Consider the following 1,153,433-nt stretch of genomic DNA (forward strand, 5'->3'; position numbering starts at 1 on the left):
CCATTTAGTTATGCTGTGCACATGAGAAGGGTGGAGGACAATGCGGAGTGCGCAGTAAGCTGCGACAACTCTCCCGGCTAATGCACAGATACGGTGCCAGGAGTAAGCTCAGTACATATATACACAGCACCAGAACAAAGCTCAATACATATATACAGCACCAGAACAAAGCTCAGTACATAAGTACAACGCAAGAACAAAGCTCAGTATATAAATACAGCACCAGAACAAATCTCAGTACATAAATACAACACTAGACCCAAGCTCAGTACATGTATACACAACACCAGAACCAAGCTCCGTACATAAATACAGCACCAGAACAAAGCTCAGTACATATATACAGCACCAAAACCAAGCTTAGTACCTAAATACAACACCAGAACAAAGCTCAGTACATAAATACAACACCAGAACAAAGCTCTGTACATATATACAGCACCAGAACCAAGCTCAGTACATAATAAAATAAAACAATTACGATATTCCAAATACGCCCTACATTAAATTGGACTCTAATTAAAGAAATTCCCTGTCCAGAATGCTTTAGTGTGGATTGCCACACTATGTATATAATTACATAAGTGTGCAGACCTACCCACACATTATATTAAACTCACCCATTACATATAGGCCTATATGGGAACATTCAATATCCTAAGTGTGCTCAGCCCATTTAGTTATGCTGTGCACATGAGAAGGGTGGAGGACAGTGCGGAGTGCGCAGTAAGCCGCGACAACTCTCCCGGCTAATGCACAGATACGGTGACAGGAGTAAGCTCAGTACATATATACACAGCACCAGAACAAAGCTCAATACATATATACAGCACCAGAACAAAGCTCAGTACATAAGTACAACGCAAGAACAAAGCTCAGTATATAAATACAGCACCAGAACAAATCTCAGTACATAAATACAACACTAGACCCAAGCTCAGTACATGTATACACAACACCAGAACCAAGCTCCGTACATAAATACAGCACCAGAACAAAGCTCAGTACATATATACAGCACCAAAACCAAGCTTAGTACCTAAATACAACACCAGAACAAAGCTCAGTACATAAATACAACACCAGAACAAAGCTCTGTACATATATACAGCACCAGAACCAAGCTCAGTACATAATAAAATAAAACAATTACGATATTCCAAATACGCCCTACATTAAATTGGACTCTAATTAAAGAAATTCCCTGTCCAGAATGCTTTAGTGTGGATTGCCACACTATGTATATAATTACATAAGTGTGCAGACCTACCCACACATTATATTAAACTCACCCATTACATATAGGCCTATATGGGAACATTCAATATCCTAAGTGTGCTCAGCCCATTTAGTTATGCTGTGCACATGAGAAGGGTGGAGGACAGTGCGGAGTGCGCAGTAAGCCGCGACAACTCTCCCGGCTAATGCACAGATACGGTGACAGGAGTAAGCTCAGTACATATATACACAGCACCAGAACAAAGCTCAATACATATATACAGCACCAGAACAAAGCTCAGTACAAATATACAGCACCAGAACAAAGCTCAGTATATAAGTACAACGCAAGAACAAAGCTCAGTATATAAATACAGCACCAGAACAAATCTCAGTACATAAATACAACACTAGACCCAAGCTCAGTATATGTATACACAACACCAGAACCAAGCTCCGTACATAAATACAGCACCAGAACAAAGCTCAGTACATATATACAGCACCAAAACCAAGCTTAGTACCTAAATACAACACCAGAACAAAGCTCAGTACATAAATACAACACCAGAACAAAGCTCAGTATATATACTAGTCCTTCTCAATGAATTTATTTCAGTAATTCAATTCAAAAAGTGTCTCTCATATATTATATAGATTCATTACACACAGAGGGATCTATTTCCAGCATTTTTTTTCTTGTAATGTTGATGATTATGGTAACAGTTAATGAAAACTCAAAATTTAAGTCACTCAGAAAATTAGAATATTATATAAGCCCAAATTCACGAAAATGATTTTTAATACCGAAATGTTGTCCTACTAAAAAGTCCAGTATCTGCCTCAATATTTGGTCGGTGCTCCTTTTGCATGAATTACTGCATCAATGGCGTGGCATGGAGGCGATCAGCCGGTGGCACTGCTGAGGTGTTATGGAAGCCCAGGTTGCTTTGATAGCGACCTTCAGCTCGCCTGCATTATTGGGTCTGGTGTCTCTCATCTTCCTCTTGACAATACCCCATAGATTCTCTTAGGTCAGGTGAGTTTGCTGGCCAATCAAGTGCAGTGATACCATGGTTATTACACCAGGTATTGGTACTTTTGGCAGGGTGGGCAGTTGCCGAGTTCTGCTGGAAAATGAAATCAGCATCTCCATAAAGCTTGTCAGCAGAGGTAAGCATGAAGTGCTGGAAAATGTCCTGCTAGACGCTTCGCTGACTCTGGACTTGATATAAAACAGTGGACCAACACCAGCAGATAACATGGCCCCAAACCATCGCTGACTGTGGAAACGTCACATTGGACTACAAGACACTTGAATTGACGCCTCTCCACTCTTCCTCCAGACTCTGAGATTTACAAATGAAATGCAAAATTTACTTTGTGAAGTTTCCACAGTCAGTGATGAACCAACCTGGGCTTCCATAACAGCTCAGCAGTGCCACAGGCTGATCACCTCCATGCCATGCCGCATTGATAACACCTCAGCAGTGCCACAGGCTGATCTCCTCCATGCCATGCCATTGATGCAGTAATTCATGCAGGGTCGAAGTCCCGACCAAGTATTGAGGGCATAAACTGCACATACTTTTCAGTAGGACGACATTTCGGTATTAAAATTTATTTTTCGATTGGGCTTATATAACATTCCAATTTCCTGAGACACTAAATTTTGGGTTTTCATTAACTGTTCCCATAATCATCAACAGTAAAAGAAAAAAATGCTGGAAATAGATTCCTCTGTGTGTAATGAATCTATATAATATATGAGAGACATTTTTTAATTGAATTATATATGTTTTGAGCTTGGTTGTTCTGATATATATGTACTGAGCTTGGTTCTGGTGGGTATATATATGTACTGAGCTTGGTTCTGGTGGGTATATATGTACTGAGCTTGGTTCTGGTGGGTATATATGTACTGAGCTTGGTTCTGGTGGGTATATATGTACTGAGCTTGGTTCTGGTGGGTATATATGTACTGAGCTTGGTTCTGGTGTTGTATTTATGTACTGAGTTTGGTTATGGTGTTGTATATGTGTATTAGCTTGGTTCTGTTGCTGTATACTGTACATGTACTGAGCTTTGTTCTGGTCTTGTATTTATGCACTGAGCTTGGTTCTGGAGTTGTATATATGTACTGAGTTTGGTTCTGGTGTTGTATACGTGTATGAGCTTGGTTCTGATGCTGTATATATGTACTAAGCTTGGTTCTGGTGCTGTATATATGTTCTGAGCTTCTCTTTGGTGCTGTATATATGTATTGAACTTGGTTGTTATGATGCATACAACTCCAGAACCAAGCTCAGTACATATATATATATATAAATATATATATATACAGCACCAGAACCAAGCTCAGTACATATACACAGCACCAGTACAAACAAAGCTCAGTACAGAGATAATTTGAAAATTTAGTTTAACCCCTGTCATATAAGTTTGTACGGAATAAAACTACAGCTCCCAGTATAGCCAGAACGATGGTAAGGATATGCTGGGAGTTGCGGTTTCACAAAAAAGAACGATACCCACATCATCTCGCTGCAGATCATACAGTGACTACAGTACTGATCAGTCACAGGGAGAATAAACATTTACATTTAGTGACTCACCGGTGACGACTTCTCAGATTCTAGTCGTTCTCTTTACTTTTCCATCTGGTCCAGTACACTCTGATGCCTACTGGCCATGACCCATTTCTGCGGAAATGGGTAAATTTGCTGCTCAGATGTCTTCGGAAGCTCACTTTTTCAACATTTCTGCACCTATAAACGAAGATCAAATTCTTATGGTACCACACTCTATGCCCCCAAATATAATAGTATCATACACTGTCTCCCCGAATATAATAGCGCTACACACTGTGCCCCTGAATATAATATTAACATACACTGTGCCCCTGAATAAAATTGTGTCAAACACTGTAAAGTAATGCACCACACACAGTGCCCCCTGTAGATAGTGGCCCTCATAGAGCCCTCTGTAGATAGTGCTCCCAGTAGAGCCCTCTGTTGATAGTGATCCCAGTAGAGCCCTCTATAGATAGTTCTCCCCATAGAGCCCTCTGTAGGTAGTAGCGTTCCCTGTAGATAGTGCCCCCTGTAGCATTCCCTGCAGACAGGGCCCCCTGTAGCATTCCCTGCAGACAGGGTCCCCTGTGGCATTCACTGTAGCGTTCCCTGTATAGTGCCCCCTATATAGTGCCCCCTGTATAGTGCCCCTGTAGAGTTACCTGTATAGAGCCCCCTGTGGATAGAGCCCCCTGTGGCGTTTCCTGTGGATAGAGCCCCCTGTGGCGTTCCCTGTAGAAAGAGCCCCCTGCGACATTCCCTGTAGATTGAGCCCACTGTGGCGTTCCCTGTAGATAGGGCCCACTGTGGTGTTCCCTGTAGATAGGGCCCCCTGTGGCATTTCCTGTAGATAGGGCCCCTTGTGGCGTTCCCTGTAGATAAAGGCCCCTGTGGCATTCCCTGTAGATAGAGGCCCCTGTGGCATTCCCTTTAGATAGGGCCCCTTGTGGCGTTACCTGTAGATAGGGCCCCTTGTGGCGTTACCTGTAGCTAGAGCCCCTTGTGGCGTTACCTGTAGATAGAGTCCCCTGTGGCGTTCCCTGTAGATAGGGCCCACTGTGGTGTTCCCTGTAGATAGGGCCCCCTGTGGCGTTTCCTGTAGATAGGGCCCCTTGTGGCATTACCTGTAGATAAAGGCCCCTGTGGCATTCCCTGTAGATAGGGCCCCTTCTGGCATTCCCTTTAGATAGGGCCCCTTGTGGCATTACCTGTAGATAGAGCCCCTTGTGGCGTTACCTGTAGATAGAGCCCCTTGTTGCGTTCCCTGTATAGTGCCCCCTGTGGATAGAGCCCCCTGTGGCGTTCCCTGTGGATAGTGTGGCGTTCCCTGTAGAAAGAGCCCCCTGTGGCATTCCCTGTAGATAGGGCCCACTGTGGCGTTTCCTGTAGATAGGACCCCCTGTGGTGTTTCCTGTAGATAGGGTCCCTTGTGGCAATCCCTGTAGATAGAGGCCCCTGTGGCATTCCCTTTAGATAGGGCCCCTTGTGGCGTTACCTGTAGATAGATCCCCTTGTGGCGTTACCTGTAGATAGAGCCCCTTGTGGCGTTCCCTGTAGATAGAGGCCCCTGTGGCGTTCCCTGTATATAGGGCTTCCCCTATCTAAAAAGCTCCAAAAAATGCCTAGGAAAATCTAACTTAAACAACACCATTTCATACTGGGAACTATACATCCCATTCAACATCACACCAAAGAGCTCAAGTAAAGAAAAAGCCAAAGGGTGATGCTAATCAGGAAGAGATCTACCCCTGCGATAAACTCTCAGGGCCTGGCCTACCAGGAAATATTTTGTGGTGTCCTTGATGCCGCTAGACTTAAAAACAAAAGCCAATGCCGCTACAAAATGATTGACCTTCGAGATAGACCAGCCCGCGGCTGGTTCAAGAAACCCAATAATGCCACGATCAGCATCCGAGCATATGGCATCCAGACCAGACACCCAATTAAAGCACTCATGCCATGCTATCTCATAGTAACGTCATGTCCCAGGCACCAATGATGAACGGATCAGATCACCTGCCCGCCGTAGACCAAATCCCAGAGCCGAGGAGGACACTTGATTCCCACCATGTCCACATCCGGGGCCAGATGTAGATAGTAGTAGCACACTGAAAGACCCAATTAGTTGGCGGGCAAACAATCAAATTTTATTTACAAAGATTGCCAAAAGGCGAATGAAGCTTGTTTTTCACAACTACCAAGTAACCAAATGCTAATATTAAATTCTGGTTTTCTTACTAATCTTTATTAAATTGACCAAAAAGACGAACCACATATAAGGGTAAAACTACGATGCAATCAAGCAGCATGCTCAGTACTATGGCTAAATATTAATGTAGTAGCAGCCTTAGGAGGAGCACTCCCCCCCCCCCCGACATGTTTCGCTGCACAAGCAGCGTCTTCAAAGGTATTGGGGATAATGACGGCATTCTCACGAGAACTTTCCTTTTTAAAACTTCTGGATGACCAAAGCCAATAGGCATCAGTGTAGGAGGACACATCGCTTCCTAAAGTGATGGACGTATCCATCAGCTAATAAAAAGTAGTAAGCCACTACCAATGGGGAAAAGGCATGTCATTCCTGCTTCAGGCAGGCGGAAGGGGCGGAACGGGGCGGGACCGTGGCATGTCACTTCCTACTCCGCTCGCATGCTCATCCCAAATGCTCTGGCTGAGGATTCCGCTCCTAGAGGGAACCCCTGACGTCACTGTCCATATGTGGACAGTGACATGAGAGGTTCCATCTAGGAACCGATTCCCCGGCCAGAGCGTCGGCAATGCTCTGGCAGGGGATTACGCTCCTGGAGGAACCACTGACGTCACTGTCCATATATGGACAGTGACGTTAAGGGCTTCCCTGGGCACAGTGCTTAAAGTAGCGTTGTGCCCAGGGAGTCCTCAGCAAGCTGAGGATCTCCCTCTGTTGACAGCGGGACATACCACCGGCCACCCGGGGCAGCGGGACACCTCCTGGAATCCGGGAAGGTTGGGAGTTATGGTTTAAGACCCGTGTGCACATTCTCATACGGTGTAGACATTGTTAAAGCTGTAAATTACACTTTTAGGTAAGAACTGCTGACGTTTATTGAAATATCTACGTAGGCATGCAAAGACCCATCTTCAGCAACCATCACTTGCATTCCATTGTCTTAGCTAATCCTAAATGATCATGTCCAAAGTCTAATTCATCATTAAAACACAGGCAGTGGACATTTTTAGAAGTAGCTAGTATTTCTAGCCTTGTCATTGCCTTGGTAATATTTTTTAGTGATACTAAACTTTTGAACACCAGTGTAAAAATAAAATAGTTCACAGCAGTTTGCACAAAAGGAAATCGCCCACTAATTGCTGTATTCTCAGTCATATTTATTTATATAAACTAATTTCCTCCATCAGTAAAAACCATCTACAGCTTTGTTGTAAATTAATATGAAAAAATCTGTTCATTCTTCAGGAAAGAATATGTTCTTCATGGAAATAATGCAAATAACACAGGAATTAACGTCACAGATGAAACAGTCATTGGAGCAGTCTGCTGATATAGGTAAAATATGGAAACGGTAATGTTATAAAGTCTCCAATGATAATGTCTTGTTATTACCATGGTTTAATGAAGCACTTAAAAAAAAAAAAGAGCAGAGCCTTTTTGTGAGATACTTTTTTCTCCTTGCTTATCTCTCCTATGTTTTCTGCTTATTCTCAATTGTCTATTTATTTCTCTGTCTGGACATACAAATCCTGCCCAAATCTATGTGGACACCTAACCATCACACCTGTAAGAAGTTGTTGGGCATTACATTCCATAATCCTCGGCATTAATATGGAATTGGGCTCCCCTTTAGCTGTTTCTAGGATGGCTTTCCACAAGATTTCATTGTGTCTATGGGAATTTGTGCTGAGCCAGGCACTGATGTTGAATGAGAAGGTCTGGCTTGCTATCGACTTCAAATTTATCCCAAAGGTGTTCAATGGAGTTGAGATCAGGGCTCTGTGCAGCCACTTGAGTTCTACAAACTAAACTCATCAAACCATGTGTTCGTGCACCCCGCTTTAATGCAATGGGGCATGCTGAAACAGGAAAGGGCTTTCCCCAAACTGTTGCCACAAATTAGGGAGCTTATAATGATCTCAAATGTCTTTGTATGCTGAAGCATTAAATAGTCAGTGGCGGATTAAGTAGACCATGGGCCCTGGGCTGTTACCCAAACTTGGGCCCCCCTTCCTCACCGCCGCCCTGCCGCGCCGTAACTATTTTTGACACTACTTTTTTGGGCAAGCATTAACAGTGTTACGATTTCCCTTGTCACAGGGCTGTGTCCCTACATACTGAGAGTATCACACTGTGCAGGGACACAACCTCCTGACAAGGGGAATTGTCTATCAGTCCTGGACTGCAGAAAGACTTTTTGTGAAATACAAGGATTCCTATAATAAACATGTCAGGAGAGGTGACAGATTCTCTATAAATCTAGTGACTCACAGGTGACGACGTCTAAGATTCTAGTAGTTTTTTTCCTCTTTTCTTCTCCATCCGGTCCAGCGCTCATGACGACTTCTCCTGGCCATGACTCATTTCTGCAGAATTTGCCACTCAGACGTCTCCCCACTTTTCCAACATTTCCACACCTATAAACGAAAATAAAGTTATCATGGTGCCACATACTGTGCCCCTAAATATAATAGCACCAAACACTGCGCGCCTGAATATAATACCACACACTGTAAAACACCACATACACACAGGCCCCTGTACATAGTGCCACACACAGCCCCTGTAGATATTACACACCCCCATAGATATCGCCATACACAGCCCCCTCTATATATCACACATCCTCCCCGTAGAGAGCGTTACACACAGCCCCATATAGATAAACTTTATGAATAAAAATTGTAAAATAGCAAAAAAGGTGTGTATAAAAACGATAAAAAACGAACATTGTCTACGGAAAAAACGTCGCAAAAATCACGTCGTTTTTATTTATTTTTTATAAAAATGTGTGTTTGGTGCAACTTTGTAATTACGTTTTATTAAAAAATATTTTCACTTTTTGAGATACAGCTGCTTTGTATCCTGTATCCGTCAGGTCAGCAGGACTGACAGGATCAGTGACACGCAGGATACACCTCAAATCTATCACATCGAAGATTATAATTTAGCGCATGGCCCGTTTCACTGATCCCGTCAGTCCTGCTGACCTGACGGATACAGGATACAAAGCAGCTGTATCTCAAAAAGTGAAAATATTTTTTAATAAAACGTAATTACAAAGTTGCACCAAACACACATTTTTATAAAAAAGAAATAAAAACGACGTGATTTTTGCGACGTTTTTTCCGTAGACAATGCAGGTTTCTTTTTTTTTAGCGTTTTTATACACACCTTTTTTGCTATTTTAGAATTTTTATTCATAAAGTTTGAAAATAATAGTAAAAAAATAAGCTTTTTTAAGTTTCAGCTATTTTTTTTGGTAATAACATAGTTTTACCCAAAAATAGACCTTTTATTTGTAATCGTCATTGTTTACCGTAAATGTTAATATATTACATGTCTATATTAGGGTAATTGGGTCAGCGCTAGCGTTACAACAATGATTGGCGGGGGGGGGGGGACGACGGTTTTTATTGGGGTGCGTATTTTATGTGTATTTATTATTTCATTTTTTTTGCACTTTACTTTCCTATTTTTTTATTACTGTGGTCTGTTCCTCAAAGGTCAAAAAAGACCTTTGGGGAACTTTATATATATTTTTTCTTTCTTTTACACCATGTTTTTCCACTGTAACTGGAGCTGCACAGCAGCCCCAGTTACAGGGGAAATCAGCCCTCTCATAGTGACGATTGTCACTAATAGGGCTGTGCTGGGTCTAGTTAGACCCAGCAGCAGCCTGCCACTAACGGCACCCGGCGATCATGTGAACAGTCACATGATCACCGGGAGGAATAGAGACAGCGCCGCTGCTGCTGTCTCTATTCCTATACACAGCGTTCATTGAACGCTGTGTAAGAAGACATCGGAGAAGACAGAAGCAGCGAAAGCTGCTTCTGTCTTCTCCTCAGGGTCCCCGGCAGTCACTGACAGCCGGAGACCCGATCGCGCGGGCAGCAAGTTAAAACCCGAGCCGTAGAAAGTCTATGGCTCGGGTTTTAAGGACCCGTCCCTGACCGCTGGCCGTAAAAATACAGCCAGCGGTCGGGAACCAGTTGGGAAGGAGGATAAGCCTGCTGTACTGACCTCAGCGCCGGTGACCGACCGTCTTGCAGATTCGGAGTAACAGAACAGCCGTCCCTCGCTGTTCTGTTACTCAATGGCGGCGGCCCGCACTTGTCAGGGAGGCGTGTCCTACCCCTTTCCCGGCCAATTCCCTGCTCCTCCCCTCATCTTCGTTAGTTAGCAGCGCTAGCGCGCTGAATAAGTACCTTTGCAAGATGATGTGCGGTTCGGGCTGCCATGGGCCCCCTGGGAGCCTCGGGCCCCGGGCGGCCGCCCGAATCGCCCATATGATAATCCGCCACTGTAAATAGTTACATAGTTACATAGTTTGTACGGTTGAACAAAGACACTTGTCCATCAAGTTCATCCAAGTGATGGGAAAGGGGAAGTAAAACATTTCTACACATAGGAGCTAATATTTTTTTGTTCTAGGAAATTATCTAAGCCTTTTTTAAAGCCACCTGCTGTCCCTGCTGTGACCAGCTCCTGCGGTAGATTATTCCATAAATTAAATTCACCGTTCTCACAGTAAAGAAGGCTTGTCGCCTCTGCAGATTGAACCTTTCTTTTTCCAGACGGAGGTAGTGCCCCCTTGTTTTTTGAGGGGGTTTTACATAGAACAGGATTTCACCATATTTTTTGTATGTGCCATTCATATATTTATATAAGTTACTCATGTCCCCCCTTAGTCGTCTTTTTTAAAGGCTAAATAAGTTTATTTCTTTTAATCTTTCCTCATAACTTAGATTCTCCATGCCCCTTATTAGCTTCCTTGCTCTTCTTTGTATTTTTTCCAACTCCAGTGCATCCTTTCTGTGAACTGGAGCCCAGAACTGAACTGCATATTCTAGATGAGGCCTCACTAATGCTTTGTAAAGTGGTAATATTATATCCCTGTCCCGCGAGTCTATGCCTCTTTTAATACACGACAATATCTTGCTGGCCCTTGAAGCAGCTGATTGACATTGCATGCTGTTATTTAGTTTATGATTTACAAGTACACCCAGATCCTTCTCAACAAGTGACTCCCCCAGTGTAGCTCCCTCTAGGACATATGATGCATGCAGGTTGTTCGTATCCAGGTGCATAACTTTAAATTTATCTACATTAAACTTCATTTGCCAAGTGGACGCCCAAACACTTAGTGTGTTCAAATCAGCTTGCAATTCACGAACATCTTCCATAGTCTGAACTATATTACATAGTTTGGTGTCATCTGCAAAAATAGCAATAGTGCTATTAATCCCATCCTCTATATCATTAATAAATAAGTTGAATAATAGTGGTCCCAGCACTGAGCCCTGTGGTACACCACTTATAACCGGGGACCATTCAGAGTAGGAATAATTTACCACAACTCTCTGGATACGGTCCTTGAGCCAATTCTCAATCCAATTACAAACTATACTTTCTAAACCTAAAGTCCTTAATTTACCCATTAGACGTCTATGAGGGACAGTGTCAAATGCCTTTGCAAAGTCCAAAAACACTGTATCCACAGCAGCCCCTCTGTCTAGGCTTCTGCTCACCTCTTCATAAAAACAGATCAGGTTGGTTTGACAGCTTCTGTCCTTAGTAAAACCATCCTGGCTGTCACTTATAATACTATTTTTTGTCACATAATCCTGTTGTTAAGGATCTGCCAGGCACAGCTTCTGTATCAACGCCCATAGGTAATCAGTCTGCACCTGCTTCTATGTCTGGGAGACTGACTTCATCTTCCACCACTCAGGATGGCAGGCTTAGGAGTGGGAGAGCCTATCATAGCCTGGCCAGACGGAGCTAGATCCCGCCCTCTGTCTATTTATACCTGCCTTTCCTGTTCCTCCTTGCTTGTGATTCGTTTCTGTTGGTTTCCTGGCCCTGTTGCAGCTTCTAGAACTACTTGTCCCTGCTTCATATTGACCCTGGCTTACTGACTACTCTCCTGCTCTGCGTTTGGTACATCGTACACTCCTGGTTTGACTCGGCTTGTTCACTACTCTCCTGCTCTGCGTTTGGTACCTCGTACACTTCTGGTTTGACTCGGCTCGTTCACCACTCTTGTTGCTCACGGTGTTGCCGTGGGCAACTGCCCCTTTTCCCTTGCTTCTGTGTACTCTTGTCTGTTTGTCTGTCGTGCACTTATTGAGCGTAGGGACCGTCGCCCAGTTGTACCCCGTCGCCTAGGGCGGGTCGTTGCAAGTAGGCAGGGACTGAGTGGCGGGTAGATTAGGGCTCACTTGTCTGTTTCCTTACCCCCTTCATTACATAATCACAAGCCTATATACCTACTCTACCTTGGTCCCTCACACTACCATGGACCCCCTTGAGACCCTGGTTCAGCAAATGCAGGGTCTCTCCCTACAGGTCCAGGCCCTGGCTCAGAGGGTCAACCAGCCTGATGCTACCATGGTAGTGCCCCTCACCTCACCTTTTGAAACCCACCTCAAGTTGCCTGACCGGTTCTCAGGGGACCGGAAGACTTTTCTCTCCTTTCGGGAGAGTTGTAGGCTCTATTTTCGCTTAAAGCCCCACTCCTCTGGTTCTGAGAGCCAGCGGGTGGGTATAATTATGTCCCAGCTCCAGGAAGGGCCCCAAGAATGGGCCTTCTCCTTGGCTCCTGACGCCCCTAAACTTTCCTCCGTTGATCTTTTCTTTTCTGCTCTCGGACTCATTTATGACGAGACTGACAGGATTGCCTTTGCCTAGAGTCAGCTGGTGACCTTACGTCAGGGTAAGAGACCTGTGGAGGAGTATTGCTCTGACTTTAGGAAGTGGTGCGTAGCTTCTCGGTGGAATGACCCTGCCTTAAGGTGCCAGTTTAGGTTGGGCCTGTTGAACGCCCTCAAAGACCTGCTAGTTAGCTATCCCTCTTCTGACTCCCTAGACCATGAATCCCTAGACCAGGTTAAGGCTTTAGCGGTACGACTTGACCGACGTCTCAGGGAACGACAACGTGAACGTTTTTGTGTTTTCTCCTCTGACTCCCCCATGATGCATCCCGAGGATCCGTTGCTTTGTTCTTCCACGGAAGACTCGGAGGTACCTATGCAACTCGGGGCCTCCGTGTCCCCCCAACAATGTAGAGAGTTCCGCAGGAAGAATGGTTTCTGCTTCTATTGTGGGGATGACAAGCATCAAGTGAGCACCTGTCCTAGGCGCAAGAATAAGCAGCCGGAAAACTTCCGCGCCTAAGTGATCATCGGGGAGGTCACTTGGGCGCACAGGTATTTCCCGTAAACATGAAACGTAATAAAATCTTGCTTCCCTTTCAGGTCTCTTTTGGTGGTAGGTCTGCTACCGGCAGTGCCTTCGTGGATTCAGGGTCGTCTGCTAATATCATGTCTGTGGAATTTGCTATGTCTCTAGCTATGCCTTTGATTGATTTGCCTAAACCTGTCCCGGTAGTGGGTATCGACTCCACTCCTCTTGCTAATGGTTATTTTACACAGCATACCCCTGTTTTTGAACTCCTTGTTGGCTCCATGCATTTGGAGAAGTGCTCTGTACTGTTGATGCAGGGATTATCGCCCGGTTGCAGTTGCATAATCCCACGTTTGACTGGAATACTGAGGATCTTACCAAATGGGGTAATGAATGCTTGACGTCATGTTTTTCTGTTAATTCTATTTCTCCCCCTGAGGAGGTGAACACGCTACCTGAGTTTGTTCAGGATTTCGCTGAAGTTTTCTCTAAGGAGGCCTCCGAAGTGTTACCTCCTCATAGAGAATACGATTGCGCTATCGATTTGGTACCAGGAGCTAAGCTCCCTAAGGGTAGGATATTTAATCTCTCTTGTCCCGAACGTGAAGCCATGAGAGAGTATATCCAGGAATGCCTGGCCAAGGGTTACATTCGCCCCTCTACTTCTCCGGTAGGTGCTGGCTTCTTCTTCGTAGGGAAGAAGGATGGTGGTCTTAGGCCTTGCATTGACTACCGTAACTTGAATAAGGTCACTGTAAGGAACCAGTATCCCCTTCCTTAGATTCCTGATCTATTTAATCAGGTTCAGGGGGCCCAATGGTTCTCTAAGTTTGATCTACGGGGGGCGTATAACCATATCCGCATCAAAGAGGGGGATGAGTGGAAGACTGCGTTTAACATGCCCGAAGGTCATTTCGAATACCTCGTCATGCCCTTTGGGTTGTGTAATGCTCCCGCGGTCTTCCAGAATTTCATAAATGAGATTTTAAGAGATTACCCGGGGGTATTTCTTGTAGTGTACCTTGATGACATACTTGTGTTTTCCAAGGACTGGTCCTCCCACATTGAGCATGTCAGGAAGGTGCTCCAGGTCCTTCGGGAAAATAAACTGTTTGCGAAAAGTGAAAAATGTGTGTTTGGGGTGCAGGAGATACCATTTTTGGGTCAAATCCTCACTCCTCATGAATTCCACATGGACCCCGCCCAGGTCCAGGCTGTGGCGGAATGGGTCCAACCTGCCTCCCTGAAGGCGTTACAGTGCTTCTTGGGGTTCGCTAATTATTACAGGAGATTTATTGCTAACTTCTCGGTCATCGCTAAGCCTCTTACGGATCTCACTCACAAGGGTGCTTATCTCCTCCGCTGGCCTCCTGAGGCTCTCCAGGCAGGCTTTTGAGGTCCTTAAGAAGTGCTTTATCTCGGCCCCGGTGTTGGTTCAGCCCAACCAAATGGAGCCATTTATCGTGGAGGTTGACGCGTCCGAGGTGGGAGTGGAGGCTGTCTTGTCGCAGGGTACCAGGTCCTTCACCCATCTCCGTCCCTGTGCCTACTTCTCCAGGAAGTTTTCGCCCACTGAGAGTAACTATGATATTGGCAACCGCGAACTCTTAGCCATTAAATGGGCATTTGAAGAGTGGCGCCACTTCCTGGAGGGGGCTAGGCACCAGGTAACGGTCCTTACTGACCACAAGAATCTGGTTTTCCTAGAATCTGCCCGGAGGCTAAACCCGAGACAAGCTCGATGGGCGTTATTTTTTACCAGATTCAACTTTTTGGTTACCTATAGGGCTGGGTCTAAAAATATTAAGGCTGATGCACAGTTGCGTAGCTTCATGGCCAGCCCTCCTTTGGAGGAAGATCCTGCTTGTATTTTGCCTCTAGGTATAATCATTTCCTCTACTGATTCTGATTTCGTTTCTGAAATTGTGGCTGATCAAGGTTCAGCTCCCGGGAACCTTCCTGAGAACAAGCTGTTTGTTCCCCTGCAATTCCGGCTAAGGGTACTTAGGCAAAATCATGACTTCGCACTATCTGGTCATCCAGGCATCCTGGGTACCAAGCACCTCATTGCCAGAAACTATTGGTGGCCTGGGTTGCCTAAATACGTTAAGGCCTACATCGCCGCTTGTAAGGTTTGTGCTAGGTCCAAGACTCCCAAGTCCCGACCAGCGGGCTTACTACGTTCTTTGCCCATTCCCCAGAGACCTTGGACCCATATCTCGATGGATTTTATCACCGATTTGCCTCCATCTCAAGGCAAGTCGGTGGTGTGGGTTGTAGTAGACCGCTTCAGTAAGATGTGCCACTTTGTGCCCCTCAAGAAACTACCCAATGCTAAGACGCTAGCTACCTTGTTTTTCAAACACATCCTGCGTCTCCATGGGGTCCCTGTCAATATTGTTTCTGACAGAGGGGTACAATTTGTTTCTTTGTTTTGGAGAGCCTTTTGTAAAAAGTTGGAGATTGATCTGTCCTTCTCCTCTGCCTTCCATCCTGAAACTAATGGCCAAACTGAGAGGACTAATAAATCTCTAGAACAATATTTAAGGTGTTTTATCTCTGACTGTCAATATGATTGGGTCTCATTCATCCCCCTCGCCGAATTTTCGCTTAATAACCGGGTCAGTAACTCGTCAGGGGTCTCCCCCTTTTTCTGTAATTTTGGGGTTAATCCACGGTTCTCCTCCGTTTCACCTGGTAGTTCCAATAATCCCGAGGTAGAGGTCGTTCATCGGGAACTGTGCACAGTCTGGGCCCAGGTTCAGAAGAACCTAGAGGCGTCCCAGAGCATACAAAAAACTCAGGCAGATAGAAGACATTCTGCTAACCCCTTGTTTATGGTCGGGGATCTGGTGTGGCTATCGTCAAAGAACTTGCGCCTTAAAGTCCCGTCCAAGAAGTTTGCTCCCCGGTTTATAGGGCCGTACAAGGTCATTGAAGTCCTCAATCCTGTCTCCTTCCGACTGGAGTTGCCCCCATATTTTCGAGTACACAACGTGTTTCATGCCTCCCTCCTTAAACGCTGCTCTCCGTCCTTGGCTCCCTCGAGGAAACCTCCTGTCCCCGTTCTCACCCCTGAGGGGGTAGAATTAGAGGTGGCCAAGATTGTGGACAGCAAGATGGTCCAAGGCTCCCTACAGTACCTGGTCCATTGGAGAGGATACGGGCCTGAGGAGAGGACTTGGGTACCCGCCCGGGATGTTCACGCTGGGGTATTGGTCAGGAGGTTCCACCTCCGTTTCCCCAATAAACCAGGTCCATCTAGAAAGGGTCCGGTGGCCCCTCATAAAAGGGGGGGCACTGTTAAGGATCTGCTAAGCACAGCTTCTGCATCCACGCCCATAGGTAATCAGTCTGCACCTGCTTCTATGTCTGGGAGACTGACTCCATCTTCCACCACTCAGGATGGCAGGCTTAGGAGTGGGAGAGCCTATCATAGCCTGGCCAGATGGAGCTAGCTCCCGCCCTCTGTCTATTTATACCTGCCTTTCCTGTTCCTCCTTGCTTGGGATTCTTCTCTGTTGGTTTCCTGGCCCTGCTGCAGCTTCTAGAACTACTTGTCCCTGCTTCATATTGACCCTGGCTTACTGACTACTCTCCTGCTCTGCGTTTGGTACCTCGTACACTCCTGGTTTGACTCGGCTTGTTCACTACTCTCCTGCTCTGCGTTTGGTACCTCGTACACTCCTGGTTTGACTCGGCTCGTTCACCACTCTTGTTGCTCACGGTGTTGCCGTGGGCAACTGCCCCTTTTCCCTTGCTTCTGTGTACCCTTGTCTGTTTGTCTGTCGTGCACTTATTGAGCGTAGGGACCGTCGCCCAGTTGTACCCCGTCGCCTAGGGCGGGTCGTTGCAAGTAGGCAGGGACTGAGTGGCAGGTAGATTAGGGCTCACTTGTCTGTTTCCTTACCCCCTTCATTACACCTGTGTATAGTCCCTCAATAGCCCCTCAAACATTTTCCCCACAATGGATGATAAGTTTACTGGTCTATAATCACCCGGGGAAGACCTAGAGCCCTTTTTGAAAATAGGCACCACATTTGCCCTGCGCCAGTCCCTTGGCAGTATACCAGTCACTAGAGAATCTCTAAATATTATGAAGAGGGAGACAGAAATAACTGAACGAAGCTCCTTAAGAACTCTAAGGTGTAACCCATCTGGTCCCGGGCCTTGTGTACATTTATTTTATTTAATTTAGCTTGCACCATATCTACATTCATCCAATTCAGTATATCAACTGATATATTAACAGCACTGGCACCAGCTACATCATCTGCTCCTTCTTCTGTTGTATATACAGAGCTGAAGAACCCATTTAGTAACTCTGCCTTCTCTTGATCCCCTGTGACCAACTCCCCATTACCACTATCTAGGGGTCCTACATGTTCAGACCTTGGCTTTTTTACATTTATATACTTGAATAATTTTTGGGGATTTGTTTTACTATCCTTGGCCACCTGCCTTTCATTTTGTATTTTTGCTGATTTTATTACCTTTTTACAGATTTTATTAAGCTCTTTATATTTTACAAAGGCTACAGCTGTACCCTCAGATTTGTATTTTTTAAATGCCCTTTTATTGTCGTGTATTGCCCCTTTCACAGAAGGTGTAAGCCATGTGGGGTTTAATTTGAGTCGTTTATACTTGTTACCTATAGGAATACATTTTGCACTATAATAACTCAAAGTAGATTTGAAAATCTCCCATTTATCATTTGTTCCATTATTTGACATTAGTTCTTCCCAGTCCATATCCTGAATTGCAGCCCTCATCCTGGGGAAATTGGCTTTCTTAAAATTAAATGTTTTTGCCCTCCCAGCCTGCGTTTGTTTTTTACAGTATAGGTAATATGTAACTATATTATGATCACTGTTACCGAGGTTTTCACGAACATTGACATTCCCAACAAGATCTGTATTATTAGAAATTACCAGATCCAACAGAGCTTCACCTGTAGTCGGGTCTTGCACAAACTGGCCCATATAATTTTCCTGCAACAGGTTGAGGAAATGTCTCCCCTTTGCAGTTGAAGCTGAACCATGACACCAATTAATATCCCGGAGGGCATGCCTTGCCCTCTTACCCGGCAGGTACTCGCGGAATTGAACCCTCCCTTTAAAATGTACCAGGGATTAATCAATAGAAATACACTTCTCGGGGGTGTATGCTTGGGAAAACCGGGCACTGGAACGGTCTAATAGGGGTCTCCGTTTATACAAACGGTCAAATGCCCTTTTTTGTCATGTATTGCCCTTTTTACAGAAGGTGTAAGCCATGTGGGGTTTAATTTTAGTCGTTTATACTTGTTACCAATGGGAATAAATTTTGCACTATAATTACCCAAAGTAGATTTGAAAATCTCCCATTTATCATTTGTCCCATTATTTGACATTAGTTCTTCCTAGTCTATATCCTGAATTGCAGCCCTCATCCTGGGGAAATTGGCCTTCTTAAAATTAAGTGTTTTTGCCCTCCCAGCCTGTGTTTGTTTTTTTATAGTATATGTAAAATATAACTATATTATGATCACTGTTACCAAGGTTTTCACGAACATTCACATTCCCAACAAGCTCTGCATTATTAGAAATGACCAGATCCAACAGAGCTTCACCTCTAGTCGGGTCTTCCACAAACTGGCCCATAAAATTTTCCTGCAACAGGTTGAGGAGATGTCTCCCCTTTGCAGTTGAAGCCGAACCATGATGCCAATTAATATCCTGGTAATTAAAATCTCCCATTATCACTACAGTACCAGCCTGTGCAGCCCGCTTCATTTGTTTATATAGCTGACATTCCATCTCCTCAGTTATATTGGGGGGTCTATAGATTACACCAAAAGTAATTTTTTTCAGTGTTTACCTCCCTTTGTAATTCCACCCAGTAATATTATTTTTCACTGGAAATGGGGATCTAACCCAAAGCCTGAGACATAGCCCCAGATCATTGTCCCTACTATGCCATAATGGTAGATAGTGTTCTCCTGGCATCCACTAAACCCAGATATCTCCATCAGACTGCCAGATAGTGAAACATGGTTCATCACTCCAGAGAACACAATTCCACTGCTCCAAATTCTAGTGACTGGATGATTTACACTACTACAGCCGACACTTGGCTTTGCAGATGGTGATCTTAGGCTTGCGTGTAGCTGCTCAACCATGGAAACCCATTTCATGACGTTCCTGACGTGCAGTTCATGTGCTGATGTCCCTTCCAGAGACAATTTGGAACTCTGTAGTGCATGATGCAACAGACTATAGGCAATTTCTATGTGCCACGTGCTTCTGCATTTAGCAGGACTGCTCTGTGTGTATTCATGGTCTACCACTTCCTGGCTGAGATTTAATTTTTCCTAGATGTTTCCCCTCTGCCGATCAGCTGTTTTGAAGGGGGTGCACCGCTCTTACGAGAGCTGCTTCCCCTTAATTTCTACTTGCTCACTGTGAATCGTTGACACACATTTAGCGGCCATTCACAGGTATTGCAACTTTTTTTTTCCATTCACTTCAATGGGAGAAGTCTGCAATATCTATGCATCACCGCTACATGCGTGGCCGATGATTCACGAGCGCTGTATTCCCTTCAAAACAGCTGTTTGGCGGGGGTCCCAGGAGTCAAACCTGACCGATCAGCTATTGATGGCCTATCCTGAGGATAGGCCAATACATTTTTACTGGCTGGAAAACCCCTTTAAAAGTACGGAGAGCTTTCAGATGTCACAAATAGACAAGCCTGTTCCTTATATAGACCTGCTATGTAATAGATACCAGGTGATTGATAATTAATTGCTTTTCTGATTTGACATATTTTATAATATATGGAAACTGAAATGTTGACTATGTTCTCTTTCAGCTTGTTCTGAGGACTGCTGTAAGTACAACCATCTTTTTCTTTCTTCTTTCTATACTTTAATTCCTGTTGCACAGGATGAATGAGACATGGGGAGACTTAAACAGCTTAAATATAGTTACATGAATTAAAAGAAGACATAATACATTTATCAGGGCGGCTTTAGATAAGAGCCGTAGCTTTAGGAGGGTGCAAAGGAAGGAGTCGAACCTGGAACCCGACACTTGAGGGGCCCAATAGCCGCTCTGCCACATAGGTAGACTCCATAAATATAAATGGCAAATGGTAGGTGGGGTCTTTGTTACCAATTTAGCATAGAGGCCCAAGATCTTCAAGTTACACCTCTGATTTAGATGCAACCAAGATTAGCTACAAGATTCTTATATTACAGGGTGAGCGTAAAGTCACTTTTACACCTATGTTACTCAAAACACATACAGGGCCTCTTGCATAAAGCTGCTCAATCAAGAAATGATGGTGTTACCCATAGCAACCAAGAAAATTATAGCAAAGTAAAAGAAAAAGCAAGAGCAGGGCTCCAGGTGGCAACTGCAAGCAATAATGCAACTTCAAAATTTTTAGTCTTAGGAGCAAAACGCACCCAAGTGATTTTTTTTTTTTTTAGTCTGGAACCCTGAAAAGTCTAGATGCTATAGCAAACAGCAATTTATCCATTAACTCCTTAATAAACAACCATATGCCTTTTCACGTGGTCATTAAGTGTACTGATGCCAATGCGCTGCCTTTTCATGGCACTGTGTCATAAGCCCGACATGGATGGCTCGTGACAGCTAAAATAGGTGTGGGACTGTTTAAAGACAGTCAGGCTCCTGCTTTTACAGCTGGGATCTGAGTTACCTCCGATCCCGGCTGTTGAACCCTTAGATGCCGCAGTCATAAGTGACTGCGGCATCTAAGTGGTTTCAGAGATAGGGGTCATCCTCTGTCACCTATTCAGCATACCCGCAATGTTTTGAGGGGTGTCAATAGTTTCCATGGCAGTTGGGGGCCTAACAAAGGCCCCATGTCTGCCATCAGCATCACATAGTGAAGTTCCGCAAAAAACAAGCCCTTTCATGTTACAAGCACCCAAGGTATGACTTTTGAAATGCAACAATGAGAATCCTTTATATTCTTGGTATATCTAACTTAAAGGAGATATTTACAAATTGCAGAAAACCCTTTCAAATCCTAATAAAAGTAATTAATGTAAATAAAAGATATATATGACTGAAATACCACACTTCTTCTGAAACCAAGCTGTTCCAGTCACTACTGGGGTCCAGTAGTACGAGGAGGATTGGAAATAATCAGATATACAATTCAGAATCGGGGTTCGCCATTGAAAATTGTGACATCATAGAATAATAATCAGGCAAAATCCTGTGGCTCCATTAGAAACTGAATAAGTACATGTTAATATTCCCTATCAATATTTGTTTGTGAAATGTAGCTTCTGTGTTTATAGCCGTGACAGAGGGACCGATGCTAGACTGTTGGACGTGTCTTCGAATCAGAGCTCAGTGCTTTAGAGGCTCTGTATGTGCAGGTAATGTCCTTTTACTAAGCTTAAAGTGGTTTTTCTAGGAAGAGACCATTATTCTTTACATATACAAATCAACTGCTTTAATAAAATGTTATAACTCACCAATATATTGTTATGAAGAATTCTGCTCCAGAAAATCAAATGTTACAGACCACCCTGCCACTTCAAGCCACCTTACGGTGGCCTGGCACACAAGGGTGGCCGGCTAGCCAGCATCAGGATGTTGTGTGCAGTGACGCAGACAAGTTCCTGATGCACTCCAGAAGCAGTCTGGGGTCTGAAGTAATTCTGGGGTCTTATCAGGAACTAATTTTATTTTGGGGTCTGGTCTGGGGTTTGATGCCTCCATTCCCTCATCCTGCATTGTCTTATGTGGCCAACAGTGTTTGGGGTACCATTGTCCCAGCATGCTCTGATCATTTATCAGGTGATGCTCGGAGTTATTGTTACAGAAGTTTTGGGGTTTTTACAGTAACTTGACTGGCAAGTGTGCCCTCACCCTGACTTTCATATAGATCTATATATGAAATTAAGAGCGGACTTGGTTAGCAGTGCCAACTGACAAAATAAACAGAATAAATATTGTTGCTTTAATATTTTGGTTAAAAACAGACCCCTTTAATACCTTGGCAACATTTGATGTGCATCCCATGGCACTATGTAGTTAGCACAAAGCACTGTAAATGTGCCAACAGTTTACACAACGGGTGTCCACTGTATATTGCATTGCTGCAACAGCCGTGATGAGAGAGGACAGTCATCATTTACAATACATTTGAAAAAAATAATAATTTTTGGCTCTCAGAATATGGCGACACAAAAACAAATAACGTAGAAGAAAAATTGTGCTTTTATTATGCTAAAGTAGTAAAACATAAAAAAAACTGTTAAAATGTGATATCTGCATAATCATAACGAGCCGCAGAATAAAGATAATGTCATTTATACAGCACAGAGGACGCCGTAGAAACAAATCCAAAAAGCAATGGTGGAATTGCTGTTTTTTCCCTACATTATATGTATCCCACAATTGTGCTGTTAAAAAATAAAATTCTTCCTGTAAGAAAACAAGCACTCATATTGTATGCCTAAGTCAACGGAAAAAAAGTTAAAAGTTATGGCTTTTGCAACTGATTAGTAAGGGGAGTATTACTTTGTTTTATTCTATAGCATGGTAAGCTTTTTTGTTTTTGGATTGTATTAATTGCATTTTTTTTTTTTGCTGTTTCAATATGTCTTTATTAAACAGTTGAGACATCAGAAAGTATATATGAACAGTTCTACTCTCAGGTAGAAGTAAGGGCCTGTTCACATCACTGTTGCCCTTCTGTTGAGGGGTTCCGTCAGAGGTTTCCTTCAGTTAACCCCTCAACGGAAAGGCAAATGGAAATCTAAGCTTCCGTTCCCTCAACATTGATATCAATAGTGACCAAAACCTAGCTAATGCTTTCCGTTGGTCACCGTTGTGACAGGGTTCCGTTGCTCTTGACGGAACCAATAGCGCAGACAGATGACAGACTAAAACCATTAGCTAGGTTTCCGTCACCATTTAATTCAATGGTGAGGGAAACAGCAGCTGAGGTTTCCGTTTGCTTTCCGCTGAGGGGTTAACCCGACGGAATCCTCCGACGGAACCCCTCAACGGAACAAAGACGGTGATGTGAATACAGCCTAATTTGTTAAAGTCTCAAATAATAATTACATAGTTAATTCCTGAGTTTTAACATTTTGAGAAAATGTAAATCAAAATAATATGGATAATAAAAGAAAGATAAATAAAATAAATGTTGTGAAGAACATATACAAGTCATCATAATAAAAAAAAGATGTATACAACAGACAATGTATGAACTCTCTATTCCCATGAAAACAAATTTTAGAAAAATAATTAATCATTAAATGAAGTTACCCACACCTCACTATTAGAAGTTCTTTGAGAGAACTCTATCCTAAATGATAAATGATAAATCCTTATGATATCAATAGTACATACATTGAAAGAAAGAAAGAGTGATGCAAAACATGATCAAGGGAGGGAACCACTCCCCCTTTGAACTTGGACTCATAACAACTAGTCAAAACACATTCCAATGAGACTATTTAAGAGCTGTAAGGTCTTAGCATTTTTATCAAGCCTGAGGAAGTCCGAGGTACTAGGTTGAAACGCGTTGCTGTTTTATCATTTATTTTACTGTTTGTTGTAATTATCCACATTGTTTTAGAGAAATAAATTATTTATTTTACTCAACCACCTGGGAACTGAGTAATTACCTTTATGGCACAAGCCACACGCAACACAGGAGCGCCACATGAAGGAGTGATTTTTTTTATTTTTGGAATCCGTTGGACTTTACTTTCACTGGGTGTTCTGGTGCTAAACCAGCTACCGGAGTCCACTCCAAGAGGCCTGCATACTGTTGCTACACAGAACATTTTGGTCCCCCTTGTTTAAGAATCAAATTGTGCCGACCATCCTGCACAAACACAGAGGGTGAGTACCATTACCACCCCCCTCTGTTCACTCATGATTTGTTTTCACAATCACATTTCCTTGTTATAAGTCCCAAAGAAACGTTGTTACTTTAGAGGAGCGCCTGTCTTCTTTTGTTCCCCTTCCCCACTACTATGAACTCCTACTAGAAAAGAAGTGGTACGGCATATACAGAGCTAGTCCAGCAAATCCAATCTTTACAGAACTGGTCATGTCTTTGTATACTACAGGCATAAACATATTCATATTGATAATTTGCATTGACTTTTTTAATTATGTCTGTGATGGTCGGGATGTTACATGTTTTCCATCTCAATGCTACAGCTGATGTGACAGATATTAAAATATGACATATTACAATTGGGAATTGTTTGGAAATAGCATCAATCCCAAGCCGTAGTAACCCAAGTTCTGGCGTGAGGTTGATATTTTGAGTTGTAATCTCATTTAGCAGTATGCTAATTGATTGCCAGAAGGTTAATAAATTAATTGCATTAATTATTAATTGCATTTTTATCCCGCCTTGACTTGACTTGATTATGAAATGTGCTATACATTGCCAAGTAACATGAAGAGATTAGATGGTGCTCAGCATAAATTGATCCATTATATTAATAAGAACTTAGGGTGATTACAATACAGAAGGTATTGCATGGGTTCTCTAACAATTTTTCTTATACGTCACAATCACATAAAGTTTTTGGTCAACATTTAGCGTATACATTCGAAATAGCTCCTGATGTATACATTAAACATAGGATGTGACAATGCCTAAGAGTGACATCCATCACCATATATTTTAATGGTATCTGTTAAATTGATGCATCATGAATTGGGGTTATGAGAATTTATGACTTACCAGGTAAACGGATACTTGTCTATGGGTGACAGATGCTACTATTAGGCACCCATAGATTATAATGGTATCTGTTTAACGTATACTTCACGAAACGCTATTGAAAAGCCCATTCGTGAAAAAGACAAAATAATGCAAACAACAGCACAACATAGGGCATCACCCCCCAGCAGCTTTTGTTGAGAAAACAATAAGATTACCTATGAATGTTGCGCTAGGAGCACATCTTTCCAAAAGTTGTCTAGTACAATTCTAGAAGCAGCTTGCCTTGAGTCCCACCAGATAGAATCTGTCCCAGCAGGTAAACGGAAGGAAACCATAGGTAAAAAGTTGACAATTTACAGGCGCTGCTTGCTTCTTGATTTGGAAAACCGTATAGTCGTCAGGAAGATCTGATTAAAAGATGCTTTTATTAAGCATTAAATGTGTATGGAGATACACTTTTCAGAGCCATACGGTCACTGTGTACTTGCCTGAGGACAGAGCTGATACAGCTCTCAAACATTTAATCAGTTCTTACTAGTGACTATACTGTTTTTCAAAACAAGAAGCGGGCAGTGCCGTTAACCCCTTCCCGCCCAATCACGTACAGTTACGTGATTAAAACTGGTGGCTTAACGCCTTTTCACATAACTGTACGTGATGGAGATGGAGCTGGCTCAGGAGCTGAGCCAGCGACATCACCGCCGGGTGACAGCTGTATGTTACAGCTGTCACCCTGAGGTATCGGCCAGGACCGGAGCGAGCATCCGATCCGGCCGATTAACCCCTCACATGCTGCGTTCAATAGAGATCGCAGCATGTGAGGAGTTTATAGCCACCGACACCCCAGCAACGTGATCGCTGGGTTGACGGTGGCTGCAAAGGCGATCGGAGGGCTAATACTTACCTCCCGGTCCGCCAGTAACGAAATCCTCCTATGCCCCGTCGTCGGCGGGGCCCAGGAGGCTTCCGGTACCATCGGCAAGATGGTGCCGGCTCAGTTTCCGGCTCAGAAGCTGAGCTGGCGTCATCAGCAGTGGGTGTCGGCTGTATGTTACAGCGGACACCCCGATCTATCGCCAGGAACCAGAGCTAGCTCCGATTCCTGGCATTAACCCCTTCGATGCAGCGATCCATTGTGATCGCTGCATCCTAGAGCTTTGTAGCAAATCGGCAGCCTTGCAACGCGCTGGCAAGGCTGGCGACTTCTACTATGGCAACAGGATCCCTAACAATGGACTCCTGTCTGCCATTACGTAAGCTGATTAGGCCCCGCCCAGAGGTGGAGCCTGATCGGCTTGCTGTCAGTGAACAACTGACAGTTCCAATACATTGCACTACATAGGTAGTGAAATGTATTAGAACATCAAACAAACAGTTGGTCCCTACTGGGACTAAAAAAAAGTGTAAAAACAAAGTTAAAATAAAAGTTGGAAAACATACAATAAAAGTTTCAAGTAATAAAATAAAACACAATCGCCCTTTTTCCCTTATCAAGTCATTTATTATTGAAAAAAATAATAAAGCCATACATATTTGGTATCGCTGCGACCGTAACGACCTAAACTATAAAAATATTATGTTATTTATCCAGCGCAAAGAACGCCGTAAAAAAACCTCAAAAACACTGCCATAATTACAGTTTTTTTGGTCACCGTCTTCCAAAAATTTAAATAAAAAGTGATCAAAAAGTCGCATGTATCCAAAAATTGTACCTATAAAATCTATACCTCGTCTCGCAAAAAACAAACCCTCACACAGCTCCACCGACGAAAAAATGTAAAAGTTATGGCTCTCACAACATGGCGACAGAAGAAATACATTCTCTTTACAAAAGTAATTTTATTGTGCAAAAAGTTATAAAAAAGTTCTATAAATTAGGTATCGCCGGAATCGTATTGACCCGCAGAATAAAGGTAACATGTAGTTTATAACGCATGGTGAACGCTGTATATAAAAAAAAAAAACTATGGCAGAATTGCTGTTTTTTTGTCACCTTGCCTCCCAAAAAAAGGATAACAAGTGATCAAAAAGTTGCATGTACCCCAATATGTTACCAATAAAAGCTACAGCTCGTCCCGTAAAAAAAGAGCTCTCATACCACTACGTCTATGAAAAAATAAAATAAGTTAAGGCTCCAATAAGTCAGGAAAGAAAAATATCCAGTTGTGCCGGCCCGAGGGGAACATTTCTTCTGTTTCAAAAGGCGATGTATCAAGGCACTAAAATTAGGGAACCAGGAAGGGGAGGGCCCAAACATACATGCTGAAAGCGAGGGCGTCCGTATTATACCACGACAACACTTTCCCGGCAAAATTCACCAAACTGCAAAGGTTGCGGAGTGTGGACCAAAAGGGGGATAAGGAAGGACATTTATCAGTGCGACACCGGCCTGTGCAGAAAGGATCGATCACAGCGTAACACACATCTATGGATCATTTTATTATTTTTTTTACCTTATTATTATACCACCTGACTATGCCCCTGATGTACTCTGCCCAGCTCACATATGCCCCACATTATAAACGGAAACAGTGATACTCCAAACAAAACTATTACCAAGCAAATTCCACGCTCCAAAAGCCAAATGGCGCTCCCACCCATCTGAGCCCTACAGCATGCCCAAACATCTGTTTACGTCCACATATATGGCATCGCCATACCCGGGAGAACCCTTTTAACAATTGTTGAGGTGTGTGTCCCCAGTGGCATAAGCTGGGCACGACATATTTGACAATGAATTGGCATATCTAGGGAAAAATTTTAATAAGTACCTTCGGCAGCGCAATCATTTATGGAAAAGACACGTGGGGTGAAAATGCTCACTACACCCCTTAATAAATGTCTTAAGGGGTGCAGTTTCCAAAATGGGGTCACTTCTCAGGGGTTTCTTTTATTTCACATCAAAGCCTCTGCAATTGTGAACCAATATTTTATATGTCACCAAATTAGGCCTCAATTTTACATGGTACTCTTTCACTCCTGAGCCCTGTCGAATGTCCAGGCAAAAGATTAGGGCCACACGTAGGGTGTTTCTAAAACTGGGAAACACCGCATAAAAATTGAGAGCTGTCTTGTTATGGTGGCACAAGCCGGGCACCACATATTGGCGTATCTAAGGAAAATTCCCATTTTCACTCTCCCACATCGTGTGCACATGAATTTCTGCAAAACACCTGTCAGGTTAACATGCTCACTACACTCCTAGGTGAATACCTTGAGGGTGTTGTTTCCAAAATGGGGTCACTTCTGGGGTGGATCCACTGTTTTGGTTCCACAGGGACTTTGCAAATGCAACATAGCGACCACAAACCAAATGCAGCAAAATCTGTACACCAAAAGCAAATGGCGCTCCTTCCCTTCTGAGCCCTGCCGTGTGCCCAAACAGCAGTTTATGACCACGTGTGGGGTATTGCCGTACTCCAGAGAAGTTGCTTTACAAATGTTGGGGTTCTTTTTTTCCTTTATTTGTTGACAAAATTAAAAATTTCGAGCTAAAGCTACGTCTTATTGAAGAAAAAGGATTTTTTTTATCTTCACTGCCCAATTCTAATAAAATCTATGAAACACCTGTGGGGTCAAAATGCTCACTACTGCCCTAGATGGATTGATCAAGGGGTGTAGTTTTCTCAATGGAGTCACTTTTTTTGGCGTTTTCACTGTTTTGGTCCCTTAGGGGCTTTGCAAATGCGACATGGCCTCCGCAAACCATTCCTGCTAAATTTGAGCTCCAAAAGCCAAATGGCGCTCTTTTCCTTTTAAGCCCTGCCGTGTGTCCAAACAGCTGTTTATTACCACATGTGGGGTATTGTTTTATTCGGGAGAAATTGCTTTACAAATGTTGCGGTGCTTTTTCTCATTTAGTCCTTGTGGAAATTAGAAAAAATTAGCTAAACCTACATTTTCTTTGAAAGAATGTAGATTTGCATTTTCATGGCCCATTTTCAATAATTTCTGCAAAAAACCTGCAGGGTCAAAATGCTCACTACACCCCTAGATGGATTCCTCAAGGGGTGTAGTTTTCTCAATGGAGTCACTTTTTGGGCGTTTTCACTGTTTTGGGCCCTTAGGGGCTTTGCAAATGCGACATGGCCTCCGCAAACCATTCCTGCTAAATTTGAGCTCCAAAAGCCAAATGGCGCTCCCTCCCTTCTAAGCCCTGCCGTGGGTCCAAACAGCCATTTATTACCATATGTGGGGTATTGTTTTACTCGGGAGAAATTGCTTTACAAATGTTGCAGTGCTTTTTCTCCTTTAGTACTTGTGGAAATTAGAAAAAATTAGCTACACCTACATTTTCTTTGAAAGAATGTAGTTTTTAATTTTCACGGCCTACTTCCAATAATTCTGCAAAAAAACCTGTGGGGTCAAAATGCTCACTATACCCCTAGATAATTTCCTCAAGGGGTGTAGTTTCCCAAATGGGGTCACTTTTGGTGGATTTTCACTGTTTTGGCACCGAAAGAGCCCTTCAAACCTGACATGGTGCCTAAAATATTTTCTAATAAAAAGGAGGCCCAAAATCCACTGGGTGCTCCTTTGCTTCTGAGGCCTGTGCTTCAGTCCATTACCACACTAGGGCCACATGTGGGATATTTCTAAAAACTGCAAAATCAGGGTAATAGATATTGAGTTGCGTTTCTCTGGTAAAAACTTCTGTCTTACAGAAAAAATAGATTAACCCCTTCCCGCTCCTGGATGTACTATTAGGTCATGGCAGCTGTATCGTTCGCACTCCATGACCTAATAGTACGTCTCGGGAGTAACGGCCGTTTCGGCCGTCTTCCCGACACATACAGGAGCTGTGACAGCTGCTGTCTCGTACAGCAGCTGTCACAGCTCCTACAGCGGGGACCGATCGCTGTGTCCCCGCTGATTAACCCCTTAAAAGCCGCGTTCTATAGAGATCGCGGCTTTTTAGGGGTTAAGCTGCCATCGCCGGCCTGCTACGCGATAGCGGCCGGCGATGGTGACTATGGCAACCGGACACCAAACAATGGCGTCCGGCTATGCCATAGACGGAAGCCTAGTGGGTCCTGACAACGTCAGGACTCACTATGCTTGCTGTCAGTGAGTAGCTGACAGTTCTAATACACTGCACTACGCATGTAGTGCTGTGTATTAGAATAGCGATCAGGGCCTCCTGACCTCAAGTCCCCTAATGGGACAAAGTAATACAATAAAAAAAAGTTAAAAAAAGATGTGTAAAAATAAGAAAATAAAAGTTTTAAAAGTAAAAATCCCCCCTTTTCCCTTATCAGTCCTTTATTATTAATAAAAATATATAAACAAACAAATAAACTATACATAATTGGTATCGCCGCGTCCGAAACAGCCTGAAATATAAAATTATTTTGTTATTTATCCCGCACGGTGAACGCCGTAAAAGAAAATAATAATAAACCGAACCACAATCACAATTGTTTGGTCACTTCACCTCCCAAAAAATGGAATAAAAAGAGATCAAAAAGTCGCATGTACCGAAAAATGGTACTGATTGAAACTACAGTTCGTTACGCAAAAAATAAGTCCTCGCATGGCTTTATTGATTGAAAAATAAAAACGCTCTGGCTCTTAGAATAAGGCAACACAAAAAGTGCATGATTGTTTACAAAACGTATTTTATTGTGCAAACGCCATAAGACATAAAAAAAAACTATAAACATCTGGTATCGACGTAATCGTATCGCCCCGCAGAATAAAGTGAATATGTCATTTATAGCGCACGGTGCACGCAGTAAAAAAAAAAGAATAAAAAAACAATAGTAGAATTGCTGTTTATTTGTCACCACGCCACCTAAAAATAGAATAAAAACTGATCAAAAAGCCGCATGCACCCCAAGAAAACTACAATGGATTCCTCAAGGGGTCTAAATTCCAAATTGGGGTCACTTTTGGGGGGTTCCCAATGTTTTGGCACCACAAGACCTCTTCAAACCGGACATGGTGCCTAATAAAAAAGAGGCCTCAAAATCCTCTAGGTGCTCCTTTGCTTCTGAGGCCGCTGCTTCAGTCCATTACCGCACTAGGGCCACATGTGGGTTCTCTAACAATTTTTCTTATACGTCACAATCACATAAAGTTTTTGGTCAACATTTAGCGTATACATTCGAAATAGCTCCTGATGTATACATTAAACATAGGATGTGACAATGCCTAAGAGTGACATCCATCACCATATATTTTAATGGTATCTGTTAAATTGATGCATCATGAATTGGGGTTATGAGAATTTATGACTTACCAGGTAAACGGATACTTGTCTATGGGTGACAGATGCTACTATTAGGCACCCATAGATTATAATGGTATCTGTTTAACGTATACTTCACGAAACGCTATTGAAAAGCCCATTCGTGAAAAAGACAAAATAATGCAAACAACAGCACAACATAGGGCATCACCCCCCAGCAGCTTTTGTTGAGAAAACAATAAGATTACCTATGAATGTTGCGCTAGGAGCACATCTTTCCAAAAGTTGTCTAGTACAATTCTAGAAGCAGCTTGCCTTGAGTCCCACCAGATAGAATCTGTCCCAGCAGGTAAACGGAAGGAAACCATAGGTAAAAAGTTGACAATTTACAGGCGCTGCTTGCTTCTTGATTTGGAAAACCGTATAGTCGTCAGGAAGATCTGATTAAAAGATGCTTTTATTAAGCATTAAATGTGTATGGAGATACACTTTTCAGAGCCATACGGTCACTGTGTACTTGCCTGAGGACAGAGCTGATACAGCTCTCAAACATTTAATCAGTTCTTACTAGTGACTATACTGTTTTTCAAAACAAGAAGCGGGCAGTGCCGTTAACCCCTTCCCGCCCAATCACGTACAGTTACGTGATTAAAACTGGTGGCTTAACGCCTTTTCACATAACTGTACGTGATGGAGATGGAGCTGGCTCAGGAGCTGAGCCAGCGACATCACCGCCGGGTGACAGCTGTATGTTACAGCTGTCACCCTGAGGTATCGGCCAGGACCGGAGCGAGCATCCGATCCGGCCGATTAACCCCTCACATGCTGCGTTCAATAGAGATCGCAGCATGTGAGGAGTTTATAGCCACCGACACCCCAGCAACGTGATCGCTGGGTTGACGGTGGCTGCAAAGGCGATCGGAGGGCTAATACTTACCTCCCGGTCCGCCAGTAACGAAATCCTCCTATGCCCCGTCGTCGGCGGGGCCCAGGAGGCTTCCGGTACCATCGGCAAGATGGTGCCGGCTCAGTTTCCGGCTCAGAAGCTGAGCTGGCGTCATCAGCAGTGGGTGTCGGCTGTATGTTACAGCGGACACCCCGATCTATCGCCAGGAACCAGAGCTAGCTCCGATTCCTGGCATTAACCCCTTCGATGCAGCGATCCATTGTGATCGCTGCATCCTAGAGCTTTGTAGCAAATCGGCAGCCTTGCAACGCGCTGGCAAGGCTGGCGACTTCTACTATGGCAACAGGATCCCTAACAATGGACTCCTGTCTGCCATTACGTAAGCTGATTAGGCCCCGCCCAGAGGTGGAGCCTGATCGGCTTGCTGTCAGTGAACAACTGACAGTTCCAATACATTGCACTACATAGGTAGTGAAATGTATTAGAACATCAAACAAACAGTTGGTCCCTACTGGGACTAAAAAAAAGTGTAAAAACAAAGTTAAAATAAAAGTTGGAAAACATACAATAAAAGTTTCAAGTAATAAAATAAAACACAATCGCCCTTTTTCCCTTATCAAGTCATTTATTATTGAAAAAAATAATAAAGCCATACATATTTGGTATCGCTGCGACCGTAACGACCTAAACTATAAAAATATTATGTTATTTATCCAGCGCAAAGAACGCCGTAAAAAAACCTCAAAAACACTGCCATAATTACAGTTTTTTTGGTCACCGTCTTCCAAAAATTTAAATAAAAAGTGATCAAAAAGTCGCATGTATCCAAAAATTGTACCTATAAAATCTATACCTCGTCTCGCAAAAAACAAACCCTCACACAGCTCCACCGACGAAAAAATGTAAAAGTTATGGCTCTCACAACATGGCGACAGAAGAAATACATTCTCTTTACAAAAGTAATTTTATTGTGCAAAAAGTTATAAAAAAGTTCTATAAATTAGGTATCGCCGGAATCGTATTGACCCGCAGAATAAAGGTAACATGTAGTTTATAACGCATGGTGAACGCTGTATATAAAAAAAAAAAACTATGGCAGAATTGCTGTTTTTTTGTCACCTTGCCTCCCAAAAAAAGGATAACAAGTGATCAAAAAGTTGCATGTACCCCAATATGTTACCAATAAAAGCTACAGCTCGTCCCGTAAAAAAAGAGCTCTCATACCACTACGTCTATGAAAAAATAAAATAAGTTAAGGCTCCAATAAGTCAGGAAAGAAAAATATCCAGTTGTGCCGGCCCGAGGGGAACATTTCTTCTGTTTCAAAAGGCGATGTATCAAGGCACTAAAATTAGGGAACCAGGAAGGGGAGGGCCCAAACATACATGCTGAAAGCGAGGGCGTCCGTATTATACCACGACAACACTTTCCCGGCAAAATTCACCAAACTGCAAAGGTGCGGAGTGTGGACCAAAAGGGGGATAAGGAAGGACATTTATCAGTGCGACACCGGCCTGTGCAGAAAGGATCGATCACAGCGTAACACACATCTATGGATCATTTTATTATTTTTTTTACCTTATTATTATACCACCTGACTATGCCCCTGATGTACTCTGCCCAGCTCACATATGCCCCACATTATAAACGGAAACAGTGATACTCCAAACAAAACTATTACCAAGCAAATTCCACGCTCCAAAAGCCAAATGGCGCTCCCACCCATCTGAGCCCTACAGCATGCCCAAACATCTGTTTACGTCCACATATATGGCATCGCCATACCCGGGAGAACCCTTTTAACAATTTTTGAGGTGTGTGTCCCCAGTGGCATAAGCTGGGCACGACATATTTGACAATGAATTGGCATATCTAGGGAAAAATTTTAATAAGTACCTTCGGCAGCGCAATCATTTATGGAAAAGACACGTGGGGTGAAAATGCTCACTACACCCCTTAATAAATGTCTTAAGGGGTGCAGTTTCCAAAATGGGGTCACTTCTCAGGGGTTTCTTTTATTTCACATCAAAGCCTCTGCAATTGTGAACCAATATTTTATATGTCACCAAATTAGGCCTCAATTTTACATGGTACTCTTTCACTCCTGAGCCCTGTCGAATGTCCAGGCAAAAGATTAGGGCCACACGTAGGGTGTTTCTAAAACTGGGAAACACCGCATAAAAATTGAGAGCTGTCTTGTTATGGTGGCACAAGCCGGGCACCACATATTGGCGTATCTAAGGAAAATTCCCATTTTCACTCTCCCACATCGTGTGCACATGAATTTCTGCAAAACACCTGTCAGGTTAACATGCTCACTACACTCCTAGGTGAATACCTTGAGGGTGTTGTTTCCAAAATGGGGTCACTTCTGGGGTGGATCCACTGTTTTGGTTCCACAGGGACTTTGCAAATGCAACATAGCGACCACAAACCAAATGCAGCAAAATCTGTACACCAAAAGCAAATGGCGCTCCTTCCCTTCTGAGCCCTGCCGTGTGCCCAAACAGCAGTTTATGACCACGTGTGGGGTATTGCCGTACTCCAGAGAAGTTGCTTTACAAATGTTGGGGTTCTTTTTTTCCTTTATTTGTTGACAAAATTAAAAATTTCGAGCTAAAGCTACGTCTTATTGAAGAAAAAGGATTTTTTTTATCTTCACTGCCCAATTCTAATAAAATCTATGAAACACCTGTGGGGTCAAAATGCTCACTACTGCCCTAGATGGATTGATCAAGGGGTGTAGTTTTCTCAATGGAGTCACTTTTTTTGGCGTTTTCACTGTTTTGGTCCCTTAGGGGCTTTGCAAATGCGACATGGCCTCCGCAAACCATTCCTGCTAAATTTGAGCTCCAAAAGCCAAATGGCGCTCTTTTCCTTTTAAGCCCTGCCGTGTGTCCAAACAGCTGTTTATTACCACATGTGGGGTATTGTTTTATTCGGGAGAAATTGCTTTACAAATGTTGCGGTGCTTTTTCTCATTTAGTCCTTGTGGAAATTAGAAAAAATTAGCTAAACCTACATTTTCTTTGAAAGAATGTAGATTTGCATTTTCATGGCCCATTTTCAATAATTTCTGCAAAAAACCTGCAGGGTCAAAATGCTCACTACACCCCTAGATGGATTCCTCAAGGGGTGTAGTTTTCTCAATGGAGTCACTTTTTGGGCGTTTTCACTGTTTTGGGCCCTTAGGGGCTTTGCAAATGCGACATGGCCTCCGCAAACCATTCCTGCTAAATTTGAGCTCCAAAAGCCAAATGGCGCTCCCTCCCTTCTAAGCCCTGCCGTGGGTCCAAACAGCCATTTATTACCATATGTGGGGTATTGTTTTACTCGGGAGAAATTGCTTTACAAATGTTGCAGTGCTTTTTCTCCTTTAGTACTTGTGGAAATTAGAAAAAATTAGCTACACCTACATTTTCTTTGAAAGAATGTAGTTTTTAATTTTCACGGCCTACTTCCAATAATTCTGCAAAAAAACCTGTGGGGTCAAAATGCTCACTATACCCCTAGATAATTTCCTCAAGGGGTGTAGTTTCCCAAATGGGGTCACTTTTGGTGGATTTTCACTGTTTTGGCACCGAAAGAGCCCTTCAAACCTGACATGGTGCCTAAAATATTTTCTAATAAAAAGGAGGCCCAAAATCCACTGGGTGCTCCTTTGCTTCTGAGGCCTGTGCTTCAGTCCATTACCACACTAGGGCCACATGTGGGATATTTCTAAAAACTGCAAAATCAGGGTAATAGATATTGAGTTGCGTTTCTCTGGTAAAAACTTCTGTCTTACAGAAAAAATAGATTAACCCCTTCCCGCTCCTGGATGTACTATTAGGTCATGGCAGCTGTATCGTTCGCACTCCATGACCTAATAGTACGTCTCGGGAGTAACGGCCGTTTCGGCCGTCTTCCCGACACATACAGGAGCTGTGACAGCTGCTGTCTCGTACAGCAGCTGTCACAGCTCCTACAGCGGGGACCGATCGCTGTGTCCCCGCTGATTAACCCCTTAAAAGCCGCGTTCTATAGAGATCGCGGCTTTTTAGGGGTTAAGCTGCCATCGCCGGCCTGCTACGCGATAGCGGCCGGCGATGGTGACTATGGCAACCGGACACCAAACAATGGCGTCCGGCTATGCCATAGACGGAAGCCTAGTGGGTCCTGACAACGTCAGGACTCACTATGCTTGCTGTCAGTGAGTAGCTGACAGTTCTAATACACTGCACTACGCATGTAGTGCTGTGTATTAGAATAGCGATCAGGGCCTCCTGACCTCAAGTCCCCTAATGGGACAAAGTAATACAATAAAAAAAAGTTAAAAAAAGATGTGTAAAAATAAGAAAATAAAAGTTTTAAAAGTAAAAATCCCCCCTTTTCCCTTATCAGTCCTTTATTATTAATAAAAATATATAAACAAACAAATAAACTATACATAATTGGTATCGCCGCGTCCGAAACAGCCTGAAATATAAAATTATTTTGTTATTTATCCCGCACGGTGAACGCCGTAAAAGAAAATAATAATAAACCGAACCACAATCACAATTGTTTGGTCACTTCACCTCCCAAAAAATGGAATAAAAAGAGATCAAAAAGTCGCATGTACCGAAAAATGGTACTGATTGAAACTACAGTTCGTTACGCAAAAAATAAGTCCTCGCATGGCTTTATTGATTGAAAAATAAAAACGCTCTGGCTCTTAGAATAAGGCAACACAAAAAGTGCATGATTGTTTACAAAACGTATTTTATTGTGCAAACGCCATAAGACATAAAAAAAAACTATAAACATCTGGTATCGACGTAATCGTATCGCCCCGCAGAATAAAGTGAATATGTCATTTATAGCGCACGGTGCACGCAGTAAAAAAAAAAGAATAAAAAAACAATAGTAGAATTGCTGTTTATTTGTCACCACGCCACCTAAAAATAGAATAAAAACTGATCAAAAAGCCGCATGCACCCCAAGAAAACTACAATGGATTCCTCAAGGGGTCTAAATTCCAAATTGGGGTCACTTTTGGGGGGTTCCCAATGTTTTGGCACCACAAGACCTCTTCAAACCGGACATGGTGCCTAATAAAAAAGAGGCCTCAAAATCCTCTAGGTGCTCCTTTGCTTCTGAGGCCGCTGCTTCAGTCCATTACCGCACTAGGGCCACATGTGGGATATTTCTCAAAACTGCAGAATCTGGGCAATAAATATTAAGTTGCGTTTCTCTGATAAATCCTTTTGTGTTATAAAAAAAATGGTATTAAGAGGATTTTCTGACAAAAAAAAATGTAAATTTCACCTCTACTTTGCTCTAAATTTCTGTGAAACACCTAAAGGGTTCATAAACTTTCTAAATGCTGTTGTAAATACTTTGAGGGGTCTAGTTTCTAAAATGGGGTATTTGATAGGGGTTTCTAATATATGGGCCCCTCAAAGCAACTTCAGAACTGGAACCTAAAAAAATAAATAAATGAGGCAATACTTCGCTTCTTACATTATACTGATAATGAGCCGTGCCCACCCCGAGATGACCCCAGTTTTGACCGTTTGTATAAACGGAGACCCCTATTAGACCGTTCCAGTGCCCGGTTTTCCCAAGCATACACCCCCGAGAAGTGTATTTCTATTGATTAATCCCTGGTACATTTTAAAGGGAGGGTTCAATTCCGCGAGTACCTGCCGGGTAAGAGGGCAAGGCATGCCCTCCGGGATATTAATTGGTGTCATGGTTCAGCTTCAACTGCAAAGGGGAGACATTTCCTCAACCTGTTGCAGGAAAATTATATGGGCCAGTTTGTGCAAGACCCGACTACAGGTGAAGCTCTGTTGGATCTGGTAATTTCTAATAATACAGATCTTGTTGGGAATGTCAATGTTCGTGAAAACCTCGGTAACAGTGATCATAATATAGTTACATATTACCTATACTGTAAAAAACAAACGCAGGCTGGGAGGGCAAAAACATTTAATTTTAAGAAAGCCAATTTCCCCAGGATGAGGGCTGCAATTCAGGATATGGACTGGGAAGAACTAATGTCAAATAATGGAACAAATGATAAATGGGAGATTTTCAAATCTACTTTGAGTTATTATAGTGCAAAATGTATTCCTATAGGTAACAAGTATAAACGACTCAAATTAAACCCCACATGGCTTACACCTTCTGTGAAAGGGGCAATACACGACAATAAAAGGGCATTTAAAAAATACAAATCTGAGGGTACAGCTGTAGCCTTTGTAAAATATAAAGAGCTTAATAAAATCTGTAAAAATGTAATAAAATTAGCAAAAATACAAAATGAAAGGCATGTGGCCAAGGATAGTAAAACAAATCCCAAAAAATTCTTCAAGTATATAAATGCTAAAAAGCCAAGGTCTGAACATGTAGGATCCCTAGATAATGGTAATGGGGAATTGATCACAGGGGATCAAGAGAAGGCAGAGTTACTAAATGGGTTCTTTAGCTCTGTATATACAACAGAAGAAAGAGCAGCTGATGTAGCCGGTGCCAGTGCTGTTAATATATCAGTTGATATACTGAATTGGATGAATTTAGATATGGTCCAAGCTAAATTAAATAAAATAAATGTGCACAAGGCCCCGGGACCAGATGGGTTACACCCTAGAATTCTTAAAGAGCTTAGTTCAGTTATTTTTGTCCCCCTTTTCATAATATTCAGAGAATCTCTAGTGACTGGTATAGTGCCAAGGGACTGGCGCAGCGCAAATGTGGTGCCTATTTTCAAAAAGGGCTCTTGGTCTTCCCCGGGTAATTATAGACCAGTAAGCTTAACATCCATCGTGGGGAAAATGTTTGAGGGGCTATTGAGGGACTATATACAGGATTATGTGACAATAAATAGCATTATAAGTGACAGCCAGCACGGTTTTACTAAGGACAGAAGTTGTCAAATTAACCTAATCTGTTTTTATGAAGAGGTGAGCAGAAGTCTAGACAGAGGGGCCGCTGTGGATTTAGTGTTTTTTGACTTTGCAAAGGCATTTGACACTGTCCCTCATAGACGTCTAATGGGTAAATTAAGGACTATAGGTTTAGAAAATATAGTTTGTAATTGGATTGAGAATTGGCTCAAGGACCGTATCCAGAGAGTTGTGGTCAATGATTCCTACTCTGAATGGTCCCCGGTAATAAGTGGTGTACCCCAGGGTTCAGTGCTGGGACCACTATTATTCAACTTATTTATTAATGATATAGAAGATGGGATTAATAGCACTATTTCTATTTTTGCAGATGACACCAATCTATGTAATATAGTTCAGTCTATGGAAGATGTTCATGAATTGCAGGCAGATTTAAAGAAACTAAGTGTTTGGGCGTCCACTTGGCAGATGAAGTTTAATGTAGATAAATGTAAAGTTATGCATCTGGGTACCAACAACCTGCATGCATCATATGTCCTAGGGGGAGCTACACTGGCGGATTCACTTGTTGAGAAGGATCTGGGTGTTCTTGTAAATCATAAACTCAATAACAGCATGCAGTGTCAATCAGCTGCTTCAAAGGCCAGCAGGATATTGTCGTGTATTAAAAGAGGCATGGGCTCACGGGACAGGGATGTAATATTGCCACTTTACAAAGCATTAGTGAGGCCTCATCTAGAATATGCAGTTCAGTTCTGGGCTCCAGTTCATAGAAAGGATGCCCTGGAGATGGAAAAAATACAAAGAAGAGCAACGAAACTAATTAGGGGCTTGGAGAATTTAAGTTATGAGGAAAGATTGAAAGAATTAAACCTATTTAGCCTTGAAAAAAAGACGACTAAGGGGGGACATGATTAACTTATATAAATATATTAATGGCACATACAAAAAATATGGTGAAATCCTGTTCCTTGTAAAACCCTCTCAAAAAACAAGGGGGCACTCCCTCCGTCTGGAGAAAAAAAGGTTCAAGCTGCAGAGGCGACAAGGCTTCTTTACTGTGTGAACTGTGAATCTATGGAATAGCCTACCGCAGGAGCTGGTCACAGCAGGGACAGTAGATGGCTTTAAAAAAGGGTTAGATAATTTCCTAGAACAAAAAAATATTAGCTCCTATGTGTAGAAATTTTTCCTTCCCTTTTCCCGTCCCTTGGTTGAACTTGATGGACATGTGTCTTTTTTCAGCCGTACTAACTATGTAACTATGTAACTATGTAACTATGTATAAGCTGCGAGAGTGCATCCGGGTATACCTACAGGTTTAGGCTATATGAAGGGAAGGCCACCCCAAACCAGACTGCATCCTGGACTACAATAGGTACATGGGAGGGATGGACTTGTAAGATCAAATCCTGAAGCCCTACAGCGCCATGCGGTGTGGTATAAGAAGCTGGCTGGGCATATCATACAGATGGCATTGTACAATGCGTACGTGCTACGTCGATGTGCAGGCCAGACGGGAACTTTCCTGGAATTTCAAGAGGTGATTATCAAGAACCTAATCTTTAGGGACCAAGAAGGGGGGGCACCCAGTACTTCTGGAAGCGGGGCCACTCACGCATCGTACCAGGGCGGTAACACTTTCCAGGAGAAGTTCCCCAAACTGGCAAGAAGGGAAAAAGTCAAAAGAGGTGCAAAGTCTGATATAAGAGGGCGATAAGAGATGACACAATATATCAATGTGACACATGTCCCGAATAACCAGAGCTCTGTATGAAAGGCAGTTGTAAAATTTATCATACATCCCTTGGTTTATAATTTACCCCAATTTTACTTACCCTGATGCACTCCGCACAGCTTATCCCCCCTCGTCTTTCCTCTCTGAGCCCTGCTGTGTGTCCAGGCAGCTGATAACAGCCACATGTAGGGTATTCCCATACCCGGGAGAACCCACATTACAGTTTATGGGGTGTATGTCTCTGGTCAAAATGCTCACTACACCTCTAGATGAATGCCTTAAGGGTGTAGTTATTAAAACGGGGTCACTTCTTGCGGGTTTCAACTGTACTGGTACCTCAGGTGCTTCTGCATACATGACTTCGCACTAGAAAATCCCCAGTAGGCCAAATGGTGGTCCTTTCCTTCTGAGCCCTCCCATGGGCCCAAACGGCAGTTTATCACAACAAATGGGGTATTGCGGCACTCAGAACAAATTGCGCAACATAATGGGGTATTTTGTTTCTTGTGAAAATAAGAAATTTTCAGCCAAAACTACATATTATTTGAAAAAATAATTTTGTTTTCATTCCCAGCCCAATTCAAATAAGTTCTGTGAAGAAACTATGGAGTCTAAATGGTCACATTACCCATAAATGAATTCCTTGAGGGGTGTAGTTTCCAAAATGGGGTCACTTCTGGTGGGTTTCCGTTGCTTTGATACCTCTGGGGCTCTGCAAATGCGACATGGCACCCGAAAACCAATCCAGCAAAATCTGCACTCTAAAGAACACACAGCGCTCCTTCCCTTCTGAGGCCTCCCATGGGCCCAAACGGCAGTTTATTGCCACAAATGGGGTATTGCTGCACTCAGGAGAAATTGGGCAACAAAATTGAGTATTTTGTTCCCTGTGAAAATAAGAAATTTTGATCACAAATGAAATTTTATTGGAAAAAATGGCATTTTTTTCATTTCACAGCCCAATTCAAATACGTGCTGTGAAAAAACTGTGTGGTCAAAATGGTAACAACAACCATATATGAATTCCCTGAGGGGTGTAGTTTCCAAAATGGCGTCACTATTGGGGGATTCCTACTGTTTTGGCACCTCAACACCTCTTCAAACCTGGCATGCTGCCTAAAATATATTCTAATAAAAAAGACGCCTCAAAATGCACTAGGTGCTTCTTTGCTTCTAGGGCTTGTGTTTTAGTCCACGAGCGCAGTAGGGCCACATGTGGGACATTTCTAAAAACTGCAGAATCTGGACAATACAGATTTAGTAGTGTTTCTCTGGTAAAACCTTCTGTGTTACAGAAAAAAAAATGAATAAAATTGAAATTCAGCAAGAAAAATGAAATTTTCAAATTTCACCTCCACTTTGATTTAATTCCTGTGAAATGCCTGAAGGGTTAAAAAACTTTCTAAATGCTGTTTTGAATACTTTGAGGGGTCTAATTTTTAAAATGGGGTGTTTTATGGGGGTGTCTAATACATAGGCCCCTCAAAGCCACTTCAGAACTCAAGAGGTACCTTAAAAAAAAGGCTTTTGAATTTTTCTTAAAAATATGAGAAATTGCTGTTTATGTTCTAAGCCTTGTAACGTCCAAGAAAAATAAAATAATATTCAGAAAACGATGCCAATCTAAAGTAGACATATGGGAAATGTGAACTAGTAACTATTTTGGGTGGTATAACCGTCTGTTTTACAAGCAGATGCATTTCAGTTCTGAAAAATTCAATTTTTTCAAAAAATTTTCTACATTTTGCAATTTTTCACCAATAAACACTGAATATATCGACCAAATTTTACCACGAACATGAAGCCCAATGTGTCACGAGAAAACATTCTCAGAATCGCTTGGGTAGGTTTAAGCATTCCGACGTTATTACCACATAAAGTGAAATATGTCAGATTTGAAAAATGGGCTCTGAGCCTTAAAGAGGCTCTGTCACCAGATTTTGCAACCCCTATCTGCTATTGCAGCAGATAGGCGCTGCAATGTAGATTACAGTAACGTTTTTATTTTTAAAAAACGAGCATTTTTGGCCAAGTTATGACCATTTTTGTAATTATGCAAATGAGGCTTGCAAAAGTCCAAGTGGGTGTGTTTAAAAGTACAAGTCCAAGTGGGCGTGTATTATGTGTGTACATCGGGGCGTTTTTAATACTTTCACTAGCTGGGCGCTCTGATGAGAAGTAACATCCTCTTCTCTTCAGAACGCCCAGCTTGTGACAGTGCAGATCTGTGACGTCACTCACAGGTCCTGCATCGTGACGGCCACATCGGCAGCAGAGGCTACAGTTGATTCTGCAGCAGCATCAGCGTTTGCAGGTAAGTCGATCTTACCTGCAAACGCTGATGCTGCTGCAGAATCAACTGTAGCCTCTGCTGCCGATGTGGCCGTCACGATGCAGGACCTGTGAGTGACGTCACAGATCTGCACTGTCACAAGCTGGGCGTTCTGAAGAGAAGAGGATGTTACTTCTCTTCACAGCGCCCAGCTAGTTAAAGTATTAAAAACGCCCCGATGTACGCACATAATACACGCCCACTTGGACTTGTACTTTTAAACACACCCACTTGGACTTTTGCAAGCCTCATTTGCATAATTACAAAAATGTGACGTCATAGAAAAATAAAAGGACGTTCAAAAAACGATGCCAATCTAAATTAGACATATGGGTGATGTTAATTAGCAACAATTTTGTGTGGTATAACTGCCTGTCTTACAAGCAGATACATTTACATTTAGAAAAATGCTAATTTTTGCAATTTTTCACAAAATTTTGGTGTTTTTCACTGATAAATATTGAATTTATCGACCAAATTTTTCCACTATCATAAAGTCCAATGTCTCACGAGAAAACAATCTCAGAATCGCTTTGATAGGTAAAAGCATTCCGGAGTTATTACTACATAAAGTGAAATATGTCAGATTTGAAAAAATGTGTCTGGTCCTGAAGGCCAAAATGAGCTTGGTCCTGAAGGGGTTAAAGGATCAATGTTTTGCTTACGGTTTCCTTTGACAAAACCAATGACTTATACGTTAAATGTATACATGTGATGTATGCCCTGCAGTGGCATACGTCACCCATAGGCTCCCTTGTTACAAAAACATATACTGCATGGTATATATATATTTTTTACAGGGTCCGGCCGGATGGAAAAGCTTTGTTTATTACGATATTCCATCCTTCAAAAAAATGTATACTGGCATTCCAGCCTGACGGAGGAAAAAAGGACACTCTTTTGGCCCCTGCTGGACTAATGGAGCCCTATGGTCATGTTTAGGGTGGACGTCGAGAACTTTCAAGAAGTACGCACTTAACAGACATCACAAATGTGATGTGAACAGGGCCTAAGCAGTGGTGTCGATAGCACTGGGCATCCGGGGGTCAAAGTCCCTGATTTTTGGCCCAGTGCCCCGGATCCCCCGGGACTGCCACATGTAATTGTATCTGTGTGCTCAGGACGCAGATACAATTAATTCCTATGGCGGAGCAGGGAGCTATCAGCTCCCTGCTCTGCATTCACTAGGAGCAGGGAGGCATGTGCCCCTGGGCCGGTTCTCTGGTAGTTTAGGGCCATCGGGGAATAAGAGTAGCACAGGAGAGCGTTGGAAATTATCCCTGGGATTCTCCTGCATAGAAAATGTGACCTCCGCCCGGGAGGCTGCATTATATGACGTCATTTCTGATGTATAATGCAGCTGTCCCAGGTCACACGTGCAGGAGAATCACAGGTCCCGACCAGGCTGCAATAGAATATGGAATCCTGCAGTTTACTGCTCTGCATGGTCCCATCTAGTTCCCAAACAGGCAGAGACTACGGAGGAAGAAGAAAGGGCTGGATAAGAGTAGTGACACATAGCTCTCTCCCCCTCCTGCCTGCAGCTTTTACTAGGCAGCTGATGAAGATTCCTCCACCCAGCTCAGGACAGGTAAGAGGGAATTGTAATGTTATGTGTGGGGGAGGAGATTCTTTAGAAATCGTTTTTGTGGGGAGGGGGACTTAACTGTAAATATTATGTGTGGGGGAGAGGATTCTGTGTAAAATGTGTTTGTTGGGAGGGGGACTTAACTGTAAATATTATGTGTGGGGGGAGGGAATTCTGTGTAAAACGTTTTTGTGGGGGAGGGGTGACTTGGCTGTGAATGTTGTGTGGGGAGGGGGAACTTGACTGTACGTGCAGTTGCACACGACCGAGTTCAGCATTTCCCGGCCCGACCACGGTACAGGTAAATGGGACTTCTGGTATCATAGACATTTTAAGATGCTAGGAGTCCCTGCCTCCTGCTGTTCCGTGCTGTATCATTCTGTTCAGTACGAAACCACAGTTCACCTGTACCGTGGTCGGTCCGACCTGTACCGTGCAAGAGGTGTAAATGTAATGTGTGGGGTGAGGGGATTCTGTTTTAAGGCCATGTACACTTTTGAAAATGTTATATATACAAATATATATATATATATATATATATATATATATATATATATATATATATATATATATATATATATATAGATAGAAAATGCTATATACATATATATATATATATATATATATATATATATATATATAGTTTTAAAAATGTGTATCAGTGTTATCGATGCAACTTTCTAATTACATTTTATTAAAATTTATTTTTACTTTTTGAGATACAGCTGCTTTGTATTCAGGATTTCCTGAATCCTTGTTTCTGTCAGGCCTGCGGGACTGACGAGTTCAGACTCAGCGGGTGCTGATAGTTTAGAACTTAGATGTGATCGATAACAGCTGGATCCAGCGTGTCAGAAACACACAGGACCCGCTGTCACTGAACCTGTCAGTCCCACTGACCTGATGGATTTAGGCAGGGGTGCAATCTGGCTGGTTCACCCTGGTTCTCCCGAACCGGTTGTTAAAATGACACCGGTTTACTGAACCGGGGTGAAGCGGGAAACTGGAACCGGTCCCCTGCTCTCCTTAGGATGCGGATACAATTGAGTTGCCTAGCGCTGCCCTGGCGAGGCACAGGATGCCTCACCATTCGGGGCTTTAGTGGTGATGCAGTCGGCACGTTGACGTCATTGCGCCGCTGCGACTTTCCGCTGGAGGACTGGCTTTGCTGCAGGACGGAGCGGGAACGGGACAGGTAAGCGTATAATGTTGTTGTTTTTTTCCCTTCTACTGTGGGCAGCGTTGGGGTCTTATCTACAGGGGACTATATAGGGAACACTAACTAAAGGGGACTATATAGGGGACACTAACTACAGGGGACTATATAGGGAACACTAACTACATGGGACTATATAGAGGCACTAGCTACAGGGGACTATATAGGGAACACTAACTACAGGGGACTATATAGGGGCACTAACTACAGGGAAATATATAGGGGGCACTAACTACAGGGGGAACTCTATAGGGGGCACTAACTACAGGGGACTATATAGGGAAAACGAACTACAGGGGGGCTATATAGGGAACACTAACTACAGGGAACTATATAGGGGCATTAACTACAGGGGACTATATAGGGGCATTAACTACATAACTACAAAGGACTATATAGGGGGCACTAACTACAGGGGAAACAATATAGGGAACACTAACTACAGGGGACTATGTAGGGGGCACTAACTACAAGGGAGACTATATAGGGAACACAAACTACAGGGGACTATATAGGGAACACTAACTACAGGGGACTATATAGGGGACACTAACGACAGGGGACTATATAGGGAACACTAACTACAGGGGACTATATAGGGAACACTAACTACAGGGGACTATATAGGGGCACTTACTACAGGGCACTATATATGGAACACTAACTACAGGGGACTATATAGGGGCACTAACTACAGGGAAATATATAGGGGGCACTAACTACAGGGAACTATAGAGGGGGCACTAACTACAGGGAACTATATAGGTGGCACTAACTACAGGGGGAACTCTATAGGGGGCACTAACTACAGGGGACTATATAGGGAAAACTAACTACAGGGGGACTATATAGGGAACACTAACTACAGGGAACTATATAGGGGCACTAACTACAGGGGACTATATAGGGGCATTAACTACATAACTACAAAGGACTATATAGGGGGCATTAACTACAGGGCAAACTATATAGGGAACACTAACTACAGGGGACTATGTAGGGGGCACTAACTACAAGGGAGACTATATAGGGAACACGAACTACAGGGTACTATATAGTGGGCACTAACTACAGGGGGGACTATATAGGGGCACTAACTACACTAACTATACAGGGAACAATAACTACAAGGGACTATATAGGGGGCACTGACTATAGGGGGGATTATATAGGGGACATTAACTACAGGGGGACTATATAGGGAACACTAACTACAGGGGACAATATAATATGCTCTCTTTTGGGCTAGCTGGATTAAGTGGCTTGTGATATAAGTGGAGTTATTAAACCGGATTGTGTTGCTGTATTCCTGTGTGTGATACTGTGCGAGATAACTAAATTGAGTGCTTACAAATAGAATCTAGCAAAACTCACACAATTTAAAAACCTTTTTTTCTTTGCAGCTTCTTTCCTGCTGTTCAGCTGACTAGGGGGAGGGTTATTTGCTCTCAGGTGATATAAATTAGCCAGCAGGACTCACTCTGAGCTTGCTCTCTTTTGCGCTAGCTGGATTAAGTGGCTTGTGATATAACTGGAGTTATTAAACCAGAGATAAAAAGAGGAGTTAAAGTCCCTGTTAGTACTCTTCTTTTCTTTTATTTTTTTCAATTGTTCACTGTTTTTTTGTAACAGAAATAATGAATAGCAAGATTGGAGGTTTTCTTCAGTGCGCAGTTTGCCATATGTATGCACGACTGGAGCAATAGTTCCAGGGTGAATACCACTGTGGCAGATGTGAGCATGTTGTTCACCTGGAAGCTCTCATTAGAAAAGTAGAGGCACAAAATGCAACACTGAGGGCGATAGACAATCTTGAACGGAGCAGGCTGCTCACTGAGCAAGCAGTTAGTGGTGTAGAACTGGAGGGGGAAGACATGAGGCAGCAGGATCAGGCAAGTAGCTGGGTTAATGTAGTTATGGGCAGTAGAAAGGGGTCCAAAAAAAGGAAGGCCAATCCTGTTTCTGATATTCCAAGCAAAATTGCCAAGTTGGGTGATGATGCGAGGGTGTCGGTCTCAGAAATGGCAGCCCTAGAGGATACCGATCTCCCTAACAGCCGGGAGAACAGCCCAGCTAGTCATCGGCAGGATGGCAATGCAGGTAAGGCAGGACAATTAGTAGTTGTAGGGGATTCTATAATCAGTAAGACGGATAGAATAATTTGTCGCCAAGACCGCTTCAACTGAATGGTTTGCTGTCTCCCTGGTGCCAGGGTTCGGCATGTGGTGGAACGGGTGGATAAAGTACTGGGAGGGGCTTGTGATGATCCAGCTGTCGTGGTCCATGTGGTTACCAACGATAGAATACATGGTAGGTGGAGGAGCCTTAAGAATAATTTTAAAGAACTAGGCTACAAGCTGAAGGGAAGGACCTCTAAGGTAGTACTCTCAGGAATGCTGCCTGTGCCATGCGCATCACAGGAAATATAGCGGGAGCTCAGGGAGTTAAATGCATGGCTGAAGTCTTGGTGTAAAGTAGAAGGCTTTGGGTTCCTAGAGCACTGGGCTGACTTCATATTGAGGTACAAACTGTATTTTGCAGGCGATTTGCATCTAAATGGAAGGGGGTCCGCTGTGTTTGGGGAGAGAATTCTAGCTGAGGTGGCGGAGTATTTTAACAAGGGCTGAGGAGGGAGGTCAATGTAGAAAATAAAGGGGTAGTTAGATTAGAGAGGGGTCAGATTATATTGGTGGGGGAGTAACAGACTGTGGGGAGAGGACTAGACAACAGGATAAGGAGATCCTTTTGTTACAAAACAGCAATGAAAATAAAAATGCCCAAATAATGTCAAATATTGACTTTTCCGATACTGAAAGAGAAAAATTGAAAGGCAAGTTAAAGTGTATATTCACAAATGCCAGAAGTCCAGCAAGCAAAATGGGGGAGCTGGGGGCCTTGATACTGGAGGAACATATTGATATAGTTGGTGTTGCTGAAACATGGCTGGACTCTTCACATGACTGGGCTGTAAATCTACAGGGTTTTACACTGTTTGGAAAGACAGGACAAATAGGAAAGGCGGGGGTGTATGTCTGTATGTGACATGAAAGTGAGTGTGAAAGAGACAATAGTGGGTGAAGATTGTGAGGAGATTGAAACCTAGTGGGTGGAATAACAAAGGAGGTAAACACTGAAAAAATTACTTTTTTATAGACCCCCCAATATAACTCAGGAGATAGAAGGTCAAATATATAAACAAATGGGGCGGGCTGCACAGGCAGTTACTGTAGTGATAATGGGAGATTTTAATTACCGGGATAGTAATTGGGGTCATGGTTCAGCTTCAACTGCAAAGGGGAGAAAATTCCTCAACCTGTTGCAGGAAAATTTTATGGGCCAGTTTGTGGAAGACCCGACTAGAGGTGAAGCTCTGTTGGATCTAGTCATTTCTAATAATGCAGAGCTTGTTGGGAATGTCAATGTTCGTGAAAACCTCGGTTAGGCCTCATTTACACGAGCGTGTGCGTTTTGCGCACGCAAAAAACCGCAGCGTTTTGTGTGCGCAAAAGGCACTTGCCAGCTCCGTGTGTCATCAGTGTATGATGCGCGGCTGCATGATTTTCGCGCAGCCGCCATCATAGAGATGAGGCTAGTCTACGTCAGTCACTGTCCAGGGTGCTGAAAGAGTTAACTAATCGGCAGTAACTCTTTCAGCACCCTCGACAGTGAATTCCGATCACAATATACACCAACCTGTGAATAAAAAAAAGCCGTTCATACTTACCAAGAACTTCCTGCTTCCTCTAGTCCGGTCTCCCGGCCGTTGCCTTGGTGACGCGTCCCTCTCTTGACATCCGGCCCCACCTCCCTGGATGACGCGGCAGTCCATGTGACCGCTGCAGCCTGTGATTGGCTGCAGCCTGTGCTTGGCCTGTGATTGGCTGCAGCTGTCACTTGGACTGAATCGTCATCCCGGGAGGTCAGACTGGAGGAAGAAGCCGGGAGTTATCGGTAAGTCAGAACTTCTTTTTTTTTTTACACGTTCATGTATATTGTGATCGGAAGTCACTGTCCAGGGTGCTGAAACAGTTTAACTCTTTCAGCACCCTGGACAGTGACTGTCTCCTGACGTCACGTACCGGAACATTTTTTGCCGGGTTCGGTCAAAACGAGTTCGGCCGAACCCGGTGAAGTTCGGTTCGGTTTGGACGATTCGCTCATCTCTAAGACACTCCGTTTGGATGTTAGTAAACAGAAAAGCACGTGGTGCTTTTCTGTTTACATTCAGAGTTTGACAGCTCTTGCGCGAATCACGCAGTTCGCACGGAAGTGCTTCCGTGCGACCTGCGTGGTTTTCACGCACCCATTGACTTCAATGGGTGCGTAATGCGCGAAAAACGCAGAATTTTAGAACATGTCGTGAGTTTTTTTCAGCGCACTCACGCTGAGCAAAACTCACGGACTGTCTGCACGCGACGGACGTATATCACATTCGTGTAAATGAGGCCTAACAGTGATCAAAATATAGTCCCATTTTACCTATACTGTAAAAAGCAAACACAGGCTGGGAGGGCAAACACTTAATTATAAGAAGGCTAATTTCCCAAGGATGAGGGCTGCAATTCAGGATATAGACTGGGAAGAACTAATGTCAAATAATGGTACAAATTATAAATGGGAGATTTTCAAATCTACTTTGGGTAATTATAGTGCAAAATTTATTCCTATAGGTAACAAGTATAAACTACTAAAATTGAACCCCACATGGCTTACACCTTCTTTAAAAAGGGCAATATATGACAAAATCTCAAATCTGAGGATACAGCTGTAGTCTTTGTAAATTATAAAGAGCTTAATAAAATCAGCAAAAATACAAAATGAAAGGCAGGTGACCAAGGAAAGTAAAACAAATCCCCAAAAATTCTGAACATGTAGTACCCCTAAATAGTGGTAATGCAGAGTTGGTCACAGGGAATGAAGAGAAGGCAGAGTTTCTAAATTGGTACTTCAGCTCTGTATATACAACAGAAGAAAGAGCAGCTGATATAGCCGTTGCCAGTGCTGTTAATATATCAGTTGATATACTGAATTGGCTGAATGTAAATATGGTCCAAGCTAAGTTAAATAAAATAAATGTACACAAGGCCCGGGACCAGATGGGTTAAACCCTAGAGTTTTTAAAGAGCTTAGTTCAGTTATTTCTGTCCCCCTCTTCATAATCTTTAGAGATTCTCTAGTGACTGGTATATTGCCAAGGGACTGGCGCAGGGCAAATGTGGTGCCTATATTCAATAAGGGCTCTAGGTCTTCCCCGGGTAATTATAGACCAGTAAGCTTAACTTCCATCGTGGGGAAAATTTTTGAGGGGTTATCGAGGGACTATATACAGACTTATGTGACAAAAAATAGTATTACAAGTGACAGCCAGCACGGTTTTACTAAGGACAGAAGTTGTCAACCCAACCTGATGTTTTTATGGAGGTGAGCAGAAGCTTAGACAGAGGGGCCGCTGTGGATATAGTAGTTTTGGACTTTGCAAAGGTATTTGACATTATCCCTCATAGACGTCTAATTGGTAAATTAAAGACTATAGGTTTAGAAAGTATAGTTTGTAATTGGATTGAGAATTGGCTCAAGGACCGTATCCAGAGAGTTGTGGTCAATGATTCCTACTCTGAATTGTCCCCGGTTATAAGTGGTGTACTCCACGGTTCCGTGCTGAGACAACTATTATTCAACTTATTTAATAATGATATAGAGGATGGGATTAATAGCACTGTTTCTAGTTTTGCAGTTGACACCAAGCTATGTAGTATTGTTCAGTCTATGGAAGATGTACGTAAATTGCAAGCTGATTTGAACACACTAAGTGTTTGGGCATCCATTTGGCAAATTGAGTTTAATATAGATAAATTTAAAGTTATACATCTGGGTACCAACAACCTGCATGCATCATATGTCCTAGGTGGAGCTATACTGGGAGAGTCACTTGTTAATAGGGATCATAAACTAAATAACAGCATGCAATGTCAATCAGCTGCTTCAAAGGCCAGCAACATATTGTTGTGTATTAAAAGAGGCATGGACTCGCGGGACAGGGATGTAATATTACCACTTTACAAAGCATTATTGAGGCCTCATCTAGAATATGCAGTTCAGTTCTGGGCTCCAGTTCATAGAAAGGATGTAAAAGAAGAGGAGAACAAGGAATCTGAAAAGTCACAAGGCTCTGTACTCATGTACGGTGCCAACCAGGCGTATCAAGGATGGAAAAAATGGGGGTAAGGGACTATTCCTGGTTTAAGAAGGCACTCGGCTCAATTGGACTAAAAATATAAATTTATTGGTTTAGCTAAAATATATAATCTTGCATGACTGACAGACAAACAAACAAGCAAACAAACATCACAAACCCGGCTGGGTAAATATAAATATTTCACCAAGTATGACAAACAATTTGCTCATAATGCTGAGAAAAAGGGGGGGGGGAGTAGGTTAGTTCGCCTCATGCGACTGCATATATTTTATAATAAGCACTATAGTATAAGGCATCATGGTGACATGGACGAAAGTCAGTCCAACACACTAACCACAGTATCATAGACAAAGAGAGAAGTACTGGTTTAAATAATGAATATTAATTTCAAACAGCTGCTGCACATAATCGTAGTAACTCATACAAATACTACTAGGCTGTCCAGATGTAGTATATAAGTAATGGCAATAACGGAACAGATTCGCCCATCAGGTAAGTATGTAAGGTAATATACTTATCCAGAGGTTAAATATGTGGCAGCCAGGCATGCAATCCCAGACAGTGAGGGTGAGTCTATCGTTCCTCTTTTAGTCAGAGACCACAGTTCAGGGAACTTCCTTCCTAGTGTCAAAAGTAGGTGACAGCCAGTGGCGTAACTACCATTATAGCAGCCGTAGCGGCTGCTACGGGGCCCGCGGCATGAGGGGGCCCGTGTCGCTCGCCGGCACGGGCCCCCACCATGGCTGGAGGCTCCACTAGCAGCCGCTATGGCTGCTACAGCGGGACGCCACTGAACACTACGGCAGAGCAGGGAGGTATCTCCCCGCTCTGCCATTAAACAAAAGACATGTATCCCCTATCCACAGGATAGGGGATACATGTGTGATCGCTGGCATTGATAGGGAGAACGGGGGACTGAAAGTCCCCTGAAGTTCTCCATCACAAACCTCGGACTTCCGGGGTCTGTGTCGGCAGCTCTGTAGAAATGAATGGAGAGCCGGTCGCGCTTGTGCGCATGCGTGACCAGCGCTCCTTTCATTTTTCTTGAGCTGCGCAGACGCCGGAAATCAGAGGTTAGTCATGGAGAACTTGGGGGACTTTCGGTCCCCCGTTCTCCCTATCGCTGCCAGCAATCACACATGTCTCCCCTATCCTGTGGATAGGGGATACATGTCTTTTGTCTTTTCACACTGTAGGTCGCATTTTTTTGGGGGGTTGGGGACGCTGTATGGCGTTCCCTACAGGGTGGCTGTATAGCGTTCTCTACAGGGGGGGCTGTATAGCGTTCCCTACAGGGGTGGGGCTGTATGGCGTTCCCTACAGGGGGGGGGGCTGTATGGCGTTCCCTACAGGGGGGGCTGTATAGCGTTCCCTACAGGGGGGGCTGTATGGCGTTTCCTACAGGGGGGGCTGTATGGCATTCCCTACAGGGGGGGCTGTAAGGCGTTCCCTACAGGGGGGGGCTGTATGGCATTCCCTACAGGGGGGGCTGTATGGCGTTCCCTACAGGGTGGGGCTGTATGGTGTTCCCTACAGGGGGGGCTGTATGGCATTCCCTACATAGGGGGCTGTATGGCGTCCCCTACAGACCCCCCCTGTAGGGAACGCCATACAGACCCCCTGTAGATAACGCCATACAGACCCCCTGTAGATAACGCCATACAGTCCCCCCTGTAGATAACGCCATACAGTCCCCCCTGTAGATAACGCCATACAGCCCCCTCTGTAGATAGCACCATACAGTCCCCCTATGGATAGCGCCATACAGCCCCTCTGTAGGTAACGCTATACAGCCCCCCCTGTAGGTAATGCCATACAGCCCCCCTGTAGATAACGCCATACAGCCCCCCTGTAGATAACGCCATACAGCCCCCCTGTGGATAGCGCCATACAGCCCCCTCTGTAGATAACGCCATACAGCCCCCTCTGTAGATAGCGCCATACAGCCCCCTCTGTAGATAGCGCCATACAGCCCCCTCTGTAGATAGCGCCATACAGCCCCCTCTGTAGATAGCGCCATACAGCCCCCTCTGTAGATGGCGCCATACAGCCCCCTCTGTAGATGGCGCCATACAGCCCCCCTGTAGATAACGCCATACAGCCCCCTTTGTAGATATCTACAGAGGGGGCTGTATGGCGTTATCTACAGGAGGGACTGTATGGCGCTATCTACAGAGGGGGCTGTATGGCGTCATCTACAGGGGGGACTGTATGGCGCTATCTACAGAGGGGACTGTATGGCGCTATCTACAGAGGGGGCTGTATGGCGCTATCTACAGGGGGGGCTGTAAAAAAGGCACTATCTACAAGGGGGGGTTTGTGTGACACCCAGGGGAGGGGGGGCCCCAGTCAAAAGTTTGCTATGGGGCCCAGTCTTTCCTAGTTACGCCCCTGGTGACGGCAGTGCACTCTGTTCATCAGTCAGGGATTTCCAAACTGCAGAGGAGTCCCACACAATCCGAGCAGTTGGATTATCAAAGCTGGGCATGTGCATATAACAGAAGCGCTCGGTATCGGCGACCAGCTGGAATATGTCGTTCCTATACCTTGACTTCGGGTGTCGGCCGCACAGATCTTTGGCGGGTATGTGCAGCTGTAGCCAGTAGCTCAAAATCCCAGTTAAGTCCGCACTACATGCCAAGCATGTGTTTCAGTCTCCGGACAAAAACAACAGGTTCCAGTATGTGACGTCACATGACACGCTGACACGTATCACTCTGAAGAAGTCACGGAAGTCATTAACCCCTTAAATACAGGGAACGCCTCAGGGGGCACTATCTACAGGGAATGCCTCAGGGGGCACTATCTACAGGGAACGCCTCAGGGGGCACTATCTACAGGGAATGCCTCAGGGGGCACTATCTACAGGGAACACCAAAGGGGGCACTATCTACAGGGAACGCCACAGGGGGCACTATCTACAGGGAACGCCACAGGGGGCACTATCTACAGGGAACGCCACAGGGGGCACTATTTATAGGGAACGCCACAGGGGGTACTATCTACAGGGAACGTCACAGGGGGCACTATCTACAGGGAACCCCACATGGGGCACTATCTACAGGGGATGCCACAGGGGGCACTATACAGGGAATGCCACAGGGGGCCCTATCTACAGGGAGCGCTACAGGGGGCACTATCTACAGGGAATGCCACAGGGGGCACTATCTACAGGGAACGCCACAGGGGGTACTATCTACAGGGAACGTCACATGGGGCACTATCTACAGGGAACCCCACAGGGGGCACTATCTACAGGGGACGCCACAGGGTGCACTATGAGGGGCACTACCTACAAGTGGGCACTATAAGGGGCACTATCTACAGGGGGCAGTGTGTGTGTGTGTGTGTGTGTGTGTGTGTGTGTGTGTGGTGCATTAATTTGCTGTGTTTGACACAATTTTATTCGTGCATGGGCACAGTGTATGGTACTATTATATTCGCACTATTATATTCGGGTGCACAGTGTATGATGCTATTATATTTAGGAGCATAGAGTGTGGCACCATGAGAATTTTCTCTTTGTTTATAGGTGCGGAATTGTTGGAAAAGTGAGAAGTTGAAGACATCTGTGCGGCACACTCTTCAGAAATGGGTCATGGCTGGGAGAAGTCATCGTAGAGGTCTGTACCAGATGGAAAAGAAAAGAGAAAAAGAACGACTCCAATCTGAGAAGTCGTCACTGGTGAGTCACTAAATGTTTAGGCCCCATGCACACGACCATAAAAAACTTGCTTACTCTAGCTATGCTTGTAGCAGACGTGACGTGTGCACGTCTGCTACAAGTACCGCCCACCACTTCCCACTAGAGGAGCCTGCTGGAGGAAGAGGATCCATTAATGCTGGGCAGGGTAAGTATTTCTGATATAGTTTATTAGTAATTGTGTGAGAACTGGAGCCAGGGGAATGCTGGAAGTTGTAGTTTTCTCCTCTTATACCTCCTCCCTGTAATGTCCTCTGATATCACATAGCAGTCTGGGCATGCTGGAAGTTGTAGTTCTCTCTTATACCTCCTCTTTGTAGTCCTGTAATGTCCTCTGATATCCCTTATTAACAGTCTGGACATGCTGGAAGTTGTAGTTCTCTCCTCTTATACCCCCTCCCTGTAAATATTCTCTGTTATCACATACCAGTCTGGGCATGCTGGAAGTTGTAGTTCTCTCCTCTTATACCTCCTCCCTGTAATGTCCTCTGATATCCCTTAAAACAGCTTGGACATGCTGGGTGTTGTAGTTCTCTCCACTTATACCTCCTCCCTGTAATGTCCTCTGATATCACATAATAACAGTCTGGGCATGCTGGAAGTTGTAGTTCTCTCCTCTTATACCTACTCCCTGTAATGTCCTCTGATATCACATAACAACATTCTGGACATGCTGGAAGTTGTAGTTATCTCCTCTTATACCTCCTCCCTGTAATGTCCTCTGATATCACATAACAACATTCTGGACATGCTGGAAGTTGTAGTTCTCTCCTCTTATACCCCCTCCCTCTAAATGTTCTGATATCACATAACAGTCTGGACATGCTGGGATTGTAGTTCTCTCCTCTTATACTTCCTCGTTGTAATGTCCTCTGATATCCCATGACAACAGCCTGGACATGCTGGGAGTTGTAGTCCTCTCCTCTTATACCTCCTCCCTGTAATGTCCTCTGATATAACATAACGGTCTTGACCTGCTGGTAGTTGTAGTTCTCTCCTCTTATATCCCCTCCCTGTAATTGTTCTGATATCACATAAGTCTAGACATGCTGGGAGTTGTAGTTCTCTCCTCTTATACTTCCTCCTTGTGATGTCCTCTGATATCACATAACAGCCTGGACAAGCTGGGAGTTGTAGTTCTCTCCTCTTATACCTTCTACCTGTAATGTCCTCCGATATCCCATAATAACAGCCTGGACATGCTGAGAGTTGTAGTTCTCTCCTCTTATACCTCCTTATTTATTCCTTCCCCAGGTGTAAGAACACTTTTTGTCTGTGATGGTCACTTTACTAGAGGGGCTGATGTTCGTTTTACGTGGGGGGGGGGACTGATTGTCATTTTACTGGTGGGGGACTGAGGCTGATGGTCTCTTTACTGGGGGCATATGGTCTCTTTACTGGGGGGGGGGCTGATGGTCTCCTTATTGGGGGAGCTTATGGTCTCTTTACTGGGGGTGCTGATGGTGACTTTACTGGAGGGGGCTGATGGTCACTTTACTGCGGGGGCTGATGGTCCCTTTACTGTGAGTGGGGTCTGATGGTTTCACTGGAGGGGCTGATGGTCACTTTAATGTGAGTGGGGGTCTGATGGTCACTTTACTGGGGGGGCTGTGGCTGATGGTCACTTTACTGGAGGTGGCTTATGGTCTCTTTACTGGGGGGCTGATGGTCATTTTACTATGAGTGGGAGGCTGATGGTCACTTTACTGTCAGGCTGATGGTCACTTTACTGGAGGGGGCTGATGGTCATTTTACTGTGAGTGGGGGTCTGATGGTCATTTTACTTTGAGGGGGTCTGATGGTCATTTTACTGTGAGTGGGGGGCTGATGGTCATTTTACTGTGAGTGGGGGCTGATGGTCATTTTACAGTGAGTGGAGCTGGTGGTCATTTTACTGTGCGTGATGGGCTGATGGTTATTTTACTGTGAGTGGGGCCTGATGGTTATTTTACTGTGAGTAGGGGTCTGACGGTAATTTTACTGTGAGTGCTGGGCTGATGGTTATTTTACTGTGAGTGGGGGGCTGATGGTCATTTTACTGTGAGGTGGGGGCCATATGATCTTTGAGTGGTTTCTGCCTCTGAACAGTGGCGGATTAAGAAGACCATGGGCCCTGGGCTGTTACCCAAACTTGGGCCCCCCTTCTCCACCGCCAACCTGCCGCGCCGTAACTATTGCTAACACTACCTTTTTGCACAAGCATTAACAAATGGGTGTTACGATTCCCCTTTCACAGGGCTGTGTCCCTACATACTGACAGTATCACACTGTGCAGGGACACAGCGCCAACCCCCCATGTAGACAGCGCCACACACACACCCCCTGTAGATAGAGCCACACACACAGACACACACACACACACACACACACACACACACCCCTGTAGATAGAGACACACACACACACCCCTGTAGATAGAGCCATACACACACACACACACACACACACACCCCTGTAGATAGAGCCACACACACACAACCCCCTGTAGAGAGCGTCACACAGCCCCTTATAGATAGCATCACACAGCACTCCCCCTTATATATAGGGCCACACAGCACTCCCCCCCCCCTTGTATATAGTGCTACACAGCGTCGCTACAGTGCAGCCCTGGGATGACATTTTATCCCATATGACTGCTGCAGCCTGTGATTGGCCTGTGATTGGCTGTAGCGGTCACATGGGGTGAAACGTCATCCCAGGAAGCCGGCCCGGACGAAGAAACAGAATTCTGGGCAAGTATAAGATTTTTATTTTTTCTAAATTGCGTTTTTACATAACATCTGCTATCTGTTGCAGGTTTTACCTCCCCATTGAATTAAATGGGGAAAACCCGAAACAAATGAGCAGCGTTTACGCAAATACAATTGACATGCTGCGGAATAAAAAAACGCACCACAGGTCAATTTCTGAGCTTTTTATCCCCCCACTTATCATTTACGCAGCGTGTGGTGAGAATTGTTCACATCTTACCTACTCTGCTTCTACTGTATTAGGGCTTTTCCACACTTAACAGGATTGCTGTGTATTTTCCGCTCTGAACATACGCAGAATATGATAGCAGCAAAGTGAATGAGATTTACCAAATCTCATCCAGACGCTGCGTAAAATTTCCGACCAGACATTTTGTCCTGCGGTGCGTATTTCTCGTACTGCAGCATGTAAATTCCTGCTGCGGAAAGTGGACAGAAATGCTGCATTTTTTCAGAGGAGACGTCACCATCTCCCAACATTGAGAATAAAAAAGCAAAATACGCACCATTTTCTGCAGCAAAAATGCAGGAAATGGTGCTTTTTTTTCTGCAGCAAAATTTCTGCTAGTTTCTGCGGAATTGCTGAAGAAATATATATATACACACGCGCACGTACACACGAGTATGCACATTATAAACATATAAAGTACATATGAGTATGCACATTATACACATATAAAGTACACACTGTAAACACACACAAGTATGCACATTATACACATATAAAGTACACATTGTAAACACACATGCACTTACCTTTTATGTAGGATATTTGTGAGTCTTCACTGCAGCTCTTCTCCTGCTCGCAGCCCGACACCGAGCCCGCCAACAGTCTCCCCTCCCCCATGTCCCGACAGCTAGCAGCAGGAGGAGAGACGTGTAGAGCAGGGAAGGGGGGCTGGAGGGGGAGTTTCTAAAGCAGCACATACCACGGCTGCTAAGTAGGAGCGAAGCTCCCCTAGTCTCATGACAGGTGCGGTCCTGGCACCGGGGCTCCCTCCGATGCTAGCGACGCCACTGGGCATGAGGGGGTTCGGTGGCTATGGGCCCCCTGGGAGCCTTGGGCCCCGGGCGGCCGCCCGAACCGCCCTAATGATAATCCGCCACTGCCTCTGACCTCCCTTTAAAATTAATAGGAGGCAGAGAAAACCTGCGGCGCTCATTAGGAATGCTTTTTTGCCTGCGGTTTTTGCATTAGCTTCAGCGGCTTAAAAAAATATGGGGAAAAAAACACAGCAAAAAAAAAAAAAAACGTCAAATAACGTTGTCAATTCAAAATCTGCCTGAAAATTCCTAAAGGAATCTTGAGGCAGATTTATTTTTTCTGCCTTACAAAAAAACGCTCTGTGAACATACCCTAAGTGTGTAGTGCTTGTTTTTAGCCATTTTGTTGTCGTTTTGTAAACAATTTTTGGTAGGGGTGCCCTGAGGACATTTTTTTTCTAGGGGTGCCTCGAGCCTGAAAAGGGTGGGAAACTCTAATTTACAGCAAGGTGTCCGGTCAGTAGAAGTGTACCGCAAAAGATAGAATATGTAAGACATGATGCTTTGTATGAGAGCATGGGCCAAAAATGCAGGTCGCTGCCTGCAACTGTCGGCGGCTGGCCATGCCCGCAATCGTGGGCCGTGATTATGTGCCCGGCCGTGTGCATGATGCCTTATTCTCCCTGTGACTGATCACTACTATAGTAACTGAATGATCTGCCGCGAGAATATGTATGTTTTCGTTTTTTTTGTGAAACAGCATCGTTCTGGCTATACTGGGAGCTGTAGTTTTATGCCGTACAAACTTATATGTCAGGGGTTGAACTGAATTTGCAAATGATCTCTGTACTGAGCTGTATTTGTGCTTGTGCATTATATATGTACTGAGCTTGGTTCTGGTGCTGTATATATATGTACTGAGCTTTGTTCTAGAGTCATATACATCATAACAACCAAGCTTAATACATATATACAGCAACAAAGAGAAGCTCATTACATATATACAACTCTAGAACAAAGCTCAATACATATATGCAGCACCAGAATAAAGCTCCGTGTATAAATCAAGCTCAGTACATATATACAGCATCAGAACAAAGCTCACTACATATATACATTACCAGAACCAAGCTCAGTAAGAGCTGTAGTTTTATGCCGTACAAACTTATATGTCAGGGGTTGAACTGAATATGCAAATGATCTCTGTACTGAGCTGTATTTGTGCTTGTGCATTATATATGTACTGAGCTTGGTTCTGGTGCTGTATATATATGTACTGAGCTTTGTTCTAGAGTCATATACATGATAACAACCAAGCTTAATACATATATACAGCAACAAAGAGAAGCTCATTACATATATACAACTCTAGAACAAAGCTCAATACATATATGCAGCACCAGAATAAAGCTCCGTGTATAAATCAAGCTCAGTACATATATACAGCATCAGAACAAAGCTCACTACATATATACATTACCAGAACCAAGCTCAGTATGTATATACAGCACCACAACAAAGCCAAGTACATAAATACAGCACCAGAACCAAGTTCAGTACACATATATACATCCCCAGAACCAAGCTCAGTACATATATACAACACCAGAACATTGATGTTATGCGAAGGGAAATGTTTAGTTATAGTTTTTGTATGGGGGAGGGAGGATTGAGTATTTTGTTCCATTAGGGTATATTCACATGTAGCGGTTAAGGTGCAGTTAAAAAAAACGCATCAAAACTGCTTAAAAAAAAGAGGCGGTTTTATTATGATTTGCTGTGGTTATGTGATGCAGTAATTGGCCACATCTGTTGTTTCATATACGGGTTTTAACCACTCCTCAGCCGCTAGGTGTGCATTTTATAATTAACTACAGACTTTAAAGACTATGTAAAAATTTTAAGCCATTTATAATTAACCCCTTCCCGACATCCGCTGTAGATATACGGCGATGTCGGACAAAGCTTCCCGCAAAGCGCAGTACCATTACGTCGCTGAGATAGTGCGGGCTCAGAAGATGAGCACGCAGCATCACCGCCAGGTGCCAGCTGTATGTTACAGCTGGCACACTGATGTAATGGCCAGGACCGGAGCTAGCCTCCGATCTGGCCGATTAATCCCTCAGCTGCGTTCAATAGAGATCGCAGCATGTGAGTGGTTTTTAGCCAACGGCGCCCCAGAAACGTGATCGCTGGGTTGCCGGTGGCGACAATAGCAAACGGTGGCCTAATACTGGTCTCCCGGTATGCCAGAAACGGAATCCTTCTATGCCCCGCTCAAAGGCGGGCCTTAAAAGGCTTCCGCTATCATCGACAAGATGGTGCCGGCTCAGCTTCCGGCTCAGAAATTGAGCCGACGTCATCAGCAGTGGGTGACCGCTGTATGTTACAGCGGACACCCGCTGTCCCGGCAGGATCCGGAGCTAACTCAGATTCCTGCCATTAACCCCTTAGATGCAGCGATCGAAAGCGATTGCTGCATCTTAGTGGTTTGTAGAAAAATCGGCCTAGCAATGGCCTCCTATTCACCATTAAAGAGGCTCTGTCACCAGATTCTCAAATCGCTATCTCCTATTGCATGTGATCGGCGCTGCAATGTAGAGAACAGTAACGTCTTTGTTTTGTTTTTAAAACGTTCATTTTTGGCCAAGTTATGAGCTATTTTATATATATGCAAATGTGCTTTGAAATGGACGACTGGGCGTGTTTTTTTTCGTATGTCCAACTGGGCGTGTATTGTGTTTTTAACTGGGCATGTTTACTTGTTTTACTAACTGGGCGTTGTGAATAGAAGTGTATGATGCTGACCAGAGCCGCCATCAGGAATTTCAGGGCCCCCTACAGCTAAATTTTCTGGGCCCCCCTACCATGGCACCGCCTGTTAACGGTACTCCGTCCAGCACTGTATCATGCTACCCAGGGCCGCCATGAGGGGGGGGTATTATGGGTACTGATGTGAGAGGCCCAGCCAAACCTAATTGAAAGGGGGGCCCGGCAACTGCCGCGACTTGCCTTTGGTAGAAAAAAAACAGGCCCCTGCAATGGGGCCCGTTTTTTTCACCAAAAGAATGTCGTGAGCTGCGGGCACCCCTTTCAATTAGGTTTGGCCGGGCCTCTCACATGATGGCGGCCCTGGGTAGCATGGGGGTCATCATGGGGGCCGTCAAACACTGCCGCCCGTGCGACCGATCGCGCGCACCCGCAAACTCCCGCGCATGCGCACCCGTGACCGCCTGGAACCGTGCACCGAATTTTGAGGCAGATTTTGACCTGCCCACACTATCTTGCCGCGTTTTTTGCCCGCGGCGATTGAGGACAGCAGACAAAAAACACAGGGAAAAATGCATTTTCTGCCTCCCATTGATTTCGATGGGAGGTCAGAGGCGGAACCGCGGCAAGACGTGCTGCTTTTTCTTTTTTCCACGACTTACTCCCATTGATTTCAGATTAAATCAATGGGAGGCGGTTTTGGAAGTTCTTTGGTGCTGATTCTGACGCAGTGTCCGAGTCAATATCAAGGCCCAAAAACTCTGTGAACTGGGCCTTATTGTTAGGGCTTATTCAGACGAACGTGTAATACATCCGTGCAACGTGCGTGATTTTCACGTGCCTCGCACGGACCTATGTTACTCTATGGGGTCGTGCAGACTGTCAGTGATTTTCACGCGCCTCGCACGGACCTATGTTACTCTATGGGGCCGTGCACACTGTCAGTGATTTTCACGCAGCGTGTGTCCGCTGCGTAAAACTCACGACATGTCCTATATTTGTGCATTGTTCGCGCATCACGCACCCATTGAAGTCAATGGGTGCGTGAAAATCACTCCCAGCACTTCCGCAGCAGTATAAACTATGAATGAAAGCAGAAAAGCACCACGAGCTACAAACATACAGAGTGTCATAATGATGGCGGCTGCGCGAAAATCACGCAGCCGCGCATCATACACTGCTGCCACACGGAGCTGTTAAGGACCTTTTGCATGCGCAAAATGCCACGTTTTTTGCGCTGGCAAAAAGCACACGCTCGTGTAAATCCGGCCTTAGGGTAGGAACACACTAGGCATGACTACGGATTTTATGCAACACATTTTATTGTGGAAAATCCGCAGCGTATTACAGTCGCAGCAGAGTGGGTGAGGTTTAAACAAATCTCATCCACACGCTGTAAAAATAATGGAACTGCAGTGTGACTTTTTAAGCCGCAGCATGTCAATTTATTCTGTGGAATCGCTGCTCCTCTGTTGCGGAAATGCTGCGGTTGTGCCGCAAAAATCACAAATGAGAAGAAAAAAAAAAGCCACTTTTTTAAATTTATAAAAAAGTTTAGACTTGCCCCGGCCGTAGTCCTGGTGACGCGATCCTCTATTCTTTGCGCAGCCCGGCCTCCTGTCATGACGTTTCATCCCATGTGACTGCTGCAGCGGTCACATGGTCTACAGCGTCATCCCAGGAGGCGGGGCTACGTTCAGAAGAGAGAGATGCGTCACCTAAACTACAGCCGGGGCAAGTCTAAACTTTTTTTTCCCTGCAGGATTCCCGCAGCGGACACGCCTCACGAAACCTGCGCCACTATTTGGTGCGTTTTTGCTGTCGGAATTCCCTGCGGCTACCAGGGCGGATAAGCTGTGTAGTTTTACTCAGCATATCCACCTAGTGTGTTCCTTATGATGTCGCTACTGGAGCTGCTGCCGGTCTCTAAATAGGCAATTGGTCCAGTAGAATTTGGAATTATTTTTTTTTGTGAACCAGCTTAAAAAAATACAAAACGTTTGTGTTAGGGCCTGTTCACATCACCGTTCACTTCCGTTCCGGGGTTCCGTCTGAGGTTTCCGTCGGGTGAACCCCGCAACGGAAAGTGACAGCACAGCTGACTGTAATACGCTGCGGATTTTCCACAATAAAATGTGTTGCATAAAATCCGCAGTGTTCATGCCTAGTGTGTTCCTACCCTAAGGCCGGATTTACACAAGCGTGTGCTTTTTGCGCGCGCAAAAAACGTGGCATTTTGCGCATGCAAAAGGTCCATAACAGCTCCGTGTGTCAGCAGCGTATGATGCGTGGCTGCGTGATTTTCGCTCAGCCGCCATCATTATGACACTCTGTTTGTAGCACGTGGTGCTTTTCTGTTTTCATTCATAGTTTATACTGCTGCGGAAGTGCTGGGCGTGATTTTCACGCACCCATTGACTTCAATGGGTGCGTGATGCGCGAACAATGCACAAATATCGGACATGTCGTGAGCTTTACGCAGCAGACACACGCTGCATGAAAATCACTGACAGTCTGAACGGCCCCATAGAGTAACATAGGTCCGTGCGAGGCGCGTTGCACGGACGTATTACACGTTCGTCTGAATAAGCCCTAACAATAAGGCCCAGTTCACAGAGTTTTTGGGCCTTGATATTGACTCGGATACTGCGTCAGAATCAGCACCAAAAAACTTCCAAAACCGCCTCCCATTGATTTAATCTGAAATCAATGGCAGCAAGTCGCGGAAAAAAGAAAAAGCAGCACATCCTTTCTTGCCGCGGTTCCGCCTCTGACCTCCCATCGAAATCAATGGGAAATCAATGGGAGGCAGAAAATGCATTTTTCGCTGCGTTTTTTGTCTGCTGTCCTCAATCGCAGCGGGCAAAAAACGCAGCAAAGAACGCGGCAAGATAGTGTGAGCAGGTCAAAATCTGCCTCAAAATTCTTTAAGGAATTTTGAGGCAGATTTTTTCGGCCTGCAAAATACTCTGTGTGAACAGGGCCATACATAAACAGCAGGCGATGTCTTCGGTCCAGACGTCCAGTCCTTCACCTCCAGGCTCCAGAAAATGGCGGGGATCGTAGAACTCCTGCCGCCGCGCAACAACTAGACCCCCCCCTCTCCTTACGCAGCTACGCTCTGGAGAAGAAGAAGGAGGAGGAGGCGGAGGCGGACGAGGAGAACGAGGAGGCGGAGTCGGAGGCGGAGCCGGACGAGGAGGCGGAGGAGGAGGGCGAGGAGGCGGAGTCGGAGGCGGGCCAGCAGGTAAGTAAACTGTGCGCCGCTGTCCCTGTGTGGCTGTCCTTCCCCGTAGATCGGACTTGTGTTGCGGGCACACCGCCTCCCTCTCGGCGGCGCGCCTGGTCGTTCGCGCGTGGGCGCGCGCTTGCGGTCATGCGCGCGCGGGTGCGCGCTTGCGGTCGGTCGCGCGCGCAAACGGTGTTTCGCGGCGGTGATGAGAGGGGGGCCCGCAGCTCACGGCGGTGTTTGACGAGAGGGGGGCCCGCAGCTCACGACATTGTTTTGGTGAAAAGAACAGGCCCCAATGCACCAAAGGCAAGTCGCGGCAGTTGCCAGGCCCCCCTTTCAATTAAGTTTGGCCGGGCCCCCTACAGTAGTACCCCTAATACCCCCCTGATGGCGGCCCTGATGCTGACGAATCAGTGACCAATCAGCATCATGCACTCCTCTCCATTCATTTACATAGCACATAGTGTTCTTACTAGAACGATGTGCAGCCACATACACAAGTGTCCTGATAATGAATACACATGACCTCCAGCCTGGACGTCATGTGTATTCAGAATCCTGACACTTCTTAATCTTTTCTGTGAGATTCCAGCAAGCCACGCGTAATCTCGCGAGATTACGAGGTAAACGAGATTTCGTTTCCCTTGCTGGAAATCTCACAGAAAAGATTACTGCAGCTAGCTCCGATTCCTGCCATTAACCCCTTAGATGCAGCAATCGAAAACGAACGCTGCATCTTTGTGGTTGGTAGCAGAAGGGCAGCCCTGTTATGCTATTGCACTACTAAATTTGCCCCACAAAATTTGGAATAAAAAGTGATCAAAAATAGTACTGATAAAACTATAGATTGACTCGCAAATTGATAAAAAAAATGTTAACATGTAATTTATGACACGTGGTGATCGCAATATAAAATAAACAAAAAAATCTATGCCAGAATTGCTTGTTTTTGGTCACCTAGCCTCCCAAAAAATAGGATAAAAAGTGATCAAAAAGTCGCATGTACCCCAAAATGGTACCAATAATAACTACAGTGCGTTCCGCAAAAAATATATAAATGGGGCGGCCATGTGTATGCACTATACTAAGAGGGGCGTGTAGCACTATACTAAGGCGGGCTGTATGGCACTATTTACAAAGGGAGATGGGCTATGTCACGCTATCTACATGGGGTTGTGTGTGGCGCTATCTACAGGGGGCTGTGCGTGGCGCTATCTACAGGGGGCAGTGATGCACTATATACAAGGGCGGGCTATGTGGCATTCTATACAAGGGGGCTGTGAGGTACTATATCACAGGGCGGGACTGTGTGACACTATATACAAAGGGGGCTGTGTGGCACTTTATACAAGAGGGCGACTGTGTGGCACCTATTACTAAGGGGGTGCTGTGTGCCATTATCTACTAAGGGGGACTGCATTGCACTATATACAAGGGGGAGCTGTGTGGCACTATATATACAAGAGGGTGGCTGTGTGGCACTTTCTACTAAGGGGGGGCTGTGTGGCACTATCTTCTAAGGGGGGCTTGTGGCACTATCTACTAGGGGGCCGTGTGGCACTAAATACAAGGGGGGGGAGGACTGTGGTGCTATATACTGGGGGCTGTGTGTGGTGCTATCTACAGGGGGCCGAGTGTGGCGCTATCCACATGGAGTCTATCTGGCGCTATCTACAGTGGGAGCTTTATGGCGGTATCTACAGGGGCTGCTTTATAGCGATATCTACTGGGGGCAGTATAACACTTTCTACAAAGGGGTGGTGGGGGCGCTATCTACAAGTGGGGTGTGACACTGTCTACAGGGGGCTGTATAGCACTGTCTACATGGGGTTGTATGGCACAATATACAGGGAGGCACTATCTACAAAGGGCACTATCTACAAGGGGGGCTGTATGTGGCACTGAGGGGAGGAGGTTGCCCTGTCAAAAGTTTGCTATGGGACCCAGTATTTGCTAGTTACGGCCCTGAGCTCATATGTCTCCATGGTAACAAGCTAAAAACAAACCCTGTGTAGTCTGCTTCTGCAGTCATATTGCCTTCCATCGGTCATCTAATTCTTACTTACATACATTTGGTAGGTTAGCAAGAGGTAGGGAACAGGTGGCCATAAGACCTATAGGTCTGTATAGGAGTTGTATACACAAAACAATAGAAAATGTTGAATAAAGGCTATTTACAAAGTTGAATATAAAGGTCGTAACCTAATTTAAATGTCCCATTAAGTGTAATTGTTATTACACGGTGCCATCCAGGAACAGAATACAATGAAAAAAGGAGAGAAGAAAACAAAATACCCGGACATATCCAGCACACACTAGGATAAGAAAAAATATAAAATGTATTAAATAATATAAATAGTTAGAATACCATATCGCCGGGAAGATACCATACATACAAAAAAACAGTGACTGAAAAGGAACCACTTAAAGAGGCTCTGTCACCAGATTTTGCAACCCCTATCTGCTATTGCAGCAGATAGGCGCTGCAATGTAGATTACAGTAACGTTTTTATTTTTAAAAAACGAGCATTTTTGGCTAAGTTATGACCATTATTGTATTTATGCAAATGAGGCTTGCAAAAGTACAACTGGGCGTGTTGAAAAGTAAAAGTACAACTGGGCGTGTATTATGTGCGTACATCGGGGCGTGTTTACTACTTTTACTAGCTGGGCGTTGTGTATAGAAGTGTCATCCACTTCTCTTCACAACGCCCAGCTTCTGGCAGTGCAGACACAGCCGTGTTCTCCAGAGATCACGCTGTGACGTCACTCACAGGTCCTGCATCGTGTCGGCACCAGAGGCTACAGATGATTCTGCAGCAGCATCGGCGTTTGCAGGTAAGTCGATGTAGCTACTTACCTGCAAATGCTGATGCTGCTGCAGAATCAACTGTAGCCTCTGGTGCCGACACGATGCAGGACCTGTGAGTGACGTCACAGTGCTGCACTGCCAGAAGCTGGGCGTTCTGAAGAGAAGTGGATGATACTTCTCATCAGAACGCCCAGCTAGTAAAAGTAGTAAACACGCCCCGATGTACGCACATAATACACGCCCAGTTGTACTTTTACTTTTCAACACGCCCAGTTGTACTTTTGCAAGCCTCATTTGCATAAATACGAAAATGGTCATAACTTGGCCAAAAATGCTAGTTTTTAAAAAATAAAAACGTTACTGTAATCTACATTGCAGCGCCGATCTGCTGCAATAGCAGATAGGGGCTGCAAAATCTGGTGACAGAGCCTCTTTAAGAAAACCTGGCCTGGTAAACATAGATTATCTAGGGCTTTGCATAACAGAAATAACCATCTTAGACCTTAGTAAGGGAAATTAATATATCAATAGAATGTATAGGGATTATTGCATCAAATGTTTTTATACATGAAAAAATGAAGAGACCACAATGACGTTAAGTCAAAAAGAGTAAAACAAATAAGAGTCCATATTAACCCCTTAATGAACGGGCCTGAAAAGACCTTAATGACCAGCTAAATTTTTCTGTTTTTGCCTCTCTGCGTTTCAGCAGCCATAACTTTTTTATTTTTTCATTGACGTGGCTGTATGAGGCCTTGTTTTATGCGAGAGAAATAGTATTTTATTTTTCCCACAGTTTGGGGGTAAATAAAATGTTTTTTACGCCGTGAATATAGGAAAAAGCGATTCTCGGAATAGTTTTTTTTGTTTATTTTTTATCCCGTTCACGTTTCACGCTAAATAACCCGTTAGATTAATTCTTCAGGTTATTACGGTCGTGTAGATACCTAATATGCGTAGGTTTTTTGTTTTTATTTAGTGTAGGGGCAATAAAATGTATTTAATGCAAAATAAAGACTCTTTTTGGCACTTTTTTTATTTATTTATTTGTTTTGTTACTTTTTTTTTTTTTTTAATCCCATCAAGGGATAACTTTATTTGTAACTTTATTTTTTACTTGTAATGTATTAGCATACTTCTGTACGCTAATACATTACACTGTGTCACTATGACACAGGCTGCTGATCGGGCAGCACATAGTGTGCCCGAACAGCAGGCACACGGAACAGACAGCAATAAAGGCAAAATATGCAAAATGGTCCCCTTCAATTGGTATATATACATATGCTGATGCATTGTATGAAAAGAGAAAATTATGGTATACTCATCTGGTACTCTATGGGATGTGTTTTTTGGCGTAGAAAAGGGTTTTTAAATCCAGCCTAGTTTTCACATACGATTTGGTTTGAAATATAGAATATCACCAGAGATATATATCTGTTAGACATGTTAATCCTTAGCAGCTGCAAAATGGCCTTTCAGTTTTGAGGAACCCAGTATAGTTCTGATATGCATGCCCCTGTCTATTCCAGTCGATTATGCAGAGTCAATGTAAACAGCCAGCCTCCATTGTCATAACCTATTAGGGTATGTGCACACACACTAATTACGTCCGTAATATACGGACGTATTTCGGCCGCAAGTTCCGGACCGAACTCAGTGCAGGGAGCCGGGCTCCTAGCATCATAGTTATGTACGATGCTAGGAGTCCCTGCCTCTCTGCAGGACAACTGTCCCGTACTGTAATCATGTTTTCAGTACGTGACAGTTGTCCTGCAGCGAGGCAGGGACTCCTAGAATCGTACATAAGTATGATGCTAGGAGCCCGGCTCCCTGCACTGTGTTCGGTCCGGAACTTGCGGCCGAAATACGTCCGTATATTACGGACGTAATTAGTGTGTGTGCACATACCCTTAGCGTTATTAGGGAGTAGTAACTTAGCCCTGAGTGAAGGCTGTTATCCACGATGATGGCTGGCCTGGCTACCTTGTAAGCAGTTCCAGTGAGTGTGGCGTGGGGTCATGACGGCGTGATGACGTCGTGATGACGTCACTCACAGCCGTACCAGGAAAAATAAGCTTGTAATATTAGTTGGCTGACGCCTTTCTCAAAGCCCTCATGAGCATTATCATGCCCATCTTTTAGTATTGTGCTTAAAGGTACAGTATCATCATTAATTAATTTACTATAGACAAATTTTATATTCTTCAAGAATTATCTAGTAACAATAAATAAAATACAGAACATACGTCGATATATCACAAAATTAAATATAAAGCATACTTTACATTGAATAAAGCACTTATATGACACCTTACAATGTAGCGTTTCTATATATCAATGAATGGGGAAGAATAGGAAATGTATAGGCAACTAATTACAGGCCTATACCATGCAGTGATACAAAATAATCACAGTCATAAAATAAGACAAAATTTCAATCTGAAAGCCAAATAAGTGCTTTCTCCTCAAAAACAAAAAGAACAAAAACAGAGGAAAATAGGGATAAACACAAATTTATTTTTAATTCATATAAAAACTTTCCAATCATTCATGAAGCATATATACCCAGTCCATAAGGTTCACATACCGAGCTGATGGGGTGCCAGTAGCGTAACTACCGCAGTAGCAGCCGTAGTGGCTGCTACAGGGCCCGCAGCATGGGACGGCCCACTTCGCCCGCCGCCACGGGCCCCCCTCCCATGGCCGGAGGCTCCGCTAGCAGCCGCTATGGCTGCAACAGCGCAACGCCACAGAAAGGGTTGTTTCTACAACAGACATGCATACCCTATCCACAGGATAAGGGATACATGTGTGATCACTGGCAGCGATAAGGAGAACGGGGGACCGAAAGTCCCCCGAAGTTCTCCATGACAAACCTCGGACTTCCGGGGTCTGTCTGCAGCTCCATAGAAATGACTTGCGCACCGGTTGCGCTTGTGCGCATGCGTGACCAGCGGGCCTTTCATTTTTATTGAACTGCGCAGACGCCGGAAGTCCAAGGTTTATCATGAAGAACTTCGGGGGACTTTCGGTCCCCTGTTCTCCTTATCGCTGCCAGCGATCACACATGTATCCCGTATCCTGTGGATAGGGGATGCATGTCTTTTGTAGGACAAACTATTTTTTGTTGGGGGCTGCATGGCGTTACCTACAGGGGGGGGGGTGGGTTAGGGCTGTCTGGCGTTATCTACAGGGGGGGCTGTCTGGCGTTATCTACAGGGGGCTGTCTGGCATTATCTACAGGGGGGGCTGTCTGGCGTTATCTACAGGGGGGCTGTCTGGCGTTATCTACAGGGGGGCTGTCTGGCGTTATCTACAGGGGGCTGTCTGGCGTTAGCTACAGGGGGGCTGTCTGGCATTATCTACAGGGGGCTGTCTGGCTTTATCTACAGGGGGGTGTATGTCGTTATCTACAGGGGCGCTGTCTGGCGTTATCTACAGGGGGAGGGCTGTATGGCATTATCTACAGGGGGGGCTGTATGGCGTTATCTACAGGGGGCTGTCTGGCATTATCTACAGGGGGGGCTGTCTGGCGTTATCTACAGGGGGGCTGTCTGGCGTTATCTACAGGGGGGCTGTCTGGCGTTATCTACAGGGGGGCTGTCTGGCGTTATCTACAGGGGGGCTGTCTGGCGTTAGCTACAGGGGGGCTGTCTGGCGTTATCTACAGGGGGCTGTCTGGCTTTATCTACAGGGGGGTGTATGGCGTGATCTACAGGGCCGCTGTCTGGCGTTATCTACAGGGGGAGGGCTGTATGGCATTATCTACAGGGGGGCTGTATGGCGTTATCTACAGGGGGCTGTATGGCGTTATCTACAGGGGCTGTATGGCGTTATCTACAGGGGGATGGTTGTATGGTGTTATCTACAGGGGGAAGGCTGTATGGCAATATCTACAGGGGGGGGGCAGTATAGCATTATCTACAGGGGGAGGGCTGTATAGCGTTATCTACAGGGGGAGGGCTGAATAGCGTTATCTACAGGGGAGGGCTGTATGACATTATCTACAGGGGGAGGGCTTTATGGCATTATCTACAGGGGGAGGGCTGTATAGCGTTATCTACAGGGGAGGGCTGTATAGCATTATCTACAGGTGGAGGGCTGTATAGCATTATCTACAGGGGAGGGCTGTATGACGTTATCTACAGGGGGAGGGCTGTATAGTGTTATCTACAGGGGGAGGGCTGTATGACGTTATCTACAGGGGGAGGGCTGTATGACATTATCTACAGGGGGAGGGCTGTATGATGTTATCTACAGGGGGAGTGCTGTATGAATTTATCTACAGGGGGAGGGCTGTATGATGTTATCCACAGGGGGCTGTATGGTGCTATCTATAGGGGGCGCTGTGTGGTGGAATCTATAGGGAGGCACTATCTACAAGGGGGGTTGAGTGATACACAGGTGAGGGGGGGGCTTCAGTCAAAAGTTTGCTATGGGGCCCAGTCTTTCCTAGTTACGCGCCTGTGGGGTGCCAACCACTGGCAGCAGGGATCCAGTCAGCGACAATGCCTCATTAGGTCAGCCACAGACTGGGTCCCCACTGAATGCGGCCGGCACCAAAACAATCCCAAGATAAATCCAGGTAGGTAGGGATAGTCAAGTATATATAGAAAGTCATCTGGCAAGGACAAAGAGTAGGTCCAAAAGGGACCAGGTCGCTATCCACAGCAGACGACTGACCAGCATTTGTTACAATAAAATCTGACTTAGATACTCCTAATTCAAAGAGAAACCATTTACATGAAGCAAGTTTCAGATATAGCTTGTCCTCCGTGGTGGGAAGTAGGCCCAGGGAGACTGCAGGCAACCCGGGTCCAGTCACCACCAAAAGGGGCCAAATAGGAGTCCTTTTAATTATAAAAATTCCATCTCTACATAACTTAAATATCCAAATCTATGTGTTTTTCCTCTTTTACCTCTTTTTTCAAATCTGACGTGTCACTTTATGTGGTAATAACTTTGCAATGCTTTTACCTATCCGAGTGATTCTGAGATTGTTTTCTCGTGACATATTGTACTTTATGTTAGTGAAAATATTTGGTCTATAAATTCAATATTTATTTGTGGAAAACACCAAAATGTAGAGAAAATTAGAAGAAAAAAAACAGATAATAATACCTCACAAAATAGTTACTAGTTAATATTTCCCATATGTCTACTTTGTGTTTAAATCATTTTTTTTCCACGTCGTTTTATTTTTCTAGGACGTTACAAGGCTTAGAACTTTAGCAGCAATTTCTCACATTTTCAAGGAAATTTCAAAAGGCTATTTTTCAGGACCAGTACAGTTGTGAAGTGGCTTTGAGGGCCTTACATATTAGAAAGTCCCCATAAATCACGCCATTTTGAAAACTGCACCCACCAAAGTATTCAAAACAGCATTCAGAAAGTATCTTAACACTTTAGGCGTTTCACAGGAATTAAAGCAAAGTAGAGGTGAAAATTATAAATTAAATTTTTTTTGCCTAAATTTATTTGTAATAATTTTTTTTTTATATAAGACAGAAGGTTTTACCAGAGAAACACAACTCAATATTGTTTTGCCCAAATTCTGCAGTTTTTAGAAATATCCCATACGTGGCCCTAGTTTGGTAATGGACTGAAACACAGGCCTCAGATACAAAGGAGCGCCTAGTGGATTTTGGGGCCACCTTCTTTTAGGAATATATTTTAGGCACCATGTCAGGTTTGAAGAGGTCTTGTGGTGCCAAAACAGTCGAAAACCTGGAAAAAGTGTCCCCATTTTGTAAACTACACCCCTCAAAGTATTTTTATAGGGGTATTGTAAGCATTTTGACCACACAGTTTGTTTTTTTTTTGCAAAATTTTGTGGAAATAGTCTGTGAAGATAAAAATCTACTTTTTTTTCTGCTAAAACATCATTTTTACAAGGAATGAAGAAGAAAAAGCACCCTAACATTTGTAAAGCAATTTCTGAGCGAAAACCGCCCACAACCACAGGAGATGGTACTTTATGTCCCGAATCAATTACTGAAACGGTCGTACCCCCAGATCATTCCCCCCAATATGCAGAACCAATACATCAGGAGCACGGTCCAACATCGCACAGCGATGAAACTGTGGCAGAACCCTCCCCCAAGACATACCACGGAAACCAAGCCAGCGCACGACAGCCGTCGCCCTGGAAAACCATAGCTGCTGCCCATTTGGACAAACGTCGGCCCGCAACGTGCCCCAATGTACATAGGAATGCCCAAAAATCCAAACCAGACACAGGGAGGGACCTAAAAGAAAAAATCAGCAACCGTTAATATATACGCAATTATAACACCAAAGAATTGTCCCGCACAATCCTAACTAAACCTAAAACCTCCGCAATGACACTCCCCCCCCCCCCTTCCCTAAGATCAAACAAGATAGGGGCGAACATACAGCCTGAACCAGTGGGACTCCCACCTCCCTATACGACGCACTGCATCAGGCCCAAGACACCACCCTACCGCCTCCGTGGCAGCCCCTATCCGAAACGAATGCGGCGCAAAAGCCTTCTCATCCAGACCCACGCATGACAAACATTTGTGGAACACCATGGTGAATTGATACCTCGACAAAAACTTACCATCTTCATGACATAACAAACCGGCCATACCCGAAATAAGCCCCCAACGAGCGAACCGAACACATAACCACGCCCATGACCTCCTTCAATACCACTCGCCGCCCTCTCCCCCTCTGATCTGTTTTGGAACGACGAATCCAAAACTCCACCCGATCCCCCAAGTGCACCACATTTTCCGTAAACAACCCTCCTGGCCGCACCCTGCTGGGTGACACCAATTCCCCTACCTGTAGCGCACCAAAAAAGGCCCAAGAAAACGCCAACTGAAATAACACAGATTCATACACCGACATGCACACCACATTCGCTGCCATCCCCAATTTTTCCAACAGCCCAAACGATACCGGGCGCCAACTATCAGGCGCCACCGGCCCCCATATAAATCTCCTCAGGGCCTGGCCTACCAAAAATTCCTTTGTGGCGTCCCGTAAACCTCTCCATTTAAAACCAAATGCTAGGGCCGCCACACAGCAATTAACCTTCGCCACCGACCAGCCCGCAGCAGACACATGACCCAAAAATGCCAACAACGCCACCACTTGATCCCCGTAAGAAACCACTCCATCCAACACATTCAGCCAAGCTTCCCATTCGCGCCAGGCCGTCTCATAAGCGGTCCACGTCTCCGGAGCCAATGAAGACCGGATCAGTCGATTCGCTCCTTCTAGACCAGCTCCCACAAGTGCTGAGGGCAAGTGAGCCCTATTGCATCAGCCTCTGGGACCAACTGCCGAAATCGATCCCATTGCAGGCGAGAAAGAGAATCCGCAATTGAGTTATTCACTCCCGGGACGTAAACAGCTGTAACCCAAGCATTCAATGACAGACAAAGTAGGACCAAATGTCTTAACAAACAAACAACAGGGGGAGGTTACACCGAAACATTATTAATTGTATTCCAAAATAGTCAGTGTGAAAGCTACACGTTTGAATTAGATTATGAAAGTACACTGCCTGTCTAAACGTTTAAAAATTGAATTTTATTGAAGAATTATAAAAATAGGGCACTAATTGCCAAAGATCTGAATACAGGCATTGGCAACACAGATCATAGATGCCTTATGGAGTGTAGACGATAGACAAATACTGGAACACTAGGTTGCAAGTGTCTGAAGCAGAATGGTCATAATTAGCCTATCGCTACAACACTCCACAAACGTAGTGAATAAATAGTAGATTGCCTGCTTGCCACAAACAAGCAAGATTCCCAACGTGTTTCTGCACCTCTATACACATGGAGGAGCATCCTCAGGGGTATAAATTGCCTTGATCTTTCTAACTGCCGGTCAGCACATATTATGCTGTGAAATTAGGTTTCCGGCGTAAAATCTAAATAGCTGCCGCTCAGCACATATTATGCGTAGTGTTTTGGTTTTCCGGCGTGCACTAGACACTGATGACTGGTCTATCGCGCGTTGAGGAAACCATAGAGCCTTATACGGCTATAGCCCCACCTACCTTGATCGCGTTGGCTGGAAGATTTTCCCCATGTTAGGGTGCTTCAGGAGTTGTGGGATGAAGGTCAGAGAGATTTGAGTGAGGGCCCCTTCACTGATTTGAAGATGTCCTCAACTAAGAATTCACCCCTTAATGACAACACATTGATGGATGTATTTGTGAAAGTGGTCACTGATCAATTTAGGAAATTGGAAGTTGACAAATTTGTGGATTATAATTTATCCTGGGAAGAGATGTTGGCTCTCCAGACTTTGGAGAACGATTCTGGAATCATAATCAAACCTTCCAACAAGGGGGGAAATGTGGTTATTATGAATCGCACCCAATACATTACAATGTGTATAAATATTTTGAGGGATAAATTGTGTTACCAGGTTATGGCTGATAATCCTTCACTGAAATATTTCAATGAGCTTAAGTGTATTTTTGTCTGAGGCTAAACGTGACAGGATTATTGATGCTAGGGAATTCGCATTTATTCTTGGTCAATGTCCACAGATTACAACTTTTTACTGTCTCCCCAAACTCCACAAGGGACTCATTCCCCTGAAAGGCCGACCAATTGTATCTGGAATTGATAGTGTCTCCCAGAATGCCAGCATTTATGTGGACAGGATTCTTAGACCCTTTATCACAGCACTTCCGTCGTATGTGAGAGATACAATGGAGGTGCTGAGAAAGCTGGAGGGTATTAGATGTGAACCTAATGTTCTCCTGGCTAGCCTTGATGTAGACCCTCTACAGTTCCATTCCCCATTCCCTTGGGTGTGGAGCTGTGGAGTACTTCCTTCAGGACAGAGGGATCCATTTTCATGCACATAATCGATTTGTGCTAACACTCCTCCGATTTATATTGGAACACAATGGGCAATGGGCAGTCCCTGTTCCCCCACATATGCCAACCTCTTCCTGGGCTGGTGGGAAAAGGAATTTGTGTTAAATGAGAAAATAGACAAATATACATGGTGAATTTAACCCCTTTGTGCTCAGCGATGTTCCTTTTCCGTCGCCCTAAGTTCATCGTTCGCGCTCAGCGCCAGAATAGTACGTCGTGGGAGGAGCGGCCATTTTTGCCGTCTTCCGACACATGCAGGAGCTGTGACAGCTGCTGTCTCGTACAGCAGTTGCCGCAGCTCCCATATCGCTGTGTCCCCGCTGATAACCCCTTGTTCAATAGCGATCGCGCATTTTTAGGGGTTAAGTCACCATCGCCGGCCTGCTACACGATAGGGGCCGGCGATGGTGGCTATGGCAACCGAACACCCAACAATGGCGTCTGTCTATGCCATCTACGGAAGCCTAGTGGGTCCTGACTAAGTCAGGACCCACTATGCTTGCTGTCAGTGAGTAGCTGACAGCTCTAATACACTGCACTATGCATGTAGTGCAGTGTATTAGACTAGCGATCAGGGCCTCCTTCCCTCAAGAACACTAGTTGTACAATGTAATAAAGTTAAAAAAAATTAAAAAAAGTTGTCTAAACATAAGAAATTAAAAGTTTTAAAAGTAATAAAAGTAAAAATCCCCCTTTTCTCTTATCAGTCCTTTATTATTAATAAAAATAAATAAATAAACAAATAAATTATACATAATTGGTATCGCCGCATCCGTAACAGCCTGACCTACAAAAGTATTTTGTTATTTATACCGCACGGTAAACGCCGTAAAAGAAAAATAATAAACCATACCATAATCACAATTTTTTGGTCACTTCACTTTCCAAAAAATGGCATAAAAAGAGATCAAAAGGTTGTATGTACCTAAAAATGGTACTGATCGAAACTGCAGTTCGTTATGCAAAAAACAAGTCCTCGTATGGCTTTCTTGATGGAAAAAAACACACGTTATGGCTCTTAGAATTATGGCAACACAAAAAGTAAAGGATTTTTAATAAAAAGTATTTTATTGTGCAAACGCCATAAGACATAAAAAAAAACTATAAACATATGGCATCGCCGTAATCGTATCACCCCGAAGAATAATGTGAATATGTAATTTATAGCGCACGGTGAACGCTGTAAAAAAAATAGAATAAAAAAACAATAGTAGAATTGCTGTTTTTTAGTCACTGCGCCAATTAAAAATAGAACAAAAACTGATCAAAAAGTCGCATGTACCCCATGAAAACTACAATGAATCCCTCAAGGGGTCCAGTTTCCAAAATAGGGTCACTCTTGGGGGGTTTCCACTGTTTTGGCACCACAAGACCTCTTCAAACCGGACATGGTACCTAATAAAAAGGAGGCCTCATAATCCTCTAGGTGCTCCTTTGCTTCGGAGGCCGGTGCTTCAGTCCATTACCATTACCGCCCGGTATCGTTTGGGCTGTTGGAAAAATTGGGGATGGCAGCGAATGTGGTGTGCATGTCGGCGTATGAATCTGTTATTTCAGTTGGCGTTTTCTTGGGCCTTTTTTGGTGCGCTACAGGTAGGGGAATTGGTGTGACCCAGCCGGGTGCGGCCGGGGGGGTTGTTGACGGACAATGTGGTGCACTTGGGGGATCGGGTGGAGTTTTGGATTCGTTGTTCCAAAACAGATCAGAGGGGGAGAGGGCGGCGAGTGGTATTGAAGGAGGTCATGGGCGCGGTTATATGTTTGGTTCGCTCGTTGGGGGCTTATTTCGGGTATGGCCGGTTTGTTATGTCATGAAGATGGTAAGTTTTTGTCGAGGTATCAATTCACCATGGTGTTCCACAAATATTTGTCATGCGTGGGTCTGGATGAGAAGGCTTTTGCGCCGCATTCGTTTCGGATAGGGGCTGCCACGGAGGCGGTAGGGTAGGGTCTTGGGCCTGATGCAGTGCGTTGTATAGGGAGGTGGGAGTCCCACTGGTTCAGGCTGTATGTTCGCCCCTATCTTGTTTGATCTTAGGGAGGGGGGGGAGTGTCATTGCGGAGGTGTTAGGTTTAGTTAGGATTGTGCGGGACAATTCTTTGGTGTTATAATTGCGTGTATATTAACGGTTGCTGATTTTTTCTTTCAGGTCCCCCCTAGGGCCACATGTGGGATATTTCTCAAAACTGGAGAATCTGGGCAATAAGTATTGAGTTGCGTTTCTCGGGTAAAACCTTCTGTTTTACAGAAAAAAAAATAATAAACAGGATTTTCTGAGAAAAAAATGCAATATGTAAATTTCACCTTTACTTTGCTTTAAATTCATGTAAAACATCTAAAGGGTTAATAAACTTTCTAAATGCTGTTTTGAATACTTTGATGGGCCTAGTTTCTAAAATGTGGTGTTTCATAGGGGTTTCTAATATATGGGTCCCTCAAAGCCACTTCAGAACTGAACTGGAACCTAAAAAAATAAAAAATAAAAAAAATGGGGCTTTTCCTTATACCACACCCCGATGTACCATATGGCCATATCCAGGATGCGTTATGAGGCAATACTTCACTTCTTACATTATACTGATAATGAGATGTGCCCACCCCGAGATGACCCCAGTTTGTATAAAAGGAGACCCCTATTAGACCATTTCAGTGCCCCGTTTGCCCAAGCATACTCCCTTGAGAATTGTATTTCTATTGATGAGTACTTGGTACATTTTAAAGGGTGGTTTCAATTCCGCCAGTACCTGCCGAGTAAGAGGGCAAGGTATGGCATGAAAATGTATAAGCTGTGCGAGAGTGCATTAGGGTATAATTACAAATTTAGGATATATGAAGGGAAGGACACCAGTATTCAGCCCCCAGAATGCCCCCCCCCCCCTTCCTGGGAGTTAATGCAAAAATTGTGTGGGATTTGGTGCACCCACTGCTGGACCAGGGTTACCACCTTTACCTGGATAATTTTTATACCAGCGTCCCACTCTTCAAGTGCCTCGCTTCCAGAAGTCCTGAGGCATGCGGCACTGCTAGAAGAAATCTGAGAGGCCTCCCTAAGACTCTGCTTGGGCAAACAAGAAGGGGTGAGAGCAGGGCACACTCTAGCAGCAACATATTGTGTGTCAAGTACAATAACAAGAGAGATGTCCTTGTATTGACAATACATGGCAACACCAGTACCCATGTACCTGTACGAGGTACCAGTACAGAGACCCCCCAAACCAGACTGCATCCTGGACTACAATAGGTACATGGGAAATCAAGTCCTGAAGCCCTACAATGCCATGCGGAAATCGAAGGTGTGGTATAAGAAGCGGCCGTGCACATCATACAGATGGCATTGTACAATGCGTACATGCTACATCGATGTGCAGGCCAGATGGGAACTTTCCTGGAATTTCAAGAGGTGGTTATCACAAACCTAATCTTTAGGGGCCAAGAAGGAGGGCCACATGCATCGTACCAGGGTACCACTTTTCAGGAGAATTTCCCCAAACTGGCAAAAAGGGAAAAAGACAAAAGAGGTGCAAAGTCTGCTATAAGAGGAGGGATAAGGAAGGACACAATATATCAATGCAACACGTGTCCCGAAAAACCAGGTCTCCGTATGAAAGTGTCTTAAAATTTATTATACACCGCTTAATTTTCAATCTACCCCAGTTTTACTTACCCCGATGCACTCCGCACAGCTTATCCCCCTCATATTTCCCTTCTGAGCCCTACTCTGTGCCCAGGCAGCTGTTAATAGCCACATTTAGGATATTGCCATACCCAGGAGAACCCACATTACAGTTTATGGGGTATATATCTCCGGTGGCAAATGCTGGGCACAATATATATCGGACACTGAAATGCCATATATGTATCGAAAATTGCAAATCTCACTCTGCACCATCTGTTGCGCATTATCTTTTACAGCATACCTGTGGGGTCAAAATGCTCACTACACCTCTAGATGAATGCCTTAAGGGGTGTAGTTTTTAAAACGGGGTCACTTCTCGGGGCTTTCAACTGTACTGGTACCTCAGGGGCTTCTGCATACATGACTTAGCACCGGAAAAGCTCCAGTAGGCCAAATGGTGGTCCTTTCGTTCTGAGCCCTCCCATGGGCCCAAATGGCAGTTTATCACCACAAATGGGGTATTGCCAAACTCAGGACAAATTGGGCAACAAAATGGGGCATTTTATTCCTTGTGAAAATAAGAAATTTTGATCCAAAACTACATCTTATTGGAAAGAATTATTTTTTTTTAACTTCACAGGCCAATTCAAATAAATTCTGTGAAAAAACTGTTAGGTCTAAATGGTCACAGCACCCATAAATTAATTCCTTGAGGTGTGTAGTTTCCAAAATGGGGTCACTTCTGGTGGGTTTCCATTGCTTTGATACCTCTGGGGCTCTGCAAATGCGACATGGCACCCGAAAACCAATCCAGCAAAATCTGGACTCCAAAGAACACAGCGCTCCTTTCCTTCTGAGCCCTCCCATGGGCCCAAACGGCAGTTTATCACCACAAATGTGGTATTGCCGCACTCAGGACAAATTGGGCAACAAATGGGTATTTTATTCCTTGTGAAAATAAGAAATTTTGAGGCAAAACTACATCTTATTGGAAAAAAATATATTTTTTTAATTCACAGCCCAATTCAAATAAATTCTGTGAAAAAACTGTGGGGTCAAAATGGTAACAACAACCATAAATGAATTCCTTGAGGGGTGTAGTTTCCAAAATGGTGTCACTTTTGGGGGGATTCCTACTGTTTTGGCACCTCAACAACCCTTCAAACCTGTCATGCTGCCTAAAATAAAATTCTAATAAAAAAAGAGGCCACAAAATGCACTAGGTGCTGCTTTGCTTCTAGGGCTTGTGTTTTATTCCACGAGCACACTAGAGCCACACGTGGGACATTTCTAAAAACTGCAGAATCTGGACAATACATATTTAGTTATGTTTCTCTGGTAAATCCTTCTGTTTTATAGAAAAAAAATTGAATAAAATTGAAATTCAGCAAGAAAAATGAAATTTGCAAATTTCACCTCCACTTTGCCTTAATTCCTGTGAAATGCCTAAAGGGTTAAAAAAACTTTCTAAATGCTGTTTTGAATACTTTGAGGGGGTCTAGTTTTTAAAATGGGGTGTTTTTATGAGGGTTTCTAATACATAGGCCCCTCAAAGCCACTTCAGAACTGAATAGGTACCTTAAAAAAAAGGCTTTTGAAATTTTCTTAAGAATATGAGAAATTGCTGTTTATGTTCTAAGTCTTGTAACGTCCAAGAAAAATAAAAAAAATGTTCAAAAAACGATGCCAATCTAAAGTAGACTTATGGGAAATGTGAACTAGTAACTATTTTGGGTGTTATAACCATCTGTTTTACAAGCAGATGCATTTAAAATCAGAAAAATGCTCTTTTTTCAAAATTTTCTCTACATTTTACAATTCTTCACAAATAAACACTGAACTACTGAACTACCATATTTTAACACTAACATGAAGCCCAATGTCTCAAAAGAAAACTGTCACAGAATCGCTTGGATAGGTTTAAGCATTCTGACGTTATTACCACATAAAGTGAAATATGTCAGATTTGAAAAATGGCCTCTGAGCCTTAAGTCCAAAACTAGGCTGCGTCCTTTAGGGGTTAAGGATTTTTTTTTAACGATCTTGAATATCAATGATCTGGGCCTTTATTTTACCTCAGAAATTACAGAAAGGGTCATAACCTTCCTCGACATCAAAATAGAGAGAACTGATTTGGGCTACATTCAAACAGAAATGTTTAGAAAAAATACTGCAACAAACAGTTTACTGAGGTGGGAGAGCTGGCATCCTAAACCCCTCAAAATGGGTATACCTAAGGGCCAGTACATCAGAGCAAGGCAGAATTGCACTACAGTATCAGACTTCAAGAGGTCAGCAAGAGGTTTGACAGAGAGGTTTGAATGTAGGGGATATCCCAGAGGTGTGTTAAAAACAGCATACCAACGTGCTCTGTTGGCAGATAGAGAATCCCTCCTGAATCCTAAGACACATCCTGAGAAGGAGAAAACCATCAGAATGATATGGACGTTCAATGCGGCACATCAGGAAGTTAGGAAGATACTTACTTCCTACTGGGACATCCTCAAAGCAGACCCTGATGTAGGGAATCCTGTCAGTGACAGTCCTCAGATCACTTTCAAAAGAGGCAGAAATATCAAAGACAGATGTGTACATAGTCACCTTGAGGCTGGTGGCACTAAAACTTGGTTGTCATCCAACCTTAACCCTTTCAGGACCAAGGACGAAAATGAACGTCATGGTCGGCTGCTAGTTCCCGCACCATGACGTTCATTTTCGTCCGCATTTCAAACTGTCACTCTGTGTAAACACAGAGTGACAGACGCGCGCTGACAGCTGTCCTAGACAGCTGAGACATCAGTCTCGCCGGACAGCGGACCATCGCCGCTGCTTTCGGCAGTTAACCCCTTAAGTTCGGCGACGGATTGCCGTCGCCGCATTTAAGTGGTTTGAAGCACATCGGCAGCCCCCACGAAGTGATCGTGGGGGCTACCGATGCTTGTCACGGCAATCGGATGTCAGATAATGACCTCCGGGTTGCCATGTACGGAAGCCTCGGAGGAACAGCCTCCGGCCGTTCCTCCTCTGCTTCCTGTCAGTGTGACAGTCACGTCACAATGATAGTTAGAGTACATTACACTACGTGTGAAGTGTAATGTACTCTAGCAGCGATCAAAGCTGCAAGTCTAAGTGTCCCCTAGTGGGACAAGTAAAAAAATTTAAAAAAAGTAATAAAAATGTTTTAAAAAAAGTGTAAAAATAAAAGTTATAAGTTCTATAAACACTAAATGCTTTTTTTCCCTATAATAAGACTTTTATTATAGAAAAAAATATTTGGTATCACCGCGTTCGTAACGACCCCAACTATAAAACTATAATGTTATTTTTTCCGCACGATGAACACCCCAAAAAAAATCAATAAAAAACTACAACAGAATCACAATTTTTTTGGTCACCACCGCTCCCTAAATAAAGAATAAAAAGTGATCAAAAAGTCGCATGTACCCGAAAATAGTACCAATAAAAACTTCTATCCGTCCCGCAAAAAACAATCCCTTACACAGCTTTTTTGACTAAAAAGAAAACCTAAAAAACGGTGTCAGAATTCCTGTTTTTTGCTCAGGATTGCAAAAAATTGAATAAAAAGTGATCAAAAAAAATCGCATGTACCCAAAATGGTACCAATGAAAACTACAGATTGTCCCGCAACAAATAAGCCCTCACACGGCTCCGGTGGTGAAAAAATAAAAAAGTTCTGGCTTTCAGAATATGGCGATGCAAAATGTGCAGAGTGTCCAAAAGTGGATAAGATCGGGCGCCATTTATCAGTGCGACACCGGCCACACATCTATGAATTATTATTTATTAACCCCATTATTATACCCTCTTATTATGCCCTGATGTTCTCCGCACAGATTACACATGCCCCCCACATTATAAACTGAAATACCAGCGAAACCCAAAACAGAAACCTACCAAGCAAAATCTGAGCTCCAAAAGCAAAATGGCGCTCCCTCCGTTCTGAAGTCTGCAGCGTGCCAAAGCAGCAGTTTGCGCCCACACATATGGCGTCACCATACCCGAGAGAGCCCGCTTAACGTTTTATGAGGTATTTGACTTCTGTGACACAAACTGGGCACAACATATTATGCACTAAAATGGCGTATCAGTGGAAAATTGCAATTTTCACTTTGAACCATCCGCTGCGCATTAACCCCTTTGCGCACTATGACTTAATTGCCCGTCATGGTACGGGGGTGATGTATGGAGCGGGCTCACGTGCTGAGCCCGCTCCATAAGCTGCGGGTGTCGGCTGTGTATTACAGCAGGCCCCCTTGGTACTAACGGACAGGTACAGCGATCGCTCTGTTACAGAAGCCTGTAAGAATAACAATATACTGCAATACATTAGTATTGCAGTATATTGTACCGGTGATCCAATGATCGCTGGATCAAGTCCCTTAAGGGGATTGATTAATAAAATGTGTAGAAGAATTATAGTTAAAGTAAAAAAAAAACAACACCTTTTCGCATTTTTTTTCTAAAGTAATGTAAAAAAATGAACAAAATTGGTATCGCTACGTCCGTAAAAGTCCAGACTATTACAATATACCATTATTTAATTTGCACAGTGCACACCTTAAAAAAAAATAATAATTGAAACCGCCAAAATCGCATTTTTTTTTTTTGTCACCTTCGCTCTAAAAAAAAAATGTAATGCAACTTTTGAATCACTTTATACGTACCAAAAAATGGTACCAATAAAAACTGCAGCTCCTCCCGCAAGAAATAAGCCCTCACACCACTATTGATGGAAAAATAAAAAAGTTATGGCTCTTGGAAAGCGGGGAGTGAAAATCTAAAATATGAAAGCAAAAAATGGATCAGTCCTGAAAGGGTTAATTCATTTCTAATGAAAAAACTTTTGACCACATGTGGGGTATTTCCGTACTCGGGAGAAATTGCTTTATAAAAAATGGTTGTTTTTTTCCTCCTTTATCCCTTGTGAAAATGAGAAAATGCAACATTTTAGTGGAAAAAATGTTGATATTAATTTTTGCGCCCTAATTCCAATAAACTCTGCAAAAGACCCGTGGGGTGTAAATGCTCACTATACCCCTAGAAAAATTCCTTGAAGGTTTTTCCAAAATGGGGTCACTTTTGGTGGGTTTCCACTGTTTTGGTCCCTTCAGTGCATTGCAAATACGACATGGCACCGAAAACCATTCCAGCAAAATCATAAATCCAAATGGCGCTCCTTCCCTTCTGAGCCTTGCTGTGGGTCCAAACAGCAGTTTATTACCACATATGGGGTATTGTCGTAATGGGGAGACATTGCTTTACAAATGTTGGGGTGCATTTTCTTCGTTATTCCTTGTAAATAATAAAAATGTCTATGTTGTTTCAGAAAAAAAGTACATTTTAATTTTTACAGACTAATTCCAATATATTTAGCGAAAAACCTGTGTTGTCAAAATGCTAACTATACCCATAGATAAATACCTTAAGGGGTCTAGTTTTCTAAATGGGGTCGTTTATGGGGAGTTTCTATCGTTCTGGCAGCTCAAAGCTTCTCCAAATGTACAGTGGGGCCTAAAACATTTTCAAGCAAAATATGAGTCCTGAAAGCCTCCGGGTGCTCCCTTCCTTTGGGGCCCTGCCGTGTGTCCAAACAACGCATTAGGGCCACAATGTGGGTATTTTTGAAAACAGGAGAAAGAGGGTGATAGATTTTGGGGTGTGTTTCTTCATTTTCATGTTCGCGTTACAAAGAAATCGGTCTTCAAACAAATGTGAAAAAAGTGAAATTATTTTTTTTTTTCACCTGATATGCATTAAATTTAGCAAAGAACTGTGGGGTTAAAATAATTACTATACCCCTAAATAAATACCTTATGGGGTCTAGTTTTCTAAATGGGGTCGTTTATGGGGAGTTTCTATCGTTCTGGCAGCTCAAAGCCTCTCCAAATGTACAGTGGGGCCTAAAACATTTTCAATCAAAATATGAGTCATGAAAGCCTCCGGGTGCTCCCTTCCTTTTGGGTCCTGCCGTGTGTCCAGGCAGCGCATTAGGGCCACAATGTGGGTATTTTTGAAAACAGGAGAAACAGGGTGATAGATTTTGTGGTGTGTTTCTTCATTCTCATGGTGGCTTTACAAAGAAATTGGTCTTCAAACTGATACTTTTATGAAAAAAAGTGAATTTTTTTTTTTCACCTGCTATGTATTAAATTTAGCAAAAAACTGTGGGGTAAAAATACTTACTATACCCTTAGGTAAATACCTTAAGGGGTCTAGTTTTCTAAATGGGGTCATTTGTGGGGGTTTCCATCACTCTGAGACCTATGAGCCTCTGAAAACCTGGCTTGGTGCAGGAAAACAAAATGTACTTCAAAATTTATAAAATTATTATTCAATTTGTAAGTCCTCTAAATTGCTGAAAATTTATTTTATTTTTTCAAAAGTGCTGCCAAAATAGAGTAAAGAGATAGAAATATATATTTAATTAAAAAAAATTGTACAGTATGTGTGTACATATGTGACATATTGCAGTTAAAAATAGGTGAAAATGGTAATTTTTACAAAATGTCTTCCATTTTTCTATTTTTTTATTAATTTCCGCAAATCGTATCAGTCTACTTTTACCACTAAAATAAAAACAATGTCAGAATTACTTGGATATTCAAAACTTTCACAGAGTTATTCTCTGATAAAGTCAGACATACCAGATTTGACAAATCTGGCTTGGTCATTAACCCCTTCCCTCTTTAGCCACTTTTGACCTTCCTGACAGAGCCTCATTTTTCAAATCTGACATGTTTCACTTTATGTGGTAATAACGTCGAAATGCTTTCACCTATGCGGGCGATTCTGAGATTGTTTTCTCGTGACACATTGGACTTTAAGATAGTGGTAAAATTTGGTCGATACATTCAGTATTTAATTGTGAAAAACACGAAAATATAGTGAAAAATTGCAAAAATTAGCATTTTTCTCAATTTAAATGTATCTGCTTGTAAGACAGGCAGTTATAACACACAAAATTGTTGCTAATTAACATCCCCCATATGTCTACTTTAGATTGGCATCGTTTTTTGAACATCCTTTTATTTTTCTATGACCTCACAAGGCTTAGAACTTTAGCAGCAATTTCTCACATTTTCAAGAAAATTTCAAAAGGCTATTTTTACAGGGGCCAGTTCAGTTGTGAAGTGGTTTTGAGGGCCTTATATATTAGAAACCCCCAAAAAGTCACCCCATTTTAAAAACTTCACCCCTCAAAGTATTCAAAACAGCATTTAGAAAATGTCTTAACCCTTTACACATTTCACAGGAATTAAAGCAAAGTAGAGGTGAAATTTACAAATTTCATATTTTTTTGCAGAAATAAATTATTAATACAATTTTTTTTATAACACAGAAGGTTTTACCAGAGAAATGCAACTCAATATTTGTTGCCCAGTTTCTGCAGTTTTAGGAAATATCCCACATGTGGCCGTAGCGTACTACTGGACTGAAGCACCGGCCTCAGAAGCAAAGGAGCACCTAGTGGATTTTGGGGCCTTATTTTTGTTAGAATATATTTTAGGCACCATGTCAGGTTTGAAGGGCTCTTGCGGTGCCAAAACAGTGAAAATCCCCCAAAAGTGACCCCATCTGGGAAACTAGACACCTCAAGGAAATTATCTAGGGGTGTTGTTAGGGATCTGCCAGGTACTTCATCTAGCTATACTCCTGGGATTAATCAATCCACACCTGAGGCCAGACCTGTTCGACTGACACCATCTCCCACCAACCAGGGTGGCAGGCTCAGGAGTGGGAGAGCCTATCGCGGCCTAGTCTCTCGGAGTTAGCTCCGCCCCCTGCCCTTTATTACCTGCCCTGTGCTCTCCCTCAGTGCTTGTAATTCTTTTGGATTCCTGGCCCCACTGCTGCTTGCTCCAGCCTGCTTCCGCCGTGCTTCTGCCTTGCTGCATTTCTGCTTGACCTGCTTGCTTGCCCTGGCTTGCTTCTGTCTCCGTGCCCGCTCGGGTGTACTCACTTCGTCCTGGTCCTGACTGTTCGTTCGCCGCCCCGTTTCCTCGTGGCGTTCCGTGGCTACTGCCCCTTCCCTTGCGTGTTCCCTGTTTGTCTTCCTGTGCACTTAGCCAGCGTAGGGACCGCCGCCCAGTTGTACATCGTCGCCTAGGGCGGGTCGTTGCAAGTAGGCAGGGACAGGGCGGTGGGTAGATTAGGGCTCACTTTCCCTTCACCTCCTTCCTGCCATTACATAATTACAAGCCCTTACCTAGTCTACCATTTCTCCTACGCTGACGCTATCATGGACCCCCTTGAGACCCTGACCCAGCAGATGCAGGGCCTCTCCCTACAGGTCCAGGCCCTGGCCCAAAGGGTCAATCAGGGTGACGCTGCTTTAGTAGTACCCCTCACCTCACCTCTAGAACCCGACCTCAAGTTACCTGACCGGTTTTCAGGGGACCGTAAGACGTTTCTCTCCTTCCGGGAGAGTTGCAGACTGTATTTCCGCCTAAAGCCCCACTCCTCAGGTTCCGAGAACCAGCGGGTGGGTATCATCATATCCCGACTCCAGGAAGGGCCCCAAGAGTGGGCCTTCTCCTTGGCTCCTGACGCCCCTGAACTTTCCTCTGTTGATCGTTTTTTCTCTGCCCTCGGACTCATTTACGACGAGACAGACAGGACTGCTTTAGCCGAGAGTCAGCTGGTGACCTTACGTCAGGGTAGGAGACCGGTTGAGGAATACTGTTCTGATTTTAGGAAGTGGTGCGTAGCTTCTCAGTGGAACGATCCGGCCCTAAGGTGCCAGTTTAGGTTAGGATTATCTGACGCCCTGAAGGATCTGCTGGTTAGCTACCCCTCGCCTGACTCCCTTGACCAGGTTATGGCCCTAGCAGTACGACTTGACCGACGTCTCAGGGAACGTCAGCTAGAACGCTTCAGTGTGCTCCCCTCTGACTTTTCTGCGATTCCCCCCGAGGTCCCGTCTCCTCGCCCCTCCACGGAGGACTCAGAGGTACCTATGCAACTCGGGGCCTCCATGTCCCCTCGACAACGTAGGGAGTTTCGCAGAATGAATGGTCTCTGCTTCTACTGTGGGGACGACAAGCATCTACTGAACACCTGTCCCAGGCGCAAGAATAAGAAGCCGGAAAACTTCCGCGCCTAAGTGATCATCGGGGAGGTCACTTGGGCGCACAGGTATTTCCCGTTAATGTGAAACGCAATAAAATTTTGCTTCCCTTTCAGGTCTCGTTTGCTGGCCGGTCTGCCACGGGCAGTGCTTTCGTGGATTCTGGCTCATCTGCTAATATCATGTCTGTGGAATTTGCTATGTCTCTAAAGATGCCTTGTATTGATTTACCTTATCCTATCCCTGTAGTAGGAATCGACTCAACCCCCCTTGCTAATGGTTATTTTACTCAGCATACTCCTGTTTTTGAACTCCTGGTTGGCTCCATGCATTTGGAGCAGTGCTCTGTACTGGTGATGCAGGGATTATCGTCTGATCTGGTTTTAGGCCTTCCCTGGTTGCAGTTGCATAATCCCACATTTGATTGGAATACTGGGGATCTCACCAAATGGGGTAATGAATGTCTTATGTCATGTCTTTCTGTTAACTCTATTTCTCCCCGGGAGGAGGTAAACACGCTTCCTGAGTTTGTTCAGGACTTCGCCGATGTGTTTTCTAAGGAGGCCTCCGAGGTGTTGCCCCCCCATAGAGATTACGATTGCGCTATCGATTTGGTGCCTGGTGCCAAGCTTCCTAAGGGTAGGATATTTAATCTTTCATGTCCTGAACGTGAAGCGATGAGGGTGTATATCCAAGAATGCCTGGCCAAGGGTTTCATTCGCCCCTCGACTTCTCCTGTAGGTGCTGGCTTCTTCTTCGTGGGGAAGAAGGATGGTGGTCTTAGGCCGTGCATTGATTATCGTAACCTGAATAAGGTCACCGTAAGGAACCAGTACCCACTTCCTTTGATTCCGGATCTTTTTAATCAGGTTCAGGGAGCCCAATGGTTTTCTAAGTTCGATCTACGGGGGGCATATAACCTTATCCGCATCAAAGAGGGGGATGAGTGGAAAACTGCGTTCAACACACCCGAGGGTCATTTCGAATACCTAGTCATGCCCTTTGGGTTGTGTAATGCCCCTGCTGTCTTCCAGAATTTTATTAATGAAATCCTGAGAGAGTACCTGGGTAATTTTCTTGTTGTGTACCTTGATGACATACTGGTGTTTTCCAAGGACTGGTCCTCCCACGTGGAGCATGTCAGGAAGGTGCTCCAGGTCCTTCGGGAGAATAATCTGTTTGCTAAGACTGAAAAATGTGTCTTTGGGGTACAGGAGATACCATTTTTAGGGCAAATCCTCACTCCTCATGAATTCCGCATGGACCCTGCCAAGGTTCAAGCTGTGGCGGAATGGGTCCAACCTGCCTCCCTTAAGGCGTTACAGTGTTTTTTAGGGTTCGCCAACTATTACAGGAGATTTATTGCCAACTTCTCGGTCGTCGCTAAGCCTCTTACGGACCTTACCCGCAAGGGTGCCGATGTCCTCCATTGGCCCCCTGAGGCCGTCCAGGCCTTTGAGACTCTCAAGAAGTGCTTTATCTCGGCCCCCGTGCTGATTCAGCCCAACCAAGAGGAGCCATTTATTGTGGAGGTTGACGCTTCCGAGGTGGGAGTGGGGGCCGTCTTGTCCCAGGGTACCAGCTCCCTCACCCATCTCCGCCCCTGTGCTTACTTCTCTAGGAAGTTTTCGCCCACGGAGAGTAACTATGATATTGGCAACCGCGAACTTCTAGCCATTAAATGGGCTTTTGAGGAGTGGCGGCACTTCCTGGAGGGGGCCAGACACCAGGTAACGGTCCTTACGGATCACAAGAATCTGGTTTTCCTAGAATCGGCCCGGAGGCTTAATCCTAGACAAGCTCGGTGGGCACTATTCTTTACCAGATTTAATTTCTTGGTTACCTATAGGGCTGAGTCCAAGAATATTAAGGCTGACGCTCTGTCACGTAGTTTCATGGCCAATCCTCCTTCCGAGAAGGATCCCGCTTGTATTTTACCCCCTCGTACAATCGTCTCTGCCACGGATTCTGATTTAGCTTCTGATATCGCGGCTGATCAGGGTGCAGCTCCCGGGAACGTCCCTGGGGACAAACTGTTTGTTCCCCTGCAATACCGGCTGAGGGTACTCAGGGAAAACCATGACTCCGCTCTATCTGGTCATCCTGGCATCTTGGGCAACAAACACCTCATTACCAGAAACTATTGGTGGCCTGGGTTGCCTAAAGATGTTAGGGCTTACGTCGCCGCTTGTGAGGTTTGCGCTAGGTCCAAAACCCCTAGGTCCCGACCTGCGGGCCTACTACGTTCTTTGCCCATTCCCCAGAGACCTTGGACCCATATCTCCATGGATTTTATCACCGATTTGCCTCCATCTCAGGGCAAGTCGGTGGTGTGGGTGGTAGTCGACCGCTTCAGCAAGATGTGCCACTTTGTGCCCCTTAAGAAGCTACCTAACGCCAAGACGTTAGCTTCTTTGTTTGTGAAACACATCCTGCGTCTCCATGGGGCCCCAGTCAATATCGTTTCTGACAGAGGGGTACAATTTGTTTCCTTATTTTGGAGAGCTTTTTGTAAAAAGTTGGAGATTGATCTGTCCTTCTCCTCCGCCTTCCATCCCGAAACTAATGGCCAAACGGAAAGGACCAACCAATCCCTGGAACAATATTTAAGGTGTTTCATCTCTGACTGTCAATTCGATTGGGTCTCATTCCTTCCCCTTGCTGAATTTTCCCTGAATAACCGGGTCAGTAACTCGTCAGGGGTCTCCCCGTTTTTCTGTAATTTCGGGTTTAACCCAAGGTTCTCCTCCGTCTCCCCTGGTTGTTCCAATAATCCTGAGGTAGAGGAGGTTCATCGGGAACTGTGCACTGTCTGGGCCCAGGTTCAGAAGAACCTAGAGGCGTCCCAGAGCGCACAAAAGATTCAGGCGGATAGTAGACGTTCTGCTAACCCCCGGTTTGTCGTCGGGGATTTGGTCTGGTTGTCGTCCAGGAACTTGCGCCTTAAGGTCCCGTCCAGGAAGTTTGCTCCCCGATTTATTGGACCTTATAAGATCATTGAAGTCCTCAACCCTGTATCCTTCCGTCTGGAGCTCCCCCCATCCTTTCGCATACATGACGTCTTCCATGCCTCCCTCCTTAAACGCTGCTCCCCGTCCTGGTCCCCCTCGAGGATACCTCCTGTTCCCGTTCTCACCCCTGAGGGGGTGGAATTCGAGGTGGCCAAGATTATGGACAGTAGGATGGTCCAGGGCTCCCTCCAGTACCTGGTCCATTGGAGAGGATACGGGCCGGAGGAGAGGACTTGGGTACCTGCCCGTGATGTTCACGCTGGGGTATTGATCAGGAGGTTCCACCTCCTCTTCCCCACTAAACCGGGTCCCCTTAGTAAGGGTCCGGTGGCCCCTCATAAAAGGGGGAGTACTGTTAGGGATCTGCCAGGTACTTCATCTGGCTATACTCCTGGGATTAATCAATCCACACCTGAGGCCAGACCTGTTCGACTGACACCATCTCCCACCAACCAGGGTGGCAGGCTCAGGAGTGGGAGAGCCTATCGCGGCCTAGTCTCTCGGAGTTAGCTCCGCCCCCTGCCCTTTATTACCTGCCCTGTGCTCTCCCTCAGTGCTTGTAATTCTTTTGGATTCCTGGCCCCACTGCTGCTTGCTCCAGCCTGCTTCCGCCGTGCTTCTGCCTTGCTGCAGTTCTGCTTGACCTGCTTGCTTGCCCTGGCTTGCTTCTGTCTCCGTGCCCGCTCGGGTGTACTCACTTCGTCCTGGTCCTGACTGTTCGTTCGCCGCCCCGTTTCCTCGTGGCGTTCCGTGGCTACTGCCCCTTCCCTTTGCGTGTTCCCTGTTTGTCTTCCTGTGCACTTAGCCAGCGTAGGGACCGCCGCCCAGTTGTACCTCGTCGCCTAGGGCGGGTCGTTGCAAGTAGGCAGGGACAGGGCGGTGGGTAGATTAGGGCTCACTTTCCCTTCACCTCCTTCCTGCCATTACAGGTGTAGTGAGCATTTTGACCGCACAGGTTTTTTACAGAAATTATTGGAAGTAGGCCGTGAAAATTAAAATCAACATTTCTTCAAAGAAAATGTAGGTTTAGCGATTTTTTTTTCTCATTTCCACAAGGACTAAAGGAGAAAAAGCACCGCAAAATTTGTAAAGCAATTTCTCCCGAGTAAAACACTACCCCACATGTGGTAATAAATGGATATTTGGACACACGGCAGGGCTTAGAAGGGAAAGAGCGCCGTTTGGCTTTTGGAGCTCAAATTTAGCAGGAATGGTTTGAGAGGCCATGTCACATTTACAAAGCCCCTGAGGGGACAAAACAGTGGAAACCCCCCACAAGTGACCCCATTTCGGAAACTACACCCATTGAGGAAATTATCTAGGGGTATAGTGAGCGTTTTGACCCCACAGGTTTTTTGCATAAATTATTGGAAGTAGGCTGTGAAAATGATAAACTAAATTTTTTCAAAGAAAATGTAGGTTTAGCTAATTTATTCTCATTTCCACAAGGACTGAAGGAGAAAAAGCACCGTAAAATTTGTAAAGCAATTTCTCCCGAGTAAAACAATACCCCACATGTGGTAATAAACGGCTGTTTGGACACACGGCAGGGCTTAGAAGGGAAAGAGCACCATTTGGCTTTTGGAGTCCACATTTAGCAGGAATGGTTTGCGGAGGCCATGTCACATTTACGAAGCCCCTGAGGGGACAAAACAGTGGAAACCCCCCACAAGTGACCCCATTTTGGAAATTACACCCCTTGAGGAATTCATCTAGGGGTGTAGTAAGCATTTTGACCCCACAGATGTTTCATAGAATTTATTAGAATTAGGCAGTGAAAATAAAAACAGTCCTTTTTCTTCAATAAGACGTAGCTTTAGCGCAAATTTTTTCATTTTCTCAACAAATAAAGGAAAAAAAGAACCCAAAATTTGTAAAGCAATTTCTCCCGAGTACGGCAATACCCCATATGTGGTCATAAACTGCTGTTTGGGCAAACGGCAGGGCTCAGAAGGAAAGGACCGCCATTTGGAGTGCAGATGTTGCTGGATTGGTTTCTGGGCGCCTGTGGGCCCAAAACAGTGGAAACCCCCCAGAAGTGACCCCATTTTGGAAACGACACCCCTCAATGCATTTACCAAGGGGTGTAGTAAGCATTTTAACCCTGCAGGTGTTTTGTAGAAATTAGTGTTCACTCGATGTTGCAGAGTGAAAATGGGATCTTCTTCCATAGATATGCCAATATGTGGTGCCCGGCTTGTGCCACCATAACAAGACAGCACTCTAATTATTATGCGGTGTTTCCCGGTTTTAGAAACACCCTACATGTGGCCCTAATATTTTGCCTGGACATATGACAGGGCTCAGGAGTGAAAAGTACCATGCGGAGTGGAGGCCTAATTTGGCGATTTACAAAGTATTGGTTCACAACTGCAGAGGCTCAGATGTGAAAAAATAAAAAGAAACCCCTGAGAAGTGACCCCATTATGGAAACTGCACCCCTCAAGGCATTTATTAAGAGGTGTAGTGAGCATTTTCACCCCACAGGTATTTTCCATAAATGAATGCACTGCGGATGGTGCAAATTAAAAATTTATATTTTTCCCTAGATATGCCATTCAGTGGCAAATATGTCATGCCAAGCTTATGACACTGGAGACACACACCCCAAAAATTGTTAAAAGGGTTCTCCCGGGTATGACGATGCCATATATGTTGAAGGAAACTGCTGTTTGGGCACGCTGTAGGGTTCAGAGCCGAGGGAGCACCATTTGGCTTTTGGAGAGCGGATTTTGCTTGGTACTAAATTTGTTTGAGTATTGCTGGTGTTTTATAATGTGGGGGTACATGTAAGCGGGGCGGAGTATATAAGGGGCATAGTCAGGTGGTATGAAAAAAATAAAATAATCCATAGATGTGTGTTACGCTGTGAAGCAATCCTTTCCGCACAGGCCAGTGTCGCACTGATAAATGGTGTAATTTCTTATCCCCCTTTTGGTCCACACTCTGCACCTTTGTAGTTTGAGGAATTTTGCTGGGAAATGTTGTCCTGGTATAATACGGGCACCATCGCTTCCAGCGGATATGTTTGGGCTCTCCCTTTCCTGGTTCCCTAATTTTAGGTCCTTGATAAATCGCATCTTCAAACTGAAGAAATGTTCCCCTCGGGCACAACTGCATATTTTTTTATTTCCTGACTTATTGGAGCCATAACTAATTTTATTTTTCATAGACGTAGCGGTATGAGGGCTGGTTTGTTGCGGGATGAGCTGTAGTTATTATTGGTACCATTTTGGGGTACATGTGACTTTTTGATCACCTTTTATCCTATTTTTTGGGATGCCAGGTAAACAAAAAAATGCAATTCTGGCACAGCTTTTTTCGTTTTTTTTATACAGCGTTCACCATGCGTTATAAATGACATGTTAACTTTATTCTGCGGGTCAGTACGATTCCGGCGATACCTAATTTATAGCACTTTTTTATGTTTTACAACTTTTTTCACAATAAAATTACTTTTGTAAAAATAATGTATTTTTTTTCTGTCGCCAAGTTGTGAGAACCATAACGTTTTAATTTTTTTGTCGACGGAGGTGTATGAGGGCTTGTTTTTTGCGGGACGAGCTATAGTTTTTATAGGTACCATTTTTGGATACGTGCGACTTTTTGATCACTTTTTATTCTAATATTTGTAGGGCAAAGTGACTAAAAAAACAGAAACTCTGGTAACGTTTTTTACGTTTTTTTTACGCTGTTCACCGCGTGCAATAAATAATACAATATTTTGATACCTCAGGTCGTTACGGTCGTGGCGATACCAAATACATATGGTTTATTATTATTTTTCAATAATAAAGGACTTGATAAGAGTAAAAGGGGGATTGTGTTTTATTTGATTACTTGAAACTTTTATTGTTTTCAAACTTTTATTTTTTGCACTTTTTTTTACATTTTTTTACACTTTTTTATACTTTTTTTTACACTTGAAGGTCCAACGGTCAGATTTTTTTTTTTCTAATACATTGCACTACCTATGTAGTGCAATGTATTAGATCTGTCAGTCATTCACTGACAGCAAGCCTCCCGGCGGGGTCTAAATCGGCTTCCGTAATGGCAGAGCAGGAGACCATTGTGTCTCCTGTTGCCATAACAGCAGTCGCCAGTCCCGATTGCCTGTCAGGTCTGGCGATCTGCTAGTAACCGCTACGATGCAGCAATCGCTTTCGATTGCTGCATCGAAGGGGTTAATGGCAGGGATCGGAGCTAGCTCCGGTTCCTGCCGTTACAGGTGGATGTCAGCTGTACAGTACAGCTGACTTCCACCGCTGATGACGCCGGATCAGCTCCTGACCCGGCGCCATCTTGCCGGCAGCTACGGAAGCCGATCAGGCTCCGCCGCCGGGCGGATCTTGACCGGCTTCGGTGCTAGGCAGACCGGGAGGCCAGTATTAGGCCTCCGGTTGCCATTGCAGCCACCGGAACCCCGGCAATTTCATTGCTGGGGCTCCGATGAGCTGCAAACACGTTAAGTGCAGCGATCGCGTTTCAGCGCTGCACTTAAGGGGTTAATGGCGGGGATCGAAGCTAATTTCGGTCCCCGCCGTTACAGTCGGATGTCAGCTGTAAGATACAGCTGAGATCCGGTGATGATGGCACCGACTCAGCTTCTGAGCCGGTGCCAAACATTTGACGTACATGTATGGCATTTTGCGGGAAGTCAATGCTTTCCATGACGTACATGTACGGCAAATGTCGGGAAGGGGTTAAGGTACAAACATGCCCGGTCATTAAGGGGTTAAAGGGGTTGTCCGAGATACCAACATTTTTTCAAAAACTGTGTCATACATTACCCCTTACACAGACAACCTAAATAAAGCATTATTTTTAAAAAAAATTCTACTTACCACATCTCTTCTTTGAATTTAGCACATTTTGTTTACATGCAGTTCAGGTCTGGTTTGTTGATCTTTCCTTCTGATGAAACTTGTTTTCCCTGCATGCATTGCAGGCTGCAATGAGCGTGCACGTACCTTCCAAGAGTTCACGTGAGCTGTCCCTGCTCCTCCCCGCTGACATCCTTCACTGGACTTGTCTCCTTGCTGACATTCTTGAAGGATGGTGACCGTTCTCCTCCCCATTATGTTTTCTTTCTCTTTTCAGGTCTATAAACCTCTTCGTGTCTACCCTAACCCTCGTCCACCCTCCTCTATCTCATGTCTCTCTCCACTAAGGCCATGTTCACACAGAGTTTTTTTTGCAGGAGGACTATCTGCCTCAAAATTGCGTCTAGAAGTTTGTGGCAGATTTACCTCTCCCTGCACGTTAATTTTTGCGTCGTTTTTCCCTGAGTTTTTTGTGCGCTGTTTGCGGCTTTGTTTGCGTTTTTGTTTGCCGCTTTGTTCGGGCCGTTTTTTGCTTAATTTATCTTGGCGTTTTTTGCTTGTTTGTTTGCGTCTTTTTTTGCGATGTTTTTCGCTGTCTTTTCCGTTGCGTTTATCGTAGCCTTTTTCGCGTCGTTTATCGTTTCTTTTTTTGCGTCGTTGTTTGCGGCTATCTTTGCTGCGTTTTTCATTGCGTCTTTCGTGGCGTTTTCCCTGTTGTTTTTTTTTCGCGGCGTTCTTTGCCTCTTTGTTTGCGGCTTTTTTCGCGTCTTTTTCCGCAATGTTTTTTGCGGCGTTTATCGTAGCCTTTTTTTCGTCGTTTTTCGCTTCTTTTTTTTGCATCGTTGTTTGCGGGTTTTTTTTGCTGCGTTTTTCGTTGCGTCTTTCGTGGCATTTTCCCTGTCGTTTTTCGTGGCGTTCTTTGCCTCTTTGTTTGCGGCTTTTTTTGCGGCTTTTTTTGCGATGTTTTTTGCGGCGTTTATCGTAGCCTTTTTGGCGTTGTTTTTTGCGTCTGTTTTGCACAACGGCTGTCAAAAGGATGAATGTAAACAGAAAAGCACCACATGCTTTTCTGTTTACAAACATCCAAATGGCGTGTCATAATGATGGCGGCTGCGCAAAAACCACGCAGCCGCCCATCATATGATGCTGCCTCACGGAGCAGGTAAGTGGCTTTTGCGCAGGCAAAACGCCGCGTGTTTTGCCTGCGCAAAAACGCCACGTTCGTCTGAATCAGGCCTTCTACACATTTTTAGGCAAGTTAGTTCAGACATTGATGAAAACTCCGCTGCGGACGATAGGCAGCGTTGCAGAAATTTCTAGCCGCAGCATGCACTGTCTGTTGCGGAGAAGTGGAATGGCACAAAGTATTTCAGCCTTTGCAATGCAAAAACTGAAATCTGTGGCAATTCAGCTGTGTTTTCTGCAACGTCTGAATTACCTGTCAAAACTGCAAATATTGGTGCAGATTCGTTGCGTACTTTCCCCTAAATCTGCAACAACATTTGAAGCATAAAAACTCTGCCACGTCTGAACGTGCCCTAATAATAACAGCCAGCGCTGTGGCCACCACAGTATTAGCGATGGTCAGCTACTGGATGTTACCCAGGTATGCTATTCCCAGTACCCCTGGTGGCGGAGGGTACCAGGGTCATAGTGATGGTTAGTGTTCGTCCAGCCCCGTCTTATGCCTCATGCACACTTGCGTGTAAGATTGACGCCCGTGAGAAACGCGTATGAATCGGGTCAGTTTGTGTGCGTTCTGCATCAGTGTGCTTAGCAAGTGGCATGCGTTATTCACGCACTCAGAAAGGCCATTTTTTTGTTACAACAAATTGCAGCATAAATCACGCACCAAACACGCTTGTTTGGTGCATGGTTTTCACGCATGCATTGACTTCAATGTGAGTGTAGGTGCATGATAACGCACCAATAGAGGACATGCAGTATGTTTCACGCAGCGGACTCTCGCTGCGTGAAAACGGCCCCATTGAAATAAATGGGTCGCGTGTGCTGTGCGTGGTTTCGACGATCAGCACACGGACGAGATTCACCCTGGTGTGAATGGGGCCTTAGGCACGATTTACACTAGCGTGAATCAAGTCTGTGTGCTGTGCTTTGAAAAAACGCACAACACACGCGACCCATTTATTTCAATTGGGCCGTTGACACGTGTGACTTTTCACGCAGCGAGAGTCCGCTGCGTGAAACATACTGCATGTCCTCTATTGGTGCGTTATCATGCACCTACACTCACATTGAAGTCAATGCATGCGTGAAAACCACAAACAGCACACACGTGTTTGGTGCGTGATTTACACAGCAATTTGTTGTAAAAAAGAAGAAAAAAATGGTCTGGCTTTGTGAGTGCGTGAATAACACATGACAATCGAAAAGCACACTGATGCATAAGGGCGGATTTACACGAGCGTGTGCGTTTTGCGCACACAAATACGGTGGCGTTTTGCGTGCGCAAAATGCACTTGACAGCTCCGTGTGTCATGTTCATACGGATGCGCAGCCGCCATCATTATGACACTCCGTTTCGATGTTTGTAAACAGAAAAGCACGCGGTGCTTTTCTGTTTACATTCATTATTTTACTGCTGTTGCGCAAATCACGCGCGTCCCACGGAAGTGCTTCCATGGGGTGCGCCTGATTTTCACGCACCTATTGACTTCAATGGGTGCGTGATGCTCGAAAAACGCAGAAATGTAGAACATGTCGCGAGTTTTACGCAGCGGACTCACGCTGCATAAAATTCACGGACTGTCTGCACTGCCCCATAGACTTGCATAGGTCCGTGCGACCCGCGTGAATACCACGCGGGTTGCACGGACATATAGCACGTTCGTGTTAATCCGCCCCTAACGCAAACACACGGACGGGATTGACGCAAGTTTTTCACGCGCGGAAAATACACACGCTAGTGTGCATGAAGCCTTACTAATGGACGCTGTTAGACAGTGGCCATTAATAATGCACTAATAATACATTTTTAAATAAATGAGAAGGACATAGAAAAAATATTGTAATAAAATAACACACACAACCAGGGGCGTAACTAGGAAAGACTGGGCCCCATAGCAAACTTTTGACTGGGGCCCCCCCTCCCCTGGGTGTCACACAACCCCCCCCCCTTGTAGATAGTGCCTTTTTTACAAACCCCCCCTTTTGATAATGCCATACAGCCCCCCTGTAGATAACGCCATACAGCCACCTTTGTAGAGATCTACAGAGGGGGCTGTATGGCGCTATCTACAGAGGGGGCTGTATGGCGTTATCTACAGAGGGGGCTGTATGGCGTTATCTACAGAGGGGCCAGTATGGCGTTATCTAGAGGGGGTACTGTATGGCGTTATCTACGGGGAGCTGTATGGCGTTCCCTACAGAGGGGGCTGTCTGGCGTTATCTACAGGGGGGACTGTATGGCGTTACCTACAGGGAGTCTGTATGGCGTTCCCTACAGGGGGGGTCTGTAGGGAACGCCATACAGCCCCCCCTGTAGGGAACGCCATACAGCCCCCTCCTGTAGGGAACGCCATACAGCGTCGTCGTCCCCCCCGTAGGGAACGCCATACAGCCCCCCCCCCTGTAGGGAACGCCATACAGCGTCCCCCCCCCCTGTAGGGAACGCCATACAGCATCTCCCCCCTGTAGGGAACGCCATACAGCGTCCCCCCCCTGTAGGGAACGCCATACAGCGTCCCCCCTCCCAAAAAAATGCGACCTACAGTGTGTCCTAATAAAAGACATGTATCCCCTATCCACAAGACAGGGGATACATGTGTGATCGCTGGCATTGATAGGGAGAACGGTTGACTGAAAGTCCCCTGAAGTTCTCCATGACTAACCTCTGACTTCCGGCGTCTGCGCAGCTCAATAAAAATGAAAGGAGCGCTGCGCTGCGCACAAGCGGGACCGGCGCTTCATTCATTTCTCCGGAGCTGCCGACACAGACCCCGGAAGTCCGAGGTTTGTGATGGAGAACTTCAGGGGACTTTCGGTCCCCCATTCTCCCTATCGCTGCCAGCGATCACACATGTATCCCCTATCCTGTGGATAGGGGATACATGTCTTTTGTTTAATGGCAGAGCGGGGAGATACCTCCCTGCTCTGCCGTACTGTTTAGTGGCGTCGCGCTGTAGCAGCCATAGCGGCTGCTAGTGGAGCCTCCGGCCATGGTGGGGGCCTGTGCCGGCGGCGACACGGGCCCCCTCATGCCGCGGGCCCCGTAGCAGCCGCTACTGCTGCTACGGCGGTAGTTACGCCACTGCACACAACACTGGTTAACGATTTTATTAAAAATAAAAAAGGTGTCATTGAAGTAGTCCTTGAACTTGATGTAGTACCAAGGACCCAACCTGTAAAAAACACATAATAACTAAGCAAAAAAAAAGAAGAGGGATGCTTAGATACACTGCTCGTGTGTGATACTGTTAGACCATGTATCTAAGCCTACCACAAGGTAGCCTTAGATACATTACCCAAGCAGACTGTGTCACACATGGGCCATGTATCTAAGAATACCACATGTTAGGCTTAGATACAGGGCCCCAAAACACTAATCTTGGGGTATGTTCACACGGCAGCGTCCGTAACGGCCGAAATTACGGGGCTGTTTTCCCCGTAATGGCATGTGCAGGCGCTTGAACGCCGCGTCCATTACGGACGTAACTGGAGCTGGTTCTCCATGGAGTCCATGGAAAACGGCTCCATTTACGCCTGAAGAAGTGACATGACACTTCTTTGGCGCGGGCGTCTATTTACGAGTCGTCTTTTGACAGCGACGCGTAAATATACGCCTCGTGTGAACAGGCAAACGTCAGCCCATTGCTTTCAATTGGCAGATGTTTGTCAACGCATTCAAGCTGTAATTTCGGACGTAATTCGGGGGTTAATACGCCCGAATTACGTCCGTAAATAGGCCGTGTGAACATACCCTTATACAGGAATAAAAAGAATGTCATCTGGGGTCCTGTATCTAAGCCTACATTGTGTTAGGGTTAGATACAGGCTCCATGTGTGACACTGTTTGTTAGACCCTGTATCTAAGCCTAACAATGTAGGCTTAGATACAGGACCCCAGAAGATCTTATCCAGTTCAGGACCGCGCTATTTTGCGCCTTCAGGACCAGACACCGTTTAGCCATTTTTAGCACGTGTTAGTTAAATGGCTATAACTTTTTTATTTGTTGGGCTAACGACGTGATTTTTGCTACATTTTTTCCGTAGACAATGCAGGTTTCTTTTTTTTATCATTTTTATACACACCTTTTTTGCCATTTTAGAATTTTTATTCATAAAGTTTGAAAATAATAGTAAAAAAATAAGCTTTTTTACGTTTCAGCTATTTTTTTTTGGTAATAACATAGTTTTACCCTACAATAGACCTTTTATTTGTGATCGTCATTGTCTACCGTAAATTTTAATATATTACATGTCTATATTGGGGTAATTGGGTCAGCGCTAGCGTTACAACAATGATTGGTGGGGGGGAACGGTATTTTTTTGGGGTGGGTATTTTATGTGTATTTATTATTTAATTTTTTTTTGTACTTTACTATTTTTTTTATTACTATGGTCTGTCCCCCAAAGGTCAAAAAAGACCTTTGGGGAACATTATATATTTTTCCTTTCTTTTACACCATATTTTTCACAGCAGCCCCAGTTACAGGGGAAATCAGCCCTCTCATAGTGACGATTGTCACTAATAGGGCTGTGTCTAATAGGGCTGTGTCTAGTAAGATCCAGCAGCAGTCTGCCATTAACGGCACCCGGCGATCATGTGACCAGTCACATGATCACCGGGAGGAATAGAGACAGCGCCGCTGCTGCTGTCTCTATTCCTATACACAGCGTTCATTGAACGCTGTGTAAGAAGACATCGGAGAAGACAGAAACAGTGAAAGCTGCTTCTATCTTCTCCTCAGGGTCCCTGGCAGTCACTGACAGCCAGATCGCGCGGGCAGCAAGTTAAAACCCGAGCCGTAGAAAGTGCTTCTATCTTCTCCTCTGGGTCCCTGACATTCAGCTGCCCGATCGCGCGGGCAGCAAGTTAAAACCCGAGCCGTAGAAAGTCTATAGCTCGGGTTTTAAGGACCCGTCCCTGACCGCTGGCCGTAAAAATACAGCCAGCGGTCGGGAAACAGTTGTTAAACAGTGTACGGTGTCCCGTGGGCCGCAGATAACAGCCTCAAGGGCTGCATGCAACCCGTGTGCTGCATCGTGTTGTATAATTCCCTATCAAAGCCTACTATGTGTAGGCTTTGATAGGGGAAGAACTAAAAGTACAGATGCCACTGTACCTCTGTAGTCCGCAGGTGCCGTCCCTCTTCACTTTTTTCACTGTGAACACGCATAGGTGTGCTCACAGTGAAAAGCTGCATAGGCTGGGCGGGCACCCGCAGAAACGACACGTCTCCAGTGACGTGTCGTATCCCATCCGGGGTCTCGCTAGGGCGAGACCATGTGATCGGGATACGACACGACAGTGGAGGAGGAAGAAAACGTGACATCAGAAGACATGTGATCGGAAGAAAAGAGCTGCCAGAACGGAGAACAGAAGCAAGATTGCACAGGTAAGTATATTATTCAATAGTTAATGTGTGCATTGTGTGTTTAAATTTAAAATAAAAATATATCTCGGACAACCCCTTTAAGGGAGCGCATCGATGTGGAGGATGTAAAGCATGTAGTTCCATCTGGAAAAGTAAAACTTTTAAGAGCAAAACAACTGGAGAAGTTTGCAATATGAGATCTTTCATAAACTGCCTCACCAAAGGGGTAGTGTATCTCATTACTTGTGTATGTGAGACACAATATGTTGTCAAAACCAAACGAGAGTTTAGGTGCAGAATTAGGGACTATGTATGTGATATTACCAGGAAGCATGATACCTCGGTATCTAGGCATGTCTTGGATTGCCATTCAGGGGACCCAATTGTCCTTAAATTTCAAGGGATGGAACTTGTTCTACCACCAGTAAGAGGGGGTGATTGGGATAAGCGGATTTTGCAAAAGGAGGCCCAGTGGATTCTCAGGATGCAAACCATCAAATCACTGGGCCTTAATGAACAAATATCCTAACTTCCCTTTTTGTAATTCTCTGTTGCTGCCCTCCTTCCTCCTATCGCCACTACGTATCTCCAGTTGCTCTCAGGCATTATGATACGCCGATATGTATGCAAAATCCTCACTCCCCTTATGTATCCCCACCTCCAGTGGACTAGATGCATTATGCACGATGGTTGGTTGACTTCTGGATGCTTTATTTCTAATCGGTCAGCTGCCGGGGGGGGGGGAGGGTTATGCTCCTTCCAGCTCATGCTTCGTTTGGGGGTGTTTACATCCGGTCTTCCAAGTGTCATTATAACCTGTTGCCTGGGTTTTAGTTTTGTGAACTCTCTAATTTTAAATGTTGTTTCCTTAATCACCTCAGTTCCTTTAGTTTTGTCTAGCAGTGTATACATGGCCGCCTGAAGCTCCCCTAGAGACTATTGATGCTGTATGCGTCTATTCTATTGGTCGCGCCGTTACCATGGGGCCGTCCCTTTCAGTGGGTGTCAGCTTTGATGTCTCAGTCACTGATTGGTTCAGAGCCAGCAGACGCGATCAAGGTAGGTGGGGCTATAGCCGTATAAGGCTCTATCTTTTCCCCGGCGTGTGCTAGACCAGTCATCAGTGTCTAGTGCATGCCGGAAAACCAAAACACAAAAGCATAATATGTGCTGAGCGGCAGCTATTTAGATTTTACGGCGGAAACCTAATTTCACAGCATAATATGTGCTGGCCGTCAGTTAGGTAGATCAAGGCAATTTATACCCCTGAGGATGCTCCTCTATGTGTATAGTGGCACAGAAATGCGTTGGGAATCTTGCTTGTTTGTGGCAACCAGGCAAACTACTATTTACTCACTACGTTTGTGGAGTGTTGTAGCGATAGGCTAATTATGACCATTCTGCTTCAGACACTTGCAACATAGTGTTCCAGTATTTGGCTATCGTCTACACTCCATAAGGCATCTATGATCTGTGTTGCCAATGCCTGTATTCAGATCCTTGGCAATTAGTGCCCTATTTTTTATAATAATTCTTCAATAAAGCTCAATTTTTAAACATTTAGACAGGCAGTGTACTTTCAACATTATTAATTGCCACCACCACCCCATCTTATCACAATGGAAACGTACCTTCTTATTCCTAAACCTGACCCCCAAATAGTCACCGCCACCACAATAGGGAACAACTCCAAAAATTCCAGGTTATGTACTAAACCCACTTCCACCCACTTAACAGGCCATTGACCCACACACCACTGCCCCCCGCAATAGGCCCCGAAGCCCACGCTCCCTGAAGCATCCGTGAACAAATCCCAATCAACATTCTCAACCACCGGGGCCATGATAATCGACCTCCCATTATACTTCCCCAGGAAGTCACACCACACTCTCAGATCCTCCCGATGTTCCACCCCCAACCGAATAAAATTATGTGGGGCTTTCACTCCCGCCGTAGCCCTCGCCAAACGTTTACAGAAAATCCTCCCCATAGGCATGATGCGGCAAGCGAAGTTTAACCTCCCTCAGGAGAGATTGCATGTCCTGCAACTTAATCTTCCTCAAGTGACACGCCCTGCCTACTAACAACTTTAATTTCTCCTCAGGGAGCCTGCATTCCATGCTCTCGGAATCAATCGTGATTCTCAAAAACACTAGGACCGACCTCAGACCCTCCGTCTTGTCTGCTGCGAGGGGCACTCCAAAACGACCAGCCACCCACTCCGCCGTTGCCAACACGTTCCAGCAAACAGGTGAGCCCGCCGGCCCCACGCAAAGGAAATCATCCAAGTAATGGATGACGGAGGCAACCACTGCCACCTCACAAATCACCCATTCCAAGAATGAACTGAAAGCTTCAAAATAGGCGCAGGAAATGGAACAGCCCATCGGAAGACATCTGTCCACAAAAAATGAACCGTCCCAGTAACCGCCCAACAACCAAACACTCTCGGGATGCACTGGAAGCAAACGAAAAGCTGACTCCACGTCCGTTTTCGCCATGAGAGCTCCCCAACCATACTGCCGAACCCACTCAAGCGCTAGATCAACCCCGTCATTCACCGAACCCCTCCTCGGATGCGACAAATGATGTATTAACCGAAACATATTGAGCTCTTTCTTAGGCACGACACCCAATTTAGAGACTACCGTGTCAAGAAGGGGACAAAAAAGGACCTGCCATCCTCCCCAGCCGCACCTCTTTACTCAATTTCTCAGACACAACCGTCGGGTAATCCCGCGCAGATTTTAAATTACGTAACGAAAAAGGGACAACATAAGAAGGGTGGGGATCCGGAAACCGACCCGAAACCCCCCCTCCAACAAACTTGATTTCTCCTTATCAGGGTACCTATTTTGATACAGAAGCATCTCACCCAACTTCACCTGTGTCACTCTCATGGCTACCTGCTGCTCTTCCTTTCCCCTTTCCTTTCTTAAAACATCTTGACGCACCATGGGATGCCCCACTACAGATCGAACAGGAGTGTTAAAATTTGCAGCCCGCTCCAAACTTACACTGACGCTCATTGAATTGCCAACAAAGGCCCGAACGACCCCCTGAGGAAGTACCTGACTGTCACCCAGTCCCCTGCTCACTATACTGTCCGGACCCCCGGCCGCCCCTGGAAAGGACTCCCTCCCAAAACACACCGGTGCCATAACCCTCAACCACAACCCAATATCCTTCTGGTCCCACCGTATATTCGGGCGAACCGCCTTCCTTTGCCAGAACTGCTCATCATACCTAAGCCACGTCATACCCCCATACACCCTATAAGCCTCCCCAATGGCGTCCATATAGCAAAAAAGGCCCGAGCAATTATACGTGCCTTCTCCCTGATCACACTTGCCAAGATGGCAAAAGCCTGCAACCAATTAAGAAACGTCTGAAGTATCAGCCGATACCTCCGTTTCTCCTCTTCCTGCTTTTTACTCTCAATCCGTTTGGGCTTATCTAGATTGAACTTCTCCAAGGGGAGCAGGGAAAAGATCTCTACATACTCATCCTTCCATATCTTTTCCTTAACTTTCCGATTTTAAATGAGCCTCCAACGTCCCCTCAAAACAAACATACACCTCCCCCTTGGCCCTATCATCCAACCGCACCCGATCCACCTCCCACACCCGCTTCATGAACCACCGGCATGCCCGCCACCACTGGGCTACCTCCCACACCCTGTGGAATCTCCCCAACACCACCCCATGCAGCCACCGGGGACGGCTCCCTCTACAAACCTACCTGCTCGCACCGTGACAGCAACTCCTGAAAACTGCCCAATAACCCCCGCACTATAGACCCATCCCCCGATCCTACCCCGCTACTACCTGACTCAACCACCCCGCCACACACAGATTCACCCCCCAACCCCGGGGACCTGAAAATGGCAGGGATGGGATAAGATAAAGACATAGACTCACCGGGCTGCGCAGGAGCTGTGATCCCACCAGCCAGAAGACCTGGATCATCTTGCTGTCTCACATGATGGTCTCCATCTTCCTCCTGAATCCGCAATGACGGTGAACATGGGGGGCAACTCCTGTTACCTCTACTGCCGCCAAAGTCCTGGAAGGCCGTCAACAATCCGACACACAGTCAGCGGGCCGCCGCCTACCGCCGATACCCCGCACAACCACTGACCGTGGCCGCCTCCCAGTATTAGGATGACGATCTTGTACACAGGTGGGCCGCCCGGTGGAGCATCGCCAGGGCGGCCCACTGCCAATCCAGGAGAGACTAACCTGGAGCCAGGTGGCATCCCCCGCCTCAAGGGGCCTGAACCACCTGCTGCCGAGGGATCAGGCCAGGAAGCGAGATTCCTGCTAGACCGGGGCCTGCAGCCTGCAGGTGAGGGCCCAGCCCCCTGGTCTCCAGGGTCCCTGGAGGAGCTCCCAACCCTGCACTGGACCCGCGCCCTCCTCGACCAACGCTGCCGCCCTGGGGAACGCAATCCTGCGATCCCCGCAATCTCCTCCTCCCCTGCCTCCAAATCACTAACAGGCCCCCCCCTCAGGACCGGGTGAGCTAGGCCCAGCCGGGCCATCGACTAGACCGGCGAGCTGGGTACTTAGCCAATATGACCAATGCTCGCTGGCCATAGAACGCAGCTGATCCTGGATTTACATGGAGGCACGGAGACGCAGGGAAGCCGGAGGACGGAGAGAGCAGAGGAGACAACTGCTGCTCACTGTGTTTCCGGACAGAATGGCGCTCAAACCAGAGTGCCGCCTTTCCGCCTCGTGTCGCAAGCTCCTCCCATTTCTGTTTCCCCTGGTCATGTGGCCTCCTATTACTTCCGGGCCTCAGCTCTGGCCATTCTATAGAAAATGTTTAATTAAGGCTATTTACAAAGTTGCTTCATTTGTTTTCATTTTAGATGCATTGAAATAAATGGTTGTGTATATCCTATAAGTAGAAAAAATATGGTGTGTATGTAGTTAAACATTTTTCATGTCCATCTTGCACTACACTATAGAGCAAGAAGATCTTCTGGTAGAAAAGGAGGAAATCGCTGTCTGTCTTACTCTAGTTATAGAGATTGTCGTAGTGTCCTGCATCTTGATATTGTAAGTTGTTTTTTAAACCCACAAAAATATTTTTGTTATAAATCTGTTTTGGGATGATATTTCAAGTGACAAGCTCAAGGGCACTATATCTACGGTATAAAGCTGGCCATAGACGTAAATATTTAAGCACTAGGCGCACCACGATGCAACTGTAAGCCCTGGTAGCCAGTGTCTTAGCGCACGAGGACATACAGTTACTGCGCGGTTCCCGGTGCACACTGTCGGCGACAGTGTGCAACGGGAACCGGGAGGCCAGCTGCCCTAACAGCTGACACTCCACTGTTGCCGATCAGCGGCTCATTGCCACTGATTTCGGCAATTAACCCCATTAAATGCGGCGATTGTTTACAATCACCACATTTTAGGGGTTTCTAGCACGTCGGCAGACCTCACAACGAAATCACGAGGTTTGCCTCCGTTTTTGCCATGTACGGAAGTCTATCAGGACCAGCCGGAGGCTGGTCCTGATAGGCTTCCTGTCAGAGTGACAGGAAGTTACTGTGTCGATCCCAATGCACACTGTCGGTGACCGTGTGCATCGGGAAACGGGAGGTCAGCTGTCCACTATTAGCGATCAGCAGCTCATCGCCGCAGATTTTGGCAATTAACCCCTTACATGTGGGGATCGATTGCGATCACCGTATTTAGGGGGGTTTGTAGCACATCGGCAGACCCCATGCAATTGTGGGGGTTGCCAATGGTTGTGATGGCATTCGAAAGCAAGATAATGGCTTCCGAGTCTGCCATGTATGGAAGCCTATGAGGACCAGCCGGAGGCTGGTCCTCGTAGACTTGCTGTCAGAGTGACTGTGACGTCACATTGACAATTGGAATACAATACACTACTAGGTAGTGTAATGTATTCTAGCAGCGATCAGAGCTGCAGGTAAAAAAAGTGTAAAAAGTTGAAAAAAAAGTGAATAAAAATGTTTTACAAAAGTGTAAAAATAAATTATTTTTTCCTATAAATAAGTCTTTGATTATAAAAAAAAAATGAAAAAGTTAAAAAACAGTACACATATTTGGTATCACCGCGTTCATAATGACCCAAACTATAAAACTATAATGTTATTTTTCCCGTGCGGTAAACACCGAAAAAAAACAAACAAAAAGCAATGCCAGAATCACAATGTTTTGGTCACCACCCCACACAAAATATAGAATAAAAAGTGATCAAAAAGTCACATGTACCCCAAAATAGTACTAATAAAAACTACAACCCGTCCCGCAAAAAACCAACCCTTACACAGCTTTTTTGACTTAAAAATATAAAAGTTATGGCTCTCAGAATATGGTGACACAAAAAAATATATTTACATTTTATAGAAAAGTGATTTTATTGTGCAAACGCTGCAAAACATAAAAGAAACTATATACATATGGTATTGCCGTAATCGTACCGACCCGCAGAATAAAGTTAAAAAAAAAGTTGTTTCTCTAAGAATGTGTTGATACAAAACTTTTTTTTTTTTTAACTAATAGTTTTTTTCTTTGTAAAAGTAGTAAAATATAAAAAAAATACATACATTGGTATCACATTGGTATCACCATAATCGTATTGACCTGCAGAATAAAGTTAAGTTGTCTTTTTTACCGCACGGTGAAAACGGTAAAAACTAAGCCCAAAAAAAACAATGGAGGAATCTCAGTTTTTTCCAATTTGACCACGCAAATAATTTTATTTTCAGTTTCCAAGTACATTACATGATACTTTAAATGGTGTTAATAGAAAGTACAACTCTTCCCGCAAAAAATAAGCCCTTACACCATTCTATTGATGGAAAAATAAAAAAGTTATGGCGTTTGGAAGGCGTGGAGTGAAAATCTAAAATGGAAAAGCAAAAAAGGATCAGTCCTGCAAAGATTAATTATTTTCTAATAAAAAACACATTTATGACCACATGTGGGGTATAGCCGTACTCGGTAGAGATTGTGTTACAAATGTTGGGCGGCTTATTCTCCTTTATCCCTTGTGAAAACGAAAAAAAAAATAAACATTTTAGTGTGATTTTCACGGCTTAATTCCACTATATTCTGCAAAAAAACTGTGGGGTCTCCAGTGCATTGCAAACGTTACATGGCACTGAAAACCAATCCTGCAAAATATGCGCTCCAAAAGCCAAATGGCGCTCCTTCCCTTCTGAGCCCTGCTGTGGGTCCAATCAGCATTTTCTTCTTTATTCCTTGTAAATATTAAAAATTTCTATGTTTTTTAGTTATTTTCACAGACTAACTCCAATAAATATAGCAAAATACCTGTGGGGTCAAAATGCTAACTATACCACTAGATAAATTCCTTGAGGGGTGTAGTTTCCAAAATGGGGTCACTTTTGGGGGGTTTCCACTGTTTTGGCACCACAAGACCTCTTCAAACCTGACATGGTGCCTAAAATATAATCTTAAAAAAAGCAGGCCCTAAAATCCTGAGGCCTGTGTTTGGGCACGTTCACACGTGGCGGAATTTCACTTAAATTCCGCTGCGGACACTCCGCAGCGTTAATCCGCAGCGGAGCCGTTTGTCCATTGACTTACACTTTAATTTAGCAGTGTTCGTTTAGACAAGGCGTAAAATTCCGCTGCGGAGCATAGGCTGCGGAGTGGAATTTGGTGTCCGCAGCATGCTCTGTCTGTTGCGGACCAGTGGCGGACTCATGGCGGAATTTCTCCATTGACTTCAATGGAGATTCAAAGTTCCGCAATGAAGTCCGCAGCTGTCATGCACATGTCATGTGTGCTGCGGATACGTCTTGCTTTTTTAACTTGACATTTCTTCATTCTGGCTGGACCTATGTATTTCTAGGTCTACAGCCAGACTGAGGAAGTCAATGGGGCTCCCGTAATGACGGGAGCGTTGCTAGGAGACGTCAGTAAATAGTCACTGTCCAGGGTGCTGAAAGAGTTAAGCGATCGGCAGTAACTGTTTCTGCACCCGGGACAGTGACTACCGATCCCAATATACATGTATCTGTAAAAAAAAATGAAGTTCGTACTTACCGAGAACTCCCTGCTTCTGTCTCCAGTCCGGCCTCCCAGGATGACGTTTCATCCCATGTGACGGCTGCAGCCAATCACAGGCCAAGCACAGGCTGCAGCGGTCACATGGACTGGCGCGTCATCCAGGGAGGTCGGGCTGGATGCCGAAAGAGGGACGCGTCACCAAGACAACGGCCGGTAAGTATGAAAGTCGTTTACTTTCACTAGGGAAAGTGCTGTCCCTTCTCTCTATCCTGCACTGATAATAGAGAGAAGGGAAGCACTTTTCCCGCAGTCCGCAGCAGCTAGTCCGCATCAATTTTCTGCACATTTTGTGCAGATCCGCAGCCGTAATCCGCAACCCGGATTAGGTGCGGCATTGATGCGGACAGTTGCGGAGGAATTCCGCCACGTGTGGTCATGCCCTTTCGGTCCATGAGGACACTAGGTCCACATGTGGGATATTTCTAAAAACTGCAGAATCTGGGAAATAAATATTGATTTCTGTTTCTCTGGTAAAACCTTCTGTGTTACATAAAATGTTTTATTACAAATTAATTTCAGCAAAAAAAATTTAATTTGGAAATTTCTACTCTACTTTGCTTTATTTCCTGTGAAACATCTAAAGGGTTAAGAAACTATCTGAATACTGTTTTGAATACTTTGAGGGATGCAGTTTTTGAAACGGGGTGATTTATTGGGGGATTCTAATACATAAGGCCCTCAAAACCACTTCAGATCTAAACTGGTACCTGTAAAAATAGCCTTTTGACATTTTCTTGAAAATTTGAGAAGTTGCTACTAAAATTCTAAGCCTTGTAACGTCCTAAGCAAACACTAAAAAAAGGACGTTCCAAAAATGATGCAAACATTAAGTAGACATATGGGACATGTTAACTAGTGACTATTTTGTGTGGTATTACTATCTGTTTTACAAGCAGATCCATTTACATTTACAAAAATGCAACCTTTTGAACATTTTCTGTAAATTTTGGTGTTTTTCACTAAAACATTGAATTTATCTACCAAATTTTTCCACTAACATAAAGTACAATATGTCACTAGAAAACAGTCTCAGAATCGCTTGGATCGGTAGAAGCATTCCCAAGTTATTACCGCATAAAGTCGCACATATCAGATTTGAAAAATTTGTCTGGGCCACAAGGCCAAAACAGGCTGCGTCCTAAAGGGGTTAACCATCATTCTGTTTTTATTTTTATTTATTTTTAAATAAACATGCATCAGAAAGGATGAGTACACTTATATTGTAGGAAATATTGTGCTTTTACATTGCCCTTATGTATTTTCTTTGGACACCCAATAACAATTTTGACACATGATTGAGAAGTGTTCTAACAAATGGAGCACATTTACATTAGTCGGGACTGATTGTTTTTTTCTACCCTACACGTAACTATTATCATTCATGGTAATTGTTATGACTATGACCAGCTTAAAGGGAATGTGTCGCAAATTAAACCTTTTTTTTTAAGTGTCGTTACTTATTTCTATTATATTTTTTAAGTTTTTTGCTGTGTTTTTTTTTTTTTTCCATATGGTGGAAAGTATTAAAAATGAAATAATAATTTGACATGCTTTCCGATGTTGGCCACCAGGGGGAGCACTTCCCAGAATTACAGCAAGGTGAATAAGGCAAAGCAACCTGACTCACAGCTGCTGTAAATGTGGGAGGGAACCTCACCCCCCCCTCTCACAAGCCAGGTAAAGGTGTCTTCAAATTGCTAAGCAGTGTCTGGCAGCCATATTGGGTGTGATTCTGCAGCTGGAAGAAGTTATAGGACACACCAAAAGGCTAAGTGTATGTTCACACGCTGTTATTTTACGTGCCGTCTTTTGACAGCGACGCGTAAAATTACAGGTCGGCGGCACAGTACGTCGGCAAACCCATTCAAATGAATGGGCAGATGTTTGCCGACGTATTGGAGCTGTCTTTTTAGGCGTAAATAGAGGCGTAAAACGCCTCGTTTACGCCTGAAAATAGGTTGTGTGAACCCAGCCTTAGAATGATGAAAGTGAAGTGAATGACTTTTCAGTTGACCGGTTCACACGCCGTGTATTTGACATGTTTTTTTTTTTGCACATTTTACGTGCAAAAAAAACACATAAAAAACACTTGATTACACTTGATTTTGTGTGTTTGGGGGTTGTGTGTGTGTGTGTGTTCTCGCCGCTGATTCTTCAAAACAGCTGATAAGCGGCTATGAAGTATCAGCGGCGCCTGTGCACACTCCACTCTGACACACACACACACACACACACACACAGGAAAAGTCTTAAAGGGGTCGTCCAGGAAAACATGGCGCCGCACCTGTCCTCAGGTCGTGTGTGGTATTACAGCTCTGTCCTATTCACTTCAATGGAGGTGAACTGCAATACCAGACACAACCTGAGGACAGGTGCGGCGCTGTGTCTCCAATCCGGACACCCCTTCTGTCCTGAGATGACCCGACGGGTGAGGCGGGTGTCAGAGCCACCCACCGCCATCACCGCAGACAGAAACACACAACTATGGCATGAGGGCAGGGCTTGTCCTGAGTGCACTGTCTCTTGTTATGGACAGAGTTATAGTCACATGAACCCCGTCTGATGAACCGGTAACCTAGGTCCGATCACATGACAGAGGGGGTCACCAAAAACCCTGTGCACCCTCAGCCCGTCCATCCAGCCCTTTCCTGGTTATATCTGCGTCTGGGAAAGCTGGGTGACCACCATTACCCCTCATACTGGAGTGTTTAGGGATGTGACTAATGAACCTCTCACACTCCAGTAGGAGGGGTAATGGTGGTCACCCAGCTTTCCCAGACCCCTGAACGGTAAATCTCTCTAATTGTGCTGAGACTCAGAGGTTCATTAGTCACATCCCCAAACAGTCTCAGCACAACTAGAGAGATTTACCGTTCAGGGCTTTCCCAGTACAGTTTCATCGTTTGTCCTTCACACAAGGGGGGGCAGTCGGGGGGGCCGTTTGGGGGGGTGGGCGTCGGGGGGGGGGCCGTTTCGGGGGGGACGGGACATCGGGGGAGGGGGGGCGTCGGGTGGGGGGGCCCGTCGGGGGTCACGAGAGCGGGGGTCTGTGAGGTAGAGAGTGGGACATGCAGAGACATACATCATACCTGCAGTGCAGCTGGTCTTCAAGATGGCGCCTGCTCTCTCCCTGCAAACAGCTGCTCTGCTCTGTCTGACTCTGACCTGCGTCTGCGCAGGACAGAGCCATAGTGCAAAGTCAATGGACGGGTCCAGTTCATTGACTCCTATGGACTGGAGCTGCCGTATTCCATGTCTGTATGTGTCGTTAATCGACACATACAGAAATGGAAAAAAAAATGGCAGCCCCCATAGGGAAGAAAAAGTGTAAAAATAAAAAAAGTAACACACAAACACACAAATTAATACAAACGTTTTTAATAAAACACTAACATCAAACTGTAATTAAAAAAAAAAATTTGGTGACACTGTTCCTTTAAAGGGGTTCTCCGCTATGGACAAACCCTACTTGATAGAACAGTCTCTTGACAATGGCTGATCACATAGTGTCCCCCTGCTGAGACCTCCAGCGATCAGCTGTTATTTGTGGAGGAACCTGTCAGTAAGTGTTCGCTTTCCCAGCAGCACCACCACAGGGTATATTAGGCAATACACAGCTCCCATTCATATCAATAGGATCAATAGGTTGTCTGTGTTATGCATAACATGATAGGTCCTCCAGTGTGGGAAACACTTTTTATTACGGCTCTCCACTCTGGCAAAGAGATGGGGATACTGAGCAGAAGACCCCCTTCTATTAACTTAGAATTCTCTGGGCAAGCTGGTTAAGTGACATATCTAGTTCCCAGAAAACATTGGCCAATTTTCTGGTGATCCAATGAAATAAAATATGTATAATGATATAAAATATACTGTGCTCAGTCTTCAAGGAACACTTTGGGCAAAACACGCATAAAATATGTTATGCCTAGGACAGGGTCTGAGGGGGCGATGAATGACACAGGGATTATCTCCTTGTCCATGTGTGAAATGTAGACTTTAACTGAAGAGAAAAAATAACCAATTGCTTTCCTTTAGGTGTTATTTTTATTATAAAAAGAAGATGAACCTGTTAAAAGAAAGAGAGATTAAACTTCTAATCTGGACAAGGAAAGAGCAGGAAGAGGCAGTAGATTGAGGCCATGATATGGAACATCAGCAACTCGGCCTGGAAATTTTATTAAAGATTGAAAACTTAAGCATATCAAGGTTTACTTCTTGAACAAATTGAATACATTTAACACAAAGTGCTTTACAAAACTATATGAAATATTTTTCTCGGTGGTTCCCAAATTTCTTCAGGCCAGGTAAGCCTAAACCAGCTCAAGGCATGTCACCAGACCGCATTACTTGTGTTGCCCATAGCGGCCAACGTTGTTAGGTGACATATCATCAGTATGGAAGACAGACCATCAGGTGAAGTAGATAGTGAATATAAGCTGGGAACGTTGGTGATGGAACACGGCGGAACACATTTATTAATACTGGTGATAATAATACTAAGCAGAATACCATTATGTAATTAAAGTGTAACTACAATTGTGGTATTTACCAAGGTCTTTCTGTCTGCCTATACTTCACAATATCTGAATATTATTGGGCCGGCATTAGGCACGTGCGACCTGTGCGAGTGCACAGGGTACTGCACCCTCCCAGCATGTAGAGGACACCACTGGGCTCTACCTCTACCCTGTGCTCTGCTCTTAGTTACACACACAGAGTAAACAAGAGTCCAGGAGCAGAGGAGGAAGCTCCATCCACAGCCCGTCCTGCAGGAAACCTGTGATCCTGTCAGAAAAGAGAGATGGTAAGTTTGTATGTGTATATTTTCCAGTGTATGTGTGTGTGTGTGTGTGTGTGTGTGTGTGTGTGTCTATATATGTGTCTATACATGTGTCTGCATGTGTATATATGTCTCTTTGTAAGTGTGTGTTCATTTTATTTGATCTACTTTAATACTGAATATATATGTGCTGCCCCTATATATTCTGCTGCCCATTATATACTATGTTGCCCCTTAAATACTATGCTACCCCTATATACTATGCTGCCCCTTATATACTATGCTGCTCCTATGTTCTATGCTGCCCCGATATACTATAATGCCACTTACAAACTATGCTGCCCCTTATATACTATGCTGCCCCTTATATACTATGCTGCCCCCTTTATACTATGCTGCCACTTATATACTATGTTTCCCCCTATATACTATTTCCCCCTTATATACTATGCCCCTTAACCCCTTCCCACCGCAGCCCTTTTTCAGATTTTCATTTTCGTTTTTTCCTCCCCACATTCCAAAAGCCATAACGTCTTTATTATTCCATTGATATAGTACTATGAGGGCTTGATTTTTGCGGGACGAGTTGTAGTTTTTTGTAGCACCATTTATTTTGCCATATAATGTACTAGGAAACGGGAAAAAAAATATTTGTGGGGTAGAAAATTTAAAAAACAGCGATTCCTCCATTTGTTTTGCACACCGTTTTTACGGAATTCACTGTGCAATTAAAACAACATGTTAACTTTATTCTGTGGGTCAATTCAATTACGGCGATACCAAATATATATAGTTTTTTCTATATTTTACTACTTTTACAAGTAAAAACCGAAGTGTAAAAAAGAAAATGTATTTTGGGTCCCCAAATTCCGAGAGCCATAACTTTTTTATTTTTCCGTCGATTAAGTGGTATGAGGGCTTATTTTTTGCGGGATAAGCTGTAGTTTTTAATAATACAATTTTGATGTTCATGCGACGGTTTGATCACTTTTTATTTCATTTTTTGGGGGAGATTAGATTACCAAAAAATAGAGATTCTGGCGTTTACAATTTTTTTTTACCAATTATGTTTATTTATTTATTTTTTTTACTATGCTCTAGGGGGGAAATGGGAAAAGGGGGGTTTTTTGAACTTTTAATATGTCTTTTTATTTTTTTTACACAAAAAAAAAACCCGTTATTTAACTAACTTTTACTTTTTTATTAGTCCCCCTTAGGGACTTCAACCAGCAATCATTAGATCGCTTGCACGATATACTGCAATACTAATGTATTGCAGTATATTGTGATTCTGACAGGCATCTATTAAGCCCTGCCGGAGGGAGGGCTTAATAGGTGCACAAAGACGGCAAACCTGGGGGCCTTCATTAAGCCCCCAGGCAGCCATAGCAACCATCGCTCCCCACGATTGCATTGCGGGGTGCACGATGAGCTGTTAGAGGGGGTCGCCCTAACGATCTAACGATTTAAATGATGCGGTCGCTATTGACCGCAGAATTTAACGAGTTAAACAAGCGGGATCGCGCTCGAGCACGATGCCGTTTGTTACTCTGAAGTGTCGGCTGTAACAAACAGCCGACACCCGCATCGTATGGAGCGGGTTCACTCCGTGAGCCCGCTCCATATTTCCCCTACCCGACTTTGTCATATGGATACGTCAAATGTCGGGAAGGGGTTAAGGGAAACACCACATTTTCATATATGGTAATCTATAAAACTTTAATCAATTCATGGCGATTAATTCATGGAAATGATCATTTTAAACTGTATCTCTAGTTTAGAGGTGCACTGCATGATATACACACATACTCAGAGTTATCACTGTGTTATCTGTGGTGTTACATAGGATTGCAGGTAAGGTCCTGTTCAATCACCGTTGCTCTTCCGTTGAGGGGTTCCGTCGGAGGTTTCCGTTGGTTTAACCCCTCAACGGAAAGGCAAACGGAAACCTAAGCTTGTGTTTCCCTCACCATTAATATCAATGGTGACTGAAACTTAGCTAATGGTTTCCATCTGTCACTGTTGTGACAGGGTTCCGTTGTTCTTGACGGAACCAATAGCATAGCGCAGTCGACTAAGTTATTGATTCTGGCAAAACGACAGAACCCTGTCACAACGGTGACAAACAGAAACCATTAACTAGGTTTCCATCACGATTTGGTTCAATGATGAGGGAAACGGAAGCTGAGGTTTCTGTTTGCCTTTCCGCTGAGGGGTTAACTTGATGGAAACCTCCTATGGAAGCGCTCAGCAGAAAACAGACGGTGATGTGAATACAGCCTTACATCTACTACATTATCTTCACTCAGAGAGTTATCCCTGTGTGTTATCTGTGGTGTTACATAGGACTGCAAGTGAAATTTACTGCATTGTCTGCATTGAGTATATATGTGCCTGTGTGGGTATATATGGGTCTGTATGTAAATGTGTCTATGTTCTTGTATATATGTGCCTTTTAAGTATTTGTATATGTTCCTGTATGTCTATATATGTGCCTTTATGTATTTATATATGTTCCTGTACAGGGCCGGACTTGGACTTAAAATCAGCCCTGGAATTTTTCAGCATACAGGCCCAACACAGGGCATATACAGCCACCAGTGTTGGGGTGGAATACATCGGACCACCTTTCATCTATACAAGACATGGAGAGATTTATTAAAACAGGTGTAAATGAAAAGAGGAATAGATCATGATAGCCCCAACTCCAACGAATCCACTGCATTTTCACGAGTATAATATACATGCTCGTTATTCTAGAAATTTTTTTAGTTATAGTGCCCCACATATAGCCCCCTCCTATAGATGGTGCCCGACACATAGTCCCCCCTGTATATGGTGTCCCACATATGGCCCTCTGTAGATAGTGCCTCACATATAGCCTCTCCTGTAGATTATGACCCACATATAGCTCCCCTGTATATAGTGCCCCACATAGAGCTCCCCCCAGTAGATAATGCCGCTCACACTTTTAAGTGGAAAAAAAAGACCAAAAAAACAACAACTTTACATACTCACCTCGATCCTGTTCCCACGTCATACTATGTCAATACAGGCATGCTCTTTTCTGAGCTGGTCTGCTGGGGCTGAACAACGGAGCTGATTGGCAGGGCAGAATGACTTGCCCCGTCAATCAGCGCCTTTCAACAACAGAAGCGGTGCAATGACGTCATTGTGCCGCTAGCATCGTTGAAAGTCGCTGATTGACAGAGCAAGTCTTTCTGCCCTGCCAATCAGCGTAATTGTAAGGCAGGTACAATTAGTGCATGAGGGAGTGGTGCCAGCTGATTTCAGTGGCGCCGCCCCAGGGCCAATTCTAGCTTTTCTGCTGCCTGAGGTGAAAATTGAAATGGTGCCCCCCAGATCTTGATTCTCCTTTGCCTTGTACTCCCCTGGCATGCACGGTGCAGTGATGAAGCCAGGCAGAGTACAACTCGCTGAACGGTGCATGTTCATGGAGTACAAGGCAATGGTGCATCCATGAAAGTTGGAGGAGACTGGTAGTGATGTATAACAGCCAAGGGGGATGTCAACCAAGCATGCAAAGGTGGACTTGCAGTTAGGACAGTTGACTCTACAGGATAGCGGCACCGAACCATGACCCTTTATATAGTAATTAGCATATAGTGTGCACTATTTTAAAAGTTGATTTGAAATATTTTGCTGCATCTGAAACAAACATACAGTGGAATGTTTTGAAATATTGTCAGGTCATATATTACCGCATGGTGGTGGTTCAAGGGGTTAAAACTACCAGACAGGTTCTGAATAAATATACAATGAATTGCAACAATGCCATCTGCTCTATACCAGAACCAAGCTTATTACATACAGTGAAGGAAATAAGTATTTGATCCCTTGCTGATTTTGTAAGTTTGCCCACTGTCAAAGACATGAACATTCTAGAATTTTTAGGCTAGGTTCATTTTACCAGTGAGAGATAGATTATATAAAAAAAATAAAAAAAAATAACATTGTCAAAATTATATATATTTATTTGCATTGTGCACAGAGAAATAAGTATTTGATCCCTTTGGCAAACAAGACTTAATACTTGGTGGCAAAACCCTTGTTGGCACGCACAGCAGTCAGACATTTTTAGTAGTTGATGATGAGGTTTGCACACATATTAGATGGAATTTTGGCCCACTCCTCTTTGCAGATCATCTGTAAATCATTAAGATTTTGAGGCTATCGCTTGGCAACTCGGATCTTCAGCTCCCTCCATAAGTTTTCGATGGGATTAAGGTCTGGAGACTGGCTAGGCCACTCCATGACCTTAATGTGCTTCTTTTTGAGCCACTCCTTTGTTGCCTTGGCTGTATGTTTCGGGTAATTGTCGTGCTGGAAGACCCAGCCACGAGCCATTTTTAATGTCCTGGTGGAGGGAAGGAGGTTGTCACTCAGGATTTGACAGTACATGGCTCCATCAATTCTCCCATTGATGCGGTGAAGTAGTCCTGTGCCCTTAGCAGAGAAACACCCCCAAAACATAATGTTTCCACCTCCATGCTTGACAGTGGGGACGGTGTTCTTTGGGTCATAGGCAGCATTTCTCTTCCTCCAAAAACGGCGAGTTGAGTTAATGCCAAAGAGCTCAATTTTAGTCTCATCTGACCACAGCACCTTCTCCCAATCACTCTCAGAATCATCCAGATGTTAATTTGCAAACTTCAGACGGGCCTGTACATGTGCCTTCTTGAGCAGGGGGACCTTGCGGGCACTGCAGGATTTTAATCCATTACGGCGTAATGTGTTACCAATGGTTTTCTTGGTGACTGTGGTCCCAGCTACCTTGAGATCATTAACAAGTTCCCCCCCGTGTAGATTTCGGCTGAGCTCTCACATGCTGCACACGCAGTTTTACCCAAAGTCGGTGCAGTTTTCAAAAGATTGTTATGGTTTGCAAAAAACTGCATGGACATTAACAATCATTTGAAAACTGTGCTGATTCGTGGGAATGCAGCTTGTTGATGTGGTTTGCAGCTGTATCATTGTAAGATAGCAGCTACTATATGTATATACTGTACGGGTATGATCCCACAGGATGGATACGCTGTGTAAAAGCATACAGCTTATACGCCCTGCGCGCCGCAGAGAATTCCGGCTTAAAAAAACGCAGCAAATTGTGGTGCAGTTTTTCGGCCAGGAATGGCCGCTGCGGAAAACTGAGCAGAAAAAATGGATACTTACCATGGCGACGCTTTCCTCCTACATCCTGCAGCCCTAGGATGATGTTTTATCCCATGTGACCGCTCCAGCCTCCGATTGGCTGCAGCAGTCACATGGATGAAACATCATCCCAGGAGGACGGGCCCCGACAAAAAAACTGAATTCTGGGTAAGTATAAAATTTTAATTTTTCCTGAGTTGCGATTTTTTCGCATCAGAATCGCTGCATTTCCACTGCAAAAAATCTATTTGTTGCGGGTTTTACCTCCCATTGATTTAATTGGGAAAACCCAAAACAATTAAGCAGCGTTTATGCAAATACGATTGACATGCTTAAAAAAACGGACCGCAGGTCAATTTCTGAGCTTTTTTTTCCGCTGATCGTGTGGGTGAGATTTGTTCAAATATTACCCACTCTGCTGTTACTGCATTAGGGCTTGTCCGCACGTAACGGAATTGCTGCGTATTTTCCATCCGGAGTTGCGGATGGAAAATACGCAGAATACAGTAGCAGCAAAGTGGGTGAGACTTATCAAATCCTATCCACACGCTGCGTAAAATTTCTGACAAGAAGTTTACCTGCGGTGCGTATTTTTCGTACTGCAGCATGTCAATTCCTGCTGCGGAAAGTGACTGAATTGCTGCGTTTTTCAGAGGAGATGTCATCATTCCCCAACATTGAGAAAAACGTCGCAAAATCCACTCCATTTTCTGCAGCAATTCCGTTTGAAAGTCAAAGGCTTTCCGCTGTGGCAAAAACGCACCATTTCCTACGGTGTTTGCGACAAGGGCTTGTAAATTGCTGCATTTTTCTCAATGTTAGGAGATGGAGACGTCTCCTATGAAAAACGCAGCAATTCTGCATACTTTCTGTAGCGGGAATTTACATGCTGCGGTCTATAAATTACGCACCGCTGGTCAATTTCGGCTCGGAAATTTTACGCAGTGTGTGGGTGAGATTTGTTAAATGTCCCCCACTTTGCTGCTACTGTATTCTCATGCGTTTTTTCCGGCCACATTCACTTTTATCTGCATTCCCGGGATGCAGATATAAATGATTACTATAGGCTGCAGGTCACATTAGGCATGCAGCCTATAAGGCGCTTGGAAGACTCCCTGCGCAGGCCGGTGTGATGACGTAACTGCATCACACTACTCTGCGCATGTGTCCCGACCGGAGATTGTGCAGCGCTCTGACCGTCGCGGGAATTGGGCAATGTAAGTACAATATTATTTTTTTGGGGGGTGTATGTGGCAATATACAGGGGGATTGCTGTGTATCACTATATACAAGGGGGGGCTGTGTGGCAATATATACAAGGTCAGAGCTTTGTGGTACTATATATAAAAGGGGGCTGTGTAGCACTATATACAAGGGGAGGGCTGTGTGGCACTATATACAAGCGGGTTGTGTGGCACTATATACAAGGGGGGACTGTGTGGCACTATATACAAGGGGGGGCTGTGTGGCATTATATAAAAAGGGGGGGCTGTGTGGCAGTATATACAAGGGAGGCTGTGTAGTTCTATATATAAAGGGGATAGTGTGGCACTATATACAAGGGAGGGCTGTGTGATACTATATACAAGGGGGCAGTGTAGCACTATATACAAAGTGGGGCTATGTGCCACTGTATACAAGGGAGGGGCGCTGTGTGGCACTATATACAAATGGGGCTGTGTGGCACTATCTACAAGGGGGGCTGTGTGACATAATATACAATGAGGGGACTGTGTGGCAGTATAAACTAGGGGGGCTGTGTAGCACTATATACTGTAATGATGGGGTAGGGAGACAGACAGGTGAGCCCTAATCTACCCGCCACTCAGTCCCTGCCTACTTGCAACGACCCGCCCTAGGCGACGGGGTACAACTGGGCGACGGTCCCTACACTCAATAGGTGCACGACAGACAAACAGACAAGTATAATTTTAAATTCACAAATACAGGTATAGTAGGTGTACATTCACTCGTATTTAATTATATTAGAACTGCCTGTGTAAACGTTTAAAACAAATTTTATTTAACATAATTCATTATTAAAAAAATGTAGGGCAAGAATTGCCAAGAAATCCAGATACAGGCGTTGGCAAGCGAATCCAGATTGCACACAATAGCTTGCGGAGTATAGACATGCAATTAGCACCAAAATGGAAGTGCCTGGCATGTAACAAACACCCCGCACATTCAAAGCTGCCAAGTGTGCTGACAAAATATTTAAATGGATTTGCCTGCCACAGATATAAAAGACCCACTTCCCAACGCGTTTCTGCACCACATAGGGGAGCGTCCTCAGGGGTATATTTTGTCTAATTTATCTTTATTAGTAAAAGGCCGGTCAGCATGTATTATGCTGTTTTATTTCAATTTCGGCGCGCATGAGACATCAGATGTCGGTCCCAGTACGCGCCGGGAAGACACTGGGATCTTATGCACACAAAGCCCCACCTCCCTGGCCAGGGGCATGGTCGAGCCGCGCCAATCAAATCCCAAGACGTCAGAACAGACGCTCATCCAACCAGCCGGCCCCCTGGTAACCACCCAGCCAACAGGGTCGATGCATACAGCATCGTTAGTAACGTGGGGGGAGCCAAAGGCGGCCGAACACATAGAGCCAACACAGCACCGAACTGAATGCTGTGCTGCAGCAGGAGACGCAACTCAGAAAGTGACAGCCCGGAGGCCGTGCGTGAACGCTAGTACACAATAGAATAGAGAACCAACAGCACATAGAGGCCGGCATCCGTCATATACGCCCAAGCAAAGGCAAAAAGCCTGCCACATCCGCATATCAGAGTCAGAACACAGTAACAATACCGTACAATGACATAGCAGGGAGACCAGACGAAGACAAGTCACAGGGAGAGAGCACGTATCGGGCCGGCGATAGGAGTGAACCACCAGGCACTAACAGCAAAGGATCAGTGTCAGCAGACAGACCAGTGGAGCACCAGACTGAACATGCCAAGTAGCGACAGGCCACCTGTCATAACATTGCAGATACCCGAAAATGGACCAAACTGACCCATATAGGAAAGCCGCAAACGAAATGCAGAGCAAGGAATGAGGACAACACTTACAAAAGTCACACCGACACAGGGATGCATGAAAGAAAATCATACACCCCATACGGCTAGAGGAATGGGACATAGGAGATAGATTCATTAAGACCAAGTGGCTTAACAGTTTGCATCCTAAAAATCCACCGTGCCTCCTTCTGTAGAATGCGTTTATCCCAATCACCTGCTCTAATGGGCGCCTTGACCCATTCCATACCTTGAAACATAATGACAGAAGAGACAGAACAGACAAGGGTACAAAGAAGCCGGGGAAATGGGGAAGTTGCCCACGGGAACACCCTGAGCAACAAGCGAGGTGAACGAGCCGAGTCAAACCAGGAGATGAGCGAGGTACAAAACGCAGAGCAGAAGAGTGGTCAGTAAAGCCAAGGTCAATAACAAGCAGAGAGTCAGTAGTTCAAGAAGCTGCAGCAGGGCCAGGAAACCAGCAGAGAAGAATCACAAGCAAAGGAGGAACAGGAAAGGCAGGTATAAATAGACAGAGGGCGGGAGCTAGCTCCGTCTGGCCAGGCTGTGATAGGCTCGCACACTCTTAAGCCTGCCATCCTGAGTGGTGGAAGATGGAGTCAGTCTCACAGACATAGAAGCAGGTGCAGACTGATTACCTATGGGCGTTGACACAAAAGCTGTGTCTGGCACATCCTTTACATATACAAGGTGGGATAGTATGGCACTATATACAAGGGAGGGGCTCTGTGTGGCACTATATACATTGAGGGGCAGTGTGGCTCTATATACAAGGAGGGGCTGAGTAGCACTATATACAAGGGACCATGTGGCAGTATATACAAGGGGATATGGGTAGCACTATATACAAGGGGGTGCTGTGTGGCATTATATACAGGGGAGGGGTGCTATGTGGCACTATACAGAAGGGAGGAGCTGTGTGGCACTCTATAGGAAGGGGGGCTGTTTAGCACTGTATACAAGGGGGGCTGTGTGGCACTATATACAAGGGGGCTGTGTGGCACTGTATACGAGGGAGAGGGGGGCTATGTAGCACTATGTACAAGGGGGGCTGTGTGGCACTTGATACAAGAGGGGGCTGTGAAGCGCTATATATAAGGGAAGACCTGTGTAGCACTATATATTTAAGAGGGGACTGTGTGGCACTATACAAAGGGAGGGCTTTGTGGCACTATATACAAAGGTGGAATGTGTGGCACTATATGCAAGGTGGGCTGTGTGGCACTATATTCAAGGTGGGGCTGTGTGACACTATACACAAGGGGGGCTGTGTAACACCATATAGAAGGGAGGGGACTGTGTGGCACTATATACAAGGGAGAGGGGCTGTGTGGCACTATATACAAGAGGGCTGTGTGGCACTATATACCATGGAGGGGGCTGTGTAGGACTATATACGAGGGGAGCTGTGTAGCACTATATACAAGGGGAGTGTAACGTCCATGGTCGCTGACCACAAACTCCTTCCATCCAGTCGACGCCCTTCTCTCAACAGATGTCTGCACATGCGGCCGTCCTGCTCCACAGTGACCACCATGGTGCGCTCACGAGCTCAGTCCAGACTTGAGAAGCCAGAGCGCACGCATGTTGGTAGTTGAGCTGATTGCCTCAGAGCACCCTGGGCTATAAGAAGGTCCCAGCCCCATCCTCCCACGCCTGAGCTTTGTTGTGTTTTCCTAGACTGTCTATGTGATGGCCTCCTAGTGTGTTACCTGTAACTATTCCTGTTCCTGTTCCTAGCATTCCATACCTTCCTGGTCGAGCACTGTACTATGCCAAAGTCGTGTCGTGCTGTATCCACGTCTGACCTGCTTCACCTCGCCTGACGTCTGCCTGCTGCCTAGTCCCAGCCGAGCCTGCCCTGCTGCTGTCTGAGCTGCCACAGGTACCTATATGAACTAAAGACTTTCACCTGCGCCCTGTTAGCCAGCTGCCTTACCGCCAAGGTGGTATGGCCCAGTGGGTCCACAGACACTACGTGACAGTAAGCTCAGGCCATGGACCCCGCTGGTCGATCCAAAACCATGACAACGTCACAGGAGATGCGGGCGGATATGCTGGGCCTCCGGTCTCGACAGGACCAGCTCCTTCAGGCTTTGAACATTCTCATACGTCAGCAAGAGGCACGAGTTGCTGTTCCTCCTACTACACCTTCTGGCAGTGTTGATCCTCAGACTACACCTCCTGGCAGTGTCGACCCGCGTTTTTCTTTGCCACTTCCGGACCTCTATGATGGAGACGCAGGTACCTGTCGTGGATTTTTGAACCAGTGCTAGATACATTTCAGCCTGTATACTAGGACACTTTCATCTGACGGTGCAAGGGTCGCTTTCATCATCTCTCTCCTCACTGGCAAGGCTCTTGCATGGGCGAACCCTATCTGGGAGAGACAAGGACCAGAGACCCGTGACTTCCAAGCATTCCTCCGGACTTTTCGCATGGTGTTTGAGGAGCCTGGACAGGTCTCTGTTGCAGCGGTTCCTTGATTAAACTACGCCAAGGAGACACCTCCGTGAGTGAGTACGCTATCCACTTCCGCACCCTGGCGGGAGAACTGTTATGGAACAATGAGGCCCTGGTGGCTGCATTCTGGCATGGACTGTCTCCTAAAATTAAGGATGAGCTTGCCGCTCGAGACCTGCCATCTACCCGGGATGACGTCATCCTTCTGTCCGCCCGGATTTATATGCGGATCCTAGAACGCCTCCAAGAGGTTCGTCGGGAGGGAGGCCTTCCTAGTCTGGTCCCTACTTTGCAGCAACCCCTGCTGTCCTCAGATGTCGATCCTCCTAAGGAGTCTGTGATGATGGACCAGTGTAAGCTATCCACCCAGGAGAGACAACGCAGATGCACTTCGGAACTCTGTCTGTAGTGCGGCCTCGGTGGCCATCTTGTGTGCCTGTATCCCCAAAGATCCAAAAGCCTAGGGTTGCTAGGAGAGGCAACCTTGGGTAAGAAAGGACTTCTGTCTAAATTGTCTATACCAGTGACCATAGTGTCCGGCGAGAGAACACATCAGGTCTCTGCGTATCTGGACTCTGGATCCGCTGCCAATTTCATCTGTAGAGACCTTGTGGATCTTCTTCAATTACCCACCACCCACCTGGAGAGGCCATTGACGGTTGCATCAGTGAATGGACTACCTATGCCAGACCCAGTTATAGCTGTGACCAAGCCGCTGAGGCTCCAAGTGGGAGCTCTTCACTCCGAACTCCTGTCGTTCTATATCCTGTCCAAAGCCATTAACCCTGTGTTGCTGGGCCTGCCTTGACTCCGTCTACATGCCCCTGTCCTGGACAGGAATTCTGGAGAGGTACTCCAGTGGGGCCCTGAGTGTCAAAGCCGATGCCTGGTGCAGATTCATTCGGCTCAGCCTTCGCTGCTTCGGTCATTGACAGAATTGCCGAGTCATTATGCTGCATTTTCGGATGTCTTCAGCAAGAGGGAGGCGGAGACATTGCCTCCACATCGGGCGTATGACTGCCCTATCGAATTGATTCCTTGTGCATCCCTTCCTCGTGGTAGGGTATATCGTCTTTCCTTGCCAGAGACTCTGTCCATGTCCGCCTATGTGAAAGAGAACTTGGAGAGGGGCTTCATACGGAAGTCTTCCTCCCCCGCAGGAGCCGGTTTCTTCTTCGTCAAAAAGAAGGATGGTTCTCTTCGTCCTTGTATTGACTACCGAGGTCTCAACCAGATCACTGTGAAAAATAAATATCCATTGCCACTGATCTCAGAACTGTTTAATCGCATACGTGGTGCCAAGATTTTTTCCAAACTAGACCTGCGGGGAGCTTACAACCTAGTCCGAATTTGCCAGGGTGATGTATGGAAGACTGCATTTAACACCCGTGATGGAGACTATGATCATCTCCCGCGGTCTTCCAGGAGTTTGTTAATGACATTTTCCGTGACCTCCTCTATTTTTGTGTAGTAGTCTACCTTGATGATATCTTGATTTTTTTCTCCAGATCCTATGACGCATCAGAGACATGTCCGTCAAGTTTTGCTGCAGTTAAGGGAGAATCGTCTGTATGGTAAGTTGGAAAAGTGCGTGTCTGAAAAAGATGCTCTACACTTCGTGGGCTATATCGTCTCAAATAGAGGTCTTGAGATGAATCCTGAAAAGGTAAAGTCTGTCCTGGAATGGCCACGCCCTCAAGACTTGAGGGCCATACAGCGCTTTCTGGGATTCGACAATTTTTACAGACCGTTTATTCCAAACTTCTCCTCACTGACTTCTATCTCTAACCTCACTAAGAAGGGCATGAACGCCAAGGTGTGGACTCTTGAGGCAGAGTCCGCATTCAATAGCCTGAAGAGTGCCTTCACGTCAGCCTCTATCCTCCATCATCCAGACGTCTCCCTACAGTTCTCGTTGGAGGTGGACGCATCCTCTGTCCCAGAAAGGCTCCAAGGGCAAGTCAATGGTATGTGGATATTTTTCTAAGCTCTTCTCTTCCGCAGAATGCAACTACTCGATTGGGGATTGGGAGTTAGTGGCCATCAAATTGGCTCTGGAGGAGTGGAGACATCTACTTGAGGGCGCAGCTCATCCCATCCTGATTTTTACAGACCACAAGAATCTGACCTACCTCCAGACGGCCCAATGGCTATACCCTCGTCAGGCCAGGTGGTCGCTGTTCTTTACCAGGTTCCAGTTTGAACTCCATTTTCGCCCAGCCGACAAGAATGTGAGGGCCGATGCCTTGTCCAGGTCCTTTGAGACAGAAGACACCATTGAGATTCCACAGAACATAATTGAACCCTCTTGCATTGCTTCTGTCAATCCCCTGCAAGTTGGGGACATTCCTCCAGGGAGGACTTTTGTGCACCTGGCTGACCGTGGAAGAATCCTCCGCTGGGGACACTCCTCTAGACTGGCAGGTCACGTGGGGACCCGTAAGACTCGGGATCGGATTGGTCGCCATTTCTGGTGGCCCACGCTGCCCATGGACATTATGGACTTTGTTTCTACCTGTTCTGTATGTGCAGCCAACAAGGTCGCTCACTCCAGACCTGCTGGTCTGCTCCAGCCATTGCTTGTGCCCAATGCTTCCTGGAAGCATATAGCTATGGACTTTATTACGGACCTGCCTCTCTCTGCCGGACGTAGTACTGTCTGGGTTGTGGTGGATTTTCAAAGATGGCCCACTTCGTTCCTCTGACCGGTCTTCCTTCTGCTCCTCTGCTGGCCAAGCTGTTCATTCAACACATCTTCCGCCTGCATGGCTTGCCGCAACATATTGTGTCTGATCGGGGGTTCAGTTCACCTAGAAGTTCTGGAGAGCCCTCTGCGGACTCCTAGGTATAAAGTTGGACTTTTCCTCGGCCTACCATCCTCAGTCCAATGGTCAGGTCGAGAGGATAAGTCAGATCTTGGAGAACTACCTATGCCACTTCATCTCCAAGCAGCATGATGACTGGGTGCAGTTGCATCCGTGGGCTGAGTTCTCTTACAACAATCATACCAGCGAGTCCACACAGAAGACACCGTTTCCTTATTGTCTTAGGCCAGCACCCATGAATTCCTCTCCAGGTCCCTGTTACGTCCGAGGTGCCAGCTGCTGACACGGTCTTTGGGGACTTTCTGCAGATCTGGCAGCAGACTCGATCCTCCATCCTGCTGGCGGTCGACCGCATGAAGCGGAAGGCGGAGACAAGGAGAAGAGAACCCCCTCAGTTTCTTCCTGGCACGAAGGTCTGGCTGTCCTCCAGGAATATTCGACTGAGGGTGCCATCGTACAAATTTGCTCCCTGGTTCCTCGGTCCCTTCGAGATCCTACAGCAGATCAACCCTGTCGCCTACAAGCTTCGGCTGCCTCCTACCCTCAAGATCCCCAACTCCTTCCATGTTTCTCTCTTGAAGCCAGTGGCTCTGAACCGCTTTACCAAGACTCCAAGCCCTGCGGTTGCCTCCAGCGGCCCTTCAGACACCTTCAAGGTTAAGGAGATCTCGGACATTAAAAAAGTAAGAGGAAGAACCTTTTATTTAGTAGATTGGAAGGGGTTTGGTCCTGTAGAGAGGTCCTGAGAATTTCAACGCTCCTACTCTCATTAAGAGGTTTCTCTCTCGTACTGGTCCCAAGAGGAGGGGGCGTAAGAGGGGGGATACTGTAACGTCCGTGGTCGACGCCCTTCTCTCAAGAGATGTCTGTACATACGGCCGTCCTGCTCCACAGTGACCTCCAGGGTGCGCTCACGCGCTCAGTCCAGACTTGAGAAGCCAGAGCGCGTTGGTAGTTGAGCTGATTGCCTCAGAGCACCCTGGCCCATACTCCAACGCCTAAGCTTTGTTGTGTATTCCTAGACTGTCTATGTGATGGCCTCCTAGTGTGTTACCTGTACCTGTTCCTGTTCCTAGCATTCCATACCTTCCTGGTTGAGCACTGTGCTGTGCCAAAGTCGAGTCGTGCTGTATCCACGTCTGACCTGCTTCAGCTCGCCTGACATCTGCCTGCTGCCTAGTCCCAGCCGAGCCTGCCCAGCCGCTGTCTGAGCTGCCACAGGTACCTATACAAACTATAGACTTTCACCTGCGCCCTGTTGGTCAGCTGCCTTACCGCCAAGGTGGTACGGCCCAGTGGGTCTACAGACCCTTCGTGACAGGGAGAGCTGTGTAGCACTATAAGAGGGGGCTGTGTGGCACTATACAAGGTGAGGGCTGTGTGGCACTATATACAAGGGGGAGGCTGTGTGGCCATATATACAAAGTGGGGCTGTGTAGCACTGTATACAAGGAGGGGCTGTGTGACTCTATATACAAGGGAGACTTCGAGGCAATACACACAAGGGGGTCTGTGTGGCACTACACACAGGGGGCTATGTAGCACTACACAAAGGGGGCTTTGTGGCACTATACTAAGTGGGGGCACTGTGTGGCACTATACTAAGTGAGGGTGCTGTGTGGCACTATACTAAGTGGGGGGCTGTGTGGCACTATTTACAAGGGGAGCTGTATGGCACTATTTACAAGGGGGAGGGCTGTGTGGCGCTATCTACAGTGGGGCTGTGTATGACACTATCTACAGGGGGTACAAAGGGGGCATCATTACTGTGAGGGCACAAAGGGGGCACGGTTACTAATGGGGCACTTTTATTGTGTCAATAAGGTGAAAAGAGGGGAGACCCTGATAGTTGGCAGGAATTAGAACATTAAATATACACAAAATTGCCACCGGCAAAAATCCCTATTTCCCAACTATCCCTATTTAATAAAAGTAAATATAACTTTAATATCTTTATTGTGATATTTCAGCAAACTGACAAACCACATGTATGTTAAAAATATAAACAAGCCCTCTGCTGGAGGTATGTTTATGGACAGTGCCCATTGGCAAAGAGATACACAATATCAAAAATGGCCGGCGACTGCAGATAGCCTGGCCTGATTAGCAGTGTATAACAGGAGATCAGCAGAGAAGGATGTTGTTTAAAATTAGATACAAAGCCCCCCCTGACATGTTTCGCTGCACGAAGCAGCGTCCTCAGGGGTACTGGGGCTTTTATTGTGTCAAGCACTGAGGTATCAATATTACCATCTGGGGCACTGTGGATTATGAGTTTGTTTAGAAGATGGGGTATAGGAGGGGAGAATGCTGGAAAAACGAGAAACTAACATGTCAGTTTGTCAAATTCTGCAGAGACGAGTTGTGGCTGGAATAAGTCATCACAATGGTCTGGGCCAGATGGAGAAAAAAAGGGAAAGTGAATGGACATCACCTGTGAGTCACTAGATGTGCTGTAATCACTTATATCCTCCGCAGTGCTCCTGTGTATAACTGGCATCTACCACTATATGGTCACTACATGGTGGTAATATTGGTCTTTGTATAGTGGTTTTTATTCAGTAACAGTATGGGGGTATTATTCAGTCACTATGTGGTTATGGTGTGGAGGTATTATTCAGAAACAGTATGGGGGTATTGTAACGTCCACAGCCGAGGACCATAGTGCTTACCTGCACCCGATGGCCGCGGCCATGGACAAGTGAGGGGCATCTCCCTCCTCAGAGACGCCAGCACTCACATCCGCATTGCTGCACTAGTTCTCGTAGGGTGCGCGCACGCGCTAGTGCCCAGCCTTAAAGGGCCAGTGCACACACATGAGCAAAACCTGTAATTAGCCCATGATCACCCTGGACTATAAAAAGGGCTCTGCGCTTTCATTAATTGCCTGAGCATAGTTGTGTTTACTCGTGTTAGTCTTGCATATGGTCCCTTAGTGTTATCCTGCTACCTGTGTCCTGTATCCCGTGCTACCATTGTTCCTGTGCCTTAGAAAGTTGGAATCGTGTTGTGCCAATGGTCACGCCTGCTATGTTACACCATGCCTGGTGTCTGCTGTCAAGGTCCCATCTGAGCCTAGCCTTTACTACTGTCTGAACTGTTACAGGTACCATTGTGCTTGGACTATATAGACATTGACTTGGCCAGCTGCTATCCCGCTGCGACGGTATGGCCCAGTAGGTCCACATACCCACAGATCATGACAGTATGCTCAGGCCATAGACTCCGCTGGTCAAATCCTAGACCTTGACGACTTCACAAGCCATGCTAGCGGATATGCTAGTCTGCCAATTACGACAGGACCAACTCCTCCAGTCGGTGAACGCCATTACACATCAGCTGGATGAGCAAGCTGCAGTCATGACAGCATCCATTCCTGTTGCTCCGGCTTTTCCTCCTGCTACACCTCCTGTTAGTACCAGTGCTGACTCCCGATTCTCACTGCCACTACCCCCTCACTACGATGGAGACGCTAGGACCTGCAGGGGATTTCTGAACCAGTGCCAGATCCACTTAAGTCTACATGCCAGAGCATTTCCTACTGATGGCGCAAAGATCACATTTATAGTCCCACTCCTTATTGGCAAGGCCCTAGCATAGGTGAATCCTATCTGGGAACTTCAGGGACCGGAAACCTGTGACTTCCAGTGTTTCCTACAGACTTTTCGCACGGTATTTGAGGAACCTGGACGAGTCTTCTCAGCAGCTGCATCTCTACTGACCCTTCACCAGGGGGACTCCTCCGTGAGCAAGTATGCCATTCAGTTCCGCACCCTGGTGGCAGGGCTGTCCTGGAATAACGAGGCCTTGGTGGTTACATTCTGGCAGGGACGGTCTCCTAAAATTAAAGACGAGCTTGCCACTCGTGATCTGCCACACACCCCGGATGACCTTATTCTTCTAGCCACCCGGATTGACAGGAGGATCCGGGAACGATCCCAAGAGGTTAGTCGAGAGAGAAGATTCCCTAAGCTGGCTCCTACATTACAGCAATCCCTGTTGCCCTCACCAGTTGTTCCACCAGATGAACCTATGCAGGTGGACCAGCTCAAACTGTCTACCCAAGAGAAACACCACAGACGCACTTCAGGACTTATAATTATATACTCAGCAGGTCAAGTCACAGGTTAGGTGCCAACAACGCAATGTTAAAGCACCTCCAGTGTATAGTTACAATGTAGCATAACTCCAATGCATCATGAGAACAATTTGAGAAAAAAGGAGCCACAGCGCCAGAAATAATGAAAATGATTACAAAACTTTATTAGTATTTGAACACACAATATTAAATAACACAGATTAAAAATAAGGATCTAAAATACCAGTATGGTTGATTTAAGAAAAATGAATTAACCACGAGTATCCTACGTTTGAGAAATTCAAATGAACATATATGCCCTCACTGATGAACAAAGGCCAATATCAATAATGCATCATTATAGAGTCTATATATCAAGTGTAAGATAATATAGAGGTGGCAAGGTTTGAGGACACACAACAAAGAGAGGGTCCTAGTGCTAATAGTGTAAAGTATTTAGAGGACACACTAAGAAGAGACATAAACCGAAGAACGGCTCAGGTTTTAGAGTAGGTAGAAAAAGGGAGAGATATCCCGGCATATATAATACTGTTACGTCAAACAGGGATCTGCCTTAACTGGCAGGTATCAGCATAAGCTTACCCATGGGAATAGAGATGGTCAGACGGCCCACACAGTAAAGCCTGATGTAGTGGCGCCCCAACGCGCGTTTCGCTAATGTAGCTTCCTCCTGATTATTTTTTATCTGTGTTATTTAATATTGTGTGTTCAAATACTAATAAAGTTTTGTAATCATTTTCATTATTTGTGACGCTGTGGCTCCTTTTTCTCAATTTGTTCGCACTTCAGGACTTTGTCTGTATTGCAGCCTCGGAGGCCATGTTGTGGGTTTGTGCCCTCAGAAGCCCAAAAAAACTCCAATGTCTAGTATTGGTTGGAGAGACAACCCTAGGTTCTCCTCGAAACTGTCCATTCCCATGACCATAGTGTCTGGAGAAAAGATGCATCGGGTCTCTGCATGTCTGGACTCAGGATTTGCAGAAAACTTCATCCAAAAAGACCTAGTGGATCTTCTCTACTTGCCCACAGTCCCTCTGGAGACGTCTTTGGCTGTTGCCTCGGTGAATGGACTGCCTCTGCCCAACCCGATTGTATCTGAAACCAAGCCGCTGAAGCTCCAAGTTGGAGCCCTTCATTCTGAACTAATTTAGTTTCTTGTTTTTCCTAAAGCCATCAATTCTGTTCTACGGGGCCTGCCTTGGCTCCGACTACATGCCCCAGTCCTGGACTGGAATTCCGGAGAGGTTCTCTAATGGGTCTACAAATGTCGCAGCTGCTGTCTGTTATAGATACATCTTGTCCAGCCTCCTCTGCCTCAGTTATTGGCAGGATTACCCCCTCATTTCTCTCAGTTTGCGGATGTCTTCAGCAAGAAGGAGGCTGAGACACTCCCTCCACACCGGGCTTATGACTGCCCCATTGAACTGGTTCCAAATGCGTCCCCCTCCCCGTGGACGTGTATACCATCTCTCCTTGCCATAGTCTATGTCGGCCTATATCAAGGAGAATCTGGAGAGGGATTTTATGAAAAAGTCCTCCTCCCTAGACGGGGCCGGGTCCTTCTTTGTCAAGAAAAAAGACGGATCTCTTCGGCCTTGCATTGACTACCAAAGGTCTCAATCAGGTCACGGTCAAGAACAAATATCCGTTGCCACTTCTCTTCTCTAAACTAGACCTGCATGGGGCTTACAATTTGATCCGAATCTGTCATGGTGATGAGTTGGAGACGTCGTTTAAGACTCGAGGCCGATACTACAAATACCTGGTGATGCCCTTTGGTCTGTGTAACGCTCCCGCGGTCTTCCCGGAATTTGTCAATGATATCTTCCAAGATCTTCTCTATGTCTATGTTGTGGTCTATCTCGATGATATTCTGATTTTCTCTCCAGATCCGACGACTCATCGGAAGCATGTTCGTCAAGTTCTACTGTGATTAAGGGAGAATCGTCTGTATGCCAAGCTGGAGAAGTGCTTCTTTGAAAATAACTCTCTGTCCTTCCTGTGTTACATGATCTCGGATCAAGGTCTCCAGATGGATCCTGAGAAAGTAAAGTCCGTCCTGGAATGGCCACGTCCTCAGGGCCTGCGGTCCATACAGCATTTTTTGGGATTCGCCAACTTCTACCGGCAGTTTATCCCAAACTTCTTATCATTGATTGCTCCCATTTCTACCCTTACCAAGAAGGGTGTGGACTCCAGAGGTAGAATCTGCATTTAATACCCCCAAGAATGCCTTAACCTCAGCCACAATCCTACATCATCCTGACATCTCTCGACAGTTCTCGTTGGAGGTGGACGCTTCCTCAGTTGGTGCAGGTGCACTTCTGTTCCAGAGAGGCCTCAAAGGAAAGGCAGTGATATGTGGCTATTACTTGAGACTTTTTCCTCTTGCACAGCGCAATTACTCTATTGGGGATCGGGAGTTATTGGCCATTAAATTGGTTCTGGAGGAGTGGAGACATCTGCTAGAGGGCGCAGCCCACTCCATCCTTATATACACCGACCACAAGAACCTTACATATCTCCTGTCGACTCAATGACTGAACCACTGTCAAGCCAGGTGGTCGCTGTTCTTTACCCGGTTCCAAATTGTGCTCCACTACCATCCCGCTGACAAAAATGTGAGGGCCCATACCCTGTCTAGGTCATTTGAAACAGAGGACACTGTGGAGTCCACTCAATGTATCATAGATCGGTCATGCATTAACTCTGCGAACCCTCAGCAAGTTAGAGACATCCCTTCGGGGAGGAGGTTTGTGCGGTTGGCAGAGAGGAGGAGAATCCTTCACTGGGGACACAGCTCCAAACTGACTGGTCACATAGTGGTTCATAAGACGCGAGATCTGATTGCTCATCATTTCTGGTGGCCCACGCTACTCAAAGATGTTGTGAACTTTGTTGCTTCCTGCACTGTGTGTGCTTCCAACAAAGTTGCTCACTCCAAGCCTGTCGGCCTGCTCCACCCTCTGCCTGTGCCCAAAGCTCCATGGTAGCATATAGCAATGGAATTTGTCAAATACCTTACTTACTCAGCAGGATGGAATACGGTCTGGGTGATGGTGGACCGGTTCTCAAAGATGGCACATTTTATTCCACTGACCGGCCTGCCTTCTGCTTCTCGACTGGCTAACCTCTTCATCCAACACATCTTCTGCTTGCTCGGCTTGCCACTACATATCGTGTCTGATTGGGGGTTTCAGTTGACCTCAAAATTTTGGAGAGCTCTCTGTAAACTCCTAGATGTGAAGTTGGACTTTTCCTCAGCCTACCATCCCCAGTCCAATGGCCAATTCGAGAGGATTAACCCCTTCAAGATCAAGCTATTTTTGACATGTGTCACTTTATGTGGTAATAACTCTGGAATGCTTTTACCTATCCAATCGATTATGAGAATGTTTTCTCGTGACATATTGTACTTTAGGTTAATGAAAAAATTTGGTCTATAAATTTATTGCTTATTTGTGAAAAACACCAAAATTTAGAGAAAATTTGAAGAAATTATGATTTTTCTAATTTTAAATGTATATGCTTGTAAAACAGATAGTAATACCACACAAAATAGTTACTAATTAACCTTTCCCATATCTCTACTTTATGTATGCATCGTTTTTTGAACATCCTTTTATTTTTCTAGGTCGTTACAAGGCTTAGAACTTTAGCAGCAATTTCTCATATTTTTAAGAACATTTCAAAAGGCTATTTTTTTCAGGGACGAGTTCAGTTTTGAAGTGGTTTTGAGGGCCTTATATATAAGAAACCCCCATAAAACACCCCAGTTTGAAAAATACACCCCTCAAAGTATTCAAAACAGCATTCAGAAAGTGTTTCAACCCTTTAGGCGTTTCACAGGAATTGAAGGAAAGTAGAGGTGACATTTTCAAGTTTCATTTTTTTTTACAAAATTCATTTGTAATACATTTTTTTCTGTAACACAGAAGGTTTTACCCGAGAAATGCAACTCAATACTTATTGCCCAGATTCTGCAGTTTTTAGAAATATCCCATATGTGGCCCTAGTGTGCTAATGGACTGAAACACAGGCCTCAGAAGCAAAGGAGCACCTAGAGGATTTTGGGGCCTCCTTTTTTTTAGAATATATTTTAAGCACCATGTCAGGTTTGAAGAGGTCTTGTGGTGCCAAAACAGTGGAAACCCCCAAAAGTGACCCCATTTTTGAAACTACACCCCTCCGGGAATTTATCTAGGGGTATAGTTAGCATTTTGACCACACAGGTTTTCTGCTAAATTTATTCGAATTAGTCTGTGAAAATGAAAATCTACTTTTATTGTGGAAAAACTTTGAATTTTTGAATTTTTGCAAGGAATAAAGGAGAAAAAGCACCCCAACATTTTTAAAGAAATTTCTCCCGATTACGGAAATACCCCACATGTGGTAATAAACTGCTGTTTGGACCCACGGCAGTGCTCAAAAAGGAAGGAGCGCCATTTGGATTTTGGAGCACTGATTTTACTGGAATATTTTTCGGTGCCGTGTCGCGTTTGCAACGCCCTATAGGGACCTAAGCAGGGGAAACCCCCCAAAAGTGACTCAATATTTGAAACTATGCCCCCCAAGAATTTTTCTAGTGGTATAGTTGGCATTTTGACCCCACAGGTTTTTTTGCTGAATTTATTAGAATTAGTCTGTGAAGATGAAAATATACTGTTTTTCTGAAAAAACATAGAATTTTCTAATTTTTATAAGGAATAAAGGAGCATTTTGATCCCTCAGGTGTTTTACAGATTTTATTAGAATTGGGCCGTGAAAATGAAAAAATATTTTTTTCCAATAACCCATAGATTTAGCACATAATTTTTCATTTACACAAGCAATACAGGAGAAAAGACACCCCAAAATGTGTGACAAAATTTCTCCTGAATAGGGAAGTACCCCATATGTGGTTGTAAACTGCTATTTGGACACACAGCAAGGGTCTAAAGAGAAAAAGCGCAATTTCGTTTTTGGAGTGGAGATTTTACAAAATTAGTTTTGACTCCATGTTGCATTGCGCTGAGGTACCAGTACAGTGAAAACCCCCGAGAAGTGACCCCATTTGGGAAACTACACCCCTCAAGGAATTCATCTAGAAGTGTAGTGAGCATTTTAACCCCAAAGGTTTTGTAGAAATTAGTGCACAGTGGATGTTGCAGATTTAAAATTGCCATTTTCCACAGATATGCTATTTCAGTGCCCAATGTGTTGTGCCCAGCTTGTACCACCGTAGACACACAGCCCATAAATTATTGTTAAGCGGTTCTCCAGAGTACAGTAATACCCCATATGTGGTCATAAACTGCTGTTTGGGCACACTGCCAGGGCCAGAAGGACCGCCATTTGGCTTTTGGAGCGCAGATTTTGCTTGGTAGTAGTTTTGTTTACTGTTTTACTGGTGTTTCAGCTTATAATATGGGGGCATATGTAAACTGGACTTAGTGCATCAGGGTATATGTTAGCTGTGCGGAGTACATCAGGGTATATGTAAGCTGGGCGGAGTGCATCAGGGTATATGTTAGCTGTGCGGAGTACCTCAGGGTATATGTAAGCTGTGCGGAGTACATCAGGGCATATGTAAGCTGTGCGGAGTACATCAGGGCATATGTAAGCTGTGCGGAGTACATCAGGGTATATGTAAGCTGTGCGGAGTACATCAGGGTATATGTAAGCTGTGCGGAGTACATCAGGGTATATGTAAGCTGTGCGGATTACATCAGGGTATATGTAAGCTGTGCGGAGTACATCAGGGTATATGTAAGCTGTGCGGAGTACATCAGGGTATATGTAAGCTGTGCGGAGTACATCAGGGTATATGTAAGCTGGGCGGAGTGTATCAGGGTATATGTAAGCTGTGCGGAGAACATCAGGGTATATGTAAGCTGCGCGGAGTACATCAGGGTATATGTAAGCTATGTGGAGTACATCAGAGTATATGTAAGCTGGGCGGAGTGCAACAGGTCATAATAGGATGATGTAATAATGGGGTAAATGAATAATATAATTATCCATGGATAGTGACGTACGCTTTGAACCAATCCTTCATGCACAGGCTGGATTTTTGGGTGTAGGAGTCGCACTTCTAAAGGGTGTCTGTGGTATTGTACAAAACATCTGCACTCCAGCATTGTCTAATCTTTGACTTCTTCACTAGCCCCAATTTTTTATCCAACAATCCCCCCATTTCCCGCTACATGCTGAGGGGACAAAAGGATTTATAAAGGGAATAGGCACGGATAAGTTACAAATTATTAATTTATCTGAATACAATCTGAGTCCATCTGAGATCATGCTTTTAGAGAGGGGGCTCTCATTTGTCCCCACAGTGAAATTTGATTCATTTACCTGGATTAATGATTTGAATTTGTTTGCTCGAAAATTAAAATGGATTAAGTTTTTTAAACATCATAATCGAAAAAAATGTCTGGAAATGGGTTTAGAAGAATCTGATTTGGAAGGCCTGGAAGCCTTGGAAGGGTTGCTTGAGGAATCAAGTAGAGCTCCAGGACTAGGTCCTTTTACCAATTTAAAAACCAAAAGTAGGAAGCTGCCGCCATTGGGAGATTTTACAAATGTGGATCTGTTTGTTGACATGGTGGGAGATGAGATTAAGGCTTTGAGTTAGGATATGAGGGGTATTGAAAACAATTTGTCTTGGTCTGAACGCTTAGCTCTTACCACTTTGGAAAGAAGACAAAATATCATTTTAAAAGCATCCGATAAGGGTGGGAACATCGTGGTTATGAGTAGAGAAGACTATAAGAAAATGTGTGAGGACATTTTGCTCAATCCTGACTGTTATACCATTTTAAAAGAGAATCCCACAGCATTGTTCAAAAAGGAGCTTTTGGGCATTTTGCGTGATGCAAAGAGCAGGTCCTTGATTAGTGCTGGTGAATTTAACTTCTTGTTTCCACAATTTCCCATCATGGCATGTTATTATAGCCTGCCTAAAATCCACAAAGGGTACCCTCCCTTACGTGGCAGACCTATTGTATCAGGTATTAACAATCTAACCCATAATGTGAGCACATATATAGACCAGGTGTTGCGTCCGTTTGTACTGGGCCTTACATCATATGTACGTGATACTATGGATGTTTTAAAACAAATTGAGGGTATCACATTGGAACAAAATACATTTTTGGCCAGCCTGGACGTAGAGGCTTTGTATTCCTCTATTCCACATAGACTTGGTTGTGAAGCAGTGGAATATTTTTTAAAATCTAGAGGTACTCAGTATGTGGCTCATAACCAACTTGTTTTGCAATTGCTACATTTTGTGTTAGAAAAAAATGTATTTATCTTTGAAGACCGCATTTTTCATCAGCAACGTGGTACAGCAATGGGGAGTCCTACTGCTCCCACGTATGCAAATTTATTTCTTGGTTGGTGGGAAGAGACAGTAGTGTTTGGGGATAAATTCGCTAAGTGGACTTCATCAATAGGCATCTGGATTAGATATATTGATGACGTGTTGCTGCTTTGGAACTCCACAGTGGAGGAATTCAATACTTTTGTGGCAGCCCTTAATGTAAACGATCTAGGGCTAAGGTTCACATGTGAAATCAGTGATCAGGAATTATCTTTCTTAGATCTTAAGATCATTAAAACTAAGGAAGGCACAATATGTACCAAAGTACACCGAAAGGAGACAGCGACTAATAGCTTCCTTCAATGGAATAGTTGCCACCCTTATCCCCTCAAACGAGGGATCCCCAGGGGCCAATTCATGAGAGTACGCCGGAACTGTAGCTCGATAGATGATTTTGAGATACAGGCACAGGACCTCACAAATAGATTAAAGGAGAGAGGCTTCCCCAAGGGGGTAATTAGAAAGGCCTATGAGGGAGCGAGGGATGCAGACAGGCAGAGTCTTCTAGTCCCTAGACAACGCAAAGAGGAAAGAGTTACGAGACTCATAGGTACTTATGACTCCAAACAATCTGAGATCATGCAAATTTTAAAAAGGTACTGGCGTATCCTAGGTGCTGATGCGGACTTGGCGGATCAGATTACACAATGGCCTTCAGTAACGTTCCGTAGAGGTAAAAACATCAGGGATAGGGTGATGCAGAGTTGTTTTGACCCTATAACACAAAAAGGAACTTGGCTGGACAGGCAGATACCAGGCACACATAGATGTGGCAGTTGTAAAGCTTGTGAATTCATCCAGATGGGGAAAAAATTCAAAAGTGTTACCACGAAGGTGGAGTATGATATTCGAGACTTCGTGAACTGTAAAACAGCAGGAGTGGTCTACCTAATAACATGTCCATGCCCCCTGAATTATGTGGGCAAAACGGTGCGGCAGTTTCGGCGCCGGACTAGAGAACATGTTGGAGATGTTATTAATTTGAGAGATACTCCTATATCCAAACATGTACATGCTAAACATCAAGGCAGAGCAGAATGTTTAAAATTTCAGGCGATTGAACTAGTACGTCCTCCTAAGCGGGGAGGAGACTGGGACAACCTCATTCTGCGCAAAGAGGCCCAATGGATTTATAGACTGGCTTGTGTACAGCCTGAAGGTCTAAACGAGCAAACAAATTATACCTGTTTTATCTAAATATACATTCTGATTGAATATATATCATGTTGGTTTTCTGGGTAGGTGTGTGGCCGTTCAACCCGGTCCTTGTACAGCTACTTGCAGTATGCCAATCAATGTCAACAGGCATGGTTCTTCTTTTTCAGTAGTGTTTCAAAATTTCTTAAATGTGGCTGACATTTATATCGCTCATTTATTTATACAATATGTATCTACAGGGAAGGTGCTTTATTTATGGCAGTCTAGTTGCGGTTTTGAGCTGATCCGCAATAATTATCCAAACTTATTATTGTTATACTCTATCCCTAATGAGAATGAGCTCTTGTGCAGCAAGGAGATGCGCCTACAGCCTCCCACTGCGCCTGCGCGTTCGGTTTGATGCTGTCGATGTTGCTTCCGGGTATGTCAGGTGACAGCCGGGAGTCACATGGTCAGGCGTCACGAATCTGGTGGGTTAGTGTGATTGGCTGGTTCGGAGTGCGCCGCCGAGGTCAGGGGGAGGAGTAATGTGTTATAGTAACTCAGAGTCCCGTAGTGAAGCATGCCGCTGACATCTATGCGTGCACGCTTCCGTGGTGTACAGCAGAATATCTGCTGTTGAAGAAATATCGCTGCCATCCTGGCCAGAGTGACCAAGCTACAGACCCCTGATGATAAGTATAGAAACGCGTAGGGTCAGGTTAAGTGAGGAATTTTTGCGTAGGTGACAGTGGTATTGATGTGTACCTTAGCATCAGGAGATTTAGGTGCGGTAACTGCAGGCTCCGGTGTGTTTTAGGGTCTTATCCACTGTTACACCAATGTTTAAACGCTGATTCCATATCGGTATCTTTGAAGTACACCCAGTCATAGAGGGTTCACAAATGAATCAGGACTGGGAGTGTTTGTTTAATACCGTTTTTAAATACACACGGTGGGGCTTTTCACAGTGGTGATTGTACCCCTGTTTTTAGAGAGTTATGAAATAAAAGTTATACGTTTTACTCATAAATCACTTCAGTGAATTTACCAAGTTTCATATTTTGTGGGAGCACAAACCAATATGTATCGTTCAATACAGTGAATTACCACATGTAGCACAGACTCCAAAATGTCATCGTTTTCGCTGCATTTACAGGGTCTACCAATGGGGGCTGCAAATGATGACGTGGGGTTTTAGGTGAAGAACTGCTGCACATATAAATTAGTCTGGGCCGTCGTTTTGCATTATTGCGTTCCAAGAGTCATAACTTTTTATTTTTCCATTGACGAGCTGTGTGAGTCTTGATTTTCATGGGATGAGCTGTAGTTTTTATGACCTGCCTATGTAGAGTCGTGTGTTAACCTTAGACCATACTATCTCCCCCACCCCCATTTAGTAAAGACACATGACACCGAGGTTGGATGTGAAATGGCCACAGCAGCCGTTTATTAATTTCACAGTTTTATAAAAACAATTTAAATCCGAAACATTCGGATAACTAGTTAGGAATCCACCAGAGAATTCCTCCTAATAATTCACATGACCCAACATGGGTCAGAATCATAAATAACAATTAAACGTTAACATTAACCCGAGCAGAGGAAGTCCTTGAAGCCCCTTCAGATGTTCCTTTCAAGAACACACCGAATTAGCCATCTGCAAACCACCAATTACCTCCAGCCGTAAACCAGCTCGGAAGCACCGTTCACCTCTGCAGATGGCTCCAACCACTAGAAGTCCACTTCAAGGGGATAACACCCGATGAAGCCCTCAAGTGATATACCGACCACTAGAAGTCCACTTCAAAGGGATAACACCCGATGAAGCCTTCAAGTGATATACCTTCTACCAGAAGACCACTTCAAAGGGATAACACCCGATGAAGTCTTCAACCATGTACCTTTTTTGGGGGACGCATACCCCCGATGCGACCCCCCCACCATTTTGTACTGACTGGCCTCAAGGACTCCCCCCGCCAGCTGCCATGACAACAGAACCTACTCCGGAAAAAAGAAAAACATGTTAAATAAGCACACAAAATAAACACAACGCTCATAGACGGACGTACATAAGACCTAAGGAGTAACAAAACAAGGGTGGGAGGGTGGGAGCTTTGCTTACTGTGTGTTACTCCTCCCGCTGCTTCCGGCTCAATGCCGAGAAACAGCGGGAAGCGCAGTAACGGCCCCCCCGTCCCCCTTAACTCCTCCCCGTCCCTCCTTCAGCTCCTTCAACTTTCCCTCACCTCATTAACCCTTTCCCTACCAGGGCGGTCATGTCGGCTTCCCTTAAGCCTGCGGCTGCGTCCAGCCTCTTCTTGACCTGCCTATGTAGAGTCGTGTGTTAACCTTAGACCATACTATCTCCCCCACCCCCATTTAGTAAAGACACATGACACCGAGGTTGGATGTGAAATGGCCACAGCAGCCGTTTATTAATTTCACAGTTTTATAAAAACAATTTAAATCCGAAACATTCGGATAACTAGTTAGGAATCCACCAGAGAATTCCTCCTAATAATTCACATGACCCAACATGGGTCAGAATCATAAATAACAATTAAACGTTAACATTAACCCGAGCAGAGGAAGTCCTTGAAGCCCCTTCAGATGTTCCTTTCAAGAACACACCGAATTAGCCATCTGCAAACCACCAATTACCTCCAGCCGTAAACCAGCTCGGAAGCACCGTTCACCTCTGCAGATGGCTCCAACCACTAGAAGTCCACTTCAAGGGGATAACACCCGATGAAGCCCTCAAGTGATATACCGACCACTAGAAGTCCACTTCAAAGGGATAACACCCGATGAAGCCTTCAAGTGATATACCTTCTACCAGAAGACCACTTCAAAGGGATAACACCCGATGAAGTCTTCAACCATGTACCTTTTTTGGGGGACGCATACCCCCGATGCGACCCCCCCACCATTTTGTACTGACTGGCCTCAAGGACTCCCCCCGCCACCGCGAAACAGGCCTTGACCACCTTAAGCCTGTGAGTTCCTCCACACCACCACCGCCCTTTCTATGCCTTCTGCTATCGCCAAGCTCCAAAGATCAATGCCAACCTCGGTCAGATGAACCCCGTCACTTCTCCAGAAATTCCCCACTCCTGACTCCAAATCCCTATGCCTCACGCAAATGCCCCCGTTCTTTGCCACAAAACGGGACACCGCCCGGTTAACTTTTATGCGAGCCTTATTGACTCTCTCCACCGATCTAGCTAACCGCCAATGCTTTCTTGGGACTATGTCCGACCACACTACCACCAACTTAGGATAAGATACCCACAAACACAACAAATCATGTTTGATATCCCGCACCAACTCACGAAAAGGGCGGACTCCTAAGTCATTCCCACCCACGTGCAACACTAAAACCTCCGGAACCCTATCAAGCCGCACATATGTCTGGAATTCCGCCAACACCCTGTTCCACGACATACCTCTAAAACCCAGCCAATGCACAACCGCATCCTGTCGCGGAATGCGCAACTGGCGACCATCCGGGCGGACGTCCGCCCTCAAAGCCCCCCAGTGCACGTACGAATGACCCATCAACCACACCAGACAAGGAGGCGAATCTGAAACGGAAAACACAGTTAGGCACCACCATATAACATTTGCAAGCATAAACAACAAAATTACAACATATGGGGGCGGACGTAGGACTTAAACCTTTTAGACTCCCAACGACCAATACGCCTCACCCCCTCATCATCCAACCACCAGCGCCCCGCTTCCGTTGCTGCGCCAATCCGGAAGGAATGAGATGAATATGAGCCTGCCGCCACCCCAACCGCCGTCAAACATTTTTTAAATACAGCTCCAAACTGAAACCTGGACAAAAACGACCCGTCCACATGACGTAACAAAGGCAAATCTGGAGACCCCCTGTTTTTCGTAAAACCCCGCATGCACTCTACTGGGCACATGACCGACCCCGGGAGAGCGAACAAAACTATCAGTTTACCCTTCCCTACTTGGTCAGTTTTTGATCTACGCAACCATACCTCCAGCCGATCTGCAAAAAGGCTCACCTCCCCAGATCTCAGCCCCCCTGCCTGTTTAGTACTTGGCGACACCAACTCACCTATTCTAAATGCTCCGAAGAACGCCAACGAAAAGCCAACCGAAACAAATCCATTTCATCTGAAGAACGACATACCGATGCTAATGAACCGCCCAACAAGCCAAGTAAAACAAACGACACCGGCCTTCTACTATCCGCCTCCAACCTACCTCTGCGCAACCCCTTCAAAGCCTGCGATACCAGAAATTCCTTCGATACATCCCGCAAGCCCCGCAACTTAAGCCCAAACGCCACCGCGGATATGAACCGGTTCACCTTCGCTACTGAAAACCCCGCCTCCCAGGCATCCCCTAACCAATACAAAAGTGCCACCAACCTGTCTCTATCCGTATTGACGTCACCCAACTCTCTTACCCACTCCTCCCACTGCCTCCAACAAGCAGCATAAGCACTCCACGTCGTGCGCGCCAAAGACCTTTGTAACAGCTGCTCTACGGGACCGATACCAGATCCCAAAGATGCTCCGGACAAGCCAAACCGAGACGTTCCGCTCCCGGGGCCAATTGCCGAAACCGGTCCCACTGCGAGCGAGAAAGAGCATCAGCAATACAATTCCGTACACCCGGGACATGCACCGCCACCACCCACGCGTTCAACGACAAACACACCAACACTAAATGTCGCAACAATTGAACTACCGGAGGAGAGGACGCCGTGATGTTATTAATGGCAAGCACCACCCCCATGTTGTCGCAGTAAAAACGGACCTTCTTATCCCTGAGCCTGTCCCCCCAAATGGTAGCCGCCACCACGATGGGAAACAGCTCGAGCAGGGCCAGATTCCGCGTGAGTCCACTGGACACCCAGCTAGCCGGCCATTGACCTGCGCACCACGGGCCTCCCCCGTAAGCTCCAAAGCCACCCGCCCCAGCCGCATCCGTGAAAATATTCAGATCACTCGTATCCTGCGCTGGGGCCATCCATAGCGAGCGACCATTGTACTGGCCCAAGAAGTCATCCCAAACCTGAAGATCAGCTCGGTGCTCCTCCTTGAGCCGCACAAAATGATGCGGCGCCCGCACTCCCGCCGTTGCCGCCGCCAACCTTCTACCAAACACCCTCCCCATCGGCATAATCCGGCAGGCGAAATTCAACTTCCCCAGCAGCGACTGAAGCTCCCTCAGCGACATTTTCTTCCTTCTACAAGCCCGTCGCACCTCCAGCCTCAAAGCACCCAACTTATCCGCCGGGAGCCGACACTCCATTGCCACCGAGTCAATTTCGATTCCCAAGAAACAAATCGTCGCTACCGGGCCCTCCGTTTTTTCCGGCGCCAAAGGGATCCCAAAATCCCTCGCCACCTTCTGTAGGGCATGAAGCAAGTTACCGCAAACCGGCGAACCCCCCGGGCCAACGCACAAAAAATCATCTAAGTAATGGATCAACGAATCGACCCCGGCTACTCCCCTCGTTACCCACTCCACGAAGCTACTAAACGCCTCGAAGTATGCACAAGAAAGAGAACACCCCATCGGAAGGCACCGATCCACGTAAAAGGCCCCATTCCAAAAACACCCCAACAGCCGTTGGCTTTCTGGATGGACCGGCAACAACCTGAACGCCGCCTCGATGTCGGTTTTTGCTAGCAGCGCCCCCGGACCCGCAGCCCGCACTAACCCCACCGCCTTATCGAATGAGGTATAAACTACGGAACACAACTCGTGATCAATCCCGTCATTTACCGACGAACCTTTGGGATACGATAAATGTTGAATCAAACGAAACTTTCCGGGCTCGCGTTTAGGGACAATACCCAAAGGGGACACAACTAAATCTTTCACCGGCGACTCCACAAATGGCCCCGACATGCGCCCCAACGAAACTTCTTTTAACAACTTTTCCGACACGACTTCCGCATGCAAGTAAGCCGATTTTAAATTTCTCCGCGTAACCGGAACCTCATAAGGAGGCGGAGGAATAACAAAACCAACACTAAACCCTTCATAAAGCAACTTAGCTGCCGCCCTATCCGGATACTCACTTAGATAAGGGGCCATCCTTTCCACCCTCACCGGCGACACCCCCTTGACCAGCCCCGTGCTGGTTCCCTGACCTCTTTTTTCGCAGACATTTTGCCGCCCCGTGTGATGCACCATTACACTCGGAGCACACGTGCTTGAACTTGCACGTGGCCCCAAACTTGCACTGGCCTTCATTGAATTGCCAGCAAAACCCCGCCTTTCCCCCGCCGCTTGGTCCACTCTGACTAGACTGGCCTCCCTGGCCACCGCTCCCGGGAAAAGGCTGCCTAACCGGAGCCGTAACCCGTAACCAGAGAGCAATATCCTTCTGGTCCCACCGAATCGCCGGCCGAACCGCCTTCCGCTGACGGAATTGCTCATCATATCGCAGCCACGCCTGACCCCCATACGCCCTATGAGCCTCCCCAATAGCATCAAAATAACAAAACAACGCCGAACAATTTTCCGGCGCCTTTTCCCCTATCACACTAGCCAATATGGCGAACGCCTGCGACCAATTGACGAACGTCTGCGGGATAAGCCTATACCGCCGCCGTTCCTCCTCGTCCTTTTTACTCTCATCCCGCTTGCTCTTATCCAAATTAAATTTAGCCAGCGGCAAGAGAGAAAAAATTTCAACATATTCGTCTTTCCAGATCCGATCACGCACCTCCTGCTTTAAATGCGCCCCCAACGGACCCTCAAAACAAACATACACCTCCCCCCGAGCACGATCGTCCATACGCACTCGATCGCCGTCCTTCTGTGCCTCGGTCTGTACCGACACCGCGACCGCCTCTCTAACCGCCACCACAGGACGCGCCTGTAACGATCCCACGTCCCTGGGGCCTTCCCAAACTACCGCAGGGGACGCTTCCGTTACTACCGGCGCCGCGGCCCTATCCCGGCGCCCCACGAGCTCCCGTAAGCAACCCACTAAGTCTGCCAAACCCGCTCCGTCGCGTCCGCCCGCGCCGCTACCGGCACCTGATGCAATGCTAGCCGCCCCCCCGCCTACACCCGACATAAAAATTGCTGGATAAGACAATGATGGAGTTATACACTCACCGGGCTGCACAGGCGCTGTGTTCCCGTCAGCCGGACCATCCTGACCTCGACGATACACGTCCAGTTCACCTTCCTCCAGTTCTTCCCTCGCCGACGACTGACCCTCCCAACGACATCTTCGGAACGGGGATGAGGACGCGCTGACCGATGGGCCGGCAACCTGCCGCCCGACTGCCGGGACCCAGACTTCCGACCGGACCTGTTGCCTCGACGTCGCTGCAGATCTAGTCGTCCGTCTCGACGATCCTGATGAAGCCTGCCCCCTGGCCGGAACATCACCATGCGGGGCGGCCGTACCTTGTTCTCCACATCTTCCATCTGATGGGGGAGGGGTGACAGGGAGCCCAGCCTGCGACTCCCTGCTTACCGCCGGACCCCGTCGCGGCCTGGGATTCCTGCCAGGACGCAGGGCCTGGGAAGGGGCGGTCCTCCCAGCTGCCTGGCCTGCAGCGTCCGGGATCGGGCTCCCTCTGCGACGCCGTGTCCGCGGGACTACCTCCGGACTGAGGCGCTCTGGAGGTCGGGACCGCCGAGAGGGACGGGTCGACCCAGCCTGCGTCGCCGTCACCCCTCTCTGCCTGCCCCGCGCAGGAGCGGTTGTTGCCGACTCCCCCCCCGCCGCCATAGCCATGCTCGTAAGGGGGCCGGGGGAGGGGAGCCTGTCCCTTTCAACAGACCCCGAACGCCGTGCCCGACGTGGCGAAACGGCGTCCGGGATCCTAGTTATTGCAGCCACGGTCTCCTCTAGCCATCCGGGACCGTGGTGCACAGCAGCGGCACGCAGCCGCTCTAACATCAGGGCTTCTGCCATCATTAAAAGCACGGGCAACGGGGAGCTTTGCTTACTGTGTGTTACTCCTCCCGCTGCTTCCGGCTCAATGCCGAGAAACAGCGGGAAGCGCAGTAACGGCCCCCCCGTCCCCCTTAACTCCTCCCCGTCCCTCCTTCAGCTCCTTCAACTTTCCCTCACCTCATTAACCCTTTCCCTACCAGGGCGGTCATGTCGGCTTCCCTTAAGCCTGCGGCTGCGTCCAGCCTCTTCTTTAGTATCATTTTGGGGTAAATGTGATAATGTGATAAGTTTTTATTCAATTTTTTGGGGGGTGAGGAGACCAAAAAACATCAATTTTTAACGGCGTTCTCTGTGCAGCATAAACAACATGTTTGCTTTATTCTGCGGTTTGATGCGATTATGGCAATACCAAATTGATATGGTTTTTATATGTTTTACTACTTTTACACAATAAAAACCCTTTTTATAAATAAAATGTTTTAGTGTCACCATATCCTGAGAGTCATAACTTTTTTATTTTTATGTCGACGGAGCTTTGTGAGGGCTTGTTTTTTGCGTGACACACTGTAGTTTTTATTGGTACCATGTTTGGGTACATGCGACTTTTTGATCACATTTTTATTCCATTTTATTGGAAACAACGTGACCAAAAAAGGAAATTCTGCCATTGTTTTTTATTGTATTTTTTTTACGGTGTTCACCGTGCGGGATAAATAATATGATATTTTTATAGGTCACGCCGATATGAACGCGGCGATACCTATTAGGTCTAGTTTTTGTCTTTTTTTCCATTTTTTTCTAATTATAAAGGGCTCGATCAGGGAAACAAGACGATTATTGTTTTTATTACGTAATACTTTTATTTATCTAAAACTTTTTTTAACCTATTTTTTTTTACTTTTTATTTTACACATACTAGGGGACTGGAAGATCTGATCTTCTGATCCCCTGTACAATACACTGCACTACTTGTGTATGTACTTGTGTAGTGCAGTGTATTATAACTGTCATTTTATAACTGACAGTTGAGCCTATTACGTCCTGCCTCGGGCAGGGCCTAATAGGCTCCCGTACCTGGCAACCAGGAAGAAATTGCTAGGCTACCTGGTTGCCATTGCAACCATCAGAATCAGGCAATTTTTCGCGGGGGGGCCAACGAGGTACAGAGGGAGCCCCCTTCCTCTGTGTCAATCACATAAATGCCGCTGTCGCTATTGACAGCGGCATTTGAGGGGTTAAATGGCGGCGATCGAACATAACAGTGATCGCCGCCGTTGCAGCGGGATGTCAGCTGTATATTACAGCCGACACCCGCTGGGGATGAAGCGCGCACAGCTCCTGTGCCTGCTTCATCCTCAGGGCGTTACTGTACGCCCATTTGCGGGAATGAGCCGCTAAAAAGGACGTACAGTAACGCCCATTTGCGCGAAGGGGTTAGCCAAATCATGGACAATTATCTATGACTCTTCATTTCCATGCAGCATGATGACTGGGTACAGCTTCTTCTTTGGGCCGAGTTCTCATAAAACAACCACACAAGTGAGTCCATTGCTTCTACACCGTTCTTCATTGTCTACAGCCAACATCCACGAATTCCACTTCCTGTTTCAGCTACATCCCAGGTGCTTGCAGCTGACTCTGCATTCGGGGACTTTCTACAGATCTGGCAGCAAACCCGGTCCTCTATTCTACTGGCAGTTGATCGCATGAAGTGAAAGGCGGGATACAAGAAGAAGAGAGCCGCCTCAGTATCTTCCGGGTACCAAAGTCTGGCTGTCTTCAAGGAATATCCATCTAAAGGTGCTTTCGTACAAGTTTGCTCCCAGGTTCCTAGGACCTTATAAGATCATACAGCAAGCTCCTACAAGCCTTTCAGCTGCCTTTTACCCTCAAGGTTCTCAACTCCTTTCAAGTTTCCCTCCTGAAGCCTGTGGTCCTGAACCGCTATAGTAAGACCCGTGTTCCCGAAGTGGCCCCCAGCGGTTCTTCTGACAGGTTCGAGGTTAAGGAGATCCTGGACTTTAATAAAGTAGGAGAAGGAAGTTTTAATTTGGTGGATTGGAAGTGGTTTGGTCCAGAGAAGAGGTCCTTGGAGCCAGAAGAGAAACTCAATGCTCCTACCCTCATTACGAAGTTCCTCTCTCGCTCTGGTCCCAAGAAGAGGGGGCGTAAGAGTGGGGATACGGTAACATCCACAGCTGCGGACTGTCGTGCTTACCTGCCCCCAGATGGCCGCGACCATGGACAAGTGAGTGTCGGGTGGCATCTCCCTCCTGAGAGACGCCGGCACTCACTTCCGCATAAACTGCACTAGTTCCTGTAGGGTGCATGCACTTTCGCACGGCCTTAAAGGGCCAGTGCACACACATGAGGAAAATCTTTAATTAGCCCATGATCACCCTGGACTATAAAAAGGGCTCTGCCCTTTCATCAATTGCCTGAGCGTTGTTGTGTTCACCCATGTTAGTCTTGCAAATGGTCCCTTAGTGTTTTTCTGTTCCCAGTGTTCCCATACCTGTTACCTGTATCCTGTGCTACCATTGTTCCTGTGCCTTAGAAAGTTGGAGTCGTGTGTGCCACCAGTCACACCTGCTGTGTTACACCACCAGTTACGCCTGCTGTGTTACACCATGCCTGGTGTCTGCTATCAAGATCTAATCTGAGCCTAGCCGTTACTACTGTCTGAACTCTGTGACTTGAATAGCAAGTGGTTTGTATATTAAGTGGAGTTCCAAAAACCGGATTGATTTACTGTGTTGTGTGTGACAAAGTGGGGGGCCATTGTATGTGATATATGTATTGATTGCTTGCTTGCTACAAAGTTTGCAAAAGTGAAATAATTTGTAACAATTTTTCCCTTGCAGTTTCCTGAGTAGCTGAGTAAGGGGGAGGGGTTAGCTGCAACCAGGTGCAACCAGGTGCTATAAATCAGGCCTCACTACTCTGTAGAGCCTGCTCTGTGACTTGAACAGCAAGTGGTTTGTATATTAAGTGGAGTTCCAAAAACCGGATTGATTTACTGTGTTGTGTGTGACAAAGTGGGGGGCCATTGTATGTGATATATGTATTGATTGCTTGCTTGCTACAAAGTTTGCAAAAGTGACATAATTTGTAACAATTTTTCCCTTGCAGTTTCCTGAGTAGCTGAGTAAGGGGGAGGGGTTAGCTGCAACCAGGTGCAACCAGGTGCTATAAATCAGGCCTCACTACTCTGTAGAGCCTGCTCTGTGACTTGAATAGCAAGTGGTTTGTATATTAAGTGGAGTTCCAAAAACCGGATTGATTTACTGTGTTGTGTGTGACAAAGTGGGGGGCCATTGTATGTGATATATGTATTGATTGCTTGCTTGCTACAAAGTTTGCAAAAGTGACATAATTTGTAACAATTTTTCCCTTGCAGTTTCCTGAGTAGCTGAGTAAGGGGGAGGGGTTAGCTGCAACCAGGTGCAACCAGGTGCTATAAATCAGGCCTCACTACTCTGTAGAGCCTGCTCTGTGACTTGAATAGCAAGTGGTTTGTATATTAAGTGGAGTTCCAAAAACCGGATTGATTTACTGTGTTGTGTGTGACAAAGTGGGGGGCCATTGTATGTGATATATGTATTGATTGCTTGCTTGCTACAAAGTTTGCAAAAGTGACATAATTTGTAACAATTTTTCCCTTGCAGTTTCCTGAGTAGCTGAGTAAGGGGGAGGGGTTAGCTGCAACCAGGTGCAACCAGGTGCTATAAATCAGGCCTCACTACTCTGTAGAGCCTGCTCTGTGACTTGAATAGCAAGTGGTTTGTATATTAAGTGGAGTTCCAAAAACCGGATTGATTTACTGTGTTGTGTGTGACAAAGTGGGGGGCCATTGTATGTGATATATGTATTGATTGCTTGCTTGCTACAAAGTTTGCAAAAGTGACATAATTTGTAACAATTTTTCCCTTGCAGTTTCCTGAGTAGCTGAGTAAGGGGGAGGGGTTAGCTGCAACCAGGTGCAACCAGGTGCTATAAATCAGGCCTCACTACTCTGTAGAGCCTGCTCTGTGACTTGAATAGCAAGTGGTTTGTATATTAAGTGGAGTTCCAAAAACCGGATTGATTTACTGTGTTGTGTGTGACAAAGTGGGGGGCCATTGTATGTGATATATGTATTGATTGCTTGCTTGCTACAAAGTTTGCAAAAGTGACATAATTTGTAACAATTTTTCCCTTGCAGTTTCCTGAGTAGCTGAGTAAGGGGGAGGGGTTAGCTGCAACCAGGTGCAACCAGGTGCTATAAATCAGGCCTCACTACTCTGTAGAGCCTGCTCTGTGACTTGAATAGCAAGTGGTTTGTATATTAAGTGGAGTTCCAAAAACCGGAGTTCAAAAGAGGAGTTAAAACCCAAGTAAGTGCTCTTCTACTTCTTTATCTTTTTGATTAACACCTGTTCGCTGTTTTTTTTGTAACTGGGATAATGGACAGCAAGATTGGAGGTTTTCTTCAGTGCACAGTTTGCCATATGTATGCACGACTGGAGCCGGAGTTCCAGGGTGAATATCTCTGTGGCAGATGTGAGCATATTGTTCACCTGGAAGCTCGTATTAGAGATCTGGAGGAGCAGAATGCAACACTGAGGAGGATAGACAATTTTGAACGGAGCTTGCTGCTCACAGAGCATGCAGTTAGTGGGTTACAACTGGAGGGTGAAGACATGGGTGAGCAGGATCAGGTAAGTAGCTGGGTTAATGTAGTTAGGGGCAGTAGAAAGGGGTCAAAGACAAGGAAGGCCGATCCGGTTTCTGACATTCCAGGCAAAATTGCCAAGTTGGGTGATGATGCGAGGGTGTCAGTCTCAGAAATGGCAGCCCTAGTGGATACTGATCTCCCTAACAGCCGGGAGAACAGCCCAGCTAGTAGTCGGCGGGATGGTAATGCAGGTAAGCCAAGACAATTGATAGTCGTAGGGGATTCTATAATCAGGAAGACGGATAGAATTATTTGTCGCCAAGACCACCTCAACCGAATGGTTTGCTGTCTCCCTGGTGCCAGGGTTCGGCATGTGGTGGAACGGGTGGACAAATTGCTGGGAGGGGCTGGTGATGATCCAGCTGTCGTGGTCCATGTCGGTACCAACGACAGAATAAATGGTAGGTGGAGGAGCCTTAAGAATAATTTTAAAGAACTAGGCTACAAGCTGAAGGGAAGGACCTCCAAGGTTGTATTCTCAGGAATACTGCCTGTGCCATGCGCATCACAGGAAAGACAGCGGGAGCTTAGGGAGTTAAATGCATGGCTGAAGTCTTGGTGTAGAGGAGAAGGATTTGGGTTCCTAGAGCACTGGGCTGACTTTTCATTGGGGTACAAACTGTATTCTGCAGATGATTTGCACCTAAATGGAAGGGGGTCCGCTGTGCTGGGGGAGAGAATTCTAGCTGGGGTGGCGGAGTATTTAAACTAGGGCTGAGGAGGGAGGTCAATGTAGAAAAAAAAGGGGTAGCCAGGTTAGAGAGGGGTCAGACTATATTGGTGGGGGGAGATACAGAATGTGGGGAGAGGACTAGACAACAAGATAAGGAGATCCTTTCGTTACAAAACATCAGTGTAAATAAAAAGGACCGATTAATGTCAAATCACATTTCTGATAATAAAAGTGAAAAACTGACAGGCAAGTTAAAGTGTGTGTTCACAAATGCCAGAAGTCTAGCAAGCAAAATGGGGGAGCTGGAGGCCTTGATACTGGAAGAAAATATAGATATAGTTGGTGTTGCTGAAACATGGCTGGACTCTTCACATGACTGGGCTGTAAATCTACAGGGTTTTACACTTTTTCGTAAAGACAGGACAAATAGGAAAGGTGGTGGTGTATGTCTGTATGTGAGAAGTGATATGAAGGCGAGTGTGAAAGAGACAATAGTGGGTGAAGACTGTGAGGAGGTTGAAACCTTGTGGGTGGAACTAGAAAGGGAGGTAAACACTGAAAAAATTACTTTTGGTGTAATCTATAGACCCCCCAATATAACTGAGGAGATGGAAGGTCAGATATATAAACAGATGGAGCGGGCTGCACAGGCGGGTACTGTAGTGATAATGGGAGATTTTAATTTCCGGGATATTAATTGGTGTCATGGTTCGGCTTCAACTGCAAAGGGGAGACATTTCCTCAACCTGTTGCAGGAAAATTTTATGGGCCAGTTTGTGGAAGACCCGACTAGAGGTGAAGCTCTGTTGGATCTGGTCATTTCTAATAATGCAGAGCTTGTTGGGAATGTCAATGTTCGTGAAAACCTCGGTAACAGTGATCACAATATAGTTACATTTTACCTATACTGTAAAAAACAAACGCAGGCTGGGAGGGCAAAAACATTTAATTTTAAGAAAGCCAATTTCCCCAGGATGAGGGCTGCAATTCAGGATATAGACTGGGAAGAACTAATGTCAAATAATGGAACAAATGATAAATGGGAGATTTTCAAATCTACTTTGAGTTATTATAGTGCAAAATTTATTCCTACAGGTAATAAGTATAAACGACTCAAATTAAACCCCACATGGCTTACACCTTCTGTGAAAGGGGCAATACATGACAAAAAAAGGGCATTTAAAAAATACAAATCTGAGGGTACAGCTGTAGCCTTTGTAAAATATAAAGAGCTTAATAAAATCTGTAAAAATGTAATAAAATTAGCAAAAATACAAAATGAAAGGCAGGTGGCCAAGGATAGTAAAACAAATCCTAAAAAATTCTTCAAGCATATAAATGCAAAAAAGCCAAGGTCTGAACATGTAGGACCCCTAGATAATGGTAATGGGGAGTTGATCACAGGGGATCAAGAGAAGGCAGAGTTACTAAATGGGTTCTTTAGCTCTGTATATACAACAGAAGAAGGAGCAGCTGATGTAGCCGGTGCCAGTGCTGTTAATATATCAGTTGATATACTGAATTGGATGAATGTAGAGATGGTCCAAGCTAAATTAAATAAAATAAATGTGCACAAGGCCCCAGGACCAGATGGGTTACACCCTAGAATTCTTAAAGAGCTTAGTTCAGTTATTTCTGTCCCCCTTTTCATAATATTCAGAGAATCTCTAGTGACTGGTATAGTGCCAAGGGACTGGCGCAGGGCAAATGTGGTGCCTATTTTCAAAAAGGGCTCTAGGTCTTCCCCGGGTAATTATAGACCAGTAAGCTTAACATCCATCGTGGGGAAAATGTTTGAGGGGCTATTGAGGGACTATATACAGGATTATGTGACAATAAATAGCATTATAAGTGACAGCCAGCACGGTTTTACTAAGGACAGAAGTTGTCAAACTAACCTAATCTGTTTTTATGAAGAGGTGAGCAGAAGTCTAGACAGAGGGGCCGCTGTGGATTTAGTGTTTTTGGACTTTGCAAAGGCATTTGACACTGTCCCCCATAGACGCCTAATGGGTAAATTAAGGACTATAGGTTTAGAAAATATAGTTTGTAATTGGATTGAGAATTGGCTCAAGGACCGTATCCAGAGAGTTGTGGTCAATGACTCCTACTCTGAATGGTCCCCGGTTATAAGTGGTGTACCCCAGGGTTCAGTGCTGGGACCACTATTATTCAACTTATTTATTAATGATATAGAGGATGGGATTAATAGCACTATTTCTATTTTTGCAGATGACACCAAGCTATGTAATATAGTTCAGACTATGGAAGATGTTCATGAATTACAGGCAGATTTAAACAAACTAAGTGTTTGGGCGTCCACTTGGCAAATGAAGTTTAATGTAGATAAATGTAAAGTTATGCATCTGGGTACCAACACCCTGCATGCATCATATGTCCTAGGGGGCGCTACACTGGCGGATTCACTTGTTGAGAAGGATCTGGGTGTACTTGTAAATCATAAACTCAATAACAGCATGCAGTGTCAATCAGCTGCTTCAAAGGCCAGCAGGATATTGTCGTGTATTAAAAGAGGCATGGACTCGCGGGACAGGGATGTAATAATGCCACTTTACAAAGCATTAGTGAGGCCTCATCTAGAATATGCAGTTCAGTTCTGGGCTCCAGTTCATAGAAAGGATGCCCTGGAGTTGGAAAAAATACAAAGAAGAGCAACGAAGCTAATAAGGGGCATGGAGAATTTAAGTTATGAGGAAAGATTGAAAGAATTAAACCTATTTAGCCTTGAAAAAAGACGACTAAGGGGGGACATGATTAACTTATATAAATATATTAATGGCACATACAAAAAATATGGTGATATCCTGTTCCTTGTAAAACCCGCTCAAAAAACAAGGGGGCACTCCCTCCGTCTGGAGAAAAAAAGGTTCAAGCTGCAGAGGCGACAAGGCTTCTTTACAGTAAGAACGGTGAATTTATGGAATAGTCTACCGCAGGAGCTGGTCACAGCAGGGACAGTAGATGGCTTTAAAAAAGGGTTAGATAATTTCCTAGAACAAAAAAATATTAGCTCCTATGTGTAGAAATTTTTCCTTCCCTTTTCCCTTCCCTTGGTTGAACTTGATGGACATGTGTCTTTTTTCAGCCGTACTAACTATGTAACTATGTAACTATGTAACTATGTAACTATGTAACTGTTCCATGTACCCTTGTGCTTGGAGTATATAGACATTGACTTGGTACACTGTTTGGCCAGCTGCTATCCCGCTATGGCGGTACAGCCAAGTGGGTCCACATATCCACAGATCGTGACAGGTATTATTCAGTCACTATGTGGTTATGGTGTGGAGGTATTATTCAGTGACAGTATGGGGGTATTATTCAGTCACAATGTAGTTATGGCGTGGTGGTATTATTCAGTAACAGTATGGGGGTATTATTTAGTCACTATGTGGTCATGATGTGGAGGTATTATTCAGTATCAGTAGGGAGGTATTATTCAGTCACTGTGGTTATGGTGTGGAGGTACAATTCAGTAACAGTATAACTGTATTGGCTTTTATTCAGTCACTGTGTGGTTATGGTGTGGAGGTATTCAGTAACAGTATGGGGGTATTATTCAGTCACTATTTGGTTATGGTATGGCGGTATTATTCAGTAACAGTATGGGGGTATTATTCAGTCACTATGCGGTTATGGTGTGGCGGTATTCAGTATCAGTATGGAGGTATTATTTAATCACTATGTGGTTTTGGTGTGTAGGTATTAGTCAATAACAGTATAGGAGTATTATACAGTCACTATGTGATTTTGGTGTGGCAGTATTATTCATTATCAGTATGGGGGTATTATTCAATCAGTATGTGTTATGGTGTGGCGGTATTATTCAGTAACATTATGGGTGCATTATTCAGTCACTGTGGTTGTGTTCAGGTACAATTCAGTAACAGTATGGGGGTATTATTCAGTCACTGTGTGGTTATGGTGTGGAGGTATTATTCAGTAACAGTTAGGGTGGTATTATTCAGTCACTATGTGGTTATGGTGTGGCGGTAATATTCAGTATCAGTATGGGGGTATTATTTAATCACTATGTGGTTACGGTGTGGAGGTATTATTCAGTAACCGTATAGGGGTATTGTAACGTCTATGGCCACGGCCCGTCGTTCTGACTTACCCCTCGACGGCCGTGGCCATGGACATCTGAGTTGCTTGCAGTGTCGTCCTCCTGTGAGGTGCCGGCACTTCCGGATATCGAGACTGTCTCGGCGCGCACGGACTTAAAGGGCCAGTGCGCGCATAATTGCAGGAAGTCTGCAATCTAGCCCAGAATGCTCTGGGCTATAAAAGGGGCTCTGCCCTCTTGTTCCTTGCCAGAGCGTTGTTTGTTACCCAAAGTTTGTCGTGCTAATGGTCCCCTAGAGTCTTCCAGCTTCCTAGTGTTTCCTGTACCTGTATCCTGTATCCTGTTCCCGTGCTAACCTAGTCCAGTGCCGTGCCTAGCTGATGCCGTGTTGTACGGAATCCCACGCCTGTTCTACTACGCCACGCCTGACATCTACCTGCCGCCTGGTCCCAGCCGTGCCTGTCTACATTGCCTCAGGTATCCTCTCTGAACTATAGCGATTAAAAGGTATATATGTTTAAAAAAAACCATATATGTTAAAAATTTGATCTTGATCTTCCTGATGAAGACGCAGGTTCTGCGTTGAAACGCGTTGCCTTCCTTTTGTACAAATAAATCCATCATTATCATCATCACCCTGGTTATCATTCCATTTGTGTAGCGCTTTCTAAACATCCAGTTTTTAACATATATGTTTCTTTGAAAACATATATACCTTTTAATCGCTATTCACTCGCGGCACAATATTATTTTTGCCGGTACCTGGATATTGGAAGCTGCAACCTTGTAACACTACTGCCTACATCCCCAAGCTGTACCTGCCAGTACAAGCTCTTACGGTGAGTGTAACAATTTACCATTGCTATCCACTATTTTACGTATCAAGGTTTATCTTGCACCATGTGGCGCTGTGTACTTTTTTTTTTCTCTTCTCAGACATCTCTGAACTATAGACTCTGTACTTTACCTGTTTGGCCAGCTTCCATCCCGCTATGTGGTACGGCCCAGTGGGTCCACACCCCGCATCGTGACAGGTATTATACAGTCACTATGTCATTATGGTGTGGCAGTATAATTCAGTATCAGGGTGGCGGTATTATTCAGTCACTATGTGGCTATGTCAATACCTATAAGAACCAAGCCAGACAGAAAACCTGTTTCAGCAATAGCATCCATATACTGTATATCAACACTGGAAATACAATACCTATCAAGACATATATAGACAATAAATCTAGAATGTAAATCACCAATAGTACAAATACACTGTGTTCCAAATTATTATGCACATTGGATTTTAGGTGTCATAAACATTTAATTATTAGTTTTTTCAATTAAACTCATGGATGGTATTGTGTCTTAGGGCTCTTTGGATCATTGTAATTGTAACATCCATGGCCGCGGGCCGTCGGGTTTACCCCCCGACGCCCGCGGCCATGGAGCCGTGAGCGCTGGTCCCTGTCTCCTTCTTAGGAGACGCCAGCGCTCACTTCCGCTCCGTCCTGCTGTGTCCCGTAGGGTGCGCACGCTCGCTCGCGCAAGTCCTTAAAGGGCCAGTGCGCGCACAAATTATTCGTCATCATCATCAACTGCCCTGATTTCCTGGTCTATAAGAAGGCCCCAGGCCTTCTGATCCTTGCCTGAGCGTTGTTAGTCTATCCCAGTCTGTCTTGCAAATGGTCCCTTAGTGTTTCCCGTTCCAGCTGTTACCCGTGCCCTGTTACCCGTTCCTGTATTCCGTATTATTCTAGTTCCTGTGCCTACCTGCGTTGGAGTAGTGTCATCTGCCACGTCCAGTGTCTTCTGCCACGTCCAGTGTCGTCTGCCACGTCCAGTGTCTTCTGCCACGTCCAGTGTCTTCTGCCACGTCCAGTGTCTTCTGCTTCATCGGATACTGCCCGCCACGTCTGGCGCCACTTGCCGCACCAGCCTCCATCCGTGCTGAAGCCACAGCCACCGTCCGGACTATTTCAGGTACCCAAGCGTTACTGTCTGCCTTTGACTTTCGTATAGACTGTGACCTCGTCAGCTGCCTCCCCGCTACGGCGGAGCGGCCTAGTGGGTCCACATAACCTGTGTCCGTGACACATACCCTGTGTGCGTGACAGTAATTCATCTCAGACAGCTGTGATAATTTGTTTTCCAGGTGTGCCCAATCAAAGGAAAACTACTTAAAGAGGCTCTGTCACCAGATTTTGCAACCCCTATCTGCTATTGCAGCAGATCGGCGCTGCAATGTAGATTACAGTAACGTTTTTATTTTTAAAAAACGAGCATTTTTGGCCAAGTTATGACCATTTTTTTATGGGCGTGTTTAAAGTAAAAGTCCAAGTGGGCGTGTATTATGTGCGTACATTGGGGCGTTTTTACTACTTTTACTAGCTGGGCGTTCTGACGAGAAGTATCATCCACTTCTCTTCAGAACGCCCAGCTTCTGGCAGTGCAGACACAGCCGTGTTCTCGAGAGATCACGCTGTGACGTCACTCACTTCCTGCCACAGGTCCTGCATCGTGTCGGCCACATCGGCACCAGAGGCTACAGTTGATTCTGCAGCAGCATCAGCGTTTGCAGGTAAGTAGCTACATCGACTTACCGGCAAACGCTGATGCTGCTGCAGAATCAACTGTAGCCTCTGGTGCCGATGTGTCCTCGCTCGTCCGACACGATGCAGGACCTGTGAGTGACGACACAGCGTGATCTCTCGAGAACACGGCTGTGTCTGCACTGCCAGAAGCTGGGCGTTCTGAAGAGAAGTGGATGATACTTCTCGTCAGAATGCCCAGCTAGTAAAAGTAGTAAAAACGCCCAGATGTACGCACACAATACACGCCCACTTGGACTTTTACTTTAAACACGCCCACTTGGACTTTTGCAAGCCTCATTTGCATAAATAAAAAAATGGTCATAACTTGGCCAAAAATGCTCGTTTTTTAAAAATAAAAACGTTACTGTAATCTACATTGCAGCGCCTATCTGCTGCAATAGCAGATAGGGGTTGCAAAATCTGGTGACAGAGCCTCTTTAAGTAGTTTTCCTTTGATTGGGCACACCTGGAAAACAAATTATTACAGCTGTCTGAGATTAATTACTGTCACGCGCACACAGGGTTGTGTGTGTACATCTGGGCGTTTTTACTACTTTTACTAGCTGGGCGTTCTGACGAGAAGTATCATCCACTTCTCTTCAGAACGCACAGCTTCTGGCAGTGCAGACACAGCCGTGTTCTCGAGAGATCACACTGTGTCGTCACTCACAGGTCCTGCATCGTGTCGGACGAGCGAGGACACATCGGCACCAGAGGCTACAGTTGATTCTGCAGCAGCATCAGCGTTTGCCGGTAAGTCGATGTAGCTACTTACCTGCAAACGCTGATGCTGCTGCAGAATCAACTGTAGCCTCTGGTGCCGATGTGGCCGACACGATGCAGGACATGGGGCAGGAAGTGAGTGACGTCACAGCGTGATCTCTCGAGAACACGGCTGTGTCTGCACTGCCAGAAGCTGGGCGTTCTGAAGAGAAGTGGATGATACTTCTCGTCAGAACGCCCAGCTAGTAAAAGTAGTAAAAACGCCCCGATGTACGCACATAATACACGCCCACTTGGACTTTTACTTTAAACACGCCCACTTGGACTTTTGCAAGCCTCATTTGCATAAATACAAAAATGGTCATAACTTGGCCAAAAATGCTCGTTTTTTAAAAATAAAAACGTTACTGTAATCTACATTGCAGCGCCTATCTGCTGCAATAGCAGATAGGGGTTGCAAAATCTGGTGACAGAGCCTCTTTAAGAAGGACGTTCCACATTATTAAGCAGGCCACAGGTTTCAAGCAATATGGGAAAGAAAAATGATCTCTCTGCTGCCGAAAAGCGTGAAATGTTTGAGGGGCTACTGAGGGACTATATCCAGAGAGTTACAAAATCATGTCAAATACCAACCCACATTTTGCATGTTTAGACAAACCACAGACCACGACCAAACACGCCGACGCACGTTTCACCGTCAGCTTTCCAAGGGGTAATGGTCAGTGAGGAGTCTTGGGCTTAAATAGGAGGAACAGAATCATGTGTTCCAATCAGGAAGTACACTGTGCATCACAACCGGGTGTAGTATAAATGAGTCATATTGGTTTGAAATATCTTGTGAGTAGCTCACATGAAAAAACATGCAGTGCCGCAATGATCACATCCCTCCGGAACAGCTGGGAGGCGGAGGATACATATTCATGCATGCCCGCATCACCACACAGCGCTGGGGGGAGGGAAAACAGGGCGGCGCATACACAGCATACAAGTGCCTGTGGCCATTTTAAGAGAGGGCAAGATTGCCAGAATAATACATACTAGTTAAACTTGTTAGCACAGCGCCGCCATGATCTCGTCACCCCGGAACAGCAGGGAGGCGGGCACCGCATATCCATGCATAACCGCGTCTCCATGCTGCGCCGGGGGGAGGATAGCAGGGCGGAACATACATGACACAAGCGCTTGCGGACATTTTTAGAAAGGGTAAAGTTGCCAGGACAATGCTTCTTTACCTATACTCCCTATTCAGTGTTTACGTACCAATATAATGGTAATTTAAGAGGTGTCTTTTGTCTATATATGACTTGATAGGTATTCTACTATGTGGTTATGGTGTGAAGGTATTATTCAGTAACATCAGTAACTATGTTGTCATGGTGTGGCTGTATTATTTGGACCTTATATTGTATTATTATTGGTAATATTGGTCTTGTAATAGTTGGTTGTGTTAGTAACAGTATGCAGGTAATATTTCATCTGGTATTGTGGTATGATATAATAATGTCCCCGATCTGACACAAAAAAATATCTATATACATATACAGTATGTATATAGATAATGTTTTTGTGTAAGAGCAGGGACATAAGCTTTTGGGGCTTGCAACACTCCTGGAGGCACTAGGAATCAGCGATGCAGTTCTATGCAGACCACTTTCTGAATTGACTGCATTATTGATACAGTAAGGGTGTGTTCACTTCAGAATTTGGTTTCCGTTAATGGGTTACGTCAGACCTTTCCGTGTGAGGAACCCATCAGCGGAAAGGCAAACGGAAACCATGGCTCCCGTTTGCATTACCATTGATAATGCTTCCATTGCAAATGGTTGCCGTTTGTCTTCATTCCGTACGGTTTCCGTTTTTCTTGACGGAATCAATAGCGCAGTCAACTGCGCTATTGTTTCCGCCCAGAAAAACTGAAACCTTTTGGAAAGGAAAAAACATTACCATTCAAATCAGTGGTAATGCAATCGGAAAGCTATGGTTTCAATTTGGTTTGCGTTCATGGGTTCCCTTGACGGAGAGGTCTGACGGAAGCCATCAACAAAACCCCTGATGCAGATGTGAACAGGCCCTAATTCAGCATTTGGGGACCCACTTTTAACTTTGCCCAGGGCCACACTTTGTCTAAAACTGACCCTGAGTAAAGAATCACCATCTATAATTATGGTAACTTTTTTTCTCTAGATGTAGAGGGTGTCCCTTTGTCATAGTTACAGGCCTAGGTGTAAAAAGATCATTAGACAGATTTATATACTGTCAATACGATATATTTGTTCATTGTAATTAGATCACTCCTAAACTGTCTTTTATCCAAACTGAATTACCCCACCTTTGATAACCTTTTAAGGTACTGCAATCCACCCACCCCCTAACTAGCATAGTCTCCCTCATTTTCAACCGCTCTAGTTCAGTTATTGCTTTCTTATACAAAGGTGCCCAAAATTGTACACAATTTTCCATGTGCGATCTGGTTAGTTAATTGTATACAGGCAAAAAACTAATTTCTTACATTTTTGCCTCTTATGATTCATCCCATGATTTCATTTGCCTTGCCTTTAGCTGCCTGGCATTGGCATGAGGGACCCTTATGGTCATTGTGTGAAAGATCCACTTTTTCCTGTAGGTCTATACTCTTGAATGGTTCTTCATTCACACATTACCACAAACGTCATATGAATAAACACATTTTTATGGTCTAAATTGAATCAAACCATGAAATAATTTACAACCTGGGGCCTAACATGCAGATAGGAACCAGACAGACACATTCTGGAGTAATATAGTAAATGTATAAATGCAAATATATTTAACAGGTCAAAAACAGGGACATTCAAGTAGCAAAGAGGGACAGAGGAAATAGCGCAAAAAAAAATTCAAAAAAAAATTGCTATGTTTACCATTGCCCCCTCAATATTAAAAGTTCATTAATAAGCCTCATGCACCCTAAAATTGTACTAATGAAAACTACATTCTGTCTCTCAAAAAACAAGCCTACATTTGCATTGACGGAAAAATACAACTATTATGGCTCTTGGAATGCGGCGATGCAAAAACAAAATATTTTACTATAGTTCCAAATTGTTTTTATTGTAAAAAAAAAAAAAGTAGTAAAAAATTAAAAAATCTATACATATTTGGTTTCGCCATAATCTTACTGACCCATAGAATAAAGGTGGCATGTCAAAAAAGCCAAGGGCTGAACATGTAGGACCCCTAGATAGTGGTAATGGGGAGTTGGTCACAGGATATCAAGAGAAGGCAGAGTTCCTAAATGGGTTCTTTAGCCCTGTATATACAACAGAAGAAAGAGCAGCTGATGTAGACGGTGCCAGTGCTGTTAATACATCAATTAAAATACTGAATTGGTTGAATGTAGATATGGTCCAAGCTAAGTTAAATAAAATAAATGTGCACGAGGCCCCGAGACCAGATGGGTCACACCCTGGAGTCCTTAAAGAGCTTAGTTCAGTTATTTCTGTCCCCCTCTTCATAATATTTAGTGATTCTCTAGTGACTGGTAGAGTGCCAAGGGACTGGCGCAGGGCAAATTTGGTGCCTATTTTCAAAAAGGGCTCTAGGTCTTCCCCGGGTAATTATAGATCAGTTAGCTTAACATCAATTGTGGGAAAAATGTTTGAGGGGCTACTGAGTGACTATATCCAGAGAGTTGTGGTCAATGATTCCTACTCTGAATTCCTACTCTGAATGGTAACCGGTTATAAGTGGTGTACCCCAGGGTTCCTTGCTGGGACCACTATTATTCAACTTATTTAACTCCTTCCCGACCGCCCACTGTCTTTTGACGTCAGGCGGTGCGGGTGCTTAGTCTACATAGACGTCTTTTGGCGTCGCTGTAGATCAGGCTGATGAGCGCTCGTGAGAGCGCTCGTCCTCTAAGCAGGAGCTGTAACTTACATCTCCTGATCTTAAAACAGCCTCCTGAACACAGCTGGGGTCGGCAAACAATCGGACCGCAGCTGTTTAACCCTTTGATTATCGCGGTCCGTGACCGCGGCAAGATCAAAGGGAATTCCCCTCTTTGATCGCATCACCGGGATTCCAGTGATGCGATCAAACTCTGGGGAATCCCTCTGCCGTCAGCCCAGGGGACCTACAAAGGACCCCAGGGCTGTCTGTCCCGTTTGCCTGCTGTTCGGGCACACTATGTGCTGCCCGATCAGCAGCCTGTGTCATAGTGACACAGTGTAATGTATTAGCGTACAGAAGTATGCTAATACATTACAAGTAAAAAATAAGGTTACAAATAAAGTTATCCCTTGATGGGATTAAAAAAAAAAGTAACAAAACAAATAAATAAAAAAAAGTCCCAAAGAGAGTCTTTATTTTGCATTAAATACATTTTATTGCCCCTACACTAAATAAAAACAAAAAACCTACACATATTACGTATCTACACGACCGTAATAACCTGAAGAATTAATCTAATGGGTTATTTAGCGTGAAACGTGAACGGGATAAAAAAGAAACAAAAAAAACTATTCCGAGAATCGCTTTTTCCTATATTCACGCCGTGAAAAATTGAGCTGGTCATTAAGATCTTTTCAGGCCTGGTCATTAAGGGGTTAATAATGATATAGAGGATGGGATTAACAGCACTATTTCTATTTTTGCAGATGACACCAAGTTGTGTAGTATTGTTCAGTCTATGGAAGATGTTCGTAAATTACAAGCTGATTTGGACACACTAAGTATTTGGGCACCCACTTGACAAATGAGGTGTAACATATATAAATGTAAACTTATGCATCTGGGTACCAACAATCTGAATGCATCATATGTCCTAAGTGGCGCTACACTGGGAGAGTCACTTATTGAGAAGGATCTGGGTGTATTTGTAGATCATAAACTAAATAACAGCATGCAATGTCAATCAGCTGTGTAAAGGATCTGCCAGACACAACTTCTGTGTCGACGCCCATAGTTAATCAGTCTGCACCTGCTTCTATGTCTGTGAGACTGACTCCATCTTCCACCACCCAGGATGTCAGGCTTAGGAGTGGGAGAGCCTATCACAGCCTGGCCAGACGGAGCTAGCTCGCGCCCTCTGTCTATTTATACCTGCCTTTCCTGTTCCTCCTTTGCTTGTGATTCTTCTCTGCTGGTTTCCTGGCCCTGCTGCAGCTTCTTGAACTACTGATCCTCTGCTTGTGATTGACCTTGGCTTTACTGACCACTCTTCTGCTCTGCGTTTTTGTACCTCGCTCATCTCCTGGTTTGACTCGGCTCGTTCACTTCGCTTGTTGCTCACGGCGTCCCCGTGGGCAGCTTCCCCATTTCCCTGGCTTCTTTGTACCCTTGTCTGTTTGTCTGTCGTGCACCTATTGAGTGTAGGGACCGTCGCCCAGTTGTACCCCGTCGCCTAGGGCGGGTCGTTGCAAGAAGGCAGGGACTGAGTGGCGGGTAGATTAGGGCTCACCTGTCTGTCTCCCTACCCCGACATTACATAATCACAAGCCCATATACCTAGTCTACCCTGGTCCCTGACACTACTATGGACCCCCTTGAGACCCTGGCTCAGCAAATGCAGGGTCTCTCCCTACAGGTCCAGGCCCTGGCTCAGAGGGACAACCAGCCTGATGCTACCCTGGTAGTGCCCCTCACCTCACCTCTTGAACCCCACCTCAAGTTGCCCGACCGGTTCTCAGGGGACCGGAAGACCTTTTTCTCCTTTCGGGAAAGTTGTAGGCTCTATTTTCGCTTAAAGCCCACTCCTCTGGTTCTGAGAGCCAGCGGGTGGGTATAATTATGTCCCGGCTCCAGGACGGTCCCCAAGAATGGGCCTTCTCCTTGGCTCCTGACGCCCCTGAACTTTCCTCCGTTGATCTTTTCTTTTCTGCTCTCGGGCTCATTTATGACAAGACTGACAAGACTGCCTTTGCCGAGAGTCAGCTGGTGACCTTACGTCAGGGTAAGAGACCTGTTGAGGAGTATTGTTCTGACTTTAGGAAGTGGTGCGTAGCTTCTCGGTGGAATGACCCTGGCTTAAGGTGCCAGTTTAGATTGGGTCTGTCAAACGCCCTGAAAGACCTGCTAGTTAGCTATCCCTCTTCTGACTCCCTAGATCAGGTTATGGCCTTAGCGGTACGACTTGACCGACGTCTCAGGGAACGACGACTTGAACGTGTTTGTGTTTTCTCCTCTGACTCCCCCATGATGCCTCCCGAGGTTCCGTTGCTTCATTCTTCCACGGAAGACCTGGAGGTACCTATGCAACTCGGGGCCTCCGTGTCCCCCCAACAACGTAGAGAGTTCCGCAGAAAGAATGGTCTCTGCTTCTACTGTGGGGATGACAAGCATCAAGTGAACAACTGTCCTGGGCGTAAGAATAAGCAGCCGGAATAACTTCCGCGCCTAAGTGACATTCGGGGAGGTCACTTGGGCGCACAGGTATTTCCCGTAAATATGAAACGTAACAAAATCTTGCTTCCCTTTCAGGTCTCTTTTGGTGGTAGGTCTGCTACCGGCAGTGCCTTCGTGGATTCAGGGTCGTCTGCTAATATTATGTCTGTGGAATTTTCTATGTTTCTAGCTATGCCATTAATGGATTTGCCTAAACCTGTCCCGGTAGTGGGTATCGACTCCACTCCTTTTGCTAATGGTTATTTTACACAGCATACCCCTGTTTTTGAACTCCTTGTTGGCTCCATGCAATTGGAGCAGTGCTCTGTACTGGTGATGCAGGGATTATCGTCCGATTTGGTTTTAGGCCTTCCCTGGTTGCAGTTGCATAATCCCACGTTTGACTGGAATACTGGGGATCTTACCAAATGGGGTAATGAATGCATGACGTCATGTTTTTCTGTTAATTCTATTTCTCTCCCTGAGGAGGTGAACACTCTACCTGAGTTTGTTCAGGACTTCGCTGATGTTTTCTCTAAGGAGGCCTCTTAAGTGTTACCACCTCATAGAGAATACAATTGTGCAATTGATTTGGTACCAGGAGCTAAGCTCCCTAAGGGTAGGATATTTAATCTCTCTTGTCCCGAACGTGAAGCCATGAGAGTGTATATCCAGGAATGCCTGGCCAAGGGTTACATTCGCCCCTCTACTTCTCCGGTAGGTGCTGGCTTCTTCTTCGTAGGGAAGAAGGATGGTGGTCTTAGGCCATGCATTGACTACCGAAACTTGAATAAGGTCACTGTAAGGAACAAGTATCCTCTTCCTTTGATTCCTGATCTCTTCAATCAGGTTCAGGGGGTCCAATGGTTCTCTGAGTTTGATCTACGGGGGGCTTATAACCTTATCCGCATCAAAGAGGGGGATGAGTGGAAGACTGCGTTTAACACGCCCGAAGGTCATTTCGAATACCTCGTCATGCCGTTTGGGTTGTGTAATGCTCCCTCGGTCTTCCAGAATTTCATAAATGAGATTTTAAGAGACTATCTGGGTATATTTCTTGTAGTGTACCTTGATGACATACTTGTGTTTTCCAAGGACTGGTCCTCCCACATTGAGCATGTCAGGAAGGTGCTCCAGGCCCTTCGGGAAAACAAACTGTTTGCTAAGACCGAAAAATGTGTGTTTGGGGAGCAGGAGATACAGTTTTTGGGTCAAATCCTCACTCCTCATGAATTCCACATGGACCCCGCCAAGGTCCAGGCTGTGACGGAATGGGTCCAACCTGCCTCCCTGAAGGCGTTACAGTGCTTCCTGGGGTTCGCTAATTATTAAAGGAGATTTATTGCTAACTTCTCGGTCATCGCTAAGCCTCTTACGGATCTCACTCGCAAAGGTGCTGATCTCCTCCACTGGCCTCCTGAGGCTGTCCAGGCTTTTGAGGTCCTTAAGAAGTGCTTTATCTCGGCCCCAGTGCTGGTTCAGCCCAACCAAATAGAGCCATTTATCGTGGAGGTTGACGCGTCCGAGGTGGGAGTGGGGGCTGTCTTGTCCCAGGGTACCAGGTTCCTCACCCATCTCCGCCCCTGTGCCTACTTCTCCAGGAAGTTTTCGCCCACTGAGAGTAACTATGATATTGGCGACCGCGAACTCTGGGTACCAAGCACCTCATTGCCTGAAACTATTGGTGGCCTGGGTTGCCTAAAGACGTTAAGGCCTACGTCGCCGCTTGTGAAGTTTGTGCTAGGTCCAAGACTCCCAGGTCCCGACCAGCGGGCTTACTATGTTCTTTGCCCATTCCCCAGAGACCTTGGACCCATATCTCCATGGATTTTATCACCGATTTGCCTCCATCTCAAGGCAAGTCGGTGGTGTGGGTTGTAGTAGACCGCTTCAGTAAGATGTGCCATTTTGTGCCCCTCAAGAAACTACCCAATGCTAAGACGTTAGCTACCTTGTTTGTCAAACACATCCTGCGTCTCCATGGGGTCCCTGTCAATATAGTTTCTGATAGAGGGGTACAATTTGTTTCATTGTTTTGGAGAGCCTTCTGTAAAAAGTTGGAGATTGATCTGTCCTTCTCCTCTGCCTTCCATCCTGAAACTAATGGCCAAACTGAGAGGACTAATCAGTCTCTAGAACAATATTTAAGGTGTTTTATCTCTGACTGTCAATATGATTGGATTGGGTCTCATTCATTCCCCTCGCCGAATTTTCCCTTAATAACCGGGTCAGTAACTCGTCAGGGGTCTCCCCCTTTTTCTGTAATTTTGGGTTTAATCCAAAGTTCTCTTCCATTTCACCTGGTAGTTCCAACAATCCTGAGGTAGAGGTCGTTCATCGAGAACTGTGCACAGTCTGGGCTCAGGTTCAGAAGAACCTAGAGGCGTCCCAGAGCATACAAAAAACTCAGGCAGATAGAAAACGTTCTGCTAACCCCTTGTTTATGGTCGGGGATCTGGTGCTGCTATCGTCTAAAAATTTGCACCTTAAGGTCCCGTCCAAGAACTTTGCTCCCCGGTTTATAGGGCCGTACAAGGTCATTGAAGTCCTCAATCCTGTCTCCTTCCGACTGGAGTTGCCCCCATCTTTTCGTATACACGACCTGTTCCATGCCTCCCTCCTTAAACGCTGCTCCCCGTCCTTGGCTCCCTCGAGGAAACCTCTGGTCCCTGTTCTCACCCCTGAGGGGGCAGAATTCGAGGTGGCCAAAATTGTGGACAGCAGGATGGTCCAAGGCTCCCTCCAGTACCTGGTCCATTGGAGAGGATACGGGCCTGAGGAGAGGACTTGGGTACCCGCTGGGGATGTTCACGCTGGGATATTGGTCAGGAGGTTTCACCTTCGTTTCCCCAGTAAACCAGGTCCACTTAGAAAGGGTCCGGTGGCCCCTCATAAAAGGGGGGGGGGTACTGTAAAGGATCTGCCAGGCACAGCTTCGGGGTTAACGCCCATAGATAATCAGTCTGCACCTGCTTCTATGTCTGTGAGACTGACTCCATCTTCCACCACTCAGGGTGGCAGGCTTAGGAGTGGGAGAACCTATCACAGCCTGGCCAGACGGAGCTAGCTCCCGCCTTCTGTCTATTTATACCTGCCTTTCCTGTTCCTCCTTTGCTTGTGATTCTTCTCGTTTGGTTTCCTGGCCCTGCTGCAGCTTCTTGTACTTTTGTCCTTGCTTCATATTGACCCCGGCTTGCTGACTACTCTCCTGCTCTGCGTTTGGTACCTCGTACACTCCTGGTTTTACTTGGCTTGTTTACTACTCTTCTGCTCTGCGTTTGGCACCTCGTACTCTCCTGGTTTGACTCGGCTCGTTTACTTCTCTTGTTGCTCACGGTGTTGCCGTGGGCAACTGCCCCTTTCTCCCCCTAGCTCTGTGTACCCTTGTCTGTTTGTCTGTCGTGCACTTATTGAGCGTAGGGACCGTCGCCCAGTTGTACCCCGTCGCCTAGGGCGGGTCATTGCAAGTAGGCAGTAACTGAGTGGCGGGTAGATTAGGGCTCACTTGTCTGTCCCCCCACCCCCGTCACTACAAAATGGATTTATAAATGGCCCTTCCCATCCTGGTAATGCTAGGCTGCTGTTGTATCTGGCTGGTTATGAAAAATGAGGGGGACCTCGTGTCATTTTTTTTATTTATTTATTTATTTTTAAAATAAATTATTTGAAAAACGACACCCCCCCCCCATTTTTCATAACCAGCCAGATCAAACATAGTAGCAGCAGGCTAAGCATTACCAGGATGTTTTTAGCCTTTCCCTGCTTAATAACACCAGCCTGTGGCCGCCCCAGTGCCCGACCATCACTACAGATGGTCAGGTACTGGATCATGCCCAGCTATTCCCAGCACCCCTGGTGGCGGTGGGTACCGGGGTAATAATGGGGTTAGTGTTAGCCTCTGCACCGGCTTACACTAAACCTCACCTTAGTAATCAACACTGTTAATCAGCCAGCTGCTATTAATAAGGCGGTAGTAATAAAGTTTACAAAAATATACAAGGACATAAAAAAATATTTTATTGAATTAAAAAAAAGACCTACACAACCCTTTTGAGAATAAAAAAAGCCTTCATCGAAGTAGTGCTAGAATCCGATATAGTCCAACAACCGAACCTGTAAAAATGTTTTTTCATTTCTAACACATAAAAAAGGAAACCAATTATACTTAGTTTTCCCGGATCCAATGCTGGACTGCAACGTCATTGAAATGTGCCGTATATTTAAGCCTATCATGTGTGACATTGTCTGCTGAGACAATACATCCAATTCTATCCAGTGGTATAGCTATAGGGGCCTTAGTCTTATAGATATGCTATCTCCGATATGTATGTAACATAAAAATAAATATTTCCAGAGGGTGGTGTTAAATATATGTCTCGGGGCTTGTGTCTCTAGCAACAACCCTGATGCCAGGAGGCGCGTTCACCTGTACCGTTGCTTCAGACACACAAAGCTTTTTCCACGGCCCTATTGTGGTAGTTTGCATACAGCCAAAGGGGTTGTGAAGTGGTGGTTTTGGGTTGGGAGGACTAGCGGTGGCAGAATGGGGGTTGTGAAGCGGTGACATGTAGGGGTGTTGAATAGGCTGCATAGGGTTTTCGTGGCATGTTTGGTGTGAGGGCTTGGAGAGCAGCGGTGAAATGTTTGGGGTTAGTAGCGAAGCCGCGGCATGTTTGGTGTTGGTAGGTGTTGTGTAGTGGTGTCGTATTTGGTATTGGGGGGTGTTGTGTAGCGGTGGTGTGTTTGGTGTTGGGGGGTGTTGCATAGCAGTGGTGTGTTTGGTGTGGGGGGGTTTGAAGCGGAGTGTTTTGTGTGAGCGGTTGGAGAGAAGCCGTGGAACGTTTGTTATGTGATACTCACTTTTTCTCCGCCATTGCGAAACATTTCTCCCTCTGGTCGATAAAATTACCGTTTACACTTATCAGAGTTCTATTATGGGGAAATGAATTGACCTGAATAGTTCTCCTACTCTGATTACTTGAGGAGGTCTGAATTACTCTTGGTCATTAGTCTTTGTACAAAAGTAGTCCGATGTCTGCGAGTAACTTACACCAATGTTGTAAACCAGCCTATGACCGCTTACAGGGCACAGCAAGACCACAGAAAAAAAAAATCTATATCATCACAGGAACTGTGAATTCTCCAACCGATCTGTAGATTATTTATTTGTCATTTTTTTTGTAGTTCTTTTATCTTTTAGCAGGACGGCAAGAACGAGAAGGACAGTGCCAGTCAAGAGTGAAGACCTTGAGGAGTGCGGCTGTGGAGAGCAGATGCAGATGACAGGAGCCGCAGCAACAGCGGAACCAGTGCTGCATCTAGTCCAGGAGCGGCTGAGCACGGCGCGGGCGTACCGGGCCTTACGAGCACGAGTTCCCAGAATTTTAATACTGTATGTTTATACTGTAAGTTTGCCCGGACACTTTAATGGGGTTAGGGGAAAGTATCGTTGGGGTTTTTTTTGTGTGTGGAGTGGTTAGTATTGGCTGCGTGTCTGGTGTGGGGTAGTTCAACCTAAAAGCACAGGGAACTAGGCACCCAATTAGAATATGGAAATATGTAGCTAACACGTATCGTCAAAAATAGAAATCTTTATTGTTAATAAATAACAACAATACATGGTATCACATAAATATATATAAATGAACACAATAAAACAGGTCATATACGAAGAGCAGCACCAGATAGGCATAGATGTATTTATACCCAAAGGTAAACAGAACAACCCATCTCAGACAAAAGGTCCCATACCCTGCCTCACCATAAAATACAAAACATATGTTGCTAAACAACAATGGCCAAATAACCAGGTGTAAAACGAATAGGTACGCAGAATAATAGCTGCATACGCATAAGGCTAGACCTAAATGCAGCAATGTCAATATAAGCTAGTGATGTATCACCAAAAAATATAAGAAACCGTACCTAAAGACATGGTAGAGGGAGGTGGGCACGTCAGGAGATGTGGCACAGAAAAAACGCCTCGACGCGCGTTTCGCCTACGACCGGCTTCGTCAGGAGGCCGACTATACTAAAATAATGGGGGTCTAAGTAGAAATGCTGGAAGCAAAAAATTTTTGAACCTGTGGATGATCTGCAAATTGGAGCTCAAATCACATGATGAGGGCCTCGCATCACCAGAAGCACCATGTGTCTGCGTGGTGACAGAGCGCCCTGTCAGATGACGTCAGACGCCAATCACCAAGGCAATGCAGACAAAAAAAAGAGGCACTCTGGGATAAGGTGCCCTCAGTGCATGTGCAAATAAGCGTCTGTTCATAAAGCACGCAGGCGAAAAAGAAACGGTGGAGCGTGACGTCGACTACAAGGACAAAAAAATTAAAGGTATCGATCGACAGAGACTAAACATCAATATAATACATACATATTCCCACAACATGAAGTTAATAACAAACAGAATTGTATACATATAAAGAAATTCATCATACAATAGATCAATATATGACTATATATGCCCATAACAGAAATTATCATAAAGTGAATATATATTATACATAATCAATAAATAAATAAATAAATAGATATATAATCCCATATATAATTAATATATACAAAAACACAAATTATATAAACAAAACAAAAGGTATATAAAAATAACATTATAATGAAATTATATATATATATATATATATATATGAATGAAGATAAGAAATGTATAAAGTAAATAAAATATATATACATATGTGACCAAAATATCGGCCACACAAATATGCCATGTCAAACTATCAGCTAAGTGATAAATAATGTGAAAAAAATATAAATTAAAAGAGAAATGTAAATATAATCAATAAGAATAATGTATAAGGTGTAAGTACAAACCCAGACATAAAATAAAAAAGAAATAAATAAAGTGAAAATAAACAAAAAAAGTGCAAATCTCAATATACAATTATACAAAAATACAAATATACAAAAATATATAGCATAAAAATGCATAAATTGTGTGCAAATTACTAAGTGCATAATGCCGCAAGGACAGGGCATACAAATATAATAAATAAAGTAATACAGTAATAAATAAATAAATATAAATAAAATATAAATAATATATATAAATAAAAATAATAAATAATAAATAATGAATAATAAAAGATAATAATTGATAAAATAAAAAGATATACATATAAAGTGACATGAAAAGATAATGAATAAGAACAAAATAAATAATAAAAACGAAAAATAAAGACCATATGTGAATAAATATATAAATTGTATCAATAACACCATACATAGCCAACATTATATAATACATTTCCATCCTACAAAAATTAAGGGAAAATCCGATGATGATCTCATTTCATGGTAGGTAATAACGATAATATATGTGTAGAAAGTAGAATTCTGTAGATATGAACATCATGATGGTATAACCAGCAAGACTGAAATATAAAGAACATAAATTAGAAATAAATACACAAAAGAAACCCCACACACATTAAAAAACACAAAATAAAATTTGCGAAGGTTGTGACTATAAGAGAAAGGGTTTGAAGCTTGTGGCCTCATTCAGGCCAAAAGGTGTGGTAGTGTTGAGCAACGTGATCCATTTAATTTCTTTTTTCAGAAGAGCTTTACGGAGGTCACCTCCCATACACCCCAAACTCACCCTATCAATACCCCGAACCCTTAGGCCTCTAGGGTCGCAAGAATGATATTGGCGAAAATGACGGTGAATGGGTTGTAGTTGATCTAGCGCCTTTGCATTAATAGCTGTCTGAATCTTGCTAACATGTTCAAGCACTCCTGTCTTCAAGAGTCTACTAGTTATCCCAATATAGATTAAGTCGCAAGTACATGTAGCAAAGTAAATCACGGCTTCAGTTTTGCAGGTAATATTGAACACAATTTTATAGTCCCTATCCCTTTTAGAGTTGTAAAAAGAAAATGAACGCAAGATGTATTTGCAGGCGGCACAACTGCCACAGTTAAATGATCCCCATGGAGGACCACGATTAGAGATATAATGACTGGATGTCAAAAGGTCTTGTAAGTTCTTAGATCTCCTCCAAGTGATGGAAGGATTCTGAGGCAGACTACTGGATAGGTCTTGATCCGTAAGGAGTACATTCCAATGCTTATGCAAAATCTTACGAATTTCCACCCAATGGGAGTTAAATGTAGTAATAAACCTAACATTATGATCAAACATTTGTTTTTGTTTAGGCTTACTCACCAACAATCCCTCACGAGATGAATATTTGGCTCTCAGATACTCCACGTCTAATATCTCTCTAGTTATATCCACGATCACGGAAACGTGCTGACATATCAGATGCTCGATGTGCGAAATTACTTAAATTGGAGCAGATATGCTGGGCCCTTAAAAATTGGCCAGTTAGTATGGCCTTCTTACCTTTTGGGCAGTGGAATGAAGTCGCATGGAGGAGTGCATTGGTCGCGGTCTCTTTCCTAAAAATGTCTTTGGAGACAACACCATCATAGTCTTTAGAGATCAAAACATCCAGAAACTTAACAGATGACCTGCTATACTTCCACGTAAGTCTGATGTTCACATCATTAACATTAAGAGAGGACAAAAAGGACTCTAAATGCTGCATGGAGCCCTGCCAGATAAACAAAGTATCGTCTATGTATCTTGACCATAGGAGTACAGCATCATGACCACAAGTATTTTGGACTATTTCTCTCTCCCACAGCTCCACCTTTCGCCTGTGTGCTTTATGTACAGATGCTTATATGCGCATGCACTGAGGGCACCGTATCCCAGAGTGCCTCTTTTGTTTGTCTGCATTGCCTTGGTGATTGGCGTCTGACGTCATCTGACAGGGCGCTCTGTCACCACGCAGACACATGGTGCTTCCGGTGATGCGAGGCCCTTGTCATGTGATTTGAGTGCCGATTTGCAGATCATCCACAGGTGAAAAAAATGTTTTGCTTCCAGCATTTCTACTTAAACCCCTGTTATTTTAGTATAGTCAGCCTCCTGACGAAGTCGGTCGTATGCGAAACGCTCGTCGAGACGTTTTTCCTGTGCCACATCTCCTGACGTGCCCACCTCCCTCTACCATGTCTTTAGGTACGGTTTCTTATATTTTTTGGTGATACATCACTAGCTTATATTAACATTGCTGCTTTTAGGTCTGGCCTTATGCGTATGCAGCTATTATTCTGCGTACCTATTAGTTTTAATAAGCCATCTACTGTAGCTACTGTGACCAGCTCCTGCGGTAGACTATTCCATAGATTCACAGTTCTCACAGTAAAGAAGGCTTGTCGCCTCTGCAGGTTGAACCTTTCTTTTTCCAGACAGAGGGAGTGTCCCCTTGTTTTTTGAGGGGGTTTTACATGGAACCGGATTTCACCATATTTTTTGTATGTGTCATTCATATATTTATATAAGTTAATCATGTCCCCCCTTAGTCGTCTCTTTTCAAGGCTAAATAGGTTTAATTATTTGAATGTTTCCTCATAACTTAGATTCTTCATGCCCCATATTAGCTTTGTTGCTCTTCTTTGTATTTTTCCTACTCCAGGGCATCCTTTCCATGAACTGGAGCCTAGAACTGAACTGCATATTCTAGATGAGGCCTCACTAATGCTTTGTAAATTGGCAATATTACATCCCTGTCCCGCGAGTCCATGCCTCTTTTAATACACGACAATATCTTGCTGGCCTTTGAAGCAGCTGATTGACATTGCATGCTGTTATTTAGTTTATGATTTACACGTACACCCAGACCCTTCTCAACAAGTGACTCCCCCAGTGTAGCTCCCCCTAGGACATATGATGCATGCAGGTTGTTGGTACCCAGATGCATAACTTTCCATTTATCCACATTAAACTTAATTTGCCAAGTTGATACCCAAACACTTAGTGTGTTCAAATCAGCTTGCAATTTACGAACATCTTCCATAGATTGAACAATACTACATAGCTTGGGGTCATCTGCAAAAATAGAAATATTGCTATTAAGCCCATCCCCTATAATGTTATGTGGTCCTGTTTACTTCATGCTAATGACCTACATGCAAAAGTAGGCCAACGAACGTAACTAACATGGACCACATATTCTGAGCAGGTTTTTCCTATGTAGGATCATTTTGTAGTTAACATGAAGGAGATTTCCATGCTAGGAGAATTTTGGTCCCTGTCATGTATAGTTACAAGTTGATTCTTAGTCTGCCTACCATGGTAAAATATTGCTTCCTGCGGCAGATCTTTGGAAACTAGAAAAGTAACAGAGTGACGAGACAGGGAACACATTTTGCACAAGCTACGTTGTTGCTCATATTTCACCGGTTGAAGAAGATAAAACCAATTATATTTTTTATTTTATTCTTCTATAGGAAATATTACTTTGCCATGCCACATGATTGTCAGTATTGTCAGTACGATTGTGAAATAGAATATTAATGTCTGGTCGGAAAATGAGATAATGCAAGGTGTTTCAGCCTGCAGCTAATTAGATTATGATGGTCGTTGCCGACTTTGGCCAGATTACCTGTTGCCGCCTTCGTGGTTTCACCAAGCAATATTTTCTCTACGCACGATTTGAGCCACGGACTACAGTACACATTTCCATGTTGTCTCATAACCAATATAAATGTCTTTTACACTTTCTTCTTGTTTTGCTGTGTGTTTCCCTCCCGTCACAGTTGACTTTTTTATGTACAATTTATTTGTGACTAAAGAACAAAAAAAAAATCTTGATCTTCTGGATTAGAGATGAGCGAATTTATGAAAAGTTCGGTTCGGCTGGTTCGCCGAATTTCATGAAAAATTTCGATTCGGACCGAACTAGTTCTGACCGAACCTGTAATACAAGAAAGTCCCTAAAAATCGTGTATAACACTGTTTAAAAACCCTAGAAGCCCTGTATAATACTCTTAGGTCATCCATGAGTGTATCCAAGTACTCTTGAGCTGTCTTTAAGGCAAAGTTAGTGTCAAAGTTACGCCAACATGTATGGCTATAGGAAAACGGATGGGACACGGTGATAATTAACAGAAACCACTGCACTTGTGCACAGGGCCGCCATCAGGAATTTCAGGGCCCCCTACAGCTACATTTTCTGGGCCCCCCTACCGTGGCACCGCCTGTTAACGGTACTCCGTCCAGTACTATATCATGGTACCCAGGGCCGCCATCAGGGGGGGTATTAGGGGTACTGATGTGAGAGGCCCGGCCAAACCTAATTGAAAGGGGGGCCCGGCAAACTGCCGCGACTTGCCTTTGGTAGAAAAAAAACAGGCCCCTGCAATGGGGCCCGTTTTTTTCACTAAAAGAATGTCATGAGCTGCGGGCCCCCCTTTCAATTAGGTTTGGCCGGGCCTCTCACATCAGTACCCCTAATACCCCCCTGATGGCGGCCCTGGGTAGCATGGGGGCCGTCAAACACCGCCGCCCGTGCGACCGATCACGCGCACCCGCAAACTCCCGCGCATGCGCACCGGCGACCGCCTGGAACCGCGCACCGAATTTTGAGGCAGATTTTGACCTGCCCACACTATCTTGCTGCGTTTTTTGCCTGCGGCGATTGAGGACAGCAGACAGAAAACGCAGCGAAAAATGCATTTTCTGCCTCCCATTGATTTCGATGGGAGGTCAGAGGCAGAACCGCGGCAAGAAAGGACGTGCTGCTTTTTCTTTTTTCCGCGACTGGCTCCCATTGATTTCAGATTAAATCAATGGGAGGCGGTTTTGGAAGTTGTTTGGTGCTGATTCTGACGCAGCGTCCGAGTCAATATCAAGGCCCAAAAACTCTGTGAACTGGGCCTTATTGTTAGGGCTTATTCAGACGAACGTGTAATACGTCCGTGAAACGTGTGTGATTTTCACGCGCCTTGCACGGACCTATGTTACTCTATGGGGCCGTTCAGACTGTCAGTGATTTTCACGCAGCGCGAGTCCGCTGCGTAAAACTCACGACATGTCCGATATTTGTGCATTGTTCGCGCATCACGCACCCATTGAAGTCAATGGGTGCGTGAAAATCACGCCCAGCACTCCCGCAGCCGTATAAACTATGAATGAAAACAGAAAAGCACCACGTGCTACAAACATACAAACAGAGTGTCATAATGATGGCGGCTGCGCGAAAATCACGCAGCCACGCATCATACGCTGCTGACACACGGAGCTGTTATGGACCTTTTGCAAGCGCAAAACGCCACGTTTTTGCGCGCGCAAAAAGCACACGCTTGTGTAAATCCGGCCTTAGGGTAGGAACACACTAGGCATGAACGCTGCGGATGTTATGCAACACATTTTATTGTGGAAAAGCCGCAGCGTATTAGTCGCAGCAGAGGGGATGAGATTAGAACAAATCTCATCCACACGCTGCAAAAATAATGGACCTGCAGTGTGGCTTTTTGGCTTTTTAAGCCGCAGCGTGTCAATGTATTCTGTGGAATCGCTGCTCCTCTGTTGCAGAAATTCTGCGGTTCTGCCGCAAAAATCACAAATGAGAAAAAAAAAAAAAGGCACTTTTTTAAATTTATAAAAAAGTTTAGACTTGCCCCGGCCGTAGTCCTGGTGACGCGATCCTCTATTCTTAGCGCAGCCCCGCCTCCTGTCATGACGTTTCATCCCATGTGACTGCTGCAGCGGTCACATGGTCTACAGCGTCATCCCAGGAGGCGGGGGCTACGTTCAGAAGAGAGAGATGCGTCACTTAAACTACGGCCGGGGCAAGTCTAAACTTTTTTTCCCTGCAGGATTCCCGCAGCAGACACGCCTCCCGAAACCTGCGCCACTATTTGGTGCGGTTTTGCTGGCGGAATTCCCTGCGGCTCCCGGGATAAGCGGTGTAGTTTTACTCAGCATATCCGCCTAGTGTGTCCCTTATGATGTCGCTCCTGGAGCTGCTGCCGCTCTCTAAATAGGCAGTTGGTTCAGTAGAATTTGGAATTATTTTTTTTTGTGAACCAGCTTAAAAAAATACAAAACTTTTGTGTTAGGGCCTGTTCACATCACTGTTCGCTTCCGCTCCGGGGTTCCTTCTGAGGTTTCTGTCGGGTGAACCCCGCAACGGAAAGTGAAAGTGACAGCACAGCTTCCGTTTCCATCACCATTAGCGCAGTCGACTGCGCTATTAATTCCGTCCGAAAACCAGCCGGATTGGTGACGAACGGAAACCATTAGCGATGTTTCCGTCACCATTGAGATCAATGGTGACTGAAACGGAAGCTGTGCTGTCACTTTCACTTTCCGTTGCGGGGTTCACCCGACAGAAACCTCAGACGGAACCCCGGAGCGGAAGCGAACGGTGATGTGAACAGGCCCTAACACAAAAGTTTTGTATTTTTTTAAGCTGGTTCACAAAAAAAAATAATTCCAAATTCTACTGGACCAACTGCCTATTTAGAGAGCGGCAGCAGCTCCAGGAGCGACATCATAAGGGACACACTAGGCGGATATGCTGAGTAAAACTACACAGCTTATCCGCCCCGGTAGCCGCAGGGAATTCTGCCAGCAAAACCGCACCAAATAGTGGCGCAGGTTTCGTGAGGCAAGTCCACTGCGGGAATCCTGCAGGGAAAAAAAAGTTTAGACTTGCAAGGGCCGTAGTCCTGGTGACGCATCTCTCTCTTCTGAACGTAGCCCCGCCTCCTGGGATGACGCTGTAGACCATGTGACCGCTGCAGCAGTCACATGGGATGAAACGTCATGACCGGAGGCGGGGCTGCGCTAAGAATAGAGGATCGCGTCACCAGGACTACGGCCGGGGCAAGTCTAAACTTTATCAATTTAAAAAAGTACTTTTTCTTCTCTTGTGTGATTTTTGCGGCAGAACCGCAGCATTTCCGCAACAGAGGAGCAGCGATCCCACAGAATACATTGACATGCTGCGGCTTAGAAAGCCAAAAGCCACACTGCAGGTCCATTGTTTTTGCAGCGTGTGAATGAGATTTGTTCAAATCTCATCCACTCGGCTGCGACTGTAATACGCTGCGGAATTTCCACAATAAAATGTGTTGCATAAAATCCGCAATGTTCATGCCTAGTGTGTTCCTACCCTAAGGCCGGATTTACACAAGCGTGTGCTTTTTGCACGCGCAAAAAACGTGGCGTTTTGCGCATGCAAAAGGTCCATAACAGCTCCGTGTGTCAGCAGCGTATGATGCGCGGTTGCGTGATTTTCGCGCAGCCGCCATCATTATGACACTCTGTATGTAGCACGTGGTGCTTTTCTAATTTCATTCATAGTTTATACGGCTGCGGAAGCGCTGGGCGTGATTTTCACGCACCCATTGACTTCAATGGGTGCGTGATGCGCGAACAATGCACCAATATAGGACATGTCGTGAGTTTTACGCAACGGACACACGGACACACGCTGCGTGAAAATCACTGACAGTCCGCACGGCACCATAGAGTAACATAGGTCCGTGCGAGGCGCGTGAAAATCACGCGCGTTGCACGGACGTATTACACGTTCGTCTGAATAAGCCCTAACAATAAGGCCCAGTTCACACAGTTTTTGGGCCTTGATATTGACTCGGACACTGCGTCAGAATCAGCACCAAACAACTTCCAAAACCGCCTCCCATTGATTTAATCTGAAATCAATGGGAGCCAGTTGCGGAAAAAATAAAAAGCAGCACGTCCTTTCTTGCCGCGGTTCCGCCTCTGACCTCCCATCGAAATCAATGGGAGGCAGAAAATGCATTTTTCGCTGCGTTTTTTGTCTGCTGTCCTCAATCGCCGCGAGCAAAAAACGCAGCAAAAAAACGCGGCAAGATAGTGTGGGCAGGGCAAAATCTGCCTCAAAATTCTATAAGGAATTTTGAGGCAGATTTTTTTTTGCCTGCAAAATACTGTGTGAACAGGGCCATACATAAACAACACTTTGAGATAATTTACTCACTGTGTCAGAAGAGCTGCTCCCACTCCAGTCCTCTTCCGGCGATGTCTTCCAGGGGAGGTCTTCGGTCCAGACGTCCAGTCCTTCACCTCCAGCCAGGCTCCAGGTAAGTTTTGTCCATGTGTGTCCGCGGCTGCGCGAGCTTCGTTCGTGGGTGCGCGCGCGGCCGATCGCGGGTGCGCGCGCGGTCGATCGCGGGTGCGCGCGCGGGCGGTCTCCAGTGCGGGCGTTCGTGGATGCGCTCTCGCGAGTGCGCACGCGCGGGAGTTTTCTTGTGCGCGCGCGCGGGCGGACGGTTTGACGGCCCCCCATGACGAGGGGAGGGGGCCCGCAGCAGCTCACAACATTCTTTTGGTGAAAAAAACGGGCTCCATTGCAGGGGCCCGTTTTTTCCTACCAAAAGAATGTCGAGGCAGTTGCCGGGCCCCCCTTTCAATTAGGTTTGGCCGGGCCCCTCACACCACTACCCCTAATACCCCCCTGATGGCGGCCCTGCTTGTGCATGTTGTATGCTTAATGCATTGTTAAAAAAGGTACAAAAATTAACCATATTTGGCGGCAGATGCCTGCCAGGGTTCATACATTTATATGTATGAACCCTGGCAGGCATCTGCCGCCAAATATGCCGCCGGGTGGTAAAAGAAGAAGCAATGGCTTTTGACAAGCCCTCAAAAAATTTACCCTTTTTATTGGCAGATGCCTGCCGGGGTTCATCCATACATGGATGTAAAAGCAACAAGAAATGGCTTTTCACAAGCCCTCCAAAAATGTACCCTTTTTATTGGCAGATGCCTGCCGGGGTTCATCCATACATGGATGTAATGTAAAAGCAACAAGCAATGGCTTTTGACAAGCCCTCCAAAAATGTACCCTTTTTATTGGCAGATGCCTGCCGGGGTTCAAACATACATGGATGTAACAGCAACAAGCAATGGCTTTTCACAAGCCCTCCAGGCCTGCTTGTAGCAGACGGCAGTGGAGGTGTATTGGTGGTAGTAGAGGTAGCCAACAGACAGCAAGGGTGGTAGTAGTAGTAGCAGCACATTAAAAGAGACTGGACAGTCACAAGACAAAGCCCTGTGGTGGGGCAGGCCTCAGGCCTGCTTGTAGCAGACGGCAGTGGAGGTGTATTGGTGGTAGTAGAGGTAGCCAACAGACAGCAAGGGTGGTAGTAGTAGTAGCAGCACATTAAAAGAGACTGGACAGTCACAGGACAAAGCCCTGTGGTGGGGCAGGCCTCAGGCCTGCTTGTAGCAGACGGCAGTGGAGGTGTATTGGTGGTAGTAGAGGTAGCCAACAGACAGCAAGGGTGGTGGTAGTAGTAGTAGCAGCACATTAAAAGAGACTGGACAGTCACAGAACAAAGCCCTGTGGTGGGGCTGGCCTCAGGCCTGCTTGTAGCAGACGGCAGTGGAGGTGTATTGGTGGTAGTAGAGGTAGCCAACGGACAGCAAGGGTGGTGGTAGTAGTAGTAGTAGTAGCAGCAGCATATTAAAAGAGACTGGACAGTCACAGGACAAAGCCCAGTGGTGGGGCAGGCCTCAGGCCTGCTTGTAGCAGACGACAGTGGAGGTGTATTGGTGGTAGTAGAGGTAGCCAACGGACAGCAAGGGTGGTGGTAGTAGTAGTAGTAGTAGTAGTAGCAGCACATTAAAAGAGACTGGACAGTCACAGGACAAAGCCCTGTGGTGGGGCAGGCCTGCTTGTAGCAGACGGCACTGAGGGTAGATTGGTGGTAGAAGTAGTAGCAGCACCAACAGCGGCACATTAAAAAAAGAGTGGACAGGACAGAATCCCGTAGTAGCAGGCGGCAGTAGCGGGCGGCAGCGGCAGCAGCCGCAGCAATATCGGATCTAATCAGTGGCATCAGGCACAGGGGTTTTAAAATCCTCAACGATCCACGCTTGATTCATTTTCAGAAACGTGAGATTTTCCAAGCTGTTGGCGGACAATCTTGTTCGCTTAGAAGTGACAAAGCCCCCTGCCGCACTGAATACCCTCTCTGACGCTACACTGGAGGGTGGACAAGACAGTACACCGATGGCAAACTGGGCCAGTTCTTGCCAATGATCCAATCTGCTGACCCAGAAGTCCATTGGGTCTGGGATCAGGATTTCTGACGGAGAAAGGGCACAGTCCAGGTACGAGTGAACCTGGTTGTTTAGGTGCTGGACCTGGTGATGGTGAACATCCCTTTGCTGACTACGATGTTTGTCAGGTCGGTGTATTGGATGTAAAAATGTTGTCATCATATTTTCAAAACTGAATTGGCTGCTGCTGCTGCTGCCGCTGCTGCCGCTGCTGCCGCCTATTGCAGAGGTAGCTCTGCCAGAGGCGGTGGAACGATGAGACAGTGGGGAGCGGAGAGTGGCCCCCCGGTCAGACATGCTTGCAGTAGGTGTTTGCCGTTTGAAAGCCGTGACAAGCTGGCTGCATAGCTTCTCTCGATAATAAGCCAATTTTGGCTCCCTCTCGGAAGGCGCAAAAAACTCCCCCATTCTGGCTTTATACCGAGGGTCTAAAAGTGTGGCTATCCAGTACTCATCTCTTTGCTTCATGCTAACAATACGACAATCAGCGCGCAAGTAACGAAGCATACAGCTCGCCATCCTGGCCAGCGTTTCAGAGGGCCCGGTTGGTTCCATCTCCGCCCCATACTGCCATGGTTGTCCATCATCAAGGTCGTCGTCAGACTCGTCATCACCATCACTGTCATGTTGTGCGGCTGCCTCGTCCCCTATCCCTTCCTGTGATTCCATCTCCAAATCCAGCTCCTCTTCAGGTCCTGTTTCCTCATCCTCATCCTCCTCCTCCTCAACATCCATAGCCAGATGTGATCCTTCCTCCATCCTTTGCTGAATCATCGCTGTGAGCGTTTGCTCCATAATGAATATCAGCGGCATAACATCGTTCATTCCCAAAGCGTCACGGCTCACAAATCGTGTGGCCTCTTCAAAGGGCCTCAAAACGCGACATGCGTCTGTAACCAGCTGCCAGTGCCTGAGCTCGAAATTACACTGGCTCCAAACGCTGCCTGTCTGCTGCATCAGGAAATCATTCGTACAGACGGTCCAACATGTGCAGGGTGGAATTCCAGCGTGTTGGAACGTCGCAAATCAGGCTGTGTTCTGGGAGATTGTTTTGACGCTGCAAGTCCAGGAGGGCGTGCTTAAATGCATACGAATGTCTAAAGCGAACGCAAACCCTCCTGGACATGGCCAGCACACCCTTCAAACCAAAATATGACTTTAAGAAGCGTGTTATGACCAGATTGATCACATGTGCCATGCAAGGAGCGTGTGTCAGGTGACCTAGACACAGTGCAGCCACAACGTTCTTCCCGTTATCAGAGACAACATTGCCCAGTGTGAGTTTCAGAGGAGACAGCCAGCGTGCGATTTCCTCCTTGATGCACAGCAGCAGCTCCTTTCCTGTGTGGCTTTTCTCGCCCAGGCTCAGCAGGTGTAAGACAGCGTTGTGGCGCTTCACCTTGCACCTATGAAAAGAGGAGGGAGGAGGAGTGGAAGATACTCTGTGTCCTGTCGGGGACGGGAAGACCTCCATTGAGGAGGGCAAGGAGGAGGAGGAGGAGTAGGAGGAGGAGGATGGTAGGCGCCCGGTGTCCGGAGTTGAACCAGAAAGATACAAGCGTGGAGGTGGTAATGCCTGGCATTGCTGCGGGGGTGCATCGGACTGCAAAATATTGACCCAGTGGGCCGTGAAAGACATGTACTGTCCCTGCCCATAGTTGCTGCTCCATGTGTCGACGGTGGCATGTACCCTGCTGCACACGGATAATTGCAAGGACTGGCCCACCTTTTTCTCCACGTGCTTGTGCAAGGCAGGGACAGCTGTTTGGAGAATTAATGTCGACTAGGTATTCGCCACCTAGGCTGAGCGCACGCCATCAATTCCTTGAAGCCGGCAGAGTCGACCAGGTGGTACGGCAGCGACTGCACCACCAACAACTTAGCCAGGTGTGAATTAAGCCGCATGACAAGTGGATGACTTGGTATATATTGTTGCTTATTGGACAACGATTCCGTAATGGATAACTGACGGGACGTAGGAGGAGCACTAGATGACAGTGATGATGATGATGACAACAACATGGTGGATAAGGCCTGGCTGCTACTTAGATGACAGGGACTTGGAGCAGCAGCAGCAGCGGCAGAGGGGTCTTCATTAGATGTATATGATGATGGTAGGGCATGTCGATTGTCCCACATGGCCTTGTGATGCCGCTCCATGTGTTTACGTAGAGCGGTAGTTCCTACATTGCTGCCCTGCCCACGCCTTACTTTCTGCTTGCAGATACGGCACTGTGCCATGTTTTCGTCCTCCGGGAAGGTACAGAAAAATTGCCACACGGCAGAGTACCGTAAAGAGGTAGTACCACGTCCACCACCACCACCACCACCCGAGCTTGCCCCTTGTCTGGCAGGCTTTTTTCAGGAGCCTACACCAGCATCAGTGTCGCCATCACCGGCTCCTGAGCTGACCCTATCGCTGCAACGTTTTGCAGATTGACTTCTGCCCCTATCTCGGCTTGGCTGTTTATCACTGCCAGTGCCGCCACTACTACCCTGCTCCTCTGACGCCGTCATTACCTCGTCACCTGGTTCCCACGTCCTGTCTAAAACAACGCCCTCCTCATCATCCCCGCCACTTCTGTCACTGTGTTGTGAATGTGATGTGACATCATGGCGGGCTCCATGCTCCCCCTCATTACTGCGTCTGCCACCATGGCTACCACCAACACCCCCACTACCACAGCTATGCGTCTCGGACACCGCTTCCACCTCCACCACCGCCGCAACACACTCCGTTGGCTGACTCGCGGAAAACAAATCATCATCACTATGTTGTTCAGTATCTTCCTTCGCACCCGAGGAGATGTCTCTTAGGACACTCAGGAAAGATGGCTTCCTACTAGGAAGGGGGAGTGAAGACATAGATGATGGAATGGAAACGCTAGAAGTACCCATATTACTACTGTCACTGTGCCAAGGAACTGTAGAGGATCTGGAATCTAACGAAACCTGTCTTGAAGCCAGATCGTCAGATCCTTCCTGCGGAGATGACCGCGAGCCAACCAACCAGTTCACAAGGCCGTATTGTCTAAAGTAACCCGCCCATCGGAGGAGATGGACAAGTCTGGCTTGCTGATACTGCTACTACTACCAGCAGGCACATGGCTGCTGCTACTAGTGGAACTGGGCACATGTCTTGTGCCACAAATGCTGGTACTGGGTCTGGCACCAACAGATCCAACATTTGGACTGGAAGAGGACACGGCGTGGGTGTTTTTTCATCTACCCCATCCTTTCACAACCTTTTTTTACCAGACATTTCACTGCTGGAGTGCAGCAAGTTGAATCAAAACCCCGGGGATGAGCCACTTCTAAGAGCTTATTCACACACTGGCTTGGCAAATGGCAATGAATGAGAATTTCTATCAGCCACTGTGCACTGACTCAGGGAATGCTGGCCGTGGGCGTTGTAGTACTACAAATGCTGCCTCAGCTGCCTGTATTGCAAGTCGGATTGTTATGTTAACGGCCGGGGATGAGCCCCTTCTAAAAGCTTATTCACACACTGGCTTGGCAAATGGCAATGAATGAGAATTTCTATCAGCCACGCCGCGGTGCACTCAGGGAATGCTGGGCGTTGTTGTACTACAAAGGCTGCCTGTATTGCAAGTTGGATTGTTATGTGTTAACGGCCGGGGATGAGCCCCTTTTAAAAGCTTATTCACACACTGGCTTGGCAAATGGCAATGAATGAGAATTTCTATCAGCCACTGTGGACTCAGGGAATGCTGGGCGTTGTAGTACTACAAAGGCTGCCTGTATTGCAAGTTGGATTGTTATGTTAACGGGGATGAGTCCCTTCTAAAAGCTTATTCACACACTGGCTTGGCTAATGCCAATGAATGAGAATTTCTATCAGCCACGCCGCGGTGCACTCAGGGAATGCTGGGCGTTGTAGTACTACAAAGGCTGCCTGTATTGCAAGTTGGATTGTTATGTTAATGGCCGGGGATGAGCCCCTTCTAAAAGCTTATTCACACACTGGCTTGGCAAATGGCAATGGATGAGAATTTCTATCAGCAACGCCACGGTGCACTCAGGGAATGCTGGGCATTGTAGTACTACAAAGGCTGCATTGCAAGTTGGATTGTTATGTTAACGGGGATGAGCCCCTTCTAAAAGCGTATTCACACACTGGCTTGGCACATCGCAATGAATGAGAATTTCTATCAGCCACGCCGCGGTGCACTCAGGGAATGCTGGGCGTTGTAGTACTACAAAGGCTGCCTGTATTGCAAGTTGGATTGTTATGTTAACGGGGATGAGCCCCTTCTAAAAGCTTATTCACACACTGGCTTGGCAAATGGCAATGAATGAGAATTTCTATCAGCCACGCCGCGGTGCACTCAGGGAATGCTGGGTGTTGTAGTACTACAAAAGCTGCCTGTATTGCAAGTTGGATTGTTATGTTAACGGCCGGGGATGAGCCCCTTCTAAAAGCTTATTCACACACTGGCTTGGCAAATGGCAATGGATGAGAATTTCTATCAGCCACGCCGCGGTGCACTCAGGGAATGCTGGGCGTTGTAGTACTACAAAAGCTGCCTGTATTGCAAGTTGGATTGTTATGTTAACGGGGATGAGCCCCTTCTAAAAGCTTATTCACACACTGGCTTGGCAAATGGCAATGAATGAGAATTTCTATCAGCCACTGTGCACTCAGGGAATGCTGGGCGTTGTAGTACTACAAAGTCTGCCTGTATTGCAAGTTGGATTGTTAGGTTAACCCATGCAACGGGGATGAGCCCCTTCTAAAAGCTTATTCACACACTGGCTTGGCAAATGGAGAATTTGTATTGCAATTTGGATGTTGATTGTTGAGAGTAGAGTAGACTCCCGCTGTAGTGTAGTGGATGAGCCCCTCCGATTGCTGGATTCCTGGCTTTTAGATTCCTAAAGCTTTCCCTAACTGCACAGAGATGCTATCCCTACAGCTCCTGTCAGTAAAATGGCCGCTGAGCTCCGTGCATAGACTTTTATTGCATGCTTGAGCCCGCCGCTATGCTGCCTCCCGATTGGCTGGGAGAGCCGTTTGCAAGGCATTATGGGGTAGCCTGATGTCAGGTGATATTGTGAAATCCTCCATTTTACATCTAACATGTGGCAGGCGCCAAAATGTAGCCGGATTTGGTCAAAACGGGTTCGGCCGAACCCAGTGAAGTTCGGATTCGCTGCGAACTGAACTTTTCCCAATGTTCGGACCGAAACCAGGTTCGGTTTTCCCGGTTCGCTCATCTCTATTCTGGATATAATTCATATATTTGTGTTTGTGATGGAAGACATTTTATGTTTTACTTTGCTATCTACTTAGGGTTTTATCACTAAAATAGAACTTGTTTTAGAAATTTGCTTGTCGTTGATTCCCTGTCTCTATTCCAGTCCAAATTCGAGTAAGTTTTTGCTAAATCGCGCAAATCCCCAAATACCAATGCCATTGAGATGGTGAAACTGTCTGGCACTGCGACCATTGATTGTGTTGCAGTGATATAGTGTCACACAAGACCCTTTATTTTTCAGCCTTGGTGAACAGTCAATTCCCTGTGCCAAACCGTCTATCACAGGTACCTTCCAATCAGTTGTCATATGCCTGTAACAGACCACACACACACTTTGTGTCAGGGGCATTTTGATCACGTTATGCATTACTGATCACACAAAGCACAGGTGGTCTCAAGCACTTAACTAATTTCCATCTTGCACATTGAAAACACGAACTACTGCTGTTAATCAGAGCGTAATATAGATAGCAGCAGGTTAGCCTACAGCTATTTGGGGGGACGTGTAATTAAATGTTTCTACGCAGTGTGTGACCGCAGACCGTATAGATTATTTGTATGGACTATTGTGCTTGAGGTAGGAGGGTCCATGTGACGGCAGCATTTTTTACCTAAACACAATTATACACATGACATACATATGTCACCCACCACAGTCAATATATGTTGAACACTTTTTTTTATGAAACAGAACACAACCGTCCGTCATTATAATATTGTCGATATACTTTCAGTCGAGTGCATTCATTGTTTTGGCATATAAATACATTGCATAATACTGCGTCAACCTGACATGTTTTTTTTATTTTTTTCTTCTTGGAACGGGATGAGTCAATTATTACAACATCAATCAACAACAAAAGCATATTCCTGTCCTTTCAATGCCAATCAATTCTCTTCAATGACAAAAGTCCCAGCCAAATTTGCCGTGTGGACGACGCCTTATTGCTGATTGAGACGTGTAGCAGTCCCATGGGATAAAATATCACCCAGGCCTGCAGAGCATCATGATGTTGGAGGGATGTGTCGCCATCATAAGTATCCTTTTTTTATTTATATAATGTATATCACTAATTTTGAATTATAAATCCCGTTGCACACACTAAATACGTCATTGTGGGTATCACATCTCTTTATTGATGTGAACATTCTCACTAGAATACATGAATGATATTTTTTCATGCCACAATCTGTGGTTTTATTTTTCAACATAAATGCCGTCTTGCATTGTGTCTGGTTGTGACAGCCGGTCTAATAAAGCAACTTACTCGAAAGGAGTCATACTGCATGTTTTTCCAGGCAACCTCGAAAAGATTCTCATGCAGACAAGACAAGCGTTGGACAATATTGATGCACCAGCACAAATAATTTTTTTAAATTCCAAAATTTTTATTTTGAAGAAATACACAATGACAACATTATTCACATAACCAGGAAGCGAATATATCACAAAAACACAGAAAACAGAAAACAATAGTGCCTGATGACATAACAGGTGTTGATAAGTAACATCATACAATTCACCATCAATACATGGATAGTAGCATATTAATTACATGTTGTGCAGGCTAGAACATTGGCATACTCTTACAAGGGGTGGTCACCCCCATTCCAAGACTCCCACCCAGCACACGACCTGTACCGCCAGTCCTCCCCCTTCCTCTAGGGTCCCCCTCGTCGGATATACAGGTTACCACCTCATCCCGGACCTCCTATTCCCTATAGTGCGAACTCTGAACTCAGCAGGACCAAGAAGACTGGAATTTGGCATATTGGAGGTGCTGGGATGCGATCGTTCTTTCATACATACAGATCGAGTTAACTAAGTTAGTAATTTCTTGCACATGAGGTTGAGAATTAGATTTCCAATGTCGTGTGAGGGTATGTGCACACACACTAATTACGTCCGTAATTGACGGACGTATTTCGGCCGCAAGTCCCGGACCGAACACAGTGCAGGGAGCCGGGCTCCTAGCATCATACTTATGTACGATGCTAGGAGTCTCTGCCTCGCTGCCGGACAACTGTCCCGTACTGTAATCATGTTTTCAGTACGGGACAGTAGTTCCACGGAGAGGCAGGGACTCCTAGCATCGTACATAACTATGATGCTAGGAGCCCGGCTCCCTGCACTGTGTTCGGTCCGGACTTGCGGCCGAAATACGTCCGTCAATTACGGACGTAATTAGTGTGTGTGCACATACCCTTATGGTTAGTTTGGTGACCTTAAAGATATGTGCAACTATAGTCCGTGCGGTGCCCGGGAGATCTCCTATGCCAATTAACAATAATGCAAGTTCTGGTGTAAGGGGAAATTTTAGTTTTGTAACCGATTGTGCTACATGATGGGCCGCCAGCCATAATGGTTTGATTGTCGGACATGTCCACAAAATATGCAAAAGTGTTACTGGATCTCTACAATTCCTCCAGCATAAAACAGAGGTTGCTGGGAACATTAAATGGAGTCTGGAGGGAGTGAAGTACCATCTCATGTTAGTTTTAACTATTGCTTCCTGAAATTAGGTGCATCTAAACAGTTTGTATATACAGTGGAGTGTTCTTCTCCATTGGTCATCAGTGAAGGATAACCCCAACTCCCTTTCCCATTTAAGCATGGCAGCAGTTTTAGCAAATTCACACCTCTCCCCCAGGACATTGTAGTAAAACGAGATCCCCTTGCATTTCCCACGAGAGGAAACTAGGTGCCTAACAACTTCACCCGCCACATAGTTAGCCTTGGGGGCCGATCGCTGGAGGAAATCCCTCACCTGCAGAAACCTATAAAATTCCCTATTAGCGAGGCCGAATCTGGTCTTGAGGTCTTGAAAGTGCAGTGTGCCATGACTATCATATAGATCATGTATCGAGTCAACCCCCAAATCCCTCCAGGTAGCTAGAGCAAGATCCGGGATCTGATCTTCTAGGAAGGATAGAGGAACGTGTTTTAGCGGGACCTGCAAATCTTGTATTGAGGTAGATGTGAATTGAAGCCAAACATTGTTAATTACTGTAATTGAAGTGAGAGACGTGGGCTTGTTGGCTCGATGCCATAGAGTGTTTATTAGAAGGGATTGTAATGATGTGTAACCACTGATGTGCGTCTCAATCTCCACCCATCGTTTGTCCCCCGAGTTTGTCCACCAAAAGGATATCTGATCTAGAATGCAGGCCTTGTAATAGTCTTTAAGAATAGGCATTCAAAGACCCCCAACCCTCCTATGTTTAGTAAGGAGCTTAGCCGCTATACGAGGACGTTTGTTGCTCCATACGAATTTTAAAAGAATGCTATGTGCTTGTGAAAAGAAGGACTGTGGAATATGGATCGGTAGGTACCTAAAGAGATAGAGCAGCTTGGGGAGAACAACATTTTATACGCTGCTACCCTCCCGAACCAGGATATGATAGATTTAGAGTACTTGGTGATATCATCACGTATGACTGCCAACATAGGGGGAAAGTTGTTCTGGTAAGTCTGGCTGGAGGGGAAGGTCAGGTGGACCCCCAGGTAGGAGATTTCCGCGCTACGCCAATCTAATACAAATTCACTCTCGCTCAGATCAACGTATATACTGTGGATTGTGCGGTCCATGTCTAGTTTCTCACAATGCTGACATCAGGTCAAGCATAACATAACCAGAGCAAACATATAAAACAATGTTACAGAAACAGAGCACATACATTACCGCACCGCAGTGCCTTGGTATCAGAATGAACAAATAGTTCGGGGGAAAAGAACTATTTAGAATCAACAATGCCCGGTGCTCGGATCACACTCGAAAGTAATGCAAGCGAATTGGCTGAGAATCAGGTGCCGCCGACTACAGTCCATTCTTCGGTCAAACGACGCAGAGGGGGACTAACCCTAGGAGTGGAAGTCAGGTGCGTCACATGGATGTTCCAGCTTTTCAAAAGGGCAATACCCTCTCCAAGAGACGATTCGACATGGATGGCACCAGCTCAGTTGATCAGGAGTTTAGTGGGAAACCCCCACCTGTAGGCTATGTCATGCTTACGAAGTGGAGCGGTGATGTCTGCCAAGTCCCGCCTGGCCTGAAGAGTCGCCGCTGATAGATCTGCAAAAAGCTTGATGTTGGTGTATGGTGACGGAAGCGGCTGTTTTTTTCTGGCTTTTTCCATAAGACGATCTTTGGTTGTAAAAAAGGTATACCGGGCTAGTACATCCCTGGGCACTGAGTCCGGGAGATTTCTGGGCTTAGGAACCCTGTGTGCCCTATCAATACTGAGCTCATATTCAGCACAGGATGGCAGCAGATGTTGAGTAAATTTTTTCAAGTAGGATTGCAAGTCCGCAGAGGGAACATTTTCTGGTATCCCCCTGAATTTAATATTGTTTCTTCGATTCCTGTCTTCATAGTCCACCATTTTAGCTTGGAGTTTGGAGAACTTATCTTCCAGAGAATTGTGGGAGTCCACCACCTCGTTATGTGACGATGCAAAAGAGTCCAGCTTGTGTTCCACATGAGAGACCCTGTCCCCCAGTTCCGTTATCGTGGCTTGAAACGGCAAAATGACTCTAGTAAAATCCTTATGAAGGGAGCTGTGCAGCGCCAAAAGCATGGCCTTAAGGGTAGATTCTGACACCATCTTGTCAGATGCTTGAAATGTGGTGATTGTATCTGAGGCATCCTGAGATGCTGCATTCTCCTCCTGCTCAGCCGAGTTTGAAAGCCGCTGGCGCTGTTTCACTGGGCTAAGGACCGGTGATTGTAAATCACGAGGGGTAGAGGTAGGGGAGACATTTTCCCTCACTGCCGCGGGCATGTGTGTCAGGGAGGCTAATTCCCCTCGTTTAGGCAGGGGTACCCCAGCCAAGTGTGTAGTGGCTGGTGAGCTCCAATCTCCATTCAGGGAGAATTGGCTGTTGTGCAGGGACATCAGCCGGCATACCTTGAGTCCTCCGTCTCGCGTCTCTGGGGTGAAGAAGGGTGGTCCCAGTTCTTAGCCGCTAGTTCAGGAGAGTCGGCGGCGCCTTCTTTGTTCCCGCTCTCAGCGAAGAATAAACGTTCCAGGGGTCGTTCGGTCCCAGATTTCTGGTTTTTTTTCCTGCCCATCTCCGCCGGTAGCATTCCCCTAATCAGGGTGATTGTTTTGCCGCTTTCTGCCGTTCTGTAGCCGCTGAGTTAACTCCGATGCACCAGAGCTCCGAGCTTACGCGACCATCCGGTCTGAAGTACAAGCCACGCCCCCAGCACAAAGAATTTTTGAATAAAAAAAAACACGACTTCTTTAGACTGTTCAAAACACTTTGAACAAGACTGTTATGTGCATAAGTCGGAAAAAAATGTACGATGACTGTAGGATAATGCAATTCCAACTATATTTCCTTATATGGAAAAAGAGTCTCCACCATGTAAACGAAAACGTATCGAACATGAACACAATTATGATTTGGCAACCCAAAGCATGGAATTATCTACGGCTTATACATCCACACCCAGCATTCATCATGTTTCTAACGGTACTTCAATGAAAAAAACACACCAATTAGGACATTGGCAACGATAGCCACCAACACACCTTTGAAAAAAAAAAGAGATGAAACCACTGACACACAAATCTTGATAGCGGATAGAAGATGCCAGTTTGCAGAGGAAGAACAAGCTTTTGCTAACCTATGGACTATGAGGTTGGATCATTTCTACCCATCCAAATTTTCTACGCCAGGCACAAGTAGACAAACATCATGCCAAGGTATATTGGAGGATCAAGAAGAAAGCTTTGTGTCTTCCACTGGCAGAAATTATGCAAATGATCAAACCCCAAGATGCAAGTCTGTAATTTGAGAAATTGTCCAACAACTTGTTTTCTGAATCACAGGATGAAGACTTAATAAAAGAGCGGTAATTTTTGGTATTTGAATCTGCTTTGGATGGAGTTTTTTTTTGTAAATGTGCCTGTTTCTGTAGTAAAAAAATAGAAAACATAGAAAAAAATTCGAAAAGGTTTCTATCTATTAGTACATGGGAAATGTACAGATGGACATGATTTATTTTGGGAAAGTCAACCAACCTTCAATCGTATACCGGTTGGAAATGTTCTCGTTGCAGCTTCAATTTTATTTAATGGCACCAACTATGCCAAGATGTCTCACATGTGTTCATCTATTGGTATTCAATTTATTTCTCTTTCCACTTACTTTTGGCACCAAAGAAAATTTTTGTTTCCTGTTGTTGACATTCACTGGAAACAGAAAAAAAACACAAGTTTGTCAAGAAATGCAACAAAAACCAGTTTGACTCCTTGGTGACTGTCAATGTGATAGCCCTGGGCATAATGCTAAATACTGTGTGTACACATTGATGGATTCTAAGAGTGACAAGATTGTGGATTTTGAAACTGTTCAAGTTACACAAACAACATCTTCTGTGGCTATGGAAAAATTAGCCTTGCAAACCTTTCTTGACTGTGTTCTTCTTGTTGGCCGAAATGTGCACGTTGTTCCAACCGACCGTCATGTCGGCATCAGAAAAAAAATGCGTGAAGAATACCCTGATATTGACCATCAATTTGATGTATGGCATTATGCAAGGTCAATTCAGAAAAAAACTCAAGGCTGCGAGTAAAAAAAGAAGCTGTTCAGAAGTAGATGATTGGATCACAGCAATAACAAATCATTTTTGGTACTGTTGTTGTACTGCTTCCGGTAATGTGGATGTTCTGCGTGAAAAATGGCTCTCTGTACTACACCATATTCAGAATGTCCATGAATTCCATGGTGACATTGTCACAAAATGTGATCACAGAGCTTTAGGCATTGATGAAGAACGAACCCACCGTTGGATGTCAACAACTATGCAGCATTCATAGTGGTAAAGATCGTAAGTGATAAGCAACTATTGAAAGACTTGCCCCACTTGTCACAGTACTGTCATACTGGCAAAATAGAGGTCTTCCACAGCTTTCTTCTGAAATACCGAACAAAAAAAATATATTTTTTCATTTGATGGAATGGAAGCACGAACAAAATTTTCAATTTTGGCACATAATTATAATAATAAACGGGAACAAGCAAGAGTCCACCCAGAAAACACAAAGTCTGATCAGCTTGGTACCTGTAGACATAATTTAATTTTCTCCAAACTCCGCAAAAAATGGACTGTAACGAAAGTCTACACACCAATGTCTCTCACATCTCTTTCCAATGTTTGTCAATGTCATCAAAATGACAAAACAGGAAATTGAACACAGCTGGCAAACACGGACATTGGCGCTACCACAAAACATAGCTACAGAACCCCGTCCTGATAAAGCAGACACTGTTATTGCTCATAAATCACGTTTCTCATGAATAGTTATGCTATGTTTTTGCACATATTTTTAACCCCTTCCCTCTTTGGCCACTTTTGACCTTCCAGACAGCCCAATTTTTCAAATCTGTCATGTTTCACTTTATGTGGTAATAACTTCGGAATGCTTTTACCTATGCAAGCGATTCTGTTTTCTTGTGACACATTGGACTTTATGTTACTGGCAAAATTTGCTCGATACATTCAGAATTTAATTGTGAAAAACACCAAAATGTAGTGAAAAATTGCGACAATTAGCATTTTTCTAAATTTTTATGTATCTGCTTGTAAGACAGGCAGTTATACCACAAAAAAATTGTTGCTAACTAACATCCCCCATATGTCTACTTTAGATTGACATTGTTTTTTGAGCATTTTTTTATTTTTCTAGGAAGTTACAACGCTTAGAACTTTAGCAGCAATTTCTCACATTTTGAAGAAAATTTGCAAAGGTTGTTTTTACAGAGGCCAGTCCAGTTGTGAAGTGGCTTTAAGGGCCTTATATATTAGAAACTCCCAATAAGCCACCACATTTTAAAAACTTCACCCCTCAAAGAAAGTATTCAAAACAGCATTTAGAAAGTTTCTTAACCTTTAGATGTTTTGAAGGAATTAAAGCAAATTAGAGGTGAAATTTTCTAATTTCATTTTTTTTTCCAGAAATTCATTTTTAATCCATTTTTTTGTAACACAGAAAGTTTTACCAGGTAAATACAACTCAATATTTATTGCCCAGGTTCTGCAGATTTAGGAAATATCCCACATGTGTCCCTAATGTACTGAAGCATAGGCCTCAGAAGCAAAGGAGCACCTAGAGGACTTTGGGGCCTTCTTTTTATTAGAATATATTTTAGGCACATGTCAGGTTTGAAGGGCTCTTGCGGTGCCAAAACAGTGGAAATCCCCCAAAAGTGACCCCATTTGGCAAACTACACACCTTAAGGAAATTATCTAGGGGTTTTGTGAGCATTTTGACCCCACAGGTTTATTGCAGAAATTATTGGAAGTAGGCCGTACAAATTAAAATGTACAGTTTTTCAAAGAAACTGTAGGTATAGCTATTTTTTTTTTATTTCCACAAGGACTAAAGGGGAAAAAACATTGCAACATGTGTTAATAAACGGCTGTTTGGACACACAGCAGGGCTTTAATGCCGACAATCTGTAGATTCACGTCCTTTTCGCACATAGCCCGTGCTGCCAGGGCGTGAATATACAGATCTCTGTTCCAGCCGGCATAGCGCTGTGAAAAGTGCTCGGATGCCGGCTGTGTCAGTGTCCCCGGCTCCCCATCAACCTGCTCACTGACAGCCGAACCGATTGTTTCGGCTGGTAAGCATGTGATCACCATAACAAGACAGCTCTCTAATTATTATGCTGTGTTTCCCGGTTTTAGAAACACCCTGCATGTGGCCCTAATCTTTTGCCTGGACATTTGACAGGGCTCAGGAGTGAAAGAGTACCATGTAAAATTGGTCCTTTTACGCTGTCCTGTAAACTGTCATTTAAAATGAGATTACGCTTGCCTTGCTGTAAATCTCACACAAACGTTAGCGAATCGTCAGGATTCTGAATAGACATCACGTCTTGGCTGGAGGTTATGTATATTCACTGTCAGGACACTTGAGTAACGTTAATGTGTGTGTATGTGGCTGCACAACAGTGATCAAGTAAGAACACTATGTGCTGTGTAAATGAATGGAGAAAAGTGTATGACGCTGATTGGGCATTAAGAAACTCAATAGCATAAAGCTAAAATCGTTCATAACTCCGTCAAAAATTATAGTTTTTCTAAATAAAAATCACATTATGTAGAAGATAGGGCATTTATAATGTGGTGACAGAGCTTCTTTAATAATCTCCCTCTGTTCCCCAAAAATGTCATTACATTGTAGGCATATAACATAATTTTTTCCTTTATTACCCCCTGTTTAAATCCTTGAATATCTGAGTCCCCTCTTATTGCCGCAGGAAGAGGCTCTATTGCCAATAAAAATAACAGAGATGACACGGGACATCCCTGATGGGTGCCCTGCCAAGCTGAAAACTAGGATTTTTCCCCATTTATTAAAACATGTGCTCGTGGTCTTCCATATATTATATTTATCAATTTTCTAAATACTGCACCAAAACCCAGCTTTATCAGCACCTCCTGAAGGAACCCCCACTCAACTGTGTCAAAGGCCCTGGATGCATCTAGTGATACCAGTAAGTGATCGTCAGCATCGGATTGGGTGCCCTGCATATTCAGATATAAACGACAAATATTTTCTGTAGTAGATCTGTTGGGCATAAAACCTGCCAGACCTCCGTTCACCAATTCTGCAATGTCTCTAGCAACTCTATTGGCCAGCACCGTTGCCAATAATTTGATGTCTGCATGAAGTAATTTCCTCTATGTCTTTCCCTGGCTTCAGAAATACCATCACCGCTGCGTCATACATTGAGTCTGGAAGTTCTTCAGAAAGAGAAGCATTATTAATTGTTTGCAGCAAAATAGGCAAAAGTGTCTCCTTGTGTCTTTTATACACATCGAAAGGAAGTCCGTCCATACCCGATGTTTTCCCATTTGGTGTTTCCTTTATTACTTGTAGTTCCTGTAATGATATAGGGGCATCCAAACTCACTGCACTATGTCTAAAGAGCACTGACATACTAAAAGCCTCCAAATAGTTTACACAGTTTTCCTCTATACATAAATTTTTCCATTGGTACAGTTTTTGTAGTAACAATAAAATGTTATTCTAATTTCTTGGGGGTCTAGTTTATTTTTTTACCAACTTTTGATTTAAGACACTTAATACTCTAAGTCTCACTTTTTTTCCCCAACTTGTTTGCTAGCCAACGACCCATTTTTCCCCTCTACTAAATAATCGTGTATTTCCAAAAAATATATATATTTTGTGCTTTAACTAGTAAGAAACTGTCAAGTTATATGTCCCCTGAGTCCCAATAATTAAGTCTATCCTGGTCAGCGACATATGGCTTTTAGAGAAACAAGTAAATTCTTTACCATTTTGGATTTTTAACCCACCATAGATCTAACCAATTGAGTTCTTTTAACAGTTTCCCAAATGTAGTTAGTTTGGAATCATTGTTTACCCCTATATGAAATTTGACCTGATGCAGATCTATAATATTATTAAAATCTCCAGTAGAAAGAAGGGATGATCATCTCTGCCCACAAGAAACTCCTGAAACTTATAAATCACCTTATATCGAAATGGTGGCGGTATATAAAAACCTGCCATTACACATTCGATGCCTTCTATAATACAGTGTAGGAATACATATCGTCCCCTACTGTCTTTCTTCTGTGATAATAACTCAAATCCGACTCTACAAACCAGTATTGACAATACTCTTGAAAAAGAAGAGTGCACCAAATGAAATGTAATCTGTATCCAATTTCACTGTGTTCTATTTAACCTCTTCCCGACCGCCCACTGTATATTCACGTCGGCGCTTGCTGGGCTCTGTGCAGTGCCGACGTGAATTCACGGTTGGTGTTAAAAGCACAATCCGGGTGTCTCAGAGTAGCGCTGACACTCGGATCACGCTGTTATCACCTGCCTCTGGTACTGGAGATATGAGAACTATGAGAACCTATGAGAACCAGCCGGAGGCCGGTCCTCATAAGCTTTCTGTCAGTGTAACTCTCAGCGTCACACTGACAGTTTATAATACGTTACACTACCTAGGTAGTGTAATGTATTATAGCAGCGATCAGTGCTGCCAGTCTTCAAGTAAAACAAGTAAAAAGTAAAAAATAAAGTAATAGAAATGTTTTATAAAAGTGTAAAAACAAGTTATAAAAGTTACAAAAACAAAAAATGCTTTTTTTCTTATAATAAGTCTTTTATTATAGGAAAAAAATGAAAATGTTAAAAAAGTACACATATTTGGTATCACCGCGTTCATAACGACCCAACTATAAAACTATAATATTATTTTTCCCGCACCGTGGACACCGCAAAAAAAATTATTAAAAAACCATGTCAGAATCACTATTTTTTGGTCATCAACCCTCCCAAAATATAGAATAAAAAGTGATCAAAAAGTCGCATGTACCCCAAAATAGTACCAATAAAAACTAAAACCCATCCCGCAAAAAACAAGCCCTTACACCGCTTTTTTGATTGAAAAATAAAAAAATTATGGCTCTCAGAATATGGTGACACAGAAAAGAAATAATTTTATCGAAAAGTGATTTTATTGCGGAATCGCCACAAAACATAAAAACCTATATACATATGGTATCGCCGTAATCGTACCGACCCGCAGAATAAAGTAAAATTTCATTTATAGCGCACGGGGAACACTTAAAAAAAAAATACAAAAAACATTGTCAGAATTTATGTTTCTTTGTCACTTTGCTTGCCAGACAAATCTAATAAAAAGTAGTAAAAAAAAATCACATGTACCCTAAAATGGTACCAATGAAAACTACAGATTGTCCCGCAACAAATAAGTCCTCGCACGGCTCCGGTGGAGAAAAAATAAAAAAGTTCTGGCTCTCAGAATATGGCGATGCAAAATGTGCAGAGTGTTCCAAAAGTGGATAAGATCGGGCGCCATTTATCAGTGTGACACCGGCCACATATCTGCGAATTATTATTTATTTACCCCATTATTATACCCTCTTATTATGCCCTGATGTACTCTGTCCAGTTTACACATACCCCCACATTATAAATTTAAATACCAGCAAAACCCCAAACAAAACAGTTACCAAGCAAAATCTGCGCTCCAAAAGCCAAATGGTGTTCCCTCCCTTCTGAGCCCCACAGCGTGCCCAAGCACCAGCTTACGTCCACATATATGATATTTTATATCCGGGAGAACCCGCTCAACATTGTATGAGGTATTTGTCTTCAGTGGTACAAACTGGGCACAATATATTGTGCATTAAAATGGCATATCAGTGGAAAATTTTAATTTTCAATATGCACCATCTGCTGTGCATTTACGCCTTCGCGCACCACGACTTAATAGCATGTCGTGGTGCGAGGGGTTATATATGGAGCGGGCTCATGCGCTGCGCCCGCTCCATATTCTGCAGGTGTCCGCTGTGTATTACAGCAGACACCCGGGACTAACGGACAGGAACAGCGATCGTGCTGTTACAGGAGCCTGTAAAATGACATTATACTGCAATACATTAGTATTGCAGTGTATTGTACCAGCGACCTAATGAACGCTCATTCCAGTCCCCTAAAGGAACTTTTGGGAGGTTTCCACTGTTTTGGTACCTCAGGGGCTTTGCAAATGCGATATGACACCCGAAAACCATTCCAGCTAAATTTGAGCTCCAAAAGCCAAATATTGTTCCTTCCCTTCTGAGTCCTGCCGTGGGTCCAAACAGCAGTTTATTACCACATATGGTGTATTGCTGTAATCAGGACAAATTGCTTTACAAATATTGGGGTGATTTTTCTCCTTTATTCATTGTAAAAATTAAACATTTCTATGTTTTTTCAGAAAAAAGTAGATTTTTATTTCCACGGCCTAATTCCACTAAATTCAGCAAAAAAACTGTGGGGTCAAAATGCTAACTATACCCCTAGAAAAATTCCTTGAGGGGTGTAGTCTTCAAAATGGGGTCAGTTTTGGGGGGATTCCACTGTTTTGCTCACTCCAGGGCGTTGCAAACGCGACATGGCACTGAAAAACAATCCAGCAAAATCTGCGCTTCAAAATCCATATGGCGCTCCTTCCCTTCTGAGCTCTGCCGTGGATCCAAACAGCAGTTTAGTACCACATATGGGGTATTGGCGTAATCGGGAGAAGTAGCTTTACAAGTTTTGGGGTGATTTTTAATCTTTATTCCTTGCAAATATTATTTTTTCACTTTCACAGACAAACTCCAATAAATATAGCAAAATACCTGTGGGGTCAAGATGCTAACTATACCCCTAGATAAATTCCTTGAGGTGTGTAGTTTCCAAAACCGTCTCACTTTTGGGGGATTTCCACTGTTTTGGCACCACAAGACCTCTTCAAACCTGACATGGTGCCTAAAATATATTCTAAAAAAAGGAGGCCCCAAAATCCACTAGGTGCTCCTTTGCTTCTGAGGCCTATGTTTCAGTCCATTACCACACTAGAGCCACATGTGGGATATTTCTAAAAACTGCAGAATCTGGGCAAATAAAATTGAGTTGCATTTCTCGGGTAAAACCTTCTGTGTTACAGATTTTTTTTTATTACTAATGAATTTCAGCAAAAAAAATTACATTTGTAAATTTCACCTCTACTTTGCTTTAATTCCTGTAAAGCGCCTAAAGGGTTAAGAAACTTTCTGAATGCTGTTTTGAATACTTTGAGGGGTGCAGTTTTTAATATGGGGTGATTTATGGGGTCTATCTAGTACATAAGGCCCTCAAAGCCACTTCAGAACTGAACTGGTCTCTGTAAAAATAGCCTTTTGAAATTTTCTTGAAAATGTGAGAAATTGCTGCTAAAGTTCTAAGCCGTGTAACGTCCTAGAAAAATAAAATAATGTTCAAAAAACAATGCAAATATAAATTAGACATATGGAATATGTAAAATAGTAACTACTTTGTGTGGTATTACTATCTGTTTTACAAGCAGATACATTTAAATTGAGAAAAATCATAATTTTTGCAAATTTTCTCTGAAATTATTGACCAAATTTTTCCACTAACATAAAGTACAATATGTCACGAGAAAACAATCTCAGAATCGCTTGGATAGGCAAAAGCATTCCAGAGTTATTAACACATAAATTGACACATGTCAGATTTAAGAAAATGGGGCTGCTCATGAAGGCCAAAATGAGCTCGGTCTTGAAAGGGTTAAAGACTTGTTATGCCCATGGCCGCTGACCACCAGCACGTCCCATTTACCGGCAAATGTAGCGGATGGTCTGTATCTTCATGTCGGCGTCTACCTTCTCAGAGACATCGACGCATATGGCTGTAGTGCTCTTCTGTGTCCTGTAGGGTGCGCGTGCATGCTCGCTCCCATCCTTAAAGGGCCATCGGGTGCACCTGTCTAAAGTTTGCCGATCAACCGAGTAACACCCTGGACTTTAAAAGTGTCTCTGCCCTTCTGGTCCTTACCTGAGCTTTGTTTGTATTCCTGTGTTTGTCTATGCAAATGGTCCCTTATTTGTATCCTGCTCCCACTGTTCCCAAATCCTGCTTCTCATAGCCTGTATCCTGTTGCTGTGTTTGTTCCTGAGCCTAAGCCTGTTGTTGGAGTCGTGTGTGCCTCTTCTGACATGTCTAGTGTCATTTGCCACGTCTGTTATCATCTGCCATATCTGGTGTCATCTGCCACGCCAAGCATCATCTGTGCCACGTGTATGCTGCTCCAAGTATGTGCCAGATCATCTCCCCAGGTACTCTTATCTGAGAGACTGTTGTTGACTGTTGTTGGCCAGCTGCTTCTCCGCTACGGTGGAGTGGCATAGTGGGTCCACATACCCCACAGGCGTGACAGTACGCTCAGGCCATGGACCCTGCTGGTTAGCCCAAGACCACGACAGCATTGCAAGCGGACATGTGAGATCTTCAGTCACAGCAGGATCAGCTCCTACAGGCAGTGAACTCCATCGCGCATCGATTGGATGCTACTGCTGCAATTGCCACGGTACCTTCTCCTGTTGCTCCTTATGTCAGTGCTGATTCCAGGACCTCTCTGCTGCTGCCACCTTGCTACGACGGGAATGCGAAGACCTCCAGGGGTGTATTAACTAATGTCAGATCCACTTCAAAATGCACACAAGTCTGTTTCCCTCCGATGAGATGAAGTTTGGCTTCATAGTCTCCCTTCTCTCAGGCAAGGCACTGGCATGGGCTAATCCCATATGGGAACGTGAGGGTGCGGAGACCTCCAATTTGGCGTTGTTTCTACCAAATTTCCACGCTGCCTTTCTTTTTTTAAACATTGATTTTTATTCAAAAACTTTTGTTTTTTTCCTTTTCATAAAAAACAATCATATTACAACAATATACAAAGTATGAGTTGCCAATCAGTATAATATAAAAACTGTTTAACAGTAGAACTTTTAGAGAGCGGAAGAGAACTTACAAAATGTAGAAATTAGAGTTCATACAGATCTTTTGGAATATTGTTGAACGGACTTTTGAGGCAAGGGCTCCAGTTGGAGCAAAACGCCTGTTTGTTATTACAAGCATTAGCATACATCAATTTGAAACAGCAGTTGTTATTTATTCCCTGAATGATTCATTTCAATGGTGGGGAGTTGTTTTCTTTCCAAAACTGAGCAATTTTTAATCTCGTTGCTATGAATGCATGTAACAATAAATTTTTATGGTCAGGGGGTAATGGGCCTAAGTCAAGGCCTATCAAGGCCATTTGAGGATTGGGAAAAAAAATTCACTTAAGAATTTTGGATACGATTTTAAATAGTTGGGACCAGTTATTGGAGACCAGTGTGCATTCCCACCAGAGATGATAAGGTGTTCCCACTTCCGTCTTACATTTCCAACATAGGTTTGGGAGCCATAGATAAATCTGGTTTACTTTCAGTGGTGTCAAGTACCAGAAATAAAAGATTTTTCTAGCATTTTCTAGATGATTAATACACTTAGAAGCTTTAGATATATTGCAGTGAGCAGTTCGCCATTGGTCCTCAGAGATAGAAATATGAAGGAAAGTTTCCCATTTTTTCTTAATATCCTCAGATGGATCAATTTTGGGGTCATTTAACAGTTTGTAGCATTTTGAAATACCTCTAATGTTGGTTTGTGAGGAAAGCAACCAGCCATCAAGTAGAGAAGGGCCTTGAAAGGTGTTGGCAAATGTGACAATAAATGTCTTATTTGTAGACATTTAAAAAAAAATCATGTTTAGGAATCTTCAATGTGTCAACTAAGTATGAGAAGGAAATAAAGGAGTAATTTTGCCACAATTGGCCAATAGTTAAAAGTCCTCTATGCTTCCAGTCAGATATCGAAAAATTTTCAATAGATGCTTCTAAAACGTCTACTGACGAGCTGTACAAATGAAGGTTCGATAATTTGGAATTGATAGATGATGCCTTCCACACTTGCACCACTGCTTTCAAGGTCGATAGATAGGGAGTAAAATCTGTTTTAAAGAATAACAATGCTTTTAAGTGGGACGAAATGGTGCGTTTACCCAGAAGATGAAGCTCGATGTGAACCCAGAGTTTAAAGTTGTGTTGTGTCCAAAGGGATTTTAATTGATCTAATATAACTGCTCTATAGTAAGATAGGATTGAAGGAGCATTTAGATCTACCCTATGAGTGAGCAAGTACAATATATCTGCCTTAACTCTGGGTTTCCTATTTCCCCATATAAACGATTGTAGTACAGATTGTAATTTCTTAAAATATGAGATGGAGAGAAATATCAGAACATTGCGGAACATATAAAGAATCTTGGGAAGAATTACCATTTTGCATGCCGATATCCTGCCTAACCATGAAATACCCTCTAATTTTAACCTTTGAATGTCTTCTTTAATGGTGGTCAGAAGGGGGATATAATTTACCTCAAATAGTTTAGATGCCGGGTATGATATATCAATACCTAAGTAGCAGAGAGAGTTTTTCACCCATGTGAATTTGTAAGCTGATTTGAGAGCAGACATTACAGATTTCTTTAATCCCAGATTAAGAATCTGAGATTTAGAGGTATCGATCTTGTAATAGGAGGCATCACAGAATTTTGGATAATATCCAATACTGCAGGAAGTGATACTACCGAATTAGTGAGGGCGATAAGGACGTCATCGGCAAATAGGCCAATACGGTGCTCATGGTCCCCTATTTTTAAAACCTTGATGTTCTGTGCTGATCTAACATGTTCCGTAAAAGGCTCCATCATCAATGCAAAGATTAGTGGAGACATTGGGTAGCCCTGCCTAGTTCCATTTGTAATGTGAAAGGATTTGGAAGTAAAACCTGAAGAATATACCGATGCATTAGAATGCTAGTAAAGCTGGGAGGAAGGGGACGTCAAAACCAAACTTGTTCAGAACAAGTTTTAAATATTTCCAGTTAAGTCTGTCGAACACCTTCTCTGCATCCAATGAAAGAAGAAGAGAAGGTGCTGTACCAGAATCCACCAATTCCGCAAGATCCAGAAAACGCCTTGTACCATCTGAGGTTTGTCTACCTTTGACAAATCCCACTTGGTCAGTTTTAATTAATTGTGGAAGAATGTCAACCAGACGATTTGCTAATATTTTGGCATATACCTTTAAATCGTATTCAGGAGAGAAATGGGATGGAAATTAGGAGGGCAATCAGGAGATTTACCTGGTTTAGGAAGTGTAACTATCAATGCGAGTATTTCCTGTGGACAATTACCTGTAACCATGAATTGGTTAAAGGTTTTAAGTAGATATGGGGAAAGAATGTGTGAAAAATTTGTAAAATATTAATTTGTCAGTCCATCAGGACTGGGGATTTATTAGGTTTTAAAGTCTTTATTACGTCAGTGATTTCATTCAAGGAGATCTCTTTATTTAGGAGATCCATTTGGGTCAGAGATATCTGAGGTAAGGCTATATCCTTTAGGAAATTATAAATTATTTCCGTATTGGGTTGAGTAGTATCAAGTGGATTGTTCAAATTATGTGAGGTACTGTAGTAGTCCGCAAAAGCTTCAGTAATCTTCTGTGGATTAAGAATTTAATTATCATTCGTGTAAATAATATAGGGAATTTTTTATTTCGCCTCTCTGTATTTTATTTTATTAGCGAGAAGCTTGAACGCTCTATTTCCTTGCCAACTTAGATTTCCTGAGTTCATACCTATTTTGCATATATAAGTATGATTGTGAGCGGAGTTTTTTAAATTCTATAAGGGTTGGAGAGGAGGAATTTGATTTATTGTTATCGTCTAAAATTTTTATTTTGTTCATAAGACTACCAATGCTTGCCATACGTTTTTACTTTTCAGTCACTGCCAGTTTAATAAGAGGGCCCCTGATCACTGCTTTGTGTGCGCACCATACGTTAGTACCAGAAGTTTCAGCATTGTCATTTATTTCAAAATATTCTGTTAGATTAATGTTAATTTGATTACACAAGTCGAATTTATTCAAAAGTGAATTATTCATTCTCCAAGGGGAGGAAGGCGGGTTATTGAATTCCTCAGAAATAGTTATGGATATAGGAGTATGACGAGACCAAGATATAATATCAATTTTAGAGTGTAAGATTTTTTGTAATAACCATTTTCTGTAAGAAATAGGTCAATACGCAAATAGATTTTATGGGGGTTAGAAAAGAAAATGTAATCCCTTTTGTTTGCATGAAGAATTCTCCATGTATCATATACACTTTCTTTAGTGGAAGAGCGAAATGAACTCTTATCAATTTCTGGATCTGGGACAATATTAAAATCTCCACAAAAAACAAGAGACCCTTTTTTAATATTATTAGCCAATTCAATCGTATCTTTAAGAAATTTGGATTGGTGAGAGTTAGGCGCATATAAGTACACTAAAGTGTAGGGGACGTTATTTATATTTATATGACAAATCACAATGAGATATCTGCCTTCAGGATCTGCTACGGAGACGCTAGCAGAGAGGAAATGTTGCTTTTAAAGGCTATCATTACACCCTTCTTTTTGTTAATAGCATGGGAGAAAAATATATTTGGAAAATGATGGTTAGAAATTATTTTCGCATCTATTTCATTCAAGTGGGTTTCTTGAATACAGAATACATCACATTTTTGTTTCCGAGCTTCCTTCCATAAAAGGGATTCCGTGCTGCCTTTGGGGAGCCTGGTCAGTCATCTTCCATAGCTGCACCTCTCCTGACCCTCCGTCAAGGAGAAACTACGGTTGGGGAATATGTTATCCAGTTCCGTACCCTGGCAGCGGAACTTGCCTGGAACAATGAGGCTTTAGGTGCTACATTCTGGTAAGGACTGTCCCCGCAAATAAAGGATGAGCTTGCCGCTCGTGAACTCCCATTAGCCCTGGATGCACTCATTTTGTCGGTGACTGGGATTGATATGAGAATCCAGAAACGGGCTCAAGGATCCCCGCTCAGACATGAAGCTCCCCAGACTGGCACCCAAATTCCAACGACCTCTATTGCTCTCTTCTGTTGTTCCACCTGAGGAATCCATACAAATGTACCCACTCAAATTATCCGAACAGGGGAAACAGCATATACTCACTTCTGGATTATGTTTGTATTGCGGCCACAGAGGCAATTTTGTGCGTCGATGTCCTCACTAGCCGGGAAACTTCCGCACCTATGGTTGGTTGGAGAGACAATCCTAGGTGGAACGACGGCAACTACCAAATCCTCTCCCAAACTGTCCATTCCAGCGAGAATTGTTACTGGTGAGAAGTCACACAATGTCTCTGCCTATCTGTACCCTGGAGCCGCTGCAAATTTTATTCAGCAGGATCGTCTCCATTTGCCCATGGTTCCTCTAGACCCCTGGCAGTCGCTTCTGTGAATGCACAACCTCTGCCTGATCCTATACTGTTAATGACAAAACCGTTGTGACTTTAAGTCGGAATCCTCCACACAGAACACATACGTCCTGTCTAAAGCTGTGAACCCTATTCTGCTGGGCCTGCCTTGGCTTCGTTTACATGCTCCGTTACTCAATTGGAACTCCGGAGAGGTCCTCCATAGGGGCTCCAAGTGTCTCTATCACTGCCTGCCACAGGTTCGCCCTATGCAGTCTACTCTGCCTCAGTCACTCTCTGGACTACCCACACACTATGCTGGTTTCGCAGATGTCTTCAGTAAAAAGGAGACAGAAGTTCTTCCTCCTCATCGTTCCTACGATTGCCCTATTGAACTGCTCCTAGACGTCTTACGTCCTCGTGGATAGGTATATCCTCTCTCCTTTCCAGAAACCCAGGCCATGTCCGGCTATGTCAAGGAGAACCTTGAGACGGAGTTCATCCGGAAGTATTCTTCTCCGCCCGGAGCCGTGTTATTGTTCGTTAAAAAGAAAGATGCATCTCTTCAACCAGATATTGATTATCATGGTCTTAACCAAATCACGGTCAAGAACAAGTATCTCTTGCCGCTGATCTCGGAGCTCCTTGATCGCATTCGTGGAGCCAAGCTGGTCTTACGCGGGGTTTATAACCTGATCTAGAGCCGTCAAGGTGTCCAATGGAAGACCGCATACAACAATCGAGATGGACACTACGAGTGTCTTGTGATGCCCTTTGGTCTGTGTAATGTTCCAGCGGTATTTCATGAATTTGTGAATGATATATTCCAGGATCTCCTCTATATCTGCGTGGTGGTATATTTGGACGACATTCTGATCTACTTGTTAAGTCCAATTGCAGCTAAGGGAGAATCGTCTGTATGTTAAGCTTAAAAAGTGCATATTTGAGAAGAATTCTCTGCCTTTCGGGGGAAAGTACTTTACAGTGTCTCCGATCATGGACTCAAGATGGATTCAGAGAAGGTGAAGTCTGTCTTGGACTAGAGATTTCTAGGATTCACAAATTTCTACCGGCAGTGTATCCCAAACTTCTCATTGCTAACTGCTCCTATCTCTGCCCTTAGTAGTAAGGGGGTGAACGCCAAAGTGTGGACCCGGAGGCGGAGTTAGCGTTTATCACCCTCAAGAGTGCCTTCACTTTAGCCTCAATTCTTCACCATCCTGACATATCTCAAAAGTCCTCTTTAGAAGTTGACGCTTCTTCTGTTGGCGCAAGTGCACTTCTATTTCAGAAAAATCCCAAGGGTAAGGCATTGGTGTGTGGCTACTACTCGAGACTATTCTCTCTTGCAGAGCGCAATTACTCAATTGGGGATCAGGTGTTACTGGCCATTAAGTTGGCCTTGGAGAAATTGAGACATTGCTGGAGGGCACCATACATCCTATCATCATCTACACGGACCACAAGAACCTTACCTACCTCCAGCCTGCTCAACGTTTAAATCCTCGTCAAGCCAGGTGGTCGTTGTTCTTTGCCCGATTCCAGTTTGTGCTCCACTTCCGTCCCGCTAACAAGAATGTGAGGGTCGATGCTTTGTCTCGATCGTTTAAGACAGATGACTCTTAAGAGACTACTCAATATTTTATAGATTCTTCCAGGATAATTTCTGTCAATCCTCTTCAAATTAGGGACATTACCCAGGGAAGACCTTTGTTCGTCTAGCTGACAGGAAAAAAATTCTCCCCTGGGGACACGGTTCCAAGCTGGCTGGACACTCTGGCATTTGTAAAACTCGGGACCTCATTGTTCATCAATACTGGTGGCCCACGCTGCCTAAAGATGTTGTGGACTTTGCCTCTTCCTGTACTATCTGTACCTCTAATAAAACTGCTCACTCCAGACCTGCTGGCCTACTCCAACCCCTGCTAGTGCCTGATGCCCCCCGACAACATATTGCAATGGACTTCATTACTGACCTTCCTCCTTCGGCTGGATGCGCTACTGTCTTGGTGGCGGTGGACCATTTTCTGAAGATGGCACATTCCATCCCACTAAAGGGTCTTCCCTCTGTTCCTCGTCTGGAAAATTTCTTCATAGAGCATATCTTCCGTCAGTACGGACTGCCTTTCCATATTGTGTCAGATTGGGGGGTACAATTTACTTTGAAATTCTGGAGAACCCTCCGTAAACTCCTTGATGTAAAATTTGACTTTTCCTGTGCCTCTCATTCTCAGTCTAATGGCCAAGTCAAGAGAATTAATGAAATATTGGAGAATTACCTTTGTCATTTCATTTCTGTTCAGTATGACAACTGGGTGCAGCTTCCTCCCCTCAGCCGAGTGGACCTACAACAACCACAAAAGTGAATCTACTGCCTCTATTCCATTCTTCATCATATACAGCGAACATCCACGTGTTCCTCTTCCAGTTCTTGCTACGCCTCAAGTACCCGCAGCTAACTACACATTTTGAGACTTTCTTCATATCTGGCAGCACACCAGGTCATCTATCATACGAGCGGTCAACCGCGTGAAGAGGAATGCTGAAACACAGGCGTCAGAAAGCAAAGGAGCACCTAGTAGATTTTGGAGCCTCCTTTTTTTTAGAATATATGTTAGGCATTGTGACGATCGCCGATCTCAGGTCACGTCACAGGGGTGAACTACACTACTGAGCTTATTAATTTACCACATAAATCCACGCCCACCTACTCTAGATTACAGAATTATGCAAAATTATACTCACATAGGTTTCCAACACCCCAATAATTTATACCACAGTATGCTACCACCACCTATACTTATCTCGGCAATAGGGGCCCACGTTCCTATGTTCCCTTACACCAGTTACAATAACAGATTATCTAAATGGAACATAAAATACAGGTAACGTTCTTCACCTTGGGAAGATTAAGTATAATACACAATAGTGCAGTGCAATACAAAAATAGTTGTCAGATTAAAAGATGAAAAATATACATACAATGCATTCAGTTTATAAAAATATGCAATGTTAAATACCTTTGTGTCAAAAAAGACAAAAGTATAGAAGGTATGATACCTTTATTGGCTAACCATAAAAGTTCTATATGCAAGCTTTCAGAGCACAGAGGCTCCTTCTTCAGACATTTACAAATGAATGACTTCGAAAAAAGCACAACATTTAGATGTTACACAAAGACAATTAGTACATGAGGTCATACATCATTAAGATAAGCCGGGGCAATAAAACTGAGGTTATAATGGTGATGACTTAGGAGTTAAGGCATCTGGAGTCAGTCTGATGGGGGATGTAATGTGTGTCCATGTAGTGGCTCATAAATCCTGGTGTTAGATTGAGGCCTTGTGTCAATGACTGAAATTTTATCATCATCTTGAATTCCCAAATTTATCTCTCTCTGTTGTTTTTAAAATGACCCTTTAGTATTAGGACTTTTAAATCTGCCAAACTGTGATCAGGTCCAGAGAAGTGTTTTCCCACGGGTGTATCTACCTCCTGTTTTATTGTATGTCTGTGAAGATTCATCCTGGTTTGTAGTTTTTGTAAGGTTTCTCCAATGTAGATTCCTTTATTGATGCACCTTGTACATAGGATCATGTACACTACACTACATTGGAGGATGTACAGGAGAACGTGCCAGTAACTGATTGGTCAGTGTCATACACTTCTTTACAACACTTGGTCAAAAGTAAAAACACGCCCAGTTGGGCATTAAGAAACGAAATCTAAAATTGCTCATAACGTGCTCAAAAATTATCGTTTTTCAAAATAAAAACCACTGCTGTTATCTACATTACAGCACCGATCAGATTATGTTGGAGATAGGACACTTATAATCTGGTGACAGAGCCTCTTTAATACACCAGTATTGTGACAGTAGGCCATTGTTACATGTTTCACCTGGTCCACATGGCAGACACACCACAGGTATCCATTTGCATAGCTTTAGATGTTTGGTCAGGAGGTGTGGGCACTTACTTCTAACCCTGGGTGAGAATGTTATCTGATGCTAGATACAGGCCCTAGTCACAAATTCTTAATCAACACATCTCGCACCTTGGTGAGGAAAGGGCCAATTACACATTTGCCTGACAGTGGACGTCCTTTGATGGCCAAAGATATGCACTTCTTAGGTAAAACAGATGTATATTCTGTGTCAGAAAGGGTTATGAACTGACCACTTAATAACATACTTTTGATGATATTACCTATAACACCACTGGCATCATGTCAGGTCTTGTGGAAATCCCCCAAAAGTGACCTGATTTTGGAAACGACACCAGTCAAGGAATTTGTCTAGGCATATAGCTAGCATTGTGACCCCACAGGTTTTTTGCTAAATTTATTGGATTTAGTCTGTAAAAATGAAAATCTCAGGGAAAATCTAAGGGAAGGAGTGCCATTTGGATTTTGGAGTGCAGATTTTGCTGGAATTGTTTTCAGTGCCATGGCGTGTTTGCAGCGCCCTGGAACCCCTTGGAAACAGTAGAAACCCCCAAAAATGACCCCATTTGGAAAACTACAGCCCTTAAGGAATCTATCTAGGGGTATAGTGAGCATTTAGACCCCACAGGTCTTTCATAGAGTTTATTCGAATTAGACTGTGAAATTGAATATCAAAATTTTTTCCAATAAAATGTTGTATTTTTTTATTTTCACAAGGGATAAAAAAGAAAAAGCACCCCAACATTTGTAAAGCAGTTTATTCCGAGTACGGCAATACCCCACATGTGGTCATAAATAATTTATTTTTCATTTGAAATGAATTATCGGTTTCAGGATTGATCCATTTGTTGCTTTTTTCATTTTTGTTTTTTACTTTCCGCCTTCCAAGAGCCATAACTTTTTTATTTTTCCATTAATAGAGTGGTGAGAGGGCTTATTTTTTTACGGAAGGAGTTGTAGTTTCTATTGACACCATTTAAAGTAACATATAATGCACTGGGAAACTGAAATAAAAATATTTGCGGGCTGAAATTGGGAAAAACTAGGATTCCTCCATTGCTTTTTGGGTTTCATTTTTACGGCTCTCACGGTGCGGTAAAAACGTCAACTTAGCTTTATTCTGCGTCTCAATACGATTACAGTGATACCAAATTTGTATATTTTTTAATTGTTTTGTTTCACCACATTCTGAGAGCCATAACTTTTTTATTTTTTGTTCGTTTGAGCTGTGTGAGGGCTTAATTTTTGCAGGAGAAGATGTCTTTTTCATTGGTACCATTTAATAATACAAACAACTTTTTAATCACTGTTTATTAAATTTTTTTTTAGAGCTAAGGTGACTAAAAAACAGCGATTTTGGCGTTTTAAATTCTTGGGTTTTTACAGCGTTCACCATGCAAGTTAAATAATGGTATACCGTAATAGTTCAGACTTTTACGGACGCAGCGATACCAATTTTGTTTATTTTTTTTTTACATTACTTTAGAAGAAAAATGTGAAAGATTTTTTTTTACACATTTTATTAATTCCCCTAGAGGACATTGCAAGTAACTTACCGCAATCCGACGTACCAGACACATTCTGTAGATGAAGCGTGCACAGCAGCTGTAATATACAGCTGACATCCCGCTGCAACGGTGGCGATTGCAGTTACCGCCATTTGCTGCCTTTTAAACCCCTTTAATACGGCGGTCAATGGCGTAGGCCACATGGAAAAGGTTGACAGAAGAAGAAGCTCCCTCTGTTCCCCTCCCCCTCCCCCGGGAGCGATCGTGGGTGCAAATGGTTGCTATGGCAACCAGGAAGCCTAGCAACGGCTTCCTGGTCGGCCAGGTACGGTAGCCTATTAGGTCCAGCCATAGTAGGACCTAATAGGCTTGACTGTCAGATGAAAAATGACAGTTACAATACACTGCACTACATAAATAATAATCCTCAGATGTGTGACCGGTGTCACACTGATAAATGGTGCCCAATCTAATCTGCTATTGGAACGCTCTGCACATTTTGCATCGCCATATTCTGAAAGCCAGAACTTTTTTCTTTTATGCAAGATAATCTGTAGTTTTTTGGCAAGCAGGTGACCAAAAACCATAAATTCTGACAATAGTTTTTATTCTTTTTTTTTTTTTACAGTTTTCACCGAGGGCTATAAATGAAAATTTTACTTTATTTTGCGGGTCAATACGATTACGGTGATACCATATGTATATATATTTTTTTATCTCTTGCACAATATATTCACTTTTTAAAAAAATATATATATATTTTTTTAGTGTCACCATATTCTGAGAGCGATAACTTTTTTATTTTTCAGTCAAAAAAGTTATGCAAGGGCTTGTTTTTTTGCAGACCGGGTTGTAGTTTTTATTGGTACTATTTTGGTGTACATGCAACTTTTTAATCACTTTTTATTCTTTGTTTTGCGAGAGGAGGTGAGCAAAAAATACAGATTCACGCATTGGTTTTTTTGCGGTGTTTTATAGTATGGGTCGTTACGAATGCGGTGATACCAAATATGTGTGCTTTTTTTAACGTTTTCATTTTTTTCCTATAATAAAAGACTTATTATAGAAAAAAAAACAGTTTTTGGTTTTTTAACTTATAATTTTTATTTTTACACTTTTTAAAACATTTTTATTAACTTTTTTTGTCCCAGTAGGTGACTTCAAGACATGCAGCACTGGTCGCTGCTAGAATACATTACACTACCTAGGTAGTGTAATATATTCTGTCATTGTGACATCGACAGTCCCTCTGACAGGAAGCCTATCAGGACTAGCCGGTAGCTGGTCCTCATAGGCTTCCATACACGGTAGACCCGGAGGCCATTGTCTGGCTTCCGGTCACCATGACAACCACTGGCAGCCCCCACGATCGAATTGTGGGGGTTGCCGATCTGCTACAAACCTCTTAAATGCGGTGATTGCAATCGATCGCCGGATTTAAGGGGTTAATTTCCAAAATCAGTGGCGATGAACCACTGGCCGGCAACAATGGTGTGCCAGCTGACCTCCCGCTTCCCGTTGCACACTGTCACCGGCAATCATTCAGTAACTTTCTGTCCCTCTCACAGGAAGCCTATCAGGACCAGCCAGAGTCTGGTCGTCATTGGATATAGGCTTCCGTTCATGACAGAAACGAAAGCCATTGTGTGGTCTCTGGTTTCCATGCCAACCATCGGCAAACCCAGTGATCGCATCGTGGGGGCTGCTGATCTGCTACAAACACCCTAAATGCGGCGATCACAATCGAACACCGCATTTAAGAGGTTAATGGCCTAAATCAGCGGCGATGGACCGCTGGCCGCAAGAGTGGAGTGTTCCCCTAGATAAATTCCTTCAGGGGTGTAGTTTCCCAAATGGGGTCACTTTTGGGGGACACCTACTGTTTTGACCCCGCAGGGGCTTTTGAAACGTGACATGGCACCGAAAACCATTCCAGCAAAATTTGAGCTCCAAATAGAGCTCCTTCCCTTCTGAGCCCTACAGTGTTTTCAAACAGCAGTTTATGATCACTTATGGGGTATTAATGTAATCGGGAGAAATTTATTTTCAAATGTTGGGGCACTTTTTCTCCTTTATTCCTTGTAAAAATTGAAAATGTCCACGTTTTATCGGAAAAAATAGAACTTTTCAATTTCATGGCCTAATTCCACTAAATTCGGCAACAAAAAAAAACTGTTGTGTCAAAATGCTCCCTATACCCCTAGATAAATTTCTTCAGGGGTGTAGTTTCCCAAATGGGATCACTTTTGGGGGTTTCCACTGATTTGGTCCTGCAGGGGCTTTGCAAATGTGACATTTCGCCGAAAACCATTACAGCAAAATATGAGCTCCAAAAGCCAAATGGTGCGCCTTCCCTTTTAAGCCCTGCTGGGGGTCCAAACAGCAGATTATTGCACATATGGGGTATTGCTGTGCTTAGAGGAAGTTGCTTTACACATTTTCGGGTGCTTTTTCTCCTTTATTTATTGTGAAAATTGAAAAATCTGAGCTTAAACTACATTTTATTAGAAAAAATAACGTCGATTTTCATTTTCACTGCCTAATTCCACTAAAGTCAGCAAAAAACCTGTGGGTCAAAATGCTTACTATACCCCTCGATAAAGTCTTTGAGAGGTGTATTTTTCCAAATGGGGCCACTTTTGGGGGTTTTCTACAGTTTTGGTCCCACAGGGGCTTTGCAAATGTGACATGGCACCCGAAAACCATCGCAGCAAAATTTGAGCTCCAAAAGCCAAATGGTGCTCCTTCCCTTCTGAGCTCTGCCGTGTGTCCAAACAGCAGTTTATTGCCACATATGTGGTCTTTCCGTAATTGGGAGAAATTGCTTTACACATGTTGGGGTGTTTTTAGTCCTTTATACCTTGTAAAAAATTCTTCAATTTATTAGAATAAATGTAGATTTTCATTTTAACGGCCTCATTCCACTAAATTCAGCAAAAAAACTGTGGGGTAAAAATGCTCACTATACGCCTTGATAAATTCCTTGAGGGGTGTAGTTTGCCAAATGGTGTCTTTTTGGGAGTGTTTCCACCGTTTTGGCCGCACAAGACCTCTTCAAACCTGACATAGTGCCTAATATACATTCTAATAAATAGAAGGCCTCAAAATCCTCTAGGTACTCCTTTGCTTCTGTGGCCTGTGTCTCAGTCCATTAGCACAGTAGGGCCACATGTGGGATATTTCTAAAAACGGTAGAATCTGGGCAATAAATATTGAGTTGTGTTTCTTTGGTAAAACCTTCCGTGGTACAGAAAAAAAGGATTAAATATGAATTTTTGCTAAAAAAATGAAATTTGTAAATTTTACCCCTACATTGCTTTATTTCTTGTGAAACACCTAAAGGGTTAAGAAACTTTCTTAATGCTGTTTTGAATACTTTGAGGGGTGCAGTTTTTAAAATTGGGTGATTTATGGGGTTTTCTAATATGTCAGGCCCTCAAAACCACTTCACAACTGAACTGGTCCCTAAAAAATAGCCTTTTGAAATTTTCTTGAATATGTGAGAAATTGCTGCTAAAGTTCTAAGCCTTGTATAGTCCTAGAAAAAAAAAGAACGTTCAAAAAAACAATGCAAACATAAAGTAGACATGGAAAATGTGAAATAGTAATTATTTTGTGTGGTATTACTATCTGTTTTACAAGCAGATACATTTAAATATAGAAAAGCGCTAATTTTTGCAAATTTTTTTAAAAATGTTGGTGTTTTTCACAAATAAATATTTTTATTTATTGTCCAAATTTTTTAACTAACATAAAGTACAATATGTCATGAGAAAACAATCTCAGAATCGTTTGGATAGGTAAAAGCACTCCAAAGTTATTACCACATAAAGTGACATGTCAGATTTGAAAAAATCAACTTTGTCGTTAAAGAGGCTCTGTCACCACATTATAAGTGCCCTATATTGTACATGATGCGATCGGCGCTGTAATGTACATTACAACAGTGTTTTTTATTTAGAAAAATGATCATTTTTGACGCAGTTATGATCTATTTTAGCTTTATGCTAATGAGTTTCTTAATGACCAACTTGGCGTGTTTTACTTTTTGACCAAGCGGGCGTTGTGGAGAGAAGTGTATGACGCTGACCAATCAGCGTCATACACTTCTCCCCATTCATTTACACAGCACATAGCGATATAGCTATATCGCTATGTGCAGCCACATAAACACACTATAACGTTACTCAAGTGTCTTGACAGTGAATATACATCACTACCAGCCAGGACGTGATGTCTATTCAGAATCCTGACATTTCTGTAGCATCTGTGTGATATTTACAGCAAGGCAAGCGCAATCTCGCGAGATTACGATGTAACCTGTCATATAAAACTAGATTACACTTGCCTTGCTGTAAATATCACAGAGACACTACAGAAGTGTCAGGATTGTGAATAGACATGACGTCCTGGCTGGAGGTAATGTATATTCATTGTCAGGACACTGCAGTAATGTTATAGTGTGTTTATGTGGCTGCACATAGCAATATAGCTATATCGCTATGTGCTGTGTAAATGAATGGGGAGAAGTGTATGACGCTGATTGGTCAGCGTCATACACTTCTCTCCACAACGCCCACTTGGTCAAAAAGTAAAACACGCCCAGTTGTCCATTAAGAAACTCATTAGCATAAATCTAAAATAGGTCATAACTCCGTCAAAAATTATAGTTTTTCAAAATAAAAAAACTGCTGTAATCTACATTACAGCACTGATCACATTATGTACAATATAGGCCACTTATAATGTGGTGACAGAGCCTCTTTAAGTGGTTGCTGACACAGGACGAGAATGCTCATCCTGAGCGGCGAGTACTTGGCGCATTAGGACGAGCATTTTCGTCCTGTGTGACAGCCGTCTGTGCTCGCGATCGAGAGCGGGGCCGTGGCTGCGTATTACAGCAGTTGCCCCGCTCTCGATCGCGAGCACAGACGGCTGTCACACAGGACGAAAATGCTCTGACAGCGGAGAGAAGAGAAACATCCTCTCTCCGCCGTTAACCCTTTGAATGCCGCAATGAAAGCTGATCGCGGTGTTCAAGGAGGGAGGACTGCACTTTGATCGCATCACAGAAGATAACTGTAAGGCGAAGAAAGCCCACAACTTGTATGGCCAGACAGTTCAGGGTCCATTGAGGGACCCCAGGGCTGTCTGAACATATTTCCTGTTGTTAGGGGCATACTGAGGTATGCCCTAACAACTGCCTGTGTACAATCAGTACACAGGCTAATGTACTGGCATATAGATCTATGCCAGTACATTACAGTTACAAAATCAAAATCAAAATGATAAATCCCTTTATGGGATTAAAAAAAAGTTAAATGAATGTAAAAAAAATTAATGATAAATAAATAAAAAGTAAAAAAAATTACATAGAAACACATTTTTTAAATAATATATAAACTTTTTAAAATGTAAGTCCCAAAACATGAAATAATATAGACATATTTGGTATCGCCATGACTGTAACAACCTGTACAACAAATGTATAACATTATTTATGATGATCGGTGTATGGTGTAAAAAAATAAATATTAAAACTGCAGCGGAACTGCTTTTTTTTCTGCATTTTTGCCAAAATAAAAATGTATAGAAATGAAATGATAATGTATTTGTACCAAAAAATTGTACCTACATAAAGTACAAAGTACAACTCGTCCCGCAAAAAACAAAGTCTCATACAACTACGTCGTAAAAAAATAAGAGTTATGAGCGTCGGGATGCAAAGAGGAAAATGTAAAAAAATTGTTCTGTCCTCAAGGCCTAAATTGGCCGTGTCCTTAAAGGCATGGTGTTGCCCGAAAAACATGTTTGTTTTTTTTTTATTAAACATTTAGTGTGTGGGTGATTAAACATTGTTCAAATTTTTTTTATTTTTTTCACGAGTCAGGAAATATTATAAATTATTTCTAATTTATAATACTACCCATTTTTGGTCACTAGATGGAGCTATTTCCCAAAATTGCAGCATTGCAACATTGGGTTAAAAGCTCTCGCTCTAGTGAGCTCTCAGCATCCCCCCCTCCTTTATCCTGGCTAGTGCCGGGATAAACGAGGGGTTTGAACGGTGTAACCTCCTACACTGTGTGTCGCCATTTTTTGAGCTAACACACAGCGTAGTAGGTTTACATACAGTAGTAAACACACACAAACACGAACATACATTGAAATCTCTTACCTGCTCCTGCCGCCGCGGCTCCCTCCGGCCCGTCCGCTCCGTTTGCTGCCGCTGGTGCAAGTGCAGAAATCCGGAAGCCGCGACCGGAAGTAGTAATATTACTGTCCGGCCGCGACTTCCGGTCCACAGGAAAATGGCGCCGGACGGCGCCAATTTCGAATAGGACTGTGTGGGAGCGGCGCATGCGCAGTTCCCACACAGACGCCGTACACTGCAGTCAATGGGACGGGAGCCGTTCGCAGTCCCTATGGGACTGTGGCTGCCGTATTCCATATCTGTATGTGTCGTTAATCGACACACACAGAAATGGAACAAAAAATGGCAGCCCCCATAGGGAAGAAAAAGTGTAAAAATAAGAAAAAGTAAAACACAAACACACAAATAAATATAAAAGTTTTTAATAAAGCACTAACATCTTTAACATATAAAAAAATAATTTCTGATGACACTATTCCTTTAAGGGGTTAAGGCCAAAACAGGTTGTGTCCTGAAAGGGTTAATGGACTCACGCTGGTGTCGGATAAATGGATACAGACAAGAGCTGGATTACTGAATACAGGCATGAACCAGATAACTGGATAAAGGCAGGTACTAAATTACTGGATACAGGCAGGAACCGGATTGTAGGACACATGCATCTTGATTAATTGAAGCAGGCTGGTGCTGGATTACTAGAAGCAGGCTGGTGCCGGATTACTGGAAGTAGATTAGTGACGGATTACTGGAAGCAGGCTGGTGCTACTGGAGTCAGGAAACCAACAGGTAACAGACACAGGATATGGGATATAGGATACCGACTGGTAATAGACACAGGGTACAGGATACCGAATGGTAATGGACATAGGATACCAAACCTTAGCAGTATAACCCAAGGTTAGTACAACTTTGCTCAGACATTGGGGCAACGGCAGGTCCAACTATATAGAACTGGGAGTACAGGGATAGGTTGGGGACACTTTACTGGTGCGCGAACGGTCCCTTTCCAAAATCACCAGAGCGCGTGTGTGCGCACGCTACAGGCACCAGGAGCAGGAGGCAGAGTGCACCAGTGTCCCAGGGAAGGAGAAGGGAGACACCATTGGTAAATACATATCAACTGACAGCTGTGGCCGCCGGGGGAGTGGAGATGCCAGCAGTCTGCCACCTGCGGTGCTGCACTGCACTTAGTACTCAGAGCAGAGCAAGTGCAGTGTGATGAGACTCTGTCCCTTCTGCCTCTGCAAAGCTAGAGGCATAATGGGAAATGTAGGCTTCATTAGGGGAACCACAATTTGAAGATTAAATTGAAGAAGTATGTATGTTTCTCAGTGTTTATTGTTTTTTTTTTATTAAATAAAAAGGACTATTATAAAACAATTGATTGTCTTGTATTTTTTAATCTAGCAGCGTAATTTTATTAAGATTGTTTATTTTATTTTATTTTCATTATTTTGAAAAAAAAATTGTCCCTTTAGGGGACTATTACATAAAATTACTTTTCTTAAACTGTAATGTGCTGTCAAATATTTATGATATATTTATGACAATACAATAATGCCTTTGTATGTGAAATGCACAGGCATCTGTGAAGAGGGACTAATATTAGACAGTACTGGATGTCTTTATCATGCCCAGAGCTGTCAGTATTTAACCGTTAGCTCCAGCAAACATGCAAACATGATGTCGGGGCTGATAGACACAGGACAAAGGGAGCCCCCTGACTTCTGTTCTGTCACAATGCACCAACTCACCCGCAGCAGATTTCAGTTTTCTCCTCCTTGCCGCCGCTTTGTTCCTGCATCCTGCCACTCTGCTTGCGGGTTGCGTGCTTGCATCTACTGCCGTGTATTTAGAAGGACAGTGTGCTCAAGGCGCCCCTTTTTTAGGATCCTTCCCACGGTGCTCTGGGCCAGAGCAATATGGTCCATTAGGTTCCCCAAGTTTGCAAAGGTATTTGTTCCTGTTTCATCTGTTACCAACCCTGTTACCAACCCAGCTTGCATATTTCACCACACCATCCGGTCTTCTGCCCAACTTGACCCCTGCCTGTCTACCGTTTACAATTAAACTCTGCCTGCCTCGACCTGTGCTATGTCTGACTATGATTCTTGTCTGCTGCCTTGCTAATGTCTACTATCCATCTATGCACCAGATGTTGCTACTCCGGGGTAACAACCTGGGGATCTCCCGTGGCAAAAGCCATACCACTTTGAGGAGGTTAGGGTAAAAAATGCACAATCCCTTATACTCCGCTATCTGGTTTAGCTGTAAGCCAAATAGATTAGTAACCAGGTGGGTCCACTGCACCTTTTGGCCTGGTTATGTGTTTGAGCCGTCGTCAATACTGATCATGGTGCCTATAGTTCTAAATGACCAGGATGAGAGTTCCCTGTGATCCCTGCTATAACTCCCGCTAATGATTGCACAGGAACAACTGTTGAGCTGTTTGTTGATTGGTCCTTCACAGATATCGGCAGGAAGATATGCCTTTAAATAGAAGCAGTTTTGGCAGGCTTTGATCATGTGAAGAGTAGACCTATGGTACTGCCCCGCCCCACCTCTCTCCCCTAAGTCAACATTTTATTAGTGGGGTTCAGTCACCTCGCTGGATGTAGCAATTTATTTTTTGGCATGCCAGTTTTAGTTATGGTTTGTTAAAATTTTTTATTTTATTGTACAGTTTTATTACTTCTATTTAATATGAAACTTGGTTACCCTTACACATTTTCTTGCTAAGTTAAAGTATTCTAAAACCATAACACTGCATGAATTTGATTTGCATCTCTGTGTTTTCTTATGCAACTTATTATTGTTTTTGTTCTAAAGCACACGACTCATTTTAAATTTTTATTGCATGCATGTATTTCATTTTCTAGTCAACTGAAATAACAAAACATACAAATAGGGAATTTAGATTGTGAGCCCCAATGGGGACAGTAAAAAGAGGACCTCTGTACAGCGCTGCGTAATATGTTGGCGCTATATAAGTAACTAAAATAAATAAATAAATAAGCATTTTTTACTCTAATTGAATTATGATATAAACTAATCAGTGTCTGTTTGTGTTTAATGTAGGATTGGCACAAATGATTTCTTATCTAAGTGACACTGGGACCATTTGTTTCATAGTATACCAATTCTATTAAGGACAATAAAGGAAAAGCAAAGAAGAGTATGTATTTTGAAAAGAAAGAATAGAATGTTTGTGCATAAAGTTACATAAAAAGGGGAACAAAAATCTAGAACTAAGAAGAGGAGATGGTGATTAAGGAAATGAGGGCAGCCAAAAAAAAGAAAAAGGGGTGGGTAAGAGTAAATGGAAGGTACAGAACCAGGGAAAGAGAGAGAGGGAAAGGAAAAAGGAGGAGCAAAAGAAAATCAAACAAGAAGGTTATATGCAGGAGCCGAGGAATTCTTCTAGGCAGAGTGATAGTGAGGGCGATAGTTTAGGACATGCACTAGGCAGCATTGTTGTTGGATTCAATAAACTGTAGCAAACATAACGAAGGCAGGAACCCAGTAAGGGTTATCTCGTTCTTGGAAACTAGCAGCTTTTTTTTTCATTCTCAACCTGTGTTTGTGTTGATGGGGATCTAGCTGTCTTTCAACTTTCAAGAGATGAAGGGATAACAAGTAGCAGAATGCTGGAATTCATTTGGAGATCTGTGTTCATCTTTCAGGCAAGCACTGCCATATACACTGCAGGTAAGTAATATCATGGTGGGCACTGGCCACAGAGCTAATCTTTATTATTCATATTGCATGCATTCTATTAGCTGTCACCGCTAAGTAAAGGTATAATAATCAGTGTGAAAAGGTTGAGAAATATTTTAAAAATGAATTACACCTGCATGTTATATTCCAATATGTGAACTACTATACTGAGCACAAGCATTTGCATTAGTATCTATCTATCTATCTATCTATCTATCTATCTATCTATCTATCTTTACATCTATACCCAGCACAGCAAATTGAGCTTTTGAGACTGCAGATATCTCTCTTTGTCAATGAAAATCACACAGACAGGTAAATAAATTGTAGAACAGCTGCCTTAACTACTGGGATTTCTTCTGTTGGCGGGGATGTACCTTTTCTGCCCAATTATTTCAAATAGGGACCCGTATCACTCTGAAGCACGATACTTTCCAAACCACATGTGACAATGAATGGGTGTAATCCAGCCTACCAGTGTCATTCTGTTTAATGAAGAGTACTTGTAGAAACCGCTTATTTATGTAGGGAATTAGAATACTGTAATCATTGTAAGTTATATTGAAAATGCAATCATCTTTTTTGTTGTCAATCAATTGTTCTGTCAATTTACAAAATCCTTTTGAAAAGCCATTGTGATTCAGGCACGATGTGTCATGCATAAGGTTCATGTAAGAAGTTAAGAATGCAATTCCGCTGTGCATCCATTTTAGAAATACATGACTATAATTAGGCATTCTACTCTGAAGAGCTGAAGAATACTGTATGGTAATATATAGCATTAAGACAATATAAGTACACAAAATTAATGCTGAATGCTGCAAGGAAAGTATACAGTATACCTAATACAAATGCATAAGTGCACTCAGTATAGAAAGTATCATAGGGGTTAAAAGCAGTTTGCTTCTAGACTGTATTTTTATTACATATTTAGGTGATAGCTGAAGAAGAGGGATCAACAGAACTTTTCATGTAATGTCTATAAAATATCAATGATATAAGTATTTAATTCATTTGCACAACCTACAATCATTATTTTTTAGATAATTTCAGTATAAAAATAAGCATAAAAAATGAAAAAGTCCATTAATGCAGAGATACTGCATTGGTACTGGTATTGGTATTGGTATTGCTTCAATTAACATCCAGACTAGTTATCATACTTAACATTAATATATTTAATATGTTGATGGAAACATAAAAAGGTTATAGCTCTTGGAATGTAGGGAGGAAAAAAAAAATTATAAACCGTGGGAAGGACTTAACGACTATGTAAACCTTTGAGGGCAATTTTTTCTGTTTTTTAATAAATCAATGTTGTATTTTATTTTAAACAAATTTTGAATTGGTTTTTATTAACAAAAACCTTAACTTTTTTAAATACAGCTTCTATGTATCCAGTATACACAGAAGCTGTATCTTGTGGTCAAAGGAGAATCTATCAGGTCAGCGTGACTGAAGGTTTCAATGTGTGCTGGTCCTGCATGTCTCTGACATGCAGGATCCAGCTATTATCGATAACAGAAACTGTCAGTCCTGCTGACATAGCAGATTTGGCTTTGACCGCAAGATACTGGTTCTATGTATGCAGGATATATAGAAGCTGTATCTCAAAAAGTATTTTTTTAAATATAATAATATAAAACCCTGTAAATCTACAGGGTTTTACACTGTTTCAGAAAGACAGGGAAAATAGGAAAGGTGGTGGTGTATGTCTGTATATGAGAAGTGATATGAAGGTCAGTGTGTAAGAGACATTAGAGGGTGAAGATTGTGAGGAGATTGAAACCTTGTGGGTGGAATTACTTTTGGTCTAATCTATGAACTCCCCAATATAGCTAAGGAGATGGAAGTTTAGCTGTATAAACAGAAAGAGCGGGCTGCACAGGCTGGTACTGTAGTGATAATGGGAGAATTTAATTACCGGGATATTAATTGGTGTCACGGTTCGGCTTCAACTGCGAAGGGGAGAAATTTCCTCAACCTGTTGCAGGAAAATTTTATGGTCCAGTTTGTGGAAGACCCGACTAGAGGTGAAGCTCTGTTGGATCTGGTCTTTTTTAATAATGCAGAGCTTGTTGGGAACGTCAATGTTCGTGAAAACCTCAGTAACAGTGATCACAATGTAGTTACATTTTACCTATACTGTAAAAAACAAACACAGGCTGGGAGGGCAAAAACACTTAATTTCAAGAAGGCCAATTTCGCCAAGATGAGGGCTGCAATTCAGGATATAGACTGGGAAGAACTAATGTCAAATAATGGTACAAATGATACATAGGAGATTTTAAAATCTACTTTGGGTAATTATAGTGCAAAATGTATTCCTATAGGTAACGACTAAAATTAAACCCCACGTGGCTTACACCTTCTGTAAAAATCTGTAGTCTTTGTATATTATAAAGAGCTTAATCAAATCTGTAAAAAAGTAATAAAATCAGCAAAAATACAAAATGATAGGCAGGTGGCCAAGGCTAGTAAAACAAATCCGCAATTTTTTTCAAGTATGTAAGTGCAAAAAAGCCAAGGTCTGAACATGTAGGACCCCTAAATAGTGGTAATGGGGAGTTGGTCAAAGGGGATCAAGAGAAGGCAGAGTTACTAAATGTGTTCTTTATCTCTGTATATACAACAGAAGAAAGAGCAGCTGATGTAGCAGGTGCCAGTGCTGTTAATACATCAATTAATATACTAAATTGGCTGAATGTAGATATGGCCCAAGCAAAGGTGAATAAAATAAATGTACACAAGTCCCCGGGACCTGATGGGTTACACCCTAGAGTTCTTAAAGAGTGGGTTCAGGTATTTCTGTCCTCCTCTTCATAATATTTAGAGATTCTCTAATGACTGGTATAGTGCCAAGGGACTGGCGCAGGGCAAATGTGGTGACTATTTTAAAAAGGGCTCTAGGTCTTCCCTGGGTAATTATAGACCAGTAAGCTTAACATCCATCGTGGGGAAAATGTTTGAAGGGCTATTGAGGGACTATATACAGGATTATGTGACAAAAAATAGTATAGTATTATAAGTGACAGTCAGCATGGTTTTACTAAGGACCGAAGTTGTCAAACCAACTGAATTTGTTTTTATGAAGAGGTGTGCAGAAGCCTAGACAGAGGGGCCGCTGTGGTTATAGTATTTTTGGACTTTGCAAAGGCATTTGACACTGTCCCTCATAAACGTCTAATGGGTAAATTAAGGACTATAGGTTTAGAAAGTATAGTTTGTAATTGGATTGAGAATTGCCTCAAGTACTGTATCCAGGGAGTTGTGGTAAATGATTCCTACTCTGTATGGTCCCCGGTTATAAGTGGTGTACCCAATGGTTTCGTGCTGGGACCACTATTATTCAACCTATTTATTAATGATATAGAGGATGGGATTAATAGCACTATTTCTATTCTTGCAGATGACACCAAGCTATGTAGTATTGTTCAGTCTATGGAAGATGTTCGTAAATTGCAAGCTGATTTGAACACACTAAGTGTTTGGGCATCCACTTGGCAAATGAAGTTTAATGTAGATAAATGTAAAGTTATGCATCTGGGTACCAACAATCTGCATGCATCATATGTCCTAGGGGGAGCTACACTGGGGGATTCACTTGTTGAGAAGGATCTGGGTGTACTTGTAAATCATAAACTGAATAACAGCATGCAATGTCAATCAGCTGCTTCAAAGGCCAGCAAGATATTGTCGTGTATTAAAAGATGCATGGACTCGCGGGACAGGGATATAATAATACTAGTTTACAAAGCATTAGTGAGGCCTTATCTAGAATATGCAGTTTAGTTCTGGGCTCTGGTTCATAGAAAGGATGCCCTGGAGTTGGAAAAAATACAAAGAAGAGCAACGAAGCTAATAAGGGGCATGGAGAATCTAAGTTATGAGGAAAGATTAAAATAATTAAACCTATTTAGCCTTGAAAATAGATGACTAAGGGGGGACATGATTACCTTATATAAATATATGAATGCCAAATACAAAAAGTATGGTGAAATCCTGTTCCATGTAAAAACCCCCTTAGAAAACAAGGGGACACTCTCTCCATCATGAGAAAAAAAAAGGTTCAATCTACAGAGGTGACTAGCCTTCTTTACTGTGAGAACTGTGAATCTATGGAATTCAAAACTTGTTAAAAAAATAATAATATATGTTCAAATGTGTACATAGCCTTTAAGGTCTTTAGCAAATTCCATCAGATTTGCAGCTCTATTCTTTCCAACAAAATGTTGGGCATCACTGTGGACCCTAACAGATCCTATCATAAGTTATGGGGGGGCATCACGTGCCAGGGATATCCATCGTATGACAGATTTCGAACTGAGTCGTGGCTTCCATTTTAAATGTAAGCCATAACACAGATGTGAAAAGAGCCTTAGATTAAAACTTTAGAAGTTTTTTTTAACTTAATGATGTTGTAAGTTGCATTTATACAAATGCTGCTTTTCTATACATTTTGGATCCATAGTAAAAAAAAGCACTGATGGCTACTGTTAATCATAAAAATAGAAAATGTACACAACCAACTACTCAACATTTAAAAATACATTTAGCTCTGTGGGTGCTTACATTGGAATTTGATAAATATAATGCAATCATAGATATAATTGTACTACTATTAAATATATACTATGTACAGTTATATTTAGTCATCTTATATATAAGTGATAGTCACGTTTGTAAGTCATGTAAATCACATTAATATAATTTATTACTTACTATAAATCATTATGCAATGCATATGCCCATATATTCATGTATTTTTTATAATCATATCACACACCTAGTAAATCCAGACCAAGCTGTCAAACATAGCATTGCTTTCCATAAATTATTATCAATTTATAAGTTATTAAAGGCATGCTTTTGAATTTAGAAAGCTGGCTGCTGCTTAATTAATCCAATTTGTGGCCTGAAATGGAGGAATGTCCTAAACGGTTTTCTGGTGGTCCTTGCCAGCTTTGCAGACTGAGCACATTTGCTGTATCTTGTCTTCCTCCACAGCCCTTGCCTGACAAACCACTTATATTGTAACCCTGTGATGGACATTTTGTTCTTGGTTTCTCTAATGCCTGTTCTATATTTATGAGATGCATTACTATAGGGTGTCAGACCATGGATACTCTGTGGCTTTGTGAACTGTGAGATATTTTTACTTAGGTACAGTGTTTCAACTGAAATCACCTGATATAATTACATAAATTAAGGTATTTCATATGAAATATTTAATATCTTACATATTTCTATTAAATTTATTAAGCCGTGTCTGCTTCTATAATACAACAGACAAGAAGTTTATTAATATACAAGAGTCTTCAAAAATATTGCTACATCTGTACCTATAACTCCATTGTGGGGTAACATGTCTCTCTATTCTCTGAGTGAACTGGATTTTGGTATTAATGAAGTAGTTATGGGATAAAAACTGTACCTAATCTTTTTTTAAATGAGTGTGGTAAGTTCTTTTATGTATTACAGGGTGAATTTTCTCTTTTGTAACTGGAGCTTAAGGCTATGTTCACACGGGGTATTTTGCCGAGTTTTTTGACGCGGAAACCGCGTCGCAAAACTCGGCAAAAACGGCCCGAGAACGCCTCCCATTGATTTCAATGGGAGGCGTCGGCGTCTTTTTCCCGCGAGCAGTAAAACTGCCTCGCGGGAAAAAGAAGCGACATGCCCTATCTTCGGGCGCTTCCGCCTCTGACCTCCCATTGACTTAAAAAAAAAAAACGGCGCGAAAATCGGCGTGCAGGGAGAGGAAAATCTGCCTCAAAGTTCCAAACGGAATTTTGAGGCAGATATTCCTCCCCAAAATACTCCGTGTGAACATAGCCTTACAGATCTTTACAAATAAGATCCGCTGCAAAGGATATAGTCTTAAAAAATAGATTGCCGATCTCGCACTCTCATCTGCTGGTTTACTTTGGGCAGTGTAAGAAAAACTAGGTATAATGTCTATGGCCGCGGACCGCCATCCTGACTTACCCTCTGACTGCCACGGCCATGGATGAGTGAGTACCTCCTGGGAGATGCCAGAACTCACTTCCGCGTCCTGAGAATGGTTCCCGCAGGGTGAGCGCGCCCACGCATGCTTGGACTTAAAGGGCCAGTACGCGCACATGCAGAATAGCTGCAAATTAGCCCAGAATGCCTCTGGACTATAAAAGGGGCTCTGCCCTCCCAATCATTGCCTGAGCATTGTTGTGTTACCCTAGTTTGTCTTTGCAAATGATCTCCTAACTCTTTTCCAGTTCCCAGTGTTTCCTGTTCCTGCTGCCTGTACCCTGTACCCTGTGCTACCGTGCCCCTGTGCCTTGAAGAGTTGGAGTCGTGTTGTGCTCTCCGCTGCATCTACTGTGTCACACCCCACCAGGTGTTTGTCTACTGCCGAAGCCTCATCTTAGCCTGAAGCCACCGCTACTGTCTACATTGCCTCAGGTATCCTTTCAGAGCTATAGACATTGCATATACCTGTGTGGCCAGCAGTGGGTCCACACCCCATGCTGTGACAGTACGCTCAGGCCATGGACCCCGCTGATCAGTTCAAGGGCCTGTCATCTTCTCAAGCCATGCAAGCGGATCTGCAGGACCTGCGAACACGACAGGATCAACTCCTTGTGGCAGTAAACTCCATGGCACTACAGCTAGGGACGCTAGCTGCTTCCTCCTCTTCTCCTGTTCCAGCTTCTCCAGCTGATCCTCCTGCTACACCTCCTGTCAGCACCAGTTCTGATACCCGATTCTTGCTGCCACTACCGCCTCGTTTTAACGGAGACGCAAGCACATGCAGGGGATTTCTCAACCAGTGTCATATCCACTTCATCTTGCATGCCAGAGCATTTAGCTCGGACGGCGCCTTCATTGTTTCCGTGATTGCCGGCAAGGCCTTGGTGTGGATGAACCCTATCTGGGAACGACAAGGACCCGAGACTTCCATGGGTTCCAGCGGTTATTCCACATTGTGTTTGAGGAGCCTGGGCGAGTCTCGTCGGCAGCTACCTCCCTACTGAACCTTCGCCAGAGGGACACCTCCGTGGGCGAGTACACCATCCAGTTCCAGACCCTGGCAGGTGAGCTGTCCTGGAACAATGAGGCGTTGTTAGTCTCCTTCTGTTATGGACTGTCATCTGAGATCAAGGACAAACTGGCTGCCCGTGATCTACCACCTACCTTGGACGATATAATTTTACTTGCTACCTGGGTTGATATGAGGCTCCGAGAAAGATCCCAAGAGGTTCGTCTAGAGAGAAGGCTTCCTAGGTTGGCTCCCATCTTCCAGCAACCCCTCTTGTCCTCATCTGTTGCCCCATCCGAGGTCCCTATGCAAGTGAATCAACTTAGGCTATCTGTCCAGGAGAAACAGCGCAGGTGCACTTCTGGACTTTATCTATATTGTGGCCTCGCTGGCCATGTCGTGCGTCTGTGTCCCCAGAAGCCAAAAAACTCCAACGCCTATGATTGGTTGGGGAGACAACCCTGGGCGACACGGCATTTGACAGAGAACTTTCTTCCAAGCTGTCTATCCCTGTGACTATTGTCGCTCGCGAGAGGACCCACAAGGCCTCTGTCTATCTGGACTCTATCCGCAAATCTTCATCCCCGGTCGGGCCGGGTTTCTCTTTGTTAGGAAGAACGGATCTCTTCGACCCTGCCTCAACCAGATCACGGTAAAGAACAGATACTTGTTGCCTTTAATTTCAGAACTGTTTGATTGCATACGGGGAGCAAAATTTTCTCCAAACTAGACCTGTGGGGGGCCTATAATCTAATCTGGATTCGTCAGGGGGACGAATGGAAGACGGCATTTAAACCCTTCCTGACATTTGACGTATCCATACGCCAAAGACGGGTAGGGGAAGTGTGGAACGGGCTCACGGAGTGAACCCGCTCCATACGATGCCAGTGTTGGCTGTATGTTACAGCCGACACTTCAGAGTAACGAGCAGCATCTCGTTCGAGCGCGATCCCGCTCGTTTAACTTGTTAAATGCCGCGGTATATAGCATTTAAATTGTTAGAAGGAGGGGGGCTCCCCCTCTAACAGCTCATTGCGCCCCCCGCAACGCAATCGTGTGTGGGGGCGGTGGTTGCTACTGCTGCCTGGGGGCCTCTTGGCCCCCAGGTCCGCCATCTTTGTGTTCCTGTTAAGCCCTGCCTCCTGCAGGGCTTAATAGAAGCCTGTCAGAATCACGATGTACTGCAATACATTAGTATCGCTGGTGGAGGTCCCCTAGGGGGACTAATAAAAAAAAGTAAGAATGAGTAAAATAAAGTGGTTTTTTTATGTAAAAAAAAAAATGAAAAGTAAAAAAAAAAACCTTTTCCCCTAGAGCATAGTAAAAAAAGAAATAAATAAACTTAATTGGTATTGCCGCGTCCGTAAACGTCTGAACCATTACAATATATTATTATTTAACCTGCACGGTGAACGCTGTCAAAAAACTTAATTGTAAATGCCAGAATCTCTATTTTGGTCAACTCATCTTTCCCACAAAAAATGAAGCAAAAAGTGATAAAAATGTCGCATGTACCCCAAAATGGTATCATTAAAACCTACAGCTTATCCCGCAGAAATAAGCCCTCATACCACTTAATGGACAGAAAAATAAAAAAGTTATGGCTCTCGGAATTTGGCGACACAAAATAAATAAAATTTTGTACACTTAGGTTTTTACTTGTAAAAGTAGTAAAATATAGAAAAAAACATATATATTTGGTATCAACGTAATCGTATTGACCCACAAAAAAAGTTAACATGTTGTTTTAACCCCTTCCCATCGCAGCCTTTTTTCAGATTTTAATTTTCGTTTTTTCCTCCCCACCTTCCAAAAGCCATAACGTCTTTATTTTTCCGTCGATATAGTACTATGAGGGCTTGATTTTTGCGGGACGAGTTGTAGTACCATTTATTTTACCATATAATGTACTAGGAAACGGGAAAAAAAATATTTGTGGGGTAGAAAATGAAAAAAACTGCGATTCCTCCATGGTTTTTTGCGTGTCGTTTTTACGGAATTCACTGTGCAATTAAAACAACTTGTTAACTTTATTTTCTGTGTCAAAACGACTATGGCGATACCAAATATATATAGTTTTTTCTATATTTTACTACTTTTACAAGTAAAAACCTAAGTGTAAAAAAGCCACAACTTTTTTATTTTTCCATCGATTAAGTGGTATGAGGGCTTATTTTTGTGGGATAAGCTGTAGTTTTTAATAATACTATTTTGGTGTAAATGCGACGGTTTGATCACTTTTTATTTCATTTTTTGTGGGAGATTAGGTGACCAGAAAATAGACATTCTGGCGTTTACAATCTTTTTTTTTTTTTTACAGCGTTCACAGTGTGGGTTAAATAATGATATATTGTAATAGTTCAGACTTTTAGGGACGTGGCGATACCAATTATGTTTTTTTGTTTTTTTTTTTACTATGCTCTAGGGAGAAAATGAAAATGTTAATATTTTAAAAAGTAATAAAAAAATAAAAAAGAACTTTATTTAACTCATTTTTACTTTTTTTATTAGTCCCCCTAGGCGACTTCAACCAGCGATCGTCAGATCGCTTGCACGATATACTGCAATACTAATGTATTGCAGTATGTCATGATTCTGACAGGCAACTATTAAAGAGGCTCTGTCACCACATTATAAGTGCCCTATCTCCTACATAAGGAGATGGGCGCTATAATGTAGGTGACAGCAGTGCTTTCTATTTAAAAAAACGATCTATTTTTACCACTTTATTAGCGTTTTTAGATTTATGCTAATGAGTTGCTTAATGCCCAAGTGGGCGTATTTTCACTTTAGACCAAGTGGGGGAGTGTATGACGCTGACCAATCAGCATCATGCACTCCTCTCAATTCATTTACACAGCGCATAGGGATCCTGTTAGATCCTTATGTGCTGTCTTATACTTACACATTAACAATACTGAAGTGTTTAGACAGTGAATAGACATTCCACGGAATGTCTATTCACAATCTCTGCACTTCGTTACTGTTTCTATGGTAGTTACAGCAGAGGAAGCGTGATCTCGTTGTAACCTGTCATTTACTGCGTAATCTCGCGAGATTGCGCGTCCTCTGCTGTAACTACCACAGACAGAGTAACGAAGTGCAGAGATTGTGAATAGACATTCCGTGGAATGTCTATTCACTGTCTAAACACTTCAGTATTGTTAATGTGTAAGTATAAGACAGCACATAAGAATCTAACAGGATCCCTATGCGCTGTGTAAATGAATGGAGAGGAGTGCATGATGCTGATTGGTCAGCGTCATACACTGCCCTGTACAACGCCCACTTGGTCTAAAGTGAAAATACGCCCACTTGGGCATTAAGGAACTCATTAGCATAAATCTAAAATCGATGATAAAGTGGTGAAAACAGATCGTTTTTTAAAATAAAAAGCATTACTGTCACCTACATTATAGCGCCGATCTCCTTATCTAGGAGATAGGGCACTTATAATGTGGTGACAGAGCCTCTTTAAGCCCTGCCGGATAGTGGACCTGGGGGCCTTCATTAGGCCCCCAGGCAGCCGTAGCAACCATCGCCCCACCGCGATTGCGTTACGGCGGGCGCGATGAACTGTTAGAGGGGGTTGTCCCCTCTTTCTAATGTTTTAAATGCTGCGGTCTCTGTTGACCGGAGCATTTAACGAGTTAAACTAGCGGGATCGCGCTCCAGCGCGATGCCGCCAGTTACTCTGAGGTGTCAGCTGTAACAAACAACCGACACCGGCATCGTATGAAGCGGGTTCACTCCGTGAGCCTGCTCCACACTTCCCCTACCCGACTTTGGCGTATGGATACGTCAAATGTCGGCAAGGGGTTAATTGCACCGTGAATTCCGTAAATACGAAGTGCAAAAAACTTTGGAGGAATCACTGTTTTTTTCATTTTTCACCCCAAAAATATTTTTTGCCCATTTCCCAGTACATTATATGGCACAATAAATGGTGCTTCGAAAAACTACAACTCGTCCCGCAAAAATCAAGCCCTCATATGACTATATAGACGGAAAAATAAAAAAGTTATGGCTTTTGAAAGGTGGGAAGGAAAAAAATATATAAAAATCTGAAAAAGGGCTGCGGCGGGAAGGTGTTAATACTCGTGATGGGCACCATGAATACCTGGTTATGCCCTTCGGCTTGTGTAAAGCTCCCGTGGTCTTCCAAGAGTTTGTCAATGACATTTTCTGTGATCTCCTCTATGTCTGTGTTGTGGTGTATCTCGATGACATTTTGTTTTTTTCCCCAGATCCTGCGATCATCAAAGACATGTCTGCCAAGTTTTGCGTCGATTAAGGGAGAGTCGCCTATATGCCAAGCTGGAGAAGTGCATGTTCGAGAGAAAGTCTGTACCCTTCCTGGGCTACATCATCTCTGATCAGGGTCTCAAAATGGATCCTGAAAAGGTAAAGGCTATCTTGGAATGGCCACGCCCTCAAGGCTTAAGGGCCATAAAGCGCTTCTTGGGATTCGCCAACTTCTACCGGCTGTTCATGCCCAACTTCTCCTCACTGACAGCTCCCATCTCTACCCTCACCAAAAAGGGCATAAACACCAATGTGTGGACTCCAGAAGCAGAGGCCGCGTTCAAGAGCTTACAGAAGGCATTCACATCAGCCTCAATTCTCCATCATCCTGATGTATCTCTACAGTTATCGTTGGAGGTGGACGCCTCCTCTGTTGGTGCTGGTGCACTTCTTTTCCAGAGAGGCTCCAAAGGCAAGACTGTGGTATGTGGCTACAACTCTAAGCTTTTTTCTCCTGCAAAGCACAACTACTCGATTGGGGATCGGGAGTTACTGGCTATCACGCTGGCTCGGCAGGAGTGGAGACACCTACTAGAGGGCGCAGCTCATCGAATCCTAGTATTTACAGACCACAAGAACCTCATCTATCTCCAGACGGCCCAACGGCTGAACCCTCGTCAGGCCAGGTGATCGCTGTTCTTCGGTCGGCTCCAGTATGAGCTCCACTGCCGCCCTGCTGACAAGAATGTGAGGGCCGATGCCTTGTCTAGGTCGTTCGAGACAGAGGACACTATGGAGCCCCCACAGAATATCATTGACCCTTTCTGCATCATCCCTGTTAACCCTCTGCAAGTTAGAGAGATTCCCCCGGGGAGGACTTTTGTGCATCTGGCAGATAGAAGAAGAATCCTCCGCTGTGGACACAGTTCCAAGCTGGCAGGTCATGTGGGTGCCCGTAAGACCCAAGACCTGATTGCTCATCAGCTCTGGTGGCCCACGCTGCCCAAAGACGTCACAGACTTTGTCTCTTTCTGCACGGTGTGTGCAGCAAATAAAGTTGCCCACTCCAGACCAGCTGGTCTGCTCCATCCACTGCCTGTGCCCGATGTCCCCTACAACATATTGCTATAGACTTTGTTACGGACCTGCCTCCCTCTGCTGGATGCAGTATGGTCTGGGTGGTGGTGGATCGATTCTCCAAGATGGCTCATTTTGTTCCACCGACTGGCCTGCCTTCTGCTTCCCGACTAGCCAGCCTCTTAATCAAACACATCTTCCTTCTGCACGGCTTGCCCCTGCATATTGTGTCGAATGGGGGGTTCAGTACACCTCAAAATTCTGGAGAGCCCTCTGCAGTCTCCTCGGTGTGAAGTTGGACTTTTCCTCAGCCTACTATCCCCAGTCCAATAGTAAAGTCAAGAGGATTAATCAGATTATGGAGAGCTATCTACGACACTTTATCTCCAGGCAGCATGATGACTGGGTGCAGCTGCTTCCTTGGGCTGAGTTCTCCTACAACAACCATACTAGTGAATCCACCGCCTCCAGCCCATTCTTCAATGTCTATGGCCAACATCCACGTATACCTCTCCCTGTTTCCACTATGTCCCAGGTACCTGCAGCTGACTATACATTCAGGGACTTTCTACAAATATGGCAGCAGACCTGAGCCTCTATTCTGCTGGCAGTCGACCGCATGAAGAGAAATTGATAAAGAATAAAAAACGGGATACTGAGGCGCTGCTTGATAAAGAGTTAATACATTTAATTAAGGTAGTATAAATAGACAATTGCTACGCGTTTCAACGCCGGACTGGCGTCTTCCTCAGGCAAGACTTGCCTGAGGAATACGCCAGTCCGGCGTTGAAACGCGTAGCAATTGTCTATTTATACTACCTTAATTAAATGTATTAACTCTTTATCAAGCAGCGCCTCAGTAGACTTGCCTGAGGAAGACGCCAGTCCGGCGTTGAAACGCGTAGCAATTGTCTATTTATACTACCTTAATTAAATATATTAACTCTTTATCAAGCAGCGCCTCAGTATCCCGTTTTTTATTCTTTATCAATTAATTTTGGCATCTCTTTGGAGTTTTGTGTTGGGATCGGCAGCAGCTTTGTACTCGCAGATTACTTTCAACTTTACAGGTGAGCAGTTACGATCTTTTGCCCATCAAATTCACAATTGATACACACATGGGGCGCCGTGTTTTTTCACTCTACTTTTAGCATGAAGAGAAAGGCAGGCACTAGAAGACGAGAGCCTGCCCAGTTTCTTCCAGGCGCTAAGGTCTGGCTGTTTTCTAAGAATATTCGGCTGAGAGTACCATCTCGCATGTTTGCTCCCAGGTTCCTTGGAGATTCTACTACAGATAAACCCTGTCTCCTACAAGCTTCGGCTGCCTCCCACCCTCAAGATCCCAATCACCTTTCACGTCTCTCTGCTGAAGCCTGTGGTCCTGAACCGCTATTCCAAGACTCCTAGTTCCGCAGTGGCCTCTAGCAGTTCATCGGAGACATTCGAGGTGAAGGAGATCTTGGACACCAAGAGAGTAGGAGGAAGAACATTTTATTTGGTGGATTGGAGGGGCTTTGGTCCAGAGGAGAGGTCTTGGGAACCAGAGAGAACATCAATGCTCCTGCCCTCGTGAAGAAGTTTCTCTCCCGCTCTGGCCCCAAGAAGAGGGGCGTAAGAGGGGGGATAATGTAACGTCTATGGCCAAGGACCGTCGTCCTGATTTACCCTCTGATGGCTGCGGCCATGGACGAGTGAGTTCCGGGCGGCATGTACTCCCTGCGACACGCCGGCACTCACTTCCGCATCCCGAGAATGTCTTCCGCAGGGTGCGCGTGCCCGCGCATGCTCGGCCTTAAAGGGCCAGTATGCGCACATGCAGAATAGCTGCAAATTAGCCCAGAATGCCTCTGGACTATAAAAGGGGCTCTTCCCTCCCAATCATTGCCTGAGCATTGTTGTGTTACCCTTGTTTCTCTTTGCAAATGGTCTCCTAAGTGTTTTCCAGTTCCCAGTGTTTCCCGTTCCTGCTGCCTGTACCCTGTATCCAGTGGCGGACTAAGTAGACCATAGGCCCTGGGCTGTTCCACAAGCTTGGGCCCCCCTTCACCACCACCGCCTTGCCACGCCATGTCTATATTAAACACCACCTTTCTGTGTGAGCATTGACAAATGAGTGTTACGATCACCCTTGTCAAAAGTGGCTGTGTCCCTATATACTGTCCTGGGTACTCAAAGACTTTTTATAGAATACAAGGATTTCCTATAACAGACATGTCAGGAGAGGTGGCAGATCTATAAATGAAATGACTCACCAGTGATTTTTTTCACTGATGGGAGTCGTTCTCTTTTCTTCTCTTCTCCATCTGACACAGACTGTTATGGTGACTTCTCCTGATGACTGCAGAGTTTGCTGATGAGAAATCTTTGCCCCTCGATTCTGCAGCCATTTACAGCAACACAAAAATTCAGAAACGAAACACCCTAAATTGTTTTATACTCCACACCAAACTCCTAAGCAAATTAAGACCCCAGGCCCATACATTAACTAAGACTAGTAAATTCAGTCCCCAAGGGGTAACTAAACTTTTAAGAAACATTTGGCGTGTCATAGTGATATGTCAGAAGTTTTGATTGATGGGGGTCCGATCACTGGGACCCCCACCGATCACTAAAACAAAGTAGCAGAAGTGCTCGGGTGAGCGTTGTACCACTTCATTTCTGATCGTCTTTCCTTGGAGCGGTGTACGGACTCATAGGCTTTCTGTTGAGCCTGTTCACCGCTTGCTCGGCTATCAGAGGAAAGACGATCAGAAACAAAGTGGCTCATCATTCACCTGAACGCTTCTGCCCCTTTGTTTTAGCGATTGGTGGGGTCTCAGTGCCCGGAACCCCACCGAAAAGAACTTTTGACATGTCACTATGACATGTCAATTAAAAAAAAAAGTTTAGTTACCATTTAAGCAGTCAGACACCCCTCCCCAGTGCATCTGAGTTACTGCTGAATGCTCTATGGGAGGGTCTGAGCATCTGACTCTTATGGCTCTGGGGGGAGGCGTTATCCCCCATAGGACACTCAGCAGTCAGTCAGATGCGATGACCCCCCCCTGCAGTATAATAACTACTGAGGGATCTATGGGGGGAGATTATACTGCAGGGGGGTTCTGAGCATCTGACTGACTGCAGAGGGCTCTATGGGTGGGAAATAATTTCACACACAATAGTTTTAAAACTAAACACCCTATATACAAATCACACTAACACCACACACTATATATTCAAATCACACACTATATACACACACTACATGCATACACTTACACTATATAGACTTACATTATACACACTATAAACTCTATAGACACAGCACACACTATATAGACTTACACTATACACACACTATATAGACTTACATTATACACACAACACACACTTTATAGACTTACACTATATACACTATACACAGACACCATATAGACTTACATTATATACACTATACACAAACTATATAGACTTACAATATATACACTATACACACACTATATAGACTTACATTATACATTATATGAAGGTGAGTGTGAAAGAGACATTAGAGGGTGAAGATTGTAAGGAGGTTGAAACCTTGTGGGTGGAATTACAAAGGGAGGTAAACACTGAAAAAATTAATTTTGGTTTAATCTAGAGACCCCCCAATATAACTGAGCAGATGGAATTTCAGCTATATAAACAGATGGAGCAGGCTGCACAGGTGGGTACAGTAGTGATAATGGGAGATTTTAATTACCGGTATATTAATTGGTGTCATGGTTCGGCTTCAACTGCAAAGGGGAGATATTTCCTCAACCTGTTGCAGGAAAATGTTATGGGCCAGTTTGTGGAAGACCCGGCTAGAGGTGAAGCTCTATTAGATCTGGTCATTTCCATAAATGCAGAGCTTGTTGGGAACGTCAATGTTCGTGAAAACCTCGATAATGTCACGAAGCGGGTTAGTGGCCGTACCACCGCAGCTGGCCAAACAACAGGAAACCCCAGCAATACAATGTCCCGCACAAGGGTACCTGGATAGTCCGGACAGTGGCCGCAGCTCTGGCACTGATGGAGACGGGTGCAACATGTAACGCCAAACATGGTGGATGACACAGGTGCCGCAGGTTGCGCCAGACGTGGCAGATGACACAGGACGTGGTGGATTCCTCCGGATGTGGCAGATGACACAGGACGTGGCGGATTCCTCCGGATGTTGCAGATGACACAGGACGTGGCGGATTTCTCCGGACATGGTAGATGACACAGGACGTGGTGGATTCCTCTGAACATGGCAGACTCAATACTAAAGGCACAACACGGGAAACAGGAACTAGGTACGGGTAACAACTGGAATGGGAAACACTAAGGGACCATTTGCAAGACAGACTGGGAAAACTAACAATGCTCAGGCAAGGATCAGAAGGCCTGGAGCCTTCTTATAGACGAGGAAATCGTGGCAGTTGATAATGATGACAATTTCCTTTGTGCGTGCGCTGGCCCTTTAAGGTCGGGCACAAGTGTGCGCGCGCACCCTACGGGACACAGCAGACCGGAGCGGAAGTGAGCGCTGGCATCTCCTGGGAAGGAGATGGGGGCCAGCGCTCACGGGTCCATGGCTGCAGGCGTCGGGAGGTGAGCAAACCTGACGGCCCGCGGCCACGGACGCTACAGATAAGGCTTAATGCACACGACCGTGCTCGTAATTACGACTCGTAATTACGAGCACGGGCGGGCACGGCCGGCCGTGGGCAGCCGGCCGCTTTTGCGAGCCGTGCTGTCATTATAAAGTATAGCAGCACGGTCCGTAAAATAGAAAAATAGAACGTGTTCTATTTTTTTAACGGCACGGGCACCTTCTCGTGAGAAAACGAGAAGGTACCCGTGGCTAACAAAAGTCTATGAGCCCGTTATTGCGGGTCGTAATTACGACCCGCAATAACGGGTGTTTTTACGGTCGTGTGCATGAGGCCTTACAGTGATCACAATTACGCCCCCTCTTCTTGGGGCCAGAGCGAGAGAGGAATTAATTAAGGTTCTCTTCTGGCTCCCAGGACCTCTACTCAGGACCAAACCCTCTCCGGTCCACCAAATAGAAAGTCCTTCCTCCTACCCTCTTGCAGTCCAGGATCTCCCTCACCTCGAATATATCAGAAGAACCGCTGGGAGCAACTGTGGAACTAGAAGTCTTGCTGTAGCAGTTCAGAACCACTGGCTTCAGGAGGGACACATGACAGGAGTTGGGGATTCTGAGGGTAGGAGGCAGCCGCAGTTTATAGGAGACCAAGGACAAGGGAACCTGGGAGCAAACTTGTATGAGGGTACCTTCAAGCAAATGTTCAGAGAGGAGAGCCAGACTTTAGTCCCCGGAAGATACTGAGGCGGCTCTCTTCTCCTAGTATCTTCTTTTCGCTTCATGTGATCGACTGCCAGTAAAATAGAGGACGGGGGTCTGTTGCCAAAAGTCCCCATAAGCAGAGTCAGCAGCGGGTACTTGATATGTGGTCGACACTGGAAGAGGGACTCTAGGATGTTGACTGTACACAATGTGAAATGGAGTGGAAGTGGTGGACTCACTTGTGTGGTTGTTGTATGGGAAGAAGCTGTACCCAATTTTCGTGCTGTGAAGAGATGAAGTGGCGGAGATAATTCTCCATGATCTGGTTGATCCTCTCAACTTGCCCATTGGACTTGGGGTGATAAGATGAGGAAAAGTCCAATCTCACATCTAGGAGTTTACAGAGGACTCTCCAGAACTTTGAGGTAAATTGAACACCCCGATCTGACACGATGTGAAGAAGCAAGCCATGCAAGCGAAAGATGTGTAGAATGAAGAGACTCGCCAGACGAGGAGCAGAAGGTAGGCCGGTCAGCGGCATAAAATGTGCCATCTTAGAGAACCGGTCCACCATCACCCAGACAGTGTTGCATCCTGCTGAGGGGGGAAGGTCTGTGACAAAGTCCATCGCAATGTGCTGCCAGGGGGCATTGGGTACAGGCAGAGGTTAAAGCAGGCCGGCAGGCTTGGAGTGAGTCACTTTGTTAGAGGCATGCACCGTGCAAGAAGAGACAAAGTCCAGAACATCTTTAGGTAGCGTGGGCCACCAGAAGTGACAAGCAATCAGCTCTCGGGTTTTACGGACACCAGCGTGCCCAGCCAGTTTAGAACTGTGTCCCTAGTGGAGAATTTTTCTCCTGTCTGCAAAAGTCCTCCCAGGAGGGATGTCTCTAACCTGCAGAGGATTAGCAGTGACAATGCAGGATGGGTCTATAATAGTCTGAAGGGACTCCACCGTGTCTTCCGTCTCAAACGATCTGGACAGGGCATCGGCCCTCACATTCTTGTCCGCAGGACGGTAGAGGAGCACAAACTGGAAACGGGTGAAGAACAGTGACCACCTGGCTTGACAGGGATTCAGTCGTTGTGCAGACTGAAGGTAGGTAAGGTTTTTGTGGTCGATGAAGATCAGGATGGGGTGAGCAGCACCCTCTAGAAGATGTCTCCACTCCTCCAGAGCCAATTTGATGGCCAGCAGCTCCCGATCTCCAATGGAGTAATTGCACTCAGCAGAAGAAAAAAGTCTTGAGTAGTAGCCACATACTACTGCCTTTCCTTTGGAGCTCCTCTGAAACAGATATGCACCTGCACCAACAGAGGAAGCGTCCACTTCCAGTGAGAACTGCCGAGATACGTCAGGATGATGGAGGATCGAGGCTGAAGTGAAGGCTTTCTTGAGGCTAATAAATGTGGACTCTGCCTCTGGAGTCCACACCTTGGCGTTCACACCGTTCTTGGTAAGGGTAGAGATGGGAGCTGTCAGAGAAGAGAAGTTAGGAATGAACTGCTGGTAGAAATTGGAGAATCCCAGGAACCGCTGTATGGCCCTTAAGCCTTGAGGACGTGGCCACTACAGGACAGCTTTCACTTTCTCAGGATCCATCTTGAGACCTTGATCCGAGATGATGTAGCCCAGGAAGGGCAAATAACTCCTCTCAAAGACGCACTTCTCCAGCTTGGCGTATAAATGATTCTCCCTTAATCGTAGTAGAACCTGACGGACAAGCCTCCGATGACTCGTCGGATCTGGGGAGAAAATCAAAATATCATCGAGATAAGCAACAACACAGACATAGAGGAGATCTCAGAAGATATCATTAACGAACTCCTGAAACACTGTAGGAGCGTTACACAGTCCGAAGGGCATCACTAGGTATTCGTAGTGCCCGTCCCGGGTGTTAAATGCCATCTTCCATTCATCACCCCGGCGAATCCGGACTAGATTATAAGCCCCCCGCAGGTCTAGCTTAGAAAAAATGTTAGCTCCTCGTATGCGATCAAACAGCTCAGATATAAGTGGCAATGGGTATTTGTTCTTGACCGTGATCTGGTTGAGACCACAGTAGTCAATGCAGGGTCGAAGGGATCCGTCCTTCTTTTTAACGAAGAAGAAACCAGCCCCGGCCGGGGAAGAAGACTTTCGTATGAAACCCCTCTCCAGATTCTCCTTGATATAGGCTAACAAGGATAAAGGATATACTCGGCCACGGGGAAGAGAGGCATTAGGAACCAGTTAAATGGGGCAGTCATAAGTCCGATGTGGAGGCAGCATCTCAGCATCCCTTTTGCTGAAAACATCTGCATACTGAGCAAACTGGGAAGACAGTCCCGTCAATGACTGAGGCAGAGGAGGCTTGACAGGATGGATCTCCAACAGACAACGACCATGGCACTTGGAGCCCCATTGGAGAACCTCTCCAGAATTCCAGTCCAGGACTGGGGCATGTAGTCGAAGCCAAGGCAGGCCCAGTAGAACAGGATTGATGGCCTTGGGCAAAACAAGGAAAGAAATTAATTCAAAATGAAGGACTCCAAGCTGGAGCTTCAACGGCTTGGTTTTAGAAACTTGATGCGTCCTGTCGCCGAATAGTCAGCTTGGAACTGAATGCTATATGAGGTACCGTTTCATCTAGGGTTGTCTCTCCAATCAGTCCTAGGCAATGGGGTCTCTCTGGCCTCTGGGGACACAGGCGCACTATATGGCCTCCGCGGCCGATATACAAACAAAGTCCAGAAGTGCGTCTGCGTTGTCTCTCCTGGGTAGACAATTTGACATAGTTACTCTGCATAGGATCCTCTGGGGGGACGACTGAGGATGATAGTAAGGATTGCTGAAAAGGTGAATCCAGCCTAGGAAGTTCTTTCTCCTGGAGAACCTCTTGGGAACGTTCCCTGATCCTCATGTAAACCCGGGTGGTGAGTAGGATAAGATCATCCAGGGTAGATGGCAGATCACGAGCAGCCAGCTCGTCCTTGATACCTGAGGACAGTCACTGCTAGAATGTGGCCACCAAAGCCTCGTTGTTCCAGGTCAATTCAGCAGCCAGGATACACAACAGAATGGCATACTCGCCCATGGAGAGGTCTCCCTGATGTAGGGTCAGCATCGATGCAGCAGCCGAAGAAACTCTCCCAGGTTCCTCAAGCATCGAGCAGAAGGTCTGTAAGAAGCACTGTAAGTCACGGGTCTCTGGTCCCTGATGTTCCCACAGAGGATTAGCCCATGCCAGGGCTTTGCCAGTAAGGAGAGAGATGATGAAGGCGATCCTGACGTCATCCGAAGAGAAGGACCTGGCATGTAGTCTGAAGTGGATCAGGCACTGATTCAAAAATCCCCTGCAGGTCCTCGGGTCTCCGTCATAGCGGATTGGTACCGGTACATACAGGAAGTGTAGCAGGAGGAACAACAGGAATGGGTGCGGTGACGACTGTGGTTGGAGCAAGCAGCTGATAGGCAATGGCAGTCACCGACAGGAGGAGTTGGTCTTGTCGTGACTGGAGATCCTCCATCTCGGCCAGCATGGCTTGTGTCGTCAAAGTCTCAGGTTGACCAGCGGGGTCCATGGCCTGAGCGTACTGTCACGAAGCGGGTTAGTGGACCCACTAGGCCGTACCACCGTAGTGGGGAGGCAGCTGGCCAAACAACAGGAAACCAGAGCAATACAATGTCCCGCACAAGGGTACCTGGATAGTCCGGACAGTGGCCGCAGCTCTGGCACTGATGGAGACGGGTGCAGCAGGTAACGCCAAACGTGGCGGATGACACAGGTGCCGCAGGTTGTGCCAGGCGTGGCAGATGACACAGGACGTGGCGGATTCCTCCGGACGTGGCAGATGAAACAGGACGTGGCGGATTTCTCTGGACGTGGCAGATGACACAGGACGTGGCGGATTCCTCTGGACGTGGCAGACTCAATACTAAAGGCACAACACAGGAAACAGGAACTGGAACAAGGCACGGGTAACAACTGGAACGGAAAACACTAAGGGACCATTTGCAAGACAGACTGGGAAAACTAACAACGCTCAGGCAAGGATCAGAAGGCCTGGAGGCTTCTTATAGACCAGGAAATCGTGGCAGTTGATGATGATGATTTCCTTTGTGCGCGCGCAGGCCCTACGGGACACGGCAAACTGGAGCAGAAGTGAGCGCTGGCGTCTCCTAGGAAGGAGATGGGGCCAGCACTCACGCGTTCATGGCTACGGGCGTCGGGAGGTGAGTAAACCCGACGGCCCGCGGCCATGGATGCTACAGATAACAGTGATCACAATATAGTTACATTTTACATATACTGTAAAAAACAAACATAGGCTGGGACGGCAAAAACATTTAATTTTAAGAAGGCCAATTCCTCCAGGTTGAGGACTGCAATTCAAGATATAGACTGGGAAGAATTAATGTTAAATAATGGTACGAATGATAAATGGGAGATTTTCAAATCTACTTTGGGTAATTATAGTGCAAAATTAATCCTATAGGTAACAAGTATAAACTACTAAAATTAAACCCCACATGGCTTACACCTTTTGTAAAAAGGGCATACATGACAAAAAAAGGGCATTTGAAAAATACAAATCTGAGGGTACAGCTGTAGCCTTTGTAAGTTATAAAGAGCTTAATAAAATTTGTAAAAAGGTAAAAAAAAATCTGCAAAAATACAAAATGAAAGGCAGGTGGCCAAAGGTTACATAGTTAGTACGGCTGAAAAAAGACACATGTCCATCAAGTTCAACCAAGGGATGGGAAAAGGTTAGTAATACAAATCCCCAAAAATTCTTCAATTATATAAATGCAAAAAAGCCAAGGTCTGAACATGTAGGACCCCTAGATAGTGGTAATGGGGAGTTGGTCACAGGGGATCAAGAGAAGGCAGAGTTACTAAATGGGTTCTTCAGCTCTCTATATACAACAGAAGAAAGAGCAGCAGATGTAGCCGGTGCCAGTGCTGTTAATATATCAGTTGATATACTGAGCTGGATGAATGTAGAGATGGTCCAAGATAAATTAAAACAAAAAAAAATGTACACAAGGCCCTGGGACCAGATGGGTTACACCCTAGAGTTCTTAAAGAGCTTAGTTCAGTTATTTCTGTCCCGCTCTTCATAATATTTAGAGATTCTCTAGTGACTGGTATAGTGCCTAGGGATTGGTGCAGTACAAATGTGTTGCCTATTTTCAAAAAGGGCTCTTGGTCTTCCCCGTGTAATTATAGACCAGTTGTAAAGGATCTGCCAGTCACAGATTCTGTGTCGACGCCCGTGGTTAATCAGTCTGCACCTGCTCCTAAGTCTGATAGAGTGACTCGATCTGCTACCACTCAGGCTGGTAGGCTCAGGTGTGGGAGAACCTATCACAGCCTGGCCAGACGGTTCTAGCTCCCGCCCTCTGTCTATTTATACCTTCATTTGCTTCTTGTCTCTGCCTGTGATTCTTTCCCGTTTCCTGGCTCTGCTGCCCCTGCTATCTTTATTGACCTTGCTTCATTTTGACCCTGGCTTTACTGACTACGCTCCTGCTCTGCGTTTGGTGCCTCGTACACTCCTGGTTTGACTCGGCTCGTTCACTACTCTTGTTGCTCACGGTCTTGCAGTGGGCATCTGCCCCGTTTCCCTTAGCTTCTGTGTACCCTTGTCTGTTTGTCTGTCGTGCACATATTGAGCGTAGGGATCGTCGCCCAGTTGTACGCCGTCACCTAGGACGGGCCATGCAAGTAGGCACTTTTTCAGGTCCCGGCCCCAGCCCCGCCCCCCCCCCCCCGCGAATTCCGAAGACCCTGTACTGTATATACAGTATTTGCAGATTTCTGTTAGCGGCCACAGATCTGGTACGGTTTTAATTTAGCTGTAAAAGCAGAATGAGCCATATAGAAGAAAGAAAGCAGAATGCATTGAGACACTGAAGTGGTCAGGAGCTTTATAACTTTTTTATTTTTACTTCACTGGACTGGTGTGTGAAGGATTTTTTTTGCGGGAGGAGTTATAGTTTTTATTGGCACCATGTAAAGTACCATATAATCGGTGAATTGGAAAAAACTGAGATTCCTTCATGGTTTTTTGGATTTAGTTTTTACTGTATATATTTACTTTCTCTTAAGGTAGAAGTAGATTTAACATATATTTTTACCTTAAGAGAAGGTAAATATATACAGACCCAGAACCAAGCTCAGCACATATATACAGCCCCAGAACCAAGCTCAGTACATATATACAACACCAGAACCAAGCTCAGTACATATATACAGCACTAGAACCAAACTCAGTACATATATACAGCACTAGAACCAAGCTCAGTACATATATACATCCCTAGAACCAAGCTCAGTACACATATACAATGCCAGAACCAAGTTCAGTACATTTATACGACGCCAGAATCAAGCTCAGTATATATATATATATATATATACAGCACCAGAACCAAGCTCAGTACATATATACATCCCCAGAACAAAGCTCAGTACATATATATAACTCCAGAACCAAGCTCAGTATATGAAACTGGGAAGGGCCAAAAACCGCGGCCCTTCCCACCCTAGTAATGCTAGGCTGCTGCTGTGTTGTATCTGGCTGGTTATGAAAACGGGGGGCCCCACATTTTCATAACCTGCAAGATACTACATAGCAGCAGCAGCCTAGCATTACAAGGGTGAGAAGTGCCACGGTTTTTGGCCCTTCCCAGCCTGATAATATCAGCCTGTGGCTGCCCCAGTGCCCGACCATCACCACAGATGGTCGGGTACTGGATCATACCAGGCTCTTCCCGATACCCCTGGTGGTGGGTGGTACCGGGGTAATAATGCGGGGTTAGTGCTAGCCTTTTTACTGGCTAACACTAAGCCCCACTTTAGTAATGGACATAGTCAAACAGACAGCTGTGATTACTAAGGCATTAATAAAGTATTAAAAAAGCACAGAGACAAAATAAAATACGTTTATTGAAATAAAAACTCCCCCACAAAACCCTCGTTAACCATTTTATTTTTTTTAAATGTAGATCATCGCAGTAGTCCACCGAATCTACGACGTAGTTCAATAGGTCCAGCGGAACTTGCAAAAAAAATAAAGTTAGGCCTCAAGCACACTTCAGTGAAATGCTTCAGTGTGCTATACGTTTTTTTTAATGGATAGCACACTGACCCATTCATTTCTATAGGGCCATGCACCTTACGTTTTTTTTTTCCGGTTTTTGTGTGCGCTTTTTGCAAGTTTTGGAGTGCATTGTTAGGGCTTCCAATGACCCTGGGAACATTTGGCGCATTTTATGCACCAAAGAATTGATAGTTTGCATAAAAACTAATGGCTCGCTTTCCCATTGATGTAAAGGGGAAGCTTAATCACTTAATCAAGCGTTTTATGCTTTTTTTGCGTGTTTTTTTACGCATTTTGTGTGCGCTTTTTGCATGTTTTTTGGCGCATAATTTTTTGCCTGATTCCCCTTGCTGTAATTCTAGGATATGCTCCCTCTTGTGGCCAACATAGGAAGACATGTAAAATTATAATTTAATTTTTAATACTTCCAACCTTGTGGTAGAATAAATCTATATAATAAAAATAAGTAACTTACTTAAAAAAAATTGTTTAATTCGCGACACATTCCCTTTAAGACCAGTTTAAGATAGTACTTCAACCCTTCTAGATTATGTTCCCTACATCCTCACCTTATTGTTGGAGAAACTGTGGAGCTCCAGGTACTCTATTACACATCCTATGAGATTGCCCAAAGATTCACCCACGGTGGGTAGCTGTCCACCATGTAATTCAAACAGTTAACAAATTGATCTTCACTTAGAATCCAGAGCTGACTTTACTATTTATTGGTTTATATATCCTTCCGGGCCCCTGTGTTAGTATTATCGCACATATTGTTGAGTCCACTAAAGGCCCTTTTACACCGGCTAATAATCGGCCGGTGCAGAGAGCGCCGATCAACGATGTCTCTCGTCTGCTCTTGTCACATGGAGCTATGGATGGGGATGAGCGGTCATTACACTGATCGCTCGTCCCCATACATTATTATCATGTCGGCACAGGGAGATGGGCTACCAACAACGATAAAATTAAACTTTTTTAAAACGATACGATCAGCAGACGATTGAGCGTTTGCTCGTTCGTCTGCTGATCGCTGCCCTGTTTATACAGGGCAATTATCGGCAACGAGCGTTCTATGAAAACTCGTCTGCCTGATAGTCGCCCAGTGTAAAACCCCCTTTAAGTTAGTGTTAATAAGATACTGGAAACGTGCAAACCAGCCCCACATCCAAGAGTTTATAGCTTTTGTCAACAATACTTGTATGTATGAGAAACTGATAGCACAACAACAATTATACTATCACAAATTCCTAAGCAATTGGAGTTGTTGGACTCAAAGCTAGGGACATAGCTACTACATGCCCGGTGGCACCACTAGCAGCCGCTATGGCTGCTTCAGCCGTCGTGACGCCACCTTCAATAGCATCTGTGTCCTTAGGTCGCAGATATAATTGAACATTATGGCTGAGCAGGGAGTCATCTCTGCGTGATGGCGTCACCGGATCATTCCGGCCTACGCATGGATCCCAGCCTACGCATGGATCCCGTTGGTGTTGAGGATGCCGTGGAGCAGATCTGTTCATCGCAGGAACAGGGCTTAGGTAAGTATATGTTTTTTTGTGTTGGTTTTGTGGGAGCCATTTCCAAGGGAGAGGTGGGGGGGGGGCATAATCTACAGGGCGGGCTGTATGGCATTATCTACAAGGGGGAGATGGGGCGCGCTGTCTACGGAGGTATGGAACTATCTACAGGGGAGCTGTATGGCACTATCTACAGGGGGCTGTATAGCACTATCAACAGGAGGGCTGTATGGCACTATCTACAAGTGGGAGGTGGGGGTGCTATCTACAAGTGGGTCTGTATGGCGCTATTTATAAGGGGGAGGTGGGAGCACTATCTACAGGGGACTGTATAACATTTTTTACAGGGGGGCTGTATGGTACAATCAAGAGGGGGGCTGTATGGTACTATCTACAAGGAGGAGGTGGGGAGCGCTATCTACAGGGGGGCTGTATGGCACTATTTATAAAGGGGGCTGTATGGCACTATCTACAAGGGGGATGTGGCAGCGCTAACTACAAGAGGGGCTGTAGGGCATACTCTACAAGGGGGAGGTGGGGGCACTATCTACAGGTGGGCTGTATGGCACTATCTACAGGGGGCTATATGCCACTATCTATAGGTGGCTGTATGGCACTATCTACAAGGGGGAGGTGGAGGCACTATCTACAAGGGACTGTATAGCATTTTTTACAGGGGGGCTGTTTAACAGTGTGTTTTGTGCAACTTTCTAAATACTTTTTATGAAAAATTTTACTTTAAAAAAAATACTTTTTGAGATACAGCTGCTTTGTATCCTGTATACAGAGCAGCTGTATCTAGTGCTGATTCCCGTATCTGTCAGGTCAGCGACTAACGGGTTCAGTGTCAGCGGGTCCATGAAGGATTGAGCTGTTACCAATCACATCTAAGTTATGAAGTTATATAAAAAAATAATAATAAAAAATAAAAAGCGATTTCAAAGGTGTACATAGCCTTTAAAGGCTAAATCCTGTTCCATCAGGCAGGATCCCCCTGTTATCCATCAGAACTAAATTGATAACTTAGATGTTATAGATTACAGGTGGATCCTGTATGTCAGAGACACGCCGGACCTGCTGACACTGAACCCGTCAGTCCCGCAGAGAATACAGAGCAGCGGTATCTCAAAAAGTAATTTCTTAAAATAAAAACGAAATTACAAAGTTACACCGAACACACTGACTGACCTTTCATTTAAAAAAAACTCCATCAAATGTGTACATAGCCTTTAACGTAATATGAACAGGGTTTAAAAAGTCAACAAATGGTAAATGTGCAGTATGGAGTCACTGAATTCTATGCCCATTTGCCATTTACTAAGACTTTAGTGTCTTTCAGTGCCACCATGGTGCCCGTTTGCCACTTATTGCTCCTTTAGTGTCCTTCTGTTTGATGGCCAGTTGATGCCCAGGAAAAGAGAGAGCGAGATCCAGAACTTCACATGGCCTATATGTTCCTATCCCTGAGTTGAACCCACCCATTCCATTGACTCCTCATTAAAGGGAATGTGTTGCCAGAAAAACATGTTTTTTTTTTTAAAATTAAACATTTAGTGTGTGGGTGGTTAAACATTGTTCAAATTTTTTTTATTTTTTTGCACGAGTCCAGGAAATATTATAAATTATTTCTAATTTATAATACTACCCATTTTTGGTCACTAGATGGCGCTGTTCCAAAAATTGCAGCATTGCAACATTGGGTTAACAGCCCTCGCTCTAGTGAGCTCTCAGCATCCCCCCCTCCTTTATCCTGGCTAGTGCCGGGATAAACGAGGGGTTTGAACGGTGTAACCTCCTACACTGTGTGTCGCCATTTTTTGAGCTAACCCACAGTGTAGTAGGTTTACATACAGTAGTAAACACACACAAACACGAACATACATTGAAATCTCTTACCTGCTCCTGCCGCCGCGGCTCCCTCCGGCCCGTCCGCTCCGTTTGCTGCCGCTGGTGCAAGTGCAGAAATCCGGAAGCCGCGACCGGAAGTAGTAATATTACTGTCCGGCCGCGACTTCCGGTCCACAGGAAAATGGCGCCGGACGGCGCCAATTTCGAATAGGACTGTGTGGGAGCGGCGCATGCGCAGTTCCCACACAGACGCCGTACACTGCAGTCAATGGGACGGGAGCCGTTCGCAGTCCCTATGGGACTGTGGCTGCCGTATTCCATGTCTGTATGTGTCGTTAATCGACACACACAGAAATGGAACAAAAAATGGCAGCCCCCATAGGGAAGAAAAAAAGTTTTTAATAAAGCACTAACATCTTTAACATATAAAAAAATAATTTCTGATGACACTGTTCCTTTAAGACCACCCATATACCTACCAATGTGCATCTGTACAGTATAGGTAAATCTAATCCCAGTATGCTCTGCTGTCTCTACATCCAGTTTACAATGGCTCCTTCCTGTACTTAGGTCCATTGTAATGCTAATAAGGCACTATATAAGAATCTATGACCAAATGGCTTCTAAACGTACTGCCACCTCAATGGGTGAACACCACTGAATAATCTCAGTATATACTATATCTATTCACCAGGTATATTTTATGTGGTGATAAGACAGAGTGTCTGGATGGGAACAATATTCTCCTGTAACAAAAACATGAAAAATGTATTAATTTGGTGTCGCTACAATTGTATTGACCCGCAGAATAAAGGTAGAGCCGTCTTTACTGAAACCTCGCAAATAATAGAGGAATCACTGTTTTTTTCCCATTCCACCCCACAAACAATCGTACAATAAATGATGCCTAAATCTACAACTCATTCTGCAAAAAACAGGCCTTTATATAGCTGTATCAATGGAAAAATAAAAAAGTCGTTAGTTGTGGAATGTGGGGAGGAAAAAATTAAAGTGAAAATCGGTAAAATCACTGCGGCCGAAGGATTTAAAGAGATTTTGAAACTTCTCAGTGCATTCCTATGGACCGCGATTAATCTCAGCAATATCACAGCGACTTTTTTGTAGGGAGATAACTAGCCCTACCCTAATGCATTCCTATAGACAGCAATTTATACCTCACTACAAAAAAATATATTCGTCTAAGTCTAGCCTTGCAATTAAAAGGAAATGATTAGCACCTCCATAGTGATTTAGCATTGCCAATAGAGAGGCAATATCAGATGCATGAGATGCTTGTTGGTGGAAGGTAAAAGGATTTGGGAATGGACTGAATATAAAGGGAGCAAGGGAGAGGGGCGCAGTCATAGCGGCTTGACTGGAGTAGAAGCAGGGAGGCATATAAGTATAAAAATGGTTAATATGGGGTGTAATGAAAAATAGTATCCACCAGGTGGTGTATAAGGGCACTGCTGGGATTGGGTTATACAGGGTGGGCCATTTATATGGATACACCTAAATAAAATGGGAATGGTTGGTGATATTAACTTCCTGTTTGTGGCACATTAGTATATTGGAGGGGGGAAACTTTTCAAGCTGGGTGTTGACCATGGTGGCCATTTTGAAGTCGGCCATTTTGTATCCAACTTTAGTTTTTTCAATGGGAAGAGGGTCATGTGACACATCAAACCTATCGAGAATTTCACAAGAAAAAGAATGGTGTGCTTGGTTTTAATGTTACTTTATTCTTTCATGAGTTATTTAGAGTGTTCACCTCCTCAGGGAGAGAAATAAAATTAAAAGAAAAACATGACGTCATGCATTCATTACCCCATTTGGTAAGATCTCCAGTATTCCAGTTAAATGTGGGATAATGCATCTGCAATCAGGGAAGGCCTAAAACCAAATCGGACGATAATCCCTGCATCACCAGTACAGAGCACTGCTCCAAATGCATGGAGCCAACAATGAGTTCAAAAACAGGGGTATGCTGCGTAAAATAACCATTAGCAAGTGGAGTGGAGTCGATACCCTCTACCGGGACAGGTTTAGGCAAATCAATCAATGGCATAGCTAGAGACATAGCAAATTCCACAGACATAATATTAGCAGAAGACCCTGAATCCACGAAGGCACTGCCAGTAGCAGACCTACCCTCAAAAGAGACCTGAAAGGGAAGCAAGATCTTATTAAGTTTCATATTTACAGGAAATACCTGTGCGCCCAAGTGACCTCCCCGATGATCACTTAGGCGCGGAAGTGCTTCCGGCTGCTTATTCTTATGCCTAGGACAGTTGTTCACTTGATGCTTGTCATCCCCACAGTAGAAGCAGAGACCATTTTACCTGTGGTAGAAAAGACTAAAGTGACCATTTTACCATTTACCATTTACCATTTTACCTGTGGAGCTCTCTACGTTGTTGGGGAGACGCGGAGGCCCCGAGTTGCATTGGTTCATCCGAGTTTTCCGTGGAAGAACGAAGCAACAGAACCTCGGGAGCCATCATGGGGGAGCCAGAGGTGAAAGCACAAAAACGTTTAAGTCGTCGTACCCTGAGACGTCGGTCAAGACGTACCGCTAAAGCCATAACCTGATCTAGAGAGTCTAAAGAGGGATAGCTAACTAACAGGTCTTTCAGGGCGTTCGACAGACCCAATCTAAACTGGCACCTCAAGGCAGGGTCATTCCACCGAGAAGCTACACACCACTTCCTAAAGTCAGAACAGTACTCCTCAACGGTTCTCTTACCCTGACGTAAGGTCACCAGCTGACTCTCGGCAAAGGCAGTCTTGTCAGTCTCGTCATATATGAGCCCAAGAGCAGAAAAAAAAGATCAACAGAGGAAAATTCAGGGGCGTCAGGAGCCAAGGAGAAGGCCCATTCTTGGGGCCCATCCTGGAGCCGGGACATAATTATAACCACTCGCTGGCTCTCAGAACCTGAGGAGTGGTGCCTTAGACGGAAATAGAGCCTACAACTCTCCCGAAAGGAGAAAAAAGTCTTCTGGTCCCCTGAGAACCGGTCAGGCAACTTGAGGTGGGGTTCAAGAAGTGAGGTGAGGGGCACTACCAGGGTGGCATCACGCTGGTTGCCCCTCTGAGCCAGGGCTTGGACCTGTAGGGAGAGGTCCTGCATTTGCTGAGCCAGGGTCTCAAGGGGGTCCATAGTTGTGTCAGGGACCAGGGTAGAAAAGGTATATGGGCCTGTGGTTCTGTAAAGATGGGGTAGGGAGACAGACAGGTGAGCCCTAATCTACCCGCCACTCAGTCCCTTCCTACTTGCACGGCCCATCCGAGGCGACGGCGTACAACTGGGCGACGGTCCCTATGCTCAATATGTGCACGACAGACAAACAGACAAGGGTACACAGAAGCTAAAGGAAATGGGGCAGTTGTCCACGGCAACACCGTGAGCAACAGGCATAGAGAACGAGCCGAGTCAAACCAGGAGTGAACGAGGTACCAAACGCAGAGCAGAAGCGTAGTCAGTAAAGCCAGGGTAAAAATGAAGCAAGGTCAATAATAATAGCAGGAGCAGCAGAGCCAGGAAACAGGATAGAATCACAGGCAAAGACAAGCAGGAAATTAAGGTATAAATAGACCGAGGGCGGGAGCTAGAACCGTCTGGCCAGGCTGTGATAGGTTCTCTCACTCCTGAGCCTACCAGCCTGAGTGGTAGCAGATCGAGTCACTCTATCAGACCTAGGAGCAGGTGCAGACTGATTAACCACGGGCGTCGACATAGATGTCGGGTGTCTGGCAGATCCTTTACAAATAGACTGTTGAGTTTCACATGAAAGCTCTCTTTTTCTAGCCATTTTGAGAGTTTAATCGAACCCACAAATGTAATGCTCCAGATTCTCAACTAGCTTAAAGGAAGGTCAGTTTTATAGCTCCTCTAAACAGCAAAACTGTTTACAGCGGTGATAACATAATTTCACAAGGGTTTTCAAGTGTTTTCTAATCATCCATTAGCCTTCTAACACAGTTAGCAAACACAATGTACCATTAGAACACTGTAGTGATGGTTGCTGGAAATGGGCCTCTATACACCTATGTAGATATTGCATTAAAAACCAGATGTTTGCAGCTAGAATAGTCATTTAGCACATTAACAATGTATAGAGTGTATTTCTGATTAATTTAATGTTATCTTCTTTGAAAAAAACTGTGCTTTTCTTTCAAAAATAAGGAAATTTCTCAGTGACCCTAAACTTTTGAACGGTAGTGTATATATTCTGATGTCTGGCAGATCTGGTTTCTTCCACCTAGAGCCATACAACAAGGGGGTAATTTATCAACCTTTCTGTCGTAGAAAAGTTGCAAAAGGGCTCAAAAGTTGACATTTGCAATGCAAATTGTTTTTTTTGGCCTTTTAGGAATGTCCTCGCTACTTTGTGGAAAGGGGAGTGACTTATGAAAAGGGGGTGGAGTCACCACTACCTCACAAATATATTCTAGTTTATTCCAGAATACTGGCATAAAATATTGTGAAAATAGCTGGCGTAGATGTCTCTCTATGGGGCATGGCAAGGTAGAGCCCATGCTCAGACTTTTGAGCTTTGCATTATAACTTTGGGGGACTACTTTGCTAGAATTGCAGAGAATTATTTGGTAGATTAATGAATGACTTATGAGCTTTGCATTATAACTTTTGGGACTACTTTGCTAGACTTGTAGATAATTATTTGGTAGTTTTAATAAATGATTTTTGTTAACCAGCAAATTTAAAATACTGCTGAACCAAGAGTGTGGTCTGCCAGTATATCTCCCCTATGCAGAAATTCATCAACACGGCACTTGAATCATAGTATCATAGTTGATAAGGTTGAAAAAAGACACAGGTCCATCAAGTCCAACCTATAATCCTAACATGTTAATCTGGAGGAGGGCAAAACCCCCATGAGGTTGATGCCAATTGCCTCATTAGGGGAAAAATTCCTCCCTGACTCCAAACATGGCAATCAGAATAAATCCCTGAATCAATGTCCCAAATCCAGAATCTAGTACTTATAATCTGTAATATTATATATTTCAAGAAAGGCATCATGGCCCTTCTTGAACCTGTTCAAAGAATCACCCATCACAAAATCCTGTGGCAGAGAGTTGCATAGTCTCACTGCTCTGACAGTAAAGAATCCCCGCCTGTGACGGTGGTGAAAGCTTTTCTCCTCTAGACGTAGAGAATGCCCCCTTGTCCTTGTTGCAGGCCTAGGGGTAAAAAGATCATTAGAAAGATCTCTATACTGTCCACTTATATATTTGTTAACTGTAATTAGATTGGCCTAAGCCGTCTTTTTTCTAAACTGAATATATATTTGTTAACTGTAATTAGATTGCCCTAAGCCGTCTTTTTTCTAAACTGAATAGCCCCAAATTTAATAACCTTTCATGGTACTGAAATCCACCTATTTCGTTAACCTTGGGGCACCCGCTGTAGTCAATGTAGAGCCCATGGCCCATGCTTGGTCCCTTATGCTCTCCTCACCCCTCCTCTTCTCTTCTCCCCTCCGGGTCTCCTCATCATTCCAGCATGGCTCATACACCATAGAGATGGCAGGCAGCATCAGGACATTGACCCCTAGAAAAGCCGGAATGCCGGGTGCATCGTTTTATGGTCCAATGTTAGGGTCCATCTCTCTATCCAATCTAGCTGTCAATTCAGTGTTCAATCACAATACCTGCTCTAATCGCGTCCTCTCACCACTTCTGCCCCACTCTGGCAGGGTGAGCGAGAGGAACTATCTCAGTACACACTGTCAGGTGATTACACATCACTGACATACGATACTCAATCAAACATCACGAGTGGCTCAGAGTCCTGAAGGCGGCTTACTGAAGCCAGTTAGCCTGGGAGTTCCACTTTCTTGCTGCCTGTCGCTCCCTCTGTCCTCGGCGGTGTGGGCGATAGACAGTAACACAGTGCTTACAATCCGGCAACAACATTGAATGGTACAGAGCTAGCGCAAGTACACTATTCCATTCTTCATTGTGGTTAGTAGCTGACCATGCCGCTGGTATAGCTCTCATACCAGGGAGCACTTAGCCTGCCGTCAGAGCAACCATCAATTTTTTTCCCATAATATGTGAATGGGAATACAGGTATTTACAATACTTTTCAGCAAATTTCCATCTTAGGTATTTAGGACAAGGTGATATCTGGGCTTATTCATTGCCACTCCCTTGCAATTCATATTGAGACAGCAGCAGCGATGATGGGTAAAGTTATACCATCATCACTGTATGATAGCAACATTAGATAGTATTCATTCTATAAGGCTAATTGTGTCCTTCAATAGTGCAGCATTAGGGGTCATCTGCACTTAGATTGTTTTAGACCCACATTGGACAATTTTAACAATTCACATTATTTGTTTGTATGTCAATTAATACAGTTTATTATTTTTACCTTTGCTCATTGAACCACATGCCTTTTCCATCTCCCCCCTTTCCTCATTAAATACTAGCATCAGGACATTGTATGCCACTTAGCACTGATGACGTTGAAGTCCTGTGTTTCACATTAGGCCTTAACACTACTCGGCATCAGTACCTTGTATGAGCCACGCGGGAGCGATGAGTGGGCCCAGAGGGAGAGAAGAGGAGAGGGGAGGTGAGTATATGGTTTTCTTTATTTTATGGCCGATGTGGGGGGAATGGATGGTGCAGGGCTCTGCTCGCTGCACCGCAATTGTGGGATTCGGCTAAAAGGTGCAAATAATTTATCAAGAGGTTTTCGCATCTTAATAAATGTGTCACAGTTTACTCTAATTTTACTTTCTATTAAAACTTGCATATGACAAGCCAGTCCTAATAAATTGCCTCCTAAGTTTAACTAAATATGTTTAATTCTCGTAGGTTGGATGTTGCAGTTCTCAATAATTAGTTACTGTCCTTACGGTAATTGTCATTCTGCAATGTGCAGTGTTAGGACGCTCAAGTTTTCTGTGACAGTCACTTCGTTTAAGAGCACAACAAGAGAACACAAGGAGTCATAATGGTATGAAAATAGAAAATCACAATCTTTATTGATACATGGAAATAATTAATAAATAATACACAGTTTACAGGGTTAAAATTAGTATAAAGTATCCAACATATATTGGACTATGTAAGAACCACTAAGTACCGATATGATATAGTGGGTATATTTCTGGGACTACTAAAAAAAAAACATATGGTTGTTTACAGTACAACAATGCAAAGAACTTAATTCAAAGGGTACTCGGGTTAAGACTGCGAGAAAATGCACAATGCCAGCGTAAATGGTACCTGGTGCCCAAGAAAGTATGAAAAATATCACAGACACAGCCAATGGACATGTTCACATAAAGAGGGGATGAGCCATAGTTCGTATGGTATATAGACAGTGTTGCATGTAAGCACATACAAACCAAGTTCTAATGCCCAAAGGTAACATTCCCCGAAAGGATTTTGGTAAACACAGAGTCCCATCAAAAATCAGAGGCCAAGTGCCTTACCCATAGGTGAAATGTGGTCTAAGTGGTTCCAGGTTCCAGGTTCCATTTTCTATTTTCATACCATCGATAGTTTATGACTCCTTGCGTTCTCTTGTTGTGCTCATGATATTTTGGAGTTTCTTTCCCTTTGACACTTTGGGGGTGGTACGCTACATGTGAGAACCACCTAAACTTTGACCTATTATGTTGTGAGACTAATGTTTGTCAATTAGTTTAAGGTAGAAGAAGCTTTTCTCCAGTCAGCCCAATGTAATCTGGCATTTGGGCATAATTATCAGAGGCTAAATTCTGAACTTTATTAGTACCTTAACAAAAGCTGCAATTTTAAACATAAAAATAAACTTATTGTTGTTATTATTATTACTCATATTTTTATTATTATTGTCCTCTTAATTTATAAAGCACCAACCCATTACATAACACTGTAAAACAAATAGATCAGAGTGGTTAAAATATAAACTCTAACAAATATTTACAGAAACAAGATGCAAAAAGACAATCCTGCCCACCATAATCTGTTTTTTATTTTTCATTTTTCCAAACCATGGTAGGTTTTAACCCCTTCAGGACTGAGCCTGTTTTGGCCTTCAGGATGAAGCAGATTTTTCAAATCTGATAGAAGTCACTTTATGTGGTAATAACTTCGGAATGCTTTTACCTATGCAAGTGATTCTGAGATTTTTTTTCTCGTGACATATTGTACTTTATGTTAGTGAAAAAATTTGGTTGATAAATTCAATATTTATTTGTAAAAAAACACCAAGATTTGGAGAAAATTTGCAAAAATTAGCATTTTTCTAAACTTTAATATATCTGCTTGTAAAACAGATAGTAATACTACACAAAATAGTTACTAGTTTACATTTGTACACTTTAAGTTGTCATCGTTTTTTGAACATTCTTTTATTTACCTAGGACATTACAAGGCTTAGAACTTTAGCAGCGATTTCTCATATTTTCAAGAAAATTTCAACAGGGACCAGTTCATTTATGAAGTGGCTTTGTGGGCCTTATATATTAGAAAGTCCCCCTAAAGTGACCACATTTTGGAAACTACACCCCTCCATTAAATTTTTTTCCACTAATAATAACTATTTACTTTTGTTTTTACACATTTTATTAGTCCCCTTAGAGGACTTGAACCAGCAATCAGTAGATAGCTGGTACAATACACTGCAAAATTAATGTATTGCAGTATATTGTCATTTTTACAGGCTCCTGTAACAGCGCGACCGTTGTTCCTGTCCGTTAGTCCTGGGTGTCAGCTGTGATACACAGCACAGCTGACACCTGCAGAGTATGGCGCAGGCTCAGAGCATGAGCCCACTCCATACATCACCACCCACACCACGACATGCTAAAGTTGAAAAAAGACACAGGTCCATCAAGTCCCACCTATAATCCTAACATGTTAATCTGGAGGAAGGCAAAACCCCCATGAGGTTGATGCCAATTGCCTCATTAGGGGAAAAATTCCTCCCTGACTCCAAACATGGCAATCAGAATAAATCCCTGGATCAATGTCCCATCTCCAGAACTTAGTGCTCATAACCTGTAATATTATATTTTTCAAGAAAGGCATCTGTAATGACAGGGTAAGGAGACAGACAGGTGAGCCCTAATCTACCCGCCACTCAGTCCCTGCCTACTTGCACGACCCGTCCTAGGCGACGGCGTACAACTGGGCGACGGTCCCTACGCTCAATACGTGCACGAGAGACAAACAGACAAGGGTACACAGAAGCTAAGGGAAATGGGGCAGTTGCCCACGGCAACACCGTGAGCAATAAGAGTAGTGAACGAGCCAAGTCAAACCAGGAGTGTACGAGGTACCAAACGCAGAGCAGGAGCGTAGTCAGTAAAACCAGGGTCAAAATGAAGCTGAGGTCAATAGTAATAGCTGGAACAGCAGAGCCAGGAAACAAGAGAGAATCACAGGCAAAGACAAGAAGCAAATGAAGGTATACATAGACCGAGGGCAGGAGCTAGAACCGTCTGGCCAGGCTGTGATAGGTTCTCCCACTCCTCAGCCTACCAGCCTGAGTGGTAGCAGCTCAAGTCACTCTAACAGACCTAGGAGCAGATGCAGACTGATTAACCACGGGAGTCGACACAGAAGCTGTGTCTGGCAGATCCTTTACAGTACCCCCCTTTTTTTGAGGGGCCACTGGACCCTTCCTAGGTGGACCTGGCTTATTGGGAAACCGAAGATGGAACCTCCTGAGCAATACCCCAGCGTGAACAACCCGGGCAAGTACCCAAGTCCTCTCCTCAGGCCCGTATCCTCTCCAATAGACCAGGTACTGGAGGGAACCTTGGACCATCCTGCTGTCCACAATCTTGGCCACCTCGAATTCTACCCCTTCAGGGGTGAGAACAGGGACCGGAGGTTTCCTTGAGGTAACCAAGGACGGGGAGCAGCGTTTCAGGAGGGAGGCATGAAACACCTAGTGTATTTGAAAAGACGGGGGTAACTCCAGCCAGAAGGAGACAGGGTTAAGGACTTCAATGACCTTGTATGGCCCTATAAACTGGGAAGCTAATTTTTTGGACGGAACCTTAAGGCGCAAATTTTTTGAAGACAGTCACACCAGATCCCCGACCACAAACAAGGGGTTAGCAGAACGTCTTCTATCTGCCTGAGTCTTTTGTATGCTCTGGCACGCCTCTAGGTTCTTCTAAACCTCGGCCCAGACTGTGCACAGTTCCCGATGAATGACATCTACCTCGGGATTGTTGGAACCACCCGGTGAAACGGAGGAGAACCGTGGATTAAACCCAAAATTACAGAAAAAGGGGGAGACCCCTGACGAGTTACTGATCGGGTTATTAAGGGAAAATTCGGCGAGGGGAATGAAGGAGACCCAATCATATTGACAGTCAGAAATAAAACACCTTAAATATTGTTCTAGAGACTGATTAGTCCTCTCAGTTTGGCCATTAGTTTCAGGATGGAAGGCCGAGGAGAAGGACAGATCAATCTCCAACTTTTTACAGAAAGCTCTCCAAAACAAAGAAACAAATTGTACTCCTCTGTCAGAAACAATATTGACAGGAACCCCATGGAGACGCAGGATGTGTTTGACAAACAAGGTAGATAATGTCTTGGGATTGGGTAGTTTCTTGAGGGGCACAAAGTGCCACATTTTACTGAAGCGGTCTACTACAACCCACACCACCGACTTGCCTTGAGATGGAGGCAGATCGGTGATAAAATCCATGGAGATATGGGTCCAAGGTCTCTGGGGAATGGGCAAAGAACATAGTAAGCCCACTGGTCGGGCCCTGGGAGTCTTGGACCTAGCACAAATTTCACAAGCGGCGACGTAGGCCTTAACGTCTTTTGCAGTGGCGGACACAGACTGCAAAAGGCCCCTGTGCAGATAATGTGCCAGGGCCCCCCCGCCCCCCCCCCAATACCGACAAAGTTACCTAAACATATATATGCATATAAAAATAAACCTTACTAATAAAAATTATGAAGGAAGATTTATATTGTACATTTTATTACCAGTTTAGAACACAAGTAACACATTTTTTTCCGGGTTAAATTCTTATCTAAACTAAGTCCCTAAATGTGGGCAAAGAAAATGAAAAACCTATACTCACCTCCTCCGGCGCCTCCGTTCCCCCTCCGCAGCCCCTATCCCTTTCTGTGTTTACAAAGCTGCTGTGGTGACGCGCGGTCGATGGCACATGACCGCTGCAGCCAATCAATGCCCTCAACAGCGATTTGCTGTGGAACTACTGTCCTCAGCAGCACACCAATGAGGAGTTATTGGCAGCAGCGGTCACGTGCCATCGGCAGCGCGTCACCAGTGCAGCCTTGTACACTTGTAACACAGACCGAGACAGGAGGATGGGGGCTGCGGCGGGTGAACGGAGGCGAGGGAGGAGGTGAGTATAGTTTTTTTATTTTCTTTGCCCACATTTAGAGACTTAGGTTAAATTGAATCATTGAATATAACACAAAGCACTCATGCAACTGAGATGCAATAATTTAGATGATCTTATCATGCTTAGCTTACTGCACTGTTACCTATCAAGCAGGACTGAATCTCAAGATATCTACAGAGGGGGCTGTATGGCGTTATCTACAGGGGGGACTGTATGGCGCTATCAACAGAGGGGGCTGTATGGCGTTATCTACAGGGGGGACTGTTGGCGCTATCTACAGAGGGGTCTGTATGGCGCTATCTACAGGGGGGTCTGTATGGCGCTATCTACAGGGGGGACTGTATGGCGCTATCTACAGGGGGGTCTGTATGGCGCTATCTACAGGGGGGACTGTATGGCGCTATCTACAGGGGGGACTGTATGGCGCTATCTACAGGGGGGACTGTATGGCGCTATCTACAGGGGGGACTGTATGGCGCTATCTACAGGGGGGACTGTATGGCGCTATCTACAGGGGGGACTGTATGGCGCTATCTACAGGGGGGACTGTATGGCGCTATCTACAGAGGGGGCTGTATGGCGTTATCTACAGGGGGGCTGTATGGCGTTATCTACAGGGGGCTGTATGGTGTTATCTACAGGGGGGACTTTATGGCGTTATCTACAGTGGGGTCTGTATGGCGTTATCTACAGGGGTTCTGTATGGCGTTCCCTACAGGGGGGGTCTGTAGGGAAAGTCATACAGCCCCCCCCTGTAGGGAACGCCATACAGACCCCCCTTTAGGGAACGCCATACAGACCCCCCTGTAGGGAACGCTATACAGCCCCCCCTGTAGGGAACGCTATACAGCCCCCCCTGTAGGGAACGCCTTACAGCCCCCCCCTGTAGGGAACGCTATACAGCCCCCCCCCTGTAGGGAACGCCATACACCCCCAATCACTCAAAAAAATGCGACCTACAGTGTGAAAAGACAAAAGACATGTATCCCCTATCCACAGGATAGGGGATACATGTGTGATCGCTGGCATTGATAGGGAGAGCGGGGGACCGAAAGTCCCCCGAAGTTCTCCATCACTCACCTCTGACTTCCGGTGTCTGCGCAGCTCAAGTGTGACCGGCGCTCCATTCATTTCTACGGAGCTGCCGACACAGACCCCGGAAGTCCGAGGTTTGTGATGGAGAACTTCAGGGGACTTTCGGTCCCCCGTTCTCCCTATCAATGCCAGCGATCACACACGTATCCCCTATCCTGTGGATAGGGGATACATGTCTTATGTTTAATGGCAGAGCGGGGAGATACTCCCTGCTCTGCCGTAGTGTTCCGTGGCATCGCGCTGTAGCAGCCATAGCGGCAGCTAGCGGAGATTCCGGCCAAGGTGGGGGCCCGTGCCGGCAGGTGACGCGGGCCCCCTCATGCCGCGGCCCCGTAGCAGCCGCTACGGCTGCTATAGCAGTAGTTACGCCCCTGTGTTAGGGGGAGTTCACACTGAGGTTTTTTTCGCGAAAAACGTCAGAAAGTGCCTCCCATTGAAATCCATGAAATTTTTCCTGCGAGCAGTAAAAACCGCATGCGGGAAAAAGAAGCGCAATGCCCTTTCTTCGGGCGTTTCTGTCTCTGACTTCCCATTGACAACAATGGCAGGCAGAAAATGCGTTTTTTGCTGCGTTTCCCTGCCCACGGCCCGATGGCCGAAAAACGCCACAAAAAAACGCAATGAAAAACGCGGGAAGTGTTCTACCGGCAGGTCAAAATATGCCTCAAAATTCCGGAAGGAATTATGAGGCAGATTTTTCTACATAAAAACTTCTCCCTTCTGACATGAACTTTTTAACTTCATCTACCTGTCCTCTGCAGTCTGCACGTCCTCCACTCGTCCTGTGTCTGTCCTCCGCTCATCCTATGAGTTCTCCGGCAGTCCTGACTGTACTGTCCAGCCGCCCGAAGTCTTACGTCGCACCGCCCCCTGTCCTCTCCCCTGCCTGAGCGCTCCTCCTACCACCAGCATCGCCGTCCTGTCCTATTCATCTGTGCCAGATTGGCAGTGCAGTGTAGCGGCTATCACCGGGCCCGGGCACCCGCCCCCTCCCTCCCGATTGGTAGTGCAGTGTGGCGGCTATCACCGGGCCCCCGCCCCCTCCCTCCCCTCATGCCTAGTGTTGTGATGCTACTAGGCATGAGGGGGCCCGTGCCGCCAGGCCTGGTACATAAAATGTAATGTGCCTGTCAGGGCGACACGGGCCCCCCCATGCCGCGGGCCCCGTAGCAGCTGCTACGGCTGCTACTGTGGTAGTTACGCCACTGAACGGGCCCCCTTCCCACGCGGGGCCCTTGTGCAGCTGCACCGGCTGCACATGCGGTATGTCCGCCCCTGGTCTTTTGGCAACACAGGCCACCAATAGTTTCTAGCAATGAGGTGCTTGGTACCCAGGATGCCATGATGGCCGGATAGTGCAGAGTCATGATTTTCCCTGAGTACCCTTAACCGGAATTGCAGGGGAACTGCTTGTTCTCAGGAAGGTTCCCGGGAGCTGAACCTTGATCAGCCGCAATTTCGGAGACTAAGTCAGAATCAACAGAGGATATTATTATACCTGGGGGAAAAACACAAGCAGGATCTTCCTCCGAAGGAGGGCTGGCCATGAAGCTACGCGACCGTGCATCAGCTTTAATATTTTTAGACCCAGCCCTATAGTTGACCACAAAGTTGAATCTAGTAAAAAAACAACAACACCCATCGAGCTTGTCTCGGGTTTATATATTTGGATGGGTATTACCCCCGTACAATTTATATATAATATATGTCGGAGTAACTCACACTAGGTGTACACCACCGATTGTCAATGTATGATTGAAGGAACAGGGGGAGTGGGAAAAGTAGTGTGTTTCATAGATATAAAAAATAAAAAATACTTTATTATTAAATTGTTATTCACTGGAAGAAGCCGGAAGTACCGGCGAAACGCGCGTCGGGTGTTCTTTTAAATACCACTGTCAATGTTGGATGCTTAATATTGCTCCGTACTGCCTACTAGCAGTTCTATTCACCATCTACCCTGCAGAATATCTGCTTTAGTTAGGGACAATGGCCTGCCGAGGCTGCACGCTGAGCAGCTGATTTAGTTTGCTCTGCACAGGGGAACGGAGCCGAGCTGTGTCTGAGTAAAGTCCGTACACAGACAGCTGATAGCGGCTCTCCTTCCCCCAGCCCTCACCACGTGTGTGTGAATGACCTGGCAGCTCAACTTACATAATAAATAATAAAGAAACTGTGCTTCAGTATACTAACTGCCTGACAGGCAGAGTACTCACCCCTGCAAGGCACTGGAGCTCGTTGTTCAGGCACACTGCCTGTGTGGCCGCCCGTCCGGGAGCACGGCCGATCTGTTACTCCCCCTTGCAGAGCTGTCACAGCATAGCAGTTTCAACACTGCTATGCCGAGATACACATACATGATAACACACAAGCTGTGATTCGCAAGTCATTGACTGCCTGACAGGGCAGAGTATTTGCTGATACATCATTCACAGGTCACTATCTAGGCAATTCAACAGTGCTGTCACTTGTTGTGTCTTGTTCCTTCCTACTCCTGTGTAGTTGCTGGCACGCAGCAGTTTCGACTCTGCTGTGTCGTGTCTGCTCACACAGGATATTTGTGCATGCAATCTATGCAGTTATATGCATGTACATGGAACCCATTGCAGCAAGATTGATGTAGGGGTTTCCCCATCGCTGGGCTTTATCTACAGCCCGTTGGAGGAACCTTAATAATAATTTTGTGCTTGCAATTGACTGTTTTCTCACCAACACTGAGAGGTCAGTCGTCTATATAAATCAATATACTACTACAGAATTGGAGCAATTTAATTTAGACATAATTTGTCATATTGTGCCAATCTAGGGGACTTTGGCGCAACGTAAATTACATCCAACATTGTTTTTAATAACAATTTAATAATAAAGTATTTTTTATTTTTTATATCTATGAAACACACTACTTGTCTCGGGTTTAGCCTCCGGGCAGATTCTAGGAAGAGCAGATTCTTGTGGTCGGTAAGGACCGTTACCTGGTGCCTAGCCCCCTCCTAGAAGTGGTGCCACTCTTCAAATGCCCATTTAATGGCTAAGAGTTCGTGGTTGCCCATGTCATAGTTACTCTCAGTCGGCGAGAACTTCCTGGAGAAGTAGGAACAGGGACGGAGATGGGTGAGGGACCTGGTACCCTAGGACAAGACAGCACCCACTCCAAACTCGGAGGCTTCAACCTCCATGATGAATCGCTCCATTTGGTTAGGCTGAATCAGCACTGGGGCCGAGATAAAGCACTTCTTAAGGACCTCAAAAGCCTGGACCGCCTCCGGAGGCCAGTGGAGGAGATCAGCACCCTCGCGGGAGCATTACACAACCCAAAGGGCATGACGAGGTATTCGAAATGACCTTCGGGCGTGTTAAACGCAATCTTCCACTCATCCCCTTCTCTGACTCGGATAAGTTTATAAGCCCCCCGAAGATCAAACTTAGAGAACCATTGGGCCCCCTGAACCTGATTGAAGAGATCAGGAATCAAAGGAAGGGGATACTGGTTCTTTACAGTGACCTTATTCAAGTTTCGGCAATCGATGCACGGCCTAAGACCACCATCCTTCTTCCCTACGAAGAAGAAGCCAGCACCTACTGGTGAAGTAGAGGGGCGAATGTAACCCTTGGCCAGGCTTTCCTGGATATATTCTCTGATGGCCTCACGTTCGGGACAAGAGAGATTAAATATCCTACCCTTAGGGAGCTTAGCTCTTGGCACCAAATCGATTGCGCAATCGTATTCTCTATGAGGAGGTAACACTTCGGAGGCCTTTTTAGAAAAAACATCAGCGAAGTCCTGAATAAACTCAGGTAGAGTGTTCACCTCCTCAGGGAGAGAAATAAAATTAACAGAAAAACAGGACATCATGCATTCAATACCCCATTTAGTAAGATCCCCAGTGCTCCAGTTAAACGTGGGATTATGCATCTGCAACCAGGGAAGGTCTAAAAACAAATCGCACGATAATCCCTGCATCACCAGTACAGAACACTGCTCCAAATGAATGGAGCCAACAATGAGTTAAAAAACAGGGGTATGCTGTGTAAAATAACCATTAGCAAGTGGAGTGGAGTCGATACCCACTACCAGGACAGGTTTAGGCAAATCAATCAATGGCATAGCTAGAGACGTAGCAAATTCCGCAGACATAATATTAGCAGAAGACCCTGAATCCGCGAAGGCACTGCCGGTGGCAGACCTACCCTCAAAAGAGACCTGAAAGGGAAGCAAGATCTTATTAGGTTTCATATTTACGGGAAATACCTGTGCGCCCAAGCGACCTCCCCGATGGTCACTTAGGCGCGGAAGTTTTCCAGCTGCTTATTCTTACGCCTAGGACAGTTGTTCACTTGATGCTTGTCATCCCCACAGTAGAAGCAGAGACCATTCTTCCTGCGGAGCTCTCTACATTGTTGGGGAGACACGGAGGCCCCGAGTTGCATTGGTTCATCCGAGTTTTCCGTGGAAGAACGAAGCAACGGAACCTCTGGAGCCATCATGGGGGAACCAGAGGAGAAGGCACAAAAACATTAAAGTCGTCGTTCCCTGAGACATTGGTAAACCCTCTATAAGGTCATTTATAAACATATTAAACTTTAATATGCAGTAGATTAAATTAAAAACAATGCAAGGTCTGACCTCACATTATTATCTACCACTTACTTATGAGACGATATTAGAATATTATTAATAAAAGAGTTGCACTCTGTTCAACTCTGACAGACCGCCTACTTTTCCAAAACAGTTGCATATGTTAAAAATTGGAGCAGAGACTTTAAAAATAAGGTGTTCAGCCTAATGGCCATGTTACTTAATGTATTTATTGTACAAAACTGTTAGGCCTCATGCACACGACCGTAAAAGCAACCGTTATTGCTATGCGCAATAACGGGCCCATAGACTTCTGTTAGTCACGGGTACCTTCCCGTTTTCTCACGGGAAGGTGCCCGTGCCGTTAAAAAAATAGAACATGTTCTATTTTTTCATTTTACGGGCCGTGCTGCTATGCTTTATAATGGGAGCACGGCTCGCAAAAGCGGCCGGCTGCCCGTGGCCGGCCATGCCCGGCCGTGCTCGTAATTACGAGTCGTAATTACGAGTACGGTCGTGTGCATGAGGCCTTAGAAAATGGCCAGAAAACTGCTGTAAATACATTGATATATCTCACCAAATGTCTGAGATAAATATTTATACTGCCTCTTTTGTCAAATGTATAACAAAATGTTAAGGCTATGTTTACATTGGCGTTTTTGCCAGTCTATCAGGATTTCTAACAGGAACCTCTCTGACAGCGCTGCTAACTAAGCAGCGCTCTCTGAGATTTTCCTTTTGTTTCCCCTTTGTTTTATCTTGTCTACCAGCAGTGGCACGCTGTTCGGAGCCCAGCTGCAGCTGACGTACGATTTTTCATACATGCACCAGTGTTGTGCCTGCCACTTGAACAATCTACTCACTGAATTATTTTATCACTTTGTGAATAGATGACCTGCAGAATGAAGTGCTGTATCATGTTTCTCCTTTAGGTTTATAGGTATTTCTGGTATTTCTGAGAGAATAGCGCAGTTTGCAACACCATTCTTGCCGTCAAAAATACTGCAACTCTAACAAAATCAGCATTCATCGGATTCTGTTATCAAATGCATATGGCATAGCTGCCATGGCTCCATTATAAGCTGTAAAGTTAGTGTGACAAAGCCTTACATGTAACCAAGTATGAGTAATGGACAATGTATTTTTAATATTTTTTTACTACATAAATTTAGTGTTTTACTAAATATTTTACAAATCTGCCATCTGATGGTCCAGAATTTCCACTGTTTCTAGATCAATTTAAAATAGTCCAAATCTACAAGCAGGACATACAAATTGATGGATGATTGAGACACCTGCAAATAATATTTGCTTTTGTCAGACATTAAAAATTACCAGAGGTTTGGAAAATCCTCATAATTTGCCATTAAACTGATTGAATTGCAAATCTAGTTTGTTTCCTTTATAAAAATAATTGGAGGGAGGGTTCCTGGAAGCTGATGGAGTAAGATGCATGGTTTAGAGCTCCTCTACCCTACTACCTATTTAAGCAGTTAATAATATATTCAGCCTGTTCAAACATACCTATGATGGTCAGAGGGTCGGGTAAGAAACCTGATAGCAAACTGGCGCACCAGCTGCCGGTCCCTTAGGTGCATTTTTGTGAACAGACCTGACGGTGGACCACGCTCGCATGCCATTACCCGAACTTACACAAGACACTGCGTCACAGTCTTCTTCTTTGTGCCCATCGGAGTCTGAGGATGGAGATTAACACTTGGTAATGTCAACTGCTGCACCCATGCCGGAGGAGCTTACTTGGATGGTTCAGCTGGACCAGTGCCATGTAGAGTCGCTGCCATTGTTTCACATGGCCTCCCGCCAGATATATGCAGGAACTGGAACTACACGTGGACCTGACTCCTCTCAATCACAGCCAACAATGCAGCAAAGTTTACAGGTCGGTGACTTTCCATCAAGCCGTTCTATGACGGCCCTTCAATTATCACTTAAACCCCCACGGAGTCAGAGGCATGAACCCCTCTTGTCCAAACTTTCCAGGGGCCCAAAGCAGCCATGGCGGGAATTTGGATCGGGAGACCTCTCCACCTTTAGGTCTCCCCTACCCCGCAGATATGACCCAGAATCCCAATCATCCTTGGACTCAGAAAATCCTACTCCTAAAAGAAGGGACTGGCACTCTTATCTATAACAATTCCCTACTAGGGATGACTTCAAAGCACACATAAATGAAGTGAACGACACTTGTATTACTGCCATTGCTGCTGTACGACAAGACATCCAGAAAATTTTTCATGGAATAGAAACTCTGGAAGTTGATCACGACTTTGCCTGCCAATATACCTCCCAATTACAATCTACGGTTATGGACCAACATAATGCTATCTCTGACTATCACAAACATTTTGAAGACCTGGATAACAGGGGACGGCACCATAACATTAGAGTTTGTGGTGTTCCCGGAGCTACACGCTACAAGGATCTAATGGGCCCCCTAACAGCCATATTTAACAATGTTTTGGGCACTCCTGCAGACCACATTACAAAACTGGACAGAGCACACAGAGCACTGTGTGCTACTCTCCCCAACAAAGAGACATTGTATGTTGTGTCTCTGACTATGGGCTTAAGGAAACCATTACGGCTAAGGCCAGAACCAAAGGTCTATTGAATTTGAAGGGTCCATCATCCAACTCCTACCTGATATATCTTGGATCACCTTACAAAAGCACAGACAATTGCCCCCTTTATTGTCTACCTTGTGTGATAACAGTATTCTATACCGATGGGGCTTCCCCTTCAGTCTTGCAGCCAGACGTGATGGTCGATCTGCTATCCTTCGAGCTTCAATGGATCCCAGAACCTACTGCAACACACTGGATATTCCGGTCCCAAAATTGCCGAACTGGGAACTTATCCCACCACCGTTCCCACACCCTCCAGTCTGGCAAAAGGTGACCCCAAAGAAGAAACACAACACTCCCTTGGGTCCCACATATGGCCGAATGGGCAAACCGCCATCTCAACAATAATGTTTTTAGTCCAACAGGCTACTATTCTTTTGCCTAGACTGCATCATTTCTTTTTTTCTCTCTCTTTTATAGGTAGTGGGAGAGGAGCTATATTAGGGGTCATATAGAATTTATAATACCCGTCTAAAGGGTTTGATAACCGAGCCACTGCCAAAATAGTTTTTTGTGGTTGTTCTCTCCACCGGAGACACCACGTCTTGCTGGTGCACTTTGTGAAACTATTGTTTTTACTGATCTCTAATTTTTATTGTCCTCCTTTGTTAATAGTCCCCACATGGAATATGTTTCCCATTCATGGGTGAACTACCGACTTCATAGCAAAATGTTGTTTTACATGTTCCTCTTTGTAATTTTCCTCTGTGTATCTATGTCACAAAAAAAACCTCCCCTTTTTTGCTTTGTTCTCTTCTTTTTATTAGGAGTTCTAGTTTGTGGACTGGGACTACTAAACTAAGAGTCCGATATGTCAACAAGGTTCACCAACATGGGCACAGGTTCGTGTGTCCTGTGGGCCTCAAATTATCGCAATGATTTCCTCTTCCCGATTTATCATGGCGCGTATAATCTCATTGAATGTTAAGGGACTTAATTCCAATTTTAAATGCTGTCTGAGACTTTCCAACTATTTAAACAGCCACTCAAGATAAAAAACAGGCAGGTGTGGCAATTCTAATTTCACGTAACTGCTTATTGCAGGTCACTGACCCACAGGGATGGTATATAATTCTTACAGGGACTCTAAAAGGCACTCCGATCACTTTATGTAATATATATGCCCCAAATACATCTCAAATTCCCTTTTTAGAGAAGGTTTTGGCTAAGCTTTCCCATATACCATCTACTACTTTACATATAGGAGGTGACTTTATCCTCCCTTTATCCGATACTCTAGATCGATGATCCCTCCGCGGAACTTCCCCACTTCTAGACCTATGTAGACACCCGGCAACATTTTGTCAACTCCGTAAATATAGCTTATATGATTTATGGAGAATATCTAATCCGACAGCTAAACAATATACATTTTACTCACATCCACATGCTATACATACGCAAATATATTACTTCGTAGGAAACCTTCCTGGCCTCCATTCAACCTCCTCTGTTAATATTGGCCCAATCACCTGTTCGGATCATGCTCTGGTCATCTTAGGCTTACAATCTGACCTACAAACTACCATAGTATTCCACAAGAGATGAAACAAACGTTTACTTACATCCCCATTCCATAGAGAGTCTCTCAAATCTAATATTGACTCGTATTTTACCCTCAATAAAGATTCGAGCCCTGAATAGTCCACAATATGGGAAGCACATAAATCAGTCCTGAGGGAACAATATAGATCCTTTTCCTCCTACCTAAAAAGAGATGCGACTCAACAACTACTACTTGTTGACCACTTAAAAAAAACTGGAAAATAAAATGTCTCTTTTCACCTTCACAACTACCCTTAGACGCATCGTTGAAACAAGGGTCAGATTAAAAGTTCTCACTACGACCAAAGTGTGTGGGTATATATATATTTTTTTAATTTTTGTTGTTGTTTATCTCCCCCTACCGTCCAACCTCCCTACAATGGATATTATGTAATGGACTGTGATGACATGAGTGATATGCTGGAATGTTAGAGGTTTAGCTGAGAGATCTAAGAGGGTAGCCATTTTTCAAATGATCAAAAATTATATGCCTGGTATAGTGTGCTTGTTAGAAACACATTTGACAAATGAAAAAAAAAAGAAATGTTATTCAGAAAATGGTTTGGGTCAGAAATACATGCAGTATATTCAAATTATTCAAGGGGGTTAAGTGTGTTAATACACAAATTATTGCAATATAAAATCCTCCAAGAAAAAGTAGATGTATTTGGAAGATTTATCTTTCTAGATATTCAAGTGGGTGGTCAAAGATTAATCTTGGCTTTTTTGTGTATTCCACCTCCGTTTTCACTGTCTGTCTGGACTGAACTATGTAAATTAGATAACAGTAATGTACCGTTATTTGCATTAGGTGATTAGAACAGAGTGATGGAAGAAGATGCTGATAGGCTAAGACTGTCAGGGTCTGTTGGTATGTGGACCCACTAGGCCGCACCGCCGTAGCAGGGAGGCAGCTGGCCAAACAACAGAGCACCCAATCAATACAAAGTCCAGCACAAGGGTACCTGAATAGTCCAGACAGTGGCAAAGCATGGATGACAGCAGGTGCAGTAGGTTGTGCCAGATGTGGCAGACGACAGTAGGTACGGCAGGTTGCGCCAGACGTGGAGGACGACAGTAGGTGCAGCAGGACACGACTCCAACACTAGACAAGTTCAGTGTCACGTAGGGTTCGTGGACCCACTGGGCCGTACCGCCTTGGCTTGGACAGTAGCAAGGCAGGCTCGGCTGGGACTAGGCAGCAGGTAGACGTCAGGCGTGGAGTAGCAGGACAGGCATGGAATACAGCACAGCACGACTACAGCTCAGCATGGCACTTGACCAGTATAGCACGGGATACAGGATACAGGATACACTGAGAACTGGAAAACACTGGGATACCATTTGCTTAGACAAACTAGGATACGACAAACAACGTTCAGGCACTGCAGGAATGGGCTGGGCCCTTCTTGTAGTCCAGGGGGCTCATGGGCTAATTTAGCATTAAGGTCCGGTGCACGTGCTTCCCCTTTAAGAGCGGGCACGAGCGTGCGCCTGCACCCTACGGGACCCTGCTAAGGTGACTAGAAGTGAGCGCTGGCGTCTCCTGAGGAGGAGACTGAGGCCAGCGCTCGCGGACCCATGGCTGCGGCCGTCAGGAGGTGAGTGAACCTGACGGCCCGCAGCCATGGACATGACAGTATCCCCCCTCTTATACCCCCTCTTCTTGGGGTCAGAGCGAGATAGAAACTTCTTCAGAAGAGTAGGAGCATTGAGATTCTCCTCTGGCTCCCAGGACCTCTCTTCAGGGCCAAACCCCCTCCAATCCACCAAATAAAAAGTCTTTCCTCTCACTCTCTAGGTGTCCAAGATCTCCTTATCCCCGAAGGTGTCTGAAGGGCCGCTGGAGGCAACCGCAGGGCTAGGAGTCTTGGTAAAGCGGTTCAGTATCACCGGTTTCAGGAGTGAGACATGGAAGGAGTTGGGGATCCTAAGAGTAGGAGGCAGCCGAAGCTTGTAGGCGACAGGATTAATCTGCTGCAGGACGTCGAAGGGTCCGAGCAAATTTGTATGATGGCACCCTCAGTCGAATATTCCTGGAGGACAGCCAGACCTTCGTGCCAGGAAGAAACTAAAGAGGTTCTCTTCTCCTTGTATCCGCCTTCCGTTTCATGCGGTCAACCACCACATGATGGAGGATCGAGTCTGCTGCCACATCTGCAGAAAGTCCCTAAAAGCAGTATCAGCAGCCGGTACCTTGGACGTATCAAGCACCGGGAGAGGAATTTGTGGGTGTTTTCCATAGACGATAAAGAACGGTGTATTCCTTGTGGACTCGCTGGTGTGATTATTGTAGGAGAATTCAGCCCACGGGAGCAACTGCACCCATTCATCATGCTGTTTGGAGATGAAGTGGAGTAAATAGTTCTCCAAGATCTGATTGATTCTCTCGACCTGACCATTGGACTGAGGATGGTAGGCTGAGAAAAAGTCAAACTTTGCACCTAGGAGTCCGCAGAGGCCTCTCCATAATTTCGAGGTGAACCCCCCGATCAGACACAATATGCTGCGGCAAGCCGTACAGGCGGAAGATATGTTGGATGAAAAGCTTGGCCAGTTGAGGAGCAGAAGGAAGACCGGTCAAAGGAACGAAGTGGGCCATCTACGAAAATCGATTCACCACCACCCAGACCATACTGCATCCAGCAGAGAGAGGCAGGTCAGTGATAAAGTCAATAGCTATATGCTGCCAGGGAGCATCAGGCACAGGCAATGGCTGGAGCAGACCAGCAGGTCTGCAGTGAGCAACCTTGTTAGCTGCACACACTGAGCAAGAAGAAACAAAGTCCATAATTTCCTTGGGCAGAAATGACGAGCAATCAGATCCCAGGTCTTACGGGTCCCCGCGTGACCTGCCAGTCAAGAGGAGTGTCCCCAGCGGAGGATTCTCCCTCTGTCAGCCAGGCGTACAAAAGTCCTCCCTGGAGGAAGGTCCCCAACTTGCAGGGGATTGACAGAAACAATGCAAGATGGATCCGTAATGTTCTGTGGAATTTCCATGGTGTCTTCTGTCTCGAAAGACCTGGACAAGGCATCGGCCCTCACATTCTTGTCGGCCGGGCGATAATGGAGCTCAAACTGGAACCTGGTAAAGAACAGTGACCACCTGGCCTGACGGGGGTTCAGCCGTTGGGCTGTCTGAAGTTAGGTGAGGTTCTTGTGGTCAGTAAAAATCAGGATGGTATAAGATGCGCCTTCTAGTAGATGTCTCCACTCTTCCAGAGCCAATTTGATGGCCAGTAACTCCCGATCCCCAATCGAGTAGTTGCGTCTGCGGAAGAGAAGAGCTTAGGGAAATATCCACATACCATTGACTTGCCCTTGTAACCTCTCTGGAACAGGAGTGCGCCAGCACCGACAAATGATGCGTCCACCGCCAATGTGAACTGTAGAGAAACATCTGGATTATGGAGGATAGAGGCTGACGTGAAGGCACTCTTCAGGCTATTGAATGTGGACTCTGCCTCAGGAGTCCACACCTTGGCGTTCATGCCCTTCTTAGTGAGGTTAGAGATAGGAGAAGTCACTGAGGAGAAGTTTGGAATAAACTGTCTGTAAAAATTGGCGAATCCCAGAAAGCGCTCTATGGCCCTAAAGCCTTGAGGGCGTGGCCATTCCAAGACAGACTTTACCTTTTTTTAGGATCCATCTTGAGATCTCTATTCAAGACAATGTAGCCCAGGAAGGGTAGAGCATCTTTTTCAACCACGCACTTCTCCAACTTGGTGTACAGATGATTCTCCCTTAACCGCAGCAAAACTTGATGGACATGTCTCTGATGCATCATAGGAGCTGAAGAAAAATTCAAGATGTCATCAAGATAGACCACAACACAAACTTAGAGGAGGTCACGGAAAATGTCATTAAAGAACTCCTGGAAAACCGCGGGAGCATTACACAGGCCGAAGGGTATTAATAGATATTCATAGTGTCCATCACGGGTGTTAAATGCAGTCTTCCATTCGTCTCCCCAGCGAATCCGGATTAGATTGTAAGCCCCACGCAGGTCTAGTTTGGAAAAAATCTTGCCACCACATATACGATCGAACAATTCAGAGATCAGTGGCAACGGATACTTATTTTTCACCGTGATTTGGTTGAGACCCCGGTAGTCAATACAAGGACGCAGGGAGCCATCCTTCTTTTTGACGAAGAAGAACCCGGCTCCGGCCGGGGCGGAAGACTTCCATATGAAGCCCCTCTCCAAGTTCTCTTTAACATAAGCGGACATGGACAGAGTTTCTGGCAAGGAGAGAGTTTATATCCTACCACGGGGAAGGGATCCACCAGGAATCAGCTCGATAGGACACTCATACGCCCGGTGAGGGGGTAGTGTCTTCGCCTCCCTTTTGCTGAAGACGTCCGAAAATGCAGCATAATGACCAGGCAATCCTGCCAATGACGGTGGCAGAGGAGGCTGAGCTGAACAAATCTGCACCAGGTATTGGCTGTGACACTCAGGGCCCCACTGGAGAACCTCTCCAGAGTTCCAGTCCAGGACTGGGGCATATAGTCGGAGCCAAGGCAGGCCCAGCAGCACAGGGTTAACAGCTTTGGATAGAACATAGAATGACAGAAGTTCGGAGTGGAGTGCCCCTATTTCTAGCCTCACAGCCATAACTGGGTCTGGCAGAGGTAGTCCATTTACCGATGCAACCATCAAAAGCCTCTCCAGAGGGGTAGTGGGTAATTGAAAAAGCTCCACCAGGTCTCTACAAATGAAATTAGCAGCGGATCCAGAGTCCAGATACACAGAGACCTGATGCGTTTTCTCACCGGACAATATGGTCACGGTTATAGACAATTTCGACGGGAGTCCTTCTTTGCCCAAGGTGGTCTTTCCTACCAACTCTAGGCTTTGGGGCTTTTGGGGACACAGACGCACAAGATGGCCTCCGAGGCCGCAATAAAGACAGAGTCCCGAAGTACTCTGCGTTGTCTCTCCTGGGTAGAAAGCATTCATTGGTCCATCCTCACAGACTCCTTAGGAGGATCGGCATTTGAGGGCGGCAGGGGTTGCTACAAGGTAGGGACCGGACTAGGAAAGCCTCCCCCACGGCGAACCTCTTTAAGTCGTTCTCGGAGCCTTCTATCAATCCGGGCAGCCGGAAGGATGAGGTCATCCAGGGTAGATGGCAGGTCATCCAGGGTAGATGGCAGGTCATCCAGGGTAGATGGCAGGTCCTTAATTTTAGGAGACAGTCCATGCCAGAATGTAGCCACCAGGGTCTCATTGTTCCACAACAGTTCTCACCAGGGTGCAGAAGTGGATGGCATACTCGCCCACAGAGATGTCTCCTTGGTGTAGGTTCAGCAAGGAAGCCACTGCAGAGGAGACTCGATCAGGCTCCTTAAACACTGTGCGAAATGTCCGGAGGAACCCCTGGAACTCACGGGTCTCTGGTCCTTGTCGCTCCCAGATAGGGTTCACCCATGCAAGGGCCTTCCCAATAAGAAGAGAGATGATGAAAGCGACCCTTGCGGTATCAGACTAAAATGCCCTATGATACAGGCTGAAGTGGATCTGGCACTGGTTCAAAAATCCACGACAGTTACCTGTGTCTCCATCATAGCGGTCAGGAAGTGGCAAAGAAAAACGAGGATCAACACTGCCAGGAGGTGTAGTAGGAGGAACGGCAGCTCGTGCTTCCTGTCGACGTGCAAGAATGTTCAAGGCCTGGAGGAGTTGGTCCTGTCGTGACCGGAGGTCCAGCATATCTGTCCGCATCTCTTGTTACGTCATCTAGGTCTTGGATCGACCAGCGGGGTCCATAGCCTGAGCGTACTGTCACGTTGGGTTTGTGGACCCACTGGGCCTACTGCCTTGGCGGTATGGCAGCTGGCCAAGAGGGCGCAGGTCAAAGTCTATAGTTCGTATAGGGTACCTGTGGCAGCTCGGACAGTAGCTTGGCAGGCTCGGCTGGGACTAGGCAGCGGGTAGACGTCAGGCTTGGAGTAGCAGGACAGGCGTGGAATACAGCACAGCACGACTACAGCACAGCATGGCACTTGACCAGGATAGCACAGGATACAGGATACACTGGGAACTGGAAAACACTGGGAGACCGTTTGTTTAGACAAACTAGGATACGACAAACAACGCTCAGGCACTGTAGGAATGGGTAGGGCCCTTCTTATAGTCCAGGGGGCTCATGGGCTAATTTAGCATTAAGGTCCTATGGGAATCGGCCGAGGTGAGTGGAAGTGAGTGCTGGCGTCTCCTGAGGAGGAGACTGGGGCCAGCACTTGCCGACCCATGGCTGTGGCCGTCAGGAGGTGAGCGAACCTGACGGCCCGCAGCCATGGACATGACTCTCAGGGACAAAGCACAGCACGGTATACAGGATACAGGTAGCATGGCACGGGAACACTGGGAACAGGATAACACTGAGGGAATGTTTGCCAAGACTAACATGGGAATTACTAACAGAGCTCAGGCAGAGAATGAAGGGGCAGGTCCCCTTAAATAGTCCAGATTGATTAGAGCTAATTTAAAATATAATTCACGTGCGCGCACTGGCCCTTTTAGGCTGAGCAAGAGCGTGCGTGCGCACCCTACCGGACAGTGCAGAGTGGAGCGGAAGTGAGTGCTAGCATCTCCTAGGAAGGAGATGCCGGCAAGCACTTACAGATCCATGGCTGCGGCCGCCAAGGGGTGAATAGGAACGGCGGTCCGCGGCCGTGGATGCTACAAATACTTAAGGACTGGGGAGAATTAAAGAGGCTCTGTCACCAGATTTTGCAACCCCTATCTGCTATTGCAGCAGATAGGCGCTGCAATGTAGATTACAGTAACGTTTTTATTTTTAAAAAACGAGCATTTTTGGCCAAGTTATGACCATTTTTGTAATTATGCAAATGAGGCTTGCAAAAGTCCAAGTGGGTGTGTTTAAAAGTAAAAGTCCAAGTGGGCGTGTATTAGGTGCGTACATCGGGGCGTTTTTAATACTTTCACTAGCTGGGCGCTCTGAAGAGAAGTAACATCCTCTTCTCTTCAGAACGCCCAGCTTCTGACAGTGCAGATCTGTGACGTCACTCACAGGTCCTGCATCGTGACGGCCACATCGGCACCAGAGGCTACAGTTGATTCTGCAGCAGCATCAGCGTTTGCAGGTAAGATCGACTTACCTGCAAACGCTGATGCTGCTGCAGAATCAACTGTAGCCTCTGGTCCCGATGTGGCCGTCACGATGCAGGACCTGTGAGTGACGTCACAGATCTGCACTGTCAGAAGCTGGGCGTTCTGAAGAGAAGAGGATGTTACTTCTCTTCAGAGCGCCCAGCTAGTAAAAGTATTAAAAACGCCCCGATGTACGCACATAATACACGCCCACTTGGACTTTTACTTTTAAACACACCCACTTGGATTTTTGCAAGCCTCATTTGCATAACTACAAAAATGGTCATAACTTGGCCAAAAATGCTCGTTTTTTAAAAATAAAAACGTTACTGTAATCTACATTGCAGCGCCTACCTGCTGCAATAGCAGATAGGGGTTGCAAAATCTGGTGACAGAGCCTCTTTAAGACCTGAGACTTTGCTATGCAAGTTTGTAAAGGAGGTGGGATGGGTAGATATTTGGTGGTCAAATAATCCTTACAGGAAACAATATTCTTGTTTTAATAAAACAAGCAATACCTTATCAAGAATAGATATGGTTTTCGGATCAAGGAATTCTATTTCTTTAGTACAAAAGATTAGATATGAGCTGAGAATAATATCTAACCATTCACCTTTAATGTTGGTAATTAAACCAATGCTTTCCTGTTATCTTGCCTGTTTTTTTTTTCAGCTTAACGTTCATTGGTTAACATTGATAAAGGATCAGGATCTTATTTGTGAACAGCTAATTGAATTTATAAACTTTAATCTTGATACGGCCACGATAGAAATTGTAGGGGATACATTTAATGCAATGTAATGTCTTTTGTATTGGAACTATGCTTTGTGGGAGGGAGTGGGATTGGTTACTCTTCTTTCTTTTCTGTATCAACTTTTTTTGTAAGGATAATAAAAAAAATACAACAAAAAAAAAACAAGAAACTAAAAAAAAAAAAAAAAACTCCCATAGTCGGTTACATCTTTTAGCTATATGTGGAAAGAGGATACGGTTAAATACTTCAGTATTAAGCTTACCCAGTCTTATAACTCCCTTTTTAAACATAATTTTGCTCCATTCTTTCAAGAAATTAATAGATTGTTATCCAAGTGATCCACCCCCCCCTCTTTCCTTTTTCGGAAGGGTGTCTGCAGTAAAAATGACAACTTTGACAAAATATTTCCACCTCCTGAAAACTCTCCCGGTACCCAAACCACATGCTGAGCTTCGGAAGCTCCAAACATCCTTATTGACTTATATTTGGGCGGGCAAATACCATAGAATCCCAAAGTCGGTTTTACTTTCTACTATTTCATCGGGAGGACTAGCAGTCCCCGATTTATATCGCTATTATCTAGCAGTTCACCTACGCAGTGTCCCCTAGTTGGGCCTCATTAGGTGCATTGAATAAATGGATCGAGATTGAGAAACTCTGGATAACCCCTACCCATCCAAATGCACTATTGTGGTCAGGAGCTGTAGACACCTTGGCGACACCCTTACGTAGCTCGATGGATTTCACTTCGAACAGCTGGGAAACTTTCTAACAGACTTCACTCCCTGTCATCCCTAAAATCCCAAATGACATCTTTTTTGTTCACCCCTTCCCTAGCTGATATTAACTGCTAAAATAACTAAATCCTGGTATGAAGCTGGCCTTTTCTATTTTGCAGACATAGTGGACCCGTGCACTAGAACTATTTAACAAATCAAAATATCACCCACCTCCTACCGCATACTTTAGCTATCTCCAAATTGTCCCTTTAGAACGTTCTTAATAGAGACACTAGCTTCTCCAAACCCACATCATTTGAGTTGATTTCCAGAAAAAACTCACCAACTCAGGGCTTGATCCCAAAGATCTATGGCATCCTTTCCTCTCCAAACACAAGTGTACCTCTCAAGCATGATTACATAGTTAAATGGGAGACCTACCTAGAGAGGGAGCTCCCCTTATCCCAGTGTCAAATTATTTGGTCTAAAGCAGCTAAATCATCTCTATGTGCTTCCTACAAGGAGAATCAATATAAAATATTGATGCACTAGTATCATACCACAGCATTCCTACACCAAGTTTATCCTCTGGTTACAGACAGATGCTGGAGATGCCGCAGTGATAGGGGGACACTTTCTCACATTTTTTGTGAATCCAAATTGATCTGCCCTTTCTGGACAGAGGTTAACATCGTATTCCATCACATATTGGGGACTTCTTTCCCTCTAGAGGTTATAACTTTTTTGCTTAATGTTCCACCTAAGGGTTTAAATAAAGTACAAGCCCGGTTGCTTTTATATATTTTGACTGCTGATAAATGTCTCATATCAGCCCACTGGAAATGAGCTGACCCAAGCACAAATGTTGACCTCCATAATAGGATTAGGAAGGTCAGAAGAATGGAATCACTAACCAGGGGATCGCTTCAATACAGTTTGGTCACCATGAGATATGTATGATTCCTCTAGACCACCTTGAGTTACCCAAATATGTACATTAGATTCCTATTACTGACCCACGTATGACTAGGATATCTCTTTACCCTCCCCCACTACCCTTCTGTATTGGTTTATTGTCTTATTTGTTATATTTAAATGTTATATGTCTTTTGATAGAGTTGAAAAAAATAATTGGAGGACTTTTTCAAAATCCATGATAACTATGGGGTGTGAAACAAGCCTACATCAACCACAAATTATAAACTGACTTAAAAAAAAATATATATATTTTTTCTTTTTGCAAAAGAGAAAGATAAAGCAAAATATATTCATGTTGATAGCCAATTATTATTTATTATACTTCACAGTTCTATTGTTAAACCATCTTGTTTATCTTCTTATTACTCTATATACAAAATGAATAGAAGCTGAACAAGTGAAATCTGACATTTTTTGGTCATGGGGGAATTTGTTTTTTATTGAATACATAATATTTAGAAGGTATTATTCGGAAAGAATCATAATACATATCATGACCACCCTATAAATGGCTTCAATTTATATATTAAAACGTTTAATCTAGCAAATTAACATGCAGTGTAAAAATATATATGTTATAAGAAAAGGTTAATGTGGAAAATTCTCAAGGTTCTCACTTGTACATCATTAAAAATTTAATTCAACTTTTCTGTGCAGCCAACGGAAATAACAAATCTTATCATTTACAGTGTTGCTCCTTTAGCCTTCAACGTGTAGCTGTCTTGAAGGTTACTGAAGCAAAGAAGTTGACAATCCTTATCCGTGTCACCTATTCACACTTGGCAGGGCCCTCCAGCAGTGCAGCGGGTTAAGAGTGTTATCAATCGTCTATGTTGCTGTTGCTGGCTGCTGGGCTGCATAATGTACCGTTCTTCTGGCAACTACTTCCTGAGTCTAAATAAAGCAAGACATACAGTATAAGACTTACCTAACAAATATAATGATTAAAAAGATAGGCTGGCAGTTCAGATGGCATAGATCTAACACTTGTCTACATCACATGTCAAAACATAACAGCCGCTGAGATGATCTGACATTGAATTGGTGGAGAATTATAATAGCGATGCTGATGTTGTTTTTTCTAAGGATAGATACAAATGTCAGCAAATTTAATAAGGTAGAATAGTAAGCATGAAACATTGTTAGTTTTCACTGACTTTAGCAGGTCTAGCTGATTTTGAGTCAGTTTTGCAGATTTTTACCATCAATAGTTTGCATGGGTGACGAAATAAAAAAATGTTTTGCCTAGAAGTAGGAAATGTGTTTACGTACTTGCTGTTTCTAAAGGCACATTGCAGTATATGAATGGTATAAATTTGAGTTAGAAGAGGCAAGAAAATAAAAAAAAATAATAATATTGGCTGATCAACCCTAGGACCACTTTTATGGATACATTTAGTTTTGTTGGATTTACAAAAGTGCTTGTATTTATTACTACATTCATTCATAGATGGATTAAACATTTATTTGGTAGCATAGCCTGTATTCTGTAAATGCAATGCTGATATAGTTTATCATTATGTGTTAAAAAACTCAATAAAGACTAGAAAACTGTCCACATGTTTGATGTAAGATAAAGGAGAGGCTTGTTTACAGATGTAGCCAAGTGTATCTTGACTCCGATAACTTGCTGCAGCGTGATATCACACAACAAAAGCAACTTAAAAGCCATTGAAAAGGTCACGTTAGGGCATGGTTTGGCCACTGGAGCAAATGGCAACGTGAGAGAAGAGCTCCGCTCAGCAGTTCACCACTCCTTGCCGTGACTACCTGCCAATGACAATAAAAGTATTCCCATGCTAGGGATCTTGAAGCTATACATGGGCAGGAGAAAATTAACCAAAAACTCGGCTGATAAGCTGGATCAAAGCCTGTTTAAAATGACAGATAACTTTCCTAAAGATGGCGCTGAGGAGTCTCGGAGCTCCGCTTTGAATGAAAGATCTTTAATGATACCCTCCACGTCTAAGAAAATGGATCCCAGCTCTAACATTACAGGACTGGAAATAATTGAGACAATACAGCAAGCTCAACTAGCACATTGCTATGAACAAACAAGGAATACCCCAGGTACTCCACAAGTAAAATGGCTCTATCTTCTTCACGAAGCACACTAATTCGAGGGGGCTTCTTGATGCTGCCACATTAAGATGAAAATGCCTCTCCACTCACCTCTAGGGACTCAGATAAAGACTTTGTTTCTCCTTCTACTAGTCCAGCAAAGCAGAGTCAGAAGTTGGACGAAAATCCTGCTGACCATGAGGTAAGCCATGATATCAGGCTTATAAACACTGTTGGCCAGACAATTTAGATGGTTTTGAGAAGTTCCATACCTCTAACAAAGCTATAACTTAAAATATGCTTAAGGACATGCTTCTAGCTTTCAGAAGTATCTTACACAATGACCTTACGAGGATAATACAACCATTTCAAAGTACAATATCTGAAATAGGAGACAGAGTCTCACATATGGAAAATAAGATGGTGTCCTATGCTACCGCACATAACAAACTCGTTGACTCTCACAATTCTTTGGAGGAAAGAGTTAAACTAGAAACCAAAACAATTCAGAGGATAGAGACAGACGTAATAATATAACATTTTGGTGTACTCCAAACAGGGCCGCCATCAGGAATTTCTGGGCCCCATACAGCCTAGATGTCTGGGGCCCCCCCCCTCCATTACCGGGGTTAGGCAACGGAAATTGTGGCACTCACGTTTGTACGTTATGTGCATTAACTGATTTTGGTGCCGATGTCAATTACAGCAAAGGAGACCATGGAGCCGGCAGTGACCGGTTAATGCTCTGGATTTTGATCTATTTAGCTAAAATGTATCCGACTGTATGGCATACAGTGGGATACGTCGCCTGGGGAATGGCCATGGGGAAACTCCTGAAGTCACTGCCCATGAACAGTGCTGGAGCCTTCTACTAGCGCTCTGCCCAGGGAGTCTGGCGCTGTTCCTGATGTCCATATACGTAAAGTGACGTCCAAAGCTTTGCAAAGCCTGAGTACACGGCTGGAGCGTCGACAATGCTCTGGCCAGGGATTCCGGCCCTAGAGAATCCTCTGATGTCACTTTACATATATGGACAGTGATGTCAGGAGCTTTCCCAGCGACAAGGTCCACGGGTAGAGCACTTGTGATGCTGCCTGGGGACTGCGGAATAACAAAGTCTACATCCTTCAAAAATAAGGCAAACCGACGTCTACCAGCCCGTCGGAGGCTAAAAGGACATAATGGAGCCGGTGAATTATCGTTTACGTTTATACTGTAAGGTAGGAGATTTCTTGACTACACGATAAACTTAGGGCAACAACACGATGTGAAGGGGGCCTTAAGGGAGGGGGAAGCGCTTGTGAGGAAGTAAGGAGAACTAATGCTCCACTCTTACGTTGCCATTAAAGTTCAATGTGTTTTTCCACAGCAAAAATCGGAGGCTTTCCCTTTGATTCCTGGCGCAGATCCGCACGAGAATAAGGCCCTGTTCACAGAGTTTTTTGCCACATTTTTTTCACTGGAAACCGCGGCAAAAAACGTCCGAAATCGCCTCCTATTGATGTCAACGGGAGGCGAAGGCGTTTTTTTCCCGCGAGAGAAAGAAGCGACATGCTCTTTCTTCAGGCATTTCCGTCTCTGACCTCCCATTGACATCAATGGTAGGCAGAGAAAGCCTGAAGGAATTTCAAGGCAGATGTTTCTGCCTGCAAAAAGCTGTGTGAACAAGGCCTAAGTCCCATTGTCATTCAAAGTTGCTCATCCTCGGCTTTTCCATGTAATATAAGTCGCATGCTACTTATTGCTGTGGTGGATTTATTTTCATGGTGCGGACAAAAATACACGTGGAAAATTTTTCACAGCATGTGAACTGGGTTGCGGAAACCTCATATGCATGGGATGCAGAATCATCGACATGTCATCGGAATCCGTATCAAATCCAACATGTGTGAACGGGGCCTTAGTGGGAGTTAAAAAAAAACTCTTCGTGCGGCAAATCCGCAGTGTAATACAGGACCAGCAAAGTAAATGAGATCAAGAAATCTCCTCTACCTATCGCATTTTCTGCACAAAAATTGACCTGCGGTGCGTATTTGAAAATATGATACATGTCACTTTATCTTGCGTTTCCGCTTGCGAATTGTTTCTGACTAGTTTAAAAAATAAAAAAATAAAAATAAAAAAATCTGCAGCAGAAAACCTGCACCTATTTCCGCATCAAAAAGTAAAAACCGCACCTAAAAACGTATAAAAAAACGCATTATTAGATTTACCTGCGGAATTACCTGCGGTTTTGATATGGATTTTTTGCACCAAATTCCTCAATGTGTGCGTTACAGAATTTGCTGGGGGTTTAAGCAAATTAACCCTTTACATTGTAAAGGATGAAATACGTTACAATTCTGCAACATTAGGTTATGTTCACACAACTTATTTTCTGCCGTTTTTCTGGCCATAAACATCTGAAATATCAGAACAGAACGCCTCCAAACATCTGCCCATTGATTTCAATGAGAAAAAATCGGCGTTGTGTTTCGATGGGCCGTTCTTTTTACAACGGCCGCGTAAAAAAACGGCTGCGAAAAAGAGGTGCAGGTCATTTCTTGAGACGTTTCTGGAGCCGTTTTTCATTGACTCTATAGAAAAACAGCTCCAAAAACGTCCGTAAAAAACACAGCGAAAAACACGAGTTTGCTTAAAAAACCTTTGAAAATCAGGAGCTGTTTTCGCTTGAATATCTCCGTATTTTCAGACTGTTTTTGCGAATTGTGTGAACATAGCCTAATAGGCATGCAGCTTATTTAACCCCTTCCCTTCTCAGCCATTTTTTGGATTTTAACTTTTGTTTTTTCCTCTCCACCTTCCAAAAGCTATAATTTTTTTTACTTGAGGGCTTGTTTTTTGCGGTACAAGTTGTCATTTTTCACGGCACCATTTATTGTACCGCATAATGTACTGGGAAGCTGAAAAAAAATTATTCACACGGTCGTTGTTCTAATGGTCCGTGTGAAGGGCCTGTAAAAAAATAGGACATGTCCTATTTTTGTGCGTTTTCACGGATCCCTCAATAGACTCAAGTCTGTGAAAAGGGGTCCCGCACGGTTGCAAATCGGCCGTTCTTCACGTCTGATTTCACACACGTTGGTCTGAATATCGCCTTAGGCCTTATTCACACGAACGTGTCCGTTTTGCACGCGCAAAAAACGCAGCGTCAAAAACCGCAGCGTTTTACGCGAGCAAAAGTTCAGTGTGGCATCAGCATATGGTACGTGGCTGCGTGATTTTCGTGCAGCCGGCATCATTATGACACTCTGTTTGATGTTACAACACAGTAAAGAAGGAGAGGCTTTTATGTTTCCCTTCTCTTCTTTACCAGCTGTAGCGCGAATCACGCGTGTCACCCGGAAGTGCTTCCGTGTGCCGTGCGCAATTTGCACGCACCCAATGACTTCAATGGGTGCGTGCTGCGCGAAACACGGGCAAAGTATAGGACATGTCGTGAGTTTTACACAGCGCACATACAATGCGTGAAATTCACTGACAGTCTGAACGCCCCAATTCACTAACATAAGTCCGTGCGACGCCAGTGAAAATCACGCTAGTAGCACGGACGTATAACACGTTCGTGTGAATAAGGCCTTATATTGTAATTTGTAGTGAATTTTCAGTGCGAAATCCGCACCAAAAATTGGTCCATGTTCGGTTTGTGAAATACGGAGCGTGTATCGGCCATATTTCCCAGACCGACCACAGTTCAGGGAGCCGGGTTTCTAGCATCACAGTCATCTATGATCATAGTCCCTCCCTTCCCGTCGGAATACTGTCCCCGGGGGGGACAGTATTCCCGCGGAGAGGCAGGGACTCCCAGCAACACTGATAACTATGATGCTAGGAGTCCGGCTCCATGAATTGTGGTCAGCCTGGGAAATACGGCCGATACACGCTCCGTATGTCACGGACCGAACGCGGCCGTCTGAATAAGGCCTTAGTCTAGTTACACAGTGCGGTGAAATCCCATTTTTTAGCCACAATTTTTGCAAAATCGTGGCAAAAAACGTGATTTGAACGCACTGTGAGAATATAGCCTAACAGCACTATTCATGTCTTGTATCCTTTTTTTATGCAATTTTCGTAATTGCAGCACAAATCACGCGGTTTTGCCACGATTTTTATATAATCCCGCCAAAACTGCGCCATTTTTGCCGTGATTACGAAAATTGCAGCAAAAAAACGCTAGGAAAACTAAAAGATACCAGTCAGGGGGATGGGAAGCAGGAAGGATAGGGGAAAATACTCACCAGCCTGCAGGTCCGTTCGGCAGTGTAGAGGAGCTGGGGGGCGGGATCTCCACACACAGCTTCAGCACATGCTGCATCTTCCCCTTCCAGTGAAGCTACAACAGGTATGCAGGGGGTGCCGCGAGCGTTGCTAGGGGGGTGCCACGGGCTTTGCTAGGGGGTGCCACGGGCGTTGCTAGGGGGGTGCCGCGGGCGTTAGTAGGGGCGGGGCGCGAGCGTTCTGAGGGGGGGCAACAGTCCGAGGGGGGGGGGGATGACAGCCCGGCAGGCCCCTTTTCTTCATCCATGTGGCCGGGCCCCTGACGGGAGTACCAGTAATACCCCCCTGATGGCGGCCCTGACTCCAGAAACAGTAGCTGGCTCAACCTTACGAAATCATATTCAATTTGTGAAAAGTATGATACCTGACATCAAAGGAATTGAACTCAGTATCGACCGTGCACATAGGGTTCCTAAACCCAAAAATATACCTGATAGTATTCCACGTGATGTACTAGCTAGATTTACCTGTTTTCAAACTAAAGAAATACTAATGTATGTCTCGAGAAAAAACCAACCTCTACCTCCCCATACTCTCATCTTAAACTTTTTACAGACCTATCTGCTGCTATGCTACAAGCGAGAAGAGAAGTGGCGCCATTAACGCAACTATTAAGAAAAAGATGACATACAATACAGATGGGGATACCCTGCAAAGATACTTATAAACCATAATGGTACAATCTACACAGCTAAATCAGTGAATGAAGGATATTCACTTTTGAAGACGTGGGACTTTTCTCAGAGTTCACCTCGGCTTTCATTCCCCAAGAAAATCACCTTTGAGAATTGATGGAGAAAGGAACAGGATTGATCCTACTTGACTTTATATCTATCGTTCTACATTCTGAGTGAGTGATAACTTTTATGTTAGGTCTATATGTCACAATATAACAGAAATTCTAATTACTGTTATGTTAATTGTTTTTCTTATTCACATACATACATTTAATGACTGTATTGCTATAGATGTCTGTAAAGGTATGCATTTAGATTATCACCAGACAACCATTTTTGACCTTAAGATCATGCCTGGCCACATATTTTGTTGTTTTAAATTCCATATGACTAAAAATTTGAATACATTTTTTGTCACTGAATGTCAGGGGATTCTACTTTTTCTAGAGGGGTCAGTTTGTTAGTGCATAGAAGTAGACCCTTTCATTGTATTGAAGAAGAAATAGACAAAGAGGGGAGGTATCTCTGTATTTTATGTACTATCACCAAACGTTTATCATTGTCAATATCTACATACCCCTTCCTTTTTCTAGTATTGCTTTGAAAAAAGTGGTGGATTTGGCGTCTAAAAGGCCTGAGATACCAATAGTTATTATTGTGGATTTTAATAATGTTGTGGATTCCAATCATAGGTGCCGAGTGGACCAACAGCTGATGGGACCAGTAGTGACGCTTTTTGGGTTGTTGCTTGGAGAGGTGGCTTTGGTGGATACATGGAGAACCCATCTGAGAGACAATACTCATGCTACTTGTCATGTCCATGGCTGTGGGCCATCAGGTTCACACCTCCTGACGGCCACAGCCATGTGTCGGCGAGCGCTGGCCCCAGTCTCCTCCTCAGGAGACGCCAGCGCTCACTTCCACTCACCTCAGCCGGGTCACATAGGGTGCACGCTGGTGCCCACTCTTAAAGGGGTAGCGCGTGCACTGTACTTTAATGCTAAATTAGCCCATGAGCACTGTGGACTATAAGAAGTGCCTAGCCCCTTCCTGCAATGCCTGAGCGTTGTTTGTCTTTTTTTTATAATGATTCTTCTGTTTGTGCTTATAGAATTTGTTTTTAATTTGTTACACATTAAATATGTGTTACATTTTACCTTTACTCATGTGTACAACAGTGGAACTATGCGTTCTGTAAAGGAACAATGAACGTCTTCCTATATCGTAACCATTCTTATTTTTATATATAAAAAATAGTTATTCAAGGATAATCTAATTTAATAATATTGTATTCAACTGAATACGGTTCTATGTTCCACCACCCGACATTTATTAAAAGGTTCTTCTTAAACCTCAACTGTTAAAATCTCATTCACCTATTTGAGTCTGACGCAGCCGCGATAGAAATGTTCTTTTCTTAGCGGTCTACAGGTCAGGATCAGGTGTGATTTTTGGAATCTTTTTTTCAGTCAAGTTAAAATGAAGTTTCTTCCTCTCTGAAAGGGATTAACATAAGGGGGTGTGTCTCAGAAGCTGTTCACTGTTGCTACACGCGTTACTATGGTAGCTACAGCTAACAGTAGTTTAAAAGAACGCCGCCAGCAATGACGTTCTAGGTCAGAAGAAGCGCTATCTCTAGCGTGAAACAGGCTGTAACCTACAACTTGCTGTCCTCAATGTAACACTTTTATCTTTGCCAAGATGTTATAATAAAGTTGAGAAGAAATACAAACGGGTGAGTGCCGCATTTTAATTTTCCTTACCTACATGATATTAGAAGACTGTCTCTTTCTTTATGCTGAGCACCGCCCGAAGTTTGTTTAACCAGGAAACCCTGACTTCATTTGCATCTACATACCTGTTCCGTACTGTGAAAACAAAGAGTGGTGCCTACTTCCTTCTATCATGCCTATTCATTGTATTGAAGAAGAAATAGACAAGGAGGGGAGGCATCTCTGTATTTTATGTACTATCACCAAATGTATATCATTGTCAATATCTACATACCCCCTCCTTTTTCTAGTATTGTTTTGAAAAAAGTGGTGGACTTGGTGTCTAAAAGGCCTGAGATAACAATAGTTATTATTGTGGATTTTAATAATGTTGTGGATTCTAATCATAGGTGCAGAGTGGACCAACAGCTGATGGGACCAGTAGTGACGCCTTTTGGGTTGTTGCTCACTTCCACTCACCCACTCTTAAAGGGGCAGCACGTGCACCGGACTTTAATGCTAAATTAGCCCAAGAGAACCCTGGACTATAAGAAGGGCCAAGCCCATTCCTGCAATGCCTGAACTTTGTTTGTTGTATTCTAGTTTGTCTAAGCAAATGGTCTCTTCGCTGTTCCTGTATCCTGTATCCCGTGCTATACTGGCTATACAAGTGCCATGATGAGCTGTAGTCATGCTGTGCTGTATCTACGCCTGTCCTGCTACTCCACGCCTGACGTATACCCGCTGCCTAGTCCAAGCCGAGCCTGCCTTGCTACTGTCCAAGCTGCCACAGGTACCCTATACGAACTATAGACTGTGACCTGCGCCCTGTTGGCCAGCTGCCATACCGTCAAGGCAGTACGGCCCAATGGGTCCACGAACCCAACGTGACAGTACGCTCAGGCCATGGACCCTGCTGGTCGATCAAAGACCATGACGACGTCACAAGTGATGCGGGCGTATATGCTAGACCTTCGGTCTCGACAGGTCCAACTCCTCCAGGCCTTGAACCTTCTCTCACGTCGGCAGGGGGCACAAGCTGCCTTTCCTCCTACTACACCTCCTGGCAGTACTGATCCTCAGACTACACCTCCTGGCAGTGTTGATCCTCCTTTTTCTTTGCCACTTCCTGACCGCTATGATGGAGACTCGGGTACCTGTCATGGATTTTTGAACCAGTGCCAGATCCACTTCAGTCTGTATTCAAGGGCATTTTTGTCTGATGGCGCAAGGGTCGCTTTCATCATCTCTCTACTTACTGGCAAGGCCCTTGCATGGGCGAACCCTATCTGGGAGGGACAAGGACCAGAGACCCGTGACTTCCAGGGGTTCCTCCGGACATTTCGCACAGTGTTTGAGGAGCCTGGACGAGTCTCCTCTGCCGCGGCTTCCATGCTGAACCTACGCCAAGGAGACATCTCCGTGGGCAAGTACGCCATCCACCTTCCCACCCTGTCGGTAGAACTGTTGTGGAACAATGAGGCCCTAGTGGCAAAATTCTGGCATGTACTGTCTCCTAAAATTAAGGACGAACTAGCCGATCGAGAACTGCCATCTATCCTGAATGACCTCATCCTTCTGGCCGCCCGGATTGATAGAAGTCTCCGAGAACGGCTCCAAGAGGTTCACCGTGAGGGAGGTCTTCCTAGTACGGTCTCTACCTTGTAGCAACCCCTGCTGTCCTCAGATGCCGATCCTCCTAAAGAGTCTGTGAGGATGGACCAGGGTAAGCTATCTACCCAGGAGAGACAACGCAGATGCACTTCGGGACTCTGTCTTTATTGCGGCCTCGGAGGTTATCCTGTGCGTCTGTGTCCCCAAAAGTCCCAAAGCCTAGGGTTGGTAGGAGAGACAACCTTGGGCAAAGAAGGATTCCCGTCTACATTGTCCATACCCGTAACCATAGTGTCCGGTGAGAAAACGCATCAGGTCTCTGCATATCTGGACTCTGGATGCGCTGCTAATTTCATTTGTAGAGACCTGGTGGATCTTCTTCAATTACCCACTACCCCTCTGGAGAGACCGTTGATGGTAGCATCGGTAAATGGACTAACTCTGCCAGACCCAGTTATAGCTGTGAGCAAGCCACTGAGGCTCCAAGTAGGGGATCTCCACTCCAGCTCCTATCATTCTATGTCCTGTCCAAGGCCGTTAAACCCGTGCTGCTGAGCCTGCCTTGGCTCCGACTACATGCCCCAGTCCTGGACTGGAACTCTGGAGAGGGTTTCCAGCGGGGCCCTGAGTGTCACAGCCGTTGCCTGGTGCAGATTAGTTTGGCTCAGCCTCCTCTGCCTTGGACATTGGCAGGATTGCCTGGTCATTATGCTGCATTTTTGGACGTCTACAGCAGGAGGGAGGCGGAGACGCTGCCCCTGCACCGGGCGTATGACTGTCCTATCGAGCTGATTCCTGGTGCATCCCTTCCAAATGGTAGGGTATATCCTCTCTCCTTGCCAGAGACTCTTTCCATGTCCGCCTACGTTAAAGAGAACTTGGAGAGGGGCTTCACACGGAAGTCTTCCTCTCTGGCAGGAGTCGGGTTCTTCTTTGTCAAAAAGAAGGATGGCTCCTTGTGTCCTTGTATTGACTATCGGGGTCTCAACCAGATGACGGTGAAAAATAAATATCCGTTGCCACTGATCTCAGAATTGTTTGATCGTATACGCAGTGCCAAGATTTTATCCAAACTAGACCTGCGTGGGGCTTACAACCTAATCCGGATTCGCCGGGGTGACAAATGGAGGACTGCATTTAACACCCGTGTGATGGACACTATGAATATCTAGTAATGCCCTTCGGCCTGTGTAATGCTCCCGCGGTCTTCCAAGAGTTCGTTAATGACATTTTTCGTGACCTCCTCTATGTTTGTGTTGTGGTCTGTCTTGATGACATCTTGATTTTTTCTCCAGATCCTATGACGCATCAGAGACATGTCCGTCAAGTTTTGCTGCGGTTAAGGGAGAATCATCTGTACGCCAAGTTGGAGAAGTGGATGTTAGAAAAAGATGCTCTACCCTTCCTGGGCTACATTGTCTCGAATAAAGGTCTCAAAATGGATCCTGAAAAGGTAAAGTCTGTCCTGGAATGGCCACACCCTCAAGGCTTGAGGGCCATACAGCGCTTTCTGGGATTCGCCAATTTTTACAGACAGTTTATTCCAAACTTCTCCTCACTGACTTCTCCTATCTGTAACCTCACTAAGAAGGGCATGAATGCCAAGGTGTGGACTCCTGAGGCAGAGTCCGCATTCAATAGCCTGAAGAGTGCCTTCACGTCAGCCTCTATCCTCCATCATCCAGATATTTCTCTGCAGTTCTCGTTGGAGATGGACGCATCCTCTGTCGGTTCTGGCACACTCTTGTTCCAGAGAGGTTCCAAGGGCAAGTCAATGGTATGTGGATATTTATCTAAGCTCTGATTTTTACAGGCCACAAGAACCTCACCTATCTTCAGACGGCCCAACGGCTGAACCCTCTTCAAGCCAGGTGGTCACTGTTCTTTACCAGGTTCCAGTTTGAGGTCCATTGTCACCCGGCCAACAAGATTGTGAGGGCCGATGCCTTGTCCAGGACTTTCCACAGAACATTATTTATCTGTCTTGCATTGTCAATCTTCTGTCCAATGGTCAGGTCGAGAGGATCAATCAGATTTTGGAGAACTACTTGCGCCACTTCATCTCCAAGCAGCATGATGACTGGGTGCAGTTGCTCCCGTGGGCTGAATTCTCCTACAATAATCAGACCAGCGAATCCACAAGGAATACCCCGTTCTTTATCATCTATGACCAACACCCATGAATTCCTCTCCAGGTGCCTTATACGTCCGAGGTACCAGCTGCTGATACTGCTTTTAGGGACTTTCTGCAGATCTGGCAGAAGACTCGATCCTCCATCCTGCTGGCGGTCGACCGCATGAAACGGAAGGCGGATACAAGGAGAAGAGAACCTCTTTAGTTTCTTCCTGGCACGAAGGTCTGGCTGTCCTCCAGGAATATTCGACTGAGGGTGCCATCATACAAATTTGCTCCCAGGTTCCTCGGACCCTTCGACGTCCTGCAGCAGATCAAATCTGTCGCCTACAAGCTTCTGCTACCTCCTACCCTCAGGATCCCCAACTCCTTACATGTCTCCCTCCTGAAACTGGGGGTTCTGAACTGCTTTACCAGGACTCCTAGCCCTGCAATTGCCTCCAGTGGCCCTTCAGACACCTTCGAGGTTAAGGAGATCTTGGACACCAAGAAAGTGAGAGGAAAGACTTTTTATTTGGTGGATAAGCCTTCAGGGGGTCCTGAAGAGAGGTCCTGGGAGCCAGAGGAGAACCTCAATGCTCCTACCCTTCTGAAGAAGTTTCTCTCTCGCTCTGACCCCAAGAAGAGGGGGCATAAGAGGGTGGATACTGTCATGTCCATGTCTGCGGGCCGTCAGGTTCACTCACCTCCTGACTGCCATGGGTCGGCGAGCGCTGGCCCCAGTCTTCTCCTCAGGAGACACCAGCGCTCACTTCCACTCACCTTGGCCGTGTCCCATAGGGTGCGCGCGCATGCTCGTGCCCCCTCTTAAAGGGGCAGCGCGCGCACCGGTCTTTAATGCTAAATTAGCCCATGAGCACACTGGACTATAAGAAGGGCCCATCCCCTTCCTGCAATGCCTCAGCGTTGTTTGTCATATCCTAGTTTGTCTAAGCAAATGGTCTCCTAGTGTTTTACAGTTCCCAGTGTTCGCTGTTCCTGTATCCTGTATCCTGTATCCCGTGCTATCCTGGTCAAGTGCCGTGCTGAGCTGTTGCTGTTATTGTGCTGTGCCTTATCTACGCCTGTCCTTCTACTTCACGCCTGATGTCTATCCGCTGCCTAGTCCAAGCCGAGCCTGCCTTGCTACTGTCCGAGCTGCCACAGGTACCCTATACGAACTATAGACTGTGACCTGCGCCCTGTTGGCCAGCTGCCATACCGTCAAGGCAGTATGGCCGAGTGGGTCCATGAACCCAACGTGACAGTACGCTCCTCTACATATGCCTCTTTTTCTAGAATTAACATAGAATTGGGCAATTCTATTCTCCTACCGCCAGTACAGGATGTCCCTCTCTGACCATGCACCTCTGAAGGAAGTGTTGTCTCTTACAGACAGGTTAAGTGGGGGATCTGCTTTGTGGAAACGTAATCCCTTTTGGCTGTCACATAAAGGGATAGGGGCGGATACAAGAAAATATCGGAATATTTTGAATTTAATAAAGGGACAGCATCTACTCACACAGTTTGGGAAGCAATGAAGGTGTCTGTTAGAGGCAGCTTTATCAATTACTACCTATTTGCGTAGTTAGATTCAGTATTGCATCTTGAAATGAGAGAGGCGGAAGCTACCTATATGTTGAATTCTACACAGGATATTCAGGCTAGGCTGAAACAGGCTCAGGAAGGTTTGAAACATCATTTGCTCGAAATGGCTGACAGGAAAAGGTAATTTGCTAAACAGCGTTTTTTTGAGGAAGGGGAGAAAGTGGGACACATGTTGTCAATGATATCGAAGGCTCAACAGGGCCAATTCTCTATTCGTTCACTTAAACGTTCTGATGGAACTGTGGTATGTGATACTCTGAGTATTCTAAAGGTATTAAGACAATTGTACTCCTCTTTGTACACATCCAAGGCATCTTTATTTCGTGAAGAGATTGAAACATTTCTAGTGAAGGCCAACCTCACTAAGATATCAGATGAGGATAACTCCTGATTAGATGCCCCCTTGTCCGTGGCAGAACTGGAAGATGCAGTAAAAGATATGGCTAATGAAAAAGCCCCAGGGGTAGAGTTTCTACCCACAGAACTATATAAGCAGTATGGGGACATTTTGTTACCTATGCTACTAGAGGTTTTCGAACAATTTTTGGCAAGAGCAACATTGCCACCTTCTATGAGAGAAGCGATCATAGTGGTTTTACCTAAAGAGGGAATGAATCCCCAGCTTCCTGAGTCGTATTGCCCCATATCTCTGTTATCAACGGATGTTAAAGTCTTGGCTAAGGCACTAGCTAATAGATTGAACAAGGTAATAACGAAGGTTGTACATTCCGACCAGTCGGAGTTATGTCCACTTCTATTAATATTTGTCGTTTATTCCTTGGTTTACAGGTTCTCTCTGATAATGTGGGACATACGGCTATATTCTCCCTTGATGCGCATAAAGCGTTTGATAGCATAGAATGGAACTACCTGCGGCTGGTGTTGAGACATATGGGTTTTGGACCGGGATTTGTTTCTTGGATTAGAGTGTTGTATACGGAACCAAAAGCCTGAGTTAGAGCTAATGGTGGGATGTCAGAACAAATTCGCCCTTCTACCGGTTAATCCAATAGAACGCACAATAGAATACAGAGGGGTACCAATTAAATGTGTCCAACAATTTAGATATTTAGGTATTGAAGTAACAGCTGCTGAGGGAGACTTTGAGGATCTGAATATACAAACCTTGCTTCAAAAATTTTAAGTCAATGTGGCGGCCTGGTGTAAACTGTATTTTTCAGTGATTGGGCGAGTCAATTTGATCAAAATTGTGCAGATGCCTCAACTTCTATATGTGTTACATAATTCCCCATTATGGCTTCCCTTTAATCTCATTTGGAAGAGGGGACACCCGAGATTACGTTTGGAAATTCTACAAAAGGAATAAGGCAGACAGAGGACTTGCTCTACCAAATCCTTGGTTATATTACTTAGCAGCACAGGGAAATACCTGAAGAGATGGTGGATGAGAAGGTTGAAGGGGTGTCAGCGGATATTCTGACATCATTGTCTAGTGGGAGCAAGTTGCTGTGGAGTTTGGAAAGGGGGGGATTTGGCTCAAGACAGTCGAATTTCCTGACAGTTCGGGTGGTTCAAAAGATATGGGACAAACATAAACAATTAACGAATGTAACTGATTATACACCCCTGTGGCATAACCACTCATTGGTGGAATTTGAAAAACTGGATGGAGTTACATATTGGCAATCTCATGGGTTAGAGAGGATGGGACAGTTACTAGATGACGATTCATTTAACCCCTTCCCGACATTTGCCGTATAGGTACGTCATGGAAAGCATTGACTTCCCGCATCTTGATGTACCTATACGCCGAATGTTTGGGACCGGCTCAGAAGCTGAGCCGGTGCCTTCCATCACCGGATCTCAGCTGTATCTTACAGCTGACATCCGGCTGTAATGGCGGGGACCGAAATTAGCTTCGATCCCCGCCATTAACCCCTTAAGTGCAGCGCTCAAACGCGATCGCTGCACTTAAGGTGTTTGCAGCTCAACGGAACCCCAGTAATGAAATTGCCGGGGTTCCGGTGGCTGCAATGGCAACCGGAGGCCTAATACTGGCCTCCCGGTCTGCCTAGAACCGAAGCCGGTCAAGATCCGTCCGGCGGCGGAGCCTGATCTGCTTCCGTAGCTGCCGGCAAGATGGCGCCGGGTCAGGAGCTGATCCGGCGTCATCAGCGGTGGAAGTCAGCTGTACTGTACAGCTGACATCCACCTGTAACGGTAGGAACCGGAGCTAGCTCCGATCCCTGCCATTAACCCCTTCGATGCAGCAATCGAAAGCGATTGCTGCGTCGTAGCGGTTACTAGCAGATCGCCAGCCCTGACAGGCAATCAGGACTGGCGACTGCTGTTATGGCAACAGGAGACACAATGGTCTCCTGCTCTGCCATTACGGAAGCCGATTTAGGCCCCGCCGGGAGGCGAAGCCTAATCGGCTTGCTGTCAGTGAATGACTTACAGATCTAATACATTACACTACATAGGTAGTGCATTGTATTAGAAAAAAAAAATCTGACCGTTGGACCTTCAAGTCCCCTAGTGGGACTTGAGAAAAAGTGTAAAAAAAGTATAAAAAAGTGTAAAAAAAAGTGCAAAAAATAAAAGTTTGAAAACAATAAAAGTTTCAAGTAATCAAATAAAAGACAATCCCCCTTTTACTCTTATCAAGTCCTTTATTATTGAAAAATAATAATAAACCATATGTATTTGGTATCGCCATGACCATAACGACCGGAGGTATCAAAATATTATATTATTTATTGCACGCGGTGAACAGCGTAAAAAAAAAACGTAAAAAACTTTACCAGAGTTTCTGTTTTTTGGTCACTTTGCCCTACAAATATTAGAATAAAAAGTGATCAAAAAGTCGCACGTATCCAAAAATGGTACCTATAAAAACTATAGCTCGTCCCGCAAAAAACAAGCCCTCATACAATTCCGTCGACAAAAAAATTAAAAAGTTATGGTTCTCACAACTTGGCGACAGAAAAAATACATTCTTTTTATAAAAGTAATTTTATTGTGCAAAAAGTTGTAAAACATGAAAAAGTTCTATAAATTAGGTATCGCCGGAATCGTACTGACCCGCAGAATAAAGTTAACATGTAATTTATAACGCATGGTGAACGCTGTATAAAAAAAACAAAAAAAGCTGTGCCAGAATTGAGTTTTTTTGTTTACCTGGCATCCCAAAAAATAGGATAAAAGGTGATCAAAAAGTTGCATGTACCCCAAAATGGTACCAATAATAACTACAGCTCGTCCCGCAACAAACCAGCCCTCATACCGCTACATCTATGAAAAATAAAATTAGTTATGGCTCCAATAAGTCAGGAAATAAAAAAATATGCAGTTGTGCCCGAGGGGAACATTTCTTCTGTTTGAAGAGGCGATTTATCAAGGACCTAAAATTAGGGAACCAGGAAAGGGAGGGCCCAAACATATCCGCTGGAAGCGAGGGTGCCCGTATTATACCACAACAACACTTCCAAAATTCCCCAAACTGCAAAGGCGCGGAGTGTGGACCAAAAGGGGGATAAGAAAGGACGCCATATATTAGTGCGACACCGGCCTGTGCAGAAAGGATTGTGTCACAGCGTAACACACATCTATGGATAATTTTATTGTTTTTTTTTACCCCATTATTATACCACCTGACTATGCCCCTTATATACTCTGCCCGGCTTACATATGCCCCCACATTATAAACGGAAACACCAGTAAGACTCCAAACAAAACTACTACCAAGCAAAATCCACGCTCCAAAAGCCAAATGGCATTTCCTCCCATCTGAACCCTACAGCGTCCCCAAACAGCAGTTTCCTTCCACATATATGGCACCGTCATACCCGGGAGAACCCTTTTAGCAATTTTTGGGGTGTGTGTCTCCAGTGGCATAAGCTGGGCACGACATATTTGCCACTGAATGGCATATCTAGGGAAAAATATAAATTTTGAATTTGCACCATCCACAGCGCATTCATTTATGGAAAAGACCTGTGGGGTGAAAATGCTCACTACACCCCTTAATAAATTCCTTGAGGGGTGCAGTTTCCATAATGGGGTCACTTCTCAGGGGTTTATTTTTATTATTTCACATCAGAGCCTCTGCAGTTGTGAACCAATACATTTTGTAAATCGCCAAATTAGGCCTCAATTTTACATGGTACGCTTTCACTCCTGAGCCTGGTCGACTGTCCAGGCAAGAGATTAGGGCCACATGTAGGGTGTTTCTAAAACCAGGAAACCCAGCATAATAATTAGAGAGCTGTCTTGTTATGGTGGCACAAGCTGGGCACCACATATTGGCATATCTATGGAAAAAAATCCCATTTTCACTCTGCAACATCGAGTGCACACCAATTTCTGCCAATCACTTGCAGGGTTAAAATGCTTACTACACCCCTAGGTAAATGCATTGAGGGGTGTAGTTTCCAAAATGGGGTCACTTCTGGGGGGCTTCCACTGTTTTGGGCCCACAGGCGCCCAGAAACCAATCCAGCAACATCTGCACTCCAAATGGCGGTCCTTCCCTTCTGAGCCCTGCCGTGTGCCCAAACAGCAGTTTATGACCACATATGGGGTATTGCCGTACTCGGGAGAAATTGCTTTACAAATGTTGGGTTCTTTTTTTTCCTTTATTTGTTTCGAAAATGAAAAAATTTGAGCTAAAGCTACGTCTTATTGAAGAAAAAGGATTGTTTTATTTTCACTGCCCAATTCTAATAAATTCTATGAAACATCTGTGGGGTCAAAATGCTCACTACACCCCTAGATTAATTCCTCAAGAGGTGTAGTTTCCTAAATGGTGTCACTTTTTGGGCGTTTTCATAGTTTTTTCCCCTCAGGGGCTTTGTAAATGTGACATGGCCTCCGCAAACCATTCCTGCTCAATGTGATCTCCAAAAGCCAAATAGCGCTCTTTCCCTTCTAAGCCACGCCGTGTCTTCAAACAGCCATTTATTACCACATGTGGGGCATTGTTTTACTCGGGAGAAATTGCTTTACAAATTTTGTGGTGCTTTTTCTCCTTCAGTCCTTGTGGAAATGAGAAAAAATAAGCTAAACCTACATTTTCTTTGAAAAAATGTAGATTTTTATTTTCAGGGCCTACTTCCAATAATTTCTGCAAAAAAATTGTGGTGTCAAATCGCTCACTATACCCCTAGATAATTTCCTCAATGGGTGTAGTCTCCAAAATGGGGTCACTTGTGGGGGGTTTCCACTGTTTTGTCTCCTCAGGGACTTCGTAAATGTGACATGGCCTCCGCAAACCATTCCTGCTAAATGTGATCTCCAAAAGCCAAATGGCACTCCATCCCTTCGAAGCCCTGCCGTGTGTCCAAACAGCTGTTTATTACCACATGTGGGGTATTGTTTTACTCGGGAGAAATTGCTTTACAAATTTTAATAGTGTTTTTTCTCCTTCAGTCCTTGTGGAAATGAGAATTTTTTTTCTAAACCTACATTTTCTTTGAAAAAATGTAGATTGTCATTTTCAGGGCCTACTTCCAATAATTTATGCAAAAAACCTGTTGGGTCAAAACGCTCACTATACCCCTAGATAATTTCCTCAATGGGTGTAGTTTCCAAAATGGCGTCACTTGTGGGGGGTTTCCACTGTTTTGTCCCCTCAGGGGCTTTGTAAATGTGACATGGCCTCCGCAAACCATTCCTGCTAAACTTGAGCTCCAAAAGCCAAATAGCGCTCTTTCCCTTCTAAGCCCTGCCGTGTCTCCAAACAACCGTTTATTACCACATGTGGGGTATTGTTTTACTCGGGAGAAATTGCTTTACAAATTTTACCGTGCTTTTTCTCCTTTAGTCCTTGTGGAAATTAGAAGAAAAATCGCTAATCCTACATTTTCTTTGAAAAAATGTTGATTTTAATTTTCATGGCCTACTTCCAATAATTTCTGTAAAATACCTGTGCGGTCAAAATGCTCACTGTACCCCTAGATAATTTCCTTGAGGTGTGTAGTTTCCCAGATGGGGTCACTTTTGGGGGATTTCCACTGTTTTGGCACCGCAAGAGCCCTTCAAACCTGACATGATGCCTAAAATTTATTCTAACAAAAATAAGGCCCCAAAATCCACTAGGTGCTCCTTTGCTTCTGAGGCCGGTGCTTCAGTCCAGTAGCACGCTAGGGCCACATGTGGGATATTTCCTAAAACTGCAGAAACTGGGCAACAAATATTGAGTTGCATTTCTCTGGTAAAACCTTCTGTGTTATAAATAAAATTGTATTAAAAATTTATTTCTGCAAAAAAATATGAAATTTGTAAATTTCACCTCTACTTTGCTTTAATTCCTGTGAAATGTGTAAAGGGTTAAGACATTTTCTAAATGCTGTTTTGAATACTTTGAGGGGTGAAGTTTTTAAAATGGGGTGACTTTTTGGGGGTTTCTAATATATAAGGCCCTCAAAGCCACTTCACAACTGAACTGGTCCCTGTAAAAATGGCCTTTTTACATTTTCTTGAAAATGTGAGAAATTGCTGCTAAAGTTCTAAGCCTTGTGATGTCATAGAAAAATAAAAGGATGTTCAAAAAACGATACCAATCTAAAGTAGACATATGGGGGATGTTAATTAGCAACAATTTTGTGTAGTATAACTGCCTGTCTTACAAGCAGATACATTTAAATTGAGAAAAATGCTAATTTTTGCAATTTTTCGCTAAATTTTGGTGTTTTTCACAATTAAATACTGAACATATCGAGCAAATTTTGCCAGTAACTTAAAGTCCAATGTGTCACGAGAAAACAATCTCAGAATCGCTTGGATAGGTGAAAGCATTCCGGAGTTATTACCACATAAAGTGAAACATGTCATATTTGAAAAATGAGGCTCGGTCAGGAAGGTCAAAAGTGGCTAAAGAGGGAAGGGGTTAAAGCCTTTCAACAGATACAGGATGAGTTTCATGTCCCTAGACAAAGTTTTACAGGTATTTGCAATCGTGTCACGCCTATGAGGCTCAGGTCAAAAGGGAGCCTTTGACGATACAAAAAGATGCTATGTTACAATAAATTTCTCCAATGGGATATACGAAGGGACTAATTTCAGGTCTTTACAGAATACTACTGGATAAATACTTGGAAACATTCCCTGTAGTTAGGATGCATAAGTGGGATGAGGATATTCCAGGTATCACAGCGGATCAATGGAATTCTAGGAGCCGTCCCTGATACTTCTTTGGGGAGGGGGCAAGGCTGTCACAGCTATACCTTCTGCATAGAGCATACAAGACACCACAGTTGCTATATCGTATTGGAGTACGGGCAGATGCGAGGTGTCCAAGTTGCGGACAGGAAACAGCTGATGTGATGCATATGCTATGGAGTTGCGTGCAGCAGTGGCGTAACTACCATTGTAGCAGCCAATATGGCATACAGCAACCACGGCATGAGGGGCCGTAAAGCCCGCCGTCACGCCCCCCATATGCCCGGTGGCGCCGCTAGCAGCTGTTTCATGTCCGAGCATTCTACTGTCCCTACTGTGACCAGCTCCTGCAGTAAACTATTCCATAAATTCACCGTTCTCACAGTAAAGAAGGCGTGTCGCCTCTGCAGGTTGAACTTTTTTTTTTCCAGACGGAGGGAGTGCCCCCTTGTTTTTTGAGGGGGTTTTACATGGAACAGGATTTCACCATATTTTTTGTATGTGCCATTAATATATTTATATAAGTTAATCATGTCGCCCCTTAATTATTTTAATCCTTCCTCATTACTGAGATTCTCCATGCCCCTTATTAGCTTCGTTGCTCTTCTTTGTATTTTTTCCAACTCCAGGGCTTCCTTTCTATGAACTGGAGCCCAGAACTGAACTGCATATTCTAGATGAGGGCTCACTAATGCTTTGTAAAGTGGTAATATTAAATCCCTGTCCCGTAAGTCCATGCCTCTTTTAATACACAACAAAATCTTGCTGGCCTTTGAAGCAGCTGATTGACATTGCATGCTGTTATTTAGTTTATGATTTACAAGTACACCCAGATCCTTCTCAACAAGTGAATCTGCCAGTGTAGCTCCCTCTAGGATATGATGCATGCAGGTTGTTGGTACCCAGGTGCATAACTTTACATTTATCTACATTAAACTTAATTTGCCAACTGGATCCCCAAACACTTAGTTTGTTTAAATCCGCTTGCAGTTCACGAACATCTTCCATAGACTGAACTATATTACATAGTTTGGTGTCATCTGCAAAAATAGAAATAGTGCTATTAATCCCATCCTCTATATCATTAATAAATAAGTTGAATAATAGTGGTCCCAGCACTGAACCCTGGGGTACACCACTTATAACCGGGGACCATTCAGAGTAGGAATCATTGACCATAACTCTCTGGATAAGGTCCTTAATACAATTCACAATCCAATTACAAACTACATGTCATGTCCGTGGCTGCGGGCCATCAGCGTCACTCTCCCCATGACATCCGCAGCCACGAGTTGGCAAGCACTGGCCCCAGTCTCCTTCCCAGGAGATGCCAGCACTCACTTCCACTCACCTCAGCCAGATCCCGTAGGGTGCGCGCACGGTTGTGCCCGCTCTTAAAGGTGCAGCGCACGCACCGGACTTTGATGAAGCATAAGCCCGTGAGTACCCTGGACTATAAGAGGGGTCCAGCCCCCTGCTTCGATGCCTGAGCGTTGTTGTTGTTTCCCTAGTTTGTCTATGTAATGGTCTGCTAGTGTGTTCCTGTTCCTGTTCCCTGCATATCCTGGTCGAGTACTGTGCTGAGTCAAAGACATGACGTGCTGTATCCCACGCCTGACCTGTTTCATCTCGCCTGACGTCTACCTGCTGCCTAGTCCCAGCCGAGCCTGCCTTGCTACTGTCCGAGCTGCCACAGGTACCCTATACAAATTATAGACATTGACCTGCGCCCTGTTGGTCAGCTGCCAAGGCGGTACGGCCCAGTGGGTCAACAAACCCTACGTGACACTATACTATCTATACCTATAGTCCTTAATTTACCCTTTAGACGTCTATGAGGGATAGTGTCAAATGCCTTTGCAAAGTCCAAAAACACTATATCCACAGCAGACCCTCTGTCTAGGCTTCTGCTCACCTCTTCATAAAAACAAATCAGGTTAGTTTAACAACGTCTGTCCTTAGTAAAACCGTGCTGGCTGTCACTTACAATACTATTTTTTGTCACATAATCCTGTTTATAGTCCCTCAATAGGCCCTCAAACATTTTCCCCACGTTGGATGTTAAACTTACTGGTCTATAATTACCCGGGGAAGACCTAGAGTCCTTTTTGAAAATAGGCACCACATTTGCCCAGTCTTTTGGCACTATACCAGTCACTAGAGAATCTCTGAATATTAAGAAGAGAGGAACTGAAATAACTGAACTAAGCTCTTTAAGAACTCTAGGGTGTAGCCCATCTGGTGCCTGGGCCTTGTGTACATTTATTTTATTTAATTTAGCTTGGACCATATCTACATTCATCCAATTCAGTATATCAACTGATATATTAACAGCACTGGCACAGGCTATATCAGCAGCTCTTTCTTCTGTTTAATATACAGAGCTAAATAACCCATTTAGTAACTCGGCCTTCTCTTGATCCCCTGGGACCAACTCCCCATTACCACTATCTAAGGGTCCTACATGTTCAGACCTTGGCTTTTTTGCATTTATATACTTGAAGAATTTTTGGGGATATTTGTTTTACTATCCTTGGCCACCTGCCTTTCATTTTGTATTTATGCTAATTTTATTAAATTTTTACAATTTCATTACGCTCTTTATAATTTAAAAAGGCTATAGATGTACGCTCAGATTTGTATTTTTTCAACTGCCCTTTTTTTTGTCATGTATTGCCCTTTTTACAGAAGGTGTAAGCCATGTGGAGTTTAATTTTAGTCATTTATAATTCTTACCTATAGGAATAAATTTTGCACTATAATTACCCAAAGTAGATTTGAAAATCTCTGATTTATCATTTGTACCATTATTTGACACTAGTTCTTTCCAATCTATATCCTGAATTTCAGCCCTCATCTTAGGGAAATTGGCCTTCTTAAAATTAAGTGTTTTTGCCCTCCCAGCCTGTGTTTGTTTTTACAGTATAGGTAAAATGTAACTATATTGTGATCACTGTTACCAAGGTTTTCACGAACATTGACATTCCCAACAAGCTCTGCATTATTAGAAATGACCAGATCCAACAGAGTTTCACCTCTAGTCGGATCTTCCACAAACTGGCCCATAAAATTTTCCTACAACAGGATGTGGAAATGTCTCCCCTTTGCAGTTGAAGCCGAACTATGACGACAATTAATATCCTGCTAATTAAAATCTCCCTTTATGACTACAGTACCCGCCTGTGCAGCCTGCTCCATCTGTTTATATAGCTCACTGTAATGGCAGGAAGGAGGTGAAGGGAAAGTGAGCCCTAATCTACCCACCGCCCTGTCCCTGCCTACTTGCAACGACCCGCCCTAGGCGACGGGGTACAACTGGGCGGCGGTCCCTACGCTGTCTAAGTGCACGGGAGAACAAACAGGGAACACGCAAGGGAAGGGGCAGTAGCCCACGGAACGCCGCGAGGAAACGGAGCGGTGAATGAGTTGTCAGGACCAGGATGAAGTGGAGTATACCCAAGTGAGCACGGAGGAGGAAGCAAGCCGAAGGCAAAGCAAAGCGGGTTAAGCAGAACTGCAGCAAGGCAGAAGCATGGCAGAAGCAGGCTGGAGCAAGCAGCAGTGGGGCCAGGAATCCAAAAGAATTACAAGCACTGAGGAGGAGAACACGGCAGGTAATAAAGGACAGGGGGCGGAGCTAATTCCGACTGACCAGGCCGCGATAGGCTCTCCCACTCCTGAGCCTGCCACCCTGGTTGGTGGGAGATGGTGTCAGTCGAACAGGTCTGGCCTCAGGTGTGGATTGATTAATCCCAGGAGTATACCTAGACGTAGTACCTGGCAGATCCCTAACAGCTCACCTTCCATCTCCTCAGTTATATTGGGGGGTCTATAGATTACACCAAAAGTAATTTTTTCAGTGTTTACCTCCCTTTCTAGTTCCACCCACAAGGTTTCAACCTCCTCATAATCTTCACCTTGTAATGTCTCTTTCACACTCGCCTTCATATCACTTCTCACATACAGACATACAACACCGCCTTTCCTATTTGTCCTGTTTTTCTGAAAAAGTGTAAAACCCTGTAGATTTACAGCCCAGTCATGAGAAGAGTCTAGCCATGTTTTAGCAACATCAACTATATCTATAATTTCTTCCAGTATCAAGGCCTCCAGCTCCCCCATTTTGCTTGCTAGACTTCTGGCATTTGTGAACATACATTTTAACTTGCCTTTCAGTTTTTCAATTTTAGTATCAGAAATGTGATTATTTGACATTATTTGTGCATTTTTATTTTCATTTTCATTGCTGTTTTGTAACAAAAGGATCCCCCTATCCTGTTGTCTAGTCCTCTCCCCACAGTCTGTTTCTCCCCCACCAATATAGTCTGACCCCTCTCTAACCTGGCTACCCCTTTTTTTTCTACATTGACCTCCCTCCTCAGCCCTAGTTTAAATACTCCACCACCCCAGCTAGAATTCTCTCCCCCAGCACAGCGGACCCCCTTCCATTTAGGTGCAAATCATCTGCAGAATACAGTTTGTACCCCAATTAAAAGTCAGCCCAGTGCTCTAGGAACCCAAATCCTTCTCCTCTACACCAAGACTTCAGCCATGCATTTAACTCCCTGAGCTCCCGCTGTTTTTCCTGTGATGCGCATGGCACAGGCAGTATTCCTGAGAATACAACCTTGGAGGTCCTTCCCTTCAGCTTGTAGCCTAGTTCCTTAAAATTATTCTTAAGGCTCCTCCACCTACCATTTATTCTGTCATTGGTACCCACATGGACCACGACAGCTGGAGCATCACCAGCCACTCCCAGTAATTTATCCACCCGTTCCACCACATGCCGAACTCTGGAACCAGGGAGACAGCAAACCATTCGGTTGAGGTGGTCTTGGCGACAAATTATTCTATCCGTCTTCCTGATTATAGAATCCCCTACAACTACCAATTCTCTTGCCTTACCTGCATTTGCATCCCGCTGACTACTAGCTTGGCTGTTCTCCCAAGCCTTCTTTACTGTGAGAACTGTGAATCTATGGAATAGCCTACCGCAGGAGCTGGTCACAGCAGGGACAGTAGATGGCTTTAAAAAAGGCTTAGATAATTTCCTAGAACAAAAAAATATTAACTGCTATGTGTAGAAATTTTTACTTCCCCTTTCCCATCCCTTGGTTGAACTTGATGGACATGTGTCTTTTTTCAACCGTACAAACTATGTAACTATGTAACTATGTATCCACTAGTGCTGCCATTTCTGAGACCGACACTTTCGCATCATCACCCAACTTGGCAATTTTGCTTGGAATATCAGAAACAGGATTGGCCTTCCTTTTCTTTAACCCCTTTCAACTGCCCCTAACTACATTAACCCAGCTACTTGCCTGGTCCTGCTGACCCATGTCTTCACTCTCCAGTTCTACCCAACTAACTGCTTGCTCAGTCAGCAGCATGCTCTGCTCAAGATTGTCTATCACCCTCAGTGTTGCATTTTGCTCCTCCAGATCTCTAATGCGAGTTACCAGACAAACAACATGCTCACATCTGCCACGGAGGTATTCACCCTGGAACTCCGGCTCCAGTTGTGCATACATATGGCAGACTGTGCACTGAAAACCTCCAATCTTGCTATCCATTATAACAGTTACAAAAAAAGAGTGAACAATTGTTAAAGTAAAAGAAAAGAAGATGACTTACAGGGGCTTTAACTCCTCTTTTTAACTCCGGTTTTGTAACTCCACTTGATATACAAACCACTTGTTTAGCAATCCAAAATGGAGGAGGCTCTACAGAGGCCTGAGGGCTAATTTATACCACCTGGGAGCAGTTAATCCCTCCCCTAGTCAGCTGCACAGCAGCACAGAAGCTAAGAAGGAAAAAAGGGTTTTAAATTGTGTCCATTTTCCAAACTTCTTTTAGCAAGCACTCAATTCATATATCACACACAATATCCCACACTGTATGCCACACAAGAACACAGCAAGTCAATCCGGTTTTGTAACTCCACTTGAAAACAGAGCTTTTGGCTTGCTAAACAAAACTAGCACAGGTCTTTGGCCAATCAGCCCACATGATACCAGCACTACAGAAAGCAAGGAGCTTTTTCTCACTCTGGAGAAACTATATAGCTCAGAACAACGTACTTGGTGGGATCACAACACTTTGAAGATGTATATAGAATGCAATATGATTCCAAGAGGTCTAAGAATTAAAAAAATTCCTACTGCTACTGTATATATTCATCACAATTTGTAGTTGAATGGAATGATATTTTGACGGACTGTTCTATTAAATTTCTCAAGTTAATTGTCAAATATGAAGAAGAAAGACTCAATGAGATCAAAATGGAAATTAAACACACAGAATTGTCTCTTGAAAAATATGCTAACCTCTCGGATTTTTAAATATTGCAGACTAAAGTACAAGCCAATATTTCCAACCTGGAAACTGTTCTTATGGATATAAAAAAAAGGAAATACCAACGTGATGTTGATGATTATACAAATGATCAAGTTTATAACTGGAATCGAGACAAACAAAATATTCCTAGATCAATCCTAAAAAGGAAAAAACCTAATCAACCTAAAAAAAAATAATTAATCCACTGCACGTCCAAAAAACGAATACGAAGGGGTGGCAGGAGGCAGAGGAACAAAAAGATACCAAACGAGAAAAAGACCAACTTAGGTGGACATTTCTATAATAAAAGTGTCATCATCTTATCTCCAACAATTCTCAGCAAAAATGAAATCCGTGTTTTGTCAAAAGGACTAAATGTCGTACCCACCGCCAAGTTTAATCTTTCCAAACAATTTAGGATGCTAAAAGATTCGCCGGTCTCTTAACAGTAAAAATACATTTTTTTCAAAGTAATTACTTTCAAGATCCTCAGGGAAATATTTCCCATGATACCTGTGATGAACCTGCTATCATTCCTTCTATGTCTAATAATGCGGACTTCCATGGTCATACTCCCCATATGTTATGTCTCAAAATGAATTTACAAATCTTAATTTTTTGGAAGAAAAATCATTATTACATTTAATGGATTTATATAAAGATAGCAATGATCCTATTTACCAAAATACTCAAATAGTAGAATATAAGATATCTAATCCTAGGTTTTATCCTACTCAATCTAAGGCTGATATTTTAGATGATTTTCAGTTCTACATAGAAAGAGACCTTAAATCCCTACATGACAAAATTTCTGCCCCTTCTTTATCCAACATACATACAGATTTAATTACCCAAGTAAATAATCTTAGAAGAAAGGAATTCTTTGCTCTTGACAATTCAAATAAAAATAAAAATATTGTCATCCGCCATGCTGACAAGGGGGGTGCAGTGGTCATTTTAGATTCTTCTTTATATAAAACACAAGTAAATTATTTACTATCTAACACCGATAAATATCGCAAACTATTGTCTGATCCAACTACAGCATGCACATCATCTTTAAATAAATTACTTGAAGAGGGATTGGACTTGGGAGTTCTAAATGAAAAAGACGTTAAACATCTTGGTGCAGATTTTCCTATCATGACCATTTTTCACGGTTTTCCCAAAGCGCACAAATAAATCTTTCCATGTCCGTTACGTCCGATCATATCGGGCATAGGATCTCTCAATGAAAAATGTAGTGCTTGGATAGACAGTTTATTACAACCTCTAGTCCAACGAAGCCCAGGCCATCTGAAAGATAGCAAAGAGTTACTCAAATCCTTTCAGAACTTTAAATGCTCCAATATTTCATCCTGGCTCACGTGCGATATCGTGGGGCTATACTCCTGTATCCCCCACGATCTGACACGCCATGCTGTTGAATTCCATCTAAACCAATATAGTACCTACACCCCAGAATTACAGGAGTTCATTTTAATGTCTATAGGACACCTGTTGAGTCACAATTTGTTCCACTTTGACAACGAGTTTTACATTCAAATTGAAGGTGCCCCCATGGGCTCTAAAGTTTCCCCTTCTCTGGCCACTATATATATTTCCTGGTGGGAAGAAAAATACATTTTCTTCTGAAATTAACCTGTATAGCAATGCAATCATGTGGTATGGACATTATATTGATGACATGCTTCTGGCCTGGGCTGGAGATGTGACTTCAATACCACATTTTATCTTCATCAATGACAAAAACTTGAATTTAAAATTCACCTTTAATTCTTTTAGTTCCCAAACTCCCTTTTTGGATTTACTTCTAAGTGGGCACCAACAAAATAAATGTGTTTCTATGTTTTTATACCGTAGAGCCTTAGCAGGAAATTCTATTTTGCGTGCATCCAGTTGTCATCCTAGTCACACCGTGAAAGCGATACCGTAAGGTGAATTAATTAGAACTAGAATAGCTTGTTCAGATAATTTGTCTTTCTCCATACAATGCAAGGATCTAAAGCAGAGACTCTCACATAGAGGATATAAAAAGTGGATGTGGAGAAAAGGCTGGAATTTTGTCAAAAATAAATCACAACAATCCATGTTGGATAACAGCAGGAAAACGGATTCTTCATCAATAGCCCCTATAGTTTTCTCTACTGCACATAGCTCGAACTACACCCAGATCACTAATATCATTAAAAAATACATTCCTATGTTAAATCAAGATATTATAGTGTCCAAAATCCTGAACCAAAGCTGTAAATATGTGGCCAAAAAAGGCAAAAGTCTAGGTGATATACCCTGACCAAGCCTTTTTACATCCAATATCACTAATAAGATATGGTTATACCAAAAGGTTTTTTTCAAATGTGGTGGCAATAGATGCAATGTATGCAAATATAGCACAAAAACTAAAGAATTTAATTTACCCAATAGAAAAATTCATAGAATAAATTCTTTCATAAACTGCGATACACATCATGTAATTTATATCATCATAAGCGTTTCGAGCAACCTTAAAGAGGCTCTGTCACCAGATTTTGCAACCCCTATCTGCTATTGCAGCAGATCGGCGCTGCAATGTAGATTACAGTAACGTTTTTATTTTTAAAAAACGAGCATTTTTGGCCAAGTTATGACCATTTTTGTAATTATGCAAATGAGGCTTGCAAAAGTCCAAGTGGGTGTGTTTAAAAGTAAAAGTCCAACTGGGCGTGTATTATGTGCGTACATCGGGGCGTTTTTAATACTTTCACTAGCTGGGCGCTCTGAAGAGAAGTAACATCCTCTTCTCTTCAGAACGCCCAGCTTCTGACAGTGCAGATCTGTGACGTCACTCACAGGTCCTGCATCGTGACGGCCACATCGGCACCAGAGGCTACAGTTGATTCTGCAGCAGCATCAGCGTTTGCAGGTAAGTCGATCTTACCTGCAAACGCTGATGCTGCTGCAGAATCAACTGTAGCCTCTGGTGCCGATGTGGCCGTCACGATGCAGGACCTGTGAGTGACGTCACAGATCTGCACTGTCAGAAGCTGGGCGTTCTGAAGAGAAGAGGATGTTACTTCTCTTCAGAGCACCCAGCTAGTGAAAGTATTAAAAACACCCCGATGTACGCACATAATACACGCCCACTTGGACTTTTACTTTTAAACACACCCACTTGGACTTTTGCAAGCCTCATTTGCATAATTACAAAAATGGTCATAACTTGGCCAAAAATGCTCGTTTTTTAAAAATAAAAACTTTACTGTAATCTACATTGCAGCGCCTATCTGCTGCAATAGCAGATAGGGGTTGCAAAATCTGGTGACAGAGCCTCTTTAAGTACATAGGCTGTACTACCAGAAATCGAAAAACACGCATTGCAGAACACATATCAGATATATTAAAAAGTTCTGTAAAAACATCTGGAGCAGCCAAACACTTCATTGATACACATAATAGTTCTCTAGAACTTCTTAGATTCCATGGCATAGAACAAGTGAAAATGCCAGTTAGAGGAGGTAATTGGAAAAATCTCCAAATGGACACCGATTATCCCAAGGGATTAAATTGGAGGGGAGATCTTTTATATTTATATCGAGCTGTCTCCAAGCCGGATTTGTCTTCTAGTTCTCCTAGTCCGCCTCTTTTTCTTTAGGGTGCAGATAGCCCATAAGTAAACTTTGAGTAGGTGCACATATGTGTTTATCACATATGACCTCTCAAAAAATGATGTATAGAGAAATTTATGAGTGTACACACATACGATTTATACCATATTCATTGATTACACAGTGCATTCACTTAAGCTTCGTTCAACATTGCTACATTCTATAGATGTGTGTTTGTAGTGTTCCCGTATGCACACTGCACTGTAAAAAATTTCAGCTAATACTTAGTTTTTCTAAGTTTCTTTCTATTAAACAATTAATTCTACCACAGTAGTAAACTCCCTTTTTTTCATTTAATATAATTTTTTGATAACGAAAAGTTCAAAGATGAAAAAATAACGCATCCAATGGTAGAAATTTTGCATTATTACCTGCGTTTTTTCATTGAATATGGATCTAAGTCATATACATTTCTTTTACAGTTTTTTTTATCATGTCTGATACTATCTGAACCATCAAATTAATGTGTGTTATGGGTTTCTGTCTATAAACTTTTATAATACGCCACTTCTTTTTACCTAAACTATTGTGAACAAGCTTCTATGTATAGGTGTGGTTGCCACAAACCTGCAGAATAATTAACTTGTTTCTCAAAAAAACAACTCACAGAATAATTAACTTACTGACCTAAAATGCAACAGGATTGGTCGATGTTGATTTTAAAATGCATGTCCTAAGTTTGTTACGTTATGCTATGAGTATACCACTCTGTTCGAAATGCGTTAGCGGTAACACGTCCCACCTGTGTCTTATGGACTTTTAACATTATGTTGAAAAAAAGCTCTTTTTATATATTTTTTTTAATGTGGATGTGCTGAGGATTTTTTCCCACATTTCTTCATTTTCACTGGATCCTTGCCGGCCTGCAAGCCCCGTTTTCCGACTGTACTTCATCTGAGTAACTACAGATCCCAGGACAATTTATTGGGTGAGCACACTTGCGGCTTTTTTTGCTGCTATTTCTTTTTTTTTAGCAGTGTCAGGAGCTTCCCCTGCCGGAGTCCCCAAGCAGAGCATCGCAAATCACTTTGTCCTTGGACTTTGGCCATGGTGAAGTTCCTGACATCACTGTCCATAAATGGACATCAGGAACAGGGCCGGAGTCCCTGGGCAGAGCGCGAATACAAGCTCTGCCCGGGACTCCAGCCCTGGGAAAGCTACTAACATCACTGTCCATTTATGGGCAGTTACTTCAGGAGTTTTTCCAGGGCCATTCCCTGGGCGACGTTTGCCAAACAGTGGGATATGTTTTTGCTGAATTGAATAAAATCTAGAGCATTAACCAGTCATGTACCTGACCCATGGTTTTGTTCACTGTAATTTACATCAGTACCAAAATAAAATATACAACTCAGCTCTCTACTCACTGAAATATCTCAACAAGGAGATGAACAACTGGAGCAGGTAAAAAAGAGGTGAAATCGAGGCTTTAGGGGCGGAGCTTGTCCGCGACCAGAGAAGGTGGCTTGAGACGGAGCTCCTGCGGCAACCCGACTGACCTGAGCTCACAGCACAGCAAGATACGGCAAAATGGTGCGGACCGGGAAGGATAAGAGTAGGCAACCTTCAGGCACCCCGAAACCGGGGAAAAACCAAGCAGACTTGGACAGATTTTTAAAGAAAACGATGGAGCGCTCTCCGGCGCGGAAATCCAAGATGGCGAAGGAAGCAGCATGCAGCCATGAGGCAACAGAGGACTCAGATGTCGGCAGCACAGGAAATCAATCGGAGGCTGGGGGTGAGTCCAATTATGTCCCTGTGTCTAGGGGATTCATAAAGCGAGTTCTTTTTAAAGCATTGGGCCCCTTAGCAAAAGACCTGGCTGAAATAAAAGCAGATTTGAGACATATAGGAGACAGAGTGGACACGCTAGAAACCACACATGCTGAGGTGGTTAAATTTGGAGAGGCTGTACAAGAGACTCTGTATGTTCACCATGATCATATTAACACGGCTTTACTGCATGTGGAAGATCAGGAAAATAGAAGCCGCCGCAAAAATATTAGGATACACGGCCTTCCGGAATCCATCTCTCATGAGGCACTTCCTACAGCAGCTCGGGAGATTTTTGGGGGAAGAGAGAGCAGCGCCAATTCAAATTGAACGTATACACAGGGCACTGAGGGCTAAACCACGCTCCCAGGCTCCACCTAGAGATGTAATCTGTGGTCTACTCAGCTATGTGGATACAGCTGCACTTCTGAAACAAGCAAGGTCTTCAGATGGAGTTCGTTATAAGGGAACCTCTATTCTTCTTTTTCAAGATTTGACTGCCTCAACTCTTGCTAAACGTCGCATATTAAAGCCGCTGTTGGATAAATTGAGGTCTAACAACATCCCGTTTCGTTGGCTTTATCCTTTTGGAGTGGCGATACACAAACAGGATAAGCATATCGTGATCAGGAATCCTGAGGATCTACAGGCGGCCTGGGACATACTCGGACTGCAACCTATGGATATTCCCTCGTGGCTTCCGTTGGCATACCCGCCGAAGATTCCGTCTTTACATGAAGCTGACCCCTGGACAGCGGTGTCTGGATTTCGCTCATCATCAGGGAAGAAAAGTACCCTTACAACCCAGAGAAGGGACCCCAACTGAGGTTCCGGGGATGTAATAATGTTTCATGTATTTGCATAACCCTTTGCACTAACGAATGATTCCCTTCTCAGTGTTCCTAGCTCACATCTAGGATTTAAAGGGTTATATAGCCATCTTGGCTCGGTTAGCAGAGGATTACGGCTGGTAATCAGGTCCTCACTCATGTTGATATTAGGCTCTGAATATGCGCTTCAAGTGTCTTGTTGGTTTTATACCAGATGTATAAAAAGCCGCTTAGGTGGCGTCTCGAGGTCAATCTCATACGTTATAAAATGACCCCCTAGGCCTTTTCTTATAAGGAGAATCTTCCTTATAATAGAGTGAAGCTACAGGTTTCGGTAGCTGATAGAATTTCACTCTCTTACCAAGTTCTTGGTTTATTCCAATATGGAATATGGTTGATCACAATTTTATTATTTTTATGTTCTTCTTGTTATGTCATGTGGTATGAACAGATCATGCGGTGGAAGTATGAGAACTATGGCGGAACTTAAGGTTGTGTCTCACAACGTGAGGGGTCTCAATGTCCCACAGAAGCGTAGCCAAGTTATTAGAATGTAGAAAAAGCAGACGGCACAAGTAATCCTTATAAAAGAGACACATTTCAAACATTCAATTTATGGTTTCACAGCCCATATCGGTCAGCTGCACGAGGGGTTAGCATAGCTATACATAATGGTATCCCATTTTCGCTATTAACGAAAATAGAAGATTTGGAAGGTAGATATTTGTTCATAAAAGGTAAAATTGGTAATACTGTATATACCTTTGCTAATTTATACGCCCCCAATGCTGGGCTGTCTTCCTGGCTTATCCGTACCTTGAACATCTTGAGGGATTTTTCTGAAGGGATTTTGGTGGTGGGAGGAGACTTGAATCTACCGCTTAACCCGATTTTAGATACCACAGGATCTCAGCACACATCGTACAAGAGGCTCGCGCAACTGAATAAGGTTTTGCATTCCCTACACTTAACAGATATCTGGAGATTACTACACCCATTAGATAAAGATTATTCGTATTTTTCACGTATTTATCACAGACTGGATTATATTTTTATGTCACAGAAATACACGTCGCTAGTCCGATCAGCGGACATTGGACACATTTTATTATCTGACCATGCCCCAATATCGGTGTCCCTCAGTTTAACGGTGCATTCCTAAGGGAAATTGGTGTTGGAAATTAAATGATACTCTTATTGCAGATAAGACTAATGCTCAGATTGTCGAGAACCATTTATCTCAATACTTTAAGCACAACACATCAGATTCTATTTCAAATCCGATGGTATGGGAGGCCCACAAGTCAGTGATGAGAGGTGAACTTATTTCACTGGGAACGCATGTGAAGAAAAAGACAAATGCAATATTAAATGACCTTTTTTTCCCAGATTACTCTTTTGAAGAGAGTACACAAGAAGACAATAGCTATTTCCTCACTGAAGGAATTGACTGGCCTTAGAGAAAAGGTAAAATATATACTTAATGTTAAATCTTCACATCTTCTTCAAATATCAAAATATAAGCAATATGCCCATGGGGACAGGGGGAATAAGATGATGTCGGCATTAATTCGCAAACAACAAACAAGGACTTTTATCCCAGAGATCAAACAGGAGACAGGGGGAGTGGTTACAGATACTGCTCAAATTGCATAGGCTTTTCAGGCCTTTTACCATAATCTATATAATTTACAGACTCCTTCGGGGTTGTTAGAATCCGGTTCCACTAACTTCCTTAAAACTATTGAACTTCCCAAAATAGAGGGGGCGGATCTTGACGCTCTTACCGATCCATTTACAGAAGGGGAATTGGAAAAAAATTTGATGTCCATCCCTTCGGGGAAAAGTCCGGGTCCAGACCGTTTCACAGTGGGATATTATAAAAAATTTAAGACCACATTACTTCCCCACTTTACTAAATTGTGTAATTCCTTGCTCAGAGGTGAGCAGTTTCCAAAGCAGGCATTAGAAGCTCACATCACAATCTTACCTAAAGAAGGGAAGGACCCCACATGCTGTGGTAGTTACAGACCCATTTCCCTCTTGAATACGGACATAAAATGGTGGGCCAAGGCTTTAGCTGCCAGATTGGGACCACTTCTCCCTAAAATTATAGGACAAGAACAAACTGGCTTTCTTCGAGAAAGACAGGGTAAAGATAACACCTGCAGAGTTCTGAGACTGATTGAATATGCCAAGCTTCGCAAGGTTCCTCTTGTCCTCATGGGTACAAACGCCGAAAAGGCCTTTGATAGGGTTAGTTGGGCTTATCTAGAAGATACTCTACAGAAATTTGGGATCCCTCAACCGTTCACTCAAGCAATATTTTCACTATATAAAGATCCTAGTGCGAGAATTAGGGTTAATGTGACCCTCTCCAAACCTTTTAATATTAATAATGGCACACGGCAAGGTTGTACGCTATCACCTTCCTTGTTCATTATGGTCATGGAGACTCTGATTCAAAGAATAAGACAGGACCCTCAAGTGCAGGGCATTAAAGTGGGATCATACACACATACCACAGCAGCTTTTGCTGACGACTTATTAATACTGACTTCCAATCCAGAGACCTCGATTCCTCACCTTACGAGACTGTTCAGAGATTTTGGGGAAGTTTCTAACTTTAAAGTAAATTTTGGGAAGTCGGAGATATTAAATATTTCTACTCCGGACCCGGTCATTAATTCCATTAAAGCTAGTTCCCTATTTAAATGGCAATGATAGCAATCTGACATACCTGGGCATCCAGATTACTAAAGATCGAGCACAATTATATAACTGTAATTACATACCTTTGCTCGCGTCTATACAAAAACAATTAAAAGAACTTAAAGTCCCATATCTGTCATGGATGGGTCGCAAAAATCTCTTAAAAACCTTTATTGTACCCAAGCTTTTATATTTGATACAAGCTCTACCGATATGGCTACCTAGAACATTTTTTGATAGGGTTCGGAAGATGTTCTCTGCCTTTTTGTGGAATAATACTATGCCACGCCTTAAATAGAGGATACTTATAGAGAAACCGCATTTGGGAGGTTTGGGGGTACCGGATGTAGTTACTTATTATAGGGCAAATCAGTTAAATAGATGGCAATCTCTGATTAGTACAGCACAGTCCACTCTATGTGTAGAACTAGAGCGGGAATTGCTTAGGTTGCCAGACCGGCTTTTTCTGTGGGGCCTGAGATACTTCTCACCGAATTCGATTTGCTTTGGTACCCTAGTGAAGGGCATTATAAGGGTGTGGCAAGAGGTTAACGCAAGGGAATCTCTCCTATCTGACAATCACCCGCTACTGCCTATGAGCCTTTTACCCTATCTAGTTGATACAAAGAGAATTCCAGTAATCTCTTTTTGGAGACACCTTGATAATATAACAGTGTCGGAATTTTTTGAGACTGAGTCTCAAGATTTGGTAGCTCTATTGCTTAGAACTACAGGTCTCCTTCTATCGGATTTTATTCAGAAACAAGATTTTCAAACAGTGTGTGACAGGTACAAAACCTGTTTTGCCAGTTTTATAAATTTGTCCCCTTTTGAAAGTAAATTACAACAAATTATACCCCAAAAGGGTGCTCTTGCTAGATCATATGACAGGTTATTGTTGGGGGAGAGGGAAGACAAACTTGAATTAAGTGGGAACAGGACTTACACTCCATCTTTACAGAAGAAGAACAACATATTATCTTGAAGCGTTCACATGGTTTTTCGCGGTGCATTAAAATTAGAGAAAACTCTTACAAATTTATATCCCGGTGGTATAAAACTCCGATATGGCTGCATATGATAAATCCGGATATACCAGATACATGCTGGAGGTGTTCACTTAATAAGGGTTCTTTGCTTCATATATGGTGGGAATGCCCCTTGATACAAGAATTTTGGCAAGCGGTTATCTCTGAAATAAATTCGATATGTTCAACATCAGTTCCGGTATCCCCACAAATGATTCTCTTATGGTTACCATCAGGTTCCTTTACGCCCAGGAGACATGATTTAGCGACAAGTTTAATAACTGCTGCTAAGTTGTTGATCCCTATACTGTGGAAATCCACCAGGCCACCTAATATGGAAGATTGGGTTAGGAAAGTACTGTCAGGTCCGTATTTCACACCGAATAACCACCTCTGTAAATTGAAAGCTGAAGGCATGCCTGGAGAGAAGTACACCACACAAATGTCTGAGGTACAGCTTCAATGTCAGCCAGGAGGAACTGAACTTTATTCAGAACAAAGAAACACACACAGAGAAGACACATGCCCCTCCCTATAGATGTGGGACTTGCTTAAATCCAATTGGCTCCTCTGCTGTAAGTTTTCCTATACATTCTTCTGCACACTCCTCTTTGCATTCCAGGGGGCGGTGTCTTCCATAGGCGTGTTATGCAGGCTCTTTGTGCTCCATGAATCCAATCTCTTTGTGTAATATACTGAATATATATATATATATATATATATGTAAGGATAATATTTTTCAAACAATATACATGGTAATGATCCCTGACAGTCCCCCCTAAAAATATTATTCTATCCCTGAGTCTTGCCTAGCAACCTACCACTGACCACTCGAACCAGGCGGGTAGGGGTTTTGGATTTCTTCACCAGCTTGAGACGAGCTACTCCTGATGAGTAACCCCCCTTTGTACCTGGACTTCCAAGGTGTCGGAGTGGTCCTAACTTTCGCTATTCTCCTCTGGATACAGGATGGTTGTCTTGATATAATCTACAAACCGCTGCTGGTTGTAATATATATATATTAATCCGGTCTACATTTTTATTAACAGTAATAATTGTCGCACTGTCACTTACTGTCCTAATGGGACTTTACCCCTGCAGATATGACAGGTCATGGGCAGCACAGTGACCTTCACCTCACACCTTCACATAAAACTCCTCAGATTGTAATTTGCAGCACCGCGGAATATTTACACACATTATAATTATAAACCTCAGACATTACAAACAATAGGGCCTCAACTAATAATCATAATGCTATCACCCTCAGGTTTCGGGTCCTATCAGTTCATTGCCAGTCCTGTACACCATCGTCTTCTTCTTCTCCTGTCTTCTGCTCTTCACTGACTGTCACCCTCAGGGTAACCCACACAATTGTGGAGTCAGACTACGTTGGTGTCCAGTGGGGGAGTTATTATTACCCCCTCCTAGTCACTTACTTATCAAAACACTTGATCCTGCTGACGGATTCACTCAGGTCTTTGGTCTTTACTTTGATCTTTGCTGACGTCATCAGGACTTGGTTTGGTCCTTCTCATCTGTCCGACACCGTCTCCTTTAGTTTACGTCATCAGGCTGTACATAGCACCTCATGTTGTGAGCCTGGGGTGAGATCCCACGTATGCGGATTAGTGGAGTTGTATTGTGACTATCAAACCCTCCGCATCTGTACTCTTCCTCTGGCAAGTTACTTGTCTGGGCGGCCGCTTAGAATTGTGACACTGCCGTCAGTTCATGATAAACGCGTTGTAGTGGCTCAGGCTGTGCCTGCCGCATCTCAGTGATGGAGTTCATCGTGTTAAAAGTCTTTTAGTTCATATTTACTGGCACTTGCTGGGGACCCCCAACTCTTGTCAATTGTTAAAATAAATACTAATCTGGTGATAACATCATCCGCATACACTATAAACGTTGTTCTAAGTACATACAATAATGTCAGGCCCCTAAATGACATCAAACACCTTTATATAAGGAAAAACTTCTCTGTTACAATGGACAGGGCACCTAGAAGATGTGTAACTTATTGGGTACATTTCATTTGCACTTGGTGATACCCTTTCAGCAGGATTTGTACCTTGATCTCAGCTGATTGCCTGGAACATCTCCACCTCACAGAAAGATACACAGATTCCACATGTTTATCTGACAAGCGTCTTAAACCTATTTTTCTTACTCTAATCTGGTTCGTTCTACCTGGGAAGGCCTCTCAAGGTCGGTTCTCTTCGTGGGAGGCGGGTATGATAAGGTTGGCACCGGTCTGCCAGGACTGTTCTGTAGGCAAATCAAACAGCTCTAACAGAATTTATCAGCAACAGCTGTAAAACCTGGGACATACCAATTAGATCTTACCAAATCAATCCTTGCAGTCTTGGGGCATATGTGAGGTCATACACCATCAATGCAAGTGCCATCAAGAGTGCCTTGGGTGGTACCGGTTTACCTTCCTTTATCCGTCCACATTCTGTCAGAATCTGGTTCTCACGCCTTCCGCTCCCAGTTGGACTCTTCCTGTGGAGAACAAGCTTTTTCATTGTATAAACATTAATTGATCTTAATCAAATAATTAATTTGAAGAAAAACATTAACAAATAGCATCTTTACATCAAACGTTCACACTGGTCAGTAACTAAAACTTACAAATTGATTCTTCTTCTTTATATACCTATCTATACATACACATATACACTGCACAGAATTCTCTGCTCAAAAATTTCCCTTTCACAACAAAAATAAAAATAAACAAATAAAAATGTTTTCTAATGGGAATATTCCACTTCTGTACCTTTTATCTGACGCATGACTCTAATAGTCCAATGCTAAGGCTGGTCCAGAACTTTACATAAAACTTAACCTCAGTATTTAATATTCCCACAACCCTTCTTAAATACAGTTATTAAACAAACTAACCTTGGGACAATGTCTAGAGAACTGCTGACATCTTATCATTGTACAAACACCAGTTCAATACTTGGGATAACATTGTTCCCCTGTCACTTACACACAACGTCTGCAGTGGGGAAAATACAGGCCGGGCTTCAGGCCCCCCCTGAGAACAGGTCTACACACATGAGCACTTTGTCATACACTTCTACCTCGGGTAGTTGTATGTTCTGCAGTCGCTGGGATGGGTAATCTGGCCGTGCTGCACTTTTCACAGGTAGCTTTGCTGTTTTACCTATGTCATGCCGTGCGCATATCATGCCGGCTGCTACAACCCTAGTGGTGGCATTATTGTATCCAGGGACAAGCCAATTTACTGACACCTGGCCGCACATACTCTTGTTGTCAGGTCTGTCTTCTCTCTCTCTCTCATTTGGCTTACCCGATAATCCAATAAAGTTCCTACTACCAATGGGCCCATAATTGTGGGCGATGCCAAAAGCGTACCTAGAGTCAGTGTAAATGTCGGCCGTCTTACCTTCTGCCAGGTTACAGCCTCAGCGAGCACCTCCAGCTCCGCTCCTTGAGATGAACAAGAAGGTGAGAGTGGTTTCTGGGTAATTTACCTGGTGCCTCGTATCCTGTCTTGTACATATTGTATGAAGTATTTCTACATTACAAATTTACATTAAAAACCATGTCACACATAGAACATTTCAAAGGGGTGGCGTCTTCATTCTCTAAAATAAAACCAAATATTATACACTTCTCAACACTCATCTGATAATCCAGAATACTTTGAGAATCTCACTTTTATCAGGTTCTGCAAATACTTGATTAATACAAAAACAAATAAAAATAAAACATTCCTAAAAACTTTCCATCAAATTAACAATGTCCAGACAAGTTTTTTATTTTTTCCTTCTCCCCCATCTAAATCTGTAAAGACTCATCTGTGAGTGACGTCACCTCTGCCTCCTGTGTAACTTTGCTGGAGGGGGATGGTCTCTTACATATTTTAGATCTCCTGAAACCAAATTCATTAACTCAAAACAAACCAAAATTGTACCTGATCAGTTCCTTCACCATTCCCCCCTTTGTGGACTCTGCGAAAGTAATGTAGCAGAGTTCAAAACTACATCTCAAGATAACACTAGTTTAACCCCCTGTAATGCACAACAGCCTGAAACAAAAATGACTTTTTCCTGACAAATACATTTGATCTTTACAATGATATAACTCATGTGTGAAATTAAAAAAAAAAACAATTGTAGTTAGTTATTCAATAAAAACAGAAAATATTATATCTGATAACATTAATTACTGCAAACCAATAAACTGTATATAAAAATAGGGAACGGTGGGGGCACATACATTTTCAAAACCCCGTGTCTCACAGTATCTGTAATTTAATACATTTGAATTAACATCAAAACACATGAAATCTGATCACATCATAACACATAAATATCGTAACTTTTATAAATAACAGCGCATGCGCAAAAAAAAAGAAATTTATTTAGGTTTGTAGACATTACTGATATATATATATATATATATATATATATATATATATATATATATATATATATCTCAGCAGTGCATATTGAAATCCCTTTGTCTCATCAGCCCTGCAGACTGCACCCAGTCAGCCCCCCTCCTCCTCCTCCCAAACACAGCACACTACAGGGGAGAGGGAGGGGGGTCACACACTCACAGCTTCTCACAGCTTCTAGTCTCACAATCTTAACACTTTCAATGCCGGCAAAACAACATACGTATCTGCAATCATTCATCACACCATTGTATAGGAATTATCTACGTTCAAAACATCAAACATATAATTTGTAACAGTACAATCTGTCGGCCACCATCTCTATATTATGATGACGTGTTGCTTCATCAGTGAACAGCGTCTAGCATGGAACCTAAAAAATAGAAGACACTACAAATAACAAAATTAACAAGGCGATTATTTCATACTGATTTGGTTGGGCCGGGCGTGGCTACATCAGGGGTGGGTGGTGGGGGGGGAAACACAGTGCGCAGCTGTGAGGGGGGGGTTTCCCACCAACAATGAGGACACACTCAACATGAGGTACGGACACCATTACCGGACGTCGGCTGGTCCTGTTTTCTAATACATACAATACCTTTCTTATTCCTAACTTCCTCTTCTGCAAATCCCTCTAAAGCACTTTCCATCAACTTTCTACCTTCCAACTTCCCTTTGTTTTCCAGAATACCATTTGCCCAATCTCCGGCTTGCAGCCGCCCTCCTCTATGGATTCCACACCCTTCCATCAATTTCTTCATTTTACTCACATACTGCTTCCCTTCTCTTCGCTTCATTAAATCATATGCCTAACAGTCTATATTATACACGTAATTTATATAACAATTTTCGGTCAACGACTCCCAGGCCTCGCTGGAAATATTAAAATTCCTCAGTCTACAGCCCCCGGTCCGCCGAAATATAATTTTATTTAGACTCTCCGGCTACGCTGGAAATATTAACATTTCACAGTCGATAACTCTCCGGTCGCTTATATAATCCTATTTAGACTCTCCGGCTTCGCTGGAAATATTAAAATTTCACAGTCGATAACTCTCCAGTCGCTTATATAATCCTATTTAGACTCTCCGGCTTCGCTGGAAATAATAAAATCCTAGTCGATAACTCTCCGGTCTCTTATATAATTCTATTAATTAGACTCTAATTACCCAGAGGATGGTTAGTCGGGCGCGACTAAGGTCTCACAGGTTTTTTTACCCTCACAGCGGAAAATATCACCTCTGTCGCCTGAGATAATCCAGGAAATCAACAAAAGGGTTCTACAGATCGCTACAAGACTGCCCACTAACACAGATAAGACGAAGATTTATAAAATCAATTCGCTTACCGTGTTATTGCGGAGGTGATCAAATTCCTTCAGTGGGCAACTTTGAGTCCTCTGTTTCACCCTGTGATTGTCGGTTGTCCGGATTTTGATATTTCCTCGAGTGAGGTCCCTGTTCGGGCGCCAAATGTCAGGTCCGTATTTCACACCGAATAACCACCTCTGTAAATTGAAAGCTGAAAGCATGCCTGGAGAGAAGTACACCACACAAATGTCTGAGGTACAGCTTCAATGTCAGCCAAGAGGAACTGAACTTTATTCAGAACAAAGAAACACACACAGAGAAGACACATGCCCCTCCCTATAGATGTGGGACTTGCTTAAATCCAATTGGCTCCTCTGCTGTAAGTTTTCCTATACATTCTTCTGCACACTCCTCTTTGCATTCCAGGGGGCGGTGTCTTCCATTGGCGTGTTATGCAGGCTCTTTGTGCTCCATGAATCCAATCTCTTTGTGTAATATACTGAATATATATATATATGTAAGGATAATATTTTTCAAACAATATACATGGTAATGATCCCTGACAGTACAAGAGATACGTAGGTTTGAGGAACTTATATACTGGGAACGACAAGATAGATCTAAATTTCTGCATATCTGGTCACCTTGGTTGACCTACATGGATAAATCCAGATCTCCCCGATGAATTTATTAGGAAATATTATCTCAAAAATGATGAAGAATAATCTATTGGTATAGGGATGGTGAGCATGGTTTGTTCCGCAAGACTGTAGAGATGCTACAATCAATATCATATGACATGTTAATGATAATGTTTTGGTTATTATCTCATTTCTTTAATCTCTGTGTATTAAAATATTTGGGCCCTAATGTATTTCTAATGAATACATCAATGTGCAAGGATTGATTGAAGGAATGTACTTTTTTCACATTGTAAAACTGAGTTTGTAAAATGTATGGTATATGATTTATTTCATGATTCTGTGACATTCTCAATAAAAACAGTTTGAAAACAAAACAAAAAGAGGTGAAATCCTCAACACCACAAAAAAACAGAGATGCCCAGAGAAGCCAGAAGGGCGAAACCCAGGGTCGGGTTGCATTATTTGGCGTGTTACAAGAGCTTATCGTATGCTTTTATCTATATCTGTGTTTGTAAGTATGGAATAAACTTGTGGAATTTGTATTTTCCAAAAGGTCGTGCACTATCTCCTTTTTCTCCCTTGTTGGAGATTTAGAACATCAAGTACGAGGATATACACAGCAAGCAGTTGCATTTCTGCAGTTTCATTTCTGTGTGGAACCACAAGTACCAGCGAGATACACACACCAGTGGAAATTTGGATCGTTCTTTCTGCATGCTAGCTGGGGGAAGGTCAAACCCTTGATGGACACTTCAGACTTTACATGCACAACCGTCTGAGCGGTAAAAAACTATCAGTACCGAAATCAATAAATGCACATAACATTCAAATGTGAGCACACCACTTTCCGTTGCCCAATCCTTGGTAATGGAGAGGGACCCAGACTCTATATATATATATATATATATATATATATATATATATATATATATATATATATATATACATACACACATCTATATATATGACACGTGGCGTGGCAGACACGTGGCTCAGCAGACACGTGGCACAGATGACACTTGGCACAGACACTAGACTTCGCACTAGAACAAACACAATTACTGGATATTGGATACAAGATATAGGATACATGATATAACTAAGGGACCATTTGCAATAACGAACATGGGTAGACACAACAATGCACAGGCAAGGAGGAAGAGGGCAGAGTCCTTTATATAGTCCAGGCTGCAAAGAGATTGGTTAGGGAACATTTACATTGGTGCGTGCTCTGGCCCTTTAAGGCCAGGACTAGCGCTCGCACGCACCCTACAGGCAGCAGTGTGGAACTGCAGTCGCGTGTTCTGGCGTCTACAGGGAGGGAGATGCCTGCAAGAAGAGTGTCCTGCGGTCGCGGCTGCCGGATGTAAGTAGGACGTGCGGGCAGTAAGCGACGTCGGACACAACAGAACCCTCCTTACGCCCCCTTTTCTTAGATCCAGAGTGTAAGAGGAATTTCTTGATGAGAGTTGGGGCATCAACGTTCTCTTCTGGCTCACAGGACCTCTCCTCAGGACCAAACCCCATCCAGTCCACCAAATAGAACATCTTTCCTCCTAGCCTCTTATAGTCCAGGATCCCCTTCACATCAAAGACGTCAGAAGAACCACTGGGAGCGATGGTAGAACCAGGAAATTTACTGTAGCTGTTCAGGAACACAGGTTTTAGGAGGGACATATGGAACAAGTTGGGAATCCAGAGAGTAGAAGGCCGTCGAAGAATATATGACACAGGGTTTATTTGTTGCAAGACCTCGAAGTGGCTCAGGAACATGGGAGCAAACTTGTGAGACGGGATCTTAAGACAAATGATTTTGGAAGACAGCCAGACCTTGACTCTGGGAGAAAACTGAGGAGGAACTCTTCTTTTCCTATCGGCATACTTTTTGATGCAATCAACTGCCAGATGAATTGCGGACTTGGTTTGCTGCCAGTTGGGAAGGAAAGACCCAAAGGAAGAGTTGGCTGAAGATACTTGAGTCATAGCTGGCACAGGAAGAGGAACTAGTGGATGCTGACTGTACACGATGAGGAATGGAGAAGAAGTGGTAGACTCACTTGTATGATTATTAAAGGAGAATTCCGCCCAAGGAAGAAGCTGTACCCAGTTGTCATGTTGAAGAGAAACAAAATGACAAAGATAATTTTCTAAAATTTGATTGGACCTTTCCACTTGACCATTAGACTGTGGATGATAGGCAGAAGAGAAATCTAGCTTCACATCTAGCAGCTTACACAGGGCTTTCCAGAATTTGGACATTAACTTTATGGTTCAACACAAAATGGAGGGGTAGTCCGTGTAGACAGAAAATCTGCTGGATGAACAGATTTGCCAGATGAGGAGCTGAGGGGTGGCCAGTTAAAGGAACAAAATGAACTACCCAGACAGAAGTAACATCCAGCAGAAAGAGGTAGGTCTGTAATAAAGTCCATCGTGATGTGCTTCCAGAGGGCATCAGGCACAGGCAGAGATTGGAGCAGACCAGCAGGTTTGGAATGGGTAGATGTATTTAAGGCACAGTTAGTACATGAGGAAATATAGTCCAAAACATCCCTAGACTGCGTGGGCCACCAGTAGTGACAAGCAATAAAGTCCCGAGTCTTGCGGACACCAGAGTGCCAAGCCAGTTTGGAAGTTTGGAATTATGTCTCCAGCCAAGTATTGTTTTCCTGTCAACTGGATGAACGAAGATTTTTCCAGGAGGAATGTCCTTGACCTGTAGAGGATTTACAGCAATAATCCTGGAAGGGTCGATTATATGTTGAGTACTCTCTTCAGGGTCGTCCATTTCGAATGACTGGGACAGGGCTTCAGCCTTAATATTTTTGTTCGCAGGACGGAAGTGAAGAAGAAATTTAAATCTGGCGAAGAATAGTGACCATCTGGCTTGACGAGGATATAGTCGCTGTGCAGACTGCAAATATGTAAGGTTTTTGTGATCCATAAAGATGATGATGGGATAAGCAGCCCCCTCCATTCTTCCAAGGCCAACTTGACAGCGAGTAACTCCCCAATGGAGTAGTTGCACTCATCAGGATAGAAGAGCTTGGAGAAGAATTCACACGACACTGCTTTCCCCCTGGAATTCCTCTGAAACAAGAGTGCTCCTGCACCAATGGAAGAGGCATCAACCTCCAAGGCAAACTGTTGAGTTACATCAGGTTGATGCAGAACAGAGGCAGAAGTGAAGGCGCTCTTGAGGATGGAAAATGCCTCGGGGTCCAGTCTTTAGCATGTACTACCTACTTGGTTGAGCTGAGTTGGGGGCAGTAAGGGATGAGAAATTTGGGATGAAAGAAATCCAAGAAATCTCTGTATAGCTCGGAGGCCTAGAGGTCGTGGCCACTCAAAGATGAACTTCAACTTTTCCGGTTCCATTTGAAGACCACGATCAGAAATAATATAACCCAGGACAGAAGTTGTCAAACTAACCTGATATGTTTTTATGAAGAGGTGAGCAGAAGCCTAGACAGAGGGGCCGCTGTGGAAATAGTGTTTTTGGACTTTGCAAAGGCATTTGACACTATCCCTCAAAGACGTCTAATGGGTAAATTAAGGACTATAGGTTTAGAAAATATAGTTTGTAATTGAATTGAGAATTGGTTCAAGGACCGTATCCAGAGAGTTGTGGTCAATGATTCCTACTCTGAATGGTCCCTGGTTATAAGTGGTGTACCCCAGGGTTCAGTGCTGGGACCACTATTATTCAACTTATTTATTAATGATATAGAGGATGGGATTAATAGCACTATTTCTATTTTTGCAGATGGCACTAAGCTATGTAGAATAGTTCAGTCTATGAAAGATGTTCATAAATTGCAAGCGGATTTGAACACACTAAGTGTTTGGGCATCCACTTGGCAAATGAGGTTTAATGTAGATAAATGAAAAGTTATGCATCTGGGTACCAACAACCTGCATGAATCATATGTTCTAGGGGGAGCTATATGGGGGAGTCACTTGTTGAGAAGGATCTGGGTGTACTTGTAAATCATAAACTAAATAACAGCATGCAATGTCAATCAGCTGCTTCAAAGGCCAGCAAGATATTGTCATGTATTAAGAGGCATGGACTCGCGGAACAGGGATATAATATTACCACATTACAAAGCATTAGTGAGGCCTCATCTAGAATATGCAGTTCAGTTCTGGGCTCCAGTTCAGAGAAAGAGCAACAAAGCTAATAAGGGGCATGGAGAATAGAATTAAACCTTTTTAGCCTTGAAAAGAGATAACTAAGGGCGGACATGATTAACTTCTATAAATATATGAATGGCACATACAAAAAAATATGGTGAAATCCTATTCCATGTAAAACACCCTCAAAAAACAGCCTTCTTTACTGTGAGTACTGTGAATCTGTGGAATAGTCTACCGCAGGAGCTGGTCACAGCAGGGACAGTAGATGGCTTTAAAAAAGACTTTTAATAATTTCCTAGAACAAAAAAATGTTAGCTACTATGTGTAGAAATTTTTCCCTTCCCTTTTCCCATCCCTTGGTTGAACTTGATGGACATGTGTCTTTTTTCAACCGTACTAACTATGTAACTATGTAATACATATACACCTGTTATCAAATCATTTAGGTTGGAAATTTGATATTCTTGGGATTGTAAGGGAATATCCCATTTGAGAAGAATAAACATCTTTTTATGTCTGATTAAATATTTCCAAACATATGAAGCTGCCTGCATAGGAGGACAGTGTGAATTTGAGGGAACATTTTTGAATAACTCATGCAGCTACGAGTGCGTTTCTGTAACTGGTATTTCACAAATGCACCCTCAATTGTTTTAGTCACTTTTGTGGGGGTTTTGGTATCCAGTAATCTTGAAGAATATTTTACCATTTTGCGTCTACAGCTCCTATGATGTATGTCTGGTTACAGTCCACATATTATGCTAACTGATCCTGCAGTCATACTGCTTTCCATCTACCCCCTGCTTCTTACTAACCTACTGAAAATTTGTTAGCAACATGTAGAGGATAAAAAGAAGGGAGTATGACTGTGGAACCATGTTACACACATTTTTATTTTTTACTTTTTAATCATGGACATACATGGTGTTTCCTCTGCTAAGCAACAAATTGATAGGATATTTGTAATCAGGACTATTTGCAAAGCTGCTTCATATATTTGATTTTAAATGCATTGGAGTAATAATTATTTTTTTGGGATGAAACAATATATGAGCTGAGCAGTGTCCCCACTGCTTAGACTTACCAAGCCAGTTTAATGGGTTTTGTCATCAAATAACATTTGATTAATTAGCGGATTATATAGGTAACAGAAATAAATAAATATGTAATTAATATATATGTCTTGGGACATGGCTACTGTGACACAAATATACGGATAAGTAATCTTTACATTCTGTAAGCTAATCTTGTATTGTTGACATGTGCCAGACAAATTCTATTAAGCGGTTTCAAGTTTAAAAATATGGCTATGAGTGAATGTTTGCTAATATTATTTTTTTTACTTTTTCAGTATTTAGTATTATCATATACAGTATGTTAAGATAAGTGGTGCTAACTTGGACACAGCCAGTTTTGGCCTTGAGGACACAGCCCATTTTTTCATATCTGACGTTTCAATTTATGTGGTAATAACTTTGGAATGGCTTTCCTTATCTAAGCGATTCTGAGATTGTTTGCTCGTGGTACCTTGTACTTTATGTTATTGGTGAGATTTTGTCGATGCATTCGCGTTTATTTGTGAAAAACACCAACATTTTGAGAAAATGTGAAAATAGCATTTTTCTAAATTTAAATGTATCTGCTTGTAAGACAGATACTATTTTGCGTGGCATAACTAACTGGTTACCATTTACATGTGTCTTCTTTATGTTGGCATAATTTTTTAAACATCTCTATTTTTCTCGGCCGTCGCAAGGCTTTTTTACCTTTAGCAGCAATTTCTACCATTTTCAAGAAAATTTCCAAAAGCTATTTTTTTTATGAACCAGTTCAGTTCTGAAGTGACTTTGAAGGGCCTATGTATTAGAAACCCGCATAAATAACCCAATTTTAAAAGCTGCGCCCCTCAATGTATTAAAAACAGCATTTAGAACATTTCTTAACTCTTTAGGCGTTTTACAGGATTAAAAGCAAAGTGGAGGTAAAATTTCCAAATTAATTTTTTTGGGCAGAAATTCAAGTTTTATCCATTTTTTCCGTAACACAGAAGGTTTTACCAGAGAAACACAACTGAATATTTATAACCCTGATTCTGCAATTTTTAGAAATACCCAAAATATGACACTAGTGTGCTAATGGACTGAAGCACGGACCTCAGAAGGAAAGGGGCATGTAGGGAATTTTGGAGCATTCTTTTTTTTTTAAAGGGAACCTGTCACCAGCATTTTACCTATTAAACCAGCAATACCAGGTGGTAGTGGGTGAAAAATAATTTCTATATAACCTATAATTGTCTTCTTAGTCGGCTCTGTAGTTTTAGTATTCAGTTTTTTAGTGTTCCCACACTGTATGCAAATGAGCATAAAAGAGTCAGATCTTCATTTGAAAAGAGTCAAATCTTCGTTTCAAAAGAGTCAAATCTTCATTCTTCAAGTCTTCCCGAGTTTTTCCCGCCTCCTTACTTTTGATTGACAGCTCCTCGTCTTCCCCCAGCACACAAAATCCCACGCTTATGCACTGATATCCTCTTCTGGTGTGTGCGCACAAAGGGACACCGTATTATTATGATAAAAGGCGCAACATGTTTGCAGACCGTTATTTACAGTCGGAGGAGGAGTTTAGACGAGGGGATAACGGCAATGAACTTTTGATAGCAGTAGCCAGTGAGGGATAAGTAGAGCTCAATAGGTGAAATGCTGGTGACAGGTTCCCTTTAAGCTATATTTTAGGCACCATGTCCGGTTTGAAGAGGTATTGTGGTGCCAAAACTTAGGAAACACTCTCAAAAATACACTATTTTGGAAACTACACCCTCACGGAATTTATCAAGGGAGAATTTTGACCTAAATTTTTTTAGGCCAATTAGTAGTTTTGGTAGATTTAGCTCCTAATTTTTCATTTTCACAAGGGGTAATAGGAGAAAAAACACCTCACAATTTGTTACTCAATATCTCCTGAATATAGCAATACCCTATATGTGGCCCTAAACTGGAGTTGGGCACACTGTAGGGCTCAGAAGGGAAGGAGGCCATTTGGCTTTTGGAGCACAGATTTTTGCTGGATTGGTGTTCCGGCACCATGTCACATTTGCAAAGTCCTGAGATACAGTGGAAATGCCAGAGAAGTGACCCTATTTAGGAAACTTCCCTCAAGGCATTTAGATATATGACAGGGCTCAGAAGTGAAAGAGCACCATGCACATTTGAGGCATATTTTGGTGATTTTCACAGCATTGGCGCACAATTACAGGGCTCTAAAGTCAAAAAGTAAAAAGAAGAAAATAGAAACTTCCCATTTTGGAAACTATAACCCTCAAGGCAGTTTTTAAGGGGTGTAATAGTGTTAAGACCTCACAGGTGTTTTTTTTATTATTTTTCCACAAATATGTCATTTTAGTGCCCAATATGTGGTGCCTAGCTCATGCCCAGTGGCGGATTAAGTAAACTATGTGCCCTGGGCTGTTACCCAAACTTGGGCCCCCCTTCTCCCCCGCCGAGCCGTAGCACTACCTTTTTGTGCAAGCATTAACAAATGGGTGTTATGATTCGCCTTGTCAAAGGGCTGTGTCCCTACATACTGACAGTCTCCAACCATCGCTGACAGTATCACACTGTGCAGGGCCACATTCTCCTAACAAGGGGAATGGTAACACACATTTGTCTATCAGTTCTGGACTGCACAAAGACTTTTAGTGAAACACAAGGATTTCCTATAATAAACATGTCAGGAGAGGTGACAGATTCTCTATAAATCTAGTGACTCACATGTGACGACTCCTCAGATTCTCGTAACTTTTTTCCTCTTTTCTTCTCCATCCGGTCCAGACTTCATGACGACTTCTCCCGGCCATGACCCATTTCTGCAGAATTTGCCACTTAGATGTCTTCTGTTGCTCACTTTTCCAACATTTCTACACCTATAAACGAAAACAAAATGATCATGGTGCCACAGACTGTGTCTCTAACTATAATAGCACCAAACACTGCACCCCTGAATATAATTGTGTCAAACACTGTACAGTAAAGCACCATGTGCACAAAGGCCCCTGTATATAGCGTCACACACATCCCCCTGTATATAGCGTCACACACACATCCCCCTGTATATAGCGTCACACACACATCCCCCTGTATATAGCGTCACACACATCCCCCTGTATATAGCGTCACACACACATCCCCCTGTATATAGCGTCACACACACATCCCCCTGTATATAGCGTCACACACATCCCCCTGTATATAGCGTCACACACAGCCCCCCCCTGTATATAGCGTCACACACAGCCCCCTGTATATAGCATCACACACACACAGCCCCTGTATATAGCATCACACACACACATCCCCCTGTATATAGCGTCACACACACATCCACCTGTATATAGCATCACACACACATCCCCCTGTATATAGCGTCACACACACATCCCCCTGTATATAGCGTCACACACACATCCCCCTGTATATAGCGTCACACACATCCCCCTGTATATAGCGTCACACACATCCCCCTGTATATAGTGTCACACACATCCCCCTGTATGTAGCGTCACACACAGCCCCCCCTGTATATAGCGTCACACACAGCCCCCTGTATATAGCATCACACACACACAGCCCCTGTATATAGCATCACACACACACAGCCCCTGTATATAGCATCACACACACACAGCCCCTGTATATAGCATCACACACACACACAGCCCCTGTAGATAGCATCACACACACAGCCCCTGTATATAGCATCACACACACACACACAGCCCCTGTATATAGCATCACACACACACAGCCCCTGTATATAGCATCACACACACACAGCCCCTGTAGATAGCATCACACACACAGCCCCTGTATATAGCATCACACACACACAGCCCCTGTAGATAGCATCACACACAGCAGTGATGAAGGGAGGGAGTGAGTTATGGAAGAATGAAGGGAGGGAAGAACAGATGGAGGGAGTGAGTGATGAAGGGATGGGGGTTTGGAAAAGCACTCACCAGCCTGGAGCGCTGTGTAAAAACTTGACTGGTGGGCGGGCCTTCTTCCCTGCAGATATTCTGCTCCTTCACTGTGATAGACGGACCTGATTGGTGGGCGGGGGTCACATGGGCACGACGTCATCAAAGGTCCTTTAGCCTTCAATTCGGAGCACATTTATGTAGAGGTAACGTTCACTATCCCGGCTAAGCCCGCCCCGAATTGTTCTGCCTGCACCTTCTCTCTGCAGTGACAGTTAGCGCTGAATAGTTTTTACGATTATGTGCAGTTCGGGAAGCAATGGGCCCCCTGAGTGCCTCGGGCCCCGGGCGACCGCCCGAAACCCCATATGATGATCCGCCATTGCTCATGCCACTATGAAAAGACAGCCCTCTAATTATTATGCTATGTTTCCTAGCTTTAGAAACACCCTACATGTGGTCCTAATCTTTTGCCTGAACATACAACAGGGTTCAGGAGGGACAGAGCACCATGCGCGTTTGAGGTCTATTTTGGTAATCTGAGGTCAATTAGAAAAATAAACCCCCAAAAAGTGACCCCATATTTAAAACTACACCCCTCAAAGCCTTTATCAAGAGTGTAATTAGCATTTTGATCCCACAGGTGTTTTGTTTTTTTTTTTCACCAGAAATGAATGCGCAGAGGATGGTGCAAAGAAAAATTAGCAGTTTACCACTGATATGCCAATTTAGTGCACAATATGTTGTGCCCAGTTTGTGCCACTGAAGAGAAATTCCTCACAAACTGCATAAGCAAGTTCCCCTGGGTACAGTAATGACATACTGCTGTTTGGGCACACTGTATGACTCAGAAGGGAGAGAACACGATTTGGGTTTCGGAGCGCAGATTTTGCTTTGTAGTAGTTCTGTTAGGGGTTTCACTAGTATTTCAGTTTGATGTGGAGGCATATGTAATCTGGGCAGTGTATCAGGGCATTATTAAGTTGTATAATAATGCAGTAAATAAATAATAATTCATAGATGTGTGGGCAGCGTCACACTGATGGTGCCCAATTTTGGAACACACTCTGCACCTTTTGTGTCGCCATGTTCTGAGAGCCATAATGTTCGTATTTTTCATAGACTGAGCTGTGTGAGGGTTTATTTTTTTGCAGGACAATTTGTAGGTTTGGGGTACATGTGACTTTTTGATCACTTTATATTCCATTTTTTGGTAAGCAATGTGCCTAGAAAATAGCAATTCTGGTATATTTTGTAATTCTTTTTTTGTGTTCACCGTGCGCTGTAAGCTATATAATAACTATATTTTGCCTGTTGATACGATTATGACGATGCCATATGTATATAGCTTCATTATGTTTTACATTATTTCCACAATAAAATCACTTTATATTAAATAATTTTTTTTTTTTTTTGTGTCGCCATATTCTAAGAGCCATAACTTTTCATTTTTACGTGGAAAAAACTGTGTAAGGGTTCGTTTTTGCAATACGGGCTTATGTTTTTATTAGTACCCTTTTGTGTTCACCGTGCGCTATAAGCTACATAATAACTATATTTTGCCTGTTGATACGATTATGACGATACCATATGTATATAGCTTTATTATGTTTTACAGCATTTCCACAGTAAAATCACTTTATATGAAATCATTTTTTTTTTTTGTGTCGCCATATTCTAAGAGCCATAACTTTTCATTTTTGCGTTGACAAAACTGTGTAAGGGTTCGTTTTTGCAATACGGGCTTATGTTTTTATTTGTACCCTTTTGGGGCACATGCCACTTTATCACTTTTTATTCCAGTTTTTTGGGAGGCGTGGTGACCAGCATTCAAGAGGAAAAGATCAGCACTCCTTGTGGAATTTTGGAAAATAAATCTTCTTTATTTGTTGAAATAGCCAGCGGAAGGCTGAACAGTTTAAAGTGGACACAATACATAAAACGTCCGTGTGGTGACCAAAACACAGCAATACTGGCATTTTAGGGTGTTTACCGTGCGGGAAAAATAACATGATAGTTTTTTAGTTCAGTACGTTACGGATGTGGATATACCAAGTATGTATACTTTTTATTTGATGTTTTCACTTTTTTCTACGTATATTAAAATACTTCTGGCAAAATATTTGGTTTTTTTTACAAATATTTTTGTGCCTCACCAGGGGACTTGAAGGCAGGAAGCCCTGATTTATATTCTAACACATTGCACTCCAGGAAACCTTTTAAAGCTACAAACCACCTAAACAACGCACTTGCTATTGACCGTGGCATCTAAAATGTAAATTGGCGGGGATTGGAGCTAGCTACTGCAGTTAATGCAGAGCATCAGCTATAGCATATAGCTGACACCTGCTGGTGATGGCGCACGCTCAGCTTCTGAGTCTGCTCCATCACTGTCACTTACCGTTACGTGACATTGCTCTAACTTGTAGTCGGCAGCGATGTAACTGCACGTGACATGTCGCCAAAGGAGTTAAATGTCATTACAGGTCCACGATAGTTTGGCACTTTGGCAGTAGTGTATCAGTCTTGTCATTTGTACGATGTTTCCAATGAGTATTCTGTGATGAATCTTTAATATACAGTTCATTAATCTGACACAACTTGAACTAGAAAGTAAGCACCTGTAAAACACCTGTAGCCTGTCAAACAATTTATTTCGTGCATACTAAGCCGCAAAAACCGGCAATGATGTCAGTATACACTACCGTTCAAAAGTTTGGGGTCACCCAGACAATTTTGTGTTTTCCATGAAAACTCACACTTATATTTATCAAATGAGTTGCAAAATGACTAGAAAATATAGTCAAGACATTGACAAGGTTAGAAATAATGATTTTTATTTGAAATAATAATCTTCTCCTTCAAACTTTGCTTTCGTCAAAGAATGCTCCATTTGCAGCAATTACAGCATTGCAGACCTTTGGCATTCTAGCTGTTAATTTGCTGAGGTAATCGGGAGAAATTTCACCCCATGCTTCCAGAAGCCCCTCCCACAAGTTGGATTGGCTTGATGGGCACTTCTTGCGTACCATACGGTCAAGCTGCTCCCACAACAGCTCTATGGGGTTGAGATCTGCACTGGCCACTCCATTACAGATAGAATACCAGCTGCCTGCTTCTTCCCTAAATAGTTCTTGCATAATTTGGAGGTGTGCTTTGGGTCATTGTCCTGTTGTAGGATGAAATTGGCTCCAATCAAGCGCTGTCCACAGGGTATGGCATGGCGTTGCAAAATGGAACGATAGCCTTCCTGTTCAAAATCCCTTTTACCTTGTACAAATCTCCCACTTTACCAGCACCAAAGCAACCCCAGACCATCACATTACCTTCACCATGCTTCACAGATGGCGTCAGGCACTCTTCCAGCATCTTTTCAGTTGTTCTGCGTCTCACAAATGTTCTTCTGTGTGATCCAAACACCTCAAACTTCGATTCGTCTGTCCATAACACTTTTTTCCAATCTTCCTCTGTCCAATGTCTGTGTGCTTTTGCCCATATTAATCTTTTCCTTTTATTAGCCAGTCTCAGATATGGCTTTTTCTTTGCCACTCTGCCCTGAAGGCCAGCATCCTGGAGTCGCCTCTTCACTGTAGACGTTGACACTGGCGTTTTGCGGGTACTATTTAATGAAGCTGCCAGTTGAGGACCTGTGAGGCATCTATTTCTCAAACTAGAGACTCTAATGTACTTGTCTTGTTGCTCAGTTGGTTAGAGCATGTGTGTGCTGACCTCTGAAGGGAGTAGTACACACCGTTGTAGGAAATCTTCAGTTTCTTGGCAATTTCTCGCATGGAATAGCCTTCATTTCTAAGAACAAGAATAGACTGTCGAGTTTCACATGAAAGCTATCTTTATCTAGCCATTTTGAGAGTTTCATTGAACCCACAAATGTAATGCTCTAGATTCTCAACTAGCTCAAAGGAAGGTCAGTTTTATAGCTCCTCTAAACAGCAAAACTGTTTACAGTGGTGCTAACATAATTGCATAAGGGTTTTCAAGTGTTTTCTAATCATCCATTAGCCTTCTAACACAGTTGCAAACACAATGTACCATTAGAACACTGGAGTGATGGTTGCTGGAAATGGGCCTCTATACACCAATGTAGATATTGCATTAAAAACCAGACGTTTGCAGCTAGAATAGTCATTTAGCACATTAACAATGTATAGAGTGTATTTCTGATTAATTTAATGTTATCTTCATTGAAAAAAACTGTGCTTTTCTTGCAAAAATAAGGACATTTCTAAGTGACCCTAAACTTTTGAACGGTAGTGTATGTGAAACAATGACACAATATATTTACATACATGGGGCATGTTTTCATCACACTATGTTCTTTTGTACTTGGGCCTCATACACACGACCGTAGTGGTGCGCACGGGCCGTGACTTGCGGCTCGGACGGCCGCAGAGTGTCACCCACGGCCACACGCAAATCACGGGACTTGCTCATTGCCGTGTACATTCATTTCAACGAGCCTGGACCGCAAGATGCGGCCGTAATAAGACATGTCTGACCTTTTTGGGGTCCAGACTCCTGGGCAATGCAGGGACTGTGGAAACCATGGTCGTGTGCATGGGCCCATTGAAATGAATGGGGCCGCAATAATAAGTTCGTGTGCATGGGGCCTTGAACTATCGTTTTACCATATGTATCTTAATATTGCATTTGTGTATTCTCAGCACAGTTCACACCAGCTAAGACTTATGAAGAGTGGTGGGCATATAAAGAAGCAGTCCAAGGGAGCTTTGTGCCAGGTATGTGTGCTTAATTCTGTAATATTTATATTTTTAAAGGAATATGCATAATGCTTCAAATGCTTCATAATGCTTCAACATCTACAGCACCTTATATCACAGAATTACTACTATGTTTTATGGTACATTAAATGATATTTGTTAATGCTTCGTTATTGTTCATTCAGTACGTAAGACACAGACAAGCAAGTCTGGATTTTGATGTCTGGGGGCTGCACAGAATGACATTGCTGCCACATGTGGCCACAGGTCGTGGGTCCCTGCTATAGATGCTGTGAACTGTAAAAATATCAATAATACAGGTTCCAAGAGACAATTTGCAAATATATAACTATGGTCTAGAAATATTTTACTGCCTTGATTTTGTGTTATATTCAGTTTCTATAAATATTTCACTGCAGTTTTATCATAAAATCATGGTAATTTCTTATAGTCTAAAGAGAATTTTTAATGTAAAGTACCCGGGTATATACGTCAGAAGTCCTGGGTTTGAGGCATCCTATTGCTCCACAGCCTTCTCAATGTCCACTCCGTTCATTTGTTTCTGCTTCAACAGCGGCACCATTTTATATCTAAAGTTATGATGGGGTACATACATTTAGGGATGATGGGGATTATATTAGATATTTGAGGTGCAGTCACAGGATTCTGTGACCGCACCTCAGATAAAGCAGGTGTTAAGGATCTGCCAGGCACAGCTTCTGTATCCACGCCCATGGTTAATCAGTCTGCACCTGCTTCTATGTCTGTGAGACTGACTCCATCTTCCACCACTCAGGATGGCAGGCTTAGGAGTGGGAGAGCCTATCACAGCCTGGCCAGACGGAGCTAGCTCCCGCCCTCTGTCTATTTATACCTGCCTTTCCTGTTCCTCCTTGCTTGTGATTCTTCTCGTTTTGTTTCCTGGCCCTGCTGCAGCTTCTTGAACCATTTGACCCTGCTTCATATTGACCCTGGCTTACTGACTACTCTCCTGCTCTGCGTTTGGTACCTCGTACACTCCTGGTTTGACTCGGCTTGTTCACTACTTTCCTGCTCTGCGTTTGGTACCTCGTACACTCCTGGTTTGACTCGGCTCGTTCACCACTCTTGTTGCTCACGGTGTTGCCGTGGGCAACTGCCCCTTTTCCCTTGCTTCTGTGTACCCTTGTCTGTCTGTCTGTTGTGCACTTATTGAGCGTAGGGACCGTCGCCCAGTTGTACCTTGTCGCCTAGGGCGGGTCGTTGCAAGTAGGCAGGGATTGAGTGGCGGGTAGATTAGGGCTCACTTGTCTGTTTCCTTACCCCCATCATTACAGCAGGTAGCAATGGTGGATTATCATAGGGCATTTTGGGAGGCCACCAGGGGCACGATTCTCCCGGGGGGCCCATGGCAGCACAAACTAATCACATCAAAACCCGCGACGGACCTGCATTGTGTATGTCCTGCAAAAGGACCTTTAGACATAAGGTTACATGACCTCATCTCTGAAGTTCTCACTACTGCTTAGAGACCTGCTGGTCACATGATCGCAGGACCTCGAGCAGCAGCAGCAGCAGCAAAATTCCACAGAGAAGACTGAGGAGAGTTGCTATGTAAGTATAAGGGGATTGATTTGTTTAAGGGGTCTGTATATAGGGGGGACTGTATTTAGGGGGCCTGGTTTGGGGACTGTATTGAGGAGGTTTGGTGTCTGTATTAGTTTAAGGGGTCTGTATTTTGGGGGTCTGTATCAGTTTAAGGGATTTAGGGTCTGTATATTTAGGGGTATGTGCTAGTTTAATGGGTCTGGGGTCGGTATTTAGGGGTCTGTATGATTTTGAGGTCTGGGGTCTGTATTTAGGGGACTGGTCTGGGGTCTGTATTAGTTTATAGGGTCTATTTAGGGGGCCTGTTCTAGGGTATGTATTAGTACAAGGGTCTTTAATTAGGGACTGTATTTAGGGGTCTGGTCTGGGGTCTATATTAGAATAGGGGGTCTGCACTGGGGTTTGTATTACTTAACCCCTTAATGACCAGCCTATTTTAGACCTTAATGACCAAGCCATTTTTTAAGTTTTTCCATCGTCGCATTCCAAGAGCTATAACCTTTTTATTTTTGCATCGACATAGCTGTATAAGGTCTTGTTTTTTGCTGGACAAGTTGTATTTTTTAATAGCACCATTTTGGGGGACGTATTATTTATTGATTAACTTTTATTAACTTTTATTTTGGGGGGAAATAGAAAAAAACCTGAAATTTCGCCACTCTTTTTCGCGTCTTAAATCTACGCCGTTTACCGTGTGATATAAATAACACAATAACTTTATTCAGCGGGTTGTTACGATTGCAACGATACCAAATTTGAATCGTTTTTTAAGTTTTACTACTTTTACACAGTAAAAACGCTTTTTTTTCAAAATTATTTGTTTTTGTGTCTCCATATTTGAAGAGCCGTAACGTTTTTATTTTTTCGCCGATGCGGTTGTATGAGGGCTTTTTTTTGCGGGAAGACTTGTAGTTTTTTTTTGGTACCATTTTAGAGTAGATGCGACTTTTTGATCACTTTTTATCACATTTTTTTAAAGTCAGGATTCACAGAAAACAGCAATTTTTCCATAGTTTTTTATTACATTTTTTACGGCGTTCCCCGTGCGGGTTAAATAATGTAATAGATTTATAGTCGGGGTCGTTACGGACGCGGCGATACCAAATATGTGTAACTTTTTAACTTTATTTTGTTTTTTTAATAGTAAAGCATTTTGAAAGGGGAAAAGCTGAGTTTTTCATACTTTATTTCACATTTTTCTTAAATTAACTTTATTAAACTTTTTTCACTTTTTTACTAGTCCCACTAGGGGACTTTAATATGCGATTCTGCGATCGCATTTATAATACACTGCAATATTTTTGTATTGCAGTGTATTACTGCCTGTCCGTTTAAAACGGACAGGCATCTGCTAGGTCATGCCTGCGGCATGATCTAGCAGGCATTCACCACAGGCAGACCTGGGGGCCTTTATTAGGCCTCCGGCTGCCGTGGGAGACACAGACACTCGGCGATCGTATCGCTGGGTGTCGGTGGGAGAGAGAGGGAGCTCCCTCCCTCTCTCCAAAACCACTCAGATGCGGTGCACGCTATTGTGCACCGCATCTGAGGGGTTAAACGGGTGAGATCGATACTAATATCGATCTCACACTGCAGAGCAGGGACGCCCCCAGCCCTCAGCTACCTCTGGCAGCTGAGAGCAGGGAGATTTGACAGCTCCCTGCTCTGTTTACTTATTCCGATGCCGTGACGTAAAAAGTCTATGGCATCGGAATAAGGCCCGTTAGTGACCGACGTAAAAAGACGATGGGTCAATCACTAACGGGTTAAGGGAGTTAGATATTTTGGTCATTATTAGTGTAGGGGTCAGGTCTGGGGTCTGTATTTAGGGGTCTGTATTAGTTTGAGGTCTGGGGTCTGTATTTAGGGGGTCTTGTCTGGGGTCTGTATTTAGGGGTCTGGTCTAGTTTAGGGGGTCTGGTCTGGGGTCTGTATTAAGGGAGTCAAGTCTGGTGTCATTATTAGTGTATGGGGTCAGGTCTGGGGTCTGTATTTATTGGTCCGGTCTGAGGTCTGTATTAATTCAGGGTGCTTGTTCTGGGGTCTGTATTTGTTATGGGGGGGTCTGGTCTGGGGACTGCAATAGTTTAGAAGGTCTGGGGTTTGTATGTATTCTATGATCTAGTCTGGGGTCCAAATTTATTAGTCTGAGTAAAAGGGGTTGTCCTGGCACATCGTCAGATCATCCGTATAAAAAATGGTCCGTGCCCAGGCAACCCCTTTAAAGAGAACGTTTCACCTCCCCATACATGTGCAGCTGAATGCAGCATGTAATGTTGAGGGTTGCACAAACAGTGGGGCACTTTACATTTTTTTCTACCTCCCTTCATTATTTAGATATCGGTGCCGTTATATTTGGCACCCGATATTTAAATAACCCCCTGAACAGTCAACGGGGCGTGTACTGGCAAGGGGGCATGTTACTATGGCTGTGACACTGTCCAATCAGATATGGACAGTGCCACAGCAAGAGCGAGGAGAGAGAGTGTGCGATCGCAGTCTTTTCACCCAAACTGGCAAGGGGGCGTGCCACTGCTACGGTCAGTGTAATCGCCGCGCTCTCATCTCTTCAGCTCTTGCGAGAGATCAGTCTCGAACTGGCAAGGGGCGTGTCCTCATTACATGCTGCACTCTGCTGCACATGTATGGGGAGGTGAAAGGTTCTCTTTAAAGGGGTTGTCTGGGCACGGACCTATTGCTACGGACAGTGTAAGAGCTGGGGAGTGCTTACTCTGTCCGTAGAAGAGACACGCCCCCTTGCGTGTTTGGCAGACAATACAAGACTAATCTCTCACGAGCTGAAGAGATGAGAGCCACCTCTCCACAGCTCTTACACTGTCCGTAGCAGTAACACGCTCCCTTGCCAGTTCGGGTGAATAGACTGCAATCACATACTCTCTCTCCTCGTTCTTGCTGTGGAACTGTCCATATCTGATTCGACAGTGTCACAGCCATAGTAACACTCCCCTTGCCAGTACACTCCCCGTTAACTGTTCAGGGGGTTATTATCGGGCGCCAAATATAACGGCACCGATATCTAAATAACGGAGGGAGGTAGAATTTTTTTTTAAAGTGCCCCAGGGTTTGTGCAGCCCTCCCCATACATGTTGCACGCAGCTGCACAAGTATGGGGAGGTGAAAGGTTCTCTTTAATATAGGGTCCTGGGCCTTGTTGACTAAATTTGTGTGTTTCTATAGAGGCTGCAAATGGCTGCAGAAGTGATGGGCAAAGATGTCTCATCAGGAGAAGTCGCCATAATGATCTGCGTCAGATGGAGAAGAAAAGAAAACGGCTCCCATCAGAGAAGACGTCACTTGTGAGTCACTGGATCTATAGGGGATCTGTCACCTCTCCTGACATGTCTGTTGCAGGTAATCCTGGGGAGGGCCAATAGACACAGAGGGGGAGGAATAAGTAGTAAGAATAACCCTGTCATTATGTAGGTCAGTGAGGTAGACACACAGGATGGTGTGTATACTAACTCTCGTGCGCGAGCCTGTGTAATGAGAAAAAAAAGACACAGATGAAAAGCAGAACTTCCAGCAGGGCAGAGGTAGGGAGAACAGGAAGGAAAGTGTTCAGATTTAATACAGACTATATATTAGGAACTTTGTTAAATATTTACACAGAGTATTAGTTCAAAAATGTTGTGTCCCTGGAAAACCCCTTTAAATATAGAAAAATGCGAAGCCTTCAAGGTGATCATGTGAGCGGCGTGTTCCGTGAGCTCTCTCTCTCTCATATCTCCTCTCCTCACATGTTCATAGCATGGTGTTTGCTGCAGGTATGCGGTGAGGTTCAGCAGGACTCGGTATGCACAAGCAAGATTGTTGTGGGACTCTGGTGGCTGTTTGATGGGGCTAGAAGAGTAGGCTGGAAGTGTATGTCAAGTGGGACACTACTGTGATCTACCTGCTTCCTTATTAACTACGGTGTTTGCTTAAGATTCCTGGGTGTTTCTTATGCTAATCTCACTGTACTGCATTCACTCATCACTCATTGTGTGCCTCCATTGCTGCTGACCTCCTCCATTGCTGCAGAGTGCCTCCACGGCTGCAGAGGTCATCCACGGCTGCAGAGGTCCTCCACAGCTGCAGAGGTCCTCCACAGCTGCAGAGGTCCTCCACTTCTGCAGAGGTCCTCCATTGTTGCTGAGTTGGTGATGTGTTCCTCCATTGCTGCTGAGTTTCTCTATGGCTGCTGAGTTCCTCCATTGTTGCTGAGTTGGTGATGTGTTCCTCATTTGCAGCAGAGTTCCTCCTTTGCAGCCGAGTTTATCCATTGCTGCTGTGTGCCTCCACTGCCGGTGAGCTCCTTCACTGTTGTCGAGACCCTCCATGGCTGCAGAATTCCTCCAACACCGCATAGCTCCATCATTGCTGCGGAGCTCTTATACCGCAGCAGAGTTCCTCGATCCCTGTTGAGTCTCTTTATTGTTGCGGAGTTCCACCATGGCTGCTGAACTTTCCCACTGTTGTTGAGTTCCTGCATTGCTGCTGAGCTGCTCCTGATTTGCAGAGTTTTTATATAGGGAAGATAAACGCCCTGAATATGCCAGCTAAAAAACAGCCCGAAAAAGGCAATTCTCAACGCAGATCAGGGAATTGTATACCAGAATCCCAGAAAGAGAAAAACTCCCAAAATATGGATAAATTCCTTAGCTCCTCAGTGTCAACTGGCATAAGAACAAATATAACTTTGCCTGCTTTAACACCTAAGCAAGGAGATTAAGGTACAACTTCAATATGCTCTTTAGGAGAAGTAGGCTCACATATTATTGTAGACACCTCAGATACCAATCCAGGGTCTCAAACAGAACCCCAGGGGTTGGATAACCATCTGCTACTACAGGAGATACTAAGTACAGTTAGGGCCTGTTCATCTCAGCGTTCGCTTTCCGTTCAGGAGTTCAGTCGGAGGGTACCGTCGTGGAACCCCGCGACGGAAAGTCAAATGGAAACCTTAGCTTCCGTTTGCATCACCATTAATATCAATGGTGACGGAAACGTTGCTAATGGTTTCCGTTTGTCACCGTTCTGGCAGGTTTCTGTTTTTTCGATGACATCAATAGCGCAGTCGATATCCTCTTAATTGATGCTATGAAAGCTTTCGATACAGTCGAATGGCGTTTTCTTTTTAGGATTTTGGGTTGTTTTGGTATTGGGGAAAAATACATAAATTGGATTAAATTACTGTATAGGCAACCACAGGCCAGTAGGCATGAATGGTCAGAAATCAGCTTGCTTTAACCTAGAAAGGGGAGTGCGGGAGTATTGTCCTCTATCCCCTCTCTTATTTACTTTAGTAATTGAGGTTTTTGCAATGAAGATATGAATCTCCGAGAATATAGTGGGTTTTCAAATGGGTAATAAGGTCAATAAAATCTCATTATACGCAGACTATGTTCTTCTTTTTATAGGGGATGTACCTTCGGTCGGGCATGTAATTCGGTTAAACCAAGACTTTAGTGAGCGGGCCAGCCCTCAAATTAATTGTCAAAAATCTACTGTTAAATATCTCGGCTGAGGTTAACCCCGATCAGATTTCCTCCTTGAAATCTGCTGAGGTTTTTGAATATATAGGCGTAAAAATTTCTAGGGACCCCGCTGACCACATTACACTGAATATAATTCCTCTGTTTGTATTTTTGAGGGGCAAAGTTAAAGCATGGTATAAGTTACCATTGACCAGAGCTGCAAAAATTGCACTGATCAAAATGTTTTACCTAAAATATTAGATATTTTCTCGAACTGTCTGATTTGGTTACCGGGAAATTGTTTTAAAACTCTAGAAGCTCTCTCTAATGACCTAATTTGGAACGGGAAAAATAAAAAAAATCGCAATAAATCCCGGTAGGGTAAGAACAGAGGGAGCTTTGCCCTTCCTGATTGGAGGAAATACTTTTTAGCTTCTCAGTTCCAACAGGCAGCAGACAAGGATGGTCAATAGAAACGGGCAGAGGTCAAACACAGGAAATCACGTATACAACATTTTTGTTAATTCGCTAGACACCCTAGAATGAACCAAATTGCTCTGGCTATGTGTCAAGGAAAGGGAAGTCATTTTATGCTCATGGAGGATGGGTAGATAATTAACGGGACATGGCATTACTGAGACCTGAACATTACCACTTGATGTTGGTGAATGTGAGATATCTGGCCATGTCCACACAAGGCAGATACGCTGTATAAAAGTACACCGCTTATCCACCGTGAAACCAGCAGCGAATTCCGGACCAAAAAACGCACAAAATTGTGGTGCAAATTTTTGTGGCTGCAGCAGTCACACAGGATGAAACGTCATCCCAGAAAGCCAACCTGAACGGAGAAGTATAGAGAACGGGGTAAGTATAATTTTTTTTTTCTGAGTTGCGATTTTTACAGCAGAATAGCAAAAATCGCAACATCTGCTACATGTTGTGGGTTTTATATCCCCATTGAATTCAATAGGGAAAACCCGCAACAGAAAAGCAATGTTTCCGAAGCATAAATTGACATGCTGAGGAAAAAACTGCACTGCAGGTCAATTTATGAATGGTTTTTCGACTGATTTTTTGGCAGCGTGTGCACAAGATTTGTTTAAATCTTATCCACTCTGCTAATACTGTATTGTGATGCAAAAAATCCACAGTGTTTACGCTACGTGTGGACATACCTTATTTGTGTGCTTGTAGAAGGTGTGGTGAATTTTTATTTTGGGGAAATGCAGAAAAAAAGCAGTTCCGCTGCAGTTTTAATATTTGTTTTTTTTATACCATACACCGATCATCATAAATAATGTTATACATTTGTTGCAAAGGTTGTAAAGGTTGTTACGGTCGTGGCGATACCAAATATGTCTATATTATTTCATGTTTTCATGACTTATATTTGAAAAAGTTTATTTATTTTAAAAAAAAATTATTTGTGTAATTCTTGTACTTTTCATTTATTTATCATAAAAAAAATTGACATTCATTTAACATTTTTTTTTAATCCCATAAAGGGATTTATCATTTTGATTTTGATTTTGTAACTGTAATGTACTGGCATAGATCTATATGCCAGTACATTAGCCTGTGTACTGATTGTACACAGGCAGTTGTTAGGGCATACCTCAGTATACCTTAACAACAGGAAATATGTTCAGACAGCCCTGGTGTCCTTCAATAGACCCTGAACTGTCTGGCCGTACAAGTTATGGGCTTTGATCGCTTCACAGTTATTTTCTGTGACGCGATCAAAGTGCAATCCCCCTCCTTGAACGCGGCGATCAGCTTTTATCACGCCATTCAAGGGGTTAACGGTGGAGAGAGGATGTTTCTCTTCTCTCCGCTGTTAGAGCGGGGCCGTGGCTGTGTATTACAGTCATTGCCCCACTCTCAATTGCGCGCAGTGACGGCTGTCACACAGGACGAGAATACTTGTCCTAATGCGCGAAGTACCCGCCACTCAGGACGAGCATTCTCGTCCTGTGTCGGCAACAGGTTAAAGGGGTTGTCTGAACTGAACTGGTCCCTGTAAAAATAGCCTTTTGAAATTTTCTTGAAAATTTGAGAAATTGCTGCTAAAGTTCTAAACGTTGTAACGTCCTAGAAAAATAAAATAATGTTCAAAAAAACTATGCAAATATAAAGTAGACATATGGAATATATAAAATAGTAACTATTTTGTTTGGTATTACTATCTGTTTTACAAGCAGATACATTTAAAATGAGAAAAATCATAATTTTTGCAAATTTTCTCTAAATTTTGGTGGTTTTCACAAATAAGCAATGAATTTATTGACCAAATTTTTCCACTAACATAAAGTACAATATGTCACGAGAAAACAATCTCAGAATCGCTTGGATAGGCAAAAGCATTCCGGAGTTATTACCACATAAAGAGACACATGTCAGATTTGAGAAAATGGGGCTGGTCATGAAGGTCAAAATGAGCTCGGTCTTGAAAGGGTTAAACAAATAGACTTGAATAAAAATACATATAGAGGAAGGTCCAATTTAGACCCCCAAACAATAGATGTATACAAAACTAACTATACCATCAAGAGAGGGCGCTGACAGTAAAAACCATCAGCTATCTGGAGAAAATATTATCTGTCCTACTAAATATGTGGGCCATATGGGTACTCCACATTCAACCCTTTGGGAGACATAGTGTCAAGTCTATATATCCACTCCAATTCTTTCCTTTTGAGTGCATGTTCCCTGTCCCCGCCTCGTCTCATCGGGGGTACTGACTCTATGATTCTGAATTTCAATTGTTACACCCCATGTTTGCTATCCATAAAATGTCTGGATACAGGTAGTATCTGAAGAGAGAAAAACGTACACAGCGCCACATGGTGCAAGATAAACCATAAAAGCTAGTACTGGCAGGTACAGCTTAATGTAAAAGTCCGTTAGATGAAGACAGGTTGCAGCTTTCCGTATCCAGGTACCGGCATCAATGTGATTGAGCCGCAGGAGAGTAAGGGTAGTATATTTCAGTGAAATATATAAATAAAACTGGATATTTTTTGGAGAGCGCTACTTGATATGAAGAAAAGGCAGATGAGTAATCATGAGTTGATTTATTATGCAACGCGTTTCAACGCAGGACATGCGTCTTCGTCAGGCAAAGAAATCGGTATAACAGAGCAGCACAGTGTACAGTTTAAATATACAAAGGAAGATGGGGAGGGGTTAAAAAAACCGCCAAAAAACACATAGTAATTAAGAAAGTAAATAAGACCAGGTGTGTCTGACAGCATTAGGTACATATTCACATTTAAAAAACATTGGATGCGTTTAAAAAAGTACATACATAGGGGTATATATGGATCAACAGCAGTGACAGCAGAGATAGAAAAACATGAAAACAGTCCCAACAAAGTGGAACAGAGTATTTAAGGCACAGATGATGAACGGATGTAGAAGACAAAACGGGGAGGGTAGTAGACCAGATGACATTTCAGAGCCTGAGGGGATTAGTACAATTAAGAGGCTTACCGCAGTTCAGAAGAGGCAATAAAAGGATGAACAAACAAATGAGAACACGATCGGCGAAGAACACCGAAGTGCAGAAAGATAAGGCAGCAGTAAACAAATACCGGCATAAACGTAGTCAAGACGACCACAGTAGCTACGGTGGCCGCAAAGGGGAAAAAAAAAAGTTAAAAGGCAAAGGGACAGCACAGACAGAGGATGTATCGCTACATAGCGAGGGGTAAGATAAAAAAGGATTATTACATTGTGATCATATTTTTTTGGGAATACAGAGGAAACAATGGTAAAGGGTAGTAGAATAGTTACAATAATAAGATTATCAATCCGATAAAAGGGAAAATGGAGAAATAAGTTCATTCAGAGAAAGTGAATATGAAGGAAATATGAAATAAAGCATATATATAATAATAAATATATATCAATAAATACATATGAAAAATAAATATAGAAAAATCATATAAGATTTGACATCTTGATATATTAATATAAAAATAGATACATAAATGTAATGCATAACTTGGTCAAAAGTAGCACAAATATAATTCGGATAGGCTAATAGCAATCAGTCCAATGCAGATTCTGAAATATCATTAAGACCGCAAGGCTGCAGACACGACAACTTAAAAATCCAATAATTCTCCCTTTGTTTAAGTCTATTGTACCTATCGTTCTCACTAACCGGAAATTAATGACTGAGCTTTATCTTAAACTGGAGGATTGCCTTAAAGATGAAGCTTTCTCTAATATTGATGGACGTTTTCTTGAGATATATATCACGGAGAATATTTCCCCTAGGGGTCTTAGACTAATGCTTGATACACCTTTTTCCAAGGATCCAACCTTCAGCAAAGATTGGTTCGACTATGTGGACCTCTGCACATCTGGTTTTTTGAAAAAAAATTTGTATAAGAGGGTCTCCTTGTGTACAAAATTAGCTACTGACATAGAGAATATCAGAGAAAACCTGAGAATTTACACAGACCATCCTGATTTTGAAAAACTGTGTACATCCACTAAAAATAGACTGAACAAACATGAACGAGAAATCACCCTCAAAAAAGTAAAAAAACTTACTCGTGACAGGTCTGATTACCTTACTAACCCCAGGGGTCTCTATACTACTAACTCTACTACTGATACTTCAGCCCCTGCTGACTTTGCAATGAGGAACCAAAACTCTATCACTAGTGCCTATCGCACACCTTACCACTATAAGAAACAATTTAGGAACCCTAAATTAAATGTTACCGTCAATAAACATGCTAATAACGTCAGGTCTGCTACTACAGTCAGTAATATCTCTGTCTCTACTAATACTTCTGTCTCTCTCAATACTAAGCCAGAACACACAGGCAACACTGTTTCCAAACATACCACCAACACCTTTATTACTAAATCTCCCATCTTCACCTGCTTAGGTTCAGTTCCCATTCATGCATTTAACCCTTCCGAATTAGAAGCCAGACTTTTACTTCTCAATTTTCCCACACATACACCTGTGCCCCTTCACACTGATACTTCCATTTTCAATGAGTCCATGGACATGGCCGTGTCGGAACATCTCTCATCTTCATTACTCAACCTCACTACTCATGATAATACATCTACCACATTATACCAGCTGTTACCCACTCCCATGTTCCCTATGCTGTCTACCACGTTACCCTCTGATGAACCCTTGTGTTACATCGATAACTCCTCTATTGATGTTTTTTCTGATGCTACCAACAATAAACATTCATCCATTTCTTTTTTGGGACTCCCATCACAATTAACCATGCCACCTTTAACTCCGACTACCCAATCTACTACACTTCTGATGCCCATTTTAAAGAGCCCAAAATTTCAAACCATTACACATTTCTTTCCAAAAATACAGAAACTGTCCCTGAAAAGAAAAATAGACATAAATACAGGGGATGCAGAGGAGGTAAAAAGAAAAGAACTAGAACCACCACAACAAATCAGACAGAAAACTCAACAGTTAACAAAGCAAACCAAATCAATACCGTAAAAATTTTCAACCTGTCCAAGTATTCACTTAACACTAACGAAACAAATCTTCTCTCTAAAGGCCTATCTTTTTGCCCAACTACAACCCCAAAAGGCTTTGATTTATTCATGGACCTCAATAGGTATGTAAGGAAACTGACTTTAGCCAGGCATTTTGCCATGGCACCAATACCGTCGGCCACCAATAACATCTCTCTGACTACAGCACATCCTACTCCACATGTTTGTGTTGATGTAAGACCTAAGTCCAGCTTTTACCCTGTTTACCATCGTGGGTCTGCGTTGGAAACTTTTTCCAACTTAATGAATACTGAATTCAAATTACTTGACCACTTGACCATCTGTAAAGATAATCTTACCAAACTAGAGAGAGGGGCACTTAAAACCCTGTCCCAAAATGAATCCATAATTATCCGGTCAGCAGACAAAGGAGGTGGCATAGTCATACAAGACCGGATCGACTATATTAATGAGGCCATAAGATTATTGTCTGATGACTCCTTCTATGAATTAATGTCTAGCAATCCTCTCTCCTCCTATATTACTGAATACAAACGTCTTATTGAACGTGGTCATGATGAGTGTCTTCTATCCAAAAAAGAATATAATTTTTTAAATATATCTCATCCAAATTTACCTTTCCTCTATCACCTTCCCAAAATCCACAAATCCCACATCAATCCTCCTGGTCGTCCTATCATATCTGGTATAGGCTCTCTCACAAGTAACTTATCTCATTTTATTGACTTACACCTCCAGCCCAAAGTTTTGAAACTCCACTCTTACCTCAAAGACTCAACACAATTAATTAGGGATCTAACCATTTTGAACAAAACACATCTCTCTATAGATTACAATTTTTTAACAGCTGATGTATCAGCACTTTATACAAATATTCCACATGACAAGGGCCTGCTGTCTATAGAAACCGTTTTAACATCTGACATACACATACCTCGTTCCCAATCTTTTTTTCTTTTAGACTGTATAGATTTCATTTTACAACACAACATTTTTTCATTCAATTCCCAAATCTACAGGCAAATTAGAGGTTGTGCAATGGGGTCTCGATTTGCACCATCTTATGCCAACCTCTACATGGGACAGTTTGAGGACGCCCACATTTTTGGTGACTCCCATTCTTTTAGTGACAATATTATCTTTTACCGTCGTTACATAGATGATTTATTTTTTATTTGGAAGGGTGATGCTACTAATGCTACTGCTTTTATTAACCTTTTAAATCAGAATGATTTTGGTCTTACCTTCACACACAATTTTTCCACCACCTCAATTGACTTTCTGGATCTTACCATCAATAAGGATAACAAGGGTATTTTTAATACACGAACGCATTTTAAATCCGTGGACGTGAACAGTTACCTTGATTTTAAAAGTGCACATCATCCCTCATGGCTAAAAAATATACCGTTTGGACAATTCAGACGTATTAGGAAGAACTGCTCAGATAATGGGCAATTTAAATCAGAGTGTAATATCCTAAAAAAACGTTTTAAAGATAAGCATTATCCCGTTAGTCTCATCCAAGGTGCCATGTCCAAGGCCAGTTTACTGACACAAGATTTGTGTATTTCATCAAATGATAATAAAACGGCATCTGCCCCTGCTAGTAATTTTAATCATAACTTCATCACCTCGTTTAATTGTGGCAGTAATGCATGTACTAAAATCTTAAATAAACATTGGCACATACTCAAAAGTGACCCTTATCTCAAAAATTTTTTACCAGATAAACCTAAAATAACCTATAGAAGATCGGGGACTATACGGAATATTATAGCACCAAGCAGACTGAAACAAATATCTGTAAAAAAGTCTAACCCCTTTCCACCTGTTGTTGGTTCCTATAGATGTGGCCACCAGAGATGCTTGTGCTGTAATAACATCACCCATGGCTACACGTCCTTTACTTCAGCCGTCACAAACGAATCTTTTCCTATCAAAACGTTTATCAACTGCAGTAATAGTTACGTCATTTATCTCCTGAAATGCTCCTGCAACCTGCAATACGTGGGGAGAACAACCGAACAACTGCGGTGCAGAATCAACAAGCATAGATTCAATGTGAAAACCGTTTTTTTAAAACATATTGTTTCACGACACTTCTTAACTGTTCATTATAGGGACTTTAGTAATATTTGTGTCACCCCCATTGAAGTTATTCCGGTTAGTGAGAACGATAGGTACAATAGACTTAAACAAAGGGAGAATTATTGGATTTTTAAGTTGTCGTGTCTGCAGCCTTGCGGTCTTAATGATATTTCAGAATCTGCATTGGACTGATTGCTATTAGCCTATCCGAATTATATTTGTGCTACTTTTGACCAAGTTATGCATTACATTTATGTATCTATTTTTATATTAATATATCAAGATGTCAAATCTTATATGATTTTTCTATATTTATTTTTCATATGTATTTATTGATATATATTTATTATTATATATATGCTTTATTTCATATTTCCTTCATATTCACTTTCTCTGAATGAACCTATTTCTCCATTTTCCCTTTTATCGGATTGATAATCTTATTATTGTAACTATTCTACTACCCTTTACCATTGTTTCCTCTGTATTCCCCAAAAAATATGATCACAATGTAATAATCCTTTTTTATCTTACCCCTCGCCATGTAGCGATACATCCTCTGTCTGTGCTGTCCCTTTGCCTTTTAACTTTTTTTTCCCCTTTGCGGCCACCGTAGCTACTGTGGTCGTCTTGACTACGTTTATGCCGGTATTTGTTTACTGCTGCCTTATCTTTCTGCACTTCGGTGTTCTTCGCCGATCGTGTTCTCATTTGTTTGTTCATCCTTTTATTGCCTCTTCTGAACTGCGGTAAGCCTCTCAATTGTACTAATCCCCTCAGGCTCTGAAATGTCATCTGGTCTACTACCCTCCCCGTTTTGTCTTCTACATCCGTTCATCATCTGTGCCTTAAATACTCTGTTCCACTTTGTTGGGACTGTTTTCATGTTTTTCTATCTCTGCTGTCACTGCTGTTGATCCATATATACCCCTATGTATGTACTTTTTTAAACGCATCCAATGTTTTTTAAATGTGAATATGTACCTAATGCTGTCAGACACACCTGGTCTTATTTACTTTCTTAATTACTATGTGTTTTTTGGCGGTTTTTTTAACACCTCCCCATCTTCCTTTGTATATTTAAACTGTACACTGTGCTGCTCTGTTATACCGATTTCTTTGCCTGACGAAGACGCATGTCCTGCGTTGAAACGCGTTGCATAATAAATCAACTCATGATTACTCATCTGCCTTTTCTTCATATCAAGTAGCGCTCTCCAAAAAATATCCAGTTTTATTTATATATTTCACTGAAATATACTACTCTTACTTGGATACAGGTAGAGCCCTTCTTTTTGTATTGATATTAGATTTATGGTTCCTCATTCTTATAGTCACCTCTGTGGTGGTTTCATCAACATAATGAAGGCCACAGGGGAAACTTATAAATAGATGTACATTTGCTTTAAATACCTAGTAGTGGAGGGACACTGGGCAAACATTATATTCAGACCCCCTGTCCGGCCCTTCCTGTAGGTCCTACTAATTCTGATTGTCCTCGGCTATGTGAGTCTATCCTGCACTGTTACCAAGGACGAAGGATGTGGACGAGCAGCAGCAGTGGCATACACAGAAATCAGAAGGCCCCTCCAAAAAGGAAAAAAAAAATTATTATATGCACACTGCTAAATAGCACTGCCAAAATAATACCATGTCCTAATAATGCTACAGTGTAGAGAACATACTGGGGGAATATATCAACAGATATAAGTCAGTTTTCTGGTGTAAAAATGTAAAAAATCTTTACTTTTTCCACTTCTTTTGAAAAGGTAAGCAGGCTTTCGCAAAAGAATGACAGATTTTGAATGATTTATGCAAGAAACTGGCTTAAATTATGCAACAAATCTAAACCTTCTAGTAGCAGACGTAGATTTGCATTTTTGTTGCATGAACAGCCAAAGACTGCATAAAATTGTGTTTGTGATCCTGGCCTTAAAGGGTTGGGTCTTATGCAAGTGTACTCTACAATGGTAGTTTCTGGGAGGGTTTGCTTTGATTGTAAAAAAGACATGCAATGTATGAACATACCCTTACCCCCACAAACACCACAGAAATGGGTCTATAATCAGCCCTCTTACAGTAAACACAATACAAGCCCCCACCTACAACTTCCATTTTACACAAAGCCTAAATAGCCCCCAACACACAGTATCCTCTCATCCCTTCCTCACCAACATCACATAGAATCCTAACCCCCCCTGCCCCATAGAGCATAGAGTTTCTGAAACAATGTCTCCCTTGCCTTCCATCACAACACATGACCCTGCCTCAGCCACTCACCAGCCCAGCGATCTGCTCAGTTATAGGGAAACTCTTATCTTCAATCTGTAGCACCTGCTCGGAGCATGACACAATGTCAGAGCGACTTCCGAGCAGCTGCATGAGGAATCTTATCCCTGTTTCTCCCTTAGGGTATGTTCACACGGCTTATTTTCATCCTTTTTTCTGGCCGTAAACACAGCTAAAAATTGCTAAAAATACGGAGGCTGAATGCCTCCAAACATATGCCCATTGATTTCAATGGGAAAAATGGTGTTTCATTCCAGGCATTTTTTTAAGCGGCCGTTTGTAAAAACGGTGCATAAGAAAAAACGCCCCATAAAAAGAAGTGCATGACACTTCTTCAGCCGTTTCTGGAGCCGTTTTTCATTGTCTCAATAGAATAACCGCTCCAAAAATATCTGTAAAAAACGCATAAAAAAAAAGCTTGATACAACGGCTGAAAATCGGGAGCAGTTTTCTCTCGAAAACAACTCCGTATTTTAGAGCCGTTTTTTGTTTAGTGTGTGAACATACCCTCAGGCTGTATAGTGCAGAGTGCACTGTGCTGCTGGGCGGAAGAGGATAGCGGTCCAATGGGACACCAGCCCATCTGGCATTTGCCAGATTGGCAGTCCGGCCCTGATCGTCTCCCAATATATACTGGTCATACGTATGCCAAAATAACTCTTCTAGTACACAATCGCCTATTAAAGTCTACAGTATGTTCATGTCAATGTGGCGTGTATGCCAAATATGCACAATAAATGTGGTTTAAATAGAGCCTAAGCTTAGTAGCATGTTTTGTTGTGAGAAGAAAATATAGTACTCATCAGAAATCTACACAAACACAAGACACATTTGTCGAACATATTTAATCACACAGCTTTTTGCAACATCTGTTTTTACTGTTTAGTAGTGTGTCGCATGGCCAAAAACCATGCTATATGGTTTTCAGCTGCAGAACTTGTAGAGGTAAAGCACATGGTTTCAATGTGCTTACTGTCATGTCCATGGCTGCGGGCCGTCAGGTTCACTCACCTCTTGACGGCCGCAGCCATGGGTCGGCGAGCGCTGGCCCCAGTCTCCTCCTCAGGAGACACCAGCACTCACTTCCACTCACCTCGGCTGGGTCCCATAGGGTGCGAGCGCACGCTCGTGCCCGCTCTTAAAGGGGCAGCGCGCGCACTGGATTTTAATGCTAAATTAGTCCATGAGCACCCTGGACTATAAGAAGGGCCCAGCCCTATCCTGCAGTGCCTGAGCGTTGTTTGTCATATTCTAGTTTGTCTAAGCAAATGGTCTCCTAGTATTTGCCAGTTAAAGTGTTCCCTGTTCCTGTATCCTGTATCCCATGCTATCCTGGTCAAGTGCCGTGCTGAGCTGTAGTCATGCTGTGCTGTATCCATGCCTGTCTTGCTACTCCACGCCTGATGTCTACCTGCTGCCTAGTCCCAGCTGAACCTGCCTTGCTACTGTCCCAGCTGCCACAGGTACCCTATACGAACTATAGACTGTGACCTGCGCCCTGTTTGCCAAACGCCATACCGCCAAGGCGATATGGCCCAGTGGGTCCACAAATCCTATGTGACACTTCACCTGTAAAAGCCATGCAGCCGAAAACCGCATCGCAGAACTCTGTTGCGCGGGACTTCACAACAGCATGGCTGCTATGTTTACGGGCACCCGAAGTTTCAAACAGTTATTGATTTCAGTGAATCATGGCAGATGTTTAAAAAAAACTGATCATAAAGGAACGAATGAGGAATTATGAAAACTGATGGACTTCAGCAGTAGTCTAAGGCCAGATTCAGAAGAACGAGTGCAAACTCTGATGTGAAAAACGGCCGTTTGAGTTGCACCCGTGTGGGTCCTGTCTTCACTGTTCCTCATAGACTTGATTGTATCAAGGGATCCGTGAAAATGGATGAAAATAGGACATGTTCACACGGTCCGTTAAAACAACAGCTGTGTGAACAGCTCCATTGAAATACATGCGTCCGTGTGGTGGCCGTTGCCATGTGGTGGCTCGTCTGAATTCGGCTTAGGACTCAACTAAATCAATCTGTCAAATGATCATCCCAAAAAATTGAAGAAAATCCACCAAAGAGTACAGTTTTGGTTCTCTGCACATTGATCTTTGGCCCTATGTTAAACGTGGATATCGGGTAAGCTCCCTACGTACACACTAAATGTGTCTATAGGGCTCTATAAACCCAGCAAAGGCCAAAAGAGTGTCCTTTTGGCCTCCGTTGTGCTGGTATACGTTGAAATACCTTTTTTCCCTCTACACCTCCACGACCGCACCACCAGGAGGGATTCCCCGCCTCCAAGGGACAGGAAACTGGAAGCAGTTTAAACCCCCCCCCCCTCCTTACCCTCTCCAGTTGTTTCCTGTCCCTTTGCACACTGCAAGCAGGATCCGTGAGGAGCTCTGTGGGATCAGTAGGTGTTTTCATCAGGCGCCCCGGTCTTTCTCTTTCCCCTGGACAAACGAGCGGTGTCTCAGCAGGGAGGATCATGGCAGGGAACTGGGCTCTGAGCGGCAGATGCCTCCTCTCCTGCTCCTTGGCATAAGTCCTGCAGTGCGGGCAGCCCCAGGCTTCCGGACCTATCTCCTACAGGTAACGGGGGGTCAGTGCTATCCTGGCAGAACTAGACTCATGGAAATCCCTTACTGAACATGGAGCCAGGGTTTCTAGCATCTGGAAGTGCTTAGCGCGCATGCGTGCTTCAGCTGCTTCGTTTTAGCGACTGGTGGGGGCCTCAGTGCACGGACCCCCACCAAAACTTCTGACATGTCACTATGACACGTCAGAAGTTTGTTAAATCTTTAGTTACCCTTTAAGAACCAGTACCTTGAAAGTCCATACTGCAGCTCTTAGTGCTTTCTTGAATCAGAGGCTAGCAGACCATCCGTGGGTTAAGAGATTCTTCAGAGCAACTTCTCATATGGTGGCTCCAATTGTTTCCAGATTCTCTCCTTGGGATCTGAATTTAGTACTGACAGCACTTACTAGACATCCTTTTGAACCAATTCAGGATGCTTCCTTGAAATTCCTATCCCTGAAGACTGTTTTTCTTCTAGCAATAACATCTGCTCACAGAGTTGGAGAACTACAATCCTTCTCATCCTCTCCTCCCTATTTTAACATCCTGGCAGATAGGATCATTCAAAAGCCATTACAGTCTTTTCTTCCAAAGGTGTCCAGATTTCATTGTCAGCAAGAGATATCCCTGCCTTCTTTCTGCTCTTCTCCTAAGTATGAAAAGGAGGTGGAATTTCATATGTTGGATGTCAGAAGATGTATCCTCACCTATCTAGATAGAACAAAATCTTTCAGATGTCAGGAGCAATTGATAATTCAGTTCCACTGCAAAATTTGAGGTCACGAGGCAACCAAGATTTCTATTTCAAGATGTATCAAGGAAACTCCCATTCCTAAAAAGCCATGGAGAAGTCTCCTCCTTTGCTGCTTAAAGCTCATTCAACCAGAGCTGTTTCTACCTCCTGAGCGGAGAAAGCTTCTGCCTCAATCGAGCCGATCTGTAGAGTCTCGACATGGTCTAGTACAAATACCTTTTTTAAACACTATAGTTTGGATGTAATGTCAAACCAAGACCTTAGCTTTGGCCATAAAGTTTAACAGGCCATTGCCCACCACCCTAGAAAAATTTATGTTAATCCGCCTGGTGGTGCTGTCGTGGAGGTCTATAGGGAAAAATTATTATTACTTACCGGTAATTTGATTTTAGGTGGACAGCAACAACACATGAGACATTCCCGATTACATGAAAACGCTGAATCAAATCATAGAAAACGATAAACTGTATATCCCTGAGCTTAGTGTCTGCCCCTCAAATAGGCACTTTAACCTCTATGCACACCACGACGCAACTGTACGACCGGGTGGCCAGTGTCTTATCGCACGGGGACGTACAGTTACTGCGCAGTTCCCGGTGCACACTGTCGGCGATAGTGTGCACCGGGAACCGGGAGGCTAGCTGTCCTTGACAGCTGACACTCCACTGTATGCCGATCAGCGGCTTATTTCTGCTGATTCAGGCAATTAACCCCTTAATTGCGGTGATCGATTGCAATCGCCACAATTTAGGGGTTTCTAGCACATCGGTAGACCTCACAATGAAATCGTGAGGTTTGCAGATAGCTACATGGTGACCGGAGGCCAAGTAATGGCCTCCGTGACTGCCATGTACGGAAGCCTACCAGGACCAGCCTCCTGATAGACTTCCTGTCAGAGTCACAGGACGTCACTGCTGTTCGCGATGCACACTGTCGGCGACAGTGTCTGTGACAGTGTGCATCGGGAACCGGGACGTCAGCTGTCCCTGACAGCTGACACTCCACTGTTGCCGATCAGCGGCTCATTGCCGCTGATTTCGGCAATTAACCCGTTAAATGCGGAGCTCGATTGCGATCTCCGCATGTAGGGGGTTTGTAGCACATCAGCAGCCCCCATGCAATTGTGATGGCACCCGGGGGCCAGATAACGGCCTCCGGGTCTGCCATGTAGGGAAGCCTATGAGGACCAGCTTCTGGCTGGTCCTCGGAAACTAACTGTCAGAGTGACTGTGACGTCACACTGACAGTTGGAATACGTTACACTACCTAGCTAGTGTAATGTATTCTAGCAGCGATCAGAGCTGCAGGTGAAAAAAGAAAGTGTAAAAAGTAAAGACAAAAGTACAAAAATAGTTAATAAAAATGTTTTACAAAAGTGTAAAAATAAAAGATTTTTTTTCCCTATAATAAGTCTCTTATAGGAAAAAAATTAAAACGTTAAATAACAGTACACATATTTGATATCACCGCGTTCGTAACGACCCAATCTATAAAACTATAATTATATTTTTACCGCACGCTGAACGCCGAAAAAAAATTAAAAATAAAAACAATGCCAGAATCACTATTTTTTTGGTCACCACCCCTTCCAAAATATAGAATAAAAAGTGATCAAAAAGTCGCATGTACCCGAAAATAGTACCAATAAAAGCCACAATCCGTCCCGCAAAAAACAAGCCCTTACACAGCTTTTTTGACTGAAAAATAAAAAGTTACGGCTCTCAGAATATGGTGATACAGAAAATAAATTATTTTATAAAGAAGTGATTTTATTGTGCAAACGCTGCAAAACATAAAAAAAACTATATACATATAGTATCGCCGTGATCGTACCAACCCGCAGAATATAGAAAAATTGTCATTTATAGCGCATTATGAACGCCATAAGAAATAAAGAATTTAAAACTCCAAAATCACTGTTTTTTGGTCCCCAAAGCTCTAAATAAAATGTAATAAAAAGTGATCAAAAAGTTGTATGTACGAAAAAATAGTACCAATAAAAACTACAGCTCGTCCTGCCAAAAATAAGCCCTCACACCACTCAATTCATGGAAAAATAAAAAGTTATAGCGTTTGGAAGGCGTGGAGTGAAAAACTAAAATGGAAAAGCAAAAAAGGATCAGTCCTGCAAAGGTTAATTAACTTCTATTAAAAATATAAAATATTACCACATGTGGGATATTGTCATACTCGGGAGAGATTGTGTTACAAATTTAGGGCGACTTTTTCTCCTTTATCCCTTGTGAAAATGAAAAAATTCAACATTTTAGTGGACAAAAATGTTTATATTCATTTTCACGGCCTAATTCTACTAAATTCTGCAAAAAACCTGTGTGGTCTAAATGCTTACTATACCCCTAGAAAAATTCCTTGAGGGGTGTAGTTTCCCAAATGGGGTCACTTCTGGGGTGTTTCCACTGTTTTGTTCCCTCCAGGGCGTTGCAATCACGACATGGCCCTAAAATCCAATCCAGTAAAATCTGCGCTCCAAAATCCAAATGGCGCTCCCTCCCTTCTGAGCCTTGCTGTGTGTCCAAACATCAGTTTATTACCACATATCAGGTATTTCCGTAATTGGGAAAAGATGCATTACAAATGTTGCATTTTCTTCTTTATTCCTTGTAAATATTACAAATTTCTATGTTTTTTCAGAAAAAAAGTAGATTTTCATTTTCACAGACTAACTCCAATAAATATAGCAAAATACCTGTGGGGTCAAAGTGCTAACTACACACCTAGATAAATTCCTTGAGGGGTCTAGTTTCCAAAATGGGGTTACTATTGGGGAGTTTCCACTGTTTTGGCACCACAAGACCTCTTCAAACCCGACATGGTGCCTAAAATATAATCTAAAAAAAAGCAGGCCCCAAAATCATATAGGTGCTCTTTTGCATCTGAGGCCGGTGTTTCGGTCCATTAGCACACTAGGGCCACATGTGGGATATTTCTAAAAACTGCAGGACCTGGGAAATAAATATTAAGTTGCGTTTCTCTGGTAAAACCTTCTGTGTTACAGAAATTTGTAAATTTACCCTCTACTTTGCTTTATTTCCTGTGAAACGCCTAAAGGGTTAATAAACTTTCGGATTTTGCTGTTTTGAATACTTTGAGGGGTGCAGTTTTTAAAATGGGGTAATTTATTGGGGATTCTAGTATATAAGGCCCTCAAAACCACTTCAGAACTAAACTGGTCCCTGTAAAAATAGCCTTTTGAAATTTTCTTGAAAATGTGAGAAATTGCTGCTAAAGTTCTAAGCATTGTGACGTCCTAGAAAAATAAAAGGATGTTCAAAAATCGAAGCAAATATAAAGTAGACATATGGGAAATGGTAACTTGAGACTATTTTGTGTGGTATTACTATCAGTTTTACAAGCAGATACATTTACATTTAGAAAAATGCACATTTTTGCAAATTTTCTTTAAATTTGGGTGTTCTTCACAGATAAATATTGAATTTATCGACCAAATTTTTCCACTATTATAAAATACAATATGTCACGAGAAAACAATCTCAGAATCGCTTGGATAGGTAAAAGCATTCCGGAGTTATTACCACATAAAGTGACACTTCAGATTTGAAAAAAATCGGCTGTGCCAGAAGGCCAAAACAGGCTGCATCCTAAAGGGGTTAAGTGGTCAGTTCATAACCCCTTCTGACAAAGAAAAAACAAGTGTTTTACCTAAGAAATGCATATCTTTGATCATCAAAGGATGTCCACTGTCAGGCAAATGTTTAATTGGCCCTTTGCTCGCCAAGGTGCCAGAAGAATTTTATCACTAGGGCCTGTATCTAGCATTAGATAACATTTTCACCCAGGGTTGGAAGTAATTACCCACACATCCTGAACAGGCATCAAATGTTATGCAAATGTTTACCTGTTGTGTGTCTGCTATGTGGACCTGGTGAAACGTGACAATGTGACAAAGTTTAAAGAAAATATATGAGTCATCAAGTAAAACCCCATCATAATTGATATTTGGAGTACTGTATGCATATGGAACCGCCTAACTAAGTGTAGTGTAGAAAATATAATAATATAAACCGACACCTATTTATTTTGAATGTTGGGTTGACCCTGGGGGTCGGCCACAGCTTTATTTGTAAATAATTAAAATAACCTGAATATAAAAATAACTTTCTCTATAAATAACTTTATTAACCATAAATTCTATTGTCCCCACAGCCAGGATAACACTTACATCAGTAAGGTTTTGTTCTGTTTCTTTTTATTTCATTTTAGTTGTTTACCAAAACATATGGAATATACAGTTAAATAATCAATATGGGCTTAAAGTGCAGACTCTCAGCTTTAATTTGAGGCCCCAAAGATCCCAAAGCCTAGGGTTGCTAGGAGTGACAACCTTGTTGGGTAAGAAAGGACTTCCGTGTAAATTGTCCATACCTGTGACCATAGTGTCCGGTGAGAGAAAAGCATCGGGTCTCTGCATATCTGGACTCTGCCAATTTCATCTGTAGAGACCTGGTGGACATTCTTCAATTACCTACCACCCCTCTGGAAAGCCCATTGACAGTTGCTTCAGTAAAGGACTACCTTTGCCAGACCCAGTTATAATCGATCAAGATTATGAGGCTATTAAAAAGGCCTTAATCCAACGATTTAACCTCACCAAAGAGGTATACAGGAAATGATTTAGGGCTTTGCAGCGCACAGACACTGACAGTTACTCAGATGGACTAAGGCCGATGGACTAAGGAACCACTTCAGGGAGTGGACGCAGGGATTATCTTGTAAGGGGGTGATGCTGCCCCTTTAAATTGAACTGACTGCCCAGTGCAGCCTCCATGTTTGTTGGTGCCTGCGTTCTGTGTTCCCTTCTGTGTGAGGTGATGTTTACACCTATGTGTTATCTGTTTCATGCTGCCATGTTATGTGCAGCCACTAAGGGTCACTGCTGTATGAGTGACATAGAGATAGAGCTGCCAGGCAGGAAACAGGAAGGAGTGTGTGTAGCCCACAGGGAAGTCAGAGAGGACTGCTGCAGCTTGGAAGGGAAAGAGTAAGGCCTCCCAGCGCTTGAGCCTGGCAAGAAGCTGCAGAATGGAGGTCCTCCTTACAAAAGAGGTACTGTGGGGTAACAAGGTGGTTACCCTGTGAGTAGTAGCAGATGCCTAGGAGGAATTAGAAAGTGGCGTCCATGTTGGAGTACGCCCTATGGGGGATGAGTGGGGAGATGTATGTTGCCTGTACTCCTGCATTATTGAGAATAGACCTGTCAATGGGTGAATTAATGCAAAGCAACTTCAATTATTTTGAGTGGTCCTTAAAGAGATGGTACCCGATTCAAAGACTTGGACTTAGAACTGTGTGAGAGTGTTACTCCGTGGCCTGGGACCGCTCTCTGAGTGTTGTGTGAACAGTACACAACGTGCACGTTGCACGTACACAGCCGAGGGAGTCGGGATCCGTGAAGGTAGTGGCATAAGAGGCTAAGAAAGAGTAAAAAAGAGACACGGCACCACATAGTGCAGGTAAAAGATGGATAAAAGTAGAGCTGCTAATTTGATAAAAAGTGCTCACCTTAAGTTGTAGACACTGGCAGGTGTCACAATGGGGAGAAGAGTAAAAAAGCTGCTGCCGGGTCCGCAAAAACACAACAAAACTGAGTTTGTTGTCAAGTAAATATAATAAAAGAGAGAAAAAAAAACAGAGGACCAAAGGGCGCTGCTAATAACGAGAATGGGTTAAACAAAGTACATAATTTAATGAGTAGACAGGCTACGCGTTTCAACACCGGACCGGCGACTTCATCAGGCCAATACTGACATGTGACTTACAAAGATTTAAATACAGAAAGAATAAATTACAATTACCTGCCAGACGAAAAAGACTGAATTAATTGATTCTGCGGATGTACTTTTTTCAGTCTCCATATTCTGAGAACCATAACGTTTTAATTTTTTCATCGGTAGAGCTGTATGAGGGCTTGTTTTTTGTGAGACTAGCTATAGTTTATATAGGTGTAATTTTTGGATACATGCGACTTTTTGATCTCTTTTTCCAATTTTTGAAGGGCAAAGTGACCAAAAAAAACGCAGTTCTGGCATTGTTTTTTAGGTTGTTTTTTTTTATGCCGCTCACCGCGTGGAATAACATAATATTTTTCTAGTTCAGACCGTTACAGACGCGGCAATACCAAATATGTATGGTTTATTTTATTTTTTCAAAGGCAGGCTCTAATTTCATCTGCTTTCGTTCCTCGCGGTATGACTGGCAAAGTCTGCCTAAAATCGCCACAGAAAAGCATTGTCATACCACCCATGGGCTGGTCATTTTGTCTGATATCTCGCAAGGTTCTGTATACTTGTAAAGGATCTGCCAGGCACAGCCTCGGGGTTAACTCCCATAGGTAATCAGTCTGCACCTGAATCTACGTCTCTGAGACTGACTCCATCTTCCACCACTCAGGATGGCAGGCTTAGGAGTGGGAGAGCCTATCGCAGCCTGGCCAGACGGAACTAGCTCCCGCCCTCTGTCTATTTATTCCTGCCTTTCCTGTTCCTCCTTTGCTTGTGATACTTCTCGTGTGGTTTCCTGGCCCAGCTACAGCTCCTATCTATTTGATCCTGCTCCATACTGACCCTGGCTTACTGACTACTCTCCTGCTCTGCGTTTGGTACCTCGTGCTCTCCTGGTTTGACTTGGCTCGTTCACCACTCTGGTTGCTCACGGTGTTGCCGTGGGCAACTGCCCCTTTCCCTTTGCTTTGTATTCCCTTGTATGTTTCTCTCGTGCACTTACTGAGCGTAGGGACCGCCGCCCAGTTGTACCCCGTCGCCTAGGGCGGGTCGTTGCAAGTAGGCAGGGACAGTGTGGCGGGTAGATTAGGGCTCACTTGTCCGTTTCCCTACCCCCGTCGTTACAATACTGCTTCTACCACTTTACAGTTTGCCATAGTGCACTTGTTATTACTAAGCAGTAATCGCGTAGAACCCTTGCTTTGTAGCGGTTTCTAGAAACATTACACACTGGGCTTTCCGTAAGATTCAAGCCAATCGGATCTTGAATATTGTGTGGGCGGTTTTGCCTCCGGGCAACAATGTGACTGCTATGCCCGATGAAGCGACATCAAGAGCAATTTTGCTTTGATTGCGTATTTAGGCCAATATGGCTTTGGTGAAAAATGTTTTTCCCGTCCCACCGTGTGCATTTAAAAACAGGATTTTTCCCAAAGTACCATATACGCTATGACACACGCGATTAAATATCATACGCTGTTCCGCTGTCAGAATCGAGACACAGTTTTGCAACGTTTCGGCCAGTACGGCTGGATTAGAGTTTATTTCCACCGCGTACTCCCTGTTAATGCGTTCCCCGTCTAAAGCTGATGCGGGCATACCATATTGAGAGACAGGATTACCCCCCTATAGATGTAACTATGTCTTGGATAGCCAGCAAACATCGATTCATATTACCTTCACTCAACGGGTCGTTCAGTTCGCTGTTATTGTTTCGTTGCGCATTCCTGAAAAAGTATTCAACTAATTAGTCCTGATATTTTTGCCACAACTGTGCAGCATCCGAAAGTCAACAAAAAAACAGCAAAATGGCAAACAAATGATGCAAGCGATGTGGACTATCTCTGACGCATGCATCAGCCAAAACGGCATCACAATGCTGATCACCGTCTAGCAAGTGACGCACTCGGCGAGCAGCCTGGTAAGTAGGATATTCAATATAGTCAACCTTTCGCAATTTGGCAAAAGAAGTAGGTCCTTGCACTGTATGTAGAAGTCATCGTAAGTAATAGCATTCGGAGTTGTTTGGATGCACCGTATAGACCCTTCCAATGACGTGTTCTTCTAAAATGCTGGGCTCGCCATTCACAGCTGTTCCACGTCTTCTACGGTAGAAAGCACCTTGATGCTTATTATAAGAATAATATGACGGAACTTCATTATATAACAGTGTTTTTGCAAAATCATCTGTTTCACAAAGTTGAAAGTATGCCAGCAAAGTGATTTGTCTCTGTTTTTCTAACCGCTCTGCAACATTTTCAGGGTTGAAGTACACCCATTACACGCCCGCCTTTAAGGTGAACATCAAAATGCATCGCTGGCGAATGTCTCATGTGAATGTGGAAGCTCAAAATGCCCCACAGTGCCTCAGAAGAGCTTATATATCGGCCAGATTGGAACCTCGTGACTTCGTCGTATTCATTACTATATCTCAATGCAAACGTGGCCTGGTCATTAACCTTGTTGACGTACTTACATATACATTTGATGGCTTCGACGCTGTTACATATTTCGACGTTGATGTGAGCTTGAAATGTTCTTTGTAACACCGGTGAATAGGATACAACCAATCGATTGTCCAAAACAAGTTCTTGACCATGTAACCCGACTGTAGCTGTGAAACCGCCTTGTAGAGGTGATCTTTGACGATACAACGGATACCCGTTTTCCCCCGACATAGTTTGCTCTAATAGCGCTCTAGGGTATCTTTTAGAGCAATGACTGTCCTGCATGCAAGGAGAGTTTCTATTTAAAGCGCTGCATGGCCCATGAACCATGTGCGTCTTTACAATCTCGTGCAATATCGGATCCTCGTTCCGGTCAGGAAATTCAGCACTTATGACCGTGTCAACAGCATTGTGACAAATTTTTTCTTGCAGCCACAGGAGAATGTGGGCGTGTGGCAAGCCACGCTTTTGCCACTCACCGCTGTACATGAAACAAAGAGCTGAACCGAACACTTTTTGATTTGTGATCAGGTCGATCATCAACTTTAGTTTTAAGTGGAATACTCTGGCTATAATATCATGCCTATCATAAGATGCCTGTCCTGTGAGAAGTTCTTGGGAAATTTTGTACGACTTTGGATTAGTTTTGAACGTTATGAAAAGATCAGGCAGGCTGTATTTACGGATGTAGCAGAAAGCATCTTGTGTACGTTCATGCATGTAACGCGGACCACCGGTAAAACTGTATGGCAGGATAACTAATCGCCCCAAGTTTTCCACGTTATTATCTTGTTGCAGGGCATCTTGCAGATGCACGTAATCTTCAGCGCGTAAACAGTGTCTGGTTAGAGCGTATGTACACTAAATGCTCCATCTCTATTTTTGCATACATGTCCACGATGGGCTGATATATTTTTATGAAAATTTGATACCCTAGTATTAGGATTAACTTGGTAAAGTCCAAAATTGTACCCATCTTCGCCGTGGCAATAAATTTAAATTAAAGGATATTGCAGGGCGTCGTAAGCTCTGTGTGTTTTTGAAAATGCGCTGCAGACGATTGTCGTGAGTGTGCAACACGATATCACGCCTATCGCATTCCTGGTCAACTAAAACCACTGCAACTTCATCTGTGACGGGGGCGTTATACCTGGCGCGGTATTCAGCAACAGGACATTATCTGCGCTGATGATTATTTTGTAATCATTGCTTTGCCCCTGTGGAAAAGACTGTAATGCAGCTTTGAAACTATGCACGCACTGATTCGCCTGATACAGCATGTTTCGAAGTGGAGATATATGGTTACTATTTAGTTGTGGAAAGTTCTGATTTCTGATATTGGCCTGTTTATTTTAATCTGATACGAAATAGATCTGAAGAAATGTTGTCTCATCTTGTGTTAGCAAAGATCTGATTAGATGGTAAACTTTGCCTTGCACCTTGAAGGTTGGGATGAATGGTCCCTCTGTAGTTAGTCTTGCCCCAAAAGATGTCATTTGGAATGCGCTGTTATATAAACAGATACTGTCTAAGAAGTGTTTTTATTGTGTATGGTCACCATTTAAAAGTTGTTTTATAAGATATGGAGGTTCTTGACATTTTTCAATGTTAACTTTACCACTTAGAACAGTAGATTCCATTTGGTTCTTTTCTCCATTTGAAAGCAGCGTACAAATTGCAAATTACGACCATAGCACCTACGGAAGCGAATTCAGCATAGTCAATCCTAGGGGAATACATAAAACCTGCTGTTTCCTTATTGACCCAAGGAACAACATTGTTTGCCGTAGGGATGCACGATGCATCGAAACTTCGATACTGTTTCGATACTTTGCATCCTCAAACGGTTCGATACCGTTGTCTCATGCATTTCTAAACTTAGCTGTGCGGCCGCACGGCTCAGTATAGTAACACATGAATGTATGAGAGCTGGGCTGCGGCTGTGTGATAGCCATTGCCCCGCTTCGTTGTCCTGACATGTGCGCGCTGTCAGGATCATGCAATGCGGCCAGCGCTGCACTAATGAGCGGCGGCACTGAGAACAGAACATTGCGGCCGCGCTTCAAAACACCCCCATGTCCTGTCTTTAGTGCCTGCGCCGCTGCTCATGAGTGCAGCGCCGGCCGCATCACCTCATGCTGACCGCACGCGCACTTACTGTCAGGAGGGGGGCAATGGCTGTATTACACAACAGGAGCCCCGCTCTATAACGGCGGAGATCAGAGAAACCTCTCATCTCCGACGCTATTCTCCTGAATGCTGCGATCAAAGCTGACTGCAGCATTCAAGAGGAAGTGAGAAGGGGGATGCCCCTTGAATCGCATCACAGGAATCCCTGTGACGCGATTGAGGGACATACCATATATGGGCAGACAGCCCAGGGTCCATTGAAGGATCCCAGGGCTGTCTTACCATATTTCCTGTTGTTAGGGCATACTTAGGTATGTCCTAACAACTGCCTGTGTACTATCAGTTAACAGGCTAATGTACTGGCATATAGATATATGCCAGTGTACTATCCGTATATAGATATATGCCAGTACATTAAAGTTGAAAAATAAAGAAAAGACATAAAATAATATTAAATTAAAAAAATACACATACACCTTTTTTTTACAATAAACATTTAAATAAGTCTCAATACATAAAACATGTGCCTAACATTAATAGTAATTAACCCCATCATGAACCTCACACATTAACCCATTATGAGAAACATGATAGGATTAATTACTATTAATGTGAGGCACATTCAAAATTCATCACACCTCGGGCCTCACATCAGAAAACAGAAGAACTTTTTTTTTTATTATTGTTGGCAAAGTATCGAATTGGTATCGAAATCACAATACTAAACGAAGTATCGGTATCGAAGTCCAAATTCTGGTATCGTGACATCCCTAGTTTGCCGCACCATACACCTAAGGTTATGTTCACACGCAGTGAGCAAAAACGTCTGAAAATACAGAGCTGTTTTCAGGCAAAAACAGCTCCTGATTTTCAGACATTTTTTGAACAACTCGCGTTTTTCGCTGCATTTTTTACGGACGTTTTTTTAGCTGTTTTTTAATGGAGTCAATGAAAAATGCCTCCAAAAACGTCCCAAGAAGTGTCCTGCACTTCTTTTGACGAGCCGTCATTTTACGCGCCGTATTTTGACAGCGACGCATAAAATAAAGGCTCGTGGGAACAGAACATCGTAAATCCCATTGAATGTTTGTAGGCATATTAGGGGTGTTTTTTTCAGGCGTAATTAGAGGCATAAAACACCCGAATTACGTCTGAAACCACTGTGTGTGAACATACCATAAGACTCATCTTAATCTTCTGATGAAATAGACATTCTATTGAGAGTGTCGAATTCGATCAGCCTCTAAGCATGCTTGACGTTCTGCTGTTTCTGCCTTCTGTATTTCATCTACTCTTTCCCTTACAGTCAATAAATAACTTTCGTTATCTTGGCGCGTGCGTTCAAAATTCTCTGTAGCGGATTCCAATCATCATTGATATTGGTCTTCGCTTTCGAGAGCTCTGGCATAGTTGTGACGCTTGTGATCGGCGGTTAATCGCGCTTCACGTTCTTCACTACATTTAAGCTCTCGAGAGCTCTCAGAAAACTCAAGCGAGATTCTCTGTCAATGAAATTTTTAGCTTTGCGTTCCTCTTTACTCTCCAGAGACACGCGAGCACGCTGTGTACTTAGCCGAGACTCAAGCTGGGTAGAAGTTTCTGATGAGCGAGTTCTGGCCTAACGTTTTTGAGCTGCAGTAATTGACGCCTCATGATCTTCTTCAGATTCTTGTGATCTAATTAGTCTCATTCTTTTTGCATTTCTGCTATATTGAGAAATATTTAATATTTTTCTGGAAGGCATTTACTCTCTTGAGACGGAGGCCGCAGTCCGAGCCTTTTGAGCCAACCAATCAGATTACTGTTTTTTGAGGCAGCTAGGTGTATGAAAGCAGTGAGCGGATTGGTTGCTTTATCTCTCTTCTATGTGTAATATCCAATACAGACGAATGTTGGAGCCGTTGTCCATAGCAACCAATCAGATTACAGTTTTGATTCTTGTGAGGCAGCTAGGAGAATGAAAGCAGCAACCTGATTGGTTATTGTATCTCCCTTCTATGTGTAAGAACCAAAATAAACAAATGTTGGAACTTTTGTCCGTAGCAAATGTTGGAGTTGTTGTCCATAACAACCTATCAGATTACAGTTCTTTTTTTCTGAGGCAGCTTGTACAATGAAAGCAGAAACCTGATTGGTAGTTCAATGAATAAAAAAATAATAGAGACAAAAGTTTGAGTTGTTGTCCTTAGCAACCAATAAGATCACAGCTGTAATTTGTCTGAAGCAGGTTGAAAAATTTGCAGTAATCTGATTGATTGCAACCTCTCCCTTATATAACAATCACTATAGATAGAATTTGGAGCAGTTGCCCATAGCAACCTACTCTATTTTTCCAAGACAATACAAAATTAAAGTAAAAATGTGATTGGTTGCCATGATTTCCATGTGTTTGCTGTTGTACTAATGCAATGTAAATAAAAAAAATTAAATATGAAATTTGCATATCTTCTGATTGAGTAAACCAATGGTGATGAAATAAAAACTAAATGTTACTTCAAGTTGACCCCTATGTTTTTCTAAAAACTCCATCCGAATTGGATCAGAAGTTTTTACGTGATGCATGCACAGACAAAAATTCCAAAAATGATCTTAATGTATTCTATCACTTATCCTTCATCACCCCAATTATTATTTTTCTCAAATATTTTCAATGTACAGACACACAAAGTTTACAGTTTTATTACATGTAGAGATACTGAATGTATTGTAACTGTATATTTTTTCATCTTTTAATCTGACAACTATATTTTGTATTGCACTGCACTATTGTGTATTAAGTTTGAAATATTAATAAGTCTCTTCTTTGTAGTCTTACAGGAACTTAGTCTTCCAAAGGTGAAGAACGTTACCTGTATTTTATGTTCCATTTAGATAAACTGTGTTATGTTGACTAACTAGTGTTAAGGGCATATAGAGACTTAGGTCCCTATTGCTTAGATAAGTATAGGTGGTGGTAGCATACTGTGGTATAAATTATTAGGGTGTTAGAAACCTATGTGAGTAATTTAGCATAATTCTGTCATCTAGAGTAGGTGGGCGTGGATTTATGTGGTAAATTATATAGCTCAATAGTGTAATTCACCCCTGTGATGTGACCTGAGAGTGGCGATCGTCACAGGGTTGCTTTACTATTTGACCTCAGAGCCCTGCAATTGTGGGTCAATGCTGTGAAAATCACCAAAATAGACCTAAAATGCACATGTTACTCTTCACTTCTGAGCCCTGTCATATGTCCAGCTGAATAATAAATTCAATGAGGGGTGTAGTTTACAAAATGGGGTCACTTCTTTAGGGCTTCCACTGTACTTTGGTACCTCAGGGTTTTGCAAATGCGACACAGAGCCCACAAACCAATCCAGCAAAATCTGCATGCCAAATAGCGCTCCTGCATTTCTGAGCCCTGCCGTGTGTCCAAACAGCAGTTTATTACCACATGGGGTATTGCTGTACTCGGGAGAAATTGCTTTACAAATGTCGGGGTGATTCTGCTCCTTTATTCCTTATCCTTATCCTTTATCAACTTTTTAGTGTAAGAAATTGATATGAATTTTTACAGCCAAATTCCAATAAATTATGCAAAAGACCAGTGGGGTCTAAATGCTCCCTATACCCCTAGATAGATTACTTAAGGGGTGTAGTTTCCCAAATGGGGTCACTTTTGGGGGGTACCTACTGTTTGGCCCCGCAGGGGCTTTGCACACGTGACATGGCACCCAAAAATCATTCCAGCTAAATTTGTGCTCCAAATGGTGCTCCTTCTATTTTGAGCCCTGCCGTGTGCCCAAACAACAGTTTATGATCACTTATGGGGTATTACCGTAATCGTGAGAAACTGCTTTTCAAATGTTGAGGTGGTTTTTCTGCTTTATTTGTTGTGAAAATTGAAAATGTCCACGTTTTAGCAGAAAAAAATTATTGTTTCATTTTCATGGCCTAATTCCACTAAATTCAGCAAAAAAAAAACCTGTAGGGTCAAAATGCTCTCTATACACTTCAATAAATTCCTTCAGGGGTGTAGTTTTCAAAATGTGGTCACTTTTGGGGAGTTTCCACTGATTTGGTCCTGCAGGGGCTTTGCAAATGTGACATGGCGCCGTAAACCATTCCAGCAAAATTTGAGCTCCAAAAGCCAAATGGTGCGCCTTCCCTTCTAAGCCCTGCCGTGGGTCCAAACAGCAGTTTATTACCATATATGGGGAATAACTGTTTTTAGAAAATGTTGCTTTACAAATATTGGGCTGCTTTTTCTCCTTTATTTATTATGAAAATTGAAAAATCTGAGATAAAACTACATTTTATTAGAAAAAAACTTAGATTTTCATTTTCACGGCCTAATTCCACTAAAGTCAGCAAAAAACCTGTGGGGTGAAAATGTTCACTATACCCCTCAATAAATCTCTTGAGGGCTGTAGTTTCCTAAATGAGGTAACTTTTAAGGGTTTTCCCGCTGTTTTGGTCCCTAAGGGGCTTTGCAAATGCGTCGTGGCACCTGAAAACCATTGCAGCAAAACTTGAGCTTTAAAAGCCAAAGTTTATTACTACCTATAGGGTATTGCCATAATCGGGAGAAATTGCTTTTCAAATGTTGGGGTGTTTTTTCTCCTTTATGCCTTGTAAAAATTGAAAATGTCTACCTTTTACTGGAAAAAATTTAGATTTCATTTTCACAGCCTCATTCCACTAAATTCAGCAACAAAAAAAACTGTGAGGTCAAAATCCTCACTATACCCCTTAAATTCCTTGAGGGGCGTAGTTTGCCAAATGGTGTATTTTTGGGGGTGTTTCCACTGTTTTGTACCCACAAGACCTCTTTAAACCGGACATGGTGCCTAAAATATATCCTAATAAAAAGAAGGCCCCAAAATCCTTTAGGTGCTCCTTTTCTTCTGAGGCCTTTAGTCCATTACTCCACTAAGGCCACATGTGGGATATTTCTAAAAACTGCAGAATCTGGGCAAGAAATATGGAGTAGTGTTTAGTGTTTCTCTCGTAAAACCTTCGGTGTTACAGAAAAGAAAGGATTAAAAATGAATTTCTGCCCAAAAAATTACATTTGTAAATGTCACCCCTACTTTTCTTTAATTCTTGTGAACTGCCTAAAGGTTTAAGAAACGTTCTAAATGCTGTTTTGAATACGTTGAGGGGGTGCAGTTTTTAGAATGGGGTGATTTATGGGGATTTGTTTTGTATGGGCCGCTCAAAGCCACTTCACAACTGAACTGGTCCCTGTAAAAATAGCCTTTTGACATTTTCTTGAAAATGTGAGAAATATCTGCTGAAGTTCTAAGCATTATAAGAGCTTTGAAAAATAAAAGGATTCCCAAAAACAGATGCCAATCTAAAGTAGACATATGGTAAATGTTAATTAGCAACTATTTTGTGTGGTATAAGTATCTGTTTTACAAGCAGATACATTTCCATTTAGAAAACATGCTAATTTTTTAAATTTTTCGCTCAATTTTGGTGTTTTTCACAATTAAATACTGAATGTATCGACCACATTTTACCAGTAACATAAAGTCCAATGTGTCACGAGAAAAAAAACTCAGAATCGCTTGGACAGGTAAAAGCATTCCAAATTTATTACCACATAAAGTGACACATCAGATTTCATAAAATGGGGCTGCGTCCTGAACGTGCCAACTAGTCCACATCCTTGAGGGGCTAAGGACCGAGCCATTTTTTATTTTTTAACTTTTCACTCCACGCGTTCCAAGAGCCATAACTTTATTTTTCAGTCAATAGAGTGGTGTGAAGGCTTTTTGTTTGCGGGAGTAGTTGTAGTTTCTAATGGTACCCTTTTATGTACAATATAATGTACTGGGAAACTGAAAAAAAAATCTTTGAGGGCTGAAATTGAAAAAAACTATGATTACTACGTTGTGGTAAAAACGACAACTTATCTTTATTCTGCGGCTTAATACTATTACAGAGGCAGAAAACGTACATAGGTTTTTTTTTAAATATTTTATTACTAAACCCCTTCCTGCGACTTGACGTACTATTGCGTCATGGTAAGCACATCGTTTGTGTTCCATGATGGAATAGTACGTTGCGGGAGGAACGGCCATTTCGGCCATCCTCCCGACACATACAGGAGCTGTGGCAACTGCTGTCTCGTACAGCAGTTTCCGCAGCTCCTTCAGTGGAGACCCTTCGCAGTGTCCCCGCTGATTAAATGCTTTGAATTCAATCGTGATCGCGGCTTCTTAGGCATTAAACCACCGATGGCCTGCATGATAGCGGGCGGCGATCGTTGCTATGGCAAAGTCAGGACCCACTATGCTTGCTGTCAGCGAGTAGCTACGCATGTATTGCAGTGTATTAGAATTGCGTACAGGGCCCTCTGCCTGCAAGTCCCCTAGTGGGACAAAATAAAAAGTTTAAAAGTAATAAAAGTAAAAATCCCCCTTTTTCCATTATCAGTGCTTTATTATTAAAATAAATAAACTATACATAATTGGTATTGCTGCGTCCGTAACGGGCTGAACTACAAAAATATTTTGTTATTTATCCTGCGTGATGAACGCCATAAAAGAAAATAATAATAAACCATGTCAGAATCACCACTTCAAATTTTACCATTAACATAAAGCCCAATGTCTCATGAGAAAACAATCTCAGAATCGCTTGGATATGTATAAGCATTCAGAAGTTGAAAAATGGGCTCTGAGACTTAAAGCCAATACTAGGCTGTGTCCTTAACCTCTTAACGCCGAAGGACGGATACATCCGTCCTCTGCAGCTGCTAGTTCGCGCAGGAGGACGGATATATCCGTCCTGTGATCGCGCGGGTACTGACAGTGTACAAATGCGATCAGCGTCAGGAGCACGGCTGTTATACACAGCCAGGCTCCTGCCGCAACTTCTGGAATCGAAGCGTGCTCCGATTCCGGCAGTTTAACCCATTAAATGCCGCTGTCAATAGCGACAGAGACATCTAATGTGTTTGACAGAGGGAGGGAGCTGCCTCTGTCACCCTATCGGCGCCCCGCAAAGAAATCGCAGGTCGCCGTCGGGTTTCCATGGCAGCTGGGGGCCTAACAAAGACCCCCAGGTCTGCCTTCAGCAAATGCCTGTTAGGCCATGCCGGAGACATGGCCTAATAGATTGCCTGTCAGTTTTACACTGACAGGCAATAATTCTTTGATATACTAAGTATACCAAAGCATTATATATGTGATCAGCAGGTCGCATAGTGAAGTCTCCTGGTGGGACTAAAAAAAATAATGTAAAGCAGTTAAATAAAGTTCGTGAAAAAAAAATAAAAAAAATTTACAGTCAAAATAAAATAAAAAAGTGGTTTTATTTAGTAAAAGTGTTAAAACAAATAACACATACACATATATAGTATCCCCGCGATCATAACGACTTGAACAATAAAATGAACATATTAATTAAACCGCCGGATGAACGGCGCCCAAAAAAAACGCAAAAAACAACGGCAAAATTCTCTCTTTTCCCCCATTCCCCCCATAAAATATTAAATAAAAGTTAATCTATATGTCCTATGTACCCCAAAATAGTACTAATGAAAACTACACCTTGGCCCGCCAAAATCAAGCCCACATTGACGGAAAAATAAAAAAGTTACGGCTCTTGGAATGCGGCGATGCAAAAACAAGTAATTTTTTTCTAAAAGTTAACATATTATTTACGCTGCATAGTAAACGGCGTAAATTTATAACGTGAAAATCAATGCTGGAATAGCTGCTTATTTTCAATTCTCTCCTAAAATAAAGTTAATAAAAGTTAATCGATATATTATAAGCATCTAAAAATGGTGCAAATACAAAATACAACTCGTCTCGCAAAAAACAAGTCCTTATACGGCTATGTCGACGGAATAAAAAAAAAGTTACCACTCATGGAATGCGACCGTGAAAAAACCAAAAATAATTCTTGGTCATTTACGCGTAAAATGCCCTGGTCATTAAGGGGTTATGGGATTAAAACAAAAAGTTTCAGTTAAAAAAATAATTGTTTTGTTTCACCACATTCTGAGAGACATAATTTTTTTATTTTTTTGTGGATTGATCGGTGTGAGAGCTTCATTTTTTGCGGGACGACCTGTGACTCTTATTGATAACATTTTGATACGTACAACTTTTTGATCACTTTATTCTTTTTGCGAACTAAGGTGACCAATAAATAGCGATGGTGGCGTTTCATATTCAGTTTTTTACGCTGTTCACCGTGCGAGTTAAATAATGATATATTGTAATAGTTCAGACTTTTATGGATGCAGCGATACCAATTTGTTTTTTTTTAACATTACTTTAGAGGAAAAATTGGGTTTCTTGAAATTTTAATATATATATTTTTCTTCACTAATAATAAGTTTATTAAACTTTTGTTTTTACACATTTTATTAGTCCCCCTAGGGACAGTAAGGCTGGGTTCACACAACCTATTTTCAGACGTAAACGAGGCGTATTATGCCTCGTTTTACGTCTGAAAATAAGGCTACAATACGTCGGCAAACATCTGCCCATTCATTTGAATGGGTTTGCCGACGTACTGTGCAGACAACCTGTCATTTATGCGTCGTCGTTTGACAGCTGTCAAACGACGACGCGTAAAAATACAGCCTCGTCAAGAGAAGTGCAGGACACTTCTTTCAGACGTAATTTGAGCCGTTCTTCATTGAACTCAATGAAGCACAGCTCAAAATTTACGGCTGTCAGAGAAGCCTCGAAAAAATGCGAGGAGGAGCATTTACGTCTGAAACGAGGCAGCTGTTTTCTCATAAAAAAAACCAGTCTGTCTTTTCAGACGTAAATGACAGCTAGCGTGTGCACATACCCTTAATGTATTGCAGTATATCCTCATTTTCACAGGCTTCTGTTAAGCTGCGCCAGAGACGCAGCTTAACAGAGGCAGACAAAAAGCAGACCGGGGGGCCATCATTAGGCCCCTGGGCTGCCATGACAAACATTTGCACCCCTGATCGGAGGTGGGGGTGCCGATGAGATGTCGTAGCCCCACTTTTAAATGCTTTAGATGCTGCGGTCGCGATTGACCACAGCATTTGAGGGGTTAAACGGCCAGGAACAGCACGATCGCTGTTCCGAGCCGTTAGTCCCGGGTGTCAGCTGTAAAACACAGCTGACACCTGCAGCATATGGAGCGCACTCAGCCCATGAGCGCGCTCCATATTTCCCTTTGACGCGATAATGCAAATACAGGCAGGTTAGTCTTTATTGGTAACCAAACTCACAAGCAAAACAGCACACAGTAGCTCCATCAATATAGATTGTTTTTTTCTACTAGGAATACTTACAGGACTTTGACCCTTTACAGAAATATGTTCCTTATCTTTAGCCATCTATTTCATTTATTATTTTGATGAATCCTTTTCTTTTTCAGACTGCTTATGTTATGTTAATAGAATCTGAGCTGTAAGACAATTTCCAAATACAGGAAACCCAGGCTGAGTTTATCATACATGATGGGTACCATACAGCAGTTCCCCAGTTACACTCATGCAGACATCTGCTCTGAAGCAAATCTTACTTTTACAAAACTCCTAAGCTAAGTAAGAGGGTTAGAACTTGCAGCATATCTTATATTCTGTGTCTCAACAAAGAGCTTGTGAAACAGTCTGCCAATAACTGTCAGATTTCAGTGGGTTAATGCACTCTTGGGTGTTCGTTATTGTTACAGCTTTGGCATATTTCTCTTGCTGTGCTTCCCCCCACAGATGTTCAAACTCCACACTCTCTCACAGCCTGTTAAAGATTTATTGGGCTCCTCGAGCCTGTGGGAAATTACTCCACATTTCTCTAAAATCAATGCTGAGTCTCTGTCTCTCATCATCTGTATAGCTTTATGTTTAATAGGAACTGAGATGTAATTTTTTTTTCAGCTCTGTTTGATGTAATGTGTCTTAGGGTGGATTGGATAGGCAAGGAGTGGGGGAGATGCAAGGTAGAATGAGAGGAAAGAGAAAGCGAGAAACATGAATTGGGAGGGTGACACATTGAAAGATACAAGAAAGAATAAATCTTCAGCATGAAGGCAAGAAAAAAGAGTGACATTTTACAAAATCCTTTTTCTAAATGAAAAAGGATTTGGTAAAACTGTGGATAATGATAATGACCATAGAGCCAATTTACCTGCACGCTTGATCCAGGCACTCTCCAGCTGTCTTTAGAGAATGACTCGTATAGCAATTCCATAATCTTGTACTCTGGGGAATTGCTTAACAGAGTAAAACTCAGGGGCATCGGGTTTCAACGAAAAGGCCCAGGTTTGAGGATCTCCCTGTAATAGAGAAATGATGAGGCCAATTCGTTGCTGCTCAGTTCCAGAGGAAAAAGTCCTTGAATGAAAATATACAGTGAAGGAAATAAGTATTTGATCCCTTGCTGATTTTCTAAGTTTGCCCACTGTCAAAGTCATGAACAGTCTAGAATTTTTAGGCTAGGTTAATTTTACCAGTGAGATATAGATTATATTTTAAAAAAAACAGAAAATCACATAGTCAAAATTATATATATTTATTTGCATTGTGCACAGAGAAATAAGTATTTGATCCCCTACCAACCATTAAGAGTTCAGCCTCCTCCAGACCAGTTACACGCTCCAAATCAACTTGGTGCCTGCATTAAAGACAGCTGTCTTACATGGTCACCTGTATAAAAGACTCCTGTCCATAGACTCAATTAATCAGTCTGACTCTAACCTCTACAACATGGGCAAGACCAAAGAGCTTTCTAAGGATGTCAGGGACAAGATCATAGACCTGCACAAGGCTGGAATGGGCTACAAAACCATAAGTAAGAAGCTGGGTGAGAAGGAGACAACTGTTGGTGCAATAGTAAGAAAATGGAAGACATACAAAATGACTGTCAATCGACATCGATCTGGGGCTCGATGCAAAATCTCACCTCGTGGGGTATCCTTGATCCTGAGGAAGGTGAGAGCTCAGCCGAAATTTACACGGGGGGAACTTGTTAATGATCTCAAGGCAGCTGGGACCACAGTCACCAAGAAAACCATTGGTAACACATTACACCGTAGTGGATTAAAATCCTGCAGCACCTGCAAGGTCCCCCTGCTCAAGAAGGCACATGTACAGGCCCATCTGAAGTTTGCAAATGAACATCTGGATGATTCTGAGAGTGATTGGGAGAAGGTGCTGTGGTCAGATGAGACTAAAATTTAGCTCTTTGGCATTAACTCAACTCGCCGTGTTTGGAGGAAGAGAAATTCTGCCTATGACCCAAAGAACACCGTCCCCACTGTCAAGCATGGAGGTGGAAACATTATGTTTTGGGGGTGTTTGCTAAGGGCACAGGACTACTTCACCGCATCAATGGGAGAATGGATGGAGCCATGTACCGCCAAATCCTGAGTGACAACCTCCTTCCCTCCACCAGGACATTAAAAATGGCACGTGGCTGGGTCTTCCAGCACGACAATGACCCGAAACATACAGCCAAGGCAACAAAGGAGTGGCTCAAAAAGAAGCACATTAAGGTCATGGAGTGGCCTAGCCAGTCTCCAGACCTTAATCCCATCGAAAACTTATGGAGGGAGCTGAAGATTCGAGTTGCCAAGTGACAGCCTCGAAATCTTAATGATTTACAGATGATCTGCAAAGAGGATTGGGCCAAAATTCCATCTAACATGTGTGCAAACCTCATCATCAACTACAAAAAAGTCTGACTGCTGTGCTTGCCAACAAGGGTTTTGCTACAAAGTATTAAGTCTTGTTTGCCAAAGGGATCAAATACTTATTTCTCTGTGCACAATGCAAATAAATATATATAATTTTGACTATGTGATTTTCTTTTTTTTTTTTTATATAATCTATCTCTCACTGGTAAAATTAACCTAGCCTAAAAATTCTAGACTGTTCATGTCTTTGACAGTGGGCAAACTTACAAAATCAGCAAGGGATCAAATACTTATTTCCTTCACTGTAACTTACAACTCTCACGAAAGTTAACGAAAGACTTATGGTCAGGTAAGTTCATTTTAGGTTCAACCGGAGTTACAGCTGAAATGACTGCTTGAACCCGCGCAGTTTGATGGTGTTGAATCCTTTCAGCCAGGTCTTGTACCAGCTGAGTCAGACCATGCATCTTCTTCACCAGGCCGTGCATAGGTTCCTTAGTGGAAAAGACGATTTTTAAAGGCATGTGATTATGTCAAGGAATAACTACTTGAGTATTTCCCAAGAGTGCAAGTTTATGGAATTGCTATATATAAGTAATTTTTCCAAAAACATCTAGAGACTGTCTGGATCAAGCGTGCAGGTAAATCAGCTACCCCAAGTCCATCACCACTCTGGTCCAGAGTCTAAGGCTACTCTATGGTCTGCACCAGAGCCCACCGCAAGGCAGGTTGGATTTGGCTGCATAGAACCCAGGTTGATTTGAAAGAATACGGTGTTGGACAGGAGGTGCAACTGCAGGCAATACCAGAACAGATAACCAGACAAGCAAGGGGGGTAATCAACAAGCAGAGGACAAAACCAGGAGATACTAAAAGTCCAAATCAGTGAGCAGAGGTTAAATTCAAAGACAAGTTGAAGTTCAGTTCAAAGAACCCAAACAGTTAAGGTGATACAGAGAGCAACCAGGAGCTTGATCAAAAACATGCATACACAAGAGAATCACAAGAAACAATGATAAAACTGAACAAATTCAAATACTACACTCTTGGCACTGATAGGTTGCAGACAGAGGAATGAGATTGGGCTGTATCGCAAACCAGGGCCACCCAGAAGCTAGGCTAGTAGTCATGACAACTTTAAAGTGACAGATGTTTCCTAATAGAGGTACCCTAGTTATGCCCTAACAGATCCCTGTGCATTTAATATGCACAGGCTGCAGCAATAGCGTAGCTAGCGGTGGGGGGGGGGGGGTCGGTGGCCCCAGGCCCACTAAGATGGTAAGATGGTAAGACCCACTGAGATCATGGGGTCCTCCACTCCCGCCACTTTCATTAGGACCACGTGCGGCACTGTTAGCCAGCAGACGTGCCACATGCTAGGCTAGAGCATGCGGCTGCCACTGACCACCAGGAGCAGAGGGGCGGAAGAAGCCTGCATATGAGGAGAGGGTGAGTAAGCACCCCTCCCCGATGGATCCAGTTATGATAGGGTTCATATACAGTGATAATTGCTGATATACACAGGGATGATCGGGGTTAATACAGGGATGATGGCTGGACTACCATCATCCCTGTATATAACCCCCATCATTCCTGTATATATCAATCATCCCTGTATATACCAGCCATTATTCCTGTATATAACCCCCATCATCCCTGTATATAACCCCCATCACTCCTGTATGTAACCCCCATCATCCCTGTATATACCAGCCAGGCTGGTATACACAGGGATGATGGGAGTTATATACAGTGATGATAGCTACTATATACAGGGTTGATGGGGATTATATATATGGATTATGCGGGTTATATACTGTGATGATGGCTGGTTCATACAGGAACGATGGCTGGTATATACAGGGATGATGGGGGTTATATACAGGGATGACGGCTGGTATATACAGTAACATGGATGATGGTCGGTATATACAGGGATGATTGGGGTTATATACTTTTGTTCACTTTCAGAGAGGTCTGCAACACTTTCTAATGCAAACACTTCTAATTAGTTTTTATTTTAAATAATTTTACTGTTTGAGTTATAGCTGCTTTGTATCCTGTATACAGAGCACCTGTTTCTAGCACTGAGACCTGAATCCGTCAAGGCCGGCGGGACTGACTGGCTCAGTGACAGCGGGTCTTGCGCGTCTCTGACACCTAGGATCCACCTGTCATCAATCACATCTAAGTTATGAAATTAAAGGTGTGTTCCCATCTTGACAAATATTCCTATAAAGATTAACAACATACAATTAGGCATTTTTGTAAATACCTTCTTTTTTTAAATGCTGTACTTTGCAAGATATCCTGGCTCCATCTTACTGACATCCCCTCTTTGTTTATTGCTCGTTGCCTATGGATCAGGCCACCACTGCTTTCCTCTAGCTGTTCTACCTCTTTATTTTGCAGTGAGGGTGGCCGGGAATGTGCATGCTAGAGCATGCGCAGTAGCTCCCTGCCCGACCACCTCTCGAGCTCTATTCAAGTCTATAGACCGGCCACAGTTTATCGCCACAAATGGGGTATTGCTGCAGTCAGGAGAAATTGGGCAACAAAATGGGGTATTTTGTTCCCTGTGAAAATAAGAAATTTTGATAAAAAACTACATCTTATTGGAAAAAATGTCATTTTTTTTATTTCACAGCCCAACTCAAATAGGTGCTGTGAAAAAACTGTGTGGTCAAAATTGTAACACTAACCATATTTGAATTCCTTGAGGGGTGTAGTTTCCAAAATTGGGTCACTTCTGGTGGGTTTCCATTGCTTTGATACCTCTGAGGCTCTGCAAATGCGACATGGCACCCGAAAACCAATCCAGCAAAATCTGGACTCCAACAAACACATAGCGCTCCTTTCCTTCTGAGCCCTCCCATGGGCCCAAACGGCAGTTTATCACCACAAATGGGGTATTGCCACACTAAGGACAAATTGGGCAACAAAATAGGGTATTTTGTTCCCTGTAAAAATAAGAAATTTTGATCACAAATGACATTTTATTGGAAAAAATGAATTTTTTTTCATTTCACAGCCCAATTCAAATACGTGCTGTGAAAAAACTGTGCGGTCAAAATGGTAACAACAACCATAAATGAATTCCTTGAGGGGTGTAGTTTCCAAAATGGGGTCATTATTGGGGGATTCCTACTGTTTTTGCACCTCAACACCTCTTCAAACCTGGCATGCTGCCTAAAATATATTCTAATAAAAAAGAAGCCTCAATATGCACTAGGTGCTTCTTTGCTTCTAGGGCTTGTGTTTTATTCCACGAGCGCAGTAGAGCCACATGTGGGACATTTCTAAAAACTGCAGAATCTGGACAATACATATTTAGTAGTGTTTCTCTGGTAAAACCTTCTGTGTTACAGAAAAAAAAATTGAATAAAATTGAAATTCAGCAAGAAAAATGAAATTTGCAAATTTCACCTCCACTTTGCTTTAATTCCTGTGAAATGCCTGAAGGGTTAAAAAAACTTTCTAAATGCTGTTTTGAATACTTTGAGGGGTCTAGTTTTTAAAATGTGGTGTTTTATCAGGGTTTCTAATACATAGGCCCCTCAAAGCCACTTCAGAATTCAAGAGGTACCTTAAAAAAAAGGCTTTTGAAATTTTCTTAAAAATATGAGAAATTGCTGTTTATGTTCTAAGCCTTGTAACGTCCAAGAAAAATAAAAGAATGTTCAAAAAACGATGCCAATCTAAAGTAGACATATGGGAAATGTGAACTAGTAACTATTTTACAAGCAGATGCATTTTAATTCTGAAAAATGCTATTTTTTCAAAATTTTCTCTAAATTTTGCAATTTTTCACCAATAAACACTGAATATATTGACCAAATTTTACCACGAACATGAAGCCCAATGTGTCACGAGAAAACAGTCTCAGAATCACTTGGGTAGGTTTAAGCATTCCGACGTTATTACCACATAAAGTGAAATATGTATGATTTGAAAAATGGGCTCTGAGCCTTAAGGCCAAAACAAGGCTGCGTCCTTAAGGGGTTAAACAAAAGACATGTATCCCCTATCCACAGGACAGGGGATACATGTGTGATCGCTGGCAGCGATAGGGAGAACGGGGGACTGAAAGTCCCCTGAAGTTCTTCATCAAAAACCTCGGACTTCCGGGGTCTGTGTCGGCAGCTCCGTAGAAATGAATGGAGCGCTGGTCGCGCTTGTGCGCATGCGTGACCAGCGCTCTATTCATTTCTACAGAGCTGCCGACACAGACGCCGGAAGTCAGAGGTTAGTCATGGAGAACTTCAGGGGACTTTCAGTCCCCCGTTCTCCCTATCAATGCCAGCGATCACACATGTATCCCCTATCCTGTGGATAGGGGATGCATGTTATTTGTAGGACACACTACAGGTCGCATTTTTTTTGGGGGGGCGCTGTATGGCGTTCCCTGCAGGGGGGACTGTATGGCGTTCCCTACAGGGGGTCTGTATGGTGTTCCCTACAGGGGGGGGGCTGTATGGCATTCTCTACAGGGGGGGTGTATGGCGTTCTCTACAGTGGGGGCTGTATGGCGTTAGCACCATACAGCCTCCTCTGTAGATAACGCCATACAGTCCCCCTGTAGATAACGCCATACAGTCCCCCTGTAGATAACACCACACAGTCCCCCCTGTAGATAACACCACACAGTCCCCCCTGTAGATAACACCACACAGCCCCCCTGTAGATAACGCCACACAGTCCCCCCTGTTGATAACGCCACACAGTCCCACCTGTAAATAACGCCATACAGTCCCCCTCTGTAGATAACGCCATACAGTCCCCCCTGTAGATAACACCATACAGTCCCCCTCTGTAGATAACGCCATACTGTCCCCCTGTAGATAACGCCATACAGTCCCCCTGTAGATAACACCACACAGTCCCCCCTGTAGATAACACCACACAGCCCTCCCTGTAGATAACGCCACACAGTCCCCCCTGTAGATAACGCCACACAGTCCCCCCTGTAGATAACGCCATACAGTCCCCCTCTGTAGATAACGCCATACAGTCCCCCCTGTAGATAACACCATACAGTCCCCCTCTGTAGATAACGCCATACAGTCCCCCCTGTAGATAACGCCATACAGTCTACAGGGGGGTCTGCATGGCGTTATCTACAGGGTGGCTTTATGGCGTTATCTACAGGGGGCGCTGTATGGCGTTATCTACAGGGGGGCTGTATGGCGTTATCTACATGGGGGACTGTATGGCGTTATCTACAGGGGGGGGGGCTGTAAAAAAGGCACTATCTACAAGGGGGGGGTTGTGTGACACCCAGGGGAGGGGGGGCCCCAGTCAAAAGTTTGCTATGGGGCCCAGTCTTTCCTAGTTACGCCCCTGCACAGCAGCATGGACTGAATGCTGTCCGTGGTGTAAGGGTATGTGCACACGGTGAGAGGCTTTTACGTCTGAAATGACAGACTGTTTTCAGGAGAAAATAGCTGCCTCGTTTCAGCCGTAATTGCTCCTCCTCGTATTTTGCGAGTCTTCTCTGACAGCCGTAAATTTTGAGCTGTGCTTCATTGAGTTCAATTCCCGAGAAGGAACAGAGAGAGACAGGCTGCTAAACGCAAGACCCCATCTCCTTATGAACGGGGAAAAAAGCCCAAAAATTTGGAGGTAATAAATCTATCTAAATATACCCTCTCTGACACACAATGCGATATTTTGAACAAAGGATTATCTTTTTCACCAAGCAACTCATTTGATTATTTTACAGCTTTGAAAGACCTTCATTTATTTTCACGGAAGTTGGTTCTGAGAAAACTACATAGTAGGGGAGATATGGACTTGGGTTTGAACACCACTTTGGAGAAGGAAACCTTATTGGCCCTTGAGGAATTATTACAAGAGCAAACCTCTCCGCAACAAGGTGGGTTCCCAACATCCATACTTCCTAGGTCAACAAGGTTCCCCCCCATGTCTCTTTGTCCGCAAGTGGAAATCTTCACTAAATTAGTGATGGAAGATTTCCAACAAATATCTATCAACAAACGATACGATAACCTTACAGCAAATCAAAGGTCGGCATTAAAAGAACTACAGTCTTACAAGGACGTGGTATATAAACCAGCAGACAAGGGGGGGAACATTGTTATTTGGCCGATGAACCTATATGAAAGAGAGGCTTTCCGCCAATTAAAAGATCGACAGACATACGAGAAACTTGCTTATAATCCTATTGACACTTTCTCTGGTGTACTGAGAAAAAAATTTTGGATAGAGCCTTGGAAAAGGGGATTATCCCAAAAAAAGTAGCTGATGGTCTTATGGTCCAGTACCCCAAAATCCCTACCCTTTACCTGTTACCAAAGGTGCACAAAAATCCATTGGAACCACCGGGGAGGCCTATCATCTCAGGGATTGGGGGCCTATGTGACCCAACTTGCAAATTCATTGATTTTTATTTAAAGCCCTTGGTTGAAATATTACCTTCGTATATAAAAGATACGACTGATATGCTCACGAGAATCGATGGGATTGCTCTGGAACAGGACATGTTACTAGTAACGGCTGACGTTGAGTCGCTATACACAAATATCAGACATCACGATGGGGTGAATGCGGCCCGCTTCTTCTTGGGGATGAGCAACTGGGACAGCCAGACACAAAATCTGATCATTGAACTATTAGAGTATATTCTTACTCATAATCTATTTGTGTTTAAAGATACCTTCTATGTGCAGAGGCAAGGCACTGCGATGGGCGCGGCATGCGCTCCGTCATATGCGAACCTGTTCCTCGGCTTCTGGGAGAGACAGGTTCTGCAGGGTGGCGGCGCCCATGCCGCTGACCATGTGCAGTGCTGGCTACGGTACATAGATGATGTATTCCTCATTTGGCAAGGTTCTGAAAAAGCCTTGACTGACTTTATGCAAGGGTTGAATGAGAATATGTTGAACATCAAACTAACATATATTTCTGATAAACACAAGATAGATTTCTTAGATGTGACTATTGAGACAGCTAGAGGGGGACTTCTACAGACAGATGTGTATAGGAAGGAGACATCAGTTAACTCCTTCCTACATGCCACTTCAGCGCACCCACATTCCACTACAATGGCTGTCCCAGTTGGTCAGTTCCTGAGAATGAAGCGGATCTGCTCCTCTGAGGAAAAATTCGAAAAACAAGCACAAGATCTGAAAGAAAGATTCCGAGCCAGGGGATACAGTCAAAGGAGTATCAAACAGGGGTACAATCGAGCCAAAAAAACAGAACGGAAGACTCTCTTACATCCGATCGGTATAAAAAAGAAAGATCAGACGGATAACAAAATTAGATTTATCTCCACTTTTAACAACCAGTGGCAAACAATGAGATCAATTTTAGAAAAACATTGGCCGATTTTGCATACAGAACCTGTTATCTCTAGGGCTCTACAAAGTAATCCCCAGATGACGGCCAGAAGAAATAGAAACCTGAGAGACATACTTGTTAAAAGTCATTACGTACCCTTACAACTCAACCCCTTTTCCTCAAGAGGCCCGATTCAAGGCTGCTACCCCTGCGGCAAGTGTGTGGCATGCGCCAACATAATAAGGACAAATTCCTTTACTTCTGTTAAAAACGGACGCCAATTCAATATCCTGCATTACATATCATGCAGCACGACCCATGTTGTGTACTACGCAACATGTGGCTGTTCTAAAGTATACATTGGCCTTACTTCCAGACAACTCAGGATTCGTGTTCGTGAGCATGTGAGGGATATCCAGGCTGCAGAACAAATCAGTGACGTGTCATTACTAAAGACGATACCTAAACATTTTAAACTACATCATAGATGCGATCCTAAAACGTTTCTGGTGCGAGGTATAGACACGGTTCATTGTGGTGTCAGAGGGGGTAATGCGATTAAAATCCTTGCACAAAAAGAGTGCAGATGGATTATTACCCTCGGTACTATGACCCCATCTGGTCTAAATGAATATTTGAGCTTTTCTCCCTTTTTATAGAATATACCCATTCACTGTAATCTTTTGCGTTTTTTAGGCGATTTTATGCGTTAATATATACCTGATCCACCTGGAAAATGTTACTAACCTTTTGTTCCCACCTCTAGATTTAGATCCGGTCGTAGTTCTTTCATGAGGACCTTCTCGTGTTTTGATGACCACGATCCATACTGGAACAATTTGAAACATGACTATTCAACTGATGAACAACAGTTACCTGAATATGAAATGAATAATATGTCCCAACATTATATTTTTACTATATTGTAAAGTAGGATGACTGGGATGTTATCTATTTTTTGAAATTCCCCCCTTTCTGAGACCCTTGGTAAATTTTGGTGTATATATAATTTTATCTATAAATATTTTTGTGATCATATATTTTACACGGTTTAGCACTTTCTCACTGCACTTACCAGTATAATTTGTGTACTGTTCTATATATATTTTATCAGCACAAGTTACTAACAGATTTCCTATGGATTGATTTCATCTCTTTTTTGTGCATCTTTGCTTCATCACCTTTCATTTCCCTTCCCCCCCCCCCTCCCTTTACTTTTTCCTTCCTTCCTTTCACTTTTCCTTTCTTTCCCCCCCCCCCCCTTTTTTCTTTACCCACTTTTGATATTTTTATATCCGAGCATTAGTCTCGGTCTTATATTGTAATATTATATTATAAATATTTATTATATATATTCTTCACCATTTAATTTATTATTTCTTCTCCTTTTATGCAACAGCATACACATATTGAGTTTCTGTTAGTACTCTCTTCTTTTTAAAGTATATGTATATCATCCAATGATTGCCTTGATGTCTATAGTCAATCCCTTGATTGTGCCGCTTCAGGTTCATCTCGGGGGTCTTTTCTGGGGACGGGTGCCATCCATCTAAAGATAGATCTGCCTACTCATACACTGACCACATCTTTGGGGTTGCGCATGAGCAGGGATGCTGGACGCGCGACTCGGTCCCCTCTCCTCTATACGCCCCTCTGCGCTTGCGCGATCTCCATGGAGACGCGTCTTTGGAGGCGCGCACGCGCAGTTGGGGCGTGATGACTGGTGACCGAGTTCTCGTGGTCCATGCAATAATCCCGCGCATGCGCCGTGGACCTCTGATGTGGACTGACACCCGGAACTTCTCTTCTTTCTTCTGCGATTCGGGCCGTGGGACAATATAAAAGGGTGGACAGGATATAGTTTAGTTCAGACCCCCTGAGGAAGCTGATACAGCGAAACGCGCGTTGGGGTGGCCTTTCACTGTCTGTGGATCACGATCTTACTTCCTTTCAACTATGGGTGAGTGTATACTTCCTAGCTCTATTCGGTGATTCCGGAGTAGTAGCCATGCATATGGTGTATACTTTACACATTGAGTGCAGCTATTACTATAAGTCCTTGGACTTTTTAGATTGAATGGCACTTTGTTCCAGTAATAGGGATTTCCTCATATGGCACACTTACCTTTGACATAGACTTTATGTTGTCCTTTTTCCCTTTAATATCAGCAGTGCTGGATAAATTGTTAACGGTGCATTTGAGCAATATATACCTGCATGCTCTCGTGTCATTCATTGTTTATTATACAAATATACCCATGGTCGTATATACTCTCCAAATGTGACCCACAGGCATATCTCTTCTTTTTAGAAACCTCGCCATGTTTTTTATTAAAATCATTTATGTCAATTATATCTAATAAAATTGTATTTTGTACTTTATATATAGCTCATGACTCTTTTCTTTCTCATATATATGCTATGCTATCAGTGAGTTTGCTATTTCATGACACTGTGGGGGTACTGCATACCAATGTGGTTTGTACCCAACCAGCTACTTGTCCCTGTGAGACATTTGTTTATAATCGTATTTTCTGTGTTTTTCACAGCCTCTGGCTCCAGGCCTAACATGGACTTCCGTTTGCGAGACCAGTCTTGGATCTCGCAACTAAATGAGGTTTTTAAAGAAGATTTTAACACGCTCTTAGATAACAGTGGCAGGGATTTGAGGGAACAAACTAACAAACTGAAAGAACTGCTCAGACATAGGACCAGGATTTGGTGGAATAAGGCCTTTCTTGACAGATATTTAAGTAAGGGCCTTGTTCCAAGAGGTCTTAGAATCCAAGTGTTCCCATCTTTTCCCACAGATGAGGGAGTCTTTAAGGATAAATGGGAATCACTGGCCACCACATGTTCACGTGGGTTTATGGATCTTCTGATCCAATCAAATACAACTACCCTGGTGGGGATTGAAAAAGAAATCGAAGATTTACAGACCTCCCTCAAAAAAGATCTCTCTAGTGAAGCACTGGATCAACTTAACATTGATCTAGAGAAAGACTTCCAAAAATGGGAACAAGAGATTTGTTCGATTAAAACTAAAAAGTTCCAGAGAGATATTACCGATTTCCAACAGGGGAGGGTATACAAATGGCGACGAGGGAACCCACGGGTTGGGCCCCGCTCTAGATCGGGGTCCATGTCCTCTCAGACCTCGGATGAACAAACAGGAAATAGATGGACTGGAGAGTCAGCATTGAACAGGCCAGATCCCATATTCCCGAGAAGGAACAGAGAGAGACAGGCTGCTAAACGCAAGACCCCATCTCCTTATGAACGGGGAAAAAAGCCCAAAAATTTGGAGGTAATAAATCTATCTAAATATACCCTCTCTGACACACAATGCGATATTTTGAACAAAGGATTATCTTTTTCACCAAGCAACTCATTTGATTATTTTACAGCTTTGAAAGACCTTCATTTATTTTCACGGAAGTTGGTTCTGAGAAAACTACATAGTAGGGGAGATATGGACTTGGGTTTGAACACCACTTTGGAGAAGGAAACCTTATTGGCCCTTGAGGAATTATTACAAGAGCAAACCTCTCCGCAACAAGGTGGGTTCCCAACATCCATACTTCCTAGGTCAACAAGGTTCCCCCCCATGTCTCTTTGTCCGCAAGTGGAAATCTTCACTAAATTAGTGATGGAAGATTTCCAACAAATATCTATCAACAAACGATACGATAACCTTACAGCAAATCAAAGGTCGGCATTAAAAGAACTACAGTCTTACAAGGACGTGGTATATAAACCAGCAGACAAGGGGGGGAACATTGTTATTTGGCCGATGAACCTATATGAAAGAGAGGCTTTCCGCCAATTAAAAGATCGACAGACATACGAGAAACTTGCTTATAATCCTATTGACACTTTCTCTGGTGTACTGAGAAAAATTTTGGATAGAGCCTTGGAAAAGGGGATTATCCCAAAAAAAGTAGCTGATGGTCTTATGGTCCAGTACCCCAAAATCCCTACCCTTTACCTGTTACCAAAGGTGCACAAAAATCCATTGGAACCACCGGGGAGGCCTATCATCTCAGGGATTGGGGGCCTATGTGACCCAACTTGCAAATTCATTGATTTTTATTTAAAGCCCTTGGTTGAAATATTACCTTCGTATATAAAAGATACGACTGATATGCTCACGAGAATCGATGGGATTGCTCTGGAACAGGACATGTTACTAGTAACGGCTGACGTTGAGTCGCTATACACAAATATCAGACATCACGATGGGGTGAATGCGGCCCGCTTCTTCTTGGGGATGAGCAACTGGGACAGCCAGACACAAAATCTGATCATTGAACTATTAGAGTATATTCTTACTCATAATCTATTTGTGTTTAAAGATACCTTCTATGTGCAGAGGCAAGGCACTGCGATGGGCGCGGCATGCGCTCCGTCATATGCGAACCTGTTCCTCGGCTTCTGGGAGAGACAGGTTCTGCAGGGTGGCGGCGCCCATGCCGCTGACCATGTGCAGTGCTGGCTACGGTACATAGATGATGTATTCCTCATTTGGCAAGGTTCTGAAAAAGCCTTGACTGACTTTATGCAAGGGTTGAATGAGAATATGTTGAACATCAAACTAACATATATTTCTGATAAACACAAGATAGATTTCTTAGATGTGACTATTGAGACAGCTAGAGGGGGACTTCTACAGACAGATGTGTATAGGAAGGAGACATCAGTTAACTCCTTCCTACATGCCACTTCAGCGCACCCACATTCCACTACAATGGCTGTCCCAGTTGGTCAGTTCCTGAGAATGAAGCGGATCTGCTCCTCTGAGGAAAAATTCGAAAAACAAGCACAAGATCTGAAAGAAAGATTCCGAGCCAGGGGATACAGTCAAAGGAGTATCAAACAGGGGTACAATCGAGCCAAAAAAACAGAACGGAAGACTCTCTTACATCCGATCGGTATAAAAAAGAAAGATCAGACGGATAACAAAATTAGATTTATCTCCACTTTTAACAACCAGTGGCAAACAATGAGATCAATTTTAGAAAAACATTGGCCGATTTTGCATACAGAACCTGTTATCTCTAGGGCTCTACAAAGTAATCCCCAGATGACGGCCAGAAGAAATAGAAACCTGAGAGACATACTTGTTAAAAGTCATTACGTACCCTTACAACTCAACCCCCTTTTCCTCAAGAGGCCCGATTCAAGGCTGCTACCCCTGCGGCAAGTGTGTGGCATGCGCCAACATAATAAGGACAAATTCCTTTACTTCTGTTAAAAACGGACGCCAATTCAATATCCTGCATTACATATCATGCAGCACGACCCATGTTGTGTACTACGCAACATGTGGCTGTTCTAAAGTATACATTGGCCTTACTTCCAGACAACTCAGGATTCGTGTTCGTGAGCATGTGAGGGATATCCAGGCTGCAGAACAAATCAGTGACGTGTCATTACTAAAGACGATACCTAAACATTTTAAACTACATCATAGATGCGATCCTAAAACGTTTCTGGTGCGAGGTATAGACACGGTTCATTGTGGTGTCAGAGGGGGTAATGCGATTAAAATCCTTGCACAAAAAGAGTGCAGATGGATTATTACCCTCGGTACTATGACCCCATCTGGTCTAAATGAATATTTGAGCTTTTCTCCCTTTTTATAGAATATACCCATTCACTGTAATCTTTTGCGTTTTTTAGGCGATTTTATGCGTTAATATATACCTGATCCACCTGGAAAATGTTACTAACCTTTTGTTCCCACCTCTAGATTTAGATCCGGTCGTAGTTCTTTCATGAGGACCTTCTCGTGTTTTGATGACCACGATCCATACTGGAACAATTTGAAACATGACTATTCAACTGATGAACAACAGTTACCTGAATATGAAATGAATAATATGTCCCAACATTATATTTTTACTATATTGTAAAGTAGGATGACTGGGATGTTATCTATTTTTTGAAATTCCCCCCTTTCTGAGACCCTTGGTAAATTTTGGTGTATATATAATTTTATCTATAAATATTTTTGTGATCATATATTTTACACGGTTTAGCACTTTCTCACTGCACTTACCAGTATAATTTGTGTACTGTTCTATATATATTTTATCAGCACAAGTTACTAACAGATTTCCTATGGATTGATTTCATCTCTTTTTTGTGCATCTTTGCTTCATCACCTTTCATTTCCCTTCCACCCCCCCCCTCCCTTTACTTTTTCCTTCCTTCCTTTCACTTTTCCTTTCTTTCCCCCCCCCCCCCTTTTTTCTTTACCCACTTTTGATATTTTTATATCCGAGCATTAGTCTCGGTCTTATATTGTAATATTATATTATAAATATTTATTATATATATTCTTCACCATTTAATTTATTATTTCTTCTCCTTTTATGCAACAGCATACACATATTGAGTTTCTGTTAGTACTCTCTTCTTTTTAAAGTATATGTATATCATCCAATGATTGCCTTGATGTCTATAGTCAATCCCTTGATTGTGCCGCTTCAGGTTCATCTCGGGGGTCTTTTCTGGGGACGGGTGCCATCCATCTAAAGATAGATCTGCCTACTCATACACTGACCACATCTTTGGGGTTGCGCATGAGCAGGGATGCTGGACGCGCGACTCGGTCCCCTCTCCTCTATACGCCCCTCTGCGCTTGCGCGATCTCCATGGAGACGCGTCTTTGGAGGCGCGCACGCGCAGTTGGGGCGTGATGACTGGTGACCGAGTTCTCGTGGTCCATGCAATAATCCCGCGCATGCGCCGTGGACCTCTGATGTGGACTGACACCCGGAACTTCTCTTCTTTCTTCTGCGATTCGGGCCGTGGGACAATATAAAAGGGTGGACAGGATATAGTTTAGTTCAGACCCCCTGAGGAAGCTGATACAGCGAAACGCGCGTTGGGGTGGCCTTTCACTGTCTGTGGATCACGATCTTACTTCCTTTCAACTATGGGTGAGTGTATACTTCCTAGCTCTATTCGGTGATTCCGGAGTAGTAGCCATGCATATGGTGTATACTTTACACATTGAGTGCAGCTATTACTATAAGTCCTTGGACTTTTTAGATTGAATGGCACTTTGTTCCAGTAATAGGGATTTCCTCATATGGCACACTTACCTTTGACATAGACTTTATGTTGTCCTTTTTCCCTTTAATATCAGCAGTGCTGGATAAATTGTTAACGGTGCATTTGAGCAATATATACCTGCATGCTCTCGTGTCATTCATTGTTTATTATACAAATATACCCATGGTCGTATATACTCTCCAAATGTGACCCACAGGCATATCTCTTCTTTTTAGAAACCTCGCCATGTTTTTTATTAAAATCATTTATGTCAATTATATCTAATAAAATTGTATTTTGTACTTTATATATAGCTCATGACTCTTTTCTTTCTCATATATATGCTATGCTATCAGTGAGTTTGCTATTTCATGACACTGTGGGGGTACTGCATACCAATGTGGTTTGTACCCAACCAGCTACTTGTCCCTGTGAGACATTTGTTTATAAACGGCTCAAATTACGTCTGAAAGAAGTGTCCTGCACTTCTTTTGACGAGGCTGTATTTTTACGCGTCGACGTTTTACAGCTGTCAAACGACGACGCGTAAATGACAGGTTGTCTGCACAGTACGTCGGCAAACCCATTCAAATGAATGTGCAGATGTTTGCCGAAGTATTGTAGCCCTATTTTCAGACGTAAAACGAGGCATAATACGCCTCGTTTACGTCTGAAAATAGGTTGTGTGAACCCAGCCTAAGCTGCACATAAATCAGCTGTATGAGACACCGTCCTGCTCGGCCTCCTGTACTCTCATCTGCTGTAAGGAAGCCAGCCCTCTATCAGTGTGTCAGTGTATCAGTGTGTCAGTGCGGGCTGCTGTACTGCCGACAGAAGCACAGGAGACAGAGCAGCACGCTGTCTCATACAGTTGATTTATGTGCAGCTTGCACCACTGACCCTACAGTCAGGGACTCCTCCAGGACATGAGTTCCCGGCCAGACTCCTAATAGTGATAGCCACAGGGGGGAGGGGTAGCAAAAACAACATTATCTAACGATGTCGGGAGCGTGCGCTAACAGAGCAGAGCGGCTTGATTGACATCAAGCCGCTCACGCCCTCTTTTAGAAAATATAACCAGCACTAGCTGCGTTATCTAGTTGAGGAAAAAGGGACTTAGGAAATGATTATTAAAAATTTTTTTTGTGTAATAGATTTATCTTTTTATTTATGTTTAGGATGTATTAAAAAAATACAAATTACTCAACTTGGGAATAACCCTTTAAGCTTCATTCGCATCTGCGTCATGGTTCCGATCATGGGTTCTGTCAGACCTTTTCGTCAGGGGAGCCCATGAACGTAAACCGAACGAAAGCCATAGCTTTCTGTTTGCATTACCATTGATTTCACTGGTAATGCTTCTGTTGCTAATGGTTTCTGTTTGTCTCTGTTCCATAAAGTTTTCAGTTTTTTTGTCTGAATAAATAGCGCAAGTCGACTAGGTTATTGATTCCACCGAAAAAATGGAAACCTTACGGAACGGAGACAAACGGAAACCATTAGCAACGGAAGCGTTACCATTTAAATCAATGGTAATGCAAAAGGAAAGCTATGGTTTCCGTCTGGTTTCCGTTCATGGGTTCTCCTGATGGAAATGTCTGACGGAACCCATGATCGCATATCCATATCCACGGATGTAATCCGGTATGCAGCCTTTACATCCAGAACCGGACTATAGACTGGTTATTACCCCATTTTGGGGCCAACTCACACTATACTGACTATATTGCTCTATCACCACATATAGTAACAGACTGCCGGCACTAGTAAATCTTGACTTGCTACAGAGGATGCGGGTTGTAGTTATATAAAACTTTGGAATACTCTCTCTCATATATTCCTTGACTATTACACTGTTCATACTATGCCAGTTGGAGTACACTATGTGGACCAATTTAGAGATATCAACTCTTTTTGTGTTTTGTTTTTTTATTTAGTACTAACATTCTATTCATTTCAGTAATTATTGACACCATATTGTAGGATATACAGTTCTGTTTTTTTCTTAAATCTCATCGCTTTGTTACTAGAAACCATTTCAATGTGTTCACTGTTCCAATATCATATCACAGTTACTCTCTCCGTGTCTTCCTCTCCCATAAACGCAATTTGTACTATGAAGTTTTCAAAATGATCCATACATTGTAAAATAGATCTAGATATAGATAATCTACTGTATACCAGTATGTGAACTTCTATTCATCTCCACATAAGCCTAAGGGAGATTGATATTGAATGTATATATTTGTGGATTTGATCTTATTATTTTTGATTTCTGTGTATATTACAAATTTTGTAGGGTCTGAAGAAGGTTAAATGTATAGACCGAAACATTAAACCAATTTTGGATTACTACTACGCTATATGTGAAGGAAAATTGCACTTATCGCATAATACCTTGGAGTTCTGAATTCCCATTTCCGTCTGGTTCCCGTTCATGGGTTCCTCAGACGGAAATTTCTGACTGAACCCATGATCGGAAACCCGGATGCTGATGTGAACGAAGCCTCAGATGTGATCAGTAACAGCTCGATCCTGCATGTTACATGCGTTGGGGGGCCCCACTCAGATATGTTTTGCCCCCCCTGTGCTAAACCCCTAGCTATGCCTCTGGGCTGCAGCAATGTTGTGCCATACAGAGATGTCACATTACATTCTGGTGTAAAAAAAAAAAAAAAAGTCTAATGCTGGATTCACACAGCATTTTGACATCTAGGTCAAGGACATTGCAGCCAGCCTTTAAAGTCTATAATAAAATATTGAAAAATCTACATACACAGCATTGTAGTTTGTGGCTTTTAGGTGGTATTTAACCCGTTAGTCACCGGCCCATAGTCTTTTTACGTCGGTCACTAACGGGCCCTATTCCGATGCCATAGACTTTTTACGTCGCGGCATCGGAATAAGTAAACAGAGCAGGGAGCTGTCAAATCTCCCTGCTCTCAGCTGCCAGAGGATCGCATAGTGAAGTCCCCTAGTGGGACTAGTAAGAAAGTTAAAAAAAAAGTTTAATAAAGTTAATAAAAAAAATATTTAAAAAAAAAATGAAAACACACTTTTTCCCCTTACAAACTGCTTTAGTATTAAAAAAACAAAATAAAGTTAAAAAGTTACACATATTAGGTATTGCCGCGTCCGTAACGACCCCGACTATAAAGCTATTACATTACTTAACCCGCACGGTGAACGCCGTAAAAAATAAAATAAAAAACGACTGAAAAATTGCTGTTTTCTGTGAATCCTGACTTTAAAAAAACGTGATTAAAAAGTGATCAAAAAGTCGCATCTAATCCAAAATAGTACCAATAAAAGATACAAGTCTTCCTGCAAAAAGAAGCCCTCATACAACTGCATCGGAGAAAAAAATAAAAACGTTACGGCTCTTCAAATATGGAGGCACAAAAACAAATAATTTTGAAAAAAAAGCGTTTTTACTGTGTAAAAGTAGTAAAACATACAAAAAATATACAAATTTGGTATCGTTGCAATCGTAACAACCCGCTGAATAATCTTATTGTGTTATTTATACCACACAGTAAACGGCGTAGATTTAGGATGCAAAAAATAGTGGCGAAATTTCAGATTTTTTTCTATCCCCCCAAAAAAAGTTAATAAAAGTTAATCAATAAATAATATGTACCTAAAAATGGTGCTATTAAAAAATACAACTTGTCCCGCAAAAAACAAGACCTTATACAGCTATGTCGACGAAAAAATAAAAAAGTTATAGCTCTTGGAATGCGACGAAGGAAAAACGTAAAAAATAGCCTGGTTACGGCATTTTTCTCTGGTGTTTTTTCCATAGGCTTCTCTATAGGATTTTTTTTTAAAAAAAGGACAAAAAAATAAATAAATGTTACATTTAAAAAGCTGCTGTTCTTACATGCATTTTTCTATTCAGTTTAAAAAGGCAGACAAAAACTTTTCCGAGGGAGGCCGAAAAAAAAAAAAAGGTCCACCAATGGAACGAAAAAAATAAGTGTTCAATTGAATTGTTACATTTATTTTATTTTTTAAGTATGAAACCCAATTTTTGTTTCATAATTTAAAAACAATTAAAAAACTGTTTAACCCTTGACGTACTATTCAGTCTTGACGAGCACATACAGGAGCTGTGACAACTGCTGTCTCATAGCAGTTGCCGCAGCTCCTTCAGCAGGCACCGATCGTGATGGCTCCTGCTGATTAATACCTTAGAAACCACGTTCAATAGCAACCACGGGTTCTTAGGGGTTGTAGTGCAGTGTATTAAAATAGCGATCAGGGCATCCTGCCTTCAAGTCCCCTAGCAGGACAAAAAAAACACGTAAAAAGGTAAAAAGTTATAAAAAAAAATTGTAAAAAATTAAATTTTAAATGTAAAAACCCCCCTTTTTCCCTTATAGGTCCTTTATTATTAAAAATAATTATTAATAAATAAACCATACATAATTGGTCTCGCCGCGTCCGTAACAGCCTGAACTTCAAAAGTATTTAGTTATTTATCCCGCGCGGTGAAAGGTGTAAAAGGAAATAATAAACTATACCAGTATCACAAATTTTGGTCACTTCACCTCCTAAAAAAATAGAATAAAAAGAGATCAAAGAGTCGCATGTACACAAATGTGAAAATGCTCACTACACCCCTTAATAAATGTCTTGAGGGGTGCAGTTTCCAAAATGGGGTCACTTCTTAGGGGTTTCTTTTATTATTTCACATCAAAGCTTCTGCAATTGTGAACCAATACTTTGTAAATCGCCAAATAATGCCTCAATTTTACATGGTACTCTTAGGGCGTGACCAGACTGTTTTCCACAGGGGCTTTGCAAATGCGACATGGCCTCCGCAAACCATTCCTGCTAAATTTGAGCACCAAAAGCCTAGTAGCACTCTTTCCCTTCTAAGCCCTGCTGTGTGTCCAAAGAGCAATTTATGACCACATGTTGGATATTGTTTTACTCTGGAGAAATTGCTTTTACAATTGTGGTTTTTTCCCCTTTAGTCCTTGTGGAAGTGAAAAAAATTTAGTTAAACCTACATTTTCTTTGAAAAATGTAGGTTTTCATTTTTGCGGTGTACTTACAATAATTTCTGCAATAAACCTGTGGGGTCAAAATGGTCACTATAGCCCTAGATAATTTTCTTGAAGTGTGTAGTTTCCCAAATGGGGTCACTTTTGGGGGATTTCCACTGTTTTGGCGCCACAAGAGCCCTTCAAACCTGACATGGTGCCTAAAATATTTTCTAATAAAAAGAAGGCCCCAAAATACACTAGGTGCTCCTTTGTATCTGAGAGCAGTGCTTCACTACATTACCATACTAGGGCCACATGTGGGATATTTCCTAAATCTGCAGAACCCGGGCAATAAATATTGAGTTGCGTTTCTCTAGTAAAATTTTCTGTGTTACAAGCAAAATGGATTAAAAATGAATTTCTGCAAGAAAAATAGAAATTTGTAAATTTCACCTCTATTTTGCTTTAATTCCTGTGAAATGTCTAAAGGGTTAAGAAACTTTATAAATGCTGTCTTGAATACTTTGAGGGGTGACGTTTTTAGAGTGGGGTGACTTATTGGGTGTTTATAATATATAAGACCCTCAAAGCCACTTCACAATTGATCTGGTCCGTGAAAAAAATAGCCTTCCGAAATTTTCTTGAAAATGTGAGAAATTGCTGCTAAACTTATAAGCCTTGTAACGTCCTAGAAAAATAAAAGGATGTTCAAAAAACAATGTCAATCTTAAGTAGACATATGGGGGATGTTAAATAGCAAACACTTTGTGTTGTATAACTGCCTGTCTTACAAGCAGATACATTTAGAAAAATACAAATTTTCTGAATTTTTCGCAAAATTTTGGTGTTTTTCACAATTAAATACTGAATGAATCGAGCAAATTTTGGAAGTAACATAAAGTCCAATGTGTCACAGGAAAACAATTTTAGAATCGCTTGGATAGGAAAAAGTATTCCGAAGTTATTACCACATAAAGTGAAACATGTCAGATTTGAAAAATGTGGTTCTGTCAGGAAGGTCAAAAGTGGCCAAAGAGGGAAGGGGTTAAGGAAAATAGGGGCATTTTCTGTTCGTGACATATTTAGTTGACCCCATTGCACCGGAAATGAATTTCAGGAAATTCACTCATTTCTAAAAACAAGACGTTAAAGTAAAAAACATAATTGCCGCGACTCTATTGATCCAAATAATAAAATATTATGTTATTTATCAAATACAGTGAACGCTATACAAAAGGAAAAATGCCAGATATGCTGTTTTATGGTCACAAAAAAAGTCATACTGTAACCACCTTAAAATGGTACCAATAAAAACTACATCTTGCCCCACAAAAAAAAAAACAAGCCCTCACACGCTCCATTGTGGGAAAAATATAAAAGTTATGGGTCTCAAAACATAACGGCTCAAAACAATTTTTTTTTTAACAAATATTTTTTCTTTGTAAATGTAGCATACAATCATAAAAAATAGCTATATAAATTTTTTAGTGATGTAATGGTATTGACCCGCAGTATAAAGTAAACATGTCACTTTTACTGCACAGTAAACACTGTAAAAACAAAACTCAAACAACAATGGCAGAATTGATATATTTTTTCCATTCCACTCCACAAGAAAAAATTTTTACAAGTTTTTGAGAACATTATATGGTTCCACTAAACACATAGAACTCGTCCTACATAAAACAAGCCATTATCAGAGTATGTGGACAAAAAAAAATTGTATGGCTCTTTTGAAGTTCGGGATGAAAAAATGTAAATGAAAAAATGAAAATTGGCTAGGGGTTAAAGTTAAGCTCCCCTTTTACGTGAAAGGATTGTCTTAACATTACAACTTTTTTCTATATTGAAGCCAGCCCAATGTCAGCTAATCGCAGCAGGTCTGGCTTTATAAACCCTCAGCTATCAGCAGCTTTCACTGAGCCCTGACTGGCCATATATTTCCCTCGAGCAGCCTGTGCAGGGAAAGTTTACATGCACACATTGCCGAATGAAGGCCCCAGGTCTGCCATCTTTGTGCTCCACGTGTTAAAAAAGTTAAGATATTCTTCAATACATTAGTATGCAATGATCGCTGGTTCAAGTTCCCTAGGGGGTCTAGATAAATAACGTTTTTTTTAGATACAAAAAAACCCCAATATATTGACAGTTTTTTTTACATAACTGGTATTACCACATCAGTTAAAATCTGAACCATTACACATTAAACATCAAACATTATTTAACCCACAGAGTGGACGCCAGAATTGGTTTCTTGGTCACCTCATTTCCCACAAAAAATGGAATATAAAGTAATCAAAAAGTCTGATGTACCCAAAAATGGCAAAAAAAAAAAAGCGCCTACAGTTAGCCTCACAAAATGCAAGCCCTCACACTGATCATTAAAATAAAAAAGTTATAACTCTCAGAATATGTTGATACAAACACATTTTCTTTTTAACAATTATTTTTTTCCTTGTAAAAGTAGTAAAACATATATATTAGAAGTATATACTTTTGATATTGCTGTAACTGTATCGACCCACAGAATAAAGTTAACATGTTGTTTTTACCTGTAGGTGAATGGGGTAAAAACAAAACCCCAAGAACAATGGAGGCATCACGCTTTTTCTCCCATTCCACCTCATAAAAAATGGTTTTACAGTTTCCCAATACAATATATTGAACAACAAACGGTGTCTTGAAAAACTGCAGCTTGTCCTGCAAAAAAAAAATCTCACATACGGCTATATTAACAGAAAAAAAAAAAGTTGTGGCTTTTGGAAAGTGGGGAGGAAAAAGCAAAAATGAAAAAAAGAAAAATGCATGCGGAGGAAAGGGGTTAAGTCAGTGGTCTCCATCCTATGGCTCTACAGGATGCTGGGAGTTGTAGTTTCACAACAGCTGGAGAGCCATAGGTTTAAAACCACTGCATTGTCATAAAAGCTTCTGATAATTTAAAACACAGTCTATTCATTTAAACTAATAGCAAGATATTATTAAATAGTCTAATATAATAACTGCAATTCTTTTGTTAAATCAAAATATTGATTTAAAGCATCCCATCAGTCAGATGCCAGAATTTTTATGTTCTTTTGAGTGCTACAAATCTGTGTGTTTGCACTATAAAATATTTATCCTGCATATGGCCTCAGACCATCGGGATTACTCACCCCCCGGCGGCCGCAGCTATGGATCTGTGAGCTCTGGCCCACATCTCCTCCCGAGGAGATGCCAGCGCTCACTTCTGCTCTGGTCCGCTGTGTTACGTGGACGCTTGTGCCCGGTCTTAAAGGGCCAGCGTGCGCACATGGGAATTATCATTAATTAGCCCTGATCACCCTGGACTATAAGAAGGGCCCTGCCCCCTTACTCAGTGCCTGAGTGTTGTTGTGTTTTCCTATGTTAGTCTTGCAAATGGTCCCTTAGTGTTCTGGTGCCCTGCTACCTGTTCCCTGTATCCCGTGCTATTTGTTCTTGTGCCTTAAACCTGTTGGAGTCGTGTTGTGCCACCGGTTCCGCCTGCTGTATTACACCACCTCTGGTGTCTGCTGTCAAGCTCCCATCTGTGCCTAGCCGTTGCTACTGCCTGAACCACTACAGGTACCCTTGTGCTTGAACTATTTATATATAGACTTGGTAATCTGTTGGCCAGCTGCTATGCTGCTATGCTGCTACGGCGGTACGGCCCAGTGGGTCCACGCTCACATACCCACAGATCGTGACACTTTCCGGTATTGTATCTTTAGACAGTGCAGAAGGATATGTGTTTTTTATGTCAGCTGCAGAAGGGGTGTAAATTGACATAGAGAAATGTGATATACTAGTACAGTTTGCAAGAAGTGAAGGGATATAACACTCTCCTCCATAGACCAGGGAGTAAGGTCCCCTTCACATCACATTTGTGACCTATGTTTGTTGCGTACATTGGAAAATCTCCTGACATAAATGTGCTCGTATGGCTCCATTAACCCGAGGGAGACCAAAAGAGTATCCTTCTTGTCTCCGTCGGGTTGATATATCTTGTTTTTTAAAGATGGAATGGCATAGTTGACTATGATATTCCATCCTGAGAGACCAGGGAGTAAGGCCCTCTTCACATCACATTTGTGACCTATGTTTATAGTGTACGGTGGAAAATCTCCTGACATAAATGTGTTCATAGGGCTCCATTAGCCCGAGGGAGACCAAAAGAGTGTCCTTCTTGTCTCCGTCAGGTTGATATATCTTATTTTTGAATGATGGAATGGCATAGTTGACTATGATATTCCATCCTGAGGGACCAGGGAGTAAGGCCCCCTTCACATCACATTTGTGACCTATGTTTATCGTGTTCATTGGAAAATCTCCTGACATAAATGTGTTCATAGGGCTCCATTAGTCCGAGGGAGACCAAAAGAGTGTCCTCCTTGTCTCTGTCGGGCTGATATATCTTATTATTGAAAGATGGAATGGCATAGTTGACTATGATATTCCATCCTGAGGGATCCCATAACATGGGATCCATATGGGAGCCTATGGGTGACGGATGCCACAGTATGGAATCCGTCACAGGTATGATTTAAATATAAATGGACAGTGACATCAAGAGCTTTCCCAGGTTTGGAGTCCCTGGCCAGAGCACTTGCGATGCTCTCATGGAGAATGCCAGCATTGTAGCTCCTGACATCACTGTACATATATGAACAGTGACGTCAGGGGCTTCTCCAGGAACGGAATCCGACATCATAAAGCTTTTGACATCACTGTCATCTGGCGAAGTATACATTGCAGCCTTCCGTCGGAGGTATACGTTGGCAGTCCACCCGACTTATATCTCTGACAGAAGGCAAAAATGTGACGTGAAAGGGGTCCAACAGGGGAAATGCATATAAAGGCTTATCTGTGTGTTGAGTTTTGCTATCCTGCTTTATCTAGGCCTCCAGTAGGACAATAAAGCGGTCATTAACCTGTTTGCGCAACTGGGCATACCATTACATTCTAATTGCGGTCTGTTAAATACAGTAGGACGTAATGGTATGACCAGTGCATGGCACGGGCAGAGGAGCTATGCCTGCATCGTCCGCAGCATGTTTCAACTGTAATATACTACCGAGATCCCTCTGCCACGATCAGGATCTGAGTTATCTGCAGTCCCGGCTATTTAACGCCTTAGATGCCATGGTCAATGGCGACCTCAATATCTAAGTGGCTTAAAAGGGGGGACTCCCACTGTCACTCCACCGGTAAACTGCATCAAGATTTCAGGGCACTGATCAGTTGCCATGGTCAATTGCGACCTCAATATCTAAGTGGCTTAAAAGGGGGGACTCCCACTGTCACTTCACCGGTAAACTGCATCAAGATTTCAGGGCACTGACGAGTTGCCAAGGCAAATGGGAGTCCAACAAATGCCCCCATGCTTGCCATGACTATATGCCTATTATGCCGTGCCAAAGGCATTGCCTAATAGATACCCTGTCAGTAGTATACTGACAGGCAATAATGCTTTGGTATACTGAGTATACCAAATCATTATATAAGTGATCAGTAGATCGCATTTTGAAATCCCCTGGTGGGATTAAAAAAATAGTTAGTCAAAGTTTAATAAAGTTAAAAAACACAGTAAAAAAATCAAAAACATTTTTTTTCTATAAAAAGCGGTTTATTTAGAAAAAGTGTTATAAACAAAAATACACATATATGATCGCGAAGATTATAGCGAGAAGTATAATAAAATCAACACAAACTTTTAACCACACAATAAAGAGTGTAAAAATACTCCAGAAAAGCAACTTCAAACTTGCTTTTTTTACATTTTTCCCCAAAAAATTCATAAAAATTTATAAATAAATTGTATGTACCCCAAAATGGTTCTATTAAAAATCATGACTCATGCCGCAAAAAACAAACATATACAGCTACATTGATGCAAAAATAAAAAAGTTGTGACTCTTAGAACGTGGAGACATAAAAATTATTTTATTTCCATGAAATGTCTTATTATTGTGTGAAAGTAGAAAAACATAGAAAAATATATACATATTTGATATCATTGTAATCGTATCAACCCATAGATAAAGGTAACACGTTATTTATACCACACAGTAAACATCAAACATTTTAATCGCAAAAGACTATGGTGGAATTGCTGGGTTTTTTCCAATCCCCCAAAAATAATATATAAAGCTTTTTCCAATACATTATATGTGCTAAACCAGGGGTCTCAAACTCGGCCAGGTAAATGGGCCGCACATAGAAAAAATTTAAAATTGACGGGCCACATTACTTTAAAATTTGATACAATACAAAAGTATTGTTTTTTTACATCAATACGATTTTTATTGAGATTTTAAATTTTTTTCCAACAAAATGGCATATGAATAAAACAGTTGTCCTACGATCTCGGACCAATTCGAGAACATTATGTACACAAATAAAATATACATAATATACACACAAATAAAATACATATAAACAAATCTACAGTGTTATAGAAAACAAATATAAAAGTAAAGTGTTAAGCATTACATTACAGAAAATACTTTGAATCCATCCAAAGCTTCCAAGATCTTTAAAGCTTTAACCACTTAAAACAAAAGTGTCATTAATATTTTTTTTTATTAATTTATGTGTTTTTATTTAATAAAATATTATACTCACTTTATTTATTTTTTCACACACAATGTTTTTTTTTATTAACACTTTCTAACTTTACTGGGGGCTGCCATGTTTTATTTCATCTGTGTATGTGTCTTTTAACGACTTATACACAGATGGAATACGGCAGCTACGGTGCAAAGCACATAATGAACGGGACCCGTTCCTTATATCCTGTGTTTCTACTATCTCGCTCTGTACTGTGCAATCCAGTGCAGAGCGACCCAGCATAGAAGCTGGTTTGTAGGGGGAAATCCGGTGCCATTTTGAAGACCGGCCGCACTGCAGGTAAGGTGTGTGTGTGTGTGTCTCTCACGGTCCCCCCTCGTGAACCCACCTCACGACCCCCCCCTCTCGCAGCCCCCTTGCACACCTACTGTAATAACTGTGTGTGTATATGTGTGTATGTGTGTAGCAGATGTTAGGGATCTGCCAGGTACTTCATCTAGGTATACTCCTGGGATTAATCAATCCACACCTGAGGCCAGACCTGTTCGACTGACACCATCTCCCACCAACCAGGGTGGCAGGCTCAGGAGTGGGAGAGCCTATCGCGGCCTGGTCTGTCGGAGTTAGCTCCGCCCCCTGTCCTTTATTACCTGCCCTGTTCTCTCCCTCAGTGCTTGTAATTCTTTTGGATTCCTGGCCCCACTGCTGCTTGCTCCAGCCTGCTTCTGCCGTGCTTCTGCCTTGCTGCAGTTCTGCTTGACCTGCTTTGCTTTGCCCCTGGCTTGCTTCTGTCTCCTTGCCCGCTTGGGTGTACTCACTTCGTCCTGGTCCTGACTGTCCGTTCGCCGCTCCGTTTCCTCGTGGCGTTCCGTGGCTACTGCCCCTTCCCTTGCATGTTCCCTGTTTGTTTTCCTGTGCACTTAGACAGCGTAGGGACCGCCGCATGTCATGTCTTTCTGTTAACTCTATTTCTCCCCGGGAGGAGGTAAACACGCTTCCTGAGTTTGTTCAGGACTTCGCCGATGTGTTTTCTAAGGAGGCCTCCGAGGTGTTGCCCCCCCATAGAGATTACGATTGCGCTATCGATTTGGTGCCTGGTGCCAAGCTTCCTAAGGGGAGGATATTTAATCTTTCATGTCCTGAACGTAAAGCTATGAGGGAATATATCCAAGAATGCCTGGCCAAGGGTTTCATTCGCCCCTCGACTTCTCCTGTAGGTGCTGGCTTCTTCTTCGTGGGGAAGAAGGATGGTGGTCTTAGGCCGTGCATTGATTATCGTAACCTGAATAAGGTCACCGTAAGGAACCAGTACCCACTTCCTTTGATTCCGGATCTTTTTAATCAGGTTCAGGGAGCCCAATGGTTTTCTAAGTTCGATCTACGGGGGGCATATAACCTTATCCGCATCAAAGAGGGGGATGAGTGGAAAACTGCGTTCAACACACCCGAGGGTCATTTCGAATACCTGGTCATGCCCTTTGGGTTGTGTAATGCCCCTGCTGTCTTCCAGAATTTTATTAATGAAATTCTGAGAGATTACCTTGGTAATTTTCTTGTTGTGTACCTTGATGACATACTGGTGTTTTCCAAGGACTGGTCCTCCCACGTGGAGCATGTCAGGAAGGTGCTCCAGGTCCTTCGGGAGAATAATCTGTTTGCTAAGACTGAAAAATGTGTCTTTGGGGTACAGGAGATACCATTTTTAGGGCAAATCCTCACTCCTCATGAATTCCGCATGGACCCTGCCAAGGTTCAGGCTGTGGCGGAATGGGTCCAACCTGCCTCCCTTAAGGCGTTACAGTGTTTTTTAGGGTTCGCCAACTATTACAGGAGATTTATTGCCAACTTCTCGGTCGTCGCTAAGCCTCTTACGGACCTTACCCGCAAGGGTGCTGATGTCCTCCATTGGCCCCCTGAGGCCGTCCAGGCCTTTGAGACCCTCAAGAAGTGCTTTATCTCGGCCCCCGTGCTGATTCAGCCCAACCAAGAGGAGCCATTTATTGTGGAGGTTGACGCTTCCGAGGTGGGAGTGGGGGCCGTCTTGTCCCAGGGTACCAGCTCCCTCACCCATCTCCGCCCCTGTGCTTACTTCTCTAGGAAGTTTTCGTCCACGGAGAGTAACTATGATATTGGCAACCGCGAACTTCTAGCCATTAAATGGGCTTTTGAGGAGTGGCGGCACTTCCTGGAGGGGGCCAGACACCAGGTAACGGTCCTTACGGATCACAAGAATCTGGTTTTCCTAGAATCGGCCCGGAGGCTTAATCCTAGACAAGCTCGGTGGGCACTATTCTTTACCAGATTTAATTTCTTGGTTACCTATAGGGCTGGGTCCAAGAATATTAAGGCTGATGCTCTGTCACGTAGTTTCATGGCCAATCCTCCTTCTGAGAAGGATCCTGCTTGTATTTTACCCCCTGGTATAATCGTCTCTGCCACGGATTCTGATTTAGCTTCTGATATCGCGGCTGATCAGGGTGCAGCTCCCGGGAACGTCCCTGGGGACAAACTGTTTGTTCCCCTGCAATACCGGCTGAGGGTACTCAGGGAAAACCATGACTCCGCTCTATCTGGTCATCCTGGCATCTTGGGCACCAAACACCTCATTACCAGAAACTATTGGTGGCCTGGGTTGCCTAAAGACGTTAGGGCTTACGTCGCCGCTTGTGAGGTTTGCGCTAGGTCCAAAACCCCTAGGTCCCGACCTGCGGGCCTACTACGTTCCTTGCCCATTCCCCAGAGACCTTGGACCCATATCTCCATGGATTTTATCACCGATTTGCCTCCATCTCAGGGCAAGTCGGTGGTGTGGGTGGTAGTCGACCGCTTCAGCAAGATGTGCCACTTTGTGCCCCTTAAGAAGCTACCTAACGCCAAGAAGTTAGCTTCTTTGTTTGTGAAACACATCCTGCGTCTCCATGGGGCCCCAGTCAATATAGTTTCTGACAGAGGGGTACAATTTGTTTCCTTATTTTGGAGAGCTTTTTGTAAAAAGTTGGAGATTGATCTGTCCTTCTCCTCCGCCTTCCATCCCGAAACTAATGGCCAAACGGAAAGGACCAACCAATCCCTGGAACAATATTTAAGGTGTTTCATCTCTGACTGTCAATTCGATTGGGTCTCATTCCTTCCCCTTGCTGAATTTTCCTTGAATAACCGGGTCAGTAACTCGTCAGGGGTCTCCCCGTTTTTCTGTAATTTCGGGTTTAACCCAAGATTCTCCTCCGTCTCCCCTGGTTGTTCCAATAATCCTGAGGTAGAGGATGTTCATCGGGAACTGTGCACCGTCTGGGCCCAGGTTCAGAAGAACCTAGAGGCGTCCCAGAGCGCACAAAAGATTCAGGCGGATAGTAGACGTTCTGCTAACCCCCGGTTTGTCGTCGGGGATTTGGTCTGGTTGTCGTCCAGGAACTTGCGCCTTAAGGTCCTGTCCAGGAAGTTTGCTCCCCGATTTATTGGACCTTATAAGATCATTGAAGTCCTCAACCCTGTATCCTTCCGTCTGGAGCTCCCCCCATCATTTCGCATACATGACGTCTTCCATGCCTCCCTCCTTAAACGCTGCTCCCCGTCCTGGTCCCCCTCGAGGATACCTCCTGTTCCCGTTCTCACCCCTGAGGGGGTGGAATTCGAGGTGGCCAAGATTATGGACAGTAGGATGGTCCAGGGCTCCCTCCAGTACCTGGTCCATTGGAGAGGATACGGGCCGGAGGAGAGGACTTGGGTACCTGCCCATGATGTTCACGCTGGGGTATTGATCAGGAGGTTCCACCTTCTCTTCCCCACTAAACCGGGTCCCCTTAGTAAGGGTCCGGTGGCCCCTCATAAAAGGGGGAGTACTGTTAGGGATCTGCCAGGTACTTCATCTAGGTATACTCCTGGGATTAATCAATCCACACCTGAGGCCAGACCTGTTCGACTGACACCATCTCCCACCAACCAGGGTGGCAGGCTCAGGAGTGGGAGAGCCTATCGCGGCCTGGTCTGTCGGAGTTAGCTCCGCCCCCTGTCCTTTATTACCTGCCCTGTTCTCTCCCTCAGTGCTTGTAATTCTTTTGGATTCCTGGCCCCACTGCTGTTTGCTCCAGGCTGCTTCTGCCGTGCTTCTGCCTTGCTGCAGTTCTGCTTGACCTGCTTTGCTTTGCCCCTGGCTTGCTTCTGTCTCCTTGCCCGCTTGGGTGTACTCACTTCGTCCTGGTCCTGACTGTTCGCCGCTCCGTTTCCTCGTGGCGTTCCGTGGCTACTGCCCCTTCCCTTGCCTGTTCCCTGTTTGTTTTCCTGTGCACTTAGACAGCGTAGGGACCGCCGCCCAGTTGTACCTCGTCGCCTAGGGCGAGTCGTTGAAAAGTAGGCAGGGACAGGGCGGTGGGTAGATTAGGGCTCACTTTCCCTTCACCTCCTTCCGGCCATTACAGCAGAGCTGTGTGTGTGTGGCAGAGCTGTGTGTGTGTAGCAGAGCTGTGTGTGTAGCAGAGCTGTGTGTGTGTAGCAGATCTGTATGTGTGTAGCAGAGCTGTGTGTGTAGCAGAGCTGTGTGTATAGCAGAGCTGTGTGTGTAGCAGAGCTGTGTGTGCGTGTAGCCGCGCTGTGTGTGCGCGTAGCAGAGCTGTGTGTGCGTGCAGCAGAGCCTTGTGCGCAAGCAGTGTGCGCGCGCAGTGTGCGCAGCATATCTGTGTGTAGTGTTTCTGTGCAGTGTGCGCAGCAGGGCTGTATCCTATTTTTGTGCAGCGGAGAATGCACGGGCGCCACTGATCCCTCATAGCCGCTTATCAGCTGTTTTGAAGAATCAGCGGCGAGTACCCCCCCACACACACACAAATCCCCCCCACACACACAAATCCCCCCCAAACATGCAACTGTGCCACACAGGGTGCAGGGTGATTGTGGGGACCTCTAATATTTATTGTGGGGAGAAGACAGAAGTCGCTGTAGGGGAGTATAAATATTTATATTTTTCATTTTATTTTTGTTTTGTTTTGCAGGTTCCGCTGGACCTATTGGACATTTTTAATAAAATGGTTAACGAGGATTGTGTGGGGTAGTTTTTATTTCAATAAAACTATTTTCTTATGTCTCTGTTTTTTTTAATACTTTATTAGTGCCTTAGTAATGGCAGTTGTCTGTTTGACTATGTCCATTACAAAGGCAGGGCTTAGTGTTAGCCAGTAAAAAGCTAGCACTAAGCCCCCATTATTACCGCCACCAGGTAAGAGCCGGGTACGATCCAGTACCCGACCATCTATTGTGACGGCCGGGTACTGGGGCGGCCGCAGGCTTGTATTATTAGGCTGAGAAAGGGCCAGAAACCGTGAATTTTCCCATTCTGGTAATCCTCGGCTTCTGCTGCTATGTTGTATCTGGCTTGTTATGAAAATGGGGAGACCCCCACATAGTTTTTAAAAAAAATATTTAATTAAAAAATAACGTTGGGTCCACCCCATTTTTTATAACCAGCCAGATACAACATTGCAGCAGCAGCAGCAGCCTAGCATTACCAGGGTCGGTGTTTGGCCCTTCCCAGCCTAATAATACCAGCCTGTGGCTGCCCACAGTGCTCAAACTTCACAACAGATGGTCATGTACTGGATCGTACCTGGCTCTTCCCGATACCCCTGGTGGCGGTGGGTACTGGGGTAATAATGGAGATTAGTATTAGCCTTTTTACTAGCTAACATTAAGCCCGCCTGAGTAATGGACGTCGTCAAACAGACAACTGCCATTATCCAGGAGCTAATTAACTTTTTAAAAAACAGAGACTTAAGAAAATATTTTTATTGAAATAAAAACTCCCCCACACAATCCCCGCTTACCATTTTATTTAAAGAAAAACCGTAGTCCACCGAATCTACAATGTTGTCCAATAGGTCCAGCGGAACCTGCAAAAAAAATAAAGTTAGGTCTCAAGCACACTTCAGTGAAATGCTTCAGTGTGCTATCAGTTTTTTTTTAATGGATAGCAGACCCGTTCATTTCTATGGGACCATGCACAATTCCTTTTTATTTGTGGGGTTTTTGTGTGTGCTTTTTGCAAGTTTTTGGGCTCATAGTTAGGACTCCCACTGACCCTGGGAACATTTGGCACATTTTATGTAGCAAAGAATTGATCCAACGCTTCTTTTTTACGCAACACATTTCTTAAAAATGCTTGCGTATAAAACTACCGGCTTGTTTTCCCGTTATACATTTAAACCACTTATGTCACATTGTAACTCATATATTTTCATATCTTTTTATTTTTTATTTTACATATTTTTTGATCCATCTATTTAATTTGGTATGATGTTTGGTCATACAATTCTATATATATTTGGTGATATTTCACCCTAAAATCTCTGTGATTTGTGTGCACAGTGGGCTCCTAGGCATGCATTGGGTCCCCCTCTGTACACTCTTTTCACCTATATTATTGCTCGATGTGCTGTTGCCATAATTTTATCTGTCGGAACCAATGTTTGATCCATGATATATTTATATTCTGAAATGTTAAAATATGCTCTCATCCATAATATCTTTGTCATTTTGTAAATGTATATATTTTTTCTAACGGTCAATAGCGCTCCTGTATACATACCGCTTTCTATCTTTGGACATGGGCAACTGTGGTTGCCTTGCCCTTGTCCAAGATGGATGCGGTGGTCTGTGGTTGTTGTGCGCATGCGCGGGGCGGGGGGCCGTTCATGACGTAGTTCACGGCACAACATGGACTTGGGCTCTGTGCAGTTGCGCACTGCTCACTTAAGGACGCCGTGTACTGCGTGATTGAGGTGCCGCCTCTCCTCGTGCAGGTGCCAGCTGAACATCCTATGGACAAGTAAGTGTGGTACACTGCTCAGCTGTGTACCCCCTATTTAAATCCTCTGGTCATACTCTTCCAGCACCCCCTGACAAAGCCAGGTGCGAAACGTGCGTTGGGGTGTTCTGACACTGTTGTGGCAGTGGAATGGCTCATGGTGGGTTCTTGGTATGCGTATCTTGAGGTCTTAGTGACTTTTCTTTTCCATGACTGTTACCATACATTCTTTGTGGTCATACTTCAGGCATTTTCTGTGGTGATTGATATCAGTACATTTATACTCATGATACATATTTTATAGTCTTTGATATAGTATGCATAGTACTACCATTGTTTGCCCTGCCTTATATTCAACACTGTCTATTCTCTTTGTACTGTCTGTACATTGTTTTTATGGGTGGTAATTTTTAAAGTGTCTTGATCAACTGTGTTGTTTGTCTTCAATAAAGTCATTTTGTATTTTTCTAAGATACGTTTGATTTGGTCTTATTATAGCATGTAGGGATAACTTTTTGGTGTTAGGACTCCCACTGACCCTGGGAACATTTGGCACATTTTATGTAGCAAAGAATTGATACAACGCTTCTTTTTTACGCAACACATTTCTTAAAAATGCTTGCGTATAAAACTACCGGCTTGTTTTCCCATTGATGTAAATGGGAAGCTTAATCAGGCATTTGACACATTTTTCGCGTGTTTTTTTTGCACTGTTTTACGTGCAAAAGATTTGACTCGACATTTCTTTATTTATGCAACACGTGTGTAAAAAAGAGTGTTATATGTACTAAAGCACACTTTACCAATTATGTAAATTACAAGCGTAATCAAGCGTTTTTTGACCCGGGTTTTGGCATCTAAAATGCGCCAAAAAACCAAGTCAAATACACACCGTGTAAACATGTCAATTGAAAAGTCATTCACTTCACTTTCGTCATTGTTAGCTTTTTGGTGTGTCCTATAGCTTCTACCAGCTGCATTGTAAAAACTCTCCGAAAATGGGAGCCGGACACTGCTTAGCAATTTGAAGGCATCTTTTCCTGACTTTTAGCCAAAAATAGGGAGGGGGGAGATTCCCTCCCACATTTATAGAAGCTGTGAGTCAGGTTGCTTTACCTTATTCACCTTGCTATAATTCTAGGAAGTGTTTCCTCTGGTGGCCAACATAGGAAAACATGTCAAAATATTATTATTATTTTTTTTATTTTTTTTTAATGTATGTATTTTTATTTTTCCAAACATTACAGACAAGTGAACAAAAATTCAATTCAACAATTCAACAATATGTTCCATGGCAATAGCATCTCTGAACACTAATATCATTATGCTGCATAGAATGTAATCTTCAATTTGTATAAATTACTTCAAATGGTCCTAGTTGGAACACGGACAGAATTAGAGATCTTACCCCAAAAACAAAGGGAAAAAGTGTCAATATTCATAGGACATGTAACACACTAAATAAACCATAAAGAAGGGGGAAGGGAAGGATAGAGGGGAAGGGGGGGGGAGAGGATGGAAACGTGTATCCCCCATGGGTACCACGATTCCACACTGATACTTAAGGAATCATATCATGATTGGTGTCACACCAGACAGCTGATGTTCCAGATACCAAGTTGCGGAGCCAAAGCATGCAATTAGCTTTTGTTTTATATGAAGCGGTAAGAGAGGTATAAAATTCTCCCACAACTTTAAAAAAAACCTCAGTTTTGTGCTCTTTTCGAAGTGAGGTTTCCACCCAATCCATTCGGAAGACATAAGATATTTTTTCTAGGAAAATACGATGTGTGGGGGGTGTATTAATTATCCAAACCTGGAGAATAGCCTTCCTAGCAGCCGCAGAAACATAGTATAACAGTTTTTTTGTGATGTTTCGGGATAAAGAGCATGGAAGGTGGCAGTATCACAAAGAGACCCCACTTTTGGGTTGTGGGACATTGTATGGACAGGGTGTTTGACACAAAATATTGAATCTTTTGCCAAAAGTCAACAATAGTTGGGCATAACCAGAGACAATGCAATAAGTCTGCATGCAGTGCTCTACACTTTAAACACGAATGGTCAGTGGAATTACCCATGAGAAAGCCCATATAAGGGGACACGTAAGCCCTATGAGCTATTTTAAAAGACATCTCCCAGTACATGGCTGATGGGAGGTATTTGGCAGCCGTAGTTACTGATGATAGGATATCGTCATGAGTTATTTGATCTAAGTGGTCAACCCAGTAAGATACACCAGATCACGATTTAGCGTAGTCCAATGGCAGTCTAAAAACATTATAGTAGGTAGTTAGTGATTAGTCTTTTTCGGCATTGGTGAGATGGAGTTAAGTGACAGAAGAAGTCATCCCAGTCTTGATCTTGTAAGTGTCTAATGACCTTGTGAGCATAACTACAGGCCTGCATGTAATAAAATGGGTGTTGGTCCAAAAAATCATATTGAATACGTAGTTCATTAAATGAGTAGGGATGACGAGTGAGCATGTTAATTATCTGACTAATACATGTCAACCCCCTCCGAGCCCATCCACGAAAGACCACATGGGGATTGGCATTTTGGAAATCAAAGTTATGGATCCAAGGAAGGAGTAGGGAAAATCTAGGGTTTAAACCTAAGTGTTGTCTGACCTTGGTCCATGTCTTCCAGGAGGACATGACTTTAGCTCGTTGGTCAGGTGATAGAGCCGAGTAGGGAGTGTGTAAGAGGCATGTTAAGGAAATGGGCCTTGAAAATTGTTGATCTAATGTAGAATCAGTAAAGCAGGAGCTACCAGTTATCCAATCCCCTATCACTCGCAGTTGAGCTGCCATATTGTATAAGTGAATCTGGAGAAAATGAATCCCACCATGTTCACGGTGTTGCTGCAATATGCATAGGCTCACTCTTGGTCTCTTTTGGTTCCAAATGAAGCCTCGAAAGAGAGCATTCAGCCGCCTAACATCCACTGGTCTCAAGTATATAGGCAAGGATTGTAGTAATTAGACAAGAAAGTCTCACAGGACACATAAATATCTGGGTGGGAAGAAAAAGTCTCAACCACCCACACAGGTTGCTAGAGATAAGGACTCCAACAATGATATATATAAACTAGAGAAAAACATTACTATCAAATTTGAAAAAATAGAATATCTTTATTGTAAACAAAAAACAGAGAATCTAAAACAAGTCTGTTTCTGGATCGACGTTTACATGTACATTTTTCAGAAATATGTACAGACAATATATATAGCAAGAGAAGTCACATAGTTGTTATATCCCAATCAGGGATGTATCCACACAGGTTATGTCAGGACAAAAAGGGGAAGTAGAAAGCTCAAACTAGGAGCTGACAAGTAGTGAAAGTGACAGGTGCAGTGAGTATATATAAGACCCGACAGAACCTTAGTAGTGCACTTACCCATGATCAATGGCGTAGATTTGTGACCCAGAAGGTGAGGCAGCGCCCCTGACGCGCATTTCGCAAGTAGCTTTCTCAAGGGGTGCCATTTCCCTGTCGATACCCAGTTTAAATCAAAGACCGTAGTGGTCATGTGGTCTGTTCATGGCCAATCAAATGCTGGTCAAAACGGCGCATGAGCGTGATTTCAGTGAGGATGCGAGAATACCGCCGCCGGGCGTCATCGCTCATCCGCGCATCCGCGAATCCCAGGATGCGTCACCAGGGAAACAGTGCAGATGCAGAGAGCGATAGCTGATGGCCAGCGGGGGGAGTGCGAGTCCCACATCACTGCTCATGTGCTACCCCAGCACAGATACAGGACATGGGTAAATGAAGGTACGTTCCCACGATCGGTACTACCTCGTTCAACGAGGTTTCCCCCTTTGTCCATCTGCCCACAAGTGGAGATTTTCACGAGATTAGTGATAAACGATTTCAAGCAAATCTCAATTAACAAGCAACATGACAACTTGACAGCTTCCCAACGGACAGCTCTGAAAGAACTACAGTCATACGATGACGTTGTATATAAGGCAGCGGACAAAGGGGGTAACATTGTTATTTGGCCCGTTACGCTATATGAAAAAGAGGTATTTAGGCAGCTTAGAGATAAACATACCTATTACAACAGCTGGTCCGGCAAAAATCAAGCCCTCATAGTACTATATCGACGGTAAAATAAAGACGTTATGGCTTTTGGAAGGTGGGGAGGAAAAAATTAAAATGAAAATCTGAAAAAGGGCTGCGGCGGGAAGGGGTTAATTCATTTTTTTCTGTAACTCAAAAGGTTTTACCAGAGAAACGCAACTCAGTATTTATTGCCCAGATTCTGCAGTTCTTCTGCAGAAATATCCCAAATTTGGCCCCAGTGTGCTAATGTTTCGAAACACAGCCCTCTGAAGCAAAAGAGTACCTAGTGGATTTTGGGGCCTCCAATTTATAAGAATACTAGTCCTTCTTAATGAATTAGAATATCATCATAAAGTTAATTTATTTCAGTAATTCAATTCAAAAAGTGAAACTCATGTAATATATAGATTGATCTATTTCCAGCATTTTTTTCTTTTAATGTTGTTGATTATGGCTAGCAGTTAATGAAAACCCCAAATTTAGTTTCTCAGAAAAGTAGAATATTATATAAGCCCAATTTCAAAAATGATTTTTAATACCGATATGTTGGCCTACTGAAAAGTATGTACAGTATATGAACTCAATACTCGGTCAGGGCTCCTTTTGCATGAATCGCTGCATCAATGCGGCGTGGCATGGAGGCGATCAGCCTGTGGCACAGCTAAGGGGTTATGGAAGCCCTGGTTGCATTGATAGCGGCCTTCAGCTCACCTGCATTGTTGGTCTGGTGTCTCTCATCTTCCTCTTGACAATACCCCATAGATTCTCTATGGGGTTTAGGTCAGGCGAGTTTGTTGGCCAATCAATCACAGTGATATATTGATACCTTTAGCAGTGTGGGCAGGTGCCAAGTCCTGCTGGAAAATTAAATCAGTATCTCCATAAAGCTTGTCAACAGAGGGAAGCATCAAGTGCTCTAAAATTTCCTGGTAGACGGCTGCGTTGACTCCGGACTTGATATAAAACAGTGGACCAACACCAGCAAATGACATGGATCCCCAAACTATCACTGCCTGTGGAAACTTCACACTGGTCCGAAAGACACTTGGACTGAGTGCCTCTCCACTCTTCCTCCAGACTTCTTTCTCCACTCTTCCTCCTTTCCAAATGAAATGCAACATTTACTTTCATCTGAAAACAGTACTTTGAACCACTGAGCAACAGACCAGTCCTTTATCTCCTTAGCCCAATTAAGACGCTTCTGACGTTGTCTCAAGGAATGCGACAGTTGCAGCCCATGTCCTGGATACGTCTGTGCACGATGGCTCTTAAAGCACTGAATCCAGCCGCAGTCCAGTCATTGTGAATTTCCCCCAGATTCTGGAAAGGCCTTTTCTTGACAATCCTTTCAAGGCTGCGGTTATCCTTGTTGCTTGTGCACCTTTTTCTACCACACTTTTTCCTTCCTCTCAACTTTCCATTAATATGCTTGGATACAACACTCTGTGGACAGACAGCTTCTTTAGCAATGTCCTTTTGTGGCTTACCCTCCTTGTGGAGGGTGTCAGTGACTATCTTCTGTATAACTGTCAAGTCAGCAGTCATCCCCATGATTGTGTATTCTACTGAACCAGACTATTGGACCATTTAAGGGCTTACAAAACCTTTGCATGTGTTTTGTGTTGATTAGCTGATTAGAGTGTGACACCATGAGTCTACGATCTTGAACTTTTACCCAATATTAAAATTTTCTGAGAGACTAAATTTTGGGTTTTCATTAACTGTTAGCCATGTTCATCAACATTAAAAGAAAAAAAAGCTGGAAACAGATCACTCACTTTTTACAAGGAAAAAAGAAGAGAAAGCACCCCAACATTGAAAAGCAATTGCTCCCGATTACAGCATTACCCCACATGTAGTAATAAACTGTTGTTTGGACACACAGCAAGGCTCAGAAGGAAAGAAGCACCTATTGGCTTTCGTAGCTCAAGTTTTGCTGGAATGATTTTCGGGTACCATTTCGCATTTGCAAAGCCCCTGAGGGAACAAAACAGTGGACACCCCCCAAAAGTGACCTCATTTGGGAAACTAAAGCCCTCAAGAACTTATCGAGTGGTATTGTGAGCATTTAGAACGCACAGGTTTTTTGGGGGGAATTTAGTGGAATTAGACAGTGAAAATGAATAGCAACATTTTTTCCACTAAAATGTTGACATTGGGAGTTGTTATGGTTCTTAACCATAAGGCTACTTCTCTTGCTCCTCTTTTAACCCATGTAAAAACTAAATAAAAATTGTGGTCTAAACTGCCTCTGTCGGTGGCAGGCCGCATTAACCTTATTAAGATGGTCATTCAGCCTAAATGTGTGTACCTCTTACAGCATATGCCGGTTTCAGTTCCCGTGTCTTATTTTTGCGTTTTTTACGTTTATATGGGGCTCTTCCAGATCCAAACTTAAATTGGATACCCTACAGCATCCCAAAGTAGATGGTGGAATGGCTTTGTCAGATCTCTTCCTGTAGTACCTGGCGGGCCAGTAGCGGGGACTGCATCAACTCACATGATGGCTTTCCTGGTGACTGGTAATAGTCTAATTAGTTACCTAGAATACCCTCAATTTACTCAATCAACTGAGGTTCTTCCTCTGCATAGAGTATCATTGATGGTATGGCGAGCTTCCAAGACCATGTTGCATTTTAGGGATACTCTTCCAGATTTACCTTTGTGGCATAACCCTACTTTGCCATCCTTATTAGCCGTACCCGATCCTAAGTTTTGGCAGAGGCAGGGAGTGAAGACAGTGGGAGATGTGTTTAGGGGGGGTCATTTCTAACTTTGCTTCAGTTGCAGGAACTACATGGTCTCCATCGTTTACAATGGTACCGTTACTTTCAGCTCCGCCATGCTTTTCACTCTCAATTCCCACCTCGTACTGTAGTTATATCTGTATACCCTCTGATAGGCATATTAAAATCCCAGGGTCCAAAGGGGCTCATATTTGCATTGTACACTCATTTATTATCGGAGAAAGTGTCCTCCACACCTTTGCTGGTATTTGATAGGTGGTTATTACAAATCCCGAATCTTACTCCTGACGGTAAAATTGATGTCTTCAGTTCTCATTTAACAGTCTTTCCGATAATAAACTGATTCGGTTGTATATTATTCATCAGGCATATTTAACACCTGTCAAACTACAAAGAATGGGCAGAATGTCCACCTCGGCATGTCACAGATGTTATGGTTTGGAAGCGGATTTCTGGCACCTTATGTGGGATTGCCCTTACATCTCTACCTTTTGGTCACATGTCTTTAACTTTCTCACATCCCTTTTACCAATCCATTTGCTTCTTTCTCCCAAAATTACATTGTTGGGTATTTTAGATGAAGATCAATGGCCACATTATACATGCATATTTTTGAGAGAGAGTCTTTATTTTTGGCTAGGAAAATTATAGCTATACATTGGATGGTGTACAGGCTGCCATCACTTTCACAATGGAAGACACTGGTAAATGTCATCGTACCCTATGAAAAATTGGTGCATCAGCATAGGGGCTGTCCTGATAAGTTCCAGAAGAATTGGGGCTGCTGGTTGGACACTACTGATTCTATTGATACGGAAAACTCTTGATGAGGTCCTTAAGAGTTATTATGATGCTATTTTCTTATCTATTCTCATGGTATGTCCTGTTCTCTGTTTGGGCATGTACTTCCGGGGGGCACAGACGACGTGTTTTGTTCTTTCTGTTAATAAGGATTTATTACTGTAACAATCTTTGGAAATGTTGCTCTTGCACTTAGAATGTTTCTAATCTCTCTGCTATGTTCTATCCTCTGATATGTGCATTGAAAACTTATGTCGTTATGTATATTTATCCTGTTTGCAACACTTTAAATAAAACAACTGGCAAAGAGATGCGTGCCAGCGCTCACTGATCCATGGCTGCGGCCGTCAGGTGGGGAGTGAACCTGATAGCCCGTGGACATGAACATTACAGTATCCCCCTTCTTACACCCCCTCCTCTTGGGGCCAGAGCGAGAGAGAAACTTCTTCAGGATGGTAGGAGCATTGAGGTTTTCCCCTGGCTCCCAAGACCTCTCTTCAGGAACAAACCCCCTCCAATCCACAAAATAAAAGGTTCTTCCACCCAATCTCTTGGTGTCCAGGATCTCCTTAACCTCAAATGTATCTGATGAACCGCTGGGTGCCACTGCAAGGCTAGGAATCTTGGAGTAGCGGTTCAGGTCCACAGGCTTCAGAAGGGAGAGTTGGGGATCTTGAGCACAGGAGGCAGCCGAAGCTTGTAGGAGACAGGGTTGATCTGTTGCAAGATCCCGAAGGGTCCGTGGAACCTGGGAGCAAACTTGTATGATGGCACCCTCAGCCAGATATTTCGGGAGGACAGCCAGGACTTGGTACCTGGAGAAAACTGGGGAGGTTCTCTTCTTGTGTCTGCCTTATGTTTCATGCGGTCCACCGCCAGCAGAATGGAGGATCGGGTCTGCTGCCAGATCTGCAGGAAGTCCCTAAAAGCAGAATCAGCTGCGGGGAGTTCGGACATAACGGACACCGGGAGAGGAAGTTGTGGGTGTTGGCCGTAGACGATTAAGAACGATGTATTTCTTGTGGATTCGCTTGTATGATTATTTTACGAGAATTCGGCCCAAGGAAGAAGCTACACCCAGTCATCATGCTGCTTGGAAATGAAGTGTCGTAGGTAGTTCTCCATGATTTGATTGATCCTCTCGACTTTACCATTGGAGTGAGGATGGTAGGCGGAGGAAAAGTCCGTAACAAAGTCCATTGCTATTTGCTGCCAGGGAGCATCGGTTACAGGCAGCGGCTGGAGCAGGCCAGCAGGTTTGGAGTGAGCAACCTTGTTAGCTGCGCACACCGAGCAGGATGAAACAAAGTCCATGATGTATTTGGGCAGCGTGGGCCACCAGAAATGACGGGCAATCAGGTCTTGGGTCTTACATGTACCTGCGTGACCTGTCAGTCTGGAGCTGTGTCCCCAGCGGAGGATTCTCCCTCTGTCTGCCAGGTGCATAAAAGTCCTCCCAGGAGGGATGTCTCTAACTTGCAGAGGGTTGACTGAGACAATGCAAGACGGGTCAATAATACTTTGTGGAGACTCCATGGTGTCCTCTGTCTCGAATGACCTGGACAAGGCATCGACCCTCACTTTCTTGTCGGCCAGACCGTAGTGGAGCTCAAACTGGAACCGGGCAAAGAACAACAACCACCTGGCCTGACGAGGGTTCAGCCGTTGGGCCATCTGGAGATAGGATAGATTCTTGTGGTCAGTGAAAATCAAGATAGGATGAACTGCGCCCTCTAGAAGATGTCTCCACTCCTCCAGAGCAAATTTGATGGCGAGTAACTGCCAATCTCCAATCTAGTAGTTGCGTTCTGTGGAAGAGAAGAGCTTAGAGTAATAGTCACATACCATTGTTTTGCCCTTGGAACCTCTCTGGAACAGGAGTGCACCAGCACCAATAGAGGAGGCGTCCACCTCCAACGTAAACTGTCGAGATACATCTGGATGATGGAGGATAGAGGCTGACGTGAAGGCACTCTTCAGGCTATTAAATGCGGATTCAGCCTCTGGAGTCCACACCTTGGCTTTCATGCCTTTCTTGGTGAGGGTGGAAATAGGAGATGTCAGTGAGGAGAAGTTTGGAATGAACTGTCTGAAGAAATTGGCGAATCCCAGGAAATGCTTTATGGACCTCAAGCCTTGAGGACGTGGCCATTCCAGGACGGCCTTTACCTTCTCAGGATCCATCTTGAGGCCTTGATCCGAGATGATGTAGCCCAGGAAGGGTAGAGCATTTCTCTTGAATACGCACTTCTCCAACAGGTTATTCTCCCTTAATTGCAGCAAAACTTGACGGACATGTCTCTGATATGTCATCAGATCTGCAGAAAAAATCAAGATATCATCTAGATAGACCACAACACAAACAGAGGAGGTCATGTAAGATATCATTAACAAACTCCTGGAAGACCGCAGGAGCGTTACATTGGCCGAAGGGCATTACTAGATATTCATAGTGTTCTTCACGGGTGTTAAATGCCGTCTTCCATTCGTCACCCCGGCGAATCCAGATTAGGTTATAAGCCCCTCAGAGGTCTAGCTTAGAAATTTTTTGGGCTCCTCGTATGCGGTCAAACAGTTCTGAAATCAATGGCAACGGATATCTATTTTTTACTGTGATCTGTTTGAGATTCCGGTGGTCGATGCAGGGTCGCAGAGAACCATCCTTTTTCTTGACGAAGAATAACCCGGCTCTTGCCGGAAAGGAGGACTTCCGTATGAAGCCCCTCTCCAGATTCTCCTAAAGATAGGTGGACATGGACTGAGTCTCTGGCAAGGAGAGAGGATCTACCCTACCACGACGAAGGGAAGCACCAGGAATCAGCTCAATAGGACAGTCATACGCCCGGTGTGGGGGCAGCGTCTCAGCCTCCTTCTTGCTGAAGACATCCGAGAACATAGAATAATGTCAAGGCAATCCTGCCAAGGACTGAGGCAGAGGTGGCTGGGCCGGATGAAACTGTACCAGGCAGCGGTTGAGGCACTCGGGGCCCCACTGGAGGACCTCTCCAGAGTTCCAGTCCAGTACTGGGACATGTAGTCGGAGCCACGGCATGCCCAGCAGCACAGGGTTGACAGCCTTAGACAGGACAAAGAATGAAAGAAGCTCGGAATGGAAGGCTCCCACTTGGAGCTTCAGTGGCTTGGTCACAGCTACAACCGTGTCTGGCAGAGGTAGTCCATTCACAGATGCAACCATCAAAGGCCTCTCAAGAGGGGTTGTGGGCAACTGGAGAAGATATACCAGGTCTCTCCAAATTAAGTTAGCTGCGGATCCAGAGTCCAGATAAGCCGAGACCCGGTGCATTTTTTCGCCGGACACTATGATCAGGGGGATGGACAATTTAGAAGAAAGTCCTTATTCACCCAAGGTTTTCTCTCCAACCAACCCTAGGCTCTGGGACATTTAGGGGCACAGACTCACAAGATGGCCTTCGAGGGCCGCAATACAGACAGGAACAAGAAGTGCGTCTGTGTTGTCTCTCCTGGGTAGACAGCTTGAAATGGTCCATCCTCAAAGACTCCTTTGGAGGAACAGCTGATGAGGACAGCAGGGATTGTTGCAAAGTAGGAGCCGGGCTAGGAGTCTCCCTCCCGACGTGCCCCTTGGAACCATTCTCGAAACCTTATGTCAATCTGGCGGCCAGAAGGATGAGGTCATCCAGGGTGGATGGCAGATCTCGGGCGGCAAGTTCGTCCTTAATCTCAGGGGACAGGCCCTGCCAGAATGTAGCCACCAAGGCCTCATCATTACACAACAACTCTCCCGCCAGGGTGCGGAAGTGAATGGCGTACTCGTCCACGGCAGTGTCTCCCAAACGAAGGTTCAGCAAGGAGGCAACTGCCGACGAGACTCGTCCAGGCTCCTCAAAACACTGTTTGAAATGTCCGTAGGAACCCCTGGAAGTCACGGGTCTCTGGCCCCTGACTCTCCCAGATAGGGTTCGCCCATGCTAGGGCCCTGCAGTGAGGAGAGAGACGATGAAAGCGACCCTTGCGCCTTCAGTAGAAAATGCCCTAGCATACAGACTGAAGTGGGTCTGGCACTGGTTCAAAAATCCCCTGCAGGTTTTCGCGTCTCCATCATAGCGATGTGGGGCCGGCAGAGAAAATCGGGGCAGGAGGCACTGGCAGGAGGTGTAGTCGGAGGGTCTGTACTGCCAGGAGATGTAGTTGGAGGAAAAGCAGCTTGCATATCCAGTCGATGTGCAATAATGTTCAATACCGGGAGGAGTTGGTTCTGTCGAGACCGGAGGTCTAGCATATCCGCCCACATCACTTGTGACGTCATCATGGCCTTGGATTGACCAGCGGAGTCCACGGCCTGAGCGTACTGTCACGTTGGGTGAGTGGACCCACTGGGCCGTACCACCTTAACGGTATGGTCAAAGTCTATAGTTCAAATAGGTGTACATGTGGCAACATCGGACAGCAGCAAGACATGCTTGGATGAGACTTTGGCAGCAGGCAGGCACCAGGCGTGGTGTAACAGGACAGGCTTAATACTTAGCGTAGCGCGACTCCAACTCTATACGGCACAAGTAGCAGGAACGGGAACACTGGGAACTAGGAAACACTAAGAGATCATTTGCCGAAACAAACATAGGTAAACAACAACAACGCTCAGGCAATTCAGGAAGGGGCAGAGCCCTTCTTATAGTCCAGGGTGATCATGGGCTAATTTGGCGTCAGATTCAGGTGCCCTTTAAGAGCGGGCATGAACGTGCACGCGCACCCTACGGGACCCGGCTGAGTGAAGCGTCAGGAGGGGATGGAACCTGACGGTCCGCGGCCATGGGCAATACATAGACCATGTGTAGCTATTCTGTTAGGCCATGCTCATAATCAAGGAACACGATTTTTGGCCCGTGCTTCCATAAAAGTATGGGAGCACGGCCCATAAAAGGAAAAGAACGGACTTGTTCTATCTTTTGATGTACACTTCTACGGCCCGGATACCTTCCCGTAAAAAAACTGGAAGGTATCCGTGGAAAATAGACGTGAATGGATCCGTAATTGCGGACCGTAATTACGGTCCGCAATTACAGATGATTTTTACGGTCTTGTGCATGGGGCCATATAGTTGGTTATGGCATAATGGTATAGTATAATCTATGAGTCATTCATACTGAACTGTTTGATGCTTTAGGCCCTGTTCACACTGAGTTCTCTTGGCGCAAATTTTGCAGCAGTTTTCGCGGCGTGTTACGGTCGCAGTAATTGAGCAACGTGGGCAAAAAACGCTTTCTCTGCCTCCCATTGATTTTAATGGGAGATCAGATGCGAAACCTCTTTCTTGCCGCCTTTTTTACCACAAGCAGCTATAAGCCGACACAGAGAAAAACACCTCAGCCTCCCATTGAAATCAATGGGAGGATGTTTCAGATGTTTTTTGCCGCTTATTCCAATGCGGATTCCACCTCAAAATCAGCGTAAAAAAACTCTGTGTGAACTGGCCTTTAGAGTATTCTGACGCGATTTTCTTTTTTGTTCAAAAAAATATGGAAACCTTAGGCAACAGATCTGTCATAGTGGTCATGGCCTTGCAGTAAAAGAAGCCATGAAGCTGGTGTGAACAGAGCCTTAGGCTCTGTTTACGCTGTTAACAAAATACAGCTGAAAATACGGAGCTGTTTTCAAGGGAAAACAGCTCCTGATTTTCAGATGTTTTCTTAATCAAAGTAGCGTTTTTCGCAGCGTTTTTACGGCCGTTTTTGGAGCTGTTTTTCTATTGAGTCAATGAAAAACGGCTGCAAAAACTGTTCAAGAAGTGACATCTACTTATTTTTACGGGGCGTGTTTTCATGCGCCGTTTTTGTAAAATGAGGCGTAAAAAACCGCTCGTCGGAACAGAACGTTGTATTTCCCATTGAAATCAATGAGCAGATGTTTGTCGGCGTTCTGCTTCTGACTTTTCAGCCGTTTTTCGGGACGTTTACGGCCCGAAAAACGGCTAAAATAGCCCGTGTGAACATAACCTTAGAGTTGTTTTCTGTTGGCCTATTGTTTGGTGCTGCATAGAATGTCCCTGCGCTCCATGCTAATTTTGCTTGGAGGTTTTCACACAGCAAAGCCATTCCATGCGTTTTGTATAATATGCATTCATTTTGCAAGTTTCCGCATGTGTTTCGCTTGACAGTGTTTAGATCTCTCTCATTCTGCACATATTCTGCTGTCTCAGAGTCTCACACAACTTATTTTCTGGAGTAAAACGCTCGTATTACACTCCAAAATACACTTGGAATATGCCTGCAAACAGTTTCCAATTGTATTCAATGGGAAACACACTGTGTTGTTCATATGAATAGTATTTTTAGGATATGTTCACGCAGCTTATTTTCAGGCATATTTTGAAGCGTAAAACACTTGTATTATGCTTTAAAATACACTTGATATACGCCTGAAAACTGTTTCCCATTGATTTCAGTGGGAAATACACTATGTAGTTCATATGAGGTGTATTTTTACCACTGCTGAATGTAAAAAAACGCCTCATAAAAATAAGTTTTGTAAAAAAGAAGTGACATGTCACTTCTGAAAGCTTTTTACAAGTTGCTTTTGTATTGACACTACAAAAAACGCTTTGAAATCAGTCGCATATTTTTTTGCCTCATATGTGTCAACATACTCTCAGACTTCCACACTCATAGTACCAAAGAACAAAATTTAAACGTTTTCAGGAGCCTTTATTTTTTTAGGTGAGAGAAGATTGGCCTCTTCTGCAGCTGGTGATATTATGGCTGATCATAGTAGTGTAATATGTTAGGGAGAGACCCCAACCCTTATTTGTGTTTTTTGCCAGTAATGGCAATGTTATTGGCACTGTCGTTTCAACAACTTTACACAAATCAATAGTAGTAGCAAATATAAGAAACTTTTAAATATATCTTATTCATAAAAAATGCCTCTTTCTCCACTTTTTAGCCCCCCCCCCCCACACACACACACCTTATAATCCCTTGTTACTATTTATTCTCTCTGAATTCACTGCTAAACTCGTTTTAAGAGATATTATGGACTAACAGCTCACTAAAGAATCAGGATATATGCTGCCCATAGAAGTCTAACGAGTGGTGATGGGAAGAGGAGCAGAGTGATAAAGACACACAGGGAGACGTTGCTGCAGCTTCTAGAAAGTGTTTTATCTCACCTCAATGCTGGATACACAGCTGCACTGCTCATTACTGCTGTATAATGTCGTCCATGATGCTGATGCTTCTGAGGGTGTGCTACAAAAATATTGGGGATCAGGATGTTCTCTTTCCTATGTGTGCTGTGTATGGCAGTCATGACAGCAGTTTGGCTAGCTCAGAGAAAACCAAGAATTAGACATAGTGCCTGCAGAGGAGAAAACCTCTAAAAAAAAAATAATGCAGGACACAAGTCACACAATGGCCAAAAACAGTGTACACACATGTATATGTACACACATATGACAGCTTATTCTGAAAAAGCACCTGAAATGACACAGTACAGTTTAACCACTTCCTGACCAGAAGCTTTACCCAACTTCCTGACCATGCCCATTAACAAGTTTTAGCCATGTGCTAATTTAAAAGCAAATTGTTGTTCTATTATTTTTTCAACCTGCATGTATTTGGTCTTGTTTTTCTCAGAACATATTCGGCTTCATTGTTGTGTAAAAAAATAATAGATATATTTAACTTTTTTTAAATACGGAAGGAAAAATGGAAAACAAATGTGAATAAGTGATTTTATGTAATGTTTTTTTTACATCTGGTGTATGCCACTGGGTTAACACACCTGAATACATATTTGGCAACTCCTGACGACTTCAACGATACCAAATATGTGTGCATTTCTTACACTCTGGGTGCAAAGCGGAACCTCCAATGAATGGTGCACAAACTGGCTTTTGGAGAGCAATTTTCCAATGCTGGTTTGCTGACACAATATGACCATTACAGATGTTGTGACGTTTCCAGTCCACAAAAAATGTATGGCCTATGCTCAAGGTATTCATTTAATGAAATATCAAAGACAGTTGTACTATGCAGCTCCTTACAGTTGGCGCGCAAGAGCCGCTGGGGAGATCAATGTGATCGCTGTAACAGGTTGTCATAGCGATCACATGACCGGAGACCACACTGAGTGGTTGCCAGGTGAAAGCTCCATTATACAGCTGTCTATAGACAGCTGTATCACAGAGCTCCCCACAGTCGGCGCGTAAGTTGTGATTGGTTGTCACAATGATCACATAACTAGAGACCACACTGAGTGGTCTCCGGTTGAAGCTCTGTGATACAGCTGTCTAGAGACAGCTGTATCACGCAGCTAAATGCTGCCGGGGAGCAGGAAACCTGCTAATTTTGAAGGATGTTTTGGAACGTCATTGCAGAGTCAATTGCGGGTCACCTGGACATGTATAGTCTATGGGCAGTCCGTATGGTATGGTTACTTATATACACTGTGCGGTAACATCGTTAGGCCAAGACTGGGTCCTGTAGCGAGTTGCGGGTAAGGGTCCTCCCCATGATATTGTGGGTGAGTTGTGTGAGCAGTGGTGTACACCGTACAGGCGGAAGCCAAGTGGGCAGTAAACAAGAAGTCAGCCATTTACGGTCTACTAAGCCTGTATTTTTAGGTCCAAGCTCTGTATCAGGGAGGGGCACCCTTGGCTCTGTCCATGGAACAGATCAAGCCAGCCATCATCTACTTGCCTGAATGCCTTTTATCATTTTTACCTGCCAGCGGGCATTGTTCACCTGTGGGCATTGTGCAGGAAGGCACAACAACTTAAAGAGCATGTCAAGATGAAGTCAATGCATTTTGGGGAATATCTCCTTCTTTAGATGAATGAGATAATTAAACTGAAGAAGGGGAGATTCCTCGAAATGTATTATGAAATTGAGATATAATAAAGTGTTCCTCATCAAAAGTAAAGGTTTTTAAGAGGGTCATACCAGTCCAATCCTTTTTCTCCTGCTTCATTCATCAGTGATGAAAATGTATTACATGTAAAAGATTTCCATAAATCAGAGTTTTTACCTCTTATCAATGGTAAAAATTATCTTTTACACGTAATATATTTGCATCAAGTCTCGAGCACACAGTCTGCAAATGTTTCTTGACATTATGTTTATTTTGAATCACTTATTGCTATAAGAAGCAATCTATCACCAAAATAAAACACACGGCAACAAATTAACAATTGGGCTAGGCACATCAACAACCGTTCATTTTCCCTCCATATCACATTAGTAGAAGTGCCATATAATCGATTACTTACAAGAAAGAACAGAATCATGTACTGTCAGGGATCATTACTATGTATATTGTTTGAAAAATATTATCCTCACACATATGTATATACATTTCAGTTTTTTGTGTAATATACTGATATATATAACAAGTTCTTTGTTCATGTCGGACACACCTATGGAAGACACCGCCCCCTGGAATGCAAGAAGAGTGAGTCTGAGAAACTGGTGGGGGCGTGGGCACTCCCACATCTCTGGGGAGGAGGCATGTGTCTCTTTCTGTGTTTCTTTGTTCTGAATAAAAAGTTTTCAGTCTTCCTCCTGGCTGAGAGAGGGAAGCTGTACCAAACATCTCTGTGTGGTGTACTTCTCTCCAGGCATGCCTTCAGCTTTCAATTTACAGAGGTGGTTATTCGGTGTGAAATACGGACTTGACAGTACTACCCACAAGTATGGTAAAACTTGAAAGTTTCTTTTTACCAATTAAAAATGTATTTGCAAAAGACATGAGGTATATTATGAAAAAAATTCCAAACAAAACAACAGATGTGAAAAAGGATGAGACTCTTGATCCAATATATCATATATCCCTTGGGATAGAGGATATCACATAGCGATATCATTGAACAATTAGCTAACTGTGTCCGTTCTGCTCTCTACCCTGTGTAGTGTGATACCACTATGTTTGCATTGATTTAGAACCAAAATATGTGAAAAAGGTACATTACCGATGGTCTCAAATCCTTACACCAAGGTCTCAAATCACACCAGGTCGCGCCCCCAATGCAAATTTTGTGTCCAGTAGTTGAAACAGTCTGGAAGGATTAGCAAGAGTAGTCGAATAACAGTCCAGGTTTGGTACACAGATAAGCTGTAACAGTTTGTCGCATGAGGCCGGGTTCACACTAGCGTGTGTGTTTTGCGCAAGCACAAAACGCGGCATTTTGCGCAAGCACAAAACGCAGTGTTTTGCATGCTAATAAGGCACTTAACATCTCCGTGTGTCAGCCCCGTATGAAGCGCGGCTGCGTGATTTTCGCGCAGCCGCCATCATTATGACACTCCGTTTGGATGTTTGTAAACAGAAAAGCATGTGGTGCTTTTCTGTTTCCATTCATAGTTTTACAGTTGTTGCGCGAATCACGCGCATCCCACGAAAGTGCTTCCGTGTGGTGTACGTGATTTTCACGCACCCATTGACTTCAATGGGTGCGTGATGCGTGAAAAATGCACAAAGAACGGACATGTTGTGAGTTTTTCGCAGCATAATCACGCTGCGTAAAAATCACGCAATTGTCTGCATGGCCCCATAGACTAATATAGGTCCGTGCGACACGCGTGAAAATCACGTGCGTTGCACGGACATATATATCCCGTTCGTCTGAATAAGCCCTAAGGCAGAGATGTGGTCAGAAACAATCCAAGTGTGGTACACAGACAAACAGCAACAGTTTGAAGCATAAGGCTGGGTTCACACGACCTATTTTCAGACGTAAACGAGGCGTATTATGCCTCCTTTTACGTCTGAAAATAGGGCTACAATACGTCGGCAAACATCTGCCCATTCATTTGAATGGGTTTGCCGACGTACTGTGCAGACAACCTGTCGTAAAAATACAGCCTCGTCAAAAGAAGTGCAGGACACTTCTTTCAGATGTAATTTGAGCCGTTCTTCATTGAACTCAATGAAGCACAGCTCAAAATTTACGGCTGTCAGAGAAGCCTCGCAAAATGCGAGGAGGAGCGTTTACGGCTGAAACGAGGCAGCTGTTTTCCCCTGAAAACAGTCTGTCATTTCAGACGTAAAAGCCTGCTACCGTGTGCACATACCCTAAGGAAGAAACAGGGTCAAAAGCAATCCAAGTTCTGTATACAGATAAACAGCAACAGTTCATAGCATAAGGCAGCAAAGCAGCAATAAGCTAGTCTATGGGTAGAAAGCTCAGTAACCTGGCAAGGAGGAATTGTAAGGACGAGGTTAATGTTGAAGATCAGAGGGTTTGGCTAGAAAGACATAAAACAATATTTTGGTGAAACCGGTTATAAAAACATGAAACACCAAGATCATGTCCACAAAGTTCTAATTAAAGAGTATGGGCAAAACCCTACATCACAACCTCATAAACAGCATGTATTAGCCCTTATAAGGGCTTGTCCACACACAACAGAATTGCTGCATAAAAAGGCAGACATTCCGCTGCGGCAAAAACGCAGAAAATGGTGCCTATTTTGCGGCGTTTTTTCACAATGTTAGGAGATGGAGCCATCTCCTCTGAAAAATGCAGCAATTCTGGCCACGTTCCGCAGCAGGAATTGACATGCTGCGGCATGAAAAATACGCACTGCAGGTCAATTTCTGCTCTGAATTTTACGCAGCATGTGGATGAGATTTGATTAATCTAATCCACTATGCTGCTACTGTATTCTGCTGCGTTTTCTCCGTCCAAAATTCAGTCTGGAAAAAACGTAGCAATTTAGCAGCGTGTTGACGAGCCCTTATGGTGCTTCCCTTTTCATCACATTTAGAAAATGAAATAATAATATTGAGGATAACCTATAGCTTATACAGTGGTGTCAGTTCTTTATTAACTATAAGATTCCCTACATTTGCATTAACCTAGTAATATTATTTCTGAGTTCCCTTTAGTAGCCCCCCTATGCCACAGATCCACCGTTTTAGGGTCCCCTCTGTGTTATCTCAAAATGGCCACAACACTTCTCAGACTGAGTCTAAGACACTCCCTTTGTTCAGAGATTGGGCAGAACTGCTCACATAAGCAGCACTGGCCAATCCAAGAACAGTGGGAGTGTCTCGGACTCGTAGACCCTAAAATGACTGATCCATGGCAAAGGGGCACAACTGGAATTCACCAGGTAATATTACCCCATATACCCTATCATATTTAAAATTTTGTCCCGGGACTGGAGGGACGCTTTAATGCCATTTAAAGGGACACCATAGCAGAAGATACATTTAGTTTACTAAATAGAACTAAAGTGTTTAGTGCATATATTTATTTTAAGAAATGTTATCCTTATTAACCCCTTCCCAACATTTGCTGTATGGGTACGCCATGGAAAGCCAGGACTTCCCGAAAATTGCCGTACCCATACGCCAAATGTTTGGCACCGGCTCAGAAGCTGAGCCGGTGCCATCATCGCCGGATCTCAGCTGTATCTTACAGCTGACATCCGACTGTAATGGCGGGGACCGAAATTAGCTTCGATCCCGGTTTGCCTAGCACGTCAAGATCCGCCCGGCGGCGGAGCCTGATCGGCTTCCGTAGCTGTCAGCAAGATGGCGCCGGCTCAGGAGCTGATCCGGCGTCATCAGCGGTGGAAGTCAGCTGTATGTTACAGCTGACCTCCACCTGTAATGGCAGGAACTGGAGCTAGCTCCAATCATTGCCATTAACCCCTTCGATGCAGCAATCGAAAGCGATTGCTGCATCGTAGCGGTTACTAGCAGATCGCTAGCCCTGACAGGCAATCAGGACTGGCGACTGCTGCTATGGCAACAGGAGGCACAATGGCCTCCTGCTCTGCCATTACGGAAGCCGATCAGGCCCCGCCGGGAGGCAAAGCCTAATCGCTGGACCTTCAAGTCCCCTAGTGGGACTTGAGAAAAATTTTAAAAAAAGTATAAAAAAGTGTAAAAAAAGTGAAAGAAATAAAAGTTTGAAAACAATAAAAGCTTTAAGTAATAAAATAAAACACAATCCCCCTTTTACTCTTATCAAGTCCTTTATTATTAAAAAATAATAATAAACCATACGTATTTGGTATCGCCGCGACCGTAACGACCTGAGGTATCAAAATATTATATTATTTATTGCACTATAGCTCGTCTCGCAATAGACAAACCCTCATACAGCTGCGTCGACAAAAAAATTAAAAAGTTATGGTTCTCACAACTTGGCGACAGAAAAAATACATTATTTTTACAAAAGTAGTTTTATTGTAAAAAAAGTTGTAAAACATAAAGTCCTATGAAATAGGTATCGCCGGAATCGTACTGACCCGCAGAATAAAGTTAACATGTAATTTATAACGCATGGTGAACGCTGTATATAAAAAAAAAAAACTATGCCAGAATTGTGTTTTTTTTGTTTACCTGGCCTCCCAAATAATAGGGTAAAAGGTGATCAAAAAGTGGCATGTACCTCAAAATGGTACCAATAATTACAACAGCTTGTCCCGCAAAAAAAAGCCCTCATACCACTACGTCTATGAAAAAATTAAATTAGTTATGGCTCCAATAAGTCAGGAAATAAAAAATATGCAGTTGTGCCCGAGGGGAACATTTATTCTGTTTGAAGAGGCGATTTATCAAGGACCTAAAATTAGGGAACCAGGAAAGGGAGGGCCCAAACATATCTGCTGGAAGCGAGGGTGCCCGTATTATACGAGGACAACACTTTCCCAGCAAAATTTCCAAAACTGCAAAGGTGAGGAGTGTGGACCAAAAGGGGCATAAGAAAGGACGCCATTTATCAGTGCAACACCGGCCTGTGCAGAAAGGATTGCTTCACAGCGTAACACACATCTATGGATTATTTTATTGTTTTTTTTTACCCCATTATTATACCACCTGACTATGCCCCTGATGTACTCTGCCCAGTTTACATGTACCCCCACATTATAAACGGAAACACCAGCAATACTCAAACAAAACTACCGCTCTCCAAAAGCCAAATGGCGTTCCCTCCGATCTGAACCCTACAGCGTGCCCAAACAGCAGTTTCCTTCCTATCCAGCGTCATAAGCTGGGCATGACATATTTGCCACTGAATTGGCATATCTAGGGAAAATATACAGTTTTAATTTGCACCATCCGCAGCGCATTCATTTATGGAAAAGACCTGTGGGGTGAAATGTTCACTACACCCCTTAATAAATGCCTTGAGGGGTGTAGTTTCCAAATGGGGTCACTTCTCTTTCTTTTTATTATTTCACATCAGAGCCTCTGCAATTGTGAACCAATACTTTGTAAATCGCCAAATTAGGCCTCAATTTCGCATGGTACTCTTTCACTCCTGAGCCTGGTCGAATGTCCAGGCAAAAGATTAGGGTCACATGTAGGGTGTTTCTAAAACCGGGAAAAACCGCATAATAATTAGAGGGCTGTCTTGTTATGGTGGCACAAGCTGGGCACCACATATTGCCATATCTATGGAAAAAATCCCATTTTCACTCTGCAACATCGAGTGCACACTAATTTCTACAAAACACCTGCGGTGTTAACATGCTCACTACACGACTAGGTAAATGCATTGAGGAGTGTAGTTTCCAAAATGGGGTCACTTCTGGGGTGTTTCCACTGTTTTGGTCCCACAGGCGCCCAGAAACCAATCCAGCAAAATCTGCACTCCAAATGGCGCTCCTTCCCTTCTGAGCCCTGCCGTGTGCACAGCAATTTAAGACCACATATGGGGTATTGCCGTACTTTTTCCTTTATTTGTTGAGAAAATTAAAAATTTTGCGCTAAAAAGCTACGTCTTATTGAAGAAAAAGGATTGTTTTTATTTTCACTGCCCAATTCTAATAAATTCTATGAAACATCTATGGGGTCTAAGTGCTTACTACACCCCTAGATGAATTCCTCAAGGGGTGTAGATTCCTAAATGAAATCACTTTTTGGGCATTTTCATTGTTTTGTCCCCTCAGGGGCTTTGCAAATGTGACATGGCCTCCGCAAACCATTCCTGCTAAATGTGATCTCCAAAAGCCAAATAGTGTTCCATCCCTTCTAAGCCCTGCCGTGTGTCCAAACAGCCGTTTATTACCACATGTGGGGTATTGTTTTACTCGGGAGAAATTGCTTTACAAATTTTGTCGTGCTTTTTCTCCTTCAGTCCTTGTGGAATTGAGAAAAAATTAGCTAAACCTACATTTTCTTTGAAAAAATGTAGATATTCATTTTCACGGCCTATTTTCAATAATTTCTGTAAAAAACCTGTGCGGTCAAAATGCACCTCTAGATAATTTCCTTGAGTTGTGTAGTTTCCAAAATGGGGTCACTTTTGGGGGATTTCCACTGTTTTCGCACCGCAAGAGCCCTTCAAACCTGACATGGTGCCTAAAATATATTGTAATAAAAATAAGGCCCCAAAATCCACTAGGTGCTCCTTTGCTTCTGAGGCCTGTGTTTCAGTCCAGTAGCACGCTAGGTTATTTCCTAAAACTGGGATATTTCCTAAAACTGCAGAACCTGGGCAATAAATATTGAATTGCATTTCTGTGTTATAAAGAAAATTGGATAAAAAATTAATTTCACCTCTTCTTTGCTTTAATTCCTGTGAAAAGTCTAAAGGGTTAAGAAATGTTCTAAATGCTGTTTTGAATACTTTGACGGGTGAAGTTTTTAAAATGGGGTGACTTTTTGGGGGTTTCTAAAATATAAGGCCCTCAAAGCCACTTCACAACTGAACTGACTCCTGTAAAAATAGCCTTTTGAAATTTTCTTGAAAATGTGAGAAATTGCTGCTAAAGTTCAAAGCCTTGTAACGTCCTAGAAAAATAAAAAGATGTTCAAAAAATGATGCCAATCTAATGTAGACATATGGGGGATGTTAATTAGCAACAATTTTGTGTGTTATAACTGCCTGTCTTACAAGCCGATTCATTTAAGTTGCAAAAAATGCTCATTTTTGCAATTTTTCGCAAAATTTGGGTGTTTTTCACAATTAAATACTGAATGTATCGAGCAAATTTTGCCAGTGACATAAAGTCCAATGTGTCACGAGAAAACAATCTCAGAATCGCTTGGATAGGTAAAAGCATTCCGACGTTATTACCACATAAAGTGAAACATGTCAGATTTGAAAAATGAGGCTCTGTCAGGAAGGTCAAAAGTGGCTAAAGAGGGAAGGGGTTAATATTATGCTCTATTATGTGTTTACATTTTGGTGGCAGTCCACAAGGGAACTAGCTCCCATCCCCTTTTCACAGCAGTAAATGCAGTAGAGTCAATAGAGTCTGGAACCTGATTTTTCCTGTATCTTCCATATGGTTGTATGGAGTGGCAGCGCACATGCTTCACGGCTACTTCATACAACTCCTGCTCCACTGCGGAAATGATGGGGTAAAGAAAAGGGGAACTCAGATTTTAGTAATAGAGATCAGTGAGGGTCCCAGCGATCCAATACTTATTGCCAATCCAAAACCACAATTGTATTGTATAAAAAAAAAACAACTTAGTGGGACTAGATAGCAACAAACATCAAGATAAAGAAGGCAGGTTTTAAACATTTCTTCAGATGGTATCTCACCCCAGCAATTCTGCATTCAATTTTCTCTTGCACTTTCTACAGATATTGGCACTGTAATATTGATAGGGGGGGCTATAAAACTGTATGTGTCTTCTGGGATTCCTCTTCTGGAGGTGTCAGTGCTATGATGACACGTTCAACCACAATGCGTTTCATTTGTCATCTTGTATTTATTTGTATTTTATTCCAAAATGGTTACTTGTATAAAATAATTCCGTAGTGAGATCCTCAAGATGTCCTGATTTAAACAAAGTAAAGGGGTAATCTATAACCCAAGCAGTTGATACCCACAATATTAAAAACGGAAAAAATATTGTTTCCTTTTTCCGTCAAAGCTATAGCGTAAGATGAGGACTCAGGAAAAAAATACAGATGTCGGAAGTTATCTTTGCTGCGTTAAAACAATTTAAAGGGATTGTTCAATCAGGACCACCCCTGTCTATGTGCACTATTAAGGCATATGGACGTCATAGGGGGGAGGTCCTCTACTAGGGCCCAAACCTTATGAGCCAGAACTGAGATTTACTAACAAGCAGTGGATCTACTCTGGCGGACTCAAGACATCCATGTAATTACATTGAGTGTCGCATGTAATACTAATGGATGGTCATATGTTGTAGTACATTTCCTTTGTAGCAGTCACCGCTTTGGAAATGAGTAGCCATCAAAATCAGCTGTTTGGAGTCTGACTCATGTCCCTCAGTTTAAGGGGGTTTTCCCGTGAGAGACATTTATGACATATCCACAGGATCTGTCATAAATGGCAGATAAATGCGGGTCCCAGCTCTGGGACCACACTTATCTCTTGAACAGGGCCCCATAAACCCCGTTCTGACGCTCTGTGTTGCGGCAGAAGCAGGTGAATTCCGACCATAAATTAGGAAACAGTGTAGCTTGCTGAGCTACGCTTTTTCTGTAAGCCCCATAGAACTGAATGGCAGTTACGGAGACAGCGTAGTTCACATGCTACACTGCTTCCGTAACTGCCATTCACTACTATGGGAGTTACGGAAACCGCGTAGCTCAGCGAGCTACATTGTTTTCGTAACTCAGGACCATATAGTCATTAAGCCGGGGAGGCAGAAGTAGCAGAAAAAGGGAGAGTGGGGCTTAGGGGGCCCGCATCTATCTGACATTTATGACATATCCTGTGGATCTTTTTTGTCTATCTATCTATCTATCTATCTATCTATCTATCTATCTATCTATCTATCTATCTATCTATCTATCTATCTATCTATCTATCGTAGCAGTGCAGCAACTGAGGGGCACGATTTGGGACCAGAATTATATATTTAAAAGGGATGTTACAAGAGAAAGTGTCCTTTCTCCTTATTTATTAGGCAAAAAACATAGAAAAAGGTCTGGGTTGCTGGAGTGGAAGAGAATAGTAAAAGTTCCACTCAGTCTTCGGGACAGTCCAGGGTTTGGGCTGCCTTATGAGTCTCATTGGCTGCCAGCTACCCCTTAGTGACCACCAATACGCCTTTTCACGTCGGTCACTAAGGGGCCTTAGGCTAGGCTGAAGCCTTTTAACGTTCGCCTAGTCTAAGTCCTGCATGGGTCTCCCGTGCAGACTGGAGTTGGGGCTCTGCTGTCTGATGACAGCTGAGCTCCTGCTCCAACACCCGCGATCGAAGTTTACTTCGATCGCGGCCGTTTAACCCGTTAAATGCCGCCGTCAATAGCGACCGCGGCATTTAACTTTGTTTACAAAGGGAGTGAGCTCCCTCTGTCACCCATCGGCGGCCCGCGAATGCAATCGCGGGTCTCCGATGGGGTGTCATGGCAGCCGGGGGATTGATAAAAGCCCCCAGGTCTGCCCTGGACATATGCCTGTTAGGACGCGCCGGAGGCACGTCCTAACAGATTGCCTAGATGAAGTGATAAAAGGAGACACGGCGCCACATAGTGCAATAAAAGCGAGGGAGTACGTGAGCAATAGTAATTACGAAAATTGCTCACCTTAGAATATGGATACCATAAGTATCACACAAGCAAGAAGCTGCAGCCAGGTCCATGCACAAGCAAAATGTTTTGCTGTCAAAATGTATAATTGTGGTAGATCGGAAAAAAGGACCACCGGCGCTGCTATGAATGAAGTCCAAGCCAGAGAGAATGAAATGATTAATATTTATTTGAAACGCGTAGCCCAGTCTCTTGCAAATAAATATTAATCATTTCATTCTCTCTGGCTTGGACTTCATTCATAGCAGCGCCGGTGGTCCTTTTTTCCGATCTACCACAATTATAACAGATTGCCTGTCAGATTTACACTGACAGGCAATAATGCTCTGGTATACGAAGTATACCAGAGCATTATATCAGGGATCTGAAGATCGCACAGTAAAGTCCCCTAGTGGGACTAATGAAATAAATAATAAATGTGAAATAAAGATTAATAATAAAAGTTACAGTAAAAAAATAAATAAAACCATTTTTTTCCATAAAAAGTGGTTTTATTTAGTAAAAGTGTAAAAAAAAACGCAAAAAACAATGGCGAAATTGCTATTTTTTTCCATTGCCCCCCCAAAAAGTCATAATAAAAATGAATCAATAAGTCCAATGCACCCCAAAACAGTACCAATCAAAACTATGTCTCGTCTCGCAGAAAACAAGCCCAAAAAATCACTACATTGATGGAAAAATAAAAAAATTACGGCTCTTGGAAAGCAACAATGCAAAAACAAATAATTTTAGTTCAAAAGTGTTTTTATTGTGCAAAAGTCGTAAAACATAAAAAAACTCTACATATGTGTTATCGCCGTAATCGTACCGACCCATAGAATAAGGGTAACATGTTATTTACGTCGCATAGTGAACGGCGTCAATTTAAAAACGCATAGAACAATGGCGGAATTTCAGTTTTTTTTTATAATACCCCCAAAAAAAGTTAATAAAAGTTAATAAAAAAATTATATGTACCCAAAAATGGTGCTATTAAAAAGTACAACTAATCCCGCAAAATACAAGTCCTCATACAGCTCTGTAGACGAAAAAATAACATAATTATAGCTCTTTGAATGCGACTATAGAAAAACGAATAAAATAGCTTGGTCATTAGGGCCTAAAATGGGCTGGTCACTAAGGGGTTAAGAAAGGTGTGATCTAATCGCACAATGCTCCCAGTCTGAGGTAGACAGGTATTGCCAGCCCGTGGGGGTCAGAGGTTCTGGTAAGAACATGATTGTTGTGAGGTGTTGGGCAGAAGGCCTTTCACCCTGATAGATAGGGAAGCTGTATGTTTAGTTAGAGGCTGGACGGCCTAGCGTTCATTTTGAACTGTTTTGTAAAACCGCCTTTCATGTGTAAAGACAATAAAGCGGGTCCAGCCAGTTTTAAACCTAATCCACTGTGTTGGAGTGAAAATTCTTAAGTGTGCCAACCAACTGACCCTGGAGATGGCGATCCTGTGAGCTAACGTACCCCAAGTTGTCACAGTAATATATATATATATATATATATATATATATATATATATACATACACACACATACATACATATGCCCGGATTGAAAATGTATACAGCTTTTGAAATTCACTGAGAATGGGTTACCCATTCTCAAGGAATTTCAGAAGTTGTATACATTTTCAATCCGGGCATATGTATGTATGTATGTGTGTGTATATATACACTGTGTGTGTACATGTGTGTGTGCGTGTGTATATATATATATATATATATATATATATATATATAATGCAGAGGTGGCCACCTAGATGTCAATCTCGAACTACTGATTAAGTTATATTATGTGTATAATAGGGGTGTCGTTATGTCTGAAGGGTGCGAATGCTAAAAAGAAATAGAAAATTTTCTCCCTTCACTGAAAGATGAGCGAGTGTTTTATGACAGCTAGAGAGGGTTGTGTGAGTGATGGTTTTTAACAATTTTGCAACTGTCACAGAAGGTGATGAGGATGTGAAATAAGAGGGAGCAAGAGCGAGACAGAATGTGCAAAAAGGGAATGAAAAATATAAAAGCTGAACAGATGGGAGCAGATTGGTAAGGCAGAAGCCGAAACACATTAATAACCCATGTATTACTTAGGGGATCTACAATGTTTCTTAACCTTTTTTTTTTTTTCTAAGGTAAAAAAAACTCGTGAGAGTCCCATATGCCTAATCATATGCAGAATAAGAAGTTACCAGAGATGTTAGCATTCTGTAGCTGTTAACAGGAAAATAAAGACGTAGCAATACAACTAGCAGTGAAAGTATAGACAAAACTTTATTAAAACTACAATCTAAAGGCTCAGCCTTCTGCTCAGGGATGAGCAAAGAGATGTCAAGGACATAAAAACCAACCATAAAATCCACAGCCTGCTATAAATAAGGCACCACTGTAAAAGCTATAATTTCTCAAGGGGACAACAATAATAATATGGATATAAGCTGGAAATGTCTAATGATTCTTAACAAACAAAAGAAAAGGATAGAAATGTATTCCTTTTTATTGTCTTTTCTGTGTTTGTTAATTCCCATCTGCTTTCTGAGTTGTTTTCATATAACTACAAAGTATACTGTGTTTAAGTAATAATGAGTTTAATAATAAAATAAATTACTGTGCTATAGAAAAGATACAGGACTGGTAGATTACAGTATTCTATTGTTTCTATTGTCTCTATTTCAGCGCAGTGCAGTTAAATATACATACTGCAATTCTTAATGTACTATCAGATAATACATGTAGGGACAAAGTGACCAGTCAAAAATGTGGAAACGCCTGCCAAGTATCTATAGAATCTAGCTAACAGGGCGGACAACCAGAAGGATAACAGAACCCAGCACGGGTTTACAGACAACATTATTAAATTAAAACATTATTTTATTAAAAATGTACATACAGGAGAGCAGATCTTCATAGTTCTGAGGTGGGTAGCCGGCCTAATATAGCTATACAATGATTAAAAGTGACATAGTTGTTTTTAATGGTTTCAGCTTTGGTGGTCTAGGGTAGTCCCACAAATCAAAACTCAAATTCCCTGCGATTTGGGATTCAAATGTTGGGAAGTAAGCAGGTAAAGAGGACCTGTCACTAGCTCCTACAAAGTGAGTTACTAGGCTGGATTCACACGAGCACATTACGTCCGTAATGGACGGAACTTATTTCGGCCGCAAGTCCCGGACCGAACACAGTGCAGGGAGCCGGGCTCCTAGCATCATACTTATGTACGATGCTAGGAGTCCCTGCCTCGCTGCAGGACAACTGTCCAGTACTGAAAACATGATTACAGTACGGGATAGTTGTCCAGCAGCCAGGCAGGGACTCCTAGCATCATACATAATTATGATGCTAGGAGCCCGGCTCCCTGCAGTGTGTTCGGTCCGGGTCTTCCGGCCGAAATACGTTCCGTCCATTACGGACGTAATGTGCTCGTGTGAATCCAGCCTTAGACTCACGTAATTGACGCTGTGTCTATGAGTCCAGCGGCATTTGTTTCTTACTTCTGCATCCCTCCGTTGCTGAGATATTGCCCCTCTTCATTTATTAACCCCTACCCGCACAACTCAGTAACTCAAGCCCGGTGTACACAGCCGGTAACTGTGTGCATCGGGAGAGAAGCTGTCCCCGACAGCTAACATTCCCGAGTCCCCGGCAATGGACCCCGATTAGTGGTCCGAATGATGTGATCTGTACAGATCCACCGATCAGGGCCGCCATCAAGAATTTCAGGGCCTCATACAGCCAAAATGTCTGCCCCCCCTCCTTTACTGGGGGAGGATAACGGAAAGTGTGGCACTCACGTTTGTACGTTATACACATTAACTGATTTTGGTGCGGATGTCAATTACAGTGAACGAAACCATGGAGCAGGCAGTGACCGGTTAATGCTCTGGATTTTGATCTATTTAGCCAAAACGTATCCGACTGTATGGCATTCAGGGGGATATGTCACGTGGGGAATGGCCCAGAAACTACTGAAGTCACTGTCCATGAACAGGGCTGGAGCCTTCTACTAGCGCTCTGCCCAGGGACTATGGTGCTGTTCCTGATGTCCATATATGTAAAGTGACGTCCGAAGCTTTGCAAAGCCTGAGTACACGGCCGGAGCGTCGGCAACACTCTGGCCAGGGATTCCGGCCCTGGAGAATCCCCTGACATCACTTTACATATATGGAGCTCACCTAGGGACAAAGTGCACGAGTAGAGCACTTGTGATGCTCTGCCTGGGGACTCCGGAATAGCAAAGTCTACTACGTTATTTCATCCCTCAAAAACAAGGTATACCGATGGCTACCAGCCCGACGGAGGCTAAAAGGACATAATGGAGCCCTGTGAATTATCGTCTACGTTGTTTATAGTGTACAATAGGAGATTTCCTGACGTACACGTTAAACTTAGAGCAACAACATGATGTGAAGGGAGCCTTAAGGGAGGGGGAAGCGCTTGTGAGGATGTAAGGAGAGCGGAAAAAAACGCTTGCGACAAAAAGAAGCGATATGCTCTTTCATCAGGCATTTCCGTCTCTGACCTCCCATTGACATCAATGGGAGGCCGAGAAAGCAAAAAACTGTGTGAACAAGGCCTAAGTCCCATTGTCATTCAAAGTTGCTTATCCTCGGCTTTTCCATGCAAAATAAGTAGCATGCTACTTATTGTGGTGGTGCTGACAAAAATACACGTGGAAAAATTTTCGGAGCATGTGAACTGGGTTGCGGAAACCTTATATGCATGGGATGCAGAAACTTAGGCATGTCATCGGAATCCGTATCAATTCCAACATGAGAGGGTGAGTTAAAAAAAACTCTGTTAGGCCAAACGCACACGATACTTATTACGTGCAAATTTGTCATGGGTATTTTCGTGCGGCAAATCCGCAGTGTAAGGGCGGATTTACAGGAGCGTGTGCGTTTTGCGCATGCAAAAAATGCGGCATTTTGCGTGCGCAAAAGGCACTTAACAGCTCTGTGTGTCATGTTCATATGATGCGCGGCTGCGTGCTTTTCGCGCAGTCGCCATCATTATGACACTCCGTTTGGATGTTTGTAAACAGAAAAGCACGTGGTGCTTTTCTGTTTACATTCATTCTTTTACTGCTGTTGTGCGAATACGTTCGTGTAAATCCGCCCTAATACAGGACCAGCAAAGTAAATGAAAATCAAGAAATCTCATCTACATGTCTCATTTTCTGCACAAAAATTGACCTGCGGTGCGTATTTGAAAATATGATACATGTCAATTTATCTTGCGTTTCCGCTTGCGAATTGTTTTCGACCAGTTTAAATTTTTTTTTAAAAACCTGCAGCATAAAACCTGCACCTATTTCCGTATCAAAATGTAAAAACCGCACCTAAAAACGTACCAAAAAACGCACTATTAGGCTATTTTAACACTGAGTATTTTGCCGAGTTTTTTGACGCGGAAACCGCGTCGCAAAACTCGACATAAATGGCCCGAAAATGCCTCCCATTGATTTCAATGGGAGGCGTCGGCGTCTTTTTCCCGCGAGCAGTAAAACTGCCTCGCGGGAAAAAGAAGCGACATGTCCTATCTTCGGGCGCTTCCGCCTCTGACCTCCCATTGACTTCAATGGGAGGCAGAGAAAGCGTATTTCACGGTGTTTTATGCCCGCGGCGCTCAATGGCCGCAGGCGAAAAACGCCGCGAAAAACTCAGCGAAAATCTGCCTCAAACTTCCAAACGGAATTTTGAGGCAGATATTCCTCTTGCAAAATACTCCGTGTGAACATAGCCTTAGGTGCAGATTTTACCTGCGGAATTGCTTGCGGTTTTAATGCAGATTTTGTGCATCAAATTCCTCAATGTGTGCGTTACAGAATTTGCTAGGGATTTACAGCAAATTATCCCTTTACATTGTAAAGGATGAAATATGTTACAATTCTGCAACATAATATGCATGCAGCTGATTTAACCCCTTCCCCCTTCCATTTTTCGGATTTTCACTTTTGTTTTTTCCTCCACACCTTTTTTTTATTAGTCCCCCTAGGGGACTTTAAGCAGTGATCCACTGCAATGATTATCCACTGCATGACATACTGCAATACTAATGCATTGCAGTATGTCATGATTCTGACAGTCTCCTTCGAAGCCCTGCCGGAGGAGATGGCAGACCTGGGGGCTTTCATAAGGCCCCCAGGCTGCTATAATAACCGTTGTTAATGGACAATTGTGCCGCGCCCCCCTGATTCTAACACTTTAGATGCCGTGGGCACGATTGACCTCGGCATTTAAGGTATTAACCCCTTCCCGCTCCTGGACGTACTATTAGGTCATGGTAACTATAGCGTTCGCGCTCCATGACCTAATAAAACGTCTCGGGAGTAACGGCCATTTCGGCCGTCCTCCCGACACATACAGGAGCTGTGACAGCTGCTGTCTTGTTCAGCAGCTGTCACAGCTCCTACAGTGGGGACCGATCGCTGTGTCCCCGCTGATTAACCCCTTAAAAGCTGCGTTCTATAGAGATCGCGGCTTTTTAGGGTTTAAGCTGCCATCGCCGGCCTGCTACACGATAGCGGCCGGCGATGGTGACTATGGCAACCGGACACCAAACAATGGCGTCCGGGTATGCCATTGACGGAAGCCTAGTGGGTCCTGACAACGTCAGGACCCACTATGCTTGCTGTCAGTGAGTAGCTGACAGCTCTGATACACTGCACTACGCATGTAGTGCAGTGTATTAGAATAGCGATCAGGGCCTCCTGCCCTCAAGTCCCCTAGTGGGACAAAGTAATACAGTAAAAAAAAGTAAAAAAAAGATGTGTAAAAATAAGAAAATAAAAGTTTTAAAAGTATTAAAAGTAAAAATCCCCCTTTTTACCTTATCAGTCATTTATTATTAATAAAAATATATAAACAAACAAATAAACTATACATAATTGGTATCGCCGCGTCCGTAAATTATTTCATTATTTATCACGCACAGTGAATGCCGTAAAAGAAAATAATAATAAACCGAACCACAATCACAATTCTTTGGTCACTTCACCTCCCAAAAAATTGAATAAAAAGAGATCAAAAAGTTGCATGTACCGAAAAATGGTGGTGATCGAAACTACAGTTTGTTAAGCAAAAAATAAGTCCTCGCACGGCTTTATTGATGGAAAAATAAAAAAGTTATGGTTCTTAGAATAAGGTAACACAAAAAGTGAATGATTGTTTACAAAACGTATTTTATTGTGCAAACGCCATAAGACATAAAAAAACTATAAACTTCTGGTATCGCCGTAATCGTATCGCCACGCAGAATAAGTGAATATGTCATTTATAGCGCACGGTGCATGCTGTAAAAAAAAATAGAACAAAAAAACAATAGTAGAATTGCTGTTTTTTAGTCACCACGCCACTTAAAAATAGAATAAAAACGTATCAAAAAGTCGCATGCACCCCAAGAAAACTACAATGGATTCCTCAAGGGGTCTAGTTTCCAAATTGGGGTCACTTTTGGGGCGTTTCCAATGTTTTGGCACCACAAGACCTCTTCAAACCGGACATGGTGCCTAATAAAAAAAGAGGCCTCAAAATCCACTAGGTACTCCTTTGCTTCGGAGGCCGGTGCTTCAGTCCATTACCGCCCGAGGGCCACATGTGGGATATTTCTCTAAACTGCAGAATCTGGGCAATACGTATTAAGTTGCGTTTCTCTGATAAATCCTTTTGTGTTGTAAAAAAAATGGAATAAAGAGGATTTTCTGACAAAAAATTTTTTAATCTTCACCTCTACTTTGCTCTAAATTTCTGTGAAACACCTTAAGGGTTCATAAACTTTCTACATGCTGTTGTGAATACTTTGAGGGGGTCTAGTTTATAAAATGGGGTGTTTGATAGGGGTTTCTAATATATGGGCCCCTCAAAGCAACTTCAGAACTGAACTGTAACCTAAAAAAATTAATAAATGAGGCAATACTTCGCTTCTTACATTAAACTGATAATGAGCCATGCCCACCCCGAGATGACACCAGTTTTGACCGTTTGTATAAACGGAGACCCCTATTAGACCGTTTCAGTGCCCGGTTTTCCCAAGCATACACCCCCGAGAAGTGTATTTCTATTGATGAGTCCCTGGTACATTTTAAAGGGAGGGTTCAATTCCGCGAGTACCTGCCGGGTAAGAGGGCAAGGTATGGCGTGAAGATGTCTAAGCTGTGCGAGAGTGCATCAGGGTATACCTACAGATTTAGGATATACGAAGGAAAGGCCACCCCCAAACCAGACTGCATCCTGGACTACAATAGGTACATGGGAGGGATGGACTTGTCAGATTAAATCCTGAAGCCCTACAGCGCCATGCGGTGTGGTATAAGAAGCTGGCCGGGCACATCATACAGATGGCTTTGTACAATGCGTACGTGCTACGTCGATGTGCAGGCCAGACGGGAACTTTCCTGGAATTTCAAGAGGTGATTATCAAGAACCTAATCTTTAAGGACCAAGAAGGGGGGGCACCCAATACTTCTGGAAGCGGGGCCACACGCATTGTACCAGGGCGGCAACACTTTCCAGGAGAAGTTCCCCAAACTGGCAAGAAGGGAAAAAGTCAAAAGAGGTGCAAAGTCTGCTATAAGAGGGGGATAAGGGATGACACAATATCAATGTGACACGTGTCCCGAATAACCAGAGCTCTGTATGAAAGAGTGTTTTAAAATTTATCATACATCCCTTGGTTTATAATTTACCCCAATTTTACTTACCCTGATGCACTCCGCACAGCTTATCCCCCCTCGTCTTTCCCCTCTGAGCCCTGCTGCGTGCCCAGGCAGCTGATAACAGCCACATGTAGGGTATTGCCATACCCGGGAGAACCCACATTACAGTTTATGGGGTGTAGGTCTCCGGTCAAAACGCTCACTACACCTCTAGATGAATGCCTTAAGGGTGCAGTTTTTAAAACGGGGTCACTTCTTGCGGGTTTCAACTGTACTGGTACCTCATGGGCTTCTGCATACATGACTTCGCACTAGAAAATCCCCAGTAGGCCAAATGGTGATCCTTTCCTTCTGAGCCCTCCCATGGGCCCAAACGGCAGTTTATCACCACAAATGGGGTATTGCGGCACTCAGAACAAATTGCGCAACAGAATGGGGTATTTTGTTTCTTGTGAAAATAAGAAATTTTCAGCCAAAACTACATATTATTTGAAAAAAATAATTTTGTTTTCATTCCCAGCCCAATTCAAATAAGTTCTGTGAAAAAACTATGGGGTCAAAATGGTCACAACACCCATAAATGAATTCCTTGAGAAGTGCAGTTTCCAACTGGGGTCACTTCTGGTGGGTTTCCATTGCTTTGATACCTCTGGGGCTCTGCAAATGCGACATGGCACCCGAAAACCAATCCAGCAAAATCTGGACTCCAAAGAACAAATAGCGCTCCTTTGCTTCTGAGCCCTCCCATGGGCCCAAACAGCAGTTTATCACCACAAATGGGGTATTGCCGCACTCAGGACAAATTGGGCAACAAAATGGAGTATTTTATTTCTTGTGAAAATAAGAATTTTTGAGCTAAAATGACATATTATTGGAAAAAATATATATTTTTTTCATTCCCAGCCCAATTCAAATAAGTTCTGTGAAGAAACTATGGGGTCTAAATGGTCACATTACCCATAAATGAATTCCTTGAGCGGTGTTGTTTCCAAAATGGGGTCACCTCTGGCGGGTTTCCATTGCTTTGATACCTCTGAGGCTCTGCAAATGCAACATGGCACCCGAAAACCAATCCAGCAAAATCTGTACTTCAACAAACACATAGCGCTCCTTTCCTTCTGAGCCCTCCCATGAGCCCAAACGGCAGTTTATCACCACAAATGGGGTATTGCCACACTAAGGACAAATTGGGCAACAAAATGGGGTATTTTGTTCCCTGTGAAAATAAGAAATTTTGATCGCAAATGACATTTTATTGGAAAAAATTACATTTTTTTCATTTCACAGCCCAATTCAAATATGTGCTGTGAAAAAACTGTGCGGTCAAAATGGTAACAACAACCATAAATGAATTCCTTGAGGGGTGTAGTTTCCAAAATGGGTCACTATTGGGGGATTCCTACTGTTTTGGCACCTCAACACCTCTTCAAACCTGGCATGCTGCCTAAAATATATTCTAATAAAAAAGAGGACTCAAAATGGTGCTTCTTTGCTTCTAGGGCTTGTGTTTTATTCCACGAGCGCAGTAGAGCCACATGTGGGACATTTCTAAAAACTGCAGAATCTGGACAATACATATTTAGTAGTGTTTCTCTGGTAAAACCTTCTGTGTTACAGAAAAAAAAATGAATAAAATTGAAATTCAGCAAGAAAAATGAAATTTGCAAATTTCACCTCCACTTTGCTTTAATTCCTGTGAAATGCCTGAAGCGTTAAAAAACGTTCTAAATGCTGTTTTGAATACTTTGAGGGGTCTAGTTTTTAAAATGGGGTGTTTTATCAGGGTTTCTAATACATAGGCCCCTCAAAGCCACTTCAGAACTCAAGAGATACCTTAAAAAAAAGGCTTTTGAAATTTTCTTAAAAATATGAGAAATTGCTGTTTTTGTTCTAAGCCTTGTAACGTCCAAGAAAAATAAAGGAATGTTCAAAGAACGATGCCAATCCAAAGTAGACATATGGGAAATGTGAACTAGTAACTATTTTGGGTGGTATAACCGTCTGTTTTACAAGCAGATGCATTTAAATTCTGAAAAATGCTATTTTTTCAAAATTTTCTCTACATTTTGCAATTTTTCACCAATAAACACTGAATATATCGACCAAATTTTACCACGAACATGAAGCCCAATGTGTCACGAGAAAACCATCTCAGAATCGCTTGAATAGGTTTAAGCATTCCGACGTTATTACCACATAAAGTGAAATATGTCAGATTTGAAAAATGAGCTCTGAGCCTTAAGGCCAAAACTAGGCTGCGTCCTTAAGGGGTTAAACGAGCGTAATCAAAGTGATCTTTGATTCCACCCATTGCAGTGAGGTGTCGGCTGCGTAATACAGTCGTCACCCGCTGTGTATTGAGCGAGCTCAGTCCGTGAGCCCGCTCCATACTTCCCATACATACCTGACCCTTATCACGTACAGTTATGTGATATTGCGTTGAAGGTTATAAATCAGCAGCACGTCCTAAATTCCATGCAGATTTTTTTTCTGCTGCACGTGCATGGGTTTTTGACAAACCCCATTCACATGAGTTAGGGCTTATTCAGATTAACGTGTTAACTGTCCGTGTGAAGGACGTTTTTTTTAATGGCTGTCACACGACTGAATGTATTTCTATGGGGTTATTTACATGGTCGTTGCTTTAACGGACCGTGTGAAAGGCCTGTAAAAAAAATAGGACCTGTCCTATTTTTGTGCATTTTCACGGATCCCTCAATAGACTCAAGTCTATGAGGGATCTGTGAAAACGATTCCTGCACGGGTACAAATCGACCGTGAAAAACTGCCATTATTCTTGGTTGATTTCACACACGTTCATCTGAATATAGCCTCATATTTTTATTTGTAGTGAATCTTCAATGCGCAATCCGCACCAAAAATTTGAGTCAAGTGGCCTTATTCAGACGTCCATGTTCAGTCTGTGATATACGGACCGTGTATCGGCCATATTTCCCGGACCGACCACAGTTATCTATAATCATAGGAGTCCCTCCCTTCCCGTGGGAACACTGTCCCCGGTCCCGTACTGAAAGCATCATTACAGTATGGGACAGTATTCCCGCGGAGAAGCAGGGACTCCTAGCAGCATTGATAACTTTAGTGCTAGGAGTCCGGCTCCATGAATTGTGGTCGGCCTGGGAAATACGGCCGATACACGCTTATATCACAGACCAAACATGGCTGACTGAATAAGGCCTTAATCTAGTTACACAGTACGGTCAAATACCATTTTTTTTGCCACATTTTTTGCAAAATCGCGGCAAAAACGTGATTTGACTGCACTGTGAGAATATAGTACTATTTTTTCATGTTTTGTATCCTTTTTTTATGCAATTTTTGTAATTAGGGCAGAAATCACGCACCATTTTTGCGAAAATCACGGCAAAAAAAGGAATCGCTAGGAAAACGAAAAAAAAAACGAAAACATGTTAACATACTTTATATATTCTACAAGTGGGTCAGGAGGAATGGGAAGCAGGATGGAGAGGGGGGAAACACTCACCAGCCTGCAGGTCCAGTCGGCTGTGTAGAGACGGAGCTGGCTGGGGGTCGGGATCTCCACACGGAGCTTCTGCTTACATGCTGCATCTTCCCCGTCCAGCTCGTGATGTTACAACAGGTCTGCAGGGGGGGGGCACGAGCATTGTGAGGGGGGGCCGTGAGCGCTGTGAGGGGGGGGGCCGCGAGCATTGCAAGGTGGGGCCCGCAAGCGTTGCGAGGGGGGCGACGGTCTGCGGGGGGCAACGACAGCCTGGCAGGCCCCTTTTCTTCAGCCATAAGGCCGGGCCCCTGACGGGAGTACCACTAGTACTGTCCTGATAGTGGCCCTGCCACTGATCACATTGTTTTTACCATACCGACTCCGATACCGACTCAGCGAGCGGTGAGGAACCAGAGTTCTTTCTCTTATCCTCTTCCTCCAGTGACAGTGAGGAACCTCTTCATAGTCGCAGAAGGCTTAGTGTCCAGGTTCTGCCTGACCCTGAAACTGCCATTCTGCCTGACCCTGGTACAGATAGTAGTGATTGGTCACCCCCCAATGCCAGAATCAATGCCAGAATTTACTGCTGCGGCAGGAATTCATGTACAGACAGAAGGGCTGCCTATTATTGGATATTTCAAATTATTCTTGACAAACATTATGATCCAGCTCATGGTTGATCAAACCAACATTTACGCCCAGCAGTTTATTTTGAAACACCCCAACGCCTTTCATGCCCAGCCCAATCGGTGCCAACCGACTAATTGTGAAGAAATGCACAATTATTGGGGGTTATTCCTCAATATGAGTCTAACTAAGGGTATGTGCACACACACTAATTACGTCCGTAATTGACAGACGTATTTCGGCCGCAAGTAGTGGACCGAACTCAGTGCAGGGAGCCGGGCTCCTAGCATCATACTTATGTACGATGCTAGGAGTCCCTGCCTCTCCGTGGAACTACTGTCCCATACTGAAAACATGATTATAGTACGGGACAGTTGTCCTGCAGAGAGGCAGGGACTCCTAGCATCGTATATAACTATGATGCTAGGAGCCCGGCTCCCTGCACTGTGTTCGGTCCGGTACTTGCGGCCGAAATACGTCCGTAGATTACGGACGTAATTAGTGTGTGTGCACATACCCTAAAGAGCCCCGAAGTGAGATCCTACTGGCCCACGGACATTCTCTATCATTGTCCGCTGTACCGCAATACTATGATCAGACCCCGCTTTGAGACCCTCCATACATTTTTGCACTTTAGTGACAACTCCTAGTGCCCCCCAGGATGACCCCAATTTCAGACTTTTTAAAATTAGGCTCCTCATTACTATTTTATCCCAAAATTGTTCATCCGTCTGCACCCCTCAAAAATAAATATCCATAAATGAATCCCTGGTGCACTTCAAGGGCAGGCTGAAGTTTCGCCAATATTTTCCAAATAAGTGTACCAGGTACGGGATAGAAATGTACAAGCTGTGTGAGTTGGAGACCAGATACACACACGCTTTCCGGATTAATGAGGGGAAAGACAGGACAATACAGCCCCCAAATTGCCCCCAGTCCCCCATCTTGTTCACAACAGGAAAGATCAAGTGGGACCTCCTGCACCCACTGCTTGATCAGGGGTACAACTTGTACTTGGACAACTGGTACACAAGTGTACCCCTGTTCAAATGTTTAAGAGACAAAAAAAAAGTGGCATGTGGGACGGTGCGAAAAAATCAGAGGCACCTTCCCAAGACCCTCATCAGCCAATCCCTACCAAGTGGTGAAAGCAGAGCATTGTTGCAGGATGGGATCCTGTGTCTCAAATTTAGAGACAAAAAAGATGTATGCATGCTGACATCTATATATGATGCCAGCTGCACCTCTGTCCCCACACGTGAATTCACATCATCTGCAATGAAGCCTGTGTGCATTCATGCACATAATAAATTCCTGAATGATCAGGTGTTGAAACCATATAATGCCATGAGAAAGAGTAAAATATGGTACAAGAAATTGGCAGTTTACATTGTCCAGATGGCACTAAATAACTCCTTTTTAATTTTCAGGAAAGCTGGCAATCCAGGTACATACTTGGTACCAAGAGAAATTATAACATTTATTTTATTGGAGACGAGGTGGGGGAAATGTCTGCTGCTCCAAATAATGTTTGGCGAATTGTTCCTGAGCAGCACAAGTGAAGTGCCTGGCACAAGAAAAAAAGGCAGGGCAGAAAAAAACTGTTGTGTCTGCATAAAAGGGGTATACATAAGGATACCACATTTCAGTGCGACACACGCCCATTTAAAATCGGACTGTGCATGAAGGACTGCTTCCGCATCTACCACAGCACCCTGGATTAAGAATTTTATACTTTAAAAACCCCCACTCTTATCATTCAGGTCTTTTACCCATTTTTAAAAATGGACAAAAAAAACAAACAACCGTATAACAAAACTAAAAACCCATTATACCCCTAAATGAATACCTAATACTATAAGAAATGTGTATGATCTGCACAATTTTTTTAGGCCTATGCTTGTGGCCAAAAATCAGTCAAGTAAGAATAAGGCCTTAAAATTCTTGTGGTGCTCCTTCACTTCCGGGCATTGCTATGTGTCCCGACAACATATTTAGACTACTTTGAGGGTATTTAAGAACTCAGAAGAGAAACCTCAATAAATATTGAGGTGCCTTCCTTCACTTACATGTTCTGTGTCTAAAAAAAATCTGTCCTATAAATGACGCATTTGTGAAAAATGTAACAATTTATTTTTCATGCCAGATTTCTACTAAATTCAGCAAAAAAAAAACCTGATAAAAGTCATCACAGCCCTAGATAAATTCTGTGAGGGTGCAGTTTCCAAAACAGGGTCACATCTTGGGGGTTGCCACTGTTCTGGAACCTCAGGAGCTCTGAAAACGCGACATAGCACCCGAAAACCATCCAAGCAAAAGCTGTGCTTCAAACAGTTCTCCTTCCATTCTGAGCCCTGCCATGGGTCCAAACATCAGTTAATTACCACATATGGTGTATTGGTGTAATCAGGAGAAATTGCTTTACAAATATTGGCGTGCTTTTTCTCCTTCATTCTTTGTAAAAATTAAAAAAAAATCTATTTTTTCAGAAAAAAAGTAGATTTTCATCTTCACAGATAAATTCCACTAAATTCTTCAAAAAAAAAATGTGGGGTCAAAATGCTAACTGTACCCCTAGAAAAATTCCTTAAGGGGTATAGTTTCGACTGTTTAGGCACCACAAGATCTCTTCAAACCAGACATGGTGTCTAAAATATATATTTTTTAAAAAAGGCCCCAAAATCCACTAAGTGCTGTTTGGTGTTCATTACCACACTAGGGCCACATGTGGGATATTTCTAAAAACGTCAGAATATGGGCAATAAATATTGAGTTGCGTTTCTCTGGCTAAACCTTATGTGTTACAGATTTTTTTTTATTACAAATGAATTTCGGCAAAAAAATGCAAACATAAAATAGACATATGGGAAATGTTAACTAGTAACTATTTTGTGTGGTATTACCCTTTGTTTTACAAGTAGATACATTTAAATTTAGAAAAATGACAATTTTTTCAAAATTGGTGTTTTTCACAAATATATATTGAATTTATCAACCACACTTTTTCACTAACATAAAGTAAAATATGTCATGAGAAAACAGTCTCAGTATCGCTTGGATAGGTAAAAGCATTCTTAAGTTATTACCACATAAAGTGACATGTCAGATATGAAAAAATTGTCTGTGTCTACAAGTTCAAAACAGGCTGCATCCTAAAGGGGTTAACCCGTTAGTGACCGCCAATACGCCTTTTAACGGCGGCCACTAACGGGCTTTATCCTGATGCATATGCCTTTTAACGGCACTGCATCAGGATAAAGTAAACAGAGCAGGGAGCCGTCAAATCTCCCTGCTCTCAGCTGCCAGAGGCAGCTGAGGGCTTGGGGCGTCCCTGCTCTGCCGTGTGAGATCGATATAAGTATCGATCTCACCCGTTCAACCCCTCAGATGCGGTGCACAATAGCGTGCACCGCATCTGAGTGGTTTTGGAGAGAGGGAGGGAGCTCCCTCTCATCCCACTGACACCCGGCGATAAGATCGCCGAGTGTCTGTGTCTCCAATGGCAGCCGGGGGCCTAATAAAGGTCCCCAGGTCTGCCTGGAGCGAATGCCTGCTAGATCATGCCGGAGGCATGACCTAGCAGATGCCTGTCCGTTTTAAACGGACAGGCAGTAATACACTGCAATACAAAAGTATTGCAGTGTATTATAATAGCGATCGGAGAATCGCATATTAAATTCCCCTAGTGGGACTAGTATAAAAGTAAAAAAAAAGTTTAACAAAGTTAATTAAAAAAAAAATGTGAAGAAAAATGAAAAACCCACCTTACAAAATGCTTTACTATTAAAAAAACGAAATAAAGCAAAAAAAGTTACACATATTCGGTATCGCCGCGTCCGTAACGACCCCGACTATAAATCTATTACATTATTTAACCCGCACGGTGAACGCCGTAAAAAAATTTAATAAAAAACTATGGAAAAATTGCTGTTTTCTGTGAATCCTGACTTAAAAAAAATGTGATAAAAAGTGATCAAAATGTCGCATCTACTCCAAAATTGTACCAATAAAAACTACAAGTCTTCCCGCAAAAAAAAAGCCCTCAGGGGGCGGAGTTACCGCGCATCGTGATGGACGCTTAACCTCGGAGCTCCTCACTTCAGTTCCAGAAACTACAGCTTCTAAGCAGCAATTTGCGATAACATGGTGAAAACTTCCAAGGATAAGTATGAGGATTCTCCTGGTCCTGCACAGCAGGGAAAAAATCAGCCTGAAATGGAGAAATTCCTTAGGAAAAAACAAACTACGCCGTCCAAAATGGCGCTGGAGCGTCAGGCAGACGACACCAGAGATGAAGACTCTGATGGAGATAGCTCCACCGCGTACTCAGGCACGACAAGGAGCAGAGACACGTTGTCTCGAGCTTATTTTAAGAAGGTCCTGACACAGACAGTCTCACCTATAATGCAGGAGTTGGCGGATATCAAGGGAAACATCAAGCATATTGGATGTAGAGTGGACTCACTTGAGGAAACTCAGACCTCCATTTTAAAGCACAGCATCGCGGTTCACACCACGCTGGCTGCACATCAGAACCACATTAATAATACGCACCTGATGATAGAAGACCAGGAGAATCGTAGTCGCAGACGGAACATAAGAATCAGGGGTCTTTCCGAACTGACCACCGGAGACACTCTACGCCAGGTGACTATTCAAATTTTTGCTGATTTGGTGGGCCAAGACAGGCCTGACAAAATGGTGATAGAGAGAGTGCATAGAGCACTCAGACCGAAGCCGGCCGTGCATGAACCGCCGAGGGATGTCATTTGTGGATTACTGAGTTTTGTGGATACTTCAGACATCTTGAAAGCAGCAAGAGAACAAGCGGATTTCCAACATGACGGTACGAAATTACTATTTTTTCAAGATTTAGCTCCTAGTACCCTCGCAAAGAGGCGAATCCTGAAGCCCATAACGGACACCCTGCGGGGCAAGAAGTTGCCGGTGAGATGGCTGTTCCCGTTCAGTTTGGCGACGGTAAAAGATGGACGGCAAATCACCCTCCGTTCTCCAGATGACCTCCCGAAATTTTGGGAAAAAACGGGCATAGCACCTATGGAGATACCATCATGGCTGCCCGTGCACATGAGGATTTCCCGCTCTTGCCTCCTCAACAAGAATGGCGGATGGCTCCTAGGATGAAGACTCCAAGGAACAAGACCTACCGAACGAACACCCTGGATGCTTGAAGTGTCTACCCTGGAAGATGAGACTTTTTCTTATTTTCTTACTCTATTGTTATCTGCAGCTTGATGTGGGTTTGGAGGAATAAGTAAGTGATTATTGTCTGCTGCTATATGGCCGATACGATGATCCTACTGTATTCGTTATGATATATCTCCTCCATTCACATCGTTTCTCTCCATCGTTTACTGTATGCATTTTCTACAAGTGACTTGATTGTATGTATAAACAGTCACTTTGTGATGATATATATAGATGGCGTACGCAAATAGCTACGATGGTATTAGTAACTCACCTTATTGCTGCCAGCTATGTTAAAAAGTTACTGATATAGTTTCTGGAAGATGTGTCCTTTTTTCATGGTGCTGTGCTTCCCCTCCTCTCCCTTGCTTTCCTTTGCTTCTAGTAAGGGAACATCATCTAGGGCCTCAGGGGTCAGTCGCCTAAAAGGGTACATGGGGTTGGGGTTAGATCCCGGTCCAATAACCCTTACAAGTTCATTTCTATACAGCTTGAAGGGCCTAGGTGTTGTGTTACCTCATTTTCATGAATATAGTTTGTGGTTATGTTTGAACTGTGATCGTGCTTGGGTACTAAAGCGTCTGTCTCACAGCTAGGTAGATAGATGGCTTCATGTAAAGTTTTAACATTTAATGTTAAAGGACTGAATATTCCGCAAAAACGAAGTCAAGTGTTTAATATGCTGAGAAGGGAAGACGCTGACCTGGTCTTCCTGCAGGAGACACATTTTAAAACTAATAAAATCCCATTGCTACATACTAAACCTTATGATAAATGGTTTCACTGTACTTATCAAACGGCATCAAGAGGAGTTTCTATTGCCATACGGAATAATATACCTTTTGTTCTTGACACGTCACAATTTGACCCAATGGGCAGATATATATTCCTCAAGGGTACTATTTCAAATATGAAAGTTACATTAGTGAATCTTTATGCACCAAACATGGGACAGGCGCAGTGCTTGATGAGGGTGTTGCAGCTTCTTCAACCTTTCTTTGAGGGTTTGGTGATAGTGGGAGGTGATTTCAATTTAGCCGTTGACCCGAGTATGGATTCTTCCTCGCAGGCATCTCATATTGCGCACAAGACCCTTAGACGCCTTAAAGTACTACTAACCAAAATGAAGTTGAGAGATGTATGGAGACTTCACCATCCTTCCGAGAAGGATTACTCCTTCTATTCAAACCCACACGATTCGTATCAACGCTTAGATTATTTATTTATGTCTGAAAGTTACCTGTCCCAGGTTTCCTCCTCTTCCATAGGGAACATTACCATTTCAGATCATGCTCCGGTCTCAGTTAAGTTCATATTAAAGGAGCTACCTATTAGGGGATGGAACTGGAGACTTAACGATACCCTACTTGAAAACTCTAAGAACGTAGGCTCATTAGAGAGTAAATTGAAAGAGTTCTTTACATTCAATGATGATCCTCTTATAACGCAACCTATCCTCTGGGAAACACACAAAGCATTTGTGAGAGGGGAACTCATTGCCCTGGGGTCTCAAGTAAAGAAAAAAAGGTCACAACTCATAAATGATGTGTTAGGTCGAATATCTTCATTAGAAAATGTGCATAAAAAAATCGCAATTGGACTCGAAATAGAACTTGGAACAGATAGAACTCCAAAATCTCAGACAGCAACTTAAAAACATCCTGAATGTCAGATCCGCTAAATCCCTTCAATTACTTAAGTATAAAGCATATGCCCATGGGGACAAGGGGAATAGGATGATGTCAAATCTTATTAAACAACAACGAGGGAAAACATTTATATCATCGATAAAAGGCGACTCAGATAGGAAGTTTACTACGACTGACCACATAGCTCAAGACTTCAGGACATACTACTCAAAGTTATACAACCTTAAAAGAGATCCTGATCCGTCTAATCAGGTCTCTCATGATGAAGCCGTAAGTAACTACTTACACTCTATTAATGCCCCTTCCTTGACGGATGAGGAGCAATCTGCATTGATGGCTCCGTTTTAGTTGGAGGAACAGGAAAAAATACTGATGTCCATACCAAATGGGAAAAGCCCTGGTCCTGACGGGCTCCCTATTACCTATTACAAAAAATTTAAACAAATCCTGTTACCACACTTTCTTTCAGTCTGTAACGACATTCTGAAAGGTTCGCTTTTCCCTGCCCAGACTCTGGCAGCGAATATTACAATACTCCCTAAAGAGGGGAAGGATCCGGAAAGGTGTAGCAGCTATAGGCCTATTTCCTTGTTGAATTCGGATTTAAAATGATGGGCAAAAATTTTAGCTACACGTGTTAATTCTTTTCTCTCCAAACTGGTAGGGGTAGAGCAGGTGGGATTTGTCCCGGGGAGAGAGGGAAAATTTAATACTACAAGAACCATTCACGCCATAATTTTAGCGAAAATACGAAAACTACCTTTGATATTTCTTGGTACAGATGCAGAAAAAGCTTTCGATCGCATCGAATGGACATTTTTGAAAGCTGCTCTCCATAAATTCAAAAGTTGATGACGGCATTGGATGTGCGTAAATCGGACCCAACTTTGCTACCTACACTCCCTAAAAAATTGCTCTCTAAGATACAGTGGAGGAAATAAGTATTTGATCCCTTGCTGATTTTGTAAGTTTGCCCACTGTCAAAGTCATGAACAGTCTAGAATTTTTAGGCTAGGTTAATTTTACCAGTGAGAGATAGATTATATATAAAAAAAAAAAAGAAAATCACATTGTCAAAATTATATATATTTATTTGCATTGTGCACAGAGAAATAAGTATTTGATCCCCTACCAACCATTAAGAGTTCAGCCTCCTCCAGACCAGTTACACGCTCCAAATCAACTTGGTGAATGCATTAAAGACAGCTGTCTTACATGGTCACTTGTATAAAAGACTCCTGTCCACAGACTCAATTAATCAGTCTGACTCTAACCTCTACAACATGGGCAAGACCAAAGAGCTTTCTAAGGATGTCAGGGACAAGATCATAGACCTGCACAAGGCTGGAATGGGCTACAAAACCATAAGTAAGACGCTGGGTGAGAAGGAGACAACTGTTGGTACAATAGTAAGAAAATGGAAGACATACAAAATGACTGTCAATCGACATCGATCTGGGGCTCCATGCAAAATCTCACCTTGTGGGGTATCCTTGATCCTGAGGAAGGTGAGAGCTCAGCCGAAAACTACACGGGGGGAACTTGTTAAAGGGAATGTGTTGCCAGCAAAACATGTTTTTTTTTTTTTTAGTTAAACAATTAGTGTGTAGGTGATTAAACATTGTTCTAATTGTTTTTTGTTTTTTTTCACGAGTCAGGAAATATTATAAATTGGATTCAATTTATAATATTTCCCAGCACTGGTCACTAGATGGAGCAATTCCCAAAATTGCAGCATTGCATGTGGTAAAGCAACCACATTGCTTTATGCTGCAAAATTGGGAAAAAATCACTCGCTCTAGTGAGCTCTCAGAATCCCCCCCTCCTTTATCCTGGCTAGTGCCGGGAGAAACGAGGGGTTTGAACGGTCTAACCTCCTACACTGTGTGTCGCCATTTTTTGAGCTAACACACAGTGTAGAAGGTTTACATACACAAGTAAAACACACTGAAACACGAACATACATAGAAATCACTTACCTGCTCCAGTCGCCGCCGCTCCCTCCGGTCCGTCCGCTCCGTCTGCTGCCGCTGCTCCATGTGCACAAGTCCGGAAGCCGCGACCGGAAGTAGTAATCTTACTGCCCGGCCGCGACTTCCGGTCCACAGGAAAATGGCGCCGGACGGCGCGCATTTCAAATCGGACTGTGTGGGAGCGGAGCATGTGCCGTTCCCACACACACGGCGTACACCATAGTGGAGGGAACGGGCCCCGTTTGCAGTCCCTATGGGACTGGAGCTGCCGTATTCCATGTCTGTATGTGTCGTTAATCGACACATACAGAAATGGAAAAAAAAATGGCAGCCCCCATAGGGAAGAAAAAGTGTAAAAATAGAAAAAAGTAACACACAAACACACAAATAAATATAAACGTTTTTAATAAAACCCTAACATAAAACTGATCTAAAAAAAAAAATGTTGGTGACACTGTTCCTTTAATGATCTCAAGGCAGCTGGGACCACAGTCACCAAGAAAACCATTGGTAACATATTACGCCGTAATGGATTAAAATCCTGCAGTGCCCGCAAGGTCCCCCTGCTCAAGAAGGCACATGTACAGGCCCATCTGAAGTTTGCAAATGAACATCTGGATGATTCTGAGAGTGATTGGGAGAAGGTGCTGTGGTCAGATGAGACTAAAATTGAGCTCTTTGGCATTAACTCAACTCGCCGTTTTTGGAGGAAGAGAAATGCTGCCTATGACCCAAAGAACACCGTCCCCACTGTCAAGCATGGAGGTGGAAACATTATGTTTTGGGGGTGTTTCTCTGCTAAGGGCACAGGACTACTTCACCGCATCAATGGGAGAATGGATGGAGCCATGTACCGTCAAATCCTGAGTGACAACCTCCTTCCCTCCCCCAAGACATTAAAAATGGCTCGTGGCTGGGTCTTCCAGCACGACAATTACCCGAAACATACAGCCAAGGCAACAAAGGAGTGGCTCAAAAAGAAGCACATTAAGGTCATGGAGTGGCCTAGCCAGTCTCCAGACCTTAATCCCATCGAAAACTTATGGAGGGAGCTGAAGATCCGAGTTGCCAAGCGACAGCCTCGAAATCTTAATGATTTACAGATGATCTGCAAAGAGGAGTGGGCCAAAATTCCATCTAACATGTGTGCAAACCTCATCATCAACTACTAAAAATGTCTGACTGCTGTGCTTGCCAACAAGGGTTTTGCCACCAAGTATTAAGTCTTGTTTGCCAAAGGGATCAAATACTTATTTCTCTGTGCACAATGCAAATAAATATATATAATTTTGACAATGTTATTTTTTTTCTTTTTTTTATATAATCTATCTCTCACTGGTAAAATTAACCTAGCCTAAAAATTCTAGACTGTTCATGTCTTTGACAGTGAGCAAACTTACAAAATCAGCAAGGGATCAAATACTTATTTCCTCCACTGTATATAGAGAACTGGTTACACCCAGATCGGAAACTATCCCAGGTTTTATTTTAGCTTGGGAAAAGGAACTAGGTTGCGTCTTCTCGGATAGGGAGAGATCTAATATTTTACAACATTCACATGGATTTTCTCGGTGTGTCAGGATGCAAGAAAATTTGTATAAACTACTCACAAGGTGGTATAGAACGCCAGAGCACTTACACAAGATCCGAGTTTCTCCTATAGATACTTGCTGGAGGTGTGAAAATGAGGCAGGGAGCATTGCTCATATATGGTGGTCATGTCCGAAGGTACAGTGTTTTTGGAGGGAGGTTGAAGCCCTGATTTTAGAAGTGTGTTCCATATCAATAGCCCTTACAAGGGAATTAGTTTTACTCTGGTTGCCTCAACGGAACTTCTCCCCTTCATCTAAAAACCTTCCCACTTTTATCATATCTGCAGCCAAAATGCTGATTCCCTCTAAATGGAAGGAGACCTCTCCCCCCTCCCGTGCCCAATTAGTGTCAAAATTGCATCAGATTTGTATACTGGAGGAACTGGCGGGCTGGGAAAACAAGAACAGAGGTTATTTTCTGAAAATATGGCAGCCATGGTTAGACTATAGGGACAAAGCTTACTAATACGAGATGATGTCCGACACATATACAGATTAACTTTTGTATTGTGAGGGCAATTGGGATTTCTATCTAGCTGTTCTTTTGGTACTTATACCACGTAATATATAATTATCTACCTAAGCTGAGATCACAGTGTTTTGTTTGTTTATTTGTTACAATGTTAATTTTGGTAATACGTAGTCAAGCATGTGGAATATACCGCTGTTATTCATTAATTAAAATGTCATAGTAGGTAAATTGCATGTTAAGATATGATGTGAATGTTCACTGGTTACCAGTGTTAATCTACTATGCATAATTGCTACCTTTTTATATGTATGTACCTGTTTGATTTGTTTGACTACTTTAATAAAAAGAGTTTATACAAAAAAAAAAAAAGCCCTCATACAACCGCATCGGCAAAAAAATAAAAACGTTATGGCTCTTCAAATATGGAGACACAAAAACGTATCATTTTGAAAAAAAAAGCGTTTTTACTGTGTAAAAGTAGTAAACATACAAAACTATACAAATTTCGTTGCAATCGTAACAACCCGCTGAATAAAGTTATTGTGTTATTTATATCACACGGTAAACGGCGTTGATTTAAGATGCGAAAAAGAGTGGCGAAATTTCAGGTTTTTTTCTATTCCCCCCCAAAAAAAAGTTAATAAAAGTTAATCAATAAATAATATGTCCCCCAAAATGGTGCTATTAAAAAATACAACTTGTCCCGCAAAAAACAAGACCTTATACAGCTATGTCGACACAAAAATAAAAAGGTTGTAGCTCTTGGAATGTGACGATGGAAAAACATAAAAAATTAAGTTTTAAAATAGGCTGGTCATTAATGGGTTAAAATAGGTTAACATTAAGGTTTAAAATAGGCTGGTCATTAAGGGGTTAAACAATATGTAAATAAACCACTGGCTAGCCAAGTGGGTTTGGCTGCCAGCGATTCTCAATGGGCAGAGCTAGCAGAGAGCCTCTGATGCTGATCTATCACCGTGAGCCTGTTTCTTCCGGACACACCAAGGCCAGCATCATCGCGTGAGACTCACACAATGATGCTTGCCTAGGAGTGTCTGGAGGAAACAGACAGTCTGGAGGAGCAGGAGAGTAGTCAGAGAGGGCTCAGTAACCAGTAGAAACAACAAAAAGAAGGGAAATCCAAGGAGCGCAGTCAAAAAGGCCATGGTTCGGTAACCAGTAGCAACAACGCCAAAAGGGAAATCCAAGGAGCTTAGTAAAACAAGCTGGGGTTCGGTAAGTAGAAACAGTAAGCAGAATATAAGCTACCTTGAATAATCATTCACAGGATCCATAATAGTAAGCCATACCTCACAACTTTCAAAGAATGTAAAGAGAAACAACTTTTTAAGCCATGCCTCTATACCAGCCCAATGTCGCTGTCCATGCACGCCCAATTCCGCACAGTCTAGTGTAACTGTGCAGGGAAAATCTGCAAAGTGGATGTAGCAGTAAAGCAGTTTTTTCTTTTATAATAACCGTAAATAAATAGTGCTCTCACCCTGTAATAGTTCCCCTATAGTAATAGTCCCTAACACAGCAATTTTGCACCCAAAACAGTAATAGTGCCATCCTTTGTGCAGCACACAATAATGGTGCACCCCACAAGTGAATGCGACCCGTTGTGCCTTACACACCTTCAAATTGTCCCTGTTGTGTTGCACTCATAATAGTGCCCCCACATGATGATGCCCCCTTAGTGCCCCTAACACAGTAAGGATGCGTCCTTAGTGCCAAACACACAGTAGGGATGCCCCATTAGTGACCCCACACAATAAGGTTGCCCCATTTGTAACCCCTCAAATTAATGCTTCCCCACGAGTGCCCCCACAGTAATAGTGCCCCTTTGTGCCCCAATACAGCAAGAAGGCCCCTTTAGTGACCACACACAATAAGAATGCCCCCTTAGTGCCCCCACACAGTAAGGATGTTCTCTTAGTATCTATTCATGATACCAATGTTTCCCTTAGTGTTCCCAGAATATAAGGATTCCCCCTTAGTGCCCCCTCACACAAAAGTGATGCCCCCTTATTGCCCCCCATTCAGTAAAGATGCCTTCTTAGTGCACACACAGTAATAATGCCCCATAATGCCTCTCAACCAGAAAGGATGCCCCCTTAGTGCCCACAAAGGATATCCTTTTAGTGCCCTCACACAACAACAATGCCCTTTTAGTGCCCCAACAACACCTACCGTTATTGTCTCCTACACAGTAGTGATGCTCCCTTAGTGGCTTCCCAGACAGAAATAGTGCCACTTTAAAATAATAAAATTCTTACTCAACTAGCCAATTTTCTTCAACGAGCAGATAATTCTCCATTTCTACTCTGGCCTGAAGTTTGCGGCTGGCTTCAGCAGGCTTGATAAACTCATCGTGTGAACCTGTGGCATGGGACAGAGAGTGAATTGTGGAGTGGGGAGCGTCCTGTGGAGCATCCTGTGTACTGTATCTGTGTGCACAGGAGGGAGATACAGCTGCACAGCGAGAGGACCCCCGGGACAACGCCCAAAATTTGAGACTGTCCAGCTGCGTTCGGAAGGTTGGGTGGCATGAGTAAAATATTAATTGGCACTGAAACAAATTCATAGGAAAGTGCAAATATAACACCTAGTGTTCTAAATGGCCGGAAAGTGGGACCTCTGATTGGCCAGCCGATCAAGCTTCCTCTGATTCACCAATAACCTTACAACAGCTATACTCTTACAAGCAATTGGGCGGCCATGCGCACGGAGCACGCACTACCCGACATCCCCAGCAGCTAGTCCACAGCAGTTAGCCGATGAGGAAGACGCAGGAACAGGGCAAGGTGAGCATGTTAAAGTACCCCTTAGTTACAAAGGGCTACTGGACCCTTAAGACTAGGTTTATGAGTGTTCTTGGAATGGAATAGTTTCTTTCATTTGTTGGCATAAATTGACCTAGCAGGAACCCCAGATATCTCCTTAATATAATGGAACAGGTATTAAACTAACCATTCTAACATCCAATTTGCTGGATTTAGCTTTCTTGATGATTTTCCACTAAGATAGGGTGTGGTGGTTAACTGACAGGAGGAACTGGAGGCCCGTATTGTTTCAGTAGAGACTTGTGGAACAAATTGGGATTTTTAAAAGACACAGGAAGTTGGAGGTGGAAATATGATGGGTTTATAATCTCAATTATCTCGTTCGGACTAATGTACTGAGGTCCGATTTTAGCAGAGGGGACTTTCAAATTAGTACTTCGTTTTATCTGCAGATATATTTTGTTTAACAACTGACTGTTCAAGATTCCGATGTACCTCTAACCAAATATCTAAACGATCTTGGACTTCCTCGGCCTCAGGAGTATATACCTCAATTATAGATAAATAACTGTATTGAGGATGATATCCAAAGTTATAGTAAAATGGAGATGTCTTAATAGATTACAGGTAATGGTTATTCAGCCAAAGGAAGACACGTGACCCAGTAGGCCTGGTGCTCTGATAAATAACATTGTATATAGTAAAAACATCGTAAATAGTGTTGTAGGGTCTGATTTTGATGTTTCATCTGCTTATAAGTCTGAATGATAGGTGGAAGAAAAAAGGAGATTTATGCTTATCCTAGCACAGAATAGAACGCCCTCTAAAATTTTTAAACAAACTGAGTTCCATGATGAGAAATAATATTCTCAGGTAATCCCTGCAATCTAACAATATGCTGAATAAAACAACTGGCTAGAGTAGTAGAGTTGGAGAGCTAAGACGGAGATAAAACTAGCAATAACCACCCAAATCATGGTTTTAGGCTACATTCACATAACAGGAAAAAATGGCAATGTGACTGACGATTTTAAACGGCTGTCACATGGCCATTTTCAGAACATTGTAGTTATTTTAATGGCCCGTGAATACTGGCCATCAAAAAACAGGACATGTCCTATTTTTAGCCGTTTTCACAGCCAGACGGCCCCCATAAAACTGAACGGATTATTTTTTAATGGACTTTTTCAGGAATCAATCCTTGTGACGGCTGTTGAAAACTGATCCTGGCCCTCACAAGAGGACTTTCCTGGCACTGCACTACTTCAAAGGGAATGTGTCGCAAATTAAAACTTTTTTTTTTTAAGTGTCGTTATCGCTATAATATTTTTTACGTTTTTTGCTGTATTTTTTTTTTTCTTCCATATGGTGGAAAGTATTAAAAATGAAATAATAATTTGACATGTTTTCCTATGTTGGCCACCAGGGGGAGCACTTCGCAGAATTACAGCAAGGTGAATAAGGCAAAGCAACCTGACTCACAGCTGCCGTAAATGTGGGAGGGAATCTCACCGCCCCCCCTCCCACAAGCCAGGAAAAGGTGTCTTCAAATTGCTAAGCAGTGTCCGGCAGTCGTTTTGTGAGCTGTTTTTCTATAAAGTCAATAAAAAACGGCTCCAAATAGTCCCAAGAAGTGATGTGTACTTCATTTTGGTGGGCGTCATTTACGTGCCGGTTTTGGAAAACGACCACGTAAAAAACGCCCTGTCGGAACAGAACGCCATATTTCTCATTGAAACCAATGGGCAGATGCTTGTTAGGCGTTCTGCTTCCGATTTTTCAGCTGAAAACATACCCTTAGAATGATGAAAGTGAAGTGAATGACTTTTCAGTTGACCGGTTCACACGCCGTGTATTTGACACGTTTTTTTTTGCACATTTTACATGCCAAAAACCACAAATAAAAACGCTTGATTACACTTGATTTTGCGTGTTTGGGGGATTTGTGTGTGTGTGTGGGGGGGGGTGCTCGCCGCTGTGCACACTCCGCTCTGCCACACACACACACACGGGAAAAGTCTTACAGGGGTCGTCCAGGAAAACATGGCGCCGCACCTGTCCTCAGGTCGTGTGTGGTATTACAGCTCTGTCCTATTCACTTCAATGGAGGTGAACTGCAATACCAGACACAACCTGACAACAGGTGCGGCGCTGTGTCTCCAATTCGGACACCCCCTTCTGTCCTGAGATGACCCAATGGGGGAGGCGGGTGTCAGAGCCACCCACCGCCATCACTGCAGACAGAACCACACAACTACGGCATGAGGGCAGGGCTTGTCCTGAGTGCACTGTCTCTTGTTATGGACAGATTTATAGTCACATGAACCCAATCTGATGAAACGGTAACCTAGGTCCGATCACATGACAGAGGGGGATCACCAAAAACTCTGTGCACCCTCAGCCCGTCCATCCAGCCCTTTCCTGGTTATATCTGCTTCTGGGAAAGCTGGGTGACCACCATTACCCCTCCTACTGGAGTGTGTTTGGAGATGTGACTAATGAACCTCTCACACTCCAGTAGGAAGGGTAATGGTGGTCACCCAGCTTTCCCAGACCCCTGAACGGTAAATCTCTCTAGTTGTGCTGAGACTGTTTGGGAATGTGACTAATGAACCTCTCAGTCTCAGCACAACTAGAAAGATTTACCGTTCAGGGCTTTCCCAGTACAGTTGCATCATGTGTCCTTCATACAGGGGGGGTGGGCGTCAGGAGGGGCCCGTCGGGGGTCACGAGAGCAGCGGTCTGTGAGATAGAGAGAGGGACAGACAGAGACACACACCTTACCTGCAGTGCAGCTGGTCTTCATGATGGCGCCTGCTATCTCCCTGCAAACAGCTGCTCTGCTGTGTGACTCTGACCTGCATCTGCGCAGTACAGAGACAGAGAGCAGAAGCAATAGACGGGAGCCGATCATTGACTCCTATGCCCTGTAGCTGCCGTATTCCATCTCTGTATGTGTCGTTAATCGACACATACAGAGATGAAAAAAAAAATGGCAGCCCCCATAGAGAAGTAAAAGAAAGAAAAAAATTAAAAGTACAACACAAACACAAATAAATAAAAAAAAAATTAATGACATACTAAAAGCAATAACACATAAAAAACATAAAAAACACATAAATAATTTTTTTTCGTGACACCTTACCTTTAAGTACTGAGCCCGGGGAAGTCCTTGACGTCACTGTCCATATATGGACAGTAATTTCAGGGTTTTCATCACAAGCTCTCTGGCCAGGGACTCCTGTCTTGGGAAAGCCCTTAGCGTCACTGTCCATATATTAGGTCTCAGCCCAACTCTTGCCCTCACAGGACCCGGTCTTTAATTCCACCAACATTGTGTGGTAATCACATCTATTCCAGCCTTGCATACTGTCTTTATTTATCTGCATTTTATTTACATTCTATATTTGACATTGCATTTTCAGTCATTCAAACGCAGATTTTTCCAGGTGTCCTTTCTTTTAAGTGACATTTATCCTGTTTAAATTCTAATATGGCAATAGAGGGGGTCCCTTTGGCATTTGTTCAGGCCAGGGACATGTGCTCAATTTTTTTCTTCAAATGCAATTGTTTTAGGATGGGTTTTTTTTTCCCTTTTGAGAACTGCTGCGTTCTTTGTACCTTTTCATGTATATTTTAATAAAGTAACTTAAATTGTTTTGGATGTGCGACTCTAGTAGCATTTGTCTTTCCTCTTCTTTTTGCATATATGGACAGTGACGTTAGGAGCTTTGAGATATGGGAATCTCTGGTCAGATCAATTCTGTTACCTCAAAGCCCCTAAAATCACTGTCCATATATGGACAGTGACGTCACGGGCTCCTCCTGGAGCAGAATACCCGGCCAAAGCATCGACAACGCTCTGGTCAGTGGTTCCGCTCCCAGAGAAGCCCCTGGCGTCACTATCCATATATGGACAGTGAAGTCAGGGGCTCCTTCTGGAACGGAATCTCCGGCCAGAGCGTTGCAGACGCTGTAGCTGGAGATTCCTCTCCTATAGGGAGCCCCTGATGTCACTGTCCATACATGGACAGTGACATCAGGGGTTAATCCTGAAGCGGAATCCCCTGCCAGAACGTTGATGGCGCTGTGGCCAGGAATTCTGTTCCTGGAATTCATATATGGACAGTGACGTCAGAGGCTCCCCCTGGAGATGAATCCCCGGCATTGTCAACGTAGTATTATTAGGTGGAAATCAGCAACTAAAATTAACATGCACAGTCTTTAATAACTGATGCAATTTTGCCATGTTTACATGGTTGAATACATCCCGCATAGACCCTTACGCCAAAAAGAATTAAAATGTAATATTCACCGTGCAGACGTCATCCTATATCAGTATCACCAGGTTAATTATAGATTATTTAGATATACATTAATAATCCCATCCAGCTAAATTCCAAAATCCATGGGGCCAGAAATCGGGGACAAAGAGCACGATAAACCACTACTCAGAAATCCAGACACTTGTTTCCCCGCCCAAAAAAGATAAACCCCACTAAAAAAAAAGACCAACAAAATCATACATTAATATTGTACTACGGAAATGATAGAGAATCCGAGACAAATGGAAAAAAAATCAGGACCTTGCTTCTACATCAAAGAAAGTATAGATTCAATTGTGCAGCATATTTAATATATTCATGGTTCTCTAAAGTGCAAAATTATCTACAAAAATATGGATTAAAATCACAACATATAGTTGGGCAAAATATCTTAATATTTCTACTCATGGTGACGTCGCTAGAAGCCTACACAGGAAAATCATAGTTAACAGATACCAGTCATCCTAAACTCCCTATTGAGAGCTTTTGGTGCTAGGGTGTCTAATTTAAAAATCCATTTTAACTCCAAATTTTTTAGGGCCTTCTTCCCTTCTCATTGGTAACACTCCGTCTATGATTTTAAAGCGCAATATTGCGACATTATGTTTCATAAAATGATCTGGAACCGTTAAGTCATTTTTACGGCTTCAAATTGTATACTTGTGTTGATTTATTCTTGTTCTACATTCCTGTGTTTTCTCACCAACATATTACATTCCACAGGGACACTGAATAACATATAAAACAACAACCTAAAGAAATGGAGTCAAAACCATACTATTGCTGATAAAAATTTTAATTTTTATTAATACATAACATAAAAACTCATATATTAAAATCAAAGATGACTACCCCAGTGTGGAAAAATAGAGGCCAGGCAACTGTAGGTAATTGGATATGTAGTAGCATGTACATTGGAAGTATCATAAATAACACCTGGAACAGCTTCAGACATAGGGAGATATTCAATATTCTAAACAATATATGAGGTCCCAGGCCAAGGTATATAATTGTAAACAATGATGCAACTTAGCACCTTCCCACACAAATCATTGTGTGAGAAAATGCATGTAGCTATATATTAACAACTTACCCATAAGTATATTACACTGCTGTCTGGCGTCACAACCGACGCGCGTTTCTGCGGAAAAGCCTTCGTCCGGGGGTGGTGCCAGAGAGTCAGGAAGAGGATTTTATGTGAACTCGCCGTCAATCAGGTGTGTGACCGCTGAATAGCTTCATCATTCCCAGCTAAAAAAAATTACAGGAAGTGAAAGATATTTACGAGCGCACCACGCGTCATATGTACGGCGCACCACGGGGCTCAAAAGAGATCATGTAAGGTGCGCATGCGCGAACTGCGCTCCGGCATACGTGATCAGCGTGGAAATAACCAAGCCGGTTACCTGGGAAAGAGGGAGACTACATGGTAACATGATCAGACCAGCATCACAAAGGATACCAAAATAACACTATTGCATATAAGTAATGTGTCATAGCGAAAAGTGTATGTGTATGACAGACTCAACAATAATATCATAAACATTCCATATCTCATACACATTACAAGTTATTACATACAGACATATAAGCAAAAAGTAGTTTGATTAGCATATCACAAATTTTATACCAGCGTAATAATGGCACAATTATATAACCTGTGCCTGTCCTTTCCCTATCTTTTTACAATATTATGTTGTTGCATAATTATCATAAAAATAAGAAAACATTAATATGATAAAATAAAACGAAACAAAAGATAAAAACATAATAAATAAAAAATAAAGAATAATGTGTAAACAATAAAAAAATAATGAATAGAAAATATAAATAAAAAATATATATAATATATATAATGAATGAAGAGTGTACAAAACGTTTATAATGTGTGTATATATATATATATATATATATATATATATATATATATATATATATATATATATATACCGTGTTTCCCCGAAAGTAAGACAGTGTCTTACTTTCTTTTTATCCCCAAAAGCCCCACTATGTCTTACTTTCGGGGTATGTCTTATATTGGAAAAAAATTGTCGAATTATTATTTTTTTTTTTTTCACAAACTTTATTTAACTGTTTTACATTTTTTTTTTTAGTCCCACCAGGGGACTTCACTATGCGATGTGCCGATCGCATATATAATGCTTTGGTATACTTAGTATACCGAAGCATTATTGCCTGTCAGTGTAAAACTGACAGGCAACCTATTAGGTCATGCCTCCGGCATCGCCTAACAGGCAGATGCTGAAGGCAGACCTGGGGGTCTTTGTTAGACCCCCGGCTGTCATGGAAACCCGACGGCGACCCGCGATTTGTTTGCGGGGGCGCCGATCGGGTGACAGAGGGAGCTCCCCCCTCTGTCAAACACATTAAATGCCGCTGTCACTATTGACAGCGGCATTTAATGGGTTAAACTGCCGGAATCGGCGCGCGCTTCGATTCCGGCAGTTGCAGCAGGAGCCAGGCTGTGTATAACAGCCGTGCTCCTGCCGCTGATCGCGTGGGTACAGTCTCAGTACCCGCGCCATCACAGGACGGCGCGGTGACGTATGGAGAGGGGGGCGGCGCGGAAGTGGGCAGGAGGCGGCAATACCCCCGTGTTTCCCCGAAAGTAAGACATATGTCTTACTTTCGGGGTACGGCTTATATTAGCCGACCCCCCTGAAACCCCCGATACGTCTTACAATCGGGGGTGTCTTACTATCGGGGAAACACGGTATATATACAAATAAATATGAATGGGTATGTACAAAATAAATAATGAGAAATTAATATACATATATATACACATACATGCATATATATACATATATGTATACATACACGTGATAAAGATGTAAAACCATAAATATATAAAGAATATATATACTTATATATATAATTTTGTGTCCCTCTTTATTTATTTATTTATTATTTATTATTATTTAATATTTATCATTCATTTTTTATATATATATATATTTTTTGTCTTCATATAATTATTATTTATATTATATTTTTTTAGTATTTCCTATTTGCTGCGTGGTTTCATGCACCCTTATACCTTTTGATGTTTTAATCATCACTTTTGTGGTACTTTTATTGGTATTTCCAATTCACTAAATTAAATGTGTATATATATTCTTCTTTACACTAATACTTTTACTGTGGAACCATTTTTATTGCACTTACACTGGTTTTGTCTATTTTGTTTAGTTTTTTTTATCACTTTATAAAAAAAAATTGTGTATAAATGTCAATGTAGATTACAGTAACGTTTTTATTTTAAAAAAACGAGCATTTTTGGCCAAGTTATGACCATTTTTGTAGTTATGCAAATGAGGCTTGCAAAAGTCCAAGTGGGTGTGTTTAAAAGTAAAAGTCCAAGTGGGCGTGTATTATGTGCGTACATCGGGGCGTTTTTAATACTTTTACTAGCTGGGCGCTCTGACGAGAAGTATCATCCACTTCTCTTCAGAACGCCCAGCTTCTGCCAGATCACGCTGTGACGTCACTCACAGGTCCTGCATCGTGTCAGACGAGCGAGGACACATCGGCACCAGAGGCTACAGATGATTCTGCAGCAGCATCGGCGTTAGCAGGTAAGTCGATGTAGCTACTTACCTGCAAACGCTGATGCTGCTGCAGAATCAACTGTAGCCTCTGGTGCCGATGTGTCCGACACGATGCAGGACCTGTGAGTGACGTCACAGATCTGCACTGCCAGAAGCTGGGCGTTCTGAAGAGAAGTGGATGATACTTCTCATCAGAACGCCCAGCTAGTAAAAGTATTAAAAACGCCCCGATGTACGCACATAATACACGCCCACTTGGACTTTTACTTTTAAACACACCCACTTTGACTTTTGCAAGCATCATTTGCATAACTACAAAAATGGTCATAACTTGGCCAAAAATGCTCGTTTTTTTAAAATAAAAACGTTACTGTAATCTACATTGCAGCGCCTATCTGCTGCAATAGCAGATAGGGGTTGCAAAATCTGGTGACAGAGCCTCTTTAAATGATTTATTATTTATTTCACAATTTTTTATATTTGTATACATATATTTTTTACTTCTTCATGCATCACACTTCTTGTCAAATATTTTTAAATAAATACATATATATTGTAATGATGGGGGTAGGGAAACGCACAAGTGAGCCCTAATCTACCCGCCACTCTGTCCCTGCCTACTTGCAACGACCCGCCCTAGGCGACGGGGTACAACTGGGCGGCGGTCCCTACGCTCAGTAAGTGCACGAGACAAACAGACAAGGGTACACAAAGCTAAGGGAAAAGGGGCAGTTGCCCACGGCAACACCGTGAGCAACAAGAGTGGTGAACGAGCCGAGTCAAACCAGGAGTGCACGAGGTACCAAACGTAGAGCAGGAGAGTAGTCAGTAAGCCAGGGTCAGTATGGAGCAGGATCAAATAGTAGAAGCTGTAGCTGGGCCAGGAAACCACACAAGAAGAATCACAAGCAAAGGAGGAACAGGAAAGGCAGGTATAAATAGACAGAGGGCGGGAGCTAGCTCCGTCTGGCCAGGCTGCGATAGGCTCTCCCACTCCTAAGCCTGCCATCCTGAGTGGTGGAAGATGGAGTCAGTCTCAGAGACATAGACTCAGGTGCAGACTGATTACCTATGGGTGTATACACAGAAGTTGTGCCTGGCAGATCCTTTACATATATACTGTCTCACTTTCTCACTTATATGTATACACAATTATGACTGTGGGCGAGAACATGTGTACTCCTCCCTCGTTCTCTTACTGAACCTTTGTTTCTCGTATGCACTTTATGTATATGTATATATATATATATATATATATATATATATACATAAATTATCTAAATAATTTATGATTAACTGGTGCGACGCTGCGTCCTGATATAGGATGACGGGCTGCAAGGTAAATACTAAATTTTGATTATTTTTGGAGTATGGGTCTATGCGTGATGTAAAGATGGCAAAATTGCATCGATTATTAACCCCTTCCCTCTTAGGCCACTTTTGACCTTCCTGACAGAGCCTCATTTTTCAAATCTGACATGTTTCACTTTATGTGGTAATAACTTCGGAATGCTTTTACCTATCCAATCGATTCTGAGATTGTTTTCTCGTGACACATTGGACTTTATGTTACTGGCAAAATTTGCTCGATATGTTCAGTATTTAATTGTGAAAAACACCAACATTTTGTGAAAAATTGCAAAAATTTGCATTTTTCTCAATTTAAATGTATCTGCTTGTAAGACAGGCAGTTATATCATACAAAATTGTTCCTAATTAACATCCCCATATGTCTACTTTAGATTGGCATCGTTTTTTTAACATCCTTTTATTTTTCAAGGACGTTACAAGGCTTTGAACTTTAGCAGCAATTTCTCACATTTTCCAAAAAAAATTCAAAAGGCTATTTTTACAGGGGCCAGTTCAGATGTGAATTGGCTTTGAGGGCCTTATATATTAGAAACCCCCAATAAGCATCCACATTTTAAAAACTTCACCCCTCAAAGTATTTAAAACAGCATTTATAAAGTTTCTTAACCCTTTAGACGTTTCACAGGAATTAAAGAAAAGTAGAGGTGATATTGACAAATTTCATATTTTTTTGCATAAATAAATTTTGAATACTATTTTTTTTATAACACAGAAGGTTTTACCAGAGTATTGCAACTCAATATTTATTGCCCAGGTTCTGCAGTTTTTGGAAATATTCCACGTGGCCGTAGCTTGCTACTGGACTGAAACACCGGCCTTAGAAGCAAAGGTGCACCTAGAGGATTTTGGGGCCTTATATTTATTACAATATATTTTAGGCACCATGTCAGGTTTGAAGGGCTCTTGTGGTGCCAAAACAGTGAAAATCCCCCAAAAGTGACCCCATTTGGGAAACTACACACCTCAAGGAAATTATCTAGGGGTATAGTGAGCATTTTGACCCCACAGGTTTTTTGCAGAAATTATTGGAAGTAGGCCCTGAAAATGAGAATCTAAATTTTTTCAAAGAAAATGTAGATTTAGCTAATTTTTTCTCATTTCCACAAGGACTGAAGGAGAAAAAGCACCATAAAATTTGTAAAGCAATTTCTCCCGAGTAAAACAATACCCCACATGTGGTAATAACCGGCTGTTTGGACACACTGCAGGGCTTAGAATGTAAAGAGCGCTATTTGGCTTTTAGAGATCACATTTAGCAGGAATGGTTTGCAGAGGCCATGTCACAGTTGGAAAGCCCCTGAGAGGACAAAACAATGAAAACGCCCAAAAAGTGACTCCAGTTACGAAACTACACCTCTTGAGGAATTCATCTAGGGGTGTAGTAAGCATTTTGACCACACAGATATTTCATAGAATTTATTAGAATCGGGCAGTGAAAATAAAAGCAATCCTTTTTCTTCAATAAGACGTAGCTTTAGCGCAAAAATTTTCATTTTCTCAACAAATAAAGGAAAAAGTACGGCAATACCCCATATGTGGTCTTAAACTGCTGTTTGGGCACACGGCAGGGCTCAGAAGGGAAGGAGCAACATTTGGAGTGCAGATGTTGCTGGATTGGATTCTGGGTGCCTGTGGGCCCAAAACAGTGGAAACCCCCCAGAAGTGACCGATTTTTGGAAACTACACCTCTCAATGCATTTACCTAGGGGTGTAGTAAGCATTTTAACCCTGCAGGTGTTTTGTAGAAATTAGTGTGCACTCGATGTTGCAGAGTGAAAATGGGATTTTTTTCTATCGATATACCAATATGTGGTGCCCAGCTTGTGCCACCATAACAAGACAGCCCTTCTAATTATTATGCAGTGTTTCCCGGTTTTAGAAACACCCTACATGTGGCCCTATTCTTTTGCCTGGACATTTGACCAGGCTCAGGAGTGAAAGAGTACCATGCAAAATTGAGGCCTAATTTGGCGATTTACAAAGTATTGGTTCACAACTGCAGAGGCTCAGATGTGAAATAATAAAAAGAAACCCCTGAGAAGTGACCCCATTTGGAAACTACACACCTCAAAGCATTTATTAAGTGGTGTAGTGAGCATTTTCACCCCATAGGCCTTTTCCATTAATAAATGCGCTGCGGATGTGGCAATTTAAAAATTTATATTTTTCCCTAGATATACCATTCAGTGGCAAATCTGTCATGCCCAGATTATGCCACTGGAGGCACACACCCCAAAAATTGTTAAAAGGGTTCTCTCGATTATGGCGATGCCATATATGTGGAAGGAAACTGCTGTTTGTGCACGCTGGAGCGTGGATTTTGCTTGGTCGTAGATTTGTTTGAGTATTACTGGTGTTTCAGTTTATAATGTGGAGCATATGTAAGCTGGGCAGAGTACATCAGCGGCATAGTCAGGTGGTATAATAATGGGGTAAACAATAAAATGATCCATAGATGTGTGTCACGCTGTGAAGCAATCCTTTCTGCACAGGCCGGTGTCGCACTGATATATGGCATCCTTTCTTATCCCCCTTTTGGTCAACACTCAGCACCTTTGCAGTTTGCTGGGAAAGTGTTGTCCTGGTTTAATACGGGCACCTTCGCTTCTAGCAGATATGTTTGGGCCCTCCACTTCCTGGTTCCCTAATTTTAGGTCCTTGATAAATCGCCTCTTGAAACAAATGAAATGTTCCCCTTGGGCTGCACAACTGCATATTTTTTATTTCCTGACTTGTTAGAGCCATAACTAATTTTACTTTTTCATAGACGTAGTGGTATGAGGGCTTTTTTTTGCAGGACGAGCTATAGTTATTATTGGTACCATTTTGGGGTATATGCGACCTTCTGATCACCTGTTATCCTATTTTTTGGGAGGCCAGGTAAACAAAAAAACGCAATTCTGGCATCGTTTTTTTTATACGGCGTTCACCACGCGTTATAAATTACATGTTACCTTTATTCTGCGGGTCAGTACGATTCCGGCGATACCTAATTTATAGAACTTTTTTATGTTTTACAACTTTTTGCACAATAAAATTACTTTTGTAAAAAGAATGTATTTTTTCTGTCGCCAAGTTGTGAGAATAATAACTTTTTAGTCGACAGAGCTGTATAAGGGCGTGTTTTTTGCGAGACGAGCTATAGCTTTTATAGGTACCATTTTTGGATACGTGCGACTTTTTTATCACTTTTTATTCCAATATTTGTAGGGCAAAGTGACCAGAAAACAGAAACTCTGTTTTTTTAAGTTTTTTTTTTACGCTGTTCACCGCGTGAAATAAATAATATAATATCAATACTTTGATACATCGTTATGGTCGCGGCGATACCAAATACATATGGTTTATTATTATTTTTCAATAATAAAGAACTTGATAAGAGAAAAAGGGCGATTGTGTTTTGTTTTATTACTTGAAACTTTTATTGTTTTCAAACGTTTATTTTTTTCACCTTTTTTTTTACACTTTTTTATACTTTTTTTACACTTTTTCTCAAGTCCCACTAGCGGATTAACGGTCCAACTGTCAGATTTATTTTTTCTAATACATAGCACTACCTACGTAGTGCAATGTATTAGATCCGTCAGTTATTCACTGACAGCAAGCCGGTTAGTCTTCGCCTCCCGGCGGAGCCTACATCGGCTTCCGTAATGGCAGAGCAGGAGGCTCTGCCAGATCCACAGGAAGTCCCTAAAAGCAGACTCAGCTGCGGGCACTTTGGACACCGGGAGAGGGAGTCGTGGGTGTTGGCCGTATACTATGAAGAATGGTGTATTTCTTGTGAACTCGCGAGTATGATTATAATACGAGAACTCGGCCCAAGAAAGAAGCTGCACCCAGTCATCATGCTACTTGGAGATGAAGTGTCGTAGGTAGTTATCCATGATTTGGTTGATCCTCTCTACTTGACCATTGGAGGAAATTTCCAACTTTACATTGAGGAGTTTACAGAGGGCTCTCCAGAACTTCGAGGTGAACTAAACCCCAGGATCAGAGACAATATACCTAGGCAAGCTGTGCAAGCGGAAGATGTGTTGGATGAAGAGGTCGGACAGTTGAGAAGCAGAAGGTAGACCAGTCAGCGGAACGAAGTGAGCCATCTTCGAAAATCTGTCCACCACCGCCCCGACCACACTGCATGCTGCAGAGGGAGGCAGGTCCATAACAAAGTCCATAGCAATATGTTTCCAGAGAGCAGCGGGCACAGGCAGTGGCTGGAGCAGGCCAGCCGGTTTGAAGTGGGCAACTTTATTTTCTGCGCACACCATGCAGGAGGAAACAAAGTCCGTGATGTCTTTGGGCAGCGTTGGCCACCAAAACAGACGGGCAATCAGGTCTCGGGTCTTAACGGCACCCGCCTGACCTGCCAGTTTGGTACTGTGTCCCTAGCGGAAGATTCTTCTTCTGTCTGCCAGACGCACAAAAGTCTTCCCCCGGGGGAATGTCTCTAACTTGCAGAGGGTTGATAGGGATGATGCAGGATGGATCAATGATATTCTGTGGAGACTCCACAGTGTCCTCTGTCTCGAATGACCTGGACAAGGCATCGGCCTTCACATTCTTGTCGGCCGGACAATAGTGTAGCTCAAACTGAAACCGGGCAAAGAACAGCAGCCACCTGGCCTGACAGGGATTCAGTCGTTGGGCCGCCTGGAGATAGGTGAGGTTCTTGTGGTCTGTGAATATCAGGATGGGATGAACTGCGCCCTCTAGTAGATGTCTCCACTCCTCCAGAGCCAATTTGATGGCCAGTAACTCCCGATCCCCAATCGAGTAGTTGCGTTCTGCGGAAGAGAAGAGTTTAGAGTAATAGCCACATACCATTGTCTTGCCCTTGGAACCTCTCTGGAACAGAAGTGCACCAGCACCAACAAAGGAGGCGTCCAACTCCAACGAGAACTGTCGAGATGCATGTGGATGATGGAGGATAGCGGCTGGCGTGAAAGCACTCTTCAGGCTAATAAATGCAGATTCCGCTTCAGGAGTCCAAACCTTTGCGTTCATGCCTTTCTTGGTGAGGTTAGAGATAGGAGATGTCAGTGAGGAGAAGTTTGGAATGAACTGTCTGTAGAAATTAGCGAATCCCAGGTAGCGCTGCCTTGAGGGCATGGCCATACAGGACAGCCTTTAGCTTCTCAGGATCCATCTTGAGGCCTTGATCCGAGATGATGTAGCCCAGGAAGCGTAGAGCATTCTTCTCAAACACGCACTTCTCCAACTTGGCGTACAGGTGATTCTCCCTTAACTGCAGAAAAACTTGACGGACATGTCTCTGATGAGTCATAGCATCTGGAGAAAAACTTAAGATGTCATCAAGATAGACCACAACACAAACATAAAGGAGGTCACGGAAAATGTCATTAACGAACTCTTGGAAGACCGCCGGAGCATTACACAGGCCGAAGGGCATTACTAGATATTCTTAGTGTCCATCACGGGTGTTAAATGCCGTCTTCCACTCATCACCCTGGCAAATCTGGATTAGCCTGAAAGCCCCACGCAGGTCTAGCTTAGAAAAAATCTTGGCTCCTCGTATGCGATCAAACAGTTCAGAAATCAATGGCAATGGATATCGATTGTTTTGTTTTTTTAACGTGATCTGGTTGAGACCCCGGTAGTCGAAGCAAGGTTGCAGAGAACCATCCTATTTTTTTGACAAAGAAGAACTCTGCTCCTGCCGGGGAAGAAAACTTCTGTATGAAGCCCCTCTCTAAGTTCTCCTTTACATAGGCGGACATGGACTGAGTCTCTGGCAAGGAGAGACAATATACCTTACCACTGGGAATGAATGCACCAGGAATCAGCTCGATAGGACAGTCATACGCCCGGTGAGGGGGCAGTGTCTTCGCCTCCTTCTTGCTAAAGACATCTGAGAACGTGGAATAATGACAAGGCAATCCTGCCAAGGACTGAGCCAGAGGAGGCTGAACCGAACAAATCTGTACCGAGCAGCGGTTGAGACACTCAAAACCCCACTGGAGAACCTCTCCAGAATACCTGTCCAGGACTGTAGTCGGAGCCAGGGCAGGCCCAGCAGCACAGGGTTGAGGGCTTTAGCCAGGACAAAGAAAGAGATGAGCTCAGAATGGATGGCTCCCACTTGGAGCCTCAGCGCCTTGGTCACAGCTACACCCAGGTCTGGCAGAGGTAGTCCATTCACAGATGCAACCATCAAAGGTCTCTCCAGAGGGGATGTGGGCAATTGGACAAGATCTACCAGGTCTCTTCGAATGAAATTATCAGTGGATCCAGAGTCCAGATAAGCAGAGACGCGATGCGTTTTCTCGCCGGACACTATGGTCACAGGAATGGACCATTTAGACAAAAGTCCTTCTTCACCCAGGGTTGTCTCTCCCACCAACCCTAGGCTCTGGGGCTTTTGGGGGTACAGACGCACAGGATAGCCTCCGAGGCCGCAAAATAGACAGAGTCCCGAGGTGCGTCTGCGTTGTCTCTCCTGGGTAAAACGCTTAAATTGGTCTGTCCTCACAGACTCCTTTGAAGGATCAGCAATTGAGGACGGCATGGGTTGCTGCAAAGTAGGAACCGAGCTAGGGAGTCTTCCCTCCCGGCGAGCTCCTTGGAACCATTCTCGGATCCAGAAGGATGAGGTCATCCAGGGTAGACGGTAGATCTCGGGCTGCAAGCTCTCTCTTAATCTCAGGAGACAGTCCCTGCCAGAATGTAGCCACCAAGGCCTCATTGTTCCACGACAATTCTCTCACCAGAGTGCGGAAGTGGATGGCGTACTCGCCCACGGATGTCTCTCCCTGGCGTAAATTCAACAAGGAGGCGGCTGCAGACGAGACTCGTCCAGGCTCCTCAAACACCGTGCCAAATGTCCGTAGGAAACCCTGGAGGTCACGGGTCTCAGGTCCTTGTCTCTCCCACATAGGTTTCGTCCATGCTAGGGCCCTGCCAGTGAGTAGAGAGCCGATGAAAGCGACCCTTGCACCATCAGTCAAGAATGCCCTTGCATACAGGCTAAAGTGTATCTGTCACTGGTTCTAAAATCCACGGCAGGTATTCACGTCTCCATCATAGCGGTGAGGTAGCGGCAAAGAAAATCGGGGATCAGCACTGCCATGAGGTGTAACCGTAGGATCTGTACTGCCAGGAGGTGTAGTAGGAGGAACGGCAGTTTGCACCTCCAGCTGATGTGCAATAATGTTCAAGGCCTGGAGGAGTTGGTACTGTCGAGACTGTATTTCTAGCATATCCGCCCACATCTCTTGTGATGTCATCTTGGTTTTGGATCGACCAGCGGGGTCCATGGCCTGTGCTTACTGTCACGGTGGGTACATGGACCCACTGGGCTGTACCTCCTTGACGGTATGGCAGCTGGCCAACAGTACACAGGTCACAGTCTATAGTTCGTATAGGTGTAACTGTGGTAGCTCAGACAGTAGCAAGACAGGCTTGGCTGGTACTTAGGCAGCAGGCAGGCACCAGGCGTGGTGAAGCAGGACAGGCATGGTACTCAGCGCAGCACATCTACAGCTCAACACGGTACTTGACCAGGATAGCATGGGACACAGGTTACAGGTAGCAGGAACGGGAAACACTGGGAACTGAGAAACACTAGGAGATCATTTGCTTAGACAGACTAGGGTACAATAACAAGGCTCAGGCAAGGCAGAAAGGGGCTAGGCCCCTTTATAGTCCAGGCTGCTCATGGGCTAATTTTGTACTATTTTCAGGTGCGCGCGCTGGCCCTTTAAGAACGGGTACGAGCGTGCGCACCCTACGGGACCCGGCCGGGAGAAGCGGAAGTAAGAGCTGGCATCTCCTGAGGAGGACATGGGGACCAGCACTCAAAGTTCCATGGCTGCGGGCATCAGGAGGTGAGTGAGCCTGATGGCCCGTGGCCATGGGCATGACAGTATCCCCTCCCTTACGGCCCCTGATTTTTGGGCCAGAACGAGAGAGAAACTTCTTCAGGAGGGTAGGGGCATTGAGGTCCTCTTCTGGCTCCCAGGACCTCTCTTCAGGACCAAACCCCTTCCAATCCACCAAATAAAAGATTCTTCCACCCACTCTCTTGGTGTCCAGGAACTCCTTAACCACAAAAGTCTCTGATGAACCGCTGCGACCCACTGCAGGAGTGGAAGTCTTGGAATAGTGTTTCAAGATCACCGGCTTCAGCAGGGAGACATGGAAGGTGTTGGGGATTTTGAGGATAGGAGGCAGCCAAAGCTTCTAGGAAACAGGGTTGATTTGTTGCAAAATCTCGAATGGTCCAAGGAACCTGGGAGCAAACTTGTACGATGGCACCATCAGCCAGATATTCCTAGAGGATAGCCAGACCTTAGTACCTGTAAGGTACTGGGGAGGATCTCGTCTTCTTGTGTCTGTCTTTCTCTTCATGCGGTCGACCACCAGTAGAATAGAAGATCGAGTCTGCTGCCAGATCTGTAGAAAGTCCCTGAATGCAGCGTCAGCTGCAGGCACCTGGGACGTAGTGGAAACAGGAAGAGGTATAAGAATGGACTCTTAGCGGTGGACTCACTACTATGGTTGCTGTAGGAGAACTCAGCCCAAGGAAGCAGCTGCACCTAGTAATCATGCTGCCTGGAGATAAAGTGTTGTAGATACCAAGGAGTACGCAGAGGGCTCTCCAGAACTTAAGAGGTCAACTGAACCCCCCCAATCCGACACAATATGTAGAGGCAAATTGTGGAGACGGAAGATGTGCTGGACGAAGAGATCAGCCTACTGTCCACTTCCCGACTGGCCAGTCAGCGGAACCAAATGAGCCATTTTGGAGAATCTGTTGACCACCACCCAGACCATACTGCAACCAGCAGAGAGAGGCAGGTCCGTGACAAAGTCCATAGCAATATGTTGCCAGGGGGCATTGGGCACAGGCAACGGCTGGAGCAGGCCCGCCGGTTTGGAGTGGGCAACTTTATTTGATGCACACACCGTGCAGGAAGAGACAAAGTCTGTGATGTCTTTGGGCAGCGTGGGCCACCAGAACTGACGAGCAATCAGGTCTCGGGTCTTACGGGCGGCCGCGTAACCTGCCAATTTGGAGCTGTGTCCCCAGCGGAGGATTCTTCTTCTTTCCGTCAGATGCACAAAAGTCCTCCCCGGGGGAAGATCTCTAACTTGCAAAGGGTTGACAGGGATGATGCAGGATGGGTTAATGATACTCTGTGGAGACTCCATAGTGTCCTCTGTCTCGAATAACCTGGACAAGGCATCGGCCCTCACATTCGTGTCGGCCGGACAGTAGTGGAACTCAAACTGGAACCGGGCAAAGAACAGCGAACACCTGGCCTGACGAGGATTCAGTCATTGGGCCATCTCGAGATACGTGAGGTTCTTGTGGTCCATAAATATCAAGATGGGATGAACTGCGCCCTCTAGTAGATGTCTTCACTCCTCCAGAGCCAATTTGATGGCCAGTAACTCCCGATCCCCAATCGAGTAGTTGCGTTCTGCGGAAGAGAAGGGCTTAGAGTAATAGCCAGATACCATTGACATGCCCTTGGAACCTCTCTGGAACAGGAGTGCACCAGCAGCGGCAAGAAGAGGCGTCCACCTCCAACGAGAACTGTCGAGAAACATCTGGATGATGTAGGATATAGGCTGATGTGAAGGCACTTTTCAGGCTATTGAATGCGGACTCTGCCTCAGAACTCCACACCTTGGCGTTCATGCCCTTCTTGGTGAAGTTAGAGATAGGAGATGTCTGTGAGGAGAAGTTTGGAATGAACTGTCTGTAAAAATTGGCGAATCCCAGAAAGCGCTGTATGGCCCTCAAGCCTTGAGGGCGTGGCCATTCCAGGACAGACTTTACCTTTTCAGGATCCATCTCGGGACCTCGATTCGAGACGATGTAGCCCTGGAAGGGTAGAGCATCTTTCTCAAACACGAACTTCTCCAACTTGGCGTACAGACGATTCTCTTTTAACCGCATCAAAACTTGATGGACATGTCTCTGATGAGTCATAGGATCTGGAGAAATAAATCAAGATATCATCAAGATAGACCACAGCACAAACATAGAGGAGGTCACGGAAGATGTCATTAACGAACTCCTGGAAGACCGCGGGAGCATTACACAGGCCGAAGGGCATAACTAGATATTCATAATGTCTGTCACGGGTGTTAAATGCAGTCTTCCATTCGTCACCCCTGCGAATCCGGATTAGGTTGTAAGCCCCACGCAGGTCTAGTTTGGAAAAAATCAAACAGTTGTGAGATCAATGGCAATGGATAATTATTTTTCACCGTGATCTGGTTTAGACCCCGGTAGTCTATACAAGGATGCAGGGAACCATCCTTTTTATTGACGAAGAACCCGGCTCCTGTCAGGGAGGAAGACTTCCGTATGAAGCCCCTCTCCAAGTTCTCTTTAATATAGACGGACATGGACAGAGTCTCTAGCAAGGAGAGAGGATATACCCTACGACGAGGAATGCATGCACAGGAATCAGCTCGATAGGACAGTCATACGCCCGCTGTGAGGGCAGCGTCTCCGCCTCTCTCTTGCTGAAGATGCCCGAAAATGCAGCATGATGACCAGGCAATCCTGCCAATGACCGAGGCAGAGGAGGCTTAGCCGAACATATCTGTAACAGGCAACGGTTGTGACACTCAGGACCCCACTGGAGAACCTCTCCAGAGTTCCAGTCCAGGAATGGGGCATGTAGTCTGAGCCAAGGCAGGCCCAGCAGCACGGGGTTAACGGCCTTGGACAAGACAAAGAATGAGAGGAGCTCGGAGTGGAGAGCTCCTACTTAGAGCCTCAGCGGCTTGGTCACAGCTATAACTGGGTCTGGCAGAGGTAGTCCATTTACAGATGCAACCATCAACGACCTCTCCAGAGGGGTAGTGGGTGATTGGAGAAGATCCACCAGGTCTCTATGAATGAAATTCGACACAGAACCATGCCAGATACGCGGAGACCCGATGCGTCTTCTCGCCGGACATTATGGTCACGGGAATGGACAATTTAGATGAAAGTCCTTCTTTATCCAAGGTTGTCTCTCCAACCAACCCTAGGCTTTGATCCTTTTGGGGACACAGAGGCACAAGATGGCCTCTGAGGCCGCAATATAGACAGAGACCCAGAAGTGCGTTTGCATTGTCTTTCCTGGGTAGATAGCTTAAAGAGGCTCTGTCACCAGATAATAAGTGCCCTATCTCCTATATAATCTGATCGGCGCTGTAATGTAGATAACAACAGTGGTTTATATTTTGAAAAACAATCATTTTTTAGCAAGTTATGAGCAATTTTAGATTTATGCTAATTAGTTTCTTAATAGACAACTGGGCGTGTTTTTACTTTTTACCAACTGGGTGTTGTGAAGAGAAGTGTATGACGCTGACCAATCAGTGACCAATCAGCGTCATACACTTCTCATTGTTCCAGCCCAGCTTCTTTCACTGCACAATCACACTGTGCACAATCACGCTGTGCAGTGAAACAAGCTGGCACTTATAATCTGGTGATAGAGCCTCTTTAAACTGGTCCATCCTCACAGACTCCTTAGGAGGCTTGGCATCTGAGGACAGCAGGGGTTGCTGCAAAGTAGGGACTGGACTAGGACCTCCCTCCCGACGAGCTTCTTGGAGCCATCCTTGGATCCTTATATCAATCCGGGCGTTCAGAAGGATGAAGTCATCCAGGGTAGACAGTAGATCTCGAGCGGCAAGCTCGTCCTTAATCTTAGGAGACGTCCCTGCCAGAATGTAGTCACCAGGGCCTCATTGTTCCACAACAGTTTTCCCACCAGGGTGAAAAAGTGGATGGCGTACTCGCCCACAGAGGTATCTCCTTAGCGTAGGTTCAGCAATGAGGCGGCTGCAGACGAGACTCGTCCAGGCTTCTCAAACACCATGCTAAATTTCCGGAGGAACCCTTGGAAGTCACGGGTCTCTGGTCCTTGTCTCTCCCACATAGGATTCGCCCATGCAATGGCCCTGCCAGTGGGGAGAGAGATGAAGAAAGCCACCATTGCGTCATCAGACTAAAATGCCTTTGCATACCGGCTGAAGTGGATCTGGCACTGGTTCAAAAATCCACGGCAGGTCCCTGCGACTCCTTCATAGCAGGTAGGAAGTGGCAAAGAAAATCGGGGATCAACACTGCCAGGAGGTGTAGTCTGAGGATCAACACTGCTAGGAGGAGTAGTAGGAGGAATGGCAGCTTGCACCTCCTGCCGACGTGTGATAGTGTTCAAAGCCTGGAGGAGTTGGTCATGTCGAGACCGGAGGTCAAGCATATCCGTCTGCATCTCTTGTGATGTCATCTTGGTCTTGGATCGACCAGCGAGGTCCATGGCCTGAGCGTACTGTCACGTTGGGTATGTGGACCCACTGAGCTGTCCCGCATTGGCGGTATGGTAGCTGGCCAACACGACGCAGGTCACAGTCTACAGTTTTTATAGTGTACCTGTGGCAGCTCGGACAGTAGCGAGACAGGCTCGGCTGGGACTAGGCAGCAGGCAGACATCAGGCGTGGTGTAGCAGGACAGACGTGGTATACAGCACAGCAGGACTACAGCTCAGTGCGGCCCTTGACCAGGATAGCACGGGATACAGGCACAGGAATGGGGAACACTGGGAACTGGGAAACACTAGGAGATCATTTGCTTAGACAAACTTTGGGTATGACAACAATGCTCAGGCATGGCAGGAAGGGGCTGGGCCCTTCTTATAGTCCAGGGTACTCATGGGCTAATTTTGACATTAACTCAGGTGCGCTTGCTGGCCCTTTAAGAGCGGGCACGTGGCTCTGGGGTATCAAAATATTTTTAACCCCAGAAAAGTGACCTTATTTTGGAATCTAAACCTCTCGAAGAATTCATCTAGAGGTATAATTAAACATTTTAGATTGTGGAAAGATACCCTTCTAGGGGTGTAGTGAGAATTTCTAATTTGTGAAGTGACACCCCTTTAGGTATTCATCTAGGGGTATAGTGAGATTTTTTAATTTGTGCAGTGATTGAGGATAACCCAGAAAACCCGCAATGGAGGGAGAGGAAATGGCAAGTCCCACTACCAACTTACCCGCCATTCCATAAAATCCAGCCCCAAAAAGAAAGGGCCTCAGCAAAAAATATTTTATCTAGATTTATTCTTCTCACCCAGGTTTTCAACCTGGGTGAGATAGACACTCCCTCAAGTTCTTGGTATATTGAGAAATGTTTGTTTTGTTTTACGTTTTTTTCACAATTTGTAAATGAGCAATGGGGCTAGTCAGTAAAAAAAAAAATATTTTGTCAAGGCCAATATGGGAGACTGAAAGGGTGCATAAAGAATCAAATAAAAAAGATATGATAAATTTTAAAATAATTTTTTTCATGCATGGGCCAGGCTTTGTGGGACACATCTCACCATCTCACATTGGTATGTTGTGTCCCTCCGAATGCGTCGCTTGGTGCAAACCCGAAATTTTTTTGGGGGCCTCTGTTTTTTTTCAGTGGGGATAATTTCTGTGGGGAAATGCTGGCACCAAATATGCAAATAACCCCCTAAACTGTCAATGGGGTGTTTGTTCAAATAGTTTTTATTGGAAAATGCACAAGCAAGTATCATTACAAAATGCCATTCAACAACATTTTCAGTTATGAAATTCACAATCAAAGTTGTACAATCAGTATAACAGTGCAATAACAAGTCATCAGACAAAAATACATGTGTCAAGCAAGGAAAAGCGACAAGACAATATGGGCCATTTCCATTTTTACAAATTTAGAAAAGAAAAATCTGAATCAGGGGAGGGGAGAAGGGAAGAGTAGGGAGGAAGGGATAAGGGGGGTACACTAGGCCTACTTCTAAGGCTGTACACTATACTGTACACTGTGAATTATATTAGGAATGAATCCTCCCAACTAATCCGGACCAAAAGGGACTTGATGAGGTGGTGTGAAGTTAACCAGTAGAGAGATGTACGGATATCCAAACCCCCCATCTCCTTGAAAAGTTAGCGAAAGTACTGGATTGACTAGCAAGCATTTTCTCGTACACACAGTTTGTGGAAACAATAGATATTAATTCATTAATCGACGGGATTAATGTGGACTTCTAATGTCTAGCTAGAAGCAAACGTGCTGCGTGTGAAATGTGGCACATGACTGTCCTGTATTGTCGGGGTACTAGATTTATCCCTAGGAGAAGCAGAGCTAGGGTAGGTTGTAAGGAACCAAATTGAGGGAAAATGCCCCTGATTACAGAGGATACTTGGAGCCTTTATTGGGAAATGTGCGAGCAATGCCAGAAAATATGGAATAAGGATGCCACCCCACCACACCCCCTCCAGCACTCTGGGGCAGAACAAACATATATTCGGGATAATCTTAAAGGGGTGTAGTACCATCTTAATAGTAGTTTACGGTATTGTTCCCAATGGGAAGCGCATTTTGTCGACTTATGGGCCAATTCTAGAGCAAATTCCCAAGGCCTGGAACTAAAGGTTTTGTTGAAAATTATTTCCCATTTGAGAAGATGGGATAATTTCTTAAAACCCGTATTATCAGACAGTAAATTATAAATAGGTTTAATACCTTTAACAGAAGTGGTGTTGGACTGGATCAGCATATCCAGTGGGAATGGAATGGAAATGAGTTTGGGGGTGGGTGTACAAAAAGTTACGTATTTGTAGATATTTGAAATGTTCAGAGTCCGGTAACTTAAATTGAACCTGGAGAAGAGGAAAAGACAGAGCCCTGGATCCAGCAAAAAGATCATCCAAGTTGTGAATACCGCTGTTGACCCATGAGCCAACCGAAATATCAGGGTTTTGGAGCGTGAGAGCTAAGAGGGGAATATTTAGGTTAGTTTTTCCTATTGATGAATTACCCATTTGGTAACATCTAACCCAGGTATCCAAGGGGACTTTTACTGCAGGTGGGGGTTGAGCTAGGGAGATTTTGGGGATACGGAGGAGAAAGGAGGAAATGACTCCAATCTTTTATTTGTGACATTTGGGTTTCAAGGGACGGTCATTGTTTTTCAGAAGCAGACGAGCACCAATGCCTGATCTGCTGCAATGTGAAAGCCATATGATTGTGACAGAGATTGGGTATGCCCATACCTCCATGATTCATTTGATTGGACATTACAGAAAAGGAAATTCTTGGTCAAGTGTTTTTCCAAATAAAGGAGCTCATCTGCTTAAGAAACAAGCCAAATGTAGAAAGGGGTATTGGGATAGTCAATGTCCTTAGGTAATATAATATTCGAGGAAGGATGATAATTTTATATAGTACTATTCTACCCATCTAACTCGATTAGAACGTAGCTAGTCTGTCCAATTGTTTTTGTGGGGTATATAGTAAAGGGGGAAGTTGAGCTCGACTAGTTTGGAAGTACTTTTGGTCAAGAAAATTCTTAAGTAAGGAATTGACTTGGAGTTCCACTGGAAGGGGAAATCTCCCTTCAAAGACCTTTCAATGAGAGGAGGTATATTAAGCCCAATATTTATGACTTGATGCATTGACTTGGAAACTTCACTGACACAATCCAACACATTCACGGCTACCTGCAGGTATTTGCGGGGGTCAGGGTTAGGATAACATCATCAGCGAACAAATTTATTTTGTGAGAGGAAGAGGCAGACGGCACTCCTGTAATATTTGGATTTGACTTAATTTGCTCCGCCAGAGGTTCCATTATGAGAGAAAAGATGAGAGGAGACAAAGGACAACCCTGGCGAGTGCCATTAGAAATCAAAAACGGCTTTGACAAAAGTCCATTAACCATTACGTTGGCTGAGTGGTTAGTTTAAAGAGCCATAATAGATTAAAGAGATGTCCCCATAAAACAAAACTTCTGCAAGGCCTCGTCTATGTAGCTCCAGTGGACCTTGTCGAACACCTTCTCCGCATCCAAGGAGAGGAGCAGAGAAGGCATCCGACTTGAGCCAATCCCAGCTATAAGGCTGATCAAGCGGAGTGTCCTATCCGGCGCCTGTCTGCCTGCTTGGTCAGGCGCAATGAGAGAGGGGAGAATAGGCAAAAGCCTTGTTGCTAAAATCTTTGCATAAAGTTTGACGTCTTAATTAAGGAGGGATATTGGGTGGAAATTTGCTGGGGTTGTGAGCTCTTTACCAGGCTTAGGAAGGGTAATTATGGAGGCATTTAATATTTCTCTCTGGAAAGAACCTGAGGTCCTGGCTAAGTTAAATAGGGAACATAAATGAGGAGCTAAGACAGGGCCAAACAATCTATTAGAAAAACAATCTGGTCCTGGGGATTTACTTAATTTCAAGGAGCATATAGCCCTAATTATCTCAGAGTCTGTAATAAAGCTTCTAACTGGTCAGACGTTAGGCTAGAAACATTAATTGAGCTTAAAAATAGTTGTATTTGTGTCGTCGTGGGTTGATGGGTATCAGGGTCAGAACGTAGATTATACAGCTTGCAGTAGTAATCACTAAATGCATCTGCTATTTTCTGAGGGTTCTCAATTTTTCCCCCTGTAGTATGATCCACCAGATTCGCTATCCTCGCTTTGAATTGAGCAGCCCTGACTCTGTTTGCCATTAATTTACTGTAAGAACAGTAATAAGACATATTGAGTTTCCTGGTATTTTTTTCAAATTCCGTAGTTAGAAGGCTCTTTAGGGCAAGACAGGCGAACTAATAGCAAGGACAGCACATCCATAGAAGGAGTGGACTGATGTTGTGATTCCAGAGAGGCAATCTTGTCTAAAGCTAATTGCAGGTCATTGCGTCTCTGTTTGTTATTTCTAGCAACTTGTTGGATTAATATGCCTTATGTGAGTTACACAAGTAAAAAGCATCAGTAGCAGAGGGTTGGTTAATATCTAAGAATTCCTTGAGTCTGGACTCAACATGCGTCTCAGATGAAGGAAGAAACATAACAAATGTGTTTTTTCGCTATATGTATGTATTAAGGGGACGTATAGGGGAGCACAGTGTTAAGCTTATGATGACCGCACTGCCTGTATAAGATAACTATAGTTAGCGGCTGCAGTCCGCTTGAGAAAGGACTTGAATTAACAGGCCACATTGAATTTTAAAAAGAGAAAAGCCCACCCCCCTGACATGTTTCACCACCGTAGAGGCGTCCCAGTGGAAAATGGGGCTAATGGCAGCGAACGCGACTAAGTCTCCTATTTATGACCTCACTAGTGACGTCAGCTAAACTGATTCTTCCAATAGAAGTAATTCTCATACGACAAGCCCCTAGATAGAGGGATTGACAGAGATATGCTCAAACCACATAGAGCTAAGGTGCGGCCAACGAGGGACTCTCTTTCGCACTGGTAGATATAATGATTGACAGAGATATGCTCCAACCACGCAACGCTAACGCTCGGCCAATGAGGGACTCGCTTTCGCGCCTGCGTAGTAAAAAAAAAGTTTGCAAGGTTGACAAGTATGAAATCCAGTTCACTGCGCATGTCAGTGAATTTAGAATTTGGAGCACATACGTACTTTGAGTGATGATGGAGAAGTATCAAAAAAGTACAAGGTGTAAAAAGAAAGCCACTGCGCATATTCACATTTAGTATATTAAATAGATTAGTTATGATAAAAATATAAATCTTCCACTATCAGTTACTCTGTATCAATGCCCATCTGCTTGGTGGAATATCTTATAATTATTAATCAGACAATATACAAAAAATGTATACATCTACGTGGTAGGAGAACTGTCAAGTGTGAAAAGAAGTGATCACTACACATATCAATGAGCCTGGACATTGGTCAATAATAGTAACCATATCACCAGTAGGTTAGAGCATATAGATAAATTATCAAGGAAGAAATCTTTATATAAATGTGTTAAACTTCTGAAAAGCTCTGAGAATATCTTCAGAAAATGAAGACATCAGCAATGTATATGCATATTTATAGACGTAATAATAAAGTCAATATACGAACGCGACCATATCAGTACGTATTTGTATAAGATGAAACCTGTATTAACGGTATTTCAAGAAAAAAAACAATTTTATTTAGAAAGTGCAACAATGTCTGAAACAGCTCATAGGAGGTACAGGGTCTACAAAATATTTATACTCATAAGAAGGCTACAAATTCGAAGCCATCATTAAGTTCACCATGACTAAGGCTATTAAGGCGGTAAATCCACCCTGCTTCCTCCTGTAGCAACCTACTGTCCCAATTACTTCCTCTGACTAGGTTTCAACAAAGTGATACCCCAAAATTGAATAGATCTAGTATCATTCTCTTGCATATATCTCATGTGTCTGGACAGTGGGGTTTCTTCTTTTTGCTTAATGGAACTTAAATGTTTAGAGATACTTTTTCTGAATTGTTGAATGGTTTTGCCTACATAAAATTTAGGGCATGGGCATTGCACAATATATTCAACTCATGAACTCTGGCAGTTAATGAACTGTCTAATCTCATATGACTTCCCATTTAAGGGATTGATAAAATTCTTAATTTATGGCATAAAAGGACAAAAGGAACAGTGTGCACATGGATAGGAACCAATGGTAGGCGAAGGGAGCCATGTATCACGTGGTACAGATGGTTTGCAATAGTGGCTATGAACCAAAAATTCTCTTAAATTCCTATCCTTATGATAAGTTAAACTTGGGGTACTTGTTAGTACCCCATGTAAATCAGAATCGGCCAGAATAATGGGCCAATGTTTTTCTAGGATGGTTTTCACTCTCTGGGAAGAAACGTCATAAGTCCCAATACATCTAATGTTAGTACTAGTTTCTCCCAAGTTTTTAATTTTATTGACAAGAAGATCCATTCGGTCTGTGGCCCTGGCATAAGCCCTATGCAAACTCTTTTTGGGGTAACCTCGGGCTCTACATTTTCGATATAAGGTGTCACATTCTTTTTGAAAAGCAAGATCGTTAGAGCAGTTCCTTTTAGCTCGTAGGTACTCGCCTATAGGGATTCCCTTCTTCAGACTCGGGGGATGATAACTATTCCAATGTAGAAAACTTTTTTAACAGCAATAAAAACCCCAGCTTTCTTTTTATCTGAAAATATTATATATTTAGAGAAAAACACTTTTTCTGAAGATGCGACTCCTGAATACAGAGCATGTCCGCTTTAGACTGTTTCACCTCCTTCCACAGAAGAGAGCTTCTGCAAGGGCTATTCAACCCCTTCACATTCATCGACATTACCTTAAGCGTCATTATGGAATGGAAATGCAAGAAAATGTCATGAGGAGGAAAACTCCAGGAAGACCCAGCAATGGAAGAATAAAGAACCATGGTTCGAGGCTGCTTGTGTCCGGTGTACCAAGGGAGGAGGGTTCAAAATGCCGGAGTTGTAACAGGCAACGGGATGAGAATCCAAACATGAGGAACAAAGGTAACATAGACTGTGCAGTGGGTTAGACTGTGCAAACTGGGGGGGGACAGTTTGCTAGGAAATTGTGAACATGTTACTTATTGCTCTGAGACTGTCCAATCAGCTACGGACAGTGTGAGAGCGGCTTGTGCTGTGTGATCTCTCTCGCAAGATCACACAGTCTTGTCGTTTTGCAGAGAGCGTGCGCGCGCGCGTTCTGCAGAACAACAAGACTGTGTGATCTTGCAAAGAGAGATCACACAGCACAAGCCGCTCTCACACTGTCCGTAGCTGATTGGACAGTCTCAGAGCGATAATTAACACTCCCATGCCATTTAGAAATAAAGAAACGCCCCATTGACAGTTCAGGGGTTATTTATATATTGGGCACCAAACAGATACTGCACCGATGTCTAAATAACTGGAGGATAGAATTTATTTTTATAGTGAGACAAGGTTTGTGCAGCAGTGCCTATTACATGGTGTACTCAGCTGCACATGTATGAGCAGGTGAAAGGTTCTCTTTAATGACCTTTTCCTGAAAAAAAGGATAGTATCCCTACATATCTGCAGAGGACAAAGGTGTTGTATAAAGCAATTTGTGTAAGATGGACAGAAAGCTTCTTATACCACACCTTTGTCTTGTGCATGGTGCTGTATGACCTGATCAGAATGTTTAACGCCACCCATCTATTTGTTGTTCTCCTGTACGCAAACTGGTTTGGGGACTTGGGTGATGGATACAGGGACAATGCTGGTCAGTATGAGCACATCCCTTTTATATTTCTAAATTTAGGAGCAGCTGATCGACGCTGCACACAGCTCTGCTCTCTCCTCATTTTAGTGTCCGTCCCTACAAAGTTTTGGGGTGGCCCTTCTGATTTTTGCGAACTATTCCGCATGTCAATGTAGATCAGGACTAAATTACTTTTAGTAATGGGACACTGTTGTTAAAGTTGTTTAGACATAAATTATATCCTTTGCCGAGAAAAAGATGAATAAGGTCCTATACAAACCCACTAATCGCTAGGAATGGGGAGGGGCATTCTGGGGATCTATATAGGAGTCATTCCCCTCATATATTTTTAATAGTGGGTGTAACCAGTGGCACTTTCACATAATATATACATTTTATTGCCGTATGGGCCTCTTATATTTGGTAGATACTGCCTGAAATGCATCCTCCATTTAAAACAAACTAATGATTCATCCACCGCAATGTTTTGCTGGGGGGTATAAACTTTGGCAGTAGTGGTCAATTAATGGTCTAATTTTATAGAGTCTATAACAACTTGGGTCCTGTGGGGGTGGGCAGTGATGTAGTGTAGGAACTTCAATTTAGCTTCAAATCGTATCCTGCTCATTATTGTGCGGTAAAGGGGGGTGTTATATAAAATATCAGGGGACCAATAGTCTCTAATACTCAGCTATTTGATGAGACCAAAACTTAAAAATAGGCCCAAAAACCTTAGATATTTTACTGCAATTATGGCCTCTCGCATTAAAACGACAATAGGCGTTTACGACAATACAATTGACATACTGCGGAATTAAATTCTGCATGACAGGTTAATTTCTGAGCGCTTTTTCCGCTCAGTATTTACGCAGTGTGTAGATGAGATTTGTTTTTTCTCCTCGCTTTGCTGCTACTGTATTTGCTGCGGATTTTCCGCAACAAGTTCCGTTGCGGAAAATCTGCAGTATTTACGCAACGTGTGAGCTGACCCTTATAGTACAGATTAGATGGATAGATGATGGTTGGATGGATGGATAGATGGATAGATAGATAGATAGATAGATAGATAGATAGATAGATAGATAGATAGATAGATAGATAGATAGATAGATAGATAGATAGATAGATAGATAGACATGAGATAGATAGATAGATAGATAGATAGATAGATAGATAGATAGATAGATAGATAGATAGATAGATAGATAGATAGATAGATAGATAGATAGATAGATAGATAGATAGATAGATAGATATGAGATAGATAGATATGAGATAGATAGATAGATAGATATGAGATAGATAGATAGATAGATAGATAGATAGATAGATAGATAGATAGATAGATAGATAGATAGATAGATGATAGATAGATAGATAGATAGATAGATAGATAGATAGATAGATAGATAGATAGATAGAAAGTCCACAATCCAGTAGCACCAGTCAAAGTTGTGGATGGGTGCACGCCCTGGGAGCTTGATCACTGCTCCAAATCCAAGTATAGTCGTCCAAAGACAGGCAGCACTCCAAGTTTTAGTGAAAAAATTTTTTCACTAAAACTTGGAGTGCTGCCTGTCTTTGGACGACTAGATAGATAGATAGATAGATAGATAGATAGATAGATAGATAGATAGATAGATAGATAGATAGATAGATAGATAGATAGATAGATAGATATGAGATAGCTAGGTAGATATGAGATAGATATGAGATAGATAGATATGAGATAGATATGAGATAGATATGAGATAGATATGAGATAGATAGATATGAGATAGATATGAGATAGATATGAGATAGATATGAGATAGATATGAGATAGATATGAGATCGATATTAGATAGATAGATATGAGATAGATATGAGATAGATATGAGATAGATATGAGATGATGATAGATAGATAGATAGATAGATAGACAGACAGACAGACAGACAGATAGATAGATAGATAGATAGATAGATAGATAGATAGATAGATAGATAGATAGATAGATAGATAGATAGATATGAGATAGCTAGGTAGATATGAGATAGATATGAGATAGATATGAGATAGATATGAGATAGATATGAGATAGATATGAGATAGATAGATATGAGATAGATATGAGATAGATAGATATGAGATAGATATGAGATAGATATGAGATAGATATGAGATGATGATAGATAGATAGATAGATAGATAGATAGATAGATAGATAGATAGATAGATAGATAGATAGATAGATAGATAGATAGATAGATAGATAGATAGATAGATAGATATGAGATAGATAGATAGATAGATAGATAGATAGATAGATAGATAGATAGATAGATAGATAGATAGATAGATAGATAGATAGATAGATAGATAGATAGATAGATAGATAGATAGATAGATAGATAGATTACAAAATTAGGCAGCACTCCAAGATTTGCAAATGAAAAAAGTTTGGTACTTTATTTATCCATATGTCCAATTCAACATTTCAGCTCTTCTATACAGCCTTTCTCAAGACTCTATGGAAGAGCTGAAACGTTGCATTGGATGTATGGATAAAGGATAAATACAGTACCACAATTTTTTCATGTGCTGCCTGATTTTGGAATATTTTTATCTATCATCTGGGTTATTGATCCTGAACCTGATAGACTAGCAGACATCCATTTTTGGCAAATGTGTGGCTGTTTTTTGTATTTTTTTTAGATAGATTGTTAGATTAATTTGCGGGATGCCAAGTATCAAACCTCCCACCCCACTCTTCATCTAATATTGATGGCCTATCCTAAGTATAAGCCATCAATTTGAAAGAATTGGAAAACCCCTTTAACCATTATGTAATTTTAAAACAGTAGATTCTCTGTAAAAACATCCAAGAAAGGAAAAGCTTTGAAGGGAAATTTGCAATCTAAACCTAAATGGTAAATTTGCAGGGTTGCAGTAAATAGCAATAGATCCTCTAGTTTCATAACAAGGTAGATTTGCCATTCAATATGTGACATCTGAATGACAACCTGAACATAAAATTAGTTTAAGTGAAATTAGACTAAGTTAATTTGGCTTCCTATTCAATTAGGCCTAATGTGTGTATAAGATAGGGAAATTAGATTGTGAGCGCCATTGGGGATAGGGACTGGTATGAGTGGGTTCATCATTGGTGAAGTGCTGTGGAATATGATGGTGCTGCATAAATGAGACTGGAAACAGTAAATAAATTATAACCATAGTATATGCCTTTGCACTGGTACTCCAATGAGTTGAGGCTACACTCGAAATTAATTCAAAACTGCTTGAATCACTGCAATGCTTCACCTTATTATTGAAGCCATTTTAAAGCAATGAGAGTGTATACAGAAAAAAACACACACGCACACGCACACACACACACACACACACACACACACACACACACACACACACACATATGTGTATATATATATATATATATATATATATATATATAGTGGTAACCATATTCATTATGTAATTAGGTTGATCACAATTCATTGACATAAAAAAGTGTATACAGATATAAATAATACATGTAATAGTGTCTCAATGAAGATCTATTTTTTATAACAATTTTTTTTATTATTGTTGAATTATATCAAAATATTCCATATTACTTAACAAAAAAAAGTGAAGAAAACTTTCAGAGTTAAAGAGAACCTTTCACCTCCCCATACATGTGCAGATGAGTGCAGCATGTAATGGGGAGAGGTGCACAAACGTTGGGGCACTTTACATTTTTTTCTACCTCCCTCCGTTATTTATATATCCGTGCCGTTATATTTGGCATTAACATTATATTAAACAAAGTATTATGGAGTACAGATACTATCCTGAAAGGGGTTCATATAGATAATACTAAAAAATTAACAATCACCTTCTAAAACCCTGGAAAATATTGTGTGGGGAGGGGAGAAAGAGAGAGGGAGAAGAAAACAAAAAGTTACTTAAACAGCTACTAACACATTTTAAACCAGTCTTTTTCTGTTCGGGGGATAGTTCCACTATCCATGTGTTCCAGATCTTATAAAAAAAAAATGTCCCCTTCCTCTTTACCTTGAGTCAAGTAATATGATCTTTCTAAAAGCATTACTCTATTCACCTTATGGTGCCATTCTATTTCCTTTGGGAAATCTTTTGAGATTTCATTTAGAAATGATAACCTGTCTTGCCAGAAACAAAATCCTTCTAATTATTTTGCTACAGCCACAGTATTTCGAAAGAGCAGAGGCAGCAAAAATAAATAGCCTCGGTTCCATTGGAACCTCTTTCCGATTTAATTTAGAAATAGATGCTGCTACTCCACTCCAGTATCAATGTATGCAATTTGGGACAACGCCACAACAATTGGATGATATCCACTTGATGTATACCATATATCTGACAATTATCGTTATTTCTTACCCCCATAACCTTTAAAAGCTTTTGTGTATAATAAAGTCTATGATTGATCATAAAACACATAAATCGGTGATCGTGATTTAATGATGCTTCTCTGATATGTTTATAAGCTAACCCCCAATCGATTCTAAGATCCTTATCTCATTTTTCTTGTGATTTAATATGATTTCCTTCATCCCCAAAAGTTCCTTCTTATTTGTCAAACATTTTAATGGTCGAAAAGGTGTAAGAACGATCTGTATACTTAACGATTTACTGTATATTTAAAGGGAATGTGTTGCCAGAAAAACATGTTTTTTTTTAAAAAATTAAACATTTAGTGTGTGGGTGATTAAACATTGTTCAAATTTTTTTTATTTTTTTGCACGAGTCCATGTAATATTATAAATTATTTCTAATTTATAATACTACCCATTTTTGGTCACTAGATGGAGCTGTTCCCAAAATTGCAGCATTGCAACATTGGGTTAAAAGCCCTCGCTCTAGTGAGCTCTCAGCATCCCCCCCTCCTTTATCCTGGCTAGTGCCGGGATAAACGAGGGGTTTGAAAGGTTTAACCTCCTACACTGTGTGTCGCCATTTTTTGAGGTAACCCACAGTGTAGTAGGTTTACATACAGTAGTAAACACACACAAACACTAACATACATTGAAATCTCTTACCTGCTCCTGCCGCCGCGGCTCCCTCCGGCCCGTCCGCTCCCTTTGCTGCCGCTGTTCCGTGTGCACAAGTCCGGAAGCCGCGACCGGAAGTAGTAATATTACTGTCCGGCCGCGACTTCCGGTCCACAGGAAAATGGCGCCGGACGGCGCCAATTTCGAATAGGACTGTGTGGGAGCGGCGCATGCGCAGTTCCCACACAGACGCCGTACACGGCAGTCAATGGGACGGGAGCCGTTCACAGTCCCTATGGGACTGTGGCTGCCGTATTCCATGTCTGTGTGTGTCGTTAATCGACACACACAGAAATTGAACAAAAAATGGCAGCCCCCATAGGGAAGAAAAAGTGTAAAAATAAGAAACAGTAAAACACAAACACACAAATGAAAATAAACGTTTTTATTAAAGCACTAACATCTTTAACATATAAAAAAATTATTTGTGATGACACTGTTCCTTTAATGGCCAAAATGGTGTGTTTTATTTGAAAAGATCTAAACAGACCGTAATCTGGGACCTTGTACAGTCTCTGCAGTTCCGTAAAAGTTTTTAGTTTTGCATTATTAAATAAATGTGATATCCTTGTGATGTGATGCTTTTTTCCAAAATAAAGAGTTTGGGAGGCCGTCAAGCTCACCAATATTCCTATTTTCCCATAGAGGAGTGACTTCAATAAAGGTATTCATATTTCAATGAGTTTGACAGCATCCCAGACCCGCTGTTGGTTATCATAAATAGGCCCTAGTCCCAAATAAGGGGAATTTAGAACAACAGCTTCTAGAGCTTCGAATACATTAGACCATTTGTCCCCTAGTGTTTTCAACAAAAATCTATTAGCCCCCATGCCCTCCCAGTCCTGGAACTGTTGGAACTGAGAAGCTAAGGAATACTTCCTCCAGTCAGGAAGGACAAAGCCCCCTTTGGTTACTGGTAGCGTGAGAACAGAGTATTTAATGCTATTTTTTTTCCTGTCCCAAATTAGGTCATTAGAGATAGCATCTAGAGTTTTAAAAATGTTCTCTGACAACCAAATCGGGCCATGGGAGAGAAAAAATTATATTTTAACTAAAAAAAAACTTTTTGATCAGTGCAACTTTTGCAGCTCTGGTCAATGGTAACTTATTCCATGCTTTAACCCCTTAAGGACGCAGCCTGGTTTGGGCCTTAAGGCTCAGAGCCCATTTATCAAATCTGACATATTTCAATTTATGTGGTAATAACTTCGGAATGCTTTAACCTATCCAAGTAATTCTGAGATTGTTTTCTCGTGAGACATTGGGCTTTATGTTAGTGGTAAAATTTGGACGATATATTCGTACGAGCTCTGCACCCCCTACAAGACAGCTGATTGGCGAGGGTCCCGGGAGTCTTACCCTGACCCATCAGCTATTGATGGCCTGTACTAAAGATAGGCCAGCAGTGCTTAGGGACTGGACAACCTTTAAAGCCTACCGTGTGTTAGGCTTAGATACAGGGCCCCAGCATATATTGCATAAGAATACTCAGAAAGATAAAGGATGGATCCAGCGCTGAGACCAATGTGTCTGTTAAAATCGGAAACTTCTTCCAAGTTTTATTCCAAAAGAAAAGGTAGTTTAAAATTGACAATAGGTGTTTTCCAAAGTACAATGGCTAAATGAAGATATAGGCGGTGACTACGCGTTTCAGATGCAAACTGCGTCCTTAGTCATGGCTTTTAGTGATATAAGAATACTGTCTGCTGGACCCTGTATCTAAGTCCAGCCAGTGACCTGCCTCCATTGCTAATTGAAAAAAAATAGTAGATCCTTTGTGGGACATTTTTACATTTTGCTGGATATATAAGCGAATATTTGCCATGAGCAATCTCCTTTTGGCCTCCAGAAAGCTCAGAGACTCTGGTCCTATCTGTTCCAAAATCCATTCCTGCATACATCTTTACAATCTTTGTTTTCCACGCCTTCGGGGAATCCCACAAACTTCAGATTATATCTCCTAGCTCTATCCTCCATATCGGTAAGCTTATTTTATTGGAGTTTGACACTTTGTTGAAGTTCCGTAACCTCCGTTGATAATACGGCCATAGGGTGCTCCAGGAGGGATATTCTGCCTCATCGATTCTATTGTGAATTACCGACACATCGAACTTTATTGATGAAATATCAAGTTTTATCCCATCCAACTAAACATGCAAGCCCATTTACAGTCCGTTCCTTTAACTTTACTTAGTATCTCGTGTAGTAGCAGACGGTTATCCAACCCTTGGGGTTCAGTTTGAGACCCTAGATTGGTATCGGAGATGTCCACAACAGTAGGTGAGACCACTTCCTCTCCTAAAGAGCATATAGATGTGGTACCTTTATCTCCTTGCTTAAGTATTAAAGCAAGCAAAGTTTTATATGTTCTTCTGCCAGATTACAACAAAGAGCTAAGGAATTTATCCAAAATGTAGGAAGTTTTTCCTTTTTGGTCTGTTTTTCAACAGGCATATTCAGGGCGTTTATCTACCCAATATAAAAACTCTGCAACTCATGAGCAACTCAGCAGCAATGAAGGAACTCAGCAGGGAAGGAGGAACTCTGCAGTGATTGAGGAACTCCACTGCAATGAAGGAGCTCAGTAGCGTTGGAATAACTCAGCAGCCATGGAGGGTCTTGACAATAGTAAAGGAGCTCACCGGCAATGATGGCACACAGAGGAAGTAGAGACACACAGCATCACTAGAGGCACACAGCAGCACTGGGGGTGCTTGGCAGCAATGTAGGAACTCAGCAGCAATGGAGGAACTCAGCAGCGATGGAGGAACTTAGCAGCGATGGAAGAACTCAGCAGCAATGGAGAAACACAGTCACAATGGAGGAGCTCACCCGCAATGGAGGAGCTCAGCCGCATTGGAGGAGCTCAGCCGCATTGGAGGAGCTCCGACGCAATGGAGGAACTCAGCAGCAATGGAGGAGCTCAGCAGCAATAGAGGAGCTCAGCAGCAATGGAAGAGCTCAACGGCAGTAGAGGAACTCTGCAGCAATGGGAGGAACTCAACAGTAATGAAGGAGCTCAACAGCAATTAATGAACTCAACAGCAATAGGGGAGCTCAACTGCAATGGGGGAACTCAACAGCAACCAATGAGCTCAATAGCAATGAAGGAACCCAACAGCAATGGAGGAGCTCAGGAGCAATGTAGGAACTTAGCAGCAATGAAGGAACACATTTGCAATCGAGGAACTTAGCAACAATGGAAAAGAAAACAGCAAACATGGAGAAACTCAATAACAATAAAGGATCTCAGCAAATGGAGGCCTCCAGCAGAGATGAATAAAAAAAAAGGCAGCAATGTAGGTATTCAGCAGCCGTGGAGAACCACAACAACAAGAGAGTATCTCAACAGTAATGATCATTAGCCATAGAGTAACTCAATATCAACTCAGCAACAAAAGAGGACCTCTACAGCAATGAAGAAACTCAGCAGCAATGGAGGAACTCAGCAGCCATAGAGGAACACAACAGCCATAGAAGAACTCAGCAGCCATAGAAGAACTTAGCAACCATAGAGGAACTCAGCAGTCATAGAAGAAGTCAGCAGCCATAGAGGAACTCAGCAGCAACAGACTGGGGCATTGCTAGGGTCTTAAAAGGTCAGGGGCACAAGCCCTGAGACATATATTTGCCCTCCCCCCCTGAAAAAAATATATATATATATTTTACATATATATCGGAGATAGCATATCTCTAAGACTAAGTCTCCTATAGCTTGGGGCTATTCACACATGTGTGAGATTTCACAAAGTGAGTGTCCGTTGCGTGAAAGTCACTGCATGTCCTATATTGGTGCGTTTTCCGTGTGCTGTCAGTCCCACTGAACCTCACAGCATACCTGCAACAAACATCATGCTCTAAACAGGTGAGGAGGGGAGAGACGAGAGAGAGAGCTCATGGAACATGCCCGCTCACATGATAACCCAGCTGACCTCCCAGCCTCGTCTGCACCCTCAATAAAGTTCTTTACATTCATATTGTATATACAGTTATTATAAAGTGCAAAATAGTGCATACCGTATTTTTCGGACTATAAAACGCACCTGACTATAAGACGCACCCAGTTTTTAGAGAACAGAAAATAGAAATAAACGTAATATTTTACTACTTTTACAAAGAAAAAACTATTGGTTAAAAAAATATATTTGTTCGTTTTTTTTCCTTGTTTGAGCGGTGTGAGGGCTTATTTTTTGCGGGACGATCTGTAGTTTTTATTAGCACCATTTTTTAGTACATACAATTATTTTATCACATTTTATTTCATTCTCTTTAGCGCTATGTTGACCAAAAAACAATGATTCTGAGGTTTTAAATTATTTTTTCTTACACCGTTCTCCGTGCGAGTCAAATAATGCTATGTTGTAATAGTTTCGGACTTTTATGGATGCAGCAATACCAATTCCTTAATTTTTTTTATTTTTACATTGTGCTTGGGAAAAAATGTGAAAAGGTTTTGTTCTTTTTAAAACGTTTAATATTTTTTTACACTCCTGAAAATGTGAACTTTTTTTTTGGAACTTTTTTTTTTTACACATTTAATTAGTTCCCCTAGGGGACTTGAACCAGCAATTATTAGATCACTGGTACAATAGACTGCAATACATGGATGAGTTACGGAAACAGCATAACTCGATGAGCTACGCTGTTTCCGTAACCCCCATAGTAGTGAATGGCAGTAATAGAAGCAGAGTAGCATGCTACACTGTTTCCGTAACTACTATTTAGTTCTATGGGAGTTACGGAAACAGCATAGTTCAGCGAGTTATGCTGTTTCCGTAACTCGACCATGTACACTGTATTCGTAGCTACCGAGTTCCGGAAGCAGCGTATTTCGCGGTGCTACGATATTTCCGTAACTCCCATTCACTTCTATGGGAGTTACGGAAACAGCGTAGCTCAGCGAGCACTCGGTTGTTTCCTTAACTTCCGACCACCTAACCAGGAAGTGGCCGGGAGTCAGCGAAGCCAGGTAAGATAAAACGGGGTTTAGGGGGCCCCGTTCTAGAAATAGGTGCGGGTCCCAGAGGTGGGATCCGCATCTATCGGACATTTTTGACATATCCTTTGGATATGTCATAAATGTCCTTCATGGGAAGACCCCTATAAATGCTGCAGTCACTATTGACCCTGAAATTTAACTAGTTAAACGGCCAGGAACAGCGCCATCACTGTCCCTGGCCATTTGAGCAGCGTGTCAGCTGTAAAACATGACACCTGCAGCGTATGGAGTGGGCTTAGTGCGTGACATCATCCCCTCCCCGCTCCATGATGTTTTCCCCGCACTGCCGGGTCCCTTAACTGCCAACCAGAAGATGCAGGGACTCCTAGCGTCGTACATAATTATGATTGTTAGGAGCCCGGCTGGCTCCCTGCAGTGTGTTCGGTCCAGGACTTGCTGCCGAAATACGTTTCGTCCTTTACAGACCGAGCATGCTCGTGTGAATCCAGCCTAAGGGTTTGTTCACACGCAGTGTTTTCAGGCGTATTTCGGGGAGTTTACACCTCAAAAAATGCCTGGAAAAATGGAAGCAGAATGCCTCCAAACATCTGCCCATTGAAATCAAATTTAGCCCCGTAAAAAGAAGTAGCATGTCACTTCTTGAGGCGTATTTTGGAGCTGATTTTCCATTGAACACTATGAAAAATGCCTTGAAAAATGCCTCAAAAGAAGCCTCAAAAGAAGCTACAAATTAAAAGAAGCTTCATTTTCAGCTTCAAAAACGCCTGAAAATCAGAGGCTGTTTAAATGATGAGGCTGGGTTCACACGACCTATTTTCAGACGTAAACGAGGCGTATTATGCCTCGTTTTACGTCTGAAAATAGGGCTACAATGCGTCGGCAAACATCTGCCCATTCATTTGAATGGGTTTGCCGATGTACTGTGCAGACAACCTGTTATTTACGCGTCGTCGTTTGACAGCTGGACTCTTCTTTCAGACATAATTTGAGCCGTTCTTCATTGAACTCAATGAAGAGCAGCTCAAAATTTACGGCTGTCAGAGAAGCCTCGCAAAATGCGAGGAGGAGCAATTACGTCTGAAACGAGGCAGCTGTTTTCTCCTGAAAACAGTCTGTCATTTCAGACGTAAAATCCTGCTACCGTGTGCACATACCCTGAGTGATTGAGGGGCCCTTGCACAGATTTTGCACTGGTGTCCAAAAGTAATGTATCTGGAAATATTTATATCCTAAGATCACAAGTGAGTAGTTAAAAGAGAAAACCTAAAAAACAAATTAAAAAGTAACACAGCTTAAACGGAATGTCTCGCGAATTACAAAAAATTTTTTTAGTAAGTTACTTATTTTTATTATATTTTTTACGTTTTTTTGCTGTATTTTCTTTTCTTCCACAAGTGAGAAGTATTAAAAATTTAATAATAATACTTATTGGATTACAAGAACGGTTCTCTTGCTACTTTCCCACTCAGTGAAAATGAAATGATCACATCCTTACTCATCCCGAACACGCTGTCAAGTTGCAAAATTAAGTTGTATCCCACTTTGATGTTAATAAACAATCTGTAGATAACCCTCATGTGCTTTGGAATGCGCATAAGGCGTATATGCGGGGTGTCCTCATCCAAGCATGTGCACAAGTAAAGAAAAAACGAGTTAAGGAAACAAATGATTTGTTAACAAAGATCCGCTATTTAGAAGCCCAAAATAAAATCGCTCATCTCTTGTCACGTTCCCTACAGCTGCGTGCTCTTAGACTGTAACTGCAGACTATACTTGCTGCAAAACACAATTTTTATTATAAAAGACTGCAAATGCAGTTCTATATTAACAATAATAAAGCAGGATTAAACCATCTTGCTCGTACTCACGTATAGCATATTTCATTGATAGACAAGGTAACAAGAGGACTGATCCACGTATAAAAGCTAATCAATTTCGGGCTCATCACAGTTCTCTTTTCAACTTACATCAGGATCCCTCTGTGCATCAGCCGACTGCGGAAGACATTGCATGCTTCTTGGGCGCAGTTAACCTCCCCACCTTAACCCCCACTCATTTAGACTCGCTATCTAACCCTATTATGTCCCAAGAAGTTGAGAAAGCAATTACCACAGTGAAACCTTTTAAATATCCATGCCCGATTGGATTTACAAACTTATACTATAAACAATTCTCTAATATTATATCTCCTTATTTAACAGACATTTTTAATAAAGCGGCTGTGGATGGAAACTTTCCTCCTGAAATGTTTGCATCCACCATAGTTACTATCCCAAAACTTGGGAAGGATCAGACATCTCCAGCCAATTTTAGGTCAATTTCTCTCCTTAACACAGATCTTAAAATGTATGCTACAGTTCTAGGACTGAGACTTGTACACATTCTGCTGGAACTAATCAATCCGGATCAGGTGGGATTTGTGTCTGGCAGACAATTCTCTGAAGGCACCCGACGGTTTATCAACCACATTCAATCATCGGAATGAGTTTACTGGGGATATCTGTCCGCAATGATAGGCAAATTTGTATTTAATGGACTAATAAAGTCTGCTATCCTTGCCCTTTACTCAAATCCTTATGCCAGAGTATTGACATCCAGTTTATTATCCGATAGATTTGATATCACGAATGACACCCGGCAGGGATGTTCCTTGTCACCTCTTATTTTTGCTCTTGTAATGGAGCCCTTTGCTGAGCATATCAGATCAAATTGCAATACCCATGGTGTCTCGATAGGTAATTTGTCGCGTGTTATAGGACTTTATGCAGATGATGTAATTATTTAAATAACTAAACCTAGCATTTCTCTACCAGAAATTCAAAACACTGTTAATAGTTTTGGTAACACATCCTATTATAAAGTTAACTCCACTAAATCCCAAATCCTAAACGTAGGTATAGATCCCAGAACTAAATCCACCCTGGAGGAAGGTTTCCCTTATCTCTGGCAAGACAAAAAAATAACATATTTAGGTATTACTGTAAGTTCTAGAAAAGATCTTTTTACATACAACTATATGCCCCTCTTGGCTAAAACTCTACAACTCGCCCCAAAAATGTAACAAACCATTACTTACCTGGGCTACTAGAGTAGCGATTGTTAAAATTATGTTATTGCCTTGTATACTCTATGTATTCCGAACAGTTATTATACCTGTTACTAATGCGTATTTTGCTAAGCTACAAAAAATATTCACAGATTTCATCTGGGCAGGTCGTAAACCTAGAATACGGTTTACCACCATGACTAGACCTTAGACCAGAGGTGGTATGGGGATTCCTGACTTGAAGAAATATTGTTTGGCAGTTGTACTGGATCAACTCAAATTCTGGTGGAGTATGTCTCCTGAAAAAAGGTGGGCGGAAATTGAAAGCTCAACCTTGGGACATCCTCTATTCGCTCTATTACATAGAAATGCAGCCTACCAAGACCCCAAGCTACTTAATATACTGGCCTCCGCCTCGGTGTGGAAAGCCTTTCATCCTTGCATACCCATGCTTGAGTCAACTCGCTTGAGGGAATTACCTCTGCTGTTCTTACACACAATGATCCCTGGAATAAATCTACGGAATTGAATTGCAGCTGGTTTACGTAATATTGAAAACCTTTACTCAGGTTCAACCATACGTACGTATGAATCCTTATCCCACATTCCTCCAAATTCAGCATGCCTTGACTGAACCCTCAGTGCTCTGCAAACTTTTCCTTCTATTATTTATGAATTATTTTCTTCAAATGACTCCAGAATAGAGATGAGCGAACTTATGAAAAGTTCGGTTCGGCTGGTTCGCCGAATTTCATGAAAAAGTTCCGAACTAGTTCTGACCGAACCTGTAATACAAGAAAGCCCCTAAAAATTGTGTATACCACTGTTTGAAAGCCCTAGAAGCCCTGTATAACACTCTTAGGTCACCCATGAGTGTATCCAAGTACTTTTGAGCTGTCTTTAAGGCAAAGTTAGTGTCAAAGTTACGCCAACATGTATGGCTATAGGAAAACGGATGGGACACGGTGATAACTAACAGAAACCACTGCACTTGTGCATGTTGTATGCTTAATGCATTGTTAAAAAAGGTACAAAAATTAACCATTTTTGGCGACAGATGCCTGCCAGGGTTCATACATATAAGGTGGTAAAAGAAGAAGCAATGGCTTTTGACAAGCCCTCAAAAAATTTACCCTTTATGGTGGCAGATGCCTGCCGGGGTTCATCCATACATGGATGTAAAAGCAACAAGCAATGGCTTTTGAGTGCAAGCCCTCCAAAAATGTACCCTTTTTATTGGCAGATGCCTGCCGGGGTTCATCCATACATGGATGTAAAAGCAACAAGCAATGGCTCTTGACAAGCCCTCCAGGCCTGCTTGTAGCAGACGGCAGTGGAAGTGTATTGGTGGTAGTAGAGGTATCCAACGGACAGCAAGGGTGGTGGTAGTAGTAGGAGCGGCACATTAAAAGAGACTGGACAGTCACAGGACAAATCCCTGTGGTGGGGCTGGCCTCACGCCTGCTTGTAGCAGACGGCAGTGGAGGTGTATTGGTGGTAGTAGAGGTAGCCAACGGACAGCAAGGGTGGTGGTAGAAGTAGTAGCAGCACATTAAAACAGACTTAAAAGTCACAGGACAAAGCCCTGTGGTGGGGTAGGCCCCAGGCCTGCTTGTAGCAGACGGCAGTGGAGGTGTATTGGTGGTTGTAGAGGTAGCCAACGGACAGCAAGGGTGGTGGTAGTAGTAGTAGTAGTAGTAGTAGCAGCACATTAAAATGGACTGGACAGTCACAGGACAAAGCCCTGTGGTGGGGCAGGCCTCAGGCCTGCTTGTAGCAGACGGCAGTGGAGGTGTATTGGTGGTAGTAGAGGTAGCCAACGGACAGCAAGGGTGGTAGTAGTAGTAGTAGTAGCAGCATATTAAAACAGATTGGACAGTCACAGGACAAAGCCCTGTGGTGGGGCTGGCCTCAGGCCTGCTTGTAGCAGACGGCAGTGGCGATGTATTGGTGGTAGTAGAGGTAGCCAACGGACAGCAAGGGTGGTGGTAGTAGTAGTAGCAGCACATTAAAACAGACTGGACAGTCACAGGACAAAGCCCTGTGGTGGGGCTAGCCTCAGGCCTGCTTGTAGCAGACGGCAGTGGAGGTGTATTGGTGGTAGTAGAGGTAGCCAACGGACAGCAAGGGTGGTAGTAGTAGTAGCAGGACATTAAAAGACACTGGACAGTCACAGGACAAAGCCCTGTGGTGGGGCAGGCCTGCTTGTAGCAGACAGCACTGGGGGTGGATTGATGGTGGTTGACTGGTAGTAGTGGTGGTGGTGGACTACTGACAGCACAGGTGGTGGTGGTGGTGGTGGTGGTAGTAGTAGCTGCATCAACAGCACAGCAGCACATTACAAAAGAGTGGACAGGACAAAGCCCTGTGGTTGTTTTTCTGAGACTTGTCAGAGGTACTGCGGATGGTGCTGTGTATGAGGACCGGCGTCGGTTACTAGGCAGACACAAACAACATGGAAGATCAAGCCAAGGCTTCCTTTGGAACAAAACATGTGGAAAATAAACTGTGGCAGAATTTTACAAACCCCAAGATAAAAAGAGGACATTAAAAAAAGACTGTGGTGGGGCAGGCCTGCTTGTAGCAGACGGCAGTGGAGGTGTATTGGTGGTAGTAGAGGTAGCCAACAGACAGCACGGGTGGTGGTAGTAGTAGTAGTAGTAACAGCAGCACATTAAAACAGACTGGCCAGTCACAGACAAAGCCCTGTGGTGGGGCAGGCCAGCTTGTAGCAGACGGCAGTTGAGGTGTATTAGTGGTAGTAGAGGTTTCCAACGGACAGCAAGGGTGGTGGTAGTAGTAGTAGTAGCAGCACATTAAAACAAACTGGACAGTCACAGGACAAAGCCCTGTGGTGGGGCTGGCCTCAGGCCTGCTTGTAGCAGACGGCAGTGGAGGTGTATTGGTGGGAGTAGAGGTAGCCAACGGACAGCAAGGGTGGTAGTAGCAGTAGCAGCACATTAAAAGACACTGGACAGTCACAGGACAAAGCCCTGTGGTGGGGCAGGCCTCAGGCCTGCTTGTAGCAGACGGCAGTGAAGGTGTATTGGTAGTAGTAGAGGTAGCCAACAGACAGCACGGGTGGTGGTAGTAGTAGTAGTAGCAGCACATTAAAACAGACTGGACAGTTACAGACAAAGCCCTGTGGTGGGGCAGGCCTGCTTGTAGCAGACGGCAGTGGAGGTGTATTGGTGGTAGTAGAGATAGCCAACGGACAGCAAGGGTGGTGGTGGTAGTAGTAGTAGTAGCAGCAGCACATTAAAACAGACTGGACAGTCAAAGGACAAAGCCCTGTGGTGGGGCTGGCCTGCTTGTAGCAGACGGCAGTGGAGGTGTATTGGTGGTAGTAGAGGTAGCCAACAGACAGCACGGGTGGTGGTAGTAGTAGTAGTAGTAACAGCAGCACATTAAAACAGACTGGCCAGTCACAGACAAAGCCCTGTGGTGGGGCAGGCCAGCTTGTAGCAGACGGCAGTTGAGGTGTATTAGTGGTAGTAGAGGTTTCCAACGGACAGCAAGGGTGGTGGTAGTAGTAGTAGTAGCAGCACATTAAAACAAACTGGACAGTCACAGGACAAAGCCCTGTGGTGGGGCTGGCCTCAGGCCTGCTTGTAGCAGACGGCAGTGGAGGTGTATTGGTGGGAGTAGAGGTAGCCAACGGACAGCAAGGGTGGTAGTAGCAGTAGCAGCACATTAAAAGACACTGGACAGTCACAGGACAAAGCCCTGTGGTGGGGCAGGCCTCAGGCCTGCTTGTAGCAGACGGCAGTGAAGGTGTATTGGTAGTAGTAGAGGTAGCCAACAGACAGCACGGGTGGTGGTAGTAGTAGTAGTAGCAGCACATTAAAACAGACTGGACAGTTACAGACAAAGCCCTGTGGTGGGGCAGGCCTGCTTGTAGCAGACGGCAGTGGAGGTGTATTGGTGGTAGTAGAGATAGCCAACGGACAGCAAGGGTGGTGGTGGTAGTAGTAGTAGTAGCAGCAGCACATTAAAACAGACTGGACAGTCAAAGGACAAAGCCCTGTGGTGGGGCTGGCCTGCTTGTAGCAGACGGCAGTGGAGGTGTATTGGTGGTAGTAGAGGTAGCCAACGGACAGCAAGGGTGGTGGTAGTAGTAGTAGCAGCACATTAAAACAGACTGGACAGTCACAGGACAAAGCCCTGTGGTGGGGCTGGCTTCAGGCCTGCTTGTAGCAGACTGCAGTGGAGGTGTATTGGTGGTAGTAGAGGTAGCCAACGGACAGCAAGGGTGGTAGTAGTAGTAGTAGTAGCAGCAGCACATTAAAAGAGACTGGACAGTCACAGGACAAAGCCCTGTGGTGGGGCAGGCCTCAGGCCTGCTTGTAGCAGACGGCAGTGGAGGTGTATTGGTGGTAGTAGAGGTAGCCAACGGACAGCAAGGGTGGTGGTGGTAGTAGTAGTAGTAGTAGCAGCACATTAAAAGAGACTGGACAGTCACAGAACAAAGCCCTGTGGTGGGGCAGCCCTGCTTGTAGCAGACGGCACTGGGGGTTGATAGGTGGTAGAAGTAGTAGCAGCACCAACAGCAGCACATTAAAAAAAGAGTGGACAGGACAGAATCCCATAGTAGCAGGCGGCAGTAGCAGGCATCAGCGGCAGCAGCAGCAGCAATATCAGATCTAATCAGTGGCATCAGGCACAGGGGTTTTAAAATCCTCACCGATCCACGCTTGATTCATTTTCAGAAGCGTGAGATTTTCCAAGCTGTTGGCGGACAATCTTGTTCGCTTAGGGGTGACGAAGCCCCCTGCCGCGCTCAATACCCTCTCTGACGCTACACTGGAGGGTGGACAAGACAGTACACACATGGCAAACTGGGCCAGTTCTTGCCAATGATCCAATCTGCTGACCCAGAAGTCCATGGGGTCTGGGATCAGGATTTCTGACGGAGAAAGGGCACAGTCCAGGTACGAGTGAACCTGGTTGTTTAGGTGCTGGACCTGGTGATGGTGAACATCCCTTTGGTGACTACGATGTGTGTCAGGTCAGGGTATTGGATGTAAAACTGTTGTCATCATATTTTCCAAACTGAATTGGCTGCTGCTGCTGCCGCTGCTGCCGCCTATTGCACAGGTAGCTCTGCCAGAGGCGGTGGAACGATGAGACAGTGGGGAGCGGAGAGTGGCCCCCCGGTCAGACATGCTTGCAGCAGGTGTTTGCCTTTGAAAGCCGTGACAAGCTGGCTGCATAGCTTCTCTCGATAATAAGCCAATTTTGCCTCCCTCTCGGAAGGCGCAAAAAACTCCCCCATTCTGGCTTAATACCGAGGGTCTAAAAGTGTGGCTATCCAGTACTCATCTCTTTGCTTCATGCTAACAATACGACAGTCAGCGCGCAAGTAACGAAGCATACAGCTCGCCATCCTGGCCAGCGTTTCAGAGGGCCCGTTTGGCTCCATCTCCGCCCCATACTGCCATGGTTGTCCATCATCAAGGTCGTCGTCAGACTCGTCATCACCATCACTGTCATGTTGTGCGGCTGCCTCGTCCCCTATCCCTTCCTGTGATTCCATCTCCAAATCCAGCTCCTATTCAGGTCCTGTTTCCTCATCCTCCTCCTCCTCCTCCTCCTCAACATCCATAGCCAGATGTGATCCTTCCTCCATCCTTTGCTGAATCATCGCTGTGAACGTTTGCTCCATAATGAATATCAGCGGCATAACATCGTTCATTCCGCTAGCGTCACGGCTCACAAATCGTGTGGCCTCTTCAAAGGCCCTCAAAACGCGACATGCGTCTCTAACCAGCTGCCAGTGCCTGAGCTCGAAATTACACTGGCTCCAAACGCTGCCCGTCTGCTGCATCAGGAAATCATTCACGGCTTTCCGCTGTTCGTACAGACGGTCCAACATGTGCAGGGTGGAATTCCAGGGTGTTGGAACGTCGCAAATCAGGCTGTGTTCTGGGAGATTGTTTTGACGCTGTAAGTCCAGGAGGGCGTGCTTAAATGCATACAAACGTCTAAAGCGAACGCAAACCCTTCTGGACATGGCCAGCACACCCTTCAAACCAACATATGACTTTAAGAAGCGTGTTATGACCAGATTGATCACATGTGCCATGCAAGGAGCGTGTGTCAGGTGACCTAGACTAAGTGCAGCCACAACGTTCTTCCCGTTATCAGAGACAACATTGCCCAGTGTGAGTTTCAGAGGAGACAGCCAGCGTGCGATTTCCTCCTTGATGCACAGCAGCAGCTCCTGCCCTGTGTGGCTTTTCTCGCCCAGGCTCAGGAGGTGTAAGACAGCGTTGTGGCGCTTCACCTTGCACCTATGAAAGAGGAGGGAGGAGGAGTGGAAGATACGCTGTGTCCTGTCGGGGACGGGTTGACATCCATTGAGGAGGGCAAGGAGGAGGAGGAGAAGGAGGAGAAGGAGGAGGAGGAGGAGAAGGAGGAGGCGGATGGTAGGCGCCTAGTGTCCGGAGTTGAACCAGAAAGATACAAGCGTGGAGGTGGTAATGCCTGGCATTGCTGCGGTGGTGCATCGGACTGCAAAATATTGACCCAGTGGGCCGTGAAAGACATGTACTGTCCCTGCCCATAGTTGCTGCTCCACGTGTCGACGGTGGCATGTACCCTGCTGCACACGGATAATTGCAAGGACTGACCCACATTTTCCTCCACTTGCTTGTGCAAGGCAGGGACAGCTGTTTTGGAGAAGTAATGGTGGCTAGGTATTCGCCACCTAGGCTGAGCGCACGACATCAATTGCTTGAAGCCGGCGGAGTCGACCAGGTGGTACGGCAGCGACTGCACCACCAACAACTTAGCCAGGTGTGAATTAAGCCGCACGACAAGTGGATGACTGGGTATATATTGTTGCTTATTGGACAACGATTCCGTAATGGATAACTGACGGGACGTAGGAGGAGCACTAGATGACAGTGATGATGATGATGACAACGACATGGTGGATAAGGCCTGGCTACTACTTAGATGACAGGGACTCGGAGCAGCAGCAGCGGCAGAGGGGTCTTCATTAGATGTACATGATGGTGGGGCATGTAGATTGTCCCACATGGCCTTGTGATGCCGCTCCATGTGTTTACGTAGAGCGGTAGTTCCTACATTGCTGCCCTGCCCATGCCTTACTTTCTGCTTGCAGATACGCACTGTGCCATGTTTTCGTCCTCCGGGAAGGTACAGAAAAATTGCCACACGGCAGAGTACCGTAAAGAGGTAGTACCACGTCCACCACCACCACCACCCGAGCTTGCCCCTTGTCTGGCAGGCTTTTTTCGGGAGCCTACACCAGCATCAGTGTCGCCTTCACCGGCTCCTGAGCTGACCCTACCGCTGCAACGTTTTGCAGATTGACTTCTGCCCCTACCTCGGCTTGGCTGTTTATCACTGCCAGTGCCGCCACTACTACCCTCCTCCTCTGACGCCGTCATCACCTCGTCATCTGGTTCCCACATCCTGTCTAAAACAACCTCATCATAGCCTTCCTCATCATCCCCGCCACTTCTGTCACTGTGTTGTGAATGTGATGTGACATCATGGCGGGCTCCATGCCTCCCCTCATTACTGCGTCTGCCACCACGGCTACCACCAACACCCCCACTACCACAGCTATGCGTCTCGGACACCGCTTCCACCTCCACCACCGCCGCAACACACTCTGTTGGCTGACTTGCGGAAAACAAATCATCATCACTATGTTGTTCAGTATCTTCCTTCGCACCCGAGGAGATGTCTCTTAGGACTCTCAGGAAAGATGGCTTCCCGCTAGGAAGGGGGAGTGAAGACATAGATGATGGAATGGAAACGCTAGAAATACCCATATTACTACTGTCACTGTGCCAAGGAACTGTAGAGGATCTGGAATCCAACGAAACCTGGCTTGAAACCAGATTGTCAGAGTCTTCCTGCTGAGATGACCGCGAGCCAGCCAACCTGTCCACAATGGCCGTATTGTCTAAAGTAACCCTCCCACCGGAGGAGATGGACAAGTCTGGCTTGCTGATACTGCTGCTACTACTACCAGCAGGCACATGGCTGCTGTTACTAGTGGAACTGGGCACATGTCTTGTGCCACAAATGCTGGTACTGGGTCTGGCACCAACAGATCCAACTTTTGTACTGGAACAGGACATGGCATGGGTGTTTTTTCCTCTACCCCGTCCTTTCACAACCATTTTTTTACTAGACATTTCACTGCTGGAGTGCAGCAAGTTGAATCAAAACCCCGGGGATGAGCCCCTTCTAAAAGCGTATTCACACACTGGCTTGGCAAATGGCAATGAGAATTTCTATCAGCCACTGTGCACTGACTCAGGGAATGCTGGCCCTGGGCGTTGTAATACTACAAAGGCTGCCTCAGCTGCCTGTATTGCAAGTTGGATGCAACGGGGATGAGCCCCTTCTAAAAGCGTATTCACACACTGGCTTGGCAAATGGCAATGAATGAGAATATCTATCAGCCACGCCGCGGTGCACTCAGGGAATGCTGGGTGTTGTAGTACTACAAAGGCTGCCTGTATTGCAAGTTGGATTGTTATGTTAACCCATGCAACGGGGATGAGCCCCTTCTAAAAGCTTATTCACACACTGGCTTGGCAAATGACAATGAATGAGAATTTCTATCAGCCACTGTGCACTCAGGGAATGCTGGGCGTTGTAGTACTACAAAGGCTGCCTGTATTGCAAGTTGGATTGCTATGTTAACCCATGCAACGGGGATGAGCCCCTTATAAAAGCGTATTCACACATTGGCCTGGCAAATGGCAATGAATGAGAATTTCGATCAGCCACGGTGCACTCAGGGAATGCTGGGCGTTGTAGTACTACAAAGGCTGCCTGTATTGCAAGTTGGATTGTTATGTTAACCCATGCAAGGGGGATGAGCCCCTTCTAAAAGCTTATTCACACACTGGCTTGGCAAATGGCAATGAATGAGAATTTCTATCAGCCGCGCCGCGGTGCACTCAGGGAATGCTGGGCGTTGTAGTACTACAAAGGCTGCCTGTATTGCAAGTTGGATTGTTATGTTAACCCATGCAATGGGGATGAGCCCCTTCTAAAAGCTTATTCACACACTGGCTTGGCAAATGGCAATGAATGAGAATTTCTATCATTCACTGGGCACTCAGGGAATGCTGGGCGTTGTAGTACTACAAAGGCTGCCTGTATTGCAAGTTGGATTGTTATGTTAACCCATGCAACGGGGATGAGCCCCTTCTAAAAGCTCATTCACACACTGGCTTGGCAAATGGCAATGAATGAGAATTTCTATCAGCCACGGGGCATTTAGGGAATGCTGGGCGTTGTAGTACTACAAAGGCTGCCTGTATTGCAAGTTGGATTGTTATGTTAACCCATGCAACGGGGATGAGCCCCTTCTAAAAGCTTATTCTCACACTGGCTTGGCAAATGGCAATGAATGATGATTTCTATCAGCCGCGCCGCGGTGCACTCAGGGATTGCTGGGCGTTGTAGTACTACAAAGGCTGCCTGTATTGCAAGTTGGATTGTTATGTTAACCCATGCAACGTGGATAAGCCGCTTCTAAAAGCTTATTCACACACTGGCTTGGCAAATGGCAATGAATGAGAATTTCTATCATTCACTGGGCACTCAGGGAATGCTGGGCGTTGTAGTACTACAAAGGCTGCCTGTATTGCAAGTTGGATTGTTATGTTAACCCATGCAACGGGGATGAGCCCCTTCTAAAAGCTTATTCACACACTGGCTTGGCAAATGGCAATGAATGAGAATTTCTATCAGCCACGGGGCATTTAGGGAATGCTGGGCGTTGTAGTACTACAAAGGCTGCCTGTATTGCAAGTTGGATTGTTATGTTAACCCATGCAACGGGGATGAGCCCCTTCTAAAAGCTTATTCTCACACTGGCTTGGCAAATGGCAATGAATGATGATTTCTATCAGCCGCGCCGCGGTGCACTCAGGGATTGCTGGGCGTTGTAGTACTACAAAGGCTGCCTGTATTGCAAGTTGGATTGTTATGTTAACCCATGCAACGTGGATGAGCCGCTTCTAAAAGCTTATTCACACACTGGCTTGGCAAATGGCAATGAATGAGAATTTCTATCAGCCACTGTGCACTCAGGGAATGCTGGGCGTTGTAGTACTACAAAGGCTGCCTGTATTGCAAGTTGGATTGTTATGTTAACCCATGCAACGGGGATGAGCCCCTTATAAAATCTTATTCACACACTGGCTTGGCAAATGGCAATGAATGAGGATTTCTATCAGCCACGCCGCGGTGGACTCAGGGAATTCTGGGCGTTGTAGTACTACAAAGGCTGCCTGTATTGCAAGTTGGATTGTTATGTTAACCCATGCAACGGGGATGAGCCCCTTCTAAAAGCTTATTCACGCACTGGCTTGGCAAATGGCAATGAATGAGAATTTCTATCAGCCACTATGCACTCAGGGAATGCTGGGCGTTGTAGTACTACAAAGGCTGCCTGTATTGCAAGTTGGATTGTTATGTTAACCCATGCAACGGGGTTGAGCCCCTTATAAAAATCTTATTCACACACTGGCTTGGCAAATGGAGCATTTGTATTGCAATTTGGATGTTGATTGTTGAGAGTAGAGTAGACTCCAGCTGTAGTGGATGAGCCCCTTCGATTGCTGGATTCCTGGCTTTTAGATTCCTAAAGCTTTCCCTAAATACACAGAGATGCTATCCCTACAGCTCCTGTCTCTAAAATGGCCGCTGAGCTCCGTGCATAGACTTTTATTGCAGGCTTGAGCCCGCCCCTATGCTGCTTCCCGATTGGCTGGGAGAGCCGTTTGCAAGGCATTATGGGGTAGCCTGATGTCAGGTGATATTTTGAAATCCTCCATTTTACATCTAACATGTGGCAGGCGCCAAAATGTAGCCGGGTTCGGTCAAAACGGGTTCGGCCGAACCCGGTGAAGTTCAGATTCGCTGCGAACCGAACTTTTCACGATGTTCGAACCGAAACCGGGTACGGTTGTCCCGATTCGCTCATCTCTACTCCAGAATGAGAGGTATTTCCATGTTTTATAAACTCTTATTTCAACCAAACATTGTAACTAAACCCTCCTACAACCACAAATGGGAACAGGATTTACAACTATCGATAACTATGGAAGAATGGCATGGAGCTATTACGGCTCTGAAATACATATCTAAAGGTGCTAATCATTGGGAAGCTTTGTTTAAGATTATTCTTCGATGGTACCTTACCCCTGCCCATATAGCGAGACTAAATCCGTTATACCCACACTTTTGTTGAAGAGGCTGCATTCTTATTGGTATCTACTTACATGAATGGTGGGAGTGTCCCATGGTATTTAACTTTTGGTGTGGCGCAGAGGCCCTTATTAAAGATGTCTCAGAGTTTGATATACAGTTACAACCTAAATTAGCTCCTAGGTATTTTAGATCTGCCCTTAAATTTAAGAACAGAAGTAGGACACATTATACTCGCCGATAGATCCATGATTGCAAGAACCTGGAAATCTAGCTCTCCCATAACCACCAAAGAGCTATGCGACACTATCCAATTTGCATACAACATGAAAACATATTTGGCTATAGACTCGCGTTCTACATTCTGACTAGATTCCAGATGGTCTGTTTGGAACTCTTAGGCTGGGTTCACACGACCTATTTTCAGGCGTAAACTAGGCGTTTTACGCCTCGAATTACGCCTGAAAACACGGCTCAAATACGTCGGCAAACATCTGCCCATTCATTTCAATGTGTTTGCCGACATACTGTGCCGACCACCTGTAATTTTACGCGTCGCTGTCAAAAGACGGCGCGTAAAATAACAGCGTCGTCAAAGAAGTGCAGGACACTTCTTGGGACGTAATTTGAGCCGTTTTTCATTGACTTCAATGAAGAACAGCTCCAAATTACGGCCGTAATTGACACCTCGCAAAACGCGAGTACGACCAATTACGTCTGAAATGCAGGAGCTGTTTTCTCCTGAAAACAGCTCTGTAATTTCATCCGTAATTGTCGTTATCGTGTGCACATACCCTTACTATATAGTTGGACTCCCTTAGTTCTATAAATATTGCATTCTTGCATTTCTTCAACTGTCAACCGAGTTGATTTTTTTGGTTTTTCTCTTGTTCATTTTTTGATCACATTTGTTTTTATCTTCTTGCATTCTATATCAATATGCTTACTTGTATACTTTCTACTGTAGAGTTCCTACACGAACTCCAAACATTTGTCACATATGTACCTTGTACTTAACCCCTTCCCGCTCTATCATGTACGGAAACTGGTGTCTTAATGCCTTTTCACGTTACTGTACGTGAAGGAGATGAAGCTAGCTCAGGAGCTGAGCCCGCACCATCACCGCCGGGTGACAGCTGTATGTTACAGCTGGCACACTGAGGTATTGGCCAGTACCGGAGCTAGCATCGGATCCAGCCGATTAACCCCTCAGATGCTGCCTTTAATAGAGATCGCATCATGTGAGGAGTTTTTAGCCACCGGCACCCTAGCAACGTGATCGCTGGGTTGCCGGTGGCTGCAAAGGCGATTGGAGGCCTAATACTTACCTCCCGGTCTGCCAGCAATGGAAGCCTTCTATGCCCTGCTCGGCGGCAGGGCCTAAAAGGCTTCCGGTACCATCGGCAAGGTGGCGCCGGCTCAGCTTCCGGCTCAGAAGCTGAGCCGGCATCATCAGCAGTGTGTTTCCGCTGTATGTTACAGCAGACACCCCCCGATCTATAAGCAGGAACCGGAGCTAGCTCCGATTCCTGCCATCAACCCCTTCGATGCAGCGGTCCAATGAGATCGCTGCATCAAAGTGGTTTGTATCAAATCGGCAGCCTGCCATGCGATGGCAAGGCTGGCGACTGCTACTATGGCAACAGGAGTCCTAACAATGGCCTCCTGCCTGTCATTACGGAAGCTGATTAGGCCCTGCCCAGAGGATGACCCTGATCGGCTTGCTGTCAGTGAACAACTGACAGTTCCAATACATTGCACTACCTATGTAGTGCAATGTATTATAACATCAAACAAACACTTGGACCTTCAAGTCCCCTAGTGGGACTAAAGAAAAGTGTAAAAAAAAAAGTAAAAATAAAAGTTGTAAAAAATACAATAAAAGTTTCAAGTAATAAAATAAAACACAATCTCCCCCTTTTTCCCTACATTTATTTATTTCTTCATTTATTATTGAAAAAAATAATAAACCATACATATTTGGTATCGCTGCAACCGTAACGACCTAACCTATAAAAATATTATGTTATTTATCCTGCGCAGTGAACGCCTTAAAAAAAAACTAAAAAATACTGCCATAATTGCTTTTTTTTGGTCACTTTGTCTTTCAAAAATTGAAATAAAAAGGAATCAAAAAGTCGCATGTATCCAAAAATGGTGCCTATAAAATCTATAACTCGTCTCTCAAAAAACAAGCCCTCATACAGCTCCATCAACGAAAAAATAAAAAAGTAATGGTTCTCACAACTTGGCGACAGAAAAAATACATTCTCTGCAAAGGATCTGCCAGGCACAGCAGGGTTAACGCCCATAGGTAATCAGTCGGCACCTGAGTCTATGCCTATGAGACTGACTCCAGCTTCCACCACTCAGGCTGGCAGGCTTAGGAGTGGGAGAGCCTATCGTAGCCTGGCCAGACTCAGCTAGCTCCCGCCCTCTGTCTATTTATACCTGCCTTTCCTGTTCCTCCAGTGCTTGTGATTCTTCTCGTGTGGTTTCCTGGCCCAGCTACAGCTCCTGACTATTTGATCCTGCTCCATACTGACCCTGGCTTACTGACTACTCTTCTGCTCTGCGTTTGGTACCTCGTACACTCCTGGTTTGACTCGGCTCGTTCACCTCTCTTGTTGCTCACGGTGTTGCCGTGGGCAACTGCCCCATTTCCCTTAGCTTTGTGTACCCTTGTCTGTTTTTCTCGTGCACTTACTGAGCGTAGGGACCGCCGCCCAGTTGTACCCCGTCGCCTAGGGCGGGTCGTTGCAAGTAGGCAGGGACAGAGTGGCGGGTAGATTAGGGCTCACTTGTCCGTTTCCCTACCCCTATCATTACATAATCACAAGCCCGTTACCTAGTCTACCCTGGTCCCTGTCTCTACTATGGACCCCCTTGAGACCCTGGCCCAGCAAATGCAGGGTCTCTCCCTACAGGTCCAGGCCCTGGCTCAGAGCGTCAACTCGCCTGACACTACCATCGTAGTGCCCCTCACCTCACCCCTTGAACCCCACCTCAAATTGCCTGACCGGTTCTCAGGGGATCGGAGGACTTTTCTCTCCTTTCGGGAGAGTTGTAGGCTTTACTTTCTCTTAAAGCCTCACTCCTCAGGTTCTGAGAGCCAGCGGGTGGGTATAATTATGTCCCGGCTCCAGGAAGGGCCCCAAGAGTGGGCCTTCTCCTTGGCTCCTGACGCCCCTGAACTTTCCTCCGTTGATCGTTTATTTTCTGCTCTCGGACTCATTTATGACGAGACTGACAGGACTGCCTTTGCCGAGAGTCAGCTGGTGAACTTACGTCAGGGTAAGAGACCTGTTGAGGAGTATTGTTCTGACTTTAGGAAGTGGTGCGTAGCTTCTCGGTGAAATGACCCTGCCTTAAGGTGCCAGTTTAGGTTGGGGCTGTCGAACGCCCTGAAAGACCTGCTAGTTAGCTACCCCTCGTCTGACTCCCTAGACCAGGTTATGGCTTTAGCGGTACGACTTGACCGACGTCTCAGGGAACGACAATTTGAAAGTTTTTGTGTTTTCCCCTCTGACTCCCCCATGATGCCTCCCGAGGTCCCGTTGCTTCGCTCTTCCACGGAAGACTCGGAGGTACCTATGCAACTCGGGGCCTCCGTGTCCCCCCAACAATGTAGAGAGTTCTGCAGGATGAATGGTCTCTGCTTCTATTGTGGGGATGACAAGCATCAAGTGAACACCTGTCCTAGGCGTAAGAATAAGCAGCCGGAAAACTAAGTGATCATTGGGGAGGTCACTTGGGCGCACAAATATTTCCTGTAAATATGAAACGTAATAAAATCTTGCTTCCCTTTCAGGTCTCTTTTGGTGGTAGGTCTGCTACCGGCAGTGCCTTCGTGGATTCAGGGTCTTCTACTAATATCATGTCTGAGGAATTTGCTATGTCTCTAGCTATGCCTTTGATTGATTTGCCTAAACCTGTTCCGGTAGTGGGTATCGACTCCACTCCTCTTGCTAATGGTTATTTTACACAGCATACCCCTGTTTTTGAACTCCTTGTTGGCTCCATGCATTTGGAGCAGTGCTCTGTACTGTTGATGCAGGGATTATCGTCCGATTTGGTTTTAGGCCTTCCCTGGTTGCAGTTGCATAATCCCACGTTTGACTGGAATACTGGGGAGCTTACCAAATGGGGTAATGAATGCTTGACGTCATGTTTTGCTGTTAATTCTATTTCTCCCCCTGAGGTGGTGAACATGCTACCTGAGTTTGTGCAGGACTTCGCTGATGTTTTCTCTAAGGAGGCCTCCGAAGTGTTACCTCCTCATAGAGAATACGATTGCGCTATCGATTTGGTACCAGGAGCTAAGCTCCCTAAGGGTAGGATATTTAATCTTTCTTGTCCCGAACGTGAAGCCATGAGAGAGTATATCCAGGAATGCCTGGCTAAGGGTTACATTCGCCCCTCTACTTCTCCGGTAGGTGCTGGCTTCTTCTTCGTAGGGAAGAAGGAAGGTGGTCTTAGGCCATGCATTGACTACCGTAACTTGAATAAGGTCACTGTAAGGAACCAGTATCCCCTTCCTTTGATTCCTGATCTCTTTAATCAGGTTCAAGGGGCCCAATGGTTCTCTAAGTTTGATCTACGGGGGGCGTATAACCTTATCCGCATCAAAGAGGGGGATGAGTGGAAGACTGCGTTTAACATGCCCGAAGGTCATTTCGAATACCTCGACATGCGCTTTGGGTTGTGTAATGCTCCTGCGGTCTTCCAGAATTTCATAAATGAAATTTTAAGTAATTACCTGGGGGGTTTTCTTGTAGTGTACCTTGATGACATACTGGTGTTTTCCAAGGACCTGTCCTCCCACATTGAGCGTGTCAGGAAGGTGCTCCAGGTCCTTCGGGAAAACAAACTGTTTGCGAAAACCGAAAAATGTGTGTTTGGGGTACAGGAGATACAATTTTTGGGTCAAATCCTCACTCCTCATGAATTCCGCATGGACCCCGCCAAGGTCCAGGCTGTGGCGGAATGGGTCCAACCTGCCTCCCTGAAGGCGTTAGTGTTTCTTGGGGTTCGCTAATTATTACAGGAGATTTATTGCTAACTTCTCGGTCATCGCTAAGCCTCATACGGACCTCACTCGCAAAGGTGCTGATCTCCTCCACTGGCCTCCTGAGGCTGTCCAGGCTTTTGAGGTCCTTAACCCCTTCACGACCAGCCCACGTAGATTAACGGGCTGCCGTGCTGGGCTTTTCTCCTGCAGCCCGTTAATTCACGTGGTGCCAGAACAGAGTGCACAGCGCTCTCCCTGTGCTCTGAATCTCTCAGCACACGCTGCTATTAGCAGCTTAAGTGCTGAGAGAAGACATCAGGATCGGATTGGTGTCGGTCCTGATGACGTGATCACCATGATAAAGCTATCATGGTGTTCACAGCAAAGTTTGTTGCAGCAACAAACTTTCTGTGCTGTTCGTTACAATGTTTCTCCTCCCTCCCTGTCAGATCGTTCTGAGACAGTGGAGGAGAAGAAGCTGTGCCGAGCAGCTGCTGTGTGTCTCCTATAAAGACACACCGACTGTAAAAACACACAAAAACACCTCCACATAGATAGTTTAGTGTAGGCAGCTAGTTATAGTTCAGGTAGTCTGTTAGGTAGATAGTACTCAGACTAGGACAATTAATTAGTTAGTAATCAATTAGGGCTTATAATGTGTGTGTGTGTGTGTGTGTGTATATATATATATATATATTTATATACTGTGTATGTATGTATATATATATATACACACACACACACACGTAATATATATATTATATATAGACATATATTTGAAATTTGTTAATACTAAAAATTAATAATTAGGGATGTTATATATCTATAACATCATATAGATATATACGTACATGTAATATATACGTATACACACATATACTTATATAAATCTCTTCATATATTTTACACGTCAAAAAATTTAATTGTATGTAAATTCGAAATACATTGATTCATTGTTAGGCTGTGTTCTCACGGAGTTTTTTGCAGGAGGAAAATTCCTCTTGCGAAAACTGCTCCAGACGGTTTTTGCACAGTGGTTTGACAAAAACTCGCCAAAACACTCATCGAGGTGTATTTTTTACCCTTCTGACTGATTGAAATGGGGTTTTGGAGGCGGAAACCGCCTCAAGATAGGTCATGTCGCTTCTTTTTACCGCGATGCGTTATTTTTGCTCACGGTAAAAAAGCTTTTTCCAACTCCCATTGAAATCAATGGGAGACATTTTTGGGCGGTTTTTGACGAGTTTTGCGGAGCGGTTTCCGCGCCGATAAACTCGTAAAAAAACTCTGTGTGAACAGGGCCTTAGGGTTGTTCATAAATTTATTGATCAATGGTTTAGTGGACTTTTTCTTTGTTACTTTTATTAAAACTGTTACAAAAAATAAGTAAAAAAAAAAATACGTAAAAAATGGCACGCAAGTTATATACCACTGAAGAGGCATTTTCTCTCTTGGATTCTGATAGTGAATGGGGTCACGTTTGGGGGGTTTCTGCTGTTTTGGTCCCTCCAGGGCGTGGCAAATGGGACATGGCACCGAAAACCATTATAGCAAAATTTGAGCTCCAAAACCCAAATGGCGCTCCTTCCCTTCTGAGGGCTGTAATGTGTTCAAATATAAGTTTATGACCACATATGGGGTATTGCCGTAATCAGGATAAATTTCTTTACAAATGTTGGGGTGCTTTGTCTCCTTTATTCCTTGCAAAAATTAAAAATGTCTATGTTTCTTCAGAAGAAATGTAGATTTTCATTTTCACAGACTAACGCCAATAAATTTAGCAAAAAACCTGTGGGGTTAAAATGCTCACTATACAACTAGATAAATTCCTTGAGGGGTGTAGTTTCCAAAATGGGGTCACTTTTTGGGGGTTTCCACTGTTTAGGTACCACAAGACCTCTTCAAACCAGACTTAGAGCTTAAAATATATTGTAATAAAAAGGGGGCTTCAAAATACACTAGGTGCTCCTTTGCTTCTGAGGCCGGTATTTCAGTCTATTATCACACTAGGGCCACATGTGGGATATTTCTAAAAACTGCAGAATCTGGGCAATAAATATTGAGTTGCGTTTCTCGGGTAAAACCTTCTGTGTTACAGAAATTTTTCTATTACAAATTAATTTCTGCAAAAAAAATTACATTTGTAAATCACACCTCTACATTGCTTTAATTCCTGTGAAACGCCTAAAGGGTTAAGAAACTTTCTGAATGCTATTTTTAATACTTTGAGCGGTGAAGTTTTTAAAATGGGGTGATTTATGGGGAGTTTCTAATATATAAGGCCCTCAAAGCCACTTCAGAACTGAACTGGTCCATGAGAAAATAGGTTTTGGAAATTTCTTGAAAATTTGAGAAATTGCTGCTAAAGATCTAAGCCTCGTAACGTCCTAGAAAAATAAAAGGACGTTCAAAAAACGATGCAAACATAAAGTAGACATATGGGGAATGTTAACTAGTAACTATCGTGTGTTGTATTACTGTCTGTTTTACAAGCAGATACATTCAAATTTAGAAAAATGCAATTTTTTGCAAATTTTCTCTAAATTTTGGTGTTTTTTATAAATAAATACTGAATTTATCGACCAAATTTTTTCACAGACGTAAAGTACAATATGTCATGAGAAAACAATCTCATAATCGCTTGGATAGGTAAAAGCATTCCCAAGCTATTACCACATAAAGTGACACATGTCAGATTTGAAAAAATCGCCTGCGTCCACAAGGCCAAAACAGGCTCAGTCCTGAAGGGGTTAAAGGACATGTGTTGCCAGCAAAACATGTTTTTGTTTTTTTTAGTTAAACAGTTAGTGTATAGGTGATTAACCATTGTTCTAATTTTTTTTTTTTTTCACGAGTCAGGAAATATTATAAATTGGATTCAATTTATAATATTTCCCAGCACTGGTCACTAGATGGAGCCATTCCCAAAATTGCAACATTGCATGTGGTAAAGCAACCACATTGCTTTATGCTGCAAAATTGGGTAAAAATCCCTCGCTCTAGTGAGCTCTCAGAATCCCCCCCTCCTTTATCCTGGCTAGTGCCGGGAGAAACGAGGGGTTTGAACGGTCTAACCTCCTACACTGTGTGTCGCCATTTTTTGAGCTAACACACAGTGCAGAAGGTTAACATACAGTAGTAAACACACTGAAACACGAACATACATAGAAATAACTTACCTGCTGCAGTCGTCGCCGCTCCCTCCGGTCCATCCGCTCCATCTGCTGCCGCTGCTCCATGTGCACAAGTCCGGAAGCCGCGACCGGAAGTAGTAATCTTACTGCCCGGCCGCGACTTCCGGTCCACAGGAAAATGGCGACGGACGGCGCACATTTCAAATTGAACTGTGTGGGAGCGGCGAATGCGCTGTTCCCACACAGCGGCGTACACGATAGTGGATGGAACGGGCCCCGTTCGCAGTCCCTATGGGACTGGAGCTGCCGTATTCCATGTCTGTATGTGTCGTTAACCGACACATACAGAAATGGAAAAAAAAATGGCAGCCCCCATAGGGAAGAAAAAGTGTAAAAATTAAAAAAAGTAACACACAAACACACAAATTAATCCAAACGTTTTTAATAAAGCACTAACATCTTTAACATATGAAAAAAAAAATTTTGGTGACACTGTTCCTTTAAGAAGTGCTTTATCTCGGCCCCGGTGCTGGTTCAGCCCAACCAAATGGAGCCATTTATCGGGGAAGTTGACGCATCCGAGGTGGGAGTGGGGGCTGTCTTGTCCCAGGGTACCAGGTCCCTCACCCATCTCCGTCCCTGTGCCTACTTCTCCAGGAAGTTTTCGCCCACTGAGAGTAACTATGATATTGGCAACCGCGAACTCTTAGCCATTAAATGGGCATTTGAAGAGTGGCTCCACTTCCTGGAGGGAGCTAGGCACCAGGTAACGGTCCTTACCGACCACAAGAATCTGGTTTTCCTAGAATCTGCCCGGAGGCTAAACCCGAGACAAGCTCGGTGGGCGCTATTTTTTACCAGATTCAACTTTTTCGCGTAGCTTCATGGCCAGCCCCCCTTCGGAGGAAGATCCTGCTTGTATTCTGCCTCCTGGTATAATAATTTCTTCTACTGATTCTGATTTAGTCTCAGAAATCGCGGCTGATCAAGGTTCAGCTCCCGGGAACCTTCCTGAGGACAAGCTGTTTGTTCCCCTGCAATTCCGGCTAATGGTACTTAGGGAAAACCATGACTCCGCAATATCTGGTCATCCAGGCGTCCTGGGTACCAAACACCTCATTGCCAGAAACTATTGGTGGCCTGGGTTGCCTAAAGACGTTAAGGCCTACGTCGCTGCTTGTGAGGTTTGTGCTAGGTCCAAGACTCCCAGGTCCTGACCAGCGGGCTTACTACGTTCTTTGCCCATTCCCCAGAGACCTTGGACCCATATCTCCATGGATTTTATCACCAATTTGCCTCCATCTCAAGGCAAGTCGGTGGTGTGGGTTGTAGTAGACCGCTTCAGTAAGATGTGCCACTTTGTGCCCCTCAAGAAACTACCCAATGCCAAGACGTTAGCTACCTTGTTTGTCAAACACATCCTGCGTCTCCATGGGGTCCCTGTCAATATTGTTTCGGACAGAGGGGTACAATTTGTTTCATTGTTTTGGAGAGCCTTCTGTAAAAAGTTGGAGTTTGATCTGTCCTTCTCCTCTGCCTTCCATCCTGAAACTAATGGCCAAACTGAGAGGACTAATCAATCTCTAGAACAATATTTAAGGTGTTTTATCTCTGACTGTCAATATGATTGGGTCTCATTCATTCCCCTCGCCGAATTTTCCCTCAATAACCGGGTCAGTAACTAGTCAGGGGTGTCCCCCTTTTTCTGTAATTTTGGGTTTAATCCACGGTTCTCCTCCGTTTCACCTGGTAGTTCCAACAATCCCGAGGTAGAGGTCGTTCATCGGGAACTGTGCACAGTCTGGGCCCAGGTTCAAAATAACCTAGAGAGGTCCCAGAGCGTACAAAAAACTCAGGCTGATAGAAGACGTTCTGCTAACCCCTTGTTTATGGTCGGGGATCTGGTGTGGTTATCGTCTAGGAACTTGCGCCTTAAGGTCCCATCCAAGAAATTTGCTCCCCGGTTTATTGGGCCGTATAAGGTCATTGAAGTCCTCAATCCTGTCTCCTTCCGACTGGAGTTGCCCCCATCTTTTCGTATACACGACGTGTTTCATGCCTCCCTCCTTAAACGCTGCTCCCCGTCCTTGGCTCCCTCGAGGAGACCTCCTGTTCCCATTCTCACCCCTGAGGGGGTGGAATTCGAGGTGGCCAAGATTGTGGACGGCAAGATGGTCCAAGGCTCCCTCCAGTACCTGGTCCATTGGAGAGGATACGGGCCTGAGGAGAGGACTTGGGTACCCGCCCGGGATGTTCACGCTGCGGTATTGGTCAGGAAGTTCCACCTTCGTTTCCCCAATAAACCAGGTCCACTTAGAAAGGGTCCGGTGGCCCCTCATAAAAGGGGGGGGGGGTACTGTAAAGGATCTGCCAGGCACAGCAGGGTTAACGCCCATAGGTAATCAGTCGGCACCTGAGTCTATGCCTCTGAGACTGACTCCAGCTTCCACCACTCAGGATGGCAGGCTTAGGAGTGGGAGAGCCTATCGCAGCCTGGCCAGACTCAGCTAGCTCCCGCCCTCTGTCTATTTATACCTGCCTTTCCTGTTCCTCCAGTGCTTGTGATTCTTCTCGTGTGGTTTCCTGGCCCAGCTACAGCTCCTATCTATTTGATCCTGCTCCATACTGACCCTGGCTTACTGACTACTCTTCTGCTCTGCGTTTGGTACCTCGTACACTCCTGGTTTGACTCGGCTCGTTCACCTCTCTTGTTGCTCACGGTGTTGCCGTGGGCAACTGCCCCATTTCCCTTAGCTTTGTGTACCCTTGTCTGTTTGTCTTGTGCACTTACTCAGCATAGGGACCGCTACCCAGTTGTACCCCGTCGCCTAGGGCGGGTCGTTGCAAGTAGGCAGGGACAGAGTGGCGGGTAGATTAGGGCTCACTTGTCAGTTTCCCTACCCCTATCATAACATTCTCTTTACAAAAGTAACTTTATTGTGCAAAAAGTTGTAAAACATAAAAAAGGCTATAAATTAAGTATCGCCGGAAACGTATAAAGGTAACATGTAGTTTATAACGCGTGGTGAACGCTGTATAAAGAAACCTAAAAAACTATCCCAGAATTGCCGTTCTTTTGTCACCTTGCCTCCCAAAAAAAGGATAAAAAGTGGTACCAATAAAAACTACAGCACGTCCCGCAAAAAAACAGCCCTCATACTAATACGTCTATGAAAAATAAAATAAGTTAAGGCTCCAGTAAGTCAGGAAATAAAAATATGCAGTTGTGCAGCCCGAGGGGAAAAATTCTTCTGTTTCAAAAGGCGATGTATCAAGGCACTAAAATTAGGGAACCAGGAAGGGGATTACCCAAACATATCTGCTGGAAACGAGGGTGCCCGTATTATACCAGGACAACACTTTCCCGGCAAAATTCCCCAAACTACAAAGGTGCGGAGTGTGGACCAAAAGGGGGATAAGGAACGACATTTATCAGTGCAACACCGGCCTGTGTAGAAAGGATTGCTTCACAGCGTAACACACATCTATGGATTATTTTATTATTTTTTTTACCTTATTATTATTATACCACCTGACTATGCCCCTGATGTACTCTGCCCAGCTCATATTTGCCCCACATTATAAACGGAAACACCAGTAAGACTCCAAACAAAACTATTACAAAGCAAAATCCTCGCTCCAAAAGCCATATGGCGCCCCCCCTTCTGAGCCCTACAGTGTGCCCAAACAGCTGTTTACTTCCACATATATGGCATCGCCATACCCGGGAGGCACAAGCTGGGCACGACATGTTTACCACTGAATTGGCATATCTAGGGAAAAATTTTAATTTGCACCTTCCGCAGCGTAATCATTTATGGAAAAAACACATGGGGTGAAAATGCTCACTACACCCCTTAATAAATGCTTTGAGGGGTGTAGTTTCCAGAATGGGGTCACTTGTCAGGGGTTTATTTTATTATTTCACATCATGGCCTCTGCAATTGTGAACCAATACTTTATATGTCGCCAAATTAGGCCTCAATTTTACAAGGTACTCTTTCACTCCTGAGCCTGTTCGAATGTCCAGGCAAAAGATTAGGGTCACATGTAGGGTGATTCTAAAACAGGGAAACACAGCATAATAATTAGAGAGCTATCTAGTTATGGTGGTACAAGCTGGGCACCACATATTGGCATATCTATGGAAAAAAAAAATCCCATTTTCACTCTCTAACATCGTGTGCACACTCATTTCTGCAAAACACCTGCGGGGTTAACATGCTCACTACACCCCTAGGTGAATACCTTGAGGGGTGTTGTTTCCAAAATGGGGTAACTTCTGGGGGGATCCACTGTTTTGCAAATGCGACATAGCGACCAGAAACCAAATGCAGCAAAATCTGTACTCCGAAAGCAATTGGCGCTCCTTGGTTATGAGCCCTGCCGTGTGCCTAAACAGCAGTTTATGACCACGTGTGGGATATTCCCGTACTCGGGAGAAATTGCTTTACAAGTGTTTATTTGTTGAGAAAATGAAAAATTTTGAGCTAAAGCTACGTCTTATTGAAGAAAAAGGTTTTTTTTTATTTTCACTGCCCAATTCTAATAAAATCTATGAAACACCTGTGGGGTCAAAATGCTCACTACACCCCTAGATTGATTCCTCAAGGGGTGTAGTTTTGTCAATGGAGTCACTTTTTTGGCATTTTCACGGTTTTGGTCCCTTAGGGGCTTTGCAAATGTGACCTGGCCTCCGCAAACCATTCCTGCTAAATTTGAGCTCCAAAAGGAAAATGGCGCTTTTTCACTTCAAAGCCCTGCCGTGTGTCCAAACAGCCGTTTATGACCACATGTGGGGTATTGTTTTACTCTGGAGAAATTTCTTTACAAATGTTGCGGTGCTTTTTCTCCTTTCGTCCTTTTGGAAATTAGAAAAAATTAGCTACACCTACATTTTCTTTGAAAGAATGTAGATTTTCATTTTCGCGGCCCACTTTCAATTATTTCTGCAAAAAACCTGCGGGGTCAAAATGCTCACTATACCCCTAGATAATTTCCTCAAGGGGTGTAGTTTCCGCAAGAGCCCTTCAAACCTGACATGGTGCCTAATATATTTTCTAATAAAAAGGAGGCCCAAAATCCACTATGTGCTCCTTTGCTTCTGAAGCCGGTGCTTCAGTCCATTAGCACACTAAGGCCACATGTGGGACATTTCTAAAAACTGCAGAATCTGGGCAATACATATTGAGTTACATTTCTCTGGTAAATCCTTCTGTGTTACAAAGAAAATAGATTAAAAATGAATTTCTGCAAAAAAAAAAAATGAAATTTGAAAATTTCACCTCTACATTGCTTTAATTCCTGTGAAACGTCTAAAGGGTTAAGAAACTTTCTAAGTGCTGTTTTGAATACTTTGAGGGGTGAAGTTTTTAAAATGGGGTGACTTATTTGTGGATTCTAATATATAAGGCCCTAAAAGCCGCTACACATCTGAACTGGCCCATGTAAAAATAGCCTTTTGACATTTTCTTGAAAATGTGAGAAATTGCTGCTAAAGTTCTAAGCCTTGTAGTATCCTAGAAAAATAAAAGGATGTTCAAAAAAACTATGCCAATCTAAAGTAGATATATGGGGAATATAATTAGCAACAATTTTGTGTGGTATGACTGCCTGTCTTACAAGCAGATACATTTAAATTTAGAAAATGCAAATTTGTGCAATTTTTCACTAAATTTTGGTGTTTTTCACAAATAAATATTGGATTTATCGACCAAATTTTTCCACTATCATAAAGTACAATAAGTCACGAGAAAACAATCTTAGAAACGCTTTGATAGGTAAAAGCACTCCCAAGTCATTACCACATAAAATGACACATGTCAGATTTGAAATAATGGGTCTGGTCCTGAAGGCCAAAATGAGCTTGGTCCTCAAGGGGTTAAAGACATGTTTTTTTTAATCTTTATTTATGTTCTGAAAACTCAATAAAAATCAAAATTTCAGCGGTGATCACCGCTTATACTTCAAAACAGCTGATCCTGATCCAATTAGCTGTTTTGAAGGAACAGCGGCGAGCACCACTGTTCTGTCGTTCCTTGCTCCTAGTATGAATGCTTCTCCTATTCAAGTGAATAGGAGAAAGCTGCCAAACTGTGAACCGCCGCTAGAGGGCGGTTCACAGTAGGAGCAAGAAACGATCCTTCAAAATAGCTGATAAGTGGCTATGAAGGATCAGCAGCGCTTCTGCGCCGCTGGTCTTTCATAATCGCCATTCAGTTTCTTTGAAGCAACAGCGGCGATCAATGCTGCACTGTCGAGCGCCCCCCATACACAGACATGAACCCCCCAAAATATGCAACTGCGCCACACACAAACTTCCCCCACACTAACTTCCCCAAACATGCAAAACACCCCGCACGCACACACACACACACACACGTACACACACCTTACCTGCGGCTGGTCTTCACCAAAATGGCGCCGCTTTCTCCCTACAAACCAGCTTCTATGCTGGGTCTCTCTGAACTGAACAGAGCTAGACGGCAGAAGCACAATATATATACGAACGGGAGCCTTTCGTATGTCCTATGACCTGTAGCTGCCATATTTCATCTGTGTATGTGTTGTGAAGAGACACATACACAGATGAAATAAGAGATGGCAGCCCCCAGTACAGTAAAAAAGTGTTAATAAAAAAACAAAAAACATTTAATATGAAAAAATAAAGTAAATATATTTTGTTAAAGAAAAGCAAATAAATTAAATTTAAAAAAATCATGACACCTTTCCGTTAAACCAAAAACTTTTTAAGAACATATTGTAAGTTTATAATATTTTAATTGTTACCCAAACAAAATAAAATTTAAAAGAAAGTCAGCTATTCATGTTAAAAAATGTGGCTTAAAATTATTAAAATTCATCTTTTTAACAGCTGAATCAACATAAATTACACTTGAATCTATTACAGGTCCTGCATTTTGGGGCCTGGTGAACTCCGCTTGGAATTTATGTACAATCGGCAAGAGACAATCTCCTATCAATATTAATACCAGCCAAATAATTTTCGACCCCTTTTTGCCCTCTCTCAGGCTGAGCATGGAAGACAAGAAGGTATTTTATTTTTTGCCTTTTTATTTGCCTTCTGTATTTTGGCATGTTCAATAATCTGGAAATAAAGCTTTGTATGACATAATGAGGCCAGTTTGAATGCAGTATGTATTCACATTTTCATATCTTCACACATAGCCATAGTAATTTTGCATTCCCAGTAGCATCTGAAGCATCTGATAAAATGACAGGATGTGTGATGGCATACCTGCTTTCTGCTTTAAAGATATATATGCTTTACCTTTGAAAATATTTTAGAGTTGACATAAAGATTCTGTATAATAAACATGAAAAATACTATGCAAATGCTTTGCTTTTACTGATCCTGAGTTACATCCTGCATTATAGTGTATTCTCATCCAGAGCAGTGTTCGAAATGCTTAAAGTCTATGTAAACCTTTGAAAGGGATATTTTTTTTAATAAAAAGGTCAATCAGTGTGTTTGGAGAAACTTTATAATTAGTTTTTATTAAAAATGTGTTTTACTTTTTGAGATACAGCTGCTCTGTATTCTCTTTACAGAGTGGCTGTATCGTTCGCTAAGACCGCGGACCTGACGGGTTTAGTATTAGCAGACACACAGGATCCACCTGTAATGGTGAATCTTGCGTGTCAGAGACACTTTCACTGAACCTGTCAGTCTCGCGGACCTGACGGAAACAGGATTTAGTGAACGGCACAGCTGCTCTGTATACAGGATACAGAGCAGCTATATCTCAAAAGTAAACACAATTTTTAATAAAAACTAATTATAAAGCTGCACCAATCAGACTGATTGACCTTTTTGTTAAAAAATACAAAAAAAAAATCATTTTCAAAGGTTTACATAGCCTTTAAAGTGAATGTTCATTCTTTCACACAATTTAGTTTTTATTATTCCAAAACTATGCAGAATTTGAGCTAATTTCTTAATATACAGTATGTTTGCATCAGGTGCAGCACAATTTCTTTGATACAGTGCTCTAAATCCCCTGTACAGGTGTGTTAAAGGGACTATATATAATAGTGGGGTTCACTGGCTAGTGTCGTCCACCATTACTACCTCCTTTATATCTGGGTCACTAGGGTTATGCCTAGTTTCCCGTACCTTTCTCTTGTATTAACGCCAATCTAATTGCTTTGCTGCAAGTAAGTGTATACAGCTGTATAGTAAATAAAGGTAATATTTATTAATACAAACAGTAATCACACTTAAATATAAAATACACCAAACACAGTATATAATCACAGTATAGAATCAGTGTATCCCAGTACACATAACAATGTATTGAATATACTGACACTTCACGTGAGACAGTATTATCAACAAGTTATTACAGTACTAATCTATACTACCACCCACTTATCTAAATTTACATATAAGTTGCATTACAATACACACACTCTCACTGTTTCTGTCCGACTCCCTCCTAATTATTACTGTCCCTGTACACTAAGGGTTAACAATTGATTTGGAGCATAAAGTGTTAATGGGTTGATGTGTACCAGGGGATAGGCAGGTAAATGGTGGGAAAGGGTTAACTTAACGTGCAGGCAAACAAGTACTAGGGGAAATAGGGGTTAGAGAAGGGTAGGGGAGAGGGAGAGAGAGGGGGAAGATACTTAGTGGTGCTTTCTGGTCCTTGGTATAAAGACCATATAAAGTTGGTCTGTGGTGGGGAGCAGGAAATAAGAGGGATCAGCATGCCTGTTGCCCCTCTTAAACCTCTTCCATGCACGTCTGTATAACATCACATATTCATGCACGCCCAGGGGGGGGGAAGGTAGCAACAACTCATGGTTCCCTCTAGTTACTGGAATGCATGGCTCCAGCCCCCCTGCTTAGTAGGAAGACAAGAAGATCAAAGGGAGAAGCACGTGTGTTCCTTTTGCAAACAAGACAAACAAGATAATCCTCCTGCTTTGTATTGAAGCACTTTCCTACAGGCATGTGTATGAATACTCCTATGTCTTTGAAGGGAGAATATATATATATATATATATATATATATATATCCATATCTACTTATATAGATACATTAAACACTTCCCTTTACAAGGTATAGAGTTAAATGATAAACTTATGCCTGTCTACAGCCACCACTAGAGGGAGCTTGGGTGCCTACTGAATACACATGGCCTTATAGTAAAAATCATAATTGCCTAACACATGCTCGCTCACTGTGCTGCAGCATGTTTAAGAAAGGGAGGTCACAACAGTGCCATGGCTACATGCTTACACAGCCAAGACAGAGCCTGATTTAGGAGCAATGCCTAGTGTCGTAGCCAATCAATGGAGGGAGAAAAAAGCTTGCTGGCCAGGGATTTCTTACATGTAATTCCAAAGAAAGTCACAAAACTCATCTGACTGTGCTTATTGGCTAGCAGATGTGTGTGATTGTCTTTGTCATTGTAGTTGTACTATGCAGCAGCAGAGGCCAGCCGAGAAAAAGAACACATGGTGACATACGGCAACAAGACTAGTGGGACTCAGGTTAGCTTCTCTGCAGAAGTAAATGGGGGAGGAATCCTCCAGCTTACCGATCCTATGTCCGAGCCCGGACAGCTCACGTATCCTCATGGACGCCAATGCAACACGCCATGAGTAAGGACAAGCGATTGGTCTGAAACACGTAGGCCCGCTCTCTGATACATCGGCCCCTTTGTATATGGACTTTTTAATATATTTGGAATAAAGTTGGAATATTACTTCCTTTAAAACCCAGCGCTGGATCAAGTTTCTCTTTTTCTTCTTTTAGCTTCTCTGCACCAAGCCTTTTAGCCCATGGGGTTGTAACAGTCATGTGATCTGCCTCCATTGAAGATATGCAACGAAGACCAAATGTCCCAGCATTCTCTATTGACCCAGTATTTGTACAGAGCCTACACTGGTGATTTACAAAAAGTTAAAAAAAAAAATTCTCACAGAATGCATTGCAGCATTGTATTATAGGCGTGATGGAAAGCTGTTAGGAACTATTTCTGGTTCCGCTTGTTTCCAATAGTAACCATCTTCCACAAGCCAACTTTATAAAGAAACGCTTGAGATACAGTATGTGAATCATAACAAGTCTAACAGAATTAGCCCAAATATTAAAAAAAAATTGTTAAAGGTATATGTGGAACTTTTTACAATTATTCAGTTGTAATTCATTATTTATGTAGCAAGTGGATTATCAATGAAATACATAATTTACAAGAGCTATAATTTATACTACATTGCATCCAATATCTCTGATTTGTTTGATAAATGAGTAAATATCGATTTCTAAAGGTCACACAATAGAACAGGTTTATATTAGCAATACAATTGATATATCCAAGTAGTGACCAATAGCTAAAAACGCAACCAATAGATAAGGAGAAGATGATCAGTGAAAGCCGGATCCACAGGTTTTGTAATATATCACAAAAAAGATCATGCGAAAACTATCCTTAGAGACGTTCACAAAGATCACTTCAGGGCTGTTTCTAGAAAAATTGGAGAATAGAGCAAACATCCAAAAAGTGGCAAAAAGTCAGCACACATGGTATTTAGTACCAAAAATCTTTATTAGGACACCTTTCGAACAGACATTATTCTAACAGCATACAATTTTGAGTTTGAACAGCCCTTAGGCCTCATGCACACGACCGTGTTTTTGCGGCCGCAATTCCCCCGAAAATCCACGGGAGAATTGCGGCCCCATTCTTTTCTATAGGGCCGTGCACACGACCGTAGTTTTTGCGGTCCGTGCACGGCCCAGGAGCCCGGACCGCAGAAAGAACGGGAATGTCTTATTACGGCCCGGTTCTGCGGTCTGGGCTCATTGAAAACAATGGCCGCGGCCATGTGCATGTGCGGGCGGCCTGCGGCTGACAGTCCGCTGACAGTCCGCAGCCGGCTGACCCGAAAATCACGGCCGTGCACACGGCTACGGTCGTGTGCATGAGGCCTTAGTCATAAGTACCACCCACTCCCCTGCATGCATATTCCTTATTTTATTTTTTTTAAAATCGATTAATTTAGATTTTTTTTTTTTTGGCTTCAATGACCAAACAATAACTTCATGTATTGACTGATTACAGTGACTAAAAAAATACCGCCATACAGTGATTTGAATAATACTATTATACCATATTTGGGAGATCTGCTATACTGCAACTATACATTTTTTCAAAATAAAAGTAGGAATGGACCCCAGGAAAGCAAAAGGGAAACATTTCTAAGAAAATGTTAAGCAATGTTTCCCTTCTCTCTTGTACTAGGTTTGGAGAATGGATCCCTCAAATCCAGATGCAGGGGAGGATGTTAGCAAGAAGGTTAAGGCTGTTCAGGCAGCTAGATGGGTAACAGTTAGAAGGAGGGGTCGAGGAAAGAGTGTAAGTGAGACTAGTCCTGATCTGGAACACCCTAACAAGATTGCCAAGTTGGCGAATGAGGGGGATGTCAGTTCAGGAACGTCAGTAGCACTGCTGCAGCTAGACACCTCCTCTAGCAACCAGGGGGATGTCTGCTCCAGTATGGAGGGGAATTGGAGCATAGGAAAGACCTTACAGGTCCTGGTAGTGGGAGACTCTATTATTAGGGGAACAGATTGGGCAATCTGTCACAAAGACCAGAAATACCAAACAGTTTTCTGTCTTCCGGGTGTGCTGGTTCGGAATATCGCGGATCAGATTGACAGAATATTAGGAGGGTTTGGTGAAGACTCAGCGGTCATGGTGCACATTGGCACAAATTACAAAGTTAGAGGTAGGTGGAAGGTCCTAAAATATGATCACAGTAACTTGGGTAACAAGCTTAGGGCAAGGACCTCAAACGTAGTATTTTCAAAAACATTACCTGTACTATGTGCTACACCAGAGAGACAGCGGAATATTAGGGAGGTGAACACGTTGCTAAATAATTGATGTAGGAAGGAGGGGTTTGGGTTCTTGGAGAACTGGGCCGACTTCTGTTGACTACAGACTCTACGGTAGGGATGGGCTGCACCTAAATGGGGAGGGTGCAGCTGTGCTGGGGGAAAAGATGGCTAGAAGTTTGGAGCAGTGTTTTAACTAGGTAATTGGGAGGGCAGTTACTATATAGAAGGGGAGAGCAGCGTAGCTAGTGAGCTGGGGCTAAGAAATAATCATGGGGTGTAATAGAGGAATGGGTTACAACAGTTAACAGGAATAAGAAGAAAAGGGATATGTATAAACATCTAAAAAGTGCATGTATACTAATGCCAGAAGCTCCAATAACAAGATTGAGGAATTAGAGTTCTTAATGCTGGAGGAGAATTGTGACATAGTGGGGATAAGTGAGACATGGCTGGATGATAGCTAAGACTGGGCTGTTAATTTGCAGGGTTACAGTCTGTTTAGAGTTTATCATACTAATAAGAAAGGGGGAGGGGTTTGCTTATATGTAAAATCCTGCATAAAACCCCTCCTGCGTGATGAAATCTATGAGAGAAATGATCATGTGGAGTTCCTATGCGTGGAAATAAGGGGAGGGAGAAAGAATAATAAAATACTGATAGGGGTTTGTTATAAGTCTCCAAATATAATGGAAGAAGAAAATCAACTAATAAAGCTAGGCAGTAAATCATAATGAAGTCATTACTATGGAGGACTTTAACTACCCTGATATAAACTGTGAGGCAGAAACCAACAAAGGAAACAGGTTTTCGACAATAATTAAAGACAATTACCTTTCACAACTGGTGCAGGACCCAACAAGGGAGGGGGTACTTCTAGACCTAATTTTTACCAATAGGACGGACTGGATATCAAAAGTACGGTTGAGGGTCACCTAGACAATAGTGACCACATAATAAGTTTTCATGTATCCTTTCACCCCTTTGCGCACCCAGACGTGCTATTACGTCCAAGTGCGGGGAGGTTAAGTTTGGAGCGCGCTCCATATGCTGTGGGTGTTGGCTGTATTTTACAGAGAACACCCGGGACTAACACCCGGGAGCAGTGATCGCACTGTTCCTGGCTGTTTAACCACTCATACGCTTCGGTCAATCGCAACCGCAGCATCTGAGGCGTTGAAAAAAGGGGGACGGCCCCCTCCTACAGCTCATCACCCCCCCTCCGCAGTGAGATCTGGGGCTGACAACGGTTGTTATGGCAGCCCAGGGGCCTTATGAAGCCCCCCAGGGCTGCCTTCACTCTGCCTCTGTTAAGCCCTGCCTGTGGCAGGGTTTAACAGAAGCCTGTAAAAATTACGATATACTGCAATACATTAGTATTGCAGTATATTATACCAGCGATCTAATGATCTCGGGTTCAAGTCCCCTAGGGGGGCTAATAAAGTGTGTAAAAAAAAAGTAAAAAAAAAGATTTTAGTTGTGAAAAAAAATTTTTTTTCCCATTTTCTTCCTAAAGTAATGTCAAAAATAAAAAATAGTGAACAAAATTGCATCCGTAAAAATCTGAACTATTACAATATATCCTTATTTAATGCGCACGATGAATGCCGTAAAAAAATAAATAATTTAAAACTCCAAAATCGCTGGTCTTTTTCAACTTTTTCGGTCTTTTTGCTCTAAAAATAAGTATTAAAAAGTTCAACGTACCAAAAAATAGTACCGATAAAAACTACAGCTCGTCCCACAAAAAATAAGCCATCACACCGCTCAATCGGTGAAAAAATAAAAAAGTTATGGCGACACAAACCATTTTTTTTTAACAAAAAGTTTATTATCAATAAAAGTAGTAAAATATATCTTGCGAGATTACGCTTGCTGTGCTGTAGTGTCGGGATTATGTTAGCGAAGTGTCAGGATTCTGAATACACATCACGTCCTGGCTGGAGGTGATGTATATTCATTGTCAGGACACTGCAGTAACGTTATAGTGTGTTTATGTAGCTGCACATAGCGATATAGCTATATCGCTATGTGCTGTTTAAGTGAATGGAGAGAAGTGTATGACGCTGATTGGTCAGCGTCATACACTCCTCTGTACAACGCCCACTTGGCCAAAAAGTAAAACACGCCCAGTGGTCCATTGATAAACTCATTAGCATAAGGCTAATATAGGTCATAACTCCGTCAAAAATGATCGTTTCTCTAAATAAAAAACACTGCTGTAATCTAGATTACAGCGCCGATCACATCATGTACAATATAGGGCACTTATAATGTGGTGACAGAGCCTCTTTAAATAAACCAGTAAGGGGAGGGAATAAATGATAAAAATAAAGCATTCAAGCTATTAAAGCAAGATGCTAGTAACAAGGCATTAAATAATTATAGAAAAAAATAAGTTGTGTATAAGACAAACAAAGGCAGCAAAGATGGTTGGTGTAGAGAAGAAGGATTTGGGTTCCTAGAGCACTGGGCTGACTTTTCATTGGGGTACAAACTGTATTCTGCAGATGATTTGCACCTAAATGGAAGGGGGTCCGCTGTGCTGGGGGAGAGAATTCTAGCTGGGGTGGTGGAGTATTTAAACTAGGGCTGAGGAGGGAGGTCAATGTAGAAGAAAAAGGGGTAGCCAGGTTAGAGAGGGGTCAGACTATATTGGTGGGGGGAGAAACAGAATGTGGGGAGAGGACTAGACAACAAGATAAGGAGATCCTTTCGTTACAAAAAATCAGTGTAAATAAAAAGGCCCAATTAATGTCAAATCACATTTCTGATAATAAAAGTGAAAAACTGACAGGCAAGTGTATGTTCACAAATGCCAGAAGTCTAGCAAGCAAAATGGGGGAGCTGGAGGCCTTGATACTGGAAGAAAATATAGATATAGTTGGTGTTGCTGAAACATGGCTGGACTCTTCACATGACTTGGCTGTAAATCTACAGGGTTTTACACTTTTTCGGAAAGACAGGACAAATAGGAAAGGTGGTGGTGTATGTCTGTATGTGAGAAATGATATGAAGGCGAGTCTGAAAGAGACAATAGTGGGTGAATACTGTGAGGAGGTTGAAACCTTGTGGGTGGAACTAGAAAGGGAGGTAAACACTGACAATTACTTTTGGTGTAATCTATAGACCCCCCAATATAACTGAGGAGATGGAAGTTCAGCTATATAAACAGATAGAGCGGGCTGCACAGGCGGGTACTGTAGTGATAATGGGAGATTTTAATTTCCGGGATATTAATTGGTGTCATGGTTCAGCTTCAACTGCAAAGGGGAGACATTTCCTCAACCTGTTGCAGGAAAATTTTATGGGCCAGTTTGTGCAAGACCCGACTAGAGGTGAAGCTCTGTTGGATCTGGTAATTTCTAATAATGCAGATCTTGTTGGGAATGTCAATGTTCGTGAAAACCTCGGTAACAGTGATCATAATATAGTTACATTTTACCTATACTGTAAAAAACAAACGCAGGCTGGGAGGGCAAAAACATTTAATTTTAAGAAAGCCAATTTCCCCAGGATGAGGGCTGCAATTCAGGATATGGACTGGGAAGAACTAATGTCAAATAATGGAACAAATGATAAATGGGAGATTTTCAAATCTACTTTGAGTTATTATAGTGCAAAATGTATTCCTATAGGTAACAAGTATAAACAACTCAAACTAAACCCCACATGGCTTACACCTTCTGTGAAAGGGGCAATACACGACAAAAAAAGGGCATTTAAAAAATACAAATCTGAGGGTACAGCTGTAGCCTTTGTAAAATATAAAGAGCTTAATAAAATCTGTAAAAATGTAACAAAATTAGCAAAAATACAAAATGAAAGGCAGGTGGCCAAGGATAGTAAAACAAATCCCAAAAAATTCTTCAAGTATATAAATGCTAAAAAGCCAAGGTCTGAACATGTAGGACCCCTAGATAATGGTAATGGGGAGTTGATCACAGGGGATCAAGAGAAGGCAGAGTTACTAAATGGGTTCTTTAGCTCTGTATATACAACAGAAGAAAGAGCAGCTGATGTAGCCGGTTCCAGTGCTGTTAATATATCAGTTGATATACTGAATTGGATGAATGTAGATATGGTCCAAGCTAAATTAAATAAAATAAATGTGCACAAGGCCCCGGAACCAGATGGGTTACACCCTAGAATTCTTAAAGAGCTTAGTTCAGTTATTTATGTCCCCCTTTTCATAATATTCAGAGAATCTCTAGTGACTGGTATAGTGCCAAGGGACTGGCGCAGCGCAAATGTGGTGCCTATTTTCAAAAAGGGCTCTAGGTCTTCCCCGGGTAATTATAGACCAGTAAGCTTAACATCCATCGTGGGGAAAATGTTTGAGGGACTATATACAGGATTATGTGACAATAAATAGCATTATAAGTGACAGCCAGCACGGTTTTACTAAGGACAGAAGTTGTCAAACTAACCTAATCTGTTTTTATGAAGAGGTGAGCAGAAGCCTAGACAGAGGGGCCGCTGTGGATTTAGTGTTTTTGGACTTTGCAAAGGCATTTGACACTGTCCCTCATAGACGTCTAATGGGTAAATTAAGGACTATAGGTTTAGAAAATATAGTTTGTAATTGGATTGAGAATTGGCTCAAGGACCGTATCCAGAGAGTTGTGGTCAATGATTCCTACTCTGAATGGTCCCCGGTAATAAGTGGTGTACCCCAGGGTTCAGTGCTGGTGTAAAGGATCTGCCAGGCACAGCTTCGGGGTTAACTCCCAGAACTAATCAGTCAGCACCTGAGAATACATCCCTGAGACTGACTCCTGCTTCCACCATTCAGGCTGGCAGGCTTAGGAGTGGGAGAGCCTATCGTAACCTGGCCAGACTCAGCTAGCTCCCGCCCTCGGTCTATTTAAGCCTGCACTTCCTGTCCCTCGGTGCTTGTGAGTCTTTCCTTGTGGTTTCCTGGCCCAGCTACAGCTCCTGCTATTTTTGATCCTGCTCCATACAGACCCTGGCTTACCGACTACTCTTCTGCTTTTCGTTTTGTACCTCGCACACTCCTGGCTTGACTCGGCTCGTTCACCACTCTGGTTGCTCACGGTGTTGCCGTGGGCAACGGCCCCTTTTCCTTGCTTGTGTTCCTTTGTATGTTTGTTGTGTTTGTCGTGCACTTACTGAGTGCAGGGACCGCCGTCCAGTTGTACCCCGTCGCCTAGGGCGGGTCGTTGCAAGTAGGCAGGGACAGAGTGGCGGGTAGATTAGGGCTCACTTGTCCGTCTTCCTACCCCCTGCCATTACAGCTGGGACCACTATTATTCAACTTATTTATTAATGATATAGAAGATGGGATTAATAGCACTATTTCTATTTTTGCAGATGACACCAAGCTATGTAATAAAGTTCAGTCTATGGAAGATGTTCATGAATTGCAGGCAGATTTAAACAAACTAAGTGTTTGGGCGTCCACTTGGCAGATGAAGTTTAATGTAGATAAATGTAAAGTTATGCATCTGGGTACCAACAACCTGCATGCATCATATGTCCTAGGGGGAGCTACACTGGCGGATTCACTTGTTGAGAAGGATCTGGGTGTTCTTGTAAATCATAAACTCAATAACAGCATGCAGTGTCAATCAGCTGCTTCAAAGGCCAGCAGGATATTGTCGTGTATTAAAAGAGGCATGGACTCACGGGACAGGGATGTAATATTGCCACTTTACAAAGCATTAGTGAGGCCTCATCTAGAATATGCAGTTCAGTTCTGGGCTCCAGTTCATAGAAAGGATGCCCTGGAGTTGGAAAAAATACAAAGAAGAGCAACAAAACTAATTAGGGGCTTGGAGAATTTAAGTTATGAGGAAAGATTGAAAGAATTAAACCTATTTAGCCTTGAAAAAATACGACTAAGGGGGGACATGATTAACTTATATAAATATATTAATGGCACATACAAAAAATATGGTGAAATCCTGTTCCTTGTAAAACCCCCTCAAAAAACAAGGGGGCACTCCCTCCGTCTGGAGAAAAAAAGGTTCAAGCTGCAGAGGCGACAAGCCTTCTTTACAGTGAGAACTGTGAATCTATGGAATAGCCTGCCGCAGGAGCTGGTCACAGCAGGGACAGTAGATGGCTTTAAAAAAGGGTTAGATAATTTCCTAGAACAAAAAAATATTCGCTCCTATGTGTAGAAATTTTTCCTTCCCTTTTCCCGTCCCTTGGTTGAACTTGATGGACATGTGTCTTTTTTCAGCCATACTAACTATGTAACTATGTAAAGATAGAAACAGAGAGACTTGTTGCTAAAGAAAGTAGAAATAACTAAAAAATATGTTTCAAGTACATAAATAATAAATACTATAGAGGGATTAGGGGAAGCTGAAGGTTTGGGCAGATAAATGGCAAATAAAGTTTAATGTGGATAAATGCAAGGTTAAAACAAATTTTACAATTATGCATTAAATGGTAAAGCACTGGGTAAAACTATCACTGAAGAAGATTTGGGGATATTGATGGACAGTACATTTACCTTTAGCAACCAGTGGCAGGCAGCTGCTGTCAAGTCAAATAAAATCATGGGATGCATCAAAAGAGGCATAGATGCTCATGACAAGAACATAGTTTTGCCTCTGTGCAAATCACAAGTCAGGCCACATATGGAATATTGTGTACAATTTTGGCCACCTGTATATAAGAAGGACATGGCTGAATTAGAACGGGTGCAAAGAAGGGCAACCAAGGTAATTAAGGAAATGGGCAGATTGCAGTACCAAAAAAGGTTATAAACCTTGGAGCTATTAAAATTAGTAAAAAAGACAGCTTAGGGGTTATCTCTTTACAATGTACATATAGATAATTGGACAGTACAGAGATCTTTCTAATGATAATTTTACTCCTGGGCAGGTAACAAGGACAAGGGGGCATCCTCTACGTCTAGAGGAAGGAAGGTTTCACCACCATCACAGACGGTGATTTTTTTACTGTGAGAACAGTGAGACTAAGGCACTCTCTGCCACAGGATGTTGTGATGGTTTATTCTTTGAACAAGTTCAAGAAGGGCCTTGTTACCTGTTTTTGAAAATTATAATATTCCAGGTTATGAGTACTAGATTCTGGAGTCAGGGAGGATTTTTTTCCCTTATGAGGCAATTGGTGTCAACCTCATGTGGGGGGTTTTGCCTTCCTCTGGATTAACACGGTGGGATTATAGGTTGGACTTGATGGACCTGTGTCTTTTTTCAACCTTATCAACTATTTAACTATGTAACTGTTACGTTGGGTTCGTGGACCCACTGGGCCGTACCACCTTGACGGTATAGCAGCTGGCCAACAGGGCGCAGGTCACAGTCTATAGTTCATATAAGTGTACCTGGGGCAGCTCGGACAGTAGCAAGGCAGGCTCGGCTGGGACTAGGCAGCAGGTAGACGTCAGGCATGGAGTAGCAGGACAGGTGTGGAATACAGCACAGCACGACTACAGCTCAGCACGGCACTTGACCAGGATAACACGGAATACAGGATACAGGTACGGAGAACACTGGGAACTGGAAAACACTAGGAGACCATTTGCATAGACAAACTTTGGGTGTGACAACAATGCTCAGGCATGGAAGGAAGGGGGACAGCCCTTCTTATAGCCCAGGGTGTTCTGGGAGAAATCACCTCAATCTCCCACCTGCGTGCGCTTTGGCGTCTTAAGTCTGGACTGAGAACGCGAGAGCACCCTGGTGGTCACTGCGGAACAGGACGGCCGTATGTGCAGACATCTCTGGAGAGAAGGGCGTCGACTGGTTGGAAGTAGTTCGTGGTTAGCGACCATGGACGTTACAGTAACTATGTTAATGTGGAGTGAAATCATCCTTATACCACCACAAAGTGACTGAATTAAACTGCCATAAAGCTAACTCAGGTGGTCTAGGGTAGTAAAGATAATTATTACCAAAATCTCTGGTGGTAGTCAATGTATTAATATTAATATTAACATTCAAAGTGGCCTAGTGTAGTAAAAGGGTTAATGCTAATTTCCATGGGGGCTTATGGTAGTGAAACGGTTAAAACTACCTACTACGGTAGCCTAGGATTTTAAAGAGGCTTATACCTGCCAACAGTCCCATTTTTTTTACAGGACTGTCTCAAAAACTGCACCTCAAAAATGGCATATACAGTAGTATATGAAAACTTGCATTAAACGGCATTTTAGGTCAGCTTTTGAGCGTTTTTTTGGTGAAGGGTGGAGACTTACAATGTATTAATATCTATAATTGAAGTATTCTGAAATAAGGGGTTATTGCTTGCTACCCTGGTGGTCTAGAGTAATGGAGGGTTAATGTCTATTAACTATGATCATATTTTATAATTTGGTCTCTAATACCTTACTCAGGGGCATAACTAGGAAAGACTGGGCCCCATAGCAAACTTTTGACGGGGGCCTCCCTCCCCTGGGTATCACACAACCCCCCCCCCCTTTGTAGATAGTGCCTCCCTGTAGATTCCGCCACACAGCGACTCCCTATAGATAGCAACATACAGCACCCCTGTAAATAGTGCCATACACAGCCCCCTGTAGATAACGCCATACAGCCCCCCTGTAGATAACGCCACAGCCCCCCTGTAGATAACGCCATATAGCCCCCTGTAGATAACGCCATACAGCTCCCTGTAGATAACGCCATACAACCCCCCCCCCCCAAAAAAAAAACAGCATATAGTGTGTCCTACAATTGAGATGTATCCCCTATCCACAGGATAGGGGATACATGTGTGATCGCTGGCAGCGATAAGGGGAACGGGGGACCGAAAGTCCCCCGAAGTTCTCCATGACGAACCTCGGACTTCCGGGGTTTGCACAGTTCAATAAAGATGAAAGGAGCGCTGGTCACGCATGCACTCAGGCGGGACAGGTGCACAATTCATTTCTATGGAGCTGCCGACAGACTCCGGAAGTCCGAGGTTTGTCATGGAGAACTTCGGGGGACTTTCGGTCCCCCGTTCTCCTTACCGCTGGGCGTCCCAGCGATCACACATGTATCCCCTATCCTGTGGATAGGGGATGCATGTCTTTTGTAGGAACAACCCCTTCAGCGGCGTCGCGCTGTAGCAGCCATAGCGGCTGCTAGCGGATCCTGCGGCCATGGGGGGGCCTCATGCTGTGGGCCACGTAGCAGCCCCTATGGATGAAACTGCGGTAGTTGCGCCACTGACTTTACTATTATCTAATATCCTTTATACATTGATACATTTGTTCTTAGAAATTGAAGGTATGGGGAAAGAAGGAAAAGTAGAGCACAGTGGGTCAAATGTCGCCTTCAATTATTTATATTGATACCGACTAGTGTAATAGGAGAAAGATTGTGCTGTGCAATGTCCCCTTTTATTGCCGCATTTTGTAAAAATATTTTTATTATTATATATATAAAGTGTTTTCACAACTTTATTATAGATTCCTTAATTGTATTATTTTCAAATTCCACTGATTAGGAGGCCCGTTTATGGCTTTTCTCCTTCAATGGAAATAAAAGAGGTAGTGCTCCGAGGGTTTGTATTATAACGGTGATATTCCCTGCGTCTGCACACCGCAATTGGTTGTAGCCTGTCTCAGTGAACAGCTGGCTGGTCACCGAGTGCGTTTTTGTTATGTATATTCCCAGCGTTGCCGCTCCGATCTTTAGTTGAGCAGCAGCGCAAAGATAACAGCTTTCGCTGCGTTTAGACAGACAGACTGCCCTTTGGTAGTCAACACTACTGACTGGTGGGGTTTGAAGATTGCTGGCTGTATTACGCCTGCATTATTCGGAGTATCAGCCGTGAGTGCCGCGACGTCATCAGCACTCGAGGGCTAAGTGGCGTGTAGCGATATCGCCACTACTCTCGTTCGTTCCCACTATGTCAGGAGCGAACCTCTAGATGCGGTAGGATTAGTTTTTTGTCATTGAACTAATCTCTCCCTCAATTATCTTTCCCTACTATCAGAGTCGGTATTGTCCCGACGTACGTTTCACTGAACTGAGTCAGCTTCTTCCGTGGGCGGGAGCATTTTGTTATAGTGTGTTTTCAATTTTGCACTTATATAGTTTGTTTTTAATTTTAGTAGACAGAGCGTTAGACAGATTTTCCATTAGGTTGATATCTATTTTTCACTTCTATATTTATTAATTCTTAAATATATTATATTAAAATATCGTCAAAAAATGTTTCTTATTATTTAATTTTTATATTATATTTGTTATTTCTGTTATTTTAATTTTTTATGTTTTATTAATTTTGTGTTTTTACATTTGTCTTCATTTTATGTTTTTTATATATATATTTGTTATTATTTTTATTATAATTAAATTATTGACCATTTTAAGTTTAAAAATAATTTTAAAATAATTTTGATTACAACATTATTATAAATTTTCACAGAAAATCATGTATGTATAGTGCAATATTGACACACTATTAGGAACATTAAAATGAAATTCTTCTTTCTATAGTTCCATATTAATTTAACCCCTTCACCACCACACCACGTAGATTAACGGGTTGCAAAGCTGGTCGTTGTGCCTGCAGCCCGTTAATCCACGTGTGCTCCTAACAGAGCACACAGACGCTCCCCGCAGCCCGGCATCTCCCAGTACAGGCTGCTACTAGCAGCCTTAGTACTGGGGGAAAACATCGGGTCGGATCACAGCGGTGATCCGAATGGATTAACCCCTTAATTGCGGCAGTCAATAGTGACCGCCGCATTTAAGTTCTTATAGCAACATCGGCACCCCGCGACGCGATTGCGGGGGCCGATTGTTGCGGGGGGGCGATTGCTATGGCAAATGGAAGCCTAACAAAGGCTTCCTATCTGCCATTACGTTAGCCGATTAGGCCCCGCCCGGAGGCGGAGCCTGATCGGCTTGCTGTCAGTGAACAACTGACAGTTCTAATACATTGCACTACATGGGTAGTGCAATGTATTAGAACATCAAACAAACAGTTGGACCTTCAAGTCCCCCAGTGGGACTAAAGAAAAGTGTAAAAAAAAAAGTAAAAATAAAAGTTGTAAAAATACAATAAAAGTTTCAAATAATAACACAAAACACAATCGCCCTTTTTCCTTTATCAAGTCATTTATTATTGAAAAAAAATAATAAAGCCATACATTTTTGGTATCGCTGCGACCGTAACGACCGTAACTATAAAAATATTATGTTATTTATTCCGCACAGTGAACGCCGTAAAAAAAAACTAAAAAATACTGACATAATTGCTATTTTTTGGTCACTTTGTCTTCCAAAAATTGAAATAAAAAGTGATCAAAAAGTCGCATGTACCCAAAAATGGTACCTATAAAAACTATAACTCGTCTCGCTAAAAATAAGCCCTCATAGAGCTCCGTCAACGAAAAAATTAAAACCGTTATGGCTCTCACAACTTGGCGACAGAAAAAATCCATTCTCTTTACAAAGGTTATTTTATTGTGCAAAAAGTTGTAAAACATAAAAAAAGTTCTATAAATTAGGTATCACCGGAATCGGACTGACCCGCAGAATAAAGGTAACGTGTAATTTATAACGCGTGGTGAACGCTGTATAAAAAGAATTTAAAAAATGTCAGAATTTCTGTTTTTTGGTCACCTTGCCTCCCAAAAAAAAAAGGATAACGTGATCAAAAAGTTGCATGTACTCCAAAATGGTACCAATAAAAGCTACAGCTCGTAAAAAAAAACAGCCCTCATACCACTAAGTCTATGAAAAAATAAAATTAGTTAAGGCTCCAATAAGCCAGGAAATAAAAATATGCAGTTGTGCCGGCCCGAGGGAAATATTTCTTCTGTTTCAAGTGGCGAATTATCAAGGCCCCTAAAATTAGGGAACCAGGAAGGGGAGGGCCCAAACATATCTGCTGGAAGTGAGGGTGCCCGTATTATACCAGGACAACACTTCTCAGCAAAATTCCTCAAACTGCAAAGGTGCGGAGTGTGGACCAAAAGGGGGATAAGAAAGGACACAGTTTATCAGTGCGACACCGGCCTGTGCAGAAAGGATTGTGTCACAGCGTAACACACATCTATGGATTATTTTATTGTTTTTGTTTACCCCATTATTATACCACCTGACTATGCCCCTTATATACTCCGCCCGGCTTACATGTACCCCCACATTATAAACGGAAACACCAGTAAGACTCAATACAAGACTACTACAAGCAAAATCCACACTCCAAAAGCCAAATGGCGCTACCTCCCTTCTGAACCCTACAGTGTGCCCAAACAGCAGTTTACTTCCACATATATGGCATAGCCATACCCGGGAGAACCCTTTTAACAATTTTTGGGGTGTGTGTCTCCAGTGGCACAAGCTGGGCGCCACATATTGGCATATCTATAGAAAAAAATCCCATTTTCACTCTGCAACATCGAGTGCACACCAATTTCTGCCAATCACCTGTGGTGTTAATATGCTCACTACACCCCTAAGTGAATACCTTGAGGGGTGTATTTTCCAAAATGGGGTCACTTCTGGGGGGGATCCACTGTTTTGGTCCCACAGGGACTTTGCAAATGCGATATAGCACCCAGAAACCAATCCAGCAAAATCTGTACTCCAAAAGCCAAATGGCGCTCCTTCCCTTCTGAGCCCTACTGTGTGCCCAAACAGCAGTTTATGACCACATATGTGGTATTGCCGTACACAGGAGAAGTTGCTTTACAAGTGTTGTGGTGCTTTTTTTCATTTATTTGTTGAGAAAATGAAACATTTTCAGCTAAAACTACGTCTTATTGAAGAAAAATGATTTTTTTTTTAATTTTCACTGCCCAATTCTAATAAAATCTATGAAACACCTGTGGGGTCAAAATGCTCACTACACCCCTAGATGAATTCCTCAAGGGGTGTAGTTTTGTGAATGGAATCACTTTTGGGGAGTTTCCACTGTACTGACACCTTAGGAGCTTTGCAATAGTGACATGGTGTCAAGAAACCAATCCAGCAAAATCTGTGCTCCAAAAGCCAAATGGCGCTCCTTCTCTTCAGATCCTTGCCGTGTGCCCAAACAGCAGTTTATGACCACAAATGGGGTATGTCCGTACTCCAGAGAAGTTGCTTTACAAATGCTGTTTTTTTTTTATTCCTTTATTTGTTGAGAAAATGAAAAATTTTGAGCTAAAGCTACGTCTTATTGAAAAAAAAGTATTTTTTTTATCTTCACTGCCCAATTCTAATAAAATCTATGAAACCCCTGTGGGTTCAAAATGCTCACTACACCCCTAGATGGATTCTTCAAGGGGTGTAGTTTCCTAAATGGAGTCACTTTTTTGGTGTTTTCACTGTTTTGGTCCCTTAGGGGCTTTGCAAATGCGACGTGGTCTCCGCAAACCATTCCTGCTAAATTTGAGCTGCAAAAACCAAATGTCGCTCTTTCCCTTCTAAGCCCTGCCGTGTGTCCAAACAACCGTTTATTACCACATGTGGGGTACTGTTTTAATCGGGAGAAATTGCTTTACAAATGTAGTGGTGCATTTTCTCCTTTTAGCCCTTGTGGAAATTAGAAAAAATTAGCTAAACCTACATTTTCTTTGAAAGAATGTAGATTTTCATTTTCACGGCCTACTTCCAATAATTTCTCCAAAAAACCTGCGGGGTAAAAATGCTCCCTATACCCCTAGATAATTTCCTCAAGGGGTATAGTTTCCGAAATGGGGTCACTTTTGGGGGATTTCCACTGTTTTGGTGCCGCAAGAGCCTTTCAGACCCGACATGGTGCCTAAAATATTTTCTAATAAAAAAGAAGGCCCCAAAATCCTCTAGGTGCTCCTTTGCTTCTGAGGCTGGTGCTGCAGTCAATATGTGCACTAGGGCCACATGTGGGGTATTTCTAAAAACTGCAGAATCTGGGCAATAGATATTGAGTTGCGTTTCTCTGGTAAAACTTTCTGTGTTACAAAAAAAATAGATGAAAAATTAATTTCTGCAAAAAAAAAAAAGAAATTTGAAAATTTCACATCTACTTTGCCTTAATTCCTGTGAAACATCTAAAGGGTTAAGAAACTTTCTAAATGCTGTTTTGAATACTTTGAGGGGTGAAGTTTTTAAAATGGGGTGACTTATCGAGGGTTTCTAATATATAAGGCCCTAAAATCCACTTCACAACTGAACTGGCCCCTGTAAAAATAGCCTTTTGAAATTTTCTTGAAAATGTGAGAAATTGCTGCTAAAGTTCTAAGCCTTGTGATGTCATAGAAAAATAAAAGGATGTTCAAAAAACAATGCCAATCTAAAGTAGACATGTGGGGGATGTTAATTAGCAACAATTTTGTGTAGTATTACCATCTGTCTTACAAGCAGATACATATAAATTTAGAAAAATGCTAATTTTTGCAATTTTTCGCTAAATTTTGGTGTTTTTCACAATTAAATACTTAATGCATCGAGCAAATTTTGCCAGTAACATAAAGTCCAATGTCTCACGAGAAAACAATCTCAGAATCGCTTGGATAGGTAAAAGCATTCCGAAGTTATTACCACATAAAGTGAAACATGTCAGATTTGAAAAAATTGGCTGCGTCCTGAAGGCCAAAACAGGCTGTGTCCTGAAGGGGTTAATATGGAATGTTTTGTGATTGTAGATATCACTGCTGGTTAAGTGTCAATCCCATGATTGTATTAATTTATCTTTTTATTCTTTGTCTTTTTGTTTTTTAATCATTTATTATACCATTGACATGATTTGTGACATCATATCATGGCATAATTTTATAACATGACTATAATTATTAATCTTCTTCTTTTTCTTTTTCTTTTTGTCTTTTGGTCATCTGTTATATTATTGACATGATTTTTTACATCATATTTTGACAGTTTTATAACGTGATTTTTTATATATCTAATATAGGCAAGTTCAATATATTTTGATAGAGTAAGTATTGGAGTGTCTCATATTTTAAAGGAAGCAGCCGAAGTTAAAGGATTCATTGAGTCCACTTGGGCTCACAGAGTTCATTTTAAAAATCCACTTGCTCTCCTCTTTTAGCAGTATGGAATCCACATCACCACCTCTAATTCCTGTGGTGAGGTGGCACATGGCCCAACCTGATAGTTCTTTCAGATTCAGATTATGACAATGTTTGAAATGTCTAGCGACTGGTGTTGGTTGAAACAGTTTTTTATGTTTTTAAGTCTCGTTTTCCTTCTTTCCCCATACCTTCAATTTCTATGAATCAATAGGTAGTGTACACCAGAGCATGGAGGGACAATAAAATCAAAATAAAATCAAATAAAATTGGAGGCTCTACTCTAACAATTTCTTAACTATCCGTGTCCTGCTTGGATACTTCTTGATCCTCTCTTTTTTTGTGTGACAAATGTGAATTCATGGCTACTTACAATATAGTGGATAAAATTAAAGAGCGACAAAACAAACAATTGTCATCAGTACAGAATCTATTTTTAGCAGAGGATGTGCTAATAGATGAGGTGGATAACCCCAATATAGATGTTTCATCATTATTGAAACAATTTAAGGATTTGACGTTACAACAGACTCAAGCTTGGTGGACAAAGTCCACACTAGAGCAATATCTGTCTTTGAGTCTTATTACCAGAGGTTTGAGAATTCCTTTATTTCCAAGCTACGAATTGAGCAAACCAGAATTAAAACCTAGGTGGGAGCAAGCTCTGACAACGTGTTCTAGAACACTGATGACAATATTAGTGGAAGATGAAACTATCCTGTTAGAAAAAATAGAACCCCAGCTAAACAAAACAATAGAAGCCCTCGAAACACATAAGCAAAACAAAGATTTTGAGGATAAATTTGACAAAGTTCTGGTCCAGATCGATAAGATTGAAGCCAGAATAAAAGAAAAAAAGAGGAGGACATTTTTGCGAGACCAGCGAGACTATAAGTCTAATTCAGTATATATCTGGGGGAGCAGATAAAAATTAGAACAAAAAGAGTACTAAACCAGGATTTTCTAGATATAACCAAGAAAATAGTGAATCTGAGGTATCAGATTCCTCAGAAATAGAGGGGGAATCTGAAAGAACAAAAAGCAGCACCTCAAGAGGTCAATTTAATCCAGATACACAACAAGAACAATCGACTTTTTTACGTACTCGCATTTTGCAAGGCGTCCATTACGGACATAATTTGGAGCTGTTCTTCATTGGATTCAATGAAAAACGGCTCCAATTACGTCCCAAGAAGTGTCCTGCACTTCTTTGACGAGGCTGTTATTTTACGCGCCGTCTTTTGACAGCGACGCATAAAATTACAAATCGTCGGCACAGTACATCGGCAAACCCATTGAAATGAATGGGCAGATGTTTGCCGACGTATTGGAGACGTGTTTCCAGGCGTAATTCAAGGCGCAAAACGCCACCATTACGCCTGAAAATAGGTCGTGTGAACCCAGCCTTAGTGTCTGACTTCCTATGATGTTGCCATAGACTTAAATAATCTTAGTGATTGCATTAACCTTTAACCTTATGACAAGGCATCACGACTAAGCCCCACTTCTTTTAGAATTATATATGTATATAACGCCTTGCAAGGGGCTCCTTTTACCATTTGTATTTATACCTGAAGAAGAGGTCGGTCCGGCCTCGAAACACGTAGTCTCTTATACAAATAAAGAGTTGGAGGATCCTTGACACTTTGACCCGTTAAACAACCTTAAAACTCCTTAAAGGGAACCTGTCACCAGCATTTCACCTGTTGAACTTTACTTCTCCCTCACTGGCTGCTGCTATCATTGTCATTATCCCCTCTCCTAAACTCCTCCGACTGTAAATAACGGTCTGCAAACATTTTGAGTGTTTTATCGTAATAATCCAGTGTCGCTTTGTGCGCACACAACAGAAGAGGACATCCATGCACAAGCGCAGGATTTAGTGTGCTGGGGGAAGGAGAGGAGCTGTCAATCAAAAGTAAGGAGGCGGGGTAAACTCGAAAAGACTTGAGGAATGAAGATTTGACTCTTTTCAAACGAAGATCTGACTCTTTTATGCTCATTTGCATACAGTGTGGGAACACTAAAAAACTGAATACTAAAGCTACAGAGCCGACTAAGAAGACAATTATCGATTATATAGAAATGATTTTTCACCCACTGCCACCAGGTATTGCTGGTTTAATAGGAGAAATGCTGGTGACAGGTTCCCTTTAATGAACTCCTAGCAGCGCCAGGGTGATATCAGTTTTTTTCTGCTATTTCTTCTGCTATTGCATCTGTACGATCGCGATCCAGACTGGAACCCAGGCTGCAGCATGATTTGGATATATGAAATATTGAATGTTGTGCTCCTTGCACAACTTGATCAGGTTAGCAGAACTGATCATTCTCTTGTCCACCTCTCCATATTACAGTTTGATGCACTATGTGCGCTCTGTGTTTTTTATTTCTTTTATTTTAGCAATGTATTAATATTAACATTCATAGTGGTCTAGGGTAGTAAAAGGGCTTATTGTATGGAAACGGTTAAAACTACATACTACGATGGCCTAGGATTTTAAAGAGGTTCATACCTGCCAAAAGGTAACTTTTTTTTTTTACAGGACTGTCTCAAAAACTGTACCTCAAAAATGGCATGTACAGTAGTATTTGCAAACTTGCATTAAAAGGCATTTATGGGCAGCTTTGGGGTGTTTTTGGTGGAGACTTACAATGTATTAATATTTATAATAAGGGGTTAATGTCTGCTTCCCTGGTGGTCTAGCGTAATGGAGGGTTAATGTCTATTTCCATGGTGGTCAAGGATAGTGGAAAAGTTAATGTCAGTTGGAAAAAGAGGGGTAAATACCTGGGAAGTTACAAAAGTATGATCAGACACTGTAGGCCTGGCACAGTCAGTATTCCAAATGATCCAATAGGTGATTGGGAGGTCAATGTGAAAGCTTCTTGCAGGCCAATTCTTTGCAGGACAATTTTGTGCATACCAAACACAGCAAGCCACCTTTGTATGAACGTCACGTTGACACAGAGTCATAATCAGAAAGTTCAAGCCACAGAATTATTTTGAATGAAATCTTATATTGTAGCATTAAGATTTCCCCTTACTCAGTGGCGGAACTACCGCGGTAGCAGCCGTAGCGGCTGCTACATGCCCCCCCATATGCCCGGTGGCGCCGCTAGCACCCGTTATGGATGCTACAGCAGTAGCGTCGCTACAATGGGGGCTGCGCCGCCGAGTCTCCAACAAGTAAGAGCCGAGCGACACAGGCCCTCTCATGCCTGTAGGCGTCGCTAGCACTGGAGGGGGCCCCGGTTCTAGTGACAGCCAAATACATGCACTAGCGCTGAATGGCCGGGCATGTTCCGTGCCTGACCATCCAGCGCCTTACAATGATGTTGATTGGCTAGCGGCGCGATGGCGTCATCGTGACGCTTCCATGCTTGAAAGGCCCTGATTGACGGGGTAAGTCATTCTGCCCCGCCAATCAGCATAATTGGACGACGCTCATTTAGCTCCTGCAGCCCCCTCAGAAGAGAGCAGATCTGCATCGCCAGCGAACAGGAACGAGATCATGTGAGTACGTTTTTTTGTTTTTTTTCTCTCATAAAACTGTTAATGGCATTATCTATAGTGGGGGTTCTATCTACAGAGGGGTCGTCTATATCTGGGCCACTATATACTGGGGGGGTCTATATATGTGGGGATGTGGGGCACTAGCTACAGGGGTGGTCTGTATGTGGGGATGTGGGGCACAATCTACAGGGGGGTTCATATGTGGGGATGTGGGCCACTATATACAGGGGGGGTCTCTATGTGGGCCACTATCTACAGGGGGGTCTATATGTGTTGCACTATATACAGGGAGGGCAAAATGTGAGACACTATACAGGGATGGGCTATATGTAGAGCACTATCTATAGGGGAGCTATTTTTAGGGCACTTTCTATAGGGGTGGGCTATATGTGGGACACTATATACAGTGGTGGGTTACCTGTGGGGTACTAGGAACAGGGTGGCTATATGTAGGGCACTGTCTACAGAGGTGGGCTATACATGGAGCACTATCTATAGGGAAAGTTATATGTAGGGCAGCACGGTGGCTATGGGGGCACTATCTACAGGTGGCACGGTGTGTGTGTGTGTGTGTGTGACAGTGTATGGTACTATTGTAATCAGGGACACAGTGTATGGCGTTATTATAGTTAGAGGTGCAAAAGGTGTTGAGTATTTTAACTTTGTTTATAGGTGCAGAAATGTTTTAAAAGTGAGAAGCTGAAAACAACTGAGTGGAAAACTGCAGAAATAGGTAATGGCCGTGAAAAATCCATCATAGAGGTCTGGACTGGAGGGAGAAGAAAATAACTAGAATCTGAGACGTCATCGGTGAGTCTTAGTTACATAGTTACATAGTTAGTATGGCTGAAAAAAGACACATGTCCATCAAGTTCAACCAAGGGAAGGGATAAGGGAAGGAAAAATTTCTACACATAGGAGCTAATATTTTTTTGTTCTAGGAAATTATCTAACCCTTTTTTAAAGCCATCTACTGTCCCTGCTGTGACCAGCTCCTGCGGTAGGCTATTCCATAAATTCACAGTTCTCACTGTAAAGAAGCCTTGTCGCCTCTGCAGCTTGAACCTTTTTTTCTCCAGACGGAGGGAGTGCCCCCTTGTTTTTTGAGGGGGTTTTACAAGGAACAGGATTTCACCATATTTTTTGTATGTGCCATTAATATATTTATATAAGTTAATCATGTCCCCCCTTAGTCGTCTTTTTTCAAGGCTAAATAGGTTTAATTCTTTCAATCTTTCCTCATAACTTAAATTCTCCATGCCCCTTATTAGCTTCGTTGCTCTTCTTTGTATTTTTTCCAACTCCAGGGCATCCTTTCTATGAACTGGAGCCCAGAACTGAACTGCATATTCTAGATGAGGCCTCACTAATGCTTTGTAAAGTGGCATTATTACATCCCTGTCCCGCGAGTCCATGCCTCTTTTAATACACGACAATATCCTGCTGGCCTTTGAAGCAGCTGATTGACACTGCATGCTGTTATTGAGTTTATGATTTACAAGTACACCCAGATCCTTCTCAACAAGTGAATCCGCCAGTGTAGCGCCCCCTAGGACATATGATGCATGCAGGTTGTTGGTACCAAGATGCATAACTTTACATTTATCTACATTAAACTTCATTTGCCAAGTGGACGCCCAAACACTTAGTTTGTTTAAATCTGCCTGTAATTCATGAACATCTTCCATAGTCTGAACTATATTACATAGCTTGGTGTCATCTGCAAAAATAGAAATAGTGCTATTAATCCCTTCCTCTATATCATTAATAAATAAGTTGAATAATAGTGGTCCCAGCACTGAACCCTGGGGTACACCACTTATAACCGGGGACCATTCAGAGAAGGAATCATTGACCACAACCCTCTGGATATGGTCCTTGAGCCAATTCTCAATCCAATTACAAACTATATTTTCTAAACCTATAGTCCTTAATTTACCCATTAGGCGTCTATGGGGGACAGTGTCAAATGCCTTTGCAAAGTCCAAAAACACTAAATCCACAGCGGCCCCTCTGTCTAGACTTCTGCTCACCTCTTCATAAAAACAGATTAGGTTAGTTTGACAACTTCTGTCCTTAGTAAAACCGTGCTGGCTGTCACTTATAATGCTATTTATTGTCACATAATCCTGTATATAGTCCCTCAATAGCCCCTCAAACATTTTCCCCACGATGGATGTTAAGCTTACTGGTCTATAATTACCCGGGGAAGACCTAGAGCCCTTTTTGAAAATAGGCACCACATTTGCCCTGCGCCAGTCCCTTGGCACTATACCAGTCACTAGAGATTCTCTGAATATTATGAAAAGGGGGACAGAAATAACTGAACTAAGCTCTTTAAGAATTCTAGGGTGTAACCCATCTGGTCCCGGAGCCTTGTGCACATTTATTTTATTTAATTTAGCTTGGACCATCTCTACATTCATCCAATTCAGTATATCAACTGATATATTAACAGCACTGGCACCGGCTACATCAGCTGCTCTTTCTTCTGTTGTATATACAGAGCTAAAGAACCCATTTAGTAACTCTGCCTTCTCTTGATCCCCTGTGATCAACTCCCCATTACCATTATCTAGGGGTCCTACATGTTCAGACCTTGGCTTTTTTGCATTTATATGCTTGAAGAATTTTTTAGGATTTGTTTTACTATCCTTGGCCACCTGCCTTTCATTTTGTATTTTTGCTAATTTTATTACATTTTTACAGATTTTATTAAGCTCTTTATATTTTACAAAGGCTACAGCTGTACCCTCAGATTTGTATTTTTTAAATGCCCTTTTTTTGTCATGTATTGCCCCTTTCACAGAAGGTGTAAGCCATGTGGGGTTTAATTTGAGTCGTTTATACTTATTACCTGTAGGAATAAATTTTGCACTATAATAACTCAAAGTAGATTTGAAAATCTCCCATTTATCATTTGTTCCATTATTTGACATTAGTTCTTTCCAGTCTATATCCTGAATTGCAGCCCTCATCCTGGGGAAATTGGCTTTCTTAAAATTAAATGTTTTTGCCCTCCCAGCCTGCGTTTGTTTTTTACAGTATAGGTAAAATGTAACTATATTATGATCACTGTTACCGAGGTTTTCACGAACATTGACATTCCCAACAAGATCTGCATTATTAGAAATGACCAGATCCAACAGAGCTTCACCTCTAGTCGGGTCTTCCACAAACTGGCCCATAAAATTTTCCTGCAACAGGTTGAGGAAATGTCTCCCCTTTGCAGTTGAAGCCGAACCATGACACCAATTAATATCCCGGAAATTAAAATCTCCCATTATCACTACAGTACCCGCCTGTGCAGCCCGCTCCATCTGTTTATATATCTGACCTTCCATCTCCTCAGTTATATTGGGGGGTCTATAGATTACACCAAAAGTAATTTTTTCAGTGTTTACCTCCCTTTCTAGTTCCACCCACAAGGTTTCAACCTCCTCACAGTCTTGACCCACTATTGTCTCTTTCACACTCGCCTTCATATCACTTCTCACATACAGACATACACCACCACCTTTCCTATTTGTCCTGTCTTTACGAAAAAGTGTAAAACCCTGTAGATTTACAGCCCAGTCATGTGAAGAGTCCAGCCATGTTTCAGCAACACCAACTATATCTATATTTTCTTCCAGTATCAAGGCCTCCAGCTCCCCCATTTTGCTTGCTAGACTTCTGGCATTTGTGAACATACACTTGCCTGTCAGTTTTTCACTTTTATTATCAGAAATGTGATTTGACATTAATCGGTCCTTTTTATTTACACTGATGTTTTGTAACGAAAGGATCTCCTTATCTTGTTGTCTAGCCCTCTCCCCACATTCTGTTTCTCCCCCCACCAATATAGTCTGACCCCTCTCTAACCTGGCTACCCCTTTTTTTTCTACATTGACCTCCCTCCTCAGCCCTAGTTTAAATACTCCGCCACCCCAGCTAGAATTCTCTCCCCCAGCACAGCGGACCCCCTTCCATTTAGGTGCAAATCATCTGCAGAATACAGTTTGTACCCCAATGAAAAGTCAGCCCAGTGCTCTAGGAACCCAAATCCTTCTCCTCTACACCAAGACTTCAGCCATGCATTTAACTCCCTAAGCTCCCGCTGTCTTTCCTGTGATGCGCATGGCACAGGCAGTATTCCTGAGAATACAACCTTGGAGGTCCTTCCCTTCAGCTTGTAGCCTAGTTCTTTAAAATTATTCTTAAGGCTCCTCCACCTACCATTTATTCTGTCGTTGGTACCGACATGGACCACGACAGCTGGATCATCACCAGCCCCTCCCAGCAATTTGTCCACCCGTTCCACCACATGCCGAACCCTGGCACCAGGGAGACAGCAAACCATTCGGTTGAGGCGGTCTTGGCGACAAATTATTCTATCCGTCTTCCTGATTATAGAATCCCCTACAACTATCAATTGTCTTGGCTTGCCTGCATTACCATCCCGCCGACTACTAGCTGGGCTGTTCTCCCGGCTGTTAGGGAGATCAGTATCCACTAGGGCTGCCTTTTCTGAGACTGACACCCTCGCATCATCACCCAACCTGGCAATTTTGCTTGGAATGCCAGAAACCGGATCGGCCTTCCTTGTCTTTGACCCCTTTCTACTGCCCCTAACTACATTAACCCAGCTACTTACCTGATCCTGCTCACCCATGTCTTCACCCTCCAGTTCTAACCCACTAACTGCATGCTCTGTGAGCAGCAAGCTCCGCTCAAAATTGTCTATCCTCCTCAGTGTTGCATTCTGCTCCTCCAGATCTCTAATACGAGCTTCCAGGTGAACAACATGCTCACATCTGCCACAGAGATATTCACCCTGGAACTCCGGCTCCAGTCGTGTATACATATGACAAACTGTGCACTGAAGAAAACCTCCAATCTTGCTATCCATTATCCAAGTTACACCAAAACAGCGAACAATTGTCAAAGAAAAAGAAGAGTACTTACTGGGGCTTCAACTCCTCTTTTCAACTCCGGTTTTAGAACTCCACTTAGTTCACAAGCCACTTAAACCACCAAGCTCAGAAAGAGCAAGCTCAAAATGAGGTCTGATGACTAATTTATACCACCTGTGTCCAGTTAACCCCTTCCCCCTCGTCAACTGCTCAGCTGGAACAAATCTGCAAGGGAAAAAAAAAAAAAAAATTTACAATTTTTTTTTTAAATTGTGTGAGTTTTTGCTATCTTCTATTTGCTAGCAATCAAAACAGATTCACAAACACAGAAATACAGCAACACAATACAGAAGTACAGCAACACAATCCGGTTTTAGAACTCCACTTAGTTCACAAGCCACTTAAACCACCAAGCTCAGAAAGAGCAAGCTCAAAATGAGGTCTGATGACTAATTTATACCACCTGTGTCCAGTTAACCCCTTCCCCCTCGTCAACTGCTCAGCTGGAACAAATCTGCAAGGGAAAAAAAAAATAAAAATTTACAATTTTTTTTTTAAATTGTGTGAGTTTTTGCTATCTTCTATTTGCTAGCAATCAAAACAGATTCACAAACACAGAAATACAGCAACACAATACAGAAGTACAGCAACACAATCCGGTTTTAGAACTCCACTTAGTTCACAAGCCACTTAAACCACCAAGCTCAGAAAGAGCAAGCTCAAAATGAGGTCTGATGACTAATTTATACCACCTGTGTCCAGTTAACCCCTTCCCCCTCGTCAACTGCTCAGCTGGAACAAATCTGCAAGGGAAAAAAAAAAAATAAATTTACAATTTTTTTTTTAAATTGTGTGAGTTTTTGCTATCTTCTATTTGCTAGCAATCAAAACAGATTCACAAACACAGAAATACAGCAACACAATACAGAAGTACAGCAACACAATCCGGTTTTAGAACTCCACTTAGTTCACAAGCCACTTAAACCACCAAGCTCAGAAAGAGCAAGCTCAAAATGAGGTCTGATGACTAATTTATACCACCTGTGTCCAGTTAACCCCTTCCCCCTCGTCAACTGCTCAGCTGGAACAAATCTGCAAGGGAAAAAAAAAAAAAAAATTTACAATTTTTTTTTTAAATTGTGTGAGTTTTTGCTATCTTCTATTTGCTAGCAATCAAAACAGATTCACAAACACAGAAATACAGCAACACAATACAGAAGTACAGCAACACAATCCGGTTTTAGAACTCCACTTAGTTCACAAGCCACTTAAACCACCAAGCTCAGAAAGAGCAAGCTCAAAATGAGGTCTGATGACTAATTTATACCACCTGTGTCCAGTTAACCCCTTCCCCCTCGTCAACTGCTCAGCTGGAACGAATCTGCAAGGGAAAAAAAAAAATAAAAAATTTACAATTTTTTTTTTAAATTGTGTGAGTTTTTGCTATCTTCTATTTGCTAGCAATCAAAACAGATTCACAAACACAGAAATACAGCAACACAATACAGAAGTACAGCAACACAATCCGGTTTTAGAACTCCACTTAGTTCACAAGCCACTTAAACCACCAAGCTCAGAAAGAGCAAGCTCAAAATGAGGTCTGATGACTAATTTATACCACCTGTGTCCAGTTAACCCCTTCCCCCTCGTCAACTGCTCAGCTGGAACAAATCTGCAAGGGAAAAAAAAATAAAAAATTTACAATTTTTTTTTTTAAATTGTGTGAGTTTTTGCTATCTTCTATTTGCTAGCAATCAAAACAGATTCACAAACACAGAAATACAGCAACACAATACAGAAGTACAGCAACACAATCCGGTTTTAGAACTCCACTTAGTTCACAAGCCACTTAAACCACCAAGCTCAGAAAGAGCAAGCTCAAAATGAGGTCTGATGACTAATTTATACCACCTGTGTCCAGTTAACCCCTTCCCCCTCGTCAACTGCTCAGCTGGAACAAATCTGCAAGGGAAAAAAAAAAAATAAATTTACAATTTTTTTTTTAAATTGTGTGAGTTTTTGCTATCTTCTATTTGCTAGCAATCAAAACAGATTCACAAACACAGAAATACAGCAACACAATACAGAAGTACAGCAACACAATCCGGTTTTAGAACTCCACTTAGTTCACAAGCCACTTAAACCACCAAGCTCAGAAAGAGCAAGCTCAAAATGAGGTCTGATGACTAATTTATACCACCTGTGTCCAGTTAACCCCTTCCCCCTCGTCAACTGCTCAGCTGGAACAAATCTGCAAGGGAAAAAAAAAAAAAAAATTTACAATTTTTTTTTTAAATTGTGTGAGTTTTTGCTATCTTCTATTTGCTAGCAATCAAAACAGATTCACAAACACAGAAATACAGCAACACAATACAGAAGTACAGCAACACAATCCGGTTTTAGAACTCCACTTAGTTCACAAGCCACTTAAACCACCAAGCTCAGAAAGAGCAAGCTCAAAATGAGGTCTGATGACTAATTTATACCACCTGTGTCCAGTTAACCCCTTCCCCCTCGTCAACTGCTCAGCTGGAACAAATCTGCAAGGGAAAAAAAAAAAAAAAATTTACAATTTTTTTTTTAAATTGTGTGAGTTTTTGCTATCTTCTATTTGCTAGCAATCAAAACAGATTCACAAACACAGAAATACAGCAACACAATACAGAAGTACAGCAACACAATCCGGTTTTAGAACTCCACTTAGTTCACAAGCCACTTAAACCACCAAGCTCAGAAAGAGCAAGCTCAAAATGAGGTCTGATGACTAATTTATACCACCTGTGTCCAGTTAACCCCTTCCCCCTCGTCAACTGCTCAGCTGGAACAAATCTGCAAGGGAAAAAAAAAAAAAAAATTTACAATTTTTTTTTTAAATTGTGTGAGTTTTTGCTATCTTCTATTTGCTAGCAATCAAAACAGATTCACAAACACAGAAATACAGCAACACAATACAGAAGTACAGCAACACAATCCGGTTTTAGAACTCCACTTAGTTCACAAGCCACTTAAACCACCAAGCTCAGAAAGAGCAAGCTCAAAATGAGGTCTGATGACTAATTTATACCACCTGTGTCCAGTTAACCCCTTCCCCCTCGTCAACTGCTCAGCTGGAACGAATCTGCAAGGGAAAAAAAAAAATAAAAAATTTACAATTTTTTTTTTAAATTGTGTGAGTTTTTGCTATCTTCTATTTGCTAGCAATCAAAACAGATTCACAAACACAGAAATACAGCAACACAATACAGAAGTACAGCAACACAATCCGGTTTTAGAACTCCACTTAGTTCACAAGCCACTTAAACCACCAAGCTCAGAAAGAGCAAGCTCAAAATGAGGTCTGATGACTAATTTATACCACCTGTGTCCAGTTAACCCCTTCCCCCTCGTCAACTGCTCAGCTGGAACAAATCTGCAAGGGAAAAAAAAAAACAAAATTTACAATTTTTTTTTTAAATTGTGTGAGTTTTTGCTATCTTCTATTTGCTAGCAATCAAAACAGATTCACAAACACAGAAATACAGCAACACAATACAGAAGTACAGCAACACAATCCGGTTTTAGAACTCCACTTAGTTCACAAGCCACTTAAACCACCAAGCTCAGAAAGCCTCTAATCATCACTGTAGTCACTGTGTGATCTGCAGCGAGATGATTAGGGTATGTTCACACGTAGTCAACAAAAACGTCTGAAAATCCAGAGCTGTTTTCAAGGGAAAACAGACCCTGCTTTTCAGACGTTTTTTTACCAACTCGCATTTTTCGCTGCGTTTTCACTCCGTTTTCGCGGCGTTTTTTACGTCCGTTTTTGGAGCTGTTTTCATTGGAGTCTATGAGAAAACAGCTCCAAAAACGTCCAAAGAAGTGTCCTGCACTTCTTTTGACGAGGCTGTATTTCTACGCGTCGTCGTTTGACAGCTGTCAAACGACGACGCGTAAATAACAGGTCGTCTGCACAGTACGTCGGCAAACCCATTCAAATGAATGGGCAGATGTTTGCCGACGTATTGGAGCCGTATTTTCAGACGTAAAACGAGGCATAATACGCCTCGTATACGTCTGAAATTTGGCCGTGTGAACATACCCTCATGATATGATTTTGTTTGGTGAAACCGCATCTCCCAGTATATCCTCATCATTGTTCGGGCCATGCTGGGAGCTGTAGTTTTACGCTGTACAAACTTATATGGCAGGGTTGCACTAAATTGAGCTGTATTTGTCCTGGTGTTGTATATATGTATTGATCTTGGTTCTGATGCTGTATGTAAGCACTGAGCTTGGTTCTGGTGCTGTATATACGTATGAGATTGGTTTTGGTTCTGTGTATATATGTACTGAGCTTGGTTCTGGGAATGTATTTATGTACTGAGGTTGGTTCTGGGGCTGTATTTATGTACTGAGGTTGGTTCTGGTGCTTTATATATGTATGGGCTTGGTTCTAGTGTTGTATTTATGTAATGAGCTTGGTTTTAGTGTTGTATATATTGTAAACAGTCAGTAGGAAGACTGGTAGAGGGTTAGGTATGTGCCACTGAGATTTCTTATCTCAGTGGTGTAAATCTCTGGGAAGTTCGTTGCTCAGCAAGGTTAGTTGGTGAGCAGGAGCTTTTTTAGGCTGGATTTCAGGGTCCGGGATTTAGGAATGGCTGTAGAGATTCTGGGTGGGATGGCCATTCCCATACCTCCACTCCAGGTTTTGATTTCTAGAGGTTCTGAGTCTCAGCTGGCCCTGATTAAAAGGGAAGCTGACAGTGTGAAGAGAGAGAGAGAGAGTGAGGAGGAAGGAGGTTGTTATTCCTCCAGGGAGACTGCTATGACCGAAGCACCTAACAAAGGGGATTTTCACGATCAGGTAGTGGCTGCTACAGGGTGAGAACTTTAAAGATTGTTTTTCAACAAAGTTATATTGTTATGTTGGTTGCTTTACCCAGTGGACGCAAACTCTGTACAAAAAGGATCTGTTTGTTTGGTGCAAATAAAAAGTACCCGCTGTATCTGTTTTACCCTGTTTCCGTGTGCGTGACTGCCTAATACAGCAACCCTGGGGGGACGCCAGCTCACATATGGTGGAGAATCCCGACAAGAGGAGGGACTATAGGAGCGACAAGTCCTTGTGAATGGGGCTGTTGTCACAGCCCTCCTGGACTCAGGGAGTCTGGTCACACTCTTGCGGGCCACCCTACCACATGTACTGGTTAACCCAGAAAGGTGGGTGGGGGTGATATGTGTACATGGGGACACCAAGGACTACCCGGTGGCCAACATCACTATAAAGACTGACTGTGGGTCTCAGGCCCATGAGGTTGCGGTTATAAATAATTTGATTCATGCCTTTATCATTGGCCGTGACTTTCCCTTGTTCTGGGAGCTGTGGGACCACAGGTCGGCTAGGGGGAGCAGGAATAAGGTTGATATTTTGTCTTTGCACCCTGTTCCTTTAAATGAGGATGCGCCCACTGAGGCAGTAGCGGTAACAGAAAAGGGGGCCGACAATTTTCCTCTGGCGGTTTTAGCAGGAGAAGAGGGTGAGCCTGCAGGTCCCGAGGCAAGTCCCCCTGATCTTGAGGTATCCCGGGACAACTTTGGAACGGCTCAACTGAGAGACCCCACCCTAAAAAATGCCTTCGGAAATGTAACCGTCATTAATGGTGTTCCGCAGGGTCTTAAGCGGTTAAATGGTTTCCCCATTTTGCTCTTAATGGGGATCTACTGTATCGGGTCACGCAAATAAGGGAGACCCTAGTTGAACAGTTGCTGGTACCTGCCCATATAGACGTATGGTACTGGACATGGCTCACACCCATGTGCTAGGTGGTCATTTAGGTACAGATAAAACCCTCGAAAGGATCCTACAAAGATTCTACTGGAACACAGAAAAAGGCCATACTTACAAATGGACACAGCCAGGTCAGAAACGCTGATGAAGGAATGAGCAGGTGCTTTAAATAATAGCCACTCCCACTGGTCTTGAGGGGAGTGGTGTGTGTGGTGCATGGGATGTGTAGTAAGAAATAATAAATGAATAGTGTGTGTGCAAGTGTAATACTATGAGTGAAATATAGGGGGCAGTAATGAGTGAAGTGCCTCAATAGAAATTCTACTGGCCAGGCTGTTATAAAGAGGTTGCGAACTATTGTAAATCATGCCCAACCTGTCAGTTAACTACTCCGGTAGCCCACTTTAGGAGCCCGTTAGTTCCCCTGCCTATAATTGAGGTCCCGTTCGAACGAATCGCGATGGACCTAGTGGGACCGTTGGTTAAATCCGCCCGGGGCCACCAGTATACTCTGGTGGTGTTGGACTATGCCACCAGATACCCTGAGGCTATCCCCCCTGCGAACCACCTCCTCTAAATGTATTGCTCGGGAGTTGGTGCACATATTTTCGAGAACTGGCCTGCCAAAGGAAATATTGACCGCTCAGGGAACCCCTTTTATTTCTAAAATCATGAAAGAGTTATGTAGGATCTTGAAGATCAAACAAATAAGCTCTGTCTATCATCCTCAGACTGATGGACTGGTAGAGAGGTTCAAAAAGACCCTGAAGGGGATGTTAAAAAGGGTTGTGGAGAAGGATGGTCGGGTCTGGGACTGCTTATTGCCCTATTTATTGTTTACTATCAGAGAAGTTCCTCAGGCCTCCACTGGGTTCTCTCCATTTGAGTTACACTACAGCAGGCACCCCCGTGGTCTCCTCGATATTACCAAAGAAACATGGGAGAGTGAGGCGACACCTTATAGGAGCATAGTAGAACATGTGGCACAAATGCAAGATCAGATAGCCAGGGTTATGCCCATAGTAAAGGACCACCTACAGAGAGCTCAGGAGGCACAGAGCCGAATATATAACAGGGCAGCCAAAGTGAGGCAATTTAACCCGGGTGATCGCGTGTTGGTGTTAGTGCCCACAGTTGAAAGTAAGTTTTTGGCCAGGTGGCAAGGCCCCTATGAAATTGTGGAAAAGGTTAGTGAGGTAACTTACAAGGTACATCAGCCGGGGAAAAGGAAGCCGATCCAGCTCTATCACATAAATTTAATTAAACCCTGGCAGGATAGGGAGTCCTTGCTAACTTTCTCAAAAATATCTGAAGATCTGGATGTGCAGATTAGAAAGGTTAAGATTGCTGAAACTTTTTCACCGCCACAAAAACAAGAGACGAGGGAATTTTTACAGCATAATAGGGACCTGTTTTCAAATCTCCCAGGGGTTACTGATGTGATAGAACATGATATTATTACTGACCCAAAAGTCAAAGTAAGCATTAAGCCCTATAGAATCCCAGAAGCCAGGAGACAGGCCATCTCAGAGGAAGTGAAACGCATGTTAGCACTGGGGGTGATTGAGGAGTCTAATAGTGGGTGGTCCAGCCCCATAGTATTAGTTCCAAAACCCGACGGGACATGGAGGTTCTACAATGACTTTCGTAAGCTGAACGAAGCTTCCAAATTGGATGCCTACCCTATGCCTAGGGTAAATGAGTTAATTGAGCAATTGGGGCCAGCCAGATATATTACAACCCTAGATCTCACAAAAGGGTACTGGCAAATTCCGTTGTCAAAGGAAGCCAGGGAGAAAACTGCCTTCTCCACCCCTGTTTCAGTATGTAACCATGCCCTTTGGGTTACAGGGTGCACCGACCACCTTTCAAAGGGCGATGGATCGGGTTTTGAGTCCGCACAAAAGATATGCGGCAGCCTACCTAGATGATATAGTCATCTTCAGCACTAACTGGGAGACCCATTTGAATAAAGTTCAGTCTGTCTTAGATTCACTCAGAAAAGCAGGGTTTACTGCTAACCCAGAAAAGTGTGCCATTGGGTTAGAAGAGGCCAGGTATTTGGGCTATTTGGTAGAAAGAGGTGTGATAAAACCTCAAGTGAACAAAATTGAGGCAATACAAAATTGGCCACAGCCCCTTACAAAAAAAACAGGTGAGGGCATTCTTAGGTATTGTGGGATACTATCAAAGGTTTGTCCCAAACTTTGCCTCCATTGTAGCACCCTTAACAGATCTAACGAAAGGGAAGAAGTCAGTTATGGTTCAGTGGTCCCCAGAAGCAGAAAGGGCATTTCAGGGGCTTAAGAAAGCCTTGTGCAGTCAGCCGGTGTTGATAGCACCAGACTTTTCGAAAGAATTTGTTGTACAAACCGATGCCTCCAATGTTGGTTTAGGGGCAGTCCTATTGCGAGAAGTGAATGGGGAGGAGCACCCCATAGTGTACCTAAGTAGGAAACTCACTTCTTGTGAGAGGAATTATTCAATAGTGGAAAAGGAATATTTGGCCATAAAGTGGGCACAAGAGACGCTGAGATACTATCTACTAGGCAGAAAATTCCGCCTAGTTTCGGATCATGCCCCCTTGAAGTGGATGTGCCACAACATAGGAAATAATGCAAGGGTAACTAGATGGTTTCTAGCATTGCAAAATTGTAATTATAGTGTGGAACACAGACAGGAGAAACTACATGTCAATGCCGATGCCCTTTCACGTCTCCATTGCTTATCGGCTACAAGTGCCCAGTCCCCTGGCCTTGGGCAGAGGGGGGATATGTACACAGTCAGTAGGAAGACTGGTAGAGGGTAGGTATGTGCTACTGAGATTTCTTATCTCAGTGGTGTAAATCTCTGGGAAGTTCGTTGCTCAGCAAGGTTAGTTGGTGAGCAGGAGTTTTTTTAGGCTGGATTTCAGGGTCCGGGATTTCGGAATGGCTGTAGAGATTCTGGGTGGGATGGCCATTCCCATACATCCACTCCAGGTTTTGATTTCTAGAGGTTCTGAGTCTCAGCTGGCCCTGATTAAAAGGGAAGCTGACAGTGTGAAGAGAGAGAGAGAGTGAGGAGGAAGGAGGTTGTTATTCCTCCAGGGAGACTGCTATGGCCGAAGCACCTAACAAAGGAGATTTTCACGATCAGGTAGTGGCTGCTACAGGGTGAGAACTTTAAAGATTGTTTTTCAAAGTTATATTGTTATGTTGGTTGCTTTACCCAGTGGACGCAAACTCTGTACAAAAAGGATCTGTTTGTTTGGTGCAAATAAAAAGTACCCGCTGTATCTGTTTTACCCTGTTTCCGTGTGCGTGACTGCCCAATACAGCAACCCAAGGGGAACACAAGCTCACAATATGTACTGAGCTTTGTTCTGGTGCTGTGTATACAGTGAAGGAAATAAGTATTTGATCCCTTGCTGATTTTGTAAGTTTGCCCACTGTCAAAGACATGAACAGTCTAGAATTTTTAGGCTAGGTTAATTTTACCAGTGAGAGATAGATTATATAAAAAAAAAAAAAAGAAAATCACATTGTCAAAATTATATATATTTATTTGCATTATGCACAGAGAAATAAGTATTTGATCCCTTTGGCAAACAAGACTTAATACTTGGTGGCAAAACCCTTGTTGGCAAGCACAGCAGTCAGACGTTTTTTGTAGTTGATGATGAGGTTTGCACACATGTTAGATGGAATTTTGGCCCCCTCCTCTTTGCAGATCATCTGTAAATCATTAAGATTTCGAGGCTGTCTCTTGGCAACTCGGATCTTCAGCTCCCTCCATAAGTTTTCAATGGGATTAAGGTCTGGAGACTGGCTAGGACAATCCATGACCTTAATGTGCTTCTTTTTGAGCCACTCCTTTGTTGCCTTGGCTGTATGTTTCGGGTCATTGTCATGCTGGAAGACCCAGCCACGAGCCATTTTTAATGTCCTGGTGGAGGGAAGGAGGTTGTCACTCAGGATTTGACGGTACATGGCTCCATCCATTCTCCCATTGATGCGGTGAAGTAGTCCTGTGCCCTTAGCAGAGAAACACCCCCAAAACATAATGTTTCCACCTCCATGCTTGACAGTGGGGATGGTGTTCTTTGGGTCATAGGCAGCATTTCTCTTCCTCCAAACACGGCGAGTTGAGTTAATGCCAAAGAGCTAAATTTTAGTCTCATCTGACCACAGCACCTTCTCTCAATCACTCTCAGAATCATCCAGATGTTCATTTGCAAACTTCAGACGGGCCTGTACATGTGCCTCCTTGAGCAGGGGGACCTTGCGGGCACTGCAGGATTTTAATCCATTACAGCGTAATGTGTTACCAATGGTTTTCTTGGTGTATGTGGTCCCAGCTGCCTTGAGATCATTAACAAGTTCCCCCCGTGTAGTTTTCGGCTGAGCTCTCACCTTCCTCAGGATCAAGGATACCCCACAAGGTGAGATTTGGCATGGAGCCCCAGATCGATGTCGATTGATAGTCATTTTGTATGTCTTCCATTTTCTTACTATTGCACCAACAGTTGTCTCCTTCTCACCCAGCGTCTAATTATGGTTTTGTAGCCCATTCCAGCCTTGTGCAGGTCTATGATCTTGTCCCTAACATCCTTAGAAAGCTCTTTGGTCTTGCCCATGTTGTAGAGGTTAGAGTCAGACTGATTAATTGAGTCTGTGGACAGGAGTCTTTTATACAGGTGACCATTTAAGACAGCTGTCTTTAATGCAGGCACCAAGTTGATTTGGAGCGTGTAACTGGTCTGGAGGAGGCTGAACTCTTAATGGTTGGTAGGGGATCAAATACTTATTTCTCTGTGCACAATGCAAATAAATATATATAATTTTGACAATGTGATTTTCTTTTTTTTTTTTATATATAATCTATCTCTCACTGGTAAAATTAACCTAGCCTAAAAATTCTAGACTGTTCATGTCTTTGACAGTGGGCAAATTTACAAAATCAGCAAGGGATCAAATACTTATTTACTTCACTGTATATGTCAGAGCTTGGTTCTAGTGCTGTATTTATGTACTGATCTTGGTTGTGGTACTGTATATATGTACTGAGATTGGTTCTGGTGCTGTATATATGTACTGAGCTTTGTTCTGGTGCTGTATATATGTCGGAGCTTGGTTTTAGTGCTGTATATATGTACTTAGCTTTGTTCTGGTGCTGTATAGATGTCAGAGCTTGGTTCTAGTGCTGTGTATATATATATATTTAGCTTGGTTCTAGTGCTGTATTTATGTACTGAGCTTGGTTGTGGTACTGTATATATGTCAGAGCTTGGTTCTGGATCTGTAGTTTATATAGGATATATTTATAATAACAAAATTGCAGGGCAGATGGAATTGTTCTCAATTCTTTGTATATTTAATGGGAATCTGTCAGGTAGTTTTAACCCCTTGAACCTCCACCATGCGGTAATACATGACCTGATAATATTTCCAAACATTCCCTTGTATGTTTTTTTCAGATGCAGCAAAATTCTTAAAATCCACTTTTAAAACGACGCACACTATATGCTAATTACCCATTAGAGGTTCATGGGGCAGTGCCGCTATCCTGAAGAGTCACATAGTCCTGCCTCCAAACCCACCTTTCCATGTTTGAGTGACATCTCCCTGGCTTGTGTGGTACTATACACAAAGAAAGGGCTGTGTGGCACTATACACAAGGGGGAGCTGTGTGGCACTATACACAAGGGGGAGCTGTGTGGCACTATACACAAGGGGGAGCTGTGTGGCACTATTTACAAGGGGGAGGGCTGTGGCTCTATCTACAGGGGGCTGACTGTGGCGCAATCTACAGTGGTCTGTGTGTGGCACTTTCTACTAAGAGGGGGCTGTGCTGCACTTTCTACTAAGGGGGGCTGTGTGGCACTATATACAGTGGGATCTGTATAGCGCTATATACAGTGGGGGCTTTATGGCAATATCTACAGTGGGGCTGTATGGCACGATCTACAAGGGGGAGGTGGGGACGCTATCTACAAATGGGGTGTGTCTATAGGCGGGGCTATATAGCACTGTCCACAGGGGGGCCGTATGGCACATTCTACAGGGGGCACTATTTATAAGGGGGGCTGCTTGTGGCACCCGGGGGGTAAGGGGCCTGGTCAAGAGTTTGCTATGGGGCCCAGTCTTTCCTAGTTACGCCCCTGCCCTTACTGGTACTGAGATCTTCAGCCCAAACAAAGTCAGATCTATACCATTATTCCTCTACCATCAACCTTTAGTTTTGGCACCGTACAATGCAGGAAGTTTTTTAAGGACAGATTCATTTGTCAGACTGCTACATACGGAAGCATGGATACCAGAACAAGGGCTTAACACAGTTCCACAACATATACTTGACACAATAAAAAACATGTTTTGTTACAATTTTCATTGTTGTCGTGCTGATAATCCTATTTCAATTGTGGTTAACAATTTTTGCATCACTAAAGAACACATCATAGTAACCCAATTCATGCAGCTTTTTTTAAATCAATAAATTTTTTATTGAAAACATTTTTACAACTTTTTTTCAAACAATAAAGAAAACCATCCTTGGTCCCAGAACATGGACCTGCGTACAATAATACATAGATGTGATATGTCATTGAAGGATATACATAATCATAACCAGAAAACAACAACAAAAGAACGTAAGAACTTTACTATGCCATTTTCAAACCAATGTTAATATTAAATATGTCATATTGCCAGCGATCTTTCTGCACTTAAGTGTAATACTTCGAATTTACCCAAAGCTCCCAATACCGTGAATTCTTCGCATACCCAGAGGGAGATTGTAAAAGCATGGATTCATGATGACATGCTATATTTACCCTTCCTATCACCTCCGATAAAGAAGGGGAGATAGTTGATTTCCATGACTTAGCTATTGCCATTCTAGCAACAATGAAAACATGGTGTATCAGTACCCGATGCTCCGCCATTATGTCTTCCAAGCCAATGTCTAAAATAGCCAATTCTGGGCAGAACATCATAAGTTCTCCTATAATTTCAAGAATGAGGCGAAATACCTCCCTCCACAGTACCCCCACCCTAGGGCAGGACCACCACATATGCAACGTGGAACCCAGGGAACCACATCCTCTCCAGCAGCCATTAGAACTGCCTTGGAATATGTGTGCACATCTGGAAGGCGTTAGGTACCATCTCATGTGGATTTTACGGGTGAGTTCAATATGGTTAACACATTTGGAGTGACGAGTAATCCAACTAGAAGCTTTCATCCATTGTGCTATGGAAAACGTCGAACCCATCTCCCGTTCCCATCGTAATATGTGAACTGTCTTCCCTGAGGACTGTTTTTTCAAAATTAGATCATAGCTAGACCCTTACTGTGACCTTGCCATTTAAACAGGAATTTATGATATGGGGAAAGAATTTTGGGTTGAGCTGGGATGGCTATAGTTTGTATCATATGTTGTATCTGGAGATACTGGTAAAACATGGATTTATTTACGTCATATTCCCTTACCAACTGCTCAAAGGATTTGAAGTGTTTTCCCTCATATAAATCTGAGAGAGCTGTTACGCCCAGCGATTCCCATGTCTGCAAAAATACATGTGGGACCAAAGGTTGAAACGCTTGCAATGGTATATGATCATTAGATAAGTACACCCAGCGATTTGCGCATACCTCTAATTTCCAGTATTTCAGTGCATCAGATGTGATTACCAAGACCACCTTAGACCTATCTGTCCCCACATATGTCGCGGCCATCAGATTACGAATGGAGGAACGGGGAAACATCTCATTTTCCAACTGGGCCCAAAGTGACGGAGCCGAGGAGTTCCATAACGAACCTAACTGGTCTAGGATGGCTGCTACGTTATATGCCGTTACCTCTGGGACTCCCAAACCCCCTTCCTTACCCTTCTGATACAATAAAGATTTGGCAACCCTCGCTCTTTTATTATTCCAAATGAACTGGAGAAACATATGTTGAATTTGAGAAGTGATGCTAGTAGGTATTAACAGTGGAATAGTCCTACAAAAATACAAGTATTTGGGAAGCAGCAACATTTTAACCAAATTGACTCTAGCAATCCAGGATAACTGGAACTTGTTCAGTCTTTCATACTCCAGTCGTAAATCTGCTTTTAGCCCTGAGTAATTTTCCTACAGAACCAGAGACAACGAGGAGTAGAGTTTTATCCCCAGGTATGCCAACCCTGATTCTGCCCATGCCATATCAAAGTTGGACAAAGTGCGTTTCAATTGAGGCTCTACATGAATTGGTAACATCATGGACTTTGAGACATTTAATTTATAATATGATACCTCTGAAAACTTAGAAATGATGCTGAGTAATTCTGTCAGAGATATGAGGGGAGAAGTACAGGTCACAATAACATCATCTGCATATAATCCGATTTTGTGTTCTCTTCCTCCTACCCTTATACCCGAGATTTTATGGCTGATTTTATAAATGAATGGAAACCAAATTTGTCTAATGTGCTTTCCAGGTATTGCCAGTTAACACGGTCAAATGCCTTTTCGGCGTCTAGAGAAATAAAGAGGGAGGCACTTTTAGATTCTCCGGCTATCTGTATGAGATCTAACATCCTGCGTGTACCGTCACAAGCTTGCCGGCCCTTGACAAACCCTACTTGTTCCAGCGCTATTAGGGATGGTAAGCAATCATTCACTCTATTCGCCAATATTTTGGCATATAATTTTATATCGCAGTTTAATAGGGATATTGGACGAAAATTGGCCGGGGAATCAGGGGATTTACCCGGCTTAGGGAGTGTGACTATCGTGGCCTGTAACATCTCAGGGGGAGGTGCCTGCTTATTCGCGATACTCATAAAAGTGGAATGCATGTATGGAATCAACGAGTCTGCGAAAGTTCGGTAATACTCATTTGGCAGCCCATCCGGTCCCGGGGATTTATTTTGTTTGGATCGCAGAATGGTCAGTTTAATTTCTTCGACCGTAAAAGGGGAATTTAATTGACTAATTTGGGCCTCCGATAATGTTGGCAATTGAATTTGCCTTAAAAAATCCTTCACCCCCGCTTCGGATACCACAGGGAGGTGTTTATCCTGATTTAGATTGTAAAGGGTACTGTAATAAGACGCAAATGTGTCGGTAATCTTCTGAGGATCATACACTTTTGTCCCTTCTGAAGTGTTCAACCATGAAATTTTGGATTTAGCAACATGCTGTTTCACTCTTTTTGCCAGAATTCTACTGGGTCTGTCACCTTGGATATAGAAGTTCCATTTGAGTTTTTTAAAAGTTTTCTCATATAGGAAAAGTTGGTGGTTGCGCAGTTTGTCCCTAAAATGTCTTAGTTCATCACGTAAGGTGGGAGACGGGGAAACTTTTAATTTTGCCTCTAATTTCTGTATGTTGTCGATAAGGAATTCAAATTCCTTATCTCTCGCCCTCTTTGCTTTAGCCGCAGCCTGAATAAACAGGCCTCTTACAAACGCCTTATGTGTACACCAGAGGAGTTCAGGTGATGAGGCCGTTGGGCCATTAATCTCAAAAAATTCTTTCAAAGCTAAGTCTATTTTGGCTTGGAGATCTGGGGAATTTAATAAGAATGTGTTCAACCTCCAAGAAGAGCTCTGAGGTGTAATATAATGATCTGAAAGTTGAAGCATGATTGGTGCATGGTCTGACCAGGTTATCAGGCCAAGGGAGGAGGTCACCGAATTTGTTAACACTTCTCTATCCACCATAAAATAGTCAATCCTAGAGTACACCTTATGTGGGGAAGAATAGAACGTGTAATCCCTTTCAGAAGCATGCTGGTATCGCCATACGTCATGTAATTCTTCCTCTTGCACCCAAGAACTCAAGTTATGAGACAATCCAGTATTTCCCCCAGAGCGATCTATATCTTTGTTTACCACTATATTAAAATCCCCACATAATATTAAACCCCCTTTCTGCACTGATTTAGCTTTTGACAGTACCTTTTTAAGGAAGGGAAGTTGTCGTACATTAGGGGCATAAACAGATACCAACGTGTATGAGAGGTTATCAATTTCACATACTAAAATAATAAATCTACCCTGTGGATCAGAAACAACAGAAATGCATTTAAAAGCAAGTGACTCTTTTACCGCAATAATAACCCCCGCCTTCTTTCCGCTGTTAGAGGCATAGTACACATGGGGAAATTTTTTATGTTTAAATAAATGGCAATCTTTAGAGGACAAATGTGATTCCTGCACACATATTACATCTCCCTTGGACTTGAACGCTTCTTTCCAAAGTAAAGATCTCTTGAAGGGAGAATTCAAGCCATGAGCATTCACAGAAAGTATTGTAAGACCCATTAAGACCTAAAAGAAAAGTAATTATGGTTATGGCATAGCAATGGAGAACCAACATAGAACATCCCACAACAGGAAACTTGAAAAAACCACCGAAATGAATATGCTATATAGCACATTCACTGCAACCAGGAAAATCCCTCTTGCAGGGAAAAGAAAAATGGAGGCAAAAGTTCAGCCTAAGAACTGTAGACCGAAAAGAACTGTCCACCTGAGAACTCCGAAAGCCTTGAAGTGCCGTTCGAACCCTAGAAGCCTCAATTTTCAATCAGGCGGTCTCCGATCCGGTTTACTCCTTGCGTCCGACCACAATGGCGAAATCATCTCCGGCTTAGAAGGATTTCTGGGACGGGGATTTGAAGACAGGTACGCCATGAGCCCCCAAGAAATCAGCAGGTATTTTGCAGAGGTAGGCGAGAGGCAGATATGGTGCGTGCCATTCCTGGTGATTATTAATTTTACTGGGAATCCCCATTTGTACAATATACCGTTATCTCTCAGAAGTTTTGTCATCACAGCAAATTCTTTTCGGCGTAGCATAGTCGCCGCTGATAAATCCGGGAATAAAGTAATGTCCTTAAAGAAGTGGATTAGAGCAATTGTATCTCTTGGTAGGTGAGCGGCAATGTGCTTAGGTTTAGGGATTCTGTGAATCCTATCTATGGTGAGATCCAGGGCCGATTTTTGCGGTAAAACGATTCCCATAAGATCCGTGAGAAATTTTGCTAGTAGATCTGGTGTTACCGATTCAGGTATACCTCTGATACGGACATTATTTCTTCTGGATCTATCCTCCAGATCCAAAACTTTGGTGGATAAACGCATAACTTCTTCCTCCAGAGTGTAGTTCGCATCTATGAGCGAGTTATGAGATTTCACAAATTCCTCCAATTTATGCTCCACATGATCGGTCCGCGAGGCAATGGCTTGTATATCTACTCTTAAGTCTCCAATAACTTGCCGTAAATCTGATTGAATTGAGTCTCTCAAAGAATTCAGCAGACGTTTTATCATATGCTCCGAAACAGGCTGAGAATCCGTGTCATCCTGCATGTCACGTTCTACAGATGCGTCCCTAGAAGATGGAGCAGGGGAGGAGGGAGGGAGGGAAATTCGGCGGTTCACCACCACTTGTTGAGAAGAGGACGAGGGAAAAAACTCTGTGAGCTTAGACGGCTTTGCTTTAGTATTTCTTTTAGATGTGCCCCCCATTATGACACAGGAAATCGCTGTTTGATTCTAAGCTGCAACAATACTGAAATATCTTCCACAAAAGACCAATGTAATATAAGTAAATCTTCAGGTATTCTCTTCTTGGAAGCGTAATATTATTCCAACTGGATTTAATCAGTGTCAGGGAAGATGCAGTGCAGTGTCTCACTCTCTGTAATGTATAGATACACTTTTGTTGTTGCCACTCCCAGCCCTGTGGTTGTCTGCTGCTGGCAATCTGAGTTAAGATGGCTGCTGGGGGAGGGGGTGTCGTTTTCCCTGCAGGAGATTTTAGCTGAAAATCCTCTCCCTGTCCTCTACTCCTCCTTAACTGTCGGCCAGCACCTCAAGATGTGCCCTGCTCCCTCCTCACTTACCCTGACAAGACGCTGTTCACTGCCTTCCCAGCTGTTCCTGCACTTTCGCGCCGTTAGGAAGAGGGGAAGGAGAAGATGGCCGCCACCTTCCTCAGCCTCCACGATACAAGGGCCAGACCTTTTACCGGCGCCGGAGCCGCTCCCCGACACGCTGGACGGGACTCTGAGCGCTGCCGCGATTCTCTCCACCGACCAGGCAGCAGGTAAGTCAGCTTTGTCAGGTTTATTTGAGCCGGATTTGGCTTTCACCTCAGGAGCTCAGCGGTTATGCGACTCCTTCCATGTCCGTCCAGGCCACGCCCCCCCCCCCCCAATTCATGCAGCTTTTAACAATTCGTACTTATGCTATAGTTGCTTCCAGAGGTAGAATTACAAATAAGGACAAATAATTTGTATTTATTTTTCTATTGTGTTTTAGCTGTTACTGTTTCTAGATGTTACCACTTCAAAATAATTTGAAGTGACTTTGAAAAGGAATATACTCTGGCAGTGCCCTTTTGAAAGTAGTTGACCCGAGTACAACCTAGTCTATTGATAATGTTTTTCTGTGGAGATGGCATGGTTGTATGCCTACTTTTAAGGCCCAGTGTGCGGCTTGAGTGGCCAAACCCAAATCTTAGACGGGGTGTCTAAATACATTTGGCCTTGTAGTGTACCAAAAGTACTAGGACAAATACTAATCTAAATATAACTGTCTCAAGCTGAGACGAACAGATCACTAAAAACTCTCACAATATGTATAAAATAAAGCAATATTTATATTGGAAAATGTAGTTCTCTGTAAAATCAACTATTTTTATGCAAGATAAACAAAAGCTTGAACATTTCAACTTCAACGACTCGAAATGCAATAATATTCTTCTAATATAATTTTATATTGTACAAATTGTCTAAATATGCCACACTCAAGAAAAACTATTCATAAACAACAAAAGGCCCATGTGCATAAAAAAAATCAAGGAAAAACTGTGTGGGTAACCAAACAGCTTATTTGTCAAGAACAAGGGGCCCATTGGTTCTCTAGAAAGCTTTTTTCCTTTTGTTTCAATATCGGACCAGTACCTCACAAGTAATTATGCTGTGAAAGCAGGGGTATACCTAGAAAAGGCTGAGCCCCATAGCAAACTAGTCCCTTGCATGCAAGCTAGTAGAAAGGAGGAAGTGTTGTTGTATAGGTAACATTTTTAACATTATATAATCTAAATAGTTTCAGTGTTCTCTGATTCATTACTTAATATATCTTCAATAGACGTCAAAGTTCTTTCTTTTTATTTTTAACAGAACTTTAAAACTAATATCAATTAAAGAGGCTCTGTCACCAGATTTTGCAGCCCCTATCTGCTATTGCAGCAGATCGGCGCTGCAATGTAGATTACAGTAACGTTTTTATTTTTAAAAAACGAGCATTTTTGGCCAAGTTATGACCATTTTCGTATTTATGTAAATGAGGCTTGCAAAAGTCCAAGTGGGCGTGTTGAAAAGTAAAAGTCCAAGTGGGCGTGTATTATGTGCGTACATCGGGGCGTGTTTACTACTTTTACTAGCTGGGCTTTCTGATGAGAAGTATCATTCACTTCTCTTCAGAACGCCCAGCTTCTGGCAGTGCAGATCTGTGACATCACTCACAGGTCCTGCATCGTGTCGGCACCAGAGGCTACAGTTGATTCTGCAGCAGCATCAGCATTTGCAGGTAAGTAGCTACATCGACTTACCTGCAAACGTCGATGCTGCTGCAGAATCATCTGTAGCCTCTGGTGTCGATGTGTCCTCGCTCGTCTGACACGATGCAGGACCTGTGAGTGACGACACAGCGTGATCTCTGGAGAACACGGCTGTGTCTGCACTGCCAGAAGCTGGGCGTTGTGAAGAGAAGTGGATGATACTTCTATGCACAACGCCCAGCTAGTAAAAGCAGTAAACACGCCCCGATGTACGCACATAATACACGCCCAGTTGTACTTTTACTTTTCAACACGCCCAGTTGTACTTTTGCAAGCCTCATTTGCATAAATACGAAAATGGTCATAACTTGGCCAATAATGCTCGTTTTTTTAAAATAAAAACGTTACTGTAATCTACATTGCAGCGCCTATCTGCTGCAATAGCAGATAGGGGTTGCAAAATCTGGTGACAGAGCCTCTTTAAGGCATATAACTAGAGTAGACCACTAGTTATTGATTGAAAGGGTCTGAACACAGGGGCACCTAGGATGTTTTCTCTGTACAGTGCTACTCCCAACTTAGTGATGTTATGTAACCACAGCTTAGTCCAAATGACTTGTGAATTTATTAAAGCTGTATTGTGCTCTTCAGTATAGTGCCTGTTGGGAAGTGGGAAGGTATGAAATAAAAGAAAATAGAGAAGAGGCCAAGGCTTTTCCACTCTAGGGATTTATGGAGTGCAAGTAATCTAACTTCCGTTGTGAAAAAAAAATCTTAACAATTATAAAATTCTGGCTACCTGCAGCTGCCACTAGGAGGAGCTCAACTTGTGGCTGCGACAGTAAGAAATGTATCAAATATAGGGGCTGTCAGATTTGAAGTAGTGCAATATGGAGACCGGATGATGAGCTGATTGTGCAGTGAGTCCCACACTAGTAATAGTGCCCTATAAAGGTCTGTGGTTATGACAAAATTATTTATTCTTGGTTAGGCTCCACCTGGACACTTTGCATAAAATTATTTAATTCCTCCCACCCAGCACAGCCTCTGGCTTGCTTGTCACTCATGCTGCATCAATCACTCCTAATGTACTACCAGTGTCTGTTACAGAACCAGCAAGTCTTAGATCTCACTTCTTCCAGAAGGAAATAATTCACCTAAAGTATTTCAGTTAGTCCGTTGTCCACACCTAACGAAATTGCTGCATAAAATTTCTGCAGCAATTCCTTTGAAAGTAGCAGACATTCCACTGCGGAAAAAACACCATTTGCTGCGTCTTTTACTGCAGAAAATGGTGCGTATTTTGCTGTGTTTGTCACAATTCTGGGAGATGGTGACATCTCTGAAAGATGCCACTTTTCACTTTCGGCAGCAGGAATTGACATGCTGCAGTCCGAAAAATACGCACCGCAGGTCAATTTCTGGTCGGAATTTTTACACAGCGTGTGGATGAGATTTCTTAAATCTCACCCACTTTGCTACTCCTGTATTCTGCTGCGTATTTTCAGTCTGGACAGAAAATATGCAGCAATTCCGCTACGTGTGGACAAGCCCTAAGTGTTCCTGGAATTTTTCTCTAAAGGGAATCTGTCACAAGGATAAGCCTGTATTACTTACTGTTCAGGTTGTGGGTCAAAATGCACCCTGCATGTTAATTGAGTTGGACTACATAGCTACATCCATGACACCTTACATACTAAGGTGCTTGTGGACTTACCCAACCTTTAAGGCTACCAGGACACTACATTACCAGACACTTATTAGTCATTGGAGTTATATTGTCTTTATTAGATCTTGTTTTTTATTCCACGTTAAAGGAGTCTGTGCTTATAAAGGAAAGCAGGACATTCAAGGAGTTATACAGGTTATTAAAATTGATTCTCTATCCTTAGGATAGGCTATCAGTATTAAATGGATGGGGGCCTGACTGTCAGCACCCCCGACGATCAGCTGTTTGAAGGGACCACAGCACCAGCGCCACAGTCTCTTCATTGCTTAGATGGTTCTCCTCTCGGTTTGTACTTGCACGCGTCGTTACATTTGTAGCAGCCGATCGGAGGGAAGGGAAGCCGAGTGTCAGACCCCCAAAGATCTAATATTGATGGTCTATTCTAAGGATCCTTACAAGTAATTAAAAGAAAATAAATAAAGAGGTCAGTGCCGGACTAAATCAGATTGTATAACTAAGTCTAATGAGACTATATAGTGACATACAAACAGCCCTCTCTTGTAGATGGTGCCACACACAGCCCCCTCTAGATAGTGCCACCCCCCTCTGTAGTTAGTGCCACACACCTCCTCTTCTAGATAGTGCCACACAGCCCCCTTGTAGACAGTGCCACACACACACACACACACACACACACACACACACACACACACCCTTGTAGATAGTGACACACAGTCGCTTGTAAATAGTACTATACACCCAATTGTAAATAGTGCCACACACACCCTTACCATACCTCCCAACTTTCAAGTATCACAAAGAGGGACAAGCATCATTGCACGCATAGCAACACAGTATAATGCCCTCTAGCTGTCACCATACAGTATAATGACTCCATAGCTGCCACCATACAGTATAATGCCCCCATATATGCACCCATGCAGTATAAAGTCTACATAGATGACCCCATGCAGTATAATGCCCAATCAATTTCCCCCATACAGCATAATGCCCCTATAGCTGCTCCCATACAGCATAATGCCCCTATAGCTGCTCCCATACAGCATAATGCCCATAGCTGCCTCATACGGTATAATGCCCCATAGTTGCCCCATACGCTTAATGCCCCCAAAGCTGTCCCATACAGCTTAATGCCCCATAGCTGCCCCCATATAGTATAGTGCCCTATTGCAGCCCCCATACAGTAGAATGCCCCTACAGCTACCCCCATACAGTATAATGCCCCCATAGCTGCCCCATGCAGTATAATGCCACATTAGATGTCCCTATACAGTAAAATGCCCCATAACTGCCCCAAACAGTATAATACCCCTTAGATGCCCCTAGTGTCAGTGCCCATGTAGATAGTGCCCATGTAGATAGTGCCTCACCCCCTTGAAGATAGAACCACTGTCCCTGTAGATAGCGCTACCTCCTCCCCCCTCTGTAGATAGCGCCATTGGGACTCTCTCTAGGAGCGAAATCCCCAGCCAGAGCATAGGCCAGGGGTTCCGCTCCTAGATGCTACCGTTGATATATGAACAGTGACGTCACTGTCAATATATGGACAGTAAAGTCAGGGGCTACTCCTGGAGTGGTGTCCCCTGCCATAGCATCGGCAATGGGGATTCCGCTTCAGAGGAGCCACTGACGTCGCAGTGCATATATGGACAGTAACGTCAGCGGCTACTCCTGGAGCGGAATCCTCTGCCATAGTGTCGGCAATGAGGATTCCGCTACAGAGGAGCCACTGACGTCACTGTCCATATATGAGAATGCAGATACAGTTGACTGCGGGACAGGCCGCCCGTGACGGATGGGAGATATTATTCCTCTCCTGGAGGAGGAACCCCTGACATCACTGTCCAAATATGGATGGTGACATCAGGGGGGATTCTGCTCCAGGAGAAGTCAATTGTACCTGTGCCCGGCCCTGTACCCGACTTGGCGCCCCCACTACCATCTCTCCTATTTGTGCCCGGGCACATGCCCTGCCTGCCCCCCTAGCTACGCCCCTGAGGGAAGCGAAAAGTGAAGTCATTGCCTGAACAATGAGTTTGGGCATTCAACAAGCTGTACCTGCTAAAGAGTGAGAACACTGAGGGAATGGGCAGGAATCTATCTCATGACTACCAGAATATGAAGATTAGCTGAGAAAGGCAAAGAGATGCTGCCAAGCTTTACAAAAAATGTACTCTCTCAAAACCCACACCTAAACCGCCCAATAATGGTTTAATGTTAGTTACAAAACAAATGTGGTTCTCTATTGTTTTTCAGATCAGTGGAACAATGCACAACACAGGAAGACATGTGTCCTTTCGTCTGGACAAGCTGCATCAAGTTAACATTTCTGGTGGTCCCCTGCTATATAACCATCGACTTGAAGAGATTATGTTGCATTTTGGCAGTGAGAATGGCATTGGGTCAGAACATCTCATGAACAAAGAAGCCTCGGCTGGAGAGGTGGCTGTAATAACAGAAATAATTAGATAATTCTATTCATAAATATATTTTTGTAATTAATATAGAGGGGCACTAAAAGAAATGTAGTTGTGAAACATTTCATTTATTTTATTATTGAAAATGGGGCAGAGAAACATGTAAAAGGTAAATGTAATATTTGACTAGGTTTATATTTAAAGTAAGTCAAATAGTACATTAATTAAATATGAGAGATAGATAGATATGAGAGATAGATAGATAGATAGATAGATAGATAGATAGATAGAAATCCACCATCCAGCCGCAACAGTGAAAAAATTGGATGGGTGCACACCTTAGGGATCCGACCAACTCCCAGTTCAATCCATAAATCCAAAGAAATAGGCAGCACTCCAATTCAACAAAGAAAAAGTGATTTTCTTTATTGGCCTCGTACAATGTTTTGGCTCAAATGCTGGAGCCTTTTTCAAGCATACATTCACTGTGCAGTGATAAATATGGAGACTCAACAAATAGTCCCTATCACAAGTGATCAATACAAAAATACATATTAAATGACATAAAAAAACAGTGTTCTTATGCATTTTTTTTATGTACAAAAAATATAAGATATTGATATAGTACACTCCATTTCATAAACATAAATAAATTGTACCAGTATGTGTGTAAAGTGCATACAGTGCTAATTAGTGTGATAATCATGAATACAGTCACTTGTGTTTTAAAAATTCCCATGTTGTAAAAGAGCTCCACATTCCAGTGTTTAAGTTTGTAGCCATATCCGGCGTTCTTATATTGTTTTTGCGCCTGCATGGAAGACTAATATCATTATGCCGTACTGCGCATGTCTGCACATGCGTCGTAACCTATGTGGCTAGATGTGGATTAATTTTATGACGCATATTGTATCTCAACACATTTTCCATATTGCGCAACTGGACAACTGCAGCCAATCACAGGCCTTATTAGTAATGTCAGAACATATGGTACTTCATGTGACCGCTGCTGTGATTACCTTTATTAGAAGAGAAATTTTAGGAGCTTGGACTTTCATTAATTCCCAGAACGAAGGAGCAGTGGTACTCAATAGAATACACAAGCGCTTTTGGCATTGGCTTTGGGTTTTTGCAACTAAGAATCTTTGACACACACATAGTTCACGGTTTCCTAAGTAGAAAAAAAGATAACCATGTTCCTAAGAATTAGAAAAAAAGATTACCAAGTTATATGATTAAAATTGTGATATTACATGGGCCAAATAGAGGGCTATACTGGACGCTGCCGGATTAAGTTATATGCTGAATCGGAGATTTTTGCTTTATCTTAAATATACTGACTCCCAGAACACTATCTGGTCTCTAGGGATTGTGACCAGTCCCTGCTCAATATTTTACTAGTTTGGGTCATTTCCATAATAGATGTATGTCATTTGCCCCTTCCATCGAACACTTTGGACACTTTGATTAATTCATTACTCCAACTTTATTTAGAAAATCCAGAGATTTGTATAAAGTACGTGCAAATGTGGGACCCAATATGTGTTGCTGAAGGACACATGGTTAAAAAAATAATAATTAAATACAATCCCACAGAGTACAATTTTTTTCCCAAACTTCTTTAACCTTACCTACATTTAGATACAGCAATCTCTGATCTCCTTGTTATAAAATATTTACATAACGTGGAAGTACACCCCTTTTCCCCTAGTGAAACCCATAAAAAGTTAAATGGGGTTCCAGTATTTTTGATGCAAGAATAGTGCTGCAGATTGCGATATTCTTGGCCCAGAGCGTCAGTGTAAAAAGAGCCTTACCCAACCACATAGCATTTAAAATATTAGGTATATCTAACACCTAATATATGATAGAACATGCTCCTATAGTTAGTTGTCTAACCATTGAATTACACACACATTTTTCCTGATTTTTTTTTTTCTCTCCTTTTTCATGGAGCGATTAATCTGTGTTTGTCCATGCTTGTTCTCTCTACTTCCTACTTATCCATCTTGCTTCTTTGAAACTATGACCCTTGACTTTCTATCTTCTCTTTTAGCTATTGACCTTGTGAGATAACCCTCTCTTATTACAGATACAGCTGATTCATTATAACCAGGATTTGTACAGTAATGTCAGCGAGGCATCCCGAAATCCCAATGGCCTGGCTATAATCTCCTTGTTTGTGAATGTGAGTACTTGTGTTTTCATGCAGTGAATACACGCTTTTTTCATTTTTTCTAGTATTAAATGGAGAGTTCCCTCTTTCTTTCACCATACAAGTTCATTTATTGCATGGTTAGTTTTGGTGGCCGCTGTACGTTCTCTACATCTTAGCAAGCATTTTTCATTTTAAACTTTCAATTACAATATGCGATTTAGCATCAGGTTTTGCAATAGTTGTAATATTTCTGATATGAAATAACATTATGTATTAATACTGTAAATATTTCTTGCATGATTTGTCTAGGTAAAATATGCATTATAGAGCAATATTGTTGAACATAACTATTTAAAGCTTGCCAATTTTAGTCTAGGGACAGTAGAGAAAGTAGACAATAGTACTATGAGACCATAAATATTTATAATAATACACAGTAAGGAGGAAACCACAATTGCTTTAAAAGGCATGCAAAATGGAAAATATCATAAAATGGATATCTGTGTAGAGTAATTTTGTAAAAGGTTGAAATTCATTCGCTGGAAATTCAGTCCCTAAGTCTGTATACTATAAAATACAGCAGCTGAATCCCTGTATTTATTTACCTACATACCTTAATATAGTTGTATGCTACATACATTTTGGTCACGTATAAACAATAGTGTGCTGGCTGTGTGGTACGCCAGTCTGGGAAGAAGAGTATTCACACCTATGTTGCAGAAAGTGAGGACATTTTGCTTTCAAATATTGAAACCAAATGTTAATGGGGGAGCGTTCCCCTTATAAATACACAAGATTCATAACTAAGCCCAGTGCATTCTTTGATCCTTTCTATTAGCAAAATGGAACAATATTTTTGTCATCATAGTCTAAAGGCTTTAAAGAGAATGTGTCGTAAATGAAAGTTTTTTTTTTAAAGTAAGTTACTTATTTTTATTATATTTTTTAAGGTTGTTTTGCTTTATTTTATTTTCTTCCACAAGGTGGGAAGTATTAAAAATTAAATAATAATTTGACATGTTTTCCTATGTTAGCCACCAGAGGCAGCACTTCCCAGAATTAGAGCAAGGTGAATCGCTTACAGCTGCTGTAGATGTGGAAGGGAGACTCACCCCTCCTTATTTTTGGTTACAAGCCAGCAAAAGGTGTCTTTAAATTGATAAGTATTGTCCAGCTACCATTTTGGGAATGCTTTTACAATGGCAGCTGGCAGATCTCTAGAACACACCAAAAGGTTTAGAATGATGAAAGTTAATGGGTGTAATACATATACGCCAAAAAGCGCCCACAAAATGTGTCAAAAGCCCCTTGAAAGCCGCGTAAAAAAAACAGTTGATTAAGCTTCCCATTTACATCAATGCGAAAGCCGCAAGTAAGAAAATGCCGCTGTTTGTTTTCCACGAGAGTGGTACAAAGTCACCTGGGTAAAAAACGCTTTCGGGGGTTTTATGGCGATGATTCCGACGAGGTTTCCGCATTAAAATCAGCGCCAGCAAGCTCTGTGTGAACATGGAGTTATATCTCTGTTTTCTAATACTTTATTACCACCTTAGTAATGGAAGTTGTCTGTTTGACGACGTCCATTACTAAGGCTTAGTGTTAGCCTGTAAAAAGGCTAGCACTAACCCCCTATTATTACTCCGGTACCCACCTCCACCAGGGGTATCAGGTAGAGCCGGGTGCGATCCAGTATCAGACTGTCTGTAGTGATGGTCGGGCACTGGGACGGCCACAGGCTGGTATTATTAGGCTGGGAAAGGCCAAAAACAGTGCTAAGCTTTGGCTGTTTTATTGTATCTGGCTGGTTAGGAAAATGGGGGCAACCCCACGTCGTTTTCGTCAATTATTTATTCATTTAAAAAAAAAAAAAACGATGTGCGGTCCCCCCCATTTTCATAACCAGCCAGATACAATAAAACAACTGCAGCCTAGCATTACCAGGGTGGGAAGGGACACTCTTTTTAGTCTTTCCCAGCCTAATAGTACCAGCCTTCCGGCTGCCCCAGTGTCCGACTATCACTACAAATGGTGGCGGTGGGTAGCGGGGTATTAATAGGGGGTTAGTGCTAGCTTTTTAGTTTTTTTACAGGCTAACACTAAGCCCTGCCTTAGTAATGGATGTCGTCAAACAGACAAATGTCATTACTTGGGCGCTAATATTTTACTTTCTTGTATTAAAAAACACAGAGACATAAGTAAATATTTTTTATTGAAATAAAAACTCCCCCACACAACCCTCTTTCACCATTTTATTAAAAAAAAAAAAGGAGATCGTCGACGTAGTCCAACCAATCTACGATGTAGTCTAAACAGACCAAGGAACCCGCAAAGCACAAAAAAATTAAGTTAGTAATATGCAGCTGCTTCATTTTTTTCTCCTACTGTGAAATCGACATGTATTTACACAGCGGTTCACAGTAGAAGCAAGGACTGAAGGAGCAGCTACATATGAGCACCGCTGATCCTTCATAGCCGCTTATCAGCTGTTTTGAAGGATAAGTGGAGAGCACCGCTGCTCCGTCAATCCTTGCTCACTGTAATGTCCGTGGCTGCGGGCTGTCAGCTCCTACCTCCCCCTGACAGCCACGAGTCGGCAAGCGCTGGCCCCAGCCTCCTCCTCAGGAGACGCCAGCGTTCGCGTCCACTCACCTCTGCCGGATCCCGTAGGGTGCCCGCTCTTAAAGGGGCAGCGTGCTCACCGGACCTCATGGACGAACTTTGACCCATGAGTACCCTGGACTATAAGAGGGGTCCAGCCCCCTAGTTCTATGCCTGAGCGTTGTTGTGTTCCCTATAGTTTGTCTATGTGATGGCCTCCTAATGTGTTTCCTGTTGCAGTCCCTGTTCTAGTCCCTGTCCCTGTACCTATGCCTGTTTCCAGTTCCTGTTCCTAGCAATCCATACCTCCTGGTCTAGCACTGAGCTGTGCCAAAGTCGTGCCGTGCTGCATCCACGTCTGACCTGCTTCACCTCGCCTGATGTCCGCCTGCTACCTATGTCCCAGCCGAGCCTGCCCTGCTGCTGTCTGAGCTGCCACAGGTACCTATAGAACTATAGACATTCACCTGCTCCCTGTTGGCCAGCTGCCTTACCGCCAAGGCAGTACGGCCCAGTGGGTCCACAGACCCTCCGTGACACTCCTACTGTTAATTGCCCTATAGCGGCGGTTCACATTATTACATCCGTCTCCCATTCAAGTGAATATGAGAAGGCTGTTCCGCTGCTCCGTCGTTCCTTGCTCCTACTATGAATGGCTCTTCTATTCAAGTGAATAGTAAAAGGCTGTAATACTGTGAACTGCCGATAGAGGGCGATTCACAGTAGAAGAAAGAAACGACGGAGCAGTGGTGTACGGCGCTGATCCTTCAAAACAGCTGAAAAGCGGCTATGAAGGATCAGTGGCGCTCGTGTGCCGCTGATCCTTCATAGCCGCCAATCAGCTGTTTTGAAGGACCAGCAGCGAGCACGGCTTCTCCGTCTAGCACCCCTCCCCCCACACAAACCCCCTCACACACACAAACCCCCAAACATGCAACCGCTTCACACTCAGACCCTCCCACACACACACAAACCCCACCCCCCAACATGCAACTGCACCACACACAGACCCCCTCAACACACACACACCGCCCCCCTACACACAAATGTCCACCGCACGCACGCACAAGCACCTTACCTGCAGTGCGCCCGGTCTTCACCAAAATGGAGCCGATTTCCCCCTACAAACCAGCTTCTATGCTGGGTCGCTCTGAACTGCGCATGCGCAGTCCAGAGCTAGACAGCAGAAGCACGGGATATAACGAACGGTTCCCGTTCGTTATGTCCTATGCCCTGTAGCTGCCATATTTCATTTGTGTATGTGTCGGGAAGAGACACAAACAGATGAAAAAAAAACATGGTCACCCTCAGTAGAGTAAAAGAGTGTTAATAAAAAAAACATTTTATGTGAAAAAATAAATAAAGTAAATATAATATTTTATTAAATAAAAACACATAAATTAATTAAAAAAACAAAATTATTTTTACTTTTCCTTTAAGCTTTTTCAATGACACCTGCATGCCAGCCTATCCCTAAGGGCATGTAGGTGACCATGTAAATTCCTTAACTACACGGCTCACTGACCCCCAACAAATACAAGGCCTGCCCTACCCCATCTTGCTGTCTGGACAAAAAGATGTCCAGGCCAATGTCTGTCAGGTGCACCCAGTCTGGCAACAACAAGCAATATCTTTGCCAATGCCATCATTCACCAAACTCCCCCTGGGATAAAAAAGATGATGAATGAAGCAAAATTTTCCGGGCTCCTTCTTCAGAACTGCACCAAGTGGGGACATCCTAAGGTTAGGAAACAGTAAATCACGAAAGGGGCCTGCCCAACTTTATTTCCTTAGAGACTTACTCCCTACTCGCCTCCGGAAATTCTGAAGCAGATTTTAGGTTTCTGAACTAAACTGGAGCGGCCTGCAAAGTGAAAGGGATAAAAAAAAGCCAAAACAAAAACCAAACCTAAGCAGGGTGGTCTCCACCGTCTTGGGGTACCGGTCTAGCCATGGGAGCATCGCACACACCAGCATCGGCGTCCAGTCCCCATAAACATCCGCCGAGCTAGAGGGGACCCCCTGACGCCGTGAGCATCTAACAGCGGAAAGGGTTCCCCGACAATTAGAGCACTCGTGCTTAAATTTACTAGCCCCATAGAACCGACAGTGGCTCTCATTAAAGAGCCAGAAAGATCCTGCCTTGCGCATGGCCCCGCCACCGCTGCTTAAATTAGACCCTGCGGGGATAGAAGTAGCGGGGGCAGCTGGCTGAAAGTGCCGCTGCAAAATCATCAGTCATTTTGGTATCCCGTCCAACATCCAGCCTCTGAGCCGGCCTCCTCCGAAACTCTTCATAATACCTGAACTGAAAATGGTGTCCAAATAAACAAACAACTGACCAGCACACTCAGGCCACTTAACACTAAAGACACTACCCAAAACCTTTGGTTTATTCAATGCGCCCCTCTCAAAGCGCAGCTCCTTCTCGACTGTGGACGAATCGACTGACAAAAGAGACCATATATCAACATAATTGTTCTTAAAAAAAAATCATAAACATCATCAGATAAATGAGCCCCAAGAGGAGAAATGCTACAAAAATAATTGTCTCTACTGTAAAAGCTGACACTGAAGGCGTCGACGTCTATGTGGAAGCCTTAACCTTGGATTTCGCTGCCATGGAATGCACTGCCTGTTCCACAGGGGAAGGTACAGTGCCAGCCAACAGAGAATACACAGCAGAAAGCAAATTAGCATCAGACAAACTACATACATTCCATGCCCTGAGGCAATCCAACTCACCATGTCCAGGAGTAGCCGCTGAAATTGCCTCGGTGGCAGGCATCGCGGCAGGCGTTGGGGCCTGAGCTGAAGGGGACACTACCAGTGTGGCCGACGCTGACACCCGAGACCTGTCAGATGACTGACGACGATGATGGCGACCACCGTGCTTCGAACCACTTCTAACACTGCTCCGACTATCGCCATCTGCCCGCAAACTCCCGGTAGTGAGCTCCAAGGAGCGAGAATCAGAGGGCGACCGATGTTAACTCGGAGAACGGCGACAGCGGGATCTAACGACTGACAAAAGAGACAGCTGATCTTGGCCGAGATGACCTGACATAAAGTGCTGGACCCTGAATTAATGCAGGCACAGGCCCAGCTACAATGGCGGCCGCAGCGGGCACAACAGCTGACCGCACCCTTGACCGAATGAGGCTCCAAGGGAAGAAAAGCTCAGAGCCATCCTGGGACCCCTCATCTTTAAGAGGGGAAAGATCGTGCCAATCCCCTGCCTGATGCTCTGCCTCCCTAAGCTGAGTGGAGCCTAATGCAGCGTCCTCCAAATACACTGGGGCTAAAAGGAGGGACACACTGCCTGATGGCGTAGCAGCCGCAGCTGCAGTAAGTGAGGCTGGGTACAAGGCCTGCAGGATGAGACCCCGTCCAGCTGATGGATGGGGCCTGAAGCTCTCTAAACCGGAGGGAAACGCGGGCATAGGGAGAAGGGGGGGGGCAAACTCTATGTCCGCATCCGCTGACACCACTATGGCTGGGACACAAGCGCCGGAGGAGACACTAAGCGCTGGGAGGAGTGGGTGGAGCTATCCACGGCGCCGGAACCTAAGACCGGAGGCTGCATGTTACCTGTCTCTGATGAGGAGAAACGGGCGGCTCGCGATGAGCACCGTCTGGGCACAGTAGAGGAGGGAGCCGGCTCAGCTGCCTCCTGAAGGAGGGACTGCAGCCAGGCACTCCCTTCCGCTTCCACTGTACGGTGAATGACAGCAACGAGCTCTTGTAGGTACATGCTGAGAAGTTTCACAGCCAAAACAGGAAGTAGAGAGGGGTAGGATGAGGGGAGGATGAGCTTATATGCTCCCCCTGTTAGCATAACCACCCCCCATAGGCTAACACAAAAGCTCGGGAACAAGAGATTGAGAAGGGGGGTTGAAAGGGGAATTAGAGCTGCAATATTTCCTACACTTTGAAAAATTAATTAACCCCTACCTGGCAACAGTCCCAGGCCCAGCGGCTATATGCCTGTGAGCCTACAAGATTTGCAGGGTAGATTAGATCACCTTTTGCTGGTCATCTGAGCACTTATTGAGTGAATCATGTCCTTTTTCCACCTCTGCCTCTCTGTGGCTCAGGTGCATAACCTCCTCCGCAAAGGAGTGCAGAATAATACATGTTCTCAAGGCGGATAATATAAATCTCAAAGTCCTCTTTGGTGGGTAAGGATTTCAGGTACTCCTTCATATTTCATTCCCCCTCAGAAGTGGGCGTGTGCTACTGTGGCGTAGACCTAATTAAGCAAGGGCTCAATGTGGAGGCCTGGGAGGAAGAGGGAGTCGGCCATCTTACGCATTAGGCACAACCGCAATCATGAGAGAGGTTTGGGAGCCAAAAAGCCTCTGGATCACTGGGTTCCTGTCATCATGGTTGTAGCTGTTGGTAACTTAGTGATTCTGCGCACCATTACAACAGGTTTAAATTGATGTAGCTCATCTTTTATAAGTATTTTGCAGTTAGAGAGCATAGAGGTCGTGCTATTCACTCCTCCATAGGCAAACCACACACCCTTTATATTTTTATTCATCTATGAAATAAGTAGAGAAATAATTAGCATGATTAAGTGTCTTAATTATGTTTTTGTTTTGTTTTTCAAACTTGACAGTAATTCATAGGTGATTATACTCTACAAATTCAAGAGTTAATACATGGTTTATAACATTTTGTCTATCCAACAATAATTCTGATGAGGAGAGTATAACAAAGATTCCTTTCTTTATAGATGTAAAATATATAAGATATCACTTTATTGTGAATGAGGTTCTTAATTCTGTTTAAAAATTCAATGTCATTTGGTGTTTTATAGTCGATAAAAGTTTCCTCAGCTAACTGCAGCAGATTCCATATGAATGGGGCTAATATGTCCAAACATTGTCTAACCAGTTGTCTCAATTGTGATTCTTCAGATGCTGCAAAACCTGAAATGTTGTAGTTTTGTAATAGTTGGAAAGCCACAGGTTGGAGAATGGTGAACACCGGTCTAAACTATACTGCTATGCCAGGGGTACTCAACTACTTTTGGTAAAGGTTCACATACATGGGTCCGCCATCAAGTGAATTTTGAGCTGAACATCAACAGCAAAGATGTTGTAATAGTAAGTAATCCCATGTAACTCGCATTAGGAACCCCAATGCGTCTCTTTTTAACCCCATGCATCGCACATTGGTAACAGAAATGTAAGGCACATTGGGGTTACTGATGTAAACCACATGGGTTACTAAACTGGTAACCATATGTGTCTCACATTAACAGTAATAACCCCATGTGCTTCACATTAGTAACCCCAATTTTTCTCACATTAGTGTTACTAATGTCAGATGTATCGGGTTAAAATGAGGCGCATGGGGTTCCTAATGGGCAGTACAGTACATGGGATTACTAACTATTAATGTGAGGCACATCGGGGTTACTAAATTAATAGCCCCATGTATCTTACATTATAATAGTAAGTAACCTCATGTACCTCACCTTAGTAACCCCAAATGTTCCCTAATGCTAGGCACATGTGGATTTGTGAGGCACATGGAGAGTAAGTGAAACACATGGGGATTGTTTCAGGTCTAAAGTGAAGTTTTAAGGCGGGATTATGTAAAGTGGGTCACAATTTACGTAACGCACAGGAATTACTAAATGTTTCTAACTTTGATTTCCCTAAGTACCTCACATGTGAGGCACATAATGGTGCTAATGTGAGACACATAGAGGTACTACATTAGTTTCCTTATGTTTTTTTACAATATTAACTTTAACCCCTTAACCCCATTCACGCACAGTAACGTCATTGCAGCTAAGGACTTAGCACAACATCAAGTAACTGTACGTGACAGTGATGAAGCGGGCTCAGAAGCAAAAACCGGCCATCAGCAGGCGTCAGCCGTATTTTACAGCTCACACCCTGCTGTAACCGCCGGTACCGAAGCTAGCTCCAGTACCCGCCATAAAAACCTTAGATGACGCGGTCAAAAATGAGCACGTCATCTAGGTGGTTTGTAGTTGATCGGCAGACCCGCAACACGATTGCGAGGGTGCTGATGATGGCTATGGAAACCGGAGGGCTAACAATAGCCTCCCGGTCTGTCAAGCACAGAAGCCTATTAGGCCCTGCAGGAGGTGGGGCCTAATAGGCTTGCTATCAGCACAATATAAGATGGCAAGATTTAGAAGCTGAGCACGCGCCTTCAACTGCGGGTGTCAGTTGTATGTTACAGCTGACACCCTGCTGTAACAGCAGGGACTGGAGCTAGCGCCGATCCCCACCATTAACCCCTTAGATTCTGCGGTCAAAAGTGACAGTGACATCTAGGTTATTTGTAGCTGATCGGCACCCCAGCAATGCAATCGCGGGAGTGCCAATGGTTGCTATGGCAACCGGAGGCCTAACCATGGCCTTCTGGTCTATAAGTACGGAAGCCTCTTAGACCCTGCCGGAGGCAGGACCTAATAGGCATGTCTGTGCCCATCTCTGTCTCACTGTACTGCAATTTTAACCCCTTAAGGACACTGTTTTGGCCTTGTGGACACATTTATTTAAATCTGACGTGTTACTTTCTGAGGTAATAACTTTCGATTCTGAGATTGTTTTCTCGTAACACATTGTATTTTATGTTACTGTTAACATTTTGGCCTATTCAAATCGATTCTGTCCCCCTGCTCTGTAGTATGCCACTACACGACTACTTGGGGTTCCCATATTAACATGATGCTTTCAGCGTCTTGGACTTGGCCTATAAGGCAGGCACTAGGACGTGCCGGAGCGGCAGGTACACGTCATTGTGACATGACGCCGCTCTGATTGGTCCGGAAAGGAGGCTCATTCTACCTTTGATGTTTGGGGCTAAAACCTTAAATAGCTGGCGTCTTGACCACGCGCGCCATGGTCAGTGTGTTGGCTGCCCCTATTTTGAATTGTTTTACACCTCTGAGGAAACATCCAAATAAAATATGGTTGTAGAAACGCGTTAAGTGTTCCATTTAATATGACTAAAGAGATGTTACATGTTTAATATTAGTCCAGGCAGAGTTCAGTTATATATTTGCTTTATGAACCTTTGATAGGGTAATACCTGATGATTAGGGATTGTGCAGTACAATAGCTGTTGCTCCCTTAACTTATCCTATCTGAGTTGTTTGCCTACCTGGTTAGCCTGGAACCTTTTGTGGAGAGAATATTGGCTAAATTAGCCCAGTTTTAATAAATAGCTTTTTTTTTTTTTTATGTTCTTTTATTTTTCTAGGATGTTACAGGGCTTATAACTTTAGCAGCAATTTCTCAAATTTTCAAGAACATTTCCATAACCTACTTTTTTAAGGACAAGTTCAGTTCTGCATTGGCTTTGAGGGCCCTATATATTAGAAATTCTCCATTAGAAATTTGGCTTTTGGAGCTCAAATTTAATTGGAATGAACTTCGGTGGCCATGTCACATTTGTAAAGCCCCTGTGGGGCCGCACAAATGGAAACCCCCAAAAAGTGACTCCACAAAGGAAACTACACCCTTTAACCCTTTAAGGACGCAGCCTTGTTTTGGCCTTATGGCTCAGTGCCCATTTTTTAAATCTGACATATTTCAATTTATGTGGTAATAACTTCGGAATGCTTAAACTTATCCAAGCGATTCTGAGATTGTTTTCTCATGAGACATTGGGCTTTATGTTAGTGTAAAATTTGGTCGATATATTCAGTGTTTATTTGTGAAAAATTGCAAAATCTAGAGAACATTTTGAAAAAATTCAATTTTTCTGAATTTAAATGCATCTGCTTGTAAGGCAGATGGTTATACCACACAAGATAGTTACTAATTAACATTTCTCATATGTCTACTTTAGATTTGCATAGTTTTTTTAACATTCTTTTATTTTTCTTGGACGTTACAAGACTTAGAACATAAACAGCAATTTCTCATATTTTTAAGAATATTTCAAAAGCCTTTTTTTTACCTTACCTGTCCAGTTCTGAAGTGGCTTTGAGGGGCCTATGTATCAGAAACCCCCCAAAAAAAAACATTTTAAAAACTAGACCCCTCAAAGTATTCAAAACAGCATTTAGAAAGTTTTTTTTAACCCTTTAGGCATTTCACAGGAATTAAAGCGAAGTGGAGGTGAAATTAGCTAATTTAATTTTTCTTGCTGAATTTCAATTTTATTCCATTTTTTTCTGTAACACAGAAGGATTTACCAGAAAAGCACTACTAAATATGTATTGTCCAGATTCTTCAGTTTTTAGAAATGTACCACTAGTGTGCTCGTGGACTAAAACACAAGCCCCAGAAGCAAAGAAGCACCTAGTGCATTCTGTGGCCTCTTTCTTTATTAGAATATATTTTAGGCAGCATGCCCGGTTTGAAGAGGTGTTGAGGTGCCAAAACAAAAGGAATTCCAAAATGTAACCCCATTTTAGAAACTACACCCCTCAAGGAATTAATTTATGGTTTTTGTTACCATTTTGACCTCACAGTTTTTTCACAGCACGTGTTTGAATTGGGCTGTGAAATTAAAGATAATTAAATGTTTTCCAATAAGATCTCATTTTCTTAAATCTCAAATGTCTTACTTACCCCATTTTGTTGCCCAATTTCTCCTGAGTGCAGAAATACCCAATTTTTAGTGATAAACTGCTGTTTGGGCCTATGGGAGGGCTCAGAAGGAAAGGAGAGCTATGTGTTCTTTGGAGTCCAGATTTTGCTGGATTGGTTTTCAGGTGCCATTTTGCATTTTCAGAGCCCCAGAGGTATCAAAGCAATGGAAACCCACTAGAAGTGACCCAATTTTGGAAACTACACCCCTTAAAGGAACAGTGTCATCACAATTTTTTTTTAATATGTTAAAGATGTTAGTGCTTTATTAAAAACGTTTATATTTATTTGTGTGTTTGTGCTTTACTTTTTGTTATTTTTACACTTTTTCTTCTCTATGGGGGCTGCCATTTTTTGTTCCATTTCTGTATGTGTCGATTAACGACACATACAGACATGGAATACGGCAGCCACAGTCCCATAGAGACTGCGAACGGGTCCCGTCCCATCCACTTCTGTGTACGCCATCTGTGTGGGAACTGCGCATGCGCCGCTCCCACACAGTCCAACTTGAAATTGGCGCCGTCCGGCGCCATTTTCCTGTGGACCGGAAGTCGCGGCCGGACAGTAATATTACTACTTTCGGTCGCGACTTGTGCACTTGGACCAGCGGCAGCAGACGGAGCGGACGGGCCGGAGGGAGCCGCGGCGGCAGGAGCAGGTAAGAGATTTCAATGTATGTTCGTGTTTGTGTACGTTTACTACTGTATGTAAACCTACTACACTGTGTGTTAGCTCAAAAAATGGCGACACACAGTGTAGCAGGTTAGACCGTTCAAACCCCTCGTTTATCCCGGCACTAGCCAGGATAAAGGAGGGGGGGATGCTGAGAGCTCACTAGAGCGAGGGCTTTTTACCCAATTTTGCAATGCTGCAATTTTGGGAATAGCTCCATCTAGTGACCAGCAATGGGAAATATTATAAATTAGAATTAATTTATAATATTTCCTGACTCGTGAAAAAAATAAAAAAAATTTGAACAATGTTTAATCACCTACACACTAAATGTTTAATTAAAAAAAACAAAACATGTTTTTCTGGCAACACATTCCCTTTAAGGAATTAATTTATGGGTGTTGTGACCATTTAGACCCCACAGTTTTTTCACAGAATTTATTTGAATTGGGCTGTGAATTAAAAAAAAATAATTTTCCAATAAGATGTCGTTTTGGGTCAAAGTGTCTTATTTTCACAAGGAATAATATACCCCATTTTGTTGCCAAATTTGTCCTGAGTGTGGCAATGTGCCACTGGAGACATACACACCATAAACTGTAATGTGGGTTCTCCCGGGTATGGCAATACCCTACAAGTGGCTGTTAACTGCTGCCTGGGCACACGGCAGGGATCAGGAGGGAAAGATGAGGGGGATAAGCTGTGCGGAGTGCATCAGGGTAAGTAAAACTGGGGCAGATTAAAAATCAAGAGATGTATGATAAATTTTAAAACACTCTTTCATACAGAGCCCTGTTTTTTCGGGACACGGGTCACATTGATATATTGTGTCCTTCCTTATCCCCCTCTTATAGCAGACATTGCACCTCTTTTGACTTTTTCCCTTCTTGCCAGTTTGGGGAACTTCTCCTGGAAAGTGTTGCTCTGGTACGATGCGTGTGGCCTCGCTTCCAGATTTCTGGGTGCCCCCTCTTCTTGGTCCCTAAAGATTAGGTTCTTGATAATCACCTCTTGAAATTCCAGGAAAGTTCCCCTCTGGCCTGCACATCGACATAGCACGGACGCATTGTACAATGCCACCTGTATGATGTGCACGGCCAGTTTCTTATACCAAATCCTTGATTTCCGCATGGCATTGTAGGTGTTCAGGACTTGATCTGACAAGTCCACCCCTTCCATGTACCTATTGTAGTCAAGGATGCACTCTGGTTTGGGGGTCTCTGTATTGACAATACATGGCCATACCAGTACCCATGTACCTGTACAAGGACATCTCTCTTGTCCTTTTACTTGACACACAATATGTTGCTGCTAGAATGTTGCTTCTGAGTATTTGCCCAAGCAGTGTTTTAGGGAGGCCTCTCAGATTTTTTCTAACAGTGCTGCATGCCACAGTACTTCTGGAAGCGAGGCACTTGAAGAGTGGGACGCTGGTATAAAAATTATCCAGGTAGAGGTGGTAACCCTGGTCCAGCAGTGGGTGCACCAAATCCCACACAATTTTTGCATTAATTCCCAGTAAGGGGGGGCATTCTGGGGGCTGAATACTGCTGTCCTTCCCTTCATATATCCTAAATTTGTACGTATACCCTGATGCACTCTCGCACAGCTTATATATCTTCACGCCATACCTTGCCCTCTTACTCGGCAGGTACTGGCGGAATTGAAGCCTCCCTTTAAAATGTACCACGGACTCCTCAACAGAAATACACTTCTCAGGGGTGTATGCTTGGGCAAACCGGGCACTGATATGGTCTAATAGGGATCTCAGTTTATACAAACTGTCAAAACTGGGGACATCTCGGGGTGGGCACTGCTCATTATCAGTATAATGTAAGAAGCGAAGTATTGCCTCATAACGCATCCTGGACATGGCCATACGGTACATCGGGGTGTGGTATAAGATGTCTGCGCTCCAGTAGGTCCTAATGGACGGCTTTTTCAGAAGCCCCATGTTCAAGTGAAGTTCCCAGAACTTGCCCAACTCTGCTGCGTCTACAGGGGTCCACCTGTGGGAATGGGCATACAATGATGTGGGGTTCTAAGTAATATACTGTTGGGCATATAAATTTGTCTTGGAGACAATAAGCTCTATAAAGTCATCAGTGAAGAAGAACTTGAAAAAGCCCATTTCACTGAACCCTGCCGTATTAAATTTTATCCCTGGACTGCCCGTGTACTCAGGGATTTGGGGCTCATAAATGTCTGGTGTGGGGGTCCAAATGGGTTTACTTTGCTCTGGGGTTTCAACTGTGGAGCGGTCACTTCGCTCGGGGGTTTCAACTGTGGCGGGGTCATTTCGCTCGGGGGTTTCAACTGTAGTGGTGGTCCTGGGGCGTCTCCTAGGGGGTTCCTCTTCTTCATCACTGGATGAAGAGGTGGATAAATAAAACAGTCTCACCATCCGACGAGTCTGTGTCGGAGGCAAGAAATGAATATGCCTCTTCGACAGTAAATGTCCGTTGGGACATGTTTGTTTGCTTCCCTAACTAGGAGCAATAGGCTGCTACCTAAACCAGCCCAAAAAATTGGTGTTTTTATAGAACAAGTGGGCTTCCCTGAGACTAAACCTAACTAGATTTTATTTGAACTTCCCTGAGACTAAATCTAACTTCGGAGACTATTCCCTGACACTAAATCTAACAAGATTATTCCGAGCTTCCCTGACACTAAACCTAACTATGGTGACAGGTGCCTGACACTGAACCTAACTAGATTATTCAGAGCTTCCCTGCCGCTAAACCTAACCACGGTGATGGACCCATAACGCTAGATCTAACTAGGGTGATGGATTCCTGACGCTAAATTTCCTGACGTTATACCTAACTACACTTTTTGACGGTTCCCTGACACTAACTAACCCTAATACTAAACTAACCAGTTAAATTGTCTAAACTAACTTTAAAAAAAATATATATTTTAATTGTAACATTTTTTTTGTTTTATATATTTTATAAAGAAAAAAAAGAATAATCCCCAGGGACCAAGAAATTGGTCCTGAAGACTAAGAAGTTGTCAGTGATAGGAGATCACTGACCAAAAACGTAGGGGAACACAAGGAGGAAGGGTACAGGAGTGGGTAGTGGATGGGGGAGGTGGGAAGCAGAAAAGGAAGTTGTTTTTTAGACTTTTCACTTTTTTCCGACTTTGCTATTTTCTCTCTCTTCTCACAACCGCTCTGAATGCCTCGCTATCTCCAACAGAGGCGTTCAGGGCAGGTGCAGCAGGATGTGTTGTCAGGGAGAGTAAGTTTAGACAACGATCGCCGCTATTGGACAGTTACTCACTCACTGACTGACCAATAGCGGCGATTGAGGAGGCGGGACCATCGCGACAGGTCCTGTGATAGCCTGCTGTTTGAAACAGCAGCTATCACTGCTTATGAAACGCATCGGCGGAAAATGGCGATGCATTTTCCCCATGACGTACTATACCGTCACTGAGCGCGAATGGTGCGGTGAGCATGACGGAATAGTACGACACTGAGCGCGAAGGGGTTAAGGAATATATCTAGGGATATAGTGAGCATTTAGATCCCACACGTCTTTTGTAGAATTGATTTGAATTAAGCTGTGAAAATGAAAATCCAAATTTTTTCCGTAAATGTTGATTTTTTTTTCATTTTCACAGGGTATAAGGAAAAAAAGTACCCCAATATTTATAAAGCAACTTCTTCCAAGTACGGAAATACCCTATATGTGGTCATAAACTGCTGTTTGGACACATGACAGGGCTCAGGAAGGCAGAAGCACTATTTGGCATGCAGATTTTTCTGGATTGGTTTCTGGGCGCCATGTCGCATTTGCAGAGCCCCTGAGGTACCAGTACAGGAAAAACCTCTTAAAAGTGACTATATTTTGTAAACTACACCCCTCAGGGCATTCATCTAGGGATGTAGTGACCATAGATTTTATTATAATTAGGCAGTGAAAATGAAATAATTTTTTTTAATTAAAAAAATGCAATTTTAGCTCCTAATTTTTTATTTTCACAAGGTGTAATAGTGGAAAAAAATCGGCACAATTTGTTACTCAATTTCTTCAGAGTATGGCAATACCCTATAGATGGCCCTATACTGCTGTTTGGGCACATGCAGGACTCAGAAGGGAAGGAGCGCCATTTGGCTTTTGGAGCGCAGATTTTGCTGGATTGGTGTTGGGTGCCATGTCACATTTGCAAAATCACTGAGGTACCAGAGTACAGTGGAAACCTCCAAGAAGTAACTCCATTTTGGAAACTACATTGCCTCAAGGCATTTATCATTTGCCTGGAGATAACAGGGCTCAGAAGTGAAAGAGCACCATGCCCATTTGATGATTTTTGCAGCATTAGCTCACAATTGCAGGACTCTGAGGTCAAATATTAAAACAAACCCCCAAGTACTGACCCCTATTTTGGAAACTACAGACCATTTAAGACTTTTTAAAGGGTGTAGGGAGTATTTTGACCTCACAGAAGTTGTTTAATTTAAAATTAACGTGCTGTAAAGAGAGGGGGTGGGGAAACAGACAAGTGAGCCCTAATCTACCCGCCACTCAGTCCCTGCCTACTTGCAACGACCCACCCTAGGCGACGGGGTACAACTGGGCGACGGTCCCTACGCTAAATAAGTGCACGACAGACAAGGGTACACAGAAGCTAAGGGAAATGGGGCAGTTGCCCACGGCAACACCGTGAGCAACAAGAGTGGTGAACGAGCCGAGTCAAACCAGGAGTGTACGAGGTACCAAACGCAGAGCAGGAGAGTAGTCAATAAGCCAGGGTCAATATGAAGCAGGGTCAAATAGATCAAGAAGCTGCAGCAGGGCCAGGAAACCAAACGAGAAGAATCACAAGCAAGGAGGAACGGGAAAGGCAGGTATAAATAGACAGAGGGCGGGAGCTATCTCCATCTGGCCAGGCTGTGATAGGCTCTCCCACTCCTAAGCCTGCCATCCTGAGTGGTGGAAGAGTCAGTCTGACAGACATAGAAGCAGGTGCAGACTGATTACCTATGGGCGTTGACACAGAAGCTGTGCCTGGCAGATCCTTTACACGTGCAGCGGATGGTGCAAAGTGAAAATTGCAATTTTCCACTCATATGCCACATTAGTGCACAATATGTTATGCCCAGTTTATGCCTCTGAAGACAAATACCTCATGCCATATATGTGGACATAAATTTGTGCCATTTGGGTTTTGGAGCGCCAATTTTGCTTGCTAGTATTGCTGTTTGGGGTTTTTCATGCTATTTCAGTTTATAATGTGAGGGGCATGTAAGATGTGCGTAGTATATCAGGGTATAATAAGGGAGTATAGTAATGCAGTAAATAAGAATCCAGTGATGTGTGGCCAGCGCACTATTAAGGTGCCCGATCTTATTCCCCTTTTGGAACACACTCTGCAACTTTTGTGACGTCATATTCTAAGAGCCAGAACATCAGAGATGTGTGAGAGCATATATTTTGCGGGACAATCTGTTGTTTTCATTGGTACCATTTTGGGGTACATGTGACTTTTTGATCACCTTTTATTTCTTTTTTTTGGAAAGCAAGATGACCAAAAACCAGCAATTCTGACATAGTTTTTTATTATTATTTTCAGTGTTCACAGTGCGCTATAAATGACCTTTTACTTTTTCTGCTGATTGATACGATAAGGCGATACCATATGTATATCTTTTTTTTATGTTTTACATAATTTGCACAATAATATCACCTTTTTTAAATCATTTATTTTGTGCCACCATATTCTAAGAGCCATAACTTTTTGTAGGGGGTTGTTTTTTGCGGGACGGGTTGTAGTTTTTATTGGTACTATTTTGGGGTACATGCAACTTTTTGATCACTTTTTATTGTATGTTTTGGGAGTAATGGTAACTAAAAAACAGCGATTCTGGAATTTTATAGTTTGGGTCGTTACGAACATGGCGATGCCAAATATGTGTACTTTTTTATTGTTTTAATTACTTTCCTATAATAAAAGACTTGTTATAGGGGGGGAAAAAAAAAGCGTTTTTTAACTTGAAACTTTTGTTTTTATTATTTTGTAAATTTTATTTTGTAAGTTCTACCTTTTGTCCCACTAGGGCAGTTTAAGGCCTGCATCACTGATCTCTACTCTAATACATTACACTACCTACGTAGTGCAATGCATTTGAGATGTCAGTGTCACTCAATCTGACAGCAGGACATTGCCTGCTACATTGGCTTTTCTGCTGTGCCTGTGTCCCTCTCTTACTTCTAGTGCTTCTTTCTTCTCCCTCCCTCCTGACTTCTTCACTCTCAGAACTGTCAATTGTCTCACTTTAGGGGAGCAACATCCTTCCTGTGCTAAAGCAGAAGGGAAGTACTTTCTTCACTTCTAAGGGCACATTCACAAATGGCGGAATTGCTGTTGCATTCCGCTGCAGACAGTCCGCAGTGGAATTCTGCAGCAGCCCTTTTTTATATTTGTGTCTTTACATTTTTAGGAAACTTAGTTCAGACGTTGCGGAAATAAACTGTGCGGAATTTAGGCTGCGGTGCAGAATTTTCCCTCCGCAGCATGCACATTATGTTGCGGAGAAGAAGCAGACTTTGACTGCGGATTTCAGCCTTTGCAATGCAAAAACTAAAATCTGTGGCAAGTCCGCTGTGATATCTGCAATGTCTGAATTAAATGTCAAATATGCAAATGTTGGAGCAGATTAGTTGCGTAATTGCCCCGAATCTGCACCAACATTTGCAGTGTAAAAATTCTGCCAGGTCTGAACATGGCCTAAGTCTGCCACTGGCTGTCATCCCGGCCGGACACGTGGGTGATCGGAAGCTGCTAGCCATAAAATAGGATATGGGTGTGTTCACATCAGTGTTAGGTTTCGTTGATGGGTTCCGCTAGACCTTTCCGTCGGAGGAACCCGTCAACGGAAAGGCAAACAGAAACCATAGCTTCCGTTTGCAGTACCATTGATTTTAATGGTAATGCTTCCGTTGCAAATGGTTTCCATTTGTCTTTGTTCCGTAAGGTTTCTGTTGTTTTGGCAGAATCAATAGCACAGTCGACTGAGCTATTGATTCTTTTAAATGCTATTTATGCTATGCTCTAATGCATAAATGTTCACCAGTCCATGACATCGACTAGCAGAAATAGTGTTTCACTCCTTCATGGAGAATTTTTTTTTAAAATGTTTTAGTGGTTTCTTGTAAGCACAGTATTTTAAATCCCCTCACAGAAACTCCATACTATTAAGATCTTTTATTTAACTATTCAGGAATCTTTTTTTCAGTGATTCCTTTGTGGATTTACTGATATGTTTAGGGTCAAGTCCTCTTTTGGCTAAGCTTTAGGCTACATTCACAGGTAGCGTAACTGGATTGTGGACAGACAATTCACAGTGTATTACAGTAGCAGTAAAGTAGATGAGATATTAAAAATCTCTTTAACACGCTGCAGAAGATTTTTTTTTTTTTATCCACAGCATGTCAATTTATGCTGCGGAATGGTTGCATATTTGTTTGCAGACTTTACCCGTTGAGTTCAATGGGGAAGTGAAAATCAACAACAAATAGCAAATCTGGTTTCTGAAGTGGCAGGTTCGGCTGAAAGTCAAATCACAAAAGATTTGGTGCAAACTTTCGGACTGAATTCTTTGAAGTATCTCGGTTGGAATAGCTGAAGAATTTTCTGCAGCAAATCCAACCCATGTGAACATACCAATAATCTTCTGACAGATGATTTCACATTATCTTTAAGCACAATTCTGGTACAATAATCTATTCTATGATGCTGAGTGGCCCGGGCCCTGAAGCAGTAAAGCAGCCTAAAACCATAATATTTCAACTACCAAACTTTATAGTTGATATCAGAATCTACTTGTGAGGTGCTGTCTTTGGTTTTTGCCAAACATGTGTTATGGTACTGTGACCAAATAACTATATCCACGGTTGGGTTATTGGCAGGGAACCAGGGTACAATTTTAACTTTTTGAATTTTTTTTTCTGTGATTTTTGATTCGATTTCCACAAAACCACGACAAAGAAACAGCGATTCTGTGAAAATCATGGCAACACTACTGCTTTTTTCTCACAATTTGATGAAAATCATGGCAAAACTGCAACTGGAATGGGATCGCAGAGGTGGTTTAACTGGTAAGAAAGTGTTTCAGTGTAGTGTTTTTCTGTTTAGGTAGTGTGTATAGTATATGCAGTGTATGTGTTGTGTCAGTGTAGCATCTAGCAGTACTTGCAAATGCTAAATGGACCAGAGTTTGCTGCCAACACACCACTTACCACTACCCTTCACCTCTGGCCACTACCACTTAGTGTGGTGGAGCCTGGAGGGTAGGAGGACCGAGGAACGGTAAGTAAATGGAGGGGTTTGATAAGGCGTCTGACTTAATTTTTGGTTTGTTCTGGTGTCTGAATTAATTGTGGGGCCTTGTGTCTGAATTAATTTTGGGTCTGCTCTGGAGTTTGAATTAATTTGGTTTTAGGATTGGGATCAGAATTTATTTAAGGGTCCTGGGTCTAAATTAATTTAGGGGTCTGGTCTGGGGTCTTACTAAGTGTGGGATTTGATTTGGGGTCTGGATTAATTTTAGAGTCTGGTATGGGATGTGAATTTTTTTAGGGGTCTGAATTAATGTAGGCTCTATTTTGGGTCTAAGATATTTTTGGGATCAAGGCTGTGGTCTGGATTAATTGTCAAGTCTGGGGTCGTAATCAATTTTGTTCTCTAGTTTGAGGTCTGGATTAATTTGTTGTCTTGTCTGAGGGTCTGAAATAGGTTTGAGATCTGGTTTATGGTCTGAAATAATTTTAATATCTTATCTGAATTAATTATGGCGTTTGTTTTGAGGTTTGGATTATTTTTTGGGTCTGGATAGAGGTCTGAATTTATTAAGGGGTCTTGGGTCTGAATTAATTTTGAGGTCTGGTCTGAGTTCTGAATTTATTGAGGGTTCTTGGGTCTAAATATATTTTGTGTTCTGATGGAGTCTGAATTCGTCTTCTGATCCCCCAGACAATAATGACCATATTGTGTGCTACTGTTGCCTTTAATAAAAAATTCAATGATGGTGAACCCCCACCAGATTTATTGCCAATGGGCCTCTACAACCATAGTCCAGCCCTAACTATATCTTTGCCTCACCTGTCCAGAGCACATTGCACAAGAAGTCCTAGTGTTTGCTTTGGAAAATGTTAGCCTTTGACTCTGTTCATATAACGTTTTATTTTTACATTTACCATTCATTTTGGGGAAATCTCCCAAGATATATGCTGAACGTGAATGGCTTGTTGTATGCCACATAGTGGTGTATATATACAGTGAAGGAAATAAGTATTTGATCCCTTGCTGATTTTGTAAGTTTGCCCACTGTCAAAGACATGAACAGTCTAGAATTTTTAGGCTAGGTTAATTTTACCAGTGAGAGATAGATTATATATAAAAAAAAAAAAAAAAAGAAAATCACATAGTCAACATTATATATATTTATTTGCATTGTGCACAGAGAAATAAGTATTTGATCCCTTTGGCAAACAAGACTTAATACTTGGCAAAACCCTTGTTGGCAAGCACAGCAGTCAGACGTTTTTTGTAGTTGATGATGAGGTTTGCACACATGTTAGATGGAATTTTGGCCCACTCCTCTTTGCAGATCATCTGTAAATCATTAAGATTTTGAGGCTGTCGCTTGGCAACTCGGATCTTCAGCTCCCTCCATAAGTTTTCGATGGGATTAAGGTCTGGAGACTGGCTAGGCCACTCCATGACCTTAATGTGCTTCTTTTTGAGCCACTCCTTTGTTGCCTTGGCTGTATGTTTCGGGTCATTGTCGTGCTGGAAGACCCAGCCACGAGCCATTTTTAATGTCCTGGTGGAGGGAAGGAGGTTGTCACTCTATACATTTTTAGGAAAGTTAGTTCAGACGTTGCAGAAAATAACTGTGCGGAAATCAGGCTGCTGTGTAGAATTTTCCCTCCGCAGCATGCACTGTCTGTTGTGGGGAACAAGCGGAATGTCACTGCGGATTTCATCATTTGCATTGCAAAAACTGAAATCTGTAGCAAGTCCGCTGTTATATCTGCAACGTCTGAATTATCTGTCAAATATGCAAATGTTGGTGCAGATTCGAGGCGTAATTGCCCCAAATCTGCACCAACATTTGCAGCGTAAAAATTCTGCCACGTCTGAACGTGCCCTTAGGGTGGATTCAAATGCAGCAGATTTTGTTGCTAAAATGTTTGCTAATGAAAATCATTTCTATTTATTTGATTGGAACTTACAGAAATCCATGTGCTTGCTGTAGAAGCAGCCTCATTTAGATCAATGGAACTGATTTTCAGTCGCAGAAATTTCTTCAACAATCAGATCTTACCCTTATGATCTTTGTCATCTGTTCCAGTCACACCTTCCATGTAGATATAATTTGTGTAGCACCTTTCTAATGGTAGACTTATGCAATTTGACATCAATTGTGGTGTGTGATACCCGTAGGTGAACAAATTCTTGAATTATGATTTTTTTCAATATTGTGTGTTCTGTTCTTGGGCTAAACATACTGGCACAGTCTGGCCTGGGCAAGTTGGCAGTTGTTTGACATTTTCCCAGTGCACTGATTAATGTCCAATTATTTTTAAATCCCTATTCAAACTCATAGTCATCTATAGCCTTCTTTCTGGTGGCCTTTAGGGAGCTCTTTGGATCTAGGCATGGTGATACCACATATTTAAATGAAAAAAAGAGTGAATCAATCTAAATGCTTGAGGTTTATATAACCTCCAAGATCCCATCTAATGATGTTATACATATTTGCACCTGATTGTAATTTTGAAGCAAATATAGTATAGGAGTAGTAGGAATCCAAAATTTTGGTGGGTGCTAAGCCTCAGAGAGTTTTGACCATGACCTTGGTCTTTTTCTTAGATTTGCGCATTGATTCTAATTTTTGTACTGATAAATATAGGGACGTACTTAAGCTAAGTTCACAAGTCGTGGTCGAAATGCGTTTTGACCGCTATGTGTAAACCCAGCCTTAGGCATCATGCACACGACCGTAAAAAAAACTCCATAATTGCGGACAGGGCTGGCCCTAGGATAGATGGCGCCCTGTGCGAAATGATCTTTCGGCGCCCCACCCCATCATTAAAAAAAAATGCCCCATAAAAAAATTATAATGCCCCTTTAGTGCCCCCATACAGTATAATAATAATAATAATATTTAATAATATATTATATTACAACCCCTTCAAGGACACAGTATTTTGTCCTCTAATTGTGCCCACAGTATTATGCCATCTGTAGTACCCCTACACAGTAAAATGTCCGCTTAGTGGCCCACACACAGTATAGTGCCCCCTGTAGATTTTGCCATACAGCCTCCCTGTAGACAGTGCCATGATCCCCCACCTCCTTTTTGTAGATCGTGCCATACAGCCACCCACACCTCCCCCTTGTAGACAGTGCCATACAGTCCCCCCACCTCCCCCCTTGTAGACAGTGCCATACAGTCCCCGCACCTCCCCCTTGTAGACAGTGCCCGCAAACAAAAACAAAAATTGTACTCACCTAGGCCCTGTTCCCACGACGAACTGAGCTGCTCCATGACGGGACCCGTCCAGTACAGAGTTTCCCAACCTTTTCGGACTCGAGGCATCACTGGAAAAACAACATTTCCTCAGGGCTCCCCTATCAAAAATTGTTTTGAGAAAGACAGAAAACGGCTAAGAAAAAGCACTCCACTCGTAGGGTATGTTCACATGCGTTTTTTGTAAGGCAAAAAAAATCTGCCTCAAAATTCCTTCAGGAACTGACAGCGTTGTGTGACCTTTTTTTTTTTGTCTTTTCTTAAGCTGTTGAAGCGGATGACGCAGGAAAAAAAACTCCAAACGAGCACTGCAGGTATTTTCTGCCTCCTATTAATTTCAATTGGAGGTCAGAGGTGGAAACCACTTGAAGACCATCAGCCCCCCACTTAGAGTAAAATGACCATCAGCCCACCACTCACAGTAAAATGACCATCAGCACCCCACTCACTGATTCCCCCTTGTAGGTAGCGCCAGACAGCCCCCTTGTAGGTAGTGCCACACAGCCCCCTTGTAGGTAGTGCCACACAGCCCCCTTGTAGGTAGTGCCACACAGCCCCCTTGTAGGTAGTGCCACACAGCCCCTTGTGGGTAGCACCACACAGCCCCCTTGTGGGTAGCACCTCATAGCCCTTTGTTGGTAGCACCACACAGCCCCCTTGTGGGTAGCGCCAGACAGCCCACTTGTAGGTAGCGCCACAAAGCCCCTTGTAGATAGCGCCACACAGCCGCCTTGTAGATTGCGCCACACAGCCGCCTTGTAGATAGCGCCACACAGCCCCCTTGTAGATAGCGCCACACAGCCCCCTTGTAGATAGCGCCACACAGCCCCCTTGTAGATAGCGCCACACAGCCCCCTTGTAGATAGCGCCACACAGCCCCCTGTAGGGAGTGCCGCACAGCCCCCTGTAGGGAGTGCCGCACAGCCCCCTGGTAGGAAGTGTCGCAAAGACCCCTGGTAGGGAGTGCCGCACAGCCCCCTGGTAGGGAGTGCCCCACAGCCCCCTGGTTGGTAGTGCCACACAGCCCCCTGGTTGGTAGTGCCCCACAGCCCCCTGGTTGGTAGTGCCCCACAGCCCCCTGGTTGGTAGTGCCCCACAGGCCCCTGGTTGGTAGTGCCACACAACCCACTGGTTGGTAGTGCCCCACAACCCACTGGTTGGTAGTGCCCCACAGCTCACTGGTTGGTAGTGCCCCACAGCCCACTGGTTGGTAGTGCCACACATCCTACAACCCCCTGATTGGTAGTGCCACACAGCCCACAGCCCCCTGGTTCGTATAGCCACACAGCCCACAGCCCCCTGGTAGGTAGTGCCACACAGACCCCTGGTTGGTAGTGCCACACAGCCCACAGCCCCCTGGTTCGTATAGCCACACAGCCCACAGCCCCCTGGTAGGTAGTGCCACACAGCCCCCTGGTTGGTAGTGCCACACAGCCCACAGCCCACTTGTAGGTAGCGCCACAAAGCCCCTTGTAGGTAGCGCCGCACAGCCCCCTTGTAGATAGCGCCACACAGCCCCCTTGTAGATAGCGCCGCACAGCCCCCTTGTAGATAGCGCCGCACAGCCCCCTGGTAGGGAGCGCCGCACAGCCCCCTGGTAGGGAGCGCCGCACAGCCCCCTGGTAGGGAGTGCCGCACAGCCCCCTGGTAGGGAGTGCCGCACAGCCCCCTGGTAGGGAGTGCCGCACAGCCCCCTGGTAGGGAGTGCCGCACAGCCCCCTGGTAGGGAGTGCCGCACAGCCCCCTGGTAGGGAGTGCCGCACAGCCCCCTGGTAGGGAGTGCCGCACAGCCCCCTGGTAGGGAGTGCCGCACAGCCCCCTGGTAGGGAGTGCCGCACAGCCCCCTGGTAGGAAGTGCCGCACAGCCCCCTGGTAGGAAGTGCCGCACAGCCCCCTAGTTGGTAGTGCCCCACAGCCCACTGGTTGGTAGTGCCACACAGCCCACTGGTTGGTAGTGCCACACAGCCTACAGCCCCCTGGTTGGTAGTGCCACACAGCCCACAGCCCCCTGGTTCGTATAGCCACACAGCCCACAGCCCCCTGGTAGGTAGTGCCGCACAGCCCCCTGGTAGGTAGTGCCGCACAGCCCCCTGGTAGGGAGTGCCGCACAGCCCCCTGGTAGGGAGTGCCGCACAGCCCCCTGGTAGGGAGTGCCGCACAGCCCCCTGGTAGGGAGTGCCGCACAGCCCCCTGGTAGGGAGTGCCGCACAGCCCCCTTGTAGGAAGTGCCGCACAGCCCCCTGGTTGGTAGTGCCGCACAGCCCCCTGGTTGGTAGTGCCCCACAGCCCACTGGTTGGTAGTGCCACACAGCCTACAGCCCCCTGGTTGGTAGTGCCCCACAGCCCACTGGTTGGTAGTGCCACACAGCCTACAGCCCCCTGGTTGGTAGTGCCACACAGCCTACAGCCCCCTGGTTGGTAGTGCCACACAGCCCACAGCCCCCTGGTTCGTATAGCCACACAGCCCACAGCCCCCTGGTAGGTAGTGCCACACAGCCCCCTGGTAGGTAGTGCCACACAGCCCCCTGGTTGGTAGTGCCCCACAGCCCACTGGTTGGTAGTGCCACACAGCCCACTGGTTGGTAGTGCCACACAGCCTACAGCCCCCTGGTTGGTAGTGCCACACAGCCCACAGCCCCCTTGTTCGTATAGCCACACAGCCCACAGCCCCCTGGTAGGTAGTGCCACACAGCCCCCTGGTAGGTAGTGCCACACAGCCCACAGCCCCCTGGTTGGTAGTGCCACACAGCCCACAGCCCCCTGGTTGGTAGTGCCACACAGCCCACAGCCCCCTAGTTGGTAGTGCCACACAGCCCACAGCCCCCTAGTAGGTAGTGCCACACTGCACACAGCCCCCTTGTAGGTAGTGCAAGGACTACGAAATGACCCTGATAGCTGGCGGGCAATAGACATTCAAAAAAGTACAATTGTGCAGGAGCACACAAAATACTCAGCTTTCCCAGCTATCAAATAAATGTGTGGAAATAAACTAAGATATAACTTTTATTTGTTCTGAGTAAAGGATTAATCCTTTAGCTAGATTAAATAAAAGTTATATCTTAGTTTATTTCCATACGGTTTTTTTTATACCCGGGAAAGCTGGGTATTTTGTGTGCTCCTGTACAGTTGTCCTTTTTTGTAGGTAGTGCCACACAGCCCACAGCCCCCCTGTAGATAGAAACCCCTCCCCGCCTTCCAGTATAGATAGCGCCACTGTAGCTCCCTGAAGGAGCAGAAGCCCCATGTGGCCGGGGATTCCGCTCCTGGAGCGCTGCTTGATGCCTCTGTCCATATATGGACAGTGACATCAGGGAAAACTCCTGAAGCTACTGTCGTCTGTGTCCATGACGTCAACGGCTTCTCCTGGAGTGGAATCCCCGGTCATAGAGTCTGCAACGCTGTGACCGGGGATTCCGCTTCAGGAGTTTCCCCTGATGTCACTGTCCATATATGGACAGAAACATCAAGCAGTGATCCAGGAGTGGAATCCACGGCCACATGGGGATTCCTCTCCTTCAGGGAGCTACAGTGGCGCTAGTAGATAGCAGAGCAGGGAGATACCTCCCTGCTCTGCTATTGTGCCGTCGCTACCGCTATAGCAGCTGCTACAGCTGTAGCGATGGCCACTAAGTGACGAAGCGTCCGGGTGGAAAGGCGACTGCAGTTAGTGTGTGTATCCCCGCTGGTAGTTGCAACGGCGCGGGGATACACACACCCGCTGGCGCCCCTCTTGCAGTGTGGCGACTGGCGCCCTGTGCGACCGCACTGGTTGATCATATCTAAGGCCGGCCATGATTGCGGACCACAATACGGTCCGCAATTACAGACCCGCCCAGTTCTATTGGCTGAGGACACCTTTCTGTAGCGCTACGGAAAGGTGTCCATGCCGTAGAACCGTGCCGGAAAATATGGAGCATGTCCTACTTTTCAGATTTTGCGGGCCGTGCTCCCACACTTTGTCTGGGAGCATGGCACAAAAATGCGGCCCGTGGGTGTTTATAGGCACGGCCGTGTGTATGAGGCCTTATAGTTAGTCAAAAAAGACAAATGTACCCTAAAGGGTTATTCGTATCTCCGGCGTTTATTTCTTTTGCCCAGCTGTAATGTGCAATTAAAATCAATCATTTTTAACCCCTTAACGACATGTCATGTATATGTACGTGACAGCCTTTAAGGGGAAGTATGGAGCGGGCTCACGGGCTGAGCTCGCTCTATACTTAGGTGGTGATGGCTGTGTTATACAGCCAACACCTCACTGCATCGGGCGGAATAAAATATCACTTTGATTCCGCCTGTTTAACCCTTTAAATGTTGCAGTCAATCGTGACAATGGCATTTAAATTGTAAGAATCAGAAGGCGGTTTCCTCAGACGTGCCATCACCCTCCCCCAATGCGATCCGGGGTGCCAATAATGGTCGTCATGGTAGCCTGGGGGCCTAATGAAGGGACCCTGCCATCTTTGTACTCCTTTGAATCCCTGCCTCCTTGCATTAGTATTTCAGTACATCATGCAAGCGTTCCAACTATCGCTGTTTCAAGTCCAATAGGGTACTAATAACAAAGTATAAAACCGTTAAATAAAGTTTATTTTAATGTTCCCAAAAAAATATGAAAAGTTCAAAACCCCCCCCTTTTCCCATTTTATCCCTAAAGAAAAGTTAACATATCTGTGAACTATCACAATATAGCATTATTTAAAAAAAAAATAAGTAAAACACCTAAATTGATGTTTTCTGGTCACCTTATCTATCCCAAAAAATGGAAGAAAAAGTGATAAAAAAAATGTCTCATGTACCCCAAAATGGTAGCAATACAAACTACAGCTCGCTTTGCAAAAAATAAGCCCTCACATCGCTCAACCGACGGAAAAATAAAAAAGCTATGGCTCTCAAAATATGGCAGCACAAAACTTTTTTTTTTTTTCAGCAAATAGTTGGTAAAAATAAAAATAAACATATAAAGTTGGTATCACCCTAATCGGAAATGGTGCCATGAAAAACTACAATTTCTCCCGCCAAAAAAAAAAAATTGCCCTCATACGGCTATGTCAACGAAAAACTAAAAAAGTTACGGCTTTTGGAAGGCAGGGAAGAAAAAACTAAAATAAAAAAATGAAAATTGGCTATGTCCTTAAGAGGTAAAAACTACAGCTTCCCCCACAAAAAATAATCCCTCATATGGCTCAATTGATGGAAAAATAAAAAGTAATGGCAACACAAAATATGATAACACAAAACATTTTTGTTTTTTAGCAGTAAGGTGAACATGTAGTTTTTACCGCCTGATGGATGCCGTAAAAAGAAAACCGCCCAAAAATGGTGTAATCGCAGTTTTATGCCCATTTCATCCCACAAATATTTTTTCTTCAGCTTCCCAGCACATTATGTAATACAATCCATGGTGTCATGAAAAACTACAACTTGTCCCACAAAAAACAAGCCCTCATACAGCTATGTTGATTAAAAAAATTAGAACGTTATTGCTTTTGGAAGGAGGGGAGGAAAACTGAAAAAAAAAACAAAACAGAGATTGGCTGTATCATTAAGAGGTGTTATAACCTGTGTTTATAAATTTCCTGCCTTCGTTTGGCTGCTCTACATTCCCAGGATTCGGACTATTTGAGACTCCACCCGGTTACTCAAGCCATACTGTGATTTAACAAGCATCCAATATCAGACAGAATGGTGCAAGAATGACCACCGTTACTGGACCACAACGGTAGTCGTAACCAAGTTAGGTCATCAGTATGTGATCAGTGGGGTCCGACACCCGGACCCCTCACAGATCAGCTGCTCCGGCTGCCTCCAAGCACCGTACGCCCCTGCCGGAAACAGATGGCTCCAGTCATGAAATAGCGGCCGAGCTGCAGTACTGCAGCTCTGCTCCTATTCAAGTGAATAGAAGCAGAGTTGCAGTTCTGCAGAACGGCCGCTATGCAGTGGTCGGAGCCATTTGCTTCCAGTTACTGCATACCGTTGAAGGCAACCGGAGCGGCTGATCTGTGCGGGGTCTGGGTGCCGGACCCCCACGATCATATTCTGATGACCGATTGGTCATCAGTTGTCCGGTCATGGACAACCCCTTTAAGGAAAGAGAATTTGAAAGAATCAAGACATTGCGGACTTGAATGTATTCCACACTATAATGTAAAGATGCTTTTACTTTTTTTTCTTTTCTGAACATTACTTTCATAATTTAAAACCTGAGGGTGTAATATTCCTGGTAAAAGTAAAATTGTTTACTTATTTTGTAGGCAGCATGGAAGCCCAAGGGAAAATCATTTTATTGTCAGTATTTCAAACCAACTCCTAACACTTGCATTGAGGGAACGTATCATAAAAGGTATATACAGACTTTGTAATAAAAGTCTGTTCATAGACAATTTTGGTTTCTTTAGGAACAATCTTTTATAGTATTTGCTATTGTTGGAAGCTTAACCCTCTAATGACATGGCCAATTTTGGCCTTTAGGACAGAACAATTTTTTTTATATTTCCCTCTTTGCATCCCGACGCTCATAACTTTTTTTGCGGGACGAGTTGTACTTTATGTAGGTACAAAGCCATTATCGTTTAATTTATATAAATTTTTATTTTGGCGAAAATGCCGAAAAAAAAGCTGTTCAGCTGCAATTTTAATAATTTTTTTTTACACCATACACCAATCATCATATATAATGTTATACATTTGTTGTTCAGGTTGTTACAGTTGTGGTGATACCAAATATGTCTATATTATTTCATGTTTTGGTACTTATATTTTCAAAAAATTATTTATTGTAAAAAATGTGTGTTTCTGTGTATTTTTTGACTTTTTTTTTTCTTTAACATTAATTTTGTTTTTTACATTAATTTAACTTTTTTTTTAATCCCATAAAGGGATTTTTCATTTTGATTTTGATTTTTTAACTGTAATGTACCTGCATAGATCTATATGCCAGTACATTAGCCTGTGTACTGATTGTACACAGGCAGTTGTTAGGGCATACCTCAGTGTGCCCTAACAACAGAAAATGTGTTTAGATAGCCCTGGGGTCCTTTAATGGCCATACAAGTTATGAGCTTTGATCGCGTCACAGGGATTTTCTGTGATGTGATCAAAGTGCAGTCCCTCCTCCTCTTATTTGCTTTGAACGCCACGATCCGCTTTAATCTTGGTATACAAGGGGTTAACGGCGGAGAGAATATGTTTCTCTTCTCTCCGCCGTTAGAGCTTCTGATCGAGCGTGGACACTGGCTGTCACACAAGACGAGAATGCTCGTCCTAATGCACAAAGTACCCGCCGCTCAGGATGAGCATTCTCGTCCTGTGTCGGCAACCAGTTAAAACGTAACTGATACAGGTAACGTTTAAAAATAAGCTCTAATATGTGTGTACATGAGGATTAACACTATTTCTTGCCATTCTATGACTTGTATTCTGCATTCTTAGGCTGGATTCACACGACCATGTTACGTCCGTAATGGACAGAACGTATTTCGGCTGGAGGTCCCGGACCGAACACAGTGCAGGGAGCCGGGCTCCTAGCATCATAGTTATGTACGATTCTAGGAGTCCCTGCCTCGCTGCAGGACAACGGTCCCATACTGAAAACATGATTACAGTACGGGACAGTTGTCCTGCAGCGTGGCAGGGACTCCTAGCATTGTACATAACTATGATGCTAGGAGCCCGGCTCCCTGCACTGTGTTCGGTCCGGGATTAGCGGCCGAAATACGTTCCGTCCATTACGGACGTAACATGGTCGTGTGAATCCAGCCTTAGCAGTTTTTCCCTCTACAAGCTCTCTAATTCTCAGTTGTCTTGGAGCTAGTATGTGAAGCCTAACAGCTATCATGTCTTCTCTACACTACACATAGAAGAGGAGAATACTGTCCTCCTATCTCTCATTTTTCTCTAATAAGATATATTGCAAAGTTTAATATATTTGCTTGTACTATTGATTTATGCAAAGTTTGTTAAAAAGTTAATTACCATTTAAGATCTTCAAGAGACAAGATGTGTTAGAGTGGACATGCCTGTGTCAACCCATCATTGCTTAATGAAGAGATTCCATTACAGGTAGACAAGCTAGACCTAGCTTCTGTGTCAGTATAAAAACAATATGTATGAAATTATGTAAGTTCGCACCCCAATAGCTGTAGTTATTGAACGAGGTTCATCACAGGGGCGTAAATAGAAAGTGCTTGGACCCATACCAAACTTTTGAATGCCCACCCATGCAGCATTTACCAATTTTAAAAGTTAGGGAAAGGGCACAGTTGCTGGTTGAGTGAAATAAAAAAAAATAATAATAACTTATACAAAATCTACCAGTATGACATGATTGAAAATTAGAGCATGCTGGGACAATGCTACACACTATCAGCCACATAAGTAAAAAATGCAGGATGAGGACATGGGAGACAACAAAGCAGAACCCTAAATTAATTCCAACCCCAAAACCTTTAAATAAAACCCCTAAATCAGACCCCAGACAAGATCCTTAAGTTAATTCAGCACTTGGACCAGACCCCTGAATTTATTCAGACCAACAACAATCATTCAGACCCTAGATCAACCCCCTAAATCAGATGCAGACTCTAAAACTAATTAAACCCCAGCCAAGACCCCAAAGTTAGACCCTAGACCAGACCCATAATTCAGACCACAGACCCGACCCCTAAATCAGATCCTAGACCAGACCCCTAAATAAGACCCGAAAAGGAATCAGACCCCAGATCAGACAAAAACAAAATAAGGTATCTACTCAACTCTCTTTCTCCTGACTTCTCTGGTCTTCAGGCCTCAGTTTCTGAAGTCAGCCAGCTTCAGGACGCCACACCACACAATGTCAAAATGCTACACAGCATCAGGATCTTGTGAGTGCCGCCGCACACAATGTTCTGGCACTGGACATCATCAGGATCTTCAGTGCAGGACCATAAAGGACCTGAGGTGGCAGGGTGTCCCGGTCACAACTGTGACTGCTGCGACCCCTGTAGTTTGGCCACTGGTTTTCTTCCTAAAACAGTGCCACACCTGTCCACAGGTTTTGTATGGTATTGCAAGTCAACGCCATTAACTTCAATATAACTGAGAACCAGGAGAAGACAGGCATGCTTTCTAACCATAGACAAAAATCTATATATAAAAAAAATATTCCATCAATTTCTCCCTTAATATCCTCTCCTTCTATCCTATTTTGTCCCATATCGTAATAAAAACTGGAGAAATACATTAAATAATGTTCTATACATTTACCCCTCCTTCTCACAATCCTCTAACTGGCTGTAAAGGGGGTTTTACACTGGGCGATTATCGGATAGACGAGCGTTGACGATAAATGACCTGTGTAAACGCTCGTTCATCCGTTGGTTGTATTGTTTTAAAAAAGTAATATCGTTAGCACATCTCCCTGTATAAACAGGGAGATGCGCTGCCAACATGATAATTAGAGATGAGCGAACTTATGAAAAGTTCGGTTCGGCAGGTTCGCCGAATTTCATGAAAAAGTTCGATTCGGACCGAACTAGTTCTGACCGAACATGTAATACAAGAAAGCCCCTAAAAATCGTGTATAACACTGTTTAAAAGCCCTAGAAGCCCTGTATAACACTCTTAGGTCACCCATGAGTGTATCCAAGTACTTTTGAGCTGTCTTTAAGGCAAAGTTAGTGTCAAAGTTACGCCAACATGTATGGCTATAGGAAAACGGATGGGACACGGTGATAACTAACAGAAACCACTGCACTTGTGCATGTTGTATGCTTAATGCATTGTTAAAAAAGGTACAAAAATTAACCATTTTTGGCGGCAGATGCCTGCCAGGGTTCATACATATAAGGTGGTAAAAGAAGAAGCAATGACTTTTGACAAGCCCTCCAAAAATGTACCCTTTATGGTGGCAGATGCCTGCCGGGGTTCTTCCATACATGGATGTAAAAGCAACAAGCAATGGCTTTTCACAAGCCCTCCAAAAATTGACCCTTTTTTTGGCAGATGCCTGCCGGGGTTCTTCCATACATAGATGTAAAAGCAACAAGCAATGGCTTTTGACAAGCCCTCCAAAAATTGACCCTTTTTATTGGCAGATGCCTGCCGGGGTTCTTCCATACATAGATGTAAAAGAAACAAGCAATGGCTTTTGACAAGCCCTCCAAATATTGACCCTTTTTATTGGCAGATGCCTGCCTGGGTTCTTCCATACATGGATGTAAAAGCAACAAGCAATGGCTTTTCACAAGCCCTCTAAAAATTGACCCTTTTTATTGGCAGATGCCTGCCGGGGTTCTTCCATACATGGATGTAAAAGCAACAAGCAATGGCTTTTCACAAGCCCTCCAAAAATTGACCCTTTTTTTTGGCAGATGCCTGCCGGGGTTCTTCCATACATGGATGTAAAAGCAACAAGCAATGGCTTTTCACAAGCCCTCCAAAAATTGACCCTTTTTATTGGCAAGGGTGAGTAGTAGCAGCACATTAAAAGACACTGGACGACAGTCACAGGACAAAGCCCTGTGGTGGGGTAGGCCTGCTTGTAGCAGACGGGCGGCAGTGGAGGTGTATTGGTGGTAGTAGAGGTAGCCAACACAGACAGCAAGGGTGGTAGACTGGTAGTAGCAGCAGCACATTAAAAAAAGAGACTTTCACACTATCCCTCCATGTTTCACTCACTTGCACCCCATTATCCATTTATTTCTATTGAGGCACTTCACTCATTACCCTATATTTCACTTATAGTATTACACTTGCGCACACACTATTCATTTATTATTTCTTACTACACATCCCATGCACCACACACCACTCCCCTCAAGACTAGTGGGAGTGGCTATTATTATTTAAAGCACCTGCTCACCCTTTCATCAGCGTTTCTGACCTGGCTGTGTCCATTTGTAAGTATGGCCTTTTTCGGTGTTTTGGTAGTAGTAGTAGTAGCAGCACATAATAAAAAGAGACTGGACGACGGTCACAGGACAAAGCCCTGTGGTGGGGCAGGCTTCAGGCCTGCTTGTAGCAGACGGCAGTGGAGGTGTATTGGTGGTAGTAGAGGTAGCCAACACAGACAGCAAGGGTGGTAGACTGGTAGTAGTAGTAGCAGCACATTAAAAAAAGAGAATGGACGACAGTCACAGGACAAAGCCCTGTGGTGGGGCAGGCCTGCTTTTAGCAGACGGGCGGCAGTGGAGGTGTATTGGTGGTAGTAGAGGTAGCCAACACAGACAGCAAGGGTGGTAGACTGGTAGTAGTAGTAGCAGCCCATTAAAAAAAGAGACTGGACGACAGTCACAGGACAAAGCCCCGTGGTGGGGCAGACCTGCTTGTAGCAGATGGCACTGGGGGTGGATTGGTGGTAGAAATAGTAGCAGCACCAACAGCGGCACATTAAAAAAAGAGTGGACAGGACAGAATCCCGTAGTAGCAGGCGGCAGTAGCAGGCGGCAGCGGCAGCAATGTCAGATCTAATCAGTGGCATCAGGCACAGGGGTTTTAAAATACTCACCGATCCACGCTTGATTCATTTTCAGAAACGTGAGATTTTCCAAGCTGTTGGCGGACAATATTGTTCGCTTAGGGGTGACGAATCCCCCTGCCGCGCTGAATACCCTCTCTGACGCTACACTGGAGGGTGGACAAGACAGTACACCCATGGCAAACTTGGCCAGTTCTTGCCAATGATCCAATCTGCTGACCCAGAAGTCCATGGGGTCTGGGATCAGCATTTCTGACGGAGAAAGGGCACAGTCCAGGTACGAGTGAACCTGGTTGTTTAGGTGCTGCACCTGGTGATGGTGAACATCCCTTTGGTGACTACGTGGTGTGTCAGGTCGGGGTATTGGATGTAAAAATGTTGTCATCATATTTTCCAAACTGAATTGGCTGCTGCTGCTACTGCTGCTGCTGCCGCCTATATCAGAGGTAGCTCTGCCAGAGGCGGTGGAACGATGAGACCGTGGGGAGCGGAGAGTGGCCCCCCGGTCAGACATGCTTGCAGCAGGTGTTTCCGTTTGAAAGCCGTGACAAGCTGGCTGCATAGCTTCTCTCGATAACAAGCCAATTTTGCCTCCCTCTCGGAAGGCACAAAAAACTCACCCATTCTGGCTTTATACTGAGGGTCTAAAAGTGTGGCTATCCAGTACTCATCTCTTTGCTTCATGTTAACAATACGACAATCAGCGTGCAAGTAACGAAGCATACAGCTCGCCATCCTGGCCAGCGTTTCAGAGGGCCCGGTTGGTTCCATCTCCGCCCCATACTGCCATGGTTGTCCATCATCAAGGTCGTCGTCAGACTCGTCATCACCACCACCATCACTGTCATGTTGTGCGGCTGCCTCGTCCCCTATCCCTTCCTCTGATTCCATCTCCAAATCCAGCTCCTCTTCAGGTCCTGTTAACTCATCCTCATCCTCCTCCTACTCCTCAACATCCATAGCCAGATGTGATCCTTCCTCCATCCTTTGCTGAATCATCGCTGTGAGCGTTTGCTCCATAATGAATATCAGCGGCATAACATCGTTTATTCCGCTAGCGTCACGGCTCACAAATCGTGTGGCCTCTTCAAAGGGCCTCAAAACGCGACATGCGACTCTAACCAGCTGCCAGTGCCTGAGCTCGAAATTACACTGGCTCCAAACGCTGCCCGTCTGTTGCATCAGGAAAGCATTCACGGCTTTCCGCTGTTCGTACAGACGGTCCAACATGTGCAGGGTGGAATTCCAGCGTGTTGGAACGTCGCATATCAGGCTGTGTTCTGGGAGATTGTTTTGACGCTGCAAGTCCAGGAGGGCGTGCTTAAATGCATACGAACGTCTAAAGCGAACGCAAACCCTCCTGGACATGGCCAGCACACCCTTCAAACCAACATATGACTTTAAGAAGCGTGTTATGACCAGATTGATCACATGTGCCATGCAAGGAGCCAGGTGACCTCGATGCTGTGCAGCCACAACGTTCTTGCCGTTATCAGAGACAACATTGGCCAGTGTGAGTTTCAGAGGAGACAGCCAGCGTGCGATTTCCTCCTTGATGCACAGCAGCAGCTCCTGCCCTGTGTGGCTTTTCTCGCCCAGTCTCAGAAGGTGTAAGACAGCGTTGTGGCGCTTCACCTTGCACCTATGAAAAGAGGAGGGAGGAGGAGTGGAAGATACGCTGTGTCCTGTCGGGGACGGGAAGACCTCCATTGAGGAGGGCAAGGAGGAGGAGGAGGAGTAGTAGGAGGAGGATGGTAGGCGCCTGGTGTCCGGAGTTGAACCAGAAAGATACAAGCGTGGAGGTGGTAATGCCTGGCATTGCTGCGGTGGTGCATCGGACTGCAAAATATTGACCCAGTGGGCCGTGAAAGACATGTACTGTCCCTGTCCATAGTTGCTGCTCCACGTGTCGACGGTGGCATGTACCCTGCTGCGCACGGATAATTGCAAGGACTGGCACACCTTTTCCTCCACATGCTTGTGCAAGGCAGGGACAGCTGTTTTGGAGAAGTAATGACGGCTAGGTATTCGCCACCTAGGCTGAGCGCACACCATCAATTGCTTGAAGCCGGCGGAGTCGACCAGGTGGTACGGCAGCGACTGCACCACCAACAACTTAGCCAGGTGTGAATTGAGCCGCACGACAAGTGGATGACTGGGTATATATTGTTGCTTATTGGACAACGATTCCGTAATGGATAACTGACGGGACGTAGGAGGAGCACTAGATGACAGTGATGATGATGATGACAACGACATGGTGGATAAGGCCTGGCTACTACTTAGATGACAGGGACTCGGAGCAGCAGAGGGGTCTTCATTAGATGTACATGATGATGGTGGGGCATGTCGATTGTCCCACATGGCCTTGCGATGCCGCTCCATGTGTTTACATAGAGCGGTAGTTCCTACATTGCTGCCCTGCCCACGCCTTACTTTCTGCTTGCAGATACGGCACTGTGCCATGTTTTCGTCCTCCAGGAAGGTACAGAAAAATTGCCACACGGCAGAGTACCGTAAAGAGGTAGTACCACGTCCACCGCCACCACCACCACCACCCGAGCTTGCCCCTTGTCTGGCAGGCTTTTTTCGGGAGCCTACACCAGCATCAGTGTCGCCATCACCGGCTCCTGAGCTGACCCTACCGCTGCAACGTTTTGCAGATTGACTTCTGCCCCTACCTCGGCTTGGCTGTTTATCATGGCCAGTGCCGCCACTACTACCCTCCTCCTCTGACGCCATCATCACCTCGTCACCTGGTTCCCACGTCCTGTCTAAAACAACATCATCATCATAGCCTTCCTCATCATCCCCGCCACTTCTGTCACTGTGTTGTGAATGTGATGTGACATCATGGCGGGCTCCATGCCCCCCCACATTACTGCGTCTGCCACCACGGCTACCACCACCAACACCCCCACTACCGCAGCTATGCGTCTCGGACACCGCTTCCACCTCCACCACCACCGCAACACACTCCGTTGGCTGAATCGCGGAAAACAAATCATCATCATCATCATCACTATGTTGTTCAGTATCTTCCTTCGCACCCGAGGAGATGTCTCTTAGGACTCTCAGGAAAGATGGCTTCCCGCTAGGAAGGGGGAGCGAAGACATAGATGATGGAATGGAAACGCTAGAAATACCTATATTACTACTGTCACTGTGCCAAGGAACTGTAGAGGATCTGGAATCCAACAAAACCTGGCTTGAAGCCAGATCGTCAGAGTCTTCCTGCTGAGATGACCGCGAGCCAGCCAACCAGTCCACAATGGCCGTATTGTCTAAAGTAACCCGCCCACCGGAGGAGATGGACAGATCTGGCTTGGTGATACTACTACCAGCAGGCACATGGCAGCTGCTACTAGTGGAACTGGGTACATGTCTTGTGCCACAAATGCTGGTACTGGGTCTGGCACCAACAGATCCAACATTTGGACTGGAAGAGGAGACGGCATGGGTGTTTTTTCCTCTACCCCGTCCTTTCACAACCTTTTTTTTTCCCAGACATTTCAGAGCCCTTTCTAAAAGCGTATTCACACACTGACACTGGCTTGGTAAATGGCAGTGAATGAGAATTTCTATCAGCCTCGCTGCAGTGCACTCAGGGAATGCTGGGCCTTGTAGTACTACTAGGCTGCCTGTATTGCAAGTTGGATTGTTTGTTATGTTAACGGCCGGGGATGAGCCCCTTCTAAAAGTGTATTCACACACTGACACTGGCTTGGCAAATGGCAATGAATGAGAATTTCTATCAGCCTCGCTGCAGTGCACTCAGGGAATGCTGGGCCTTGTAGTACTACTAGGCTGCCTGTATCGCAAGTTGGATTGTTATTTATGTTAACGGCCGGGGATGAGCCCGTTCTAAAAGCGTATTCACACACTGACACTGGCTTGGCAAATGGCAATGAATGAGAATTTCTATCAGCCACACTGCAGTGCACTCAGGGAATGCTGGGCCTTGTAGTACTACTAGGCTGCCTGTATTGCAAGTTGGATTGTTTGTTATGTTAACGGCCGGGGATGAGCCCCTTCTAAAAGCGTATTCACACACTGACACTGGCTTGGCAAATGGCAATGAATGAGAATTTCTATCAGCCACACTGCAGTGCACTCAGGGAATGCTGGGCCTTGTAGTACTACTACTACCACTACTACAAAGGCTGCCTGTATCGCAAGTTGTATTGTTATTTGTTTGTTATGTTAACGGGCCGGGGATGAGCCCCTTCTAAAAGCGTATTCACACACTGACACTGGCTTGGCAAATGGCAATGAATGAGAATTTCTATCAGCCTTGCTGCAGTGCACTCAGGGAATGCTGGGCCTTGTAGTACTACTAGGCTGCCTGTATCGCAAGTTGGATTGTTTGTTATGTTAACGGCCGGGGATGAGCCCCTTCTAAAAGCGTATTCACACACTGACACTGGCTTGCCAAATGGCAATGAATGAGAATTTCTATTAGCCACTGTGCACTGACTCAGGGAATGCTGGGCGTTGTTGTACTACAAAGCCTGCCTGTATTGCAAGTTGGATGCAACGGGGATGAGCCCCTTATAAAAGCGTATTCACACACTGGCTGAGTAGTGAGTAGTGGATGAGCCCCTTCGATTGCTGGATTCCTGCCTTTTAGATTCCTAAAGCTTTCCCTTACTGCACAGAGATGCTATCCCTACAGCTCCTGTCTGTAAAATGGCCGCTGAGCTCCGTGCATAGACTTTTATTGCAGGCTTGAGCCCGCCCCTATGCTGCCTCCCGATTGGCTGGGAGAGCCGTTTGCAAGGCATTATGGGGTAGCCTGATGTCAGGTGATCTTGTGAAATCCTCCATTTTAGATGTAACATGTGGTAGGCGCCAAAATGTAGCCGGGTTCGGTCAAAACGGGTTCGGCCGAACCCGGTGAAGTTCGGATTCGCTGCGAACTGAACTTTTCCGGAAGTTCGGACCGAAACCGGGTTCGGTTGTCCCGGTTCGCTCATCTCTAATGATAATAATGTATGGAGACGAGCGATCGGAGTAACGACCGCTTGACCCCATCCGTAGCTCCATGTGACAAGAGCAAATGAGCGCCGATCAACGATGTCTCGTTCATCAGCACTCGCTGCACCAGCCGATTATTTGCATACATTTTTTTTATTGAGTAAGTGCAAAATACTCTTTAAACAGCTTATTGCAATTGATTCACTGAACCATTAAAATGTGTTAGTACTGTATAATGTTATTTTCTAAATAGATATTTTTTTTTTCATAAAAGTATTTCATCGTCCAGAGAAATGTGCAGTATCGCAACCTAAATGCCAGACAAGACAGATGATAAATGTTTAAAATTTGCCTAAATAATATTTGCTGCCTTTATAAGGTCTATTTAAAAAAAAGAAAAACAAACAAAAAAACACGAAAAAAAAAACAGTTGTAATGATGAAATGAAATTGAACTCCGAATATTAACCCGTTCCCGCTTCTGGACGTACTATTAGGTTATGGTAACTGCATCGCTCGCGCTCCATGACTTAATAGTACGTCTCGGGAGTAACGGCCGTTTCGGCTGTCCTTCCGACACATACAAGAGCTGTGACAGCTGCTGTCTCGTACAGCAGCTGCCGCAGCTCCTACAGCGGGGTTGATCGCTGTGTCCCCGCTGATTAACCCCTTAAGAGCCGCGTTCAATAGAGATCGCGGCTTTTTAGGGGTTAAGCTACCATCGCCGGCCTGCTACACGATAGCGGCCGGCGATGGTGACTATGGCAACCGGACACCAAACAATGGTGTCCAGCTATGCCATCGACTGAAGCCTAGTGAGTCCTGACAATGTCAGGACCCACTATGCTTGCTGTCAGCTACTCACTGACAGCAAGCATAGTGGGTCCTGACATTGTAGTGCAGTGTATTAGAATAGCGATCAGGGCCTCCTGCCCTCAAGTCCCCTAGTGGGACAAAGTAAAAAAGTTAAAAATTTTTTTTAAAAAGATGTGTAAAAATAAGAAAATAAAAGTTTTTTTTTTTGTTTTTTTTCCCTTATCAGTCCTTTATTATTAATAAAAATAGATAGATAAACAAATAAACTATACATAATTGGTATTGCCGGGGGCGTGGCTTGGATGGCAGCCTAAGCGGACGTGTGTACCGGAGCTCCCGCCATCCTGCATGTAATCCTGATCTGCAGGCGTCCATCCTCCACTTACTTATCTGCTAGACCGGAGGAATCTAGTCTGGAGTCCCTCGGAGAGGCTATTTATCGACATCCCGCGGGAGACGACTCGTGGTGCGGCGCTGAACGGAGGCCGGGGCCGCCATTAACTGCCGACATCCCTGCAGGCACACGTGTGCATCATCCTCACTGCAGTGCACATCGGCCTGCAGCACGGATAAGGAGATCGTTGTGGACGGGGTAGGTGATTCCTGGATGCCGGGACTTCAGCTCCTTCACCCCCCCCGTACCATTCTTATCTGCCCTTGAGCAGGGCCCTGAGAAGGCCGTGCCTGTAAGCCCTGCACGTGGTGGCCCGACATACAGCAACTGCTGCCCCCTGCTGGCTGCTGGAAGCACTTAAGTGAACTCTCCCCTGCTCTCAGTAATCATCTACTGCTTTAGGATATATTATACCTTGGCCAGTACTCTGCTGCTTTACTCTATATTATACCTTGGGCCGGTGTTGCCTTGTGGAAACCCTTGCTTTTTGGATACCTGTCTCGGTCATAGCTGGTTTCTTGCTGCATTATCTACTTGCCATTTCTATTAATGTGTGGTACGCAACCGGGTTCTCTACTACTATTTCTGGACTTTCATTACTTTACTGGCAGGATTTCTCCTTAGACGTCCACCATTCCTCTCTATATTACAAGTGTCTATACATTCAACCTCAGTAGTTAGTGCCCGTCTCCTGTTGCTGCTATGACTACCAACCGTGCTAAGGGTCCTTCTGATACGGGGATATTGATAGACTTTGCTAGAAATGATCCTCCAGAAGGTACTAGATCCCTACAATGTAACACGCCTAAATCTGTGGATCAGCCGCGTGCTAACCTCTCAGGAGATTAGCAGGAGGAGAAACCAACCCTACGTCAGGTGTGGCATCAACTACTCCAGGCTATCACGGCTTGCAAAACTTCCCTGACGGGTAAAATTGAAGAGATCAAAATCGGCGTTGGTCTTTTGCGACAAGATCTGTAATCTATGCGTGGCCGCTTGAAGAAGGTGGAGTCCCGATGCAGGGCAACAAAAAATTGATGATCTTGAGAACCGGTTGCGCCGCAACAATCTTCGTATTATAGGCTTGCCGGAGCGTGCAGAGGGTCAGTACCCCGACCGCTTCCTGGAGACATGGCTAAAAGAAACCCTGGGTGATGACTTCTCCCCGATGTTCGCCGTGGAGCGTGCTCATAGAGTACCAGCGAAGCCCCCACCACCTGGGGCGCCACCTAGACCTCTCTTGGCTCGTCTACTTAATTGTAAAGATTGCGACACGGCTCTTCGTCTGGCCAGACAGAAAGGCCCTATACAGCACAACAACTCCACAGTATCCATCTTCCCAGATTTTTCGGTGGATCTTCAAAAGCAAAGAGCCCAATTCACCGAAGTCAAGAGAAGATTTAGAGATTGCGGTATAGTGTATTCCATGATGTATCCGGCTCGTTTACGCATTCTGCATGGTGGATCATCCGTGTTTTTCAATACTCCTGGGGAGGCCATGGACTGGCTCCAATTTCATCCACCCCCACCAAGAACTTAACCAGCAGGGGATATTTGCTCGAGACGGCTTCTTCAACATATCCTTTTGACTTTTTATTGTTATCTGTTTTGCTTCTCCAATGTATATGCTGCATTCATATTGTGTCTACACAGATATAATCGCTTGATATGCCTAAGGACGGGAGCTCCGGATATCGTCCATATGTACATCTTTACCTACCGTTATCTATAGCGGTGGTAACCCCTGTATTTCTAAGATGGTCCTTTCTGTAAAGGATACTGTTACTTTGCGCAATGTTGCGAGTTATGTTTGTTTCGGTGATGTTTTTCCTTTTCTACAGGACCTAGGTGCTCATGAGCAGTACTCTTAGGGAGCTTCTTCCCTCCATATTTCACATACGGTACTCCCATTGGTATTTTGTTTCAGCACGGGGTATCAGGGCGGTGCCGTGATCCTCACATTGTCTATATACTCCAATGACTGATAACATTGTATGTATGTCCTGGAATGTTAGGGGGTTAAGTACACCACTTAAGCGAGTGAAGGTATTTTCTCATATTAGGTGATTTTCACCTCATATACTCAGTCTTCAAGAAACACATTTGACGTTGGAATCGGCTAGATGGCTGAATAAGCCATGGGTTCAGTGGTCTGCACATTCATTTCATACATGCTACTCTACAGGGGTGTCCCTGCTGGTTCACAGATCGCTACACTGGGAGGCTAAGGTGACTCGTAGAGACTCTGAGGGGAGGTTTATCTTTACCTATGCGGAGATTGACTCTAAAGGCTACGTCATTATATGTATTTATAACCCACCTTTGGCCTCTTTGGAAATGTTACATTGGGCGATTAGTTTTTCCCTTGACTACCCAGACGCTTCTGTTATTTGCATGGGGGACTTCAATCTCTTAATGGATAGCAATTTAGACAGATTTCGTGATTCCATGCCATCTAGTGTGGGCAGAGCGACAAATACCACTTTATTCACATTCATAAATGGTACTGGATGGGTTGACCTATGGCGCTTTAAATGTCCTGATCTGTTAGAATATACCTGCCATTCCTCAACAAGACGTACACTGTCACGCCTGGATTATATATTTGGGACACCTGATTTGGTATTGCGCATGGCCTCTATAACACATGGTCCCCGGGGAATATCGGATCACAATCCAGTTATTCTCACTCTCCGAACTCTGTCCAGTAGAAGTAGGCCCCTGTGGAGGGTGAGCCCCTTCTGGTTATCTTTAATCGGCCCATCAGATAGGATCCCGGATCAACTAGATTGCTTTATATCCACTAATGATATACAGATGTGTGCCTCTATTTTTTGGGATACCCTCAAAGCATACTTCCGAGGCTGTTTATCCTCCTACTATTTCTTACATTAAACGCACGTCAGCCCAGGATGAGGAAATTCTGACAAATAGGCTAGCATTAGCTGAAAGGTCCTATGTCTCTGACCCTACTGATGTACACAGGTCTGAATGGTTGAGCTTTCAGAGATTATACGCCCAACAACAACACGTTAAATCTAAACGGAAGTTATTTTTTTCTAGACAGTCATACTTTGAACTGGGGAATCAGTCCAGCAACTATTAGCATTCATGGTGAAGCAAAACTCTGCCTCGAATGCAGTCTTGAAGCTTAGGGCCCCTTCCGGGGATATACTTGTGGAAGCAGAACTTTTGACTCAATGCTTTTCAGGATTATTATACTTCCCTTTATAAGACTACATTGGCTATAACTGATATGGATATTTCTGCTTATCTCTCAGATTTATCTTTCCCGCAGCTCACAGACACTCAACGCGCATTTTTGGATGCTGATATCACAATAGACGAAATCACCCTGGCCATCAAAGCTATGGCTAAAGGTAAAGCCCCCGGTCCAGATGGCCTGCCTATAGAGATCTATAGTAAATACAGCGACCATTTAACACCCCAGTTACAGAAGGTCTTTGAGTCTGCCATTGCTTCTGGGGCATTGCCATCCACATTTTATGACGCCACCATAGTGGTTCTGCTTAAACCCGGAAAGGACCCCTTGGACTGTAGTTCATACCGCCCCATATCATTGGTAAATGCAGATTATAAGATCCTGACTAAAATCCTTGCTCAAAGACTGAATACGGTCATCTGGGATTTGATACACCCGGATCAAACCGGCTTTATGCCGGGTAAAAGCACATCTATAAGTATTAGAAGGGTTCAGACGATAGTTCAATATAGTGCATTGCAGGACAACACTTGGGCTTTGGCGTCCCTGGACGCAACAAAGGCTTTTGATTCAATTGAATGGCCCTTTTTATTTGCTTGCCTGGAAAACTTTGGTTTCGGTCCCGTTTTTTGTAAATGGATACAAATAATATATGCTTCACCCCGGGCTAATGTCTTGGTGAATAATATACTATCCCCGTCATTTGCTCTTCAAAGGGGTACACGTCAGGGATGCCCCCTCTCGCCCTCTTTATTTAGTTTGGCAATTGAGGCTTTAGCATTGCAGATACGCTCCTCTCCACATATTACAGGTATAACCATAGCAGACCGTACGGACACCATTGGTCTCTATGCAGATGATATGGTGCTTTTTATGGATAGAGTGCAGGATACCCTTCCCTCGGTAATTAATATAATTGAACGTTTTGGACAATATTCCGATCTTTCTATTAATTGGGGGAAATCATCTCTTATGTCCCTGTCCAAAGTACAGCCCCGGGCCTGTCTGAGTTGTCGCCGTTGCCTCTAGTAGATAATTTCAAATATCTGGGCATATTCATCACTAAACTTCCAAATGTTGACCTTTCCTTAAATATGTTACCGCTATTGGGCTTCACACGGTCTAAATTTCATGCATGGGGTAAACTGCCTTTATCAGTATCTGGCCGTATAAACCTGGTTAAAATGATTTTGTAGCCTAAATTTCTATATGCCCTTCAGCACAGTCCGGTTGTCGTACCTAAATCCTTTTTTAAACAGCTCAACTCCTCATTATCACCGTTTATATGGGGGAATTCTAGACATAAACTTAGGTTGTCCACGCTCCAAAGGCCTAAGGCACTGGCATGGACGGCTCTACCAGATTTCTTTGTATATTATTTAGCAGGTCAACTGAAAACTTTAAGTTCCTGGATGCCTGAAAAAGATCTTCCCAACTCAGAGCACCATTTGGCATATGTACTTGGGAGTCAATGTTTGCTCGGCTCCCTTGAAGTAAATTCTCTCCCTGCTCATATTAAACCCCTGCCCTTACACAAGCTGGCTCGTGTGGTTTGGAGACAAGCGAAAAAGCAGCTGGGTTACAATGATATTGTGTCTGAAATTCCCTGTATGGAATAATGCTTCTTACTTTCCTTTAATGCCCCCAAGGTTATCTCCAGCTATTGGAACTATAGGGGACCTATATGAGGATAATGTCCTACTTTCATTCACTCAGTTGCAGACTAAGTATGACATACCACGCACCCATTTTCATGTATCTACAGACCCAACATATTTTACAAACCCAATTCCATTACTTGAGAAATAACTTAACAATCTCTTCCTTTCCACTGATAGGGATTCTTAACTCCCAGGGTCCACGAGGCCTGATATCCGCTCTATATACCCATTTGTTATCCGTCACGGTGAATTCCACTCCACTAGCTATAGAGAGTAGATGGAAACTATGGATTCCTACCATTCAGACAGATGAGTGGGATGATATTTTGGAGTCTCATCTTCAGGTTTCCCCATCCGCAAACAATAAAATGATCCAGCTATATATAATACACCAGGCATACTTGACCCCGGTTAGGATATACAAAATGGGACGTTTGCCTTCTTCAGAATGTCTGAGATGCCATGTTCCGGAGGCAGATTTTTGGCATATGATATGGTCATGCACGGTCATAAGAGACTTCTGGAACGACATACTATCCCTGTTATCGACCTTATTGCATGTAGGCATCCCTTTATGTCCTAAGATATGTTTGTTTGGTATACTGGATGGGGAGACATGGAATCACCATACTAGAATTTTCTTGAGAGAAACTCTGTTTCTAGCACGGAAAACAATAGCACAACATTGGATGAATGATTGACCTCCATCCATTGGTTATTGGAAGGGATTGGTAAATTTTGTAATACCCTTTTAGAAGGTTGTATTTCTGAATCGTGGTTGTAGTACTAAATTTTCTAAGGTTTGGGATATTTGGAATAACTCCCCTCTGACAGTCAACCCCGCCGCTGGTTCACCAGATACTGTGAGATAGTAATATAGGTGACCCACAAATTTTTATTATGTATCTCCATGAACTTGCTGTATCAGATTTATCAGTTGCTCGTGGGTAACATGGGTCCTAGGTTGTTTTGTTTTGCTTTATATCTGTTTTTGGTTTTTGTCTTTTTATTGCAATTGTCAAACATACGTCCTAGCAAACCAGTCTAAGCGCCATTATTTGTGGAAAACCATCTTTTTTAAATGCTTTATATGTACTCATTACTTGACTTGCTATTTGTACATCTCATTGATCCAATATGCCATATATTGTAATTAGTGATGTGTGACTGATTTTATACTTGTTACTGTAACAGTTCTTAATAAAACGAGTCTAAAAAAATAATAATTGGTATTGCCGCGGCCGTAACGGCCTGAACTACAAAATTATTTTGTTATTTATCTCGCACGGTGAACGCCGTAAAAGAAAATAATAATAAACCGTACCACAATCACAATTGTTTGGTCACTTCACCTCCCAAAAAATTTAATAAAAAGAGATCAAAAAGTAACCTAAAAATGATTGAAACTACAGTTCGTTACGAAAAAAAATAAGTCCTCACACGGCTTTATTGATGAAAATAAAAAAGTTCTGGCTCCTAGAATAAGGTAACACAAAAAGTAAATTATTTTTAACAAAACTAATTTTATTGTGCGAACGCCATAAGACATAAAAAAACTATAAACATATGGTATCGCCGTAATCGTATCGCCCCACAGATTAAAGTGAATATGTCATTTATAGCGCATGGTGAACACTGTAAAAAAAATAAAATAAAAAAACAATAGTAGAATTGCTGTTTTTTAGTCACCACGCCACCTAAAAATAGAATAAAAACTGTTCAAAAAGCCGCATGCACCCCAATAAAACTACAATGAATTCCTCAATGGTTCTAGTTTCCAAAATGGGGTCACATGGTGCCTAATAAAAAAGAGGCCTCAAAATCCACTAGGTGCTCCTTTGCTTCGGAGGCCGGTGTTTCAGTCCATTACCGCACTAGGGCCACATGTGGGATATTTCTCAAAACTGCAGAATCTGGGCAATAAGTATTAATTTGCGTTTCTCTGGTAAAACCTTTTGTGTTATAGAAAAAAATGGTATAAAAATATGTAAATTTCACCTCCACTTTGCTCTAAATTCCTGTGAAACACAAAGAGTTAATAAACTTTCTAAATGCTGTTGTGAATACTTTGAGGGGTCTAGTTTCTAAAATGGGGTGTTTGATGGGGTTGTCTAATATATAGGCCCCTCAAAGCAACTTCAGAACTGAACTGGAACCTAGAAAAAAATAAAAATGAGGCAATACTTCGCTTCTCCTAATGAGCATTGCCTACTCCAAGACGACCCCAGTTTTGACCGTTTGTATAAACGGAGACCCCTATTAGCCCGGTTCAGTGCCCGGTTTTCCCAAGCATACACCACCGAGACGTGTATTTCTACTGATGAGTCCTTGGTACATTTTAAAGGGAGGCTTCAATTCCGCCAGTACCTGCCGGGTAAGAGGGCAAGGTATGGTGTAAAGATGTATAAGCTGTGTGAGAGTGCATATATGAAGGGAAGGACACCAGTGCTCAGCCCCCAGAATGCCCCCCCCCTTACTGGGAGTTAATGCAAAAATTGGGTGGGATTTGGTGCACCCACTGCTGGACCAGGGTTACGAGGTACCAGTACAGACAGAGGCGTAGCTAGGTTCTCCAGCACCCGGGGCAAAGATTCAGTTTGGCGCCCCCCCCCCCAACCTCTTTCCCGACATCTCCTTCCCCCTCGCCTTGTTTGTTTTCTCTACCAATCGACGTGTCATTTCTTTTTATATAACGCGAGCATAAAAATATTTGTACATTTCACAAGCAATATGGTTCTATACACAACACCAGAACCAAGCTCAGTACATAAATGCAACACCAGCACAAATACAGCTCAATTTAGTGCAACCCCTGCCGTATAGGTGTGTACGGCGTAAAACTACAGCTCCCAGCATGGCCCGAACAATGATAGGGATATGCTGGGAGATGCTGTTTCACAAAAAATAAATCCTATCATAATCATCTCGCTGCAGATCATACAGTGACTACATTACTGATTAGAGGCAGAATAAACATTTACATTAAGTGACTCACCGGTGACGTCTCAGAATCTAGTTCTTTTTCTCCCTCCGGTCCAGACCTCTATGATGAATTCTCCCGGTCACAGCCCATTTCTGCAGTTTGCCGCTCAGATGTCTTCAGCTTCTCACTTTTACAACATTTCTGCACCTATAAACAAATATAAAGTTATCATTGTACCACACACTACACCCCTAAATATAATAGCGCTATACACTGCACCTCTAATTATAATAGCACCATACACCATGTCCCACACACACACTGTGCCCCCTGTAGATCCTGCCCCCATACAGACCACCCCTGTATAGTGTCCCACAAATAACTCCCCCTATAGTGCTCTACAGATAGCCCACCCCTGTATATAGTGCTCCACTAGATAGTCCACCCCTGTATATAGTGCTCCATTAGATAGTCCACCCCTGTATATAGTGCTCCACAGATAGCCCACATAGGGGGACCATATCTACAGGGCTGGGCTATACACAGGGGTGGGCTATACACAGGGAGGCTATATCTACAGAGGGCGACTATATCTACAGGGCGACTATATCTACAGGGCGACTATATCTACAGGGAGGGCTATATACAGGGGTGGGCTATATACAGGGGGAATATATCTACAGGGGGAATATATCTACAGGGCTGGGCTATATACAGGGCGACTATATCTACAGGGAGGACTATAAACTGGGGTGGGCTATCTATGGAGCACCATATACAGGGGTGGGCTATATCTACAGGGGGCTATATACTATATAGCCCCCCCCCTGTAGCTATAGCCCACCCCTGTATATGGTGCTCTATAGACAGCCCACTCCAGTATATAGCCCCCCTGTAGATATAGTCGCCCAGTATATAGCCCAGCCCTGTAGAAATATCCCCCCTGTAGATATAGCCCCCCTGTAGATATAGCCCCCCTCTGTAGATATAGCCCCCCTGTAGATATATTCCCCCTTTGTAGATATAGCCCCCCTGTAGATATATTCCCCCTCTGTAGATATATTCCCCCTGTAGATATAGCCCCCCTCTGTAGATATAGCCCCCCTCTGTAGATATAGCCCCCCTGTAGATATATTCCCCCTCTGTAGATATAGCCCCCCTGTAGATATATTCCCCCCCTGTAGATATAGCCCCCCTGTAGATATATTCCCCCTGTATATAGCCCAGCCCTGTAGATATAGTTCCCCTGTAGATAGACACCCCCCGTAGACAAAGTCCCCCCCGTGTAGACAAAGTCCCCCCTCCCCCCGCAGATACAGCCGCACACTTCTATTACATTTAAAAAAAAAAAAAAATATTCAAACTCACCTTATTCCCGCTCCCGGCAGCCATGGAGACCTGCTCTCTTCTGCGCAGGTCTCCAGGGGGTTGAACACAGCGTCTATGAAAGGCGCTGATTGGCTGGGCAGGATGACTTTCCCTGCCAGTCAGTCAGCACCTTTCATCGACTGAAGCGTCACTGGTACAAAAGGTACCAGTCGCTTCATGCGTGGAAAGGCGCTGAATGGTCGGGCACGGGTGGACTTGTCAGATCAAGTCCTGAAGCCCTACAGCGCCATGCGGTGTGGTATAAGAAGCTGGCCGTGCACATCATACCGATGGCATTGTACAATGGGTACGTGCTACGTCGATGTGCAGGCCAGAGGGGAACTTTCCTGGAATTTCAAGAGGTGATTATCAAGAACCTAATCTTTAGGGACCAAGAAGAGGGGGCACCCAGAACTTCTGGAAGCGAGGCCACACGCATCGTACCAGGGCAACGCTTTCCAGGAGAAGTTCCCCAAACTGGCAAGAAAGAAAAAAGTCAAAAGAGGTACAAAGTCTGCTATAAGAGGGGGATAAGGGAGGACACAATATATCAATGTGACACGTGTCCCAAAAAACTAAGGCTCCATATGAAAGAGTGCTTACAAAATGTATCAGACATCCCTAGATTTTTAATCTACCCCAGTTTTACTTACCCTGATGCACTCCGCACGTCTTATCCCCCTCATTTTTCCCTTGTGAGCCCTGCCGTGTGCCCAGGCAGCTGATAACAGCCACATTGAGGGTATTGGCATACCCGTGAGAACCCACATTACAGTTTATGGGGTGTATGTCTCCGGTAAAAATGTTCACTACACCTCTAGATGAATGCCTTATGGGGTGTAGTTTTTAAAACGGGTTCACTTCTTGGGGGTTTCAACTGTACTGGTACCTCAGGGGCTTCAGCATACATGACTTTGTACCAGAAAATCCCCAGTAGGCCAAATGGTGCTCCTTCCCTTCTGAGGCCTCCCATGGGCTCAAACGGCAGTTTATCGCCATAAATGGGGTATTGCTGCACTCAGAAGAAATTGGGCAACAAAATGGGGTATTTTGTTCACTGTGAAAAAAAGAAATTTTGATAAAAAATAACATCGTATTGGAAAAAATGAATTTTTTTTAATTTCACAGCCCAATTCAAATAGGTGCTGTGAAAAAACTGTGCGGTCAAAATGGTAACAACAACAACCATAAATGCATTCCTTCAGGGGTTTAGTTTCTGAAATGGGGTCACTATTGGGGGATTCCTACTGTTTTGGCACCTCAACACTTCTTCAAACCTGGCATGCTGCCGAAAATATATTCTTATAAAAAAGAGGCCTCAAAATGCACTAGGTCCTTCTTTGATTCTGGGGCTTGTGGGACACATGTGGGACATTTCTAAAAACTGCAGAATCTGGACGATACATATTTAGTAGTGTTTCTCTGCTAAAACCTTCTGTGTTACAGAGAAAAATTGAATACATTTGAAATTCAGCAAGAAAAATCAAATTTGCAAATTTCACCTCTACTTTGCTTTAATTTCTGTGAAATGCCTGAAGGGTTAAATAAACTTTCTAAATGCTGTTTTGAATACTTTGAGGGGTCTAGTTTTCAAAATGGGGTGTTTTATGGGGGTTTCTAATACATAGGCCCCTCAAAGCCACTTCGGTACTGAAGATGTACCTTAAAAAAAGGCTTTAGAAATTTTCTTAAAAATATGTTTATGTTCTAAGCCTTGTAACGTCCGAGAAAAATAAAAGAATGTTTAAAAAACGATGCCAATCTAAAGTAGAAATGTGAACTAGTAACTATTTTGGGTAGTATAACCGTCTGTTTTACAAGCAAATGTATTTAAATTCTGAATAATGCTATTTTTTATAAATTTTCTCAAAATTTTGCAATTTTTCACCAATAAACACTGAATATATCGTCCAAATTTTACCACTAACATAAAGCCCAATGTGTCACGAAAAAACAATCTCATAATCGCTTGGATAGGTTTAAGGATTCCGACGTTATTACCACGTAAGGTGAAATATGTCAGATTTGAAAAGTAAGCTCTGAGCCTTAAGGCCAAAACAAGGCTGCGTCTTTAAGGGGTTAAAGATGCGTAGGGTCAAACTAGTTCCCTGGAGAGCATTCCTCATATGTGATAATCTACCACACTATTCTATACCTAAAAAAAAAAGGCATACCGACATATTTCAGCCCAGCAGAAACCAAAAAGACAAACTTTGGCCTCCTTCAGATTAATAGAGCCCTATGGAAACAGTTAGGCTGGGTTCACACGACCATGTTACGTCCGTAATGTACGGAACGTATTTCAGCCGGAAGACCCGGACCGAACAAACTGCAGGGAGCCGGGCTCCTAGCATCATAGTGATGTACGATGCTAGGAGTCCCTGCCTCTGCGTGGAACTACTGTCCCGTACTGTAATCATGATTACAGTACGGGATAGTTGTCCTGCAGCGAGGCAGGGACTCCTAGCATCGTACATCACTATGATGCTAGGAGCCCGGCTCCCTGCACTGTGTTCGGTCCGGGTCTTCCGGCCGAAATACGTTCCGTACATTACGGACGTAACATGGTCGTGTGAACCCAGCCTTAATGTGTATGTCGGGAGCTTTTCTGGCATACACATTAAATGTACATCACAAACATAATGTGAGGCCAGACTTGCATTCTATGCTTGACTACAATTTAATAAATGTGTTGCATCTTACTCCAGCAAACTATTTATTAAAATGCCAGTCTTAATAAGTCTCCCCCATTGAATGCATTGGATAGGTGTGTGCATCTCTGTGCTTAGGAAATAATGGAAGCATTGAAGTGTAGTCAAAAGCATTGATTGAAGAGGTTTTCTCATCTCTCCACACGATATGCCATGAATGTCTAATGGGTGGATGTACAACTAATTCGGAAAACAGGGGACCCCTGATCTCTTTTCTACCAAGCGAGGAAACCAACACCTGCTGCATCTGTCCACCGGCTGAATGATGAGCAAGCTTATTTAACTCTTTCTGTAATTCCTATAGACTTAAAAGCAGAGAGCTGTGGGTTCATTCAGTCTGAATGTGGCTCACAATAATTGGGTAGCCTAGAGGTGGGTCCCTCATCTATCAGACATTTATGACATTAATGTCATGGATATGTCTGAGGTGGAAAAACCGAAAAGCCTAATGCTCACCTCAACTCTGTTGCTCTGTTTTGGCCTTGCTAAATTAAGAGGCTTGTATATCAAGTGGAGTTACTAAACCGGAGTTGAAAAGAGGAGTAAGTACTCTTCTTTTCTTTTACTTTAACAATTGTTCACTGTTTTTTTGTAACTGGAGTAATGGACATCAAGATTGGAGGTTTTCTTCAGTGCACAGTTTTCCATATGTATGCATGACTGGAGCTGGAGTTCCAGGGTGAATACCTCTGTGGCAGATGTGAGCATGTTGTTCACCTGGAAGCTCGCATTAGAGATCTGGAGGAGCAAAACGGAACACTGAGGGTGATAGACAATCATGAGCAGAGCATGCTGCTCACTGAGCAAGCAGTTAGTGGGGTAGACCTGGAGGGTGAAGATATGGGTCTTCAGGATCAGGCAAGTAGCTGGGTTAATGCAGTTAGGGGCAGTAGAAAGGGGTTCAAGAAAAGGGAGGCCAATCCTGTTTCTGATATTCCAAGCAAAATTGCAAAATTTGGTTATGATGTGAGGGTGTCGGTCTCAGAAATGGCAGCCCTAGTGGATACTGACCTCCCTAACAGCCAGGAGAACAGCCCAGCTAGTAGTCGGCGGGATGGTAATGCAGGTAAGGCAAGACAACTGGTAGTTGTAGGGGATTCTATAATCAGGAATAGAGATGAGCAAACCGGGACAACCGAACCCGGTTTCGGTCCGAACTTCGGGAAAAGTTCGGTTTGCAGCGAATCCGAACTTCACCGGGGTCGGCTGAACCCGTTTTGACCGAACCCGGCTACATTTTGGCGCCTGCCACATGTTACATCTAAAATGGAGGATTTCACAAGATCACCTGACATCAGGCTACCCCATAATGTCTTGCAAACGGCTCTCCCAGCCAATCGGGAGGCAGCATAGGGGCGGGCTCAAGCCTGCAATAAAAGTCTATGCACGGAGCTCAGCGGCCATTTTACAGACAGGAGCTGTAGGGATAGCATCTCTGTGCAGTAAGGGAAAGCTTTAGGAATCTAAAAGGCAGGAATCCAGCAATCGAAGGGGCTCATCCACTACTCACTACTCAGCCAGTGTGTGAATACGCTTTTATAAGGGGCTCATCCCCGTTGCATCCAACTTGCAATACAGGCAGGCTTTGTAGTACTACAATGCCCAGCATTCCCTGAGTCAGTGCACAGTGGCTGATAAAAAATTCTCATTCATTGCCATTTGCCAAGCCAGTGTCAGTGTGAATACGCTTTTAGAAGGGGCTCATCCCCGGCCGTTAACATAACGAAATAACAATCCAACTTGCAATACAGGCAGCCTTTGTAGTAGTACTACAACACCCAGCATTCCCTGAGTACACCGCGGCTTGGCTGATAGAAATTCTCATTCATTACCATTTGCCAAGCCAGTGTCAGTGTGAATACGCTTTTAGAAGGGGCTCATCCCCGGCCGTTAACATAACGAAATAACAATCCAACTTGCAATACAGGCAGCCTTTGTAGTAGTAGTAGTGCTACAAGGCCCACCATTCCCTGAGTGCACCGCGGCGTGCCTGATAGAAATTCTCATTCATTGCCATTTGCCAAGCCAGTGTGAATACGCTTTTAGAAGGGGCTCATCGCCGGCCGTTAACATAACTAAATAACAATCCAACTTGCAATACAGGCAGCCTTTGTAGTGCTACAAGGCCCAGCATTCCCTGAGTGCACCGCGGCGTGGCTGATAGAAATTCTCATTCATTGCCATTTGCCAAGCCAGTGTCAGTGTGAATACGCTTTTAGAAGGGGCTCATCCCCGGCCGTTAACATAACGAAATAACAATCCAACTTGCAATACAGGCAGCCTTTGTAGTAGTACTACAAGGCCCAGTATTCCCTGAGTGCACCGCGGCGTGGCTGATAGAAATTCTCATTCATTGCCATTTGCCAAGCCAGTGTCAGTGTGAATACGCTTTTAGAAGGGGCTCATCCCCTGCCGTTAACATAACGAAATAACAATCCAACTTGCAATACAGGCAGCCTAGTAGTACTGCAAGGCCCAGCATTCCCTGAGTGCACCGCGGCGTGGCTGATAGAAATTCTCATTCATTGCCATTTGCCAAGCCAGTGTCAGTGTGAATACGCTTTTAGAAGGGGCTCATCCCCGGCCGTTAACATAACGAAATAACAATCCAACTTGCAATACAGGCAGCCTTTGTAGTAGTAGTAGTACTACAAGGCCCAGCATTCCCTGAGTGCACCGCGGCTTGGCTGATAGAAATTCTCATTCATTGCCATTTGCCAAGCCAGTGTCAGTGTGAATACGCTTTTAAAAGGGGCTCATCCCCCGGGTTTTGATTCAACTTGCTGCACTCCAGCACTGAAATGTCTGGTAAAAAAAAGGTTGTGAAAGGACGGGGTAGAGGAAAAAACACCCATGCCGTCTCCTCTTCCAGTCCAAATGTTGGATCTGTTGGTGCCAGACCCAGTACCAGCACGGGAAGCCATCTTTCCTGAGAGTCCTAAGAGACATCTCCTCGGGTGCGAAAGAAGATACTGAACAACATAGTGATGATGATGATTTGTTTTCCGCGAGTGAGCCAACGGAGTGTGTTGCGGTGGTGGTGGAGGTGGAAGCGGTGTCCGAGACGCATAGCTGCGGTAGTGGGGGTGTTGGTGGTGGTAGCCGTGGTGGCAGATGCAGTAATGAGGGGGGGCATGGAGCCCGCCATGATGTCACATCACATTCACAACACAGTGACAGAAGTGGCGGGGATGATGAGGAAGGCTATGATGATGATGTTGTTTTAGACAGGACGTGGGAACCAGGTGACGAGGTGATGACGGCGTCAGAGGAGGAGGGTAGTAGTGGCGGCACTGGCTGTGATAAACAGCCAAGCCGAGATAGGGGCAGAAGTCAATCTGCAAAACGTTGCAGCGGTAGGGTCAGCTCAGAAGCCGGTGACGGCGACACTGATGCTGGTGTAGGCTCCCGAAAAAAGCCTGCCAGACAAGGGGCAAGCTCGGGTGGTGGTGGTGGTGGTGGTGGTGGTGGTGGTGGTGGTGGACGTGGTACTACCTCTTTACGGTACTCTGCCGTGTGGCAATTTTTCTGTACCTTCCCGGAGGATGAAAACATGGCACAGTGCCGTATCTGCAAGCAGAAAGTAAGGCGTGGGTAGGGCAGCAATGTAGGAACTACCGCTCTATGTAAACACATGGAGCGGCAACACAAGGCCATGTGGGACAATCGACATGCCCCACCATCATCATGTATATCTAATGAAGACCCCTCTGCTGCTGCTGCTGCTCCGAGTCCCTGTCATCTAAGTAGTAGCCAGGCCTTATCCACCATGTCATTGTCATCATCATCATCATCATCATCACTGTCATCTAGTGCTCCTCCTACGTCCCGTCAGTTATCCATTACGGAATCGTTGTCCAATAAGCAACAATATATACCCAGTCATCCACTTGTCGTGCGGCTTAATTCACACCAGGCTAAGTTGTTGGTGGTGCAGTCGCTGCCGTACCACCTGGTCGACTCCGCCGGCTTCAAGCAATTGATGGTGTGCGCTCAGCCTAGGTGGCGAATACCTAGCCGACATTACTTCTCCAAAACAGCTGTCCCTGCCTTGCACAAGCATGTGGAGGAAAAGGTGTGCCAGTCCTTGCAATTATCCGTGTGCAGCAGGGTACATGCCTCCGTCGACATGTGGAGCAGCAACTATGTGCAGGGACAGTACATGTCTTTCACGGCCCACTGGGTCAATATTTTGCAGTCAGATGCACCACCGCAGCAATGCCAGGCATTACCACCTCCACGCTTGTATCTTTCTGGTTCAACTCCGGACACCAGGCGCCTACCATCCTCCTCTTCCTACTCCTCCTCCTCCTCCTTGCCTTCCTCCTTGGAGGTCTTCCCGTCCCCGACAGGACACAGCGTATCTTCCACTCCTCCTCCGTCCTCTTTTTATAGGTGCAAGGTGAAGCGCCACAACGCTGTCTTACACCTGCTGAGCCTGGGCGAGAAAAGCCACACAGGGCAGGAGCTGCTGCTGTGCATCAAGGAGGAAATCTCACGCTGGCTGTCTCCTCTGAAACTCACACTGGGCAATGTTGTCTCTGATAACGGGAAGAACGTTGTGGCTGCACTGCGTCTAGGTCACCTGACACACGCTCCTTGCATGGCACATGTGATCAATCTGGTCATAACACGCTTCTTAAAGTCATATGTTGGTTTGAATCGTGTGCTGGCCATATCCAGGAGGGTTTGCGTTCGCTTTAGACGTCCATATGCATTTAAGCACGCCCTCCTGGACTTGCAGCGTCAAAACAATCTCCCAGAACACAGCCTGATTTGCGACATTCCAACACGCTGGAATTCCACCCTGCACATGTTGGACCGTCTGTACGAACAGCGTAAAGCCATGAATGATTTCCTGATGCAGCAGACGGGCAGCGTTTGGAGCCAGCGTCATTTCGAGCTCAGGCACTGGTAGCTGGTTAGAGACGCATGTCACGTTTTGAGGCCCTTTGAAGAGGCCACACGATTTGTGAGCCATGGCGCTAGTGGAATGAACGATGTTATGCCGCTGATATTCATTATGGAGCAAACGCTCACAGCGATGATTCAGCAAAGGATGGAGGAAGGATCACATCTGGCTATGGATGTTGAGGAGGAGGATGAGGATGAGGAAACAGGACCTGAAGAGGAGCTGGATTTGGAGATGGAATCACAGGAGGGGATAGATGATGACGAGTCTGACGACGACCTTGATGATGGACAACCATGGCACTATGAGGCGGAGATGGAACCAACCGGGCCCTCTGAAACGCTGGATTCTGTCCTGTCCACTCTTTTTTTAATGTGCCGCTGTTGGTGCTGCTACTACTTCTACCACCAATCCACCCCCAGTGCCGTCTGCTACAAGCAGGCCTGCCCCACCACATGGCTTTGGCCTGTGACTGTCGTCCAGTCTCTTTTTTTTTATGTGCTGCTACTACTACTACTACTACCACCCTTGCTGTCTGTGTTGGCTACCTCTACTACCACCAATACACCTCCACTGCCGCCCGTCTGCTAAAAGCAGGCCTGCCCCACCACAGGGCTTTGTCCTGTGACTGTCGTCCATTCTCTTTTTTTAATGTGCTGCTACTACTACTACCAGTCTACCACCCTTGCTGTCTGTGTTGGCTACCTCTACTACCACCAATACACCTCCACTGCCGTCTGCTACAAGCAGGCCTGAGGCCTGCCCCACCACAGGGCTTTGTCCTGTGACTGTCGTCCAGTCTCTTTTTTTAATGTGCTGCTACTGCTACTACCACCCTTGCTGTCTGTGTTGGCTACCTCTACTACCACCAATACACCTCCACTGCCGTCTGCTACAAGCAGGCCTGAGGCCTGCCCCACCACAGGGCTTTGTCCTGTGACTGTCGTCCAGTCTCTTTTTTTAATGTGCTGCTACTACTACTACCACCCTTGCTGTCTGTGTTGGCTACCTCTACTACCACCAATACACCTCCACTGCCGTCTGCTGCAAGCAGGCCTGAGGCCTGCCCCACCACAGGGCTTTGTCCTGTGACTGTCGTCCATTCTCTTTTTTTAATGTGCTGCTACTACTACTACGACCCTTGCTGTCTGTGTTGGCTACCTCTACTACAACCAATACACATCCACTTCCGTCTGCTGCAAGCAGGCCTGAGGCCTGCCCCACCACAGAGCTTTGTCCTGTGACTGTTGACCAGTCTCTTTTTTTAATGTGCTGCTACTACTACTACCAGTCTACCACCCTTGCTGTCTGTGTTGGCTACCTCTACTACCACCAATACACATCCACTGCCGTCTGCTGCAAGCAGGCCTGAGGCCTGCCCCACCACAGAGCTTTGTCCTGTGACTGTTGTCCAGTCTCTTTTTTTAATGTGCTGCTACTACTACTACCAGTCTACCACCCTTGCTGTCTGTGTTGGCTACCTCTACTACCACCAGTACACCTCCACTGCCGTCTGCTACAAGCAGGCCTAAAGGGCTTGTGTAAAGCCATTGCTTGTTGCTTTTACATCCATGCATGGATGAACCCCGGCAGGCATCTTCCAATAAAAAGGGTAAATTTTTGGAGGGCTTGTGAAAAGCCATTGCTTGTTGCTTTTACATCCATGTATGGATGAACCCCGGCAGGCATCTGCCAATAAAAAGGGTACATTTTTGGAGGGCTTATCAAAAGCCATTGCTTGTTGCTTTTACATTACATCCATGTATGGATGAACCCCGGCAGGCATCTGCCAATAAAAAGGGTAAATTTTTGGAGGGCTTGTCAAAAGCCATTGCTTGTTGCTTTTACATCCATGTATGGATGAACCCCGGCAGGTATCTGCCAATAAAAAGGGAACATTTTTGGAGGGCTTGTGAAAAGCCATTGCTTGTTGCTTTTACATCCATGTATGGATGAACCCCGGCAGGCATCTGCCACCATAAAGGGTACATTTTTGGAGGGCTCGTCAAAAGCCATTGCTTCTTTTACCACCTTATATGTATGAACCCTGGCAGGCATCTGCCACCAAAAATGGTTAATTTTTGTACCTTTTTTAACAATGCATTAAGCATACAACATTCACAAGTGCAGTGGTTTCTGTTAGTTATCACCGTGTCCCATCCGTTTTCCTATAGCCATACATGTTGGCGGAACTTTGACACTAACTTTGCCTTAAAGACAGCTCAAAAGTACTTGGATACACTCATGGGTGACCTAAGAGTGTTATACAGGGCTTTTAGGGCTTTTAAACAGTGTTCTACACGATTTTTTAGGGGCTTTCTTGTATTACAGGTTCGGTCAGAACTAGTTCGGTCCGAATCAAACTTTTTCATGAAATTCGGCGAACCTGCCAAACCGAACTTTTCATAAGTTCGCTCATCTCTAATCAGGAAGATGGATAGAATAATTTGTCGCCAAGACCGCCTCAACCAAATGGTTTGCTCTCTCCCTGTTGCCAGGGTTTGGATTGTGGTGGAACGGGTGGATAAATTACTGGGAGGGGCTGGTGATGATCCATCTGTCGTGTTCCATGTGGGAAGCGACGACAGAATAAATGGTAGGTGGAGGAGACTTAAGAATAATTTTAAAGAACAAGGCTACAAGCTGAAGGGAAGGACCTCCAAGGTAGTATTCTCAGGAATACTGCCTAGGCCATGTGCATCACAGAAAAGACAGCGGGAGTTCAGGGAATTAAATGCATGGCTTAAGTCTTGGTGTAGAGGAGAAGGCTTTGGGTTCCTAGAGCACTGGGCTGACTTTTCATTGGGGTACAAACTGTATTCTGCAGATGATTTGCACCTAAATGGAAGGGGGTCCGCTGTGCTGGGGGAGAGAATTCTAGCTGGGGTGGCGAAGTATTTAAACTAGGGCTGAGGAGGGAGGTCAATGTTGAAAATAAAGGGGTAGTTAGGTTAGACGAGGGTCAGACTAAATTGGTGGGGGTAGAAATAGACTGTGGGGAGAGGACTACACAACAGGGTAAGGAGATCCTTTTGTTACAAAACAGCAGTGAAAACAAAAATGCCCAAATAATGTCAAATAATCACATTTCTGATACTGAAAAATTGAATGGCAAGTTTAAAGAGGCTTTGTCACCAGATTTTGCAACCCCTATCTGCTATTGCAGCAGATAGGCGCTGCAATGCAGATTACAGTAACGTTTTTATTTTTAAAAAACGAGCATTTTTGGCCAAGTTATGACCATTTTTATAGTTATGCAAATGAGGCTTGCAAAAGTCCAAGTGGGTGTGTTTAAAAGTAAAAGTCCAAGTGGGCGTGTATTATGTGCGTACATCGGGGCGTTTTTAATACTTTTACTAGCTGGGCGTTCTGATGAGAAGTATCATCCACTTCTCTTCAGAACGCCCAGCTTCTGGCAGTGCAGACACAGCCGTGTTCTCGAGAGATCACGCTGTGTCGTCACTCACAGGTCCTGCATCGTGTCAGATGAGCGAGGACACCGGCACCAGAGGCTACACTTGATTCTGCAGCAGCATCGGCGTTAGCAGGTAAGTAGATGTAGCTACTTACCTGCAAACGCTGATGCTGCTGCAGAATCAACTGTAGCCTCTGGTGCCGGTGTCCTCGCTCGTAAAAGTATTAAAAACGCCCCGATGTACGCACATAATACACGCCCACTTGGACTTTTACTTTTAAACACACCCACTTGGACTTTTGCAAGCCTCATTTGCATAACTACAAAAATGGTCATAACTTGACCAAAAATGCTCGTTTTTTAAAAATAAAAACGTTACTGTAATCTACATTGCAGCGCCTATCTGCTGCAATAGCAGATAGGGGTTGCAAAATCTGGTGACAGAGCCTCTTTAAGTGTATGTTCAAAAATGCCAGAAGTCTAGCAAGCAAAATGGGAGAGCTGGAGGCCTTGGTACTGGAGGAACATATAGATATAGTTGGTGTTGCTGCAACAGCAACATGGCTAGACTCTTCACATGACTGGGCTGTAAATCTACAGGGGTTTACACTGTTTCGGAAAGACAGGACAAATAGGAAAGGCGGTGGTGTATGTTTGTATGTGAGAAGTGATATGAAGGTGAGTGTGAAAGAGACAATAGTGGGTGAAGATTGTGAGGCGATTGAAACCTTGTGGGTAGAAATACAAAGGGAGGTAAACACTGAAAATATTACTTTTGGTGTAATCTATAGCCCCCAATATAACTGAGGAGATGGAAGATAAGCTATATAAACAAATGGAGCGGGCTGCACAGGCTGGTACTGTAGTGATAATGAGTGATTATAATTATAAGGTGTGCACGTGCTAAACCCTTAGTAACAACTTTAAACATTAAAAACACATCATTCTTAAATTGGCAAGTAAATTGTGGCATGCGCCACGATTTATTAAAAACACATTAACCATAGGCAATACAGCGCAAGAGGAGCCTCCCTGAGCCTCCCTGAGCTGGGGCCCGCCTGCCCCCAGCTCGCATCCTGTAAACAAGGACAGCCGTGCCCCCTGCCACGGCTGTCCCCCCAGGCAGCCGTCGGACCGTCGTCCGGCTTTCGTGACTGCCCAGGCCCAAAACATCCTGGGGACCTGCCGTATAACTAGTGTCCCCCCACGTGCGAGTTCACCCCGCCGTATAACTAGTGGTAACTCGCCGTGGTCCACCACCGAAACCGCTCTTAGGAGGAGTGTAGTGCCACGATCCGCCCTGGCTTTACATCACATCACATTACATAGCATAACATAGCATAACATACCCTAGCCTACCGTAACGTAGCATAACCTAACATAACATAACATTATTTCTAACAAGGGAGGGTTGGGTGGGTCTTTTCTTCTCCTGGTAAGTAATGTCTTACCTCTCTGCTTTCTGTACTTATAAACCCTTATCCTGCTCCCCCTCCCCTATCCTCATTACTTATGCGCTCCTATAGTTCTTTCATCCATCACTCCCCTTTCTCCACTTATCTCACAGTGAACAATGAGTTCACCCTCCCCCTCCAGCCATGCTGGTGCCATTGGCCATGTGGCCAGCACCATTTTATATCCCTTGCTTCCTATAATTACCCTCATCAGGGACGCCCTGGCCCACCTTATGCTTCCTCGGGCCTAGTCGTCCCTCGTCCTAAATAAGGTGTGCACGTGCTAAACCCTTAGTAACAACTTTAAACATTAAAAACACATCATTCTTAAATTGGCAAGTAAATTGTGGCATGCGCCACGATTTATTAAAAACACATTAACCATAGGCAATACAGCGCAAGAGGAGCCTGACTTCAATCGCGACACGGCACTCCCTGAGCTGGGGCCCGCCTGCCCCCAGCTCGCATCCTGTAAACAAGGACAGCCGTGCCCCCTGCCACGGCTGTCCCCGCAGGCAGCCGTCGGACCATCGTCCGGCTTTCGTGACTGCCCAGGCCCAAAACATCCTGGGGACCTGCCGTATAACTAGTGTCCCCCCACGTGCGAGTTCACCCCGCCGTATAACTAGTGGTAACTCGCCGTGGTCCACCACCGAAACCGCTCTTAGGAGTGCATTGCCACGATCCGCCACCAAAAAAGGTAGGCTCCTCTGCCGATCTTACCTTTTTTACCCCATAAAAACTCCTTTCCACCAGTCCTCCAGTCCTTCCTGCAGATTGTTGTTAAATATGTCCAGTCCCACATCAGATAAGTGTACGCCATCATTCCTGTACATTCCTTGGCACACAAAATCAATGTCCTTGTGCTGAATAAAAACTCCTTCCGTCTCCACCATAAAGTCCTTCATGGCCTTGTTGACCTTCTTTCTCACCTTTTCAATGGCCGCTGTTGATGTTGCCCCCATCCAACTCCGCCTTTGGATAATTTCTGACCACAAAAACTTTACCCCCGGCCACCTTTCTTTCCATACAGCAACATCCACCTTCATCTTGTTAACTAGTACCCAAGCTTTGGTACTAGTCAAGTCGTTCCCCCCGGTATGTATCACGATCACCTGCGGGCACCCCCCTTCTGCCGCTTCCTCCACCAGCTTTCTCATCTGGAGCCATCGAAGACCACGTCTCCCGAACCACTTTACCTTGACCCCGTCGCTCGGCAGGCCTAGTTGTAATCCATACGGTCTCATCCTTGCCATCTCCCCGGCCCAGTACACGAAGGAGTGTCCAATCACCCATACGCTTTTTTCCTCTGTGGGAGAGACAACATACAAACATTAATATGGCAATGGACGAATATAAGTGCGGAAGGCATTGGATTTCCATCTCCCCAAACGCTTAATGGTCCCCTCATCTGATCCCGCCGCTGCTGCTTCTGATGCCGCCCCAATTCTGAAAGAATGTGAACCAATTCTGTCTTTTCCTAGCCCCGCTGCCGACGCTGTCCTCTTAAGTATCTGACAAAACTGGAACCTGGACAGGGCACTACCATCCCTGTGCTTAAAGGGAATGTGTTGCCAGCAAAACATGTTTTGTTTTTTTTAGTTAAACAATTAGTGTGTAGGTGATTAAACATTGTTCTAATTATTTTTTTTTTTCCACGAGTCAGGAAATATTATAAATTGGATTAAATTTATAATATTTCCCAGCACTGGTCACTAGATGGAGCAATTCCGAAAATTGCAGCATTGCATGTGGTAAAGCAACCACATTGCTTTATGCTGCAAAATTGGGAAAAAAATCCCTCGCTCTAGTGAGCTCTCAGAATCCCCCCCTCCTTTATCCTGGCTAGTGCCGGGAGAAACTAGGGGTTTGAACGGTCTAACCTCCTACACTGTGTGTCGCCATTTTTTGAGCTAACACACAGTGTAGAAGGTTAACATACAGTAGTAAACACACACTGAAACACGAACATACATAGAAATAACTTACCTGCTCCAGTCGCCGCCGCTCCCTCGGGTCCGTCCGCTCCGTCTGCTGCCGCTGCTCCATGTGCACAAGTCCGGAAGCCGCGACCAGAAGTAGTAATCTTCCAGGAAAATGGCGCCGGACGGCGCGCATTTCAAATTGGACTGTGTGGTAGCGGCGCATGCGCCGTTCCCACACACACGTCGTATACCAAAGTGGATGGAACGGGCCCCGTTCGCATTCCCTATGGGACTTCAGCTGCCGTATTCCATGTCTGTATGTGTCGTTAATCGACACATATAGAAATGGAAAAAAAAATGGCAGCCCCCATAGGGAAGAAAAAGTGTAAAAATAGAAAAAAGTAACACACAAACACACAAATAAATATAAACGTTTTTAATAAAACCCTAACATAAAACTGATATGAAAAAAAAAATTTGGTGACACTGTTCCTTTAAGGAAAGCTCCTACCTCTGCTCCTCGTGAGACCAAATACTCCTTTACTGCCCCCACTGGACAAATTGGCCCCCCTTTTCTTAGCATAGTCACCCATGCCCCTTTCCCGTTTTGATCAGTCTTGGACTTTCTGATAAGGCACTTAACAGTTTCGTCATCCCATTTTGTGTCTTCGAGCTGTAACCCATCTTTACTCTTCTTTGAAGTGGACACCAATTCCCCTAACCTGAAAGCACCTGCAAAAGCCAATGTGAATGCAGCTTTAAATAGCAGCACTTCGTGCCTGTCTCTACATATGGCCCCCAATTCTGCCACCAGCCTCTTTACTCTGCCTGAGTCCAATGGCTCCCTCTTGTCTACTCCTCGCGGCTGTGCCCTTGACCAACCCTTCAACACCCGTCTAATTGCAAAAACCTTTGTAGGATCCTCCTCCCCTCTTACCTTTGTAATAAATGATACTGCCGCCACCAAGGTGGCGGCCCTACCTTTTGCTGCGCCATCCCTCCACATGTTACCCAGCAGCTTCAAAAAAACACTGCACCGGACTCCCGCCTTCGTTCCTCCTGAAAACCTCCCACTTCTTCCATTCTTTCATGTATGTCTTCCATGTGTTTGGCGCCAACGATTTTTCCACCAGTTTTTCTAGACTTGGGTCAGCACCTGCCAAATATTGTTAGGGCACACATATCCTGTTCGCTCCGCATTTGGTACTAATTGGAAAAATAACTCCCACTTCCCCCTTGACAAAGCATCCGCAATCGAGTTATTGACCCCTGGGACATGTTCAGCTCTGAAGTTGATATTCCACTCCATGCACTTCCCTACCAAATGCCTTAACAGTGCCAACACAGGGGGGGGGGGAGCTACTGGATAGATTGTTCACGGCCGACACCACACTCATATTGTCTGTCCAAAAAATTACCCACCTGTTCCTCAACTGTTTCTTCCATAGTTCCACTGCTACCACTATTTGGAATAGTTCCAGCAATGTCATGTTCCTCAACCACCCCTTTTCTGCCCACCCGTCTGGCCACACCCCTGCACACCACTTTCCGTCAAAAAAGGATCCAAAGCCAACTGACCCTGAAGCGTCTGAGAACAATCTCAACTTCTGATTGGAGCATGGTTCCCGTAGCCAAACCCGCACTCCATTAAATTTCACCAAGAAACTCTCCCAAACCTGCAGATCGTCTCTTAATGCCCTTGTTATTCTAATTTTATGTTGTCCTGCCTTCACTCCTGCCGTGCTTAACTGTAAACGCCTGGAAAATACTTTGCCCATAGGAATCACCCTACATGCAAAATTAAGGGAACCCAGCAGCGACTGCATCTTTCTTAATGTCACCTTCCCCCTGGTTTTCACCTCCCTTACCTCCTCCAACAATGCTTTTACCTTCTCGACAGGTAACCTACATTGGCCTTCCAATGAGTCTATTTCTATGCCTAGATATGACAACTTTGTTACTGGCTCCACTGTCTTTTCTTGTGCTTTGGGGACCCCCAAATCCTGCAGTAGCGCTATAAACTTCTGTAACATTACCTGGCAAATTTCTGACCCTGCTGGTCCTACTAACAAAAAATCATCCAGGTAGTGGGCAATTGTCTCCCATCCGCACACCTGCTGCAAAGACCAATGCAAAAACGAACTGAATGCTTCAAAATACGCGCATGAAATGGTGCAACCCATGGGTAAACATTTATCTACAAAAAACTTTCCCTTGAAACAACACCCTGTGTATTTAAAACTCTCCGGATGCAATGGTAACAATCTAAAAGCGGATTCAATATCTACTTTGGACATCAATGCCCCCTTTCCACATCCTCTTACCTTTTCTACCGCTGACTCAAATGACTGATAATGTACCTCGCTTACTTCCTTCCCTATTGCACCGTTAACTGACCCCCCTCTTGGATAAGACAGGTGCTGAATCATCCTGTACTTACTCTCTACTTTCTTGGGGACCACTCCCAACGGTGATACCACCATGCCCTCGACCGGTGGAGCATCAAAAGGCCCCTCTATTCTCCCTAAAACTACCTCCTTCCACAACTTCTCCTCCAACACTCCTGGTAATACATCAGCCGATCTCAAGTTTCTAAATTTTTTGGACCCTTGCACCTCCCCCTCAACAGGTAATTTAAAACCAAACTTAAACCCCTCCTCCAAAAATCCTGCTTTTTCCCTATCGGGATAAAGCCTTAGCCACTCACTTAGCCTGTTTATGTTCACTGGTGACTGCGCCTTTTGCAAACCCGCGAAAGGAATTACTGGGTTTACCTTCAAATTTTTTCCCCCTGCACTCCACCTGGGGATGCCCTGCCCCACATTTTGAGCACACGTGTCTAAATCTACATGCAAACCCCCGATTACAGTTCCTTTCGTTATATGCCCAACAAACCATTCTGCCCTTGCTGACTTGGTTGGGCCCCTTGGCCCCTGTTCCCACCTGAGCCCTCTCTCTCCCCATCAATCTGGACTATAAATCCAAATCCTTCTGGCTAAAACTCAAAATCTTACTTCCTACCATCTTTTTCCTAAAGGCCCTGTCGTACTCCAACCAACCCTGACCCCCGTAAAACGCATGCGCATCAACCACCAAGTCCATGTACTTTAAGATGTTGATGCATTGCTCCGGTCTGGATTCTACCCATACACTGGCGTAAACTAGGAAACCCTTGATCCACTCCACAATGGTCCTCCACTGTTTCCTATCCGACTGACCACTTCTCTCCTCCTTTGCCGCTACCGCTTCCCTTGATAAATCAAAAATATCTATGTACTTCCCTTCCCTAATACGTTTCAAGACTTTCTGTGGCAAATGTGCATATGTTGGGGACAATGAGCATGCGTAAGTATCCTGACCGCCCGCCGCTAACACTTTTTCCACTAATGACCTATTCATAGCCTGACCCCCTGCCCTTCCTTCTCCTGAGTTACCTTTACTTTTTACTGCCTTCAAACATTTTCTTAAAACTTTAAGCATCCTGCCCTCGCTGCTGGTATCCTCCCCCTCTGACCACAAGTCCCCTTCGGATGAATCGGAATCAGACTCAACAAGCTGCTGGACCTCCAGGGCTCCCCTCTCACCATGACCGCCTTCTGCGTTGCTGCTGCCCGTTATCTCCGTCCGACCTCCGTCAGCTGCTTGTTGTGGTCGATCGCTGCTCTGTTCTCTGCAATGACAAACACTGAGTATATGTTGCCTGATACATTTCTATCACCCCATGGGCCCATATTAGCCCCGGTTTGCCCCTGTTGTTGGGAACTATACTCAAGGTTGGAGCTTTGGCCCCACCAAGGGTTGGGAGGGGGCCATAAGGGGGAATGGGTGGGTTATTAACCTGGTGAGCGTTTAGCATGCCCGTCGGGGCACCTTGAAAATTGCCCTCCCCTTGAACATGTGTCCCATTGAACGGGTAAAAACCCTGTTGTGAGGTGCCCGGGAAAATACGTGGGGCGGGGGGGTGGGATGTGTACAAACTGTTAAGGGCAGGGTTAGCTGGGTAAAATTGGGCTGGGGAGCCCAATTAGGGTAAGGGGCGGGTGGTTGAGAGCATACAGGGGCGGGGGCCCCCACCCACCTGGCCGTACCTGAGGGAGGGGGGGGACCGGAGGTGGCGGAGGACGGGAGAGATGTGCTGGGGGGGTTATACTGTGTTGGGGAAACGCTGAGGGCAGAGAGCGTAGCGGCTCCAGCCAAACCGCTCACTTCCGGCGCCGCCGGAAGTGACACTGATGAGGACTTCCGGCCACGCGGTACGGGCGCACGGGGAGAGTGTGTACCAGCGTTGGAAGAGGGGCAGCGCCTTGTGGCAGTTAGGGGAACCCGAGCAAGTCGGGAACGGGCAGAGGAGGACGGAACAGTACGAGGCTGGAGGGGGGGATGGTGGACGGATGCGGGAGGGGGGCTAGGCGGACCCACAGGCCTGGCGTGGGACTGGGGCACCTGGGAGACCCTTTTTCGGTAGGGAACCGACTTACCCGGATTACTGGCGTCCCGAAGACGCCTGGGGACCACGATCTTCATCCTTGGCCTCGTTCCAGCATCCGACCCAAGTTCCATTCCAGCGACGACCTCACCACCCGACTTCTCCTGGGACAATTTCTTCTTTCTTCTTTCCTTTCTTCTTCTGTGTCTTTTCTTCTCCTGGTATTAAAATCTTCTTCTGTGTCTTTTCTTCTCCTGGTAAGTAATGTCTTACCTCTCTGCTTTCTGTACTTATAAACCCTTATCCTGCTCCCCCTCCCCTATCCTCATTACTTATGCGCTCCTATAGTTCTTTCCACTATCACTCCCCTTTCTCCACTTATCTCACAGTGAACAATGAGTTCACCCTCCCCCTCCAGCCATGCTGGTGCCATTGGCCATGTGGCCAGCACCATTTTATATCCCTTGCTTCCTATAACCACCCTCATCAGGGACACCCTGGCCCACCTTATGCTTCCTCGGGCCTAGTCGTCCCTCGTCCTAAACAACTATATTAATTGGTGTCATGGTTCGGCTTCAACTGCAAAGGGGAGAAATTTCCACATGGCTTAAACCTTCTGTAAAAAGGGCAATATATGACAAAAAAAGGGAAATTGGAAAATACAAATCTGAGATTACATCTGTAGCCTTTGGTAATGATAAAGAGCTTAGTTAAATCTGTAAAAGGTAATAAAATCAGCAAAAATACAAAATGAAAGGCAGGTGGCCAATGATAGTAAAACAAATCCCAAAAAATTCCTCAAGATGTAAATGCAAAAAAGCCAAGGTCTGAACATGTAGGACCCCTAAATAGTGGTAATGGGGAGTTGGTCACAGGGGATCAAGAGAAGGCAGAGTTACTAAATAGGTTATTTAGCTCTGCATATACAGTACAACAGAAGAAAGAGCAGCTGATGTAGCCGGTGCAAGTGTTGTTAAGATATCAGTTGATATAGTGAATTGGCTGAATGTAGATATGGTCCAAGCTAAGTTAAATAAAATAAATGTACACAAGACCCCGGGGCCAGATGGGTTACACCCTAGAGTTCTTAAAGAGCTTAGTTCAGTTATTTCTACCCCCCTAATAATGTTCATAATATTTAGAGATTCTAGAGTGACTGGTATAGTGCCAAGGGACTGGTGCAGGGAATGTGGTGCCTATTTTCAAAAAGGTAATTATAGACCAGTAAGCTTAACATCCATCGTGGTGGGGAAAATGTTTGAGGGGCTATTGAGGTGTAGCGTCCATGGCCGCGGGACGTCGGGTTTACTCACCCCCAACGGCCGCAGCCATGGATCTGTGAGCGCTGGCTCGCATCTCCTTCCTAGCAGAAACCAGCATTCACTTCCGCTCCAGTCCGCTGTGTCCCGTAGGGTGCGCACGCACACTAGTGCCCGATCTTAAAGGGCCACCGTGCACACATTTGAAAATCATCATTATCTACTATACATGATTTCCTGTACTTTAAGAAGGGCCCTGCCCTTCTGATCCTTGCCTTGCCAGGAGCGCATTCAGGAGGTTCGACAGGAGAACCGGGGTCACAGATTAGCACCCTCGGTCCAGAGACCACTATTGCTCTCCTAGTGCACTACCTGAAGAAGCCATGCAGGTAGACAGAGTCCGGTTGTCCGAACAAGAGAAGCAGTGCAGATGCTCTTCTGGATTATGTATGTATGTATTGTAGCCTTAAGGGTCAGTTTGTGCGCCAATATCCACAGAAAATGGGAAACTCCAGCACCTAGGGTTGGTTGGAGAGGCAACTCTAGGTGTGACGTCTCCAAATGTCAAAACCTCTTCCAAATTATCGATTCCTGTGGCCATCGTCTCCGGAGAGACGTCACATCCCTGCTCTGCCTATCTTGAGAAGCTGCTAATTTCATCCAGCAGGATCTAGTGGATCGCTTATATCTACCCATAGTTCTTCTGAAGAGACCTCTGGCTGTTGCGTCTGTGAATAGTCTACCATTGCCCAATCCGATTGTGTTCATCACGGAACCATTGACACTACAAGTCAGAGCTCTTCACTCTGAACAGATCGCCTTCCTGGTATTATCCAAAGCTATCAATCCTATCTTGCTGGGTCTGCCATGGCTTCGCCTACACGCTCCGGTTCTTGACTGGAGTTCCCGAGAAGTTCTTCAATGGGTTCCCAGATGCCATAGCCATTGCCTGTCACAAGTTTGTCCTGTTTTGCCCCCTCTGCCTCAGTCACTCTCTGATCTACCTTCTCAGTATGCTAGTTTTGCGGATGTCTTCAGCAAGCGAGAGGATAAGACACTGCCTCCACATCAGAATTATGAATGCCCCATTGGACTGGTTCCAAATGCTTCTCTTCCCCGTGGATGGGTATATCCTCTCTCCTTGCCAGAGACCCTATCCATGTCAGCCTATATCAAGGAGAATTTGGAGAGGGGTTTCATCCGAAAGTCTTCCTCCCCGGCCGGGGCCGGGTTCTTCTTCGTTAAGAAGAGAGACAGATTTATTCGACCCTGCATTGACTACTGTGGTCTTAACCAGATCACGGTGAAGAACAAAGAACCGTTGCCACTTATATCCAAACAGTTGGACCATATACGAGGAGCCAGGATTTTTTCTAAATTAGTCTTTCGTGGGGCTTATAATTTGATCCGTATCCGTCAAGGGGACAAGTGGAAGACGGTGTTCAACACCCGAGGCGGGCACTACGAATACCTGGTGATGCCCTACGGACTGTGTAACGTTCCCGCACTCTTTCAGGAATTTGTCAATGATCTCTTCCGAGATCTCCTCTATGTCTGTGTTGTAATCTATCTCGATGATATTTTGATTTTCTCCCCAGATCCGACGACTCATCAGAGGCATGTCCGTCAGGTTCTACTGCAATTAAGGGAGAATCATTTATATGCCAAATTGGAGAAGTGCATCTCTGAAAACAAGTCTTTGCCCTTCCTGGGCTACATAATTTCGGATCAAGGTCTCAAGATGGATCCTGAGAAACTAAAGTTGGTCCTGGAATGACAACGTCCTCAAGGGCTGAGGGCCATACAGTGTTTTCTGGGATTCACCAATTTCTACCGGCAGTTTATTCCAAACTTCTCATCACTGACTGCCCCTATCTCTACCCTAACCAAGAAGGGTGTGAACGCCAAGATGTGGACTCCAGACGCAGAATCTGCACTTATTTTCCTCAAGAAAGCCTTCACTTCAGCCTTGTTCCTCCATCATCCTGACGTGTCTTGGTTGTTCTCATTGAAGGTGGACGCATCTTCTGTTGGTGCAGGTGCACTTCTGTTCCAGAGGAACTCCAAAGGAAAGGCAGTAGTGTGTCGCTATTTCTCGAAACTTTTTTCTTCTGCAGAGCGCAACTACTCTATTGGGGATTGGGAGCTACTGGCCATCAAATTGGCTCTGGAGGAGTGGAGACATCTGCTAAAGGGTGCAGCTCACCCCATCCTGATCTACACTGACCACAAGAACCTTACCTATACCCAGTCGGCCCAATGGCTGAAACCCTGTCAAGCCAGGTGGTCGCTGTTCTTTACCCGATTTCAATTTGTGCTCCACTACCGTCCTGCTGACACGAATGTGAGGGCGGATGCCCTGTCCAGGTCATTTGAGACGGATGACATGGTGGAGTCCCTTCAAAGTATCATAGACCCGTCCTGCATCGTCACTGCCAATCCTTTGCAGGTTAGAGACATCCCTCTGGGGAGGACTTTTGTTCGGTTGGCAGACAGGAGAAGAATTCTCCGCTTGGGACACAGTTCTAAACTGGCTGGGCACGCTGGTGTTCGTATGATCCGAGACCTAATTACTCATCACTTCTGGTGGCCCACGCTACCCAAAGATGTTGTGGACTTTGTCTTCCTGTACGGTGTGTGCTTCTAACTAGGTTGCTCTCCTCAAGCCTGCCAGCCTGCTCCAACTTCTGCCTGTACCCAGTGTCCCCTGGCAGCACATTGCGATGGACTTTGTCACAGACCTTCCTCCCTCAGCAGGATGCAATACTGTCTGGATGGTGGTGGACCGGTTTTCTAAGATGGCACATTCTATCTCGCTGACCGGCCTTCCTTCGGCTCCCTGACTGGCCAGTCTGTTCATTCAGCACATCTTCCTCTTGCATGGCTTTCCCCATCACATTGTGTCCAATCGGGGGGTTCGATTTACCTCAAGATTCTGGAGAGCCCTCTGTTCGCTCCTGGATGTGAGATTGGACTTTTCCTCAGCCTATCACCCCAGTCCAATGGGCAAGTCGAGAGGATCAAAAAGGTTATGGAGAATTATCTCCGCCACTTCATCTCCTTGCAGCATGAGAACTTCTTCCATGGGCCGATTTCTTGTATAACAACCACACAAGTGAATCTACCACTTCCACACCATTTTACATTGTGTACAGTCAACATCCTAGAGTCCTCTTCCTGTGTCTACATCTCAGGTACCCGCTGCTGACTCACCATTTGGGGACTTTCTGCAAATCTGGCAACAGACTGGGTCCTTTATTTTGCTGGCAGTCGATCGCATGAGGTGAAAAGCGGATACAAAAAGAAGAGATCTGCCACAATATCTTCCAGGTACCAAAGTCCGGCTTTCCTCACGGAACATTCATTTAAAGATGCCTTCATACAAGTTTGCTCCCAGGTTCCTCAGACCTTTTGAGATTTTGCAACAGATAAACCCTTTCTCCTATAAGCTGCGGCTGCCTCCTACCCTCAGAATCCCCAACTTCTTTCATGTGTCCCTCCTGAAACCAGTGGCCCTGAACCGCTACAGTAAGTCTTCCAGTTCCGCAGTTGCTCTCAGCGGTTCATCTGATGTGTTTGAGGTGAGGGAGATCCTGGACTGCAAAAGGGTAGGAGGAAGGACATTATATTTGGTGGATTGGAGAGGGTTTGGTCCTGAGGAGAGGTCCTGGGAGCCGGAAGAGAACCGCAGTGCCCCTGCTCTCATTAAGAAATTCCTCTCTCACTCTGGCCCCAAGAAGAGGGGGCGGAAGAGGGGGGGTTATTGTAACGTCCATGGCCCGCATCTCCATTCTAGGAGACACGAGTGCTCACTTACATTGCGGTCCGCTGTGTCCCATAGGGTGTGCGCGCACGCTCGTGCCCTGTCTTAAAGGCCCAGCGCTCGCACATTTGGAAATCATCATTATCTACTACACATGATCTCCTGGACTATAAGAAAGGCCCTGCCCTACTGATCCTTGCCTAGTATATCCCATGTCAGTCTTGCAAATGGTCCATTAGTGTTACCCGTGCCCTGTTACCTGTATACTGTATCCCGTGCTGTGTTCTTGTTCATGAGCCTATTAGTGTTGGAGTCGTGTCCTACTGCTCCTGCTGTCATTTGCCATGTCCAATGTCTTCTGCCACGTCTAGTATTATCCGCCACGTGTGGCGCAACCTGCTGCACCCACCTCCATCCGTGTTGAAGGCCACTGTCTAGTTCAGGTACCTTTTGTGTTACGAACTGCTATAGACTCTTGTATAGACTGTGACTAGGCCAGCTGCCTCTCCACTACGGTGGAGAGGCCTAGTGGGTCCACATACCCTGTGATCGTGACATGAGGAACTATATACACGATTATGTGACAAAAAATTGTATTATAAGTGACAGCCAGCACGGTTTTACTAAGGACAGAACCTGTCAAACCAACCTGATTTGTTTTATCAAGAGGTGAGCAGAAGCCTAGACAGAGGGGCCGCTATGGATATAGTGTTTTTGGACTTTTCTAAGACATTTGACACTGTCCCTCATAGACGTCTAATGGGTAAATTAAGGACTTTAGGTTTAGAAAGTATAGTTTGTAATTGGATTGAGAATTGGCTCAAGGAACGTATCCAGAGAGTTGTGGTCAATGATTCCTACTCTAAATGGTCCCCGGTCACAAGTGGTGTACCCCAGGGTTCTGTCTTGGGATCAATATTATTCAACTTATTTATTATCGATATAGAGGATGGGATTTATAGATTTCTAGTAATAGATTTCTATTTTTGCAGATTACACCAAGCTATGTAGTATTGTTCAGTCTGTGGAGGATTTTTGTAAATTGCAAGCTAATTTGAACACACTAAGTGTTTGGGCATCCACTTGGCAAATTAAGTTTAATGTAGATAAATGTAAAGTTATGCATGTGGTTAAAAGAAACTGCATGCATCATATGTCCTAGGGAGAGCTATACTGGGGGAGTCATTTGTTATGAAGCATCTGGGTTTACTTGTAAATCATAACCTAAATAACAGCATGCAATGTCAATCAGCTGCTTCAAAGGCCAGCAAGATATTGTCGTGTATTAAAAGAGGCATGGACTCGTGGGACACATGTTCATAGAAAGGATGCCCTGGAGATGGAAAAAATACAAAGAAGAGCAACAAAGCTAATAATGGGCATGGAGAATCTAAGTTATGAGGAAAGATTAAAAGAATTAAACCTATTTAGCCTTGAAAAAATATGACTAAGGGTGGCATGATTAATTTATATAAATATATTAATGGCACATACAAAAAATATGGTGAAATCCTGTTCTATGTAAACCCCTCAAAAAACAAGGGGGCACTCCCTCCATCTGGAGAAAAAAGGTTCAACCTGAAGAGACGATAAGGCCTCATTCACACGGCAGGGTTTCCCGGCCGGGTGCCGGCCGTTCATAAATCGTCCGGCACCCGGCTGCATTAGGAATAATAGACCCCTAATGGGGCTATTCACACGACCGATTTTTTGATGGCCGGAAAAACCGGCCATCAAAAAATAGGACATGCACTATCTTTGCCCGGGTACCCGGCCGCCCGGCTCCCATAGAAGTCTATGGGGCCGGGTAATACACGGCCATCACCGGGATGTGTCCCGAGTGATGGCCGGGTTTTCCGGAGCCTGCGCTCTATCTCCTCCTCCTCACAGCGCAGAGTGCATGTGAGGAGGAGGAGTTGATGCCATTCTGATGAATGGCATCGCAGTACTCGGTGTGGCAGGGCCGGGGTGTACAGCAGGTGGAAGGGAGCGCTGCGCTGGCTCCCTTCCCCTGCTTGAAAAGCACCCTGGCCCGGCGACACCTTCGATGGCGCCGCTAGCAGCTGCAGCTACTGCAGCGACGCCACTATAGCAGAGCAGGGAGGTATCTCCCCGCTCTGCTATGTGCTAGCCACACTTTAGCTCCTTGAAGGAGCGGAATCCCCGTGTTTTTGGGGATTCCGCTCCTGGACAGAGCGCTTGATGTCTCTGTCCATATCTTGGCAGTGACATCAGGGGAAACTCCTGAAGCGGAATCCCCAAACACATGGGGATTCCCCTTCAGGAGTTGCCGCTGATGTCACTGTCCGGATCTGCCCGGCCCGGCACGGATGCAAAACTGAATGCAAACCGGCCGGGCAAAATGGCCGATTTTACCGGCCGACACTCGGGCTCGGGAGCAAACCGGTCGTGTGAATCCCGCCTAAGCCTTCTTTACTGTGAATCTATGGAATAGTCTACTGCAGGAACTGGTCACAGTAGCTACAGTAGATGGGTTTAACTCCTTCCCACCGCAGCCATTTTTCAGATTTTCATTTTCGTTTTTTCCTCCCCACCTTCCAAAAGCCATAACTTTTTTATTTTTCTGTCTATATAGTCCTATGAGGGCATGATTTTTGCGGGACGAGATGTAGCTATTCATAGCACCATTTATTCTGCCATATAATGTACTAGGAAACGGGAAAAAAATTATTTGTGGGGTATAAAATAAAAAAACAGCGATTCCTCCATTGTTTTTTGCACTTCGTTTTTACGGAATTCACTGTGCAATTAAAACATGTTAACTTTATTCTGTGGGTCAATACGATTATGGTGATACCAAATATATATATATATATATATATATATATATATATATATATATATATAGTTTTTTCTAAATTTTACTACTTTTACAAGTAAAAACCTAAGTGTAAAAAAGAAAATTAATTTTGTGTCGCCAAATTCTGAGCCATAACTTTCTAACGATTTAAACGCCACGGTCGCTATTGACTGCGGCATTTAACGAGTTCCCGCTCGTTACTCTGAAGTGTCAGCTATAGCATACAGCCGACACCCGCATCACATGGAGCGGATTCACTCCGTGAGCCTGTTCCATACTTCCCCTACCCGACTTTGGCGTATGGATACATCAGATGTCGGGAAGGGGTTAAAAAAGGCTTCGATAATTTCCTAGAACAAAAAAATATTAGCTCCTATGTGTAGAAATGTTTCCCTTCCCTTTCCCATTCCTTGGTTGAACTTGATGGACATGTGTCTTTTTTCAACCATACTAACTATGTAACTATGTAACGCATGAGCAGAACAACTCTTCATGGATTTCTACTATTATACCAGCTAAACCTTCCTGATGCCGTATTTAATAGTAGCACCTTAAGCAATTAATTGGTTAATTTGTGTAATGAGGAGTGATTTATGAATAACAGGGCAAATAGATAGGCATTATTGATGTCAGCACTTAAAGTTATTGCTAAGAATAATCTCTCTGAAATACATGATAAAATGTATGTGTTGCCAGTGAATTATTCAATTAATTAGAATTTCATATTTTTTTCCTGAACATAATTACGGGCCGTAATTACGGGCCCATAGACATCTATTGGCCACGGGTACCTCCCCGTATGCTTACGGGAAGGTGCCCGTGCCGTTAAAAAATATAGAACATGTTCTATTTCAGGCCGTAATAACGGCACGGGCAGGCCCATAGAAGTCTATGGAGCTCTCGTAATTACGGGTGACTTACGGGAGCGTTGCTAGGCAACGTCAGGGGATAGTCACTGTCCAGGGTGCTGAAAGAGTTAACTGATCGGCAGTAACTCTTTCAGCACCCTGAACAGTGACTAACGATCACAATATATATCAACCTGTAAAAAAAATAGAAGTTCATACTTACCCAGAACTCCCTGCTTCTTCCTCCAGTCCGGCCTCCCGGGATGACGTTTAAGCCCATGTGACCGCTGCAGTCAATCACAGGCCAATCACAGGCTGCAGCGATTACATGGACTTCCGCGTCATCCAGGGAGGTAAGACTGGATGTCAAGAGGGGGACGTGTCACCAAGACAACGGCCGGGTAAGTATGAAATTCTTTTACTTTTTCTGCGGAAAGGGCTGTCCTTTCTCTCTATCCTGCACTGATAGAGAGAAGGGCTGCCGATTACTGCAGTGCAATTTTGCAGCGAAAACGTGCCCATGAATACGGGTGGAATACGGGTGACACCAGACCCGTATTTACGGGCACAAGTCCGTAAATACTGGTGCAATACGGGTCGAATACGTGTGACCAAGGACCCGTATTTACGCCAGTATTTACGGGAGGACAAAAATATGTTCGTGTGCATGAGGCCTGAGATCTGCATTAAATTTCATAATGTTTATCTTAGCTGCTTAATGTTTGTAAAGAACAAAAAGTCTATTACAAGTAGAAAAAAAAAACAATTTAGGTAAAATATATTTAATCAGATTACTGTTTGAACCTTGAGATTTGGATGAGAAGTTTTTCAGAAAGTTTAGATGAAAATATAATGTGTAAATATACAACTTTAACTATTAGTAATTCTAGTTTGTTTTTTTTCCAATCCTGCTGCATGCAGTATATTACATCTGTGTTAACAAATAAAATATAACAAGAATTTTGCATTTACATAATGAATCATGCATGAGTTCAGCTACATTTTACATCAGAATGAATTTGGCAATCTAAGAGAAAAAATATATGTTTTATTCTCACTGCATTACCAATACTAATTCTGGGGTCTCCTCCTTTGAAGGTGGCGGATAACTCCAATCCATTTCTCAACAGGATGTTGAACAGAGAAACCATCACAAGGATATCTTTTAGAAGTAAGAACTCTGAAGATCGCATGGGGTAAAGCAATATCCTTTTAACTTGCAGACGTTGGAGCAGAAATATGATCAAAATGAAATGTGTAATATGTTATCAAGTCTCCAGTGGAAATTTGACCTGATCATACAACTGATTGATAACATAATTCTGTTCAGCCTTATCTAGGGAAAGGTCTAGTAGTTCAAATGTATACAGGGCCGGCTTTAGATAAAGTGTGGCCCTGGACAAGTATAAAGTGGGGCCCCCAAATGCTGAATTAGGGCAAGCATATATTGTAATGGAGGATGCCATTTTTATTTGCATCTGTGTATGTGTCTCTTCACGACGCATACACAGATTAAATATGGCAGCTACAGGGCATAGGGGATAGGAACGTCTCCCGTTCCTATCTCTTGTGCTTCTGCCATCTAGCTCTGTACTGCGCATGCTCTGTGGCATGCGCAGTTCAGAGCGACCCAGCGTAGAAGCCGGTATGTAGGGGGAAAGCCGGCGCCATTTTGGTGAAGACCTGCCGGAACTGCATGTGGGTGTCTTGCATGTTTGGGGGGGTTTGTGTGGGGGGGGCATGGGTGCGTGTGTGGGGGGGGGGGGTTTGTGTGTGGCACGGCTGAATGTTTGGGGGGTTTGTGTGCGGAGGTGCATGTGGGGAGGGTTGTGTGTGGCCCGGCTTCGTGTTTAGAGGGTTTGTGTGGGGGGGGGGCGGGAGTGCGTGTGGTGGGCGTGTGTTTATGGGGGGTTGTGAATGCGGGAGCATTGGCGTAGCTATAGGGGTCGCAGCGGTCGCAATTGCGACCGGGTCCCGAAGCCAGGGGGGCCCACGGACCCCCTGCACCACATCAATAAAAAGTTACTATAGTAACTCGGGCCGCGGGCCCCTGTTACTGTAGTAACAGACTGTACTTACCTTCCTGGTTCTGGATCGCAGCGGAGGTCCTGACGTCAAGCGCTGTGCGCAGCGCATGACGTCACAGCGCTATGCGCCGTGCACAACATCGAGAGGACAGGACCTCCACCGCGGCTGGAGAGGAAGGTAAGATTAGTAGCCCTGACTGCTAAAGCTGACTGGCGGGGTCCGACTCCCGGGACCCGCCAATCAGCTGTTTTGAAGGGGCCGCAGCACTCGTACGAGAGCTGCTTCCCCTTCATTCTGGTCACACTGTGAATCGGTGTCGGCGATTCACAGTGTGAGCGAGTAAGTGAAATGAAGGGGAAGCAGCTCTCGTACAAGTGCTGCAGCCCCTTCAAAACAGCTGGTTGGCGGGTCCCGGGAGACAGACCCCGACACATCAGCAATTGATGGCCTATCCTGAGGATAGGCCATCAATGTTTAGGGACTGGACAACCCCTTTAAGCCTACGATGTAGCAGGCTTAGAGGGCCCATGAGACAGGATCACAGATTGTGTGATGCTGTGTGCTGGGCCCTGGATCTAAGCCAATCACATGGTAGGCTTAGATACATGGCCCATGTGTGATCCTGTCTGATGGGCCCTGTATTTAAGCCAACCACACGGTAGGTTTAGGTAGGTATAAGATTACTGTCTGCTGGACTCTGTATCTAAACCTACCTTGTGGTAGGCTTAGATACAGGATCCCACAGACCATATCACACATGGGCCCTGTATCTAAGCCTAACACATAGTTACATAGTTACATAGTTAGTACGGCTGAAAAAAGACACATGTCCATCAAGTTCAACCAAGGGACGGGAAAAGGGAAGGAAAAATTTCTACACATAGGAGCTAATATTTTTTTGTTCTAGGAAATTATCTAACCCTTTTTTAAAGCCATCTACTGTCCCTGCTGTGACCAGCTCCTGCAGTAGGCTATTCCATAGATTCACAGTTCTCACGGTAAAGAAGGCTTGTCGCCTCTGCAGCTTGAACCTTTTTTTCTCCAGATGGAGGGAGTGCCCCCTTGTTTTTCGAGGGGGTTTTACAAGGAACAGGATTTCACCATATTTTTTGTATGTGCCATTAATATATTTATATAAGTTAATCATGTCCCCCCTTAGTCGTCTTTTTTCAAGGCTAAATAGGTTTAATTCTTTCAATATTTCCTCATAACTTAAATTCTCCATGCCCCTAATTAGCTTCGTTGCTCTTCTTTGTATTTTTTCCAACTCCAGGGCATCCTTTCTATGAACTGGGACCCAGAACTGAACTGCATATTCTAAATGAGGCCTCACTAATGCTTTGTAAATTGGCAATATTACTTCCCTGTCCCGTGAGTCCATGTGTTACTAATCGTTTTTTTTTGTGTTTTCCTACAGGTTCGGTCGTTGGACTACGTCGGATTCCAGGACGACTTCCATGACGGCTTTTTTATTATCAATAAAATGGTTAATGAGGGTTGTCTGTTTTTTTTTTATTTCAATTAAATATTTTTTCTATGTCCTTCTGGTTTTTTTTAAACTATATTACTACCGCCTTAGTAATGGCCGCCGGCTGATTGACAGCATCCATTGCTAAGGCAGGGCTTAGTGTTAGCCGGTGCAGAGGCTAACACTAATCCCCTTTATTACCCCGGTACCCACCGCCACCAGGGGTGCTGGGAAGAGCCGGGTACCATCCAGTACTTGACCATCTGTAGTGATGGCCGGCCACTGGGGCGGCCGCAGGCTGGTATTATCAGGAGGGGAAAGGCCAAAAACAGTGGCCCTTCCCACCCTGGTGATACTAGACTGCTGCTGCTTTATTGTATCTGGCTGGTTATGAAAAACGGGGGGGACCCCATGTCATTTAAAAAAAAAATATATATATATAATTGGAAAGAACGATGTGGGCCCCCCCCCCCCCAATTTTCATAACCAGCCAGATGCAGCACAGCAGCAGCATTACCAGGGTGGTAAGTGCCACTGTTTTTGGCCTTCCCCAGCCTAATACTACCAGCCTGCGGCCGCCCCAGTGGCCGACCATCACTACAGATGGTCAAGTACTGGATGGTACCCGGCTCTTCCCAGCACCCCTGGTGGCGGTGGGTACTGGGGTAATAAAGGGGATTTTAGATGTGCTTGTATCTTTTTAAACTTTATTATCACCGCTGGCTGATTGACAACCTCCATTACTAAGGCGGGGCTTAATGTTAGCCGGTGCAAAGGCCAACACTAACCCCCATTATTACCCCGGTGCCTGCCCGTCACTACAGATGGTCGGGTACTGGCTCGTACCCGGCTCTTCCCAGCACCCCTGGTGGCGGTGGGTACCGGGGTAATAATGGGGGTTAGTGTTGGCCTTTGCACCGGCTAACATTAAGCCCCGCCTTAGTAATGGAGGTTGTCAATCAGCCAGCAGTGATAATAAAGTTTAAAAAGATACAAGCACATCTAAAAAATATTTTATTGTAATAAAAAAACACAACCCCCATTAACCATTTTATTGACAATAAAAAAACGCTGTCATTGAAGTCCTCAAATCCGAAGTCCAACAATCGAACCTGTAAAAAAACACAAACACACAAAATTAATCAGTAACACATAAAGAAGCAAAATTATTATTCTTACCTTTCCTGGGTCCAGCGCTGGAGCTGCAATGTCAGCGAGCTGAGTCCTGTATCTAATCCTATCATGTGTGATACTGTCTGCTGGGCCCTCTATCTAATCCTATCATGTGTGATACTGTCTGCTGAGCCAATGTATCTAATCCAATCATGTGTGATACTGTCTGCTGGGCCACTGTATCTAATCCTATCATGTGTGATACTATCTGCTGGGCCCTATATCTAATCCTATCATTTGTGATACTGTCTGCTGAGCCACTGTATCTAATCCTATCATGTGTGATACTGTATGCTGAGCCACTGTATCTAATCCTGTCATGTGTGATACTATCTGCTGGGCCCTATATCTAATCCTATCATGTGTGATACTGTCTGCTGAGCCACTGTATCTAATCCTATCATGTGTGATACTGTCTGCTGGGCCCTATATCTAATCCAATCATGTGTGATACTATCTGCTGGGCCCTATATCTAATCCTATCATGTGTGATACTGTCTGCTGAGCCACTGTATCTAATCCTATTATGTGTGATACTGTGTGCTGAGCCACTGTATCTAATCCTATCATGTGTGATACTATCTGCTGGGCCCTATATCTAATCCTGGAGATAGGGAGATAAAAAATGGAATATCCGAGGGCGCAGCTGTACTGGAAATGGCTTTTATTTGTACAACAACAACAACAATGTGTTTCAAGGCCGTACCGGCCTCTTCGTCAGGTTAGGTACAAGTGTTAGGTCTATTCATGATGACTGTGCATTTATAGCTGGCCTAGGAATCAGTACCGGGTTAAGTTACAGGTCAAAGGTCAAAGGTCAATTGTGTAAGCAAGGTACGGCAGTGAGGTATAAAAATAAAAATTATTCATTTAGAAACAAAACAGTTTTTCATTCATATTAAAGGTATAGACAAAGATACAAAACAAGGATCGTAGGTTCAAAAATATGAATAAGCATTTTTTTACAGAATGATAATAATATAAAAATAATAATATTAAATAAAACAATGATTAAAAAACATTAATGACAATATGTATAAAAGTATGTATAAAAAGATCATAGATGCATTTCAAGTGGAATGTCTCCGCAGTGTGTTTATTCGTTAGTTGTAGTATGAAGTTTTTTATTATTGTTTTGTATTTTCAATTTAAAACATCGTTTATTCCAAACTGTCAGTGGTGTGTATCATCGTCCTGGTGATATGACGCTCCTAGGTATGAGTCATATTAGCAAAGTGCGGTAATGAAGTGTGTAAGTTGTTCCCTATCAGAGAGCAGACCCGTTTTACATTAATATTCAAAATTAGTGCAAAAAGATAGAATAAGCATCTCATATATAATCATGGAAAAAATGATTTAGAAACATGTAGAAATATATGTAGAAATATATACAAAAGCCTATTAGAGATGGAGCATCTTTGAAATGTGTATTTATTCAATGGGGGTGTTTATTTTTTGTTTATATGTACTTCAAATGTTTGGTGCTTATATTTTAGAGTATCGTTCTTTCAGAGCTGTCAGTGGTGTGTATCGTTGTCATGGTGATTTGACGCTCCTGGGTATGAGTCATTCATGCAGAGAGCGCTGCTGCCGACTCAGAGAAGGGAGCCGTGCGGTTCGAGGAAGATTGATCGGAACAAGAATACACAGCAGCCACGGGTGAGAGAATTGCCTGTATTATAGCGCACAAATGTTGGTATATTCGTTTGTATATATATATATAGGATGATTCCTATATATGTTGCTCTTAGGGTTGTGAAAACGGAGTTACATAATGGTCTCTGTTACTTCATTGAGACCTGTTGGTTTTAACGTCTTGAGTTTATACATCCAGAAGATTTCTCTTCTGCAAAGAATATTATAACGGTCTCTTTGGTTTTCCTTAATGTGATCGATCGGGGTGATGGTGAAGCAGTTAAAATCACTATCATGTGCTAGTGTGCAATGTCTGGATATACTGTGGAGTAAAAATTTCTTTTTGCAGTTGGATCTATGTTTGTTTAATCGACAATGTAAGGGTTGGATTGTTCTTCCCACGTATTGAACTCCACATTTACAGTTTATGAGATAAATCACGAATTTTGACTGACAGTTTAAGTTTTCATTGATGTTAAATACTTTTCCTGTTTGTTGAGACCGGAAAGTGTGTGTTTTATCAGTAATCGATTGACAGCACAGGCACCTAGTTGTTCCGCATTTAAAGCTGCCTATTTCAGATGATTGATTCTGTTGTTGTATTTTCCGTTTAGAATTGTCTTTTATTCCTGAGAGGTTCACTCTACTTGGGGCTAGGATGTTTTTAATAGTTCTCGCTCTTCTGAAAGTAGTTATAGCTTTTGCTGGTAGAATTTTCTGAAGAAAGGGATCAGTTTGGAGTACATGCCAGTGTTTGTTGAGAATGTCTCCTATTCTTTTGTATGATGTATTGTATTGTGTAATGAAGTTAAAACCAAAGTTCATAGTTGTTTTGCTATGTTCTTGTGTGGTTATTTGGTCACTAGTAGATGGTTGTGGAAGACAGTCCTCCTGGTTGAGAATTTCAGTTTTTTTATAGGCATCAGTTAAAAGTGTCTTTGGATAGCCTTTCTCCTTAAAGCGTTTGTATAATATTCGACTCTGTTTCTTGAAATCTGTTTTAAGTGTACAGTTTTTTCTTATTCTCTTGTATTGGCTATAAGGGATGTTCTTGAGCCATTTTGGGTGGTGTCCACTGTTAAAATTCAGGTAGCTATTAGTATCCACTTTTTTAAAATGGGTACGTGTGATGAAATTATTCCCTGATGCAATTATTGATAAATCTAGAAAATCTATCTCTTTTTCTTGTATGTTGGATGTGAATGTGATACCCCAATTATTATCGTTAAGGGAGTGACAAAAATTTTTGGCACTTGTTTGGTCACCATTCCATATGATAAAGAGGTCGTCTATGTATCTTTTGTATAATAAAATGTGATCCATTGCCCAGGGGTGTTTCCAAATAAAATGATCTTCGAAAGCGCCCATAAAAATGTTGGCGTAGCTTGGTGCTACCCTAGTACCCATTGCCGTGCCCTTCACCTGGTGATATATAGTTTCGTCAAAGGAGAATACGTTGTTTTTAAGGATGAATTCCATACTTTTACAGAAAAAATGGATTTGAGGTGGTTGAAGGTCAATGTCCCTTTCCAGGGTGTTTCTAAGGTTTTTGAGACCTAGAGAGTGTTCAATGTTGCTGTACAGAGCACTTACATCTAGGGTGATGAGTAAATTGTTTTTAGAGGGTATCAGGCGGAGTTCACTAATAAGCTGAGTAGAGTCTTTTAGATAACTTGGTAAAGTTACTACATATTTTTGAAAGCACAGGTCTAGGTAGTGGGACAAGTGACAGGTGGGTGATTGCATTCCAGAAATAATTGGTCTGCCTGGGGGATTTTTGGGGTCTTTGTGGATTTTGGGTAGGTGATAGTAGAATGGTAGATTGATATTTTTAGGTGTGAGGTAGTTCTTTTCATTTTTGTTTAGGATTTTATCTGTGAATGCTTGGTCTATCAACACTTTTAGACGTTTAGTAATGTCTTCAATGGGGTTAAAGTCAAGGTTGTTATAATAATTAGTGTCAGATAGGATTTTTAGTGCTTCAGAATAATAGTCAAGTGTGTTCTGGATCACTGTCCCTCCACCTTTGTCAGCAGATCTTATTACAATTAAATTGTTTTCTTTGAGGTTTTTCAGGGCTCGTTTTTCATTCGAGGTGAGGTTATTTTTATACGGAAATTTGTGTTGTTCGAGATTTTCCAAATCTCTACAAACTAAGTGATGAAAGGTGTTGATGAAATTACCCTGGTTGGCTATGGGATAAAATTTCGATGGGGGTTTTAGATTAGTATGTTTAAAAATTACCGGTGTTTCATTCTGTGAATCCACCTCAATAACTGTGTCGACGTTATTTTTGGTGTTATCAGCTTTATGGGTTGTCAGTTGGAAGTGTCTTTGGAGAGTGAGCTTTCTAGTGAAACGGTGTAGGTCAATAAATAAATTAAAACCATTTGTTCCAGTGGTTGGACAGAAAGAGAGGCCTTTGTTAAGAAGAGATATTTCTGTTGTATTTAAAATGTGGTCAGAGAGGTTAAAAATGGACATATATGGTATCGGGGAAGTTAGTGGTATTCTCTTTTTCTTTTTGCCTCCCCGGGTTCCTCTATAACGTTTTTTCGTTTTTTTGGGCGGAAAAAATCGTTTATGGTCAATTGTAGGGGATTGGAGACTGGGGTAATTTCTAAAAAAGAGGAAGAAGCATTTCCTAATGAAGCAATATTTTCTACATCAGAGGAAGAGGCTGTTTCCTCTGGAATTGCGGTACATATAGCAGGGGTTAGAAATGGAACGGACATAGTGGAACCAACTTTTGTATTATCAATCGTGGTCATGGTACTTGGGGATAAAGGTAGATCCAGAACAAATGCTCGTTCATTGACAAGTGTACTATTATCGGATTCCATGTTGTTATCAGATTCCATATTAATAACTGTATTGGTGGATAAATCATTCGATGTGTTGTGTATTGTAAAAATGGATAGGTCTAGGGAGTCAATTGGTGAGGATATGGCTGCCTGTTCCCTTATTGTGTTCGATTTTTGGATGGGGGTGGAATTTGTATTTATTTTTTGTGTTTCTAAATTAGTAACGTTCATTACCTGTTTTACCGTTTTGTTTGCTTTGATGTATTTGCTGTTTAAGAAAAGTCTATTTGATTTGTTGTGTGCCATTCTGTGGTCTTCATTTGTTTTTGATGAATGTATTGGCAATAGCCGTTGTTGGGTGTTTTTTGGGGTGTCAACTCGTTTAAGGTGGTGTTGTGGTATTGGTTTATTCCAGGTTCTAATCTGGTTTGATAGATAGTCTAATCTATCTCGGTTTAGTTTGATGGCTTTTCTCTCAATAAGGTCTTGCTCAAGTCGGAAAATTCGATTGGTAATGTTGTGATTAATGACATGAAAATCATGGTGTAAAGAAAAGGGTTTGAGTAGCTTTATAGTCGTTTCTATTTTACATGTTAATGTTTCGCACATGCATTGTCTTTTGGTGAGCAATCTACTCATCATCCCCCTTGTGCATTCCTCCATGTAGTTCTCCCAATCAGAGGAAAAGGTTATATCATCTTTAAAGGTAGATGAAAAGGGCATGCGTAAGCCCCTTGGGGATATTTTTTCGGTCAGGTAAATGGTTAAGAAAATAACATCAATGTGATGTTGCATTTCGATTTTGGAAAAGTCTTCCAGATCTTTAAATAGACCAGTCATGGAGTCCGTATCCTCATCGTTGAAGATAGGGACAGGTACATCCAAGGGTAAATTGAACAGAGTACTTGCAGTTAGCTTTTGAACCAGTTGGTCTCTGGATTCTTTCCTGTGTGCAAAATGGTCCATTTTGGAGCGTTTCCCGATGTCCTGGGGTAGTCGTGAGTGTCCGAAGAGGTAGAAGGAAACCTTCAAAGTGCTGTTCAGGAACTATTCTGCTGCTTTGTTGAGAACCTATTCAGGTCCAAATTGTGGGTCTCCAAGGAGGAGTCCACATATAATGATCACGCTATAGGGAAAAAGGAAACAAAGCGCACATAGTGCATGAGCCTGTATTAGGTGAGAACAAAAGGAAAAAAGTGGTCAATTGTGCTGACCTGATGTTGTTATGCTCGGAGCATAACATCCCAAGGTGCGTGTCCAAGTTAGACTTAGGTAGAGACAGTTGCAGCCCAAATTCCGGTTTGAAGATTGGTAAAAATCCACTATGTAGATCCAGGAGATAGGGAGATAAAAAATGGAATATCCGAGGGCGCAGCTGTACTGGAAATGGCTTTTATTTGTACAACAACAACAACAATGTGTTTCAAGGCCGTACCGGCCTCTTCGTCAGGTTAGGTACAAGTGTTAGGTCTATTCATGATGACTGTGCATTTATAGCTGGCCTAGGAATCAGTACCGGGTTAAGTTACAGGTCAAAGGTCAAAGGTCAATTGTGTAAGCAAGGTACGGCAGTGAGGTATAAAAATAAAAATTATTCATTTAGAAACAAAACAGTTTTTCATTCATATTAAAGGTATAGACAAAGATACAAAACAAGGATCGTAGGTTCAAAAATATGAATAAGCATTTTTTTACAGAATGATAATAATATAAAAATAATAATATTAAATAAAACAATGATTAAAAAACATTAATGACAATATGTATAAAAGTATGTATAAAAAGATCATAGATGCATTTCAAGTGGAATGTCTCCGCAGTGTGTTTATTCGTTAGTTGTAGTATGAAGTTTTTTATTATTGTTTTGTATTTTCAATTTAAAACATCGTTTATTCCAAACTGTCAGTGGTGTGTATCATCGTCCTGGTGATATGACGCTCCTAGGTATGAGTCATATTAGCAAAGTGCGGTAATGAAGTGTGTAAGTTGTTCCCTATCAGAGAGCAGACCCGTTTTACATTAATATTCAAAATTAGTGCAAAATTAGTATCTAATCCTATCATGTGTGAGACTGTCTGCTGAGCCACTGTATCTAATCCTATCGTGTGATACCGTCTGCTGAGCCACTGTATCTAATCCTATCATGTGTGATACTGTCTGCTGAGCCACTGTATCTAATCCTATCATGTGTGATACTCTCTGCTGAGCCACTGTATCTAATCCTATCGTGTGATACTGTCTGCTGAGCCACTGTATCTAATCCTATCATGTGTGATACTGTCTGCTGAGCCACTGTATCTAATCCTATCATGTGTGATACTATCTGCTGGGCCCTATATCTAATCCTATCATGTGTGATACTGTCTGCTGAGCCATTGTATCTAATCCTATCGTGTGATACTGTCTGCTCAGCCACTGTATCTAATCCTATCATGTGTGATACTGTCTACTGAGCCACTGTATCTAATCCAATCTATAGTTGATAGGGTCGTAGTGCTATAGATATGCTATGCTGTCTCATATACACACATACATTTTTTTTGGGCGGACACATATGTATTGGGGCTATTTCCCCTGACATTTTAAGTCCTTAGTGATGCCACTGGCTGCTGGTGCTGCATTGTTGGGTCACTTAGGAGACCCAGCGATGCAGCTGAAAGCTGCGGGCCGTCGGCCATGAGAAGTTTGCGGGGGGGGGGCCCAATAAGAACTTTTGCATCGGGCCCATTAGCCTTTAGCTACGCCCCTGTGCGGGAGTGCATGTGTGTGTGTGTGGGGGTACCTGTGTGTGGGGGGGTATGTGTGTGTGGGGGGGTATATGTGTGTGTAAGGGGTATGTGTGGGGGGTACATGTGTGTGTGTGGGGGGGTACATCGGTGTGTGTGGGGAATATGTGTGTGTGTGGGGGGGTACATGTGTGGGGAGTATGTGTGTGTGGGGGTACATCGGTGTGTGTGGGGAATATGTATGTGGGGGGTACATGTGTGGGGAGTATGTGTGTGTGTGGGGGGTACATCGGTGTGTGTGGGGGAATATGTGTGTGGGGGGCTACGTGTATGTGTGTTTGGGGTTTTGGAGCAAATGCATGTTTGGGGGAGTTTGTGAGGGTGAGTGGGGGGGGGTGCGGTAGGGGTGGGAAATGTGTGTGGCGGTGTGGGGATGCGGGGGGAGTATGTGTGGGGCTAAGTGTGTGTGTGGGGGGATTACGTGTGGGGGTATGTGTGGGTGTGGTGGGGTACGTGTGTGTGGCTGGATACATGTGTGTGGGTGTGTGTGTGTGTGTGTGTGTGTGTGTGTGGGGCAGTGCATTGGTGTGTTGTTGTTTTTTTTGGAGCGGCTGCATGTGTGGGAGAGGTTTGTGAGTGGGATCTCCATGACGCACCAGAATTATTAATGACATTAATATTTCTGCTGCATCTCTAGTTCCCGTCCCAGTTCATTAACCCCTTTATTGTGGTGCAGGGGAGAAGACAGACGCCTGCTGTAGGTAAGTATAAGTATTTTTATTTTTCATATTACTTACTTTTTTTGGTTGTTGTGCAGGTTCTGCTGGACTTATTTGACTACATCGTTGATTTGTTGGACTGCGTCGTAGATTCAGTGGACCTCTGCGATGATCTACGTTTTTTTAAAAAACATCATTTTTAATAAATAAAATGGTTAAGGAGAGTCTTGTGGGAGAGTTTTTATTTCAATAAAAAAATATTTTCTTATGTCTGTTTTGTTAGTACTTTATTAGTGCCTTAGTAATGGCAGTTGTATGTTTGACAAAGCCCATTACTAAGGTGGTGTTAGCCCGGCTATTTGTAACCCCCCCCCCCATTATTACCCCTTACCCACCGCCAGCAGGGGTATCGGGAAGAGCTGGGTACAATCGAGTACCCGACCATCTGTAGTGATGGCTGGGCACTGGGGCGGCCGCAGGCTGCTATTAGGAGGCTGGGAAGGGCCAAAAATTGTGGCCCTTCCCACCCTTTTAATGCTAGGCTGCGGCTGCTTTATTGTATCTGGCTCGTTGTGAAAAATGGGAGGGACCCCACGTTTTTTTTTATTTTTTTAAATCAGTAAATAATTGATGAAAATGACTTGGGGTCCCCAATTTTCATAACCAGCCAGATACAACAACACAGCAGCAGGCTAGCATTACCAGGGTGGGAAGGGCCACTGTTTTTGACACTTCCCAGCCTACTAATACCAGCCTGCGGCCGACGCGGTGCCCTACCATCGCTGCAGATGGCCGGGTACCGGCTTGTACCCGGCTCTTCCCGATACCCCTGGTAGCGGTGGGTAATGGGGATTAGTGCTAGCCTTAAGCCCCACCTTAGTAATGGACATCGTCAAACAGACAACTGCTATTACTAAGACGCTAATAAAGTATTAAAAAACAGAGACATAACTCCGTGTTTACACAGAAATTTTTGGCGCAGAAAATGCGTCGAAATCAGCGCCATAATACCCCCAAAATTGTCCCGCATTGATCTCAATGTGATGCAGAGGCGTCTTATTGCCGGACAGATTTGGCCGCTCGTGGGAAAAAAAAGCGTCACGTCCTTTCTTGGCGCAGCTTCTGCCTCTCACCTCATATTGAAGTTAATGGGAGGCAGAAAAAACCTGTGGCGCTCGTTTCCAAGCATTTTTCGTGGCGTTTTTTTGTCACTGAATTCGATTTAATGGCCGGGGGCAAAAACGGCACCGAAAACCGCGGGCAGTTCATAATTTACTTCAAAATTCCTGAAGGAAGTCTGAGGCAGATTTTTTTTCTGCCTGCAAAAACTGTGTGAACAGGGCCTAAGGGTGTATATACACAGTGCTGTTTTGCCACGTTTTTCCCACGTAACCGAAAAGCACATCGAAAAATCCATGTGTTTTTTTAACCAATATTTTCTATGCGGTTTTGAAAAGTGGCAAAATTTCACTGTGTGAATACACCCTTACAAAATAATTTTTTATTAAAATAATAACTCCCCCACACAACCCTCGGTAACCATTTTATTCAAATTCAAAAAAAATTATTGACGTAGTCCAAATGGTCCAGCGGAACCTGCAAAACAAAAAAATTAAGTTAGTAATATGAAAAATAAAACAAACTTGCCTACAGCAAACTTCTGTCTTCTCCCCTGCATCACAATAGAAACTAGATGTCAAGGCAAAATAATTTCCTTAGAGCATGTTCACACGGCGCTCAAAAAAAACTACGTGCAAACATGTCAAATACACTAGTGTTTCTTGTAAAGCGCTTTTTAAAATACGGTGTTTTTTAATGCTTTTAGCACTTTTTTTGCCGCATAATTAAGACTCCCACTGACTATGGCAACATTTGGAGTGTTTTATGCACCAAAGAATTGACCAGACGCCTCTTTTTTAGGCAACATGCTTTTTAACAATGCTCACGTAAAAAAGTGTGTTGTATGTAAATGGGGAGCTTAATCAAGCATTTTTTGACACGTTTTTTGGTGCATAAAATGCACCAAAAACAGTGTAAAATACTCGATGTGTGAACCTGTCAACTGAAAAGTTACTCAACACATGGTATTCCCTCTTGACTTTCATCATACTTAGCCTTTTGGTGTGTTCTGGAGCTCTGCCAACTACTATTTGTAAAATCACTCCCAAAATGATAGTTGGACACTGGTTGACAATTTAAAGACAGCTTTCCCGGCCAGGTAGCCAAAAATAGGGAGGGGGGGTGAGTCTCCGGGGGGGGGGGGTGAGTCTCCCTCCCACATTTACAGCAGCTCGCTTTGCCTGATTCAACTAGCTGTAGTTCTGTGTAGTGCTCCCTCTGATGGCCAACATAGGAAAACATGTGAAATTATTATTAAATGTTTAATACTTTCCGCTTTGTGGAAGAAAAACAATATATAAAAAAAACGAAATAATTTTTTTTTAAATTCGCGACACATTCCCTTTAAGTGAAAAAATCACTACAAATGCTCCTTAACACAGTCCCGCAATGTAAATTTAAGGTGCTTGTAGGATTTACTTCGCAAACATCTTTGTAAAAGTACTGCTTAGGGATGGAGCGGTCTCAGGAGCTGTGCCCATGCGATCAGTAGCAAATGTAACATACAGCTGACACAGTGCTGCAATGGCCAGGTTTGGAAATAAAACCGATCCAGGCCATTTACCCTATATATAAACAGTGACATCAGGAGCTTGCCGGGTACAACACTTCAGGCAGCACTCTGCCATAGGGTTTCGGGCAACGTATCTAACTGGGTACCTATACCATCAGAGGTATATTTTGGGGGTACTATCGACGTATGCTTTCGTCGGAAGGCAATACGCTGTGAAGTGGGCCTTAGCCTAATAGACAAAAGTACCTTATGCTAACAGAGAAAATACAGAGTGAGTGAGTTGAAAAGGTCAAATCATAGTCACATATTAAAACTGATGTGATATAAAATCCCCACTGCTGTATCAACTCATGGACTGGACAGGAGATGGGCTAATATGACATTTCCAACCTTGTTTTAACTACGTAGGAATTTCTTTTTATATCACAATATACAAAAGCCTAATATATCCACAGTACAAAATGCAATTTAATTTTGTATACACAAACCAAACTTATTTATACTATAACCCCTCTACCCCAGAACACCCTCCCTACCGCACACCCTCTTAGGTTTGGGACTGCACGTGGGCCTGATCACTGTAATATCTATTCCTATTATAATGCATTTTTGCCTTATAATTGGAGCTTTAATGGAATGTTTAGTGACCTTTGTCCCACACTTTAACCCCTTCAATAGAGGGAGGAAGATCTGAAATCCAACTTTTCAAGATATTTTTTTTAGCAACCATAAATATCACATATGCCAATAACGCCATATTTCTCATCTTTACAGGCTTATATTGAAAAAGATAAAGCCACAAGTCCATGTCAACATCTCTTTGATCTATAGTTTTGACCAAGTCACACACTTTTCCCTAAAAAGTCCTTATTATATCACATAACCAAAAGCAGCGTATAATGTTCACCTTACTCTGATTACATTTGGGGTATTTCTACTTATTCTCCCTCAGATATCTTTCTAGCGGAAGATTAAATGCACACTTGGTAAAGCAACATAAATTGGATTTCTTTCCACTTCCCTGAGTAATCTCATTTATTAGTTTTAAATCCTTCAATAATCTTTCCCTTACCCTAGCTTTAGGGAGACTTAATTCCAGACCACTCTTCCACTTATCTACATAGCCTTCTATTTTTCTACTTTAGTTCAAATTAGTAAGCATTTTATATCTCTGAGTTATTGATAACTTTGTTCTTCCAAAGTGACCCTTAAGTTCTTTTCAGGACCACTCTAAGGCACCACCCTTGGTTATAGATGTAAGGCAATGTTTTATCTGAACAAAAATAGAACAGATGTGTATCTGGTATACCATATGAATCCTGAAGCTCTTTGAATTGAATTATTATCCCAATGTCAACTTTATATAGCTTGGCGATTTTTTTATGTCATTCTCCTTCCAAGTGTTACGGATCTGAGGGTCAATTATTGAATTTAAGCTAGAATATTCTCCTATGTAAATGGACTTGGACATATGTGGAGATAACAGTTAATTTTTATAATTCACCATGCATTTCTAGTATCCTCATAAAGCTTTGATCCATTAGCTTTCGAGGCCTCTCCTTCTTTTACGTGTAGGATTCCTCTCAGGGTGTAGGGCATACCCACTTTTTTTGTAGATCCAAGTTGAAAAAGTGTTCCCTATCTCCCAGTCAATTCTCCAAATACCCTGCTAAACAAGCCAGATTGTAGCATAATATCTAATACGGCCAAACTACCCTCCTGTCTCGATCTCTGAAGTTTTGCCATAGAGATTCTTGGTCTTATAACGGCTGCCGCGCCGTTCCCCGCCGTCCCCATGGCCTCTGCTCCGGTTCCGGCGCCCTCCCTCACCAGCTGTGCTGGCCCTGGACGGCGTTAGGTGAGTGCATCCATTACCTCCTTCTGCGGTCGGCATCCTCGATGTGTGGCTGCAGTCACTAGAGGGCGTGCGCGCTGACTCGTCTAGCCTTAATATGCCAGCGCACACCTTAATTCCCAAGAACTTCCTATTTAAGGTTCCTCCTCCCTTCCATCCCTGCTTGTTCAACCAAGTTCCCCGTGAGTTCCCTGTGCCCTAGTTCCCTGATTCCGTTTCTTTTGCTTTTGTCTGGATTTCCCGTTACTGACCTCTGCTTGAACTTGACTATCCTTGTCTGCCGCCTGCCTTGACCTATTGCTGCCATACCCGCTATGCCGCCTGCCTTGAACTATTGCTGCCATACCCGTTACGACGTCTGCCACCTGCCTTGACCTATTGTTGCCATACCCGGTACGACGTCTGCTGCCTGCTTTGACCTATTGCTGCCATACCTGTTACGACGTCTGCTGCCTGTCCTGACTTCTGCCTATCCATCCGACTGCCTCTACCCGCTGTGCCAAGCGTTGCCTGGGTTCCAAGCATCATCTCCCAGACGACACCGAGGATCCACGAAAAAACCGGTGAGAACCGTCATAGGTCTTTTCCATAGAAACCCTTTAAAGGATGTATTAATCACTCTAATATCCTCCGAGTGTTTTAATAATGGGAGTGATTAAAGCAGATATAGAGAGAGATCGAGAGAAAAAGGTCCCTCCAATTGACCAATTCTCGGTCTTCTTCTTTATGACATTCCTATAGTTAAAGAAGCATTCCGGCAATTTTTTTTTTTTTTGCAAATATCATGCTAACTCAACAGCAATATTCTAGCAGTGTCATTTGTTTCTTCCCTGCTAAGTTGCTTATATACATGTTGATCCGTTTCATTATTGGCAGCTGTTCCATGTGATCTCAGTCTGACCACCAAAATAGATCATGTTGATTTGTAGAGAGGAGGTCAGTATCTCCTGTGTGGCTAGCTTTCTGTGAACTACAGGATTACATTATCACCAATCAAATCCCTCCTGGCAGCACTGAGACACCTCCCCTCTTCACACAGCTCTACCCTTCTTGTTCCTCTAGGGAGCAGGAGTGCAGTGGTATAATAGGTGAGTACATACAAGGATTAGTTGAAGAATTGTAAACCTCCGCTGACTCATGCTGACTATCTATACTATCTGAGTGCTGTTTGCAGTGTCCAGCGTATTTCTATAAGATGCTGCTCCTCTCTGCCTCCTCTCTGCCTGTGTAAAAACGGACACAGAGAAACCTATCACAAGCATGAAACAGCCTGAGCTTCATGCTTCATCACATATGGTACACTGGGACTCAGCAGTATGAGTACAGAAGTTCTATGTCACTGATCTATCACTTGCTGCACTTAGATAGGACTCAAAGCAGAGCAAGTGCAGTGTGATGAGACCCCGTCCCTTTTGCCTCTGCAAAGCCAGAAGCATCATGTGAAATGGAGGCTGTATTAGGGGAACCATATCAGAGGGGATAAAGGAACCAAGATAGCAGACAACCTATAAATGGCACATTAATAAAACAGGTACACAAGGCATACACAAGAACCTCTACATTATTCTTTAAAATTAGCCTATGCTGCACTATAAAGGCAAAAACATATTGCTGGAGTGCTTCTTTAAGTTGATATATATTTGTCCCTTCCATTGCGAACCAAATTCCCAGATAGAGAAATTTCTCTACAGCTACATTCAGACCAAAGTCGTATCATAGTCACTTATTAAAACTACAATACTCTACATTTAAAATCAACAACTGAATGTAATATAAAAACCCCACTGCCGTATCAACTCATGGACAGGACAGGAGGCGGGCCAGCATTAAATTTTCAATCTTGCTTTCAGTACCTAGGAAATTAATTTTATGTAACACCCTTCTAGCTTAGTCCTCCATTTCTACCTAGCCCCTTTTGGTTCATAGATATCATAGAGTATGTTTTAAAGAAGTGAATCCCTACGCACTGGGATTTTATTATATCAAATATAGTTCTCATTTAGATAAAAAGACAAGTCCAAGGGCCTGTAACATCATACACTCCTCAACATTGAAATTGCAACACCAAGAAGGAAACGTATAGGAATTGTGGAAATCACAGGAGCGATAGACACAGGGGCGGATTACAATGAGGTCAATATGGGCAAGTGCCCGGGGCCCGAGGCTGGAAGGGGGCCCAGTTCGCCCCGGTTCTCCCTTACCGGCTGTTAAAATTACAGCTTTCAGAGAACCGGAGTGAAGCGGGACCGCTCACCCAACCAGTGGCTATACACTACACTACGCACTACACAATAAAAGAGTTACTATAGTAACGGGTGCGCAGCGCATGACGTCACCACCATCCTGAGTCAGGACATCCGCCGCGGCTGAAGAGCCGGGTAAGTTTGATACCCCTTCTACTTGAAGCTGATGGCTTGGGGTCCGACTCCCAGGACCCCCGCCAATCACCTGTTTTGAAGGGGACTCAGCGCTAATACGAGAGCTGGTGCTTCCCCTTCATTCCGGTCACTTGCTCACACTGAATCCGTGTGGGCGATTCACAGTGTGAGCGAGTAAGTGAAATGAAGGGGAAGCAGCTCTCGTACGAGTTCTGCGGCCCCTTCAAAACAGGTGATTGGGGAGTCCCGGGAGACGGACCCCAAGCCATCAGCTATTGATGGCCTATCCTGAGGATAGGCCATCAATGTTTAGGGACTGCACAACCCCTTTAAGCCTAGAGGGCCCATGCAGGCTTAGAGGGCCCATGAGACAGGATCACAGATTGTGTGATGCTGTCTGCTGGGCCCTGTATCTAAGCCAATCACATAGCAGGCTTAGGTACAAGGCCCATGTGTGATCCTGTCTGTTGGGCCCTGTATCTAAGTATCTTACATAAGCACATGGTAGGCTTAGATACAGGGCCCATGTGTGATCCTGTCTGATGGGCCCTGTATCTAAGCCTACCACACGTGTTACTAATCGTTTTTTGTGTGTTTTCTTACAGGTTTGGTCATTGGACTACGTCGGATTCCAGGACTACTTCGATGACGGCATTTTTATTATCAATAAAATGGTTAATGAGGGTTGTCTGGGTGTTTTTTATTTCAATAAAATATTTTTTCTATGTCTTTGTTTGTTTTTTAAACTTTATTATTACGGCCTTAGTAATGGACGCCGGCTGATTGACAGCGTCCATTACTAAGTCGGGGCTTAGTGTTAGCCGGTACAGAGGCTATCACTAACCCCCATTATTACCCCGGTACCCACCGCCACCAGGGGTGTCGGGAAGAGCCGGGTACGAACCAGTACCTGACCATCTGTAGTGATGGTCGGGCAATGAGGCGGCCACAAGCTGGTAGTATTAGGCTGGGAAAGGCCAGAAACTGTGGCCCTTCCCCCCTGGTAATGGTAACCTGCTGCTGCTTTCTTGTATCTGGCTGGTTATGAAAAATGGGGGGGACCCCGCCATATACAGCAGCAGCAGCCTAGCATTACCAGGGGGGAAGGGTCACTGTTTTTGGCCTTTCCCAGGCTGATATTACCAGCCTGTGGCTGACCCGGTACTGTGACAGATGGTCGGGTACTGATTCGTACCCGGCTCTTCCCAGTACCACTGGTGGCGGTGGGTACCGGGGTAATAATGGGGGTTAGTGTTAGCCTCTCTGCCTGCTAACATTAAGCCTCGCCTTAGTAATGGATGTTGTCAATCAGTCAGCAGCTATTAATAAGGCGGTAAAAGTAAAGTTTAAAAAAATACAAGGACATAGAAAAAATATTTTATTTAATTAAAAAAACAAACACAACCCTCATTAACCATTTTATTAAGAATAAAAAAACGCTGTCATTGAAGTAGTCCTCGAATCCGACGTAGTCCAACGACCGAACCTGTAAAATAACACAAACACACAAAAATAATTAGTAACACATAAAAAAGCAAAACAATTCTTATACTTACAATTTCTGGGTCCAGTGCTGGAACCGCAATGTCAGCGAGCTGGTCCCTATATCTAATCCTATCATGTGTGATACTGTCTGTTGAGCTACTGTATCTAATCCTATCATGTGTGATACTGTGCTGTGCCACTGTATCTAATCCTATCCATAGTTTGTAGGGTCGTAGTGCTATAGATATGCTGTCTCCTATACACACACACAGGGCCGCCATCAGGAATTTCTGGGCCCCATACAGCCAAGGTGTCTGGGGCCCCCCCTCCATTACCGGGGGTGGGCAACGGAAATTGTGGCGCTCACGTTTGTACGTTATACGCATTAACTGATTTTGGTGCCGATGTCAATTACAGTGAAGGAAACCATGGAGCCGACAGTGACCGGTTAATGCTCCGGATTTTGATCTATTTAGCTAAAACGTATCCGACTGTATGGCATACAGTGGGATACGTCGCCTGGGGAATGGCCCAGGGGAAACTCCTGAAGTCACTGCCCATGAACAGAGCTGGAGCCTTCTACTAGCGCTCTGCCCAGGGATGTCCATATACATAAAGTGACGTCCGAAGCTTTGCAAAGCCTGAGTACACGGCCGGAGCGTCGACAATGCTCTGGCCAGGGATTCCGGCCCTAGAGACCTCTGATGTCACTTTACACATATAGACAGTGATGTCAGGAGCTTTCCCTGGGACAAAGTACACGGGTAGAGCACTCGTGATGCTGCCTGGGGACTCCGGAATAACAAAGTCTACTACGCCATTTCATCCTTCAAAAATAAGTTAAACCGACGTCTACCAGCCCGACGGAGGCTAAAAGGACATAATGGAGCCCTGTGAATTATCGTTTACGTTGTATATACTGTAAGGTAGGAGATTTCCTGACTACACGATAAACTTAGGGCAACAACACGATGTGAAGGGGGAAGAGCTTGTGAGGATGTAAGGAGCACTAATGCTCCGCTCTTACGTTGCCATTAAAGTTCAATGTGTTTTTCCACAGCAAAAATCGGAGGCTTTCCCTTTGATTCCTGGCGCAGATGCTACAAGCGTGTAGCAGATCCACACGAGAATAAGGCCCTGTTCACACAGAGTTTTTTGGCACATTTTTTCAGCGGAAACTGCGGCAAAAAACTTTCGAAATCGCCTCCTATTGATTTCAACGGGAGGCGAAGGCATTTTTTTCCCGCGAGAGAAAGAAGCGACATGCTCTTTCTTCAGGCATTTCCGTCTCTGACCTCCCATTGACATCAATGGTAGGCAGAGAAAGCCTGAAGGAATTTCAACGCAGATTTTTCTGCCTGCAAAAAGCTGTGTGAACAAGGCCTAAGTCCCATTGTCATTCAAAGTTGCTCATCCTCGGCTTTTTCATCTAATATAAGTCGCCCGCTTCTTATTGCTGTGGTAGATTTATTTTCATGGTGCGGACAAATATACACGTGGAAAATTTTTCACAGCATGTGAACTGGGTTGCGGAAACCTCATATGCATGGGATGCAGAATCATTGACATGTCATCGGAATCCGTATCAAATCCAACATGTGTGAAGGGGGACTTAGTGGGAGTTAAAAAAAATCTCTGTTAGGCCAAAAGCACACGATACTTATTACGTGCGAGTATTTTCGTGCGGCAAATCCGCAGCGTAATACAGTACCAGCAAAGTAAATGAGATCAAGAAATCTCATTTACATGTCCCATTTTCTGCACAAAAATTGACCTGCGGTGCGTATTTGAAAATATGATACATGTCACTTTATCTTGCGTTTCCGCTTGCGAATTGTTTCTGACTAGTTTAAAAAATAATAAAAAAATCTGCAGCATAAAACCTGCACCTATTTCCGCATCAAAAAGTTAAAACCGCACCTAAAAACGTATCAAAAAACGCACTATTAGGTGCAGATTTTACCTGCGGAATTACCTGCGGTTTTGATACGGATTTTGTGCACCAAATTCCTCAATGTGTGCGTTACAGAATTTGCTGGGGATTTACAGCAAATTAACCCTTGACATTGTAAAGGATGAAATACGTTACAATTCTGCAACATTAGGGTATGTTCACACAGCTTATTTTCTGCCGTTTTTCTGTCCGTAAACGTCTGAAATATCAGAAGCAGAACGCCTCCAAACATCTGCCCATTGATTTCAATGAGAAAAAAACGGCGTTGTGTTCCGATGGGCCGTTCTTTTTACAACGGCCGCATAAAAAAACGGCCGCGAAAAAGAAGTGCAGGTCATTTCTTCAGACGTTTCTGGAGCCGTTTTTCATTGACTCTATAGAAAAACAGCTCCAAAAATGGCCGTAAAAAACACAGCGAAAAAAACTTCTGTAAATCAGGAGCTGTTTACGCTTGAATATCTCTGTATTTTCAGACTGTTTTTGCTAATTGTGTGAACATACCCTAATAGGCATGCAGCTTATTTAACCCCTTCCCTTCTCAGCCATTTTTTGGATTTTAACTTTTGTTTTTTTCTCTCCACCTTCCAAAAGCTATCATTTTTTTTACTTGAGGGCTTGTTTTTTGCAGTACAAGTTGTAGTTTTTCATGGCACCATTTACTGGGAAGCTGAAAAAAAATTATTTGTGGGGTGAAATGCTGCACGTGCATGAGGTTTTGACAAACCCCATTCACATGAGTTAGGGCTTATTCAGACTAACGTGTTAAGGACGTTTTTTTTAATGGCCGTCACACGGCTGCATGTATTTCTATGGGGTTATTCACATGGTCGTTGTTCTAATAGTCCGTGTGAAGGGCCTGTAAAAGAATAGGACATGTCCTATTTTTGTGCGTTTTCACGGATCCCTCAATAGACTCAAGTCTGTGAAAACGGGTCCCGCACGGCTGCAAATCGGGCGTTCTTCACGTCTGATTTCACACACGTTGGTCTGAATATCGCCTTAGGCCTTATTCACACGAACGTGTCCGTTTTGCACGCGCAAAAAATGCTGCATTTTGCGCAAGCAAAAGTTCGGTGTGGCATCAGCATATGGTACGTGACTGCGTGATTTTCGCGCAGCCGGCATCATTATGACACTCTGTTTTGATGTTACAACACAGTAAAGAAGGAGGGGCTTTTATGTTTCCCTTCACTTCTTTACCAGCTGTAGCGCGAATCACGCGTGTCACCCGGAAGTGCTTCCGTGTGCCGTGCGTGATTTGCACGCACCCAATGACTTCAATGGGTGCGTGCTGCGCGAAACACGGGCAAAGTATAGGACATGTCGTGAGTTTTACACAGCGCACATACGCTGCGTGAAATTCACTGACAGTCTGAACGGCCCTATTCACTAACATAAGTCCGTGCCTCGCCCGTGAAAATCACGCTAGTAGCACGGACGTATAACACGTTCGTGTGAATAAGGCTTTATATTGTAATTTGTAGTGAATTTTCAGTGCGCAATCCGCACCAAAAATAGGAGGCAAGCAAGTGACCTTATTCAGACGTCCATGTTCGGTTGGTGAAATACGGAGCGTGTATCGGCCATATTTCCCGGACCGACCACAGTTCAGGGAGCCGGGTTTCTAGCATCACAGTTATCTATGATCATAGTCCCTCCCTTCCCGTCGGAATACTGTCCCCGGTCCCGTACTGAAAGCATCATTACAATATGGGGCAGTATTCCCGCGGAGAGGCAGGGACTCCCAGCAACACTGATAACTGTGATGCTAGGAGTCCGGCTCCATGAATTGTGGTCAGCCTGGGAAATACGGCCGATACACGCTCCGTATGTCACGGACCGAACGCGGCCGTCTGAATAAGGCCTTAGTCTAGTTACACAGTGCGGTGAAATCCCAAACGTGATTTGACCGCACTGTGAGAATATAGCCTAACAGCACTTTTCATGTCTTGTATCCTTTTTTTATGCAATTTTCGTAATTGCGGCACAAATCACGCAGTTTTGCAGCGATTTTTATTTAATCGCGGCAAAACTGCGCCATTTTTGCCGCGATTACGAAAATCACGGAAAAAAAACCCCTAGGAAAGCGAAAAAATACCAAAAAACATTTTGATCAACTTTATACATACTATAAAACGGGCTTAGGGGGATGGGAAGCAGGATGGATAGGGGAAAATACTCACCAGCCTGCAGGTCCATTCGGCAGTGCAGAGGAGCTGGGGGGCGGGATCTCCACACGGAGCTTCAGCACATGCTGCATCTTCCCCTTCCAGTGAAGCTACAACAGGTATTCAGGGGGTGCCGCGGGCGTTGCTAGGGGGGTGCCGCGGGCGTTGCTAGTGGGTGCCGCGGGCGTTAGTAGGGGCGGGGCGTGAGCGTTGCGAGGGGGGGCCCGTGAGCGTTGCGAGGGGGGGCAACAGTCCGAGGGGGGGGGGGCGACGGCAGCTGTACTCCTGAATATAATAGTATTATACACTGTACTCCTGAATATAATAGTATTATACACTGTACTCCTGAATATAATATTACTATACACTGTACTCCTGAATATAATATTACTATACACTGTACTCCTGAATATAATAGTACTATACACTGTGCTCCTGAATATAATAGTACTATGCGCTGTACTCCTGAATATAATAGTACTATACACTGTGCTCCTGAATATAATAGTACTATACACTGTACTCCTGAATATAATAGTATCATACACTGTGCTCCTGAATATAATAGTACTATACACTGTACTCCTGAATATAATAGTATCATACACTGTACTCCTGAATATAATAGTATCATACACTGTACTCCTGAATATAATAGTACCATACACTGTACTCCTGAATATAATAGTATCATACACTGTACTCCTGAATATAATAGTATTATACACTGTGCTCCTGAATATAATAGTATTATACACTGTACTCCTGAATCTAATAGTATTATACACTGTACTCCTGAATATCATAGTATTATACACTGTACTCCTGAATATAATAGTACTATACACTGTACTCCTGAATATAATAGTACTATACACTGCACCCCTGAATATAATAATACTATACGCTGTACTCCTGAATATAATATTACTATACACTGTACTCCTGAATATAATAGTATCATACACTGTACTCCTGAATCTAATAGTATTATACACTGTACTCCTGAATATAATATTACTATACACTGTACTCCTGAATATAATAGTACTATACACTGTGCTCCTGAATATAATAGTACTATACACTGTACTCCTGAATATAATAGTACTATAAACTGTGCTCCTGAATATAATAGTACTATACACTGTACTCCTGAATATAATAGTACTATACACTGTGCCCCTGAATATAATAGTATTATACACTGTACTCCTGAATACAATAGTACTATACACTGTTCTCCTGAATATAATATTACTATACACTGTACTCCTGAATATAATAGTACTATACACTGTTCTCCCGAATATAATATTACTATACACTGTACTCCTGAATATAATAGTACTATACACTGTGCTCCTGAATATAATAGTACTATACACTGTGCTCCTGAATATAATAGTGCTATACGCTGTACTCCTGAATATAATAGTATTATACACTGTACTCCTAAATATAAAAGTATCATACACTGCGCTCCTGAATATAATAATAGTACTATATACTGTACTCCTGAATATAATAGTACTATACACTGTGCTCCTGAATATAATAGTATTATACACTGTACTCCTGAATATAATAGTATTATACACTGTACTCCTGAATATAATATTACTATACACTGTACTCCTGAATATAATAGTACTATATACTGTGCTCCTGAATATAATAGTACTATACACTGTACTCCTGAATATAATAGTACTATACACTGTGCCCCTGAATATAATAGTATTATACACTGTACTCCTGAATGCAATAGTACTATACACTGTTCTCCTGAATATAATAGTACTATACACTGTGCTCCTGAATATAATAGTGCTATACACTGTGCTCCTGAATATAATAGTACTATACACTGCGCTCCTGAATATAATAGTACTATACACTGTGCTCCTGTATATAATAGTACTATACACTGTACTCCTGAATATAATAGTACTATACACTGTGCTCCTGAATATAATAGTGCTATACACTGTGCTCCTGAATATAATAGTACTGTACACTGTGCTCCTGAATATAATAGTACTATACACTGTGCTCCTGAATATAATAGTACTATACACTGTGCTCCTGAATATAATAGTACTATACACTGTGCTCCTGAATATAATAGTACTGTACACTGTACTTCTGAATATAATAGTACTATGCACTGTACTCCTGAATATAATAGTACTATACACTGTGCTCCTGAATATAATAGTACTATACACTGTACTCCTGAATATAATAGTATTATACACTGTACTCCTGAATATAATAGTATTATACACTGTACTCCTGAATATCATAGTATTATACACTGTACTCCTGAATATAACAGTATTATACACTGTACTCCTGAATATAATAGTATTATACACTGTACTCCTGAATATAATAGTATTATACACTGTACTCCTGAATCTAATAGTATTATACACTGTACACCTGAATATAATAGTATTATACACTGTACTCCTGAATATAATAGTATTATACACTGTACACCTGAATATAATAGTATTATACACTGTACTCCTGAATATAATAGTACTATACACTGTACTCCTGAATATAATAGTACTATACACTGCACCCCTGAATATAATAGCACTATACACTGTGCTCCTGAATATAATATTACTATACACTGTACTCCTGAATATAATAGTACTATACACTGTGCTGAATATAATAGTACTATGCAGTACTATTTATATACAGTAAAAACTAAATCTAAAAAAACATGGAGGAATCTCAGTTTTTTCCAATTCACCCATTATATGGTACTTTACATGGTGCCAATAAAAACTATAATTCCTCCTGCAAAAAAATAATCCTTCACACACCAGTCCTTTGACGTAAAAATAAAAAAGTTATAAAGCTCCTGACCACTTCACTGTCTCAAAGTATTCTGCTTTCTTTCTTCTATATGGCTCCTTCTGCTTTTACAGCTAAATTAAAACCGTGCCAGGTCTGTGGCCGCCTAAACAGAAATCTGCAAATACATGCAGTACAGGGTCTTCGGAGTTCGGGGGGGCAGACCTGAAAATGTGCCCGCGGCCCATGGTACCCTTAATCCGCCCCTGGATAGACATGTTAATAGTATGCAAATGATTAAAAAAACATAGAATCAAAATGTTCCAAACATCTTCATTTATTCAGTATCTAGTATGAGCGACATATGCAGAAATACACGGACTTACACGCCTTGGCATGCTATCAATTAAGTTATTAATGGTTGTCTGAGGAATGTTGTGCCACGCCGAATGCACAAGGGCATGCAAATCATCAAAGATTGGCTGCTGACAGCTCCCGTTGCAATTGCCAACCAATGACGTCCCAGATGTGCCTCGATGAGAGACAAGTCCAGAGATACTGCAGGCCATGGTAGCACATTTAGGCCATGCAGGCTTCTCACAGTAGCACGAGCAATATACGACCTGGCATTGTCATGTTGAAAAACGGCTTGTAGTACACTTTGGAGAAATGGCCATACCACTGGTTCTACGATCAAATTAATATAACGCCGAGCTGTTAGTGTACCTGAAATGAAGAATAGAGGGGTCCAGCTACAGAACATTATGCCACCCCATACAATAATCACGGGAGTAGGACCAGTGTGACGTTCCCTTGTAAAAGCCTATTCATGACGTTGCCCATGTGGTTTCCAGACCAATCTCCAGCTATCATTGCATCTGAGACAAAAGCGGAACTCATCGCTGAAGAGGATAGGCCTCCATTCCAGTCTCCATTGCCGTCTTGCTGTGCACCATGATAGCCTTTGAGAGTGGTAGTGTGGGGTCAATGGAATACCTCTAGCTGGACATCTGTCTCATAGCACAATGCCATGCAAATGCCTTCTGACAGTTTGTGTCGACACTGGTTGCTGCCCTAGACTTGGGATGTAACATCCAATTTCACTTGCAGTACAGAATGGATCACTATGTTCCATTCTTCCAATCAAACAATCCATCCCTGCCAACTTTTACCTACACGCACCTCTTGCTGTCATTCCCGTTCATTGTTGTTCTCCAAACCTCCGGGAGATGCAATGCTGAACAGTTCTGACATCTTGGCCTAGGAGCGTAGCAATCTGCCAGAGTAATAAACCAAGGTCTCTCAGTTCAAGGATTCTGTCCCTATCAGTTTGCGACAAGAGGCGATAACTGGCACATCGACAAAAAGGAGTCATCACACAATCATCCCTCAACACATGATCTGATTTTTGAGGTTTCATGTGGCTAAAAAACTTTGTTTTCAATCTTGCTATTATGCCCCTCCCATATGCCACAGATTGGAGCTAGGTACTTGAAAATGCGATCATTTCAGATCTTAGCGACATCTGCCACTTTCTCGATTTGCATAATCTTACGGCTTGCCCTTGGTGTTGCAATTTCAATGTTGAGGAGTGTAGATCTTAAATAATACATTTATCCATGTCTGAGAACTTGTACAAAATAATGATTTTAGATGGTGAAAATGCACCTATAAAATAATATCCCTGTAAATGCACGCAAAAAGCTCTCCTCCCAGAAGGAGGAAAACTGTCTCTCTAGTGCCACCTATGGGTGACGGCCCTGTAAGTCAATGTCAGAGACCATTTGTAGACAGCGCCATTTCAGTTTTCTTCCATCTGGAGCAGAGCTTATTTGCATAATTTTTTCTAAGAGCATCGCCCTAAAAACTATCCCTACGAGCTGGATCTCCACAATGTTAGGAAACGTCTGTCTTTTTTAGGTTGTCATGACTATTAGCCTAGCTTCTGGGCGGCCCTGGTTTGAGTTGCAGAGCCAATCCTATTTCGCATTATTCACCTATCAGGGCCAAGGGTGGAGTATTTGAATCTGTTCAGTTTTCTCATTGTTGCTTTTGATATCTTGTGTATGCATGTGTCTGATGAAGCTCCTGGTTACACGCTGTATCACCTTGACTATTTGGACTCTTTGAACTTGACTTCGGCTTTGTCTTTGCCTCTGCTCACTGATTTGGACATTCTGCTCTCAGCTGGTTTTGACCTCTGCAACTCCTGGTATTCTTCTGTTTTGCAATATAGACTTTTAGTATCCCCTGGTTTTGAACTCTGCTTGCTGATTACCCCTCTGGCTTGTCTGGTTATCTGTTCTGGTATTGCCTGCATTTGCACCTCCTGTCCAACACAATATTTTGTAAAATCAACCTGGGTTCTATGCAGCCAAATCCAACCTGCCTTGTGGTGGGCTCTGGTGAAGACCACAGGGTAGCCTTAGACTCTCCTGACCAGAGTGGAGAGACACTTGAGGTAGCTGATTTACCTGCACGCTTGATCCAGACAGTCTCCAGCTGCCTTTGGGGAATTGCTCGTATAGAAATTCCATAAACTTGCACTCTGGTAATTGCTCAAGTAGTTATTCCTTGACACACAATGAGAATTAGTACCTTTCGGGAAGCATTTAAATGTGCAAAACCACTAATATGAGTATATACAGTATTAAAGTAGTCAAAATGTTAGCATAATTTTCCCATCTAGCTTCACATTTTGTATTTTAGTAAATTACTGAACTGCCTGAACTGTAAGGCTATATTTCCATTAGATAGAAGGGATGAACTTACTGGTGGAAAATTAGAGAAAAGATTTATGTCAGTAAGTCAATTTATGTCAAAGCATATTTGCTAAAAACATACTTGAAAGTGCATTGTGTGATACAGTGTACAAGCTTGACAATATGTGAAGATGAATGGTCATAGTTATAGATCCTCAGAGTCTGGTATGTTCCAATGTAGTGGAAGCAATGCAGGTAAAGAACAGCCTTGCAGTACACCACAGTTATTTTAAACAAATTTGTAGACCTTTTTATTGATTTATTAGACAACTTTCCACTTTCACAAGGCATTCATTAAAACTACAAAATACAAACAGAAATCATGTCATCCCATTGTATAAATGCAAATACCAATAAAAAAAATGTTGCAGCTCCAAGTTTTCACATAAAATAACTCCCTAGCTCCAGTCTGCACTGATGAGGAATCTATTAGTACATGTTTCTTTAGTATGATTCATTTAAATCAGTTATGGCTATAAAAATAAATCAATGCAAATACATATACCCAAGGCCGGTTTTAGACAAAGTGTGGCCCTGGGCAAGGTTAAAAGTGGGGCCCTAAATGCTGAATTAGGGCCTGTTCACATCTTACATAGTTACATAGTACATAGTTAGTACGGTTGAAAAAAGACACATGTCCATCAAGTTCAACCAAGGGATGAAACAACATTTCTACACATTGACATAGGAGCTGATATTTTTTCATTTTAGGAAATCATCTAAGCCTTTTTTAAAGCCATCTACTGTAGCTACTTTGGTCAGCTTCTGCGGTAGAGAACTTGGGTATGTGAAAAAAAGGTGAACCCCCGAAATAGCGCTGCTAACATCCAAAGAAGGTCATCCAATTATTAGTAAAAAAATTCTTATTTTATTGTACAGACTACTCGTTTCTACGCCAGACCAGCATCTTCATCAGGTCCAGCGTAGAAACGCGTAGTCTGTACAATAAAATAAGAAGTTTTTTTACCAATAATTGGATGACCTTCTTTGGAGGTTAGCAGCGCTATTTCGGGGTTCACCATTTTTTCACATACCCACGTTCTCACCCAGCGGTTCACTTGCTGAGACGACCGGGGTCTGAACCTACTGCAGCTTCATCACACATATTCTGGCCTTACCATTGTTGTGCCTGTCGCAGCACAACTTCAATAGGTGAGCAGTCATCAATATATGTCATTTGCTCTACCTTTACATTTTGTGACCTGCACCATGTGGCACCTTGTTTTTTTGCAGCTACTGTGGTAGGCTATTCCATAAATTCACAGTTCTCACAGTAAAGAAGACTTGTCTCCTCTGCAGATTGAACAGTTTTTCTCCAGACGGAGGGAGTGCTCCATTTTTTTTAGGGTGTTTTACATGGAACAGGATTTCACCATATCTCTTGTATGTGCCATTTATATATTTATACAAGTTAATCATGTCCCCCCTTAAGGGGGTTTTACACAGGCCGATTATTGTGCAGACGAGCGTTGATCTAACACTCGTTGCCGATAATTGGGGGTAAACAGGGGAAAGATCAGCAGATGAACGAGCAAATTCTCAATCATTTGCTGGTCGTTTAGTTTTAAAAATGCAAAGATTTTCATTGTCGGCAGCACATCTCCCTGTATAAACAGGGAGACGCGCTGCCGACATGATAATAATGGATGGGGACGAATGATCGGAGTAACGACCCCTCATCCCCATCCATAGCTCTGTGTGACAGGAGCAAACAAGCGTCGATCAACGATGTCTCGTTGATCGGGGCTCGCTGCACCGGCCGCTTATTGGCCGGGCCGGTGTAAAAGGGCCTTTAGTTGTCTCTTTTCAGAGCATTAAAGGTTTCATTCTTTTAATCTTTCCTCATAATTTAGAAACTCCATGCCCCTTATTAGCTTAGTTGCTCTTCTTTGTATTTTTTCCAACTCCAGGGCATCCTTTCTATGAACTGGAGCCCAGGACTGAACTGCATATTCTATATGAGACTGCACTAATTCTTTGTAAAGTAGTAATGTTATATGCCTGTCCCGCGAGTACATGCCTCTTTTAATACACAACAATATATTGCTGGCTTTAGAACCAGCTGATTGACATTGCATGCTGTTATTTAGTTTGTGATCCACAAATACACCCAGATCCTTCTCAACAAGTGACTCTCCCAGTATAGCTCTCCCTAGGACATATGATGCATGTAGATTGTTGGTATCCATATGCATAACTTTACATTTATCTACATAAAACCACATTTGCCAAGTGGATGCACAAACACTCAGTGTGTCCAAATCAGCTTGAAATTTACGAACATCTTCCATAGACTGAACAATACTATGTAGCTTTGTATCATCTGCAAAACCTAGAAACAGTTCTATTAATCCCATCTGCTATATCAATAATAAATAAGTTGAATAATAGAGGTACAAGCACGAAACCCTGAGGTACACCATTTATAACCGGGGACCATTCAGAGTAGGAATCATTGACCACAACTCTCTGGATACGGTCGTAGAGCCAATTCTCAATCCAATTACAAGCTATACTTTCTTAACCCCTTCCCGACATTTGACGTATGGCTACGTCATAGCCGGGTATGTGAATTATGGAGCGGGCTCACGGACCATACAATGTGGGTGTCGGCTGTATGTTACGCTTCACAGTAACGAGCGGGATCACGCTCGAGCGCGATCCCACTCATTTAACACATTAAATGCCATGGTCAATAGCGACCGCGGCATTTAAATCATTAGAAAGTGGTGGCGACCCCCTCTAGCAGCTCATCGCGCCCCCCGCAATGCAATCGGGTGGCGATAATTGTTCTGGCAGCTAGGGGTCCATAATGAAGGCCCCTAGGTCTGTCATCTGCAGTATATAGTGCAAGCGATCCAATGATCGCTGGTTGAAATACCATAGGGGCACTAATAAAAAAAGTAAACATTTGTAAAATAAAGGTTTTTTTTTATGTAAAAAAAAATAATATATTAAAAGTTTTAAAAAAAACTCCTTTTCCCATTTTTCCCCTAGAGCATTGTAAAAAATAAATAAATAAACATAATTTGTATTGCCGCATCCGTAAAAGTCTGAACTTTTACAATATAGCATTATTTAACCCGGGGGTATCTGAGGAAGCTGATACAGCGAAACGCGCGTTGGTGTGGCTATTTTTCTTGCACGTGGATCACGATTCTTACCTCTGTAACCATGGGTGAGTGTACTCTTCCTAGCTCTCTCTGGTGATCCCAGATGAGCAGCCTTGCATACCCTGCATACCTTGCATACTTATCAAAGCTATACCTGGACTGGACGGTACTCTTTTTCTTGGGGATTTTTGTACGGTACTTTCATTTGATACTAAGAATTGATGTTTTCCCTTCGAGCATTTTTGATGCTGTCCGGATTTGTAGGATATGCATTTGAGAAAGGGGCTATTCCTCTGGATCCCCTTTTTCTGGAGTGACATAGACACTTTAGAGTGAGATTCAAATCTGAGAGACAGCAGTTTTTCTGTAATTATTTACTACTACACTGTACTTCTGTATGCTTCTCTACTATTTATATTCAATCATGCCTATGTCCGCATGGTTATGTATTACTCTTGAGTGACCCACACGCAACTTCTTCTTTTTAGATACCTCGCCATGTTTTTTATTAATTTGCTTGATGTGTAAATTATATGTAATAAAAATTTATCTTTTCTACTTTACATATAGCTTTAGGACTCTTCTTTTCTCAATATATGCAATGCTATTAGTGAGTCTGCTATTTTGTGACATTTTGGGGGTGCCTGATACCAATGTTGGTCGTACCTAACCAGTTACCTGTCCCTGTGAGACATTTGTCTATAAATGTACCACAAAATGGTAGCATTAAAAACTACAGCTTATCCCGCAAGAAAAAAGCCCCCACTTAATCGATGTAAAAAGAAATAAGTTATGGCTCTCAGAATTTGGCGACACAAAATAAATTACATTTTTTACACCTAGTTTTTTCTTGTAAAAGTAATAAAACATAGAAAAAACTATATATATTTTGTATCGCCGTAATTGTATTGACCCGCAGAATAAAGTTAACATGTTGTTTTAATTGTACAGTGATTTCCGTAAAAATAAAGCGCAAAAAACAATGGATGAATCACTGTTTTTTTTTTTTCATTTTATACCCCACAAATACATGCATTATATGGCACAAGACTTGTCCTGCAAAAATCAAGCCCTCATAGGACTATATCGATGGAAAAATGAAAAAGTTATGGCTTTTGGAAAGTGGGGAGGAAAAAACAAAAACGAAAATCTGAAAGTTGTTTACAATGGGAAGGGGTTAAATTACCCATTAGACGTCTATGAGGGACGGTGTCCAATGCCTTTGCAAAGTCCAAAAACACTATATCCACAGCGGCCCCTCTGTCTAGGCTTCTGCTCACCTCTTCATAAAAACAAATCAGGTTAGTTTGACAACTTCTGTCCTTAGTAAAACCGTACTGGCTATCACTTGTAATACTATTTTTTGTCACATACGCCTGTATAAAGTCCATCAACAGCCCCTCAAACATTTTTCCCACGATTGATGTTAAGCTAACTGGTCTATAATCACCCGGGGAAGACCTTGAGCCCCTTTTGAAAATAGGCCCCACATTTGCCCTGCGCCAGTCCCTTGGCACTATACCAGTAACTAGAGAATCTGAACTAAGCTCTTTGTTTTTGTCCCCCTCTTCATAATATTACAAAGTTCTCTAGAGACTAATATAGTGCCAAGGGACTATCGTGGGGCAAATATGGTGCCTATTTTCAAACAGGGCTCTAGGTCATCTGCTTCTGGGTTCCATTAATGACTGATTTCTAGTGCGTCCAGGAGTGTTGCAAGACCCAAATCATGTGTCTCACGCTAAAAAATTATCTATATACATAAACAGTTATTAAATCATACCACTATACCAGATTAAATAATATCGCCATACTGTTACTGAATAATACCTCCACACCATAACCACAGAGTGACTGAATAATACACCCATACTGTTACTTGCATGCTGCATTGTATAAATAATACCCCCATACTGTTACCTGCATGCTGCATTGTATAAATAATACCTGCACACCATAACCACATAGTGACTGACTAATATCTCCATACCGTTACTGAATAATACCTCCATACCATAACCACATACTATTACTGAATAAAAATGACAATACAAAGACCAATATTACCACCATGTAGATGTCAGTTATACACAGGAGCTCTGCAGATGATATAAGTGATTACAGCACATTTATATCTAGTGACTCACAGGTGGTGTTTTCTCTGATTACAGTCGTTCACTTTCCATTTTTTTTTTCATCCGGCCCAGATCACTGTGACGACTTATTCCAGCCATGACTCATCTCTGTATAATTTGACACACAGACATGTTGGTTTCTTGCTTTTCAAGCACCCTCCACACCTATATCCCATCCTCTAAACAAACCTGTAATCTACAGTGCCCCAGATGGTAATAATGATCCCTCAGTGCTCCACAAAATAAAATTTGTGCCAACTGTAGATAGTGCCACATAGCCCCCCTTAATAGATAGCGCCACACCCCTCCATGTGGATTTCACCACACACAGCCCTGCTGTAGATAGCGCCACTGTCCTCCCCCTTATATATAGTGCCACACAACCCCCTTAGTAGATAGTGCCACATAGCCCCCCCTTAATAGATAGTGCCACACAGCCCCTCTTGTATATAGTTCACACAGCCCCCTCCCTTCTATATAGTGCCACACAGCACCCTCCCTTGTGTATATACAGTGCCACACAGCCCCCCTTGTATAAAGTGCCACACAGCCCTCTTGTATATAGTGCCACACAGCCCCCTTGTATATAGTGCCATACCGCCGCCCTCCCTTGTATATAGTGCCACACAGCCCCCCTTGTATATAGTAACACACAGCCCCCTCCCTTGTATATAGCACCACACAGCCCCTCTCCCTTGTATATAGTGCCACACATCCCCGCTTGTATATAGTGCCACAATTCCCTCCACTTGTATATAGCGCCACAATGCCCTTCCCATGTATATAGTGTCACACAGCCCCCCTTGAATATAGTGACACACCCTCTCCTTGTATATGGTGCTACACAGAAATTCCCCCCTGTATATTGCCACACAGCCCCCCTTGTATATAGTAACACACAGCCCCCTCCCTTGTATATAGCACCACACAGCCCCCTACCTTTTATATAGTGCCACACAGCCCTCCTTGTATATAGTGCCACTCCCACCCTTGTATATAATGCCACAATGCCCTCCCCTCATATATAGTGCCTCACAGCCTCCCTCCCTTGTATATAGTGCTACACAGTGCCCCGCGTTGTATATAGTGCTACACAGCTCCCCCTATGTATATAGTGTTAGACAGCGCCCCCCTTGTATATAGTGCTGCACAGCAATCTACCCCTGTATATTGGCAGACAGGCAAAAAAAAAATTTTACTTACCCACGACGGACAGAGAGCGATGCACAGCCTCAGGGCGAGACGTATGAGCAAACCAGCGTGATGCAGTTACATCGTCACTCCGGCCTGCACACGGATTCTTTCCAGCGCCTTATAGGCTGCAGGCCTAACATGCATATACCTATAGTAAATGACAGGCCCTGCATATACCTATAGTAAATGACAGGAGGTACAAGGGAAACGCAACTCAAATTACCATTGGATAAAAAGCTGGACATTTCAAGTAGAGCCAGGACTTGTTTCTACCTCTGACTCTTGCTTGCCTAATTTTAATCGACTGCGCTATTGATTCTGTAAAAAAAACCTGAACCCTTTCACAATGGTGACAAACGGAAACCATTAACAAAGTGTCAGTCACCATTGAGATCAATAGTGATGCAAACGGAAGCTAAGGTTTCCATTTGCCTTTCTGTTGAGGGTTTCCCTCGACAGAATGCTCAGACAAAACCCCTAAACGGAAAGCAACGCTGATGTGAACACAGCCTTAAGCTTCATGCCAACTTCAGACTTTTCCTTCAGGGTACTAGCTGTTTTTTTGACGGCTAGCACCCTGACCCATTCATTTCAATGGGGCCATGCACACTTCAGTTTTTTTGACGGTCCCGTTGTTCCGTTCCAACAAAAGTAGATCATGTCCTACCTTTGTCGAGATTCCGTGACCGTGTGGCCCATACAAGTGAATGGGTCCGTCAAAAAAACTGGAGGCATCCGTGTGCCGTCCGTGTGTGACGGAGCCATTGCCTAGCAATAGCCGGGCAGCGGTACACATAGAGATAGATATTGCACTGCACTAATAGGCAGCCCCTTCTCTCTATCAGCACTGATAGAGAGAAGAGGCTGCTGATCAGTGCTGGAACGCAGCGATATAAAGAAAAATAAGTTCATACTTACCCCGGCCGTTGTCTTGGTGGCGCGTCCCTCTTCTGACATCCAGTCTGACCTTCCTGGATGACGCAGCAGTCCATGTGACCGCTCCAGCCTGTGATTTGCTGCAGCGGTCACATGGTCTGAAACGTCCTCTCAGGAGGCCGGACTCGAGGAAGAAGCAGGCAAGCAGGGAGTTCTGGGCAAGTAGTAACTTTTTTTTTGTTGCAGGTTTTTTAAAATGAATCATTAATAGTCTATATTGTGAGCGCCGTGCATGGTATTCCCTGTCCAGCGGTAGTCTCTGTCCAGGGTGCTGAAAGAGTTAAAGGGCTGCACTGATCGGCAGTAACACTTTCAGCACCCTGAACAGTGACTACCGCTGGACAGGGAATAGCATGTGCGGCACTCACAATATCGTGTACATAGTGTGAATGGGTTTCAGTTTCCTCTCTAAAACTGAAACACGGACAGGTGTACATGGAGTACACACGGGAAGCACACTATTCCAATCACGGACACACGGATCTGTGAAAAACGGACGTGAAAACGGTAAAAGAAGTGTGCATGGGGTCTTAGAATAGGTCTTGTATGCAGTCTTTATTCTGAAAAGTCTTTGTCCCACATGTCTGTTGATATCCCGGAGAGTGGGTTGTGTTTATGACCCTACTTAAAATAATAATTGTCCGTCCTAAGCTCAGGTGTGCCATCGATTGGTATTATTGAAATGTTTGTTGACACCACAGGGGTGGTGTCTATGTCCCTTCCAAAACAATAGCTGTCTCTTCTACGCACAGTTGTGCCCTTCATTAGCATAATTGACAATAAGGCCAATGTAGGAAATAAAGGGGTAGTTAGGTTAGAGAGGGGTCAGACTATATTGGTGGGGGGAGAAACAGACGGTGGGGAGAGGACTAGGCAACAAGATAAGGAGATCCTTTCGTTACAAAACAGCAGTGAAAATAAAAAAGCCCAAATGTCAAATAATCACATTTCTGATAGTGAAAGTGAAACATTTAAAGGCAAGTTAAAGTGTATGTTCACAAATGCCAGAAGTCTAGCAAGCAAAATGGGGGAGCTTGAGGCCTTAATACTGGAAGAAGATATAGATATACACTACCGTTCAAAAGTTTGGGGTCACCCAGACAATTTTGTGTTTTCCATGAAAACTCACACTTATATTTATCAAATGAGTTGCAAAATGACTAGAAAATATAGTCAAGACATTGACAAGGTTAGAAATAATGATTTTTATTTGAAATAATAATTTTCTCCTTCAAACTTTGCTTTCGTCAAAGAATGCTCCATTTGCAGAAATTACAGCATTGCAAACCTTTGGCATTCTAGCTGTTAATTTGCTGAGGTAATCGGGAGAAATTTTACCCCATGCTTCCAGAAGGCCCTCCCACAAATTGGCTTGATGGGCACTTCTTGCATACCATACGGTCAAGCTGCTCCCACAACAGCTCTATGGGGTTGAGATCTGGTGACTGCGCTGGCCACTCCATTACAGATAGAATACCAGCTGCCTGCTTCTTCCCTAAATAGTTCTTGCATAATTTGGAGGTGTGCTTTTGGTCATTGTCCTGTTGTAGGATGAAATTGGCTCCAATCAAGCGCTGTCCACAGGGTATGGCATGGCGTTGCAAAATGGAGTGATAGCCTTCCTTATTCAAAATCCCTTTTACCTTGTACAAATCTCCCACTTTACCAGCACCAAAGCAACCCCAGACCATCACATTACCTCTACCATGCTTGACAGATGGCGTCAGGCACTCTTCCAGCATCTTTTCAGTTGTTCTGCGTCTCACAAATGTTCTTCTGTGTGATCCAAACACCTCAAACTTCGATTCGTCTGTCCATAACACTTTTTTCCAATCTTCCGCTGTCCAATGTCTGTGTGCTTTTGCCCATATTAATTTTTTCCTTTTATTACCCAGTCTCAGATATGGCTTTTTCTTTGCCACTCTGCCCTGAAGGCCAGCATCCCGGAGTCGCCTCTTCACTGTAGACGTTGACACTGGCATTTTGCGGGTACTATTTAATGAAGCTGCCAGTTGAGGACCTGTGAGGCGTCTATTTCTCAAACTAGAGACTCTAATGTACTTGTCTTGTTGCTCAGTTGTGCAGCGGGGCCTCCCACTTCTCTTTCTACTCTGGTTAGAGCCTGTTTGTGCTGTCCTTTGAAGGGAGTAGTACACACCGTTGTAGGAAATCTTCAGTTTCTTGGCAATTTCTCGCATGGAATAGCCTTCATTTCTAAGAACAAGAATAGACTATCGAGTTTCACATGAAAGATCTCTTTTTCTAGCCATTTTGAGAGTTTAATCGAACCCACAAATGTAATGCTCCAGATTCTCAACTAGCTCAAAGGAAGGTCAGTTTTATAGCTCCTCTACACAGCAAAACTGTTTACAGCGGTGCTAACATAATAGCACAAGGGCTTTCAAGTGTTTTCTAATCATCCATTAGCCTTCTAACACAGTTGGCAAACACAATGTACCGTTAGAACACTGGAGTGATGGTTGCTGGAAATGGGCCTCTATACACCTATGTAGATATTGCATTAAAAACCGGATGTTTGCAGCTAGAATAGTCATTTAGCACATTAACAATGTATTGAGTGTATTTCTGATTAATTTAATGTTATCTTCATTGAAAAAAACTGTGCTTTTCTTTAAAAAATAAGGAAATTTCTAAGTGACCCTAAACTTTTGAACGATAGTGTAGTTGGTGTTGCTGAAACATGGCTGGACTCTTCACATGACTGGGCTGTAAATCTACAGGGTTTTACACTGTTTCGGAAAGACAGGGCAAATAGGAAAGGTGGTGGTGTATGTCTGTATGTGAGAAGCGATATGAAGGTGAGTGTAAATGAGACATTAGAGGGTGAAGATTGTGAGGAGGTTGAAACCTTGTGGGTGGAATTACAAAGGGAAGTAAACACTGAAAAAATTACTTTTGGTGTAATCTATAGACCCCCCAATATAACTGAAGAGATAGAAGGTCAAATATATAAACAAATGGAGCGGGCTGCACAGGCGGGTACTGTTGTGATAATGGGAGATTTTAATTATCGGGATATTAATTGGTGTCATGGTTCGGCTTCAACTGCAAAGGGGAGACATTTCCTCAACCTGTTGCAGGAAAATTTTATGTGCCAGTTTGTGGAAGACCCGACTAGAGGTGAAGCTCTGTTGGATCTGGTCATTTCTAATAATGCAGAGCTTGTTGGGAACGTCAATGTTCGTGAAAACCTCGGTAACAGTGATCATAATATAGTTACATTTTATCTATACTGTAAAAAACAAACACAGGCTGGGAGGGCAAAAACATTTAATTTTAAGAAAGCCAATTTCCCCAGGATGAGGGCGGCAATTCAGGATATAGACTGGGAAGAACTAATGTCAAATAATGGGACAAATGATAAATGGGAGATTTTCAAATCTACTTTGAGTAATTATAGTGCAAAATGTATTCCTACAGGTAACAAGTATAAACGACTAAAATTAAACCCCACATGGCTTACACCTTCTGTGAAAGGGGCAATACATGACAAAAAAAGGGCATTTAAAAAATACAAATCTGAGGGTACATCTGCAGCCTTTGTAAAATATAAAGAGCTTAATAAAATCTGTAAAAATGTAATAAAATCAGCAAAAGTACAAAATGAAAGGCAGGTGGCCAAGGATAGTAAAACAAATCCTAAAAAATTCTTCAAGCATATAAATGCAAAAAAGCCCAGGTCTGAACATGTAGGACCCTTAGATAGTGGTAATGGGGAGTTGGTCACAGGGGATCAAGAGAAGGCAGAGTTACTAAATGGGTTCTTCCGCTCTGTATATACAACAGAAGAAGGAGAAGCTGATGTAGCCGCTGCCGGTGCTGTTAATATATCAGTTGATATACTGAATTGGATGAATGTAGATATGGTCCAAGCTAAATTAAATAAAATAAATGTACACAAGGCCCCGGGACCAGATGGGTTACACCCTAGAGTTCTTAAAGAGCTTAGTTCAGTTATTTCTGTCCCCCTCTTCATAATATTTAGAGAGTCTCTCATGAGTGGTATAGTGCCAAGGGACTGGCGCAGGGCAAATGTGGTGCCTAGTTTCAAAAAGGGCTCTAGGTCTTCGCCGGGTAATTATAGACCAGTAAGCTTAACATCAATTGTGGGGAAAATGTTTGAGGGGCTATTGAGGGACTATATACAGAATTATGTGACAATAAATAGTATTATAAGTGACAGCCAGCATGTTTTACAAAGGACAGAAGCTGTCAAACCAACCTGATTTGTTTTTATGAAGAGGTAAGCAGAAGCCTAGACAGAGGGGCCGCTGTGGATATAGTGTTTTTGGACTTTGCAAAGGCATTTGACACTGTCCCTCATAGACATCTAATGGGTAAATTAAGGACTATAGGTTTAGAAAGTATAGTTTGTAATTGGATTGAGAATTGGCTCAAGGACCGTATCCAGAGAGTTGTGGTCAATGATTCCTACTCTGAATGGTCCCCAGTTATAAGTGGTGTACCCCAGGGTTCAGTGCTGGGACCACTATTATTCAACTTATTTATTAATGATATAGAGGATGGGATTAATAGCACTATTTCTATTTTTGCAGATGACACCAAGCTATGCAATATAGTTCAGACTATGGAAGATGTTTGTGAATTGCAGGCAGATTTAAACAAACTAAGTGTTTGGGCGTCCACTTGGCAAATGAAGTTTAATGTAGATAAATGTAAAGTTATGCACCTGGGTACGAAAAACCTGCAAGCATCATATGTCCTAGGGGGAGCTACACTGGGGGAGTCAATTGTTGAGAAGGATCTGGGTGTACTTGTAAATCATAAACTAAATTTCAGCATGCAGTGTCAATCAGCTGCTTCAAAGGCCAGCAAAATATTGTCGTGTATCAAAAGAGGCATGGACTCACGGGACACGGATGTAATATTACCACTTTACAAAGCATTAGTGAGGCCTCATCTAGAATATGCAGTCCAGTTCTGGGCTCCAGTTCATAGAAAGGATGCTCTGGAGTTGGAAAAAATACAAAGAAGAGCAACGAAGCTAATAAGGGGCATGAAGAATCTAAGTTATGAGGAAAGATTAAAAGAACTAAACCTATTTAGCCTTGAGAAAAGACGACTAAGGGGGGACATGATTAACTTATATAAATATATGAATGGCGCATACAAAAAATATGGTGAAATCCTGTTCCATGTAAAACCCCCTCAAAAAACAAGGGGGCACTCCCTCCGTCTGGAGAAAAAAAGGTTCAACCTGCAGAGGCGACAAGCCTTCTTTACTGTGAGAACTGTGAATCTATGGAATAGCCTACCGCAGGAGCTGGTCGCAGCAGGGACAGTAGATGGCTTTAAAAAAGGCTTAGATAATTTCCTAGAACAAAAAAATATTAACTGCTATGTGTAGAAATTTTTTACTTCCCCTTTCCCATCCCACTTCCCCTTTCCCATCCCTTGGTTGAACTTGATGGACATGTGTCTTTTTTCAACTGTACAAACTATGTAACTATGTAACTATGTAACCCCCAGCACCACAGGGGTACATTCTATGGTCTTTCTCAGGATACACATGAAATTAAGGCAAGATCATCTTGTTGATAATCAGATACCATTTACAACAAGCAGCTGTCTATTCAAATTCCAGCAATTGAGATACATTTACGTTCTGATAATATTACGAACACTGCCCATGTTGGCTTCCAATGAGTGTCACTTAGATTTTGGCATGCATTTCGTGCCACATGAAGTCTGCAAACAATCAGCCTCCTATTGATTTCAATGGGAAATCCATGTGTCAATTCAGACATCGCAGACAGAGTCGGAGGATTTCCACATGCTGATTAGCCCCAATTGAATGGGACTAATCCTTACGCGAAAGAAACTGGAAATCCATTTAAAAAATCTGTGAATAGACAAAAATATGACTTGTATTAAGAGACCCAGAGTATTGTTCAGAGGATCAGTATTCTTTCTTGTGGAGACAGATTCAGGGCTGTATCTAGAATTAATGCTGCCCTGGGCACTTTTAGTGCTGATGCCCCAGTAACTCTCAAAGTTGCAGAAACAGAGTAGCTTGCTTACATTTGCAACTCCAGTGCTAGACACAGTAAAGGTAAACAGGTTTATGTGGGCCCTAGGGCGACACAGATATAGTAGGCCCCTTTGCAGGTTAGCTCACAGCGGCAGTAAAATGGCAGAAAACTTCGCCTTCTACCCCCATATAGAAGTTAGGCCCTGTTTATGCCCCATAAAGAAGTTAGGCACCCAGTTTGTATCCCCATAAATTTAGTGTCCACTGTAAAAAGTGCCACACAGCCCCCCTCCCAGGTAGTGCCACACAGGTCTCCTTCTAGGAGTGGAATCCCCAACCACAGAATTGCCGATTCTCCAGCAGACTATTCCACTTCAGGAGGAGCCCATGACGTCAACCCCAGAGCCATAGTCATCCCCAGAGCCCCTGACGTCAACCCCAGAGCCATAGTCCCGTGCAGAGCGCTACTAGCACTCTGTCTGGCGCTCCTGCTCTGCACCTGACATCACTGTGCATAAATGGATATTGATGTCCGGTGCAGAGCTGAAGTCCTAGGCAGAGCGCTTGCAAAGGCTCTGCTCCGGTACTCTGGCTCCGGGGGAATCCCCTGACATTACTGTCCATATATGGATAGTGATGTCAGGGGCAATACTAGAGCCAAAGTCCCGGGCAGAGCGCTACTAGCATGTAGCCTGGGACACTGCTCTGCTCCTGACATCACTGTGCATATATGGACAGTGATGTCATGGGCTTCCCCAGAGACGGAGTCCCGGAGCAGAACCGCTTCTTGCGCTCCGCCTGGGACTTCTCTCCTCCTGGCATCACTGTCCAAATATGGACAGTGATGTCAGGGGCAACCCCAGAGCCAAAGTCCCGGGCAGCGCGCTACTTGCAATCTGCCTAGGAGTCTATAGCCAAATTAATAGCAGAATAGTGAGCTACCTCCCCACTTTGCCAGAGCATTCAATAGTATCTGCGCACTAAGGACGCAGATACTATTGAATGTGGCATCACTAACATAGCGGCTGCTAGCAGGTCCACTGGCAGGCTGCACAAGCCCCCTCATGCCATAAGCCCCGCTGCTACAGCAGTAGTTACACCGCCTTCTAGACAGGGGCTCCCTCTAGAAGCAGAATCCCATCGGCAACACCCTGGCTGGGGATTCCACTTCTGGAGGAGCCATGGAGTGGGCCCCCCGAAGGTCAGTGGGCCCCGACACTTGTCCGGGTTCGCCGTGGGCTGACGCCGGCCCTGAATGTAAGTATAATAATTATGGTATGTTTTTTTGTGTTGGTTTATGTTTTTTTACATGTTCGGTTATTGGACTACTTTGGATTCGAAGACTACTTAGATTACGGCTTTTTTATTTTCAATAATTGGTGAACGAAGGTTGTGTGTTTTTTGTCTTTTTATTTTAATTTAAAAAAAATTCTGTATGTCTGTTTCTTTTTAACTTTATCACTATTGCCTTAGTAATGGCCACTCACTGATTGACAGTAACGATTAATAAGGAGCTTAAGAGGCTCTGTCAACAGATTCTCAAATCCCTGTCTCCTATTGCATGTGAGCGGCGCTGCAATGTAGATAACAGTAACGTTTTTTTTTTTTTTTTAAAACGTTCATTTTTGGCCAAGTTATGAGCTATTTTATATATATGCAAATGAGGTTTGAAATGGACAACTGGGCGTTTTTTTTTTTCGTTATGTCCAACTGGGCGTGTATTGTGTTTTTAACTGGGCGTGTTTACGTGTGTGACGCTGACCAATCAGTGACCAGTCAGCATCATACACTCATCTCCATTGATTTACACAGCAGCGATGTGCAGCCACATAAACATAGATTAACGTTAATCAAGTGTCCTGATAATGAATACACATGACCATCCAGCCTGGACATCATGTGTATTCAGAATCCTGACACTTCTGACTCTTTTCTTTGAGATTTCTAGCAAGGGAAACGAAATCTCGTTTACCTCCGTAATCCGTAAAGTGTCAGGATTCTGAATACACATGACGTCCAGACTGGATTTCATGTGTATTCATTATCAGGACACTTGATTAACGTTAATCTCTGTGTACGCGGCCGCACATCGCTGCTGTGTAAATCAATGGAGATGAGTGTATGATGCTGACTGGTCACTGATTGGTCAGCGTCATACACGTAAACACGCCCAGTTAAAAACACAATACACGCCCAGTTGGACATAACGAAAAAAAAACGCCCAGTTGTCCATTTCAAACCTCATTTGCATATATATAAAATAGCTCATAACTTGGCCAAAAATGAATGTTTTTAAAAAAAAAAACATGTTACTGTTATCTACATTGCAGCGCCGATCACATGCAATAGGAGATAGGGATTTGAGATTCTGGTGACAGAGCCTCTTTAGTGTTACCCAGTGAAAAGGTAAGCACCTACCTGGCTGATTATAAAAAATGGGGGTTTGGGGGAGATGATTCCCACGTCGTTTTTTTTTCAATTATTATTATTATTTTTTAAAACGATGTGGGGTCCAGCTAATTTTTCATATCCAATCAGATACAACATAGCAGCAGCGAGCTAGCAATACCATGGTGGGAAGGCCTACAGTTTTTGGGCTTTCCCAGCCTTTAGATGGTACTGGATTGTACCCGGCTCTTCCCAGTAACCCTGCTCGGTACCTAGGTAATAATGGGGGGTTACTGCTTGCATTTTCACCAGCTAAAACTAAGTCCCGCCTTAGTAATGGATGTTGTCTATCAGACAGCGACCATTACTAAGGCAGAAGTAATAATGTTAAAAAAATCACCAACAGAGAATTTTTTTATTTTTAAATAAAAACCTCACAAACCCTCATTAACCATTTCTTTTTTTATGAAAAAGCCATCATCGAACAACTCCTCAAATCCAAAGTAGTCCAACAACCGAACCTATAAAAAGAACAGAGAAAAACAAAAAAAACTTTAGTAACACTGAAAAGTAAAAAAGCAAAACAATTATTATACTTCCTGGGTTCATCACATTTAAGTAAGGCAGTGACAGCTCTAAGTTGTCATTACTTAACTTACATCACATGGTCCCAGGTTTCCTCAGTTTTAAAAGTAGGCCAATGAACTTAGGTAACCGGTCACTACGCGATTTAAACTAACCAATGACAGCTTAGAGTTGTCACTGCTTAGTTTACTAAGCCTTGTAAGTGGCACAGGATCAGTGGCGGATTAAGTAGACCATAGGCCCTGGGCTGTTACCCATAGTTGGGCCCCCCTTCTCCACCGCCGCCCTGTAACTATTGTTAACACTTCCTTTTTGTCCAGACATTAACAAATGGGTGTTACTACTCCCCTTGTCAAAAGGCTGTGTCCCCACATACTGACAGTCTCCAACCATCGCTGACAGTATCGCACCGTGTAGGGACACATTCTCCTGACAAGGGGAATAGTAACACTTATTTGTCTATCAGTCCTGGACTGCACAAAGACTTTGTGAAATACAAGGATTTCCTATAATAAACATGTCAGTAGAGATGACAGATTGTCTATAAATATAGTGACTCACAGGTGACGACGTAGTTTTTTTCCTCTTCTCCATCCAGTCCAGACTTCATGACGACTTTTCCCGGCCATGACCCATTTCTGCAGAATTTGCCACTCAGATGTCTTTGGCTCCTCACTTTTCCAACATTTCCACACCTATAAACAAAGATAATATTATCATGGTGCCACACACTGTGCCCCTAAATATAATAGCACCAAACACTGCGCCCCTGAATAAAATAGTACAAACATTGTGCCCCTAAATATTATAGCACCATAAACTGCGCCCCTGAATATAATTGTGTCAAACACTGTAGATAGCACCACACACAGCCCCCTGTAAATAGCGCTACACAGTCCTCCCCCTCTGTAAATAGTGTCACATAGCCCTCCCCCTCTTGTATATAGTGCTACACAGCAATCCCCCTTAGATATAGTGATACACAGCGCTCCCTTCTATATAGTGCTATACAACAATCCCCCCTCGTATATAGTGCTACACAGCGTCTCCCCCCTTGGACCTGCAGGTCTTGTAATTGCTCAGTATAATGTCCCCCGTAGCTGCCCCCACAGTATATTGCCACTCATAGCTGCCCCCACAGTATAATGCCCTTCATAGCTGCCTCTACACAGTATAATGCCCCCATAGCTGCGACACAGTATAATGCCCCCATAGCCGCGACACAGTATAATGCCCCTATAGCCGCGACAAAGTATAATGCCCCCATAGCCGCGACACAGTATAATGCCCCCATAGCTGCGACACAGTATAATGCCTCCATAGCTGCTACACAGTATAATGCCCCCATAGCTGCTACACAGTATAATGCCTCCATAGCTGCGACACAGTATAATGCCTCCATAGCTGCGACACAGTATAATGCCTACATAGCTGCTACACAGTATAATGCATCCATAGTTGCGACACAGTATAATGCCTCCATAGCTGCTACACAGTATAATGCCCCCATAGCTGCTACACAGTATAATGCCTCCATAGCTGTGACACAGTATAATGCCCCCATAGATGCTACACAGTATAATGCCTCCATAGCTGTGACACAGTATAATGCCTCCATAGCTGCTACACAGTATAATGCCCCCATAGCTGTGACACAGTATAAGGCCTCCATAGCTGCGACACAGTATATTGCCTCCATAGCTGCGACACAGTATATTGCCCCCATAGCTGCGACACAGTATAATGCCTCCATAGCTGCGACACAGTATAATGCCTCCATAGCTGCGACACAGTATAATGCCCCCATAGCTGTGACACAGTATAATGCCCCCATAGCTGACACAGTATAATGCCCCATAGCTGCGACAAAGTATAATGCCCCATAGCTGTGACACAGTATAATGCCCCCATAGATGCTACACAGTATAATGCCTCCATAGCTGCGACACAGTATAATGCCTACATAGCTGCTACACAGTATAATGCATCCATAGTTGCGACACAGTATAATGCCTCCATAGCTGCTACACAGTATAATGCCCCCATAGCTGCTACACAGTATAATGCCTCCATAGCTGTGACACAGTATAATGCCCCCATAGATGCTACACAGTATAATGCCTCCATAGCTGTGACACAGTATAATGCCTCCATAGCTGCTACACAGTATAATGCCCCCATAGCTGTGACACAGTATAAGGCCTCCATAGCTGCGACACAGTATGTTGCCTCCATAGCTGCGACACAGTATATTGCCCCCATAGCTGCGACACAGTATAATGCCTCCATAGCTGCGACACAGTATAATGCCTCCATAGCTGCGACACAGTATAATGCTCCCATAGCTGTGACACAGTATAATGCCCCCATAGCTGACACAGTATAATGCCCCATAGCTGTGACACAGTATAATGCCCCATAGCTGCTACACAGTATAATGCCTCCATAGCTGTGACACAGTATAATGCCCCCATAGATGCTACACAGTATAATGCCTCCATAGCTGTGACACAGTATAATGCCTCCATAGCTGCTACACAGTATAATGTCCCCATAGCTGTGACACAGTATAAGGCCTCCATAGCTGCGACACAGTATATTGCCTCCATAGCTGCGACACAGTATATTGCCCCCATAGCTGCGACACAGTATAATGCCTCCATAGCTGCGACACAGTATAATGCCTCCATAGCTGCGACACAGTATAATGCCCCCATAGCTGTGACACAGTATAATGCCCCCATAGCTGACACAGTATAATGCCCCATAGCTGCGACACAGTATAATGCCCCATAGCTGCTACACAGTATAATGCCCCATAGCTGCGACACAGTATAATGCCACCATAGCTGACACAGTATAATGCCCCCATAGCTGACACAGTATAATGCCCCATAGCTGACACAGTATAATGCCCCATAGCTGACACAGTATAATCCCCCATAGCTGACACAGTATAATGCCCCATAGCTGCGACACAGTATAATGCCCCATACCTGCGACACAGTATAATGCCCCCATAGCTGACACAGTATAATGCCCCATAGCTGACACAGCATAATGCCCCATAGCTGACACTGCATAATGCCCCATAGCTGACACAGTATAATGCCCCATAGCTGACACAGTATAATGCCCCATAGCTGACACAGCATAATGCCCCATAGCTGACACAGCATAATGCCCCATAGCTGACACAGTATAATGCCCCCATAGCTGACACAGTATAATGCCCCATAGAGGTGACACAGCATAATGCCCCATAGCTGACACAGCATAATGCCCCATAGCTGACACAGCATAATGCCCCATAGCTGACACAGCATAATGCCCCATAGCTGACACAGCATAATGCCCCATAGCTGACACAGCATAATGCCCCATAGCTGACACAGTGTAATGCCCCATAGCTGACACAGTATAATGCCCCATAGCTGACACAGCATAATGCCCCATAGCTGACACAGTATAATGCCCCATAGCTGACACAGTATAATGCCCCATAGCTGACACAGCATAACGCCCCATATGTACGTACCTAATAAATAAAAAAAACATAATTGCTTACCTATCCCGTTCCCACGACGGTGGGGGATGCGATGCTTCTCCTCCTCTGCACTGTGCTGTGAGTGACTCCGTGCAGGCAGGCGCGATGACGTCACTACACCGCGCCTGCCTGCACCGAGCCGCTCACGGCAGAGTGAACGCTGGAGCGAGGCTCCAGCATTCAACCCAACTGAATCTGCGTCCTGCAGACGCAGATTCAGTTGGAAGCGGGCAGCGCGGCAACTAGCAGCGCTGCATAGTTTTTTAAGATAGTGTGCGGTTCGGGCAGCCTCGGGCCCCGGGCGACCGCCCGAAACGCCCATATTATAATCCGCCATTGCACAGGATCACCTGAGAATTTTGACGCATCTTGGGTGCGTGCGCGACTATGAACCTAGTGTGGGGACTCCTTTAGATACAAAGGAGTTCCCGCTCTAGGAGTTACTAGCGTCAGCCCATGACCTGCCTAGGTAGAGTCGTGTGTTAACCTTAGACCATACTATCCCCCCACCCCCACTTAGTAAAGACACATGACACCGAGGTTGGATGTGAAATGGCCACAGCAGCCGTTTATTAATTTCACAGTTTTATAAAAACAATTTAAATCCGAAACATTCGGATAACTAGTTAGGAATCCACCAGAGAATTCCTCCTAATAATTCACATGACCCAACATGGGTCAGAATCATAAATAACAATTAAACGTTAACATTAACCCGAGCAGAGGAAGTCCTTGAAGCCCCTTCAGATGTTCCCTTTAAGAACACACCGAATTAGCCATCTGCAAACCACCAATTACCTCCAGCCGTAAACCAGCTCAGAAGCACCGTTCACCTCTGCAGATGGCTCCAACCACTAGAAGTCCACTTCAAGGGGATAACACCCGATGAAGCCCTCAAGTGATATACCGACCACTAGAAGTCCACTTCAAAGGGATAACACCCGATGAAGCCTTCAAGTGATATACCTTCTACCAGAAGACCACTTCAAAGGGATAACACCCGATGAAGTCTTCAACCATGTACCTTTTTTGGGGGACGCATACCCCCGATGCGACCCCCCCACCATTTTGTACTGACTGGCCTCAAGGACTCCCCCCGCCAGCTGCCATGACAACAGAACCTACTCCGGAAAAAAGAAAAACATGTTAAATAAGCACACAAATAAAACACAACGCTCATAGACGGACGTACATAAGACCTCAGGAGTAACAAACCAAGGGTGGGAGGGTGGGAGCTTACTTGTTCTGTGTTACTCCTCCCGCTGCTTCCGGCTCAATGCCGAGAAACAGCGGGAAGCGCAGTAACGGCCCCCCCGTCCCCCTTAACTCCTCCCCGTCCCTCCTCCAGCTCCTTCCAACTCTCCCTCACCTAATTAACCCTTTCCCTACCAGGACGGTCATGTCGGCTTCCCTTAACCCTGCGGCTGCGTCCAGCCTCTTCTTGACCTGCCTAGGTAGAGTCGTGTGTTAACCTTAGACCATACTATCCCCCCACCCCCACTTAGTAAAGACACATGACACCGAGGTTGGATGTGAAATGGCCACAGCAGCCGTTTATTAATTTCACAGTTTTATAAAAACAATTTAAATCCGAAACATTCGGATAACTAGTTAGGAATCCACCAGAGAATTCCTCCTAATAATTCACATGACCCAACATGGGTCAGAATCATAAATAACAATTAAACGTTAACATTAACCCGAGCAGAGGAAGTCCTTGAAGCCCCTTCAGATGTTCCCTTTAAGAACACACCGAATTAGCCATCTGCAAACCACCAATTACCTCCAGCCGTAAACCAGCTCAGAAGCACCGTTCACCTCTGCAGATGGCTCCAACCACTAGAAGTCCACTTCAAGGGGATAACACCCGATGAAGCCCTCAAGTGATATACCGACCACTAGAAGTCCACTTCAAAGGGATAACACCCGATGAAGCCTTCAAGTGATATACCTTCTACCAGAAGACCACTTCAAAGGGATAACACCCGATGAAGTCTTCAACCATGTACCTTTTTTGGGGGACGCATACCCCCGATGCGACCCCCCCACCATTTTGTACTGACTGGCCTCAAGGACTCCCCCCGCCACAGCGAAACAGGCCTTGACCACCTTAAGCCTGTGAGTTCCTCCACACCACCACCGCCCTTTCTATGCCTTCTGCTATCGCCAAGCTCCAAAGATCAATGCCAACCTCGGTCAGATGAACCCCGTCACTTCTCCAGAAATTCCCCACTCCTGACTCCAAATCCCTATGCCTCACGCAAATGCCCCCGTTCTTTGCCACAAAACGGGACACCGCCCGGTTAACTTTTATGCGAGCCTTATTGACTCTCTCCACCGATCTAGCTAACCGCCAATGCTTTCTTGGCACTATGTCCGACCGCACTACCACCAACTTGGGATAAGATACCCACAAACACAACATATCATGTTTGATATCCCGCACCAACTCACGAAAAGGGCGGACTCCTAAATCATTCCCACCCACGTGCAACACTAAAACCTCCGGAACCCTATCAAGCCGCGCATATGTCTGGAATTCCGCCAGCACCCTGCTCCATGACATACCTCTAAAACCCAGCCAATGCACAACCGCATCCTGTCGCGGAATGCGCAACTGGCGACCATCCGGACGGACGTCCGCCCTCAAAGCCCCCCAGTGCACGTACGAATGACCCATCAACCACACCAGACAAGGAGGCGAATCTGAAACGGAAAAAACAATTAGGCACCACCAATATGACATTTGTAAAGCGTAAACAACCCCAATCATAACATATGGGGGCGGACATAGGACTTAAACCTTTTAGACTCCCACCGACCAATACGCCTCACCCCTTCATCATCCAACCCCCAGCGCCCCGCTTCCGTTGCTGCGCCAATCCTGAAGGAATGAGATGAATATGAGCCTGCTGCAACTCCAACCGCCGTCAAACATTTTTTAAATACAGCTCCAAACTGAAACCTGGACAAAAACGACCCGTCCACATGACGTAACAAAGGCAAATCTGGAGACCCCCCGTTTTCCGTAAAACCCCGCATGCACTCTACAGGGCACATGACCGACCCCGGGAGGGCGAACAAAACTATCAGTTTACCCTTCCCTACTTGGTCAGTTTTAGATCGACGCAACCATACCTCTAGCCGATCTGCAAATAGGCTCACCTCCCCAGATCTCAGCCCTCCAGCCCGTTTAGTACTTGGCGACACCAACTCACCTATTCTAAATGCTCCAAAGAACGCTAACGAAAAAGCCAATCGAAACAAATCCATTTCATCTGAAGAACGACATACCGATGCTAATGAACCACCCAACGAGCTAAGCAAAGCAAACGACACCGGCCTTCTACTATCCGCCTCACCCTACCTCGGCGCAACCCCTTCAAAGCCTGCGATACCAGAAATTCCTTCGATACATCCCGAAAGCCCCGCAACTTAAACCCAAACGCCACTGCAGCTATGAACCGGTTCACCTTCGCTACTGAAAACCCCGCCTCCCAGGCGTCCCCTAACCAGTACAAAAGTGCCACCAACCTGTCTCTATCCGTATTGACGTCACCCAACTCTCTTACTCACTCCTCCCACTGCCTCCAACAAGCAGCATACGCACTACACCTCGCGCGCGCCAAAGACCTTTGTAACAGCTGCTCTACGGGACCGATACCAGCTCCCAAAGATGCTCCGGACAAGCCAAACCGAGACGTTCCGCTCCCGGTGCCAATTGCCGAAACCGGTCCCACTGCGAGCGAGAAAGAGCATCAGCGATACAATTCCGAACACCCGGGACATGCACCGCCACCACCCACGCGTTCAATGACAAACACACCAACACCAAATGTCGCAACAATTGAACTACCGGAGGAGAGGACGCCGTGATGTTATTAATGGCAAGCACCACCCCCATGTTGTCGCAGTAAAAACGGACCTTCTTATCCCTGAGCCTGTCCCCCCAAATGGTAGCCGCCACCACGATGGGAAACAGCTCGAGCAGGGCCAGATTCCGCGTGAGTCCACTGGACACCCAGCTAGCCGGCCATTGACCCGCGCACCACGGACCTCCCCCGTAAGCTCCAAAACCACCCACCCCAGCCGCATCCGTAAAAATATTCAAATCACTCGTATCCTGCGCAGGGGCCATCCATAGCGAGCGACCATTGTACTGCCCCAAGAAGTCATCCCAAACCTGAAGATCAGCTCGGTGCTCCTCCTTGGGCCGCACACAATGATGCGGCGCGCGCACTCCCGCCGTTGCCGCCGCCAACCTCCTACCAAACACCCTCCCCATTGGCATAATCCGGCAGGCGAAATTCAACTTCCCCAGCAGCGACTGAAGCTCCCTCAGCGTCATTTTCTTCATTCTACAAGCCCGTCGAACCTCCAGCCTCAAAGCACCCAACTTATCCGCCGGGAGCCGACACTCCATTGCCACCGAGTCTATTTCGATTCCCAAGAAACAAATCGTCGCTACCGGGCCCTCCGTTTTTTCCGGCGCCAAAGGAATCCCAAAATCCCTCGCCACCTTCTGTAGTGCATGAAGCAAATTACTGCAAACCGGCGAACCCCCCGGGCCAACGCACAAAAAATCATCTAAGTAATGGATCAACGAATCGACCCCGGATACTCCCCTCGTTACCCACTCCACGAAGCTACTAAACGCCTCGAAGTATGCACAAGAAAGAGAACACCCCATCGGAAGGCACCGATCCACGTAAAAGGCCCCATTCCAAAAACAACCCAACAGCCGTTGGCTTTCTGGATGGACCGGCAACAACCTGAACGCCGCCTCGATGTCGGTTTTTGCTAGCAGCGCCCCCGGACCCGCAGCCCGCACTAACCCCACCGCCTTATCGAATGAGGTATAAACTACGGAACACAACTCGTGATCAATCCCGTCATTTACCGACGAACCTTTGGGATACGATAAATGTTGAATCAAACGAAACTTTCCGGGCTCGCGTTTAGGGACAATACCCAACGGCGACACAACTAAATCTTTTACCGGCGACTCAACAAATGGCCCCGCCATGCGACCCAACGCAACTTCTTTTAACAACTTTTCCGACACGACTTCCGCATGCAAGTAAGCCGATTTTAAATTCCTCCGCGTAACCGGAACCTCATAAGGAGGCGGAGGAATAACAAAACCAACACGAAACCCTTCATAAAGCAACTTAGCTGCCGCCCTATCCGGATACTCATTTAGATAAGGGGCCATCCTTTCCACCCTCACCGGCGACACCCCCTTGACCAGCCCCGTGCTGGTTCCCTGACCTCTTTTTTCGCAGACATTTTGCCGCCCCGTGTGATGCACCATTACACTCGGAACACACGTGCTTGAACTTGCACGTGGCCCCGAATTTGCACTGACCTTCATTAAATTGCCAGCAAAACCCCGCCTTTCCCCCGCCGCTTTGTCCACCCTGACTAGACTGGCCTCCCTGGCCACCGCTCCCGGGAAAGGGCTGCCTAACCGGAGCCGTAACCCGTAACCAGAGAGCAATATCCTTCTGGTCCCACCGAATCGCTGGCCGAACCACCTTCCGCTGACGGAATTGCTCATCATATCGCAGCCACGCCTGACCCCCATACGCCCTATGAGCCTCCCCAATGGCATCAAAATAACAAAACAACGCCGAACAATTTTCCGGCGCCTTTTCCCCTATCACACTAGCCAATATGGCGAACGCCTGCGACCAATTAACGAACGTCTGCGGGATAAGCCTATACCGCCGCCGTTCCTCCTCGTCCTTTTTACTCTCATCCCGCTTGCTCTTATCCAAATTAAATTTAGCCAGCGGCAAGAGAGAAAAAATTTCAACATATTCGTCTTTCCAGATCCGCTCACGCACCTCCTGCTTTAAATGCGCCCCCAACGGACCCTCAAAACAAACATACACCTCCCCCCGAGCACGATCGTCCATTCGCACTCGATCGCCGTCCTTCTGTGCCTCGGTCTGTACCGACACCGCGACCGCCTCTCTAACCGCCACCACAGGACGCACCTGTAACGATCCCACGTCCCTGGGGCCTTCCCAAACTACCGCAGGGGACACTTCCGTTACTACCGGCGCCGCGGCCCTATCCAGGCGCCCCACCAGCTCCCGTAAGCAACCCACTAAGTCTGCCAAACCCGCACCGTCGCGTCCGCCCGCGCCACTACCGGCCCCCGATGCAATGCTAGCAGCCCCCCCGCCGACACCCGACATAAAAATCGCTGGATAAGACAATGATGGAGTTATACACTCACCGGGCTGCACAGGCGCTGTGTTCCCGTCAGCCGGACCATCCTGACCTCGACGATACACGTCCAGTTCACCTTCCTCCAGTTCTTCTCTCGCCGACGACTGTCCATCCCAACGACATCTTCGGAACGGGGATGAGGACGCGCTGACCGATGGGCCGGCAACCTGCCGCCCGACCGCCGGGACCCAGACTTCCGACCGGACCTGTTGCCTCGACGTCGCTGCAGATCTAGGCGTCCGTCTAGACGATCCTGACGAAGCCTGCCCCCTGGCCGGAACATCACCATGCGGGGCTGCCGTACCTTGTCCTCCAAATCTTCCATCTGATGGGGGAGGGGTGACAGGGAGCCCAGCCTGCGACTCCCTGCTTACCGCCGGACCCCGCCGCGGCCTGGGATTCCTGCCAGGACGCAGGGCCTGGGAAGGGGCGGTCCTCCCAGCTGCCTGGCCCGCAGCGTCCGGGATCGGGCTCCCTCTGCGACGCCGTGTCCGCGGGACTGCCTCCGGACTGAGGCGCTCTGGAGGTCAGGACCGCCGAGAGTGACGGGTCGACCCAGCCTGCGTCGCCGTCACCCCTGGCAACGCTCGCTGCCTGCCCAGCGCAGGAGCGGTTATTGCCGACTCCCCCACCCGCCGCCATAGCCATGCTCGTAAGGGGGCCGGGGGAGGGGAGCCTGTCCTTTTCAACAGACCCCGAACGCCGTGCCCGACGTGGCGAAACGGCGTCCGGGATCCTCGTTATGGCAGCCACGGTCTCCTCTAGCCATCCGGGACCGTGGTGCACAGCAGCGGCACGCAGCCGCTCTAACATTAAGGCTTCTGCCATCTCTAAAAGCACGGGCAACGGGGAGCTTACTTGTTCTGTGTTACTCCTCCCGCTGCTTCCGGCTCAATGCCGAGAAACAGTGGGAAGCGCAGTAACGGCCCTCCCGTCCCCCTTAACTCCTCCCCGTCCCTCCTCCAGCTCCTTCCAACTCTCCCTCACCTAATTAACCCTTTCCCTACCAGGACGGTCATGTCGGCTTCCCTTAACCCTGCGGCTGCGTCCAGCCTCTTCTGGATCACCATTTATGTTTGCTGTTGCCGTTGATGCAGACCTGGTCTGATCAGGCCTGTTCTAACGAAACGACACTAGGTGGCGCAATGATGTCATCAGGCCACCTGCATTACAAGAAATGAGCTGACTGGGGAAGCTGCTGACATTACTGTCCAAATATAGACATCAGGAACAGCGCCGGAGTCCCTGGGCAGAGCTCTAGTAGAAGATCTGCCCAGGGACTTCAGCCCTGGGAAAGCTACTAACGTCACTGTCCATTTATGGACAGTGACTTCAGGAGTTTTCCCAGAGGCATTCACCGGGCGATGTATCCCACTGTATGCCATACAGTGGGATATGTTTTGGCTGAATTGAACAAAACCAGTACATTAACGGTTATTACAACCAGGGCATTAAAACAGTCATTTGCCTGAACCATGGTTTTGTTCACTGTAATTGACATCAGTACCAAAATCAGTTAACGTGCATAACGTACAAACGTGAGCGCACTACTTTCCGTTGCCCTCGGTAATGGAGGAGGGTCCAGACTCCTTGGCTGTATGGGGCCCAGGATTTCCTGATGGTGGCCCTGCTGGTACATACAAGATGGTAAAATAATACATACCTTACCTGGTGCCCTCCAGGTATTCCGTGGATCCGCCATTCTCCTCAGCGCTGTCCAGGAATGTCTGCAGCGCTACCTAAAGTTTAGCTAAACTTTTAACAAACTTCTGACATGTCATAGTGACATGTCAGAAGTTTTGATTGGTGGGGGTCCGAGCACTGAGACCCCCACCAATTGCTAAAATGAAGCAGCTGAAGAGCTCGTGTGAGCGCTCAGCCACTTTGTGTCTGTTCGGCTTAAATGAATGTATCGGAATACGGACTCAATAGAAAGTATAGGGGCCCATACTCTGATACATTTATTTCAGGAAAAAGCCAAACAGACACGAAGCGGCTGAGCACTCACACAAGCGCATCAGCTGCTTCATTTTAGCGATTGGTGGGGGTCTTAGTGCTCGGACCCCCACCAATCAAAACTTCTGACATGTCACTATGACATGTCAGAAGTTTGTTAAACGTTTAGCTAGACTTTAAACAATGAGTCTGAGCAGGGTCTGCCTTAGGTTGGAAGGTACCCTGTTCAGGACTCTCTATTGCTGCAATCCACTAACCAAAATGTAACCACATATACAGTGAAGGAAATAAGTATTTGATCCCTTGCTGATTTTGTAAGTTTGCCCACTGTCAAAGACATGAACAGTCTAGAATTTTTAGGCTAGGTTAATTTTACCAGTGAGAGATAGATTATATTAAATAAAACAGAAAATCACATTGTCAAAATTATATATATTTATTTGCATTTTGCACAGAGAAATAAGTATTTGATCCCTTTGGCAAACAAGACTTAATACTTGGTGGCAAAACCCTTGTTGGCAAGCACAGCAGTCAGACATTTTTAGTAGTTGATGATGAGGTTTGCACACATGTTAGTTTAAATTTTGGTCCACTCCTCTTTGCAGATCATCTGTAAATCATTAAGATTTCGAGGCAGTCGCTTGGCAACTCGGATCTTCAGCTCCCTCCATAAGTTTTCGATGGGATTAAGGTCTGGAGACTGGCTAGGCCACTCCATGACCTTAATGTGCTTCTTTTTCAGCCACTCCTTTGTTGCCTTGGCTGTATGTTTCGGGTCATTGTCGTGCTGGAAGACCCAGCCACGAGCCATTTTTAACGTCCTGGTGGAGGGAAGGAGGTTGTCACTCAGGATTTGACGGTACATGGCTCCATCCATTCTCCCATTGATGCGGTGAAGTAGTCCTGTGCCCTTAGCAGAGAAACACCCCCAAAACATAATGTTTCCACCTCCATGCTTGACAGTGGGGACGGTGTTCTTTGGGTCATAGGCAGCATTTCTCTTCCTCCAAACACGGCGAGTTGAGTTAATGCCAAAGAGCTCAATTTTAGTCTCATCTGACCACAGCACCTACTCCCAATCACTCTCAGAATCATCCAGATGTTAATTTGCAAACTTCAGATGGGCCTGTACATGTGCCTTCTTGAGCAGGGGGACCTTGCGGGCACTGCAGGATTTTAATCCATTACGGCGTAATGTGTTACCAATGGTTTTCTTGGTGACTGTGGTCCCAGCTGCTTTGAGATCATTAACAAGTTACCCCCGTGTAGTTTTCGGCTGAGCTCTCACCTTCCTCAGGATCAAGGATACCCCACGAGGTGAGATTTTGCATGGAGCCCCAGATCGATGTCGATTGACAGTCATTTTGTATGTCTTCCATTTTCTTACTATTGCACCAACAGTTGTCTCCTTCTCACCCAGCGTCTTACTTATGGTTTTGTAGCCCATTCCAGCCTTGTGCAGGTCTATGATCTTGTCCCTGACATCCTTAGAAAGCTCTTTGGTCTTGCCCATGTTGTAGAGGTTAGAGTCAGACTGATTAATTGAGTCTGTGGACAGGAGTCTTTTATACAGGTGACCATTTAAGACAGCTGTCTTTAATGCAGGCACCAAGTTGCTTTGGAGCGTGTAACTGGTCTGGAGGAGGCTGAACTCTTAATAGTTGGTAGGGGATTAAATACTTATTTCTCTGTGCACAATGCAAATAAATATATATAATTTTGACTATGTGATTTTCTTTTTTTTTTTTTATATAATCTATCTCTCACTGGTAAAATTAACCTAGCCTAAAAATTCTAGACTGTTCATGACAATGACAGTGGGCAAACTTCCAAAATCAGCAAGGGATCAAATACTTATTTCCTTCACTGTATATATACACACTAGACACACAGACACACACACACACACACACACACACACTCACATAGACACGCATGCACATGTATACACGCACAGAGGGCCATATACACTTATAGAACCATATATTCCCACACAGGCACATATCCACACAGTACAGACAATGTAGTAGATGTTACCTGCAGTCCTATGTAACAGCACAGATAACGCACAGTATTAACTCGGAGTACAGATAATGTAGCAGATGTTATTTGTAGTCCTATGTAACACCACTTATAACACACAGTGCTAACTCTCACTGGTAAAATTAACCTAGCCTAAAAATTCTAGACTGTTCATGTCTTTGACAGTGGGCAAACTTACAAAATCAGCAAGGGATCAAATACTTATTTCCTTCACTGTATATACTGCACCATAACAAAGCTCAGTACATAAATACAACACCAGCACAAATACAGCTCAATTTAGTGCAACCCCTTCCGTATAGGTTTGCACTCATTTGTTTCCAGCTCCCAGCATGACCCGAACAATGGTAAGGATATGCTGGGAGCTGCTGTTTCACAAAAAATAAATCATATCATAATCATACCACCCATCATCTCGCTGCAGATCATAGAGTGACTACAGTACTGATTAGAGGCAGAATAAACATTTACATTAAGTGACTCACTGGTGACTCAGATTCTAGTTTTTCTCCATCCGATCCAGACCTCTATGATGACTTCTCCTGGTCACAGCCCATTTATGCAGTTTGCCACTCAGATGTCTTCAGCTTCTCATTTTTTCAACATTTCTACACCTATAAACAAAGATAAAGTTCTCATTATACCACACACTACGCCCCTAAATATAATAGCGTACCATACACCGTGTCCCCCCCACACACACACACACCGTGCCCCCTGTAGATAGTGCCTGCCATAGAGCCCCCTGTAGATAGTTCCCCCATAGAGCCCCCTGTAGATCGTGCCCCCATATAGCCCACCCTTGTATATAGTGTGCCACAAATAGCTCCCCCTATAGTGCTCCACAGATAGCCCACCCCTTTATATAGCCCCCTGTAGATATAGCCCACACCTGTATTTAGTGCTCCACATATAGCCCACTCCTGTATATAGTGCTCCACAGATAGCCCACCCCTGTATATAGTACCCCTGTAGATATAGCCCACCCCTGTATATAGTGCTCCATAGATAGTTCCCCCCTGTATATAGCCCCCTGTAGATATAGCCCACCCCTGTATATAGTGCTCCATAGATAGCCCATCCCAGTATATAGCTCCCCTGTAGACAGAGCCCCCCCCCCATAGATAAAGCACCCTGTAGATAAAGCCCCCATAGATAAAGCCCCCCTCCTCTGTAGATAAAGCCCCCTTCCCCTGTAGAAAAAGCCCCCCTCTCCCGCAGATAAAGCCCCCCTGTAGATAAAGCCACACACTTTTTTATTACAATAAAATAACAAACTATTTAAACTCACCCTAATCCCGTCCGGCAGCAATGGAGACCTGCTCTCTTCTGTGCAGGTTTCCTGGGGTTGAACAAAGCATCTATGAAAGGCGCTGATTGGCTGGGCAGAATGACTTTCCCTGTCATTCAGCACCTACAGAACGTACCCGGCCATTCATTGCTTCTAATTGTACCTGTGTCCTTTAGCCGCTGGTACAATTATAGTGCAGGAAGGGGTGGCACTGGGCCCCCCTCTGAGTTGCGCCCGGGGCACATGCCCCGTCTGCCCACCCTAGCTACACCCCTGGACAACCTGTCACAACGATCACATTCCTCCGAACAGAAGCGCTTACTCGCCGACTGTGAGGAGCTCCATGACACAGCTGTCTATAGACAGTTGATAATCACTGATCTTTCACCCGGAGACCACTCAGCGTGTCACAGCGATCACATTGCTCCTCCCAGCAGTGCATGTGCACCGACGGTAAGGCGCTCAGCTATGTGAAAGCTGTGACAGCTTGTAACAGCGATTACATGCGTGCCGACGGTAAGGAGCTCCATGATACAGCTGTCTAGACAGCTTTATCACCGAGCTTCGGAGTGGTCTCTGGTCAGGTGATCGCTGTGACAGCCTGTCACAGCGATCACAGACTGCCAGAGAGAGAGAAGAATAATGTAATGTAAAAAAAAAAAAACACTCCCTTTTTTTTTTTTTAAATAAAATTTCTCTCTATAAATACATTTGTCTATCTGCTACACGGCGACTTTGGCCACGCACGACACAGGTCAACCAGCCAAAGATCCCTATGTCCTGTAGCCTACATTGCATGTAATAAAAGTCATTGTGGTTGTATCGCAACGCGCAAGTTGCCACGACATGACAGTTGCAAGAAATCCAAACTGTCGTGTCGCAGTTACTTGCAGATCGCAATGCGACCTAACTGACTTTCATTACTTGCGGGGCAGGCTATGGGACATAGCAATCTTTGGTCAGACAACCTGTACACAGAGTATTTTGCAGGCAGAAAAAAATCTGGACAGTATATGGACAGTGAAGTGAGGGACTTCTCCTGGAGTCATCCCCTACAGGACGGTAGGGGGGGGGGGTGCCATCTATGGGGGGCTGACTATGTACAAAGGTGCTGTGTAGCACTACCTACAGGGGGCTGTGTGGCATTACCTACAGGGGGCTGTGTGGCACTTCCTACAGGGGGGCAGTGTGGCATTGCTTACAGGGGGCCAGTGTGGCATTACCTACAGGGGGCTGTGTGGCATTACCTACAGGGGGCTGTGTGGCATTACCTACAGGGGGCTGTGTGGCATTACCTACAGGGGGCTGTGGGGCATTACCTACTGGGGGGTGTGTGGCATTACCTACAGGGGGCTGTGTGGCATTACCTACAGGGGGCTGTGTGGCATTACCTACAGGGGGCTGTGTGGCATTACCTACAGGGATGCTGTATGGAACTATCTACAGGGGGGGGGGGCTGTGTGGCACTACCTACAAGGAGGCTGTGTGGGACTACCTACAAGTTGGGCTGTGTGGCACTACCTACAGCGGGGCTGTGTCAGTATCTACAGAGGGCAGTGTGTGGCATTATCTACAGAGGGAAGTGTGTGGCAAAAAATGTACAAATTAAATTAATCCAATTTTAAAATGGACAGCGAAAAAAACGGATGAAAAATGGGTCAAAATCGGCTGTTGAAAACAGAAACACGGCCTGGAACGGATGCAAAACGGATTCAAAACGGCCGACACTCTGACCCGGTCGTGTGAATAGAGCCTTAGCCATCAATATCTGATTGGTGGTGGTCCCCCACCGATCAGTTATTTTGAAGGGGCCACGATGCTCGTACCATCACCGCTTCCCCTTCATTTCCTTTACTGCTCACACTGTGAATTGCGCAGTGGCGTAACTACCGCGGTAGCAGCAGTAGCGGCTGCTACGGGGCCCGGGGCTTGAGGGGGCCCGGTGGCGCCGCTAGCAGCCGTTATGGCTACTACAGCGGTAGCGTCGCTACTGTGGGGCCCGCGACGCCGAGCCTTACACAGGCCCTCTCATGCCTGTAGGTGTCGCTAGCACCGGAGGGGGCCCCAGTGCTAGCGGCAGCCAAATACATGTATTAGCACTGAATGGCCGGGCATGTTCCGTGCCTGACCATCCAGTGCCTTACAATGACACTGATTGGCTAGCGGCGCGATGACATCATCGCGCCGCTTCCATGCTTAGAAGGTGCTGATTGGCGGGGCAAGTCATTCTGCCCCGCCAATCAGCGTCATTGGAGGACGCTCGTTCAGCTCCTGCAGACATGCTCAGAAGAGAGCATGTCTGCATCGCCAGTGAACAGCGTGGGAACCGGAGAATGTGAGTATGTCAAGTTTTTGTTTTTTTTCCCTCATAAAAATGTGAATGGCATTATCTATAGTGGGGGGGGGGGGTCATCTTTATGTGGGCTATTATATATAGGGTTCTATATGTGGGGCAGTAGCTACAGGGGGGTCTATATGTGGGGCAGTAGCTACAGGGGGGGTCTATATGTGGGGGTGTGGGCCACTATATACAGGGGGCTCTATATGTGGGCCATTATATACAGGGGGCTCTATATGTGGGCCACTATATACAGGGGGGGTCTATATGTGGGCCACTATATACAGGGGGCTCTATATGTGAGCCATTATATACAGGGGGCTCTATATGTGGGCCACTATATACAGGGGGGTCTATATGTGGGCCACTATATACAGGGGTGGGTTACCTGTGGGGCACTAGCAACAGGGTGGCTATATGTAGTGCACAGTCTACAGGGGTGGGCTATATGTGGGACACTATATACAGGGGGAGCTATATGTGAGACACTATGTACAGAGGTGGGCTATACGTGGAGCAATAACTATAGGGGAAGCTATATGTAGGGCAGCACCGTGGCTCAGTGGTTAGCACTATTGCCTTGCAGCTCTGGAGTCCATATGTGGGCGCTATCTATAGGGGCTTCTATGTAGGTCACTATCTACAGGGGCCACGTTGTGTGTTTGTGACAGTTATATTTAGATGTGTTGAGAATTTTAACTTTGTTTACAGGTGCAGAAATGTTTTAAAAGTGAGAAGCTGAAGACATCTGAACGGAAAACTGCAGAAATGGGTCATGGCCGGTAGAAATTCATCATAGATGTCTGAACCGGAGGGAGAAGAAAAGAACTAGAATCTGAGACGTCACCGGTGAGTCACTTAATGTAAATGTTTATTCTGCCTCTAATCAGTAATGTAGTCACTGTATGATCTGCAGCGAGATGATGGTGATAGGATTTTTTTTGTGAAACCGCATCTCCCAGCATATCCTTATCATTGTTCAGGCCATGCTGGGAGCTGTAGTTATACGCCGTACAAACCTATACGCAGTGGCGTAACTACCGCTATAGCAGCCGTAGCGACTTCTACAGGGCCTGCAGCATGAGGGGGCCCGTGCCACCCGCCGGCACGGCCCCCTCCCATGGCCGCAGGCTCCGCTAGCAGCCGCTATGGCTGCTACAGCGCGACGCCACTGAAGGGGTTGTTCCTACATAAGACATGTATCCCCTAATCACAGGATAGGGGATACATGTGTGATCGCTGGCAGCGATGAGGAGAACGGGGGACCGAAAGTCCCCCCTAAGTTCTCCATGACAAACCTCGGACTTCCGGGGTCTGTGTCGGCAGCTCCGTAGAAATGAATGGAGCGCCGGTCGCGCTTGTGCGCATGCGTGACTAGCGCTCCTTTCATTTTTATTGAACTGCGCAGACGCCGGAAGTCCGAGGTTAGTCATGGAGAACGTCGGGGGACTTTCGGTCCCCCATTCTCCTTATCGCTGCCAGCGATCACACATGTATCCCCTATCCTGTGGATAGGGGATGCATGTCTTTTGTAGGACAAACTATAGGCCGTTTTTTTTTGGGGGGGGGGCTATATGGCGTTATCTACAGAGGGGTTCTGTATGGCATTATCTACAGGGGGGGCTGTATGGCATTCTCTACAGGGGGGACTGTATGGCATTCTCTACAGGGGGGACTGTATGGCGTTATCTACAGGGGGGCTGTATGGCGTTATCTACAGAGGGGGTCTGTATGGCGTTATCTACAGGGGGGCTGTATGGCGTTATCTGCAGGGGGCTGTGTATGGTGCTATCTATAGGGGGGCGCTGTGTGGTGGAATCTATAGGGAGGCACTATCTACAAAGGGGGGGGGTTGCGTGATACCCAGCAGAGGGGGGGCCCTAGTCAAAAGTTTGCTATGGGGCCCAGTCTTTCCTAGTTACGCCCCTGGAATTGCGGACACACTTGTAGCGGCGGTTCACAGTATTACAGTATACACTTAAATGGTAGAAGGCTGTAATACTGTGAACCGCCGCTACAAGTGTGTCCGCGATTCACAGTGCGAGCAGTAAAAGAAATGAAGTGGAAGCAGCGCTCGTAAAAGCAGTGCGGCCCCTTCAAAACAGCCGATCGACGGGGGTGTCGGGTGTCTGTCAATGACCGATCAGATAGTGATGGCCTATCCTGAGGTTAGGCCATCAGTTTTTGTGGACTGGAAATGCCACAATATCTGTAGTGGTCGTATGGTGTCAGCGAACCAGCTTTGGAAATGTTTTCTCTAAAAGCCAGTTTGCGCACTATTCATTGTAGGCGCCAACTTGCACCCAGTGTGTAGGAAATGCACACATATTTGGTATCGTTGAAGTCGGTAGAAATTGCCAACTATGTATTCAGGTGTGTTTACCCAGTGGCATGCAACAGATGTAAAAAAAAAACACCTAAAATCAAATTTTTTTCAATTTTATTTTCCATTTTTCCTTCCATATTTTTTTAAAAAAAGGGAAATATATCTATTATGTTTTTTACACAATATGGAAGCCCAATATGTTCTGAAAAAAACAAGACCAAATGCATGTAGGTTGTAAAAATTATAGAACAACAATTTGCTTTTAAATTGGCACATGGCTAAAACTTAAAAATGGGCTTGGTCAGGAAGGGGGGTAAAGCTCCTGGTCAGGAAGTGGTTAACACTTATTTTGTTTACTACGTAATTCCATATGCCTTCTTCATAGTTATCATGTCTACAATATGATTATATATTGCAGAAAATAATAATAAAAAAAAACTCAGAATGAAAAGGTGTATCCAAACTTTTGACTAGTACTATATGTATATATATATATATATATATATATATATATACAATGAAAAAAATAATATATATGTTATATGGGGGAACATATGTATATATCATTTTAGTTGTTAACAACTATAGTAAGTTAAGATATATGAACCGTGTTAGAATACATATAGTTAATTTCTTTATTAAACTGATTTTTGGCCTTTAAAAGCTGACTTTATTTTAATTGTTTTTTTTTTTTTTTTTTCATAGATGAAGCTAATGCCATCCAAGATCTTAGCATTGAAGAGTTATATCCAGAGTCATTTGGGTTTCTGACTTACCAGGGTTCGATGACCATTCCTCCGTGTTATGAGACTGTGACTTGGATTATAATCGATAGACCTTTGAATATCACCTCAATGCAGGTAGAGGACTTCTGATGTTTATGTTAAGTCACAGATGGTATTATCATATGAGGAATATAAAGTTTTATTTATTCAAAATACTAAAAGTAAATCCCTTTTAACACCATATAGTCTTTCGGTCCAACGTTTTGTGGTCATCAATTTCTTATTATATGGCACGTGTTCAATAGGTGAGTTGTTACTAGTATTTACTACTAGAAATTGGGTGCTGCTAATTATTTTGATTGACAGCATTACCAAATATCAGCAGTATGTGAAGGTTATTTCTGTCTGTTATCATTATGTGTCAAAATAATTTTCTATGCTAACAAGGATCTATAAGAATATGTGTATATTTTTATCTAAATACCCATAAAAAAAAAATCAGCGGCAAGCTGTGACAAGAAGACAGGTGCAAAATCCCTTTGCACCTTTGACTCATAAACTGAAAAATTTAGAAGCCAAATCATTTTTTTTTCAATCCCCAAATGTAAATATATATACAGTATAATTAGTATTCTATTATTCTTTTCTATAGGAGCAGTATGGTGTAAATCAAATACAGAATCCTCTACTACTGCCTGGCACAGCAGCCAGGGATTACTAGAGTCAACTAGAGTCAACATAGCACAGCTTACCTAACTCCTCTTTTTGTTCCTCTGTTTCGGGTAGTGGCACGCTTTCCTATACGCAGTGTGCACCAGAGGGAGATTAGCAGACATGCGCATTTACAGCTCCATATGGACAAGAATATAAGTGCTATAATACTGCCCCCTATGGACAAGAATATAATGACTATAATACTGCCCCTTATGCACAAGTATATTACTACTAAAATACTGCCCCTATGTACAAGACTATAACTTCCACAATTATCTTTTTTATTTAAAAACTTGCAACAAAATATTACAATATATTTACAAAACACTCATAACAGATATACAATAAACTTGTCTCTTAATAACATCACAAATATTAAACAAACCATGATATATTAATATTCCTCCAGTATAAATTCAAATTATTTTTTGTGTCTTTCCAATACACAGTCTTAAGACTTTCCAAGATATTATGCCTTGACAGTATTACAGGAGAGTTCTTCTTTATTGATGACCAGGCTGCATCGCGCACACCACAGATGGCACATGGTCACCACATTTATGACATATAATGAACTTCTATCATATACACTAAGTTCGAGCTGAAAGTCTCCATACAGCAGCTGAGAGTATGGCTGCCCCACTAGATGTGGTAACTGCAGGGACAGGGACACAGCCTCCCATAATTGTATACTGAAAGGACACTCTAACAGTAGATGTTCCATGGTCTCTAGTATCTGGGGGCACTCTTCTCTAGGACAAAATCTGTCCAACACGTATCTACACTTAAGGTTGGATCTAACATACATTTTACCATGGAATCCCAACCATGCCACATCCCTCATGTGCGGAGGAACTCTAGGGTCATCCATAATTTTTGCAGCCTGCCTTATATCAAGGCTCAGGGCTTCCCTCAATTGTTAATGGACAGTGAACTGACATCTAAGGAGGTTCTTGTACAACTTCTTCCTATGGAGTAACTTGACATCATCATACAATATTTTCCATTTAATGATCTTCCTAATTATATTGACTCCATACCAAGACACGTTATTCTTAATGTGCCCTGAGATCCTCTTTATGGGGTCACCTATTGAGCACACAGACCCAAACTGCTGGATCTGACTCTTAAACAAACAGCCCCATGGCTTCACCTCAGCATTCTTACAAAATAAAAAATTCTTCATCAGAAACATCAGACTAAAGAAGAGCTCCGGGTAGGGCATGGAGAGACCGCCTTCCTTATGTGGGAGATAGACAATGTTCCTCCTGACTACATTTACCCTGTTACCCCCCAAGAAGCGGAAAAAAACATTTGTCAGTCTGGAAAGTAAAGTATCAGGTACTGGAAACACCACACTGATATATAGAAAGAGCGGGAGGAGGAAGCTTTTCAACAGGCGGATCTTCTCCTGATACGTCAGCCGCCAGTGCTTCCAGCTCTGCACCTTCTGCTCACACAGCTCTAACTTCTCCTCCCATTTCATCTTCCCTTCATCCACAGCTCCAAACACAACTCCCAAAATCTTTATCTTCTCCTCAACTGTTCTGAAGGGCACTGAGAAGGCATTGCTGTCATTTCCCAACCACAACGCCTCGCTCTTCTCCATATTCACAGCAGAATTAGACACCTGGGAGAACATGGCTATCTCTTGTTGTAGAGCTGCACAGTCACCAGCAGAAGACAGCATAACCGTCACATCATCCGCGTAGGCGCAGAATGTTATCTCTTCTACTTTATTCTGAAAATGACATTTCAACCCCATAAACTTTTTGTTATCCTGCAACTTCCTTAAAAATGGATCCAGACTAAACACATACAGTATAATAATGGGCTAAGTGGGCAGCCTTACCGCACACCCGACAAGATACTGAAAGCTTCTGCCAAGTGGCCATTAATCAGAGGCCGGCTTACTGCCTCCTTATACAGATGATGACATCATCCGCCACCTCACTCAGCCTATAATACAAGATCTGCTCCAGGATTTTATAATCCGTGTTCAGCAGGGACAATGGACGCCAATTTTTTTAATATTTTAGATTTCCCTTCTTTGCTAGGAGAACTAGAACAGATTTATGCTGTGATTGTAAAAGTTTCCCAGCAGAGAGACAATCATATACCTGCACCAGGTCAGGGGCCAATAAATCCCTGAACTCCTTATAAAACTCACTGGTCAGGCCGTCCAGACCAGGACTCTTCTTGGTTTTTAAGGAGTCAATGCTCCTCCTTACCTCCTCCTCAGATATAGTTTCAGCCATGCTATCTGTCTGCACTGTATCTAATTTTGGCAGAGTTACACTCCTCAGATAGACTTTTATGTCGCCATCTCTAATCTGACTCCCTTTAAACAGTTCCATAATAATTTCCAATGATTTTATGAAGTTTTTTCTGTTCTGATTGCTCCATCCAATAAGTTTCTTACTAACCCGGTTCTTACAGGCAATGAAGGGATCTGGGGTATGAACCACCCAACTATCAAACTGGCCTTCTGCCTTAAGAGACTTGAGGCAATCATACTGCAGCTGTCTCATCTTCTGCTTTATCTGGCGGACGCTCTCCACTATTGATCTTACTATATAGACGGCTCAGTAGCAGTCTCAGTGCAGAATACCTCATATACTCCATATTACTCCGTCTCTTTGCAGCTCTTATAATAAACTGCTTGATGTCTCTTTTCATGTCCTCCCACCACTCCGCTGTATCATCGCACATACACTGGGTAGTTCTCCGGTCATTATAAAATGCGATAAAAGACTCTTTAAACTCTGGATCCTGGAGCGCAGAGCTATTTACCTTCCAGTAGCCCTTACCATAGACCACAGCATCGTCCAGATCCAGCGTTATACTCACCATACAATGGTCAGAGAACTCTATAGGACTTATCCTATACTGAGAACACTTTAATTCTTTTTTTAATGTACACACGGTCTATTCTGCTTGCATTACCTCCCTTATGATAAGTGTAAGCTTTACTACTACAATGTAGACTATAAGAGTCCACTAAATGAGCCTGCTGGACTAGATTATTGAGAACATTTTAATCATATCTCAATCTTTTGTGACTACTGGAACGATCCACATTACCGGAGACACTATTGAAGTCACCACTCAAAATAAAGACCTTAGAAGTAAAACAATAGGGCTTAATATTTTGGAATAATTCCCTCCTCTCTTTTCTGGTTTGCTGGGCTTAAATATTAATGACTCTATAATGTACAGTGTCCAGGGTAAAGTCCAGCATCAGGCAGCAACCGGAGCAGATCTCCAGGACTTTCTCCACTTGTACGTCCATGTTATTAAATAGAATTCCTACACCATCATTACGTTCCAGACCAAAGGACCAGAATGATGTTCCATGTTTCCAGTCTCTCTTGGCTGTATACACTTGAGCATTGCTCTTCACATAAGTCTCTTGTATAAAGATGATATCAGATGTGTCGTCAGACAGACGCTGGAATATCGCCTGCCGCCTGCTCCTATTCTTCACACTGTTTACATTGTTTTGTTTTCAAACTGTTTTTATTGAGAATGTCACAGAATCATGAAATAAATCGTATATCATACATTTTACAAACTCAGTTTTACAATGAGAAATGGTACATTCCTTCAATCAATCCATGTACATAAATGCATTCATTTAGAAATACCTTAGAGCCAAATATTTTAATACATATAGTTTAAAGGAGTGAAATTCGAACCAAAACACTAACATTAACATTAACATGTCATATGGTATTGCTTATAGCATCTCTGCAGTCTTGCGGAATGAAACATGTTCACCCTCCTTGTACCAATTTATTATTTTCCATCACATTTGACATAACATTTCCTACTAACTTCCCCTGGGAGATCTGGATCTATTCATATAAGTCAACCAAGGTGACCAAACATGCAGAAATTTGGATCTATCTTGTCGCTCCCAGTATATAAGTTCCTCAAACCTACATATCTCTTGTACTTTCTTAACCCAATCCTCCAAATTAGGTGTTCTGATGGACTTCCACAGTACTGGAATCAACAACTTAGCCGCAGTTATTAAACTTGTCGCTAAGTCATGTCTCCTGGGCGTAAAGGAGTCAGATGAAAACCATAAGAGAATCACTTGAGGGGAAACCGGAACTGATGTTGAACATATTGAATTTATTTCAAAGATAACCTCTTGCCAAAATCCGTATATCGAGGGGCATTCCCACCATATATGCAGCAAAGAACCTTTATTAAGTGAACACCTCCAACATGTATCTGGTATATCTGGATTTATCATATGTAGCAATATCGGAGTTTTATACCACCTGGTTATCAATTTGTAAGAGTTTTCTCTGATTTTAATGCACTGTGAAAAACCATGTGAACGCTTCAAGAATATTCGTTGTTCTTCTTCTGTAAAAGTGTAGTGTAAATCTTGTTCCCACTTAGTGATTAATTCCAGTTTGTCTTCCTTCTCCCCAAGCAATAACTTGTCATATGATCTAGCCAGGGCACCCTTTTGGGTTAGAATCTGTTGTAATTTACTTTCAAAAGGGGTCAAATTTATATAACTGGCAAACCGGGTTTTATACTTGTCGCACACTGTCTGAAAATCTCGTTTCTGAATAAAATCTGATAGGAGAAGACCCGTAGTTCTAAGCAGTAGAGCTACCACATCTTGGGACTCGGTCTCAAAAAATTCTGACACTGTTATATTATCCAGGTGTCTCCAGAAAGAGATTACTGGAATTCTCTTTGTATCTACTAGGTAGGGTAAAAGGCTCAGAGGCAGTAGCGGGTAATTCTCAGAAAGGAGAGATTTCCGTGCGTTAACCTCTTGCCACCCCCTTATAATGACTTTCACCAGAGTGCTAGAGCAAATTGAATTCGGTGAGAATTTTCTCAGGCCCCAAAGGAGGAGCCGATCTGGCAACTTAAGCAATTCCCGTTCTAGTTCTACATATAGAGTGGATTGTGCTGTACTAATCATAGATTGCCATCTATTCAACTGATTTGCCCTATAATAGGTAACTACATCTGGTACCCCCAAGCCTCCAAAATGTGGTTTCTGTATAAGTAACCTGTATTTAAGGCGTGGTTTAGTATTATTCCATAAAAAGGCAGAGAACATCCTCCTAACCTTATCAAAAAATGTTCTAGGTAGCCATATCGGTAGTGCTTGTATCAAATATATAAGCTTGGGTACAATAAATGTTTTTAAGAGATTTTTGCGTCCCATCCATGATAGATATGGGACTTTAAGTTCTTTTAATTGTTTTTGTATAGACGTGAGCAAAGGTATGTAATTACAGTTATATAAATGTGCTGGCTCTTTAGTAATCTGGATGCCCAGGTATGTCAGATTGCTATCAGGCCATTTAAATAAGGAATTAGTTTTTATGGAACTAATTACTGGGTCTGGAGTAGAAATATTTAAAATCTCCGATTTCCCAAAGTTTACCTTAAAGTCAGAAACCACCCCAAAATCCCTGAATAATCTCGTAAGGTGGGGAATCGATGTCTCTGGATTGGAAGTCATTATTAATAAATCGTCCGCAAATGCTGCTGTGGTATATGTGTATGATCCAACTTTAATACCTTGCACAAGAGGGTCTTGTCTTATTTTTTGAATCAGAGTCTCCATGACCATAATGAACAAGGAAGGTGATAGCGGACAACCTTGCCGTGTGCCATTATTGATGTTAAAAGGTTTGGAGAGGGTCCCATTAACTCTAATTCTCGCACTAGGGTCTTTGTATAGTGAAAATATTGCTTGAATGAACGGTTGAGGTATCCCAAATTTCTTTAGAGTAGCTTCTAAATAGGCCCAACTAACCCTATTGAAGGCCTTTTCTGCATCTGTGCCCATGAGGACAAGAGGAACCTTGCGAAGCCTGGCATATTCTATCAGTCTCAGAACTCTGCAGGTGTTATCATTACCTTGTCTTTCTCGAACAAAGCCAGTTTGTTCTTGTCCTATAATTTTAGGAAGCAATGGTCCCAATCTGGCAGCTAAAGCCTTGGCCCACCATTTTATGTCTGTATTCAAGAGAGAAATGGGTCTGTAACTACCACAGCATGTGGGGTCTTTCCCTTCTTTAGGTAAGATTGTGATGTGAGCTTCTAAGGCCTGTTTTGGAAACTGCTCGCCTCTGAGCAAGGAATTACACAATTTAGTAAAGTGGGGAAGTAACGTGGTCTTAAATTTTTTATAATATCCCACTGTGAAACCGTCTGGGCCCGGGCTTTTCCCCGAAGGGATGGACATCAAATTTTTTTCCAATTCCCCTTCCGTAAAGGGGTCAATAAGAGCTTCAAGATCTGCCCCCTCTATTTTGGGGAGGTCAATAGTTTTAAGGAAGTTAGTGATCAAGGAGGACTTGTTGGAACCAGATTCTAACAAACTTGAAGTAGTCTGTAAATTATATAGATTGTGGTAGAAGGCTTGAAAAGCCTCTGCAATTTGAGCAGTGTCTGTAGCCACTTCCCCCGTCTCTTGTTTGATCTCTGGGATAAAAGTCCTTGTTTGTTGTTTGCGAATTAAGGCCGACATCATCTTATTCCCCCTGTCCCCATGGGCATATTGCTTATAATTTGATATTTGGAGCAGATGTGCAGATTTAACATTAAGTACATCTTTTACCTTTTCTCTAAGGCCAGTTAGTTCTTTCAGTGAGGACATAGCTATTGTCTTTTTGTGTACCCTCTCCAAAAAGGAAATCTGGGAAAAAAGGTCATTCAATACTGCATTTGTCTTTTTCTTCACATGCGTTCCCAGTGAAATAAGTTCCCCTCTCATCACTGACTTGTGGGCTTCCCATATAATCGGGTCTGAAATAGAATCTGATGTGTTGTGCTTAAAATATTGCGACATATGGTCCTCGACAATCTGAGCATTAGTCTTATCTGCAATAAGAGTATCATTCAATTTCCAACACCAATTACCCTTGGGAATGCCTTTTAGGCTGAGGGTCACTGATATTGGGGCGTGGTCAGATAGTAAAATGTGTCCTATGTCCGCTGATCTGACTAGCGACGTGTATTTCTGTGACACAAAAATGTAATCTAGTCTGTGATACGTATTATGAATAGGTGAAAAATATGAATAATCTTTATCTAGTGGGTGTAGTAATCTCCAGATATCTGTTAAGTGTAGGGAATGCAGAACTTTATTCAGTTGCGCGAGTCTCTTATATGATGTGTGCTGAGAACCCGTGGTATCTAAAATCGGGTTGAGTGGTAGATTCAAGTCTCCTCCCACAACCAAAATCCCTTCAGAAAAATCCCTCAAGATGTTCAAGGTATGGATAAGCCAGGAAGACTGCCCAGTGTTGGGGGCGTATAAATTAGCAAAAGTATATACATTATTACCAATTTTCCCTTTTATGAACAAATATCTACCTTCCACATCTTCTATTTTTGTTGTTAGCAAAAATGGGATACCATTATGTATGGCTATGCTGACCCCTCGTGCAGCTGACCGAAACGGGCTGTGAAACCATAAATTGAAATCTCTGGAGGGAATGTTAGGTATATGTGAACGTTTGAAATGTGTCTCTTGTATAAGGACTACCTGTGCCGCCTGTTTTTTCCACATTCTAACAATTTGGCTACGTTTCTGTGGGACATTGAGACCTCTCACGTTGTGAGACACTACCTTAAGTTCCGCCATATTTCTCATACATCCTCTGCATGATCTGTTCATACCACATGACATAATAAAAAGAACATAAAAATAATAAAATTGTGATCAACCATATTCCATATCGGAATAAACCGAGAACTTGGTAAGTGAGTGAAATTCTATCAGCTACCAAAACCTGTAGCTTCACTCTATTATAAGGAAGATTCTCCTTATAAGAAAAGGCCAGGGCGATAATTTTATCACGTATGAGTTTGACTTCGAGACGCAACAATCCTGACCCCACCTAAGCGGCTTTTTATATATCTGTTATAAAACCAACAAGACACTTCAAGCACATATTCAGAGCCTAATATCAACATGAGTGAGGACCTGATTACTAGCCATAATTCCTTGTTAATCTAGCCAAGGTGGCTATATAACCCTTTAAATCGTAGATATGAGCTCGGAACACTGAAAAGGGAACATTCATTAGTGCAGAAGGTTATGCAAAAACATTCACCATTATCCCAACCTCGGGACCTCAGTTGGGGTCCCTTCTCTGGGTTGTAGGGGTACTTTTCTTCCCTGATAATGAGCGAAATCCAGACACCGCTGTCCAGGGACCAGCATCTTGTAAAGTCGGAATTTTCGGCGGGTATGCCAACGGAAGCCATGAGGGAATATCTATAGGTTGCAGTCCGAGTGTTTCCCAGGCCGCTTGTAGATCTTCAGGATTCCTGATCACGATGTGTTTATCTTGCTTATGTATCGCTACTCCAAAAGGATAAAGCCAACGAAACGGGATGTTGTTAGCCCTCAATTTATCCAACAGCGGCTTTAATATGCGACGTTTAGCAAGGGTTGAGGCAGCTAAATCTTGAAAAAGAAGAATAGTGGTTCCTTCATAACAAATTCCATCTGAGGACCTTGCTTGTTTCAGAAGTGCAGCTGTATCTACATAGCTGAGAAGACCACATATTACATCTCTAGGTGGATCTTGGGAGCGTGGCTTGGCCCTCAGTGCCCTGTGTATACGCTCGATTTGAATTGGCGCTGTTCTCTCCTCCCCCAAGATAGAAACAAAAATCTCTCGAGCTGCTTTCTGAAGTGCCTCATGAGATATGGATTCCGGAAGGCCGCGTATCCTAATATTTTTGCGGCGGCTTCTATTTTCCTGATCTTCCGCATGCAATAAAGCCGTGTTAATATAATCATGTTGAACACACAGAGTCTCTTGTACAGCTTCTCCAAATTTGACCACCTCAGCATGAGTAGTTTCTAGTGTGTCCACTCTGTCTCCTATGTGTCTCAAATCTGCTTTTATTTCAGCCAGGTCTTTTGCTAAGGGGCCCAGTGCTTTAAAAATAACACGTTTTATGAATCCCCTTGACACAGGGACATAATTGGACTCACCCCCAGCCTCCGATAGATCTCCTGTACTGCCGACATCTGAATCTTCTGTTGCCTCATGGCTGCATGCTGTTTCCAGCGCCATCTTGGATTTTCGCGCCGGGGAACGCTCCAGCGTTTTCTTTAAAAATTTGTCCAGGTCTGCTTGGTTTTTCCCCGGTTTCGGGGTGCCTGAAGGTTCCCTGCTCTTCTCCTTCCCGGTCCTCACCATTTTGTCGTGTCTTGCTGTGCTGTGAGCTCAGGTCAGTCGGGTTGCTGCAGGAGCTCCATCTTAAGCCACCTTCCCTGCTCGCGGTCAAGCTCCGCCCCCACACTGTTTACATTGATAGAGGTGATTTTCAGCATCATCCTGGTTACAGATCTTTCCTACTTTTTTCCTTCTTCCACTGCTATGTCCTGTAACGCCCCATCTTTTGGTGGACATTGGGGGTCAGCATCTCCATCCTGAGGTTCATCGTCTGGGTTGTGTGAAGAGACTTGATCCATCTCTGCTTCTTCTTCCTCGTCATCTTCTCCCAGCACACAGTAACGACCCCCAGTTATCGCCAGCACTGGAGACTCCGGTGATTTCTTTGCAGCAGTGATTTTTTTTCCTAGAAGAATCGTCTGTTTTACTTCTCCTTTTAACCGTCTGAAATCCCTCCTCATCCATACTGGTCACTGCGGCTGGGTCAGCTGGTTCTTTACTGGTCGCTGCAGCTGGATCAGCTGGTTCTTTACTGGTCGCTGCGGCTGGATCAGCTGGTTCCTTACTGGTGTCGGGCAGATGTTTAGATGTTTTGGTGACAGAGTGACTGGATATTTAGCTTTTAGCATGACCTCTATTTTCAGTTGTTGGTGATACTTGTGCAGCATCCACAGATGATACATTTGTCTCTGGAGCAGGGTCTCTGGTACTTTGGCTCACATCATCGCTAGGACTTCCAGGTTCTGGGGTTGTATCTACACATATGGAGACATCCTCCTGTTCTTCCTCCATGGCTCCTTTAAAGGTCTCCTCTTTATTATGTTTTGCACGTGGACACTCCCGGAATGTATGTCCAGGTCCTAAGCACAGGTTACAGATGACAGGTCCTGTACAATCATCCTTCACATGCCCAAACTGACCACATAGTGAGAACTTAATTCGGGAACAGTTGAATGCCATGTGTCTGCCCCCAAATCTATGGCACAGTCGCGGTTGACCAGGGTAGTAGCATATGCCTCTCTCCGAGCCCAGGTAGAATGAGTGCGGCAGATGTCTGGTCACTCCATTCTCCTGAACCAGCTGGATCTTGACAGAATATCCTCCATTCCAGATCTCCTCCTCATCATAGATCTTTGTTGGCAGTCTCTTCACCACACAATATCTGCTCAACCATTGCTGCAAATCTGCCAGAGCCACTACCTCAGAATGGAACAGGATGGTGGCGGTGACTACCTGGGGTTTAGACAGCTGGATGACATGTAGATGCTCCCACATCGCGTACTCCTTTGTATCATTCTAAATACTCCAGAATAAATCTAGACTATATTGAAGCTTGAAACTGATATCATAATTCCTTCTGGAGGGAACGTGGATCAGAGCGAACACCTCAGAAGCTTTAAACTTCATAAACTCCTTCAACAAAACTTTCCCAATGTAGAGTCTAGAGGGGAGGTTTTCCTCTGGTCCTGACTACCTGATTCTGACTGCGTTCCTCCTCTGAGGTGTGGGGTTAGTCGGTCTTGTGACGCGGAGAACAGTCTCCTGTACTGAGGTCTGTCAGCAGGTGGGTCAGGACTGGACCTCTCCTCAGCTGATTGTTCTGCAGATCCTCCTGTGTCTGCTCCTGATCGCTGTGTAACCTGCACTCCATTCACTGAAAATGCAGATGGCTGAACCTCCAAAACAGGGTCTGCAATGTCCGCCTCAGCCTGGTTCTATAGATATCAGTCTGTCACTCGCCGCGCTGAGTGAGGTCTCACTTACAATGTCAGTATATGTGGCCCTTTCTTGCTCACTCACAGTAGTGCCACTCGCATTCACTTAATCTGTACTGCACATAGAGTCTACTGCAGTTAACCCCTCGTCAGCTGGCACACGTTTTCCTGCAGCTTTAGCAGCAGCATTTTTGTTGACTGATTTCACAGACCTCACAAATGATGGGAGTTGTGATCCTCCAGCCACCGCACACTCATATCTTCCAGGGTTTCCCTGCGCCACAATATTATACACAGCATTATAGTCAGTGTCTTTTTTTCCAATGATATATTTTCTCTTCACAGTTTGGACTCTGGTCTCCCTTTTGTTCTCCATTGCCCAGTTCTTTATTTTGGGTACTTTGCATGTTTCTTCCTGTAATCTCTCCTTTAATATAACCAGCTCACGTGTGCAATCATCCAGAAACTCACACTTCATCAGCTTTGCTATTGGATCAGTCTCTTGGCTAATTTCATTTCTTAATTTGCAAACTTGCATTTCCATTTTAAAGATATTTTTCATTGTTATTTCTGTGCACCATTCACCAACCTCATGAGATGCAATTGACTCACCAGCCACCATTTCCAGATCATCACCTCCACCATCTCCATACTGCAGGCCAAACACCAGCGGCCGGAGCAGATCTCCAGGACTTTCTCCACTTGTACGTCCATATTATTAAATAGAATTCCTACGCCATCATTTCGTTCCAGTCCAAAGGACCAGGATGATGGTCCGTGTCTCCAGTCTCTCTTGGCTGCGTACACCTGAGCATTGCTCTTCAGATAAGTCTCTTGTATAAAGATGATGTCAGATTTGTCATCAGACAGACGCTGGAATATCGCCTGCCGCCTGCTCCTATTCTTCACACTGTTCACATTGATGGAGGTGATTTTCAGCATCATCCTGGTTACAGATCTTTCCTACTTTTTTTCCTTCTTCCACTGCTATGTCCTGTAACACCCCATCTTTTGGTGGACATTGGGGGGTCAGAGTCTTCATCCTGAGGTTCGTCGTCTGGGTTGCGTGAGGAGACTTGCTCCATCTCTGCTTCTTCTTCCTGGTCATCTTCTCCCAGCGCACAGTAACGTCCCCCAGTTATCGCCAGCACTGGAGACTCCGGTGATTTCTTTGCAGCAGTGATTTTTTTCCTAGAAGAATCATCTGTTTTACTTCTCCTTTTAACCGTCTGAAATCCCTCCTCATCCATACTAGTCGCTGCGGCTGGATCAGCTGGTTCTTTACTGGTCGCTGCGGCTAGATCAGCTGTTTTTTTACTGGTCGCTGCGGCTGGATCAGCTGGTTCCTTACTGGTTGCTGCGGCTGGATCAGCTGGTTCCTTACTGGTATTGGGCAGATGTTTAGATGTTTTGGTGACAGAGTGACTGGATATTTAACTTTTAGCATGACCTCTATTTTCAGTGGCTGGTGACACTTGTGCAGCATCCACAGATGGGACATTTGTCTCTGGAGCAGGGTCTCTGGTACTTCGGCTCATATCCTCTCTGGGACTTCCAGGTTCTGGGGTTGTATCTACACATATGGAGACATCCTCCTGCTCTTCCTCCATGTCTCCTTTAAAGGTCTCCTCTTTATTATGTTCTGCATGTGGACACTCCCGGAATGTATGACCAGGTCCTAAGCACAGGTTACAGATGACAGGTCCTGTACACTCGTCCTTCACATGCCCAAACTGACCACATAGTGAGCACTTAATACGGGAACAGTTGAATGCCAGGTGTCTGCCCCCACATCTATGGCACCGTCGCGGTTGCCCAGGGTAGTAACATACGCTTCTCTCCGAGCACAGGTAGAAGGAGTGCGGCAGATGTCTGGTCACTCCATTCTCCTGAACCAGCTGGATCTTGACAGAATATCCTCCATTCCAGATCTCCTCCTCATCATAGATCTTTGTTGGCAGTCTCTTCACCTCACAATATCTGCTCAACCAGTGCTGCAAATCTGCCAGAGCCACCACCTCAGACTGGAACAGGACGGTGGCGGTGACTACCTGGGGTTTAGTCAGCTGGATGACATGTAGATGCTCCCACATCGCGTGCTCCTTTGTATCATTATAAATACTCCAGAATAAGTCTAGACTATATTGCAGCTTGAAACTGATGTCATAATTCCTGCTGGAGGGAACGTGGATCAGAGCGAACACCTCAGAAGCTTTAAACTTCATAAACTCCTTCAACAAAACTTTCCCAATGTAGAGTCTGGAGGGGAGGTTTTCCTCTGGTCCTGAGTACCTGATTCTGACCGCGTTCCTCCTTAGAGGTGTGGGGTTAGTCGGTCTTGTGACGCTGGAAAACAGTCTCCTGTACTGAGGTCTGTCAGCAGGTGGGTCAGGACTGGACCTCTCCTCAGCTGATTGTACTGCAGATCCTCCTGTGTCTGCTCCTGATCGCTGTGTAACCTGCACTCCATTCACTGACACTGCGGACGGCTGAACCTCCAGAACAGGGTCTGCAATGTCCGCCTCAACCTGTGCCGCTGGTTCATCCGATATCAGTCTGTCAATCGCCGCGCTGAGCGAAGTCTCACTTACAATGTCAGTATATGCGGCACTTTCTTGCTCACTCCCAGGAGTGCCACTCGCATTCACTTCATCAGTACTGCACATAGAGTCTACTGCAGTTAACCCCTCGTCAGCTGGCACACATTTCTCTGCAGCTTTAGCAGCATTTTTGTTGGCTGATTGCACAGACCCCACACATGATGAGAGATGTGATCCTCCAGCCACTGCACACTCATATCTTCCAGGGTTTCCCTGCGCCACAATATTATACACAGCATTATAGTCAGTGTCTTTTTTTGCAGTGATATTTTTTCTCTTCACAGTTTGGGCTCTGGTCTCCCTTTTATTCTCCATTGCCCGGTTCTTTATTTTGGGTACTGTGCATGATTCTTTCTGCAATCTCTCCTTCAATATCACCAGCTCACGTGTGCAAACATCCAGACACTCACATTTCATCAGCTTTGCCTTTGGATCAGTCTCTTGGTTAATTTCAGTTCTCAATTTGTGTACTTGCATTTCCATTTTAAAGATATTTTTCTTTGTCATTTTTGTGCACAATTCACCAACATCATGAGATTCAGTTGAGTCACCAGCCACCATTTCCAGATCATCACCTCCACCATCTCCATGCTGCAGGCCAAACTCCAGACTCTGGGCTTTCCCAGGATCATCAGCCCAGGACCCCTCCCCTTCACCTGGGTCAGAAGCCATGCATAGTCCTAACAGGGAGCTCACAAGCACACGTCTATCCTCTCCTATGGACAAGAATATAATGACTATAATGATCTTTTTTATTTGAAAACTTGCAACAAAATATTACAATGTATTTACAAGACAGTCATGACAAATATAGAACAAAACTTGTCTCTTAATAACATCACAAATATTAAACAAAGCATGATATATTAATATTCCTCCAGTATAAATTCAAATTATTTTCCATATCTTTCCTATACACAGTCTTAAGACTTTCCAAGATATTCTGCCTGACAGTATTACAGGAGAGTTCTTCTTTATTGATGACCAGGCTGCATCGCGCACACCACAGATGATACAGGGTCACCACATTTATGACATATAATGAACTTCTATCATATACACTAAGTTCAGGCTGGAAGTCTCCATACAGTAGCTGAGAGTATGGCTGTCCCACTAGATGTGGTAACTGCAGGGACAGGGACACAGCTTCCCATAATTGTATACTGAAAGGACACTCTAGCAGTAGATGTTCCATGGTCTCTAGTATCTGGGGACACTCTTCTCTAGGACAGAATCTGTCCAACATGAATCTACACTTAAGGTTGACTCTAACATACATTTTGCCATGGAATCCTAACCATGCCACGTCCCTCATGTGCGGAGGAACTCTAGAGTCATCCAGGATTTTTGCAGCCTGTCTTATATCAAGGCTCGGGGCTTCCCTCAATTGTATATGGACAGTGAACTGACATCTAAGGAGCTTCTTGTACAACTCCTTCCCATGGAGTAACTTGACATCATCATATAAGATCTTCCATTTAATGATCTTCCTGATTATATTGACTCCATACCAAGACACGTTATTCTTAATGCGCCCTGAGATCCTCTTTATGGGGTCACCTATTGACCACACAGACACAAACTGCTGGATCTGACTTTTAAACAAACTGCCCCATGGCTTCACCTCAGCATTCTTACAAAATAAAAAATTCTTCATCAGAAACATAAGACTAAAGAAGAGCTCCGGGCAGGGCATGGAGAGACCACCTTCCTTATGAGGGAGATAGACAATGTTCCTCCTGACTACATTGACCCTGTTACCCCACAAGAAGCGGAAGAAAACGTTTGTCAGTCTGGGAAGTAAAGTATCCGGTACTGGAAACACCACACTGATATATAGGAAGAGCGGGAGGAGGAAGCTCTTCAACAGGCGGACCTTCTCCTGATACGTCAGCCGCCAGTGCTTCCAGCTCAGCACCTTCTGCTCACACAGCGCTAACTTCTCCTCCCAGTTCACCTTCCCTTCATCCACAGCTCCAAACACAACCCCCAAAATCTTTATCTTCTCCTGAACTGTTCTGAAGGGCACCGAGAAGACATCGCTGTCACTTCCCAACCACAAGGCCTCGCTCTTCTCCATATTCACAGCAGAATTAGACACCTGGGAAAACCTGGCTATCTCTTGCTGTAGAGCTGCACAGTCACCAGCAGAAGACAACATGACCGTCACGTCATCCGCATAGGCGCAGAACTTTATCTCCTCTACTTTATTCTGCAAATGACATTTCAACCCCATAAACTTTTTATTGTCCTGCAATTTCCTTAAAAATGGATCCAGACTAAACACATATAATAATGGGCTGAGAGGGCAGCCTTGCCGCACACCCGACTTTATACTGAAGGCGTCTGCCAAGTGACCATTAATCAGAGGCCGGCTAACTGCCTCCTTATACAGAACCTGCAGCCATTGTACAAACTGCGCAGGAAGGCCGTACTCCAACAACACCTGATACAGGTAGTCATGATGGACTCTATCAAAGGCCTTACTCTGGTCTAAGCCTACTATATATGTCCCCACCTCATGCTGCTTAATATAAGTCATGGATTCTCTCATCAGCAGCAAGGAGTCCTCTATAGTCCGGCCTTTCACACCACACGTCTGATTAGGGATGATGAGATCATCCGCCACCTCACTCAGCCTGTAATACAAGATCTTGGCCAGGATTTTATAATCCGTGTTCAGCAGGGACAATGGACGCCAATTTTTTAAATCTTTCTGATTTCCCTTCTTTGCTAGGAGAACTAGAACAGATTTATACTGCGATTGTAAAAGTTTCCCAGCAGAGAGGCAATCATTATATACCTGCACCAGGTCAGGGGCCAATAAATCCCTGAACTCCTTATAAAACTCGCTGGTCAGGCCGTCCAGACCAGGACTCTTCTTGGTTTTTAAGGAGTCGATGCTCCTCTTTACCTCCTCCTCAGATATAGGGTCAGCCATGCCATCTGCCTGCGCTGGATCTAATTTTGGCAGGGTCACACTCTTCAGATAGGCCTTTATGTCGCCATCTCTAATCTGACTCCCTTCAAACAGTTTTCCATAATAATTTCCAATGATTTTATGAAGTTTTTTCTGTTCTGATTGCTCCATCCCGTTCTCATCTAATAGACTCACCAGACGTTTCTTACTAACCCGGTTCTTACAGGCAATAAAGGGATCTGGGGTATGAACCCCCCAACTATCAAACTGGCCTTCTGCCTTCAGGGACTTGAGGCGATCATACTGCAGCTGTCTCATCTTCTGCTTTATCTGGCGGACGCTCTCTCCGTCTACCTGCTCTCCACTATTCATCTTACTATATAGACGGCTCAGTAGCAGTCTCAGGGCAGAATACCTCATATACTCCATATTACTCCGTCTCTTTGCAGCTCTTATAATAAACTGCTTGATGTCTCTTTTCATGTCCTCCCACCACTCCGCTGTATCATCGCACATACACTGGGTAGTTCTCCGGTCGTTATAAAATGTGATAAAGGACTCTTTAAACTGTGGATCCTGGAGCGCAGAGCTATTTACCTTCCAGTAGCCCTTACCATAGACCACAGCATCGTCCAGATCCAGCGTTACACTCACCATACAATGGTCGGAGAACTCTATAGGACTTATCCTATACTGAGAACACTTCAATTCTTTCTTAATGTACACACGGTCTATTCTGCTTGCATGACCTCCCTTATGATAAGTGTAGGCTTTACGACTACAATGTAGACCATAGGGGTCCACTAAATGAGCCTGCTGGACTAGACTATTGAGAAAATTTTCATCATATCTCAATCTTTTGTGACTACTGGAACGATCCACATTACTGGAGACACTATTGAAGTCACCACTCAAAATAAAGACCTTAGAAGTAAAACAATAGGGCTTAATATTTTGGAATAATTCCCTCCTCTCTTTCCTGGTTTGCTGGGCATAGATATTAATGACTCTATAATGTACAGTGTCCAGGGTAAAGTCCAGCATCAGGCAGCGGCCGGAGCAGAGCTCCAGGACTTTCTCCACTTGTACATCCATATTATTAAATAGAATTCCTACGCCATCATTTCGTTCCAGTCCAAAGGACCAGAATGATGGTCCGTGTCTCCAGTCTCTCTTGGCTGCGTACACCTGAGCATTGCTCTTCAGATAAGTCTCTTGTATAAAGATGATGTCAGATTTGTCGTCAGACAGACGCTGGAATATCGCCTGCCGCCTGCTCCTATTCTTCACACTGTTCACATTGATGGAGGTGATTTTCAGCATCATCCTGGTTACAGATCTTTCCTACTTTTTTTCCTTCTTCCACTGCTATGTCCCGTTACACCCCATCTTTTGGTGGACATTGGGGGGTCAGAGTCTTCATCCTGAGGTTCGTCGTCTGGGTTGCGTGAGGAGACTTGCTCCATCTCTGCTTCTTCTTCCTGGTCATCTTCTCCCAGCGCACAGTAACGTCCCCCCGTTATCGCCAGCACTGGAGACTCCGGTGATTTCTTTGCAGCAGTGATTTTTTTCCTCGAAGAATCATCTGTTTTACTTCTCCTTTTAACCGTCTGAAATCCCTCCTCATCCATACTAGTCGCTGCGGCTGGATCAGCTGGTTCTTTACTGGTCGCTGCGACTAGATCAGCTGGTTTTTTACTGGTCGCTGCAGCTGGATCAGCTGGTTCCTTACTGGTCGCTGCAGCTGGATCAGCTGGTTCCTTAATGGTGTTGGGCAGATTTTTAGATGTTTTGGTGACAGAGTGACTGGATATTTTACTTTTAGCATGACCTCTATTTTCAGTGGCTGGTGACACTTCTGCAGCATCCACAGATGGGACATTCGTCCCTGGAGCAGGGTCTCTGGTACTTCGGCTTACATCATCGCTGGGGCTTCCAGGTTCTGGGGTTGTATCTACACATATGGAGACATCCTCCTGCTCTTCCTCCATGGCTTCTTTAAAGGTCTCCTCTTTATTATGTTCTGCATGTGGACACTCCCGGAATGTATGTCCAGGTCCTAAGCACAGGTTACAGATGACAGGTCCTGTACACTCGTCCTTCACATGCCCAAACTGACCACATAGTGAGCACTTAATACGGGAACAGTTGAACGCCAGGTGTCTGCCCCCACATCTATGGCACCGTCGCGGTTGACCAGGGTAGTAACATATGCCTCTCTCCGAGCCCAGGTAGAAGGAGTGCGGCAGATGTCTGGTCACTCCATTCTCCTGAACCAGCTGGATCTTGACAGAATATCCTCCATTCCAGATCTCCTCCTCATCATAGATCTTTGTTGGCAGTCTCTTCACCTCACAATATCTGCTCAACCAGTGCTGCAAATCTGCCAGAGCCACCACCTCAGACTGGAACAGGACGGTGGCGGTGACTACCTGGGGTTTAGTCAGCTGGATGACATGTAGATGCTCCCACATCGCGTGCTCCTTTGTATCGTTATAAATACTCCAGAACAAGTCTAGACTATATTGCAGCTTGAAACTGATGTCATAATTCCTGCTGGAGGGAACGTGGATCAGAGCGAACACCTCAGAAGCTTTAAACTTCATAAACTCCTTCAACAAAACTTTCCCAATGTAGAGTCTGGAGGGGAGGTTTTCCTCTGGTCCTGAGTACCTGATTCTGACCGCGTTCCTCCTTAGAGGTGTGGGGTTAGTCGGTCTTGTGACGCTGGAAAACAGTCTCCTGTACTGAGGTCTGTCAGCAGGTGGGTCAGGACTGGACCTCTCCTCAGCTGATTGTACTGCAGATCCTCCTGTGTCTGCTCCTGATCGCTGTGTAACCTGCACTCCATTCACTGACACTGCGGACGGCTGAACCTCCAGAACAGGGTCTGCAATGTCCGCCTCAACCTGTGCCGCTGGTTCATCCGATATCAGTCTGTCAATCGCCGCGCTGAGCGAAGTCTCACTTACAATGTCAGTATATGCAGCACTTTCTTGCTCACTCCCAGGAGTGCCACTCGCATTCACTTCATCAGTACTGCACATAGAGTCTACTGCAGTTAACCCCTCGTCAGCTGGCACACATTTCTCTGCAGCTTTAGCAGCATTTTTGTTGGCTGATTGCACAGACCCCACACATGATGAGAGATGTGATCCTCCAGCCACTGCACACTCATATCTTCCAGGGTTTCCCTGCGCCACAATATTATACACAGCATTATAGTCAGTGTCTTTTTTTGCAGTGATATTTTTTCTCTTCACAGTTTGGGCTCTGGTCTCCCTTTTATTCTCCATTGCCCGGTTCTTTATTTTGGGTACTGTGCATGATTCTTTCTGCAATCTCTCCTTCAATATCACCAGCTCACGTGTGCAAACATCCAGACACTCACATTTCATCAGCTTTGCCTTTGGATCAGTCTCTTGGTTAATTTCAGTTCTCAATTTGTGTACTTGCATTTCCATTTTAAAGATATTTTTCTTTGTCATTTTTGTGCACAATTCACCAACATCATGAGATTCAGTTGAGTCACCAGCCACCATTTCCAGATCATCACCTCCACCATCTCCATGCTGCAGGCCAAACTCCAGACTCTGGGCTTTCCCAGGATCATCAGCCCAGGACCCCTCCCCTTCACCTGGGTCAGAAGCCATGCATAGTCCTAACAGGGAGCTCACAAGCACACGTCTATCCTCTCCTATGGACAAGAATATAATGACTATAATACTGCCCCTTATGCACAAGTATATTACTACTAAAATACTGCCCCTATGTACAAGACTATAACTTCTATAATACTGCCCCCTATGTACAAGACTAAAACTATTATAATACTACCCCCTAAGTTCAAAAATATAACTACTATAATACTGCCCCCTATGTACAGTAATATAACTACTATAATACTGCCTCCGATGTACAAGTCTATAACTACTCTAATATTGCCCCCTATGTACAAGAATATAACTACTATAATACTGCCCTTTATATACAAGAATATAACTACTATAATGCTGCCACTATGTACAAGAATATAACTACTATAATTCTGCCCCATATATACAAGAATATAACTACTATAATACTGCCCCCTATGTACAAGAATATAACTTTTATAAGGTGACTGCCTCCATTTTTGTTCTTGCACTCCTCCCATTCTGCCCTGGGTGATTTTAATTATTTCAATGCTGGATCCTACCATCCCCAGGTATATATGTAGGCTTAGTCCCAGTTCTGGGTGTATGTGCAGAGTAGGTCCCCACCTTACAGAGGTGGCCTTGTCGTGGCAGGTGGGCAAACACTTTTTGATCAAAATTTGCACTAAGAACCTCCCTATTATAAGTAGATTTAGCAGTAATGCATATTTATTTATATTTAGTGGTTTAGGTGGCATTAGTGTTGCAGTGTGCTGTAGCCATTCTTTGTCTGCTAACTTTCATAAGGGGTAGTTTACACAGAGTTTTTTGCAGGCAGAAAGAAATCTGCCTCAAAATTCCTTCAGCGTTCAACTGCCAGCATTGTTTTAACGCTTTTTTTTTGTTGGTGTTTTTCACCATGTTTTTTTGCCCATGGACATTGAATCTAATGCATGGACTGTGGGAAAAAAATGACACAAAAACTCTTAGAAACAAGCACCGCAGGTATTTTGTCAATCCCATTGACTAAAATGGGAGGCCAGAAGTGGAAACCGCTGAAAGAAAGAACATGCCGCTTTGTTTTTCCTCAAGCCGCCCGGGAACAAGAATTGCGTCTTCCGCCCATTGCAAACAAGGGGGGGGGGGTTGTACTGTCTTTTGGCACTGATTCTGATGCGGTTTCTGCATCAAAACCAGCGCCAAAAACCTCTGAGTGAACTGACCCTAATATTGCCTCCTGTGTACAAGACTATAACTACTTTCCTGATCGTCCATCCATTCTCTTTAGGTGTTAGAAGAGTACAGGTGAAACTCCTTCTTTAGTTCTTTAGTCTGTTCTTAAGGGCTGTATACCAGAAGAGTTTCTGGTCCCTCGACACTATGCTTCTCTTTTTGTTTAATTATTTTATTTACTTTTATATGCTTGTGTCTGTGCATGCTTTGCTGCACCTATTGTGTCTCTTAGGGCTTGTTCAGACGAATGTGTATTACGTCCGTGCAACGCGCGTGATTTTCACGCGTGTCGTACGGACCTATGTTAGTCTATGGGGCAGTACAGACAGTCTGTGAGTTTTGCGCAACGTGAGTCTGTTGCGTAAAACTCACGACATGTCCTATATTTGTGCGTTGTTCCCGCATCATGCACCCATTGAAGTCAATGGGTGCGTGAAAATCACGCATGCCGCACGGAAGCACTTCCGTGGGACGAGCGTGATTCGCGCAACAGCTGTCAAGCTATGAATGTAAACAGAAAAGCACCACGTGCTTTTCTGTTTACAAACATCCAAACGGAGTGTCATAATGATGGCGGCTGTGCGAAAATCGCGCAGCCGCGCATCATGCGGGGATGACACACGGAGCTGTTAAGTGCCTTTTGCGCACACAAACGGCGCGTTTTTTGCGTGCGCAAAATGCACACGCTCGTGTAAACCCAGCCTTGAAGACATATTTGACACAATATACATCACAAGTGTCCTGCTTAGGCAGTCGCACATGGTGTTTTCTCCTGCAACCACTTCTCTCTGTGAATCGTACTGCAGAGGTACCTGTTGTAAGCAAGCTGATCCCACTCATTGCAAATTTCCAATATTGAAGCCCCTTATTCTCCAGGTATGGATGGCGCATGCACGATCTCGTTTCTCAAAGTCTCACATGCGTTCAGGACTGTGTAAGGGATTTGATAGTTTGGCACTCAGTGTTCGAGACACCATTGCCTAGGCAGCAGAGTTCTCGGTCCTGCAATGTAAGTAGTGCCTCTATCTGAAGATATTGAGTCTTCTATAACCTCGTGAATTTTGGATGTTCAGCTGGCCAGTTTTATGTATTTACATTTGTGTACTACATATTATAGCACTCGCTTTTGCTTTGTATAACAATTACTTAGTTTACACTTTCTGTGTTTGGTTCTCTGTGCATTAAGTGTTTGTATTTTACATGTTGTTAGCATGTCTGTCCTCTGAATCCTAACATGCTTTACTCTCTTTTCCTCTGGATGTCCTCTTCTTGACATGACAGTGGAAACAAAAAAATTAAGACTATGCAAAAAATGTAACCAGGATACACCTTCAAATATTTATTCTATATGTTGTGGCACAGAAGAACAGGATCCTCAGAAGTCTGAAGCTCAATCTTTTTTGTCCTGGTTTAAAGACCAACTCTCTACTACATTTTAGGAGGTTAGATCTTCTCACAAAAAGAAAAAGTATAGCTCAGCAAGATAGTCTTTTTCCAGAGCAACCTCCTCATTATCTTGTAGTGCAACCTTATCATCTGGGGAAAATGTTATTTTTATTAATAGGGACTCTGATGACCCCAGGGCCAATTCTAGTTTTTCTGCTGCCTGAGGCGAAAATTGAAAAGGCACCCCCCAAATTTTGAATGCCTTCCCCCGGGCTGTTCTACATCACTAGCAGCCTCCTCCAACTCTTGCGGATGCACCGTTGCCTTGTACTTGCCTGGCATGCGCAGTGCAGCCGGGCAGAGTACACCTGACTGCACGGTGCGTGCCCAAGTAGTACAAGGCAATGGCGCATCCGAGAAAGTTGGAGGAGGCTGCTAGTGATGTATAGCAGCCAGGGGGGTCAAACATTCAAAGTGGGTTTGGAGGCAGGTCTATGTGACTCTTCAGGATAGTGGCACCGCCCCATGATTCTTTAAATAGTAATTAGCATATAGTGTGTGCCGTTTTAAAAGTTGAAAATATTGTCAGGTCATGTACTGTATTACCGCATGGTGGCAGTTCAAGGGGTTAAAACTACCAGACAGGTTCCCATTAAATATACAATGAATTGAAAACAACTCCATCTGCCCTTCAATTTTGTTATTGTAAATATATCCTATATAATTACAGCACCAGAACCAAGCTCATACATATCTACAGTGCCAGAACCAAGCTCAATACATATATACATTACCAAAACGAACCTCAGTACATAAAGACAGTACCAGAACCAAGCTCATACATATCTACAGTGCCAGAACCAAGCTCAACACATATATACATTACAAAAACGAACCTCAGTACATAATGACAGTACCAAAACAAAGCTCATACATATATACGCCACCAGAACTAAGCTCAGCACACATATACAGCACCTGAACCAAGCTCAGTACATAAATACAACACCTATACCAAGCTCAGTACATATATACAGCACCAAAACACAAATACAGCTCAATTTGCTACAACCTGTGCCGTTTAGGTTTGTACAGCATAAATCTACAACTCCCAGCAATCGTAAGGATATGCTGGGAGTTGCTATTTCACAAAATAAAAAAAATCATACCACCCATCATCTCGCTGCAGATCATAGAGTGACTACAGTACTAATTAGAGGCAGAATAAAAATTTAAATTAAGTGACTCACAGGTGACGACTTTTCAGATTCTAGTTGTTCTCTTTCTCTTTTCCTCCCATCAAATCCATACCTCAATCACCTTGCTTCTGTTCCCGCAGCTTCCTGTGTCCATGTAGAACTACTCTCTTTTGAGCAGGTCACTTCTCTCTGTGAATCGTACTGCAGAGGTACCTGTTGTAAGCAAGCTGATCCCACTCATTGCAAATTTCCAATATTGAAGCCCCTTATTCTCCAGGTATGGATGGCGCATGCACGATCTCGTTTCTCAAAGTCTCACATGCGTTCAGGACTGTGTAAGGGATTTGATAGTTTGGCACTCAGTGTTCGAGACACCATTGCCTAGGCAGCAGAGTTCTCGGTCCTGCAATGTAAGTAGTGCCTCTATCTGAAGATATTGAGTCTTCTATAACCTCGTGAATTTTGGATGTTCAGCTGGCCAGTTTTATGTATTTACATTTGTGTACTACATATTATAGCACTCGCTTTTGCTTTGTATAACAATTACTTAGTTTACACTTTCTGTGTTTGGTTCTCTGTGCATTAAGTGTTTGTATTTTACATGTTGTTAGCATGTCTGTCCTCTGAATCCTAACATGCTTTACTCTCTTTTCCTCTGGATGTCCTCTTCTTGACATGACAGTGGAAACAAAAAAATTAAGACTATGCAAAAAATGTAACCAGGATACACCTTCAAATATTTATTCTATATGTTGTGGCACAGAAGAACAGGATCCTCAGAAGTCTGAAGCTCAATCTTTTTTGTCCTGGTTTAAAGACCAACTCTCTACTACATTTTAGGAGGTTAGATCTTCTCACAAAAAGAAAAAGTATAGCTCAGCAAGATAGTCTTTTTCCAGAGCAACCTCCTCATTATCTTGTAGTGCAACCTTATCATCTGGGGAAAATGTTATTTTTATTAATAGGGACTCTGATGACCCCAGGGCCAATTCTAGTTTTTCTGCTGCCTGAGGCGAAAATTGAAATGGCACCCCCCAAATTTTGAATGCCTTCCCCCGGGCTGTTCTACATCACTAGCAGCCTCCTCCAACTCTTGCGGATGCACCGTTGCCTTGTACTTGCCTGGCATGCGCAGTGCAGCCGGGCAGAGTACACCTGACTGCACGGTGCGTGCCCAAGTAGTACAAGGCAATGGCGCATCCGAGAAAGTTGGAGGAGGCTGCTAGTGATGTATAGCAGCCAGGGGGGTCAAACATTCAAAGTGGGTTTGGAGGCAGGTCTATGTGACTCTTCAGGATAGTGGCACCGCCCCATGATTCTTTAAATAGTAATTAGCATATAGTGTGTGCCGTTTTAAAAGTTGAAAATATTGTCAGGTCATGTACTGTATTACCGCATGGTGGCAGTTCAAGGGGTTAAAACTACCAGACAGGTTCCCATTAAATATACAATGAATTGAAAACAACTCCATCTGCCCTTCAATTTTGTTATTGTAAATATATCCTATATAATTACAGCACCAGAACCAAGCTCATACATATCTACAGTGCCAGAACCAAGCTCAATACATATATACATTACCAAAACGAACCTCAGTACATAAAGACAGTACCAGAACCAAGCTCATACATATCTACAGTGCCAGAACCAAGCTCAACACATATATACATTACAAAAACGAACCTCAGTACATAATGATAGTACCAAAACAAAGCTCATACATATATACGCCACCAGAACTAAGCTCAGCACACATATACAGCACCTGAACCAAGCTCAGTACATAAATACAACACCTATACCAAGCTCAGTACATATATACAGCACCAAAACACAAATACAGCTCAATTTGCTACAACCTGTGCCGTTTAGGTTTGTACAGCATAAATCTACAACTCCCAGCAATCGTAAGGATATGCTGGGAGTTGCTATTTCACAAAATAAAAAAAATCATACCACCCATCATCTCGCTGCAGATCATAGAGTGACTACAGTACTAATTAGAGGCAGAATAAAAATTTAAATTAAGTGACTCACAGGTGACGACTTTTCAGATTCTAGTTGTTCTCTTTCTCTTTTCCTCCCATCAAATCCATACCTCAATCACCTTGCTTCTGTTCCCGCAGCTTCCTGTGTCCATGTAGAACTACTCTCTTTTGAGCAGGTCTGCCGGGGCATTGTCATAGCGTTGCTTGCATCGTTAAAAGGCGGCGATTGGCAGGGCAGAATGACTTGCCCCGCTAATGAGCGCCTTTTAACGATGCAAGTGGCTCGATGATGACATTGTGCCGCTAGCTTCATTGAAAGGTGTTCATTGGTGGGGCAAGTCATTCTGCCCTGCCAATCACCGCCTTTTAACGACGCATGCCCGCCATTCAGCGCTTATAGATGTAGTGTTATCTGTGTCCTATAGACGCAGGTACAATTAGTGCAGGAGGGGGTGGGATGGCTGGTTTCAGTGGTGCCACCCCCTCATAGAGGCAGCAGGCCGCCGCCTCAGGTGAGAAGCTCATCTCACCTCATGGGCGGTGCGGCCCTGGATGACCCTGAGCATCTTTTTTTCTCAAAAAAGAGAATTTGCACCCTCTCATTAAAGCAGTGAAAGCCACCATAAAGTCTAAAAAAGACCCTAGATTGATCTAATAAAGATAAACTTTTCTACTTTGCTGTTACCAAAGACAGAGGTCTTCCTGGTCTCTCCGTATGCACTGAATGCTTACAGAAAGAGTGGGCCAAGCCTGGCAAGAGATTTGAACCTGGTGCAAGATTTAAACCCACCTATTTGATTGACTCCCAGTATGTTAATCAATGGGAATCTGTACCCAAAAAAAGTTACCAGTTGCCAAGCTCTCGAAAAAAAAACATATTTCCTTTAGGGGATTCTACCCTGCTTCCAGACCCTATGCACAGGAAGGCTGATGGTTCATTAAACAAAGTCCTATTTATATGAAAAAATCTTCCAGCACATCCTTATAAAAGCACAAATTTTATTTGCCAACTTATTTAAAAATAAAACAAAGCACAGGTTAGGTGTGCGGACGCTTACGCGTTTTGAACAGAAGTGTTCTTACTCATAGCATACATCACTGAAGCAGTGCTTATAATTTAAAAGCATGATCCATCAATCCTGGCTACTTCTTGCAAAAAAAACTAAAAAAACTTTCACAGGTAACAGCAATACAAACACTTATTTTTTTGATTAATTTCCCACCTCCAGTGGTATGTCAAAAAACCTGTTTTAACACTTTCACTTACATGTATATACTCTACATAAATTGAACTTATTTGTATTATCTTTTAGTGAAGGGTTCATGGCACATAAATGTTTAGCATAATCACATTAATATACATGAATAGTTACATACTAGAATATCCAAGCATCAACATGATCATATAATAAATGTGCCTAATATAGATCGAGTAAATCCCCTTTCCAATTGAGACCTTTGGGACCTTTGGGAAATCTGGTCTCCAGTTGAAGTGTCCATGATGCTTCCCTGTTAAGTAGATATTTTCTGCAGTCCCCCCCCCTCCACCTCTAACTGTTTTATTACATATCCTATGCCGAAAAAAAGTCCAAAAATTACAAAGAGCCACCATGTTTCTCTATAAAGTGTTTAGCAGCACCTGTGGTGTTAATCACATTCTTATTAATATCCGCTATATGTTGGGCTATACAAATTTTCTATTTCTTAATAGTGCAGTTAATATACTAGTATGTTAGGTTGCATTTAGTGCAGTCAATATTGTATCACATGATGCGTGTTGCAGTTAATAAATGCATCGATCTTGTGATGCTGTTGCTTTGGGGAGATAAACTCCTTTCTTTTTTGTGCATACTTATGCCTGAGATTATAGGGCGCAAAGGTGGAGGGAAAACATTTTTTAGATTTTTGGGCATACCATGAAAGATAGGCATGACAGGGAATTCTGTCAGTAAATAACTGGCAACTTTCTCATTTATAGGTCCTAGCCTGACCCCCTTCTCAAGTAACTGTTTTAATAAAGATGTGCATGCCACAGAAGGATCATGTGCAAGTTTGCGATATGTATTGACATTGCCTAAAATGTTGTATACTTGTAATGGGGGTACCAGCCTCCTGCACCCTCATGACACGATAGGGGTCGCAGCCCACTCGCCTCGCGCGGAGGTTATAAGGGTTCCGGTCCCCACCATCTGCACGAGCCTTAGGTGTCCATTTGTGCTTTCAGCCCCTTCTGGGCCTCATGTTTTCCCACGTTTGTGTGACGTCAGGCCGCTTGCAGCAAAGGTTAGACATATTGTAACGACGGGGGTAGGGAAACGAACAAGTGAGCCCTAATCTACCCACCACTCTGTCCCTGCCGACTTGCAACGACCCGCCCTAGGCGACGGGGTACAACTGGGCGGCGGTCCCTACGTTCAGTAAGTGCACGAGACAAACATACAAGGTAATACAAAGCAAAGGGAAAGGGGCAGTTGCCCACTGCAACACCGTGAGCAACAGAGTGGTGAACGAGCCAAGTCAAACCAGGAGAGCACGAGGTACCAAACGCAGAGCAGAAGAGTAGTCAGTAAGCCAGGGTCAGTATGGAGCAGGATCAAATAGTAGCAGCTGTAGCTGGGCCAGGAAACCACACGGAAAGAATCACAAGCAAGGAGGAACAGGAAAGGCAGGTATAAATAGACAGAGGGCGGGAGCTAGCTCCGTCTTGCCAGGCTGCGATAGGCTCTCCCACTCCTAAGCCTGCCATCCTGAGTGGTGGAAGATGGAGTCAGTCTCAGAGACGTAGATTCAGGTGTAGACTGATTACCTATGGGAGTTAACCCCGAAGCTGTGCCTGGCAGATCCTTTACAGTACCCCCCTTTTATGAGGGGCCACCGGACCCTTTCTAAGTGGACCTGGTTTACTGGGAAAACGAAGGTGGAACTTCCTGACCAATACCCCTGCGTGAACATCCCGGGCGGGCACCCAAGTCCTCTCCTCAGGCCCGTATCCTCTCCAATGGACCAGGTACTGGGAGCCTTGGACCATCTTGCTGTCCACAATCTTGGCCACCTCGAATTCCACCCCCTCAGGGGTGAGAACGGGAACAGGAGGTTTCCTCGAGGGAGCCAAGGACGGGGAGCAGCGTTTAAGGAGGGAGGCATGAAACACGTCGTGTATACGAAAAGATATGGGTACCTCCAGCCGGAAGGAGACAGGATTGAGGACTTCAATGACCTTATACAGCCCAACAAACCGGGGAGCAAACTTCTTGGACGGGACCTTAAGACGCAAGTTCCTAGACGATAACCACACCAGATCCCCGACCATAAACAAGGGGTTAGCAGAACGTTTTCTATCAGCCTGAGTTTTTTGTACGCTCTGAGACGCCTCTAGGTTCTTCTGAACCTGGGCCCAGACTGAGCACAGTTCCCGATAAACGACCTCTACCTCGGGATTGTTGTAACTACCAGGTGAAACGGAGGAGAACCGTGGATTAAACCCACAATTACAGAAAAAGGGGGAGACCCCTTACGAGTTACTGACCCGGTTATTAAGGGAAAATTCAGCGAGGGGAATGAATGAGACCCAATCATATTGACAGTCAGAGATAAAACACCTTAAATATTGTTCTAGAGATTGATTAGTCCTCTCAGTTTGGCCATTGGTTTCAGGATGGAAGGCAGAGGAGAAGGACAGATCAATCTCCAACTTCTTACAGAAGGCTCTCCAAAACAAAGAAACAAATTGTACCCCTCTGTCCGAAAGAATATTGACAGGGACCCCATGGAGACGCAGGATGTGTTTGACAAACAAGGTAGCTAACGTCTTGGCGTTGGGTGGTTTCTTGAGGGGCACAAAGTGGCACATCTTACTGAAGCGGTCTACTACCACCCACACCACCGACTTGCCTTGGGATGGAGGCAAATCGGTGATACAATCCATGGAGATATGTGTCCAAGGTCTCTGGGGAATGGGCAACGAACGTAGTAAGCCCGCTGGTCGGGACCTGGGAGTCTTGGACCTAGCACAAACCTCACAAGCGGCGACGTAGGCCTTAACGTCTTTAGGCAACCCAGGCCACCAATAGTTTCTGGCAATGAGGTGTTTGGTACCCAGGATGCCTGGATGACCAGATAGTGCGGAGTCATGATTTTCCGTAAGTACCCTTAGCCGGTATTGCAGGGGAACAAACAGCTTGTCCTCAGGAAGGTTCCCAGGAGCTGAACCTTGAAAAGCCGCAATTTCAGAGACTAAATCAGAATCAATAGAAGAAATGATTATACCGGGAGGCAAAATACAAGCAGGATCTTCCTCCGAAGGAGGGCTGGCAATGAAGCTACGCGACAGTGCATCGGCCTTAATATTTTTAGACCCAGCCCTATAGGTAACCAAAAAGTTGAATCTGGTAAAAAATAGCGCCCATCGAGCTTGTCTCGGGTTTAGCCTCCGGGCAGATTCTAGGAAAACCAGATTCTTGTGGTCGGTAAGGACCGTTACCTGGTGCCTAGCCCCCTCCAGGAAGTGGCGCCACTCTTCAAATGCCCATTTAATGGCTAAGAGTTCGCGGTTGCCAATATCATAGTTACCCTCAGTGGGCGCAAACTTCCTGGAGAAGTAGGCACAGGGGCGGAGATGGGTGAGGGACCTGGTACCCTGGGACAAGACAGCCCCCACTCCCACCTCGGATGCGTCAACTTCCACGATAAATGGCTCCATTTGGTTGGGCTGAACCAGCTCCGGGGCCGAGATAAGGCACTTCTTAAGGACTTCAAAAGCCTGGACAGCCTCAGGAGGCCAGTAGAGGAGATCAGCACCTTTGCGAGTGAGGTCCGTAAGAGGCTTAGCGATGACCGAGAAGTTAGCAATAAATCTCCTGTAATAATTAGCGAACCCCAAAAAACACTGTAACGCCTTCAAGGAGGCAGGTTGGACCCATTCCGCCACAGCCTGAACCTTGGCGGGGTCCATACGGAATTCATGAGTAGTGAGGATTTGACCCAAAGATGGTATCTCCTGTACCCCAAACACACATTTTTCGGTTTTTGCAAACAGTTTGTTTTCCCGAAGGACCTGGAGCACCTTCCTGACATGCTCAATGTGGGAGGACCAGTCCTTGAAAAACACCAGTATGTCATCAAGGTACACTACAAGAAATATCCCCAGGTAATCTCTCAAAATCTCATTTATGAAATTCTGGAAAACCGCCGGAGCATTACACAACCCAAAGGGCATGACGAGGTATTCGAAATGACCTTCGGGCGTGTTAAACGCAGTCTTCCACTCATCCCCCTCTTTGATGCGGATAAGGTTATACGCCCCCCGTAGATCAAACTTAGAGAACCATTGGGCCCCCTGAACTTGATTAAAGAGATCAGGAATCAAAGGAAGGGGATACTGGTTCCTTACAGTAACCTTATTCAGGTTACGGTAGTCAATGCATGGCCTAAGACCACCATCCTTCTTCCCTACGAAGAAGAAGCCAGCACCTACCGGAGAAGTAGAGGGGCGAATGTAACCCTTGGCCAGGCATTCCTGGATATACTCTCTCATGGCTTCACATTCGGGACAAGAAAGATTAAATATCCTACCCTTAGGAAGCTTAGCTCCTGGTACCAATTCGATAGCGCAATCGTATTCTCTATGAGGAGGTAACACTTCGGAGGCCTCCTTAGAGAAAACATCAGCGAAGTCCTGAACAAACTCAGGTAGCGTGTTCACCTCCTCAGGGGGAGAAATAGAATTAACAGAAAAACATGGCGTCAAACATTCATTACCCCATTTGGTAAGCTCCCCAGTATTCCAGTCAAACGTGGGATTATGCAACTGCAACCAGGGAAGGCCTAAAACCAAATCGGACGATAATCCCTGCATCAACAGTACAGAGCACTTCTCCAAATGCATGGAGCCAACAAGGAGTTCAAAAACAGGGGTATGCTGTGTAAAATAACCATTAGCAAGAGGAGTGGAGTCGATACCCACTACCGGGACAGGTTTAGGCAAATCAATCAAAGGCATAGCAAGAGACATAGCAAATTCCACAGACATGATATTAGCAGAGGACCCTGAATCCACGAAGGCACTGCCGGTAGCAGACCTACCACCAAAAGAGACCTGAAAGGGAAGCAAGATCTTATTACGTTTCATATTTACGGGAAATACCTGTGCGCCCAAGTGACCTCCCCGATGATCACTTAGGCGCGGAAGTTCTCCGGCTGCATTCTTACGCTTAGGACAGTTGTTCACTTGATGCTTGTCATCCCCACAGTAGAAGCAGAGAACATTCTTCTTGCGGAAATCTCTACGTTGTTGGGGGGACACGAAGGCCCCGAGTTGCATAGGTACCTCTGAGTCTTCCGGGGAGGAACGAAACAACGGAACCTCGGGAGGCATCATGGGGGAGTCGGAGGAGAAAACACATAAAGGTTCACGTTGTCGTTCCCTGAGACGTCGGTCAAGTCGTACCGCTAAAGCCATAACCTGGTCTAGGGAGCCAGAAGAGGGATAGCTAACTAGCAGGTCTTTCAGGGCATTCGACAGACCCAACCTAAACTGGCACCTTAAGGCAGGGTCATTCCACCGAGAAGCTATGCACCACTTCCTAAAGTCAGAACAATACTCCTCAACAGGTCTCTTACCCTGACGTAAGGTCACCAGCTGACTCTCGGCAAAGGCAGTCTTGTCAGTTTCATCATAAATGAGTCCGAGAGCAGAAAAGAAACGATCAACGAAGGAAAGTTCAGGGGCGTCAGGAGCCAAGGAGAAGGCCCACTCTTGGGGCCCTTCCTGGAGCCGGGAAATAATTATACCCACCCGCTTGTTCTCAGAACCTGAGGAATGAGGCTTTAAGCGATAGTAAAGCCTACAACTCTCCCGAAAGGAGAGAAAAGCCCTCCGGTCCCCTGAGAACCGGTCGGGCAACTTGAGGTGGGGTTCAGGAGGTGAGGTGAGGGGAACTACCAAGGTAGCATCAGGCTGGTTGACCCTCTGAGCCAGGGCCTGGACCTGTAGGGAGAGACCCTGCATTTGCTGAGCCAGGGTCTCAAAGGGGTCCATAGTGGTGTCAGGGACCAGGGTAGACTAGGTATGGGCTTGTGATTATGTAACGACGGGGGTAGGGAAACGAACAAGTGAGCCCTAATCTACCCGCCACTCTGTCCCTGCCTACTTGCAACGACCCGCCCTAGGCGACGGGGTACAACTGGGCGGCAGTCCCTATGCTCAGTAAGTGCACGAGACAAACATACAAGGGAATACAAAGCAAAGGGAAAGGGGCAGTTGCCCACGGCAACACCGTGAGCAACAGAGTGGTGAACGAGCCAAGTCAAACCAGGAGAGCACGAGGTACCAAACGCAGAGCAGAAGAGTAGTCAGTAAGCCAGGGTCAGTATAGAGCCGGATCAAATAGTAGCAGCTGTAGCTGGGCCAGGAAACCACACGGAAAGAATCACAAGCAAGGAGGAACAGGAAAGGCAGGTATAAATAGACAGAGGGCGGGAGCTAGCTCCGTCTGGCCAGGCTGCGATAGGCTCTCCCACTCCTAAGCCTGCAATCCTGAGTGGTGGAAGATGGAGTCAGTCCCAGAGACGTAGATTCATGTGTAGACTGATTACCTATGGGAGTTAACTACGAAGCTGTGCCTGGCAGATCCTTTACACATATGTCTTAGAAACAATGTGTAGAAACCGTAAAGTTAACAATAACCACTGGGGGGCAGTGGAACACAGCAGGAGTGAGAAAACAGACAGCCATTAGGACAGAAAAAAGGAGGAACCAAAGAACGGACGGAGAGAGAGGGAAGGGGGAATTGGCGGCACCCCAGGAAGAGGAAGGAGGAAGGAGAGGGGAGGAGACTTTGAGGGAGATGAGATGCAGAGCTGAGTGGGGACAAGAAAATAAGACTTGCGGTGTGACAGAGAGGGAGCACAGTGACCAGGCTGCCGCCATTTGTAGGAGAAGGATCCTTGGCTCAACGTTCCTGGAGGAGGACTAGCTGGACATTCACTACAGCTCAGCGGTGTCCCGAGACACAAGGGAAAATACGTCATCTTCATCAACAGAGGAGCAGAAATCAGAGGTAAGGGTGGTATGCCGCGTGGTAGTGAGTAGCTCTCGCCCTGACCCGCGGAGGCGCACGCAATAATGTATCCGCCGAACTCACGCCGTAGCCAAACGGCCAGGGGCATAGCTTCCACCTTTGGGGATTCCGCAGTGTGAGTGGTAGCACCACAGTGATCCACGGAGACGGCCCATTTCCTTCTTGAGACCTGCCGGGCCGGGTCAGTGAGCGCCAGGCGCAGCCACCCAAGAGCGGGTGGGACTCCCTCGAGGGCGAGTGCCTCAGCTACTGAGAGACTTGATTTGAATACTGTATTGTTGTTATTTGGCCTGTTTGAAATTGTGATTTTCAGTAAACCGTTGATTTGAAAAGAACTGAGTAGTGTTGTGGTGTACACGTTTAGTCTTACCTAACACGTGGCGTCACAAACAGGATGAGCCAACCAGGAACTTCAGCGGAGCCTGCCATCAGTGCCCCAGCCCCACCCCCAATTCTGTTCCCTATGGGGGCAGCCATGTTAAATGTGCCCAAATATGACGGAAAGAGTGTAACGCTGATGCATTGGGCCGAGAGGCTAAGAGCAGCGGCCCGACTCTACCAAGTACCTCCCCCACACCAAGCGGATCTCGCGTTGAGCCTGCTAGAAGTAGATGCTCGTGCAGCAGTAGTAGTCCTCCCAGTCAGTCAAAGAGCGACCCTGGAAGACATCATCGCCAGGCTCGAAACCCTATACGGAGACACTACCTCAGTTACCAATTTACGGAAAAAGTTCTATACCTGTAGTCAACGGGAAGATGAATCCGTCCAACAGTACTCGGTCGCACTCCAACGATTGTGGAACCGACTTAGCAAGAAAGATCAAGAGGGGTGCGCGGCTGTCCCTGACCCGGACAGGGTGTTGCGGGACCAATACGTGTCTGGGTTGAAGAATAGAGCGCTAAGAAGGAGCCTCAGAGACTATATACGGACGGAGCCGCATACCGCCTTAGTGGACCTAGTTCGAGAGGCCATAGACTGGCAGCGTGAGGGAGAGGATGGTGCTCACGTTAGTGTACACAACTCTACCGAAAGGGGACCGCCTCCGAAAATGGACCCCACACCAGAGAGTGCTTTCCTCCGAGACTTTGCCAGGGATGTGAGGGAGTCCATGAGGGAGATGAGAGTAGAGATCAACCAGCTGAAGGCGGCAAGTTCTACCCGGGAGGACCGTCCAGGGCAGAGAAGATTTGATCCGGCCGAAATTTGCCGGTGTTGGGAATGTTGCCGACCAGGACACCTGGCAAGAGACTGTCAGGCCCCTAGGATGGAACGGCCACCTTTAAACTAGAATCACCCGCGGCTGAGGGTCAAGCGGCGGGGACCTCCAATTCCATCGGCCCGAATGATCAATATCACCGTATCACAGGCAGATCGCCCATCTTACAGGCCCGGATAAAGGGGATAGACGTGAGTTGCTTGTTATACACGGGCTCTGAAGTTACGACGATGGCAAAGGAAGTGTATGAGAGACACTTTGCGGGGTCTGATGAGTTGGAGAACCCTTGGCTCACCTTGACAGCTGTCAACAACCTCCCCATCCCAGTGGTTGGAATGACCTGGTTAGATATTGAGCTGTTCGGAAAATCAATGCCTAGACAGGCCGTGTTGGTCGTGCCTAACTATGCCTGACCGGGTGTTCCCGTAATCATCGGCATGAACATACTACGAGAGTTAGACGGACTCCTGTTGCGGGAGATGGGAACCGTCTACTGGGAAAGAGTCGGCGGGAACACCCGAGTGCAACAGTCTCTTCAACAGTTACAGAGAATCTGCCGACAAAAAGAAAGAGTAGCCCAAGAGGAAGGACAAGTGGGTACCATTAGGTCACCCCGAGGAAAACCCCTTCATCTGCCCCCTAGACAAGAGTTAACGCTACCGTTGGAGGTGAAGACACATCTACGGTTGAGGAATGCTACTGTGATAGTAGAACCACTTAGCGACGCCTCTCCAGCCACCAACTGGATGGTGGGAAGGACCGTGCGTCGAATAGCGCAGGGCTGCGCCACCGTTCGGCTGATGAATCTGGATGATGTGGTGACCGTCATCCCTCCCGCCACAGCTCTAGCGGCAGTACATGTTATACGACCTCAAGATGTAACTGAGTCGGAACCACACGGGCCGTCCAACGAGCCAGAGCCCGAGGAGACAGAGGAGGCCGGAGGGACACTGACCTGGCTGTGGCAACAACTAAAATTGCAGGGGGTGGCCCCCGACCCGGAGTCTGAACAAGCACTACGGGCGCTCCTACAACGCTACTTGACTGCTTTTTGTCACGGACACAGGGTTTGTGGACCCACTAGGCCGCTCCGCCGTAGCAGGGAGGCAGCTGACCAGGTCACAGTCTAAGCGGAAGTAAATGGCAGACAGTAATGCTTGGGTACCTGAAATAGTCGGGGCGGTGGCTGTGGCTTCAGCACGGATGGAGGCAGGTGCGGCAAGTGGCGCCAGACGTGGCGGACAGTATCCGATGAAGCGGTAGACACTTGACGTGGCAGATGGCACTTGACGTGGCAGATGGCACTTGATGTGGCAGATGGCACTTGACGTGGCAGAAGACACTTGACGTGGCAGATGGCACTTGACGCGGCAGATGGCACTTGGCGTGGCAGAGGACGCTTGACGTGGCAGAGGACGCTTGACGTGGCAGATGGCACTTGACGTGGCAGATGGCACTTGATGTGGCAGATGGCACTTGACGTGGCAGAAGACACTTGACGTGGCAGATGGCACTTGACGCGGCAGATGGCACTTGGCGTGGCAGAGGACGCTTGACGTGGCAGAGGACGCTTGACGTGGCAGATGGCACTTGACGTGGCAGATGGCACTTGACATGGCAGATGACACTTGGACGCTGGTAGGCACAGGAACAATACGGAATACAGGAACGGTAACAGGGCACGGGTAACAGCTGGAACGGGAGACACTAAGGACCATTTGCGAGACAGACTGGGAAAGACTAAGAACGCTCAGGGAAGGATTAGAAGGCCAGGGGCCTTCTTATAGACCAGGAAATCATGGCAGTTGATGGTGATGACGATTTCCTAATTGCGTGTGCTGGCCCTTAAAGGCCGGGCGCGAGCGTGCGCGCGCACCCTACGGGACCCAGCCGAACGGAGCGGAAGTGAGCGCTGGCATCTCCTATGAGGGAGACGGAGGCCAGCGCTCACAGATCCATGGCTGCGGGCGTCGGGAGGTGAGTAAACCCGACGGCCCGCGGCCATGGACGCTACAGTATCCCCCCTCTTACGCCCCCTCTTCTTGGGGCCAGAGTGAGAGAGGAACTTTTTAATAAGAATAGGGGCGCTGAGGTTCTCTTCTGGCTCCCAGGACCTCTCCTCAGGACCAAACCCTCTCCAGTCCACCAAATAGAAAGTCCTTCCTCCTACCCTCTTGCGGTCCAGGATCTCCTTTACCTCGAATAAATCAGAAGGACCGCTGGGAGCAACTGTGGAACTAGAAGTCTTGCTGTAGCGGTTCAGGACCACTGGTTTCAGGAGGGACACATGGAAGGAGTTAGGGATTCTGAGGGTAGGAGGCAGCCGCAGCTTATAGGAGACAGGGTTAATATGTTGCAGGATCTCGAAAGGACCAAGGAACCTGGGAGCGAACTTGTATGAAGGCACCCTCAAGCGAACATTCCGAGAGGACAGCCAGACTTTAGTCCCCGGAAGATACTGAGGCGGTTCTCTTCTCCTAGTATCCGCCTTACGCTTCATGCGATCTACCGCCAGCAAAATAGAGGACCGGGTCTGTTGCCAGATTTGCAGGAAGTCCCCATATGCAGAGTCAGCAGCGGGTACCTGAGATGAAGTTGATACTTGAAGAGGGACTCTGGGATGTTGACTGTACACGATGTGAAACGGAGTGCAAGTGGTGGACTCACTTGTATGGAATTATATGAAAACTCAGCCCATGGAAGAAGTTGTACCCAGTTATCGTGCTGAGAAGAGATGAAGTGGCGGAGATAATTTTCCATGATCTGGTTGATCCTCTCAACTTGCCCATTGGACTGGGGGTGATAGGCAGAGGAAAAATCCAAACTCAAATCCAGGAGTTTACAGAGTGCTCTCCAGAACTTAGAGGTAAACTGAACCCCCCGGTCGGACACAATGTGAAGAGGCAAGCCATGCAAGTGAAATATGTGCTAAATGAAGAGACTCGCCAGTCGGGGAGCAGAGGGTAGCCCGGTCAGCGGAATAAAATGTGCCATCTTAGAGAACCGGTCCACCACCACCCAGATGGTGTTGCATCCTGCTGAGGGAGGAAGGTCTGTGACGAAGACCATTGCGATGTGCTGCCAGGGGGTACTGGGTACAGGCAGAGGTTGAAGCAGGCCAGCAGGCTTGGAGTGAGTCACTTTATTAGAGGCACAGACCGTGCAAGCAGAGACAAAGTCCAGAACATCCTTAGGTAGCGTGGGCCACCAGAAGTGACGAGCAATCAGGTCTTGGGTTTTACGGACACCGGAGTGCCCAGCCAGTTTAGAACTGTGTCCCCAGCTGAGAATTCTTCTCCTGTCTGCCAACCGAACAAAAGTTCTCCCTGGAGGGATGTCTCTAATCTGCAGAGGATTGGCGGTGACAAAGCAGGATGGGTCTATGATCGTCTGAAGGGACTCCACCGTGTCTTCCGTCTCAAATGATCTGGACAGGGCATCGGCCCTCACATTCTTATCAGCGGGACTGTAAAGGATCTGCCAGGCACAACTTCTGTGTCAACGCCCATAGGTAATCAGTCTGCACCTGCTTCTATGTCTGTGAGACTGACTCCATCTTCCACCACTCAGGATGGCAGGCTTAGGAGTGGGAGAGCCTATCACAGCCTGGCCAGACGGAGCTAGCTCCCACCCTATGTCTATTTATACCTGCCTTTCCTGTTCCTCCTTGCTTGTGATTCTTCTCATTTGGTTTCCTGGCCCTGCTGCAGCTACTTGAACTATTTGTCCCTGCTTCATACTGACCCTGGCTTACTGACTACTCTCCTGCTCTGCGTTTGGTACCTCGTACACTCCTGGTTTGACTCGACTTGTTCACTACTCTCCTGCTCTGCATTTGGTACCTCGTACACTCCTGGTTTGACTCGACTCGTTCACCACTCTTGTTGCTCACGGTGTTGCCGTGGGCAACTGCCCCATTTTCCTTAGCTTCTTTGTACCCTTGTCTGTTTGTCTGTCGTGCACTTATTGAGCGTAGGGACCATCGCCCAGTTGTACCCCGTCGCCTAGGGCGGGTCGTTGCAAGTAGGCAGGGACTGAGTGGCGGGTAGATTAGGGCTCACTTGTCTGTTTCCATACCCCCGTCATTACAATTACATTTGTGGGTTCGATTAAACTCTCAAAATGGCTAGAAAAAGAGAGCTTTCATGTGAAACTCGACAGTCTATTCTTGTTCTTAGAAATGAAGGCTATTCCATGAGAGAAATTGCCAAGAAACTGAAGATTTCCTACAACGGTGTGTACTACTCCCTTCAGAGGACAGAGCAAACAGGTTCTAACCAGAGTAGAAAGAGAAGTGGGAGGCCCCGCTACACAACTGAGCAACAAGACATGTACATTAGAGTCTCTAGTTTGCGAAATAGACGCCTCACAGGTCCTCAACTGGCAGCTTCATTAAATAGTACCCGCAAAACGCCAGTGTCAACGTCTACATTGAAGAGGCGACTCCGGGATGCTGGCCTTCAGGGCAGAGTGGCAAAGAAAAATCCATATCTGAGACTGGCTAATAAAAGGAAAATATTAATATGGGCAAAAGCACACAGACATTGGACAGAGGAAGATTGGAAAAAAAGTGTTATGGACAGATGCATCGAAGTTTGAGGTGTTTGGATCACACAAAAGAACATTTGTGAGACGCAGAACAACTGAAAATATCATCTGTCAAGCATAGTGGAGGTAATGTCATGGTCTGGGGTTGCTTTGGTGCTGGTAAAGTGGGAGATTTGTACAAGGTAAAAGGGATTTTGAATAAGGAAGGGTATCACTCCATTTTGCAATGCCATGCCATACCCTGTGGACAGCGCTTGATTGGAGCCAATTTCATCCTACAACAGGACAATGACCCAAAGCACACCTCCAAATTATGCAAGAACTATTTAGGGAAGAAGCAGGCAGCTGGTATTCTATCTGTAATGGAGTGGCCAGCGCAGTCACCAGATCTCAACCCCATAGAGCTGTTGTGGGAGCAGCTTGACCGTATGGTACGCAAGAAGTGCCCATCAAGCGAATCCAACTTGTGGGAGGGCCTTCTGGAAGCATGGGGTGAAATTTCTCCCGATTACCTCAGCAAATTAACAGCTAGAAGGCCAAAGGTCTGCAATGCTGTAATTGCTGCAAATGGAGCATTCTTTGACAAAAGCAAAGTTTGAAGGAGAAAATTATTATTTCAAATAAAAATCATTATTTCTAACCCTGTCAATGTCTTGACTATATTTTCTAGTCATTTTGCAACTCATTTGATAAATAAGTGTGAATTTTCATGGAAAACACAAAATTGTCTGGGTGACCCCAAACTTTTGAACGATAGTGTATATAATATATATAAAGTCCAAATACAATGTCAGCCGCACAGCCTTGTGAATCATGGATGGGTGCCGACCTGCCCAGGTCAGGGCTTAACAGACCTGCTGTAGTAGAATCCAATAATCAGGCAGCACTCCAAGGTATAAGCAAAGTAGAAAAAGGTGCTTTATTGGTCCATATATACATGACGTTTCAGCTCGACACAGGAGCCTTCCTCAAGTGAGAAAGGCTCCTGTGTTGAGCTGAAACGTCGTGTGTATATGGACCAATAAAGCACCTTTTTCTACTTTGCTTATAACTTGGAGTGCTGCCTCATTTTTGGATTTTATATATATATATATATATATATATATATATATATATATATATATATATGTGTATATATATATATGAGAAAAGATGACACAAGAGACCATGCTTGTATGCTCAAAAGCCTTCTCTGCCGTTTATTCATCAAACCATTACAATAATATCATTCAAAGTAGGAGCAGCTTGATTTCCAGCCAATCATTTTCAATGTTTACAATATGACATTAATTTGTTTCATTTAGCCAATAGCATATAATGACAATATGTTTTGTCCTGAACCAATCATACACTTACAAGACTATAATTCAATAAACTCCTGATGCAAAGTAATAATGGGATAGGTAATGTCCCAAACAAACAATCTCCCTCTTATGATGCAAAGGCAACTCCATGATAAATATATATGCACGAACAAAGCGGAGTACAAAGCCAAGTATATAACAAATTTTTATTAATTACACATAAAAAACAGACATTTTAAAAAGGTACGTGAATGGAGAGACTCTATAACTTGTAAACACAGGTAAGTAGGTTATCCAAGTGTGTATGGTAATGAATATTGCATTGTGATCCTTATATTGAGGATATATAGAATGGGAGGTATATTCTCTTATAAGCAAAATAGTTCCTCATGTAAACACCCATAAGTTATGGACATAGTAGTAGGAAAGCTAGAATATAGTGAGTAATTGAAACAAACCTTACCCATATCGGTATTCTTGGAGGTCGGGATACCTTGTGTTAAGCCCCTGACGCGCGTTTCGCGATGTCCGCTTACTCGGGGGGAGTATGGTGTCTTATTGTAGTCAAGTTTTAAATAGTACATTGCCCAGGTGTTCTCTATTGATTTTTGTTGTTAATTTCCCAGCGTCTATGGAATCTCGGCGCGTGTCCACCGACGCAACCGGAAGTGTGGCATGCCCCACATCCGGCCTCCAGTGCCGCGGCGCATATCCGGGTACCTGACGCGTACCAGGAATTCCAGACATGTGCACTGCACTGTAGGAGGCAAGGACAGAGCCAGCAACACACCCATCATGTGCGTATGGAGTGCGAACACCATATTACAATTGGGACAAAAGAAAAAAGGAACATAATACTAGACCGCTCGTAGCGTGGCAAAGCCCACCCATTTCATATATCCCCAGCAGCAGAGCCCAAATAGTAAGGCACTTATGTGCATGGTGTTGTGTAAATAATTACATTTAGAAAAAACGAAGGGTAGAGAAAAATACAATTCCCCCATATTGTATTTATATACAGCTGAATAACTGGAGAAAGGAAAAATGTTATAAGGTGCAACTTGTGATGTAATATCAATTATATTATACCTCATAAGACACAATATGTTACACTAATTGAAGAGGTCTGTAAAGGATCTACCAGGCACAGCTTCTGTGTCAACGCCCATAGGTAATCAGTCTGCACCTGCTTCTGTGTCTTGTGACACTGACTCCATCTTCCACCACTCAGGATGGCAGGCTTAGGAGTGGGAGAGCCTATCACAGCCTGGCCAGACGGAGCTAGCTCCCGCCCTCTGTCTATTTATACCTGCCTTTCCTGTTCCTCCTTGCTTGTGATTCCTCTTCTTGTTTGGTTTCCTGGCCCTGCTGCAGCTTCTTGATCTATTTGACCCTGCTTCATATTGACCCTGGCTTATTGACTACTCTCCTGCTCTGCGTTTGGTACTTCGTACACTCCTGGTTTGACTCGGCTTGTTCACTACTCTCCTGCTCTGCGTTTGGTACCTCGTACACTCCTGGTTTGACTCGGCTCGTTCACCACTCTTGTTGCTCACGGTGTTGCCGTGGGCAACTGCCCCATTTCCCTTAGCTTCTGTGTACCCTTGTCTGTTTGTCTGTCTTGCACTTATTTAGCGTAGGGACCGTCGCCCAGTTGTACCCCGTCGCCTAGGGCGGGTCATTGCAAGTAAGCAGGGACTGAGTGGCGGGTAGATTAGGGCTCACTTGTTTGTTTCCTTACCCCCTTTCATTACATAATCACAAGCCCATATACCTAGTCTACCCTGGTCCCTGACACTACTATGGACCCCCTTGAGACCCTGGCTCAGCAAATGCAGGGTCTCTCCCTACAGGTCCAGGCCCTGGCTCAGAGGGTCAACCAGCCTGATGCTACCATGGTAGTGCCCCTCACCTCACCTCTTGAACCCCACCTCAAGTTGCCTGACCGGTTTTCAGGGGACCGGAAGACTTTTCTCTCCATTCGGGAGAGTTGTAGGCTCTATTTTCGCTTAAAGCCCCACTCCTCAGGTTCTGAGAGCCAACGGGTGGGTATAATTGTGTCCCAGCTCCAGGAAGGGCCCCAAGAATGGGCCTTCTCCTTAGCTCCTAACACCCCTGAACTTTCCTCCGTTGATCTTTTCTTTTCGGCTCTCGGACTCATTTATGACGAGACTGACAAGACTGCCTTTGCCGAGAGTCAGCTGGTGACCTCACGTCTGGGTAAGAGACCTGTTGAGGAGTATTGTTCTGACTTTAGGAAGTGGTGCGTAGCTTCTCGGTGGAATGACCCTGCCTTAAGGTGCCAGTTTAGGTTGGGTCTGTCGAACGCCCTGAAAGACCTGCTAGTTAGCTATCCCTCTTGTGACTCCCTAGACCAGGTTATGGCTTTAGCGGTACGACTTGACCGACGTCTCAGGGAACGACAACTTGAACGTTTTTGTGTTTTCTCCTCTGACTCCCCCATGATGCCTCCCGAGGTTCCGTTGCTTCATTCTTCCACGGAAGACTCGGAGGTACCTATGCAACTCGGGGGCCTCCATGTCCCCCCAACAACGTAGAGAGTTCACCAGGAAGAGTGGTCTCTGCTTCTATTGTGGGGATGACAAGCATCAAGTGAACACCTGTCCTAGGCGTAAGAATAAGCAGCCGGAAAACTTCCGCGCCTAAGTGATCATCGGGGAGGTCACTTGGGCGCATAGGTATTTCCCGTAAATATGAAACGTAATAAAATCTTGCTTCCCTTTCAGGTCTCTTTTAGTGGTAGGTCTGCTACCGGCAGTGCCTTCGTGAATTCAGGGTCTTCTGCTAATATCATGTCTGTGGAATTTGCTATGTCTCTAGCTATGCCTTTGATTGATTTGCCTAAACCTGTCCCGGTAGTGGGTATCGACTCCACTCCTCTTGCTAATGGTTATTTTACACAGCATACCCCTGTTTTTGAACTCCTTGTTGGCTCCATGCATTTGGAGCAGTGCTCTGTACTGTTGATGCAGGGATTATCGTCCGATTTGGTTTTAGGCCTTCCCTGGTTGCAGTTGCATAATCCCACGTTTGACTGGAATACTGGGGATCTTACCAAATGGGGTAATGAATGCTTGACGTCATGTTTTTCTGTTAATTCTATTTCTCCCCCTGAGGAGGTGAACACGCTACCTGAGTTTGTTCCGGACTTCGCTGATGTTTTCTCTAAGGAGGCCTCCGAAGTGTTACCTCCTCTTTGAGAATATGATTGCGCTATCGATTTGGTACCAGGAGCTAAGCTCCCTAAGGGTAGGATATTTAATCTCTATTGTCCCGAACGTGAAGCCAATAGAGTGTATATCCAGGAATGCCTGGCCAAGGGTTACATTCACCCCTCTACTTCTCCGGTAGGTGCTGGCTTCTTCTTTGTAGGGAAGAAGGATGGTGGTCTTAGGCCATGCATTGACTACTGTAACTTGAATAAGGTCACTGTAAGGAACCAGTTTCCCCTTCCTTTGATTCCTGATCTCTTTAATCAGGTTCAGGGGGCCCAATGATTCTCTAAGGCTTATAACCTTATCCGCATCAAAGAGGGGGATGAGTGGAAGACTGCGTTTAACACGCCCGAAGGTCATTTTGAATACCTCGTCATGCCCTTTGGGTTGTGTAATGCTCCCGCGGTCTTCCAGAATTTCATAAATGAGATTTTAAGAGATTACCTGGGGGTATTTCTTGTAGTGTACCTTGATAGGTGAGGTAGAAAAAAGAAACACGGCGCCGCAAATCAGAATCTGATAAGATAGTAATAAAATTGGGTCGATGAGACAGTTCCGCTCACCTCGGGTGATGGACACCAAGGAGGTGTCAACAAATCTTAGGAAGCTGCAGCCAGGTCCACAACACAGACAAACGAAGTTTGCTGTCGGTTTGTAGTAGTTTTAGGAGTAGGAAAAACGGGACCATCGGCGCTGCTTCAATCTTTAGGCGATACAATACACAACCAACGTAGTGGATTAAGTGTATAAGGTTTTATTGTTGATAGGCTACGCGTTTCGACGTCGAACTGACGTCTTCCTCAGGCCAATACAGACTGTGCGGTTCCTGCCCTATTTATACATCAGGGCGAGGAATAAGACCGCCAGTTATAATGGGTCAAAGGTCACATGAGATACAGAAATATAAAAAACAGAAGAGAGAAACAGCATTTAAAAGCAATTATAAGTGTCATAATACGATAAGAATGAACGGGATTAACAACATGTTTAAAAGCTGTTTTAAAATTCTTAGTTAAACTGACAGATCAGTACCGTGTTTTCAAGAGAGATTTATATGACAGCCAAAAAACTATATTTATGTATAGAAATGTGGGTGAATAAACGATCATATATTAAAGATTTGCTTATGTCTGAGTTTTATTGTGTTTTAAATAATGTTAACGGAAGAAACAAATGTAGCTCAAGAACTGCTGAGTCAGAGCGTCCTTGGTTACTAGGAGTCAGAAGGAACTCCGGAAGCCGTAGGGGAACACAAAGGTTTGAATGGACCGCATGTTTGGACCGCACAGGTATATAATAATGGTTGGGAGCGTCCTTGGTTACTGGTAGTCAAGAACACAAAACTGTCACGGGGGAAAGAAAGACTTACGCTGGATCGCACACTCCGCGGGACTCCGCGCCAGGAGATCTAAACGAGGCACCTGCATCGGAACTGGTGAGTGACAGGACGTTATGTTACTGGGATATTGTTAGAGGAGGTAGACACCACACCAAGAATTCCACCGCTATCACTAAAGAAAAAACACAAAATAATCTAACCAAAATTTTCAATCTATCCAAATTTGTTCCGAATACAGACGAAATCAGCCTATTATCAAAGGGACTTTCCTTTTGCCCCACCTCATCACATGATAGTTTTGATCTATTCATGGATCTAAATAAATTCATGAGGAAATTAACCCTACTACGTCATTTTGCCATCACCCCATCAGTGATTGTACCCAATCAAATTGCACCAGATAATGCCGCACCTGTTATAACTGATCTTCGTCCAAAATCCTCTTTCTATCCCCTCCATCATAGGGGTCCAGCCATAGAAACCTTCTCCAACCTGGTAAGCTCTGATTTGAAAACCATCCAACAGACTAACACTCCTAGGGATAATCTATCCTTTTCCCAACGTAGAGCTCTAAAAAATCTACAGAACAACCAGGACATAGTAATTAGGTCCGCAGATAAAGGGGGAGGCATTGTCATACAAGACCGATCCGATTATTTGAAAGAAGCGCAGAGATTACTATCAGACACTCTATACTACGAGGAACTTAAACACATTTATGAAAGTCAGCGCTCTGACTCAGCAGTTCTTGAGCTACATTTGTTTCTTCCGTTAACATTATTTAAAACACAATAAAACTCAGACATAAGCAAATCTTTAATATATGATCGTTTATTCACCCACATTTCTATACATAAATATAGTTTTTTGGCTGTCATATAAATCTCTCTTGAAAACACGGTACTGATCTGTCAGTTTAACTAAGAATTTTAAAACAGCTTTTAAACATGTTGTTAATCCCGTTCATTCTTATCGTATTATGACACTTATAATTGCTTTTAAATGCTGTTTCTCTCTTCTGTTTTTTATATTTCTGTATCTCATGTGACCTTTGACCCATTATAACTGGCGGTCTTATTCCTCGCCCTGATGTATAAATAGGGCAGGAACCGCACAGTCTGTATTGGCCTGAGGAAGACGTCAGTTCGACGTCGAAACGCGTAGCCTATCAACAATAAAACCTTATACACTTAATCCACTACGTTGGTTGTGTATTGTATCGCCTAAAGATTGAAGCAGCGCCGATGGTCCCGTTTTTCCTACTCCTAAAAGTGTACCTTGATGACATACTTGTGTTTTCCAAGGACTGGTCCTCCCACATTGAGCATGTCAGGAAGGTGCTCCAGGTCCTTCGGGAAAACAAACTGTTTGCGAAGACCGAAAAATGTGTGTTTGGGGTGCAGGAGATACCATTTTTGGATCAAATCCTCACTCCTCATGAATTCCGTATGGGCCCCGCCAAGGTCCAGGCTGTGGCGGAATGGGTCCAACCTGCCTCCCTGAAGGCGTTACAGTGCTTCCTGGGGTTCGCTAATTATTACAGGAGATTTATTGCTAACTTCTCGGTCATCGCTAAGCCTCTTACGGATCTCACTCGCAAAGGTGCTGATCTCCTCCACTGGCATCCTGAGGCTGTCCAGGCTTTTGAGGTCCTTAAGAAGTCCTAAATCTCGGCCCCGGTGTTGGTTCAGCCCAACCAAATGGAGCCATTTATCGTGGAGTTTGACGCGTCCAAGGTGGGAGTGGGGGCTGTCTTGTCCCAGGGTACCAGGTCCCTCACCCATCTCCGTCCCTGTGCCTACTTCTCCAGGAAGTTTTCGCCCACTGAGAGTAACTATGATATTGGCAACCGCGAACTCTTAGCCATTAAATGGGCATTTGCAGAGTGGCGCAACTTCCTGGAGGGGGCTAGGCACCAGGCAACGGTCCTTACCGACAAACAAGAATCTGGTTTTCCTAGAATCTGCCCGGAGGCTAAACCCGAGACAAGCTCGATGGGCGTTATTTTTTACCAAATTCAACTTTTTGGTTACCTATAGGGCTGGGTCTAAAAATATTAAGGCTGATGCACTGTCGCGTAGCTTCATGGCCAGCCCTCCTTCGGAGGAAGATCCTGCTTGTATTTTGCCTCCAGGTATAATCATTTCCTCTATTGATTCTGATTTAGTCTCTGAAATTGTGGCTGATCAAGTTTCAGCTCCCGGGAACCTTCCTGAGAACAAGCTGTTTGTTCACATGCAATTCCGGCTAAGGGTACTTAGGGAAAATCATGACTCCGCACTATCTGGTCATCCAGGCATCCTGGGGACCAAGCACCTCATTGCCAGAAACTATTGGTGGCCTGGGTTGCCTAAAGACGTTAAGGCCTACGTCGCCGCTTGTGAGGTTTGTGCTAGGTCCAAGACTCCCATGTCCCGACCAGCGGGCTTACTACGTTCTTTGCCCATTCCCCAGAGACCTTCGACCCATATCTCGATGGATTTTATCACCGATTTGCCTCCATCTCAAGGCAAGTCGGTGGTGTGGGTTGTAGTAGACCGCTTCAGTAAGATGTGCCACTTTGTGCCCCTCAAGAAACTACCCAATGCTAAGGCGTTAGCTACCTTGTTTGTCAAACACATCCTGCGTCTCCATGGGGTTCCTGTCAATATTGTTTCTAACAGAGGGGTACAATTTGTTTCATTGTTTTGGAGAGCTTTCTGTAAATTGTTGGAGATTGATCTGTCCTTCTCCTCTGCCTTCCATCCTGAAACTAATGGCCAAACTGAGAGGACTAATCAGTCTCTAGAACAATATTTAAGGTGTTTTATCTCTGACTGTCAATATGATTGGGTCTCATTCATTCCTTCGCCGAATTTTCCCTTAATAACTGGGTCAGTAACTCGTCAGGCGTCTCCCCCTTTTTCTGTAATTTTGGGTTTAATCCACGGTTGTCCTCCTTTTCACCTGGTAGTTCCAACAATCCCGAGGTAGAGGTCGTTCATCGGGAACTGTGCACAGTCTGGGCCCAGGTTCAGAAGAACCTAGAGTCGTCCCAGAGCATACAAAAAACTCAGGCAGATAGAAGACGTTCTGCTAACCCCTTGTTTATGGTCGGGGATCTGGTGTGGCTATCGTTTAAGAACTGGCGCCTTAAAGTCCCGTCCAAGAAGTTTGCTCCCCGGTTTATAGGGCCGTACAAGGTCATTGAAGTCCTCAATCCTGTCTCCTTACGACTGGAGTTGCCCCCATCTTTTCGAGTACACGACGTGTTTCATGCCTCCCTCCTTAAACGCTGCTCCCCGTCCTTGGCTCCCTCGAGGAAACCTCCTGTCCCCGTTCTCACCCCTGAGGGGGTAAAATTCGAGGTGGCCAAGATTGTGGACAGCAAGATGGTCCAAGGCTCCCTCCAGTACCTGGTCCATTGGAGAGGATACGGGCCTGAGGAGAGGACTTGGGTACCAGCCCAGGATGTTCACGCTGGGGTATTGGTCAGGAGGTTCCACCTTCGTTTTCCCAATAAACCAGGTGCACCTAGAAAGGGTCCGGTGGCCCCTCATAAGAGGGGGGGGGGTACTGAAAAGGATCTGCCAGGCACAGCTTCTGTGTCAACGCCCATAGGTAATCAGTCTGCACCTGCTTCTGTGTCTGTGAGACTGACTCCATCTTCCACCACTCAGGATGGCAGGCTTAAGAGTGGGAGAGCCTATCACAGCCTGGCCAGACGGAGCTAGCTCCCGCCCTCTGTCTATTTATACCTGCCTTTCCTGTTCCTCCTTGCTTGTGATTCCTCTTCTCGTTTGGTTTCCTGGCCCTGCTGCAGCTTCTTGATCTATTTGACCCTGCTTCATATTGACCCTGGCTTATTGACTACTCTCCTGCTCTGCGTTTGGTACTTCGTACACTCCTGGTTTGACTCGGCTTGTTCACTACTCTCCTGCTCTGCGTTTGGTACCTCGTACACTCCTGGTTTGACTCGGCTCGTTCACCACTCTAGTTGCTCACGGTGTTGCCGTGGGCAACTGCCCCATTTCCCTTAGCTTCTGTGTACCCTTGTCTATTTGTCTGTCGTGCACTTATTTAGCGTAGGGACCGTCGCCCAGTTGTACCCCGTCGCCTAGGGCGGGTCGTTGCAAATAGGCAGGGACTGAGTGGCGGGTAGATTAGGGCTCACTTATCTGTTTCCCTACCCCCTTTCATTACAAGGTCATTGTGTGGATTTTAAAGGGATATGAAGGGATATAGATGTCAACGTAATTCCGCCTCACATGTATACCCCACATCTCAAAAAATTGCATATGTGCAAAAAAAGACAAACAAGGTCATCTGAAAAAAGACAGATGACAGATAGTAACTGAAAAGAATTTATGAAAATAAACCAAAACAAATAAAGGGGAAGAAATGACAGGACATTATATAAGCTACGTCACAGTACATCAGGTTTGTTAAGGACTTTTATCTCGGTCCAAAATGTAGGGGTCATCTGGGTCCAAAATTCATGTTTCTCGTATGCAGGCACTCAAACTATAGACAGATGGTACATCAGATACCTAATAAAAAGATACAAGACACACAAATAATTGAAGGGTTAAAAGAACATACTGGTGGTAAGGTGGTTAAAATGATTTACAAAAAGAGAGCAAAACTGAGTTTTTCATTGAGTCCGGGGCTTAACACAAGGTATCCCGACCTCCAAGAATACCGATATGGGTAAGGTTTGTTTCAATTACTCACTATATTCTAGTTTTCCCTTTTGAGAAACTACCCCCTGGACTACTATGTCCATAACTTATGGGTGTTTACATGAGGAACTATTTTGCTTATAAGAGAATATACCTCCCATTCTGTATATCCTCAATATAAGGATCACAACGCAATATTCATTACCATACACACTTGGATAACCTACTTACCTGTGTTTACAATTTTATAGAGTCTCTCCATACATTTACCTTTTTAAAATGTCTGTTTTTTATGTGTAATTAATACAAATTTGTTATCTTTGATATATGCTTGGCTTTGTACTCCGCTTTGTTCGTGCATATAAACCAAAATATACCACATCATAGATGTTAGGAGTCAGACTAACACCTCCCTTTTATTAACCCCCTAGCGCACAAGGACGCATCGGTACGTCCTGGTGCGGAGGGTGATGTTTGGAGCTGCGGGCATCGGCTGTGTTTTACAGCCGACACTCAGGACTAACTGCCAGGAGCAGCGATCGCGCTGTTCCTGGATGTTTAACCCCACAAATGCTGTCGTCAATTGTGACCGCAGCATCTGAGGCGTTGAAAAAAGGGGGGCGGCCCCCTCCGACAGCTCATCGTCCCCCCCCGCATCGAGATCGGGGGGTGACAATGGCTGTTATGGCAGCCCAGGGGCCTAATGAAGGCCCCCAGAGCTGCCTTCCTTCTGCCTTCTGCTTAACAGATGCCTATAAAAATGATGATATACTGCAATGCATTAGTATTGCAGTATTTTGTACCAGCGATCTAACAATCGGTGGTTCAAGTGCCCTAGGGGGAGTAATAAAATGTGTAAAAAGAAGTGGTATAAAGTTTTTAGTAGTGCAAAAAATTTTTATAAAAATAAAAAGTTCTGTAAACCCCCCTTTTCACATTTTTCCTCTAAAGTAATGTAAAAAATAAAGCAAGCAAACAAAATTGGTATCGCAGCATCCGTAAAAGTCTGAACTATTACAATATAATGTTATTTAATGCGCACGGTGAAGGCTGTAAAAAATAAAAATTGTAAACTGACAAAATCACAGATTTTTGGTCAACTTAGCTCCCCAAAAATAATTAATAAAAAGTGATCAATAAGTCATATGTACCAACAAATGGTGGCAGTAAAAACTACAGCTTGTCCTACAAAAAATAAGCCCTCACACCGCTCAATGCACAGAAAAATAAAGACGTTACGGCTCTCAGAATGTGGTAAAACAAAACTTTTTTTTTTTAACAAAAAGTTTTTTGTTTTTTTAAAGTAGTAAAATATAAAAAAATCTATATAAATTTGATATCACCGTAATCTTATTGAGCCACAGAATAAAGTTAAGTTGTTGTTTTTACCACACGATGAAAGATGTAAAAACGGAACCCAAAAAATAATGGAGTAATCGCAGTTTTTCCCAATTTCAGCCCGCAAATAATTTTTTTCCGAGTACATTATTTGGTACTTTAACCCCTTCCCGCTCCTTGACGTACTATTACGTCATGGCAGCTGTATCGTTCGCGCTCCATGCCGTAATAGTACGTCTCGGTAGTAACGGCCGTTTCGGCCGTCCTCCCGACACATACAGGAGCTGTGACGCTGCTGTCTTGTTCAGCAGCTGTCACAGCTCCTACAGCGGGGGACCGATCGCTGTGTCCCCGCTGATTAACCCCTTAAAAGCCGCGTTCTATAGAGATCGCGGCTTTTTAGGGGTTAAGCTGCCATCGCCGGCCTGCTACGCGATAGCGGCCGGCGATGGTGACTATGGCAACCGGACACCAAACAATGGCGTCCGGCTATGCCATAGACGGAAGCCTAGTGGGTCCTGACAACGTCAGGACCCACTATGCTTGCTGTCAGTGAGTAGCTGACAGTTCTAATACACTGCACTACGCATGTAGTGCAGTGTATTAGAATAGCGATCAGGGCCTCCTGCCCTCAAGTCCCCTAGTGGGACAAAGTAATAAAGTTAAAAAAAAGTTAAAAAAAGATGTGTAAAAATAAGAAAATAAAAGATTTAAAAGTAATAAAAGTAAAAATCCCCCTTTTTCCCTTATCAGTCCTTTATTATTAATAAAAATATATAAACAAACAAATAAACTATACATAATTGGTATCGCCGCGTCCGTAACGGCCTGAACTACAAAATTATTTCGTTATTTATCCCGCACGGTGAACGCCGTAAAATAAAATAATAATAAACCGAACCACAATCACAATTGTTTGGTCACCTCACCTCCCAAAAAATGGAATAAAAAGAGATCAAAAAGTCGCATGTACCGAAAAATGGTACTGATCGAAACTACAGTTCGTTACGCAAAAAATAAGTCCTCGCACGGCTTTATTGATTGAAAAATAAAAAAGTTCTGGCTCTTAGAATAAGGCAACACCAAAAGTGAATGATTGTTTACAAAACTTATTTTATTGTGCAAACGCCATAAGACATAAAAAAAAACTATAAACATCTGGTATCGCCGTAATCGTATCGCCCCGCAGAATAAAGTGAATATGTCATTTATAGCGCACGGTGAGCGCAGTAAAAAAAAAAGAATAAAAAAACAATAGTAGAATTGCTGTTTTTTAGTCACCATGCCACATAAAAATAGAATAAAAACTGATCAAAAAGCCGCATGCACCCCAAGAAAACTACAATGAATTCCTCAAGGGGTCTAGTTTCCAAAATGGGGTCACGTTTGGGGGGTTCCCAATGTTTTGGCACCACAAGACCTCTTCAAACCGGACATGGTGCCTAATAAAAAAGAGGCTTCAAAATCCAGTAGGTGCTCCTTTGCTTCGGAGGCCGGTGCTTCAGTCCATTACCGCCCGAGGGCCACATGTGGGATATTTCTCAAAACTGCAGAATCTGGGCAATACGTATTAAGTTGCGTTTCTCTGATAAATCCTTTTGTGTTATAAAAAAAATGGTATAAAGAGGATTTTCTGACAAAAAATAAAAATAAATTTCACCTCTACTTTGCTCTAAATTTTTGTGAAACACCTAAAGGGTTCATAAACTTTCTACATGCTGTTGTGAATACTTTGAGGGGTCTAGTTTCTAAAATGGGGTATTTGATAGGGGTTTCTACTATATGGGCCCCTCAAAGCAATTTCAGAACTGAACTGGAACCTAAAAAAATAAATAAATGAGGCAATACTTGGCTTCTTACATTATACTGATAATGAGCCGTGCCCACCCCGAGATGACCCCAGTTTTGACCGTTTGTATAAACGGAGACCCCTATTAGACCGTTCCAGTGCCCGGTTTTCCCAAGCATACACCCCCGGTACATTTTAAAGGGAGGGTTCATTTCTGCGAGTACCTGCCGGGTAAGAGGGCAAGGTATGGCGTGAAGATGTATAAGCTGTGCGAGAGTGCATCAGGGTATACCTACAGGTTTAGGATATATGAAGGAAAGGCCACTCCCAAACCAGACTGCATCCTGGACTACAATAGGTACATGGGAGGGGTGGACTTGTAAGATCAAGCCCTGAAGCCCTACAGCGCCATGCGGTGTGGTATAAGAAGCTGGCCGGGCACATCATACAGATGGCATTGTACGTGCGTACGTGCTACGTCGATGTGCAGGCCAGACGGGAACTTTCCTGGAATTTCAAGAGGTGATTATCAAGAACCTAATCTTTAGGGACCAAGAAGGGGGGGCACCCAGTACTTCTGGAAGCGAGGCCACACGCATCGTACCAGGGCAACACTTTCCAGGAGAAGTTCCCCAAACTGGCAAGAAGGGAAAAAGTCAAAAGAGGTGCAAAGTCTACTATAAGAGGGCGATAAGGGATGACACAATATATCAATGTGACACGTGTCCCGAAAAACCAGAGCTCTGTATGAAAGAGTGTTTTAACATTTATCATACATCCCTTGGTTTATAATTTACCCCAATTTTACTTACCCTGATGCCCTCCGCACAGCTTATCCCCCCTTGTCTTTCCCCTCTGGGCCCTGCTGTGTGTCCAGGCAGCTGATAACAGCCACATGTAGGGTATTGCCATACCCGGGAGAACCCACATTACAGTTTATGGGGTGTAGGTCTCCGGTCAAAATGCTCACTACACCTCTAGATGAATGCCTTAAGGGTGTAGTTTTTAAAACGGGGTCACTTCTTGCGGGTTTCAACTGTACTGGTACCTCAGGGGCTTCTGCATACATGACTTCGCACTAGAAAATCCCCAGTAGGCCAAATGGTGGTCCTTTCCTTCTGAGCCCTCCCATGGGCCCAAACGGCAGTTTATCACCACAAATGGGGTATTGCCGCACTCAGGACAAATTGGGCAACAAAATGGAGTATTTTATTTTTTTGTGAAAATAAGAATTTTTGAGCTAAAATGACATATTATTGGAAAAAATATATATTTTTTTAATTCCCAGCCCAATTCAAGTAAGTTCTGTGAAGAAACTATGGAGTCTAAATGGTCACATTACCCATAAATGAATTCCTTGAGGGGTGTAGTTTCCAAAATGGGGTCACTTCTGGTGGGTTTCCATTGCTTTGATACCTCTGAGGCTCTGCAAATGCGACATGGCACCCGAAAACCAATCCAACAAAATCTGGACTCCAACAAACATATAGCGCTCTTTTCCTTCTGAGCCCTCCCATGGGCCCAAACGGCAGTTTATCACCACAAATGGGGTATTGCCCCACTAAGGACAAATTGGGCAACAAAATGGGGTATTTTGTTTCCTGTGAAAATAAGAAATTTGGATCACAAATGACATTTTATTGGAAAAAATGAAATTTTTTTCATTTCAGAGCCCAATTTAAATACGTGCTGTGAAAAAACTGTGCGGTAAAAATGGTAACAACAACCCTAAATGAATTCCTTGAGGGGTGTAGTTTCCAAAATGGGGTCACTATTGGGGGATTCCTACTGTTTTGACACCTCAACACCTCTTCAAACCTGGCATGCTGCCTAAAATATATTCTAATAAAAAAGAGGACTCAAAATGCACTAGGTGCTTCTTTGCTTCTAGGGCTTGTGTTTTAGTCCACGAGTGCAGTAGGGCCACATGTCGGACATTTCTAAAAACTGCAGAATCTGGACAATACATATTTAGTAATGTTTTTCTGGTAAAACCTTCTGTGTTACAGAAAAAAAAATGAATAAATTTGAAATTCAGCAAGAAAAATGAAATTTGCAAATTTCACCTCCACTTTGCTTTAATTCCTGTGAAATGCCTGAAGGGTTAAAAAACTTTCTAACTGCTGTTTTGAATACTTTGAGGGGTCTAGTTTTTAAAATGGGGTGTTTTATCTGGGTTTCTAATACATAGGCCCCACAAAGCCACTTCAGAACTCAAGAGGTACCTTAAAAAAAAGGCTTTTGAAATTTTCTTAAAAATATGAGAAATTGCTGTTTATGTTCTAAGCCTTGTAACGCCCAAGAAAAATAAAAGAATGTTCAAAAAACGATGCCAATCTAAATTAGACATATGGGAAATGTGAACTAGTAACTATTTTGGGTGGTATAACCGTCTGTTTTACAAGCAGATGCATTTAAATTCTGAAAAATGCAATTTTTTCAAAATTTTCTCTAAATTTTGCAATTTTTCACCAATAAACACTGAATATATCGACCAAATTTTACCACGAACATGAAGCCCAATGTGTCACGAGAAAACAATCTCAGAATCGCTTGGGTAGGTTTAAGCATTCCGACGTTATTACCACATAAAGTGAAATATGTCAGATTTGAAAAATGGGCTCTGAGCCTTAAGGCCAAAACTAGGCTGCGTCCTTAAGGGGTTAAATGCTATTAATAGAAACTACAACTCCTCCCGCAAAATATAATCCCTCACAGCGCTCTATTGATGGAAAAAGAAAGACTTTATAGCTCTTGGAATGCGTGAAGTGAAAAATGAAAATAAAAAATAAAAAAATGGCTCGGACCTTAACCCCTTCCCGCTCCTGGACGTACTATTAGGTCATGGTAACATAGCGTTCCCGCTCCATGACCTAATAGTACGTCTCGGGAGTAACGGCAATTTCGGTCGTCCTCCCGACACATACAGGAGCTGTGACAGCTGCTGTCTCGTACAGGAGCTGTCACAGCTCCTACAGCAGGGACCGATCGCTGTGTCCCCGCTGATTAACCCCTTAAAAGCCGCGTTCAATAGAGATCGCAGCTTTTTAGGGTTTAATCTACCATCGCCGGCCTGCTACACGATAGCGGCCGGCGATGATGACTATGGCAAACGGACACCAAACAATGGCGTCCGGTTATGCCATAGACGGAAGCCTAGTGGGTCCTGACAAAGTCAGGACCCACTATGCTTGCTGTCAGTGAGTAGCTGACAGCTCTAATACACTGCACTACGCATGTAGTGCAGTGTATTAGAATAGCGATCAGGGCCTCCTGCCCTCAAGTTCCCTAGTGGGACAAAGTAATAAAGTTAAAAAAAAGTAAAAAAAAGATGTGTAAAAATAAGAAAATAAAAGTTTTAAAAGTAATAAACGTAAAAATCCCCCTTTTTCCCTTATCAGTACTTTATTATTGTGATCGCAATGAGGTCACGTTACGCCTTGATCTCCATGCAGGTTCAAATCAGGTGGGGGGGGGGCGAGCTCGGAGAAGCAACAGATACACTGAGACGTTTCTCAAAGTAAAAATCCTTCTGACTTTATTTAACCGTAGTGGTCGCTTTTATAGCATCAGAACAAAGAACATTCCATAACATATGAGTCATCTGTATATTCAATCCTTACATCCTTCTTTCCCATAAAACCCATTGGTGGAACACAAGGTATTCCCTTAGGTTTCCTTTTATGCTTAGGGGGGTTGGTCAAGTGATTGACCACCATCTGTTCGCAATTTCAAGAGACGGCAGAAGCAGCTGCAAACTATTTCCTCTCTTAACCTTTCTAAAATACCCATTCTATTGTAACACATGTTCTCCTCTATAACATTTCACTCCTTGGGGCCCCAGATACATTATACATATATTTATACCATAACAATCCCTCCTTTTGTGATTTTACCAACACCTAAATTCCAATGCTACTTCTATCTCCTGATAGCAAGGCTTCGATCCATTTCTTCACTTGATTCACACAGGTATGTAGGTGGGGTAATCTCACAACACTCTTTCATCATAATGTATAGGCCTCTGATTGAATGCTTCCCTTATTTTGCAAAATGTATAACAATTAAAACATGTAAGCAATATAAACAATATTATGAAACATATCAAGGGTTGGAATAACACGTGCAGTATCTTAGTGGCAGTGGGGGAAAATCCTGTAAATATGTCATACCAATGATGGGCACTAGCATCTTTTATTGCTGACGATAAATTTATTACTTCCTTAGCTGCTATTGTAGCCAATACTTTCACTTTACTTAGAGTTACATTATGGGCTGCTATCAATTTCTTTACGTCTTTAGACTTTTGTAACACTTGTTTTAACTCTTCCAGTGGCAAACTAAAATTTCCATAGGGCAAAGGTTCAGGTACCCATACAGTGGACATTATTTCTTCTAAAGTAGGCAGGAACACTATAGTTTGGTTCCCCCAAGTCAAATGCGTCACATTGTATAGACATCCTGAAAATGGTCCAATGAGATTAAACTGGCTAAGGGTCTGCTTGTCGTTAGTTATTAAACATACATGCTGTGGACCTACTTCAATATAAACCTGTAGGTTAGCTTCTGGGATTATAGTGAGTGTGCATACATTATCCTGGTGCTGCATTAGACAGGGTTCATATATCCCTGACTGCTGATTACATACATATCCTTGCTCTGTTAACTGGCACAAATCTATATTCCTTGTCTTATTTTGAGAATCTATGTGTGTTCCTTTCATTTCTGGCATCCAATATTGTCCTAATAATGTCACCGGATCAATCATTACCATTGGCATAACAATAAATTTGCATAATAGAGTAGGATTTTTCACATTGAATGCTATTAGTCTTCCTGCGCACCATTTAGGTGTACACTCAGTATACTCAGGCTGTAACAATAACCACGTATCATTTCTCTTTCCTATGGGCAGAATGTCTGTCCATTGCCTAACACTGACTACTAAACAATTTATTCTTAAAATTATTCATCTGTTCTTGTTGCCACATCGTTTTAAGCGTACATACTGTCCAATTTACAAAAGTTGATACATTCTGTAATGTTCTATATTCGGTTAGCATACTTTCATTAAAAACATTTAGAAACAGTTCATCTATAGCTAACTCTTTTCGCTGTAAGTCAAAGGTAGTAGGTAACCATGAGGCACCTATCCTTAATGCAGTAGATGTGTCGTCTCCCACTGAGTTTAATTTGTTCATAACTGTTTCTAACTGTATACCATTCAATACTCCTAATCCCGTTCCTGCCCCTCCTAATAGCGTGTCATGCCATTCTCTTTTTTGTCTATGACAGCTGGGGGATTCAGGGAAGGAAATATTGAAGTGTACATTCTTTTTCTGCTGTTGGGTTACAGCGCTCTTACAAGTGTGTTGGATTCTTTCCAGACTTTGTACTGTTATATGTGGCTTAAAACTATCTCTTAAAATTGTTATCAAGAATACAAAATATCTTCTATTTCTTATTTCGCTATTATTCATACATAATATCATCCCATCAGTTTCTTTTATTACAATCGTAGAGTTGAGCCTCTCCTTGTTGCATCTTTCGTAAGTCTTATTTATCATTTCGTTTCTATTTTTACTGGTTGTATATTTCTATAGATACTGTAAATCTGGTTCATAACAACAAAACAACAGCCCCGGCGTCTCTTCTTGTATGCTAATGTTGGCTGTTTTGTCTATGTGAAGGTACACAGTCCCTCCATGTGGTCCTTTTTTCCAAGTCCCTTCGGTTGTAGTCACATTTGTAGTATAACACGGGTCATTGGCCTTACAGGTGTAGTTACCCTGCTTTCTATCCACTGTGGCATTCGCCCACCCTGTCCTGAACTGTTCCAGTGATTCTGTACTGATTACGTGTACAGGAGTAGCAGTTCTGCCTTTTTGTATAAGAGCACACGCAACAACCGCCGCAACAACCGCAAAGATCTTCATTCTTCTGGCTGAAGAACCTTTTTACAATGACTGGCGTGAATCCAGCTTGCCTTTCCTTCGAGCTTCACTGAGGTGCTTGTAACGAGTAGGACTTGAAAAGGACCATCAAACCTTGGCTCAAGGCTCTTCCTCACGTGTCTTTTGACAACGACCCAATCTCCTGGTTCTAGCTTATACGTCAACTGAATCAGGACCTGGAATGGAAGCAAAGACTTGTGCATACACCTTGGTCAATTGTTTGTTCAGCGTTTATACATAATCTGTTAGTCTAGCATACTGCATTTGGAGCACCTGTGGAAAATAACATCCTAATCTGGGAGCCGACCCAAATAAGATCTCATATGGGCTGAGACCTGTTCTTTTTGTGGGCGTGTATCTTACTGAGAACAAGGCTAATGGTAGACACTCGGTCCATGGTTTCCCGGTTTCTACCATTGCTTTTTGGATTTTCAATTTGAGAGTCCCATTTAGTCTCTCAACCTTCCCACTACTTTGTGGATGGTATGGTGTATGTAGGGCTTGACTTATGCCTAGAGCTGACAACACATAGTTCATGATTTCACCTGTAAAATGAGTTCCTCTGTCGCTCTCGATCACCTCTGGAACTCCATATCTGCACACCACCTCGTTGATCAGTTTCTTTGCTGTGGCTACGGCTGTAGCTTTGGTTACTGGAAATGCTTCTGGCCATCCTGAAAAGAGATCAATACAAACAAGCACATACTCATAGGTACCGACTTTTGGTAATTGAATATAGTCTATCTGCAGTCTCTGGAACGGATATATAGGTCTGGGTGTGTGCTTCTGTGGTACTTTTACAGTTCTTCCAATATTATGAGTTGCACAGATCATGCATCCTTGTGTAAAACTGCTGGCCATCACACTAAACCCTGGAGCATACCAGGTTTTGTTAACCAAGTCCATCATTGCCGTTTTTGACTGGTGTGTCTCTCCATGTGTTATCTGGGCCATCATTGGGAACATTGTCTTAGGCAGGCACAGTTTATTCTGGCACTGCCAGAGGCCATCTTTTCGTAGCGTTGCTCCTTGGGCCGTCCACTTGTCTTTTTCTTCTTCTGTTGCTTGTCCTTGAAGTTTTTGCAGTAGTTCCGGGCTTACAGCTGGTCTTGTTTCCTCTGGATCTTTTATCTGATATACGGCTGCTAACACGGCTAGCTCCTGTGCTGCTTGCTTTGCCGCTTCGTCTGCCAGGGCATTTCCCCTTTTGTCTCTGGTGAACTCACCTTAGTGTGAGCTTTAATTTTTACTACTGCTACTTCTGTGGGTAACATCAGGGTCTCCATCAAGTATTTTACAAAGTCTGCATTCTTTACAGGTGTACCTGCAGAGGTCAAAAACTGTCTAGCCTTCCATATGGGGCCATAATCGTGTGCAATCCCAAAAGCATATCGAGAGTCAGTGTATATATTTGCTGTCTTTCCTTCTGCATGTTGGCATGCTGCTGCCAGGGCCTTAAGCTCCGCTTCTTCTGCTGAGCGGGACGCTGGTAAGGAGGCTGCTTCTAGGACTACATCTTCGGTGGTTACTGCATATCCTGTAAGAAAAGATCCTTCTACACAATACCTTGAACCATCCACAAAGAGTATTAGGTCTGGGTTTTGGAGTGGGGTATCTTTTACATGTGCGAACCCCACTGTTTCCTGGGCCATAAGGGCCATACAATCATGTTCATCAGTTTCAGACAAAAATTGTGACCATACTTTACCTACGTCTTCTCCCCCTTGCTCCAAAGGCAGTAAGGTAGCTGCGTTCAATGTAGTACAGCGGTGTAAAGTAACCTGCTCAGGAAGAAGAAGAGCACAGGTTAATCTCAAATGTCTTGCAGTTGACAAATGCTTAGGTTGTACTTGAGTTAGAATAGCAGTAATACACAAGTTTTGTTTTGCCTTCTCCCTCATCTAAATCCATAAAGACTCGTGTGAGTGATGTCACATCGCCTCCTGTGTAACTTTGCTGGAGGGGGATGGTCTCTTACACATAAACCACAATTGTACCTGATCAGTTCCTTCACCCTTCCCCCCTTTGTGGACTCTGCGAGAGTAATGTAGCAGAGTTCACAACTACATCTCAACATAACACTAATTTAACCCCCTGTAATGTACAACAGCCTGAAACAAAAATGACTTTTTCCTGACAAACATTTGATCTTTACAATGACATAACTCATGTGTGAAATCAAAAATAAAACAATTGTAGTTAGTTATTCAATAAAACAGAAAATATTATCTCTGATAACATTAATTACTGCAAACCAATAAACAGTATAACGGTGGGGGCACATACATTTTCAAACCCCCCCGTGTCTCACAGTATCTGTAGTTTAATACATCTGAATTATCAAAACACATGAAATCTGATCACATCATAACACATAAATATCGTAACTTTTATAACCAACAGCGCTTGCGCAAAAGAGAAGAAATGTATTTCGGTTTGTAGACATTACTGATATATATATATCTCAGCAGTGCATATTGAGATCCCTTTGTCTCATCAGCCCTGCAGACTGCACCCAGTCAGCCCCCCCTCCTCCTCCTCCCAAACACAGCACACTTTAGGGGGGAGGGAGGGGGGTCACAAACTCGCAGCTTCTCACAACTTCTTCTCTCACAATCTTAACACTTTCAATGCCGGCAAAACAACATACGTATCTGCAATCATTTATCACACCATTGTATAGGAATTAGCTACGTTAATGTTTAACCGTACAATCTGTCGGCCACCATCTCTATATTATGATGACGTGTTGTTTCATCAGTGAACTAGACTGGAACTTCTGTAAATAGAAAAAACACTACAAATGACAAAATTAACAAGGTGATTATTTCATACTGATTTGGATGGGCCGGGCGTGGCCACATCAGGGGCAGGGGGGGGCAGCCTCTCCCATTGGAAACAGTGCGCAGGGGGTTTCCCACCAACAATGAGGACACACTCAACATGAGGTACGGACGCCATTACCGGGCGTCGGCTGGTCCTGTTTTCTAATACATACAATATGACACAAAGTCATACAAAATATCTATATCAGCATTTAATGTTGTGTCCATTCATTTCAAGAACAAGATTACATTTCTTATCTCACTAGCAGCTGTTCTTCACCTCCCCCTTCTCTTGTCACACTAGTTGATTCTAAATTATACCATATGGGAATTTACTATAAGGTCATTTGCAACATTAAAACAACTACTACTTCTATAACTTCCTTTGCTTTAAACTTTACTTTATAAAATATGAATTTCCTCTGACAACCTCCTGCACTTTACTTCAGTGTATTAACATTACATACATTTGTAGGCTCTTTGTTGCTTTCTAAAAGATGCTACAATCCATCTACTCCAATCTGCTTTGTCATTTGACTCTGTGTGGTTCTGGACTATCCAACAGAGCCAAATTACAACCAACTAAACAATAATCCCACAAAGGATCTGCTCATTATATCATCTATATTTTTCCCAATCTAATCTTCCCGCTTTTCCCATTCCACATGCCTTCATTAACTGATTCGTTCCTTGCGTTGCCTTTTTACCTTCTCTTTCTGCTACTGCCTGTTTGGCTGTCAGTCCTTGTGGGTGCTCATCTCGTAATAGGAACACCAAGTTCCCCATTGTTCACTAGTTATAAGTGGTCGCCTATGGGCAGACCCTAAGTTATGTAGGGGGTAATTTTCCTGATAGGTGAATTTCTTTCTCACCTATTTTTAGACAGTTACTTATCCCCTCGAAACTTAATTCATCTTCTCCTGTGGGGTCAGAGAAGCCTGATTTACAATCCCCTAGTAAACTTACACCATTTTAACAGGTGCTTGCTCACCCATATGCCATACCTCGGACGACTCTCGTTTGCCGTGACTGTTGCCCATAGCCCTGCTATGATGGAGGGGACTCATACCCTTCTCTCTCAGTTTTTATCTTCACTAACAAACACTATGGCTATTGGCTGTTAGGGAAAGTCCCACACTACTTAGTTCCTCATCTTGTGACTGTAAGTGGTGGCCTTTTTTGGCACACCCTAAGTAATTCAAGGGGTAATTTTACTGATAGGTGAATTTCTTTCTTGCCTATTTTCGACAGTTACTTATCCCCTTGATACTTCTTATTTTGTTACAGATTTTAGCTACTGACAGATGAATTTCTTTCTCATCTATTTTAGACAGTTCTAGTTTCCGTACTTACTCTTCTACTCTGGCCAGAGAATCTTCCCCTTTCACAGTCCTTTTATAACTAGCTTACTTTCCTCGTCTGAGACACCACTCGAGTACGTGCCCTCCGCACCATAAGAATATTCCTAATCCAAATAACAAGGCAAACGTAAAATCAAGCTGTTCTTTTGACATGCCGGATTATCAGATTGCACAAAATTCTGGGATTTTGAGCTGAAAATCAGTGCATGATAATCTCTGCAAGTACCTCAATGCTGTACACACATTTTCGGCATTTTTCCGGATTATCAGATTGCACAAAATTTTCAATTTCCGGGCTTAAATTTAGCCTATCATAATCCCCGTAGTCACCTGAAGCATGTACACATGTTTCTGGTAATTTGCCGGATTATCGGAAGTTTTTTCCAAAAACAATTTCCTTATTCTAAAATGCATTTGTGACACAAAACTGGGTTTCTACAACATTCATACAAATACTGCCATGGAGATCAGGCACTTTATCCTGAGGGTAGGATTACATATAGACTTGACCAGATTTTTACACTAAAAATACCCTCATGTGGCCCCTCTATCCCTCAGGAGTACTACCGGGAAGGTGACCTACCAGACAGGAAGGTGCAGAGCAGAGTTTGTAAGAATTAAGTCTTCTTACCTTGCTGCAGCAGTGGTCTGCACGTTCCTTCGTCCGTGAGGTCGCCATTCAAGTCCCGGGAGATCCCCTAGGTGGGGTGCCGTCCTTCTGGTCAAGTCCCTGTTCGGGCGCCAATTTCTGTGATCGCAATGAGGTCACGTTACGCCTTGATCTCCATGCAGGTTCAAATCAGGTGGGGGGGGGGGCGAGCTCGGAGAAGCAACAGATACACTGAGACGTTTCTCAAAGTAAAAATCCTTCTGACTTTATTTAACCGTAGTGGTCGCTTTTATAGCATCAGAACAAAGAACATTCCATAACATATGAGTCATCTGTATATTCAATCCTTACATCCTTCTTTCCCATAAAACCCATTGGTGGAACACAAGGTATTCCCTTAGGTTTCCTTTTATGCTTAGGGGGGTTGGTCAAGTGATTGACCACCATCTGTTCGCAATTTCAAGAGACGGCAGAAGCAGCTGCAAACTATTTCCTCTCTTAACCTTTCTAAAATACCCATTCTATTGTAACACATGTTCTCCTCTATAACATTTCACTCCTTGGGGCCCCAGATACATTATACATATATTTATACCATAACATTATTAATAAAAATAGATAAATAAAGAAATAAACTATACATAATTGGTATCGCCGCGTCCGTAACGGCCTAAACTACAAAATTATTTCGTTATTTATCCCGCACGGTGAACACCTTAAAAGAAAATAATAATAAACCGTACCAGAATCACAATTGTTTGGTCACTTCACCTCCCAAAAAATTGAATAAAAAGAGATCAAAAAGTCGCAAATACCTAAAAATGGTAATGATTGAAACTACAGTTCGTTACGAAAAAAATAAGTCCTCGCACGGCTTTATTGATGGAAAAATAAAAACGTTATGGCTCTTAGAATAAGGTAACACAAAAAGTGAATGATTTTTTACCAAGCGTATTTTATTGTGCAAACGCCATAAGACATAAAAAAAAACTATAAACATATTGTATCGCTGTGATCGTATCACCCCGTAGAATAAAGTGAATATGTCATTTATAGTGCACGGTGAACGCTGTAAAAAAATGTAATAAAAAAACAATAGTAGAATTGCTGTTTTTTAGTCACCACGCCACCTAAAAATAGAATAAAAACTGTTCAAAAAGCCGCATGCACCCCAAGAAAACTACAATGAATTCCTCAAGGGGTCTAGTTTCCAAAATGGGGTCACTTTTTGGGGGTTTCCCATGTTTTGGCACCACAAGACCTCTTCAAACCGGACATGGTGCCTAATAAAAAAGAGGCCTCATAATCCTCTAGGTGCTCCTTTTCTTCGGAGGCCGGTGCTTCAGTCCATTACCGCACTAGGGCCACATCTGGGATATTTCTCAAAACTGCAGAATCTGGGCAATAAGTATTATGTTGAGTTTCTCTGGTAAAATCTTTTGTGTTATAGAAAAAAATTGTATAAAAAGGATTTTCTGAAAAAAATAAATATGTAAATTTCACCTCTACTTTGCTCTAAATTCCTGTGAAACACCTAAAGAGTTCATAAACTTTCTAAATGCTGTTGTGAATACTTTGAGGGGTCTAGTTTCTATGGGGGTTTGATGGGGGTGTCTAATATATAGGCCCCTCAAAGCAACTTCAAAACTGAACTGGAACCTAAAAAAAAGTAAAAATGAGTCAATACTTCGCTTCTCCTAATGAGCATTGCCTACTCTAAGACGACCCCAGTTTTGACCGTTTGTATAAACGGAGACCCCTATTAGACCGTTTCAGTGCCCGGTTTTCCCAAGCATACACCCCGAGAATTGTATTTCAATTGATGAGTCCTTGGTACATTTTAAAGGGAGGCTTCAATTCTGCCATTACCTGCCGGGTAGGAGGGCAAGGTATGTGAAGATGTATAAGCTGTGCGAGAGGGCATCAGGGTATACCTACAAATTTAGGATATATGAAGGGAAGGACACCAGTGCTCAGCCCCCAGAATGCCCCCCCCCCCCTTACTGGGAGTTAATGCAAAAATTGTGTGGGATTTGGTGCACCCACTGCTGGACCAGCGTTACCAACTTTACCTGGATAATTTTTATGCCAGCATCCCACTCTTCAACTGATAGATCTGAGAGACCTCCCTAAGACTCTGCAGGGCAAACACTCAGAAGGGGTGAGAGCAGGGCACAATCTAGCATATTGTGTGTCACGTACAAGGACAAGAGAGATGTAACACCAGTACCCATGTACCTATACGAGGTACCAGTACAGAGACCCCCAAACCAGACTGAATCCTGGACTACAATAGGTACATGGGAGGGGTGGACTTGTCAGATCAAGTCCTGAAGCCCTATAGCACCATGCGGTGTGGTGTAAGAAACTGGCCGTGCACATCATACAGATGGCATTGTACAATGTGTACGTGCTACGTCGATGTGCAGGCCAGACGGGAACTTTCCTGGAATTTCAAAAGGTGGTTATCAAAAAGGGGGGGCATCCAGTACTTCTGGAAGCGGGGCCACATGCATCGTACCAGGGCAGCACTTTCCAGGAGAAGTTCCCCAAACTGGCAAGAAAGGAAAAAGTCAAAAGAGGTACAAAGTCTGCTATAAGAGGGGGATAAGGGAGGACATAATATATCAATGTGACACGTGTCCCGAAAAACTAAGGCTCCGTATCAAAGAGTGCTTCAAAATGTATCATACATTCCTTGATTTTTAATCTACCCCAGTTTTACTTACCCTGATGTACTCCGCACATCTTATCCCCCTCATCTTTCCTTTCTGAGCCCTGCCGTATGCCCAGGCAGCTGATAACAGCCACATTGAGGGTATTGCCATACCCGTGAGAACCCACATTACAGTTTATGGGGTGTATGTCCCGGTAAAAATGCTCACTACACATCTAGATGAATGCCTTGAGGGGTGTAGTTTTTAAAACGGGGTCACTTCTCAAAGGTTTCAACTGTACTGGTACCTCAGGGGCTTCTGCATACATGACTTCTCACCAGAAAATCCCCAGTAGGCCAAATGGTGGTCCTTTCCTTCTGAGCCCTCCCATGGGCCCAAACGTCAGTTTATCACCACAAATTGGGCATTTCCGCACTCAGGACAAATTGGGCATCAAAATGGGGTATTTTATTTCTTGTGAAAATAAGATACTTTGAGCTAAAACTACATATTATTGGAAAAAATTATATTTTTTTAAATTCCCAGCCCAATTCAAATACATTCTGTGAAGAAACTATGGGGTCTAAATGGTCACATTTCCCATCAATTAATTCCTTGAGGGGTGTAGTTTCCAAAATGGGGTCACTTCTGATGGGTTTCCATTGCTTTGATACCTCTGGGGCTCTGCAAATGCGACATGGCACCCGAAAACCAATCCAGCAAAATCTGCACTCCAAAGAACACACAGCGCTCCTTCCCTTCTGAGGCCTCCCATGGGCTCAAACGTCAATTTTTCGCCACAAATGGGGTATTCCTGAACTCAGGAGAAATTGGGCAACAAAATGGTATATTTTGTTCCCTGTGAAAATAAGAAATTTTGATAAAAAATGACATCTTTTTGGAAAAAAATTCATTTTTTTAATTTCACAGCCCAATTCAAATAGGTGCTGTGAAAAAACTATGGTGTCAAAATGGTAACAACAACCATAAATTAATTCCTTGAGGGGTGTAGTTTCCAAAATGGGGTCACTTCTGGTGGGTTTCCATTGCTTTGATACCTCTGGGGCTCTGCAAATGCGACATGGAACCCGAAAACCAATCCAGCAAAATCTGCACTCCAAAGAACACACAGCGCTCCTTCCCTTCTGAGCCCTCCCATGGGCTCAAACTGCAGTTTTTCGCCACAAATGGGGTATTCCTGAACTCAGGAGAAATTGGGCAACAAAATGGTGTATTTTGTTCCCTGTGAAAATAAGAAATTTTTATCAAAAATGACATCTTATTGGAAAAAATTACATTTTTTTAATTTCACAGCCCAATTCAAATACGTGCTGTTTAAAAACTATGGGGTCAAAATGGTAACAACAACCATAAATCAATTCCTTGAGGGGTGTAGTTTCCGAAATGGGGTCACTTTTGGGGGATTCCTACTGTTTTGGCACCTCAACACCTCTTCAAACCTAGCATGCTGCCTATAATATATTCTAATAAAAAGAGGCCCCAAAATGCACTAGGTGCTTCTTTGCTTCTGTGGCTTGTGTTTTAGTCCACGAGCGCACTAGAAACACATGTCGGAAATTTCTAAAAACTGAAGAATCTGGGCAATACATATTTAGTTGTGTTTCTCTGGTAAAACTTTCTGTGTTACAGAAAAAAAATTAATACTATTGAAATTCAGCAGGAAAAATTAAATGTGCAAATTTCACCTCTACTTTGCTTTAATTTCTGTGAAATGCCTAAATGGTTAAATAACCTTTCTAAATGCTGTTTTGAATACTTTGAGGGGTCTAGCTTTCAAAATGTGGTGTTTTATGGGGGTTTCTAATACATAGGCCCCTCAAAGCCACTTCGGAACTGAAGAGGTACCTTAAAAAAAAGGCTTTTGAAATTTTCTTAAAAATATGAGAAATTGCTGTTTATGTTCTAAGCCTTGTAACGTCCAAGAAAAATAAAAGAATGTTCAAAAAATGATGCCAATCTAAAGTAGACATATGGGAAATGTGAACTAGTAACTATTTTGCGTGGTATAACCGTCTGTTTTACAAGCAGATGCATTTAAATTCTGAAAAATGCTATTTTTTATACATTTTCTCTAAATTTTGCAATTTTTCACCAATAAACATTGAATATATCGTCCAAATTTTACCACTAACATAAAGCCCAATGTGTCACGAGAAAACATTCTCAGAATCGCTTGGATAGGTTTAAGCATTCTGACGTTATTACCACATAAAGTGAAATATGTCAGATTTGAAAAATGGGCTCTGAGCCTTAAGGCCAAAACAAGGCTGCGTCCTTAAGAGGTTAAGGGGTTAAACAAACCTCTTCTCCAAGGCTAAGAGTAGAATGACCCCTCCCTTATGGTAAACATGGCCCTTCTCCAGACTCTCAAGGATGATTGGCTCCTTATCACATAAAAATAATAAAAACATTCAACTCGAGAACACATAACATAGAATTGTTTCAAGACAACTGCTGACATAGATATTGTAGCTTGATAGCAATCATAACTTATTAATCTCAAAATGTCTCCTTCAGGCCACAAGATAGATTCCAACTATCCAAAAGTGTCACCACCATACAAGATGGAGTCTATGCAAAATGGAATCATTTAAACATTTTAATCACTTTCACAAACACATAGGGGCAGATTTAGATAGCTTAAGGCGGAATTCACACGACAGGGTTTCCCGGCCGGGTGACGGCCGTTCATAAATCGGCCGTCACCCGGCTGCATTAGGAACAATAGACCCCTAATGGGGCTATTCAAACGACCGATTTTTTGACGAGCCGGGAAAACCGGCCGTCAAAAAATGGGACATGCCCTATTTTCGGCCGGGTACCCGGCCGCCCTGCTCCCATAGAAGTCTATGGGGCCGGGTAATACACGGCCATCACCGGAATGTGTCCCGAGTGATGGCCGGGTCTACCGTCGCTCTCTCCTCCTCCTCACAGCACAGAATGCGGAATCGGAATGGATGCAAACCGGCCGGGAAAATCAGCCAAAAACGGACGATTTTCCCGGCCGACACTCGGACCCTGTCGTGTGAATGAGGCCTAAGACTAGACAAGACAGACAGATGTGCCAAATTTACCACAGTGATGCAAGCTGTATGATTATGCCACCTTTTAATCGACTTACTTTAGACCAATATTTTGCACCAAGCCACACAGTTTTATAAACATTTATTAAATTGTCTAGTGAGGTGCAAAAAGTTATACAGCTTTATAGCAAATAGCTTTATGTCCAGTCTGCAATTGTTCCTTGTCATCCTGCTCTCCTAATCTGTTATCTCACTTTTCCCCTTTGACTATTGTCACGTTGGGTACATGGACCCACTGAGCCGTACCGCCTTAACGGTATGACAGCTGGCCAACAGGAGTTATAGGTGTACCTGTGGTAGCTCAGACAGTAGCGAGGCAGGCTCAAAAGAGACTTTGGCAGCAGGCGTATACCAGGCGTGGTGTAACAGGACAGTCGTGGTACACAGCACAGCATGACTCCAACTCAATATGACACTTGACCAGGATAGCACGGGATACAGGTTACAGGTAGCAGGAATGGGAAAGACAGGGAACTGGAAGACACTAGGAGACCATTTGCAGAGACAAACTAGGGTAACGACAACAAAGCTCAGGCAAGGCAGGAAGGGGCTGGGCCCCTCTTATAGTCCAGGGTGCTCATGGGCTAATTTGGCACTTTAACTCAGGTGCGAGCACTGGCCCTTTAAGGGCAAGCACTAGCGTGCACGCGCTCCCTACGGGACCCGGCCAAGAAAAGCGGAAGTGAGCGTCGGTGTCTCCTAAGGAGGAGATGGGGACCAGCGCTCACAGACCCATGGCTGCGCCCATCAGGAGGTGAGTGAGCCTGACGGCAACTATCAGCACGGGGCTATCTGCTTTCAGTGTGAGCCATACACCGCAATAATAATAAAGATGGCTCACACTGAAGACAGATAGCTCCGTGATGATAGTCAAGGGGGGGGGGGGGCTATCATATAATAAAGAACAATTGCACACTGAACATAAAGCTGTTGTGTATTAGCTGTGACAGAGAAGTGGCGGGCTTATCTAATGAACTGAGCCAGGCAGCCAGCCAGCCCCTTCATCATGTCGTCGACACATGGTGAGGGGGGGGGGGGCCCTTACATCCTGAAGCTGTGTCAGCAAGTCAGAGCTAAGGAGAGAAGCTCCACATCCAGAACCACATTACAGGAAGGGGAATCTGGACATCCGTGAAGTATCGAAAGTAAAAGTATATTAGTTATAGTCTTCATTTTACATTTCCTAGCGAATTAGGAACACTTTCTGTTGTCGGACAACCCCTTTAAGGGCACAACTCCTGTTTGCTTTGTAATCTTTCCAATAGAAGGGCTGCAGCCAAGCTTCCCCTCAAACAGGTGTCAGTTGGGGCCAGTCACAACAAATGTTTTCAGAGATAAAGAAGAGTGCAGATTTTCATGCCCATAAACTGCAGTGGTTACAGACTTTTCTAAATTATAAATAATTGATTTGGTGTAGATTAAAAAAATAAAAAAGTACATTGTACTCGTTTTGGGGTTAGACCAACCCCTTCCTCAGGCTTATACACCAATATTAAATTATCCAACCCAGAAGCACATGCATATCATTTTTTAATAAATATAAATAATTTAATTATATTTTATAAAACTCTGTAAGGCTAAGTTCGCACTTGTATTGCATAAGATGTACACTGATCCGTTTGTAGATCAGAATAAGGATAAAAACGGATACGTTAAAAATCCCATTGAAACCAATGGGATTTTTAATTACATCCGTTAGTGTCCATTCGCATCCATTATGTTAGTCATCCGTTTTTAGGACTTTTTTCTCCGTTAAAAAAACGAATGTCTCACGAATGGATTATTTTTATCATTGGTGTCTATGTAAAAAGTATAAATAGGATTGTAATCCGTTTGCATTCGTTATTTTGATTTCAGTGTGATTTTTAAACGGATCAATTTTTATCCTTTTTCTGAGCTAAAAATGGATTAGAGTAACGGATCATACAACACAAGTGTGAACTTAGTCTAACCATCGTGGTTTATGGGCAGTGCCGACGAAAATCACCACTCTTCGACTTTTTCGCTGAAAACAGTATATGAGATGCAGTGATGTTTTAAACTACTGAGAGACTTTTTGTGGCCTTACATAAACCCAGGGAACACCATATATAATCGCATATGGAGATTTTAATATCTATTAAACAATCCCAAATTATATTATTTATTGGAATACAATGTATATATTATTAATGCTGCATCTGTGTGTTTTCTTGAAAAAGGAATAAAACACATACATTGGTTACATGATTCTAGTAAATATAAAATCTTGCAGATTAGCAAGTTATATGGGAGCTAGCTTGACTAGTGCCTGGGGCCATAAAGTAGGTTTATTCTGTATCAGCATCTGTATGAAAGCATACAATTATACAGCATGCAGGAGGAATAGACACAGGGAAAACTTGCCAAGCATGGAAAATGCTGAAAACCCTCGCTATGTTCAGCATGACTTTCTAGTTGAATGTTTGAGCCAAAAGCGAGATTTAATACACATCCTATTTAGACTCCGCTGCTTTACAGCTAGGTTCCACCTCTTGCACCTGTAATACTTTTATAAACTCTAAATGTTAGTAACCACAGTTACCATAGTGAAAGCAAATGTTATACTATTACTGAATAGACATAAAAAAAAATGTCAGTACCATAGAAATGGCATAAATATAATAAAAGCACCTCACTAAGCAAAAATTCTAGGGGCATGCAGAAGATACCGAATCTGTTTTATTTTCATGTAACTATGTGCAGTTTAGGAAAAATACATAACAATTTTGCATTAACTGTAGCTGTGTGAATATGGTAAACAGGCAACATTCATAGAACTATTTTGGTTATGTTGTAAAAAAAATATTGCAGAATTACAGGAATATGCATAGTTAACATAGTGATAGAAGTGAAGACAGAATTCTAAGCTGTCAGTAGTTATGTCATTAGTAAATAGCAATGTGGCGCACTGAATCTACAATCAACCTGACTGCTGTAATTCACTGGCGGTGGCTCAATATAGAATCTGTACTTCATTTGAGAGAATTTCACCCCTGGGCTTTTGTGTTGCTAAGCCGGGAAATAGATGGCAGATTTGCTGCTTGTTATTCACCCTTCTGCAGTGTCTGGGAGAAAGAATAATAAGATGATGCTTCATGATTTTGTTGCATACAAACTCATGTGTACAGAATTGTTTTTTCAAAATTTCATTATCATGCAGAAGAGCAAGAAAAAGACTGTCAGTAGCTCAGGGATACTTTTTAGGGAAAAGAAAAGAATCCAGATCGAAAATGTAGGGGTCATTTAGTGTGTGTGTACATTATTCAAAAATGTCATTATTTTAGTTAATGCATCTGCAGGAATATTGTTTTATATTAATAAAAAAAAAATATTGAGAATTCATGAAGATGGATCATGCCACTAATCACCCGATGCTTATAGGTCAAAAGTAGATCAGGATGTAAAGGACATACAGTATAGCGCTATAACAAATCAGCTGCTCCAGTTACAATACATACTACACTGACATTTATTCATGCGAAAATATTTTTTACTTTCATTAAACTGTTCTTGACGTGTCTGTTATGTTGAGTTTTAATAGAGAAGTTGTAAAGATTTTACATGTATTTACAGAATATTAAATATTTAAACCATATATACAGAGGAGTACCTTGAAGCTCTTGGGCCCTAATGCATCATCTCTACCAGGACCAAACCAACTATTATGCTCCATCTATAAGACTGGGGTCCTTCTATGTGGTAGAGGGCCACATAGAAACTAGAATATGTATATGAGCTAAGCTGTTGTGATGAGCATCAATGGATTCATGAGAATGTGATGTAAGGGCACCAATGGATATAAAATGCTTAAATAGGGGTGCATAAAATGTGCACTCATATGAAATACGAAGGACAGAAAGTCCATTATTGAAAAGCGCACAACCAAAAATAATGAGAATACAAATTTAATTTGATTCAAAAGGTTAAAAACATCTAAAAGAAGACACAAAAAGCAAGCCAATGTAGTGTAGTACAGGTCCTACTGCACAAATTACCCTTGATAAGATGTCACTATATACATGGGTCAACAAAGTATAAACGCTGCATAAGCATCTATAATAGCAACAAACTAAATTATAGGTCTAGTGGTATAAATACAGCAATATAATAAACAATCACATATATCCAAATGGTCCCTCTAAATTTTTAACACACTGCAAAATACAAAAAGTGCAAAAGAACCAAAGTACTATGTGTGAGCACCTAGGGAAAACATTTAATTCAACAATGTGACATCATGAGTACCTGTAAAAGTTCCAAGAAAAAAGTATTTTTTTGGACCGAGAGGGTATACAAAAAAAAATAGATATAGACAAAAGTAAAAGAAAAATAATATACTATATGTAGATATATACTAAATATATGCAGCAGTGTACATGACTTGAGAGGACTGCAGCCTGGAATCTGCCTCACACGTTTTGCTGCCTCCCAGTGCAGCTTCGTCAGGAGTAGAGCTCTTATTTACATTCAGAGGTTGAAAACCTTTCCTGACATAACTTTGGTATTGACTGAGGGTTTATAACATTGTTACCTAGTTTTTTGGGTTGAAGAGCACATTCAAAATGAACCTTTCTCATATCAATTATATTTTATTCATCACACAAAGTGTGCCTTCACTTTCAGTGAAAAACAATTATAGTGCAGGAGTATGTTTACACGGCTTAGTTTCGGCCGTTTTTGGGGCCGTAAACGGACGGAAGCAGAACGCCTCCAAACATCTGCCCATTGATTTCAATGGGAAAAACGTCGTTCTGTTCCGATGAGCCATTTAAAAACGCCCATGAAAAAGAAGTGCATGTCACTTCTGGAGCCGTTTTTGGAGCAGTTTTTCATTGACTCTATACTAAAACAGCTCCAAAAACAGCCGTAAAAAACGCTGTGAAAAACCCAAGTTTGCTTCAAAAACGGCTGAAAATCAGCAGCTGTTTTCCCTTGAAAACAGCTCTGTATTTCCAGACGTTTTTTAATCAGCATCTGAACATACCCTAAAAGTTTTTCTAAATCACTTGTATTAGCTATCTTGCTTCTAGCAGCAGCATTAGCTCCCGTATCTAGAACGGCCATTAGCACTATAGGATTCCATGTTATTATTTACATAGTTAGTACGGTTGAATGAAGACACATGTGCATCAAGTTCAACCAAGGGACAGGAAAAGGGAATGTAAAAATTTCTACACATAGCAGCTAATATTTTTTGGTTCTAGGAAATGATCTAAGCCTTTTTTAAAGCCATCTACTGTCCCTGCTGTGACGGCTCCTGCGGTGACTATTCCATAGATTCACAGTTCTCACAGTAAAGAAGGCTTGTCGCCTCCGCAGGTTGAACCTTTCTTTCTCCAGGCGGAGGGAGTGCCCCCTTATTTTTTGAGGGGGTTTTACATGGAACAGGATTTCACCATATTTTTTTGAATGTGTCATTAATATATTTATATAAGTTAATCATGTCCCCCCTTAGTCGTCTCTTTTCAAAGCTAAATAGGTTTAATTATTTTAATCTTTCCTCATAACTTAGATTCTCCATGCCCCTAATTAGCTTTGTTGCACTTCTTTGTATTTTTCCAACTCCAGGGCATCCTTTCTATGAACTGGAGCCCAGAACTGGACTGCATATTCTAGATGAGGCCTCACTAATGCTTTGTAAAGTGGTAATATTACATCCATGTCCCGTGAGTCCATGCCTCTTAATATACGACAATATCTTGCTGGCCTTTGAAGCAGCTGACTGACATTGCATGCTGTTATTTAGTTTATGATCTACAAGTACACCCAGATCCTTCTCAACAAGTGACTCTCCCAATATAGCTCCCCTAGGACATATGATGCATGCAGGTTGTTGGTACTCAGATGCATAACTTTACATTTATCTACATTAAAGGGAATGTGTTGCCAGAAAAACATGTTTTTTTAAAAAAAATTAAACATTTAGTGTGTGGGTGATTAAACATTGTTCAAATTTTTTTTATTTTTTTCGCGAGTCAGGAAATATTATAAATTTTTTCTAATTTATAATACTACCCATTTTTGGTCACTAGATGGAGCTAGTTCCCAAAATTGCAGCATTGCAACATTGGGTTAAAAGCCCTCGCTCTAGTGAGATCTCAGCATCCCCCCCTCCTTTATCCTGGCTAGTGCCGGGATAAACGAGGGGTTTGAAAGGTTTAACCTCCTACACTGTGTGTCGCCATTTTTTGAGGTAACCCACAGTGTAGTAGGTTTACATACAGTAGTAAACACACACAAACACTAACATACATTGAAATCTCTTACCTGCTCCTGCCGCCGCGGCTCCCTCCGGCCCGTCCGCTCCCTTTGCTGCCGCTGTTCCATGTGCACAAGTCCGGAAGCCGCGACCGGAAGTAGTAATATTACTGTCCGGCCGCGACTTCCGGTCCACAGGAAAATGGCGCCGGACGGCGCCAATTTCGAATAGGACTGTGTGGGAGCGGCGCATGCGCAGTTCCCACACAGACGCCGTACACGGCAGTCAATGGGACGGGAGCCGTTCGCAGTCCCTATGGGACTGTGGCTGCCGTATTCCATGTCTGTGTGTGTCGTTAATCGACACACACAGAAATGGAACAAAAAATGGCAGCCCCCATAGGGAAGAAAAAGTGTAAAAATAAGAAACAGTAAAACACAAACACACAAATGAAAATAAACGTTTTTATTAAAGCACTAACATCTTTAACATATAAAAAAATTATTTGTGATGACACTGTTCCTTTAAGCCTCATTTGCCAAGTGGATGCACAAGTCCGCCTGCAATTTACGAACATCTTCCATAGACTGAACAATACTATAAAGCTTGGTATCATCTGCAAAAATAGAAATAGTGCTATTAATCCCATCCTCTATATCATTAACCCCTTAAGGATGCGGCCTTGTTTTGGCCTTAAGGTTCAGAGCCCATTTTTTAAATCTGACATATTTCACTTTATGTGGTGATAACGTCGGAATGCTTAAACCTATCCGAGCTCTGGTTATTCGGGACACGTGTCACATTGATATATTGTGTCATCCCTTATCTCCCTCTTATAGCAGACTTTGCACCTCTTTTGACTTTTTCCCTTCTTGCCAGTTTGGGGAACTTCTCCTGGAAAGTGTTGCCCTGGTACGATGCGTGTGGCCTCGCTTCCAGAAGTACTGGGTGCCCCCCCTTCTTGGTCCCTAAAGATTAGGTTCTTGATAATCACCTCTTGAAATTCCAGGAAAGTTCCCGTCTGGCCTGCACATCGACGTAGCACGTACGCATTGTACAATGCCATCTGTATGATGTGCCCGGCCAGCTTCTTATACCACACCGCATGGCGCTGTAGGGCTTCAGGGCTTGATCTTACAAGTCCACCCCTCCCATGTACCTATTGTAGTCCAGGATGCAGTCTGGTTTGGGGGTGGCCAATCATGGTTTGGGGGGGTAAATCATAAACTCAATAACAGCATGCAGTGTCAATCAGCTGCTTCAAAGGCCAGCAGGATATTGTCGTGTATTAAAAAAGGCATGGACTCACGGGACAGGGATGTAATATTGCCACTTTACAAAGCATTAGTGAGGCCTCATCTAGAATATGCAGTTCAGTTCTGGGCTCCAGTTCATAGAAAGGATGCCCTGGAGTTGGAAAAAATACAAAGAAGAGCAACGAAGCTAATTAGGAGCATGGAGAATTTAAGTTATGAGGAAAGATTGAAAGAATTAAACCTATTTAGCCTTGAAAAAAGACGACTAAGGGGGGACATGATTAACTTATATAAATATATTGTGAAATCCTGTTCCTTGTAAAACCCCCTCAAAAAACAAGGGGGCACTCCCTCCATCTGGAGAAAAAAAGGTTCAAGCTGCAGAGGCGACAAGCCTTCTTTACCGTGAGAACTGTGAATCTATGGAATAGCCTACCGCAGGAGCTGGTCACAGCAGGGACAGGAGATGGCTTTTAAAAAGGGTTAGATAATTTCCTAGAACAAAAAAATATTCGCTCCTATGTGTAGAAATTTTTCCTTCCCTTTTCCCGTCCCTTGGTTGAACTTGATGGACATGTCTTTTTTCAGCCGTACTAACTATGTAACTATGTGCATCACACTGGTAGTATTCCTGAGAATACTACCTTGGAGGTCGTTCCCTTTAGCTAGTAGCCTAGTTCTTTAAAATTATTCTTAAGGCTCCTCCACCTACCATGTATTCTATTGTTGGTACCCACATGGACCACGACAGCTGGATCATCACCAGCCCCTCCCAGTAATTTATCCACCGATTCCACCTAATGCCGAACCCTGGCACCAGGAAGACAGCAAACCATTTCGTTGAGGCGGTCTTGGCGGCAAATTATTCTATCCGTCCTCCTGATTATAGAATCCCCTACAACTACTAATTGTCTTGCCTTACCTGCATTACCATCACGCCGACTACTAGCTGTGCTGCTCTCCCGGCTGTTAGGGAGATTAGTATCTGCTAGGGCTGCCATTTCATTGAATTGAACACCAACCCCTGACGAAGCATCAGCGAAACGCGCATCGGGTTCAGCAGCGGTCCACGCTGCTGAACTCCCGGTTATTCCCGTATTTTGCAGGTGTAGGTATACTGCTGTTTAAACGTGATTTTTTGGATTGTACCTATATTCATTTATGTCTTTATATCAATCTGTGCAAATGTTCTATACTTATTACCTGTTTTAAAAATCCACTATCCATGCACTTTAGCATTTTTGGGTGATCTTGTGACCGGATTAGTATCTGGGTATTCTGCTGCTTTAGTGTTCGGATTCCATCTTTTTATCCTGCGAGGTTATGCTATTTTATCTTGTCTAGTTTTGTCTGCTTGCATGTGTTCAATTGACATTAATAAAGGATTTTTTTGTATTTTTTCAATTACATGGTCGTGACATTCTCTTCTTTTTTGGTTTAATCTATCAGTCACTAGAACCTACTGGTATATCTGGGAGTATTGCTCGGTTTGCTAAAAGCTTCCAGGTGACCAACATACTCACATCTGCAACAGAATTATTCACCCTGGAACTCCGCTCCAGTCGTGCATACATATGGCAAACTGTGCACTGAAGAAAACCTCCAATCTTGCTATCCATTATCCCAGTTACAAGAAAACTGTGAACAATTGAAAAAGTAAAAGAAAAGAAGAGTACTTACACAGACTTTAACTCCTCTTTTTAACTCCAGTTTAGTAACTCCACTTGATCCACAAGCCACTTAATTTAGCAAGGCCAAAACAGAGCAAGGTCAACGGAGTCCTGCAGGCTAATTTATAACCTTCAATCCCATTTAGATAAGCATCTAGAATTTTTTCTTAGTTCTGTCATTCTATCTGTCATAAATACCTCTTGTGGTAAGGTATTTTACAGTTTGACTGCTTTAACTGTAAATAATAATTTATTATACTGATGTCTGAATCGCCTTTCCACATGTAGTAAATGTTCCCTGATCTTTTGGACAGTGCTTGGAATGTCTTAATCATGTAACTGCATATCGGTCTGAGGATAGGTTTTTACCATCTGTATATTAATAAGTATGTTGTTGAGGATGATGAGGAAGGTGAGGAAGGGGGACAAATTCAAACATGGAGTATATTAGAAACTTAAATAAAATTTTTATTATACAGAGATTACTTGTTTATTAAAGCTCCTAACCCCTGACATAGAGACAAGTATTGTGCGGCTGTAAATGACAAATTATACAGTTGTTAAAGCCCGTACATACTATATACTCTTTTATAATGAGTAGTCAGTCAAAAAGTTCCATTTAGGGGCAAACTCTGAGCCACGATTTTATTTAGTGTATCCATAGTTGATTAACATTTGACAAAGCCTACTATAATATAACATGGTTTGAATCTACATATAAAACAAGTGAATGGACAATTTCCACTGATATGTAATTTAACAAAACCTAAATAACTGCATAATGTGCTTATCTTTGTTTTAATTCAGTTAATAATTTCTTATATATTTTTCTTTTTACATAAAGATGCACTCCTTACGTCTTCTGAGCCAGAATCAACCATCACAGATCTTCCAAAGTATGAGTGACAACTTCCGCCCAGTGCAACCACTTTTCCATCTAGGATTGAGAGGAAATCTCGATTTCCGCATACCCGGACGAAAATGTAAAGGAGCAAACTACAAACTTCATGGTATGGGCAAATTCGATATATTTAAATAGAGTTTGTAAAGATAAGAAAAAAGAATGGTAATCCATAAACCTTATATAATGTATTAGGAAAATGTTAATTGTGCATTTCTCTAATATGTTATGTGAGGTGACTCCTCCATAGGTGGCGAATAAAACGTTAAAAAAAAAGCAATTTATTAGTAACTAAGAATTAGAGCAGCAGCCAAGGTTTGGTGAAAATGTTTGTGTTACTTAGACGTATTGGTATTTTGTATTTACATAAGGAGGCCATTGTTGTATGATTTACAGCAGGTAGTGCAACTTGTCTAGTATATTAAATTCCAGAAGATAATGGCTGTTGGGGTTTGTGATATTGCACCCCTGACAATTGACTAATTGAATAGGCTGTTGTGCTTTATAAAGCATCCAAACTTAGTGACTTTATATCTCGTCATTGGAAATGTTCCATACATTGAAATTTATGGTACAATCCAAACATAGTGATCCTTTGCTTTAATGTTGTTACTTAGTGAACTATTGCCCTGGTTGTATTGCATCTGGTTCCAAGATGTTTAGTGATCATATCTGGTAATCAAATGGGCAGTCCATGTGGCTGCTATAGAACCCCTAGAGAGAAGGCCCCAGCCTAGAATGGCTACATTCCCTACTTCAGTGGGCGGTAAGGGATCTCTTCTCTATAGGTCCTACAAAATGAATGCCAAAATCTGTGGGTATGTGGACCCACTAGGTCACACCACCGTAGCGGAATAGCAGCTGGCCAAACAAAAGTCTATGCAAAGTCCTTAGTACAATAGTACCTGTAAGAGTACAGATAGTAGCAGAGGCTTTGGCAAGGATGGAACTTGATGTGGCAGATGACGCCAGACGTGGTGGATAATACCAAACGTGATATATACAGCAGGCATGACAGATGACACCTGATGTGGTGTATTACAGCAGGCGTGGCAGATGACACCAGACAGGGTGTATTACAGCAGGCATGGCAGATGACACCAGATGTGGTGTATTACACAGACATGGCAGATGACACAACACGACTCCAACACTGGATAAAAAACAGGAGCAAACACAGCACGGGATACAGGATACAGGAAGCAGGATACGAAACACTGGGAACAGGATAACATTAAGGGACCATTTGCTAAGGCTAACATGGGAATACACAACAATGCTCAGGTAAGGAGTGAAAGGGCAGAGCCCCTTTTATAGTCCAGGGTGATCTGGGAATAATTGCTAATAGTTTGCATGTGCCTTTAAGGCTGGGAACGAGCGTGCGCGCACCCTAGAGGACGCTTCAGAGCAGAGTCGCCGCGTATGCTGGCGTCTTCTGAAAGGGAGATGCTGGCAAGAAGACAGAGGTCTGCGGTCGCTGTTGTCGAGGGGTAAGTGAAGGCGGAGGTCCGCGGCCATTACAGTACATCCCCTTACGCCCCTTTTCTTGGGTCCAGAGCGTGAGAGGAATTTTTTAATGAGAGTAGGGGTATTAAGGTTCTCTTCTGGCTCCAAAGACCTCTCCTCAGAACCAAACCCTCTTCAGTCCACTAAATAGAATGTCCTATCTCCTACTCTTGTATAATCCAGTATCTCCTTCACCTCGAACACATCTGAAGGACCACTGGGAGCAACTGCAGAACTAGTACAGTCTTCGGATTTGTAGTCTTTTTTAACTCCATGTATTGTCCTAATAAAATTTATTTTTCTATGCCATTGGCAAACTTTATTACAATAGTGCATGACTCCGTTTGTTCTCAGTGTTTTTCATTTATTGGAATTAGTCTGTGGAGATGAAAATCTACTTTTTTCTGAAAAAATATAGATTTTTCTAATTTTTACAAGGAATAAAGGAGAAAAATCACCCCAACATTTGTGAAGCAATTTCTCCCGATTATGGCAATACCCCATATGTGGTAATAAACTGCTGTTTAGACCCACGCAAGAGCTCAGAAGGGAAGGAGCACAATTTGGATTTTGGAGCACAGATTTTGCTGGAATGGTTTATGCTGCCATGTCGTGTTTGCAACGCACTGAAGGGACCAAAACAGGGAAAACCCCCCAAAAGTGACCCCATTTTGGAAACTACCCCCCCCAAGGAATTTTTCTAGGGGTATAGTTAGCATTTTGACCCAACAGTTTTATTGCTACATTTATTGGAATTAGTCTGTGAAGATAAAAATCTAATTTTTTTCTGAAAAAACATAGAATTTTCTAATTTTTGCAGGAAATAAAGGAGAAAAAGCACTCCAACATTTGTAAAGCAATTTCTTCCAATTATGGCAATACCCCATATGTGGTAATAAACTGCTGTTTAGACCCACGCCAGAGCTCAGAAGGGAAGGAGCACCATTTGGATTTTGGAGCGCAGATTTTGCTGGAATGGTTTTCGGTGCCATGTCGCGTTTGCAACGCACTGGAGGGACCAAAACAGTGGAAACCCCCCAAAAGTGGCCCCATTTTGGAAACTACACCCCCTATGGTATTCATCTAGGGGTATTTTGAGCATGTTGATTGCAAAGTTTTAGGTGTTATTGTAACGTCTATGGCCACGGTCCGTTTTTCTGCCTTAATACCCGACGGCCGTGGCCAAGGATATCTTACCTGCTTGCAGCGTCGTCGTCCTCCTGTGAGGTGCCGGCACTCACTTCCGGACTCCGAGTGTCTCCAGCCGGTGCGCGCGCCCGCGCGTGCACGGTCTTAAAGGGCCAGTGCGTGCATTTTTTAAGGAAGTCTGCAATATAGCCCAGGATGCCCTGGGCTATAAAAAGGGCTCTTCCCTCTTGCTCTTTGCCAGAGCGTTGTTTGTTACCCAAAGTTTGTCGTGCTTATGGTCTCCCAGTGACTTCCAGTTTCACAGTGTACCTTGTTCCTGTATCCCGTATCCTGTTTCCGTGCTACCCAGTCCTAGTGCCGTGCTGTGCTGTTGCCGTGCTGTGCTATAGTCTACGCTTGATTTGCTATGCCTCACCTGATGTCTTCCCGTCGCCCGGTCTTGGACGTGCCTGCCTCACTACTGTCTACGATTGCCTCAGGTACCCTCGCTGAACTATTTGAACTCTGTACTTACCTGTTTGGCCAGCTGCCATCCCGCTACGCGGTACGGCCCAGTGGGTCCACACCCCGGATTGTGACAGTACGCTCTGGCCATGGACTCCGCTGGTCAATTCAAGGGCTTGGCACCCTCCCAAGCCATGCAGGTGGACCTGCTGGATCTCCGAGCTAGGCAGGATCAGCTCCTTGTGGCAGTGGACTGTATGGCGCAGCAGCTAGGGACGCTAGTTGCTTCTCTTCCCGCCTCTATGCAAGTCCTTCAAGCCGATCCCCCTGTTACTCCTCCTGGCAGTTCCTGTCCGGATCCTCGGGTCTCGCTGCCATTGCCCTCTCGGTTCGATGGAGACGCCAGTGCTTGTTGGGGGTTTCTAGACCAATGCCACATTCATTTTACCCTGCACTCTCGAGCATTTCCGTCGGATGGAGCCAAGAACGCATTCATCATATCCCTCCTGACTGGCAAGGCCCTGGGCTAATCCGATCTGGGAACGTCAGGGACCCGAGACCCAAGATTTCCAGGAGTTCATGTGAATATTCCGAACTGTTTTTGAGAAGCCTAGGCGAGTCTCATCGGCGGCAACTGCCATCTTCAACCTTCGCCAAGAGGACACCTCCGTGGGCGAGTATACGACTCAGTTCCGGACTCTGGCAGGAGAGCTATCCTGGAACAATGAGGCCTTCGTGGCATCCTATTGCCATGGCCTGGCTGCTCGAGACCTGCCTTCTGCCTTGGACCACTTGATTCTGCTTGCCACTCGGGTAGACATAAGGCTGAGGAAGAGATCTCACGAGGTTCGTCAGGGGCGTCGGTGCCCTAGACTGACGCCCAACTTTCAGCAACCCCTCTTGCCTGCTTCGATTGCTTTGCCCAAGGTCCCGATGCAAGTAGACCGACCTAAATTTTCGGTCCAGGAGAAACAGCGCAGGCACACCTCTGGACTTTGTTTATATTGCAGCCTCGCTGGCCATGTTGTGCATCTGTGTCCTCACAAGCCAAAAAACCCCAGCACCTAGGTTTGGTTGGAGAGACAACCCTGGGCGTCAACACATTGAATCAAGAACTCTCTTCCAAACTATTCATTCCCGTAACCATCATTGCTGGCGAGAGGTCCCATCAGGTCTCTGCCTATCTGGACTCCGGCTCTGCAGCCAACTTTATCTGCCAGGACCTTGTGGACCTCCTTCAGTTGCCTACTATCCCACTTGAAAGGCCGTTGATCGTTGCCTCGGTGGATGGACTGCCATTGCCTGACCCAGTTGTGTCCGTAACCAAGCCGTTGAGACTCCAAGTGGGAGCGCTTCATGCTGAACTCATCTCACTGTTCATCCTGTCCAAGGCCATCAACCCCGTGCTGCTGGGTTTGCCTTGGCTCCGTCTGCACGCCCCCGTCCTGGATTGGAACTCTGGAGAGGTCCTCCAGTGGGGTCCGAAGTGTCTTGACCGCTGTCTGGGCCATATCCAGTCGCCACAGCCTGCTCCTCTTCAGTCTTTGACAGGGTTGCCTTCTTGTTTCTCCATGTTCTGCGATGTCTTCAACAAAAAGGAAGCTGAGACCATGCCGCCACACCGGGCATATGACTGTCCTATCGACCTGGTTCCTGAATCGTCCCCTCCTCGTGGTAGAGTGTACCCTCTCTCCTTGCTAGAGACCCAGTCCATGTTGGCCTACATTAAGGAGAACCTGGAGAGGGGTTTCATTTGTTAATCCTCGTCCCCAGCCGGAGCGGGGTTCTTCTTTGTTAAAAAGAAAGATGGATCGCTACGACCTTGCATTGACTACCGGGGCCTAAACCAGATCACAGTGTAGAACAGGTAACCTCTGCCTTTGATTTCTGAACTGTTTGATCGCATATAGGGGCGAAATTTTTTTCTAAACTGGACCTGCGAGGCGCCTACAATCTGATTCAGATTCGTCGAGGTGACGAATGGAAGACTGCCTTTAATACTCGTGATGGGCACTACGAATACTTAGTTATGCCCTTTGGCCTGTGTAACGCCCTCGCAGTATTTCAAGAATTTGTCAATTACATTTTTCGTGATCTCCTTTATATTTGTGTTGTGGTGTATCTCGATGACATTTAGATTTTTTCCCAAGATCCAGTAACTCATCAAAGTGATGTCCGCCAGGTGTTGCTCTTTCTAAGAGAGAATAACCTTTTTGCCAAGTCGGAGAAGTGTGTATTTGAGAAGAAGTCTCTATCCTTCCTGGGCTATATTATCTCCGACCGGGGCCTCAAGATGGACCGCCAGAAGGTAAAGGCAGCCCTGGAGTGGCCACGCCCCCAAGGCTTAAGGGCCATACAACGCTTCCTAGGATTCGCCAACTTCTACCGACTGTTCATCCCCAACTTCTCATCTCTGACTGCTCCTATCTTCACCCTCACTAAGAAGGGTATGAATGCCAAGATGTGGACTCCGGAGGCTGAAGCCGCATTTGAATCCTTAAAAAAAGCCTTCACGTCTGCCTCCATTCTGCACCATCCTGATGTATCCCTACAATTTTCGTTAGAGGTGGACGCTTCCTCGGTTGGTGCTGGTGCACTGCTGTTCCAGAGAAGATCAAAAGGCAAGGCTGTGGTATGTGGTTACTACTCTAAGTTGTTTTCTTCCGCAGAGCGCAACTACTTGATTGGGGACCGGGAGTTACTGGCCATCAAGCTGGCTTTGCAGGAATGGATACAGCTACTGGAGGGCGCGGTGTATCCTATCCTGATCTTCACGGATCACAAGAATTTGACCTACCTACAAACGGCCCAGCGGTTGAATCCTCGTCAAGCCAGGTGTTCGTTGTTCTTTGATCGGTTCCGGTTTGAACTCCACTACCGACCTGCCGACAAGAATGTGAGGGCCGACGCCTTGTCTAGATCTTTTGAAACCGAGGACGCCATGAAATCTCCACAGAATATTATTGACGCATCCTGCATCCTATCTGTGAATCTCCTGCAAGTTAGAGACATTCCTCCGAGTAGGACTTCTTCGCTGGGGTCACAGTTCTAATCATCGTCTACGGTCAGCATCCTCGTATACCTCTTCCTGTTTCTACAATGTCCCATGTTCCTGCAGCTGACTCGCCCTTCAGGGACTTTCTACAGATTTGGCAACAGACCCGTTCTTCTATCCTGTTGGCGGTGGACCGCATGAAGAGAAAGGCAGATACAAGAAGACGGACGCCTCCGCAGTTCCTTCCAGGGACTAAGGTCTGGTTGTCTTCTAGGAATATCCGGCTGAAGGTGCCGTTGTGCAAATTTGCTCCTAGGTTCCTCGGACCCTTCGAAATCCTGCTACAGATCAACCCGGTATCCTACAAGCTGCGGCTCCCCCCTACCCTCAGGAGCCCTAAATCCTTCAACGTCTCCCTGCTGAAACCCGTGGTCCTGAACCGCTACTCCAGGACTCCTAGTTCTACATTGGTTCCTGATGACTCATCGGGGACTTTCGAAGTAAAGGGGATTCTGGCTGCCAAGAAAGTGGGAGCAAGGACATTTTATTTGGTGGATTGGAAGGGGTCCGGCCCAGAAGAGAGGTCTTGGGAGCCAGAGGAGAACATCGATGCTCCTGTCCTCGTGAGGAAGTTTCTCTCCCGCTCTGGTCCCAAGAAGAGGGGGCGTAAGAGGGGGGATACTGTAACATCTATGGCCACGGTCCGTCGTTCTGCCTTAATCCCGACGGCTGTGACCATTGACATCTTACCTGCTTGCAGCGTCGTCCTCCAGTGAGGCGCCGGCACTCACTTCCGGACTTCGAGTGTCTCCGGCGGGCGCGCGCGCACGCGCGTTCACGGTCTTAAAGGGCCAGTGCGCACATTTGTGCAGGAAGTCTGCAATATAGCCCAGGATGCCCTGGGCTATAAAAAGGGCTCTGCCCTCTTGCTCTTTGCCAGAGCGTTGTTTGTTACCCAAAGTTTGTCGTGCTTATGGTCTCCCAGTGTCTTCCAGTTTCCCAGTGTACCTTGTTCCTGTATCCCGTATCCTGTTTCCGTGCTACCCAATTCCTAGTGCCGTGCTGTGCTATAGTCTATGCTTGATTTGCTACGCCTCAGTGACGTCTTCCCGCCGCCTGGTCCTGGACTTGCCTGCCTCGCTACTGTCTACGATTGCATCAGGTACCCTCGCTGAACTATTTGAACTCTGTACTTACCTGTTTGACCAGCTGCCATCCCGCTACGCGGTATGGCCCAGTGGGTCCACACCCCGCATTGTGACAGTTATTTAGGTTATTTGTCTTTTTTGTCCCTAAACATTGCATTTGCCTGTACAAATAACAGTGTCGTGCTAAAAAAGAATAAGTGTAAAGGATTTGCCTGACACAGCTTCTGTGTCAATGCCCGTGGTTAATTAGCCTGCATCTGTTCCTAGGTCTGCTAGAGTGACTCGATCTGCTACCACTCAGGCTGATAGGCTGAGGAGTGGGAGAGCCTATCACAGCCTGGCCAGACGGTTCTAGCTCCCGCCCTTGGTCTACTTATACCTTCATTTGCTGCTTGTCCTTTGCCTGTGATTCTCCTGTTTCCTGGCTCTGCTGTTTCTATTGACCTCTGCTTAATATTGACCCTGGCTTGACTCACTATTCTCCTGCTCTGCATTTGTTACCACGCACACTCCTGGTTTGACTTGGCTCGTCCACTACTGTTGCTCACGGTGTTGCCATGGGCAACTGCCCCACATCCCTTGCTTTTGTGTACTCTGTCTTGTTTTGTCTGTCGTGCACATATTCAGCGTAGGGACCGTCGTCCAGTTGTACGCCGTCGACTAGGGCGGGCTGTGCAAGTAGGCAGGGACTGAGTCGCGGGTAGATTAGGGCTCACCTGTCTGTCTCCCTATCCTGTCATTACATAATCACAGGCCCATTTACCTTTTCTACCCTGGAGCCTGACACACTATGGACTCCCTTGAGGCCCTGGCTCAGCATATGCAGGGTCTCTCCCTACAGGTCCAAGACCTGGCTCAAAGGTGCAACCAGCGTGATGCTCTCCAGGTAGTACCCTCCACACCACCTCTTGAACCCCACCTCAAGTTGCCTGACCGGTTCTCAGGGGACCGGAAGCCTTTTTTTTCCTTTCGGGAAAGTTGTAGGCTCTATTTCCGTTTAAGGCCCCACTCCTCAGGTTCTGAGAGCCAGCGAGTGGGTATAATTATGTCCCGGCTCCAGGATGGCCCCCAGGAATGGGCCTTCTCTTTGGCCCCTGACACCCCTGAACTCTCTTCTGTTGACCTTTTCTTGTCGGCTCTCGGACTCATCTATGACGAGACTGACAAGACTGCCTTTGCCGAGAGTCAGCTGGTGACCTTACGTCAGGGTAAGAGACCCGTTGAGGAGTACTGTTCTGACTTTAGGAAGTGGTGTGTAGCTTCTCGGTGGAATGACCCAGCCTTGAGGTGCCAGTTTAGATTGGGTCTGTCGAATGCTTTGAAAGTCCTGTTAGTTAGTTATCCCTCTACTGACTCTCTAGATCAGGTTATGGCTTTAGCGGTACGTCTGGACCGACGTCTCAGGGAACGACGACTTGAACGTTTTTGTGCCTTCATCTCTGGCTCCCCTATGATTGCTCCCGAGGCTCCGTCACTCCGTTCTTCCACGGAAAACTCAGATAAACCGATGCAACTAGGTGCCTCCGTGTCTCCCCAACAACGTAGAGAGTTCCGCAGGAAGAATGGTCTCTGCTTCTACTGTGGGGATGGCAAGCATCAAGTGAACGACTGTCCTAGGCGTAAGAATAAGCAGCCGGAAAACTTCCCCGCCTAAGTGACCATCGGGGAGGTCACTTGGGTGCACAGGTATTTCCCGTATACATGAAACCTAATAAGATCTTGCTTCCCTTTCAGGTCTCTTTTTGTGGTAGGTCTGCCACCGGCAGTGCCTTCGTGGATTTAGGATCTTCTGCTAATATTATGTCTGTGTAATTTGCTATGTCTCTAGCTATGCTATTGATTGATTTGCCTAAACCTGTCCCGGTAGTGGGTATCGAATCCACTCCACTTGCTAATGGTCATTTTACGCAGCATACCCCTGTTTTTGAACTCATTGTTGGCTCCATTCATTTGGAGCAGTGTTCTGTGTTGGTGATGCAGGGATTATTGTCCAATTTGGTTTTAGGCCTTCCTTGGTTGCAGATGCATAATCCCACGTTTAACTGGAATACTGGGGATCTCACTAAATGGGGTAATGAATGCATCACGTCCTGTTTTTCTATTAATTTAGTTTCTCTTGCTGAGGAGGTGGACACTCTACCTGAGTTTATTCAGGATTTCGCTGATGTTTATTCTAAAAAGGCTTCCGAAGAGTTACCTCCTCATAGAGAGTATGATTGCGCTATCGATTTGGTACCAGGAGCTAAGCTCCCTAAGGGTAGGATGTTTAATCTCTCTTGTCCCGAACGTGAAGCCATGAGAGAATATATCCAGGAAAGCCTGGCCAAGGTTTACATTCGCCCCTCTACTTCTCCGGTAGGTGCTGGCTTATTCTTCGTAGGGAAGAAGGGTGGTGGTCTTAGGCCGCGCATCTATTACCGAAACTTGAATAAGGTCACTGTAAGGAACCAATATCCCCTTCCTCTGATTCCTGATCTCTTAAATCAGGTTCAGGGGGCCCAATGGTTCTCTAAGTTTGATTTTCGGGGGGATTATCGTCCAATTTGGTTATAGGCCTTCCTTGGTTGCAGATGCATAATCCCACGTTTAACTGGAATACTGGGGATCTCACTAAATGGGGTAATGAATGCATCACGTCCTGTTTTTCTATTAATTTGGTTTCTCTCGCTGAGGAGGTGGACACTCTACTTGAGTTTATTCAGGATTTCGCTGATGATTATTCTAAAAAGGCTTCCGAAGAGTTACCTCCTCATAGAGAGTATGATTGCGCTATCGATTTGGTACCAGAAGCTAAGCTCCCTAAGGGTAGGATGTTTAATCTCTCTTGTCCCGAACGTGAAGCCATGGGAGAATATATCCAGGAAAGCCTGGCCAAGGTTTACATTCGCCCCTCTACTTCTCCGGTAGGTGCTGGCTTATTCTTCGTAGGGAAGAAGTGTGGTGGTCCTAGGCCGTGCATCTATTACCAAAACTTGAATAAGGTCACTGTAAGGAACCAATATCCCCTTCCTCTGATTCCTGATCTCTTAAATAAGGTTATGGGGGCCCAATGGTTCTCTAAGTTTGATCTTCGGGGGGCTTATAACCTTATCCGAATCAGAGAAGGGGATGAGTGGAAGACTGCGTTTAACACGCCTGAAGGCCATTTTGAATACCTCGTCGTGCCCTTTGGGTTGTGTAATGCTCCCGCGGTCTTCCAGAATTTCATAAATGAGATTTTAAGAGACTACCTGGGGGTATTTCTTGTAATGTACCTTGATGATATACTTGTGTTTTCCAAGGACTGGTCCTCCCACATTGAGCATGTCAGGAAGGTGCTCCAGGCCCTTCGGGAAAACAAACTTTTTGCTAAAATGAAAAATGTGTGTTTGGGGTGCAGGAGATACCTTTTTTGGGTCAAATCCTCACTCCTAACGAATTCCGCATGGACCCTGCCAAGGTTCAGGCTGTGGCTGAATGGGTCCAACCTGCCTCCCTGAAGGCCTTACAGTGCTTCCTACGGTTTGCTAATTATTATAAGAGATTTATTGCTAATTTCTCGGTCATCGCTAAGCCTCTTACGGACCTCACGAAGGTGCTGATCTCCTCCACTGGCCTCCGGGGGCGGTCCAGGCTTTTGAGGTTGACGCCTCCGAGGTGGGAGTAGGTGCTGTCTTGTCCCAGGGTACTAGGTCTCTCACCCATCTCCGTCCCTGTGCCTACTTCTCCAGGAAGTTCTCCCCCACTGAGAGTAACTATGACGTTGGCAACTGCAAACTCAGCCATTAAATCGGCATTTGAAGAGTGGAACCACTTTATGGAGGGGGCTAGGCACCAGGTAACGGTCCTTTCCGACCACAAGAATCTGGTTTTCCTAGAATCTGCCGGAGGCTAAACCCGAGACAAGCTCGATGGGCGTTGTTTTTTACTAGATTCAATTTTTTGGTCACCTATAGGGCTGGGTCTAAAAATATTAAAGCTGATGCGCTGTCGCGTAGCTTCATAGCCAGCCCTCCTCCGGAGGAGGATCCTGCTTGTGTTTTGCCCCCAGGTATAATCATATCCTCTGTTGATTCTGACTTAGTCTCCGAAATTGCGTCTGATCAGGCGTCCGCTCCCGAGCACCTTCCTGAGAACATGCTGTTTGTTCCCCTGCAATTCCAGCCAAGGGAACTCAGGGAGAATCATGACTCTGCACTGTCTGGCCATCCTGGCATCCTGGGTACCAAGCACCTCATTTCTAGAACCTATTGGTGGCCTTGGTTGCCTAAAGATGTTAAGGCCTACGTCGCAGCTTGAGAAATTTGTGCTAGGTCCAAGACTCCCAGGTCCCGACCAGCGGGCTTACTATGTTCTTTGCCCATTCCGCAGAGACCTTGGACCCATATCTCCATGGATTTTATCACCGATCTGCCTCCATCTCAAGGCAAGTCGGTGGTGTGGGTTGTAGTAGACCGCTTTAGTAAGATGTGCCACTTTGTGCCCCTCAAGAAACTACCCAATGCCAAGACGTTAGCTACCTTGTTCGTCAAACACATCCTGCGTCTCCATGGGGTTCCTGTCAATATTGTTTCTGACAGAGGGGTACAATTTGTTTCATTGTTTTGGAGAGCTTTTTATAGGAAGTTGGAGATTGAAATGTCCTTCTCCTCGGCCTTCCATCCTGAAACTAATGGCCAAACGGAGAAGATTAATCAGTCTCTAGAACAATATTTAAGGTGTTTTATCTCTGACTGCTAGGATCATTGGGTCTCCTTCATTCCCCTTGCCGAATTTTCCCTCAATAACCGGGTCAGTAACTCGTCAGGGGTCTCCCCCTTCTTCTGTAAGTTTGGATTTAATCCTTGGTTCTCCTCCATTTCCCCTGGTGGTTCTAACAATCCTGAGGTAGATGTCGTTCATCGGGAACTGTGCACAGTCTGAGCCCAGGTTCAGAAGAACCTTGAGGCGTCCCAGAGCATACAAAGGACTCAGGCAGATAGAAAACGTTCTGCTAACCCCTTGTTTGTGGTCGGGGATCTGGTGTGGCTGTCTTCAAAAATTTGCGCCTTATAGTTCCGTCCCAAAAATTTGCTCCTCGGTATATAGGGCCGTACAAGGTCATTGATGTCCTTAACCCTGTCTCCTGCCGGCTGTAGTTGCCCCCGTCTTTTCAAATACACAACGTGTTCCATGCCTCCCTCCTGAAACCCTGCTCCCCATCCTTGGCTACCTCGAGGAAACCTCCTGTCCCTGTTCTTACCCCTTAAGGGGTGGAATTCGAGATGGCCAAGATTGTGGACAGCAGGATGGTCCAAGGCTCCGTCCAGTATCTAGTCCATTGGAGAGGATACGGGCCTGAGGAGAGGACTTGGGTACCCGCCCAGGATGTTTACTCCGGGTTATTGCTCAGGAAATTCCACCTTCGGTTCCCCAACAAGCCAGGTCCACCTAGGAAGGGTCCAGTGGCCCCTCATAAAAGGGGGGTACTGTAAAGGATTTGCCTGACACAGCTTCTGTGTCGACGCCCGTGGTTAATCAGCCGGCATTTGTTCGTAGGTCTGCTAGAGTGTTTCGTTCTGCTACCACTCAGTCTGGTAGGCTGAGGAGTGGGAGAGCCTATCGCAGCCTGGCCAGACGGTTGTAGCTCCCGCCCTTGGTCTACTTATACCTTCATTTTCTGCTTGTCCTTTGCCTGTGATTCTCCTGTTTCCTGGCTCTGCTGTTTCTATTGACCTCTGCTTAATATTGACCCTGACTTGACTGACTATTCTCCTGCTCTGCATTTGTTACCACGTACACTCCTGGTTTGACTCGGCTCGTCCACTACTCTGTTGCTCACGGTGTTGCCGTGGGCAACTGCCCCACTTCCCTTGCTTTTGTGTACCCTGTCTTGTTGTGTCTGTCGTGCACATATTCAGCGTAGGGACCGTCGCCCAGTTGTACGCCGTCGCCTAGGACGGGCTGTGCAAGTAGGCAGGGACTGAGTGGCGGGTAGATTAGGGCTCACCTGTCTGTCTCCCTATCCTGTCATTACAATAAGACCAACAAATGTGTCAGTCCATAGAGTTAAGAACAGCATCTCTCTTTGATATATTGTAATTTAGATTGGGAAAAATTTAAAAAATATATGAAACTGCTTTAAAGTGAAAGGCATTAAAACATTTTTAAAGAAGGGACTGGTTGTACAACCTCTCATTAGCACAATCAATCCCTATATGAGGGACAATCGTGCCAAGTGACACTGGCACTCCATAACAGATCGCTGCCCAGAAAGGTAGGATCTGAAATGTGTGCAAAACCACCAATCATCTGCAGAATATATAAAGGAGCAGTGTCTAAGTTGCGCAAAACCATAAAACAAACCCATACTGCAAAAGCTCGTATACCCTCCAAATAAAAAGAACTATGCCCGTATCACGAAAATGTAATAAAGTACTAAGAATGAAAATAACTGCTTTTTATGGCAGGATATAATCATAAAGTATTCACTGTGTTCTGTGATATTGAAATTGTGCTCCCACAAAATATCAAAAGGTTAGAATTCACTGAAGTAATTAATGAGTAAAATTTTTAATTTGTATTAGATAACTATCTTAAAACAGGGGTACAGTCACCACTGTGAAAAAAGCCCCACCGTGTTTATTTAAAATCGTATTAAAATGTAACAATCTCCAGTTTATTTGTGAACCCTCCTCTTATTGTACTTGAAAGATATAGATTGGATCAGCGTTTAACATTGGTGTGTCAGTGTATGGGAACCTGCAAAAATACTGGAGCCTGCTGTTACCGCTCCTAAATCCCGAGTGCTGGGGTAACCCAGCGATACCACTGTCACCTACGCTATAATCCCTTTTCCACTGACCCTACTCGTTTCTGTATACTAATTCATCAGGGGTCTAAATTTGTCAAAGTCTAGCCAAAGCGCCAGTGATGTAGAACTGTAACAGATATTCTGTTACACACACGGAAGCGTGCTCGCATGGATATCAGCGGCACGCTTCACTACGGACTCAGAGTTATATATAATTAATACTCCTCCCCTTGGGCAGAGGCAAAGCCTCGAAAACGGCCAATCACTGTCGTCCACATCAGCCGCAACGTGCGGTCATGTGACTCCCGGCACGTCAGCTGACATACCGGGAAGCCCAGCACCAAACATTGCGTCCGACGTGCAAGCGCAGAGAGAGGCCGAGGAGTGCATCTCATTAATGCCCAGAGCCCTCCCATCTAGGGGACAGAGCTAGCGATACTTGCATGGGAATAAAGATTACTGTCCAACTCAAGACAGCAACCTGGCAGCCTTACGGCTAATAGACACTCTGTTAACACATTAGTGTAGATGAACAGGCATAGTATTTTAGTATATGAGCGGTATTTCAAATAAAATAATACATGAATAAACGAACAGATATATCATCTAAGACTAGGCTAAGATGATTTTGAACATGATGGAAGCAAAGATTATTTTTCTGCTTCTGATGGTACTCTCAGATGAAGCAGGTATAGTTCGTCTGCTCATTTAGACCCACCTTCCTAAGAATAAGATTGTCCCAATCTCCTCCACGTTTTGGAGGTCGCACCAGTTTAATCGCCTGAAATCTCAAGCATTCTGCTCTACCATGGTGTTTAGCATGTACATGCTTGGATACAGGGGTGTCTCTCATATTTGTCACATCTCCTACATGTTCCCTAATTCGACGCCAAAATTGTCGAATCGTTTTACCCACATAATTTAGTGGGCATGGACATGTGATGAGGTGTACCACTCCTGCTGTTTTGCAATTCACAAAATCTCGTATATCATACTCGATTCCGGTGGTAACACATTTGAATTTTCTCCCATTCTGGATAAAATTACAAGCTCTGCAACTACCACATTTATATGTGCCTGGAACCTTCCTATCCAACCATGTTCCTTCGTGTGGTATAGGATCAAAGCAGCTTTGCATTACCCTGTCCCTGATGTTTTTACCCCTACGAAACGTAACTGATGGCTGGTGAGTGATCTGATCCACCAGGCCCATATCTGCACTGAGGATACGCCAGTACCTTTTCAGTATTGTCATAATTTCTGATTGTTTGGAGTCAAAAGTGCCTATAAGTCTAGTGATATTTTCCTCTTTCCTTTTCTTTGGAACTAACAGACCTGTCCTATCAGAGTCTCTCGCCACCTCATAGGCCTTTTGAATTACTCCTTTAGGAAAACCCCTTTCCTTAAGTCTAGAGGCAAGATCCTGTGACTGCAGCTCAAAATCGTCAAGGGAGCTACAATTACGACAAATTCTCATGTACTGGCCTCTAGGGATACCTCGTTTAAGGGGATAAGGGTGACAACTGTCCCACTGCAAGAAACTATTGGTTGCTGTCTCTTTCCGATGTACTTTGGTACAGATTGTACTTTCCTTTGTTTTAGTGATCTCAAGATCTAGAAATGATAGCGCTTGATCATTGATGTCACTTGTGAATCTAAGCCCTAAATCATTCCTATTAAGAGCTGACACAAAGGCACGGAATTCTTAGGCAGTGGAATTCCAGAATAACAGCACGTCATCAATATATCTTATGCAGAGACCTATTGATGAGGTCCAATCAGAAAATGTTTCACTAAAAACCACTGTCTCTGGGGGGGCGTGACCAGCTGCTGATGTGAGAGGACGCGTGTGGCGATAGCTCCGGGCCAGCATCCTGTCTAACATCCTCCTGACGGTGCTGTAATCCCTGAAATCAGCCAAAATTCCTCACCTGCTGCGTCGGAAGGGAAGGACGTCTTCCAGGAAAAAGATGAGCCCGCCTAAAGCGATGGACGCGGCTGAAAAGCTGAAATCATATGCCCACGTGGTGATCCAAGATGGCGCCGGCGGGAGCTCTGCGGCGCAGGCGGCGGCTGCGACTGTGGCTGGGACATCAACCTCTGCTCCCTCGGAACAGGATGCAGGGATCACACTGCAGGAGGCCTCGGATAAGCTGCTGAAAGCCATCCTGGAGACGCGTACGTCGCTAACGGCTAAGATCGATGAGGTAAGAGTGGACGTGAGCCTACTGAGGCAGGACCTGCAAAATGTGCGGGAGAGAGTCACGGAGGCGGAGGGCAGGATTTCAACCTTGGAAGACCTTACTGCTAACATGCCGGCGGCTATTCAAGATCTGCACCGTAAAGTTGATCTGTGGCTCCAGAAAGCCGACGATTTAGAAAACAGATCGCGCCGCAATAATCTCCGCATTGTGGGATTGCCGGAGAGGGCAGAGGGGCAGAGGCCTGGGGAATTCGTGGAAAAATGGCTGAGGGAGATCTTTCCAGCTGCCTCCTTCTCGTTGGCTTATGCGGTGGAAAGGGCGCACAGGGTTCCAGCACGACTACCAGTTCCGGGTGCTCCCCCAAGACCCCTGCTTGCTCGGATGTTGAATTGTAAAGATCGGGACACGGTTCTGCTGGAAGCTCGGAAGGCCGGCGGGATTCGATTTGAAAATGCCTCTGTGTCCATTTATCCGGATTTTTCTCCTGATTTGCAGCGACAGAGGGCGTCATATGTCCCTATTAAGCGCCGACTTCGGGACCTGCAGATTCCGTATTCGATGGCCTATCCGGCTAGATTGCGGGTTGTGGATGGAGATCGAGCCATATTTTTTACGGATCCAACTGAGGCGGAGGAATGGCTTACGAGAAAGCACAGGCGCTCTCCTCGACGCTGATCGCTGTGGCTGTGCAGGCTGGGAGATTATTGCCGATATATGGAACTCATGGATACCCCATATTGTTTGTATTACAGAAGTTCCAGTTGAAAGTATCCTTATACGATAATGATGCGATGTTGTAACATGTTATCTGCAAGCTGCTATGTGGGGCATAATGTCCGTGATATGATCTGGGAAGTTTAGTCCTCATAATTTCTCCCTTATATGTTCTGAATAAGAGATATGGGGGACATTTAATACGAGTCAGGTTTTAATATGTTTTATAATATCTGGTGGAGGGGATGCTGTTCGGGAGAGACGCTATACCTATATAGATAGTGTGTTTGTGGCAGAAATACGCTAGCCGTAGAAACTACCCCCTAGATTATTGGCTACAAAGGTTTGCTCCTGTTGAGCAATGTCTGTTCTTGGTTTTGTTATGAAGGATATTGAGTCAACTCACATTGCTGCAGAAATGAGCATAAATGTTGTACACCTACGGGACATAGTGAGAATTGCAGACGGGTTCGGGACAATTGTCACTCAGGCAGTGGCGGATTAAGTAAACCATGGGCCCTGGGCTGTTCCACAAGCTTGGGCCCCCTTGTCCACCACCGCCCTGCCACGTCATGTCTATATTAAACACCACCTTTCTGTGTGAGCATTGACAAATGAGTGCTACGATTCCCCTTGTCAAAGGGCTGTGTCCCTACACACTGACAGTCTTCAACCATCGCTGACAGTATCACACTGTGTAGGGACACATCCTCCTGACAAGGGGAATGGTAACACGCATTTGTCTATTAGTCCTGGGTACACAAAGACTTTATGTGGAATACAAGGATTTCCGATAACAGACATGTCAGGAGAGGTAACAGATAAATGCAATGACTCACAGGTGATGTCTTCACTGATAGGTCGTTCTCTTTTCTTCTCCATCTTACACAGACCGCTATGGCGACTTCTCCTGATGACTGCAGTTTCCTGATGAGAAATCTTTTCCCCTTGATTCTGTAGCCATTTTCAGCGTCTATAGCAACATAAAAATTCAGACATAAACACCATAAATTGTCTTATACCCCAGACCCCTAAGCAAATTAAGACCCAGGCCCATACATTAACTCAAATCAATAAATTCAGTCCCCAAGAGGTAACTAAACTTTTAAAAAACATTTGGCGTGTCATAGTGAGAGTGATATGTCAGAAGTTTTGATTGATGGGGGTCCCAGCATTGAGACCACCACCGATCACTAAAACAAAGCAGCGGGAGTGCTTGGGTGAGCGCTGTTCCACTTAATTTCTGATTGTCTTTCCTCGTCGCGGTGTACGGACTCATAGACTTTCTGTTGTGCCCATAGACCGCATGCTCGGCTATCAGAGGAAAGACGATCAGAAACAAAGTGGCTCCTCACTCACCTGAGCGCTTCTGCCACTTTGTTTCAGCGATTGGTGGGGTCTCAGTGCCCGGACCCCCACCGATTAGAACATTTGACATGTCACTATGACATGTAATTTTTTTAAAAAAGTTTCGTTAGTTACCCTTTAAGCAGTCAGACACCCCTCCCCAGTGCATCTGACTGACTGCTGAGTGCCCTATGGGAGGGTCTAAGTGTCTGACACTTAGAGCGGATTTACACGAGCGTGTGCGTTTTGCGCACACAAAAAATGCAGCGTTTTGCGCGCGCAAAAGGCACTTAACAGCTCCGTGTGTCATCACCATATGATGCGCGGCTGCGTGCCTTTCGCGCACCCGCCATCATTATGACACTGTTTGTATGTTTGTAGCACCTGGTGCTTTTCTGTTTGCAATCATAGTTATACTGCTGTTGAGCAAATCACGCACGTCCCACGGACTTCAATGGGTGCGTGATGCGCAAAAAACGCAGAAATATAGGACATGTCGTCAGTTTTACGCAGCGGACACACGCTGCGCAAAAATCACTGACAGTCTGCACTGCCCCATATACTTGCATAGGTCCGTGCGAGGCGCGTGAAAAGCACGCGCGTTGCACGGACAAATTACACGTTCGTGTAAATCCGCCCTTATGGCTCTTGGGGGGGGGGAAGGAGTTATTCCCCTATAGAACCCTGAACAGTCAATCAAACGCTCTGACCCCCCCTGCAGAATAATAACTACTGAGGGCTCCATGGGGGAGATTATACTGCAGGGGGGCGTTCTGAGCATCTGACTTACTGCAGAGGGCTCTATGGGTGGGAAATTATTTTGCACACAAAAAATGTGAGATTAAACACCCTATATACAATTCACACTAACACCAAACACTATATATTCAAACCACACACACTATATAGACTTACATTATAGACACTATAAACACAGCACACACTATATACACAGCACATACTATATAGACTTACATTATGACACACATAAACACACACACACTACATAGACTTACATTATAGACACTATATACACAGCACACACTATATACACAGCACACACTATATAGACTTACATTATGACACACACACTACATAGACTTACATTATAGACACAGCACACACTATATACACAGCACACACTATATACACAGCACAACTATATAGACTTACATTATGACACACACACACACACACACACACACACTACATAGACTTACATTATAGACACTATATACACAGCACACACTATATACACAGCACACACTATATACACAGCACACACTATATACACAGCACACACTATATACACAGCACACACTATATAGACTTACATTATGACACACACACACACACACACACACACTACATAGACTTACATTATAGACACTATATACACAGCACACACTATATACACAGCACACACTATATAGACTTACATTAACTAACACACACACACTTACCAGTCTCTTCCTCTGCGGTGCTTGTCTCTGGCAGCCTCCAGGACCTTAATCATGTGACTGTGACGTCACCACAGGTCCTTCACCCTCTAGTTTCAGTTTTGCCGTTATCAGGCAGCTGCTGGAGGTTTAGACAGGAGGGACAGTGCACAGCAGCACAGAGGAGCAGACTGTCAGGGAGACTCCAGCACCTGCCCATCACAATCTCTGACAGTCTGCTCTCTACAGCTGATGTGCTGTGCCCCTGTTCCCCGGCCGCAATTGACTCCCCCTGCACATTCCCCCCGCCTCTAGAATGCGGCCGGCAGCAGCAGCCCTGGAGAGTTTTGTTTCAATTGTGTGCGGTGTGGGAAGCTATGGGCCCCCCTGCAAGCCTTGGGCCCCGGGCGACCGCCCGAAACGCCCATATGGGGATCCGCCACTGCACTCAGGGGCTCGTGGGTAGGATTCTGGGCTATGGCTCTCCAATATGTGTTAACAGTACGAAATGGCAGGATTACAGTTAATGTCCTGGAATGTCCGGGGAATGGGGTCTCCTGGAAAGAGGCATATGATATTCGCTGCTGTGCGGCAACAGCGTCCTCGTTTAACGTGTCTACAGGAAACACACATGACACCTGATACTGTGAGGAGTTTGAGTAAGCCCTGGGTGCAGTGGGTGGGACATGCCTCACACACATCGTATTCTAGGGGGGTGGCTATCTTAGTGCATGTTGAGCTCCGTTGGAAATTGCTACAATCCAACATGGACCCTGAGGGGCGGTACATTTTTCTACATGCGGTTCTTAATGAATGTCCCTATGTGATCTTGGGGGTGTATAATCCTCCACCAGCCTCATTGGCAATAATTCAGGAGGCCGTCTGTTTTGTATCAGCCTACCCGGGTGCCCGGGTGATCATGATGGGGGATTTTAACTTGCCTTTGGACCCTGGTATAGATCGATTTCAGGGGAACGGGAGTAGAGGTCCTGGAAGCCCCTCTCAGTTAAGTCTCCTTGTAAATGAGATGGGCTGGATTGATCTGTGGAGAGCGACACACAAAGGGTTTAGAGAGTATACATGCCACACCCCACAATACAATGCGCTGTCCAGAATTGATTATATTTTTGGTTCGCCTGCGGTTTTCCAGTAGGTAGACTCTGTAGATCACTTACCGAGGGGGATCTCGGATCACAGCCCAATCTTACTGACATTGAAAAGGCCACAGGCAGGCAGAAGGGGAGTGGGTAAAATTCACCCGTTATGGCTTCAGCTCATTCAGCAAAATGATCGTATACCGGATCAGCTATCAATCTTTATAGAAGTGCATGCTCAGATGGAAAATCGATCGCTGGTGTGGGATACCCTCAAGGCCTATTTGAGGGGATGTCTCCGATCCTCCATATCCTATGTAAAACGTGCTTTCGCCCTTCAGGAGGAGGACTTAGCATGTAAATGTTCACAGGCGGAAGGGGCATTCGTTCAGGATCCCTCACCGGCTAACCGGAATGCCTGGCTGGATTTGGGTAGACAGTATTTACAGGTCTTGAGGGATAAGACTTCGCGTAGTCTATTCTTTAGTAAACAATCTCACTTTGAATTGGGCAATCAATCGGGTAAAATTCTTGCTCATATGGTTCGGAACAGTTCTAGATCCCCCCCCGGTGATGGGTATAGTGGGGCCTGGCGATAGTACCTGCACCTCCTCGAGGGATATTCTTGAGCAATTCACACATTTTTACGATCAGCTGTATGCTTCAAAAGTTGATTATGGGCTGGATGAGCTGGAGATGTATTTGGATGGAATATCGTTTCCTACCTTGACAGCCGAGCCTATGTCTAAGGGGAAGGCCTCAGGGCCAGATGGCATCCCCCTTGAGGTATATTTACAGTATGGGGAGCTGCTGGCCCCCCAATTGCTAGCCCTGTTTGAACATTCGGAGCTCTGCTCTTCCGGAATCCATGTGTGACGCCACCATAATTGTGTTGCTGAAACTAGGCAAAAATCCAGATGAATGTGGTTCATATAGACCGATCTCATTGCTGACAGTGGATTACAAAATCTTGACTAAGATGCTAGCTAATAGGTTATGCAATGTGATAAAGGAGATAATCCATTCAGATCAGTGTGGCTTTATATCGGGCAAGTCCACCTCAGAGAATATTAGACGGGTACAGGTGGTGACGCAGATTGGATGGGGGGAGCAGCAGGACTGGGCTGTGTCATCTCTGGATGCGGCAAAGGCATTTGACTCGGTAGAATGGCCTTATTTGTTGGCAGTGCTGCGAAGATTTGGGTTTGGGGACGGATTCATTAAATGGGTCTCCTTGTTGTATAAATCTCCACGAGCGCAGGTGTTGGTGAATGGGGCCCTGTCCCCTTCCTTTGGCCTCCATAGGGGCACGAGGCAGGGGTGTCCACTTTCGCCACTTCTCTTCGCATTGGCCATTGAACCACTGGCTCTTAACATCAGGCGGGATCCCGCATATATGGGGATTAGAATAGGGGCCAGAGAGGACCGGATAGGGTTGTATGCGGATGACATGGCACTGTTTATGGCGAACCCCAACGCCACTCTTCCTAGGGCCATTTCCCTTATTAACGTTTTTGGAAGGTATTCCGGATTGCTAATTAACTGGTCCAAATCGTATCTGATGCCTTTGAGGCAGGATGACTGTGGATGGGGCACCCAGTTCTGCTGACTGCCAGTAAGTCCAGAGTTCAAATACTTGGGGATTAATATTGCTAGGGATAGCTCTAGATCGTACGGGTTAAATGTAGCGCCCTTGGTCACTTACTTAAGGGATAAAATACAGGTGTGGAAAGGTCTGCCTTTGTCAGTGGCAGGACGCGTTAATCTATTAAAGATGATAGTATTGCTGAAGTTTTTGTATGTGCTGGAACACATGGATGTATTGGTGCCTAAAAGCTTCTTTAAAATAATAAACTCGCTGTTCGCGCCGTTTGTATGGGGGGGAGATCTAAACTCAAGCTTTCGATTCTACAGAGACCTAAAGATGAGGCCGGGGCTGCGTTACCGGATGCTTTTCTATATTATTTGGCGGGTCAGCTCAGGTACTTGACTTCTTGGGTCTCCCCCCCCCCTAACGACTAATGCTGAGTGTCATTTAGCTCGGGTGCTGGGCTTGAAAACCCTGTGGCCGGTATAGGAACCGCATGATTTTAGACACCGCTCCCTGTTACCCTTGCATAAGTTGGCCAGACGAGTCTGGCAACAGGCTAAAGATCTACTGGGGTTTGTGGGGGTGGTGGCAGAGAGTCCGCTGTGGGATAATCCGAGTTTTTCCCATCTGCATGGGATGGTGGGGAAACATTATTGGTGGTCTAGAGAGTTAGCTGCTCTATCACAACTGCTAACGGAGGAAGGGTCGGTCATGACGGTGAGTGAGATTCGTGCAGCTTTCAATATACCATCGGGGGATGAATTATATTGCATACAGCTCCATCATGCTCTATTAGCACAATTCCCACTGAACTCCGCGACGTACTCTAGTTATGACTTGGTGGTGAGGTTGAGCACTCCGTTCACACGTGGAGTCGTATCTCAAATTTATTCCTTTCTACTAGAGGCTAAATTGCTAACGGAGCCCCTTGTGGCTGAGGATAGGTGGCGAGCACTTATTCCACAACTCACGGCGGAGGACTGGAGGGAGGCTCAGGGTTCCCACTTGCTGGTTTCACCAGCTGCAAACAATAAACTAGTGCAACTGTTCATCTTCCACCAATGTTATTTAACGCCAGTAAGGTTACATCATATGGGAAGGATGGCATCCTCACAATGTCATAGGTGTGGAGAGGTACGGGCTGATTTTATTCACCTAATGTGGGGTTGCCACGGGATTCTTAGCTTTTGGGAGGAGGTGGTTGCATTATTGACGGCAGTGCTGGGAAGGACGATACCTTGCAGGCCGGAGGTGTGTTTGCTGGGACTGCTTTCTGAGGAGCAATGGTCAATATATGAGAGGACTTTCCTCAGAGAATCACTATTTATGGCAAGGAAGGCGGTGGCCATGAGATGGATGGCGGATAGGGCACCGACAGTAGCGCAATGGCGTAAATTGGTCAATGACATACTTCCATTTGAGAAAATAGTGTATAAACACCGGGGGAAGCCGGCTAAATTCGATCTGATCTGGAGTGGCTGGTGCTCATCGAATATCACTCACTGTACAGTCCAAGGGCTATCTGCTGCTCTGAGTCAAGTGGGGGGTGGAAGTGGGTAAGGGACTCGGGTGGATGGCACATCCAAGTGTTCTTTTTTTTGCCGTACGAGATGGTTAGTGCGTTATTGCTGAATATTGAAATGTGGGCACATTATTACTGTTTTCGTGCTGTACTGGATTAAAAGTTTTATTAGAATGTTTTGATTGATTTGTATTATGCATACGTGGTCTGCGAACCACGGTCTAACGCCATGGGTACCTGCGAGTATTCCTTTTGTATGTATCGATTCTTCTGATATATGTACTAATGATTGTATAATGTTATCCTGATGTATGTGATGGCTTGACTCTGACAGTTATTTTCAATAAAACGAGTTTAAAGAAATAAATAAACCACTGTCTATTCCCACCAACCAAGGTACAGATTCGCATATGTGCGTGCAGTAGGACTCCCCATCGCCGTACCTCTTTGTTGGTGAAAAATGCGATCCTCAAAAACAAATAAATTTTTTTCAAGCACAAAATGTAGCATTTTCAATATAAGTTGATTGTGAGCCATATATTGAGTACCTCGTGTTTTAAGGAAATATTCAACCGCTTGGTAGCCAAGCTCATGTGGAATAGAGGAATACAATGCCTCTACAACCAGGCTTGCCAGCAAAGTACCTCGTTCTAGCGTGACACCGTCAATTTGTTTCAGAACATCCATTGTGTCATGCACATACGATGACAAACTCAGAACAAAGGGACGCAACACTACGTCTATATATGTGCTCACATTTTGAGTTAGATTATTAATGCCTAATACAATTGGCCTACCACGTAGAGGTGGATATCCTTTGTGGATTTTTGGTAAACTGTAAAAACAAGCTAAAGTAGGAAATTGTGGATACAAAAAGTTTAACTCATTGGCACTAATGAGTGCTTCACTATTTGCATCACGAAGGATGTCTAAAAGTTCCTTCCTAAATTGGCCTGTGGGGTTGTAGATGTCTTGTTAGGGGTAGCGCTATTTTATATAGGCACATTAGCTGACCTCTGTGTCTTGTCACCACCTGTGACCTATACAGTGTGCTCCGTCCCGCTCCTGTATTTTTAGGGATCACTTTTTTTCTACTTATTTTAATTATATAAAAAATATATTTAAAAAAATTGTTTTTAAGGAGTTTTATTAGCTTTATAGTTATTATATACTGTACCATACCAATATGGCCCAGAGATTTTATAGTCCAAAGGAGGCATATGCCATGTTATGCTCCGCCACCGACTCTGCAAGTGATGATGAGATGGAATTTGTTCTTTCATCTTCATCTAGCGAGTCTGATGAGCCCCCCCACCCCCCGTCCCTAAGAAGAGCAGTTGTTCCTGCACAGCGGGATTCAAATGAGGCGATGTGGGTACCCGCTGTAAATTATACCACTCAGGTTCCCAACTTTACTGCCTCCTCAGGGATCCAAGTAGAGACAGCGGGGTTCAGGGAATTAGATTTTTTAAAGTTGTTCTTCTCTGATGAATTTGTATCTGTGATGGTCCAGCAAACCAATTTGTATGCAAAGCAGTTTTATGGCCAGGAATTCCACCTCATATAATGCCAGAGTTCAAAGCTGGACCCCCACAGAACCAGTGGAACACCGAAAATTTTGGGGCCTATTGTTAAACATGGGCCTCATAAGATAACCAAGTATCCGGGACTACTGGTCCTCTGACGTATTGTACAATACGCCCCTCTACAGTACAGTGATGAGCAGAACACATTTTGAGGCCCACTCAAGTTCTTGCATTATAATGACAATTCCCGTTGCCCAGCACCCCAGGACCCCCATTATTACAGGCTATATAAGATTAGGCCTGTCATCGACCACTATAATATAAAAAATTCAGAAAATTACACCCCTGAAAAAAATATAGCGGTCAATGAATGCACTTCAGGCAATACAAACAAAAGGGCCCGGTACGGCATAAAAATATACAAGGTGTGTGAAAGCACGACCAGGTACACACACCGTACACACACCGTTTTTTAAATTTACGAGGGGAAAGGTTCAAAAATGTAACCCCCAGACTGCCCCTCATTTTTTGGTATCAGTGGCAAAATAGTTTGGTACCTATACGTGGACAATTTTTATAACAGTATTCCCCTCCTAAAGTCCCTTTCGTCCAGATTCACAGTGGACTGTGGCCCATCCGGAAGAATCAGAAGGGCCTCCCCAAAACCCTGCTGGGGCAGATGTTGCAGAAAGGGGAAAGTAGTGCTGTCTGCAGCAATAATGTGCTTTTTCTTAAATTTAAGGGCAAAGGGGATGTACATATATTGTACACCATTCATAATTCTAGCAGCAGACCTGTTATAGTACGTGGATCCAGCACCCCAACCGCCAAGCCTACCTGCATCCAGGACTACAATCGCTTCATGGGTGGGGTGGACCTATACGATCAAGTGATCAAACCATATAGTGCCATGCGTAAGATACAAAAAGCTGGTCGTCGACCTCACCCAAATTGCATTTTATAATTTGTTTATGGTGTCCAGGTATGCAGGCAATCGGTGAAAACTTCCTGCAGTTCCAGGAGAAGGTCATCAAGACCCTAATATTTGGAAACCCAGAAGGGGAGGGTACTGCGAGTAATGTAAATCGCATTATTTCAGGCCAGCATTTTCCCACAGAAATACCCCCTACCGATAAAAAAAGAAGACCCCCAAAAAAATGTAGTTTGTGTACAAGAAGAGGGATCAGAAGAGACACCACCTACCAATGCGTTACATGCCCCTAAAAACCCGGCCTATACATAAAAGAATACTTCAAAATTTATCACACCTCATTAGAGTTTTAAATTATTTTTTATTTATCAGTCCCCTCTTTCTTTATATTAGCCATTATAAAGTAATTTTATTTATTTTCAGCTAGCCCAGCTAGCTCCGATCCCTGTCATTAACCCCTCAGATACAGCGATTGGATCCGATCGCTGCATCTTTGTGGTTGCTAGCAGATCCGCAGCTGTGCCCTGCAATCGCACGACTGCCGACTGCTATTATGACACCAGGAGAACTAACAATGTCCTTCTGTTTGCCATTACGGAAGCCGATTAGGCCCCGCTCGGAGGCGAAGCCTAATCGGCTTGCTGTCAGTGAATGACTGACAGATCTAATACATTGCACTACGTAGGTAGTTCAATGTATTAGAAAAAAAATCTGACAGTTGGACCTTCAAGTCCCCTAGTGGGACTAAAGTAAAGTTTAAAAAAAAGTGAAAAAAAAGTGAAAAAAAGTTGTAAAAAATATAATAAAAGTTTTAAGTAATAAAATAAAACACAATCGCGCTTTTTCCCTTATCAAGTCCTTTATTATTGAAAAAAAATAAAAAACCATACATATTTGCTATCGCCGCGACCGTAACGGCCTAAACTATAAACATATTATGTTATTTATTCCACGCGGTGAACGTCGTAAAAAAATAATGCCAGAATTTCTGTTTTTTGGTCAGTTTGCCCTACAAAAATTGAAATAAAAAGTGATCAAAAAGTCGCAGATATCCAAAAATGGTGCCTATGAAAAATATAGCTCATTTTGCAAAAAACAAGCCCTCATACCGCTCCGTCGACTAAAAAATTTAAAAGTTATGGTTCTCACAACATGGCGACAGAAAAAATTCATTCTTTTTACAAAAGTAATTTTATTGTGCAAAAAGTTGTAAAACATAAAAAAGTGCTATAAATTAAGTATCGCCGGAATCATACGGGCACACAGAATAAAGTTAACATGTAATTTATAACGCATGGTGAACGCTGTATAAAAAAACACCTAAAAAACTATGGCAGAATTGCAGTTTTTTGGTCACCTTGCCTCTCAAAAAATAGGATAACCAGTGATCAAAAAGTAGCATGTACCCCAAAATGGTACCAATAATAACTACAGCTCATCCCGCAAAAAAACAGCTCTCATACCACTACGTCTATGAAAAAATAAAATTAGTTAAGGCTCCAATAAATCAGGAAATAAAAATATGCAGTTGTGCAAATCAGAGGGGAACATTTCGTCTGTTTCAAGAGGCGATTTATCGGGGCCCTAAAATTAGGGAACCAGGAAGGGGGTTGCCCAAACATATATGATAGAAGCGGGGATGCCCGTATTATACCAGGACAACACTTCATAGCAAAATTCCCCAAACTGCAAATGTGTGGAGTGTGGACCAAAAGGGAGATAAGTAAAGACACCGTTTATCAGTGCGACACCGGCCTATGCAGAAATGATTGCTTCACAGCGTAACACACATCAATGGATTATTTTATTGTTTACCCCATTATTATACCCCCTGACTATGCCCCTGATGTACTCTGCCCAGCTTACATATGCCCCACAGTATAAACTGAAACACCAGTAAAACTCCAAACAAAACTACCACCAAGCAAAATCCACACTCCAAAAGCCAAATGGCGCTCCCACCCATCTCAGCCCTACAGTGTGCCCAAACATCAGTTTACTTCCACATATATGGCACCGCCATAGCCTGGGGAACCCTTTTAACAATTTTTGGTAAGTGTGTCTCCAGTGGCATAAGCTGGGCACGACATACTTGCCACTAAATTTGCAATTCTGGGGAAAAAAATGTTCATTTTTACTTTGCACCATACGCAGCGCATTTATTTATGGAAAATACCTGTGGGGTGAAAATGCCCACTACACCCCTTAATAAATGCTTTGAGGGGTGTAGTTTCTAAAATGGGGTCACTTCTGGGGGGTTTCTTTTATTATTTCCCATCTGAGCCTCTGTAATTGTGAACCAATTCTGTGTAAATCGCCAAATTAGGCCTCAATTTCGCATGGTATTCTCTCACTCCTGAGCCCTGTCAAATGTCCAGGCAAAAGATTAGGGCCCCATGTAGGGTGATTCTAAAACCGGGAAACACAGCATAATAATTAGAGAGCTGTCTTGTTATGATGGCACAAGCTGGGCACCACATATTGGCATGTCTATTGAAAAATCCCATTTTTACTCTGCAAATATCGAGTGCACAGTAATTTATGCAAAACACCTGCGGGGTTAGCATGCTCACTACACCCCTAGGTAAATACCTTGGGGGGTATAGTTTCCAAAATGGGGGGTCACTTTTGGGGGGTTTCCACTGTTTTGGTCCCCACAGGGGTTTTGCAAATGCGACATAGCGACCAGAAACGAATCCAGCAAAATCTGTAGTCCGAAAGGTAAATGGTACTCCTTCCATTCTGAGCACTGCCGTGTGCCCAAAAATTTGTTTATAACCACATATGGGGTGTTGCCATACTTGGGAGAAATTGCTTAACAAATGTTGGGGTTCTTTTTCTGCTTTATTTTTTGAGAAAATGAAAACTTTTGCACTAAAGTTACGCCTTATTGGAAAAAAAATTTTTTTTTATTTTCACTCCCCAATTCAAACAAAATCTATGAAACAGCTGTGGGGTCAAAATGCTCACTACACCCCTAGATTAATTCCTCAAAGGCTGTAGTATCACAAATGGAGTCCCTTTTGGGTAGTTTACACTGTACTGGTACCTTAGGGGCTTTGCAAAAGCGACATGTTGTCAAGAAACCAATCCAGCAAAATCTGTGCTCCAAAAGCCAAATGCCGCTCCTTCTCTTCTGAGCCCTGCCGTGTGCCCAAACAACAGTTTATGACAACATATGGGGTATTGCCTTACTCGGGAGAAGTTGCTTTACAAACGTTGGGGTTCTTTTTTTCCTTTATTTGTTGAGAAAATGAAAAATTTTGAGCTAAATCTACATCTTATTGAAGAAAAAGGTTTGTTTTTATTTTCACTGCCCAATTCTAATAAATTTTATGAAACACCTGTGGGGTTAAAATGATCACTACACCCATAGATGAATTCTTCAAGGGGTGTAGTTTCCAAAATGGGGGTCACTTTTTGTGCGTTTTCAGTGTTTTGTCCCCTCAGGGGCTCTGCAAATGTGACATGGCCATTCCTGCTAAATTTGAGCTCCAAAAGCCAAATGGCGCTCTTTCCCTTCTCAGCCCAGCCGCGTGTCCAAACAGCCGTTTATTACCACATGTGGGGTACTATTTTACTCGGGAGAAATTGCTTTACAAATTTTGTGGTGCTTTTTCTCCTTTAGTCCTTGTGGAAATGAGAAAAAATTAGCTAAACCTACATTTTCTTTGAATGAATGTAGATTTTCATTTTCACGGCCTACTTCCAATAATTTCTGCAAGAAACCTGTGACGTCAAAATGCTCACTATACCCCTAGATAATTTCCTCAAGGGGTGCAGTTTCCAAAATGGGGTCACTTGTGGGGTTTCCGCTGTTTTGTCCCCTCAGGTGCTTTGCAAATTCGACATAGCCTCCGAAAACCATTCCTGCTAAATTTGAGCTGCAGAAGCCAAATAGCGCTCTTTTTATTCTAAGCCCTGCCGTGTGTCCAAACAGCCGTTTATGACCACTTGTGGTGTATTGTTTTACTCGGGAGAAATTGCTCCAAAAATGTTGTGGTGCTTTTTCTCCTTTAGTCCTTTTGGAAATTATATTAAATTAGCTAAACCTACATTTTATTTGAAAGAATGTACAATTTTCACGGCCTACTTCCAAACATTTCTGCAAAAAAACTGTCTGGTCAAAATACTCACTATACCCCTAAATAAATTCTTAGAGGGGTGTAGTTTCTCAAATGGGGTCGCTTTTGGGGGTTTTCCACTGTTTTGGTACCACATGACCTCTTCAAAGCTGACATGGTGCCTAAAATATATTCTAATAGAAAGGAGTATTCAAAATCCACTAGGTGCTCCTTTACTTCTGAGGCCTGTGTTTCAGTCCATAAGCACACTAGAGCCACATGTGGGATATTTCCTAAAACTGCAGAATCTGGGCAATAAATACTGAGTTGCATTTCTCTGGTAAAACTTTGTGTTACAAAAAAATGGATTAAAAATGAATTTCTGCAACAACAAAAAATGTAATTTGTAAATTTCACCTCTAGTTTGGTTTAATTCCTGTATAACGTTTAAAGGGTTAAGAAACTTTCTAAATGCTGTTTTTATAATTTGAGGGGTGGAGTTTTTAAAATGGGGTGACTTATTGGAGGTTTCTAATATCTAAAGCTCTAAAAGCCACTTCACAACTGAACTGGCCCAAAAAAAAAATAGCCTTTTGAAATTATCTTGAAAATGTGAGAAATTGCTACTAAAGTTCTAAGCCTCGTAACGTCCTATAAAAATAAAAAGATGTTCAAAAAACGATGCCAATCTAAAGTAGACATGTTGGGGATGTTAATTAGTGACTATTATGTGTGGTATAACTGCCTGTCTTACAAGCAGATACATTTAAATAGAGAAAAATGCTATTTTTTGACATTTTTCGCAAAATTTTGGTGTTTTTCACATTTAAAGAGGCTCTGTCACCACATTATAAGTGCCATATCTCCTAGATAAGGAGATTGGCGCTATAATGTAGGTGACAGTAATGCTTTTTATTTTTAAAAAAAACGATCTATTTTTACCACTTTATTAGCGTTTTTAGATTTATGCTAATGAGTTGCTTAATACCCAAGTGGGCATATTTTCACTTTAGACCAAGTGGGCGTTGTACAGAGGAGTGTATGATCCTGAGCAATCAGGATCATGCACTCCTCTCCATTCATTTACACAGCGCATAGGGATCCTGTTAGTTCCTTATGTGCTGTCTTATACTTACACATTAACAATACTGAAATGTTTAGACAGTGAATAGACATTCCACGGGATGTCTATTCACAATCTCTGCACTTCGTTACTCTGTCTGTGGTAGTTACAGCAGAGGACGCGTAATCTCGCGAGATTACGCGGTAAATGACAGGTTACAATGAGATCACGCTTCCTCGGCTGTAACTACCATAGAAACAGTAACGAAGTGTAGAGATTGTGAATAGACATTCCGTGGAATGTCAATTCACTGTCTAAACACTTCAGTATTGTTAATGTGTAAGTATAAGACAGCACATAAGGATCTATCAGGATCCGTATGCGCTGTGTAAATAAATGGAGAGGAGTGCATGAGGCTGATTTGTCAGCGTCATACACTCCCCTGTACAACGCCCGCATGGTCTAAAGTGAAAATACGCCCACTTGGGCATCAAGCAACTCATTAGCATAAATATAAACACGTTAATAAAGTGGTAAAAATAGATAGTTTTTTTTTAAATAAAAAGCATTACTGTCACCTACATTATAGCGCCCATCTCCTTATGTAGGAAATAGGGCACTTATAATGTGGTGACAGAGCCTCTTTAAATACTGAATGTATCGAGCAAATTTTGCCAGTAACAAAAAGTCCAATGTGTTACGAGAAAACATTCTCAGAATCGCTTGGATAGGTAAAAGCATTCCGAAGTTATTTCCACGTAAAGTGAAACATGTCAGATTTGAAAAATGAGGCTCCGTCAGGAAGGTCAAAAGTGGCTAAAGAGGGAAGGGGTTAAAATAGTCTTAAAAATTCCTGAAGGAATTCTGACGCACATTTTTTTTTCTGCCTGCAAAAAGCTCTTTATGAACAGGGCCTAAAGGTGTATTCACACAGTGCAGTTTTGCCGCATCTTTGCCGTGCGTTCGAAAACCACTTAGAATAGCGCATGCATTGTTACCACAAATTTTTCAATGCGGTTTTCGGCTGCGTGGTGAAAACGCTGCAAAACCGCACTGTTTGAAAACACCCTAAGAAAATATTTTTATTCAAATAAAAACTCCCCCGCACAACACTCGTTAACCAATTTATTTATTTTTTAAAGACTTAGATCACTATGACGTAGTCCAAACAGTCGAACAGAACCTGCAAAATGTAAAAAATAAAGTTAGTAATATAAAAAATAAAAAGCTTCTCACCTACAGCGACTTTTGTCTTCTCCCTGCACCGCAATAGAAACTACAGGCCAATGAAAAATAATTCCCTTAGGGCATGTTCACACACCGCTCAAAAAACACACAATGCGTAGATGTTTAAAATACACCAGCATTTCTTGGGAAGAGCCTTTTAAAATACAGGTGTTTTTTACGCGTGTTTCACGTGTTTTTTTTATGCATTTTGCATTGACAATGGGAACTATTGGTGTAATGATGGGGGTAGGGAAACAGACTAGTGAGCCCTAATCTACCCGCCACTCAGTCCCTGCCTACTTGCAACGACCCGCCCTAGGCGACGGGGTACAACTGGGTGACGGTCTCTACACTAAATAAGTGCACGATAGACAAACAGACAAGGGTACACAGAAGCTGAGGAAAATGGGGCAGTTTCCCACGGCAACACCGTGAGCAACAAGTGTGGTGAACGAGCCGAGTCAAACCAGGAGTGTACGAGGTACCAAACGCAGAGCAGGAGAGTAGTGAACAAGCAGAGTCAAACCAGGAGTGTACGAAGTACCAAACGCAGAGCAGGAGAGTAGTCAATAAGCCAGGGTCAATATGAAGCAGGGTCAAATAGATCAAAAAGCTGCAGCAGGGCCAGGAAACCAAACGAGAAGAATCACAAGCAAGGAGGAACAGGAAAGGCAGTTATAAATAGACAGAGGGCGGGAGCTAGCTCCGTCTGGCCAGGCTGTGATAGGCTCTCCCACTCCTAAGCCTGCCATCCTGAGTGGTGGAAAATGGAGTCAGTCTCACAGACATAGAAGCAGGTGCAAACTGATTACCTATGGGCATAGATACAGAAGCTGTGCCTGGCAGATCCTTTACAGTACCCCCCCTCTTATGAGGGGCCACCGGACCCTTTCTAGGTGGACCTGGTTTATTGGGGAAACGAAGGTTGAACTTCCTGACCAATACCCCAGCGTGAACATCCCGGGCGGGTACCCAAGTCCTCTCCTCAGGCCCGTATCCTCTCCAATGGACCAGGTACTGGAGGGAGCCTTGGACCATCTTGCTGTCCACAATCTTGGCCACCTCGAATTCTACCCCCTCAGGGGTGAGAACGGGGACAGGAGGTTTCCTCGAGGGAGCCAAGGATGGGGAGCAGCGTTTAAGGAGGGAGGCCTGAAACAAGTCGTGTACTCGAAAAGATGGGGGCAACTCCAGTCGGAAGGAGACAGGATTGAGGACTTCAATGACCTTGTACGGCCCTATAAACCGGGAAGCAAACTTCTTGGACGGAACTTTAAGGCACAAGTTCTTAGACGATAGCCACACCAGATCCCCGACCATAAACAAGGGGTTAGCAGAACGTCTTCTATCTGCCTGAGTTTTTTGTATGCTTCTTCTGAACCTGGGCCCAGACTGTGCACAGTTCCCGATGAACGACCTCTACCTCGGGATTGTTGGAACTACCAGGCGAAACGGAGGCGAACCGTGGATTAAACCCAAAATTACAGAAAAAGGGGGAGACCCCTGACGAGTTACTGACCCGGTTATTAAGGGAAAATTCGGCGAGGGGAATGAATGAGACCCAATCATATTGACAGTCAGAGATAAAACACCTTAAATATTGTTCTAGAGACTGATTAGTCCTCTCAGTTTCGCCATTAGTTTCAGGATGGAAGGCAGAGGAGAAGGACAGATCAATCTCCAACTTTTTACAGAAGGCTCTCCAAAACAAAGAAACAAATTGTACCCCTCTGTCAAAAACAATATTGACAGGGACCCCATGGAGACGCAGGATGTGTTTGACAAACAAGGTAGCTAACGTCTTAGCATTGGGTAGTTTTTTGAGGGGCACAAAGTGGCACATCTTACTGAAGCGGTCTACTACAAGCCACACCACCGACTTGCCTTGAGATGGAGGCAAATCGGTGATAAAATCCATGGAGATATGGGTCCAAGGTCTCTGGGGAATGGGCAAAGAACGTAGTAAGCCCGCTGGTCGGGACCTGGGAGTCTTGGACCTAGCACAAACCTCACAAGCGGCGACCTAGGCCTTAACGTCTTTAGGCAACCCAGGCCACCAATAGTTTCTGGCAATGAGGTGCTTGGTACCCAGGATGCCTGGATGACCAGATAGTGCGGAGTCATGATTTTCCCTAAGTACCCTTAGCCGGAATTGCAGGGGAACAAACAGCTTGTTCTCAGGAAGGTTCCCGGGAGCTGAACCTTGATCAGCCGCAATTTCAGAGACTAAATCAGAATCAATAGAGGAAATGATTATACCTGGAGGCAAAATACAAGCAGGATCTTCCTCCGAAGGAGGGCTGGCCATGAAGCTATGCAACAGTGCATCAGCCTTAATATTTTTAGACCCAGCCCTATAGGTAACCAAAAAGTTGAATCTGGTAAAAAATAACGCCCATCAAGCTTGTCTCGGTTTTAGCCTCCGGGCAGATTCTAGGAAAACCAGATTCTTGTGGTCGGTAAGGACCGTTACCTGGTGCCTAGCCCCCTCCAGGAAGTGGCGCCACTCTTCAAATGCCCATTTAATGGCTAAGAGTTCGCGGTTGCCAATATCATAGTTACTCTCAGTGGGCGAAAACTTCTTGGAGAAGTAGGCACAGGGACGGAGATGGGTGAGGGACCTGGTACCCTGGGACAAGACAGCCCCCACTCCCACCTCGGACGCGTCAACCTCCACGATAAATGGCTCCATTTGGTTTGGCTGAACCAGCACCGGGGCCGAGATAAAGCACTTCTTAAGGACCTCAAAAGCCTGGACAGTCTCAGGAGGCCAGTGGAGGAGATCAGCACCTTTGCGAGTGAGATCCGTAAGAGGCTTAGCGATGACCGAGAAGTTAGCAATAAATCTCCTGTAATAATTAGCGAACCCCAGGAAGCACTGTAACACCTTCAGGGAGGCAGGTTGGACCCATTCCGCCACAGCCTGGACCTTGGCGGGGTCCATGCGGAATTCATGAGGAGTGAGGATATAGACATAGAAGCAGGTGCAGACTGATTACCTATGGGCGTAGACACAGAAGCTGTGCCTGGCAGATCCTTTACAGTTGGTGCACTTTACGTGTCAAAGAATTTACAAGACGCTTCTTTTTTTCCACAACGTGTTTTTTAAAAACGCTCATGCAAAAAATCTTGATGTAAATGGGAAGCTTGATCAAGTGTTTTTTGACGCGTCCTTCAAGGTGCTTTTTACATGTTGTGTGTGTGCTTTGTGCACGTTTTTTGGCTCGTAAATATTAGTCCTATAGACTATGGGAACATTTGGCACGCTTTACGTGCCAAAGAATTGACAAGACCCTTCTATTTTTCCACAATGTGTTTTTTGAAACACTCGCGTAAAAAATATTGTTGTATGTACTAACGGCACACTTTCCAATTGATGTAAATGAGAAGCTTAATCAAGCGTTTGACAAGTTTTTCTGCGCTTTAGAAGCAGAGTCAAATACACGCCGTGTGACCTGTCAACTGAAAAGTCATTCACCACATGGTCTTCCCTCTTGAGTTTCCTCATTCTTAGCCGTTTGGTGTGTCCTGTAGCTTCTGCCAAAAACCCTCCCAAAAATAGGGAGGGGGGTCCTACTCCCACATTTACAGAGGCTGTAGGTCAGGCTGATTTGCCTGACTCATCTTGCTGTAATTCTTAGAAGTGCTCCTTCTGGTGGCCAACATAGGAAAACACGTTAAATTATTATTTCATGTTTAATACTTTCCACCTTGAGAAAGGAAAGAAATACAGCAAAAAAAACGTAGAAAATATAATAAAAATAAGTAACTTACTTAAAAATATATATATATTTGACGACACATTCCCTTTACATAACAGACTAAACTGGAGAGGAGCAATCAATTGATCGTTGGTGTGTGGCCTACTGGTTCATAGGTCACAGACATTTCCAAACGATCACAGAAAACTAGATCGACTACAATAATAGCTGATATGAATAAAAGTGGTTAAATCTGATAAAAAATAGTTTGAACCCGATTTTTCATTGGTTTAAAAGTAGTCCACGTGACCGCTACAGCCTGTGATTGGCTGCAGCGGTCACATGGGATGAAACGTCATCCCGGGAGGCCGGACTGGAGGAAGAAGCAAGAGTTTTGGGTAAGTTAACTTTTAATAATTTTAACTCCAGCAGTAGTCACTGTCCCGGGTGCTGTAAGAGTTACTGCCGATCAGTTAACTCTTTCAGCACCCTGGACAGTGACTATCCCCTGATGTCGCCTAGCAATGCTCCCATAATTACCGGTGCATACACGTAGCCACTCGTAAATTCGGGAGCCCCATAGACTTATATGGGCCTGCTTGTGCCGTAATTACGGCCTGGAATAGGACATGTTCTATATTTTTCAACGGCCCGGGCCAATAGAAGTCTATGGGCCCATAATTACGGCCTGTGATTACGGGCGTTTTTATGTTCGTGTGCATGAGGCCTAAATCTGTAATGAATATATTGCTTCATTTAATTTCTTTTATGCTACCAATAACATTATTTACACTCTCTAGCTATTAAATTCATATTGAGAGGTAGCAATTAAATTCATACTGAGAGGTATTTAAATAGTGAGCTTTTACTCTATCCATACCGTAAGTCAACCTCCCTAGCAACGCCGGGTATAAAAGCTAGTATAATCTAACTGTTACCCTCGTAGAGTTGAAGAGGGAACATTAAAAGCAGAAAATTGCCTTTACTAGAAAATTTGACTTGTGAGGTAATATTGGGTATTCCATGGTTGCAGATACATTATCCTGTTATTGAATGGGTGAAAGCAGATTTGAGTAACCCCTTCAGGACACAGCCTGTTTTGGCCTTGTGGCACAGCCGATTTTTTTCAAATCTGACTTGTGTCACTTTATGTGGTAATAACTTGGGAATGCTTTTACCTATCCAAGCGATTCTGAGATTGTTTTCTCATGACATATTGTACTTTATGATAGTGGAAAAATTTGGTCGCTAAATTCAATATTTATTCGTGAAAAACACCAAAATTTTGAGAAAACGTAAAAAAATATGTCCATTTTTCTAAATCTAAATGTATCTGCTTGTGAAATAGATAGTAATACCATACAAAATAGTCACTAATTACCATTTCCCATATGTCTACTTTATATTTGCATCATTTTTTGAACATCCTTTTATTTTTCTAGGACGTTACAAGGCTTAGAACTTTAGCAGTAATTTCTCACATTTTCAAGAAAATTTCAAAAGGCTATTTTTACAGGTACCAGTTTAGTTCTGAAGTGATTTGAGGGCCTTATATTTTAGAATCCCATAATAAATCACCCCATTTTAAAAACTGCACCCCTCAAAGTATTCAAAGGAGCATTCAGAAAGTTTCTTAACCCTTTAGGCGTTTCACAGGAAATAAAGCAATGTAGAGGGGAAATTTACAAATGTATTTTTATATTGCCGAAATTCATTTGTAATAAAAAAAAATCTGTAACACCAGAGAAACGCCAGCAGTGACTAGCAAGGAGGGAGGTTGTGTGTGTGGCAGCTGCTGCTGTGTGTGTGCTGTGTGGACCACACCCAGGATCCAGGGAGTTTCCTTTTTTCACCAGCCCAGGTTCATATTACCTGCCTGGGCTAAGGAAACGTCCCTGAAGGAGGCTCCATTCATACATGGAGCCTCAGACCTCTACCCCCTGGAGAATGCAGGCGGGGGTTAGAGGGTCTTCCCAACCTGCTGGGAAGGTGCAGCCAGCATCAGGGGTGAGATCATCCCGTGGAAAGATCTATGCGGCCCACCTGATGCTGGGGTTCTGGAAGGAGCCAGGAGGAGAGACATGGAGGTTAACCCAGGTGGAGGGGTGAGAAGGCCCAGCAAGGCAAGACACCCGACCTGAAGACCGGAGTACGGTAGAGGAGTGGGGGCTACTGTGGTCGGGAGAGTCTGTGGAGACCTTCAGCTCCCGCCTAGCGGTCGCCAGGGGACGAGCCGCGAAAACCTCAGGCACCAAGAGGTCCCGGTACAGTCTCCAGGTAAAAGAAATTCTGGAAGAAGTCAAAGCAGTGGATGAAAGGAGATTGGAGATCGTGGCCGGTAGGGGAGCCTTCGGGGAGAAGCTGGAAAATGATGAGAGGTTTTCCCTGATGGCGTCCCCCACGTAAAGTAACGAAACCCCCTGGAAAGGGGAAGAAAAATAGCAAAAAAGAAAGACAGCAAAGTTAAGAAAAATGAGGATGCTCAAACTGCAGTAAACATGGAGGCCGTGGAAGTGGAGGCCGTGGAAGTGGAGGCCGGGGAAGTGGAGGCCGGGGAAGTGGAGGCTGGAAAAATTGTGGAGATGGAGGAGAGTGTGGAAGCGGAGGAGGAGAGGATGCCGCCCCGGGGGGAGACGGAGACGGGCTCAGAGGCCCCCTGAGAAAGCAGCAATGGAGAGGCAAATGTGGAACTTTCCTGTAACCGATCTGTGGAGAACTTTGAGTCTTACAGTGAGCACCCCCCGGGGTTGCTCACAAAAATACGGCAGCAGGAGTCCCCAGTGTCTATCCAGAATTTTTGTTTTGGAGCATAGTTGCCGCCAGAGGAGGAAAAAAGGAGGAATAAAAAGTTATGGAAGATGAGGAAGAAGGCAAAGGCGAAGACAGGTGGAGTAACCTATAAGTATTCCTACCTGTCTTCCTTGCGTTCCGGACCGGGTGAGAGCTCAGTTCGGGACGCAAACCCCGCAAATCCCCCAGCTCCAGCCTCTGCAGTGGGGTCGGAGCGGGAAAGCGGGCAGAAAAATACAGTGCCGGTTCTAATCAATGTGGCCAAGATGTCGCTGGACGCCGTCTCCTGTAAATGTGGCGCCGGAAGTCTGCTAGTCATGTGACTCGGCCAGCGGACGCACCAGAAAGTGTTGTGACAGCGAGTGGTGGCGGTAGGAGAGGCTCCGGCACTGCTGGCCACCCCCCGACGGGAGGGGGTGGTTTGGTGTCGGGAGCGGCTCTAGCTGTGCCTGCGGCCCCCCCTTCTGCATCGCCGCATGGTGGTGGGGATGGGAGGGGTTTAGCGGGCACGAGGGTGGCGGTACCCCTCCTCTCAAACATCAGATCAGTGATGCAGCAGATATGGAGGTCGGTGAAGCGGAGGGTGCTGAGGGAACGCCACCTGTGACATCTGGCGGCGCCCCAGAACTAGCGGCACCTGATGATGCGGAGACCCAAAAAAGAACAAAAAGACTGTATATCAAACCTACAGAGAAGCGAAAGAACTCTGTAACCAGCATGGCCGGAATGAAAGCTGTGGAGAGTAGTGTGAGTAAAAATGTAAATACAAATATCTGTGGTGATGGTAATATTAACCCCTTCAGGACTGAGCCTGTTTTGGCCTTCAGGACGAAGCCGATTTTTCAAATCTGACATGTGTCACTTTGTCTGGTAATAACTCTGGAATGCTTTTACCTATCCAAGCGATTCTGATATTTTTTTCCCATGACATATTGTACTTTATGTTAGTGAAAAAATTTGGTTGATAAATTGAATATTTATTTGTAAAAAACACCAAGATTTGGAGAAAATTAGCAAAAATTTGCATTTTTCTAAATTTAAATGTATCTGCTTGTAAAACAGATAGTAATACCACACAAAATAGTTACTAGTTAACATTTCCCATATGTCTACTTTAGTTTGAAATCGTTTTTTGAACATTCTTTTATTTTTCTAGGACGTTACAAGCCTATTTTTTCAGGGACCAGTTCAGTTCTGAAGTGGCTTTGAGGGCCTTATATATTAGAAAGTCCCCATAAATCACCCCATTTTGAAAACTGCACCCCTCAAAGTATTCAAAACAGCATTCAGAAAGTGTTTTAACCCTTTAGGCGTTTCACAGGAATTAAAGCAAAGTAGAGGTGAAAGTTACAAATGTAATTTTTTTTTTACAAAATTAATTTGTAATACATTTTTTTCTATACCACAGAAGGTTTTACCCGAGAAATTTACTTATTATTTAGATCCAGATTCTGCAGTTTTTAGAAATATTCCACATGTGGCCCTAGTGCGCTAATTTACAGAAACACCGGCCTCAGAAGCAAAGGAGCACCTAGTGGATTTTGGGGCCTCCTTTTTTTTTAGCATATATTTTAGATACCATGTCAGGTTTGAAGAGGTCTTGTGGTGTCAAAACAATAAAGACCCCCAAAAATGACCTCATTTTGGAAACTACACCCCTCAGGGAATTTATCTAGGGGTATAGTTAGCATTTTGAACCCACAGTTTTTTTGCTAAATTTATTTGAATTAGTATGTGAAGATGAAAATCTACTTTTTTTCAGAAAAAACGTAGAAATTTGTAATTTTTTCAAGGAATAAAAGAGAAAAAACACCCCAACATATGTAAAGCAATTTCTCCCGATTATAGCAATACCCCATATGTGGTAATAAACTGCTGTTTGGACCCACAGCAGGACTCAGAAGGGAAGGAGCACCATTTGGATTTTGAAATTCTGATATTGCTGGAATAGTTTTCAGTGCCATGTCGTGTTTGAAATGCACTGGAGGGAACAAAATAGTGGAAACCCCCGGAAAGTGACCCCATTTTGGAAACTACACTCATCAAGGAATAGCATTTTGACCCCACAGTTGTTTTGCTGAATTCATTGGAATTATTCTGTAAAGGTAAAAATCTACTTTTTTTCTGAAAAAAGGTAGCCATTTTTAATTTTTACAAGGAATAAAGGAGAAAAAGCACCCCAACATTTGTAAAACAATTTCTCCCGATTATGGAAATATGCCATATGTGGTAATAAACTGCTGTTTGGACCCACAGCAAGGCTCAGAAGGGAAGGAGTGATATTTGGCTTTTGGAGCTCAAATTTAGCTGAAATGGTTTTTGGGTGCCATGTCGCATTTGCAAAGCCCCTGAGAGGCCAAAACAGTGGAAACGCCCCAAAAGTGGAAATTACACCACTTAAAGAATCTATCTAGGGATATAGTGGGCATTTAGACCCCACAAGTCTTTTGCAGGATTTATTAGAATTAGGCCGTGAAAATTAATATCAACATTTCTTCCACTAAAATGTTGAATTTTTTCAATTTCACAAAGAATAAAGGGGAAAAAGCTGCCCAACATTTGTAAAGCAATTTCTCCCGAGTACGGCTATACCCCACATGTGGTCATAAATGTTTTTTCATTAGAAAGTAATTAACCCTTTCTGGACTGATCCATTTTTTTTCTTTTCCTTTTTAGTTTTTCCCTTCCCGCGTTCCAAGAGCCAAAACTTTTTTATTTTTCAATCAATAGAGCGGTATGAGGGCTTATTTATTGAGGGACGAGCGGTCGTTTTTCTTGGTACAATTTTTTGGTACATACAACTTTTTGAGCACTTTTTATAAAATTTTTAGGTAGAGCGAAGGTGACCAAAAAACAGCGATTTTGCCGTTTTAAATTCATTATTTTTCACGTGAGATGCTCCATACATCACCCCCCACACTAAGACATGCTATGTCGTGGTGCGCGAAGGTGTTAATGTGCAGCGGATGATGCAGATTGAAAATTACCATTTTCCACTCATATGCCATTTTAATGCACTACATGTTATGCCCAGTTTGTGCCACTAAAGACAAATACCTCATAAAATATTAACCGGGTTCTCCAGGGTATGGCGATGCCATATCTGTGGATGTAAACTAGTGTTTAGGCATGCTGCAGGGCTCAGAAGGGAGGGAGCGCCATTTGGCTTTTGGGGCGCAGATGTAGCTTGGTAGTTGTTCTGTTTGGGGTTTTACTGGTGTTTCGGTTTATAATGTGGGGGCATATGTTATCTGTGCGGGGTACATCAGGGTATAATAAGAGGGTATAATGATGCAGTAAATAAATAATAATCCGCAGATATGTGGCCGGTGTCGCACTGATAAATGGCGCCCGATCTTATTTGCTTTTGGAACAATCTGCACATTTTGCATCGCCATATTCTGAGAGCCAGAACTTTTTTTATTTTTCCTCCACCCGAGCTGTGTGAGGGTTTATTCATTGCGGGACAATCTGTAGTTTTCATTGGTAGCATTTTGGGGTACCAGACATTTTTTTTATCATGTTTTATTCCATTTTTGGGCAAGCAAGGTGACCAAAAACCATCAATTCTAACAAGGTTTTCTAATTCTTTTTTTTATGGCCTTCACCCTAGGCTATAAATGACCATTTTACTTTATTCTGTGGGTCGATACGATTACGGCGATACCATATGTATAGAATTTTTTTATGTTTTGCAGCGTTTGTGCAATAAATTCACTTATTTATAAAAGAAATTATTTTTTGTGTCACCATATTCTGAGAGCGATAACTTTTTTATTTTTCAGTCAAAAAAGCGGGACGGGTTGTAGTTTGCATTGGTACCATTTTGGCGTACATGCGACTTTTTGATCACTATTTATTGTATATTTTGGGAGGGTTGGTAACCAAAAAATTGTGTTTCAGGCACTGTTTTTCGTTTATTTTTTTCGCGGTGTACACCGTGCGGGAAAAATAATACTACAGTTTTATAGATGGGGTCGTTAAGAACGCAGTGATACCAAATATGTGTACTTTTTTTAAAGTGTTAATTTTTTTCCTATAATAAAAGACTTATTATTGGAAAAAAAGCATTCTTTGTTTATGCCACTTCTAACTTTTATTTTTACACTTTTTAAAAACAATTTTATTATCTTTTTTTTACATTTTTCACTTGTCCCACTAGGGGACACTAAGACTTGCAGCTTTGATCGCTGCTAGAACACATTACACTACAGACGTAGTGTAATGTGTTCTAACTGTCATTATGACGTAACTGTCACACTGACAGGAAGCATCGGAGGACCGGCCGGAGGCTACTCCTCCGAGGCTTCCGTACATGGCAACCCGGAGGTCATTGTCTGGCCTCTGGTTGCCATGATAAGGATCGCCAGTCCCCGCAAATGCATGTGAGGGGCTGCCAATACGCGGTAAACCTCTTCAATGTGGTGATCGCAATCGACCACCGCATCGAAGGGGTTAATTGCCGATTTCAGCGGCGACAGGCCGCTGATCGGCAATGGGGAAAGCAGGGCTGACACCCTGCACAGTTAACCACCGCGCGGCGGTTAACTGTTAAAGCGCCGACGTAACTGCACGCCCAGGTGTGCTAAGTTACTGCTCACCTGGACGTGCATTTACACCAAGGTGCGGGAAGGGGTTAATAATGATGGTAATGTTGATGGTGGCGGTAGTATTGTTGGTGATGTTAATGTGGGTCGTAATAATGTGGGGGGAGTGTCAACCAGTGGTGGGCTGGTTGCTCCTTCCGCCAGAGCGCCCGGCAGGTCGTAGGCGGGCGTTGGGGTGTGGGGACCGCCGACCAACCCATCCTCATCTTCGGGGCCCGGGGACGGCAGTTTGCAACAGCGCCTCCTAGAAGCCTTAAGGGAGGGGAAGCAAACGCTAACAGTAGGGGGAGTGCAGAAGGACCTATCCTTTTGGATAAATAGGTATGTCTGGATGCCTTCTGAGAGAGACGGGGAGATCAGTGGTCGCTCCCAACAACCGGGCCGGCCGTGGCCAGGAGGAATGTGGTCCGTCTTCAGTGGCGTGGCAATGATACGTGCCCTCCTCATAAGAGGGTGATGGAGCTGCTGCTGGAGATGGGCTTCAAGGCCTCATGGTACATCCTCATGGTACGGCTGAGTTTGACATCAGCTTTGTTCAGCCGGGGGGCCTTGAGGTCTTCTGGGGAACTATGAGCTGGTGAAGAGCGAGCCCAGCTGGCAAGGGTTTGCTGCGCAAGCAATCTCTTGCCAGAAATGTCTCAAAAAAGTCACCGTTCTTACCCGTAACGAGTCGCTTTCCTATGTGGACATCATGACCTGGTTGGGAAGATATGGTGAGGTAGCAGAGATGCCACGGAAGAACTGCGATGAGTTTGGCATCTGGTCGGGAGCCTGGATGTTTATGGTAAAACTTAAGCGTCTGGGGCAGACGGTGTCCCACATACCATCATCTGCTTTCTTGGGAAGAGATCGAATCCTTGTCTTCTACAAGGGGCAGCCAAGGTTGTGTCACCGGTGTGGCGACCCCTCACACTTGAGCGCAAGCTGCACTGTGCAGAAGTGCGCTTATTGTGGGGGGGGGGTAGGCCATCTGGCCGCATCGTGTTGCCAGGTTAGGTGTAACCTGTGTGGTGACCTAGGTCACCCTTTCAGTCGGTGTCCGCGCTCAGTCGTCAATGTCTGCTCCAACCCTACAGAGAATGTAAGGAGGGAGGTCGCCGTGGGCGAGGGGGTAGACAACGACGATAGAGCCCAAGAGCAAAGGACGAACGCCAGGAGGGGACCCAGGGCGGAAAAACGCGGAAGGTAACGAGAGCTGAGGAGGACCCAGGAAACTGGGGACTCCTCTGGCTCGGACCTGGATGCCCCCCAGGATACTGATGCTCTTGGGGAGGTCGTACTGGACGAGGAGATAAGGAGGATAGAGAGAGAGCAGAGGGCTGAGGACTCCCAGTCCTCCCACTATGAAAGTGTGGAAGAGGAAGGGTGGTCACAGCCTAAAACAAAACAGGGGACACCGGGTAACATCAAAACAGGGCTAAAAACATCTGGCCCTGCCCCGGCCACGGAAGGCAAAACCTGCACCCCCCTGGTGTGCTCCCCCAACCGATATCGTGTTCTCGTGGATATTCCAACCCCCCAGGCCGGGGGGAGAGCACGGGTAGGGAGTCTAGGAGTCGTTGAGCCTCCTCTTCTGCGGGGGCCACTGTCCCCGGGGGAGGGGGTCGGCCCGGACCCAGGAGATGAGAATGGGAGGGGGTGGTGGAGGTTATGGAATCCTCAACATCAAAAAAAAAGAGGTAAAGAGGGAGAGGGGTCCTCCTCAGAGGAAAAAGCAAGGGGTGGGAAGAAGAAAACCGTCTAACTCAATCATTTATGATGGCGGCACCCACTCCGTTGACGCTGGCATCGATTAACATTGCCAGCATTAAGTCGGATATGGGTAGATTTGCAGCCTTTGATTTTCTCGGCCGGGTTGAAGCTGACATTTTGTTTTTGCAGGAGACGAGACTGTCACTTTTGGCAGAGGTCGTGAAAGCTAGAAGGGAGTGGCGACGTGGGCCCTCCTACTGTTCTCTTTCGGCTGAGCCATATAGCGGGGTGGCGGTACTTTTTACCGCACCGGTCACATGCCGGCGGATGATCGAGTTAGAAATGAGGCCGTGCTTGATCTTAGATGTCCTCATGAGGGGACAAGAATTAAGACTTATCAACATCTACGGGCCCCAGACGAAGTGGGACCGGAAAAGTCTCTTCATACTCTTCATGAGGATTAAGCCAAAAAGTCATTTTTGGAGGGGACTTTAACACTGTCGTTAGGCCCCAAGACAGAGGAGGTTCCAGAAATGTACTGGCCTATGATAGTGTCGAGTTGAATAGAATAGTTAGTGATGCTCACCTGGAGGACATCCACATTCGGTACACCCCAGGCCACTCGGGGTTCACCTATCACAGTGGTAGTCGTAGGTCCAGAATAGACAGTTTTTTTTTAAAGGAGGATGCCATCTCTTCGGCTGTATTCGTCGTTGAGGCTGGGTTCACACGACCTATTTTCAGGCGTAAACGAGGCGTATTATGCCTCGTTTTACGCCTGATAATAGGGCTACAATACGTCGGCAAACATCTGCCCATTCATTTAAATGGGTTTGCCGACGTATTGTGCAGACGACCTGTAATTTACGCGTCGTCGTTTGACAGCTGTCAAACGACGACGCGTAAATGGACTGCCTCGGCAAAGAAGTGCAGGGCACTTCTTTGCCACGTAATTTGAGCTGTTCTTCATTGAACTCAATGAAGCACAGCTCAAGATTTACGAGCGTCTCAGATGGCTCGCAAAATGCGAGGAGGAGCATTTACGTGTGAAACGAGGCAGCTGTTAACAGTCTGTCTTTTCACATGTAAATGCCTCTCATCGTGTGAACATACCCTGAGGTGGATTTCTCCAATCACTGTATGATTATGTTTTCTTTGAATGTTGCAGAGTCCCTCCAGATGGGAAGAGGTATATGGAGACTGAATTCTACTCTCATGGAAGAAGCAGAGATAAGACAGGCCTTCGAGGATTTTCTTCAGAGCCAGGTACCTTTATTGGATCTAGGTGGTACTAAGTCTGAGTGGTGGGAGGTGTTCAAAGAATGGGTGGCTGAGTTTTTCCGCCAGATCTCGTGCCTCAGGTTCATGAGCAGGTATCGCCTGTATCAAGACATGAGGAGGAAATTTGAACATCTAGTCTCAACCGGAGGTAGCCGTGGAGAAATCTAAGGGGTGAAAGCTCTGCTCAATAGATGGCAATATGATAGGCACACGTCTTTGGTTCTTGAACAGGATTTCGGGAGGTACCGCTCGCCCGACCCTTACAGGAACTGCAAGATGTCAGTGAGTCGTAAGGTGGTAACAGGACTGGTAGATAGTACAGGCTCCCTGATGAGATCCAAATCAGGGTTCCTGGAGATCATCGGATCCTTTTATTCGCAGCTTTTGGGTGAGCAGGATCTAAACCGAGACAAAATGTCGGCTTTCCTGGCTGAAACCATCCCTGAGCCAGGAGCAGAACCCTCGCTTGGTGTTTTGACAGAGTCGATCGAGGAAGAGAAAGTGAAGCTCCCGATTGATGGGTTGGCCATCAAAAAGTCGCCAGTCCCAGATGGCTTAACATGTGAGTTTTATAAGGCTTTTAAGGGAACCTTAGTTCCCCTCTTGACTGTGGTTTTTAATGAGTGTCTCTCCTCGGGCACTCTGCCAAAGTCAATGGGCAAGTCGGCCTTGATCATTCTGTCAAAGGGTAAGGATTCGAGCCGTATTGAGAACTGGCGTCCCATAGCGCTCCTCAATATGGACAGAAAGGTTCTCGCAAAAGTACTGTTTAATTGGCTGGTGACGTTTGCACCCCGGCTCCTTTCGTCGGCCCAGAATTGCTCTGTTCCTAGCCGCAGCACCTTTAGTGCTGTCCTCAGTGTCAGAGAGGCAGTGGAGCAAGGACATTCTGGCCGATGGGAGGGGTACATGCTGTCCTTGGATCAGGCCAAAGCTTGTGACCGGGTGAATCACAAGTACCTTTGGTCAGTCCTTCTGAGGTATGGCCTACCGGGTGAGTTCGTTAATTGGCTCCAGACCCTATATGCTGGGGCTGAGTCTTTTGCACTGGTGAACGGTTGGTCTGGAACCCCCTTTGAGTTTGGGTCTGGTGTCCGCCAGGGTTATCCCTTAAGCCCCTTGCTGTATGTTTTCGCAATCGACCCCTTTCTTAGGCGGCTCGATCGTGGGCCATTGGCGGGGGTGGGGATGGACTTGGAGGGGCTGGAAGCCACTCAGAGGGTGGTTGCATACGCGGATGACGTAACTATCTTTGTCTCCTCGAGAGGGGAGACAGAATGGGTGATGTCAGAAGTTGAGCGCTACTCACGGGCATTTGGGTCCAGGATCAACCGGGACAAGTGTGAAAGTCTCTGGCTGGGGGGGGGGATCCCAGTTTTGATTTCCCGGACACCCTCCCAGAGCCCAAAGGGTCTGCTAAAATCTTAGGCGTAGAATTTGGCCCAGGTGATTACCCCAAGAAAAACTGGGAAGGTAGGCTATCAATAGATGCCCAGAAGGTTGGCCAATGGAAGGGATAGTCTTTGTCCCTTAGGGAAAGGGTTCACCTGGCCAAGGCTTACCTGATGCCCATGTTGCTCTACCTTGGCAGCGTGTGCATGTTGCCAGAACCTCTCTAGACTCGGGTGTATAGTCTGTTCTTCCAACTATTATGGGGAAACAGGCTTAACCTAATCAAGAGGGAGGTTACTTACCTACCGAGGAAACTAGGTGGGTTAGGTATGGTTAACCCAGTGGTGTTTCTAGTAAGCACCTTCATTAAAATTAATTTAGCGAACCTCTTTGAAAGAGAAAGGGCTCCCCTGTGGATATCTTCCTGCAGGGGATGGTTTCGGCCTTTCTTCCAGGAATGGGAGACAGGAGGCCAAGCGAAAGACCTGCGTGCACCCCACGGGCACCTCCTGGCTTATGCCGCCCTGGTTCTGAAGGTTGTTCGTCGGTGGGGTCTGGAGGCGAGGGAGATCAAGACCATATCGAGAAAATGTCTTGACAGAAAGGTCTTGTTAACCTGCTTCCAGAAGCCCCTGGCACTCAGGGACTGCCCAAGTAGAAACCTTGGGGTGGGATTAAAACTTTTAAATTCTGTGAGGATTCCCCAGAAGTTTTGGGATCTGGCTTGGCGCTGCTTCCATGGGAGGCTGTATGTAAGGGGCAATCTGAAGTGCAGAAACTCTGATGAAAGAGGTTGTCCTCTGGAGGAGTGCGGTGACACACTGGAAGGCATGGACAATTTCTTGCTTCAGTGTCCCTTCAATGCAGAGGTTTACAAACGGGTGGGTGCCTCCATCGGTTGGCCCCTTCTGACCAACCTCTCCTACGCTGGTTGGGCCTATGTGGCATTTGGAGACCTGGGTGGAAGGAATCATTGCACTTCTGTTTTAGTTAGTTTAGTGATCAGGTATTTCACGTGGAACGCACGGTGCTTAGTATCGACTCAGTTTAAAGAGGCTCTGTCACCAGATTTTGCAACCCCTATCTGCTATTGCAGCAGATAGGCGCTGCAATGTAGATTACAGTAACGTTTTTATTTTTAAAAAACGAGCATTTTTGGCCAAGTTATGACCATTTTTGTAATTATGCAAATGAGGCTTGCAAAAGTCCAAGTGGGTGTGTTTAAAAGTAAAAGTCCAAGTGGGCGTGTATTATGTGCGTACATCGGGGCGTTTTTAATACTTTTACTAGCTGGGCGTTCTGATGAGAAGTATCATCCACTTCTCTTCAGAACGCCCAGCTTCTGCCTGATCACTGCTGTGACGTCACTCACAGGTCCTGCATCGTGTCAGACGAGCGAGGACACATCGGCACCTGAGGCTACAGTTGATTCTGCAGCAGCATCAGCGTTTGCAGGTAAGTAGCTACATTGACTTACCTGCTAACGCCGAGGCTGCTGCAGAATCAACTGAAGCCTCTAGTGCCGATGTGTCAGACACGATGCAGGACCTGTGAGTGACGTCACAGATCTGCACTGCCAGAAGCTGGGCGTTCTGAAGAGAAGTGGATGATACTTCTCATCAGAGCGCCCAGCTAGTAAAAGTATTAAAAACGCCCCGATGTACGCACATAATACACGCCCAGTTGTACTTTTACTTTTAAACACACCCACTTGGACTTTTGCAAGCCTCATTTGCATAATTACAAAAATGGTCATAACTTGGCAAAAAATGCTCGTTTTTTAAAAATAAAAACGTTACTGTAATCTACATTGCAGCGCCTATCTGCTGCAATAGCAGATAGGGGCTGCAAAATCTGGTGACAGAGCCTCTTTAAAATCCTCCTGGAGGACGAGGTGTGTAGGAATATCATGGGTGACCTGGTAAAGGACGGTCTCTGGAGGTTGAGAAACTGGGTGCATCCAAGGCCTCTCGACTTTGGAGGGGCTTTAATTTTAGGGTGCCCTAGGTTGAACCAACCTTCAGGGGGGGGGGAGGGGGTGCTCCTGGGTATTAGACTGGAGGTAGGGGTCTACACCTGGCCATGACACCGGGAAATAGTGATAGGGACAGAATAAGAGACAGCAGGAGGGACAGATTAGTTTATAAAGTAATAAGGGATAGAGATAGGGCAAGCAGGATAGGTTTAGCGATAGGGACCGGGGTGGTGGTTGGGGGTGGCTTTGGCCTCTGGGCTAGTGCTCTAGGGGGGCTTTCCTCTCTCTCTCCTCTGATGATGGGCTGAGTAAGCACAAGTAGGTTTTTGTTTTGAGCTTTTTGGAGACAGAAAAAGGGCTTACAAGCAGCCAAACTTAGGTTTTCGGGTTTATGTATATAGGATGGTATTTGGTTATAGTTATGTGTCGGTATGTTTATATGGTGTATAGGTGTATGCATGGGTATGTGTGAATCTTTAGGTAAGATGGGCAGTAGATAGGTGGGGTGGGTCCGATTCTGGACTACGTGGACGTGAGGAGGAGATGAGACGTGGGATCGGGCTGGGTGGGTGATGTGTTGGGTGGTGGGGGCCAGCATCTGAACTATGCTGATATGGAAGGACATGAGGCGTGATGCTGGTTGGGGGAGGTGATGGGTGGTGATGGATAAGTTAGTATGTACAAGGTTAGGTATGAATGTGGATAAGTAAAATAAAAATTAAAACATTTAAAAAATTAAAAAATCTAAAAAGGGAAAATTTAAAAAAGTGAAAAAATGTTTGTTTTTTTAAAATATATTTCTTTTTTTTTTTTTTGTGTTTTGTTCTTTTCATTTACATGGTGCACTGAAGTAAGTGCACCATGGGATGGTAACTTTTTATTTTTTAGAGTTTATTATTATTATTATTTTGTTGTTTCTATTATTATTGTGATTATTATTTATTTTTTATATATGTGGTGATTTTTTTTTTTAGGGGGCCATTGGTTGGCACATGGTTTTTAAGAGTATGTTATAATAAGTATGTTGTATATAGTGTTATAGTTATGTTTTCTTGGGGTTGGGGTATGGGTGTGTGTATGAATGTGTATGGGATTATAGTTATGTATGCATGGGGATGTATGTAAGAAGGGCCAGGCTGGGTAAATTGTGATGTGCAGAAATGTACATAAGTTTTGTTTTGTTGTGTTTGTTTAGTAAGTACCGTTTATTTTGTAATGTTTTATATTTTTCTATTAAAAAAGTACCAGAGAAACGCAACTCAATATTTATTGCCCAGGTCCTGCAGTTTTTAGGAATATCTCACATGTGGCCCTAATGCCCTAATGGACCGAAACACCGGCCTCAGAAGCAAAAGAGCACCTACAGGATTTTGGGGCCTGCTTATTTTTAGATTATATTTTAGGCACCATGTCGGATTTGAAGAGGTCTTGTGGTGCCAAAACAGTGGAAACTCCCCAAAAGTGACCCCATTTTGGAAAGTAGACCCTTCAAGGAATTTATCTAGGGGTATAGTTAGCACTTTGACCCCACAGGTATTTTGCTATATTTATTGGAGTTAATCTGTGAAAATGAAAATCTACGTTGCCTCTGAAAAAACATAGAAATTTGTAATATTTACAAGGAATAAAGAAGAAAATGCACCCCAACATTTGTAAAGCATCTTCTCCCGATTACGTAAATACCCCATATGTGGTAATAAACTGATGTTTGTACAAATAGCAGGGCTCAGAAGGGAGGGAGCGCCATTTGGATTTTAGAGAGCAGATTTTGCTGGATTGGTTTTTAGTGCCATGTCGTGATTGCAACGCCCTGGAGGGAACAAAACAGTGGAAACACCCCAAAAGTGACCCCATTTGGGAAACTACACCCCTCAAGGAATTTTTCTAGGGGTATAGTAAGCATTTATACCACACAGTTTTTTTTTTGCAGAATTTAGTAGAATTAGGCCGTGAAAATGAATAGAAACATTTTTGTCCACTAAAATGTTGATTTTTTTCATTTTCACAAGGGATAAAGGAGTAAAAGTCGCCTTAACCCCTTCCCGCACCTTGGCGTAACTGTACGTCCAGATAAGCAGTAACTTCGCGCACCTGGGCGTACAGTTACGTCCGCGCTTTAAAAGTTAACCGCCGCGCGGCGCTACACCGCAGCAGCGGTTAACTGTGCAGGGTGTTAGCCCTGCTCTCCCCGTTGCCGATCAGCGGCCTGTCGCCGCTGAAATCGGCAATTAACCCATTCGATGCGGTGGTCGATTGCGATCACCACATCGAAGAGGTTTACAGCGGATCGGCAGCTCCCCACATGTATTTGCGGGGGCTGGCGATCCTTATCATGGCAACCAGAGGCCAGACAATGACCTCCAGGTTGCCATGTACGGAAGCCTCGGAGGATCAGCCTCCGGCCGTTCCTCCTCTGCTTCCTGTCAGTGTGACAGTTACGTCACAATGACAGTTAGAACACATTACACTACGTGTGTAGTGTAATGTGTTCCAGCAGCGATCAGAGCTGCCAGTCTAAGTGTCCCCTAGTGGGACAATTAAAAAAAGTTAAAAAAAGATAATAAAAATGTTTTGAAAAAGTGTAAAAATCAAAGTTAGAAGTGACATAAACAAAGAATGCTTTTTTTCCTATAATAAGACTTTTAAAAACACGTTAAAAAAAGTACACATATTTGGTATCGCCGCGTTCGTAACGACCCCAACTATAAAACTGTAATATTATTTTTCCCGCACGGTGAACACCGCAAAAAAAATAAACGAAAAACAGTGCCCGAATCACAATTTTTTGGTTACCAACCCTCCCAAAATATACAATAAAAAGCGATCAAAAAGTCGCATGTACGCCAAAATGGTACCAATACAAACTACATCCCGTCCCGCAAAAAACAAGCCCTTACACCGCTTTTTTGACTGAAAAATAAAAACGTTATGGCTCTAAGAATATGGTGACACAAAAATTAATTTATTTTATAAATAAGTGATTTTATTGCACAAACGCTGCAAAACATAAAAAAATTATATACATCTGGTATCGCCGTAATCGTATCGACCCGCAGAATAAAGTATAATGGTCATTTATAGCCCAGGGTGAAGGCTATAAAAAAAACAAATAAAAAACATTGTCAGAATCGATGGTTTTTGGTCACCTTGCTTGCCAAAAAATGTAATAAAACGTGATCCAAAAAATTTCTGGTACCCCAAAATGGTACCAATGAAAACTACAGATTGTCCCGCAAAGAATAAACACTCACACGGCTCCGGTGGAGAAAAAATAAAACAGTTCTGGCTCTCAGAATATGGCGATGCAAAATGTGCAGTGTTCCAAAAGCAGATAAGATCGGGCACCATTTATAAGTGCGACACCGGCCACATTATTTATTTACTGCATTATTATACCCTCTTATTATACCCTGATGTACCCCGCACAGATAACATGTACCCTGATGTACTCCGCACAGATAACATGTACCCTGATGTACCCCGCACAGATTACATATGCCCCAGTGGCGGACACAGACTGCAAAAGGCCCCTGTGCAGATAATGTGCCAGGGCCCCCCCGCCCCCCCCCCAATACCGACAAAGTTACCTAAACATATATATGCATATAAAAATAAACCTTACTAATAAAAATTATGAAGGAAGATTTATATTGTACATTTTATTACCAGTTTAGAACACAAGTAACACATTTTTTTCCGGGTTAAATTCTTATCTAAACTAAGTCCCTAAATGTGGGCAAAGAAAATGAAAAACCTATACTCACCTCCTCCGGCGCCTCCGTTCCCCCTCCGCAGCCCCTATCCCTTTCTGTGTTTACAAAGCTGCTGTGGTGACGCGCGGTCGATGGCACATGACCGCTGCAGCCAATCAATGCCCTCAACAGCGATTTGCTGTGGAACTACTGTCCTCAGCAGCACACCAATGAGGAGTTATTGGCAGCAGCGGTCACGTGCCATCGGCAGCGCGTCACCAGTGCAGCCTTGTACACTTGTAACACAGACCGAGACAGGAGGATGGGGGCTGCGGCGGGTGAACGGAGGCGAGGGAGGAGGTGAGTATAGTTTTTTTATTTTCTTTGCCCACATTTAGAGACTTAGGTTAAATTGAATCATTGAATATAACACAAAGCACTCATGCAACTGAGATGCAATAATTTAGATGATCTTATCATGCTTAGCTTACTGCACTGTTACCTATCAAGCAGGACTGAATCTCAAGATATCTACAGAGGGGGCTGTATGGCGTTATCTACAGGGGGGCTGTATGGCGCTATCAACAGAGGGGGCTGTATGGCGTTATCTACAGGGGGGACTGTATGTCGCTATCTACAGAGGGGTCTGTATGGCGCTATCTACATGGGGGTCTGTATGGCGCTATCTACAGGGGGGTCTGTATGGCGCTATCTACAGGGGGGACTGTATGGCGCTATCTACAGGGGGGACTGTATGGCGCTATCTACAGGGGGGACTGTATGGCGCTATCTACAGGGGGGACTGTATGGCGCTATCTACAGGGGGGACTGTATGGCGCTATCTACAGAGGGGGCTGTATGGCGTTATCTACAGGGGGGCTGTATGGCGTTATCTACAGGGGGCTGTATGGTGTTATCTACAGGGGGGACTTTATGGCGTTATCTACAGTGGGGTCTGTATGGCGTTATCTACAGGGGTTCTGTATGGCGTTCCCTACAGGGGGGGTCTGTAGGGAAAGTCATACAGCCCCCCCCTGTAGGGAACGCCATACAGACCCCCCTTTAGGGAACGCCATACAGACCCCCCTGTAGGGAACGCTATACAGCCCCCCCTGTAGGGAACGCTATACAGCCCCCCCTGTAGGGAACGCCTTACAGCCCCCCCCTGTAGGGAACGCTATACAGCCCCCCCCCTGTAGGGAACGCCATACACCCCCAATCACTCAAAAAAATGCGACCTACAGTGTGAAAAGACAAAAGACATGTATCCCCTATCCACAGGATAGGGGATACATGTGTGATCGCTGGCATTGATAGGGAGAGCGGGGGACCGAAAGTCCCCCGAAGTTCTCCATCACTCACCTCTGACTTCCGGTGTCTGCGCAGCTCAAGTGTGACCGGCGCTCCATTCATTTCTACGGAGCTGCCGACACAGACCCCGGAAGTCCGAGGTTTGTGATGGAGAACTTCAGGGGACTTTCGGTCCCCCGTTCTCCCTATCAATGCCAGCGATCACACACGTATCCCCTATCCTGTGGATAGGGGATACATGTCTTATGTTTAATGGCAGAGCGGGGAGATGCTCCCTGCTCTGCCGTAGTGTTCCGTGGCATCGCGCTGTAGCAGCCATAGCGGCAGCTAGCGGAGATTCCGGCCAAGGTGGGGGCCCGTGCCGGCAGGTGACGCGGGCCCCCTCATGCCGCGGCCCCGTAGCAGCCGCTACGGCTGCTATAGCAGTAGTTACGCCCCTGTGTTAGGGGGAGTTCACACTGAGGTTTTTTTCGCGAAAAACGTCAGAAAGTGCCTCCCATTGAAATCCATGAAATTTTTCCTGCGAGCAGTAAAAACCGCATGCGGGAAAAAGAAGCGCAATGCCCTTTCTTCGGGCGTTTCTGTCTCTGACTTCCCATTGACAACAATGGCAGGCAGAAAATGCGTTTTTTGCTGCGTTTCCCTGCCCACGGCCCGATGGCCGAAAAACGCCACAAAAAAACGCAATGAAAAACGCGGGAAGTGTTCTACCGGCAGGTCAAAATATGCCTCAAAATTCCGGAAGGAATTATGAGGCAGATTTTTCTACATAAAAACTTCTCCCTTCTGACATGAACTTTTTAACTTCATCTACCTGTCCTCTGCAGTCTGCACGTCCTCCACTCGTCCTGTGTCTGTCCTCCGCTCATCCTATGAGTTCTCCGGCAGTCCTGACTGTACTGTCCAGCCGCCCGAAGTCTTACGTCGCACCGCCCCCTGTCCTCTCCCCTGCCTGAGCGCTCCTCCTACCACCAGCATCGCCGTCCTGTCCTATTCATCTGTGCCAGATTGGCAGTGCAGTGTAGCGGCTATCACCGGGCCCGGGCACCCGCCCCCTCCCTCCCGATTGGTAGTGCAGTGTGGCGGCTATCACCGGGCCCCCGCCCCCTCCCTCCCCTCATGCCTAGTGTTGTGATGCTACTAGGCATGAGGGGGCCCGTGCCGCCAGGCCTGGTACATAAAATGTAATGTGCCTGTCAGGGCGACACGGGCCCCCCCATGCCGCGGGCCCCGTAGCAGCTGCTACGGCTGCTACTGTGGTAGTTACGCCACTGAACGGGCCCCCTTCCCACGCGGGGCCCTTGTGCAGCTGCACCGGCTGCACATGCGGTATGTCCGCCCCTGATATGCCCCCACATTATAAACTGAAACACCAGTAAAAAAAAAACAAACAGAACAACTACCAAGCAAACTCTGTGCCCCAAAAGCCAAATGGCGTCCCTCCCTTCTGAGCCCTGCAGCGTGCCTAAACACCAATTTACGTCCACAGATATGGCATCGCCATACCCGGGAGAACCCGGTTAATATTTTGAGTTATTTGTCTTCAGTGGCACAAACTGGGCATAACATATAGTGCACTAAAATGGCATATGAGTGGAAAATTGTAATTTTCACTCCGCACCATGCGCTGCGCATTAACCCCTGCGCGCACCATGACATAGCATGTCGTAGTGTGGGGGGTGATGTATGGAGCGTCTCACGTAAAAAATAAAGAATTTAGAACGGCAAAATCGCTGTTTTTTTGGTCACCTTGGCTCTACCTAAAAATGTAATAAAAAGTGCTCAAAAAGTTGTATGTACCAAAAAGTTGCACCAATAAAAACGACCGCTCGTCCCTCAATAAATAAGCCCTCATACCGCTCTATTGACTGAAAAATAAAAAAGTTGTGGCTCTTGGAACGCGGGGAGGAAAAAACTAAGAAGGAAAAGAAAAAAATGGATCACTCCAGAAAGGGTTAATTACTTTCTAATGAAAAACCATTTATGACCACACGTGGGGTATTGCCGTACTCGGGAGAAATTGCTTTACAAATGTTGGGGTGCTTTTACCCCCTTTATCCTTTGTGAAATTGAAAAAAATGCAACATTTTAGTGGAAGAAATGTCGATATTCATTTTCACGGCCTAATTCTAATAAATCCTGCAAAAGACTTGTGGGGTCTAAATGCCCACTATATCCCTAGATAGATTCTTTAAGTGGTGTAATTTCCACTTTTGGGGGGTTTCCCCTGTTTTGGCCTCTCAGGGGCTTTGCAAATGCGACATGGCACCCAAAAACCATTTCAGCTAAATTTGAGCTCCAAAAGCCAAATAGCGCTCCTTCCCTTCTAAGCCTTGCTGTGGGTCCAAACAGAAGTTTATTACTACATATGGCATATTTCCGTAATCGGGAGAAATTGTTTTACAAATATTGGGGTGCTTTTTCTCCTTTATTCCTTGTAAAAATTAAAAATGGCTACCTTTTTTCAGAAAAAAAGTCGATTTTTACCTTTACAGAATAATTTCAATGAATTCAGCAAAACAACCGTGGTGTCAAAATGCTAATTTTACCCCTAGAAAAATTCCTTGAGGGGTGTAGTTTCCAAAATGGGGTCACTTTCTGGGGGTTTCAACTATTTTGTTCCCTCCAGTGCATTTCAAATGCGACATGGCACTGAAAACCATTCCAGCAAAATCAGAATTTCAAAATCCAAATGGTGCTCCTTTCCTTCTGAGTCCTGCTGTGGGTCCAAACAGCAGTTTATTACCACATATGGGGTATTGCTATAATCAGGAGAAATTGCTTTACATATGTTGATGTGTTTTTTCTCTTTTATACCTTGAAAAAATTAAAAATTTCTAAGTTTTTTCAGAAAAAAGTAGATTTTCATCTTCACAAACTAATTCAAATAAATTTAGCAAAAAAACTGTGGGTTCAAAATGCTAACTATACCCCTAGATAAATTCCCTGAGGGGTGTAGTTTCCAAAATGAGTTCACTTTTGGGGGTCTTTATTGTTTTGGCCCCACAAGACCTCTTCAAACCTGACATGGTACCTAAAATATATGCTAAAAAAAGAAGGCCCCAAAATCCACTAGGTGCTCCTTTGCTTCTGAGGCCTGTGTTTCAGTCCATGACCGAACTAGGGCCACATGTGGGGTATTTCTAAAAACTGCAGAATCTGGGCAATAAATAATAAGTTACATTTTTGGGGAAAAACCTTCTGTGGTATAGAAAAAAATGTATTACAAATGAATTTTGTATAAAAAAAATGAAATTTGTAACTTTCACCTCTACTTTGCTTTAATTCCTGTGAAACGCATAAAAGGGTTAATACACTTTCTGAATGCTGTTTTGAATACTTTGAGGGGTGCAGTTTTCAAAATGGGGTGATTTATGGGGACTTTCTAATATATAAGACTCTTAAAGCCACTTCAGAACTGAACTTGTCCTTGTAAAAATCGTCTTTTGAAATTTTCTTGAAAATATGAGAAATTGCTGCTAAAGTTCTAAGCCTTGTAACGTCCTAGAAAAATAAAATAATGTTCAAAAAACTATGCCAAACTAAAGTAGACATGTGGGGGATGGTAACTAGTAACTATTTTGTGTGGTATTACTATCGGTTTTACAGGCAGATACATTTAAATTGAGAAAAATGCTAATTTTTGCAATTTTTCGCTAAATTTTGGTGTTTTTCACAATTAAATACTGAATCTATCGGGCAAATTTTGCCAGTAACATAAAGTCCAATGTGTCACGAGAAAACAATCTCAGAATCGCTTGGATAGGTAAAAGCATTCCGGAGTTATTACCACATAAAGTGACACATGTCAGATTTTAAAAATCGGCTTCGTCCTGAAGGCCAAAACAGGCTCAGTCCTGAAGGGGTTAAATTTGTAACGCAATCTCTCCCGAGTATGACAATACCCCACATGTGGTAATAATTTATTTTTTTAATAGAAATTAATTAACCTTTGCAGGACTGATCCTTTTTTGCTTTTCCATTTTAGTTTTTCACTCCACGCCTTCCGAACGCCATAACTTTTTTATTTTTCCATGAATTTAGAGGTCTGAAGGCTTATTTTTGGCGGGACGAGCTGTAGTTTTTATTGGTACCATTTTTTGGTACATACAACTTTTTGATCACTTTTTATTACACTTTATTTAGAGCTTTGGTGACCAAAAAACAGTGATTTTGGCGTTTTAAATTCTTTATTTCTTACGGCGTTCATAATGCGCTATAAATGACAATTTTACTTTATTCTTCAGTTTTTTTATGTTTTGCAGCGTTTGCACAATAAAATCACTTCTTTATAAAATAATACATTTTTTTGTTTCACCATATTCTGAGAGCCATAACTTTTTTATTTTTTAGTCAATAAAGCGGTGTAAGGGCTTGTTTTTTGCGAGACGGGTTGTAGTTTTTATTGGTACTATTTTCTGGGTACATGCGACTTTTTGATCACTTTTTATTTTTTATATTTTGGGAGGGGTGGTTACCAAAAAATAGTGATTCTGGCATTGTTTTTAGTTTGTTTTTTTTGCGGCTTTCACCATGCAGTAAAAATAACATTATAGTTTTATAGATTGGGTCGTTACGAACGCGGTGATACCAAGTATGTGTACTGTTTTTTAACTTTTTAATTTCTTCCCTATAATAAGAGACTTATTATATTAAAAAAAATATATATATTTTTACACATTTGTAAAACATTTTTATTAACTTTTTTTTTACTTTTTTCTTTACTTTTTACACTTTCTTTTTTCACCTGCAGTTCTGATCGCTGCTAGAATACATTACACTACCCAGGTAGTGTAACGTATTCCAACTGTCAGTGTGACGTCACAGTCACTCTGACAGTTAGTCTACGAGGACCAGCTAGAGGCTTCCATACATGGCAGACCCGGTGGCCGTTGTCTGGCCCCCGGGTGCCATCACAAGTATCAGCTGACCCCACAATTGCATGGGGGCTGCTGATGTGCTACAAACCCCTACATGCGGAGAGCGCAATCGAACCCTGCATTTAACGGGTTAATTGCCAAAATCAGTGGCAATGAGCCGCTGATCGGCAACAGTGGAGTATCAGCTGTCAGGGACAGCTGACGTCCCGGTTCCCGATGCACACTGTCACAGACACTGTCACCGACAGTCTGCATCGCGAACGGCAGTGACGTCCTGTCACTCTGACAGGAAGTCTATCAGGAGGCTGCTCCTGATAGGCTTCCGTACATGGCAGACACGGAGGCCCTTACGGTCGCCATGCTAGCCATCTGCAAACCTCACGATTTCATTGTGAGGTCTGCCAATGTGCTAGAAATCCCTAAAATGTGGTGATTGCAATTGATCACCACAATTAAGGGGTTAATTGCCAAAATCAGTGGAAATAAGCCGCTGATCGGCATACAGTGAAGTGTCAGCTGTCAGGGACAGCTGGCCTCCCGGTTACCGATGCACACTGTCGCCGACAGTGTGCACCGGGAACTGCGTAGTAACGGTACGTCCCCGTGCGCTAAGACACTGGCCACATGGACGTACAGTTACGTCGTGGTGCTCCTAGGAGTTAAACAGCTGGGGTCCGAATGTTTCCGACCCCCACCGGTAGTTAGCAGGCTGCTCTAAGATCGGGAGCTGTAAGTTACTTAGAGCATTAGCGCTCACAGGAGCCTCTGCTACAGTGAAGCCAAAATACATCACTGTAGACTAAGCAGCTGCATCGCCTACAGTCAAAAGATGGTGGGTGGTCGTTAAGGAGTTAAACCCAACGGTACAAGGGTATTTAATTTGTAAATCCAGAAAGCCTCTTTTACAGAGAAGGTTATATCTGTCTGGACAATTTACTTCTATATATTCAATAGGTGTGAGGGTGTAACAATTTAAATCTCCACCATGTGCTGTATAGTACAATGTCTTGAAATACTGTGCAAAATAATTTTTCCGTGACAATAGGACCTATGTTATTTAAACAGCAATGTAAAGGTTGCATTGTTCTCCCTACATACTGTAATTTTACAAATGCAACGAATGAGATATACCACAAATTGAGATTGGCAATTCATTCTTTTTGTAACCGGTTTGTTAAGAGTGAAATGTTGAGATATAATTTGCGATAGTTTTGCAGCAAAGACATCTTTTGGTTCCACATCTAAAGCTGCCTAATTATTTTGAAGGTGGTTCTTGCAGTTGCGGAGTGAATGTAATCCTAGGGGCTAGAATATTTTTAATCGTCTGTGCTCTTTAATATATAATTACTGGTTTATGTGGGATGATATCACGGAGAAAGGGATCACCTTCTAAAATGTGCTAATGTGCTAGGCAGATACGAGTTCTTTATGGGTATGATTATAGGTGGTGATAAAATTAAAACTGTATTTTGATCATCCATCCACTTTGGGATGGTTCTGTTTAGCTAAAGGTTGTGTTTCTATGGGTGGTAGGCAATCTTGTTGTGTTAGTATAGCAGTCTTTTTGTATGCTTGATTTGTGGGTATGTTTTTTCTTTAAATATTTTCTTTAACCCTTTCACGACCGATGACAAAAATGAACATCATGGTCGGCTGCTAGTTCCCGCACCATGACGTTCATTTTCGTCAGTATTTCAAACTGTCACTCTGTGTAAACACAGAGTGACAGGCCCGCGCTGACAGCTGCCCTAGACAGCTGTCACATCAGTCTCGCCGCACAGCGGACCATCGCCGTTGCTTTCGACCAATAACCCCTTAAGTGCAGTGACGGATTGCCGTCGCCACATTTAAGTGATTTGAAGCACATCGGCAGCCCCCACGAAGTGATCGTCGGTGCTACCGATGCTTGTCGTGGCAATCGGAGGTCAGACAATGACCTCTGGGTTGCCATGTACGGAAGCCTCGGAGGAATAGCCTCCGGCCGGTCCTCCTCGGCTTCCTGTCAGAGTGACAGTTACGTCACAATAACAGTTAGAGTACATTACACTACGTGTGTAGTGTAATGTACTCTAGCAGCGATCAAAGCTGCAAGTCTAAATTTCCCCTAGTGGGACAAGTAAAAAAAGTAAAAAAAAGTTATAAAAATGTTTTAAAAAAAGTGTAAAAATAAAAGTTATAAGTTATATAAACACAAAATGCTTTTTTTTCCCTATAATAAGACTTTTATTATAGGAAAAAAATTAACACGTTAAAAAAGTACACATATTTGGTATCACCGCGTGTCAGAATTCCTGTTTTTTAGTCAGGATTGCAAAAACATTTAATAAAAAGTGATAAAAAAAAAATCGCTTGTACCCCAAAATGGTACCAATGAAAACTACAGATTGTCCCGCAACAAATAAGCCCTCACACGGCTCCGGTGGTGAAAATATAAAAAAGGTCTGGCTCTCAGAATATGGCGATGCAAAATGTGCAGAGTGCTCCGAAAGCGGATAAGATCGGGCGCCATTTATCAGTGCGACACCAGCCACATATCTATGAATTATTATTTATTTACCGCATTATTATACCCTCTTATGATGCCCTGATGTACTCCGCACAGATTACACAAGCCCCCACATTAAAAACTGAAATACTAGTAAAACCCCAAACAAAACTACTACCAAGCAAAATCTGTGCTTCAAAAGCAAAATGCCGCTCCCTCCCTTCTGCGCCCTGCAGCGTGCCAAAGCAGCAGTTTGCGCCCACACATATGGCATCACCATACCCGAGAGAACCCGCTTAACGTTTTATGAGGTATTTGTCTTCTGTGGCACAAACTGGGCACAACATATTATGCACTAAAATGGCATATCAGTGGAAAATAGCAATTTTCACTTTGAACCATCCGCTGTGCACTAAACCCTTTGCGCACTATGACTTAATTACCCGTCATGGTGCGGCGGTTGATGTATGGAGCCGGCTCACGTGCTGTGTCCGCTCCATACGCTGTGGGTGTCAGTTGTGCATTACAGCTGACACCCGGGACTAACGGACAGGTACAGCGATCGCCCTGTTACAGAAGCCTGTAAGAATAACAATATACTGCAATACATTAGTATTGCAGTGTATTCTACCAGTGATCCAATGATCGCTGGATCAAGTCCCCTAAGGGAATTCATTAATAAAATGTGTAGAAGAATTATAGTTATTAGTAGTGAGAATTTTTTTTTTTAAAGTTAAAAAAAAAACACCTTTTCCCATTTTTTTCTAAAGTAATATAAAAAAATGAACAAAATTGGTATCGCTACGTCCGTAAAAGTCCGAACTATTACAATATACCATTATTTAATTTGCACAGCGAACACCTTAAAAAAATGTAATAATTGAAACCGCCAAAATCGCAGTTTGTTTTTTTTGTCACCATAGCTCGAAAAAAAAAATGTAATACAACTTTTTAATAACTGTTTATGTACCAAGAAATGGTACCAATAAAAACTGCAGCTCCTCCCGCAAGAAATAAGCCCTCACACTGCTCTATTGATGGAAAAATAAAATGTTATGGCTCTTGGAAAGCAGGGAGTGAAAATCAAAAATAAGAAAGAAAAAAAATGAATCAGTCCTGAAAAGGTTAATTAATTTCTAATGAAAAAAATGTATGACCACATGTGGGGTATTTCAGTACTCAGGAGAAATTGCTTTATAAAAAATTGTTGTTTTTTTCCTCCTTTATCCCTTGCGAAAATGAGAAAATTCAACATTTTAGTGGAAAAAATTTTGATATTAATTTTCACGCTCTAATTCTAATAAAATCTGCAAAAGACCCGTTGGGTCTAAATGCTCACTATACTCCTAGAAAAATTCCTTGAAGGTTTTTTCCAAAATGGGGTCACTTTTGGGGGGGTTTCCACTGTTTTGGTCCCTCCAGTGCATTGCAAATGCGACATGGCACCGAAAACCATTCCAGCAAAATCAAAAATCCAAATGGCGCTCCTTCCCTTCTGAGCCCTGCTGTGGGTCCAAACAGCAGTTTATTACCACATATGGGGCATTGTCGTAATCGGGAGACATTGCTTTACAAATGTTGGGGTGCATTTTCTTCGTTATTCCTTGTAAATATTAAAAATTTCTATGTTGTTTCAGAAAAAAAGTACATTTTAATTTTTACAGACTAATTCCAATATATTTAGCGAAAAACCTGTGTGGTCAAAATGCTAACTATACCCCTAGATAAATACCTTAAGGGGTCTAGTTTTCGAAATGGGGTCGTTTATGGGGTGTTTCTATCGTTCTGGCAGTTCAAAGCTTCTCCAAATGTACAGTGGGGCCTAAAACATTTTCAAGCAAAATATGAGTCCTGAAAGCCTCCGGGTGCTCCCTTTCTTTGGGGCCCTGCCGTGTGTCCGAACAACGCATTAGGGCCACAATGTGGGTATTTTTGAAAACAGGAGAAACAGGGTGATAGATTTTGGGGTGTGTTTCTTCATTCTCATGTTCGCTTTACAAAGAAATCGGTCTTCAAACTGATACTTTTATGAAAAAAGTGAAATTATTATTTTTTTCACCTGTTATGCATTAAATTTAGCAAAAAACTGTGGGGTCAAAATACTTACTATACCCCTAAATAAATACCTTATGGGGTCTAGTTTTCTAAATGGAGTCGTGTATGGGGAGTTTCTATCGTTCTGGCATCCCAAAGCCTCTCCAAATGTACAGGGGGGCCTAAAACATTTTCAAACAAAATATGAGTCCTGAAAACCTCCGGGTGCTCTCTTCCTTTTGGGCCCTGCCATGTGTCCAGACAGCGCATTAGGGCCACAATGTGGGTATTTTTGAAAACAGGAGAAACAGTGTGATAGATATTGTGGTGTGCTTCTTCATTCTCATGGTTGCTTTGCAAAGAAATCGGTCTTCAAACTGATACTTTTATGAAAAAAAGTGAAATTTTTATTTTTTTCACCTGCTATGTATTAAATTTAGCAAAAAACTGTGGGGTCAAAATACTTACTATACTCCTAGATAAATACCTTAAGGGGTCTAGTTTTCTAAAGGGGGTCATTTGTGGGGGTTTCCATCACTCTGAGACCTATGAGCCTCTGAAAACCTGGCTTGGTGCAGGAAAACAAAATGTACTTCAAAATGTATAAAATTATTATTCAATTTGTAAGTCCTCTAAATTGCTGAAAATGTATTTTACGTGCTGCCAAAATAGAGTAAAGAGATGGAAATATATATTTAATTCAAAAAATTGTACAGTATGTGTGTACATATGTGACATATTGCAGTTAAAAATAGGGAAAAATTTTAATTTTTACAAAATTTCTTCAATTTTTCTATTTTTTTATTAATTTCCGCAAATTGTATCAGTCTACTTTTACCACTAAAATTAGAACAACACGTGAGACGAAAAAACAATTACTTGGATATTCAAAACTTTCACAGAGTTATTCTCTGATAAAGTCAGACATACCAGATTTGACAAATCTGGCTTGGTCATTAAGGTACAAACAGGCCCGGTCATTAAGGGGTTAAACATACGACTCTGTTTATAAAAGTCTTTCTGTAATGTACAAAATGACAGGAGCGTGAAAGTGATTGAATGTGAGAAGTAAAGGAAAGATCTGAGTCAAAAATAATCCAGAGACAGCAGGCGTGCTGCTTAGGAGTTATGATAGTGCCACACACAGAGATGGAGACATCAGGTTTAGGGAGGTTAGTAGATGGTGGGAACACAAGGAGCTCAGTATTAGAAAAATTCAGTTTCAGATAGAGAGAGGACATGATGTTAGAGACAGCAGACAGACTATCACAGGTGTTTTGTATTAGAGCAGGGGTGAGGTCACGGAAAGAGGCATATAATTGGGTGTCATCAGCGTAGAGATTGTACTGGAAGCCAAATCTGCTGATGGTTTGTCCAATAGGAGCTGTGTAGAGAGAAAAGAGAAGCGGACCTAGGACTGATCACTGAGGAACCCCGATAGAAGGGGAAGAGGAGAAGAAGTGGAACCAGCAAATGACACAATGAACGAGCGTTCAGAGAGATAGGAGGAAAACCAAGAGAGTGCAGCGTCCTTGAGGCCAATAGAGGGGAGCATGTTAAGTAGGAGTTTGTGGTCTACAGTGTCAAAGGCTGCAGAGAGATCAAGAAGAATCAGTAGAGAGTATTTGCAGTTAGATTTAGCCGCCAAGAGATCATTTGAGACTTTAGTAAGTGCAGTTTCAGTGGAGTGTAGAGTGTGGAAACCAGATTGTATGGGGTCTAGAATGGAGTTAGCAGAGAGACAGCGGAAAAGGCGAGAGTAGACCAAGTGTTCCAGGAGTTTGGAGATGAAGGGCAGATTAGAGACTGGTCGGTAGTTAGCAGCGCTGGATGGGTCAAGAGTTGTTTTTTTTCAGTAATGGGTTTATAATGGCATGTTTAAAAGAAGAGGGAAAGATACCAGAGGAAAGAGAGAGGTTAGATATTTTAGTCAGGTGACCAGTGACAGCTGGGGAGAAGGACTGGAGGAGGTGTGAGGGGATAGGTTCACTAGGACAGGTAGTAGGACGAGGAGAAGAAGAGAGGAGCCTAGAGACTTCTTCTTCTGTTATTGGGTCAAATGCTGAGAGTGAAGAAGAGGGAGTGCGGGAGGGAAGGGGAACGATGCTACTAGGGGACTGGGAGATAATATCATGGCGGATGTTGTCAATTTTAACTTTAAAATAAGTGGCCAGGTCTTCAGCACTGAGATCTGTGATTGGCGTCTGCACTTTAGGACTAAGGAGGGAGTGAAAAGTATCAAAGAGGCGTTTTGGATTATTAGATAGTGTGGAGATGAGAGAGGTGAAATAGACTTGTTTGGCTCGGTGAAGGGCAGAGTTGTAAGTTCTCAGCATAAATTTGTAATGGAGGAAATCTGCATCCAAATGTGATTTTCTCCACAGTCGTTCGGCACATCTCAAGCACCGCTGAAGAAAGCGGGATTGAGGCATGTGCCAGGGTTGTCGTCGTCTTTGTCGAGAGGTTCGGAGTGTAGGGGGGGCTGCTTCATCCAATGCATTCTTGAGAGTGTTATTGTAAAGTTTGGCAGCCAGATTGGGACAGGAGAGAGAAGAGATAGGGTATAATGAGGACTGTAGACTGTCTGAGTTTCTGAGTGCTAATGGCATGTAGATTTCTGTATGTCTGATACGTAGGGATGACCTGAGAAGGCAGAGAATATTTGATAGTAAAGGAAAGAAGGTTGTGGTCAGAAAGCGGGAGAGGAGAGTTAATAAAGTCAGAAACTGAGCAGAGACGGAAGGCGACCAGGTCAAGTGAATGCCCGTCTTCATGTGTAGGAGAGTTAGTAAGTTGTGACAGACCTAGGGACGAGGTTAAAGATACAAACTGGGAGGCAGATGGGGAGATTGGGTTATCAATGGGGATGTTGAAGTCACCCATGATGAGAGTGGGTGTTTCAGAGGATAGAAATTGTGGAAGCCAGGCAGCAAAATGATCCAGGAATTGGCGGGGTGAGCCCAGGGGGTCGGTAGACAACTGCCACTCAGAGGGAAAAAGGGTGAAAGAGTCTGAGGGTGTGGACTTCAAAAGAGGGAAATGTGAGTGAGGGGACCGGGGGAATGACCTGGAAAGTGTAGTGTGGGGAAAGAAGTATACCTACTCCTCCACCCTGCCTGTTCTCAGGTCTGGGGGCATGAGAGAACTGGAGACCACCATAAGATAGAGCAGCATCAGGGGAAGCAGTGTCAGACAGGTGTAGCCATGTTTCTGTAAGAGCCAGGAGGTTGAGAGAGTTTGAAAGGAATAAGTCATGAATAAAGGTGAGTTTGTTGCACATGGATCGAGAATTCCAGAGAGCACAGTTAAAAGAGACAGGAGAAGACATACAAGGCAAAGTGTGGAAGACCACCTATCACACAGTATTGTAAACAGATCACATTGGTGTACACCACCCAGTATAGCTATATGTATGAGGGAAGGGAAGAGGGAGAAAGTATGTGATCCGAAATTAATATTTAACTTTTATTAATATGCATTAAGAAAGAAATAAACATTAAAAGTCCATTGGTGTAAGAGGTATATTAGAGTGACCCCCAACCTCACATACCTAGGCCATGTATAATAAAGATGTGGTAATTGTGAATTATATCAAGAGTGTTCAAACGAAGAACACGTAAGTTACTATGCTTCCAAAGCAGCGATTGTAATCCCAGGTTGCGGCAGCGCAGGAATAGTGAATGGTAGCCTGTTGCACCACCACGCAGCTGCACTGCGGCAAAGTGTGAAAAAGAGCCGACAAGCTGCGCCCTCTCGCTAAGTGTCTAATGCGCCAGAGCAGGAGCGCAAGCCGCAGCCCAGGGATGCACTGCTATGATATGCTGGAAACCGTAATTGTATTACTGTAGTGTAAAGAGCTATGTGGTAAGCAATGATTTATTATTTAAACAAAACAGTCGGTTTCAATATAGGGTGACGGCAGCATAGATTTAGAATGCACGGTTTGGATTAGTTAGAACCACTCGTACCTGTAATACTCCTGCAGGGCATGACAATGCTGTGGGTCAGAGTAAATGTCCCGACGCACCTCCGTGCATGACTGCCGCAATGTGTGTGAATAGTCAGCAGACAGCTACACTCTCACGGCGCTGTCCCTGTGTACCAGAGCAGCAGCGTGGAGATCAGCTGTGGTTCCCTTACTGTGCCCGCGCCCAGTTTTCAGCTGAGACGCGGTACAGGCTCTGTACCAAAGCACAGGTCCACTGTAAGTGGACCTGAATTCAGCGTGTGGCCCTGTTCCCGTAATTAAACGGGGTGGGCAGCATTGAGGGAGCCGCACGGCAATTACACCGGCGGTCAGATTAGAGCGGCGGCTGGAAGGAATCACACAACCAGCCGCTCGTGTTATGACAGCAGGGTGCGCTACGCTAACAGCACAGTCGCGCTGTCAGCTGTCAGCCAAGTATTGGAAGCAATGGCAAGTAACAGTCGATTGGCCTGAATAAGGCAGCTCAGGCCATGTATTACACCAAGGAGAGTTTAAAAGGATTGAGCACCCGACGCGCGTTTCGCCAGCATTCTGGCTTCTTCTAGGGGTCATACAAGGAATGGTAAGAAGATTTGCAGGGTTTCTATGTGTGTCAGGTAAGTGGTTGAGCTTGGCAGAAGAAAAGGGAGGACCAGGGTTCGGAGAGATGTCCCCTGCAGCTAGTAGCAGGAGAATGGAGAGAGACAGCAGATGGTTCTGTGATTTATGAGAGTGATTTTTATGTTGAGCAGTGGGATGGGATGGGTTAAGTTGACTGAGGAAAGTGAATAGTGCATGGGAGCTGTACATGGGCGAGGCAAGGAGAGAGGGACTGATGTGGACTGTTTTTTGCGAAGGCCTAAATGGGCGATATAATTGTAAACCAAAAGCAGCTATAATGATGAGTGCGGTAGTGAACATGTTTGTTTGTATTTTGTTTGTAAACAGATAGAATATTGAATATAATAATTAGAGTGTGTGCTAGTTTGTTTAGTTTTGCAGCTTACCTGTCACTTTCCCTGTCCAACTGCCATGTATAACTGCCAGGACACTTTGACAGTATGACACTTAGACCGAGATGACTTCTGCCTTCGTGCCCCCTGCACGAGTGCCTTCCCCATATGCTACATCTAAATTTATAGGGGAGTAGATGCACAGATCTAGGCCTAATTAAGCTCATTCAGCTATTAATCAAATTAACTAGACACATGAGGTGAAAAGCTATGCAGAGATAAACAAACAGACTAGCTGGTTTGGATGATCATAAAACTTAACGACGATCAAACACTTTGACAAAAGTTAGAGATAACATTAGACTATATAGGAAGACAGGAAAGCAGAGTACCATAAAATAAAAGTTTCAGCTTTTTGAAATGCAGGTACAGTAGAGATGTAGTTCATGCAGGAATGAAATGGATTATTTACCTGTATGAAGAGAAGAGAGATGCATGTTAGATCTGTGCCATGTATAACTGCCAGGACACTTTGATAGTATGACACTTAGACAGAGATGACTTCTGCCTTCATGCCCCCCTGCATGATGCTTTGTAAAGTAGTAATATTACATCCCTGTCCCACGAGTCCATACCACTTTTAATACACGACAATATCTTGCTGGCCTTTGAAGCAGCTGATTGACATTGCATGCTGTTATTTAGTTTATGATTTACAACTACACCCATATCCTTCTCAACAAGTGACTCCCCCAGTGTAGCTCCCCTAGGACATATGATGCATGCAGGTTGTTGGTACCCAGATACATAACTTTACATTTCTCTACATTAAACTTCATTTGCCAAATGGATGCCCAAACACTAGTTTGTTTAAATCTGCTTGCAATTCACGAACATCTTCCATAGACTGAACTATATTACATAGCTTGGTGTCATCTGCAAAAATAGAAATAGTGCTATTAATCCCATCCTCTATATCATTAATAAATAAGTTGAATAATAGTGGTCCCAGCACAGAACCCTGGGGTACACCACTTATAACCGGGGACCATTCAGAGTAGGAATCATTGACCACAACTCTCTGGATACGGTCCTTGAGCCAATCCAATTACAAACTATGCTATCTAAACCTATAGTCCTTAATTTACCCATTAGGCGCCTATGGGGGACAGTGTCAAATGCCTTTGCAAAGTCCAAAAACACTATATCCACAGCGGCCCCTCTGTCTAGGCTTCTGCTCACCTCTTCATAAAAACAGATCAGGTTAATTTGAAAACTTCTCTAGTAAAACCGTGCTGGCTGTCACTTATAATACTATTTTTTGTCACATAATCCTGTATATAGTCCCTCAATAGCCCCTCAAACATTTTCCCCACGATGGATGTTAAGCTTACTGGTCTATAATAACCCGGGGAAGACCTAGAGCCCTTTTTGAAAATAGGCACCACATTTGCCCTGTGCCAGTCCCTTGGCACTATACCAGTCACTAGAGAATCTCTGAATATTATGAAAAGGGGGACAGAAATAACTGAACTAAGATCTTACAGAATTCTAGGGTGTAACCCATCTGGTCCCGGGGCCTTGTGCACATTTATTTTATTTTATTTAGCTTGGACCATATCTACATTCATCCAATTCAGTATATCAACTAATATATTAACAGCACTGGCACCGGCTATATCAGCCGCTCTTTCTTCTGTTGTATATACAGAGCTAAAGAACCCATTTAGTAACTCTGCCTTCTCTTGATCCCCTGTGACCAACTCCCCATTACCACTATCTAGGGGTCCTACATGTTCAGACCTTGGCTTTTTTGCGTTTATATACTTGAAGAATTTTGGGGGATTTGTTTTACTATCCTTGGCCACCTGCTTTTCATTTAGTATTTTTGCTAAATTTATTAAATTTTTACAGATGTTATTACGCTCTTTATAACTAAAAAAGGTTACAGATGTACCCTCAGATTTGTATTTTTTAAATGCCCTTTTTATTGTCATGTATTGCCCTTTTTACAGAAGGTGTAAGCCATGTGGGGTTTAATTTTAGTCATTTACTCATGTTACCTATAGGAATAAATTTTGCACTATAATTACCCAAAGTAGATTTAAAAATCTCCCATTTATCATTTGTCCCATTATTTAACATTAGTTATTTCCAGTCTATATCTTGAATTGCAGCCCTCATCCTGGGGAAATTGGCTTTCTTAAAATTAAGTGCTTTTGCCCTCCCAGCCTGTGTTTGTTTTTTACAGTATAGGTAAAATGTAACTATATTGTGATCACTGTTACTGAGGTTTTCACGAACATTGACATTCCCAACAAGCTCTACATTATTAAAAATGACCAGATCCAACAGAGCTTCACCTCTAGTCGGGTCTTCCACAAACTGGCCCATAAAATTTTCCTGCAACAGGTTGAGGAATGTCTCCCCTTTGCAGTTGAAGCCGAACCATGACACCAATTAACATCCCGGTAATTAAAATCTCCCATTATTACTACAGTACCCGCCTGTACAGCCCGCTCATCTGTTTATATAGCTGACCTTCCATCTCCTCAGTTATATTGGGGGGTCTAAAGATTACACCAAAAGTAATTTTTTTCAGTGTTTACCTCCCTTTCTAGTTCCAACCACAAGGTTTCAACCTCCTCACAATCTTCACCCACTATTGTCTCTTTCACACTTGCCTTCATATCACTTCTCACATACAGACATACACCACCACCTTTCCCATTTGTCCTGTCTTTCCGAAACAGTGTAAAACCCTCTAGATTTACAGCCCAATCATGTGAAGAGTCTAGCCATGTTCAGAAACACCAACTATATCTATATATTCTTCCAGTATCAAGGCCTCCAGCTCCCCCATTTTGCTTGCTGGACTTCTGGCATTTGTGAACATACACTTTAACTTGCCTTTCACTTTTTCACTTTTATTATCAGAAATGTGATTATTTGACATTATTTGGGCATTTTTATTTTCACTGCTGTTTTGTAACAAAAGGATCTCATTATCCAGTTGTCTAGTCCTCTCCCCACAGTCTGTTTCTCCCCCCACTAATATAGTCTGACCCCTCTCTAACCTAATACCCCTTTATTTTCTACATTGACCTCCCTCCTCAGCCCTAGTTTAAATACTCCACCACCCTAGCTAGAATTCTCTCCCCAGCACAGCGGACCCCCTTCCATTTAGGTGCAAATCATCTGCAGAATACAGTTTATACCCAAGTGATAAGTCAGCCCAGTGCTCTAGGAACCCAAAGCCTTCTCCTCTACACCAATACTTAAGCCATGCACTCCCTGAGCTCCCGCTGCCTTTCCTCTGATGCGCATGGCACAGGCAGTATTCCTGAGAATACTACCTTGGAGGTCTTTCCCTTCAGATTGTAGCCTAGATCTTTAAAATTATTCTTAAAGGGAATGTGTTGCCAGAAAAACATGGTTTTTTTAAAAAAATTAAACATTTAGTGTGTGGGTGATTAAACATTGTTCAAATTTTTTTTATTTTTTTCGCGAGTCAGGAAATATTATAAATTATTTCTAATTTATAATACTACCCATTTTTGGTCACTAGATGGAGCTAGTTCCCAAAATTGCAGCATTGCAACATTGGGTTAAAAGCCCTCGCTCTAGTGAGCTCTCAGCATCCCCCCCTCCTTTATCCTGGCTAGTGCCGGGATAAACGAGGGGTTTGAACGGTGTAACCTCCTACACTGTGTGTCGCCATTTTTTGAGCTAACACACAGCGTAGTAGGTTTACATACAGTAGTAAACACACACAAACACGAACATACATTGAAATCTCTTACCTGCTCCTGCCGCCGCGGCTCCCTCCGGCCCGTCCGCTCCGTTTGCTGCCGCTGGTCCAAGTGCACAAATCCGGAAGCCGCGACCGGAAGTAGTAATATTACTGTCCGGCCGCGACTTCCGGTCCACAGGAAAATGGCGCCGGACGGCGCCAATTTCGAATTGGACTGTGTGGGAGCGGCGCATGCGCAGCTCCCACACAGACGCCGTACACTGCAGTCAATGGGACGGGAGCCGTTCACAGTCCCTATGGGACTGTGGCTGCCGTATTCCATGTCTGTATGTGTCGTTAATCGACACAGACAGAAATGGAACAAAAAATGGCAGCCCCCATAGGGAAGAAAAAGTGTAAAAATAAGAAAAAGTAAAACACAAACACACAAATGAATATAAACGTTTTTAATAAAGCACTAACATCTTTAACATATAAAAAAATAATTTGTGATGACACTGTTCCTTTAAGGCTCCTCCACCTACCATTTATTCTGTCGTTGGAACCTACATGGACCACAACAGCTGGATCATCACCAGCCCCTCCCAGCAATTTGTCCACCCGTTCCACCACATGCCGTGGCATCATACATACTGTCTGGTAATTTACCAATGTGAATGGGATGAGGGAACACAGAACAGAGCGAGAGGATTAGACGATCAGAGTATTTAGGGTATATTTCTATAGGGATCCCGTCTGGACCCGATACTTTCCCCTTAGACATATCTTTCAAGGCCTGTGATATATCAAGTTCTAGAGCTTCCTTACTTTCTACAATCAAAGTCAGGAATGTTATGTCGTCCATGTATGACATGAATTCAGATAGGTAATAGGTGGATTGGTGGGCGTACAATTCCCTATAAAACTGTCCAAAATTCTCTGCTATTCCTGGGCATCCGTCAGGCATCTAACCGAGTTTTCCTCAATTTTTATAATAGCTGGACTTCGGGAATTTTGGTGAATTAAATGGGCTAAGAGTTTACTGGACTGATTGCCCAATTCATAATATGTCTGCTTTGCAAAAAATAGCTTCCCATTAGCTATTTTGATTAAGAGTAATAAATATGTCCTTCCCGCCTGTAGCCAGATGTCTATTTGTGTCTGTGGGATCAGCAATGTATTGTTCCTCCAAGGCGGTGCACTGCAGTGCCATATCTCTTTGCTCCCTGTAGGATTCTCTTTTCAGATAGGACATAGCGGATCGAAGGCACCCTCTAAGATATGCCTTTAAGGTGTCCCATAAAATATTAGAGTGATCAAATAGTCTGTGATCAGAGTTGTACATCTCCAATTGATCTGGAATCCTATCCTATTAAGGTCAACCAAAAGGGGTGTATTTTCCAACTCTTGGGCAATCACCATGGGAGAGTGATCTGATGTTGCCCTGGGTCCGTAAGAGACAGACTCTACCAGCGATATCATGAGAGAATTACCAACCATATACTGTAGTCTATTCGTGACAAAGAGTTCCTACCGAGGGAATGGCAGGAATATTCTTTGGTATTCGGGTATTTATATCTGAAAATATCCGTCCACCCTAATTCAATAAACAGAAAACTCAATACAGACGGTATGGAAGGGATAACATCACAATCAGGAGAATTCCTGAATCTATCTATGGTGCAATCTACAACCATGTTAAAGTCTCCCATCCCCAACACCCTAGCGGCGGGGTGTGACGCAGAAAAGGTAGCTGTCATATGCAAAACCAGTAAAGATGCTGGCGGTGGAATATAAATACCCAATATAACATAAGGAACATTTTCTATAAGAGCATAAACAAAAACTTATCTGCCTTCACTATCTATGTACTATGATCTATGTACTAAAATGGAAACACCCCGGGAATATGATGTGTGGTGGGAGTGACCAGACCACTGGACCCAAGGCCTGAGAATGGTTTTGACTTTGTTCGGTATGAACTGTGTTTCTTGAAGGCACAATATATGGGGGTTAAATTTACGTATGTGTATAAACAGTAGTGTTTGCTTCTGTAGATTACCTATACCCCTCACATTCCACGACATAACGGTTATAGAGGCCATTTGCAATATGTATGACTCATATAGAAACTAAGTTCCATTTTCTGTAGGATTAAAAAAGATCCCGCACCTCTCAAACATGACTTGTACTCAAACAATGAAATTGACATAAGCATACATTTGTACATATTCTCTATCATAATATAGGCAATGGATATTTATTCTTGACCATGATCTGGTTGAGACCACGGTAGTCGATGCAGGGTCGAAGAGATCCGTTGTAACGTCCGTGGTCGCTGACCATGAACTCCTTCCATCCAGTCGACGCCCTTCTCTCAAGAGATGTCTGCACATACGGCCGTACTGCTCCACAGTGACCACCAGGGTGCGCTCACGAGCTCAGTCCAGACTTAAGAAGCCAGAGCGCACGCATGTTGGAGATTGAGCTAATTGCTCCCAGAGCACCCTGGGCTCTAAGAAGGTCCCAGCCCCATCCTCCCACGCCTGAGCATTGTTGTCGTATTCCATGTCTGTCTTGCAAATGTCCCCTAGTGTTTCCTGCTCCCAGTTTTCCCTGTTCCTGTATCCTGTAACCTGTATCCTGTTCTAGTGACATGCCGAGCTGTAGCCGTGCTGTGCTGCATACCACGCCTCTCCTGCTTCTCCACGCCTGACGTATACCTGCTGCCTAGTTCCTACCAGGCCTGCCTTGCTACTGTCCAAGCTGTCACAGGTACCCTTTATGAACTATAGACTCTGACCTGTGCCTTGTTGGCCAGCTGCCATACCACCAAGGCGGTACAGCCCAGTGGGTCCACGAACCCTATGTGACAGTTCGCTCAGGCAATGGACCCTGCTGGTCGTTCCAAGACCATGACGACGTCACAAGAGATGCGGGCGGAGTTGCTACAACTCCGGTCTCGACAGGACCATTTCCTCCAGGCCTTGAAAATTCTCGCACGTCGGCAGGAGGCATGAGCTGTCGTTCCTCCTACTACACCTCCTGGCAGTGTTGATCCTCAGACTACACCTCCTGGCAGTGTTGACCCACGTTTTTCTTTGCCACTTCCGGACCACTAAGATGGAGATGCCGGTACCTGTCGTGGATTTTTGAACCAGTGCCAGATCCACTTCAGCCTGTATACTAGGAAATTTTCATCTGATGGCGCAGGGGTCGCTTTCATTATCTCTCTCCTCACTGGCAAGGCTCTTGCACGGGCGAACCCTATCTGTGAAAGACAAGGACTGGAGACCCGTGACTTCCAGTGCTTCCTCCGGACTTTTCGCATGGTGTTTGAGGAGCCTGGACGGGTCTCATCTGCAGTGGCTTCCTTGATTAACCTACGCCAAGGACTCACCTCTGTGAGCGAGTACGCCATCCACTTCCGCACCCTGGCGTGAGAACTGTTGTAAAACAATGAGGCCCTGGTGGCTGCATTCTGGCATGGACTGTCTCCTAAAAAAAAGGACGAACTTGCCGCTGGAGACCTGCCATCTACCCTGGATGACCTCATCCTTCTGTCTGCCCGGATTGATATGCGGATTCGAGAACGCCGTTAAGAGGTTCGTCGGGAGGAAGTCCTTCCTAGTCTTGTCCCTACTTTGCAGCAACCCCTGCTGTCCTCAGATGTCAATCCTCCTAAGGAGTCTGTGATGATGGACCAGTTTAAGCTATCCACCCAGGTGAGACAACGCAAACGCACTTCGGGACTCTGTCTATATTGCGGCCTCGGTGGCCATCTTGTGCGCCTGTGTCCCCAAAATTCCTAATGCCTAAGGTTGCTAGGAGAGACAACCTTGGGTAAGAAAGGACTTCTATCTAAATTGTCCATACCAGTGTCTGGCGAGAGAACGCATCAGGTCTTTGCGTCTCTGGACTCTGGATCCGCTGCTAATTTCATCCGTAGAGACCTGGTGGATCTTCTTCAATTACCCACCACCCCCCTGGAGAGGCCGGTGATGGTTGCATCAGTGAATGGACTACCTCTGCCACACCCAGCTATAGCTGTGACCAAGCAGCTGAGGCTCCAAGTGGGAGCTCTTCACTCCAAACTCCTGTCGTTTTAGGTCCTATCCAAAGCCGTTAACCCTGTGTTGCTGGGCCTGCCTTGGATCCGACTACATGCCCCAGTCCTGGACTGGAATTCTGGAGAGGTTCTCCAGTGGGGCGCTGAGTGTCAAAGCCGATGCCTGGTGCAGATTCATTCGGCTCAGCCTTCACTGCTTCGGTCATTGACAGGATTGCCGGGTCATTATGCTGCATTTTTGGACGTCTTCAGCAAGAGGTAGGCGGAGACATTCCCTCCACACCGGGCGTATGACTGCCCGATCGAGATGATTCCTGATGCATCCCTTCCCCATGGTAGGGTATATCCTCTCTCCTTGAGAGAGACTCTGTCCATGTCCGCCTATGTGAAAGAGAATTTGGAGAGAGGCTTCATACGGAAGTCTTCCTCCCCGGAAGGAGCCGGGTTCTACATCAAAAAGAAGGATGGTTCTCTTCATCCTTGTATTGACTACCGAGGTCTCAACCAGATCACGGTGAAAAATAAATATCCGTTGCCACTGATCTCAGAACTGTTTGATCGTATACGTGGTACCAAGATTTTTTCCAAACTAGACCTGCGTGGGGTTTACAATCTAGTCCGGATTCGCCAGGCAGATGAATGGAAGACTGCATTTAACACCCGTGATGGACACTATGAATATCTAGTAATGACCTTCAGCCTGTGTAATGCTCCTGCGGTCTTCCAGGAGTTTGTTAAATGACACTTTCTGTGACCTCCTCTATGTTTGTGTAGTAGTCTACCTTGATGACATCTTGATTTTTTTTCTCCAGATCCTATGACGCACCAGAGACATGTCCGTCAAGTTTTGCTGCGGTTAAGGGAGATTCGTCTGTACGCTAAGTTGGAAAAGTGCGTGTTTGAAAAAGATGCTCTACCCTTCCTAGGCTATATCGTCTCGAATCGAGGTCTCGAGATGGATCCTGAAAAGGTCAAGTCTGTCCTGGAATGACCACGCCCTCTAGGGATTCGCCAATTTTTACAGACAGTTTATTCCAAACTTCTCCTCACTGACTTCTCCTATCTCAAACCTCACTAAGAAGGGCATGAACGCCAAGACGTGGACTCCTGAGGCAGAGTCCGCATTCAATAGCCTGAAGAGTGCCTTCATGTCAGCCTCTATCCCCCATCATCCAGATGTCTCTCTACAGTTCTCGTTGGAGGTGGACGCATCCTCTGTCGGTGTTGGTGCACTCCTGTTCCAGAGAGGCTCCAAGGGCAAGTCAATGGTATGTGGATATTTTTCTAAGCTCTTCTCTTCTGCAGAACGCAACTACTCGATTGGAGAGCGGGAGTTATGGCCATTAAACTGGCTCTGGAGGAGTGGAGACATCTACTAAAGGGCGCAGCTCATCCCATACTTATTTTTACGGACCATAAGAACATCACCTATCGTCAGACGGCCCAACGGCTGAACCCTCGTCCGGCCAGGTGGTCACTTTTCTTTACCAGGTTCCGGTTCGAGCTCCATTATCGCCCGGCCGACAAGAATGTGAGGGCCGATGCCTTGTCCAGGTCTTTCGAGACAGAGGACACCATTGAGATTCCACAGAACATCATTGATCATCTTGCATTGTCCCTGTCAATCCCCTACAAGTTGGGGTCATTAATCCAGAGATGACTTTTGTGCGCCTGGCTAATCCTCCGTTGGGGACACTATTTTAGACTGGCAGGTCACGCGGGGACCCGTAAGACTCGGGATCTGATTGCTCGTCATTTCTAGTGGCCCACACTGCCCAAGGACATTATGGACTTCGTTTCTTCCTGTTCAGTATGTGCAGCCAACAAGGTCGCTCACTCCAGACCTGCTGGTCTGCTCCAGCCATTGCCTATGCCCAATGCCCCCTGGCAGTATATAGCTATGGACTTTATTACGGACCTGCCTCTCTCTTGCAGATGCATTACTGTCTGGGTGGTGGTGGATCGATTTTCAAAGATGGCCCACTTCGTTCCTCTTACCGGTCTTCCTTCTGCTTCTCTGCTGGCCAAGCTGTTCATCCCACACATCTTCCGCCTGCACGGCATGCCGCAGCATATTGTATCTGATCGGGGGGTTCAGTTTACCTCGAAGTTCTGGAAGTTCTGGAGAGCCCTCTGCGGACTCATAGGTATAAAGTTGGACTTTTCCTCGGCCTACCATCCTCAGTCCAATGGTCAGGTTGAGAGGATCAGTCAGATCTTGGACAACTACCTACGCCACTTCATCTCGAAGCAGCATGATGACTGGGTGTAGTTGCTTCCCTGGGCTGATTTCTCTTACAACAATCATACCAGTCCACACAGAAGACACCGTTCCTTGTTGTCTATGGCCAGCACCCTCAAATTCCTCTCCCGGTTCCTGTTAAGTCCGAGGTGCCAGCTGCTGACCCGGCTTTTGGGGACTTTCTGCAGATCTGGCAGCAGACTCGATCCTCCATCCTGCTGGCAGTCAACCGCATGAGGCAGAAGGCAGACACAAGGAGACGAGAACCTCCTCAGTTTCTACCTGGCACGAAGGTCTGGCTGTCCTCCAGGAATATTCGACTGATGGTGCCGTCGTACAAATTTACTCCCAGGTGCCTCGGTCCCTTCAGCAGATCAACCCTGTTGCCTACAAGCTTTGGCTGCCTCGTACCCTCAAGATCCTCAACTCCTTCCACAATTCCCTCCTGAAATCAGTGGTTCTGAACCGCTTTACCAAGACTCCAAGCCCTGCGGTTGCCTCCAGCGACCCTTCAGACACCTTCGAGGTTAAAGAGATCTTGGACACCAAGAGAGTGAGAGGAAAGACTTATTATTTGTGGATTGGAGGGGGTTTGGTCCAAAGAGAGGTCCTGGGAGCCAGAGGAGAATCTCAACGCTCCTACCCTCATTAAGAGGTTTCTCTCTCGTTCTTTTCCCAAGAGGAGTGGGCGTAAGAGGGGGGATACTGTAATGTCCGTGGTCGCTGACCACGAACTCCTTCCATCCAGTCGACGCCCTTCTCTCAAGAGATGTCTGCACATACTGCCGTCCTGCTCCACAGTGACTACCAGGGTGCGCTCACGAGCTCAGTCCAGACTTAAGAAGCCAGAGTGAACGCACGTGGGAGATTGCGCTAATTGCTCCCAGAGCACCCTGGGCTATAAGAAGGTCCCAGCCCCATCCCCCCATGCCTGAGTGTTGTTGTCGTATTCGAAGTCTGTCTTGCAAATGGTCCCCTAGTGTTTCCTTATCCCAGTGTTCCCTGTTCCTGTATCCTGTAACCTGTATCCTGTTCTACTGCCGTGCTGAGCTGTAGCCGTGCTGTGCTTTATACCACACCTGTCTTGCTTCTCCACGCCTGACGTCTACCTGCTGCCTAGTTCCTGCGAAGCCTGCCTAGCTACTGTCCGAGCTGCCACAGGTACCCTTTATGAACTATAGACTCTGACCTGCACCCTGTTGGCCAGCTGCCATACCGCCAAGGCGGTACGGCCCAGTGGGTCCACGAACTCTACGTGACATCCGTCTGTCTTTTTAACAAAGAAGAGCCCGGCTCCGGCCGGGGAGGAGGATTTTTGTATAAACCCATCTCAAGATTCTCCTTGACATTGGAGACATGGCCTGAGTCTCTGGCAAGGAGAGAGAATATACCTATCTACTGGGAGGTGAGGCATCTAGGACTCGCTCGATTGGACAGTCATAAGACCGGTGAGGAGGAAGCATCTCAGCCTCCTTCTTGCTGAAGACTTCTGTAAACTGTGCATAGTGACTAGGTAGCTCCGCTAATGACTGAAGCAGAAGTAGCTGAACAGGATGAATTTATTACAGGCAGCTGTGGAGACACTGGAAGCCCCACTGGAGAACTTCTACGGAATTCCAGTCAAGAACTGGGGCATGCAGATGGAGCCAAGGCAGGCCCAGCAAAACAGGATTGATGGCTTTAGGCAGAACAAGGAAAGTAATCAGTTCGGTGTGAAGAGCTCCAACATGGCTCAGTGGCTTAGTCTCAGACACGATAGGATTTGGCAGAGGAAGTCTATTCACCTAGGCAACAGGCAGAGTTGTCTCCATGGGGACCGTGGTCAACTGGAGACGATCTACTAGGGCCTGTTGTATAAGGTTTGCCACAGACCCGGAGTCCGGGCAGGCAGAGACCTGGTGCATACTTTCGCCAGACACTATGATGGACACTTTGTGAGATAATTTATGATTTAGCACCGTTCCACCTAGGGTTGTCTCTCCAACCAATCCTAGGCGCTGAAGTTTCCCGGTTTCTGGGAACACAAACGCACAAAATGGCCTCCGAGGCCACCATACAGACAGAGTCCTGAAGTGCGTCTGTATTGTTTCTCCTGGACTGACAACTGGAGTCAGTCCACCTGCATGGGTTCCTCTGGCGAAACAACTGATGAGGGCAGCATGTGTCGCTCGAATGTAGGAGGCAGTCTAGGAAATCTTTTGTCCCGGTGAGCCTCTTGGGCTCGTTCCTGGATCCTCATGTCAATCCGGGTGGCCAGATGAATGAGAGCATCTAGGGTAGGTGGCAGATCTCAAGTGGCAAGCTCGTCTTTAATGCAAGAGGACAGTCCCTGCCAGAAGGTAGCTACCAAGGCCTCGTTGTTCCAGGCCAGTTCTGCGGCCAGGGTACAGAACCGGATTGAATACTCTCCCGCGGAGGTGTCTCTTTGGCGAAGAGTCAGCAGAGATGAAGCTGCAGAAGATTCTCTCCCAGGTTCCTCAAATACCATACGGAAGGTCTGTAGGAATATTTGTAGATTATAGGACTCCGGACCCTCACGGTCCCATGCCAGCGCCTTGCCAGTAAGAAGGGAGATTATGAAGGTGATCTTTGCATTGTCTGAAGGAAATGACCTTGCGTGCGGCCTGAATTGGAATTGGCATTGATTTAAAAAAAAACAGCAGGTTTTGGCGTCCCCATCATAGCAAGGAGTTAGTGGCAGGGAGAGTGTGGGATCAATACTGACAGGAGCTATAGCAGGAGGAATAGCAGGCAAAACAGGAGCAGGTGCCTTGAAGACTGCGGCTTGAGTATCCAGACAATGTGCAATGGCATTCACCACCTGGAGGAGGTTGTCCCGCCATGACCGGAGGTCTCGCATGTCTGCCTGCATAACTTGTGAAGTTGTCAAGGTCTTAGGTTGACCAGCGGGATCCATGGCCTGAGCGTACTGTCACGATCTGTGGGTATGTGGACCCACCAGGCCGCACCGCCTTAGCGGAGTAGCAGCTGGCCAAACAACAGTCTATAAAGCCTATGCAAAGTCCTTAGTACAAGAGTATCTCTAAGTGCTCAGACAGTAGAAGAGGCTTTGGCACGGATGGAACTTGATGTGGCAGATGATGCCAGATGTGGCTGATGATACCAGACGTAGTATATAAAGCAGGTGTGGCAGATGACAAAAGATGTGGTGTATTACAGCAGGCGTGGCAGATGACATCAGATGTGGTGTATTACATCAGACGTGGCAAATGACACCATACATCTTGTATTACTGCATGCTTGGCAGATGACACCACAAGCACTAAGGGACCATTTGCTAAGACTAACATGGAAATACACAACAACGCTCAGGCAAGAAGTGAAAGGGCAGAGCCCTTTTTATAGTGTGATCTGGGGATAATTGCTAATATTTTGCATGTGCGCGCTGCCATTTTAAGGCCGGAAACCACACTAGAGGACACTTCAGAGCAGAGCGGCCGCGTGTGCTGGGAGGGAGATACCGGCAAGAGTCACAGGGAAGTGTCAACCAGCAACAAAAGGAGGACCCATTTTTATATTTGTTATGGGGCCCCGTCACCTCTATGTATGCATATACTTACCTGCACTTATACATCTTGGCCCAGATTTAAGGGTATAAGACTTACAATAGAATCCAGCAATATGTTAGCCTAAAGTCCTATGGTTCATGTAAAATAATACATTTGTTTTCATATTAGTTATTCCAAATGTATCAATATTTTTTTTTTCTCACATTGCAGTGGGCAGGCCTTCATCTTTCAAGAACTGAAGCTGAGCAATTTCTATTACTCGTGTCTAACCTACAAAAATTCCAAAACAACTTTTGTCACAAGAGCGGAAAGAGTAAAAGGGAATATTAATAACTGTTCATGTTTTCAATAGGAAATTTTTACAGCTTTTAAATAAAATGCGGAAAAAAATGCAGAAAATAGAAGCAGCTGATATACAGTGTGTACTGTTAAGAGGAAATTATCAATTTTCATGAAGCGAAAGCTGATTGCCAGCCTCCAATCTTCATTCAGCACAGGACTTAATAAAGTTGAAGATATCGTGTCTATAAATTATTTTAAGAAGAAACAATGTAATTCCAAACACAAGTTCTGATAAATTATTCAAGAGCTAGGAAATGTACTGAAATTAATGTTTCCTGAAAATGCTTGTTTGAAAGTACACACTGTGTAGAATTCTATTATTTTGTAAAATTAACTTGCCTTCATTAATATCCAGTCTGTGATATAATTTAATGAAAAGCATGTAGGTGATCAGCAGATAAGAGCAACAATAGGTCAAATAGTTAAATTTATACTTTATAACATTCTGACTTTATGTTGCGAATAATAAAATTAAAATTAACTGAAGTTCCAAATCGGACTTTGAGTCTATGTATAATATATATACACATGTCACGTTGGGTTCGTGGACCCACTGGGCCGTACCGCATTGGCGGTATGGCAGTGGGCCAACAGGGTGCAGGTCACAGTCTATAGTTTGTATGGGGTACCTGTGGCAGCTCGGACAGTAGCAAGGCCATCTCGGCTGGGACTAGGCAGCAGGCAGACAACAGGCGTGGTGTAGCAGGACAGGTGTGGTATGCAGCACAGCATGAGTACAGCTCAGCACGGCTCTTGACCAGGATAGCCCGATACAGGATACAGGATACAGGTACGGGAAACACTAGGAACTGGAAGACACTAGGAGACCATTTGCATAGACAAACTTAGAGTACGATAACAACGCTCAGACATGGGAGGAAGGGGCTGGGCCCTTCTTATAGTCCAGGGCGCTCATGGGCTAATTAAACGTAAAAGTCTGTTGCGCGCGCTGCCCCTTTAAGAGCGGGCACGGGCGTGCGCACCCTACGGGACCCAGACGAGGTGAGCGGAAGTGTGCGCTGGCATCGCCTGAGGAGGAGACTGGGGCCAGCGCTCACAGAAGCATGGCTGCGGCCATCAGGAGGTGAGTGAGCCTGACGCCCGGGGCCATGGACATGACAACACATCATTTTTTTCATACATTGCTATGGTATGATAAGGCATACAAGGACAAACTTATCATAAGTTATGACAAAGTTATCAATCTGTATTTCTTCTACCAGATTTGCTAAGTACATTAGACTGGGTTTACACATAACGTCGCACATACTGTAGCAGAATTCACATATCTGCTACAAATCCCATTCACACATAGTGTTAAAAACATGCAGCAGATTCCAGGATTTCAATGTGTGAAATTCACTGCTAAATGTGCATCAAAATCCATGACAAAATCTGCATGCAGATTTGTAGTAACTGATTTTGATGCATATGTTAAATGGACACTAACTTTTCAAACAACTTATGCTAATCTAATAGTGTACCTGATATTGATAAACTTTGCCATTTACTTATTGTTAACATTTTGCTATTTTATCCATCAAATTCTGTGTTAGGTTACTGCCCCCCTTCCCCATTGTCAAGCAAAATTTGTCTCTAGTTACAGAGCAGAGGAGACAGAATCAGAGAGAGAGGGGAGGGGGCAGGAGAAGAGACACAATCACACTGCCCATACAAGTCTATAGAGAGGGGAGGGAGAGAAAAAGCAGAGTGAGAACGATGCAGACAGACATGTTGCAGCTTCTGGTAAGTGTGAGGGTATGTTCACACGGCCTATTTACGGACGTAAATCGGGCGTTTTTGCCCCGAATTACGCCCGAAAATAGCGCCTCAATAGCGCTGACAAACATCTGCCCATTGAAAGCAATGGGCAGACGTTTGTCTGTTCACACGAGGCGTATATTTACGCGCCGCTGTCAAATGACGGCGCGCAAATAGACGCCCGCGTCAAAGAAGTGACCTGTCACTTCTTTGGCCGTAATTGGAGCCGCTATTCATTGACTCCAATGAATAGCAGCGCTAATTACGGCCGTAATTGACGCGGCGTTCAAGCGCCTGCACATGCCGGTACGGCTGAAATTACGGGGATGTTTTCAGGCTGAAACATCCCCGTAATTTCAGCCGTTACGGACCCCCGCCGTGTGAACATACCCTTACTGTCTCAGTGCTAAATTCTCAGCTACACTGCTTATTACTGCTGTATAATCTCCTCCATATGTGATGTTTGGAGCGGGCTCATATGCTGAGCCCACTCCATGTGCAGCATATGTCAGCTGTGTATTACAGCTGACACCAGGGACTAACGGCCAGGATCAGTGATCGAGCTGTTCCTGGCAATTTAAACCATTAAATTCTGCAATCACGATTGCAGCATCTGAGGCATTATAAAGAGGGGGGCACCCACCTGACAACTCATTGGAGCCCGCAAAATGCAATCAGGGGGTGACGATGGCTGTCACGGCAGCCCAGGAGCCTAATGAAGGGCTCCAGGACTGCCTTTCTTCATCTCCTGTTAAGCCCTGCCTCTAACAATCGCTGGTTTTAGTCCCCTAGGGGGACTAATGAAATGTATAAAAAAAGTTAAATAAAGTTTTTAGTAGTTTAAAAAATATATATATAAAAAAGTTAAAAAAAAACCTTATCCCATTTTTCCTCTAACATAATGTAAAAAAAATTATAAAAAAAACTGCTATCGACACATCCGCAAAAGTCTGAATTATTACAATATACCATTATTTAACTCGTACAGTGAACACCATAAAAATAAACAATTAGCCCCTTGGGCCATTTTTTGATTTTCGGTTTTCACTCCCCGCATTCCAAGAGCCATAACTTGTTTATTTTTCAATCAATAGAGTGGTGTGAGGGTTTATTTTTTTTGCGGGAAGAGTTGTAGTTTCTATTGGTACCATTTATAGTTACATATAATGTACTGGGAAACTGAAAAAAAATCTCTGCGGGCTGAAGTTGGAAAAAACTGTGATTCCTCAATTATTTTTTGGGTTTTGTTTTTACGGTTTTCACCAAAAACGACAACTTATCTTTATTCTGCGGCTCAATACGGTTACAGTGATACCAAATTTATGTAGGTTTTTTAATATTTACTACTTTTATTGATAGAAAACTTTTTGTTAAAAAAAATAATGTTTTGTGTCGGCACTTTCTGATTTCCACCGATTGAGCGGTGTGAGGGCTTATTTTTTGCATAGTTTTTATCGGTACCATTTTCTGGTATGTAGAGCTATTAGATCACTTTTTATTAAAAAAATTTTAGAGCAAAGTTGACTAAAAAACAGCGATTTTGGTGGTTTACAATTTTTATTTTTTACGGCGTTCACGTGCGCGTTAAATAACGCTATATTGTAATAATTCAGACTTTTACGGACGCAGCGATACCAATTTTGTTCACATTTTTTTATTTTTTACATTACTTTAGGGGAAAAATTGGAAAAGGGGGGTTTTTTGAACAGTTAATATTTTTTTTTGTTTTCACTACTGAAAACTATTTTCACTTTTTTTTACACACTTTATTAGTCCCCCTAGGGGACTTGAATACTAACATATTGCAGTATATTGTCATTTTTGCAGGCTTCTAACAGAGTTTCTTAACAGAGACAGAGTGAAGGCAGTCCTAGGGGACTTCATTAGGTACCTGTGCTGCCATGACAACCGTCTTGACCCCCCAATCTCGCCCCCCTCTTTTCAACACCTCAGATGCTGTGGTCGCTATTGACCGCAGCATCTGAAGGGTTAAACAGCCAGAAACAGCGTGATCGCTGCTCGGGGCTGTTAGTCCCGGGTTTCTGCTGTAAAACACAGCCGATACACACCCGCAGCATATGGAGCGTGCTAGGCGTGTGAGTGTGCTCCAAACATCACCCCCACACCCGGAGATAACAGCACGTCTGGGTGCGCGAAGGGGTTAAAATGCCAGAATTACAGTTTTTTGGTCACTTCATATCTTACGAAAAATTAAATAAAGAGTGATCAAAAAGTCTTTGTAGCCCAAAATAGAAATTACAGCTCGCCCTGCAAAAAATAAGCCCTCATACCGCTCAATCGACAGAAAAGTTATGGCTCTCAGAATGTGGCAACAAAACACAAATTTTATTTTTAAGTGTTTGTTCACACGGCTTATTTTCGCCCGTTTTTCGGGCCATAAACGGCCGAAAAATCGAAAGCAGGGCGTCTCCAAACACCTGCCCATTGATTTCAATGGGAAAAACTGCGTCCTGTTCTGACGGGCCATTTTTTTATGCAGCCGTTTTGAAAAATGGCCGCGTAAAAAAACGGCTGCAAAAAAGAAGTGCAGGTCACTTCTTGAGACGTATCTGAAGCTGTTTTTCAAAGACTCTATAGAAAAACAGCTCCAGAAACGGTCGTTAAAAACGCCGCGATAAACGCGACTTTGAATAAAAAAACGTCTGAAAAACAGCTCGGTATTTTGAGACGTTTTTTATTTTGTGTGTGCACATACCCTAACAATTAGTTTCTTCCTTGTAAAAGTAGTAAAATATAAAAAAAACAATATAAATTTAGTATCGCCATAATCGTATTGACTGGTAGAATAAAGTTAACATGATATTTTTACCGTACGGTAAAAGATGTAAAATCAAAACCCCTCAGAAAATTGAGGAATCGCTGTTTTTTTCCTAATCCACCCCACACAGAATTTTTTTCCAGTTTCCCAATACATTATATGGTACAATAAATGGTGCCGCAAAAACCTAAAAATCGTCCAGCAAAAAACAAGCTCTCATATGGCTTTATCGATGGAAAAATAAAAAAGTTATGGCTTTTGGAAGGTGGGGAGGAAAAAATGAAAACGAAAATAAAAAAAATTACTGTGACGGGAAAGGGTTAAAAAGTTTGCAGAAGTTTTCATTCTATAATTCTTTTACTCCAAACCAAAAAACTGGCAGAGACATACCAATAGTTCTTTTATGTCTCTCTAACTTGCTATATGCATTCATGTATTCATCCATTTGTTTTTAAAGCGTTGATGCACATACTTTTTTTTTTTCCCAGCATTACTTTAGCAACTGTTGTGTCCGTGTGCTGTCCGTGATTTTCACGCACCAGTAGACTTCAATGGGCGATTTGGTCCGCAAAAGCGGACTCAAGAATAGGACATGCAGTGAGTTTCACGCAACGGAAACACGCTGCGTAAAACATCACAGACGTTTGAATAGCCCCATTGAATTGCACAGGTCCGTGTGCTCTCGGCTTTTTTAACGGACAGCACATGGACGAATACAATGTTTGTCTGAATAAGGCCTAACTGAGAGATCAGGTTACAGCTGCTACCCATACATTTCTACAGGCAGAGGAGAGGGGGGCAGCGGCAGAAACAGAGAGACCGTGTGTATAACATAGATACATCCAGGGCCGCACCTACCATGAGGCGATTTGAGCCTCTGGCTTCAGGCGGCACACTGCAGAGTCTCAGAGGGGGCGGCATTACGGAGCTGCCGGCCGACGTTTCCACCACTTATTAGCAGCTGCAAGATGTTCTGCCTCCTTAAGAGAACATCCCCCCTGTTCCACCTTAATAACACCCCCCCTCCCTGACTTCCCCCGCTGCTCTCCACTCTTCTGTCGCTATTGTAATGTGATCCTGCTCAGTGTCGGGACGGTGCAGCGTGTCTGCACTGCACTGCTGCCGGTATGAACAGGCTCATAGGAAATCCTTCCATGGACTCCCCATCTCTTCCTGATTTTCTCTGGAGTCTCCCTGCACATTGAGAGAAGATCCATATAGGCAGCAGCCTGCACAAAAGGTAAATGTAATGTGTATGTGTACTGTATGTATGTAGTGTGTAATGTGTGTACTGTATCTGTAATATATGTGTGTCTAGTGTATGTGTATATATAATGGTCTAGTGTATGTGTATATATAATGGTCTAGTGTATGTGTATATATAATGTACGTACTGCATGTGTATATTTGTATAATGTATGTGTGTCTAGTGTGTGTGTGTGTGTATGTATGTATATATATATGTGTGTATCAGTGTACGTACGTACGTACGTACGTACGTTCGTACGGCCTCATGCACATGACTGTTTTTTCCCAGCTGTAATTTATCCGCATATTTGCGGATAAATTGCGGATCCATTCATTTCTATGGCCCTATGCACACGACCGTGGTTTACACTGATCCGTATGGGGGCTGCAAATCCGGACCGCAAAAACGCAAGACAAGTGATTTTACAGTCTGGATTTGCCATTAATGGTGAATTGTTGTGGATTCGTGAATCCTAATGATACACCAATGCACAACTAACCAGTGCGGTCGTGTGCATGAGGCCATAGTGTGTGTGTGTGTGTGTGTGTGTGTGTGTGTGTGTGTGTGTGTGTGTGTGTGTGTGTGTGTGTGTATGTATGCACGTACGTATATGTGTGTGTGTGCGCAATATATATATATATATATATATACACACATGAAAGCCAATAAGAAACGAAGCGGCTCACCTCAGCACTTTTGCTGTTTAGATTTAGCGATTGGGGAGTGCTAAGTACTCAGGCGCCCAATGATCAAAACTTCTGAAATTTTACTATGATATGTCAAAGTATATTTAAAGGATATTTAAAGTTTAATTACACTTCAAGGGTCAGTTCACAAAGAGTTTTTTGACGCGGAAACCGCGTTGGGAAAACATGGCGAAAAACGAAAATGCCTCCCATTGTTTTCAATGAGAGGCGGAGGCGTTTTTTTTCCCGCGAGCGGAAAAACCGTCTCGCGGGAAAAAGCAGCGGCATGCCCTATCTTTGGGCGTTTACGTCTCTTTCCTACCATTGACATCAATGGGGGGCAGAGAAAGTGTATTTTGCGGCGTTTTTGCCCGTTGCGCTCAATGGGCACGAGCGAAAAGCGCGGCAAACGGCGTGCAGGCAGATCAAAATCTGCCTCAAAATTCCAAACGGAATTTTGAGGCAGAATTTTCTGCCTGCAAAAAACTCAGTGTGAACATACCCTTAAGGAAAGTTTTTTTTTTTTTTGTATTTTTTTGTGTTTTAAGTTATGAGCCTATTTTTTCTAACTATTTTAATGTTCCCTAATGTAATTGTATTTATTCATATATTTGTACTAATAAAGATGGGGCAGCCATCTTTAATAGCATCTGTGTATGTGTTTCTTCATGACACATACACAGGTGCTATATGGCGCACTCGGGGCATAGGGTCGGCTCCCATCCCTACTTTCCTATCTCCTGCTGGAGCCATTTTAGCATTGAACTGTTCATGCTCTGTGTCATGTACCGTTCACAGGGACCCACAGCGACCCTCACTTCTAGGGGGAAGACGGGCGCCATTTTATCTAAGAGCGACAGCCACTGCAGTCATCGCAGGAGTTGTCTGTCAATTGAAATGAATTGCCAGGCCCTGCCTGCTGTGAATGCAGGACCGCTTGTCAACTTATTTGAATTGCCGCCTCCTCCTGCCCCACACCCTTACCTAACACTTCACTGTGACTGCTAGTAACCCCGTTCACGTAGATAATAGAGGTACTCTTCTGTCACTTTAGGAGTCCCTGCATTAGCATTTTCTGGTGCACAGGACCTCCCAGATGCGACAGAATTATTAATAATGATTCATATTTCTACCGGATCTCTAGTTCCTGTGCGCCACAATAGGAACTACAGTTCATTGACCTCTAGTTTCTATTGCAGCGCAGGGGAGAAGAAAGAAGACAGAAGACTGCAGTAGGTGAGTATAAGTATTTTTATTTTTCATACTAGTTATGTTTTGTTTTGCAGGTTCCGCTGGACCATTTGGACAACGTCGTAGATTCGTTGGATTACTTTGATGATCTACATTTTTTTTAAATAAAATGGTCAGAGGGTTATGTGAGGGAGTTTTTATTTCAATTAAAAAAATAGTATGTCTTTTTTTTTATACTTTATTACCGTCTTCGTAATAGCCGCTGTCTGACAGCATCCATTACTAAGGCTGGGGCTTAGTATTAACCAGTAAAAATGCTGGCACCAATTATTACCCCACCGCTATCAGGGGTACCAGGAAGAGCCAGGTACGATCCAGGACCCAACCATCTGAAGGGATGACAGTGCCCGACCGTCGCTTCATATGTTCAGGTATTGGATTGTACCCGGCTCTTCCCGGTACCCCTGGCGGCGTTGGGTACTGTAGTAATAATGGGAGGTTGGTTATAGCATTTTTACTGGTTAACAGTAAGCCCCAGCCTTAGTAATGGATGCTGTCAATCAAATAGCGTCCATTACACTGGTGGTAATAATGTATTAAAAAAAACGCATGGACATAAGAAACATTTTTTAATTGAAATAAAAACTCGCTCACACAACCCGCTTTAACCATTTTATTTAAAAAAAAAAAGAAACATAGATCATCAAAGTAGTCAAATAAATCTACGGCGTAGTCCAAACGGTCTATTGGAACCAACCGGGAAAAAAATTATAATTCCCCTACAGACTCTGCTACCTGTCAACTGAAAAGTCTTTCACCAGAGGGAACATTTTTTCCACATGGCAGAATACCAGGTCCCAGGCACGGGTGAAGCTTTCTTTTACTCCACCATTGGGAAACATTTTTTCCTCTGGTGGAAGATTTTTCCATTGACACATAGCAGTTCTATACTGGTGGTGTTAGGGAGCACATACTCAGCAATTGCACAATGCCCCCAAAATGGGCCGCTACTCTTGGGAAAGTGCTGTGTGCTTGCCTCCAGGCTAAAATGTGCCAGCCTGCCCTGGGCCATTGGCTCCCTGCCCCACCGTTTTCTCTCGTAGACCACAGCCTGGTTTAGGCCTGCAATCTACACCAGTCCAAGAGCACGCTATTGACATCAGCGGCCTAGCATGATTACGTCACTGCATCATGCCATCCGCGCTGGGCCGCTGAACTAAGCAGAAAGTCAGAACGTCCAGCTGTGGTTACTTGGATAGATTTGTGGGGCGCCTTTCTATAGTTTGCCTCAGGCAGCAAAGGGGCTAGGTTCACCCCTGGATACATCTTGCAATTGCGGGGGCATTTGTTCCTAATCGAATACAAATTCACGTACTGTTGTTTCATAAATCAATAATACAAGGCTAAAAAAATAAACTTTGTAATTCATTTTATTACAGAAAAATGCCTCTTTCTCCACTTTTCAGACACTTCTTTCCCGTCTTCTACCTCCTTGCACTGATCACTAACTCTCGGTTCACTGACAAAACCTGTCTTCAGTGAGGCGATGTCAAACGACGACGCGTAAATTACAGGTTGTCTGCACAGTACGTCGGCAAACCCATTCAAATGAATGGGCAGATGTTTGCCGACGTATTGCAGCCCTATTTTCAGACGTAAAACGAGGCATAATACGCCTCGTTTACGTCTGAAAATAGGTCGTGTGAACCCAGCCTTATTCAGTCTTCTACTGCTTGTCTGTATGTTCATTACCCTGCACATAAACCAATCACGTTCTCCGAATATTCAAAGCGCAACCAATCTGAAAGTTTACAGTGCTTGGGAATAAGTGACTTGGGCAGAAGAGGATGGAGGCGCAGCCTTATATAGTGGATCGAGCACGTTCCCCAGCAGCATTTAAAAGAAACAGGAACCTGACCTGTCCCCAGAGTTTAAGGCAGCACAGAGTATTTCAGGAGATGAGCGTGCGGATCTTGTGCGGGGTGGTGACTTGCCAATCATGTGAAGGTGTTATTGAGGACAGGAGTGGAGGAGAAGTAACAGACTGAGAGCTACGTAATGGTAAGAGCAGAGTTCACAGCAGCACAGAATATTTCAGGAGAGGAGCGTGCAGATGTTGAGGAGTGTATGACGCTGACTGGTCACTGATTGGTTAGCGTCATACACATAAACACGCCCAGTTAAAAACACAATACACGCCCAGTTGGACATAACAAAAAAAAAACGCCCAGTTGTCCATTTCAAAGCTCATTTGCATATATGCACACGACCGTAAAAACTCCCGTTATTACGGGTCGTATTTACGACCTGTAATAACGGACTCATAGACTTCTATTGGCCACGGGTACCTTCTCGTTTTCTTACGGGAAGGTGCCCGTGCCGTTGAAAAAGATAGAACAAGTCCTATTTCAGGCCGTAATAACGGCACGGGCAGCCCATAGAAGTCTATGAAGCTGCCGTAATGACGGGTGGCTACATGTGTGCACCCGTCATTACGGCAGCGTTGCTAGGCGACGTCAGTAAATAGTCACTGTCCAGGGTGCTGAAAGAGTTAACTGATCGGCAGTAACTGTTTCAGCACCCTGGACAGTGAATTCCGATCAGAATATAGAGTAACCTGTAAAAAAAAAGGACGTTCATACTTACCGAGAACTTCCTGCTTCCTCCAGTCCGGTCTCCCGGCCGTTGCCTTGGTGACGCGTCCCTCTCGACATCCGGCCCGACGTTCCTGGATGACGATTCAGTCCAAGTGACCGCTGCAATCAATCACAGGCCAATCACAGGCTGCAGCCAATCACAGGTCAATCCCAGGCTGCAGCGGTCACATGGACTGCCGCGTCATCCCGGGAGGTCGGACTGGATGTCAAGAGGGACGCGTCACCAAGGCAACCGGATGGAGGATAGGTGGCGTCTGATGCGGGGTACAAAGATGGCGCTGCCCCACTTCCTGTACTGCGTCATCAGAGAGGATCCGGTCATATCACCTCCTCCTCTTGACTCATAACACCTGGGATGCGCAGTATATAAGAGTGGGCACGAGCAGCTTGACCCCAACCCCGGACGAAGGCAGGTGCCGAAACGCGCGTCGGGTGTAGACGTCCCATCTTTGCATCACAATGTCTACTGGTATGTTGAACAAATACTTGCCATCTTCAGCAGCTTGCACAAAACTTTGCTTATAACTCTTTGATTACACTTCAAAACCAGCTTTTGCACACCCAAACACTGCTCTATACTATTGTATCCTGTTGGCGTTGTTTATACATTCTCTTTTTTACTCAAATCGCCACCACTGTATGAAATATATGCATATATGTGTTTCAGCCAGGTATGCTGTTATTTATCTATTTGCTGCCATAATACCTTGCTTATTGTTTCCAACATGTTGACCAAATTAGCACATCTGGTTCATGATTGATGTGACGTCCTTTTTTATTGTGTGACTTATCCTTATTCCATCTTTTTACTTGTCCCATGTCTCTATTCAATAAAAATTGTATATATATTTTTTGTATTTCACGTGCTTCAAGTCGACCATTTTTTCTTTGTCAGTTTCTCATGCTAAATCTTTTGATCGACGCACCAAGTGTATCTTGGTCAATACTTAGGATATGATAACGTGCCGCTCACATAACTAGCAACAGTGCTTTACAGTGTAAATGTTGATGCTTCGAGCACTATTATTATTATCATATTCTGTCTGTTGGTATTCTTTTGGTTTATACTCAAAGGCACAGTGCATAGTACTATTATATTCAGGAGTACAGCGTATAGTACTATTATATTCAGGAGTACAGTGTATAGTATTATTATATTCAGCAGTACAGTGTATAGTACTATTATATTCAAAGGCACAGTGCATAGTACTATTATATTTAGGAGTACAGCGTATAGTACTATTATATTCAGGAGTACAGCGTATAGTATTATTATATTCAGGAGTACAGTGTATAGTACTATTATATTCAGGAGCACAGTGTATAGTACTATTATATTCAGGAGTACAGCGTATAGTATTATTATATTCAGGAGTACAGTGTATAGTACTATCATATTCAGAGAACATAAAAACAAAAAGCACGGCTCCACATAGTGCAGATCAATTAGGTTTAGGTGAAACCTAATTAGCCATCATTGTTTTATAATAAACATATATTTATTATTTTGTTTATCACCGTCAATACTTCATAAGCAGCCATGCAGCAGCGCCTTGCAGGATCCTCCCTTTTTCAATTACTCTCCTATATTATATTCAGAGGCACAGTGTATAGTACTATTATATTCAGCACAGTGTGTAGCAGTATTATGTTTGGGTTTCAGAGTGTATGATACTATTATATTCAGGGGCACAGTTTATGATACTATTATATTTAGAAGCATAGAGTGTGGCATCATGAGAAATTTAATCTTCATTAATAGGTGCGGAAACGTTGGAAAAGTGAGGAGCTGAAGAAATCCGAGCTGCAAACTACAGAAATGGCCCGTGCCTGGAAGAAGTCTGGACCGGATGGAGAAAAAGAATGAAAAAGTATCTGAGACATCACCTGTGAGTCACTGAATGTAAATGTTTTTTCTCCCTGTGACTGATCAGTACTGTAGTGACTGTATGATCAGCAGTGAGGTGACGGATGGTAGCATTCTTTTTTGTTAAATAGCAACTCCTAGTATAACCTAACCATTGTTCAGGCTATACTGGGAGCTGTTGTTTTATGTCGTACAAATTTATACAGCAAGGGTTAAACTCAATTTGCAAATAATCTCTGTACTGAACTGTATTGGTCTGGTTCTATACATATGTACTGAGCTCGGTTCTGTTGCTAAATATATGTACTTAGATTGGTTCTGGGTCTGTATATTTGTACTGAGCTTGATTCTGGGTCTGTATATATTTACATTCTCTTAAGGTAATAGTAGATGTTAAAACTACTTTTACCTTAAGAGAAGGAAAATATTGTGATCGCAACTTGGGTCACGTTACGCCTTGATCTCCATGCAGGTTCAAATCGATAAGTAAGTACTCTTCTTTTCTTTTTCTTTGACAATTGTTCGCTGCTTTGGTGTAACTTGGATAATGGATAGCAAGATTGGAGGTTTTCTTCAGTGCACAGTTTGTCATATGTATACACGACTGGAGCCGGAGTTCCAGGGTGAATATCTCTGTGGCAGATGTGAGCATGTTGTTCACCTGGAAGCTCGCATTAGAGATCTGGAGGAGCAAAATGCAACACTGAGGAAGATAGACAATTTTGAGCGGAGCTTGCTGCTCACAGAGCATGCAGTTAGTGGGTTAGAACTGGAGGGTGAAGACATGGGTGAGCAGGATCAGGTAAGTAGCTGGGTTAATGTAGTTAGGGGCAGTAGAAAGGGGTCAAAGACAAGGAAGGCCGATCCGGTTTCTGGCATTCCAAGCAAAATTGCCAGGTTGGGTGATGATGCGAGGGTGTCAGTCTCAGAAAAGGCAGCCCTAGTGGATACTGATCTCCCTAACAGCCGGGAGAACAGCCCAGCTAGTAGTCGGCGGGATGGTAATGCAGGTAAGCCAAGACAATTGATAGTTGTAGGGGATTCTATAATCAGGAAGACGGATAGAATAATTTGTCGCCAAGACCGCCTCAACCGAATGGTTTGCTGTCTCCCTGGTGCCAGGGTTCGGCATGTGGTGGAACGGGTGGACAAATTGCTGGGAGGGGCTGGTGATGATCCAGCTGTTGTGGTCCATGTCGGTACCAATGACAGAATAAATGGTAGGTGGAGGAGCCTTAAGAATAATTTTAAAGAACTAGGCTACAAGCTGAAGGGAAGGACCTCCAAAGTAGTATTCTCAGGAATACTGCCTGTGCCATGCGCATCACAGGAAAGACAGCGGGAGCTCAGGGAGTTAAATGCATGGCTGAAGTCTTGGTGTAGAGGAGAAGGATTTGGGTTCCTAGAGCACTGGGCTGACTTTTCATTGGGGTACAAACTGTATTCTGCAGATGATTTGCACCTAAATGGAAGGGGGTCTGCTGTGCTGGGGGAGAGAATTCTAGCTGGGGTGGCGGAGTGTTTAAACTAGGGCTGAGGAGGGAGGCCAATGTAGGAAATAAAGGGGTAGTTAGGTTAGAGAGGGGTCAGACTATATTGGTGGGGGGAGAAACAGACGGTGGGGAGAAGACTAGGCAACAAGATAAGGAGATCCTTTCGTTACAAAACAGCAGTGAAAATAAAAAGGCCCAAATGTCAAATAATCACATTTCTGATAGTGAAATTGAAACATTTAAAGGCAAGTTAAAGTGTATGTTCACAAATGCCAGAAGTCTAGCAAGCAAAATGGGGGAGCTGGAGGCCTTGATACTGGAAGAAGATATAGATATAGTTGGTGTTGCTGAAACATGGCTGGACTCTTCACATGACTGGGCTGTAAATCTACAGGGTTTTACACTGTTTCGGAAAGACAGGGCAAATAGGAAAGGTGGTGGTGTATGTCTGTATGTGAGAAGCGATATGAAGGTGAGTGTAAATGAGACATTAGAGGGGGAAGACTGTGAGGAGGTTGAAACCTTGTGGGTGGAATTACAAAGGGAAGTAAACACTGAAAAAATTACTTTTGGTGTAGTCTATAGACCCCCCAATATAACTGAAGAGATAGAAGGTCAAATATATAAACAGATGGAGCGGGCTGCACAGGCGGGTACTGTAGTGATAATGGGAGATTTTAATTTCCGGGATATTAATTGGTGTCATGGTTCGGCTTCAACTGCAAAGGGGAGACATTTCCTCAACCTGTTGCAGGAAAATTTTATGGGCCAGTTTGTGGAAGACCCGACTAGAGGTGAAGCTCTGTTGGATCTGGTCATTTCTAATAATGCAGATCTTGTTGGGAATGTCAATGTTCGTGAAAACCTCGGTAGCAGTGATCATAATATAGTTATATTTTACCTATACTGTAAAAAACAAACGCAGGCTGGGAGGGCAAAAACATTTAATTTTAAGAAAGCCAATTTCCCCAGGATGAGGGCTGCAATTCAGGATATAGACTGGGAAGAACTAATGTCAAATAATGGGACAAATGATAAATGGGAGATTTTCAAATCTACCTTGGGTAATTATAGTGCAAAATTTATTCCTACAGGTAACAAGTATAAACGACTCAAATTAAACCCCACATGGCTTACACCTTCTGTGAAAGGGGCTACACATGACAAAAAAAGGGCATTTAAAAAATACAAATCTGAGGGTACATCTGCAGCCTTTGTAAAATATAAAGAGCTTAATAAAATCTGTAAAAATGTAATAAAATCAGCAAAAATACAAAATGAAAGGTAGGTGGCCAAGGATAGTAAAACAAATCCTAAAAAATTCTTCAAGCATATAAATGCAAAAAAGCCAAGGTCTGAACATGTAGGACCCCTAGATAATGGTAATGGGGAGTTGGTCACAGGGGATCAAGAGAAGGCAGAGTTACTAAATGGGTTCTTCCGCTCTGTATATACAACAGAAGAAGGAGCAGCTGATGTAGCCGGTGCCAGTGCTGTTAATATATCAGTTGATATACTGAATTGGATGAATGTAGATATGGTCCAAGCTAAATTAAATAAAATAAATGTACACAAGGCCCCGGGACCAGATGGGTTACACCCTAGAGTTCTTAAAGAGCTTAGTTCAGTTATTTCTGTCCCCCTCTTCATAATATTTAGAGAGTCTCTCATGAGTGGTATAGTGCCAAGGGACTGGCGCAGGGCAAATGTGGTGCCTATTTTCAAAAAGGGCACTAGGTCTTCGCCGGGTAATTATAGACCAGTAAGCTTAACATCAATTGTGGGGAAAATGTTTGAGGGGCTATTGAGGGACTATATACAGAATTATGTGACAATAAATAGTATTATAAGTGACAGCCAGCACGGTTTTACAAAGGACAGAAGCTGTCAAACCAACCTGATTTGTTTTTATGAAGAGGTAAGCAGAAGCCTAGACAGAGGGGCCGCTGTGGATATAGTGTTTTTGGACTTTGCAATGGTATTTGACACTGTCCCTCATAGACATCTAATGGGTAAATTAAGGACTATAGGTTTAGAAAGTATAGTTTGTAATTGGATTGAGAATTGGCTCAAGGACCGTATCCAGAGAGTTGTGGTCAATGATTCCTTCTCTGAATGGTCACCGGTAATAAGTGGTGTACCCCAGGGTTCAGTGCTGGGACCACTATTATTCAACTTATTTATTAATGATATAGAGGATGGGATTAATAGCACTATTTCTATTTTTGCAGATGACACCAAGCTATGCAATATAGTTCAGACTATGGAAGATGTTTGTGAATTGCAGGCAGATTTAAACAAACTAAGTGTTTGGGCGTCCACTTGGCAAATGAAGTTTAATGTAGATAAATGTAAAGTTATGCATCTGGGTACGAAAAACCTGCAAGCATCATATGTCCTAGGGGGAGCTACACTGGGGGAGTCAATTGTTGAGAAGGATCTGGGTGTACTTGTAAATCATAAACTAAATTTCAGCATGCAGTGTCAATCAGCTGCTTCAAAGGCCAGCAAAATATTGTCGTGTATCAAAAGAGGCATGGACTCGCGGGACAGGGATGTAATATTACCACTTTACAAAGCATTAGTGAGGCCTCATCTAGAATATGCAGTCCAGTTCTGGGCTCCAGTTCATAGAAAGGATGCCCTGGAGTTGGAAAAAATACAAAGAAGAGCAACGAAGCTAATAAGGGGCATGGAGAATCTAAGTTATGAGGAAAGATTAAAAGAACTAAACCTATTTAGCCTTGAGAAAAGACGACTAAGGGGGGACATGATTAACTTATATAAATATATGAATGGCGCATACAAAAAATATGGTGAAATCCTGTTCCATGTAAAACCCCCTCAAAAAACAAGGGGGCACTCCCTCCGTCTGTAGAAAAAAAGGTTCAACCTGCAGAGGCGACAAGCCTTCTTTACTGTGAGAACTGTGAATCTATGGAATAGCCTACCGCAGGAGCTGGTCGCAGCAGGGACAGTAGATGGCTTTAAAAAAGGCTTAGATAATTTCCTAGAACAAAAAAATATTATCTGCTATGTGTAGACATTTTTTACTTCCCCTTTCCTATCCCACTTCCCCTTTCCCATCCCTTGGTTGAACTTGATGGACATGTGTCTTTTTTCAACCGTACAAACTATGTAACTATGTAACTATGATAGGTAGGACGAGCTGCTCGGAGAAGTAACAGATACACTGAGACGTTTCTCAAGGTAAAATACTTCTAATTTATTGAACTACAGACGTTCATACTTATAGCATCAGACGAACAAAGAACATTCCATAACATATGAGTCATCTGTATGTTCAAGCCTTACATCTTCCTTTCCCATATAGCTCATTGGTGGAGCACCAGGTATTCCCTTGTGTTTCCTTTATGCTTAGGGGGGGTGGTCAAGTGATTGACCACCATCTGTTTGCAATTTCAAGGGACAGCAGAGCATCTGCAAACTATTTCTTCTCTTAACCTTTCTAAAATACCCATTATTCTGTAACACATGTTCTCCTTTATAACATTTCACTCCTTATGGTCCCAAATACATTATATATGTATATTTATACCATAACAATATATACAGTAAAAACTAAACCCAAAAAAACATGGGGGAATCTCAGTTTTTTCCAATTCACCCATTATATGATACTTTAAATGGTGCCAATAAAAGCGACAACTCCTCCCGCAAAAAAATTATTCTTCACACACCACTCCATTGACGTAAAAATAAAAGAGTTATAAGGTCCTGACCACTTTAATTCAGCTTTTTATATTCTGTATGCAGGGGCGTAACTAGGAAAGACTGGGCCCCATAGCAAACTTTTGACTGGGCCCCCCCCCTTGTAGATAGTGCCTTTTTTACAAACCCCCCCTTTTGATAACGCCATACAGCCCCCCTGTAGATAACGCCATACAGCCCCCTTTGTAGTTATCTACAGAGGGGGCTGTATGGCGTTATCTACGGGGGGACTGTATGGCGTTATCTACAGGGGGGCTGTATGGCGTTATCTACAGAGGGGGCTGTATGGCGTTATCTACAGAGGGGGCTGTATGGCGTTATCTACAGGGGGACTGTATGGCGTTATCTACAGAGGGGGCTGTATGGCGTTATCTACGGGGGGGACTGTATGGCGTTATCTACAGGGGGGGCTGTATGGCGTTATCTACAGAGGGGGCTGTATGGCGTTATCTACAGAGGGGGCTGTATGGCGTTATCTACAGAGGGGGCTGTATGGCGTTATCTACCAGGGGACTGTATGGCGTTCCCTACAGGGGGGGCTGTATGGCACTATCTACAGGGGGGGCTGTATGGCACTATCTACAGGGGGGGCTGTATGGCACTATCTACGGGGGGGCTGTATGGCACTATCTACAGGGGGGCTGTATGGCGCTATCTACAGGGGGGCTGTATGGCGTTATCTACAGAGGGGCTGTATGGCGTTATCTACAGAGGGGGCTGTATGGCGTTATCTACCGGGGGACTGTATGGCGTTCCCTACAGGGGGGGGCTGTATGGCACTATCTACAGGGGGGGCTGTATGGCACTATCTACAGGGGGGGCTGTATGGCACTATCTACGGGGGGGGGGCTGTATGGCACTATCTACAGGGGGGGCTGTATGGCGCTATCTACAGGGGGGCTGTGTGGCGCTATCTACAGGGGGGCTGTATGGCGTTATCTACGGGGGGGGCTGTATGGCGTTATCTACGGGGGGACTGTATGGCGTTCCCTACAGGGGGGGACTGTATGGCGTTCCCTACAGGGGTGGACTGTATGGCAATATCTACAGGGGGCTGTATGGCGTTATCTACAGAGGGGACAGTATGGCGTTATCTAGAGGGGGTACTGTATGGCGTTATCTACGGGGGGGGCTGTATGGCGTTCCCTACAGAGGGGGCTGTCTGGCGTCATCTACAGGGGGGGTCTGTAGGGAACGCCATACAACCCCCCCTGTAGGGAACGCCATACAGCCCCCCCCCCTGTAGGGAACGCCATACAGCCCCCCCCCTGTAGGGAACGCCATACAGCCCCCCCCTGTAGGGAACGCCATACAGCATCCCCCCCTGTAGGGAACGCCATACAGCGTCGTCGTCCCCGTAGCGAACGACATATAGCGTCGTCGTCCCCATAGGGATCGCCATACAGCGTCGTCGTCCCCGTAGGGAACGCCATACAGCGTCCCCCCCTGTAGGGAATGCCATACAGCGTCCCCCCTCCCAAAAAAATGCGACCTACAGTGTGTCCTAATAAAAGACATGTATCCCCTATCCACAGGATAGGAGATACATGTGTGATCGCTTGCAGCGATAGGGAGAACGGGGGACCGAAAGTCCCCCAAGTTCTCCATGACTAACCTCTGACTTCCGGCGTCTGTGTCGGCAGCTCACTAAAAATGAAAGGAGCGCTGGTCACGCATGCGCACAAGCGGGACCGGCGCTCCATTCATCTCTCCGGAGCTGCCGACACAGACCCCGGAAGTCCAAGGTTTGTGATGGAGAACTTCAGGGGACTTTCAGTCCCCCGTTCTCCCTATCAATGCCAGCGATCACACATGTATCCCCTGTCCTGTGGATAGGGGATACATGTATTTTGTTTAATGGCAGAGCGGGGAGATACCTCCCTGCTCTGACGTACTGTTCAGTGGCGTCCCGCTGTTGCAGCCATAGCGGCTGCTAGCGGAGCCTGCGGCCATGGTGGGGGCCCGTGCCGGCGGGCGACACGGGCCCCCTCATGCCGCGGGCCCCGTAGCAGCCGCTACTGCTGCTACGGCGGTAGTTACGCCACTGTCTGTATGGTCATTCTGCCTTACAGCTAATTCAAAACTGTGCTAGATCTGTGGCCGCCTAAATAGAGATCTGCAAATATATACACAGCGTCTTCAAAGTTCTGTCTTCAGAGTTCGGGGGGGGGGGCCCAGACTTGAAAAAGTGCCTGGGACCCATGGTACCCTTAATCCGCCCCTGCTCACACTCAATGTCTTTCTTTGCTCGCAGCACTGAGCCCAGGTCACACCAGCTTCCTCCCAACACTGAGCAGCATTTGGCGGTTACAGTTTGGGGTCGATAGTCGCGGCCAAAATAACGCTTAACTATTTTACAGCTAGCAAGCTAAGGATCTTCGTGCAGGGGGGCACGACGGCAGAAGTCATCGCTGTCTAAGTGTGATACTGTCAAAGTGTCCTGGCAGTTATACATGGCACAGATCTAACATCCATCTCTCTTCTCTTCATACAGGTATATAATCCATTTCACTCCTGCATGAACCTCATCCCTGCTGTAGCTGCATTTCAAAAAGCTGAAACTTTTATTTTATGGTATATAATCCATTTCATTCCTGCATGAACCTCATTCCTGCTGTAGCTGCATTTCAAAAAGCTGAAACTTTTATTTTATGGTATATAATCCATTTCACTCCTGCATGAACCTCATCCCTGCTGTAGCTGCATTTCAAAAAGCTGAAACTTTTATTTTATGGTACTCTGCTTTCCTGTCTTGCTATATAAACTAATGTTATCTCAAAGTTTTGTCAAAGTGTTTGATCGTCGTTAAGTTTTATGAGCATCCAGACCTGCTAGTTTGTTTGTTTATCTCTGCATAGCTTTTCACCTCATGTGTCTAGTTGATTTGATTAATAACTGAACGAGCTTAATTAGGCCTAGATCTGTGCATCTACTCCCCTATAAATTTAGATGTAGCATATGGGGAAGGCACTCGTGCAGGGGGCACGAAGGCAGAAGTCATCTCGGTCTAAGTGTCATACTGTCAAAGTGTCCTGGCAGTTATACATGGCAGTTGGACAGGGAAAGTGACAGGTAAGCTGCATTACCAAACCAGACAAACTAGCCCACGCTCTCAATATTAGATTTCTAACTATCTGTAAACAAACATGTTTGCCACCGCTCTCATCATTATAGCTGCTCTTGGTTTGCAATCCTATCGCCCATTTAAGACTTGCCCAAAAACAGTCCGCATCAGTCCTTCTCTCCTGGCCTCACCCATGTACAGCTCCCATTCACTATTCACTTTCCTCAGTCAACTTAACCCATCTCATCCCACTGCCCAACATAAAAAACGCTCTCATAAATCACAGAACCATCTGCTGTCTCTCTCCATTCTCCTGCTACTAGCTGCAGGGGACATCTCTCCCAACCCTGGGCCTCCCTTTTCTTCTGCCAAGCTCAACCACTTACCTGCCACACATAGAAACCCTGCAAATCTTCTTGCTATTCCTTGTATGTCTTCTCCTGTCTCTTTTAACTGTTCTCTCTGGAACTCTCGGTCCGTGTGCAACAAACTCACCTTTATTCATGACTTATTCCTTTCTAACTCTCTCAACCTTCTGGCTCTTACAGAAACATGGCTACACCTGTCTGACACTGCTTCCCCTGCTGCTCTATCTTATGTTGGTCTCCAGTTCTCTCATGCCCCCAGACCTGAGAACAGGCAGGGTGGAGGAGTAGGTATACTTCTTTCCCCACACTGCACTTTCCAGGTCATTCCCCCGGTCCCCTCACTCACATTTCCCTCTTTTGAAGTCCACACCCTCAGACTCTTTCACCCTTTTCCCCTCCGAGTGGCAGTTGTCTACCGCCCACCGGGCTCACCCCGCCAATTCCTGGACCATTTTTCTGCCTGGCTTCCACAATTTCTATCCTCTGAAACACCCACTCTCATCATGGGTGACTTCAACATCCCCATTGATAACCCAATCTCCTCATCTGCCTCCCAGTTTCTATCTTTAACCTCGTCCCTCGGTCTGTCACAACTTACTAACTCTCCTACACATGTAGACGGGCATTCACTTGACCTGGTCTTCTTCCGGCTGTGCTCAGTTTCTGACTTTATTAACTCTCCTCTCCCACTTTCTGACCACAATCTTCTCTGCTTTACTATCAAATATTCTCTGCCTTCTCAGGTCATCCCTACGTATCAGACATACAGAAATCTACATGCCATTAACACTGTGAAACTCATAGACAGTCTACAGTCCTCATTGTCCCCTATCTCTTCCCTCTCCTGTCCCAATCTGGCTGCCAAACTTTATAATAACACTCTCAAAAATGCATTGGATGAAGCAGCCCCCACTACACTCCGAACCAACCCGACAAAGACGACGACAACCCTGGCACACGCCTCAATCCCGCTTTCTTCAGCGGTGCTTGAGATGTGCCGAACGACTGTGGAGAAAATCGCATTTGGATGCAGATTTCCTCCATTACAAATTTATGCTGAGAACTTACAACTCTGCCCTTCACCGCGCCAAACAAGTCTACTTCACTTCTCTCATCTCCACACTATCTAATAATCCAAAACGCCTCTTTGATACTTTTCACTCCCTCCTTAGTCCTAAAGTGCAGACACCAATCACAGATCTCAGTGCTGAAGACCTGGCCAATTATTTTAAAGTTAAAATTGACAACATCCGACATGATATTATCTCCCAGTCCCCTAGTAACATCGATCCCCTTCCCCCCCGCACTCCCTCTTCTTCACTCTCAGCATTTGACCCAATAACTGAAGAAGAAGTCTCGAGGCTCCTCTCTTCTTCTCGTCCTACTACCTGCCCTAGTGATCCTGTCCCCTCACACCTCCTCCAGTCCCTCTCCCCAGCTGTCACTAGTCACCTCACTAAAATATTTAACCTCTCTCTTTCCTCTGGTATCTTTCCCTCCGCTTTTAAACATGCCATTATAAACTTATTATTGAAAAAACCAACACTTGACCCATCCAGCGCTGCCAACTACCGACCAGTCTCTAATCTGCCCTTCATCTCCAAACTCCTGGAACGCTTGGTCTACTCTCGCCTTATCCGCTATCTCTCTGCTAACTCCATTCTTGACCCCTTACAATCTGGTTTCCGCACTCTACACTCCACAGAAACTGCCCTTACTAAAGTCTCAAATGATCTCTTGGCGGCTAAATCGGACGGTAAATCCTCTCTCCTGATTCTTTTGGATCTCTCTGCAGCCTTTGACACTGTAGACCACAAACTCCTACTTAACATGCTCCACTCTATTGGCCTCAAGGACGCGGCTCTCTGTTGGTTTTCCTCCTATCTCTCTGACCGCTCATTCAGTGTGTAATTTGCTGGTTCCACTTCTTCTCCTCTTCCCCTTGATATCGGGGTTCCTCAGGGATCAGTCCTAGGTCCACTCCTCTTTTCTCTCTACACAGCTCCTATTGGACAAACCATCAGCAGATTTGGCTTCCAGTACCATCTCTACGCTGATGACACCCAATTATATACCTCTTCCCGTGACATCACCCCTGCTCTAATACAGAACACCAGTGATTGTCTGTCCGCTGTCTCTAACATCATGTCCTCTCTCTATCTGAAACTGAATCTTTCTAAAACTGAGCTCCTTGTGTTCCAACCATCTACTAACCTCCCTAAACCTGATGTCTCCATCTCTGTGTGTGGCACTATCATAACTCCTAAGCAGCACGCCCGCTGTCTCGGGGTTATTTTTGACTCAGATCTTTCCTTTACTCCTCACATACAATCACTTTCACGCTCCTGTCATTTTCACCTAAAAAAAATCTCCAGAATCCGCTCTTTTCTTACGGAGGAAACTGCCAAAACTCTCATTGTTGCTCTGATTCACTCTCGTCTTGACTACTGTAACTCATTACTAGTCGGTCTTCCCCTCACTAAACTCTCCCCTCTCCAATCTATCCTCAATGCAGCAGCCAGGCTCATCTTTATGACCAACCGCTACAGCAACACCTCTAATCTGTGCCAGTCACTGCACTGGTTGCCCATCCCCTTCCGAATAAAATTCAAACTTATTACTCTCACCCACAAAGCTCTCCACAGTGCTGCACCTCCTTACATCTCCTCCCTCATCTCTGTCTACCACCCTACTCGGGCTCTACGTTCTGCCAATGACCTTAGATTAAAATCCTCCATAATCCGAACCTCCCACTACCGTCTCCAGGATTTCTCTCGTGCTGCACCCGTCCTCTGGAATGTGCTACCCCAGACAATCAGATTAATTCCCAATATCCACAGTTTTAAACGTGCCCTGAAAACACATCTATTTAGACAGGCCTATAACATTCCCTAATCTGACTCCTTTTCATGGCCCTCCATTTAGATTAGTCATCAGAATAAGATTCCCTCACACTCCTTCTCTTCATGTCCGTCATACACGGATACTGGCTGGTGACCGGCTCATGCAGCTTTATGTTACCACCGCATGTGTATAAAAATGGCCGGACCATTGTACAGAACAAACACTATTACACTTTGTGTCTCCCTTATGTCCTCATAGATTGTAAGCTCTTGCGACCAGGGTCCTCACTGCCCAGGTTTGAATTGTAAATGAACTTTGTCACTATGTAATGTCTGATATTGTTTTCATGTTCCCTCTAAATTGTAAAGTGCTGCGTAATATGTTGGCGCTATATAAATAAAGATTATTATTATTATTATTATTATTAACCTGAAAGAACTAGAATAACATCATGTGCAATATCCACAGAGTGGCCGGATTGACCACTCCTCCTCCATCGCTGTCATCACAGTGGCTGAACTGACGACTTACTAGACGCCACCTAGTGGGGTAAAGACACCAAAACGAGCAGGTAACAACACTATATACTCGGCATAATCTGCATAATATGCACAATGCCACGGAGGGCTCAGAAATAAAATAACAGTGCAAAGTGACATTGCCCTTTAACTTGGCGATTTATCCCCCCGCACTATACATACGTTTAGAAACAAGAGTCGAGGGGATGGCCTGACCAGGAATGTGTACGGACGCATATCTCAGAGCTGCATCTAAGACCATTTGCCACCATGACATGCAAGAATAAGGAACTGAGAGATAAGTTGGGACAGGCGGGACGTGTGACTGATATGGCACCGCAGTCAGAAACGCCATGCACACAGGCATCTGAAGCGGCGGGCAGACTTGAGAGATATGCTTTTCTATCAAGCTACCTCTTACTGAATGGATCAGGCCAGTGGCATAACTACCGCGGTAGCAGTCGTAGCGGCTGCTATGGGGCCCGCGGCTAGAGGTGGTGCCGCTAGCAGCCATTATGGCTGCTACAGCTGTGGCGACGCTGCTGCGGGGCCCGCGCCGCCGAGCCTCTAACATTTATGGGCCAGGCGACATGGGCGTCGCTAGCAGCAGAGGGGTACCTGCGTCTATAGCACGCAGGTACATATACATGCATTAGCGCTGAATGACTGGGCTATATGTGGGGATATGGAGCACTATCTACAGGGGGGTCTATATGTGGGCCACTACATACAGGGGTGGTCCATATGTCGGGATGTGGGGCACTATCTACAGGGGGATCTATATGTAGGGCACTATCAACAGGGGGGGTCTATATGTGGGGTACTATATACAGGGGTCTATGTGTAGGGATGTGGGGCACTATAGACAGGGTGGGTCTATATGTGGGGATGTGGGCCACTATATACAGGGGGAGCTATATGTGGGACACTATATACAGGTGTGGGCTATATGTAGAACACTATCTATAGGGAAGTTATTTGTAGGGCACTGTCTATAGGAGTGGGCTATATGTGGGGATGTGCAGCACTATCTACAGAGGGGTCTATATGTGGGGATGTGGGCCACTATATACAGGGGGAGCTATATGTGGGACACGATATACAGGTGTGGGCTATATGTAGAGCACTATCTATAGGGGAGCTATTTGTAGGGCACTATCTATAGGGGTGGGCTATATGTGGGGCAGTGTATACAGGTGTGGGTTACCTGTGGGGCACTAGCTACAGGGGGGCTATATATATATAGGGCACTGTCTAAAGGGGTGGGCTATATGTGAGGCAGTACCTACAGAGGTGGGCTATATGTGGAGCACTATCTATAGGGGGAGCTATATATAGGGCATCACGGTGGCTAAGTGGTTAGCACTATTGCCTTGCAGCTCTGGAGTAAATATGTGGGCACTATCTACAGAGGGATGTATGTGGGGCACTACCTACAGGGGCTTCAATGTAGGGCACTATCTACAGAGGTTCTATGGGGCTCACTTTCCACAGGGGGCTATTGGGGCACTATCTACAGGGGGCACGGTGTGTGTGTGTGTGTGTGTGTGTGTGTGTGTGTGTGTGTGGGACACAGTGTATGGTACTATTTTAATCAGGGACACAGTTTATAGCGCTATTATACTTAGTGGCGCCTTGTATGGTGCTTTATTATATTTAGAGGTGTTGGGAATTTTAACTTTGTTCATAGGTGCAGAAATGTTTTAAAAGTGAGAAGTGAAGACATCTGAGGGGAAAACTGCAGAAATGGGTCGTGGCCGGAAGAAATCAATTATAGAGGTCTGGACCGGAGGGATAAGAAAAGAACTAGAATCTGAGAATGACCCCGGTAGGTCACTTTAATCTGCCTCTAATCAGTACTGTAGTCACTGTATGATCTGCAGCGAGATGATGGGTGGGATTATTTTTTTGGGTGAAACAGCATCTCCCAGCATATCCTTACTTTTGTTCGGGCCACGCTGGAAGCTGTAGTTTTACGCCGTACAAACCTATACGGCAGGGGTTGCACTAAATTGAGCTGTACTTGTTCTGGTGTTGTATATATATACTGAGCTTGGTTCTGGGGCTGTTTATATGTACTGATCTTGGTTCTGATGCTGTATTTAAGTACTGAGCTTTGTTCTGGTGCTGTATATATGTATGAGCTTGGTTCTGGTGCTGTATATATATACTGAGCTTGGTTCTGGGCATGTATATATGTACTGAGCTTTGTTTTGGGGATGTATGTATGTATTGAGCTTGGTTTTGGGGATGTATATATGTATTGAGCTTGGTTCTGGGGCTATATTTATTTACTGATCTTTCTTCTGGTACTTTATATATGTATGAGCTTGGTTCTAGTGCTGTATATATGTACTGAGCTGGGTTCTGGTGTTGTATTTATGTACTGAGCTTAGTTCTAGGGCTGTATTTATGTAATGAGATTGGTTCTGGGGCTGTATTTATGTACTGATCTTTCTCTTGGTATTGTATATATGTACTGAGCTGGGTTCTGGTGTTGTATTTATGTACTGAGCTTAGTTCTAGTGCTGTATTTATGTACTGAGGTTGGTTCTAGTATTGTATAGATATACTGAGCTTGGTTCTAGGGATGTATATATGTCAGAGCTTGGTTCTAGTGCTGTATTTATGTACTGAGCTTGGTTCTGGGGCTGTATTTATGTAATGATCTTTCTTCTGGTATTGTATATATGTACTGAGCTTGTGTCACGAAGGGTCTGTGGACCCACTGCACCGTACCACCTTGGCGGTAAGGCATCTGGCCAAGAGGGTACAGGTGAATGTCTATAGTTCATATAGGTAACTGTGGCAGCTCAGACAGAAGCAGGGCAGGCAATGCAGGACTATGCAGTAAGTAGACGTCAGGCAAGGTGAAGCAGGTCAGACGTGGGCTACAGCATGACACGACTTTGGCACAGCACAGTGCTCGGCCAGGATGGTATGTAATGCTAGGAACAGGAACTGGAACAGATACAGGAAAAGGAAACGGAAACACACTAGGAGGCCCTATACATAGACAAACTTAGGAAACACCAACAATGCTCAGGCATAGAAGGAGGGGGCTGGACACCTCTTATATTCCAGGTTACTCACGGGTCAAAGTTCATCAATAGGTCCGGTGCACTTGCTGCCCCTTTAAGGGTGGGCACGAGCGTGCGCGCGCACCCTACGGGATCCGGCTGAGCTGAGTGGACGCGAGCGCTGGCGTCTCCTGAGGAGGAGGCTGGGACCAGCGCTTGCCGACTCGTGGCTGTGGCTGTCAGGGGGAGGTTGGAGCTGACGTCCCGCAGCCACGGACACTACACTTCAGGGGGCCAGAGCGAGACAAAAACTTTTTCAGAAGAGTAGGGGCATTGAGATTCTTTTCTGGCTCCCAGGACCTCTCTTCAGGGCCAAACCTGCTCCAATCCACCAAATAAAAAGTTTTTACTCTCACTCTCTTGGAGTCCAAGATCTCTTTGACCTCAAAGATGTCCGTAGGGCCGCAGGAAGCAACCGTAGGGCTGGGAGTCTTGGAATAGCGGTTCAGAATCACCGGTTTCAGGAGGGAGACATGGAAGGAGTTGGGAATCCTGAGGGTAGGAGGCAGCCGAAGCTTGTAGGTGACAGGGTTGATCTCCTGCAGGATCTCGAATGGTCCGAGGAACCTGGGAGCAAATTTGCATGATGGCACCTTCAGTCGGATATTCCTAGAAGACAGCCAGACCCTTGTGCCACGAAGAAACTGAGGAGGTTCTCTTCTCCTTGTGTCAGCCTTCCGTTTCATGCGGTCGACTGCTATTAGAATGGAGGACCGAGTCTGCAGCCAGATCTGAAGGAAGTCTCTAAACGTGGAGTCAGTCAATGGAACCTCGGAAGTATCGGCCACCGGGAGAGGAATTCGTGGGTGCTGGCCGTAGACAATGAAGAACGGTGTATTCCTTGTAGACACGCTGGTGTGATTATTGTAGTAGAATTCAGCCCATGGAAGCAACTGCACCCAGTCATCATGCTGCTTGGAGATGAAGTGGTGTAGGTAGTTCTCCAAAATCTGGTTGATCCTCTCGACCTGACCATTAGACTGAGGATGGCAGGCTGAGGAAAAGTCCAACTTCAAACCGAGGAGTCCGCAGAGGGCTCTACAGAACTTCGAGGTAAACTGAACCCCCTGATCAGACACAATATGCTGCGTCAAGCCGTGCAGGCGAAAAATGTGTTGGATGATAAGCTTGGCCAACAAAGGAGCAGAAGGAAGACCGGTCAGAGAAACGAAGTGGGCCATCTTTGAAAATCGGTCCACCACCCAGACAGCACTGCATCCAGCAGAGAGAGGCAGGTCCGTGATAAAGTCCATAGGTATATGCTGCCCGGGAGCATTGGGCACAGGCAATGGCTGGAGCAGACCAGCAGGTCTGGAGTGAGCTGCCTTGTTGGCTGCAGATACAGAACAGGAAGAAACGAAGCCCATAATATCCTTGGACAGCGTGGGCCACCATAAATGACGAACAATCAGAACCCGGGTCTAACGTACCTCCGTGTGACCTGCCAGTCAAGAGGAGTGTCCCCAGCGGAGGATTCTTCCACGATCAGCCAGGCGTACAAAAGTCCTCCCTGAAGGAATGTCCCCAACTTGCAGGGGATTGACAGAGATAATGCAAGACGGATCAATAATATTCTGTGGAGTCTCCAAGGTGTCTTCCGTCTCGAAAGACCTGGACAAGGCATCGGCCCTCACATTCTTGTCGGCTGGGCGATAATGGAGCTCATACTGGAACCTTGTAAAGAACAGTTACCACCTGGCCTGATGAGGGTTCAGCCGTTGGGCCATCTGGAGGTAGGTCAGATTCTTGTGGTCGGTAAAAATTTGGATTGGATGAGCTGTGCCCTCTAGTAGATGTCTCCACTCTTCCAGGGCCAATTTGATGGCCAGTAACTCCCGATCCCCAATCGAGTAGTTGCGTTCTGCGGAAGAGAAGAGCTTAGTGAAAAATCTACATACCCTTGACTTGCCCTTGGGACCTCTCTGGAACAGGAGTGCACCAACACCGACAGAGGATGCGTCCACCTCCAACGAGTACTGCAGAGACATACATCCGGATGATAGAGGATAGAGGCTGACGTGAAGGCACTCTTCAGGCTATTGAATGCGGACTCTGCCTCGGGAGTCCACACCTTGGCGTTCAAACCCTTCTTAGTGAGGTTAGAGATGGGAGAATTCAGTAATGAGAAGTTTGGAATAAACTGCCTGTAAAAGTTAGCGAATCCCAAAAAGCGCTGTATAGCCCTCAAGCCTTGAGGACGTGGCCATTCCAGAACAGACTTTACCTTCTCAGGATCTATCTCGAGACCTCGATTAGAGACGATGTAGCCCAGGAAGGGTAGAGCATCTCTGTCAAACACGCACTTCTCCAACTTGGCGTACAGACGATTCTCCCTTAACCGTAGCAGAACTTGACGAACATGTCTCTGGTGCGTCATAGGATCTGGAGAAAAAAATCAAGATGTCATCAAGGTAGACTACCACGCAAACATAGAGTAGGTCACGGAAAATGACACCACGGGTGTTTAGTGCAGTCTTCCATTCATCACCCTGGCGAATCCGGACTAGGTTGTAAGCCTCACGCAGGTCTAGTTTCAAAAAAATCTTGGCACCACGTATACGATCAAACAGTTCAGAGATTAGTCGCAACGGATATTTATTCTTTACCGTGATCTGGTTGAGACATCGGTAGTCGATACAAGGACGAAGAGAGCCATCTTTATTTTTGACTAAGAAGACTTTCATATGAAGCCCCTCTCCATGTTCTCTCTCACATAGGCGAAATGGACATAGTCTCTAGCAAGGAGAGAGGATATACCTTACCACAGGGAAGGGTGCACCAAGAATCAGCTCGATAGGGCAGTCATACGCCCGATGTGGAGGCAAAATCTCCGCCTACCTTTTGCTGAAGACGACCGAAAATGCAACATAATGACTCGGCAATCCTGCCAATGAACAAGGCAGCGAAGGCTGAGCCGAATGAATCTGCACCAGGCAACGGCCTTGACACTCAGGGCACCACTGGAGAACCTCTGCAGAATTCCACTCCAGGACTGGGGCATGCAGTCGGAGCCAAGGCAGGCCCAGCAACACAGGGTTAACAGCTATGGATAGCACATAGAAAGGCAGAAGTTCGGAGTGAAGGGCTCCCACTTGCAGCCTCAGCCGCTTGGTCAGAGCTATAACTGGGTCTGGCAGAGGTAGTCCATTTACTGAAGCAACTGTCAACGGGTTCTCGAGAGGGGTGGTGGGTAATTGCAGAAGGTCCACCAGATCTCTACGGATAAAATTAGCAGCGGATCCAGAGTCCAGATATGCAGAGACCTGATGCGTTCTTTCTTCGAACACTATGGTCACAGGTATGGACAATCTAGACGGAAGTCCATTCTTACCCAAGATTGTCACTCCTAGCAACCCTAGGTTTTGGGATCTTTGGGGACACAGGCGCAGGAGATGGCCACCGAGGCCGCAATAAAGACAGAGTCCAGACGTGCGTCTGCGTTGTCTCTCCTGGGTGGATAACTTACACTGGTCCATTATGACCAACTCCTTAAGAGGATCGACATCTGAGGACAGTAGGGGTTGCTGCAAAGTAGGAGCCAGACTGGGAAGGGCTCCCTCCCGTCGAACCTCATTGAGGCGTTCTCAGATCCATATATCAATCCGGGCAGCCAGGAGGATGAGGTCATCCAGGATAGATGGCAGATCTTGAGCGGCAAGTTCGTCCTTAATTTTAGGAGCCAGTCCATGCCAGAATGCAGCCACCAGTCTCCTCAAACACCATGCGAAAAGTCCGGAGGAAGGCTGGGAAGTCACGGGTCTCTGGTCCTTGTCTCCCCCAGATAGGGTTCGCCCATGCAAGAGCCTTGCCAGTGAGGAGGGGGATGATAAAAGCGACCCTTGCGCCATCAGACGAAAATGTCCTAGCATATAGGCTGAAGTGGATCAGGCAGAGATTCAGAAATCCATGACAGGTACTTGCTACTCCATCATAGCGGTCAGGAAGTGGCAAAGAAACACGCAGGTCAACACTGCCAAGAGGTGTAGTCTGAGGATCAACATTGCCAGGAGGTGTAGTAGGAGAAACAGCAGCTGCTGCCTCCTGCCGACGTGCAAGAATGTTCAACGCCTGGAGGAGTTGGTCCTGTCGACACTGGACGTCTAGCATATCCGCCCGCATCTCTTGAGACGTCGTAATAGTCTTGAATCAACCAGCGGGGTCCATGGCCTGAGCGTGCTGTCACGAAGGGTCTGTGGACCCACTGGACCATACCGCCTTGGCGGTAAGGCAGCTGGCCAACAGGGCGCAGGTGAATGTCTATATTTCATATAGGTACCTGTGGCAGCTCGGACAGCAACAGGGCAGGCTTGGCTAGGACTAGGCAGCAGGTAGGCGTCAGGCGAGGTGAAGCAGATCAGACGTGGGATACAGCACGACACGAATTTGGAACAGCACAGTGCTCGACCAGGATGGTATGGAATGCAGGGAACAGGAACAGGTACAGGAACAGGAAACAGGAACACACTAGGAGGCCATCACATAGACAAACTAGGAAACATCAACAACGCTCAGGCATAGAAGCAGGGTGCTGGACCCCTCTTATAGTCCAGGGTACTCACGGGTCAAAGTTCATCAAAAGTCCGGAACACACACTGCCCCTTTAAGAGCGGGCATAAGCGTGCGCGCGATTCCTATGGGATCCGGCTGAGGTGAGTGGAAGCGGGCGCTGGTGTCTCCTGAGGAGGAGGCTGGGGCCAGTGCTTGCCGACTCGTGGCTGCGGCTGTCAGGAGGGGATTGGAGCTGACATCCCGCAGCCGCAGACATTACACTCTGCACTACAGCAATATACAGCAGTAGATGTATTAACCCTTTCCTGCCACAACAATAGGCTGGACAATAACCTCTAACTCCCTACTCTCCCAAGCAGTGGCGGATTAAGTAGACCAGAGGCCCTGGGCTGTTCCACAAACTTGGGCCCCCCTTCGCCACTGCCGCTCTGCCGTGTCTATAGTAAACACCACCTTTTTGTGTGAGCATTGACAAATGGGTGTTACGATTCCCCTTGTCAAAGGGCTGTGTCCCTACATACTGACAGTCTTCAACTATCGCTGACAGTATCACACTGTGTAGGGACACTTCCTCTTGACAATGGGAATGATAACACACATTTGTCTATTAGTCCTAGGTACACAGAGATATGCAGAATACAAGGATTACCTGCAACAGACATGTCAGCAGAGGTGACAGATCCTCTATAGATCCAGTGACTCAAAAGTGACGTCTTCTCTGATGGGAGCCGTTTTCTTTTCTTCTCCATCTGACGCAGACCGTTATGGCGACTTCTCCTGTTGAGACATCTTTGCCCATCACTTCTGCAGCCCCATTTCTAGCCTCTATAGAAACACACAAATTTAGACACCAAGGCCCTGGACCATACATTAAAGGGGTTGTCCGGGCACGGACCGTTTTTTGTACTGATGACCTATCGATGTGCCCGGACAACCTCTTTTACTCTGATTAATAAATTTGGACCCCAGACTAGATTATAGAATACATACAGACCCCAGACCTTCTAAACTATTGCAGTCCCCAGACCAGACCCCCCTAAACAAATACAGACCCCAGAAAAAGCACCCTAAATAAACACAGACCTCAGACCAGACCCCTAAATGCAGACCCCAGACCTGACCCCCCTACACCAATAATGACCCCAGACCTGACTCCCTTAATACAGACCCCAGACCTGACACCCTAAACTAATACAGACCCCTAAACTAATACAGACCCTTAAATACAGACCCCATGAACTAATACAGACCCCAGACCAGACCCCTAAATACAGACACCAGACTTCAAACTAATACAGACCCCCTAAATACAGACCCCCAGACCTGACCCCTACACTAATAATGACCAAAAGACCTGACTCCCTTAGGTAATACAGACCCCAGACCAGACCCCCTAGTCTAATACAGACCCCAGACCAGACCCCTAAATAGACCCCTAAACTAATACAAACCCTAGAACAGGCCCCCTAAATAGACCCTATAAACTACAGACCCCTTTATACAGACCCCTTAAACAAATCAATCCCCTTATACTTACATAGCAACTCACCTCAGTCTTCTCTGTGGAATTTTGCCACTGCTTCTGTTGCTGCTCAATGTCCTGCGGTCATGTGACCAGCAGGTCTCTAAGCAGTAGTAAGAACTTCACTGACAAGGTCATGTGACCTTATGTCTGAGGACACAGACGCATGACATAGCTAGAGAGGCCGCAATATAAACAGAGGTGCGCCTGTGCTGATTCTCCTGGACGGACAATTTTATCCGATCCACTTGCATCGGAACCTCGGGCAAAGCAGTAGAAGGAGGAAAGTGGGGTTGCTGGAAGTTAGGCGCCAGTCTATTGGGCCATCTAACCTGAAGAACCTCATGAGATCTTTCCCTCTGCCTTATGTCCAACTGAGTGGCGAGCAGAATCAGGTCGTCCAAGGCGGGTGGCAGATCTCGAGCAGCAAGTTCATCCTTGATCTCGGGCGATAGACCATGCCAAAAGGATGCCACCAAGGCCTCATTGTTCCAGGATAGTTCTCCTGCCAGGGTCCGGAACTGGATGGTGTATACACCCATGGAGGTGTCCTCCTGGCGAAGGTTAAAGATAGCAGTGGCTGCCGATGAGACTCGTCCTGGCTCCTCGAAAACAGTCTGGAATAACCGCACGAACCCCTGGAAGTCTTGGGTCTCGGGTCCCTGATGCTCCCAGATAGGGTTTGCCCATGCCAGTGCCTTGCCGCCAAGTAGAGACACGATGAAGGCAATCTTGGTTTCATCCAATGGAAATGCTCGGACGTGCAGGGTAAAATGGATATAGCATTGGTTCAGAAACCCCCAGCACGAACTTGCGTCTCCATAGAACCGAGAAGGTAATGACAGCGAAAACCGAGGATCTGAGCCGGAACTGCCAGGAGGTGTAGCAGGAGGGTCGATCTGAGGAGCTTGCATAGAGGCAGGAACGGAAGTAGCTAGTGTTCCTAGCTGCTGTGCCATGGAGACCACTGCCACAAGAAGTTGATCTTGTCTTGCTCGGAGATCCTGCAGGTCCGCCTGCATGGCTTCGGAGGGTGACATGCCCTTGAATTGACCAGCGGGGTCCATGGCCTGAGCGTACTGTCACGATGCGGGGTGTGGACCCACTGACCAAACAGGTAAAGTACAGAGTCTATAGTCCAGAAAGGGTACCTGTGGCAACTCGGACAGTAGCAAGGCAGGCTAGACTAGGACCAGGCGGCAGGTAAACGTCAGGTGTGGAGTAGCGGAACAGGCATGGAATGCAGCACAACACGGCAACAGCTCAGCACGGTAATAGATCTGGATAGCACAGGAAACAGGATACAGGAACAGGGAACACTAGGAAACTGGAAAACACTAGGAAACCATTAGCACGACAAACTTTGGGTAACGAACAACACTCAGGCAAAGAACTAGAGGGCAGAGCCCATTTTATAGTCCAGTAACATTCAGGTCTTGATTGCAGACTTCCTGCAATTATGCGCACACTGGCCCTTTAAGACCCTGCACACGCTGGCACGCGCGCCCTCCGGGAGACAGTCTCGATACCAGGAAGTGAGTGCCGGAGCCTCACTGGAGGATGACGCAGCAGAGAACACACAGGTCCATGGCCACGACCTTCAAAGGGTAAGTCAGAACGACGGGCCGTGGCCATAGACGTTACACTAATTATTAAACCCATCAATGTATTTTTTTGTGCCCTTATTAACCACCCTTATTTCTCATACATCAAAAATACATTTTGTGCCACTCCCTGCTGTCCTTCCACTTGTGCCTGTAAAAAATTAATTTCCTTCCATTTCACCAACATGGACAAGTGAGCAAACACACTTCCTATGCTATTTTAGCTCATTCATGAGCCTACCTATTTTTTTTTAAATATTCTGTCTTCAATCCAAACTAGGGAATTGCTTAAAACATATATTAGTTGTGGAAGTAACAGCATCTTTATTAATCCATTCCTGTCTGCCTTTTACAATGGTAACTTATTCCATATACCAATTTTAATTTTCAGACTGTTAAACAATGGGGTGATGTTCACCTCTTCATACAACCGGGGATCAGCAGAGAGTCTCACACCAAGTTATTTACAGGGGCCATTTAGTCTTACCTGCTGGACCTCTGTTTCTTTTCATAAGTCTGGGTCAAGAAGAAGTAATACAGATTTTCCACAATTTATTTCCAGGTCCGAGAAATTACCAAATGTTTTAACCTTCTCCATTACTACCTCCAAACGGCCCTCAGTATCTCCCAGGAACAATATAAGGTAGTAGGCATACAAACCTTGTCTCATTCCTCTATCCAACTTGAAGTACCCCAACGACCCCCATTTGTGCACACTTGGGCACTTGGTTTAAAATATAACAATTTAACCCAACTCAAACCTCTTCTATTCCAAACTTCCTCAGGGTACCCCATAGGTACTGTCACTCCACACTGTCAAACGCTTTTACAGCACCTAATGACAGAATGGAGTGGCGGTTGGCCGATCTACCCACCTGCATATTGGAATGGACCTTATTCTGTGTATAAATCCTCATTGGTCTCTTCCCACCAATTACAACTATTACTCCGGCCAATCTATTAGCCAGCACCTTTGACAACATTTTAACATCAGTGATATAGGGCAGTATAATGCATGCATCATCACATTCTTGTCTGCCTTTGGTATAAAAACTTTACTGGCCTCACACATGGTCTCAGGTAGTTGTCTGCTCAATATGGAATGTGTCAAAACCTTATACAGCTGCACTAACAATACATCCTTATATATTCTGTAAACTTCCACTGTTAACCTGTCAGGCCCTTGAGCTTTATTCGCAGCCATACCTTCAATAACCTGCCTCAACTCGTTTATCCCAATTGGGCGGTGGCCAGGCTTAACAGAAGTCGGTAAAAATGACTAGTGCATTGTACCAGCGATCTAACGATTGCTGGTTTGAGTCCCCTAGGGGAACTAATAGAATGTGTAAATAAAAGTTAAATAAAGTTTTCAGTAGTGAAAACATTTTTTTTTTTTAAATAAACGTTAAAAAAAAAACTTTTTCCTCAGAAGTAACGTAAAAAAAAATAATAAACAAAATTGATATCGCTGCATCTGTAAAAGTCTGAACTATTACAATATAGCATTATTTAATGTGCACGGTGAACCTGGTAAAAATAAAAAAATATAAAACGCCATAATCGCTGTTTTTTGGTCAACTTAGAGGTGAAAAAAATATAGTAAAAGGTGATCAAAAAATGGTACCAGTAAAAACCACAGCTCGTGCCACAAAAAAAGCCCTCACACTGGTAAATCGATGAAAAAATGTAGAAGTTCAGAATATGGAAAAAAATCTTTTTTTTTTCTAACAAATAGTTTTTTCTTTGTAAAAGGAGTAAAACATTGCAACATTACATTAAAACATAACAGAATAAAGTATATTTGTCAGTTTTACTGCACTGTGAAACACGTAAAAGCGAAACCCAAAAGAAAAGGGAGTAATCACAGTTTTTTCCAATTCCACCCCACATAGATTATTTTTTTTCAGTTTCCCAGTACAATATATAGTACTTTAAATGGTAGCAATAGAAACTACAGCTCCTCCTGCAAAAAAAAAGCCTTCACACCACTCCTTACATGGAAAAATAAAAAAAGGCATAGTCCATAGAAAGCGGGGAGTATAAAACGAAAATGAAAAAAAAAAATGTCTTTGACTGTAAGGGGTTAAACATCCTCTTGGGCCTTCTAATATCTCTATATAATATTCCTCTTAGAACTGCTTTAGCTGTATCCCATACCACTTTCTTACCCACTGATCCTAGGTTGCACTCAAAGAAGAACACCCTCTCCCCTTTGATTTTATCATGCGCCTCCAGAAGCGTCAACCGTTTTATGTATGGCACAACCAGATCCAATTCCACCAATAATGGCACATGATCAGACACACTTTCACGTTCATGTGAAGTCTTACATATTTTTGGAATACCGAGTTGCACTGAAACATGTATATTCCAGTTTTTCTGGATTAAGATGGCGCCTTCCATCCACTCACCCAAATTTCAGCATCAGTTTCACCAATGGGGCTGTTTGTTTAATTTGAACCTACCCCAAACTTCTCCACCGTTCCATGTTATCAATAACACAGTTATAATTGCCTAATATGTAGGTAGTAATACCATTGCGTCTTAAAGAGTACTGATACAGCTACGAAAGCTACACTGTCCCTCCAGATCACAGACCAGAAAAGCATATCTCCAAAATGGGTCGATAAATTACTCCTGTTTTTTAAACTTAACGCTTTGGTGTACCAACTCACTAACAACTCTAGTGTAGTCCATTTGCGGAACGAATAATAACTCTCTACTTTATCAGGTGAGTTTCTAGCAGGCATATAATTGATGGTGAATATACACACATTACTGTAGGACTGCGTATCGCTTTAATTTATCGCCCAGCCACCTGGCATTTAACACCACTTTTTTGACCATTCACCATTATGATGTTTATGGTCCTGTTTATATGGGGAAGAAAGTGTAAAAGAAAAAAAAATGAAAAAAAACCAAAACAACTGAATAAGCAATTCTGTTTCAGAAATTCAGAAATTCCTCACCCCCAAGCTACACGCACTGACACATTTTCCCTTATCCAGGGATACATATGTCACTCAAACTAGCGTGTCTCCTACCCCGCTATGCCAGGACTTTTAACTAATCAACCACCCACCTACAACTCTACCAATGGATACTACATTTTAAAGCCAGAGAGAAGAAAAATGACAAAAAAATATGCCTAAATTCTTACAAAAAAATTTGTGTTAGTTATGGGGTTCCCCAAGCATCCAACCAGGTGCATGTTGCTTTTCGGATCTCAAAACAAAAAAGTCTGTTGTTGATCAATGACAAGCAATTTAGCAGGGTAGAGCATATTATATTTAATCTTCTCTTCTCTCCTCTGAGCCGCCTCTTAACATCAATACATTTTGACGTTGCTTTTGCGTAGCCACCGAAAAATCTAAAGAAAAATAGGATTTTAGATTTATTAATTTCCTGTGGAGGCATATATCTGAACTTCCTCAAGATGGCATCTTTGTCTTTATAACAATGTATTTTGGTATCTATAGAACGAGGGTAATCTCCTGGGATCTTACGTCTATCAAGTATACTATGTACCCGTACTACACAAAATAGCTGAAACACCACATCTCTGCCCACTTTTTACAATATCCATTTTTGGGTATCTGCAGTGCAGTCTTTATCATCTATCCTATCTGGGAATCCAATAAATCTCAGATTTGCCCACTGATTTCTATCTTCTATTTCCATAATTTTCTGTTTCAATTTACTACTCATTTCTTGCAGTTATTTTAGCACCGTGTTTAAATCATCCTAAATATCATTTATTCTCTGCTCAGCTTCTGTGATTTTGTTAATTTCATTGTGTGTAATAGAGATATCACTTTTAATTTCTCCGATCTGGGTTGTGTTATTAGCCAGTGCCTCATTGCTTTTATTTACTTCGGTAAGTATTTCGTATTTCTTCCAAAATTGGGTCACTCATTTTATTGCCGCCTGAGGCGCCGTCTTGTCCTTCCTGTTGTGTTAAGTTAGTTTCTGCCTGCTCCACCTGGTTATTACTTTTTCCTGCTCCACTTAACCGGGAGGCACCTGTTATATATTGGGCAGAGGGGCTTAGGGGCTTAAAGAGGCTCTGTCACCAGATTTTGAAACCCCTATCTCCTATTGCAGCAGATCGGCGCTGCAATGTAGATAACAGTAACGTTTTGTTTTTTTCAAAATCGAGCATTTTTGGCCAAGTTGTGACCATTTTTATATTTATGCAAATGAGCCTTTCTTAAGTACAACTGGGAGTGTTTAAAGTTATGTCCAACTGGGCGTGTATTGTGTTCGTTACATCCGACGCGATAAAGTTCCTGTGGGAGGAAGTGAGTGACGTCACAGCGTGATCTCGCGAGGACACGCTGTGTGTCTGTGCACTGCCAGAAGCTGGGTGGTAACGAAGAGAAGTGGATGATGCTGATTCGTCAGCATCATACACTTCTATTCACAACGCCCAGCTAGTAAAACAAGTAAAAACGCCCAGATGTACGCACACAATACACGCCCAGTTGGACATAACTTTAAACACGCCCAGTTGTACATAAGAAAGGCTCATTTGCATAAATATAAAAATGGTCATAACTTGGCCAAAAATTCTCGTTTTAAAAAAAACAAAAACGTTACTGTTATCTACATTGCAGCGCCGATCTGCTGCAATAGGAGATAGGGGGTTTGAAAATCTGGTGACAGAGCCTCTTTAAGCATTTTTCCAATTTATTTTCAGCCCTTTCTCCCTTCTTCCTTTCTGCTAATGGGAAGACTATAGATTTTGGACACTGACCTCTTCCTTTTTTCTAACCATCATAGCCACTTATATTTTCTTACGCCCTCCTTTTTTGTCTCAAACCTTCACACAGACCTTTGTAGCTTACTATTTTTTATAAAGGTGTCCGCAGCAGGCTATTAATTCTGCACAGACAGACCACACTCCCTTGTTGAGTTCACAACTTCCATGAAGCTTCACCACCAACAAACTATATAGCAGATTTTCTTGCACCTGTTTTTTGCTTCAAACCAGACCATTACCCAGGGTGCCCACCAGGGCCGACTCCAGGTTTATGTGGGGCCTTGGGCGACAGAGCCTTAGTGGGCCCCTTTGCGGTGCTACTTGAGTGGCAGCAGTATAAAGACAGAAACTAGACATAAAGACGTAATCTTTGAAAAACACTAGGGCAAAACATTTGTATTTTTTTTTTGTATGTTTGTGGTTTTTTTTTTACAGGTTCGGTTGTTGGACTACGTCGTATTTGAGGACTACTTCGATGATGGTTTTTTCGTTCTCAATAAAATGGTTAACGAGGGTTGTGTGTTTTTTTTTATTTCATGAAATAATTTTTCTATGTCCTTGAATTTCTTTAAACTTTATTACTACTGCCTTATTAGTGGCCGCTGGTTGATCGATAGCGTCCACCACTAAGGTGAGGCTTAATGTTAGCCAGTGAAAAGGCTAACACTAAGCCCCATTATTAACCCGGTACCCACCACCACCACCAGGTTTGCCAGAAGAGCAGAGTATGATCCAGTACCCGAACATCTGAAGCGATGGTCGGGCAGTGGAGCGGCTGCAGGCTGGTACTATTAGGCTGGGAAAGGCCAAAAACAGTTGTACTTCCCACCCTGGTAATGCTAGCCTGCTGCTGCTAAGTTGTATTTGGCTGGTTATGAATGTGGGAGTCGCCTGGGGATCTGGGGCATCGGGCCAAATATCCGGGGCTTGGACCCCGAAGGCCCAGTGCTAACGATGTCCCTGGTTAGGCCCCCTTTATGCCCCCATATAGAATTTAGGCCCCCTTTATGCCCCATATAGAAGTTAGGCCCCCAGTTTGTGCCCCCATTTAGAAGTTAGCACACTAGTTTGTGCCCCCATATAAAAGTTAGTCCGTTAGTTTGTGCCCCCATACTAGTTAGAACCCCAATTTGTGCCCCCATATTAAAGTTAGGCCCCCAGTTTGTGCCCCCATATAGAAGTTAGTCTGCTACTTTGTGCCCACATATAGAATTTAGTCCGTTGTTTGTGCTCCCATATAAAAGCTAATCCCCCAGTTTGTGCAACCATGTAAAAGTCAGGCCCCCAGTTTCTGTCTTGCTTCCATATAAAAGTTAAGCCCCCAGTTTGATTGGTCCACCACTGTTTTTCTTACTGGTACTTGGTGCCGCTTGCAACCACAATAACAGTCACGCCAATAATGTAATCACGTCAGTGCTAAATGATTACGTCATCTGCACCGCAACGCATTGTTATTGTGGATGCGAGAGGCGGGGCCTCCGCTCTGCAATCTGCCGCCGTGCACCACGGACGGCTATAGATAATTTAAGCAGGTGGGGTGCACAGCACCCAGCGGCCAAGTGTGCCCCTACAAGAGCAGTGGGCCCTGGCACTTTCCCGGGTTCCCCCGAGTGCTGACGCCGGCCCTGGCATCGACTATGAGCATATTCACGCAGGCTAAGTGACCATGCAGGCTTATCCAAATCTACATCAACCCCTTTGCCTTAACACTCCTTCCATACTAACCCGGACCAATGTCTGATGATTGATGTCTCACTTTATCCAGACAGACTATGTCAGCCAAGAATGTCCTGGACTTCTTTAGGCACTCCAACCCTCAAACACCACCTTCCTTGATTTGGCGCGGAACGGGGTCTGTGTTTGGGCAAAAGATTATATAGCAGATTTTCCTATGCCCCTTTCAACATTGGTCTCTTGCACAATCCTTTAAAGCTTACTATTATTTATCAGGGCATTCACATAAAGCTTCCAACTTTGCTCTTTAACATACACGCTCCCCCCATGATTTCACAACTACTAAAAAGCGATTACCATTTTTTACTGATTTTTACCACACAGATGCCTCTGCCTCTTAGAAGTTATACATAAGCATACAATAAGGAAGGGTCTGACCCATTTTTACATGCTGTTTTCCCTCAATGCATGCCGTTCTTTTCAATCCTGCTGGGTTGCCGCTCTCAGTCTGGCTTCTGGAGGGCCGGGCCGGGTCCTGGGTTGCTTGGGCCAGGTTCTGGAGTGCTTAGTCTAGGATTTGGGGTGCTTGCCGCTCCAGGTTTCAGCTCCACTTCACCTGCTCTTTAGTAGCTCCTTTCTGTCTGTTTGCCTGTTGCCACTTATCCACTTTTACCCTGTCCTGGATCTATGGCTCCACTGGCTGTATTAGGCCCACCACAATGCACCTACTGATCGCTGAGCCGACAATATATAGGCTGGTGTCCACTTTATGCTGCCTCTTTCATCCGGCTGCCTGGCTTCATTCGCGGGCTCTGCATTTTAGCATTCTCCATGCTGTTCATCTCCTCATCCCGGCGTGGTGTGAGTGCATCGACATGGTGACGTGGTGCTCACGCCATCCTGCTAACACACCCCTTATTAAGCCATACATATTGTCATCTTTGCCTTTCCACATTTGTCATGTCCTTCGAGAAAATAATCTTTAAATTAAGTTTACAGACTTAAAAGAAGTCTGCTTGCTTCCACCAGGACAACCCACTGCTTTCTTATCCAAAGGTCCTTGGTTACAATGCCATAGTATGACATAATATCCATGGTGATATCACAACGTAACCATGGCTTGACACTGTGGTGGCAATGGAAATGGGTAGCAGTCTTTTTCAAGTCTGTAAGTATATTTTATTTTTTTGCAGCTGGTGCAGTAAGGGTTTTTTGCTATATTTACCTGAATGTCAGAACACCCCTTTAACTACAGTGACATCTATATTTCCTTTATAACTTTTAAAACTGTTGCTTATTAGCAACCATGCTTACCGAGACATACAGATCCATGGCCAGTCATTGTTGCTTGCCATGCTTTTTTTTGTACCATACGGCATTCACCTTATTTGAATCATGTACCAGGTAGGGTTCATCTTAATGGACGCATCATTTTTTCTCTCTTGCTACGCCATGTCTACATAGTGTAATTTTATTTTGTGTATGTGTACTGTACATACTCAGAATCCTTGTTGCGGTGATATGGCTATCCAGTCATCTGCAGATACTTTTGAGATCAAGATGAGCATACACCGTGGCATACACAGCTAAAGTTCAATTACTCGGCACAGCAAAACTTTTTCAATAGGTTGTCAATTAAAAATAATTATTGCATGTTCTAACATCCTTTACAAATTGATTTGTTTTGATAGCCCCTTTTGTGTAAGAACTCACTAAACTGCTATATTTGAAATAGAGGTTGTCCCGCAGGGACATTACCGAGCCCATCACTATTTCTTGCATTAGGAGATATTAAGTATTATATTTGAAATAGAGTACAATAAATCATTGCTGCTCAATCTGTCAGGCATCCCAAAGTTCTGGGTTAGGTGCAGCAAATGCTGTGTTCACACGTCGCAGTCAATTTGCGTCTTTGCTTCGATTTTCTTAAAATCACTGCAAAATAGCATGGTTTTGCTACAATTGTTAGAAAGTTTCGGCAAATAAACAAATTTTTACCGTGATGTGTGAACACAGCCTAAGGAAGTTAGTTTTGATGAGAGTTAAATTGAACAATATTTTTAATTTTGGCATGCACATCGCCCTCTTATCGTGAGGCCCAGGCATTACCATTTTCTAACTGGTAAATCCCCAGTAGAGAAAGATTGAGAATGATTGATTAAATTGTGCATTAAATAATACTAGATAATAATACTAGAAACCTGGGGATTCATACAGAGCACTCAAAGTTCATAATTTTGCAAGTTAAACATATTGCATCAGTGCTTGAAAACATCACCATAAACTAGTATTAAGGGTTGTTGCACACGGGGTGAATTCATTACAGATATTACGCAATTTATTTACAGTATGACAGTAGCAGCAAAGTGCATGAGATTTCAACATATCTCATCCATGCGCTGCGGAAAAATATGCAGAAAAGATGTGCGGAAATTGATTTGCGGTGCGGATTCTCAATCTACAGCATGTCAATTTCTCTTGCGAAAATGCTGCGGAATTTCCACACAGAAAATCTGGTTGGAGATTCTGCAGTGTTTACAGTGTGTGTGGACATACACTTAAAAGGGTTTTCCCCTTAAACACCATTAATTACCTATCCACACAGGGCCACACCGTCCATGAGGCGAGGTGAGCGTATCGCCTCAGGCGGTGGCCTGCTGCCTCTCTGAGGTGGCAGCGGCACCGCTGAAACTAACCGCCGCCACCCCCTCCTGCACTATAATTGTATCTACATCAATAGGACGCAGATACAATTTCATTGATGACTAGCGCTGGCAGGACAAAGAACATTAGCTCCTTGCCCTGCCATTCAGCACCTTTCAATGACGCAAGCAGTGCAATGCTATAATATTTAGAGGTGCAGTGTATAGCGCTATTATATTTAGGGGTGTTGTGTGGGGCACCTTGAGAATTTTATCTTCGTTTATAAGTGGGGAAATGTTTGAAAGGTGAGAAGCTGAAGACATCTGAGTGGCAAACTGCAGAAATGTGTCGTGGCCGGGAGAAGTCATCATAGAGGTCTAGAGCTGATGGAGAAGAAAAGAGGAAAAGATCGACTAGAATCTGAGAAGGCATCACCTGTGAGTCACTCGATGTAAATGTTTATTCTGCGTCTTATCAGTACTGTAGTCACTGCAGCGAGATGATGGGTGATATGATTTTTTCTTTGTGAAACGGCAACTCCCGGCATATCCTTACCATTGTTTGGCCATGCTGGGAGCTGTAGTTTTATGTCGTACAAACCTATAAGGCAGGAGTTGCACTAAATTTGCCAATGATCTCTGTACTGAGCTGTATTTGTGCTGGTGCTGTATTTATGTACTGAGCTTGGTTCTGGTCTTGTATTTATATACTGAGCTTGGTTTTGGAACTGTATTTATGTACTGAGCTTGGTTCTGGAGCTGTATTTATATACTGAGTGTGGAGCTGTATTTATATAATGAGCTTTGTTCTGCTGCTGTATATATGTATTGAGCTTTGTTCTGGTACTGTATTTATGTACTGAGCTTTGATCTGGTGCTGTATAAATGTACTGAGCTTTGTTCTGGTACTGTATTTATGTACTGAGCCTGTTCTGGTGTTGTATATATGTACAGAGCTTGGTTCTGGTGCTGTATTCTGAATTTAACTTGTTTCTATTGCCTAGTATATATTTACATAGTTGATAAGGTTAAAAAAAGACACAGGTCCACCAAGTCCACTATAATCCTACCGTGTTAATACAGAGGATGGCAAAACCCCCATGAGGTTGATGCCAATTGCCTCATTAGGGGACAAATTCCTCCCTGACTCCAAATATGGCAGTCACAATAAATCCCTGGATCAACGTCCCATCTCCAGAATCTAGTACATATAACTTGTAATATTATATTTTTCAAGAAAGGCATCAAGGCCCTTCTTGAACTTGTTCAAAGAATCAACCATCATAGCATCCTGTGGCAGAGAGTTCCATAGTCTGACTACTCTCACAGTAGAGAATCATTAGAAAGATCTTTGAACTGTCTAATAATATATTTGTACATTGTATTTAGATTGCCCTTAAGCCATCTTTTTTCTAAACTGAATGGCCCCAAGCTTGATAACCTTTCTTGGCATCCTCCCACTCCCTTATTACCTTGGTCGCCCTTCTTTGCTCCCGTTCTAGTTCAGCCTGCTTGTAACTCCGACGGTGGGCCCCACATCTGCCAGCGGTCCCCGCCGCTGAGTCTTGTGACTCTCTCGGCACTTTCCGTCTTCTGTGGCTCACGCCCGCCTGATCTCTAATGTGTGTGTGCGCCTCTGGCCGCCTCCTAAAGGGCCAGTGCGTGCAAAATTATAAAAGTTACCCAATCGTACCTGCTGTGTCCCAGGACTATTTAAGGCACCTTCTCCATCTCCCAAGTGCCTGATCGATGTTGTTGCTAAACTTGTGTTCATCTGCGAATGTTCTGTAGCCTGTTCCTGTATTCAGTATCCGTGTCCAGTGTCCATGTCGAGTCCAGTGTCCGTGACGACATCAGTATCTGTCTCCGGTGTGGGTGTCAAGTCCAGTGTCCGTGACGACTTCAGTATCTGCGTCCGGTGTCTGTGCCAAGTCCAGTGTCTGTAACGACTTCAGTATCTGTGTTCGGTGTCTGTGACATGTACAGTATCTGCGTCCAGTGTCCATGACCAGTTCTGCTTCAGATAATTCAGTACAAGCCAGCTTCCGATAATGCAGCACAAGTCAGCTTCTGATAATACAGCACAAACCAATTTCCGATAATACAGCACAAAACAGTTTCCGATAATCCAGCACAAATCATCTTCCAATAATCGAGCACAAACCAGCTTTCAGCTATCTGGCACCAGCCTGCCATCCAGGTACCACCGACCAGTGACTGTCCTATATTTGTTTGACCAGCTGCTACTCCGTTATGGCGGAATGGCCCAGTGGGTCCACAACCCTGGTGGACGTTACACTTGTTATACACAGGTGCTCAAAATTGTACACAATATTCCATATGTGGTCTGACTAGTTGTTTGTAAAGAGGCAAATCTATGTTCTTGTCATGAGCATCTATGTCTCTTTTTATGCATCCCATAATTTTATTTGCCTTGGCAGCAGCTGCCTGGCACTGGTTGCTAAAGGTAAATGTACTGCCCACCAATATACCAAAATCCTTTTCAGTATTAGTTTTACCCATTGTTTTACCATTTAATGCATAATTGTAAAATTTGTTTCCTCGGCCCAAGTGCATATCTTTACATTTATCCACATTAAACCTCATTTGCCATTTCTCTGCCCAAACCCCCAGATTCCCCAAATCCCTCTGTAGCATTATCCTATGTGTTGATAACTTTACAGCGCGCAAAACGGACACGTCCGTGTGAATAAGGCCTAAATATTTACAAAGATGTATCTTTCCATCTTGTTCACTATCCCTGTTACAAATCTCATTCTTACAGAGCATAGCCTCTGTTTTAAGGTGTATTAACATAGTCTGGTTTATAGTTGTCAGTGTGGTGATCCACATTCCTTTACTATATCACAAAAAAAAGATCACAGCATCTTATGAGAAGACATTTAATTATTCTTTATTTTGCTAAGCAGCATACATATAGTACATACATATGTAAATACCAATCTGAAAATTGTCTCTGTGTGACTCTGACCTCATGTCCACAACTGTGTTACGGATCTTTTTTTTGCACAGATCCGTAATAGGGCTCCCATAGAAATCAATAGGCCCACACTGTTTGTCAATTTCATTGAGAGGCTTGCAGAGTTTTTTCTCATATACTCCAAATGAATTGTGCCATTCTACAACACATGCCGTAGTACAGAGTTATTCTTCCCCAAAAGTATTGCTTCTAGAGAAGAATATGGTATCTTACACAGGCACCATACTGAGGTACGCAGAGTGCCTATGGCTCTGCAATACAGACCTATTCTATTTGTGTGGAATCTAGGGCTACTAAATAGATTTTGCAGTAATTTTTTTCTATGGGAGAAAATTTCACAAACAATTTACGTTTCACTTTGTCGTTAATGCGGATAAAAGCCACATCCACATAGAGTACATGAACATTTAACTGCTGTGTAACCATTTCCATTTCTGTTTTACCACAAATCTGGGATGTATTACTTTGTGACTGCTAAACAATATCTTTATTATTATGGAGCTGGTAGTACAACAATTTAGGTGATATTTTATCCATTTTATATTTAATAACTGTACAGGGAGTTATGACCTATAAATTAAACCTGTTGACTCACAAACACATTTACACCTCATGCAATCACTTTTGGCATTCTTTTATGCCTTGCTTCATTTCTTCAGGATTTGCTAGAAACTTTTGGGTCATACTGGATAAGCCGCATTATGTCATCATTCTTCATAACACCTTGAATGAATTCTCCTTCTGCAATTTTATCTTGAAAACAAGAGAAAAAAAAAGAGTGCGTTAGATTTAAAGGAAAAATTCACTCCATTCACATCAAAAGCTAAATTAAAACTTTCGATTACCACAGTGTAGTGCACTGTGAGCGCTCAGAGAAATAGGTGTCACATGTTACAAGTCAAATTCAAAGTAGCAACCAGTAGACAGATTGCCAAATCCAAGTGAACACTAGTAATCTTTTTGATTTAACTTTGGATGTAGATGAAGTAAACATAAAAAAATGCACGACCAGTACAAAAATAAGTAAATCTAAGTGTTTACAAAGTTACTATTGTAAAAAGCTTAACTATTGTCAATATACACTGTTCAGGCATAACATTTCAGGCGAAGTGAATCACTGATTATCTTGCAACAATGGTAACTGTCTTGGGTGGGATATATTAAGCAGCAAGTGAACAGTCAATTCTTTAAGTTGATGTGTTGAAAGCAGAAAAATGGGCAAGCATAAATGTAAGAGCACTGGTATGATAGTGGGGTTCACTGGGCTAGTATCCCCCACTCTTACTACCTCCTTTATATTAGCAGGGGCATAGCTAGGGGGGCAGGCGGGGCATGTGCCCCGGGCGCAACTACAGTGCAGGCTGCAGCAGTCCGGCATACAGGGCGCCTATCAGCAGCGATCAGTTTTGATATGGCTGCTCTTCTCTCATCCTCTCAGGGCACACGCCGCCCAACAGATTACATTCACAGGCCGGACGGCACAGGCCCCCTCATGCCAGGGGGTGTCGCTAGCACCGGGGGGGCAGTGCTTGCGACAGCTACTTCCAATTCCAACTTTCAATTGTATCTTCGTTCTCAGGACGCAGAATAATTGGATACTATGGCGGGGCAGCTCCCTGCTCCGCCATCACTAGGCTACAGGCCATATTAGGCTTGCAGCCTATAAGACGTTGGGACAGAGGGGGGGCTGTGTTGCATCATCTACAAGGGGGGGCTGTGTAGCATCATCCACAAGGAGGGTTGTGTGGCATCATCTACAAGGTGGGCTGTGTGGCATCATCTACAAGGGGGGTTGTGTGGCATCGTCTACAAAGGGGACTGTGTGTCACCATCTACAGGGGGGCTATTATGGAATTGCAAGTTGAGCGATTCCCCTAAGGCTGTTGGAGACTGCCAGGAGGGAGCGTGCCAATAAATCTGCAACCTCAAATCTGTCAAAATTCTGATCGACAGAGTCTAAGGCTACCCTAAGATTTTTGCCAGAGCTGACCGCAAGGTGGGATGGTATTTGCTGCATAGAATCCAGGTTGTTTTAGCAGAGTTCAGTGTTGGATAATAGGTGCAATGCAGGCAATACCTGAACAGGATAACCAGACAGCCAGAGGGTAAACAGAAAGTCCAAAACAGTGCGAGTGGATATCAAGTAAAGCAGAGGTCAGAACTAGCCGGTAGCAGATAAACAAAATCGGTAAACAAAGGGTTATCCGAATACACACCGAGGTCAATATCCAAGAAATCCAGAAGTCAAAGGTGAAGGGTATAGATAAGTAGCTTGATCAAAATACCTGCAGACTGGAAATTCACAAGCAAAGCACAGGTTGTAATGACGGGGTAGGGAAACAGACAGGTGAGCCCTAATCTACCTGCCACTCAGTCCCTGCCTACTTGCACGACCCGTCCTAGTTGACGGCGTACAACTGGGCGACGGTCCCTACGCTCAGTATGTGCACGACAAACAAACAGACAAGGGTACACAGAAGCTAAGGGAAAAGGGGCAGTTGCCCACGGCAACACCATGAGCAACAAGAGTAGTGAGCGAACCGAGTCAAACCAGGAGTGTACGAGGTACTAAACGCAGAACAGGAGCGTAGTCAGTAAGGCCAGGGTCAATATGAAGCAGAGGTCAATAGAAATAGCTGGAACAGCAGAGCCAGGAAACAAGAGAGAATCACAGGCAAAGACAAGAAGAAAATTAAGGTATAAATAGACCGAGGGCAGGAGCTAGAAGCGTCTGGCCAGGCTGTGATAGGTTCTCCCACTCCTCAGCCTACCAGCCTGAGTGGTAGCAGATCGAGTCACTCTATCAGACCTAGGAGCAGATGTAGACTGATTAACCACGGGCGTCGACACAGAAGCTGTGTCTGGCAGATCCTTTACACAGGTGGAGGAAGCTAGGTAAATATACAACTCTACACCTGATAGGCAGAAGGACAGAGAAAAGAGATAGGCTCAAAGTAAAACAGAAACACCCAGAAGCTAGAACGGTGGTCATGGTGATCTTAAGGGAACAGGTGTTTTCCAAACAGGAGCTGTGGGGCACCATCTACAAGGGGGGCTATGTGGCACCACCTGCAAGGGGGCTGTGTGGCACTGTCTGCAACGGGGTCCGTGTGGCACCATCTACGAGGAAGGGCTGTGTGGCACCATCTACAAGGGAGGTCTGTGTGGCACCATCATCAAGGGGGGACTGTGTGGCATCATATACATGGGGGTTGTGTGGAATCATCTACAAGGCGGCTGTGTGGCATCATCTACAAGGGGGGCTGTGTGGCATCATCTGCAAGGGGGGATGTGTGGCACCACCTGCAAGGGTTGCTGTGTGGCACTGTCTGCAAGGAGGTCTGTGTAGCACCATCTACAAGGGAGGGCTTTGTGCCACCATCCACAAGGGAGGGCTCTGTGGCATCATCTACAAGGAGCACTATATGGCATCATCTACAAGGGGGCTGTGTGGCATCATCTACCAGGATGGGGCTGTGTGCCATCATCTATAAGGGGGTAATGTGTGGCACCATCTACAGGGGCTGTGTGGCACCATCTACAAGAGGGGCTATGTGGCACCATCTGAAAGGGGGCTGTGTGTCACCACATGCAAAGGGGGCTGTGTGGCACTGTCTGCAAGGGGGTCTGTGTGGCACCATCTACAAGGGAGGGCTCTGTGGCACCATCTATAAGGGAGGGCTGTGTGGCACCATCTACAAGGGAGGTCTGTGTGGCACCATCACCAATGGGGGACTGTGTGGCATCATCTACAAGGGGGGCTGTGTGGCATCATCTGCAAGGGTTGCTGAGTGGCACTGTCTGCAAGAGGGTCTGGTGGCACCATCTACAAGAGAGGGCTCTGTGGCACCATCTACAAGAGAGGGCTCTGTGGCACCATCTACAAGGGAGGGCTCTGTGGCATCATCTACAAGGGGGACTATGTGGTATCATCTACAAGGGGGGCTGTGTGGTGTCATCTACCAGGATGGGGCTGTGTGGCATCATCTATAAGGGGGTAATGTGTGGCACCATCTACAGGGGGCTGTGTGGCACCATCTACAAGAGGGGCTGTGTGGCACCATCTGAAAGGGGGGCTGTGTGTCACCACTTGCAAGGGGGGCTATGTGGCACTGTCTGCAAGAGGTTCTGTGTGGCACCATCCACAAGGGAGGGCTCTGTGGCACCATCTATAATGGAGGGCTGTGTGGCACCTTCTACAATGGAGGTCTGTGTGGCACCATCACCAATGGGGGACTGTGTGGTATCATATACAGGGGGCGGTGTGGCATCATCTACAAGGGGGCTGTGTGGCATCATCTTCAAGGGGGCTGTGTGGCATCATCTACCAGGAGGGGCTGTGTGGCATCATCTACAAGGGGGTACTGTGTGGCACCATCTACAGGGTGCTGTGTGGCACCATCTACAAGAGGGGCTGTGTTGCACCATCTGCAAGGGGGCTGTGTGGCAACACATGCAAGGGGGGCTGTGTGGCACTGTCTGCAAGGGAGGACTCTGTGGCACCATCTATAAGGGAGGGCTGTGTGGCACCATCTACAAGGGATGTCTATGTGGCACCATCACCAACGTGGGACAGTGTGGCATCATATACAGGGGGCTGTGTGGCATCATCTACAAGGGGTACTGTGTAGCATCATTTACACGGGGGCTGTGCGGCATCATATACCAGGAGGGGGCTGTGTGGCATCATCTACCAGGAGAGGGCTGTGTGGCACCATCTACAAGGGGGTACTGTGTGGCACCATCTACAATAGGGGCTGTGTGGCACCACCTGCAAGGCGGCTCTGTGGCACCACCTGCATGTGGGGCTGGGTGGCACCATCTATAAGGGAGGGCTCTGTGGCACCTTCTATAAGGGAGGACTCTGTGGCACCATCTATAAGGGAGGGCTGTGTGGCACCATCTACAAGGGATGTCTATGTGGCACCATCACCAACGTGGGACTGTGTGGCATCATATACAGGGGGGCTGTGTGGCATCATCTACAAGGGGTACTGTGTAGCATCATCTACACGGGGGCTGTGCGGCATCATATACCAGGAGGGGGCTGTGTGGCATCATCTACCAGGAGAGGGCTGTGTGGCACCATCTACAAGGGGGTACTGTGTGGCACCATCTACAATAGGGGCTGTGTGGCACCACCTGCAAGGGGGCTCTGTGGCACCACGTGCATGTGGGGCTGGGTGGCACCATCTACAAGGGAGGGCTGTGTGGCACCATCAATAAGGGAGGGCTGTGTGGCACCATCTACAAGGGAGGTCTGTGTGGCACCATCACCAAGGGGGGACTGTGTGGCACCATCTACAGGGGGCTGTGTGGCACCATCTACAAGAGGGGCTGTGTGGCACCACCTGCAAGGGGGGCTGTGTGGCACTGTCTGCAAGGGGGTCTGTGTGGCACTGGCTACAAGGGAGGGCTGTGTGGCGCCATCTATAAGGGAGGGCTGTGTGGCACCATCTACAAGGGAGGGCTGTGTGGCACCCTCACCAAGGGGGGACTGTGTGGCATCATATACAGGGGGCTGCATGGCATAATATACAAGGGGGGCTGTGTGGCATCATCTACAAGGGGGTACTGTGGGGCACAATCTACATGGGGCTGTGTGGCACCATCTACAAGAGGGGCTGTGTGGCACCATCTGCTAGGGGGGCTGTGTGGCACCATGTACAAGTGTGGGCTGTGTGGCAGCATCTACAAGGGTGGGCTGTGTGGACCCAATCTACAAGGGAGGGCTGTGTGGCACCATCTTTAAGGTGGGCTGTGTGGCACTATCTACAAGAGGGGGGCTGTGTGCGGAGATATCTACAAGGGAGGGTGTGGCGCTATCTACAGGGGGCTGTGTGTGGCACTATGTACAGGGGGCAGTGTGTGGAGCTATCTACAGGGGGCTGTGGGTGGAGCCATCTACAAGGGGAGTGTGTGTGGGGCTATCTTACAGGGGGGCGGTGTGTGGAGCTATCTACAGGGGGCTGTGTGTGGGGTTAACTACAGAGGGGCTGTGTGTGGAGCTATCTACAAGGGGGCTGTGTGTGGAGCTATCTACAGTGGAGCTGTGTGCGGAGCTATCTACAAGGGGGCTGTGTGTGGCACTATCTACAGGGGGCTGTGTGTGGAGCTATTTACAGGGAGGCTGTGTGTGGAGCTATCTACAGGGGGCTTTGTGTGTAGCTATCTACAAGAGGGCTGTGTGTGGAGCTATCTACAGTGGAGCTGTGTGCGGAGCAATCTACAAGGGGGATCTGTGTGGCGCGATCTACAAGGGGGCTGTGTGTGCCACTATCTACAGGGGGCTGTTTGTAGAGCTATCTACAGGGTGGCTGTGTGTGGAGCTATCTAAGGGGGCCATGTGTAGTGCTATCTATAGGGGAGCTGTGTGTGTAGCTATCTATAAGGGGCAGTGTGTGGAACTATCTACAATGGCCTGTGTGTGGAGCTATCTACAAGGGGGCTGTGTTTGGAGCTATCTACAGGGGGCTGTGTGTGGCGCTATCTACAGGGGGGCTGTGTGTGGGGTTAACTACAGGGGGCTGTGTGTGGCGCTATCCACAGGGGGCTGTGTGTGTAGCTATCTACAAGGGCACTGTGTGTGGTGCTATCTACAGGGGGCAGTGTGTGAAGCTATCTACAATGGCCTGTGTGTGGAGGTATCTACAAGGGGACTGTGTGTGGCACTATCTACAAGGGGGCTGTGTGTGGAGCTATCTACAGGGGGCTGTGTGTGGCACTATCTACAGGGGGCTGTGTGTGGCGCTATCTACAGGGGGCTGTGTGAGTAGCTATCTACAAGTGGGCTTTGTGTGGTGCTATCTACATTGGAGCTGTGTGCGAAGCTATCTACAGGGGGGGCTGTGTGTGGCGATATCTACAGGGGTCTGTGTGTGGTACTATCCACAGGGGGCTGTGTGTGGAGCTATCTACAAGGGGGACTGTGTGTGGCGTTATCTACAGGGGGGGCTGTGTGTGGCAATATCTACAGGGGTCTGTGTGTGGTGCTATCTACAGGGGGTTTTGTGCGGAGCTATCTACAGTGGAGCTGTGTGCAGAGCTATCTTCAAGGGGGCTGTTTGTATAGCTATATACAGGGGGGTTGTGTGTGGCGCTATCTACAAGAGGGCTGTGTGTGACCTGTTTAATTTTTTATTTTTTATTTATTGCTATAGTAACTCCCTTATATAACTATATTGCTTGTAAAAGGTACAAATGGTTTTATGCTCAACATTAAAAAAAAGTTAAAAAAACATATATATCTCATTGATTGGTAGAGAAAGCAAACATGGCAAGAGAGAAGGGAGTGTTGGGAAAGAAGTTGGGGGGGCACCAATCTGAATCTTTGCCCCGGGTGCAGGAGAACCTAGATACACCTCTGATATTAGGGTCGCTAGGGTTAATCCCAGCTTCCCTACCTTTCTCTTGTATTAACACTTTGCTATGTGCGTGTACGCGGATTCACCACACAATAATATAATAAAATCAATACTTATTAATATAAACCACACTTGAATATAAACACAGAACAACGTAAATATATTTACAATATAGTATCAGTATACCCCAATACACATAACAAGTTAATATGTATTGAGTAAACTGACACTACATGTAGTAAAGTACAAGAAATCAACAGTACTATACTATAACACCACCCACTTATCTAAACATACATATAAGTTACAATACACACACGATAAACAATCCCCCACCGCCAGCCATCCCCTACCTGGCTCTAAATCTAATTGTCCCTGTAATACACAATAAGGGGCGTAGGTAAAGAAAAAGGATAAGGTTTGTGGGATGTGGTGGTGAGCTGAGGGTTAGGCAATAAAGTTGTTCTGTAGTGCGGGGTAATGGTTAAGGCTCCTTTAACCCCTTCCCGTCCAATCACGTACAGGTGATGGGAACTGGTGTCTTAACGCATTTCCACTTAAAGAGGCCCTGTCACCAGATTATAAATGCCCTATCTCCTACATAATCTGATCGGCGCTGTAATGTAGATTAAAGCAGTGTTTTTTATTTAGAAAAACTATAATTTTTGACGGAGTTATGACCTATTTTAGCTTTATGGTAATGAGTTGCTTAATGGACAACTGGGCGTGTTTTACTTTTTGACCAAGTGGGCGTTGTGGAGAGAAGCGTATGATGCTGACCAATCAGTGACCAATCAGCGTCATACACTTCTCATTGTTCCACAGCATGATTGTGCAGTGAAAGAAGCTGGGCTGGAACAATGAGAAGTGTATGACGCTGATTGGTCACAGATTGGTCAGCATCATACACTCCTCTGTACAACGCCCAGTTGGTAAAAAGTAAAAGCATGCCCAGTTGTCTATTAAGAAACTAATTACCATAAATCTAAAATTGCTCATAACTTGCTCAAAAATGATAGTTTTTCAAAATAAAAACCACTGTTGTTATCTACATTACAGCGCCAATCATATTATGTAGGAGATAGGGCACTTATAATCTGGTGACAGAGACTCTTTAAAGGGAAGGTGTCATGAATTATTATTATTTTTTTATCATATTGCTTTTAATATGATATTAACATAAATTTTATTTATTTATTTTATTTATACGTGAAGGAGATGGAGCTAGCTCAGGAGCTGAGCCAGCGTCATCACCGCCGGGTGACAGCTGTATGTTACAGCTATTACCCTGAGGTATCGGCCAGGACCGGAACTAGCATCCGATCTGGCCGATTAACCCCTCAGATGTTGCGTTTATTAGAGATCGCAGCATGTGAGGAGTTTTTAGCCACTGGCACCCCGGCTGATGCAAAGGTGATCGGAGGCCCAATACTTACCTCTTGGTCTCCAAGTAACGTAAGCCTCCTATGCCCTGCTCGGCGGCGGGGCCTAAAAGGCTTCCGGTACCATTGTCAAGATGGCGCCGCCTCAGATTCCGGCTCAGAAGCTGAGCCGGCGTCATCATCAGTGGGTGTCCGCTGTATGTTACAGCAGGCACCCCGATGTATCGGCAGGAACCAGAGCTAGCTCCGATTCCTGCCATTAACCCCTTCGATCCATTGCAATTGATGCATCTTAGCGGTTTGTAACAAATCGTCAGCCTGCCATGCGATGGCAAGGCTGGCAACTGCTACTATGGCAACAGGAGGCCTAACAATGGCCTCCTGTCTGACATTACGGAAGCCTGATCGGCTTGCTGTCAGTGAACAACTGACAGTTCCAATACATTGCACTACATAGATAGTGCAATGTATTAGAACATCAAATAAACAGTTGGATATTTCAAGTCCCCTAGTGGGACTAAAGAAAAGTGTAAAAAAAAATAATAATAAAAGTTTCAAGTAATAAAATAAAACACAATCGGCACCTTTTTCCCTTATCAAGTCATTTATAATTGAAAAAAAGAATAAACCATACATATTTGATATTGCTGTGACCGTAACGACCTGAACTATAAAAATGTTATGTTATTTATCCCGCGCAGTGAACGCCGTAAAGAAATAAAAAAATACTGCCATAATTGCTGTTTTTTTGGTCACTTTGTCTTCCAAAAATTGAAATAAAAAGTGATCAAAAAGCTTCATTTATCCAAAAATGGTACCTATAAAAACTATAGCTTGTCTCGCAAAAAACAAGCCCTCATACAGCTCCATCGACTAAAAAATTAAAAAGTTATGGCTCTCACAACATGGCGACAGGAACAATACATTCTCTTTACAAAAGTAATTTTATTGTGCAAAAAGTTGTAAAACATAAAAAAGTGCTATAAATTAGGTATCGCCGGAATCGTACTGACCCGCAGAATGAAGGTAACATGTAATTTATAATGCATGGTGAACGCTGTATAAAAAAACCTATAAAACTATGGCAGAATTGCTGTTTTTTTGTCACCTTGCCTCCCAAAAAATAGGATAAAAAGTGATCAAAAAGTCCCATGTACCCCAATTGGTACCAATAAAAACTACAGCTCGACCTGCAAAAAAACATCCCCCAAACCACTACGTCTATGAAAAAATAAAATAAGTTAAGGCTCCAATAAGTCCGGAAAGAAAAACATTCAGTTGTGCAGCCCGAGGGGATCATTTCTTCAAGAGGCGAATTATCAAGGCACTAAAATTAGGGAACCAGGAAGGGTAGGGCCCAAACATATCTGCTGGAAGCGAGGGTGCCCGTATTATACCAGGACAACACTTCCCAGCAAAATTCCCCAAACTGCAAACGTGCATAGTGTGGACCAAAAGGGGGATAAGGAAGGACATTTATCAGTGCAACACCGGCCTGTGCAGAAAGGATTGTGTCACAGCGTAACACACATCTATGGATTATTTTATTATTATTTTTACCTTATTATTATACCACCCAACTATGCCCCTGATATACCCTTCCCAGCTCACATATGCCCCACATTATAAACGGAAACACCAGTAAGACTCCAAACAAAACTATTACCAAGCAAAATTCATGCTCCAAAAGCCAAATTGCGCGACCTCCCCCTGAATCCTACAGCTGTTTACTTCCAATTTTTGATGTGTGTGTCCCCAGTGGCACAAGCTGGGCACGACATATTTGCCACTGAATTGGCATATCTAGAGAAAAATTTAAATTTTTACTTTGCACCTTCCGCAGCACTAAAATTTATGGAAAATGAAAATGCTCACTACACCCCTTAATAAATTCCTTGAGGGTTGCAGTTTCCAAAATGGGGTCACTTGTCAGGGGTTTCCTTTATTATTTTACATTAGAGCCTCTGCAATTGTGAACCAAAATGTGTAAGTCGCCAAATTAGGCCTCAATTTTACATGGTACTCTTTCACTCCTGAGCCTGGTCAAATGTCCAGGCAAAAGATTAGGGCCACATGCATTGTGTTTCTAAAACCGGGAAACACAGCATAATAATTAGAGAGCTGTCTTGTTATGGTGGCACAAGCTGGGCACCACATATTGGCATATCTATGGAAAAAATCCCATTTTCCCTCTGCAACATCGATTGCACACTAATTTCTGGCAAACACCTGCGGGGTTAACATGCTCACTACACCCCTAGGTGAATACCCTGAGGGGTGTTCTTTCCAAAATGGGGTCACTTCTGGGGGGCTCCACTGTTTTAGTCCCACAGGGACTTTGCAAATGCGATATAGCGCCCAGAAACCAAATGCAGCAAAATCTGTACTCCGAAAGCAAATGGCGCTCCTTCCCTTCTGAGCCCTATTCTGTGCCCAAACAAAAGTTTATTACCACGTGTGGGGTATTGCCGTACTCAGGAGAAATTGTTTTACAAGTGTTGTGGTTCTTTTCTTCCTTTATTTGTTGAGGAAATGAACAATTAAGAGCTAAAACTACGTCTTATTGAAGAAAAAGGATTTTTTTTATTTTCGCTGCCCAATTATAATAAAATCTATGAAACACCTGTGGGGTCAAAATGCTCACTAACCCCTAGATGGATTCTTCAAGGGGTGTAGTTTCCTAAATGGAGTCACTTTTTTGGCGTTTTCACTGTTTTGGTCTCTTAGGGGCTTTGCAAATGTGACATGGCCTCCGCAAACCATTCCTGCTAAATGTCATCTCCAAAAGCCAAATGGCGCTCTTTCCCTTCTAAGCCCTATCGTGTGTTCAAACAGCCATTTATGACCACATGTGGGGTATTGTTTTACTCGGGAGAAATTGCTTTACAAATGTTGTGGTGCTTTTTCTCCTTTAGTCCTTGTGGAAATTAGAAACAAACTTGCTGAACATACATTTTCTTTGAAAGAATGTAGATTTTCATTTTCACGGCCTACTTTCAATAATTTTTGCAAAAAACCTGTGGGGTCAAAATGCTCACTATACACCTAGATAATTTCCTCAAGGGGTGTAGTTTCCAAAATGGGGTCACTTTTTGGGATTTTCAGTGTTTTGGCACCGCAAAAGCCCATCAAACCTCACATGGTGCCTAAAATATTTTCTAATAAAAAGGAGGCCCCAAGATCCACTAGGTGCTCCTTTGATTCTGAGGCCTGTGCTTCGGTCCATTAGCACACTAGGACCACATGTGGGATATTTCTAAAAACTGCAGAAACTGGGCAATATATGTGGAGTTGCATTTCTCTGGTAAAACTTTCTGTGTTACAAAAAAAATAGATTAAAAATAAATTTCTGCAATAAAAAGGAAATTGGAAAATTTCACCTCTACTTTGCTTTAATTCCTGTGAAACGTCTAAAGGGTTAAGAAACTTTCTAAATGCTGTTTTGAATACTTAGAGGGGTGAAATTTTTAAAATGTGGTGACTTATTGGTGGTTACTAATATATAAGGCCCTAAAAACCGCTTCACAACTGAACTGACCCCTGTAAAAATAGCCTTTTGAAATTTTCTTGAAAATGTGAGAAATTGCTGCTAAAGTTCTAAGCCTTGTAATATCCTAGAAAAATAAAAGGATGTTCAAAAAACGATGTCAATCTAAAGTAGACATATGGGGGATGTTAATTAGCAACAATTTTGTGTGGTATTACTATCTGTCTTACAAGCAGATACATGTAAATTTAGAAAAATGCTAATTTTCAGATTTTGTCACAAAATTTGGGTGTTTTTCACTAATAAATATTGAATTTATCAACCAAATTTTTCCACTATCATAAAGTACAATAAGTCACGAGAAAATAATCTCAGAATCGCTTTGATAGGTAAAAGCATTCCCAAGTTATTACCACATAAAGTGACACATGTCAGATTTTAAAAAATGGGTCCGGTCCTGAAGGCCAAAATGAGCTTGGTCCTCAAGGGGTTAAAAAAGGTGTGATCTATTCACACAATGCTCCCAGTCTGAGGAAGACCGGTATTGCCAGCTTCTGGGAGTCAGAGGTTCTGGTAAGAACACATGTTTGTTGTGAGGTGTTGGGCAGAAGGCCTTTCACCCTGATAGCTAGGGAAGCTGTATGTTTCGTTAGAGGCTGGACGGCCTAGGGTTTATTTTTGAACTGTTTTGTAAAACCGCTTTTCATGTGTAAAGACAATAAAGCTGGTTGCGGTCAGTTTCATACCGAATGCACTGTGTGGGAGTGAAAATTCTTAAGTGTGCCAACCAACTTACCCTGGAGATCGTGATCCTGTGATGCTTCTTACCCCAAATTGTCACAATATATGTATATCTACACACACATGTACATATATATATATAAATATATACAACACTTACTTTTATAGTAAGGATCTAAATGACTTTGACAAGGGCCAAATTGTGATGGCCAGAGGACTGAGTCAAAGCATCTCCAAACTGACAGGTCTTGTTTGCAGTGGTTAGTACCTACCAAAAGTGGTCCAAAGAAAGATAACTGGAAAGCCGGTGACAGGGTCATGAGCACCCAAGGCTCATTGATGTGCATAGGGAGTGAGGGCTGGCTCGTCTGGTCCGATCCCACAGAAGAGCTACTTTAGCACAAATTGCTGAATAAGTTCATGCTGGTTATAATAGAAAGATGTCAGTACACTCAGTACTGTGCAGCCTGCAGTGTATGGGGCTGTGTAGATTCAGACTGGCATGCTGACCTCGGTCCACCACCAAGAGCGACTACAATGGCCATGTGAGCAACAGAATTGGACCACGTTTTCTTTTACATCATGTGGACAGCTGTGTACATGTGTGCCGCTTACCTGGAAAATAAATGGACCAGGATGCACTCTGGGTAAAAGTCAAGCTGGCGGAGGAAGTGTGAGGCTATGGGCAAAGTTATGCTTAGAAACCTTGGGCTGTGGCATTCATGTGGATGTTAGTTTGACATGTAACACCTATTTAAAGAGGATCTGTCACTAGTTTAGTAATGCCCAATCTCCTAGCCAATCTAATAGGAGCTGTCACACTGATAATGCTAGTGAAAATTGTTTGCCAAAAAGTTTATTATTTTTAAAGTTATGAGCTTTTTTCTAAATATGCAAATGAGACTATACTTGACAATTGGGTGTCAACATCTGCAATTCTCATGAGGTGGAGCTACCTCACAGCCTCTGACTCTGTCCTATCAGCATGAAGCTGCTTCACACAGTGTAAGAGACTGAGGCTGGAGGGAAGGGGGATCACTACAAATATCTAGCCATATCTCATCAGAAAAGTATTCCTCTAAAGGAGAGAAGTCCGTTGTTAAAGAAAAAGATGGGTCAAGAGAAACGATAGACACATTAAAGTTTGTGGATGGAGAAAATAGAGTCTGCAGGTCCTGAGCTGGTGGTCCCTTTAAAGGATTTGTCTCATGAATACAACCCCTGTCCAAATGCTGTATTAGGGCATATCATAAAAGGACATCATAAAAGGCCAGAACTGAGAACTGTTCTAACAGACCTCGACATGGCAGACGGCACATGAGTGCAGTGGAAATGTTTGGCCAGGAGCGACTGTTATTGCTGGGGGTTAGAGAAGCCAAATATCTGATTCCATTAATAAGAACGACTATTTGCCTTTCAATCAATGTTGCTGTTAGGAAACGTCCGTTTATCTAAGGTTGTCATGACTACTAGCCTAGCTTCTGGGTGGCTCTGGGTTGAGTTGCAGAGCCAATCTCATTTCTCTCTTTTCATCCTATCAGATTCTAGGGGGGAGTATTTAAGTCTGGTCAGTTCTTTCATTGTTGCTTGTGAATTTCTTTGTTTATGCAGTTTCTGATCATGCTCCTGGTTCTACTCTTTATCACATGACTATTTGGATTTTTGTAACTTAACCCTTTTGCAGACTGATTTGGACATTCTGCTCTCGGCTGGTTTTGACCTTTGCAACTCCTGGCATTCTTCTGTTTTCTGATTTGGACTTCACTTTCTCCTGGTTGTGAACTCTGTTGCTGTTTACCCTCTGGCTGTCTGGTTTTCCATTCTAGTATTGCCTGCATTGCACCTCCTGTCCATCACCGTATTGTTAATGCAACCTGGGTTCTATGCAGTCAAATCCAACCTAACTTGCGGTGGGCTCTGGTGAAGACCATAGAGTAGCCTTAGACTCTACTGATCAGAATAGTGATGAACTTGAGGTAGCGGATTATTTGCACGCTTATTCCTGACAGTTTCCAGCTGCCTTTGGGGAATCGCTTACAGATCAATTCCATAACTTGCACTCTTGGGAAATTACTGAACTAGTAATTTCATTACATCTTTTACAAGCCGTTTAAAAATTATCTCTCCACTGTGGAACTTATGCACAGCCTAGTGGAACAGATGCACGGTCTGACTCAGCTGATAAAGATCTGGACTAATGGATTCAACACCATGAGACTGCGCAGCTCCATGCGGTCATTCTAGCTGCTACGCCGATCGAACCAAAGATGAACTTACCTGATCAGTTTTCTGGTGATCGTAAGTCTTTTATTAATTTTCGGGAGAGTTGTGAAAAAGACCTTTTTCCACTGGAACTGAGCAGCAGCGAGTTGGTCTTGTCATTTCTCTGTTGCAAGGAGATCCTCAAACCTGGGCCTTTTCGTTGCGACCTGATGCCCCTGAATTTCTTTCTGTTGAGATCTTCTTTGCAGCTCTAGGTTTGATATATGTAGAACCAGATATCACTGCAGTGGCTGAGGCCAATCTGTTATCTCTCCAGCAGGGACGGCGACCTGTCGAAGAATACTGTTCAGAATTTAGATGGTCGTCCTTCTCTTCACAGTGATGCAGCGCTCCGATGTTAATTCCGCCGAAGCCTTTCTGAAACCATGAAAGATCTCCTTATAAATTAACCTCTGTCCTCGACCTTAGAGGGGACTATGACTCTTGTTGTGTGTCCTGACCGATGTCTAAGAGAGTGCAAAAAAGAAAAACCTGTGATGGTCTCTGCCCTTCCCTGCACTGAGATCCCTTCATCTGATGCACAAAAGCCCATGAAGATGGGATCCACGATCTTTTCTGAAGACATTTCCGGAAACGCAGAGGGTTTTGTTTCTATTGTGGGGATGCTGGTCATATGCCCAGGAACTGTCCCCAAATGTCCAGCTCCGGAAAACTTCAGAGCCTAGATGGTCCCCGGGAATGCCATCTGGACAGTCAGGTTTTTCCCACATTTTCTCAAAAATCCTTTTGCCTGTTACTGTATTGTTTAATAATGTTTGTACTTCTGGTCAGGCTTTTGTAGATTGTGATTATGCGGCTAATGTCTTACATTTTCAGGTTGCTAAAAAATTGTCTATTCCCCTCGTTCAACTGAATATCCTTGTCATAGTGTCTACTATAGATAATACCCCTCTCTCTCAGGGATAGGTCAAGTTCTCTACTCCGCCTGTTACATTGGAAGTGGGTACTTTACATACTGAACTAATCTCGTTCTTTATCCTAGAAAATTTGACTTCTGAGGTAATTGTAATGACGGGGTAGGGAGACAGACAGGTGAGCCCTAATCTACCCGCCACTCAGTCCCTGCCTACTAGCAACGACCCATCCTAGGCGACGGCGTACAACTGGGCGACGGTCCCTACGCTCAATAAGTGCACGACAGACAAACAGACAAGGGTACACAGAAGTTAGGGAAATGGGGCAGTTGCCCACGGCAGCACCGTGAGCAACGAGAGTAGTGAACGAGCCGAGTCAAACCAGGAGTGTACGAGGTACCAAACGCAGAGCAGGAGAATTGTCAGTAAAACCAGGGTCAAAATGAAGCAGAGGACAAAATGTTCAAGCAGCAGCAGAGCCAGGAAACAGAATCACAGGCAAAGGAGGAGCAGAAAATGCAGGTATAAATAGACAGAGGGCGGGAGCTAGGCTGTGATAGGCTGGCCAGGCTGTGATAGGCTCTCCCACTCCTCAGCCTCCCAGCCTGACTGGTAGAAGATCGTGTCACTCTCTCAGGCTTAGGAGCAGGTGCAGACTGATTACCCAGAAGCTGTGTCTGGCAGATCCTTTACAGTAATATTGGGTATACCATGGTTGCAGATACATAATCCTGTTATTGAATGGGTGAAAGCAGATTTGAAAAACCCCTTAAGGACCCAGCCTGTTTTGGCCTTCAGGACACAGCCGATTTTTTCAAATCTGACATGTGTTACTTTATGTGGTAATAACTTCGGAATGCTTTTACCTATCCAAGCTATTCTGAGATTGTTTTCTCGAGACATGTACTTTATGTTAGTGAAAAAATGTGGTCTATAAATTCGGTATTTATTTCTGAAAAACACCAAAATTTAGAGAAAATGTGCAAAAATGTGCATTTTTATAAGTTTAACTGGTTGCCGACACAGGACGAGTATGCTCGTCCTGAGCGGCGAGCACTTCGCGCATTAGGACGAACATACTCGTCCTGTGTGACAGCCGTCCCTGCGCGCGTCTGTGCGTGCGATCGAGAGCGGGACAACGGCTGTAACACACAGCCACGGCCCCGCTCTGACAGCGGAGAGGAGAGAAACATCTTCTCTCCGCCGTTAACCCTTTGAACGCCGCGATGAAAGCTGATTGCGCCGTTCAAAGATGGGGGACTGCACATTGATCGCGTCACAGAATATAACTGTGACGCGATCAAAGCCCACAACTCATATGTCCAGACAGCCCAGGGTCCATTGAAGGACCCCAGGGCTGTCTGAACATATTTCCTGTTGTTAGGGCATACTGAGGTATGCCCTAACAACTGCCTGTGTACAATCAGTACACAGGCTAATATACTGGCATATAGATCTATGCCAGTACATTACAGTTACAAAATAAAAATCTAAATGATAAATCCCTTTATGGGATTTAAAAAAAAGTTAAATGAATGTAAAAAAAAATTAATGATAAATAAATAAATAAATAAATAAAAAGTAAAAAAATACACAGAAACACAATTTTTTTTATAATACATAAACTTTTTAAAATATAAGTCCCAAAACATGAAATAATATAGACATATTGGTATCGCCACGACCGTAACAACCTGTACAACAAATGTATAACATTATTTATGATGATCGGTGTATGGTGTAAAAAAATAAATATTGAAACTGCAGCGGAACTGCTTTTTTTCTGCATATTCGCCAAAATAAAAATTTATAGAAATTAAACGATAATGTATTTGTACCAAAAAATGGTACCTACATAAAGTACAACTCGTCCCTCCAAAAACAAAGTCTCATACAGCTACGTCTTACAAAAAAAAAAAGAGTTATGAGTGTCGGGATGCAAAGAGGGGAAATGTAAAAAAATTGATCTGTCCTTAAGGCCAAAATTGGCCGTGTCCTTAAGGGGTTAAACGTATATCTGTGTGTATAAATTTTTCCCTTCCCTTTTCCCGTCCCTTTGTTGAAGTTCATGGACATGTGTCTTTTTTCAGCCGTACTAACTATGTAACTCTGTAACTATGTAACTATGTTTGTAATACCACAAAAAATATTAACTAGTTAACATTTCCCTTATGCCTACTTTATGTTTGCATAGTTTTTTGACTGTCCTTTTATTTTTCTAGGACGTTACAAGGCTTAGAACTTTAGCAGCAATTTCAAATTTTTTTTTTTCTTTGAAACATTACATTTTTATTTGTATATAACAATGAAATCTAGAAAGGAAAATCTGTATAACAACTTTTCCTTATAATCGTCAAAAAAAAAAATATCTGAACATGTATGGAGATACATTTCACTTTCGTGTTTACAAGTTTTTGGTATTTAGCACAATCAGTTTACAATAAACTAAAAAACAAAGAAAGAAAAAAACAAAAGAAACTAGGTTTCCATGGTACAATGAATGCAGGGACCACGATATTCCTTGAGTTTGGTGATTGGATATGTCTTGGAAAGAGCAATTAAGACATCATCTGCAAATAATCCTATTCTATGTTCTTCAGAACCTATTGAAATACCAGAAAGATGAGGTGAAGATCTAATGGATTGAGCGAATGGTTCCATTAAAAGAGCAAAAAGGAGAGGGGACATGGGACATCCCTGCCTGGTACCATTGGTAATTTTGAAAGGCGCAGATAGGAAACCAGAAGAATATACAGTTGCACTAGGTGAGGAATATAAAGAAAGTATTGCCGATAAAAAAGGACTTTCAAAACCAAATTTCTGTAAAACCAATTTTAAGTATCCCCAATGGACCCTGTCAAAGGCCTTTTCTGCATCCAGAGAGAGGAGCAAAGAAGGCGTCCGACGAGAGTGCACAATATCGATTATATCAACAAATCTCCTCGTGCCATCCAAGGTTTGACGGCCTTTAATAAAGCCCTCCTGGTGGGGATGAACAATTGAAGGAAGAATGTTTATGAGCCTATTCAATATCAGTTTGGCCATTATTTTAAGATCAGAATTTAATAAAGATATTGGTCTGAAATTTGCAGGTACATCTGGAGATTTCCCTGGTTTAGGAAGGGTAACAATAATTGCATGAAGCATTTCGCTGACTGCTACCAATAGATACAATATTAGTTAAACAATGCAAGAGATAGGGAGTTATTATGTGATGGAAATTTTTATCATATTAATTCGGGAGTCCGTCAGGTACAGGAGATTTGTTGAGTTTCAGACTTTACAACTTCTAAAATCTCCCAATCTGAGATATCTCTGTTTAGGATCTTTAATTGGTCAACATTTTGCGTAGGGCCAGATCCACACCACCCAGAACGGCATTTATATCCTCCAGAGATGGTTGAAGAGTATCAAGATCATCCTGTAAATTGTATAAAGAGGAATAATAACTACCAAATTTGTTTGTTTTTATCTAGCAGGAAAGGGATTCCGGATTTTGCAGCTTTTTTCTTTAATTTGTTCGCCAAAAGTTTTATAATTTTACCAAGTTTAGCTTTGCGGAGACGGAGTTCATACTTATTCTGGAGGGTAAGGTATAGTTGGTGAGGAAGGGATTTTATTTTTTCAGTTGTTGACGAAATGTTAGATTTATTTTTATTTTCCAGGATATATAATTTGTCTGTTAATTCCTTAACAGTAGCCAATCTGGACCTTTTTTCCCATAGATGTGCTGCTAATTTAAGAAAGTGACCTCTTATAACAGCCTTGTGGGCACACCACAAAGTAGTTTTGGAGATGTCATCAGTATTGTTTAATGAAAAATATTCTGACTACGCATTTTCTATGGTAGATACATACGACTCGTTGTTGAGAAGATAATTATTCAGTCTCCAGGGAGATGTTGGAGGAGAATTAAAAGATTCTTGAAATGTGATGGATGTCGGTGCGTGGTCCGACCATGTGATTGTATCAATTTCTGCGCATATTTTCTGTAGTAACCATTAATCTACTAGTATCAAATCTATGCGGGAGTATGTGTTATGTGGATTGGAAAAAAAGGTATAATCTTTTTCGGATGTATGAGTAACTCTCCAAGCATCATACAGTTCCTCTGTATGCAATAAGTTACGAAGATCACAATTCTTATCACTAGAATGAGGGGGATTTCTATCAAGGATAGGGTCTATAGTCCTATTGAAATCTCCACAGATTAGTAAGCTACCTTTTTTCTTTGATTGAACTAACTCGATTCGTTTTTTCGTAAATTTCTGTTGATGAGAGTTGGGTGCGTAAAGATTGACTATAGTAAACGGGGCATTGTTAATGAGACATGTGATCACCAGATATCTACCCTTTGTGTCCGATATCAAAGATGTAACAGTAACTCTGAAAGCTATCAAAACTCCTTTTTTCTTTTCCGTTGCATGAGAGTCAAATATATATATGGGAAATGCCTATTACTCATTCTAGGGGCATCTCCCTCATTTAAGTGAGTTTCTTGAGCATAAATTATGTTGCATTTTTGTTTAACGCATTCCTTCCAAAACAGAGACCTCTTAAAAGGGCTGTTGAGACCCTTAACATTCAAAGCACATATCTTAATAACCATATTTAGAATTTCAAATATATGCTATAAAGGCATTACTATGAGAAATATTGATGACATCACATCTAAGGACAACACATCTCGCACACAGGAGTTTCAAGTTTAAATGCAGCATTAATTGTCTAGGAGAATACCATGGAAACAATAAAACAAAAAATAACCTGAACAATTGAAAAACATCCCAAATATCTGAGAATTTTGGGTAAAAAAGTCTTGGTTCTAAGTGAACCCGTCTGGACATCCTAGGATAGTCACTTGACATCGAGGGGTCTGGAAGTACAAGATCAAGGGAAAGTGGGAGAAAAAAATATGAACTGTGCATCAGCAGGCTACATGAGGTAGTGGAGGTGAAAAGAGCACGCATCTTTTCAAAAAGCAAGTTTCATAGCAAGGTAAGTCTGCAAAAGTGAATTACTACAGTTCAAGTAGCCGGAACAGAGGAGGATTCATGACATTCTGCAGGGGACCATTCTTGTTGAATAGAAGCTGGTTTCTTTCTTTTTGGTGACATGTTGTCGTCATCTAGTGGGAGTTCCAGAGACCATTTCTTAAGTATGCTAGTAGCTTCTTTAGGGGAGTGGGTCTTTCCATTATGCCGGACTATCAATTTGACTGGAAAACCCCACTTGTAGGGTATATTATGTTGTCTCAAGACCTGGGTAGTTGGAGCAAATTCTCGTCTCCCGGCCAGTGTGGCTATGGATAAGTCTGCATACAGTGAAATATCTTGAAATCTTTCAGGAAGATTCTTTGTGGTGGCTGCAGCTTTCAGCAGCGCATCTTTGAAGTGATTTTTTTTTATCCAAGCCAGAACATCTCGAGGAATTGCAGGAGCCAGGTGTCTGGGCTTAGGAACCCTGTGGGCCCTATCAATTAGTAGATCCCTTTCCAATGCGTTGGGAATCAATGCTGTAAATAAATCCACCAAATATCTTAACTTGTCATCAGCAACATTTTCAGGTATATTCCTGAAGCGACTATTATTCTGCCTAGAATAGTCTTCTAGGTCAGCTAATTTCAACTTAATAAGTGCTAGGTCATCTTCTGTAGCATTATGAGCGTCCACCAAACTATTATGAGCTGTGGTGAAATCCTCCATCTTATCCTCCAAATGTGCCGTTCTTTCTCCAATATCTATCAGCTCAGTGTGAAGAGATAATATTGCACCATGAATGTCTGCATGTATCGTTTCCTTTAACTCATTCAGCAGGAGTTTCATGTCAGACCTAGTAACAGGAAGTTCTGCAGAAGACATGGTGGTCAAGGGACCATCACTACCTGGGGAAGATGTGGCAGCAAATTCCCCCATAGATGTGCTGCAGCGATTCTGGAGGGACAGAGGAGATTGTCTGGGGAGCACACCTTGGCCGGACTACTGAAGAGTCGGGAGCGGGATCCTCGCACTCCTAGCCGCATTGGCACGAAGAGACGACCGAGGACTTTCGTCTTGCAGTGAGGAGGACGGAGCACCATGCGGTCCGGTGCCATCTTCGATCTGTCCCACGCTGGAGAAGGAGGTAAGTTTGGTCGGACTCCCCAGCTTTAGTCTCGCCCTGGTCAGGTCGGCTGATGCACTGGGTGACAGCTAATTAGTGAGTGTGAGTAAGGTGGTGATTTTGGCAGTAACATGCCTTCTTTGAGCCGTTTTGTCCCACTGATGCACGGAGCTGTCTCTCCTTGCTGCTACTCCGCTCTACATCCGGTCACGCCCCCTCTCATATTTTGAAGAAAATTTCAAATGGCTATTTTTACAGGGGGCAGTTCGGTTCTGAAGTGGCTTTGAGGGCCTTATATAGTAGAAAGTCCCCATAAATCACCCTATTTTGAAAACTTCACCCCTCAAGGTATTCGAATCAGCATTCACAAAGTGTTTTAACCCTTTAGGCGTTTCACAGGAATAAATCAAAGTAGAGGTGAAATTTACAAATAATTTTTTTTTTGCCCGAATTCATTTCTATCACATTTTTTTTTGTACCACAGAAGGTTTTACCCGAGAAATGCAACTCAATATTTTATTGCCCAGATTCTGCAGTTTTTAGAAATATCCCACATGTGGCGCTTGTTTGGTAATGGACTGACACACAGGCCTCAGAAGCAAAGAAGCACCTAGTGGATTTTGGGCCCCCTTTTTTTAGAATATATTTTAGGCACTTTGTCAGGTTTGAAGAGGTCTTGTGGTGCCAAAACAGTGGAAATAAGAGAAAAAAAGAGAAAAAAAAGACGGCGCCACCTTGTGTAGATCAGTGTTGCTAACCATGTTAAGTGTCATTTAGCGCAACCCTAGATGAATACCTATGCCTGATATGGCCTTCTCTTATTTAAACAATATATGCCTTTTAATAATAATAATTTTAATACCTTACCCACGGCAAACATTGTTCTATCATTTGTTCCTTTCCTTTTTGTATTCCTCTGGTCGTCCTGGTAACGAGGCCGCGTCCCGGCATCGTCTACTACGGACTTACTCATATTAATTTACATCCTCTAAAAAAGATGCCAATTTCTGTAACTAAAAATATGCCGCATACTTCAACTACAATCAGGACGTTACTAAGTTGCTAACCACGCTAAATGTATTCATCTAAGAATAATTTTTTATCAGCGTAGCTATTTAATAAAACTTATGCCTGACACGGCATTTAAGTGCACTCTTTTATTTAATTAACACACACCTCCAGGCAGCCTTCAAATGAGTTCAATGCCGTACACACAGCAAGCAGTGTTCCATCAATTCGTTCAATTGCTGCATTTTCTGCTTGGTTGTCCTGGCAACGAGGCCGCGTCCCGGCTTCGTTCAGTCCTAACTAAGATATTTCTTCCAACTTTGGTTTTATTTATTTTTCACTTATTTCTTTTTCTTGTTTTAACTGTATCCCATTTTATGAATAAACACCTAACTTGTATGTTGAAACACATTATGCAACTATATTCAGGCGATGTGAACTTTTTTTTTTATTTTTAAAAAAACCGGGAGTGACGTCATGATCGCACCTTGACCCCGTCAGATTTGGCGGTTTTTTCAATTATGTTAATTTGTACCTACAGATTATATAAGTTGTGTCTTTCCCGAATTGTACATGGCCTGATGAAGACGATTGTTCATCGTCGAAACGCGTAGCCACTGTCAATAAATTGAACTATTAAATATCTCGGGACTTCGTTCCACATCATTTTATACCACACAGCAGCGCCTCCAAAAAGATCCAATTTTCTTTTACCTGCAATTTTCTAAAACAGTGGAAACACCCCAAAAGTTACCCCATTTTGGAAACTACACCTGCCAAGGAATTTAGCTAGGGGTATAGTTAGCATTTTGACCATGCAGGTTTTTCGCTAAATATATTGGAATTAGTCTGTAAAAATGAAAATCTACTTTTTTTTCTGAAAAAACATAGACATTTTTAATATTTACAAGGAATAACAAAGAAAATGCACCCCCAACATTTGTAAAGCAATGTCTCCCGATTATGACAATACCCCATATGTGGTAATAAACTGTTGTTTGGACCCATAGCAAGGCTCAGAAGGGAAAGAGCGCCATTTGGATTTTGGATTTCTGATTTTGCTGGAATGGTTTTCGGTGCCATGTCGCATTTGCAAAGCCTTGGAGGGACCAAAACAGTGAAAACACCCAAAAAGTTACCCCATTTTGGAAACTACACCTCTCAAGGAATTTATCTAGGGGTATACTTAGCATTTCGACCACACAGGTTTTTCGCGAAGTATATTGGAATTAGTCTGTGAAAATGAAAATCTACTTTTTTTCAGAAAAAACAGACATTTTTAATTTTTACAAGGAATAAAGGAAAAAAAAGAACCACAACATTTGTAAAGCAATTTCTCCATATTATGGCAATACCCCATATGTGGTAATAAACTGGTGATCGGACCCATGGTAGGGCTCAGAAGGGAAGGAGCGCCATTTGAATTTTGGAGCACGGATTTTGCTGGATTGGTTTTCGGTGCCATGTCGCGTTTGCATTGCACTGGAGGGACCAAAACCGTGGAAACCCCCAAAAGTGACCCCATTTTTAAAAAACTATCAAGACATTTTTCTAGGGGTATAGTGAGCATTTATACCCCACGGGTCTTTTGCAGAATTTATTTATATCAAAATTTTTTCCACTAAAATGTTGAATTTTCTCATTTTCACATGGGATAAAGGAGAAAAAAAACAACCATTTTTTATAAAACAATTTCTCCCGAGTATGGAAATACCCCACATGTGGTCATACGGTTTTTTCATTAGAAATAAATTAACCCTTTCAGGACTGATCCATTATTTGCTTTCTTATTTTCGTTTTTCACTCCCAGCCTTCCAAGAGCCATGGTATATTACTACCGGTAGCTTACTTAACCCGATTGACCTGCACTATGTGGCACCGTGCTTTTTGGTTTTATTTCCAAGAGCCATAACTTTTTTCTTTTTCCATCAATAGAGAGGTGTGAGGGCTTATTTCTTGCGGGAGGAGCTGTAGCTTCTATTGGCACCATTTAAAGTGCCATAAAATGTACTGGGAAACGAAAAAAATATATATATTTGCAGGCTTGAAATTGGAAAAAAAATCTGATTCCATTTTTTGGGGGTTTCGTTTTTACAGCTTTCGCCGTGCGATAAAACGAAAACTTGACTTTATTCTGCGGCTCAATACAATTACGGTGATACCGTAAAAAAAATTGTTTTGTTTCACCACATTCTGTGAGCCGTAACTTTTTTATTTTTTGATTCATTGCGCGGTGGGAGGTCTTATTTTTGCGGGACGAGCTGTAGTTTTTATTGGTAAAATTTTTTGGTACATAAGAAGTGATTAAAAAGCTGTATTAATTTATTTTTTTTGAGAGCTAAGGTGACAAAAAAACAGCAATTTTGGTGCTTTAAATTATTACATTTTTTTACGGTGTTCACCGTAGGAATTAAATAATGGTATATTGTAATAGTTCAGACTTTTACGGATGTAGCGATACCAATTTTGTTTATTTTTTTTACATTACTTTAGAAGAAAAGTGGGAAAAGTTTTTTTTTTTACTTTTTCAAAAAAAAAATCTCACTACTAATAACTTAAATTCTTCTACATATTTTATTAGTCCCCTTGGGGGACTTAATCCAGCGACCATTGGATCGCTGGTACAATACACTGCAATACTAATGTATTGCAGTATATTGTTATTTTTACAGGCTCCTGTAAAAGCGCGATCGCTGTACCTGTCCGTTAGTCCCGGGTGTCAGCTGTAATACACAGCTGACACCCGCAGCGTATAGAGCGGGCTCAGCACGTGAGCCCGCTCCATACATCAACCCCCGCACCATGGCGTGCTATTAACCCCTTAATGACCAGCCTATTTTAGACCTTAATGACCAAGCCATTTTTTACGTTTTTCCATCGTCGCATTCCAAGAGCTATAACCTTTTTATTTTTGCGTCGACATAGCCGTATAAGGTCTTGTTTTTTGCGGGACAAGTTGTACTTTTTAATAGCACCATTTTGGGGGACATATTATTTATTGATTAACTTTTATTAACTTTTTTTGGGGGGGGATAGAAAAAAACCCTGAAATTTTGCCACGCTTTTTCATGTCTTAAATCTACGCCGTTTACCGTGTGATATATATAACACTATAACTTTATTCAGCGGGTTGTTACGATTGCAACGATACCAAATTTGTATAGTTTTTGTATGTTTTACTACTTTTACACAGTAAAAACGCTTTTTTTTTCAAAATGACTTGTTTTTGTGTCTCCATGTTTGAAGAGCCGTAACGTTTTCATTTTTTCTCCGATGCGGTCGTATGTGGGCTTTTATTTTGCGGGAAGACTTGTCGTTTTTATTGGTACCATTTTTGAGTAGATGCGACTTTTTGATCTCTTTTTATCACATTTTTTTTAAGTCAGGATTCACAGAAAACAGCAATTTTTCCATAGTTTTTTATTAAATTTTTTACGGCGTTCACCGTGCGGGTTAAATAATGTAATAGATTTATAGTCGGGGTCGTTACGGACGCGGCGATACCAAATATGTGTAACTTTTTTACTTTATTTTGTTTTTTTAATAGTAAAGCATTATGTACGGGGAAAAGCTGGGTTTTTCATTTTTTTTCACATTTTTTTTTAAAATTAACTTTATTAAACTTTTTTTTCACTTTTTTACTAGTCCCACTAGGGGACTATAATATGCGATTCTCCGATCGCTATTATAATACACTGCAATACTTTTGTATTGCAGTGTATTACTGCCTGTCCGTTTAAAACGGACAGGCATCTGCTAGGTCATGCTTCCGGCATGATCTAGCAGGCATTCGCTCCAGGCAGACCTGGGAGCCTTTATTAGACCCCCGGCTGCCATTAGAGACACAGACACTCGGCGATCATATCGCCGGGTGTCGGTGGGAGAGAGAGGGAGCTCCCTCCCTCTCTCCAAAACCACTCAGATGCGGTGCACGCTATTGCGCACCGCATCTGAAGGGTTAAACAGGTGAGATCGATACTAATATCGATCTCACCCGGCCGAGCAGGGACGCTCCCAGCCCTCTGCTGCCTCTAGCAGCTGAGAGCAGGCAGATTTGACGCTCCCTGCACTGTTTACTTTATCCTTATGCAGTGCCGTAAAAAGACATATGCATCAGAATAAAGCCCATTAGTGGCCGCCGTTAAAAGGCGTATTGGCGGTCACTAACGGGTTAAGTCATAGTGCGCAAAGGGGTTAATACACAGCGGATGGTTCAAAGTGAAAATTGTAATTTTCCACTGATATGCCATTTTAGTGCATAATATGTTGTGCCCAGTTTGTGCCACTGAATACAAATACCTCATAAAACGTTAAGCGGGCTCTCCCGGGTATGGTGATGCCATATATGTGGGTGCAAACTGCTGTTTGGGCACGCTGCAGGGCTCAGAAGTGAGGGAGCGCCATTTTGCTTTTGGAGCGTAGATTTTGCTTGGTAGTAGTTCTGTTTGGGGTTTTGCTGGTATTTCAGTTGATAATGTGGGGGCATATGTAAGCTGGGCAGAGTACATAATGGCATAATAAAAGGGTATAATAATGCGGTAAATAAATAATAATCCGCAGATATGTGGCCGGTGTCGCACTGATAAATGGTGCCCGATCTTATCTGCTTTTGGAACACTGCACATTTTGCATCGCCATATTCTGAAAGCCAGAACTTTTTTATTTTTTCACCACTAGAGCTGTGTGAGGGCTTTTTTGTTTCGGGGCAATCTGTAGTTTTCATTGGTACCATATTGGGGTACATGCGATTTTTTGATCACTTTTTATTCCATTTTTTTGCAATCTTGACCAAAAACCAGGAATTCTGACAATGTTTTTTAGGCCTTATTTACACGAGCGTGTGCATTTTGCGCACGCAAAAAACGCGGCGTTTTGCGTGCGCAAAAGGCACTTAACAGCTCCGTGTGTCATCAGTGTATGACACTCCGTTTGAATGTGGTGCTTTTCTGTTTACATTCAGAGTTTGACAGCTGTTGCGCGAATCACGCGCAACCCACGGAAGTGCTTCCGTGCGGTGCGCGTGATTTTCACGCACCCATTGACTTCAATGGGTGCGTGATGCGCGAACAGCGCACAAAGATAGGACATGTCGTGAGTTTTTTTCAGCGGACTCACGCTGAGCAAAACTCACGGACTGTCTGCATGCCCCCATAGACTAATATAGGTGCGTACGACACGTGTGAAAAGCACGTGCGTCTCACGCACGTATATCACGCTCGTGTACACGAGGCCTTAGTTTATTTTTTTGCGGCGATCATCATACGCTATAAATGACATTGTTACTTTATTCTGCAGGTCGGTACGATTATGGCGATACTATATGTATATAGGGTTTTTTATGTTTTGCAGCGTTTGCACAATAAAATCACTTATTTATCAAAAAATATATATTTTCTGTGTCACCATATTCTGAGAGCCATAACTTTTTTATTTTTTAGTAAAAAAAGCTGTTTAAGGGCCAGATTGTAGTTTTTATTGTACTATTTTTGGGTACATGGGACTTTTTGATCACTTTTTATTCTTTATTTTGGGAGGGGTGGTGACCAAAAAATATCGATTCTGGCGTAGTTTTTTTATTGATTTTTTTTGGGGTGTTCATCGTGCGGGAAAAATAACATTATAGTTTTATAGTTGGGGTCGTTACGAATGCGGTGATACCAAATATGTGTACTTTTTTAACGTGTTAATTTTTTTCCTAGAATAAAAGTCTTTTTATTTACCAAACAATTTTTTGTTTATGTAACATAACTTATTTTAAAACTTTTTTGAAAGCATTTTTATTACCTTTTTTTAACTTTATTTACTTGTCCCACTAGGGGACTACGAGACTTGCAGCTTTGATCGCTGCTAGAGTACATTACCTACGTATTGTAATTTATTCTAACTGTCATTGTGATGTGACAGTCACACTGACAGGAAGCCTCGGAGGACCAGCCTGCAGCTGCTCCTTCTAGGCTTCCGTACATGGCAACCCGGAGGTCATTGTCTGGCCTCCGAGTGCCACAACAAGCATCGTCAGCCCCCACAATCACTTTGTGGGGGCTGCCGATATGCTTCAAACCCATTAAATGCGTAGATCGCAATCGGTTGCCGCATTTACGGGGTTGATTGCCGAAAGCAGCGGCAATGGACCGCTGACCGGCAAGACAGTTGTGTCAGCTGTCTGGGACAGCTGGCAGTGCCGTCTTGTCGCTCTGTGTATACACAGAGTGACAGTTTGAAATAGTGACGAAAATGAACGTCCTGGTGCGGGAACTAATACCGGTCGGGAAAGGGTTAAATGGAATCCCAAATGTTATGAATCTTGCATGTCTCTGTCTACTACTAATGTATATTGCAATGCACCATCGTTGCCTGAGTGTATTCAAGATTTTGAGGATGTCTTTTCTGAAATCGGATCTAAATCTCGCCCTCCTCATAGACCGTATGACTGTCCCATTGTACTTCTCCCTAATGCTAAGCTTCCTAAAGGGCGGATTTATAATCTTTCTGCTCCGAAAAGAAAGGCTCCGAAAGATTATATTACAGGCAGTCCACATAAGGGTCGTATTCGTCCATCTACTTCTCCGGGTCTTTCTTTGTTGAAAAGAAAGATGGCGGTTTAAGACCCTGAATCGAGTACCATGAATTAAAAAAGATTACCCTTAGGAATCAATATTCTCTTCCTCTCATCCCGGACTTGTTTAATCAGATCTCAGGGGCCAGGTGGTTCTCTAAAGTAGATTTACATGGGATCTACAATTTGGTTCGTATATGCAAAGAGGATGAGGGGAAGACAGCATTTAATGCTCCAGATGGTCATTATGAGAATTTGGTCATGCCTTTTGGTTTAAGTAATGCTCCAGCTGTTTTTAAGAATCTTCTAAATGATATTCTAAGAAATTGTATTGCATGTTTTGTTGTTGTGTATCTGGACGATATTATTGTGTTTTTTTCCAATTGGTCCTCTAATGTTCAACATTTAAGTTCCGTCCTTCAAGTACTGAGGGAAAATTGTCTTTATGTGAAATTTGAAAAGTGTTTTTTTTTTAATTCAGGAAGTTAATTTCTTGGGGTATGTTCTGTCTCCTCATGATTTTCGTATGGACTCCGCTAAGGTTCAGACGATTCTTGATTGAGTTCAACCCACTTTGCTAACAGCTCTGCAGAGGTTCTTGGGTTTTGCTAATTATTACCGAAAATGTATTCATAATTTTTCCTCCATTGCCAAATTTTTGATGGATCTTACGAAAAAAGGTTCTGACCTTGTAAATTGGAATACTAGTGCGGACTCAGCCTTTGAAACATTGAAACAATGTTTTATGGAAGCGGCTGTACTTGTTCAACCTGACCTTTCTAACCCCTTTATTGTTGAGTTTTGCACGCGTAAAAAACTCAGTGGTTTTCTTGCGTTGCAGTTCCGTGTGACATCCGTGTACAGTGTGTGTCTGCGTTTTTTACGCGTGTATGTCATCTGTATGTCAGGAGTTTTTACGTCAGCAAAATAAACTGAAGGAGGTGTTTTTTTTTCTCATCATTTTTTTAGCAACTGTTGCATGAAAAATACATGGCACACGGATGTACGTCCGTGTGCTGTCTGTGATTTTCACGCACCCATTGACTTCAATGGGTGCGTGATGCGCAAAAAATGCACAAGTATAGGACATGGAGTGAGTTTCACACAGCGGACACACGCTGCGTGAAAAACACTAAATGTCTGAATGGCCCCATTGAATTGCATAGGTCCGTGTGACATCCGTTGTTTTAACGCGCGTAACATGGACGTGAAATATGCTTGTGTGAATAAGGGCTTAAAAATATGTGTGGGGGCGGAGCTAGCACTGAGACTGCATGGTTGTGTCTCACTGAGCTCCGTACATCCAGCGACCTACAGAAGCTTACGATCGCGGCACAGACCTCATAATGGTCAAGATTGGAGGCAGTAAGGCTAGGGAAGCATCGGAGACCACTGCTCCGGCTCCCTCCCAAGCTAAATTGGAGAAATTCTTTGAGAACAAATCTACTTCTCTTCCGCCGCGAAGTCCCAAGATGGCGCCGTCTTCCCGCCTACAGAGAGGAGACGAGAGTGCAGATGCCACTGACACAGATAGTGAAGCAACAGGCATATCGGCTGCTGGAGAATTACCCTTAACAAGACATTTCTTCAAGCAGGTACTGTCAAAAACGTTAGAACCTGCTGTAAAAGATATAGCTGAAATTAAACAGGATATTAAGCAAATCGGTTACAGGGTGGTAACCCTTTAAAATACACATGCGGCAATTCTGGATTTTAACGCAGCTACTGTACAAAATGTTTCCTCTTGTCAGACTACATTTAATAGCATTTTTTGATCACTAGAGGATCAAGAAAATCATAGCAGCAGAAATAACCTGCATTTTTGTGGTGTTCCGGAATCTGTGCCATCTGAGGAAATCCTAGATGCCATTTTGTCTATTTCTCACTCCATTCTGGGAGATGCTTATTCAGATGATGAGATTGTCATTGAAAGAGCTCACAGGGCTTCGCGCCCGAAACCCAAGGCGAACGAGCCAACTAGGGACATAATTTGTCGATATCTTAACTTTAAGGTGTAAGATAAGATTATTTTCAAGTCCAGAGAAGCTGCTACATTTCTATTTAAAGATACAATAATCTCAATTTATCAGGATTTAGCTGCTATCACACTACAGAAGCAGCGGAAGCTTAAACCACTTACTGATCTTCTACGGAACAAGAAAATTCTCTATAGGTGGACTTTTCCTTTTGGACTTTCTTTCTCGGCAAAAGGTCGCCGATTTACCATTTCCTCGGTCGGAGGAGGTCGGAGGAGGTCTATGATTTTGATGAATCTTCGGATTGCTCCATTACAATCTGAGGAATGGGACCTTGTTACGAATCTCGTTTCTCTTCCTCAAGTTACACAGACCACTCCGTGGAGACGAAATCCTGCTTTCAAAGCGCCAAAACATAAGAAGAAATCAGGTCGTATGACTCCTAGGAGATTACTGGAAGAAAATTATTGATAAACTGCGATTTTCTGTGTTTTCCTTGTTAAGGAACTGCTAATGTCCACTGGCTTTTTGCATATTGTTTATATAAAGTTTATTTTCTCATTTACTTGGCATGACATAACTTGTTAGTAATTTGATCCTTCATCTTCACTTTCTATTATATATGCTATTTACCTGTATAACTGCCTTCAGGTTGCCCTTAGAGAGTCTTCATCTTTTGGGTTGGGAACCTCTTTAAATGATATTACCCACCCCCCACCACCTTATTGTTCTTTATTTATATTACTGGTTTAAATATTGACACGTTTACGGAAATGGATGAAAGATCCATGCGATCATATGACGGAATATGGTCTGCTCTACTGATGTTTCTACAGTTTAATATGCTACATCTCTCAGATATGTCTCTCTGTTTTCTGTACATGTATACATATACTTTTTTGCATTTACTGGTAACGGTTTATTATTTTGTCATATCAATGAATCTAGAAGGGAATTACTGTAGAGTCTTACTTCTTGGTCATTTTTCTATGCTTATCGCTTTAAATGTATTCTTGCATTCCACTCATGGCTTCTTTAAAGGTTGTTTCTTACAATGTTAGAGGATTTAACTCCCCTTCTAAGAGATGTCAGATCTTTTCATTCCTCAAGAAAGCTTCATGTGACGTCGTACTATTGCAGGAGACGCTGTAAAGGATTTGCCAGACACAGTTACTGTGTCGACGCCCGTGGTTAATCAGCCTGCATCTGTGCCTAGGTCTGCTGGAGTGACTCGATCTGCTACCACTCAGGCTGGTAGGTTGAGAAGTGGGAGAACCTATCACAGCCTTGCCAGATGGTTCTAGCTCCTGCTCTTGGTCTATGTATAGCTTAATTTGCTGCTTGTCCTTTGCCTGTGATTCTCCTGTTTCCTCTGCTGTTCCTGCTATATACATTTGACCTCTGCTTCATATCGACCCTGGCTTGACTGACTACTATTCTTCTGCTCTGCTTCTGTTACCACGCACTCTCCTGGTTTGACTCGGCTCGTTCACTGTCCTGTTGCTCACGGTGTTGCCGTGGGCAACTGCCCCACTTCCATGCTTCAGTGTACCCTTGCCCTGTGTTGTCTGTCATGCACATATTGAGTGTAGGGACCGTCGCCCAGTTGTACGCTGTCGCCTAGGACGTGCCGTGCAAGTAGGCAGGGACTGGGTTGCGGGTAGATTAGGGCTCACCTGTCTGTCTCCCTACCCCGCCATTACAGACGCACTTTAAAGAGGCTCTGTCACCAGATTTTGCAACCCCTATCTGCTATTGTAGCAGATCGGCGCTGCAATGTAGATAAGAGTAACGTTTTTATTTTTAAAAAACGAGCATTTTTGGCCAAGTTATGACCATTTTTGTATTTATGCAAATGAGGCTTGCTAAAGTCCAACTGGGCGTGTTTAAAGTAAAAGTCCAACTGGGCGTGTATTATGTGTGTTACATCTGGGCGTGTTTACTTTTTTTACTAGCTGGGCGTTCTGACGAGAAGTATCATCCACTTCTCTTCAGAACGCCCAGCTTCTGGCAGTGCAGACACAGCGTGTTCTCGAGAGATCACGCTGTGTCGTCACTCACTCCCTGCCCCAGGTCCTGCATCGTGTCGGACGAGCGAGGACACATCGGCACCAGAGGCTACAGTTGATTCTGCAGCAGCATCGGCGTTTGCAGGTAAGTCGATGTAGCTAATCAACTGTAGCCTCTGGTGCCGATGTGGCCGACACGATGCAGGACCTGGGGCAGGAAGTGAGTGACGTCACAGCGTGATCTCTCGAGAACACGCTGTGTGTCTGCACTGCCAGAAGCTGGGTGTTAATGAACAGAAGTGGATGATGCTGATTCGTCAGCATCATACACTCCCATTCTTAACGCCCAGCTAGTAAAAGAAGTAAAAACGCCCCGATGTACACACATAATACACGCCCAGTTGTACTTTTACTTTAAACACGCCCAGTTGTACTTTTACAAGCCTCATTTGCATAAATACAAAAATGGTCATAACTTGGCCAAACGTTACGGCTCTTCAAATATGGAGACACAAAAACAAATAATTTAGAAAAAAAGCGTTTTTACTGTGTAAAAGTAGTAAAACATACAAAGACTATACAAATTTGGTATCGTTGCAATCGTAAAAACCCGCTGAATAAAGTTATTGTGTTATTTATACCACACGGTAAACGGCGTAGATTTAGGACGCAAAAAAGGGTGGCGAAATTTCAGATTTTTTTCTATTCCCCCCAAAAAAAAAGTTCATAAAAGTTAATCAATAAATAATATGTACCTCAAAATGGTGCTATTAAAAAATACAACTTGTCCCGCAAAAAACAAGACCTTATACAGCTATGTCGACGCAAAAATAAAAACGTTATAGCTCTTGGAATGCGACGATTGAAAAACTTAAAAAATAGCTTGGTCATTAAGGTCCAAAATAGGCTGGTCATTAAGGGGTTAAACCAATTTCATTATTATATAAAAAGCTTGTATTTGTTGATTCCCCCTCCTCTATTTTGTTAGATTATGGAACAGAGATCTTAATCGAACCTTTTCTGATATCGTACTTAATAAGGTGATGTTAACTTTACATACAATGTCCAGATGTGTTAGAATACAGGAAAATGGTTATAAGATTCTATCCCGTTGGTATAAAAGTCCGGATGAAACCTCTATATACACACCTACACACTCTGATGTTTGCTGGCATTGTAACAAAGAAAGGGTCTTGTGAAGTAATCATAAAATGGTGGAAGGATAGCTTTGAACAATGCAATTTTATTTGCGGTAATACTATCCTAACTTCCCCAGACTTGGCTCTTTTGCTAATCACTCTAATATTAAGGTTATCCCATCCAAACTTTTTAGGATTCTACTAGTTGCTGCTAGGCTTTTGATTCCGTCTTACTGGCTGTCTGCCGAAATTCCTTCTATAGAGCACTGGATTGCGAAAGTGGATAACATTTATCGTTTTGAGAAAATTTCTCATTGGGAGAGCTATTCCAGGGATGCTTTCTTGAAAATATGGCAGCAATATAGAAATTTTGAGTAGACTCAACTCTCTTCAACCTTTATAATTTTAAGTGATTATTCCTTCTACAGGGACTTTTACTGTGATGTTGACATTTTATGTACTTTACTTGTAATTTGCGTCCCTGCGCTTTTTTTTTCTTGCAAATTTTCTGCCACTGAGAAGATCTATGAAATAGGTAATCGTGAGATTCTTGCTTTTACGTGGGCGTTTGAAGAGTGGCACCATTTTCTAGAGGCAGCTAGACATCAAATTACTCTACTGACTGACCATAAAAACTTTACTTTTTTAAAATCAGATAAAATATTTAATCCCAGACAGTCTAGGTGGGCCTTGTTCTTTACCAAATTTGACTTTATTGTAACCTACAGACCCAGGTCTAAAAATGTCAGGGCCGATGTATTATCTCAAAGTTTCTGCTCCCCATCTCCTTCCTAGGAGACACCAGCGCTCACTTCCACTCCAGTCTGCTGTGTCCCGTAGGCCCCAGCCCCTCTGATTCTTGTCTGAGCGTTGTTAGTTTATCCCAAGTCTGTCTTGCAAATGGTCCCTTAGTGTTTCCGTTTCCAGTTGATACCCGTGCCCTGTTACCTGTTCCTGTATCCTGTGCTGTTCTTGTTCCTGTGCCTACTAGTGTTGGAGTCGTGTCTACTGCACCTGCTGTAGTTTGCAAAGTCCAGTGTCTTCTGCCACATCCAGTGTCTTCCGCCACGTCCAGTGTCTTCCGCTACGTCCAGTGTCTTCCGCTACGTCCAGTGTTTTCTGCCACTTCCGGTGCCTTTTTCCACTTCCGGTGTCTTCTGCCACGTCCAGTGTCTTCTGCCACATCAGATATTGCCCGCCACATCTGGCGCTAACTGCTGCAACGACCTCCATCCGTGCTGAAGCCACAGCCACTGTCTGGACTAGTTCAGGTACCCAAGTGTTACGAACTGCTATAGACTTTTGTATAGACTGTGACCTGTCAGCTGCCTCTCCGCTACGGCGGAGAGGCCTAGTGGGTCCACATACCCTGTGACCGTGACAGTTTCTATGTCTCTGCTTGTGATGTCTACGCTTATACTAAGACAAATACGTCCTGTAACGGCCATGGCCGTGGACCCTCGTTCCTACTCACCGCTCGACGGCCGCGGCCATGACTCTGTGAGTGCTGGCTGGCATGTCCTTGATAGGAGATGCCAGCACTCACTTTCATTTTGCTTCACTGGGTCCCGTGGTGTGTGTGCGAGCACTATCGCCTGGCCTTAAAGGGCCAGTGCGAGCACATGAAAAGAATATCTAATTAGCCCATAATCACCATGGACTATAAAAGGGGCTCTGCCCTTTCACTTATTGCCTGAGCGTTGTTGTGTTTACCCATGTTAGTGTTAGCAAATGGCCCCTTAGTGTTATCCTGTTCCCGTTGTTCCAGTGTCCTACTACCTGTATCCTGTATCCCGTGCTATATTTGTTCCTATGCCTTAGAGTGTTGGAGTCGTGTTGTGCCACCTGTCACACCTGCTGATATACACCACGTCTGGTGTCTGCAAGTTCATCTGTGCCAAGCCTCGATTACTGTCTGGACTGTTAAAGGTACTCTGTTGTTTGGCCACCTGCGGTGCGGCCTAGTTGGTCCACATACTGCACTCTAAGCCTGCCGGCCTGCTCCAACCTCTGCCTGTGCCCATTGATCCCTGGCAGCATATAACAATGGACTTTGTCACAGACCTTCCTTCCTCTGCAGGATGCAATACGGTCTGGATGGTGGCGGACCGGTTCTCGAAGATGGCTCATTTTATCCTGCTCACCGGTCTACCTTCTGCTCCTCGACTGGCTAACCTCTTCATCCAACACATCTTCCGCTTGCATGGCTTGCCTCTTCATATCATGTCTGATCGGATGCCTTCCTATAAGTTTGCTCCCAGGTTCCTCGGACCCTTTGAGATACTACAACAAATAAACCCAGTCTACTATAAGCTTCGGCTGCCTCCTACCCTCAGAATCCCCTACTCCTTTCATGTGTCCCGACTGAAGCCTGTGGTCCTGAACCACTATAGTAAGACTCCTGATCCCGCAGTGGCTCCCAGCGGTTCATCTGACGTATTTGAGGTGAAGGAGATCCTGGACTGCAAGAGGGTAGGAGGAAGAACTTTCTATTTGGTGGACTGGAGAGAGTTTGGTCCTGAGGAGAGGTCCTGGGAGCCAGAAGAGAACCTTAATGCCCCTACCCTCATTAGGAAGTTTCCCTTTCGCTCTGGTCCTAAGAAGAGGGGGCATAAGAGGGGGACACTGTAACAGCCATGCCGCGGATCGTCGTTCCTACTCACCCGTCAGCGACCATGACTCTGTGAGTGCTGGCCGGCATCTCCTTCCTTTAGCACACCCTTCCGCCTTCTTTTACTAGGTCCCTTAGAGTGTGTGCGCTCACGCCCGGCCTTAAAGGGCCAGTGCGTGCACATGAAAATAATCTCTAATTAGCCCATGATCACCCTGGACTATAAAAGGGGCTCTGCCCTTTCACTCATTGCCTGACCATTGTTGTGTTTAATCATGTTAGTGTTAGCAAATGGTGCCTTAGTTTTATCCTGTTCCCGTTGTTCCCGTGCCCTGCTACATGTATCCTGTATCCCATTCTATATTTGTTCCTGTGCCCTAGAGTATTGCAGTCGTGTTGTGTCACCTGTTACGCCAGCTGATATACACCACGTCTGGTGTCTGCAAGTTCATCTGTGCCGAGCCTCCATTACAGTCTGGACTATTAAAGGTACTCTTGTACTAGGACTGTTGTTTGGCCAGCTGCTAATCCGCTACGGCGGTGCGGCCTAGTGGGTCCACATACCCACGGATCGTGACACGTTCTATGTGTCAACTACTTCCATTGTCTGTTCCACATAAACCTTGATCTCATCTATCTATGGATTTTATTACCGATTTGCCTTCCTCTGAAGGGAAAACTGTAATTTGGGTTGTGGTGGACCACTTCAGTAAAATGTGTAATTTTCATTCCTTTGCTTCAACTCCCTGATTCCAAAACTCTATCTAAATTATTTATTGATCAGGTGGTTCGTCTGTAAGGTATTCCGGAAAATATTGTCTCTGATAGAGGTGTTCAATTTGTGGCTAACTTTTGGAGAGCTTTTTGTAAGGAAATTTATGGTTTTCATCCCCGTTTTGGTTAATTTTCCGCACCTTCTAGTGATAACCCTCAGGTGAAAGTTGAATCAAATAAACGGTGCACAGTTTGGGCTCAGGTTCAATCGAACCTGAAGAACTCCCAAGTTATTCAAAAGAAAAATGCTTAAAAATGTCCTGTGTTTAGTGTGGGTCAAAAGGTGTGGCTTTCTACTAAGAATCTGCGACTTAAAGTACTGTCTCGTAAGTTTGCTCCTATGTTTATTGGTCCTTTAGCTCTACTAACTATATAAAATTGTTCAAGTTATTAACCCTGTGTCTTTTTGCCTGGCTCTTCCCCCATCTTTTAAAATGCATGTTTTTCACAAATCTCTTAGTTAAAAAATATTGTACCACCATCTAATCCACTCAAGAAACCTCCTCCTCCTGTTCAGGTAGAAGGAAATATGGAATTTGAGGTTCAAAGGATTGTGGATTCCAGAAGGATCAGGGGTACTCTCTAGAACTTGGTGCACTGAAAGGGGTATGGGCCAGAAGAACAAACTTGTGTTCCTGCCTATTCAGTTCATGCTAATCGTTTAGTTAAAGTCTTTCATTTGAAGTTTCCTTTAAAACCTAGGCCGAGGTTTAAAGCTCCGGTGGCCTTTCGTAGAAAGGGTGGTACTGTTAGGAAACTTCAGTTTCTTTAAGGTTGTCATGACTACTAACCTAACTTCTGGGTAGCTCTGGGCTGAGTTGCAGAGTCAATCTCATTTCTTTGTTTTCATCCTATTAGATTCTAGGGTGGAGTATTTAAGTCTGGTCAGTTCTTTCATTTCTGCTTGTGAATTTCTTTGTGTACGCAGTTTCAAATCAAGCTCCTGGTTAAATCCTGTATCACATGACTATTTGGATTTTTGGAACTGGACCTCGGCTCTGTCTTTGGATTAACCCTTTTGCTTACTGATTTGGACATTCTGCTCTCGGCTGGTTTTGACCTCTGCAGCTCCTGGCATTCTTCTGTTTTCTGATTTGGACTTCACTCTCTCCTGGTTGCGAACTCTGCTGCTGTTTACCCACCTGCTGTCTGGTTTTCCATTCTAGTATTGCCTGCATTGCACCTCCTGTACATCACCGTATTCTGTTAATGCAACCTGGGATCTATGCAGCCAAATCCAAGCTGCCTTGTGGTGGGCTCTAGTGAAGACCATAGAGTAGCCTTAGGCTCTGCTGATCAGAGTAGTGATAGACTTGAGTTAATGGATTATTTGCACACTTATTCCTGACAGTTTCCAGCTGCCTTTGGGGAATCGCTTACAGAGCAATTCCATAACTTGCACTCTTGGGGAATTACTCAACTACTGATTCCATTACAGTTGCAAAGGACAAGCCATATTTGAACAACAGTCATTGGACAGTATTTGACTGAAAAAAGTGAGTTTCTCCATTGCTGCTGAGTTCCTCCATCGCTGCTGAGTTCCTCAACTGTCATTGGGTTTATCTACTGCTGCTGAGCTCCTCCATTGCGGCTGAGTTCCTCCATTGCGGCTGAGTTCCTCCATTGCGGCTGAGTTCCTCCATTGCTGCTGAGTACCTCCATTGCTGCTGTGCCTTCATTGCCGGTGAGCTCCTTCTCTGTTGTCGAGATCTTCCATGGCTGAAGATTTCCTTCAATGCTGCTGAGCTCCTTCGTTGCTGTAGAGCTGTTCTATCGCTGCGGAGTTCCTCCTTCCCTGTTGAGTCTCTTCATTGTTGCTGAGTTCTGCCACGGCTTCTGAATTCTTCTACTGCTGCTGAGTTCCTTCATTGCTGCTGAGCTGCTCCTGAGTTGCAGGGTTTTTATATAGGGAAAAACAGCCTGAAAAGGCCAATTTTCAACGCAGATAGGGGAATTGTGTACCAGGATACCAGAAAGAGGAAAAACTACCAAAATTTGGATACATTTCTTAGCTCCCCGATGTCATCTGGCATAAGAACAAATACTGGGGGGTGTGGCCAGATGCCGAGTGAGTAGGAAGTGTGAGGCAGGAGTTCCGTGCTACTTTCACCATTAGCGGCTCAAACAGAAGCAAAAACCAACCAGGACACACATTCATTGTGCCTGCTTACCTCCTTTCACCCTGGGGCATTCGACAATAATGACGAGGAGTAAAAGGAAAGGTCAGTGTCCGCCGAAACGAATGTCTTTTTTCCCGCAAGTCCCCCAAGATGGCGCCGGAGCATGCCGGAGACCTGCACAGCTCCTAGCAGCTACGGAGGTGAGCTCATCCCCTTCTGTTAGCCCTACTATATCTTCGGCGGTGCTAAACCTCCAGGCAAGCAGACCACCCAGCCTTTCTCTGGATAAACTACCCTTTCCTCCATCCCTTTCCCCTGAGGGGAACTTTGTAAAAGCAGCGCTGCCTCCATCTGATCTCCCAGTCTCCTCAGCAAAGATGAGACTTATTTTCCAAGTGTTCAAAGAAGCTCTGCACAATGACATCCAGTCAGCAATCTCCATTATGCATGCTAATATTACAATGGTGGGGGAGAGAACGGCTCATTTAGAAGAAAAAAATGGAGGAATTTGTTAATGCTCACAATTATCTGGTTGACACTCACAATGACATGAAGGATGATATTTCCATTATAAAGCTCAAACTAGCTGATCTGGAAGACCGCTCCAGGAGAAACAATATCAGGTTCAGGAATATTTCTGAATCTGTCTGAGACACACAATTGCAAGATTTCCTGACCTTTTTATTTGAAGCTCTCATTCCTACAGCTAAACAGAACTCATAGAGTTTCTAAACCAAAGAACCTTCCCTCCAGTGTGTCAAGGGACGTTCTTGCATCCCTTCACATCTACCATTTTAAGGAGGCGATAATGAAGGCGGCAATCCATAAAACTGATCTACCAGAACGCTGTCAACAAATCTCTTTATTCACAGACCTCTCCCCTACCACTCTCTCTAGGAGAAGAAAATTTGCAACATTCACTAAAATTATGAGAGACAACAGCATCTCTTCTAAATGGGGATACCCTGTTAAATTAATCATCATGCATAATGGCACTACTCATGTTCTCAAAAGATGCAGCCATTCTGCTGACAAATTGGTCTCTCTATCAGCCACAAGATGGCGACAGATCTCCACCTAAGAAAAAACCTCCTCCAACTCTTGCTCAGGAATGGATAACATCAAAGGATGGCAGACATTCTCGCGATGCTACTTGAATACAGGACTTAAGGCTTCTCAGGTATCACCTATTCCTACGGAAAAGTTTTGTCCTGTTTCTTTGAAGCCTACAGTTGACATTCACAGCATATGTTTGATTGCTTCCTCGTGTCAAGTCCCTTTATTACAAGCACAAAATAAGTGAACTACCTTTTGCTTCATTCACTTGGTTGAAGGCGCCAGAGCTCCTTCTGCCTTTATTTGGTAATTTTTGCAACCACCGTCCATTTTGGGTTGCCTCGCCAGTGGTTTCCCAACCGTTCATTTTAAACCTGGACTGTAATTTTATGCTATATTGTATAGTGCTTTGTTTATTTTATTATGCTTTGTATTAATGTTTTACATGGTTTTTTTTTTTTACGTTTTTCTTTTCATTCAACGTGATAAGATAGTCAAAACTCTTTAACCCGATGCTCTTTTGTGCTCTTGGTCTATCGTTCGACACCTAAGGCTTAACTCAACTCCTCTAAGTATGTATAAATGGTGTTCAAAATATCTTCTCTAAACGTTAAGGGATTTAACAGTCCCTTTAAATGCTCACAGCTATGGAGAGAGATTCAAAAGCAGAAATGTGATATCTGCTGTGTCCAAGAAACCCATCTCCTGCAATCTGACTCAGTGAAACTACATAACAGTAACTTCCCAAACATTTTTTTGCTCGTACTTCTACTAAAAAGAGAGGTGTCCTTATTGCCTTCAAAAATACTTTAGCATTCCAACTTACAAATGTAATTGCTGACCCAAAAGGGAGATATCTGATAGTAATGATTGAAATGGCTGCTAATTTACAGCACGGTTCTTTGTTGTTGGGTGGTGATTTTAATATGGTCTCTGATCCAGTAATGGATAAAAGTTTCTCCGCCAACCCTGGTAAAGATCCTAGTTTACGTGATTTATTATTTAGGGAAAACCTATTTGATCCTTGGCGTATACTTCATGCGTCTGGAAAGGATTACACGTATTACTCCCCGCCTCATAATGTTTATTCACCCATAGACTTTTTCTTAACTGACAAATAGCTTCTTCAACGGATATCTAACACCCATATTGATATATATCTACATGGTCAGACCATGAGCCTATCTCATTAACCATACAGGAATCCCTCAACCTCACTCTCACCTCCCCTTGGAGATTAAACAGCTCTCTCTTAACCCCTTCAGGACACAGCCTGTTTTGGCCTTGTGGACACAGATGATTTTTTCAAATCTGACATGTGTCACTTTATGTGGTAATAACTCCAGAATGTTTTACCTACCAAAGAGATTCTGAGAATGTTTTCTCGTGACATGTTGTACTTTATGTTAGTGAAAAAATTTGGTCGATAAATTCAATATTTATTTGTGAAAAACTTCAAATTTTATCGAAAATGTGCAAAAAATTTGCATTTTTCTGATTTTAAATGTATCTGCTTGTAAAACAGATAGGAATACCACACAAAATAGTTACTAGTTAACATTTCCCATATGTCTACTTTATGTTTGTATCTTTTTTTCACTGCCTTTTATTTTTCTAGGACGTTACAAGGCTTAGAACTTTAGCAGCAATTTCTCATATTTTCTAGAAAGTTTCAAAACGCTATTTTTTCAGGGACCAGTTCAGATCTGAAGTGACTTTGAAGGCCTTATATATTAGAAAGCCCCCATAAATCACCCCATTTTGAAACTGCACCCCTCAAAGTATTCAAAACCGCATTCAGAAAGTATTTTAACCCCTTAGGCGTTTCACAGGAATGAAGGCAATGTAGAGGTGAAATTTACAAATTTACATTTTTTTTTGCTGAAATTAATTTGTAATACATTTTTTCTGTAACAAAGAAGATTTTATGAATGAGTAAAGAAAAAATAAACAAACAGTGGGCCTCAGTAGTGCTGTTTTATAAATAAAGTCGAGCCCATTTCAAACTCATGAGCTCACTTCGTATGGTTGTGATTTTGTGTAGGAACACAAAGCAGCCATTCAACACCATCTGGGAATATCCTCTGTGTCAGTTATCAGCAGAAAAAGACAATGTGAACTTCAGTAGACGTCTTCTTTCTGAGGGAGGAGTCTCAAATACCTCAAAATGCGTTAATTTTAGAGACTAATGAAACAGTGAATTATCTAATATTATGTTTTAATACTGCATCTTCTGCAGTTTAGCACTCATAGCATCTACTTGTGCTCTGGCGGATCCATATGGTCCTTTAAATCAAATCTGTCAGCTTAAAATACATGTGTAGAATTAAAAAAGATATGTTAAAACATGAATGCAGTTTTTGTATGTGTAACAATTAATCACGTTTTTCTGGTTTTAGTTAGCTACAGTCTGAACCGAGTGTATTAGGCTGTACAGCAGCACACAGAGGTCGTGTGCCACTCTACCATAAGTCATAATGTGCCGTATGTAAGAGCCATTCTACACAAGAATAAATACGGCATATGAATTCAGAGGCATACAGTAAAACCCGAGGCACCTCTATGGGTGCCCTATCGCAGCTCCATACAAAACAGAGCTATAATATGACTACGCACAATTAAATATAGACTACTAAGTGATGTCTGCACATTTTCTGCTGATTCTCTATAATCACTTGCAATATGGTTTTGTGGTAACTAAAAGACTTACAGTGACTATTATGGAAGCTTACCATTGTCTTTCTTTTTAAAATATGCCCATAATTTATCTGTTCTTTTTTGCGGTGTGTTTTCATCCTCAGGTAGATTTTTCTGTTCTTCGGCAGGAATCATCTTAAATATTGCCTGTGAGCAATGACAACATTTTTTAGAAGTTTTGAGTGAAACTGTTTAAATAGTTCCATCATTTGATTAGTTATATGACAATAACTATAAGGCATTAATGTACAACTGTTCAGACATTGCTTTCTTTAACATGTATCTCAATTTATGAATAATGATCAATGCATAGCACAATGAGGAAAGATAACTTATAAGATGATATTAATTATCAATTCACCTCTTTTTATGAATAAAGTCTTCATTTTGTAATCACACCTCATATAATGCTTGAAGTATATAATGTAACAAGTATGGCAGGATAAACATTATTGGAGCCTTAATAAATGCTATCTAATGTTCAGGTGTCTCTCATGAAAGCATGTAGATGCAAATAGACTGACAGCACGCCTAGAACATCTTCTGACCATCATAAACTCAACGCAATACTGTGCCTGCTACGATCAGCAGGTTTGTGGACCCACTGGGCTACTCCACCAGTTTGGCATAGGGTCATCTCTAAGGGCGTTGTCTAAGTAGCCTCCCCGATCTTCACCCTTTAACCCCCATACAGGGATCCGGTCTTTGCTGCTTGGAGGCTACCAGGGATGATTCTAGCTTTTCTGCTACCTCAGGCAAAAATTTAAATGGCGCCCCCCCCCCCCCCCCCCCCGAGATCTTGATTGCCATTCCCATAGCTGTTCTACTTCACAAGCAGCCTCGCAAAAAATGTAAATCATTATCTCGCTGCGTATCATACAGTGACTACAGCACTAATTAAAGGCAGAATTAACATTTACATTTAGTGACTCACAGGTTATGTCTCTATCCGGTCCAGACCTCTATGTTGACTTCTCCCGGCCACAGCCCATTTCTGCAGTTTTCCACTCAGATATCTTCAGCTTCTCGATTTTCAAACATTTCTGCACCTATAAACGAAGATAAAATTCTCATGGTGCCACACAATACGCACCTAAATATAATAGTGCCATATACTGCACCTCTAATTCCAATAGAACCATACACTGTGTCCCTGATTATAATATCACCATACACTTTGTCCCACACACACACACACACACACACACACACACACAGACACACAAACACACACACACACACACACACACACACAGTGCTCCCTGTAGATAGTGCCCCTGTATATCGTGCCCCCTGTAGATGGTGCACCACAGAGCCTCCTGTAGACAGTGCCCCACATAGAGCCCCCTGTATACAGTGCCCCACATACATAGTGTCACCTATAGACTGCCTTGCCCTATCAATCAATAACGCAAGTGGCGCAATGATGACATTATTGAAAGGCGCTTAATGGACGGTGCAGCCCTGAGTTTGCTAGCTGTTGGAGTGGTCCTGACAGAGTAGCTTCTGGCTAAACAGACCCAAGAAAGGCACAGGCAGATGGTACCTTGACTAATGGATGCAGACAGTGGATCACTGGTCACAAGTGGAGAGCTGATAGCTGGACACAGGCAGATAGCAGGTAACAGGTCATCAGGCAGGTAGCAGGTAACTGGACACTGGCAAATAACAGATAGCAACAGAGGACTGGATACAGGCTGGTAATGGACAACTGGATACAGGCTGATAACTTGCAGCAATAGCAGTCAGGATACAGGTGTATACAGGAACCTTCACTGAATAACACTAGGTTGTTCTAATATTGCTCAGGCACCTGGTGGATAGTGAAGGTGCCCTAAATAGTCCTGGGGGCAACAGGGATTGGTGAGACACTTTTGAATTTTGTGCCCGGTCAGAGTGTATGCGCACTAGGAACAGTGCGGCCATGAGCAGGGAAAACAGTCAGACACCGGCGGCCTGGAGGAGAGAAAGGCTGCTGGACAAGGTACGAGACCCGGCGGCGGGGACTACCGCGAGGAGTGGAACCCAACACCGGCGTTACAGTGCCATAAACTGTCCAAGATTAGAGTTGCAACTGACACTCTTGAATTGTGCCAAATAGCAGTGCTCACAGCAGACTGTGCCCTACTAACACCGCATAGTACTAACACAGTGATATTCTCTGCCGTTATTCTCTGCCGTAATAATACCAACACAATAATAACCACGCAGGATTACCCAAACCACAACACTGCCCAAACTAATGTGGCTTTCCACAATGTCCCTACAATAATGGTAGCCATAGTGTCCTGTAATCCAACACAATTTTCTCCTCCATGTTCCCATATTGCCCTCTCTATCACTATGCATGTAATTGTCTCTACCTGTGCCAGTCGCTGTAGTCAGAGATCAGCATTGGAGAAGTCTATTGAAATAAGCGATCTATGATCGGTTTCTACTGGGACGTGTGAAGTCCCAAGAGAATAGGCCAGCGATAGAAATCCTAAATGCTATTAAAAGTCCTGTGGATTATGACAGGTTCAGTGTTGGCTGGACCTGCGTGTCTGTGACACGCAGGATCCACCTGTAACCGATCACATCTCTGTATAAAATTATAATATATAACCTACAAAAACAGGGTACAATTAACACATGAAGTTTAAAAAAAATATAAAAAAAATGCTTTATTTAGATGTATACAAACAATTAAAAGATGAGCCATGCAAAGCAAAAAAAAAGCGTCTGACTATTGAGATGGAAGCCTGGACTTTTATCCTCCATTTTATATATTATTCTCAAGTTTTAAAACTACTGATTCAGTTATACAGTATAATACTTTAACCTTTGTTCTTCCTTTTAGATGTCTCACCGCAAGCTAAAATGATACTTCCCCTTTCTTAGACAGACTATGAATCTGCTGGCATAGCTAAAATATATAATGACGCCGAGCGCGTACCTAAAATATGCTGATTACAAATATAACAAAACATGTGATATAAAATGATATAATGTGATTTAATGTATACGTGTTCTTTTATGATGACTACAGGATAAAATCCCTCGTGATTTAGAGGAGGAGGAGACATGGTCAATATTGATTGGATAGACTGAAGGCCATGACCCCTCTTATGTGATTGGGGAGGGAGACGTGGGCAACACCACTTTTAATGATATATAATCTGTATATTGTTTGCTAATAAACTAGAGAATCTGATTGCACTTACAAAATGTGTGAAGTGTGTAGTTTCTCTCCGATGCATCGTCAAGCTCTCCCACATATTTGAAACCAGATAAGAGACATCGAGGTCCAGTTGATGACTTGCCTAAATTGATGACCCTTAACACTATGCAGGGAGCATATGCAAGAAGTGATGCAACAGGGGCATGGAAAAACAGCAAATGGTAACAAAAAGAATATATATAGATATATCTGCAAGACCCTAAATAAAGTGTGAACCCACAAATAGAAACGAAGGTGTAGCATATAAGTAACAGAAAAATGTAATCGTCTGTACCATCAGAAAAAGCCTAAACAGATTGATTTAGTAAGTGCTGTGAAACATGCCCAAAATAATCAACATCAAAATAATCAAATAATCAAAAGAGCCCAATATGGTGTCAAACTATATTAAGTGTGCGAGAGCACAACAGGCTACACTTGCGCTTTTTTTTATTTATGAGGTGACGGGAGCTCCCAACGCAGGAACGTCTGGGAAGAGAGAGGTAAGTATGGGCTGCTTTCTTATTTTAACCCTTTCAGGACTGAGACATTTTTTGATTTTTTCATTTACGTTTTTCACTACCCGCCTTCCTAGAGCCATAACTGTTTTTTATTTTCCCGTCAATATGGTGGTGGTTATTCTTTGCGGCATGAGTTGTAGTTTCTATTGGCACCATTTATAGTACCATATAATGTACTGGGAAACGGAAAAAAATTCCTTTGTGGGCTGAAATTAGAAAATAACTGTGATTCCTCTATAGTTTTTTGGGTTTCGATTTTACGGCTTTCATCGTGCGGTAAAAACAGCAGCTTAACTTTATTCTGCGGCTCAATACGATTATGGTTGTACCAAATTTATATAGGTTATTTATAGATTTTACTACTTTTACAAAGGAAACTATTTGTTAAAAATAAAATAAAATTTGGTTTCACCACATTCTGAGAGACATAACTTTTTTTATATTTTTGTCTAAGCGGTGTGAGGGCTTATTTTTTGCGGGATGCGCTGTAGCTTATAATTTGGTACATGCAACTTTTTGATAATTTTTTATTACATTTTGTTGAGAGCTAATGTGAACAAAAAACAGCAATTTTGGCTATTTTACGGCCTACAAAGTGTGAGTTAAATAAGAAGTAATAAAAAGTACCAACATTGCCCACGTGGACAGCAGTTTTAATATTTTTGTCCTGTTATACAAAAGATAGCCTTTGAGTAAACGGAGTAAGGGCCAGTTCACATGTTGCGTAAATACTGCAGATTCTTCCGCAACAGAATTTGTTGCAGAAAATCTGCAGCAAATACAGTGACAGTAAAGTGGATGAGATAAAACAAATCTCCTCCACTCGCTGCATAAATACTGAGCGGAAAAAACTGACCTGCGGTGCAGAGTTTTGTTCTGCAGCATGTCAATTGTATTTGCGTAAACGCGCCTTATTTGTTGGCGATCCCGCCACAAAAAATGCCACTCACAAAACACACAATATATTATACTTACCTAGGAATCTGTGTTTTATCCTCCTGGGATGACGCTTCATCTTATGTGACCTCCGCTGCAGCCAATCACAGGCTGTAGCGGAGGTCACATGGATGAAACGTCATCCCAGGAGGCCGGCCTGGATGATGTCAGAGGGCCGGCCTCCTGGGATGACCCTTTATCTCATGTGACCGCTGCTGCAGCAGTCTCCTGGGATGAGAGGTAATCCCAGTGGGTTGGCCTGCAAGCAGGCTGGCTAAGAGCTGCAGTTTTTTGCAGTAGACATTCCAGACGAGAAACTGCCCCACTGCCCCTGTGGTGCACAGGGCGGATACGCTGCATTCTTTTATGCACCTAAAGTTAATTTCACATTAAATCCTGCCCATCCGTGTAATGCATGCACCGGGAAAGCTCCCAGAAAGTATGGTAAACAGTCCCATACACCTGATGGAGGTTAAAAAAGCCTCAGTTCGGGTGGGACTGCGCTATTTTATGTAGTGGCGTCCAGTAAACCACGTTTTTCGATGTGACAAATGCACAAACAAGTCAAAAATGTCTCAAAATACGGAGCTGTTTTCAAGAGAAAACAGCTCCTGATTAGAGATGAGCGAACCGGGACAACCGAACCCGGTTTTGGTCCGAACATCGGGAAAAGTTCGGTTCGCAGGGAATCTGAACTTCATCGGGTTCGGCCGAATACGTTTTGACAGAACCCGGCGGAGATAGTCACTGTCCAGGGTGCTGAAAGAGTTAAACTATCGGCAGTAACTGTTTCAGCACCCTGGACAGTGACTTCCGATCACAATATACATCAACGTGTAAAAAAAATAGAAGTTCCTACTTACCGATAACTCCCTGCTTCTTCCTCCAGTCCGACCTCCCGGGATGACGATTCAGTCCAAGTGACCGCTGCAGCCAATCACAAGCCAATCACAGGCTGCAGACAATCACAGGCCAATCCCAGGCTGCAGCGGTCACATGGACTGCCGCATCATCCAGGGAGGTCGGGCTGGATGTCAAGAGAGGGACGCGTCACCGTTGCCTTGGTGACGCGTCCCTCTCGACATCCAGTCCGACCTCCCGGAATGACGCGGCAGTCCATGTGACCGCTGCAGCCTGGGATTGGCCTGTGATTGGCTGCAGCGGTCACTTGGACTGAATTGTCATCCAGGAATGTCGGGCCGGATGTCGAGAGGGACACGTCACCAAGGCAACGGCCGGGAGACCGGACTGGAGGAAGCAGGAAGTTCTCGGTAAGTATGAACGTCTTTTTTTTTTACAGGTTACTCTATATTCTGATCGGAATTCACTTTCCAGGGTGCTGAAACCGTTACTGCCGATCAGTTAACTCTTTCAGCACCCTGGACAGTGACTATTTACTGACGTCACCTAGCAACGCTGCCGTAATGACGGGTGCACACATGTAGCCACCCGTCATTACGGCAGCTCCATAGACTTCTATGGGCTGCCCGTGCCGTTATTACGGCCTGAAATAGGACATGTTCTATCTTTTTCAACGACACGGGCACCTTCCCGTAAGAAAACGGGAAGGTATCCGTGGCCAATAGAAGTCTATAAGTCGTAAATATGACCCGTAATAACGGGAGTTTTTACGGTCGTGTGCATATATGCAAATGAGCTTTGAAATGGACAACTGGGCGTTTTTTTTTTCGTTATGTCCAACTGGGCGAGTACTGTGTTTTTAACTGGGCGTGTTTATGTGTATGACGCTGACCAGTCAGTGGCCAGTCAGCATCATACACTCCTCAACATCTGCACGCTCCTCTCCTGAAATAACCTGTGTTGCTGTGAACTCTGCTCTTACCATTACGTAGCTCTCAGTCTGTTACCTCTCCTCCACTCCTGTCCTCAATAACACCTTCACATGATTGGCAAGTCACCACCCCGCACAAGATCCGCACGCTCATCTCCTGAAATACTCTGTGCTGCCTTAAACTCTGTCGATTGGTCAGGATCCTGTTTCTTTTAAATGCTGCTGGGGAACCCGCTCGATCCACTATATAAGGCTGCGCCTCCATCCTCTTCTGACCCAGTCACTTATTACCAAGCACTGTAAACTTTCAGATTGGTTGCGCTGTGAATATTCGGAGAACGTGATTGGTTTATGTGCAGGGTAATGAACATACAGACAAGCAGTAGAAGACTGACTAAGGGCTGAGCATTTCATTGAATTCAGTCTTCTACTGCTTGTCTGTATGTAAACATGGGCTAAACAAGCTTGGTTAATTTTATTTATATATATATATATATATATATATATATATACAGAAATAAATAAAGATCTATTTATATATATATATATAACTATATATATATATATATATATAAAAAAATATATGCAAAATTATCGCAGCACTCCAAAAGTTGGTATCAAATGGAGTTGTGGTTTATTATTCCATGTTCAAAGACAAGCTACATCTCAGTCCTCTCATAGGACCTTTCTCAAGCTAAAGTGATATGTGCAAAACAGGGTTTTTCTACCCATGTGCAAACAATGCATATTCAGCAGTGATCAGTATCAAAACATACAGATAAGGCCAACATTTGGCTAATACGATACAAAAACTGTGCACAGCACTGTATAACAATATTACAAACATATTCAATCCAATGTGAACTAAAAAATTGTTACAGAAACAATATAATCTAGTATTTGCAAAACATTGAAGAGTATGCATACTCATAAAGGGGAGGCGTTCCGAGCCACTCACCAATCGCCGAACCACAGACACATATTTGCAGATACTATTTAAATTAGAGTCTACGATCATCCAGCATCTGCAACAGTCAACAGCGCATGCGTAACAAAACGTTAATCAAGAAGAGACCGGCATCCAATCAGCAGACGGTGTCTCACGTTGCCATGGCCACAGTCTACGATGGCCTATCAGGAGCCAGATAGTCTAGTTGTTAAAGTAACGAAGCCTCACCTATTAACAGCGCTCGTGCAATATGTATTACATACACAATATTAAAGGGAATCATGCCAGCACTCGACTCAAATAAGTACTATCAAATGAGTCATGGAACGCAAACCATATTAACTCCAGGTACTAATAGTAAGTTTGCAGACCGGGTCATTGTCTAATCATCCACATATATAACGTAGTATATCAGACAAGCTCCATGTCTAATATGGTCTGCCACCAACACTTTCGCGTGGTGGTTATCCATTATAGGCATAACGGTGAAGTATGCATTAAAGCAGGGAAACAATAGGAGTTGAGATTATGCAAAATGTAGAGAAAATTTAGAAAAAAACAAATTTTTCTGAATTTAAAAGCATCTGCCTGTAAAACAGATGGTTATACCACTCAAAATAGTTACTAGTTCACATTTCCTATATGTCTACTTTAGATTGGCATCGTTTTTTGAACATTCTTTTATTTTTCTTGGACGTTACAAGGCTTAGAACATAAACCAGAATTACTCATATTTTTAAGAAAATTTTGAAAGCCTCTTTTTTAAGGTACCTGTTCAGTTCTGAAGTGGCTTTGAGGGGCCTATTATTAGAAACCCCCCTAAAACACCCCATTTCAAAAACTAAACCCCTCAAAGTATTCAAAACAGCATTTAGAAAGTTTATTTAACCCTTTAGGCATTTCACAGGAATTAAAGCAAAGTGGAGGTGAAATTTGCAAATTTCATTTTTCTTGCTGAATTAAAATTTTTCTGCAATACAGAAGGTTTTACCAGAGAAACACTATGAAATATGTATTGTTCAGTTTCTGCCGTTTTTAGAAATGTCCCACATGTGTCTCTAGTGTGCTCGTGGACTAAAACACAAGCCCCGTAAGCAAAGACGCACCTAGTGCATTTTGAGGCCTCTTTTTTTATTAGAATATATTTTAGGCAGAATGCCAGGTTTGAAGAGGTGTTGAGGTGCCAAAACAGTAGTAATCCCCCAAAAGTGAGCCCATTTTGGAAACTACACCCCTCAAGGAACAACATTTTTTACACAGCACGTATTTGAATTGGGCGGTGAAATTAAAAAGATGACATTCTTTCCAATAAGTTGTCATTTTTCATCACAATTTCTTATTTTCACAGGGAACAAAATACCCCATTTTGTTGCCCAATTTGCCCAATTTCTCCTGAGTGCAGCAGTACCCCATTTGTGGCAAAAAAAACCCCTGCCGTTTGGGCCCATGTGAGGCCTCAGAAGGGAAGGAGTGCTGTGTGTTCTTTGGAGTGCAGATTTTGGTGGATTGGTTTTCGGGTGCCATGTCGCATTTGCAGAGCCCCAGAGGTATCAAAGCAATGGAAACCCACCAGAAGTGACCCTATTTTGGAAACTACACCCCTCAATGAATTCATTTATGGGTGTTGTGACCATTTAGTTGTGACCCCATAGTTTTTTCACAGAACTTATTTGAATTGGGCTGTGAATTAAAAAAAAATTAAATTTTTCCAATAAGATGTATTTTTGGCTCAAAATTTCTTCTTTTCACAAGAAATAAAATACCCAATTTTTTTCAGAAGCCCCTGAGGTACCAGTACAGTTGAAAAACCCAAGAAGTGACCCCATTTTAAAAACTACACCTCTTGAGGCATTCATCTAGAGGTGTCTTGAGCATTTTGACCGAAGACATAAACCGCATAAACTGTAATGTGGGTTCTCCTGTGTTCGGCAATACCCTCAATGTGGCTGTTAACAGCTGTCTGGGCACACGGCAGGGCTCAGAAGGCAAAGATGATGGGGATAAGCTGTGCGGAGTGCATCAGGGCAAGTAAAACTGGGGTAGATTAAAAATCAAGGGATGTATGATAAATTTTAAAACACTCTTTCATACAGAGCCCTGGTTTTTCGGGACACGTGTCACATTGATATATTGTGTCCTTCCTTATCCCTCTTTTAGCAGACTTTGCACCTCTTTTGACTTTTTCCCTTCTTGCCAGTTTGGGGAACTTCTCCTGGAAAGTGTTGCCCTGGTACGATGCATGTGGCCTGGCTTCCAGAAGTACTGGGTGCCCCCTTCCTGCTCCCTAAAGATTAGTTTCTTGATAACCACCTCTTGAAATTCCAGGAAATTTCCCGTCTGACCTGCACATCGACGTAGCATGTACGCATTGTACAATGCCATCTGTATGATGTACATGGCCAGCTTCTTATACCACACAGCATTGCGCTGTAGGGCTTTAGGACTTGATTTGACATGTCCACCCCTCCCATGTACCTATTGTAGTCCAGGATGCGGTCTGGTTTTGGGGTCTCTGTACTGGTACCTCGTACAGGTACATGGGTACTGGTGTGGCCATGTATTGTCAATACAAGGACATCTCTCTTGTCTTGTACTTGACATACAATATGTTGCTTCTAGATTGTGCCCTGCTCTCAGCCCTTCTGAGTGTTTCCCCAAGCAGTGTCTTAGGGAGGCCTCTCAGATTTCTTCTAGCAGTGCCGCATGCCGCAATAGTTCTGGAAGCGAGGCAGTTGAAGAGCGGGACCCTGGTTTAAAAATGATCCAGGTAGAGTTGGTAACCCTGGTCCAGCAGTGGGTGAACCAAATCCCACACAATTTTTGCATTAACTCCCAGTAAGGGGGGGGCATTCTGGGGGCTGAGCACTGGTGTCCTTCCCTTCATATATCCTAAATTTGTAGGTATACCCTGATGCACTCTTGCACAGCTTATACATCGTCACGCCATACCTTGCCCTCTTACTCGGCAGGTACTGGCGGAATTGAAGCCTCCCTTTAAAATGTACCAAGGACTCATCAATAGAAATACAATACTCGGGGGTGTATGCTTGGGAAAACCGGGCACTGAAACGGTCTAATAGGGGTCTCCGTTTATACAAATGGTCAAAAGGGTCATCTCAGGGTAGGCACTGCTCATTATCAGTATAATGTAAGAAGCGAAGTATTGCCTAATTTATTAATTTTTTTAGGTTCCAGTTCAGTTCTGAAGTTGCTTTGAGGGGCCTATATATTAGAAACCCCTATCAAACACCCCATTTTAGAAACTAGACCCCTCAAAGTATTCACAACAGCATTTAGAAAGTTTATGAACCCTTTAGGTGTTTCACAGGAATTTAGAGCAAAATAGAGGTCAAATTTACATATTTATTTTTTTTGTCAGAAAATCCTTTTTATTCCATTTTTTTCTGTAAAACAGAAGGTTTTACAAGAGAAACGCAACTCGATACTTATTGCCCCGGTTCTTCAGTTTTGAGAAATATCCCACATGTGGACCTAGTGCAGTAATGGACAGAAGCACCGGCCTCCGAAGCAAAGGAGCACCTAGTGGATTTTGAGGCCTCCTTTTTATTATCACCATGTCTGGTATGAAGAGGTCTTGTGGTGCCAAAACAGTAGAAACCCCCCAAAAGTGACCCTAATTTGGAAACTAGACCCCTTGAGGAATTCATTGTAGTTTTCATGGGGTGCATGCATCTTTTTGATCAGTTTTTATTCTATTTTTAAGTGGCGTGTTGACTAAAAGACAGCAATTCTACTACTTTGTTATAGCGTTCCCCGTGCGCTATAAATGACATATTCAATTTTTTCTGCGGGGCGATACGATTACGGCGATAACATATGTTTATAGTTTTTTATATGTCTTACGACGTTTGCACAATAAAATACTTTTTGTGAAAAATCATTTACTTTTTGTGTTACCATATTCTAGGAGCCATAACTTTTTTATTTTTCCATCAAGAAAGCCGTGCAAGGTTTTTTGCGTAACGAACTGTCGTTTCGATCAGATCATTTTAAAGTACATGCGACTTTTTGATCTCTTTTTATTCCATTTTGTTGGAGGTGAAGTGACCAAACAATTGTGATTCTGGTACGGTTTATTATTATTTTCTTTTATGGCGTTCACCGCGCGGGATAGATAATGAAATAATTTTGTAGTTCAGGCCGTTACGGACGCGTCAATACCAATTATGTATAGTTTATTTGTTTATTTATATATATTTATTAATAATAAATGACTGATAAGGGAAAAAGGGGGATTTTTACTTTTATTACTTTTAAAACTTTTATTTTCTTATTTTTACACAACTATTTTTTACTTTTTTTAAACTTTATTTCTTTGTCCCACTCGGGTACTTGAGGGCAGGAGGCCCTGATCGCAATTCTAATACACTGCACTACATGCATAGTGCAGTGTATTGGAGCAGTCAGCTACTCACTGACAAGTGTAGGATATGTCAATCTACATATGTAAATAACGGAGGGAGTTAGAAAAATAATTTTACGTGAGACAGGGTTTGTGAAGCCTTTCCTATAACTTGCAGCATTCAGCTGCACATGTTTGGGGAGGTGAAAGGTTCTCTTTAAGGAAGTCTAATGTGGAAGGGTCTAGGTGGAATGAAAGCATTTGGGACTTCTGCGTATTTAATTTGTAGTATGAGAGTTTGCTAAAGTTAGTAATGTCGATAGCCGAAGTCAATGAAGATTCTGGGTTCGTCAAGGATAAGATAATGTCATCAGCATACAAAGAGATAGTATGTGGTTATGGCCTGAATCTCCGTATGGAGTTTAATATGTTGAGCCAGTGGTTCCATCCAATGCATTTAAGGGGTTAATTGCCAAAATCAGCAGCGATGAGCCGCTGATCGGCAACAGTGGAATGTCAGGTGTCGGTTCGTGGACACTGTCACCGACAGTGTGCATTGCGAACGACACAGTGACTTCCTGTCACTCTGACAGGAAGCCTATCAGGAGGCTGGTCCTGATAGGCTTCCGTACATGGAAGACACGGAGGCCATTGTTTGGCCTCCGGTCAACATGCTAGCCATTTCCAAACCTCGCAATTTCATTGTGCTAGAAACCCCTAAAATGCGGCGACTGCAATCGATCGCTGCATTTAAGGAGTTAATTGCCGAAATTAGCGGCAATGAGCCACTGATCGGCAACAGTGGAGTGTCAGCTGTTGGGGACAGCTGGCCTCTCGGTGCACGATATCGCCGTCAGTGTGCACCGGGAACCGCGCAGTATGCCTGAGGCATGACCTAGCAGGCGCCTGTCAGTTTTATACTGACAGGCAATAATACGCTGCAATACAGAAGTATTGCAGTGTATTATAAAAGCGATGAGAAGATCGCATAGTGAAGTCCCCTAGTGGGACTAAAAATAATGTTATAAAAAAATGTAATAAAGTTAATAATAAATAAATAAAAATTCCAAATTAAAAAAAAAAGAAAAACTAATTTTTTGCCTTATAAAATACTTTAATATGAAAAAAAAAAAAAAATGAAAACATTACACATATTGCTGCGTTTGTGACGACCCGACCTATAAAGCGATTATGTTATTTAACCTGTACGGTGAACGCCGTAAAAAATAAAATAAAAAAACAATGCAAGAATTGCTGTTTTCTGTTCATCCTGCCTTCAAACAAATTTAATAAAAAGTGATCTAAAAGTCGCATGTACTCCAAAATGGTACCAATAAAAACTAGAAGTGTTCCCGCAAAAAACAAGCCCTCAAACAGCTGCATCGGCATAAAAAGAAAACAATTATGACTCTTTAAACATGGCGACACAAAAACAAATAATTTTGAAAAAAAAGTGTTTTTACTGTGTAAAAGTAGTAAAACATACAAAATCTATATAAATTTGGTATCGCCACAATGGTAATGACCCACTGAATAAAGTTATTATGATATTTATACCACACAGTAAATGGTGTAAATTTAAGATGCAAAAAAGAGTGATTTATGTTTTTTTTTTCCATTACCCCCACAAAAATGTTAATAAAAGCTAATTAATAAATTCTATGTACCCCAAAATTGTGCTATTAAAAAATACAACTTGTCCCGCAAAAACAAGACCTTATACAGCTATGTCGACGCTAAAATAAAAATGTTATAGCTCTTGGAATGCGACGATGGAAAACCGCAAAAAAAATAGCTTGGTCATTAAAGAGGCTCTGTCACCACATTATAAGTGCCGTATCTCCTACATAAAGAGATCGGCGCTATAATGAAGGTGACAGCAGTGCTTTTTATTTTAAAAAAATTATCTGTTTTCACCACTTTATTAGCGATTTTAGATTTATGCTAATGAGTTGCATAATGGCCGTGTTTTTACTTTACATCAAGTGGGCGTTGTACAGAGGAGTGTATGACGCTGACCAATCAGCATCATGCACTCTTCACCATTTAGTCAGCGCATAGGGATCCTTTTAGATCAATGAAATAAATGAATGGAGAGGAGTACATGACGCTGATTGGTCAGCGTCATACACTCCTCTGTACAACGCCCACTTGATGTAAAGTAAAAACACGGCCACTTGGGCATTAACCCTTACACGCCGCAGCCCTTTTTCAGATTTTCATTTTCGTTTTTTCCTCCCCACCTTCCAAAGGCCATAACGCCTTTATTTTTCCGTCGATATAGTACTATGAGGGCTTGATTTTTGCGGGACGAGTTGTAGTTTTTCGTAGCACCATTTACTTTGCCATATAATGTACTAGGAAACGGGAAAAAATTATTTGTGGAGTAGAAAATGAAAAAAACAGCGATTCCTCCATGGTTTTTTGCGCGCCATTTTTACTGTACAATTAAAACAACATGTTAATTTTATTCTATGGGTAAATATGATTACGCCGATACCAAATATGTGTAGTGTTTTCGATATTTTACTACTTTTACAAGTAAAAACCTAAGTGTAAAAAAGAAAATGTATTTTGTTTCGCCAAATTCCGAGAGCCGTAACTTTTTTATTTTTCTGTCAATTAAGTGGTATAAGGGCTTATTTTTTTGCAGGATAAGCTGTAGTTTTCAATAATACCATTTTGGTGTAAATCTGACGGTTTGATCACTTTTAATTTCATTTCTTGTGGGAGATTAGGTAAACAAAAAATAGAGATTCTGGCGTTTACAATTTTTTTTTTTACGGCGTTCACCGTGCGGTTTAAATAATGATATATTGTGATAGTTCAGACTTTTACGGATGCGGCGATACCAATTATGTTTATTTATTTAATTTTTTACTATTCTCTAAGGGGAAAATGGGAAAAGAGGGGTTTCTTTGAACTTTTAATTTTTTTATTTTTTTTTACACAAAAAAAAAACTTTATTTAACTAATTTTTACATTTTTTATTATTCCCCTTAGGGGACTTCAACCAGCGATCGTTAGATCGCTTGCACGATATACTGCAATACTAATGCCGGAGGCAAAGCTTCATAGGAGTACCAAGATGGCGGACCTGGGGGACTACGTCAGGCCCCTAGGCAGCAGTGCGAACCAACGGCTCCCCCCGATCTCGCCAAAGGGGGGACCGTTGAGACGTTACAGGTGGTCGCCCCCCTGTTTTTAGTCATTTAAATGCTGCGATCTCTATTGAACGCAGCATTTAACGGGTTAAACAAGCGGGATCGCGCTAAAACGCGATCCCGCTCGTAACCCAGTAGTGTCGGCTGTTACACACAGCCGACACACTCGCTCTATGGAGCGGACTCAGCCCGTGAGCCCGCTCCATATTCCCCCACCCGGCGTGCGCCGTATATATACGGCGGATGTCGGGAAGGGGTTAAGCAACTCATTAGCATAATAAAGTGGTGAAAATAGATCGTTTTTTTAAATAAAAAGCATTGCTGTCACCTACATTATAGCGCCCATCTCCTTACATAGGAGATAGGGCACTTATAATGTGGTGACAGAGACTCTTTAATAAAATAGGCTGGCCATTAAGGGGTTAAACTCTGTTGAGGAACGTCACCGCAGATGTAATAATAATCTATGACTTTACTGTGGTGACTATAGATTTTATGTTAGAGATTTCCAGTAAAGCTGGGAAACTCCAGTGCCAATGGTAAGTAGTGGAGGCTAACCTAGGCAATACTACCTCCGCTCAAAAGATTACCATACCTGTTCTCCTGTCTACCCCTAAAAACTGCTTTATGAGAAAATCCTCTCAAATGCCCCAGTTGATGAAGAAGTTCTGTGTTAGGTCATCCTCCTTGTCACTGTGCCTTTAACCATGCCGGTAAGGACAAATTTATTTTTATGTTTTGCAGAACTCCATCAGTCCTCTACTCCTTTGTCTTCCGTAGCTACAAAAACATGCACTGCTCATTGATTGAAACTATAGCCAGATTACTCGATGGAGAAACCCCTGCCATCAATGTTGCCTGACAATGATTTGCCCTCCTTTGCCCAGATCTGCAAAACAGGTTTTGAGTGGCCTACTAGAGCCCTGTGCCAACTTTGCAGATGTTTTCAGTAAGCATCAAGCTGAGATTCTTCCACCACGCAGGAACTATGATTGTGATATTTACTTGCTTCGGCCCCATGCACACGAACGTAAAAACGCCCGTAACCACGGGCCGTAATTACGGCCCGTAATTATGGGCCCATAGACTTCTGTTGGCCATGGGTACCTCCCCGTATGCTTACGAGAAGGTGCCCGGGCCGTTGAAAAATATAGAACATGTCCTATTTTAGGCCATAATTACGGCACGGGCAGGCCCATAGAAGTCTATGGGGCTCCCGTAATTACGGGTGACTACGTGTGTGCACCCGTAATTACGGGAGCGTTGCTAGGCGACGTCAGTGGATAGTCACTGTCCAGGGTGCTGAAAGAGTTAAACGATCGGCAGTAACTCTTTCAACACCCTGGACAGTGGCTACCAATTACAATATAGATCAACGTGTAAAAAAGAAAAGACGTTCATACTTACCCAGAACTCCCTGCTTCTTCCTCCAGTCCGGCCTCCTGGGATGACGTTACAGCCCATGTGACCGCTGCAGTCAATAACAGGCCAATCACTGGCTGCAGAGGTCACATGGACTGCCACGTCATCCAGGGAGGTCGGACTGGATGTCAAGAGAGGGACGCGTCACCAAGACAACGGCCGGGTAAGTATGAATTTCTTTTACTTTTATTACGGAAAGGGCTGTCCCTTCTCTCTATCCTGCACTGATAGAGAGAAGGGCTGCCGATTACTGCAGCGCAATTTTGCAGCGAAAACATGCCCGTAAATTCGGGTGGAATACTGGTGACACCGGACCCGTATTTACGGGCATGGGTCTGTAAATACTGGTGCAATATGGGTCGAATACGTGTGACCAAGGACCCGTATTTACGCCAGTATTTACGGGAGGACAAAAATACGTTCGTGTTCATGAGGCCTTCCCAGTACTACGCCACCCTGTGGCCTCCCATATACCCTTTGACCCTTCCAGAGACTGTAGCCATGTCATAGTACATATGTCATCTTCCCCTGTAGGAGCTGGCTTCTTTTTTTTGTTAAGAATAAGGGATAGTACTTACCAGTATTGACTATCGAGTTCTTAATAAGGTCACAGAAAAAAACAAATACCTACTGCCTTTGATTACTTAACTTTTTCATTTGCTTCAGGAGGCGAATATTTTCACTAAACTGGATTAAGTGTGGCCTACAATTTAGTCTGCATCCATGAAAAGGGTGAATGGAAGAATGCGTTTAACACCTGGGATGAACACTTTAAGAACTTGTAATTCCCTTTAGGCTCAGCAATGCCCCAGTTGTCTTCCACGAGTTTGTCAACAATATATATTCCAAAATCTTCTATATGTCTGTTTGATGGTATATCTGAATGACATGCTTATGTTCTCCCATGAATTGAACACTCCCCAGGAGCAAGTATGTATAGTTTTGCAATGTCTTCAGGAGGATTATAAATGCTGAAATGAATCCAACATTGTCATTAGTAACCTTATCATATCTGTGGTTGTCTTCTATTGAAAAAAATTATAACCCCTGCTTCTTATCTACTACTGTTCTACTTGTGTGCCAGTCTTTACTGAAATTTTGGTATTCTATTCATGAATCAGGATGCTCAGGGTGAACCGTGTTTTAGGTCATTTCCAGATAGGAAACTGCTTCAGTAATGAAACTGTGTTGGAACACAGGATAAAGTGAATATAACTGATAAAATAAATCTATGATCTGTAATAAACTCAGTCATTATAATTAGTAAGAATTATAACTGATTACACCCATGGCACAGGAAGCGTTTTTGGCAACAAATTATTATCTTATTTCTTTTGTAAACATAAGATTGGTGTTATGTTTGAAACAATATATAAGTATATGTACTGCACTTTCACCTGCTGACAGCCAGCCTGACTATTGGTCCTCTCAGTTGCATGTCAAAGTTGAAACCATTGAACCTGTATGACATCAGGGAGACCATGACTCATCACTTTTTAGCGTTTTTTTAAAGTGTTTTTTTAAGTGTATATATGATTGTGTTTATTTCCCTGTTTGTAATGTCCTGATGAAGACACCAGACCGGTGTTGAAACGCGTAACCACATCACTTATGGATTTTATTTAATAATTTTTTTAATCAATTAATAATAAATAACTTTGATCTTAAACCCTCTGGATATCAGCAGAGCTTTTCTGGAAACTCCCATTTTTCTTTGCTTCCTTGTTGGAGTATATTTTTTACTTTAGTTACCCTTTAAAGACTTCCTGTTTTACGCTTGCTTCTCGATTCTTGGGTACCTATAATGTTTTATAGAGAAAATAATCCAGTTTCTTACAAGCTTCGCCTTCCAGGGTCTTTGCGTATACCTAATTCTTTACATGTTTCCATCCTCAAGCCTCTGGTCCTGAACCGTTTCTCCAAAAAGTTTTCTATTCTGCTGGCCTCTTCTGCTGGTCCTAATGCAAAGTTTAAGGCTAATGGGATTCTTGATGTCAAAAGGTCCAGAGGTAAAATCTCATCGATTGGAAGAATTTTGATTCTGTGGAGAGGTCCTGTGAGCCTAAAAAAACATCCATGCTCTTTCTCTTCTTAAAAAATTCTGCTGACGAAGTTTAGGAAACACAGACGTAAGGTAGGGATACACCTAACTTCCACCTGTCTGCTCCCTCTGCCTTGTACTAATTTCTACTCGGCCTCCCGCTCTCCTTCAAGCCTCCCCACATCTACTCTGCCTTGACGGTCTTCCCAATTCTCTTTTGGACAGCTCTGCTCGGCATCTCCCTCGCTGCCTCCACTCTTCTCCTGGAACTTTTTATGTGTCTACTCCGCGCGCTAACTTCCAACTTCTTAAAGGGTCAGCACCCCAGTTTTCCTTGACTTCTTAAGACCACCTCTCCCATCACTCAGGGCATGAGCAATTCGTTTTTTTTTTAGTTTCCTGTGCTTTGTAAGGGTGATCTTCTCTTTTGGATATTCTGTTATTGACTTAGATTGTTCTTGACCACATCCATTGTCTGCTGCCTACCTGACCAGCTCCCTATTTACCATAATAAAAGTACCGGCCCTGACTGCTGCCTGCCTAACAAAAACTGCCAGATATAGCTGAGGGCTGGGGCCGTCCCTGCTCAAACGTGTGAGATCGATATAAGTATTGATCTCACCCGTTTAACCCCTCAGATGCGGTGCTCAATAGCGTGCGCCGCATCTGAGTTGTTTTGGAGAGAGGGAGGGAGCTCCCACTCTCCCCCACCGACACCCGGCGATAAGAACGCCGAGTGTCTGTGTCTTCGATGGCAGCCGGGGGCCTAATAAAGGCCCCTAGGTCTGCCTGCAATGAATGCCTGCTAGGTCATGCCAGGGGCATGGCCTAGCAGATGCCTGTCCGTTTTAAATTGACAGGCAGTAATACACTGCAATACAAAAGTATTGCAGTGTATTATAATAGCGATCGGTGGGACTAGTAAAAAAGTAAAAAAAAAAGTTTCATAAAGTTAATTTAAAAAAATTTGAAAGAAAAATGAAAAATCCCCTTTTTCTCCTTACAAATTGCTTTACTATTAAAAAAACAAAATAAAGTAAAAAAGTTAAGCATATTTGGTATCGCCGCATCCGCAACGACCCCAACTATAAATCTATTACATTATTTAACCTGCACGGTGAACGCCGTAAAAAAAATAATAAAAAACTATGGTGTTTTATGGTGTTTGCTGTTTTCTGTGAATCCTGATGTGATAAAAAGTGATCAAAAAGTTGCACCTACTCCAAAATGGTACCAGTAAAAAGTCTTCCCGCAAAAAAAAAGCCCTCATACAACTGCATCGGCGGAACAATAAAAAAGTTATGGCTCTTCAAATATGGAGACACAAAAGCAAATAATTTTGAAAAAAAAGCGTTTTTACTGTGTAAAAGTAGTAAAACATACAAAAACGATACAAATTTGGTATGGTTGCAATCGTAGCAGCCCGCTGAATAAAGTTATTGTGTTATTTATACTACACAGTAAACGGCGTCGATTTAGGATGCGAAAAAGAGTGATGGAATTTCAGGGTTTTTTTCTATTCCCCCCCCCAAAAAAAGTTAATAAAAGTTAATCAATAAATAATATGTACCTCAAAATGGGGCTATTAAAAAATACAACTTGTCCCGCAAAAAACAAGACCTTATACAGCTATGTCGATGCAAAAATAAAAAAGTTATAGCTCTTGGAATGCGACGATGGAAAAACGTAAAAAATACCTTGGTCAATAAGGTTTAAAATAGGCTGGTCATTAAGGGGTTAAATTCCACTCTCTGGATAAGCTCCAGGTCAAATCTGTTAGCAATCCATGGGGTTCCCATCACCTTGTCTTAGCTTTGTGACATCACCTTTGCTGATTTGAGAAGGTTATTGATCAGATTGGCTACAAATTTGTTCACCGTGTAGTTGAACATGGTTTAGTCAAAGTCAATATACATGAAATGTTAAACTAGAATGTAGAAATGTAATATGGCAATTCAACACCAAAATAATACCGCCATACTCTGCTAAATAATACAAGGCCCTGGGCAATTAGCCAGTTTGGCCTTCCTGAAAACCAAATCTAAGTATAAGGCTGGGTTCACACTACCTATTTTCAGACGTAAACGAGGCGTATTATGCCTCGTTTTTACGTCTGAAAATAGGGCTACAATACGTCGGCAAACATCTGCCCATTCATTTGAATGGGTTTGCCGACGTACTGTGCAGACAACCTGTCATTTACGCGTCGTCGTTTGACAGCTGTCAAACGACAACGCATAAAAATACAGCCTCGTCAAGGCAGGACACTTCTTTCAGACGTAATTTGAGCCGTTCTTCATTATTGAAGTCAATGAAGAGCAGCTCAAGATTACGGGCGTCAAAGACACCTCGCATAATACGAGGAGGAGCTTTTACGTCTGAAACGATGCAGCTGTTTTCTCCTGAAAACAGTCTGTCTTTTCAGACTAAGGGTATGTTCACACGATGAGAGGCATTTACGTGTGAAAAGACAGACTGTTAACAGCTGCCTCGTTTCACACGTAAATGCTCCTCCTCGCATTTTGCGAGCCGTCTGAGACGCTCGTAAATCTTGAGCTGTGCTTCATTGAGTTCAATGAAGAACAGCTCAAATTACGTGCCAAAGAAGTGTCCTGCACTTCTTTGCCGAGGCAGTCCATTTACGCGTCGTCGTTTGACAGCTGTCAAACGACGACGCGTAAATTACAGGTCGTCTGCACAGTACGTCGGCAAACCCATTCAAATGAATGGGCAGATGTTTGCCGACGTATTGTAGCCCTATTCTCAGACGTAAAACGAGGCATAATACGCCTCGTTTACGTCTGAAAATAGGTCGTGTGAACCCAGCCTTAAAAGGCACTTCTCGTGTGCACATACCCTTAGTATCTCAGACACAGAAGTTCCTTGTTTTCATTAGCAACTTTAGGCTGGATTCACACATGTAGTTTATTACAATAGTATTAGTGTTTCTTTTTTATGTCCCTGTCTTATGGATCCATTCGTTGCTTTGGCTAAAAAAAACTGCAACAAATACTGCATATGTGAATCCAACATTTTGTGAACAAACCCACTGATGAAAAGTTGATCACAGTGTAGGACCTCTACAGATCAACTGTAATCTGTAGGGGAACTTGTCTGCAAGTGTTCAGTTCCCCTACAGTGCTACCACAGGGAAAATTAGTCATTAAACATTTTGCATTAAAATCAATTAGTTGTTCTTGTTATGTACATACTGTAGTCTTACAGTCTCGCAGAATGACATGCTCTGTGGCTGTTATCTGCTCTGGATAATAGCTAAGGGTTATGAACAACAGACTCCCCTCTATTTACTCAGAATTGTATTAGGCTGTAAGAAAGCAGGACTAATCCATATCCTTAAAGAAGACCTGACACCTCTCCTGACATGTTTCAGAAAAAATAAAAATATTCTCCATGAATTAACAATTCTGGAGCATATCTTCTAAGAACTCTATGTTGTGCCATTCCTCTGTTATTCCTCCTAGAAATTAAAAAATAAATGTACAACTGGGTGTTACTAGTTGGGAGTGTGTCCCTACACAGACTGACACTGTCTAATCTCTGCTGACAGAGGGACACATCCCTTTGACAAGGGGAAAGTTAACACCAAGTTTTCAATTCATTCCTACATTTCTATCAGGAATTACACAATAGTAAATACTTGTATTCTTCATGAAATAACAATTCAGGAAATGTGTTCTTATATGTTTCAGAAATGTTATTTCATGGGGAATACAATAATTTACTAATTAAACATTTCAAGGGTGTTTGTCTTTGGCAGGTTCAGGCAATGATGACTGACTACTTTGTTTTTAAATTATTTGGAGCTGGTAAGAACGTCTCGGAAGCCATTGTATTTAATGTGTTTGCCGCAGGGACGTTGCTGTGTCTTCACCCTGGGGGTGGTGCATAGTTTGTACAGGGGTAGTGTGGCACTATCTACAGGGGGTGGCACTATTTACAGGGGACCTGTGTGGCACTATCTACAGAGGGTGTGTGACACTACCTACAAGGATGGGTGTGTGGCACTATCTACAGGGGATGTGTGGCACTATCTACAAGTAGGGCTGTGGCGCTATCTAGTGGGGGGACTGTGTGACACTATATACAAGAGGGCTGTGTGGCACTATCCATAGGGGGTGGCACCATGTACATGGGCACTGGCACTTTATATGTGGGTACTGGCACTTAAATGTGGTTCTGTTGGCATTGTGGCACTATGTGGGCACTGTGGCATTATCTACATGGGCACTGTGGCACTATATGGGCACCATCTATATGGCCATTGTGTCACTATGTGGGAACTGGTATTTATATGTAGGCACTGGCACTTAATATGTGGGCACTGTTGTGGTATGTGGGTACTGCCACCATCTATATGGGCAATATCTACAGTGGCACTTTCTACAGGTGCATTGTGGCACATGGGGCATTATACTGTATGGGGGTATCTGTGTGGGCATTATAATGTATGGAGGCAGCTATTGGGGCATTATACTGTATGGGGACTGCTATGGGGCATTATACTGTATGGGGGCATTTGTGCTGGCTTTATACTGTATGGGTCCATCTATGGGGGCATTATACTATATGGGGCATTATACTGTGTGGGGAAGCTATTTGGCATTATACTGTGTGAGAGGCACTATAGGGTATTATACTGTATGGAGGCAGCTATAGTGGCATTGTACTGTGTGGGGGCATTATGCTGTGAGGGGGCACTGAGGGAGCATGATACTTTGTGGACTGAACCAGGTGTGTATGGGCGAGGATTGCGCAGATTTATAGGCGTGGCTTAAAAGGTTAAGAATGTGTCTCTCTTTGAAAGTTGGGAGGTATGTCTTTCCTTTGTATCCACTCCTGTGTTCGACTCAAGAACCTGAGACAAAAACTGCCACAAAAACTGCATCAAAACTGTGTGTGTGTGATCCTGGCCTTAATGTAGTTTTATTTTAGCCAAAGCCAGGAGTGGATAAAAAAGAGAGTAGACATACCTTTTTACTTTTCCTTCCTTAAGGATCCACTCGTCACTTTCAATAAAAAACTGCATCCAAAATTGCATGTGTGAATTTTGAAATTGTGAATTGACAATTTTCTCCTGTCAGCACCTTTTTGTGACACAAACGAGCATGATAGATGCCGTAGGTAAATATGTGTGTAAAAAGTGATCTGCCATATTGGATTCACATTTTCTTTGCTATCAGATTATTTCTTTCTGTTACTAACATATAATGCGCAAAAATTTGAGAATAAACATTGCCAATAACACATTGTACTGACTTCCAAGTGCCTCCAACAACCCCGATTGTCACTTCTAAATAGCTCACAAATAGAATCTATTCAGACGAGCATTGTTCGCGTCCAATGTGTCTGTTTTAGACTTGGACAGCACACGGACTGAACACTCAATGGGCTAAACCACATGTCAGTTTTTCTGCACGGACTGTTGGTCCGTGCAGAGAAAATTGCAGCATGCATTACGTTGGTCGAATTTTTGCATTAGATGGACAGCACACATACGCCAAATTAATACGGTCTATTTTTCATGGATGGATTGCTAGGAGACGCTGAAAAGAAAGCCGGAATTTTTTTTGAAGGATGTGAAAAATTGGTGATCACTGATGTTACACAGATGTTAACCCCTTCCCGATATTTGTCGTATGGATATGTCATGGAAATCTAGTGCTAGTGGACACCGGCACAGAAGCTGAGTCAGTGCCACCATCCCCGGGTGTCGGCTGCATGTTACAGCTGGCACCCTTGGGTAATGGCGGGGACCAAAGTTTGCTCCGATCCCCACCATTAACCCCTTAAATGCAGCCGTCAAAACCGATCGCTGCATTAAAGGGGTTTGCAGCTCATCGGCACCCCAGCAATGAAATTGCCAGGGTGCCAGTGGCAGCAAAGGCAACTGGAGGCCTAACACTAGCCTCCCAATATGCCTAGTACGGAAGCCTTTCAGGCCCTGCCCGGAGGCGGGGCCTAAAAGGCTTCCGTAGCCGCTGGCAAGATACGCGCTGGCTCAGGAGCTGAGATGGCGTCATCAGCGGTCATTCCACCAGTAACGACAGGAACTGGAACTAGAGATCGCGAGCTAGCTGACATCCACCAGTAACGGCAGGAACCGGAGCTAGCAATCGCTGCATCTTAGAGGTTAGTAGCAGATTGGCAGCCCTGCCATGTAATCAAGGCTGCCTCCTGTTGCCATAGCAATGGCTCCTGCTCTGCCATTACGGAAGCCAATTAGGCCCCGCCCAGAGGCGAAGCCTAATCGTCTTGTTGTCAGTGAATGACTATCAGAGCTAATACATTGCACTACATAGGTAGTGCAATGTATTAGAAAAAAAATCTGACAGTTGGACCTTGAAGTTCCCTAGTAGGACTAAAGAAAAGTTAAAAACAAAATGAAAGAAAAAGTTGTGAAAAATATAATAACAGTTTCAAGTAATAACATTATGAAATGTAAAATACTTTTGTGTCAAAAAAGACAAAAGTATAATAGGTATGATACCTTTATTGGCTAACCATAAAAGTTCTATATGCAAGCTTTCAGAGCACAGAGGCCCCTTCTTCAGGCAGTTTACAAATGAATGACTTAGAAAAAAGCACAAGTCATTCATTTGTAAACTGCCTGAAGAAGGGGCCTCTGTGCTCTGAAAGCTTGCATATAGAACTTTTATGGTTAGCCAATAAAGGTATCATACCTATTATACTTTTGTCTTTTTTGACACAAAAGTATTTTACATTTCATATTGTCTCTGGCTAACACGGTACTACACTATTTTTTACTGTACCAAGTAATAACATAAAACACAATCGCTCTTTTTCCCTTATAAAGTCCTTTATTATTGAAAAAAATAAATAAACCATACATATTTGGTATTGCCGCGTCCGTGACGGTCTGAACTATAAAAATATTATGTTATTTATTCCACACGGTGAACGGTGTAAAAAAAAATGTAAATACAATGCCAGAATTTTTGTTTTTTGGTCACTTTGATCAGTGATCAAAAAGTCGCATGTATCCAGAAATGTTACCTATAACAACTATAGCTTGTCTCGCAAAAAACAAGCCTCATACAGCTCCATCGATGAAAAAATTAAAAAGTTATGGTTCTCACAACATGGTGACAGGAAAAATACATTCAATTTACAAAAGTAATTTTATTGTGCAAAAAGTTGAAAAACATAAAAAAGTGCTATAAATTTGGTATAGCCGGAATCGTACTGACCCGCAGAGTAAAGTTAACAAGTAATTTATAACGCATGGTGAACGATGTATAAAAATAACTAAAAAATTCTAGGATAAAAAGTGATCAGTCACATGTACCACAAAATAGTACCAATAAACATGACAGCTCGTCCTGCAACAAAACAGCCCTCAAGCCGCTACGTCTATGAAAAAATAAAATTAGTTAAGGTTCCAATAAGTCAGGAAATAAATATATGCAGTTGTGCAGGCCCGAGAGGAACATTTCTTCTGTTTCAAGTGGCGATTTATCAAGGCACTAAAATTAGGGAACCAGGAAGGGGAGGACCCAAACATATCTGCTGGAAGCGAGGGTGCCCGTTTTATACCATGACAACACTTTCCCAGCAAAATTCCCCAAACTGCAAAGGTGCGGAGTGTGTACCAAAAGGTGGATAAGGAAGGTCACCATTTATCAGCGCGACACCGGCCTGTGCATAAAGGATTGAATCTCAGCCTACACATCTTTGGATTACTTTACCCCACTATTATACTACCCTGATGTACTCTGCCCAGCTTACATATACCCCCACATTATAAACTGAAATACCAGTAAAACTCCAAACGAAACTACTACCACGCAAAATCCACGCTCCAAAAGCCAAATGTCTCTCCCTCCCTTCTGAACCCTATAGTGTGCCCAAACAGCTGTTTACTTCCACATATATGGCATCGCCATATCCGGAAGAACCCTTTTAAAAAAATTTTGGAGTGTGTGTCTCCAGTGGCACAAGCTGGGCATGACATATTTGCCACTGAATTGGCATATCTAGGAAAAAATTGAAATTATTACTTTGCACCATCCGCAGAGCAATCATTTATGGAAAAGACCTGTGGGGTGAAAATGCTCACTACACCCCTTAATAAATGCCTTGAGGGGTGCAGTTTTCAAAATGGGGTCACTTTTCTGGGGGTTCTTTTATTATTTTACATCAGAGCCTCTGCAATTGTGAACCAATACTTTGTAAATCGCCAAATTAGGCCTCAACTTCGCATGGTACTGTTTCAATCCTGAGCCCTGTCAAATGTCAAGGCAAAAGATTAGGGCCACATGTAGGGTGTTTCTAAAATCGGGAAACACAGCATAATAATTAGAGGTCTGTCTTATTATGGTGGCAAAAGCTGGGCACCACATATTGGCATATCTATGGATAAAATCCCATTTTCACTCTGCAACATCGAGTTAATACTAATTTCTGCAAAACATCTGCAGGGTTAACATGCTCACTACACCTCTAGGTGAATACCTTGAGGGGTGTAGTTTCCAAAATGGAGTCACTTCTGGTGGGTTTCCACTGCCCAGAAATCAATCCAGCAAAATCTGCACTTCAAAAGCCAAATAGCGCTCCTTCCTTTCTGAGCCCTACTTTGTGCCCAAACAGCAGTTTATGACCACAAATGGAGTATTGCCGTACTCGGGAGAAATTGCTTTACAAATGTTGGATTTCCTTTTTTCCTTTATTTGTTGAGAAAATGAAAAATGTTCAGCTAAACTACGTCTTATTAAAGAAAGAGGATTTTTTTTTTATTTCACTGCCCAATTCTAATAAAATCTATGAAATAACAGTGGGTGTCAAAATGCTCACTACACCCTTAGATGAATTGTTCAAGTGGTGTAGTTTCGTGAATGGAGTCACTTTTGTGTAGTTTCCACTAGGGATGTCACGATACCAGAATTTGGACTTCGATACCGATACTTCGTTTAGTATTGCGATTTCGATACCAATTCGATACTTTGCCAACAGTAATAAAAAAGAAAGTTCTTCCATTTTCTGATGTGAGGCACGTGGTGTGATGATGAATTTAACCTCTACATGCCTCACATTAATAGTAATTAACCCCATCATGTTTCTCAGTCATAATGGGTTAATGTGTAAGGTACATGATGGGGTTAATTACTATTAATGTGAGGCACGTGGAGGTTAAATTCATCACACCTCGTACCCCATAATAAGTGAAAGAAAGCAGTTTTTATTTTATTTTTTTACAGCGTACAAATCATAAATGATGCAAAAAAATTGTTGTGCAGGTTATTACGGCCGCGCCAATACTCAATGTGTGTATATTTTATGTATTGAGACTTATTTTAATGTTTATTGTAAAAAAGGTGTATGTGTATTTTTTTTTTTTTATTTAACATTACTTTATGTCTTTATTTTTTAAACTTTAATGTACTGGCATATATCTATATTACATTACATTAGCCTGTGTACTGATAGTACACAGGCAGTTGTTAGGACATACCTAAGTATTCCCTAACAACAGGAAATATAGTAGGACAGACCTGGGGTCATTCATTGGACCCTGGGCTGTCTGCCCATATATGGTATGTCTCTCAATCGCGTAACAGGAAATTCCTGTGACGCGATCCAAGGGGCATCCCCCCTTCTCATTTTCCCCTGAATGCTGCAGTCCGCTGTGATCGCAGCATTCACTGGAGGAGATGAGAGGTTTCTCTGATCTCCGCCAGCGGGGTTGCGGCTGTGTAATACAGTCATTGCCCCAGTCCTGACAGTAAGTGCGTGCGCGGTCAGCATGAGGTGATGCGGCCGGAGCTGCACTAATGAGCAGCGGTTCAGGCACTGAGGACAGAACATGGGGGGTGTTTTGTAGTACGCCCGCCATGTTCTGTCTTCAGTGCCGCCGCCGCTCATTAGTGCAGCGCCGGCCGCATCATCCTGACCCGCACAATTGTTATCAGGACTCAGAAGCGCAGCAATGACTGTATTATACAGCCGCAGCTCCGCTCTCATACGGCCGCACAGCTAAGTATCGAAATACATGAAATAATGGTATCGAACCGCTTGGGGATGCAGAGTATCGAAACAGTATCGAAGTTTCGATGCATCGTGCATCCCTAGTTTCCACTATACTTGTACCTTAGGGGCTTTGCAAACGCAACATGGTGTCAAGAAAGCAATCCAGAAAATCTGTGCTCAAAAGCCAAATGGCGCTCGTTGTCTTCTGATCCTTGCCGTGTGCCCAAACAGCAGTTTATGACCACGTATGGGGTATTTCCGTACTCCAGAGATGTTGCTTTACAATTGTTGGGGGGAATTTTTTTCTTTTATTTGTTTAGAAAATTAACATTTTTTAGCTAAAGCTACATCTTATTGAAGAAAAAGGATTGTTTTTATTCTTACTGCCCAATTCTAATAAAATCTATGAAACACCTGTGGGGTCAAAATGCTCACTACACCCGTAGATGAATTCCTCAAGGGGTTTTGTTTCCAAAATGGGGCTTTGCAAATGCAACATGGCCTCCACAAACCATTCCTGCTAAACTTGACCTCCAAAAGCCAAATTAAGCTTTTTTTCCTTTAGTCCTTGTGGAAATTAGGAAAAATTAGCTATACCTACATTTTCTTTGAAAAAAAATTAGATTTTCATTTTCACTGCCTACTTCCAATATTTTGTGCAATAAACCTATGTGGTTAAAATGCTCACTATACCCCTAGATAATTTCCTTAAGGCAGCAGGCTATAAGGATAAAAAAGGAAATACAACTCCTGATAAAAAAAAGACTTATCCTATATGTATCTTCCTAACAATATGTTTCCTAAAAAAATATTCAGAAATGCCTACTACTTAATGTAAAATATGTGTTCAGTTCCCCTGAGAAGTATTGTACATATTTCAATATAAAGAACTGTAAATAATATGACGCCATAATGGTTTAATTTTAAGATTTTACTTGTTTATTTTCCAAACTAAAAAAACAACATGTTTCTTGCAGGTTTTTTGCAGCATTGTGCCTGCAATCATATTGTGTCTTATCACAATCGCTTGCCTGTGAATGTGTATGTTTAAGGAAATAAACTCCTGCCATTCAAATGAGTTTACATGTACAGGAAAAGGTCTACTCCCTATTTACAATTGCCTATTCATATCAATATACTCACAAGGAGTGCCTGAGACATAATGTTAGTGCATGAGGAAGGATTCAGGAAGGAGTCTGAACACAGATGGATTACAGATAGTTGTTCGTAGTTAGAGAAAAGTGAATAATAAGGGGCTTCTGACTATAATATGAAAAGACAATAGAATTTACTATACTAAAGTTTTTCTCATTCTAAAGTGCATTGTGAGACAGTAGTATAACTTACATGGAGATCTAGAAATAAAGAATGATGCAACTAAAAAGCAATTACACCAATAACCACTTGAATTCACAGACATTTTTTGTTTTTTTTTGTTTTTCACTCCTGCCTTCTAAGACAATAACTTTTTTATTTTCCAGTTATGCCTCGTGCACACCATCCACGGAGTGACAGCCATCCACGGAGTGACAGCCGCCCGCAAATCGCGGGCTGTGCACCTGGTCGCTGCCATTATTTTCAATGAGCCCGGACCCTAGAACACGGCCTTAATAAGGCTTGCCCGTTTTTTCTGTGGTCCGGGCTCCGGGGCCATGCACACACCGTGAAAACCACACTCGCGTGCATGGCCCCATAGGAATGTCTGGGGCTGCAATTCTGCCGTGGATTTTCGGGGGAATTGCAGCCGCAAAAGCATGTTTTTGTGCATAGGGCCTTAATGGAATGGTGTGAACACAAACTTTTATTGCAGGAGGAATTGTAGTTTCTATTGCCGCTATTTAAAGTACCATATAATATACTGGGAAACTGAAAAAAAATTCTTTGTGGGGTGGAATTGGAAAAAACTGCAATTCCTCGATTTCTTTTTAGGTTTTGTTTCTACGTCTTTCACAAAGCAGTAAAAACGATAACTTAAGTTTTTTCTGCTGGTCAATATGAATATGCCGATACCAAATTGTATAGTTTTTAAAAAAAAGTTTTACTGATTTTACAAGGAAAAACTATTTGTTAAAAAAATTGTTTTGTGTAGCCACATTCTGAAAGCCATAACTTTTGTATTTTTTTGTCGATTCAGTGGTGCGAGGGCTTATCTTTTCGGGACGAGCTGTAGTTTTTACTGTTTTTTTGGTACATACAACTTTTTGCTAACTTTTTATAGAAAAAATTGTTAGCACTAAGATAACCAAAAAACAAGGCGATTCTGGCGGTTAATTTGTTTTCTTGGCGTACACGTTACGTGCAAGTTAAATAATGTTATATTGTAATAGTTCGGAGTTTTACAGACGTGGCAATACCAATTTAATTTTTTACATTTTTTCCATTTCTTTAAAGGAAAAATGGGAAACCAGTGATCATCAGTGATCATCAGCAGAGCCGGCCTTAGGGTTGTGCGACCAGTACGAGTGCTGCAGCCTCCCCACATGTAGGGGGCGCCACTGGGCAGGCTGTTTGAGCTCTGTTCTTGGCTCCTCGTTACACCGCCTGTAGGAAGCAGAGACAGAGCAGACGAGAAAGCTCCGCCCACAGCCCGACCTGCAAGAAGCCTGTAAGCAAGAAGAGTTGGTAAGTGCCTATTTGTGTTTAGATGTCTTTGTGTCTATATGTTTCAGTGTGTGTATGTGTATAGTTATCAGAGTGTGTTATCTGTGGTGGGATCTCTGTGGTATGACTGCAGGTAACACTACCACATTATCTGTACTCAGAGATTTATTACTGTGTGTTTTATGTGGTGTTACACAGGACTTCAGGTAACACTACTACATTACCTGTACTCAGAAAGTTATCACTGTGTGTTATCTGTGGTGTTACATAGGACCGCAGGTAACACTACTACATTATCTATACCCAAAGAGTTATCAATGTGTTATATATGGTGTTACATAGGACTGCAGGTAATTCTACTACATTATCTATACCAAGAGAGTTATCAATGTGTTATATATGGTGTTACATAGGACTGCAGGTAACACTACTACATTATCTGTACTCAGGAAGTTATCATTGTGTGTATTATCTGTGATGTAACCTAGAACTGCAGGTAGCATCTACTACATTATCTGTACTGAGAGACTTATCATTGTGTTATTTCTGGTGTTACATAGGACTGCAGGTAACATCTACTACATTATCTGTACTCAGAAAGTTATCACTGTGTGTTATCTGTGGTGTTACATCGGACTGCAGGTAACACCACTACATTATCTATATTCAAAGAGACATCACTGTATTTTATCTATTGTGTTAGATAGGACTGCAGGTAACACTACTACATTATCTATAACTAAAGAGTTATCAATGTGTTCTATATGGTGTTACATAGGACTGCAGGTAACACTACTACATTATCTGTACTCAGAGAGATATCACTGTGGGTTTTCTGTGGTGTTACATAGGACTGCATAAAACACTCCTACAATATCTGTACTCAGAGAGTTATCACTGTGTTATCTGTTGTGTTACATACGACTGCATGTAACCTCCACTACATTATCTGTACTGAGAGAGTTATCACTGCGTGTTATCTGTGGCATTACATAGGGCTGCAGATAAAACTGCTATATTATCTGTACTCAGAGAGTTCTCAATGTGTTATATGTGGTATTACATAGGACTGCAGGTAATACTGCTACATTATCTATACTCAGAGAGTTATCACTTTGTTATTTGTGGTGTTACATAGGACTGCAGGTAATATCCACTACATTATCTGTACACAGAGAGTTATCACTGTGTGTTATCTGTGGTGTTACATAGGACTGCATGTACCACTACTACATTAATTGTACTCAGAGAGTTATGACACTATGTTATCTGTGGTGTTACATACAACTGCAGGTAACACTACCACATTATCTTTACTCAGAGAGTTATCACTGTGTGTGTTTTCTGTAGTGTTACATAGGACTGCAGGTAACACTACTACATTATCTGTATTTAGAGAGTTATCAGTGTGTTATATATGGTTACATAGTACTGCAGGTAACACTGCTACATTATCTGTACTCAGAGAGTTATCACTGTGTTTCCTGTGGTGTTACATAGGACTGCAGGTAACAATGCTACATTATCTGTACTCAGACAGTTATCACTTTATGTTATCTGTGGTGTCACATACGACTGCAGGTAACATCTACTACATTATCTGTATTCAGAGAGTTATCACTGTATGTCATCTGTGGTGTTACATAGGATTGCAGGTGACACTACTACTGCATCTGTACTCAGAGGGTTATCAGTGTGTCTTATGTGGTGTTACATAGGACTGCAGGTAACACTACTACATTACCTGTACTCAGAGTTATTACTGTGTGCTTTCTGTGGTGTTACATAGGACTGCAGGTAACACTACTAAGTTATCTGTACTCAGAAAGTATCACTGTATGTTATCAGTGGTGTACATTATCTGTATCTGTACTCAGAGAATTATCAGTGTGTTATATGTGGTGTTACGTAGGACTGCAGGTAACACTACTACATTATCTATACTCAGAGAGTTATCAATGTGTTATATATGTTGTTACATAGGACTGCAGGTAACACTGTTACATTACCTGTACTCAGATAGTTATCACTTTATGTTAACTGGGGTGTCACATAAGACTGCAGGTAACACTACTACATGATCTGTACTTAGAAAGTTATCACTGTATTATCTGTGGTGTTACATAGAACTGCAGGTAAACCTACTATAATATCTGTACTCAGAGAATTATCATTTGTTATATATGTTGCTACATAGGAATGCAGGTAACACTACAACATTATCTGTACGTAGAGAGTTATCACTGTATTATCTGTGGTGTTACATAGGACTGCAGGTAACACTGCTGCATTATCTATATTCAGAGAGTTATCACTGTATGTTATCTGTGTTGTTAGATAGGACTGCCGGCAGGGGCGTAGCTAAAGGCTCATGGGTCCGCGTGCAAGAATTCAGCTTGGGCCCCCCTACCACTCCCCAACACCACCATCATTATCATCAGACCCCTGTGTGCGCCTATGCCCAGACGCCTTGTCCAACAGCCCCCATAGTATAATGCCCCCACACAGTATAATGCCCCATAACGTATAATGCCCCATAACGTATAATGCCCCCCCATAACAGCCCGTACCGTATAATGCTCACCATACAGTATAATGCCCCCCATCTTATCAGCCCCCATACAGTATAATGCCCCAATATGTGCATAATAGAAAAATAGCATAATTTACTTACCTATCCCCGTTCCCACGTCGGGTGGAGGATCCTTCGCCTCCTCCGGTGTGTACTATGAGTGACTCGGTGCAGACAGGCGCGATGATGTCGCTACATCCCGCCAGCCTGTGTCGAGCCGCTCAGGGCACAGGGAATGCTAGATCAAGGAGATGTCAGCTCCTTGCTCCAGGATTGAATGGAACCGGGACCTCGGTGATTGACTCAAGAACCCCCAGGGGGACGCGACCCACAGTGTAGGGATGTCACGATACCAAAATTTGGACTTCGATACCGATACTTCGTTTACTTTGTGAACAGTAATAAAAAAAAAAAAGTTATTTCGTTTTCTAATGTGAGGCGCGAGGTGTGATGCTGAATTTTGAATGTGTCTCACATTATTAGTAATTAACCCCATCATTTTTCTCAGTCATAATGGGTTAATGTGTGAGGTACATGATGGGGTTATTTACTATTAGGCCGGGTTTACACGAGTGTGTGCGTTTTGCGCACGCAAAAATTGCGGCGTTTTGCGTGCGCAAAAGGCACTTAACAGCTCCGTGTGTCAGCAGCGTATGATGCGTGGCTGCGTGATTTTCGCGCAGCCGCCATCATTATGACACTCTGTTTGGATGTTTGTAAACAGAAAAGCACGTGGTGCTTTTCTGTTTTCATTCATCCTTTACAGTGCTGTAGCGCGAATCACGCTTGTCCCACGGAAGTGCTTCCGTGTGACATGCGTGGTTTTCACGCACCCATTGACTTCAATGGGTGCGTGATGCGCGAACAGCGCACAAATATAGGACATGTTGTGCGTTTCACGCAGCGGACATATGCTGCGTGGAAATCACGCACCTGTCTGCACGGCCCCATACACTAATATAGGTCCCTGCGACGCGCGTGAAAATCACGCGCGTTGCACGGATGTATAACACGCTCGTGTAAATGAGCCCTGAATGTGAGGAACATGGAGGTTAAATTTATCATCGCCCTTCGTGCCCCACAATAAGTGATAGAAAGCAGTTTTTTTTTTACAGTGCACACATCATAAATGATGCAAAAAAAATGTTGTGCAGGTTATTACAGCCGCGCCAATACTGATTATGTGTATGTTTTATGTATTGAGACTTATTTTAATGTTTATTGTAAAAAAGGTGAATGTGTCTTTTTTTAATTTAACATTACTTTGTTTTTACTTTATTTTTAAACTTTAATGTACTGACATATATCCGATATATGCCATTACATTAGCCTCAGGACAGATAGCACACAGGCAGTTGTTAGGACATACCTAAGTATGCCCTAACAACAGGAAATATGGTCCTTCAATGGACCCTGGGTTGTCTGCCCATATATGGTATGGCCCTCGATCGTGTCACAGGAATTCCCTGGGACACGATCCAGGGGCATCTCCCCTTCTCATTTTCCCCTGAATGCTGCAGTCCGCTTTGATCGCAGCATTCAGGGGAATAGCGGCGTAGATGGGAGGTTTCTCTGATCTCCGACGTTATAGAGCGGGGCTGCGGCTGTGTAATACAGCCATTGCCCCGCTCCTGACAGGAAGTGCGCGCGCGATCAGCATGAGGTGATGCGGCCGGCGCTGCACTAATGAGAGGCGGTTCAGGCACTGAAGACAGAACACGGGGGTGTTTTGTAGCGCGCCCGCCATGTTCTGTCTTCAGTGCCGCAGATCATTAGTGCAGCGCCGGCCGCATCGCATCATCCTGACGGCGCGCACATGTCAGGACTCAGGAGCGGGGCAGTGACTGTATTACACAGACGCAGCCCCGCTCTCATACACTCATGTGTACTATACTGTATTGTGTTGGATTGTGCAGTTTGCGGTGGAGAGAGGAGGGGGGGCTGTGATTTAACGCCCCCCCCTCTCCACCGCAAACAGCACAACACAATACATTACAAGACATTACATTACAACACAAGACATTACATCACAATACATTACATTCCAGACTGCAGCTTACCTGGAGTCCTCCGCACCGACTCCATTCCACTGTCTGGAAGTCGTGTCACGTGACAACACGGTCACATGGTACACTAAGTGTACCATGTGACCGTAACCAGGAAGTGCCGGCTTGGCACAGAAGATTTCTTTAGGAAGCGTGCTGTATGGCAACGGGGGCCCGTGGGCCCCCCAGGCTTAGGGGCCCGGTTGCAAATGCGACCGCTGAGACCCCTATAGCTACGCCACTGACTGCATGTAACACTACTACATTATCTGTATTCAGAGAGTTATCGCCAGTGGCGTAACTACCGCGGTAGCAGCAGTAGCGGCTGCTACGGGGCCCGGGGCTTGAGGGGGCCCGGTGGCGCCGCTAGCAGCCGTTATGGCTACTACAGCGGTAGCGTCGCTACTGTGGGGCCCGCGACGCCGAGCCTTACACAGGCCATCTCATGCCTGTAGGTGTCGCTAGCACCGGAGGGGGCCCCAGTGCTAGCGGCAGCCAAATACATGAATGGCCGGGCATGTTCCGTGCCTGACCATCCAGTGCCTTACAATGACACTGATTGGCTAGCGGCGCGATGACATCATCGCGCCGCTTCCATGCTTGGAAGGTGCTGATTGGCGGGGCAAGTCATTCTGCCCCGCCAATCAGCGTCATTGGAGGACGCTCGTTCAACTCCTGCAGACATGCTCAGAAGAGAGCATGTCTGCATCGCCAGTGAACAGCGTGGGAACCGGAGAATGTGAGTATGGCAAGTTTTTGTTTTTTTTCCCCTCATAAAAATGTGAATGGCATTATCTATGGGGGGGGGGGGGGTCATCTTTATGTGGGCTATTATATATAGGGGGTCTATATGTGGGGCAGTAGCTACAGGGGGGGTCTATATGTGGGGGTGTGGGCCATTATATACAGGGGGAGCTATATGTGAGACACTATATACAGAGGTGGGCTATACGTGGAGCACTAACTATAGGGGAAGCTATATGTAGGGCAGCACGGTGGCTCAGTGGTTAGCACTATTGCCTTGCAGCTCTGGAGTCCATATGTGGGCACTATCTACAGGGGCTTCTATGTAGGTCACTATCTACAGGGGACATGTTGTGTGTTTGTGACAGTTATATTTAGATGTGTTGAGAATTTTAACTTCGTTTTATAGGTGCAGAAATGTTTTAAAAGTGAGAAGCTGTAGACATCTAAACGGAAAACTGCAGAAATGGGTCATGGCCGGGAGAAATCCATCATAGATGTCTGAACCGGAGGGAGAAGAAAAGAACTAGAATCTGAGACGTCACCGGTGAGTCACTTAATGTAAATGTTTATTCTGCCTCTAATCAGTATTGTAGTCCCTGTATGATCTGCAGCGAGATGATGGTGATAGGATTTTTTTTGTGAAACCGCATCTCCCAGCATATCCTTACCATTGTTCCGGCCATGCTGGGAGCTGTAGTTTTACGCCGTACAAACTTATACGCAGTGGCGTAACTACCGCTATAGCAGCCGTAGCGACTTCTACAGGGCCTGCAGCATGAGGGGGCCTGTGCCACCCGCCGGCACGGCCCCCTCCCATGGCCGCAGGCTCCGCTAGCAGCCGCTATGGCTGCTACAGCGCGACGCCACTGAAGGGGTTGTTCCTACATAAGACATGTATCCCCTATCCACAGGATAGGGGATACATGTGTGATCGCTGGCAGCGATGAGGAGAACGGGGGACCGAAAGTCCCCCCTAAGTTCTCCATGACAAACCTCGGACTTCCGGGGTCTGTGTCGGCAGCTCCGTAGAAATGAATGGAGCGCCGGTCGCGCTTGTGCGCATGCGTGACCAGCGCTCCTTTCATTTTTATTGAACTGCGCAGACGCCGGAAGTCCGAGGTTAGTCATGGAGAACTTCGGGGGACTTTCAGTCCCCCGTTCTCCTTATCGCTGCCAGTGATCACACATGTATCCCCTATCCTGTGGATAGGGGATGCATGTCTTTTGTAGGACAAACTATAGGACGTTTTTTTTTGGGGGGGGGGGGCTGTATGGCGTTATCTACAGGGGGGGCTGTATGGCGTTATCTACAGGGGGGCTGTATGGCGTTATCTACAGGGGGGCTGTATGGCGTTATCTACAGAGGGAGTCTGTATGGCGTTATCTACAGGGGGGCTGTATGGCGTTATCTGCAGGGGCTGTGTATGGTGCTATCTATAGGGGGGCGCTGTGTGGTGGAATCTATAGGGAGGCACTATCTACAAGGGGGGGGGGGGTTGTGTGATACCCAGCAGAGGGGGGGCCCCAGTCAAAAGTTTGCTATGGGGCCCAGTCTTTCCTAGTTACGCCCCTGGTTATCGCTGTATGTTATCTCTGGTGTTACATATGATTGCAGGTAATACTGCTTGTAACAGGTTGAGGGGGTTAATCTGCCAATGGAGATCTATCCATAGACACCTATTAAGGGGTTAACATAGGGTCTTCCCTCCACACAGGTGGAGGGTAATTAACTAAGAGAAAAACACTGCTGGGTGTGTGTGTCAGAGAGGAGCAGAGAAGGTGAAGACTGGTTTTCTACTGAACAGATCTGACATTTACAGAGGGGTGAAAGCTAACCCCTGCAGAGGGCTGGACTGTGTGTGCTAGACCTGGACTTTTGTTACGTGAAACATTTCTTGCTATTCTAACCTTTGTGTATGCTGATGAGGCACGCTACCGTTGTGTTTATTGGAGTTCCCTGACTGAAAGAGAAATAAAGCTTCTAGGAATAGATATTATGTACTAGATGTGGCAATAATCTACTCGACTTCCCAATTCAAAGGCATTTTCCTTAAGAAAAAATTATTAGTTTTTATTAGATAAAACATTTATTTATTCTTCTAAAACTTTTTTTTTTTTACACTTACTAGGGGACTAGAAGATCTGATCTTCTGATTCCCTGTACAATACACTGCTTATACTTATGTAGTGCAGTGTATTGTAACTGTCATTTTAAAACTGACCATCAGTCTATTAGGTCCTGCCTTTGGCCGACCAGGAAGTCGTTGCTAAACTTGGCCAATGGGGTGCAGAGGGTGCCCCCTCCCTCTGTATTAATCACTTAAATACCGCTGTCACTATTGACAGCAGCATTTAAGGGGTTAAACGACAGTGATTGGAGAGAACAGTGATCGCAGCCGTTGCATCGGGATGTCTGCTGTATATTATAGCCGACACCCGCTGAAGATGAAGCGCGCACAGCTTCTGTGCCCGCTTCATCCTCAGGGCGTTACTATACACCCATTTGCGGGAAGTGGTTAATAAAAAGGTTTTTTTTTTACATGTCTTTCTCTGATCTCCTCACGGATCTCACAGAAAAGAGATCAGAGAAAGTGACAGGAGGTTTCTCCTGTAGACCACGTCAGAGACGACTGTGATTGGTCAGTCTCTGTAGAAATCGCCGGCATGGGGGCCTGCTGATTCGTCCCCAGGCCGGTAACAGAGACGATTGGCTGTCAATGACAGCTGCCGTCACTGTCTTATCACTATGTGAAAACAGAGAAAAGAGAACCTGTTAAAAATTTTAATCCCACCCCTGTTCCACCCATTTTACATTATGTGAAGGATTTATTCATCACCCCAATCTGTTCATAGAGAGTTTCATGGCAATGTTTTGTAAATGCAAGGTTTCTGTACTCTATTCATATTTCTGGATAACTTTATTCTATTGAAGAGTTCAAAATCTGTTCTATATTTAAAGAAAAAACATCCATGTGAAAGTCAAACTTAAAAAGACTTTCCTAGATGTAATTTTAGAAATTGGATTGTAAAATGTTAATTCTCTACAAAATAAAACGTTACAAAGGGAGGGTAGGGGCTGGCAGGGCATGTATTTTGTTCTAAGGTGCACCAAGAAGCCACTCTGCTTTGGTCAAGGTATGTAGAAATGGGGCTGGTGCATTAATCAGAATCTTTGCCCCGGGTGAAGGAAAGCCTAGCTATGACTCTATTACTGTTATGAAAACAGTAGGCACCACTAATATAAGGTTGGGATGCTCCATATGTGTCAGTATTATCATAAGCAAAAGGAAAGATGACATATAAATATAACCATGTACACCCAATAACGTATAGTAAATCTTTATTTATTTTCTTTCTTTCCGACCGCCCAGGACCAAAATCTATATCAACGTCTTTTAGCATTGCTGTAGAAAAAAGTTTGTAGGCGTATAACCACAGGGCCTTTGAATGCAGAAATAGGGTCAAATTTGTAAGTGGGTGGGCTATGGTAGGCTAGGGGAGGGTCTGGTATTCTAGGGTGGGTTATATATATCTCCCCCCCTCACGTTTTCCTCTTATTGCGAGGAAAGTTTGTTTTCTATCACTTCCTGCATCATGTCTATTAAGTTCAACCAAGGGATGGGAAACTGGGAAGGGATGAAACTAAAATACTACACATTGACGTTGGAGCCGATATTTTTTCGTTCTAGGAAATTATCTATGCCTTTTTTAAAGCCATCTACTCTCCCTGCTGTGACCTGCTCATGCAGTAGGCTATTCCACAAATTCACACAGATTCCACAGTTCTCACAGTACAGAAGGCTACTTACCTCTACAGATTGAACCTTTCTTTCTCCAGACGGAGGGAGCTGCCCCTTGTTTTGAGGGGGTTTTACATGGAACAGGATTTCACTATGTTTCTTGTATGGGCCATTCATATATTTATATAAGTTAATCATGTCCTCCTCGTCTCTTTTCAAGGCTAAATAGGTTTAATTATTTTAATCTTTCCTCATAACTTAGATTCTCCATGCCCCTTATTAGTTTAGTTGCTTTTCTTTGTATTTTTTCCAACTCCAGTGCATCCTTTCTATGAACTGGAGCCCAGAACTGAACTGCATATTCTAGATGAGGCCTTACTAATGATTTGTAAAGTGGTAATATTACATCCCTGTCCCGTGAGTCCATTAGACTCTTTTAATACACGAAAATATCTTGCTGGCCTTTGAAGCAGCTGATTGACATTGCATGCTGTTATCTAGTTTATGATCTACAAGTACACCCAGATCCTTATCAACAAGTGACTCCCCCAGTAAACTTCCCCCTAGGACATATAATGCATGCAGGTTGTTGGTACCCAGATACATAACTTTACATTTATCTACATTAAACTTCATTTGCCAAGTAATGCCCAAATATTTAGTGTGTTCAAATCAGATTGCAACTTACGAACATCTTCCATAGACTGAACAATATTTCATAGCTTGGTGTCATCTGCGAAAATGGAAATAGTGCTATTGATCCCATCCTCTATATCATTAATAAATAAGTTGAATAATAGTGGTCCCAGCACAGAACCCTGGGGTACACCACTTATAACCGGGGACCATTTAGAGTAGGAATCATTGACCACAACTCTCTGGAAACGGTCCTTGAGCCAATTCTCAATCCAATTAAACTATATCTTCTAAACCTATAGTCCTTAATTTACCCATTAGACGTCTATGAGGGACAGTGTCAAATGCCTTTGCAAAGTCCAAAAACACTACATCGACAGCGACCGCTCTGTCTAGGCTTCTGCTCACCTCTTCATAAAAACAAATCAGGTTGGTTTGACAAATTCTGTCCTTATTAAAACCGTGCTGGCTGTCACTTATAATACTATTTTTTGTCGCATAATCCTGTATATAGTCCCTCAATAGCCCCTCAAACATTTTCCCTACGATGGATGTTAAGCTTTCTGGTCTATAATTACCCGGGGAAGACCTAGAGCCCTTTTTAAAAATAGGCACCACATTTGCCCTGCGCCAGTCCCTTGGCACTATACCAGTCACTAGAGAATCTCTAAATATTATGAAGAGGGGGACAGAAATAACTGACCTAAGCTCTTTAATAACTCTAGTGTGTAACCCATCTGGTCCCGGGCCTTGTGTACATTTATTTTATTTAACTTAGCTTGGACATATCTACATTCAACCAATTCAGTATATCAATTGATATATTAACAACACTGGCTGCGGCTACATCAGCTGCTCCTTCTTCTGTTGTATATACAGAGCTAAAGAACCAATTTAGTAACTTTGCCTTCTCTTGATCCCCTGTGACTAACTCCCCATTACCACTATTCAGGGGTCCTACATGTTCAGACCTTGGCTTTTTTGCATTTAGATACTTGAAGAATTTTTTGGGGATTTGTTTTACTATCCTTGGCCACCTGCCATTCATTTTGTATTTTTGCTTATTTTATTACCTTTTTACAGATTTTATTAATTAAGCTCTTTATAATTACCAAAGGCTACAGCTGTACCCTCAGATTTATATTTTTCAAATGCCCTTTTTTTTTATCATATATTGCCCTTTTTACAGAAGGTGTAAGCCATGTGGGGTTTCATTTTAGTCGTTTATACTTGTTACCTATAGGAATAAATTTGGCACTATAATTACCCAAATTAGATATTAAATCTATATCCTGAATTGCAGCCCTCATCCTGGGAAAATTGGCCTTCTTAAAATTAAGTGTTTTTGCCCTCCCAGCCTGTGTTTGTTTTTTTACAGTTTAGGTAAAATGTAACTATATTGTGATCACTGTTACCGAGGTTTTCACGAACATTGACATTCCCAACAAGCTCTGCATTAATAAAAATGACCAGATCCAACAGAGCTTCACCTCCTAGTCAGGTCTTCCACAAACTGGCCCATAAAATTTTCCTGCAACAGGTTGAGGAAATTTCTCCCCTTTGCAGTTGAAGCCGAACCATGACCCCAATTTATATCCCTGTTTTCAAAATCTCCCATTATCACTACAGTACCAGCCTGTGCTGCCCACTCCATTTGTTTATATAGCTGATATTCCATCTCCTCAGTTATATTGGGGGGTCTATAGATTACACCAAAAGTAATTTTTTCAGTGTTTACCGCCCTTTGTAATTCCACCCACAAGGTTTCAATCTCCTCACAATCTTCACCCACTATTGTCTCTTTCACACACACACCTTCATATCACTTCTCACATACAGAAATACACCCCCGCCTTTCCTATTTGCCTGTCTTTCCGAAACCGTGTAAAACCAAGTAGATTTACAGCCCAGTCAAGTGAACAGTCTAGCCATGTTTCAGCAACACCAACTATATCAATATGTTCCTCCAGTACCAAGGCCTCTAGCTCCCCCATTTTGCTTGCTAGACTTCTGCCATTTGTGAACATACACTTTAACTTGCCTTTCAATTTCTCACTTTCAGTATCAGAAATGTGATTATTTGACATTATTTGGGCATTATTGTTTTCATTGCTGTTTTGTAACAAAAGGATCTACTTATCATGTTGTGTAGTCCCCCAACAGTCTATTTCTCCCCTTACCAATTTAGTCTGACCTCTCTCTAACCTAACTAACTTTATTTTCTACATTGACCTTCCTCCTCAGCCCTAGTTTAAATACTCTGCCTCCCCAGCTAGAATTCTCTCCCCCAGTCCAGCGCCCCTTTTCCATTTAGGTGCAAATCATCTGCAGAATACAGTTTGTACCCCAATGAAAAGTCAGCCCAGTGCTCTAGGAACCCAAAGCCTTCTCCTCTACACCAAGACTTAAGCCATACATTTAACTCCCTGAGCTACCACTGTCTTTCCCTTCAGCTTGTTGCCTAATTCTTTAAAATTATTCTTAAGGCTCCTCCACCCACTATTTATTCTGTCGTTGGTTCCCACATAGACCACGACAGCTGGATCATCACCAGCCCCTCCCAGTAATTTATCCACCCATTCCACCGCATGTCGAACCCTGGCACCAGGTAGACAGCAAACCATTCGGTTGAGGCGGTCTTGGCGACAAATTATTCTATCCGTCGTCCTGATTATAGAATCCCCTACAACTACCAATTGTCTGGCCTTACCTGCATTACCATCCTGCCGACTACTAGCTGGGCTGTTCTCCTGGCTGTTAGGGAGGTCAGTATCCACTAGGGCTGCCATTTCTGAGACTGACACCCTCACATCATCACCCAACTTCGCAATTTTGCTTGGAATATCAGAAACAGGATTGGCCTTCCTTTTTTTGGACCCCTTTCTACTGCCCCTAACTACATTAACCCAGCTACTTGCCTGGTCCTGCTGACCCATGTCTATACCCTCCAGTTCTACCCCACTAACTGCTTGCTCAGTGAGCAGCATGCTCCGCTCAAGATTGTCTATCGCCCTCAGTGTTGCATTTTGCTCCTCTAGATCTCTAATGTGAGCTTCCAGGTGAACAGCATGCTCACATCTGCCATAGAGTTATTCACCCTGGAACTCCGTCTCCAGTCATGGATACATATGGCAAACTGTGCACTGAAGTAAAACTCCAATCTTGCTGTCCATTATCCCAGTTACAAAAAAGCAGTGAACAATTGTTAAAGTGTAATAAAAGAAGAGTACTTACATGGGCTTTAACTCCAGTTTAGTAACTCCACTTGATATACAAGCCACTATTTTTAGCAAGGCCAAAGCAGAGCAAGCTCAACTGAGTCCTGCAGGCTAATTTATATCACCTGACAACAGTTAACCCCTCCCCATAGTCAGCTGCACAACAGGACAGAAGCTAAGAAGGAAAAATGGTTTTAAATTGTGTCAGTTTTGCTAACTTCTATTAGCAAGCACTCAATTCAAATATCAACACAGTTTCACACACAGGAACACAGCAACCAATCCGGTTTAGGAGCTCCACTTGAAATACAAGACACTTAATTTAGCAAGACCAAAACAGAGCAAACTATATATATGTATATATATATATATAAATATATATATATATATATATATATATATATATATATATATATATATATATATATATATATATATATATATTTTAATATCCCCCTCTTTCGTTTTCCTCTCATTACAAGGAAACATAGCTACCCTCCCTCCCCTTTTTCATTTTACTGTTTTTAGTGTTGGTTTTGGAGTGCTTGTGTAGTGGAAAGTGTTTTTGTTTTTTTTTAATAAATAAATTAATTGTCACAGTTGGTGGTTTTTCTATAATAAACAGTCTACCCACAAGCTCCTGAGAAGGGCTGTTTCACATTTGGGTACTACAGACTGAGGCCTCATGCACACGACCGTAAAAACTCCCGTTATTACGGGTCGTAATTACGACCCGTAATAACGGGCTCATAGACTTCTATTGGCGACGGGTGCCTTCCCGTTTTCTCACGGGAAGGTGCCCGTGCCGTTGAAAAAGATAGAACATGTCCTATTTCAGGCCGTAATAACGGCACGGACAGTCCATAGAAGTCTATGGAGCTCTCGTAATGACGGGTGGCTACATGTGTGCACCCGTCATTACGGCAGCGTTGCTAAGCGACGTCAGTAAATAGTCACTGTCCAGGGAGCTGAAAGAGTTAACTGATCGGCAGTAACTCTTTCAGCACCCTGGACAGTGACTACCGATCAGTATAAACCTGTAAAAAATAAAAATAAAAGACGTTCATACTTACCGACAACTTCCTGCTTCCTCCAGTCCGGTCTCCCGCCCGTTGCCTTGGTGACGCGTCCCTCTCGACATCCGGCCCGACGTCCTGGATGACGTTTCAGGCCATGTGACCGCTGCAGCCAATCACAGGTCAATCACAGGCTGCAGCGGTCACATGGACTGCCGCGTCATCCAGGGATGTCGGGCTGGATGTGAAGAGAGGGACGCGTCACCAAGACAACGGCCGGGTAAGTATGAATTTCTTTAACTTTTATTACAGAAAAGGCTGTCCCTTCTCTCTATCCTGCACTGATAGAGAGAAGGGGCTGCCGATTAGTGCAGTGCTATTTTGCCGCCAAAAACGTGCCCGTAAATACGGGTGGAATACGGGTGACACCGGACCCATATTTACGGGCACGGGTTCGTAAATACTGGTGCAAAACGGGTGGAATACGTGTGACACCGGACCCGTATTTACGCCAGTATTTACGGGTGGGAAAAAATACGGTCGTGTGCATGAGGCCTGAGAGATAATCAGGGTTCTTTGTAAATATTGTTATTTTATTGTGTGTTTGCACAATGTTATATTTAATAAATAACTGTGGACCACCCCGAGTCAACCCACTTTAAATATTAATTAGGGCCTGTTCACATCAGCGTTCGGGTTCCGTTCTTTGGTTCCTATCAGCCTTTCCGTCAGAGGAACCGATGAACGGAAACTCTAGCTTCTGTTTGCAGTTCCATTGATTGCAGTGGCAATGCTTCCATTTCAGTTTGTTTTGCCCGAACGCTGATGTAAACCGACCCTTAACCCCTTAATGACCAGCCTATTTTGGACCTTAATGACCAAGCTATTTTTTACGTTTTTCAATCGTCGCATTCCAAGAGCTATAACCTTTTTATTTTTGCGTCGACATAGCTGTATAAGGTCTTGTTTTTTGCGGGACAAGTTGTATTTTTTAATAGCACCATTTTGAGGTACATATTATTTATTGATTAACTTTTATTAACTTTTTTTTGGGGGGGAATAGAAAAAAATCTGAAATTTCGCCACACTTTTTTGCGTCCTAAATTTACGCCGTTTACCGTGTGGTATAAATAACACAATAACTTTATTCAGCGGGTTGTTACGATTGCAACGATACCAAATTTGTATAGTTTTTGTATGTTTTACTACTTTTACACAGTAAAAACATTTTTTTTTCTAAATTATTTGTTTTTATGTCTCCATATTTGAAGAGCCGTAACGTTTTTATTTTTTCGCCGATGCGGTTGTATGAGGGCTTTTTTTTTGCGGGACGACTTGTAGTTTTTATTGGTACAATTTTTGAGTAGATGCGACTTTTTGATCACTTTTTAATCACATTTTTTTCAATTCAGGATTCACAGAAAACAGCAATTTTTCTGTCGTTTTTTATTTAATTTTTTTACAGCGTTCACCGTGCGGGTCAAATAATGTAATAGATTTATAGTCGGGGTCGTTACGGACGCGGCGATACCAAATATGTGTAACTTTTTTACTTTATTTTGGTTTTTTAATAGTAAAGCAGTTTGTAAGGGGAAAAAGTGGGTTTTTCTTTTTTTTTTCACATTTTTCTTTTATTAACTTTATTCAACTTTTTTTTTTACTTTTTTACTAGTCCCACTAGGGGACTATAATATGCAATTCTGCGATCGCTATTATAATACACTGCAATACTTCTGTATTGCAGTGTATTATGCCTGTCCGTTTAAAACGGACAGGCATCTGCTAGGTCATGCCTCCGGCATGATCTAGCAGGCATTCGCTCCAGGCAGACCTGGGGGCCTTTATTAGGCCCCCGGCTGCCATGGGAGACACTGACACTCGGCGATCGTATCGCCGGGTGTCGGTGGGGGAGAGAGGGAGCTTCCTCCCTCTCTCCAAAACCACTCAGATGCGGTGCTCGCTATTGAGCACCGCATCTGAGGGGTTAAACGGGTGAGATCGATACTAATATCGATCTCACCCGGCAGAGCAGGGAATCTCCGAGCCCTCAGCTGCCTCTAGCAGCTGGGAGCAGGGAGATTTGACTTCTCCCTGCTCTGTTTACTTATTCCGATGCCGCGACGTAAAAAGTCTATGGCATCGGAATAAGGCCCGTTAGTGACCGACGTAGAAACACGATGGGCCGGTCACTAACGGGTTAATCTCTTGTGTATTTATTTGATTTAATCACCTAGTCTATTATGGTAGCTATGCTTGTAATTTACACTCATTCTCTAAGCAGAGGCTGTTACTAATAGCTCCTGTTCTTAAAAAAGCCTGCTGACTGCAACTGTGTTTGAAGGTAACTCCGACCACAGCTGTTTAACACTTTAATTGCCGCAGTCTGTGACCAGAGAATGATAAACAAAAATAAAATAAAAAAAATGTCAAAAGTCATTATTTTGTATAAAATATATTTTTCCCATAGATTACATAAAAAAACTACACATATCTGGTATCTACACGACTGAAACAACCTAAAGAATTAAATTAACAGGTTATTTAGCGTGAATAAATAATAAAAAAAAAAAATGGTAAAAATCACTTTTTTTTATATTCACACTGAAAAAATGCATTACATAAATTACACAGTAGTTTATTTGTACTCCCCAAACTGTGCAGGAGTTCAAATTCAGCGACGTCAATGAAAAAATAAAAAAAGTTATGGATGAAATGGATGAAGGCTGGTCCTCATAGGCTTCCTGCCAGAGTGACTGTCACGTCACAATGACAGTTAGAATACATTACACTACGTAGGTAGTGTAATGTTTTATAGCAGCCATCAGAGCTAGTGGGACAAGTAAAAAAAAGTATAAATAAGTTAATATAAATGTTTTGTAAAAGTTTAAAAATAAAACGTATAAGTTACATAAACGAAAAATGCTTTTTTTCCTGTAAGTGTTTTCGCCCCATAGTGTTTTTACGTCGGTCACTAACGGGCTTTATTCCGATGCAATAGACTTTTTACGTCACTGCATCAGAATAAGTAAATAGAGCAGGGAACTGTCAAATCTCACTGCTCTCAGCTGCCAGAAGTAGTTGAGGACTGGGGGCATCCCTGCTCCACCGGGTGAGATCGATATTAGTATTATCGATCTCACCCGTTTAACCCTTCAGATGCGGTGCTCAATAGCGTGCACCGCATCTGAGTGCTTTTGGAGAGAGGGAGGGAGCTCCCTCTCATCCCACCGGCACCCGGCGATAAAATAGTCGAGTGTCTGTGTCTCTGATGGTAGCCGGGGGCCTAATAAAGGCTCCCAGGTCTGCCTGTAGTGAATGCCTGCTAGATCATGCCTCTGATCATGTTCTTTTACACGGACAGGCATAATACACTGCAATACAAAAGTATTGCAGTGTATTATAAAAGCGATCGTAGGATCGCATAGTCAAGTCCCCTAGTGGGACTAGTAAAAAAGTAAAAAAAAGTTTAATAAAAAGTGAAAAAAAAATTGAAAAACCCACTTTTCCCCCTTACAAACTGCTTTATTATTAACAAACAAAATAAAGTAAAAAAAGTTACACATATTTGGTATCGCCGCGTCTGTAACGACCCCAACTATAAACTTATTACATCATTTAACCCGCACGGTGAACGTCGTAAAAAATAAAATAAAAAAACATGCAAAAATTGTTGTTTTCTTTGAATCCAGCCTTAAAAAAAAATTTGATAAAAAGTGATCAAAAAGTCGCATCTACTCCAAAATGGTACTGATAAAAACTACAAGTTATCTCTCAAAAAAAAGCCCACCTATAATGGCATTGGCGAAAAAATAAAAACGTTACTCCTCTTCAAATATGGAAACACAAAAACAAATAATTTTGAAAAAAAAAAAGTGTTTTCACTGTGTAAAAGTAGTAAAACATACAAAAACTATACAACCCACTGAATAAAGCTATTGTGTTATTTATACCACACGGTAAACGGCGTAAATTTAGGATGCAAAAAAGTGTGGCGAACTTGTTTTGTTTTTTCTATTCCCCCCCAAAAAAGTTAATAAAAGTTAATCAATAAATTCTATGTACCCCAAAATGGTGCTATTAGAAATTATAACTTGTCCCACAAAAAACAAGACCTTATACAGCTATGTCGACGCAAAAATAGAAAGGTTATAGCTCTTAGAATGAGACGAGGGAAAAACTTAAAAAATGGCTTGGTCATTAAGGTCTAAAATAGGCTGGTCATTAAGGGGTTAAAGGAAAAAATTAGCACATTACAAAAAGTACACATATTTAGTATCACCGCGTTTGTAACGACCCAAACTATAAAACTATAATGTTATTTTTCCTGCACGGTAAACACCGCAAAAAAATATAAGTGAAAAAACAATGCCAGAACCACTATTTATTGGTATCCACCCCTCCCAAAATATACAATAAAAAGTGATCAAAAAGTTGCATGCACCCCAAAATAGTACCAATAAAAACTATAACCCGTCTGGCCAAAAAACAAGCTATTACACAGCTTTTTTGACTGAAAAATAAAAAAGTTATGACTCTCAGAATATGGTGACACAAAAAATAAATTATTTTATAAAAAAGAAGTGATTTTATTGTGCAAACGCTGCAAAACATAAGGTAACTCCGACCACAGCTGTTTAACACTTTGATTGCCGCAGTCTGTGACCAGAGAATGATATAAAAAAATAAAAAAAATAAAATGTCAAGTCATTATTTAGTATAAAATATATTTTTACCATACATTACATAAAAAAACTACACATATCTGGTATCTAAACGACTGAAACAACCTAAAGAATTAAATTAACAGGTTATTTAGCGTGAATAAATAATTAAAAAAAAAATCTTAAAAATCACTTCTTTTTATATACACACTGAAAAAATGCATTACATAAATTACACAGTAGTTTATTTGTACTCCCCAAACTGTGCAGGAGTTCACATTCAGCCACGTCAATGAAAAAATAAAAAAAGTTATGGATGAAATGGATGAAGGCTGGTCCTCATAGGCTTCCTGCCAGAGTGACTGTCACGTCACAATGACAGTTAGAATACATTACACTACGTAGGTAGTGTAATGTATTATAGCAGACATCAGAGCTAGTGGGACAAGTAAAAAAATATATAAATAAGTTAATATAAATGTTTTGTAAAAGTTTAAAAATAAAACTTATAAGTTACAGAAACGAAAAATGCTTTTTTTCCTATAAGGCGGGATTCACACGACAGGGTTTCCCGGCCGGGTGCCGGCCATTCATAAATCGGCCGGCACCCGGCTGCATTAGGAATAATAGTCCCCTAATGGGGCTATTCACACAACCGATTTTTTGACGGCCGGGAAAACCGGCCGTCAAAAAACGGGACATACCCTATTTTCGGCCGGGTGCCCGGCCGCCCGGCTCCCATAGAAGTCTATGGGGCCGGGTAATACACGGCCATCACCGGAATGTGTCCCGAGTGATGGCCGGGTCTACCTGGGATTGGGGATTCCGCTACAGGAGAAGTGAGTGACTACACTGTCCATATATGGACACAGCGAAGTCACTCACTTCTTCAGCGGAATCCCCGACTCTATGGCCGGGGATTCCGCTACAGGAGAAGTGAGTGACTACACTGTCCATATATGGACACAGCGATGTCACTCACTTCTGCAGCGGAATCCCCGACTCTATGGCTGGGGATTCCGCTACAGGAGAAGTGCGTGACTACACTGTCCATATATGGACACAGCGAAGTCACTCACTTCTGCAGCGGAATCCCCGATTCTATGGCCGGGGATGCCGCTACAGGAGAAGTGCGTGACTACACTGTCCATATATGGACACAGCGAAGTCACTCACTTCTGTAGCGGAATTCCCGACCTGTGGCAGGGAATTCCTATCCAGGAGAAGTCAGTGACTACACTGTCCATATATGGACATTGAAGTCAGTGACTTCTCCTGGAAGGGGGGGGGATGGGTGCAACCTACAGGGGGCTGTGTGGCATCACCTACAGGGGACTGGGTGGCATCACCTACAGGGGGCAGGGTGGCATCACCTACAGGGGGCAGGGTGGCATCGCCTGCAGGGGTAAGGGTGGCATCACCTACATGGGGCTGGGTGGCATCACCTACAGGGGGCAGGGTGGCATCGCCTACAGGGTGCAGGGTGGCATCGCCTGCAGGGGGCTATGTGGCATCGCCTGCAGGGGGCTGTGTGGCATCGCCTACAGGGGGCAGAGTGGCATCGCCTACAGGGGGCAGGGTGGCATTGCCTACAGGGGGCAGGGTGGCATCACCTACAGGGGGCTGTGTGGCATCACCTACAGGGGGCTGTGTGGCATCACCTACAGGGGGCTTGGTGGCATCACCTACAGGGGACTTGGTGGCATCACCTACAGGGGACTTGGTGGCATCACCTACAGGGGGCTGGGTGGCATTACCTACAGGGGGCTGGGTGGCATTACCTACAGGGAGCTGGGTGGCATTACCTACAGGGGACAGGGTGGTATTCCTACAGGGGGCAGGGTGGTATCACCTGCAGGGGGCTGTGTGGCATCGCCTGCAGGGGGCTGTGTGGCATCGCCTGCAGGGGGCTGTGTGGCATTGCCTACAGGGGGAAGGGTGGCATCACCTACAGGGGGCAGGGTGACATCGCCTACAGGGGGCAGGGATGCATCACCTACAGGGGGCTGTGTGGCATCACCTACAGGGGGCTGTGTGGCATCACCTAAAGGGGGCTGTGTGGCATCGCCTACAGGGGGCAGGGTGGCATCGCCTACAGGGGGCAGGGTGGCATCGACTACAGGGGGCTGTGTGGCATCACCTACAGGGGGCTGTGTGGCATCACCTACAGGGGGCTGTGTGTCATCACCTACAGGGGGCTGTGTGGCATCACCTACAGGGGGCTGGGTGGCATTACCTACAGGGGGCTGGGTGGCATTACCTACTAGGGGGGCTGTGGCATTATCTACAAAGGGCTGTGTGTGGCAACAAATTTAAATGAAATTCATCCGATTTTAAAACGAACAGGGAAAAAAACGGATGCAAATCGGGTCCAAATCGGCCGGTAAAAACGGCAACTCGGCCCGGAACGGAATCGGAACGGATGCAAACCGGATGCAAACCGCCCGGGAAAATCGGCCAAAAACTGCCGATTTTCCCGGCCGACACTCGGACCCTGTCGTGTGTATGAGGCCTTAGTGTTTTATTAAAGGAAAAAAATTAGCATGACCCAAACTATAAAACTATAATGTTATTTTTCCTGCAAGGTGAACACCGCAAAAAAATATAAGTAAAAAACAATGCCAGAACCACTATTTATTGGTAGCCACCCCTCCCAAAATATACACTAAAAAGTAATCAAAAAGTTGTATGCACCCCAAAATAGTACCAATAAAAATTATAACCCGTCTGGCCAAAAAACAAGCGATTACACAGCTTTTTTGACTGAAAAATAAAAAAGTTATGGCTCTCAGAATATGGAGACACAAAAAATAAATTATTTTATAAAAAAAAAGTGATTTTATTGTGCAAACGCTGCAAAACATAAAAAAAACTATATACATATGGTATCGCTGTAATCGTATCGACCTGCAGAATAAAGTGAATTTGTCATCTATAGCTCAGGGTGACCGCTGTAAAAAAAAAGAATAAGAAACTTTGTCAGAATTGATGGTTTTTGGTCACCGTGCTTGCCAAAACATGGAATATAAAGTGATCAAGAAAAATGCATGTACCCCAAATTGTACCAATGAAAACTATAGATTGTCCTGCAACAAATAAGCCCTCACACAGCAGCATTGGAGGAAAAAAATAAATTATGGCTCCCAGATTATGGCGATGCAAAATGTGCAGTGTCCCAAAAGCTTAAATAAGCTGATAAATAAGCTTAAATAAGCTGATAAATGGCGACCATAAGATTGGTCGCCATTTATCAGTGAGACGCAGGCCACACATCTGCAGATTATTATTTATTTACCCCATTATTATACCCTTTTATTTTGCCCTGATGTACCTCGCACAAATTACATATGCCCCCACATTATAAACTGAAATACAAGTAAAACCCCAAACAGAACAACTACCAAGCTAAATCTGTGCTCCAAAAAGCTAAATGGTGCTCCCTCTCATGAGCCCTACAGCGTGCCCAAACAGTAGTTTATATTCCCAGATATGGCATCGCCATACCCGGGAGAACCCGATTAATATGTTGTGAGGTATTTGTCTTTAGTGACACAAACTGACCACAACATATTGTGCACTAAAATGGCATATCAGTGGAAAATGTTAATTTTCACTCCGCACCATCCGTTTCGCATTAACCCCTTCATGAACCACGACTTAATAGCATATCGTGGTGTGTGGGGGCAAATGTATGGAGCGAGCTCACCTGCTGAGCCCATGCTATACGTTGCGGGTGTCAGCTGTGTATTACAGCTGACACCTGGGACTAAGGCATCATTTACACGAGCGTAATATACGCGCGTGCGACGCGCGTGCTTTTCACGTGTGTCATACGCACCTATATTAAGCTATGGGGCAGTGCAGACAGTGCGTGAATTTTGCGCAGCGTGAGTGCGTTGCGTAAAACTCACGACATGTCCTTTTTTTTTGTGCGCTGTTCGCGCATCACGCACCCATTGAAGTCAATGGGTGCGTGAAAACCACGCAGGTCGCACGGAAGCACTTCCGTGCGAAATGTGTGATTCGCGCAACAGTTGTCAAACTCTGAATGTAAACAGAAAAGCACGTTGTGCTTTTCTGTTTACAAATATACAAACGGAGTGTCATAATGATGGCGGCTGCGCGAAAATCACGCAGCCGCGCATCGTACACTGATGACACACGCAGCTGTTAAGTGCCTTTTGCGCGCGCAAAACGCCACATTTTTTGCATGCGCAAAACGCACACACTCGTGTAAATCAGGCCTAACTGATAGGAACAGCTATCGCTCTGTTACAGGAGCCTGTAAAAATTACAATATACTGCAATACATTAGTATTGCAGTGTATTGTACCAGCGATCTAATAATTGCTGGTTCAAGTCCCCTAGGGGGACTAATAAAATGTGAAAAAAAAAATTATATTTAAAGTCCAAAAGAAAACCCTTTTCCCATTTTTTCGCTAAAGCAATGTAAAAAATAAAAAAAATACCCAAAATTGGTATAGCTGTGTCCGTAAACCTCTGAACTATTACAATATACCATTATTTAATTCGCACGGTGAACGCCGTAAATAATAAAGAATTTAAAACGCCAAAATCGCTGTTTTTTTGTCACCGTAGCACTAAAATAAATGTTAATAAAAAGTGCTAAAAAAATTGTATGTACCAAAAAATTATACCAATAAAAACTACAGCTGGTCCCGCAAAAAAATAATCCTTTACACCGCTCAATCGACCAAAACAATAAATTAAAGTTATGCCTCTCTGAATGTGGTGTAACAAAACAATTTATTTTTTTAATAAATTGTTTTTACTTAGTAAAAGTAGTAAAATATCAAAAAAATATATACCAATTTGGTTTCACCGTAATTGTATTGAGTTACAGAAAAAAATTAAGTTGTCGTTTTTACTTTTTAAAGCAGTGAAAACAAAACCCCCCAAAAAATGGAGGAATCTCAGTGTTTTTCAATTTCAGCCTGCAAATAATTTTATTTGTTTTTCCAGTACATTATATGGTACTTTAAATGGTGTCAATAGAAAATACAATTCCTCCCACAAGAAATAAGCCCTCACATGACTCTATTGACGGAAAAATAATAAATTCGGGGAGCGAAAAATGAAAATATAAAAGCAAAAAATGTATCAGTCCAGAAAGGGTTAATTAATTTCTAATTAAAAAAACCATTTATGACCACGTGTGGGGTATAGCCGTACACGAGAGAATTTGCTTTACAAATGTTTTGGTTCTTTTTCCTCCTTTTATCCTTTGTGAAATTAAATTTCACCATTTTATTGGAAATAATGTTGATATTCATTTTCACGGCCTAATTCTAATAAATTCTGCAAAAGACCTGTGGGGTTAAAATTCTCACTATACCCCTAGATAGATCCCTTAAGTGGTGTAGTTTCCCAAATGGGGTCACTTTTGGGGGGTTTCTACTGTTTTGGTCCCTCAGGGGTTTGCAAATGTGACATGACGGCCAAAAACCATTTCAGCTAAATTTGAGCTCCAAAGCCAAATAGCGCTCCTTCCCTTCTAAGCCCTTCTGTGGGTACAAACAACAGTTTATTACCACATATGGGATATTGCCATAATCGGGAAAAATAGCTTTAGAAATGCTGGGGTGTTTTTCTCCTTTATTCCTTTATTGTGAAAATTTAAGATTTCTACGTTTATCCAGAAAAAGTCGAATTTCACCTTCACAGACTAATTCAAATACATTTAGCCAAAAAACTGTGGGGTCAAAATGCTAACTACACTCCTAGATAAATTAATTTATGGGTTTAGTTTCCAAAATAGGGTCACTTTTTTTTTTTTTTTACTGTTTTGGCACCACATGGTGACTAAAATATATTTTTTTTAAAAAGGAGGCCCCAGAAACCACTAGGTGCTCCTTTGTTTCTCAGGCCGGTGTTTCAGTCCATTAGAACACTAGGGCCACATGTGGGATATTTCTAAAAACTACACAATCTGGGTAATATATATTTAGTTGCAGTGTAAAGTCTTCTGTGTTACAGAAAAAAACTGTATTGCAAATTATTTTTGGCAAAAAAGAATGACATTTGTAAATTTCACCTCTACTTTGCTTTAATTCCTGAGAAACGCCTGTTTGGTTAAAAACACTTTCTGAATGCTGTTTTGGATACTTTGAGGGGTGCAGTTTTCAAAATGGGATGAGTTATGGGGTCTATCTAATATATAAGGCCCTCAAATCCACTTTAGAACTGAACTGGTCCCTGAAAAAAGTGGCCTTTTGAAATTTTCTTGAAAATATGAGAAATTGCTGCTAAAGTTCTAAGCCTTTTAACGTCCTGGAAAAATAAAAGGATGTTAAAAAAATGATGCAAACATAAAGTACACATATGGGATATATGAAATAGTAACTATTTTGTGTGGTATTACTGTCTGTCTTACAGGCAGATACATTTAAATTTAGAAAAATTCAAACCTTTGCAAATTTTCTCTAAATTTTGGTGTTTTTCACACATAAATATTGAATTTATCGAACATTTTTTTTACTAACATAAATTACAATATGTCACGAGAAAACAATCTCCTAATCACTTGGATAGGTAAAAACATTCTCAAGTAATTACTACGTAAGTTAACACGTGTCAGATTTGAAAAAATCTCCTTCGTCATCAGGGCCAAAACAGGCTCAGTCTTGAAGGGGTTAAAGTAGCTAAAGTAATATATGCCTTATGCTAACACTGACAAAAGTATTGTTCCTGTATAAGGTATAAATAAGAATCATGCATAAGATTCAAACCGATATCTCCATAAATACCAAAGATACACACTATAATACAATACAGCTACTGTGAACAAGACATAGACTAAATTATAAAATTGTATTCTATTGTTTTACTACCAGTGTTATTTTATTGAATGAATAGACTAGGTTACATATAGTTACATAGTTAGTACGGCTGAAAAAAGACACATGTCCATCAAGTTCAACCAAGGGAAAATGTAATGTAGTATGAAGAAGTATCATGGGAATAAATGTTAATACATATTTAGCGAAAACACATTATATCATAAATGGGAAATGATGTCCCTGTATCGATTGCCACAATAATGTAAACTACTATATGTTGTATAAAAAATAAATACAGGAAACGCATCATCTACAATCCTATTGTTAGGTAGATGAAATCATTAAACCATTCTACTATGTTGAAGAATGATGTTATTTACTTGTTGTGCTTCTCTGCAGTCACAAAATATGTACATTCTCATTCTTACTCATTGTGAACACATGTATAAAGTAAAACCTAAACGTTTTTTTTGGGTGGGGTTTTGCTATATAATTTCCCCAGTGTGGCTTGTTTTATTATTTTTTATACAATTATGATACATAATAAAGATATTTAATATATACTTTTTTGTGGCTTTATTGCACTCTTTTATATGTATATGTTGAGTTCTGAGATATAGAGTGTGGCTTAAATAGCTTTTGCTTATGGTAACAATGCATTTATCTATTTGGATTGTTGTTTAACACACAGAGATATGTGCATGCACTTCGGTTTTTCTGACTAGTAAGTCGTGGCAGAGTTTTTCTTCCATAAACCCCTTAATTGTGCATAACTCAATAATAGGTCCTATGTAGCATAATTTGACTTCTGCTTCCCACTCCCTGGTTTTGGATTCTTCGCTTCTAATCTTTGTCCCAAAATGTTGGTAGTGACTTCTGGTTCTGATCTCTTAGTGCAGTTTACTAGGGGGACTAGTACTTTGCATTGTTATCGTTATATACTCTTTAATTCCCACTAGGAAATTTTGTATCTAAGACCTTTTCCTAATTTCCAATCCAAAAAAATTAAGTTTACAGCTTTTACTTACTCTATAACTTTTTATTATTTTGTTTGTATGATTCAAAACCAGCACATAAATAAGAAGTTAGGATCATGTTTTCTGGAGAAGCTGAAGGTAGGAATGCATGATGCAGTGATATGTGACTATTAGGCTCTGGCAGGGTTTACCAGAGACAATAGCCCAGCATGCGCAGCATCCGGTAAAATTACGTACACCCTAAACGTTTTTTTGGGGTGGGGTTTTGCTATAGAACTGTTTCCCTACGTTTAACCAAATATAATTTAATAATCCGTCCGGATTAATTAGAATCCGATCAACAACAGATCCGGTATAGCTGTCACGCCTCTGTGTTGAGTGGAAGTCATAGCGCAGGTGTGAACAGTGTCTTAGTAAACTCTTTAGAGCATTCTCACTTTTACATCAAATATAATAACTAATCTGCAGAATTTATAAAAAATTTTATTTTAGTCTCATTTTCTATTTCTCAGAATTAATTTAAAATATATACTTACTGTAATTATTTCAAGTACTTCAACTTTGCTGACCTCGCCATTCCTGTCAACATCAAACAAAGAAAATGCCCATTCCAACTTAAGGTTGGTTTTACCAGAAGAGGTGAGGTGAAGAGCAATGATGTATTCCCGAAAGTCCAGCGTGCCATCATCATTTGTGTCAAAACTGCGGAAAACGTGTCTTGCGTAGGTTTTGGGATCAGAGTTTGGAAAAAAGTTGCCATAGATTTTCTCAAAGTCTGTGCGAGATATCCTGCCATCTGGAGATTGCTTCTTAAAACTCTCATACCACTTGCAAAGTTCATCCTCTGAATACCTTGTATTTAACTTTAAATCATCAAGGATTTCTTTAGATAGGGCTCCGCTTTTACTGTTCCCCATTCTGTAAGTTTCACGTCACCTATTTTTCTGTGGTCACAGCAGTTTTTGATTGGTTAAATGCGAACGTCAAACCAGTGTTCATCCACAGACTAGATTTGAAGTAAAGATGTTAAGAGTCAGAGCTTCATCTTTTATAGACTCTTAAGATAATTACTACATCAGATAACAGAAGGCCAGCCCACTCCTCCCTACCTTACTGGAGTGTATGAGTAAAGGGCTTAGTGAAGCACATCTCCTTTTAAAGTAGGGAGATTTCAGTCCTGAGCAGATTTAGCCATATCTTTTATTTCCACCAGATGTTCGTTATCCATGCCCGCAACAACAACTGAACAAGGACGAGGAAGTAAGAACATTGTTTTGTTGTCAAAAATGTATTCAGGCAGTTTGATTATGACAGAAAATTCTACCTGTAAGTCAAACCTTAGTATTTCTGAAGCAATATTAAGCACATTTATTTCTATTTGTATTGCACTATTTGATTGGAATTTGGTTTGTGCAAATTTTTACGGATAGCACAACAACTCATTCATTTTTATGGTGAAATGCACACATCACAGTTTTTTTGTGTATCCGTTGTTTATTATAGAATATGACCTAATTCTGTACACTTTTGAAAACCCGTGCCGCGATTCAAGTCTATGGGCCCACATAAATAACAAGCAGCACACGGAAGCCATATTTTGCAGACCCGTTGCTAGAAAACGCTTGGGAAATTCGATCAAGTCACCTTCCTATGGATGTGGAAATACGGATGACACACAGAAACAACAAGGCCGTAATACACAAATATATGAAACTATGAGGCATTACAGATCTAAATACATACACTAAAATCTCAGAACTCAACATATACATATGAAAGAGTGCAATAAAGCCACAGAGAAGTATATATTGACTATCTTTATTATGTATCATAATTGTTAAAAAAAATAAGAAAACCGGCCACACTGGGGATACTTTTGCAACATGATGTGGACATAATCAGTTAAACAGATGTTACATAAGTCTAGTAGCAAAGAGATCGCATACTAATGTATAAGTAAAGTGAAATAGTGCAAGAACAATACAGGGTGGGCCATTTATATGGATACACCTAAATAAAATGGGAATGGTTGGTGATATTAACTTCCTGTTTGTGGCACATTAGTATATGGTAGGGGGGAAATTTTTCAAGCTGGGTGTTGACCATGGCGGCCATTTTGAAGTCGGCCATTTTGTATCCAACTTTAGTTTTTTCAATGGGAAGAGGGTCATGTGACACATCAAACTTATCGATAATTTCACAAGAAAAACAATGGTGTGCTTGGTTTTAACGTTACTTTATTCTTTCATTAGTTATTTACAAGTTTCTGACCACTTATAAAATGTGTTCAAAGTGCTGCCCATTGTGTTGGATTGTCAATGCAACCCTCTTCTTCCACTCTTCACACACTGATAGCAACACCGCAGAAGAAATGCACAGGCTTCCAGTGTCCGTAGTTTCAGTTGCTGCACATCTCGTATCTTCACAGCATAGACAATTGCCTTCAGGTGACCCCAAAGATAAAAGCCTAAGGGGGTCAGATCGGGAGACCTAGGGGGCCATTCAACTGGCCCACGACGACCAATCCACTTTCCAGGAAACTGTTCATCTAGGAATGCTCGGACCTGACACCCATAATGTGGTGGTGCACCATCTTGCTGGAAAAACTTAGGGAGCGTGCCAGCTTCAGTGCATAAAGAGGGAAACACATCATCATGTATCAATTTCAGATATCCCGTGGCCTTGAGGTTTCCATTGATGAAGAATGGCCCCACTATCTTTGTACCCCATATACCACACCATACCATAAATTTTTGTGTTCTAACAGTCTTGGAGGGATCTATCCAATGTGGGTTAGTGTCAGATCAATAGTGGTGGTTTTGTTTGTTAACTTCACCATTCACATAAAAGTTTGCCTCATCACTGAACAAAATGTTCTGTGTAAACTGACGGTCCTGTTCCAATTTTTGTTTTGCCCATTCTGCAAATTCAGTGCGCCGATCTGGGTCATCCTCGTTGAGATGCTGCAGCAGCTGGAGTTTGTAAGGGTGCCATTTGTGAGTAGCTAATATCCGCCGAAGGGATGTTCGACTGATGCCACTCTCCAGTGACATGCGGCGAGTGCTACGCTGTGGGCTCTTGCTGAATGAAGCTAGGACAGCCACTGATGTTTCTTCATTAGTGACAGTTTTCATGCGTCCACATTTGGGCAAATCCAACACTGAACCAGTTTCCCGAAACTTGGCAAGCAGTTTGCAAACTGTAGCACGGGAGATGGGTGGTCTCGTAGGGTGTCTTGCATTGAAATCTGCTGCAATGACCCGGGTACTGCGTTCACCAGACATCAACACAATTTCTATCCGCTCCTCACGTGTTAACCTCTGCGACATGTCAATGGCTGTAAACAAAGAGAAGCTTGTAAATAACTCATGAAAGAATAAAGTAACGTTAAAACCAAGCACACCATTGTTTTTCTTGTGAAATTCTCGATAAGTTTGATGTGTCACATGACCCTCTTCCCATTGAAAAAACTAAAGTTGGATACAAAATGGCCGACTTCAAAATGGCCGCCATGGTCAACACCCAGCTTGAAAAGTTTCCCCCTCCCATATACTAATGTGCCACAAACAGGAAGTTAATATCACCAGCCATTCCTATTTTATTTAGGTGTATCCATATAAATGGCCCACCCTGTACATTACAATAAAACAGTCTAAACCACAAAAATAGGTATAAACATAATTTGTTTCTTACCCCAAGTAATGGTAGTCATCCGAATTACACCAACCTCGACGTATATGTTTTGGCGCAAGCTCCCATATGAATGCTTGTGCTGAAACGTACATCAGGGTTGGCGTCATCCAGGTGACCACCATTATTTGGGGTAATAAACAAACGATGTTTGTAACTATTTTTGAGGCATAGACTGTTTTTCTGTAATGTATTGTTCCCGCACTATAGAACTTTACTTATACATTAGTATGTCATCTCTTTGCTACTAGACTTATGTAGCAACTACTTATCTGATTCTGTCATGTTACCAACTGTATCCCCAGTGTGGCTTGTTTTATTATTTTTTATACAATTATGATACATAATAAAGATATTTAATATATACTTTTTTGTGGCTTTATTGCACTCTTTTATATGTATATGTTGAGTTCTGAGATATAGAGTGTGGCTTAAATAGCTTTTGCTTATGGTAACAATGCATTTATCTATTTGGATTGTTGTTTAACACACAGAGATATGTGCATGCACTTCGGTTTTTCTGACTAGTAAGTCGTGGCAGAGTTTTTCTTCCATAAACCCCTTAATTGTGCATAACTCAATAATAGGTCCTATGTAGCATAATTTGACTTCTGCTTCCCACTCCCTGGTTTTGGATTCTTCGCTTCTAATCTTTGTCCTAAAATGTTGGTAGTGACTTCTGGTTCTGATCTCTTAGTGCAGTTTACTAGGGGGACTAGTACTTTGCATTGTTATCGTTATATACTCTTTAATTCCCACTAGGAAATTTTGTATCTAAGACCTTTTCCTAATTTCCAATCCAAAAAAATTAAGTTTACAGCTTTTACTTACTCTATAACTTTTTATTATTTTGTTTGTATGATTCAAAACCAGCACATAAATAAGAAGTTAGGATCATGTTTTCTGGAGAAGCTGAAGGTAGGAATGCATGATGCAGTGATATGTGACTATTAGGCTCCGGCAGGGTTTACCAGAGACAATAGCCCAGCATGCGCAGCATCCGGTAAAATCACGTACACCCTGACGGAACCTATTAACGTCAATGGGTTTCGTCTGCAACTGGCGGTGTCCGTTGTGCAACGGAACCGTTGGTTACATGATTCCCTTGTTCTGTGAACATAGCCTTAGTCTGTGTTATGGAACTAAAAAGGAAATCCAGATGCACTTAAGAGCATATGGATTTCAGACCTTACTGCAGTAGATTAATGTTGCAAATTTCATTGAATACTTTGTTGCGGTGTTATGCGTAAATTGAGACCTGTAAGTAAAGAAAATGTATCAATATAAGAAGCATTTTAAAGTCACTGTAAATTCTGGTCTAAGCAGAATTTTTTTGCATTTGAGTAGAGTACATGTATTACCAACTTATTTGTGGTAAACATACTCTAGGAAATTGGTAGTCTGACATCCTCGTAAATGCAATTACAAAAGTCCTGCATTAGCTTTAATTTCCACTACCACATGCCTAATCTTCTTGTCCTTATTGATCTGTCACTAAAGAGGAATTAATGTCACTCTTTATCCATCGGGCACAGTAAGGTGAGGAGGTCAGTTCTCCTATACTAACCTTCATGTATTAAGCTTGTTACAGAACTAACCTAAACCACTGCACTACAGAAGATGGAAACTGGGAACTCAGAGATTTGTTCCTCTCCAGTTGCTCTTCATATGAAATGTACCTGAAGGAGAATACAATTAATAAGCTATGTGTATTATAGAATGTCCACATTTTTTGTTACTTTAGATCAATGTAATCACATCGATACTAGCAGTCCAAAGAGGAGGTTAAGCACAAAAAAGAATTTTGCTATAATAAAATGAACAAAGCACAGATGGTATCGCTCATGATTTTGGGATAAAGTGGTAACTGTACATCATGGTTTGCAGTGCCTCGACCCACCGTGCTGTACAGTGACATCATCTAGAACTTGTGGGCACAGCACTTGATTGACAGTCCTGCTGTAACAACTGGTAACTCTGAATCACATTAGATGCAACAATGAAAATTGATTATGTAGTTTAGGTCATTTAAAAAATAAAGGGGTAGCCCATCAGCCTTTGCGTTCTGATTGCTGGGGCTGATGGTTTATAGTGATAGCCAGGGGGTTTACCAAATGTCTCCAGAGCTGTCCTGTGACTATGTCCTGTCTATTAACTAACAGATGCCTTTGTATTTAATATGTAAAGGCAATAACATATTGTAATGCAGATAGGGCAAGATATACCGATAACCAAAATAGGCCTTTGTCTGTAGGTCAGCCCTGGCAGAAAGGTGTCTGCTGAAGGGTCAATGTACAAATTAAAACACTGCACCATGCACATTCATATGTAAATGATGGGTATGTATATGTTAATAAGATATTCACAGCGCTGTGAGGAATAGAGGAGGACACCCATAGAGGACAAGGGAAAAGCTGCAATGTGTGATAGATGTTGTGAGAAGAGCACTGCAATATTTTGCTTTATTTTGTAAAAGCAAACAAACATTTAAAATCCATATAGGGGCTGTAATGGCGGTGTAGGGAGACAGACAGGTAAGCACTAATCTACCCGCACTCAGTCCCTGCCTACTTGCACGGCCCATCCTAGGCGACGGCGTACAACTGGGCGACGGTCCCTACGCTCAATAAGTGCATGACAGACCAACAGACAAGGGTACACATAAGCTAAGGGAAATGGGGCAGTTGCCCACGGCAACACCGTGAGCAACAAGAGTAGTGAATGAGCCGAGACAAACCAGGAGTGTACGAGGTACCAAACGCAGAGCAGGAGAGTAGTCAGTAAAGCCAGGGTCAATTTGAAGCAGAGGTCAATAGTATTAGCAGGAGCAGCAGAGCCAGGAAACCAGACAGAATCACAGGCAAAGGAGAAGCAGGAAATGAAGATATAAATAGACAGAGGGCAGAATCTAGCTCCGTCTGGCCAGGCTGTGATAGGTTCTCCCACTCCTCAGCCTCCCAGCCTGAGTGGTAACAGATCGAGTCACTCTAACAGACCCAGGCACAGATGCAGGCTGATTAACCACAGGCGTCGACAAAGAAGCTGTGTCAGGAAAATCCATTACAGTACCCCCCCTTTTATGAGGGGCCACTGGACCCTTCCTAGGTGGACCTGGCTTGTTGGGAAACCAACTATATTGACAGGAACCCCATGGAGACACAGGATGTGTTTGACAAACAAGGTAGCTAACGTCTTGGCATTGGGTAGTTTCTTGAGGGGTAGAAAGTGGGACATCTTGCTGAAGCGGTCTACTACAACCCACACCACCGACTTGCCTTGGGATGGAGGCAGATCGGTGATAAAATCCATGAACATATATGTGTCCAAGGTTTCTGGGGAATGGGCAAAGAACATAGTAAGCCCGCTGTTCGGGACCTGGGAGTCTTGGACCTAGCACCAGTTTCACAATCGGCGACGTAGGCCTTATCGTCTTTAAGCAACCCAGGCCACCAATAGGTTCTAGAAATGAGGTGTTTGGTACCCAGGATGCCTGGATGGCCAGATAGTGCAGAGTCATGATTCTCCATGAGTAGCCTTAGCCGGAATTGCAGGGGAACAAACAGCTTGTTCTCAGGAAGGTTCTCGGGAGCTGAACCTTGATCAGCCGCAATTTCGGAGGCTAGGTCAGAATCAACAGAGGAAATGATTATACCTGGGGGCAAAACACAAGCAGGATCTTCCTCCGAAGAAGAGCTGGCCATGAAGCTACGCGACAGTGCATCAGCTTTAATATTTTTAGACCCAGCCCTATAGATGACCACAAAGTTGAATCTAGTAAAAAACAACGCCCATTGAGCTTGTCTCGGGTTTAGCCTCTGGGCAGATTCTAGGAAAACCAGATTCTTGTGGTCGGTAAGGACCGTTACCTGGTGCCTAGCCCCCTCCAGGAAGTGGCTCCACTCTTCAAATGCCCATTTAATGGCTAAGAGTTTGCGGTTGCCAACGTCATAGTTACTCTCAGTGGGGGAGAACTTCCTGGAGAAGAAGGCACAGGGACGGAGATAGGTAAGACCCCTGGGACAAGATAGAACCCACTCCCACCTCGGAGGCGTCAACCTCCACGATGAATGGCTCCATTTGGTTAGGCTGAATCAGCACTGGGGCAGAGACAAAGCACCTCTTAAGGACCTCAAAAGCCTGAACCGCCTCTGGAGGTCAGTGGAGGAGATCAGCACCCTTGCGAGTAAGGTCCGTAAGAGGCTTAGCGATGACCAAGAAGTTAGCAATAAATCTCCTGTAATAATTAGTGAACCCCAGGAAGCACTGTAAAGCCTTCAGGGAGGCAGGTTGGACCCATTCCGCCACAGCCCGAACCTTGGCAGAGTCCATGCGGAATTCGTTAGGAGTGAGGATTTGACCCAAAAATGGTATCTCCTGCACCCCAAACACACATTTTTCAGTTTTAACAAACAGTTTGTTTTCCCTAAAGGCCTGGAGCACCTTCCTGACATGCTCAATGTTGGAGGACCAGTCCTTGGAAAACACAATTATATCATCAGGGTACACTACAAGAAATACCCCCAGGTAGTCTCTTAAAACCTCATTTATGAAATTCTGGAAGACCGCGGGAGCATTGCACAACCCAAAGGGCATGACGAGGTATTCAAAATGACCTTCGGGCGTGTTAAACGCAATCTTCCACTCATCCCCTTCCCTGATTCGGATAAGGTTATAAGCCCCCCGAAGATCAAACTTAGAGAACCATTGGGCCCCGTGAACCTGATTGAAGAGATCAGGAATCAAAGGAAGGGGATATTGGTTCCTTACAGTGACCTTATTCAAGTTCTGGTAATCGATGCATGTCCTAAGACCACCATCCTTATTCCCTACGATGAAGAAGCCAGCACCTACCGGAGAAGTAGAGGGGCGGATGTAACCCTTGGCCAGGCTTTCCTGGATATATTCTCTCATGGTTTCACGTTCAGGACAAGAGAGATTAAATATCCTACCTTTAGAGAGCTTAGCTCCTGGTACCAAATCGATTGCGCAATCGTACTCTCTATGAGGAGGTAACTCTTTGGAGGCTTTTTTAGAATAAACATCAGCGAAGTCCTGAATAAACTCAGGTAGAGTGTTCGCCTCCTCAGCGAGAGAAACCAAATTAATAGAAAAACAGGAAGTCATGCATTCATTACCCCATTTAGTAAGATCCCCAGTATTCCAGTTAAACGTGGGATTATGCATCTTCAACCAAGGAAAGGCCTAAAACCAAATCGGACGATAATCCCTGCATCACCAACACAGAACACTGCTCCAAATACATGGAGCCAACCATGAGTTCAAATACAGGGGTATGCTGTGTAACATAACCATTAGCAAGTGGAGTGGAGTCGATACCCACTACCGGGACAGGTTTAGGCAAATCAATTAAAGGCATAGCTAGAGACATAGCAAATTCCACAGACATAATATTAGCAGAAGACCCTGAGTCCGCGAAGGCACTGCCGGTGGCAGACCTACCACCAAAAGATACCTGAAAGGGAAGCAAGATTTTATTAGGCTTCATATTTACGGGAAATACCTGTGCGCCCAAGCAACCTCCCCGATGGTCACTTAGGCGCGGAAGTGTTCTGGCTGGAGTTTTCTTACGCCTAGGACAGTCATTCACTTGATGCTTGTCATCCCTACAGTAGAAGTAGAGACCATTCTTCCTGCGGAACACTCTACGTTGTTGGGGAGACACGGAGGCCCCGAGTTGCATAGGTTCATCCGAGTTTTCCGTGTAAGAACGAAGCAACGGAACCTCTGGAGCCATCATAGGGGAGGAGGAAAAGGCACAAAAACGTTAGAGTCGTCGTTCCCTGAGACGTCGGTCAAGACGTACCGCTAAAGCCATAAGCTGATCTAGAGAGTCCGAAGAGGGATAACTAACTAACAGGTCTTTCAGGGCGTTCGACAGACCCAATCTAAACTAACACCTCAGGGCAGGGTCATTCCACCGAGAAGCTACACACCACTTCCTAAAGTCAGAACAGTACTCCTCAACGGGTCTCTTACCCTGACATAAGGTCACCAGCTAACTCTCGGCAAAGGCAGTCTTGTCAGTCTCGTCATAGATGACCCTGAGAGCGGAAAAAAATAAATCAACAGACGAAAGTTCAGGGGCGTCAGGAGCCAAAGAGAAAGCCCATTCCTGGGGGCTGTCCTGGAGCTGGGACATAATTATACCCACTCGCTGGTTCTCAGAACCTGAGGAGTGGGGCCTTAAACAGAAATAGAGCCTACAACTCTCCCGGAAGGAGAAAAAAGTCTTCCGGTCCCCTGAGAACCGGTCAGGCAACTTGAGGTGGGGTTCTAGAGGTGAGGTGGGGACACTACCAGGGTAGCATCAAGCTGGTTGCACCTCTGAGCCAGGTCTTGAACCTGTAGGGAAAGACCCTGCATTAGCTGAGCCCGGGACCCAAGGGGGTCCATAGTGTGTCAGGGACCAGGGTAGAAAAGGTATTTGGGCCTGTGATTATGTAATGACAGGGTAGGGAGACACACAGGTGAGACCTAATCTGCCCGCACTCAGTCCCTGCCTACTTGCACGGCCCGTCCTAGGCGACGGCGTACAACTGGGCAAAGGTCCCTACGCTCAATAAGTGCACGACAGACCAACAGACAATGGTACACAGAAGCTAAGGGAAATGGGGCAGTTGCCCACGGCAACACCGTGATCAACAAGAGTAGTGAACGAGCCGAGTGAAACCAGGAGTGTACGAGGTACCAAACGCAGAGCAGGAGAGTAGTCAGCAAAGCCATGGTCAATTTGAAGCAGAGGTCAATAGTATTAGCAGGAGCAGCAGAGCCAGGAAACCAGACAGAATCACAGGCAAAGGAGAAGCAGGAAATGAAGGTATAAATAGACAGAGGGCGGAAGCTAGCTCCGACTGGCCAGGCTGTGATAGGTTCTCCCACTCCTCAGCCTCCCAGCCTGAGTGGTAGCAGATCGAGTCACTCTAACAGACCTAGGCACAGATGCAGGCTGATTAACCACGGGCGTCGACAAAGAAGCTGTGTCAGGCAAATCCATTACAGGGGCATTGAAATCTTAGACAATTATGGCATATCCACAAGACCAACACATCGACCTCTGGGACCAGCACCTGCCTACAGAACAAAAGTACCCCGACCCGCATGGTGAGACGGCTGCTGGCCACTACTGCAGTAATTCTCTGCCCTTATTTGGATTCAAAGTGAATGAAAGTTACTGCAACTATGCAGCATATACTGAGGATATGCCATAAATGTCTAAGATGGGAACAGCCTTTTAGGATGCAGTCTACTTGATGGGTGGAGTAGACATACTGTGCTTACAGGTTCCTAGGATATTAGGCTGGTTCTAAATACACACATATTACAGTGAAACAAAATAAATAATATACTTTACAAAACTTTTGTTGTTTTCATTTTTCACTTCCCCCTTGGCACATCCTGTTAGTATGATCCATTTTAAACCAATGAAAAATCGGGTTTCAAACAAACTTTCGAAAATATATATAAGATAGGTTGGACCTGTGTCTTTTTTAGGCCTTATCAATTATGTAACTAAGTAACTTGTTCTGCAAAAAACTCCTACTGCTACGTTAACAAACAAATAAAAAAAATATGCCTGTCGGGATAGGAGGAGACAAAAACAAACATATTCCTGTGGTCCTTAACCCCTTCCCGCCGCAGCCACTTTTGGACCAAATGACAGAGCCTCATTTTTAAAATCGGACATGTGTTACTATATGTGGTAATAACATCGGAATGTTTTTACCTATCCAAGCGATTCTGTGTTCTCGTGACATATTGCACTTTATGTGTGGTTTTGTTCAGACAGCACTAGTTTTCTCAGGTGCTCGAAATAGGGTCCCAACCCTGTTGTAGATAGAAAGAATTGTATTTGGCACACATTTGCAATATTTTAGCGTAGATTTATTTAATTTTTTTCTTTTTTTAATATATGCCAGTGGCTACATGTGCAACGTTTCGGTCGTGAGACCTTCGTCGGGCACTGAGCTATACTGCGGACTGGTTTAGCGATTATGCTGGCGCTGCTATAATAGAATTGGCGGCTCACCACTCTCTAAGGCACTCTTAGAGGGCGGTAAGCCGCCAATTCTATTATAGCAGCGCGATAATAATAGCTAAACCAGTCCCCAGTACGGCTCAGTGCCCGACGAAGGTCTCACGACCGAAACGTTGCACTTGTAGCCACTGGCATATATTGAAAAAGAAAAAATGTAAATAAATCTACGCTAAAATATTCCAAATGTCTGCCGAATACAATTCTTTCTATATCGTACTTTATGTTAGTGAAAAAATTTGGTCGATACATTCAATATTTTTTGGGGAAAAACACAAAAAGTTTGAGAAAATTTGCAAAAATTAGCATTTTTGTAAATGTATCTGCTTGTAAGACAGATAGTTATACCACACAAAATAGTTACTAGTTAACATTTCCCATATGTCTACTTTATGTAGGCATAATTTTTTTGAACATCCTATTGTTTTTCTAGGACGTTACAAGGCTTATAAGTTTAGCAGCAATTTCTCACATTTTCAAGAAAATTTCAAAAGCCTATTTTATTTTTAGGGAACAGTTCAGATCTGAAGTGATTTTGAGGGCCTTCTATATTAGGAACCCCCATAAATCACCCCATTTTAAAAACTGCACGCCTTAAAGTATTCAAAACCGCATTTAGAAAGTTTCTTAACCCTTTATGTGTTTCACAGTACTTAAAGCAAAGTGGAAGGAAAATTTGCAAATTAAATTTTTGTTTCCAGAAATTACATTTTTCCTGTCATACTGAAGATTTTTACCAGAGAAACAGACCTGAATATTTATTGCCCTGATTCTGCAGTTTTTAGAAATATCCCACATGTGGCCCTAGTGTGCTAATGGACTGAAACAAAAGCCCCCGAAGCAAAGGAGCACCTAGTGGATTTTAGGGCCTTCCTTTTCTTAAATTATATTTCAGGCACAATGTCAGGTTAGAAGAGGTCTTGTGGTGCAAAAACAAAGGAAACCCCCCAAAAAGACCCCATTTTGAAAACTACAACCCTTGAGGTATTCATCTAGTGGTGTAGTGAGCATTTTGACAACAAAGGTATTTCATAGATTTCATTAGAATTGGGCAGTGAAAATGAAAAATTACATTATTTTCCAATAAGATGTAGCTTTACCTCAGAATTTTTTATTTTTTCAACAAATACATGAGGAAAAGCACCCCAAAATACCCAACATTTGGTCTTAAACTGCTGTTTGGGCAAGTGGCAGGACTCCGAAAGGAAGGCACGCATTTGGCTTTTGGAGTACAGATTTTGCTGGATTGATTTCTCTGCACCATGTTGTATTTATAAAGCTCCTAAGGTACCAGTACAGTGGAAACTACCCAAAAGTGACTCCACTTGGTAAACTACACCCATTGAGGAATTCATCTAGGGCTGTAGTGAGCATTTTGACCCCACAGGTGTCTCATAGATTTTATTAGAAATGGGCAGTGAAAATGAAAAATTACATTATTTTCCAATAAGACGTAGCATTAGTTCAAAATGTTTCATTTTCTCAACAAATAAAGGAAAAAAGCATCCCAACATTTGTAAAGCAACTTCTCGCGAGTATGGAAATACCCAACATGTGGTCATAAACTACTGTTTGGATACACGGCAGGATACAAAGGAAGAAGCACCATTTTGCAGTTGGAGCGCAGATTTTGCTGGATTAATTCCTGGGCGCCATGTTGCATTTACAAACCACCTGAGGTACCAGTACAGTAAGAACCCCTGAAATGTGAATGCATTTGGTAAACTACACCCCTTTAAGGAATTAATATAGGGGTGTAGTGAGAATTTTCACCACACAGGTTTTTGCTGAATTTATTAGAATTGGGATGTGAAAATAAAAAAGATGTAGTTCTAGCCCAAAATTTAGCATTTTCACAAGAATTATAGGAAAAAAGCACCTCAACGTTCGTAAAGCATTCTCTCCAGACTAAGTCAATACCCCACGTGTGGTCATAAACTGCTATTTGGACTCACAGCAAGGCTGTAAATGGAAGGAGCGCCATTTAGTATTTGGAGTGGAGATTTTACATGATTCGTTTTTTGACACCATGTTGCAATGAGCTAAGGAACCAGTACAGTGGAACCCCCGAAAAATTACCCCATTTTGGAAACTAGATAACTCAAGGAATTCATCTAGAAGTGTAGTGAGCATTTTGACCCCCAAGTGTTTTGCAAAAATGAGTACACAATAGATGTTGTAGATTGAAAATTGCAGTTTTCCACAGATATGCCATTTCAGTGCCCAATGTGTTTTGCCCAGCTTGTACCACCGTAGACACACAACCCATAAATTGTTAAGCGGGTTCTCCAGAATACAGTAATACCCCATATGTGGTCATAAATTGCCATTTGGGCACACTGCCAGGCTCAGTTAGACCACCATTTGGCTTTTGAAACGCCGATTTTGCTTGTTGTTTTACTGGTGTTTCAGCTTATAATGTGGGTGCATATGTAAGCTGGGCGGAGTACATCAGCGTATATGTAAGATGGGCGGAGTGCATCAGGGTATATGTAAACTGTGTGGAGTACATCAGGGCATATATAAACTGTGTGGAGTATATCAGGGCATATATAAACTGTGTGGAGTACATCAGGGTATATGTAAACTGGGTGGAGTGCATCAGGGCATAATAGGATGATGTAATAATGGGGTGAATGAATAATCCATGAATTGGTGTGGTACGCTTTGAACCAATCCTTTATGCACAGGCCGGGTTTTTTGGGTATTATACAAAATATCTGCGCTCCAGTATTGCCTAATCTCTGACTTCTTCACTAGTCCTATAAGCAGCACAAGGCCCTAAAGTTTCCTCATCTCCGCTGCATCTACATGGTCCACCTGTGGGGTCCAGTAAAAGACGATGTGGGGTATTTAGTCAAATTCTACTGGACCTAAAAAATTAGTCTGGGCCATCATTTTGCATCATTGCGTTTTGAGAGTCATATCGTGTTATTTTTCCGTTGACGGAGCTGTGTGACGGCTTGTTTTTTGTGGAACCAGCTTTAATTTTTATTGGTTCCATTTTGGGGTACATGCGATTTTTTTTAACCACTATTTATTACATTTTTTGGGAGTTAAAGAAACCAAAAAGCAGCAATTCTAGCACTGGTTTTTTTTGTTGTTTTTTTTTACAGTGTTCACCGTGCAGTATAAACAACATGTTAACTTTATCCTGCTGGTGGATACGATTACAGCGACACCAAATTTATATTGTTTTTTTTACGTTTCACTACGTTCCCAGAATAAAAATACTCTTTTCTAAAAAAATCATGTTTTAATGTCGCCATATTCTGACAGCCATAACTTTTTTATTTTTTAGTTGATATCACTGCTGGAGGGCTTGTTTTATGCGTGACGAACTGTAGTTTTTGTTGGTACCATTCTGCGTTACTTGCAACTTTTTGATCACTTTTTATTACATTCTTTTTGAGACAAGATGACCAAAAAAAAAAAAAACGGTGTTCGCTGTGCAGTAAAAATATTGTTATATTTTTATAGATCAGGTCGTTCCGAACGTGGCGATAACTATTATGTATAGTTTTTTTCATGTTTTCATTTTTTTTCTAATAATAAAGGAGTTGATCAGGGAAACAGGGTGATTATTGTTTTTATTAGTTAAAACTTTTATTTATTTATTTATTTATTTATTTATTTATTTAATTGTCTTTTAACATTTTTTTTTACTTTTTTCACTTTTTCTTTTACACTTACCTGGGGACTTGAAGATATGATCTTCTGATCCCTGGTACAATACACTGCACTACTTATGTAGTGCAGTGCATTGTAACTGTCATTCTTCATCTGACAGTTAGCCTCAGGCAGGACCTAATAGGCTTCCGCACCTGGGCAACCAGGAAGCCTAGCAACGGCTTCCTGGTTGCCATAGCAACAATCATCACCCACAATCTCTCGCGGGGAGGGTACAGAGGGAGCCCCCTCCCTCTGTCAACCAGTTCAATGCGGCGGACGCCATTGACAGCCACATTGAAGGGGTTAAACGTTGGCGATCGGTGGTAACGGCCATCGCCACTGTTGCAGCTGGATGTCAGCTGTGTATTGCAGCTGACAGCTGCTGAAGATGAAGCGCACACCGCTCCTGTGCCCGCTTCATCTACAGGGCGTGACTCTACGCAGGGGCGTAGCTAAAGGCTCATGGGCCCCGATGCAAAAGTTCTTATTGGGCCCCCCTCCCGCAAACTTCTCATGGCCGACGGTCCTCAGCTTTCAGCTGCATCGCTGGGTCTCCTAAGTGACCCAACAATGCAGCACTAGCATCCGGGGGCGTCACTAAGGACTTAAAATGTCAGGGGAAATAGCCCCAAAACATATGTGTACGCCCAAAAAAAATGTATGTGTGTATATGAGACAGCATAGCACTATAGCACTACGACCCTATCAACTATAGATAGGATTAGATACAGTGGCTCAGCAGACAGTATCACACATGATAGGATTAGATACAGTGCCTCAGCAGACAGTATCACACATGATTGGATTAGATATAGGGCCCAGCAGACAGTATCACACATGATAGGATTAGATACAGGACTCAGCTCGCTAACATTGTGGCTCCAGCGCTGGACCCAAGAAAGGTAAGAATAATAATTTTGCTTCTTTATGTGTTACTGATTATTTTTGTGTGTTTGTGTTTTTTTACAGGTTCGGTTGTTGGACTTCGGATTCGAGGACTTCAATGACAGTGTTTTTTTATTGTCAATAAAATGGTTAATGGGGGTTGTGTTTTTTTATTTCAATAAAATATTTTTTCTATGTGCTTGCATCTTTTTAAACTTTATTATCACCGCCTTAGTAATGGCCGCTGGCTGATTGGCAACCTCCATTACTAAGGCGGGGCTTAATGTTAGCAGGTGCAAAGGCCCCCATTATTACCCCGGTACCCACCGCCACCAGGGGTACTGGGAAGAGCCGGGTACGAACCAGTACCCGACCATCTGTAGTGACGGGCAGGAACCGGGCGGCCGCAGGCTGGTAGTATTAGGCTGGGGAAGGCCAAAAACAGTGGCACCTACCACCCTGGTAATGCTGCCTGGTTCTGAAAATTGGGGGGGGGGGACCCCACATCATACTTTCGAATTATTTTTTCTTTTATTTTTTTAAAATGACGTGGGGTTCCCCCCATTTTTCATAACCAGCCAGATACAATAAAGCAGCAGCAGCCTAGCATTACCAGGGTGGGAAAGGCCTTTCCCCTCCTGATAATACCAGCCTGCGGCCGCCTCACTACAGATGGTCAAGTACTGGATGGTACCCGGCTCTTCCCAGCACCCCTGGTGGCGGTGACTACTGGGTTAATAATGGGGGTTAGTGTTAGCCTCTGCACCGGCTAACACTAAGTCCCGCCTTAGCAATGGACGCTGTCAATCAGCCGGTGGCCATTACTAAGGCGGTAGTAATATAGTTTAAAAAAACACACAAGGACATAGAAAAAATATTTTATTGAAATAAAAAAAAAACACACAACCCTCATTAACCATTTTATTGATAATAAAAAAGCCGTCATCGAAGTAGTCCTGGAATTTGACATAGTCCAACGACCGAACCTGTAAGAAAACACACAAAAAAAAACAATTAGTAACACATGTGTGCTGGACCCTGTATCTAAACCTACAGTGTGGTAGGCTTATATACAGGGCCCATCAGACAGGATCACACATGGGCCATGTATCTAAGCCTACCATGTGATTGGCTTAGATACAGGGCCCAGCAGACAGTATCACACAATCTGTGATCCTGTCTCATGGGCCCTCTAAGCCTGCTACATCGTAGGCTTAAAGGGGTTGTCCAGTCCCTAAACATTGATGGCCTATCCTCAGGATAGGCCATCAATAGCTGATGTGTCGGGGTCCGTCTACCGGGACCTTCCAATCAGCTGTTTTGAAGGGGCCGCAGCACTCGTACGAGAGCTGCTTCCCCTTCATTTCACTTACTCGCTCACACTGTGAATCGCCGACACCGATTCACAGTGTGACCGGAATGAAGTGACCGGAATGAAGGGGAAGCAGCTCTCGTATGAGTGCTGTGGCCCCTTCAAAACAGCTGATTGGCGGGTCCCGGGAGTCGGACCCCGCCAGTCAGCTTTAGCAGTCAGGGCTACTAATCTTATCTTCCTCTTCAGCCGCGGCGGAGGTCCTGTCCTCTCGATGTTGTGCGCGGCGCATAGCGCTGTGACGTCATGCGCTGCGCACAGTGCTTGACGTCAGGACCTCCGCTGCGATCCTGAACCAGGAAGGTAAGTACAGTCTGTTACTATAGTAACCGGGTCCCGCGGCCCGAGTTACTATAGTAACTTTTTATTGATGTGGTGCGGGGGGCCGTGGGCCCCCTGGCTTCGGGGCCCGGTCGCAATTGCGACCGCTGCGACCCCTATAGCTACGCCACTGACTGTACGCCCTATTGCGGGAATGTACTGTGAATCAGGACGTACAGTCACGCCCAATAGCGGGAAGGGGTTAATGACTATGTACATCTTTGAATGGATTTTTTCTTATTAATTAAATGTTTTTTTTGTTCGGAACTTTTCGGAAACACAAAGCACCCACTCTCTGCCAATGTGTCAGTTCAACTGAACTGTCGGAATCGGTTGAGAGAGAACGATATAGCTTCTATGTATACATCATACATAGAAGCTGAATCGTAAAAAGTAAAAAACTATTTTAAGAAACGTCTCTTAAAGCATAAAACATTGATTTAATAAAAAAAAAAAAAAAATCCATTCAAAGGTGTACATAACATTTAAAGCCAAAAATGTAATTGTCTTAGGCCTGATTTACACGAGTGTGTCCGTTTTGCGCATGCAAAAAAACGTGGCGTTTTGCGTGCGCAAAATTAAGAGCTGCGTGTGTCATCAGCGTATGATGCGCGGCTGCGTGATTTTCGCGCAGCCGCCATCATTATGACACTCCGTTTGGATGTTTGTAAACAGAAAAGCACGTGGTGCTTTTCTGATTACATTCAGAGTTTGACAGCTGTTGCGCGAATCACGCAGTTCGCACGGAAGTGCTTCCGTGCGACATGCGTGAAAACACGCACCCATTGACTTCAATGGGTGACTGATGCGCGAACAGCGCACAAAGAAAGGACATGTCGTGAGTTTTACACAACGCACTCACGCTGCGCAAAATTCACGCACGGTCTGCACTGCCCCATAGCCTAATATAGGTGAGTACGACACGCGTGAAAAGCACGCACGTCGCACGCGCGTATATTACGCTCGTGTAAATGATGCCTTAGGCTGGGTTCACACGTGGCGGAATTTCACTTAAATTCCGCTGCGGACACTCCGCAGCGTTAATCCGCAGCGGAGCCGTTTGTCCATTGACTTACACTTTAATTTAGCAGTGTTCGTTTAGACGAGGCGTAAAATTCCGCTGCGGAGCATAGGCTGCGGAGCGGAATTTGGTGTCCGCAGCATGCTCTGTCTGTTGCGGAGCAGTGGCGGACTCATGGCGGAATTTCTCCATTGACTTCAATGGAGATTCTAAGTTCCGCAATGAAGTCCGCAGCTGTCATGCACATGTCATGTGTGCTGCGGATGCGTCTTGCTTTTTTAACTTGACATTTCTTCATTCTGGCTGGACCTATGTATTTCTAGGTCTACAGCCAGACTGAGGAAGTCAATGGGGCTCCCGTAATGACGGGAGCGTTGCTAGGAGACGTCAGTAAATAGTCACTGTCCAGGGTGCTGAAAGAGTTAAGCGATCGGCAGTAACTGTTTCTGCACCCGGGACAGTGACTACCGATCCCAATATACATGTATCTGTAAAAAAAAATGAAGTTCGTACTTACCGAGAACTCCCTGCTTCTGTCTCCAGTCCGGCCTCCCAGGATGACGTTTGAGTCTAAGTGACGGCTGCAGCCAATCACAGGCCAAGCACAGGCTGCAGCGGTCACATGGACTGGCGCGTCATCCAGGGAGGTCGGGCTGGATGCCGAAAGAGGGACGCGTCACCAAGACAACGGCCGGTAAGTATGAAATTCGTTTACTTTCACTAGGGAAAGTGCTGTCCCTTCTCTCTATCCTGCACTGATAGGGAGAAGGGAAGCACTTTTCCCGCAGTCCGCAGCAGCTAGTCCGCATCAATTTACTGCACATTTTGTGCAGATCCGCAGCCGTAATCCGCAACCCGGATTAGGTGCGGCATTGATGCGGACAGTTGCGGAGGAAATCCGCCACGTGTGGTCATGCCCTTAGACAGGTTAAAAATACTAGGGGTTATTAGAAGATGATCAGACTAGTCAGGAGCTGCTCCTTCTCGGAGAGGTTGGCAGCATAACAGAGAATGTTATAATGCCAAACACTCAGAGAAGGAGTAGGATCTATAAAGTTAGCAAAAAATACTTAGACTAGAAATATGCAGCAATTTACTGCTTATTTTCAATTTAAGTAAACTCTAGGAAGGTACTGATACTTTTTATAAAGATTCAGCTAGTAGGAAATATTTAGGACAATTCTCTCCTGTAGATGCAAAATAGCTCTCATCCATAAGAGAAAATGCTGCCCCTCTAGTGTAAACACTATTGTTGTTGTTGTTTTTAACCAGTTCAGGACCGGGCTATTTTGAGCCTTCAGGACCAGACACCGTTTAGCCATTTTCAGCACGCGTTAGTTAAACGGCTATAACTTTTTTATTTGTTGGGCTAGCGACTTGATTTTTGCGATTGTTTGTTTTTTCCGTAGACAATGCAGGTTTCTTTTTTTTTTGCAAAATCTCTTTTTTATTAAACAAATAAACAATACATACAAGGGAAGACATCAATCAATGCAAGTCAGATAACAGGTTGTGCATTATGATAACAGAGCGTAAATACATATATTGGGTGTAAATACGTAAATCTGAAAATGATGTCGAGTAGACACCGCATAGGAAACAACATCCTCACAAAACAGGCTAAACCCCTACATCTCCTGAACTGACATGCATCCCAAATACAGGTACAAGATAGATGAGACATAACACAGGGAAAAAGAAACATGGAAATGGCATCATCCGGTGTCACGCACTTATGCTATATTTCAATATTACATTAGGCAAAAAGATGCAAACAGTACTTGAGAGGCCTCTAAATGAATAACAAGGTGTGTGGGTTCATGGAGGCAGTATAGGCAGGACTCACCGTACTCATAGAGATAGTATAAGACGCACAGTGTACTCTCCCCTCAGATATATATCAGACCCCTTCCCCAAACAATCCGAAAGTACATACATCATATAATCTACCCGTAGAAATGAGCGGAAAAACAGGTCATGTTAGGTCTTGTAACCCCCCCCCCCGGCCAGTCAGGGTTTCCACATCTTTAGATATTTGTCCCTCGAGTGATTTATCCAGGCAGCCAATTCCTCCAATCTACAAATCTGATGCACTTTATCTAACTATAGCTCCACCGTCGGCGGGTTAGACTGTCTCCAAAAGGTAGGGACCAGCATTTTAGCAGCGGAGATCATGTGAGTCGGGAGACTATGTACAGACACAGTAAAGTCAGGTAGGGGCAGCCAAAGCAGTAACAGTGCTGGAGTCAGTGTAATAGTTGTAGAGCAGACGGAGTTGATTATTCTTTCAACACCCCTCCAATAACTTGTCATTTTAGGGCAGGACCACCAAATGTGAAGGTAGGAGCCCGGTCCCTCATGGCACCTCCAACAGGAATTATCAGTGACTAATCCAATAGAGGCTAGGGAATCTGGGGTTCGATACCAGCGCGTAACCAGTTTGTAGGAATTCTCTTGTATGCGCACACATGGAGAAAACCCCTGGGCGGCTTTCAATATAAACTCTACTTCAGATTTGGAGAAAGACAATCTCAACTCCTTTTCCCACTTTCTCACAAAATGGGGTTTTTGAGAGGATGTCTCCAATAAAATGCCTTTATATAATTTAGACAAAACTTTAGCCGGGGTGGCCGGCAATAATATATAATTTTCCAAACAGGTCGGATCTACTTTTAAAGGTGTTGACTGAGCTTTAAACATAGCAATGGTAGTTGTGTAATCTGCCAGTTGTATCGCATTTGGTTGCTTCAGATCCCGTCCCTTAAAAACCGAGGACAAGTCAGGCGGCCCGTCCGGCCCCCTCAATTCTGATATTCGTACCTTGTGCAAGCACCGCCAAAAATCTGCTGTTCTATCGGGTGATCTACCCAAAAAGGAGGGCAGAACGCTCAAGGGAGCAAGGGGCGAAAGGAGTTTTACTGACATGTTTAAGGCTCTTGCCTTGTGACACACCTCAATCGCCCCCCTAGTGACTGGGCTCAAGTTTCCCTTTGGAGAGTGCAAGGCAGATCGAACCCATAGCAAACTAAGCAACCCAGGTCCCATAAGGGCTCTTTCCATAACCACAGATAAAGAGGTATTGCCCCCATCTGCTAGTTGCGTCCAGCGGACTAAATGGTTAGCTATAAAATATGTTTCCAGGTCGGGTAAAGAGATGCCCCCTTGTTCCTTCTTTTGTATCAGAAAGGAGTATGCTAATCTGGGCCGCTTAGAATCCCATAAAAAGGAAATGAACAGGGACTTGAAGTTCCGAAAGTAACTCTTTGGAACATCTATTGGCAAAGCACACAGCAGATACATAATCTGCGGGAGTATGTATGTAGCGAGTATGTTCTTTCTGCCAAACCACGACAGAAACGGTAAATTAATGGATAACAATTGCTTCCGGATCTTGGCAAAGAGGACCTAATAATTAAGATTAAAAAGCTCCCTCAGGTCAGCAGGTATCATAACCCCCAGAAATTTTATAGCCCTAGGTGGCCACTTAAAAGGGGTGCAATTTTGTAATTTAAGAATGGTCTGAGAGGAAACATTAATGTTTAGCGCTTCCGACTTGCTAAGATTTATTTTGAAATTGGAGACAAAACCAAACTCATCAAACAGTGTCAGTATGTGCGGTAGGGCCAACAACGGGTTAGTGATGAAGAGAAGGAGGCCGTCGGCAAATGCTGCAATTTTATGCTCTACAGCCCCAACCTTCACTCCCTTAACCTCTTCATGTTGTCTAATATGTAATAGCAGTGGCTCCAGTGCTAAAATAAAAAGAGCCGGGGAGAGGGGACAACCCTGTCCGGTACCATTTTTTATGAAGAAAGGGGCGGACAACAGTCCATTTACTCTAATTTTGGCTGAGGGCTTTGAGTATAGGGAAAATATAGCTCGTATAAAGGGCAAGGGAAACTTAAATTTTTCTAGGGCGCTCTGAATAAACCTCCAGTCGACCCTGTCGAAGGCTTTTTCGGCGTCAGTTCCCAATAAAACAAGAGGGACTCCCTTCTCTCGTGCAAAGTGTATCGCATTTATAACTCTAGAGATATTATTCTTCCCTTCCCGCCACGGGACAAAACCCACCTGCTCCTCTGCTATCAATTTCGGTAAGAATTTAGCTATCCTACTAGCCAATAATTTGGTCCACCACTTCACATCAGTATTTAACAACGAAATCGGTCTATAGCTTGCACAATCGTCAGGACTCTTTCCTTCATTAGGGATGAGAGTAATGAAGTCTTCCAGAGCCTGCGGCGGGAGGGAAGCACCAATCAGGAGAGAATTACAAACCTCCATAAATTGTGGGAGAAGTATGTTACAGAATTTTTTGTAATACGTAATGGGCAGACCGTCTGGCCCTGGACATTTCCCTGAGGGGATGCTAGTTAGACTAGTCTGCAATTCTTCCAGCGTGAAGGGAGCTAACAGGGATGCACTTAGGCTGTCTGATAATTGGGGGAAATTCAGTTTATTTAGAAAGGACCGTACCGCTGCATCTCGGTCTTTGTGTACAGAAGCTAATGGACTCGCTAACCCCTGAGAATCCAAGTAGTATAGGTTAGAGTAAAACTGCCTAAAGGCTTCAGCGACCTGTGGGGTGGTAGAGACCCGCTGACCCGAGGCAGTCCTAACAGAGGACACAAAGGATTTCTCCGTCTGTGTCTTAAGCATTTTAGATGTCAATTTTGAACCCCTGCAGGTATATACGACATTTGAGTCTCTGGAAAGACTTTGCTGCCTGAATATTTAGCATATCTTTAAGTTGATGTCGGAGGGAATCTAAGTCTGTGCGAAGGGAAGCTGTCATAGTTTGTTGGTGCAGTCGTTCAAGGGCCGAGATCTGCGCCAGCAAAGAATGCAATTTCTTAGTCCTGTCTCTCTTCAGACGAGAGCACAATGCAATAAATTCCCCTCGGATAAAAGCCTTATGGGCTTCCCATACCACGGGCGCTGCAACATCAGGTGTTCTATTGAGACGGAAATATTCTTCCAATTTTACTCCCAGGGCCCCCGTGTGAACCTCATCTGAGAGTACTGTGTCATTAAGCCGCCAAGACCATGATCTGATGGATAGGTCCCGAACGTGAATTTTAGCTAGCACCGGGGCATGGTCTGAAACTGTAATATGCCCTATAGAGGCCGATTGTAAATTCGAGAGGTGCGACGTAGACTTAAAAATGTAGTCTAGTCTATATACTATATATACTAGATAATATACTTTATGTCTATGGGAATAGAAAGTATAATCTCTATCCTGTGGGTGAGATAATCGCCATACATCAGTCAGTTGGCAATTGTATAGCATCAGTTTAAGTTTGTGCATAGCTCGATGAGTGAACACACGGGCGGCCGAGTCAAGATCAGATTCCAGCGCCACATTCAGGTCCCCTCCCACAACTATCATCCCTTCCCCAAAACCCTTAAGTATTCGCAATGTCCTCAGCAACCAAGGAATTTGTTTATCATTAGGGGCATATAGACAAGCTAAAGTCATTTTGATGTTGCAGAGAGAGCCCTTTAGAAGAATATATCGGCCTTCCGGATCAACTTTTGAAGTTTCCACTTTAAACGGAAAATCTTTATGGTTACCAACAGACACACCTCTAGAAGCTGATGTGTGAGTACTATGAAACCACTGGCTGTATGAGGACAGTGGTGAGCGAGGTATCCGCTTGTGGCGAAAATGAGTCCCCTGCAACATCAAGACGTCTGGATTATCCTGTCTAAGCACGGTGAAAACCTGGGACCTCTTTTGCGGCGTACTAAACCCATTCACATTTAGTGTCAGAAAAGTAATCGGGGCCATGACCCAGTCAAAAAACTGTCAGCTTCAGAATATAATGCAGGCGTGAGCACCGGATAAATGCAAAACATACATATAACTATATACAAATGAGAGAACAAATAGAAATGTAATAAGGCAGCGACATTCCAGAGAAAATATGGGATTAGGGGGGCACCTCCCATCCCACAGATAGTGCCCCGTATCTTAAAATTCTGCAGCCTAACTATAGAGTTGCGCGGGGGTGAAACGAGGAAACCAACCTCATTCAATGTTAAGAGAGAACACAAACTTCTATATAAGCAGCAAATCATATGCAGTTGAAGGAGGGTGAATATAATGATGTACAATAGGAGAAGCAGCGGCTATAGGCCGCACAAGGCGACCCACAGCCGCCCGCTCCGACACCCCGAGGGTAGCATGGCAGGCCCCCAGAATGTTATATAATAATGACACAATGGCAGAACATAAACCTTACGCCAACATCAGCAATAAGCAAAGGATAAACACTGGGTAACTCCCCTACAGTGGGGACCCCGCATGGGCTCAGGGGGCTTCCGGGTGGTGATCCAAACCTCTCCTGGTGTTGCTGCGCGGGGCTTTAAACTTCTGGGGTTTCTGCCAAGCGTGCAGATCAGAGATCTCACATGAAGGAACATCTCGCTGTATCGGCATCCAGTCCGGTATGTCAATTTTTTCCATGCCTATTTTCGAACAGGCTTTAGAGAGGTCCTCTGGCGTCCTGATGGTAATCTGGCGACCCTCCCGCAGAATAGCCAGGCCAAACGGGAACAGCCATCGTATGGGTATCTTCCTCAGCCTCAAGGCTTCGGTCAAGGGCTTCAGCCGTCGCTTGGCCAAGGTGCTGGCAGCCAGATCTTGGAAGACCAATATCTTATTATCCTCAAACGATAAGTCGGGAATCATTCATGCGGCCGAGAGGATGGCCGCCGTGTCCAAAAAATTGAGCAGGCCGCAGATAACATCTCTGGGAGGATCATCCCGGGACGGTTTAGGTCGTAGTGCTCGATGTGCCCTCTCAATAATAACCTATGCCGCTTTTTCTTGGCCCAGTATGGTCGAGAAAATGATCTTCACCGTGGGCAGAATCTCCTCCGTGGAGACAGTCTCTGGGATGCCTCGCAGCCTAACATTTTTCTGCCTGCTGCGATTCTCCTGATCTTCAAGTTGTAGGTAAGTGTGGTTTAGGTGTGAGAATTGCGAGGCCACGGCCCCTTGTAAGGCCTCCACCTGTTGGATAATGGCGGATTGAGTGTCCTCCAGTACTGCCACTCTTTGCCCCACGTGCTGTATGTCCGCTTTAATGGAAGACAATTCCTTTAGGACTGGGAACATCGCGCTAGCCAGGGCTTTCTTCAGGAAAGCTCTAGTAATGGGTAAGGGAGCTGACCCACCTCCAGCATGCGAGTGCGTGCAGGAGCTTTCATCGTCGGAATCGTCACCTCGACACTCTTCCGGCGGGTTCGATTTGTCCGGCGCCATCTTGCTTTTCCCGGCCGGGGAGAACTGCTTCTTGTGGAGGAATTTCTCCATCTCCGACTGCGCTTTACCGGCTTTCGGTGCCCTCCGGGAATCACTCGACTTGTCCCGACTCGTACGGACCATTGTCGTGAGGTTAACAGCCCTCCAGCTGTAGAAATCTGTGTCTCAGTGAGGAGCGCCGGGATCAAGCGACCATCTCACAGTGCGGTTCGCAGGTTTCTTTTTTTTTTTTTTTTAGCATTTTTATACACATCCTTTTTGCTATTTTAGAATTTTTATTCTTAAAGTTTAAAATAGTAAAAAAAAAATAAGCTTTTTTACTTTTTCAGCTATTTTTTGGTAATAGCATAGATTTACCCTAAAATAGACCTTTTATTTGTGATCGTCATTGTCTACCGTAAGTTTTAATATATTACATGTCTATATTAGGGTAATTGGGTCTGGGCTAGCGTTATGACAATGATTGGCGTGGGAATGTTTTTTTTTTGGGCGTGGGTATTTTATGCGTATTTATAATAATTTTTTATTTTTTTTGCATTTTACTTTGCTTTTTTATTATTATGTTCTGTCCCTCAAAGGTAAAAAAAGACCTTTGGGAAACTTTATATATATATTTTTTCTTTCTTTTACACCATGCTTTTCCACTGTAACTGGAGCTGCACAGCAGCCCCAGTTACAGGGGAAATCAGCCCTCTCATAGTGACGATTGTCACTGATCGGGCTGTGCTGGGTCTAGTAAGACCCAGCAGCAGTCTGTCACTAACGGCACCCGCCGATCATGTGACCAGCGAAAGCTGCTTCTATCTTCTCCTCAGGGTCCCCAACAGTCACTGACAGCCGGAGACCCAACATTCAAGTTAAAACCTGCGCCGTAAAAAGTCTATGGCGCGGGTTTTAAGGACCCTGACCTCTGGCCATAAAAACACAGCCAGCGGTCGGGAACCAGGAAATCAATAAAGATTAGGGTTCTGGTAGGCCAACCACATGTATTTCCTTGGTGTGGCTGATAGAGTTATCAGCCACACCAAGGAAATACATGTGGTTGGCCTACCATGAGTATGTTTTAAGGCTCTTTAAAGAGTTTGAGCTGACTGGGTAGCTACCTATCCTAGGCACTAGAGACACAATTTTCAGCCTTCTAAAGGAGCGCAATTTTGAATACTTTTCCCAGAGAGAATTGCCTTAAACACTTCCAGACTACCAGCTGGATCTCAATGCAAAATGTAATATACCTCTTTCACACGGCAGTATTTTGGTCAGTATTTTACATCAGTATTTGTAAACCAAAACCAGGAATGGGTGCAAAACACAGAAAAAGTGCAAATCTTTTGTTATACTTTTTCTCTATGTGTTAGGAAACATCCATCCCTTTAACTCCTTCCCTCTTTAGCCACTTTTGACCTTCCTGACAGAGCCTTATTTTTAAAATCTGACATGTTTCACTTTATGTGGTAATAACTTCGGAATGCATTTATCTATCCAATCGATTCTGAGATCGTTTTCTCGTGACACATTGGACTTTATGTTACTGGCAAAATTTGCTCGATACATTTAGTATTTAAATGTGAAAAACGCCAAAATTTAGCGAAAAATTGCAAAATGTATCTGCTTGTAAGACACACAGTTATACCACTCAAAATAGTCGCTAATTAACATCCCCCATATGTCTATATTAGATTGACATCGTTTTTTTGAACATCCTTTTATTCTTCTATGACTTTACAAGGCTTAGAACTTTAGCAGCAATTTCTCACATTTTCAAGAAAATTTCAAAAGGCTATTTTTACAGGGGCCAGTTCAGTTGTGAAGTGGCTTTTAGGGCCTTATATATTAGAAACCTCCAAAAAGTCACCCCATTTTAAAAACTTCACCCCTCAAAGTATTCAAAACAGCATTCATAAAGTTTCTTAACCCTTTAGACGTTTCACAGGAATTAAACCAAAGTAGAGATGAAATTTACAAATTACATTTTTTGTTGTTGCTCAAATTGATTTTTAATCAATTTTTTTTGTAACACAAAGTTTTACCAGAGAATGCAACTCAATATTTATTGCCAAGGTTCTGCAGTTTTAGGAAATATGTGGCCCTAGTGTGCTAATGGACTGAAACACAGGCCTCAGAAGTAAAGGAGCACCTAGAGGATTTTGGGCCTCCTTTTTATTAGAATATATTTTAGGCCCAATGTCGGGTTTGAGGGGCTTTTGCGGTGCCAAAACAGTGGAAATCCCCCAAAAGTGACCCCATTTAGGAAACAACACCCCTTAAGGAAATGTTCTAGGGGTATAGTGAGCATTTTGATCCTACAGGTTTATTGCAGAAATTATTGGAAGTAGGCCGTGAAAATGGAAATCTACATTCTTTCAAAGAAAATGTAGGTTTAGATATTTTTTTTCTCATTTCCACACCGACTAAAGGAGAAAAAGCACCACAAAATTTGTAAATCAATTTCTCCTGAGTAAAACAATACCCCACATCTGGTCATAAATGTCTGTTTGGACACACAGCAGGGCTCAGAAGGGAAAGAGCGCCATTTGGCTTTGGGAGCTCAAATTTAGCAGGAATGGTTTGCGGAGGCCATGTCACATTTGCAAAGCCCAAAAAGTGACTCCATTTAGGAAACTACACCTCTTGAGGAATTCATCTATTGGTGTAGTGGTCATTTTGACCCCACAGGTTTTTCATAGAATTTATTAGAATTGGGCAGTGAAAATAAAAACAATCCTTTTTCTTCAATAACACGTAGCTTTAGCTCAAAAGTTTTCATTTTCTCAACAAAAAAAGGAAAAACAGAAACCCCAACATTTGTAAAACAACTTCTCTGGAGTACGGAAATACCCCATATGTGGTCATAAACTTCTGTTTGGACACATGGCAAGGAACAGAAGAGAAGGAGCCGCATTTGGCTTTTGGAGCACAGATTTTGCTGGATTGGTTTCTTGACACCATGTCGCGTTTGCTAAGACCCTAAGGTACCAGAACAGTGGAAACTACCCAAAAGGGACTCCATTTGTGATACTACACCTCTTTAGGAATTAATCTAGGGGTGTAGTGAGCAGTTTGACCCCACAGCTCTTTCCTAGATTTTATTTGAATTGGGCAGTGAAAATAAAAATTACATTTTTTTTCCAATAAAACGTAGCTTTAGCGCAAAATTTTTAATTTTCTCAAAAAATAAAGCAGAAAAAGAACCCCAACATTTGTTAAGAAATTTCTCCCGAGTTTGGCAATACCCCATATGTGGTTATGAACTCCTTTTTTGGCACACGGCAGGGCTCAGAATGGAAGGAGTGCCATTTGGCTTTCGGAGTACAAATTTTGCTGGATTGGTTTATGGTCGCTATGTAGCATTTGCAAAACCCCTGTGGGACCAAAACATTGGTAACCCCCCAAAAGTGACCCCCATTTTGGAAACTACACCCCTCAAGGTATTCACCTAGGGGTTTAGTGAGCATGTTAACCCCGCAAGTGTTTTGCATAAATTAGTTTGCACTCGATATTGCAGTGTGAAAATGTGATTTTTCAATATATATGCCAATATGTGGTGCCCAGCTTGTGCCACCATAACAAGACAGCTCTCTAATTATTATGCTGTGTTTCCCGGTTTTAGAATCACCCTACATGTGGCCCTAATCTTTTGCCTCAACATTTGACAGGGCTCAGGAGTGAACGAGTACCATGCGAAATTGAGGCCTAATTTGGCGCTTTACACAGAATTGGTTCACAATTGCAGAGGCTTAGATGGGAAATAATAAAAGAAATCCCCCAGAAGTGACACCATTTTGGAAACTACACCCCTCATTTATTAAGGGGTGTAGTGAGTATTTTCACCTCACAGGTCTTTTCCATAAATAAATGTGCTGCGAATGGTGTGGTGCAAAGTAAAAATTTTCATTTTTCCCCAGATATGCCAATTCAGTGGCAAGTATGTCGTGCCCAGTTTATGCCACAGGAGACACACACCCCAAAAATTGTTAAAAGGGTTCTCCTGGGTATGGCGGTGTCATATATGTGGAAGTAAACTGCTGTTTGGGCACACTGTAGGGCTCAGATGGGTGGAAGCGCCATTTGGCTTTTGAAGCGTAGATTTTGCTTGGTAGTAGTTTTGTTTGAGTATTACTGGTGTTTCCGTTTATAATGTGGGGGCATATGTGAGCTGGGCAGAGTACATCAGGGGCATAGTCAGGTGGTATAATAATGGGGGGGGGTACATGTAAGCCGGGCAGAGTACATCAGGAGCATAGTCATGTGGTATAATAATGGGTTAAACAATAAAATGATCCATAGATGTGTGTTTCGCTGTGAAGCAATTATTTCTGCACAGGCCGGTGTCGCACTGATAAACGGTGTCTTTACTTATCCCCCTATCACACTCTGCACCTTTGCAGTTTGGGGAATTTTGCTAGGAAGTGTTTTCATGGTATAATACGGGCACCCTCGCTTCTAGCAGATATGTTTGGGCCCTCCCCTTCCTGGTTCCCTAATTTTAGGACCCCGATAAATCGCCTCTTGAAACAGACTAAATGTTCCCCTCTGATCTGCACAAGCACATATTTTTTATTTCCTGACTTATGGAAGCCTTAACTAATTGTATTTTTTCATAGACGTAGTGGTATTAGAGCTGTAGTTATTATTGGTACCATTTTAGGGTACATACCACTTTTTGATCACTTTATCCTATTTTTTGAGAGGCAAGGTGACCAAAAAACAGCAATTCTGGCATAGTTGTTTAGGGTTTTTTTTATCCAACGTTCACCATGCATTATAAATTACATGTTACTTTTATTCTGCGCGTCAGTACTATTCCGGCGATACCTAATTTATAGCACTTTTTTATGTTTTACAACTTTTTACACAATAAAATTACTTTTGTAAAAAGAATGTCTTTTTTCTGTCGCCATTGTGAGAACCATAACTTTTTTAATGTTTAGTAGACGGAGCTGTATACGGGCTTGTTTTTGCGAGACGAGCTATAGTTTTTATATCCACCATTTTTGGATAAATGCGACATTTTGATCACTTTTCATTTCAGTTTTTGCAGGGCAAAGTGACCAAAAACCAGAAATTCTGGCATTATTTTTTACGTTTTTTTACGCCGTTCACCGTGTGGAATAAATAACATAATTTTTTATTGTTTAGGCCGTTACAGTCGCGGCGATACCAAATATGTATGGTTTATTGTTTTTCAGTAATAAAGGACATGATAAGGGAAAACGGGTGGTTGTGTTTTATTTTATTACTTACAACTTTTATTATATTTTTTACAACTTTTTTTTACACTTTACTTTAGTCCCACTAGTGGACTTGAAGGTCCAACTGTCAGATTTTTTTTCTAATACATTGCACTACCTACGATACAGCTGACATCCGGGGATGATAGCACCAACTCAGCTTCTGAGCCGATGCCATGCATTTGTCGTAAGTATACGATATTTTTCGGGAAGCACTGGCTTTACATGTCGTATACTTACGACAAATGCCGGGAAGGGGTTAAGATTACCTTGACTACTAGTCTAGTTTCTGGGCGGTTCTGGTTTTATTTGTTCAGCCTATCCCTTTTCTCTGTCTTTCTTCCTATCAGGTGTAAGGCTTTATTCAGACGAACGTAAAATACGCGCGTGCAACGCGCGTGATTTTCACGTGCGTTGCCCGTAGCTATATTAGTCAATGGGGCCGTGCAGACATGGCAGCGTTTTTTTGAGCAGCGTTGCTCCGTTGCCAAAAACTCACAACATGTCCGTTGATTCAGCGTTTTCAACACATCACGCACTTCCGTGCGAACTGCGTGTTTGCGCAACAGCTGTCAAAAGGATGAATGTAAACAGAAAAGCACCACGTGCTTTTCTGTTTCCGAACATCCAAACGGAGTGTCTTTGCGATAAGCGAAGCCGGACAAGCGAACCGAACTTCACCGGGTTCGGCCGAACTCGATTTGGCCGAACCCGGCAAAAAAATTATAGGTACACGACGTCAGGAGATAGTCACTGTCCATGGTGCAGAAAGAGTTAAACTGTTTCAGCACCATGGACAGTGACTTCCGATCCCAATAAACATGAACCTGTAAAAAAAAAACGAAGTTCTGACTTACCGATAACTCCCGGCGTCTTCCTCCAGTTTGACCTCCCGGGATGACAATTCAGGCCAATTGACAGCTCTAGCCAATCACAGGCCAAGCACAGGCTGCAGCGGTCACATGGACTGGCGCGTCATCCAGGGAGGTGGGGCCCGATGTCGAGAGGCGCGTCACCAAGGACGCGTCACCAAGGCAACGGCCGGGAAGTTCTCGGTAAGTACGAACTTTTTCTTTTTTTAAACAGGTTTTTCGATATTGTGTTCAGCATTCACTGTCGAGGGTGCTGAAAGAGTTAGCTCTTTCAGCACCTTGGACAGTGACGGGCGTCGACTAGCCTCATCTCTATGATGGCGGCTGCACGAAAATCACGCAGCCGCGCATCAGACACGGATGACACACGCAGCTGTCAAATGGTTTTTGCGCGCGCAAAACGCCGCGTTGTTTGCGCGCGCAAAAACGCAACGCTCGTGTGAATCCAGCCTAAGGGTGGAGTAATTAACCGATTCAGGACCGGGCTAATTTGAGCCTTCAGGACCAGACACCGTTTAGCCATTTTCAGCACGCGTTTGTTAAACGGCTATAACTCTTTTATTTGTTTGGCTAGCAACGTGATTTTTGTTATGTTTTTTCCTTAGACAATGCAGGTTTCTTTTTTTTAATCATTTTTATACACACCCTTGTTGCTATTTTAGAATTTTTAGGCTTAAAGTTTGAAAATAATAGTAAAAAATAAGCTTTTTTTCGTTTTACCAATTTTTTCTGGTAATAACATCGTTTTAGCCTAAAATAGACCTTTTATTTGTCCTCGTCCTTTTCTACCGTAAATTTTAATATAATACATGTCTATTTTAGGGCAATTGGGTCAGGGCTAGCATTACGACAATGGTTGGCGGGGAATGTTTTTTTTGGGGTGGGTATTTTATGTGTATTTATTATTAATTTTTGTTGCAGTTTATGTTACTTTTATTTTGTTTATTATGATGGTCTGTCCCTCAAAGGTCAGAAAAGACCTTTGGGGGACTTTTTTTTTGCTTCTTTCACACCATGTTTTTCCAGTGTAATTGGGGCTGCACAGAAAGGGCTGTGCTGGGTTTAGGTCTAGTAAGACCCAGCAGCAGTCTGCCACTAACGTCATCCCGGCAATCATGTAACCAGTTACATGATCACCAGGACCAATAGAGGCAGCGAATGCTGCTTATATCCTCTCCTCAGGGTCCCCGGTAGTCACTGACTGACGGAAAACTGACATCGGGCAGCAAGCTAAAACATGCATAAATAGTCTATCGTGCAGGTTTTAAGGACCCCGACCACCGGCCATAAATACATAGCCAGTGGTCTGGACCCGGTTAAGCATGGGTTGCTTCTTGTTCTTTGCTTGTGAATTACCTTGCTGCATGTGTTTGGTCAAGCTTCTGACTAAACCCTGTACCTTTGACTATTTGGACTTTTTGGAACTGGACCTCTGCTTGTCTCTGGATTACCCCTTGCTTACGGATTTGGACTTTCTGCTCCCGGCTGGTACTGACCTCTGCTATTCCTGACATCCCCTAGCTTTGTGATTTGGACATTCTGTTTACCCTCTGGCTGTCTTGTTACATGTTCTGGTACTGCCTGCATTGCACCTCTTATCCAACACTGAACTGTGTTAAAACAATCCTAGTTCTATGCAGCAAAAACCATCCTGCCTTGCAGTGGGCTCTGGCGAAAACCATAGAGTAGCCTTAGACACTGTTGATCAGAGTTGTGACGGATTTGGGGTTGCGGATTTATTTGCACGCTCAGTCCTGACAATCTCCAGCAGCCTTTGGGGAATCGCTCACACAGTAAATCCATAAAACTTGCAACCTGGGAATTGCTCAACCAGCGATTCCATAACACTATGTAGGCTCCACTCGTAGTTTTGACTTACAAATACTGAAATAAAATACTGCCCTAAATACTGCCGTCTAAATGAGGCCTTAAGGTAAATTCACAAGCTCTGGATTTGCAGTGCAGATTCGCACTGCAAATCCTCAGAAAAGTGAAGTACTAAACATGTCGATGTGATTTTAAAAACCCCATCCACATGTAGCAGCAAAAATTTGTTTGGAAAAACGCACAGCATGTCAATTCTGTTGCAGACTTTCACAGCGGATTTTACCTCTTTTAATGTATAGGGGTAAAATCCTCAATGAATCTGCAGCAAAATCCACATGTAACACAAGCGTATTATGGTGCAGAATCAAAGTGCATTCACAGCGAAATCCGCAGAGGATTTATTCCGCTACGTGTGGACCTGCCCCTATATTTTTCACAAGCTAAATAGCTTCATGTTTTTGTTTTTGTTTTCCTTTAGGCCCAATGCACACGAACGTGCTTTTGCGTCCGCAATTCCCCCGATAATCCATGGGAGAATTGCGGCCCCATTCATTTCTATGGGGCCATGCACACGACTGTAGTTTTTACGGTCCGTGCATGGCCCAGGAGCCCGCACCGCAGAAAGAACGGACATGTCTTATTACGGCCGTCTTCTCCGGGCTCATTGAAAATAATGGTCGCGGCCATGTGCATGTCCCGCGATTTGCGGGCGGCTCGCGGCTGACAGTCCGCAGCCGGCCGACCCAAAAATCACGGCCGTGCACATGGCTACGGTCGTGTGCATGTGGCCTTAATCTAAATCATTATGGGCACATATACAGTACATCCGCAATTAAACATCATTCGTCCTAGGATTATTTACAATACCAGAATTTGTTATTGTATTTCCAATAAGCAAATATTTAAATATCATGAAATCCCCATAGCACATAGCCCCTAGCCCACCAAGGCTAGGTTCAGACCAGTGTTTGCCATTCCACTGTTCTGCTCCATCAAAGTAGCAGAACAATGGATAAACTGGAAGCTACTGTTTCGTTGCACCACAGACCCCACCGGTGGACGATGGTACCCATTGACTTTAATTGGTTCCGTGCCACACAGCCCCCTGTAGTTAGGGCAACACAGACGCTTTTTAGATAGTACCACAGTGCCTTCTGTAGATAGTGCCACAGTGCCCTCTGTAGATAGTTCCACACAGCCCCCTGTAGGTAGTGCCACACAGCCCACTCTAGATAGTGCTGCAGTGTCCTTTGTAGATTGTGCCACTGTTCCCTCTCTAGATAGTGCCACACAACCCACTGTAGATAGGGCCACAAGCCCTCTGTAGATAGGACCACACACAGCCACCTGTCAATAGTGCCACACACAGATCCCCATAGATAGCGCCACACCTCCTTGTAGATAGTGCCACACACTCCTGTAGATAGTACCAAATACACCCCTTGTAAATAGTGGCACACTACTCCCCATTTATAGATAGTGCCACACTTCCCACTTTGCTGATAGTTACATAGTTAGTACGGTTGAAAAAAGACACATGTCCATCAAGTTCAACCAAGGGATGGGAAAAGGGAAGGGAAACATTTCTACACATTGAAATAGGGGCTGATATTTTTTCATTCTAGGAAATTATCGAAGCCTTTTTTAAAGCCATCTACTGTCCCTGCTGTGACCAAAACTTGCGGTAGGCTATTTAATAGATTCACAGTTCTCACAGTAAAGAAGGCTTTTCGCCTCTGCAGGTTGAACCATTTTTTCTACAGACCGAGGGAGTGCCCCCTTGTTTTTTGAGGGGGTTTTACATTGAACAGGATTTCACCATATTTTTTTGTATGTGCCATTCATATATTTATATAAGTTAATCATGCCCTCCTTGTCTCTTTTCAAGGCTAAATAGGTTTCATTCTTTTAATCTTTTAATCTTAGTTTCTCCATGCCCCTTATTAGCTTCTTTGCCCTTCTTTGCCTCTTTTAATGCACGACAATATCTTGCTGGCCTTTGAAGAAGCTGATTGACATTGCATGTTGTTATTTCGTTTATGATCTACAAGTACACCCAGATCCTTCTCAACAAGTGACTCCCCGAGTATAGCTCCCCCTAGGACATATGATGCATGCAGATTGTTGGTACCCAGATGCATAACTTTACATTTATCTACATTAAACCTCATTTGCCAAGTGGCTGTCCAAACATTTAGTGTGTCCAAATGAGCTTGCAATTTATGAACATCTTACATAGACTGAACAAAACTACATAGCTTGGTGTCATCGGCAAAAATAGAAATAGTGCTATTAAACCCATCCTCTATATCATTAATAAATAAGTTGAATAATGGTGCTCCAAGCACAGAACCCTGGGGTACACCACTTATAACCAGGGACCATTTAGAGTAGGAATCATTGACCACAACTCTCTGGATACGGTCCTTGAGCCAATTCTCAATCCAATTACAAACTATACTCTCTAAACCTACAGTCCTTAATTTACCCATTAGACGTCTATGAGGGACAGTGTCAAATGCCTTTGCAAAGTCCAAAAACACTATATCCACAGCGGCCCCTCTGTCTAGGCTTCTGCTCACCTCTTCATAAAAACAAATCAGGTTGGTTTGACAACTTCTGTCCTTAGTATTATAAGTGAAAGGCAGCACGCTTTTACTATTTTTTGTCACATAATCCTGTATATAGTCCCTCAATACCCCCTCAAACATTTTTCCCATGATTGATGTTAAGCTAACTGGTCTTTAATTACCTGGGGAAGACCTAGAACCCTTTTTGAAAATAGGCACCACATTTGCCCTGCGCCAGTCCCTTGGCACCATACCAGTCACTGGAGAATCTCTAAATATTATGAAGAGGGGGACAGAAACTGAACTAAGCTCTTTAATAACTCTAGGGTGTAACCCATCTGGTCCCGGGGCCTTGTGCATATTTATTTTATTTAACTTTGCTTGGACCATATCTACATTTAGCCAATTCAGTATATTAATTGATGTATTAACAGCACTGGCACCGGCTACATCAGCTGCTCTCTCTTCAGATGTATATACAGAGCTAAAGAACCTATTTAGTAACTCTGCCTTCTCTTGATCCCCTGTGACCAACCCCCCCCCCCCATTACTACTATTTTGGGGTCCTACATGTTCAGACCCTGGCTTTTTTGCATTTAGATTTTTTTGTTTTACTATCCATGGCCACCTGCCTTTCATTTTGTATTTTTACAGATTTTATTAAGCTCTTTATAATTTACAAAGGCTACAGCAGTACCCTCGAATTAGTTTTTTTCAAATGCCCTTTTCTTTTCATATATTGCCCTTTTTACAGAAGGTGTAAGCCATGTGGGGTTTAATTTTAGTCGTTTATACTTGTTACCTATAGGAATAAATTTTCCACTATAATTATACAAAGTAAATTTTAACCCCTTAACGACATGTCACGTACTGGTACGCGGCACCCATTAAGGGGAAGTATGGAGCGGGCTCACGGGCTGAGCTCGCTCCATACACAGCGTTGATGGCTGTGTAACACAGCCGACACCTCACTGCAATGGGCAGAATCAAAGATCACTTTGATTCCGCCCGTTTAATACCTTAAATGCCGAGGTCAATTGCGACCGTGGCATTTAAATTGTTAGAATCCCCCCCCCCCCGCGTGGCACAATCAGCCATTTACAGTGGTTGTTATGGCAGCCTGGGGGCCTAATAAAGTATTTGATCCTTTAAAGTCAGGGGAACTACATGGAAGACAAAAGGTGTAAAGAGCTCTCTTAGGGGAGAGAGCACAGAAGATGGAAGGAGTACTGCATGGGACAGGGGGCATAAGGTGGCAGGAGCTCTTTGAGAGTAAGGGGTGCAGAAGGAGACGGGCTCTGTTATCCCCTCCCATAACAGAGCCCCTGTCTCCTTCTGCACCCCTTACTCTCACAGAGCTCCTGATACTGTCCGCTGGGCCCTGTGTCAAATCCTATCATGTGTGATACTGTCAGCTGAAAGCTGCGGCATGTTGGTCATGAAGAGAAGTTGGGGGGGTCCTAAGAAGAACATTTCACCTGGGGCCAATGAGCCTTTAGCTACGCACCTGTGCTCTGCCACTAGATAGAATTAGATACAGCGGCTTAACAGACAATATCACACATATGATAGAATTAGATACAGCAGTCAGCAAGACACATGATAGAATCAGATACAGCAGTCCAGCAGACAGTATTCTTATACGTACCCTCCTCGCTACTGGGTCCATTCGGCGTCATGACATTCTGCGTCGTGCACATATTGTTGTGATGTCGTGTCACTGAAAGGCGTCAGGACTCAGCGCTACACCCGGACCTGATTCTGGAGCGAGGAGGGGAAGAATACTGATACTGTAACAGGGGCCCCTACAGTTTACTACATAGGTCGAGGTTATGACCGTAACTGTTGATGAGCCCCCCTAGCTTTGTGGCTTGATCGCAACTGTGTCTACTGTGACCCCTGTAGCTGTAGATGTGACCCCTGTACTGCTCCCGGTAGTATCTCCTGCCATCACATTTAGTTAATAACAACCTAAAAATCGGAGTCTGACACACCACAAATTATTAAAAAGGTATACATTTATTAATTAATGACAATAAAACAACAAACATACAAGTTAAAATATAGAGATGATTACCACAGTACAGGTGGACACCAAACAGTGACATGCAAAAGATGGTGCTGTATCATAAAGGGGGCAATGGATGTAAAGTGAATTACAGGATGCACACTGCATGTACATGTATAAAGCCACATGGGGTCAAGAAAGTCATGCTCCCCCACTATTACATGAAACCTATGCATGAAAGTATAACTACAGCAGCCTAACAATCTAACAATCAAAGAAAGCAAGGAATGTATGTATAAATTTATATGGCATTGTCCAATGTTAGGTTTAAAATACCTAATGTTGTCTCGGCAAGATGCAATAGAACAACTTACCCATATTACAAACAGCACTGCCTGGCATCACACCCCAAAAATAAATAAATGTATACATACATTCATTTCTTTCTTTGATTGTTAGGCTGCTGTAGTTATACTTTCATGCATTGTTTTATGTAATAGTGGGGGAGCATGACTTTCTTGACGCCATATGGCTTTATGTCTGTATGGCTGTAATTCACTTTACATCCATTGCCCATTTATGATACAGTGCCATCTTTTGCATGTCACTGTTTGGTGTCCACCTGTACTGTGGTAATCATCTCTATAGTTTAACTTGTATGTTTATTGTTTTATTGTCATTAATTAATAAATGTATACCTTTTTAATAATTTGTGGTGTGTCAGACTCCGATTTTTAGGTTGTTGTTTCTAATAGTGGGTTTCCACACCGTTACCACCATGATTATCATGGGCCTATGTGCCCCTCGCCCTCAACACAATATATACCATTATGGGTTTATACTTATCATTTAGATTGGGGGATTTTGGTTGTTCTCCATATAGGTATAACATTACATTTAATTGTCTAGTGGCACCACATTTCGGGGGTACACTATTTAAAACAGAATACAACTGATGATACAAAATCAAGAGAAGAACTATAATATACAGGTTACTAGTAAGCTAAGAATCAGTGCTCAATGCCAACCATAAGCTTCAAAAGTAAATAAACTTTTACAGTGTATAAAAAGAAAGATAAAATACAAAAGAGGAAGACCCCGGCAGTTGGTAGGAATTATTAGCAATATATATATACAAGAAGCTGTTACCAGCAGGACAATTCCACTAACTCCAACTACCATTGATAATTGCATAAACAAATAAATAAATAGATTTGAAATTTATTAAGCTCCTTGGAGCAAAAAAGAGAAGAAAACTAACTACACTAGTTCATTTAAAATGTCACCTCCATTTACAATTGAATAGACTGTGCACTAAGTGTATGTATCTCAGTTGCAGTGCCGCTCCTGGCTGCAGCCCACCGAGTCAGACACTCTGCATATATGATAGGCAATGGAGGTAAGTTTTTGAATTAAAAGGTGAGTATTAGAGCCCCCCCCCCCCCCCGACATGTTTCGCTGTGCTAAACAGCGTCCTCAGGGGTTCAGGGGCTTTGTGAGATCGCGCCGAAAAAGACACGCTGTTTTAAGCTGTCACGGCGGAACAGCTGGAGAATCGCTTCCACCAATCACAATGCATCATGGTGGGCCGAGCCCCCATGACGCCATGATTGACAGTTTTGCCGGCCAATCGGTGATTTAACACCGAGGGCCAATGGGAGGGAGACCTGTGCCTCCAGCTAACGCCACGCAAGGGGGAGAGACCAAGACTCCGCCCCCCCCTCACGCCGTAACTGACACCCATAGTAAAACAAACAGGTGGGCGACGGAGGCATATGTTGGATAGTGCAGGGAGCCAAGAGCCGCTTGCTCAGTGTGGCACCGCAGACAATGGGCATGTCGACATCTGCCATGTCCCAAAATGGAACCCGTGCAGTGCATCAGGCTTTATTCTCATGTGGTAGCATCCCACATTTAAAGCAATCATACTACAGTGTGAAGTCCATATAGTGCACTGCTCACATACATCTATACTCAATAGGGCCTGTAATGCTTAGCGATAAGTAGAAGAACTAGGCAGCCATTACATATCGCCACTCTCACAGAATCGCACGGTGTGAACAAGCACCCATTACATGCACAAATGTATATGGAATCGCGTGGTGTGAACAGACGCCAATTGGATGCACAACTGTATATGGGATCCAAAGGGACCCAGCTCCGATTCGAACATTATATCTCCCACTGGTTATCATAAGGTCAATACATGTGCATATATCTCTCCCATGTCAATATAAATGGCGCAATCTCACAATACATTTTTAAAATAAGATAATAAAAAGACACTCAGAGTAGAAAACGTTTTCTCAATAATATATAGTATATTGTGTCTACTAGAGAGGGAAGTTATGCAAAAGGGCACCATACCCTACAATAGAGTTGGTAAGTAAATACAGTATATATGGTGGTAAGCCCAACCACGTTGCCTAAGGATATGTGCATCCATATGTGACACGTATCTAAAGCTAACAGAAATACTCTCATCAAATGAAATCTGCAAAATTGAAACCCTCATTAAGGCCAGTGGGGCTCAGAGTGTTGAGGCGATATATCCATCTGGCCTCTTCCTGCAATAATCTGCGGTCAAGATTGCCCGAACGTGGGCCCATCTTGACCAAAGACACACCCCAGAATTTCAGTGCCCGGGTATCACCACCGTGGAGAGAACGGACATGTCTCGACAGTGGCGTATCCTCCTTCCCAGTGATGGAAAAGCAATGCCGAGAAATTCTACTCCTAAGCTCCTGAATAGTCTTACCTATGTACAGTTTTGGGCATGGGCATTGAGCCGCATAAACCAGGCCACTGCTCTGACAGTTCATGAACTGTTTTATCTGATAGGTCTTACCATCAGAAGTATTAGAGAAATTTTTAGTGACGGGCATATAGGGGCAGAATGAGCACCTGCCGCACGGATGTGAGCCCGTGGTTGTTGTCTTAAGCCAGCATTTGGGAGTAGATGACGGTTTTGAATAGTGGCTGTGAACTAAATGTTCACGTAGGTTTTTCCCCCTTCTATATGTGACACTAGGGACTGGGGAGATCCGGTCATGTAGATCAGGGTCTGCTCTTAAAATAGGCCAATGTTTCTCCAGGATCTTTCTGACCTGGAGGGAACATGCGTCATAAGTCCCGATACATCTAATGACCGAAGTGGGCACAACGGAATTAGCATTTTTAGTGGATACTGATCCGCATAAGAGATCCTGCCTTTTTGTTGCTCTGGCCCTGGCGTAGGCCCTATGTAGGTGTTTTTTTGGGTAACCACGAGCCGTGAATTTATGAAAAAGACCGTCACACTCAGTTTCAAAGGATGCTTCATCCGAGCAGTTCCTTCTAGCTCTCAAGTACTGACCCACCGGGATACCCCTCTTTAGAGCCGGGGGATGGTGACTTTCCCAGTGGAGAAGACTGTTGGTGGCCGTAGGCTTACGGCTAATCGTGGTCTGGACACTACCATCAGAATCCAGAGATATCCGAAGATCTAGAAATATAATTTCTTTATGATGAATTTCATACGTAAATCTCATACCTATGGCATTGTTATTCAGTATAGACATGAAGTCCAGAAAGGCGGTGGAGTCTCCCTCCCAGAGTATCAAAATGTCGTCTATATAGCGACCCCAGAATAGTATGTGACTGGTGTAACAGAGTAGATCATCAGTGAAAACTATTGTGTCTTCCCACCACCCCAAAAATAAATTTGCGTAGGTGGGAGCACATGCTGTGCCCATAGCTGTGCCTTTCGTCTGGTGATAAAATTTTCTATCGAAAATAAAGTAGTTGTGAGTTAAAAGAAACCGTAAGAGTGACAAAACGAAATTATTGTGCATCTGAAATTGTGTACCTCTGGTGCTCAAAAAATGGGTGACTGCAGTGATGCCTAGTTCGTGTTGTATGCTTGTATATAAAGACTCCACGTCTATACTGGCAATTAGAGTAGATGAATTGACCTGGATATCCTGGATCCTGGTGATAGTGTCTTTGGTGTCCTTGAGATATGATGGCAGTGAAGTGACAAAGGATGACAATATCTCGTCCACATAGAGGCTAATGCCTTGGGTGAGGCTATCATTGCCTGATACAATGGGCCTGCCAGGGACAGGGCGAATGGTCTTGTGTATCTTAGGGAGTGCATAAAAAGTAGGGATTGTCGGACTGGAAATGAACATAGATTTAAATTCATCTTTAGTGATGATATTATGTGTCTTTGCCTCGACAAGGATAATTCTGAGTTCAGTAAGATAGTTGTCTGTAGGATTTTTGTCTAAAATGGTATATGTGGACTTATCGTCCAACAACCTATGTACCATTAGGACATAGTCTTTTTCGTCCATTACGACAATATTACCACCCTTGTCAGAGGGTTTGATGATAAGTTGTCCATTTTGACACAAGTCCTCAAGGGCTACTCTCTCCGTCGCGTTCAGATTACTGAATCTATTCTCTCTATTTGATCTAAATTTTTTCAAGTCTGCGCTCACCATCTTAACAAAGACGTCTATGTGAGCGTATTGTGAGAACAGGGGGGTAAGTTTAGATCTGGGTTTGAGAGATGAAAAGGGACCCTCTGCGACAGTGCCACCCACCTCGCTTTCAAGTAACAGTGTCTCAAGGTCACGTAAAGTCCTGACCTCCATCCCCGCAATACCACCGTCACCAGTTGCGCTGTTTTTAAAATATTTCCCCAAGGCCAATTTGCGGGCAAAGAGATTCACATCCTTGACCCAATTGAATTCATCGAAAGCGAGGACCGGAGTGTAAGAGAGGCCCCTACGTAAAAGGGTTTCATGGTGTAAACTAGGAACTTGACCCAGCACCAGATTGTGTTGCTAAATTGATTTGACATATTGGTACCGATTTCGCCTGAGTAGGAGGTCTCTTAGAGGAATTAAATTTAATATTCCTAATTTTACGCTTAGTTCCGATCCTGGAACTATTAGACTCGTCTGTACCCGAGATGTCAGATTCCGACAAATCAGTGGTTTATGCGGCTCAATGCCCATGCCCAAAACTGTACATAGGTAAGACTATTCAGGAGCTTAGGAGGAGAATTTCTCGACATTGCTTTTCCATCACTGGGAAGGAGGATACGCCACTGTCGAGACATGTCCATTCTCTCCACGGTGGTGATACCCGGGCACTGAAATTCTGGGGTGTGTCTTTGGTCAAGATGGGCCCACGTTCGGGCAATCTTGACCGCAGATTATTGCAGGAAGAGGCCAGATGGATATATCGCCTCAACACTCTGAGCCCCACTGGCCTTAATCAGGGTTTCAATTTTGCAGCTTTCATTTGATGAGAGTATTTCTGTTAGCTTTAGATACGTGTCACATATGGATGCACGTATCCTTAGGCAACGTGGTTGGGCTGACCACCATATATACTGTATTTACTTACCAACTCTATTGTAGGGTATGGTGCCCTTTTGCATAAATTCCCTCTCTAGTAGACACAATATACTATATATTATTGAGAAAACGTTTTCTACTCTGAGTGTCTTTTTATTATCTTATTTTAAAAATGTATTGTGAGATTGCACCATTTATATTGACATGGGAGAGATATATGCACATGTATTGACCTTATGATAACCAGTGGGAGATATAATGTTCGAATCGGAGCTGGGTCCCTTTGGATCCCATAAACAGTTGTGCATCCAATTGGCGTCTGTTCACACCACGCGATTCCATATACATTTGTGCATGTAATGGGTGCTTGTTCACACCGTGCGATTCTGTGAGAGTGGCCATATGTAATGGCTGCCTAGTTCTTCTACTTATCGCTAAGCATTTCAGGCCCTATTGAGTATAGATGTATGTGAGCAGTGCACTATATGGACTTCACACTGTAGTATGATTGCTTTAAATGTGGGATGCTACCACATGAGAATAAAGCCTGATGCACTGCACGGGTTCTATGTTGGGACATGTCAGATGTCGACATGCTCATTGTCTGCGGTGCCGCACTGAGCAAGCGACTCTTGGCTCCCTGCACTATCCAACATATGCCTAATTCAAAAACTTACCTCCATTGCCTATCATATATGCAGAGTGTCTGACTTGCTGGGCTGCAGCCAGGAGCGGTACTGCAACTGAGATACATACACTTAGTGCACAGTCTATTCAATTGTAAATGGAGGTGACATTTTAAATGAACTAGTGTAGTTAGTTTTCTTCTCTTTTTTGCTCCAAGGAGCTTAATAAAATTCAAATCTATTTATTTGTTTATGCAATTATCAATGGTAGTTGGAGTTAGTGGAATTGTCCTGCTGGTAACAGCTTCTTGTATATAAAAAGAAAGATAAAAACTTGTGATTCAAATATAATTTTGTGAATAGGGGTGCATAATATATGAATATGAGATATGAGTGCAGTTTTGCATTCCACATTATAAGAGTACATAAGAGAGTGCGTGCTCTCCAAGAGTAGAAAATTCAACTGTGTGGGATAGCACTCATTTTTATCATGTTTTTTTCAATTTAGTAGAACTGATAGGCTGAATTTAACAGCTAATACTTGATCCATTACAATGATTAATGTGCAAACATGTTTCTGCATTTAATGTGCACACATGTCAGATGCTAAGAAGTCAAGCCTGTTACGAAAGGGCTGGACTCTGGAGCATGTGTGTCAGAAGCTGTATAGTGCCATTTATGGAATTATATGGGTTTGATTTGAAAGTATCACTTGTACTGTTTAGGTGCATTTCTGGCAATTTTTGGGTGCCTCTGTGTGGCAGGTATTTTGCGGGACACCTGTGCAGGCAAGGAAATATTTTGCATTACTTGTCTAGAACTGAGACTTTGGTAGACGCAAAGTCTTATATATATTTTCGAAAGTTTATTTGAAGCCCGATTTTTCATTGGTTTTAAAATCAGGGAATAGGCTCCGCCCCCTATTGATGACGTGGCAGCCCATAATTGGCTGCAACGTACATCATTCCTCGCTGAATTGCCTAACACAGCATCACTGCGATGTTGGCCACAGCGGGTTTACACAGAGGCAGGACAGTTGTCCTGTCTCGTATAATTGAGGGACTAAAATGCATGGAGAAGCAATGAGTAACTAAAAGAAGTTCATACGTACCGTTGAAAGTAAAAGAAGTTCATACGTACCGTTGTGTTGGTGACGCATCCCTCTTGACATCCAGCCCGACCTCCCTGGATGACCCGGCAGTCCATGTGACCGCTGCAGCCTGTGATTGGCCAGTGATTGGCTGCAGCAGTCACATGGGATGAAACGTCATCCCGGGAGGCCGGACTGGAGGAAGAAGCAGGTAAATTAACTTTTAATACTCTCTAATTATTATGCGGGTCGTGCTTCCATATAAATCCTATAGACATTTCCTAGCTTTTGCGGAGCCTTTCTACGGCACGGACACATTCCTGTAAATATACAGGAAGGTGTCCATGGGCAATAGAAGTAAATGGGTCCGTAATTACGTACGAATTCTGCGGTCGTTTGCATGGGGCCTTACAACACATAATCGGGTATTTAAATAGTGAGCTTTTACTCTATCTATACCGTAAGTCAACCTCCCGAGCAACGCCGGGTATAAAAGCTAGTGGTACTATATTTACATTTGGTTTTCAATGCCATAGTTTTATTTTTAGAAGTCAATGGTAAAAAATGCAGAAAAACACACTAAGGGACAATTATTAAGAGTTTTGTGACAGTTATCTGGCAGAAAATAGTCACAGATATAGGTGCATGCCTGTTTTGTGCAAAAATATTCAACTTTGTTATATTTTTTTCCGTAGCTTAACCAATTTTGACAATTTAACTGTTTAGTTTAGTATTAGGTTTGTTTAGTGTCAGGGAAACGTCAAAAAGTGTAGTTAGGTATAGCGTCAGGGAACTTAGCGTCAGAAATTCGTCACTGTATTCAAGTTTAGCGTTAGGGATCCATCACAGTAATTAGGTTTAGCGTAAGGGAAATTCACATAAAATCTAGTTCGATTTAGCGTCAGGCACCCGTCACCGTACTTAGGTTTAGCGTCAGGGAAATTTGGAATAATCTAGTCAGGTTTAGTGTCAGGGAAGCTTGGAATAATCTAGATAGGTTTAGTGTCAGGGAATCGTCGCCGTAGTTAGGTTTAGCGTTAGAGAAGTTCACATAAAATCTAGTTAGGTTTAGTGTTAGGATTCCTCGCCCTAGTTAGTTTTAGTGTCAGAGAAGTCCACTTGTTCTCTAAAAACAAAAAAAAAAACAGAACACGCTTTTGTGCTAGTTTAGGTAAAGTTTTGGAATTATTTTTTTTTGCTGTATATACAGTTTGTACGTGTCTAAGCACAACAAACATGTCCCAACGGACATTTGCTGCCGAAGAGGCGCATTCATTTCTTGACTCGAAAACAGACTAGTCAGATGGTGAGACTCTGTTTTATTTGTCGACCTCCTCATCCAGTGATGAAGAGGAGGGACACCCTAGGAGACACCCCAGGACCACCACCACAGTTTAAACCCCTGAGAGAAGTGACCCTGCAACAATTGATACCCCAGAGCAAAGTGACCCCATTTGGACACAAAAGACAGTAGATGTGATCCAGCGCAGAGAGAAATAAGTCCAATTTCCAGGTAAGTTAAAATGGAAACTCGTTCCGATTTTATTGGTATGACATAAAAAACACCAGGAGACTTGGCTCCTGCAGAGGAAAGGTGGATGAATGGAGAAAAAGTAGGTGTGTGGAGCCTACGCGTTTCAGACGATCTCCTCGTCCTTAATCATGGCTGAAAAATAAGTGATTTGACTGTTGGGGTGAGAACTTATATCCGGTTTGATGCAGGTGTATTAAATTGCGGTTCAGGAGACTGGAGGTGGAACGCAACCGCGTGACCAGTCTCTCGTCGTGTCCTATCCTCCGTCAAACCCAGATGTCTGTGATTCACAGCACCAGGACCCGAGATGAAATCGTGGTAAGTATATATGTGGCTATCTTATATATTTATTAATAGCAATCAGCTACGTCCATTTTGATCTTTGAAAAACGGGGGGGTTACGACATAAATATAAAGAGAACAAAATTATATGTATGTTTAGACTAGACCGGATATAAGCTCTAGATGACAAACACCCCATTCATCAAAATACGGTTTGGTGTGAAAAAGAATAGTGTGAATGCACCCTAGGTGCAAAAAATCTAAAAGAAAATAAAATGTGACTAGCACTGGCGTAATATATCTCCATGCATTTAAACTTTTGTTTTGACATCGAAGTAGTGTGGTGTACCAAAGTACAACAGATCAAATTTGGCAGTTTACGGTTGTTAGTTTACTACTACCTGTACAATGAGAATATATGGCCTGTAATAACCCTCTGACACCAGAAATAATGGCCATATATTATGGTATGGACGAATCTCACAACATTTACTACCCCTTGAGCTTGTTGTTGATTAAAGGCAAAAAACCTTTTTATTTATATATAATACACTTCATAGGTATACAGGGAAAACTTTTTTGTTTTAATCTGTTACTATGAACATTGTCTCGTTACAGAAAAATATCAAATCAATAGCAAAGTAAATGTTCAATTTTGAAGCTCGAACCCCTTATTTGATAAGTATACTAATATAAACATATTCTTATGAGCGGTAGTTTTCCCTGTATACCTATGAAGTGTATTATATATAAATAAAAAGGTTTTTTGCCTTTAATCAACAACAAGCTCAAGGGGTAGTAAATGTTGTGAGATTCGTCCATACCATAATATATGGCCATTATTTCTGGTGTCAGAGGGTTATTACAGGCCATATATTCTCATTGTACAGGTAGTACCACGATTTCATCTCGGGTCCTGGTGCTGTGAATCACAGACATCTGGGTTTGACGGAGGATAGGACACGACGAGAGACTGGTCACGCGGTTGCGTTCCACCTCCAGTCTCCTGAACCGCAATTTAATACACCTGCATCAAACCGGATATAAGTTCTCACCCCAACAGTCAAATCACTTATTTTTCAGCCATGATTAAGGACGAGGAGATCGTCTGAAACGCGTAGGCTCCACACACCTACTTTTTCTCCATTCATCCACCTTTCCTCTGCAGGAGCCAAGTCTCCTGGTGTTTTTTATGTCATACCAATAAAATCGGAACGAGTTTCCATTTTAACTTACCTGGAAATTGGACTTATTTCTCTCTGCGCTGGATCACATCTACTGTCTTTTGTGTCTCTACTGACGTGTGCCGACACGGGGATCCTGGCGCAACGGGCACCAAACTCATTCATTGCCCTAAGGTGAGCTGGAGGTTCTCTCCTATCTTTTTTCTCGACCCCATTTGGACGCCCACACCAGACAGTTATGAACCCCAAATCCCTGAGTACACGGGCAGCCCAGGGATCAAATTTAACACGGCAGAGATCAGTGAGATGGACTTTTTCAAGTTCTTTTTCAATGATGAGTTTATAGAGCTTATGGTGTCCCAGACAAATTTATATGCCCAACAGTATATAACCAAGAACCCCACATCATTTTATGCCAAATCCCAGAGGTAGACTCCTGTAAAGTTCTGTGGACTGCTCTTGAACATGGGGCTTCTGAAAAAGCCATCCATTAGGACCTACTGGAGCACAGACATCTTTTACCACACTCCGATGTACCGCATGGCCATGTCCAGGATGCGTTATGAGGCAATGCTTAGCTTCCTACATTATACTGATAATGAGCAGTGCCCACCCCGAGATGTCCCCAGTTTTGACCATTTATATAAACTGTGACCCCTTATTGACCATTTCTGTGCCCGGTTTGCCCAAGCATACACCGCCGAGAAGTGTATTTCTGTTGATGAGTCCCTGGTACATTTTAAAGGGAGGCTTCAATTCCGCCAGTACCTGCTGAGTAAGAGGGCAAGGTATGGCGTAAAGATCTATAAGCTGTGCGAGAGTGCAACAGGGTATACTTAAACATTTAGAATATATGAAGGGAAGGACACCAGTATTCAGCCCCCAGAATGCCCTCCCCCTTACTGAGCGTTAACGCCAAAATTGTGTGGGATTTGGTGCACCCACTGCTGGACCAGGGTTACCACCTCCTACCTGAATAATTTTTATGCAAGCGCCCCATTCTTCAACTGCCTCACTTCCAGAAGTACTGTGGCATGCGGCACAGCTAAAAAAAATATCAGAGGCCTCCCTAAGACACTGCTTGGGCAAACACTCAGAAGGGGTGAGAGCAGGGCACATTTTAGCAGCAACATATTGTGTCAATTACAAGGACAAGAGAGATGTCCTTGTATTGACAACAATACATGGCCACACCAGTACCCATGTACCTGTACGAGGTACCAGTAGAGAGACCCCCAAATCAGACTGCATCCTGGACTACAATAGGTACATGGGAGGGGTGGACTTGTCTGATCAAATCCTGAAGCCCTACAGTGCCATGCGGAAATCGAGGGTGTGGTATAAGATGCTGGCCGATCACATCATACAGAGGACATTGTACAATGCGTACGTGCTATGTTGATGTGCAGGCCAGAGGGGAACTTTCCTGGAATTTCAGGAGGTGGTTATCAAGAACCTAATTTTTAGGAACTATGAAGGGGGCACCCAGTACTTCTGGAAGCGAGACCACACGCATCGTACCAGGGCAACACTTTCCAGGAGAAGTTCCCCAAACTGGTGGGAAGAGAAAGAGTCAAAACAGGTGCAGAGTCTGCTATAAGAGTGGACACAATACATCAATGTGACACGTGTCCTGAAAAACCAGGGCTTAGTGTAAAAGATTGTTTTAAAATTTCCCATACAACCCTTGATTATTAATTTACCCTGATGCACTCTGCACAGCTTATCCCCCTCATAATTCCCTTCTGAGCCCTGACGTGTGCACAGGCAGCAGATAACAGACACATGTAGGGTATTTCCGTACTCAGGAGAACCCACATTACAATTTATAGGGTGTATATCTCCGGTGGTGCATGCTGGGCAAAATATATTGGACACTGAAATTGCATACATATATAGAAAATTGCAAATCTCACACTGCACCATCTGCTGCACATTACGTTTTAGAAATACTTGTGGGGTCAAAATGCTCACTACACCTTTAGATAAATGCCTTAAGGGATGTCGATTTTAAAATAGGGCCACTTATTGGGGTTTCAACTGTACTGGTACCTCAGGGGCTTCTGCATTCAAAACTTAGCACCAGAAAAGCTCCAGTAGGCCAAATGGTGGTCCTTCCCTTCTAAGTCCTGCCGTGTGCCCAGGCAGCACATAACAGCCACATGTAGGGTATTGCCGTACCCAGGAGAACCCACATTACAATTTATAGGGAGTATATCTCCAGTGGCTCATGCCTGGCACAATATATTGGACACTGAAATGGCATACATATATACATAGAAAATTGCTCACTACACCTCTAGATGAATTCCTTGAGGGGTGTAGTTTCCAAAATTGGGTCACTTCTAGTGGGTTTCCATTGCTTTGATACCTCTGGGGCTCTGCAAATGCGACATAGCACCCGAAAGCAATCCACCAAAATTGGACTCCAAAGAACACATAGCGGTCCTTTTCCCTCTTAGCCCTCCCATGGGCTCAAACGGCAGTTTATCACCACAAATGGGGTATTGCAGGTATTTTGGGAAACAAAATTTGGTATTTTATTCCTTGTAAAAATAATAAATTTTAAGCAAAAATTCTAATAAAAAAGAGACCCCAAAATGCACTAGGTGCTTCTTTGCTTCTGAGGCCTGTCTTTTAGTCTACTTGCACACTAGGACCACATGTGGGGTATTTATAAAAACTGCAGATTCTGGGCAATACATATTTGATAGTATTTTTCTGGTAAAAACCTTCTGTGTTACAGAAAAAAAATGGATTAAGTTGAATTTCTGCAAGAAAAATGAAATTTGCAAATTTCACCTCCAATTTGCTTTAATTCCTGTGAAACGCCTAAAGTGTTAAGAAACTTTCTACGTGCTGTTTTGAATACTTTGAGGGGTCTAGTTTTTAAATTGGGGTGTTTTATGGGGGTTTCTAATACATAGGCCCCCTCAAAGCCACTTCAGAACTGAACAGGTACCTAAAAAAAAAAAGTTGAGATTTTCTTGAAAATATAAGAAATTGCTGCTTATGTTCTAAGCCAGGGGTCTCAAATGGGCCACATATAGAAAAAAATTGAAGTTGACGGACTGCATTACTTTCAAATTTGATACATTACAAAATTATTGTTCATTAATTAGTTATTTGAACTACTATAACATTATGTTACTAATACTACATTACTAGAATAATAGCGCTAGGTTTAAACTTACCGGAAATGTGCGAGATTTCTCCACGTGCTTATTTCAACAAACCACTTTTACAGTTTAAGTGTCGCTAAATGCAGTCCGGCAGCTCAGTTGTCAGCGTTTGGCAGACACACAAATGTCAAAATTAGGCAGCCCCTTTTTTGATCGTGCCACAGAGCCCTCTATAGATACTTCCACAGTGCCCTTTGTAGATACTGTCACAGTGCTTTCTGTAGATACTGCCACAGTGCCCTCTGTAGATGCTGCCACAGTGCCCTCTGTAGATGCTGCCACAGTGCCCTCTGTAGATGCTGCCACAGTGCCCTCTGTAGATGCTGCCACAGTGCCCTCTGTAGATGCTGCCACAGTACCCTTTATAGGTAGTGCCACAGCGCTTTCTGTAGATACTGCCACAGTGCCCTCTATAGATACTGCCACAGTGCCCTCTGTAGATGCTGCCACAGTGCCCTCTGTAGATGCTGTCACAGTGCCCTCTGTAGATGCTGCCACAGTGCCCTCTGTAGATAATGCCACAGTGCCCTCTGTAGATAATGCCACAGTGCCCTCTGTAGATAATGCCACAGTGCCCTATGTAAATAATGCCACAGTGCCCTCTGTAGATAATGCCACAGTGCCCTCTGTAGATAATGCAACAGTGCCCTCTGTAGATAATGCCACAGTGCCCTCTGTAGATAATGCCACAGTGCCCTATGTAAATAATGCCACAGTGCCCTCTGTAGATAATGCCACAGTGCCCTCTGTAGATATGCCACAGTGCCCTCTGTAGATAATGCCACAGTGCCCTCTGTAGATAATTCCACAGTGCCCTCTGTAGATAATTCCACAGTGCCCTCTGTAGATAATGCCACACACACCCCTTTTAGATAATGCCACACACACCCCTTGTAGATAGTGCCACAGACACCCCCAGTAGATAGCTCCATTGAGGCTCCCTCTAGGAGTGGAATCCCCAGCCAGAGCGTTGCCTACGCTTTGGCCAGGGATTCCTCTGCTGGAGGAGCCCCTGATGTCACTGTTCATACACAGTGACGTGAGGGGATCCTCCTGGACCGGAATGTGATGTCAGGGGCAACCCCAGAGCTGGTGTCCCAAAGCGGACTCTACTCCGGAACTCTGGAGAAGCAACTAACATCAGTGTCTATATATGTAGATGCTGCCACAGTGCCCTCTGTAGATGCTGCCACAGTGTCCTCTGTAGATGCTGCCACAGTGCCCTCTGTAGATACTGCCACAGTGCCCTCTGTAGATGCTGCCACAGTGCCCTCCGTAGATGCTGCCACAGTGCCCTCTGTAGATGCTGCCACAGTGCCCTCTGTAGATGCTGCCACAGTGCCCTCTGTAGATGCTGCCACAGTACCCTTTATAGGTAGTGCCACAGCGCTTTCTGTAGATACTGCCACAGTGCCCTCTATAGATACTGCCACAGTGCCCTCTGTAGATGCTGCCACAGTGCCCTCTGTAGATGCTGTCACAGTGCCCTCTGTAGATGCTGCCACAGTGCCCTCTGTAGATAATGCCACAGTGCCCTCTGTAGATAATGCCACAGTGCCCTCTGTAGATAATGCCACAGTGCCCTATGTAAATAATGCCACAGTGCCCTCTGTAGATAATGCCACAGTGCCCTCTGTAGATAATGCAACAGTGCCCTCTGTAGATAATGCCACAGTGCCCTCTGTAGATAATGCCACAGTGCCCTATGTAAATAATGCCACAGTGCCCTCTGTAGATAATGCCACAGTGCCCTCTGTAGATATGCCACAGTGCCCTCTGTAGATAATGCCACAGTGCCCTCTGTAGATAATTCCACAGTGCCCTCTGTAGATAATTCCACAGTGCCCTCTGTAGAGAATTCCACAGTGCCCTCTGTAGATGCTGCCACAGTGTCCTCTGTAGATGCTGCCACAGTGCCCTCTGTAGATACTGCCACAGTGCCCTCTGTAGATGCTGCCACAGTGCCCTCCGTAGATGCTGCCACAGTGCCCTCTGTAGATGCTGCCACAGTGCCATCTGTAGATGCTGCCACAGTGCCCTCTGTAGATGCTGCCACAGTGCCCTCTGTAGATGCTGCCACAGCACCCTCTGTAGATAATGCCACACACACCCCTTTTAGATAATGCCACACACACCCCTTGTAGATAGTGCCACAGACACCCCCAGTAGATAGCTCCATTGAGGCTCCCTCTAGGAGTGGAATCCCCAGCCAGAGCGTTGCCTACGCTTTGGCCAGGGATTCCTCTGCTGGAGGAGCCCCTGATGTCACTGTTCATACACAGTGACGTGAGGGGATCCTCCTGGACCGGAATGTGATGTCAGGGGCAACCCCAGAGCTGGTGTCCCAAAGCGGACTCTACTCCGGAACTCTGGAGAAGCAACTAACATCAGTGTCTATATATGGAGAGTGATGTCAGGGGCTTGCCCAGGAGCTGTAGTCCCGGAGCAGAGTCGCTTCTAGCACCCTGCCTGGGATTCCAGCTCTGCTCCTGACATCACTGTTCATATATGGACAGAGATGTCAGGGGCAACCCCAGAGCTGGAGTCCCGGACAGAGCGCTACTACTGGGACTCCAGCTGTTCTCCTGACATCACTGTCCAGTTCTGGGGAATCAATAGACATCGCTGTCCATATGTGGACAGCAATGTCAGGTGATTCCAGAGTCCCGGAGCAGAGCCTATGCTAGCGCTCTGCCCCGAGACTCCACTCTGGGGAAGACCCTGACAAAACTGTCCATATATGGACAGCAATGTCAGGGAATTCCACAGAGTCCCGGAGAAGAACCTATGCTAGCGCTCTGCCCGGCCCTGCCCTTCTGATCCTTGCCTGAGCGTTGTTAGTGTATCCCAAGTCTGTCTTACAAATGGTCCCTTAGTGTTTTCGCATTCCAGTTGTTACCCATGCCCTGTTACCCGTATCCTGTATCCCATGCCCTGTTACCCGTATCCTGTATCCCATGCTGTGTTCTCATTTCTGAGCCTCAGTGTTGGAGTCGTGCTCTACTGCATTTGCTGTCGTTTGCCACGTCCAGTGTCTTCTGCCACGTCCAGTGTCTTCTGCCATGTCCAGTGTCGTCTGCCACGTCTAGTACTGTCCGCCACGTCTGATGCAGCCTGTTGTACCTACTTCCATCTGTGCTGAAGCCTCAGCCACTGTCTGGACTTGTTCAGGTACCCATGTGTTACGAACTGCTATAGACTTTTGTATAGACTGTAACTAGGCTAGCTGCCTCTCAGCGAATACAAAGAGAAGAGAGCCGCCTCTGTATCTACCAGGTACCAAAGTCTGGCTGTCCTCATGAAACATTCGCTTGAAGGTGCCTTCATACAAGTTTGCTCCCAGGTTCCTCGGTCCTTTTGAGATTATGCAACAGATAAACCCTGTCTCCTATAAGCTGCGGCTGCCTCCTACCCTCAGAATCCCCAACTCCTTTCATGTGTCCCTCCTGAAACCAGTGGTCCTGAACCGCTACATTAATACTTCCAGTTCCACATTTTCTCCCAGTGGTTCTTGTGATGTGTTTGAGGTGAGGGAGATCCTGGACTGCAAAAGGGTAGGAGGAAGGACTTTCTATTTGGTGGACTGGAGAGGGTTTGGGCCTGAGGAGAGGTCCTGGGAGCCGGAAGAGAACCTCAGTGTAAAGGATCTGCCAGACACAGCTTCTGTGTCGACGCCCGTGGTTAATCAGTCTGCACCTGCCCCTAGGTCTGATAGAGTGACTCGATCTGCTACCACTCAGGCTGGGAGGCTGAGGAGTGGGAGAACCTAGAATTTCCTGCTTGTCTTTGCCTGTGATTCTTTCCTGTTTCCTGGCTCTGCTGCTCCTGCTATTATTATTGACCTTGCTTCATATTGACCCTGGCTTTACTGACTACGCTCCTGCTCTGCGTTTGGTACCTCGTACACTCCTGGTTTGACTCGACTCGTTCACTACTCCTGTTGATCACGGTGTTGCCGTGGGCAACTGCCCCATTTCCCTTAGCTTCTGTGTACCCTTGTCTGTTTGTCTGTCATGCACATATTAAGCGTAGGGACCGTCGCCCAGTTGTACGCCGTCACCTAGGACGGGCCGTGCAAGTAGGCAGGGACAGAGTGGCGGGTAGATTAGGGCTCACCTTCTGTCTCCCTACCCCGACATTACACTCAGTGCCCCTGCTCTCATTAAGAAATTTCTCTCTCGTTCTGGTCCCAAGAGGAGGAGGCGTAAAAGGAGGGATACTGTAGAGTCCATGGCTGCGGGACGTCGGGTTTACTCACTTCCCGACGGCCCGCAGCCATGGATCAGTGAGCGCTGGCTCGCATCTCCTTCCTAGGAGACGCCAGTGCCCACTCCTGCTCTTCTCCGCTGTGTCCCGTAGGGTGCGCTCGCAGGCTCATGCCCGGTCTTAAAGGGCCAGAACGCACATGTGAACAATCATCATCATCATCATCATCAACTACACATTTCCTGGACTATAAGAAGGGCACTGCCCTTCTGATCCTTGCCTGAGCGTTGTTAGTGCATCCCAAGTCTGTCTTGCAAATGATTCCTTAGTGTTTTCCCGTTCCAGTTGTTACCCGTGTTCTGTTAACTGTATCCTGTATTCCGTGCCATGTTACCCGTATCCTGTATCCTGTGCTGTGTTCTCGTTTTTGAGCCTCTTAGTGTTGGAGTCATGCCCTACTGCACCTGCTGTCGTTTGCTACGCCCAGTGTCTTCTGCCACGTCTAGTACTGTCCGCCACGTCTGACGCAACCTGCTGTACCTACCTCCAGCTGTGCTGAAGCCTCAGCCAATGTCTGGACTAGTTCAGGTACCCGTGTGTTACCAACTGCTATAGACTTTTGTATAGACTGTGACTAGGCCAGCTGCCTCTCCGCTACGGCAGAGCGGCCTAGTGGGTCCACATACCCTGTGATCTTGGCATATACAGCACCAGAACCAAGTACATACATACATACAATATCAGACTCAAGCTCAGTACATATATACAAGACCAGACCCAAGCTCAGTACATATATTAACACCAGACCCAAGATCAGTGTATATATATATATATATATATATATATATATATATACAGCAGCGGAACCAAGCTCAGTACATTGACAAGACATTTAGTAGTTGTAGGGGATTCTATAATCAGGAAGACGGATAGTATAACATGTTGCCAAGACCGCCTCAACCAAATGGTTTGCTGTCTCCCTGGTGCCGGGGTTCAGCATGTGGTGGAACGGGTGGATAAATTACTGGGAGGGGCTGGTGATGATCCAGTTGTTGTGGTCCATGTGGGTACCAATGACAGAATACATGGTAGGTGGAGGTGCCTTAAGAATAAGTTTAAGAACAAGGCTACAAGCTGAAGTGAAGCACCTCCAAGGGAGAGTACTGCCTGTGCCATGTGCAACACAGGAAAGACAGTGGGGCTCAGGGAGTTAAATGCATGGCTTAAGTCTTGGTGTAGACGAGATGGCTTTAGGGTCCTAGAGCAGTGGGCTGACTTTTCATTGGGGTACAAACTGTATTCTGCAGATGATTTGCACCTAAATGGAAGGGGGTCCACTGTGCTGGGGGAGAGAATTCTAGCTGAGGGGTCAGACTATATTGGGGAGGGGGAGAAATAGACTGTGGGGAGTGGACTAGACAACAGAATAAGGAGATCCTTCTGTTACAAAATAGCAATGAAAATAAAAATGCCCAAATAATGTCAAATAATAACATTTCTAATACCAAACCTGGTAATTTGAGATGCAAGTTAAAGTGTATGTTCACAAATGCCAGAAGTCTAGCATACAATATGGGGGAGCTTGAGGCCATAGTGCTGGAGGAACACATAGATATAGTTGGTGTTGCTGAAACATGGCTAAACTCTTCACATGACTGGGCTGTAAATCTACAGGGTTTTACACTGTTACGGAAAGACGGGGCAAATAGGAAAGGCGGTGGTGTATGTCTGTATGTGAGAAGTGATATGAAGGCGAGTGTGAAAGAGACAATAGTGGGTTGTAATGGCCATGACCGCGGAACGTCGTTCCTACTCACCCCTCGACAGCCGTGTCTATGACTCTGAGGGCTGGCCGGCATTCCCTTCCTAGGAGACGCCAGCACTCACCTCCGCCTTGCATCACTGGGTCCCATAGGAAAATGAAAATAAACTCTAATTGGCCCATGATCACCCTGGACTATAAAAAAGGCTTTGCCCTTTCACTCATTACCTGATCGTTGTTGTGTTTACCCGTTTTAGTCTTGCAAATGGTCCCTTGGTGTTATCCTTTTCCGAGTGTTCTCGTACCTACTACCTGTATCCTGTATCCCATGCTAAATTGTTCCTGTGCCTTAGAAAGTTGGAGTCGTTTTGTGCCACCGGACACGCCTGCTGAGTTACACCACGCCTGGTGTCTGCTGCCAAGGTCCTATCTGAGCCTAGCCGTTGCTACTGTCTGAGCTACTACAGGTACCCTTGTGCTTGGACAATATACACATTAAATTGGTACACTGTTTGGCAAGCTGCTATCCCGCTACGGCAGTATGGCCCAGTGGGTCCACATACCCACAGATCGTGACATGGGTGAAGATTGTGAGGAACCTTGTGGGTGAAAAAATTACAAAGGGAGGTAAACACTGAAAAATAATATTTTGGTGTAATCTATGGACCCCTCAATATAACTGAGGAGATAGAAGGTACTGTAGCGATAATGGGAGCTTTAATTACCAGGATGTTAATTGGTGTCATGGTTCGGCTTCAACTGCGAAGGGGAGAAATTTCCTGAACTTGTAGCAGGAAAATTTTATGGGCCAGTTTTTGGAAGACCCAACTACAGGTGAAGCTCTGTTGGATCTGGTTATTTCTAATAATGCAGAACTTGTTGGGAATGTCAATGTTCGTGAAAACCTCGGTAACAGTGATCATAATATGGTTACATCTTACCTATACTGTAAAAAACAAACACAGTCAGGGAGGGCAAACACACTTAATTTTAAGAAGGCCAATTTCCCCAGGATGAGGGCTGCAATTTAGGACATAGACTGTGAAGAACAAATGTCAAATAATGGTACAAAAGATAAATGGGAGATTTTAAAATCTATATCGTATAAATATAGCGCATAATTTATTCCTATAGGTAACAATTATAAACGGCTAAAATGAAACCCCATAAAATTCACCTCTGCTTTGCTTCACTGGGTACTGTAGGGTGCGCGTGCGCGCTTGCGCCTGTCCTTAAAGGGCCAGTGCATGCACATGAAAAGAATGTCTAACTATAGCACCCTGGACTATAAGAGGGGCTCTGCCCTTCCACTTATTTCCTGAGCGTTGCTGTGTTTACCCATGTTTGTCTTCACAAATGGTTCCTTAGTTCTATCCTGTTCCCGTAGTTCCCGTGCCCTGCTACCTGTATCCTGTATCCCGTGCTATATTTGTTCTAGTGCCTTAGAGTGTTGGAGATGTGTTGTGCCACCTGTCACGCCTGCTGATATACACCGCGTCTGGTGTCTGCAAGTTCATTTCTGCCGAGCCTCCATTACTGTCTGGACTATCAAAGGTACTCTTGTACTAAGACTATTGTTTGGCCAGCTGCTACTCCGCTATGGCAGTGCGGCCTAGTGGGTCCACACACCCACGGATCGTGACAGTTAGATTTTATTCACACAAACGTGTCCGTTTTGCACCCGTAAAAAACGCAGCGTTTTCCTGCGTTGCAGTTCCGTGTGGCATCAGTGTATGGTGCTTGTCTGCGTTTTTTCCGTCCGCAAAATAAACTGAAGGAGGTGTTTTTCTTTTTCTCATCATTTCTTTAGCAACTGTTGCGTGAATCACACACAGCACATGGATGTGCGTCCGTGTGCTGTCCGTGATTTTCACGCACCCATTGACTTCAATGGGTGCGTGATGTGCAAAAAACGCACAGGTATAGGACATGCAGTGATAAACACTGAATGTCTGAATGGAACCATTTAAATTCATAGGTCCGTGTGACGTGTGTTGTTTTAACGCGCGTCACACGGACGTGAAATACGCTCTTGTGAATAGGCCTTATGCATCTGGGTACCAACAATCTGCATGCATCATATGTCCTAGGGGAGCTATACTGAAAGAGTCACTTGTTGAGAAGGATCTGTGTGTACTTGTAAATCATAAACTAAATAACAGCATGCAATGTCAATCAGCTGCTTCAAAGGCCAGCAAGATATTGTCGTGTATTAAAAGAGGCATGGACTCGCGGGACAGGGATATAATATTACCTCTTTACAAAGCATTAGTGCGGCCTCATCTAGAATATGCAGTTCAGTTCTGGGCTCCAGTACATAGAAAGGATTCCCTGGAGTTAGAAAAAATACAAATAAGAGCAACGAAGCTAACAAGGGGCATGGAGAATCTAAGTTATGAGGAAAGATTAAAATAATTAAACCTATTTAGCCTTGAAAAGAGACGACTAAGGGGTGACATGATTAACTTATATAAATATATGAATGACACATACAAAATATATGGTGAAATCCTGTTCCATGTAAACCCCCCCTCAAAAAACAAGGGGGCACTCACTCCATCTGGAGAAAAAAAACGTTCAACCTGCAGAGGCGATAAGCGTTCTTTACTGTGAGAACTGGGAATCTGTGGAACAGCCTACCGCAGGAGCTGGTCACAGAAGGGACAGTAGATGGCTTTACAAAAGGCTTAGATACTTTCCTAGAACGAAAAAATATCAGCTCCTATGTCAATGTGTAGACATTTTTCAATTCCCTTTTCACATCCCTTGGATGAACTTGATGGACTTGTGTCTTTTTTCAACCGTACTAACTATATAACCATATATAAAGCAACAGAACCAAGCTCAGTACATAAATACAGCTTCAGACCCAAGCCCAGTACATATATACAGCAACAGAACCAAGCTCAGTACATAAATACAATACCAGAACCATGCTCAGTACATATATACGACACCAGACCCAAGCTCAGTACATATATACAGCACCAGAACCAAGCTCAATACATTTATACAGCACCAGAACAAAGCTCAGTACATATATGCAACACCAGACCCAAACTCAGTACATATATACAGCACCAGAACAAAGCTCAGTACACACACACACACACACACACACACACACACACACACATATATATATATATACACACAGCACCAGAACCAAGCTCAGATCATATATATACAGCACCAGAACAAAGGTCAGTACATATATATATATATATATATATATATATATATACATACATATATATACAACACCAGAACAAAGCTCAGTACATATATATATATATACAACACCAAAACAAAGCTCAGTACACACACACACACACACACACACACACACACACACATATATATACAAACAGCACCAGAACCAAGCTCAGATCATATATATACAGCACCAGAACAAAGGTCAGTACATATATATATATATATATATACATATATATACAACACCAGAACAAAGCTCAGTACATATATATATATATAGCAGCAGAACAAAGCTAAGCACATAAATACAACACCGGCACAACCACAGCTGAATTTAGAGCAACCCCTGCCGTATAGGTTTGTATGGCGTAAAACTACAGCTCCCAGCATGACCCGAACAATGGTAAGGATATGCTCGGAGTTGCTGTTTCACAAAAATAAAAAAAATAATACCCCCCATCATCTCGCTGCAGATCATACAGTGACTACAGTACTGATTAGAGGTAGAATAATAATTTACATTAAGTGACTCACCGGTGACGTCTTTTCAGATTATAGTTGTTCTCTTTCTCTTTTCCTCTCCATCCGGTCCAGACCTCTATGATGACTTTTCCCGGCCACAGCCCATTTCTGCAATTTGCCACTCAGATGTTCAGCTTCTCACTTTTCAAACATTTCTGCACCTATAAACAAAGATAAAATTCTCATGGTGCCACACACTACGCCCTAAATATAATAATTCCATGCGCTGCACATCTAATTGTGATAGAACCATACACTGTGTCCCTGATTGTAATATCACCAAACACTGTGTCCCTAATTATAATAGCACCATACACTGTTTCCCACACGCACAGTGCTCCCCGTAGATAGTGAAGCCATAGAGCACCCTGTAGATAGTGCTCCCCATAGAGCCCCCTGTAGATAGTGATCCCACAGAGCCCCCTGTAGAGAGTGCCCCCATAGAGCTCCCTGTAGATAGTGCCCCCATAGAGCCTCTTGTAGATAGTGCCACCATAGATTCCCCTATACATAGTCGCCCACATACAGCCTCCTGTATATAGTGCCCCACATATAGCGCCCCCTGTTGATAGCGCTCTACATATAGCCCCCTGTAGATAGAGCTTTACATATAGCCCCCTGTAGATAGAGCTTTACACATAGCCCCCTGTAGATAGTATCCCACATATTGCCTCCTCTGTGGATTGTGCCCTACATATAGCTCCCCCCGTTGATAATGCCACTCACACATTTAAGTGAAAAAAACAAAAACTTTACATACCTTGATCCTATCCCTGCGACGTCCTGTGTCAATGCAGGCCTGCTCTCTTCCAAGCATGTCTGATGGGGCCGAACGACGCTTGCGTCGTTGAAAGGCACCAGTTGGCAGGGCAGAATGACTTGCCCCTGTCAATCAGCGCCTTTCAACAACGGAAGAGGCGTGATGATGTCCTCCCGCCGCTTTCATAATTGGAAGGCGCGGATTGCTCATTCTGCCCTGCCAATCAGCGTCATTGTAAGGTGCTGAATGGTCGGGCACAAAACGGGCCCGGCCATTCAGCGCTTATGCATATAATTTTACCTGCGGCCAATAGACGCAGGTAACAACTAGTGCAGGAGGGTGTGGCGGCCCCTTAGAGAGGCAGCAGGTCGTCGCCTGAGGTGAGAAGCTCATCTTGGACGGTGCGGCCCTGTTGACAACTTACTATTTGAAGCACATAGATACAAGGAGAAGGTATCGAATTTAAGGTTGGAAAAATTCCCAACTAATGTTAAAAATGTTGTTTTAAACAAAACAAAAAATCCTTACATGATAAATAATCTTTCTTCCTCTATGGATAGCTAGGACAATGATTTTGATTGTGTCTTTGCATTTATATGTCTTATAGCCTGATGAATTTGACTCGTACATCCTTTGTGTGAATTTTATCTTGTTAGTGCTCTGTGCCAGTCTGTTCTGAGATTTGCAAAGAAGCTTTACTAGGATTTATAGTAGAGGGCAGTTCCATTAGTGCAAGCTAGTAAGAGATGCTTAGCAATAAGAGAAGTCGTCCAAGGGCTTATACCTATAGAAATCAGGTCAGCTTGCAGTTGCTGATGGGGCAGCAAGTGCAGCTCAGACTTGAAAAATAGCCAATATTCAGTTGCAGATAGGTTGTCATTTCAAAGATGAAATGCAACTGTCTGAGTAATTATAGGTTATGTATGTAGGTGTATATCGTTGTTGTAACGGCTGCGAATGCCGCCGTCCCCCACCGTCGAAAAGCCACGACCACAGACTCCTGGCCTCCGTAATGTCCTGGACTGATTTCTAAGGTATGCACGCGCTCATCCCTGGTCTTAAAGCGCCAGTGCACACGCATACTAAAGTTCACACACATCAAGGATGACCTAGCAGGTCGCGATCTTCCTTCCACCCTGGATGCCCTTATCCTGTTAGCAACCCGCGTCGACGTGAGGATCCAGGAACGTGCTCAGGAGGTTTGGCAGGAGAAACGTTTCTACAGACTAGCTCTCTCCAGAGACCCCTATTGCCTTCCCCTGTTGTTCCATCTGAAGAGCCAATGCAGGTGAACAGAATCAAATTGTCTGAGCAAGAGAAACAGTGCAGACGCTCTTCAGGTTTCTGTCTGTATTGTGGCCTCAAAGGCCATTTTGTGCATCAACGTCCACAAAAGCCGGGAAACTCCAGCACCTAGGGCTTGGTTGGAGAGACAACCCTAGGTAGAATGACGTGAAATTTCAAATCCTCTCCCAAATTATCTATTCCTGTAGCTATTGTCTCTCTAGAGAGATCACACACCTCTGCCTATCTGGATCCTGGAGCAGCTGCAAATTTTATCCAGTGGATCACCTGCCTCTACCCACGGTTCCTTTGGAGAGACCCCTGGCTGTTGCCTCTGTGAATGGACTACCATTGGCCGATCCTATTGTGTCCGTCACTGAACCGCTGACACTACAAGTCGGAGTTCTTCACTCGGAACAGATTGCCTTTCTCAACTTGCCTAAAGCTATCGACCCTATTCTGCTGGGCCTGCCTTGGCTTCGTCTACATGCTCTGGTTCTCAACTGGAGTTCCGCAGAAGTCCTCCAACGGGGATCCAAGTGCCTTCGTCGCTGTCTGCCACAGGTTTGTCCAGTTTTGCCACCATTGCCACAGTCACTCTCTGATCTACCCTCACATTATGCCAATTTTGCGAACATCTTCAGCAAGAAGGAGGCAGAGACTCTTCCTCCTTATCGCATCTATGATTTTCCTGTTGAATTGTTTCCTGATGTCTCACCCAATTGTGGATGAGTTTATCCTCTCTCTCTGCCAGAGACCCTGGCCATGTCTGCGTATGTTAAAGAGAACCTTAAGAGTGGGTTCATCCGGAAGTCTTCCGTCCGGGCTAGAGCCGGATTCTTCTTCGTGATGAAGAAAGATGGTTCTCGTTGTCCTTGTATAGACTACCGAGGTTTGAACCAAATCACGGTCAAAAACAAGTACCCCTTGCCGCTCATCTCAGAGCTCTTTGACAGAATTTGTGGGGCTAATGTGTTTACAAAGCTGGATCTACGTGGGGCTTATAACTTGATCCGCATCCTGCAAAGGTGACGAGTGGAAAACCTCATTCAATCACTACGAATATCTTTTAATGCCCTTTGGACTGTGTAATTCTCCAGCTGTGATCCAGGAGTTCGTAAATCACTAAACAGTAGAGGAGAAAAAACAACACAAAGCACACATAGTGCATCAAATGCTAAAATAAAAAAGGCACAGATAGGTGATCAGTTGTATTGACCTGGTTGGTTGTGCTAGGAGCACAACATCCTTGAAAGCGTGTTTTAACCCCTTCCCGACATTTGACGTATCCATACGCCAAAGTCAGGTAGGGGAAGTATGGAGCGGGCTCACGGAGTGAACCCGCTTCATACGATGCCGGTGTTGGCTGTTTGTTACAGCCGACACCTCAGAATAACTATCGGCATCGCGCTCGAGCGCGATCCCGCTAGTTTAACTCGTTAAATGCCGCGGTCAACAGAGACCGCAGCATTTAAATTGTTAGAAAGAGGGGGGTGACACCCTCTAACAGCTCATCGCACCCACCGCAACGCAATCGCGAGGGGGGCGATGGTTGCTTTGGCTACCTGGGGGCCTAATGAAGACCCCCAGGTCCGCCATCTTTGTACGCCTATTAATAGATGCCTGTCAGAATCACGATATACTGCAATACATTAGTATTGAAGTATATCATGCAAGAAATCTAACGATTGCTGGTTGAAGTCCCCTAGGGTGACTAATAAAAAAAGTAAAAATAAAATAGTTTTTTTGTGTAAAAAAAAAAAAATATATATTAAAAGTTCAAAAAACCCCCCTTTTCCCATTTTCCCCCTGGAGCATTGTAAAAAATTAAATAAAAAAAAATAATTAAATAAACATAATTGGTATCGCCGCATCCGTATAAGTCTGAACTATTACAATATATCATTATTTAACCAGCACGGTGAACACCTTTAAAAAAAAAATTGTAAACGCCAGAATCTCTATTTTTTGGTCACCTAATCTCCCACAAAAAATTAAATAAAAAGTGATCAAACTGTTGCATTTACACCAAAATGGTATTATTAAAAACTACAGCTTATTCCGCAAAAAACAAACCCTCATGCCACTTAATCGACGGAAAAATGAAAAAGTTGTGGCTCTCGGAATTTGGCGACACAAAATAAATTTTCTTTTTTACACTTAGATTTTTACTTGTAAAAGTAGTAAAATATAGAAAAAAAACTATATATATTTGATATCACCGTAGTCGTATTGACCCATAGAATAAAGTTAACATGTTGTTTTAATTGCACAGGGAATTCCATAAAAACGGTGCGCAAAAAACCATGGAGGAATCGCTGTTTTTTTTTATTTTCTACCCCACAAATAATTTTTTTCACATTTCCTAGTGCATTATATGGAAAAATAAATAGTGCTACGAAAAACTACAACTCGTCCCGCAAAAATCAAGCCCTCATAGTGCTATATCGACGGAAAAATAAAGACGTTATGGCTTTTGGAAGTGGGGAGGAAAAAAACTAAAATGAAAATCTGAAAAAGGGCTGTGGCGGGAAGGGGTTAAAATATTGCTGCAGCCTGGGTTCCGATCCGGATCCAAAGGGTCCAGTGGTAAATGGTAATTTGAGAAGTTTGAGAAAAAAACGAATATTCCCTGGTGCTGCTAACTGGTAAAACTCTTATTGAGTAATGAGGATTTAACCCCTTAACCCGTTAGTGACCGGCCCATAGTGTTTCTACGTCGGTCACTAACGGGCTTTATTCCGATGCAATAGACTTTCTACGTCACTGCATCGGAATAAAGTAGTGCTGCCAGGGGGAGATTTAGCTCCCTGCTCTCAGCTGCTGGAGCTAGCTGAGAACTTGGAGCAGTGACTGGGGACTGCTGTTTGCAACGAATACTGGCGTCCGCCGTTACAATGTATGTTGCGATGTAAATGAGTTTTTTTTATCTCCTCTCACAATGTATGTTAGGTGAGAGGAGATAAAGAAACTAATTGTTAGGCCCCTGCTGCCACCGATCGTGCCCCCCCCCCACCCCTAACTGCCGGGGAAAAAAGAAAAATGGCGCACGCATGCGCTGTCAGTGTAAAGCAGCTATTCTTCCTGTAAATAGAAATTGATCAGGGACCCATATAATTGGTCCCTGATCAGATGGTCACTGTGATATACCTATCATAGTGAACATAGCCCCATATTTTCAAAATACAGCACAGGATTTGTGCTCTTTCCCTCCCTCCTCTCAGTGTAGTTGATCTGTGAGAGAGAAAAATACTATACAAATCTTGTGCTGTATTATACTGTGAAATATACCACATATTTGCCAGTGTTCCTATATTACCTGTAATCACCCCCCAGATTACCCGTAATTACCACAGATTACCCCTAATCACCCTAGATTACCCGTAATCACCGCAGATTAGCCGTAATTACCCCAGATTACCTGTAAATCACCCCAGATTAAGCGTAATCACCCCAGATTACCCGTAATTACTTGTTATCTCCGTAATACTTTATTTTTTTCGCTGATTTCATTTTAGTTGCTGTTATTAACTGCGGTTTACCGTATTTTTTTTTATTTTTTTCTGTTAGTGTTGTGTCTATATTATATATATATATATATATATATATATATAAAAAGAATAAAAAATTAACTTGTTAGTTTAGTGTTACAAAAAAATGAACCGCAGAAGCCGTATTTGTTTATAGGCGATCAGGTCCTGGAACTAATTGTCCAGCAGACAAATTTATACGCCAGGCAATTTGTCACCCAAAATGCCAGGTCTTACTATGCCAGAGGATGGATCCCCACAACCATCTGTGAGATTAAAATTTTTTGGGGAATTACACTAAACATGGGGATAGTAAAAAAAACCTTCTATCCGCTCCTACTGGGCTACCAGCGCTATCCATAGCACGCCTGTATTTGCTGCTGTCATGACCCGAACGTGCCATGAGACTCTAATGCGTTTCATGCACTTCTCAGACAACTCCCAAATCCTCCAAGAAGTGACCCAGGTCATGATCGCCTCAACAAGTTAAGACCCCTCATCTCCCTCCTATCTGAGTCATTTCTAAATTTGTACATCCCAGGCCAAAAAAATAGCGGTAGACGAGTCTCTTATGTCCTTCAAGGGCCGTCTATCATTTCGCCAATATATCCCCTCCAAAAGAGCCCAATACGGTGTGAAACTTTATAAGGTGTGCGAGAGCACAACGGGCTACACCTGTGCCTTTTTTTATATATGAGGGCAGGGACCGCCACCTTAATCCCCCAGGATGCTGGCATTAGTGGGAAAATTGTCTGGGAACTCATGGTGCCATTCCTACAGAAAGGGTACCATGTGTACACCGACAATTATTACACCAGTGTCCCCCTGTATAAGTCCCTCCATGCTGCTAATACAGGGGCCTGTGGGACGGTACGCAAAAATTTGTCTTCCCTCAACAACTGGTGTCCAGGCGAATAGAAAGGGGTCGACACTCTCATTTGCCAGCAACCAGTTGCTCGCTGTCAAATGGAGTGACAAAAAGGAGATTTACATGCTGACCACATGCATGAAGACATCACAGTGGCAGTAAGAGAGAGGGGCGCTACCTCTGATAAGAGGAAACCGGTCTGCGTGGTGGACTATAATAAGTTCATGGGGGGCCTAGTAAAACTAGGTCATGGTATAAAAAGGTAGCGATCTACCTCATCCAAATGGCCACTTACAATAGTTATGTGCTCTATAAGACCCAGTGAATGCTGAGTTTCCTCCAATATCAGGAGAAAATTATAGATCACTTCCTGTTTGACTCCCCCACACCTGGAGAATCCTTGAGTCAGAGGATGTCAAAAGGCCCACTGAGCGCCACTTCCTTCACCCCCGTTCCTTCCACACTGAGAATAAGGAATACCCCCAAAGGAGATGCCGGGTGTGCAGTAAACATGGAAGGAGGAGGGATAGCCGGTTTTACTGCCCCATGTGCCCTTCAAATCAAGGCCTGTGCAACTTCCCCTGTTTTGAGACCTATCACACCGTTTCTAATTATTGATTTTATATATAATTTAGGGAACACCAAAAAGGGTGGGTGGGGGATTCATTTTAGGGAGTCAATTTCATTTATTCATATTTTTTGTTTCGTTTTTGGGCTTTCCAAGGGAGGGAGGGATTTTCACAGGTAGGTAGTAAAGTATTTATTTCAGACTGTAAAACTAATTTTGCCCTTTTTGATTTTTTTATACATTTCTTGGACAATTAAATCCTGGACATGATCACTCACAAATGAATACTGTTTATTGTGCAGCAGCCCACATCTGTCTATTCAGAACATGGACCCCACAAGTGTTCTTGAAATAAAAAATAAATGTGGGCATTGCATTTATTAGTAGATAAATCCAACACCTTCGGCCCGTGCCGCCCCTGAATTAGTGGAAGTCGTGCATTTTAGCAATGGTTACAAGAATACATTGGGGATGTATTTCCTTTTTCTTATGACTATGTCCTGCCACATACGGCTGTTACATTCCTAATGTATCGTGATATGGGCATGATATTATTTTTTTGGAGGATCTCTAATAATCGAGCTGTTCCTTATCAATACACCATGGGCTTTGTTACAGTTCTTCTGGAAATACTGACATCATTTTGGGGATTAGTGATCCTTTACTGTTCCTATAGATGGTTTTGGACACTGCGCTTTATATATACTTTAACTGATTGGTTGTTTTGTGCACATAGCGGTTCCTACCTTGCCGGGCAGGGGCCTGTTATGGTGTACCGCATCACTTGGCACGTTCGTCCCTCATATAGGGATTGATGGAGCTATAGAGACGTTGTACAACCAGTCACTGAAAAAAAAAAACCTTGTCATGGCAGCCCTGCAGGTGTTCTTCTATCTAGTGAACAGACTCGAGTTTGCAACATAGTTGGATACATTTTCCTCCATTTGTTTGAAGATACTGCCCGCCACTCCAGTACAGTTAGTTTTTTCCTCTCTGACTGATTTTATATTAGGACAGAATTCTGTTCACAATGACATCATAATGGCACAGATGTGGGACAACTGCTTCTTCAGCAAGGCATAGTCATAAGTACAGGCAAATACGTCTATAGCAACATGTATCCGTTATGAATACACGGCTTCACGTCTCTTCTGTATGCTACACAAATTTATTAATGTGCCATATTTATAACAAAATAACCTTCTACCACGTCCCCTCTATTTTATCTGGAAACGTAATAAGAATTTGAAGAAAACATTATATACCCATAGTGTCTGAAATAATACCCATTATTTCCTCCTTTAAAAATTTTTTGGTCCGCATGCCCACTACACCACTAGATGAATATCTTAAGGGGTTTCGTTTTTAAAATGGGGTCATTTCTGCGTGTTTGTTTTATTTTTGTTCAGGCAGCTCAATGCCTCTAAATGCATGATATGGCACCTAGAATTTATTCAATTGTGCCCTGAAAGCCAAAGGGTGCTCCCTCTCTTTTTGGCCCAGCCACACGTCTAATAAGCAGATTGGGGCAACAATTGGAGTATTTTTGAAAACAGGAGAAACAGGGTGATAGATTTTGTGGTGTGTTTCTTCATTTTCATGTTCGCTTTACAAAGAAATTGGTCTTCAAACTGATACTTTTATGAAAAAAGTAAAATTTAATTTATTTTCACCTGCTATGTATTAAATTTAACAAAAAACTGTGGGGTCAAAATACTTACTATACCCCTAGATAAATACCTTCAAGGGAACCTGTCACCAGTATTTCACATATTGAACTTTACTTATCCCTCAATGGCCGCTGCTATCAAAAGTTCATTGCTGTTATCCCCTCTCGTAAACTCCTATTCCGACTGTAAATAACGGTCTGCAAACATTCCGCGCCTTTTATCGTATTAATCCGGTGTTCCGTTATACGCACACACCAGAAGAGGACATCAATGCACAAGCGCAGGATTTTGTGTGCTGGGGTAAGGCGAGGAGCTGTCAATCAAAAGTAAGGAGGCGGGGTAAACTCGGAAAGACTTGAGGAACGAAGATATGACTCTTTTCAAATGAAGATTTGACTCTTTTCAAATGAAGACCTGACTCTTTTATGCTCATTAGCATATGGTGTGGGAACACTAAAAAAACAGAATACTAAAGGTACAGAGCCGAATTAGAAGACAATTATAGGTTATATAGAAATGATTTTTCACCCACTGGTGACAGGTTCCCTTTAAGGGGTCTAGTTTTCTAAATGGGGTCATTTATGGGGAGTTTCTATCGTTCTGGCAGCTCAAAGCCTCTCCAAATGTACAGTGGGGCCTAAAGCATTTTCAAGCAAAATATGAGTCCTGAAAAATGTGAGTCCTGAAAGTCTCCGGGTGCTCCGTTCCTTTTGGGCCCTGCCGTGTGTCAAGGCAATCCACAATGTGGGTATTTTTAAAAACATGAGAAACAGGGTGATAGATTTTGTGGTGTGTTTCTTCATGTTCGCTTTACAAAGAAATCGATCTTCAAACTGATACTTTTATGAAAAAAGTACAATTTTGTTTTTTTACACCTGCTATGTATTAAATTTAGCAAAAAACTGTGGGGTCAAAATACTTACTATAACCCTAGATAAATACCTTAAGGTATCTAGTTATCTGAGACCTATGAGCCTATGGCTTGGTGCAGGAAAACAAAATGTACTTCAAAATGTATAAAATTATTATTCAATTTGTAAGTCCTCTAAATTGCTGAAAATGTATTTTAATTTTTCAAAAGTGCTGCCAAAATAGAGTAAAGAGATGGAAATATATATTTAATAAAAAAAATTGTACAGTATGTGTTTACATATGTGACATATTGCAGTTAAAAATAGGGAAAAATTTGAATTTTTACAAAATTTCTTACATTTTTCTATTTTTTAATTAATTTCCGCAAATTGTATCAGTCTACTTTTACCACAAAAATAAAGTACAACATGTTACGAAAAAAACAATGTCAGAATTACTTTGATATTCAAAACTTTCGCAGAGTTATTCTCTATTAAAGTCAGACATATCAGAATTGACAAATCTGGCTTGGTCATTAAGGTTCAAACTAGCTTGGTCATTAAGGGGTTAATACGGAAGGTGTTTTAAACCTTAGTGACCAGAGCAATTTTCGCAGTTTTGCTATTCAGAGATCTAACGCAGTATAACTCTGTATGTGTTTTGTGTATCGATGTGAATTTTGCACTGTTTTTTTGGGACATGTAGTGCTTCCTTTTTGTGGTATATATGTACAGGTAACATTTTTGTTACTTTTTTTTATAGCTGTGGAAAGACAGAAAAAAAATACTAATTTTGATTTTTTATCATTTAAAATATAACAGTTTGAAAATAAAAGTAATTGTATCATACAAATATATTTTTTCATTTATCCTGATCATAAGGACACCTGACTTGGAGGTGTAGTTTATTTTTTTTGACCAGAGATATAGTATAAAAAACAAGTGCCCCTTTTTTCAATTGCGCACTAAAATGTCTTAATTTCGTTTTTTACACCATGGTATTAATGTATGGGTAATGGACTTGAAGTCCAATAAATAATGGCAAAAAAACATTGTGTTCTACAAACTAGACACTCTAAAGTCTATTTGTAGTGGTTCAATTTCTTTTTTAACCCTTCACACTTTTTACAGAATTTGTCCAAACTTGGGCCCAAAAAATGTAAATTGCATTTTTTTTTTTTACAAAAGTGTCACTTTTCTTAAGCCATTTCGAAACACCATATGACATACTGTTAAAAATGACACCTTTCCACATTCTGCTACTTCTCCCGTGTACGGTGATACCAAATATGTATGTCTAATCTATTATATGGACCCATTATAGGGCATATCATAGAAGGAGTCCGTTTTGGCTTTTGGAGACCTTTTTACGCCAGAGCTGATTTTAGGGAACCACGCTATATTTGCCGTGGTACTGCAGGTCATTTTGACAAGTATAAATGTCCTGCTAATATTCATCTAGGGGTATAATGAGTATTTTTAATAGGTGGAAAGAAATAAAAAATAGTTTTTACCAGAAAATATATTATTGCTGCATTTTTACAGTGAAACATTATCCAATAAGCAACCCTCCCTTTTGGTTCTCCCTACAAAAACAGTGTGAAAGTAAATGAGTTAATAATGTGGGTAATATCACGGTCTTTGCCTTCATAGATTCTAAATGCAGACGTGTGGTCTGTACCGCTCTCACTGAGCTTGTAGATTTTAACCCCATATTTTGCTCTCTTTGAGGGGATGTACTGGCGGAATGAGAGCCTGCCTTTGTAACTCATCAGCGATTCATCCACCGCTAGGTTTTTTTCGGGGGTTAAACACCGGCATAAATGACCCTATCAGGGGCCTTATTTTATACAGGTGGTCACGGCCTGGATCACTATGAGGGGGGGCCTGGTGATTGTCATTAAAATGAAGGAAGTGCATTAGTACTTCATATCTGCTTCTGGTCATAACGGCTGGAAAAACAGGTGTGGGATGTGTAGGGCTTGTTGCCCAATATGACCGGATTGAGGGCTTTTTCACTAACCACATGTTGAGGATGAGCCCCAAAAATGTTTTAAGTTCGCCTGTATTTGTGGGGTGCCACTGCTTTGCATAGGAGGACGTTGGCTTTTCAGCAAAGAACTGGCGAGCATACAGATTGGTTTGGTTGACAACCAGCTCCAATAGTTCATCTGTAATTAATATTTGTTTAAAAATCCAGGGCTGTAAAATTTTCCACATTAATATTTATCCCTGGTGTGGCAATAAATTCTGGGATATTAGGGGAAAATGACTCTGTGGGTACCCACTCAATATATTCTGGGGGAATAGAGTGGGCCGTGTTTTGTGGTACTTCTGCGACATGCCCGGTGCTTGTGGACTTGCAGCGACACTTGCATTTGCAGAAAGCGTATCAGTGTCGCCGCTATCACTGGTAGACAACATTTCTACCTCGGACGCGGTTTCTGTATCGCTTTCATCAGAGTCAGAAATTATCATGACGTATGCCTCTTCCACCGTGAACCTTCTATGGGCCATTGTAATTACACACACGTACAACAAAGACTGTAACCAGACGCACACGCAGACAAAAGTTATTATTTTTTCTTTACATTTTTTTTTCACAGACAAAAATACTCGAATGTCACAAAAGCACGCTTCACAAAAAACTGATGTCGAACAAACACGTAGACTATAAAACTTTTTTTTTTACATATATTTTTTTAAACTTTTTTTTTTTTTTATTGCACAAAAAAAATACACAGACGTCACACACGTACGCAACACAAAAACCCTAGGCTAACCCTAAACTAAACCTCGGCTAACCCTAGTCTAAACCTAGTCTAACCCTAGACTAACTCTAGAATAGAACCTAGAATAACCCTAGACTAACCCTAAGGGCACGTTCACACGTGGCAGAATTGCTGTGGAAAATGTTGCGGAAAACTCCGCTGCGGACCAGAGACTGTGGTGCGGAATTTTCCCTCCGCAGCATGCACTGTCTGTTGCGGAGAAGAAGCGGAATTTCACTGCGGATTTCAGGCTTTGCAATGCAAAAAACTGAAATATGTGGCAAGTCCGCTGTCTTTTCTGCAACGTCTGAATTACCTGTCAAATATGCAAATGTTGGTGCAGATTCGTTTCGTAATTGCCCCAAATCTGCACCAACATTTGCAGCGGAAAAACTCTGCCACGTGTGAACGTGCCCTAAGGATAACCCTAGCCTAGGTATACAATTCAAGTTTATAGAAAGTTTATAGATTTTTTGTAATTTTGTGTCTTTGGTGTCGCTGTAAAATTCTCTCACTGTCTCTTCTCATACAAAGTAACAAGTGTGAGGAGAGACAGAGAGACAGACAGGAGAAACACTGTTTTACATTTTGTGATAACTGTGAAAGGTTCTCATAGTGATCACAAGAACGGAAACCAATGTTATTGGTCTCCGATCATCACTCTGAAGCCAAGGCTGTTGCTAACAGCCTTGGCTTCAGAGGCAGATTACCCGATGACTGGGAAAACCGCTCTGATGCGGCCCCTCCCTCCCAAACCACTCAGATGCGGCACTTGCTATTGAGTGCCACATCTGAGGGGTTAAATACGATCGGAGACCACTGCGTTGCCCTGAAGCCCGAGGCTGTTACCAGCAGCCCGGTCTTCAGGAGATCCCCGTGAAAACTGCTCAGATGCGGCACTTTCTATTGAGTGCTGCATCTGAGGGGTGTGAGGGTTTAGCATCAGGAGAGGTTGGTACAGCGGTTTCTTTGTAGCCAGAGACAGGAACACCGTGCATTAAAGTTCATAAAAGGGCTTTGCCTGTGTTTTATTCTTGTCAAAGAAACAGCCTCTTGTACGACAAGGCAAAATACAAAAGAAATCCTGCTCGTCTGAGCACTAACTAAACAAGATATTATCTAACTATACCAAGTGCCTTCCTACCAGGCACTGGACACAAAGTAACACAGGTCTTTATTCACATAGAATGCAGGCTACTCCAGACTTAGTAGTCTCCGGTCTGAGTCAGGGGTGAGATCTTCACACACTGTGTCTGTACCTTTTTATATACAGGCTGCAGGTGCAGCTAATTGAGCAGCAGCCTTGTCCTACAAACAGAGATGGACTAGGGATTGGGGAACCCGCCCTGCTCTTCCCCAATCCAACTCCAGGCCCTTTTTCCGGCTTTTCCTTAAGCCGAGATTGGAAAGCTAGAGCTTTCTATTGCAAAAAATAGTCATTCCCTGGAGCCTAGGATACATATGACAGGATTCTAGGGGAAATGTACCTTCCCTCAATGACTTTACCTGTCACTGTCTCACATACCCTCTTCTTATGTTCGAGCCCGTGGGATCGGACACATTTAGCTACAAGGCAGTGTGTCCTAGACAAAGCATCAGCATTGCCCTGCAGTTTTCCTGACCTGTGTTCCACAGTATATTTGAAGTTCTGCAAAGTAAGAAACCACCGTGTAACTCTTGAATTTCTCTCTTTAACTTGACACATCCACGTAAGAGGAGAGTGGTCTGTAACCAACCTAAACCGACAACCCAATAAATAATATCTCAGGGACTCAAGTGCCCACTTAATTGCCAAGCACTCACGTTCAACTATGCTATAGTTTTTCTCAGCCGGGGTAAGCTTTCTGCTCAAATAGGTCACAGGATGTTCCTCATCACCCACCTCTTGTGACAGAACTGCTCCGAGCCCCACATCAGAAGCATCAGTTTGGACAACAAACTCCTTTTTGAAGTCAGGAGTGACTAAGACTGGTTGGTTACACAGGGCCAGTTTCAACTCTTGAAAGGCGCTTTCAGCCTTCGTGTCCCACTTGACCATGACAGACTTACTTCCCTTGGTAAGATCTGTCAGGGGCGCTGCTGTGCTGGCAAAGTTTGGAATGAACCTGCGGTAATAACCTACAATTCCTAGGAAAGCTCTGACCTGCTTTTTGGTTGAGGGCTGGGGCCAGTTTTGGATAGCCTCAACTTTGTTGACCTGTGGCTTTATCACCCCTCTCCCAATTATGTACCCCAGATACCGTGCTTCCTCCAAGCTTAAAGGCAATGTGTTGCCAGAAAAACATGTTTTTTTTTTTAAATTAAACATTTAGTGTGTGGGTGATTAAACATTGTTCAAATTTTTTTTATTTTTTTCACGAGTCAGGAAATATTATAAATTAATTCAAAATTTATAATACTACCCATTTTTGGTCACTAGATGGAGCTATTCCCAAAATTGCAGCATTGCAACATTGGGTTAAAAGCCCTCGCTCTAGTGAGCTCTCAGCATCCCCCCCTCCTTTATCCTGGCTAGTGCCGGGATAAACGAGGGGTTTGAACGGTGTAACCTCCTACACTGTGTGCCGCCATTTTTTGAGCTAACACACAGTGTAGTAGGTTTACATACAGTAGTAAACACACACAAACACGAACATACATTGAAATCTCTTACCTGCTCCTGCCGCCGCGGCTCCCTCCGGCCCGTCCGCTCCGTTTGCTGCCGCTGGTCCAAGTGCACAAATCCGGAAGCCGCGACCGGAAGTAGTAATATTACTGTCCGGACGCGACTTCCGGTCCACAGGAAAATGGCGCCGGACGGCGCCAATTTCGAATTGGACTGTGTGGGAGCGGCGCATGCGCAGTTCCCACACAGACGCCGTACACTGAAGTCAATGGGACGGGAGCCGTCCGCAGTCCCTATGGGACTGTGCTGCCGTATTCCATGTCTGTATGTGTCGTTAATCGACACAGACAGAAATGGAACAAAAAATGGCAGCCCCCATAGGGAAGAAAAAGTGTAAAAATAAGAAAAAGTAAAACACAAACACACAAATGAATATAAACTTTTTTAATAAAGCACTAACATCTTTAACATATAAAAAAATAATTTGTGATGACACTGTTCCTTTAAGGAACATTTCTTTGGGTTTGCTGTTAACCCCGCGGCTCTGAGGGAGTTTAGTACTGCTTGTACTTTTGGTAAGTGGCTTTCCCAGTCATCGCTAAAGATTATAATGTCGTCCAGATATGCCGAAGCATACCGACGATGGGGTTTGAGGACTATGTCCATTAACCTTTGAAAGGTCGCTGGAGCCCCATGTAGCCCAAATGGTAAACAAATATATTGAAACAGACTATCGGGGGGATGAACGCAGTTTTCTCTTTGGCGCCCTCTGTGAGGGGTACTTGCCAATAGCCTTTGGTTAAATCAAGTGTTGAAAAATACCTTGAATGGCCCAGTCTCTCTATTAACTCGTCAACTCTTGGCATTGGGTATGCGTCAAACTTTGACATCTCATTTAACTTGCGGAAGTCGTTACAGAAACGTAATGACCCATCTGGTTTCGGAATCAATACAATGGGACTTGACCACTCACTTTTTGACTCTTCAATAATCCCAAGGTCTAGCATTTTCTTGACCTCCTCAGATATGGCTTGTCTGCGAGCTTCAGGGACTCTGTAGGGATTCAAGTGGACCCGAACCGGAGGCTCGGTCACAATGTCATGTTTTATTATATTAGTCTGTCCTGGCAGTTCTGAAAACACGTCTGTGTTTCTCTGCACAAACTCTTTTGTCTCCTGTTTCTGTGGCTTTGCGAGGGATTCTGACACATACACATCTGGGTTAAGACTATAGGGGGTACTTACTGCCACAAGGGTCTCTCTGTCTTTCCATGGCTTAATTAAGTTTACATGGTATAAATGCACTGTCTTCCTTTTACCTGGTTGGTAAACGTTATAATTTACATCCCCCACCTTTTCAATTATCTCATACAGCCCTTGCCATCTAGCAAGAAATTTGCTTTCTACGGTTGGCACTAAGACCAACACTCGATCACCAGAGTTAAAATTTCTAACTTTAGCAGTTCAGTTATACACCCTGCTCTGAGCATCCTGAGCTTGCTCCAAGTGTTCCTTAACTATAGGCATGACCGCAGCTATTCGGTCTTGCTTCAACGTGACATGCTCAATTACACTCTTATAAGGTGTGGACTCTTGCTCCCAGGTTTCCTTGACTATGTCGAGGAGACCACGGGGTTGTCTGTCATATACAAGTTCAAAAGGAGAAAACCCTGTGGATGATTGAGGAACTTCACGTACAGCGAACATCAAATAGGGCAGAAGACAGTCCCAATCCTTCCCATCCTTACTAACCACCTTCCTCAACATGCCTTTTAATGTCTTATTGAATCTTTCAACAAGACCATCAGTTTGAGGGTGATATATAGAGGTACGCAGGTGTTTAATTTTCAGCAGTTTACATAATTCCTTGGTGATTTTGGACATAAAGGGAGTTCCCTGATCGGTAAGGATTTCCTTAGGTAAACCAGTACGGGAAAACATGTAAAACAACTCTCTTGCAATGGCTTTTGAAGAGGAATTTCGCAAAGGGACTGCCTCAGGGTAGCGTGTGGCATAGTCCAACACCACTAGGATATATTGATGTCCTCTAGAGGATTTGACTAAAGGGCCGACCAGATCCATGGCAATTCTTTCAAAAGGGATCCCAATGATAGGCAAAGGCACCAGCGGACTCCTAATATGTGGCATAGGAGCCGTTATCTGACACTCCGGGCACGACTCGCAATACCTCTGAACTTCCGTATATACCCCCGGCCAGAAAAATCGTTGTAAGATACACTCTCTGGTCTTTTCGCAACCTAGATGTCCACCCAGCACGTGTTTATGAGCCAGGTCCAACACCATTCTACGATACGGTTGGGGTATCACCAGCTGTTCAACAACCTCCCCACGTATGTTATCTATCCGATACAGCAAATCCTGGTTAACCGCCATGTGTGGAAACACCTTATCAGCCCCTGGATGTTGAGGCACTCCATTTAATACCTTAGTATTTTCCCTGGCTTTTAACAATGTGGGATCGCTAAGTTGAGCAGTCCCAAAATTGTTACGTGATACATTTAACTCTGGTATCTCAGAAATTCCCTCCTGCTCATCTGTTTCACCAGCAAAAACAGCCAGAGGAAATTTATCAGGCTCAGTGGTCACCCCTACTGCTGGCACCTCAGCATCCTCGTTAAAGGGTTCTGGGCTAATCACAGCGCACACATTAATACCATCATTAACATTTACAGTGGAGGTTACATCTTTCTTCCTCCACAAGTCCCAGAACACTGGGAAGTCTCTCCCCAGGATCACACTGTGCATCAGGGACTTGACCACACCCACTTCATGGCAAGCGGTTCCACAGGAAGTCTCTAGAGTGACCAAAGCGGTGGGGTATTCTTTAGTGTCCCCATGAATGCACAAGACCCCTATACTATGTCCTCTGAATGTTCCAGGGTCTATCAGGCTGGCATGCACCAGGGTAACCAGACTCCCAGAATCCAGCAAGGCACTCACAGTACACCCTTCCACTTTTACAACACACATTTGTTGTTCAGTCTCATAAACCGTCTCAGCAGAACAAACAGGACGTGCAAACAAGGATATTCACCTTGCTGCATCACACTCCATTGGCTCAATAGTCAGGGGAAAATTGGCAGCAATATGCCCAGGTCCATAACACTGCCAGCACTGTATGCGGCCCCGGTCCCCAACTTGAGACCCTGGTCTGGCCTTCAGTGTCTCTCTGGGATTTCTTCCCTCCGTCTGCTCCCCTTCTGAGCCACCTCCCTTAAAGACATTTCTCACCCCTCTAGCAAATGGAACAGTCTTACCGGGTGCTCCGCACGATTTGCTGTTCCTAGGGTTAGAACATCCATGCAGTACTTCTTGGAGTAGATCCTGAGTAGCTCTGTACCTTTCAATCAGGTTCACCAGCTGTTCCGCATCTGTAGGATCTCCTTGACCGACCCAACGCTGAACCTTCGGTCGTAAGGAGCGGATGTATTTGTCAAGCACCACTCTCTCCACGATCTGCGCAGGGGTTGATTCCTCTGGCTGTAGCCATTTCCTTGCAAGATGGACAAGATGATACATTTGTGACCGGGCAGGTAGGTGTTCAACAAAAGTCCAGTTGTGCACCCGTCGAGTACGCACATTCATATTAACACCCAGACGGGCAAGGATCTCAACCTTCAGCTTGGAGTAATCCTTGGCATCCTGCTCATTGAGATCAAAGTACGCCTTTTGCGGCTCTCCGGTTAGGAAAGGTGCCACCACTGCTGCCCACTGATCTGAAGATAACTTCTCTCGTTCTGCCACTCGCTCAAACACCATGAGATAGGCCTCAACGTCGTCGGTGGGTGTCATCTTCTGCAGAGATGTCTGTACCGCTGCACGAGTGGTTTGGCGCAAGCCATGAGGCCCCTCTAACCTCTCCACTGAGGCCTGAATTTGGTCTTGCAAATGGCGATTAATTTGCTGCTGTTCTTTTAAGGCCAGTCTGTGGGCTTCACCCAGCAGAATATTGGTTTCAGCCTGTGCACGCATGGCTTCCTCATGCACCATTCGCTGAGTCGCGCTGGCTTCTTGCAGAGCTGTGCTTATCTTCCCCTGGTTGACATTAGCCTGATCAGCTGTTTAAGTATTTCATCCATTTTAACAGTCTCTTTTTCTAGCCCTGTTGCCGCCTTCACCCAAGACATACACTTCCAAGCACTCTAGGGGGAGAAAAAAAATTGTGTTGTTGCCCCTAGCAACGATTTTCCGCTTGGAGCAGCAAAAGTCCTTTTAAATAGGTGTATGTCTCTTTAAGACCGTGCCCGCATCGGCCACCATATGTGAGGGTTTAGCATCAGGAGAGGTTGGTACAGCGGTTTCTTAGTAGCCAGAGACAGGGACATCGTGCATTAAAGTTCATAACAGGGCTTTGCCTGTGTTTTATTCTTGTCAAAGAAACAGCCTCTTGTACAACAAGGCAAAATACACAATAAATCCTGCTCGTCTGAGCACTAACTAAACAATATATTTTCTAACTATACCAAGTGCCTTCCTACCAGGCACTGGACACAAAGTAACACAGGTCTTTACTCACATAGAATACAGGCTACTCCAGACTTAGTAGTCTCCGGTCTGAGTCAGGGGTGAGATCTTCACACACTGTGTCTGCACCTTTTTATATACAGGCTGCAGGTGCAGCTAATTGAGCAGCAGCAGTGGCGTAACTACCACTAAAGCAGCCGTAGCGGCTGCTACGGGGCCCGCGGCATGAGGGGGCCTGTGTCGCCCGCCGGCACGGGCACCCACCATGGCCGGAGGCTCCGTTAGCAGCCGCTATGGCTGCTACAGTGAGACGTCACTGAACACTACTGCAGAGCAGGGATGTATCTCCCCGCTCTGCCATTAAACAAAAGACATGTATCGCCTATCCACAGGACTTCCGGGGTCTGTGTCGGCAGCTCCGTAGAAATGAATGGAGTGCCGGTCGCGCTTGTGCGCATGCGTGACCAGCGTTCCTTTCATTTTTATTGAGCTGCGCAGACGCCGGAAGTCAGAGGTTAGTCATGGAGAACTTGGGGGACTTTCGGTCCCCCGTTCTCCCTATCAATGCCAGCGATCACACATGTATCCTTTCCTGTGGAGAGGGGATACATGTCTATTGTCTTTTCACGCTGTAGGGCGTTCCCTACAGAGAGGGCTGTATAGCGTTCCCTATAGGGGGCTGTATGGCGTTCCCTACAGGGGGGGGCTGTATGGCGTTCCCTACAGGGGGGGCTGTATGGTGTTCCCTACAGGGGGGGCTGTATGGCGTTCCCTACAGGGGGGGCTGTATAGCTTTCCCTACAGGGGGGCTGTATGGCGTTCCCTACAGGGGGGGCTGTATGGCATTCCCTACAGGGGGGCTGTAAGGCGTTCCCTACAGGGGGGCTGTATAGCGTTCCCTACAGGGAGGAGCTGTATGGCGTTCCCTACAGTGGGGGGCTGTATGGCGTTCCCTACAGACCCCCCCTGTAGGGAACGCTGTACAGACCCCCTGTAGATAACGCCATACAGACCCCCTGTAGATAACGCCATACAGTCCCCCCTGTAGATAACGCCATACAGTCCCCCCTGTAGATAACTCCATACAGCCCCCTCTGTAGAGAACGCCATACTGCCCCCCTGTAGATAACAGCATACAGTTCCCCCTGTAGATAACGCCATACAGCCCCCCTGTAGGGAACGCCATGCAGCCCCCCTGTGGATAGCGCCACACAGCCCCCTGTAGATAACGCCATACAGCCCCCCTGTAGATAACGCCATACAGCCCCCCTGTAGATAACGCCATACAGCCTCCCTGTAGATAACGCCATACAGCCCCCCCTGTAGATAACGCCATACAGCCCCCTCTGTAGATAGCGCCATACAGCCCCCCTGTAGATAACGCCATACAGCCCCCCTGTAGATAGCGCCATACAGCCCCCCTGTAGATAGCGCCATACAGCCCCCCTGTAGATAACGCCATACAGCCCCCTCTGTAGATAGCGCCATACAGCCCCCCCTGTAGATAACGCCATACAGCCCCCTTTGTAGATATCTACAGAGGGGGCTGTATGCCGTTATCTACAGAGGGGACTGTATGGCGCTATCTACAGGGGGGGCTGTAAAAAAGGCACTATCTACAAGGGGGGGTTGTGTGACACCCAGGGGAGGGGGGCCCCAGTCAAAAGTTTGCTATGGGTCCCAGTCTTTCCTAGTTACGCCCCTGAGCAGCAGCCTTGTCCTACAAACAGAGATAGACTAGGGATTGGGGAACCCGCCCTGCTCTTCCCCAATCCAACTCCAGGCCCTTTTTCCGGCATTTACTTAAGCCGAGACTGGAAAGCTAGAGCTTTCTATTGCAAAAAATACTCATTCCCTGGAGCCTAGGATACATATGACAGGATTCTAGGGGAAATGTACCTTCCCTCAATGACTTTACCTGTCACTGTCTCACGGGGGTTAAATACGATCGGAGACCGCTGCTAGTGGTCTCCGATCGTTGCCCTGAAGCCTGAGGCTGTTACTAACAGCACGAGCTTCAGCTGCACCCCGCACGATGCGGGGAAAGTTCTTCTGAAGTGCCGACGTGAAAAGCCGACACTTCAGAAGAACTACCCTGAACAGCCGACGTAAAAACACTATACACCGGTCCTTAAGGGGTTAAAACAAGCAAATGTAATATCAGATATTGTTTTAATTACTATGCGTTTCAAGACCGGACCGGCCTCTTCATCAGGTAAAATACAAATGCTATACATTCCCCTTGCAAAAGGTGGAATATATAGCCAAGACAAAGTGGTAAAAAAAATGTGTGAAAAAGTGCCAAGTCACATGGATGAGTCATGCAAAGTGTGTTTGGATGAGTCATGGATGAGTCATTCAGGGGTGTTTGGATGAGTCATGGATGAGTCATGGATGAGTTATGGATGAGTCATGCAGAGGTATTTGGATGAGTCATGCAGAGGTGTTTGGATGAGTCATGGATGAGTTATGGATGAGTCATGCAGAGGTGTTTGGATGAGTCATGCAGAGGTGTTTGGATGAGTCATGGATGAGTCATGGATGAGTTATGGATGAGTCATGCAGAGGTGTTTGAATGAACACATGCAAATGTGTTTGGCAGGTTCAAGGTTACTCGGTTTAAAAAGGTAATTGAAGTCTGATAACACAGACTGTCAAAGTAAAAACAAACATAAAAAGACTGCAGTATAGATAAGAAAGGTAGGGGACAAACTTATTTCACCGATCACAGTGGCATGTACGTGTTAGTAAAATTATAAAATGATTATATAGGCAGAGTTGATAACTGGCATAATGGAGCACATTTTTTAAAAATCATACCTGTATATAAAATGAAGAAACTTTCCTGCTGCAGTCTGCTTGATCGTGCCTCTGGAAATGTTAGTGGTCTGTAGCCCGGGAGTTGGAGGCTATGGTGGAGTTTTGGAGAGTTAATGAGTGCGCTATAAAGAAAGTTACTATAATGAAATGTAGTCCCATTTTGTAACTAAGGTAACCTGACGCTTGCTGGTACTGTGGAAGCTCAGTGGAGTCATTTATGTGGTGCTGATTGGTATTCATTCTGGGTGGGTAGCCGTTCTGTGGGGGAATTCAATGATAATCCTTAGATTGGTAAGTAAGTGCACCTATTGGGATCACGGGGTCCAGATCAAAAAGGGAACTATTGTATGTGTTGTATTTATGTCAATGTGAGGTAGACATGAGAAAGGAGGGTAAGGGACCCGTTCATAGGGAAACTGCTGGATACGCTAGATGATAGTTTCAGTCAATTCATTTAAACCATGGGGCACCAAGGTATCTAATTTGTAGATCCAATAGACCTCTCTTTGCACAAAGAGTTGAACCTGTTGGGAAGGTGTGCATCTATTTGGTCAATTGGGGATATTTTAAAACACCCAAAATCCCCTTTATGCTTAAATGTGCAATGTTTTGAGACACTGTGCATGAGGATTTTTTTGTTACAGTTAGGCCTATGTTTATTAAGTCTACAGTGAAGGGGTTGAATAGTTCTCCCCACCAGGGGCGTAACTAGGAAAGACTGGGCCCCATAGCAAACTTTTGACTGGGCCCCCCCCTCCCCTGGGTGTCACACAACCCTCCCCCCCTGTAGGTAACGCCATGAAGAGTCCCCCCCTGTAGGTAACGCCATGCAGAGTCCCCCCCTGTAGGTAACGCCCTGCATCCCCTATCCACAGGATAGGGGATACATGTGTGATCGCTGGCAGCGATAGGGAGAACGGGGGACCGAAAGTCCCCCGAAGTTCTCCATGACTAACCTCTGACTTCCGGCGTCTGCGCAGCTCAATAAAAATGAAAGGAGCGCTGGTAACGCATGCGCATAAGCGCGACCGGCGCTCCATTCATTTCTACGGAGCTGCCGACACAGACCCCGGAAGTCCGAGGTTTGGGATGGAGAACTTCAGGGGACTTTCAGTCCCCCGTTCTCCTTGTCGCTGCCAGCGATCATACATGTATCCCTTATCCTGTGGATTGGGGGTACATGTCTTTTGTTTAATGGCAGAGCGGGGAGATACTTCCCTGCTCTGCCATAGTGTTCAGTGGCGTCGCGCTGTAGCAGCCATATCGGCTGCTAGCAAAGCCTCCGGCCATGGTGGTGGCCCATGCCAGCGGGCGACACGGGCCCCCTCATGCCGCGGGCCCCGTAGCAGCTGCTACGGCTTCTACGGCGGTAGTTACGCCACTGCTCCCCACATATTGAGCTCCGCAGACACAGTATATTAAATAGATTATGAACTGTGATTGACAGTTGAGTTTTTTCTTTATGTTAAATGTATTCCCATTATGATTTTAACAGAAGGTGGTGGTATTGCGGGTGATAGTGTGACAGCATAGGCACCTAGGTGTGCTACATTTAAAACTCCCCACTCTGAACTTAATTTGGGGCTGAAAGTAAGGAAGTTTTGTTCCAATTTGTGGAAAATTTACCCTACTGGAGGCTAAAATATTTTTAATAGTGGGAGGTCTCCTAAATGTCAAGAGGGGTTTCGGGGGGGGGGAATAGTTTTAAGAAAGGGGTCGTGCTGTAGGATGTGCCAATGTTTGAAAAGGCTGTCCTTGATTTTTTTGTGAGCTATATTGTATGTGGTGATAAAGTTAAAATCAAAATTGAGCTCTGGTTTAAGAGCCAGGTTCTTCCTTGTATGATGTGAATTTTGAAATGTGTTTTGTTTTTCTGGTTTCGGTAGGAGGCATTCTTTTTGTGTTAATTTGCTCGTTCTTTTGTAGGCTTGGGCTAGTACATAATTGGGATATCCCTTCTCTCTGAAACGTTTATACAACACCCGTCTCTGTTTTTTGAAGTCGGTGTCTAGTGTGCAATTATTCTGTATCCTTTTATACTGGCCAAAGTGGATATTGCTTATCCACTTGGAGTAGTGACCGCTAGTATAGTTGAGGTAGCTATTAGTATCTACGGTTTGAAGTGTGTACGGGTGGTGATTTTTTTCCTCTGTTTTTGAGATTGATAAATCAAGGTAATCAATAGTGTCCTGTTTGATAGTGTAAGTAAAATGAATCCCCCAATTGTTGATATTAAGGGAGTGACAGAAATGGCCGGTCCAGCCTTGAAACGCATAGTAATTAAAACAATATCTTATATTACATTTGCTTGTTTTAAATCCTCATTACTCAAGAAGGGTTTTACCAGTTAGCAGTGCCAGGGAATATTCATTTTTTCCTCAAACTTCTTAAATTACCATTTACCACTGGACCCTTTGGATCCGGATCGGAACCCAGGCTGCAGCAATATTTTAAAACACGCTTTCAAGGATGTTGTGCTCCTAGCACAACCAACCAGGTCAGCAGAACTGATCACCTTTCTGTGGCTTTTTTATTTTATCATTTGATGCACTATGTGCGCTTTGTGTTGTTTTTCTCCTCTACTGTTTAGTGACTACAAACGTGCCCACCAGTGGGACCAACGTATCTGGACCTGACAGCCCTCCACTCAGCAGCAGTAAATAGTCATCATATTGATCGCCAGCTCCTCACCATCTACAACTATGGATCACTTCAAACATCGGAAGGAATGAAGAGATAGACTTGTACTCCAGTACACAGGAAGTACTTTATTCACTAATACTCCTACTGGTCCTCCTATTTATTCTACCGATCACTCTAGGTTTGTGTCTGATACCTTTAATGAACTAGAGAACCACTGTAAAAGTGAATTACATCACCACCTAGATGTTATCTTTTTATCTATTTACCTTACAGAAAGGATCTCCGCGAGAGGCCTAAGGATGATGTTTGAATCCTCCTTCAAAGAGGACATCACCTTCACGGCTGATTGGGAAGAATATATGGAAGAATGCACAAGAGGGATGTTAGATAGACTACGCACAAAAAGAGAAAAATGCGTAGAGAAACTATGTATCCACTATTGAATCCCATATTAAAAAACTGGAAGCTTATCACCAACATCCAGACTTCCACTATATTAACCAAAATATCACCAACCTTATGTGGATACACCTAAATAAAATGGGAATGGTTGGTGATATTAACTTCCTGTTTGTGGCACATTAGTATATGGGAGGGGGGAAACTTTTCAAGCTGGGTGTTGACCATGGCGGCCATTTTGAAGTCGGCCATTTTGTATCCAACTTTAGTTTTTTCAATGGGAAGAGGGTCATGTGACACATCAAACTTATCGAGAATTTCACAAGAAAAACAATGGTGTGCTTGGTTTTAACGTTACTTTATTCTTTCATGAGTTATTTACAAGCTTCTCTTTGTTTACAGCCATTGACATGTCGCAGAGGTTAACACGTGAGGAGCGGATAGAAATTGTGTTGATGTCTGGAGAACGCAGTACCCGGGTCATTGCAGCAGATTTCAATGCAAGACACCCTACAAGACCACCCATCTCCCATGCTACAGTTTGCAAACTGCTTGCCAAGTTTCGTAAAACTGGTTCAGTGTTGGATTTGCCCAAATGTGGACGCATGTCACTAATGAAGAAATATCAGTGGCTGTCCTAGCTTCATTCAGCAAGAGCCCACAGCGTAGCACTCGCCGCATGTCACTGGAGAGTGGCATCAGTCGAACATCCCTTCGGAAGATATTAGCTACTCACAAATGGCACCCTTACAAACTCCAGCTGCTGCAGCATCTCAACGAGGATGACCCAGATCGGCGCACTGAATTTGCAGAATGGGCAAAACAAAAATTGGAACAGGACCCTCAGTTTACACAGAACAGTTTGTTCGGTGATGAGGCAAACTTTTATGTGAATGGTGAAGTTAACAAACAAAACCACCGCTATTGGTCTGACACTAACCCACATTGGACAGATCCCTCCAAGACTGTTGGAACACAAAAATTGATGGTATGGTGTGGTATATTGGGTACAAAGATAGTGGGGCCATTCTTCATCAATGGAAACCTCAAGGCCACGGGATATCTGAAATTGCTACATGATGATGTGTTTCCCTCTTTATACACTGAAGCTGGCACGTTCCCTGAGTTTTTCCAGCAAGATGGTGCACCACCACATTATGGGTGTCAGATCCGAGCATTCCTAGATGAACAGTTTCCTGGAAAGTGGATTGGTCGTCGTGGGCCAGTTGTAGGTTTCCCGATCTGACCCCCTTAGACTTTTATCTTTGGGGTCATCTGAAGGCAATTGTCTATGCTGTGAAGATACGAGATGTGCAGCAACTGAAACTACGGATACTGGAAGCCTGTGCTGGCATTTCTTCTGTGGTGTTGCTATCAGTGTGTGAAGAGTGGGAGAAGACAATTGACAATCCAACACAATTTGCAGCACTTTGAACACATTTTATAAGTGGTCAGAAACTTGTAAATAACTCATGAAAGAATAAAGTAACGTTAAAACCAAGCACACCATTGTTTTTCTTGTGAAATTCTCGATAAGTTTGATGTGTCACATGACCCTCTTCCCATTGAAAAAACTAAAGTTGGATACAAAATGGCCGACTTCAAAATGGCCGCCATGGTCAACACCCAGCTTGAAAAGTTTCCCCCCTCCCATATAGTAATGTGCCACAAACAGGAAGTTAATATCATCAACCATTCCCATTTTATTTAGGTGTATCCATATAAATGGCCCACCCTGTAGAACAAGATTTGGTGGCGAAAAAAGCCATTAAATTAGGGCGAGATAGGCTCGACTATCTCAGCAACTAAATTAGATCCTGGCCCAAATTTTTACCTCCAGATACCGAACTTGACCTGTCCACACTCACAGTCCACAGCTCATCCCCTAAACCTACACCCCCCCAGATCCCCCTGCCACTACTGCAGCCAGTACTGAACACAACACCCAGGGCTCCAAACCCTTTTCCCTTATCCTACCACCATCCCCTGCTATCATAATTGACAATACCACAGCGGGGCATTCTGCATCAGTACCGTTTCTCACTCCAGCGATTCCATCAACATCTTCTAAATGCCCCTCCCCCATTTTTAGGGCTAAGACCCACACGCGACCCACCTCCTTTAACTATCACCAACTACTTTCACCCCATAAACAAAAAGAAAAGAAGAAAAAACGACTCAGAGGAACCAGCGGAGGGGGGGATAGTATACCAGCCCTCAAAAAGTGATACTTCCATTTTTAATCTCTCCAATTACACATTAACTCCATCAGAAACATTGTTACTTAAAAAAGGACTCTCCTTTTGCCCAGCAGCACTAGCAAGGGGCCTTGATCTATTTCTAGATCTTCACAGTTTCACGAGAAAAGTGACACTCAAACGCCATTTCTATCTGAGGGCAAGTAAAATGTATGCGACACCACCTTCTTTGAACATACCGAACCCTACCTACACACTGAGCTAAAACCGCAATCTAAATTTTACCCTGTAGAAAATCAAGGTAACTTCATCAACACCTTCCACCACCTAGTCTATAAAGACATTGAATATCTGGAGACATATAAAATCCAGAATAAGGATAATCTCACACAAATTGAAAGGACAGCCCTAAAGAATCTCAAACAAAACAGACAAATTGTCATCCGCTCAGCGGATAAAGAAGGCGGAATAGTGATTCAAAACATCAGTGACTATAAACAAGAAGCCACACGAATACTATCAGATCTTAGCTACTACACCCTACTGAAAACCAACCCCCTCATAGAAATAACGAATCAACTTAGTAATATCATCAATGCCGCCCATCATTTATCCATCCTCAAGAAAAACTAAAGGAATTATCTTTTACCTAAAAATATCAATATGCCATTTTTCTACCACCTTCCAAAAATTCACAAAGATTTAATTAACCCTCCGGGGCGACCAATCATCCCTGGGATTCAGTCCCCCACTTGCCATCTATCACACTATTTAGATCTGGTACTACAAAAATATGTTCTAAATCTGCCCAGTTATCTAAAAGACTCCACCCAACTCATAAACAACCTCAACTCAATCATATGGAGAAAATCCCTGCTCCTTATCACTTGTTAGTGCAATTTATTCCAACATCGAGCACACTATAGGATTGAAAAGCGTTAGAAGCACTCTCAATAAAGACCCCACTTTAATGCCAGCTCAGGTTAATTTAATTTGCCAAGGGCTTGAGTTCATCCTTAAAAACAATATATTCTCATTCAACCAATCTATCTACCATCAAATCGATGGGACTGCTATGGGTACAAGAGTAGCCCCCAGTTATGCTAACATCTTCATGGGGGCTTTTGAGGAACTACACATATGGGAAAAAACCCTTGTTTTTTCCCTACATCTGTCTATATCGCAGATATATTGACGATTTATTTTTGATCTGGGATGGGGACCACGAAAGTGCTAGCCATTTCTGTCACTCCCTTAATATCAACAATTGGGGGATTCATTTTACTTACTCTATCAAACAGGACACTATTGATTACCTTGAATTATCAATCTCAATAACTGAGGAAATCACCACCCGTACACACCTCAAAACCATAGATACTAATAGCTACCTCAACTATACTAGCGGTCACTACTCCAAGTGGATAAGCAATATCCCCTTTGGCCAGTATAAAAGGATACGGAAGAATTGCACACTAGACACCGACTTCCAAAAACAGAGTCGGGTGTTGTATAAACGTTTCAGAGAGAAGGGATATCCCAATTATGTACTAGCCCAAGCCTACAAAAGAACGAGCAAATTAACACAAAAAGAATGCCTCCTACCAAAACCAGAAAAACAAAATACATTTCAAAATCCACATCATACAAGGAAGAACCTGGCTCTTAAACTAGAGCTCAATTTTGATTTTAATTTTACCACCACATACAATATAGCTCACAAAAAAATCAAGGACAGCCTGGCCAAACATTGGCACATCCTACAGCACGACCCCTTTCTTAAAACTATTCTCCCCCCGAAACCCCTCTTGACATTTAGGAGAGCTTCCCAGTAGGGTAAATTTTCCACAAATTGGGACAACACTTCCTTACTTTCAGCCCCAAATTAAGTTCAAAATGGGGAGCTTCAAATGTGGCACACCTAGGTGCCTATGCTGTCCCACTATCACCCACAATGCCAACGCCTTCTGTTCAAATCATAATGGGAATACATTTAACATAAAGAAAAAACTCAACTGTCAATCACAGTTCATAATCTATTTAAAAGACTGTGTCTGCGGAGCTCAATATGTGGGGAGAACTAGTCAACCCCTTCACTGTAGACTTAATAAACATAGGGCTAACTGTAACAAAAAATTCCTCATGCAGAGTGTCTCAAAACATTGCACATTTAAGCATAAAGGGGATTTTGGGTGTTTTAAAATATCCCCAATTGACCAAATAGATGCACACCTTTCCAACAGGTTCAACTCTTTGTGCAAAATAGAAGTCTATTGGATCTACAAATTAGATACTTTGGTGCCCCATGGTTTAAACGAATTGGCTGAAACTAACATCTAGCGTATACAGCAGTTTCCCTATTAACGGGTCCCTTACCCTCCTTTCTCATGTCTACCTCACATTGACATATATCCAGCACATACAATAGGTCCCTTTTTTATCTGGACCCCGTGACCCCAATAGGTGCACTTACTTACCAATCTAAGGATTATCATTGAATTCCCCCACAGAACGGCTACCCACCCAGAATGAATAGCAACCAGCACCACATAAACTTACCTCTGTCTCTTCGTTTTTCCCTATCGACTCCACTGAGCTTCCACAGCACCAGCAAGCGTCAGGTTACCTTAGTTACAAAATGGGACTACATTTCATTATAGTAACTTTCTTTATAGAGCACTCATTAACTCTCCAAAACTCCACCATAGCCTCCAACTCCCGGGCTACAGACCACTAACATTTCCAGTGGCACAATCAAGCAGACTGCAGCAGGCCAGTTTCTTCATTTTATATACATTTATGATTTTAAAAAAATATGCTACAATATGCCAGTTATCAACTCTGCCTATATAATAATTTTATTAACACGTACATGCCACTGTGATCGGTGAAATAAGTTTGTCCCCTACCTTTCTTATCTATACTGCAGTCTTTTCATGTTTGTTTTTACTTTGACAGTCTGTGTTATCAGACTTCAATGACCTTTTCAAACCGAGTAACCTTTAACCTGCCAAACACATTTGCATGTCTTATCCATGACTCATCCAAACACCTCTGCATGACTCATCCATAACTCATCCATAACTCATCCATAACTCATCCATGACTCATCCAAACACCCCTGCATGACTCATCAATGACTCATCCAAACACCTTTGCATGACTCATTCATGTGACTTGGCACTTTTTCACACATTTTTTTACCACTTTGTCTTGGCTATATATTCCACCTTTGCAAGGGGAATGTATAGCAGTTGTACTTTACCTGATGAAGAGGCCGGTCCGGCCTTGAAACGCGTAGTAATTAAAACAATATCTGATATTACATTTGCTTATTTTAAATCCTCATTACTCAAGAAGGGTTTTACCAGTTAGAAGAGACAGGGAATATCAGTTTTTTCCCTCAAACGTCTCAAATTAGGAGTTTGTAAATTACATCTTCGTGGATCTGCTGTATGTCGGTGTGGTGGTCTATCTGGACAACATCCTGATCTACTCATCCGATTTGCCAACACATTGGAAGCATGTTTGCCAAGTTCTGTTGCGGTTAAGGGGGAATCAATAACCAATAAGATACGGACAGTATTACATCAAGAGCGAGGATAGAGGAGAGAGTGTGCGCAGGCGCACACTCTCACTCTTCAGCTGTCAAGATCAGTCTTCTGCCGAACTGGCAACGGGGCGTGTCACTGCTACGGACAATGTAAGAGCTGGGGAGAGAAGAGCGCGCATGTGCGCTCTCCTCTCTTTAGCTCTTGCGAGAGATCAGTCTTGATCTCTCGCAAGAGCTGAATAGAGGAGAGCGCGCATGCGTGCTCTCTCTCCAGCTCTTACACAGTCCGTAGCAGTGACACGCCCCCTTGCCAGTTAAACAGACAAAGTACAAGACTGATCTCTTGCATGCGCGCTCTCCTCTACACAGCTCTTACACTGTCCGTAGTAGTGGCACGCCCCCTTGCCAGTTCGACAGAAGACTGATCTTGACAGCTGAAGAGTAAGAGCATGTACACGTGCGCACACTCTCTCCTCTATCCTCGCTCTTGCTGTAACACTGTCCGTATCTTATTGTACAGTGTCACAGCCAAAGTAACATGCCCCCTTGCCATTACATGCCCCATTGACAGTTCAGGGGTTATTTAAATATCGGGCGCCAAATATAAAGGCACCGATATCTAATTAGTGGAGGAGGGTAGAAAAAAAATGTAAAGTGCCCCAGGGTTTGTGTAGCCCTGCCCATTACAAGCTGCACTCAGCTGCATATGTATGGGGAGGTGAAAGGTTCTCTTTAAGGCAAGATGGTGGCCTGTGGCTTTTTTCAAAATTATTCTCTCCTGCAGAGCGCAACTATTCCATTGGGGATTGAGAGTTGCTGGCCGTCAAGTTGGCCTTAGAGTAATCGAGACACTTGCTGGATGGCGCTATTCACCCTATTATTATTTATACAGATCACAAGAACCTCACGTACCTACAGTTGGCACACTGACTAATTCCTCACCAAGCCAGATGGTCTCTGTTCTTGGCCTGATTTCAATTCTTGCTTCACCTCCATCCTGCAGATAAGAATGTGAAGGCTGATGCCCTGTCTCGATCTTTTAAAACGAATGACTCAGAGGAAATTCCTCAATATATCATAGATCCTTCTAGGATTATTGCCGCTAACCCTCTGCAAATTAGAGACATTCCTCCTGGAAAGACTTTTTTCGTCTTGCAGACAGGAAGAAAACTGGCTGGGCCCAGCATGACAATTAGGTACAACTTCTGCCGTTGGCGGCATTCTCTTACAACAATCATACAAGTGAGTCTACTGCCTCTTCTCCTTTTTACATTATGTAAAGCCAACATCTATGAGATCCTCTTCCTGTGCCATCCATGACTCAAGTACTGGCAGTTAACTCTTCATTTGGGACTTTTATTCACATATGGAAGCAAACTAAGTCTGCGAGCCTTCAGGCAGTGGATCGCATAAAAAAGCATGCCTATAAAAAAAGAAAGGTTCCTCCTCAATTCTCTCCTGGAGTTAAGGTCTGGCTATCCTCGAGAAACATTAGTCTCAAGATGCCCTCTCACAAATTCGCTCTCAGATTTCTTGTTTTTTTCGAAGTTCTGCAATGTATAAACCCTGTGTCCTATAAACTTCGCCTGCCTCCAACTCTCAGGATTTCCAACTCATTCCACAAGTCCGTCCTTAAGACTGTGGTTCTGAACTGCTACAGTAAAACTCCTAGTTCTGCAGTTTCTCCTAGCGGTTCTTCTGATGTGTTCGAGGTGAAGGAGACTCTGGACTGCATGAGAGTAGCAGGTAGGATTTTCTATTTAGTGGACTGTTTAGAGGTCCTGGGAGCCAGAAGCCACCCCCACCGTCGGTCGGCCGCAACCGCAGACACCTGGCCTCCTGCCAATGTCTCCCTCTGCGCACGTCCCTGGCCTTAAAGGGCCAGCACGTGCACATATTAAAGTTCCCTAACCAATCCCCTAATCACCCTGGACTATAAAAAGGGCTCCAGCCTTCCACTCCTTGCCTGAGCGTTGTTGTTGTCTACCCATATTCGTTTTGGAAACGGTCCTTTCGTTGTATCCTGCTCCCAGTGTTCCTGTATCCTGTTGCTGTGTTGTTTCCTATGCCTAAGCCTTTAGTTGGAGTTGTATGTCTCGTATGCCACATCTGGTGTCATCTGCCACGCCTGGTGTCATCTGCCACGCCTGGTGTCATCTGCCACGTCTGGTGTCATCTGCCACGTCTGGTGTCATCCGCCACATTTGGCGTCATCTGCCATGTCAAGCTCCATCCGTGCCAAAGCCTCTGCTACTGTCTGGACTCTTACAGATACTCTAGTGCTAAAGACTTTGCATAGACTTTATTTAGACTTTTTTTGGGCAACTGCCACTCCGCTTAAGTGGAGCGGCCCAGTGGGTCCACTTACCCTTAGATCGTGACAATTGTGAATAATTCATTTTTATATATGTCAAGAAAATCCACTGTGTATAATAACCTGCACCAAATACAAAAACATACCTGATAAGGTGTTCAATATGATATAATGTTAGACTTAAAGTGTTGAACCTGATGAAGGCGGTGGTACAGTTCCAAAACGCATTGTTTGAACACCCTTTATAAAAAAGAATAACAAATTACAGATTAGCTCTCCAGATATTTTGAAAGCAGAGCCCATACACTGTTAATATTTTCTGTTACATGTGAAAAGTCAAGTTCGTGTTGTTACTATTTAGTTTAATATTACAGATTTTTAATCATGTTTTTTTTACATATGGTTTTGGTGGCATTCTTTAACTAGTGTTATTTTGCCAATGCATTTTTTCCTGTGATTTTTGATGTCCTACACAGAAGTCTATGGAAAAAAATGCTGAGAAAAACACCATCCCTAGGGCATGCTGTATTTTGAAAAAAGAATGCCACTGTCTCTCAAAAATTCTACAAAAATGCCACGAACCAAAAGGCTGTGAACATATTTTTTACTAGAGACTTTGTAAGTGTCATCTGGATGTAGTGTTTTGGAAAAAAATGTATAAAATAAGTGAAAAACACTACCAATAACGCGTCTAAATCATGCCTTGCAGATCTGAAAAATCCTGGAGACCACAGAAAATAACGTATTCACCTAATATTCCAATAAATTCATCAAAAGCTAAACTTGTCAAATCAATTTCCCTATTGTGAAAAATAATGGTATGCAAATTACTGGTAGTTAGTATTTTTTCTTCATGCACAGAAGATTTCATGAACGGTATCACAAAATATTGAAAACACACAAATTTCCATGGCAAAATGTTACATACAAATTTCTTGTGCTGAATAATGGAATGTTTTTTTTTAGTTTTTTTATTAGGCATAGTTAAACTGAAGTAGGGGCAGAGGAGTGTGACCAAAGTATTTAAGGGAGTGAATGGCCGCATCAAGAAAGGTTATCAAACTTGGGGTTATACAATTGAGAAAAAAGACAGCTTAGAGGCGATATAATTACTATGTACATTTATATCATTGGACAGTACAGTGATCTTTCTAATGTTTTTTTATACCTAGCCCTTTAATCATGACAAGAGAGGATCCTCTCTGTCTGGAGGAAATCCATAGAACCATAGATTCTTTACTGTGAGAGTAGTGAGACTATAGAACTCTCTGCCACAGGATGTTTTGAGGGTTGTTACATTAAAGGAGTTCAAGATGCCTTTCTTAAAAGATATAATATCACAAGTACTATATTGCTAGACATGGGTCATTGATCTAGATATTTATTCTGACTGCCATATTTGGAGTTGGTAAGGAATTTTTCCATCTGATATAGGGAAATCGGCGAATGGCTCATAGTGTTTTTTGCCATCTTCTGGATGAATACTGCAGGATTATAGATCAGAATTGACAAACCTGTGTCTTTTTTCAATTTTTACCAACTTCGTTATCCACATGGATTTTTAACTGATGTTGAGTTGTCTTCATATTCCAATGAGGAGGAGTGGTCGAGACAAAGACATCTAACAATTATATTAATTCTATGCATGAAAGATCTCTAGAAGGTGAGACTTCTTGATTTCTTATTTCCCAATAGCTGCAATTTTTTGTTTGACACCAAAAAAAAAGCTCATTTTGTGTTTCTCTTTTCTTGGTACCACTGGATCCCTAATTATCCTTAAACCAGGACAAGGATCATAATGCATTCCATCCAGCACATTTATCACAGTAAACATACATATTTGCCAAATTTGGGTTAGTAAAATTTGAATGAGAAGTAATTATGATAAACTCTGTAGACACTTAAGTTTCAATCTTTTTGTGTAAATAATGTCAATTTACATTACCTTTTATAATTTTTTAGGAAATTACATACTAAAAGTTTCTCTAACCCTTTAACTGTCAAGGATTAACATCAAATGTCATACCAGGATTGGTCAATTCATTGCATGTTGTGAAGTAAATCATTAATATGGGCTGACTTCTCTATCTGCTACAGGCTCTATGGTAGGGACGGGCTGCATCTGAATGGGGAGGGTGCAGCTGTGCTGGGGGAAAGAATGGTTAGACGGCTGGAGGTGCTTTTAAACTAGGATCTGAGGAAGGGAGGGTGGGGATACACAAACGGCGTTAGATAGAGCACATAGGGTGTGGGATACAGAAGGGGTTAAGGGGGATTTAGTAGGGGCTGGGGTTAGCAAGCCGAGTAGGGATGTGACTAGGAATATATACGGACCTAAGAATATTAAAGGTGTCGGTAAGATTAAATGCATGCTGGCAAATGCAAGTAGTCTTGCAAGTAAAATGGACGAGATGGAAATTCTAATGACCGATATGGATTATGATGCAGTGGGCATAGCGGAAATCTGGCTGAATGAAAGCCATGACTGGGTAACAAATATCGAGGGCTACACAGTATTTAGAAAGGATAGAAAAGATTTAAAAAAAAGTGGAGGGGTTTATCTGTTTGTAAAATCCAACCTAAGACCAGTCTTGAATGAAGACATTGGGAGAGACCGTAACAGTGTGGAGTCTTCACGGATAAATATTCATGGAACGGTTAATAATGATAAACAACTAATTGGAGATCGTTATAAGCCACCGAACATAGCGGAACAGACTGAGGATGAAATGCTGCAACAAATACAAAAGGCAGCAAATTATAATGGGGTCCTTATTATGGGGGACTTTAACTATCCTGGCATTAATTGGGACATAGAGACCGCTGGATGTGCTAAAAGCTGGAAGTTTTTATACACAATTCAAGACAATTATTTCACTCAGTTGGCTTCTTAAACCAACCGGAGGGGACAAAGTGCTGGATCTGGTCTTATCAGATGTGGAGGTCCGGGAGCACTTGGGCAATAGTGACCACAATATGGGAAGTTTTAATATAATTTTCAATAAAACAATACGAAGGGAGCAACAAAAACCTGGAATTTTAGGAATGCACAATTCAATAGACTGAGGGAAACACTTAGGCTGGGTTCACACGACCTATTTTATACCCACTAGTAACAAAATGTCTAGGAATAAAAGGAGACCAATATGGATGAATAGGGAATTACTGAATATAGTAAGACAAAAACAAAAAGCAGGAGACTGAGGGCTCAGTAGAAGCATTCCAGACATACAAAGATCTCAATAGAAAATGTAAAAATGAAATCAAGTTAGCAAAGTTATCTACAGAAAAACGTAAATGTAAACGTAAATGTAAATTTTTTTTAAAAATATATTAATGCCAAAAAGAACAAATCTGATAATATTGGCCCTCTTAACCCCTTCACAACTGTCATACGGCTATATACGTTCTAACTGCCGATGCCCCATGCAGTTAGCACGTGTATAGACATTTGCAGTGTGCATCAGGGTTTAACGTGTGCAGAAGCTGCTTCAGTCTGAGTAGGTCTGCACTAATCTATGTTCGGCTCTCTTTACAAGTGTCGACACCTCTTTTAATTAGTTTCATAAAACAAACGTGTTTTTTTATGAAACTAAACTTACAAGTGCAGCTCTGCTCACAGTGAAGCAGTCGCACTTATCTCTCTCTACTTCTCCATCCATGGCTTCTGCCCAGAGATAACGGAGCCAGTGTGCTCGTTATCTGGGCAGATAAGGAACTGATAGATTTAACTCTTTAGTCTTCTTCTCCCTCCTGGATACCCTGTGAGGGGAGAATGAAGGAGGCTAACTGTTACAGAGCTGAAAATCTGTGAATGTATATATATGTATATATGTGTATATATATATATATATATATATATATATATATATATATATGTATACAGTGAAGGAAATAAGTATTTGATCCCTTGCTGATTTTGTAAGTTTGCCCACTGTCAAAGTCATGAACAGTCTAGAATTTTTAGGCTAGGTTAATTTTACCAGTGAGAGATAGATTATATAAAAAAAAATAAAAAAAAATCACATATTCAAAATTATATATATTTATTTGCATTGTGCACAGAGAAATAAGTATTTGATCCCCTACCAACCATTAAGAGTTCAGCCTCCTCCAGACCAGTTACATGCTCCAAATCAACTTGGTGCCTGCATTAAAGACAGCTGTCTTAAATGGTCACCTGTATAAAAGACTCCTGTCCACAGACACAATTAATCAGTCTGACTCTAACCTCTACAACATGGGCAAGACCAAAGAGCTTTCTAAGGATGTCAGGGACAAGATCATAGACCTGCACAAGGCTGGAATGGGCTACAAAACCATAAGTAAGATGCTGGGTGAGAAGGAGACAACAGTTGGTGCAATAGTAAGAAAATGGAAGACATACAAAATGACTGTCAATCGACATCGATCTGGGGCTCCATGCAAAATCTCACCTCGTGGGGTATCCTTGATCCTGAGGAGGGTGAGAGCTCAGCCGAAAACTACACGGGGGGAACTTGTTAATGATCTCAAGGCAGCTGGGACCACAGTCACCAAGAAAACCATTGGTAACAAATTACGCCGTAATGGATTAAAATCCTGCAGTGCCCGCAAGGTCCCCCTGCTCAAGAAGGCACATGTACAGGCCCATCTGAAGTTTGCAAATGAACATCTGGATGATTCTGAGAGTGATTGGGAGAAGGTGCTGTGGTCAGATGAGACTAAAATTGAGCTCTTTGGCATTAACTCAAATTGCTGTGTTTGGAGGAAGAGAAATGCTGCCTATGACCCAAAGAACACCGTCCCCACTGTCAAGCATGGAGGTGGAAACATTATGTTTTGGGGGTGTTTCTCTGCTAAGGGCACAGGACTACTTCACCGCATCAATGGGAGAATGGATGGAGCCATGTACCATCAAATCCTGAGTGACAACCTCCTTCCCTCCACCAGGACATTAAAAATGGCTCGTGGCTGGGTCTTCCAGCACGACAATGACCCGAAACATACAGCCAAGGCAACAAAGGAGTGGCTCAAAAAGAAGCACATTAAGGTCATGGAGTGGCCTAGCCAATCTCCAGACCTTAATTCCATCGAAAACTTATGGAGGGAGCTGAAGATCCGAGTTGCCAAGCGACAGCCTCGAAATCTTAATGATTTACAGATGATCTGCAAAGAGGAGTGGGCCAAAATTCCATCTAACATGTAAACCTCATCATGAAATACAAAAAACTTCTGACTGCTGTGCTTGCCAACAAGGGGTTTGCCACCAAGTATTAAGTCTTGTTTGCCAAAGGGATCAAATACGTATTTCTCTGTGCACAATGCAAATAAATATATATAATTTTGACTATGTGATTTTCTGTTTTTTTTTTTATAGAATCTATGTCTCACTGGTAAAATTAACCTAGCCTAAAAATTCTAGACTGTTCATGTCTTTGACAGTGGGCAAACTTACAAAATCAGCAAGGGATCAAATACTTATTTCCTTCACTGTGTGTATATATATATATATGTGTATATATATATATTTGTGTATATATATAAATATATATATATATATATATATATATATACACACACACAGACATAGATAAATAACAGATACATATATAAAAAAATTATAAGTGCTTTTTTTAAATTTTTTGTGATTTGTCTGATCATAATAAAAATGTAAAACATGGAATTAATTAAACTAATCTAGAAAATGAAAGCCTCATATGTCTTGTAAAAAAAAAACAAAGTAAAAATAGTTAGGATATGCAAAGCGGTTGCAAAGATATTATCGTTTAAAAATTGCACATCAGAAATGGAAAATTTGACCTAGACACAGGGGTATCAATGACCCTTGGTCATGAAAGGGTTAAAGATGAGCATGGGAATACAATTCTAGATGACAAAGTGAGGGCTGAGATATTAAACACATTCAGGGGAAAAGTAACAAAGGTTCCCCACCCAATATTACCTGCTTAACACAGGAGGAAGTACAGCTACGTCTGAGCAAATTAAATATTGATAAATCCCCTGGCCCAAATGGCATTCATCCACAAGTATTAAGGGAATTGCGCTCAGTAATGGACAGACCATTGTATCTCATTTTCTCAGACTCTCTTGTAACAGGATCAGTGCCACAGGATTGGAGGACAGCTGATGCTGAACCAATATTGAAGAAGGGTAAAAAGGTGGAACCGAGTTACTACCGTCCAAGAAGTTTGACATCTGTGGTATGTAAAATATTTGAGCGTATTCTAAGAAATGAACTACAAAAATATATAGCAGAGAAAAGTCTAATATCTGGCTAGATGTTACAAAACAGCAATGAAAATAAGAATGCCCAAAAAATTTAATTTCTGATACCAAACGTGGAAATTTGAAATGCAAGTTAAAGTGTATGTTCACAAATGCCAAAATTCTAGCAAGCAAAATGGAGGAGCTGGAG

General features: G+C 43.7%; 2 protein-coding genes and 1 long non-coding RNA gene across 8 annotated transcripts; 2 read left to right on the forward strand and 1 right to left on the reverse strand.

The window, feature by feature from the left end:
• Positions 1-7,245: 7,245 nt before the first annotated feature.
• LOC142661485 (uncharacterized) lies at positions 7,246-116,460 on the forward strand. 2 transcript variants are annotated; one of them, XR_012850746.1, is made up of 4 exons: positions 7,246-7,335; positions 20,044-20,061; positions 21,509-21,589; positions 116,305-116,460. It is a non-coding gene; the product is annotated as an uncharacterized LOC142661485 (long non-coding RNA). The 2 variants fall into 2 exon arrangements; XR_012850747.1 differs by lacking the exon at positions 116,305-116,460 and adding an exon at positions 109,158-109,223.
• Positions 116,461-227,113: 110,653 nt separating this feature from the next.
• LOC142661486 (carbonic anhydrase-related protein 10-like) lies at positions 227,114-903,855 on the forward strand. Of its 5 annotated transcripts, XM_075838886.1 has the most exons (10): positions 227,114-227,461; positions 344,068-344,142; positions 540,238-540,380; positions 591,809-591,994; positions 594,062-594,157; positions 672,988-673,060; positions 739,307-739,461; positions 819,915-820,080; positions 866,666-866,763; positions 903,252-903,855. In XM_075838886.1, the coding sequence occupies exons 1-10, from the start codon at positions 227,398-227,400 to the stop codon at positions 903,369-903,371; spliced, it is 1,176 nt and encodes a 391-aa protein (XP_075695001.1). In that variant the 5' UTR covers positions 227,114-227,397; the 3' UTR covers positions 903,372-903,855. The 5 variants fall into 5 exon arrangements, with proteins under 5 accessions (XP_075695001.1, XP_075695002.1, XP_075695004.1 ...); XM_075838887.1 differs by lacking the exon at positions 866,666-866,763 and having other exon boundaries at positions 227,116-227,461; positions 903,252-903,365; XM_075838889.1 differs by lacking the exon at positions 540,238-540,380 and having other exon boundaries at positions 227,372-227,461.
• A 46,896-nt stretch (positions 903,856-950,751) lies between these two features.
• On the reverse strand, positions 950,752-1,052,893 carry LOC142661487 (visinin-like). The gene is made up of 3 exons (XM_075838892.1): positions 1,052,487-1,052,893; positions 994,581-994,692; positions 950,752-951,139 (listed from the first exon to the last, which is right to left on the reverse strand). The coding sequence occupies exons 1-3, from the start codon at positions 1,052,865-1,052,867 to the stop codon at positions 951,042-951,044; spliced, it is 591 nt and encodes a 196-aa protein (XP_075695007.1). The 5' UTR covers positions 1,052,868-1,052,893; the 3' UTR covers positions 950,752-951,041.
• Between the last annotated feature and the right edge of the window lie 100,540 nt (positions 1,052,894-1,153,433).

Source organism: Rhinoderma darwinii, chromosome 10, assembly GCF_050947455.1.
Source record: "Rhinoderma darwinii isolate aRhiDar2 chromosome 10, aRhiDar2.hap1, whole genome shotgun sequence".
In the NCBI taxonomy this organism is placed as follows: domain Eukaryota; kingdom Metazoa; phylum Chordata; class Amphibia; order Anura; family Rhinodermatidae; genus Rhinoderma; species Rhinoderma darwinii.

Coding starts and splice junctions, on each gene's coding strand:
- LOC142661487 (XM_075838892.1), bottom strand. CDS start 1,052,867: ATGGGGAACAGTAAAAGCGGAGCCCTATCTAAAGAAATCCTTGATGAT. Junction 994,693..1,052,486: donor AAGTACTTGAAATAATTACA/GTAAGTATATAT, acceptor CATTGCTCACAG/GCAATATTTAAGATGATTCC. Junction 951,140..994,580: donor TTTTAAAAAGAAAGACAATG/GTAAGCTTCCAT, acceptor CTTGTTTTCAAG/ATAAAATTGCAGAAGGAGAA.
- LOC142661486 (XM_075838886.1), top strand. CDS start 227,398: ATGCTGGAATTCATTTGGAGATCTGTGTTCATCTTTCAGGCAAGCACT. Junction 591,995..594,061: donor AAGAAGCCTCGGCTGGAGAG/GTGGCTGTAATA, acceptor CTCTTATTACAG/ATACAGCTGATTCATTATAA. Junction 594,158..672,987: donor TAATCTCCTTGTTTGTGAAT/GTGAGTACTTGT, acceptor CCTCCTTTGAAG/GTGGCGGATAACTCCAATCC.